Below are 1,073,224 nucleotides of genomic sequence, written 5' to 3'. Positions count from 1 at the left end.
CCCCAGCAAATACCCTTCTCCTCAGCGAGCCCTCCGTTCGCCCCGACCGCAGCTCACGCGTGGGTCTTGCGGTGACCTGAAGCGGCCGATTCGCGAGCCGCGCGCCGGTCCGCGCGAGTTGCAGGTCTGCCTGCCAGGGAGAGGAGGCTGCAGGCTGGGATGCCCCCTCCCCGCTCCCCCAGGTCCTGCTTGCCAGCCTCTGAACCCCTCTGCCCCCCCCGACGGCGGAGGGGCCCTGCACGCCCAGGGTGGGAGGACAGCCTTGCTGCTGGGCTGCAGTCGGCTCCAGCCATGGGGCGGCAGCGCAGCTCCTTACCGAAAAAAACCAGTGCTCAGGTGAGGGGCAGGCTGGGAGGGATCCCAAGGGTCCTCTCGGCCAGCTCCCTACTGGAAAGGCCCAGGAGAGGGAGAGGGAAGAGAAAGGTCAGGGCCAAGGGCTCTGGTGCTGGATCCATTATGGCTGGGAAATAGTTTGGGCCCAACCCTACAGCTGCCTCGGTGCGCGCGCCGCACCCAGCAGACCCTTCCTCCAAACAGGACCACGATCCCAGGACAGCCAGCCTGCAAGCGCTGCGGCAGCAGGGACTCACCCTGGCTCTGCTAGCTGGCCGAGGCCTCCCCAGCAGTAATACGTATGAATATTTCAAAGCGCTGTATTCTCATTTCACTTTCATGTGCATGCAGCGAAACACCGGGGTGAAATCTATTCCCATCCCCTTCTGCCCCGATGCATTTATTTTTAAACAATATTGTGTATTCCTCGAACCAAGCTTGATCTCTCCTTCTCCCCACCTGTGTGTGTGTACATGTGTACACGGACTGAGCTCTGGTTTACATTTCCTGATGGAGAAATGTGGATTCAAAGCCCGCCCCCCAGCCCCCCTCCTTTTAAGGTGGCGCATAAAATGTATTTATTAGGCTTTATCTCCTGCCTCTTGCAAGGAGTCATTTGTTTTCATTCAGAGAAATGAATGCCATGCAAAACCTGAAGAGTAATAACGGCACAAAATGACAAGGGAAGAGCGAGACAGAAAGCCGAAAGATACAATGGCAGGTGAATAACCTCGGCAGATCGCTGCTGCCATGAGCGGTACGGTATTATTTAATGTCCATTCTGACTTGCGCTTGGATAGCATCACGCGCCTGACAATCCCTGGGAAATTTGGCTGGGCATTTACAACTCGGCCGTCCTTAGAAGAGATGATCAGGGTTTAGTCCTGTTCCTTTCTATTAGCTGGGGAGGAGGAAGAATTAATTAATAGGAATTCCTCCTCGTTCTTAAAAAACAATGGCTTGAGTCAACACATCCCTCAGCTCTCTGGAGTCCAGAAGAGAATGAGTGACAAATGAGACTTTATTTATAGGCCCTTTCATGCACTCGGCAGTGGGGGGAGGAGCGGGGTCAGGACTGGATAACCCACGCAGCCTCCTCTGACCCGAGGAATGCTTGCAGAACAAGAGCCCGAGGGTATGCGCGGGTCTGGATCCGCAGAGTCAAAATCAATGGGATTATTTTTGCCGTCCGCTTTGGCGTGAGCAGGATTGTCCCCAGCATGCTGTGACTGCAGAGAGAACGGGCCTTATCCTGAGCATCGCTGAGGGCCCGTGGCTCTCGCTGCGCTTTGCCGCCGATGGCGAGAGCTCAGTGCTGATCAGGATCGAGGCCTTATTTTACTTCGGTGGGGACTGAGTCTGGCAGGGGAGAGCTGTTTCCATGCTGTCTACCTGCAGTGCCTGATTCCCCCCTGCTGTCCAAAAACATCCTGTTTAGCCTCCCATGGCTAATAATGTCCTAGATTTTGAGACAGTCACTGCGCTCCCCATTTAAACTCTCGGAGATTTCTTCCCCGATGGCAACTCAGTAGATAGCTACTGGCGCACACAGCCTTTCATTTTGTGCCTTGTTATCTAGCCACATACAGGGATCATTTATGACAACACCGAAGGCTTCCGATCAGAAAAACATATTTCTTCCTAGGGTGTTTTTTAACTCGACTGTCCCTAATTATGCAACAGAGACGCCCAACTTAAAAAGGTAAAAGGAAAGAGGATGAGTCCAAGAAGTCTCCTGCCTTCCCCCACCATTTTACAGGTCTGTAAACCAACCAGTTCTTTAAGTTGATAGAAGCCAGATATGCTTGTTAACTAAGTCAGCTGGCGCAGCTCTCGGATTTGGTCTGCGGTTCTGCAAATCTGAGCCACCGGCGGCTAAAAACCTAAATTGTGGCGCCACCTGCAGGCCGCCAGAAATTTCGGCAGCTCTGGAAATCGCTTCTTAAGCCAAGATGAGTGTTAAAAAAACCCAAACCCTGTGGGAGGGGGCTGGGGTCTCTGCTGATGTGCGCCTGCAGTGAACTGCAGTGTGCAATTGCACGGAGGCGCACTCCCGGGCGTGCAGGTGCCTGGGATAACGCCACTTCTAAGCTCCCCGAGAGCCCTCGGTTCACCTTGCGTCTCGCAATGGTGCCCCAGGCCCAGGTTATCCTAGCATGGCACGCCTCTCATTGCTCACACGTCCTGTAGGAGCACCTTCAATCAAAAGCTGTTAAGTTAATTTAGTTTTCCAAACTCGAAATGCCACAATGATACAGTAATAACTGGGGCCACTGAAGGAGCTCTGCTCAGCTCTTTGATTTCCTGGATCCAAATCCTGATGTCCCCCCCGCCACCCCCTTTCTCTTTCTGACGTTAGAAGCTTAAACAACTTTCCCAGCCTCGCTGACACCCAGAGACAAAAAATTCGGCCTCCCCTCCCCAGTTGTCACCGTCTCTGCCTCTGACAAAGGATGTCTTTATCGTGCTATCGGAGTGTAAAAATTTCATTACAATCTGTTTTAAAACTGGTCCAGTGCTTTGCATTGTCATTCCTTGCACTCCTGGGAGGAACAGAGTCAATCTATTGCTTTCGGGATTGGCTGACACAGGGGAAGACTGAGCAGATTGCACAGATTATATGCCCCAGTTGGTGCCAAGGAAAAAGAAGTGGGAAAATGGAAAGGGTGGGTCTTGCCTCTGAATCTTTGGCTTGAGACATACAACACCCACCTGGACAGACCCCTGGAAAATGTAGTGTTGAGGACAGTCCTACATTAACCCAGGGGCAGCACAGAGATGTTCTGATAGATGTTTCCATCTCTGCCTTTTAGGGATTGATAAATCTTGGTCCTCATGCCAGCTGCTTCCTCTTTGGTGTCTGTCTTCTTTTTCTTTTTTTTCCAGCTATGCTAGATTCAGAAGCAGCAGCTTGCTTGCTCAACAGTTTTATCCGCTACAAGTACAGATGCACGCGCACACGATGAGGCAATGCTGGACGGAGAAGGCAAACAAAGACGGCCCGGCGGAGGGTCACTAGGATGGGATGGGGAAACAGGGAAGGAACGGGATTTTATCAGCCGTATCGTCTGCGTATGAAGCATGGCATGCCCCCTTCTGGTAGCAGTCTCTCGGCACATAATACATGCTTTTGGGACTTTGTGCTATTATAACAGGACACGCCATGACGCCCGATAAACTGGACTGTCTAGAAGGAAGAGAAGCTTGGTCCAGCAATGAAGCAGGAGGCAAAACACCCAAACTCTGTTCCCTCTTCCACTCCTGATTCACTGTCTGGCCTCCAAAAGTCCTAATGACACTGGGTCCTGCAAAGTGGAACCTCCTGACACAGGTATGTACTGAAAGGCTCGTGTGGGCAGCAGCTCAGAGGAAAATGATGCAGAAGGGCACAACGGTCCTACAACAGCATCTCCCTCCCTTATAAGCCCCTGTCTTCCCCATACCTCCCAAACCGCTACGCTGTACTAGATGCCATGCAAAAAAGCTCTAGTCATTTCTAATGGTCCCACTAAGTGAAATGGACATTAAGATGGCCAGTCCGACAGCTGGAGATGCAGAAAAGCCAACAGATAAATGAGTCCACCTGCTTTTCCTCTCTCCATCCTCCCAGCAGCCCTGGAGGACGTATGCTGCTGTGTGTTATCCAGCCTAGTTTTAAACTTCAGCAGGCAAGAAGGTAGGAAAGCAGGAGAAGGAGGGTATAAAAGCACAGGCAGGTGCTGAAGAATGAAGTCAGAGGGCTTGTGAGAGGGCAGGCTTCAAAGTGTGAGAGACGGGCAAGAGGAGCCTGGTCTGGAACCAGGCAGGTGGGATGATGAGACACGTGGAGATGAAGGAGGACACATTCATTGGTTTTTCATTTAGGAGGACAATACAAGTGGGAAGAACAATCAATATGAGCTAGGGAGGGTTAGCGAGCACTGCAGGGGGAGAGAGAGCAAGCAAGCGAGTGAGAGAGGGCAATGATGCCTGTGGCTGGAGGAGCGAGGCAGGGCAATGGGAGCGAAGCCAGAGAGGAATGACGCTCCCGGCGCTGCCTTGCTGCAGAGGCGTGCCGTGTGGGGACCAGAAGCCACTGAAGGGAGTGAACAGAAATGTCAAACCTCAGGCAGGAAAATTCACACCCTGAGTAAAGGGGACCAAGCAGACTGTTGCAGAACTGGATGGGGAGGAAGTGGGGAGGACTGTCCTGAAAGGAGACGGGGCAAAAACGGGGGAGAGAAAGGAGGGTCCGGTGGTCGGGGCACTACCTTGGAAAGGTGGATCCCAACTCTGCTCTGGCACAGGTGCCCTCTGCAACCTTGGACAGGGACCGAGCTTCTGTGCCTCGATTCTGCACCTGTAGGGTGGAGCGGAGCGGGCAGCGCTGTCAGGACGACGTCGTAAGGATCAACACATGATAGCTGCAAGATGCTCAGACACAGCTGCTGAAGGGAAGGGAGCATATATCATACTACAGACAAAATGGAGAGCAACCAGAGAGATGTGGTGCGTGGCTGACTGTCCCTAGCCTAACCCCCACTGGATCTTGACAGGCAGTGGGAGTTACTAACCCTTACAACGCTATCATGGATTCTGCTATTTTTCTTAAAGCCTCAGCTTCTGAAGCCCTGTGAACTCACCAAAAAGCCAGCTGTCATGGCTTAAACCTAAGCAAAGATCTTGGTCCCCATGACAGCAAAGGAAAGGTTAACGTGGAGACACAAGGTGCACCTGGTGTCTCCGTGTTGAGTGCACCTTGCGTGTTGAGCATGTTGAGTGCACCTTGTTGAGTGCACCTTGCGTGTTGAGTGCACCTTGTGTCTCCATGTTAACCTTTCCTTTGCTGTCATGGGGTCCAAGAACTTTGGTCAGCTTTAAGCCATGACAGCTGGCTTTTCGGTGAGTTCACAGGGCTCCAGAAGCTGAGGCTTTAAGAAAAATAGCAGAATCCACGATAGCGTTGTAAGGGTTAGTAACTGGGCCCTCAGTGATGTAACCAGAAGGGAAACAGACATCCCTGGGCCTGGATTCGTTTTCAAATGTCATGATTTTAAGTCAATCCCCTGATTTTAGCTGGCCTGACACCTGATTTTGGAATACTTGGGGTTGGCCATCCTGACTCGCCCACCGAGCCGCTGGGAGAGAGAGGAGTGCAATCAAAAGGGGGAGTCATGGGAAGAGTGATGAAGCACCTCTGCATGGGTTTTTGGACCATGTTTGGTGCCATGGGATTGGAATAGGACAGAGGGTGAAACAACAAAGAGGGGGAGAGCAGAGGTGCTGAAGGATGAGGAACAAGAAGGGGCAGTGACTGCATGTACCAGGGGAGCAGCAGAACTCATTAAAGAATTGATAGGCACTGGCAGTCCCCTCCATAGCTACGGTAGTTAGAAGGATGCTGCTAAATACTTTATATGGCATCATTTAAAGGTGCCCATTTTCTGCTATAGTGGCTTCTTTCTAATCAGTCCTTCCCCAGTGCTTAACAAAAACAAGAGTGCCTGGACTCTTGGTACTACACATAAACCAAGGCACATCCTGCTTCAGGTGTTTGGAGGACCTACACATACGGACCATTAGTTTGGTTTTTAGTTCATCCTCACCAGGAGGGTTCATTTCCCATAAAAATGGACCCTTTTGGAATAGAGATTGTAAGACCTTGGGGATCTCCTGTAACAGCTAATGGTGTCACAGCATTTATTGCAGGGAGATGGATTAGTGTATGAACTTACCTGTACTAGATCTATCAAATCTGGGACCCTGGGGCTTGCACTAGATACTTCAGAAGATGCAGGAAACCCCAGAGCAGACATAAAGAATGATTTGCCCATGGAGAAGTTTAACTCTTGCAGCTCGTGGTTCCTCTTGGCCTTCCCACCTCACATTTTATTCCTGTAGATGTTCCCATTGTCCACGTGGCCTAATCCTTCTCTGAACCCTGCTAAGGTCTCTGCCTCAGCTCCATCTTACAGCAAGGCCCACAGGCTAACTAGGGTGGATGTAGAAGGTATTTTCTTCCATCAGCTTTAAGTTTTTCACCAATCAGCTTTACAGGATTTTCACCAATTAGCTTTACATGCTCAGTTTCTCTTGTCTGGACCCTTCATTATATACTATACCATCCCCATGTCTGATTTCAGTTATCCCTTCTCTAAATAGCCTTGAGTTTCTTTTCAGCCTCTCCTCATAGGAAACCTGTGATCATAGCTAGCATTTCTTTCAGTTCCCTTTGTATTTCTCTGTAGAGTAAGTTTTTGGAGCAGGGGCTGTCTGTTACTACCCGTTTGTACAGCTCCTGGCACAAGCATTGCATTCAAGGGATCTAACTCCCTGCAGGGGGTTGCAAAAAGGATGGAGCTGGGCTGTCCTCAGTGGGGGCAGATGACAGAACAAGGAGCAATGGGCTCAAGTTGCAGCAAGGAAAGTTGAGGTTGGAGGTTGGATATTAGGAAAAACTTTCCCACGAGGAGGGTGGTGAAGCACTGGAACAGGTTACCCAGAGAGGTGGTGGGATCTCCATCGTGGGAGGTTTTTAAGATCCAGGTAGATAAAGCCTTGGCTGGGATGATGTAGTTGGGGCTGGTCCTGCTTTGAGCAGGAGGGTGGACTAGATGTGACCTCCTGAGATCCCTTCCCACCCTCATTGTCTATGAGTCTAAGGTCTTTAAGTAAACTAACCCAACACTTTCTCTTAAAACACATTTGATGTCTCACCTCCTGTTTTGACAGAAGCACCTCCCCCCCTCCCGCTTCCAGCTGATTCCTTTCTGTGCAAATTCCTGCTGAAGGAACAAATTGGCTGGATGAATAAAAACAGCAAAATGAGTGATCTTGCTGGGCATGTTGTAACCCTTTATTATCTGTGAAGCCCCACTGAAGCCCCTCTCAAATGAATGGAGAGATAATGTTAATGGAATTATGCATTGTGTCTGATCCAGGACTGCTACAGAAAGATAAATGCCAAGGCAAAGCAGAGACATTTAATCAAAAATAAACCACCATTCCATTTATATATATATATTTTCCCCACAAGAAGGAAATCGTGGTCTTGTCATTGCATATTATTTTGCCAGCATTATCTCCCTCACTTCCAAATAATTCAGTCTAGTGGCGGGCGGGGGCCGGGTACAAAATCACATTAATTAGAATGACCCAACAAACTTGTGTTTGCACTGCAAGATTTAACATGGCAGCAAACCTAGCAGAAGACAAATTGCATTCAAATTAATTTAAGGGAGATAATTTGGGGCATATCAAGTTTATTTAGGATCAATTTTAATAAGCTAAAATAAAGCCAAGCAGTGGGCAATACAATCGACCAATCAAAAGCCAACTCAGATAGATGTTCATTCGGGAGACTGACAGTTACTTAAGGAGCCATTATTTGAATAGCTGCTTTCTTGATTGGCTCAGACAATTAAAAGGACACCCTCAGGTAGAGCCGGTTGACATACTGGTTATGAATAAATTATCTGATGAATTTGGCCTTCCTCCCTCAGGCCATTTGCAATGAGTTAAAGCCCTTGGCACATTTTGAAGTGCTGAGATAAAATTCACCTTGAACACAGCACTGGCAAAAGGCTTGGGCGATAGTTTTGCCATGAAGACAGTCCCCCACACCGGGTCCATTATATGCTTGGCCAAGGGGCATTTTATTCCTGATTCTGCTAGGGACTCACTGCCTGGCCTCCAGCAAGTGACTTCACTTCTCTTTGCCTCTCTATCCTGCTCTGCTCCTGGGTTTGTCTTATCCATTTAGACTGGAAGCACTTCAGGACTGGGGTTTCATCTGTGTGCAGCATATAGTGCAGCAGTCCTGGCAGGGAATGCTAGGAGCAAATTAAAAATGATGAGATCGCCCCCACTGCTGTGCTAGACATAGTGCAGAGGGGAATGAAGACAAGGTCCCGGCCCTCGGAGATCACAGTGAAAGCACACTGCTTTCTAGATTTCTTTTAGATCATCCTGTCCAGGGCTATTTTCACAAGCAGATAAGGCAGAGCATACAGCCAGGTCCACAAATTCACACCTGCTTGAGAAGTGGTTCACGGGCTTTGTGAGCAGAAGGATATTCATTTCAAGAGTCCTGTATACACGGGAAGGAATTAGGACATATCAAGGGACAGAGACAGAGAGAGGGGCTATAACAGATGGTGGAAAATAATCTCAAGGAGATGAGTGGAGCTTATATCCAGTAGTGTTTAGTGATCCAAGTAAGTCTCGACTTACAGACTATTAAGATGCTGACTGTGAACTCTGTACCAGAGGGTACCCATCACGGTGGCAAGCCACTTCTCATACATCAGAAAGGTAAGCATGAGGGGGATACGCAACAAAAATGCACACTGGGAGCACTAAGAACCATCCTAAAAATATGCCAAAAATACTAAACTCCTTGCAACAGGTCCCCTGCACACATGTAGTTATTACAATGAAAGCTATATAACCTGGATTTCACTTCTGGCTCAGCCACTGAAGACCTGGATTTTACTTCTGGCTCAGCCACTCCCTTGATAGATGTCCTTCAACAACTTACTTCCTCCCCGTGCCTTGGTTTCTCTATCTGTAGAATGGGGATAACAGAACTGATATCCTTTGCCTTGCATCTTGAGACCTGCTGATGCAAAGCACTGTGCAAGACAGAGGTATCATCCTCATCTCTGGCCTGCAGACATGTTTTCTCTACAGGGAATGGGGCTGATTTATGGATGGCAGATTTCAACTGCAAAATCAGGCCTTCTTTTGCTAGATCTGCATCTTAAACTAATACAATTTGCAATAAATAAATAACATTTCGTAAAATTACTGAGCCCTGCAAAGATGCTACACTGTAAAGCAGGAAGGAGAGCGTGCCCGCAGACCAACAGGTAGGCAACAGCACAGGCAAGCCTCTTACACCACCTACCCAAAGACCTTGCCTTCCTCACCTGGAGGAGAAAGCATATCTGGCCTATAACAGAGAATTAAAGCATGAGCCACCGAAAGAACGTGAAACATGGCAGTGGCTTTTGGGAATATTTTGGATTCCTGATATTTCATTGCAAGCACTATGTGCCCTGGGGGAAATGCTCTCTTTCACAGCCTGTTCTACTGGTGTGTTCCCCTTCCTATTTGAAACTATCCACAAAAGGATAATCATATATAACAGCCTCCTCTGCACAAGGGAGGTTTTGTACCACTTTAACTACCCTGGACCAGTTAAAGCACAACGTCTGTGTGTCGACAAGACGGTATACTTGGGCAACACTTACTGCATCCCGCCAATGGATTTTCACTGAACTGATCCAAGATCCCTCCCAGCGGCACATTACCATCGCCAACCCTGCAGCATATCAGAAGAGCAGCTTGCAACCCGCAGCAGGAAGCCACACTGCTATTTACCATTCTCCAACGCCTCCTCAGTCGAATGAGGATGCGACTGGAAATGATACATGCCGGGCTATTAAAAATTATGAAGATTTAAAGGCCTCACGGTGATTTATGCCTCTTTAAATAAGGGCTTTTAAGATTTAATTAAAAGTTACGGGAATTGTCTTTACTTGTGAAAAATGCATTTCTGGTCGGCTGCTTGGGTGACTTAAGCAACGTAAAACCCCAGATAGTTTGCTAGATGGGAGCTCCCAGGCCTTCCCGGTGCTCAGGCATCTAGGAGGGACATGGGAAAAAGACCAAAACCTACTTGGTACCGTAGCTTTAAGACCCTATGAAAATTCAAGGTGTTAAATCATTTCTTTTCACCTCCAAGGCTGGGAACAGGTTCGGAGAGACACAACCTCCTGTTTGGAGAACGAGTCTGAAAGGGGTGCTGCCCAAAGGAAACAGCGGAGTCCCAAATCTCTCCAAAGGAAATGTCACATACTGCCTGCAGCTGGGTGGAAAGAGCAGCCCAGCAGTGTAGAATATGCCCAGGCCTGTTGCCCCTGTATCATTGCAAAGAGCAACAAGAAAAAGTCCCCTCTCAACGCTGCCCCAGGCCATACGCAGCAAATGTGCCCCCTTCCCTGTGACCATGTGTTGATGGTGCTGCTGGACCCTGCTGTGCTCCCACTGCTCACGACACCCATCTACCCAGGAGAGGCATCCTGACCTGACTAAAGCCATCCCACCCCTCACCTGGGCAGTCTTGTTTCAATGTAATGTCTTCTAGCACAAGAAGTCACATGCAATGCTTACCCACCTAGGCTAAATTGCAACACTCTTGAATCAAACTGCAAGGGAATCAGGCTGATTGAGCTGCACGAGGGTGGCTTGCTTGCATACATGAGGCCACCTTGTTGTGAGCAGACCCTGCAAAATTCAGGGAGCTGCAAACCACTTCGGCTCTGCCACCTCATTTCCTCAAGGAGGTCCCTGAATGCTTCACCACCCACAGCAGGGAGCTCAAGGTGGAATAACGTGGCTTCAACTGAAAACCCACTGCACTCAGGATTTTGCAGTCACCCCCCTTGCCAGGATACCATGTCAACAGCACAGGGGTGAAGATGCACCCCAAGAAGCAGGAGACATCAGCTCTAGCCCTGTGCAAAAGGCAAGAAAGGACATGTCCCTCCATCACTCCTGCTGCCACTCCCACTGTGTAGAAAGGGCTTAAATACAAAGGGCAGCGCTCTTTCCTGCCCAAGCCAGGGGGTCAGACTCGGTGATCTACTGAGGTCCTTTCTGTCCCTAACAACGATGAAACCATGAGATATCTGCTGAGACAGAGAGCAAGTCAGGGTGATCCTCCAGCCCAGCTGCTTGGCCACCTGATCTCCAGTCCCTGCTTTGGTGGATGATAATTAGTCCCACAAAACTTCTGCAGGAGAGCACTCCCACACCGGCGTCCCCTATTGCCTGGCAGTCAAGGCTTCTCCTGGGATGTCTGGGTTCGAAACCCCTTGGCCATAGAAGGATGCTGAGCCCAGGCCTCTCTCAGCTGCGGTGACAGCTCTGGTCAATAAAAGGAGGCAGCTTCTCTCACCAGGCTCCCCAGTCATTCTGCTCAAGACGAAAGCTGCATTGTATTGTTGGGGTGAATGTATTATTTCCCCCAAAGATCCCGTAGCTGTACCAATACTCACGAAGCCCCATGGGCAGGGGATTGGACTATGAACCAAGAGACGTGCATTGCTGCTCTCCACTCTGCCACGGACTTGCTTTATAACCTTACCCATGTCACTTTGTCTCTTTTTCTGCCTGGTTTCCTTAGCAGCTACCGTAAACCAGTTAATAATTTCTATGCCATTTATTCTTTTGTTTGCCGCTGATCTATATTAAACAGTTGGCGATGACTACATTTATGGGCAATTACTACATTACGTTGTGTTCGCTCAATGTTTGTTTATCTTTATGTGTTCCCTGTGCATGTATTTGCATGGCTTTTAAACTTTATGTATGGCAGAGTTTCTTAATTATAAAGTCAATAAATTTCTTTTTAAACTTATCAGTGAGTGCTGAGCAGGCAGGCTTGCGTCACAGCTGCTGCTGTGCATAGTGCAGAGTCATACTGGACTCTGAGTCTTTTGCACAAATCTCAGCTACAGCAACAGACCAACAGACAGTTTTTGAATGGTAGCAGCATTATTTATTGTCACCGATTCAGTCTGTGCCCTCCAGTGAAGTCTGCCTCTCACAAGAGGATCTCCATGACTGGGCCTTTGCACCTATCTGGAGTGACACTACTTTGAATGGAAGCCGTGATCAGGGGAAGTCAGTTATGGCCTAACAGGTAGATCATTGCACTGGGGCTCAAGAGAGCTCCCAGCTCTGCCACCGACTTCCTGTGTGACCCTGGGCAAGTCACTTATACACTGGCTCAATCCTAAAGTCAACTCCAAGTAGCTCAATCTAGGTGGCACAGCCTTCCCTGTCTAAATCAGATCTTGCAACCCACACCAAAACTGGTGTCACTCTGTGACACGGTTCCCATTGGTGAAAGGGCAATTGCAGGTCTACCTTCCACCCAGGGAAGGATACAGTCCATTAATGACGGTGGCATACTGCACTCATCAGGGCAAGCACTGAACAGGGATAACTAACAAGAGTTAACGACACAGCCCAGCTGAGGATATACCTGCAGACCTCAGGAGAGTTACTCTCAATTTACAGCAGCCTAAACAAGGTGGGAATCATACCCCTGAAGCCTGCAGATTTAGGAGGATATCAGGGGAACAGGCCTCCCCCCCACCTTATTGTTGCCTTGTCACACCTTGCTGGTAGTTTACAAATTAAAAGGGTATTACTTGAAACGAATCCCTAAAAAAAAACCCAGACCTTTCCAGAAGCTGGTTTGAATTCTGGAGAAAACAGAAGGGCCAGGATAAGAGGATGTACTCATCTATAATCCTTCCACCTCTAATTTAAGGATCGCTGTACCAGATCACGATACTAGTCCAGCCACAAACATCCCCTTATCCCTACAAATACATATAATCCAGCCAAGCTTTCAGCCTGTGTCGAAATGTGTCATCTCCTCAAGAATAACAAGAAGACAACAAACCGGGAGTTATGAGCACTTGCCAGCTAAAGGTGCAGCAAGCAACAGCCAAAAGCAAAATGTCACCTTTAGAGCAGCCACCACTTAGCTGTCCCTGAAAGGCATCCTGGAAAAAGTTACTATAGAAACCTGGGAACAACGAACTTTGATTACGCAGTTTTTGCACCTGCTCCAGTTCTAGCATAAGGGTTTCCCATGGCAGAAGTTTCCACAGCTTAAATCTTTAAAAAACTGCAGGATAACTAGCAGGTGAACTGATTCCTAAAAGCTCAGGGGAGAAAAGGGATTGCTGGATCACTTGGCCTGCAACCAAGTGAAACCCTTGGCCCCAGGAATTTTCCTTATCAGTGATAGGGGACCATTAAGGGTCCCAGGGAAGGGAAAGGTGTAGGGGACCCAGGACCTTGTTTTCTAAATGTGACAGGCGGTGTGGTTCAGATAGATAACAAATCAGGGGCAGAGATCAGGGATATAGGTAGTAGTCATGTTAGTCTAGAGGCAAAGGTATCCAAAACTCTTGAGGAAGAGATGATAACTTTTATTAGACCAACTAGATAGTTGCAACAAGAATGTTTTATTTGCAAGCTTTTGGGCTCTAATGCCCTTCTTCAGGCAAAAGAGGAGTCAAAGATTGTGCACATTGTACAAATAAGTCAAATAGTGTACAATTAAGAAGGGCATCTGAGCCCAAAAGCTTGCAAACATTTTCCAGGATGCCTTGCAGGGAAAGCTGAGTGGTGGCTGCTCTAAAGCTGACATCGTACAAACTTTGACTTCTCCTTTGCCTAAAGAAGGGCATTTGAGCCCCAAAGCTTGCAAATAAGACATTTATTTTGCAACTATCTAGTTGGCCTAATAAAATATATCGCCTCTTCCTCAAGAGTTTTGGATGTCTAGGGATTGAGATGAAATTTGTTCCTGATGCAGTCTGTGTGTGCATCAGGCAGGGCCTGGCAGAAGAGGAGATAAATCCTCATTTTGCACTTGGGAGGGGTTTTGCACAGCATATTGTTTCAATGAAGTGGGGAAAGGCACTGCCTGGTGCTTAGGGCAAAGACTTGGGAGTCAGGAGATGTGATTCCTTCCTCAGACTCTGCCAACAGCACTCTGAGTACGTCCACACTCACGTTTAGTTTTGCCCTTGAAGTTGCCCTCAACTAGTCCAAGCCATGTGAGTCACCCGTCTCCATCTATATCATATTTATAGCCTACACCAAAGCTGTCTACACTGTACAGCTTATTTGCAAGGAACAGCCCTTCTACAAAGTCATCTGGTGATTACTTGTCCCTGCTCAGAGCCAGCAGAGACAGGCATGGTGGAGGGCCAGAGGTTAGGAGAAAGATGAGGACCCCAGGCCTGCTAACCTCACACAGCAAGATGAAGTGAGGTGCCCAAGGTCACATAAGGGGTCTGTGGCAGAGCCCGGATTTCTGCCATTTTGGTACAAAGCCATGCCCTCCATCTTGACTTGGGCCCTGTTACCTTGAAATACACTGGCAAAAATCCCCCTGGTTTCAATGAGAACAAGAACGGGCCCCTGTAACCTCCATGTGCCTCAGTTTCCCCCTCTGTGAACAAACCTCCGCTGAGGGAAAACATCCCTGTCACCAGCGAGAGAGCCGAAATGAGTCCAGCCAACACATCGGTAAGTGCAGCGACGGATGCTCTCATTTCAGCCAGTCTGCTGATGAGATGCTGGAAACCTCCCACCGCGGCAGGAGCTGTGGCCACTCATGTAAACACAAGTTAATCAACAACTAACATTAAATAAGTGTAGTCAGGTGATGACCCCAATTTCTTTTATTCCAGGGTATATTTCTCAAGCAGCGGCTCACACCAGCATTTACAGTTTATTTCTTTGCCACTTACATCTAATTAGGATCCCCGTTCAGAACAAGGACAGGGAGCTGTAATTAAACCCAATGGCGGCTCTGGGAGTAAGCAGGGTGACGAGGTCATGGGTGCTGTCTGGTTCAGCTTTTCTAGGTGCTGCCCCAGGCCAGAAGTTCAGTGAGGAACAGCGACAGCTCCTCCTGGGGCAAAAGGCTCATGGGTATTATCAAGCTGGGGCATAACCTTCCCCTCCAAATTACAGCCAGAAGGATGAATGCAATATGCAGCTAAATGCAACCATAGCTAGACACAGCAGCCCCCACCTGCCCCAACCATGACCAGCGTTGAGCATCTATACGCATCTAGAGGATGTCGACTCGCCAGCCCCAGCGATGGCTGCAGTGCAGTGTAGACGTGCCCCAGCTGGCTTTAAACTAGTTTGCTGGAGTCCTGGAAGCCCTCTAGCCTCAGCAGCGTGGAGCACAGCACGGGCTGCAAAACCTTCCTGAGAAGCCTCTAGGTTAGCTTGCACGGGGCTCTAGGTCAATAGCGCTCGGCCTTTTTGCCCAGTAGGCCAGATGTGCAGTACCCAGTCCACTCATGGGACGGATACAGCCTGGTTCCCAGGGCGGATGCAGTCCAATGCAGTGGGGAGGGGACATGGCCCAGCCCCATGGGGAGAAGGGGACATGGCCCGACCCTGACTTGGCCGCACAGCGGAAGGGGGCATGACTTGGCCCCAGTCTGGCCATGCTGGAGGAGGAGATGTGGCCCAGCTCCAACCCACCACGGCGGGACTTGGGAGTTTGACAGTAGGGGAGGGTGGTGCTATTAAGTGTGACAGCTCCCCTGCCGCCAAACTCCCCAACCATGGGGAGCCGCATGGGCTGGATGCCATGGATCCACGGGCCAGAGGCTGAGCAGCCCTACTCTGGGCAGTCGTCCCTCCCCGAGCTGACTAAGTCCAAGCTGGTGCTATACTACAAGCAGTGCTGTGAGTGCACTGTAGACATGCCCATACAAGACGGTCCCTGCCCTGAGGAGCTCGTGGCCTAAAAAGACAAAGGATGGGAGGAATCTCTCTAGCCATTTTTGCCATTTCTGTAGTATTTCCGCCCCGCAAAGTCCAGAGGTAGGGAAGTGCTGCTGTCCCCATTGTGCAAACGAGACACTGAGATATAGGGAGACAGTACTTGTCTACCCCTGAAAGCTGCCCAGCGTCAGCTACAGTGCATGGCTCCAGCCTACAGCTTTTCCTGCTATGGGTGCATTTAGCCAAATCTACTGTGTTACACCAGTGCGGCTTATCCATGCATGGGGAATTAGGTATGCTGAAAGAGTCAGCACTAGGGGTTGCACTACTATGCCTGTCTGAGCAGGAAAAAAATCATAACCCTGATGAAAATCATGGTAGTGAGATCAAATGAGGGCACACAATGTGTACCTGGTTTTGACTGGGAAACCTGCAGCAGGGCCCAGATCACCTGTCTGTGGGCTTCTCCACCCAACTTCCTGGAAATAAAAGTGTTATTTCTTTTCCTCTCAGAGAAAAGAACATTTTAATAGTTTCAATTCTTTTTAATTTAGTTGCTGCCTTCTTCCAATGTTGAGACCTAAATCTCTGGGGGGAAACAGTCCTGGCTGGTATATATAAGCCTTGCCAACACAGCATGGCCTACAGAACATTTCTTGGAATTACTTCTATCCTGGGAGGGAAGACGCCAACAAGTTTACACTCTCCATTCATAAGATTATTGGACCCTTTGTGGGAATTACTTCCTTGCAAAGCACTGTGGCCCAGCTATTATTCTGTGTCAAATCCCAAATCTTCCAGATGGTAACTGTTAAAAGGGTTGCCTGGAGGTATCCTATTCCCTTGGTCAGGACAAGCCATAATTTGGTTACGGAGAGAAGAGCAGCAATGTGGACTAGAGAACTGCCAGGACCTTGCGTACCACGTGGATTGGAGCCAGTAAAGCCTAACCTTTTTGGATGCAAAGCACCCCTCGTTCATCTCAAGACACCTCTCAGAAAAGACCCGCTTTTCGCTTTCACACATTTTTGGACTATGGGAAAATACAAGAGTAATTCTCCCATTGCAAAGAACTCAGAAAGCCCGCAGCCGGTAGGAGTGCTTGTGACGTCCTGGATTCCTAATTGAGATCCCCGGGTTTATCTTGTGAAGCATGTGTAGGCGTTTACATGCCGAACCATGGTAATATTGGGTGGCATCCTCGCGGCACGCTTAAAAGCATCTCATTGCACCCTAGCGTGCCGCAGGAACCTGATTGAGAATCATTGCAAGAGAAGAATCAAGGCCGAGCAATGTCTGAGTTATAGCACTGGCCTGCTGGGTAGTCAGAGATAAGATGATTGTAGCCTTGACTGGCCCATCTCTCGTACATTTGAGTTCCCCACCTCAGTCCTTCCATCTGTAAAGTGGATCCAGTTTGCAATCACCTTCTTCTCAGACTGTGAATGTTAATTAATAGCCGGAAAGCACTAAACATCTGGTATTGTGTTGTGTTTCCTGATTGTGCTTCTTCTGTTTTTCCATCTGTGAAAGGGAGATGCTATTTCACAGGGCTGCAGCAGTGTACACGGCCAGGATTTATGCCATAGCAACGAATGGATTTCAGGATTAACGCAAGGGCAAACGCTCAGCTGTGCATGCGGCCGGGACACTGTTAGTAGGTGGCTGGCATTCAAGACGGGCTAGCCATTAATTTGGGAATTGCTGCCTGACTTGAGAATGGCAGAGGTGTTTCATTCAGGTTCCTCAGAGAAGGAGCAATGAAATCATTAGTGTCCCACGTGTTACCAAGTGGAAGCTCACCCTTGCGCAGACAACAAGGCAAAGCTAGAGTGCCCTAAAAAGCATTCAAATAGTAGAAATTATAGTCAGGTCCAAGATGCTCTTTCTTCTTTGTGGCCCTGGAAAGCGGTTGCTTAGGAAGGTCAATGGTATCATCCTGACACTTGAGCATGCTCAAGTCCCACAGTAGGGAGATTTTTCTTGTCAGAAAATGCAAATTCATAAAAAATCAAAACTGCCCTGAGAAAAGCTCGACTTGGATGAATTAGCTATGGCAAACGCCCAGTCTGAGAAATGTATTTGGGAATGGTCAAAATAGCTTTTTCACCTGTCCACAAATGAAAATGCCTTGGTTTGGGGTCAAAATGACTTTGGGCTTACACATGAACTTCTACCAAAAGAAGGTAATACAACGTAAGAAAGATCAAACCTGACATGGAAAGTTTCAAGTAACCCAAACCAGGGTCCTTTTAGCTGGGGGAAGGGGGAATCTTCTGGTCCTGAAAACATCTACGACTCCAACTTCGGGCCTGAGTGGGCACATCTACACAAGACGCGAGAAGTGCAGTAGATGAACTCTACTGTGCATTAGTGCGTCATAGTGAAAGTCATGCTAATGCGCTGGTGTGCAGTAGAATTAGCCTGCTGCGCATTAGTTTCACCTAAAAGCCGTGTGCTGGCGCTCCTGCACAGTAGTGCCAAGTCCGGTACTACACTTCTTACGGACACTAAACATAATGCACCGTAATATCAGTGCATTAATGCACTTGCAGACATGCCCAGTATGTCTTAAATGCTGCTGGATTAGACTATAAGTTCTTTAGGATATGGGGTTGCCCTATCTGCTATCTGGGAGGCACCTTGAGAGTCTGCAGCACTATATATATATATATAACAATAATAGCCTGGAGCTGCAGGTTCACAGCCTGGCCAGGCCAATATTTCCTTTAGGGACATTAAACACCAGGCAGTTTATGGAATGAGATGCTTATTTATTAAGCTCCTTTCTGTTGCTAAAAAGCCTGTGGCCTATTTTCACAAGAGGAGAGATTTCACCCACTGCTCTTAGCCAAAAATGTCCCTGTCCCTTTGCTGCAGCCTGTTAGCCCACTGTTCCCCTCCAACCAAGAGCTGGCTGCATCTCAGTGGGATTGTATAAATATTATCTGGGGTGAAAGGCACTACAGCAACACACACATATTTTTACTTTAGTCTTCATTCCACGCTCCTGTCTGCCTCGTTTCTGCGCAAGAGGAAGGACCCCCCCAGGAAAAGAGCGAGCAACATGAGTCTCAAGTAGCTTTGTGAGCCAGGGAGAGTCTAGTGGGGGTAGCAGGCTGTCTCCTCTGTGGATTTGGATGTTATCAGCATGTGGCCTCTAGCCCCATCACTCGCTTAGGATGCAATCGCTCCCTTATCTCCTACTGGGGAATTCCCTATCTCCTGCAGTTCGGCTGCTTTCCCCCGGAGAGATGCTGTGAACAGATTTGCCAAATGAACAGATCCCCCCGCCCCGATAAGGCTTCTGCCACGGGGAGACCTCACAAACAATAATCATTGCAATGACTTATCTCTTAGGGAGAAAGCTGCCCCCGCCCCGGGCTCTTCACAGCACAGCCGCTCTCCAGTGAGGCACATCAGACACGCTCCGGGCCCCAAAAAGCTGAGAGTCCCTGAGGCTTTAGGTCTGTGTCCTGTTGCAATGGTGACTGCACAGACCTCACCCTTGAACCCTGCCCTTTCAGTTCTCCTGACGACTTCTCCCTGAAAACATTATCCTTCTCAAGCCTGTATGCTAGGGTGCTGCTGTTGTTATGCACTCTTACGGATCTGCTGTGTTTCACCCCAGAGATGGCCACCTTGCAGTAATGGGTGAAGTGAATGGCTGCGTGTATTGTAGTCGGAGAGCCCTGGGGACTACAGCTGCCATGTATTTGTAAGAACTGAAACCCCTGGTCATTCATATATCATGCATCATTTTGGATCCAAGAGTTCTATTTTTTTATATGTCTTTTTGTCTCAAACCAACACATCTACCACATACCCCCTTGTCATTTATATAAGTGCTTTTTGCATTTTGCCCCGCTCTTAAAACACCTGATGGGAGACGAGACAGGGACATGGGACAGAAGGATGCTTGCATAGTTGAGGCACTAGCTAAGGTCAATGAAAACCAGATGCTCTCACTGCCTTTGCCTACTTGGACTGCACAAACTGTCCAGGGCAGGAAGTGTCTCTCGGTATCTACAGCACCCAGCATAACCAGACTTTCAGCTTATAAATAAGAACAAAAAACTTGGGGTCTTTTAACGCACTTGGAGTGGGGACAAGCAAAAAAAAGGGACCAACAACCTTAAGATTTTGCCTTTCAAAAAAATACCCCGGGAGCACAAAAGTGACACAGGCGCTGATTTGACCTGGAAAAGTTTCTTCATTATGTTGGTCTGACAGGCAAGGAGCATGGGGAGCAAAGTGCCTGTGTCCTGCTCTCAGTAGAGATTTCACAACATGTAGGACTCTCTTTCCCCAGAGGAATATCCCCTAACTAATCCATTGGCTCTAGTGTCTAAGTTTCTTCCCCTACAGGGACTCATTATCAAGGCTGGCCTCTTCTTAGCATACCCCCATGGTGTCATTCGTGGGTGCTGGTTCAGCACCGATCTATGGGACAAGATAGAGAAACCCCCAGCCCTAGTTAGGGAAGCATTTCACGTGTTCCTGGGTGGTCTCCCATCTAAGCACTGAGCAAACCTGCTCATGCTTAGCTTTTATGAGCATGACTGCATGGCTGCCACCATCATCGGCTGTGACAGGTCCCCGCTGCCAGCAGGCTCAGCCCAGTGCTGGTGAATCTCAACTGCAGTCGGCATTGAGCAGCGGGATCTATACGGCAGCCTCAGCTGCAATGAACATTGCTTCCTAGACACCAATCCACAAGCCTTCTCTCCCGGGGATGTTGTCAAGTCTGGCTGAGTTCAGCAGGCAAAAGGCAGTCGCCAGAGTTTCTGACAGCTCAGATCCAGGTGAGGGCATACCTCAGTTTCCCCCAAACAGTTTGGTTTGGGTGCTCTTCTCATGTCCGGGCTGGGCCCACTTCCATGCACAATGGCATCTCTGCCTTTTGCATTTTCTAGCCATTAGATAAGACAGCAAGAAACAGTGGCTGCACTAGGAGGGCTGGGGCCAGGACCCAGATCTCCCGTCCTTTTACGGTAGCTAACTATACTCTGTCTTGCTCTGCAGCTCTTCCTTTCTTGGCTGTCTCATGGGCCAGCTTCAGGAGAAAGGCTGGAGGGTCCTACCTGCTCGCTATGGCACTTTGCTAGGAAGTGGAAGGTGAAGGTTGCAGGGAGCCTAAGACATGCACCTCCCATTCCCTAGACATGCATCCTCACCTGAGGTTATTGGACTGGAAGGCAGAGGGATGCACCTCCTCCGTCAAGCAGCAGCTAGTCATGATGCTTTTGTATCAGGCTCATGCACAGATCATAGAGAAGTAGAGCTGGAAGGGACCTCCATAAGTAGGCTTGGCAGAATTTGATTTGTATTTTTTAAGCATTTCGATGGATAAAAAACAATGTTTATTTTTAAGCATTCCCCTCCCCCCCATTTTTATCCATTTAAATTTTCAGGATTGCACAAAATGAGAGGTGTGGGGGGGCAGAAAATGTATTCATGACAAACTTAGCTACAGTAGGACTGCTTCCTCCATGCACCTTGTCATTTCCTCTTCCTTACCTCCCAGTCCCCTGAGGTTTCTGGGGGTTACAGTCCAAACAATAGTCAAACCGCTCCCCGTGTCATCACACATGCTGTCAGCCATCGTTTTTCTTATATGCCCTATATCTTATCTTTTCTTATATCTTATATAAATTTGGATGACTAACAATGGAAATGTTTGTTCCTCAGGCTGTGTGAGAGGTGAAATCAATATTTATCAGTGTTTATCAATAAAAAAATCGGTATCCTGCCAGGCCTAGCCATAGGTCATCTAGACCGACCCCCTCTCGGAGGCAGGATCAGCCCTATCCAAATCATCCCGTATAAATCCATAATCTAACCTCTTAGCAAAACTACACGGTCGGGGCAGTGCCTTTAGCCCTCTCTACCCGCTGGGCTGTCCTTTTGTGCAATGCTTCCCCAAAAGTTCAATACCTACCTCGAGCCTCTAGCTGCATGGGCATCACAGAAGCAGACAGACAGACGGGGGGGTGAGCATGAGAACGAGTACAAGGCAGAGGCAGAAGGATTAGATGGGCATGTATGGGGTGGATGGACAGATACTAGAGTGGTTGTTGGGCGAGGTGTGAATAGATAAGAAGATCCTTGCATTATAAAGGCACTTAAACGGCTGCTCCAGTGTTTCAGAGGTTGGTCACAAGAAGGCAACCAGGCTGCAGCTTCATGTCTACATCCTCCTCCTATTTTCTGGTCAAACTGGATTGCATAGGACCAAGTCATTTTCTTATTTCCAGCACCTACATTGCCATTTTCCAATTTGCTTTGTATTCCACCTATTGCTCTTCCTCCATTTCTTGCTGCCCCATTCACACGGGGTGACTCGCTTCTCTGTAATGGTCCCAGTAGCTGGGACACGGACACCAGCTTTGAAAGAGGAAAGGAAAAGGGGGAGGAGGAATGCATGCCAGCGTAGCCCTTGCTGCTGCTGTGGAAGATGGGTTTCCTTTGGCATCCCACACATCAACACCTCTTATCCACCAGTTATTTCCCCTGGAGTGAACCTATCAAAGACGCACCGCACCGCCTCTCTGGAGAGAGCAGTTCCAGATAACACTGGATTCCCCTGTCAATTTTTGCCTGCTAGGCTCCGGCAGCATTTTATACCTGGCACTCTGATCTTGACACACGCATACAGAAAAGTGTCCGTGTGTATGTATAAGCCGTGGTGCTGGCTTGAGATTCGCCTGCTGCAGGGGAAAAGGGAAAACATAACAATGGCTGGCATCTCTGTCGCTGCTTTATTCATCATGGGATCTTAGTGCTCTGCAAACTTTGTTATCGTTAGGGCATTTAATGCATGGCAGATCTGCTCCAATTAGAAGTTGTGCTCTCTGCCCTGAAGAACCTGGTCTTGGGTTTCCAGCAAAGCTCTGGGCCACCTTATTTGCAAGCGCTCTGATATCTGCAATCCTCTGGATTTTATAAAAGCCCTCACTAAGTGCCAGGTGTTTTAAGACACCAAGCCCCACTCAGCCAGGACACCAGTGGGTGGGTCTCCCAAGGGCACGCGGCATCTCAGCAGGCACCCAGAGCTCCTCTGAGAGTCTGTCCCTTCCTTGGGTGCTTCCATGGGACTTGAGCAATTCTGAAAGCCTAAATGTAACAGGGCAAAATGGACATCCATTCAGGAAAGATCACTCAGGCAATCATGTGGGTGGAGAATATTATCTTTCATTGCACAGACAGGTGCAACCAAGGTGCAGAGAGGTTACAATGACTGCAGCTGCGTAGGCAATGAAACCCAGGAGCCTTCATCCCGGCTTTGGTGGCTTTCCATGCCAGGTCCCCCTTTTCCATGCAAGGTCCCCCACTCCCATAGCATCTAGCACTGCGGAAAGGGTAGGATGGTTGTGACCTCCCTACCATGTAGCAGATCCACTACCGTAAACAGCAGATCTCAGCTCTCCAAGCTGAGAGCCTGGGGGTTAGAGCAGCCTTTCCCTGCACATAGCCAGCCTGGGGACACAATTAGCACTTCCTTGGTGACAGCTGGGTTGTGCACCCCCCCACCCTCCAACCACCACCTCCATCCCCCTCCACAAGCATTTTCTGAAGTTGGGGTTTACCTTTCTTCACGCTCCTTGCTCTGCACTTTGCAATTCTCGCCTGAGGCCAGAAACCCCCTCCTGCACCCCACAACACCCAGCATGGCTTGGCTGTCTCTATACTGGGATATCATGCCTTTAACAGAGAAAGGGTAGCTCTGCCTCGGAGCCAGCCTGGACGGCTGACAGCACCGTGGTTCCAGTCACATCTGGCTCTCGCGCCATGACAGCAAAGGAGCCCAGGGAGCAGCTGGAAGCAGAGGAAACATTGCAGGCAACCGCTACAACAGTGTCTCCAGGTAAAATAGACATAGTGCTCCCAAACACAGACACAGGCTCCCTTCACCTGGGCCAGGAGCAGGTCATGGGCATTAAAAATGGTTGCATTCGCTGTCACAACACAACGGCACCCCTGCTCACATGCTGCGGGAGCAAGCAAGGCTCCCCACAGCCCTGCCCCTTCCCCTGCCAGCCCTGCAGGGCAGCCTCGCCACAGTCCTCCTCCTTCGGCCCAGCCGGCAGGACGGCCCAGCTGACCGAGCATTTCGGTGGCAGCTCCGAAAGCCCCTTGTGCAGATGCCAGCCGCGGCGGTGTTTTATAGAGCTGTTTGGCTTGAATCAGGAGAGCAATCAGGGGGCCAGACAGGGAGGCTGAGCTGTGTAATTATGAGGCTCTACCTGGAGGGTGCAGAGCTCATTAGCCAGAACAATAAAATAAACATTTTATGTGTGCTATAACTCACACTGGAGTGTGCCGCTGGATTGTCACAGCCAAGCACTGCTCAGGGACTGGAGGCATTTGGCCTCAGATTTGGTACTTCCAAACCAGGCTGGATCAGAAGTTCATTACAGCCCTTGCACAGGTGCTGGCCCCATCACAATGCAGCAGCTGCCCCAAAAGATGCTAGGAGCAGACCAGGACCCATAAGGAGCAGCGCTGAGCATGACCTTGATCTGCAAAAGCTTTGATCCGAAGCTGCCCACTGCTTACTGGCATCTGGAGCCACAGCTTGGAGCCCGGGTGCTGGTTTGGAGTCTATTCAGGCTAGAAACAATGCATGCAGCAACAGGCATCGGCTGCCAGCACCCTCGGAGTCATAATGGACAGTCACCCCTATATTGGCTCCGGTGCTATTAGTGATTATGCTGAAGCGACCACACCAGAATCCAGCCCTGCCCTGGCCCTGAACAGGTCTGTCTCGTTCCTCTGCCCACGAGAGGCAGGGAAGGTGGCATGTCGGCAAAGGGCATGAGACCGCTTTGCCGTACTATGCCAGCATTAGGCAAGAGGGCACTGGTTAGTTAGTGAACACATCACTTGTACTACTCAGTAAAGATCCCCTGGCATTGCTTGTGAGAGCAGAGAAAAATCACCCTGGTTCCCACTGTCTAAACCCCAGCGCACGTTCACTCGGATCTTTCTCCACTCCCTGGCCTAAGCTATTATGTGGCATGGCTCTGCACTGTGAGCCAGCTGATCTGCTCCACCCCAGATGTGGCTGCCTTTTAGTGGCAGGCAAAGCACCTTTAGTTGCAGGTCTTTACAACATCCAGGTCATTACCAGGACACACATTGGTTCAACCAGCAGATGCGGAAACTACTAATTGCCTATCCCATAGCAAAACTAGGGATCGTATAAATGATTTGAACCCATTGATCAAAACTCAGTGGCACGATATAGCCCCTCACTTGTGAGTACTGGGTGGCAACTCTGGGGAGGAGCGTTTTAATGGTGCTAACAGATCCCCTGCATCACTCCAAGGCTGTCACTTAAGTCTCGAGAGCCCAGCTCATGGCTGCTTCACTCCCTTCCCCGCCACCCCCGTTCTGGAGCTCAAACATTCATCAATGGCAGGAAGATCCAATAACACTCCAAAGGCAGGATGCGAAATTGGATTATCTGGGCCTCGGCCTTCAAACAGAGGAGAGGTATTTCCCTCCTAAAGGCCAGCAATCATCTCTCCGCTTCGCAGTAGCCGTCTGCACCTCCGTGGAAGCTGGCATGGCAAAGCGCAGGGCGATTCTGCTTCACCTTGCAGCTGCTTGGCTATAATTGATTATATTTGTCAGCTTCCTTTTCTTTTTTTCCCCTAAGTGCTGTGAATAGCTTCTCACTGCACGTGCGTTTGCGAGCAACGGTAGCTGCTCTCCGACAATAGGGCCTGGCTTTTCTAGGCTCTGCACTTCCAGAGGCTAAGAATGAAACAGATGGGGCCAAATAGGGCAAAAAATATTGCCTTATAAACCTGACATGTGTGTGAGGCCTCCAATCCATCCATCCATCATCAGGCTGATCAAATCTACTCAAAGTCAGTAGGGACAGAGAGAAGAAAGCAGGTAGCAATAATGGTAGCATGGTAACTGCAAAAGCAAAGCTCAAGTGGATTTGTGTGCTACCAAATCCCAGGGGTGGGTGCATGCCCTTGCACTTGGCTTCCCGCAGCAGTAACAGCCTTATGACTGGTATCTATATTTATAGGTTTCATAGATTTCATAGACATTCGGGCTGGAAGGGACCTCGGAAGATCTTCGAGTCCAGCCCCCTGCCCCAAGGGCAGGAAGTCAGCTGGGGTCATAGGATCCCAGCAAGATAAGCATCCAATTTCCTCTTGAAGGTGTTCAATGTAGGTGCTTGAACCACCTCCGATGGCAGGCTGCTCCAGACCTTGGGGGCTCGGACAGTAAAGAAATTCTTCCTTATGTCCAGCCTGAAACAGTCTTGTAGGAGTTTGTGACCGTTCGACCTCGTCATCCCTTGGGGCGCTCTGGTGAACAGTCGTTCCCCCAGATCCTGGTGGTCACCCCTGATAAACTTATAGGTGGCCATCAGATCACCCCCGAGCCTGCGCTTTTCCAGGCTAAAGAGTCCCATGTCTCTCAGCCTGTCATCATAAGATCTGTTTTCCTGACCTCTGATCATGCGCGTGGCTCTCCTCTGGACTCTCTCAAGCTTCTCCACATCCTTTTTGAATTGTGGAGCCCAAAACTGTACGCAGTACTCCAGCTGCGGCCTCACCAAGGCCGAGTACAAGGGGAGAATGACGTCCCGGGATTTGCTTAAGAAGCATCTATGGATGCAAGCCAGCGTTTTGGTCGCTTTACTAGCCGCAGCATCGCATTGCAGGCTCATGTTCATCTTGTGGTCAATGATGACCCCCAAGTCTCTTTCTTCCATAGTGCTATCCAACGTAGCACTGCCGAGCCTATAAGGATGCTGCAGGTTTTTCCTCCCAAGATGGAGAACCTTGCATTTTTCGGTATTAAACACCATCAGGTTCTCATCCGCCCATTTGATGACCTGTGCAGGTCAGCCTGGATCACCCGAATGTCTTCTGGCGTGGATGCTTTGCCCCAAAGTTTGGTGTCATCTGTGAACTTGGCCAGTCCACTCCTGACTCCAATGTCCACATCGTTAATGAAGATGTTGAACAATACAGGTCCAAGGACAGAGCCTCGAGGGACCCCACTGGTCACAGGGCACCACGATGAGTGACTGCCATCAATTACTGCCCTCTGGGTCTGACCATGGAGCCAGTTTCCCAGCCAGCAGATCATGGTGGAGCCAAAGCCACAACTGGCCAGTTTTGCCAAGAGGTGATCATGGGATACCAGATGGAAGGCTTTTTTGAAGTCAAGATATACAAGGACAATCAGGTGATGGGTCACCTGGTCATAGAAGGAAATGAGATTGGTCAAGCAAGACCTACCCTCAACAACCCCGTGCTGGCTGTCCCTCAGGATGTTAGCGTTAGCCAGTCCATTAAGGATGGCCTCTCTAATAAACTTTTCTAAGATCTTCCCCGGGATAGAGGTCAGGCTGATGGGCCTGTAGTTAGCCGGATCCACTCTCCTCCCTTTCTTGAAGATCGGCACCACATTGGCCTTCTTCCAGTCTTCGGGCACTGCACCAGAGCGCCAGGAGCTCTCAAAGACCCGTGCCAGGGGCTGGGCTATGACACTCGCCAGCTCCTTGAGTGCCCTGGGGTGCAGGTTGTCAGGGCCGGCTGACTTGAAAGTATCCGGGCTCTCAAGGTGCTCCTTCATGAGGTCAGCATTGATGTAGGGCAGGGGATCTCCCTCACCCAGACCTCCCTGTCCCATAGCGGGCATAGGCGTCCCATGAAAGACGGATGCAAAGTACCCATTTAATAGGTTGGCTTTTTCCTGGGCGTCAGTTGTCCCATCAGGTTTAGCAGGGGTCCAATGTTGCCCTTGCTTTTTCTCCAGCTCCCACATATCTGAAAAAGGACTTTTTATTGTCCTTGATGCTCGAAAATCCCTGACCTGCTCCAGTCCTCTGCTGTGGCTTCATTACAGCAACAGCCGGATCTGAAAGTGCACTGCTATTACCTTTCTATCCGTGGTACTTGCAATCACCGCTGTATCTAGGGGGCTTTGGGACACCAGGCAGAGCTCACCCCTTGCTCCAGCCCTTTCTCCTAAAAATTGCTGCATGAAAAGCTTCCAGCTGTGAATCCAAGGGCAGAACTGGCCTCATCTTGTGCTTCAAAGGATCTGTCATCTGTGGGGTAAAGGGTGAGAGATGTCTTCCTCCATGAGAGGAGAGGCCCCTGAATTCACCTCCTGCTGTCCAGATGCCTGGAAAGGATCACCTTAAACGTAATGACCCAAGGGATGCACTCCTTCAAAATACCTCCTCAACCCACAGCAATGCTGCTGAGGACTTGGGGACAGGAAGCTGAGACAGAAATTACATCCCCTATGAGCACTGCAGAGAGCTGGGTTTCGCTGGGCAAGGTATAACAGCCCCCACCGTGTTACTGCTGCTTCACGCTTGCTAAAGGACCGTCCAAAGCAGAGAGAAAGAGGGAAATCCTGGCATGCTCCCAGCCGCTCGCTCTGCACAAAGGGCTCCTCTGGGTGATGTTTAAGAAACCCTTAATCTGCAGCAGAACGGCGGAGGTGGCACCTTGATCGTCCCATCCATTCCTGTCATTACTGAACGGCGCTTCTTCTTGCTGCGCCAAATGGGGTTTGGCTGGACAACGAAGCATCGTGCTCCGAGGAGCCAGGCTGGGATGGAGCCCAAATGGGGTTTGTTATCCAGATCTGCCTCTTCTATTAAAACTAGACAGTAAGCAGGTTTCGTGCTTGCAATAGCTGTCGGGTCACCAAAGACGGTAGGCTCTCTGTTTAGCAGCAATACATTGCAGCCTGGACATCTTCTCTCTCACACATACATACTCCACCAGCGAGCTTTAACCTTTTCCTGCAGGGATCATGCTTACCAGAGATTAGCGCCCAGTGGTTATGGTCCCTAGAGCAAGGGGTAGGCAGGGTATTCTCCAGTTGATGCTACTCAAGAAATCAGCCTAAATGACCCTAATGGTCCCTTCTGGCTTTGATATCGGAGTCTATCCTGGCATTGTGACGTGGACACCCATTTCCTAGGCCTGTCCCGACAAAGCCACACATACTAGCACTGTATCCATCAGTCCTGGGGTGAGATAGTCCTAATCACCCAGGGAGGAAGACTATGGATCTGGCTCCACAGAGCACACTGGGAAGAGCAGCCGGCTGTGGGATGCAGCTTGTCGCCCAGCCCAGATGTTTCCTCCAAGCTGTTTGGCAAAAGTTTGCAAATAAGGGATGTGTCTGCTGGCATCGGGAGCAGCGAGCCAACGCGTCATGAGTTTCATCCAGCTGAAAACAAGCCGAACATTTATTCTTCATCCCGTGCAATCGTGCCGGCTCTGCTCCTCGAACCTTCTCCAACAGCTTTATCTCCTCTGTCAGCCTCCTCCCCAACCTGCTTTTTGTGCTCATATAGTTGTCCCATAAGTGTTTATACTGGGAATATAAGACGGGACTGAAAGGACAACCCCGGGTCACCAGGTCCAGTCCCTTATGACTGCAGGCCGCCATGTAATGACAAGAACATGCTCTCCAGCCCCTTTCACACACAGCAGCCACAAAGCGCCTGCTAACACTCATACCCGGTCACAGGAAGAGAGCAGGATGGGCAAGGGCATCCCTCCCCTCCTCCCGCATGGCGCGGTGTCATCCTTCGCTGGTTAATTCCAGCTCCAAACTCCTTAGGGAACCGGCCTCCTCCCCAGTCTGTAGCAACGGGGAAGAAAGGGGGCTACTGCTTACCCTGCAAAGTTTGCAACTTGGCCTTGCCAGGGAGACACAGGTAACACTCCAGCTCCTTGGGAGCCAGGACATTTTATATCGAGTGAGGATCAGATAAATGCTCTTCCTGACTTTCGAGAGTCCTGCCCCGCGATTATACCCTACCCTGGACGATCGCCAAAAGACGGCATGAAGGACGGCGCGAGGCCATCAACGGGCTGCTCCAAGGAGCAGAAGGGAGGGCACAGACTTGTTGGGGGGAGAGGAAGAGAAAGATGTGCTTATCTGAGCTTCAGTCCAAGGTTTCCCGTGTGATTCGGTTCATGGCAAGGGTGGAGAACCCAGCCCGCTCTCTCATTTCATAGAGTCAGGTCAAATCATAGACAACGATGGTTGAAGGGACCCCAGGAGGTCACGTCAAGTCCAACCCCCTGCTCAAAGCAGGACCAGCCCCAACTACATCATCCCAGCCATAGTTTTGCCTAGCTGGGCCTTAGAAACTTCCAAGGATGGAGAGTCCACTACCTGTCTGTGTGACCTGTTCCAGCGCTTCACCACCCTCCTAGTGAGAAAGTGTTTCCTAATATCCAACCTGAACTTCCCTTGCTGCAACGTGAGCCCATTGCTCCTTGTCCTGGCATCTGCCCCCACTGAGACCAGTCCAGCTCCGTCCTCTTTGCAACCCCCTGCAGGGAGCTGAAGGCTGCTCTTCAATCCTCTCTCAGTCTTCTCTTCTGCAGACTAAATAAGCCCAGTTCCCTCAGCCTCTCCTCACAAGTCCTGTCCCCCAGCCCCTGTTGCTCTCCACTGGACTCTCTCCAATTTGCCCACATCCTTTCTGTAGTGGGAGCCCCAAAACTGGACCCAGGACTCCAGATGTGGCCTCCCCAGTGCTGCTTAGAGGAGAAGAATCACTTCCTTTGATCTGCTGACAACACTCCTACCAACGCAGCCCCGGATGCCGCTAGTCTTCTTGGCACAAGGGCACACTGCTGGCCCATATTCATCTTATTGTCCACTGCAACCCCCAGGTCCTTTTCTGCAGAGCTGCTGCCCAGCCAGTCACCCCCAGCCTGCACCTGTGCATGGGATTGCTCTGTCCCAAGTGCAGGACTTTGCACTCATCCTTCTTGAACCTCATGAGATTTCTTTTGGCCCAATCCTCCAATGTGTCTCGGTCACTCTGAAACCTAGCCCTCCCCTCTAGTGCATCTTCTACAACCCCCAGCTTGGTGTCATCCGCGAACTTGCTAAGGGTGCAATCCATACAATTTGATGAACACGTTGGTGACAAGTTGTTTCAATAGCAATGAAACCAATGAACCCATGTCACTCCTTGTACAGGCTCCCCCTCCTGAGCTGTTCGTGCTGCCCCCTCCATCCGAGAGACACTTGCTGCTTGAATCTGAGCTACTCGGTCCCCATCCTGCTGCTGGCCTGATGCAAATCTCATAGTTCGCCCACCTCAAGTTCCCCCTCTGTAAAAATGCCCATAATATCCCAGTCTCACAAAGGTAGTTTGAGGAAGAACAAATTAGTAATGGCGAAATGCTTGGAAGATGAGCAGTACCGGATAAGAGAGAGCCTCAACCCTAAAGCTGACCCACAGATAAAAGTGGGGCTGCCGGGATTTTGACACCGCAAGTGGAGAGCAGCTGAGTAACTCTGCAGGGGGAAAGACTTTACTTACCTTTTATTTTATTGTGTTCACTCCCATTTGACTCAAAGGCCTAAGGGAAGCCGAAGAGAAAGGAAGTTGTGTTCAACTCAGCACCATCTCCCCCCATGGCAGGGGTGAGAAAGATCATCCAAGATCTCCATTCCTCTTTCTAGTAAAACTGGGTAAGACCAGACTTGCCTTTTCCACTATTTCTAAAGTAAATGACACGTGGTTAAAAAGAATCAGGCTCTAATTATCACTCCTAGAGAAGCATCGAAGAGCCAAGTCCCCGCTTACTTTCCTTGGCGCGTCACCATTAGCAGCGGAGAGGCAAACTGGTCTCTGTGAGGCTTTTTTTGCGCTCCACGGCAGGGGCCGCATTCGGAGGAGGAGGAGGCTGCCGGCTCTGCTTGCTGCAGCCTCTTCCACAGCGAGCAGAGTCACCGAACGCTACCGAATGCATGCGGTGCTTCGGGCTGCTTCGAGCCGTGCGCGTTGTCGTCCCGCAGGGCGCGTGCACGCCATCACCTCAGCGGCTCGTACAGCTGAATGCCTGTAATACCTGAATCAGGGCCGAGCGCAGCGTAAATCCCCTCGGCTCTCAGGAAATCCAATTTTATGGACATGGCTAAATTTGTGTGACGTGTTGGTGGATTAATTCGGGGAGATCAGTGCCTCCTCAATGCTGCAATTCAAGCTGTTTTCCAAAGGGGCGGTGGGGGGGGAGACAGGCAGAGCCACAGGGATATTTTCACATAATGGAGCCAGGCAACAAGTGCCACGACAGGATGCCTAAGCCAGTTTAGAAGAGATTTTGCTTGGGCAAAGGTCAACGCGGCTATTACAGAGGAGCATCAGATTGGTCAAAGGTTTGAAGCAAGCAGGCCAGATGGGTTAATTTTGATTTCACAGCTGTTGGTAGGTCAAAAGGCTACCAGTGAAGCCCAGGATGGTGTGTGGACTGCCAGTTTCCCATTTGTTCTGGGACAGCTTTGCTGGATGGATGCGTGGAGCAGTCGGCAATTACAAATCCCACTGTCCTTAGGAGCCAAGAGGCAGCGGCAGCGTTTGTACTGGGGATGTGACCCTTTCTGCCCCTGCTGATCCCTCCTGTCCTCTGTGCTCTGCCTGCCCTTATCACCTTGTAAAGCCACCCACCTGCTATGGCTTTGAATCATCCCTGCCACGCTGCAGCCGTCCACCCCGGTCCTGCACCGCCGGGACTGCGAGCCCCTGAAATGAAGATCGGGAGGGGGTTTCTGACCAGCAGGTGATGGGCAAATCAAAAGGGTTTGTCTGCGTATGGGGGTAAAACCAGAAAGCCGTGCACCTGTGAAGCTAATTATATTGCAAAGTGCCATAATAACGAAGCATACGGCCCGCGGGTAACTCTTGCGGCAGTGGAATTTCCAGTAGCAACAAGGTGCTCCGTGCTGCACAAAAGTTGGCATTTCTCTCCCTTCCTCTACGTCAAAGCACCCTACAAAACTCCTCAGGGTTTGGACAGATGACACATTTGACCTGGAGGGACTTAACAGCAGTTTTGTATGCCGATGTGAATGACATTGGGATCTGCAATGTCTTTTTATTCTGCTATAAAGGCTAGTTACACAACTGGAGGTGCTGCCTCCGTCCAGGTCGAAACAAAGCAAGCCTTGTAAACAGCATCCTAGAGCAGGGAATAACAGCCCCATCAGAGCTCTTTTCCCAATGGGGAAACTGAGACACAAGCGGCTTTGATTTGTCCCCCGGTCTCGCGACAACGGTTTGGCAACACGTGCAAACTTTGATCTCATCTCCTGCCCCTGTCCTCTACATCCGCTCTTCCTCTCAGGGAGCAGGGAGGGATAACTCAGTCTCCAGCCCGGAGAGCAAACAGGCTGCCTGTAGTGCTGTGCTTAGCACATTGGAGGTTTCCAACACCACTAATAAACACGACTATTAATAATGGGCAATGGTTGGTATGCCGGGACCCATCAGAGATTACGCTAGTACTGTGAGAGGGCAGGCTGCACAGTCGCCAGGGGATTTACTCGAGGACCCCTGTTAAACCATCATTTGTGTTACTCTTGATCTCCGTGATGAGCTGCACATTTGTGGGGCCCAAACTCCTGATTTTAGGGCATCTAGTCTGAACTGGATTGTGCTAGGCCAACGGGTCGATTGCAGGGATTTTTGTCAATGAGGTAAATGGCAGCAGGGGAGTTATTTTCGTGCGTTTTTTCACAGCTCAAGTGGCAAAGTAAGTGCGAGGTGAAATCATGTCATGCCCCGAACGCTCCTGGGCTTCCTGCTGGGCACAAGCCAAAAATCAGGCCTGGGGGCAGCAGATGTGATGACTGCCTCTGGCCCTGTCTCACCAGCACGCTAGTCTCTTCAGGTCTATGCACAGTAGTTTGGAAGAGCAGGAGGCTCCTTTCAGGATGCTCTGCGGGGCAGGGCAGGGTTGAAGCCCCATGCAAAGGTCTCGGCAGGAGCCCAGAGCTTGCAACAGGGAATATTGCATGGTAGGGCTCCAGGGCACTGGCAGGCGGGGGGGTCCAAACTAGATCTAGAGGGGCAATGGGTTTCAGAAATTAGGGTCACTTCCAGAATCACAGGGGGGCTGACAGGGCCATGGGGGATGCAACAGTCATAGTTGCTGGCAGAGCAAGCCTTCCTGCACCCAGATAGTTATTTGTCCATGAGTATAATGCACATCCCAAGGGAAGAAGGGTTCCCATAGTCTGGTCCCCCTTCACATGCGAAGCAGGGCCTTCCTTAATTTACAGACTAAATTTCCCCCATCTATATGCACATTACATTCTTACGGCCACTTTGCCCAGCACAGCCAAGAGCACACACAAACAGGAGAAGTTACATCCTGCAGGTGGAAACTGCCTGAATCCGTGTTTGCAAGTCATAGCCCCGGAGGGATCTGCTCTTCTGTTTCTGACCCTCCGCATTAGCCGACAAACTTCATGCCCCACGTGTTGCTACGTAGCTCTGTGATTTATTGCAATAGGAAGATCAAGCAGCCCAGGCCAGGTGCACAACAAGTTAGTTGTACTCTCTCATGAGTTACGGGATCTTCCTGAAAAACACTGGCAGCCAGACCTATACCCCACAGAGGCTGGGGCCTGCTGCCATTGGGACTCCAGTGGAGGTAGGATCAGGACCCAGAAGGAAGGGTACAGAGCAAAGCCGCTTCACCTGTAGATCTCAAAGCACCTGCTAGAGGTGGGCAAAGAGCACAAGCCCCATTCAGATGGGAAGACTGAAACAAACACACACGGACAAAGTGATTTGCTTGAGGTCACCCTGTGAATCAGGAGTAGAGTAAAGAATAGAGGATGGGGGTGAAACGTTGACCCCATTGAAGTCCCATGGACTGTTATGCGAGGAGCCTGAACTTCACTGGAGACTTCCCGACACTCATTTCGCAGGTGGCCCTAACATAAGAATTGAATAGTTCCTCATCTAACTTCCTCTTAAATACTAATGAAGAGTCTTGCACTATACCCCGGTGGAAGCACTGGGGGTTTGATGAAGCAGGGAGGCATCCTGTGGATTGGAGGAAGGTGCAATTTAAAGGGGATGAGATGAAGCTCAGTGCTTAATGGAGGCCTCTGAATTGGGAATGAGAGAAAGAGCTAGAGGCAAAGAGTGAATGGGGACCGGGGGGAAGGACAGTGCGCAAAAGAAAGCACCGAGTGAGAGAGTAGGACACCAAGTAGGCACAAAAAAGTGCGGTGTGTTAAGCCAAGTATCACATGAAGTATAAACTATGTTAAAAATATTAGAGAATTGGATGATTTCTACAATGCTTAAAGCATATGGGAAGGGGAGGAGAGAGCATGCATGGAGTGATAATGTAGGGAGTCAAGACCGCAGATGTCAAGACGGGGAGAGTTAAAGCTCCCTGGGCAGCCGTAACTCTGACCCCTTCTACCGAGTCATGATGATAGGACATGGGGTCTTTCATTACGCGAGCATATAACCCTGGGCTTTGGGAGCCTTAACTCTGCGTTTCCTGGCTCTCCTGGGCTTAAATCACAGCCTTCATGTTCCATTAAAACAGGGTGTTTTCTCCTTCCCAATGAATTAACTTGGAGGGTTTTAGAGAGTGGAAAAGAAAATCAAAACCGTAGATGTAGGTGGAATCCTTCCGCTAAGGCCACATTACAATACTACAGCGGCATACGGGACCTGAAAGGCGATGGAAATATAATGGAAAAGCACTTTAGGTTACTAAGTGGCAGGTGAATACAAATGAGAACTGGACCCAACGTGTTTGGAAAGGGAGAAAATAAGCTCATCAAAGGCTCTTTCACAGCTCTGTTCCAGAGACAGCAGAGATGCATTTTGCCATGTACAAAACACAGCAGCTTTGTGCCTTTATTGGAGGTTTCTTATCTTCCATGAGCCTTTCTCCCTTTGTTCTCTTCCCCGGTAATCTCCCCTCAACTCACCCATCCCTCAGCTTTCACTACATGCCTGCAGCTTTGCCTTCTCTATCTCACTAATGACAATAAGGCTTCTCCATTGATCCAAATACAAGTTGAGTCAAGATCTTAGACAAGCTCTTCGGTGCAGGACACACGTTTCAACGTGTTTGTAAAATGCTGCCAAAAATATACATGTATTACCATAATTTATTAGGTGGTGCCTAGGAACTGCAGCCAGGCTAGGGCTCCATCCTGTTAGGTGCTGCACATATACCTAATAGATAACAGTCCCTGCCTTAAAAAGCTAATTCTCCTCTGCTGTGTAGTCTCTGCAGTGAGGAGGTGTGATTGCAGCTATGCAGGATTTGCTGTGGGCTGTACTTGCCTACTAGGAAGCTAGATGTGTGTTTTGCATCCTTCACTGCCATTGACACCTGGGTTAGCTACACTAGCACTCAATCAGGTGAGACTACAAGTGCTTCAATAGTCCCTTTTAACTGCATGCAGGAACACCCTGAAAGATCTGGCATAACAGCTGGGCGGCACAAGTCATCGGTGGAAAGAGAGGACAGCACACTAAAAATGATGGGATGAGGAAGTAAAAAATAGCCGTGGGCATGGTATGCATGTGCAATAAGCCACTCGCGAGCAGTAATTACAGTCTGACAGCTGATGGTTCTTCTTATTAATAATGAAAACTTCTGTTCTGGCCAAAATCTCTTTTCTACTCACACATTTGGGGCCTGATCCAAATCTTTGCTGAACCCTGACTCTGGCCTTTTGGGCATATGGTTGCCTGTGAACACAGGGGCTAAGTACAGACAGTCAAAAAGCCCCAGGCTGAATCAATTCAGTCTTTGCAGGTTAGGATAAGATGCAGAGATTAAACAAAAAAATACTGGCCACACATTCACTTTTGATTTAGGAAATGCAGCCACATGCCTGTAGTGGCTCAGGCCAGAAGCCAGGGGGGTGCAAGTGCATGCCTCTCTGACACACAGCCGGCATAGGCTGCATGTTCACTACTTCTTCCTGCTGCCCCTGAGGTCTCTGAGATTTGCAGTCCACGATCACAAGAGCAGGACTCTGCAGGGTTGCTCATCACTTCCTCTTCCTGATTCCAGGTGCCTTTGGGATTTGTAGTGCACAGTCATAGCCAGCAGTAACTTTCAGTAAGTTTAGCAGGGCAGGGCAGGGCAGGGCAGCTCTGTACTCAGAGAAGGGAGGGGAATCTGTGAGGGGCCAGCAGGGGAGGTTATGCTTAGGGGCAACCAACACAGGTTCATTAGAGGCAGGTCCTGTCAGACCAACCTGGTGGCCTTCTACGACCAGGTCACAAAATCCTGGGATGCAGGTGTCGCAGTGGACATAGTCTTTCTGGACTTCAGGAAAGCCTTTGACTCTGTCTCTCACCCTGTTCTCATTAAAAAACTAGGGGGCTGTGGCGTCGACACCCACACAGTCAAATGGGTCGCTAACTGGCTGGAGGGCCGCACCCAGAGAGTGGTGGTGGACTAGTCATATTCGACTTGGAGGGACGTGGGCAGTGGGGTCCCCCAGGGCTCGGTCCTCGGGCCCGCACTGTTCAACATCTTCATCAGTGACTTGGACAAGGGGGTAAAAAGCACTTGTTCAAATTTGCGGATAACACTAAAATGTGGAGAGAAGTGGGCACGCTGGAGGAGAGGGACAGGCTGCAATTGGACCTAGGCAGGTTACAGGGGTGGGCAGAAGAGAACAGGATGGGATTCAACACTGACGAGTGCAAGGTGCTGCACCTGGGGAGGAAGAACCGGCACCATACCTACAGGCTGGGGACTCCCTTCTCCTCAGTGCAGGGGCAGAAAAGGATCTGGGAGTCATCACTGATGCCAAGATGAACATGGGCCGGCAGTGTGGGGACGCGGTCAGGAAGCCCAACCGCACCTTGTCATGTATCCACAGATGCATTTCGAGCAGGTCCAAGGAGGTGACCCTCCCCCTCTATGCGGCACTGGTCAGGCCGCAGCTGGAGTCCTGCGTCCAGCTCTGGGCGCCACACTTCAGGGGGGATGTGGACAGCATGGAGAGGGTCCAGAGGAGGCCACTCACATGACCGGGGGCAGCAGGGCAGGCCCTACGAGGAGAGGGGATGGGACCTGAACCTGTTCAGCCTCCACAAGAGAAAGCTGAGGGGGATCTAGTGGTTCTCTATAAACCGGCCAAGGGGGACCAGCAGGATTGGGGGAGTCTCTCTTCCCCTGAGCACTACCAGGAGTGACTAGAAATAATGGTCACAAGCTGGCAGAGGGGAGATTTTGGCTAGATAACAGGAGGCGCGACGTCACGATCAGGGCGGCTAGGATCTGGAACCAACTTCCAAGCGAAGTGGTGCTGGGTCCTACCCGGCGGGTCTTCAAAAAGAGGTTAGACAGACACCTTGCTGGGGTCGTTTGACCCCAGTACTCTTTCCTGCCATGGCAGGGGGTCGGACTTGATGATCTGCTCACGTCCCTTATGACCCGACCAACTATGAAACTATGTGTTTAACTGGAGAAAGGGGGGTTTAACCCCCCCTTCCTGGCCCCATCCCAGCTGGGGTTTGCCTGGCGGGGAGAGGGGCAGTCTCTGCCTCCCCCCCAACGCTTCTCTGCTGGAGCAGACAGCAGAGCCCAGCCCAGGGCTGAAAAGCATGCTGGGATGCTGAGAGACTCTGATTTAACTTGAACCAGGAAGGGGTCTGGGACAGAAGTTTCATAAACCAGTTTGACCCAAATCGGTTAAGTCTGATACTGCATTCAACCAGGTTTATCTTAAACCAGTTTGAAACTGGTTTATGTGCATTGAACGTCTGTTCTGTTACAAGTGTAAACCAGATTCTGATTACTTAAACCGGTTTATGTGCAACTTCTGTCCCTAGCTGGGGGGGTAGAAATGATGGTGGGAGGTCCCTCCCAGTTCTGTGTTCCTGTTATACTGAAGTCCTTGGAAAGGCGCCCATTCTACAGGCTGGAAATACCTGTTGCATTCAGGCAGCTGGTCCAGTAGCATGAGAAGCAGAAAAGCAGAGAGAGTTAATTGTTTAGTCTAATGTGCACGGCCTGAAAAACAAATAAAGCAATGAAATAAATGGGGACAAATGCACAGTGTGTACAAGGTGTTTGCAAAAGAGGCGCCCATCGGCCAATGTTCTTTTCCTCATTATTCCTCATTTACAGATCAAAATCGGTCAGCGTCTCCAGGGATGTTTTCAGATGTAAATAGATGAGTAGGCATGTTCAGATCATTTTTGCCATCCCTAGTATTTATGCTTCATAGCGTTTCATGGGCACACTTCAATCAGGCTGCTTCAAAACTCCTAGCCAGATCAGGAGTGTTGTGACTAAAATGAAGATTAAACATTGTTCGGAGATGATTCACAATCACCTGAAACCAGCTCTGGAAGGAAATTCAGCCATTTGTCTGGCCTTTTTAAAACCTGTGGGGTGGGAAATGCAGCATGGGTTTATATTTCTAGTCTTAAACCTGCTCGCTGACGAGGACAATTCCTCGTATCCTTTCTGCATCCTTCCACGATGCCGGATCCATAGCCCCTCCACCACAGAGCCAGATTCTGATTTCAGTTACATCTGCCTAAATCCAGATTAGTAATGGAGTCAATTCCTGGTTTAACTGGGCACTTAATCAGACCAGCTGGCTTCTCCTGAATAGATTTACTGCCCTTGTGATCCCCTGCTCTTTGTCGGCCTGGCTGTTCCTTCAAAATCTGAACTAAAACCCCAGGCCCAAGAACTCCCAACTTTTGAAAACCTTTATATCTTTACCTTTACATTTTTGAAAACCTTTATAGTCCAGATTTAGACTTTTCACTTCCTGAAAATCCTCCAGGATGACCCACCAAAACTCAGGCGGTAGCACCCCGAAACACAAGACTGGCTTAATGCATCCAGGCACTTGCATAATGTTAATGGTATATTCTAGGACTGGAGAATGGCGCATCGAGCTCTTCCCCACTCCCCTGGGTTTAGAAACTTAGTTTTAAATGAAAGCCGAGAATCTCAGGGAACGACCCAGCACTTGAAGATTAGGAAAACCACAAAATATCGTAAGAGTTAGTAACATCGACCTCACCCCAGGATGCTAAGGGAAGTGTACTCAGTGCTGTAGCCAGTGGGACAAACCAACCTGCTTCTATACATCCTTTCTTTCCTACCCCAAACACATAGCCACTCCCCTACTGGGCATTTTACAGCAAAAACCATCGATTACATAGATCAGTCCTGCATGAATTATGTTTTTCCCCCTCTAGCTCTTCAGGGAAGTTTTATGCAAGCAGGTCTAAGTGTCTCTTTGGTACTTATGAATCTTTCCTTCCTTAGTGGGAAAGTGGATAATAAATGAGGAAAAAAGAATTAATTTCTGGTGGTATCTAGGTTTAAGCTGATGTCTTAGTGCAGGTGCAGAAGCAATTTTGTTTGCTCTTGAGGCTCGTGATCGACCTTGGTTGAGGGTGTAGGGAAGAACAAGCCTTGCCCAAGGGAAGGGGCTATTTGGGAAGCTAAACTGCCAGAGAGAGAGCGTGTGTCTGTCTTAGTGCAATGCTGCATTGAGCCAAGATGTTCAGAGATGGAGCTCCTTGGCTCCTGCAAGAGATGGGCCCACATTATCCCCATTTTACAGACAGGGCAACCGAGAGACAGGAAGTACCTTTTGTCCAAATCCCTTTTGCAAAAGTTTGAGCAAGCATTAACTTCACTATCACAACGCTTTGCCTTTACTTCCTGTCCTCTAGTGTGGCTATGTGTCATTTATTCCATCCCTGGGTTGGACAGAATGAGCCCTGCCTCTTGCATCCACCCGGGGCTTGAATGTGGCCTCATAACTGGTGCAAAGCAGGAGAAATTCCCATTTCAGAGGTACCCGAGGATAAAACCACTGCAAATGAAAGACGAGCTAGGCCTGTAGTTTGTGAAGAGCTTGTGGAAGCCTCCAAGACGGCGCTGCCAGCCAGTCTCAGCCCAGTGCAGTGGTTCCCCACCCCAGACAACATGTGGCCCATGACGCTGCTCAGGGCCACGAGAACGGAAACAACTGAAACTGCAAGTGCCAGGAACTAGGCTATTCTCCGCAGAGCGCAACTTGCTTTCTGTTGTAACCCATGGGCCGGGGAGGGTTGGCACCACTGGCCTAGAGACTTTTTAAAGATTACCTCCAAACCCCTTTTTAAAAGACTGTTTTCAGCCCTTCCAGGAGAAAACCTGGAAAACACAAACACTACTGGGTCGGAAGGCAAATAGTGAAGAACCAAATCACACCTTCTTTTTTTTTAAAGTCTTGGTGGCGGCGATACTGGAGGTGACTGGACGCCTCTTGCCACCAACATGTATTCTCAAATGTTTCTTTTGAGCTGCATGGTACAAACGAAAACTTGTCCCAGCATTGCCCACCCAGCCCTGTACTTCCATTTTGATCGCAGCGTTACACAGTTTCCTACGCTGTAGAAAGTCTCGCTCTGGCCCGTTTCATCGGTGAATGGGGAGCATTAGAAGCGGGTTCCCTTCTACAACATCAAATTCACCTCTGCTTTATCACTCGCTTTATCAGTCACAGCTGTCGTGCTGGCTGCTGCAGAGCCTGGGGCCGGGGCAGGTTTTCTTCTTTCCAAAGGATTTCAATTCTGGGGTCATCTCTCCCTTGGGAAGGTGGCTGAGAGGATGCTTCCTGCGCCGCGGAGACTCGTCGGCTTCCTCTCCGTTCTGATGAGACGTCTGCGTCCAGCATTTCCTTCCTGTCTAACATCAGGGCAGTGGATGCCCTGAAAAGCACATCTCAATTCAATGGAGTGCATTAGTTTTCTCTAATACAACATTTGTTATCCTGCTCTTTTCAACACTGGTGCCAGTAAAACGACTGGGCTCCCACCACTATAATGCCTTCATGGTAGATTTAAAAAAAAAAAGCAGCAGCAGCTTTGTTGATTTGTGGTTTAGGCGAATGGACAACATGCGAGCCTCCAACTGATATTAAAGATGACAGATTGACATCTGAAAAGCTGAGGATGTGCAGTGAAGATGAAAAATGAGCCCCCGACTTCTACTGGAGTTGGAAGGTGTCTCGACGTGTGAGAGGAAGAGGTAAAATCTGTGTCCAGTGGACCAACGTGGGCGCTCCACAAATGATCTAAATGTCTATCCTGCCGTCGGTAGAGTGTTTTCTATTTCCATATGGAAATAAGGGAAGGAAAGCAATTGTGGCTTTTTGCTCCATTATACCGTCTTGTCTCCTTTAATGGTTTGATAAAAGAGAGGTGACGGGAAGATAGATAGAGATAATACTTTAGGCTTCTTACTGGAGAGCCATTATCATTAACGGCATTAATTAGCCTGTAATACACTGTATGAAAGCATCAAATATGCCATCGCAAGGGGAAGCAAACTCACGATTCTCGGTAACGTGATAGCCTTGCATTAGCACACAACGATCCTTTGGTAAGCGTGCCCTGCAAGACTGTGTTTCAGGGGGCAATTCCCCTGGCCACTTTGCAGACAGCATTGCAAACAATGGTTATATCTTTAAAAACCCCACATGGTTATAGGGGAGGGAAAGACTCAAGAACCAAGATCTGGGTAATGCACCATAGCAGTGGTTTTCAACCTTTTTTTTTCATTTGTGGACCCCTTTGGACATTTCAAATGGAGGTGCGGGCCCCTTTGAATCATAAGAGTGGGTATTCACAGACTTTCCATTGACCATCGTCATCTTTTGCAGACCCCTTAGACACAGTCTGCAGACCCCCAGGGGCCACAGGTGGAAAATCACTGCACTATAGAGCTTTTACCCATTAAGTTACTGGTTGGATCATGACCAAAACTTCTTTGCTTTGCAGGACCCTCACTACCAGATTGGTAGAGTCTGCCCTAATCCCTTATTCCCATTGATCCTGAGAAACCCCCAGTCCTTAACGTACTTATCATCACAGTGTATCTTAGGGCAGGGAACTACAATTATTACATTTTTTGACCCGAGCAGCTATCCAAAAATTGGGAGTCTTGACAGCTGTTATGGTGAAGAGGAAGAAATGACAGGGGCATTCCTTAATGCCATCTTGTTTACAGGCAAGGAACGACAAAGTCCTGTTTTCCTGAACCAGAAAGCTCAAGCCAGCAGAGGAGCAATGAATCAGGAACTAGTTCCTTGTTCAAAGCACCAAAACGCTCTTAGCTGCACCTGCCAAAAGCCCCCCTTCTCTCTCGCGCACGCCTTTCCCCAGCATTGCGCTTGCAAGCGCCGTGCCTCACTTTCTGTCTGTCCATGGACAGCCAAAAGCGTGGCGGTGTCAAACGTAATGACCCTTGAGCTGGCTTTAATCTAGCTGGCGGGGCTACCAGCAGATCATGGCAAGCTGGGCTTCAGTGTGGTGTCTAGCCCATGCCGAAACACAAGCCTCTGCATTTTCACTGCTACTCACTCCAGAGGGAACTAGACTGCAAACATTTAATCCCCACTCCACAGATGGGCAACCTGAGCACAGATGCAACGAATGCTTTGGACTGGTCCCAGGGAGTCCGCTTCAGGGCAAGTCCAGGACCCATTTCTCCCAGACTGCAGCTCAGTCCCTCACCACGAGACTGTCGTTCCCTTGGCTGGGCCGGATAAATGTCCGTAACGCCGAAGCCGTGAACACAAGGCACGCTCTGGGTAGCAGCGTCAGCAGAAAGGTCAAGGAGCAGATGCACGAGCGGGCTGAGCGGTGATGCTTCGTAGTGCTCGTGGGGGGAGAGGAGGCTGCACAGCTGAGGCCTGTGACGTGGGCGGGTGGAGGAATCGGGCCCCCATGTCGCCGATCCAGCATTCCTATCAACAACAGCTTTAAAAAAAGAAAAACCGCCCCCCAACACGTCCACCACAGGTGTGCTCCGAAAGCAAGGGTTGATCTTTGGGAAGAAATTCGCCCTTTCGGTGACAACTGCAAATTCCAAAACCGCTCGAGCAGCTCGAAATCGCAACGGCGATTTCTGCAAAGCAAGCATCTCGTTCCTTCTGCTGTTGCAGCTCGCTGGGGTTGCTCATGCCCTTTTGCCCTAAGTCACTTCCTTGGGATTTTGTGCTTGGAACGATTCCCGCCCGCCCTGGATCAGGAGGTCAGGCCTGCTGCCTACCCGAACAATTTCCAAGCAGCTGGGCGTCGCAGCAAATTTGTGGCCACCAACACAGACCCTGCGATCAGCGGCTAAACAGGACACCCATTGCTTGCTGATGACAGAAGTCTGGTTTTACTCCTGAACTAGAAACTAATCCCCAGGAGCGCTCACGAGTAATCGCTGTCCTCTTGACGAAGGTCAGAGAGTCCGTCCGGCTGCGGGCAGGGGGGTGAATGCACTTTAGACGGCCCTCGACAGCACCATCAGTTCATCTCGTTCTCATAAGGAGCCATGGGCAATGGGGAGGTAGGAGAAGCAGCTGGAAGGCACAGACCCCCGCCCTTAGCTCAATGGGGCACAACTGGGTTGGGAGGCCTGCAGAAGAAATGCTTTCAGCTCATGGGCAAGACGTCACGGCTGAGCTAGCGTTCGCTTTGAACGGGCTCCACCGTGGAGGGCCACCCACCCTTAAGGCCTCTGCCCGTCGAGCTTACTTCGGGGGTTGGGCTCTACCAGGAGAGGAAGGGAGAAAACTTCCTTTGAGGATGAAAAATAATATCAAGCAGACAGCGGAGAGACTGACAGCTGGAGCCTGCTGGATCTATTGCTATTGACCACGAGCTTGTTTAAGGGGGAAGTTATTGGCTATGGTATTATCTCAGCTAAGAGGGGGAAAGAAACATCAATACTGGAATTTTAAAGGAATGAAAAAACCCAACAAACCAAGCTCTGAAAACCAGAGAGCCTGTGAAACCCTGGAGCTGCTGTGACGACAGACGGACGGACGGACAGAGCGAGGTTCCCGTAATGCCTCTCAGGTGTGCCGGGAAAAAGCATTTGCTTTTCACAATGAAAAAGCACAATGCGAAGTTGCTGCTTGTTGATTCATTGTCTTGGCCGGCTCTATAGCTGTGCAGACCTGGAGTCGCACGCCTTTCAAGTAAATGCTCAGAGGAAAAGCCTGTGGCAAGGAGCCTTATTCTTCTGTTTACAAATGATACCAGGACACGCTGGCTTGGAAAACAAAGGCTAAGGATGGCTTTACTTCCTCTTGCCAGTCCAGTCCAAGGCTGCCCAAGACGAGCCCGGCAGGGTTCGGTGCCGATCTACCTCCACCCCAATGGCACGGACTAGTCTGCGCCTGTATCTTTCTCAGAGCGGGGGGCAGGTGGGCAAGGAGGAGTGCTGTAAATAACAGGAACCTGCTTGTCTCTGCATAGAGCTGGGAGCTGAGGCTCGTGCCCCCAGGGAAAAGTGTGCTTCATTTTATTGATGATCTCTAATGGCACTCTCCCAAATGGGGACTGCTTGGTTGACGAGCCTGCAGCAGTCCTGGCTCCCAGAGCGATTTCCATCTTTCCCTGTCTCGAGACAAGGATGAAGAGCCTGTGCTGGAGGCCAATAGCGCAGCAACTATTACGTGCATGTTTGTACTACACGTGCCTTGTTCTGGTGCCGGTGCCTCCTCCCCGTCCTGGGCTTTGTTAGGTACCCACATGCTCCGAGGAAGCTCTGAAGCCAAGGTGAAGTGTGATTATTCTGGATGCTGTGCCCTTGCTGGGGCTGGCTCAACCAAGGGACTCCCAAAGACTCCCTGTCCTCAAGCCTGGTGGCTATGAGCCATGGACCGTATCTCTTCTCTTCCTGCATGTGGGCCCCATCCTGGTAGCAGCTAACAACAAGGAGTGGCATTTGCAGCTTGCTACTCATCGAAGGGCTGCTTCATCCCTGCAGGCATTAGCCATGCCCCATGAAGGCAGGCCTTGTGGTTAGGGCACTAACCTGTGCTGCCCAAGACCAGGGTTCAGGTCTCAGCTCTGCTAGAAGATGCTTGCATGACTTGCAGTCACTCGCTCTCAGTATTAAGGCAAGTGGTTTCCTACATCGCAGAGGAGGCCTTGAGGCCAAATTTACGGAGAAGCTTATAGATACTACCAGGAATATGGCCCCCAAAGTTCCCAGCTGCGTGTCGCATCACACACCGGGTGGTATTGCAGGCAGGGATGCAACGGGAGCTCCACAGCTGCATGGCACAAGGAAGGGACTGAGCCTTCCTAGCACAACACCTGTCCCTGATTCCCCATAAGTACAGGGGCTGCTTCCCCTAGCTCTGCCAGGGGGGCATGTGACCCCCAGGGGAGCAGAGCCAGGGGCTGACTGGGAGCAGAGACCAGCAGGATCTTCTCCCAACGTGTCTGGAATCACAGTCCCGGGGACAGATCCGCCCCAGACAGTCCCCGCGGCAGTGGAGACTGCAGGCCATGCCCTTTTAGCAATCTCTCTTCTTCCAAAACTAAGAAGCATCTCACATCCACTCCTCAGAGGAGACAGCTGCCACCCTGGCCCCAAGCTCACCTCCCGCAGCCCCTCTTAGGCTTATAAAAATTCACCGCGATAGCATGGGGCAAACTCCCAGGGATGAGATCCCCTCCCTGCAGCCTCCTGGGGCGCTTGTACGCGTGGCGACGATGCTGTGCACGTGTGACGAGACTCTCCCTTTGTGTGGCTTAACGGCATCACACTTTACACATACGCGAGTTTTGGGGGTTTTAAATTAGTTCTCATCATTACAGACTAAACCCCATCCTGACGTCACTTAGTGTGCCACACTGCAAATTGCATCGATGCGGCTCGGTGCATGGACTGCTGGGGAGATGGACAGCTGCTGGCCTGCACAGGGGCCGCTGTCTGCAACCACCCATGTAAGAGCTGGATTTTGATCTCACTCGCGCTCTGGTTTCTGTGTGGAGGGAGGTGTTTCTCCTGAATTGCACAGAATCCAGACCACAGGGAGTGTGTGTGCGTGCGTGCACTTGAGTGTTTATGCACACATGCCCTTTTTGTCTGACTGGCTCTTAAATCATGTCAAAAAGTACCCTGATGACAGAAGGCAGCTGTAATGATCTCCCTTGCTCCCCTGCAGGCCTGGCTGAGATTATTCTCCCGCAGCCTTCAAGAGCTCGTCAGCTTCTGAATCGGGATCCCCCCACCCCCCACTCCCCACCACCCTCCCTCTTTCCTCGGCCCTCATCTTTTCCTTCCCCAGATTGGGAGAGAAAACATGAGGCAAAGCTCCTTTGCTGAGCACAGCAGGAGAGCAACGGCGTACAGTGATTATGCGCGGCCCTCTTCATGTACGGAGATCCAGCTGTTGTGAGTCACCACGGCTAGGCTGGAAATGCCAGCTAAGTTCCCTGCAAGTTCAACAGCGTTTGCAGAGAGAGGAGCTGGCGAACAGCAAACCAGTACAAACTGGTGGAGTGGTGTTGAACCCAGCCAGGCCACGATGGTACGGCATCTCTTTGAGCTCCTGCCCAAAGGCACAGGGCCCAGGCCAGGATTGCATGCTGTCCCAGATACTCAGCAGAGCCACATCTAGGTGTATATCTGCGGCCCTCTCATCAGAGCATCTAAGCGCCCCGCAGTCATCAGTCCATTTAGTCTCACCATCATCCCATTGACAAGAGAGCACGGCGAGACCCGAGGAGGTAGAGGGACTTGCTCAAGTTCACCAAGTCCACAGGAGAGCCAAGCCATGAGTCCGGGTCCTGCAAGTCACCGTCCAGTGCTGTAACCAAAGCCCATCTGCCCCTCAAATGCAACATGAAATGCTAAAGAGCCTGGGATTGTGTAGCAATGGATTGACAAAGTGGTGGGGAAGAGCAGGGGGCGGGGGAAGGTTTTTAATAAAGGATCCACCAAGAACAGAGCCTGCTCAATGAATGGATGTGAGTGGGAGTCAGTTAAAGGCAGGTTTACGGTAATTGTAGCGTACATTTGCATCTATCTTTCTTTAAAACATTTGAGTTTTCTTTATGATCTGCAGAGGCAATTAATTCCTGCTGGAAAAAAAAGGGCAAGTTGGCACCGAGGGGCTGGAGAACAGACATGAACAGAGGCCAGATAAGGCCTTTAGCAAGGAGTGCCCATATTGTGCCCACACGTGTGAACTAGGGATCCCCCTGGCCTCCAGCATCAGCCTCCCTTCCCCCAAAACAAGGAGAGGCTGCCACAGACCATCTGGCCTTGCTTGCTGAAAGAAAGGCTGAACTAGGCATGTCTCATAGGCTGGCAATGGTCATAATGGCTGGCTGATGGGGTTACGACACCCCTGATGTGCCCAGTACAGAGCTGGGATTTGAACCTAGCCTTCCACATTCAAACCATGCGGCAAAAATGCCACGAGAGAAGCATAGGCTGATGAAGGGATTTGAGTTTGGGACCCCCAGCACTGAAGGCCTATAGGACATAGGTGCCTGGTCCCCAGACTGGATCCCAGAATCTGTGCTAGGTGCCCACGCGCTGCATGGTACAAGCTGGGCCCCGGGGCCCACTGCTTCTCCACCATCCATATCACACCCATCCAAAGCCCGTGTGCCATATGTGTATGAATGCACATGCCATTTCCAGATGGGTTGCCTGGTCCAGTATAGGGCTCCACCACCTCTGTACTTGCAGCAAGCCGCCTTAACCACTTCTAGCCCTGCAACTGTGTACGAGTGAATGGATTTGGACCTTCTTCTTGAGCCCTACCAAAGTCACGGGCTCAGCTCCTATGCACGTACAGCTCACCTTCGTATTCTGGTGCTGAACTGGGAGCCCTGGGAACTTGAAACAGGCCGTGCCCTACAGGATTGGCAATGCAGTGCTTCCATCTCCTCTACTGTCCGGGCGGTATTGCAGGCAGGGATGCAATGGGAGCTCCACAGCTGCATGGCACAAGGAAGGGAGAAACCTGAAGAGAGCACAGACCAAGGTTTTCAGAGGTGACTATTGCCCTTAGTGCCTCCCTTTTCTGCTGGACTCAGCTTCAAAGCACCCTCCCTCTGAAAATCAGGCCCCTTCAAGGTGTCTCGTATTGGGTACCCGACCACTGAGGCCCCAAAACTACCTGCCCACCCAACTCTCAGTCTCCATGGTCCAGTCCACATCTGGTGCGTGCAAAGCTGCCCGCTAAAGAGACAAATCTCTCTCCAGGCTTGTCTGGTGACTCGCCTGGGGCTCCCAATGCACGGCGCAGCTATCACAATCAATTAAACCCCAGCCCCACAGTGAGGTGGGGAAGGAGCAGGACACACTTTCAGACAGGGCGTGGACCGGACAAGTCTCTCGGTCTCCAAAAGAGCCTCTGTACAGCTCCAAAGGGAGCACAGGTCGGCTGGCTCCCAGGACCAGCTCTCCACTTCAGTGGCGAATGGGGCTCTGCTGGGACCCAAACTCATTTCAAAAGCCAGTGAGCGAGCCCCAATGGACGCGAGTGATTTTTGGTTACTACAGGGTGCACCATGTCTGCCACCCACGATGTTCATAGATTCATAGAGGTTAGGGGCTGGAAGGGACCTCCCAGGACCATCAGGTCCAGCTGTGCTTGATGACCTGCCGCAAGGTGAGCATCCAGATGTTTTTGGAAGATTTCCAGAGTAGGTGCTTGTACCACCTCTGGGGGACGTCTACACTCAAACCGTAAAGAAGTGTTTCCTTATAGCCAATGTAAAGCAACCCTCTCGCCATTTATGACCGTTGTTCCTTGTCTTCCCCTGGGGCGCCCTGCTAAACAGTTGCTCCCCAGGCCCTGATGTGCACCCCTTATATACTTGTAGGCTGCCATGTTCAGCAGGGGCAGTCCCCTGCTCCATTATTATCCTCCTCCTGCCGCTCGCAGCATCCACGACGCTACGCTAAGGCTTCACACGGGGCACCTCGTGCAACAGAGCCGTCTCCTCGAGGGCCAGCCCACCGCAAATAGCACCACCGCTACGGACCCGGGTCGGCCGCGAGCTGTAGGAGACATCCCTCCGCCCCGGGGAGTCCATTCCCAAATGCGGCTTCGGCGTTTCTTCCCCCGCTCCCTGTTTGCTGTCGGAGCCGCGATTCTTTCTTTTGTTTTGGTTCTGCCTTTGCAACGTGCAAGTTCAGTCCCCCCGGCTCCCCGCTCCCCGTCTGATTTGTAGATGAATCGAGGCAACCAAGACAGAGGCAAAACAAAGAGAGAATAAAAAAAAAAAGGAAGAAAGCAGCAGAGAATCACTTAATTTTCCTGCTAATCAGGTACAGCGGTGCACGCTCTCCCGCGACCCATCCCCCTCGATGCTTCTGCCGATTCCAGGAGCAGTTGCCGCACGCTCGTTGGAGACGGCTCCCTCGTGTTTACCGTCTTGGCAGGAGATGTTATTGCATCTTACAGCTTGGATTCAGCCCATCTTTTTTCCCCCTCTCTCTTCCCCTTTCTCCTCCTGCTTTCCTGCCGCCTTTTCCTACTCAGAGCACGCACGAAACTTCCGACTAATATCAAGCTGGCGCTGGCTGCTCAGCACCAAGTTCGGCACAAAGAGGCCTAACGCTCAGTCTTAATGAAGCAAGAGGCAGAAGTCGCTCTGCCTTTGGTGGGACCAAGGAAGGCGGTTTGGGAAGGAAGCACGGCGTCGCGTGTTTGGGAAGTTGGGAAGGGTGGTTCCAGTTTCACTGGACTGGCATATAGAAGACCCACATTTACATCCTAACTCAGCTACAAACTCCAGACTCCATTCAGGACCACAGGCAAGTAACTTGATTTCAGTGGAAGTCCGACACTAACATCCCTTTGAGGAGCTGGGCTATATTCCACACCTGTACAAAGAAGATCATACCTCCCTACCTTATGGGGGGGTGGTCTCTGAGAAGTTAAAAATGGGGATTAGGACCAAAGAAATAGCTAATTAGCTCTTTCTCCAAGGAAACACCATGCAGTCATTACATATCTATTGCCAAGACTCACATGGGCAACGCTGACCAATGTGTAAGAGAGGTCCAGTTGGCAGCCATCCCCATGCAAGGTGAAGGCAGATGGCATCAGCAGACCGGTGCAGTGCACAGAGGGGATCCAGCTTAATGGTCTAATGGGGTCGATGGAAAGCGTAGTTTGTCTTTTTGAGGGTACAATAGCCCAGTCGATTTTGTCCTTCTTGTGTTCCTGTACATTAACCACCTGGTCCTGAGAGTGGAAAAGCATCTCCTCTGTAGTTCTCCAGGCTCCCTGTGACCCTTTGATGCAAGCCCGCGGGGTCCATGGAAGGTAGATGTCAGAGTGGCTGACTTACAAAGCAGCTCTCCAGGGGTGCAGATGTCCCCTTGGTGCACAGAAAGCTTGTTCAGTGCCAGGACAGAGGTGGGGAATAGGGATTTATGCTGACCACTAGATGTGGGGGAGGGGAGGGGAAGAGGAGTCTTACCTGCCCCGACTCTCCTCACTGAGGCAGCTGCTGCTACAGCTGCAGTTTCCACTGCCAGTGAGGAACAGGCAACAGAGCGGGCAGAGCTGTGCTTCCCACAGCAAAGCCTTAGTGGGGAGCATCATTCCCTCCCCTCTGCCCCCATGGACACTAGTGGCATGGGGCTATTCCTGCCCACTCCTATGGCTGGGCTATGCCAGGCTGTGCCCGACGCAGCAAGGACTCCAGGATAAGGGGCCATACCAGGTCAGTACCCGAGGCTGGTGCCCTACACACTCCTATTTCTGCTAGTGCCTCCGTGAGGCTTGGTTGGGGGTCCCAAGACAATAAAGGCTTTTATATAAGGTGAGAAAATCAAACCGAGTGAGCTGGGGGGCACTCCCTCAGTAGCTGCTGCCACGGTTTATTGCATCAGAGCTGCTGATTTTGGGGGACCAGTTTAGATTTAAGCCCCATTTGAGTCGGCATCAGCTTGCAAGAGCCATTAGGGATTGGGGGGTGACTTCCAGGACAACCGAGGATGTTGGGGTGGGAGAGACTGAGCACTCAGGAAGTTTCAACATGTCTGTAGGACATTCAGGCTAAAGCAAAGGAGAGTGAAACCTATGGACGCACACCTTGCTGGGGTTTCCTGACCCCAGCAGTCTTTCCTGTCCAGAGCAGGGGGGCTGGACCCGATGAGCTCACAAGGTCCCTTCCAGCCCTAAACCTCTGTGAAGCTGTGAAAACCAGCAAGGACCAGCAGAGAAGCTGCCCCAGGAAACAGGAGCTCAACTCTTCCAGCAACCCCACTTCCCCTGAGCACCAAACCCGGTCTTTGGTCCAGCCTGGGGGCTGGCAAGTGCTGCTGCCAGGCCGGCCAGCGGTGCCTGAGCCATGACCAAAGCCTTCAGCGTGGCCCGTCATGAAAATGCTGCAGAATAAACAGCCCTGCTCAAAAGTCGAGCCTCGAGTTCTTCACTGGGTCGGCCATGCCCCTCCGCAGCCTCCTGCACGGTGGATTGCTAGGAGCAGGCAGTTGCAGCCCATGCCTGTCAGACAGTGGGGTTTTCCTCTCTCTCTCTCCCTCTCTCTCTCTCTCTCTCTCTCTCTGTGTCTTTGGTGCAATGCAGTATTTTCTGCTCTAGCTGCTTAACTCAATGGGACCTTGTGAGTGTTAAAGAAAACAAGGGGCTTGCTCTTGCAAAACGCACCCCCGCGCAGAGCTACCATTAACTTCCACAGCAGGGCCCTGCCCGGCGCAGGGAGGATTTGCAGGAGGCTGGACTGGGAGGGGGTAGAGACGGCGATCTGTTTACAACAGGTTTCCCCTCTGGGCTGTCAATCACCCCGCAGCAGCTGCAGATCAGCAAAGCAGCAACCCGCTTCGATCCAGAACCGAACTTGCCCCAGAGGTGCAAGCCACGCTTCTGGCCCGAGCCCGCTCCTAGCCTTGCCACGGACCCACTCGTGATGCCTCCTTCCCCCGTTGGCTCCATGAAGGTTATCCTGCCACACCTGTCCTTCACATGGACAGGCGATGGGAGCACATAAGGATCATATATGTCACGTGTAGGGCTCAGACAAGGGATCTTATCCCACTTCCCCCTCCTTCTAACTCGCTCTTACACAGCTCCAGCCAAAAGCTTTTCTGAACTCAAAGAGCACTTTGCTCCCCTTGCCCCTCCAGCCCACCCTCTCCCCCAGTTATTCCACGGCACTTCATTGCCTCGCAGCCCCTGCTTTCCCCCAATCTAGCCAGGAGCAGAAGGTCCCAAATGTCATGGGAGCATCTGTCTCTCTGCTCAGCAGGAAGAAAGAGACTCTTCCCAATCAAGGTTATTTTCTTTAGGACCCGAGGTGCTTGGATAAGCATGAAACCCCTGCATGGAGGGGTTTCTCTGGATCTGCTGCAGTCCACCCATTTCTCCCATCGTTCTTTGCATCCCAGTAGCCCCCAAGGCCTCAGCTGAGATCAGGGTTTTGTGGTTCTGGGAGCTGCAATCATACTCAGACCCTATTGCAGCTATAAGCCGCTCCTGCACAGAATATACCCCTGCTTCGTGTACACAGGGTTGCTAAAGGAAGGTATTTACTAACTCTCCTCAAACACCTGCTTTCCGTTCCCCTGCAACTGGCCAGCAAAACAGGTCTGTACCGTTGCGTGCATGCATCCTCCGCTCCTGCCTAGACCAAAGCAGCAGAGAGTGGGTTTACATCCCATTCCCATAATCAAGGACACTTGGTAATGAATTGAATGTGGGGTGAGTGCTTGGGAGCAATAAACACCGACTTCCCCCCTACTATACAAGCATGTTGGAAAAGCCCTGGGTCACTCTTGCTGTGCAGAGTGAGAAGGACGGGGGAAGGGAAGAAAAAAGCCAGCTGACACAAGGCCCCTGTTCTGTTCCCCCTTGCTCTCTGTCCATCCTAATGAGAGCAAGGGAGAGCTGCTCCGTCCCCAGCAGCCATGGAGCTTTTCTGAAGCAATTTGGAGTCAATTGAATGAAAAGGAATAAATGAGTGGATATTGCAGTTTATGGATGGCTGAGTCAAACCCACAGGCAATGATTAGAAGCCCACAGTCCCTTTTATGCCCACAGCAAGAAAATGACTTAAATTTGTTCCACTTTAGCTCCAAACAGGAGGCGAACTTGTAGTGGGCTGGATCATCAATTATGCCACCTTTTAATATTCATCTGGAGGGGAAACACAACACAGCAAATTTGTGTCTTGTATGGAGCGTCTGCGGTTTCAGGGACACCGGCTTGGCTCCTGCCCTCTCCTTTAGCTGAGAAGCAAAGGCAAGAGGAAAACAGAACAGACCTGAGTGCAATTTCCCTGCCCTCCCTCCATGTTGGCATTGAAATCTGCAGTGCCTTTTCAGTCATCTGGGCTGAGGACAGAAGTTACACATAAACCGATTTAAGTGATCCGAGATGGGTTCAATTCTGAAGTTCAGTATGCATAAACTGCTTTCAAAATGGCCAACGCTGGTTTAAGATAACCCTGGATGTATGAGCATCGGACGGAACTGATTTAGCTTACATCACTTTATTAAACTTCTGCCCCAGACCCCCTCCAGATTCAAGTTAACTCACACTCCCCCAGCATCCCAGGATGCTTTGCACCTCCCCTGCAACCCTCCCAAGGTGGGCAGGTTAGCCTTAGTCCAGCCTGTCTGCTCTAGCCAAGCAGGAAGGCATGCTCTAGCGACCCCCGGCTTCTGGCCTGGGCCACTGCAGGCATGTGGCTGAATTTCCAGAATCAGAAGTGAACGTCTGTTCACTTGTGTATCAATTCAATCTACGCGGTTTAGACTAGGTTTCCTAGACATTTCATAGACATTCGGGCTGGAAGGGACCTTGGAAGATCATTGAGTCCAGCCCCCTGCCCCAGGGGCAGGGCTAACCTGCAAGGATTGAATTGATTCAGCCTGAGGCTTTTTGACTGTCTGCACTTAGCCCAGCTGCTGTCAAGAAACGGCTCTCAGCTCACCCTGGAGGGTGTTTTTGCTTGCTGTCCAGGTTGCCCCATCTGACACCACCGACGGGCATTAGTTACATGAAATGCTTGCTGTCCCATCTCCTACTGCTTCCAACCTCAGATCCCCCGGAGCTGGAGAGGTGCCGCTCCACAAGGCAGCTGGAGTGAAGGAGCTGGTAGCAAAGTCCCTGGACTGGATTCCTTTCCTGACTCAGCTGCTGATTTCTGACGTGACCAAATCCCTTCCAGTCTGTGTGGCTGGTCTGCTGCTCCCCCCAACACTGCTCGGACCCCTTGACAATCCAGCAATAAACTCTCTGCCTTAGCTCCCATCAGTAAGACAAGGATAGAAATACTTCTCTCTCTCTCTTCTCTTTCTAGATCTTGAGATCCCGGCAGTCATCCCCCACTGCCGATTACCTTCCCCTCCATATTCCTTGGACCACCAGGAGCCTCGGGGGTCAGATCTGGTCTGCACGCTGTGTGTTTGCTGCCTCTGCGGTAAGTCATTGCCAGACCCCGTTGTGCAAACAACTGGTTAGAAACGCCCCTGATCCTGCTGGACGTACAGTCTCAGTGAACAGAGGAACAGAGGGTCAGCAAGTTACATGCCCAAGGACCCTCGCAGAGCCCTCCTGATGCCCAAGCTGATAGCCTATTTGCCCTTCCCCCAAATCACGCCTTGGCCTAGGGAGAATGTAGTTCCTCCATTCTCAAGCCATCTTGTTTCAGCAGCGCTTCATTCAGGATTTGGAGATTTTTTTTCCTTTTTTTGGTATTATTTATTTTCTTTCTAATGGAGAACAGATGCAGTCAAATTTAAAATGTACTTATCAACCCCCCTCCTTCTAAATGTATTTCCAAATCTCCTGGGGAAATGGCTACCATGGCATCAGAAGATGAATTCACTGCGTTTCGTTTCCTCTTTTTTTAAGCTGATAGAAGCCTGACATTTTAGAGTATTTCATAGACATTACAAAAACGTTCAGCACATCAGCTGTTGAATCCATATCAGGGTTTAAAAGGATGGGGGGGCGGGGGGAGAAAATGCTCTCTGAAGATGCATGTGGATAGAAAAAGAAATCTCCTGCGCATTAGCTTTACTTTTCTCTCTGGTCTCACCTGTTCAGTATGGGCTGCCACCGCACTGTGGCTTGAACTATGATGCAGTCAATACTGTTTAGATTTCCAAGGTAAAAATACACTCTACCTTCCAAGTAAATAGGATCTTCTATACTGACTGCATCCTCGCATGCGTCCCAGTGTTAAAGGCAGTGTTGGATTGGAAAATGCAAAGTGGCTTCGTGGACAAAGTACCAGACTAGGGCTGTAAATAAACGTCACCAAAGGAAACAGAGCAGCGGTGGGGAGATGTGTCCCCCAACAGCTGATCCACTTCATTAGGGGAAACACGTGTAGCCTGTTATCCCACACCAAAAAGGGACCTGGCCCTGTGGCACAACGGGTGATGTGATCCCCAAACACGTCAGAGATTCCCCAAGGCACATCTCTAAGCATGAACCCCAGGCTGCCCATGCTCCATAAAGCAGATATCTGCCCCAATAAAGCAACAGAGACTATTACCACCTTTTCTGCAGCCACACATTTTGGCATTTGTGGTATGACAAGGAGTAAGGGCATCTGTTTGCTTCCTTTTAGTGGCACATCTCTTCCCATCCTGGGAAGATCTGGGGTTCTTGTCCCAGCTCTGCTATAACATTTTGAGCAAGTCCCTTCCCTTCTGCTTCCCATCCCAGTCTTGTTAGTTTTTCTGCCTGGGGACTGTCATCATGTTTATGTATGGTGCCTAGTTGAATGGGTCCCTGCTCTGGGCTGGGGGCCTCTGGGTGCTGTTGTAATGCAAATAACATCGTCATTAATGATCTGCATAAAGCACTAGTACAAAAGCATTGTATAGGGAATTATATGCATGCAGTCCAAAGGCTTACAACAGAGCATGAGCAACAGGGAGAAAAGTAGTGCATGTTTTACATCGAGAGAGAGGTAGAGAACAAAGGGGCAGTGATTGAGAGACAAATGGAGGCTGTTCCAGGTGGGGAAAGCTTCAAAAGAGAAGCTCTCACACCAGGCAAGGTAAAATTGCATGGATGGGGAAAGGAGGCTGGTAACTGGATGAATGGAAATGACAGAGAAGGACAAGGACCATGATGGGGGACAAGAATAATCAGATACAGAAAATTTTACTGACTTCCAAAATCACTGACAAACTGGGATGCAAAGGCCCTCCACTGGTCATCTAATCCAAACCCCCGCTCCAGGCAGGCTCCCCCCACTTCAGTGAACCCACTGCTAGTTATGCCATGGTGGGTTGGTCATCACGGATTTGGTCCGAGGCTCAGGAGATCAGGTTGTAGGTCCGGTTCTGCTCCAACTTTCCCGAGGGAATTCGATCAGCCATTTGAGGTGAGATTTTGCAAAGAACTCAGCTCCCGGGGCAATCATCCAGAAATGAGGAAATGCTTCATTATTTCCTCCCATAAAACACACTGCATTTTTACTGAAGAAACAGAACTGGAACATGCCAGTCTCCAAGAGAAACTCACATTTTTGGTGGAAAATGACATTTTTCCCCATGGAAAATATTACTTTCCAAGAAATTTTGAACAGGAAAGCTTTTCATTGGTGAAAGTTCCCCGTTCCCCCCCTGCAATTGTGCACAGTTCCCATGTAAGTACCCAAGTGAACAGGGGAAATTGTTGCAAGGGCTCAGCACACAGTAACTCCTCCTCTTTCCATCAGATGAGCCATGAGCATCAGAAAGCACCTTCGAGTTTATTCTTTGGTTGGATCGGGAGCTGACAAAACTGCTCATCTTCGGTTCTTTGCCTGAACTGCAAGAAGCCAGGATCCCATCCTAGCTGGCCAATGCCACTGGGGGCTCACTTCAGAGAAGAAGGATGGCTCAAAGAAGAGCTAACAGCCTCCCCACCCCATGTAGCAAAGAGGGCAGACTTCCATCATTCCCAGGTGAAAATCAGCCTCCCCGAATCCACAGATAAGGAGCCAAATGCTTCCACTTGGAGCCTGTGCACTCGCCTTATCATTTGTTTGTACGGCCAGGGAACCTGGAGCCCCCAAAGGCAATGCAGACCCCACTGGGCCACGTGCTACATGTGCACACTGTAAGAGAGACTCCCTGCCTTGCAAATCTATACCTAAATGGCACAGACAGGCAAAGGATAAGAAAGAAAAGCATCCTCCTCCTCACATCACAGATAGAGGAGGAAAACAAGGATTTTCAAAGCAGCTCTGCGGAGACAGTCAACATCAGGCCTCGGTAGGATGGGTCCTGTGCTGCTCTGAAGATGTGCCCATAGGTGTCACAGTGGGTGCGTCTACATGAGAGGCTAACTGCATAGTAGCCTAATTCTACGGCGCAGTAGCGTGCTGGGCAAAAACCGTGCTAATACACTACTGCGCGGTAGTATCAGGCTACTGCACGCATGCAGTAGCACCAGTTACTGTGCGCTGATTTAGTACTTGGTTATACAAGTACTAAACTTAATGCACGGTAGCTCTGGCACGCTAACGAACATGTAGATGCACCCAGTGGGCGCTACACGCATTTGAAGACTTGCCCCTGCAGTTCCTTGATGCTCTGGTCCCAGGCGGCTTGCCCAGAATTACATGGGTGGAGCCAGCAATCGCTCCCCAGTCTCCCAAAGGCCAGTCCAGGCCTGCGCCCCAAAGCTCTGCTTCTAAGAGGATGAAAAGATTCGCTTTCTGCTCCCACCCCTGTAATCAGAGCTGGTCCAAAACTCTGCCTCAAAGCTGTTTCTCCAGAGAACCTCGGTTTTTCGGGGAAGGGGAAGGCTAGTTTTCCATGGAAAGCTTTGAAAAGTTTTCATCAAAACCCTCAGCATCCAAAATTGGAATACTTGGATGGGGATATTGTACTGCAATGCCTTGTGGGAGCTGTCCTTCAATCGTCCCGCGTGCCCATTCCCCGTACGGGCTGGGCTCCTCAACGGCAACATCTTTCCAAGCCTGTACTACCTCCCTCCTTCACAAGGGGACAGGGGTGCATGACGGGAGTAGCCGGCTGGCCGGGAAGTGCAACTGTCAGGAAAATGGGAGCATGAGGTGCCTGACGTACAAATCTGCTGAAGCACCATTAGGTGCTGGCGGCGGTTGTCTTCAAACCAGCTTCTGTCATTGCTACCCTGCCAGTCCTTCGCTTCTGCTGAGCCGGTTGATAAGGGTGCCAGCTGGTTTAGACACTTGATTTGGACATTTGTAGCTAGAGAGAAGCACTTTTCATCTAAGAACTAGCAAAGGATGGAAACTTTTGTCCCTATTGGCCTAATCTGGAATTCTTATTTCAAAGCCAGTGACCTGGAGGCATAAGCCTTCTGTGTCCCGGCCCGGATGATGATGAGCTCGATGGTTCCCAACCTGGGGTCCTCCGATCGCTGAAAATACATGAGGCCACAAGCGGCTCATGAATGGCACTGTGATGCAAGTTTGGGGGTGCGGGTGCATGGCAAAGCACAAGCCTCGCTGAGCATTGACGGGGATGTGAGGACCCAAACAAGGCGAAGAGGCACAAGGTTCGATTGAAAGAAACTCGCATCACTCGGATAACATCACAGGGCACAGGGTTACTTTTGCAAATACCTGAAGGCATAAACGCTGAGAACAACGGAGGATTATTAAGCGCAGCCCAAGGAGCTGGTAGCTGGGTTGGAGCTGAGGAAAGGTCTATTTAAACTCTGCATCCAACACAGTTCTTGGCAGCAAGACTGCATCCTCCTGGGGGAATGAGTGGAAACCCCATTCATTTGAATCACCGTAAATCGGGTTGGCCAAAGCACTTAGGAGTGCACTGTTGGGAATGGCCCTGAGCCGGCCGGAGTGGAATGAGACCATCTAATAGGTCTTTTCCATCTCTAGCTTCTATCCCTCGGTCCCCCGAGCCATCCATTTTCTTCAGTGCAATCGCTCACTTCCTGGCCTGCTGCTGATTCGCTTTTCTAATCAGCAGCACAATGGTGCTCTCATTAGCTGTCATACTTCCCACTCAGCTACGCCTTTCATTACAGACCAGAATCTCACCAAAGAAACGAGCTCAGTTAAGAGCTTTGTCCAATGTCCACTGTACATGCTGCCGGGTGCCCCACAGTATATTCACGGTGCCTTGCAGATTAGAAGATTGCCCAAGTGGGCAGGAAAATAGGAGGAAACAGGAGGAATAATAGCCAGAGTCCCAAATGAAATCTCCCAGATTCCCATCCCACAGCCCACGATGTCAAAGCACCAGGCCAGGGTGGAAAGGAGAGGGACAAAAACCCCTCCTGGGTGGGCCCATACAGTTATTCACCTACAGGCCCTATGACATTGCAGGGGAATATGTAATCTTGCTGCCTGCTGCAGATGGGATGCCTCCATGACTCCCGGTCACCCCTCCATCACCACTTTTGGTCACCATCCTGCCATGCCCTACCGATCCCTCATTTCATGGGGACTACATGCGTAATTACAGAGTATCTTAACTCATGTACACCCCAGTGTGCCCTGATTACTTCATTCTACAAAGCCTGGGAAAGGGCTGAACTCGTGTCCCGCCATCTAAACATTCCTATTAGAGCAATTGGACATTATTAGGGATGGGTGAATAGGTTAGCTTGGCTTGGAAGCAAATGGGAAATTAGCACGTCTGCTTGAAAAGTTGGACGTACTTCTGAATTTCAAGTTCCATTTGGCCCTAGGAAACCTCCATTGTGCGACATCCTCAGGCAGCTGAGAAGCCAAATGAGAAAGACTTCCCAGCAAGAACTGTGGCTTGCCCAGATCTCCAGCCAGGTAGAAACACTGATTTTAAAATCCATCTTCTCTCTGAAGGGAGCTATGCAATGCAAACATGCAATGCAGCATACACGCTAAGCATCTAGCAGCCAGATTCCTATTCCAGGAACCCTGCATCAGATCTTGCCTCCCACTCGAATCAATGACGGATCTCAGCCCGGCCACAGACCAGCTACAATAGCAGAGCCTTGAAAATGAGGAAAAGAGAGTGAGCACACGTGGAAAGGGGCTGTTTTGTAGCTCGTCTTCCAGTGTGGCCACAATGTAATGGCTCCGTCAGAACGGGCAAAGCTGCAGCATCCACAGGGGGGTTGCAAAAGACAGAAGAAATGGTAGCAAATGTTTTGCGATCAAGGGTTCCCCAGCACCCAAAGGAGTAACTCAGGATGGGTGCATCTACACGTGTGCTTTATTGTGGAGTTAACTATCCAGCTCCACAGTAAAGTGTCACCAACTACACATGCGCTAGTATTAAGGCACAGTAAATTAATTAACTCCTCACAAACGCATGTGTAGACAGTGACCGGGGCTGGCTGGAGCACAAGGGTGCTGAAGGGCCAGGGCTTCCTCCCACCTAACCCCACACTTCAGCCCCAGTCAGCCCCTCTGCCATGCAATACCACCGCCCAGAGCCCAGGGAGCACCCCCTGTGCCTCTTTCCAGCCCGGAGCTGCTCCACCGGGGATCAAAGTGCTGCTGTCCTGGGCACATGTGTAAACACTGTGCCTAGGAGCAGAGTACTCCAGAGTTTATCACATCACATTAATTACACATGTTGATGCACCTGATGAGGACAGGATTTGCACTTAAGTAATTGAAGGGTCTAAGTCAGGGGTGAGCATACAGCCTGTGGACCAGATCTGGCTCTCCAAGGGATTTTGTCTAGCCCACAGTGGGTCTCTCCATCCTGCCCAGGCCAGGTGCAGCCTGGGCTGCACATGTGTCCAGTCCTGCCACCCCCGGACACACAACAGGGTTCAAGCGATGCAGTGGCCAGACTTACTTCCCAGCAGCCCCAGTGGCAGTGGATCCTTCTGGCTGTCAGTGCCAGAGCCGGTCCCACTGCCCGGGCACGCTGGCTCCTCTGCCGCACACCCACGGCACCCATGCGGACAGGGCTCACGGCTGGGCACAAGGGATGGGGCCACAGGCAGGTGAGGAGTGGCGTTTGGGAGCGGGATGGGCAGGCAGGGCTGGGGTCACAGGGTGGTGACACTGTGGGGCCAGGAGTGATGGCCTGGCCCAAGACAGCTCACCAAAACTCCCTAAGTAGCCCTCAGGCCCAAATAATAACCCACCCCTGTTCTAAGTCCTGACACCAAAGCAGCTTTGCTGCCTCCTGTACTCACCAGAAGTGGTGAGTAACCCTGGAAAGATGCAGGAAATGACCTGCATGAAAACAGTAATACGCTCCTGTCAACTTCATGGGTCTATTGATCAGACGGGACCTGGGCCCTCTGAGTATTTCACTCTTTCCCCACCTCTAGTTGGAGAGGCAACGCCATGAGAACTGGAATATTTTGCTGCCTCTGGTCCTGAAACTGGAAAGCTGAGAGGCAACATGCAACTCAGCAAACCAAGACAACAAACACCCATGGCGACCCTTCAACGACTTAGTTTGGGATGGGTCTTGTTCAGTGTTTCTGGCCCGTCTCTAGTAAAGAGTAGATTGAGTCCCTATCAGCAATAGGGTCTCATGACATCTCAGCAAACAGAATCACCAAGAGGAAGGAGAAAGTCGAGACGGACCTTGATTGCCCTAGAAAATATCTGATGTGGATCAGACTTGCCTCGTTTTCTTTAAAATGGGAGAAGCCAAGGACAGACCTCCAAGGAGAGGTCTTCTCACTACTAGCATTCATTCATCTGGATTTTGGGCCACCCCATCCAGCTGCTATTTTCCCAGGGGCTGGCACGTGATTGTCCCGTTCCCTTCACTACACTCCTCGGGCTCTGCCTTGCTTAGGTCTGGAAACAAACTTCTCGCCCTTTATTCTAATAGAACGAAAAGCAGCTGCCTTAAGATGCAAACCCACAACGTCCTCCCTCATCAGATGACTATTGAACTGCCGCACCAGCATTTTTTACGGCACTTTAAAACACCATCAAGGCGGCATCAAACTGCCTTTTACATCCAGCCCCAAATGGTTATGGAATAGAGCCCAGAGTGAAATGCTAAATTGGATCCTATCAAATCAGCATCAGACCGCACAGCCTAAGTGGTAATGAATGACTCCTAACAACGGAGTTCATCATTATAAAGTAATGACAAAAGATACACAACCATCGAGGTCTCCAGCAGTGCAAGCAGCAACCACCCATTGCATATCCCCCCACTTCGTCTGCAGCCTGCTGGCTTGCTCGTATGAGGGTGATGCTCCTTTGTTGGGTGACTCCAGCTTGACTCTCCCACTTTAACAGGTTGCAGGGCTCATTCAGGATAAATTATTCAGTCTAAACAGAGATGCAATAAATCTTAAGTGGGAAACAATAGATGGCTCTCCCCTCAGACACGCGGAGGCTGCAAAACTAATCTCCTGCTAAGCAATAGTTATGTCCCACCACATCTGTCGATGGGGAAAATTACAAGGGTCTCGCTTGTTTCCTGATGAACATCTATAGGGAGACTGCCAAAGAGCGTCCCTTCCCGCAGCCACACAAGGCAACCCATCATTACACGTGTGGCTCAGCAGCCATGACGGATGGAAAGAGACAGCAAGCTTGAGAGAGAGCTCATGCTTTTCTGGTCTGATGCTAGTTTCCATCTGGTGTACTCAGGGCGGCAGGGATGGGTGCAGATTGAACAGAAACATGCAGAGATCGGGAAAGATGTCCAGGAAGCGCGTGACCCCAGTAGGTAGTGGAAGAGCCCTCTCTGCGGTACATTGCTTAGCCCAGAGTTTAGCTTCCCAAGTGGCTGGTCGTTCATTGCTCCTCTTGTGAGCCTGTGGTCTTGTCCGGGCTTGACGAACCTGATCGAGGCACACGGCCCTTGCAATGCAGGGCATTGCGTTAGAAGCAGCTGAGCTGTATCCCCACACTCAGGAACACGCCTGCGCCAGTTCATCCAGCGTGTCCCATGCAACGTGGCACAAGCAGTTTCAGAGGCCAGGTCTAGACTGCAAACTTACGGTGCCTGGAAGCAACGTTGGACACACTACCCTGCCCAGCGCCAGTCGCCTCCTGAACCAGAAGCAGCGTGGTCACTGTGCAGGGTGCCTGTCCATGTGCTGGTTCATGCTCTAATTAGATTAAATCAAGTCTTGATTAAATCAAGTCCGCGCCACATTCCAAAGAGAGCGCTCCAGCGTGGCCTCGCTGTCACGTGTATCAGCCCTTGTAGGCTTAAAAATGGCCACTGGGGTGTTTTATCTGAACTTCATTTGATAAAGCATCCCATGGCCATTTTTAAACCCACGGGGATTTAATGCATGCGATGATGAAGCATTTTAAGTAAAGCAGCTCTCCAAGAACCACTTTGATTAACACCCCCTCCCAGCACGTGTATAGGCAGCCACGTGAAGCTGCAGGTGGGCTAATGAGCATGGCTGAGCTACCGTGCCAATTAGTCTGCTGTTGTGCTGAGTGTCCCAGCAGCACAGACATGGCTACAATGCCTCCAAATGGAGCAGGGGGCAGGGTACGTGTGTGGCTCGAGGAAAGTCTGGTGTGGACGATCACGCTCCCCGAGCGAAGCGTCCAGCCGCACCGTCGCTCCCTTAAAAGAAGAGGGCATCCTCACGCACACTGGTCAGGGGTGCTGTGCCAGAGTCTGGCTGCGGGTACCACGCTAGCAAACGCAGAGCAGCTTTGGACGGCGAGGCAGATCCCCAGCGATGCATGCTTACCCTGTCCGACGACCTGGCTCGTTGCATTGAAATCCGCACCCCTGAGGCATAACTGGCCAGGACAGTCCCCCTCCCTCCCTGTACCTTATCTGGCTCCTCCCTCCCTCCACCCTCAGGCAATGCCCGGGATTCATGCCCTGCTCGCCCGCCCATCCCTACACTACTGCCACAGGCCCGCTCCCTCCCTGCCATCTGCCAGCTTCCCCTGCAGACTGCTTCTCTCTTTGCAAGCCAGAGACGCTCGAGTGCTTCTGCGGACTCCAACCGCTCCTCTCAGCTTGGGAAGATAACTGCACGCATGTGGCACGCTGTGGTTTCCCTGCCCTCATGTCGGCTGAAAACGTAAGCGAGGGTGCGCTTTGGCCTCTCTTACCTTTTGGAAAACCTCTAACCCACTCATTTCAGCCTTACACCTGCTAAAGGAAATGGGACCGGTGCCAGCAGCACCTGCTTGAAGCCACCTAGGGAGCAATTGGCAGGGTAAGAGCTGGGGGCTGATGCAGATTCAAGAAGAGTTGGGGCCTCCTCGCTCGTCTTTATGGCTGCCGTCTCCCCTGGGAGTCCGCGGTGCTCCCTCCTAATGGAAGCTGCATTAGCTAATCCAGTGATTCAATTAGTTCGAAACACTCAGTCTTATGGCCGAGCCTGACCTTCCTCCCCGCTTTACTGGGCTCCTGGAAATAATGGAGCTGCTCTTTGTCAGGGGAGGATGCTCCATCAAGAGAGGCATCCACAATCTCGTCCTGACACTGCTCCACGATGGCAGGGTTTTCTTGGGGTTTCTCTGCCCTGACAGCTAGCACGGCGACGAAAGGCACTTCACAGCTGCTGATAATTTCTGCATGTCCTTTAATCCAGACCATGCCCCCTCCATGATGTCAGAGGGAGCCCCGCCATAGAGCTGGAAGGGGCTGAAGCGCGAAGCAGAGGTCCCGTTTACGGTCATGCCTTTACTCGGCACCCAAAGACCAGGGGTATGTTCAGCTGGCCAAGTGCCCATCTGCATCATTATACAGTAATCTGAATGCAAGAAAAATTGCATCTGAAATGAGCGGGATGCATGACTTCACTTCCCGTCCGGCGTGCTCGTGCTCTGCGATGGCTGGGCATCCTGTGCGTGTAAGCAATTCATAATGCAACAAGCCTGCACCCAGTTAGGAATTGCTCAGGGGTTACCCGGCTGCAACACTAGTCACAAGCAACCCTGGGAACGGCATGCAGATACCAATGCTGGAAAAACAGGAGCGACTTCACGAGCACCTTAGCTATGAGCAGTAAGGGGCTCACGACACACAGTCCCATCATGAGAGGGCCGGGGGGGCCTATACAGTAGTTTTCTCCTTACAATACACATAGCCATACAAAACCATCAGCGCTTCCTTCAGATGGAGAGGCAACAAGACCAAAGTCAGATTGCCGCTATTTATGCAATAAGAATGAGCAATACACCATGGTTTTCTTACTAACAAAAAAAGTCAGGAAAGAGATGAAGTAGCTTCAGGGAAAATTCAGTGCATCCTGGTATGGTAATGGAGGCACAGCTTATTTTCATATGTGAGGATGAGCTGATAAAATCTACTCATGGCTTTGCTCATGCACTTAGGATTTCTATCATCCCCCTAGCCCATGGAAATAATAATAAACGAGCCCGTTCAGCGCGTCTTCTCTTTGTGTGAGCGAGATGATAATATGGTGGATATGCTCTGAACTGACTATGGGGTTGTATTAATTTCAGGCAGAGTTGTACAGCTAAATCCCCTCCTTGGTGTTGAAACCACCAACTATCGTGGATCTCTGTTTAATTACGAGCCTGATTTTCAGAAGTACCAAGGACTGCCCCCACCCCCGCGGCTCCAGTCGACTTTGAGAGAGGCTGGGATCGTCGCAGAAAATCATGCCACGTCTCTTTCTCACTATATGTGGCCTGTTAATATGTAGCTATGGGAGGGATGGTGCCCAGAAAGAGAGCTATGCCTAGATGGAAGTGCTAGGACAGATAGAGAGTAGTACAAATGCAAGGAGAAAGATTCAAACAGACACAGCCTGAAATTCAAATGTAACGCTAAATGAATTGTCGTGGTATGACGAGAGCGCAGGATCGGCCAAGGATGAAGAGAGGAAATTATGAATGAGAAGGGACAGGGAAACGGAGTCGCGCTGGATGGCGAAACAAGCAAGGTATGAAAGAAAGTTTATCTCATAGCCGCGTTTCTACCGCGGCGTCCCCGTCGCAGGGGACCGAGCCTTCCTCCCTGCGCGGCGGCCTGGTCCAAGGGACCCTACCGGGAGAAAACAGCTGGAGCTTCATCCCCAAAGCAACGCCCCCGCCCAGCTCCTGCCACGCGGCGCCGAGCCTCTTTGCGTTCACAGATCACGGCCGACGGCAACTGCAGAGTTAACGCAGCTCTTTCGAGACTTTTTTTTTTTCAGTCTTTGTCAAGGACAAATCAAGTCCAAATTCAACTGGGCAAAACCCACTAGTCCAGTTCCAAAATCCAACCGGGCAGAAGTCATTGTCAAGTCTGTGCGGCTCTGTCACCGGGCAATTATCCTCCTTCCCGGACACGTCCGTCCGCGGCTTTAGATACTCTCCAAATCCAGGCGGGCACCTACATACAAGCCCCAGGCCCGGAGGCCTTGGGATCCAGCTGCCCCCTGCCTCACTTGATCTTAGCCAACACATGGAGCAGAGTCGCGCAACCAAGCAGCCACATCCAGGATCCCTGGGAGCAGGCTGTTAACGCAGGGAGAAACGCCGCTCGGTCGCTGCCTTCAGGGAGTGGAGCCGGGGGTCGTGCCCTGACCGAGACCACACGGCGTTGGACCCTCAAGAAGCCGCAGGTCTGAACTGGGTTTGCCCCTTAGCAAATGGTGGAAACCGCCCACTGCCCGAGTATCTGGAGCTGACTTACACAAGCCTCTCCTCTCAGAGGAAAGCGAGCCTGCTGCAGCTACCAGGGAGGGAAACGAGTCCCTGATCCAGGTCCCAGCTGCACCATCATTGCACTGCACTTGCAGCGTTTGGCTGTCGGCTGTAGATGGCAAATCTCCTTCCCCTTTCATTCAAGCAGCAAAGCTGCTTCTTACAGACCTGAGGGACTTCGAGTCCCGGCCTAGGGGGAAACAGAAGACCCCAAGGAAAATGAGCGTGTAGCTGCCACCGTCTTGGCCAACGTGCAAGAGACTGAATTGGCGACCGCTGGAGCCAAACGCCGGGATTAATCAGCCTGGTTGGAAACAAGAAAGATGAAGCCGAGATTTTACAATAAGATTTCTAACTGCGAAGCGCTGGAGCAGGCGTGGGATCTCCTTCACCGGACAGACAAACACCCGAGACGGCTTGGTACCTCAACCCTGCTTTACCACAGACGGGCCCTTGAGATCCCCCCCAGCCTCAAACAGCAACGATTTCTCTGATGGAGCCGAGCAGACACAAGTCATAACTGGGAATCGGACAGTTTGTACACGTGCCCAATGGGATACATGGATGAGAGCGGGTTATTCCCCCACCCCAGACCAAAAGACTTTTTCAGGGACTTATGCACTGGGACACAGCCTCGTACTGACAGGTTTCCAGTTCAGTCCATGATTAGAGACCGCTGATTACTAGATGGCGGCTGCTCATAGGAAACATGTGCATGTGTACATGCGTGCATGCATACATGTGCCTGCATTCATGCACACACAGGGGTCGTGGGGGGCTGGGTCACCCCCATTCAGGTGAGATGTGCCCGCCCAAAGTAAAACCCCTCCACCACCACTGTCACTAACTTGGTTACGGTCAGCAGAGAAGCCAAGTGGCATCAGGTAGAAAACTTGGGAACAAGAGCACAGGCCTGTTATTTCCACTATTAAAAAAACCATGCCAAGTTTGCGGTACAGGGCGTGCGACACGCACTTCAGCAGTTTGGCCCCGTCCAGCGGTGCGCAGAGGGCATCCCCTCTGCCGTGAGCAGCCTGATCCCATCCCTCGCTTGCAGTTGATTGTGTTCTTTTCACTGCAATTATCTGGATTCGTTTAAAGGACTTTCCTTTGTCTTGCGCTACAGCACGCAAGGAATTCAAACTGTGTTTGTAACATCTCAGTGTATTAGCACAGGCCCCGTTACCTTGCTGCAGAACCAGTCTGCAGGGCTCCAGCCGGGGAAGCGAGCTCATTTTTCTCTTTTGATGAAAACACTCCCGAGTCCGGAGAGCATTTTTATTAAACCCATTGAGGAACACCCCGGGATCAGTGGCTGACGGGGGAAAAGGGTTGTTATGGAGAAAAATCCTCTCTCAAAGCATGCAGATAGCTCCAGCTGAATCTCAGCAGTGGCACCAAAAGTTATGAAAAGCTTGCAAGCAACAGGAAAGCGTGAGCTGGCTCATGGTGCCGCGGGCCGGCCCCTCCCGGCGGAGACAGTCCGAACTGCTCAACCAGCACCTGGTGGCTCCGGGTAAAATTTTAAGTATCGGGCCCCCCTTCGCCGAAGACAATGATAATAATAATTGGACAATGGGGGGGGGGGAAATGACCCCTTTCTGTCCGGGCCCTGGGCGGCCGCCTGGTTTGCCCATGCCCGTGTCCAGCCCTGTGCTCAGCGGCGAGTCCAAGCCCCCGCAGCACAAATTGCTGAACGAGTCCCTAGCTCGGTGGGAACCCCTCTTTGCGTTGGGCTTGCCACAAGTTAGCCCTGCACCTTTCCCAAGCACCCACTCCCACCCTGTTCATCTGCTGCTCTGCTTTCTGCTCCCCGCCCTGCATGCTCAGCCTTATCTGCTGCTCGGCTTTCTGCTTCCCGGCCATGCCGCTTGGCTGCCTGTCTCCTGCCCGACCTGCTGCATGCCATGCACAAAGGTTGCCCCTGTCACTTGCGGCATGCATGATGCAGGTTAGTTCCTCGGTCTTACCCTCTGTCCCACCCCCGGTTCTTCCCTTCCTATGCCAGGGAGGAGGTTCAGGACAAAGTCATTAAAGGGAAAAGACCCTTCTCCTCCCAGCTGCAAAGCACCACATCGCGTGCCTCGGCCTGCAGTCAAACCAGGATGCAGGCCTGCCCTTGCTACCCCTGACAGGCAGCCTTTCTTCCCCACTCCAACACATTACTGGATTTTAGGGGTGTCGCCATCACACCAACTCCTCCAGAGAAGGACCCAGCGTCCACATCCCGCATTCAAGCTGGCAAGCAGAGCCGTGACTCTTTCCAAGCTCGCTGACGGGAAGGGGAGGCAGCTACCAGAGAGATGACGGATCCGACTTCCCAAGGGTGGGGAAGCAGACAGGACATCACCGGGGGGGGGAAGAGCCAGAGCGGTTTCAACCCCGGCTGTGTAGTCAGCCCATTTAAAATGCAGAAGAGCAGTTCCTTGCATTTCCCTGTTGCTTTTAATACCAGACAAACAGAAAAAGCATTGATCTTTACCAATAGCAACATGCAGAAGGATCTGAAGGACAGTGTTTATAATTGATTCATAAGCTCGCCCCTCGGATCAGCCGGTCTATCGCCGTCAGTCCAGGGAGGACTATTCTCCACTGCTCCTTTGAAAAGTCTAGTTCTTGTTACTACAGCAGCACTGAGCTCAGCGCCCCGGTGCAGGCACAAAGCAGACAGCAGTCCCTGCCTGGAAGAGTTTAACACTTAAGTAGACAAGATAACGGGCAGCCGGGGAAACTGAGTCACACGGGGGATAAGCGGTCACGCGGCGAGGCAGTGGCAGCACCAGGAAGACCGGGCAAGGTGCCGAGTCCTTCTTCGGTAAACTGTAGAGGGTCACTGTGAGGTAGGGAGAGGAAAGCAAAGGGAGAGAAAGAAGGGGAAATAAAAAGAGTGGAAGAGGAAGGAGAGGATCAAGTGAAGACCAGCTCTGCTCAGGCTGGCGGAGAGGTTGCAACGGGGATGCAGCGATCGCTTTTCTCATCTTCGGTAGCACCAGCGGAGGGGGGCGAGCACTGCGCAGTGACATAACAGTCTGCAAAAGGGACAGGTGACTCCAGAAAGGTAAAAACCACTGCCCAAGAGGCATCTGTCTAGTCCAGTGGAGCTCTACCTTTTGCCTCCATGGGCTGTGGGTGCCCCGGTCAGTCCCAGGGGACGTCTACCTGGCCCAGCACCAGGCCCCTAAGACCTCTCTGCTAAAAAGTTTCCCTTAAAGGCTACCTCTCCCTTGTTATACTCCTGTGCATCTCACAAAATAATTCCCCTCCCTCTTGCTGTTTACAACCTCCAAATAGCTGTAGGCTCTCACACGCCCTCCGCCCTTACTCATTGCTTAGCTAAGCTGGACAGATTTAGCTCTTTTAATCTTTTCCTGTAAGTCAAATCCCTCCGACTCCTTGATTGTTTTTGCTGCTCTTCTCTGAACTCCCTCCAGCTCCGTCAATACTCTGCTGGCGATGCAGCACCCAGAACGAGACACGGGATTGCGGGTGCAGCCGCACAAGACCCGTGAGGAGAGCAGCGGTTACCTCCCTGAACGAGCTGTCGATGGCAGCACCTTCCACCCAGAAGGATGCCCGAGTCATGCACGCATTGCCGCTGTCTCACGAATATCCGAAGCACCGGCTGGCACATCCCTTGCATAAGGTTTGGGGACGGTGGGTCAGTTTATGGGCACAACCTCCTCTTCTTGCCAAGACAGCGAGACCTGCAGTGTTTTCCCAAAAAGGCCGTGCCCTGCCAAGAGGAAGGGGAGCCCAAGCAGGCATAGGATTAATGCTCTTTTGTAAGCCGAGCAGCAGGCGAACTCTCCCGGCTCCAGGACCAAACCCTCCCCAGGTGGTGCCGAGGCCCCGTGTGACATCAGAGCCGCAGCCAGAAAGGCACTCGCCATTGCGTTCCTCCCTCCGAGGCTTTATGCACCTCCCGAGGACTGAAAAGCATTATCTGCATGTTACACACACCTCACATAATAAGCTTCCCCGAGAGTCTATGGCTCTAGGATTACCCTCCTCAGCCATCAACAGACTCATCTACAACCCTTTACTTGACCCATGGGAGTGATCATCCTCGACCGCGAGGGATCGCCAACACCGATGACGATGTTATACCGTCCCGTGACTAACATGGTCCCCTATTATGCTCCCTGCACACAGAGCCAGCTGCAAGGCAATGAGTTTGGACCTGGTCTTCCATCATGGGAGGACCTACAACAGGATGGATGCACGACCTGGTCTTCGCACGTCCGTGCAAAAGACCAAGGGCTGAGCCAACTCATCTGACCTGGGATCATACAGAGCTGAAGCATATCGCGTAGGACAGTTAGGCTCCAGGGACAGCAGCCGCTGTCATCAGTGACCCCTGACCCCTGTCATCCCAGAAGGGGGTTAACCTTTGTCACCTGGGCCCCCGCTCGGGTGACTGGGAGCAGGCAATAAAAGCCAGTCTCTTACCAGCATTTCTGTGCATCGCTGCTGACAGCCCCCTGCGCCGGGCGCGAGCGGATGGCTGTATCCGGGTAGGGCACTGATGACCTGGGTTTGTCTGTAATTAAAAAAGAAGAATATGCTTCCACTTAATCCTTGCTTGTGAGACTCTCCGGGCCTGCACAGAGAATAGGCTTGGCCGGAGAAAGCCCTGCAGCCCCCCATGCTGCGCTGGTTGCCCCCCACCCCCAGACACCTTGGCAGCGGGGTGCTGTGACTGCAGCACGGCTCGAGGGAAAGCAGGAGGCAACAGCCCTTGTGGGAGGTCCCAAAACCCCCCAGGCAGGGACCACCGCCTCTGCAGCACGGCCACGTACCACAAGGAGGACCACAAAGCCTAACAGGACCAGAGCCCAGCCGGGCTCCTGGATCATTGGCTCCCAGACAGCTACAATCAGATATAACGTCTTTGATAAACCACTTAAGCCAGGTCTTCAAACCAGTTACGGAGCCTGTCTCTGCTACTCCCACTGGAAGGAGCATCACTCCTCTGATGGCCAGAAACCTTCTCGTTTCCAGCCTGAATTTATTCCTGGCCGTTTATACCCATTTGTTATCATGCCAGCATCCTCCTTTAGCTTAAACAGCTCCTCTCACTCCCCGGCGTTTGCCCCCTGCTGTATTTATAGAGCCGTCCTGTTCCCTCCCTGCTTGGTTTTGCAGAGCTAAGCAAGCCACACTCTTTAAGTCGGGTCCTCCATTCCCCTGATCATCCTAGGAGCCCTTTTCTGCACCACTTACAGCTGAAATTCATCTTTCTTGAACAGGCGAAGAAGAGCTGCATGCAGCGCCGGTGCTGAGATTTCAGTTGGTACCGTGGCGCAAACATTACACTCTGCTGTTGCATCTGCGGATCCCATTTGCCTTCTCCCGAGATGCGCTGAACTGGTGGTCTCCTCTGCCCGTGGTTGACTAGTACTCCCAGGTTTTTCTTCTCTATCATTTCCAACAAATGAGCACCTGGCGGGACACCCCTGCTCCCTCCCAATTGCAGTGGTGGAGCAGGATTTGCACCAGATAACTGAGAACAGGGGGGTGATATATTATCTACCGGTAGGGGAAGTCACATTGCCTAATGAATTGGGAGCCAGGGGGTCTGAGGTCTACTCCGGGCTGTGCTATAGGCCTGTTACATGAGCTTGGACAAGTGATAGAAAAGTAGGAAGGGATCCCAGGAGGACGCATCTAATCCAAACCCCGGCTCAAGACAGGAGCATCCCCATGCAAACCACCCTATACGAGGGCTTGTTGACCTATTCCTGAAACTACAGAAATGACCCTATCACACAACTTGCCCCAAAACACCAGGCTTTGCACAGAACCACACTATCCAGCTTGTGGAGCTCCCCATGGCTCTGCAAATCGGCTGCAGCGGAGCAGCAATGAACACTGCCACCCCTCCCAAATTTTCCGGCCATGTGGGTAGGGGTATATCCACCACGGGCCAGAGGACATGGCTCCACAGGCCGGAGATGATGTTTGCCCACAGGCTGGAGGGTCAAACTCCATTGGCTTAGAAGAAGACAGCCTGGATCTCAGTGGGGACACTCTTGGTATATAGGCAGGGGAGGAAGGCACCGCCAAGCACATCTCACCTACTTGCTCCCACTCATACACCAACCCCCAAATGTGGGGGGGAGGCTGTTGGGAGGATGCTTTCCACTGTCCCTTCTCATGCATGTGAAAGGCCAAGGTCATAAAAGGGACCTTGGGAAGGATTCCCCTAGAGCGACCTCAGGACCGTGTTCCTGGGTCTGATGCATGCAAGTAGGATGTGTGCAGGACCATCTCTGCCAGGACACTAGAGAGATGCTTTGGCATAAACCATAACCCTGATGGCAGCAGCTGGGTACCCTGAACAGTTTTGCCCAAAGTTTCACCTGATGGATAATCAAACTTTTTCAGCTTGAACATCTGCCAAACTCTGTGCTTAGAAGGACCTTCCTTCTCATCCAGCCAGGACAGCACCATTTGCATTGTACTGAACCCAGGCGGGACGCATGCTGGGGTGCAGACGGCTCCATCGGTGCGGTGTAGTGGGCCAAGCACGCCAGTGATGAGGATGGCAGGCCCCGTCTACTGAGCTGGCAAAGAGCAGAATCACACAGAGACGCTCCTTTGGACTGGTAGCCTCTAAGGTTTTTATGAACAATTCGGACATGGTAGATCATTAAATTTGCCGGCCATAATAAAATAAAGACAGTGGTTAAGACTCGGACAGATGTAGCCGCTTCACAGAATACTCTTGATAGATTTAGGCGAATGGGCTCAGAGGTGGAATATGAAATTTAAATGCGTGTAAGTGTAAAATGATGCACTCAGGTAGGACTAGTCTCCAAGCCAAGTGCATTTTAAGTGGTACTGAATTACTATTATAAAGGAATATGATCAGGGTATATTGACAGAACCAACATTTAAACTCTCGGCCCATTGTACAGCCGCTGGAAATATATAACGTCTTGGCTACTTACTGAAGCCAATGGAAAAAACACTGGTAGAAGTAAGGTAAGTTTGCTAGTAAGGTCCTATATGGTCTCAGTTAATGGCAACATGTTTAATTGGACTCATTTTCCTCTGGTCTTGATGACTCCAAATATTATCATACATTGAACTAGTAGCACAATCGACAATTAAGGTCATCTGACACCTCCTGTTGTAAGCTCCTGTTTTCAGATGCTTCTAACTTTGTCAGAATTGAGCCATTTGGGAGGAAGATCCCCATGCTATGCATCTCAGACTGAATTTTGGGGAATATTTCAGGGAAAAAAAACCAAAACACTTTTCCAAAAACAGAGTTAGAGGAAAAAATGTATTGCCTTGTCATGTAAAAAGCTTCCCGCAACCCTTTCAGCTTTCCTGCCTCTTTGCTCTGGACCAGGGACTTGAAGTTTAGAAGTGCTTGGTTTTGCTTTTACTATTCCTGGGAAAATTTGCCAGTATTATAGGTGGCAAAACCCCTTAGCTCATACATGCTCAGTAGCTGCTTGCTAAAAGCCATCTGCTAAATCATCCAATGATTCCCCCTGTACTGAGCACGCTTCATGCTGGACTATGTGCCCCAAAGACATGAATATATATCACACCGTGGCTGAGCAAGACTTGCAGTTGCTCTTACTTGGAGCTGGGAACTGATGTGGCAGTAGGGGCATGAGCAGAGAGGAGGGAGTGTAAGGGACAGGGTTATAGGTGGTCTGGCCAAGTGGCTAGGAGCCAGGGCATAGCCTAAAACATGGGCTGAGTCGGGTTAGGAAGCCAACTTACCAGATCCCAGGGGGGGAACCCTTGAAAACACAAGCTGGGTCAAGAGGCAGAGTGGCTTACCAGAGCCTGGGGCAGAGTCCGAAACGCAGGCAGGGCAGGGTCTGGGAACCGGATGCCAAGCTGCCAAATCCAAGGAAAACCCACAAGCTAAAGTGCAAGGACAGAACTAGGCAGGACCAGGCACCAAGAAAGCCAGAGAGCACAGGGGCAAACAGGCTTACTAACGCAAACCTTAACCAAACCCGCTGGCCGGCCCAAAGTCAGGTCGCACAGCTGGCGATAAACGGAGACGCCGCTCCCCCAGCAGCCGACTGGCAGGCCCAGACCACGGCCAGCCGGAGTCATTGACTGGGCCAGGGCTGCCAGGTAGTGCCCCAGGCAGGTGCGACCCACCAGGTAAGTAGTCGAGGCCGGCGAGGGAGCTTGCAATGCCGGCCGCCAGGCAGCGCAGGGGAACCCAGGCGGCTCCAACGCAGAGGGTAAAGAACTGGACCGCTGAGGGTGGTGGGCTGAAGCGGAGGGACTGAAGGAGCAGAGGCAGGGCAGAGACTGACTGAGGACAGAGGATAAAAAAGTAGTCTGCAATAGTGCCGCCCCTTAGAGAGCCAAACCTGGAATGGAAATCAGAGCGGGCGTCTCCCCTTTCCTCTGGTATCAGGAAAGAGCTACAAAACCTGCCTGGTGCAGCGTATTGCCCATACCTCTCTATCTAGCGCTGGTCCGGAGAGGGTGACGCCTGCTATGCCATCGATTAGTGCACGACTTCACATGATGGAGATCTGTCCAGTGAATCTGAATCCTGCTGGGGGTCAGTGATAGAGTTGATGGGCTTTTACATGTTTTAAAGAAATAGGCGATTACATTTAATCCTCAAATAGAAGAGCTCTGAGGTTGCAACGGCAAGCTCTCAAAAAGGATGATGCACCCAACTTAAGGATGCCTTTGCAACCTTAATTCAGCCCTCCTGGTGCAGATTCGTTATGGCATAGGCTTTCACTCATTACTTACTCACGTATTTTTTTCTACAGGGCCCCGTTTCACTCAGTGCACCGTTCTGGATGAACGAGCAGCTTTTCTATAAGTTGTTTTCTCTTCAGCGCCGGCGTTTAGCTCCGTGGCTTATTTACTGCAATTATTCAAGGCCTGCTCCGAAGACAGAATTGTCAATTTTCTCACAGGCTTTTCGCCAGCGCTAGTCACTCCAGTATCTGAATGTTTCGCTAATATTAATGAATCTATTTTCATTAATATGAAAACCAGAACCTGTATCTCATGCTGTATTGACTGGGCACGAAGGGACAGAGCTATTCCTCTCAAAGGTCTGCCTTCATGTCGGGTGCTCAATTTAACCTGCCCCTAGCCCGTTGTTCAGGGGGTTTGCAGTTATGCGTAACTCAGCATTTCTGGAAATGGGACTGGAAGGTCTCAATCACCAGCCAGAATTGCAGAGGAACTCGTTAGCTGAACCAGCGACTGGCCAGAAAACAGGAATCCTGTTTCATGAAAATGTTGAGGTTTGGGATATTTGTTTTCTGAACTGGAATAAAACTTAAAGGTTTTTTGGAATGGGACCAAGAGAGACCCCAGGGTCAACTAATAGGCACTTCCTCGGGAGGTGCGTACCCCAAGGGAGGGCCTCACAGCAGCTCCCCGTCCCTTTCTGAAAACGCACGTGTGTCTGTGCCCTGTGGTAGAGTCGATCGATCTTTCCTGCTGGAACTGTTCACGTCCTATAAACAACTGCATATTCATTGTGCGAGAGAGAGAAGGACAGTCCAGTCCTGCGGGCTTGAAGTTGGGTCTCCCACATCTGGGGCAAATGCCCGGGACGGGTAGTTGTTCTGAAGGTTTCTCTCCTACCAGGAGTCCCACCCTGACCCTGAAAATCCTCCTGCTCAATGGATTGGCATTTCCCAATGGAAAAATGTCATTTTCCAAAGATTTGTCAACAATGATGCACCCAGCTGGACATTCAGGGGTCCCCTCCTCCTGCCACTGCCCTTTCCTCATTCACTGCTCACCTCCCAGTCTCTGCAAGCAGCCAGGCAGAGGCCCTACACACCTTTCACAACCAAGGCCTGGTTCATCCCCTCATCACCGTCCAGCCGGGAAACCGAATGAGCTGTAGAAAAATATATGCGCTCCTCTAACCAGGGAGCATCGCAATGCAGCTCCACAAAAGGGCTGCATTAAGGTCTCGGGGGCGACCTCAGTTCTGATGTTCGCTATCTCTCCGGTGCTCGACTCTATAGCCTTAGCGTTACTTTGAAGCTGTATGTTGGATGCGGTTATTTAGCGTGACAAAACCGCGATGGTCCAGTTCGTGGGGGAAGACAGTTAAGCAGCACAATCGAAGTATTTCAATCGTGGGGCTGCTCTCCAGACAGCCCGTGTAGAAATAGCCCCTTCTAGCTCAATGGACCTGCTCCCTGCAGCTGTGCGGAGACAGAGCCGTTGATGAGAATAACGAAGAAGATCTTGCCTTCTTTCCTAGCCGTGGGCGCGCAGGATGAGCTGGTGTCTGCTCCTTGTAAATCCGTATGGTTCAGTAAACTCCAGTTACACCTGTGTTCACCCGCTGACAGCAACAAGCTTGCACGGGTCTAATTTTAACCCGGTGGTTTTGCACAGGTGCCATTAATGCTTTATTTTGCGGCTGCCCAACTTTCTGTTACTGGTCATGTGCAAGAAGGAAAGAAACCTGCTTTCCCCAGGGACTTCAGGAAGAGTTTGTAAGGCTAAAAGGTTTTTAAAAACCCACAAAAAACCCTTTGTTTCTGTACTGAGCCCCTTTAACTCGGAGTTCCCCGAGAAAGAGAAACATGGAGCCTCACAGTGGGGTTGTCCCAGCCATTTTTCAGACTAGATCTCATCTTTAAACTATGGAAACACTTGGAAATTAACCTGAACGATCCTTTTGAGATAGGGTAGGAGTGGTGCAGATTTAACTAGTGAGCAAGGAATACCAGGTGTCAAAGGGGGAGGACTCTTTTTCAGTCCAAAGACAGAAGATAGCTTGGATTTCCATTCAAAGTAAAAGGGGCTAGATAGCACGTCTGAGCAAAGAAAGAGTGATAGAAACACACAGGCCTGGAAAGAGAAGTCTGTTCTTTTGGGGAGCAGTGAACAGATTATTTGCTCAGGAGATGCTTTTTGCTTGCCTTTTTAATGTGGACACACAGGCTGGACAGGCTTTGAAGGAGCATCTGAGTCCTCTTTAGGAAAAGAAAAAGGAAAACACTTAAGAAGAGTGAAGAGCACTTCCCAGCTAGAAGGCGCACGGCGAGTGCATCTATGTGTGCTTTACTGCAGAGCTAATTTGCTTTGCGGTAAAGTGTCACCGTCTACACGTGCTCCCATATTAGGATGCAGTAAATTTATTCACTCTGCTGTAGGATAGCACTGACAAGTACTATCCCACAGCGGGGTAGTTACGTGCACTGAAACGCACACGTAGACAATGACCAGGACTGACTGGGGCATGAGGTGCTACAGTGTGGGGGCTGCTTACCAGCTAGCCCCCACACTGTAGCCCACTTATGCCTCAGCCAGCTCCTTTGCAACACTGAGCCAGGACACAGCAGTCCCCGGGCCTGCTGCCAGCTGGGGCTGATCCTACTCAGCTCAATGTGATGCAATCCCAGGTGCACTTGTAAATCCTGTACCCAGGAGCAATAAACCCCAGCATGAACTGCACCAGAGTTTATTGCTATGTGCTAATTACACATATAGATGCACCCAATGATGTGGGACATGCAGCTAGCAGTGGCCGTTGCAAAATGGCCACTTGAGGGTGGCAGATGATAAATGGGTCTGATATGGTTAGTCCTCAGCAAGAAGATTCAGTGCGGACCAGGTGACCACATACAAAGGACAGTGTGTTGAAGCAGCAGCCTTCTGCATGTATGTTGCAGTCTTCCTATGACAGAAAGGCTTCAATTTTTAGAAGGGCACTTAATGAGGGCCTTGAGATGAGGCAAAAACAGGAAAAAAACAGGGTTTCAAATGAATCATAGGAAGTTAAGGCTGGAAGGGACCTCAGGAGGTCGCATCTAGTCCAACCCCCTGCTCCAAGCAGGACCAGACCCAACTACATCACCCCAGCTAAAGTTTGGTCTAGCTGGGTTTTGAAAAACCCCCAAGGATGGAGAGTCCACCACCTCTCTGGGTAACTGGGGCCAATGTTTTACTACCATCATTGGGAGAAAGTTCTTCCTAATATCTAACCTCAACCTCCCTTGCTGCAACTTGAGCCCATTGCTCCTTGTTCTGTCGTCTGCCCCCACTGAGACCAGTTCAGCTCCATCCTCTTTGCAGCCCCACTGCAGGGAGCTGAAGGCTGCTATTTAATCCCCCCTCAGTCTCCTCTTCTCTAGACTAAAAAAGCCCAGTTCCCTCAGTCTTTCCTCACCAGTCCTGTCCCCCAGCCGCCAAATCATTTTTGTTGTCCACTGCTGGACTCTCTCCAATTTGTTCACATCTTTTCTGTAGTGGGGGGCCCAAAATTGGACACAGGACTCCAGACGTGGCCTCCCCAGTGCTGCATAGACGAGAAGAATCACTGCCCTGGATCTGCTGACAGCGCTCCTACCAGTGCAGCCCAGGATGCCAGAAGCCTTCTTGCAACAAGGGCACGCTGCTGGCTCATATTCATATTCTTATTGTCCACTGTCACCCCCAGGTCCTTTTCTGCAGAGCTGCTGTCCAGCCAGTCAGCCCCAGCCTGCACCGGTGCATGCGACTGCTCCATCTTACATGCAGGACTTTGCACTTGTCCTTGTTGAATCTCATGAGAGATTTGTTTTGGCTCATTCCTCCAATTTGTCTAGGTCACTCTGAATCCTAGTCCTACCTTCTAGCCTATCTGCTACTCCTCCCAGATTGATGTCATCTACAAACTTGCTATGGGTGCACTCTATGCCATCTTCCAGGTCATTGATCAAGACATTGAATAGTACTCGCCTTCTGAAAATTAGATCCCTTGAAGATGTGTCCAGCTGGGCCTCCAAAACTGATGTCTCCCAAATCAGTAGCCACTTGTGAAAATGTTGATTAAGTTTACCCCAAAATATTGTTTTTATGGAGAAAGTGTCAAATGCAATGCAGATTTCAGTGCACTAGGGGAAATTTGGATAAACTCCATGGACTTCTGTGGACTTATTTGGATTCTTCCTTATGTCACTTGGAGAAAAGTTTGGTCCTTGTAGTGCAGACGAGGCTCGGTTGTCCTCAGATTGTCCCTAACACAATAGGCCTATGGTTTCCTTTTGGCTCTTTCTACCTCTTATTACCGCAGCGTGAATTCCAGTAAAACAGAAGCAGCAGGGGGCTGAGGTGGAGGCTCGTTGGGAGAGAAAGACTTTCATGAAAGGAGGTGGTTTTTTTGCCAAAGAGGCTTTGAAGCTGGGGTGAGAGAGACAGTGCAGCAGTTAGACATTTAAGCAGGCCTTGTGTCAGCTTTGACAAATGGAATGATATGAAGAGTTATAAATGGAGGGAGCTTTTAATCTCTGAACATGCTAAAAATCGAAGGTGAACCTCATTAACTGGGACACTTTGTGTGTTAAAAATGAGAAGCATTTTACCTAATGAGGAGCTCTTAATAGGTGTTGTTTTTGCTAAATTATCATATTAACCACCACATAATTAACAAGCATTCTCCTAATGTGGTGCTATCCTGACAAAAATCTCAGTGTGTATAAATCATCAAGGTACCATTAAAAAACCCGGCTTTTTAATCATATGGGACACTGGAGAAGTAATATTTTTAGTTACTGGGAGCTAGTTGGGATGGTGCGGGTAGACTCTCTAATTAATCTGGTGCACTCAGTCCCATGAAAACTGAAGCCATTTTACAAAACAACCACATCGATAGTAACGGGTCCATCCATTGCTGAAACACATCCATCTCTGGGGTGGAATATGGTAGACGTTTTAGTAATGTTACGGTATTGACAGAAGTGCAGCTCCCTGGTCTAACTCTTGGTGCTTCACAGAAAGCACCATGAGTTAGACCAACCCACCCAACCCAACAGACGTTCACTGGTGGGTCAGGAGAGTCGGGAATCAAGCTCCACGTTGAAGCCAATCCAGCAAGAGAGGCCGCATGTCTGCAGCCTTTCTCCCATAGCCCCATCCCCCATCGCTTCTGCTGTCTTCAGGCCAGGTGTGGGAGAAGGGAGGTCCATTATGGGGTTTGCCCAGCCTGTGCTGGAGTGTGGGGGGCAGCTGGATTGGAGCCGGCCACCTCAGGGGACTCCAGTCTACTCCCCCGACTCTCCAGTGCAGGCTGGGCAAACCCCAGACAGAAATCCCTCCCCTCCCTTCCTGTTCTCAAGACAGCACCAGGGATAGGGCCGGGCTGCTTCAGCCCAGTGCTGTTCCCAGCATGCACTAAGAGTAGTTTAGACCCTTGTGTAATGATGGCTCATTTGTCATACAATCGGGCACTTCTTAAAGCGCTCTGCAGCCGCGCACTTCTTAAAGCGCACAGCTGTAGAGCACTTCCAGTGGCCAGTTGCACGACAAAACATCACTTCTGACAGCAGCTATAGAGAGACTCTATAACAGAGCAATACTACTGAAACCACAGAGCAATACAGTTAATGCCACGGCAATTTTGGACAGGACTCTTGGGCCAAAACCCATTGCTTCTGCAGAAAGCTCTACGGGATCTTTAATAACCACACACACTCAGGACCTCAATTTACACACTCTCTAAAGGACAGCTGCTCCAGCAGCAGCGTGTATCCCACCAGCATGCCGTGTGCTGCCTCTGTGCAGACTTCGCAGACTGCTCTTAATACCAGCTTATGGTACGATTTGGATGGTGAGACACTGATTGCGCCCATTGGCTCAAAGTTCACGGCCAACATCAGGCATCACTGCCACAAGAATATATTACACCAGTGAAGTTAGAGCACGTTCTCCCAACTGACTACAGCTCAAGGTTGATGAAACAAGGCAGGTGGGCAGAGGGCAGATACGTCTGATATGCAAAATTGGTATGGGTAAAAACAATAAAAATTAAAAGTTAAATAGTTTCCAGTTGATGGAAAGGACACGTAAAGACAAAGGAAGTGAAGTCTCTCACCTGGCCTCTGGAGGGGCCGGATAGTCAGGAGAGGCACAAGAAGGAGTCTTCCTTCCAGCTTCCTGGACCGTCCCTCCCAAAACCCATCTTCCATGCCATACATAGCAAGCCTCACTACACGTATTCGTCATTTTTAGCACATACAGTCTTCAGGCCCATAAATATTAATGCCTCCTGATACTTTCATTGGTTAGGACCAGATTAGGCACCTGTCTCATTTTTAACTTGTGTCCTGTGTTACCACGGACTCTAGGCAGCTACATTTTGAGGATCCAACCCCTTTCCATTCCTCAGATCCTTCTTAAAACATCCTGGCCTGTTCTCTTGCACCTGCTTGCAGTTGCCCGTTGGGTATTTCAGCACATTTCCATGAAAACATGGCAAAGTTCATGTCTTGGGGATCTACTCATGCCGAGCCTACTCATAGCGCACCGACCCACAGCTTACTTGTGTGGAGACTCTCGCCCCGGGGCTCAGAGGTCCTGGAGCTTCTCCTTTTAGCCTAAAGCATATCACACAGGCTACAAAAGAGTGCCGCACGGCCCCCTTGCTACCCCGCTGCGCAAGGGGGTCAGTCTCAGGGCAGGCCCCCGGTGGGCAAGCACGCTGGTGCTGGGGTGGGGAGGAAAGGCTTTGGCCTGTGGGGAGGGCTCACGTGCCAAGCCGTCCATCCTGCTGCTTGCAGCAGAAGCTTGGTGTTTTCCTCCAAATGGTTTTTTCAGAAAGCTCATAAAAAAAACCACTGCAGGGACCCTGCGTCACCATGCCAGGCACCCCAGGATCAAACAGAGGCCCATTTGCAGTCTTGACACTTAACAGCTCCAGCCTGTTATATACCTTTTCCCCCTTTACCCCCATTGAACCTCTCCATTTTCCCCACCTTCCTCGTGGTGGTACCCAGGCATTTGTTGTGCCCGTTGCCACACAAGAAGTCTGCGATGGAGCTAGGAATTGAAGTCCCAGCCTTGTGTCATACCCACTAGGTCATCCCTCCCGCTCTCATTCATTCAGGATCCTCCACATGGGACGAGCTTCACCCGTTTCGGGCCCAATTGCTACTTTACTCACACCAAACTTCGGGGTACAACCGAATGCCTTTCCGGTATAAATCTCTGCGTGGCCGCTCGGTGCATTTCATTCCTTCCAAGCCTCTTGCATTTGCTGGCAGCAATGTCTAAGATGTCCTGGTTGTCTCTTGATTATAGCCCTTGAACTGCTGAATTAATTTCAGTCTGTTCTTAAAGTTGTATTAGCTCACCAATCTACCTTTTAAATTAATCTTGCCCTTTCCGTCTCCGGGGGAGGTCAGGAGTGGGGGTTTTTCCATAGAAGAAAGGCGGCTGGGGACGAGGCGAGCAAAGTTGAAGCCGCCTCTCCGTGCTCCCTGTCACAATTTCCCTGACACCTGCAGGCTGCATTCACTCAGAATGACACGGCAGCAGTTTTCTTCTCGGCATCCAACTGCTCCCACTGCTCGCTGCTTGCTCTGCCGGCTCTGTGCCAGATGGCCCGGGTCAGAGAAAGTTTCGCACTAGTAGGAAAGTCAGAACAGTAAGCAAGGAACAAAGAGATTTCACTCGGCGAAGACTGCGAGCGGCGGAAAACCGAAACGAAGAGCGCGCTTGCAGGCCTGCAAGCCTCAGGAGCCTGGGAAGGGCGCACGGGGCTCTCCAGCTGTCGTTCGCGTGGCTGCCGAATCTGGGGCCAGCCGATCTGCAGGCCACGAGCACTCAGAAGCTGTACGGCGATGGGAGGCTGGAAAGAAAACTCCTGTCCTCCCACTCTGACAGCAAAATCAGCTGCTCTTGAAGCTGAAGGAGATGCATGCCTAACATTTCACGGTATAGGGCCTATGACATGCATTTCAGCAGCTTTTGGTCGAGCCAGTAGAGCAGGGGTAGCCAACCTCCGGCGTACAAACCCGTGCCTGTGGCATTCAGCAGACTGGGGAGGGGCAGGCAGCGCAGCAGCAGATGGGCAGGGAACAGAAAGCAGAGCAGTAGATAGGGCTGGGAGCACAGACAAGGAACAAAAAGCGGAGCAACGGCTCAGGCAGGGAGCTCGGGGCAAGGAGCAGGGAGCAAACTGGCAGATTAGGCAGGGGAAGGAGACTAGAGAGGCACTCGGGGAATCGCCAGGCTTTATTTAGAGTAAATTGGATGCTTATCTTGCTGGGATCCTATGACCCCAGCTGGCTTCCTGCCCTTTGGGCGGGGGGCTGGACTCGATGATCTCCCGAGGTCCCTTCCAGCCCTAATGTCTATGAAATCTATGAATTTCAGGCCAAAAAGGTGGGCTCCCGCCGCAGCAGAGGGTGGTAGCACACATCCCCACAAGCAGTGCAGTGCACGACGCCTGACCAGAGTCGTCAGCATTGCAGGGGCACGTGGCTGCATGCACCATGTGGTTGGGTCTCCCACCAGATTTCCCCCTGTGCAAAGTGGGGCCCCACATGGGCTGTGCAGTGCTCGGACTGGGATTTTCCCAGCCCCCCTGGGACGTGTTGGACTCCTTTGACAACCCCAGGCTTCAACGGTGGAGCCTTTTTAAGAATGAATTGCACCACTGGGGATCGAGAGCATCCTCCCAACCTGACTGCAGCTCGAGGCTGATGATACGAGGCGGGAGGACCTTGGAGGCAGGTGCATAGAGGGCAATTGCATCTTAACATGCAGGACGGGTACGGGGAAAAACGATAAAAATTAAAGTTTCCAATTGATGGAAAGGACACGTAAAGACAAAGGAAGTGAAGTCTCTCACCTGGCCTCTGGAGGGGCCGGATAGTCAGGAGAGGCACAAGAAGGAGTCTTCCTTCCAGCTTCCTGGACCGTCCCTCCCAAAACCCATCTTTCATGCCATACGCGTCAAGCCTCACTACACATACTCATCATTTACACCACATACAGCTCTCCAGGCCCATAAATATTAATGCCCTCTGATTCTTTCATTGGTTAGGACCAGATTAGGCATCCGTCTCATTTTAACTTGTGTCCAGTGTTACCACGGGCTATAGGCATCTACATTTTGAGGATCCAACCCCTTTCCATTCCTCAAATCCTTCTTAAAACATCCTGGCCTGTTCTCTTGCACCTGCTTGCAGTTGCCCGTTGGGTATTTCAGCACATTTCCATGAAAACATGGCAAAGTTCATGTCTTGGGGATCTACTCATGCCGAGCCTACTCACATAGCCTACCGAGCCACAGTTTACTTGGGTGGAGACTCTCGCCCCGAGGCTCAGAGGTCCTGGAGCATCTCCCTTTGGCCTAAATCATATCACACATGCCACAGAAGCACGCCGCACGGCCCCCTTGCTACCCCGCTGTGAGTGGGGAGTAGCACTCTCAATGCAGGCCGCCGGTGGGCAAGCATGCTGATGCCGGGGTGGGGAGGAAAGACGGCCGTGTTGGGCGTGCTCGCATGCCAAGCTGTCCATCCTGCTGCTTTCAGCAGAAGGTTTTTGCAAGAAGCTCTTTGCTTTCTTCCAAATGTTTTTCAGGAAGCTCATAAATAAAAGCACTGCAATGACCCTGTGGCTTAGACCAGGCCTCCACACTGTTCTGTAATCTCTATATCCAAGAGCGCTAGGCAGTAGGCTGTGATACACGCCGGCAGGAAACATAGCTGGACAAGATCATAAGGATCTTTTGACGTTACACCTAAAAACAAATTTCCATTCTTCGCCACCACGGCTTCACCTCCCGTCGGCCCAACCTCCACTCTTGGCAGCCAGCCCCATTTCTTCAGCCTTTGCTGTCAGCTCTTCAAAGGAGGAGACGGGGTGACTTCATTTGAAGGGTTTGCAGATAGGCCATCAGCGTCTCCTCCGCAGGGCGAAGAGGTGGGATCCCAGGGCCGGCAAAAACTCGGAAAGCTTTAGCATCAGCTTGAATGTTTTGCTCTATTAGAAAAGCACTCTAATACTAGGAAGGAGATTCACATGCAGAGGAGGCCAGCTGCGAGGCAGAAGCCCAGGAAGTGAATGGCTGGTGTTTGCGCAGGGATACCGGGCAGCGTTGGTTCGCTTTTAAGCTCCGCTTGTGACCTGTGCTCCGTGCATTGCCCAAGATACGTGCACAACCCTGGCTGTGCTCCCTGCACCCGCTCTCCATCTCTGGCAGGGACAAGAGCAGCTGCGGTGGGCGCCCGCAAAGCAACGTCGCTGTCTTGTTTCTGAGTTTGCTGCATAGGGAGAGTGGGAGCGGGGGGCTGACGTGCGGCTCGAAAGCCGTGCTCCCAAGCTGCTGCAGAGACGGCGGAGAGCAACCACGGGGACGTGGGAACTTGCACTGAAAGACCCCACAGCAACCTTGGCCCAGACGGTGAAAAAGCACCATCGGTTTTCCCCTCCCTTTTTGGCTGTGCCTGGGAGCTCCCGAGTGATGGGCACTCCTAAAAGTGCCAAAAAGCATCCTTCTCCAATGGGTGTAGATTTAACCCTGCACCCCTGGGGCATGGGGCAAAAGCAATATGGTCTAGGTCGGGGTGGCCAACCTGCAGCTCCAGAGCCACGTGCGCTGCTCAGGAGTTAATATGCGTCTCCTTCAACTACTTCAACTACAGGCCCATCAGCCCAACCTCTATCCTGGGGAAGGTCTTAGAAAAGATTATCAAAGACGCCGTTCTCAACAGACTGGCCGATGGCAACATCCTGAGGGATACCAGCATGGGTTTGTTGCAGGTAGGTCTTGCTTGACCAATCTCATTTCCTTCTACGACCAGGTGACCTATCGCCTGGACGAGGGGGAAGAGATTGACATCGTATAGCGCTCGGGGTGATCTGGTGGCCACCTATAAGTTTATCAGGGGTGACCACCAGGATCTGGGGGAACGTCTGTTCACCAGAGCGCCCCAAGGGATGACGAGGTCGAACGGTCACAAACTCCTGCAAGACCGTTTCAGGCCGGACATAAGGAAGAATTTCTTTACTGTCCGAGCCCCCAAGGTCTGGAGCAGCCTGCCAGCGGAGGTGGTTCAAGCGCCTACATTGAACACCTTCAAGAGCAAATTGGATGCTTATCTTGCTGGGATCCTGTGACCCCCCTTTGGGCGGGGGGCTGGACTCGATGATCATCCAAGGTCCCTTCCAGCCCGAATGTCTATGAAATCCATGAAATCCTTGAATCTTTGCACAAGCACACAGCGACCAGCTTGCAAATGGCAGTGGTCAGGGGTGACCAAATGGGAGCTGGTCATCGTGTGCTTGCGTAAAGACTTAAGGAGATGCATATTAACTCCTGAAGAGCCGCACATGGCTCTGGAGCTGCAGGTCAAGGTCGGCCACCCCTGTTCTAGGTCGTCAGCACCTTGCAGGCTGTGGAAATCCAGAGCACTTGCTCTCAGGCTAGCAACAGGTGTTGTCTTGAATCTGATCACTCCAGGATTTGTGGGACAGGGAAAGCAGTTTGGAAATGAATCCTGCTATTACCTCCTGTGTGTGTGTGCATGTGCGTGTGCACACATCAGGGGAGAGGGCAATCTCAGTTGCTGCAGGCGCAAAGAGCTGGAAATGCGCAGCGTGCTTCCTAATTACCACTCTGTTTCCAATGCATTTGGCCACAAAAGCTTCTGACTCGAACTGCATGGCATCACCCGCTCCTCTCTCACTGCGGCACTTTCTTGGATCCCAGTTCAGAAGCGCCATTTGACGTTTCCAAAGGAGCATTTTGGCGAAGGAGATAACCAGCACCGACTAAGCGGCCGCTGCTAAGCCCGGTGGCATTCACACACCTCAACAAAGCCACGTCCAGCTAAACCCCTCGGGGTGTGCCTGGAAATCCACAATGCGGGACGGATGGCAGAAAAGAGGGCTGGCAGGACTGCGTTCCCGAACGCAACCTCATGTCGGTGATGGGGGAATCATGAATAATTTGGGGGCTGAGTGCCAAAAGCAACGATTCCAGCCCCTTGCAGATGCCCCGCGGATGTCAAACAGGAGGCCGCGCTCAACGACGGTGCCACATGGACAAGGGCACCCTCTGCCACTTGGCCTAGAGGTTAGCAATCAAGGATTTACTCCCAGCTTGGCCCTAGGTTCCTGCAGAGTAGGGAACGCTATCAACGTACGTGGCACTACTAGCAAGCGTGGTGTATTTCAAAGTTTTTCTTCTCTCCTGGAGGCGTGACAAAGACTTTTCTTTGGGGCTTTATAATTCCAATGAACATCCCTTCTTCCTGTAATTACATCCCTGTCATTCTAACGAACATCCCAGCTCTCTTCCACCATGCACGGACTATGATGAGCTATATTATAATTCCACGTAGCAGCCTGGATGAGATCAGTACCTGGCAGGGCACAGACATCTATCCGAGCCAATTCCTGCATCAAAGGTTTTGGTTTTCCCAGCAAAGCATCTTAAGCACCAGGCCCTGGGATATTCCCCAGAGCACCCTCCTGCTGAAGCTGGCCCACTGGGCAGCCCAGGGAGGAGGAGACAGGGGCAGGAAGAGGAGGTCGCACAGAGAGAGTGTGGCTATGACAGTACGGGAAGGGAAACAAAGATCTTGACAAAAGCCACGCAGGGAATTGTACCTTGAAATCAATGATTCCCAGCCAGGGTGCCGCATTCGCCAGGGTGCTGCAAGGTCCTTTTAAGCGTGCAGCACTGTCGAGTGTGCAAACACCTATGCTTGATTCACATGATAAACCCGGAGATTTCAAATAGGAATCCAGAGTGTCAAAACCTCTTGTGGTCTTACTGAGTTCTTCGCCACAAGAGACTTGCTCCAGTACGTTTCTGTAGTCGAGAAACTAGTGAAAGCTAAGAGCTGGCCTTTTCTGAGAGGCGCCTTGCGTCTACCGAGGTGGGGCCTCGAGTTTAAGGAGGTTGAGAACCACTGCTGTAAGGACACAGATGACAGCCCGGGGGGGATCAGCAAAGTACCCGGGGATGACATCTGGAACCGGAGCTGCACAACCGGCCCCGACATTTCTGCATCGAGGCAGCGGCACCGACATGTGAATCGCACAAGTCTCCGTGGGACTGCACGCTTGGTGCTGCAACGCTTTGCTGAGGAGGGAAGGATTTTAACACTGGCTTCCTTTTCCTAACTCCCCTGCATCCCTTTTGCAACGTAACAGCCGTGGGCTATAGCACAAAGCGGGTGCGAGGGCTCTGCAGTAGCCAGTGACATACACGCAGGTCATCGCACGGTCCAGCCCAGCTCCGCAGCCTGGTCAAGTCACAGCTGCAAGTGGTCTCAGGTGCACTGACCGAACCACATGCCTCAGGTCTGTGCAATATTCAGTCTTCCCCGCCCCTGCCAGCATGGCACCCGCTCCAATTAGAATAGCTTTTGCCACCACGAGAGGTAAAAAGCAAGGACCGGACCGTGTACAGCAGGTTCAGCCCCCCTGCATAAGCCGGACCATTGGGCCAGTATCTTTGGAGCTCTTCCTCCTCTGCAACAAAAGACGCCTTCTCCATCCATCACGCACACGTGTGCATATTTTCTTTCTCTGCAGCTCTCCGAAGGGAGCAATCGCTCTCTGTATAATGCTTTCCCCATTGTGAGCGGCGATAGGCAATGTAATAATACCTTTTATTGGGTCAATATATCAGTTAGGAAACAGAAGCTATTCCCTTCTTCAGGTGATGGCCAAGGAGTGACCTATGCGAGTCCGGACGCCTGTATATTACAGCTGTTATGCTGACCCAATAGGAGGTATGGTATATTTACCTCGCTTAGTTTGTCTCTCTGTTCTTTATTGCATTTTCCTGTATTGTAAGGAGCCCTAATAAAACATCTTTCTGAAGGGCCCTCTGCTGAGTAGTAAATATCCTCCCTCCTTCACCAGCGTGGATAGGCATCAATCAATCGGAGGAGTCCTCCTGGGATTGCTATGTGTATCATTCAAGGTTAGGGTCTGGGCAGGCAGGTGACAGCAGAAGGATTGCAGAGTTGCTGCTAGGAATTAACCGTCCTAAAGATTCGGGGGAGCAGGAAAGGGGGAGGACGAGGACTTTACAAAATGGGATAGTTTCGTCTGCCGTTCGCCACAGGATTTCTTTAGACAGCCCAGAGAAAAGCCAGCGACCTCAAAATCTGCCGCCTGGGTGGTCTGGAGTAAAGTGCTGCAGTGCTCGAGAGCCCAGCCATGAACCGAGGGACACGGTGCACCGAAGCGCGTCTCTCCACTGACTTCAATAAACTCTGAGTCAGGCCCACGGTGAAGTAGGCTCCAAGGGGATGACTGACCTGTTTCATTTGGTTCTTGCCACCAGCTAAGCGAGGGAAATCTCCTCCACCCCAAAGGCTATGCCCTCCTAGGGGGGCACAGGAGTTGTCGGGCATGACTCAGCCCCTGAGCTGGGCTGGCTTTGATCAGATGGAAATGGCAAGAGTTGCTGCTTTGTTGCTGGAGCTGCAGACATCTACAGCATTGCCTCTTCCAGCACCATCGCCATCATGCATTGCTTACTAGGAAAAGGCCAATATTTACCATCTGCTGTCCCAATACCACATCATTGACCAGGCGATGCTGCAGGCTATCAGACACCAACGTGCAGTGGCTATGAATAAAGATGACCTTTTAATTGGACTATTAAAAGTGAAGTTTTGGGCCTAGCATCTTTGGCAGAGTTCTCTCAGCTAATGCATTTAGCACAGCCAGGGATCCTTAGAGAGGATCTTAGCTCTCTAGTTGTTGCCTAAGCTGCATTTGAGGGTCATTAAAGGTTTTTCAGCAAGAGATGCATTTTAACTGCATTAGCTCCCAACTGAATCAGGTGAGCCCTTGTGAATTATCATTGATTGATGCCGTAGCTCTTCCCCTCATCTCCTAGTTACATAGCTATAATAGAGGATGACTATCAGTAACACCGGAAGATAACCTCTGACAGCACCAGGCGTGCGGGAGATAACGGCCCGGCCTGACTTTGGAGTGAATTAAACCAAAGAACGCAAAAGACGGATCCGGTCCCACTGGACAAGAGGCTTCATGCTGAATAGCATATTCACAGGCTGTAGCTGTGAAGGCCCAAAGAAAAATGCAAGCGGCAAGGATTTTTGTTGGTGACATTTTTTACCGGACCCACTGTATAGTCGGGAAGGACACGTAGCCTTCCTCGGGTCTCCAAGAGAAGGGCAGAGGGTCACAACTGGGCTTTCACGGAGCGGACCCAGAATACGCGCAGTGTCTGAACGTAAACCCAAGGCATGCTGCCACATGCAGGGTGCAGCTGGCATCTCTGCCAAGCATACTGGACTCCCAGAGCAAAAAGCCCCCAAATGGGCTCAGCTGTTCACGCTTGCATGCCAGGGCGGAAAAACCCAGGCCAAGGCTTTGCCCTCGGGCAGCAGTTCCCACCCAGGATGCCACGGCACCCTAGCATGCTTTGAAGCGTGCCCTGAGGTGTGAAGAGATCAGCAGAGAAGCACAGGCTCAGGCTTGCCCCTGCTGCCCACCCCTTCTGCCAGGGCATAAGTACCGTAATAAATGAATTAGTTTTGGAAACTGGGTGCCGCTGATTCACTAAAGCTATGGAGGGGTGTCTTGAGTCCAATAAGGCTCGAGTCCAGCGCAATTGAGAACCACCCTCCCAGGGCATCGCCAGTGCAGCAGCAAGTACCAAATTCAGATTTCTGGTTCTCGTTTCAAACAAAGCTCAGAGCCTCCCCCGGAAGGATACCAGACGATGGACTCACATTAGCACGGGGTGGACCCCAGAGTGAAAAAGTAGCTCATATTTGCACCAAAGAGGGAATGGTCTGAGGAGTCTGGGTCAGGTCTTGACATTGGGGACCTGATTTTGTGACCTACGAACAAGCCCCCTAATTTCCCTGCGACAGGGATAGCGCTTAAACCCTTCACAGGGGCAGCGAGGAGTTTAATTCGCTCCTGCCTGTAATATGGTTTAAGGTCCTCGGATGCAAAGAGCCGGGACTCTGGGAGCTGCATGAGGTAGCTCAGGTCCCCGGTCCCAGGCAAGCAGCCCTGCGATGCCAGCGGCGCAGCACGGAGCGATCTGGGAGGGATCGGGACCCCTGAGAGCTGCTCGGGGCAACTCCGGTCAGTCCACAGCCACCGGCACAGGGCCAGCAGCTCAGTGCAGACAACCCTGTACAGAGGGTCCAGAAGTGGACCAAGCCCCAGCGCTGCACAAGGCAGCCCGGGCTGCCAACCCCTAGCAGAAGGCAGAGCCCTCGGTGCACGCAACAGTGCACAGGGCCACCACTGGCCCGCGGCCCGAGGGGAGCCAGTGGCCTCGGAGGCCTTGCACGTGAGGAGCAACTTGGCCGAGGGGGATGAGGACCCCTAATCCAGGGCCCCAGAGTCGTGGGTTGCTGGGGAAAAGGATTCCTACAGGGAAGGGGTAATTCCTCCCAGCTAGTAAGAGGCTCCTAGAAGGAAAGCCAAAGGGAGAGGGCCCTTGAGCTTGGAGGCTCCCTCAGGATTGTGAAAGGGCCAAGGGGCATTAGGGTCTTCCCCACACTGGTCCCTGGAGCGCTGGCAAGACCTCAGGACCTGTCAAGGCCTTGGGGACCCCTAAAGAGTTAAGTTTTATTGCTGATGCTATGTGCCTCATATTTTGTAAGATAGCACCTTATATTCCGTTATTCCTGTGTAATGATAGTTGTTGATTCGTTGGCATATGATCCCACTGAAATCCTTGCTGGGACCCCTCCCTGCCACCCACCTACTGCTTATCTGGTCTTGATTTGTGCTTACCCGTATTGGTTTACTACTTACCTGTTCTTGATTTGCGAGTATCTGTACTGGTTTACTATTTACCCGTTCCTTACCCTGGTGCACCTGGGCTACACGGGGGTGCAAATAATTCCCCGAATGGGATGGATGCTGGAGTTCACTTTGGAAAAAATGCCAGGGAATCACTACCTGCAGCACGTGGTCAAAACCTTGGTTTTGTGTCTCATCTGGAGCACAGATGTCTTGTGGGTGTAGGAAACCAGGGTAAGCAAGTCTGATAATGATGGGAGTGAAGGTGACAACGGCAGCAACATTTAACACTTTTCTGGGGCTTTATGCTGGTGAAACACTTTAAAACACTAATGAACCTATGCTTCCACTCCCAGAAACTGCTGAGCAACACCTCTAGCTGCTGCTGGTAGGACATCTACTTCCGGTGCGGCATTACAACGTGGGCACTGGACAGCTATGACCATCCTGACCGCTTTTACTGCAGCACCACCTCGATGGCTCAGTCAATGTTTCTTGTGTCTTCCTCTGTCCCGGGTAATAGCAGGGAACAGCTCCTGCCTCCAGGATGTTATAATAGACATAGATCAGGCAGACAAAAGGCTGGGGGAGAGTGAGTTTTATCTTTTCCCTTCTGACAGATGGAGAACTAAGAGACACAATGTCTACACACATGCTTTAATGTGCATTCGCCTATTTTAATGTGCATTAAAGCATGTGCATTATTTAGTTAATGTGCATTAAAATAGGCTAATGTGCATTAAGTGTCACTTAAAGACCATGCTTTTTAGTTAATGTGCATTAAGCTTGTCCAATGCGCGTTTTCTTAGTACCTCACAATGAAGGGCTCCTACAGGCATGCAGGGAGCCTGCTCCAATGCACTGGAAATCCAGCACGCCAGAGCAGACTCGATCAATTGAATCTGCTGGGGCACGGAAATTACCACAATCCAGCGTCATGTGCATCAGCGCCCCCGCACTGAAAAATGGCAGCAGGGTGCCTTGAACTAAAGCTTGTTCGATCAGCTTTAGTCCAAAGTACCCCACTGCCATTTTTCGCACAGACGACGCTAATACACATGACGATCAGGTGCTTTTAATTTGCGTGGTTTGCTAGTTAAAGCACCCCCAGCTCCTTCTGGAGCACATGTAAAAATGTCCAAAGATACTAGATTTAATGCACATTAACTAAAGTGCATTAATGATGCACATGTAGATGCCCCAGCAGATATTGAAGAGGGAGTTTTTTAAAGGTATCCAGCAGCCTCACTCCTCCTGCTTTCCATTGGTGAGGCACCTAAATCCCCTTGACGTTCTGAGCCCAAGGTCACAGAGAACTGAAACAAATCCACGGTTCTTAAATCCCGGTCCACTGCTTTGACCCCCCAAACCAAATTCCTCCTCTTCCATGCTGCTTCAGAGCAAATGAAGCAGCCCATGCCACACGCACTCGAGCAGCAGCAGAGCTAACCTGGCTGTGCTCGTTTTGTGCTGGCAGAGGTGCACATTTCGGCTTATGAACTCTGATGCTCCGGCCAAAGGGCATCTATAGCATCATCTTGCAGCGACGTGCCTTCTCGGTGCTTGTGGCCATGCTTAGATGTCCTGACAGGCAGCAGGACAGCACCTGCTGCTTGTATCCTGCTCCGTTTTACTGAGCCATGAGCATTTTTGGTATTTTCTTTCTGATAATGCAGCTGCCACTCCAGACTTCTCCCTCCAAGCGCGGGGAGAGCGATGGGTGACACAGCAAGGTGAGTTTGTGTGCTATTTTCCCTCCCGCACTGTTTCCACTGTCGCAAGTCCAGCAGGGCAAAGGCTCCTAAAATGCCACAGAGAATGCATTGCTCCTCGGCCCGTCTCTCAAGGGCCCGGCTGTTGATATAGCTGTAACTCAGCTCATCTCCGGCAGATCAACCCTGAACGCTCCCCTCTCTGTACAATTTTTGTTTTCCCTAAAGCAACTAATCATTTCCCCACCGCGACCCCTCTGACCCTGCCTGAGCAGTGAGGCCGACTTTCATGCTCAACAGCCGCCCAGACGAGCGGTCAGTAAATACGAGCATCTTTGTGCCTGTGCGCTGACCTTTGACTCAGCTCTGGTTCCACGCAGACTTGATGGGTTTGAGTATTTGCCTTGATGCTTGCCTGGAGGGGAGAGAGCGCAGCGGATGAGGCATGCGACCGGGAGCCGAGCGGAGCTGGCTTTCTATTCCTGGCTCTGTCGCAGACTTCCTCTCTGACCCAGGGCACAATTACGCACCCTGTGTGTGCCTCAGTTTCCCAGGACCGTCTCTGGCGGGGTTGGCTCCCTGCTGAAATGGCTCGCAGCAGTGACGGGATCAAAGGGTGGTGTGTACAGCGCTGCTGGGCTCTGTGCTGCTAAGTTTAGCCCACGAGCCAGTTTTGATCGTCCTCCTCCCCTCTCTCTGGCCTTCTGCAGAGGATTCGCGGGGCCCTGTCCTTGCTTCCCTTTTTTTTCCCTTCCTCTTCTCCCTCTGCACCGTCTCAGGGATCATTTCCCCTGCAGCTCTCTCTGCACTGGTGACTCACAGGCCCGCTCCCCCTGTACCAGACCCGTCTCCTCCTGTCCCAATTAAAATCACAGCATCTCTCTCTCTCACTCAGACGTCTCCTCATGGATGTCTAGCTGTCAGCTCAAGTTCAGCGTGGGTTAAACCGAGCCCCTCCCCTCAAAAAAGCCCTTTCCACTGCCTCCGTCGTGGGCAGGCACAATGCAATCAACATCCTGCCCGTAACCTGGGTGTCACCTCCTTCCAAGTCCTTGCATCCAAGGCAAGTCTTGATCTAGCAAATTCTCAAAGATGCGGCCTTTCCTATTCAGACACAGCTAAAGGTCTCATCCTCCGGTGTGGTGATTATTTCGGCATCCTTTCTAAAGGCAGTTCTGTCCCACTTGTATCCATCCAGAAAGCTGCAGCAAAGATCATTTTCTTGGTCGGTTCCTTCGAACACGCCTGCGTGTCTGTCCATCGCCTCCACTCTCTACTGCAAACACAAGCTTGTTGTCATCACTAGCTGTCATCATTTCAAGGCCCTCTGTGGCCTATTTCCGCTCTCCTTATCATTTGTCAGACACTCCTGATGAGGTCAGCTACTGCCTCCAGGAGACCCATGAGCCCAGTCAGCATTGTCCACTAGCTACTTTTTCGAACAACTGTCTTTGTGCTTTCTCCTATGCCATGATGGACCGCCAAGCTCACACGTTATCGCCATCTAGATTCTCTGCTGAGATGCTGGAAGACAACTGACAACAGTTACACAGGCACGGAGATTGCTGCCTATAACAATGACTTGCCCCATCTCATTGCCTCTTTGTACTGACTGATCGGTGTCTTTTGTCTTCTGCTTTAAGTGTGAGCTACTTGGATCAGGGACCATCCTGCTCTGGGTTTTTACACTGCTTGACAGTCAAGTTCTGGTCCATGGCTCGGGGTCTGAGGTGCTGCAGCTACAGGGGTGTAGGTTGTAGCCGTAGGCAGACAAAGTTCTTTGGGTAAATCTGACATCTTTTATTAAACCAACTCAAATAGTTGGGAAAAGTCTCCTTTGCAAGCTTTCAGGTATAAATACCCTTAAGTCAGACTGAGGATGCATTTGCAGTTGGTGTGTGCTGCTCTTCCTGGATGGAAGGAATAGTAAAGAAGCCAGAGGCTAGCATGCATGCAACCACTGAGCTGGTCTAATAAATAAGAAATAATGGTATGCATGCAACTATTGAGTTGGTCTAATAAATACTAAAGAAATAAGAAATAATGCTATGTATGCAACCATTGCGTTTGTCTAATAAATAATAAATAAATAATGGTATGCACGCAACCACTGAGTTGGTCTAAGAAGTAATAAAGAAATAAGAAATAATGGCATACATGCAACCGTTGAGTTGGTCTAATAAATACTAAAGAAATAAGAAAAAATGCAACCACTGAGTTGGTCTAAGAACTAATAAAGAAATAATGGTATGCATGCAACCATGGAGTTGGTCTAATAAATAAGAAAGAAATAATAAATAATGCTATGCATGCAACCATTGAGTTGGTCTAATAAGTAATAAAGAAATAATAAATAATGCTACGCATGCAACCATTGAGTTGGTCTAATAAGTAATAAAGAAATAATGAATAATGCTACGCATGCAACCATTGAGTTGGTCTAATAAGTAATAAAGAAATACGAAATAATGGTACACATGCAGCCATTGAGTTGGTCTAATAAAAGGTATCAGATTTACCCAAAGAACCTGGTCTGCCCGAGGTGCTACAGTGATACGCAGCAGCAGCAGCAGCAATGGCATCACAACACAATCACCGAAAAGTCCAGCATTGTCCAGATCAATGCCCCTAGCTGTGTCATTGGGGTCATGTGGCCATGGCAGGGATGTGACATTGGTTGCAGGGGTCCTGGAGCAAAGCCGAGAGCGCCAGAGGCCTGACAGAAGAGCCTGTACTTTCCATCTTAATCTTTGCAGGTTTTCTTTAAAGCCTTGCCTGGCTTGGGTGCCAGTCTTATTACTGTGGGAGCAAAGAAAGAAATGCACCCACTATTTTAAGCCCAAACCTTATTTCACAGCTGCGATGTAAGCCCTGATCCTCATGAAAACTGACTGTCAGGGGATAGGCATAGATCTATTTTAAACCTTCCATGCAACCTTCCTCAGTGCCGGGGCTGTGAATTCAGATCCAAGCTTCCTAACAAACTGCTATTGCTACAGCAGGCCAAAGCAAACCGTACTTCCAAAGGACAAGACACCCTCCTGACTGATTGTACTCCTTCTGATTGAAGGAGAAGCTTGCTGCCGTCTCCCAGGCTCTGTCTCTTCTGTGGACGGCTGCTACAAAGGAGCTATTATTTAGCCAAAAGGTTGTGTCTGGACTATCTCAATTGCTGCCGAGCAATTCCAGTGTGTCACACAGACTGGACCAGGCAGGTCAGAGACCTGATTAACACCTGAAACTTGTCTTCAAAGCTTTGGTTAAAAAAAAAAAAAGGGGCATGTCCAATAAGCAAACGAACGCCTGTCTGAACAGAATATCGCTTTTCAATTACAGCCAACATGCCCAATCACATTAATTGTGTCTCCCGGAACCAGACCTAGCTAAATAATCCCATTAAAAGAAAAAAGCCAATGCTTTCAAAGCAAACAGCGGACATCATTAAGGTAAAGGAGACTCGTCTAATGGAACGGCGGGTCCAAAACGTGGAGCGGGACGACGTGAGAGCAGCTCTTTCTAGTTCCTGCAGTGCTAAAGCTCGAGTCACACAGATGATTAACACCCCAGATCGCCGAGCAAAAACCAGGCCCCACCAGAGAGGGATGTGGGATGGCAAATGTCAGACTAAATGCTCGTGTGCGTTACCCTCAGCTCAAGTGCACTGGCCCAACACGAGTTCTTCGACGGCTTCTTTACCCGAGTACCACAGATGGGCACCTACCCCACCGTCCTCCCAGGAACGTCCCCAGCGCTGCAGCAACAGGCATCCGATATTATCCCAGATTTGGGTCTGATAGGTATATTGTGACTTTCAAGCTCTGCAAAATCATTTTTCTTTCTGCCTCTCCCCCTAGCTACGAGAGGATAGATTACTTTTTAATATCCCTGTATCAGACTGCGTGAATGTCAGTCGGTAGTTAGATATGAAGACTTACTACCTCCATACATATGGAAGCCACCTTTGCGGCTTAAATTAACAATTAGCCAGCTATCTTTTATGAAACTAGTGATTGCACAGTCCTGTCAAGGGCAATATTATGGGAAAGAGCAGGATTATATCAGGGGCTGAACTACAGCACACTCCAAAGAAAGGAGCAATAAGATTATCGACTGCTTGAGGCAGTTATATTTGTTATGCCCCAGCTAGAAAAAAGAGTCTGCTAACTCTTTCTAACTGCACAATAAGCAGCTCATTTCCCTGATAAATTGCAATGTGCAGATTCGAGCCAAAGCCCTTGGAAAAAGTTATCATTCAAATTACGCATGCAAATCAAGTTGGATTTATTATATCGAGGCCTTGGTAAGACAACCTCAGGCAACTCACTGATATAGCTGCAATATCACAGCACTCGGAGGAATCTTTGGAAGCATTATTGCTGGATGCTGAAAACACCTTCAATACAGCTGTCTGGGAGTCTCTCTTTACAGTCCTTGAGAGAGTGGGATTCAGCGACCACTTCATCATCGGGATGAAACTGCCCGGCACTATCCCCTCCTTCTAGGTGATCACCAATAACTATATTTCACAACCATTTTCATTACAGAGAGGAACCAGATAGGGCAGCTACCACTCCCCGCTGCTCTCCACGATGGGGCTACAATCGCTAGCACGGGAAGCCAGAAACCGGGGCGTGTGGCCCTGGGGTATATCATACTCTATGGCAATGACGTCCTAATTTTGCTGTCGAACGCACAAAGATCGATGCTCGAATGATTAGAACTCATTGAAAGGTTCAGACTCTTGTCCAGATAGGAAATTAATAATTCTGGACTAATTGGCATCGGGACCAATTAAGTATATATACACCAAGCCCTGCTTCATCAGTGGAATATCCAGGGGCTTGAAAACATCTAGAAATACAAATCCCCAGAGATTTAAATCAAATAGTTAAAATCAACTTTAAACCAATTATCATATAAATCACTAACGACCTGGGTAAATAGGAAGCTATTTGGCTCGGCCTCAGTGGGGAAATGAACCTGATAAAAAATGCACGCGCTCCCCTGGATGAGTATATGTGCTCAGGGGATGTCACTGCAAATATCCCCATAGAGCCAGCCGGGATAGCTTTAATGCAATTGATTTACTTTAGAAAATGCCAATCTGTTAAAATCAACACTTGTCACGGCCAAGGGTCGGTCATGATTAAACTTTTGTCAGGAAGGTTTTGCAGGTCTAGGAGTGAGATAAAGACCCGATGCAAAATAACCAAGTGCCCAGTGGTTAGGGCACTCATCCCAGATGAGTACTAGGCACTGGGTTATTTGCTATTCTCTCTCCTTCCCTCCCTCCCATCCTCCCTTCCTCTCAGAGATGTTCATAAAAGGTTAAGAAAGATCTTGATTTTTCTCCCAGTGTGGAATGGAAAAAAGTTTTGAAATCTTGAAAATGTTTGTGCGCTGGGAAAACCATTCCCCACCTCCCTGTCCACTCCTATATTACATTTAGAGAGTTACAGATATCCTTTAAAAAAAAAACCTAGAAGGAACAGCAGACTTTTAGGGAGTTCTTTTAAAAGACTGTAGCTCCCTGTTGAACAATTACCAAAATCCAAGGCGAGATTAGAGATAGAGAGAGAGGGAGACTGCCAAAATCTGAGATAGAAATATACATATATATTATACACACACATATATACATATTATAATACACATATATATATATTACACACACACACATATACATACATATACACTCACATATATATATTATACACACATATACATACATATACACATATCTATTATATACACACACACATTATATATATATTATATACACACACATATATATACATTGCCTTTGATTTTGATAGATATCTAAGGATGATCTATAAGTCTTTTAATAAGCAAAGTGGTACATAAGCTAATGCAAATGAAACGCCTCCTTCAGTGAGCATCAAGAAGGAGCTGTGCCGCTCTGCCACGTGCACTTACATTGGGATCCAGATTCTGCGAAGTCCCAAAAGCTCTAATCCCCACCACGTACAGAGTCTAGCAGATAGGGATGAACTCCACAGGTCACCTTCGTGTCATGTAAGGGCCCCACACTAGAAATTGGGGAGGATGAGATGAGCACGTGGAAACGCCGCGTGAGGTGCACTGCATCTGAGTCGCTCCACCTACAAGACCCCTGAGCTAGTACAACACACAACATTCAAGTCTTTCACCCACTCTCCGCAAAATTTGGCCCAGCAAACACCTGCACGGTCTGAAGTGCCAAATGTTGCAATGTTATACAACTTCTCCAGACCATCTGCTTCACTGGACATGTTCCTAATGACCCACCAAAGTGTTAAGATAAGTGTAGTGAGGCAAAAATGGAAGAAAAGAAATGGCAATAAATATCTCTGGTCTGTTCTGAAATAGATTGAGTAAGTGTTCATGGACCTTTGATTTTGTCTCATTCGACAACAACACTGAAATCATCTTTAGGGTGGAATGATTGCCCCAAAGACTGTACAGAGTTCAAGTTACTCCCATTGATGAATCTTGGATGTGTGGGCAAGAAAGACCTGCACTTGCACATACGTTTTGGCCATGCCCTATTATCCCAAGCTCCTGAGATGATACTAACACCTGAACAAACATGATCTTAGAGACCTGGCAACAGGTCCAATATGCAGCAAACGCAGGGGAGGGCTATATCCAGCTACATCAGAAAAGCAAATCGTCCATTCAAAGAATAAAGGAATAAAAGACTGGCCTGGCCCCAACAGAAGGGACCACATCCAACAGATGGCAAACTTAGGGGAAAACCATTTCCTACAACTGTACAGCTAAATTTTCTAAGGAGATGTGAATGATAGGCAGGAAATAAATCCGCACACTCCTTCCAGTCCTCCTCCTCCTCTATCTCTACGCTTTTTCCTCTTAGTTTGATTTTCCTTGTTTCCATTAATTGAACATGCTGTATACAATTCTGCATGCTGGGAATATTGCAGCCAATACGTGGGAATCTAGGCACAAAGCCGATATCTTGGCACATCCTTGTTTCTGACGCACAGTGCTTTCGTACTTCGTTTTTTCCAAGCGGCACGTAGAATTTACCTGTTGGCAAGCAAAAAGATGGGGAAAGGTTGGTAAATCATAAAGTGAAACCTCCAGAAACAAAACAAAACTATGTTTCCCATCGCTGAGTGTCTATTGAGTGGCAGGAAGAGAAAATGCTGGACCACAGCTCCAACCTTTCTGGCTCCCAGAGCTCCAGGTTGGCTCCTGTAGACACGATATGGGCCCATAGACCCGTGTTGTCGGCTCCATTTATTCTGTATTCATTTACGTATCATAAAAAGCAGCACCTCAGTAGCTCTGTTGCTCAATTGCCTGGGGTGGAGAGCCTTCATTTCTGTCACCGGTTCAGATCCCACCAAGCTTAGGTGACTGGGAAAGGAAACAGGGGCTGAAGCTTTTTGCCTCTCGGTCCCAAATCCAGATCCCAGCCGATGCAGCAGCTGCCAAGCATGTCCAAGGTGAACAAACCTTCCAGGGCGCCCCAGCCTTATAGCTGCATCCTAACCAAGAGCCCGCTGTCCGACTGAGCCTCCCTCCCTGCCCCAAAGGAGCGTCCTTTTGAAGGGGAGAAAGATTCAGCCTCCCTGAAGGCGGTGTTAGCCACCGAGTTGTCCTTCCCCGCTGCAAGTGAACCAGCGCCGACTAAGGGGAAGAGCAACATACGGCCTCGAAGCCACTAAGCTGCATGATCCCACTTGCTTCATTACGGGCGTAACAGGGAGAAGAGTTGAGCCCATGCTCATTTATTACCCACCAAAGTGCAAATCCGTTTGCTTGCAGCGAATCGCCAACAGGAGACAGCTCTGGAGCTTACGAGCCCAGCGCGCTTGAGCTGAAAATGCAATGAGAAATACAATCCCGCGTTCCCGCATGCCTGCCCTCTGTCGCCGGCACAGCCGGGGCTAGGAGCCGCACTAGGCACACGGCGTGGAGAGCACGTGCCCAGCCACACCAGCTCAGGCTTGTCCCATCCCGACAACCACGGCGTCCTCCTCCCGGCTCTCCGGGGGCAACGCGGGGGCTGGTCAGAGCTGCTCCGCACTGCGCAAGCAAACGGGTGACGTGAACCGAGTCCAGGGTGCTTGCGCCACGAGAGTGCAGCTAGCCACAAAAAAGGACTGCCCTGGCAGAAAGGTGGAGGGGGGGAAAGAGAGAGCTGCCTCCAGGCTGGCAATGAGTCAGGCGTCTGCAAATGAAAGCCGGCTTCGCAAATACAAAACACCCCCAGCCCCTGCAGCCTGAGCTTCAGCAGAGCAGTCGGAGATCATAGCAGCAGCCGTCATGGCAGTACGAATGCAATTTATAACACCGCTGTACTGACATGATAATGGGAAATACTGCATCAGTAGCTCTCTCTCATCCATCACTGATCAGCACCACGGTCTGCTCGCTCAGGGGCAAGGCTGGGGGTGGAAAGGGAGATGCCTGGGATGACTTTACACATCCTCATGGCTCAGCATGAGAAAAGGCTGCTACCTTGGGACAAAAAAAAAAAAAAAAGTGCCTCCTTCAAGGTCAACAGAGGTTGGAGGCCCTGCTGCACTTTCAAATGCAAGCTGGATCGGAGTTGCTACACATGTTCAAGCACTAACTTTATAGCTGGGTGGCCATTTTTTTATCATGTGATCATTACCTTGCACGTGTGGTCAGTCTAAATGTATTGTGCGATTAACCGGTTAATTGTGCGATATATGCAACACGTAGCAAGGGGCCTGGGTCTCCTTCCAGTTATTTTGCCTATTTTGCTCAGGAAGTAAGCACTAGAGTTTTATCCGGCAGGCCTTACTCGGGTGAGTCGGTCTTTATGATGCAAATGGACGATTCAAGGTCAATGAGACAGTTCAGGTAAGTGAGAGTCTGAAGACTGGGCCGGTCCCAGAGCCGACTGGGGTCCTTCAGTTTCCGAAGAGTGAAAAGAAGAAATCTCTGACAGCGACAGAGGACAGAAGGAGATTCCAGCTGAGTGCACGGGTCCCACATCATATTTTCCCTCCAGACATGGCAGTTTCTGATGGTAAAATGTCTATAATAAGTGCTCACGATGGGGAAATACCCTCTTCACCCCTATGACCAGCTCAAGGTTTGAAGTAGCGATTACCTTGGTATTACCCCCAAGTAACTACCAGTTTTCTGAATAGTCGCAATGCTCATCACTGTGAAAACTACCTCACCTTAGATGTCGAAGGGGAGTGGTTGCTCCTTAAGGAGACGATCCTCCATGCCCAAAGGGAGGTAATCCCAACAAGGGTCAAAGGGAGCAGGAGGGCACATAAACCCCCATGGCTCACTAAGAGCATCCGGGAATGTCTCCTTGCTAAAAGGGAGGCATATACCCAATGGAGAGATGGGGTCATCACCAAGAAGGACTATGTTACAGTCGCCCGAGGATGTAGGGGGGCAGTCAGGAGGGCCAAGGCAGAGATGGAGATAGGACTAGCTTCCCGGATTGGGGACAATAAGAAGTCCTTCTTCAAATACATAGGGGGTAAAAAGAGGGTCCCGGGTAATGTGGGGCCCCTGCAGGACACGATGGGCAACTTAGTCATCACGCCAGATGATAAAGCTAACATATTTAACGACTTCTTTGCCTCTGTCTTCCTAAGTAGGGACCAGTTCAGCCACCTCCCTGCTGGGCCCCCCTCGGGCCCCGGGAGAGACACGCCTGGGCCAGGGGTTAGCGAGGAGTTAGTTAGGGTACTTCTGGAGAGGCTGGACGTGTTCAAGTCCGCTGGTCCGGACGATCTTCACCCTAGGGTTCTACAGGAACTGGCCGAGGTCATTGCGGGACCCCGGCGCGGCTCTATGAGCACTCGTGGTGCTCTGGCGAGGTGCCGGAGGACTGGAAGAGGGCCAATGTAGTCCCTATCTTCAAAAAGGGAAAAAAAGAGGACCCGGGAAATTACAGGCCAGTTAGTCTTACCTCAGTCCCGGGTAAGCTCTTTGAAAAAATCATCCTGGCACACATCCAGGAGGGCCCTGCGGGGGAATGCATGCTCAGGGGCAACCAACATGGGTTCATCAGTGGCAGGTCTTGTCAGACCAACCTGGTGGCCTTTTACGATCAGGTCACCAAATCATTAGACGCAGGGGTTGCTGTGGATGTAGTCTTTCTGGACTTCCGGAAGGCTTTCGACACTGTCTCTCACCCTGTCCTCATCAAAAAGCTGGGAGACTGTGGTGTCGATGCCCACACGGTCAAATGGGTCGCCAACTGGTTGGAGGGCCGCACCCAGAGGGTGGTAGTGGATGGGTTCTTCTCGACCTGGAAGGACGTGGGCAGTGGGGTCCCCCAGGGCTCGGTCCTCGGGCCCGCGCTGTTCAACATCTTCATCAGTGACTTGGATGACGGGGTAGAAAGCACCCTGTTCAAGTTTGCTGATGACACTAAGATGTGGGGGGATGTGGGTGCACTAGAAGGGTGCAATAGGCTACAAGCTGACCTTGACAGGTTGCAACGGTGGGCGGATGAGAATAGGATGGGGTTTAACACTGATAAGTGCAAGGTGTTGCACATGGGGAGGAAGAACCGGCACCACACTTACAGGTTGGGGAACTCCCCTCTTGCCAGCACGGAGACGGAAAAGGATCTTGGAGTCGTCACTGACTCCACGATGAACGTGGGCCGGCAGTGTGGGGAGGCAGTCAAGAAGGCCAACCGTACCCTGTCATGCATCCACAGATGCATCTCGAGCAGGTCCAGGGAGGTGATCCTCCCCCTCTATGCGGCGCTGGTCAGGCCGCAGCTGGAGTACTGCGTCCAGTTCTGGGCGCCACACTTCAAGAGGGACGTGGACGATATGGAAAGGGTTCAGAGGAGGGCCACTCTTATGATCAGGGGTCAGCAGGGCAGGCCTTATGAGGAGAGGCTACGGGACCTGAACCTGTTTAGCCTCCACAAGAGAAGGTTAAGGGGGGACCTTGTGGCCTGCTACAAACTGGTCAGGGGGGATCAGCAGGTATTGGGGGAGTCCCTGTTCCCCCGTGCGCTGCCAGGAGTGACCAGGAATAACGGTCACAAGCTGGCGGAGGGTAGGTTTAGATTAGATATTAGGAGGCGCTACTTCACAGTCAGGGCGGCTAGGGCCTGGAACCGGCTTCCAGGGGAAGTGGTGCAGGCTCCTAGCCTGGGGATTTTTAAAAGGAAGTTAGATGAGCACCTTGCCGGGGTCATCTGACCCCGGTGCTCTTTCCTGCCAAGGCAGGGGGTCGGACTAGATGATCTTCCTAGGTCCCTTCCGACTCTAGCTACTATGAAACTATGAAACTATGAAACTTCTTTTAGCTCAGCTAAAGGGCCAGCACGGCGTGCAGTCACCCACCACTGAGTCTCAGACACCGGAGGCTGCAGGGGGATACACTGCAGGGCAAGCTTGCACCTCGTCTAAGAAGGGGCACTGAGTGTTTTTAATCGGCCAGGCACAAGAGCCTTGCCATAGCTATATGCACTAGGATAAAGGCAATGAAATGACAAGCTTCAGGGTGCAAAGCCGAATTTCCCAATGTGCCCCACGCGAAGCACAGAGCCACTAGCCTGGGTTTACGGATGCATTTGCTTTCCGCTGAACAACCAGGTAGTCGTGTGCCTTAGGCAATGTACTGAGCTGAAAGTGCATCAGCTTCTGCTTTCTCTCACTGTTGTGGGCACAGGACTGTTCATTACCCATGACGAGAAAAGCAGGATTGGATCCGACTTTAAAGGTCAAACCCAAACACTGCTGATTTCTGCTGCCCTAAAGCAACCCCCCCTCCACCCACACACGAGATTTCAGAACAAAACATCCACACAGGGACGGCATCCAACTTATCTGAGCTGAACTGCTTTGCCCATAAAAACGCGCCGCTGTCGCTGTGACGGTTCACGAATTATACGACCGGCAAGGGTTTCTGTGGACGATCCCTTGCGTCGGGCCGGCAGCGCGGTTGGGATAAAGTTAGGCAAGCTTTTGAATGCAAGGCCTTCTTCATCAGGCCCCTCCATTCACACCGGATAAGCTTTATCCCGTCCGCGCCATCGGCCCAATACAAGATATCACCCTCAAACAGCCTTACCTCCCTCTGGCCAATTGTGAGACAACGTGCGCAAAGTTGGCACCGCGGGCTGCAAGCCGACCGGCAAATTAAAGATTTTCCAAGGATTTCCTACCAGCACCCAGGGAGACACTTCAGCTCCGCCGCCGCCAGCGTGGAGGAGCCCAACCCTCGTCTCCTCCGTGGTATAAATATTGGCCAAGTGGGACGCGAGAGGTGCTGCTTAGGTAAACACGGCCAATCCCGGCTCCGGGGCAAGGAGGGTTTTTCTGCTTCAAAAGTTTGGGACGGTCAGCCCCGAGGTCATTCGGGGGCTCTGTCAGCTGTATACCCTCCGGACCGGTTCTGGCCCTAACCTGGGGACCGGAGGAATATTAACAAATTTATTATGGGATTTTTGGTATAAAACTTAGTGAAGGCTTTGACAGAACAGGCTGAGAGGATGCACATTCCCTCCGTCCTATCCGAGATATATTTTGATAACATTAGGGTCCTCAGAGAGCATCTTCTACATAAAAATGATCCTTTTTGCATAACCACTCCTCACCTCCAAAGAAACACATAATGAAAACGATCACTCTTAGAACGAATAACATATTTTAGCCTGAAAACAAAACAAAAAAATATTGCAGTTAATTTATTTTTTTATATATATACTAGCAGCATCAGAGGCTGTAGGCAGGGAGGGGATCAGGCTTTTGGCTCTGAAGGTGAAGAGACGGCCCTCCAGGGTCACTTGTATTTGTGCTTGGCTGGGATACTCCTTGGGGCATGAGACATATGTATGTTTTTGCCTTTCCCACCATCAGCACTTAAATAAAATATAATTGGCAACAATAGCCAAGCCTCCTAATGTAGTAGGTGGGTGTGAAGGGAGAGACGGTTCGAAATTACGCTCCTAACAAGGGGATGAGGTCTCCTGGTCATTCAACTAAAACAACCTTGATCTTCAGCCTTGGGGATCCCGACTCTCTGTTTTTAGCTGCCTGTAGTTATTACCTTGCAAGCACAAGCACCCACCCTCCAACACATGCTCTTTAAGTTATCATCTAAACTCCCTCGCTAACATCCCCTGCCTCAGCAGACACCTCCTCGGCTTAGCTGGCCAACATACACATGCTGGCACTTAGCCTTAAGATGTTGCTGACTTCAGATTCAGCAAAGGACCCCAGCATTGCAGCTCACTGTGTACCTAAATCCATGGAGGTGCTGATGTTCAGTAGCAAGAGGGCTGTCTCTGAGCTGGTGCTTGTAACCGAGCAGGGCGATGGATCTCCGCCTGGCTTTGCAACCAAATAGGAGATGCTCCGCTGGCCTGTCGAAGGAGAGGGATAGCACAGTGCCCCCAAACAGACAACTGAGCATCATGAAGTATCCTCTCTGGAGAGCCTCTCTTCTGGCTGCAGTGAATTTAATGCCGATGAGGCTCTACCACCAGAACAACATTGCTAGCTGGCCATGCATCACGCCTTTCTACCATCTGTGCTATCCTGGAGGAACCATCTCTTAACAGCAGTTTAAATCCTTGACTTTTCCTCTAAAGGGGACAATTCAAACCTTTCTGTGGATCACAGCTCACTAGGCTCCAGAGTTGGTAACGCCACTGAGGCTATTGCAGACCCATCATTTGAGTACCGCTGACCGAGCCTGGAATGGAAACGGTGACTGAGTGACATGAGGTTTTGCATGTTGGCACTAACCCCCATGAGCCACCAGATACTTGCTTACACACACACACACACACATGCACGCACACACACTTCTCAGCCTTAGGAAGTATATGCAACTACTGTGTCTTGACCTTTTCATCCATGTAGAAGAAAGACCTGGGGAATCTTATTAAGTCCAACAAGGTAAGAGAGTAGGGAAACTAGCTAAGAGGGTTGGAAAACTCGATTATGCACTGCAGGGAGCAAACACAAGTGAAAGCAATTTGATGCTGCATTAACTCCACTTGCTGCCCTATTCTGCTTTATACCTGCCTCGCTCCGCAGAGTATCCCAATGCTGGGAAGGAGCAGCAGACATGTTGGGCTTGTTCTCCGTTATCCTTGCACGTGGCATCCTGCCTGCACGTTCAGTGCTCATCTGTGGCAATACCTCCTACCAACGACACTTCCCCTGGAAGTGTTGGCCATGCTGTATATTGAGATAACACTCCCTAAGACAGCAACAGCCCCTAGAGAGCAACCCAGCACTGGGGCATCAATACGTGGCTACTAATAGTGCAGCAGCCATCATTCCTGGTATGATCTACTGATATGAACGTGGGAGGGAGATCCTAAAAATTCAAGCAATGGAGCCTGTTTTCTTTATACAATAGGACTAGAAAAGCCATTGAGTGGATCTGAACGGGCTGACACTGAATTAACCACCACTGGACCAGCTCTGTTACAATAAGCTTAACTTTCTGAACAGATCCGAGGGGACCAGATGGCTCAAGACCTCTTCAATGAAATCCCTGCTTGTTGAATGCAGCTGACTCGATGGGATCCTGCACTGGTAGGTGCAGCCTGGGGCTGGCCAGCATTGTAGGTGTTCATTATTACGATGGCCCTTTTCCATGACTCCGTCTGCAAAGACCAGCAGCTCATCTCAGCAGGGAAGCGAAGAAACAAACAGGCTCTTTGGCCCAGCTCCTAGGGTTGGTCTGTCCTGCCTGGGGGGTGTAGGGGTATCTTGGGCAGAGCAAAGTGGGGATTTTGCTCTACCTCCACTGCACAGACTTTGGTGACGGCGATGGGAGAAATTCCCAGCGGCTGTAAGAGGGCAAGTGAGACAGCATAAAGCTGGCTTCCTCTGCCCCCGAGCGATGGAGAATTGGACAAGCTGCACACAGGCCCGTGCCTCTGTCCAGGGCATATGTGGGAAGCGAGGGGGCACCTGCACCTGGCCCAGGATTGAACTGTAGTCGGCCTGCGCAGGGGGGAGACGCTGCGCTCTGCATGGGCGATGCCTCCCGTCTAGTCAGCAGCACATTTTGTCGCCGGTCTTTGGCCCTGCGGCGTAACTTTCCCAGCCGCAGACCCCACTGCTGCCTGGCAGGCTCCCAGCCGCAAAGCGGAGAAGTAGCAGCCAAATCAAAATGAAGACAAAGTACCTGGAGCATTTGATGGACGACAAGCAGGGCCGCCTTCAAATTAGCCTCTCATACAATCTACAAACTAAGACGTGAATCAATGCAAGGTGTTAAACTAAAAAAAAAAAATTAAAAAAAAAGAAATCAACACATCATCTATCACACTGGGGCATACAGCCCTTCTGGCCCAGATGCTCGTGGCAATTTGATATTGGTGGCAAGGCTTGAGTCAGGCAATCTGAGACTTTAGAAATGCTGTGACAGGGGTCCTCACTCCTGCCCGCCCTCTTCTCCCCCTGCAACACACACGCGAGGCAGCAGCTTCTTAGGTGCTCTGTTGGCTCTCACTGCCATAGGATCAGAGCACGTCACAATGACCCTGCAAACTACGGAAATGCTATTAGCAAAGTGTTACAAATGGGGAACTGAGGCTAGGCGACTTGCCCAAGTGCACACAGGGAGTCTGTGGCAGAGCTGGGAATTGAACCCGAGTTTCCCAGGTACTCAGGTTCAGTCCCCAGCTCTGCCACAGACTCCCTGTGTGCACTTGGGCAAGTCACCTAACCCAAGCTAATGCCATCCACGGGCCAGCCTTCCTCCTGCTGACCACAGAGCTGCCTTCCTCCAGCTGGCGACACTTGACTGGGCCAGGATGGATGGCAACGGGGCCCTATCTGTGTTTCATTTTCTGGAAAGACAATGAGTGAAGAGTTACGGACAGAGAGTTAAGTACTAGAGGGCATCAGGGATGCGTGTCAGACTTAACCTAGCCCAGCAGAGTGGCTGCTGCCCGAGGGCCTCCTTGAAATGAGTTTGTTCGTTGTCAGCACCCACCCTAGTAGCCAGGTTGTCACCACGGGGCATCTTTCTTCACCGCCCCAGCTTTGAAGCAAAGGACTTCCATGGCCATGGGGATGTTGGCCACAGGTGGCCCAGCCAGGCCAGGGTCAAGGCATGCGGGCAGGACAAGGCAGTCATCAGCCCCTTTCATGATGATTGGGTCCAAGCCTGGATACAAGGAGACCTGCTGTCCTGACACTTGAGGAGAGCTGGGAAACCACACGCAGTCCCAGGTCCTGTGCACATCCAACAGCTTCAGTAAGGGATCCCCTTTCTAGCTCTTTGCCCCTTTGCACCTGGAGGGATTCCTGCAGGCTCCCCGCCTCTTACAGGGCAATGGCAGGGCTCCCGCAACACGTGGCTTTTTATCCATGCAAGTCCACAAGCACGTGGGCCATTTTTGCTGTTAATCTGGCTGCGGGCCCTTCAGGCCATGCCCCGAGACTGAGAACCCTGCTGTGCTTCCTGGCAAGCAAGCACATAGAAACAAGCCCTGCCTTTGCTTGCTGACTGGACAAGACGGGCAGGGACTGACACAGAAAATCATCATCCCTATTTCACGAACGGGGAGTTGAAACCCAGGGAATCGAAGGCTCTGATCCTCAGAGGGTGTTTAGGTACCTAACTCCCTTTGATTTTCATGCGAGGTACACACCTTTGAGGGTCTGGGCCTATGGGACATGCCTGAGGTTACTCAGTGAGTCTGTGGCAGAGCCAGGCATTACACTCAGCTCCCAGCAAGCGTCTTAAACACAAGTTTATTCGTGCTTTCTACCGTCTGGAAACGCATCCTATTCCCATTCCCGGAGTGGGAGTACCCCAGACATGAAGGCCCTACCAACAAGAGGCAATGAAGGAGAAAGAGGAGCCTCTCCTCTTCAAGCCATCCGCGCAGGGACGAAAGATGCTGCAAAATCCACCGGCTGGCTCCCCGCCGCCGGAGGTCTGTAGCTTGTTCTCTTCAAAAAGCTCCTAAGACATAAATCAGTCGGCTGCTGTTGCAGCTGACAGCCCGTACGCATCTCAGCCAGAACCGGGTGGGTTTTCCTCCCCCGCAACCCTTCCTCGTCGACGTGGTGAAGATCACTCCATCGATTCACCTTCAACTAGAAATGAGCGTGAGGTCTTGGACCAGTAGCAATCAACTGACTTCAAAGGCAGTCTCAGCCCCTTCCTTTTACTGCGATGGCATGTGTCAGAGGGAGCATCTGAGAACAGAAACGGGAGGACGGCTGTCTCTCACTCGCTCCTCTATCTAGCTTGGGTGTTCAGAGACCCATTGATTAATACTTAGTGCTTAGACCACCCCTGGCAGCTTCAAAGCGCTGTGCAAACATTAACTGATCAACCCTCCTGACACCGCTGGGAGGTGGGGAGGGACTGTCACCCCCCTGTTGCACAGGGATAGCTGAGGCAGAGGGAGACTTGCCCAGGGCAGAGGAAGAGGAGGGATGGAAAGCAGCAGGCTGGGATCAAGGCAGCAGCCGTGGGAGCTCATCTTGCCTGTGCTGCAAACCTGCTGCGTTACCCAGGCCAGTTGTGACCGTTCCTTGACCTGCAATAGGGTATCAGTCTTGCCGTACCACCCCGGGGCCCTGGGATGGCCTGTAGGGAGCCCTGGGACGCTCGGCTATCAGAGCCGGCACAGACGCTCAGCAGCTCCTGCTCCGTGCCGATTCCCATCAGGAAGGCAGGGGTGGAGAGGTCTCTCGAGATCATTTAGTCCCTTCCCTTGCTCAGGGGCAGGAGGAAACGTAGACTTGTCTTGTTTGCAAAACCTGTCTTTAACCTTCCAGAGGGAAGGATCCCACCGCTGCCTGGAGTCTCTTCACCATCCTTATATTTAAAAAGTTTTTTTTAATACCTAATCAAAGCTGGTTTTGCTGCAAAATCAGCCATTAGCTTCTCGTCTCCCCTCAGTGGAATAGCAGGACTTCCTGAGGGTTGCTGCGGTCACTTTATAGATTCACGGACTCATAGACATTAGGGCTGGAAAGGACCTGGGTAGATCATGGAGTCCAGTCCCCCGCCCAAAGGGTTTTGCTGCTGATATGGCTTAAAGGTTTGGAAAAGTGACTCTCTGTAGGATTGCTCTGAGGCAGGAACCACCTTTCTCCTCTGTATTTGCACCTTGAACCATGGACCCTTGTAAAACCAGGACTGAAACTACAGCTATTTCTAAATGAAATCAGCCACATTGCAGCTGGCTAAATTAGGCCCTAAATGGTGAATATTTTCATGTGCTCCAAACGGCAGCAAACGCTCTTCAAACATATGCAGATTTACTGCTCTACCTGAAGAATGAAAAAATATTTGCAGGCTACTGAACAAACAAAAAACACAGGGGGAAAAGCAGGAAGGGAGAAAGAGTTGGATAAAATACTTTAAATATTTATACATGCATATTTGAAAGCAGTTTGCCTTTAGTTCTGATGCCCAAGTATACATTATGAGATTAAATTAAAAAGTTCACCCTGAGCTGTATATGCTATAAAAGCTGTCTTTTTACCCTGAGCCTCTAGTATTGAGTGGAAACCATTCAACTTTTCATATTACCATCAGATAAAAATACGGCCTTAAACCATAGAGTGAACACTAAAGAAAAGATTTACATTTTTTACACTGCACCTTCATCCAAAAATGGATCCCCAACTGCTTTTACTAACTGATTGTTAAAGCTATAGGCCAAATCCTATCTGCCTTTCTCACACAAGTAGTCTCTTCAAGTTAAACGGGATTGTGCTTGACTGGAGTCATTTAACTGATGCACAAAAATGCAGCCATTTCTGGGGTGGGACACAGGGACCTCTTAACAGGCCACAGCAACACTTCACGACGGTTTTAGATGCCAGACAAATGCCAGGTCAACCAGTTGATATGGCAGGGGTATTTAAATAGGGAAACTCTACTCTGTTTATACATACAGGGACATAGGTGATCTCATCTAGTAAAACCCAGGGTCCATTTTCACCCCTCGGGGATACAAGCCAAGGCCCAGGGATGAGCAGAACATGGCAGTCCCCTCCCCTCCCGGTACTAAAAACCCTATTCACAGCCCGCTTGAAGATTTTCCAACACGACTACTGCAGGCTGCGGAAACAGATGCCTATAAAGCGAGGGGATGGACTAGGTATAAAGCAGCCAGGCACCAGGGAGCTCCCTCTGCACCTTATCACCTTGGTCCTACCACAGAAAGCACTTTGCCGTCCTAGCCCCAATTTCCCTCCCAGCCTCGCTGTTGCACCCAAGAGCATCTTTTGCTGTTCATCCTAAACCTAACTCTGCCCACGAGCCTCAGCACCCTCTGCCTTTCTTGTCCGGGGCTTCCCCTAGCCTCTTGATAATGTATTGATTTCTGACAGCACGCCATAACGTTGCAGCTTGCACAGCTATGCCGAAACACCTCCATCTACCGCACCCCCATGACCTCCAGTCCTATCAACCCCATCCTGCTAATGTGCCTCCACTCACAACACCCCCTTACTACTTCACTCGTTGCTAATTTTGAACTAGTCTTTAATGAGTTTTAAGGTGCTTTCACCCAGAATGGAGCAAGCTGCCCACGCTTGTGACCTGCAGCTCAAGACTAGCAGCTCTGGGCTTCATCAAACAGCTGCTGAAGTCAATGGGTGTCTTTCCATTGGCCTCAACGGGCTTTGGAGCAGATGAATACATTCAGACATTTACAGTATGACATCTTTTTCCACTCTGAGAGCGCCCGAATTATGCTCCCAGCTAGTTGACCACTCTGCCTCAGTTTCCTCACTTGCCCTTAACACCACTCGCTATCTCAACAGGGCAGTGAGAGGTCTCGGTTTTAAGGAGCTGGTCAGAAGTCTGCAGCCCGGTTTGCTGCATGCTGCTCCACAGCACTCGTTTTAAAGAAAAGATGAAAGGATATGTTCATGTTATTAAAGAACAAAAATCTTTCGAATGAATCCGGTGCCAGTGACAGCCCTGGAGGCTGAAGTTGGATGCATCTGCAGATTAGATATAGCCCAGGTACCAGCCACACGAGTCTCTCCCACAACGCCTGCCCACGTGCCCAGCCCTGACCTGCAGAATTGCAATTAGGACTCAGAGGAAAAAGAAATGTGCCTCCCATTTTGCCCGCAGACTTTCTACTGAGATTGCCAGGCAAGATAACAGGAAAATCACTGGCAGACGTGGTTTCTGCAGCAGGGGATGGGAGTGCAATGAGACACACCTTGCTAGACAGATTGCAGGAAGCTGGGACGGCATGCATCACAGACCCTGTACTGCCAACAGCTACTGTCCTGTGAACCAGCCTAGACTATACTACAGCGCTATTCTTGCAAGCTAGCATGGTTTCCTTCACAGCAGTGCTAACACTGATGCTTTAGCTGGAGCAATAACAACCTGGACTCTGCAGTTCTGTCCCTGTTGCTGCCGGGAAAATCCAGCTAGCCGTGATGCACAGCACAGCAATGACGGTCAAGTCCCAAGCAGCCCCAGCACCATTACAGCAGGGCTTTTATAACGTCCCTTTGCCGGTCCCTAGAGCACAGCACATACAGGTGCTTTCTCATCTTCAGCAGCTGCTTCACAGCCCTTTATAGTCTCTTCAGGGAGGAAGGGAAGCTGTGCCTGGAGAAGTCCAATAGCCATTAGCGGTGCTGATGGACCAGCTCCTCCTGTGCCCCTGCAATCAGGCAAAGGGAGCAGGTGAGAGGGGGCAGGAAGGGGGCCAGTGGGGCACACAGCGTTGCACACGGGGCTATTGGCTTCCACATCAGGGATGGCCCTTCTGGCTAAAGGACCCACCAACTCTACTGAGCAGAGCATGCAGCCCCAGAGCTGCCTCTGGCAGTCACAGGAGGGGCAGGTCTGTGTTGCACAGGTCTGAACTGTCCTGCTCCAAATGCCCCCAGGACCCAAAACAGGCATTTAGCATGGATGAGCAGGAGGGTGAAATGACACATGAGAGCAAGGAAAGGGGAATGCGAGGGGCAGAAGAAATGAGCATGCTTCTGGGGTTGGGGGTGGTGACAGTGAGTGGGCAGCGGGTATGTCCTGAGGAGGGGGTGCGAACAGGCAGTGGGTATTTACTGGGGAGGGTGTACGTGGGTGCATGCATATATGTCAATGCATGCATGTATGTGCATATGTGCATGCATGCGAGAGACAGAGAGAAGGAATGAGCATGCAGCGCTCAGTGGGCGACTGGTAGCAGTGTGTGCATAAGGGGAGAAGGCAGCGAGGGAGGGCAGTGGGCACGTCAGGACACAAGGCCCTTCGTGTGCACTCATGCCAGGGGCAGCGAGCACGCACAGCAGTGCAGACCCACATAGGGGTGAATGGTTGGGGCGTGCATGGGGGAAGCATGCTCCGTCTGTGTCTGCATCATGAGGGAGCATGTTGTGGCGTGATGGGGAGCACGCCTGGCCACCTGCATGCACGAGCATGCGCACGTAGGGCGAGAGCTGTGTGCGCGCGTGGGGGAGGCACACTGACAGCATGCAGGGCAGCGTGCTTGTGTGCAAGGGGAGCACATGCGACTGCGCACACCTGTGGGCCTGCAGGGCAGCATGTGCAGACATGTGAGGAGACAGGGCTGCAGGCGCATACGCAGGGGGTGGAGGCTGGTGGGACCCACCGGCTCTCGCCTCTCCTCCTGCCAGCCAAGCTGTCCAGTCACGTGGGCCAGGAGAGTCAGTCCTGCGCTTTCCCATGTGCTGCCTGTTGCCATGGAAACCCTGTCCTCCGCAGCCCCGCGCCGGCCGTGCGTCTGTCTCACTCGGTCAGGCCGGCTGCACGGAGGTTGGGAGGCAAGGGGGCAGGCGTGTGGAAATGCAACCTCTGTTGCAGCTCTTAGTTGCTCGGCCCTGAACCGTTCAGGAGTGCAGTCCCTCACGCATCAGGGCACCCTAACCCTAACCCCACCCACCCACTGCTGACCAAGGGGCCGTGCAGAAACCTCCTCCCGGGTCAGGCTCTCCTCTGATGGGGTCATGAGGTTGGAGCCAGGATACCTGCTCTGTGTCTTGTCTCAGGTAGAAAGGCATCAGCAGGAGGGTGTTTTACTGCCAGTCCAAGGACTCGGACGCCTCCAGACGCCACTTGGCATCTCGTCGTGCCCTCTTCTCACCAGCACTTTTTGGAGCCGGCTTTGCCCGTGCTTGGAGGCCGGCCGGCCCCTCCAGCCGTACACATCTGAGAGTGGCAGCTGAGCTGGGCTGTCTGGGGGTGTTGCTGAAGCCAAAGGAGAGGCAGGTTCAGAGCTGAGTCAAAACCAACCCCCTCCCCAGCCCTATTTAAAGAGGGGGAGGCTGGCACAGATTTGTGGGGCCAGGTCTGATCCACACCCGTGTTATCAGCCTCTTGCCCCTTCCTCAGTCCAGCCCTATAATAAGGCTAGGATCTCTGTCCTGGTCAAATCAGCGGGTGCTTTACCATCGCTTCCCGCTGGACTGGGATTTGGCTTTAAGTCGGGAAAAGGGAATTGAGCAACTCCGCTCTAAAGCAGGGAAATGACCTCTGAAGTGCTCAGCCCTGCCAGATACCAAGCGCTTTCTGTAAAACACCGAGTGTCCACGGCCCCTGTTCTGGGAACCGGTCCGCCCCCAGCAGAATCGGGCTCTTGCTGCACTGGCTCCTTGGGTGAGATTATCATCTCTTACCCTTACAGGCTCTGGACAAATGCCTGCAGCTGACTAATGCAATACCATCTGCCTTTCTCGCCTGAGACGGGGGCCAGAACAGTCACTGCTGGAGGACTGGCCCTTCCCTTCCAGGAACACTAGTACCAAGTACCACAGGGTGTGCAAGTGAATCGACCTCTTTATACACTGAGTGGGCCAGTGCAATGCAGATGTCATAGACATTCGAGCTGGAAGGGACCTCGGAGGATCATCGAGTCCGGCCCCCCGCCCAAAGGGCAGGAAGTCAGCTGGGGTCATAGGATCCCAGCAAGATAAGCATCCAATTTGCTCTTGAAGGTGTTCAATGTAGGTGCTTGAACCACCTCCGCTGGCAGACTGTTCCAGACCTTGGGGGCTCGGACAGTAAAGAAATTCTTCCTTATGTCCAGCCTGAAACGGTCTTGCAGGAGTTTGTGACCGTTCGACCTCGTCATCCCTTGGGGCGCTCTGGTGAACAGACGTTCCCCCAGATCCTGGTGGTCACCCCTGATAAACTTATAGGTGGCCATCAGATCACCCCTGAGCCTGCGCTTTTCCAGGCTAAAGAGCCCCATGGCTCTCAGCCTGTCATCGTAAGGTCTGTTTTCCTGACCTCTGATCATGCGCATGGCTCTCCTCTGGACTCTCTCCAGCTTCTCCACATCCTTTTTGAATTGTGGAGCCCAAAACTGGACGCAGTACTCCAGCTGCGGCCTCACCAAGGCCGAGTACAAGGGGAGAATGACGCCCCGGGATTTGCTCGAGAAGCATCTATGGATGCACGCCAGCATTTTGGTCGCTTTACTAGCCGCAGCATCGCATTGGAGGCTCATGTTCATCTTGTGGTCAATGATGACCCCCAAGTCTCTTTCTTCTGTAGCACTAGCCAGCGTAGCACTGCCGAGCCTATAAGTATGCTGCAGGTTTTTCCTCCCAAGGTGGAGAACCTTGCATTTTTCGGTGTTAAACACCATGAGGTTCTTGTCTGCCCATTTGCTGAGCCTGTCCAGGTCAGCCTGGATCACTTGCTTGTCCTCTGGCGTGGATGCTTTGCCCCAAAGTTTGGTGTCATCGGCAAACTTGGCCAGTCCACTCCTGACTCTAGTGTTCACATCATTAATGAAGCTGTTAAACAGTATGGGTCCCAGGACAGAGCCTTGGGGGACCCCACTGGTCACAGGGCACCACGATGAGTGACTGCCATCAATCACAACCCTCTGGGTCTGACCACAGAGCCGGTTTCCCAGCCAGCGGATTGTGGTGGAGCCAAGGCCACAACTGGGCAGTTTGGCCAAGGGGTAATCGTGGGATACCAGATCAAAGGCTTTTTTGAAGCGAAGATATATTACATCAATCTCTTCTCCCTTGTCCAGGTGATAGGTCACCTGGTCATAGAAGGAAATGAGATTGGTCAAGCAAGACCTACCTGCAACAAACCCGTGCTGGCTGTCCCTTAGGATGTTGGTGTTGGCCAGTCCATTAAGGATGGCCTCTCTAATAAACTTTTCTAAGACCTTCACCGGGATAGAGGTCAGGCTGATGGGCCTGTAGTTAGCCGGATCCACTCTCCTCCCTTTCTTGAAGGTCGGCACCACATTGGCCTTCTTCCAGTCTTCGGGCACTGCACCAGAGCGCCAGGAGCTCTCAAAGACCCGTGCCAGGGGCTGGGCTATGACGCTCGCCAGCTCCTTGAGTGCCCTGGGGTGCAGATTGTCAGGGCCGGCTGACTTGAAGGTATCCGGCCTCTCAAGGTGCTCCTTCATGAGGTCAGCATTGATGGAGGGTAGGGGATCCCCATCACCCGGACCTCCCTGTCCCGTAGTGGGCACAGGCGTCCCGTGGGACTGATGAAAGACCGTTGCAAAGTACCATTTAATAGGTTGACTTTTTCCTGGGCTTCGGTCATCAGTTGTCCCACCTGGTTCAGCAGGGGTCCAATGTTGCCCTTGCTCTTCCTCCGGCTCCCACATATCTGAAAAAGGACTTTTTATTGTCCTTGATGCTGAAAGCTAGTTGGAGTTTGGCTGCAGCCTGGGCTTTCCTGGTTTGCTCCCTGCAGGACCGGACCAGTGCAGAATAATCCTCCTTGGAGGTGAACCCCGTCCTCCATCCTTTGTAGGCCTTTCTTTTTAGACTGAGGAGGTCTGCTAGGTCCCTGGAGAGCCAGGGGCTGCTGTGCCTTCTTGCTGCCTTTCCTCTGAGATGGAATAGACTTAGCTCGTGCATTGGGGATCACTCCCTTGAGAAGCAACCACTCTTCTTGAACTCCCATCTCCCTGGGGTCATGGTCCCTGAGGGCCTGACCGACTAGCCTCTTGAGCTTGTCAAAGTCGGCTTTCCTGAAGTCAAAGACATCTGTGTTGCTGACTGACTTGTCAGCTTTGCGGCAGATGGTGAAGGTGATCAGCTCGTGGTCGCTGTCACTCAACTTCCCATCGATCACTAGGTCGCCGATTAGGTCGTCCCCCGTAGCCAGTACCAGGTCGAGCAGCGCTTTGCCTCTCGTTGGCCCATAGACTTCTTGAGTCAGGTAGAGGTCATCCACGCACGAGAGAAAGCTTTGCGACCACTCGGATTTTGCTGAGTGATCTTCCCACGAGATGTCCGGGTAATTGAAGTCACCCGTGACAACCAAGGTCCTGGAGCATGCACCCTCAGCCGGCTCCCGGGCAAACTCCTGGTCCAGCTCAGGACTTTGGGTAGGAGGTCGTAGTAGACTCCCACCGTTGTGTCCCCTGTGCCGTGATCCCCATGGATTTTAATGTGCTAGTGAATCAACCTCTTTATACACAGCGTATGCCAACAGATGCCCTTTAGCGCTAAAGAAATGTCACGTATTCTCATACAGGATGATATGGACCTTTTGCAGCACTGTGCCTGTGCATCACATAAGTGCCTAGGGCAATGGCTCTCACATTTTTAAGACTTAAGGCACCCTGCAGAACATGCCAACTTTTCACTTGCACACGTTTTTTGACTACGGAAAAATAATAGAGCAAGTCTCCTGTCGCAAGAAACTCAGAAAGATCATAATGTTTTTGACATTCTGGGTTCCTATTTGAAACCTCCGGGCTTATTTTGGGACTCGCGTGTAGGTGTTTGCACACCTCGCCATACTAACGTTGCACATAACCTTTGAAAGGATCTCGTGGCGCGCTGGTTGAGAATCACAGGCCTCCGGTTACAGCCAATGCATAAGCTTCGTGTTGACTCCGCGTTCAATTTCTCCATACTGATTATGTTTCATTTTCCCACGTAGTCAGCATTCACTCGCATTTTTCATCTTTTTTTTTTTTTTTTTAATATTTTTTTGCATGGAGTTTATTTATTGTGGGCTGCCTCTGTATTTTACTAAACTGCAAGAAAATATGTAAACAGCAAATGATCAAAACAATTTATCTCCCTATCTGAACGCACGCCAGCCAGATGGAGTTAATTAATGAAGAAGCTTAGCGAGACTAGAGTCATTGTGTAGCTCCTCTGAAAGCAGGTTGTTTCTAGACATATTGAGTCTAATCCAATAAACGACTTGTGGGTGCGTAAGGAGTACCATTGCTTGCTCCCGCCCCCTTACAAGGAACAGAATGAAGAGTTTTTAATTGTTACCTTTTAATTCAGGGAAAGAGACTGAATTGACAGCTGAATTCCCTGCCAACCGCGCAGACTCCCTCATCACAAGGCCTCACCCTGCCCTAAGAGAAGCATTTTGGGAAGGGAAGGGAAGGGAAGGGAAGGGGTACTTCTGTACCCAGAGCTAACCAAATACTCGACCTCTTTGCAAGGCACCAAAATTAGGGCAAATATCAAATGAGATCCAGATGGAAGTGCAGGACACTATATCAGATCACATATCCCTACTGTACACCAGCTTATAATCCAGGACACTGCACTATACCCAAACACTAACCCTATTCTGCTCTGGTACTTAGACTTTAATCTGGGATCATACAAATACCAGATTACTGAGCAACTATCGAGCTGCTGGAGAGCCAGACAGAAGATCTGGGGGAAGGAGCATCCTGCCAGGAGAAACAACAAGGCTCCCCTGCATTTGTGGCCGGGGACATCTTGGTACACAGTCAGTGCAGTTTGTGGGCAACAAACCAGCTGCGGTGAAAGTTAAAAGTGATCAAGCTGCAGTAAATCAGCCAGGCGCCACCCTAGCCAGAAATGCGCTAGGACGAGGTCGGGTACCAGAGCCAGGAGAAAGGCAAACCAATGCTTATTCCAAGCAAATGGATGTTTTACATCCCCGACACTTCCTCCTACCCATTACTATTGTCACTACTGCTCTTTGGGAACAAAGGGCTGGAAGGGACCGCAGCGTCGCCTCCCTTCCACAAGCTGATCGAGCCCCGTCTTCAAACAAATTGGCCCCACTAACCCAACTGGAAAGCTGCTCCAGAGTCTCGTTCCTCCAACAGCAAAAAATCATCTGCTCGTGCCCAGTCTAACTGGATTCAGGGCCAGGGTATGCCATTTTGCCCTGTCCTTTAGTTTAAATAGCTCCTCTCCCTCCCTGGTGTTTCCCTCCCGACGCATTTAGGTGGAAGGATCACCCCACCCCCCTCCTTGCTTCTCCGTGCAAAATGTGTCACGCTGCTAGAAGAGCCGGACCCAAAAAGGTGTGGAAACCCCCATTGAGACCCAGGACCAGAGTGGAGATCCTATCGCAAGAGGGGAGGCCTGGATCCCAAATCTTACTTAGGTGCCTAATTCCTGTTTGAGCTGAATGGGAGTTTTAGGCGACGGTATAAGCACGTAGATGCCTAAATACCTTTTAAGATATAGCCCGTTGTGCCCTCTCCTAAGACAGGCTTTCCATTCTCCTCATCATCCTTGTAGACCTTCTTTGAACTTTTATCCATTTGAAATAATCTTTCTTGAACAGGAGGAGCACACGGCATGCCGAATCAGGACTCATCAATGTCTTGGGTGATTGGATTGATGCTGTCATGTCTCTCCTGCTAATGAGCCTCCCTGTCATGGTTGCTTTGCACTGGTGGCTCACAGTCAGTCAGACAGTACACCAGGTCTTTTGCCTCTTCAATTGTTTCCAACTGATGAACCCCTAAATGATAGTAGAAACTCTTGGCTTTAGTCCATAAGTGCATGAGTTTGTACTACAAATGTTGCCCCTTCTATGGGTGTAGTTCTTAAGGTCAACTACCTCCCCCTGAATAATAGTCCGCTCCTCCTCTGTTGATGCTGTGGCAATAGGCCAATTTTACTAGTACATGCCTGGTTTTCTTAAATGAACGTAAGTCCAGTCCCAAAAATGAATCCTGGAATAACTTTGCTCGTGACCTCCCCTCCCCTTTCAACCTAACCAGTTGTCATCTCCCCTTAATCTTGTTCCTTGCAATTCTTTTACTAATCCCCAGCTTCTCCAACATAGCAAATAGTTTCCCAGGGGGACTGTATCAGATGGTTTTAATGAAGTCTAGATAGATGAGATCCACCACAATCCCCTTGTCTCAGAAGAAAGATAGCAGGTTTCTCAGGCACGTCCTCCCTCATACTTTTTTTTCCATTTCCCCACCTTGTCTTTAATTATTTCTCCCTTCAAAACGTGTTTCAAAGCCTTGCATGCTACTATGGCCAGCCTAACAAGCCTGGAGTTTCCCAGATCACATTTTTTCCCCCTTTCTTTAGTATAGGAACTAGACTTGTAATTCTCTAGTTGTATGGTACCATCCTCTCCCTGATTTCCATTCATGCCACCGTGCTAGCAGCGTGCTGGCTGTTGTTGCAGAAGCATATTGCTCCAGCACCTCCCATGCCCGGGGGGGCAACCAGCTTTCGGCTCCAAAAGGTATCCAATGGCCCTGCCTGGACAACCTGATGGCTGCGCTTCTGATTAGGATTGTCCTCTAGCACAATCCACCTGACCAGCTACCACAGTTCAGGTGGGGAGGAATCAGGAAAGCAGATATAAAGAGGAGCAGACATCAGACATGAACAGCTATGCACTGCTCGGGATCACGAGTATCTGAACACAGGCCAGAAACAAACAGCAGAAAGCAACACAGATGGATGGGCAACGGGCGATGCAAGGCATGCTGCTACCAACGGCGAACAACTCACAGCCACAAAGTCCACAATAGAGGCTGCGTCATCGAGACCAGGCCAAAAGACACTGCCAGCCTGGGCTACTCAGAGCTGGACGGGATGAGAAGGCACGCAGAAGAGTATTCATCCTCTCCACAAACATCAGAGCCACGGGAAAAGACACCTTCATTCGAATGAATCCATTTGATGGCCGAAACCAGAGCCATCATTATGCTTCCTCAGAGCCCACCAGACTAAAGGAGTCGCAAGGAGAAGGCTGACGCTGCGCCGGCGAGGGGGTAAGTCACTGGGCTCATCACACTGCATCAAACATGCAACAGCTCCCTAACTTCTTTTGAGAAGTTAGGACCACAGTAAAATTGTTACTGTGGACAAAGTAAGGTGTACCACGACTGTAACGAGGGCAATTATTTCATTTTAGAGTCTGAGCTCTCTCTTGGGACATTTGATCTCATTCTCTCTTGCTGACACCCATCTCATCACCTCACTCTCACGCACGCATGTGTACACGTACACATTTTCTATAGGAATTTCCATACTCTATTTCTCACAGCATGGGTATGTGTACACGTGCACTTTAATACACATTAGCCTATTTTAATGTGTATTAAAATAGGCTAAAATAGGGAAAAACCACAGGCATTTATACACAAACATTTATCTGCTCCAACATGCTGGAAATCCTGTGCGTCGGAGCAGACTCAATTCAGTCAATTGAGTCTGCTCTGCACTTGAGCTGACACACCCGGCGCTGTGGCGCGTGCATTTATATAAACAGTGAAATGCGCATTAGCGCTGAGAAAATGGCAGCGGTGCACTTTTGAACTAAAACACCTTCAACGTGTTTTAGTTCGAAAGCACACCGCCACCATTTTCTCAGCGCTGACATGCATTTCACTGTTTATACAAATGCGAGTGCCCAGCACTGGAGCACAAACATGCGTACAAATGCCCCATGCTCTTTAGTTAATGCTCATTAAGACAGGCTAATGTGCTTCAACTAAAGCACATTAATGCACATGTAGATGTGCCCTATTTGATCCAGTTTTCTCTAGCATAAATCTAGACCCCGGTCCAGCAAAGCACTAACAAATGTGCTGAAACTTCTTGTGATCTTAGACTACGTCAAACCACCAAAGCATTATAAAATGGACTTATTCTTAAGATGGAGAAAACCCACAGACAAAAAAGAACAAAAGCAAAGGTGTCAGGAGAGAGCACAGTGTGCGTCTCCCTCCCAACACGCTGCAGACACTTTGACAACAAATTAGCTGTTGAACTCAGAGTGGTCGGAAATCGAAAAGGTGCAGAGCCCAGACAGCAAAATGCCCATCTTCCTTTGTCAGCCTGCCATTTACATGTACTGGAGAGGGTCCAAAGTGTTTTGGAAGCCACTGGTGTCCTGCACGTCCTGCCATGAAGCTACGTGCACAACTTCCATGAGCGGCAACAGGCTCTCACGTGGAACAGATCAAGAGGAGCTTTTAAAAATTGTCATACAGAGAAGAAAGGCTTGGTGCTTGTCATCTACTCAGATAGCCGTAGCGGCAGCAAATTAGTGCAAAACCGATGGGTATCCCAGACCTAGATGAATATGCGAGGTGTTAGAGTAAAATGGCCTTTGTGATGCAAATTTATACCAAGCCCCAGAGTTCTTCTGCTTCCTTTTTTAATGTTTCACTTAAATTTGGCTTCTTCCTGCCTTTGTCAGTACAAAATTTCCTTGGCTCAGGAGTGAAGCCACTGTAGTTTGCATCCTTATTGGTACTCTCACCGGGGCATTGACGCAGCTCTGATGATTGTTTCCAGCTGTGGGCCTGTCCTCTTCCATTAAACGCAGGTGGGATTTTGTTTGGAAATCAAAGCCCAGAGAATCAGGCATTTGGCTGGGACTTGGGATATATGGGATCAAGTAATGACCCAGTCATGGTGGAGCTACGTGGCACCGGACAGGCGACTCCCTCTCCCTCTGCCTCAGTTTCCCCAGTTGATGGATGGGAATAACAATGCCAAACTGCTCTGCCTGTTTGGCAAGATCCAACGCTGCAACTCTGGTGCATCAGCATGGGCTGCTCCCCACACCCATCTGCAGGTAGCAGACCTGAGGATGAAGCAGCCAAGCCACTCCAGGGGAACTGTCCCCTACCGCTACTCACAAGTGCCGTGTGGGAAAGCAACTGCGGGAGGCAGCCCAGAACAGCTTCATCCCCTCTTTTCTGGGTACGGTGTACATGAACTGGAGCAGGTGGATGGGGCATGGTACCCTGGAGCACCAGGTGTAGACCCTGTCCTTGGAAATCCATGGACAGGAGAGCTAGATAGGAGCCATATGGTATCATTAAGGACCCACTTCATAGATTGCTTTAAAAGCATTAATGAGCAATTAGTATGTTTTAATCCATTGTTGGCAATCGTTGCAGCCCAATAGGTCACTTATCATCCCCCATGTGGACCTGGGGCTCTGAAAAGCCTCATTTGTATCAACTCGGAGCAGGATGCTGAGCGCATTGATGGTTATGCCACAGGGCGAGGAGCTAGCACCTGCATTCCCACGCTGGGTCTGCTCCTGCCTGATTTAGGAGTCTCCAGGGCCTCTCATCCCCACCCCATAAAACCAGGCATGACCAGTTATATCCCCCCGCTCCAAGGGCTGGGGGAGTGCAGTCCCTTCCTTCAGGATGCTCGCTGGGGAATTTGGCTCATAGCATTACCACATACACACACGTTATCTGTACTGCACTAGCACGCGGGATGGGGATTGCATTGACCTGCACTGGCTGCGAGGTGCTCCCAGGATCATACAGGCAAGGGGCAGGGGATCCTCAGCTACTAGACCTACGAGTAAGCCTTTCCTTGCAGGGATGCGGAGCATGCCACGATCATCCCAGTGCATTGCTGGGGTAATTGCTGACTTCAGCTCTGTTAACACCAAGTGGGAATCTGTCTCCGCAGGTTCAGAGTGACCATGGCACAAAGGCTTTTGCAATGATGCAGGAATGGATCTAAGCAGCGAGGGAAAGGGGGAATCGTGGAGGGGGAATTGGGGAGTGGGGGCAGGCAAGACGGTTACACCCCTTTGTAATCTTCAGCTTTAGGACTCTGTACCCGATACATCTCATTCCCACCCCTTCTTCCCAGCCCTGCCCGTTCCCCCTTGGTTTCCAGACTGCAGCAGGCAGCCATTAACATTATTAATACATCTGGCCCCGGCTAGGCTTTCAAGCAAGACTAATTACTATTTACACAGTTGCTCCTCTCATCTTGCTGCCCTTTCCATCCTCCGCCTCCCTTCAGCTTCCCCAGCTCCCACTTTGCACAAATGTTTCCGCCTCCGAGCGAGGGAGGGAGGGGAAAAAACAAGAAAAGAAAAGCAGCAGTGGAATTTCCCCATGTGACCCATTTAGTCCGACGTGCTGAGTTATTAGCAAAGGCCAAATTCCCAAGGCCCCTGTTACAACTATGGGGATAAGCAACATTTAACAGGGTAAGTACCATTGTCCCATTAAAAAATAACTTTGCATCTGAACAATGATGCACTTGGCTTTCATTCTCCGAAACTGGGGGGGGGGGGGGGGGGGGACCGCGTTCCCACTGCACAGCCAGCTGCGACGAAGGCTGTCGGTGCAGGGCTGGAAATGAGGACGCTTGGGTTCGATTCTCCCTGACTTTGCACAACCCATTCAGAGCTCTGTCTGCTCCGGTGAGCTTAACAACAGCCACAGTAGGACCAGGTCAGATGGAGACTCTCAGAGCTGCCTTAATGCCAACAAGTGTTTGCGCCTAAACGCCACCGAGACCCAGCGTTTCTTCCCCCTCCATAAACTTGGGTTTTGATCCCAATGAGGCTTGCCTGGGAGGTGTGACGGATGTGGGAGGCAGCGCTCCAGCCACCGGCATAGGATAAGTGACCAGACGCAGATCCAGGGAGGAGCCGACCGCCTGTAGTCGGAGCTTGCAGAGTCCTGCCCTGCTCAGCCTCAGAAGCAAAATCTGGCACCGGGTGGTCGCAGCATCTCTTCATCCCACCTGATGCACAGCTGGCGCCCTGGTCTCTATTCACTCAGTGGCAACACTTGACACTGGGGACCCCAACTCATGCTAGCACCAGGATGATCCTCTTTACTCAAGTCATGGTGAGACCCCTGCAGAAGCCAGGTGCAAAATCACTTCCCATCCCCCCAGAAGGGACCTATCTGATGCAGTGGCACTTACCCTATTGTTTCCCCCCCTGGAGCCAGGTGGATGCCCCTGGACGAGGAAAAGGGCCCATGCAGACACAGAGTAGTATTGCTGGCACTGCCGACAGCAAGCCCTGCCCTGTGCTGACAGCAGCACACTCGTGCCTGCCTCTCTGCCCCGAGCGTGAAACCGGGGGGGCGGGGGGGGTCTGCCTTTCTATATTCATGCCGACATTTCAAAACCTTGCAAACAACTCTCGAAACGACCGCACGTCACCACAGCCTCCCATCTGCTTCGCCACTCGAGAGAGGGGTCTAAATGGGCCATAAAAGGATCTGAAATGGGTTTCTATGCATGTGGCTGATTTTGCCCTTAAGCAAAAAAGCAGGGAAATCTGACACTAAAGATGTTTCGCAGCCCCTTGCCTGGCGCAGATCGTTGATTGCTCCCGTTGTGCCCACGGGGCTTCATCTCACTTCCTGGGAAGGCTGGGGAATGCAAGGGAGCACGCTGCAGTCTCGCTCCAGGGGTTTCACAACTCACCGGTCCCCTTGAAGGGGCAGAGCTGCACCCCCTATAGAAATCCTCCTTCCTCAGTGCCCCGGGAAATCAGGGCTAACTCTGCAACAGAGATCAGGGGATGACAGTCATGGGGAATCGACTTCCTCTCCTCCCTCCACTCATCCCTCCAGGCCAGTCCTGCTGATCTTCCTGCTGCTGCCTGCATCAGCAGATGAAAAGAAGCAGACTCCAGTCCGGCACAAAGTGATTCCCATAATACAGAGGTGCCGGCTGATTCTGATATACTTTTTCATGCCTTGCTTGGGGTGCAGACTGCCTCACCGCTGCTTGCTCTGGGGTCTCCCGCACCTTCCCCTTACTCAGCTGGCCGCGTTGGAGAGAGGATCCCAGACCAGCCGGGACACGGCTCTGATCCGGCCCGACGTTCCCTTGCAAGCGGCTGCTGGAGATGAACCTTGTCCGTGGTCCTGCATGCTCCCAGGGCTACCTCCAAACCTACTAACCCGGGTAATCGGGGAATTAGAAACCAGACAAAAAGGTTTTATTTTTTGCCTAATAATGCAGTTATAAGGGCCTTTGCTCAGATCAATCGATGCCGGGGTGCGATCCCCTCCATGAGAGCTTGCAAGATGTAGAGCGGCGGTTCCCAAACTCTGACAGATGGCGCACCACCAATTGAAAACGATACAACCTTAAGTACCGCCAGCAAGTTTTTCAGTTCGACCTGAACTACCACCAGCAAATTTTTATCGTGTAAAGTAATCATAATAAATCTGTTAATGCGTACCACTGGTAGCACGCGCATGACCGATTGGGAATCACTGGTCTAGAGACAGGTCCCCGCTACCAGCCAGGCTGGAGGATCCTTTGTGCAGGTGCGGTGGTAACTATGCACCTCTGGAGTCCTGCAGGGGTGACCCCAAATACTATCAGCTCCTGGGAATACACCCTCAGTACCCCCGCGGCCATCACTATGGAGCCTCCCACATACCACCCCCCCAGAGCCGGTGGCAGTGTCATGCACAATCCTCTCCTGACTTTCTGCAGAAATGAGAGCTGATGGGTCTCAACAGAGGGTTGGAGCAGGATTGTGCCCCCTTCTAGTCCCATACGCCTGGAGTGAGACTGGAGTAACGAAGGACTGGGCAGGAGAATCGCACTGAAGGATGCCCCCAGACAGATTGCTGCGTCTCTTCCAGACAGGGCACGGCATAAACATTACAGACCGGGGGACTTATTTAAGGCCAATACAAATAATGCACAAAGTCTTCATGAGATAGCACGGGGGTGCTTTTTCTATCTAAACTCCCTGCTGACCAACCAACGCCAAAACAAAAACACACACCATCCCACTGCAAATAGGCAGGAGACTTCTCACCTCAGTGGTGCAGCACAGAGGAACCGGCATTGCAACTCCTGTCCCCAGGATCCGTCAGCGTCCCTCGAACAAGCTTCTTCAGGCAGACCCCAGGAGGCAGGGCTGTGAAGTCCCACACCACTACCATGTCCCTGCTGGTTGTATTTTGCTGAAGGCTGGAGCGTAAAGGGGTTTCTGATTCCTTCCCTGCTGCACAGCGGCTATGGGCGAGGAGGGCATGAAACGAAAGCAGGTTAGAAGGAATTTTGCTGGTGATATTTCACGCTGCCCCACATCTCTTCTTTCCTACTGAGCACTCCCAGCTTGAATATTGAGCCACCTCGGCTTCAAAACACACACGGAGGTGATGAATTGCTGCTGAATGCAGGCTGAAGTTTTAAGCCAACAATTACTTTTCTCTGAAGACTTTTCTCTCACCAGGAACCAGGGAACAAAATACCTTTGAATTGTTTTTATGAACAGCTCTGTCTGCACCACAGTAACTGGAATCTTTAAAGGGGTCTGGGTTATGAATCGTTCTCATTACAGGGAGAAAAATGCCCGGTTACAGGTTGGGTGTTTTGTGCATGCCTGGGATGCGCGGGGAATTAATTTCACTGCGTTTGGGAAGGATCAGAGCTGAAATTATTAAAGTCTCAGCACAAGCTCCACCTGGAAATGAGGGAGCCCGGAGGGCTGTTGCCTTACTCTGAGGTGGGAAAGAAATGACTCCCTCAAGGGGAAGCAGATTTAGCTCCCACCCGTGCAAACCAGGTGCGTGTCTAGCTGCTTAAATCAAGCTGCTGGCAGTTTCGCATCCAGGGAGGGGAGGAAATGAGGGCCAGGGAGACGAGAGGAGTGGGTTCGGAGACCTGGGATCCATCCAGGAGGTGATGCTTAAAAGAGGCCTGAACGTAATAGGGGCAATCAGTGTTTTCGGAAAAATTGTCTCTTTTGAGGCTTCTCAAGCTGGGCACGCACAATTGGAGGGACCTCTTTCTGAAACAAGAAATTCCCAATTTGGCCTTCCTGGATCGCAGTCACTCAATAGGCCCCATTTACCATACTGCCCGAGCCCTGCTCAGTCCTTCTGCAGCATGATGCCCACGTGAGCTAAGAAAGCAGCATCACTGCTTCTCCCAGACTAAGGCACAGAAAGGCTTAGTGAATTGCCCTGAGTTACACTGAAAGTCTGTGCAGGGCTGGGAACCAAACCCCCGGTCTCCAGAGCCCCGAGGGCAGGGCTCTAACCACTCAACCATGCTTCCCCCAACTTTCATAGCACCCCGGTTTCATCCTGTGTTCAGCGGGGTCAATGTGGTTTATGGATGAGAGCTAGGATGGCCCAGGCAGGGGTTAAAGATGTCCTACTACTTCCTAGAAGACGAAGGACCCCTTTCTTGTGCTCTGGCTGGCATGTTTCTGACCCAAAAGCAATGTACTCACTCGGGAAGTCAGTGCTCCATGTAGCGGAGGAGGTCAGGCAGTGGCACAGCCTTTTCTTTGTAAACAAGTCAGATACTGTCATTAGCCAAATAGCTGCGCCATGGGTTAGGGAGTCGTGCTAGGCGTGTCTTCCACTGGGTCATCATTATTGCTTCTTAGCACATAACAAGGTTTGCCGGTCCACTACAGAGGTCTCTGAGGCCGTTTAAAAGCTTCATATTAACCAAGGAAAGCTGGATAATCAACAGCTGCAGAGCTGCTAAACTTTGCAGGGATGGAGTTACAGTAAAGATGAACTGCAGCCCTACCAGGCACAGTCACTTGACTGCCAACCAACGTTTGGATGACATGAAACCCAGATAAGTCAATGGAAAGATAATGGGACCACTTTTCCACAGGAGATGAGAATGACCCCAGACCTCGCTGCCTCCCACGCAAAATGCACTTATTCGGTTGAGACTGCCCAAAGGAGCAACTTCAGAAAACAGAACAGGGCGAGCAGCACAGATGCACTTACACGGACATGTGCTGAAAGCACAGGAGAGAAAAATGTCTAGCAACCACATGAGAGGCAAGGAGAGCTGTGGCCCAGCTGCTGGCTCTGCATCACGATCTGTTATTTTGCAGGGAGGGGCTCATATCTTAAAGTGAGAAGGACCTAACGAGAACCTGGACGGAGATTACAGGGAGAGAAGAACCAATTCCTTTCCTCACCAGCCAGCAAATACAAGCTGTTCTCTCTGCACGGCCCTAACCCTTTCCTCCACGGTTCCCAAAGCGTTTCACAACAGGAATGAAATTACTCTGCTAGCACCGCTGCGAGCTGGGAAACTAAGGCACGGCAAAATTCTGCAATTTTCCCCAATTGCCCAGGGGATCAGTGTCGGCACAAGATACAGCAACCCCATGCCCAGTCTGCCCCTGTGGCCTGCGCATCACCCTCCTGCCTGACCACTACGAGACACGTCCCGACTATCCAGCTACAGCCTAAAAGGCAAGGGAAGCAGAAAAGAGCCAATACCAACCACAAGCCTCGGTTTACAACAGTCCTGACCTTTGCTGCTCCTGGGAGACTGAGCACAGTAATAAACCTGTTGCATGAAGTCTTGGTTGACTTATGTAAACAGTAAGGAAGGAGAAAGGGCGCTGCTGCCACTCCCAGCACCCATCTCACAGCCAGGAGCCTTGGCTAGCCAAGATTTGGTACAAAAGGATTATTAGGAGACTGGGTACCCTAGCAGCAGCAGTGGTCAGGGTGGTTCTGGAAACCAGCAAGATGAAAACCAGAGGAGACTCACTCATGATGCATAAGTACGCGGGGGTGCTCTGTAAAACAGACTGCCTAATGGGTGTCCCCTCCATTCAAGCAAACAGGCTGTGTGTTGGGCGAACCAAGTCATTGGAGACTTGGTGCTACAAAGCCAGCACGTTTGGATGGACAGGCAGATCCCAGAATACATGGAGCACATGCTCCCAGTGCTGCAATCTTCGAGAGGACTCACAGTTGCCTCGTGTGACCGGAGGCTATTTAACGTCCTCTTGCTGTTGACACCACTGTTGCGAAGCTTTACTCTAAAAACCCATAAGCTTGCACGTACTCATACCACACGCTGTGGTTTTTTGACTGTCGCTAGGCTGCATGGCTGCAGTGCTCTGACGTGGATATAGCCTATCTAAGCAATGACCACGAACAAAGGAGATACCTGTTAAATCCACCCCAGTCTCAGCTCCCCTGACTCTGTGCTGGTGTTGCCAGTTTTAAACCCTAAAGAAAAAAACACCAATATGGCCTTCAAAATGATAAGAGTCCAAAAACAACAGGCTCAGTTTATTTGTCCCCCATCATCTGGGTTTGGAGCCAGTGGGTGACACTGGGGTCACAGCTTCAGGCTTCTCTCTGCAAACTTTGGGGCTAGAAATATACCTTTCCTTTGTAACAAAAAGCAGAGATTCCCACTCAATCACCTGGCACCGGGAACAGAAGCACCAGGACAGACACCAGATCCCAAAAGGAGCTCACAAGAGAGTTGGCAACTCTCCCTCCACAACCACTGCCAAAACCAACCCTGCCTACAGGACTGTCACCTCCACAACTAACCCCTAGACAGGTTTCAGGTCCTGCCATTTAAAGGGAGCTGTGGCAGGATATTGATTCATAAGAGAGTCAGGCTGGAAGAAGTTCAAGCTATTGTCAGGCCAACAAAGACCAAGGATCAATAAAATGCAAATGCAAAAAAACACTTTCTATAAGGAATGAGACAAGGAACTGATGCATAGTGTTGTGTCCTCTGCTTCCACCCTGAAACATGTCTCCAGCCACTGCTCAGCAGAGCTTTGCCTGTACCTCCCCTCTGCCCCCATTCTGTGCCCCCTGCCACCCCTCTTTATGGTTGAACAAGCCGATGAACCTTCCTGGTTGCAGGGAGGTTGGTGGGCTGAAAGCCCAGGGTTGTGCACGTGCATTAGGGAGATGGGCTGCCTGGGAGCTCTCACCGGGGAGGCAGCGCAGGGGAGACGAAGCCATCTGCGGAGCGGAGCAGAGCTGGCACCATACAAGAGTAGGGGCTGGACACGGTGCCAGCGTTCCCTGCAACCCGGGGAAGTGCTGCAAGAGCTTTTGTTTCTTGGGACTCCTGCACAGGGCAGCTGTAGACATGCATCAAAGCAACGAGACCTTGCGTTGAACTGGAGGATGATGCTGAGCAAGGGCTTTGGTGCAGTCTGGGATGCAGAATTGTGCCTGGACTGCTCATGGGATCAAGAAACACAGGCTGGAAATTAGAAAGTTCCCAGCTGCCAGAGCACGCAGGACCGGAGCAGGCACCCAACAGCAAGGGCAGCAAACAACCTGATGATGTCTAAGAGGACAACGGACCCGTTTGAGGTGGCTGCTTATGGAGGCAGGGGCCTGGACTTACCAATCACCCAGGAGCTGCTTCCAAGTCCTACGATCCTATCATTGCAGCCTAACACACGCACAGAAAAGCCTGTGCTGGGTCCAACTCCTGCCTTTCTCACTTACTGCCTGGAGTCCCACCTTGCGAACAGGCAATGACCACTGATTTCCATGGCCACCCCCCACCATCCTTGCACAGCTCAGCTGCAAGCCCACCCCCAGGGTCAACTGTCAGGGACCACGTCCAGCTGGGCAACCGGGGCTTTGTTACCCGAGCTGAGTACTACCTTGCGCAGCCAGCTCAGGGCCCTGATCCTGCCCACATACCTTCACACAAGCAGAAAGTCCATGGGATCACTCACGTGCACAGCACGAAGCCTGCGAGTAAATGTTTGCAGGAAGCCGACCACACGTGGGCAACATCTGGCAAAGATCATAGCAAAATGCCAGGCTGGATTAAGGGATTTCCTCTCTGCTTAGTTTAAATCTCAGTGCAACTGTACAATAAAAATATAAGGGCAACAGTAAGTCCCAAACTCCCTTGCAAAAAAGACTCTCCTTGATTCCTGCTTTGTTACCTGTTCCGACCCTGAAAGGCAGCAAATCCATAGGGGTTAAGCTCTAAAAGGGGCCGCTCCCTTTGAGATGCACCCTTGGGCCTATTCATTTTTAGAGTCCTTAATAACAAGGGATTAAGTCGCTCCAGGGACCACCTCAGCCCTACAACTCATCTCAGTGGCTAAAATCAGGTGACCTGCATGGCATTTTCCAATGGCAGCATGGGAACCTGACTCTGGCATTTGTGGATTTTATGGTTACGTGCCCAGGGGCGTCTGGGTATAAAGGATTCGGTGAAGAGGAACATACCGGTCATCATCTTTCCTCCATGGATGGAGCCTTCTCCATGAGTCTTGCATGCCATTGCCCCAGCTGCAGGCGAGGGGTTAAATCAGCGGATGGGGCCGCTGCTGCTTTGCAACCCAAGGTGCTCCCTCCAGCACAACGTCTGAGTGTTCTTGTCTTCGCAGCAGTCATTGGCTTGAGAGAGAATCAAACTAATTACCTTAGTAATTACCAAACTAATTACCTCTCTAATTACCAGGCATCTTTGTTCACAGAGCCGACATTCTTTCGCAAGAGCTCCGGTTCAGCGCTCCGTGCTCCCCAGGACCCCGTCCTGCCGGGGCTGCAGGACCACTCTTGGTGGCGACGCAGTCCTCATTGCCACGGGCCGTGCGGGCTTTCCACGATGGTTTCCTCCTGCCCGGGGAAGGGCAGCAGCTGGCTGGGCTCACCAGCTGGTTACGAGGCCTGCTCTCGCGCCGGAGTAACTGTGCTTTTTTGATGAGCTGGAAAGCACCGGACTGCGCCTTCCATTGCTTCCTCCCAACTTGAAGAGGCTGCACCCTAGAAAGTCAGTGCACCGCATGACCTGATTTTCAGGTCAGAAATACGCCCCTTGCAGTGCTCGAAAGCCATGACTCCACTCACCTTCAAATGTCCAAGGACCCAAATGATTCAAACCTGTGGTGCTGTCTACAGTAGAAACACTGACAGTGGCTTAGCAGGCAGCTCGAGAGGATGGATTTCCCTCTCCTATACATACAAATAAATTGGTATTTAACTGAATGTGGGGTATGCATCACTCTGGGATGGGGCAGAAACTGTCTGCTACACCTGGGCCAACCTCCTTGCACAGATGACCCTCAAGGTCTTTTGCCACCCTATTCTCTAATGTGTCCAGGGACAGCCACTATACTTCACTTGTTCATCACATCCCTTCCCATGTATAGCCTGTGTGCTTGGTAGGCACTCTCCTTGCATGGTCATAAGCCAGTGGCTCCCAGACCTTTTGGCCCAATGGTCACTCAGGTGTCCTGAAAAGCCTCATTCCCCTTATTGCCCTTTTTATTGGAAAAGGGAAGGAGGGGCTGACCTATCTCCACCTCGCTCAAGGAGTGCAGATTGGGGGCCACAGTCTGAAACTGTTCTTCAAGGATTATTGATTTTACTCGGTTTGTACAGCATCTAGCACAATGGGCCCTAATCCTGATTGTGCTCTATCCGCATCAGTGTCACGTAATTAATATGTGGGCTTCCCGCGTCCTTCCTCTGCTGGATGAGATTGACAAGTTATCTGCATACAAAAAGAGGGAGGTCACGCAAAGCTGGAAATCAGTTCTTGTTCTCTCCCTCCATCAGTCGAGCAAGGAAAGGTGATGCCCATTCAAACCAGCATGCCAATTCCCAGGCAAATACTTGCAAACAGTCTGCCAGCCAGCAAAACCCAGACTCCTGCTGTTACTTGCCATCAGGGAAGGCTTGTCCAAGGCTGGCTTCTTGCCCAATTGGCATGTATTTTTGGAGGGGCTGGGAGATGAGAGGAGGACTGTAAGGAATCCCAGGCATCTCTAGGTGAGCAGCAGCATGGCAGGCAGCGAGGTCCGAGGCAAAGCTCGCTGGGCTGAGACTAGGAAAAGAGGGTTTTGTTCCTGGCTCCACCGCTGATAGTCTGAGTCACCCTCGGTGAGTAACTCAACTCAACTCCAGGTGAGTAACCAGTAACTCTGGTTCCCCACTCACCTTTCCATTGGGAGGGAAGGGTCTGTCTCTCGCTGTGTCTACACCCCAATTCTGATTCAGACCCTTTAGGTACTGATGGGATACAAAGAAAAATACCAACATGGTGGGGGAAAAATGGGCTTGTCCTGTACAACATGTGCTTTTCTGTCAGCCTCCACTCTTCTCCTGCTTGGCTGGAAAGGAAGGGGGCTGTGCTATAGACCCCCAGTAAGGCAAAAAAAATGCTGTTCCACATACATTTAAGGGGCGGGGAGGATTCCCAAAACTTCTGGTGGTCAAACAGCATTTGAGGTAATTTTTGCACCTGGTGCAAACTGGGTTTGGACACAAGTGGTAACCCCAGAAGCTGCCTTTGAAGAACAGCAAGGATGGGGGACCAAGATGCCAGTAAAAGGTTGGATTTTCCCTGCAAGCAAACTTCACGGTGATGCAGTTTCCCTGAGTGCTGCATGTCAACGGTGTTAGAAAGAATCGGGTGCTGTCCTGGGCTCTTGGCACCAGGAGCCCACCTGCATTACGGATTTGACAGCCAAGGCACTAGGCAGATAGGGCAGGCTTTCAAACATGATAGGCAGGCCCTAATGGAAGCAGCGTAGCAAGGCAGAAATAACGTAAGGAGAACGGACAAAAACCCAAGACCTTGTTCCTAGGGGGCCTCTTCTCAGGCAGAAGACTTCAGGTCTAGAGATGACATTTAGCTTCACCAGATGGAGTCCCAGCTGGGATTGCTGCTACCATCCACAGACCCCGGGAAAAAGGGCTGGAGATCTAAAAACAGCAAATCAGTGGCCCTCTGAGCCACCGAACTGACCCTATCACTTGGTCATTTGCATATTAAAGATGATATGCAAATGAATTGAAAAAATGAATGCAGGGTTATCTTCAAAGGTAAAAGCGACATCTTTGCAAGGTTATGCCATCACACACAGATGCTAAAGACTCGTTAGAAGAAAATTACCAGTAAGTCGGGATGAGGAAAGAAAGCCTCGCATTCAAAGGAGTTTTACAATGAAAAACCGCTCAAGTCCAGGGTAGCGCTGGTGACTCTGATGCTGTTCACTTTAAAGTGTTACTGATTTGTTCAACAGACGTGGAAAGACAAGAGCGATCACAAAGGTCTGAGCAGACCACCATGATAACTCTTTCCATTTCTAGTCTCATTGTAACTGGCTAAGATCTCAGGCAAAATTGCTCGCAGACATCTTCCTCCAGGGTGCGTGAAGATGCAAAGAGCAAGAATCACCCTGTTCACCAGGGAGGAAAGATCAGCGGTCCTGCAAGAAGCATGTGCGAGGAGGCAGCATTTGTAATCCTACAAAGGATGACAAGGCTCTTCCTTCGGTGGCTGCACCGGAGTAAGTGCTCATGCTACTGGCCAGCAAAGATCTGGATTCGATTTACTGTTCTGTTCAATTCTTGAATGAGTTGGTCTCCTAGCCTTCAAGTCCCCACTTGTAACACAGGGAAAGCAGAAATGCCCTATCCCCCACGGGCTTTCAGGCTGGGAAGGGCTCAGACCCTATATGTTGAGTCAGGAAGTGATATCACAGCTGCCTGGGAGCTACAACTTGATGAGGGTTGCAGATGGTATTGCAACGAAAATAAAAGATCTGCAAGACCACTCTGTCTTCCGATTCACAAAGGAGCAGAATATTTCAGGAAAGAACCAGCCGATTCGAAGACGGTGTCTACCACAGGTCTTGGAGGGGACTTCAGTCCCCTCCTTGAGCCACAGACCTATGTGCAGAAGTTGCTGGTCCTTCTGCAAGGGTGGGTAGGTCGTGGGCCAGGATTTCTCTCCTTTTCCTTCCTCTGCTCTCTCTTTTTCCATTGTAATCTGGGAGACCAACTTGTCTCATGGAAGCCCAGCCTGACAAGGTAGTTATGTCTCTCTCATTGCAGGAAAATCAGCTGCGTTCAACTTCTGAATTCTTCTCTACCGTAGGTGTCCTGGTAACGATTTCATTTAGACCTTGTGAGAAGGGAGATGTTCCCGGTGGTTTGCAACAATGCTTCTGTCTAAAGCAGCACGGCCAACAGCCTCTGAAGAAACTTCACCCCAATGACTGCAATGAAGAACCCTGAACAAGAGACAATTTGTATTTACAAAGCAACAATCCAGGACAAGGAAAGGGGACTTCTGTAATCCACCTACAGACTGGTGGACAACTGATGAGTCTCTTGAGAAAATTTAGAAGGGGCTGCCATCAGCTGCTCTCACACCAGAGAGTGTGCTAGAGACGCCGATAGCAGTGTTAAGGAGATGTTTAAAGAGTAGGGCATCTCAAACAAAGCCCTGCACGCAGTTGGAAGAAAAGCAAGATTGGCTCCCATCACTCATGGCTGTCAGAGCGGGAAACTAATAAACATTTGGCAATAATAGAGACCTTCCTTCCCGACATAACTCTTTCCCTGATTTTATAGAATCATCTGGCCTTAAAACCGTCTGCTTTTCCTCAGTGCCATGTTTCGCTGCCAACTCAAAGCCTGGCAAAGGATGGATCTGCCAACTTCTTGGCTCTCAGTTACAAAAGAGAACCGTGTAAAGGAGAATTTGCAAGTTAGCTGATTTGTAAACACGGCACCAAGTCACCAGGTAAACACGTCGTTTGTGTTGCTATGATTTCTCCCAAGCAGTTTACCTGGCATCCCACACAGCTTGCCAGGATTCTCCTTCTCCTTCAGCTACTGCAGCTCCTCCACACTCAAAAGAGCACCGTGTCTTTTTGTACCATTAAAAAAACACAACCCTTTAATTAAACTGTAATCACAAAGCATCTTGATAATTAGGGTAGGAGAGTCACTGAAACACTCCGAATACAAATGAGATCTGCAGGTGTGCTCACAATTGGATGGTAGGATACAGTTCAAATGCAGCCAATTAAGGAATCAGAACAGGTAAATAAATAGCAGAGGGTTCCAGGTAGGCTGCTGATTTGACATTTTTGTTTTCCGGCAAGGGGGGAGAAGAGAGAGAAAGCGTGAGAGAGCGTGAGGTTGGTAGGACATAGCTGTAAGCTGAAATCCCTGGAGTGTCACTGAAGTAAGGGCGATAGGGTTTGGCTACCCTAGTGTCACTCAGAACAGAAATCAGCCTGGTAGACAGCCTTGCATGCCTGAGATAACCTCGAAGTGCTTTACAACTAACGCTGCAGCAAGCTGTTGAGCAGTCCCACTTTTTCCCTTTGGGCCAGGACACGAGAGGAATCTGTACTCCTTTCAGAAAGCATCAAGGGGCCTTTCACTTCCAGCAGCCCCTTAGATGCAGATTTCAGGTTATTTCCAAAGGACAGAGTCAGAGCTCCCCTTGCATGGATGGCAACATCAGCTGGGAGGCAGGAGAGTGTTACGCTGAGATGCCCTCTTGCCCAGTGAGTAGCTGAGGCTCAGTGTGCCATGAGATATCAGACACTTCAGCAAAGTGCTTGGAGATTCCCATGTGAAAGGTGACGATGTAGGAGTAAATTATTTCTGAACCCATGTTCTGGCATGACCGAACTGTGGTTTAGGGCAGGGCTGTCCAATTTCTGAGTGGCTGTACCATGTCTGCATTCTTAGATCAGGCATGATCCCCATGTTCTCCTAGGCCCCTGGCTGTGGGTCCCTTCTGCCCCACGGGCTACGCTGCATCGTCCCCAGGGACAGGGGCAGGAAGCAAAAGCTGGACGAGGAGCCCAGGGACTGTGAGAGCAACAGCAGGAAAGTGATGTGGGGGAGCAGCACTCAGACTAGGACCCCAGGGGCTGCACTTTAACCCCTTGGGGGCCACTTGCAGCCCATGGGGCCTGCCAGCTGGACAGTCCTGGTTTAGAGCAAGAGCAAAGCCAACTCCCACTGGATGACTCCATCCACATAGGGACCGTTTGCTTCCTACGAGCAGTGGAAAGAAGCAGACTAGTCAGGGACATCTGTCCTGCTCACAAAATAAATTTATTGTTGATAAAGGACGAGCTATAATAGTGACAGCAGTGGAGAGCATAACAAAATCCGTGCAATGCAACTGAAGGCCACCTTACACCTGAAGTGTTGGAGCACTAACAACGTTATTCCAGCAGAGGGCAAGGGAGGGGAGGGGAAGGAATTTTTTTATTACATAATTTTGGTAATAAGTTAAGCAAACATTGCTTCATTTACACATGAAAAGGAAAACTGCTTAAATGCCAGCAGCGAGCACAGGCTGCACAGTGTGGTGTAGTAACGGGTTAGTTTATACAGTGATGCCATATTCTGGCACACCAAGTGTTACGTACCCCCGGCTTTGACGGCAAGGAGATATGGAGTAGATTTTACCACAAAATAGCAGCAGTTGAAGGATATTTTCCTCCTAAGGTCAATGGAAGTTTCTTTTCTCTTCCTTTCTTTAATCACCAATAAGTGGGTTTTTACTAAAACTGAACACTGTCCTCAGATGTATGATTTCTGATGTAATAAGATACAGGTCTTGGCTTTTCAAATGGCCACACTGATTGAGCCGTGATGGCTGCTGCTCTTGAAACGGCTCTTCCAGTTCCTCTCTTTATCTGTCTGCCCTGTAAATGGGCTGTCATCTTGTTCTTGGGGGAAAAAAATGCTCTGCTGCTGAAATTAGAGTTGATGGGCTTGTACTGGATTTGGATGCTGCCTCTATCCTCCTCTCCCGAGCATGCTCTGCTAAAGAAAAGGGAGAAAAAAAACACACATTTCAACATTGAAACACTGTTTTGATGCTCCATGAAAGGCATCAGCTGGCTGCGTTCTAGGTTTTCACACAAAAAATACAAAAAGAAGGACATATGAGAATAGCTTTGGGTAGGAACCAAGCATTACCTGCAGAGCCCCAGGGAGCAGGACATTGAGATAATGCTGAAAAAGCAGAGGAAAGTACATCTCATCCTCAGTAACTGTAGTGCTCACGGGTGCTAGTCACTCACGTCCAGTTAAAAACCACACCTCCACCCTTACAGTCAGGTAAAACTTACCTCAGTGTCAGTAGGTAAATCCTACGCAAAGTCATTGGGATACCTTCTGCTGAATTTTTAAAGTAACTTAACACTTTATAAAATGACCTGTTCCTTGGGTCCTGTGAGCCACCATTACAAGAGTCTTGCGAATGCGAACAGGTAACGCTGATGACATGCTTTTGGCACCTGGGCCAGGTACCACAATGGAAAAGCACCGAAGCTTCACACTGCATGGTTACCCCACTTCCAAGTACTCCAAGAGGCAAGAGATGACCGGCTGCACTAACACTCGTTCCTGCTGGCCCATACAAGAGCTTTACTATCAAATCCCACCAGAAAGGCTCTAATAAAGTCCTTGGCGCTGGGCTCCACTGAGTCTACACAAGCCTCAGTTGGACACGCTGGTGGCCTTTGCTGACTTTCTACTGCTGCAGTCTAGGTGCCAGAAGGACTGTGGAAACAAGAACCTGCAGTTTAGCAGCGGCACGAAGGAGTAGGTACCAGGCTGAGTAATGTGAGTATTAACTGGAAGCTGGTCCTCAGCTGGCTGGCTGAGAGGCTGTGTTCACTGAAAGGCTGAGATATCCCCAGAGGCAGCCTGGAGCTCCTCACTCCTAGTGCCCCAGAGAAGGCAGTAGCTGTAGGTGGGAATCATGAATCTTAAAAGCTGACGGGGAGGTACCTGGCCTTTTCAGGGCCTGAGAACTGTGTCCTGACTTCAAGGCTTCCCAAGTTATGTGCCCTGGCACTTGAGGGGGAAGTCAAGATATAATCAGTTGACAATAATACTTCAGCAGTTGGCTTGGGGGAAGAGGCAGATTTTGCTAGTCACGACCCTGGTGCTTGTGGGAGCGAGTGGTAAGGGCCTGGACTTCCAGGGTCAGGGCAGCATGCAGTCTGCTCCAAATCAATGAGCACAGGTGCAGCAAAATCATGGAAGTGGAGAAACCCATGAGTTGTCTTTGAGGTCTCGGGCCACACTTGCATTACACCCACATATATACTTCAATGTTTCCGAAGACAACTTGATTTGCGCAGTTCAGCTGCACCAAGCACTGCAGTTTTTTGGGGGTGTAAGGAAAAAGAGCGCGCTGAGCACCAGTTCACAGACAGGCTACCGCACCACAAAGGGACATGCAGAACAGAGAACTCCTCTTCCCTTTACCAACTTCAGAAACAACCCTGGGAAATAAATGAACATAGAAAAAGAAGAGTCCATTCCACATTCCTAAGAAGTCCTGCAAAATGCAGGTAAGTAAAACTTTTATTAGTTAACAAAATATACAATCTGAACCTTGGCAGCAGCCCCCAAAGAGATTTGGCTGGAACTGATGAAGGCCATTTTAACTAGAAGGCCCCCTTGCAGTGGCAATATAAAAAACTTGCATGCAACTGCTGCTGGGCTGAATATTAACATTGCATAAATTTAACACTGCATAAATTAACATAGGAAATTCCCAAATGAGCCGGGGTAAAGCTGTGCAAGTTAAAGGGAAAAAAAAATGCTTCTTTCATTTAGGATCTTGATAGCATTTCTATCTCAAAAGTGAGAAAACAATTTGCAGTGTTTGCTCATTATTCATAGATTTCTGTCGGCAGGACTGCAGCTCTGCACAGGCAGGTAGGCTGCAAGGGATGGAGACAGCAAGGTTGGCTGGGGGTATTTTCTATTACTTGGAAATAAATGGCAGCTGTGCCTGTAAAACAGGAACAATACCGCGAGCAGCTGCAAACTGTGGGCCATTAACCTTTGTTAAAATGATCTTAACAGTTTCCTCAAATATGTTTGTTACATTATCTCCGTTAAAGGTTTCAGGATGATTTCTGAATTGCAACTCTCGTGGATGAACTCAGTCATTGTCACTTATACCGGCTAGTTCTCTCTATTGGCTTGTGGCAAATGACAGCGCTGTGCTTTGCCAAGTTTCTAGAGAATCGACATAAATTTTATTGTAGCTAGTATCACTGAAGGCAGAAAATGAAAAAAGCTATTAGGATCCTCTAGTCCATTTCCTCACCAATGCAGGGATAGTCCCAATTATTTTAAATGTGCCGAGCTTTCTTTTAAATGTCACAAAACAATAGGGCTCCCATTACTTCCCTTGGAAGGCTCTTCTGCATTCAAATCCACTGTTAATCATTTTTGTTCCTCTAAATGCTTAGAATTTGCCAATGTCGGTATCTGGTCATGTGCCTAAAACTCACTGCATTATTCTGGGTGGGCAGCGCCACTGTGTATGGAGGGACTGTTACCAGCCTGCTCTTGTATGTGATCTTCATGTTGAATCCAACGTTTGTAGCCTGTCCCTCCTTTGGTATTATTTGCTCCAAGGAAAGTGTCCGAGTTCTGTATCACTCTTCCTACCTGGAGTAGCCACTTTGTCAACATCTGCCTATGTTTCTAGTTCTTCTCTAAGTCCTTTATTGGTCCTTGCAATTTAATACCACCTGCCAATTTGACCAGATTGCTCCTTTCCAAGCCACCAATGAAAGTGTTAAAAGATGAAAAGCCACTCCTAGGATGCCTTGCACAATCCATGCAATGGCTTTTCATGCTATCCTTTGTTAAAGCTTTCTAGCCGTGTGTCAGTCACCAGCAGTGTTACTATATTTTATAAGATATGACCAGATGCTTCACTAAAATCCATATGTATTATAAGCATTGGAATCTGGTCATATAAGGGTTTATTCTGGCTACAAGAGATGATTACGGTCCACTTTATGCTATAAAATAGAACACTGTTTCTACGTAAACTGGAGACCAATGTTTTGTAACTGGGTTTTTTTTAAACTGCTCTATTGGTAGCATAGACTAAAGGCTGGTATCACGTTCCATATTCTTTTCAACCATAGTCACAACTGAATATGGTTGGAGCAGTGGGTGTCCACACCCGACATGCCTACAACTGTATTTAGAATTGTAGAAAATTCAGGTGGGAAGGGACCTCAGGAGGTCACATCTAGTCCAACCCCTGCTCCAAGCAGGACCAGCCCCAACTACATCATCCCAGCCAAGGCTTTGTCTAGCTTGGGCTTAAACACCTCAAAGGATGAAGAGTCCACCACCTCACTGGGTGACCTGCTCCAGCGCTTTACTACCCTCTTCCTGGGAAAGTTTTTCCTACTATCCAACCTCAACTTGCTTTGCTGCAACTTGAGCCCATTGCTCCTTTCTAACATCTGTCATCTGCCCCCACTGAGAAGAGTCCAGCTCCATCCTCTCTGCAACCCCCCTGCAGGGAGCTGAAGGCTGCTATTCAATCCCTCTCAGTCTTCTCTTCTGCAGACTAAATCAGCCCAGCTCCCTCAGCCACTCCTCACAAGTCATGTCCCCCAGTCCTTGAACCATTTTCTTTGTCCTCTGCTGGATCTCTCCAATTCCCCACATCCTTTCTGTAGTGGGAGGTGCAAAACTGAACCCAGGACTCCAGATGTGGCCTCCCCAGTGCTGCATAGAGAGGAATAATCACTTCCTTTGATCTGCTGACAACACACCTACCAATGCAGCCCAGGATGCCATTGGCCTTCTCTGAAACATGGGCACACACTGTTGGCTCACGTTCAGCTTATTATCCACTGTCATCCCCGGGTCCTTTTCTGCACAGCTGCTGCCCAGCTGGTCAGCCCCAGCCTGCACCAGTGCGTGGGATTGTTTCCTCCTAAGTGCAGGGCTTCGCGCTTGTCCTTGTTGAACCTCACAAGATTTCTTTTGGCCCAATCCTCCAATTTGATGTGTTCTCTCTAAATCCTAGCCCTACCCTCCATTTAGAAACTATGCTGTATAAAAATGGCATGTGGCCACATCTGCAGCTAGACGCCAGTGACTCATGTATAGCAATATTGCAATGCAAGAGGATTCAGATGAAGGTGGTTTTTCTTGTTTGCTTTGTTTTTTTATACCCCCACCACTTTATCAGCTCTGAGTAGACCAAGATAAGAGTGATAAAACACCAGTGGACAGTCTGCCCCAGGGCTCTCATTGCTATCACTGGTGTTAATGCAACAGCAAGGAAATCTTTTAAAGAGCATGGGCACAGACAGAGCATTTATGTCCCTCTCCTATTATAAAAGTATGAAAAATATTAACAATATGCTTCAGTTTATCAGCCGGCTACCAAGGCCTTTTAGGTAAAGATTTAAACTCAAGATAACTAAAAAGTGTCGAATTCCTCTGTATTAGCAGCTCTCTGGGTCTTTCTAACAAGGGGAGAAAAAACCAGATAGAGACATGAGATTACACACAGAGTGAGAAATAAGGAGCATACGGAAGAGAGGGTGAGATAATTATAAGCAAGATGGGAAAGAAAGAGGAGTCAATAAATTCAATTTATGAAAAGCACAGTGAGTTCTCTGCAAGAGCACAAGTGCTCAGACTCACCACCTGGAAATCGGATTAGTTAACTTATTTGGTTTTCAATATCTTGGTCTGTTCCCCTTGGCAAATTTCGCTCTTTGTTTGGCTTCTTGTCATCAATGTCAGTTAACTTTTTCGTTCCTGAATCTGCTGCCGAACATGTTTTCAGTTGTTAATCTTTGTGGTGTATTACAATAACACTTAACAATTATTTCAAAGTAACTATTTGCATAGCCTTTTGGTAATGAGCAGGTAAAAATAATTACATTTACAGCTGCAACACAAGAAGGATGAGCTCTAGAGAACTGATGTTCATTATGAAAAACAACTGTTCCTCTTGCAAATATTTCCATCAGAAAAGGCTTCCCCGCCTCTGTTATCTTGAGACCAACCTGCATGAATCCCCATTCTCAGAGCCCACAGAAGCAAGAATGAGAGAAGGGTTTTAAAGAGACCAGGTTCAGATGCAGGGAACATTTTGTAACTACTGGAAATGTCTGGCAGAAACTGCAATAAGGAGGTTTCTCAAGGGGCTCAAATTTATCTAGCATAATCTTTTTGCCCCTTTTGCTATCATGGAAAAGAGTATCTCCCAACTTTCAATTCATTTGTCCCTATAACTGACCTCTGATGAAGTACTGGCCACGCTTAATAGTGAAAAGCATTTTTTTTAAATGATGTTTACAATAATGATTTATTGATGTTTATACACACATTAGTAAATTAGTGTTATAGACCTTGTAAACTATGGTCCTATACAAACTGGACCTATTGGGTCACATAACAAATCTCTTATTATTGATTAACCATCTGCTACACATCTATAAACATCCACGAGAGTGTCACAAGGACCTGCAAGTTTAGTTCAGATTTTAGAGCTGATGAGCACCACACACTGATAAGGGAAAACTTGGAAAAATTAAAAGCCTACTGGAACGGGTTGGGGATTGCTCAGATCAATCTTTAAAACTTAACTCAGTTCTTTATTTTCCTGAGCACGCTTGCCTCACAGGAAACACCAGAGTATAAATGCTCAAATCTGCTGTTCTCTCAGCCCTGCAGTCTTCCTTCTCTTCCTCTGGAGTGAGCTCCCTGGTGCTGGGGTCTTTTGCCAGACCCTGAGAGTGTACCCTAGCCTGGTGTTACAGCCACCCTCTTCCCTGAGAGCCTTTCAACTTCCCTTTGTGCCAGCTGATTATTTCTATCAGCTGGGTCAGTCCTCCTGGGCAGACCTGCAATTATGTCTCATTGCCCACAGCAGGGCTGTAGCCCCTGCAAGCTTGCAGACTGCTATACCTACAGATTAGCAGGTCTTATTGACAGCCTCCCTAAAGAGCTACCTGAAAGATTTACTAAGCCACAGGCAATTATTTTAGGGAACTCACAGAAAACTGTGCAGAAAAGGAAACCAGTTTGGGCTGGGAAGTGCCTCTAATGGAGCTAGCAGTAGCCATTTCTGTGCACAAGGGAGTGTGAGACATAGGGCACTGGCCAGTGTCTACACAGGTATACCGAGCTTTCCAAACCTTCTGTGACCTTACAGGCTGAGCAAGGAACAGGCATTAAAAAATGAAGAGGGTGGCATTAGATTTAGCAAAGAAAAGGTGATAAGGCAGAAACCTTGGATTGTCAAGGGAAGGAGTGGGAACTGAACTGCATATAGCAGGGATATCAGAAGTCGACACCACTCCTTCCCCTGGTCAAATCAGGACCACAGGGCTTCTTGCAGGCTGGATCCAGAATGCAAGGAGCTGCTTGGGCCAGATCTGGACCTGACTGCAGACCGAGGCAAGTGGCAGCAGCACAGGCGTTAATGCGGCCATTGGTCGACATCCCCAAAGGACTCCACACCTGTGCATTCAGTGGCAGGACTTGCCCCTGCTCACACTGCCGCCCCCCCCCCCCGAGATGCAACGTTTGCCAGGGGAAACAGCTCTGTGCACTGTATCTTTTGACACCCCAGCTTAGAGCACTGAAAAATGAACAGGACAAGTGATAGGAGATCATACCTGCACAGGTACAGGCTTGTACTGGCACTGGAAATGGACAGTGTCCTAATTAGTCCTTTCCATCATAATCTCTAAACGTACCATAGGCTACAGAATCACATTCTGTTGGGAATACTCATTAATGGCGAGATGTTGCACATCAAAGCAAATTGGGGAGCTGCCCCGACAACTACACAAACTGCTTTGCCTCTGTAATCCCCGCACATACCGAAAACAAACACGCAGCAGCTGTTCAGCTAAGCTCATCTTCCAGGCCTGCCAATCCAGCAGAGATGCCTATTTTGAAAGGGGCACACTAACTACATGGACCATGGATTATAATAACAGAACAAGAGAAGTTTATTAAGCGTTGCAGACCTCAGGTTGCATGAATAATTTTATCACCGCAACACAACTGTGACTGTTTGGCTAGAATTTAGATTTACACAGCAGCAGACCATTAGCAATATTAATGTCAATAAAATCTGAAGTAACAGCAAAGCAGCAGTCAACCAGTGTAACTGCGAAAAGGTCAGTGACTTGCTATGGTCAAGCTCTGTGTAGGCATAATTAACTATAATAAAGGAAAGAAGGATTTGCTAGCAAATATTGGAAGAACGTGTCAAAGTCTGTGCTGAAAAAGTGGAGCAGGTGTTCTTAACTTTTCCTTCTAACTACTAGCTCACCAACTTTCTTTAAAAAAAATAAAAGGAAGACTACCACTAAAGGGCTTATTTCAGTTCATGCTTACATATACCCAGCTTCAATATATGATTATTCTCCCATTGTCTTCTTCAGAAATGTCAAGGAGAGAATACTCTGTGTTTGAGTTAGCGAGGGACCCGTTCCATGATACCAGATCTCAGCCACCCTGAAAACGTAGGTATGTTCAGAGATCTGAGCTTAAGTTGTCAGTCTTGATATAATAAGTAGGAGCACATATGCTTGGTCATAAAAGAACACTGGAATATTTGACGCTGTAGGGGATTTTATTTCCTCTTATGGTGTGAGGCAGGGGAGAGGAGTGGATCCACATGGGAGGGAATATGGGGTGCAGGAAGAATCTTTGTTTTCTTTTTACATTGGTACTGAAGGCAGGCTGGGAAGAGTGGGGACCACTCTTAGAGGCAGGGGAGTGGAAGAGGTGGACTGCTGCTGAGTATTAGGTGGTTTTGTGGGGGCGGGGAATTTGTCTTGTAGCTTCTTATTTTAACATTTTTTTTCTGTTTCTATAAACTTTTGGGGGCATCTTCTATTAAAAGCCACCTGGAGCATTTTGGCAGAAGGCCGGCATATAAATCAGTATATGCCTCTCTCTAAATATATGCTTGGTGACTGCCTCTTTCTCTTATGTTGCTCCAATACGGCCACGAGACCCAGCTGAATAGGACTCCACGAGAAAACCAGCTCTTCCTCAGATCTTCAGTTCCAGTTTTCATCCGCAGACTGATGCAATAAGGAGTGGTACTTTCACGAATAAAATATCCAACTGCCATATTATTATGATTATATGCATCAAAGGCCTTTTTTAGGAAAGAATCCATCTGGTTTACCTCTAAAACCTGAACTGCGCAGTTATATGCCAGACACAAGGAACAATATTAAATCACTGCTTTTTCTAAAGGAGTTACAGGCTTTTAAACAATATATATTCTATTTTCCACTGATTTACACTACTTCTTCAAAAACAATTAAAGAAAAAGAGCCTCCAGACATAAGAGAGCAAATTCATTCTTCAGATGGCATTAAAAAGTTAGCACTTTATGGCAATATCATAAAGCCGGCAAATCAGGTGACAGGTTAACGTGACGAGGTATAATGCCACATTCTGGAAACATATGACACATAAGAAATCAAGACTTCTGACTGGTCAGCAAGTCCATCCAGGACAGACACTGATTTGGTACTGAAATGGGAAATGTTACAGGTGACCATTTGATAACAAACATACCCATCAGATAACTCCCTTATCTTCCTGCTAAAATAGCAAGTATTTCCTGGCCTCTGCAAACAGCAATGGCTATTACACTGTGGAACAGTCTCCCCAGGGAAGATAAGAGAACCTTATTGCCTGGGTAATTTAAAATGAGACTTGACATAGCACATATTTAAGAACACGCTGCTGGGAAAAATCCTACACTGGCAGAAGAAAAGGATTTACAAAGAAATATATCCAACAGGTCTTTTCTCCCCACTTTTATGCTTGTGAACCAGTCAGTAGCTATATTCCCATACCCACCTGTTTGGCATGATTGACACAATGCAGGTATTGGTTGGCCAGTGCAGAGCAGCTGAGGGTCTCGTGAGAGTTTTGCTGATAACACTGGAGAATTTTACCCTGCAGATCAGCACAGATTGGATGAGACTCATATCGCCTAGGGAAAGAAAAACAGAACATTTTACAGTTTCCTTCTCAGAGACATTTCACGAGGGCTTTATGGGGCTGTTTTGTTAAAAGTAAACCCAATAATAAAAAGTGAAGGAAAATATTTTAGAGGCTGGAAGGAAAGGCTGCTTCTAGAGTTAACTCTGTTGTTACCTGGGTTACATCAGGGAAAAAAATAACGGCGAGGATGAGCTGTGGGAGGAGGGTTATTAAGATGAGAAACATCTTCCAAATCCAGATCTCAGTACTAGCAGGTAGAAACGCTTCAACCACAATTTATTTCAACTGAGCGCAGGTCTTTTACTTAAAGGCCCAACCATCAATAAACAGGCCTGCTCTTGCCTTACTAAAGAAGCAATCACAGAACCTCAGGAGGTATCAATCCACCTTAACGCACACATATCCTTATGATCTGATAACACTTTGGTTTGTCATGCAGGGATTGTGTGCGCGCCACATGGGAAGGGGACATTATCCTGTTGTACAGGCCTACAGGGGGGCCTATTACTTTTCCCGGATCACAGAGCTCTCCTTTTCCTCAACTGATACTAGCCGGTATTTCTGAAGATGAAAGTTCCCCAAGTTCTAATCCTGTTTCTCAAATATGTGTGCGCGTGTGCATGCATGCACCAGTGCGCATGCATGCTTGATTTAAAAACTGTCCGTTTTCTCTGCTTAAATGAATTCATGAGTCTACCGCATCCATCTTTCTGCTTAACCCAATCCAGCCACCGTCAGGTGCTGTGACAAGTGAGCACTTCAAGCTGAGTCCTTTAAAATGTAAACTTTTGTGCTAGGTTCTTGTCATCTTGCATTTGTCCATGAAGTGCCATCCACACCAGCAGTGTTGTAGAATTAATAGATGATTCCTGAGCTTCAGCTTCAGTTTGAATTGGTCATGATATTGGGTGGATCAACAAGTCTTTATTTTCCTTTCTGTAAATGGGCGCATATTTATAATACTTGATTAATCTTAAAAGATGCAGATGTTGGTAAGCTGTTTTAGAGATGAAAAGTCCTAGGTATTATTGAACAAATTAGCTAGGTCTGGGTATTTCCTTTTTAAAACAACATAATTGCAATGGTGCTTACCATTATAGCATGGCAATCAAACTACATTAAAAAATGCAAACCATCAATTACAAATGTCCATTTTTAATCAATGAAAAATAAAAATAGATTTAAAAAAATTTTATGTCTCATCTATTTTAAAAACAGCTATTTGCTTTATGTGCATAGACACCATGCTCAACTGATCTTCCAGTTAATCCTATAAGGAATCTGAAACCGGTTCTTCAAACATATTCCAGACTACATTATTTTTAGTTCAATAAGGTCAAAAAGAGAAGACTCATCAGACAGAGTATTCTCAGATGAATATTTTGCTCCTTCTTATTTTGCTGATTGGCCTAGGCAGATCTATATTTTACTAGGGCATGAAAGTGAAATGCAAAGCACAATACTGTTCCTTGGGGGAATTTGCTCTTGGCAGTCTCTCAAGATGTAGTACCAAAAAAGGAATATTAAATCTCCTTGATTCTACACTATATACCTATATAAAACATCCTTCTTCCACTCTTCATTCATTATTGTACATCTCTGTGAAACGCCTAACACAAAATTTAAATGCTGCCCCATGTGCTTATAGTCTTCATGATCTGAAAGTTCAGCCTTCTGTGGACTCTTACAGATGAGGATTTTCCCTTAATCCCCCCTCTGCTGATTCCAGCGAGCATTTTAAGAAGCTGCTATGCATCAAAATGAATAATGATAAAATGTTGTACAGTGACTGATTATGGTAAGTCCTATAGCTGTATCAATATGAAATAAAGTGTGAGGGCAGCAATGCATATGCTCTTTGTAGACTTATGACTCACTGCTCCGATGATTCAAATTTCTAACTAAACCAGTGCTCATTTTTCGTGACTGAAACCTTGCCCTGGATTCATAACCCAGTGCAAGAAACCACAAGTTAACAAAATAAAAGCGCACACACTTAACCTACCGCCAAACCTTTAGTCACAAGTGATTTTAAAGTCCCCATACCCCATGTCCCACAAAATTGAGGTGAAGGAAAGAAAAGGTCCCTTTACACATTTATTGCACACATTTTGTAAACTTGTCTAGTACTGTTTCAAAAGGGATACTTCAACCCACGCAGGCAGGCTCTTTCTTTTTTTTGAGTCATGCTGTTAGTGACACAATTCAAAGCTTCTGCATTATTCCTTATTTGAAATGTGTCGATGTTTACTTTTATGCTGCTGTCAATATTACAGCACTTTGGGGGCTTTGATTTCCTGTCTCTTAATCACTTGTTTTTATAGCAATACATTTTTTGTTTTGTTTTGGTGGGTTTTTTTAATGTCTCCCAGCCACTGCCTATCTCCTTAGATATGCCAACCTGGTATTGATGGGAGCTCAATGTAAATCAACCTAGTTCCTTCAGAAGACCATGTCCATTTTCTTGGATTAGTCTAGTAGGGAAAAGTGCTGGCACTGTATTGATTGGCTCTGCTTGTTATACTACCCTAATGCACTGTTTCCACTTTTGGGAAAACACTAAATGAGATTACTGCCTATCATTAGGTAGCCATAAAATACAAACTGTCACACCTTCCATTCAGGAAAGGGTTTCCAAGATGCTTCCAATGTGCATTATGGTAAGTCTGACATACAGTTAGCAATTGATTTTTGTAGAGGAATGTTCTCTCATCTTGCTGATGAACCAACCTGCTCTTAGGCAGACAATCATAAACTGCAAAGGGCAAGATATCTCCTTGGTAGGGAAATGCCATATCCACCTAAAAGGGAAATGTCGCTAATCTCTCTTTATAAAAAAAAAAGAATATTTTATTACAATGGTTCAGGGCCTGGAGAGTCTGACTGATGGAGAAAGAGTAAGAGACCTAACAATGAAAATACTAGTGGAATGAAACCTGTAACATCACGATTTCCCAGATTTTCAATATACTCATCACCTCTCTTAAATGCCTGTTTTAAGAGACCTCCATGGAGTATTTTCTAATGTACTGATGACAGCTGCTCCATCTTTATTAGATCACCCCTTTTCAGAAATCTGCTTTCCTTCCCAGAATGGTCATTCAAGATATGATTTACTCTGTCAATAGGGTGCAAAGCACAGAGGAAGGGGAAGAATTGCATAGGAATGGCAGAAACAAATGGGGTTGCCTAGAGAAAAGATGAATTTAAGATGACCAGACAAACAGTCTGACAGTGAATCTATTCAAATCGTGACTCTATTATAATCATATAACCTATTATAATAATCTATTATATTCTAAGGGAAATGCTGGAATTGGCACTGCTTGGAACATTCACAACTAAATTCGACAGAATAACAGGAAAAATAGTCCTCGTCTAGCAGGGGGATGCGCTGGATGGCTTGATACCTCTCTCCAATCATTAATAGGTGGGATCCCAGCATTATTCTAAGGAATAACCACTCTCATTTTAAATAAATTGAAAATGGCTTCCTCAGCAAAAATCAAAATTGAAAGCAGCCTGATCTGGACAGGGCACTAGATGGAACAATTGCAATAACATGTTGGCATGGAGTTTACAATGACGTGTTGATTGGCGTTTCCTTTCTTGCCTTCCCCCCCAAGCACCTCAACCTCCAAGAAAAATGCTTCTCTTCTTGATCAATTGTCTCCAAGAAGGTCATTCTCCTACCTTTTCAACCAAGCTGACGCAACGGAAACTGGTATACAGTGAACACACAAAGAAAATAAGAGCTTTTAAAATATATATATATATACCCATGCTAAATATCTTCACGAAGAACAAATTTAATGAAAGTGACTTTGAATCTATCTAGCTTCTCACAAAGAGCACAGCTCATTATATTCTGAGGGGCTCGAGGAAATGATCTCCTTGATAGCGTTCAAACAAAATGCCAACCAAAGAGGAACTCTGAAACTGCCACAGGGTAAGCTACACGGTTCTGTAATAAAACGGCCATCCTGAATGGGAGAATCCGAATCGCTGATGAGTTTCCAACTGTGCGGGCATCCGATATAATCCTGTAGGATCAGGACTGTTAAGTAATTGTCACAAAAATGGAAAAAAGGACACACATTGAAGTCTTAATGCACTTTGAAATGTCCAAGGAAAACAGATCCTGCAGGTCACAGATACAGTGTGATACAACTTTACAGACGCATGCACACGCAGACCTGCGATCAGTGGACCCGCCGTTGAGAGTGAAGGTATCTTGGGGGGGCAACGTGACAGCTTCTCAAACAGCAGACAGCACTGCCAGACTGGAAAAGTTTGTAGCAGGAAGCAAAACAGGGGGTCTCCAGGTGAAAATACAGAGGAGTGCAAAGGGAATCAATGTGAAGAAATAAAACAACCCCCCTCCCACTGGGTAACAGGGAGCCCAAACCCTGTGACTTGGGCACAATGGAGGAGAACAGGGGACTGTAAGAGGGAGCCAGGGGGCTCCTGCCACTTCAAGAGAAGGCAGCAGGAATGCAGGCTGGCCCTTAATGAAGAGGGTAAAACCCCTGTATATGGCTGGGGAAGGCCACATGACTGGGGGGGCAGGCCTTCAAGGTATATAAGCCCAGGGCCTGAGCCAGAGCTCCCCCGGGAAAGCCGACCACAGGAAACAGCACCCAGGGATACCCGAGGTACATGAGGGTGAGAGTGAGCCTAGCACAGGGAACCACAGCTTGTGGCAGGGAATCGTCCGGCAGCGGGGAAATACTCTGTGGAAGCAGAGTGCTTATATCTCTGCTGTGCGGGTGCTTGTGTTTGTTGAGAACCGGAGGACCGGATGTGGCTGACAGGAGGCTGCAAAGGTACCATCACAGAGCTCGTGGGCCAGAAGCACAAATGCTTCAGAGGGAAGCTGAACAGAGAGCAGCCTTTCCTGGGTCAGGGATGCCAGGGGCCCTTGCCTGAACTTTGAGTAGTCTTGCTCTGGGTCAGGGATGCTGGGGACAGCTGGGCCGAACTGAGAGCAACCTTACCCTGCGCTGGGGATGCCAGGATAGCCGAGACATGGTGCAAGACAGGTTAAGGGGTCCAGACACATGTGGAGGGCTAAGGCCAAGAGAGCTGAGCCCAAATCAGCGGGACAGGGCTGGAAGGCTGCAGTCAGAGAAAAGGGGGGCTAAAGCCAAGAGGGCAGAGGCCTTTACAAACGAACTAAACTGTGGATACAGTAATATCTGCAAGACACAGGGGCACACAAGGCCATGAAGTTAGCCCTTAAGGCAATTTGGACCAGTGGGGTTGGAAACCCTGAAGCCAAGAGACTGTGGGGCGCAAAGGGGGAGACTCAGAACCCAAAATTTAGATGGGCCAAGTAGGGTCCAAGAAAAAGAGAAGGAGACACAGAGTGCGCGCAAGCAACATGGGCTCACCAGCTTCTGAAGGCAATCTCCTCTCATTACCTTTTAACACCAAGGTACAGCAGGTGAGGAAGCAGGGGGAGACCCAGAGAGGCTAGAGCAGGAGCCCTTGCAGGATCAAGGCCATCACTAGGGAGAATCACGGTGGCCCTCAGGTGTCATCCTGTTCCCTGTTCCCTCCCTAATCTGCCAAGTGCCAAACCCAGAGACTGCCCATGCCCCTTGTGGCACATGTACCACAGGTTGGCCACCCCCGCCTTATGCAGTGTTGAGTGTTTCATTCTCATCTGTTTAACTGCAAAAAGTAGCTATGACACTGGTGTTCTTCTCAGTTTCCCTTGATACCCACCAGAGTTTTACCAGTTGCTTGGTTTAGCCCAATGACCCCACTACAAGCAGCGGGGAGTCTAACAACATAGCACTACAGCAAGGCACTGTGTAGAACAAGAGGCCCCTCCCTTAAAAAGCTTAATATCTAAATAGAAGACAAAGAACGGATAGAAGGAGATGAGGGAGTAAAAGGAGACAACGAGAGCGATCAGTGAAACAGGCAACAAACACGGCACATCAGCACCTTCAGCACTGGCAGGTTCTCTGGAGGCACCGCGGAGGCACTGTGGCGCCAAAGGTTTGAAGTGGGATCTGAGGAAAATGAAGCAGCTTTGAGCAGGTTTACAGGGAATTCTTTTCCAAACATAAGAGGCAACAGCTAAGGTGCTTATTTGGAAACTCTCAACAAGTGAATGATAGAGTCTGGCATCATGGGCCAATCAGAGTCAGAAGAAAACATCTCCAAAGGGTGGGCAAATGGCTTGAAAACAAGTAGCTCATACTAAATAGCAGAAGAAAAGGAGTTAGCAGATGAAAGCAAGGAGAACAGTGACATGGTTATGAGCTGAGCTGGGCTGGGCTGGGCTCTCTGTTCTGGAAAGTAGAGCTGGCCCTGCCCCTCCCCAGCTAGAGCAGTGAGGGTTGGCTGGCAAAGGGGTTTGGGAGGGGAAGTCCACCTGGGAATGCAACCCAGTCTACTGAGGGGGGGGAAGGGGAGAGACTGCCCCCCTAGGCAAACCCTGACTGGGGTCTGGGGCCAGGGACAAGGGGGGGGGTGAGGGTTAAATACCCCTTCATCTGCTCAAACTTACTGCTGGCTGCAACCATGGACTACTAATCCCAGAAGCACCTAGACGCAGGAAGAGGAAGTGATGAGCAACCCTGCAGAATCCTGCTGCTGTAATTCTGGACTGCAAATCCCAGAGACCTTGGGGGCAGCAGGAAGAGGAAGTGAACATGCAGCCAGAGAGCCATGCTCTAATGCCCCCCCTCCCCAGCTTCTGGCCTGAGTCACTACAGGCATGTGGCTGCGCTTCCTGAATCAAAAGTAAATGTCTGTTCACTTCTGTTTCAATTTAATCTGTGCAGCTTCAACTAACCTGTAAAGACTGAATCAATTCACTCTTGGGCTTTTTGACTGTACTTAGCCTAAGGGGGTAGGCAGATCACTTCTTCCTAGCATGTACCAGCAGGCAATTTCTAAACCATTCATTTCAACACCATATCCTGGACACAGTCTTCAAGCAAAAAAAGCCCCCCAGTAGCAACAGTATTCATAACAGATTGGAGTGGGACATGACTATTTGCCAAGGTCAGGGAGAAGGATGTTGCATAAACTGAGAAGGTAAGAGCTTGGGTGCAAGATTGAGCTGTGTGGATGGATGAGACGAGACATTCTGCAGAAAGGCTCTGCAAGATTTTGATGCAGCCTGCACATGAGAAGCAAGGGAGGGAGAGCCAACGAAGGTGCCTAGGTGGAGGGACAGGCAAGACAGGCTGTAATGACCTAACATATAAATGATAGCTCTTTCTGTACTGAGTCCCACCAAAGAAGTCTTTCTACCAAATCCCTTCCCAGCACCATACCAGGGCTTCCATTCATAGTATAAAACAATAATTACAAAGCAAAGGCCACTAAAGGAGAGAGTGGCAAGACGACATGGTAGCATAGGCCTCTTTTGCACTGTTTTTTAATTTCAGAACTCATTGTCCCTTACCATGAAGTAGTGAACAAACTTTTCCCTCATTAAAGATGTGAGAATTCACAGAAACACTACGAGATGTATGCAACAGAAATCAAACAGTTATGTTCTGTTAAAATATTTTGGCAATATTACTACAATCTATAATGGGGTTATCCAGTAGCGCACAATGGCACGTCTATCCATCATCTCCAGCCCTGATCATTAGTGTAGAACAATGCCAACACCTGAAGATTAAGTCCTGGGTGGTTTTATTCTTGCTTTTATTTACACTCGACTGTACATCGTGGCTTTTCTGCTGGGTAAAAATGAAAGGGAACTGTTTCAGGCAAACCCTATTATTAAAACAGTGAAAGTAGACAGCATTAATTTCTCTTCCATCACAATTCAAAATGTAAAATAAATGAGGAAGCACTGTATAAATGACTTCTGCACAGTGACCTTGAACACAACTCACTCTGCCCACTGTCAAATGAACCAACCACTTATGCTATTAACAATCAGTTGCCAGTATTACTTTATACAGTAATAAATGAGATGAATCTAAAAATGAGCATGTACAGTTTTAAAGCAAAAGAAATGCAGTGTTGAAAAAGCTTCTATGAAAAATTTTCATTGCTCTCGCAATTATGCCAGCCACCCTCCCTGCAAGGAAAAAATCAAAGTTATTTCAAATATGTTGACCTATGGGGTTTGAAAAAGAGGGGACAGACCACATCCCAGCATAATCAGATGCTGCTTGAAGGCAAGAAATTTCATTATGTTTAGATGGTATTAAATCTTTCCAGAATGTGAAATCAAATTTGTACACTGACAAAATAAAGCTAGCTTTAGCAACCAAGACTGGCTGAACGTTCATTTTACATTTCTTCGGTCTTATGAAAGTCTCTCGTCTGGTGAAATGTTATGGGCCGACAGGTTCCTACTTCAATTTAAGTACTATCTATACATTTATTTTAATGTGTTTATATACTTAAAATGATGCCTATGTTTGGTAGGACTTAAAGGAAAAAACTTAGCTGAGCATCAGAGAGACTGGTGAGGAGCCAACTTCCCCTGAAACAGGTAGAAGCCATTCAACATTTAAACTTTTAACACTGGATGGTACAAATCACTACTAAATGACTCTTGGGGACTTTTATAAGAAGAATAAGGCTAAAAAAACCTACTTAATTTAAACCTGTGCTCGTGCTCTCTCAAGCCATTATTCCTTAAAAAAAGGCAAGAAAAATTCCAGTACAATGCTATATAAAACAAGCTGGAGGGGACCTGTGCTCATACATCTGCAGTGGGAACAACAATTTTGAATTACCACACTTGAAAGCAGTTATATTTTCAAATTCAGTGCTACTGGAGCAGTTTGCATTAAGTATAAAGATACTTTTACCAATTCTGCAATGCTTTGACTCCATAAAGATGGAGCACTTTCAGAACACAGGTAAATTACTAAAAGTTAAATTAAATTAAATTTCGAAACTAAAGAAAGAACATGTTGTTGCTTAAATTCAAAGACATATTTGAAGGAATACGAAACTCCTTTACAGTATATAAAATATAAAAACCAGGCACAATGTCCATAGGAAGAAATTCTAAATGATCCATCTGGCTGACTAGGTCTGCATAAATTGACAATAGTAAATATTTTATGAACATAGGATAGGCTACTCCTGTGTTTAATTTTCACCGGTTAGACCAAGGTGACTAGTCATGATAGACCAACAGACATCCCTGTCCTGCAGGATCAAAAAAAATAGACAACTTACTATAAGGGTGCTACCAGTTCACTCTGCCCTAAGCAGAAACTCACAGTTATATCTCATATATCAAAAGAAACACGAAATAAACCCTTGTATTTCAAACACCACAGCATGAATTCAAATTATGTAAATTAAGTTTAGACTGCACATGAAGATAGTACTTGTGCTCCTCCATGATAAAAACACTGTTACCTTAAAGACTTGCACAACTCCCAGGCAAGTAAAATACTGCACGCCTATGGGAGGAGACACCAGGTGGTGCTCTTAAATACTGCAAGTGCAAGATCCTTTTCTTAGCACATGAGCACCGTTTGCTGTCAGGTGTAGGAGGAACTTTCCTTTTGTGGGAGCAGTGGCAAGCAGCAAAGGAAGTAGCCTGCTGTCTAAATCATGATTAGAGCTAGTTTTGAAGGCAGAAATGGCCCTAGGAAGAGCACTGATGCTGCGGCTGACATTTCCCCACCCCCCAATTTCCTCTTCACACCTCCTCGTGTTGTTTGGGACCACAGCCGCTCCAGGACTGATGTATAAAACATTAAACAAAAAAATCCCTCCAGAGCACATGTCCTGATTTCCATAGGAGCGTGGATTTTCAAGGCTCTTCCATTAAAGTATTAGTGGTTTTTGCCAATATACTCATTGTGGTAAGAATGGGTGAATACATTTTGAGCCTAGGTTAAATCTGCACAACAATCTTGCAATGCTGAACTGGTACGATACTCAAAAGAAAAAGAAGAGCGCAGGAAGGCTAAAGCTAGGACCACAAACCCAAATAAGATTAAACCAAATATAGAATGGTGTGGCGATGTTTTAAATTTTTTATTGCCACTTTTTTTTTGGAAGAGCGGCATAACTCATTCATGACTCTAAACATCTAAGTAACCCGGTCATCCCCAGTTCATGGCAATAAAATCTTTAAAATGAAACAAGTAAGTGAGGGTTGCTGTATATATGTAATATGCGCAGCGGTCTGTGGGGCTGACACACTTCGCCTGCGTATCAAAGGTCAACAGCAGCTCTCAGTATAAAACACTGCAAGATGCTAACTCCTGGTATATTGCCGCATAAAAAAATACTCTTTTAGGCAATAAATGAGTTCGACCATTTTTCCCCCCCATAGGGCAGGAATTAATGCAGTGGCCAAAAGTCCAGTATTGACCACAAAAGAAAGAAATAAACTGCTAAAAGTTATTGTATAGAAAAAGCAATCAAACATTCAACATGTCAGATGGTGGTGCTGAGCTGGGCTGTGACTGTTGGAGGGGGCTGAAGTTTGCATCCTGAAAGATCATGAGACGGTGAATTGATTGTGAGCCAGATCCAAAGTCATGTGTTTAGCGTGCAAAATCTCTCTCTGATTCACAGTGCTGAACTGCATTTAGACTTCTTGAGATCTCACGTAAGGCTGCATCAGCAAGACACCCCTTCTACAGGGAGTGAACCCCCTTTCCCCCCCCGCATTCAACTTATCCTGGGGTTAGCTCCTTTAAGGGCTGTGCGTTAGCAACTAAATAGAAATACAGGTTTCCCCTGCTTTATGAGGGGTCTGTATGTGCAAATTTGCTGTTATGCGATGACCCTTTTTATTCCAAAACTATTAAATGCGAGGTAAATTCACGTAGGTGATCTGTGTGGTGGAAGCCTGCGGTCAGCTACTTTGTGCGGTGCAATGCACAAGTGATGCGCACCAAAATATAGGCTCCGGTGTGGATCTCGGCTCCTTGCTCGTTGTCTGAGACACATGTTTCTGCAGTTGCCATCCCCATTATGGGAACATTCACCACCACCCTGTGCTTGTGTGCACTGTCTGCTGTTGGTGAGTACTAAAATTGTCTTGTAAAAGTGGTAGAAATGGGTCTGGGGGTCAGTGTACTTGAGGTCTTGGAACGTATCCCTACTTGTTACGTTGTAAAGTGGGCTCCCTTTATGTGAATTCAAGTTACATGCCATTTCCCAGGAACACATGTACAGCATAAAGCGAGGGAAACCTGTACTGTATTTACTGAAATAAAAGATGAGGTTTTTTTGTTTCAATCAGCACCACAGAAAAAGACCCTCAATCTTAAACGTGTACACAAAGCAAAGGAGGGAACAGGCAGTTGCTGCAGCTCTGACCCTGGCTCTGAGCTTGGGTCAGCAACAGAGTCGGACCCGCAGCAGCCCCTGCCCCCTCCCTCCACTTCCTCTCTGCAGCTTCCCGGGGCAGTAAAAGGGTGGGAGGGGGAAGAGGAAGAGACCGAGGGGCTCTGGGGGTGGGGGGTGCCAGTGACAGGGAGGCTGCAGGAGGAAGAAGTGGGTGGGACAGAGAGCAAGGGCGACCACATGACACCGCACCCCCAGCCACTGCTTTCCCTCCTGTAGCAGGAGGGTGGGAGGGAGAGGATTCAAATTCAAGTCAACCTTCCAGTACTTAGATTCTAAACCTGGAAAACCTGGAAATTAAAGTTTCCATACACAGAATTGAATTGGAGGGTGGGGGTTGTCTTATAGTTATGGCCATCTTATATTTGAGTAATTATGGTAAGGAATACAATCATCCCTGTGAGTATTTCTGATAAGCAAATACTGGATCATGCAAGAGTCTGATTTAGCTTTGACAGCCAGTTACCATATTGGGTAGAAATTTAAAAGAAGCCCCCTAAACTTCCCATCATCCTTATATGGAAAAACAAGCCTATCATTAGGACATTCTGACATGCATTTAGAGAGAGAAGTTAAGTACGGTGTTTGTATAATACAGGGTAATTCATCACTTAGCAGCATACACCTTGCTGACACAGGTACATGGTGTATGTTACCAACCACATGGAGGGGTCATAATATATAGATTTTACAGTAAATCAGTTTTTAACTTGTTTCGATTTATCAGGTAGAAATCAAGTTCCTGACAAAAGTTTCCAGCGTTTCTATTGTTTCTACATTAATGGCCATTTATGGTAGACAAAGGAATGAGTGAAGTTATTTAGAAGGCAGACTGAGTCACAGCTGTTTTCTACTGTATTTGTGTGGGGTGGGGGGCTTATGACTCGAGTGTGGTCCTTAAGCACTTCCGAAATAGACAAACAGCAAGTTGAAAACTAGTTTGTGGTAAAACCTGGGGCTTCTATACAGTTTAGTTGCTTCTCTTTCCAATTTTTTATGGAAGCTACTGGTGAACCAGCAGAAGCGAAATTATTCCTCTGGTTAGCTCTAAGAATCTGGTGTTCTTTGCTATTGTACTTATTTAGGAAACAAAGCGTGATGCAGAGTGTGAGAAGACCCTAAGGCTAGGCACAGAAGTTGCATATAAACCAGTTTAAGTGATCAGAAACTGGTTTAAACCTGTAACAGAACAGAAGCTCATAAACCAGTTTCAAAATGGCAGAAACTGGTTTAAGAAACACTTGGTTGAATGTAGGATCAGAAGCAAGTGATTTGGGGCAAGCCAGTTTATGAAACTTCTGTCCCAGGCCCCTTCTTGGTTCAAGTTAAATCACAGTCCCCCAGGATCCCAGGATGCTTTGCAGCCCCTGGCTGGGCTGGGCTGTCTGCTCCGGAGAGCAGGGCTGGCCCTGCCCCTCCCTAGCTGGAGCAGTGAGGGCTGGCTGACAAAGGGATGTGGGGGGGAAGCCTTGCTGGGGTGCAACCCAGTCTACTGGGGCGGGGGGGGGAGGAGCAACTGCCCCCCCCCCAGGCAAACCCTGACTGGGGTCTGGGGCCAGGGATGAGGGGGGTGGGGGTTAAACACCCCTTCACCTGCTCAAACTTACTGCTGGCTCCAACTGTGGACTACAAATCCCAGAGGCACCTAGAAGCAGGAAAAGGAAGTGATGAGGAACCCTGCAGAGTCCTGTTGCCGTAATTCTGGACTGCAAATCCCAGAGACCTCGGGGGCAGCAGGAAGAGGAAGTGAACACACAGCCAGAGAACCATGCTCTAGTACTCTCCCGGCTTCTGACTTGAGCCACTGCAGGCATGTGGCTGCACTTCCTGAATCAAAAGTAAATGTCTGTTCACTTCTGTTTCAATTTAATCGGTGCAGCTTCGACCAACCTGCAAAGACTGAATCAATTCAGTCTTGGGCTTTTTGACTGTACTTAGCCTAAGGGGGTGGGCAGATCACTTCTTCCTAGCATCAGTGTAGTCATGTACCAACAGGCAATTTCTAAACCATTCATTTCAACACCATATCCTGGACTGAGTCTTCAAGCAAAAAAAGCCCACCAATACTTTTACGGGGCTGCAGTAATTTACATTTTTGGTCACTATTTGCATAAAATAAGCGAACACTACCACACACTGCTATAGCCAGGTGCCCTCTCAGACGGTAAGATAAACCACTGTAAACTAGTCAGCAGGGACTGAAAGTACCCTATCAAAGGTACAGAGAGCTCAAAGAGCCAATAATGAACATAATTATAGTTAGTTATTGTTTGGTCTACTTACAGCCCTATTTTATAACGCTAGTGCCAGCACAGCTATTTTATGTGATGTCTTTTTTCATGCAACAACCTTTTCATAAATCAAAGCAAAAACCAATACCAGGCCGTTTCTCCTGCAGCCTGTTTGACAATAAAAGTTAACGCTGAACCCTGGTTGTTATCAATCTTCATAAATGTGTCCATGATACGGCAAGCCTGTTCCACATTACAGTGAGCCTGTCACTAATGCATTCAGGGGAGCAACCCAGTGCCTTAATGGGGCTCCTAAATGGCTTGAAAACAGGACCAACGTTAATTAGGGAAGGAAGTTGCAGAGACAGAATTTGCTTTCTCTTTCCCTAAATATATGATAAAAAGATTTTACTTTACCTTTGGTCTATTCCCATCTCATCTGAGAAATGATTATAACCTACTTTAATATGAAACCACACACTTACAATAGACACTTTAGGGAAAAGGCACATAGTATTCAGGCATCCGTAATAGGACAAGCTTGTTACGAGCATTTAATTCGCTCCTTTTAGCGTAGACCTATATGACTGTTTCGTATCTCAGCTTAAGAGGCAAATTTTAACAGATATGACTGGCTCATTTCAGAAGTTCAAATATATCCTGTTAAAAAACTATCAAGGGGTACAAGGAAAGGAAACTGGATTACATTTAAGAAATACCCAGAAAGACGCTTCAAGCCTTAACAGGTTAAACTGCAGCTCCGGGCTTTTGTACAAGAAGATGAGGTAAGAGTCGTGTAGTCTTGATACTCATGCATTTTAAATTCCACAGAACCCAAGGTTAAGCAGTACTTCTAGTTGTCTAACTGTTTCCTGGCTTATACAGTCCTTGCACTGTGTGGTAGTAGTCATGTCAAACAGCCTCCAGAGGGGAAAAGAGAAGGAGTGGTGGTGGGACCTTGAAAAGAATGAACTTTACTGGAACTCGATTCCCCTCCTGGTCACTCAAAGCCTGGTTTGCGGGCTGTCAGGATCATTGTGCACCAAGACTTTTTACCTGAAGGATAGCGAGAGGGGTCTCACATGTTTCTTTTTCCTTTGAAGACGAAAGAACTGCTGAGCTGGAATCTCACAGGAACTGAATCAAACCGTAAACATCTATTTTTGAACACAGTATATTTACCAAGATTGTGTAGATTACTGGGGGGTTTTTTTAAAGAGAAATATTAAACTCATTTTATGCACCAAGCACAATCTTTTGTCAAGGGGAGTGTGCACGTGCAAGTGAAGAAAGACCAAGAATGTGGGCCAGGGCACAGTCTACCGCACACAGCTCCATCAATGTACTTCAAACCTGACCTGCAACACCTTGCAATCTTGATTTTCCTGGGCTTCCTTCCATGCCACACAATGCAGTGCTTTCTATAGAAAGTTATCCGTCTTAATACATCCTTGACAAAAGAGTCCATTCTCTATAAGGTTTATAGCCAGACACACATTACTCGAGGAATCTCTTTAAAAATACAGATATTAACGCTTTCAATTTCAGTTCAGTTCTTCCTTGACGGTTAAGTGCATGTGCCTTGAATGTTGTAGTGTATTTTTTATTTTATATCGTATCGCGGGCAGATAAACAGGGAGGTAGAGAAGCATGCAGGAGGGTGAGAGTGAAGCAGCTTACACATTTTTCTGCTGACAAGCTTTCTATTTCCACTACACATCCTTCACGAGCACTTGGAGCTCGACTGCTCCAAAACCTGAGATGGGTCAAATTTCTGCCCCTCAACATTTTTCAGCATTGTTGTCTCTTTTCAGTGCCAGAAGCGGGGTTCTGTTCACATGTATCTGAATGGTCAGCACTGTTGGTTAATGCCAAAATTCAGGCTATTATAACGCAAACAATGATACTGAGACAATTTGCTCCTTGAAAGCATTAATAAGGCTTCTCTTGTTTTGTTAAAAATAAATCACATCTTGTAAAAATATGTGGAGATGCGTTTGGCAAAATATACAAATAGATTTTAAAAAAGAGGTTAGGAATGTTATGACCAATAACTGCATGCTTTGCTATACACATTCAAATAAGAGATGTCAAACCTCACTGCTTCGCGGAGGTAGCGGTAATCACTACAAGAGACTGAAAGGATGTGAACAGCCAAGAGGATTGGAAATGATTTTAGTATGGCATATGGGAAAAATTAGAAATAAAAGGACAAAATTAAAGAGAAAATATAAGCTGAACATCAGAAAAAAAATTCTGGACCGCAACATATATTAAGCTGTGGAAGAGTCCCCCAAGGGAAATAAATAAAGCTCAAATCTTGTATAAACTAGATAAAACACTCAAGAAACAATTCTGCCATGGTATGGGAGAGGGGCTAGTTCACCTCTTTGGGGGTTTTTTTGGACTATGAAGGCTCTTCCCTTCCGAATGAGCACAATATCAGACTGGATGCATAAAGTTGGATTCATCTCCTCCAAAGCATTAGATATGGACCTGCTTTGAAAATAGGGGGCAGGACCTGATGCATCATAGATCTAATCTGTTATGACAAGACAAATACAATACTCTGTCCATGTGCACATGCACACAAGTTTATTAGGAGCCAGACTTGGATGAAGGGGACCATCTGGATCATTGTCTGTTAAAGACAAATTGAAAAGGAAGTTTACAACTGAAACTTACTGTCCAATTCAAGTTGGAAATAATGAGAATTTCGCCAAGGGATAGAAAACATGGGAATAATTTTTGAAATGGCAACATTCCTAACTGGATATATAGCCTTGAATTCAAATATGTATTTTTCAGCAAGTTTTCTAGAACTGGTAAATAAATGACTATGAGGTAGAAATCAATGACTTTATCATAAAAGATGATCCAGGTGATGCCAAAATCAACAGTGCTGCCATTCTCCTCCCCTGCTCAAAACCCAAACCCAAACATCATGGACAGGACAGCACACCAAACACCTCTTGGCTCCCAGAAAGTGGACGTGGCCAACTGCAGGGAAGCGTGGGATAAGAAACAGCATGATACAGCATCATAAGGCATGCTAGGAATATACGTATTACCACATGAAATCAGCTCCCAGGTTTCTTTAGCTCAATATCTTGCCTCTGACACTGGGAGCTTCAAAAGAAGGGGATGGAGGAGCCATCTATAACTTGTCCCCTTCCCTCTCTGCACCCAAGTGATGACCTGATCTCGAAAGCCAATCTCTAATTTAAGCAAAGAACAAAAACAGAACAAGTTTCACAAAAGGAACTGGATAACTTCCTGTCCTCAGTGATTTCTTATGCTAGCCAATTAAACAGTTTCATTATATATTTTGTGAAAAGGTGTCTCCTTTTACTAGCTTTGAATTTCCCATCTATTAATTTCACTGAAAATCCCCTTGCATTTGTATAATGAGACAGGAGGAATAGAAGTTCCCTGTCTACCTTCTTTAGACTTCATTATTTTATGTCTCTTCATCATGTTCCTCCTGGAGAAGGTCACCGAATGGATGGCTACTTTACAGCGCCAGGTGCTACTGGATTCCTGGACCCTTGTCAGTCTGGTTTTTAGCCTGGATCAGTAGTGCAGGTAGAGTGGGGTGAGCAGGGCAACCGCCCCAGGTGCCGACTTAGAGGGGGCATCAAAATCGGGCTTTGTTACAGCAGGCGCGACACCATGGCACCCCGTCACAGAAGTTGGGCGACCCTTCGCTCCACGGTGTATGGGACTGCAGAGAAGCTATTGCAGCAGAGGGACAGGGTGGCCGCACACCAGCTCTTTCTGCCCTGTGGCACAGGCTCCCCCTGCACTCTTACTTCCCCCCAGTCCTCTACCAGGTGTAGAGCTCTGCCTCCCGTGGCAAAAATCCCATTCTGTTCCTTTAGGTCGGCCCCTCCCTTTGACGCGCTATGAAACACAGGACTCCTCAGCTTCTACGACTGCGTGGCCCAGGGGACCATTGCAAAGGCTCCTGGGACTTTGGCTGAGCCTGCTTCTCTGCTGCAGCCCCATACACTATGGAAAGGAACCTACTTAAATCACCGTTTTGTGATTTCCATGGAAACCACAAAAATGGCGATCTCTGTGAAAAACAGCATTGGCTGCGATTTCCCAGGAAGTCAACCAAAAAAACCCACACTTAAAAATAAAATGCCAGCTCCCCAGTGGTCCTCACTGCCACTGCCACCCAGCCTGCCCAGGAGGGGAAGGTGTTGGCTGGCAGGGTGGCAGGAAGGGCAGCATCCAACGTGGCACCTGCCCCTTATGCCTCTCTGCCAATCAGCACTGAGGGGCGGGGCTGCACAAAGGGCAGCCAGCAGTCAAGATGGCAGCTACTCCCTTGTCCTTCTGCCCCCGGGGCCTCTCCACCAATCAGCACTGAGGGGGAGGAGCTGCAGCAAAATGACCAGGAGGAGGTTGGATAGATATCTGGCTAGAGTATTATGATCCCAGTACTTGTTCCTGCCCAGGGCAGGGGGTCAGACTTGATGATCTGTTCAGGTCCCTTCTGACCCTAGAAACTATGAAACTATGAACACAAAATCGGCTCTTTGAGCCATGGCCTAATTGCTTTACCTTGCCACAAGTTAGGTAGGGTCTCTCCCTGCCCTGCTCCCCAGTGGGTGGCATTCTGCACAGGGCTCAATACACCTCAGCCCTGGATATAGCACAAGGACTGCACTCTTGACCGTGATCTTTGCTTGGAGGTCGACAGGGAAAATTTTGCCTTGCTGATCTTCCTATATTTTTCAATAGCCTTTGATACAGTTGACCAGGAAGGGCTGATAAAGTATTTACATGACCTGGTGGGGATGTACAGGAGTGCTCTAAAATGGCTCTGCTCTTCCCTGACAGGGAGGTTCAAGAGCATGGTGACAAGCTTGAGACCTTTCCTATAGGGTCCCTTAGGGCTCTATCATGTCACTCCTCCTGTTCAATGTCTATATGAGGCTGCTGGGTGAAACCGTGCAGAGACCTGAAGTGAGGGGCCATCAGTGTGCTGACGACAGTCTGCTCTACCTGTCTTTCTCATCTGACCTGGGTCGTGCAGTCTTGGGCCTTTCCCGGTGCCTGGCTCAGTTGGGGATTTTGACCTATAAGGCTGTAACCGGCCTATGACCTAAGGGACCACTCTCAAGCCCCACCCTGATCCCTAAGGTCAACCAAAACCAACCTCCTGCAAATACCTGCAACAAGCCAAACTCACTTGATGAAAATGCATGAGGTCATTCTCAGCAATTACTCTTCAACTCCCTCCCCTCCCCTCCCCTTTGAGGCCCACCAAAAGCTTGGACCATTTTCCAGAAGTGCCATAAGACTTTCCTATCTGGGCAGGCATTGGACAAAGAAAGCAAGGCTAGGATACTGTTTAGGGGGCTTCTGTTTTATTTTCATACTTGCTTTTATAATCTGTTTTGCTCTTTTGCTTTGTTCTCTTGTGCGTTTTCTTATTTTTTAAGTTATTTTGTTCTCTAACTGTAAGCTGCCCTAAAGCTTTCTTGGGAAGGGTGCCAGGTAAATCAATTAGACAAAAAAATAGTCTCCTGTCTGAAGTAACAACATTTTCCTTCTTATCTATGGAAAGGATGCAAGGCAGCAGTACCAACCGACAGCATTAGTGTGCTGGATGCTAACCAGGAGCCACCAACAAGCAGCAGCAGAACATAAGGTTCAGGGATCACAGTAAGCGCGTAGCTTGAAATGAAACCATCAGCTAAAACCACATATGGGCCAATGCTGAGAAAAGAGGCTTGGCACCTTGAGCTAGAAACTAAGAACTGCTAACTCCAGAACACCAATCCCACATCTGCACTGACTTGGTCTTAAAATCATAAGATTGGATTCATTAGCTGCATCCAGATGAGCACAGATGTGCGGTATGTGGTGTTGCAAACCCATCTGCAGTGCCACACACCACAAACACAGAGCAGCGTGGTTTTTAAAAATTTTTTTGACCACGGAAGATCCTGGGGTCAAAAAACCCTGCCTAAAAAAAGCCAGGTGGTGCATGTGGTGGCAGCGCATACCGCCCCAAACCAGAGCTTGCCCAGCAGGAGCCACAGTCCAGCTGCTGGCCAGGCTTCCTGCTGTGGCTGCAGCCCCAGGAGGCCCCCAGGATCCCAGGTAAGGCTGCCGGGGCCAGCTTAGCTGCGCATGTGGCATGGATGTTCCCCGGGGACACAAGATGTGCCACCGCTACTTGTCCCTGAGGAAACTAATGTCTGTGTTCATCTGGATGCACCCATCTACTCCAAACCTCTGCACAAATGCAGGATGAGCTATTTCTAAACCATTCCTGACCAATGATTATCCAGCTTCTTCTTGGACAGGTGATTCTACAATTTCCCTGGGCACATCTACATTATGGACCCTCTATCACCATCGGTGTGCAGGTACAGCTATGCCAGCAAAGCCTCCTGTGGCAGAGAGGGCAGTCTGGTACTTCGCCACCTGAAAGAACAGAAGCTAAACCAACAAAACCATCCTTCTGTTGGCAGAACTGCATTCACCAGGGGCTCCGCTGGCATAAGTAAGGGGTGTGATCTTTGCATGAACCTAGCTAACAGTGTTCTTTGTAGTGTGGACTGAACCTCCCTCTGTGATCTCCGGCAGTCACCTAATCACTTCGGCTTCCCTTTTCCCATCTATAAAACTGGGATAGCTGCACTTACCTACATTATTGTGTATTATTTGTATGATACAGAGCCCCAAGATAAAAATCAAGAGGCCGTTGTTCTGGGCACTATCTGTTAAATATTCTAAACATAAAAGGCACAATATAAATGCAAAAACAAAGTTACAAGAGCGTCACATATTGTGAGCCTACATAATTTACTTCTTACCAACTCCTTGCTGAATAAATTTCTCTCCATTGAACAAACAATTAAGTGAACAGACTGCAAACTGGCATGATGTTGTCTCTGTAAGCCTTCAAGCAGCGTGGATTGATAGCTCAGGTACAAACTGCCTTGTCCATCAGAATGGTTTGTTACAACAGAAACCCGAAAATGACCACTTCAGATCCATCTTCTAGATCTCCACAGGTACTAAAATCCCCATCAATCTCTTATTAAACTGCTGATTGCCCCAGCTCTACACCTACCATGTCTATAAAGCAGATATGTATTGCCAGGACAAATAAGCTAGCCCCATCCAGAGATGTTAACAGGAGTCCTCTGCACAAGGCACCTTCCTTTCAACTCAGCACTGGTAAAACCTTGGGTGTAGTACTATGCTCAGCTGTTTCAACAAAAAAAGAGATGTTGATCAACTGAAGAGAGCAACAAAAATGACTGAAGGTCTACCACAAAAATGACTGAAGGTCTAGAAAACACGAACTATCAGGAAAGAACTGGGTTCATTTAATTTAGAGTGGGAGGAAAGACTGCAGGGAGCCATGATTATGATCTTCTAATCTGCAAAAGTCTACTACAATGAGGGAGATAATAAATTGCAATGTCCACTGGTGACAGGACAAATAGTAATGGATTTACACTGCAAGAGGGAGATTTAGGTTAGACAATAGCAAAGACTTTCTAACTGGAAGGCCCGGTGGATACTAGAACAGGAGATTGTGGAATTTCCGTCACCGGAGAGTTTTAAGCGCAGGTTAGACCAATGTGCATTGGGAACGGCCGAGGTGCAGTTTAACCCGGTGTTGGGGCGGAGGGGTGAACCTAGCTGATCTCCCAAGGCCCTATTTTCTATGATTTGATGAAAATGCTGAAACGTGAGGACATGGAAGCCAGCATAAAAATATAAATTTGGTTTCAAACTTTACTCTCTATTTACTGTTCTGCAGTATGGCTACACTGCATATTTTCATAATTAATGGCAAACTTTTTAATTTTATTTTAAATGAAGCTCACGCAGCCTGGATGATAGAAAATGCATGGACCCTACATAAACTTTTGGGGCTTTATTGCCAAGGAGGCTGCCCATCTCTTTAGCATATGACCTGCTCATGGAGATAACTGAACTCATCACATCTCTGTGAGGAAAGCAAGGGTCATTATTTCCATTTTACAGGTGGCAAGGCTGAATCATAGAATAACTTGGTGATGTGCTTGAGATGACACAGGATACAAGAGCAGGGAACTGAGCCCATCTCTCCTTAGTCACAATCAAATGTTTTAACCTTAAAACTACCCTGCCTTCTGCTGGACTTCAGACTAACACAACTACCTACCCTGTTATACATTTAAATGTGCAGCTTTGGTCACAAAAGCAACTATTCAGACCTTCTCACTAGACCTACCAGCTCACTGAATGCCTTCTAGTAAAAATCACCTTCCTATGGTTAAAAACACAAAAACACAAACCTCGCTGCAGTTAGCCTTTCAAAGCTCACACAGCTACTAAGTAGGAGTAAATTAAATTCCATTTTGTTTCAAGGATTATCAACATTATTTCCAGATTCTAAATTCTACAAAGTTTTATGACTACTGATGTAACAGACAGCAAGTTTATAGTATAGTTTGAATATCAGGATACTATGTCCAAGTTGTTATACTGGTGATTTAAAAAAAAAAAAAAAAAAAAATCAGTTATGATTTCTGAACTCGCTTAAGATAAAGAAGCTACGGAAAAAAGCCCCAAAGTACTGCATGCAACCTCTTAATTCTATTTTTGCGAAGCCCATTTTCTGACTATAATAAAGTCTGTGATTTAGTGTTCGTTTCCAAACTGTATAATACACACTTTGGTTTGACAACTGTGATTGCGCTTAGCTGGGTTCTACGCAGAATGACTGCAGTCTATTTTCTTCACTGATTTTGTAGATCAAGTATTAGATCAACACTACTGCAAAAAAAGAAAAGAACTGGTTAATTACCACTAGCAGCAAATGAGCTGTAAAGGAGGTGTTATGAATGTAAATCACTGATGCCTGATGCAGCAACAGCGGCATCTGTGCATGCAGCTTGCAAAGTAATGAGATTGTGATGATGTACTGGCATCCTGCTTTGATCACTTCATCTTGTTCAAGAGCTCTGCTGGGAAAACAAAGGTTAGTGGCACTGACCTCGCTTCCTGCAGACTGCACATACAAATATTAGCAACTGATCAAGGATTGATTTCTCTCCACCTCACCCCCCTTTTCTTTTTCTTTTCTTTTCTTTTTTTTTTTTTGGGAACAAAGGGTTTCATAGTTGGAGGCCGTATTTAAAAAGGTATCGCATGCTTCGAAAATATGAAGTGTCATGTTCTAACATGTTGAAGTAATTGGCAATTCATTCTTCACCCTGTAACCAGAAACAGGTGCACGCTACTTTAAAAACCCATAGCATCAACTGTGTAGAACGAGTTCCCTCTCAAGCAGACAGGCTTGCTGCTATGTGCTCTAACGCGGGGGCTGTGAGATTTGTAGGCTTTGAATCTACAGATGGCTGCTTCAGAAGGAAAATAGGTATTTGTAAACCTCAGCAATGCAAAATTACAAGATACAGAACAAATGTGTGAAAAAAAAGAAAAGAAAAGAGACTACAGCTTTTAGCCTCCCTTGTTTTAATAATGTAATTGGGAAATAGCTGACTTGTGTTTTATGTAAAATTCCAGCAAAGGATGTTTAACATATTAAAACAAAAGGCTTTAGTCCTTGAAAGGGAGTGTGAAGCCAGATGTATCACTGCAGAGTACAACTTGCCAACTACATCGAGAATCAGCAGTTCCCATTGGTTGCGAGTGGCTCATGAAACTGCAGCCAGCAGCAAGAACTGCCCTTAATGAGTGCATCTATCAATTTTCAAGGGACTTGGTTGATTAGCAGTACACAAAAATAAGGAACGTGCCAATTTAACTGTTGGCCACTGATGTGTGAAGGAAGAGTTTCACTCACTTGCTTCCATAAGGAAGTCTAATGGGCCCATGTGAGCAGATATGGGAGTCTTGCAGTATTACCCCATGAGCTCTTTCCCCTATCAAGTCTTTCCGCTTCAGCATGTGACAATGGAAAAAAGCTACAAACCACACTAGCACAGTGAATGAATATTTCAACTGCAGTGATTCCTTTAATTCAACAGCATCAGTCAATGCCAAGTGAAAGGAGTTTCTGGTTCTGACTTTAGCAAGTTTGGGAGAGGAAAGGGAAAAGGGAAAGGGGAAGGAAAGAAAAAGAAAACTGCATCTCTAATCTCCATCAAGGACTTGCTAAACTAAGCAAAAAGCTGGTGATAACTTGTGGGTGGTTTCCATTTACTTATGCCAAGTTTATATAAGGGGAAGGGAGGAAAAGACACACAAGACATAGTAAGACATGGTCTGGGTTGTGTTAATGAAGATCTTGATTATAGCATAGTATAAAAATGAATTAATAAGTCACTTAGGCTACGTATACACAGCTTCTGTGCTGCGATCGGGATTGCTGCCAGGAAGCACGATCCACCCACTCACTCCTGCACATGCAAAACATGAAGCGCAGCAGTGCAGGCAGCTTAGATAAAGTAGCCTGCAAATCACTCTCGAGCTCTCTAGCCCAGGTGTGATTTCTGAATCCAGATGAGTGCCAGGCATACTGTGTCACTTTGGGGGCTCACTGAGCTGGAGTGGGTGGGTGGATTGTACCTATTCTTGTGGTAGTCCTGGGCTTACAGTGGAGGAAGTGAGGACGCATGTCCTCAGGTCCCCATAAATGCACTGAAATGTTATTTGCTGGCCTGGAGAAACTACTTCAAAGACTCAAGTTCCAGTTGTTGAATATCTAAATGAAACCCATACTCTTCTATGCAAACAAAAGACAAGATTCTGCACTTACGATATAGGACATGGGATGAAACACAGCCACTACTCCACGTTCCCCCATTCTCCCTCATTCAGAAAGAAACTTCATCCAGCTAAAATGGACACAATTAATATTTCATATCACTGCGCTGGATACTCTACATTCCTAATGGATTGTATTGATCAAAAGAAGAAAGTAAATGTCTAGGTTGCTGTAGGGAAAACTAAGTTGTCATTTATGAAATGATCGTTGTTTCAAGGGTTTAATATACCAGAGCTTCTGCATTATATCAGCAAATAAAGGTTAGGGTTCAGCCTTTTTGAAACTGTTCAAAGCATGTCTCTGTATGTGTTAACATGGGTTCATCTAAACTAGGGGTCGCCAACCTTTTTCCTGCTTCAGGCCACAATGACAAAGTCCAGGTAGAGGTGGACAAGCATTAGGACACTGCCACCATCAGCAATCATCCTGGCAGTAGCACAGGGAGAGGGCCCCCAGCCAAAGCCCCCAGCCACTGAAGGCTGCTAAAGCTCCACGTCCATGGGATGGATACAAAGGTTTCATGGCTCAAGCCTGGCCCATGGGCCATAGGCTGCTGATACCAGGTCTAAAGTACCAGACTGCTTTGGAGACAACTGGTGGGGATAACTGCTGCCCTTGAGATAACTATAAGAGACCATTAGGCTCCTTTCTGAACCTGGATATTGAAACAATATTTGACAGAAAAATACTTTGGGGCTGAGAACTGACTGGAAGAAGTTTTGAACTGTGAGCAAAGGACAAACTAGGGCAAACAGGACAAATTAGGGCAACTGGTGACAGAGAGGGGGGACAATGCTGAGGTCTTCAATGAGTTATTTGCATCTGCATTCCTAGACACAGACCAAGACAAATCTCCCAAATGGGTCACAGATAGACACAGGAGGGACAGCAGCCCACCAATGGTTAGTGCAGATTTAATAAAGGGGCACTTGGAGGGGCTGGATGTATTCAAATCAGCGGGTCCGGATGATCTTCATCCAAGGGTGCTGAAGGAATTGGCCAGTGTCCTAGCACAGTGTTTCTCAATCTTTTAAGTACCCCCTAACTTCTGAAAATTTTAATAATTACCCCAACACTCAATTTTCCAGGGGATTTTATATTTACAGACTAATGTGTGCCATATGCTGGAAAAAGGACTGTGTCTGCAAGGCCATGATATAAGAGATGTCTGATCTGGTGTGGGTAGGGTTACCACCTTTTACATCAGGGGTGCACAACTCAAGTATGTACCTGGGCTAGAGGGGATGTTGGCCAAAGCTAGGAGGGCTGAATTATTCACCAAATTATTACTGGCGAATTTAAAACGCCACACAATGCATGGCGCACCAAATTCCTTCCCATAGTTTTGAGAGAAGGAAGGGGCGAGAGAGAAAGAGAGAGAGAGTGTTGGGGTACCTGAGGGGTACACATACCACAGGTATGTCCTAGCAGTGCCATTGGCATGGCTGTTCAAGTGCTCGTGGTGCTCCGGTCAGGTCCCGGAGGACTGGAAAAGGACCAATGTGGTCCTCCCTCCTCCCCTATTTTCAAGAAGGGGAGGAGGGAGGAACTGGAAAACTATAGGCCAGTTAATTTCACCTCTCTCCTTGGGGAAACTCTTGAAAAAATCATTAAGGATCACATTTGTGGGAGCCCGGCAGGGGAAATAATGCTGAAAGGAAATCAGCACGGGTTCACTGCCTGACTAACCTTGTTTTTATGACCAGGTTACAAAATGCTTAGATGCGGGAGTCAAGGTAGATGTCATCTACCTAGACTTTAAGAAGGCCTTTGATACGGTATCACGTTCTGTTCTCATAAATAAGCTGACAGGCAGTGATGTAGATGATTGCAGTCAGCTGGGTGGCAAACTGGCTTAGGGGCTGCACCCCAAGAGTGGTGGTGGATGGGTTGATATCGACCTGGAAAAATGTGGGCAGTGGGGTCCCATAAGGCTCGGTCCTTGGACGGGTGCTATTCAATGTCTTCATCAGTGGCTTGGATGAGGGCGTAGAGAGCGCCCTGTCCAAGTTTGCAGATGATACCAAATTATGGGGCAAAGGTAACACACCAGAGGGTAGGGAATGGATCCAGGTGCATCTGGACAGGTTGGAAAAACGAGCAGAGGGAAATAGGATGCACTTCAACAAAGAGAAGTGCAAAGTGCTGCACCTGGGCACAAAGAACCATCAACACACTTCCAGGCTGGGGCATGACCTTCTCAGCAGCACAGCAGTAGAAAGGAATCGTGGAGTCATGGTTGACTCCAAGATGAACATGAGTCGTCAATGTGAGGAAGTGATCAACAAGGCTAACCGCACTTAATCGTGCATCAGCAGATGCATGACAAACAGGTCCAGGGAGGTGATGCTCCCCCTCTACACGGCACTGGTCAGGTCGCAGTTGGAGTACTGTGTCCAGTTTTGGACGCCAAACTTCAAGAGGGATGTGGACAACCTCGACAGGGTCCAGAGGAGGCGACTCATAAGGCTGGGGGCCTGCGGGCAAGGCCCTACAAGGAGAGACTGAGGGACCTAGATCTCTTCAGCCTCTGCAAGAGAAGGCTGACAAGTGATCTTGTGGCTGCCTGTAAATTCAATCGGGGAGGGCAGCAGGGAATAGGAGATGCTCTATTTCCTAGGGCATCTCCTGGAGTAACTAAGAACAAAGGGCACAAATTGATGGAGAGCAGAGTTAGGTTGGACATCAGGAAGAACTTCTTTATGGCAAGGGTTGCCAGAGTCTGGAACGGGCTTCCAAGGGAGGTGGTGCTCTCCCCTACCTTGGGGGTCTTTAAGAGGAGACTGGACAAGCACCTAGCCAGGGTCATCTGACCCCAGCACTCTTTCCTGCTCAGGGCTGGAGGGACAGGGGGGATGATGACTCGATGACCTACTGAGGTCCCTTCAGACCCTAACTTCTATGAATCTAGCTTCTTTTGCTTTATTCCTTCTGGGTTCGTGGAAACAGGATTGTGTACGTTCATCTGACATCAACAGGACAGCAAAGATGCACTCCATCCTCAGTTTCTCCTCCAAAGTGACACAACCTACAGAAGCCCAAATTTTGACCAACTGTTCTAACAGAAAAGGGGTGACAATGTCATGCACCAAGTCCACGTACCCTTAGGTCCTAGGGACATTTGCACACAAGCTTGTGCCACAGCACAGGGTGCTTTTAAAAGTGCCCGGCGCTGCGGCACACAGATTTGTAGAAACAGTGAAATGAGCAACAGCACTGAGAAAATGGTAGCATTTTTTGAACTAAAATACATCAAAGGTGTTTTAGTTCAAAAGCATGCCGCTGCCATTTTTGGTGTGCTGACACACATTTTGCCACTTACACAACTGCACACAATGCAACGCAGTGTGCATCAGCTCGCATGTGCTAGATCTCCAACACATTGCAGCATGATAAGGTATGTGTGTAAATGCCCTAAGTGGTCAAGTTTAGTGTTATGCTTAACACCATTTGAAACACCTGAAACATTCTTCACTCATGAATAAGTTGTGCTAAATATCATGCAGTGCACCCTAAGGTCCTAATGAACCCGTTAGGATTGAACAAGATTTCAATAAAGAGTTATTTCCAGAACGCTGAAATACTGAGTTTAACTGCAACTCTCCCACTGACTTGTTGAGTAACCCTGGGTAAGTCAAAATATTCTTCAGTCCTTATTTCTCAAACGTAAAAAGGATATACCAACATATAGCAATATTCAAAGATACCCAGTTTCGAGTACAGTACTGTTTCAGGTACCAGGGCAAGTAATATTAGAATGGCTCAATTATGATTGGGGATTCAGGTTTTCTGTTTCCCATGGAAAAACAGAAAATAACCATGGATTTTCCCTTTTGACTGAGAAAAAAAGCAGATTTTTCATTTTAACAGAGAAACACCTGGATTCTCCACTTTTGCAAAGAGCTTCCTGCAGGCTGGCAGATCCCCAACCTGCGAGGGGCTGGAGGGAGCGGGAAGAGGGCAGTCAGGCAGAGGGCACCATGGGCTTGTGTGCACATATACGTGCACGTGGCAGCCAGGGGGCAGCTGGCTGGGGCTGACTCCCCGCTGCTGCGCACACCCCCATGGAGCCGGGGGGGACACGTCCCCCAGATCTGCACGCAGCGGGGTGCAGAGGCAGGGTGCCCACTTCAGGCTCCGGCTCCCTGTCCCGCTGCCTTCTCTGCAGCCCAGCAGGCGTGACCCAGCATGGCAAGGAAGAGCAGGGCTGGGCGGGGAAGCTTGCTGCCACTGCTGGGAGCGGTGCACCACCCTGAAGAAGCGCCCCCTGCCTGCCCGGCAGCAACAGGGGCAGTGGCGCAGAGTTGTGCCCCACACTGCTGCCACGTGGGCAGGGGGCACTTTGCCAGCAGCGGCAACGAGCTTCCCTGCCCAGCCCCGATGGGTCTCGCTCAGTGGACCATGGAGGCCCCGGGGGGAGGGCAGCAGGACGCGGAGCCTGAGCCCACAGCAGGCAGCCTGCACCCAACCCACCCCACCCCACGGGCTCTGCTCCGGCCGTGGGGGAGGAGGAGCCGGGCTCCACACTGCACTCCCCCACAGCCGTCGCTGCCTCCCATCGGTAGCAGCCGGGGTTCAGGCGCTGCTGCGGGGGACCCGGGTGCCTGGCCCCATAGCCCTGGTAGTCAGGGGCCCTTCAGCAGGGCTAGGGAAGGCAGGCCGTGGGTGGGAGGTAAGGGGCACCAGCACGGCTGGCAGGCTGTGGCTTGGGAGTGAGGGGCCTGGACCTGTGCCCTAGTGAGCAAAGGGGGCAGAGGGAGCTCTGATCTTCCATGATAAAAAGCCCACAATCAAATACAAAAATCTATAGGTACTTTATTTTATTATAGTGATTAAGGCACTGGCAGACTTCCAAATTGTGTTAAAATTGTAAATATATCAGTCATCCTTTGTGTTCAATTGGTACCTATATATAGATGTAGATATATTAGTGATGTCTCATTTTAACAGCAGGTTTTGGTTTTTTGCTTTTTAAATCAGAGACTCTGTGATTTTTAAACAGAGAAAACCAGAATCCCTGACTATGATGCAGTGCTAATAGGTTGTGTGCTATCCTTATGCGAGAAAGAGTTAGCTTATTTAAAGTATATCTTTAGATCCCACTACCTTGTGTCAAGTAAAGTTTCCACAGTAGTTACTACAAGTTCAGCTTGATGAAGGCATGCACAATCTGGCTGATTATTTCCAAGTAATTTTATGTTTTCATGTACTGGAAAAATGCTATTTGATATTTTGCAGTACTCAGTAGGCTTCGTTTGGTGTTTATGATGCATATAATGTTAAATATATTCACATTTGTTTAAATGAATTAATTTTCATGAAAGGTATTGCATTGTAAGCACAAACAAGAGAACCATCTGTGTATTTGTGCAGGCTGCCCAGCACTTCACTGTATGAGCTGCTCATGGAGACAACTGAATTCATCTTCATAACACCTCTGTGAGGAAAGCAAGTGTCATTATTTCCATTTCACAGGTGGCAAGGCTGAATCACAGAATAACTCAGTGAGATACTTGGGATCACACAGGTAACAAGAGCAGGGAATTCATAAGCCCCTCTCTACTCAGTCGCAGTCCAATGTTTCAGCCTCAAAACTACCATTCTTCTCTACATCATATTTCCTTAAGTACATTAAATGAACACCACTGGGTTTACGTGCAGGCAACATTTCATGGTCTGTTTTATTTTCTTATTCATTTAACAGAACTTCTTCATAAACTTTAATTGTCTCTATTTTCTTTAGGTCAAAATAAGTTAAACTAAAGACTATTTAAAAGATATTTAGTGTGTTTCCCTCTTGCTGTCCATACAAATGATAATAAAATAACCAACCAGTGCCTCTAAATTACCTTTCCAGGCAAGACCTCAAAAGTGCTTTATAACCATTAATAAATGGTGCTGTATAGTACTTGAGTTGCAAGCTGGAGGGATACAGCCTACTGACGCTCTGTCAGGTCCTCTGGTTCCCCACCCTATTCTGAATCCAAGTGAAAACACTACTCATAATTGTCAAATACCAAACAGGCTGCTGCTTGGCTACCACAGATACAGTGAGTTAAGCCATCTGAGCTATGGAAGATATCCAGGACCATGTGAAGTGGCGAGGTCTCACATGCAAAAGCAAAATTCCAGGAAGATCCTGAACTAGTCATCTTGTAAGAATAAATTTGCATTCCCCCATGGCAGGGCTCACACGCCCATGCACACACAGCGGGTGCAACTACATGCAAAATGAATGCAAATAAACTGTGGTGCATATCATGCCGGAGTTTATTTCTCACAGGTGCAGTGTCTTCACGTGCATCAAGGATGGCAGCATGTTGAGCCAGGTCAGAGCAGCCCCGGCTGGCAGCGGGCCCGGGGGGTCAGCCTCCCAGCCCGTCTCAATGTGCTGCAGGGGGGCTGGCTGAGGCATGAGGGTGCTCCAGGGCAGGGCAGGCAGCCCCACACTGAAGGACCCTCGTGTCCCAGTATCTACACGTGTTGCTGCGCATTAAATAATGGCACCGCAGGATGGTACTTGTACTTACAAGTACTAACCTTTGGCGGAGTTCGTTTCCTGTGGCCTAACAGGGACAATTATGCACATGCCAAAACTTTACTACGGAGGTAATTAAGCAGTTCCCCAGTAAGCGTCTCATGTAGGTGCACCCAAGAAAAATATAAGCTTCCCTATCATATATAACAGGCTATGCTCTGAGCTACACAGAATCCCCCATGGCTAAAAGTACTAGCATCCCTTTAATTTTTATTCTTGGATGGAAAGTCCTGTGTTTGTGATCTTAAGAACTGGAGGCAACCCCCCCCCCTCAAAAAAAAACAAAAAAACAAAAAAAAAAACACCCACAAAAAACCACCCTTCATCACAAAGCAGGGGACCAAGATTTCAGCTCTCATAGGCACTATGAGTTTTGGAGCACTGAAATGATACGTTCAGATGCTATGGAAAGATTTAGCCTTCTGTTCTGCACCCCCAAGAAATGGCTGTCACAGACCTAGTGTTGCCCAAAGGGAGTTTTGATTTCATGACTTTAGCAGCTCACACTTCCCTTAGAGCTGTGGGAAGGTTTTCACCACAGGAGTTGCACGTGGTAGGGAGAAATGGAACCGGAGAGGGACAGCTAAACATCCTGAACAGCATTAATAAGCACCTATGAACAATGACATCTTCCACACAATAGAAACCCAAAAGGTGAAGGGGAAACATTTATGTTAGGCAAAGTTTGTCCTCTTCAATTACTCAATTCCTACATGAATAATCATGATGTTACTTGGCTCTGAAGACCACGGGGGAATAAAATGTCAGTGCTACAGCTGCCAAATTTCCTGCTACCAGCCTTTCAAATTAAAGAAAAAACAATACAAATGCAAAATTTAATTAGTTAGTAAAAGCCCAAATCCTTGCCCAAAGCCCAGCTCTTCCTGTAATATTGCATTCTTTTCTTCTTGTGTAAACTTCTCATTATAAAGGAGACATCTTCATAATATAATAATTCTGGTTATAATGTAACTGCTGGTAACATAACTCCTGCATTAGAAAAGGCAGCATGCTCTAGTAATGTTGTTTTAATATAATTTGTGTACTGCAGGAACTGACTGAACCTGATCATTTAGAATTTGATAAATGTGAATTAGTGTCTTAAAGAGATAAACCATTTGATAATTTAGAATTTGATCAATATGAATCAGGGCCTTGCAAAGATAAAGACATTTATCATGCACATTTGGAATATCAGACTAATTCATACAGCACTGAAGTACCTAAAGAGGCATCAGTAAGTACTGCAGACAAAGTACAGAGGACCTGTCAGTTCTCTGATATAAACATATACATGTATTTAGTTTTCTCCTTCAAATGATGGAAATTATCCAAAAAGACTGCTGAAGCTAAAGGTGATGTACTTTCCAGGCTTAAACAGAGCCAGGAAAGAGAAATCCAAGGAGGACACGGAGGGAGATTATTTCTAACTCCAGAAATACATTTCTGTTTAAAAGGAGAAGCTGAAATGCAAGCTTTCTGCATGCAGTGAACAAAAATGCTAGACATGTTTAAAATAGGTGGAGCGGCTTCCTAATATCACCACAATTAGTTCCATTAATCTCACACTTCCAACTTGAAATCACACTGACATGCAGCGCATTGGTTTATGCATTTAACAGAATTATAAATTTAGCAGTTCAACCCTGTTTAATTCTTCTTTTACAGCCAATTAAACAAGCTCTTTAAATATTGTTGCTTGAAACTGTCCTCGATTCTCATATTCAATTACACTGAACACAAGTAGTGCTTGGTGACCCAAAAGAGCATCTTTCTTTAGGTTTCACTAAATCATTCATAATTTATGTATCAAACCACACACAAATGACTGTGTTAACTAACATCTGTTAAGTTTAAACCCTCAAGACTACGGAAATTCACAGTTTTAAGAAGAGACTTTAACACAAGGGAAAATGTGAAATATGGGAAAATACAGATAAATTTACTGATTTCAAGTACCCCTTGTTGGATAATTATCAAATCTCTCTCAATGAGATGCACTGAATTAGTGCATTTACAAATTCTTTCTAGTCAGCCTCTCTCCCCCTTTCCTGCTTTTAAGCAAAGGAGCAAAACCAGAATCTGACTACATGCAACAAACTTCAAAAATTCGGATAAAATGAGATCCGGGCCCAAAATCTCTGTATTTCTGGCTCTGCAAAAACAGAACGATCCATGCTGTAACATGGACTTCAGTGGAATTCTTCATAGGCTTAAAACTTAAGGACGTGTTTAAATTCTAGGCCACAAAACACCTGCCGGAGGCTGTGGAGAGTTCTCCTGCTGCAACTTGTCCGTAATTTTAATACAGTATTTTCTGTCTTTGCTCCTTTTGTATCGTGAGTTTTTCTTTTACTTTTTTTAGACCTATTTCAGAGTTCATTTTAGGGCTGTTCAGATCTGTTGCCAAACTGTAATCGGGTACAAGTACTGCAGATTACTGATGATAAACAGAGTTACAAAGCCCCACCAGGGGAATTGCCATCTGTGGATGACTAAAAACAGACAACTGACTTTGAAGGACCCATTTGTGTTTATAGCCTAAGGGTCTACATGTAGGTACTATAATCTGCAGAGCAGAGACATAATAGCATCAATTAGCCTGCTATGTTGCCTTACTTTCATATGAAAGCTAAAATTCCTTGAAAATTATTTCCCTCCAAGGGTCCAATTAAGAGAAAATGGTCTCACCAAGTTTAAGAACTTTACAACCCCTTTCTCCATATCTCCTTTGGTCCTCTCTAGCTAAGAAGGACTTTCAACATTCTTGAAAGTTGTCTCTTAAGCTCCCAGATTTTATAGGTATTGCCTGAAATTTTGTCACGCGAGATAGCTTACAGTTCGCAGATGATACTAAATTATTTTTGTGTAGTCAAATCCCAAACCGATGGAGATGAGCTGCAGCAAAATTTTACAGAACTTAATGGGTGGGTAAAAAAGTGGCAGATGAACTTCAGCGGTGTCAAGCGCAAAGTAACGCGCATGAGGAAAAATAACCTCAAATATACATACACGATGCCCGGCTGTGAACTAACTTGTACAATTCAGCAACAAAAAACCCCAAACATCTCGGAGACATTTTAGACAGTTCTCAAAAAAACACTGTCTCACTGTACAACAGTGAAAAGGAAATAAAAAAATATATATATCATTGAGGCACAACATAATCCATGGTGCACCACATCTTGAATATCATGCGCAGTTCTGATCGCTACATCTCACAGAGGATGTAGTGGAATTAGAAAGAGGTCTAGAAAAGGGCACCCAAGATGATCAGAGGTATGGAGCATCTGCCAGATCAGGAGAGACAAGAAAGGCTAGGCTCTTCCGTTTGGAAAAGAAAAGGCTGAAAGAGCACGTGGCAAAGCTCTATAAATCAGGAAGGGTGTGCATAATATTAACAGGTAACATTATTCACTAAGTCCCAAAATACAAGAACAAAGGACCACCCACTGGAATGAGCAGGAGGCAGGTTTAAACCAAACAAGAAGTACTTTTACGTAGCACATTATTAAGCTATGGAACTCACTGCCACCAGAGGCTGTAGAGGCAGACAATATAACCAAGTATAAAAACGGGCTACATGAATTAATGGCAAACAGATCCATTAATCATTATGAAACAGAGCAGTCGGGGTTGTACTCTCTGACATCCCCAACAAGGCTGAATCATGCTATCGAGTCAAGCAATGCTCCTTCTCTAGCCCAAACCTGGCTCCTGTAGATTAAAGACTTCAGTCCGTAGTGCTGGTAGCTTTAACCACTGGTAAATTTGTAAGTGAACATTAATAGCAAAATCACAACAGCTCTTATGACTGTAACATACATAATTATTTCACTTTCAGGTTGTTTTAATATTTTATGCTTTTGTATGTTAATATAAACAGTCAAGCAACTGATGGGTTGTCGGCTCTGCACTGGTTTTCGCACCACACCAAAAAAACCTGGACACCGCTCTTTTGTATTTATTTTTTAATAAAGCATTTACTGGTTGATGGTGAGAGTGAGGCTGTAAAAAATTATTTTCAGGCTCACCTGAAAAATGATGAATGGCACCGTCTGCCTAATGGACAAATTGGCAGCAACAGAAAAGTCCAAAGCTAAGGGTCAAAATCGCTTTGGCCCATCAACTGCTGTATCTTCATTTCACCATCCTCAGAACTAATTAAAATGATTTAACTTGACTATCACTTCCAAGGGTAAATTTCAATAGCTAATTTTAATGCCTTTCATGCTACACACACGAAATTAATTCTACTGGAAGGCAACGTTGACACCCAAGTTTTGGTATTCCATTAATGAAGATATATGTTTAACAAGTACATTTTTATACCCTTTCTTACACAGTGTCACATATAAACTAATTACTCACTGTGCTGCCAGTTTATGCAGCTTGTAATATACTGTGGCCTGAACACCATTATTGCTATTGGCATCCTTTCGTCTGCGAGAGACGGTGGATGTTGCAGCCTATGACACAGATCGTTTCCAGTGTCTCACGTGACTCAGTCGTCCAATCCGAGATTTGTATGATCTGTGGCAGTAGTTGCAAGGGTATGGGTCATGGTTGGTTGCTTCCTACAGACTTTTTTCTCTTCAAGCTGTTGGAACCAATTCCTGTCATGGGCTTTAATGCCCTGGTGGAGACGACAATGCCACTTGTTCCGATCTCTCGCCAAGGTTTCCCATTGGACAGGATCAATTCCAAATACCTTCATACCACGCTTGAATCTTTGTAGTGAAGCTTGGGGCATCCTAATGTTCTCCGACAGTTCCCCGTATAGCATGTCCTTGGGTATACGCCCATCTTCCAATCTGCTCAGATGGCTTAGCCAGCACAGTTGTGCCCGAGTAGGGATGTCACACTTGGTAAATCTGCCCTTTAAAGAACCTCTGTGTTGGTAACTTCTCTTGCTATTTGATGTTGAGTGTGCGGTATAAACTGTGCAGGTGGAAACTGTTTAACCTTTTCTCTTGATGTGCATAACTTGTCCATGTTTTCCCACCCCACATGAGAGTGCTGTGCATGCAAGCTTTGTACAGTAGCCTTTTGGTCTTGATGGTAAGCTTTGAATTGTTCCATGCTCTTTTAGTTAGCCTGCTGAAGGTGGTGGCAGCCTTTCCGATACAAACATTAAGTTCTCCATCCAGTGAGAGGTCAGCAGTCACTGTAGCACCTGGTAGCTGAATTTCTGGACTACTTCTAGCTAGTTCTCATTTAGGGTGATTGATGGATCTTGATGGATCCTGTCCTAGCACAACTGTTTTCTTTATGCTGACAGTGAAAGCAAATGCCTGACAAGCTCTTGAAAGGCGATCCATAAGTTCTTGGAGTAGGTCTTTGTTGTGGGCTCTCAGGGCAACATCATCAGTGAATAGAAGCTCCCTGATAAGCACCTTTCTAACTTTAGTCTACGCCTCAAGTCATGACAGATGAAGAGTTTCCCATCCAATCTTGTGTGAAGATACTCTCCACCTCCCAGGTCTTTAAAAGTTCAGGAGTCCCAAGAAGAAAATTCCAAAGAGTGTAGGGGCAAAAACATATCCTTGCTTCACTCCGCTTTTCGTCTCGAAGCTGTCCGATGTGGACCCCTTGAACTGACCAGGTGTGTACATGTTGTCATGGAAGAAATGTATAAGCCTTAACAGGACTGGTGGCCTTCCTATCTTTTCTAGGACTGCTGAAGTTCACAGAACTGACGGCCGTCTGGAATCTAAGTGAGATGATACGCTCTCATTTTCCAATGGGTATTTCAATAAGCTTTACCGACTTGTTACTCACAGTGAAACCAATGCGTGCAGACGATTTTCTTCCATGCTTTTATCTTGCCAAAAGAAGGCAGAACTGGCCTCTTGCACAGAAGCAATATCTAGTTCTATCCAAGTAAAGTACTATGGCCAGAATACCAACCTCCCCCAGATTCAGTCATTTCAACAAGCAGCCTACCCACAGCATATTGCAAGGTCAGGAACAGAATTTTTGCCTGCTATAACATGAACAGAAGGAGAATGAAGCAAGTCTTGCATTCAAAAGCTTGTCTAACTTTATTCCAACCATGCAGTTGGTGTAATAAAAGATATCACCCCAAATAAATCTGTGTGTCTCGCATAATTCTTGAACCATCAAGCTGCAGGATCACTCTAACACTAGCATAACATGAAGAGAAAGTCAACAAGTTCACATCCTCAAAAATAAAGATCTTACTTGAATCTAGCTTCCACTTCATTGGCTGCTTTTTGGTACTGCTCCGTAGTCACTTTGTAGAACTGTGCACTCTGAAAAGAGGGAAAAGCAAAACTTCGTGATCCACATGGTATTTATAGATTAGCAAACACATATTTGTCTCTGTAGGGAATGTGCAAAGAGTTAAAGTTCTGGCAATACATTATTCACAGTCTAATTCTGACAAATAAAAGGTAGGACAATTAAAACATAAGAAGAAAGCACAGACATTATTGGTGCACACTTCATCTTAGAGTAAGAATGCTTCAAAAAAGGGGGGAGTTTAAGGAGGAATTGGAATGAGAACAATTATGATACAGCAATTACAAGGCTGTTTCTCTGATTGGGAAATCTGAAGTTTTTACCTGACTGAGTGATTACACACTAAATCCTTATTTTTGCGAGATGGTATAAATGCTTGTGTATGCTCAGACATATATCCCTCACATATTTTGTGGATGTGGTATTCTTGTCATAAACTTCTGTCATACGATAAATTAACAATGCATCCTTTCCTATCACTTCCTTACTCGCTCATTCATCATCTTGGGACTTATTTTAACATACCAAACTTCTGAGTAACTGAGTTTTCTTCTTTAAATCAATCTGCTCCAGAAACAAATTCCATCTCCCCTAAATCCTGGAATAACTTCTCTCTCTTCCTGCTCCACCAAATCAACCGTTTCCAAAATGTAGGACAAGCAAGATTCAGCTTCAGGGAAGTACACTTTTCTGTAACTAAATATGTCAAGGCTTCACATCGGGACATACAACATTCGGAGACAACTGACTATAAAGTTCTGACGTTTTATGTCTAGATAATATATGTTAGGTATTTTTAAAAAGCTTTTTATGGCTCCATCTGAGCCCTAACACAGTTGGACTTAAGACAGTATAACTAAGGCACCTGGCTTCACAGCTGGAAGAATAAAAAGTTAAATAAAGCTGTTCAAAACTCTTTAACATGTGGGACCTATTACAGAACACATGAGGACTTGGAGTGACGTAGAGGTTTCATCAGCACTTACAAGAACCCACTTTTGCATTTGCCACATTTAAATAATGCGGGAAACCAAAAATAAATAAATAAATAAATAAATAAATAAATAAATAAATCAAGCTAGCGTGCCACTAAAATCTTCATGGCTATACATATGCAATTATAAAACTAAGCACTTTTAAACTCTACCAATGTACAACAATGTTACACAGCAAGGCTAATTGTTTTGTGGATACTATGGCAATATTTAACCTGCACAGATGGTCACAGTACAGCCTATGGAATTTGTAATTCTGGATTTTCTTCTTTTATAGTTTCATGATTGAAGGAGAGAGAGAGACATAAACAATATTTTTCCTAAACTGTTCTTGTAAAGGCCTCAGCCTTGAACTGGAGAGGACACCCCCTCACCCCCCATCAAAAAGGTAATTTGCTGTCCACAATCAGTGGGTCAGGCTTATATATCCCCTAATCAATGGTTATCTGTAGCAAATTAGTGAACAGAAAAAACCATCTAAAATCGGTTGCTGGACTAGAGACTAAGATGAAACCTTAAACATATTTCACTTAGTACCAAGAGGCAGCTCCATCTGGCAAGAACAGACTTTTTTCTTTTCATTTGAGCTACACTTCTTCCAAGGGTTTTCCTAATACATTAGGAATTGGAGGTATACAGAAATCATTTAACAAATACTAAGCTCAGAAGAAGGGTGAACTTGTGTTTCAAGTCTAATACTTTGCTGCAAATTATAACAAATTGTGTAACATACACTGAGTCTAAAGGGCACAAAAAGATCACAGAGCGTATGGTGGTCCACTGCACTCCTGCATCTGAGGGTCAGTTCTAATAATTCATTTGTACTGAAGTCAAGGTTTCATGCATGGGACCAAAGGTAGTTTATTTTTTAATAAATCATTGTTGGCCACTAAGAAAATGAAAATGAAATCCTCTTCACACCAGTGACCCCTTTGCATTTAGCAATCTTAGTTGTCCAATGACAGTCACATCCAGGTTTCTTGGATGTAGATAAAATCAATAGGTATGTGATTAGACAGCAGAGTATGGTGTGAGTGTGGACAGGTCACCATTTGAGATGATGAATAGCTCTCTATCAACCTATAGTCCCCTACGATGCTAACATTTACTATAATCTTATTTGGGCTGCGATTTATCTTTCTTGTGCCTGATCAATAAAGATGAACACAACAGTTGTAAGGATCGATTGTAATTTTTTATCATTTTCAGGCATGAAGGCACATTTCTGACACAAAGACAATATTCTGAGTGTACTTGTTCTACTTTTTAATTGCAATCTGAGTGATCAACTGAGCTGCTATATATGCCAAGAGGTTTTAATCCTACTCTAAACTCAAGCTATCAAGAAATCATTTGTCATCTTAGATTGACTTTACCATGCATTTCTTAGGCCATAACGTCCTCTGAATTTCATTCAGGATTTTCTTTCATATTATATATTTTTATAGATAGATAGGTACTCTGGAATTCAAAGATGAAATATTTAAAAAAAAATCCTTCCTATTCCAAAGAATAAAAAGGCCTGTGACCCATGTTATAAATACAGACTAAGAATGATCACACTTGCTATAACGTGCTGTCAAATAGGAAGTACATTATGCATTGTCCATTAATGTACTAGCAGAGTAATGGCTTCATGAATAATAGCTTTTCTCTCTACTCTGCTGTCAATGAAGAAGTTTCCTTGGTCTGCAGGTAAATAGATTTAGGCATCACATATTTACACACACACACACAACTCTATTTATTACATACAACCCTAAGCCTTCCCCACATTAAAAGAAAATTAAGGATACAAAGCCAACCAACAGAAAGTGAAGGAATGCTGGAATTAATGCTGCCTATGCATCTGTGACACTCTTGTGTGTACCCTACGGTATGCTATTTAATTATAGTACAGCTTTTATTAGGTGATCATACACTATTTGTTTCTCAGGACCATTGCCCCATCCAGTGCATAGGACTGACTGCGCCCAGGAAATAAATCATGGTTGTGAAGTGAAGGAGAGTGCCAGCAGTAGAAACTTTCAGGCCTCATTTGTTGCAGGAATTGCAAAGTGTGTACTGTAATACAAAAAGCTTCAGAAACTTCCACAAGAGATGGGAGGGTCTAATGGTTTGGGCACTTCAACGTTACCCCGAAGAACTGGATTCTCTTCCCAAGTCTGTCAGAGTTCCTGCGTGACATGAAGCAAGATGCTAAAGCCAGACTTTTTGCAAATGGTCACTATTTGGATGTTCCTCATGGTCTTTGTACCCAACTTGAGAAACTGTGATTTTCAGAGGGGCTGAGTGCTCATACTGCTGCTGCTGTTCAAGCTCTGCTCCTAATAGATAAAATGCTGTACCAGATATCTCAGACTGGGCACCCCAAACCAGCAGACACCTTTAACAGCTTTGACCTAAATCACCATGCTTCAATTCAATATATGTAAAATGGGTATAAAATCATCTCGCCTCACATGAATTGTTAATAAGGCTACCTTTGCATTTATAATGCCACAGTTACAGGATCACAGGAAAGCTCATAATGGAATTAATTCTGCAATCAGTGTAAAATTTGCATGGTGTAAAATAAATAATACATAGAGCCACACACCATGCAGCAAGGTTAAAATAAAACAGGAATGCCTAAGAGCTGCCTATTCAGAGGGCTCTGTGAATCCTTTGAGCCGGGCATCCTGTGGAAAAAACCAGCATGAGATTATGTAATTTAAAATGCATGCCAAAATGCATATGTTTGAAGAAGCTGCGTTTCAACTCCTGGACAACTTTAATTCAACTTCAGAATTCTTGATTTTTTTTTTTTTTACTTACACTGTTTTTCAACACAAAAAAATTACACTTAAAAATCCTCAGTCCAGCTGGGAAGTTTCAATCTATAGCACAATCCTTTGTCACATAAGACAATGGAGTTAACTTGAAATGTAGGAGAAAGCAGATAGTTAGGTTAGATATTGGGAAAAACTTTCTCAGTAGGAGGGTGGTGAAGCACTGGAGCAGGTTACTCAGAGAGGTGGAGGAAGCTCCATCCTTGGAGGTTTTTAAGACCTGGCTAGACAAAGCCTTGGCTGGGATGATCTGCTTGGGGTTGGTCCTACTTTGAGCAGTGGGTTGGACTAGATCAGTGGTCTCCAACCCAGGGTCCGTGGGTGTCCAGCACACGTAGGCGGCCCGGGAAAGGTGGCTGTAAAAATGCCAGTCCCTCCCAAAAGGGAAGCACTGCCAGTGCTGCTGCTGCTCCAGCTCCCCCCACAGCTAGAGGCCACCTGAGCACCAGCAGCAGCCCAGTGCCACCAGCCAGAGCGCGGATGGGCAGCCCTGCCTCATCCTGCCACCACTTCACGTGGGGCCCGGTAACGCTGCAGCCTTGCAGACCCACTGCTGGCCTGGCCAAATCAATCTACAGACTCTAATGGGGGGGAGGGGGGTGCACACGTGAGAGAGGGAGGCAGAGAGTGCACTTTCCAAATGGATGGAATTGGCATTGGGAAAATGGGCAGTGTCTTGAAACACTTGCAGAAAGCTTGATTTGGAACAAGAACTGCATACCTTTTTAGTGCAAGGTTAGGTCCGACAAAACTGATGGAAGGCCACCAGCAAAAGTCTGGTGGGGCACAGGGATATCTACTAGGTCAGTCTGTGCCCTGACTTTTCATCTTCACGGCACATCTAATATATGCGAACATCTGAGGCTCTGATGCGGCAATCTGGGGGAATCTAGCCTGTGTATGCAGGGGACTTTACCTGATGGCCCCAGAGGCCCCCCTTGGTGCCATGTTCCTATGTGAATGAATTCTCCAAAACACCTTTTTGGGTTGTATTATTGTTACTGTTGATATTATTTTTATTTTTAAACACAACAATTTGTCAGTAATTATCTACTTACATTTGCAGTACACAAGACATTTCCAAAGGGGTCTGTGCCTCCTTCAAAAATTTTTAGGGGTCTGTGAAAGAACGAAGGTTGAAAACCACTGGACCAGATGACCTCCGCAAGCCCCATCTAACCCTAATTTTCGGTGATTCTAAATCCTTTATGTCAGTGATTCTCAGCCCAGGTCAAATAGCAATCCAAGTGTTAAACATTTCAACTTGCTGTGGCCTTTCTGAGTTCTTTGCAGCAGAAAAACTCCTCTATTATTTTTCCACAGTCACAAACTAGGAAAAATTTAAGAGCTAGCATTTTCTGAGGAGTGCCTTGAGTCTCCTACGGGGTGCCTTGAGTCTCAAAAGATTGAGAACCACTGCTCTATGTGGACCTAACACCTCCATAGCAATGACTCATAACCAGGGTACTGGGAGATTTTTGAAGGGTGCCTTAGGACCTGAGCAGATTAACCACTCCAGGCCTGTGAGGAGGTATGCAGATAGACACAGGCTCAGGACAGTCTCTGCCTAGCCATTCTCCATCCCCACTGCCTAACCCCCTGCAAAGTAAGCACTGTAATAAATATTAGCTTTTGCAGCGGGGTGCTGCTCAATTTGCAGAAGTCATGGAGGGATGCTTTGAGTCTAACAAGGGCCTCAAGTCTAAAAAGGTTAAGAATCACTGCTCTATGGGGATGGAGCACAGAGTCCTTGCCAGTAAGATGCACACATATTTCCTAGACACCAAAGGATGCTGAGACCCTGGGACCCTCAGCTTGTTCCAGATTTTGAAGGTGATTATGTCTGAGTACTTACCAACTCTTCTGCCCTTTCCCCCTTTTCCTAACTTGTCCTCTTCCTCCTGGCCGGTTCCTGTCCTATTCCTCTGCCAAATCCTGCTCCTATCCTCTCTCTCCAAGCAATGCCTGACTTTTCTCCCTGCAGGGCCCTTGTTCCTCTATGAAAAGTTCTGCTTGTAACCTTCTCCCCAGTCTCCTTTCTGCTCCTCTCCCTTACTCTAGTTCCTACCCTGCATGCTCCCTCTCCACCTTGGTGAGACCGCTCTTCCTCCATTCTGCCTGAGCACCAGCAGAACCACCTGGAGCACAGGAGAGAGGGGCTGCTGCAGTGCAGATGGCATTATGCTGCCAGAGGTCAGGCCTGCACTGCAAACTTGCAGTGCCATGCTGCACTGTAGTCCAGTGTGCTGTACTGCTCTTTGCACACCATCACCTCAACTAGAAGCAGGATAGCCAGGTATGTGTGGGATTGTGGACAGGCTACCCTATTTCTGGTTGGGGAGTAGTGCAGCCAGGTACAGTTAGTCTACAATATACATATACACACATAAGCTCACACTCCAACAAGTACAAACTGCGAGTTTGTGAGGCTTTTAAGTTGGACCAATTTAAACCGATTTTCACGTGGGTGGCAAACAGCACAACCAACCCACACAATCTCCTGCGAGGTCCTATGTTTCTGCAACAAAGCATACAGTGTTCACTTCCCTTCCTATCTACTCATGAGAACTGATGAGCTTTATACTGTGCCTTCATGCTACGTATTTTGTTGTGCAGACAGTAAACCCTTTTGGAGCAGAGAAGGCCTAAATCCTGCAAATATTTACACAGGTAACTTCATGTGTACAGGTAGCCTAACTAACCCCACAGTAAATCCTGCACACATTTACACAGGTAACTTCATATGTACAGGTAGGCTAACTAACCCCACAGGGATTAATCTTGTGTCCAGTTACTCATCTGCATAATTTTTAGAAGATCCGGGCCTAAGCAGACAGCAGAAAGTAGCAGTAGAGGTTAGGATGCAATGAAGCCAAAATAGCTGAGCTGTGGTGTTGGGAGTACACTTGTACTCCTGTTCAAAGGATGCAAGTGTCTGCATCTGCTGGTCTTGTCAAAGATGTGCCTTTTCAAGAAGCACAACAAGGAGACCTGGGAAAGATGTATGGGGAGGGGAGGAGCCTGTAAACAAAAGGGAACTCAATTCGCTCTGTAAAATTAGGTACCTTTTAAACATGAAAATAATGAGCTAAGCTGAGTACAGGAAACGTTGTCCAAATATTAGGAAAGACATTTTAAAATCGCATCAACTCTAGAATTCTCTTCCTTCAACAGAAGTAGAAGCAGCCACTAGTTAAAGAATATGCTGTGATGGGACAGGAAAAGCATTCCTCCTGCTAGATGGCAATGGTTTGAAAGCTCTGTTGTAGAAAAATCAGTATACAGGCTCTTACAGGTCAGCTGTTTTGCCTCCATGTGAAACCTCAAAGCACAGCTGCATTTTTACCAAGGCTGAAAATCTTCAGAAGGCTTGCAGCAAGCTAGGGCTCCAAAAGATCTTGTGTCATCCAAGTGGATAAAAGGTTATCAGCAGAACCAAGAGAAACCGAGAGCCCTCATTTAATTTCACAAAAGGAACGTCACCTAGACATGCTATTTCATTACGAACGTGCTGAAACTGGCTTTACTGCACAGATATACCACAACTTCTTTTCCCTATTGAAGATTCTCTTTTAAGTGCCTTGGCTCTTCAAACCTGAACAAATTCAATGTGAACTTACTGTCCGTGCAATCTGTTTAAAGGGTTTTATTTAATAGTTATGTGGTTAATGGCTTATCTGACAAAGAAAATGATGCGGTTCTTTTTTGTATAAAAGACAAATCTGGCCTTTATTGTAAGTTAGTGGCATGCAAGATAAAAATGAAAGACCTGATTTTCAAAGGTGCTCAATGCTTGCATCTCCCACTGGAGGGAACAGAAGCTTAGATTGTTTGGCACCTTTGGAAACCAGACCAGAGACATTTTTCCCTACAAGATTAAAAAAAAAAAAGAAACCTTGGTCAGAGCTTAACAATAACAGAAATACAGAAAAGTAGGCCTGGAAGGGACCTCAGAAGATCATCTAGTCCAACCACCTGCTCAAGACAGGATCATCCCTATTTAAACCATCCCATACAAAGGTCATTGCAGCAGTTCTCAACCTTCCTGAACTCAAGGTCCTCCTCGTCGGACTCGAACCACCCCTCCATAACTCCTGTGAATTGAGCGGCACCCAATTTCTAAATGAATGTATATATTACCATGCTTATCTGCTTGCAAAGGGGCTGGGCACTGGCCAGGCTGGAGAGACTGCACTTACCTTCTGATCTCCTCACTCACTTACCTCCTCATACCTCCCAGCACCCTTCAATCAATCTGGTGGCACCCTAGGGTGCTGCAGGACCCTGGCTGAGAATTACTGATCTACCCTATTCCACACAAAACCAGACCAATAACATGTTCATGCAACTACAAGGCACAATGGCAGAAAACATCAAAAACACCCTAACTTGCCATCGGTACAGCAGGATAGTGAGGGCACTATCAACGTCCTGCCACTCAAAGGGCAGAAAGCAGTTGGTTAAATTGTACTCAAGAGATCCAAGGAAGCAGACTGTAGATAACACCCAGTGCTTCTGACGAAGAGAGGAAAAAACCCTGATGCCTGTAGCAGGAGGAGGGGGAAATTCCTTTGCAGTCTCATGTAGCAAACAGCAATGCCTGGAAGCAAAGGGAAAGGCAAATACCCTCCACTCTGCGCTGCAACCAATTCCACACCTCCCACGCTACCTAGAGAGCCAAAGCTCCCCTTGGTCATCCTTTCCCCCCCATAAACTCATCATCAGGCCCCATGCGCTGAATGAATGAGCGGTATGAGGCCAATCTATAGGGCCAGATCAGGTCCAAAGACCTCTCTCTTCCCTGCCACATGCCTGATCCAGCACAAGTGGCACCACCTGGGCAGCTCCAGGATCCTGGCCTGAGCAGATGCCAGGTGAGGTACAGCCTGGGACCCAGGCACCATGAGCGCTGCGTGTAGCACGCACCCTGGGCGCTAGCACAGGGACGGTCTGGCACAACACGTGGATCAATGAGGTGGCACCAGAGGCTGGATTATGGGATTTAACACCCCATCCCAGAGAATCCCTGATCAATGCTTATCCAACCTGTTTCTGAAGGAGATTCCACAACTTCCCTAGGCCATCTATTCCACTGCTCTAACAATGAAGTTTTTCCCAACATCCAGTGTAAATTAGTCCATTGTAAATTTAAAGATGCTACTGTGAGTCCTACTCTCTGCAGTGCAGGAGAAAAGGTGTTCTTCTTTATGACAGCCCGTCATTTGCCCACTTAATCACCTTTTCCGCAAACTGAACATACCTATTTTTTCCTCAGTCTCTCCTTGAATAGCTTACCTTCCTAGCTCTTTATTTTGGTCACCCAACCTCTGACCCTCTCCCCATTGTGCTTCTCTGCTGCCTTAAAATGTGGAGCCCAAAACTGCGCACAGTACTCTAGATGAAGTCTAGAGTGGCACTATGACCTCCTGTGTCTTGCCCCTACTGCTCCCTTTGATGCAACCCAAATCCACATTTACCTTTTGTGTAGCTGCACTGTACTGCAGACTTGTACTGAGGTTGTAATCCATGAACATCCTTCTCTGTAGTGCTACATCTGGCTAGTTGTCATGCATTTTGTGGTTGTGCTTTCATTACGCGTCCCTAGGTGTAGCATCTCGCATTTATCTGCACTGAATTTCATTTTGTTTGTCTCTAGCCCAGCTTTCCAATTTATCAAGGTCCTTCTGAATTGTATTCCTGTTCTCCAGCATGTTTGCATTCCTTCCTGTTTCATGTCATCTGCAAATTTGCTTAGGAAGTTCTCTGTTGCAGCATCTCAATTATTACGCCACACTGAACACCAGACCCCTGGGGGACTCCACTTGAAACCTCCTACCTTTCCAACAAGGGTCCGTTCACAGTTACCCTTTGCCTATGGCTATTAAATTAGTTCTATATCCACATTACAGTAGTTTACAACTGGGTTACCATATTTCCATGTCCATGTGGGACTTCTATCAAAACCCTTACTGAAGCCCAAGTAGGCTGAACCCACCAAGCCAGCTACTCTGCTAAAGGAGATCAAGTTTGTGTGACATGTTTTATTCTTAGCAAATCCATGCTGGCTGCTCGTGACAGCTTTTCCTCCTCAAGATACTAAAAACTGGATCATTTTAATTCGCTCTAGTAACTTCCCAGGTATTGAAGTCAGGCTAACCGATCTATACTACCCCAGGTCCTCCTTTTTTGCCTTTTTTTCAACAGGGCACTATGTTGGCTAGTCTTCTTATACCAATCCTGTCTCCCACAGTTTAGCAAGTATAATCGCCAAGGATTTCAAGATCTCTTCTGCCAGGTCCTTCGGTACCCACGGATAAAGTTCAACAGGCCCTGATGAGGCACAAATTTTCTCAAAACCATCAAAAGCTCTCTGACAGTCTCTTTTGTTATTGTGACCCCTGGCCTATCCCCTTCCTTGTCTACATGATTCCTATTACCTGTCTGCTTGCAGCTTATTTTTTCATGAAGACCAAGGAAAAGTAGCTGTTGAGCAGGTCTGCCTCCTTTGCATCTTCTTAAGAGCTCATACACAGCAGTGGACTCGCAGCTTCCTTAGCCTTTCTTTTACAGAACCTCTTCTTGTTATCCTTAACTTCCCTCGCTGGGTGTAGTTTACAGTCCTTTGCCTCCCTGACATTTTCCCTACAAGATCTTGTTATTTCCCAGTATGCTTCCTGGGTGGCCTGCCCATCTTTCCATTGCTTGTATGTTTGTCTTTTGATTTTGAGAGTCCTAGGAGCTCCTTATGCAGATACATCAGTCTCTTGCCGTTCTTCTTGCGCTTCCATTATGTCACAACAGATTCTTATTGAGCTTTCAGTATCGTACAGTGTTAAATTAAGGAAGGATTCTCCCTGGTCCCAGTCGCATCACAGCAGTGGAGCTGCTCCATGGCTGCTAATGCAGGCTTCATATCGCCTGTGTATAGAACTACGATTGCTGGTGCCTGCCTCCATCCCAAAACTCAGTGCATAGTGTAACACATGTGAAACTAGGCTCCTTAGTTCCCTGGAAGAGCTTCCTATATCTGGTAATCTCTCCTATGGCACCTAATTCTGATGCAAGACAGCCCTTGTGAGCCACAGCAAAGCAGCTACAATAAACAGATAAGAAAAGTATTAATTGCATCCATTTGTCTCAGTGGATGTTAAAAATCACAGTTACAGACATAGCTCTGCAGAGCTGGGAGAGAACATAGGGTAAACTGGTAAACTAGAACCAAGGAAGATGCAACAAGTGGACATAATACACAGAGGAATGGAGGAAGACCGATGGAGGTAAGAGGATAACATAATATGGTCTAACAGTGTAGACTTCATGTTCTAAACCATACTAAATTGTTACTTCTTAAAGTTATGCCTGTTTAAATTGGATTTAAAACCTCTCAACTGATTTGAACAAAGCCATGACAAAATATACACATATTAGACGTTACAAAGCTGCTCAGAATTTCTTTTTATTCTATCTTAAAAAACTACTAGAAAGATGCAACAAAGGAAGCTCTCTTTTAGAGAGGGGATAGGTCAGTGCTCTTACCAAAATTCCTTATGCAACTGTCTGGTCTGACGGGCTCAGTGCAGACCGCTGAAAAGCCCAAGGCTGAATCGATTCAATCTTCGCAGGTTAGTCTAAACTGTGCAGACTGAACTGAAGAGCCAGTGAACAGATCACACCTTCCTGCTCAGCGGGAGCAGATAGCTTGGCGAAAACTAGCCAGGCCACCCTGAGGAAGGTTGGGGGGGGGGTGTCTCAGGGGAGGTGCAAGGCATCCTGGGATGCTGAGGGACTGTGCGTTACCTTGAATCTGGAGGGGATCTGGGACAGAAGTTGAATAAACCATTTTCACCTAAATCAGCTTAGTCTGATTCAACATCCATCCAAGTTTACCTTAAACTGGTTTCAGTCATTTTGGAAGTGGTCTATGTGCACTGAACTTCTGTTGCATTACAGATCTGAACCAGTTTCCAATCACTTATACCAGTTTATATGTAACTTCTGTCCCTAGTTTTATAGCCTCTTGCACTAGGTCTGTGGTGCTATTTACAGGAGATTTCGACAAAATCAGCTAGAGAGTGGATATATTAACTATGTTAATTCGCAGGGTCTAAGCACAGTTTACAAATCTGGTTTAGAACTGGGGCCTTCCAGTCTATATGTATTTGCATCTGACTGAATGTGGGAACTGGCTGCTTTCTCTGACATCTTTTACTTCCATCCTGAAATAAAACTGACAGGATGTGTCAGGAGAAACAGTTGCACCTTGGACCAGATTAACAATAGTGGGTCATTAAACTTTGATGATCACCTATTCAAATGGAGCACCCTTGGACAAAGAGAGGGCTACCACCCAAGGCAAAGCCATTTTTCAAGTCTGAATTCTGGAGGGGAAGTAACTAAGCAACAGATCACCTGGTGGGAGACTTTGATCACCTGATGAGGACGATCAGGGAGTTTCCCGACAAAGGAAGTCAGAGGGACCTGCAGAGAGACATTCTTTCATAACAGAGGAGTCCTTTTAACAACAGGACCAGCTAAGGAGAAGGAAAACCAGCTGCAGGGGAGAGAGAAAGGAACTGCATGATTCAGAGAAAAATGAGAATGAGAGATCCTGGACCCTGAGAAAACTCCAGATTAAATCTGAAGAACTCAAGAGTGATAAGGAAACTGAGTCCAGGAAATACATATTGTGGCCTTTATCTCTACAATATATTCCTTGCACTAGCAAAAAAAGAGGACTTGGCTTTGGGAAGGTTTTGTATATGCCTACTTCCACTATTGCATGGTTTGGTGGAGGTGAACTGTAGACCACGCAGAAATCTGGAAACAGTATGGTTAAACTAATGGAGTTTGTGGAGAGTCAGCCCAAGGGACGGCAATGATAGCTGCGCCACAACATCCCGTTTCCATTATGGAATAACAGACGGTACATGCCCAAAAAGTGTGCCAGGACTGCTAAGGAAAGACAGAAACAGTACTACAGTTTAAACAAGGAAACACATGGGTCCAAGGGGTTGTATTAACATATCGCAGTAATGCCAACTTTTATAAAGCAGTTGTGGGACTCCTGATTTCCAAATCAAATTAACTCTAACTCACAATCTCAGGATACAACCCTCAAATCTCGGGATTTTTCTTCCAGCGCATGTAGAGTGCCCAGCTAGTAAGTCTGTGGACAGAAAGGGGCTGGGGGGGGACAGACTGAGCTGTCGGGCAGGCAGGGGATGTGCCACACAGCCAGCGTGTGGCTCTCAGGGGAAGGGGTTGTGGTGAACGGGGCCCCGGGACTCTGTGCCCTGTAGGCGGGTTGTCCAGAGGTACAGGGGAGGTGGGGGAAACGGGGGCATGGCTCCTTCCCACAGTGTGCATCCTGGGGGCAGGCATGGAGGACATATGCCCCCTGCAGGGCTGCCCACTGCGGGCTGGGGCTCTGAGCCCTGCTGCCTTTGACCCAGGAGCTCAGCTACTCGCCATCACTGCTGCCTGCTGGGCCGGAAGGGGATGCGGGCGCGCGGGCCATGCAATGCATCCCCTGTCCATCCAGCAGCAGGAAGCACACTGGCATTGCATGTCTAGTCTCCCGGGGCAAAGGCAGCACAGCACAGAGCCCCAGCCTACAGTGGGCAGCCTGCCTCTGCCCTGCGGGGGGCACATGCTCCCCATGCCTCCCCCAGGGGTGTGAACAGCTGCTGGGAGCCACGCTGCCCCCACCCCTCAGCCCCCAGGTCCCATTCACCCCAGGCTCTGCTCCTGTCCCACTCCCTCCCTCACCGTGGGGGCCTCGATCTCCCCGCCACTTACCAGCTGGGTGCGGTCTGTGTCTGCACCTCACTGCCAAGCCACAGCCCCCCCCTCCCCCCAAGCACTGCTGCCGCCTCTCACTCCTGACCCACAGTACCCCACATTCTGCCAGGGTATGTGAGCACCCTCCCTCCCTGTGCTCCAAAACACATACACACAGCGCCCCCCCGCCCCCGCACACTCACACTCCAACCAGCAAGAGAGAGAATAGGATGGGTTTCAATACTGACAAGTGCAAGGTGCTGCACCTGGGGAGGAAGAGCCAGCACCATACCTACAGGCTGGGGGACTCCCTTCTCCTCAGTGCAGAGGCAGAAAAGGATCTGGGAGTCATCACTGATGCCAAGATGAGCATGGGCCGGCAGTGTGGGGACGCGGTCAGGAAGGCCAACCGCACCTTGTCCTGCACCCACAGATGCATCTCGAGCAGGTCCAGGGAGGTAATCCTACCCCTCTATGCGGCACTGGTCAGGCCGCAGCTGGAGTATTGCATCCAGCTCTGGGCACCACACTTCAGGAGGGATGTGGACAACATGGAGAGGGTCCAGAGGATGCCACTCACATGATCCGAGGACAGTAGGGCAGAGCCTATGCATGGAAGCTACGGGACCTGAACCTGTTCAGCCTTCACAAGAGAAGGCTGAGAGGGACCTAGTGGCCATCTATAAACTTACCGGGGGGACCAGTGGGGAATGGGAGAGTCCCTGTTCCCTTGGGCACTACTAGGAGTAACTAGGAATAACAGCCACGAGTTGATTGAGAGTAGGTTAAGGCTAGACATCAAGAAGCGCTACTTCATAGTCAGGGCGGCTAGGATCTGGAACCAGCTGCCAAGGAAAGTGGTGCTCACTCCTACCCTGGGGGTCTTCAAAAGGAGGCTAGATAATCACCTAGCCAGGGTCATTTGACCCCAGTACTCTTTCCTGTCCAGTGCAGGGAGTTGGACTTGGTGATCTGCTCAGGTCCCTCCTGACCCAACCAACTATGAAACTCTCTCATGATTTATGTGCCAATCTCTTGATTTTTTAAGAGGTCATCTCATGGTTTTTGGCACAGCGGGGATGACAATACTGAACCCAGTAAGGGCCCAACTAATGGAGCTAGAACCAGGGCTTCAACACTCCCCAAACACCAACCGTCTAGTTTTGTGATGCATCTGAGTTTGTCAGACGAGAGCACATCAGATTGACAGTAAGTGGGGTAAAATTCAGCCATCAGCAAAAGATGGGGGAAACGGCTTATGCTCTGACCTTTTCATCTCAGTTTCCAAGCCCAATTTTCATGCACAGCTAACTAATACCTTTAACTACATTTATTAAATATCTCTAAAGTCTCTCCCAAGATATGCTTCACTTCACTTTTCTGCCCTACTAGAACATTGATCTCTAATTTGTTAACACTCAGAGCTGCCAAGGAAAATGAAAACCCTTATGAAAAGGACAAATCTATTCAAAATTCTTATAGCTATTCACCCTAGCATCTAATCTGCATGTAATTGTGGCATATTCTTTAATACAAATGTTTTCAATCTTACAGACATACGCTTAGATGCACAACTATATTTAAACACCTTATTGATGACAGGATGCTTAATCAAAACCAGTCTTGTTTACAACTTTTCTTCCAAATCTCACTATATTTACACTATTATACATTGCAAATTACATTCTCACTAAGCAACCAGTATTTAGCATTTCTCAATGCTCCAAAGGGCTCTATCATTGCATAATACTTTCAGAGTATGGAGAAACCTTAACTAGCAAGTGAGATGCTGATGTCCATGTCACACATGCTGCTCACATCTCATCCACCCCAAACTGTGTCTGTATTTATAGCAATGGCATTTATAAATATCAATGTATGATGGGCAACTGAGATTTACATAATATACCAACTTTCATTTTAGTGGATCCCAAAGCATTTGAAAAATAAAAATCAAACTGGATAGAAATGATTATTTTGTGACTGAAAAGTGAGGTGTGGGGTGAAATGTGCCTTTTGATTGGCATCAGTCACCCACCATCACACAGTTTAGGTTGGGAAGCAACGTATGCAGTAGGCTCATATACCAACTCTTGCTAACAGCACTTTTAAATTGAGCATTTAACTCTAACCTCTCTCTTTAATATAAAGAATTCTAGGTCTGAGTATGTCATGTGTTAATACAGTTCACTGAAACCCTAGAGACAGAATTACTGTTCTCAAGAGGCATATTTTCTATACCTACTCATGCCCACATGTATTATTCTGTATAACACGGTGACATTGCACGAGCAATGTGTGGAATCAGATGATGGCCTGTGTTACAAAAACCTCAAGTTTATAGTCTTCAAGATGAAGCTGGGCAAAACTTCAACTCGGTACTTCTATCCAACTTGTCACATAGACATATCTAAGAACAGATCAACAGTAAAAGGAAATAATGGAAGAGCAAATTTAACGTTGCGCCTGCTGCTAACATCCAACAATTTTGGAGAGCTACTGATTTGGCTGAAGCACTGATTCATAATGAGAATTTAGCGAACACTTTCTGGTGGTCCAGCAGGACGGAGAATGCCATACTGAAGTGAGGAGGATTGAAAAGTAAGACGACTCGTTAAAGGAACTCTCTTACCAAATGGTCTACAGAATATAAATGTGATATAACCATCAGGTTAGAAGACCTCTTTTTTAAATTCATACTTGCCTCACATCATTTCGGTATATACTACAATATTTTAACTCATTTCCATTTCTAAGAAACATACATCATTTAACTTTTGTATGCCCTGCTGAAATATCCCAAAGTTGTTTTCATATATTAATAGCGACCCACTTGTACCTTTATGAGATTTATTTTTGCTCCCAACATACTGATTAGGAAGACTGCAGCAAAGACAGAAGAAGGGATTTTCTAAGGTCACACAAGTCAGTCGGAGACAGAGACAGAAGTAAAAATCTGTATTTCCCCATGTGCCCCCTTCTTATGTGTTAATGCAAAGCAACATTTTCATTATTTAAAGTTGACCCATCTAGTAGGTCAATATGAAATTAAACATCTATAATTATAAATATGAGCCCATACACAGTTTAAAGCATTACAATTATCACCAACTGCCAGTACGCTGGACTGTTTAGACGGTCAGCTACTTGGAGCAAGAAGTATCCTGTTTTGAGCTGGTACGAAACAAAAAATAAATCAACAACATATTTCTTATAAGAAAAATGTCTAATTTAGTAGGTAATGTTAGGCACTGAATATGCTCCAATATAAAGAAAAACAAAATGGATCATGGAAAGGTTATTAGCCTCATGTCTGAATTACCCTGGCTTGATTGATATGTCTTGATTTCACAGTTACTTTGGGGGTGGAGGTGTACATGTAAATAAATGATCCTGACTGAATATGGCCCACAGTAATGTAAGGGGTTAAACTCTTTGATATAAGAGGAGAAATAAAGATTCGAAAAGTGGCAGGAGAATATCTACTCATTTCAAAGACATGATTATCTTCCCATATTTCAAAGGCAAGGCCTTTTGAAAGATCTGGCGTAGAAATATGCATGTGAATAGCAGCATATTGAAAGTCTAAGCTTTCAGGTATAATGGTTCTCAGTTAGAAGGCACAAGATGCTAGAATATCTGATTCTCTGTGGCATATTTTTACATAACAGGGAACACCACCGACCCTGCATTATCACCTTTGTCCAGCCTCCAGTCTAGTCTGATGGTTCGTTAAAATTTTTGCTCGATTATGGTATAAGTTCCTATAACTGCACCAATTTTCCCTCAATTGCTGAGTTGGACCTTATTCATACGGCACAGATAATCAGTTTGAGAAACTCAAAGAGATCTGAAATATTGAGCCCTGTAAAACAGAATGAAGCAAGATAAGCTGCCTTCGACTGAGATACGAGTGTAGGGATCTCTCTTGAAACAGGTACGTACACAAGTTTTTCCAATGTAGTTCTTACAAATATTGGAGGACTTTGATACAAGAATTCAACACATACCTCTTTTTGGCATGAAGGAAGGATCTGGGAAATCAAAGGAGCTCACACTTGGTATATATTAAAGAGGCTCTAATGTTATCAAGGCAGGAACTTCAGGAGCCAAACAGTACTTACCAGGCTTTATGTCCAGCCCTTGATACCCCCTGACTGCTTTCCCCCTTTTTTCCTGTTATCTCATCCACAGCTATAACTCTCTTGTAACACCTAAAACCAGTTAGCATCCATACACTGGTTTGCAGGAGTGTTGGTAGGTAATGTACAGTCAACTTTTACACCAGGGTGGCGAGGACAGCGCTTTAATTCGAGTGACTCCGAGAGCCGCTCTAATTAAAGTGCTGCAATGTCTCTCGTATCAGCGTCTCCACACTTAAAAAGGGTGGCAGGGATGCTTGAACTAAAGCTCAGTTGATGAGCTTTTGTAACAAGTGTCCCTATCGTCATTTTTAAGCATGGGGATGCTGATCCACGAGACACGGGAGGTTGCTGGAGCATGGTAATTACCACGCTCCAACAGACTCGATTAATCAAGTCCGCTCCGACGCACTGTAATTACAGTGTGTCAGAGCAGCTCTGCGCCCATGTACAGGCACCCATCATCCTTGCCCAACCCTCTTCCGAAACACCCTCATCAGAGACGGAGTTTGGCCTCAGTCCAGAACACAGGGATGCAAGTCGCACATAACGTCAGATAGAAAACTTCTACCTCCCTTCCCTGTGCTTCCTTGGTTTCCTTTTAGTCCGTCCGATGCATAACCAAATCCCGAGGTCTTTATTCAGTGCCTATTCTGGCATACCCTCCACTAAGCGACAGCATGGCTGTCAGAGCTGTGCACTTCTCTGGGCCGGGACTTCCACTCTTACACGCTGCAAAGAGCACGCCAAATCAGACAAGGAAGCCCGGTGCGCTCAGAATGCAAACACAAAACTGGCCATCCACAGTGTATTATCACGGCCCAGAACTGCATCCTTCATGTGAAAAATTATTTTCATGAATAGCTCCTCCCCATCCCCCCCACAAGTGCATGGTGTATAATCTGGAATTAAAAACGAAAAATTAATCCCCAAAGCTGTTCCGCTGCCCTATGCGCACATCCACACAAATGGTGAACCATCAAAACCTTATGAGAGACAGACTGTGCCTGAATCACAGCTTATTGCTCAGCGAACCTCGAATACAGCCCTACAAAATCTATCGGCTGCCAGATGTAAATAGCCATCTTCTGGTACTCCGTTTCAGCAGTCCTCCCTTTTGCTGGAGAGCCCTCTATTCAATTGAAGGCCAAGTTATTAAGAAATTGTTTGTCGACTTAGATTGGATTGATCATTTGTGTCCTGAATTCCTTTTCCCATCATTTACTCATTATACGCCTCCTCCTGATGGGAGAGGACATTTATTAGCTCCTGCGTTTATTGCACTGGCAAACAGAAACATTCGGCAGCATTTCCTAGGGATCCTCATTTATCTATTGTATACGAGACTGCAGTTTTTTTAAGGTTCAGAAAAAGCAAAATATCACTCAGGCTAACAGTAGTAAAATTGAGGGGTTTTATGTGCTTCAGAAGGGTGCTTGAGTGTTAGGTTTACAAGCTGTTTACTAAAGAGGGACAAAAGTAGACTATAGTTACCACTCATAGACAATGAGTGTTGAAGGGACTTCAGGAGGTCACCCCCTGCTCAACACAGAACCAGCCCCAACTATATCATCTCAGCTCCCTGTGGGGAGCCAGCATTTTATTTCCAGTATGGTTTTTTTGGTTGGTTGGTTGGTTTTTTTGTTGATTCCAGACAATGCTTGCTTTTGCGAGCAATGCCACATTTCGCGATTTCTGCAAAACCTGCAAAATCACAATTTTGGTAGAGCCCTACAGATAAGCCACTTTGAGACCTTCAATTGAAACATTCCTACAATACGTATAACCAGACTTTCTAATAAATCCCTCCCAAATTACTGTGCATTACCTACAGCATATATTCTCGATTGTTTTCTTTCAAAAAAGTCAATTCAAACAAGCCACCTCACACACTCATGATTTCAAGCAAAGCATAAAATGGCACAGATACTCTCTCACCAGATTTAATTCCTGCGGTTACACTACACACAGTACACGTAAAAAGGACAATCTCTAAAAGTGTTTCCAATCTAATGTAAGACTAAATTAAACAAATAGGAGAAACTAGTAAACAAAGGGATTGGGAAGAGACAAGAATGGCAATGAAAGGAACCCAACATTATAAACCACCTATTTACATATTTAATGTGTCCTATAAACTACGGGACCTTGTCCTTTAACCTTCTAATTGAAAGTTCACTTGACTTGATCAGGACAGTTTTATAAGGAATGCCTAATTATGTGTTTTATTCTGCTTTTAGAAAAAGGAAGGGGGAAAAAAGTGCAATTATAATTATAAATGGGAACAGACTGGGTGCGTCTACATGAGACCCTATGTCGCTGTAACTCATTGCTACAGCAACAGAGCATCAGAGGGCTCGAACCGTGACACTGGCACGCTACCACACAGTAGCGTGGGAAAAACCCCGAGCAGTGTCGGGACTGGGCAGTAATGCCAGTTACTGCACAGTCATTTAGTACTTGCTTAAGCAGGTACTAAATGACTGCGCAAAAACAACTGCGCAGTCCGGTGCCCGTGCAGACGTGGCCCATGAGACAGCCGCAGAGAGCAACTCTGGTGCTGCTGACTCGCTTGCATTTAACCGCGTGTATCTGCTTCTAAATATCTCAAGATGAGCAGCACTGACAGTACCAAACTGGTGGGACTAACTGGAATGCAATGTGTGCTTTTACGGGTCCCACAGGATGGAGCTGCTTACTCCTGCACACCTACCAGAGTCAGGCCTCCTTGCCAGAAAGATCCAGGCAGCAAACAAGGCCAACCAAAAGAACACTGTCCAGCTCTTCCTGGCAGGACAATTTTGCACGTGTTTCATAGGTCCTACGTGGGAATTGGAAGAAAAGTGAATAGACCTTAGAAGAGATCCAGGTTGTAGCCATACTGGTCTATAGGCAAAAGGAATCAGAACTCATGGCAGAGGTGATATCTTTTATTAGATCGACTAGATATATTAGACCAAAAGATATCTAGTGGATCTAATATAATGTATCGCTTCTGCCACGAGTTCCGATTCCTAGAACTGAGAAGAACTCTCCACGACAAGTTGCTTTACAGTAGCCCACAAACATTTAACCTGAGACTTCAAGACAGTTAATTTGTTATTGCAAGTAACAGGGCCAAATGCATTAGATGCAATTCCCCAGTTCACCGATCCGACCAATATACATTCCTTCCAATCTGTGATAGCAAATGAGTGCTCCAGTTTTCAGTCATTTTTCTGAATGCTGCAGCTACTGTAGTGCTGACAGACATCAGTGTAACAATAAGGGGAAACTTCCCAGCCTTTTTTTTTTTTATACTAGGGGAAGAGGAAGAGGAGGGGGAGGAGGAACAGACCTTTAATAATGACAGCAAAATGACACAATGGACCAAATGAGACTAGAAGTTAAAATAAACAAACAATGAAATGAGATTCTACCAGGAAAAATGCAAGCCAATACACCTGGGGAAAAACCGATCTACAACAGCACACAGAAATCCTAGGGGACGATGACAATCTGGAAGAACAAGGTTCTTTCTGTAGTCTCAGAGATTAGGGATTTCTGGACAGCAAGTCAGGTATGGACTTGCAATACGATATTGCAGAAATAGAGTGAAAGCTTTGGGATGCATGGGAGGAAGAATCACGTCACAGAATTCAGGAGGGTGACAGTCCTCTCCACAGCTCTAGGGATGTTAGAGGTAAAATACTGCATTCAACTCTGGGCACCAACATAAGACAAATGCATAAAACTGGAGGCTATTCAGAAAATACAACTACAGAAACAACAGAGAGTTGAAGGAGCAGATTTATGGAGCTAGTGGAGAAGAACAATAATCTCTACAAACACCCAATATTTTTTCTTATAAATTTCTTCATGGTTTACATAGTATCCCAGTGGCAGGGATAAATTTAAGACACCTGAAGAACTGAAATCCATTCATAGCTATTGAGATTTAATGTACAGTGATTTTTATTCAAAGTGTACGCACACACACAAGCATGAAAGAGGTAGTTCTGTATTTTGCCCCAAATTTGATGTGTACATATAGTAATTTCCCCAGGAAAAAAAAAATCATTCTTCTTTTACTTGTACTGAAGACCTGGAAAATGGATCACAAACAGTATAAAGCCTAAGTATTCACAAGGCTACTATATCTTTTAAGGCAAACGATGCAACTGTGAAAGTAAAACAACCTGAAATATTAAGCATTACATTTTTTTTGGTCTCAGGCTGTCTATACCTAGAGAAGAAAAATAATCCCCTATAGAAGGAAACGTTTCTCTAAATACTAATGCCTATTATTCAGCACGGCATAGCTGCTTATTTTTCTTATTAAGTGGCATTTCAGCACCGCTATTGATTGTATACATGATAATGAAAGATGTCAACAAAAGGTGCTTTTCTTTAAACCTGGAAAAATGCCAGACTATAAAAGATATTGCTGACTTGTGGTGGATATTGGGAAAAAAGATCCCCCCCCCAAGTTACTTAAGTAAATGGTAGCAAATGGAAAGTGGTGAGTGATAAAAAAAAAATTCAAGGTTTAAAAACAATTACTTAGAGCTATGACTATGGCTCAGCAAGATATGGAACTGGTGCATTAATGCAATACCCTCGTCACAAGGCTCCAAGTTCAGTTGAGAGAAGTCCCTGCCTGGCATGTTAAGATTAGGCAAGTTGCTACTAATTACAGTATCTCAAGCTTCAACCTGATTGACAAAGGGGCAACCCCCAAAATATAATGTAATCTGAAGAGAGGAATTTTCAAGCATTGGCAACATGAAGCTAGATCACAGGTTGAGCTGACAGCTTTATTATGTTAATCTGCAACAACATTACACTCTGGTCCATACTAAATAGGGTACTGCAATGAGCTGTATTGAAACACAAAGCGCTGGAACCATGTCGAACACTTTAGTTTTATCGTTCTGGTGCAGAATCCGAATTCAGGCACAAGACAGAAGAGTCCTTCCTAATGCCCAAGCACAAAAGGTAGGGGTTAGTGGCTCTGGTTTCTATTTTCAGTTGTGCTTCCAGTCTCAGCTCTGCTTCAGACTCGCTCAGGGGGCATGCCATATTACATCTCTGACTCAGTGGTGCCATCTGGAAAATGAGGGCCAGTCCAACTTGCAAGAAGCAGCGTGAGTTTTAAATAACTTGCATCTCCACAGTAAGTTGTTGAGATGGTAATTTAGTTATGCAATTAGGATCTGACAGATTTTATCCCACAAACCAGAAGTCAGTCATCCTGCCATACCAGCTGTGTGAATGCATGTGCTGTGAGCTGGGCTTGAGGACTGGTCCCTGATGCTGTGCTTCCTGTGATGCCCTTTCAACTTGCCAGCCCACAGACGGCCCATGGGCTCCCTGCACACTGGCAAGATGAAAGCTGGGTGGTGCAGCCTGGCACTGGGCTGTACCATACAGCTTTAGGTGCAAGCACTCAGGGATGTCATCAGTTGATGCGACTACAAGCTGAAAGCTGCACAGTGTAGCCCTGCCCTGGGTTGCACTGCACAGCTTTGAGCTTGCTGGAGTGTGGGGAACCCATCCGTTGATAGGCTCTCTGGGTTCTGGCACCTAAAACAGCTGTGCAGCCTGATGCCAAGAATGTCCCACATGCATATTAAAGTGTGAAGCAAACCAGCCAGAAAGATGCTCCACATAAAAAGTGCAGCACCTTTGTGACTGCTTTGCCATTTTATCGTACCAGAAATTGGCTGAATGTGTGGCATACTACAATTTAGCAAATGATTAACAGGTTAATCATGCAAGAATTGTAACCTCTACCCGGGTCCTGGGTTACACCTCTAGAAGGATCAGGTTACAAATGCAGTTTTGCTTTTTTCGACTCCGGTAGCTGTCTGCAGGTGAGAGGATGTCTGGGCTGGTAAGTTGACAGTAAGTGCATATATGTTGGACAAATATAAGCTGCATTCTTGATCAATGCATGGGTAACTAATATATTTTATTTCTCCCATCCTTATTCCACTAGCCACAGTTGTGTGTGCACATGTGTGGGTTTGTTTGTTTTTAAATATAACTGCAAGTACTTTATTTGGACATATTGGAAATGAACTGTGAAACACCAGGAAAGTTTTGTTCCAGTTTTCAGTTGCAGACTCCCCTCACCCTTACTATTGAATTACATGTTGCCCATACTATTCCACTGAAGCTTCTTCAACTATAAAGGTCTTTACAATTTTACGTTATTTGCAAACTCATTTCTAAAATGTTGTGGCATTACCATAATAATATTCTGGTGCGATTGAGCAATGATGATGTATTCCTTTTGGAGGAAATTGTTAAACCATTAGGCTCAGGATTTCACTCATTTGAAACAGGAATATAAAAAAGTCCAACAATTAAAACTTGAAAAAGCATTTTGCAAGTGACTGACATTTCCAATCTTTTTAACTAGAAATTCTGAAATGCAATGCTGTGCAGAGACGCTCAACAGCTTGCTCCAAGCTAGCTAGCTCAGGTACTAGAAAGTAAGATAAATTAGCAGTAGTCATCTCATGTATCCAGCTCTATGTATCACTGCATTTTGCAGTGCAGACATTCCTTCAGGTGAGAGACAGACGCTGGAAGCATGACAACTCATGATCAATTACAGATCTCAACTTCCGCTATTACATAAGGCTCAATGAACAGAATACGGATTATTAATGAAAGTTGTGAAAGACGCTAAATTGTATAATGAACATTGCTGAGCAATATGCTAAGATCTTAAAAACAATCCAGGATTTTGTATTTTAAGTAGCAATATCAGACAACTGAGGGATATTTTACTGGTCCAACAAAACTATTACTCAGCCTGACTGCTCAAACGAGTGGAACTCAGCATGGCTGCCAAGTTCCATGCTTGAGCTGGCTACCAAACTTCGCAAGACTACTGAGAGACAGTATTTGCAAGGCTCTTCCATTCGTACAGACACACACGTTAATGTTATCATCCTCTAAACCCATTTTCCACCTAGCCGGATCCAGGCCAGACACTTAAGCCATTGCATCAATATCAGCGTCATTTGATTTTGAAGGAGACAAATGAATGCAATGGAAACAAGCACAAAGAAAATGTATTTGCTATAGTAACTGCAGCTTCCTTAAACCCAGTGTAAGGAGTTGAATGATTTTCTGGTTCTAAAAAAACCTTACTGATACAATAATACAATCTCAGAAAAGGTACAAGGTTATAGCTGCCTTTCCCCACTTTCTTAATTGAAAGGATGCTTCGAGTACCAAGATATACTGTAGGGAATAAAAAGGTTTGAACTGATCTACATTGCTTTATAAGTTTTGGATTCTCTTGTCTGTGTCTTGCTAACTACAGCTTAGATGAAAGTATGGTAAACAGATTTTAATTATTTAGCTGTGGGGTCTCTGACAAGGTAAACAAAATACTGGAGAATATGAACAAATGTGAAACCCGTACTGTTTGCGTCTGAGAACTTATGTTCATACAAACACGCACAAAAGGCAATACTGGGCCGTGAAGCTGAACTGTATATTATCTCCTCTCCAGAACCCTGGGGCTATCATTGCGAAGCACAGTGGTCCCTTCTAAGCCCTGAACAGAGAAAAGGAAGAGATCATTAAATTATAATTTCCCTGCACAATTGGTATGAGCATTTCCTACCAACAGGATTAATATGAACGCAAGATCCCAGAATAAAGCTGCTCAGCAGAGAGGATGGCAGTTTAGTGTCTAGTAAATTTGATTTCTCTGAAAATCCTGACACATCATAATAGTGAAATCCTATTTACTGTAGCAAGCAGGATGGATAATACTATTTAATACCTGGTATAGTGCATGCCATCAGCTCACAGCTTTGTGCTCTGTGTGCTCATCTTACCTTAAGGTTAATACTCCTTGACAGCCTACGTGGTAAGTAGAATCCCCAAATTAAGTGCCGAACCTGTGATTTGCAAAATTCTTCCTCAGAATTTAAGCCATGAAAAAAACTAAAATGGATTCAGATAAGAGGATCATTTTTCCAGAACTTATGTCTATATTCTCAGGCACTGATCTGGCAATAAGCTTTGTGGAGGAAGACTCCTATGCCCATATAAACTCCATTAAAGTCAGAGGGTCTGTGCAGAGACTGTGGCATGTTCAAGGCCCAAGCTGGAACTTTACCTACCTCTAAGTCTGTAGCAGTCTTTAAGCACAACATTGGGCTCTCTAGGTGCAACCGTAATACAAATACAAATTATAATTCGTATCTAGCTCTTTAAAAAATATATATGTACACATTATTCAGTGAAGACATTTCTAGGACACACAGAAACACAGGACACTCATTGCTTTTATTGAGAAATATCCTGACTAATGCTGCGATACATTTTGCACTCATTCACAAAGCACAATAGATTGTAGTTTTGTCATATGTTAGTCTACTAAAAATTAATTTCTTCCTACTCCCATGACTAGGGGCATGATTCTCACAATAAAAAATGCAAAGATGCTATGAAGGTAGCAAAGATCCACAAGAAAAATAGTTGGGACGTCTTAAACACAACATTAAAATTAAGACAAAGTTGTTTTACAAGATATAGATTATACACAGTACTATATATATACATGTATATATATAGTGTAGTACAGACACGCTCTTCTCTCTCTCTCTCATATATATATATATATATATAAAAAATAAAAAATAGTACATAGTATAGTCTATAATATTAAAAACATACCTATATATTTAATAAAACAGCATAGATCTGCAAGACAACAATGGTGAAAAGAGATAGCTGACAGCATTTCTCATGGATTTAAAAAATATTCTAAAATAACAGCAACTGGGTCAAGGAATGGTGGGAGTATAAGCTGCTGAAAAGACAAATGAATGCAATTATTAATGTTTATATAGCACCTACATAACATGGTGACAAGCCTATTGGAAATGCAAAGGCAGTTAGATGAGGCCCCTAGCCAGAGGGGTTTACAATCTAAAGTTAGACCAATGACAAAGTGACAGGATGACTGACATGAAGGGGCTGAACAGGACAATGACAAATACAAGAAGGGGACACAGTCGTCAGTGTGTGTTATAAATGGAGGCCGAGAGAGTCTGACAGCTTCATGGATTGCAAGAAGTAAAACCCAACTGAAATTCTGTGCTCTCGTTACCTTTTGTCAATTCTTACTCTCTCCAATACTTCACCAGAGCATTAAGCTTACCTGTAATGGCAGGATACTTTATGAAAATCCAGGCTACCCCTAGCTCTAGAATGCAGGATTGTTGTATCCTGTGATACTGTTCGATTGGACTTTATTTTGGCAATCTCATTTTCCATTCATATGCAGTTTCTCTCAAGTACCAGCAGCCCATAAGCAGACAATAAGAAACAACTGCATTATAGCTTCTGTTCCAGGTGTTATAGTTAAAAAAGTTATCACTGGATGCTCTTGCTATCGTCATTAAAAAAAAGAAAAGAAAAGAAAAAGCAAATGACCCCCAAAGCTGCCTCTCCATCCTGCAGCTACATATCTACTAAAACCTTTCAGGTCTATTCTCATCATAATGCACGTGAGAAATGTGCACTCGTATATCTCCTGAATACCAGGAGCAGAATGTGCCCTTTTAGCACTGATGAATGGATTTCTCTCGCAAAGTCTAATGTGGGAACTCTTAAACAACAAGTTTACAGCCTAACCAGAAATACTGTATGCAAAGGTTATTTTTTAACTCCTTTGTTAAACTATTCCATCCTGCTTAGCTGCAAGAGTATGCAGTAACTCACAGCTGATGTGCTATTTTTGACCTAGAAACACTGGCAGCTGTTAAGGGAATCACTGTTTTTTGGAAAGTATCAAAGGATTTTTAGCACATAAACCAAATTTATGAACAGCTATTGCCCCCGAGAATAGAATTGTTTATGTTTTAGTATCGCAGCTGTCACTGGTGCACAGTTACTTTGTCCTGTATTAATCCCCTGAAAAGGTTGACACATCTTTACTCCAGTCACTGAAATATTTTATAAGTGACAGACTTCATCTGGCAGTGAATATGTATAATAATTTCTCTCTGTAAGGAGCACGCTGTGCTGACACTAATCTGTTTCTGTTGTCGTCTCCCTTTATTATCAATGTCTGCATTGTTTTTTCAGCAGCACAAAGGAACACAAATATGAAGCTTCTAATTGAAAAAGCTAAGTAATCAAAAAGCCAATTAATCATACAGATGAGCTCTGACACTTAGTGATGCAACAGACAGATGCCGCTTACTAGTAAGTGAAGTATCTTTGAAACGTGCGTATTTGATGTAACAATGATCTTCGAATTTCATCAGCATTCTTCACCGCAGAGGATAATGACGGCACGTTCCTTCAGACTGGCATTATTTTGCCACCTTCCTCTTGCACACACTTCTGCTGAAGTCAACATGAGTTCAGAAACAATAAGCTACCTACTACAGTGCTCTGCTAGTATTATTCCTCCTGCCCCCATTAAGCCCTGCCTCCGTAAGTCCTCCACGCTTTAAGATGCTGAACCTTCATTACCAGCTCTGTTTCCTGTGGAAAAGGCCTCTTTCCATTTCCTGTTATTCCAAATTGCATTTCTACCACTGCGCTCAAAAAACACCACCAAAACAATATTGTTATTTATTATAAATGATCCAAGATGAAACTATTTTGGGAGTGTCATGGCACATAGTGCCGTGATCAGTGATGAAATTTCAAGTGCAACTGCCCCAGCCAGCCCAGGGCATAGAAAGTGAGAGGACCAAAGAGATCTCACCCAGGGATAGTTTGCAAGGCATCTGTCCTGACTTCCCCGCTTTATGCTGGAGTATAAACCGTAGGGAGTAGCCATATTCCAAACCTGGCTTCTTTGCACCAAGGCAGTCTCTGAAATATGAAACTGATACGGCAAAACTACATCCTGGGTATAGCTATTGGAAAACTTTGATGAAGTTCTGATTCCAGGACAAGTGACTCCTGCCCTCCTCTAACTATACCACAACCTTAGTACTACAGACCCCAGAACTCTGCAGAAATTCAGGACCAGATTTTGGAAACAAGACTCATCCCATTTTCAGGACTTACAGAACATCCACTTCATTGTAAACTACAGACCTCAGAGCGGTAAAACAGATGTGAACATCTTGTCAAAGCAGTCCTTAGTAGATCCGAAATATAGAAACAAAAAAGTCAGACTGAAACCATGGCTGTCAACTGACCACGGTCCAACTACCACAGTCTGGAAGTCACAGCAGTTAAGACTACTACTGCTCTCCCACTACCAAATTTCCTGAACCCTGAGGCTCTGTATCTCCCACATATAATGTGCACCCAATTTTTCCCAACTAATTTAGGGGAGAGGAGGATGTGCACATTTATGTGAGAAAATATGATATCCATAAAATGTTTTATTGGTTACAAACAATGCATCTCTGACATTTCAAATTGGGCTCGAGTGATCTGAATCACTACCGTCCAATCTCAGTGTGGTCTAAAACTTAGTTAGAGCAAAAATTTACTAGTGCTTTCTAACTATGTGACAAATAACTCTGAAAGTAAAATTTATTCTTTCCCCGAGCATCTTGATGGTAGGTGTGTGAGAGTCGCAGACTCTGCCCCAAAAGTGTTTGACGCTGCGATGGAGACAGAAATTAAACATGGTAATTGTCCTTTTATTTGTTATCTAGATATTGTCAAGTAATGTCAAATTAAATAAAACGTGTTCGGTGCAGTTCGGTTGCAGTGGCTCGTACATGCCCTTCATTGCTGGAAAAGTAACCTTTTGTGAAGAGAAACAGCGTGTGCATAAATATTGCTAAATTGACATTTCATCAGTCACAACAATATTAGTCATTCAGGACTCAAAAAGTGATCCTCAAAGTCAAGTCCTATCTTTCCAGTCTCGGTCTTCACTTCCTCTTCCCAAACAGGAAGAGAAATAAAAACAAACTATTCTCAGGCTTTAACTTTATCAAGCTTATGAAAACCTCTTTTGATATTTAAGCTTACCCAAAAACCATGAAGTCAGTAGCAGAAATTAACAGCAAAACTCATTAAACAAGAAAAAGAGTCTCACCCTCTCTTCCAGTCGAGCCAGCTGCTCTTTGTAGTAGGCATCATGCTTCTTCAGTTCTCTGTCTTTCTCTTCCAGCTGCTTGGCCTAAAAAAAGAAATGTAAAGATAAAACTGGATCAAGAAATGCAGCACTTGCAAAGCAAAAAGTCTACTATAAATTGTACTAGTATAGTATACAGAGATTGAAGACTGCAGCCTATTAGTTTTTTGCCAAAACAGTACATTAATAAGATGATTGCTGCATTGAAAGCATAAAAAGCTCATCTATTGTCCTTTTTTTTTTGCTCAACAGCTGTGCCATAGTCTGTCCAAATGTATCTGGAAATGTCACAAGCATCGAACCCAAGTATACCATGCTGAAATTAAGCCTTCATTGAAAGATTAACTTCAGGATCACTATTGCATTTAAGACAACTTCCTATTAATTCTGAATTAAAATGATGCTTAGCCCGAACTGTTGTTCACTAAAACCCCAGGAATAAAACAGTGGTGGACACACAAAGGCCAATACCTGTGTGTGATTCCAAAAATTTCTTTAAGTAAACTGTCCTTGGTGATTTCCATTTATGCTACATGCAATACTAAAAGCAAAGAGCACTAAAAGACCTCTTTACTTGCCCATGCTAAAAGTCCAATCACTTTGAAAAGCACTGACATCTGGTTGTAGAAGGGCAGAAGTCCAGTGGTGGGGGAAAAAAAGGAAACGGCTCACACAGCTAACAGTACCTATCACAGTGAAAACTTTCCAAATTAGTTGATTATCACTCTAGCAATGCTGGTAGTTTCCTGAGTTAACTAGTAGTTAAAAGGACAGTAGAAGAAGTAGTGTACTGTGCCTTAAGGTCCAATCCACCAAGACATCCACCCACCTTGGTGCTTTCATTAAAGTCAACATAATAATTCGGATGCTTAAAGTTAAGCATGTGTATACATGCTTTTTTAAATTGGACTTACGTGCACAACTGCTTGCTTAAAGAAACTACCAGCATTGCTAGAGTGATAATCAACTAATTTGGAAAGCTTTCACTGTGGTAGGTACTGTTAGCTGCGTGAGCCATTTCCTTTTTTTCCCCCACCACTGGACTTCTGCCCTTCTACAACCAGATGTCAGTGCTTTTCAAAGTGATTGGACTTTTAGCATGGGCAAGTAAAGAGGTCTTTTAGTGCTCTTGCTTTTAGTATTGCATGTAGCATTAATGGAAATCACCAAGGACAGCTGAAAATAAATTACACATGTGGACTGCACATAAATATCATGTATGAGATATAAGAAGTCCTTCAGAGGGGAATGTTTGTCAAGGGATTGGTAATATGATGCAGAGCACTTCACCTCTAAGATACTCGTGCAAATTCATCCCAGGCTGATGATAATCAAAGAGCCATTCCACTGATGGCTGCTCAGTGGCCTCCCTAAAATGAGTCGCTGATCTCTACCAAGTCTCTTTCAGCAAAGCCCTAGCATCCCAACACCCACCACAAAGAGCACCCTCGTTAGCAGTACCAGCTGGGAGGACAAAGAGATGTGAAAATCATCCCTAGAGGTATAGTGTCCAAGTCACATTGCTGGATCAGCCTGAGGGAACTTAGAAAAGCCACTCCTCTCTAGAGTACTAATTTTGTAGATCTAGATCTTAAATTCTCCTTGTCAAGACCTGGAAGCTTTTTGCGCGTTCAGCGGGTGTGTTCACATGAGACGCTACATCACCATCACAGTGAGTTACCGCACCGTAGCTCATTCCTACGTAGTGTCACTGGGCATGAACCACGATGCCGATGCTACTGTGTACTTGGAAGTACTAAATGACTGCGCAGCCCGCTGCATGTGTAGACGCACCCAGCACGTATGAGATTTTAACGCAAATCATCTTTCAACGCAAAATGTGCACATTGCTTCCCTTGTTTCGTAAAGACTGCCATTTACTGGGTCGGACCATAAGTCCGTCTTGCCCAGTATCCTACGTCACAGTGGCAGAATGTGGATGAAAGGGAGGGGGAACAGGATCTGAGCAGGGCTTTTCCCCTGTTCCTCTCCCACGTGCCACCGCCAACATTTAATGTTCAGAAAGTTCTGATTCACAGGCCGTGCCCCTCACTCCTGTGCTCAAGAGTTACTGATGCCCCTTTCCTCCAAGAATGTGTCCAATCCCTTTTTGAATCTGGTTACACTGTCGGCTTCTACAACATCTTGTGGCAATGAGTTCCACACTTTAATTACACGCTGTGTGAAAACGAGCTTCCTTTTGCCCGTTTTAAACTTACCAACTTCCTAGTTTCATTTTATAACCCTCATTTTGGTATTGTGACACACAACAAACAATAAATCCTTATTTACTTTCACTTCACCATTTAGTATTTGGGGACACTTCTGTCTCCCCTCTAGCATCCCTTTTCCAAACTGAATAAGCCTAGCTCTTTTAGTCTCTCCTCGTATAGAAGTCCCTCCATACCGCTAATCATCCTTGGTGCCCTTCTCTAGTTCTTTTCTACCTTTTTGAGGTGTAAGGACCAAAACTGGGCACAATATTCAAGATTCAATATTCAACATGGATGTATAAAGGGACATAATGATATTTGTTGCTTTTACTATTTCATTCTTAATAATTATCAACTTTTTTTGCTCCTTACTTCAGTACATACCTTTTTTTCTACCTCCTGAAGCATGTAGAGTTAAAAACAAGTCAATTAATAAATGTATTATTTGAAGGGAGGATATAAAGCATATTAAATAGTATTTGGGAACCTAGAACATATTGAAACAATGGGGAAATGTTTATGCAGCTTCACCAAAGTCTCCTCACACAGGCTGAGAAGATTTTCTCCCTCCTCTACTCTAACCACAACCATCCTAATAAAAAGTAAGTTATTCGATTTATAGCTGAACTGGTAAATTTTGAACAGCTGCTTGTGTAGTCTAAGAATCACTTCAACTGGAAATGCATGTTATTACACTTATGGTAAAAAGGAATCTGGCGTACCACAAAAAACTACTATGTTCACTTAATTTAAAATATACTTCCTACTCATAGATGTAAGAGAGTCCCAACATGCTCCAAGAATCATCCAAAATGAAATATTTGCCATTTTTTGTCAGATACCTATCAATAATCACCCATATACATTTACATTTCAATAATCTAATGTGTGGGAGGAACACTGAACAAGAACCTTTCAGTAAGGGAGCAATTAAGTAATTTTAGTATCAGCACAACAGACACTAAAACCTTTGAATTTTACCAGTTTAATACAAAAATCCTTTCACCTTTCAGATGCTTAATGCATCTTAGTTCCCCCTGTGCATCTTCATTCCATGTGTTAAAATACCCACAAAGATCCATGAAATATGTGCAAACTACTTTGTTCAAGTACAGTCAAAAAGCTGAGTAACAAAGAAAATGTAATAGATATTCCATTATGACAATTCCAAAGGCTCACAGTAATTTAATAAGTTTTAGTTGTCAGCAACCAATACTACATCACTTCTTCCTGCTGGTGACACAAAGCCGGGCAATGAAACTGACTTTGAAAAGTCAATAGAGTGTAAAAAATGTGCCAAAGTGTCATAATATAATTCACCTTCCACATTTCCAAAGATTCACAACTCAAGGAACTTTGAGACAGAGTAGGACACAAAAGGTCAACTTTGCATAAAAATGACTGGGGAGACTACCAGGTACCTAATTGCAAACTCATTCTCCTCTCCTAGCTCAACGAATCAATTAAAAATCAATTCCCTCTACCCCACTGAAAGAAAACAATAGTAGCACATTAACTAACAGGCTGCTTTAGAAAGGAAACACAACTGATAGAACAAAGGATGTTACCAACTTACACACCATGGATATTAACAGCTTATATACCAACATCCCACACCAGGACAGCATCCAAGCCTACCTTACGTATATCTACAAGGGTAAGATGACAACTCAGAGTACAGATCTCAAGACATTACTGAACTTATACACTTCATCCTCACACACAACTTCACCTTCAATAACCAGCACTTCCTCCAGACCATGGGCACAGCTCTGGGCACCAAAATGGCTCCCCAATACCCAATATGCCAACCTTTATATGGGCCACCTGGAAGAAGAATTCCTCAAGAACTGCACCCTAAAACCCATGCTATTAATATATATAAATGACATCTTCATCATTTGGACTGAAAAACCTGCAATCTCTGATGGATTTCCATTACAAATTCAATAATCATCACCCCTCCACCAGACTCTCTCTTGAATACTCCAGCACCAACATTTCCTTTACACACAATGATCACGATCCAGAATGGTAAAATACAAACCACCACACACAAGAAACCAACGGACCAATGTACTTATCTGCACAGAACCAACAATCACCCTAAACACACCAAGAAAGCTGTAACATACAGCCAAGTGCTCTGATACCACCAACTTTGCACTGAGAACACCCGCAATTGTCACCTTGCAAATCTCAAAAAAGGCTTTCACCCAACAAGGACACTTCTCCAGAGACATAGAATGCACTTTTGAAAGAGCCACCCAGATACTACGTGAAGAACTGCTGCAGTACAAAAAGAAAATCCCCATGAATTGCACACCATTAATTATGACGTACCATCCTTCCCTGGAACCTATACAGAAAATCCTCTAACAATTGTAACCCATACTAGAAGAAGATGCAATTCTTGAAGAGATCTTCCTAGAACCACCCATCCTAGCCTTTAAACAAGTACCGAACCTTGCCAGTCTCATCACCAAAAGCAAACATCCTATGGTCCAAAGCACAGTGAATGGATCCAGACCATGCCAGGACAAGAAATGTAAAACCTGCCAATATATCTACACCCCACAACAGAACCATCACCATTCCTGGATCTTACAAATGCACCTCCATAAATGTAATATATCTCATCCAGTGCACCAAATGCTCTGATGAAAAATATGTAGGAGAAACAAAATGACTGCATACCAAAATGAACACACCAAAAATCTATCAAAAACAAGAATACCCAATTACCTACGGGTGCACACTTCTCACAAGACAACCATTCTCTCTCCAATCTTTCAGTTTTAATCCTCAAAGGGAATTTACAAAACACCTTTCACAGATGAGCCTATGAACTTCACTTCATAAATCTACTGGATACAAAAAATCATGGACTCAACATAGACACTGGATTTATGGCACATTATAAACTGCCTGCCATCAAATAACCACAGGTAACCTCTTAATGTTTTACCAGCTACATTCAATCAGCAGGTCTGCATTTCCACCTTTCCCTGCCCCAATCCACCTGTCTCACACCTATTGTCTCCGATGGCCTCTGATCCTCACTGCTATGCATTTGCATTTTCACAGACCTGCACAGAACACAAAACACCAGCAGACTCTCCCTGTGCCTGAAGAAGGGTGTTTGTGCCTGAAAGCTTGCAAAGAACAATTTTTCCAACTATTTAGTTGGTCTAATTAAAGGTAACACAATTACTCAAAGAACACTGTCTGCCATTGACAGAACAAGAAATCTACAGAAGGCTTTCAAAACTTTAAGCAGCAGACTGAAACCCTACCTGTTTCACAAGAAAAGCGGGCCATGGTAAAAGGCAACATAAATTAAAACACAATAATATTTAACATGGTTCAGTCTTGTCCATAAAGCATGCTCAGATCAGGAACCATGTGTTCCTAACCTGTACAACAACCCTGCAATGATGTAACATGGTTACTTATCTATAATGCAAAAGCAAATATCTTATTCATATCAAGCGATTACCATATTTTCTTCCATACAACACATTCTTTTCCTCAAAAACCCGTGGCTGGAAATTTCCATGTGCATTATACACAAGAGATACAGTAAGAAGAGTTACAAATACTCATGAAAGTCTCAAGTGAACAAGCCTTAAATACTGCAGAGAAGCTAAAACTGGATGGAGATGACGAGTGAAAGCCTATAATCAAAGATGGCCACAAAAAAATGACCGTTTTTCTAAAGATGGCTTAAAATATGTTTCCTGCTAGAAAATGTATGATGCGGTTCTCCAAGACAGTATCAACTACCTGGAAATGTTCTTCACAAAAAACACAGCACCGTAGACAAAATGAAACCTGAACAGAAAGAAAATTATTTTGTGAGTGAGAACTTCTATTCAACACAGAACCCATAGTATTCTGTAACAAGAAATGCAAAGAGCAAAAATGCTCGTTGACATGGAGCTAACCAGGAAGAAAACATAATTAAAATAACAAACAAACTCCACAAGTGCTAATTTTGAGGCAGAAGAATAATATGCTTCAGCTATAAAGAATTCCTGTTATGGAGGAGAACTTCAGTGTGTCATATTTTATAATGGAGTATCTGCATGCTTGATCAATTAGGATACTGAGGGTATGGCTTGTAGAGGCAATACTCTCCAACTATATGGGCCAAGGGCAAAAGGAAGTAAGGATGTAACAGGTCAAAGAATCTATGGAATAGGTGAAACTAGTGTCAAATGTTTGCATCTATGCAGCAACTCTGAATGCAGCTGGTTGTAGAACTAAAATTCTTCTTCTTCTAGGCAGGCATGGAGCCTACTAATCTGGATATAGAAGGCGTGTTTTTGTTACGCATCCATACATGCTCATATATTAATTTTAGACTCTAATAATTACTAATTATTATTATTAACAATTAAAGCTACAATCGTTTTGCCCTTTGTACTCAAATCTCAACACTTGCAGCCCAGTACTCTTAGCATGTGTAATATCTGCTGGTCATTCTGGAGGAATTATGTCTGTTTTTTTACCCAGAAGTATTTTAACTTGGTGATGCACCCATAGAAAACCAATAACCAAGTCTATGATTCCAGAGAAACCACACACACTGCTACTGAGAAGAAATGCTGCCTTTTGGTTGATACCTGACAACACACTGTATTTCCTCGAATACAATATGACCCAGGGTATAAGACAACCCCCCAACAATTAAGCTCTGTATATACAAAATTTATACATTTGTTCTAATTTCCCAAGTACAGAATCTAAGTATTGGAGGGTTGTCTTGAATCTCACTCCCCACTGCTACAGCAGGGAAAGCAGCGCCTGCCCCCTTGCCCTCTGTCCCATCCACTTCTCCCTCCTGTATCCTTCCTGTCACCCACCCCCTAGTTTCTGCCTCTTCTTCCCTGTGCTCCCTGAAGTTTATGCCTCTTTCCCTGCCTCCTCCCCCTTACTGCCAGATGCTCCTCGGGCTGCTTCATCCAGGCATACAGCACGTGGAAATTCACCCCATGCATGACCATGCAGCAATGTCAGTGCTGCTGATTGGCTGGGCAGGGAAAGGTGCTCCATGCCTGGGAAGGACACTGTTCCAAGTCAGAGCTGAGCTGTAAGTGGGGTCAGTGGTGGGGCCTCCAGTAAGGGGGATAAGGGGGATAGAAAGGAATGGGGGTGGGGGGCAAAAGGGAGGCAGGAGGCTGCTGTGGGACTGACACTTGCCTAGACCCAGGTTCAGGGCCAGAGTCAGAGCTACAGCAGTCCCCTGCTCCCCTCTTTGCTTCATATGAGAATGTAAGACTGGGGGAAAAACCTCGTCTTATATTTGAGTAAATACAATATTAGGGATCGAAAACTGCATGTTACCAAATCCAGGGTGTCCTTCATGGACTCAGGTTATTATCCAAAAAATTGTTTTTAATGTTTTTCCCCAAGCTGAGAACCAGCAAGAACTACAGATGTAAAATTTGTACTATGCTACTGACACTGTGACTACCTTGTGCCATTAGTAGCTATTCTGATACTCTTAGTCCATTGAAGCATACAAAACCTCTCTGGAAACGAGCACTCTTCATATAAACACAACGTCTGGTTTCCTGCACAGTGAAAGGAACTAGGGAATCTGCCAGGCCCTAAATGATTCAGCTGAAAGCATCTACCACATGGACAATGAGATTATATTTGTAGAATAGTGCAAAGCAAGCAAAAATTAAGAGGAAAATAATAGAAGTCACAGCAACATTTATATAGCAGACCACATAAACATGCCGTTGAGAGAGAATTCACTGCTGAAATATAAACTTGCAAGGTAATATTATATTTATGGGGTTGCAGAACATGATCTCAGTGAATATCAATTAGCCATAACAAAATAATTAACAGTAGCCATGTATTCAATTAGCTGAATGTTGCACTTTAGTTGTAAATGAGAAATTATACTAGGTTCATTGCTTCTTTACAAAGTAGCTCTAATAAACAAAGCATTTGCTTAGGTGCTACTTGGAAAACAGCTTTGGAAGGTCACCTTTGAAAGGCGGCCTAAACTTCCACTTATTCCGTGACAGTCACAGGCATCACTAGTACTCAGACTAAATTTAAATGCCCAGCTAGATTTCACATGCCAACATGGCAACTGGATTCACATAGTTTTGATGTGAATGCTCATAGTCGAGGAAGAGAGATATCTTCAGAAAGAACGCCACTCCTCCACGACACATGAGATTTTGAAGACCACGTGCTTCAGCTGAAAACCAGCAACTGTTTTTATACTTAGGGAGATACTTTTTTGTCAAGATGCTTTTGCCGAGCCCTTCCCATGCCACCACCAAAAATGCAGCCATCTTCAGGGTTGGGGGCTGGCAGCCAGGTGAACAGTCCGGGAGAAGCACAAGAAAAGAGGGGTGAATAAGTTCATAATTTTCAGACCATTGTGCAGGGTTGAGCTGCTTATTGCTGTTCTTCTGCTATACAGAGTTTTAGTCAATATACCATGATAATTTAATTTAACTTCATAGGATATACTGAAAGGAAGATTTCAAAATTAATTCTGGATATACTCTGCAACCCCAAACTTACCACAGACCCTTAGGTTAAGGAACTCATCTCTGAATTCACTGACACCCACTGAGTTTATGGGAGAATGCTATTGAGGTCTAAGTATTTTTCTGTTGGCAAAGAACAGACTGCTTCAAAATAATGAGTTCATTCTTTCAATGACCTCGACAAAGCATCGTCATCAACTTGGAGAGCTTAAAGACTTTCTCACATGCTTTCCAAGCAACTTCCACATGGTTCCTATTTTTTTTTTGAAGATAGAGGAATGGATAAGAGGACAAATAAAGGACAGACTTGGCTAAATGGTTTCCAAAGTTGAGAGTCTGATGAGACATCAGATCCAGTGTTTAAAATGGTAGTAAGAACTGTTTGTCAGATCCACTTGACAAGATGAGAAGAATGTCGCTCAATGAAATGCTAACTACAGAAATGAGGGCTTTTTTTGACAATGAATAAAAAGGAAAGGTCACAGAGGTATCTACTGGCCTTTAGGGAGGCCAGTGTCCAAAGAGAAAGTTAATATAATGATGGGTAAAAGACAGCAGCTGCTGGTATGTTGGTCTTCTGCAGTTCTGGAAGCATGGAGACCTCAGGGCAATGCCTGGGTATGACGTGCAAGTGAAAAAATGTAAAATGCTTTAAAAAATATTGGTCTTTCATGATGAGATCATACGGGAGAAGGATTGTAATGAAAACTTTCTCCACACAGGAAAATCCATGTTTAAACCAGGGTGTAAATTACACCACACAAATTACTTTGAATTAATTCCATTGTGCTTTGTGTCTATACTAGTGGTCTTCACCCCCTTTAGACTCAAGGTACCCCTTGGAAAATGCCAGCTCTTATTTTTTCACTTGTTTTTTATTACATAAAAATCACAGAGCAAAAAAGACTCAGAAAGACCACAACAGGTCAGAGTTTTTAACACTGTGGATTCCTATTTGAACTCTCTGAATTCATCTTACAAACCACGTTTGCACACCTAACAGCGTTAACACTGAGTGACACTCCACAGCACCCTCAATAGGATCTCACATCACCACGGTTGAGAATCACTGGTCTATACAATGCAAGGCAGCATACCAGGCAGAGGTGCTCCAAGTATACCCGCAGGACTATGAAATGGGAAGCAGCTTACTCCATTTTCCACGTGGAGTCCGTTACTCTGCAGAGACGCTCTCAGCATGTTCTACAACATGGTGCGTTTTTACACATGTATGCGCAGCAGCACCGGGTGCTTTGACAAGCGCACTGTGCTGCAACGCATGCAGTTGTATAAGCAGCAAATGCATATCAGCATGCAGAAAATGGCAGCAGTCCGCTTTGAACTAAAACAGACTGAAGGTGAACAATGCAAGTACCCAATGAATGCAAACTGTGAACATCTTCTGCCAGAAACTTCCCCTCCATAGTCTCCAAAATCATTTTCTTCTGTAGGTATAACTACTCAGGGTATCCATCACCCCACTACTAAAATTAATAGATATTATTTACAATAAATCCTTGTTAATTTGCCCTTATGAAGGTGGAGAATCATTGTGAATTAGTAGAACAACAATAACTATAAATCAAACAATGTATTCTGACATCAGTAATTTAGACTGCATTTCATAATTATTACCAAGTGTGCTATAGCATATTTTGCAAAACTAATGAAATCTTGGGAGCATGAGCTATTACCATATGGGCTTCACTTCAATGTGGAAAAAGACCACATATTTTGTATGTGAATTAAGCAACATTTGTGGATTAGCAAAGAGCCCATTCTATAAAGAAACTGCAGGAAAAAATGTACTACTGGTTACATGCATCAAAGTTTTTGCTAATTCATGCCCTTACTGGTAAAAAAAAAAACAAACCAAAAAAACCAAAACAAAACAAAACAAAAAAACACAAACCTATAGCAGGCATCTGTCTGTCTTGCAAGACAAAAGAGTTATGCTGAGTGAGTGAGACATCAGCTCACTGGATACAATCCTTGCTTGAAAGATAATAAAGCAAAGCTGGAATGACCTCTCCAGGGTGTAAAAGCCTGGGCAGTGTACATGGAGACACTGAGCTGCTCACACGCCAGTGTGCCCCTCTCGGCCTTGCTCGTTTAATCCAAAGGAAAGGCAAGTACCAGTACATTTGAAACCAGCTTGGCTACAGGCGGTGCCAGAGCAAAGGAGTTCGTCCATCTGTCCGGGCTCCGCTCCTGGACTGCCTGCCAACCAGGGTTAAAGAGCTTGGTCTACCATATCACAGAGTGGAATTCAGCTCCACGACCTTTTGGTGGCATTTCTTCTGTCAGAGGTAAAACTAATACCTCCCTCTAAAGTGTTCTTCTGTACAAAGCCATTCACATCCTAGAGGTTGCCAGGTTATTTAACCGTTCAGCACTCTACAGCACTTAATTAAAACACAGGGCTGAAGTCCTCTCCAGAACAAAAGAAGGGAAAGAATCATAGCCTTGTCATAATTATACTGATGCAAAACAAGGGCTATTGATAATAAAGACAAGGTACATTTATCACCAAAAAGGACTACTTAAACAGCATTAACTTACTGGTTTATGAAACTGAGGGTCAACACCTTCTAGATATGCTATCATCCTGACATACAACTGCATGACATATGAATGACTACCTTTAGCATTAAGTAATATGGGAAAAACTGTCGGCAGTGGCCTGCATAGCTGCTAAATGTATGCATCTCACTGAATGCACACACATATAACTTGAGGGTAAAAGAAAGCTGCAGCTTATTGGTGGGGTTTTCTGGTTCATTTGTTTGTTGGTGGGGTTGCTGGGGGGGGGGGCTTGTTTTTTATGATGACCACATGAACTTCCATTTAACTAATGGGTTTCAAAGGAGTTCAGCCATTACTAAAGAGTACCTGCATTGCTGCTTGTAGTCTGCTGCAATCTAATAACTTCCAGAAGATTTTGCTAAGAGCTGTTGTTGTAGCTTTTGTCTTTCCTCACATTAAAGTAGAGTTGAAAAAAAGGAAATGCTCCGTAAGTGCAAAACAGGACATCTTTAAATAAAACCTGAATGAACTTGTCTTATTCCATCTTTAACTCATCCCACTGCTAGAGTCAGAGTGGGTTCAAACCGCCCTACCGCCATTTTTCAGCGCAGAGACACTGATGCACGTGACACTCGAATGCTTTAATTAGCATGGCTCATTAATTAAAGCACCCTGCCTCCCCCCTCCCCCACCAAATCTCCTGGAGCATGTCTATAAATGCCCTATCATCCTAAGAAGAGCTGGGGAGCATTTGACGGATTACGTTCCCTATCCAGTTACCAATAAAGTGTTCACACCACAACTGTGACCATGTTCATTTGCTTCTTTAGACAAGGTGCTTGACCACTTAAAGGGGACGTGAAGAGTGAACCATTCTCCTGCCATTCTTACAGACCAGCATGGAAGCACATTTCTACTGCCCGTGCTATTGCTGTTCAAGGAATAAAAGGAAGATTTTAACCTTCAAGACTGTCAGTCTGGTACTCCTTACTCTTAGAGCAGTAATCAAACAGGATGGCACATTTCATCAATACTCATGCTCTGTTGGGGGCAGGGAATAATATGGCTCTTAGTATTTAATTTGTTTTGTTTTGTAAATGGAGGTTCAAGAAGTGTCCTTCACTATAAGTTAAAATAAGCATTAAACTAATTATCATTGACAATGTACTAACATAAGCAGTGATAACATCTCATTGAAACCCTCCTCGATGTCATTCTCATCCCAAATCCCATAAAACTTACTCAACCTTATATTTATTACTAGCATTACTCAACCTTGTATTTATTACTAGCATAGAAACATCGGTGATTATACATTCTCCCTTGATATTTTTCCAACTGTAGAAGTCTCAGTCACTGCTAGAAATAATTACAACTATATCTGCACCAAAATATTTTCATTTAGAAAGAGGTCATCATACTAGAGCTGATTGCTGGACCTGCCAACCTAGTAACCAATCTAGAAAGGGCATAATGTGATGCTGCAGAGATAGTTAAATGTTCAGTACCGATAAACTAAGAATGACGGGGCTGAGAGATTTCTTCATTCTCAACCAATAAAGTTGCCAGTTTAAGCCTGATACACAAAGTTTAACTGCTTGTGAATACTTTCAGCTACTGCTCACTTTAAGAAGTGAGGCAAAGGTAAAACTAACTAGTCATTCTGGGGTGCTTTCACTTTTTATCCAACATGAGATACCTGAAAGCAGATGTCTGGGGATGAAGGTGCTTTTAACTTAAGGTGTCTCAAGCGGGGGATCCAAAAATGGAAACATTCAAAGGCTCTATTCACTTTTTTAAAAGCTTGGCTTGATTTTCTATCGCATTTTCAAAATAAAGACTCTCAGTTTGGCAAAAGAAAGAGCCCCACAAGCCCATATCATTTTAACTATATATTGTTATTAAGGAATGGGTGACCATATGAAATTTGACATTTACAACATTTAATCAAACTTACAGCTGTGCGAGAGTTGTGAAAAACAGCCTTTTGAGCATTTAACCTTGACCTTAATGCCACAATGAGAATGCCATTTTGTCAGTTTTAGCCAACCTCCATCCAAAAGCAATGCTTTTCTCTCAAGGCACGTAGATGACTATCCATAAAAAAACAAAAACAGTTATAAAGTTAATTTGCTTGTCAGCATGTTAAAACTATGAGGTTATCACAAAAAAAACCACGTTGTGAGTTTTTTGTCTTTCTGCTCTGTCTTCTGTTGCTTGTAACATTTCTCAAAATAAAACAAAATAAATAATCATGGAGTCCAGCAATGCCTTTCATCAAAGAATCTTGGGTTATATTAGATGAGAGACGCCAGCAGTTACTAAATCTGTCTAAAAAAACATGACTGAATAAACTATTACCCAGCAAGACATCCAGTAAGATCCAGAAAAATATCCAGTAAGAAAATGAAGAATCTAGTAGCAAAACCCGGGAGGCCTCACTTCTGAGTGCCCTAATATAACTATACTCCTTTCTTTTTAAGACCATTTTTGGAAACATTTTACAATTTATTTTGGAATGAAACTCTACCCATTTTATTTATTATTTTTCTCGGACAAGAGAGAGGGCTTGCTGTGGGCACAGGAATGTCTAAACTGAATGAGAGCACATTTATTACTAAATAATATATCAGCGGACTTCTCTGTTGTGTGACATTGAGCAAGTTGCTTCATATCACACGTCTCAAGTTTCCCTTCACAAACTTCTCTTGTGCCGCTTGATTGCAAATTTGGAGCAGGGCCCTTCTCTCTGTGCCTTTGTACACGGCTTAAGATGATTAAACTCCATTCTCTGTTGGGGCCTTTAGACTGTAAGACAAATAAACAATACTGTAAGTAAGGACACTTTGAGAAAATCTGTAGGTCAGCTAGACATCCAGGAAATGAGAAAAGGAGAATAAGGATAAAGAAACAAAATAATCTCTTTATATAAATCTTTTCCACAGAGGATGTTGGGAATATACCTTCCCCAGACTACTCTTTCCAGATAATAAAGATGGACCTCTGTAGAGATAGAGGTGTCAAAAGTAGCCATGCTGGAACAAACTAATAAATTAAAAGAGTAACAAGTCACACCAAGATCAGATGGTATCTAGCCAAGGGTTTGAGGGTTGTAAGTGAAGCGGGTAAGCTGCTAAAACATGCAATCACTTCCTACAGGAAAGATAGGAAGTATATCCATCTTTAAAAGAAGAGTTGACATGATCCCAGAATTACAGATAATTGTTCCTTATCTGAGCCACAGTCCAGCATCAAGGAAATTAGGTAAAACAGATGGAGGAGGGAACTATAAACAGATGAACACAAAAGGACAAATCAAACTGGCTTCTGTACAAGGAAAAGTATTCTTCAATGGTAATGTGAGACCCGAAATTTAGTTTACGCCTATCCCAGTTATGCAGCAGGCCCAATAAAAGATATCACCTGCAAGAATTATTGCCACTCATGTGTTTCCTGGATCACCATAGCAACATCACCAGCTCAGTACTACGAAAACATGGAGATATCAGAATTTGCCACGTAAAATGGAAAATCTACAACTTAAAGAAAAACGCAGAAGCTTGAGGAAGGATAATATGATACCTGAAAGCTTGCCTATATCTATTCTAACTGTGCAGGTGGCCCAGGAAAATGTACTGCCCACAAGAATTCTTGCCCCGCTAAAATTATTAGATTTTTTTTTGATGTACTCTGAAAATATCCCTCCTGCGAGATACAAAAATTAAGTAATCCTACAATACAATTAAATTACTGCCTTTGGTTAAGAGCTTTGTGAAAGATCAAACACAATGAACATACAGTCAGCTTTCCACAGAGCAAAAGTTAAAAAGTTTGGGTACCTCCAATAAACCAGCAGAGGAGATGCATGATAAAATAGCAACACCAGGAGATATCATTTATGGACATCAAAAAAAATGAGGATGTAAGGAATATCAGAGGGACCTAACAAAGCAAGACGTTAAGAGGAAGTCTGAGGAGAAAGAGAGGTAACTGGTGGTAAAGTTTGAAATGATATATATGGAACTGTGGTTAAAAATAGCAAGCAAGCAAAATACCAGAGCAGGTAAGGAAATAAACAGAACATAACACACGAAATACAACATTGTTTGAGGATCAAAGGTACATCTTCACACATGCAAAGTACCAGTCATGAGATACAAAAAACCCCAGAAAGATCCAGAATGAAAAATTATTGGCAATACCAGAAGTCCTCCATATGCAGACAGACTAAAAAGGCCGGGAGTATTCAGTGCAATGGACATAACAGAGGTAGACAAAACAATTAATTGTTTAGAAAAGGTAAACCAGGCACTCTATTTACTTTGTCTCCTAACACAAGAAAAAGGGGATAGTCAGTGAACAGTGAAATTGAAAAGCAACAAATTTGAAACTAATTAAATGCGTAATTAACCTGTAGAACTCGCTGCCATAAGTTATCACGGAGGCCAATTCCTCAGTAGAATCCAAAAAACAAAAGTGAAATAGATTCATACTAACTCTAAAAATATCTACAATTACAGTAAAACATTTTGGCTTTCACAAAGGACAGAAACCTAATGGCTCACAGGACAACGAGCATATCTAAACACTGCCAGTCGTCGACTACCACAAATTAGGAAGAAAACTATTTTACGGTGAAATTATTCTGTAACTACTCACAGAACAGTCCCTTCCATGGGGCACCTAGCAATGGCCGTTGTCAGACAAGATACTTCAATAGCTTCATTGGGTGCAAGCAGCTTCTGATCATATCTCTAGGCAAAATTTTAAAAATATTTAAGATCTGTCTTTTATTTTCCCATCGTGTAATCTACATATACTTCTATGCAGACAAGATTTCAGAAACAAGACATCTTGCAGAATATCCTGTCACTTGCGTTCAAGGGTAATGACCAAGCCAGGGCGGAGAGAACAAGCATTAAATGTAGATTTAGGTGCTTAGCAACACAAATATTTAACATGAGTCTAAGTGCTGCTGAAAGAGAACCCATTTTTCCACAGTCCCATTCTCATCTTATTTTTTTGCAGAAAGTCATCTCACAGAACTTCTGCTGCTGGCCTCATTAAGTCTTTAAAAAAAGAAAAATCCATGCACCTGAATATGGGTTTGCAGACTAAAGAGGTGAAAAGGTGTTGGACATACAATAAAAAGAAAGAACATCAGTTCTGTGCCCCAAGCGTGTGTAAGAAATGCTCCTGATCTCTTCCCACTGTTCAAGTCACAGGTGCAAATGACATCCTGCTTTGACATTTTACCAGCCCTAACTGCATACAGTGGTGCATTCAGTTTAGCCCATAAAATCCTATCTAAATGCACAAAAAAATACGAATGAACCATATATAAGCCATATGTTCACATGCCCCTTCCCTTTGCATTGAAAGACCCTATAAAAGAAAGAGGAGAAAGGGGGAGAGGAAGTTGAGCCAGGCACTAGGCACCAGATCCTGGTCCAGGGAGGTAATCAGGGCTGCCTGTGTGTTTGGACATATGCCCCAAGCAGCTGGGAGTGCTGCTAGCTAAGTGAGAGCTGGGTGATTACCGCCCCGGTCTGACAAAACCCCTACCGTGGGGACAAAGCCAGTCCAAGCTCAGCAGGATATAAAAGAAGACGCCCCAAGTGACCAGGGAACTGACAATAGTGAAAGAAGAGGCTAGGAACTATTTAGAAAAGCTAGATGTGTATGCATCCACAGGGCCAGACAGGATGCACGCGAGGATGCCAAGGGAGTTGGCCGATGTGATTGCAGAGCTGTTGGCCATTATCTTGGGAAATCTGTGGTGACTGGGAGAGATACTGGGTGACTGGAAAAGGGCAAATCAGGTGCCCATCTTTAACAAGGGGAAGAAAAAGGATCAAGATTCAACAAGGACAAGTGCAAAGTCCTGCATGTAGGATGGACCAATCCCATGCACCAGTGCAGGCTGGGGCTGCCCAGCTAGGCAGCAGCTCTGTAGAAAAGGGCCTGCTGGCGACGGTGGACAGTAAGCTCGATACGAGTCAACAGTGTCCCATTGTGGCCAAGAAGGCTAATGGCATTTGGGGCTGCACTAGTAGAGCTTTGCCAGCAGATCAAGGGAACAGAAATGGTGAGGAGGCTGGGGGACAGGACTTGTGAGGAGAGGCTGAGGGAACTGAGCTTATTTAGTCTGCAAAAGAGAAGATGAGAGGGTTTAACAGCAGCTTTCCAGTCCCTGCAGGGGGGCTGCAAAGAGGATGGAGCCGCACTGTTCTTGGTGGTGGCAGAGGACAAAACAAGGAGCAATGGGCTCAGGCTGCAGCAAGGGCGGTTTAGGTTAAGTATCAGGAAAAACTCACAAGGAGGTTAGTAAAGCACAACGGTCCTGAAATCTCCTTCCATAGAGGTTTTTAAGACTCGGCTAGACAAACATTTGGCTGGGATGTTATAGGCAGGGGTGGTCCTGCTTTGAGCAGAGGGCTGGACTAGATGTGACCTCCCGAGCTGCCTTTCGGCCCTCACGTTCTGGGATGCACTGTTAAAACAATTGCTTTAGGTCTGGAATTCTTCCCCCACCATATTATTATTACATTACTGTCACAACTAAGAGCTCCAGTCCTGGAACAGGACCCCCCGTCTCCTAAAGCATGCCATTTTTCCTTGCCTGTGTGACACTGTTTTAGTTTGCATACATGCGAAAGATATTAATGGCTAAAATTATTCAAATAATATTTCATTACTATTTGTTTTGTTTTATTAATTGCATCTCTGTAGCACACAGAGATCCCAAATCAGGATGACGGTCCCACTGTACCAGACACCGAGGAAGACGTAAGCCATGATGCGAGGTTCGCCAAATCGATGACAAGTTCAGTGTAGTGCCTTTATTGCATATAAGATGCTATAGTCCAAAGGTGAAGTAACAATGGGGCTGGGAGCTTTAATATAATTTCTGCATGTGTGTGTGTGACTGTGACGGGGCGCTTGGGGAGCCTGTCATTTTAAGAGGAGAGAGGATGAGGGAGAAGCAGACTACAGGTGTGGCAGCGGCCAATTAAGGAGATACTTGGTCATCAGAAGGGGGCCGAGCTTGAGGCATACAAGCCCGTGGGCCGGGCTGCTCGAGGAGTCTCGTCTCAGGAGTCAGAGAAAGGAGCTTCTAGCAGCAGGGCTCCCAGCAGAACGGCTGAGCTGGGGTAAGCAGCACAGAGCCCGGGAATGGGGCCGGTTTGAGAACAGGGCCGGGTGAGCCCACAGCCTGGAGAGACGAGCCTTGGAAGAGATAGGCCTGGTGCCGGAGGGCCCAGAGCGCAAAGCGTGGGCCGGAGCACTTGGGCGCAGAGCCTGCAACCCAGGAGGGTCAAGGACTGGGTCTGGGAGCCCGTAGAGCCAGAGACTGAGGGGTTCGAGGAACCCACAGCCCAAGAGAGGCCAGGAGTGGGACTGGGAGCCCGTAGCCCAGGAAGGGCATGTGTGAGCACGTTACCTGTGAGGCACGGGATTGGGTGCTGGGGAGCATGGAGCCCACGTAATAGGCCCTTAAGGCAATGGCCACAGACCCCTGTGATTAGGAGAGTGAGACCAGGCTTGGCAAGCCATGGGGCAGCTTCTCTTCATCAGAGTTAATGATAAGAAATGCATCATCCAAGCACGGCAGGTGAGAGAAGGGGGAGCAGCCACCCCGGGGAAGAGCACTTGTTACAGCAACCTGGGGAGGTCACTATCTTTGTAGTGCACACGTGACACACACCAAAAAATAACGCTTTCAGACGTGTTTGCTGGATGAATATGCATACAATACTTCAAAAATGAAAAGCCCTGGACAAATACTGAAGAGATATTTCCTGTACATATTCACTGTGGGGTTTGTATGCAAGAGACCTGCAAGTACACGCACGTGTGCACACAAGCATGCGTACGTACGCACACAACTGCATCCAAATCCGTTGTTCAGGTACAGGAAAGGTATAAGATGGCAAGTGTTACTAAAACAATTGGTGAGGGGGAACCTGTACCATTTTAGATAATTATTAAAAATGGTATATTTTTCCATAATCCTCCTGTGCTGCCCCAAAATTTAGGGCACAGGAGACCAGTACGGTTTTACCAATTACTAAATGCTTAATGCTAAATGCAGAAACTCATTTGTCATGTGATACAGACTTTTCTAGGCCACCGGTGGAAATGTCTATTTTTCTCCTCCTTCTAAATGAGAAGAGACAAACTGGCTGCTTGGAAAAGTGGCACTTTCTATTACCGGTATTTATATGAAACTGAAAATAGGCAGTATAATGACATTTTGCAAGCTAATTGACAAATTTTAGAAGTCTTCCCTTTTCTTAGAAGAGCAGAACTAAAATGCCTCTGCAGAGTAAGATTTAATTCAGTGATTTTTCTTAAATAGGCACAAGAAGTAACAAGAAGTTCACGCTTCCCAGACAATATACAGTTCATGACACTTTGTATATTAGACGATTAAAAGACAATGTGCTCCTGCGGGGAAACAAAATGGAAGCCTACACTATAGGTTGAGGGATTTTTCTTTGTTCCTCATTTGCTTCTGTCTGGCGTCAGATGAAGACAGAAGTGATGATGATGCGATCAAGGAAGATGGGCTGAAAATATCAGTAAAGGGCTGATATTTCTTGTTCTCTGCAAACACTCCTCTGTCCTACTGTTTGTGCGTCCTGAAGTAATATATACTCAAGAGATACAAGGTAGAAAAATATTGGCATTCAGTAAATTGTTCCTAGAACCTTTTAAACTATTTTCCATTTATCTGAAATGTGAGGGCCCAAAGCTACACAGAGAGAATTATTTTGAATTTTAATAGAAAACCATGTGTAAAGCGAGCTTCTAGCATCCACAAACAGCTCTGGAGGATTCCAGCTAGGTACTACCATGGAAAAGAAGAAACACTCACTAATTACCACAATCGGCAAGACGGCCCCAAATTAAATAAGCACACTCACCCCCTCCTTGACGCACTACTGCTGTTAATGCAGATACAAACAGCAAGGAATGAAGCTGTCAAAGAAAGGGTAACAGCTGTTTAATGAATTTCCCACGGGAATGTCCCTACACTGATGATATGGGCTCCATACCAAACATGCTCTAAACCTTTACACATTTCCTCCTTGAGGCAATGCAATCAGATGCAATTCTATATGCAATGTGTGCAGGCATCTGATATTATACAAGACGTGCACACACATATACGTGCCTCCGATGCCTGTATTCCCTTTTTCTGTGATTTTTCCATATCTCAAAAAAATAAAGCAGGGTCAGGAGAAGTTAGCTGTGGAATGAGAAAATAGAAGGGTACCAGAGAAGACAGTGCTGGTGATTTCAATAGTAGATACTGTTCCCTATAAGTTTTTGCTTAAATCAGGGCCTCAGGATGAGGTGAAGAGGAAGTCCTTCAAAACGAGGCGTAAGTAAGCTGACTATATGGAGATCCTGAAAATCCAAGACATGACCTGGGATGCTGCTGGGCCACCCCATTCCCTACCCACACGCTCTCTCAAGTCCGCAGGGGTGCCAGGCAGGCAGTGGTACATCTTCTTCTACACATCTGGGGGTGCATCTATATGTGCAATTAATGTGAAGCGATAAACTCTGGCAGGCACTGCAACGGAGCTGATTGCTCCCATGCACTGTGTTTACACATGGACCCAGGACCCACGTGTTTACACATGGAGCCAGGCTCTGCAGTAAACACCTTGTGTAGACATGCCCTGGGATGCCCATTATAAATCCCAACAGCCAGCTGGGACTAGGCGGGTTAAAATGGGACAGATGGGCTGCTGACAGATGCTAAAAATGTGCTTTATTGGAAGAAACAGTGCATTAATTCAACCCAGCTTCAAAGTACCTGTATAGACTGGGCACTTCAGCAGGGCTTTTTGGTGCTTTTATCTAATAGCTGGTTCAATCAGACAAAAAACACCCCACTAAAGCACCCAATCTATAGAGATGCTGGGTGAGCCAAGTCTAACTCATGTGCTGCCTCTTCTGGGCATGTGCTGGGTTTGACGTGGGAACACATCGAGTTTAATGTAAAGCATCATTTATGGGGACAGTGGAGGAGAGGGGGATTAACGTCTATGAGCAGCCATGGTCACCCGTAGGCATAAGATCAATGTCTTTCTCACTTGCTATTAAAATTCCAACTGTTCTACTCTAAAAATTGGGTTCTGCGGTTAAGACAGCTGAACATAACACCTGGGAACATATTTTAGACAATTAATTATTTTGTCTTTAATTATAATATCCTAAATTATAATTTATACAATTATACATAACTACAAAAAATAATCAGGGAGAGACATTAAGGCATTTGTAAATTCTCTCCAGTGTGGACATGGGATCTTTGATCAATCCACTTGCTCAGCTTTATCAAGCTCTTTATTAAGTGTCCCTGAAAGTTCTTCTAAAAGGTAGCAAAGATAAGGGTTTGTTTTTAGTATTAAAACAACGCATAAGGAATCTGCATAGACTCCTTCTGCCTCATAGGTATTCCACTTATTTCTAAAAACCTATTGCACATATAAGCACAGAACGGAAACTCATAAATCACAGTGTATGCGTGCGTGCAAGTTTTTAGGACTAGAATAGCAGCAGCTTTTACAGTCATATTCCCTGCACATAACTTGACTTTTTCTGCCTAAAACTTATGGGAGGAATAATTCTGACAAATACTTTATTCCTTGTCTGTTGGTAGACATTTATAGGCTTAACAAGAAAGAAGATGTTCACCTCGGGTTGAGTACCAGACAATGCTCAGGGTAAAACTGCAGTCACAGCTAATCTCCTGCTCCAGGCTATCTGAGCTATGGGTTCCCTCAGATGTTATTCTCAGATTTCAGCCTGCAATAAATTACTTGGCTAGAGAAAGACCTGAAATACTGATGTATTATTAAAGGTAAAACAAGGGAAAAACAAAATTCCAAAGAGTTGAACACAACATTGCACACTAAGGTTTTATGAGTCCGTATTTTGTTCAGGTATCAAGGCAATTTATTTTAAAATAAAATAAGCTCAACGAAAACTAGCGTTATTTTCTTTTTTATACGTAGTCACAGACAGACAAACCAACTGACTGCTCTTAACAATTTAAAAAGTCATCTAAATTCACCTATGATGCCCATCAATTCAGTATCTAAATGCTAGTGTTTAAATGCCTGGTCATGGTGCTGACTTCTTTAGAACTATCGTTCTAAAAATTGTCCTTATTTTCTTCTTTACTAGACAGTTCTGTGATGTGCAATTACTTTTTCTCCTTCCAAGTCAATTCAAATATAAGGTTTTAATTAAAGAAAACCCAAGCCACAGGGACTTTAAAAACAGGCAATTTAAAAACACTTTAAAAATAGTTTCAAAAAATTTAGACCAAAAACTTTTAAAAACCAATTTATGCTAAGAAGAGACAGAACTAATCCCTAATTCCTCTAAGGCCAACCCCTAATGGGCAGTTCAGGACTCCAGAGTTATACTCTCACTTGGACCTCAACATTACTCAATTGATAAACCGAAGATGAGTAGTATATGCCCAAACTCAGCTTTGAAGCGAGAGCTCACTGAAATTTTCCCTGTAATATGAAATTGCACAACGGTTTCTTCACAGTTCATTTTAAACATTATGAACATGAGCCTGCAATGTGATGCTGCGGCTAGTAAAGCGACCAAAACGCTGGCGTGCATCCATAGATGCTTCTCGAGCAAATCCCGGGACGTCATTCTCCCCTTGTACTCGGCCTTGGTGAGGCCGCAGCTGGAGTACTGCGTCCAGTTTTGGGCTCCACAATTCAAAAAGGATGTGGAGAAGCTGGAGAGAGTCCAGAGGAGAGTCATGCACATGATCAGAGGGCAGGAAAACGGACCTTACAATGACAGGCTGAGAGCCATGGGACTCTTTTGCCTGGAAAAGCGCAGGCTCAGGGGTGATCTGATGGCCACCTATAAGTTTATCAGGGGTGACCACCAGGATCTGGGGGAACATCTGTTCACCAGAGCGCCCCAAGGGATGACGAGGTCGAACGGTCACAAACTCCTGCAAGACCGTTTCAGGCTGGACATAAGGAAGAATTTCTTTACTGTCCGAGCCCCCAAGGTCTGGAACAGTCTGCCAGCGGAGGTGGTTCAAGCACCTACATTGAACACCTTCAGGAGTAAATTGGATGCTTATCTTGCTGGGATCCTATGACCCCAGCTGCCTTCCTGCCCTTTGGGCAGGGGGCTGGACTCGATGATCTCCCGAAGTCCCTTCCAGCCCTAATGTCTATGAAATCTATGAAACTATTTTATACTTCTGCTGTGCGTTATTACATAGTTTTCATACAGATGGCTAGATTTCAATTATGGATTAAGTAATCCCCATATATTCTATACAGCTTGTACAACTGGTAAAGATTATAAAGTGCTCTGGGACACATTTAGATTAAAGACACAAGAAAAATTCAATGGGTTTATTCTGCTGGGTGCCATAACTATGTTACTTGCTACAGACAACAAGATCCTTAGAAGAACAAAGGTGGATCTAATCATTAATAACTAACTTTTGCCTCTGGTCTTCAAGATTTCCATTAGACAACAAATTTAGCCTACCTTTAGTGAATCAATTAATATATTAAATATATTTGTTAAAATCAAATTTGAAACAAGACTAACATTCGGCCTCAGAAAATGTCTGTAAGCCTTCATTCAGGCAAACTTTGTTTTCCTTATGTTCATTTGCTAAATTCCTAATAGTTTTTCTAAATAAAAGCAACCAGATACAAACAGATAATTAATGAATCTTCTACTATACAAACAAACAAACAAACAAACAAACAAACAAACAACCCCATAAAATCATGCTGCTGCTTTGGATAGGAGGGCTTAAGAATAAAAATTTCCAGAATGTTTTATTTCTCTTCGATACCTATCCGAGACGGATATTGTAATGCGTACAATCTTTAGGGTTCTCAAAGTTGACTTTCACTGGTCACCGACAAGGGAAGTTATCAATCCTCAAATTCTAAATCACTCTTGTAAGCAAGTCTAATGATTGCCTTGATGCAATAATTATTCACATAAAAATAAATTAAAAAATCACACAGGCTGCAAATACTGCAATTTTGTCATTTCTCATGGTTATAATTGAAGTTTACAACTGTCACTCAGCTACAACGGCAAGAAAATGTCTTAAATCGGAATGATGTCCTTTAATCTAAACCCACTGTGGCTTAGATTAAAGGATGCACAAAGCCTCTATGATGAAAGTGATTCTGGTAATGCAATATGTGTTACCAAAAAGTCCAGTGAAAGATGTAAGTCACCATTTAAAGTACTCCTTCTATGAGTATTAATTCATCAGTGGAAACATACAGTAGTTGCAAGGAAATAATGACACTCCCTGCCAGTTATCTGCACAATTGTAGGTCATTCCCAGCCATAAAGCCGTTTTGTCACAACGTCCCCATGCACAAATGTCCACACACCAAAATGTAAATGACAGGGGAAAGGGCACATAGAAAAGTTTTGCAAGTGCATGGCTACCCAGAGGGTAGTGCATCCCCCCAAATTTTTCCATTAGTCACAGAGCATCATTTAGCCGACAGTGCTGAATATGAAATATGTCCCTTCCAAAGTAACGTTAGCAGCTTTATTTTAAGTGCTTTAGGAATAAGACCCAATGGGCTGAATTAAGAACTGAGTAACTGCCTGAATATCAGAGCTTCTATGACTAAGTCTAGCTTAGATAAGTTTTTTATGATTTAAAAGACAAAAATGAATTTATACTTCCACTGTGCCCTCGTAAACTAGTAAACTGATAATGATGAAAATGAAGGTTTTAGTTAAGCCAAAATTCCTTTTTATTGTTTTCTACCCTGCGGTGAAATAAGATTTAAATTACATTCAAATCATTAAATTATGCTAAATGTGCTACAAGTTTTATTTTTAACTGGGTGCTCTTGATTTTTGTTTTTAAAAACTTAGAAAAAATTTAAAAGAACTGCTTGCTTGTAATTAATCTAGAACTATTCCAATGGAATATTCTGAAATTAGATCCTTATCAAGAAAAGACAGTTGTGGAGTATCGCAATGCCTGCAGACATAAAACTCTGGTTTATTTTTATTGATAAATAAAAAAGCCATCACAAAGCACTCAGCATGCAATAATATCCAGCCATCTGAGTGCCACATGCCTTGAGAGAGATCCAAGGCAGCAACAAATTAAACTATATTCTATTATTTTAAGGTCCAGGACTGAAAAGAGCTGCTGAACACTGGTGGTAAACCTGTATCACTTTGATCTCCATTGTAACTGAAAAGCAAAATGACATGTTCAAATGAAAATCATTTATAATGGATGGAAGTAAGGCTGCACTCTCCTTGAATCAGATGCATTTAGGGGGAGTCAGAAGGGGAAAAAATAAATTAAGATGGCACCCTCCTCCACCCCAAATCATTCCTGACAAGAAAAATGGGGGGAAAGTGCTAAACAATTGCTATGTATTTTGGTGCAAAATAAATGTGCGTCAAAAATTGGTCATGTCTCATCTCATTTAACAGTTTAAATAAACTGATTCTAATTTTAACTAAACAAGTGACTAAAAGTGCTCAGGAAAGGCAAAGCATGAAATATCGTAGCGGCAGTGTGTCTAATGGCTAAAAACAAGGAACATGGGGCTTTTCATCACTCCATTATTGCTGATTACAGTGCAATCTTGGGCAACTCACTTCTCCACAATTCAGCCTCCCATCTAAAATAAGGAAAGTGATACCTGATCATATTAGTCAAGTAATCTGAAAAACTTCCATGAAAGCTGTTACCAAAATGCAAAGAAACCACCTATGAAACACAGCCCTCTCGAATACACGCACCAAAGGTTGTGATGCATTTTGGGAGTGTACTCGGTAGCCATGTTGGTCTGAGACAAGAAGACATACAAAAAACTAGAACTCTTGGTCCCAAAATTATACCTTTTATTAGACTGAATGGGAAATCACAAGAAAATTGTCCTTTTCTGAAAGCTTTCTGGATCAAAGTCCCTTCATGAGGCTCTGAGAAAAGCATAGATGGTACAGGATGATAAAAAGTCCCCATAAGTAGGAAATAAACTTCATTTTTGGAACCAAGAGTTCTAGTTTTTTGCATGTCTCCTCATATATTTTGGAATTTGGGGCTCCTTCTGAAACTTGCATGCTGCTTTCAGAAATAATGTGCTGCTAAATTGTATGTTCCAAACAATAAGACATTTTGGAGACTTTTCATTAAAACATCCAACTTAAGGAACTGAAACCCAGGACACTTAATTAGCTCAGAACAGAGTGCAATTCTGAGACGTTTTAAACTAAAAAGTCATATTCAATATACTGAACAGTCATTACTCTAAACATTAAGAAAATATTTTTAATCTTTCTGAAAGACTGCTAAACGAGAACCCGCACATTTGTCACCCACATTTGAGTCCGTTTCCTGTAGACCACAAGTTGCCGTAACTCTGCTTTACATACTGCTTTGTGTATGTACTAGTTTCCTTTGAAATGGTAGCAATTTCTGGGAACAGAGATCGTTGTTTGGTTTGTAAAGATGCCTGGCTCTGCAACAGAGTAATAATATCACCATATGTTTCTTCACAAAAAGTAGGGATTTAAAAAAAATATATAGATTAACCATATTTGGCTCCCAAATCTCCTCATATAAACAGACTTATAGGGATGATGATGATGAATCTGTGTTATCCCAGCCCATTCCCGATTCTTTGTGTGGCCCAGCATCAGGTACAAAACAGCTCTGTAGGTAGTGAAGCTCTGCTAAGTGCATATTTTTTAAAAGCGACTAATAATTTTGGGGATCTAACTTGAGACACGCCACCGATTTCTTGGGGTGTCATGGACATGCCACCGATTTCTTGGGGTGAGGTGCACTCTTCCCAGCAGTAGTGTCCTTAGGGTTGTTGGGGCCCAGGGCAAGAGAGTCATTTGGGGCCCCTTAGATGCTTAATTTTGATGACCTATAAGCAAGTGGGACATTTTCAATTTCAGTCTTACTTTGCCCTAGCTATGAAATTTATTCATAAGTTGAAGAAAGAAGAAAGTTTTTAATAACCTTACCCCAAAAAAACTGTTGTAAAATTTTGGGGCCCTGAGTAGTCGCCTGGTTTGCCCACCCCTAAGGCCGCTACTGCTCCCACCAAGACAAAAGACCTAGTCTCTTGGGCTACACTTGACAGTGAGAACAACCAAATTAAAGTCATCACGTGAAGAACAGTAGTACCCAGGCTACAAACCATAACTGAGGACAAATTCAGACTTCTTACATTTTTTTCAGAAGACTCAGTAAGGCAGCTCCATAATACACTCCTCCACATACTACTGTCTAAAAGCAACTGAAACGGAGAGAAGGAAGAGGGGAGAAACAGATCCAATCACACGTTCAGCTTAATTTTGGTATCCAAGTTTAGCAATGTTAGAACATGAGCACTAACAGAAAAATTAAGGACAAAAAATTACTTGGGAGAGGACACAGTCTTCTCAACAAGTATCACTGAAAGGGTCAAGAAATGTGGAACACATCTGCAGCAAATAGTCTGGGAAATCTTGATTCATTTCTGAATATGTTATCTGGGGCAGGGGTAGCTGGGAATTCAGTTGCAGTGACCCAGCCCCACGGGCCAGGGGAAATGGTTCAAGGGGCCAGATCTTTGACACTGATCTAGGGCAATGGGGGCCAATCTTTTTGGTAGATGCATCACACAATTAGCCCTGCACCCTCTCAGATGGCTACTCCAATGCCCTTCCCCTGCCCAATCTGCTGCTCTGCTTTCTCTTCCCTGCCCTGTGCACCTGGTCTGATCTGCTGCTCTGCTGCCCATCCCCTCCTTGATCTGCAACCTGTCACACATGCAGGCTGCACGAGCCTCTTGCGGTACTCATGCTGCAGGCTGGCCACCCCTGATCAAGGGGTATCGAGAGCACACTGTAAATGCTCACATAACTCACACGATAATCACACTGAAGTATATTATTTGTTTAGAAACAGAGTGCAAAGCACCAGAAAAATGAACGGATTTTTTTGACCGATCCTCTTCCATAAACTGAAGAAAATAAATGTTCCATGGTGGCTTGGATCCACGAATATTCATAAACTGACAACCGAGCCAATCGAGATTAGAGAAAAGTAGAAAACAGGAGTGAGAGAGTGCCCATGCAGGTTAAGCAAAGGAGACTACTGAGGCAACTTATTTGTATGGCCTAGAGCAAGAAGCTAGGTCTTGCTCTGACTTCCCAGTATCTTGCACCCAGTAACACAGCCTCCAGCCCTTCATATAGTACATGACTCATTGTTCCCAATTCATAGTGACCACAAATATTTTTGCCTCTCTCCATTTTTTTTTAATATAGAAAAGCATAAACCATGCAGCCCAAAGCCTTTCATGGAAGCTCTTGAATTCAGCATCTTTATTTTTTGCTTAAATGCTTCAGGAGATTACAATACAATGAGGCCTTTACATATTTTGCATTAACTACAGATTTATTTTTATTTTTTTTTAATTATAAAATGTAACAGCACAAGAAAATTGCAATTTAATTTAAAGTATCTCGATTTAAAGAAGCATTACCGCTCCTGGGACAACTGCATGATTAACGTGGGGATCAGGAGATGCCACGCTGAACCGTGTTTGTGCCGCCCGGCACACACCTCCCAAAGAGGAAACAACATAGACACCTAGTGCAGGACAGGCTAATCAGTACAGGCATGGTGTTACACAAAAACAGCTAAACTTCTTCCAGTTCAGAGCACAGCGCAACCTGGAAAGTAAGCCGTATAGACATGCCTTGGGCGAGATGTTATGATAAAGGGAAGGTGCATGCATGCAATTCTGGTCTTCTTAACAAAGGTTATGATCCTGTTTCTCACATCTGGGTTTCAAAGATCCTTTCTTTTGGAAGGGCAGACGTCAATCTCAAATTAGTTTATAATCAATAAACAAGATGCAATATGAAGATGACCAGAAAAACAAATTATGAATTTCAACATTTAAGTTCTCATTAACATAATAAAGCAAATATAAATAGAAAAGAAAATCACATAGGCACAATCTACATTCTTAGTGCTGACCTATCAGCTACACAGCTGGCCGCTGACTGTTCTCAAGAGGCTGCTCCAGGCGAGTCTCCTCCTACCTTTCCACTTCTGAGTTTATGGTAGGCACTGCATACAAAATTTCAAAGAATCATAAACAATCATAGCAATGGTCTCAAGTTGCAGCAAGGGAGAATATTGGATAGTAGGAAAAACTCTCTCACTAGGAGGGTGGTGAAGCACTGGAATGGGTGGTGCAATCTCCATCTTTGGAGGTTTTTAAGTCCCAGCTAGACAAAGCCTTGGCTGGGATGACGTAGTTGGGGCCAGTCCTGCTTTGAGCAGGGGGTTGGACTAGATGTGACCTCCTGAGGTCCCGTCAACCCTCATTGTCTATGACTCTATGAAAAAACCTCAGCAGAGGAGGTAGTCCAAGCCCCTGCTCAAGACAGGATCATTCCTGTCCAAGCCACTTCATCCAAGTATTTCTCTAACCCTGCTTTTAAAACCCTCCAACAATGGCAACTCCTCAACTTCCCTAGGTAACCTGTTCCAGTGCTTAAAAAGGAGGGATTATCTTGAGAGAGTAAACCCCTTCATCCCAGATGAGAAGCAGATGTACCCTGAGCACTGGATGGGTACTTTGTAAGAACAAAAATTTAAAAATACCTGCGCAAGGGGAGGTTGTGATTTTAAAAGATATACAACTCATCAGCACAAGATTTAGACCCCTAAAATTTGAATGCCTTGCAGCTGCCCTTGTTCTCTACATCACTTCAAAAGTGCTTTTTATTGTTAAAATTCAATTTGGAACTCAAGGCAGACTTAACTTTCATCATTTCTATCATTTTACTTTTACTGCATAAGACCTGAATTCCAACAGAAAAGGCTATTTTAACAAGGAAATATGTCTGAAATATTTTATTTTCTGAATATATTACAGTTAGACACAGGCCTTTTTCCATGTTGAAACAATCATGATGGGCATCATTATCAACAGCTGCCCGGCGCAGGTAAACGGGTGCACTTTTTTTAGCCATTTTCTAAGGAAGCTGGGTAACAGGTTCCCTTGGCAGCCTGAAGGCAGAAAGAAGAGAAGCTGACCAAGAAGGACCCTTTACTTGAGGGAGTAAAGCAAATTAAAGGAACCAGCCCAGGGCAGGATTAATTCTCTATGGTGTGAAAAGTGGACTAAATTTGGACAGTGCCAAAAGAAAAGAATTCAGCCTTAAAATACTGTTTCCTTTCATACATATGAATAGGAAACAGGGGAAAACAACAAACAAGCATACACCAGAAAATGCATTTTCAATTTGTCTTTTCAGACATTTCTCTCTTACACCTTTGAGGACTCCCCCCTCGCATGTCGCCTCAATCAGCTGTTAGGGTCAGAACTAGCAAATTATGAGAAACAAGAGGTCTGGATGATCACAAGGACTGAAACACTCGCTTGCGCTGCAGGGAACTGCCACTTGGGGGATCCCAAGCCGACGGGAGCTAGGAAGGTTTCTGAGACACCAAACCAGAATCCTTCAGGGACACAAGGTGACGATGGGAAGGAGATAAGGGACAGAGCCTTCCCCCCAAACTGACCGCTCGAATCCAGACTCAGCCACAATGACCTGAAGTTCAAATCTGACAGGTTTTCAGTTCCCAAGAAAGCAACTGGTTATCCTCAGTGCTAGCTGCAGTGAGACAGTGTTCACATCGCGAAAACCAGAACTAGTTTTACTCTTAGGGGAAGTCACAACAGAGAAGCCAAAGACTCAATGGCTTTCTGGTTCTCAAATGGTCAATTCTGGTTTCATCCTGCCAAGTGCTAAGTATGCCCTGGACAGCGCCGGGACCCTGAACAGTTTAAAACGTCCATAAAGTAGTGGACAAGTAGAGCATTAGGGAACAATGGTATAAAACCCTCAGTAAGGGGACACGACTGTCCAACTGCATGACACCCCTCAAGAGGATCCTACTGCTGAATAAATCTGTGAGCAATTTTGATATTAATAAAATAACTACTCACTTCAGCAGTCTGGGCAGCACTGGCCATTTATTCCAATGCTCCGCCATCAGGTATCGGACAGGCAGTCCTTTCTGTATGCTACTTGCTAAAATAGGAGTTTAAGAGCTTAACTTTTAGATGGGGTGTTACACACACAGCACAAAATAGGAAACCAGTTGTCACAAACAACTTCACGCTTATGTAGGCAGCATATAACAAACTGCCTCCTACTTTCAGAAATGGCTTTTTATAACAAATGCACCTTCACACACCTCATAAGGAGGCAGGTGTTGTTTTCCCTTGGTCGATATAAGTAAGGAATTTCTGGAGAGGTAAACTGAGGCACTCCTAAAACTCCCTCACTACACATCTTTTAAAACACTTCCAGCATTTCTGAGAGTATTTCTGGCTCCAACTGAGCAGACGGTGTTGTGAACAACACTGTTTTCCTGTTGTTCAAGGAATTATGAAAGCAATGAGCCAGTCACAAATAGCACACGCTCCTGAGTTTAACTTTCTTCCCCCACAAGAAGTACTCAAGAAATTGCCTTTTCTAAGGAATCACTGTGCAAGTAGCAAGGCATACTGCACATTTTAATTTTCTTTTTAATGCTGTCTAAGTTTGTTGGTTAGGTGCATACTTTGCAAACAAAACACAAAGACTGCATCAATCAAATCCAACTACACTGGGTTTCACTGGCAGCCCTTGATGCCAATTAGGAAACTGAAAAAGCAACCTGCTGCTACCAGACTGTATTGTTGCCAATTAGAATACTTCCTGGATGCTCTCTGGCAAGGACTGCCAGGTCTCCAGGTCAGGCAAAAGGGGAAAAGCCCAAGCTATTAGGGAACTTAAAGATAAAATAAAGTATGGAAGGAAGCAGAAATGAACCAAACAACTAAAAATCCAAATGTGTATTATATACGACTCTCACTTAGAACAGAATGAGACTTTTTCAGTTAAGATAAAAAAAAAAAGAAAAAGTGAAGTTCACCATACTTTCTGGCATATAAGACACCCTTCTCCCCCTCCCAATAAAAACAAATGCACACAACTTATTTTTGGAAGGCTCAAGCAAGAAAAAAGATCTTACCATGAAGTACCAGTAAGTACTTGGGGTCTGATATCCCTACGTTTTGGACCACCAGGGACAGGGATAGGGATTTAGGGGCTACAGGCTGCATGCCAGTTGCCCAACGGCCCTGACCCCGTGAGCCAGGCTTCCCCAGCATGCCAGCTGAGCCAGTGCAGCCGTCAGTGCATGGGCCCTGGCACCAGTGCGTGGGGCCTGTCTGCGAGCCAACCCCACCTGGAGCACTGCTGGGGAGGGGCACTTCCCATGGGTCCACATATTTGGGGCAGAAGCATTAATGCTGCCATCACTCTTCCCCTCCCTCCCAAATGTCCAGACCCATGGGGACGCTTCTTCTCATGTATAATGTACATCCCCAATTTCCCCCAGCTCTTTGAGGAAAAAAGAGCATGGAATCATACAAAAATTAGGGTTGGAAGAGACCTGAAGAGGTCACATCGAGTCCAATCCTCTGCTCAAAGTAGGACCATCCACAACTAGATCATCCCAGCCAAGGCTTTTAGCCAGGTCACCAAAACCCCCGAGGATGGAGATGCCATCACCTTTCTGGGTAACCTGTTCCAGCGTTTTACCACCCTCCTAGTGAGAAAATCCTTCCTAATATCCAACCTCAACTTCCCTTGCTGCAGCTTGAGCCCATTGCTCCATCTTCTGTCACCTATCACCACCGAGAACAGTCCAGCTCCATCCTCTTTTGAACCCCCCTTCTGGGAGTTGAAGGCTGCTATTAAATACCCTTCTCATCTTCTCTTCTCCAGACTTAATAAGCCCAGTTCCCTCAGTCTTTCCTCAACAGTCATGTCCCGCAGCCCTCGAACCATTTTCATTCCTCTCTGCTGGATTCTCTCCAATTTGTCCACAACTTCTCTGTAGTGAGGAGCCCAAAACTGGACACAGGACTCCAGATGTGGGCTCCCCAGTGCTGAATTGGGGGGGGGGTGAATAATCACTTGCCTTGACCTGCTGGCAACGCTCCTATCAATGCAGCCCAGTATGCCATTAGCCTTCCTTGCAACAAGGGCACACTGCTGGCTCGTATTCAGCTTAATGCCCACTGCAACCCCCAGGTCCTTTTCTGCAGAGATGCTGCCCAGCCAGTCACCCCCAGCCTGCGCCGGTGCATGGCATTACTCCTTCCTAAGTGCAGGACTTTGCACTTGTCCTTGTTGAACCTCATGAGATTTCCTTTGGCCCAACCCTCCAATACGTTTAGGCCACTCCGAATCCTAGCCCTCCCCTCCAGTATATCTACTACTCTCCCTCAGCCTGGTTTCCTTTGCAAACATGTTGAGTGTGCACTCCCTCCCAGGTGTCTGAAAAAGATATTGTACAAAACTGGCCCTGGGACTGACCCCTGGGATACTCCACTTGAGCCCAGCTGCCAACTAGACATCGAGCCATTCATTACTACTCTCTGAGCCCAATGCTCCAGCCAGTTTTCTATCCAACTTAGTCCTTTCATCCAACCCATACTTCCCTTAGCTTGCTTGCAAGAACGTTGTGGGACACAATATCAAGTGCCTTGCTAAAGTCAAAGTATATCTCATCCACTGGTCTCCCTGCATCCAGAGCCAGTCACCTCGTCATAGAAGGAAATCAGGTTGGTCAGGCATGACTTGCCCTTGGTGAATCCCTGCTGACTGTAGCTCAACCACGTTCTTTTCCTCCAAGTGCTTAGAAGTGGATTCCTCGAGGGCCTGCTCAACGATCTTTTCAGGGACTGAGGTGACGCTGACCCATCTGTAGTCCCCTGGATCCTCCTTTTTCCCTTTCTTAAAGATGTGAGTTATATGCAAGAAAATACAAGGATGCAAGGTTGGGTTATATGAGAGAAAATGCAAAGATCATCTCCATAAAGAGCTTTCCTGTTGTTTTCTGAAATGTAATAGTGTTTGCCTATCAGCACTAAACATAGTGAACTTCAAATACTGATCTCCTCATACTCCAAAAGATAAGTTCAGTCCCGTTTGCCTTTTGGGGTGGAAGATCTCCAAAGGAAAACTCAGGATTACTGCTGGAAATAGTCAGTCTCATCTTGGGCAACTAATTAGTTGTTTTAGTTAATATAATCCAGTGTTAGCCTTGGCAATATAACAACATGAGGGGGCAACATGGACTGCCATTTCAAGATGGAAAAGAGCTCCCGACCTCCTGGAGCTGTCAAAGCAATTTATGGGTGTTAAATCAAATATCCTGATTAAATTTTTTTAAGGTGGCTAATGTCCCTCTTCTGAAGTTTCTCCAATACTTTCACACTGAATATATCTGTCTTTATTTTGTCTTGTACTAAATATACCAAGCAACAGAAATTCTTGTGAACATTACTATGTGATGTAAATCAGTACGTTTCATCTCGGACAGGTGCATGTGTTTGGCAGGAATGAGAAATACAGGTAATGATATATTTAGCTCATAAAAGCTCTCCAAAAGCCCTCACTCTACAGAGGCTCTTATTAATAAAATGTGCTTATAACAATCCCTTTGAACTTACATAGTTAGCGCCTTGTTTTCAAACTGCTTTAATCAATCCTTACAAAACCCCTTAGCAATGATATGGGAAAAGGATATATATCCCCATTATACAAAATGTGAGAGAGACAGGCATCATTGCAATCTTTTATATATTTCTTATCCTAACCTTGTTTTCTAATTAATGAAACAAGTGTGTTGGGGGGAAATAGTTTTTCCAGCCTTCACTAAGACTAGCTCGATTATCTGGCCTGCGCTACTGGCAAAAACCAACAAACCAACTAACAAGGTAAAGCACCAGGTTTAATAAGGTTAAATGTGGCTTTTCCCCAGCACCCATCTAATGCCCTGAACATCAGGGCAAGAGTGACCCATTTTACCTTGGCCTTGGGGTCTTTCCAAAGAACAGACTGCCAATTGTAACCAACTATGTCAGAGTACATGCAGGATTTGTGATATTCAGATTCCTGACAGTTTGAGCTCTTTTATCATAATAAGCCTATTAGTAAAGTAAGAAGAATCTGCAGATGCCTTAAAACCAAAATATATTTGGGTATTGTACCTGAAGCTATCATTCAGAAAAATTTTGCGATTTTAACAGATATTTTAAAAAGTTCCTTTTTATCATGTGTGAATTCAATGAAACTATTCCTGCTGGAGAATACTGCGTTACATGTTTTAACCCTACACCAAACATATGTCTAAAGCAACTATAAGTCACGGCCTTTCTTTCAACTAACAGTTCATGTTAAACTAAACATAGTTCAGTAGCCATTGTCAAGAAAATTGGAGTTGTTCAGGCATAGCTGCCGTTACTGATGTTATTTGTTTGGAAGCCTTGTTATTTAGTAAAATCACTAGCAATTGTTTAGCAAGTAATTAAACTATGAAGCTGAGACCTGTGATTGTCAGCCTTTGGAAAGCAATAATCATCAAAATCCGGAGTACCATTTAAATGATTCTAGCCAACTATGCTGGCAACGGTCGTGTTGTTGTCACTCATCCAGTTACACAGTTTATAAGCCTATATTACTGGCATTCTCCAAATTATATGCTGTTCTCTATTATTTTATAGAACGTGTGGAATAGATGCCTATTTCGCACAACAGACCTGGATCACCAACTTTTAATAACATGAAGTGGATGTTCAATTTTAGGATTTCTGCTCACGTATGCTGACCCAGACCTTCATTTACACACCAATAAAATAACTCTATTTTAAGCTGATATGAAGTTCCAAAAAACTGGACTATTGTTCACATAACCTTTTCCAAACCCAAGAATGCATTATATAAATTTCACAATTCCCCTAAGTGCCTTTAAAATTACAAGCAATTTAGACCATGATTCATGTAGCATACTCTGACTGCATGCAATTTTTCCCCCCCGATCTCAATTATATCTTAATATTATGGGGGCTGAAATGCATTAAATAAATCATATTTCACAGACTCCCAGTAAAGTAATAATACTTACATGCATTTTAGGAGAAATTGGCCTGCATTATAAATGTATTTATAATGTCATTACCTTATTTTCTACATTGACTGAAATATTAGGCAGCAGTGACTGCTTCAAGCTACGGATGGAAGCTTTTAGCAAACCTTATGTTTATTCTGCTGCTGGTAATTAGCTGTTTTAGTTAATATAATCCAACGTTTACAAACAGCAATTTACCCAGTATATAAACTCGCTCCTGTAATTAGTGAAACAGTGTTATTGATTAAGATTTAATATGGCGGCTGCTGTTCCTGCAATGTACTACAAGGGAACGATCAGTGATTTGTCAGAAGATGGTTTCTAGTCAAAGTAATATACTGGCACAATAGAATGAATTTAAATTCTCTGTAAACTCTCTATTCCTGAAATCCAACTCTACTGTAAATATGCAAAATCTAGAAATGTTTTGAAGGCAAGATCAATGGTAGTGAAAAATATATCTAAAGGAAAATGTAGACCTACTCTCCCTCCATCATCTACCAAGAATATTCTGATTATCCTCTGGGCATTAAGTTAATTCAAGTGGCATTTACAATGCTTTAATACCACGACATGGTAATATGCATTCAAAATATTATGAGTTTTGAAGGGACATAAGGGTGCCTATTCCAGCTTTCTTAACCACAGCAGTTAACATACCAAAAGGAACGGTCCTGAAACAGACACTCCGAACACTAAGAATGTGTCAATGCTCTTTTGTTACATAAAATAAATTGTGCACATTTATAGAGAAAGTTCTCTTTAAAGCATCCAAAGCTGTATAAACATCTTTGGGAAGGAGATCTGAGGGCATATCATACTGCGCACCACTGGGAAAGAGATGATGGTATTCAATTTAACCACTTGAGAAAGAGGAAGTGCTGAGTTAGCTTGAACCTATGGCTCCACCCTCATTACCGATTATGGAACAAGGCCACCATTGTATCAAATTTACAAAAAGAAAATGCTTTCACAGTTCATCTTTTTAACATTAATTTTGTCAGTTGAAGCCCATTTTAGTGAGTTCTTACACACGCATGCTCCCAATCTCCACCAAAGTACCAACTTCTCCCTTCTCCCCTGGCTGCAGCCTTTTGTTTCGAGCCAGATTTACATGCCTGCAAAACCTCAGCGTAAGAGAAATTCTTTGCTCAGGAGATCCTGCCATCACCAATCCTCCTGTGAAACATTAAACACAGTAACAAGAAAGAAGCATAACTTGACATCCTGCTTGCCATCAGGCACCTTTGAGGTAAACAGACGGCTCCAACTTTTATCCGAGCATAATTTGCATGAAATGAAACATGAACTTTTCCAGCCAGGAGATCTTACATTTCTCCCCTGGGAAATACGAATTTTCATTTCTATCTGGGAGAAAGTTTACTATCTTTGCATTCTCCTATGCCTGAGGAGGGGCGTGTATGCCAGAAAGCTTGCAGATAGTTGCAAAAAAAAATCTCTCTTTGTCTGGTTGATCTAATAAAAGATATCACCTCTTGCACACTGACTGCTCGTATTATATTCTTAGACCAGCCTGGCTAAAACCTGTATCCCTGAAACTTCTTCCCTTGATACATTCACAAGTCTAATAGTGTTAATGCAAGGCATGGGAGTAATAGTTGGATAATATACCTTTTACTGGAACTACAATCTAAACTAGCCAGTTAACTGTTAGTGATATTACATTTTAGTACTTACCATTCTTAAGTAAAGCAAATAGTGTGTAATGCTAACAGTAGTTAAAGTGCAATTTCAGCTATTTAATTAGACTATCAAACCATTATCACCTTTCTTCAGTGAAAAAAAAACAAGTAATGTGTTCAGAAGCACTGAGTACTCAACAACAGGTGACTTGGATTTAAGTGCACAAATATGGAGTCTGGACACCTGCATCTATTTTGAAAATGTGAACCTAAATTAAATTACTATAATGATAAACACAGTATTCCAAATGGAGACATTTTTATCTCTGAAATCCGACAACAATTTCCTTTTACTCAAACAGTATGCAATGAGTCCTACTGAAGCAAGAGACATTGCTTCACTGATAAAAAAAAAAACAAAACTACCCCAATTCTAAACACTGCTCCCTTAGCAAAGTTTACTGATGGGGCAATTATCCTTCGTTTCTATATTCAACAAAAATGGAGGCTTGTCTGTGCACGTATTTCCTCTGAAAAGAGTTCAGTCTAGAGTTTTTGGGATAAGGACCACATTTCAATTTTTCTTCTTAAAAGTGGTTGTCACACTTCTGGGCAGGATGTGAGAAAGAAAACAGGCTCATTTGGCCAAAAGAAAGACCAACGAGTTGAAGGCAAGGTAGAGATGTACCTTACAGACACACCAAAGCAGAGACGTGCAAGTTTTGTGAGCAAAAGCCCACTTCCTCCAAACACTGAGAAATGTGATTGTTTCAAATATTTAACCAGTGCATAACTATGGCTACACCTGCAAGGGTATTTAATCACTGCGTGGAGAAATGCCCTAGCAAATTCATGTTCCAGAGAAAGTACAGCATTGCACCCAAATTAATATACTCTGCTTTTCAGCATGGTGAATCATCCCAATAAAGAGCCTCCCCACTGGTTTCTGTACCTGTGTTTGCCTATCGGCACTGAACGTGGTACCTCAGCTGGACCGTTTCTATCACATGAGCTAGCTCAGGTATCCAAACATTACGATGCACAGACAGAGGTGGCCGTAATGGAAATGGCATACAGGGCAGAGTTGTATTTTGGCATCCCTCCCCCACAAATCACCAGCGCTGTACATGGGGTATGTGCCCGGGGTGTGGGAGGAGGTACATGCTTAACAGGCACATGTGCCCAGCAGCTGCGGGTGGCAAGGGACCCCAGGAGCTATTGCAGGGCAGTGCGTGTATGCTCACTGGACATGCTGGCTTGGTGCCAGGGGCCAGCAGGGGCTTGGCACAGGGTGGCAAGAAGGACAGGCAGGTGAGCATTAGGCAGCGCTGCCCCTGGCAAGCCAGGCTGTCACTGCCCAGCGCTGCTCATGCCCTTGCCCACGGCCAGAGTGGGGGCTGCAGCTTGACCTCCAGGCCCAGCAAGTCAGTGACAGTAAAACCCCTGGTGCACAGGCCGGGGCTACCAAGCCAGCCCACCTTCTCACTGGGCGCTGCCGTCTCGCCCTTAGCCTGGTCCTCAGTGCTGTCCCTCGAGGCCTGCCAGCGCCTGCTACTGCCACGGGGCTTTTTACCTGTCTGCCATGGCTGGCAGGCTGCAACCAGCTCTGGGCATGGCTGGGCCCCAGGATTAGCTACCACTGAAGTGCCCCAATGGTTCCCACCCAGCAGGAGCAGCAGGTGCAGGGCAGGGCATAAGTGTGTGGTGCCCCCCTGCACACAGCTCCTCTAAGGCTGGCTCTGCACAGACATTTCCTGAAGGTAGTCATGCTGACACATTCTGAATTGCCCGTGTATTTAACTACTCACACGGAAAGAGTGGGAAGACTAAGGCATCTGAAACTATCAACAGGTTTTAAAATTTACCTGCTTACCATTTAAACTTGCTTAAACTTATACAATGACCCTCAGAAATCAAGAACCATGGGGGTCCACTTCAACAAACAAAAGACTGCAAAAAACTATTATATTCATTAAAACATGCCTTAAATTACTAGTTTTTTCCTCTTTGATACACAACAGTATGCAACAAGGGCAAGCCTGAGCGTAAATTATTCATTAAGTCTAACAGCTTAATGGAGTATAAAATGAATTTTTTTTCACTAATACTACCAGCTGCAAGTTTTGTGCTGTCATTTTGACGCTCTGCAGCATACCCTCCCCATTAAGGATTATGACATATGCAACCATTTCTCGCTCTGTTCTATCAACAGCTACAATTTAAAAAAAAAAAAAAATTATTGTACCTACAAATTCTTTTCTTAAAGGTGCCAAAAATTGTGTCTACAGACAACGCACACTGTGGAACTGTGCAGACCGCAAAACCAAAGGCAGAACTGTTGTCAAATCCTCCTGATATCTGGCAGTCTCCTTTAGCCAATTTGCATGCCAGTTGAGACAGTGGCAGCAAGTCCTACTTTTGGATATCAAAACAAGATCATCAACTTCCGTTCACCCATTACAGGGATCACTAAAACTTTCTTCTCCTGCGGGAAAGGCTCTGCTCGCAAGGAAGAGGTGAATGGATAGGAATTTATATGGAACAGACAGAACGAGCATCCTGAGGCATGAGCTGAAGCCAGTTTAGGTAGTTCTACGTAGAACCAAAGAACATAAAACTACATTAAAATATTCTGCAAGAGAACGGGAAACCAATGTAATACTGGTAACACCTCTCAATCCTTATAAATAATAGGGAAATAGGAGAACCCTTCCAAATTATTCATTTGAACAATAAGCACGCTATAAAATAATTAAGACTTTTTTTTTCTCAGGAGAGGACACTGAATTCTCAACAAGCATCACTGAAAGGGGCAAGTAACATTCAGAGAGTGGTCTGGTAAATCTCGATGCATATCTGAATGTTATCCAAAGCATAATACATGCAGCAGATCCAAGCAGCGCAGATGCGTGTGGACATGGTGTCATACTGTGATAATGTTTTAGGCTGATGTTCACTTGGAACCATTTATGTTGCAGGGCATGTGTAAAATAAACTGAACTTTCTACCCTGTCCAAAGCTCTGCCCTCCATTAACGGATAATTTGTAAGTAATCTAAACATCAGTTCAAGTTTCCTGTAACAGCAAAAATGACCTGAAGAGGCAGAGATCTATTCTATGAAGCGGATGCATAAAGAGGTCTCTGAAAGCCTAAATGTACTTTCATTTTACATGGAGGGTAACAAACTGAAGCTAGAAAGCCCGTCTTGTACATAATCACCTACTCTATATATGTTTGTATCATTCTCTTGGTAAATGGAGACAATTTGCACTCTCCGCATACAGACACTTACTATAATCTAGACATTTAGACGCCTGATACGAAGAAGCTTTCTTCTCTCAAGCACTGTAGACAACTTTTACCTAACTGCTTAGCACTTCTATCCTCTCCAAAGCTAAATATATTCAGTTAGCACCATGAATCCAATGAGCAACCCTGCAAGCTGGGGCACAACACTCTCACAATACTTACAGTGCCTTCGTGAACAAGTTTGTCCAAAAAAAGTCAAGCAGAAAAAATAAAAGGGGCACTCAGCCCTTCCAGACACTCTCCTGCTTCAAATAATATATTAAAAAATTGGGTATAAAAGTAGACAAATATTTAGCACAAGTTGTTCATTCCCTTGTAGTTAACCTAGTTTCATTTTCAACACAATCAGAGGTCTTGGAAATCTACTCCTTGCGCGTGTACACATTTCAGTAATTTTGTCTTAACCTTGGGAACTCCATAGCAAAGAACTTGGTTCAGACCAGAAGCATCTGTTAAAAGGTGGAGACTAAAAACCGTATGTATCCAGGACAGTTAGGTTATTAGGTCACTGCAGCCCATATTTTCAGAACTAAATAGTTATAAGTGGAGCACATAATTATACCTGCAGTTAAGGATGTTTGACACGTTGCAAAATCCTGTTCTCAAGTTGCTTATGACAACTTTGACAAACTGTAATCACCAGGACTGAAATTTCACATGCCAGGTGCTTGTCTCAGATTTAATTTTTTCTTAAATGCTTCTGCTAAAGTAATTCAGTCATTTGCATCGATAAAGTTGCATTGTTTCCCATCCTAACACATATGCCTTATTTCATCGAAAAGCTTTAGCACGCCTGTACACTGCAGCACAGAGCTAAAATGAGAAAGGAGATGGATGTATGATTATGCAAGATCTTTTCCTATTCCCACTCAAAGTCAGCCAAGTTATAAATCTCTGAAAAACAAGTTTACATACATTCTCCAAAGATCCCACATGCATGAAGCCTTATCCCAGGGGAGCACAAATCAAGTAGGAGTTTTCCTGCAATTGCTCCTCCTGGCATCTGGGGCCCACTGTCATAGTAGGCACAAGAACCAACGATGTGATGCTGGTAGCAAGGTACCATAAAGGAGAAAACAGCAGCTTGACTCAAATGCAAATGGAGTAATTTTTCTTCTTTTGTGGGAGGGAGGAAGTTGAACAAACAAGGAACGTAGGGGCAGAAGAGGGAGGAATAGGTGCATATAAAGGTGTCGGGTAAGAGACTGAAGCAGTGGAGGAATGGAAGGGCTGGATACAAGCAGAGGGATAAAAGGACAGATGAGGGAAAACATGGAAAAGAGCTTCACTACTAAAGATATAGTTTTCAACCTTTCCAAACTCAAGATGCCCCTTATTAGACAAAAAGCATCCCTCATTAGACTCAAGGAACCCCCTGGAAAATGACAGCTCCTGGCTTTCACCCGTTTCTTGACTACCAAAAAACAGCAGAGCAATTCTTCTGTTGCAAAGAGCTCTGCAAGACCTGACAGGCCAGGATACTTTGGCACTCTGGATTCCTACTTGCAGTCTCTGGCTTTATCTTGTCAGTCACATACAGGTGTTTCCACACCGAACTGTACCAATGTTGAAATGCTTTTAAGGGAGCCATAGGATGACACACAAGACACCCCAGGGTGCTGCAGTATCTTGATTGAAACATCATTGTACCAAAACGCAGTCTATCCTGAACTCGGATTGAGCACATCCTTCCTGACTCCAACATTAATTTCCAGTTGGCAGACAGCTGTAAAACCCTCTCCTCCCGCTCAGCACGGTGAGCACCCAGCCACCTGGGGGTAGCTGAGAAGGAGCTGCTGGAGGCGAGGGGAGCAGAGCAGCATCCAGGCAGCTGCTCCGGCAGCAGCCCCAGCGGAAAGCTGGCCAGGGCTGGGGCGGCGGGGGGGACAGCCCCACGCGGGGTGCTGCGGGCGCAGCAGAGGCTGGGCAGACTGCACCTGCACCACCCGAGAGAGCTCTGCTGCACGTGCCCCTGCCTCCCCCTCCCTCCCAGGACCTAGTGCACAGGCAGCCCCCGCCACCGTACCCACACAACCCTCTCCCCCCCACATACAATAAACGGTTTGCTCTTTATATATCCACAAAGGGGAAAGTACATTCAGAGTAAGTGCATCAAAACAATGTCGGTATTGCAAAACCAAGGACTCGTTTTCAATTACATGATCACAGACACGAACAAGAAAAAACCCATCTCTTTCAGGGGATAAGATGGGCAGCGCTCACTGAATGGGGAATTATTCCAGGTTTCCTTTTATCCTCAACATTTGCCGTGTAACCCAGGCCTATTTAAGCAGATCAGAAGTTAACATCCTTGAAAACATTTCTATGGTGCTCTCAGCTATAGCACGCCTGTAGCGATTGACAAATGTCAATGAATATATTTTCACAACACTTCTTTGAAATTAAAACCAAAACAAGCCAATATTTTCTAATTTTGAGTGCCCAAATGGAGACATTTAAGACACGGTGTATCCGATTAATTAGCATTTTACAGAAAACAACAAAAAAAGTCTGCGATCGTTTCATTAAAAACTTCATAATAATGTATTCACAAGACAGCTGAAATCAGGTTTTTGAGACTACCTGAACTGAGTGCCTGATTTTAAGTGCTTTATCTAATATTGTTATTATTATTTGTGAGGAGAACTGTATATAATATCTTAATGGAGAATTATGGCTGCAAAAATCAACAGCTAGTGTCAGAATATACCGTAAGTAGAAATTCCCGTAAGTAGAAAATACCGTAAGTAGTTGGGCATTGACAACATGGGAAAATATACAATGCATTTTTCAACCACCACAAAATTTCTAATGATGAAATGCAGTTCTACACTTTCAACATATACTTCACCTCAAAATTTACAGTAAAAAATACCATTAAGCCTACTATAGCATTTTTTAAAAAGTAGGCCTGAAGGTTAGCCATGAATTTCAAGGGCAGTATGCAGATCACACGAAACCATGCATTACCCACAGCCACTTGTGGCCAGTGTGTTCATAGAAAGATCCATGAAATTAACGATCTTCTTCCAACTCCGGCTTTTTCAACCGAGCTAAGAAACACTTATGATCTTTTTCTTTTCTTTTCTTTTTTTTTTTATGGTTGACGGAAAATGGAAAGTAAAGGGTTAATTTGGCTGCTGTAATGAAAAGCAAAAACCAACCTAGACCGTATTGCTCTATTTATCTAGGTACTTCCTGTATGGTTCCTATTGCCACACTGTGAAGTATTTAAAAGACAGAAAGCATTATCTACCCACTCATTCTCTTTCCTTCCAAACCACACATTTCCCAGCCTTCAAAAGCATTAAAAGAAATTTCAATTTATATTCTAGCAAAGTCTCTCTTTCCTTGCACCAAAATATCAGCTACCCTAAGCTATTACTGTGAAGCCGACCATGATGCCTTAATTTTGCAAACTCTGTTGGTAGCCCTTCAGTTCCGTCTCATGCAACACAAATGACTTGGCCACTGTTGTGTTGTCTACATTCATATTTCCTTTGTTAAGATGTTAGATCCATCTGCCTCTGCTCTACATACCAAAAGAGCCCTACAAAACAGTGGAAAAGTCTTGTCCTTGAGTGTTTAGAGGCTTTGAGAAAACTTGATGGAGGTCAAAATTTGGTTCAAAATGTCAACTTCAAATTTATTTTAAACATTTCTCTAATAGCCTACAATGCATTTTTATTCCTTCGATGTACGTTAGACAGAAAATACATTTTGTTCGGGAGTTACACATGAGCAAGAACATTTGCCTACATTTGGAACTCCCTTTTCAATGTCAGAGTTTTTTCCTTGATGTATTCTAAATGCCCCAGTAGAAATTATTTTGAAAAGAAACCATTAAAGGTATGCTAATGACTATGAATTGTGACAGATGCTGTGGAAACAGGCCTGTTGGCTCAGGCAGAGGACCATTAACTATCTATCATAAAGTACTCTGGACTTGCTCATTTATTACTGCTGCGTAGCCCAAGGCAGGGGAGGAGGGGAGGGAGGAACAGCAAGAGTCTCACACTCTCTCTCTCTCTCTCTCTCTCTCTCTCTCTCAGGCAAAATCATAAGCTACTTACTTATCCTAATGTCATGATCCCCACTGTTTATCTGCATGGTAATTACGAAAATGAGAAGTAATGAAATATTGTTTTACAAACGTGATTTGAATTAAAACTTCTAAAAACAGGACAATGTGCTATACTAATGGACGATGTCCCTATACCAATGGACTGGGGAAGCTCCAAAACCAGAAACTCAATTACCTGCAGAACGACTAGTTAAGATTACCAACTTTTTCAACAGCCGACTGAGAAGTCAGGGGAACAAGTTTATACTGCACCTTCCTTGTAGAACTGCTGAAGTGACAGGCTGAACAGCAAAAATAATCTGCTTTCAGTTTTTGGAACCTAATTGTATTAGACCAAGTGCCAAAGCTGGAATTTAAATCAAGTGTGCAAACGTAGAAGGAAAAAGATCTTTTTTCTACCATATGTTGCTAAACAATAAGAGTGATGATAAGTTCCTAAAACATCCCAAATATTGCATCTTTGCTGAAGCAACAATTTCACCACAGCATAGCTAACACGTAGAAAAAGACCTCACAAGTGAAGATGAAGCCAAATGTGAGTCAATAACATTGGGCAGCAAGTTCAAATTAAAGGAGAGATTCAAGATCACTATCAACACCGACCGCAAGTCCCTTGGCCAGTTACCCCGTAAAACAAGAAACATGGCGCTTCAAGAAATGAGAAGCCAGCTGCACTAATGTAATTATGGACTCAAAAGACAATTCCTATTCCTTAAATCACCATTACATTTCTAAGGAAGATTCGGTTGTCTCCAAATTTCCAAATTGTAGACGTCAAAGGATGGAAAGGGAAGACATAAAGCACACACAAGGCAGTGCTCTTCAATGAGGGTACCACAGCACCCTGGGGTGCCGTGAGATCCTTTTAAGGGTGTCACAGGGTGCCATGAAATATTAAAAGAGGTGAGCAAGCATCTAGATAAGATGCAAAAGATAAACCCAGAGATTTCAAATAGGAATCTATAGCGTCAAAAGCCTGTTGTGGTCTTCCCAAGTTACTTCCAGAAGAAGAATTTGATGGGCAGAGAAGGAAGGGGCTGGGAGGGACAGAGTTAGTGAAGGATGGGAAGGAGCATGGTCACGAGCATTATCCATTGTATAAGGGATAAGTAAGATAAGCATTTCCCAGCCTCGGAAGCACTTTATTGTCAAAAGATAATTTTTTATTAAAGAAATAAAACAGCACATTATTGTCATTAAGCCTGGACCTTTCACTTTATAAGCCTAGGCAGGAAAATAAGAAAAGAAAAGCATGCATCCATTCATCTATGGTAGGTTAAAATTTGCAGGAGACACATAAAAGAAAATCATGGCCTTTTTTAACATCTTTAGAAGGGGTGAAACAGACTGGACTGAGCTCCTCCTCTCCTCTCCAGAAAGTTAAAGGAAAACCAGACAAACATAAGACCTGCTACTTACTGGGTCACACTATCTTGCCCACTATCCTGTGTCACACAGGGGCAGAGAGCTCAAAGCAGGACAATTAAGATATCAGAAATTTCCTCCTGTTTATAGATTCATAGGTGTTAGGGTCAGAAGGGACCTCAATAGATCATCGAGTCCGACCCCCTGCATAGGCAGGAAAGTGTGCTGGGGTCAGATGCCCATCCAACCTCCTCTTGAAGACCCCCAGGGTAGGGGAGAGCACCACCTCCCTTGGGAGCCCATTCCAGATTCTGGCCACTAACTGTGAAGAAGTTTTTCCTAATGTCCAGTCTAAATCTGCTCTCTGCTAGCTTATGGCCGTTGTTTCTTGTGACCCCCAGGGGCGCCTTGGTGAGTAGAGCCTCACCAATTCCCTTCTGCGCCCCCATGATGAATTTATAGGCAGCCACAAGGTCGCCTCTCCACCTTCTCTTGCAGAGGCTGAAGAGGTCCAGGTGCCCTAGTCTCTCCTCGGAGGGCTTGGCCTGCAAGTCCTTAACCATGTGAGTGGGCCTTCTCTGGACCTTCTCCAGGTTATCCACATCCCTCTTGAAGTGTGGCACCCAAAACTGGACGCAGTACTCCAACTGCGGTCTGACCACCGCCTGATAGAGGGGAAGTATCACCTCCCCGGTTTTGTTTGTCATGCATCTGCTGATGCACGATAAAGTGCCATTAGCTTTGCTGATGACTTCGTCACACTGACGACTCGTGTTCATCTTGGAGTCCACTAGGACTCCGAGATCCCTTTCCGCTTCTGTGCTGCCGAGCAGGTCATTTCCTAGGCAGTAGGTGTGTTGGGCATTTTTCCTCCCTAGATGCAGCACTTTGCATTTCTCCTTGTTAAATCGCATCTTATTGTTTTCTGCCTGTTTGTCCAACCTGTCCAGGTCTGGCTGTAGTTGTTCCCTGCCCGCCGGTGTATCCCCTTCTCCCCACAGTTTTGCATCATCCGCAAACTTGGACAGAGTACACTTCACTCTCTCGTCCAAGTCACTGATGAAGACATTGAAGAGTATCGGTCCAAGGACCGAGCCCTGCGGGACCCCACTGCCCACTCCCTCCCAGGTCGATACCAACCCGTCCTGCACTACTCTCTGGGTATGACCCTTGAGCCAATTAGCTACCCATTGGACTGTGTAATCATTCAAGTCACAGCCTCTTAATTTGTTCACCAGGATGGGGTGAGATACCGTATCAAAGGCCTTCCTGAAGTCTAAGTAAACGATATCCACCTCTGCTCCTGTGTCCAGGTGTTTTGTAACCTGGTCATACAAAGAGACTAGATTAGTCAGGCATGATCTACCTGCTACGAACCCCTGCTAGTTTCCCCTCAGCATAATTTGTCCTGCTGGGCTCTCACATATATGAGCCTAAATAATCTTTTCAAAGACTTTGCCAAGGATGGAGGTGAGACTGACTGGCCTATAGTTGCCTGGATCCTCCCCTTCTTGAAAATAGGGACCACGCTGGCCCTTTTCCAGTCCTCCGGGACCTGGCCCGTGTGCCACGAGCGCTCAAATATTCTTGCCAGTGGCTGTGCAATGACATCAGCCAGTGCCTTCAGCACCCTCCGAGGGAGCTGATCCGGGCCTGCCGACTTAAATGCATGAAGTCCTTCCAAGTGACTCTCTGCAACATCTCAGGGTCAATGCTTGGTGGTCTGGCGCCCTGCTGTTGTCTCTCTATGATCCCACTGTGAGACTCATGTCCTACTGGTACCTAGGACTATAGGACCTCGGCATCCTGACTTATCTGAAGAAACAGCAGCATAGAACAAAAGTGAAAATATAACCAGTGATCATATTAAAAATAAGCCTCATCTTCCCTTCCCCCCTCTGCCTTTCCTTTGTCTGCTGCTCTCACTCCCCGCATTTTTTAAACTTTTAACTTGTCACCTCTTCAGAGGAGGAGTTCGCTCATTTTATTTACCTTGGAGCACTTCACACATCCTGCAACTCTCTTCACATGAATACACTGAGGTACTCTAAAAAATATATAGATTATAACTATGTGCTATTAGATGATTAACAATTATTTAACGCAAAGTCTGACGTGCTCTCAAAAGAAAATGCTGTCTTTGTGAAAGGATCAACCCCTGCTATTTTTTAAAGTGAAGGCTGTTGATGATCTGTTCTTGTACTCTAAGCAGTCTTCCAGAAAAAATATATAGTTGTCATGAACTTATACCAATACATTTGGGGGGGGTGGACACTTTTTTTTTCTTTTGGAAAAAAGGTATGCTTAATTAATTCACATATAAAAATTAAAATGGCAGACAGGAGTATTTCTTCATAGGTCAACCTTTTGTTCTCCCATGCAAGAACTAAGGTCTCCCAGCCCAAGGTCAAAAAGGGATTAGACAAATTTATGGAGGACATGATGGCTACTAAACACAACAGTCAGGATGTATCCTTGGACATCCCTAAACCAGCGGTGGTGGCTGCCAGGGAGGATGCGACCAGGGATGGATTACTCAACGTGCCCTGTACATACGCTGTCCCTCCACAGCATCTAATACTGCCCCATCAGAAACAAACTAGTAGGCTAAATGGATCCTTGGTTTGACTCTTGTGTCCTTATATCCTGCTTCTACTACAAGAAAGAAGACCAAACCATTTTTTTTTTTGTTTGTTTGTTTTTAACTACCATAGTTACTTGATTCTAAGATGAGGTTCCCCCCCTTTAATATGGGGAAAAAAGCCACCCATCTTAGAATCGAGTACGGTGGCACGGGTGAGGGGTCAGCAGCAGGGTGCTGTGGTTCAGGCTCCGGACACTATCCAAGGTCAAGGCCATATCTGCCACGTGCCTGCTCCACCCCCTTTGCACACTGCCATCTCCCCCCATCTCCCACCCCCCACAGATAGTGCTTCCCCACCTGCCACTCTCACTCCATCCCTTGCTGCATGGCAGCAGGCTCCATCCACACTGCAGCCTGGAGCACTGAGCCAGACCCCAACCCAGCCCTGAAGCAACAGTGCACAGCCCTCAACTGTTATGGGGGCTGGGTTGGGGCCATGCCCAGAATGGGGACACAGTCTGCCAGCACAGAGCAAGGTTAGGGAGAGTGAAGCAGGGAGCAGAAGCTGTGGGGAGGGGGAAAGGGGAGAGCAGAGGCTGGGGAGAAGTGGTTGCAAGGGGGCAGGCGCAAGCAGGGAACAAGCTGCTTGACCTCCCCACACCCCCTGCCCCGCACTACATGCCTCCTTGCAAGGGGGGGAATGGGTTAAAAAGATAACATCCAATCATTAGATTCTACAACAAATGTATACATTTTCTAATACGGGGGGGCATCTTAAATTCAGGGTCATCTGACATTTGAATAAACATGCTAACTTTTGAATTGAGAGCTGGTCTCAATATGTAAAAGGGCAAAGAAAATCCACATCCTTTAAAAATATGAAAGGAACCAACTGTAGGTTTCATATTACTAGTGCCTTATACTTTGATTGCTACAGAATGTAGCATCACTATACGGGCACGTACTATTTTTTCATCTCATTCTGACTTTACTGTCTATATTAAATGTCAAATACAGACTTCATGTTTTGCCACGCAATTCTCCAGCTTTATGTTGAAAGGCCCTAGCATCACACATCAGCCTTCAGAGATGGATAAAAAAACAAATGTAGTCAACATCAGTCTGTGACCAGGCTGGCTGGCTGGAGCGCTCTTCATTATTGAGTTCACAACTGTCAGAGGTCAGACAAGTTACTTCATGCCATTTTGCACTCAGAGCAGCAGACTGTCACTGAGTCCACCCTCTGACCCAGAACTGTGCTCTCCGGTAAAATACTTATTCTTTGAAGGAAGTAAGGTTTTTGTCCTATAGTTGAAAGGCCCTTTTTCCAAATGTAAAAATCAAGGTAAAATCAGTAAGTGTCACTGCTTCAGAAAGCAAAAAAGAGCTTGAAATATTAGTGTAGATATATAAATGATCATACTTACTATTAGACTTTTCTAACTATTAAAATTAGAAATTTAATTTTAGAAAGATCTGAGAAGTATATGTATCTGTCATGCAGTTGCAGATACGGAGTTGGTGACAACGCGGTATTTCCAGTTAACGTCATGAATTACTGAGCTATGACCTGGTACCAAGACAATCTGTTCCCTTCCAGAAACCAAGAGTTTCCATCACCTCCTGGATGCAAACAGCCCATTCATATCCCCTGCCTTCTTAAGATATCATCCCAATTGTCAACCTTCACCTTTCCAATTACTTCCAATAGGTAATTATGCACCGTCAATACAAAATCTGTAGCGCATTAGCTAAAACACAGTAGGAGAGAATAAAATGAGTATATCAAAATGTGACACGAGCACTGTTATGCCAGTTTCAGTTCTTCAGATTCATATTCCATTTTTAAAAATACCTTGCTTTTTTCCACTTACTTTTAAAGCTTCAAAATTGATCAAAGATTTGGGGAGGAAATAAAAGTCTTGGTAGCAAAATTAAAGTCCAGCTTGCAGTAAAGTGTGCAGGGTCTTGACTATAACTAACTCTCCAGGGGCATACTGAATGAATGCTATAAATCTGCCAAGATCATGATCACTGTTATGGCTGAACATAACTTTTACGTTGTACTACTGTCTGGAAATCTTTGTTCAAATTGTGCTCATTTTATAATGCAGTCACTTTCTCCCAGGTGGTGTTACCAGTCAAAGTCCCCACACTGGACCATGAAAAATTCTTCGGATGGCTGTTTTGCAGTTGTCATGAATTAATGATTTTCATTTACTGCTCAATTATTTACTGTGCAACTCAAAATTGTTTTTACTTCATGCGAGATAAATAAATTAATCTTCCTTTTCATATATCTTGTGATTCACTGGGGCGGGGGAGACTAAAAGATTCTGAGCGGTGGGAGCAGGGGTAAAGGAGGTATCAAACCAAGCCTAAGCTGTTTTTAGAATAACTAAAAAAAACCCCAAAATCTCAGCATAGCAAGTCTTATAATTCAGCTAGTTGTTTGTCTGAAGTGAACGGGGCTTTACATGTGTTAAATTCAAAGATTTCTGCTGGGGGTGGGCTGGGGGTGTTTTAATCCAGCGCACGCATTTGTAGCATGTCATTTACAAGGACGAAACCTGACAACTTTTTGATTTGGCTTTTGTTGTGTCACAACTAGCAGAGTACACATGCTCCAAAGGCCCAGAAGTAATCAAACGGACTAGGGCGGGGGGAGTGAATATTTATATACATGCACTGTGCTGAATGTTGAAGGAGAGTGTTATTTAAAACTTGTTCGTTTATGATGTCTTGAGGGCAGAAATGGGCCTAGCCTCTTTATAATGTATTGAGTCCCTCAAGAAAAAGCAAAAATGTATGTATGAAGGATCAATATGTTTTCCTTTTGCCTGGGCATGACAAGGAATGATGGCGCTCGTTTGAAAGGACAGCATAGACCCTTTATTAGCAATTCAATAAAAAAAAGGAGTCGCAAGAACAAATCAGTTAATGAATGAGGGAGGAAAGAAGACAGTATTATGCAGCAAATCTATAAAAATGAACTCAATTTGAATTCAAAAGAAAGAACAAATTGATGAAGCAGCAAGCTAGATCTTCATCTGGATGCTGGGAAAATGTCATGCTTAATGCTGCTTCTGTCTCATATCTTGGGCTTAACTACACACACACACACAAATTAAGAACAGAAGGCAAGCTCTCTTATTGGATTAACAAAGTACAGTCAACCTCACTGCCTAGACATTTAAAAGAAGTGGGTGAAAATGTATTTCAGGTCTTACGCTTACCCCCTAAATCTCCTGGCAATTCACCTACGTTGCCACTCCATTTCACTTTATTTTCCTTTCCTAGGTATGGATTTTTACATAGCAATAAACAGGGACAATTGACTATTACGCAAGGGAAACTATTAAATTGCCAGTACACAATGTACTGTCAGAATGTACACAAGTACACAAATGGGGGGAAAGGACATTATTTTCAGTCCTTCATATAGAAAAATGTTTTATTGCCAGAATGAATGCTGTCGGTGACAAAACGGAGATAAGAGTAAGTCGCTTCTCCTTAGTTCAAAGACCCCCCTGTGGGGGTTTCCAAGTTGAAATCAAACAACGGTTTAACTAGTAAGCAGCTCACATGACAAATCACACCACGATTACAACCTGCAGCAGGAAATGCACCAACACCCACAGGCCATTTTAAATTAATTTTACCATTTAACTGTATCAGGGAAAAGAAATTGTTCACCACTGTTAATAACGTAATTTTACACATGCACGTTTTACACCTTTCCTCAGGGCACAGAGACATGCAGGGATCAGGCAAAAAAAAACCCAAAAAACTATTTGCTGTTAGTACTCAGGTAGAAATGTCCACTTGTTACATTACTGAAGACAGACAATGCCTGATAGATGAGAAAGAGACTGCTGAACACCACTTGCCAAGTGATTACCACTTTCTGAGACAGCAAGCATTCCCTTATCATTTTAACATTGCCAGTGAATGTATACAGTGCCTCCAAAACCAGGTAAGACATGTTTCCATCCCAAACACCTCCCAGCCTGCAAGGTCCTGATGAAAAAAACATCTTGCATTTGAAAGCTCGTTCAACTCCACTCCAACTATTGCAGTTGGTCCAATAAAAGATATCACCCTAAGAAATTCTTGCTTTTCAATTCCGGGACCATCACAGCTACAACACAGCAGACTATAGCAATTTGACAAGAGACAGCTTTTAGGGGATACACGACAGTAGAGAGGTCACAGTTATCACAGCCAGGTGGGGTACTAGGGCAGGGGGAGCGTACACATTAGAAAAGCTGGAGGCCATATCACTAAGACTTTTACAAATGCATAAAGTGAAGTTCATCCCACAACCAACTGGAATTTATGTTTAAAGAGCACATGACTAATCCTTTTCCTATAGATGCACAGCAAAAATGGGACTTCAGGATGGACTGGAAATTTGAAGAAGGTAGCAGCTCTGTGAGAGCAGTTTTAAAGAAGAGTAATTCCACATGCAGCAAAAGAATGGAAAAAAACATGGAAACACTTATGGGAGAAGTAGACAAACAGACTAGAGAGATATATATTAATAAACACGGCTGGATACATGGACAGAAGGAAGAGTTATATAAATGTTTGATGTGTTGCTAAAAAAAATTGAAGTTGTGAAAAAGTGGGAAATATCAGAGGGATTCAAAAGGAGGTATGTTATGTTGCCAGAGCACACAGAACATAAATGCCTGCATTTTGCATGGACCCACAGGAGCCGATTGCAAATGAAAAGGTAGTTACAGTAACCAAAATTGGAACAACAAGGCTCCAGACAAGCAATAAAACCTGAACAGATTTTTAAAATGCTGCTGAGGACGAAGGGGGCAAAATTAGGACGTAGACTGGATGCAAGTAGGAAGTTCATAATTTAAAAAGAGAAAAGTGAGTGAAATCCCATTACACCAAAGATCAGTTTTCAACAGAATTCTCAGTCCCGACTTCAACTTAATCAAATGGTTGCTATAATGATGGACAAGCAGAGAGCTAGAAATCCTAGCAAAATACATATCCTTGGAGAAGTGACGTTAGTAAGTTTTGCAGCATATTTCAGTTTTTCAAATCAATACAGCATGAGAGGACAGGCTTTCTCCGAGCTGGCTGGTTCACTTGAAAGCACTGCAAAGTAGAAGGCCCTCACGCTCGAAGAAGGCTGATTATTTTCCTTGGTGCTTCTTTCATAATCCAAAGCTTTTTAGAGACATACGGCAAAGGGGATTTTAGACATGAGCATATCATTGCTAGGCAGAGGGGGATATGGCACGTCTGGGAACTAACACTAGTGCCACCTTCTCACTGGACCCCCGCAGAAGGACAGTAGAGACACCCTTCTTCTGAAGTGCGAACTGTAGTGCCAGCTCCATCCGTCCCTGTCTCGCTTTGAAAACTACATCATGACAAACCAGGCATACTGGAACCCTCCTCAGATGGACTGAACGCTTCATATCCTCCTCCTCCTGAGATTAGCCAAAAGCATTTATCATATCAGCAATATAGAGCCCCTTTCCCCCTTCCAGATTTCCAACGTAACCAGGCAATTTGTCAAAAACGTAATTTTTTTTTAGCGCAGCAAGTTGTCAAAGTCAGGCCCAAGCAGATATTCCTGGCTGTCGGAAGAACATTGGCAGTGTCCACAATACGAGTAACTTGTATTCTATGAAATGAATAAAAATGAAACATGGCACATGTTACGCTTTGATGTCAAACACTTGTGAAGACTACAAATTAGCTGAGAGTCCCTTGCTATAGCTCACATTTTTAATTTACCTAAATCTCTTTGACCTCATAAACCTGATTTGCTTGTAATCTTTTAAACCAAATCTGTGTTGAGTTAGGTCTGATGGTAGTCTTACGTATGGTTTAGATTATGTTTGTATAGGATGGTTTGGACAGCAATAATCCCGCTTCAAGCAGGTGTTGTACTAGATGTGCTTTGGAGGTCCCTTCCAGCCCAACTTCTCTATGATTCAGATTGCTACTTTAGCAATACTTTTACTAACTCATTCACTGGTTAGTCACACACCCAGTAATTGTGGTCAATAAGATGGAAGGCTTGGCTTGAGCCAAGAGAAAGAGAAGACAGACTTAGTGTGAGTGTCCTGTGACCTGCTCAAAAGAGCCCCAAAATTGAGACTATTTCCTGCTGAAGAACAGCTATCACCGTAATGGTAGGTAATAAAACAATGTGGCAGAGTAGTAGGGAAAAACTGTCTGCATAAACTGGAAAGGAAACGTTGGGAGTCATTTTCAAAATCATCATGATAAGAACTGCTGGTGCTTCTGTATAATAAAACTGGATATTCATAAGAGCCAAAACCACCGTACCAACTCTGGCCCATATTGTTTGAAAATTTTAATCTAATTTTCATGTATTAACAGGGCTAAAAACCCTTAATATTTTCACTATGTCAAAGTCATAAATTATAGTCACTGATCATATATATATATATATATATTTTTTTTTTAAAGAAACAGCTTGGCCCTGTCTACAGTATGTAATCATGTTCTGCCTTGGGCTGTGTAGCTTACCTCAAATTACTTCAGAATCATCTAAAAAGATTCATTTTTTCTATTAAAATGATGAATGGGCTAAATGAGGTATGTAATAAATACCGTAGGTTTGTAAACAGACTTCTGTTCTCTTGAGGATGAATGTTTTACCTCATTTGGTAATTCTGCCCGCTGGAATTTTCTAGTGAAGTCATCCTTAAAATGTGGTTAGTACAGGACTGTTAAGAAAGAGCAAGAAGGGTCAGAATATAATCTTCTTATGGAAAATAGGGAACCTCCCCTTGTCAAAGGTAACGAATTGAGGATAGGTAAACCAAATGCACTGCTAAAGTAAAGGTCACTGAATAGCAAGTATATGGGGGAGTTTGCAGCTATTATCCAAGGATGAAGGTGAAACAACTAAGTAGTTAAGACACAAGAGTATGAAACATTGTATTTTAATGAAACATATTTGATTGTGACAAGGGCCACATTCACTTCTAATGCAACCCTACCAACTTCAGTTCCGATATATCAAGGGATGTATTTGGCTTATTGATTTTAGCGTTCAGGAAAATAAAAGGGAGAAATAATATATCTTTCAAATACGATTTTCCTGGGCAAAAATATCCAGTAATCCGATTACTATATTCACCTAAGCTACAAAAATGTTTTTCATAGAAAGATTTTGCTATCACATCGATTTTTTTTAAAACAAAGATGTTAACAGACATGTGTATATGTAGGGGGGGAAATGTTACAAAATGTTTCTTTAAACAAAGATGTAATTCAGTAACATCTTTCCCGATGCTAAACTTGGGACAATACATAAAGGAAACTTTATACTGTTTTAGTATGGATCCAGATTCATAATGAAAAAGATAATCAACTTTAAATGTTATGGTCAGAGCAAAATGTACAAAACAATATTTATCTGCCTCTTCAATGGGAAATGAAACTGTAATGTCACTGGCAGCTCTACAAAACTGTTTTCCAAAATGTAAGATCTTAATGACAGCTCATTTCAGTCCAGGCAGTGAAGCAAATATGTTAACAGTAAGTGCCAGGTCATTATAAGGAGATGGAAATATAACTGGCCTTGTGCACTTTGGTTATCTATAGATTTTTACTTCATGCTCTCCATATCTCACCTTGACACTCATAATGACTTAAGTGATGGAATGTCAATAAGCTATTTATGGCAAAGTTACCACGTTTAAAACCACTCAACAGGAGTAAGCCCAACTGGTTTGTGCACAATTTTGAGTGGAAAAAAAAAGGTTTTAAAAGCCTCAACAGTCTCTGAAAATAAGATTTTCATAGGATGAGATATCCATCATTAACAAATGTTGGTAGGATGCAAAACGAGAATTCTCTAAAGATTCATGAGCACTGAAAGCCCTGCTCTTTGCCAGGACAGATCACACCAATACCAAAACTGAATATATGTTCAGATTGAACTCAAAGACATACCTTAGCAATTGCATCTACTCACAGCAGCTGGGGATAAAAAAAATACACACACACACGTAATACACATCTAGGAAGGCAATGGAGAATTTTTTTTTTAATCTTTCTGATTTCATGACATTTTTCCTCACTATGAGCATGGACATTAGGGCTGTGCAAACCTTCAGTCCCTGATTCGATCTGGTGAAGATTCAGCCTGATTCGGTGGCCGACTCTCCGAATCCAAATCAAATCAAGAGACCCTTTAATCTGGAGACATTCAGAAAGATGTGACGATTCAGACAGAGACAGCTTTAAATGTTTTTTCTACATACCTCAAGGTCCCAGGCGGTTCGTGAATGCTGTAATGCGGGGGCAGACAGAGCGTAGCACAGGAGCACTGGGGGGTCCCCAGAGCACTCGGCAGCAGACCTGGAAGTGAAGCAGAAGCACTTCTGGTCCACTTCCAGTTCTGCCGGAGAGCCCCCTGCACCTCCCCCCCAGCTCAGCGACTGGTGCCTCCTGGGTCAGGGGCAAACCCGGGGTCCTGCGGCTGGTCGCCGAGCCGGGGGGGCCCCCAGCGTGCTCAGTGGTAGATCCGGAAGTGGACCAGAAGTACTTCCAGTCCACTTCCGAGTCCACCACCAATCACCCCCACACACACACACGTGCTGTCTATGGCCCAATCGCTGATTGTCTGAATCGGCAATTAATCTGCAGATTCGGATTCAGCTGAATCGAATTGAGGACAGCCATCCAAATCAACAAAACAAATCACTGTCCCCGATTTGGGCCGAATCCAAATCGAATACGACCTATTTCACGCAGCCCTAATGGGCACCATAAGATATTAAATGCAGAACGACTTATATTGTTTACATTCTTAAAAACATATCACAATAGTAAATGGACACCTCAGACCAATGCAGACATTTACCAAGTAGGACTTGGAGGTAGGCAGCTGGTTCAAGAAGCAGATACTAGTAAGGGCTGCAGCTGCAAGCTATACTAAGGAAAGATCAGTTTGTGCTAGGTAGGACAGACTTCTACTGACTTCTTCTAGTGAAGACCACTAGAACATGGAGAGGTAAGTATTGTCTTTGCTTTACAAATGTTCTACCCAGCCAAAGCAGCTGGAAAGTAGGTCTGGAAAGGATTTTTCGTTGCAGTACTAGATGCCATGTAATAAGTACAGGGCAGCCTAGAACAACCCAGAGAGGGCCTTACCTACTTTGCCACATCGCAACTGGAAAAAGGCCAAAAACGAACACTGACTACTGAGAGGCGTCATGCTCCCCCTGCCCACATTTAAGCCCCTTTCTGGTTTCTAGTGAGGAACTCTTCCTGAAGTAGCAAAAGATAGCAGAAACAAAGAAGCATCCTTATCAAGCTGTTGTCTCTCAGTGCTATCACAGCCACTTCCCTATTTGTGCTCTAAATAAGCACTGTACCAAACCTTTTTCTCCTGCTGAGAACGTCCCCGTCCCCTCCTTTGCTCCAACAGTGCATGAGACAAGTCTCTCAAGAGGGATGGGAAGGGAGGGAGGGAGATCATGGATGTTGGAGGCACATAAAAAGTAAGAGAGGAATGCTAGTGCAAGGGAAACACTAATGTTAGTGACAAAGTTTAGAGCTGTAGTTTGACTGGGAATGTTTGAGTGGGATTTTTTTTTTTTAATTTTCCAGCTGTGCAGTACAAGCCTTTGCAACCAAAGAATGCATTTGGCAATGTTGTTACATTTGCTCATTGAATCATACATTTTCCCAAGTGCCTGTATCGGGGATTTCTAGATTGACTGCTGCTTTTTAATGCTACTATAATATAAGCATCAAAACAGCAGCAGAATTTGCAGCATGTCTTTTCCTTCAGCATGTTCATACTATTGGTTTTTTATACTTCTACACGCAATTTAACATTCAGTGTTTGGTTGGACACTAACGACCCCGACCTTTCTTCCAAGGCACTTTGGATGAGAACGTAATCAGAACAGTGTCTGTTATTCATGCATAGATATACAATGTAACAACTGCACACTCGGCCATTTTTAAATCATATTAGATAAATACATTTGTAAGAATAGCACTGATGCGATGTTTACTTCCATAACTTTTTTCCTTTAGAGTATTAAAACAATTAAGAAACAACAAAGGAATTTCAGACAGTGATGGAAAGAAGCACAATACTTTACAAACAATATCCAAGACCTGACCCACGGACCTAACAGTCTAGGATCCCTTCTGGATCTAAACAACTGGTATACCAGACCATTTACCATATTTTCTCGTATTCAACACACCCACAAATAAAATCCACACCTTGTTTTTGGAAGGTAGAATGGAGAAAAAGATTTTTCCACAATTAAGGCTCCACAGAGCAGGGATAGAGCCTAAGGGCATTTAAACACATGCTCCAGGTGAGGGGAGTATTGGGGGGAACATAATCAAGGCGCTTCTAACCCCAAGAAGAAAATCAGATTGCCTGCTTAATACACACCCCCCAATTTGGGGGGTGATTTTTGAGGAAAAGGTGTGTTGTAGGTGAGAAAATGTGACTTACAGACAGTATGAGAAATCATCATACCATTTTGCAAAGACAAAATATAGATCATCTCTGCCTTAGCGATTATATATGAGAGAGAAAAAAACAAAACAAAACGTGTGTAAGCAAAGGAGCCAAGAAAAGAGCCTAACTAGGAATAAGGAGTGCTAGAGGAGTGGGCTTTTAAGAGATCTGAAGAAGAAATTGAGGATTACTACCCAGAGCTTTGTAGTTAAACTATTTACTTTTAATATTTAGATTTTCTATCATTTTGAGTATGTTTATTAGATTACTGTGGCACTAACACAGGTAGAGATTAATTGCTACTTTGTATTTTAATAATCTGGCCTTCTGAAAGCAACCTTGGAAAATGAATGAATTATAATTCTAATAAGCTACACAGTGCTTCTTACCCATATTTTATAATGTTTTAAAATTTTACAAGTTGAAAAACCAGAATAAAGAAAAGTTAAATAAAATCCCCAAGCTGCTCAGCAAGACACTGGCACAGGTTAGAGACTTGGCCTGTTTCCAAATGCAAAATCTATGCTCCAGCCAACAAGGCATATTGTCTCCATATGCAAAGCATGTGTTGGCCATATCTGACTCTCTCAGATGGCGTGTGAAAGCACCTTCATCTCCAGAGAGCAGCGATTCTCAACCAGGGCAACAAAAGACCCCTTTAAATGTACTGCACAACATTAGTACTTATACATGGGAACACTCACACAATTTATCAAACTCAGAGATTTCAAATAAAAATCCATACTATCAAAAACAATCTAACCCGTTGTGATCTTCTTTAGTTTTTTGCAACAGAAGAGTTGCTACAGTTGAAAAGCAAGTGAAATGTAGTTTTGAAATAGTGTGCCGCTCAATTCAAAAGTTATGAAAATGTGTCTTGAGTCTAAAAAGGTTGAGGACTACTGTCATAGAGCAACGGCATACTGAATTAAGGTTTACCATAATGGAGAGCTTGTATGATTTTTAAACACTGCTTCATATCATTGCCTGCATTCCCAACATTTACATCCTCTCCCACTTTACATCCAGCATTATCTGGGCTTGAAACAACACCCTCCACGAGATAAGTACAAAATTAATCAACCTACTTTGTCGCTTGCTAGGTCATCCAGCCAATATATTCTCGGCTAAGTGAAAACTAAAGATGAAAGGTGACATATCTGTTAAATGAATGTGTTATAAATTTGCTAGGAGAAAACCCTGTGCCTTCAAGAAAAATTAAAAAGACCTGCTCTGCATACATTTGATATTTTCAGGCACGGAGAGTGACATGCACCTCACAAAAGCATGAAGCCAGTTACAAATGCAAAATGCCTATTGCTCCATGCAACCCCCCTCCACCCCACTTTGATTGCTATATTAAATCTCCAGCTCTTCTTTAGTCTCAAGCCCTGAAGACTGTCTGCTTTATAAAGATATTAGAGACTCTAGGATCAAATGCATAATAAATGTGCCCTGTACAAAACTCCCTTCCATTTTCCCTTTGTTCCCCCATTGTTAAACACAGTGATGGGGATCAACTGATTTCCCCTCTACAATTAACTGTATCTCAATAGAACTGCATGCATACAGTTCATGACAAGCTCTGAGACGATGTACAATAAGCATGAGTTCTCTGTGCTTAGTCAAGTGATTTTTTCCCAGATCAGTTAGGATTCAAAAAAATACCATTTACTCATGCATTTGTTATATGGGGTAACCATCCGTTTATAGTTTTCAGAAGGGACAAATTTCCACAATCGCTTTTGCAGCACGAGGCAGTAAGGCCACCAAATCCTACAAATACTTATACGTATCCCTAACATTACTCACATGAATAGTCTCATTGATTTCAAAGGGAAAACTCATGCGAGTGAACTGAAGTAAATGCATACAGGTTTCTAAGATGCAGGCTTCATTTTTTTCCCCCAACTTGAAAATGCCCATATCACAGTTTATACTCAAGTACTTTCTAGCAAAGCAATGCCTCCATACCTCAAAGAACTGTCATAGGGATTTCATCCTGAGAATACAGGCAGTTGCAGCAATCGCTGTGGGAAGCTACAAATCTGCCAGACATCTGAAATGGATGGCAATCTACAGTGTCAATTCCCAGCAAAAAACAGCCAGCTGTATTTCACAAGCTGGAAGCCAAAGAGGTTTTATATATATAAATCTATACTGGGAGTCTGTGTTGAAGAACTGTATTTCACCGGAGCATGTGATTATATCACACACACATATATAAAAATCACATGTTCCGGTGCAATGCAGGTCTTCAACACAGACTTCCAATAAGCTGGCACTAAGATTTGGGGCACAGCCATCCAAAATTACTCGCATATGGTTTAGGTTTCCAGTTTAAGGTAATTAGGAAAAAAAATACACCTTTGAAATCCTCAGTCAGTCAATTATTTTGCCCAGGAAGACTGTCCTGTTGCCATCCCTTCATTATTAAGCGTGCATGGATCAAGTTTTCAGTCATGTAGCATTCCTAACTTCACATCACATAATCTACCTAGATGTACAAAGTACTTAAGCAGAACCAGGCCAGGATTTTAGCCTCCCCTCCTTTAAAAGAAAATTTAGTTAAGGGATTCAAATGCTATTTACACACACGCAAAAAAATCCTGCCGCAACATCACAAGTTCAGGACACTAAAAAAAGTGCACAATGATTTTAAATCATCTATTTGTACAAGGACTGTGAAGTGACAGGAGAAATATCAGCAAAAATGAATTTCACCGTAAGAAAAAAACTTTGCAAGCAAAAGAAAAAACACCAGTTCTCTAGATTTTATAGTTTGCCAAAGGCAAGGAAAGATTTAAGACATAACCATTTCTTCTGACACATGCATTTTTACATGACGTTTCCGCCACTTACAAAACGCTCCGCCTTCACGCGCTCCTCTTCGGTTGCGGCTCTCTCTCGGAGAATGGCTCTGGTCAGGTGCTCATTTGAAGCAGTTCGCTCTCGCTCCAGGACTTTGCCGAGTTCATCACGCACGTACATCTGATCCTGTTTCAACCTACAGTACAAATGGGGGGAAGGGGGAAAACAAAAGCACTATTATAAAAAAGGAGTAGTTGTGACGACACTGAACTATCAGAAACTTTTATATTATTACGTTCCAAATCTGTAACACGCAAAATTCTCCATCTTGACACAGAACTGAAATGGTAACAGCATTCCTTCCAACACTGGGAAAAATAATAGAAAAATAATATTGGGCCCTTTTAAACAATAGAAAACCGACTATTAAAAAAGTCAGCAATTTCCACAATGTTTTATTCCCTATTGCAGAACAGGTGAGCATGCATTTGCCCTGCAGTACTCTGCTCTGCTCCTGTTGCTGCAAGCTATAGCTATAGCTAATTCGCGATTTCATGGCAACTGTGAAATCCACAACTGTCCACAAAAATCAACTTTAAAAAAAAAAAAGTAATAAAACGCTGGCTCCCCAGGGGGAGCCAATGATCCTTGCTGCCTCAGAGCCAGCCCAGGAGGGGATGGCACTTGATGGCAGGGTAGCAGCAAGATGGCAGCCACCCTTTAGACCCTCCTCCCCCCTTGGGGCCTCTCCACCAATCAGCAATCAGGGGCGGGGCCACACAGAGGGCAGCCAGCAGCAAAGATGGCAGCCTGCCTCTCATCCCTCCTCCCACCAGGGCTACTCTGCCAATCAGCAGTCAGGGGCAGGGCCACCAGGAAACGTCCATGAAATCAGCTCTTCGTGCCGCGACTAAGCCGCAAAAATGTCTTTGCCTGGCTGCAAATTAAGTAGGTCCCTAGCTATAACCGCACTGTGCATCAGCACAGCCACCTGCAGAAAGGGCATTAAAACTATGCCAAACCTAATTAATATTTGCACAGCAATATGAAAGCATGAGATGCTGATAGCTATTTAACAGCAAAGGATTACTATTTCCTGAGCTTGTTAAAACAGATTTTGTCCACACAAGACACCAGGCCCAGGGCGTTCTGAACTTGATCACATGTTGTTTAACAAACCCATTAGGATTAATGAAAATCCATACAAAAATAACTTTATGAGCACACCATATATAATTTTACATCTATGGAGCTATACATTTGATTTACATGTATGCATTTATACGTAAATGTGAATAAAATGTATATGTCCGTAGACACCCCCCCTTCAGATATATAAAGAAGACTAGTTCATAAAATAAACCTACTTCACATGTTGCATTACACCAAAAACCAAGATGACAACATTTGAGAGTTCTCTGCCAGTAAAGGAATATCAAACACAGTTTTTCAAACAGGCTTTTGAAAAACAGTGAAGGAGACAGGGCTTCAGAAATTTCCCTGCATTTATGCATTACCAAGGGAGATTCAGAGAACAAATTATAATGTGCAGGGTCACTTTGTAAAAAAGTACCAGCATTATAGTACATTAAATTCTTCCCCAAGGAAAAGATTTAAAAGGGGGGTGGGGAGAAAAGAGAATTAGAACATGTATTACTTTTGTGCTCAGACAACCCTCTGAAACACAGCAACCAACTGGGAGTCTTTATAAAGTTTATTAAGCAGCATCTTCAATTACTCCAGCAGAAAGTCAGATTATGCAGACACGGACCAAATTCCATTAAGTGATTTCCCAAGATCCCCCAAATTATTCCAGCAGCATCAATACATCAAATCTTTTGCACAATCAATAACGCAGTCAAAACACACCACTCTTCTTGCAGATTACAGAAATGCTGTTTTGCCTAGAGAAGGGGTGTCAAAATAGAAGTCTCAGTAGTCCTTTTTTGTTAAGAAACAGTAAAAGCTACATTTAGATGTTTCAGAGACTAAAGTACACCCCATGTCACCTTCTGTGGATTCTTCTCCCTGCATTTATTTGCCTCTAAAAGTTTGCTTTTTTTTTTAAAGCACAAGATACCTACTTTTACCTCACTCCACATACTAATTACTCTATTTAAGTGGCTGCTCAAGTTCTTCACATTTGCCTGCCTGCTTTAAAGAAACCTCAGGCTTCTCGCTCAGATTCATGCCTCTTCCTTCTTTTATTTGACATTAGCCCAGTTAGTCTTTGAGACTTCTCTTTCCTGCCTTCAGAATTATGCACCTCAACGAGGTCTCCTCTTAATCTCTCTTCCAAAGAGCAGAAAGTCAGTTTTCCTAACCCTTCTAAATAATAGGTTCCTATCTCCCAGGTAAGTTGTTTGATGACTTAGCCTGACTGCTGTTATGTTCAACTTCCCTGCTAAGAATACTATAGAGAAAATGGAAACGTTCCTTTCTGCTTCTACCAGAACGCTGCATGTCCATTCTTATGAACCCGATTTAGGGCTGTCCTGTCTGACCTGATCTAACCTGCTATCGTCACCTGGCTCCAGGACTTTAGATGTTTTTGTTCAAAAACTGAAGACTCCCACAGAATTAACAGGAATGCCAAGGCAGTGAGTACATCCAGTCACAGAAGGCACCACAGTAAAAAGCATAGAGAAATCCTAGCAAGGTATAGACTAGCAAAAAAAAAAAATGGTGTGGCAGAATAGCATCTCTGTCTCTTCCCAAGCTCTGCTATCTGACAATTTGGTTACCATGGTCACTGCAGAGGGCAAACGCCTCTGGCCCCATCGGCTTCAGCTAACCCTGAGTTGTACCTGAGCTGAATACATTCCTGAGGGTAGAAACCTGCTCCCTCTGCCTATGTAACTGGCCTCACACACCTGGGCGGGCGCTTAAACTCCCTATTGTTCCAAGCAATGCCAGCATGCCTGGGAGGGGGCTAAAGACTCCGCCAGTCTACCTGGCAACCAGTGATGCATTTCAATTGGTTGGCTGGAAGCTTAGGTACAAAGGAGAGCTTTATTTTTAGTCTTCAGATCTTCTCTTCCAGGAATTCCGTCAAGTGACACTTCATACGTTTACAGAAAAAATTGACAAAACAATTTACGTCCTGCTTACAAACTGCCCTTCATCCTGTTCTGAGTCTGCTGGGTTTCACGTGGAGTTGCCTGCTTAGCTTCTAAGCTTTTTGCCTTGGATGGCCTTGCTCCCTTGTCTAGGTTCAGGACTTCACTATGTGCAATAATCGAAGGCAAGAAGACTCTCCCTCACGCTCAGCTGGAGGCTGCCATTTTACTCGCAATGCACAGCACTTGCACAGACTCTGAAAACAACCAGTACAACCAAATCACAAAACAGATCTACTTTCTTATCCCTAGGAAACAAAAGCTTGCTCCTTTTTGCACCCAGGATAAGTTTTAGGTAAACACTCTTGTTTTTCGTTCTATTTGTTGACCTTCTAGTCACTAATTCTCTCTACTTTTGAGCTAATGAAGACACTTGGCTCTGGATTTAGGACCCAGAGGCCTTGTTCCGGGTCCCTCTCCTTCTCCTGCTCCCCCCCACCCAGGCTGACCATGACTTTTCCATTCGATAACAGGCAAATTGATTGATGCACAGTGATAACAGAAAAGCAGCAATACAAATAATCAAGCAATTCTATGCCTCTCCCAAATCCTAGGGCTGTCATCAGAGTCAAAGTACATCTGGCCAGGACGCAATCTCCACTCTGAGGCTCTTTCTTAGGTGTTAGCCGTCAGATGTTAGCAGCCTGAAGGTGGGATGCTAAGGTCCACACCCCCCACCTCTAGCAGGATGGATGAGACAGGCTAGTGGTGTGCCCTCTGTCCAGAGTGGCCTCAGGGACCCTTCCTGGGAGACAGGGATAGTGACAGGGATCCCTCAGGAAGGAGGATCAGGAGGGACAAGAAGGAGGAAGAGACAGGGAGGGACAAGGGAGGGCTCACCCTTTGTTACTCTCAAGTCTCTGCTTTTGTACTCTCCTTGCCTCCTGATGACTCTTCATCCATGGCTATCTCTGGCTGGTTGTCTCTCTGTGGTCTCATGTCCACGTAGCCTTCTGGGCCTTCTCCTAATTTAGTTTGTTCCCCCAAAACTGGGACTCGGGCCCCCCTGCTCTGGGGCCTTGTTAGCTGGTGTCACTTTATCTCATGTTATGGAACAATATGGTATATGCTCCCAGTTCCAAGACTGTTTTCCAGACTATGTATTCTTGGTGGCCTTGGTGTGTTAGCCAGCCTGTCTGCTTCCAGGGCTGCGAGAAACTTTGTGTTCAAGAGCTAAGCTTTTTAGAAATTAATTAATCCCTGATGCCCATCCTGAACCATTCTAATGTGCGCGCGCGCGCGCACACACACACACACACACACACCCCCCCATAAGCCAATTCCCAAAAAGCAAACCTTTAAATACCATTTCCAAGCCAACAGACACCAGGGTAACTAGCCATGCCAGAGTTTCTAGAACTAGGATCCCTAATCTTTTCAATTAGAACATTGAGAACTACTTACTCAAAAGTACCAAAGCAGTACAGGAGATATTTTGAGTGATTTTCTTCTGAAGAAACCTAGGTAAGGTAACAGACCGGACCATTTCATGATCTAACAAGTTACACAGCTCTGTCAGGAGGAAGATATTTATTCTGCATTTTCCCTTTCATATCTCTGAATTTATATCCTTCTAAATTATCTGAAAAATTCCTTGTCCATTTTTGGTGTTGTGTTTCTTGGAAGGTATACATTAACTAAACGATACTAATTCATTGCCAATCGCCCAAGGTGTTCATATTCTGCCTGCAATTAATCAGCTCAGAATGAAACACTACATTTCAGGAACCGGAACTCTATAACTAAGACTATGTCATATAGCCATGATTTGAAGCCCTTGAATAAGCCACTTAGGCTTTTCCAACGTATAGGAGGGCATATTTTTTTCATAATTCACTTTCCTATATTACCCCCATTCTCTTTTTTAAACTACAATAAGGTGAAACATAACAGACGTTTGACTAACAAACTGAAATAATATTTACCATAGACTACATAAGGTGTGGAAGCTGAGGAAACAGAGAAGGAGACTGTGAAATGTATTTTTCCTCAAAAAAGTTTACATTTTAATGAAAATTTTCACCTCGCCTACAGACTGCTTCTACACCATCTGATCAAAACAAGTTCAGAAGAAAGAAAAGGTACATTGCAAGAAGTCTTGGCAGAGCTCATAAGAGGATCCTTAACAGATATATCTATTCCCTTTTCATTATCTTCCCCAATCCAAGTTCACATGGTCTGAAATACTTCTCCCCAAGCACAAAGCACTAACCTCCCTTGAATCTGCTCTTCACTTTCTGAAACACCTTCTGGAGTTGTTCATGCAAGACAAGTTTTACTTATAAAACCATTTCAAACACCTATCATGACTCATTTAAATTTGTCAGTTTTCAGCAAAACTTTATTATTTAAATGTAAGCTTCACTTATTTGCATTATGTAATTGGGTGGCTTGTAGAAGCTTAACGAAACAAACACACGTCAGTTCTACCCTAATGTCTCAGAAACTTGCTAACATTGACTTACAGTAGTTGTTTTCTTCCCAGTGTTATAAACTCATTTTACTGGAATACCACATGTACTTCTCCAGAATGAGAGCAAACACCCGCTAAATCTTCAGTAATGAATTATATTACGACCTTCCCCACACTGAATATTCAGGCCCACAATTTATATGCAGGTACACAGTTACATATCAGAACTTGTCAGATTTATCTAATACTTTAAGAAGTCTATATAAATAAAGAGCATGCAATGAAAATTTTAATTATACTAAAATAAAAGGCTCAGTGTAATAACTCCCATGTTTAACCAGGAACCTCCAATTCACATAAGGTGACAGAGTTATAAGAAAAAAAAGGGGTGAAAAAACAAGCAACTACACCCTTATACTGCTCATTTGTATTCACAAGGAAATTATTTCGATGTCTGAGAAACTGCTGAAACAGCAGTTAAAGACTGCTTGCTATACATTTTTAAAAAGAAAAGTTGATAACTTGTAATTCCACAAACTATTAGGTTATAAAATATTGACCACTTAAAACGTGTACTGCCTTCCGGTTACATTATCTCATTCAGTGAAACCAAACAAACAGCAGTGATCTTGTCACTGGCTTATTATAATTGTTAGAGGCACGTGTTTAATGCCAACAGAACTTCTCATAGATTGAGATTTAGAACAAATGCTTAACATTATTTCCCATTCGCAGTTACTTTATAGTTTAAGATGACACACGTGAGAGGGTCTGTAGGCCACTATGAAGAGCAATAATCCCCCTCATTTCTACAGAACCCTCCACCTACGGATCTCAAAGCTCTTATATAAAATTTCATTCCCATTACAATTACTGTAAGTAAACATCCTCTACCAATTAGGAAAGTGAGGTATACAGACTAAATGGTTTACCTAAATCAGGCCTGTGCATATTTGGATCTACGTCAGATCTCCGGTCACCCTGCTTAAGTGATCAACAACTGTCCCCCATTCCACTAAATGAAAAGTTTAGCAACAGCTATAGCCCAAAGTATTGATTTTCTCACTGTAATGACCAAAATTAGAATATTAAAGTAATAAATAGGTACATTTTCTAAAGCAGAGCTGTTTCAGGCACACAGCTCCATGCAAGTCAAGAGAGATCAAACAATACTTTCAACTTCCTTGTTTTGAAGGGGCGCAAATGTAAACACCAAACAAAATAAAACATGATCCAGACCTCCTTGAAATTTCCTCTGAGTAATAAGGTCCACACATCTTTTACAATGGTAATTTACCCTACTAGCAGCCCGAGGGATGGAAAATGTTCTGTGAACTTCCATGGTTATGTAACTTAAGAAAGATTTGTATAAGATGTTAATTACATTTTAAGGAAAAAACATGGCATTTATTGACAATTTAATCAAATGCCTCAAAGTTAGTTTCCATTTCTGTTCTGGATGATCTGTTGATCTCACAGGTGCAGTGGTTCAGTGGTCCTTATAAAAGGAAATCTTCATAAGATTTTTTTTCTTGTTCTTGCTTCTAAGCTCCAGAGATAGGATTCTTCTAACAATGTTCTTAATAGGTAAAAGTTAAATCATCCCTTGGATGGGGATATTCAAAACACAGTTGATCATATGATTATTTTCATCTTGCCTTCCGTTGAAATACTAACATGTTGAGAAGACTTTAGATAAAAGAGAGGATATGAATTGGTGAAAATCAAATGATGGACAGACTGAACACAGCAAACATGCGTATCAATAACTACGTGACCATCGAGAACATGTTAATGCAGGAGATGAGACTGCTCTGTTTAAGATTGTCACTGCTGCTAAAGACTGGATCTCAATGCTTATCCAGACAAGAAATATTCCTTGAATTTACCTAAGGAATGAATGCTATGAGAGCTGTGAAGACCAGCTGTTTGACTTAAAAATACATTACTGGGTCCATCACATTTGGAATAAAAAGCGTTAATTTTGAATCAACTGACTGAGGCAGTAGCCACCACAGGGCTTATTCTAATGGACAGTAAGTCACCTACCCAAGGTTCAGTGAGCATACAAGGGCGTACCAAGCTCATTCCCCAAAAGCATGGAGAGAGGATGCATTTGCACAAGTGTAATTCACACTATTTCTGTACACTGATGTAAATTATACCAGAATAAAATGCAGACCAAACAAGAAGCTGTTCCAGTTACCTGCATGTAGAAGGTGCTATTACTAGGTGGTGAAATAGCAGCAAATAGCCCATTTGCACTGAGCAAATCATTACCATAGGCTGGGATTGCAGAAGACTACATCTACATTTGTGTACAATTTAAACCAGAATATCTTTATTACAGATTTTTCTGAGAGAAACTTTATCTCAACTTCAATATACTTATGGTAAAGTAGGGGTTTAGCGTACATGTCCATTGCAAGTGGTGTAAATTTGTCTGCCCAAGCCTTTTGATCTCTCAGTTGGAAATAAATGGATACCCTAAGGAAGCATTTAATGTTAGAGATGTAGAAACATCTTTTTCTCGACCATGCTGAGAACATTATATTGCTGTTCTACTGGGGTGCTCCACAAGATAAATGACAATAAAACTCTTCTGCTCAAACTCAAGGCCATTTTTAATTGGTTTTAGCATATAAATTAAGCTAAAGAGTTTAAATTAGCTGGTAAAGCAGCTTCTAGTTGTCTTTTCTTTTGGAGTCCATAACAGAAATAATCAGTTCATCTGCATATTCATTTCAAACCTGTCTGCTCTCAGATGGATGACTACTTTTTACAAGAAGCAGATGCCCTCTGTGAAATAGGGGCAACTGAAAAAAACCTCAAGCTAAGTTTATCAGGTTTGACAGCCACTACCGATAAGGACAGAGGAGCCAACATCAATGGGAGCAGCCCTGAGGCTGTCTTTTGTATTGTCCTGAGAAGCAGTGGAAGAGGTGGGAAAAGAAATAGCTGGGACAGCTCAAAGTGATGCACTGGTTGCAGCGATCAGAACAGTTATCCAGGAAAGGTGTCATGTCCCATAACCTAAATTAAGTATGTCGTTTTACTTTGGAGACCCCATGCTCCAAAACCTTAATACAAGGAAGGTCCTTTAAAGACAAGTATGATTCTCTACATTAGCTGGGTTTTTGGTTGTAGAGAGAATACACAAGCTAAATCTCTCAGTAAGATGGAGCGTCATACAAACATACTCTTTTGGTACCACGCAAACTCCAGATCATTGGGACATGTTAAGATACAAGAAAGCAAAATTCCCACCAGGTTTTTGTTTCTGTGACTCTAGTTGTTTTCCAATATTGCCACACTCTTCTGTTAAGATACTTCTTAGAGGAGATCTTTTACCAGGCTTGGCTTCATCAGCTCAGGCCTCTGATTTTCTTCACTCCCTGTACAATCCCTTTTCTTAAATTAAAGAGTTTCTAAAAATGCCACGGCATTTTTACTTCAGCCTTCTCAGAAATACTGTCCAGGGAGAAAGAGTCCTTTTCCTTTCTTATAGCTAGTATAACTGTTTATAACAGGGGTACTCACCCCCCCCCCCAGCCTGCAAGCCAGCCCCAGCCCCCCAAGTCTCCTCAAGGGTTTAGAAATTTGGTGGCAGTGGAGCCTTAGGCCCTGTGCACTGGATCAAGTGCCCGATCCCAGCACACAAGGCCAGGTGGGCACAGCATCAGGCCACTGGGGCCAAATCCCAGCATGCAAGGCAGTGCCAGGCCTCCAGGACTCGATTCCCATGCCTAGGGGAGGGAAGTGGACAGCACCATACCCCAGCCTAGCCCATACACCAGCCCTATACCAGTCATTTGGCCCAAAAAGCCAAAAGGTTGACCACCACTAGCTTACAGGAGCTTCATAAAACCATGGGAACACATGTAAAAATTACGTAGGAAATATCAAAGCTGGAAACAGAAAAGCAGCCGTGATATCTATACAAAATAAGATTTTTGTGAGGATGGAAAAAGTGAAATGCTTTCAAGACAAATTCCATTTTCAATTTTTGCTTAGGATGTTGCAAATAAGAGCCTGCTCTTCTTGTCCCAATTTGGAGGGCCAGAAAAAAAGATGGAAAAAGGCTTATAGGGTTTACATGTGAAAGAGAGCGGAGACTTCGTGCAGGTAATGTTCTTTCCTTTAATAGCAAAGATTTAAGTGTGGAGTAGAGTTGTTCATAAAATCTTGCTCAGTTAAAGCTATCCCCTCCAATACTGGCAGCAACAAATCACCCTGTATTTGTTCTGGCTTCCCTTTGAAAAAACGGTATTTTCTGTCGTTGCACGTCCCAGACCTCTTCAACTTGTTTTATGACCTATACTCCTGTCTCAAGTGTCAGGCAAGATCAAGATTTTATGGCAACTTTCCTAATGACTCTAAATAGCCTTCAAACTTCCTATTGCATTCCTACTGTATCACTAAGAGAAGAGCTGTCTGAACATCTAATCTTGAATGAGTCAGTGTAATACTGATGTGAATCCCATTTCTTTTAAACAAAGTTTGAAGCAGCCATATGTATGCATTAGCACTGTCTGTAGAAGCATGCAGAGGCACTATGCCAGTCATAGAAAATTAGGGCTGAAAAGGGGCCACCAGAGGTCGACTAGTCTAACCCCCTACCTGAGGCAGGATCATCCCTATCCAAACCAGCCCATCCAGAGCATCATCCACCCAAACTCTACATAAGACTACCATCAACCCTGACACCCCAAGACCCTAATATGCCACACACTGGGAGAGCAGGGGAGCCATGGCAGCCACTGCCCTGCTTCTGGGAACTGTTGTCAATATGTGCCCAAGAGATCCCACGTAGAGGGCCATGTCCACTGCTACAGAGGAAGGGAAGCCCCCCCACAGTCCGTGCCAATCTGACCACGGGGTTAAATTCCTTCCTAACCCCAAACATGGCAAATCAGTCTGATCCTGAGCAGAGGGACAAGACCACCTAGCAGAACATAGGCATCGTTACACCTAGACCATCCCCAGCCAGTGGCTCTTCTCAAACACCTCCAGTGATGGAGAGGCAGCAGCTTCCCTAGGCGTTTATTCCACTGTCTCACTGTTTGAACAGAGAAAAGTTTTTTACTTTACTGTCACTGGTCTGCATCTTCCTTCCTCTCTGCAGTATGAAAGAAAAAGCGCTTTCCCTCTTTTTTCTGGAAGTTTGTATTTGGTTGTTCAGGTTGGCTTGATGCCCCCTAAGAATTTCTCAGCCTAAGGAAAAAGGAGGAGACAATGTTTGCTACACGAGAAGGACTTCCGTAGCAAGGAATCCACTATTCAAGGAAAAAAAAATCTCCCCTTATTAGACATATACAGCCACTGGGCAGCAGGCAAAATAGCTAGAGGCCTCTTCAGTAATAATACAAGGTGAACTGTTGAAGGGTACGTCACAAAGAACCTTTCAGTCTGATAGAATAGAAGCTGCTATGGATGAGAGGGAAAGAGAGCAACGGTAGACCAAAAAAACCCATTAATGCCAGACCATTCGAGGTTAGACTCCTCATCACTCCATAGCCATCTACTGGGGATACGGTAGTAACAGAGCCTGGAAGCAACCGCCTGGACCGCAGCCCCTAGGATTCTGCAGCAAACAACAATCCACTACTTTCCCAACCTTTTATACATGACAGGAAATCCCCATCCTACCCTTGCAGCTCTCTAGGATGCATCAGGACAGATGCACAGCTAGCTGCTCTAGGGAACCGACAGAACTCCAAGCTGGATTTTGCAGTACTCACTCTTCCAAATCCTTACCGACTTAGTTGGTTCAGGTTTTGTTGGCAAAATAGTTCAACTAAACAACTCTAGCTACACTGAAGAATGCTCCTTTTCCTCCCATGAGAAAGAGGCATTCTTTTTTGTGGGCGGTGGGCTTTCTGCACTGATACCTTATGGTGCACTCTGGAAAGAAAAGCTGGGGAAACCGTGCTGATCATATTATTTATTTCCCCTTTGAGAGTTTATACCCATAAGTGTGCTTCACAGGGGAAAGCTAAACTAAGCTCTCCTGCCCAGTCTCCAGCATCCATGCCGAATCTAGTGCCCTCTTCCTAGAGCCCCAGGGGAGCAGAGGAAGTGAGGAGGCAGTTGAGCTTGGCATCACAGACTAGGTCACTGTCGCAGGGACTCAGGTCTTGCACCCCTTCTAGCTTCGCTCCCCTCCAAAAGACAGAGAAGCAGGTCTGCTTACCCCAACAGTCAGATCTCTTTTGGGAACCCTAAGTGCTTCCCTTCCAGTCTGGGGTAGGGTCTGAGGCAACCCCATCCAGCCTGGACTACTTCCTAGCTAGCAGAGTCAGGCTCTCCAATCCTGCTTGGCTTACTCCTTTCCCTGAAGGAAAATGAGGCTTTTAAGTAGTACCTGCATCCTTTTCCTTGAGCAGGCCTGGCTCCCCAACAAAGCAGAAAGGTACACATCTTCCTTTTTTCTCCACCTTGGTGGCCCCTTAAAGTCTGCAAGGTGCCAGCTGCTGCAGACACCTCCGATGGGGAAGCCGAGCTGAGGACACAATCTTCCCCCAAATCAAATGCAGCACTGGGTCACACAACAAGGAATTAAACAAATTACTGAACCAAATGGTTGACCTAAAACATGTGGAATATGGCCTGGATTTCCATGCAAAAACACGGTGGCACAGAGCTCTAGTTACACATACCGACTAGCCAGAGGGTCAGGAAAAGTGAAGGGAACTTCAGGGGACAAAGTGTGCTCCCACTGCCAGCAACTGATAGGTCTGGTTTTGCCCTCGCTTCGCAAGGCAACTGCAGTACTTACTATTGTGAAGATAGGCAAATCTTAGCCCAGAGGAAGAGGCACATTTTATAAGTTTGCATTTGATGTGCATAGTTACAGTATTTTCAAGCATGCCACAACCCCCCAAATCAACCACCCACATTCTGGGGAGGGCAGAATGAAGAAACAATGCTTTTTCCAGTTATGGCCAGGGATCCTGACTGTGGCAAGCTATGTGAGAGGATAACAGTGAAGCCCTGATTTTGAAGGGTGGCAGAGGGAGAAGCCAGGCATCTCTCCACTTCTTACAGCAGCCGCTCTCTCCTCCTACTCCTCCACGCTTGTATTCCAGAAAAGAATCCACTCCCCCACTTACGATATGCACCCCTGTTTTGGAAGGATGATTTTTGAAGGAAAGATGGTGTATTATGTGGGTAAATGCAATACTCCCCATTTCATTGCAGTTTATTCAGAGGACAGAGTTTGGCATAATGCTTGTAGAACCTAAAGATTAATGGAGAAACCGCCCACAGATTATTGGTCTTTACTTGATCTTTAAAACCATGCCAAAATGAGACAAAACATCTTCTGAGGATGGTCCACCTCTGTGCGATTCTACTGAAAATGTACCCAAGTTTTCTCAAGAAACAACCTTGCACTGACATGGATGAAATGACTTTAAAAATGCTCGTAATCTTTAATATCTGTGGGATACAATCTGCTCTTAGCTATGCATGAGCAAGCACCAGATATCAAGAGAAGCTGCACATGCATATCTGAAACAGCTACCCCTGCTATTCTCTCGAGAAGGTCTTCAGAGCAAAGCCAATCTGCATGGAAACGTCTCATGCAGAGACTCACATTGTTCCACTGCGATCATACAGGCTGCAGAGTCTGAGGTCCAGGATACCGAACTGTAAGAGGTCAGTGAATGCCTGTCCCTCTCCTCCCCCTTTTTCCATTTCAAAGACAAATATAATGAAGTTAGAGGTTCTACATAAGCTAGACCACAGGTTTTTGAGGTCTTACAAGATGATCATAACAGTCCTTTCCAGCCTTAAAAACCATGAAATCTAAGCATTCTGACTACTTCTGCTACTATTACCTATGTGAGAGACTTGCCAGGTTGCAACCCTAATACAATATAGAGCATGCATCTGTGGCACAAGGTAGAGATACCCAAATTAGCTGTGCATGTGCTAACTCCAGAAAAGGAAACAATATAGCTGTGCTGGCCTGGTGCATCACTCTGAGCAATAAGCTAAGTCCTAACACAGTTATTCTGCTTTCCAGTCCAGAGGCTTGAGTTCAGAGCCAGTTTTTCTACCTGTGCACAGTACCATCTTGTGCTATGAAGACAGGCTAACAAGCAGGTTAGGACATAGTGGATAAGCCTTCTCTCTAAGCAAGGAAATCCTGTGCCCCCTGCATAGTCCAAACTTCACCATCAGAACAACACGACTCCCACTCCATTAAAGGATAAACGAACCACTAGAAACTCATGCCTTACCTCTAAAATAAAGAGACTTGGCTACGCAATCCACCCAAATTCCTACACCTGGTCATTGTAAAACCCTAGTACTGAACTGCATCCATTTTCATGTTGTAACAGACTCATGTTTTGGGGGTTCATAGGGTCTCATGCATGTTTTCACCTGGTTTCTTGTACTGATACAACATGGAAAGCCAGTGTTAGCTGCATCTGTTTATGATGCTGTTGTCACCATATAGATCATCATGCCATCTGTATACTTCTTTAGGATTTTGGACCTGGTTTAGTCAAGGATGGAACTGCAAAATTTCTCCTGCTAGTATGACATTAGAGCAGCGGTCTCCAAACTTTACCCCTACCTATATAAATAGAAGTTCTAATATTTTCTTCCCGCACCCCAATGGATTGTTTTGTGCACCCCACTTTGGAGACCGCTGCACTAGAGCAAGAACTGCCACTCCCAAACACAGGCAGAAGAGGACATGATTGGGTTGGGCACCCAAAGCATTCCCTGCGTGGCACGGGGAAACAAACTGCTCTGGAGCACAGGCACCCGAGATAAAAGGCCCATCACCATCACCCAGGGGAATTCCAGGTGCCTCGAGGAAGACCACACATTCCTGGAGGATTCTGGAAACCTTAAAACAAAGTTGATGGGGCAGAGCGTGCGGGCTGGCTTGCAGGTGTTTTAGTCTAGTCGTGACTGCATTGTGTTCGTTGGACTGCTCCAGGGCTACAGAAAGGCCCCAGCAGCAAGGGCTGGCAGGATCAGGAGAAAGGCTGAGCTCTGGAGGCACTGGCAGGACTCTCAGGAGGGCTAGGGTATAGCCAGGTGGGAGGGTAAGAAACTGTACTTGTCTTTTCACTCTGCCACCAAACTTGCTGTCAGTTTTTCCTATACAAGTCTTTTCTGTATAGCAAACCCTTCTATTGTTAGTCTCCTTACTGACTGCCTGGGGTGAAGATGCAGTGATCTCTGGGCAAGTGGTATTCCAGATTAGCCCATTCTACAGAAAGGGGGAACCGAATGTTTTTTCCACAATCCAAAGGGGAGGTCACCTATTGCTGGCAGAGACGTCCTGGCTGCAGCTATACGGTCTAGTAAAAAGCGTAATGGAGCTGAGGTTTGCAGGGATAAAAAGTTATCCCAGAGCAACCTCAAGCTGTTCTTTGAGACAAGCACGGAGACAGAGGGGATAAAGTCAGACCTCCAGGACACCCTGCAGACACGTTTGATACACATGCCAATCCTATTTCAGTAAAATGAAACCTGGTGTTATAACTGTTGTGGGAATAAGCTGCCAGGGTAGGTCAAATGCCATTCATACATGCATCAGGTATCCAGGTTATAGCCTTATTGGTCTAGAGGAAAAAGCAATCAGGACTCACGGTAGAGGTGATATCTTCTATGAGTCCAACTAGATTTTTGGAAAAAAAAAAAAAATTCTTTAATTGCAAGCTTTCGGGTATATACACCTTTTGTCTTATTATGAAGATAATGAAATCTTCATAATTTTACAAGGAGGAAGCAACTTAGACAATCTGAAACCTGAGATACTGCCCCAGCATTTGTTCAAGGTAATCTGCATCATCACAGAGCTTCACACCAGAGCTCAGAGACACCATACCAGATAGCAAATGCTTGCCCAGAAGACTATTCCTTCTGCTGACTCCTCTGTGAACTCTTACGAAATCTGAACTTTTATTTCTACCCAAGAGGACTTTTACAATCATTTCTCCGATGTCTAATGAAGGGTGTTTGTATCCTAAAGCTTAAAAAATTAAAGAATGTTTTTTTGCAAATATCTAGTTGGTCTAATAAACAATATTACCTCTACCATGAGTCCTGGTTGCTTAATTTGTGCATGTAAACGCATCAGACCAGTACTGATCTGAGTATAAAAGACAAATACAGTAATTATTCTTATTGGGGTTTGGTTCGTTCGCTTGTTTTTCAGTGTGTTCTCTAAAAATGACACTAACATGCAACTCTAGATAACACTTGTTCTCACTTTTAAAGAGACTGTGGGTAAAAATGTATGCCCCTTCCTAACAAAAGTCCATAACAAGAAAGTAGGCATAAATGTTTTTAACTTGAAAGCAAAATTGTAAAGACTACAACGGCTTGAAATGTTTTCCTGAGTGCTACAGGAGGAGCAATCTTTTTTTCAGCTGTCAGGGAACTAGATGTGTAGAAGGATGGGTTTTTACTCCAACTCAAAAATGTTCAAATATGGGCAAATGAATAGTAACTGGCATTAATTCAAGTTACACTCTGGAGACGCAGTGCATTAAGATGCTACAGATTCATTAGGCAAGCAAGAAATTGATTTGATGGGTTAACTCACCTGGGATATAGGAACCCCAGATTCAAATCCCTGCTCCAATGAATATAAACTATTCTTCTTCCTTGTGTGTATTTGTTAGAGGCAGGATTTCCACAACCCTGGTGTGTGAGCCCCAAGCTACTGGGTGTTTTGGGCAAGTCATGCTCACTCCTGTTTGATCCAGATTCCCTCTGCATCTGAGAAAACTTTCCCGTTGATTTTTTTGCCAAAAGTGCTATGCTTCCATGAAAAAAGTTTGGCTTTTCATGAATCAGCATTTTCTACGAAAAAAAGCTTAGTGAGAAAATTACCAACATGCTCTGTTCCTAAGCAATTGTGAAGGATAACCAAAGGTTAAAAAATTAATTGGACATGCGGCTGGCATTCTGCAAGAATATCTGTGAACAGGACTCATTGTGCTGTCTAAGCAAATTTCGACCATTTCTAGATCTGTTTCTTAATGAGTCGGAGAGGGGAGCTTTGCTAATTATACAATATTAGTCTATGACATAGTGCTGAAAACCTGCACAGCACGAACCATGTTAGCTAAACTAACAAAATGAATAATTTATTTCTCAGTCAGCAAGGATTCATTCTACTACCTTCACTGTTTACCTCAGATATCCATTTCTGCTGCTCTTGAAATTAAATGTAGTAGGTGCGGAAGATTAGCTCCATTTGTTACACTAAAGAAAACCTTTCCCATCCAGGAAGAGCAGCAGAAATACATGCACTCGAAATGTGCAGAGATTACTACACTATCAAGAGTTTGCACATCCAGCAGTCATCATGAATGGTCATCATACTAGAATTCTTTATTGCAATTTAATTGACAGCCCCCAAGTCATCCATCATTGGTAATACAATGCAATACTAAAAACAAGCATAACACAGTATACCATTTTCACCCACTCAAACTGTCCATATTTCGAAACAGTTCATACAACATCCAGTGAATGATTAAACATTCATTCTTCATTACTTCTCAGGGAAGTAACTGCATAACAATTGAAACAGCAGTAGGCAATCTGATGGGTTCCCAGTGATCTAGAATAAACCCTTGATGATCTTCAGTGTTAGCTCTCCTATTTCATCACATATCATCCACCAACATTCACATATTTCCTGGTTTACCAGTCACTATCAGGAAAGGCATCATCTGCATCGCTCTAGGTAACGACTATAAACCTAAAATCCAGCAGTCCCTGCGCAGAGATGTAATCCTGCAGCAAGATCTCCACATAGCCAGTAAAAAGATTATTTGAGGAGGTGATGTACAGGAGTTGTTTTTTCCTGAAGATGAATATTCATCTCATCTGGCTTTCTTCATCTTTCATTGTCTTTTACCAGTGGGTTTTCTGTGCGCTATACCATACAAGAATTGCAGTAAAACATGTTTATAGTGCAAACTGTTTGTCATTTTTTGCTTAGTTCAACATGAGCAAGTTTGTTAATGTATTTTGACAGCCTTGCATAACATCCTAAAATGTTTTGAACAATGCAGTTTAGGCCATGATGCAATATTAATGAGTGAATAATGTTCCTGAATACTAGGTTTAATATTTAATGAGTCTGAGTGCAGGCTGGATGTGCTGCAGAAAGAGATGTGGCTGGAAATCACTGCAGCTGTCAAGGGACCTGAAAAAAGGCTACGGACTCCAAGCAACCCTTTAACCTAAACTTAAGCTGGGGTCTGAGAAGTGTGAAACTGATGTTTCTACTACTGAATTTCTAGTAACCGATCATTATTCATCTGACTGCAAAGTTTATCCAGGGTCCCTCATTAAAACTTAAATTATCTAAAGCTCACCTGTCTGCAAAGACTGTTAAGAGACAGCCAACAGTGTGCAGGGTGGGGAAGACAATGAGTCTCAGGGTTGAGAGTTAAACTGATTTGAAGGGGATTGCAAGGACTCACTCTTCTGGAAAGTCAGGAACAGTGTGCCAAGGGACATACAGGACACGGGGAAAATTATATCAGAGTGCAGCAGGGAAATACTATGAGTTTAAAACAACTTCATAAATCTGTTAGTTCTATTTTAAAAAAGAAAAATGAAAAAACCTAGGTGTTAAAAGTTTAAGTTGTTCAATTTATATAGGACTTTGTATACTGCAAGTCAAATCAGTCTATTCTTGCTGTTTTTCTTTCCTAACATTAATTGCTTCTTTAAAATATTTTAAAATTTTTTATGAAATCCAGTACCTGAGATTATACAAGCGTCAAGAGAAAAGAGTCAAGTCTTGAGCACCATAATGCTATTTTAAAGGGATAATTTGAAAAAAAAAAATCACATCCGTCTAAAATGTTTGGACTTTACAGTGGTTATAAATTATATTTATTGCTATTCTTTTGTCAAATATATAAAAATATTTTTCTCTGGTTAGCTTTCTTCATTTGGCAGTGTCTTGCCTACAGTCAATTTCACTGTTTTCCTAACAAGTCAATTATTCCCTTGCTGAAAAATTATCTTTATAAGGGGTTTTTGCTCTGTTCATATTTTTTTTTCAGATAAGCTTTAACAAAGTCAAGATAATTAGTGCTTTACTAGGATGCTTTACTACAAAGAACTTGTCAAAAATTAAACCAATGTTAAAAACCAATAAACTGCCCACACTCCTTAAACATCACGCTGCTTTCCACTGTCTGTTAGACTTCATCAGATCCCAGCTCACATTTTTATATTGAAAATGATGTTGATGAATAAGTCTGGGGTCAATCCAAGGGAAGGTGCAAGGGTGCAGCTGCACCCCCTCCTCCCTGATTCCCACTGTATCCAAACTTTAAAACAAACTGCACAGCAGTGGCAGCAGCGTTTCTATTCAAGCAGCAGCAAGAGTCAGTTGACTTGATGGATCAAGCTGTACCCAATTCCTGCTTCTCTCTCTCCTCTATCCACACGTTAACAACCGTATCTTCTTTAATGATCTTGATGTTCTACTATTCAAACTATCTTTTCTTCTCAAATGCTGCTGTCAGTCAGCCAGCCACTCTTGGTAATGCCACTCTTCTGGTTCATAGTCCTGCAGACTGCTTTTATCTCCAGCTAAAAACCTTAACTCAGGTATAGTAATAATCTACAGAGTCATAGAAATGACAATGAAGTATGGGAGGCACTGTCAAGATGCTCAAGAAGGCTAAATTTGGTTCTACAAATTTGAATATGACATTTCTGTTTAACTACAATGACTACAGGTCTAATGCAACACTACCTTTCACTATTTTGCCTAGTTTGTTGAGCTTTGTTGTTTTTTTCACACTTAACATACAATATAACAACTTAGTGTGCATTCCAAAAAACTGATATTTATTTTTCTTGTTCTTAAACTGAATAATATATTGCTAGACCTCGAGCATATTAGTAAAACGTCTAGTTTCTATTTAACTGGAGAAAAATGCATTATATGTGACAATGTACTCAATGCATCCCCCTTTACAAAATCTTAGATCCACCCATGAATAAGTATGCTACACAGTTAGAAGGACCTGCATCTCATTTCAACCACATAATGATCCCTGAGCAAGTCAATCAGATGTGAACAGTTAAAAGTCTATGCAATGCTTTGAGCATTTACTCCAATGAGAAGTCTATCTACCATTCATACCATATACATATATGTCCCAATACAATCTGACAGTCATATGCACTGAGAATGCAATGCATCTCCAGTTTCCTCAGTCCCCTACCTGCATCATTTCAGGGAAAGGCTTGTAGAACAAAAATGGAGTTTCAGTTATGATGGTTTGTATGCTTTTTGATACCCTAGCTAATAAAAGGGAGGGAATTCTAAGACAGGAAACTGATTTTAACATTAATTTTTAACTGATTTCACAAACTTAGGCAACTTTACATTACAGCATTTTAAAATTAAACCATGCAAAGAGTTCTACATATACAGTAGAAGCATTTTTATAATGTAGAAGCTTTTATATAAATGAATTGTCAGATGAAAGAATAGTATTTTAGACTGCAAAACTTCTGATGTCTCAAGCCTCCCAGGATAGAAACAGATGTACCCTGTCCTGAAGAACAAGTGCACTGGTGCTTCTCTTCAGTAAGCCGAGGAGCAGAGTGGCACTCATGTAGACTACTTCTTCATCAACCAACATCCCCCATACTAGAACATCCCTTCTAAACCCTTCATTTGAATAGCAGGAGGTTTCATCAATTGGACCTAATGCTGTTATGAAAATGTTACATCATGGAAGCAAATGTATTTGGGTGTAGCTGTTATCTAGACCAGCTTTTAGTTGAAGGGCTTGATGCAGGTATAACTGGATAAACTAAATAACCTGGAATACGAAGGTCAAACTAGATGACTTCGTAGTCCCTTCCTTACGCCAAATCTTTGAAATGCCCCAATGTTCCTCTCTACTCAGAACATACTAATGTATCCTTGATTTTATTTTTAAGCTTTTCAGAAGGGAGGAGTAGACGCAGAATCTGTGTGTGTGAGAAGCAGTGGGACTTTTAAACTTCTACACAATTGTATAAACGGAGGCTTAACTGTCAATACATGTTGAAAACCCACAGAAAGACTGGTTGATTTAGAAATCATCACTTGTTTTTGCTAGTATCCACAATGTGCTAAACACCATCCAAATAAGTATCACCAGATACTAAGGTAATCAGTTCTTATTGCTAAATGACAGACAGTTCAAAAATTCAAATATCAAGACTTTAATCCAAAGAGCTCTGAGATGATAATATTTTTAACATAGTTGTTGGATTAAATGATTATGTTAAATTATCCAGACTGCAGTATGAATAAGCACATACAGTCTTGATACAGGCTCCTGACAATTTGATTACTACCTGCTTATAAAGTTTGCCTTTTATAGGCAATTATGGTACAGCAGACCACAGTGGTTTTTTTAAGATATACAAACGTAAGTCATGCACACACACCAAGCAATATCCTGAAAAGATATAAGAGCTACACCAGTTTAACAGCTGGCTTCATGCCACAGTCACAAAAGTTGAGGTCAGAACAATAAAGCTGTTTTACACAGTTTGTAAATGCATTCAGGTACAATATATGGAACTGTAACACCACTAAGCCTAAGGAGAAATGTACCTTTTAAACGCTTGACACGAGGTGCACACATCAGCTGTTATGATATAACTTATATCTGCATGCACCTGGGCTAACACAAGTTAGCTAAAATGCTATGACTTTAACCCTGGATGAAACAGGGTTAACGCTGCAATGGCTCTGCTCCAGGGTTAACGCTGCTGCAGGAATACAAAGTCATAAGTTACTACATAACAGCTTATATTTGATATTGATATAATTGCCACATTTGTCTATACCATAAACCTCCATTACAGTAAAAGGAGAGTTAGTATTTCAAAATAAAATGGCATCTCTCTTTTAGTCCTACTCATATTTTACTATTGAAAATGGAAGAACTCTGCAATTTTAAATCAAAAATTTGTTTTAAGATGCCATGGATCCTTTAATCTAAAGCTATGGAGTAGTATTATTTCTCTGATGCTCTCTCTCTCTATATATATATATATAACTCACTAGCTTCAAATCATTTTCTGTTCAGCAGCAGAAAAATAGACTTATTAAGGTGAAGCTTTGTATACAAGTTGTCAGTTCCGATGCTGAGTTTTTAAGGCTCAAGTGAAAAATAATACCCAGAAAATTGGGGTTTATAAAGGTAACAGTGAATTATAGCTGTGCTCTCTATCATTCCCACTCTCTGCCTGAAAAATTTATTTCTGTATGTACTTAGGGCCCGATATAATGCTATTAATGGAGTCATACCTATAAGGTAGTCTTGGAGAATAACTCCAATACTGAGTATTGGTTTTTCCTTTTTTGAGAAGTAATATAGAAAGTAAAATGGGCTTCAATGACAGGATGATATTTCCAAGCTTTCCTTCAAAAGAAATGGGGATCAGAAATATCCCAATGCTTCCATTGCATTATGAAGTGAGAATTCTGTACTTAGACTTTTAATGTGCTCAGTAGCCGTGTCTGCCGACTACTGGTGCTATCCAATGCAACAGTGACCTGCTCTTGGACAACACTGGTCAACCAAGAACGTTCTCTACAGACTGAATCACTGATCATTTTGGCCATGTTCACATGTGGTTTTAAATACTCAATCAATGGTCTTTACCGCTTCCCTAAAGAATCTGATTCTTCACTGCAGAAAACCTGTTCCAAGGTAATCCCTGATTTCCATTTTTGCACAATTTCACCCAAAGCACACCTCTTTGTACTCAGGATGGCATCAGTAATGAAGAGGTGTGGATTACTTCTTTTCAGTTGAATGATCTGGTGCCATCAGAAGTTACAAGGTGGGAAGAGGCAGTACTCAGTTCAGGGGCAGGCAAATTCAGCCCACAGGCCACGTACAAAGTTCAGCTGGAGGGCTGCTTAATGAGTTTTGGTGAGCTGTCGAGGGCCGCAAGGGTAACCGCAACCCTTGACAGGTGCCCAGCAGAGTCCTGGCAGCTGCATGTGGTGGCAGGGAGCAGGGAATGCAGCCTGCTCCATCATGCAGGGCATTTCCTGGTAGCACACGAGTGCCGAGAGCTGCACATGAGCCCTGCGCAATAGAGGCAGGCCAGCCTGGCTTTGCTCCTTGTCATTGCGTGCAGCTCCCAAAACTGGCTGAAGCCATGTACCGCAAGGCGGCTGCAGCTGCATGGCCGATAAATACCCCGAGGGCCTGCCACCTGCTGCTGCCAGCAGGGGCACTGCTCCATGGGGAGGTGAGGCAAGTCCCTACATCTCCCCACCCTCCCTCACACCCCATACCCTCCTTCAAACCCACAAACCCCACACACCACACCTTGCCCCCACAACCTCCCACATATACACACACTCCCACCCACACAGCCACACCCCCTCACAAACCAGTACACACACACCCAGCCCCCAGCCACACCCCACACACAATATATCAAAGTACAGTTTTACTTTGAGTCATTATGCAAATCACGCCTAGATACACTATGCAAGCACAAATAAATCAGGAAAAATATTTTCTGAAATAAAATTAAAATATGTTATAGTACATATCCGACTTTTAATATACGATTTATCCAAGATGGCAACCCCTCCTCCCCCCTTTAACAAAAGAACTACTTCCAAGGACATGGGAAAGGACTTCCAGTGGCAAAGGTCAGAGGTTAGGGGCAGGGCTTCTAGTCCCAAGATGGCACCCGGGGGGGTGGAGCACCGGTCAAGGGGTGGGGCTACCCTTGCCATCCTCGACAGCTCCCCAAAACTCATTAAGCAGCCCTCCAGCTGAAATAATTTCCCAACCTGATCCAGATGCTTAAAGACAATGTCCTATGGCTTTTTTTGTCATTATATAAACATCTAAATGTATCTCTTCCAAATTAATGGCTACTTTTTGTTGTGCTGCATGCAGTACTAATTAATAACTGTTGCCCAGAAACATATGAAAAACTGTCCTGCAATCACATCAACAGAACTTCAAAGCATTCAAACACAAGGCAGATTTAAAGCTGCACAGGCTGCATAAACTGCATCATTTCCTAACTTTAGAGTTATACATAAGTTGGGCTAGAAGGGACCTCCAAAGGTCATCTAGTCCAACCCCCTGCCTGAGAAAGGATCATTCCTATCCAAACCATCCCGTACAACCATAATCTAAACTCTACATAAAATTACCCTCAACCCTGACAACACAGACTTAACACCCTAACCTGCCACAGGTAAAGCAGGGGAACCACAGCAGCCAATGTCCTGCTTCTATAAAACGTTGTTAATATATGCTCAAGAGGTCCCTGGTAGAGGGACACAGTCCCTGCAACAGAGGAAAGCAAAAACCCCCACAGTCCATACTAATCTGACTTCTGAGTAAAATTCCTTCCTGACCTCAAATATGGCAATCAGTTTGACCCTGAGAAGAAGGGCAAGACCCTCTACTCAGGAACCTGCAGATTTCTTCCTAGCAGGAAAATTGGCACACCCTAGTTGAAGCCCCTAGCTTTGGCTATAGCCAACAACCAATGCCTTTGAGTGGCTTAAAAAAACCCTGACACATAGCAGGAAAAAAAAAAAGGCAGGAGCAACCAGCAAAGCCCAGAAGTGTGGGAAATACCCATGGCAAAAAAATAGTTATAGTGACGCCTAGATCATTCTTCTTCAGAAAGGACTTGATCTGATCAGATACATGGGGAGTCGGAAGAAAAAAAAGGGCAACACCAAACCTCTGCTAAACCAATTGGGGCAGCTGACAACTGACACCCAGGAAAAAGCCAATCTGCTTAATGATTACTTTGCGTCAGTTTTTCACCAGCCCATAGGCAACAACACTGCCTAACAAGATGCGGGATGACCAGGGTGAGGGTGAATATGTCTACCACTGGCATGGATTTTGTGAGGGAGCACCTTGAGAAGCTGGACACCCACACATCAGCTGGTCTGGACAGACTGCAAGAATTGGCAGACATCATAGTGCGGCCACTGTCAAGGATATTCAAAAACTTGTGGCACTCGGGCAAAGTACATGAAGATTGGAAAAGGACCAGTATGATGCCTATCTTCAAGAAAGGGAGGAAAGAAGATCCAGGAAACTACAGGCCAATCAGTTTGACCTCAATCTCTGGAAAGACCTTAGAAAAATTATCAAAGAAACCATTCTTGCCAAGCTAACAGAACGAAACATTGTAAGGGATAGCCAGTTTATTGTGGGTAGGTCTTGCCTGACCACTCTCATGTCCTTCTATGACCAAGTGAGGTATCACCTAGACAAAGGGGAAGAGGTCGATATCATATATTTGGACTTTAAAAAAGCCTTTGACCTTGTGTCCTGCAATGTCCTCATGGAAAAACTGGGCAACTGCAGCCACAACTATACTTCAGTCCAATGGCTGGAGAACTGGCTCCGAGGTCAAACCCAGAGAGCGGTAGTTAACAGAACCGAATCAACATGGCACTCAGCGACTAGTGGTGTCCCCCAAGGCTCCATTCTCGGACCTGTATTCTTTAATGTCTTTATAAATGATCTGAACTTTGGTGTTAGAAGTGGACTGGCCAAGTTCGCTGACGACACCAAGCATTGGGGAAAAGTATCCACACTTAAGGAGAGGCTGGTGATCCAGGCCGACCTCAATAGGCTTGCAAGGTGGGCAGATGAAAACCTGATGGCATTCAAATGCGGAGAATTGCAAGGTGCTCTACCTCCGGGGGGGAAAAGCCCCACATCATACTTACAGGCTTGGCAATGCTTCACTTGCTAGCACCACGACCAAAAGAGACTTGGGGGTCATAACTGACCACAAGATGAACATGAGCCATCAACGCGATACCACAGCTGGCACAACGAACAAAAAACTCTGACTTGAATCTACCGATGCATCTCAAGCAAGACCCAGGATGTCATCCTCCCGCTGTACTCAGCCTTAGTAAGGCCACAACTAGAGTACTGCATCCAGATCTGGGCTCCACAATTCAGGAAGGATGTGGAGAAGCTTGAAAGAATTCAGAGGAGAGCCACGCGCATGATCAGAGGGCAAGAGAACAGGTCTTATGAAGAGAGGCTGCGAGCCATGGGACTTCAGCCTGGAGAAGTGCAGGCTCAGGGGTGACTTCGTGGCAGCCTATAAGTACATCAGGGTGTGCATCAGGATCAGGAGGAACGTCTGTTCACCAGGGCACTCCAAGGGATGACAAGGTCCAAATCTCACAAACTTCTGCAAGACCCTTTTAGGTTGGACATAAGGAAAAACTTCTTTACTGTCCTAACCTCCAAAACCTGGAAGAGACTCCTGCCGGAGATGGTGCAAGCACCTGCTCTGGACATTTTTAAGAAACATTTGGATGCTTATCTTGCTTGGATCCTTTGACTCCACCTGATTTCCTTCCCTTTGGGCAGTGGGCTGGATCCAATGATCTTATGAGCCCCATTTACAAGAAGGGGAGAAAGGAGGACCCAGGCAATTATAGGCCAGTCAGTCTTACCTCGGTCCTTGGGAAGACCTTTGAGAAAATTATAAAGGAGCACATCTGCAAGGGCCCAGCAGGGGAGGTAATGCTCAGGGGCAACCAGCATGGGTTCAATGAGGGCAGATCCTGCCTGACTAACCTGGTTTCTTCCTATGATCAGGTCATAAAGTCCCTAGACAAGGGTGACGGAGTGAATGCTATCCCAGGTGGTGCCTGGTGGAACAGAGCCTCACCTTTTTTCCACTAGTCCCCCCTGGTGAGTTTATAGATGGCCACTAGATCACCTCTCAGTCTTCTCTTGTGGAGGCTGAACAGGTTCAGGTCCCGTAGCCTCTCCTTGTAGGGCCTGCCCTGCTGCCCCCGGAACATGCGAGTGGCCTCCTCTGGACCCTCTCCATGCTGTCCACATTCCTCCTGAAGTGCGGCACACAGAACTGGACACAGTACTCCAGCTGCAGCTTGACCAGTGCCGCATAGGAGGGGAGGATCACCGCCCTGGACCTGCTCGACATGCACCTGTAGATGCATGACAAGGTGCAGTTAGCCTTACTGACCACTTCCTCACATTGGTGGTGTATGTCCATCCTGGAATGAACAATGACTCCAAGATCCCTTTCAGCCACTCTGTTGATGTGCTGTGCTGTGCTCCCCAGCTTACAGGTGTTGTCCCAGGGACAACAAGCAAGACGATCCAGAAACCACACCCGTGGGACCCGGCAAGGACAAATACAAAAGGAAAAATAAAAATGGTTACTTACCTGTAGGAGAAATAATGCCGGAGGGGTGGAGGAGAGAGCCCGTGCGTTTTACAAGCCGCACCTTTATTCAAGTAAGGCTGGTGGGTGATGTCAGAGGGAATCACCAGCCAGCGGGAATAAAGATGGGTATTGGCGAAGAGGCCGGGGGAGCAAGGGAGGTGGTGGAGACTCCTCAAGCTGGTAGCACGCTCTACCAGCATGATCAAAGCCAACCCAGGCAGGGAGTGGCAACGGGGGCTGTGGGAGCTCCCTGCACCAGAAAAAATAAAATCGAACCCTGGACAGGGGAGAGAGCTCAGAGCATCGGGCTCCAAACACTGCCGAGGGAGCGCGGCGTTGGAAGCCCTGTTAGCAGAGACACAGAGACGGAGACCCAGGGACAGAGACTGCGACCGACCCTGGGGATTTAGAATCTCATCTGCCCAGTCACCCCCAGGTATTGGGCCGTGAAGACGGGCTGGGGACGCAGAAGGGAGGGAGCTGTCGGGGGAGCGACGCTGGGGAGAATCCTGCCGGATGCAGGGAGGAGAGCTGAGGGAATCGACTCCTACGACCCCGGAACTGCAGGTTTCTTCTTTCTTTTTTTTTTTTTTTTTTTTTTCCTTTTTCCATTCATGGATGCCCGAATGGGCCTCAGAAGCACAACCTCCTCTTGCCTACTGGTGCACTGGTCCTGGATCCCTGTGCCTCCTGCCCTCTAGGCTGCTGCCTCCATTCCCTTATGCCCTCAGATGTCCTCTCCTCTGCCTCTTCCTCAGCAGTTCCACTGCAGAGCGCTTGAAAAAGGTTGCCAACTTCAACCTGTTCTTCTTCAATTCTGGGGGCCCTCCTTCTTCAAGTAGTTGCCTGCTGCCACTTCTTATTGCTGTCTGGCCTCTCCACTACCGGGTGCCTCTCATAACTCTTGTCCAAGTCATCCTCCTAGTCCTGGATGCAATGTAGCATGGATACCCAAGCTTCCAATCCATGAATCTTCTCCTCCAGGGCAGATACCGGCTTACATTTGGTGCAGATTAAGTGTTCTTGAACCTCGAGGAGGAACATGAACTTGGCACATCCTATGCAGGACACAACAGTTGACCCAGATTTCATTTGCACTTTCTTTGCCCCTTGGAGCACACCTACGCTGTAAGGATTTTAAAAAAGATAGAGAGAATGGGGGAAAGGGAGGGGAGGGGGGGAGATGCATCACAAGAACCAGCATGCCAAGTACCAGGACCCTTGCCCAAGCTCTCTCTCTCTCACACACACGCACACACAGTATCCTGCTCCCCCCCTACAGTGAACTCCCAAGGCAAACTCCCTCTCTTTGCTGCCCTCTGTTTCCTGCTCCCATGGTTCGCTAGGGGCTACCTTTTTATAAGGCTACCTAGCCTAGCCCCACCCCACAGTTACCAAAACCAGCTCCATCCACAGGAAGCCCTGTCACTCAGTCACTCCAGAAGGGGGAAGAAAAGAACAAAAAGAGCACATGCACCAGAGAGAAAGAGAGACCCCAAACACACATTAGGCACTAGGCAAACACTAGCAGCAAGCAACCACTCACTAACACAGGAAAAAGCCTCTTCAAGGCAATCCCACACCTGAGCTGCTTATCCCAGAGCTACTGCTCTCTGCTTACTGCTCACTTTACAGCTTAGAGTGCTTTTTAATAGCTTAATTTTAAATGGAAGGTATATTCCTATACCACACAAGATAAATACCAACACTTTTTCAGGGAAGCCAAGGGCTAGCATGAATCATCCTCTACAAAATGACTAATTTCATTATTAGGCTTCTTGAATCTCTCACTGAAGGAACTAGTAGTAGCCCCCATCAGGGACAGGATACTGAACTGCTTGAATAGTCTACTACACTAAATTCCTATGTTCCTAAATCAGATTACCCAATATAATCATGTTCCTAAGGCCTCTGGCAGACATTATTTCCATCAAGCTACAAGTAATGTGGCTTGATGGAAACTTTCATGCCACGTGAACTAGACCTGCTTCATGTTCACAGGGCAAGCTATCCAGGAGGGGGAAAAAGTGTCCTGGGAACCACCTGTGAGCAAGGGGAACTGGAACGCTTCTGGCAGGGGCTGTGCCCCTCCCACATTTTCAGCTGTGCTGCTAATGAGAAGTGAGCGCTGAGCTCCCCTCGAGTAAAGGAGCTGTTCCCATAACACTCGTGCAGAGCGGCAGGAACAGGACCAGCAGGGTTCAAACTCTTCTGGAGCCTCAAAGTGCTTTTGCAAATATGCTTTTCCTCTCTCCCCATCTCATCCCCACCACCAGCTTTCTAAACAACATTCCCTCATCTCTAAGATGACCGTGGTGCTCAAGTAAAGCCTTGTCAAGTTACACCTTACAGACTAACTAGATGCAATTTTATTTACAAGTGCACACCCACTCACCCCATTGGCTTTTTTGAGCTCAAACTCACTTCATTAAATGCTGTGAAAGGACATGCATGGAGCATGGTATAAAATGGAAAGAGGGACGTGGGTAGTGCTGGAAGGTGCAAGTAAGCAAGCAATAAACCCACAGAAACAAAAGGGACACAAATGCCAGTTCAGGTAATGAGATAAGAATCCATAGTCCCCGTTTAAACCATACTTAACACCATCCAGTCTGTGGATGGTTTCTTGTTCAAGTTGTTTTTTAAAGGTTTGTTGGCTAAGAGTCACCATCCTGAGGTCATGGATGGAAAGACTATGGATGTTAGGCCCCCTCTACACATGCAGGTAAAGGTGCAATTGGATTTAATGCATGATCCACACAGTTGTGTTTCCTGCCATGCTAGTCATGCAAATGAGACTCCCAGCCCCAGCTACACCTCACATGCAGCCAGGACCAAGAGCCCCACAACTGACGGTGTGAGGTGCAGCCAGCACCAGAAGCCCCACCACTTGTGGCAGCCACAATCCCCAGGGCTTGGGGGTTTCACAGCGGGCAAGATGCACCCCTGCGCTGGGAGCCCTATCAGCAGCTGCAGAGGAAACCTTACTACATGTGCAAATTAAAGCTCAACAGCAACAAGTTATAAATATGTACTAACCTTCTGAGGTCTGACTTTACAGCTGGTTGGAGCTTTTGAACGTGTAATTGCATGTGTAGCTGGGCTCAAGGCAATTGTGTAATTAACCAGTTAACTGCACAAGCCCTGCAGTGTGTAGACGGTGTTCTGCCACAGGCTTTCCCCTCTTTCTGGAGCGGCTGTCCATCTACCTCGCCTTCTGCCTGACTACACACTCTCTGAATAAAGCACAATCATATTAATGTTTTTCACACGGTAAATGTGTGAATGGCTCCTTAAAGCAGCAGCTTTGAAGGCTAATTGGGAAAAGGGGCAAGTGAGTCATGACAGTTCCTGCTAAGGCAGCTGGGGCAAAGTTCAGCAGGAAGCAGAATCCCCTTGCAAGGATGGAGGGGGTGGGAGTGGGAGAAGAGAGCAATCCAGCCTAGGATGCTGGAGGATCTGGCCAAACACCTTCACCCTGCCTGACATACTACCTGTTCAAACAGACACTTGATGGAGAATAGGTTAAAAAAATATATATATATTTTTTTAATTAAATTAAATTGTTCAAGCAACACCTTGGCGGCTGGCTGGCCATTTTATCATACACTAATTACTTTGCGTGTGTGAGACGTTCAAATTTATTACTGCACAATAAATGCGATTTGTGTCAGGGACCTAACAGCTTTTAAGGTTATAGGTCATTTATGGCAAAAGCTATTAAATTCTTATTTTGGAGATCCTCAAATGAGAACATTTGTACTCTGGTACTTTTGGCTGTCATGTGAAATGGCTCCCAATTCTCTAATATATATTACTGCGGTCTGCTTTCACAAAGAATCTAAAGAATAGACAGAGATACCAGCTTGGGAATACTGGTCTGCAACTGTCTCTGAATATCAAAGTCGATTTTGTCCCTTGGTTGTGGGATGAAGCGGATTTCCCAGTTTGAAAGGTAACATAACATAATGAATTACATGTAACAGTATGAGTTGATTTAAAAAATAAATTAAATTCTACGTCAAGAATTTAACATCTAATACACTACCCAACATGCACTGAAAAAGACAAAAAAGAATACAGCTTTTATAGACTGAGAGACTTGGTACTGAGTAAGATGAACAGGGAAAAAAATCCCCTTTTATTCTGCAGATCCATGCCAGTAAACTAGAATAAACATGTTATTAAAAGAGAAATCAATAGAATGCTTTAAAATATACAGTACCACAAGAGGTCAAGCCCCAGTATTGATTTTAATATAACATTTTTGTGCAGTTTCCCAAAGGGTTCTTCTCTAATATTGTTCTTCATTTTTCTTTCACTTTGTACCTTGACTGGTGAATTTGCTGCTCTCGTCTGCAAAAGCTGTCTATGGCAAGAAGTTTGCTAAGAGTTTGTCACATATGCGATGCACTGCTGAGACATGACAAAGCAAGGCAGGGGGGAAAGCACTCAAACACACCAGAGTATCAATTAAACTGCAAAATGTATTGCAACTACATTCCGACTCCCCCAAACCACAAAAAAAGAAGAAACAACTAATGGCTCCAATCAAATAAGCTACCACAGAGAACCACCTTCAGGCACCACTGTGTACATATTTTTAAAAGTTGATTTACAGTTTCGAAGGGTTTTCCCTGAATGGATAAGGAGGTTTAGAAATACAGTAGACAAAGGTTGCAATACATTATCCACCTAATGACAGATAAAATGCCAATACCACAGAGCCCGGCTAGCCAAGTAGAACAAACTTTAGCAATTCATTAACAGGAAATGTCTAAGAGCGATCCACACTGTTATGGACTGGAAACATTTTTCACATGATTTGGTTTACGGAAGCAGCCACTGGATTTCTGCTAGTTCAAATCTGGCAGATGTTAACAAGCAATAAAAACTACCACCAATTTACAGCAACTTGGGACCAACTAGCAAATGGGACAAACCAAAACTTGGGAAGAACCACACCTGGCACCTCAATGACAGTCCAAACAGAGCGCAGAGACTGAATGAGACTAACAGTGTGCACACAAGAAAGTTGCACAGAGTTAGTTATACTTGTGCAAAATTGTGTAGGGGTTTTAATTTTGGTTTCATTCACTCGCAAAGTGAAAGGGTCCCACATGAACACGATTTCACTCATCCCTATATACAAGCTACTGGAAATCACCTTGTAACGGGGTATATTGTAACTGGTGTCATTTCTTCTTTGGCCCAATCTGGAAAGCAGAGCACAGACTTAAGATTTTTTTAGTACACATCATAGTACACATATATATGCTAAAATACATAAATAAAAATATATAAATATATATTAGCATATATTTTGTCCTATTAAACCTTTTTTTATTTTGCTTTGGGAAGAAGATCCCAGGGGACAGGGGCTGGGAAGGGGAGGAAGAAAGATTTGTTTTGCACTGAAGAAAAGCAGCAATCCTACTCCAAAAACTTGCAATAAAAAGGTAAAACAAAGATGACAAGATACAACAGGTAACACAGAGCTGGAGAGGATACAGATTTTATTTCATTTTTATAATAACCATTTCATAAAGGCAAAGAATGAATGCTCTTTCATTAGAGACTTGAGAGAAAGGTGCCTTGAAATAGTGCATGCAGTTACGTATTACAGAACTAAAATATTAATGTTAGACAGGGGCTAAATCATATACAAATCCAAAAATAGCCACGAAGAGCAAGAATGAATACTCAACAATTCAAAAGCACCATTCAACTAAACTTAACTATTTGCCAAATAAGTAAGGTTGTTTGAAAGGCAAAGAAATTTCAACTACTGGGACTATTATTTGTGGTCAGAGTTTACAGCACAAAGTGCCTTTTACTTGTCTTCCTTATTCAAGCAACTTTTCTATGCATTTCAGTGGAGAAAATCCAATAGTCTATTGAGGCTGACAACAAACAAGCCCCAGTATCAATATTACCATCATCATAAAATCTTTAACTTATTCTCCCCTTCTGATTTCCCAGTGTGTCTTTTCTTCCGTCTGCCTTTTAAAATACAAAACCTGGAATGTAATTAGATGTCCCTTGTACAGCACCAAGCACAATGAGGAACAAATAAAATAATTTTCAAAAAGCAAATGCCAATATTTCTCTCTACATCATATCTTCTGTTAACCTATTATATCACCATGTTCACCCATTTGGAATATTATCGGAAGTAGGGAGTCAGACTTCGGGGTCCTGAGACAGGCTTCCTGCACGGCATGGGGCACATCACTGAACACCTCTATTTTCCTCATCCTTCAAGTTAAGTTGCTTATTCATTGTCATGGCGCGGGGGCCTAGGAGTGGCCGTGATCTCTCCTAACGCCCCCTACCGTGCAAGTTTGCGATAAAGCCCCCTCGTTCTCGCCCGCCACGTCTTTGATGGTATGTATTTTATAATGGAGGATGCCTTTTGGCCCCTTGGACACTGTGCTCTGATTTATCCTGACCCCCGGTTCTTTATGGATAGACTTGGTGCACCCCAGCCTTATGGGCTATGCGTGGCTCCAACTTCCCCCGTACCACACCCCAAGCCTCGCAGATGTCCCGGACGTTGTCTGGTCAGTTTCCTCTCCATGCCCTCGCAGGCACCCACGGGCTTGTCACGCAGCCGGCGCCCCTCACCAGCGCCCCCTGGGCTTGTCGCACAGCCAGCGCCCTTCACTGGCACACCCCCAGGCTTGTCACGCAGCCGGCGCCCCTCATTGGTGCCCCCCGGGCTTGTCACGCAGCCGGCACCCGGCACTGGCACACCCCCCCAGGCTTGTCACGCAGCCGGCGCCCCTCACCGGCGCCCCCCCCGGGCTTGTCACGCAGCCGGCGCCCCTCACCGGCGCCCCCCCCCGGGCTTGTCACGCAGCCGGCGCCCCTCACCGGCGCCCCCCCCCGGGCTTGTCACGCAGCCGGCGCCCCTCACCGGCGCCCCCCCCCGGGCTTGTCACGCAGCCGGCGCCCCTCACCGGCGCCCCCCCCCGGGCTTGTCACGCAGCCGGCGCCCCTCACCGGCGCCCCCCCGGGCTTGTCACGCAGCCGGCGCCCCTCACCGGCGCCCCCCCGGGCTTGTCACGCAGCCGGCGCCCCTCACCGGCGCCCCCCCGGGCTTGTCACGCAGCCGGCGCCCCTCACCGGCGCCCCGCCCCGGGCTTGTCACGCAGCCGGCGCCCCTCACTGGCGCCCCCCCCAGGCTTGTCACGCAGCCAGCACCCCTCACTGGCGCCCCGCCGGGCTTGTCACGCAGCCGGCGCCCTTCACTGGCACACCCCCAGGCTTGTCACGCAGCCGGCACTGGCGCCCCCCGGGCTTGTCACGCAGCCGGCACTGGCGCCCCCCGGGCTTGTCACGCAGCCGGCACTGGCGCCCCCCGGGCTTGTCACGCAGCCGGCGCCCCTCACCGGCGCCCCCGGGCTTGTCGTGCAGCTGGCGCCCTTCACTGGCATACCCCCAGGCTCATCACGCAGCCGGCGCCCCTCACTGGCGCCCCGCTGGGCTTGTCACGCAGCCGGCGCCCCTCACTGGTGCCCCTCACAATTGGGGCTCAGGTGGCCATAGCCATGTCTGGCCCCCAAATCCCCTCCTCAGTCTTAAAGCGAGTGCCTGCTCTGGGGTTTCTCGCCTGTGCCTGCCCTGGGGCTACTCAGAATCGGGGCTCAGGTGGCTGTAGCCGTGCCTGACCCTAAATTCCCTCCTCGGGTCAACAGTTCCTGTGGGACTCCGGCAGCCTTGTCCTTAACTGGCCCCGGTTCTCTGCACCCCTTCTCAGGGCTGGGGTCAGTGCCCCCTGAACGTTGTGCCCTCTCTGGGCTTCTTGCCTGTGCGCCCCTGCCTGGGGCTTCCTTCGCGCTTACCTACACTGGGGCTCCTCTCGCGCTTGGGGCTCAGGTGGTCATAGCCGTGCCTGTCCCCCCATTGCACTGTGCCTCTTCTCAGGGCTGGGGCAGTGCACCCCTAAATGCAGTGCCCTCACTGGCACCGGGGTCCCCACCACTGTGGAGCCCCTCTGAGGCCTCCTCCAACCCCTATTAGCCTCACCCGGTCCTCCGGTTTTATAAAACTACAAAACAGAAAACTCAAGCCCCTGGGCTACAACAAACTCTAAGCCATCTGGCTAACCATCATTCAGCTCCCTACCAGGGCTTCCTCCACCCAGTATCCTTGACCAGAAGCTGCTCAGGCCACCAGGCTTCCTTCCTCTGCTTACTCCAGCAGAGCTCCTTCTTCCTTGGCTGCCAGAGGGGAACTGCTTGCCTGGCCTCGGCCTGGATCACCTTTATATAGGTCAGGCCCTGCCCCTTCTGGTCAGCTGACGAACTGCGGTTGCCCCAGCAACCAGCACCTGTACCTCTTTGTAGGCGCAGGGTACTAAAGTGCCCTGCGACATACCTCCCCCACCTTAAGTTCAAGGTTCACTAGGAGCAGGGTACCAAAGTGCCCTGCGACATTCATCTACCTCTCGGGGCAGGAAGGGGGCGGGGGTGCAAACAACATTTTGGGTTTATCCAGTACCCCAAAATCCAGATGAAAAGGTACAGTTTCAGTAATTATTATGTACTTCAAGATTCACCCACCAGTATTAACGAGGACAACAGGATGGTTCCAAATAGCAACTTCTGTCGGTAGATGCAAGTCAGGAAAGCGTGGAAGTAGGAAAACTCTAAAAGCATGCAAAATCTGAAATATCATGATAGAAAAAGTTTGTTTCTTGGCAACAAATTGATCTAGTTTAATACTATTTCTGTTTTATGGGGTTTTTTGACACAGATGTGAGTTTTGCTACTTCGCGATCTCTGGTGCTAGCTTAATACTGTCACATTTTCCCAGAGGCAAGCATGCTGCTCCACTGAGTTGTGCAGATTTCTCAGCAGAACCCAATGAAGCACGTGCATCTCGCTGACCAGAAGCAGATTCTCATCTCTAAAGTTCATGAACCATGGCACCATCTGGCATGACGCAGGCCACGTCCGTGCCGGCAAAACAAATACTTCCAATTACAAAAAAAACCCTTTTATTGGTACATCAACATCAACTTCAAACTGCCACCATCAACAAAATAAGGCTATATTGAATAAATTATGATAATGACAAGGGCCATTGTAACGCTCTCTCTATATGGGTCCTCATATGAAAGGGAACCTGGACATTCAAAAACATTTGACATCTTATTGCCACATTTTTGTGTGATTTCACTTCTTGGCAAAGAACTAAATCACTAGCATCCTAGCACATCCACATCTGTGACTGTTCCAATACTATCCATATATTTTAATTCATTCTGGAGGTAGGGACAACAGGATGCTAACATATGTAAAGAATGAGAACTGTCACCTCTTGCTCATGTTCTCCCACTCTTTACCATTCTCTTTTCCAGTGCTACATATATAATTTGGCTATAATAAAATGCACAACTGAGACTAGAGACAAAACATATAAATACTTTTGTATTCATACAAATACTGCTTTGCTAATTCTACAAATTTGCTAATTATACAAATACTGATTTGCTTTACTGCAGAATCAAAGGGGCCTGGGTTTTTTGGAATGGTTGTACTCTGGTATCCAATTATATAATCCGTCAACCTAATCCAATTAAATAATAATATATTACTGAGTGCAAAACAAAAGAAATGTATGCAGACAATTTTAGCAGTACTAATTACACTCTGATTTAAGAAACCTACTGTAATGAGCGTTCTTCCCCCCAACTCCAAAGGCAAAGGATAGTAAGTAGTTAAGATTTATGTTTAACAAGAAACTAATATTTCCCCTACTATTAAAATGTACCTCTTTACTCGAGCAGAACAGTTCTAAGCAACACACCTTTGCATTTCTCCCAACTTGTTTCTATCTCTGTGCAGCCAAGTGTCTGCCAGGACTTCGGAGATATCAACAAATCCAAGTCAGAGAGAAGCTGAGCTAGAAAGGACATCCAAAGGACATCTAATCCAACCCCTGCCCAAGGCCGGATCATCCCTATCCAAAACATCCTACACAAACAAACTCTACATAAGACTACTGTCAACCCTAACTCAATGCACATTTGATTTAAAAGATTACAAGCAAATCAGGTTTATGAGGTCAAAGGGATTTAGATAAAAAATTAAGAGCAAGAGTTAATTTGTTTTAACATGCATTTAACACCAAAACAGAGTCTACCCATTCTTAATATGGCACTATAAATCAGCATATCATTAGACATTTCAATAGCTCTTCAGTTATTGTAAAACTACCAAAAATCACTGAACAATTTTTATAAAAAGTACAGCTGTGGATGATCACAAACAAACCTTTTGTGAGCTTCAGTCTCTCTCCTGGCTTGTTCTAATGCCAGCTCTTCAGCTATTCTTTTCTTTAGCTCTTCTTCATTAACTGCAATTAATGAAAGTTATAGAAAATAAAGATGGTATCAAAACATAGTATTGTTATCAATTACAGAAACAAAAAAATGTGTAACATAATATACTATTTTGTTTTCCATTCATTTTTCTATCAAACCCAAGGACATTCCAAAATTGAACTTACATTATCAGTGGGGGGCAGGGGGAAGAAATTGGATTTTGGATAAATAATATTACTCCACACATTTTCAATTAATATACATACTCTCTCCTCACTCAAATCAGCTTGTAAACCTGAAATCCTCCCTTCATAGCCAAATCTACACTACAGATAGTAGACCTGAAGAAGAGCATTGGCCCAGTAACAATTAGCAAATGAATCTTACTACTACCTACGTCATTCGGGGATGCAAAGAGATTTGTTTGTATATTTTTATTGAATTCTGTTTTCCCATCTAATAGCTGGCAAAAGACATGAATAAAAAAAGCATCATCCAGTAAATAAACTAAACCTTCTCCATTTTCTATATAAAAGTAAATATTTAAAAACTGAATGAATGTGTGTTCAGATATATAATTCTTTATATAAATGTGTAGAGAAAATAGTGAATCCTCCTGGTTGGCTAGAAGTACTAAAATTAATGAAATAGCTATACTAGTCAATATGTCTAAGTGCTTATACCAGCAAACAAGAACAACCTTCCTTTAGGAAAATAGTTAGAACTACAATTGTGAAAGAGGAATTAAACAAAACAAAAAACAAAACAAAAAAGAAATGATTTCCATCAAGGTTCCTGGCTGACTTCAGTTAAACCACACTGTTGGGATAGTATGATATAGCTAAAAGAGCTATGCTAATAGAGCATAGTGGTTTTCCTCCATTGGTAAAAGCACTCCGGATGCCAGTGGTCACCAACCAGTGGGTCTCGATCCACCAATAGGTCTTGGAGCCTCCTGGAGTTATAGAATCATAGAAAATTAGGCTTGGAAGGGACCTCAGAAGGTCACATCTAGTCCAACCCCCTGCTCAAAGCAGGATCATCCCCTACTAAATCATCCCAACCAAGGCTTTGTCCAGCTGGGTCTTACAAACCTCCAAGGACAGAAAGTCCACAACCTCTCTGGGTAACCTGCTCCACTGTTTTGCTACCATCCTTGTGATAATGTTTTTCCTAATAGCTAACCTAAACTTCCCTGGCTGCAATTTGAGACCATTTCTCCTTATTCTGTCATCTGCTACCACTGAGAACAACCAAGGCTGGGGTGGGGGACTGAGTGCCCGTGTGCATGCATGCGCGCCCCAGCCCAGCAGGTCAGTCCGTCAGGGAGGGAAGGGGCAGGGGCTAGATCAAGGCCCCCGCGGTGAGGGACAGTGCTGCAGAGGCAGAAGCAGCGGTAAGTTGAGTGGAGCCCCAGCCAGGTGGGATATACCTGCTATGGAGGTGCAACCCCAAATAATTTTTTCTCCCTCTGCCTCGATCTGTGCCCCCTCACCGTTCCTTCCCCACAGACTTACCTGTTGGGCAGGAGGGGTGTGGCACAGGGTAGTTCTTGGGTTGCTTTTAAATAACTTAAAAAGGTTGGGGACCACTGACACATGCCAACGAAATACAAACCTCCCTAAACATGAGCAAGAAGGAGATGTCTAAAGGGGGGAATGCTGCAGTCTGAGGGAGGCCACCTCACCATAGCCTTGCCTGTATCGAGTGGACAGTAGCTCAAACAACTTTAAATTTTCCACTCTATCAAGGAGGGAAACAGAAAAATAAGACGACTGCAAATCGAATACTTTATGGCTCAAGCCAGCAGCTGGAAAACTATTCATAAACACACACCAGAGCAACTTTAAAAACCACCAGCCCAAAAATGCCTCATGAATCTTCTGCATTCTCATGGGACCGAGCAGGCCTACCCCCATTACGCACTGTAGCAACCTAACCTCAAGGTGACAAATGCATAGAAGCAGAGTCTATCCTGGAGGGAAAAAAAACCATGCCTGCTTCTATCTTGGCCCAGAAACACACCTGCTGTTTGATCTAGGAGTGCATCATTACAAAACCCAAGTCAAAAATAGCAGACTTGCACATGTTGTCAAGAGTAGAGAGACTGTCCTCTCCCAATATTCAAAGCATCCTCACCGATTTCATCCCGACTGAGCCTAAACCAGCACACCCTCATCCTCCTTCAGATTTTATAAAGACAGTGGAGCTGTTATACTGCATCTATGCCGGGGTGGGCAAAATGTGATCCACAGGCTAGATGTGGCCCATCAGACCATCCTATCTGGCCCACGGGGCCCCTAAAAAATTTAGAAAATGAATATTTACCTGCCCCTGGCTGCCTGTCATGAGGCCCTCAATGGCTTGCCAAAACTCGGTAAGTGGCCCTCCGTCCAAAATAATTGCTTGCCCCTGATCTATGCACTTCCACTGAGCATCAGATATCTATACAAGATACTAAGTCTACCAAAAAAGCTACAAAATATATTTAGCAAAAGTGTCAGCCCCAATGAACAATGATCCAGTTGTCATAACATAATGCACAAATCATCCCAACACATCAGTAAGCATTAGAAATGAAAAATTTAAGCAGTTAAGAGACTGCATTTCCACCCTTAAGAATGAATGACACCCCTATAAAGGCCAAAATGAAAACCATCTTATCTGCAAAATAATCTTGAGAACTCAGTCAGAAATGCTTGACCAAAGCTTAAGTTAATTTAACCCCTTTGCTAGTCGCCCAAAACAGCTCCCCTAGCTGTGCTGAGTCACAGCAGAGAAAATTCCTCTCATTTTCTGCACATCTAGAATAGAAGAACTGTAAACATACATTCACTGTAAAATCAATCCTATTAGTTTTAACTCTGAAAAGGTATTTCAATATTTCATGTATTTTAATGCAGCACTCAAGAATGTACACACTTTGCATAACAATTATGCTCTCACTACCATCTGCATCATGAAATTTATTGTTCTAAAGTACAAAAATGAGTAAAATATGTCTAATGAACCATGGAACTCTCTTTTAAAGTGTAATAAATAAGATTCAAGTATCAGCCAATAAAGACATGGCACATTTGACCTTAACAATCACTTAGGTTATACATCGATCAGCCAAATACTAATAGGGAATAAAACTGGAGCTGTAGATCATTAAATAGGATTCTGTTATACGATACAAGTTGTATGGCTCCAAAATGAGAAACGTTCCTTGGCAAAGACTGAAATTCCAAGAGACAGGCTACGGGCTGGGAGAAAAACAGCAGTCTAAAACGTCATTTCTATCAGGACAATATCAAAGATGCTAGATCCATTTCTAGGTGAAAAACAGGAAAGTCTTTCAGCATCTGACAGCAATTTCTACTCAGACCAAATGACATTCAAAGTAGACAACTGGCAAATAAAGAACTGAAGAATTTTACATGCTTATACGTACAGGTCTGTTCAAATAAATATCACCCAAAGACGGCAAGAACAGAGCAACTGCCAGAAACAAAAATGGATTTCTTACCACACAGTCATTGTGGTTCTTCAAGGTGCTGGTTAACCCGTGCGAAGTGGCTAGTGTTCACTTTGGATTCGACTGATTCGGGAGACACTGGTCTCCCGATTCAATTTGGATTCGGAGATCCAGCCACCAAATCAGACCGAATCTCCTCCAAATTGAATTAGCAACCAAAGCTTCACACAGCCCAGTGCTGGTCCCAATACATGCACCTGTACATTCAGCATGTGCACCACTAGTTCTCAACCTTGTTAGGCTCAAGGAACCACTTGGAAAATGCCAGCTCTTGGGTTTTCACTCATTTTCTGACTATGGAAGAATACTAGGCAAATTATTGTGCTGCAAAAACCACCACAGGTCAAATTAGTTTTGACGGGAAGGATACTTATTTAAAAATCTCTGGATTTATCTTGTAAAAGTCTGCACAGTGCTAACGTTTTGTGGTACCCTACGGCATCCTATGAAAGGATCTCAAGGCACCCTGACTGAGAATCACTGGTGTAAGCTTAGACTCTTCTGACCATTCATGTGAGCAGGTATGCATCCTCTATCTCCCTACATTTCAAAGCAAGGCCAAAGGGCAGAGTTGATGCAATTTATTTCCTCACAATTTAAAAGTGGTGTTATCTGCAGCTTATAAAACCATGGATGGGGTGGGGGGTGGGGGGGCGTCATTAATTGGATCTACCCAGAGTGCATCTCAAAAAGCCAGTTACTGTGGGGTCAGTGAACATCCTACCTTTTTTTTTCCAGTATGCTCCTAGAGATTAGCAGAATCACTGTGGATCAACTGCAGGGAACCGGTAAGTAGTATTAGAATGGCCACAATAAAAAATCCCAAATGCCACATTCAAAGCTTAGCTTTCCACTCTCTCAAAATCTCATGTTGGACCTAGCATACCAGGCAGACTGTTTCCCAACACTGTCCCAAAACAGGCCAGGCTATAGCAAAGCAAGCCTTAAGACAGTGAGCAGAGTCACTGTTCTCCCAGTAGAAACCATAAATGCTGAAATATCTATATATTCATCTCCCAGAGCAAAACTGGCTGCTCTACGAGAAAAATGAGTAGGAAAGAACCATAGTTTAACTGCTCGCAGGAGAGTAAATGCCTGTCCATTTTCTCTTCCAAGAGAAGCCACAGCACAGTCCCCCAGCATCCCAGGCTGCTTTGCTCCCAGCTCTCCTCTCCCTCCACATCCCACCCCACCCCACCCCAGGGAGACTGTAGGTTTCTTGGGCTAGATTCTATGTTCCAGCCGAGCAAGGAGCAAAATGCACTGCATTCACAATCCCCAAATTGTGCTGCAAGGAGACACCGGCTGACCCCAAGCAGTATGGGTCAGTCAACCAGAGCTGCCCTTTGTACTGCTGCCATCTGTCTCCAAGCAGACTGAGGGAGCCTGCAGAGCAGGCTCCGCATTTGAACGTCTGTTCAAAAGGTCTCTGGATAAGTTTGTCCACCAGGAAGATGAACCTAAAAGAATTCTCCCACGTCCTTTGCAAGTGTGAATGCAGCCTGTCTGAACCATTCCAGGCAAATGTTCTTTCAAATGTGCTCTTAAGAACTTCCAAGGATGAAGATCTCAAAACATAGTCTATTAAAATTTAAATTCTGTACTCTGCATAGAAGGCAGAAGGTCACCCCCATCCAAACCACAAAATTGGAAGAGAAATGGCAGCCCTGGAGAATACTCTATCAGATGACAAACCTAACAGGAACACCAAATAAGAGGAGCTAAGAGAGGATATGGGGGAATCAGGCAAGAAGACCATAGTTCTCCACCCTTCAGGTCATCCGCAGATAACATGATTGAGGTGGGACTGCCATTCCCAATCCATATGCTGCTAAACTGTCTCAGCTGGGCTTTCCTGCAATTTATGAGCCACCAAGGAAAAACAAAAGTTGGGGGGGCCTCCTGCAGGTTTATCTCCTAGTTCAGCTCTGCTTGTTCACGGCCATCTACTGTGACTCCCTCACTCCTGGAGCGTTGGTGTCATCATTAACGTTCCTTCAATATGAAAGCAGTTTATTTATTGAAGTTCAAGCCACTGCCTTCTTAAAAACCAGTTTTGGAGACATGAAATGCCTGGTTTTTGAAAATGGCAGTGGGGACACTTGAACTAAAGCTGGTCAAACGAGCTTTAGTTCAAGCACCCCCACAGGCATTTTGAAGCACAGGGAAGTTGATACACAAGACGCTACAGCACTTTACTTAGAGAGGCTCTCGAAGCCGGTCTAATTAAAGTGCCTCCCCCTCCACCCTCAGAGAGCACATTGAAAATATGAATAAAGTGGTGGTTTCCAAGTGTTACTCTGCAAGTGTGCTGTCTCCACGCATTTGAAATTTCTCAGATCTCCCTGAGTCCAAAAAGAAACTAGGTTTTCAATTCGGTATTTAATTCATTCCAAAGCTTCACAAGATGCTAGAACATTAAAGGGTACCACTCAACAAAAATCCCTGCCAGTTCTTTAACAGCAATCTATCACTCCTGTCTAGGAAACATAGTAGCATGTGTGCAAAAATTTTAATAAGTACATCCGAACACTTTTTTAAATTCATGACACTACCATAAGGTTTTTAAATCATCAGTGTTCACAAGATGCATGAGCTACATTCCTTCCTCTTACTCATCCTCTATTTCACGTATTTAAAGTATAAACTCATCCAGACATGGACCCACTTAAATTTACATCCATACAGCAGCTAATAAAATGGGGCACCAATTCAGGTTAGGACCACACTGTCCCACTTTAAATACAAGTAAGTAATTGGTACAACTAAAACATAGAAACTTAGAGGGGGGGAAAGGGAAGAAAAAAAAAAACCTTTCATCTTCTAAACCGTATTGTGAAATAACTTGAGAGTCTGTTGAACTACGTGAGTATGACCAAGGCAATTAAACAGAATAAGAACACTGCAAAGGAATTATTTTGCATTTTTGCATCAGACTTCATTTCCACAGGTACTGCAAGCTATCTAACCTAGACTCAACTTTTTCAGGTGAACAGATGAAGGACTGTGAGTGATGAAGTTGTCAAAGAAAGAAGTGTTTGAGTAACTCAGTTAACAAGCGACAAGTCACAAATCCAATTCTGAAAGACTGGAAGAATGAAGTGGCAGAGCTGCTAGCAAAACTATGCAATCCTTCAACTATTATCTTATAGTAGATGGCACCAAATGTTTTACTCCTGAGCAAAAGAAGAAAGAATGATCCTGAGATAAAACCCAATTAACTGATCTTTCAAAAAACCTTTAACAAAAAGATTACTCATAATAAGTTAAGGAAACTAACCAGTCAGAGGGAGAAGCAAAAGTACCATCATGGATTAAGAACTAGTAAAGATAAAAAACAAGAATGGAAAAAGCAGCATGGGGAAAAAAACAAGCAGTAAAGTGGCAAGTTCTGTAGACAACTAGCCTAAGCAATTTGTGCATCAAGAGACGAGACAACTGGGAAGGACCCAATATAGCAAACCGGGCATCACGCTTGTAGATGGCACTTACTTCTGGCAAATGAAAGGTTATACGTGTGAAATAGTTTGAATTACTTGGTCATATGGCTGAGTTCTAGATAAACTATAAAACTATGCAGCAAAGAAAGACTTGAGTGCATTGCACAGTTAATGAAAACTTCTACTTGGTAAGTCAAGGTATCAGAAAAAGGAGATAAGAAAAAATGTATATAGGAGGAATGGAAAAGAAATTAAAAAAAAAAACAAAACCAAGCTACCCCTGACGTTGAACACTGTCTCTCCATTACGTTCAAAAACAGCTTATCATAACAAGATGGCCATATTCTAACATTGTGGCCAAAAGGAGGAGAAAAAAAAAAAAAAAAATCAGACACACCCACTTGAACCCAGCCAGAAGTTAGGGTTAGTAACCCTAACCCTAAGTAGTTTAGGGCTTAGCTTTGCAAGGCACATTTTAGAAAGGTAAAAGGACATGTAATAAAGATAAAGGGCAACAAATTTAAAAAGGCATTAAAAAGATCTGTGCATATTTAAATGTGCTGCTGGCAACTACACTGCAGAATTTATTTTCACAACATATTAAGGGCATAGTACACCTACACTTGTATTTATAAAAACAAAGGAAAAATAGTTAGAAATGTATCTTCAGAGCATACATCAACCAGAAATTCTTCCCTTGGCCAGGTTATTCTATGTCTATAATCAAGTTGATACATTTACCTGTAAAACATCTGGTGCTGTCAGGGAAAGGCTACTGAACAATACAGACGACTAAGCTGATCCACTATAGCAGTTTATCACATCCTTATATTCATTAAAATACATTAACCATCAAGTTTGGGACACTATACCTTAAGGTCATCTCCAAAAAAACCCTACTATTCGTCTCTGGATCTGGCAGGGCAATTGTGGCTCTACAGGCATTAAAGTTAATGAAGATGTCAGAAAAGAAGTTCTTAACAGCATGCTAATAATCATAAATATTGCATCAGAAAGCACAGCGTTCCAAACAACTTGGCGACCTGGAACATTAACAGCATCAGGCTACAGGTTTATGATGTATTTTATTGCTCCTTCAGAATTAAACTGACTCTCCCCCCACTCCATTCCAATATGAGACCTGTACAATGCAAATAACCATCATTTTATTGCCTGCCACTTAATAAGTACTCCACTTTGGACCATAACTAGGCTTCACATGCAACATGAGAACAAACAAACAACACTGCTTTTGAAGATGGACACCAAGAGGAAAGAGGAAGCTTCCAATATTTATTCATTTTACATCTTGCCAACTGTATGAATGAAACACAGTATAGCCTTCACAAAATGAATACATTCATTTCAATTCTTACCCAGTTACAAGACTACAATGGATCCCAAGATCACACAGACATTGAAACACAGAAATTCTGAGCTATTATGTTTTTTAAAACAAGTGGGCAGCTTCCCCATGTAGCGGGAAAACATTTCATAGATTTCATAGACACCTGGGCTGGAAGGGATCTCAGAGGATCAGAGTCCAGCCCCCTGCCCCAGGAGCAGGCAGTCAGCAGGGATCATAGGATCCCAGCAAGACAGGCATCCAAATGTGTCTTGAAGGTGTTCAAAGTGGGTGCTTGAACCGCCTCCGGGAGCAGTCTATTCCAAACCTTGGGGGCTCGGACAGTGAAGAAATTCTTCCTTATGTCCAGCCTGAATCGGTCGCAGCAGAGTTTGACCGTTAAATCTTGTCATCCCTTGGGGCACTCTGGTGAACAGACATTCCCCCAGATCCTGCTGAGCACCCCTGAGCTTGCGGTTTTTCAGGTTGAAGAGTCCCATGGCTCTCACCCTCTCATCATAAGGTCTGCTTTTCTGACCTCTGATCATGTGCGTGGCTCTCCTCTGCACCCTCTCAAGCTTCTCCACATCCTTTTTGAATTGTGGAGCCCAAATCTGGACGCAGTACTCAGCTGCGGCCTCACTAAGGCCGAGTACAAGGGGAGAATGACGTCCCGGGATTTGCTTGAAAAGCATCTATGGATGCACGCCAGCATTTTGCTCGCTTTACTGGCCGCAGCATCACACTGAAGGCTCATGTTCATCTTGTGGTCAATCCTGACCCCCAAGTCCCTTTCGTCTGTAGTGCTAGCCAGCGTAGCACTGCCAAGCCTATAAACATGGTGCAGGTTTTTCCTCCCAAAGTGGAGAACCTTGCATTTTTCAGTGTTGAACACCATCAGGTTATCATCTGCCCATTTCCTGAGCCTGTCAAGATCTGGCTGGATCACCCTCCTGTCCTCAGGGGTGGATACTTAACCCCAGAGTTTGCTGTCATCGCCAAACTTTACCAGTCCACTTCTGACACCAATGTCCACATCACTGATGAAGAAGTTAAATAGTACAGGCCCTAGGACAGAGCCTTGTGGGACCCCACTGGTGACCGTGCACCAAAACCATTGGCTCCTGTCAACCACCACCCTCTGGGTGCTACTGTGGAGCCAATTCCCCAGCCAGCGGATCATGGTGAGGTCAAGGCCGCAGTTAGCCAGTTTAGGCAAGAGGTGATCATGGGATACCAAATCAAACGCTTTTTTCAATTCAAGATATACAACGTCAATCTCTTCCCCCTTGTCCAGGTGATAGGTCACCTGGTCATAAAAGGAAATGAGATTGGTCAGGCAAGACCTACCCGCAACAAACCCTTGCTGGGTATCCCTCAGGCTATTGCCTTCAGCTAATCTGTTAAGGATGGCCTCTTCGATAATCTTTTCCAAGACCTTCCCCAGGATAGAGGTCAGGCTGATGGGCCTGTAGTTAGCCAGATCTACTTTCCTCCCTTTCTTGAAGATAGGCACTACACTGGCCTTCTTCCAGTCTTCGGGCACTACACCAGAGCTCCAGGAGGTCTCAGATCCGTGCCAGGGGCTGGGCTATGATGCTTGCCAGCTCCTTGAGTACCCTGGGATGTAACCCGTCAGGGCAGACTGACTTGAAGGTATCCAGCCTGTCAAGGTGTTATCAAAAGATAACATATAACATGGAGGATCTTAAAAAATTACAATATATAGTTAATAAACACGAAAAACAAAGGTGCCTGTTGAAACTGCATTAGCTAAAGGGGGTGGAATAAAGACTTAAATGATCTTAACCACATCTGATGCAAGTGATTCTCTGAAACACTAACAAGTTGAGCACCTACCTGCTTGATCTTATCCTAAAAATCAACCTTGTGTGTAGAGACATTAAACAGAGATTCAAGAGATGGGGATTCAGTACCTGCCTCCATGAAGACTTCTTGTGCAATCCTGGACATGTCATTTAATGACCAGCGTCTTCCAAGCTGTGGGTCACGGCCCAAAAGTGGGTCACAAGAATATATGAAAGGGTCACAAACAAACTTTAAAAATAGATTTTCCTTTAAAGGAAAAAAAAACATGGGAAACTGTGGATTTTCCCTGGCAGGAGGACAGAGTTGCAGCCTCCCCATGCCTCACACACTGAGGGGCTGAGGCCTGCGTCGGGACTAGCCATTGATGTTTACAAATGGGTCCTGGTACAAAAAAGGTTGAAAACCCCTAATTTAATCTGTCTGTTCCTACTTCCCTACCTATAGAAAGGTGAGGGTTGAGAAGATAAGTATATTCAATGATCAGGAGGTGCTCAGACACTGGTGAAATGATGCACAAAAATACCTAGGGGAAAGGCATAGGCTGACATTCATATCACTCCCTCAGGCTGTAAATGCTTTGAGAATGAGATTACACTTTTGTTTCGTATTTGTATAGTACCTAGCACAAAGGGGTCCTTATTCATAAGCAAAACCGTGAGGATTAAACTCTATGTTACAAAAATGGGGACCAGATTCAGAAGCAGAGAACAGAAGGGAGAGAGGCCCTCAATTCTAGGTCTAAACCCCAAATAGGAGAACAGAAACAGGGTCACTGCCATCAAGCGACTGCTTAGAAAGTGGGAGATCAAATATGGATTGACAGTTTCAAGCCTGCCCCAGCAAATGGATGCCTACTGCAGAAAAGCTACTGTCAGAATCATCACTTTTCTGGATGGTCTCAAGAATGATTTAAGTCAGTGGTGATGAACCTTTTGGACCCGCAGGTCAGATGAATGGGGGAGGGACAGTATGCAGGCTGAATCGAACCCTGTGCATCAGAATCGGGCCCTGGGCACCACTTGGCACCAGTCCCTAAAGCTCCCATACACTGGGATTGGGTCACCAGGAGCCTGATACCACCCCCTTCTAGCTCCCATGCACCAGGATTAGGCCCTGGGGCCCTACAGTGCCTCTGCCCATCTTGCATACTGGGATCGGGTGCCTAATCCAGCGCAGAGGGCCTGGGGCTCCCCATGGGTCCAGAAAATTGGTGATGGAGAAGTGATGCCACTGCTCTCTGGCCATATTACTGGACCCATGGGAACCCTACGGGCCAAATTTCATGGGGCTGTGGGTCAGATCTTGTCTGTGGGTTTGGGGTTGAGTAACCCTACCTAAGCAGGTACCCTTTGCCTACAAATAACTCCTTGAGGTCAGGATTAAAGTCCATTGGAAAGTCAGTGGTAGAAAGCTTCCTCTGTTGCCGCCCGTGTTCAGGATAAATAAATGGCTGCCCTTTAGGAGCTGTCAATCTGTCCCCTTGTGTGAGCACAAGAGAAGAACAATTTTTTTAATTTTACCAAAAAAGTCACAAACAGATGTTGCCACTATCTCCTGAAAGCATGCTTAACTAAAGGTGGGCAGTTTATCATAGTGCACTTGTCAGAAACAACAGGGGTTCTGGTTGAACAATATAAGACAATCCAATCTCCCACAAAATCGGCTACAGAGCTGTGGCAGAACCACTTTGTAGAGTACTGTTCAATTATAAACCCTTCTCTATTTTTCTTTTTTCTTCCAAAGCAACCATAGAAAAAAAATCACACTTAACATATGAGAATGAACTATGATAAGGCCCCCTAAACGTCTTGACATTTGTACTTGCTGCAAGTTTTCCACGCAGTAAAAAATACCAATCAGATTTTTTTCAATGTAGTTCTTGTTTTAGTATTTTTTTAGTATGTTAAATCCTAGGAGTCCTTTCCTTGGTTATTCAATTCTCCTGTGGGATCTTGAAAGGGCAAAAGCAGTGCAAGGTATTTATATTTAGTTATCAGCTTATACTCACGGAAAAAGCTCTTTCTTCGAAAAGTGAACCTGGAAAAGGGGGGTAGGACTGTATGCAGAGTCCATTTATTATGGGAACACTGCAGCACTTTCAGATACAGTGTTATGTGAAGTACCGACAGCATGATGGGGGCCACAAAAATGAAGTTACAAAACCTCTCCCAATGGATTTCAGCTTCTAGATTCACTGGCCAACAATGTGAATGTGAATGCTAGAGCTGTTGTAAAGGTGGTACCTATCTGTTAAATCTGGAGTACAACTTGTATTTTCATTTAACAAGTTGATTTTAAAATGTTAGCTGTGGTTAACAATATATATACAGCCTAGAAAACTAATTTGTCAAAACCAGCCATATACCAAAACCAGCTTCCCGGATTAAGGACAATAAGAAGTCCTTCTTCAAATACATAGGGGGTAAAAAGAGGGTCCCGGGTAATGTGGGGCCCCTGCAGGACACGATGGGCAACTTAGTCGTCATGCCAGATGACAAAGCTAACATATTTAACGATTTCTTTGCCTCTGTCTTCCTAAGTAGGGACCAGTTCAGCCACCTCCCTGCTGGGCCCCCCTCGGGCCCCGGGAGAGACACGCCTGGGCCAGGGGTTAGCGAGGAGTTAGTTAGGGTACTTCTGGAGAGGCTGGACGTGTTCAAGTCCGCTGGTCCGGATGATCTTCACCCTAGGGTTCTACAGGAACTGGCCGAGGTCATTGCGGGACCCCTAGCGCGGCTCTATGAGCACTCGTGGTGCTCTGGTGAGGTGCCGGAGGACTGGAAGAGGGCCAATGTAGTCCCTATCTTCAAAAAGGGAAAAAAAGAGGACCCGGGAAATTACAGGCCAGTTAGTCTTACCTCAGTCCCGGGTAAGCTCTTTGAAAAAATCATCCTGGCACACATCCAGGAGGGCCCTGCGGGGGAATGCATGCTCAGGGGCAACCAACATGGGTTCATCAGTGGCAGGTCTTGTCAGACCAACCTGGTGGCCTTTTACGATCAGGTCACCAAATCATTAGACGCAGGGGTTGCTACAAACTGGTCAGGGGGGATCAGCAGGTATTGGGGGAGTCCCTGTTCCCCCGTGCGCTGCCAGGAGTGACCAGGAATAACGGTCACAAGCTGGCGGAGGGTAGGTTTAGATTAGATATTAGGAGGCGCTACTTTACAGTCAGGGCGGCTAGGGCCTGGAACCGGCTTCCAGGGAAAGTGGTGCAGGCTCCTAGCCTAGGGATTTTTAAAAGGAAGTTAGATGAGCACCTTGCCGGGGTCATCTGACCCCGGTGCTCTTTCCTGCCAAGGCAGGGGGTCGGACTAGATGATCTTCCTAGGTCCCTTCCGACTCTAGCTACTATGAAACTACTATGAAACTCCATGCAAAATACAGGGATCGTCCCTTCATTCCACCAGCACTAAAAGAAAAGGCTCTGGGAATAAATATCTGTCTTAAAAACTGAAGTATGTTTTTCTCTTTCAAAGATAAACGAATCCCTTTGAGGCCCTGAGGAAGTTTAATGGCGTGTGTACTAGGAGAAAAAAAAGTCAGAAAGAAACATCCATGGGGACAGTATGCCAGAAGAGTTGCTCTGAGTGACCTTATTATACATTTCCTGAATTTCTGTATTATGAGCAACAGATACACTCACTAGAGCACAGTTCCTTTTAAGAAGGCTATTCCAAACTAGGTTTCTTTTTAAGGGCAAGTCTTATTCCCAGGGGTATGCAAGCAGCTCATATTTAAAGCAGTGAGCCAAGTTCACTGTCAGCCAGAACAGTGGCAACACCTTGCATCTTCAAAGTTACAGCCACTTACACCGGGAGTAAATTTGGTACAAGAGTTAAGCATGTCTCCAAGGCCTCCCAAATGTTTTGCATTCCCCATACAAAACAACACTAAAGTAACTACATGCACAAAAAATGAATACCATTATAAACATGCATAGTTACAAGAGATAACCATGAAGTGCAATAGTTAAATTTCCAGAGGTAAAACAAGGTCCAGCAGGTTACGTATAATGCATATTTTATAATATATCTTTCACAATTTAAACAGTAAGTGTAAGTTTTATTATATAACCATAAAAAGATCCTACCTGGGCCAGCTGGAACATAGCCACGTTAACATTATGGCTGGGATCTCAGGTTCTTGCCATTCCTGATTTTAGTTATGAACTCCTATCACTGAATTAAAAATCGATTTTGTTTGGGGTTTTTCATATTTAATTTCCCTAGGACTTTCTTTTAATATCTGTACTTAACAACGTTCCCTTTTAGTAGGCATAATTAGTTTCTCCAGTAAGGATCATGAAGAAAAGAAAGGACAACTTTCTTCCACCTGCCATTTTACTTGAGGGTATAGAGATCAGGGGCAGGCAAAACAGAGCCTACCCCAAGCCCAGCCTGGCCAGGTCCAGCCCCGAGCCCAGGGGAGCTAGAGAAAGAAGCCTCCACCTGGCAGAGCTTGTGCCTGTCCCTCCACCCCATCCCCCCTCCCAAGGCTGTTCCCAGACTCCCTGCCTGCAAGTCTGAAAATGCACGCACGGGCCCCAACAAGCCGGGGCCCGGGGCTCCAGCGGGGGCAGAGGCACTGGAGCTGCATGCTATGGCGCTGGGCTGGGCTGGGCTGGCCCTGCATGCTGCCACCACACGTGGCTGGGGACTGGGGTGGGAGTGTAGGAGCTGTGTGCTGTGGGGCCAGGCTGGCCCTGCACAACGCCACCACATACGGCTGGGGACTCAGGCAGGAGTACCACTGGGCCAGGTGGGGTTGGCTCCATGCACTGCGGCCACGGACTGGAGCAGGAGCACGGGGAGCCGCATCCTATGGGACCTGGCAGGGCAGGCCCCACTTGCTGCCACCACACACAGCTTCAGGGCTTGCACTCTCCAGGGACCCCAAGAACCAACCCCCCACACCCTCCCACATACCCCACCGTACCTCCAAGACATACCCACACCCTCCCACAGCCCCATACCCCACACCCAACATACAAGAGTAAGACTATTTTGAGCTATTATGCAACTGCCTCTAGATACACTGTGCAAATGCAAATAAATCAGGACACACTTTTTTAAAATGAAATTAAAGCGAGTGATAGTTGATGTTTGATTTTTTTAGTAGGGTTTGTTTGTTTCCAGTTTCAACATGGCACCCCCCAACCAAGGAGTTCCTCCAGGGCAAGGGGAAGGACTTCCGGTGGCAAAGGTCACAGATTAGGAGGCAGAACTTCTAGTCCCGATATGGCTGCCAGGGTCAGGGCTACCCTGGTGGTCCTGGACAGATCACCAAAACTCATTAAGCGGCCCTACAGCCAAAATAATTCCCCACCCCTTGTAAAGATATACAATTCAACATTGAGTAAAAGGGGGCAGGACTTATGTGTCAGCTGTTCGGTGACAGCTGATCATGAGCATGCCCTTAGCCTGTGACAAGTGAAAACCAGAAGCCGTCAATGAAAAACAACTAAACTACCACAGTTAGCTTCACTTGGGAGGGCCCAAGGGGTGACCATCCCAACAAAAAGCAAGGGGGGCAGAAGTGCCTGAAAGCCCCCCTGGCTCACCAAGGGTGTATGGGAATGCCTGATTGCCAAAAAGGTGGCGTACAACTAGTGGAAGCAGGGTGCCATCTCCAAAGAGGAATATACCTTCTCTGCTCGGGCCTGTAGGGGGGCTGTCAGGTAAGCTAAGGCAGACATAGAGCTAGGACTTGCGTCCAAAATCAAAGATAATAAAAAGTCCTTTTTCAAATATATAGGGAGGATGAAGAAAGGCCTGGGAAACGTGGGGCCCCTGCAAGATCCTCTGGGCAATCTGGTGGTTGCGCCAGAGGAGAAAGCAGACCTCTTTAACCAATTCTTCACCACCATTTTCTTGTGCAGGGACCAGGACTTCCCCACGTGATGCAAGATTGACTTGAGGGGAACGCCTCCAGACCTCAGGTTGGGGAGGACTGGGTTAGAGAGCTTCTGGAGGGGCTGGATGTGTTCAAATCAGCAGGTCCAGATGCTCTTCACCCCATGGTGTTGAGGGAGCTAGCAGGAGTTATTGCAGGGCCCTTGGCACGGCTTTACGAGCACTCGTGGTGCTCGGGCCAGGTGCCAGATGGTTGGAAGATAGCCAACGTGGTCTCCATCTTTAAAAAAGGGATGAGGGAGGACCTGGGCAACTATAGGCCCGTCAGTCTTACCTCAATCCTAGGGAAACTATTTGAGAAAATCCTCAAGGAGCACATCTACAATGAGCCGGCTTCAGGAATGATGCTCAAGGGCAACCAGCACGGTTACATTAGGGGCAGGTCATGTCAGATCAACCTGACTGCCTTTTATGATCAGGTCACAAAGGCAATGGATGCAGGTGTTGCCGTGGACGTGGTCTTTCTAGACTTCAGCAAGGCTTTTGACACCGTCTCCCAACCCATCCTCATTAAAAAATTGGGCGACTGTGGCATTGATGCCTACACAGTCAGATGGGTTGCAGATTGGCTGAAGAGTCATACTCAGAGGGCGGTGGTGGACGGGTCATATTCAACCTGGGGAGAAGTGGGCAGCGCAGTCCCCCAGGGCTCGGCCCTGGGGCCCATGCTGTTTAATCTCTTTATCAGTGATTTGGACAACCTGTTTAAATTCGCTGATGATACCAAAATTTGGGGTGAGGTGAGCATGCTAGTAGGGAGGGAAAGACTGCAGCAAGACCTGGACAGGTTACAGGGGTGGGCTAGCAAAAACAGGATGCGTTTCAATACTGACAAGTGCAGGGTGCTGCACTTGGGCAGTAGTAACCAGCAGCACACTTATAAGATGGGAAACTCCCTTCTTGAGAGCACGGAGGCAGAAAGGGATCTTGGAGTCATTACTGACTCCAAGATGAACATGGACCGACAATGCGAGGTCACAGTTGGCAGGGCTAACCGGACCTTGTCGTGCATCCACAGATGCGTCTCAAGCAGGGCCAAGGAGGTGATCCTCCCCCTTTATGCAACACTTGTCAGGCCACAGCTAGAATACTGTGTCCAGTTCTATGCGGCCCACTTCAGGAGGGATGTGGACAACATGGAGAGGATCCAGAGGAGGGTCACCCGCATGATCCGGGGACAACAGGGCAGACCCTACAATGAGAGACTGCGGGACCTGAACCTGTTCAGCCTTCACAAGCAAAGGCTGAGTGGGGACCTGGTGACTGTCTATAAACTCACTAGGGGGCACCAGAAGGGTTTGGGAGAGACCTTGTTTCCCTTAGTGCCCCCTGGCATAACAAGGAATAAAGCCCACAAGTTGTTGGATAGCAGGTTTAGATTAGACACCCATAAGAACTACTTCACTGTCACGGCAGCTAGGATTTGAAACCAACTTCCAAGGCTCCTACCCTGGGGATCTTAAGAGGAGGCTTGATGCCTACCTTGTTGGAGTCATCTGAGCCCAGTTTTTTCTCCTGCCCAGGCAGGGGGTCAGACTTGAAGATCTACAAGGTCCCTTCTGACCCAATTTCTATGATTCTATGACTTGCCATATGGTAAATGAAGGCACCCTGGCAGTTACCACAGGGTGGCTGATGTGTCCATCCTATGCTGAGTGAACTGTTTGCACGTCTAAACACTCAGACTGCTTCTTCCGGGGCAAATTACAAGAATCATACACATCTAAAATCAATACCTATGTAAGCAAAGAAGAAAAAAAAATTATAATGATATATTTTTGGAAGAGAAACCTTAGGCCAAAAATTTGGGCTTATACCTTTTCACCCACATGTAAATGAAGTCTAAATTAAAGAAAACTGAATGGTAGTTGCCAAGAATAAGCAGGGATATGTAAAAGGTATAGGTGAAGAAGCTGTGCATAAGTTAAGACTCCCCATGGCACTGCTACTCTGATGCACAAAACACAATACCTGGCACAGTACACAATACCCTGGCACCGTGACGCGTAATTCAGGATGCATAACAGCCAACACACTAGCATTTAGGTGGCCCTTCAAATCACATGTCTGAGCACAGAGGGTCTTAGACCACCCCCTGCTCCACCCACCTCCGCACATCCTTAGTCTGCTAACGAATACATTTAATACAAACCTTCACATCTGCCCCAGACTCCACTGAACTCTCTCCCCTGTATTATACTCCAAGCTGGAGTTGAAGGTGATGAGAGCAGGCAACGAGTAAATCTGCAGGAGCTGTGGCTCTGTAGATACAATATCCTGAACAAGCTATCCTCTCAGGCAATATTTCAACAGATATTTTAAATGTTACTTCCATCAAAGTTAGTGACCATTTAATCAAACAATAAAGGAATTTCACCAGCCCAAGAGCAGCAAATATATTCCACTCCAAGACCCAACAGTTAAATAGTCAAACCAGGGAAATTAAGCACAAAATTCAATATCACTAACCACTAAGGTAAAAGGCTGCCTTCACAATACCTTACAACAGGTAGCATATGTTGGTCAAATACTAGTACCTATAAAAAAGGAGCATTGCTGTATGAAGCCCAGGCGGATACACTACAGAGCACAGTAAGTAGTACAGGGTCCTCATACCTGGAGCGCTGCTCAAAGGATAAGTTGTATGAAACTGCACATGCATCCTCAGCCTTCTAGACACAAGACACCCCCGCCCCCCACCCCCCCAAGAAATGCCTGCTCTTGGCTTTCACTTGTTTTTTTTTTTCTACCCAAAAATAACAGAGCAATTCTTCTGTTGCAAAGAATTCAGAAAGACCCCAAGCAGGTCAGACTGGCTTTGACACTGTGGATTCCCATTTGAAATCTCTGGGTTTAATTTGTGAATCATGTCTAGGTGCTTGCACACCTCATAGTGCTAATATTACACAGCAGCCTGTGTCACCTGTAAAAGGATCTCACAGCATGCTGGTTGAGAACACTGCCATATGGGATACGGACTCTAGCCCAAAATAGAAAAGCCCTCTCAATACCAATTTACTCTTGAGATTTTCTTTATGAGAATTAAAAATTACTGATACAACAAAATATATACATTTAGCACATTAAGAGGCCCCTGTTCTAGAGAGCTTATCATTTAAATTTAGATACAACACCTATCAGGAATGCCAGAAAGAGCATGCCTGTTCATCAGAAAGACATGCCATATATAAGAAATCTTCCAGGCGGAGGCCAGGAATACCCTTTCCTGGCCACTTACAGCACTGCCTATGTGAAGCTTTATCAGACCTACTAAAATTGCTCTCAATGCTATCATAAAGTTGAAAACTCTTTCAGTTAAACCCTGAAAACTCTTTCAATTGAACCCTCTTCATAATCTATCCTACTCATCCATCTTTGCCACGATGACATAGAATACTTCATTTCAGCAACTATTTAACCATAAGTCAAATGAGTTCCAGGTTGTCTTTTTTTTTTTTTAATCTTACAGATGAATGGCGAGAAATACTTGCTTTCAGCAGAATGTGTCAGAGAGAATATTCCCTTTAGATCAGCGTTTCTCGCGACCCAAAAGTGGGTCACAAGAATAGATGAAAGGGTCACAAACTAACCTTAAAAATGGATCAAATTTTAAAAACAGATTCTCCTTCAAAAGCAGAAAATTGTAGAAAACCCTGGCTTTTCCTCCGCAGGTAGGCATAGTTCTAGCCTGTGAGGGGCTGCTTGCGGCCCCCTGCCCCACACCCTGGGGAGCTGGGGCCTGGGGGCAGCAGGTCAGGAGTGATGAGCACTGGGTTGGGACTGGCCAATGTTTGCAAATGGGTCCTGGTACAAACAGGGTTAAGAAATGCTGCTTTAGATTTCAAATCAACAGCAAGTGCGACTTCCTGAGCTGGAAGTATATTTTAGTATGTACTGTAAGGCTTTTTTGTTTAAAGAACAGTAGCTATAAATGTAAGGGTCTCACAATTTAATATTAAGGAAATAATCACATTATAAAATCATGATGTGAAGGATTTACAGTGCTGCTTTCAATAGGATTAAGTATACAGTGTTGTGTCAAGGTACAATTTAAATTTTTCAGCTTCTGATCACAGTGGTTCATAAATTTATTGTAAAGTTATTTGATCTGACAGTATGGGGAATTTATCAGGATCCATTTTTTTTTCTTTGAGCCTTGCTAGAGTCATGACTAATGATCAACTGAGGTGAAATGTGGCATTTGAAAGAACTCCTAAAGCTTACTTCCTTCAGTTCAGCAATCCATTTGCAGGTAACTATTAGAAAATATTTGATGCTACAGGGACTCCTAATCAAGAACTTTTTAAACAGAAGATCAATAGAGTGGATGGTAAAGACTAAAAGGCTGTCAAGAAAACAAAATGTTTTATACACAAAAAGTATTTTATGGGATATGCCTCAGAAAAATCATTTAAATCGGATGAAATCAGTTACACTGCAAGGAAAACATGATGATTAATTTAAGTAAAGTCTCTAATGTGAGAAAGAATTAGGATGTTAAGTGCGTATGTGTGAACAGATCCTTCCCCACGGTCCTCTCTCCAGTACCAGCCCTGAAACCTTTTGATCCAGTATGAAGGGAAGTTTAAAAGAAAAAAGGTAGCAACAATGCCAATGAACAACCAGAAATGTTTCAACACAAAACAAGCTACGCACAAGTTGTGAATGGAGCATTCAAAAGCAAAAAGGGGATGCAGTACAGATCAACCAGACTAATTTTTTTTTCCAAATCTGAGGTACTGTAAAAAGGTTGAATAAAAATACGTAATATAAAAAGATCCAAATTCCTGTTGGAAACAACGCCTTGCAGACCTATCCAATTAAAAGAAAAACAGGCTTCATCACTGAAGCCATAAAAAAAAATGGCCAAAGTTATTTTGATCTTGATGGTAGATAGGATCAGTAGACATCACAGCGTTAAAAATGCCAGAAAAAAAAATGATAACAGTTTACCTTCAGCTGCCTAGTTCAACAAATTAAAAGAAACTCCAGGAAAAGCATCTAAAGATCTTTAAAAAAGCAGCCATGGCAAACCAATTTTAATTCTTGGATCCAACACACAAAATCTGTGTTCGTAAAATGGCATTTTCCATCTGTTCCAAGTAAACGGACAAGACCAAGGACATTTCAAATATGCCAGTATCATTAATTCAACTTTGGTAGAAGTTGGAGATGGGAGAAAAAACTATTGTCCAACAAACAGCTTTATCAATTTTGGCATCTTGATTTCCCACGCAGATTTCAAATTATTTTAGAGGAATACAATACAGCTTCCATTTACAGACACCAGAGAGTTTGCACAGTCTATTTCACTGGGCTTTTGGGGGGTTTTTTTGGATCCGCCATCTTCCACGGGCCACTTCCCCTCCAATAAACACTGTCATGGTGTTTACCGGAGGTAAAAGTTACAGCATTTATGTGTTCAGACTAAACTTGCTTCTATCCTGAACTCTTTTGTTGTGCAGTCTGAAGATTTTTTTTCCTGGGGCAAATCCCTCCATGCTGACTCTGGCAGAAAGGAATCCCACTTCCATCTTTTCACTACTGCTAGGAGTTGAGGAAGAAGTGGCCCTGGCCAATCACAGGCTCTCCCATTGCCGTGCTGGCTAAACCATCTCTGTGTAAGATGATATAACCTTAGAGTAAAGACATGGCAGCTAATTTATGTATTTACTTATTTATGTACAAGACCTGTCAACACACTTCCACTGCTCCAGTCAACACGCCTCACAACAAACCCATTACAATCCTTGGATCCTATCCTGCATTTTGGGAAAGGCATGTGCATGCGATACAGCGTACCAAACGACCTCATGGGCCGCGTCTACATGAGCGCTGATGTTCGTCTCCCCAGGGACAAGCAGCAGTGGCACAAGGTACAGCTCTGGCAGGTTACCCCGGATGGGGTAAGGGAGGCTGAGACCAGCAACTGTGCTGGCCTCAGCATCCTTACTTGGGGTCCTCCTGGTATGGCAGGAAGCCTGGCCGGCCAGGATTCGGTTTGGGGCGGTGCATACTGCTGCCACGTGTGCCACCCTGCTTTTTTTTTGGTGCGTGTTTTTTGATCCCAAGATCTCCCACGCTGCTGCTTGTGTGGTATATGGCACTGCAGATGGGTCGCCTGCATGCGGCCATGGTAATTGTGTGGGTAAAACCAGACAGAAGCTAAATACTAGATGGAACTCCCTCTCAAAAAAAAAAAAATATAGGACAGAGATGAGGATTTTTTAAGGTAATTCTTTTACTGAACCACCTGCATAGCTGGGAAAGAGTCAGTCTCACTTTCAAATGCAAAACATTCTTCATGAGGTTTCAGAGAAAGCCATCATAAAAAACAGTTGTAAGAAGGGGCAGAGAAATTCCCAGGGACAACGAATTCACAGAAGAAAAGAAGATTACTCGGAGATCAAGGCCTATTAAAAGGGAGGAGGGTCATTCCCACCTTTCAGGAGCAAATTCAGGAATCAGGTACGTTAAAATGTGCCATAAAACCACTATGTTAAGTGTTAAGTACCTGGTCCCTAGTATTTAGCCAGCTTTTGAATTCTTATTCCCAATGACCATCCTCCCGGACTGTCACTCCAGGTCACCTTCCCCTACCCATTCTACAGCTTTCCTTCTGCCTACCGCCTCCCAAACTGCTATGGGCCACACGTGCAGGCTCTCCATGTTGCATGGCACACATGCTGCAGGTTGGCCGCCCCGATCTACCCGATTCCTGAAAAGTCTTCCTTCACTCTACAGGTGAAACAGACCCCTTCCTTCTGGAAGTCTTGATATCCCAACAATAAAACCTCTTCTATTAATTGCTTGTCTGCTGCCCTTGGGAATTTCACTCTTCTCCAAGTTCACAACCCTCATACACTGTTTTTAATCATTCCTGTGGCAGCTTTTTCCTTCAGACCTGATTAAGAATGCTCCACATTCAAAACCTTATCTACATCTAGCCCAACCAGGCAGTTTGTCCAATAAAAGTTATCACAAAATTCCCTGCCTGCAGCTATTCTGCACTAATACTCTCACCATTGCTAGGACTATGAAATTGCAACTCTGCCAGACTAGCTTTGAGAGAACTCCTTAAGATGATCAGAGAATGAATTTTCTGTGCATTCAAAGATGAAGATGAAGGCTTCTAACTTACTTCAGATATTTCTGAGCACACGTGTGCAAGACAGGATTGGCAGCCAAATTTTTTTTTTTTTTTAATACTGACAGCCAAACTGTTTTACTGACAAATGTATTTATTGATGTATGTTTTACATATTATAAATGTGACTCTTCTGCCCTGCTGCCAAGCCCCACTTAGAAGGATGAAGAACTGGGCTCAAATTTGGAAGTTTAATACCAACTATAGTGAAAAGCAGAGAAGTTTACTTGTCATTAACAAGTAAAAAAAAATTCTTGGGTTGCTGGGTTGGCCACCCTGCTTGGCTGCAGCAACTGTTTTACAGTGTGCTTCCCTCCTCAACTAGGAGATGCTCCCAACTGCACCCTGACCCATGCTGACCCCCCACCTCAACCCAACCTCCAGCAGCCCTGTTCCCCCCATGGCAGCACAGACCCCCGCAAAGCCAATCTGCACCAAACAGGATTAAAAGGCAGGCCAGGACACAGTGGCAGCAGCACATGGCTGAGAGAACACTCCCTGTAGGATGCTGTGCTCTCGCTCAGACACCAAGTGATTCTGCTGTGGTCTGTTTGTCCGAATGTCAAACCAAGCTTTGACTGCTCACTGTTTTTACTAATAGAATCATAGAAATGAAATTATAGAATCTTAGAAATTAAGGGTTGGAAGGGACCTCGAAAGATCAAGTCTAACCCTCCCTACTCTGGGCAGGAATACTGCTGAGATCAAATGAGCCCAGCAACGTGTCTGTCCAGTCTCCTCTTGAAGATTTTCAAGGTTGGGGACTGCACCATCTCCTTGGGAAGTCCATTCCAGATTCTGGTCACCCTTGCCATAACACAGTTCTTCGTTGCATCCAACTTGAAACCATCCTCTAACAGTTTATGGCCATTCCTCCTTGTGCTGCCTTAAGGCACCCTAGTGAAGAGTCTCTCTCAGCTCCCAATATTCATCCCTTACCATACCTATAGACAGCCACTAACTCTCCCCTCAGTCTTCTCTTCCTCAGGCTGAACAGTCCCAAATCCCTTAGTCTTTCCTCATAAAGTTTGTCCTCCAGGCCCTTAATCATTCTTGCAAATACTTCTCTGGACCCTTTCAAAGTTCTCCGCATCTTTTCTGAAGTGTGGCACCCAGAACTGGACACACTACTCCAGCTGGGGTCTCACCAACGCCCAGTAGAGAGGAAGTATCACGTCCTTATCAGCTAATGAATCCCAGTATGCTATTAGCTCTGTTGACTACAGCGTTGCACTGGCAGCTCATGTTTATCCTGTGATCATTTCAGCCTTCAGTGTGATGCTGCAGCTAGTAAAGCAAGCAAAATGCTGGCTTGCATCCATAGATGCTTCTCAAGCAAATCCCGTGACGTCATTCTCCCCTTGTACTCGGGCGGGGGCTGGACTCAATCTTCGGATTTGTCTAGGTGCCTCTGAATCCTAGCTCTACCCTCCAGCATATCTACTACTCCCCCAGCTTGGTGTCATCTGCAAGCTTGCTGAGGGTGCATTCTGTGTCATCTTCCAGGTCACTGATGAAGACACGGAACAAAACCGGGCCCTGGACCAACACCTGGGGGCACGCCACTTGATACTGGCTGCCAACTAGACATCGAGCCATTGATTACTACTCTCTGAGCCCGATGCTCCAGCCAGCTTTCACAAGTAATACAGCACAAACCAAGCAATCTATCAAGTAACTGTTGGTTGCTATATGTGAGAATGAGTTTCCATCAATTTACTTCACAATGCTCTTAATAAGAAGTATATGAATCAATACATTTTGGGAAACACTCAGAAAGTTTAGCCATCCAAATCCTTAGAAAGTTAGCAAAAGGACAGTAAGCACTGGATTCATTCTTGCATTGAGCCAATAATGACACAAACTGATATTCAGGGTAAGATGCCTTAGACCAGGGGCATCAAACTTATCTAGCCCACACCAGTTGAGTAGCATGAGAACAGGCCACAGGGGCAGAAATCATACCTGCACACTCCAGATCCAGCCCAAGGATCAGAAATTTGGTAGTAAAATGAGCAACAAGAAGCCACAAAAATTAACACTGCTATCACTTGCCTCACTGCCATAGTTCCAGTCCTGTGAGTTAAATGATGTCTGCATGGGCTGAATCTAGCCCATGGGCTATATCTTCGAAATCCCTGCCTTAGACTACTTATGCACCCCTTTCTTCAAAAGAAGTAACTGAATTGAAATGAAACACTGAGAGGGAAACTTTCATATGATATTTATTAACTGGCTTGTTTTGTTATTGTGTATTCTATATATGCACATGAGTTTGATAGATTTGATCTTAAATAGTTTTTTTAAAATAAATAAATTATACCCACACATGAAAAAAACATAAACTTCTAATTGTTTATCTTTTGGGTTCTTTAGGGATACACCAATAGAGTTTTTTGGGGCCAATAGCGAAAGCCGATTTTTAAGGAGACATATCAGCTGATACCAGTCTGATTTCCAATACACAGCCTGGCAGCGTGAAGAGCAGTGTCTGGCTGGTAAGTCTGTTGTGGGGAAAGGGGTGAGGGAAGGGAAGGAGTGGGTGACACAGATCAAGGCCCCTGCGGTGAGGAAGGTAGTGGGGCTGAGAGGAGGGGCTGGGGCAGGCACTGCCTAGGTGGGGTGGGGGGCAGAGCTGTGGCTCATTCAGGGAGCATGAGGGGGAGGGAGGCGCAACTCCTGCTACTGTGCACTCCCTAGGAGAGTATGGCAGGGGGCATGTGCACATAGATCTGTGGGCAGGGTGCGGGCAGGCTGCAGCTGCTGGCTGGGGTCAGGGCTGCGCCGTGCTCTTCCCAGCAGGGTCTGGGTCAGGCTGTGCTTGGGGCGCACAGTGGTGGCACTGGGAGGGAAGCTCTGGGGGGCAGGCTGCAGCCAACCCGAAATTCACCACAGCCCACTCCCAGCACCACCGCCTGTCCCAGCCCCCACCAGGAAGAATGTGGCACAGCCCGGCCTGACCATGCAGCCCGCACGCACCCTGCGTGCAGATCTGGAGGTACATGCCCACCCCCCACCCCCGTATACTCCCAGGGTGCGTGCAGTGACAGGAACCACCACCCCTCCTCACGCCCCCCAGACGAGCTGCAAATCTGTCCCGCACCCTGCCCTGCCCCAGTTAGGCAGTGTCTGCCCCTGCCCCTGCCCCAGCCCCACTCCCTCCCTCACCACAGGCGTTTTGATCTGCCCCCTCCATGCCTCTTCCTTCCCCCTTCCCCTTCCACCACAACAAGCTTACCAGCTGAAGGCAGCTCTCCACACTGCCCAGCTGTGCTTCTCACCGCTTAGGTGCTGCGCTGTGGCTGCGTGCATGCACGGGGCATTTATCAGCCAAATTATCTACCACATCAGGCAAAAAAAGCCAATTGCCAATACAGTCAATTTTCTTTATATAGGTCCTGATCCGATATCGGACCAATGTACCAGTGCACCTCTAGTTTTCTTTTGTTTTTTTGTCTTCCATCTGAAGTCTTAAGTGATCTTAAGCTCAATTTACCAAGGGCAGACACTGGTCCTTGTTGGGCTCTTTCAATCTGAATGAACTATCAAGAATTAGGGCAAAGCAAATAAACAGGAGGGAAAGACAGCCAGAGATAACATTTGCTGCACCACAAGCAAATACCAATTTTCAGCACCACAGTGGCATTCAGCCTCTTGCACTATTGCTTACATACAATATATTCCCAGCATGCTGTTTATTCCCAGCTCCAAATGCTGAAGGAACTTCCTATTGTTCCATGAAATTATACTGAAAAAAGGGTGTTCTTTATTAAAAACGAAAGCCCTCTTTTTTATTCTTTACTGGTAAAAGTTTCCTTAACTGGAGGCGATGGTTTCACAGAGCAGCATGCTACATTCATCAGTACATCTTCTGCTGACACAAACTTATATTATTTACTTCTTGCTTGGAATTACACACAACAGTAATAAAGATACCGGAAATCTGCTTTGTCCATTTAAAACAGTCTGGCAATCTCTCTGCAGATTTTCATGGCCTGATGTTTCAGTAATAGCTGGTTATTCTGTATCAATTTTATTTTCATTTTCCATAAAAATACATGAGCACCCACTGCCCTGTTACAACTAAACTAGTGCAGCAGCCCCTCTACCAAAAGACATTAAATACCTCTGATGTGGGGAACAAATTCAGCAGTCATCAAAACTTTCACTTCACACTAACTTTTTATTAAAAAGAGGCTGTGATGATAAATAGCAGAGATCTCTCTCATGGATACTGGGGCTCTTTAAATCTAATCCTTACATTAGGATTACAGCATAGGGAGAGATTCAGACAGGACCATGTTTTCTCTGTAGCAGTAGGAAGACAACTTCAGATGCAGTTTACTTGGCCTGGCTGCAAATTACAACACATTTGCAACTCAATTCAGATACAAGGAAAGTAACTGAAACTCACACAAAAATTGTGAGACCTGAGGCATTAAAACTATATTTGTTATTAATAATCCCACTGCACATGCTGGTTTAAGACTTTCGTTCAGAGATTAAAAATCCCAACTCAAACACACAGTACCTTTTTTCTAAGAGTCTATTTTGCATCTTAAGTACAGCAGCACTATTACACTGAACTGAAAGCATCCTGTTGCATCCTGTAAAACATACTCATCACTAAAGCAACCTAAAAATGACAAGTTTCAACAAATTATTAACACAATATTGCCTGCCAATAGTACCATATTACAAGTCAGGTTATAAAATCAGCATTATCTATTTCTACTAAGCTTATCACCAAAATAAGCAGGTGCCAGGAAAATATAGTTTAGACATTAAAAAGGTTTTGGAGACTTTTTTTTTCCTCTGGGGAGGGCAGGAAGTCTAGGGATATTAAAATTATATTTTACCAAAAATAATTTATTGTTTAACCATCCCCTTAACTGCTTCCTACTAGGGTGCACCAATAAAGATTTTCTTGGCCAATACTGATGGCTGATTATTAACCAGTCATATCGGCCGATACCGATCTGATAGCCAGTTTATAGGAATGCGGCCTGGCAGCTTGGCAAGCAGCGTCTGGCTGGTAAGTCTGTGGGGGCGAAAGCGTGTGAGGGGCCAGATTGAGGCCCCCGCAGCGGGGGAATGAGGTAGCAGCTGAGGCCAGGGCAGGACAGGCACTGCCCAGCCGGAACGGTGAATGTGACCCCACCGGGAGCAGGACGGCGCGCCGGGCAGCTCTCATCCAGGGGCCGGGCGGGGGTAGAGGCTCCCCACCTCTGCGCGCACCCCCGGGGAGGCACGTGGGGTGGGGGCATGTCCCCCTCCCCACATTGGCGCGCAGGGCAAGGGTGGGCGGCCCGCTGTTGGGGCCAGGGGCTGCGCCAGCCTCTTCCCAGCAGAGTTTTGTCTGCACTCACAAAAGGAAGTACTTTCCAATGCTAGCAAGAGATGCAGGACTAAAGCACGAGGCCCATCAAAAAGTGGTACCTCTAGAAGGCACGTGGACAAAAATACGAGATCCCAACAATACCAGTAAACCAAAATGCACATGGTTGTCAATGGTACTGCCACACACAAATGTGTGGTTCAGTCCCAAAGTTTTGGTCCATAAACCACAGCCACAGAATGAAGTAAAAAGATCATTCTTCTTCCAAAGAGAGATCAGTGTGACTGCTTGCAGACATTTTTAAAAAAGGCACTTTAACCTTGGTGCAGCCCTGTACCAAGCTCACGTGCCTAGAAGATGCAGAATGTTAGTTAGACCCGGCTCGCCCAATGTCTGTATAGATCGGGTGCTTTAGTGGGGCTTTTTGGGCGCTTTTATCTAATAGCCAATTGAATCAGCTTTAGCTAAAGGTGCCAAAAAGCCCTGCTGAAGCACCTATGCAACAGACAAAACTCTGAGTAGAGGAGATAGCTTGCAAAGAACAATTTTTTTGCAATTACTAATAAAAGATATCGCCTCTACCCAAAGAGCTTTGTCTACCCATGTCCTTAGGCAAACACAGCTACAGCCAACGGCCCTGATATATACAGATGCTGCAGAGCGGAGCTGAAGCAACATGCTGCTTCTTCCAGTAATGCGCAGGGGTTGTTTTTTGGGGGGTTTCAACACCTGCAAGCAGGCAGTGTGACTACCTCTATGTTCAGTAACCACCTTAAAGGAATAGGTGAATCCATAGATTTCATAGACATCAGGGCTGGAACGGACCTCAGAAGACCTTCGAGTCCAGCCCCCCGCCCAAAGGGCAGGAAGTCAGCTGGGGTCATAGGATCCCAGCAAGATAAGCACCAATTTTCTCTTCAAGGTGTTCAATGTAGGTGCTTGAACCACCTCCGCTGGCAGACTGTTCCAGCCCTTGGGAGCTTGGACAGTAAAGAAATTCTTCCTTATGTCCGGCCTGAAACGGTCTTGCAGGAGTTTGTGACCGTTCGACCTCGTCATCCCTTGGGGCGCTCTGGTGAACAGACGTTCCCCCAGATCCTGGCGTTCACCCCCGATAAACTTATAGGTGGCCATCAGATCACCCCTGAGCCTGCGCTTTTCCAAGCTAAAGAGCCCCATGGCTCTCAGCCTGTCGACGTAAGGTCTGTTTTCCTGATCCACTGAGAAGGGGAAGGGAGGGATCTTATTCAGAGCACTAATCAGCAACCCTGTGCTTCAAAAAGGAGCCTCTGATCTTAGACAGGGACACTCAATACCCTCCCTGCAAACAGAAGCGTCACTGGTGCTTTAAAGGGATGCCTCCTTTTCAATATGCAGTCTAGATAATTTTGCAATGAGTTAGAAGTGAAAACACTCCTGCCATGAAGAACCCTTTTCTTCCTAAATCTTTACATGCTTCCCTTTTCCTATTTTTCAGGCCTCTCCACTGCCTTTTTGAATGGCATTTTTGGCTAAATAATAGGGATAATAACTCAGGGACCGGAAAAGAAACAGGGAACCTGACTCTACACAGAGTACTAATCAAATGCATAAGGCTGAACTGGAAAAGCAGAATATTTTTCTCCTCTAATCTTTCTGTAAAGAGTATTTTAAGTTCTGCTTGTAACAATAGATTATGTTTTCCAAAGAGGAATATAATTTTCACCATGGTGTGCCTTAAAAATTGTAGTAGCTTTTCTAAATGTAGCTTAAAACCAAGGAGCTTATACCACCCCTTCAGCTCTCCTGTGAAATACAAATTTTCATTTCCACACAGGAGAAATTTTACAATCTTTGCAATCTCTTATGCCTGAGGAAGGGTGAAGGCTTGTAAATAAAGATTTTTTTTACAAGTATCTAGTTGGTCTAATAAAAGATATCACCTCTGCCATGAGTTTGGATTCTAAGGAGCTTATAACACATTCAAACCACCTTCAGGAAACAAAAAAGATTATTAGTAAAAACCACTTATTGTTCCCCAAGATAGGAGGGGGGAAAAAAACACAACAACCTTTTAAATGGTTTCCTCCTGTTTAACTAATTAACTAGTAGAAAGCTTTTCAGGGAAGAAGCACAGCACACTTAACCTGTCTGATCTGACAGCTGATGAAGAGCTTTAGTAACACTTGGCTGCAGCATGCAGCTGCAACACAAAAAACAAGCCTTATCACATCATCATCAAAAGAAAAACAGCAGACCCATACCTCTAAAATGTTATTTAGTATTGCATTAAAGATTCTCTAAGCTGTACATAAGTCATCACTGATAGAAAACAAGCACTTCCTGTTAAAGTCCTGAGGCCTCCTTATTGCAGCAGAATGAATGGAGGAGCCAAGTAATCATGTTATGAAGGATCCACCATATAAAATACCTTCCTCTTTGACTTGTGTGTCATGAAGAAATGAGGACCTGCAGAACTCGAAAGGCTTTTCCCCTTTTAATCTAATTGAAGAATAGTGATTCCTGGTTGAAAGTCTCTAGTGACTTCCATTACAGACAACCTCTCGTTCCATAATACACATCTCCCCTTTGTTTTCATTTTGCTGACAGGTCGTGTCCGTTGACAGATAACTTAGATGAGTGTATTTATGTTACTATACAGCAAACGCTCTGACTGTTGAAAAGGATTCAGCAGTTTTGTTAGCATTTTACTGTCAATTTTGGAAGTTGCAGAAACCCATGTTAAAAGAAACATTTTTTTCCAACAACAAAAAAGTGACTATAAAATAAGAAATCCCTACAAGGTACCACCACATAACATTTATGCTGGTGATCCTTTAAATGGCATATCCCTTTATCATCTTAGTACTGATTACAAACAAGAAACATCTCACCAGTAATATATCAAAAAATGTAATCTGAAGGGAAACTATCACATTCCAAGGCCCCCAAACCTTATTTGTTAAGCTAACTGCAATAGGTGGCTCCAGCCTTTGCACTTCCAACTTGGAAAAAGTCAATCAAAGTTAAGCCAATCAGAGCCTCAGCAGAAACTCTCCAAGGAATATGTCAGCACTGGAGTAATAGTGCTGGCACTTCTCTCAGTGGTGTCTTTCTCTGGAAGTCAGTAGAGAACGAAATATGTGCAGAACACGTTCTGATCCACTGCTATTTACAGCATCTTCTGTAAGCCACCCACCCAGGTCACTCAAGATTCCTCAATACTTTTCATGAGACCAAATTTAAAGAGAGGCTACCTGCTGCTTCAGGGTCTGTCCAGACCTAAAACAATCAGGCCCCAATCCAGACTGAACCTTCTGGGCTACTGGGATTCCAAATAATCATCCTTATGGATAATTCCAACCATGGAGATTATATTCCCAGGCAGCAGGGTGGTCTAGTACAGCATTTCTCAACCCACGGGTTACAACCCAAAAGTGGGTCCAAGAATATTTCAAAAGGTAATGAGCAAGTGCCAGAAAAAATGCATAAAAGTGTGGGTTTCCCCTTGCTGCAAGGGGCTGGTTGGGGCATGGCCAGCACGCAGCCAGGCAGGGTCATGGGAGCAACCTCAGCAGCTGGATGCAGGTAAGTATATGTTGAGCAGGGGTTGGAGGGCCAGAGGTTGCGGGCTGTCAGGGTGCGGGGGGGAGTACATGTGTGCATGCAGGGAGGGGATGGGTGTCTGCAAGTACTAGAGGGAAGGTGGCTAGGTGCCAAGGCTGCGAAAGGGCAGGGGGAAGAAACCTGCCCCTTCAGCAGGAGAAAGGGCAGGGGGCAGCTACCTAGGGCCAGGCTGGCGATACCAGAACTGGTAACCATGCTGCTCAGCAGGTGGGAGGGGCTGTGTCCAGGCTGCCAGGCACAGCACAGGATCCCCAGCCCAAGGTGGGGGGTGCCACAGGCCTTCCCTCCTCCTCCCTCCAGTCCATGCCGGACCTGACTTGCTCCACTGCTGCCCGCACGAGCTGGAGCCACTGCAGCCATCGCACTCCACCATGAGTGGGACAGGGACAGCTGGGGGCCTCCTTTGGCAGGGAGGGACCCCAGCATGGCTCGGGGTGGGGAGGGGGAAGCAGGGGACTGGGGGAGGTGTGTGTTGGGACAAGCCAATCTTGGCAAATGGATCTCAGTACGAAAAAGGCTGAGAACCACTCGTCTAGTAGACTGAGCTCAGGGCCGTACCTCCGAATTTCCAGAGTTGATTCCAGTTCTGACTAACTTCCTAAGTAACATTAGGCAAGTTATTTAAATTCTCAGCCTCATATTTTAACAAGCCTATCCTATCCCCATCTACAAGAGAACAGCCTGCCACAAAGGGTTGCTGTGAGCACTAGTATTAGAGATATGGCAGTGTCAGCACTAAGTTTAAATACATACCACATGTGTTAACAAGATTTTTTCCACTTTCCCTCCTGAACAGTGCCTAGAGCAATGCTACACGAGTGCCATCGTTATTCTGGAAGTGGTCTCATTTAAGTGGTGGAGGAAGAATTCTGTGTATAGCCTGATATATCAGACTTAGAAAAGTTTGAATTTAAGTTGTTAACAAAACCGCAGTACGTAACACCCACCTTGAGAACCTCTAGGATGTATGTGAGCAGATGTGGAAACAATTAACTCTCTCTCTATCCTAGAGGTAAGGAAGAGACACATATCTAGTTTAACACTTGCACCATCAGCAATATTATTTTAGCAGCCAATCAGACTAAGTACAAAACCTTCCTAGATCCATCTTTCCATCTACAGGAAAAAGAGTTCCCAGCCTCCCAAGTTTGGAACAGAACACTTTTTTAAAGATAAGGAAGATTTCCTGGCAGACATAATAAGTGAATATTCACTCAACTGGAGGACTGGCATTTAGTGACCTTTATCATCAAAAACCAATATTGAAACAGGGGGGAATAGAAGGAGGGGGCACATGCACACAAAAAGGTGGCCTCGTTTTATTCTCAAGAAATAGAAACATTAAGTTTTGGGATGGTTGCAGCTGATGCAAGTCTGCTGTGGCAAGGAAAGCAGCAACAAGGGGTAAGGGGCCAGACACCAGCCCCTTGCTCCCCAGCCCCTTGCCTGCCAACTGCCTGCCCTCACATGTCCCCTGCCACCTATCCTCCATGCTTGTCTCTGCCCCCGTCCCCTTGCCCCTCATGCCCAACTCCTGGCTCCCCCTGCAGCCTCCCTCCTCCCCTCGCCCCACAACTGACAGCTTCTCTATCCCCTGCTCCCCAGCCCATGCCCTCTCATGTCTGTGCCTGCCCTCCAACTCCCTGCCTTCCTACCCCCTACCCTCCCACAGCCTGCCACCCCTGCTCCGATCCCCAATTCCTCCCTGTGCCTGTACCCGACTCCTGCCACCTGTCCCTGTGCCTACCTCTCCCTGCTCACCCTCCCCTTTATCCTCTGCTGCAGCTCTACTCTCCTGGGCTCTCTGCAGCAGCAGACCCAGTTCAGCCAGGGAGAAATGGCTGCAGCTCCCAGCCAAGCTGAGTCAGGGCTAGAAGTAGCAGAAGGTAAGGGTAGCAGCCGGGAGGAGGGGAACAGACCCATGTACAAGGGTGGGAATGGGGGTCAGGCTACAGGTTCTCCCCACCCCAGACTCCCCTGCGCTCCCCCCAGCTGCAAGCTCCTTCCCCCACAAAACCAGCTACTCAGGCCCAGGGTGGGCAGCAGCTCAGTTCCAGCTTCAGCCCAGGGCTAAAGCCAAAGCTGAGCCAGCAGCTTCCTCTAGTAGGCACTCAAATCCAAAATGAGGCTTTTTTTCCCACCCCATGTCAACTGAGGGAAGAAACCTTGTCTTGGATTATTTTACTAAATACAATATGTGAGGGTAGGGGAAGATACTATCCCCATTTCAGGTATGGGGAGCTGAATGACATAAAGGCTGAAGTCCGAAGTACTGCCTGATTTCATACTTCTCAGTCAGTTAAACTGTTAGTGCAAGTGGCAGAGATCGCTACAGTGGATATAAAGGTTCCTAATCTGCTGATGATTTGTGGGAGCTAAACTTAAGGTTACACACTGCAAACCTAATGTTTCAGTAAATAAGGTATGTGACATACCTACAGATATGATATACCTTGACTTTAGCAAGGCTTTTGATACACTCTCCCACAACATTCTCGCAAGCCACACAAGTCCAGGCTGGATGAATAGACTGGACAGAAGACTGGCTGGATTGTCAGGTTCAAGGGCTGTGCAAAATTTCACTGGGTGTTTCATTTCAAAGCTGTTTTGATGCATTACGAGCTCGAAACAGCAAAACCAAAATGAAACAAAAGCCTTCAAAGCAGCTTCAAAATGAAACAAGGGCACTCGAACCTGTTAGGGTAACAATTTGGATTCTGGGGAGCACTGGATTTGCAGCTGAATGAAGGCTTTTTTCTGTGTCTCAGCAGAGCTGCTGGTCACAAGGCAGGATGATAATTAAGACTAACCTTGCAAATGCTTAGGCAAGCAGTTTTCTAAACAAAGTCACAGTGTTAGAGCCCACTGTGTAAGAAGAACAAGATGCAGCCCACCAGCTATCAGTAGGAGACAAAGCAGAAGCAAGGCCTTGGAGATGTTGTTCAAGTCAGCAAAGAACCAGAAAAAAACAGTGACTGACCAAGAGTACCCAAGTTCATGGCCTTACACATGTGCTCTTAGCAAAGGCATGTAAATAAATGAAATCCATGGGCAATTCCATGCTAATGAAGTAAACAGTAAACCGAGGCAGAGCTTGAGATGGGAGGAGAAATAAGCAGAACAGAAGGAGGGACGGAGGTGGAGTGAACGTTAGTATGTATGAACCAAGGGGTACAAAGTGTAAAAAGAACTAATGTTCAGTGCAGGTCTCTGGCTTGTTGTTTTTTGGGACCTTTGCCCGAAGCTGTCTCCATTCTGAATAAAGCTGTTGCGAGCAATGTGTGCTGGTGTTTACCCCCTGCTTGCTCTGGCTAATGAGTAACAGGATCCATGAGCAATTGGATCGTCATCTCCCTAGTCGTTGGGCGCCGCATGGAGCCAGGGTCTAACGGAAACGTTTCGAAAGTTGCAAAAGATTTTGAGTTTTGAAGACAGGCTTGGCTTCAGCACCGGTCCCAGCCCGCAGCAGCAGCTTCCTGTCATCCGGCAGAAATCATAGGGCTGCGCCCCCGGGAGGATTCTGGCACAGCCCCCAGATCTGCGCACCATACGACAGCATGCTGTTGCTGCCAGCTGGGGCCAGCGGCAGCACCAATCTTCCCAGGGCTGGGTGTGGGCTGTGCCCAGCGCCAATCCCAAGCAGCAGAAGCAGCCTCCTATCATCCAGCAGGCAGACTGGGGGCCCCCCGCATCCCTGGGAGGACTCCAGCAGAGCCCCACAGCCCTCCTGGGGGTGCAGCCCCCGATCTGCCTGCCAGGATTACAGGAGACTGCTCCTGCTGCCTGGGATTGACATTGGGTGCAGCCCAAACCCAGCGCCAGGGAGACTGGTACTGCCACCAGTCCCAGGCAGCAGGAGTAGCCTCCTGTGATACAGCAGGCAGATCAGGGGCTGCACCCCCAGGACGAGTCCGGTAGAGTCCCCGCAGCCCTCCAGGGGGTGTGGGCCCTGGATCTACCTGCTGGATGACAGGAGATTGCCACTGCTGGCAAGTGATAATTTTTCTTGTCAACACCTTGAGATGTAGTTTCCCAGAAACCTCTGCACCCATCTCCTTGAAACTTGACTCAACAAAGCTTTGGCAAAAACAATCTAGCTGAGGATGGTGCAGCTTTAAGCAGGGGGTTGGATTAAATCACCTGCTGAGGTCCCTTCCAACCCCAATTTGCTATGATTCCAGGAGCTCAATCTGGGATGTCAAGGATCTATTTTTTTCCAAGAGTATGTAACATTCCATGTTTATCTGCCAGCTCCTTTCTGTGTTCAGAGCCCTTCTGTAAATCAGGCTTCATGGTCCCAAGCTGAATATTTGACCTTGTCACAAAAGCAACATTAAGGTTGCAATGCATGTAACGCATTAAGTTTAACTCCCACAAATCATCAGCAGAGTAGGAACCTTTATATCCACTGCAGATTTCTGCCATTTGCACTAACATTTTAACTGACAGCAATAGTAGGCTGTCATCCTGTGTGTTGACTAAAATTGGCAGGGAATGGGACACTTTGCCAACAGGTTTCACAGAAACGTGTCTATAGAAGGATATGACTCCAGAATCTTGGAATCTGTTCCTTTTCTTTCCAGGGTATGAATAGAAGCCTCATATTCCTTGTATTAAAAAAAAAGGCCCAGCCCACGCTCCTCAGGCTTCTCAGCCTAGTTCCAGTCTAAACCTCCCTATGCAGCCAGTCCCCTCTCAGTTCCCATCTTCTGCCTCCCCTCACTCTTCTTCCCTATACTTGTCCCTTCCCAGTTCTCCCCTTGACCCCAGTCTTTTTACCTAATCAACCCAAGACTCCTACCCCTACCTCCAACCCCAACTTCTTGCGCAATCCAAATTTTTCTCCTGTCCCTTCCATGCCAGCCTCCTTGACTCCTGCAGGCCACATTCCCTATCCAACTGACTCTCTGTCCCAGACTTCCCCCACCACACGCAAAGCCTCATCCAGTCCATCTTCATCCCCTTCTCTGGCTCAGTGTCCCAGTCTTTTCTCAACCAGCGAGTGTCAGATCTTAACCCACATCTTGGCTTCTCAACTAATGTATCCCGTCTTCTCTTCCATCATACTGGCTCTTGGTCCTTTCCACAAGGATGGCAGTAGGTCCATCCCAGATACAAACTTATCCCTGTGCCAAATATTCAAATCTCTACTCCAAAGCACTGGATGAAAAAAGAGTTTTTAAAAAGTGGTGAAGTTATTTTTAAATATGGATACCATGCATTTCTCCCTAGCTATATTCTTAAAAAAAAAATGACTGGATCATTTGGGTTGAGTTTTTTCCAAAAGAACACATTCACCATGGAAAATGTAAGCCCAAATGGTTAACCTTCAATAAAAAGTGATAAAACAATTGAATACAGGATCTTACACCAGACAGTGTCACCTGTAGTAATAGGTGACACCAGGCCCTCTTCCCTCCTCCACCACCTCACCTTGTCCCCCACCCCAAAAAATAGCTACCCTGTACTTAAGTTCAGTATACTGGTGCTTCACACCATCACTATTTTGTTTGGCAGAATATTCTATAATCTACACCTTGCAGGAATGGAAATCCATCCTCTTCTTATCTAGGATAAAATAGCCTTCCACAGCTTTAGTTTGGAAAGCTAGTGAGACTAAATCTAAAATGCTGCAGTACTACAAATCTCAATAGCAGAATCATGTACATCAGCTGCTGGCAGCATTTTTATATTCATTTTCCACTAACTAGTTGGGGATTTGGGGTTCTTGAGCACAAAATCCTTGTACAATGAAATAAAGAGAACAGATATGTTCCTCCTGACCTATAAACAGAAGTCATGCATTATATGCATAGGTAAGTAGTTCTAATTACTATAAAAACTGTTTTGCCAAGTCTATGCATGGTGCTCTTAATGAAAAAGAAAATTTAGAGCAAATATATGCATTCTGTAAAACGTAATAGAGTGCTTATAGCCCTGGGTGGCTTACCATGAAATTAATTTTGACAAATCTACCTGAGACCATGAAAGCATAGTACGCTGTACGGAGGAATTACCCATTTCACAGTGCGTATATAAACAAAACAGACACTTTGAAATGAATATCTGTTCAAAGGTAAAATGCTGCCTGTGCTCGAAGAACCACATACATGCAGAGACAGATACTGACCTGTAAAAGCTGAATTAAGGAAGTCCACTCTCCATATCAAAGCAGCTGTCCTATTGTAATCAAATACCCATGAGAGACACTGCCATATTAAGCAAGCCATTAACTTGTCTTATGAAGTACTTATTCTTAAGGTTTGTCTCGAGTCTCAAAAGCAGGCAAGAGACTAGACTGATAAAATGGCAAAATAATAATGTGTTGGCTTATCAGCTAAGCAACCCCACATTTGAGAATGTTCATGGTCTATCTTTCTCCTGGGCCTGCCTGTTCTGTTCTTGAAAAAATTCAACATACATGCCCTCAAAAAATTCAAGTCTCCCCCAGCAGTATAACTGAATAACTCGATCTTTCACTGCTGAAAACAACATAAGGGAGCAGCAGAATCATGAAAAAAGAAGTCTAGACTAGAATGAACTGTTTTTTATTTATGAGTCCTGACAGCATTATTGCAAAAGGAACATATTTTATGCAAGAAGGTTAAACATTATAGGTTCCCACTACTTTTATATTACTATTTTTAAAAAGTTTATTTCTTCTGGCACACACTGTCAAGCACACAATTAAATGGTAAGTCAGTTTGTAGTACACTAAGGCTTTGTCCAGTTCTGATCTTCTTCATAGGGAGGCACCTGCATGAAACCTATATATGCTTAGTCTCAAATCCATTACGTTCAGAGGGGATGAACAAAAATACCACTCTTTAATAATCTTCCTTTGCTGGTGCTATCTTATTCTCGCTGAACTACAGAAATCAGGTTTTCCTTAAAGAGCCAAAAATCCTTTTCAAACTTAACATATTGCTTGAAATACCTGAACAACATAAGCTAGAGAGAGAGAGGATTCTTATTACCATATTTACCCAAATGCAAGATGGCTCTGAATTTAAGATGACCCTGTAATAATCAGATTCTATGTATGAAAAATGTGTTATGGTGTTCCATGGACAGAATCTAATTATTGTAGGATTGCCTTAAATTCATTGCCCCCATAGCTCCACTGAGGAAACCAGCGACAGAGGGGCAAGCAGTGGGGGACACAGGAAGGAAGTCAAGCGGCTGGACCTTGCTCCACAACACCTTACCATTGCCATCTGTCCTCCATATCACTTTCCCCCTGCTGCCTGCCCCTCCATGCCCACATGCCTCAGCACCTACCCTGCTTTCCCCTTCTCCCCACCCCCCACAGTGCCTGCTCTCATGGCATCTGCCTGTCCTTGTCCCCCCTGCTACTTGTCACCTACACCTACGCTCCCCCCACCACCTCAACCCCCACCCACCCACCCACCACCACTTATCCTTTGGCTCTTGCCCAGGGCACAGAATACGTGTCTGTTCGAGGCCCAGCCCAGCCACACCGCAGCTGTTGCAGGCCGTAGCTGCTGCCACCGCCATTGCCACTCTCTCAATTACATCAGAATAAATTCAGGATGACATTATTTGTAAGAATAAATCATAAGTGTCTGTGGCTTTATTCCAGATTTGTGCAACTCAAACGAGAACTTAGCTCTGAGGCAAAAGGAAAGCGTATAATACTCATCTTTAAAAAGGGCCAGGGAATTACTCTTGCAGCACACACTGCTGCTCCAATTTGAAAAAGTAGTTACACCTGCCCCAAAGAAAAGGGCACACAAGAAAGTGAGAAGGTTAAGGATAAGCAGCAATGCCTTTTTCTAAAGGAGGAATAATCTTACAAGCTATACCTCGGGGTGGGCAAAATGGCAGTTCCAGCTGGTAGCCAAGACTCCAATTCCCAGCACCCACACTATAAAAATAGTACTAAAACTAGAAGTTTAATGTCAAACTATGTATATGTTTTGGATAACAGTAATTGGAGGAGATGGGAAGAGAAACCCAATGAATGCTACATCCTCTAAGTTCACTATATTAAGCTCCACTTTGTAACAAAAGATGTGCTACTATTCAGTTTTATTGTACAAAGTTGTAGTGTGGATTTTAGACTTCATATTTACAGTATTCTTCCCTTAGAAGCATTCCTTAAAGATGCAACATTAAGAGCATGACGTGAAGAAATGATAAGGAAATGTAGCAAGAGATCTGCTTGGCTCAACCTAGAACAGTAAAAGAACAAGCTGGATACGAATTGGGCAAGCTGGATCTTTTCAAATGAACGGGGCTCAATACAGTTCATTCTAGAGTACTCAAGGAAATGATAAAAATAATTGTAAAGCCACTGGCTATATTTTTGAGAACCTGCAGATGTCAAGTGAGGACCAACTGCATAACACAAATATAGTACTCATCTTTAAAAAAGGGCAGAACGTTACAGAACAGTCAATCTAATTTCAATATCCCAAAAGATACATCACAGTAAAACAATCAGTGTATAATAGATAGTAATAGATGCATAATAGTAAAATAATCAATGTTATCCTCTACATGCTTACAAAGCAATGACAAATTCTTTCTGGAAGATAGTTAAGGCAAATCAACCTAATTTTATTCTCTAAGAGGTTATCAGGCCTCACAGATACGAGTAGTAGTGGGTGTAAAACACCTCGACTTTAGTAAGGCTTTTTATCTCCACCTTATTTATGTTTTCATAAATAAGCTATGAAATACCCCATAGAAGACACTGCTATAAAGATGGGTGCACAGCTAATTAGGTAATTGTGCTCAAAGAGCATTAATGGATCCATGTCAAAATAGCAGGAGATAAAGTGGGGTCTCCAAGGTGTCTGCCCTGAGGCTAGCACTGTTCAGGACCTTCATTAAATGACTTGGAGGAGGGAAATGAATGTACACTGCAGAAAAGATCTGGGGGTCACAGAAGATAAGCTGAACAGGAGTCATGTTGTTGCAAAGAAGTTAACAACTTACTCGACTCTAAAAAACAGGTGTGACTTATACAAGTCATGGAAAGAGATTCTTCCACTCTAGATCAACCCTAGTGAGGCCTCACCCAGAAAAATGAGCCCAGGTTTTGAAACCACACTTTAAGAAAAAATGTAGAAAAACTGGAAAGTATCCACAGAGTAACAAATTATTAGGTTTAAAAAGTATGACACAAGAAGAAGAAAAATGAATAATTGGGATTATACACATCTAGGGAAGAGACGGTGCAACTTCCTTATCTAGACTATGAGGGTGATTAAGCATTGAAACAGGCTACCTAAAAAATTGTGGAATTGCATCCTTGCAAGTTTTTGTGATATGATTTAGTCAGGAACTATCCTGCTTTGATCAGGGGGTTAGAACAGACGATCTTATAAAGTCCCTTCCAGCTTTACTTTCCTATGATCCTAGATGCCTCAGGACATGGGACACAGTATGTTTTTAAGAGTCCCTCCAACAGGCAACCTGAGACCTTACACCCATTCATGCAGCAAAATAAATAATTACAAATATCGTATCTTTACTGAAGGACCACGTTCTCTAGTCTTTTCTTCCTCCATTCTAGGTTTGAAATAGTTTGAGAGCTGGGACATAGCATTTTTAGTATTTCGCTAGACAGGGCCTGATACAAAGTTAATCCTTAACTTAAATTGTTAGGTATTAATACAATACAAATAATGAATAATGATGCATCATTAGTAATAAAAATAAAGAGGCAAAGTGCTGGCTAAGACTGCAAGCCTTTTTATAAGGTAATTTGGGGTTTTGTTCTTGTTTCTAAGTAGAATATTAACTTTACAGTAATCCAGTAAGCTAAAAAGAATCAAACTATTTCCTTTTGTCTGTTATGACTAAGATTTAGATATAATGCATGCTCAGAAAAAGCACTTAGTCTGATCAAATTACTTTTCATCAATATTGCCCTAGGAATCATAGACAGACTTTAAAGATTTTACACTTGTTAAATATTTCAGTGCATTTAATATTACTCAAAAGGCTGAAAATTACTCAAGCAAGCTATGATGCTTTAAGATGGAGTACTCAAATGTCAGATTTCATTATGCTTGTACGTAACTTCATTTTTCCCCCAACTAAAGTCAAAAAATCCATCTTATATTGGCAAACAACAATACACATTTTCTTGCAAGCAGTATAATCTGTTATTCCTTAACCAGGAACTACAGAAATCTTTACTCGGGTTTTTCCTATTTTGGTTCTCATCCTGGTCAAAATCTCTCATAAATGAGCATCACGTTCCCTTATCTTTTTAACCAAGTGTGGGCAGTAAACAAATCAGTCTGCAACACATCAAGACAAAAATGCAGTCCATTTGATTGCAAGATTGAGTCAACAAAACTACTGGCTTGGAATTAAGGTAAAAAAGAAAAATCTTAAAAATCATAACAAACTGGTTTCTGAATATTACTATGTCCAAAGCGCTCAACAGCCATAGTTCTTCATGTTTACCAATAATTATACTTTCTGGCCAAGGCCCTAGACACCTGGGTTCCCTCTCCCCAACAGGGCCAGGGCCCCTGGATGCCTGGGTTCCCTCAGGAAACAGCAGGTTTCCCCTTGCAGGTGGACAGCATACTAACTTGCAAGGGGTCCTGTTTGCAGCTGCCAGGAGCAAGACACAGGGTGCCATGTGCACATGGCCAGAAATACAGCCAAGCAGCTTGGAGAACAAGCTCCCTGCAGGTAAGTCTGTGGAAGGGAAGGGGTGTGGGGGGTGCAGATTGAGCCCTCCACGGTGAGGGAGGGAGTGGGGCAGGGGCTGAAGGCATTGTCCAACCAGGGCAGTGCATTGGATGCAAGGCCAGGGGAAGGAGCAAGACAGAGCCATGGGCGGCTAGTCAGGGAGAGGCATGGGGGGCATGTGCCCCCCCAGATGTATGTATGGGGTGGATGCGGGCTACTTGCTGTGGGCTCAGAGCTCTCTGCTCTGCTGCATTTTCTTCAGGAGCCCTGCAATGGTTGTGTGCCCCCTGCATACCCGGAAGCAGTGGGAGAGGCAAGTTGTACCCCGTGCTGCCGGGCAGGCAGGGGGTGCACAGCCAGTGCACCAGAAATCCCTGATGCAGCCCGCATCTACCCTTGCCCCACTCAGCTCTGCTCCACTTAAAAGCATCCCCATACTTAAAAATGGTGGTAGGGGAGCTTAAACTAAAGCTCACTGAATGAGCTTTAGTTCAAGCGCCCCCACCACCATTGTTAAGAACCAGGATACTGATAAATATGACACAAGAGGCTGCTGGAACGTGCTAAAAAAAAAAAATAAATAAAAAATGGTTTATGTCAGTACTTTAAAATGCCTCAACAAAACAGAGCTCCAACCCCAGCTATACATTACTGAAGAAATATGACCACCTCATCTAAACGGATGGGTTTTGTTTTTAAAATTGAAAATGTACAAGAAAGCCAAGACAAGTTCGCCCAAGCAATATACTTCAGAAGTATATTGCTTCCCCCACACAAGAAGGAGCCAAACATAGAACCAAGTCATATGTACCTCAAGATTAGGCCTCTGCCATTCCTCTCATCAAGTTCTATGCTCCAATCACCCACCCCTTCATATTTCACAGTTTCCTAAGCACAAGGCTCTCTTTATTCAACACACCAAATTTAGTTTGTTCTTTAACTGCATATAATGATAATGATGAGCAACACCAACAAGCACTTCCGGGTTTACAAAAGCACTTTAATGCTATGGTAGACAAAGTTCTTTGGGTAAATGTGGTATCTTTTATTAGACCAACTAAATAGCCAGAAATTGTTCTCTGCAATTTTTGGGGTACAAACACCCTTCTTCAGACAGACGGAGAGTTTACAGTGAAACATATCACAACAAAGACCTAGAAGAGGTAGGGGGATAAATTCAAAGAAAAATCAACCTAGTTGTTGTATTTCTGTGGCATGCTCTTTTCATAACAACATTACATAACAAAAATGACATCTTTTTCACAAAATTAAATGTTTTGGATTTAAGAAAAGGACTAGGGTCCTACTCTATAGTCTACAGAGATCAATGGAAATGTCTCCTATGGACTTCAAAGGACACTGACTACATCCTGGCAGCTGATCCAGCGTGCAAAATCAAGCACTTCACCTCATCATGTCACAATTTCTCCTTCTGTTAAATTTAACACACTACTTCATAACAGGAGCATTTGTGAAATTTAATATTTGTAATGCATTCAGTGCAATATAATATAGTTGCTGCATTCTATGGCGTCAAATCTTACCTCAAGGCCATACCTGCCATAGTGTCTAACCTTTAACCTCATTTATTTTGTATGTTTTTAAGAAAATACTTAAAATATTAGTTATGAACTAAAAACCCAAGTCTATAACAATCACCTGAAATTAACACTTTATTGTCAAAGTCATTGGAAAGGAAAAAAAACAGTAAATTAAAAGTAATACCATAAAACCTGTTAAAACATAAGACATTCTTAGAATGTGTTCACTTTCTAAGAAGAGATTCATCACCATGAAACAGTAACACCCATATGGCCAGCACACTTTGTCCCTCAAGGCTTGCCTAACCTTTACTATCTGGTCCAATAAAAGATATCACAAAGAAATCCTTGCCTCCCAAATATTTCATGCACCGTCTTAACTAAAACAAACGTTCCAAACCTACTACAAAGCAATCTATAAAATGCACCCTATTTTTCTCTCTCTCCTTCCCCTACCTGCTCTTCTGTTCCCAGGAAGTACACACATACCTGCAGTAGCTCCACGCAAGTCATGATCACCAGATGCTGATCGCTGCCGAGAGGATGGTCTTGCACCAGGTGAAGATGTCTCCTTCATACGATTGATGACAGTCTCAGACAGCTGAAAACATAAAACTCAGTTACATAAAGCGAGCTGCAAAAAGAGAAGTGAGCCAGCATAAAAATCATAGAATAAAAAGCAACATCACCTTATTCTATATCTTTGGTCAAGTTTTAACAGGTTTTACTTCCCTACCTTTTCTCCCCAGGCAAAACCAGTTCCTTTTGGTTAGAGTGAATTAGGTTAATTTGCAGCTCAGTGTATATCATGGACAAAAAGCAAGAGTGAATTGTTCGGGGGAATTAAAAAAAAAATCTAGGGACAAAGGAAATATAAACAACAAGTACTATGCCTTTTACATGTTGCTCAGATGCCTTCTTTCCATCCTTGTCTGAGTCATTTGGATCATAATGAAGCAGAACACTTTGCAGTTGCACTGGGTATAGCCAAGACAGCCATGACCCTGACTGATGTCTCCTGATTATGGCAATACAAGTGACAACAGTAGTTAAGCACCTCATACAGGGTGCACCTGGGTTTAAGTAAACCTTCCTTAAACTTCACATTATGTATATATACATACGTGTGTGTGTGCACGTCTAAATACATACACACTATATTATAAATGTGTGTATACACACATAATGTGCAGTTTAAAAACTATTCCACGTTCTTTATATATTAGAGGTCCAGTGATACAACGCTGCCATATCAGATCGGCACTGATAAAAGGAAAATTGACATTATCGGCAATCGGCTTTTGTGGCTGATGTGGCCGACAACATTGCTGATGAATGCCGCGTGCGTGTGCACAGCTGCAACGCAGCACGCAGGCAGCCAAGAGCACAGCCCGGCAGTGTGAAAAGCAGCATCAGGCTGGTAAGTCTGTTACGGCAGCAGACTGAGGCTCCTGCAGTGAGGGAGGAGTGGGTCTGTTGCTGAGGCTGGGGCAGGCGCTGCACAACTGGGGCATGAGACAGAGTCATGAGTGGATCATCCAGAGGGCACGGTGCGAGGGTGGCTCCCACTGCTACACACACCCCAGGACGACATGAAGGGCATGTGCCCCCAGATCTGAGCATGTGGCAAGGGCAGGCTGCCGCTGTGGGCTGTAGATGGGGGCAGCACACGGCTCTTCCCAGTGGGTGGGGGCCTGGGCCAGGCCAGGCTGTGCTGGGGGCAGGTGGCAGCAGCGCTGGGAGGGAGGTGGGGGCTAGAGCCACCCCAAAATTCACTATAGCCCCTCCCTCCCAGTGTTGTTGATGCCTACCCCAAGCACAGCCCAGCTCAACCCAGCTCAGTCAAGGTGTGCACACAAGAGGGCAGAGAAAGCACTTCAAGGACATCCTCAAGGCCAATTTGAAAAAATGCCAAATCAGACCCGCTGCAAGAATCACTGCACTTTGAACCCTTACCATGGCAACCGGAGATGGAAAAATGGGAGCAGCAGAAACAACGTGTCACAGACTGAACCACGAACCCACCACATGTGGAAACACGTGCCCGAGCTGCAACACAGCCTGTCAATCCCGGATCGGCCTCGGCAGACACCTTCAGGCTTACAGAGGAGATGACAATCATCCTAGACCGCGAGGGATCGGTGACGATGGTGTGTACACCACTGCAAACGCATGCATGCGTTTATATAGCCGCGCGCATGCATGTGTCTGTATATGTGCATGCGCACACGTGTGTCTATATGCCTATGCGCATGCACACTGCGCACCCTTCAGACAGATACAGAGCTGAAGGGCGTGTATACGCAACCATACATGCATCCATGTGTGCACACAAGCATGTGTGCATCCGCATGGACACACCATGATCAGCAATCCCTCACAGGCCAGGATGGCTGTTCTCTTCTGTTGTGTCCAGGACGGACTGGCGGGGGGGTATCTACATAGACAGACAGATACATAGATATACACACGCCCTAGAGCAGGCAGAACAGACACGCGGTAGCTACATACACGTGCGTGCAATCTGTGTGTGTGCATGCACGTGTACCACGCACACGTGAGCTCACCCGCACGCCCTTCACCACCGTGACGTGATCGTTCTCGTCCGCCTCGAAGGTGACGCGCCGCGCAGCGCTGCCCCCGCCGCCCATGGCGCCCGTCCCGCACAAGCCCAAGGAGACCCGGCCCGGCTCGGCCCGGCCCCGCCCCGCAGCAACGCCACGCGCCATTGGCCCGCCGCGCCCCGTGCCCCGCCCCCCACGCATGCAAGCCCCCTGCCCATTGGCTCCCGCGCGGTACACATGGAAACCACCAACGAAAAGGGAAACTTTTTTTTTTTTTTTTTTTTTGCCGAAAACTTCTTCCCGGCGCCGCGGGGCAGGCTGGGTAGCGCAGTTCTCCACAGGCCCCGATCAGGCGCGAGGTATGATGGGAAGGACGGAGCGCTCCGCCCCTGCTGAGGAGGTCGCAGTGCATCGTGGGACGGGGCCGTCCATAGGGGACCGCCATATCCATGGCTGTATACCCCCAGCAGTGGGGGGAGGTGTCTGTGCTCTCCATAGGGGACCTCCACGTCCCTGGCTGTACCCCCTCAGCAGTGGGGGGTCTGTCCCCTCCATAGGCGATCCCCAAGTCCCGGGCGGTATGCACTCAGCAATGGGAGGGGCAGGTTCTCCCCCATCGCTGAGCTCATCCAGCCAGGGAGTGAGGGGCCCCGGTCAGCGTGGGGCCCTGATCTGGCGGCATGGAGCCAAGGTAGGTGGTGGCTCTGGGGCTGCAGGGCCTTGACTTGACAGTGCAGGGCCCCAGTGCAAGGGAGGCGGCACAGGGCCTGATCCTGGTGCGTAGGGTCCAGTCCAGCCTGCAGACCAGCCCTGTGCTGCGCTTCCGGCCCACGGTTCCTAAAGGTTGAGTGCCACTGCTCTAGAGGCGTGTTTGTCCTTGGTTACTGGGGCCGATACAACCCCGCAAGGCAGATGGGTTGCTCCAGTATAAACCAAGGGCTGTGGGTTGATTCCCAATGGGTAGAAAGTGTGGGTCTGGGAGCGGAAATAGAGATTGCAGATAGAGACTGATGGAGTTGAGTTTCAGGGACAGCCTCCAATTCCATTATATGTTATGAGGAATGCTGGCAATATTCGTCCATATTGTGTCATTCATCCCCTCTAAGAATTTCTTCAGCCTAGGCAAGATGCAAGCTATTCTGTACATAAAGCTTCTCTCTATGGTATTTTGCACTTTTTACTTCCTCTTCCCCTCATCTATCCAGTTGGTTTGTGCACTCCCTAGCAATGTTCCCTCTAAGGTTTAGCGATCCATGAGCGCCCCAATTCGGTCCGTGAGCACACCGCTTCAGTCCATGCGCTCTGCCTGCTGCCTGCCTCCGTGCCTCGCTGCAGCCTTTGAATGTGGCGCAGCACCATGTGCATCCCGCCACTGGGCGGGCCAAGCAGCAAGGCACATAGCATCACTTTCAAAGGCTGCAGTGAGGCACAGAGGCAGGGAGCATGCAGAGCGCAGATCCCACCCGCCCTTGCCCCATGCAAAAATCAGGCCGGACCACATGCTCTCACTTGGCTGCCCGCGCCATGCATCGGGAGGGGCCTCCGGGCTCCAATTGCCCCATGACCCATCCCAGACAGACAGGGTCATGGGGCAGTCAGAGCCCAGTGGCTCGTCTAGGGGTATGGCGCGAGGGAGCTGGGCAGGAATGTGTTCCCCCTCCCCCAAGGTGCGTGCAGTGGTGGGAGCCGCAGCTGCCTACCCACCCCCCTGGATGAACCGCCGGGCTCCAATTGCCCCAGCCTGGCCAGGGCCCCTCCACAGTGAACGAGCCCCCAGCCGCACCAGGCCAGGTCGTGGGACAATCTCCACAGTGCAGGAGGGAGCAGGGCAGCGCTCTGCCCCTACCACACTCCCTCCTGCACTGTGGGGGTCTCAGTCTGCCCCCACCCCCAAGCCCAGTGAAACTTACCTGCCTGCGGCTGCAGTCCTAACTGGGAGTGCGCAGGTATCTCAGCGTGCCTGTCCCTCCCTGCTCCTGTAGCAGCCTGTGGTCAGGTTGCGGCAGGTGCACGGCATTAAAAAGTTACTGCACAGGATGATTTTTTCTTGTGCAGGGCCACACTCGCACACAGCTTAGAGGGAGCCTTGCTCACTGTATGTGTCTACACGAGACACTTTACTGCACGGTAGATTAATCTACTGCACAGTAAAGCATCAAAGTCTACACGTGCAGGGCATTTACTGCACAGTAAATTAGGCCACTGCACAGTTAGCTAGTACTTGTAAATACAAATACTAGATTAACCACACAATAGTTACTGTGCAGTACCACACTTGTAGACACTGACTGGGAGCAAATTTGCTCCCAGTCAATCTAGGCAGCAGGAGGCCACAGCAAATGGGAAGCTCTCTGTCCTCAGTCCTGGTGCTGCTCAGGTTCCCAATCCCCTGAGGAGCCAGGAGCTGATCAGTACTGGAAAATGGGGAGCTCTCTACCACATCCCAGCTCCCAGAGTAGAGCTGGGAGCTCCAGAGTGAGCAGAAGCAGGGCCTGTGCAGTGTGCTCACTCTCTAGAGCAGCTCTACATGGTGCAAAGCTGGGTACTCCAGCTTCGACTCACTCTCTGGAGTTCCCAGCTCTGCGCTACACAGAGCTGCTCCAGGGGGTGGGCAAAGGCTGGGAACCCAGGCAGGGCAGCTGCTAGTGAGACCCATGCTCCCCCTGCCCCATTCAGCATGGGGCTGGCTGGGAACCGTACCATAAGCGGGGTAGCTGCTGGCAAGCCCCCTGCCAAACAGGGGCCATGGGGCTCACTGGCAGTTGTCCCCCTTGCAGGACTGTTCCTTGCAAACCTCCTGCCAGGCAGGGAAACCCACCCGGCATGGGACTCACCAGCAACTGTCCCACATCAAGGACAGCTCCTGGCAAACCCCTGCTGGGCAGGGAAGTCCAGCCTGGAAAGGGGCTTGCTGTCAGCTGTGTGTCTAGATGTGCATGGGGCCAGGAGAGCTCTGCCAGCTGCAGCAGCAGCTATATCCTGGCTTCATGCCTGTCAAGTTCTGATCCAATGTGCACAGGGCCAGAAGACGGCTGCTGCTGCAGCCAGCAGAGCTCTCCTGGCCTCGTGTGCATCGGGACTGGCCCCTGTGCCCCTTGCTAGCCCCCAGGCTAGCACCTAGGGGAGCCTGGAGCTCTGCCTGGCTACTGCAGGGGGGCAAAGCAGGGTGTGAGTAGGTCTGTACTGGCTCACTCCCCTAGGAGCAAGTCTGCACATGCATCCTGTTGGGAGCAGATTTTCTCCCAGTGGAAGGTTTACTGTGCAGTATTTTACTGCATAGTAAGTGTAAATGCACCCACTGCAACTTGTGTTAAGCTGAGATACAAAACAGGGACTGTCTTATTACCTGCACAGTAATACCTTGATGTTTTCTTGGATTGTCTTGCCATAATTGTGATACAGATATCAGTAACAGTGATATTAAGGCATCTTACGTATTTTTGACCTTTCCAAGATTCTCTCTAGGTCAAATCTTGCCCTGTTCCACAGGGTTTATGAAACAGCTGCACAGAAGCACTGTACCCCACCCCCTACAGGAAATCTGTCCCAGTATATTTATTTTTGATCACAATGGATTATTTCAGCCTGTGTCAACTGGCTCATTTCATTTCTTTGAAAAGATGTAAACACCACATCACTTGCCTCAACAGAACTGCTCCAATGTCCTTGATATATTTTCAAGCAATTTTTATTTGGATGTAAAGTGTCTATCAGCCAACATTTCAGCAATATCTGCCTTCCTTGGGGCTTAAGATATTGCTGAAGCATTGGCTGATAGCCACTTTACTACCAAATAAAGATTGCTTGAAAATATATCAAGGACATACGAGCCATTCTCTTGAGGTATGGAATGTGATGTTTATGCCTGTTTTTATAGATGTTGAAACCAGTTTCTGTGAAGGGGTACTATTATGAATTCAGCACCCTGGTAACTGTATACAGAAGGAGGGAAGGATGGCCTATCTGTCTATACACTATGTTAATACTGTATGAATATCCCCGATCTGGAAGTAAACCAGATCATTTCTTTGCCTCACCAGGAAAAGTTTTGAGGGGCAAATTGTGTTTATTCAGTTGCCGCAGTAACTGCAGTGGAAATAATTTCTTTCATGTTGGATCACCTATGCAAATATATTTTGGTCTCTTCTTGTAGAGTTCTTCATGCTTTATATATATATCTTTGAACAGTAGAGGCCCACCTTTTCGGTAGTCCTGCCACAAATTAGCCTTGCACCCCGCCCCCCCGAGTGCCACTTTAATCCCCGTCCCCTGCCCCATCTGCCACTCTGCTTTCTGATCCCTGCCCCTGAGCTCCCATCTCCATCTGCCCTGTGCTTTATGCTTCCTACTCTCTGCTCCATGCCTGATCTCCTGCTCTGCTTTCTACTTCTATCTGCTGTTGTGCTGCTTGTCCCATTTCCGGTCTGTCACGTGCCACACATAAAGGATGCCAAGGCCACTTGTGGCACCTGTGCTACAGGTTGGCTGCCCATGCCTTAGAAAATAATCAAGTTTTCCTTTACAGCAAACCTTGGGTTTAAGAGTTCACTGTATCTTAACAAGAGTTATTTCTTACAATTTTTCCAGCTATTTGGTTGGTCTAATAAAAGTTATCACATTTACCCAAAGAACCTTGTCTGCTTATTTCATACTAAGCACTTTTATGCTCTCAACCTTATTCTTTAAGTTTCAAGATCACTGAATGCAGTAATTCATGGTCATAAACATTATAAAAACAAATCTGGAGGAATTAAGGGCCTCAATGTTCTTTCTTTGGAAAAATCCTAGGGGAGGAGGAAAATGGAAGAAAATTACCTCCTTGGATCATTCTGTTACGAGGGCCAGGTTCTTCTTTTCTATAACAGGAAGAGTTGTGATGTTCCAGAATCCATGGGGCACCCTAGAAAGGTCCAGACTAGAAGGTATCTGCTAGAGGCCAGGAATGTAGAGGAAAGATTTCTTTTTAAGCTGTCTAACATGCTTTGGGGGTCTGGCAGGCCGGAGGTGGATGGAAGAGACTTTAAAACAAAAAAAAAAACCCAAATCAGGGAAGCAGATTCATCATCCAGTGCAAGGTGGCAAAGGCCTGCAGCAAGGCAACAGCCCTGGACTTCAGGAGGGCAGACTTCAATGAGCTAAGGAGAACAGTCAGGGAAGCACTGAGGTCCCGGAGGGGAGGGGAGTCGGGTGTCCAGAAAGAGTGGTCATTCCTTAAGGAGACGATCCTTCAAGCCCAAAGGGAGGTAATCCCAACACGGATCAAAGGGAGCAAGAGGGCGCAAAAGCCCCCACGGCTCACCAAAAGCATATGGGAACGTCTCAAGGCTAAAAAGGAGGCATACACCCAATGGAAGTAAGGGGCCATTCCCAGGGAGCATTATACCGCGGTTGCTCGGGGATGCAGGGGGGCGGTGAGGAAGGCCAAGGCGAAGTTGGGACTGGGACTATCTTCCCGGATCAAGGACAACGAGAAGTCCTTTTTTAAATACACAGGGGGCAAAAAGAAGGTACCGGGTAACGTGGGGCCCCTGCAAGACACGCTAGGGAATCTAGTGGTTACACAAGACAGCAAAGCTAACCTATTTAACAATTTCTTTGCCTCCATTTTTCTGAGCAGGGACCAGGTCACCCCCCACACCAGGACCCCCAAAGGTCCCAGGGGAGGCACACCCAGGCCTAGGGTCAGTGAGACTCTAGTCAGGGAACGTCTGGAGGCACTGGACGTATTTAAATCAGCTGGTCCATACGATCTCCACCCTAGGGTGCTGAGGGAATTAGCTGAGGTCATGGCGGGACCCCTGGCACAGCTGTACAAGCACTCGTGGTGCTCTGGTGTGGTGCCAGAGGACTGGAAGAGGGCCAATGTGGTTCCCATCTTCAAAAAAGGGAGGAAGGAGGACCCGGGAAACTACAGGCCAGTCAGTCATACCTCAGTCCTGAGTAAGCTTTTTGAGAAAATTATCCTGGTGCATGTCTCCAAGGGGACAGCAGATTATGCCTAGGGGCAACCAACACGGGTTCATTAGAGGCAGGTCCTATCAGACCAACCTGGTGGCCTTCTACAACCAGGTCACAAAATCCTGGGACACAGGTGTCACGGTGGACTTAGTCTTTCTGGACTTTAGGAAGGCCTTCGACACTGTTTCTCACCCTGTTCTCATTAAAAATCTAGGGGACTGTGGTGTCAACACCCACACAGTCAGATGTGTCTCCAACTGGCTGGAGGGCTGCACCCAGAGAGTGGTGGTGGACGGGTCACTTTTGACCTGGAGGGATGTGGGCAGTGGGGTCCCCCAGGGCTCGGTCAACATCTTCATCAGTGACTTGGACGAGGGGGTTAAAAGCACCCTGTTCAAATTTGCTGACGACACCAAGATGTGGGGGAAGTGGGCACACTAGAAGGGAGGGGTAGGCTGCAATCAGTCCTAGACAGGTTACAGGGGTGGGCGGACGAGACCAGGATGGGAATCAATACTGACAAGTGCAAGGTGCTGCACCTGGGGAGGAACAACCGGCACCATACCTACAGGTTGGGCAACTCCCTTCTCGTCAGTGCAGAGGCAGAAAAGGATCTGGGAGTCATCACTGATGCCAAGATGAACATGGGCCGGCAGTGTGGGGACGCAGTCAGGAAGGCCAACCGCACCTTGTCGTGCATCCACAGATGCATCTCAAGCAGGTCCAGGGAGGTGATCCTCCCCCTCTATGCGGCACTGGTCAGGCGGCGGCTGGAGGACTGCGTCCAGTTCTGGGCGCCGCACTTCAGGGGGGATGTGGACAGCATGGAGAGGGTCCAGAGGAAGCCACTCGCATGATCGGGGGCAATAGGGCAGGCCCTACGAGGGGAGGCTACAGGACCTGAACCTGTTCAGCCTCCACAAGAGAAGGCTGAGGGGGACCTAGTGGCCTGTTACAAACTAGTCAGAGGGGACCAGCAGGCATTGGGGGAGTCACTGTTCCCCCAAGCACGACCAGGAGTGACCAGGAATAGTGGTCACAAGCTGGCAGAAGGTAGATTCAAACTAGATATCAGGAGGCGCAACTTCACGGTCAGGGCGGCTAGGATCTGGAACCAACTTCCAAGTGAAGTGGTGCTGGTGCCTACCCTGGGGGTCTTCAAAAAGACGTTAGACAGACACCTTGCTGGGGTCATTTGACCCCAATACTCTTTCCTGCCATGGCAGGGGGTCGGACTTGATGATCTGCCCAGGTGCCTTCCAACCCGACCAACTATGAAACTAAGATTCACAGACCAAGAATTGTTTCTAAACATTTTGGCAAATAAACTAAGGAAAACTGTACCAGGCTCACAAGCGAATTACAAACACAAGAAAGGCTATATCCACTGAATTAATGTTCAGCTACAAGTGGCTCACTTGGCTCTAGCAAGTAATATACCTGCTTTAAAGTTGGAGACATAAGGCATAATAAGCTGAAGTGACTTACCCAAGGTCACTCAACAAACCAGTGGTGGTTCAGAAATAGAAGACAGGTCTCTTTATTCCCAGTTCTCAGGTCACTAGCTGCTAAACAGAACTCCCCTTCATGAAAAAAAATGACATATCCAGAACCCGCTAACAAATATGATTTTAACCATCAGTGCAGACCCATTACCTCCTACCAATCTAGAAGACTGAATGGAATCAGTTTTTTTAGGTGCATTAGCAGGAAAAGCACTTGCAGACTTGAAAACAGCAAATACTTCACTGATTACCTTAAAAGGCTGAGCAGTATTTTTATTAACTTAAAAATACATTCTCTGCCTGAAATGCTGTATTCACACACAGCACATTTTTATGGTCAGGTTACAAGCCCCTAGACCCACCATTAAGAAGAAAAGCTGTTCTTCTGTCTTGGCCTGATAATCATCCTTGTCTAGATGTATTTCTTTGTGCTGGAAGTAGTTCTGAGATCACATCATATAAAAAATATTTGTTGTAAATTGAATGTAGAGAGTGGTGAAGGCCAGCATTGGCAGCTATTCACAAACAAATAAATCCTAATGAGCCCATAAACAAGTTACGATTGCATTTCAAACTCTGGTCTCAAGATTTTAAGAAAAAGCTGTGAAAGCACATAGAGGTGAGGTGACATATAAAGGTTCATTGCGCTACTGCTGGGTGTCAAGTTTTATTCTTCTGCAGAGGATCATCCTGTCTGCTCTTCATTTGTTGCTGTGGTGAGCATGTTGAACCTGAACTACAGTTAACCCTTGGTAGACATGAACTCCTTCAGGAAATGTTCAGCATGGAAGATTATTTCAGCCTTTTGTGTTAGTCACTATAACCAGCAAGTCAGGACAAACTCTACAAGTTCCCTCAAAATAAAGTTTGCCCCTTCACTGTTGTAAACAGATCTAGAAGACTCAAAAAAAAAAAAAAAGGGAAAATAATGCATTTCCCATATGGTTCTGTATGGCTAAATCTTACAATGACGTCAATGAAATGACCTTGAGCAACTTCAGCAAAACCTGGGGCAAAGCAGTCCTTCCTGTGTGTGAGCTTTGTGACACAGGCTTGATTCTGAAAGGTGCAAAGTACTCCCAAACTTCAGTGGCAGATAAAGGTACATGACACCTCTCAGGATCAGTACCTGTCACTATGTTTTACTTTTCATGCTTGCGGCAAATGAATTGTTAATAGTAGTCAAAGTGCTGGGTATGCTGAGATTTTGCAGCCTGGTATATGGTGTCCTATACAGCCACGTAAAGTATTATGTAAATCCCATCTACATGGTCTGGGTCCCTGAGTCCTCACAGTTTATGATCTGATTGGTGATTCCTCCCTTCAGGAAGCTCTTCTTCTCTGTGGGCACATCTATATGTGCAAATGCTCTGGGATGGGTTTACTCAAGCAAGGAAAAGGGAGCAGATTTGCTTCTTATGACAGCAGTCTGGTCCCACCCCTGCCGGACCTCTCCTGCAGCAGCCAAGGGGAGTTCTAGGCTCCCCCTCAGTGCTAGCCCAGGGGCTGGCACAGGCAGAGGGCCAGGAGACATTTATCTTCTGGTGGGGGCTGGGAGATTACTTCCATCCCTGGGAGTTCCCAGCAGCAGGGAGCTCCCAGCTCCCACCCCACAATGGGGTCAACTCGTATCTCCCAGCACCAGCTCCATGATCATGGATAGGAATCTCCCAGTCCCCGCTCCATGATTTTGAACACAGAGCAGGGGGTGGGAGCTCCCTGCTGCTGGGGCAGGGGGGACATTGTCCCCGCCTGGGCTCCAGTGATGGGCAGCTCCCAGAGGCAGGGAGCAATATCTCAGCCACTTTTCCCTGGCTGACCAGGAGCACACTTGCTCCCCATCAGCTGTCTATATATTCCATACTGCCCAGTAATTACTCCTAAGTAAATTTGCTACTTGTAGTTACAAGTAGCAAATATACTCATGATTATATTAGAGCAAATTACTGTGCAGTAAGTGTCTGCATGTGTAGATGGTGACGCTTACCACACAGTAATTTGCTCTAATCTTGAGTAAAGTGTCTTGTGTAGATGTGCCCCGTGTCCAGCAAACTTCAAGTTGTTGCTCAACTTGAAATGGACCTTTTCTAAGAGACCTTTGGCTAGCACATTTTCTCCAGTGAGATCAGAAAAGTGCTTGGAGATAACAACAGGTCATTTTGTCTACTCCTGATCGTTGCCTTGAACCAGTTGCTTAGTTTGCCATTGATCAGGACTGCAGACTTCGACTCTTGGTAAATGCCTTCAGAAAGGCTGGCTGCTTTCAACCCACACAGTGTGACCTCAAAACAGCCTACAGCTCTTCATGTCATAGTGAGATGGATGCATTTTGAAGTCTATAAAGTGGTTAAAGTCCTTTCTACCAACTTCTTATGCTTGTCCAGGCAAAGGATTTGCTATACTGTACTTCTCTCTTTGCGGAGAATAATGAGTAAAATTGAATAGGAAAAGTTCAACTTACGGCTCAGCAGCTTGGACTGAGCAGGAACCTGAGGAGAAAAGGAGAGATAGACATCTGAACCGTGGCAAGTACAGATCAGAGAGAGAGAGACGCCAGGAAGCAAGGTAACCCCGAGTCAGGAAGGAGTGTAGGCCACATCCTATATGGCCTGAGAAAACAAGGACAAGACAACATCCGAATCTAACCAGTTTAATACAAAAACCCAGAATAGCAGAACCTACGCTGGACCAGACCTAGAAAACAGGAAAATAACATCTTTGGTTGGTGTTAGGTGGGGTGTAGGGAAGACAGGGCCCCAAATGGGAAGACGGATGGGAAGACTGAAGGAAGGTACCAAGAGAGGTGCGACATACCATCTTCCTCCCAATTAAACAAATTTATTCCAGAAAGACGTGGCAGGAGAGAACCCCTGAGGACCTTCCAGAATCTAACCCAGCAACAAGCTGTCCTCTCCCCGAGCAAGGGCAAAGCCAAAAAAATCCATACGACCAAGGCACACTGGTGAGCAGCACGGGAGATTACATAGATACTGTATGCCACACTGGAAATTACTTCTTTTCTGTCTGAGAGAGCAAGAATCTTATAAAATGCTCACTTTTTTACAGAAAGTGGTTGCAGAGCTTCAAGAGTTAGTGCATATGGTATGCATTGAGATCCTGAAAGGGAAGGAGTTACAGGTGTCAAAGCTCATATATTAATATTATGTCATATTACTATATGCTTATTTACATTGATACATTTTGATCAGATTGGCATTGTTCACGTCACTTGGAAGTACAGGGCAGAATCTGCAGCCAGCCTGACTGTCATTTCTAAGACCAGACTTGATTCATGGTCTCATTTCCTGTTTCTCCTCCTCCTGCTCACATCCCCTTTTTCCTCCTCTCAGTAGTCCATTTATTAAGTGCAGAGCTAGAAACACAATTAGAGTTTACTCAAGTCCATAATATCTGAGCACTAAATCTTTTGAGTGATAAAAATTCTTCCCAGCTCCTATCAGTATTGCCTCTTGAACCGATTAACTCAGCCGTACTTATTGACTAATTGAGTAAAAAGCAATTATTTGTACAACTACAAGCAGTGACTATGCAAATAATCCAAAAATGGCCTGGCACTGAAAAAAGAAAAAAGATCATGAGTCCAAAGGCACAGGAAAAATGCATTCCAGGCATTCTGTAGGTTGTGATGTACGAGGCTGAAAACCAGAAGTGCCACAGTGTTAAGCACTGATACAGCAGGTGGAACAGATAAGGCTCAAAAAGAGAGGGGATAGGCTATTAGCTGTGTATTCTGGCAAGGCCCCTTCCTTAGTCAGTGCCAATAAAAACTAGATCCTGACTTAATTTGAAACGGTTCCCTCTAATAAGAGTCACTTTGGGATGTTAACTGGAAAATTCCTGTGCATATAAAAACTGTTGCACTTAGGTAAGAAATCAGCCTTGGCTTTCCAAGTCGGCATTTATACAGACCTCATTTTACTAAGCAAGCAAAAAAGCAACAGCCTTGAAACAAAGGCATGGCTCCAGATGGTTAGACTGGAATTGCAAGGGAAACCCCAGTTCCTTCACCTTCAGCAAATGGACTTTAAGGCAATAATGTCAAGACACAGACCATCAAAATGTAGATGCAAAAGAGATTTTTTTTACCAAACCTAAGCCTGAAAATGCTTCTGAGTCCTTTATTTTTAATTAAACAGGCAACTCTCCTTTGTGTTTTCAACATAGACATTGCAGCTTTGTGCTAATGTGTAGGAACGAGAAGGTGAAAATAGCTAGCAACCAACTAGAAACAAAAATGACATTAACTACCAGTAGTTAATTTCCATTGTCCAGTATTTCTAGATATTAAGCCAGATGTGGAATGAGAAAGCACATAGGTGGCTTAATTCTCGCTTCATTTACTCTTGCAGTTTCTTTCACTGCAATAGAGTTATTCCAGATTTCTAAACCTAATCAGAATAAGGTCCAGCAAGTTGTATTTTCAATGGCTGGAACAGAAGTATCCAGTTCTGGAGAGAGAATTATCTCCCACCCACTGAATAAATGTATGTTCTCCTTACCCCTGGTAATGTTTACAGAATAACTCTTTTCTACTGCAGTCTTTAAATGAAGCCCATTACCATGCTTATTGAACATGTAGGGTACCTTAGGAGATAATATGCAAGCCTTGCTTGGGGCTTTAATTCTATAGGAGCCCAGTCCTCTGATGTGTTGGGTGTCCTTGGCTTCCTGTGTATAAGAGTCGTTGAGCTGAGGAGAGAGGCAGAGAGGATGCTGCATGTTTTTCAGTGTTTTGATTGTTTTTAATGTTACATTTTGCAGTTGCTATAAACGCTTTCAATATAAATTTAAAAAAAAACAACAGGCAGGTAGAAAAGCATGGCAAACTATTCTTAGCGATGGTTTATTCAGTATGTTTAATTATTTCCCTGCCACGTGGGTGATAATCATCCCTGGGCTGAATGCTCTCTTCACAGGGATCAGCGCATGGCCTTCCCACAGACAGATCCTCATAGCTACAGATTTAATTATTTGCAATGGGCAGTTCTGTATACATAGGTGGCAATTTAGGCAATTGGTCTCTGTCAAACTTATGGACTCTGGTTGATTTTTCTGAAATAGCTCTATGACTGAATGCCTCAGCATACCTTGAGCGGACCAGTCATTTGCTAATAGGACTCTTGTCACAGACTTCAGCTAGGGAAGCAGGATGTGAAGAGCACGGTCTTTAAACTGAATAGTCTGCCTTTCAAATGGTGGCAGCCTAAAACAATTAGATAGGCTTTCCCTGAGGCTCCATATTTCTCCCAAAGTTGTGTGGAAGGGGCAGGATGGGGAGCACAGAAAATAGCCAGCCGAAAGTTGCAAAGACAAAAGACGTTTGAAGCTGCCCTAGACAAGATTTTGCTCAGTCAGCTGAAGGGGAGTCCTAGGGTCAAAAGTGATTGAAGGTGCCTGATCTTGAAAGCGCTAAGCAGTCCCAAACCCTGGCCAGTACTTGGATGGGAGACCACCTGCAAATCCTGGGTGCCGTCAGCAACCCAGGCCGGTGTAGCCAGTTAGCTTAGTTGGAGCACGGTGTTGATGACATCCCAGTTGTAGGTTTGAGCTCAGATTAGACTAGATGATCCCTTGAATGTATGAGACTGTACAAATCCTCTTGATGGTCGGACCTGAACAAATGAAAATGAGCTTGTTACAGGACTCAAAAGAGAAGAGTGAAATGGTGGTATGTAGGGTCCAGGAGATGGCATGTGTGCCTCAGACTGACCTGAAATCAAAGAATCCTCAAGAGTGGTACAGACTTTACCTGAGGCAGTTAGATGCAGGAGTTTAATTTCCCACATAATTCGTGCTCTTTTGCAGTAATTTTCTTCATTGCACCTCAAAGCACATTATATGGATGACCGTCACTACTGCCATTTTACAGCTGGGGACACTGAGGTGCAGTGACATAAAATACCTGAAGTCCCCCATCAGAGCTGGTAATATGGGAACAAAAGCCAGGTTTTCTGGATCCAAGTCTCATGACTGAGTACACATCTGGCTGTTTCTACATCAGGCAGTGCTGCCTGCTGCCTTGAAGTGCGATCAGATTATTAGGCTTGTGCGAGTACGCAGTTGTTCAATCCAGCTTTGGATTTGGCCGCTTCGGATGGCCGCGATCCGATCCAGAGCTCCGGACTGGGTTTCTGCTTCAATCCAGCTGAAGCGGCTCCGAAGCCTCAGAGATCCAGCCATAGGGTATAATGGGGAAATCAATGAAATAGCTATAACTTTGTTGTTTTTGTCTGATTTGGATGAAACTTGCAGGGACGGTAGCCTCTGCTGACAGCATGAAACCTGCCAAGGGCCACCACCCCTGCAGTTTTCACCCCCCTGTGTTGTAACACATAGACATGACATGAGTTTTGCTTTCAAGAATTTGGGGCGCAGCTCCCCGCAAACCCCTGCACCGATCTTCTTGAAACTTGGCAGGCTTTATGCTCTCAGCAGCTCTGAACCACTTCGGAAAGCCTAATGAAGCCAGTGCTTCGATCCAGACGTGCTGCTTCGGACGCTGAAGCATCCGAAGCTTCTCCAGACCCAAAGCAAGGTCTGAAGCCTGCACAGTCTACCCAGTATAGTGCTAAGGCTGGCTGTGGAGACTATGCAGGCACTCAAAGTTGCACCACCAAAGCAATTTCATTTCCAGTCCCCTGGAACGTAGCCTCAATGGATCGGGCGCTTGAGTTGCTTCAGGGAAGTATCCGGTCTGGACAAACAGTCGGAAGCTTACCAAGTGAGTCTTATCTACTCTATGGGAGATCAGACAGATGAAATTCTGCTGTCACTGCCTCTCACTAATGCGGAGAAAAAGCAATATGCTGCCGTGATAGAAGCATTAACTGATCATTTTCTGGGCAAAAGAAATGTGATTTTTGAACAAGCTAGATTCAATCTCTGTAAACAGGAGCCTTCAGAACCTGCAAATGGATTCATCACATCTTTGTATGCATTGGCTAAATCCTGCCAATATGGGGAGCTTAAGGAGGAGCTAATTAGAGACTGCTTAGTTGTGGAGTTTCATGATACAAAGCTCTCACAAAGATTATTTTTGTAACCTGATTTAATGCTCCACAAGGCTATCACACAGGCTCGCCAATCAGTGCTAGTTAAACAACAACAAAGAAATCAGGAGTGATTCTCAGTCCTGTCAGGCATTAGTTAATAGGGATGCAATGCACACTGGAAAGAAACTACAAATAGAAATAAAATTGAAAGGCATGACGAGTACAGGGAGTGTCCCACCAGTGCCCACAGTGACAAATAAGTGGAAAAGGAGGCTAAGGCCACAGGTGTGGACAAACTCCAGGACACAGTTGTGCTCGGTGTCCTGCTACGGAAGAGATATGTCGTCAATATAAAAAGAAAGGTTGCCCTGCTTCAGCTTGGCCCTCCACTCCCAGAGTCTTTGAAGTCACAGAACAGGATGCAGAGGGTTGTTGTAGATGAAGCTGTGGGGTCTCCATCAGATCCAGGAGTCTGGATGACAGAAACTGAGCTCAATGGACAGCCAATGCTGTTTAAAATAGAAACAGGAGCAGCAGTCTCAGCTACCCCTGATTATTACTACAGCCCACATAGAGATGGGATTCTCCTTACCCCTACTAAACAACTATGAGGGCAAGACGACACTATCCTCAAAGTACTGGGATCCTTGAATGCTAAGATAACACTGAAGCAGAGATGTAGACCAGGAAGTCTATGTGATTGGTAATCTTGCTGTGCCTTTACTTGGCTTACCAGCCATACAGGCACTGCAAATTATACATTGGCTAGATAAAATAGCAGATCAGAAATCCTTGGAGCAGTACTAGAGAACCAAAGCCCATCTGTATTTTCTGGTCTTGGAAAAATATCGGGTGAATATCAGATAGACCTAAAAGCTGATGCCATTCCATATGCATTAACTACTCCAATAAGTGTACCTTTGCCACTAATGGACAAAGATAAAAAAGAGCTAACACACACGAGAGAAATGGAAGTAATTACAAAGACTGAAGAAGGAGCCCAGGTTTTCAAAAAATTGGATGCTCTGGCAAGATTCTGGTGAATTCCTCTAGCTGTTGAATCGTCCAAGCCAACAACTTCTATTGCTCCAGTTGGACGCTACCTGTTTAAACAGCTACCTTTCAGAAGCTCATCAGCTCCTGAAGTTTTTCAGTTTCGGATGTCACAGATATTGGATGGCCTAGAAGGTGTTCTTTGCCATGCCGATGATATTTTGGTTTTTTGGGACCACCAAGGCACAACGTGATGCAAGGGAGGATGCAACACTCCGAAAACTCCAAGAAGCTGGAGTTACACTTAATGAAAAGTGAACCTTTGCTACTTTGCAGCTTCTGTTTGTGGGACGTTGGATTACACCACATGGAATCCAACTTGATCCATCAAAAGTTGCAGCCATCAAGGAATTCTCGGAGCCGGAGGATGTCCCAGAATTGCACAGATTTTTAAGCATGGCCACAGACTTGGGCTATTTCATGCTAAACTTGGCAACAATAACAAAGCCTTTAAGAGACCTCTTAAGTGACAAGAATATACGGCTCTGGGGACCACTTCAACAGTCAGCCAAAGACATCAGTTCCTCCCTGACACCGACCCAATATAATCCAACCTGAGAAACCTGTATAGCAGCAGACGTTTCATCCTACAGGCTTGGAGGAGTGTTACGACAACATCAGGAAGCAGGCCACTGGGCCCCCATTGCTTTTGTGTCAAGAGCATTTGCTCCACTTGCATCTCAACGTGCACAAATAGAAAAAGAAGCACTAGGAGTTGCATGGACATGTGAGCAACTCAAAACTTACCTTCTGGGCCTGACTTTTACTTTACAAACTGATCACAAGCCACTTGTGTCTCTGTCAGGAGGCAAACCTCTCAATGAACTCCCACCAGAAATCCAGAGATTTTACCTCAAATGCTGAAATTCACCTACAACATAGTACGCATCCCAGGAAAAGAGGTACAAACAGCTGATCCTCTTTCTAGAGCACCTTTACGGACTGCACTGTCTCCAGAAGAACTCCACCAGAAGCAAGATATTGCTGTTTACGTTGACCTTATTGTGAATGGGATACCCATATCTGCTTCACTACAAATGAGAATTCAGCAAGCTCAGGAAGCTGGTTCCTCTTGCCAAAAGATAAAGAAATACTGCTTGGAAGGATAAAGACATTGAAAAGTATATATATACATGCCCTGGTAGACCTTCAGTTTTAAGAACTGATACTGGCCCACAATTTTCTGGAGCTGTGATTAAGCAGTTTGCAGCCCAGTATGACTTTCAGCATGTCACCAGCACTCAACATTTCCCCCCGTAGTAAGGGAGATGCAAAATGTGCAATGCAGACTGTGAAAAATTTGCTCCGAAAGAATGAAGATCTCTGCACGATTTAGTTAATCTACTAAAGGATATCACATCTACCCCCAAAACCTTGCCAGCCTAAGATCTCTATAAGGCACTCTTGATCTACCATTCAATGCCATTGGAGCATGGGTGGAGTCCAGCAGAGTTGCTTATGAGTTGTTGACTCCGTACAACCCTACCAAGCATGGCAAATGACTTGGTTCCAAAACTTGTCGATCCACGGGAATTTCATGAGAAAGACAAACAGCTAAAGGATCGTCAGAGACGAGACATGTACCTGCTCTTTCTCCCCAACAGGAAGTTTGGATCCCAGATCCGGGGGCCCAAGGCACCATCCAGGCTAGGGCAGATGCCCCTCGTTCATACTGGCTGGAGATGCCTAGTGGTCTCTGTAGGAACCAAGATCATCTCCATCATATTCCACCTGTTTACCACACTAGGCCTGGACATGCCTCAGTTCCACTGAAGACATTAGACCTTTGACTTAGTCTGATGTAAGTGCATAGATTTACCAACGTTTCTGCTTTCTTTAAGTTCCTTTTGTAACTAAGTGTGTACCAAGTTTTCCCCTGAGAAAGCTGGATGTAGTAGTAAAGGTTAGGTCCCTTACTAAAGCGCTATGGCATTCACAGGAAGTGGTCGATGGACCATTTTGGATTCAGAGGTCAATTGCTACAATAAAGACTTAATGAAAACCAGGAGCCTCCCTGCCTCTTTCTAAAACCCAGAATAACACAGGCACAAGGGAGCTTAAAAGGGTGCAGGTCCTGACACAACTGAATATCCAGCATGGGAGACATTAGCCAAAACCAACACTTTTCGGACTATGCTTTGCTTTCATACTGCTGCCTCTGAGTGTTCACTCTTCAGGTTGTGTGTTTCGGGGTGTGACTCACATAGCAATGTCTCTCTTCCCCATGCCAAAGGTCGAAACTTTTCAGCAGGATGACTCCCTGTCCCAGATAACTCTGCAAAGTCTGTGAATAGACTGTGCAGATAGACTAAGAAGAAACTTTGAGAAGAGTTGTGGATGTTCAACATTTCTGCAGCTAAGGCTCTCACAAGCATGCATTTGCACCGATTCACATGGAGATTCCTGGGAGCAAACCCCAGCTCGTGTTGCCATGGAAGAATAAGCAAATGAATGCAGTTGTGCATATCAGTGAGGTGAATCAGCAGGTTTCATCATAGTGTCCACAAATACATTTTTAATGTACTGATCCCACTCTAGTAGATAAGAAGATGTGACAGCCACATACACGAATGAAAGTGAAGATGAATAGATCTACAGAGTAAATAGATTGGGCAAAAATCCCTATAAGCTACCAAGTGAAAAATAAATTCAGTGGTTTATCCAGTTTTAATCGTCTGAGATACTATAGTGACATAGGCAGGAAACTCTTTCTTATTTCCATGATGTGCTTTTGTGAAACCTGACACGGGCCCTGTATTACTGGGACCAGCAAAATCCAGCTGGTTAGTGCATGCCGTTTACAATGAAAGGTCAATGGGATTGTACTGGAGGCAACCTAGGGATACACATGGGAATCAGGCGGTCATTTAAAACCAGGGAGTTGCCTGTTGGAGGTGGTCCTCCATGCCGGCTTTGCAGCAGCTGCTTGAGTAAATACACCGCTGCCTAAGACTGCAGCGCGTAGCGGGGCTCCAGTTGCTTCAGCACAAAAGCAGAGGAATTAAGTATTTAACATCAATGTCAGCGGAAATGTTTCATGACCTTCCACAGGCCCCTGCATCCTGCTGAGTTATTCATCAGAAAATTTGGCTGGGCTGTAGAATCATCTTGGACACGTTCAAGTACCTCCTGCCGAGAGCATCAAGGGCTCGGGGACTTAACGTTGATGAGCTTCTCCAGCCTTGCTTCTCCCGAGCCTGAGTCATAAGGACTGGAAGCTGCACTTTCAGAAGTGGTTTTTGATCAGGATGCCTTCATTCTGCCCTGTCTGAAGAGAGGCCTATTTGAAGCAGTTGCAGTTCAAATATCCTGTCCCCACCTCCTTCTAGATCATCACTTGCTACAACCCAAAATAAAATCCTTCTGGAATGTGTCATTCTTCCCTGGAAACCCCTCCTCTGTTATAATTATTGGTGTCATCAGAGCACCAAAGAGCCCCGGGCATGAACACATGCCTCTGTCCTCGGCACTGTGCAAATACAGGAAAAAAAGAGTCCCCGAGTCATACAGCTTCCTATAAATGTGCACTACCCATGGGTAGCAGAGTGCGCAGGACTGACACAGAAACCGCTATCGAGAAGAGGAGGTTGCAATGGATCAGTCACGTCAGGAGAATGGGAGGAGACCACGTTCCCAAGAATATTTTGTATAGCGAGATTTGAGGTGGCTCTAGAAAGCGGAGTTGCCCTCCATGGCAGTCCCACGTTGCGTGCAAAAAGTGCTATGAAGTCATTCAACACCAGCGTAGAAAGCTGGGGCGAGAGCACAGACTCCCATCCGATCTGGAGGGAACATCTGGCGCTGGGTGCAGCTCAGCATGAAGTGGCTTTGATCCAGAGGATGGAAGCAAAGCAAGAAAGAAGAAAGCAGCGTGATGTAAACTTGGACTCCAACTCAGACAGCATATGGATCTGTGAAACTTGTAACAGAGCTGCGTCGCTCTCGAATGGGACTTGTCAGCCACAACACCAGGCATCTGACTAGACCTCTTACATGTACGCCATGATCAAGAGGATCCGTGGTTGCCTACCTACCTACCCATGGGTAACAGGGGCTGGGTGTCAGGACTGGAGGCCTTTACATGGAAGATCTCCAGGTTTACATTACATTTGCTTGCAGAGGCATGCAAGCTCCTTCCTGCAGCACTGGGGTCCTTGTCTCAGGCTAGGATTAGTCAGGCCAGCATGGAAAAAGATGCAGTGGAGCCCCCAAGCTAGTCCATTGTCTGCAAAATTTGACTGGCACCCAAATACAGAGCTTCAGCTGGGCTGTGAACCTAGTCATTTCTGCAGCAGGTGCTTGGCAGGTCCTAACCTGAGTGTGACAGCACAAGGTGGGTCCTTGTTTGGGTTGCGTTAGCAGGCAAGGACGTGGATGTTATCTGCAATGTTCAAATTTATGAAATACTCTCGGGAATCTTGCTGGGAAGAGTTTTCTAACAGTTTGGCAAAAGTGCACATGCTGGCAGGGAGCAGAATAGCATCACTTATACAGGACCCAGCACCACCCAGCCTTGACCTGACCGGCCAAAGGGAGCAGCCTACAATACTACGTTAAACTGGGGAAGAAATAATGTTGATTACAGCCATCATCCCAAACTTTACTGGGAAAAATATCAACATCACTGTGTTTTGAAATCGCCCTAAAGCTGAAGATATTTCATTTTCCAAAGACTTTAATTTTATGCACCCAAAATAAAAACGAGTTTAGCAGCATGGCTGTGTCTAAAGGCTGTTTCTCAGAGTTTCCCCATGAGAGATAAAGGCTCTTTAATTGAAATGCACCTGCATTCCCTTCATCTCATTATAGCAGCTATAAACAAAGCATGTTCTTTGGAAAACAAGGGGAGGAAGACTTGCATTTGCCACCTCGGGGATTTGACATGCACGGATGTTTATTTTGCCAATATTGTGCAATGCAGCAGGTAGACTTTTAAACAGATCATCAGCGATCTGAGACAGTCGTAGATTAATAAATAAACAGGGGACTGGCAAGCAGAAGCAGGGAGGTAGATGCAACTCCATCTACAGCTGTGGGGTGCATGTTTTTGAAGGAACACTAAAAAAAGGAGAAAGCAGAAGAAAAGCTACAAAAATCATATGTGGGCTGGAAAAAATGCTTGGCCTAGGAAGCTCCACGTGTTTAGTTTATGAGAAGGAAGACAGAGAGGTGTTTTGATGACTGTGCATGGCCCATCAGGCAGCATGAATACGGCACACCGCTTTCACTCCCCCGTGAGCGGTTGGCCGAAAAAGTGGTGCGCCATCACCATGTGTCTGTTCTTTCTGCAATCCAAAAGCCAGGACTGCTATCAAGCTGCTACTCGGGACCTGGCTGGGCAGTAAGGAGATGTCATTTAACACCTGAGTAACTATGCTACATTGCCTGTGTTAAATCTCTTAAGAGACGAAAACTGCTGTTTCCAGAAATCCAAACAGGCTCAGATTGAGTCTTCTGCTTGTGCAGTTATTAGTAAAGGTGCCTTCATTGTAAGCAGGCTGCCTCACCAGAATTGATTACATTTTATACTTACCATCACAAACCAGGACAGATTACCATTAGGTGCTAGCAGCATGGGCCCCACGACACACGGGTGAATTGGTCTGACTCCGCACAGCAGGGGGCTGTGCTCTTCATACATTAGCTATTCCTTTTAACGCCAGTAAAGAATAAAATGGGAGTGATGCTGGAAGCGAAGCTTGGAGCAGTTTCTTTTCCATCACTCAACCTGTCCGAGGTTCAGAAGAGCACGTTCCTGAGCTAACAGATCCCCTCCCACACTTCACCTTAGCCCTGTGCCTCAAGACTTTGCTGGATCAAGGCCCTGTTAACACACAGCCGAGTGCTCCAGCAAATGATGAATCCCACGGTGTATGGAAGCGGTGGCAGTAGAGCGGGGAATTCCTGATCATGGCATGTTTCTGCAGGTGTTTGGCTCCATTTTGGGAGCACATTTGTCTCAAATGCTCTATTCAGGCACATCAGGGGTCTTATGTTTGTGCTGACTATGTTTTAGCTCCTCTGGGTGCAATTCCTTCAGACTGCTGTTTCTGTTCTGGAAAACCCAGCACAGCTAACTGCTTGCATGGGCAAAAAAGAAAAGCAAAGAAAAGAGGGCTGTGTTCCTCGTTTATGGGAAGTTCAAGGATTGTGGAGTCCCTTGTGAAACAGCAAATTGATTAATTGTATGCGACTAGAGCAGATTATTTACTCAGTAAGAGACTAGCACGAAGTCTTTTATCTTGTTCCGAGTCCCTGTTGTTAATCTGTTTGACTTGGCAGTTTGTAAATAACAGGTTAATACAATTTTGGAATATTAAACCTGGATGATGATGGCACCTGAGGGAATAGAAAGGGCAGCGTGTGCGCAGACAAATAAGGCATAAAGAGAGCAGGCCTGGGTTTTCTTTTTCCTCAGTCTAAAGGTGGACAATAGCAGAGGAGACAAAGTGAGGGAGGGAAGAAGCTAATCTGATCAGCTCCCCACCAAAGCAGTAGCTTGCACCCTGACAAAGTCCTACTCCTCTTCATTTGTAAATGTATCCCATTACCAGTAAGCCACTCTTTGATACATAGTACCTTTATCCATATCTCAGAGGCCAAATTAAACATCATTATCTTAATTCTGCAGATGGAGAAACTGAGGCATAAAGCCATGACGTGACTTGCTCAAGTGTGTCAGGGACCAAGCTAGAAATAAGTGCCGAGGCATCCTGGCTTCCAAGCCTGTGATCAAAATCACTGTTTTCCCAATACTGGGTGCATCGACATGTGTGCTTTCCTGCAGAGTTGACTAATTAGCTCCACAGTAAAGCATCACGGTCTACATGTGCACCAGTATTAGGGCGCTGTAAATGAAATAATTCTGCCATAGGGTAATACCGCCAGGGACAGGACTGTCCTACAGCAAAGTAATTATGTATGCTGAAATGCATGTGTAGACAGTGACAGGAGCTGGCTGGGGCATGAGGGTGCTAAAGCGTGGGGGCTGCCTAGTCCCAGACCTTCGTACCCTAATGCCCCAACCAGCCCCTCTGCCTCCCAATGCCACCACCGAGAGCCCAAGGCTGACCCCCTTTTCCAGCCTGGGGCTGCTCCATCCCATCTCACATAGCTGCTGTCCCAGGAGCACATGTAGACGCTTCACCTGGGAGCAATGTGCTCCAGCGCAAACGCCATCGGAGTTTATTGCACCGCATTAATTGCACGTGTAGAGGCACCCACTGTCTCTTTCCCTGCAGCAAGGAAGCTGAGTCTAAGCTCCAGTCTACACCAGCAGCTTCTTCTGGTATGGCTGTCTGGAGTCCTGTGTTCAGTTCTGGGCCCCCCACTACAAAAGGATGTGGACAAATTGAACAGAGTCCAGCAGAGGATGACAAAAATAGTGAGGGGGCTGGAGGACATGCCTTATGAGGAAAGACTGGGGGAACTGGGCTTATTTAGTCTAGAGAAGAGGAGACTGAGACGGGACTTAATAGTAGCCTTTAACTCATAGTTTCATAGTTGGTCGGGTCAGAAGGGACGCGAGCAGATCATTGAGTCCAACCTCCTGCCATGGCAGGAAAGAGTACTGGGGTCAAACGACCCCAGCAAGGTGTACATCTAGCCTCCTCTTAAAGACCACCAGGGTAGAGGCCAGCACCACTTCTCTTGGAAGTTGGTTCCAGATCCTAGCCGCCCTGACCATGAAGTAGCACCTCCTGATGTCTAGTCTGAATCCACCCTCTGCCAACTTGTGATCGTTATTTCTAGTCACTCCTGGCGGTGCTCGGGGGAACAGCCCTCCTGCTGGCTGACACCAGCCCGGACATAGTGGGGATTACAGAAACGTGGTGGGACGAAACGCATGATTGGGCGGTCAATGTCAAGGGCTATAGGCCGTACAGGAGGGACAGGATAGGAAAGAGGGATGGGGGCGTGGCGCTCTATATTAAGGAGGAATACACATCCTCGTTAATTAGCAAGGAGCCAGGGGAGGGGCACTCTGAATTGCTTTGGGTTAGAGTACAAGGCAGTCGAGGGGAAAGGCACTTAACGGTGGAGTCTACTACAGACCTCCTAACCAGGGAGAAGAGCTTGACCAGGAATTCTTGGGTCAGCTCACAGAGGCAGTGAAGGCTAAGGATGTGGTAGTCATGGGGGACCTGAACTTCCCGGACATCTCCTGGGAGGAGCAGTCAGCCAGGTCTGACCGCTCACATAGGTTCTTGGCCAGAGTGCAGGACCTCCATCTAACCCAGGGGGTGCACAGCCCCACCAGGGGAGACGCCTTGTTGGACCTAGTGCTGGCCACGGGTGACGACCTGGTGAGGGGGCTGCGGGTGCTCGACCACCTGGGCGACAGCGATCATCGCCTGCTGGGACTCACCATCCACCGCAAGGTGGCAAAGGCATGCAGTAAGGCAGCGGCCCTAGATTTTAGGAGGGCAGACTTCAATGAGCTAAGGAGGATAGTTGGAGAAGCACGGAGGTCCCGGAGGGGAGGGGAGCCGGGTGTCCAAGGAGAGTGGTCGCTCCTTAAGGAGACGATCCTCCAAGCCCGAAGGAAGGTAATCCCAACGAGGATCAAAGGGAGCAGGAGAGCACACAAGCCCCCATGGCTCACCAAAAGAATCCGGGAATGTCTCCTTGCTAAAAAGGAGGCTTACACCCAATGGAAGGAAGGGGTCATCACCAGGGAGGGCTATTCTGTAGTTGCTTGGGGATGTAGGGGGGTAGTTAGGAAGGCCAAGGCAGACATGGAACTGGGACTAGCTTCCCAGATTAAGGACAATAAGAAGTCTTTTTTTAAATACGTAGGGGGTAAAAAGAAGGTCCCGGGTAATGTGGGGCCCCTGCAGGACGAGTTGGGAAATTTGGTCGTCACACCAGACGGCAAAGCTAACATGTTTAATGATTTCTTTGCCTCTGTCTTCCTAAGAAAGGACCAGAACAGCCACCTCCCTGCTGGGCCCCCCTTGGGCCCTGGGGGAGGCACACCTGGGCCACGGGTTAGCGAGGATTTAGTTAGGGAGCTTCTGGAGGGGTTGGACGTATTCAAGTCAGCCGGCCCAGATGATCTCCACCCTAGAGTTCTAAAGGAACTGGCCGAGGTCATTGCAAGTCCCCTGGCACGACTTTATAAGCACTCATGGTGCTCTGAGGTACCGGAGGACTGGAAGAGGGCCAACGTGGTCCCCATCTTCAAAAAAGGCAGGAAGGAGGACCCGGGTTGAGTTAGTCTCACCTCAATCCTAGGCAAGCTGTTCGAGAAAATTATGCTGGCACACATCCAGGAGGGGCCAGCAGGGGACTGCATGCTTAGGGGCAACCAACATTGGTTCATCAGTGGCAGGTCCTGTCAGACCAACCTGGTGGCCTTTTACGATCAGATCACCAGATCGTTAGACGCAGGGGTAGCAGTGGATATAATCTTCCTGGACTTCCAGAAGGCTTTTGACACTGTCTCTCACCCCGTTCTCATTATGAAACTAGGGGCTGTGGTATAGACACCCACACAGTCAGATGTGTCGCCAACTGGCTGGTGGGCCGCACCCAGAGGGTGGTGGTGGATGGGTCCTTCTCAACCTGGAAGGACGTGGGCAGTGGGGTCCCCCAGAGCTCGGTCCTCGGGCACGCACTGTTCAACATCTTCATCAGCAATTTGGATGAGGGGGTAAAAAGCACCTGTTCAAATTTGCTGATGACACTAAGATGTGGGGGGACGTGGGCACACTAGAAGGAAGCAACAGGCTACAATCAGACCTAGACAGGTTGCAAGGGTGGGCAGACGAGAATAGGATGGGTTTCAACACAGACAAGTGCAAAGTGATGCACGTCGGGAGGAACAACCAGCACCATACCTACAGGTTGGGGAACTCCCCTCTTGTCAGCACGGAGGCAGAAAGGGATCTTGGGGTCATCATTGACTCCAAGATGAACATGGGCCAGCAATGTGAGGACACAGTCAGTAAGGCCAACCACACCTTGTCATGCATCCACAGATGCATCTCGAGCAGGTCCGGGGAGGTGATCCTCCCCCTCTATGCGGCACTGGTCAGGCCGCAGCTGGAGTACTGCGTCCAGTTCTGGGCGCCACACTTCAGGAGGGATGTCGACAGCATGGAGAGGGTCCAGAGGAGACCACTCGCATGATCACGGGACAGCAGGGCAGGCCCTATGAGGACAGGCTGCGGGACCTGAACCTGTTCAGCCTCCACAAGAGAAGGCTGAGGGGGGATCTAGTGGCCTGTTAAAAACTCGTCCAAGTCGCTGATGAAGATGTTGAACAGTGCGGGCCCGAGGACCGAGCCCAGGGGGACCCCGCTGCCCACATCCCTCTGGGTTGAATATGACCCGTCCACCACCACTCCTTGGGTGCGGCCCTCCAGCCAGCTGGCAACACATCTGACTGTGCGGGTGTCGACACCACAGCCCCCAGTTTCTTAATGAGAATGGGGTGAGAGAGAGTGTCAAAGGTCTTCCGAAAGTCCAGGAAGACGATGTCCACTGCTACTCCTGCATCTAAGGATTTGGTGATCTGGTCGTATAAGGCCACCAGGTTGGTCTGACAGGACCTGCCTCAAATGAACCCGTGTTGGTTGCCCCTAAGCATGACCTCCCCCTCTGGCCCCTCGTGGACATGTGCCAGGATAACTCTCTCAAAAAGCTTGCCCAGGATGGAGGTAAGACTAACTGGCCTATAGTATCCCAGGTCCTCCTTCCTCCCCTTTTTGAAGATGGGAACCACGTTGGCCCTCTTCCAGTCCTCTGGCACCACACCAGAGCTCCACGAGTGCTCGTACAGCCGTGCCAGGGGTCATGCAATGACCACAGCTAATTCCCTCAGCACTCGGGGGTGGAGATCATCTGGACCAGCTGATTTAAATGCATCCAGTCCCTCCAGATGTTCCCTGACTAGATCCTCCCTGACCCTGCAGGGCGTTTGAAAGAGGCTGGAGCTGGGCTGTTCTCAGTAGGGGCAGGTGGCAGAACAAGGAGCAGTGGGCTCAAGTTGCATAAGCGAAGTTGAGGTTGGACATTAGGATAAACTTTCTCACTAGGAGGGTAGTGAAACACTGGAACAGGTTAATGATATGCTCACATACGACTTCCTCCACAGAGCCCTCCCCAATCATTGCACAGGTTGTGGAATGCTTGCCAGAAGTGCAGCTCTTCAGTGCTTTTACAGTCTCCTCGCTGTTTAGTGTCTGGTCTGCTTCCTTATATCCTGACCTCTTTGCAGATGCAGTTTTGAAGACAGAATTATTCATTTCCTTATGGGCTTTTCAGTCACAACCTTAATGGTAACGCCCTAATTTTTAAGTGCTTGATTTTGCAACCTTTATAATATTCTTTTAACTCAGCCTTTATGGATAATATCCTAGGGGTTTTTGTTATAGTACTAAGTTATAGTCCTACCTAAAACAAGTTATTTTTATCTCTTTTTAGCCAAAGACTCCAAGGGCTCTTTTAATGAGCATCCAGGTGATATGAAATTGGATACAGCAGGATTAGGAATGAGGGGAAAATCTAAATAGTTTTAAAATGGAGCTCAATCCATTCATGAAAGGGATTATGTTTGTGTGTCATATCACCAAACACCAAGATGCAACCACCTCTGGGGCAGAACGTGAGCTGTGTTTAGTTGCTTGTAGCAATGCTGCATTACACATGATGGGAGTCGTTTACAGGAATGCGTTCCCCATTTTGACACCCCATCAGGAATAATTGAAAAGCTTGTACAGAGATTCACGGAAATGGTAAGGAGCATTTGTCATCTCTTTGGTCACAAAGCGAGTGCCCGAGGAAGTGTCCTCAATCACCGAGAGCTGCAGAGATCCCCCAGCCGGCAGTGATTAAATGTATTGGTTATTTTCATTGCTTAGAGGTAACCATCAACAGATGGTGTTTTGAAACACTCATAATTTTGGCTAATAGAAGTACAGTTGCTAACTGCCCTGTACTCCAAGCTATGATTATTATTTATTAATAATAATCTAATTAATAATGATAGCATCAAAATCCTTATTCCCAAATATCTCCCTGTCGCAGGACACTTCCGTGCCCTGCGCCTAGAAAGAGGGACAGGTGCTGGTTGCCGGGGCAACCGCAGTTTGGTCAGCTGACCAGAAGGGGGCAGGGCCTGGCCTATATAAACAATCCAGTCTGAGGACAGAGAGGCCAGTTCCCCTCTGGCAGTCGAGGAAGCGGGAGCTCTGCTGGAGTAAGCAGAGCAGAGAAGGCTGATGGCCTGAGCAGCGTCTGTTTGACGATACTGGGTGGCGGAAACCCTGGTAGGGATATGGATGATGGATAGCCGGGTTGGCTTGGAATTTGTGTTGTAGCCCAGGAGTGGTAGTTTTCTGTTTTGTTGTTGTATAACAACCAGAGGGCCAGGTGAGGCTGTAGGGGTTGGAGGAGGCCTCATAGGAGCTCCCCAGTAGCGTGGGGGTTCCTGGCGCTGGAGAGGGTGCCGCATTTTGGGGTGTATCGACCCTGGCCCCAGTGTGGGCAGTATCAGGAGGGTAAAGCCCCAGTGGGGGCGCAGGCAAGAAGCCCCAGTGGGGCGCAAGACCCGGAAAGGGGGTCTGGAGGCCAGGCACGGCTACGGCCACCTGAGCCTTGATTGTGAGGAGCCCAGTGGGGTGTAAAACCCGAGAAGGGGGGCTGGGGGGCCAGGCACGGTTACAACCACCTGAGCCTTGATTGCGGGAATCGCAGTGGCAAGGCCCCAGTGCCGGCAGGGAATCGCAGAGGTGAGGCAGAGGGCCCATGAGGGCCTGGGTGACTGTACGGCCCATGCATAGCCCCAGAGGTTAGAGTGCACCGTGTCACTGAAGGCAGGGCACAGACTGGGACATCTCAAGGCACCATGCCAAAGAGGGTAAAAAGGCAGCCTCCCTTTACCAATAATTAACATCAAAGACGTGGCAGGCGAGATAGTGAGGGTGCATTGAAACCGACTTAGCATGGTAGGGGGCTCTATGGGAGTTCACAGCACCCCTAGGTCCCGTCCTGCCACACTCCCACACACTTCAGTGATTTGTATTCATACTATCAGGTATTTAGTGCTTTACTAACAGAGAGCAGTGCAGATCCCTTCCCCTGAATGTAGCTCCCTATGACACGTCCCACGGGGAGTCCTGAATGGCGATTACCCCCAGACAGGACTCAGCCCAAGTGTCTTTGAGGAAAACATTAAATTTTCAAGGTAGGATGCCAAAACCTCTTGCCTCCTTTGTATGTTTATATGGTCAGATGATTTATTCTGTAGAATCCAAGCTTTCATAAGGAAGTAGCAGTAAGCATCTAGCCTTTGTGCTGACAGATATAACATGTCATGTGTGAATGGAGTGCAAACCAGTGCAGGTTTCCTGAGTCTGCAGGCAGTCTGAAATGTGACTCTCTGAAGTGCAGGCCGAACCAAATCGACCTGACCTGATCTGCTGTGACCTGACCGCACCCCAGTTGATCTCATGGGGCAGTTATCTTTATAGGCCTGCCTTGATATTTGGAATATAAGCATCCTATTCCAGCTATTAGGCTTCTAAGTGGTTCTTAAGTATCTATATGGCCTTCCCCAGGCCCCTGAAAGGCCATGAAGGAGAAGGCTCTGAAAGGAGAAGGGAAGTGCTCCTCCTCCTCACTGCTTTTTGTGACATAGTCTCAAAGTTTAGCTGAACAAATGTAGATATATTAACAGTTTTCCGGGGACCTGAGCAGGATGGAAGAGGATTGCACTTAGATAGCGATTCTGGTTGAAGCGGTTCTGGTCTCAGGTATTTCATAACTGATCATTTGAAGGTAGGGGATGAAACTAAGGGGGTTGGCACTGGGGAACTGCTGAAGGGAAAGGAGGAGGAAGAAGAAAAAGATGATGGAAGGTGAGAAACAGAGATAAGAGGATGGGAAGGAAGGGCAACAAAGGGCAGAAACAGCAATGATCCTAATGCAAACCATATGACCGCACCCAGGGGCTGAATATATGACCAGGCATGATCACAATAGTCCAGTGACTGCCTCAAGGCCAGAAATGTTGTGCCTTTAGCGTCATCAGGAGAGAGGCTGAGAGTTGTGGGGGATGAGGACATCTTAAATATACAGCCCTGCTCCTCCTCAAGTAATGAAAAGAGGAATTGAGTACTGCCTGTCCAAAGGAGGACATGGCAGAAGATGGGGAAAATAAAATGTAATGCCAATCTGCAAAGGAAAGATGACCCAGGGAGTTACTGACCTGTGAATCTAACTTTTATTGCCCAGTGAAATGATGGGGAAAAAACACAACACAAGAAAGATGCTCTTGGAGGACAATGAAACTGTGAAGGCAAAGAAATTCTTGAATGTACATGAAGTTAGCACTGAAGCATAGTCAAGTAGCCCCCATTTGAGTTGGATAAGTATTTTTTCTCTTTTGCAGATGGGTAAACTGAGGTACAGAGAAGCACAGGTCACACAATTGGTAGCAGAAATACAGACCTCTCGGCCGCCAAGTTTCTGTGTCCCATTCATTCTGTGACAACTAGGCTCCACTCCCTCCTTAATAATATTAACACATTTTAAATTGGCATCATTGCCAAGAATGACTGCTGCATTGATCCTCATGCCCAGGTGAATGTGTTCACTGATCCATTAGCGCTTCTTCTTTATCCAGGCCTTAATTAGGCACAGCGCCTCACTGCCCTCCATGGTAGTGTGAGAGCTGAGTGTCACAGGAGCACTTGGGTGCCCTATTCCTATTAAGGAATAAGGGCTGCTGAAGCTCCCTGAGACAGCACAGGTGTTGGCTGCCGGAGCAGCCAGGCTGGTCACATGAGCAGAAGGGGCAGGGCCAGGCCTTTATAAACAGCCCAGGCCAAAGCCTAGCAGCAGTTCCCTTCTGGCAGTCTGAGGTGCAGGAGCTCTGCAAGAGAGCCAAGCCGAGCAGGGACGAGTTGTGCAGCCTGAACACCCAAGGGGCTGCATCATGGTAAGGGTGGAGAGAACCCTGACTGGGAGGCCTTTGCAAGAGAGCCAGGCGGGCCTAGATCCTATGTTATAGCCAGGAGGCTTATTGTTGTGTTACAGCTGGCTGGCTTACGGTTCTGTTTAGTTACTGTTATACCGGAGGACCGGGTGAGACTGTAGGGGTGGAGGAGGCCTCACCAGGAGCTCCCCAGGGAGGTGGGGTGCTCCCAGCGCCAGAGAGGGGTGCTGTATTGCGGGGCATCTAGACCCCGGCCCCAGAAGGGGCAAACAGATTGAGGAGCCTGGAGAGGGCATGTTTAGTGAGAGGAAGCCCAGCGTGGGCGTAGGTAGAAGCCCCAGGGGGGCAGGACCCAGAGAAAGGGGTCAAGGGGGCCAGGTAAGGCTAGGGCCGCCTGAGCCCCAATTGGGAAGAGTCCCAGAGGGGCTCCACAGTGGTGGAGACCCCGGTGCCCGCGAGGGCACCGTGGTAGGGGTGTACTACCCCAGCCCTGACAAGGTGCACAGCGCCGGCGAGGGCACTGTAGTTCAGGGTGCAATACCCCAGCCCCGAGAAGGGGCAAAGAGGATTTTGGGGGCCAGGCACGGCTAAGGCCACCTGAGCCCCACTTGCAAGGAGCACCAGCAAGAAGCCCAAGGGGCTCATGTTAGGCCCAAGGGGTGCACACAGGAAGAGAAGCCCAGGGTAGGGTGCAACTATAGAGATGAGCCCGGAGAGGGTGAGTTCACGATTATAGAGAGCCCGGAGAGGGTGAGTGCACGGAGGGATGGCCCCGGAGGGGCACCATCTGTACGTGGAGAGGCCCCAGGAGGGGTGAGTATATTGTACGGACCCCAGGAAGGGGCGGATATAGCTAGTAGGCCCAAGAGGGCTAGCGGATAGAGGGGCGCCGGTTGAGTGACAAGCCCAGGGGCGCCGGTTGCATGACAAGCCCAGGGGCGCTGGTGAAGGGGCGCTGGTTGCGTGACAAGCCCAGGGGCACCAGTAAAGGGCGCATATAGGAATCTGACCAGATAACGTCCGGTACATCTGCGAGGCTTGGGGCGTGCTAAAGGGGCGGTTGGAGGCACACATAGCCCATAAAGCTGGGGTGCGCCAGGTCAGTACATCCAGGATAGGGGACAGGAAATACTTAGCACCGTGTCAAAGAGGACAATAAAGGCAGCCTCCATTATAAAACTATATAACACCAAGACGTGGCAGGAGAGATAGAGGGTGCTGAATCGCCTATTTGGCACAGTAGCGGGCGCTAGAGAGATCATGGCCGCTCCTAGGTCCCCGCGCCGTGACACTGAGGGTTTACGAACTGAGCCCCGTGTCTCAGAGCAGAAGAGGCTGTAAACATTAGTCATCGTGGCAAACTGATTTGTATTCCAGCCAGCATTTGCAGCCGAGCGGGGAAGACTCACAGGTGAAATAATCATCACAGATGAGGTGTACTTTTAAGGAAACGTGTTTTTCTCCCTACGCATCACTTCAAGAGATTTTAATTAAGTCAACACCTGATTATGCTGGGTATGGATTTGGCAGTCAAATTATAGTTTGTGTAGTTTTGTTGCAGTGAGTGATTGTTCTCAGGGGCAGTAAGATTTCTACATCTTTTCAATGCCATGTGTTCCTATACGTGACAGATACGTGCTTCATCCCCCACCTCAACTCAGGGGATGAGAGCTCCATATGCTTTTTCATAATAACTTTGCTTGTAGAGGACCTTTGTGCTCAGGAAAATGTGGGGTTAAAGACCTCAGTTAAGAGGCAAACCAAGCATGGGCAGCCCTCCCCAGGCATGTCAAGCCAGATCTTTGTATCTGGATATGGCTGGGTTCAAAGCCAAATCAGAGCTAGGAATTAGGGTCCAAGTTGACATGGTCTCATGACACCTCAGATGGCAGAAATCCCATGAGACCCATTTGCCATCATGAGACAGATGCAACCTGGTAAGCTCTTTCTGGCTTGGGTTCAACCCAGAACTAAGCATTGCCGTGGGTTTGGATCTGGGACTTTGAACCTGAGTCTCCTTACGGTTCGGAGGTGGAGATGGTCCAAGGTTAATTTCAGGCCTCTGGACTCTCCCGAAAGGTCACTGCCTGCCAGAGTGGATGGTGTGATTGGGAAGGGATAGCTCCTACCCCCATGCAAATGGGAAGCAATAGCTCCTACCCCTCTTCATTCATACGCACTAATAATTAAAGTCAGGAGTTGAGTCACTTGGTGCAGTCAAAAAGCCAGTCCACATCTCACTTCACCACCAACCCACATTTAAGAGCTCATCTGACTTTCATGTACCTCAGCGTAAATCAGAAATGACCCTACTCAAAACTGGAGTGAGAAGAGAAGTCAGTCCTATGACTTCAATCTTTGGGTTGCTAGGATCAAAATTGACTTAACTCCAGTGCTTTTAAAAGTTATATTTGTCTCCTATCTCCACCCTCATAAACTCTCATACTTCTTCACCTCTCACGTTGTGCCATGCTGTGGCTGTGCAAACCTCTCCCAGGATTTGAACAGCTGCTGTAGGGTCCTGTCCAGATGGTGGAAGACCCTGCGGACAATCTGGCTGGATGAATGAATGAGGCTGTTGGTGCCAGGAAAACCCAAAAGAGACAGCAGCACTTCTATAGCATTTGCTATCCAAGGATCTGGAAGGGTATTTTTGTAAACATTATGGTGAGGATTTCCAGAAGGCCAACATTTTCTTCAAGGCATTTGAAACAAGACACCAGGAACTAGAATGTCCTTCCAGGGGCTTGCTCAGTATAAGGTACTACCATAAGAGGCCGGCTTTGGCAGTGTTGCATATAGGGCATGTCTATGCCATATTCCCAACAGAGATGCTCCCAGCCACAGCCCACCTCCCAGCTCCTGTTCACATGTGCCAAAGCCAATGGGGAAGCCACTCTCTCCTCCCAGCTGCTCGTCTCAAGCATATTAGAAACTGAAGTTTGAACAGCAGCCATGGGAGGAGCACCCCAGGGCAGCTTCCCCACTGCATTTCCAGGTTGGTCACATACATAGAAGCAGGTGGATGGGACAAGTCCGGAAGTGGGACATGCCTTCTCCCCGCTGCAGCATTTCTCAAACTGTGGAGCCCAAAAGGTTTGGGGGAGTGTGTGTGAATGGCAGGGGCAATCAATGGTGCACCCCTATGGCAGCCCCTCCATTGCACCGCTACTGCTGCTGCTTCCCCTACTATCAGTGGCCACGGATTGATTTCCCCAGCACCCGCGGCAGGGGAAGCAGCAGGAAGGGAAGCACAGATGGCAGTGGCTAAAGGAGCAGAGTGGGAGAGAGTTCAACTTCAGGATGTGGCTGCAGAACCCATCAGGTTTTGGAAATGCTGTCCCACTAGAATCACTGCTCAGGAGTTGTCCCCAGGACCCTGCACGAGCTCCTGCCATCTGTAGAAACAGTTATTACCTTGTATAGGGCCAAGCTGCACTCGCTTGGACATGGACATGGGACCATGTCCCACACTATTTTTTATCAGTTGGTTGCTCCCCCCTCCATTCTGCCAGCAGAAATGCAATTTCACTCTTCCGAGTGATTTTTTTTTCAATGGGGTTGCACTACTGTCAGACCAATGAGAAGGGCTGAATCCACTAGAAGACACAATTTATACAGTGTTAAGAGCTATGGAAAACTCTATGGACAGACATAGGAACCAGGGAACACAAACACAGAAGCAGACCGGCTGACTTGCTATTCTCAACAACCTTGTATCCCGTGTCATCGTTCTCCTGGGAGCTGGGCTGGGGCATGAGAGACCCAGATGTGATTCCTGCCTCCGCTGTGTTTCCTTGTACAAGTCACTTCGCTTCTCCCTGCCTCTTTTCCCCCTTTCCATTTTCCGTCTTGCCCGTTTCAATTGTAAGATCTTTGGATCTAAGAATGTCTCTTGCTATGTGTATTTATAATGCCTTGCATGGTGAGTACTGCTACCACCCCTAAATAACAGGATGATGCAAAATTGGTGCAAACTGCTATCGTATTGTAAGCCAGTGGTGTTCTGCACTCCTGCACTTACGCTGCAGAGCTGCAAGTCATTGTACAAGTTGCCAGACAGTGGAAAATCAAGCCTCAGGCCTTATAGTTACCACACACTCTGGCAAAGATACCCAATGCTTTATCTTTTTCTGTGTAATGAAGCTCATGGCACAGCCATGTGCTCTGAAACAATTCAATATTAAAGTGATAAATTATCACTGTTAAATATTTAACAACGGGGGGAAAAGCTGCTCAAAAACACAAAATGTCATGTATAAATCTAAACTGCGCAGAAGGGGAATGTTGCACATTACATTTACAGAGATGATTCTCTGCTTTAATATCTTATTTGAGGTTATTTTCCTTTTTGAGAACATGCAAAGCAATTGCCATATAAATTTATAAAGACATTTCTGTGACTGCATTTGTTTCCTCTCTCTTGTTTTTTCCTTGACTTTTATGGCACCTTGGGTTTGTTATTGCTGGAGAGTAAGTGATTTTTAATTTTCATCTCCTCCTTCACATGGCACTCACCTCTGCTTTTATTTTTGACCCATGGACTTTTTAAAACTTTATGAAACTTGTATGATGGATGCAGCCACAAAACTGCTGGTGGAGTGCGCTACCAGGATGATCACCACTGTCAGGATCTTGCCATTATGTAATGCCTCTCTCCCCTAAAAACCTACGAGATCCTTACAAACTTGATGCACATTGTCCCGGGGGGGATGAACCAAGCCCCAGAGTCCCGGTGGGCCGGGGTGGCAATTAGACACGGAAACAGGCCGGGCTCTGTTGGCTATGGAGAACTGAGGCACCGGAGCGTAGCGGTTTTTTGTAAACAAGGTGAAGTTTATTTGACTTACACTTAGATGCGTAGGGACCGATGTCTTCAGCTACAGTTAGCAAACTTACGAACGACAAGAACAACAAAGGGGTCTGTTGGCCCACGAGGTTCAGTCCGGAGACTTAGTCCCAGGGCTGGTCAACAGCTCATCGAATGGATAACACAAACAACAAAACGAAACTGTAATGCGGTCAACGATGAAATAAGATGTGACGCCAGTCCAAAAGGGACGAAGAACGGTGCTGGAGTCGAATGCCAGCTACAGCGGGGCAGATGGATGGTCGAGGGTGAAGCCTGAGGTCGGGATCTGTGCAACTGAGGTAAGTTCAGCTTTTAGAGGGTCCGTAGCCGGTGCCAGTTAGATCGAGAGCCAACAGATCAATAGGATCAACGTAGGAAAACCGCGATGGGGAAGACCGATAGGCCTCAGACCCTAACCGAGGGACAGTCCCCGAGAGCCAGCCTCTGTCCCCAGTTGCATGGATCTCTCTCTTTTTCCCCCCAGAGGGAGGGGCCCTCAGACTTTTTATAGCAGCCCTCTAGCCAATCAGGCTGCTTGGCTGAGAGAAATTTCTAGAGGTATTACCTCATTCCAGTTGTACACTGGGCATGCTCTGCAATAAGATCTGCGTAGCAACCGAGTCTGCACAGGGCTGAAAGTGGGTCGGGGCTGATTGACAGCGCCTGAGGTCAGAGAAAGGGTAGGTCAGGCCCTGTATGGGATTTTCCACTCTCCGTCAAACTGAGTTCATGCATCGGCAGCACCTATACTTAAAATTTTGCTCCAACACACATCATGCCCTAAGAGCAGCCAGGTGTGGGCTGGAGGATGAAAGCCAGTTAGCATCCACAAGCCAGTGTGCAGACAGGAGAAACCTTGCTTTCATTGACTTGTACAAATAGCCACGCTGATATTAACTGCCAATAATTAACACTTTGAGTCATGTAAGACTCATTCAACTTCCACGAACACTATATTAGGGCTGTATAGCAGCATTCATTTAAAGATGTTCAAGCAACAGAAATATTGTAATATTACTGAGACTCAGAGCCATCTTGAATGTTAGGTAAAAAGAATCGTATAAACAGAATGATACCTACACTGAAGTTTATACCCAGATGTCTGCTTTCAGCGGTCATTTTTAGCAAGTCTCAACTCTCAACATTTTACCCTGCAGGGTAACATTTTGCATAAAGCTTGTTTTCAGTCTAGAATCCTCATCTGGAGTTTGATTAAAAAATGGTGCCAACCGCATCTCACATGGGGCATAGTGGCAGATCAGTTAAGACATCTCAATATGCCTCCGGAGAGATGAGCTTTATTCCAGACTCACATGAAAGGACTCCCCAAGTAACACAGCTGTCAATGGGTATCTGGTCAATTGGTCTGGCTACCCGGAGTGGTTCAGACTGGCTGAAAGCCACATCATTACCTTGTGTGCCACCAGACAAGGAAGGAAGCTGCATACTATATCTACATCAGCCACCTAAACTTGGGCTGACCATCACCATCTAGGTGAGCAAAAAGGATCTGTCGCTAAAATGCAGTCACTGCAGATCCGATACAGCTACTGGTTAGCTGCATGCATCCGCAGCCCTGAATAAAAGTGGAAAGCAGGCAGTGAAGAAGAATTATGGTACCTAACAAATTGCAAGGGGGATTTTAGTTGGTGATTACTTGAGCTGGACTTTGGCCAGATCACCTGGGTTAACATTGCGACTGTTGTGAAAATGCCATGGGATGTGTAATGGCCATAAGCGGCCAGGAGCTTGTCTTTCCCATCTCATCTGATAGAAGGAGAGAGGGGAATTAGTTTACTCTTTCTAACACTGGGTGCCTGTACAGCTGTGTCACATACGATATTTCTTTTGAGCCAGATGCCAGTTGCCAGCAGGAAACTGAGAACTGCCACTTTTAATTAAAAGCTTTATTTTCAAATACAATTCAGAGATGTTAAGCAATGAGAAGGGCCTCTCCACTGGGAGGTTTCAACGTGCTGCCCTGAGCAAAACAAGAACTAAAAGGCAAGACCTAATGTCCCCTTGTTCCAGCCTGGAGCATCAATCCATCTCTTGCAAAACACTGGGAGGGCTGTGAGCCAACAGCGGCTGCCCTTGCCACTGGCACTGAAGGAAAAGGAGCCACATTTAAGCACCAAGGCCTTTCTCTAGGTTGGCTTCTGGGGAGGGAAAGGAGACAGAGACGTGGGAGGACAAGAGGCTCCTGAGACAGAGAAGAAGGTACTCGTCCTGGATGACTACCAGACACTTCCTCATGTGCAATTAGGAGCATCTGAATGGAGCCAACTGGGCCATGGAGACCCAAGAGATGAGGGCACTGCCCTGCCATTGCACCAGCAGGGATGTAGGTGGGCAGTACATGCTCAGAGGATCCTGGGATTGTAGAGATTCACCTTTGGCAATGATGTTTTTATGTCACTGGTGTTTCATAGATTTCATAGATTTCATAGACATCAGGGCTGGAAGGGACCTCGGGAGATCATCGAGTCCAGCCCCCTGCCCAAGGGGCAGGAAGTCAGCTGGGGTCATAGGATCCCAGCAAGATAAGCATCCAATTTACTCTTGAAGGTGTTCAATGTAGGTGCTTGAACCACCTCCGGTGGCAGGCTGTTCCAGACCTTGGGGGCTCGGGCAGTAAAGAAATTCTTTTTTATGTCCAGCCTGAAACGGTCTTGCAGGAGTTTGTGACCGTTCAACCTCGTCATCCCTTGGGGCGCTCTGGTGAACAGATGTTCCCCCAGATCCTGGTGGTCACCCCTGATAAACTTATAGGTGGCCATCAGATCACCCCTGAGCCTGCGCTTTTCCAGGCTAAAGAGTCCCGTGGCTCTCAGCCTGTCATCGTAAGATCTGTTTTCCTGACCTCTGATCATGCGCGTGGCTCTCCTCTGGACTCTCTCCAGCTTCTCCACATCCTTTTTTAATTGTGGAGCCCAAAACTGGACGCAGTACTCCAGCTGCGGCCTCACCAAGGCCGAGTACAAGGGGAGAATGACGTCCCGGGATTTGCTCGAGAAGCATCTATGGATGCAAGACAGTGTTTTGGTCGCTTTACTAGCCGCAGCATCGCATTGCAGGCTCATGTTCATCTTGTGGTCAATGATGACCCCCAAGTCTCTTTCTTCTGTAGTGCTATCCAACGTAGCACGGCCGAGCCTATAAGGGTGCTGCAGGTTTTTCCTCCCAAGGTGGAGAACCTTGCATTTTTCAGTGTTAAACACCATGAGGTTCTCGTCTGCCCATTTGATGACCTGTCCAGGTCAGCCTGGATCACCCGCCTATCTTCTGGCATGGATGCTTTGCCCCAAAGTTTGGTGTCATCGGCGAACTTGGCCAGTCCACTCCTGACTTCAATGTCCACATCGTTAATGAAGATGTTGAACAGTATGGGTCCCAGCACAGAGCCTTGAGGGACCCCACTGGTCACAGGGCACCACGATGAGTGACTGCCATCAATCACAACCCTCTGGGTCCGACCACGGAGCCAGTTTCCCAGCCAGCGGATCGTGGTGGAGCCAAAGCCACAACTGGGCAGTTTGGCCAAGAGGTGATCGTGGGATACCAGATCAAAAGCTTTTCTGAAGTCAAGATATATGACATCAATCTCTTCTCCCTTGTCCAGGTGATAGGTCACCTGGTCGTAGAAGGAAATGAGATTGGTCAGACAAGACCTACCCGCAACAAACCTGTGCTGGCTGTCCCTTAGGATGTTAGCCTGGGCCAGTCCCTCAAGGATGGCCTCCTTAATAAACTTTTCTAAGATCTTCCCCAGGATAGAAGTCAGGCTAATGGGCCTGTAGTTAGCCGGATCCACTCTCCTCCCTTTCTTGAAGATCGGCACCACATTGGCCTTCTTCCAGTCTTCAGGCACTGCACCAGAGCGCCAGGAGTTTTCAAAGACCCGTGCCAGGGGCTGGGCTATGACGCTCACCAGCTCCTTGAGTGCCCTGGGGTGCAGATTGCCAGGGCCGGCTGACTTGAAGGTATCCAGCTTCTCAAGGTGTTCCTTCACGAGGCCAGCATTGATGGAGGGTAGGGGATCCCCCTCACCCAGATTTCCCTGTGCCATAGCAGGCATGGGCATCCCGTGTGACTGATGAAAGACTGATGCAAAGTACCTATTTAATAGGTTGGCTTTTTCCTGGGCCTCAGTTGCCAGTTGCCCCATCTGGTTTAGCAGGGGTCCAACGTTGCCCTTGTTTTTCCTCCGGCTCCCCACATATCTGAAAAAGGACTTTTTGTTGTCCTTGATGCCTGAAGCTAGTTGGAGTTCACACCAGTGGCATTTGGATCCCCTTTATTCTGTGCTCTGAGCAGTTCTCTGTCACAGCATAGCTCTCAATAGAGCTGCACCTCGCAATGCCAGGTGCAAAGGTGACCCGCTGCTTTTTACCCAGAGGGCTCTTCCCTAAGGATTTGGTTGACCAGTTTTAAATACTAATGGGTTTTCAGCAAACAACATTGGTTAGCAAACTGATCTGCTTCCTGGAAGACTCTCCAGGAACTGGTTCCAGGTAGCCTACCAGTCTCAGGATCAGGGCATCAGCTCCCTTACCCTCCCTTTACAAAGCAAGTGTCACTAGGGAATTATTCTTTCCCTTTTCTGGAGCTATTACCGGATTTCTGCATCCAGTCTCTCTGCACGCACACACCTCTCGTGTGATACCTATGCTGAGACAGGGCCTTTGTTCTCAGTGACATCCATGTCCCTAGTAGCACTGATACTAAGATGGACTTTTAGTTTAAGGATGTTATATCTGGGCCAGTGCTCCAGGGATTGACAAAGCTAAAAACATGAGCTGCTACACTATGTGCTTAAGAGTCAGGGTTTCCCAGGTGACGTGATAACACGCTTGCATCCTGCGTGGATGAGACACAGACTCATCCACCCATACTCCCCAGTGATTACATTTGCATTTAATCACACATGCCCTTTGTACTTTACTCCCTATTTCTGACCTGCAGTGTCAGATTCTGGTGTCAGTTCGGGTGGCATACATCCCAACTACCTCAATCAGTTCAGACATTCAGGATTTCCACTGGTGAAACCAGACCCCTTGCTGTCCAGCCTTACATGATTCCCCTCCTTTTCCATCCCCCCTCCCTGGACCCATTTTTCTGCCATCTTTTGAGTCCCACTGCTGCTGTACCATATCAATTTCTGTACATACATTTAAATGTAATAAGATAGATTACATGAATTGATTTTCCCCAGAGGTCAGGTCGATAAGATTGTATGAGCAGTGAATATACAGTGGTTGCTATTAAAACGAGCCGCCTGTAGTAGTTTAATTAAAGATATGCGGTATAGAAACATCCAAGTAACTGTAGCTTTCCTCAGCTGACCCAGGCTATTAGCAGAACTTCTTGCAAGATAAAAAGGCTTACTGCCAACTGAACAATATACAAATTTCTCTTAAAGAAATCACAGCAGTGCCAGAGCTTTTGAAGATCCAGAGGTTACTTTGCCCTTTCTCTTTCAAGGAGAAATCGCAGTATGAAGTAAATAAACTTTTGAACAGCGCAGCACTGACCTACCTAATCGTTATTGAAATCTAATAGAGAAAATTAAAAAAAAAAAGCCTACTGTACATTTTCATTCATATCTTGTTTTTGCTAGATATTCAGCTTTTAGAAATAATCTGTTTCCTGCTAACTCTTTAAGGTAAAAGGTAATGTAGCATGTATGTGAAATAATGTGCTCCTGTTAAAATGATCTAGTGGGTAGAATAGGGGCATGGATTCTTGCATTCTCTTTTCAGGCCTGGGAGGGCGTGTGGTCTAGGTTAATGCTTCCTAACCAGGAAGCCATAGCACATAATATTAGCCACATAATACTAGCACAGTTAGGTGTGCGAACATTTGCACATGTCAAAACCATGCCCACCTGTTGTTGTTTTTCTAAGTTCTTTGCAACAGAATTGTTCTATTATTTTTCTGTAGTCAAAAAACGGGTGAAAGCTAGGAGTTGGCATTTTCTGGGGAGTGCCTTGAGTCTACCAAAGGGCGTCTTGAGTCTCAAAAGGTTGAGAATGACTGCTTTACAGGTTGGAATGAGGATAGGAACTAGGGATTCTAGCACTAAAATGACAAATAGGTATGTTATCCCTTAGTAGTTGAACTGATGTGTTCTGAGTCATATAAGAGACTCCAAGATAGTAGGGGGTTAGGTTCGCTGGAAATGCTTAGACAACTGTATGGCAGGAGCTACAGATAACTCTCTAATGTTGGGCATAGTGTTTATTTCCTTTTACATGCTGGTCCAGGTTCTGTAACTCACAGATTCACAGAAGTTTAGGGCTGGAAGGGATCTCATGAGCTCATCGGGTCCAGCCCCCTGCTCTGGGCAGGAAAGACTGCTGGGGTCAAATAACCCCTGCAAGGTGTGCGTCCAGTCTCCTTTTGAAGATCTCCAGGGTAGGTCCCTGCACCACCCCTACTAGGAGTCTATTCCAGAGTCGGGTCACATGAACCATGAAGAAGTTTTTCCTTATATCCAGTCTGACACCTGCTTCTACAAGTTTATGGCCATTGCTCCTGGTTTTCCCCTGGGGCGCTTTGGAGAACAGTTGTTTGCCTAGGCCCTGATGCTCTCCCCTGTTATATTTGTAAGCTACCTCCAAATCCCCACAAAGACTTTGCTTTTCTAGGCTGAACAGTCCCGTATCTGTCAGCCTTTCCTCATCTGGCTTGCTCTTCAGGCCTCTAATCATACAAGTGGCTCTTTTCTGGCCTCTCTCAAGCTTCTCCATATCCTTCTTGAAGAGCGGTGCCCAAAACTGGATGAAGTATTACAGCCTCACCAATGCCAAGTAGAGTGGGAGAATAACTTCCTTAGTTTTGCTTGAGATGCATCAGTTGATGCATGCCAGTGTAGTGTATGCTTTGCTAACTGTAGCATCACACTGGTGGCACATTTGCATTTTATGGTCAATTGTGACATCCCCTCCCCCCAGTCCCTTTTGGATGGGGTGCTAGCTAGCATAGCCTTTGACTTCAGGGAACTTGCACCTTATAAGTGAGAGTAGACTCTGCCTCCTTAACTGTGCTGCATGTGCCCTGGCGTGAATGCAAAAGAGAGGTGTGCAGCAGGCTGCATGCCTCGGGGCTGCAGCACAGCTGCAGACAGCAAAGGCCATTGCAGGCCTGCCTAGAAGGACTCTGCCAGCTGAGAAGGATAATTAGCTGGCACAAAGGAAGTTAAAAGCTCCCTGGGAAGAAGCTGAGGCAGAAGGAGATACTGACAGGGACAGGGACAGGGACAGGGACACGGACACGTGCCTGGCCAGAGGGCTGCAATGCTAGAGGCTGCAGCAGTAAGCCAGGGAACTTGCACAGAGAGGCAGAAGGAAGACTGTGGTGCTGAGGAAGCAGCAGAGGTCTGGGGTCACCTTCTAGTGGTCTGGAAAAGGCCCTAGCCTGTGCGTCGACCCCTTATGGACTATGTCTATGTTTATTTGCTGATTTGATGGTTCGTGCTTATAAAGTTTCATGCGAGGAAGTGAGCCCAGGAAAATAAAGATCACTGAGCTAACCTCCTAACCCACTACAAGGCGAATGACATTTCTTTACACAAAAACTCCTCTGCGGTAAAAAAACCCGCAGATTTGTCAACACCACAATACTTTGTGAATATGTCCATTTTCACCTACCTGCTGTTTGGGGAGCAAAAGTGTTTACAAAAAATAATGCCAACATTTGCAAAAGGTAAATTTTGATTTCTCATTTTGAAGCAACTTTTTGTTTGGAAATGTCCTTTATTTTGATTAAACATTGAAGTGCTTTTCAAATGGTTTTATTTTGTCAAAACCTTTTGCTCAACTGGAAATGAACTTTTGTTTCAATGTTATAATTATTTGCTGAATATTTCAGGTACTTTAGAAACAAAACATGCGGAATAAAAATCTTTTCTGGACTTTTCAAAATTGCCAATGAACCATAAAAATCAATTATTCTCCCAGCTGTATAATTAAGGTAGAAATTGAATCCGTTTCCTGTATTTTACTTGCTTTTAAAGATTTTTAAAGAAAGGAGAGACAGAGCTTAAAACATTTACACTAATGCACATCTAATGAAATAAATGTATTTGAGTTACCCTGGTGTAACCTACAGCAGAATCTTGTCCTGTGGTGAATTATACTTGAGTGATTTGAAAGAAGCTCAAGTAAAATAATGATCTCAAGCCTGTGGAAACATTTTTTTTAGACGGAATGGCTACTATAATAGTGCAATTAAAAGGGTAACTTAGGAGCAGTGCAACCCTTTGCAGAGCCCTAGGGTTGTTACAACACGGTGCAGCTTTGCCATCACACAAGGGCACTGTTAATGAACTGAAATTAGTATATGCTCTATGTCACGGATGGCCCCGCGAGCGGCCGTGAGCTCGCGAGCGCCCCTTTGCCGTGCCAATTAGGGTGATCTGACACCCTCTACTCGCCCGCCACGTCTTAGATCTTATTGGTTCAGTATGGGAGGCTGCCTACTCGCACCTAACGGCGCCGCAATGGTATCACTACCGCTCCAAAGTGGGGTCCTCTCCCCCAGCCTTATGGGCAAATGCGTGCCTCCAAAACCTCCCCTTTAGCACGCCCCAAGCCTCGCAGCTGTCCCGGGGGACGTTGTCTGGTCCCCTTCCTGTTCTGCGCCCTCTCCGGGCCTCGCCCTCTCTGGGGCCTGTATCGCGCTCACCGCGCTGCGCCCTCTCCGGGCCTCGCCCTCTCTGGGGCCTGTACTGCGCTCTCCGCGCCGCGCCCTCTCCGGGCCTCGCCCTCTCTGGGGCCTGTGTACCGCGCTCTCCGCGCCGCGCCCTCTCCGGGCCTCGCCCTCTTTGGGGCCTGTGTACCGCGCTCTCCGCGCTCTGCTCCCTCTCCGGGCCTCGCCCTCTCTGGGCCTGTGTACCGCGCTCTCCGCACCGCGCCCTCTGCGGGCCTCGCCCTCTCTGGGGCCTTTATCGCGCTCTCCGTGCCGCGCCCTCTGCGGGCCTCGCCCTCTCTGGGGCCTGTGTACCGCGCTCTCCGCGCCGCGCCCTCTCCGGGTCTCGCCCTCTCTGGGGCCTCTGTACCGCGCTCTCCGCGCCGCGCCCTCTCCGGGCCTCGCCCTCTCTGGGGCCTGTGTACCGCGCTCTCCGCGCTGCGCCCTCTCCGGGCCTCGCCCTCCCTGGGGCCTGTATCGCACTCTCCGCGTTGCACCCTCTCCGGGCCTCGCCCTCTCTGGGGCCTATACCGCGCTCTCCGCGCTGCGCCCTCTCCGGGCCCTGTCCCGCGCTCACCGCGCTGCGCCCTCTCCGGGCCTCGCCCTCTCTGGGGCCTGTGTACCGCGCTCTCCACGCTGCGCCCTCTCCGGGCCTCGCCCTCCCTGGGGCCTGTATCGCGCTCTCCGCGCTCTCCGGGCCTGGGGCTCAGGTGGCCTTAGCCGTGCCTGGCCCCCTTGACCCTTTCTTGGGTCTTTTGCCCCACTGGGCAAAGTGCCGTCCTTACGGGCCGGGGTCCAACCCCGTGCTCCGTGCCACGCCGGCACAAACCTGTACTGCGCTCTCCGCACTGCGCGCCTCTCGCGCTTGGGGCTCAGGTGGCCGTAGCCGTGCCTGGCCCCCTGGCACTGTGCCCCTCCTGGGCACCCGGAGCCCCCAAACTGCTGGGGAGCCCCGCTGAGGCCTCCTCGCTCCCCTACAGCCTCACCCGGTCCTCCGGTGTAAACTGTAACTCAAAGTTAAGCCCTCTGGCTCCAACCTAAACCGAGGCTCCACACGCCTAACGATACCTCCAAGCCCTGCCAGGGCTCTCAGTCCTACCTGCAGTCAGGGTGATCTTGTTCCCTGCATCATCGCAGCCTGTTAATGGGGTAAGGCTGCCCCCCTAGCCTCAGGCTGCTCAGCTCAGCCGCAGAGCTCCTGCTCCTGCGGCAGCCAGAAGGGAACTGCTCCCTAGGCTTTGGCCTAGCTGTTTATAAGGGCCTGGCCCTGCCCCCTCCTGGCCACATGACCTGCCTGGTTGCCCTAGCAACCCCCATCTGTGTTGCTCCAGGCCTCTCCTCCTCCTGGGTATCTCCTTAGGAGCGGGGCGCGGGAGTGCCCCGCGACACTCTATTTTTAATTTAGCAAGAGCTGCCTAAATGCATACACATTTTTAACATGCCAAAGTTTGGGGTACTATGACTTCCCCAGGGAATTTTTGGCAAAGGAGAAGGTAAGGGGGCAGAGATGATGAAGCGGGTGATACAGGTGATCTATGGACCGACCATGGGTTAGATGCTGCTACACGTATTTGGGAACACGTCCAGGCTTTCTTGTGGAAGGTTCAGGAGGTTTAAAGCACCGTTCTGGGCTGTGGCACAATTGGGGAAAGTAGATGATCAACAGTGGTAGAAGCTGGCACCCACCCTAATAATAGGATGGCGTGTTCTGTAGTTTATTTAGGCTAAGGCTATTTTGAAACACCTGATCATGGTCCTGATTTCAGTAGGTCTTACCCACCACCTTTGGCTAAACCATAGGGCACACAGGATCATAGGGTACTGCGTGGCTATGCATAGATATCTCATCTGATGTGGGCTTGGTTGTCTTGATGTTTGACCTGGAGCAAAATAGGAGCCACTCAATCATTTCCACGTGTTGCCCTTCCAGGTGGGATTGCTGCTTCTTTGCAAGCAGCGGACAGTGAAAGCATCTGGGTCTGGTTTGTCCTGGGAATGACCAGCAATAACTTTATTAACACACATAGACATGTCCTGGGAAAAAGCACTAGAAAAAAATGTATCCTGAGTATATCAGAGGGACTTGAAGTGGGACTTGTACATTTGTAGGATTCTGGGACAGAAGTCCTTCTCCCAGGAAAAATGCAACATCTGTTTGCAGCCTCACATGTCCAGAATGCCTTATGGGCACCCCTTCCTAGCCAAAGGTCACTACATCTAGAGCTCATCAAAACCAGTATTTCCTCTGTAAAAACTAGACAAATAAATTCACTTTGCTCCAAGCATTTCAGTGATTATTTTTTTTGTTTGGGGAAGAGCAAAAATGAAGCAAAGATCTTGGTTTTCAACAATATAAGAATCAGGAAGGAGTAAATTTCCCACCCACCCATACCTCTTCCTTTTTCCTCCCCATGAAAATGGGAGAAAATAGATATCTAACCCTGTTTCTTTCAGCAAAGGGCTGGAAAATCTTGACAAAAATCAAGCATTTTCCACTAAGATATTTGATATGATCCAAGAGGCATTTTCAGCTAAAATAAATATATTTTAAGGGACATTTTTGACCAGCTATAATTTTATTTCTAGAGAGTCATGTTACATATTATAGCTTGCTACAGACATTTCTTTATATAGGAGTGGTCCCCATAGCATCTAAGTTTTTGAACCAGAGCAGACAGGGCTTAAGGGAAGCACAAACCTTAATGCTGGGCCTCAATATTGGCAGTGACTTGCCAATCTCCTTTACTGAACAGTAAGATTTTTCTAACGGATTGCTTGACCTTTTCATTTTTATTGGCCAACAGCACGAAGCATCTTTTAAAATCTTAACTGAGAATTGTTAGGTGAAAGTTTGGTATTTTAAAGGAATTTTCTCCCGTTTAAAGTTTATAATCCCTTAATAAAATGCTATTGACATCTGACATTTATGGAACACTTTTCACTTGCAACCATCTCTGAGCACTCTGCAAACTTAGGGGCCAGATCTTCAGCTATTATAAACCAGCACAGCTCCATCAGGTCCACTGCTGATCTGCTGATTTACACCAAGTGAGAACGTAGGCCTTGAGATATCATGCCTGCATGCAGGTTTAAGGTCCTGAAACAGAAGGTGCTTTAGAAATGCAAAGCATTTATTTATGTCTTTATTTATTAGAGATTGGTGCAAGCGAAGATATGGACATTCCCAAATATCAGGGAAGTTTGGCTATAAATCCAGAGTGCAATCTAATGCCTCAAGTCCATCTCTTCGATAATGTATCATGGTCCGGGCATGTATCCCATCATTGTACATATAAGTGTCTTTCACTCAATACTGATATGCAGATACCTCAAGGGTAAAACAAGTCTACAGTATCCCACAGCAACGCCACAGAGAAATAATTGCAGAGGCAGGTAAAACTCCAGTGCAAATGTGGATGGACACCATGGCACCCTCGCAGAGCTTCGTTGCTCCCAGTAGGGTGGATTTGGCCTGATATTTAGAAGAGTACAAGGTCCAGAAAGCATCTAGAGAAACAGAAGTAGAAGAAAAGGGTTCAGGCCTATCAAGACCTACTTACTGCTGTCCAACTATGAACCGAGACTCATCTTGGTCAAATTAACACAGCTTGCCTTGGTGGTTAAAATCCCAGTGTGGACAAGGACCAAGTTTTAATCCTTTCCTTATTCACTGTCATCTAAGTGTGTGGTGTAGCACAGGGGAGGGTGGTAGGTGAAAGATAGATGTGTCTGGGGACATATGGGCCAAGTCCAATTACAATGATGATCTACCTCTATTCTTTCTCGGACGGGGATGTGATCCCTGACTCGGCAGTCCAGAAGTGGAGAGGAAGAACAGAAAAGTCCTTTAGCAGAGAAAGCGGCTGTGTTACCAAGCCTGCCTTGGGAAATGTTCATGCGTATATCCAAGTTCAGTTTGGCTCAGTGATTCCTGTAAGTTAGTGGTGAGATTTGGAACCGATTCAAGGACTGTAATATAGGCTGTGGGGTCGCAGGTGCGGAGAATTGCAGGTATAAACGTAAGGAACGAGATGGGTGGTGCAGGCAATCTCGAATTCATCAGGTGTTACGCTGTGGCCACCAATTTGCCCTTGTCTGGTAGCAACACTGAGGCCTATAGTAAATCTTATGTCTTGGTCTCCTCTGCATGCCCATTCACCAACCGCAAGCAAAAGACTTGAAACTCCATCTGACTGGTTTGCAATTATTTTTTAGCTCCATCAGCTAACTTCTTTTGTATGTTGGCAGCACTGGTTTTGCACATTTTTTATAAGAACGTCATAAAAGACCAAATCAATACATCAGGGATAGCTATTATGGCAATGCCATTACCAGTCAAACTTGTAATCTCATAAAAAGCTATTGTATTGTCTCATGTACAACAACCTTTCCCTCAAATAACAGCTGATGGAAACTGGAGGGTGTGTGATATGCAAGAAATATGGTAAAAGCAGGTTCTGCTGCTTGCTGATGAAACCAAAAGTGAAACTGGCTGTGATAGATTGCATCGATGTCATAGACATTCGGGCTGGAAGGGACCTTGGAGGATCATCGAGTCCAGCCCCCCTCCCCAAGGGCAGGAAGTCAGCCGGGGTCATAGGATCCCAGCAAGATAAGCATACAATTTGCTCTTGAAGGTGTTCAATGTAGGTGCTTGAACCACGTCTGCTGGCAGGCTGCTCCAGACCTTGGGGGCTCGGACAGTAAAGAAATTCTTCTTTATGTCCAGCCTGAAACGGTCTTGTAGGAGTTTGTGACCGTTCGACCTCGTCATCCCTTGGGGCGCTCTGGTGAACAAACGTTCCTCCAGATCCTGGCGTTCACCCCTGATAAACTTATAGGTGGCCATCAGATCACCCCTGAGCCTGCGCTTTTCCAGGCTAAAGAGCCCCATGGCTCTCAGCCTGTCGTCATAAGGTCTGTTTTCCTGACCTCTGATCATGCGCGTGGCTCTCCTCTGGACTCTCTCCAGCTTTTCCACATCCTTTTTGAATTGTGGAGCCTAAAACTGGATTCAGTACTCCAGCTGCGGCCTCACCAAGGCCAAGTACAAGGGGAGAATGATGTCCCAGGATTTGCTCGAGAAGCATCTATGGATGCAAGACAGCGTTTTGCTCCCTTTAGTAGCTGCAGCATCGCATTGCAGGCTCATGTTCATCTTGTGGTCAGTGATGACCCCCAAGTCTCTTTCTTCCGTAATGCTAGCCAGCGTAGCACTGCCAAGCCCATAAGGATGCTGCAGGTTTTTCTTCCCAAGGTGGAGAGCCTTGCATTTTTCAGTGTTAAACACTATGAGGTTCTCGTCTGCCCATTTGCTGAGCTTGTCCAGGTCAGCCTGGATCACCCTCCTGTCTTCTGGCGTGGATGCTTTGCCCCAAAGTTTGGTGTCATCGGTGAACTTGGCCAGTCCACTCCCGACTCCAACGTCCGCATCACTGATGAAGATGTTGAACAATACGGGTTCAAGGACAGAGCCTTGGGGGACCCCACTGGTCACAGCGCACCAGGATGAGTGACTGCCATCAATCACAACCCTCTGGGTCCGACCACGGAGCCAATTCCCCAGCCAGCGGATCGTGGCAGACCCAAGGCCACACGTAGCGGAAGAGTGAGCAGGCTCAGCTGGTAGTAACCAGCTCAACTATTATAAGGAAAGATCTTTTTTTTCTTCTTTCTGTCTTTGAAAAACAAAGTTTGTATTTTATTCTTGGGCACACTTGCTGGAAGAAAATACAGTATATTAAATGCTTGCCGCCCCCACCCCGCTCTCCTATTTTTGGCACTCAGCACTGCCATACTTCAAGCCCTTATGACATTGTTCTGTTTCAGCCTTTTCATAATGTTGCCCAGAACTGATGTCAGACTGAACTGTTATCCAAGATATCCCATTTATCCTCTTAAATTAATGGCAAAACATTAGCTTATTTTCCTTTAGTATGTCCCCATTTTACAAGATTTATTAAAAATCAACATTAATGGCTCAGAGAGCTCTTACAGTAGTTTAGTACTCTGTGGTGCCCATCTACAGTCCTTCTGATGTACAGATGTTTAATTTTAATAGTTGCTGTTTAAACTACTTTCCTAGTTACTGTAGGGAAGGAAAGTAAATACATTACCCTGCCTCTTCCAAATATAGACCAGAAATATTTACTGAGAACTTCTTCCTTTTCCATACCAAGATTGACAATCTTATTATGCTTTTATTGTATCAGGCATATTGTATAGGACACAGTTGCTGTTTCATTTGTTCCTGATAAAGAATTCTGCCTTATTGTCTTTAACCCTCCTGGCCATAGGATTTTCACTGATGTCTTTTAGCTTCCCTTATCAGGTGCCTACATTTTCTGACCGCAATTCAGTATTAATTGCTATTAGTGTCACTGCTTCAACCACTGGCTGAAATCTCAGCATAAACAAGATCTTGCTGTATCTTGGCATTGCTGAACCTAGCACCTAACTTTGCGTGTTCCCCTGTACAACTCTGTCTACACTGTGCTCATGTACAGACACCTAAAAGGACGTCCAGTGCATTTGCAGAATCCAAGCCCTTAAGTCAGTATGAAAAATTGGAGACCATCTGTTCATGAAACAAATGTGTTTTTTATGGCTTCCCTATGACAGAGACTTAGCGAGTGAGATACATTTCATGCTGTAAGTCAAGAGATGAGATTCTCAGTGTAAACTGGAGTAATAGGGGCCACAGGGAAGTTTTCCCATAGGGAACTTGTCATGGTGCATTCAGTGCAAACCTCAACTTCCTGACGTAATACATCGCTCCAGCTATGAAATGCTCCATTTGTCTTTTCCTCCCAAAGGTGTTTTTACTTTGTGTTCGCGGCCTGGGTTTTGAAAGCCAACGCTGGTAGCACAACATGAAATTTAGCAGCTGAGACTCAGTTCTTGAGGTGCCACTTAGTGCTGACGAAATGAATTATCCTCCTGTTGCAGCTGGAAAGAGGAGAAGGTAGTCACCAAGAGAGTGGTTTTATTTTATTCTTTTTTCCTTGATATGGCTCGGCGTGCTCACATGTTGCTTTGCATTCGCAGCATGCAGCACTGAGATGACATGGCCTGTTATGTTGTATCACATCAGCCTAGGTCATGATGGTGCCTAACGCACCCGGTTAGGACACGGAGCACTCTGTAATGCATTGCAATGCTTATGTCTACGCAACAAAACACACGCACGTGTGCACATATAGTGCTGTTGAGATTGGCCAGCTCTTACGATGATTATAATATCTATTGAGCACACTAAGCATGCCATGTAATAGCACGATATAGCAGAATATGACCCACAGGGCTATCAGGGTATACCTCTGCAACTTGCTGGCTCAATATCAGTGCAGTAGAGATGGAGTTCACAGACCTACATAAATTATTGCAACTAATTTATCATATCATTGCTTTCCTGTGTCCCTTATCTGCTTGATTGTGATGGAAAGTTTCCATTACATCCATGTGGGATGCACCTTCTGTTCTACTGAATGTCTCAGGCATATCCATGCAGAATATACCTGCTTCACAGTGTATTCTGCATAGATGCAGCAGAAAAGTTGGCTTGATGGCTTAATAGCAGTGGAAAATCATTGACATTTCAGAGGCACTCCAGCTGTTCTTGATGTGCCCTCCTCTAATGGGTGGACACAATAGAAAAATGCAGTGCACAAAGCAGGCAGTCTAGACTCCTCCTTTCTCCCAATCTAAGCTGGAACCAAACTGGCAAATCATTTTTTATGGGCTCTTGTCATTATTATTCAAAAGACCACAAGCAGTTGTGAGAATAACCTGGCCTTCCGAGGAAATAAAAGCATGAAGTGTCTACATGTCTCCTAGCTGGGAAATCCCACACTAGTCAAGGGAACTTGACTGCAGGCTGGACTGTGCATTACTGCCCTCCACTGGATGCAAATACCAATTATCATTAATTATTTCATAGCAGGAGACAGCCTGGATTGCTGTCGGGTGCTTCATAGACAAGAAAAAAAGGGTGCCTGACCCAATGGGTTTGCAGTCTACTTGGCTTTACTAGTTAGGTCAGTAGTCAACGGTGTAACTGCTTAATCTGGGCCAGGTCTTCAAGCAGGCCCTGTGTAGCATCACTAGGTTGTGTTGCCTTGCAGAGGGAGGACAAAGGAAGAGGGGATGTAGGCCATAGGTTTATGACTGCTCAGTTAGTTAGTCTAGGTGTATGCATTTTTTACTCTAAGGGGAACATATTCTGCTTCATTGGTAAGGCTGTACAAGCGGGACGTTTCGGGAGTGATTTAGAATGAGGCAAAACCAGAGGCTGGGTACGATGGGAGAAGAGTTGGTTTGTTTGTCTGCAGTGCTGCATCTTCCCACATCCATGATGCCTCCAAGCTTACACCACTAGTGAGGTGCCATTCAGGAAGGAGGAGTTATCTTACTCAGTATTCAGGCAAGACTAATTACTGTGTATATTTGCATACCAAATACACACCCTTCCCTTCCAAATAAGCCTTCCAAAACTGGGGTGTCTGTTGTAAGCAGAGAGACTGATTTTCTTTGCTGGAATAGAAGTATGGAGGTGCTGTGCTCCGGGGGCTGGCAAAATAGCTGCTGCTTCTCTCTGGACCAACAAGAAGAACAGATGAAGGAGCCAGAAGCTGAGCACCCAAAATCTGCTACCAATTGCTTAGTGGCTGTCAGAGGGCTAACACCATAACTTGTGCTCAGGGCAAGTGAGCTGCTGCATGCAGTTGGCCATGAATCTGGAAACAATCTTTTCTTCTGCTGTCTGCCTTCCAAAAAGAAGACATCGGTCTTCTTTGGGGGCATGTGGTATGTGAGGAAATATGGTCCTCATCCTGTACAGGCATGGAGCACCCTGGCAGCAATAGAGGAAATACAGTTAAAGAGCATGTTGGCAGGATGGGGAGCACCATGCCTGTGACCCTGTGGAGTGGCTATTGATGTGGAGCAGAGTCGGTAGGAGCTGACTCTGGGTGTTGCCTCCTTCTCACCCACTTCCTGAGACAAATACCATTTAAATGTACCATTGCTGGGGTCCTATCACCACTACACCACCCAGACGGAAAGCTCCAGTTCCTCTCTTCTCTGGCTTTTCATGGCTCATCCCCATAAGCGCTCTAGGTAGTCCATCTGGCCAAGGCGGACATTTGTCCCACCTCGCCCATACCAAAAGCTTAGCGCCTTGCCACAAAGGTAAAGGAAGACTCGATGCATGGTGGCTTCCTACTAGAGACAGCGCTGCTGACGCTCAGCCGGAACAAGGAGGCGAACCGAAAGCCAGGCACCCATAAATCTCATTAGACAAGTTGTGACTAGGCTCGAACACTAGCAACTAGCAGCATGAGCTTCTGGTGCCGCGGTTACCCATGCAAGGTGCTAAATTGCTCTGATTTAACTGAAATCACTGGTATATCTGACTAAAAAATACATGATTATAACTGCTCCTTTGTGTGTCTTTCTGGGTTCATTTGAAAGAAGTATGGCAGCTCATAAAACACAGCAACATCCCGCAAGCCCAGAGGGTTTAATGAAGAATTAAGGCGACTGTAACCACATAGCTGAAATAATAGGAAGGAAATTGAATTATTCCTCCCATATTAAATGCATATATTCTTGAGCATTTCTGCCAAAATTACTTTGCTAACCCATGGTGTGAAATACAGTCTGTTTTCACATGGGTGCATTAAACCAAGATGCCTGCTACAGTACAACAGCTTTGAAGAGAATGGAAAGGCATCAGGATGAAAAAGCGCTCCCGACGTATGGTTATATCAGCTCTAAATTGTCTCACAGCTGTTTCCATCTCCATTAGATGGAAGACTGGGTAATTTATAGAAGTCATTTTTAACAATTTGATTGTTGGTATATATCTGCTGAATTGATTGGCTAGAGAGACAGATCCTTATTTTTATAATAGCAATAACATCCTTTGCAGATTACTGCTCAATTTATCCCTTATGCTCACAGTGTTATCCAGCATCTATCAGTTTATACTGGGAAAAATATATGTTGTTATATCTTAATTAATGGCCTAATTGGGAGAAGAGAAGAGTCCATGAGATTGCCTGGGCTGGGCAACAAACAACAGCACATCCGAATCTGACTCGCTCCCCGGTGAGAGCCGTACAGCTTTCTTGGGGGTTACCCGGGCAGGCAGAGGAGCTTGCCTGAAGTTTGCTATTCCTCACAGCTAGTCCTACAAGGGATAGAGGGGCCGAGGGTTCCCCATGCCCCGTTGACATCCATGGGAATTTTGCCATTGGCATCTATGGGGATCTGATCAAATTGATATAGATGAGAAATGACTTGTATCAATTACCCAGATTTATATCTAATGATGTTGGAAACAGTCACCCTGAATAAGAACTTGTCTTCTGCTCGAATCAGACAGGCTCTTCTGACAGGCACGCTGGAGCTGCCAGAGTTGATCAGATCAGTAGGACATCTCGTTCAGCATCCTGTCTGACAGCAACCAGTCCCAGCTACTATGGAGGAAGAAACTCTGCACTGAAGAGTTGTGGGATAAGTTGGCTCTGGGAAAAAAATTGCTCTTAGCTTTCAATGGTCAGAGATTAGCCAATGCCAGGAAGCTTGAGAGTCTCTTTCTCCCTCTCGTCTATGTTTTGTTTGCATTTTTTTAATCAAAGCACTATGTATTTTTTGCCATTTAAATGATCAATGATTGCGAATCCTGCCAAGCTGTTGGGCTAAAGATTATCTGGTGGCAATGAGCTCCACAAGACAGCTGAGCATGGTGTGATGCAGTACAGCCTTTTATCTGCTTTGAATTTGCCACTTTTTATGTTCATTTAATACCCACCTGTTCTGAGAGGGAATTGAAGATCCTAACCAGCCTTCGCTCCTCCATTCCTTTTTCTGCAAACTTTTCTCATGCTTTTTTCTTCCCTTCAGTTGTGATGATCCTTTTTCTTCTATTCATCCACAGTCAAAAAGAGACTGTGGTACATGGTATAATCAGTAGGTTCAAGGTACCTTGTAGTATAACATGTCTGTTAAAGGGTGCTTGGTGCAGTATTAGTCCCTCTGGGATATGTTGCACATGGTAAGCTAGGAGTGAGGCAATCTTACTAGTTACCAGGCAGAAACCCAGTACCCCACTGCAATTTGATCCAAATCTGAAGGTCTTTCTCACATAAACTTTAGACCTGTCTGAAGTCAAGGTGTTTCTCACCTTCAGTTTACAGCTTTGTGTTTGTGGCCCTTCCTCTTCTATGCATTTTTCTCAGTTTGTTGGAAAGAGACACCTGAGAGACCTTAGTTGTGCAGTCTGAAGCCAGGCAAAAGGCTTGGTAGAGATATACCTTATAGAATAATTAAATAATAATAGATAGATAGATAGATAGATAGATGTGTGTATACAAACAGTAGAACTCTTGGTTCCAAAATATTATAAAAAAAATATTTTAAAAAAATGATACCTTTTATTAGACCACCTGGAAAATGGAAAGAAAATTGTCCTTTTCTTCAAGCTTTTGGGATCAAAGTCCCTTTGTCAGGCTCTGGGAAAAGTGTAGATGGTACAAGATGGTAAAAAGTCCCCATTTCAAGGTAGAAAATAAACTTCATTTTTGCACAGAGGGAGCTGAAGGTGGAAGGCTGTGTATATATAGCATTCATTCATCAGTGAGTGATGGTGGATATTGCAGCTATTCTCCTGACTGGTGGTGCATTCACTCTTGTGGCTGTAGAGCCCAATGTTAGACTCACAGGTCCTGCCACAGTATGTATCGCGAGAGAGCGTGCGCATGCAAGTGAGCATAAGCGTCCATGAGCCCAGGCTTGCTGCATTAGATGCTGTGAACGCATATGCACAGAGCAGTATATCATACAGAGGCAGTGATTTGACTACAAATGTCAGGGAGGGAGGGAGGGAGAGAGGGGAGAGGGATGGCAGTGCTGCAAGAGGCAAACAATAAACCCATAGGAACAAAGGGGTCACAAAAGCGAATCCAAATACCACAGCAGGGTTCATCCATTGATAGCGTGCAACAAAACAACAGTAATGACTTTCTGTGGTATGGCAACACTTGCAGTGCTTTAACATTTCTTTCTTCTTTGCTTTCTCCAGAAAACTTGGTCGAGCTGAAGGAATACAATGATGGCACTGCCACCCTTTGCATTTTCTATGCAGACTGTTACCCATCTCTTCTCACTTGCATAGGCAGGCAGGTGCATCTGTTGTCCGTATTTCCCATTTGTGGCTTTGCAAATGTGCCCAAGTGACTGCCATTCAAGTGGGAGAGCAGCACTACTAAAGAGATGGCTAAAGAGATAGGCAGGCAGGTGCATCTGTTGGCTGTTCAGAGTCATGGCCTGTCAAGTTCCTGAGATCTACTGTTTAACTGTAGAGATCTACTTCCAGGGATCTGCTGCCTAACTCAAACATCAGTAAAACATCCTCGGCTGGTACAAAGTGGCTTCCATGCAGCTGCTCCCAGTTTGAGCTATTGCATCCTGCAGTAGCAGTATGATACAAGTCTCTCCTGTCTTTCTCATCCCTCCAGATCCAGTGGTCAGCCCATTTCTTCCTCTTAGCAGTATTTTCCTTCCTGGCATCTTCTGCAACTTAGGAAAAGATTTAGCTACCTGGAGTCATGTAAATGTCCGGGCCTCCCCATTTTCAGGAGTTCCCACATCTTGGGCAGTGGCGGTCGGAATAGATCCAACTCTAGGAAATTCCTCAAGCATCCGTTCAGTTTCTACAGCCACGTCGTGGGGTCCGTACTTCCATCTATGCCGACTTCAGCTGAAGGGGGCTTGAGTAAAGACTAAGTGAAAATTGGGTAATAGCTCTGGGATTTGGCACCAAATGAAGGAAGTCTCTTGCACGCAGTAAGTACATAACGTTGCATTTTTCCAGGGGAGAGATTTCCGAAGCTGTTAGGTACCCGACTGTCACTGAAATTCGGTAGGAATGGAGTCCATGTTTCCCATTTGCAGCTTTGAAAATGTGCCCATGTGACTGCCATTCAAGTAGGAGAGCAGCACTGCTAAAGAGATGGCTATTCATTCCTCCTCACTTTAACTGGGGAGTCGATATTAAGCATTCGATAAAATCCAAACCGTAAATCTAGCTTGATTTCTTTCTATTTGCTTCTGCTCTGTACGGGTTCTCGTCTCACTCTCTTTGGCATCCTCCTCAAACTCCTACCAGTTGTTCATTGAGTGAAACAACTAGCATCTGTTATATATTGTTTGTTCATCTTCTGCCCCCCAAGGGGGAATTTTGTGTAGCATTTTGCATGGGGTGCTGGTAGGGTCTTATAGATTTGGGATACGCTGATTTTCTTGGTAGAGGTTATTTTAGGTGTTGGGTGGACACACGACATTCATATTAAGAGGAATCTCTCTCTTCCCCACCCCCTCAGTCACCAAGACGTCAGTATGCCTGAACAGATTTGCAGCTATCCTCCTGAGCAATAATATTATCTGCCTGCATATGTACATGGGGTGAGTTCCCTTGTGATTTGTCAGTACAAATCAGAAACAGCTTCCACTTGGCTCTGCAATCCACAGCTTGTAAGTGACTTTCAAATCTAATTTATTAAAAACACATTTGTTTTCAAGAACACCAGATTCCTGATTAATTTCCAGCACCACAGGTTATTTAATGCTGTGGGTTTCATTGTCATTTTTGATTTTCCACAGAGTGCTTGATTGATAGAAGCTATTGTGAGCCGGTTCTTCGAGCACATTGTTCTTGTCAAATAACAATAAAAAAATCTTATTGATGAAATGGCAGTGTGTCTTTTATATCAGGGCAAGTCATCACATCAACTTTGAGGACCATGTGCCAAGCACATGGGCAAATGGATGGAGGACTTATAAACGATGCCACAAAAATGTAACGTTTCAGCTTGACACTGCCAGTTGAACAGCTAAACGCTGTTGGCATAATGTACCCCAGCAATTAGGTGTTAGATGTACCTCACATGTCCATCAGTGTCAGATGCTCTTTTATTTTTATGCTCTGGCTGAAAGCTACAAGATCAAGTGTCTTCTGCCTTGAGCGTAAATCAATTGTAAATGAATTAGCCTCGTGTTCAGAGAGTATTTGGCTTGTGCTTGGTTGGGTTTTTTTGATTATTATTATTATTTGCCACCCCCTGAAATGGAGTTGTCAAGTGTAGATAGTAGAGGTGGGAAGAAACCTGCTACTCTAAGTCTTTTAGTTCATCTTCTGCCAGTGCAGGATCACGTCTCATACCCAGACACTTCTGGGAGCAAAACTCCCTCCCTCTCTCTTCCCACGGCACGGAGGTGTTGCAAGTGAAGGGAGCGCAAATTGCATCCTACGGTAGCGGTACGATCCTCCAGCATGAGAAACAGAACTGACAATGTCTCTATGCCGCTGTCAAAGTAACCCCGTAACTCCATGGGCAGTGACACTGATTTAACTCATCAAACTGCAGATATAAAGGTCAGACGAGTTTGAAGTGAAGCTGCAGTCTGCTGAAGGAGGTTTCTCACATACATACAGAGTGGCGGTGCTTTTAATAGTAGGGGCAGTAGCCTATGAATATAAATAGGCCCCTTCAGAGGTCGTCCAGCTAATATCACGGTATGAGCTTCAGAAGTAAATATTGCTCCTCCAGGCAGGAAAATATATAATGTAGCCCTTTGCAAACAAACAAAACAAAAAACCACCAAAAATTAGGAGTAAGTTTAATGCTGGTAGACATAAAAGGCTTGACAGTCGTATAATCATAAAGAAGTGGGCCTGGAAGGGACCTCCAAAGGTCAGCTGGTCCAGCCCCCTGCCTGAGGCAGGATTGTCCCCATCCAAACCATCCATAAAATCATAATCTAAACTCTACACAAGACTACGCTCAGTCCTGACATGACGTATACTTAACACCCAAACCTGCCACAGGTAAAGCAGGGAAACCACAGCAGCCAGCAACCTGCTTCTATAAAGTGTTGTCAATATATGCTCGAAAGGTCCTGGGTAGAAGACCACACTTCCCACTACAAAGGAAGAATCCCCTTCCTCCCCCACACCACAGTCCATACCAAAGTCATCTTTTAGCCACAGAAGAGATACAGAGCAAATTGATCTCAGTATTTCTTGATTCTGATCCAGAATAGATCACCTTGGAGTTTATTTCAGTCTCCAGGCAAAGTCTGTTTTCACCAAGTATAATAGAGTTGCACCAGTTTAAATGAAAGGAGAAGTCTACCTTCTGACTCCATTCAAATAGCTTTATCTTTCGCCTACCCCTTGCCTACAAAGGGGTGGACTTCGTCTTTATTGTCATTCTACTGCAATAAAGATGGGGGCCCTGATACCAAGCCATGTTATGGCCCTTTTACACCACCCTACTTTCCACAGACCTTGGCTACATACACACATTCAAATAATCTGGGACAATTCTCTCAGGTTTGTTCTCCTGGTAGAAAAAGTTGCTCAGAGCTATGTGTATAGACACTCAAATGCTGAGGCCCTGACACTGTGCAGGCAGGGGGAAGGGAGGCAGACTGTGCACATATTTCAGCATGCTCTGCGGGCTCCTCTAGTCTGTCTGGCAACAGATGGCAGCTGAGCATAGGGGAGTCTTGATTGGCTGCCTGTGGTCAACCTCCGTCTCCCTGTGGCACAAAGTGGGGATTGCGCAGGGGGCATATTCTGCTCCCTGCTGAAGCAACAGAGTCCACTGTCTCCCTGGGGGAAAACAAGAGGATGCTGGAGGACTATGTTCTCTTCTGAGAAAAGCCACAGATATTCTCCCTGCCAGGAGAAACTCTTCTGGGAATGATTTAACCTTGCTTGTTTCCAGGTTATTTTTCTTCTGGAATGGTCATTTTTTCTCTGGGAGAAAAAGCCTGAAATCTCTACACTCAGTCTTTCCTGGAGAGCGGTGCCTCTCCCAGGAGAAACAGTTAAAGTCTGTACGAGGCCTTAGCTATTATTTCAACAGTCACCTGGGTAAAAACAGTTGACCAATATATTAACAATAACCAATAACATGATCCCTCTGAAAACAGGTCTAAATTCAACATCTTATCCAGCTACTGCTACTGGAGACAGCTACTGCCCAGAATCATCTCCTGTACTGAGCTGCAACAGCTTTGCTCTTACTGGATTTTAGATACAAACCCTAGGCCAGTTCCCAAAGGCAGGGAAATCTGCCTTGCCTGAGGGTCCACTGAAGATTATTGACTGATCTAACAATACAGTATTATTTTAAACAATCCTAGAATTGGATGAGATGGACTGGAAGGAACTTGAGGAGGTCTTCTGGTCCAACCCCCTGCTCAAGGCAGCATTACCCCTCCCTAAACCATCTCACCCAAGTGTTGTCAGTAATTAAATAAGTTCTAAGGCTGTGCAGAGCTTTGGGTGGTGATTTCATTCAGAAGACATCCCCTGAATTGGCCAAATCTGAATCCAAAGCAAATATTAGCCACTTTGCACAGGCCTAATAAGTTCCCCGTAAACAATGTCTATTCATCTGCCTTGTACTGGAGACTTTCCAGGGTATGGGCAATAGTATCAGTAGGTCTTGGAAAGTTCTAGTCCTGGGGTGGGCAAAATGCAGCCCAGGGGCCAGATGCAGCCTTCCAGGTCATTCTATCTGGGCACGGGGCCCTAAAAAATTTAGAAAGTTAATATTTATCTGCCCCTGGCTGCCTATCATGCAGCCCTCGATGGCTTGCCAAAACTCAGTAAGTGGCCCTCTGCCCAAAACAATTGACTGCCCCTGCTCTAGTCTAACCCCCCTGCTCAAAGCAGGAATATCTCCAATTATGCCATCCCAGCCAAGGATTTGTCTACTCTGGTCTCAAAAACCTCAAAGCATGGAGCTTCCACAACTCTCTGGGTGACCTGTTCCAGTGCTTTACTACCTTCCTAGTGGGAAAGCTTTCCTAATATCTAGTCTAAACTTCTCTTGCTGCAACTTGAGCCCATTGCTCCTTGTCCTGTCATCTGCCCCCACTGAGAACAGTCCAGCTCCATCTTCTTTCAAACTGCCTACAGGGAGTTGAAGGCTGCTGTTAAATCCCCTTCAGTCTTCTCTTCTCCAGATTAAATAAGTCCAGCTCCCTCAGCCGCTCCTCATGTCCCCCAGTCCCCGAACCATTTTTATTGCCCTCCACTGGACTCTCTCCATTCTGTCCACATCCTTTCTGTAGAAGGGACCCAAAACTGGACACAGGACTCCAGATGTGGCCTTCCCAGTGCTGCATAGAGGGGAAGAATCATTTCCCTCAATCTGCTGGCAGCACACCTATTCATACAGCCCACTATGCCATTAGCCTTCTTGCAACAAGGGCATACTGCTGGCTCACATTGTTTATTGTCCACTGTCACCCCCAGGTCCTTTTCTGCAGAGCTGCTGCCCAACCAGTCACCCCCAGCCCATATCAGCTCATGGGATTGCTCCGTCCTAAGTGCAGGAGTTTGCACTTGTTCTTATTGAACCTCGTGAGATTTCTTTTGATCGAATTCTCCAATTTGTCTAGGTATCTCTGAACCCTAGCCCTACCCTCCAGTGTATCAACTACTCCACCCAGCTTGCAAACTTGCTGAGGGTGCACTCTATTCCATCTTGCAGATCATTGTTGAAAGCATTAAACAAAACCAGCATGAGGACCGACCCCTGGGGCACTCCACTTGATACCAGCTGCCATCTAGGCACTGAGTCATCAGTTACTACCCTTTGAGCTCAGTGATCCAGCCAGTACTTCCTTAGCTTCCTTGAGAGAATGTATCAAAAGCCATGCTAAAGTCAAGGTATATCACATCTACTGTTCTCCCTGCATCCACAGAACCAGTCATCTCATCATAGAAAGCAATTAGGTTGATTAGGCATGACTTGCACTTGGTGAATCCATGCTGGGTGTTCCTAATCACCTTCTCTGAATGCTTGAAAAAGGATTCCTCAAGGGCCTGCTCCATGAGTTTTCCAGGGACTGAAGTGAGGCTGACCAGTCTGTAGTTCTCCAGATCCTCCTTCTTCCCTTTCCTAATGATGGACACTATATTTGCCCTTTTCCAATCATCCAGGACCTCTCCCGATTACCACGAGTTTTCAAAGATGGTAGGTTATACAGCATGCAAAAAAAGAATAATAATGATTTCTCCAAGATGACATCCTTTTGGCAAAACCCAGTGTCAGTTGTCTAAGGACAAAGCATTTATGGTTTGTCGTTAGGGTCAATAGCATAGTGGCAAATATTTTGGGACTCCTCTTTGGAACTGAGGATCCGCATTAAAATCTCAGCATACCTGGGGAGACCAAAGAAACCCCTTATTTCCTTCCTTCCTTCCTTCCTTCACTTTCTCTCTTTCCCTGGAATAAGACTACTTAGCCTGTCTAGCCTCTTCTCATCTTTGAAGATTTTACATGTCAACGTCTATTTTTCCTCCCTCCTTCCCCTATGTTCTCAGGTCTAGGCTGAATGGACCGAAGAAGAAATAAATGCCACTGCAGGCAGTATCAATCTTAAGGCTTCAACAACCACAGTATTAAATGTTTCCAAAGTCGAATGAGTGGAGAAGTGCTGGAAGACATTTTAAGAGTTAATACTGCAGCACATAGTACTACTGCACAGAGTCAACTTCATATTTTTATCATGCCGGCAGTGCTCAGGCATGGTAACTTAACTTTGTGTATCAACTGCTTTTGTAGGGAGCTCTTTGAAACACAAAGAGTTTTCTCTCTGCCTTTATCTCGGGTAACTAAAGTTGATTCTCAGAGCAGAGATCCTTCCAGGCAAAAACACTGGTGTCTGAACTGGAATTTCCCAAATAACAAATTGCCTGTATGAGACTTCTGAGCAGACGCTCCAGAGAGAACAGAAAACTCTACTCCCTTTTTTGTTGAAAAGAGAAAAGCGCTGGTGTGGAGAGCTTAATTGGCATAGATTACCTACCCCCAATTCCCCCAGTGACACTCAGGGAGTCACTCTAAGATATATAAAGCTGGATTTGCCTGGCAGTGAAGTCACAGAAGACTTTATTTCCTTCTCCGCTCAAGGGTTCTAAGTTCCCGCAACGGCTGTCCTGTGAAGGCTTTTCTGTGTGATACCTACCTTGGTCTTTTGTAAATGGAGGATAGCATTGCTGAGTGGAGGCTGAGTGGGGAAGAGCTACCTACCCAGCAGCAGAAGAGAGCAGAATCGTTAACCTGAGTCAGGTGGTGGTGCCTTGAAGTAGGACTGGCCAAACAGGTCCTTTGGGCAAGGCTGTTCAAGGACATTGCTCCTCCGATGTTTACAAACCTTTTAATGTCCAGCCTGAATTTATTCATGACTGAGATATGTCACTTGTTCTTCCACTAGCATTACTCTTTAACTTCAATAGGTCTTAGAAGACCATCTGCACCCTCCACAAGGACAACTGCTTTCTGAATGGCACCAGCTGCAAAGTTTGAGCTCATAAGCTTTTGAGTAAAGAGGAAGAACTTCTTCACGGTAAGGGTGGCCAAAATTTGGACTGGGTTTCCAAGGGAGGTGGTGTTCTCCCCTACCTTGGAGGTCTTTAAGAGAAGGCTGGATAGGCATCTGACTGGGATTATCTGACCCCAGCACTCCTTCCTCTTTGGCGGGGTTGGACTCAATGATCTGTTGAGGTCCCTTCCAACCCTAGCATGTATGAATCTATGAATAGGCTGGGCCCAGTATATAATGCCAGGCCCTTCATTTGAACTTTGCCTGCTTGATCTTCCACAACCTGCAGGACCTGTCTCTGGTCCCCTGCTCCTCCTTACTCTGTTTGTCATCCTAGATTCCCTGGCTCCTGTTGGCATTGGATTTATGACCCAGATACCTTGTTCCAGGTGGACCCAAAACCCTCAAACTGACCACGCCCTTTCCATTCAATAATAGGCAAATGTTACTGATACACAGTGACAGCAGATAAGAATAATGCAAACAGTTCTACATCTACCAGCCCTAGAGCTGTCGTCAGAGTCAAGGTACATCTGGCCAGTGTGCGAGCTTCACTCTGAGGTTCTCTCTTGAATCTGGAGTCCTAGGCCCATCCCCCCAGTGGGGTGGGTGAGACAAGCTGGTGGTATGCCCTTTATCCATGGTAGCCTTGGGTTCCCCCCTCAGAGACCCTTTGCTGCTCTGAAATTCCTCCTTTTATATTATTTCCCTCCTTCTGATGACTTTGGGCATCGCTGATTAGTCTTCCTGTGATCATCAGACTGTGCACGTTCTGTCCTGTCAGCATATTCCTTTGTTTCACAAACCCATCACATGCACATATCCTAATTTGGGCTTTCCAGTATCCTCCTAATTTGGTCTGTTCCCCAGAACTGGAAGTCTCAGGGCCCTGCAGTTGGGCACTGTGACTTGGTGCCACCTTATCTCATTATGGAACAATGTGGTACAAGTTTCCAATTTCCCAGCCTGTGTGTCTGTTTGCTGCTTGCCTGTCAGACACAGTGGGTCTTAAAGAAGCTAGCACAAATGGGCTTTTTAGAAATCAAATAACCATTGCCATTGCCCTGGACCATTGTTCTAATACATATCTACTTTACCTACAAGCCAGTTCTCAAAAGCAAACTTCTAAATGTCATTTCTAGCCATCAGCTCCTGGCAATGTCTGGACAGCAAACTTGGATCTTGCATACTGATTTGGACTTTGAATTGGGCTCTCTGGTTCTGACCGTTTTATACAGCCTTGACCCTGGTCTGGATCCTCCTCTGGCTTCTTGTCTATCCCTGTGCTTCTCAAGACTGCCTATGACCCTGTCCTTACAATAGGTCCTCTCCTACCCTGTTGTTAACCTCCCTCCCCAAAAGGATTTATTGGGAGTAATCAAATCCCTTTCTCAGTCTTCCCTTTCCTAGGCTAAAAAAAAGCCTTTTAAACTTTCTTCTAAGATATGTTCTCCAGTCCTTTCGACATCCCACATGCTCTTTGCTGCATCTAAATTCAACTTTCTTGAATGCCAGCAGGCAGGTGGGCTGCCTTTTACAATGGCATTAATGCTTCCCTATTTCTAGTGGAAACACCATCCTCACTTGCATTGAGAGAAGTGTTTGCCATTTTCACAACTGCATTACATTGACTCAAAAGTTATCCTTTAATTGATAAAGACATCCTTGTTCTTTCTCCTACTCATTCATGCCCAACTGAAGAATTCAACACTTATGACAGAAATCCCTGCTGTTATGTTCTATGTGCAAAGCTGTGCACTTCACACAAGTACATTTTATGCAATATCTATCGCTCTGATCCTCAGGCCATCCAATTTTTCCTGTATGATATTCTGATCTTCCTCCACTTTAATGATGCCTCCCAAATTTGGAGGGAAAATAGAAATGAGTCCCAAAGCCAGATCCTGTGAAACTCCACTAGTACCCTCCCTCTAACCCAATAGTTTCTTATTTCAATCTACTGTTATTGTTTCTTTAGTCTCCTTGGATTTTTTTGCCCCTTTCTTAAACATAGATACCACATTTGGTATTCTCCACTCATATGATATTCCCTTGATTTGACAGATTTATTAAAAATACTTGCTTCCAGACTTGCAATTTCACATACCAGTTCTTTCAAAATTTTGGGTTGGCTCTTGTCCAGTCCCCCCCACTTCATCACATTAAGCAATTTAAGTTGTTTCCCCTTCTGTTACAGTAATTCCTATTTCCATACCTTCATTCTCATTAGCTACTCTTCCTCTGTTCCTATGTTTAATATCCTCCTTCTTACTGAAAAAGAAGCAAAGTAATAATTTAGTTTTGGGGACATACCTACATTATATATAATTTCAGCCCCATCTTGACTTCATAGCGGTTCTATATCTTTCCTTGTTATGTCTCTCTCTCTCTTTTGTTTGTTCATTTATATGAAATTTTTAATACTCCTTTGAATTTATTTTGCAAGCTGTAACTCAGTTTGACATTTGGCAATTCTCTCTTCCTACATTTAACTACCAAGACTTAGCTTTTCTGGCTAATCTGTTCTTTTTTCCACTCCTCACAGGCTCACTGTTTATTCCTAATATTCTTTTTTAAGTGGACTATTCATCTTTCCACACACTCTTTGTTTTAGATGCAAATTCTATTCATCTTTCCACACACCCTTTGTTTTAGATGCAAATTCTAGATAGTACTTAAAGAAATTCTAGGTCTCTTCCACATTCAAGTCCTTGAGCTCTTTGGACCAGTTAACTTCAGTAACTAGTTCCCTTTAATTTTTTGATGTCTGTCCTTTTAAAATTGCAAAACCTTAGTTGTCTTGTATTATCTCTTTTTGTGACCACACATCTATCTGTATTATCTGCTCCTGCTTTGAGCACAAAAACACACAAACATCTGTTTATGCCAGGGCTCAGTTTTACCCCATGCAGATGTATTGCTTCATTACATATGTACAACTCAGTGATTTATCATGGTCATGAATGACTGGTGCCTCCCAAGACTGGGGGTGGGGCACAATTTGTAGGCAGCTGTGTTGGCAACATTGGAGGTGGTGTAGCAAGGAGCAAGCGCCCCCAGAAGCCGGTGGCAGCGGTGGTGGGGAGGCAAGGGGGCGGCGAGCAGTGAGTGGTGATCACCCACAGAAGATGGCGGCAGTGGTGACCAATCTCAGGTGGGGCACGTGCTCCCCCATACCCCCTACCCTGCCAACGAGTTGCCTACTATCATGATTTCACTCTAAAACCAGGTGAAATGTGGTTGATGTGACCACATTTCAGTCTGAGTTTTACCTAAGGACATTATTATTGAGAGAGAAAGAAATGACAAAAGATCTGCTCCTCTATCAGCTGGGTAAGGCCTATATTTTTATAGCTGAGTAGTAAGCTCCTAGCTTGTGCTTTCCAGCTATTCAAGTGATTTCATGCATTTATTTACCATGCTTGGATATGTTACAAGGGTTTTTGAATCTGAGTCAGAGAAAAGGCCAGCACAATACCATAATGAGGACTCGCCATCCTTGAAGTGAGAGCCTATCTGAGTCCCTGAGTGGGGATACTATACCTTCCTCTGTGATTCATACCCATCACTACTGCCTTAAGCACTGACACAACATGGTATAAATCTGCTGAAGTCCATGATTTTCCTTGTGCCAGTAAAAGAACATTAATTACCTGAAATTGTCTCTGCTCCACTGAGGCATGGCACTGCCTCGGGCCTGGCTGATTTGCTGATAAAAGTGAGATCTCAACAGATGCCCTCCTCTCTCTCTGTTGTTGCCTGCATATATATATGTATAAAATTTTACTTTATTTCCCAACATAAAGGTTCAGAACTTCTAGATGTATCTAAATATAAATTGTACTCAAGGGAGAGCGAAGCCTCTACATATCTCAAAAAATCTCCAGTTGCTGCTTTTCAGTCCAGTGGCTATGCTTCAACAGGTATGCGATGAACTAAGACCCAACAGCTTGCCTCCCATTCAGAAAAGGCACAGCAACGCATTATGGCATGCGAAAATGCTGTGTTTCTGCAGCTCTTCCACAGACATTTGCTCAAGGGATTAGCAGAGAAGGCTACCAAAGCCATTGAAGTTTTTAGCACAGTAATGTCCATATCACTGTTCCCATGCAAAACACAGAGGTGTACACACCCTTACCACTTCGTGAAAGCATGTTGGTTTCAACAATATACTTAACAGCAGAGAAATCACAAAGTGAAGTCATGTTCCCAGACAGACCAACCACAGTTCACGACTTGAGTTGAGCCAGTTAATCTGAGACAGATAAAGGCGTTACATGTATCCAGGAACTGTAGGGAATCACAAAGGAGACACATCTATTCAAGATGCTTACTGCACATTAGCCTAATAGCACTTCACAGTAGTGTGTTATGGCAAAAAACATGCTAATAGCCTACTGTGCAGTGTTATTAGGTTAATGCACAGTAAGCTTCACTAAATAACCATGTGCTGGCGCTACTGCACAGTAACTTTAGGTACTACACATTTAGTTAGTACTTTATTAAGGAAATTCTAAACTAAATGCACAGTATCTAAAATACATTAATGAACACGTAGCTGCAACCTGTAGTAGCAAAATATCTCATGATTTTTTACATGTATTTTTATAACATCTTACAGAGGGAAAATTGAGGCCCAGAGTAACAGCCAGGCTCAGAGTTACACAGGGACATCCTGAGAGCTGGGGCCATATCTTCTGAGTCACACATTTGCCCTGATCCATATAGATATGCACGTAACAGTCAAATCTACAATGCACAATTTGTTCGGGGAAATGTACAGCCTTGGAGTTGAGGTCATGCCCATTTCCTTCCCCTGCTTTCCTGGGAATCTTGCCTCCACATTCACACCAAACAGTTTTGCCTTCCCACTTCTTCCCCCACAGCCCTGCTGTTCAGCATGCTTCCCCCACAACATAATTTTCCATATGCCCTACTGCTCTCCCACCCTACTCATCTTTTAAATGTCAGTTGCTCTTATGTGTTGTTTTATCTGCATTGGTACACTCTGGTAGCGGAGATCAGGCAAGATCACTCAGCCCCTTGAGGAACCCTCTGAGACCAGTGAGATGCAGATGTGTACTGGCAAAGCATCAACACCATAAGGTGGGGAACCTGGGAGAGTTACCCACTGCAGGACAAAGTGCAGAACAGTGCAGCACGTGGTGCCTGTCAATCTGCCTGGGCGGTGCCTATTGGATGACAGCAGGGCAGAACGATGCTGTGAAAAGTTTAACAGGAATTAGGAACATGCTGTGAAGGTGGCAGGGGTGGAGAAAAGCAGCACTGGAAAAGGGTAGCCTGGTAATGGAACAGATGGGCAGATGCCTGGCCAGCATGGCACCCGTCAAGTGGAGTCCCCGCCACAGCCAGCATGGAAGACCAGGGCCTCTCCTTCCTTGCTTCCCCCGCCCCACTCTTTGGAGAGGGTGACAAAGGTGCTGGGAGCCTTTTTCCTTTTTTTAGTTTCTTTCATTCATTGTCCCTCCAGGTTACTGGGGGTCCTCACCCCAGCGGAGGCAGACATGAGAACAGCCCAGAGACAGAATCTGCCCTGACTTACCTGGCAAGGCATCCAAGAGATTAAGGGGCTAGAAGCCCCAGTCCCTTGATTACAAGGGGAGCTTATTTTTTGGCCTCTTGGAATCCTTTGTTTGGGGAACAATGTTGCATCGATCAGCAGTCAGAAGTAGCTGGGCCAATTGAGCCCTAAGAGGTACCAGGAGCTGGAGCCAGACAATGCATTCACGCCTGTTGCTGCTTGAACCAGCACAGTACCTGAAGCAGCAAGGACTGCATGACAGCCCTCAACATCCATGATTGGTGAGTGGATGGGGTGTAGGGGTGGGAGAGCTCCAAATCATCCCCAGTGGTAACATAAGTAACCCCATGAGAGTATGGATGGTCCTCATCCAGAGTACCCACCACTTATCCATCAAGTAGGCCATAAACCTGACATGAACATAGTAGGGCAGTGGAAGCTTGGTAATGGGAAGAAGTATATTGGGGACCATGGTTGTAGCAAGGCAGGGGAAAGTAAGTAGGGAAAATGTGAGGTGGACGTATGGTCCCAGGGAGAACAGAGCTGTAGGGTAGGGAACACTGGGGCAATTTGTGTGTGGGCAGAAGTAGGGGCTCACTGATGCCATGAGGTGAACATAATAGCAGGGCAGAATAGAGTTCTCTCCTGATGACCCTTCGCTCTATCAGACCAGTGAATTGTGCAGCTGATTCACTGAAGGAGAAACAGGACCTAACTCAAAGCCTTGCATGCTCCCTCACAAAAAATTAGTACTCTCAGTTCTTTCCCAGCATCCTCCTGGCTTCCAGAGGTCACTTGAGCGGGGGAGTAGTTGAATAGATTACCGAGTCTGTGGAAGCCCTGAGGGCCCTGACCGCCTCGGGAAGAGGGCTATCACCTGAAATACATAAAACTTTCCACGTGTCCATCATCCTAGGCACATGGAAAAATAAAAGTTGGCACCTAAAGCGCCAGGTCTTTGTCATGTCCAAGGAATTGCTCAGTCTTTCCTCACCAGTCCAAGCCTGCCCCTCATCCAGGAGCATTTTGATACTCTGACGCTGTCCTTCCTAATTTATCAATAAAACTCTATTTATTTGATTATCTGAATCCTTCTCAAATCCTGATTTCCCCAGAGCATCTTGCTGAAAATGCAGAAAGAAAAGAAAGCCAGCCCTTTTCTTTTTAATGAGTTCATTTGCTGGCGTACAATTCTCAGATTTGCTATTAATGTTAAATTAGCTGGTTAAATTAGCTAATTATGTAAAATATGCACCGTGCACTCCGTTTTATAATAGGAAGAGTTGGCAGAGAAGGGGCTACTCAGCTAAAGTGGACAAGAAATCGCCTTCCAGGCCAAATAAATTAGAAGTCTTGGAAATGCTTAAATCAATCAGGCATTGGCCTAAGCCCAGAGTCTTACCCAGTGAAGTGGCCATTGCCCAGTGTGCGAAAGGAAGATGGATTAGCAAAAGAACCCTAACGGCCAGGACACTGAATCTCTAAACAAATGACCTGGTGAGTCTTAGTTAAACTTGTCCCGTGGAGCTGGTACCCGAGGAGACCTGTGTTATACCCCTGCGTCTGCCACAGGCTTGTGGCATAACCACAAGCAAGTCATTCAGCTTTTTATGCTCCCATTTCCCCTTTATCTGTCTTTTCTATATGGATTGTAAACTACACAGGACGTAGACAGTATCTTACTGTGCATTTATGCCAAAGCCAGTGCAGTGGGGCCCTGATGTGTGCAACAGATTCTGAGCGCCTCCAACTCCCATTGAAGTCATACAGCTTTTAAGTGGATCACTTAAAGACCCCAAGTTTGAAAAGTTTTTGCAGTTGTGCATCATGTGTAATTATTGCATGTGGAAGAAAATGTCTTTCCGAAGCTTGGCTTTTTCTGCCTTGAAGTGTAAAACATTTCTCAAAAACCATCCAGGATACATTAAAATAACGTTTACGACTTATACCCATGTAGGCAAATTTACCCTGATATAATTTTTGAAATATTTTGTTGCGTCTTACCCATCCAAGCAGCATACTGAATTTGGTCTAGCAGGCATGAGTTGACATATTAGCATACATTTACACTTTAGCAGGTTTGCTCTAAAACCAACAAATCTCATTAAAAATGATATTGATACTCCAGTATGCCACCTAACCCAGGATGCAAATGCAGTTTCTCCCTGCCGTGGCACCCTATTGAGCAAACATATGCCATGGCCTTTGAATATGAAGCCAGCAGATGCGTGAGAGATCTGAATACACTTCCAAAATATATCAGAACCAGTGATTAGAAGTTCTGAAACCTCCCTGTCTCCCCATGCGCTAAATTACAGTCAAGTTTTATGAGAACAATGAGCAAGAATCAGGCGTCTGATGCAAAAATGCTGTGCAATGCTGCAATCTAGCACCCGAGGTGGTGAACTCCACTGCACCTTTCTCTTTCTGCAGAGTTGGTTTGCCGGATTAGTGTGAAGTCAGGCAGAAAGTAGGGCAGGGTGGCACCTGGCTGGGTAAGAGAGGCTTGAGCTTTCACAGGTGACAGGCTACTTCATCAGATGCCAAGTCCAGACTGGCAGAAAGAAAGGATTTTGTACAGAACGGTTTCCTACAGAAGGGTTTTATGCACAAGGAACGTTCATGCAGGCAGAGAGGAAGGTCTCAAACTCTAGCCCAAGGCAGCAAAGTGTTGTCAATCCCTGATCTACTTCATCAGATGCTGAGAACAGAGTGGCAGAAAGAAAGTTTGGGTAAAACCCTTTCTCCACTCCTGGAGAGCTCACGCTGCCTAGTCTTACCTTTCCTGCAGATACCTCGCCCCTTTGCAGCCAGACTAAGCAAAGGCACACGGTAACAGCTGAGAAGACTGGGGAGGAGGCTGCTGTGGAGAGGACAAGCAATTCAGTGTAGCTCCCTCCCCAGGCCAGAACCAAGATGAGGGCCATTGGTTGCCAAACCCTGAAGAGGTTGTTGCCTATGAAAGCTTATCCCTCTCTGAACCAGTTCGTCTCTAAGACAGTAGTTCTGAGCTTTTTTAGACTCAAGGCACTGGTTAGAATATGTCAGCACTTAACTTTCATTTGCTTTTTGAGTATGGGAAAACAATAGAGAAGTTCTCCAGTTGCAAAGAGCTGCGCAAGATCACGACAGGTCAAAATGGTTTTGACATTGTGGGCTCATATTTGAAATCCTGTTCCAGCAGTGGGCATAACAAGATGTCTGCATCAGGAGAGGGGGCTCTAGCCAAGGAGGACTGCTTACTGCATAGTGGACCTTAAGGTTCAGAAACATAATACATGCACACCAATGTCTAAAAAGGAGCAGACGGACAATATAAACCCATACACAGGGGGTTGAACCTGATGTAGACTAACACCAGCAAAAAAACAGCAGATACATCCGTTTAAGTTACACTGCTGAAGGTATCGTGTGGCTGCACTTATCCCAGTACAGTTCAATGTACATAATAAGGTCATTACGCCTCTGGCACCCAATGACTTATAGTACTTAGGGTTTCTGCCTGAAACTGCCTCTTTCAGCTTCTTTCTGTCCCTTCTCCCACAGGGCCAGAGTCTTTCACATCAGCTTCCCGAGAAGCTCCGGCAAACCGTCGTTGTCCGGTGTCACCTGCCAAGCCTGCTGCTCTGGTGTTTGGTAAACGTGGTCCCCTGTCCTGACCCCTGTCCCTGGGTCCATCCCCTACTCCCTGGTTGGATGTTTTCCCCCACTTCCCCGCAGTTTTGGTGTCCTTTTGAAGTTTCATGCACCCCTGCTGTCATTCTCCTGCGTCAGGCTTGAAGGGGCTGCGCTTGTGGATGATTTAGCCTTGCCGCCCACTTTCTGGCATTGGCTTGTCCACCAGGTAAGTGTAGCTTGGGGCAAACTCTGACTCCCTGCTACACTCACCTCTGGTTCCTTCAGCTCCTGGGGACTCTCTCTCTCTTTCTTGCTCTCTCTCCTTTTACCTCACCAGCCCTCGTAACTTCCTGCAAGTGCTAATTATCTCCCTCAGCTGGCTCAGTATTCCTGAGAGGCCTGTAATGAAGATTACCACTCCCAGCTAGGCAGGAGCCTCTGCAGCCTGCAGATTGCCTCCAGGCCCCTTGAGCTGCCCGTCTGCTACAGAGGGTGTGAATCTGAAAGGCTGCTAGATCCTGGAGGTAAACTTTGTCAGCGATTCTCAACCAGTGTGCCGCCAGATGCTTTGAAGGGTGCCAGGGTGGTGTGAGGAGAAAAGCGCAGGAGAAACCAGATGTGAGGCTCAGGCTTGTCCCTGCTTGGCTGCTCCTCCACCCAACTGCCCAGCCCTTCTGCAAGGAGATAAGCACCATAATCAATGAATTCGTTTTTGAAATGAGGTGCCACTTAATTCACAAAAGCTATGGAAGAGCACCGTGAGTCTAAAATGATTGAGAACCACTGCTGTGTGTATCTGAGGATAGCTGGAGCAAGCTGTCCTGGGCTCGCATTGCAAACAGATGCTTGGATGAGGGGCCCTATGGCCTCAGCCAGGAATGAACTGAGCTTCTCAATCTTTCTGGGTTAGAAATGAGTTCACTTAGACAGGGGGTAGGTTGGATATCGAGGCAAGGCCCAATACAAACACAGTACAAGTTGGCACCTGCCCTGAAGAGTAGACACGCGACTTCCTCAGGGCAGATTTGTTGAGGGTGTTCAACAAATGCAAGAAACACCTGGACACCTCCCACCCAAGCTCATATGTACAACAGGTTTTGGGATTCAAACCATGCCATGTGCTAGGGGAGGAGGAACTCAAGCCCTTGTTGCATATTATACTTGGGATATATTAACTACACTTAAAACGCTAGCATCCAAACATTTCAGCAGTGAAACAGGTGGTAGGTGTCATTGTGGCATAGGAAACTTAGGACTTTTTCACCGCGGAGCATCTCCAGATTGTATTCCCAAACGCATGTGGAGCTAACGTCCAACTATCCCACGGAGGTAATACAATCATGAGACGTCAGCGCGGTGTGCAGGCTGGGCCTGACAAAACAGCTCTTTGTTGCTGCCAGCCCCCACAGCACTCCAGTCTTCAAGGGCTCCGGCACATAGGATGCATTTTATTTAGATCAGAGCTAGCAATACTGTGTGACTGCTCATTAAACTTCCTAACTTGCAGTAATACTTACTACGATCTAAATAAAACATGTATTAAGTATAATGTGCAACAAGACTCTCAGAAGTGCAAGTTCTATGACCTTGTTAAACCTCAGGCATGAAAACAAGGTTTTAGACCTTTCTTAGGGCTCACGAGGCATATGGGAAAATTGCGGTGGTGGTTGCTGTATCAGACATGGTACTGCATATTGATATCATCAAGACAACAGCCATAAATAAACTATGGTGTCTGTATTTGCAAGCATCATGTATATGGAGAGAAGGAGACCAGTCTGAAAGGTCTAGTGTTATTATGTAATATTTGCAGCTCGGCGTAGTACATAGGACTAACAGCCATGGACTAGTTGTGCTAAACACTGTAGAAGTGCCCCAAATTGTTCATAATCTAAGGCTGTGGACAGATGTCATTTTAACCCATTTTGAAGCTGGGGGAGGACCTTACAGAGTCAGCTGGACTGATGAAACCGTTTTGTTTGTTTCCATACCAGTACACGGGAGTTAAACAACTTTAACTGATGCACTTTAACAACTTTAGCTGGTGCACTGGATGAGTCCATCGGATACAGCAGCTCAGTATGGGAAGAGATGAAACAGAGCCAATCAGGTGTAAAGTGCTGTAATTTTCAAGTGATTTAGCTGTTCATCTCTCCTTACCCTCTGTAATAAAAATCTAAAGCCCTATGGCATTTGGAGAGCAGCTCAAGACTTGGGGGTTTTACAAGTCCAGTTGAGGGCTACTCAGTATTTTAAAATATCCTGTCACTGGGGATTTCAAAGAGATCTGTCTGAATGAGAGCTGTTTGCCCAGTAGACACTTTAACAGGCATTATAGATTCGGAGTGAATGGTGGAAAATGTCATGGAGATGTAGCACTTGGACCAAGCAACTGACCATTTTGGCATCTATTTCATCGTGTGATCATGCCAAACCCTGAACAGATTCATCCATCAACCTGCCTGGCCTGTATCAATGTAGCACGACTGCCTGCCCCACAGGAAATGCTTGCTGTGGGAGAGACAGATTACCTTCTCTGCTAGCCCCATAATGGGACAGAGAAGCAGAATAGCTTGGGGACCCAAAGGGCTTATTATTAATTATTTGTATTACAGAAGCCCTGGAGGCCCCTGCAGAGATCAGAGCTGTACAGACTTATAGCAAGAGACAATCTCAAGCCTGAAGATCAAAGAAGACAAGACAAATAAGGAATGGGGAATCCAAGGCGGAGAGAGCTGAGGTTTCTTGCCCAAGCTCACACAGGGAGTTGACACCCATTTCAAAGACAGCACTCAGGTGTCTTGCCACCTAGCCCTCCAGACCATGCTGTGCATATGTGCTGGCTTCGGAAAACGTCCTGAGAAATAGCAACCCCTTGGACCAATCCGTCGGAAAGAAGACCGAAGGCGCAGGAACCCCTTCTTGCTAAGTTTCACTAGTTATACCAGTTCCATTTGTGTTTTGCTTTAAGTTTTCTGTTCTTGCGCATTAAAAAAACTACAGTGAAACAAACCCACTGAGAGACTGCTTGAGCACAGCACCCAATAGTTAGCACCACACAGCCCAGGAGGTGAGTGGGCTTTGGTAAGATTGGATAAAAATCGCCCGTGTTTCTAGTCCCTGGAAGGGGAAGAAAAAAGTGAGGCAGCTGGTGGAAACCCCCAGGCAGGGAATGGATTGCAGATGTGACATAAAACAGATGTTCACCCACTCTCCCTGCTGTATCCTTGCTGCTCCGCAGGCTGATGCACTGGGTGAGTCCACCTGATACTGCACCTCCAGATGCAAAGAGAGGCAAAGTATTCACATTCAGTGAAGCCCATTACAGCAACAAAGGCTCCAGAGAGATGTCCTAGCAAGGTGGTGATGTAATAAGCAGAAGAAAATATATTTCTAAAAAGATAGGCCCTTAGTTAAACTGCACACACCAGGGGATCTCTCTGCAGAAGGCCTCAGTTATTACTTTTCTTTTTCTTATTACATTCTCAGCTCTATAAAAACTGAGTAATTTCTCTCAATTACCTCTTGGCACCAATTCTATTAATGCCCTTTATGCCAATTGCTTTTTGAACTGTCGGAGAGAAAAGATGGACCGGGTCACCTCTGTAAATGGTCTTAGTGGAGCCTTTTAATGGAAGAGAAGGGGCCTGTGTTTTCAGGGAAGCATCGTCATTTGTTTTTGGTGGATGTGACGAAGCAGACTGGAGGGCTCCATGCCGCAATTAAGGCTTGACCAGTGGCAAAGCTCTCATCAATCTCAGCGGTGCAGGGTTTGGTACTGAGGGGAGCCCTTTTAGTTATAATCCTGCAGATAGGTCCTGTGGCACCATCTTTCTTTCCCAGTTTTTGAACCACAGGTTTTAATGATCAAGATCCACATTTGAGCTGATGTTTTGGATCAATCTTTCCAGGTTGTTTGTTTTTTCTCGTCCCTGCAAAAGTCCTTCTTTTCAAACCCCAGAGGTCTGGGTGGGAGATATGGGGCTAAGTGGCTCGATCAATGGCTGTCTATACTGCCTTTAATAATTAAAGCAATTGAGCCATTATGTCTTGGATCAACAAACAGCTAACAGGTCACTCCGCTTGGCCTTGTAAATTGATTGTTTTTCGACAAGCAATATTAGGGTCAGGGGGATTGATTGACCTGGTCTCTGGCCTCTTGCTATAAACAACGGCTGACTGGAACCATCTGGTTGGCATTTGGCTGTGGTGATTCATTGCTCTCAGCAGGACAGACGTTGTGTCTTTATCTTTTTATCAAAGCTATCAGGGCTAGAGATAGGCTCAAACAGGGAGTTGTGCCGAGGGGAATGGAAGATCTGCTATCTCTATCCCCAAATTTTATCTTCTGGAACTGGTCTGAGTCTGGATCTGGACCGTCCCATGGATTGGGCCAGACAGGAATATCTTTGTGTTGGGTGCAGTGGAGATTGCCTGGTTTACACCTGAGAATCTGTCCCTCGCCAATTAGTACATCATCTTGACAACCTGAATATTGCTCCTATCTCTGTAAATTTTGTCTTTTCATTTCTTTTTTGACAATGAGCTCCCCATGGCAGGGACAGTGCCTTTCTGCCATACTATGGTCACCATAAGAAAAGAAATAATAATGTTAAGTGAAATAGCTCTTTGTATAGTATAAAACTGAGCTCAATAATTATGGCATTTTCCCATAGACTCACAGGGTTCCCAGGGACCTCACACCAGAGGTTGGTCACGGACCATCGGATACAGGTTTGGATTTTGCTATGCATCAGACGTCTTCCACAAATGGAAGCTGTTCAGATAAAACAGATTCAAATATAAATGTTAACCATGATTAGTGAATAGTGTAACCACAGTGGGATAAATTGAATCCCACCTCCTTTGCCAAATTTCTTTGCAAATGTTTAGTGGATTTGTAATAGCTGAGGTCCACAGGTCAATATGCTCACATGATCGTTCCTTTCAGTTATTTGTATAATCATACATTCACCCCAGAGTCCTAGACTATAACTCAGTCTCTGGATTAGGAGGCTATATCTGTGCATGTGTTTTAATATAGGTGAGAATGCACTGTGACACTTGTGCGGGAAGGTATCTTTAGATTGGTATTTCTAATTTTATATATTTCTTTTTCTACATATTCCTATTTTTATTGATCTTTGAAATGGCATTTTCAATACATTTTCCAATAGAATATTGGAACACTGGTTAGGGACTCTGGTAATAGCAACTTCCAAACTGATGTAAATTTTAAAGACTAAAATAAAAACCTCATAGACAAGGACTGTGAGCCAAGACTGCAGTGAAATAAACAAAAGAATAAAAGAAAGAGGGCATAAAAACAGAAAACAGCTCCCTAACGCAAAATGAGCTAAGCAATTTCAATACTATCTGCTGGCTATGGTTAAATAATATTCTTAGTTAGGCTAATGTTATGCTGGAAGTTGAGTGAACACTCAGTGAAGCTAGTGGGCCTAGCTCTTGGTTCATAATTAATTTAAGAACATCTTGTTTAGGGTATCAGAAATAGTAGGGGTCATTACAAAGATCATATGCCAGGCTGGTCTGGCATATGCCAACTTGAACTACGTAGGTGGAACTTTTGGCTTGGTATTGTTTAGTGGAGTTGGAGGAAGGAGTATCCAGTCACAGGCAGATGCAATGTAGAAGTAGACAAAGAAAGCAGCAGAAACCCAACGGCATCCAGAAGAGCACTTGTGGCATGACCCCAAAAGAGAAGAGAGAGTTTTTTGGGCTGAGTGATGGTTTTTGTCGTGGACTTGCCAGCCGACCACAGTGTTTGGCAGCCTACAGTGCGTTCCACAGCACTAGGGCTACATTGTTATTGGTAGCAAAGCTAGCTAGGTCAAAGCTACCTCGGGCAGATCTACATAAGCTGCACCCCTCCTCGACTGCAATGTTGATCCACCCTACGATATGTACCTTATGACCCTGGCAGATATTACATTTACTGTGCAGCTCATATGTAAATCCTACCATAAATGGCAACGTGCCACATGTGCAGCAAATTGATGCTGCCATAAAAATAACAAACCTGCCACAAAGATGTTTCACGTTGAATGTAGAGCACCTCCACGGCTGCTTTGTATGGGGCCCTAAATTGAGTATGTGACATGCCCCCTCAAGAGACATCCAAAACACCTCTTCCCATAAGATATTAGGGAGAAGGGAGAAGAAGAGGTTTCACCATTAAATGCTTTGAGGTCCTCAAGGAGTACAGGAACTTTGTAATGCCATGTCTAGACATTGATTCCAAAAATCTCATTTGTGTGACTCATTTCCAGGCAAAGGCAGCCCAAAATTCACTCCTCATTTCAGCTATAAATATTCCCAAAGGTTTATTGTTTCAATGCTTGGCTTTTAGCATGTTATAAATTGTCACATTCTTTGTATTCTGGAAGCTGCTTCTTGGTGTTTAACTCAAGAGCAATTCCTTTCATGCATTTGAAATATTGTCATTCCTTCTTCTGCACTCCAGTGAGCTTTTTCTAATCAAGGCTTTCCACAGCTTGCTTGCTTGCTTGCCCGAATTTCACTGGGTCTTCTCAGATACTTAGTTGTGTTTGCAACATTGGAGCTGTAGATCCAGCAGGTTCCTCCCCTCACCCCATACTTATTTGTGACAGGAGACTTTGCCCCAGGAAGTTCCAGATGTCTCTGCTGCTTTCCCTGATACGTTGGCAATGTGAATGAAAAGGGGCTTTGACTACCATAGCTGTCAGTCTAGGACAGTGGTGCTCATGTAAGCTGGATGAGCAGCTCAGGGCCAGTCTGAGACTGGATGAGGTCTCCAGCCCCAAGAACAGGCCCCCATATTGTCTCCTTCAGCCCCATGCCACCTCCTTCAGGCCTCCACCACCTCCCTGAGTCCCAGGCCACCTCCTGGAGCCCTCAGCTGCAGGATCAAGGCCCGTGATCCATATGTGGGTTTAGTATACTATCTGGCCCATGGGGCTACAGGGGAGCAACAATTGCTGCTACTCCTCTCCCGCGGTCAAATTTTCAGAGCTCTGGGGACCTCTGTAGGCCAGATGGCATGGCTCGGTGGGCCAAGGGTTGAGCAGTCCTGGTATAGTACACTCCAACTGTCTTGTATAGAGAAGTGCCTTTACAAGCTGAGCAAAGTTTATAAAGATGCAAAGTTTAGCAAAGTTTATAAAGATGCGTGGTTGTGAAGGAAAACCTCAGTGACTAGCCAGGATTATTCACACTTTTCCTCAACTGTTGCTTAGCAAACTCAGTCCAGCTCCCTGCACTGTATGCTGGACTTTTTTACCACTTAGGGACTGGGACTGGTGCATTCCCTTTCCGAGGCAGCGCCTGCATTGGAGTGACTGCAGTTCAAGTAGACACACACCCAGCTTAGTTGCAAACTAAGTAGTCCAACTACAGCTAGCAATGCCGCTGTACCATGCTACACAACTCAACACAGACTAATTGTTCAAGCATCTATCCAACTTCTTGCATGGGTTTTGCACTCTGTGCATGGTTCTGTGGCAATCTATAAGCACATCTTTGAGCCTGCTAGTTTAAACTCTGTTCAGGTTTGTCAGCAAAAGCTGCTGTTACATCTCTGACCCAAGTGTGCACATGCCCCAAGACAGAGCAGGCTGCTCTCATCCACAGCAGCATCACTGGATATTTGGAGTACAGTGCACTCAGACCTCACCTCTCTCCTCTGAGAGCAGAAGGAAAAAGGGAGCCTGATCCTCTATCTTACTGGTTAAGGCACTCATTTAGGGAGAGGGTCTGCTTTCCAGTCCCTGCTTCCAGGTCTATGTGTTTTAGCTATTGAGGTTTTAATAGAAAATGTATAAGCAGGTCTGAGAGAAATAAAAACTAGAATCCCACTCTTCCCTGTTAGGCAAGTGCCTTAACTTCTCTCTCTCTCTCTTTTTTTTTTTAATATGTCTAAACAATTCTCATTTTTTCTATGCAAATTTAAACAACTTCAACCTGCTCCCAGAAAAGCCTATCGTCTGGTTTGTAGGATGTTTTCCTGGGGAAAGAAGAAATGTGTGCTTGACTCTTCCCAGGCAGCAGAGCCAATGGAGCCCAGGTGTCCACAGAGGAGCGCCATCTCCTTCTTCAGCCCTATTTCTGAATAAAAGCAGCAGTGACCAGACTTGTAGTACCAGATTGGGATCCACCACAATTAAGAGCTGCGGTTGAATGAGAGCGGCCAGTTGAAAATCTCCAGTTGAGGAGCACAGCCAATTGAGTCCAGGAAGCTAGCTGTCTTGTTGAGGGGTGGTTTGGATCTTGAAACAACTGTTAGTAGTCATGTACAGTATAGCTCAGAGCCACAGTGCATCACCTGCAGGAGTTTCCTGTCTGCAGCCTGTGACGAAGGTGTTGATAATGTCGACCGAGCCAAGCAGGGCATGCTACGATAGGAGCTCGGCCACCCAAGTGTGCTTGCATTTGGACTTTCCTAAGGCAGACAGGAGCTTCCCATTTCCAGGGGGAAGCTGAAGTAGGTGACCTACGAGGCCCCCGTGAGCTCGCGGATGGGATGTGTTTGATGTTTGCTCTCATCCAGCAAGTGTGCATTCAGGTGCTTGGCATGCGGACCGGGCCCTTCAGGTGAAATAAATGAGAAGCATTTAGTTTGTGGAGCCCAGCAAGGCTCGACTTGAGACCGGCTGCAAGCTGCTCAGCACAGATAAGACAGAGATATATCTGGGCAGGACTTTTAGTACCTAGGGATCTCTATGATTAAAAAGGGAAGCACTACAGAGCTGGGAGGCCATTCAAGGGTTGCCTTTTTGAGTGTACTGGCTTAGCGGGCTTTACAACTTGCCCAGGGTCACCCAGGAAGACCGTGGGAACCAAAGGACTGAAGCCAGGTGTCTACAGATTGTCCAGGCTTTGAGCAGACCATTCTTTCCCCTTACTTTACCCATAATCCTGGGGCTGTGGCTGCTGGCTCCATACTATCCCCTGTACTCGCTGTTATGACCAGGGTCAGTAGCTGTTCCATCAGACACCAAAAATGACAGCAATCAAGGAGGGGAAAAAAAACCCTCTCAGTTTTGTTTAGCACAATTGTGTTGGTTAGAAAGTCCTTTTTAGAGCACACGACACTCCTACACGTTCCAGCCGCGTGCCACATCCATGACTAGTGGAAACGTCACTCAATTCGGACCGGAGGAGGTGTTTGGTGACAAACGTATAAAGTTTTAAAACTTGTTCTGTGGTGCAGGGGCTTGTCCTCTACATGAACAAAGTAAAAGGTGTGGGTTCAAGCTGGGGTGTGGGTCCCTAAAATGCAGCCAAATCAAGCAGCCCTTGGAGCCTCACATTTTTTTCCCCGTCCTAATACAAGGCAAGCTCGGACGGGCTCCAGAGCCCACCTGAACACTGCCAAGGCACCAGGATCAAAGATGCAGGGTATGGCAAACCCGTGCTCAGAGCTTCAGTACGAAAATGGAGATCAGCCTGCGGAAAGTCTCTGGGTTCAGGTCAGAGCGGAGAGCACCCTGGGCGGCACTGTGGTGAGGTCTGCTGTAGACCACCAAACCAGGAGGATGAGGCCGTCTTCAAGCAGCTGGCAGAAGTTTCCCGGTCACAGGCGCTGGTTCTCATGGGGGACTTCAGTCACTCTGACATCTGCTGGGAGCACGGATGCAATTACGTCGGCACTCCCAGCAGCACCGATGTAATTGAATCTGCAGAAATACAGCAGTGCACAGGAAATTCAGGAAGGTTTTGGAAAGTGTTCAGGACCACCTCCTGGTGTGAGTGCTGGAGTGGCCAACTAGGGGGCCATGCTCTTCTTGACTCGCTGCTCTCCCACAGGAAAGAAATGGCAGGGACTGTAGTAGTGGATGGCAACTTGGGCAGCAGCAATACACTGGAGGGGAGGGCTAGGATTCAGAGTGACCTAGACACATTGAGGGATTGGGCCAAAAGAAATCTCATGAGGTTAAATAAGGACAAGTGCAAAGTCCTGCACTCAGGACGGAGCAATCCCATGCACCAGTGCAGGCTGGGGCTGACTGGCTGGGCAGCAGCTCTGCAGTAAAGGACCTGGGGGTAACAGGGGGCAATAAGATGGATATGAGCCAGCAGTGTGCCCTTGTTGCAAGGAAGGCTAAGTGTAGGCATACTGAGCTGTATTAGTAGGAACATTGCCAGAAGATCAAGGGAGAGATTATTCAGCAGTGGGGAGGCCACATCTGGAGTACTGTGTCCAGTTTTTGGGCCCCCACAACAGAAAGGATGTGGACACATTGGCAGGAGTCCAGCAAAGGGCAATGAAAATGAGGGCTGGAGCGTATGACTTATGTGGAGAGCCTGATGGAGCTGGGCTGCTTTAGTCCAGAGAAGAGATGACTGAACAGGGATTTAATAGCAGCCTTCAACTCCCTGAAGGATGGTTACAAGGAGGATGGAGCTGGGCTGGTCTCAGTGGTGGCAGATGACAGAACAAGGAGCCATGGGCTCAAGTTGAAGGAAGGGAAATTTAGTTAGATTAGGAAGAATTTTCTCACTAGGAGGGTGGTGAAGCACTGGAGCAGGTCACCCAGAGAGGTGGTGGGAGCTCCAGCCTTGGATGTTTTGAAGACCCAACTAGACAAAGCCGTGGCTGGGATGATGCATCTGGGGCTGGTCCTGCTTGGAGCAGGGACTTGGACTACACGTGACCTCCTGAGGTCCCTTCCAACCCTCATTTTCTATGATTCTGTGACTTCACCCATCATGCTCCTGGGGCTTTGGGGACATCCCAGCTAAATATCTAGAAAGAAAGTACACCTCACAGAAACATTTCTTTTACTGCCAAAGCAGCAGCCATGTTCCAAAGGCTCCAAAATTTACTGAGCTTGTAATGCCTGCAGCCAATTGCTGAGAATGTGATTGAGCGATCAAGGAGATGTTCATAACCTAAGGCTACGCACTTATTGCTTTTTCCCTTGGAAAAATAAAAGTCAATATGTGTTTTATTACACCCTCTCCAGTTCCTCTTTCCCTCAGTGAGAAAATCACACTGACAAAATGCTGTTCACTGTTCTGCGCCTATCGATTATTTTCTGTTTGTATGCTTGAGTTCATGCTCTATTACCTGCCTATCTAATCTATGGTTTGCCTCTGTGCACTGCTGCTTCCTGTACTAGACTGCTTGCTGGAAATAGTGATCCAGTTAAAACTTGCCACATGGCCAAGTGTCTAAGAATTAGAAGCAGTTTCTGCAAAAAGCTGTTTCCTTTCTCTCTGGCTTTATTTCTGTCCTTGGACTTCCAAAGAGTAGAGATGTAGAAGGTCACATGGGCAACCTTTGAGCCATTTTTATGCTGCTTTGCAGGTGTGCTCAAGATCAGAGCAAAAACTATTATAATATTGGGTCTGATCCAGTGCTCAGTGAAGCCAACAGAAGCACTCCCATTAATGCCAATTGTCATTGAATTGAATCAATGCTGAGGCTGTCCTCAAGGTACCTCTGGCTGAAACTGGAAAGAATAGCATGGAAAGACTTATCACTTTGGTCACAGCCCAGACAAGTAGGCTCAGGAAGTCTGGAGAAAGTTTGGGAAGCATCACAACTAGCAAGTCCTAGTGTCTTGAGGCTGAAGCAAGACAAATTAGAACAGGAAAGCTGGTGCAGAATAACCAGTTTCCACAACATACCAAGGATGGGATGGATTCCCTGTCACCGGGAATCTCTTTGCCAGGAGTAGATACCTTCCTCAAAAAAAGTTACCCTCTCGGTTAGACAGAAGTGGTGGGCTTGGAACAGGATTCACTGGGTCAGCTTCTCAGAAAGTCAGACTAAATGATCATAATGTTCCCTCCTGGCCTAAAAAACCCGAGCCCAGCCTGACTTCTAGCACTTTGTCTTTCAGCCTGCAGATCAGTGTTCTTTATCATCTTACCGTTGATTTGTGCTGTAGTAATACCTGGATGAAGACATGTTTGCAGTGGTGTCGTTGGCATTGTATTGATGTAAAGATGCAATGGACAAATAATACACATCTGTATCTATAAAACCAGGGTCATCAGCCGCCCCTGAATTACACTGGCTGTGGCCTAGTCTGTCCACTTCCATCCTGGGGCAGCTATTTGCTAAATGCCAGCAGAGTATTACCTGCTCCCTTGCTACCTACTGGTGAGGTGCTGTAACGGTGCCTACTGCCCAGAGACATGCACGGCGCATGCCTGCCCTTCCTGAACCAAGGGTAGTTTACAGCACCCTGCAGACCCGACGGAAATCACACCAGGGTAGGTGCATCTCTCTCTACATCCCAAGTGAGAGAAAGTTTCTCCCCCCACAGAATCTATGATGTAAATACATAAGACAGACGAGGTTAGGATGGCAAGGGAGTTGGCACTCAAGCAGAAGGAATAGAAGGATGGTTTGGAAGTGCCACGCTTGGCCACCATTTTAAAAAATAGTCTATAGGATGGGAGCAGTGGAGCAGAAAAGCAAGGGAAGGGAAGATCAAGAGAGAGGAGAGGTGAGGGGAGAATGGAAGGGACTACTGGTATGAGCGAGGTGGGGCCCCTGAACTCCAAGGAAGGACTCCAGAGCAAGAGCTGTTGATACTGGCAGCATCCAAGGGATCCCTTCTGCCGAGAGAGTTTTCAGATCTGTTATGCTGATTTGCCTTTTCTGATCTATTGGGCTTCCCGGGAACTTTTCTTCCCCAAACCCGTGTAGATTAGGAGTAGCCTCAAAACTTCTGCAAGGGTGCAAATGGAGTGTAGGTTCCCCCGGAGGACTGTGGTCGCTGACTATGAAGCTTTACTACACAAAGGAACCTACTTCTCCCAGTAAAAATGTTTTAGCAGAGATGGGAAGAGCCTTTGGTTGATTTTTTGTTGCATTCAATTTCGTTTTATGGGTGTGCAGTAGATTATGAGGCTTTTTTTGCTCAGCATTTAATATTGTTTTACCAGCCTTGAAATGGAAATTGCAAATACTTTACTGCATCATTTGGAAATTACTTAGTTACACCACCACTTCTGAGAGCTCTTTTGCCGCATGGATAACTTTATAACTTCCTGCATCATCACCATCATCATCAATGCTAATCCCTCTTGTAGACTGAATACACCGGCATTGATTTCTGGCTAAGTTTTGAGGCAGTCTGCCTGGAGGGTTAATCTACATCTGCTGATAATGACCTTATGGAGCTACCGGACCTTCCGGTGACCACATGATCACTGACTGTGTAGCAGCTTTCCTGGCAAATGCTCTTTGTAATTTGATGGTTTTCCATCCTGCTATATGCATACCACAATCAGTGAACCTGTGCTGATGGAGGCGGTGGGAGAATGCAGCTACTCTTCGACTTCGTTCAGGGCTCAGATGTCACTGCCATGAAGTAAAGCTGGTTAAACCTGTGCTTCCTAAGATCCATATTTGCACAGACCCATACCAGTGAAGAGCCCAAAACCTGGCAGTGGCTACTGCTATCAAAACATCGTCATCCTTCAGAACTTTCTATGAAGCTTCCCAAATCTGTGACATTTACCATCTGCTCCGTTTCATGACTAAATGGGATAATACTTAGCTGGTTACAATCTGGAACTGGAGACTGCTTGATAGCTACAGCTCAGGATTTAGCCTTATCTGGAACATGGGGAATATTCAGACAGTGCCACCCCTCTATCCCGGCCCAAGCTCAAGAATGAAATAAGAAAAACCCTTGAAAATCCAGCCTGGAAGCAGGTGAGTGAGCCTGCTGCCACTTTGCAGCCTGGTAAAGAAGGAGCTCTTCACCAGGTGCTCTTAAATGCCTGGCAGAGTCCTACGGCGTTCTCCTTTGCCTTGAGGAAGGGCAAGTGAGCCTGAAAGCTTGCAAATAAAGCTTTTTTTGCAGCTATTTAGTTGGTCTAATAAAAGATATCACCTCTGCCAAGAGTTCTGCATATTTTTTGCACAGTCCTTGCTCACACTAAAAATCCCTAACAAACTAACACAAAAATACTGAGAGCCCTTCTCCAGGCAGCATAAGAGAGGCCCTTATCTCTAGTCTCAAGCTTTGCTGGTTTTCAGTCCATTGCCACTCATGGGCCACTTCTCCATAGCTCCAGCTCCCTGCTCTCCCTCTGGGGATCTTAATTGCCTGTGGGTACTCCCCGAATAGCAAACCACCCATAGCTGGAGTTGTCTGCTCCCCTTTAAAGGGCTGGATTGCCCTGTTACAGAGCCCCATCAGTCTGGTGCTTGTGTTTTTTCCCTTTTTGTCTTGGTGATAGCTCTTTCCTCCATCAAACAGAAATTGTCAGAAATGAGCTGATTGTAGTAGCTAATTATTTTTAAAGTTCCCTATAAGAAGTAACTGAAATTGTGCAAGCTGCAATTCTTGTGGCTGTTTATAAAAAAAGAAAATATGTTCTTCCTTCTCGCATAGATGTCTTAGCTGTGCCTCAATGCAAAATGAGGCACAATAAAAACATCAATCAAATGTTGTGGATGGTGCTATTTCTTATATGCAGCAGACTGTAGAAACCCATCTAAGAAGCATCGCTGAGTTTCTAGAATGTTTTTTAATAGCTCTGCAAAATAATCGTTCTTCAAATGTATTGAATTGCAAATTGCAACTAGTTTCTTTTCGCCATACTTTTTATTTAATGGAAGCTATGTCAGTGGCATTATTAGAAAAAGTTACTTCATGTCTCGGGGCCATAGTTTCTCCATCCATGAAATGGGAATAATGACGTTTGTTGTTTACTTGTAGGGATGCTCAAATGAAAGGTACAGTAGAAATAGATGTTTTCTGTTACATTTCCCTTCTCTCATCTTACAGTACTTGGATTTAAGGCCGTGATCCAGAAAAAAACCTTTAAGTCAACCTGGCTATTCATAGGCTTAAGGGCTTTTCTGGATAAGTGCCTTACCGTATGACTGGGATATTGGTTGTAGCCATATTGGTCTAAGGACATAGGCAGGCAAGGTTCTTTGGGTAGACCAACATAGCTACAACCTATACCCCTGAAACCTGGAAGATATCAAATGTTGCCATTTGAAATGGAAATTATACAACATGAAAAAGAAAGAAGCCAAACTCAACAGCGACATATATTTTCTAAGCCTATGCAAGAAACATAGCATCATTCCCAGAGGACTAAACATCTACAGTCCTCTGACTACTAGGCCTGTGCGAGTCGGCGGATCCGGCCACTTCGGATGGCAGCGATCTGATCCAGAGCTCCAGACCAGGTCCCTGCCTTGATCCGGGCAAAACAGCTCCGAAGCTTCAGCGCTGCCTCAGAGATTCGACCATAGAGTATAATGGGGAATCAATGAAACATCTATAACTTTGTTGTTTTTTGTCCAATTTGGCTGAAACTTGCAGGGATGGTAGCCTCTGCTGACAGCACGAAAACAGCCACTGTAACAGGTCACCCTCTCCAGCGCCATCTTTCTGGTTATCCGCGCCTTATGTGGGGCACCCTGGGAGCCTGCTTTGGAATTCTTTGGTCCCGCCCTAATCTCTCCTGCCACGTCTTGATGGAAAATTTTGTTTATGCGAGCAGGAGACTGCCTATTATATTGGGTATGTTGGGGTGTCTCCTGTTATGGCCTCACCCATGTTTTCTCTGGCTAGGCCTCCCCGTCTAAACCCACTAAACAGGGTTTGACTCTGAGGCGCTAGCATTTTTCTTTCCAGTGCCTGGAGGCTCATGGCCCCCTTTCCTGCTCCCTTCTGGAGCCCGGCACTCCCTGACCCAGAGGCACAGGAGCTGGACCCATGCCCAGAGAGCCAGGAGTTCAAAACCAGGGTGCAACCCAGAACCCATCCCTGTCAGTCCAAACAAAAAAAAAAAAAAAGAAAATACAACTGCACTCTGGTGCACTAGACCTCCCTCGCCTTTTTAAGATCGTCCTTTGAGTATCAGGGTTTGTGTCCCCCAAAAAGCTTCACCCTCACTGGCACCAGGATCTGTGCCGCCAAAAAGCTGCACCCTCACTGGCACTGGGGTCTATGCCCCCCCAAAAGCTGCGCCCTCACTAGCGCTGGAGTTCCCACTCTGTAGTGGGTCCCCAAAATGAGGCCTCCTCCATCCCCTAATAGCCTCACCCAAACCACCAGTTCTCAATAACCAAAAGAAATCTGGACAGTCCCATCCATGTACAACAACTGCCCTCAATAAGAATAAATATGTAATCATGCCATCTTACATTTATGCTGGGTTCATGCTTCGGCTCCCCTCCATTGGCTTCTGGGGTGGCTGCTGTCTCTCAGGGCTTGCATAGTCCCTTCTTCCAGCTTTTGGACCACTCACCAGGCCTCTCCATAGAGCTCTGGGATGCACTCCTTCCCCTCCACCTGCTGGTCCCCCTATTGCTGTTCTGCCCAAGGTTCTTATAGTCCTGCCCCTTCTGGTCAGCTGACTAGCTGTCTCGGGCCAGCTATTAACCCCTTCTGCACCAGTCCTTCATGCCCAGAAGGTTTGGGCCTTAAAGGGGCAGGTCTGCTTTCTAGTAACAGGGCTAGGGTTCCCTGTTACAGCCATGTTTCAAGAAGATCAGTGCAGGGGTTTGGGGGGAACTGTACCCCAAATTCTTGAAAGCCAAACTCATGTCATGGTTGTGTGTTACACCACAGGGGAGTCAAAACTGCCAGGGGTGGTAGCTCTTACTAAGGCCACAAAGCCTGCCAAGTTTCAAGGAGATCAGTGCAGGGGTTTGAGGGGAACCTTAAGCTGCGGACAAGCAAAACTGGTGCCATGGGTGACACTGAATGTGTTCAGGCACAGCAGGGTGACAGCTGCAGGGGTGGTGGCCCCTGCTGTGACACCTGCCAGCTGTGGAGGAGATCGGTGCAGGGTGGTTCTGGGGCCCTGCAACCCTAGCTGACAGACAAAACTTGTGCCAAGACTGTCTCTGTCTTGGGGCAGTTGAGTGCATGAGTCTTTTCTCTACTGGCCTGGTTTTGTAGGTGCTAAATTGCTGCTTGTTAAGTTGTTGTGTAGTAGCTAGGTCCTGTGTATTGAGCTGGTCCCTGAGTCCCTGGTCCCTGAGTGAATCATGATTGATTGATTGGTAACTGGGAACACAAAAGCTTAGCAGCCAGGCCTGCAGCAGTGTCTCCCCTCCCCACCCCAAGACAGACACAGTCAGTCCCACAGGCACCCATGGCACGGGTTTTGCTTGCCCACAGCTTGAGGGGCAGTTCCCCCCAAACCCCTGCACCAATTTTCTTGAAACTTGGCAGGCTTTGTGGCCTCAGTAAGAGCCACCACCCTGCAATTTTCACCCTATGTGTAACGTCTAGACACAACATGAGTTTTGCTTTCAAGAATTTGGGGTGCCATTCCCCTCAAACCCCTTCACCAGTCATCTTGAAACTTGGCAGGCTTTATGCTCTCTGCAGAGTCTACCATTCCTAAAAATTTCATCCAAATTGGACAAAAAAAAAGTTACAGATATTTCACTGTTTCCCCATTATACCCTATGGCTGGGTCTCCGAGGCAGCTCTGAGGCAGCTCCGAACTGCTTTGGGAAGCCTAACGAGGCCAGCGCTTTGACCCGGATGTTCTGCTTTGGACCCAAAAGTGTCTGAAGCTTCTCCAGATCTGAAGCTCTGTCCGAAGCCTCGCACAGCCCTACTGACTACTACACACAACTCCAAATATGTTTGACAGCTCTGTGGGAGAACTTCGAAGAAACTGAGAAACCATCTTCTTCACCTAACCTACTTCAAAAGAGATCAGCTTAAGAAGGAAATCACTATATGCTACAACAACTTAGAAGACAAAAATCCAGACATCTTCCCAAACATTATATAATGTATACAAAGAGACTACCAAAGATTTTCTACAACATCCACCCAACATAAAAAGAAAAAATGGAAGCAATTACTCCAGGAACAACTTTCCCAGACACAAAACAACCATTAGAGAAGCAACACCAACACCGTACAACATTGCAACCTTAAACCCAATGAAAATGAAAGAAGCAATTAACTCTCAAATATCATCAATCTCTCCACACACACACCAAAACTGAAAAGCCTGTCCTTTCTAAAGGCCTGATTTTCTGTACAGCAAAAATATCCTAATAAAATACCACAATGTGGAGAACTACAAAAATTCTTTCTCTGCCTCCACCGCAAGGAACATTTCCGCAACCAAAATTAATCCATTTCTAACAACACGTCATCCTTTGACAACATGGAGGAAACAAACCCCCCCAAAACCCCAAAAACATCAGATTGGACAGCACGCAGGGGATGAAATTCCAGCCTTGACCACAGAAAAAGAGAGGCGTAGACACAGTGGAAGCTAGGGACAGTCCTCTTGAGGACTACACAGTAGTGGTCCACACTTGTAGGGAACTGATTAGGAAAGCTCAGGCGGCAACTAAGTTTAAGTTAGCCAAGGGTGTCAAGGACAATAAGAAGTCCTTCTTTAGGTCTGTAGGGAGCAGCAGGAAAACAAATGGAAGTGTGGGGCCCCTGGTTAACACCTTGGGACAGCTGGTAATGGACACTCAGGAAAAAACTGAACTCCTGAATGCCCGCTTTGCCTTGGTATTTCACTGGACCAGGGGGGAAGACAAGCAAGATAAGGACCACAGGGGGCATGGTGGGAATGACAGCCTTCTCACTGTGGATGCTGAGCTGGTGCAATACCAACTAGAAAAGCTAGACATTTATAAGTCAGCAGGACTGGATGGACTCCATCCGAGAGTGCTGAAGGAGCTGGTGGAGGTCATCGCAAGACCCCTGGGAAACTCTTGCAGAAATCGTGGTGCACAGGGGAGATCCCTGTGGATTGGAAGAGGGCCAACATTGTGCTCATTTTCAAGAAGGGGAAGAGGGAGGACCCTGGCAACTATAAACCAACCAGTCTAACCTCCATCCCAGGGAAAATCCTGGAAAAGCTCATTAAAGAAACTATGTGTGATACGCTCGTTGAGAGTAGGATTCTGAATGACAGCCAGCATGGCATCATCACAGGTAGGTCTTGTCTTACCAATTTCATCTCCTTCTACGATCAGGTCTCTCACCACCTGGACATGGGAGAGATGGTTGACATTGTATACCTAGACTTCCAAAAAGCTTTTGATCTAGTATCCCACGATATTCTTGTGGAAAAATTGGAAGATTTTCAGCTTAACTGCTCAACAGTTCAGTGGGTGGAAACCTGGCTACAGGGTAGGGCCCAGAGAGTTCTCATGAATAGATCTGTGTCATCCTGGCATGACGTGGACAGTGGTGACCCTCAGGGGCCTGTGTTTGGACCGGTGCTTTTCAACATCTTTATCAATGATTTGGATGGGGGAGTGACAAGCTAGCTGGCCATGTTCACAGATGACACCAAGTTATGGGGCAGTGCAGTCACTTCAGAAGGTAGGTTGCAGATACAGGCAGACTGGACAGGCTGGAGAGCTGGGCAGACCAGAAGCAGATAAAGTTCAACACTCAGAAGTGTAATGTGCTCCATCTCGGGGCAAACAATACCCAACATACCTACAGGCTCAGTGGCAGCAATTTGACTTGCACCTCGACCGAAAGGTACCAAAGGGTAGTGATTGACCATCTCATGAACATGAGCCATCAGTGCAATGCTGTGGCCAGCAGGGCAAACAACACACTGGCATACATTAACTGTTGCATCTTATGCAAAACTAAGGAAGTGACACTCCCACTGTACTCATAGAATCACAGAAGTCGGGTCAGAAGGGACCTTGTAGATCTTCAAGTCCGACCCCACCCCCAGGCAGGCGAAAAGACTGGACTCAAATGAGTCCAGCCAGGTAGTCATCAAGCCTCTTCTTAAAGACCCCCAGGGTAGAAGCCAGCACCACTTCCCTTGGAAGTTGGTTCCAGCTCCTAGCCGCCCTGACCGGGAAGTAGTTCTTGCGGATGTCTAATCTAAATCTACTCTCTAATAATTTGTGTCCATTGTTCCTTGTCATGCCAGGGGGCGCTAGGGGAAACAGTGTCTCCCCTAAACCCTTCTGGTCCCCTCTAGTGAGTTTATAGACAGTCACCAGGTCTCCCCTCAGCCTTCTCTAGTGAAGGCTAAACAGGTTTAGGTTCCGCAGTCTTTCAATGTAGGGTCTGCCCTGTTGTCCCCGGATCATGTGGGTGGCCCTCCTCTGGACCCTTTCAATGTTGTCCACATCCCTCCTGAAGTGCGGCGCCCAGACCCGGATGCAGTACTCCAGCTGTAGCCTGACCAGCGCCGCATAGAGGGGGAGGATCACCTCCCTGGCTCTAGTTGAGATGCACCTGTGGATGCACGACAAGGTGCGGTTAGCCCTGCCAACCGTGACCTCACATTGGGCCCATGTTCATCTTCGAGTCAATAATGACTCCAAGATCCCTTTCTGCCTCCGTGCTCTCAAGAAGGGAGTTTCCCAGTCTATAAGTGTCCTGCTGGTTTCTACTGCCTAAGTGCAGCACCCTGCACTTGCCAGTATTGAAACGCATCCTGTTTTTGCTAGCCCACCCCTGTAACCTGTCCAGGTCTTGCTGCAGTCTTTCCCTCCCTACTAGCGTGCTCACCTCACCCAAATTTTGGTATCATCAGCAAATTTAAGCAGGTTGCATTTCACCCCATTGTCCAAATCGCTGATGAAGAAATTGAACAGCGCAGGCCCCAGGACCGAGCCCTGGGGGACTCCGCTGCCCACTTCCCCCCAGGTTGAATATGACCCATCCACCACCACCCTCTGAGTACGACCCTTCAGCCAATCTGCAACCCATCTGACTGTGTAGGCATCAATGCCACAGTCACCTAGTTTTTTAATGAGGATGGGGTGGGAGACGGTGTCAAAGGCCTCGCTGAAGTCTTGAAAGACTACGTCCACGGCAACACCTGCGTCCATTGCCTTTGTGACCTGATCATAAAAGGCAATCAGGTTGGTTTGACATGACCTGCCCCTAATGAAACCATGCTGGTTGCCCTTGAGCATCATCCCTGAAGCCGGTCCATCGCAGATGTGCTCCTTGAGGATCTTCTCAAAGAGTTTCCCTAGGATTGAGGTAAGACTGACGGGCCTATAGTTGCCTGGGTCCTCCCTCCTCCCTTTTTTGAAGATGGGGGCCATGTTAGCTATCTTCCAGTCATCCGGCACCTGGCCCGAGCACCATGAGCACTCATAAAGCCATGCCAAGGGCCCTGCAATAACCCCAGCTAGCTCCCTCAGCACCCTGGGGTGGAGAGCATCTGGACCCGCTGACCTGAACACGTCCAGCCCTTCCAGAAGCTCTCCAACCTGGTCCTCCCCAGCCTGAGGTCTGGAGGCGTTCCCCTCGAGTCCATCTGGCATCACAGTGGGGAAGTCCTGGTCCCTGCACAAGAAAATGGAGGTGAAGAATTGGTTAAAGAGTTCTGCTTTCTCCTCTGGTGCAACCACCAGATTGCCCAGCGTACTTTGCAGGGGCTCCACATTACCCGGTGCCTTCTTCATCCTCCCTATGTATTTGAAAAAGGACTTTTTATTATCCTTGATCTTGGACGCTAGTCCTAGCTCTATGTCCGCCTTAGCTTTCTTGACAGCCCCCCTACACGCCCAAGCAGAGGAGGTATACTCCTCTTTGGAGATAGCACCCCCCTTCCACCTGGTGTACGCCGCCTTTTTGGCAGTCAGGCATTCCCGGACATCCTTGGCGAGCCAGGGGGGCTTTCGGGCACTCTTGCCCCCCTTGCATCTTGTTGGGATGGTCACCCCTTGGGCCCCGAGTATCATTTCCTTAAGGAAAGACCACTCGCCCTGGCCACTGAGTTCCCCTGCCCTCAAGAACCCCAGTGCCTCACCCACTAATCTCCTCAACTTGTTGAAGTTGGCCCTCCTAAAGTCTAGGGCTACCGTCTTGCTGCAGGCCCTTGACACCCTGCGCTGGATGGTGAATTCCAGCAAGCGATGATCGCTAATCGCCCAAGTGGTCGAGAACTTGGAGGCCCCTGACCAGGTCATTGCCTGTGGCCAGGACCACGTCCAACAGGGCATTTCCTCTGGTGGGACTGTGCACCTCCTGGATTAAGTGGAGGTCCTGTATCTCAGCTAGGAACCTCCTGGAATGGTCTGTCCTGGCTGACTGTTCCTCCCAGCAAATGTCCGGGTAATTAAAGTCACCCATGACAACTACATCCCTTGCCTTAAGTGCCTCTGCAAGTTGGCCTAAAAATTCCCGGTCCAGCTCCTCCCCTTGGTTGGGGGGTCTGTAGTAGACCCCCACCGTCAAATTGCTCTCCCCACTGTCCCCTTGAATCTTAACCCAGAGCACTTCAGCCTGCACTTCCTCTGACCCCATTCTGCTGGCAGAGGATGTGTAGTGCTCCTTGACACAGAGCGCCCACCCCCACCTTTCCTTCCTTCTCTATCCCGCCTGTAAAGTCTATAGCCCCTAATGCTGACTGCCCAGTCATGGGATGAATCCCACCATGTTTCTGTTAGCCCTATGATACCTGGGTTTGAACTAGCTATTCTGAGGGCAAGTTCCTCCTGTTTATTCCCCATACTGCGAGCACTGGTATATAGGCATTTAAGGCCTTACAAGACTGTGTGTGCCACCCCCCCGTTTAGGGAGACGGTCTGGACCCCCATTTCTTACCTGAGAGCGCAGCTGGAGGACTATGTCCAGTTCTGGGCACCGCACTTCAATAAGGACGTGGAAAAACTTGGGAGGGTCCAGAAAAGAACCACCCATATGACCAGGGACTTGCAAAACAAGTCTGTCATGGAGTGGGGCCTAGGAGCGGCCGTGATCCCACTAGCGCCCCCTACCATTTCAATTAGGCGATTCATCTCTTATCTCGCCCGCCACATCTTGCTGGTATATATAAGGTTCTATGGGAGGCTGCGTTTTATCTCCTAATGCATGGTGTTATGCTGAACTATCCCCCTGTTCTGTATGAGGTGATTCAGTGCACCCCAGCCTTATGGGCAATGCGTGCCTCCTACCTCCCCTTTAGCATGCCCCAAGCCTCACAGCTCTTCCTGGACGTATCCGGTCCTTAACCTTCTCTGCCCTTCCTGATGCCCCCGGGCTTGTCTCGCAACCGGCACCCCTTCTCTGGCACCCCCTGGGCTTGTCTCGCAACCGCCCCTCTACTCATTAGCCCTATCGGGCTTACTGGTGGTGCTTTTGCCCACTGGGGTCGGTGCCCTAAGCCTTTCCTGGCCCCCCTGGGTTCCTGTCAATAATAAGTGTCCAATTAGGCTCAGGCGGCCGTAGCCTTACCTGGCCCCTTTGGTTCCTCGGGGTTCCTGTTACAGTGGAAACCCTCCAGAATGCCTTCTAAGTTGCAGCCCTCTTGGGGTGTCTGTCAATAATCCACGCCCCTAAATGTGCCCCCCCCCGGGGCTCCTCTCAAATATCCGCTCACTCCTGCGGCTTCTCTCTGCTTTTGCCGGTCTTTCCGTAATCACTGACACTGCACCACCCGGCGCCAAATAACCGTGCCATCCCTGGCACTACTCGTTTGCCCCCACAGGGCACCGGGAACCCCCAAGCAACTGGGGAGCTCCCGTGAGGCCTCCTCACACCCCTATAGCCTCACCTGGTCCTCCGGTGTAACAATAACCAAACAGAACCACAAGCCACACGGCTGTAACAGAACAATAAGCCTACCGGCTAGGATGTACGACCCAATCCCTCCAATCTCTCCAGCCAAGACTCTCAGGGAGGGTTCCTTCTACTCTGCCACATGAGGCAGCTAGTCGATCTGTCAGTCTGCTCGCCTCAGTTCTGCTCCCCTGCAGAGCTCCTGCTCCTACAGCTGCCAGAAGAGAACTGCTAGCTGGGCTTCGGCCTGGGCTGTTTATAAAGGCCCGGCCCTGCCCCCTTCTGGTCACCTGACCAGCACGGTTGTCCCAGCAACCATCACCTGATCTGCCCCCTGTGATTGGGAGCTGCCCTTATTCCTTCATAGGAACAGGGCACCTGCGTGACCCTGTGACAAAGTCATATGAGGAAAGGCTGAGGGACTTGGGCCTCTTCAGCCTACAGAAGAGAAGGCTAAGAGGGGACTTGGTAGTGGCTTACGGTATATCTGGGGAGCACATCAAGAACTTGGTGAACAGCTGTTCACCAGGGCACCCCTGAGGAAGACCAGGACCAATGGATACAAACTCCTGGAAGACTGCTGCAGGCTCAAGTCCAGGAAAATCTCCTTCACAGTCAGGGTGTCCAGACTGTGCAATAAGCTTCCTCCAGAGGTGGTGCAGTCACCTACCCTGAAGGTTTTCAAGAGGAGACTGGACAGTGACCTCGCTGGGGTCACTTGAACCCAGTTGTTTTTTCCTGCTTAGTGCAGGGGGACTTGACCCGATGATCTGCAAGGTCCCTTCCAGCCCCTAACAATCTATGAATCTATGAATATTGACTGCTTCGGGGAAAGAATGAACAATGAAATAATCTATACCACACGCCACCGTAACAGCCTCTCCTTCTCAGACAAAAAGGCCATAGAATCACTAAGATCCAACCACCAAATAGTAATAAAACCAGCAGATAGAGGAGGAGCTATAGTTATCCTTATCTGTGAAGACTACATAAAAGAAGCCGACAGACAACTCTCTGACACTATCTAGTACAAAAAACTAGAGGAAGATCCCACTCCCCCTTTCACCTGAAAACTCAGAACTACCATCAAATCATTTCCACCTGAACAACAAGAAAAACTACAGAACTTGATTCCCCCACACTACCTAAACCAGGGACTTTTTACATGATCCCTAAAATCCCCCAAAAAAGGAACCATGCCAGACCTATCATATCCAACCATGGAAATATCATGTTTCATTGAATCAATCCTAAAACCTCTTGTCAGCCAAAGAGTGAGTTTTATCCAAGACACAACAGACTTCTATGAAAACTTAAAAACATAGACCAATTTCCCAGCAACACCCTCCTAGCCACCATGGATGTTACCAGCTTATATACCAACATCCCACACCAGGAGGGCATCCAAGCCTGCCTGGCTTACATATCTACAAGAGCAAGATTACAATTCAGAGTACAGACCTCAAGATATTACTGAATTTATACACTGCATCCTCCCACACAACTACTTCTCTTTCAATAACCACCACTTCCTCCAGACCATGGGCACAGCTATGGGAACCAAAATGGTCCCATAATATGCCAATCTTTTTATAAGCCAGCTGGAAGAAGACTTCCTCAAGCACTGCCCCATCAAGCCTTTGGTACACGTAAGATATATAGAAGACGTCTTCATCATTTGTTCTGAAAACCTGCAATCTCTGATGGATTTCCATAAGAAATTCAAAAATCATCACGCCTCCACCTGACTATCTCTTGAATACTCCAGCAGCAATATTTCCTTTCCTATAATCACTATCCAGAATGGTAAATTACAGACCACCATATACAAGAAACCCATGGACCAAGATACATATCTGCACAGAACCAGCAATCACCCTAAACACACCAGGAAAACTGTAATATACAGCCAAGTGCTCTGATATCACTGAACTTGCACTGAGGAGAACACCCATGATTGTCACATCACACATCGCAAAAAGGCTTTCACCCAGTAAGGACACTCCTGCAGAAAGAGAGATTGCATTTTTGAAAGAGCCACCCAGATACCACATGAAGAATAGCTGCAGTACAAAAAGGAAACCCACATGAATCACACACCACTAGTTATGACATATCACCCCTCCCTGGAACCTATATGGAAAATCATAAAACAACTGCAAACCATACTAGCAGACCCAATTCTTAAAGAGATCTTCCCAGAACCACCCATCTTAGCCTTTAAACAAGCACCAAACTTCGCCAACCTCATCACGAGAAGCAAATGTCCTATGACCCAAAACACACCAAATGGATCCAGACCATGCCATGAAAAGAAATGTAAACCTGCCAACACATCTCCACCACCCCCACAATTACTACACCCCACAACAGAGCCTTCACCATTCCTAGATCTTACACCTGCACCTCCAGAAATATAATACATGTCATCCAGTGCATCAAATGTCTGGATGAAAAATATGTAGGAGAAGCCAAACAACTGTGTTCCAGAATGAACACACACTGAAAATCTATCAAAAACAAGAATACCCAATTACCTGTGGGTGCACACTTCTCACAAGAAAACCACTCTCTCTTCAGTCTCTCAGTTCTAATCCTCAAAGGGAATTTACAAAACACCTTTCGCAGATGAGCCTATGAACTTCACCTCATCAACCTACTAGATAAAAACAATCATGGACTAAATATAGACATTGGACTTACAACTCTATAACCTGCCTGCCATCTGATACCCCAGGTAACCTTTCTACTATTTACCAGCTATATTCTTAACACCAGGTCTACATTCCCTCCTGCCTCCCCACTTGTTTCTTACCCATTGACTGCCTCAGTTTGTATTTTCCCTGACTGGCATCCTCACACACTGGCCTCTGGCTTCCATTCTGTTCCATTCAGGAAGAGACCAAGATTAAGCTAAATGGAAAAGTACTGTTGCTTTTCAACTATCAAAGAGACCAACTGCAGATCCTTCCTCAGTCTGATGAAGGGAGTTTGTACCTGAAAGCTTGCAAAAAAAATGTCCTACTATTTTAGTTGATCTAATAAAAGATATTGTATCTTTACCCAAAGAACCTTGCCTTACTATATGACCAACTCCCACTGAAATCAATGGAAAGCTTTTAATCATCTTCCAATGAAATATGTATTGGGACTATAAACAGGGCCAACCTTTGACCAAGTGGGAATTCCAAAGCCCCAGGGACCCATCCATTTTAAATTACATCCACTCCATGGCCCACTTTCAAAAGGAGATCCCATAAATGTGTTTGTGATATTTGAATTTCTCCTTAATAGGTCTGACTCCACTGCTTGCTTTCCTTAGCAATCCTTGAGTGAATTTGGGGCACTGGGAGTGTTAGTGAGTTTAGACCAGGTGTTAGGTGCTAGGTGTATGAGCAAAGACCATATAGAGTTGTATCTAAGAGGATGAAAAATTGCCAAGGATATAAAACCTCCTGCTCCAGGGCAGAAGCCAAACATAAATGTCTGAGGGTCAGGAAGAAACTTCTATGACTAGATTATTCCACACTTGTTCATTATGGGGTTCTTTGTGCCTTCTTCTTAATCATTTTATTCCAGCCAGTATCTGAGACAAAATCTTGAACTAAATGAATCTGTTAGTCTGGTCTAATCTGTCAACAGTATGTTTCTACAGATTCCATAATTGCGAGATGGTTTTTATCTGGGTCAAAAAAAGTGAAGGGGAGGTGGGGGGAACCCCAAAGATTTTTTTAAAACACTTTTTTTACCAGGAAAACAGCCCACTTTCCATTTAAGGTTTTTTAGCTGCTGCTTAGAGGAAGTTGCCCACACTTTGGATCTGATTTCCTGAAGGAATTGCCTCACCGCAGGCTCTGTTTCTTTGATAGTTGAAAAGCAACAGTACTTTTCCATTTAGCTTAATCTTAGTTATTATTTTTTCTGTGGCAGCAACACATAATGCGACTTGGGAAATGTCAAGAGGAAAAGAACAATAAGAAAACGTTTAAGCTGTATCTCAGTCTTGGTTCCCACTATAAAGACTGGCGACTTTTTCACCTGCCGCATGGATTGCTTACTTCTTATTCACAAGCTGAAACAAGAAAGATTTGAAGGCACCTACGTGCCAAGAAGAGGTACTGATTATTGTCATACAGAAAGTCTGATAAAAACAAAAGACCCTTCGCATAGATGTAAATAATGCTGAATAGGAAAAACAAGGGCATTCAGATACAGAACTTATCACTGGGCCAAAATCTGACTGCCTGAGTTTGTCTTTATTTCTTACTCAGGCGAACGCATATGGCCATGGTTCAAACTCAGTGAAGTATCAGAATTTAGCTCATCTAGATGAGACCCAATATCTGATTCGTGACTGTAACAGGGAGGCAGAGGGTCCTGCTACTTCAGGGGAGAAAATGCAGCAGAAATGTTGACAGGCAGCTCAGAGGTGGGCAGGCAGCCAGAGACCTATAGCTGCAAGTGCTTAATGCGTGGCTAGCTATAGACGGTAGCAATAAGACAGTAGGGAAAAGCAGCAAGGGAGCCACTGCACCTTAGCTGCAGAAACATCAGCAAGCCACTGAATAGGCTGGAAGGACCAACACACCTGTGGCTGGCCAGGCGGGGCATCTGACTGGAATAGCCCAGGGGATATAAGCCTGGGTTTCTGAGGCTCAGGGGCCAGTGCAGCCCTGAACTCAGTGTGGAGAAGAGCTCCTTCCAGCTCAGGATGGCAGAGAGAGGAAGCTGCAGGCTGAGTTGGGTACTTCCAGGAGCCAAGGGAGCCAGTAAGTGGGGAGATGGCTTTGGGAGGAGGAAGGCGAGGGAAGGGAGAGGAGCTTTGAGTGCTTGTGTTAGAAGTGGTTGCTTGCATTTCTGTTCTAGTTTTAAACCAGAAGACTGGGTTGTGTGTGTAGGGGAGGCTTGGAGGCCACATACCAGGGTGTCTGGGGCAAAGGGGCAAGGGAAAGCATGAGCAAGACAGGGGCAGGCTAGAGCCAAGAGGGCTGGAGCCTGTGCCTTGAGAGATTGAGGCACAACAGAAAAGAAGATGAGATTCAGAAACCAGGCCAGATGAAGTGGGTTGCATGGGCTGGAAGTCTACAACCAGCAAGATAAAGCCCAGGGGGCTGAAACCTGTACAGGCTGTTGAAGATGGACACCTGCAAAGCATGGGCATGGCTATGGGGGAGGCGGGAGGCCTTGATTAATGCCCTTAAGGAAATTTAGTGCCTGGGGACAAAGCTGGTGCTTTCCAGGCATGAGAGGTAGAGAAAGATGTGAATCAGAGCTCACTTTAAGGCCCTGGAGCAGCCACCTTAAAGGACAGGAATATCCATCAAGGCGTAGCAGCCGAGACAAACCAGGGCGGGTTCCTTGAGGAGCTGAGATGAGGCATAGATAGCGGGGCATCACAGCTGCCCTTGGGGCCAAGGCCTACTGCACTGACTAATTTTAGATCAGTGTAATATCGAGGATGCCGCTAGAGATGCTCCTGATTTCCACCCATGAAAAAGGATCAGGATTAGTCTTAAGGATGGCCATGTAAAAGGGGGTCAAAGGCATACCTGCAGGCTAACCTAGCTGGGCCAAAGCTACCTATACAGCAGTAAGCTGGGGGAGCAGTGCAGATTTCCAGGCAGCCAGAGGATAAAGGCTGCAAGCAGTGGAGCTAAGCTGCAGCAAAGGGATGGCGGGAAAGGCTGCCCATTAGATGGAAGGAGAAGCCCCTATAAGTGATTAGGGAGTTACCCAAGCAAAAAAGGCAGGACTCTGGGTCATATCAGCCCAGCACCTGAAGGGACGTGATCAGTCAGGCCTGATGCATTGCAGACAATAACTTCCAGGAGAAAGGGGGCTGGAGGAGACACCCTGCTGGAGACACCAAAAGACCCTGGGAGGTGAATGCTTCATGGGAAGACCGGCCAGATGTTTTACCTAGTGTCAGAGAGGGTGTAGTGGGGCCAGGCAGTGTCTCTAAAGGGATACCATATACCATTTGTGAGGCATGGAGGTGGCTATAGGGGCAACGGAGACCATGAACATCTGGTGTCCTAGGGCACCCATAGGGCCAGACAGGTAACTGATTGCCTGAGTGACAAGCTTACGGTGAGCTAGACCCACTCTTGGTCCTCAAGGCAGCCTCTCCAACCCTTTTGAGTAACAGTCAAAGTGTGGCAGGAAAAATAACAGGGAAGGGCAACCTGAGGGATCAGAGGGTGCAGGAGTCATGTGCCTGCCAGGGGGTGTCTCACAGGCCCTTAATGGAAACCATAGGTCTGTTTCCATGGACTATAATGCAAATCAGGAGCAGTTCCTTGATGCCCAATCTAGCAGCATTAGAACCAGCATAATTTCATGTGATTAAAACTATTTAAGAAGAGAACCTGTATTAACTTGTATTAATTTTTGCATTTTCATACCTCATTGCAAGGTCCCTTAGACATGTGGAAAAGCAGATCGTTAAGAGGCAATTTACACATTACAGTGATGAGTGGATGACACATCCTTTAGAACAGAGGTGTCAAACTCAATGCCTACCCCACTGCCCCAGACCAGACTTGCACTGCAAGTCTCCTTGCAGGCTGGAACTGGACCAGGCGGCAGGGTGAGCAGCAGGGCAGGTACTTACGCAGACATTTCTTGGCTCTCCTTTCTCTTCCCTGCCGTCCTACCACTTGCGTGTCTCCAGTGAGGCCCTGTACCTGGGAATTAGGCAGTGGACCTTGCCTTTGCTTGCCCCACTCCTGAATCCTGGCCCTTCCTCACTGGCCAAGTGACACCCCTGCTTTAGAATAATGAATAACAAGGAATATGTAAGAACCACTGGGTGTTTCTACACGTGAAATTAATGCGACACAAACTCTGGTGCATATCACACCTGAGTTTATTGCTCCTGGGTGCAGTGTCTTCATGTGTGTCTGGGACCTCAGCGCACTGAGCCAGGCCAGAGCAGCCCCAGCTGGCAGGCGGATCAGCTTGCCAGGCTGGGGCTGCTCCAACCTGGCTCCGTGTGCTGCAGAGGGGCTGGCTAGGGCATGAGGGTGCAGGGCTAGCTGGCAGGCGGCCCCCACACTGAAGCACCCCTCGTGCCCTAGCCAATTCTGTCAGCATCTACACATGAGTTGCTGTGCATTAAAGAACACTGCTGCCATAGGATAGTATTTGTGTTTACAAGTACTGTCCTATGGTGGAGTTAATTAGTTTACCGTGGCCTAATAGGCTGTGTGTAGACACTGAGGGTGCATATACACATACTACTTTTTTCACAGTCAAGTCAGCTTAACTTATTCAAGTCAATTTAACACTCAGAGCATATATGCATCTGGAGCTGAATTGTGTGAGGTCTTTTTTCTGCTGTGTAGATGCACCCACTGAGGGATGCATCCTGCCCTCGGCTACACTGCATGTGGAAGTTACCTGAGCCCTTGTTGGAACCTATATCTTTAGGCTTTTAAAAATGTTCTCATCTCCCCCATCATTCAGGCTGTATGCCCAGTGGTAGATAATGAGAACATGGTCTTCATACACCAAAATACCGGAGCTGCCTTTTTTTGCTGGTATGGCTCGGCCAGCAAAAGACTAAGCCATAACTGACCTGTGTAGACATAGTCTCAAAGATCAGGGCCACCTGCAAAATATACTGGGGTGCTGATTTGTACAAGACTATTCTTTGTGCCCCTGTAGCGGCTAGCGGAAGAGGCTGCTGGTCACTTCTTAAGAGCTGGGGGAGAACATGCTCTTTCTATAATAATCCCGCTGCCTGTTCACATTGGGAGCAGCGCAGGAAAGGAGGTTTGGGACTGAGCTTGCATCCTGGACTGAGATGTGTAGAACAGGAACATGAGGGTTGAGGAAGGACTTGTCTAGTTCAAAGGATTGATTTTTGAACTGTGGTCAGAGGTGGTAAAAGGAATGAGGGCTGCAGAGACTTGGTTGCAGCTCCCTCCTGCAGGCCAGGTTGCAGAGGCACCAAGTCAGCTCTGCCTTGCACCACTGTGTTGGGATTCCCAGAGGATTAGACTTAGAGCTTCAGTATGCCTTGTACCACCTCTCTATTCTGCCAAAGAGTCCACCTCTTCAATGTGGGGGCTGGGGGACAGTAATGGGGTCCCCTACATTAGCAAATTGCTCTCCTGCCTAGGGAAAATTCTCTGCTGACCTCCTCAGGCTGTTTAAGTCACCTTATAACACTTTTATAATATTAATAATTAATCTGTCTCCTAAGAGCTGCAATCATGGACCTGGATCTTATTGTGCTGGGTGCTGTATACACACAGAGCAAAAACTACTCTGTGTGGGGGTGCATCTACATGTGCATTAATGCACTTTAGTTAATGTGCATTAAATCTAGTACCTCCATTGTGAGGTACTAGGAAACGGCACATTAGCCTGTCTTAATGTGCATTAATTAAAGAGAATGGTTTTTTTTAAGTGACACAATGCACATAAGCCTGTTTTAATGTGCATTAACTAAATAGCACATTTTAGTGACACTTTAATGTACATTAAAATAGGCTTATGCACATTAAAGTACATATGTAGACGTGCCCTGTTCCAACGGCCAATTAACAAAACAATATTGACCAGGAGGCCATTTGTAAAAAAAAAAAAAAAAAAAAAAAATCCCTCCAACCAGCATCTAAAACGCCTCCTGTTTGAATCGCCAATCTCAACCAAAGGCAGTAATAAAAGTACCCAGAAAGTCAACAAATCAGAGCTTTCTCAAATTAGGAGGACTCAAGTTCTAGCTATAACTATAAGGTAACAGATCTCATGTGGACAGTCCATTCTGGAACAAAAGTCACTTTATTTTGAAATAATTACTCTGCAGACGAACTGTACTGAAAGAAAAGCCACTTTAAGTCTGCACTCTGTTCTAGAATAAGAGTTATTCTGCAATAGCTGGTGATAGTATATATAGATTATTCCACAAGAACTACTGCAGAAAATTTCCTCTTCTAGGCAAGCCCTAAGAATACCATGCCTCCAATTACCTCATATTTCAAATACAGAGATTGTTTATACATCTATGGGTATTGTTAACTTCCCAGCAGATTTCAGCAATTTTCAGGCAATTAAAATTGTTCAGGTGCAGCTTTGGGTTTAAAAAACAGCTCATAAATAGCTGCAAATAGAGATGTCTTTGACATGATTGAATGAACTTGGTCTGGAAACACCTAACAGCTATTAATGTCTGAAAATCTCCAACTGCATCTGGGAAAGATTTTCTGCCTCCATAATAATAAGAGTTTGTTTGTTTGGTTTTTTTTCTCATTAGGATTCAAATGTGCTTGGCAGTGGAGGTGTCATTATCTTAATTTTTCAGAAGGGGAAACTGAGGCATACAGAAATGAAATGCCTTCCTCAGGGACTTCCTGGAGTCCTAAGTCCTGCTCCAGTGTGCTAGCTACCAGCACCAAGAGCAGGATGAGTCTTAGGCTGACACCAAAATATAGAGCTTTTATCCAGGAAAATAAAATGGGCTTAGGTTGATGGTGAATGAATCCAGTAGCATAACTGAGAGGGGGTGGGGGGTGACCTGAGCACCAGCTCTAAATACCAACTTAGACAGAAATGCAAAAATAATAGTTGCCACCTCTGCTCTCCCAGCCACCTCGCCATGCTACTGCAGGCAACCCAGCCTCAGCCACTGTGCCATCTACTGCTGTGGCTCAGGGTGCAGAACTACCCAGTTATGCTTTTGGATTATTAATTCCCAATGCGTGGGGTTGGGATTAGTTCCCAAGGGTTGCCACCTTCTGGCCACATGATGCACAAACTACAGGCCTAAGTCTTTGCAGCTTTATTCCTTGTGCCTGTGCAAAGTGCTTGAAAATGCTTCCAAGTCAGAATGGGGGCGTTTTACACCGTCCTCACTTCGCACGCATGCGTAAAATGACACAAGAGGTCCCGTTATTTTATCTCACCCTGAGCTGCCAGGTCACAGCTCTTTTGAGATTCAGACCTCATTCAGACTTAGAAGCAGGGGAAAAGATGGGTTTAAAAGTATGTTAACTAAGCCATTTGAATGGTTTAGAGGATCATAGGAAAGTAGGGCTGGAGGGGACACAAGGTTACCCAGTTCAGCCCTAAACCATCCCAGTCAACTGCCTGTCCAACCTACCACTGAAAACTTCCAGGAATGGAGATACCATAATTTCCCTAGGCAGACTCAGAGTCAGAAAAGTCTTCCTAACCTCCAACCTAAGTTTCCTTTGTTGCAGTTTGAGGACTTTGCTCCTACAGCCACAGAGAAAAGTCTCTATATTCATCTTTATAATCGCCCTTCAGGTATTTGAAGACCTTAATAAAGTACTGCCTCTTCTCTTCTTTCAGCCTTGCCTCGTAAGTCATGATTCCCAGACTTCTATTCATTTCAGTCGGTCTCTGCTGGACTTTCTCCAATCTGTCCCCATCCTTGAAGTGTGGCACCCCGAACTGGACACAGGACTCCTCGTGGGGAGGCCTCACCGGTGCCAAACTGAGCAGAAGAATCACTTCCCTTGATTTGCAAGTGACCCTCCCATTGATACAACCCAGGGGGCTGTTGTTTGACAGCTTTGTAGCACCCAGACAAACATTTATCTAATCTGCACTGAAAAACTTCCAAGGACGGAAATTCATGGTCTTGCTAAGTCATCTGTTTCAGTGCTTAATTTAAGTTGTGTCTTGTTATGGGAGATCAATGCAACATTACAGCAAACTAAAATATTGAGTGCACTAGGAAATTATTTTTTTCATCTGAAAATGTGTAATGGCTATGAACATTTTTTTTTTTTCGTTTTGGTTGACAATTATTGAATTTTAGTTAAAAATATTTTTTTCCCCAGCGTTTTGTCACTGAAAAACCAGAAGATGGTTTGTGGTTTTTATAAAAACTCAACAAAAGACAAAATTAAGTTTACTGCAAAAATTACCTTTCCCCACCCCACCCTTTCTTTAAATAAAAGGGGGCTTTGAGTAAGAATTTTTCTCCCAGCTGTAATTAAAACTATTATGACACGGCTCCATGACATAATGTCAAAATGTTATCACATGCTGTTGAAAACTTCCTCAAATTACAATGTCTCACCACATTAACTTAAAGTATTATCATGCCTAATTGAAAGTGAACCACTTTATAATAGCGTGCCACAACATTGCTTCATCCCATGGCATCGAGGAGACCCTACTGCATTATGATGCTTCACTGTGTTGCCGCTTCTTCTTTATGCAGCGATGAAAACTCATTGTGTTCTGATTTCACGCTGGAGTGCTCTAACATCTTTGCATAGCACAGTGCTTCTCCACCAAGTGCCATGGCACCCTGGGGTGCCTTGAAATCCTTTCAGGGGTGCCACAGTGGGTGTTAAGTGGGCAAACATGATTCACAAGATTTAAAACAATAACTGATTTCAAATAAGAATCCACAGTGCAAACAGAATTATCATTTCTGATGTGTGGTCTTTTTGAGTTTTTTGCACCAGGAAAATTGCTGTATTCAGAGCATAAGCATTGTCAATTATGGGGTCAGGCCATAAGTCCATCTTGCGCAGTCTCCTGTGTCTCACAGTGGCATGCTTTATAGACACCTCCAACACTGGCCCCCTCTGCAAGCAGAAAGAGGCCGTGGTACATGCCAGCCTGCAGCCCCTTCACTGCCTCCTCCTGCTCAGGCTCTGCCTGCACTGCTCTCTGCACCTTGTTGTGTATGCACTCCCCATCCACAACTCCAACAAATCCTTGGATCTCCTGGTCAACATTATCCTGGCCCTACCAGGTAGCGATCTATCTGACTCCAGATCCCTGGGGACTATGGGGCCATGTTCCTGTTCCTTGTCTGTTCATGTCTCTGGGCAGAGTTTCACTGGGCACTGCCTGCTGGCTCCTTGGAGTCCTCCAAGGGGCAATGGGCATTGTCTGGTGTGCTCTGCTCGGTGTCCCCACTTGGTGCCTCTGACTTTCACTCCTGTCCCTGTTTTATCTTTTATTTGTCTTGTATATTCAGTTGATGCATACCCAGTAGCACACTCCATTAACAGGGCAAGGGGGCTAACCGTTGCTCCATGGGCACAAGGTATCACTGTGTCGCACAGTGACAAAGTGCGGATGCTGAAAGAGAGATGAACGGGGTCTGAACACGGATTTTCCCCCGGCTGCTCCTCTGTCTCTTGCAGCCTGCAGCACTGAAGTCCTGAATCGGAGGCTGTCCTCTTACACCCCTGCTCCGTACCAATCGATGGCCTTTTCTTCCAAAAATGTGTCCGATCCCTTCTGGAATTTGGCTAAACTCTCAGTGTCTACCGCATCTCGTGGCAATGAGTTCCTCCCTTTCATGGCACGCGGTGTGAAAAAGATCTCCCTTGCCCTTGTATTATTATTTTCCTGTAGTCCAAAAATGAGTGAAAACTAAGACCTGGCATTTCCTGAGGGCTGGCTTGAATTTAATGAGGGGCACTTTAAATCTCACCATGGGCACTATGTGAACTCCCTCAGCACCCTGCGAGGCCATATCACAGCACTGTGCTGATGCCGCACCATGCCCACTTGCCTTGTGATGACTTTCTGCTTTCCTCCCTTTCCATCTCCTGTGATTTAGTTCTTCTGAATAGGGGTAAAATTTAAGTGCAATTATAATACAGTAAAATAGGAACTCCCAGGGGTAGCAGGGAGCCTTTGGACAAATGCCTGCCATATGGAAAGTGCTCATAAAAATAAAATCAGAATTGTAAAGAAGCGGAGCTGGAAGGGACCTCCAGAGGTCATCTCGTTCAACCCCCTGCCTAAGGCAGGATCATCCCTATCCAAACCATCCCATACAAACTATAGACTAAACCCAACTGAAGACTACTGTCAATCCTGACACAAAAAAGCAGCAGAGGTAAAGCAGGGGAACCATGACAGCCAGTGTCCCTACTTCTACAAAATCTTGTCAATATTTATTCAGGAGGTCCCATGTAGAGGGCCAAGCCCACTGCTAGAGAAGAAGGCAACCTCCCCCACCCCCAGTCCATACCAACCCATTCATGGGGTAAAAAATTCCTTCCTGACCCCAGACACAGTGATCGGTCTGACCTTGCGCGGACGGGCAAGACCCTCCAGCCAGGAGCCTCAGGCTTTGCTTGCAGCAGGAGCACTGACGCACCCCAGTCCAAGTTCCCAGCCGCGGCTGTCGCCAACGCGCGATGCCTCTGTGAAGGCTTAAAAGCACATGGAGCAGAAAAAAGGAAGGGGGCTGGGAGGCGGTAACCAGCAAAGCTCAAAAGCATGGGAAATACCCAAGGCATCACTACGCCTAGATCATCCCTGACCAGCAGCTGTCCAACCTCTCCTTGAACACCTCCACACCTTCCCCAGCCATCATTTCCACCACCTCTCTGTTTGAACAATAAAGACGTTTTTCCGGATAGCCAATCTAATCTTACTTTGCTGCAACTTCAAGCCGTTGATCTGCATCCTCCTCTCTGCAGCAAGGGAGAAAAGGTGCTTTCCCTCTTCTTTATGGCAGCCCTTCGAGTCTTTGAAGACGTCCATCACATCCCCTCTTAAGAGCCTTTTTGGCAAGCTCACCATGCCCAGCCCCTTCGGCCTCTCCTCATCTGACTTGCCTTCCAGGCCCTTGATCATCTTCGTTGCCCGCCTCTGGACCTTGTTTGACATCTCCATGTCCTTTTTAAAATGTGGAGCCCAAAACTGCACACACGTGAGGCCTAATTAGTGCCAAATAGAGACCCACCATCGCCTCCCGTGTCTTGCACTCAGTACAACTCAAAACCACATTCACCTTTTGTGTGGCTGCATCGCAATGCAGACGAGTATCGAGTCTGTGATCTATCAAGACTCCCAAGCCCTTTTCCGTCTTGTGAGCTGCTGTCCAGCCAAGTATCCCCCATTTTATATTTAATTACTTCTCCCACTTAATTACAGTTTCATTGTTTCATAATTGTGAGGGGCTGGAAGGGACCCTACAGCTCATCGGGTCCAGCCCCCCCTGCACTTGGGCAGGAAAGACCACTGGGATCAGATGACCCCAGCCAGATGGACTTGTTTTTATTTGAATTTTTTAAACATTTTATTTAGGGTTGTTGGTTGTAGCCGTGTTGGTCTAAGGACACAGGCAGACAAGGTTCTTTGGGTGAATCTCTGATATCTTTTATTAGGCCGATTAAATAGTTGGAAAAATTGTTGTTTGCAAGATTTTGGACACAAGCGCCCTTCGTCAGGCCCAGGGAGGGTCACGGGGGAAGGGACCCTCCTGGCCCCCACCTTTGGGGACCCCCCATTGGGGGACCCTCCTGACTTCCCTTGGGGACTCCCCATTGTGTGCTCTCTTTTCATTGTAATTGGCTTTAATGTTATTTTAATTTTACATTAAAAAAAAAATTAATAATTAATGTTATTTTAACTTTTTCATTTTTAAAAATTTAATAATTAATGTTATTTTAATTTCCTCCCCCTCACGGGCCACGAGTGGAATAATGATCCATACTTAATGGGAGGAGCGATGGGGGAGGGGCCGTGTGGTGGCACCGGGAAAACTACAACTCCCAGGGAGCCCCGGGGCGCCCCGTGCGCCGCTCAGACGCTTGATACGCTCGTCCCGCCTTCTCTCGCTTCCCATTGGCTTGCGGAGCCGCCGCTCGCTAGGATCCTCGTCTGCTATTGGCCGCGAGGCCGCCAGCATGGGTGTCTGCCCCGCGGGCTGGGAGGGGGTGTGGGCTCAAAATGGCGGCGGCCGAGGCGGCGGGCCGGTATCGGAGCACCATGAGCCGCAGCAAGGACCCCTCGGGCCTGCTCATCTCCGTCATCAGGTAGCTGGGGAGGGGCCCTCCTGCCCTCACTTGGCCACTCCCCCATTGCAGCCCCCGTCCTGCCCTTCCACCCCGAGGGACCCTCCCTTCCCCCACCCTTCCCAGGCAAGGCAGGGAGTGACGGGCGCCTGGGGAGCACGGCGGGCTTCCTCCTGGGGCCCTTTCCTCTCACAAGGAGAGATGTCTCCAGGCGGAGGGTGCTCCATCTCCAGGGGCGTGCAGCCGGGGAGAGGAAGGCCGGGCAGTTAATACAGGCAGCCCCTGGACTTACCGCACGATCGGTTCCTGAAAACTGCATCTTAAGTCGAAACGTTGAACTTGAAACCAATTTTCTCCTAAGAAGCACTGTTATAAATGGGGATTGGTTCCTGAACCACCACCCGATACCCTATTTTCACTAAAAATACCCCAGAATTTTGTACTTGATCAATTATAGATGAGTAATATAGCCACATTAATGTATTTATATTGTAAATAGAAATCGTATTGATTTGGAAGGATGTCTTTGAGGTGACTTGGTTGGACTTTTTGAAGGGTTCTTGGCTGGCGGCTTCTCAGGAGTCTCGGCCGCTTTCTTAAAGTGTCCAAGGAAGTTTGGACAGATGTTCTCCAGGGAGATGGGTGACGCAGAGAACTTGTTCGCTGGCGTGGTGCGGGTCGGCTCAAGCGTTGTAAATCGGAACTGACATCAGCAAGTTGAAACGGTGTCGCTTTATAAACGTTGTAAGCGTGAAACGTTGCAAGTCGAGGACGGCCTGTACCAGGAAACGCGCCTGCATGCTTCCCCGTCATTGCTCCCAGCAGCAGAAGGACTTCCAGGAGTGCCGTTGTTGGGCCAGGGATGAAAGAGGAAGGGGAAAACCACACAAACGCCAGCCAGTGGTTCTGTCTAGTCAAGCCCTGACCCTACCCATATCTTGGTGCACTCTTGTTCCCAGGACCCACTTCTCCTCTCCTGTGTCAGAGGAGGATTTAACTCTGCTACCTGGAGCCATGTGGTGGCCACGCTCCGCTTGATTGTGGGGTGCTCCTGTGCCCTTTAAAAAACACTAATAACTCCCTTCTCTGCTGCTTATCGCTAGCATATTGACAGCCACCTTTCCACACGGGTGCTCATTAATGCTGACCTTTTCTGCATTTGCAAAGATGGCTGTTTGCTGTCCCCGTGCATGTTGTCATCCCGGTGTAACTCCTGTGCATTATAAACTGGTCGTCGTAATGTCATGTTATAAAACTGAGAAGCATCATGCCATTTTGGAGAAGTTAAAGACCTCTTTCTATGTGGAACAGATTCCTAGAGAAGTGGGGCTGGAAGGGACCTCCAGAAGTCATCTAGTCTAGCCCTCTGCCTGAGGCAGGATCATTGCTGTTCAAACCATCCCATACAAACCCTCATCTAAACTCTGCCTAAGAGTTTTATTATTGTTTCCTGTTTACAGACTATTTAAAGACATCCAAGCCTTTATACAGCTGATTGGAAAAGAGTCCTGCATTACTTCAGTGCCCTGAAATCTGTAGTTTTTTAGGCCTTACAGAACTGTAGGATAAGAAATGTACTTCTGTACAGGCTGTACTTCTAGCTAGCATCTGAGATGAGTAACATTGGTCTTTTAAAGTGTAACAGCAAGAGCATAAGAGACAAATCATAAATATAGTGAGATGTGAAGTGTGGGTTTCTTTGGCACAACCATTTCTGCCTGTTTTCAAGTTCATGGTTTCCTGGAGAATAGAGCTGGATGGGACCCACCCCCCTCAGCATGTATCCATGTCATAACAATTACTTGATAAATTGTCCTATTTGTTTAGGATACAGAAGGAATCAGAACTTGGGGTAGAGGTGATATCTTTTATTAGACAGGCATTTATATCTAAAACGAGACTGTGTTTTGCAGATTAAGCAGAGGATCAGCATGCGGTTCCTCAGCATTAAGCTGAGAGGGAATGTTAAATGTTCATTAACTTATTTTTCTTAAATATATAAAAAATTGCATTACATTTGAAAGAGAGAAGGGACTTTAATTGAAGCTTTCTATCTTCCTAGTCAAACAGGCAATTTTGAAATGAGCAGTACTCCGGCAGACTCCAAATTCTGTGTTCAGTCATACAAATAGCAATGGATGGGAATGTTAGCATAGCGGATGCCAATGTTTGTATGAGCAAACACTCTTGTCTGTAAAGTTTTACAGAATAAAGCCTGTGGGCTGGTACTGAATGTCATTGGTCCATATCATCCTACATTTGTGTGTTTAGGGGATTTAAGAAAAGAAAAAGAACCTGAGGCCAATAAAAATGTACCCACTGATTAAAGTCCCTGTGGAATTAGTGGTTTCTTGAGTAAATAAGCATGCTGGGAACAGGTGTTTAAAATGGACTATGGGCCCCTCTACACATGCAGGTAAAGCCATGGTGGGATCTAATGCACAATCCACACAGTTGTGCCTTCTGCCATGCCACATGTGCGTGGCAGGAGGCATGACTGTGGGTTCATGCATTAGATCTCCCTGTACCTTATTGCCAGTTTCACGTACCCCCAGGGTAGCTGTACCTCCTGGCTGGGTCCTGGCACCCAGTGTCTGTACCTACAGGATTCGGGATCCTTTGCTTCTGGGACCCAGGGTTGGCCCCTGCTAGGGCTGAGAGTCCCCTTAGTTGCAGAACTTCCAGCCCCCCTGCACTGCCCCCTCGCCTGATAGGGCTCCCAGCTGCAGGGGAGACCCTGCTACATGTGCAGATTTAAAGCTGGATAGTACCCATTTTTGAAGTCTAACTTTATAGCTGGTTGGAGCTTTTTAGGGCATGATGGCTACTTTGCACTTGTAGCTGGTGTCAAGGTAATTGTACAGTTAACCAGTTTATTGAGCTATACCTATAACAGGTAGAGGTGATTCCTGGAAGTGAAACTGGGTATATATATAGGACTTTAACCTCACTGTATTTTCCTTGTCTAAATGGATAAAAATCTAGAAAGTTTGCAAAAAGGGCAAATAGTGACAAGTTAACTTGACTTACAGAAAATACAATAGATTACTGAAAGTGAAAGGAAGTATAATGTAACTTGAACATTAAAGCGGTTCATGTGGGGAAAGGAAAAAAAACCCTTTGAAAGTGTGTGTGTGTGTGTGTGTGTGCACGCGCGCAAGCATCTTATGGTGGGAAGAACTGAAAAGGTCAGTCATGTAGAATTTAAAATGATTCTTTACCAGTGTCTCTAATGATACTTTCACGAATGGCTTCACTACTTTTCAATTGCATGGAGTATGAGCTGCGGCATTAGACATCAATTTTGCTCTCCAGTAGATTTCACTCTTGCACGCAGTGCTCTTGCATTTGAGATGTCAATATTCAGGTATTTCAGTACTGTTTAGACCGCTATCTTTTTACAGTAAAACAAACAAGCAAAATGCCTGATTCTAGGTAAAGTTCCTTGCTCCCTTCCTGATAACCCTACAGGTACTACCTTTAGGTTGAGAATAAAGCATCTAACGAGAGAGAGTTAAAATCTCTGCGCTGTAGATCAGTGATGCTCAATCACTTTAGACTCAAAGCACTCCTCCTTAACTTTTTTTGAGTATAGTGCCACTCTATTTTAAAAAAAAAATTATTACAGTGCATAAATATGACTGGAAACTCATTCTTAAAACACTGGATTGGTGCACAACCATAATATAATTAATGAGACCATTGAACTTAGTGGAATCCTGATTGAGACTAGAAAGCTACTATTAAAGGTCCTGTCCCAAATCTTTAATGTATTTGTCCTCAGAGAAGCACCCTGAAGCAAGATGAGGTACGGTGACCGAGGGTCAGACCCATTTCACTCTGAAGTTGTCAAAGAGTCACTTAGGAGTTTGAGTGTGAGCTGTAGAAATTGGTTATATATATTTTAAATGTAAAATGAGATTTGTTCTAGCATGAGATGCTTTTGCTGTGCGGCTGGTCCCCCCTCTGTGGGAAGGGCCCATTTGGCACAGTGCAGCATGGGGAGGCATGTAGAGGGCAATGGGCCTGGTGGAAACTTGCTGACTTGCCTTTGCTGCAGATTCCCTTTGGGAAGGAGCTTCCAAAGTGAAACCTGCTGCGTTTCCTGGGGAGCCAGGGAGTAAGGGTCAGCTTCTCCTAGCGAAGAGTGTCCTGCATGATTTTTTACCTTCACAGCTGTGGCTGTAGCTTGTTACTGGAAAGGGAAGAGAGGCAAGCACTGCTCTTTGGTCTTGACAAGAGCAGGAAATTGTCCCCAGAATTGCATTGGTTGTTTTAGGCAATTTTTACTCTGGCCCTGAATGGCATCTTGTGGAAATAAATGCATGGTGGGTTACCATATGCCCAGGTTTTCCCAGACAAGCCCTTGTTTTTGGCTCCCTGTGCTTGTGTCCAGGCAGGTTTTTAAAATCTGGGCGAATGTCCAGGTTTTTGCTTTGCTTGCACTCCTCCCAGCACATGCAGCTTAGATGCTTGGGGCTGGGAGCAGCAGGCAAAGTGATTGGCCATCAGGGGTCTTGTGCTCTGTGCACGGGCCCTAGAGAGAGAGAGAGAGAGTGCATGCACATAAGAGCTGCATGGGCAGCAGGGTTGGGAGGACAGGGGGCTCTGGATTGGGAGTGAGGAGCACTGAGGGAAGGCAGGGGGCTGCAGGTTGGGAGCTGCGGGTTGGGTGTGAGGGGCACTGGCAGCACTGGTGGGGTGGGCAGGGGCTGCGGGTTGGGAGTGATAGGCACCAGTAGGGCGGGGGAAGGGGCAGGGGCTTGGGGGGGAGGGGCAGAAAGGGGGCACAGGCATATCACTGCCCTCCCCCTCCATTATATACCCCTCTCCCTGTTGCTGCCCCCTCCCCCCCCCACATGTCTTCTTTTTTGATCCTGGAAATATGGTAACCCTAGGCAGTGCAACCTGGTGGTGGAGAGGCACAGCATCTCATGGCATCCAGGGTGCTGTGGCACTCCAGTTGAGAAGTCTTGCCAGTCTAGGATTTTGTATCGTTGAGTCTCTGACACTTGGAGAGAGTTTAGATGCAACTGTTTGATTTAACATTTTAGGTAAAATGTTTTCTGAAGGCAGTAATTAAAATGAGCTAGTGAGTAGTGTTACTTAGAAATCAATGGAAGAATTTGTTGTTTCCCTTCTAAACATTCCCCATTTAGACATATGTAATGCCAAACTAGACTTGAGGCATCGGAAAGTGAAACTTGATTAGAAGTGAAAGGAAAAGTGAATCATTATTAGTTTCATTTTCCAGGGTCTACTGAATCATAGAAATTAAGGGCTGGGAGGGACCTTGACAGATCATCGAGTTCACCCTGCTTCTGAATGCAAAAGTAAACAGTATAATTGGTGAAAAGGGAGTGTATCATTAAAATTCCTTCTGCTTTTTTTTTTTTATATATATTTTTTTATTGGGCAAGGATGAATAAGTTGGTCAGCAAACAAAATCTCCTTGCCAATTACTTTGGAAGCCCAGAAGAACAGTAATTACTGCATTTGAAATGTAAAGAAATGAATGTTGAGCTTAGATTAGAAAAAAACCTAAGCAGTGTTTGTGAAATGGCAAAGATGCTTGGCTAGGAGGAAAAGCCATATAGCAACAGTGCACAGCTTGAAATTTTGAAGGGCCCTTGCAAGGTCGGCTTTCTGATGGCAAGCTGGCACTAGTGAGATCCACTCCAATTGGATGGCAGCCCTCATTGCTAGTGGGGAAACTCATGCTTTGCAAATCTGTTTTCTTTCATCAAGAATTATGGCAGCACACTGGGATTGTGCATCCCTGCCATATACTGTATTTTCTCACGTGCAATTTGGGGTTGTTAGGTGGGGAAGATGCTTTCTTTACTGGAAGAGGAGCAAGCCTGTAGACCAGGGGTCAGCAACCCCCAACATGCGTGCCGAGCATGGCACGCAAGGCCATTTTGCTCGGCATACCACCACCAGCCTGGACTCTAAACAGCTATTGCCAGCCACAGAGCGCAGGCTGCTCCCAGCAGGTGGCTGGGAGGCTGCAAGCCCTGCTGCAAGCACTTCGGCACTTTCCAAGGTAGACTTTGTGGTTTTTTCAGCACTCCGGCCAAAAACTGTTGCCTACCCCTGCTGTAGACACCGTGCATGCCAGAGAGCTGCCAAGGGGGCAGTCCTATGTTACCACTTTGACAAATGTAGCTCTGGGCTGAGCACTGTCACCTATGCCTGAAGCAAGAGGGAAACTGCTGGTGTAGTATCTTGGCCTGGCTTGTGATGTGGAAACAGCATTTTATTTAAAGGAACTTTATATACACTACTTGCAGTAAAGAATTAACAGTCTTGTTACTGTCCATGCAGGGGGCTGGGGTCACACCTTTAAGCCCTCCTGGAAACAGGCTGCAAATAGATATTAGAAAAACTCAGAAAAAAAAATGCACTTCTGAGGACTTAACGCTACGTCACACAGTCACCTTCCTAATTTCATAAATATATTGTGTAGCTTAGATCTTAAGCTAATCATGTCCCTTTAAGCAGTTAAAAAATAGCTTAGTTTCCAGAATACTCATTTCTAAGCTCCCTGACAATTTTATGAGCTTTTACATTTTAATGGGGTTTTTTTCCCCTTCCTTCTCCTCTCCCAGCTATTGGGAGGAAACTCATTGACTTTGTTTGAGGAAATGGTGAAAATGACTAGATACAACGTTGCTAAACACGAGCACCGTGCTGTAAATAAACAGGAAAAAATGGAAAAGCTGATGAACTCTGATATATTTATTTATGCTAATTTATAAGGGAGGTGTCTTTTTTGAAAAGAAAATCTCTTTCTTTTTTTAAAGATTTAACTTATCCATTTAATCTATATATTTATTTAAAAAAATTTCTGAAATTTTATGATGGAAGAGCTTTTACAAATTCAGATTGTCACTACTATTGAGAGGCCAGGTGATCATAGTTATTAATGCTGAGTAAGAAGATGGGAACATTGCACTGTAAGGGGCTTCCTGGGTCACTGAGTCCAGCCCTTGAATTTGCAGGCAGTTGCTAATGTTAACCCAAACCCTCACCCACAAGTGCAAGGTGTACAGTAGCCAGAACATCAAGAAAAGCCTATATAGTAGCATGTATAAAAGCAGGGGAGAAAAGTGTGCTGCCAGTGCCTGGGTACTAACTACAGTGACAGAAGGAGTTAGTTAAGAGATACTGAGAAAATCCTAGGAAAAGGACCAAGCCCAGCTCTACAGAGGAAGGCAAAAATCTCTGCAGTCTATCCTGATCTGATCCAGGGGGAAACAAGTCTGAGCAGAAGGACAAGGCCCTGTAGGCTGGAACCTCTGGGTTTTTGAAGTACTGGCAGGGAGCATCAGGACATCCTTGTCAAAACTCCCCTGACTTAGCTGTGACCAGTGTCTTAGTACCTCAGAGGAAGGTGAAAAAAACCCATTCCTTCCTGCCCCCATCTTTCCAAATGCCAGCAGTATTCACGAGTTTCATAGCTGGAAGGAAATTCCTTCCTGGCCCACATCCGTGACCAGCAGAAGCCCTGAAGTGCGGGACTACCAGGCGCCTTCCATGCTTCATGACCTCCCTTTGTAACCTGGGAAATGCAGATACCTGATTGCAGTCGGGGAAAGGCAGATTGATTTGAGCGCAACTCCTTTCCATAACCGTACCCAGTTCAGCCTTAAAGCCATTCACATTGCATTCTCTATGGCTGCGAGGGACAGACAAAGTCATGTTCTCAAACTGCAAAATTTAAGGGGAAATTTAAGTTGGATATTAGGAAGGACTTTCTCACAGCTGGTATGGATTATCTAGAGAGGTGGTAGATTCTCCATCCTTGGAAGTTTAGACAACCACTTGTCTAGGATGGTTTAGATAGGAATAATCCTGCCTTGAGGAGGGAGTGGACTAAAGGACCTTTTCAGGTCCCTGCCAGCCCTATTTCTTCAATAGTTTTTTTACCCCCACTCATTGGCTTGGAAGATCATTCCCAAACTTCACTCTTTTGATAGGTTGGCAATCAGCAGGTGCCGATCTGAATTTATTCCTAACCAATTGATAACCAGAAGATGAAGTGGCTTCCAGCTTGAAAAAATTGTTTTCTCCCCTAATATTCAGCCCCTGAATATACAGTTCTCCGAGTATTGTTGCACAATACTCCTTGGGTGTGCAGCATACTGAATATTGTGCCTTGTACCCTGATGCAGCGTTAGGGTCAGGAGCCTGGAAGTCGGGACACATGAATTCTATCCTGGATACCATCAGTACTTCCCAAGGAGTAAAAGACTACTTCTGTTCATGAGTGAGGGTGAGGTCCTCAGCTGCTCTAAACTGTCACAGCTCTGTTGCCTTCAGCTCTTATATAATTCAGTATAGTATTACAGGCTTCATCAGGATTGCGTGGGAACTCTGTCTCACTAATTCAGTGGGCATCCCACTTTTCTCCACTTGTAAGGAGTCTGACAATGTGGAGGTGCCCGTGGAATTTGTGAACTGTCCCTGCAGATTTAGACACACCACGGTGACCTCAAACTCTGTGCAGCAGTTTGGGCTGTGGATGCTAAGGACATGGTGGAGCAATTGGTCGAAAGTGCTGTATCTGGAAGTGCTGATATGGCATTGCTGTTTCTATTCAGTGGCAAACCTTTCTGTCACATTGGGATGTTGCTGGATCTTTGGAAATTGTAGGACTGTTTTGTTTGATCTTGGCCTGGCTGACATGTTGCTGTTTAAAACCACACTCCTGAGAACAGAGATTAAAAGAAGAGATGGTTGGCTAGAACTGGCGATGCTTACTGAATACACTTAGGACATAACACCTGCCCTTTTTTAGCAGGGGGACCATGGCAGCCAATCCTTGCTTCTCTAAAAGGTAGTTTATATAGACTGAAGAGATCCCAGGAAAAGGGCCCTGCTACAGAGGAAGGCAACCCCCCCCTGTAGTCTTTACCAGGCTGACCCCAAATATCATGATCAGTCTGACCCTGAGTGGAGAGGCAAGCCCCTCTAGCCAGGAGCCTCTGGTTTTAAGTCTCAGCAGGAGCATTGGCACATCATCTTAAATGCATTTTGGCATTGCAATGGCAGATGTGCTCAAGCGGGGTGAGTCTGGTATCAATAAAGCATGGGTTGGCAATGTTTTTGGGCACAGTGCAAAAAACACCCACAACCTCAACTTATAAGATGTTGGCATGCCGGGGCGGACAGCAGGGGAGCTGCAAGGGGCCCAATCCTTGTTGTGGCAGTGCAGCCATGGCCCCTTCCTTGCCATCCACCAAGGCATGCATGCCAAACAAAATGCCTTTGCATGCCATGCTCTGGCACCTGGACTGGAGGTTGCCTACACCTGAGCTAAGGTGTGGTGAAGCTAAGTAACTCTTCCCATTCCCCTCTTACCTTGCCATAGTAGCTTTATAAAAATTGAGTGGTGCTTATGAACTCATCAGGTCAGAGATGGTGATTTTTAACTCTGAACTTTTCTATTGAGATTTCAGAGCAGGCAACTGCATGTCATGGCTCTTCATCTGTTCCTGGCATTGCTACCTTTTGCTTTATCTTCTGGAGTAAAGTGCTGAAGTTCCTTGCACCTCCACTTACCCATTAGTAAAGTGGGTGGTGTGACTCTTGTGTGTCTTTCGGAGACCTTGTGAAGGTTCTCCTGGGAGAGATACTGCACAAAGTCAAAGTGTGGTATTATAAGGTCAAAGCCTTATTATTAGTATTAGAAAAGACCCATTGTCACAGAGGGCTAATGCCAGTCCCATAAGCTTTGATATGGTCTCTTTAAGATGTAATGAATTGACTGGAGAGAGTTCTGGCCAACTGATGCAGGGCAATTTGGGAAATATTTTCTTATCTTCTCAGAGGACAGGCACGTGTATTTATATTGATTTCTTTTTCCTAACCTTTTATTTTGTCTGTAGTTGGTGCAGGCAGCTTTTGTGCTCCGAAACAAGCAGGCTGGCATTTAGCAAATGCTATTTTTTGAGAGATCTTGTCAGTTTTTTAATTGGTGAGTGTGTCTGCCTTTTATTTATTGTTAGGCGTTTCTCTTTCCAATTAAAGGTTGCTGTTTTTAAGACCTGGCCTTTAATAGCCAATTTAATTGGGGAAAACAAACTTTTGGCTGTGACTCAGTAAGACCTTATTGAAAACTTAGGGTAGAGCTCTTGGGGGCAAAAACACACATAGGCCAAGGAGAACTGAAGGCAAGCTGAGATGTACGGTGATACCAACTTTTGTGTCTGTAGAAGCTCACATTTCTGGAACTCTGAAAGCCACTTTATTCTCGTTTGTGAAATTCCTTCTTTTTGTCTTTCTATATTTTATATATACAGTATAGTGTGTGTGTGTACTGGTTGGTCATTATTTCCATTATATTCAGAGTGAAGGTTGCTGAACGAATTCTTACTAATGACTTGGCGTTCAATATTTTCTTTTTCTGTTTAACGCAGTAGAGCTGATGTCCCCATTCATGCTCTATAACAGGAAAGTCCAATATGTAGCTGTTGTCCTCATTTCTTACCATCACAATTAGGGTATAGCCATCACAAGGAATATAGCCTAGTAAGTCTGATCCGTCTATGCTGTAACATTTTGTAAAGCTATTTCTATTCTGTTCAGTGCTCTGAAACATTAAGGAGACAGCTCTTTCCTCTCTCCAATGCCAAGGATAGAAACCTGGAAGTTCATCTTGTTTAAAATAGAAGGGAAAAAAAATCACACCAGATGATTTGTAAGCCAGTTCCTGAAAGGATTTCAAATTTAATTTGTAGACTCTACATAGATTTAAAGAGAGCACTGTATGCATTAAAATACATTAATTATTTAGCATTAAACACCAATTTTGCATGCAAGTTTAGGGTGATGGGTTTAGGATGACAGTTGGCCAATTGAAATGCTGCAATCCTGCAGCACCTAGTCTTCAGCTTCTCACCAAAGCAAGCAAAATAGGTCAGAGATTTTTGGCAAGTGGTTGAAAGGACCATCATTTAAAACCTTCAGAAGGCAACATTTTCAACAGCCCTCTTCCCCCATGGTACATTGCCTTTTATGCCAGTGACTGAATTGCCAGCACTACTTCCTGGAGCACAAGCATGTACCTTGGAGAGCTCCCATCGACCTCCTGACTTAGACTAGAGCTGTTTAGCTTCTGCGTCTTGTAGCAGTTGAGGTTAAAATGGCTTATGAACGCTGTTTATCCCGTCAGCTGTCAGATGGCTCATCTGACTCGCAGTGTTCAGCTGTGCTTTAACGGCTGTGAAGGGTACTGACAAAAAGATTGTGATGAAAGCAGTGTTCATTTATGGACTTCGGTTTTTCTCTTGAGCATGTCTGAATCCACAGGATGTTCGCTTGTACCACTTCTTGCATCCCTGGTTACTTGAAAAGGTATAAAATGAGTTGCCAGCTCCTCTTACTTTTCTGAGACTGTTCCAAATAAGGCCTTAAAATACCTTTAAGTTTATAGCATCTCAGTTCCTTCCAGACATAGGGTCATAGGAAAGTAGGGCTGGAAGGGACCTCACATAGTTACCCAATCCATCCCCCTGCTCAAGGCAGGATTAGTCCTGACTAAACTATCCCATCCAAGTGTCTGTCTAACCTGCTCTTGAAAATTTCCAGGGATGGAGATTACACAGCTTCTTTATGTAGCCTGTCCCAATGTTTGACCACTCTCAAAGTCAGGAAGTTCCTCCTAATCTCCAAACTAAATTTCCTGTGCTGTAGTTTGAGGCCAGTGCTCCTAGTCCTGTCCACTAAAACCACAGAGAAAATGCTGTGCCCATCCTCCTTTATAATCATCCTTCAGGTATTTTGAAGACTTATCAACCGATGTCTACCCTGGTCTTCAAACCTCTGGGTAGCCTGTTCCAGTGCTTTCCTACCCTCCTAGCGAGAGAGTTTTTCCTAATATCCAACCTAAACTTCCCTTATTGCAACCTGAGCCCATTGCTCCTTGTTCAGTTGTCCACCCCCACTGAGAATAGCCTAGTTCCATCCTCTTTCAAACCTCCTTCAGCAGATTGAAGGCTGCTATTCAATCCCTCTCATCTTCATAGATTTCATAGACACTAGGGCTGGAAGGGACCTCGGAAGATCTGGACCTCTTGCCCAGGGGCAGGAAGTCAGTAGAGGTCATAGGATCCCAGCAAGATAAACATCCAGATGTCTCTTGAAGGCGTTCAAAGTAGGTGCTTGAACCAGCTCCGGCGGCAGTCTATTCCAAACCTTGGGGGCTCGGACAGTAAAGAAGTTCTTTCTTATGTCTAGCTTGAAACAGTCATGGAGGAGTTCATGACCATTTGATCTTGTCATCCTTTGGGGCAGTCTGGTGAACAGATGTTCCCCCAGATCCTGGTGGTCACCCTGATAAACTTATAGGTGGCCACCAGATCACCCCTGAGCCTGCGCTTTTACAGGCTGAAGAATCCCATGGCTCTCAGCCTGTCATTGTACGGTCTGTTTTCCTGACCTCTGATCATGCGCGTGGCTCTCCTCTGCACCCTTTCAAGCTTCTCCACATCCTTGTTGAATTGTGGAGCCCAAAACTGGATGCAGTACTCCAGCTGCGGCCTCACCAAGGCCGAGTACAAGGGGAGAAGGACATCCTGGGATTTGCTTGAGAAGCATCTATGGATGCAAGCCAGCGTTTTGGTCGCTTTACTAGCCGCAGCATCACATTGCAGGCTCATGTTCATCTTGTGGTCAATCCTGACCCCCAAGTCCCTTTCATCTGTAGCGCTAGCCAGCGTAGCACTGCCAAGCCTAGAAGCATGCTGCAGGTTTTTCCTCCCAAGGTGGAGAACCTTGCATTTTTCAGTGTTGAACACCATCAAGTTCTTGTCTGCCCATTTCCTGACCCTGTCCAGGTCAGCCTGGATCACCCTCCTGTCCTCGGGTGTGGATGCTTTGCCCCAGAGTTTGGTGTCATTGGCAGACTTGGCCAGTCCGCATCTGACTCCAATGTGCACATCATTAATGAAGATGTTGAACAAAGTAGGCCCAAGGACAGAGCCTTAAGGGACCCCACAGGTCACAGGACATCATGACAATTTACTTTTGTCAACCACCACCCTCTGGGTCCGACCATGGAGCCAATTCCCCAGCCAGTGGATCGTGGTTAGGCTGAGGCTGCAGTTGGCCAGTTTTGCTAAGAGGTGATCATAGGATACCAGATCAAAGGCTTTTTTAAAGTCAAGATACACGACATCTATCTCCTCTCCCTTGTCCAGGTGATAGGTCACCTGGTTGTAAAAGGAAATAAGATTGGTTGAGCAAGACCTACCCATGACAAACCCATGCTGACTATCCCTCAGGATTTTGCCATTGGCCAGTCTGTTGAGAATGGTCTCTTTGATAATCTTTTCTAGGATCTTCCCTGGGATAGAGGTCAGGCTGATGGATCCAGGAAACTACAGGCCCACTTTTCTTCTTTTCTTGAACATGGGCATCACATTGGCCACCTTCTAGTCTTCCAGCACTACACCAGAGCACCAGGAGTCCTTGAAGAGATCCAGCTTGCATCTCACATGTTTCATTCCTGCCATTGTGCTTTTCCCTACAGTCTGCGTGCAGTGAAGCGTTCCAGTTTGTTAGGGCTTTTAGGTCCTTAGTAGGGCTGTGCGAAGCTTCAGGTGTTGATTTGATTCGGTGGCCAAATCTCCAAATCTGAATTGAATGAGGGAACCCAGAAAAAGGACTGAATCAATTCAAAGGTCTCCAAATTTTCAGATGAGATTTGGAGAGCTTCGATGAGTCGGACGGTCCCTGCCCTCTGAGCAGGGAGCTGGACTCGGAGCTTGTGAGGAGGGGGGGAAGGGACTGTGGGGGGACCCCTACCAGACCCCATCCCTTGCCTCCCACGTGCTTTTCCAGCCCCCGCCCCATGGCTGCCCCTCCTGCCCCAGCTCCTGGTGCTTTTAAAAAAAAAAAAAAAAAGCCCCAACTTACTGGGTGCTGCTGGGCAGGGGAACAATCCCTTCTGCCCTGCATTGCCCCATGATGCATGGGGGGCATCTGCCATGAGCCCCCTGGCCCCCACCCCATGGCTGCCTTGTCTGGCTCTTTAAGAAAAAAAAAATGAGAGAGAGCCTGGGACTCGCCACTCCTGGAGGGGATCAGATAGAGCCCTGCATGTGGCGGGGGGGCAGTGGGGATTGCCTCCTGCCCAGCAGGAGCTGGTGAGTCTGGGGTTTTTGTTTTCTTTTTTTTCCTTAAAGGGCCAGAGCTGGGGCCAGAGGGGTAGCCATGGGGGGGGACTGGGGGAGCAGGGGGTGGGATATGGGGGATCGCTCCCCTGCCCGGCAACACCTGGTGAGTTGGGGCTTTTATTTTTGTTTTTTCAAAGTGCTTGGAGCTGTGACAGGCAGGACAGACATGGGTGGGCTGGTGGGGAGTGGGCAGGGGATGGGCCTGGACTGCATGATTTGGCTGAATTGATTCGGGACAGTGAGTCGAATCACCGAATCGATTCACCGTCCCCTGAACTGGCCGAATCTGAATCTGAAGCGAATACTAGTCGCTTTGCACAGGCCTAGTCCTTAAGTCTCTTAAATAAACTTTAGGTTTCTTAAATAAAGGCACTCAAAACATCATTCTTCCCAGTGGTGATGGGATCTTAAATGCTGTTAAACTGGCATCAGGGCTGTTTGCATACATACATCTGTTCTTTAGCTGTGCTCTGTGATCAAAAATTGCTAATGACATAGGGTTATGGGGGTGTTTGGAGGCTGTTCTCTGCCCTTTAAGCAATCAACTAAGTTTTCACAAGTCTACCAAGCAGATTTGGTTTGTAATGGGGAAAGGAGCAGCATCAATGGTGGTTGTTTTTTGTTTTTTTTAAATGTTTTCATACTGTATATAATGTAAGAGATTTCTTCCTCGATTTCTTCCTCTGTTCATCCTTAATTTTCCTGCATTCTGCTTTGCTGACTTTCCATACTGAATAGTGCTTTAAGTTGAGTCTGTTTCTTACAGTTGGCGAGTTCATTGCTCTGGGTGTCAGGAGCCTCATCCTTCAAAGTGCTAAACATCCTTAGTTCCCATTGATGGGAATTGAGGGTGCTCGCTGTGTAGTGGAATTGGGCTCCATATCAGATTTTACCAAGGAAAGTCGTTCCACAGTCAATTTACTGTTTCATGATACTGATACCCCTTGTTCCCATGCCTATTAGTTTGAACAGTGCTGATTTTAGTTACCTTCCTCCTAGCATCTCATTGTCTCCCTGAAGTGTGCATTTTATCTCTTGAACTTTTTAATTCATTTCCCCAAACCTAGAATTTAATGGGAGCAATCGGCTAACCTGTGGAAATAATGAGAAAACATTTAGCATATTGCTTCTCAGTTAAACTGTTAAATACCTTTAAGATTTTCTTTTTGTTCCTTGAGAAGCTTAAGCAATTTTTGTTTTCAATTTTGTAAAGCAGCAGCTTTTTGTAATTGTTTCAGTGAGATTCTGTAGAGATTTCCAAATCTGTATTATCTGATTATGTATTTTTTTTGAGGTTAAGTACGGCTGGAAGCTGTAGATCACCCCACTTGGGATTTATCTTTAAGACAACAATTTTCAATTATAAAATTCAAATAAGTCCATTAGTTTAATGAAGCTCTGGAAATTTATACAACAGTGTAGATAGTTGGCTGAAAATATAGTGCTTTTGATCCCAGGGTGCATCACAAAATCTATTAATTGTGCTCTGTTGAAATGCAGCTACCTGTGGGGGGTAGCTGGCTGGCATACAGAGCATTGCGCAGCAGCAGCGTGGAGGGAGACTGTTTTAAGTACACCAGGTAAACTTCTTTCTTTATGGAGTTTTTAATGTCTGCACAAAGAGGTAAATGTATTTTTTTTTTTTTTTTTTTTTTTTTAAAGCCTTACCTGAAAGATTGTCAGGTATTCACTTAGTCAAATGCCATCCTCATCAAGACAAAATGAACTCCTTTTGGCTCTGTCTGTTGTCAGCCTTTTGTGTCTTTATGCCATCTTCCTTGGTCAACTCCTCTTTCTCTTCCTTGGCACAACCTTCTATTATACCCTTTTTTTAGACTGCCGCCTCCTGTTTTTGGAAAGTGCTCATTGTATTTCATTTTTTTTCTCTTTGACCATTTGTGCCGATTCAGGCTGGGTTCCAGTCTTTTCAAGCACCTATTTGTTGGATTTTTGTTTTGGATTGATTGTCCTTCTGTAGCACATCATCTCAAGTACTTATAAATTTCCCTCTAACTCCTTTGTGAGTGTCCAGCTTGCACAGCTGCGTACTGTTATTGGCCATATCCATGCTTTTAATAACCATGCTGATAAAACAAAGGCAGTCCGCCTAGTCATCTGTACTGCATTCAGATTCTTTTGGTTGGTCTTCAGATGTTCCTACACAATGAAATTCAAAAGTCTTTTCTCTCATCAAGTGGCATTTTACCCTGGCTGGCCTCACTGACATCGCTGGGACTAAATGGGAGTAGGAACTTATTGGGTGTGTCTACATGTGCAATTCATGCTGTTGCATGTGTAGATGTGCCTGCATGCTGCCTGCATATGCAGGTAATAAATTTACTGCGCAGTTGACTAATTTACTGTGCAGTAAGTGCCTGCATGTGTAGACAGTGATGCTTTATTGTGCAGTAGATAAATCTACTGCGTGGTAAAATGTCTCGTGTAGACGCAGCCACTCAGTGCAAGTAAGGAGCCTGCAGTAAACTTCATGGTACTTAATTTTTAATTCTTCAAGCATTGCTGTGCTTTACTGTCTTTGGGCCTAATCCCGGGAAGTGGTTACCATGACAGGTGGCCCTAACACAATGCTAGCTCCAGTTTGTTGCCTCTTGGTCACTTTATTACAAACATTGGTTAACTGCATATCGGTTAGGCCCCTAAACCACTTTGGCACATAGCATCTTTCATCTCCACCATTTGCCTTATGTAACTGTACCTGTTTAACTGCATACCAATTGTAACTAACTTTCTGCTTTGTAACGAAGTATAGTACCTCTTAATTGTGCCGGAAAAATGGAAGTGAAGCAGCTGTTTGTTGAAGGACTGCTGCGAGAAGCCTTGCAAATGGCAATAGCTAGTTAGTTTTGGAGCTGCTAAAGCCACAGTGCTACACCTTGAACAGCACTCATGTGCACAGCCACACCAGTGCCATGATATTAGCAGCCCAAAACCGATTGAACGGTTAGAAGCCTTGAAGATGATAGAACCTACTTTCACGTTTTTAGCTACAGCTGTGAAAATGGCAGGAGCTAGTTTGGTTGGTTTTGGGGCTGCTGATACCATAGCACTGACAGTGCTCTGTATTTAATGTGTGCTTTTTACATGAAGTTCAGCAAAGGGTATGCTCTGGGTAAATGCATTGCCTCTTTTTCAGTGTCCAGCCCAGGCCGTGCATTTAAATGGAGTCTAATGTATACGTCATGATTAAAGGATGCTGTAGCTGACTGATGGATTTACTGTGATCCTATGGCATAGAGGCTTCAGAGAGAAGCAGATATGTGCTTTCTTGCCTTGTATATTTGGGGAAAATGGCAAAGTCAGGATCTGTGAAATCATTGTTTTCTCCAAACTTTCTGTAATTCATAGTTGTGTGCAACCTGACGACGGCTGGCTTTCTGAGTGACTGTGAATTTTGAATGTCCTGTATTTTTCTTACCTGATCTTTATTTATGTATATTTGCTCCCCAGCTGGAGCCCACTTTCTTGTTTCATTCACTTCTTGTGTCTCTACTTTTTTAGACCAGGAACTCTTTAATGTAGAAACTGCCATATTTCTATATGCCTATGTAGTGCCTGGCACAGGGGGAGCCACTGCGTACCTCCCTGTCAGGTCCTACTCCAATATAAATGATTTATCTTGTTCCTAAAGGTTTAAACTGGAATGATGAAGAAATGCTAATTGACCTATGACTTCAGCCATGAAGAAAAACTGCATATTAAAAAATATGTTTATACAAAAATGGGGCTGGGGCAATTTTTTAACTTTGCTTTGATTTATATAGCAGAGTCTGCTTGGACCACTGCAGGAGTGGCCTGGACCGAAGAGATGACCAGTTGCAAATGCCCCCAGGGCACTATTTCAGTGACTCTTTCTTGTTGTTCACAACTGCTTTCTTCATTTCACTCCAGATATCTTCTGTTGGCTTCAAATCACATGCCTGCCTTGGCCAAGGCAACACTTGATTTTTTTTTTTTTTTTTTTTTTCCTTCATCTTCCAGAGGCTGTTGCATGTTCACATGTGCACTTTGGGTCATTTTTCTGGTGCAAAATAAAAATCTCTTCCAAGCTTCCTTCCTGAAGAGTTATTTTGATACTTTAAATGCTGCAGTACTCATTTGATTGTTCACCGAACTCTGAGCGCGTATGACACCGTGAAACACATAAAAAGGAAAGGTCTCTTCCTGGAAGAATATTGACTCTTAGCACTGAGTGGGAGCTTTTATCTGTGCATTTCAAAGGGGGACAGTAAAGCATTGTTATTCCACCTTTTACAGCTAAGATAACTCAGCACTCAGATGTGTGAAACTTGATCCAATTTCTTTGGAAGTGGTTGGGATCTTACTGTATCCTTTTAAAACTTTGGATTGCCCAAGGCCATTGTATAGTGATGAGGAACCTTCTCCACTACGACTTCTAACAGCTCTATTTTAACTGGGACAGCCGCTTTGTAAGTGGGTCCCTTGACTCGGGTATGTTTGTAGTACAAATGCTCTCTGAAAGCTTTGGCTTGGAGACAGCTGAGCCCAAACCCAAGCAGAATATAAGCTCGAGACAGATGCTGTGCACCGTGTTGTGTCAAAGCAGAAAACAGGGAGATAACAAGGTGTGTGGTACAGCCAAGAGCTATGGAGAAACGGGTGGTAGAGCAGTTGAAAGAACGATGCTGAGTGCTGTTGAGACTGGAGCGCGGCTTTCTTTCTGCCCCCTAATGATCTGGCACTCTGTTCTCCTCATTTCCATCTTATTAAGGATATAATGCGCCCTGAAGTATTTAATAGAGTGTTGTCTCCCCAATCACCTGAAAAACATTTAAGTGAAGATTTGCTTTTTTGCATCTTGCTCAGTGCTTTGCACTCGAGCTGAGCTCCCACTGGCTTGAATGGGGGATTTCCTTTGAATGAGCTATGCTCAGTGAGGACAAGTGACTTTCATGTGAAATGCACTTGGTTTGGGCGTAGCGGTTATTCCTTGGGGAAGTTATGTCCATGTGCAGCTCTGCTGAGCTGCATTCTCTATTTTGAGGGAGGGAAAATGGGCCCTAATTATTTATTTTTTACCTGGACATCCACACCTCCAGGTAAGTGCTTAGCACTTACCAACCCTCATGTCTTTCTCTGCTTGTGGGAAGTGCCTGGCTTATCGCATACACCATTTCACAATTTCAGATGTCCCCTTCTATTTCAGGTGACTTAAAAAAGCAACGGAAAATCATTGCTAAATACCTATTACGTTTTACCAGCAACCATTCAGACAGTCATACGTAACATGCAGGAAGCTGTACGATTCGATAAAGATTGCGCATGTTTGGGTTTTTTTTGTTCCTGTTGTGAGCTGTTGCTTCCAGCTTGTGTTCTGACTCCAGAGCTCTTGTATTGCATTAACATCCTTCCCTCCTATTAAATATAATGTATTTTCAGATTAACACTGTGAACAGTATGACCTGGACAAGAGAACTGTGGTAGAGCAAATAATTCCTCTTTGTAGCAGAAGGGAAAGCCTGAGATGCAGCAGGAGCAGTGTTTGTTCCACCATGCATTGTGAAGGGTTAAAGGAGTCCCTGGCACGAACGGGTGTGTGTCTGTTCCAGGAAAGTAAGATATGGTTGATAGATGGACCTAATGGACTCCTATGGAATGAGGACATAGAGGAAGATATAGCGCGACTTCTCAGTTGCTTTCAGGCAGATCTGGGGCAGGGGGTAATTTTACTCTCCCTTTGTGCCAAACCCACTTTCTAGGTTTTCAAGCTAAGTGTTGGGACTGAGAGTCAGTTTTGGAGCCAGTGAAGTATTGAGCAGAACACGTGGTGGGTTTTTACTTGTGTAACTTTTTAAGAGGAAATTTAAAAGTCTGGTTGTAACTGGAAAGACTGAAGGAAGGAGAGATGGTGGAAGACAGGGGTTGGCTTACATCAAGAGACGATCTAAATGGATGAGTGTATCGACGCTGGAAATTCTGCATGCCCAAAGAGAAGCGGCCTGTGGAAGACCATGGTCACCACTGTCCTGTTTGAATGTGGTATCTAGAAAGAATGTTTTTAGTCTATCAGTATATTCACTTAAAAGGAACAAGGTTCAGGTGGACCGGTGTATGTCCAGATACTGTAGGTTGGTTGCCTTGCAGTGTAGTCGGATGCAATTCTCTTGATTCACCAGAGGTCCAGGGACCCAGCAGCAGCAGCATGAAACTTCAGGAGTATTGCTACTCCTTACATTCACACAAAGTTTTACAGACTTGTGGATTCCCTGTGGTGTGTTTCTTTTCTTGGCATGCAGATTTAATTCTGACCCTGGAAAGCACAGATGTAAAATAGCTCTTGGAGCCTGCAGTACTAAAACCAAATCCTATGTTAGTGAGCAGATACTTGGCTTAATTCTGACTGCAGTCTGTGCGTGTAGTGGGAAGCGTCTTGTATTCCAGTTTTGTATTTTTGACTTGGGTAAAAACCAATAGAATTTGATTTCTGAGTGATCCCAATGAGGATCAAAGGGGCAGGAGGGCACACAAGCCTCCATGGCTCACCAAAAGCATCCGGGAATGTCTCCTTGCTAAAAGGGAGGCATACACCCAATGGAAAGAAGGGGACATCACCAGGGATAACTATACTGCAGTCACTCGGGGATGTAGCGGGGGGAGTCAGGAAGGCCAAGGCAGAGATGGAATTAGGGCTAGCTTCCCAGATTAAGGACAATAAGAAGTCTTTCTTTAAATACATAGGGGGTAAAAAGAAGGTCCCGGGTAATGTGGGGCCCCTGCAGGATGAGTTGGGAAATTTGGTCGTCACACCAGATGACAAAGCTAACATGTTTAATGATTTCTTTGCCTCCATCTTCCTGAGTAGGGAACTTCTGGAGGGACTGGACGTATTCAGGTCAGCCGGTCCAGACGATCTCTGCCCTAGAGTTCTAAAGGAATTGGCCGAGGTCATTGCAGGACCCCCGACATGGCTTTATGAGCACTCGTGGTGCTCTGGTGTGGTGCCAGAGGACTGGAAGAGGGCCAACGTGGTTCCCATCCTCAAAAAGGGGAGGAAGGAGGACCTGAGATACTACAGGCCAGTTAGTCTTACCTCCATCCTGGGCAAGCTTTTTGAGAGAGTTATCCTGGCACATGTCCACGAGGGGCCAGAGGGGGAGGTCATGCTTAGGGGCAACCAACACAGGTTCATCAGTGGCAGGTCCTGTCAGACCAACCTGGTGGCCTTTTACGATCAGATCACCAAATCCTTAGATGCAGGGGTAGCAGTGGGCATAGTCTTCCTGGACTTCCGGAAGGCCTTCGACACTGTCTCTCACCCCGTTCTCATTAAGAAACTGGGGACTGTGGTGTCAACACCCACACAGTCAAATGGGTCTCCAGCTGGCTGGAGGGCTGCACCCAGAGGGTGGTAGTGGATGGGTCCTTCTCAACCTGGAAGGACGTGGGCAGTGGGGTCCCCCAGGGCTCGGTCCTTGGGCCCGCACTGTTCAACATCTTCATCAGTGACTTGGACGAGGGGGTAAGAAGCACCCTGTTCAAGTTTGCTGATGACACTAAGATGTGGGGGGACGTGGGCACACTGGGAGGAAGCAACAGGCTACAATCGGACCTAGACAGGTTACAAGGGTGGGCGGACGAGAATAGGATGGGATTCAACACAGACGAGTGCAAAGTGATGCACCTGGGGAGGAACAACTGGCACCATACCTACAGGTTGGGGAACTCCCCTCTTGTCAGCACAGAGGCAGAAAAGGATCTTGGGATCATCATTGACTCCAAGATGAACATGGGCCGGCAGCGTGGAGAGGCAGTCGGCAGGGCCACCCGCACCTTGTCATGCATCCACAGATGCATCTCGAGCAGGTCCGGGGCGGTGATCCTCCCACTCTGTGACACTGGTCAGGCCGCAGCTGGAGTCCTGCGTCCAGTTCTGGGCGCCGCACTTCAAGAGGGATGTGGACAGCATGGAGAGGGTCCAGAGGAGGCCACTCGCATGATCAGGGGGCAGCAGGGCAGGCCCTATGAGGAGAGGCTACGGGACCTGAACCTATTCAGCCTCCAAAAGAGAAGGCTCTTGTGGCCTGTTATAAACTAGTCAGGGGGGATCAGCAGGCATTGGGGGAGTCCCTGTTCCCCCGAGCACCGCCAGGAATGACCAGGAGTAACGGTCAGAAGCTGGCAGAGGGTAGGTTTAGGTTAGACATCAGGAGGTGCTACTTCACGCTCAGGGCGGCTAGGGTCTGGAACCAACTTCCAAGAGAAGTGGTACAGGCTCCTACCCCGGGGGTGTTTAAGAGGAGGTTAGATCTACATCTTGCTGGGGTCGTTTGACCCCAGCACTCTTTCCTGCCATGGCAGGGGGTTGGACTAGATGATCTGTTCAGGTCCCTTCCGACCCTAGAAACTATGAAACTGTGAGACACTTGCACACTTATTATGTAGTAATTTTCTTGTACTCTGGAGTGGACGTGTGCTGCATAGTATTACTCTGGTGTAAATTATTTTAATCGGTTCAAATCGATGTGTACCTGTATGCTATTATACCAGCTCCACTACCCATTTTGTTTAGCTCAATGCAAATAGGTTATTACTAGTTTTCTCTCTGTCTAGTGGCAGGAGAGATGGCTGTGTGTCGCTTCCAAACCCAGTTGTATTTTACCACGGAGCAAAATCTGAAGCAAATTATCCTGGGTTAAATGTGTTTTTCTGTATCCTTAAGAGTTTTTAGTGTAATATATATTGTACATCTGATTAAAAAAACCCAAAAAACCTACATGTATGCAGGGCTAGGAAGAAAATGTTCTAGGATGTGGAGCTTGATGTAGCCTTCATGTGGAAGTGATTCTTTTTGAATGAATCTAGCTTGATCTATATTTGATGTATAATCAACATACAGAAATCTGTGGCCCAATGATTTTTTTCTCTCTTTAAAGTGTAGAATAAAAATGACTTTTTTTCAAACAACCCTCTGACCAGGGTTTTTCTGATCATTTTGGAAACTTGCTAAACAGACGCACAGCAACCCTGCCTACGCGAATTAGAAACTACAGGTGTTTTGTAAGAGGATCAGATTCCTCTTCAGAAAAATGAAAATTGCTAAAGCAGATTAATTGTCTTGCTTAATAGAGCAGCCCCTTTAAAGAGCCGAAGTGAGCTGATATGCTGCCCGGATTTCTGTGTAGAAGTGCTATTTTTTGAGATGCTTTTGGTCTCCAGCAAATCATCTGTTTTTATAAATATACATTAGTTTTTTAACGTATTTTTCACAATCCTGTCCTGTTTTCTGATGTCTTTTTTTGAAGCTTGAAAGTAGAAGTTCTTTTCCAAACAGTTTTGATCCTCTTAATTTGGCAAATACTGTGTTGACTTTTCTCCTTCCTCACCACGCATTTTAATGGGACTGAAATGAGCCAGGATGCCATTGGCTTACCTTTTTGCAGTGTTAGCAAGAGTGTGTGTAATTCTGAGAAGAATATGTCTCTTGTCGTGATCTGTACTGTGCAGCGCAGGAAAAGTACAGTTCTTCTGCCAAGGGGGTTAGACAATGTACTTCAAGTGTGAGGGGGAGGTGATACTTGGCTTTTAAAGGAGTATAGTGACTTTCCATTTCTTCTATCTTTGAATTCGTGATGAGTCTCTGGAGGAAGGGTGTGTTGATGAATCACTGGAGTGGAGAGCAGGGTGGTCCTTCAGTGCACAGAGGAAGGAAATTCTTGGTGTAAGAGGTGGAGAAGGAGACAACAGTGTGGGAGGGGTGGGAGCAGCTGGCCCATTTGTCTTCAGACTGGGGTCACCCCGGTCTGGGGAAGGCACGGGAGCCTTTCCCCACTGCTTGACTCCTCATGGCATGGGAGTAGGCAAGCAGCAGCCACTACCTGTGAGCTCCCCAGACCAGAGTGACCATGGTCTTGGGAAGGTGCAGGGAGCATTTCCCTACCACTCTACTTCACCTAGTTCCTAGGAAGAGTCAAATAGCAGGGAATTGTACAGGTAGTTTCTCCTGGAAGAAATTGTCCTGGGAGCAACATCTTCCAGGTTGCAGATGAGTTACTTTTCTCTCAGAACCACCATTTTTGTTCCAGGAGAAACTATGTGAATGCCTGTATGCTTGTAGTTTCTACCAGGGGAGATTCGGTACATACATGGCCTTAGACTGCTACTCACATTTATTAAAGGAGCACATGTTCCTTGATAATTCTTAAACATACAGCCATGGAGGCTAGGGACAGAAGTTATATATAGACCAGTTTAAGTGATCAGAAACTGGTTTAAACCTGTAACGGAATAGAAGCTCAGTGCACATGAACCACTTTCAAAATGGCTGAAGCTGGTTTAAGATAAACCTGGTTGAATATAGTATCAGACTTAGCTGATTTAGGTCAAACCAGTTTATGGAACTTCTGTCCCAGACCCCCTCCTGGTTCAAGTTAACTCGCAGTCCCCTGGTATCCCAGAATGCTTTGTAGTGCTGGGCTGGGCTGGGCTGTGCTGTGCTGTCTGCTCCAGTGGAGCAGGGTTGGCCCTGCCCCTCTGCTCCTTACCTGGGCACTGTCACTTTTCTGACTGCTTGAGAAAGGGGGTGGGGGTTGGCAACCCAGCTTGGGACTGCAGCTGGGTCTGCCTAGCAGGGGCAGAGCAACCCTTCACAGGCTTTTCCCCCACTTGCTGCTGGAGCAAGGGTAGGGGGTGGCCAGAACATGAGCCAGGCTGGCAGAATAGGAGGGAGGTGGCTTTTAGACCAGAACCTGAAGTGGAGGGAAGGGAAGGGGGTTTAAATCCCCTTTCCCATTGGCATGGGACCCCAGCTGGGGTCTGCTTGGCAGGGGTGCAGCAGCCCCTGCCAGGCTTTTTTCTGCTCGTTGCTGGAGCGGAGGGCGTAGGGGGCATGGCCAGATACCGGCCCCGGGTCAGCATGCTGAGGTGGAGGGAAGGGAGAAGGTTTTAAACCCCCCTCTCCACCCTCTGCATCAGCTGGTGGGGGACTGTGCAGGCCAAGGTTGGGGTTTAAACCTCCCCCCTTCTCCATCTGCCCATTCATACTCAGTGGGCCTGCTGGGGCCTGGCTACCCCTCCTGAGATCTAGCAGGGACAGGCAGAAAAGCCTGGAGGACTTCTCTCCCAGTTTCCCACCAGCCTTCTGGCCACTGTCGAAGGGAAGGGAAGGCTTTCTCTAGCGATTTTCCCAGCTTCTGGCCTGTACCACTGCAGGCATGCGGCTGCATTTCCAGAATCAAAAGTGAATGTCTGCTCACTTGCTTCTCGGTTCAATCTCCGCAGCTTAAACTAACCTGCAAAGATGGGATCAATTCAGCCTTGGGCGTTTTGACTGTACTTAGCCAAAATGGTTGACTCTTATAATCTTTCCTCCCATGTTAATCCAGGTATCTACAATGACTAGCTATAACCCAGCTTCTGAACCCAAACTTGTTTCATAACTTGGCAGCTTTCCTGTTAAGGAACTAGAGAAAACCCCACTCTGAAAATGATGCCTGTTTTTGATCAAACACACAAGTATAGGAAGAGTATATTAAATAGGTTTTAAAACGTCATACTGGCTGTTAGAGTCCAGCTACAAGAAGTTGAGTGAAATCATACAGCTGATATTAAAAATATGCCCAAACATTTAGCTGTGAATTCTCATTTATTCTGTGGCCGCTGTCTTGGCAAATGGAACTTAATGTTGAAAGACATTGATTTAACTGAAGTTGTTATCGTTCAGGTGATGTGAAATTCTGACCAGGTTTGGTTTTTTCCCCAAATTGGACCAAACCCAGATCCCTTTAAAAAAAAAAAAAAAAAAAAAAAAAAAAAAGAAAGAAAGAAACCTTTCTATGTACCAACATCCCAGAACCCCACCAACTCTTGCATCACATCTGGTATTCTGCCTTTTGGTGGCTCACTAGTTTTTTTCAGAAGAAAGCAAAAAATTCCTTTTGTGTAGCTACCTGGTGCTGTAAAAGTTATTGTAAAGGAGGACTTGATTCTGGACCTGGATTTTCCTTTTATGAATGAGTTTTATTTGCAAAATTTAAGTGTTTCATTGAAGTGGTTTGTAAAGGACTCTGCTTGGCTCAGTAAAGTCTTTCAGCTGCTGCATTTTATGGAATTGTTTTTTCCTCCTCACCACCATCTGTCAAGGGAAACGGGGCCAGTTTTTTGTTGGGTTTTTTTTTCGGCAGAGTTGTGTGGAAAATTAAATTCTGTCCCATAGGAAATTTTTTATTTTGATGCTTTTTTTTTTTATTCCAGAACTGGACAAAAGAAATCGCAGTGCTGCAGATTTATTCAAAGATCAAAATATTTTAGGTACCAGTTCAGAAGTATGGAACTGAAAAATATTGCAAAGAAGAAATCACATTGATGCCAAATTACAAGTTTTAGTATTTTCTTGTTTTTTAATTTGGATATTTAATTCCATCAACATCTCGCTGTTTAACAGTATAGATTCCAGTGATTAGCCACATTTTGATTGGGAAACTACTACTACTTTCAGTAGAAATATTGTTGACCAGTGTGATGGTCTACACTTATTCCAAAAATTATTTGGTGAGGCCTCTTGGCACCCCTTTGCGCAAGAAAAGGATTGAGTAACAAATATCCTGTTTATGGTGTTTTTCAAAAATAGCCCAAGGCTTTCTTTCCTCTCCGAGTGCTTTGTGATGTAATGTTCTGCCTCTTGAATTAAGATACCCCTTGCTGTTGCCTGGGATCATGATCTGACTCCAGGTATATGGAAAGAGAGGAGCCTTTTTGGTCTCTGAATGGTAGCACTCTCTGAGGAATTGGAGGCTCTGGACCCTATCCATTATCTTTCCTGGAGTCATATAAAGAGTTTTTATGTGTGCTTTAGTGCTTTGTTCAGTCTTGTTGAAATAATTCAAATGATAGGGTTTCTACTGCTTTCCTCGAGAGTGTTTCAGTCTAGCAGATCTTGTTAGGCATATTTTTCTTCAGATATTTAGTCTTTTACTTTTACTCCTCCTTCCTAAAGTTGCCTCCCTTGTTAACACCCTAAATGCATAGTTTCCCTCTTTGCTGTTTGCTATCTTTCAAACGCATGCCAGGCGTTTTCTCTTACTTTTCACTCAATCCTAAGGCTCCCGTTACTGTCAAACGACAAGATGATTTTCCTAAGTAACTGGTTTCATTTTCTCACTTCCATTGCTTCGGGAGATGCTAGTTTAGTTTGTTGAGGCCGCATTGCTTTAACAAGTCTGAAGTGCAACCCAAATTATACAGTAGCAGAGGGCGGCAGTGACATTTGGTGATTTCCAGCCCCACTGTCCCCTTCAGACCCCTTGACCCTGCTGCTCTGAAATGTCTGAACAGCCCCAGAAAAGAAATCAGCAAGCACTTTTGCTCCTGGGTCTTGATTATTGGTGCTGTGTCTTCAGAGCTGAGAAAAGGACTGCTCTGGAGTTGTCTACTATCACTTAAAAGATGGGAGCATTTCTCATATGAGTGCAACTCTCCTTGCATGGGAGACTCTCAGATTTATCAGCTTGTGAAAATGTAGACCATGCTTTACATGTAATGTGTACTATTTTTTTTCCTTTGGAGGTCCATCAATAGGATCTCTTCTAATGGGGCCTTATTTTTAGAAACAAGTGCTCAGCGCTTTCTGAAAACTAGCCCCCCATCTTTCATTAAATAGCCAATACAGATGGTTACTATTGACACTTCAGGACAGGTTCCTGGGCCTATCCCCGTAGTGCAGATCAGCGTTAGGCTAACGACCACTACGAGGTTGAAGTAGGTAGGGCTTTATTGCAGTCAGTACCTTTTCACACTTTTACCCCTTGTTTACTGAGAGCCAAGCGGTTGTAGGGTTAGGTATCGTCTGCCATGCTTTATAAGCATGAACTGAGCAGTGACTGTGGAGCCACAGATCCTTAGTGAGACCTCACTCCCCTGTGATAGTGTGTGTGTGCATGTCCTCTTCCAAGCCTCTACTCAAGAGTGCCAAAACTTCAGTGAACAAACTCCGTAGGCTTACTGGCAATTGTAGCAAGTGAGGCTGTGGTTCCTTTTCCTCGTCCTGTTGATAGATCGTCCAGATTTAAAATTTAGCAAAAGTTAGAAAAGATAAATGGTAATAAATGTATTGCATGTATTTTCTGACTTGCCTGAAGGAAATAAATGAAGCTCTGTGAACTATAGCCACTAAGGGATCGAGGTAGAGGGGAGGGGGGCAGCGCTTTCCCTTCCATGAATCTAACATTGCTTGAAAACTTAGCAGCAAGGAACATGTTGAAGGAATGAAAAAAAATATATTTGTGTCATGCAACGAGTGTGTTTGTGGCTGGATCTCTACGAAACCTTATACAGGCATTTTAACGAGAGACCAGTCTCAGTTGGGGACCTTTTGAAGAATAATGGAGTGGTTGCATCTAAGGGTATATTATAGATTGGTGACTGCCTGTACTGATACATCACTGCTAAACTGCTGTTATTTTGACTTTGTTAGGACACTGTCCACCAGCGATGATGTTGAGGACAGAGAGACTGAGAAGGGCCGTTTAGAAGAAGCGTATGAGAAGTGTGACCGGGATTTGGATGAGCTTATCGTGCAGCACTACACTGAGCTCACCACAGCCATCCGCACCTACCAGAACATCACGGAGCGTATCACCAACTCCCGCAACAAGATCAAGCAGGTGAAGGCCAGCATTGCACATGGCCTGATTTTGTATTACTCCTCCACAGGGGCTACTTGCTATCTCTTTCCTGTTAGTGTGAAGACAGCATCAAGATTTTTAGCCATTATTCACTCCTTTTATTTATTTTTCTGTTGCTGCTTGTGGTTATTAGGTGCTGAGTTACGCACTGAAATAGGTAGGTACCATTCGGTTTCAGCTTTGAAGATAGTATTGGAATAAGCTATATAGGCTAGTGTCTAGCTAGTATAAACCAGGGAGGATCTGCCCTGTTTGTGATTTGACTAGCGGATCTGTCCTACGTTACTCAAACACCTCTCCTGTCTAGTGCATTTAGGTGCTCATATTTTGCCCATTAGTGTGGTCTCTCATCATGTATTAAGTCATCTTGGTAACATTATGAGATCCCTAGTATCCCAGAGAATATGCATCTTGAGGTCAAGTGCAAACTTGGTTCTCTTTCCTGGGCCAGCATATCATGCTGTACCATCAGAAGGTCTTACATTTTGAACACTTGGCACTTCTTAACTCTTTATTTCCACACCAGGAGGTATCTGTGACAGACACTCTTACCATTGGTATGAGCTTGCACTATACTACCCGCTATCCCAAGTTCTGTTTCTTGCAGCAATTAACAGTTGTTCTGCTGTGCTGTCCCATATTTTACTTGCTTTTTGGATTACCACACTACAGCTTTGCAAACGAGATATGTGCTTTTTTTTTTTTAACTAGAATTGTGGGATTGTGACTTGAAACCTTTTTGAGCAGTAAGCTGTGACCCTTCTGCAACAGCACACTGACCCTTCTGTCTTTTCAAATGCATTTAGCATTTTCAAAGGGAAGGAGACTACTCTGCTCCCTTCCAAGGGTAAGAGTTCATTCTAGGATTTATGTACCAAACTCAATGCTGTGAAGGCAGAGATCAATATTGTTCTAAATTTGAAATAAACTATGACTTATAGCCTATTTTACCCAATGTACTAGGCTGTGCAAAGGTCGAAAACCAACATATGGGGATTATGACCTTGGCTTCTACCTAGTGGAATCTCTGTGAGGGGAAGGATATTTTAATACTTAGATTTTCTGATTAGTTTTGGTCATGTAATGAAGGAACTTTGCCTCAGTCTCATGGGAGGCACCAGGTCTGTTGCTGGACTTGATTTGCCAGTGGTCTGCATTACATCCCATCTTCATTCCATTCCATTTCCATTTTGCTCTTTCTTTCCTTTTTTGTGGGTGGTCACACTCGAATAACCTACAACAAGGAAATGCTCATGTAAAACCAAACTTTGGCAGTGTCTAGTTGTCTGCTATCTTCATGCTGATAGAAAGAAAGCTTATCTTACAGACCTCGTACTGTTTTGCGCAGAGGGTCTGTGTCAGATTGTGGCCTCACATACCTGGACTTAACTCCCTTAACTTCACCAGTGTAGGTAACAGTGTGATGGAGAATGCCATGCCGCCTTCTTCAGCCCCATGTTTTCTTTCTTAAAGATAGTTTTCACATTTTTGCTGTCTTTTTTTCAAATCTAGGTATATTTAATTGTGACTCAGTGCCAGGGGTTGGGCAAGATGACCTCTAGAGATCCATCCAGCCTGTATTTCTGTAATATTTTTTGGTTAAAAAAAAAAAAAAATCTTTTTCTTCCCACCAACATTACTTGCGCTAATCCAGAAAAACACCATCACCCATCTGTTAACTTTTAACAGGGATGAATAAACTGAGGATTCAGGCCTAACACAAAAAGAGATTGATGCAGTTAGTGGTTTTGCTTGCAGCGCAGCTTTAATTTCCAGGATCAGCACTCTCCCCATCTTACTGCTGCTGTACACAAAATGTAACCCATGTAACGTTGTTAAGGATAATTCTTTGGGTTGGCAGTATGTTCCAGTTTAAGATATTCAGCATGTAATATTTATGAAATTCAATTGGTCTCTGCTCTTCTAGCAAGTTATGGGACATCAGGTTATACCAGTTTCCCAAAGGGTAAAGTTACATTTAAATAAAACTGATTTCTGAACTCTCTAGAAGTTTGCCTTTTGGAAACTGGGCTTTAACACTCGCATTTTCAGAGTGTTACTCTTAAGTGCGTGCATTGAAATGCGTTTTTAGTTCTGCCTACATTTTCACCCCCTGTGTCTTTTCTGTTATCAGTTGTCTGTCTTTGGGTCTATTTGTATGGTTGGGGATGTCTCCTCATTCATTCAACGGGGGCTAAAAGGAAAAAGTGGCAGCGGAGGTGTTGTTTTGAGTGAACTGTGTGCACTCCACTGCTTAAAAATAAATGCAAGGGTCTTGACACTGCAGTCTCACTGCTTATGCAATTCAATGAAGTTGGTTAGAGCCCTGCCTGGGAGATGGTTAGGGCCTACATATTCATAGTTTGTTGCAAAACCAAGTAGTTGATTTAAAAAGCTGTGTGTAAAGTTAAGTGGTGTCAATTGTTCACTGCTTGTAAGGCATGTATGTGATCACTTATTTGCTTCTGCTTTTGACATGGAAGACAAAGTCGGGTTGCATCAAGCTAAGCTCAGAAGTTAGAGTTGCGGGTAGAGTTGAAAAGGGTAGATGGAAGCAGAGAGCATGGGACAAAGTGGTTCGTGATTTCTTCCACTGGGGATGTGGTAGGAAAGCCAAAACTTTACTATGTTGATAGACAGCTTGAGATTTTAAAACTACACATGTGGCAGGCATGAGCTGTTTTTCTGAGTGTTATAGTGTCTCTGTGTAGTGGAGATGCTGACCTGCATATCCTAAGCACAGTCCTTTTTGGCACTCTTTTGTTAGTCACACCATTAGGTAATCTCCATCTCCTGCAAGTAAATCTGTTGTTGCCCAAGCACTTAAGTATCCTCCCATATTGCTAGTTGCCACAACATGGAAACCCAGTAGTTAGCAAGGAGGAGGAGAGATGCCGCAGAAGTTTAATAGGCAGACAGAAAATGTTTATAAAGGAACAAAATAGTAGTGATTTATTTGCTTTCACTAAACAATTCCCTTCCTGTTTCATGCCTAAATGCTGAATCAACGTTGGCAACAGCTGCAAGTAACTCTTTAGTCATGGTGTGAAGACAAACGTGTGGAATCCCATTAAGCTTCTTCAGTAAAAAACACTAATGGCACAAAAATATATATTGTGCCCCAGCAACCAATTTTGCTCTGGTTTCCTTTGGGGATAGCTACCGTTTATGGACTGTGATTCCTTTGGGCGAGTGGATAATAATAGGGGGCAGTTTAGTATTGCTGGATGAGGTGAGTGAGGGGCATGCTGATCATGGGGCAGGCTCCAAAAGAAGGGACATGACATTTGAGCTGTTCTTCATCATGTTGTCTTGCAGGTGAAAGAGAACCTGCTGTCGTGCAAGATGCTGCTACACTGCAAGCGGGATGAACTGCGTAAGTTGTGGATCGAGGGGATTGAGCACAAGCATGTCTTGAATTTGCTGGATGAGATCGAGAACATCAAGCAAGTGCCCCAGAAACTGGAACAGTGCATGGCCAGCAAGCACTACCTCAATGCGACAGACATGCTGGTAAGATGATGTCTTTCTGAAAACAGAGCTAGATGGAGACCTGAGGAGGTCCAGCACCCTGCTTAGGGCAGGGTTATCTCTAGCTAAATTGTTCCTGACAAACATATAGTATCATCTTCACTTAAAACTTCTAGTGGTGAAAATTGCACTCCTGCCTCTCCAGGGAGTCTGTTCCAGTGCCTGACCACTGGTATCTAATCTAAATCTTCTTTGTTGCAGTTTTAAACTCATTACTTCTTGTCCAGTCCCTCTTCAATACAGAACAATTGACAGCGATTCTCTTTATAACAACCTTTTTTGTATTTGAAGACTGTTACTTAACACGGATGGACAGTTGTCAGTTAGAGGCAGCTGGATCAGCAGTCTGTGTCTAGGTACATAGATCTTTATCTTAATTCCTAGTGCTTGCTCTTCTCCTTCGATATTGTTTTTCTGTCTCACTTTTATGCTGTTCTTGTACTCTTCTGACCTTTGTCTCATTAACCACTGAAGCTGAGAACAGCAAAGTAGTTTATTCCCAACATCGACTCTAGGTCTCTAACCTCCCTTTCCCCACCTGTTGTTCCTTTTTGAAGGTACCTTCTCCCTTTCACCTCACTTGATACCATTGCTTCCCCCCATGCTCCGTAGCATTTTAATTCTCAGGCTGGGTTTTACCCTGCATTTGTGACCTTCATTCTTATTCGGATTGCTGAAGTTTCCACCTCTTTCTGTAAACATTTAATGAGTTTCCTTCTGGACCAACTCTGATGTTCTTTTCCCAGTTGACTGTCCTCTTTCTTTGACCTTTTTGTAGAATCCTAGACAAGTAGGACTGGAAGGGGCCTCCAGAGGTCATGTAGTCCAACCTCCTGCATGAGGCAGGATCATCCCTATCCAAACCATCCTATACAAATCCATTGGCGTTGACTGTAGTTGTGTTGATAGGTTAGAAGAGCACACCCACAAAACAAAACAACCTGACCTGCTACAGGTAAGGCATGGGGGGAATGTGGTAGCCAACGTTCAGCTGCAGCAATGTTGTTAAAATGCACTTGAGAGATCTGGAGAAGAAGGCCATGCCCCCCGCTACAGAGGAAGTCAACAACCCCCGTAATGCATACCAGTCTGACCATGGGGTAAAATTCTTTCCTGACCCCAGATGTGGTGATCAGTCTGACCCTGTAAAGAGGGGCAAGATCTTCTTGTCAGGAACTTCAGGGTTTAAGTCCCAGCAGGAGCATTGGCACATCTGTCAAAATCCCCAACCTTGGCTGCAGCCAGCATCCTGTGCTTTTGAGGAACATGAATAAAACCTCCCCAACATGTATAGCAGCAGATGGGGTGGAATTCTTCCTGGTCCCATGTGGCAGCCAGCAAAGCTGAGAAGCATGGGGAAAAAATCTTAGCAGGGCATAGACATAGCTCCTCCTAGATCATCTCTGACCAGTGCTTGTCCAAACTCTTCTTGAACACCTCTGATGATGGATAGTCCACAACTTCACTATGCGCTAGGGCTGTGCGAAACAGCACCGTTTCGTTTCAACTTCTGTTTTGGTGGGACAGTGTTTAGTTTTGTTTCGAAGCCTCTGTTCTGTTCCATTTTGTTTCATCAAAACTGTTTCGATGTTTTGACGTCTTGCCCATAGGCTATAATGGGGAAGCACAAAACTGCCTATAACGTTGTCATTTCTTGCCTGATTCGGATGAAACCCCATCTGAGACCATGAAGCCTGCCAAGTTTCAAGAAGTTTGAGGTGCAGTTTCCCATAAACCCCTGCACCTAAGTCTCAAAAGCAAAACTCGTGGTGTGTGTGTGAAGATACAGCAGGGTGAAAAGTGCAGGCATGGTAGCCCTTGCTGAGGCCATGAAGCCTGCCAGCTTTCAAGGAGATAGGTGCAGGGGTTTCTGGGAAACTGCACCTTAGGCTGCTGACCAGAAAAACTTATGTCAGTTGCTGGCAGTGGCAGCCTCCTGTCACCCCGTGCACACATCTGGAGGGGCTGCACCCCTGGGAGGGCTATGGGGCTGAGCTTTGTGGGGCCGGTTGGAGCCACTTGGAGTGCAACCCAGTGGCAGGAGGTGGGGGAGAGCCAGGGCTGTGCTCCGCCAGCCTCTTGGAGCTGAGCCCAGCAGCAGGAGGCAGGGGAGAGCCAGTGGTGGAGCCGCTCCAAATGCAGCCCTGGCTCTGAGTGTGGCCTTGGCCAGTGGCTGCCCTCCAAGCAGCCATGGCTCTCCCTTGCTTCTGGCTATTGGGCTGCCCTCCAAGCAGCTCTGCCAGCCCTGCAGACCTCCCGGGGGTGCAAGCCCCCAGATCTGCACGTGGGATGACAGGAGGCTGCCACTGCTGCCTGGGGCCAGCAGCAGCAGTCTTCCTCGTGCTGGGCGTGGGCTGCGCCCAGCGCCGGTCCTAAGCAACAGCAGCAGCCTCCTGTAGATCTCGGGAGGGCTGTGGGGCTGTGCGAGACTCCTCCTGGGGGGGCACAGCCTCCGGATCTGCGCAAGGGATGGCAGCAGGCTGTTGCTGCTGGCTGGGATCAGTGCTGAAGCCAAGTGAGCCCAACTTCAAAACTCGAAACGTTTCGAGTGCCCTCATTTTGTTTCGAAGGCTTCTCTTTCATTTCGCTGTTTTGAGCCCGAAACGCGTCAAAACAGCTTTGAAACAAAACACCCGGCAAAATTTCACACAGCTCTGCTTTGTAGTCTGTTCCACCCTTCTAATAATGACATTTTTCTTGATATCCCATCTAATCTCCTTTGCTACATCTTTTTAAGCCATTGGTCTGTGTTCTGCTCTCTGCAGCAAGAGAGAAAAAGTATTTTCCCCTCTTCTTCATGACAGCCATTCATATATTTGAAGACTGCTGTCATGTCCCCTTTTGAGAGTCTTTTCTGCTACCTGAATATGCCTATTTCTTTCAAGCTCTGTTTGTGGCTTGTCTTCCAAGCCCTTAATCATTTTTGTCGCCTGTCTCGGACCCCCTCTACCGTCTCCATGTCCTTTTTTTAAAATGTGGACTGCAAAACTGCACACGGTACTCTAAATGAGGTCTGACCAGTGCCACCTGGAGGCACTATCACCTCCTGTGTCTTGCGCCTAATGCTCCTATTGATGCATCCCAAAACTGCAGTCGCCTCTTTGTGTGACTGCATCACGCTGTAGGTGTGTGTTGAGTCTCTGATCTACCAAGACTCCCAGATCCTTCTCTGTAGTGCTCCTGTCCAGCCAGGTGCCATCCATTGTGTGTTTGTATTTCTTTTAACTACTTTCCAAGCTATCTGTCGTCAGCCTCTACAGCTTCACTTTTCCTTTTTTTTTAAACTACTGTCTTAGGAAGAGGATTTTTCTTGGTTTCTGCCCTGTCTTTCCATTTCTTCTCTTTAGCTTCCAGGTCTCCCCACTCTTTTCTCATTAACTACTGAGCAGTGGTTTCTTCCCTGGTGCAGGTCTCTCTGCTTCTGTCCACCTCCCACCTTCTGTCATCCCTTACTAATTCTTCCATCTTTTTTTCTACCTCTACTCCTTTAACGGTTGTTTCTCTTACCAATCCTTTGTATCTGCTTTACATGCACACCTTTTTCATCCACAATTTGAGAGAACCTCATTTCATCTATGTCCTCTCTAATTACTGCCCTGTTTCTCTCTATCCCCTCTGGTTTTACTGAAATACTAGAACATATAGCTGAGACTTGCTTGCTAGTCTAGATTTCACCTCTAGTATAACTAACGTTTATCAATCCTACTAAAAAGGAGAACCCGTTCTCATTCTGGACTTGTCCACAGAGCGTACTGTCCATTCTTTGTCATTGCTGTCTTCTGTAACATCCCTCCTATCTCTTTAGTTTCAGGGTTACCATTTGCCTCGACTCCTTCCGGCCTTACGAGGAACTGTTTCTCAAATTTCTGTTTGCTTCTTCCTCTCAGCTATTACCCTCCCTTTTTTCCCCACTTACTTTCCATTGCCTAAACCTGTTTCAATGTCCTTTCCTAGCTTCCATTCTCAGTTTTGTCTGAAGCGCATAGTGCTCTCTTACCTCTCCTTCAATCTCTTTAAAGTCTTCCTATCAATCTCAGCCTCATTCTTGCCTTTAATCGTGTTTGTTATCTTGCCCTAGCATACATCACCATTTTGTCACAGTCTTCCGTCCTGACCCCTTGCTAGTTATCCGTGCTGTTCTCATCAGCTCTTTCCACTCCTGCCTCCGTGGGCTATTTCATGCCACCCCTTGCATTTGCAGCCATTTTCTGCATCTAGTCCGAGTGATAAGAGCCCTTTTTTCCCCACTTTCCAAAACCCCTCCCTTTCAAGTATGTTTTCCTAATCAATTCTCTTTCTTCCTCCTTTGCCTTCTCCCCTTTGTTTGAACTACTGTCTACCTTTATTGCAAGTCCTTTGGGGCCAGTCATGTTGGTTGTGCACTGTGGAAATGTATGGCCCTCTGTAAAATGTTGCCAAGCCTTAGAATTGGTGGCAACTGGTTAACAAAGCAGAGGCTGTGGGAGAAGAGAGGGGGAGAATTTATTTAGATTTTTTTAGGAAAGTTTTAGTCAATAGTCCTTGTAAGCCAAGGTGAGATGTTATACTCTTACACTTGAAACTTTTTAAGAAATAGATGTAAACAGGCAGTCCTCTGCAGAAAGAAAGGTTAATAATATTGTGACTTGGTACTAAAACCGCTTTTGAACTCAACACTGCTTGCACAGTGGGTGCTTCTTTTCTCTGTAGCTCAGCCTGATAACGAACTAATTGGCTGGTCTCTCAAGAACAGGAGCAGAAAGGGCTGGTTCCTTGACTTAGCATTGCTTTGTGATGGGGGTGGCATCTGCAAAAAGGAAGGAAAAAAAAAAAAAAAAAAAGCTCCAGGTCTACCTCCAGCTGTTCTGTAGGAAGTGAAACAGTAAATCCTTGCACTTCTTTTATGCTCTGTCTTGGAAGTGCTTTGTAAATATTAACTGACCCTTCAACTCCCTTGTGAGCTAGTATTATCCAAGCCCCATAAGTGGGGAAACCAAGGTAGATACAGCCAAAACTTACTTGCGGTCACAATGGGGAATCAGTGTAAAACTGTACTCTTTGGGCTTGGGCTGCTGTGTGGTGTTCCTGCTGTGATTAGTCAAGGTGTATTGCTGGAAGAAGTTACCATTTTGCTTTTAGAGCAAGGAACGCAGAGAAACCTGCAGTGAAAATTGTATCACTTTAAATCCATTCATCGGGACTCGTCTTCATATAGGAAGTTCAAGTGCAACCGTAGTATGAAGGGATCTCTGTAACTGTGCTGGAAGTGGCTGCTGCACCGCCTCCTTTTAATATTTTTCATTTCGCCGCTTCCTCCCCTGCCCGATTGATAGAGGGGTCCTGTCGGCCGGGCCGTGTTACCACTGATTGCCAGGAAAGCGAAAACTGTAGCTTATTTAAAACCTCTGCCAATTGGTCGGGGGGAAAGCAGAGAAATGAAAAAGAAGCCAGCTGCAGGGTGCGTTTCTGGCACGACTTATGGAGATCCCTATTCATATGTAAGCACAGAAACATATCACACCCTGAGCCCTTTAACCAACCAAAAATTGCTGGGGGTTCTTTGGCTTTTGCCGTCTTCTGTTAACTTTGCCTCCCACATCAGCACAATGCTTTAATCGTGTGCTGTCTGCAGGATAATTCCTTTCTCCCTTTTTTTATATGATCTGAATATTGTATAAAATAATCCTTAAAATGTCAGGGACGCAGAATTTTTATAGATCTGCTCGTCCTTTTGTTTCCTTCCTCAAGGTAAACAGCTGCTGTTTGTTTTATAAAAGGGCCCTAAGTGATCTGACAAGGAGCTTGTATCCCTTGCATTGAAATTGGAGAGCAGATTAATATTGTTGCCTGTAGCTTTATGATACGTACAGTCTAAATTAGACCTTTGCAGTCATTGTGTTAGGCTGATGCAAGCACATTAATGGCATAATTTCTGGTTGTTGCATCACATTTCTGCAGTCTGTTCTTTGTATTCCACTCACATTAATTGAAGTAATTTTGCCACTGAAGCGTGTTTCAAACCTCTGCATTTAAATTGAAATTTTAATTCCCTTATTGTTTGGAAAAGACGGCTGAAGATGGCTTGTTACAGGTTTCATTATCACTCAAAACACTCCAGCTGCTGGTTCTAATGTACAATGACTGATTAATTCCAGGAAGAGTTATTAATATAAGAATGGCAGCTTTTTTCCCAGTAGTATGAGCAAGATGCAAAGGTATTTTGACAGCTTATATTTGTATGAAGCTAGATTTTTTTTAAAGTGGATTATTATTAGTATTATGATTATTGTGGACCAGAGTGTTCTAGGCAACATAAAATTACATTGATGAGCTTTGAACAGGGGTGCCCAACCTGCAGTATGGATGCAACAAGTGGCACAGGCAGCCTCTGCGCAGCATGCAACAGATCAAGGAGGGGGACAGGCAATTCAGAAGCAGAAGGCCAAGGAGGAGATCAAGCAGGGAGCACAAGGTGAGAAGCAGAAAGCAGAGCGGCAGATCAGAGGAGGAGCACAGGGCAAGAAGGAGAAAGCAGAGCGGCAGGTCAAGCCAAGGAAGGGGATTGCAGTGATTGTCGGGGAGGCTGCCAGGCTAAATTGTGGCATACCTGCCACAAAGGTTGAACTCCACCGACCTATGCTAGTTCTATGGTATAGCATCCTGAGTGATCTGCAAGTGAAATAACTTCTTTCAAGCCTCCTGAGTACAGTGCTTTAAGTTAAGATGCTGAACACCTACAATGCCTTTTGAAATAATTAAGGGCCATCAAAATGAAACTTCCATCTCCCTTGCTTGCTTATTTTTTAGGATTTCATAACTACAGTTGGATAAAGGACACCTGTGATGTTAAGTATAAATCTTGCAGACCTTGGGGCTGTCTGCAAAGGATCAACCTAATCATGAGCACTTGAGGAGTTCTGATGTTATGTCTGGCAGAGGGCAGCACTTTCCACACTGCCCTGCAGGGAAAAAAATGAAAAGGCTGATTTTTGGAGCAAGGTGTCAGGAGGAAGGAACTTGGGACTTGAGTGGGGAGACTCGATCCCGGGTAAGCTTTTTGAGAGAATTATCCTGGTGCATGTCCGTGAGGGGCCAGCAGCGGAGATATGGTTAAGGGCACCCAACACGGGTTCATTAGAGGCAGGTCCTGTCAGACCAACCTGGTGGCCTTCTATGACCAGGTCTCAAGAAGCTTAGATGCAGGTATTGTGGTGGACGTAGTCTTTCTGGACTCTAAGAAGGCCTTCGACACTGTCTCTCACCTCATTCTCATTAAGAAACTAGGGGACTGTGGCGTTGACACCTACACAGTCAGATGGGTCACTAGTTGGCTGGAGGGCCGCAGCCAGAGAGTGGTGGTGGATGGTCTTGTTCAACCTGGAGGGACGTGGGCAGTGGGGTCCCCCAGGGCTTGGTCCTCAGGCCCGAACTGTTCACCATCTTCATCAGTGACTTGGACGAGGGGGTAAAAAGCACCTGTTCAGATTCGCAGATGACACTAAGATGTGGGCAGAAGTGGGCATGCTGGAGGAGATGAACAGGCTGCAATTGGATCTAGACAGGTAACAGGAGTGGGTGGATGAGAACAGGATGGGTTTCAACACCGACAAGTGCAAGGTGCTGCACGTGGGGAGGAAGAACTGGCATCATACCTACAGGCTGAGGAACTCCCTTCTTGTCAGTGCAGAGGCAGAAAAGGATCTTGGAGTCATCACTGATGCCAAGGTGAACATGGGCTGGCAGTGTGGGGACCTTGTCATGCATCCACAGCTGCATCTCGAGCAAGTCCAGGGCGGTGACCCTCCCCCTCTATGCGGCACTGGTCAGGCCGCAGCTGGAGTACTGCATCCAGCTCTGGGCGCCACACTTCAGGAGGGATGCGGACAGCATGGAGAGGGTCCAGAGGAGGCCACTTGCGTGATCGGGGGCAGCAGGGCAGGCCCTACGAGGAGAGGTTACGGGACCTGAACCTGTTCAGCCTCCACAAGAGAAGGCTGAGGGGGATCTAGTGGCCTGTTACAGACTAGTCAGAGGGGATCAGCAGGCATTGGGGGAGTCCCTGTTCCCCCGAGCACAACCAGGAGCGACTAGAAATAACGGTCACAAGCTGGCAGAGCGTAGATTCAGACTAGACATCAGGAGGCGCGACTTCACGGTCAGGGCGGCTAGGGTCTGGAACCAGCTTCCAAGAGAAGTGGTGCTGGCCCCTACCCTGGGGGTCTTTAAGAGGAGGTTAGATGAACACCTTGCTGGGGTCGTTTAACCCCAGTACTCTTTCCTGCCATGGCAGGGGGTCGGACATGATGATCTGCTCGCGTCCCTTCTGACCCAACCAACTATGAAACTATGAGATGAAGGGGGAAAACTATGACTGGGCCTTGAATGAAGAGGCTAGGGGGCTGAAGATGGAGATGGACTGGGCCAAAGAGCTGGAAAACATGGTACAAGGAGAAGAACAAGTGGTAGGGGAAAAAGTTACTAAAGATCAGGTTTCGGATAAGTAGTTGGGGAAAACCATGATGCTAGAGGGCATGCTCCTTTACAGCATACAATGGAGCCCTTTAGTCTTGTTGCTGTTCTGCTGTCTGTGAATAACTATGAAACCCTGGTGTGTCCCATCCTGCCCTCTGCCATCACCCTTCCTGCCCCAACCCTCTTTGCTAGTCCACATGGAGGTATTTTTGCTGCCAGCTACTCTGTTAGTTCAAGGGAGAAAGGTCTGTGCAAGGGATCAGAATGGTTCAATCCTGCTGGTTATCCGTATGCATATCCATGTGAAGTCGTATAATAGATTTGGGTTTTCCAGTTGTATTGTTTCATTTAGGCTACTTGCCTCGGGCGTCCGTACGCAAATGCACGGGACCTGGGAAACGAGCAGGAGGAACCCGAAGTCCTTGCGGAGTCCCTGAACTGATGTGATGGGTAACAGGCTTGGTGGGAGCTCACATGACTGGAGCACTGTCATGGATGGGTACAAGCTGGACAGGCAGGGAAGAAAGGAGGAGGAATTGTGCTTTATATAAAAGAGATATATGACTTTTCAGAGCTCCAGTGCAAAACTGGGAATAGGCCTGTGGAAAGTATCTAGGTTAGGGTCAGAGGGGTGAGTAACAAGGGTGACATCATGGTAGGGGTCTGCTGTAGACCACCAGACCAGGAGGATGAGGCCATCTTCAAACAGCTGGCAGAAGTTTCCTGGTCACAGGCCCTGGTTCTCATGGGGGACTTCAGTCACCCTGGCATCTGCTGGGAGGGCAATACAGCAGTGCGCAGGTAATTTGGTACATTTTTGGAGAGAGTTGGAGTGTTGGGGACAACTTCCTGGTGCCAAGTGTTGGAGAGGCCAGCTAGGAGCCCTGCTCTTCTTGGAAAGAACTGGTGGGGAATGCAGTAGTGGATGGCAACTTGGTCAGCAGTGAGCACGAGATGATTGAGTTCAGGATTGTAAGGAAAGGAAGGAAGGAGACTGGCAGAGTAAGGACCCTGGACTTCAGGAAAGCTGACTGACTCGCTCAGGGAACTCATGGGCAGGATCCCCTGGGAAGCCAGATTGCAGGGGAGAGCAGTCCAGCAAAGCTGGTTGTATTTTAGGGAAACCTTACTCAACCATCCCTGTGTGCAGGAAGTATGGCAGAAGACCAGCTTGGCTTAGCAGGGATCTCACAGTGCTGAAACACAAGAAAGGAAGTTTACCAGAAGTGGCAACTTGGACAAACAGCTAGGGAATAGTATAAGAGCATTGCTTGGGCATGCAGGGATGAAGTCAGGAAGGCCAAAGCACAATTGGAGTTGCAGCTAGCAAGGGCAACAAGAAGGGTTTCTACAAATATTTCAGCAAGGAGGATCAGGGAAGTGTGGGACCCTTACTGAATGGGGGGACAACCTAGTGACAAAAGATGTGGAAAAGGCTGAAGTGCTCAATGCCTTTTCACTTTAGTGACAGAACAAGGAGCAATGGTCTCAAGTCGCAGCAAGGAAGTTGAGGTTAGATGTTAGGAAAATCTTTCTCACTAGGAAGGTGGTGAAGCACTGGAACAGGTCACCCAGAGAGGTGGTAGAAGCTCCATCCTTGGAGTTTAAGACTCGGCTTGACAGCCTTGGCGGGGATGATTTAGTTGGGGATTGTCCTGCTTTGAGCAGGGGATTGGACTAGATGTGACCTGAGCTTCCTCCCAACCATTATTTTCAGAGAAAATATCAAATCATGTAATTTAAAGATGATCATCATGCAGGCTGTAAGAGGCTGAAAGAAAGCAGGTTGCATAGGCAACTTTGATTCTGCCATTTCCTTCTGTTTTGACTTCTAACCTAGCTTGTGTGCATGTGTATAAGCTTTTTATAAATGAAGTTGATAAAGCTTGCTTCATCCCAAGGGACTGCACAACACGACAAATTGTAGGTTTGCACAGAACTTTCTCCCCCAGGCATGAAAATAATATTACTGCTAGTTTGCAAGGTACCACCTGTTACAGAAAGCATGGTAATGTTGTATACTACGTGTAGGCTGGGAGTAAGGATTGATACCATATCCATTAGAAATTGAAGGAGAAATCAGAAGCAGAAGGGTATTTGGAGAGCTTTGTGAAGTCTTAATTGCTGTTCATGATGCTTTACTTGCAGTTTACAGCATTGAATCGGCATGCACTGGAAGTTCATTTTAATCTACTTTTTTCTAGAGCCCCCTTCACCTCCAGACACCAGTGAAGCTATCCTTGCAGCATTGCCCCTTGGTGGAGAAACAGTATTTCACCTGCACCTTGGAGTGTGTCTCTGTCTTTGGTCCCCGCATGCTTTGCCCAGCAGAACAAAGTCTATGGCAGACCTGGCACTAAGACGCACATCTCCTAAGCCTGTTCAGGGTCTTACCCACAAGCTCATCCTTTCACTCTGTTCTGCGAGCATGTTGTCATAGAAGCTAGAAGTGTTTTTCTTTTCATAATATTGAGTCAAGGAATACTTGGGCGCCAGCAGGTTTTATTTTCCTGTGACGTATTAAGGCTGTTTCCTTGTGCCAGTTATGGAAGCATGCATCTCTCCTTTTTGGCCCTTGAAGGTTTTCCAAGATTTCCTTTGAGAGCCAGCCCTCTTTCTTGGTGCGAATGCACATCACTGCCCTCTTTTGTTGAATCTCTGAAATGTGAACTGATAGGAAAGGATTGCATTTAATTAACATAGTTCCTGCATTTCCTTTTGTTTGTGATCAGAGTTTCATTTGTGGTTTTAAATTAGGTCATTTTTTATTATGATGCTGATGCAGTAGCTTTGGAACGTATTGAGTTCAGCCCGTGCCTTTATGCTATGATATCTGAATTCTCACTCTCTCAAATCTTTGTGCCTAATGTAGCATTTATTTATTGAGCATGTCAGTTTGCATAGTGTTGTGCAGTGCAGCCTATACCCTGGAAAGCTTAGACTAACCTTTTCTGGAAAGGCAGCTCTAATGCAATGGAGTTTTTAACTACTGTATTTCTTCGGATCCAAGAGAACGATATTTTTCCCCCATTTAACATGGGGGCACCTGGAAAGCCTCTCGCCTCGGATCCAAGTATGAAGCTGTGGTGGAAGGGGGGTGGGTGGGTGCTGCTCTGGCTCTGGTTGAGCCGCAGCCGGTCCCTGCCTTGCCTCTTTCTCCAGCTTCCTCCCCATTGCCGTCTGCTCCTTCCTTCTGTCCTGCAGGCAGTAACCCTCCAGCCCTGGAGGCACTTGCTCTTGTCTGGTGACAGATGTGCTGGTGGTGACAGCTCCGTTTGGGCCTGGACCAGAGCTGCTGGGTATAGGCTGGGGCCGGAGTAAGCATGTGCTCCATGCCCTGGACTGGAGTGGGCCTGGAGCTGGAGGGGAAGCAGCAGGAGGGAAAGAGGTGGAGTGGCAGAAGCTGTTGGGGGAGAGTAGGTGTCAGGGGGTGTGGATGTGGTGGGGCAAGTGTGGGGTAGGGGACAGATGTGGGGGCTGCTTGATTTATTTACCCCCCCCCCCAACACTATCTTCCCTTATACTGCCTCCTCACCACCAGTCCTTGCTACTGCTTTCCATGCTTCAGCAGTGGGTAGGGCTATAAATACTGTTTAAAATAACTTTCATTTAAACTCCTCTAATTATATCGGTTAAACAATTAACCGATATCACAACAGCTCTGACACTGCTGCTGCTGGGAGCCCTTTGACTATAGGGAGAGAGACCACTTAGACAACACAGCCCATGTGAAGCCCTGTGCTGGGGGGAAGCGAGCAGCTAATTTCTTAATTGATGAGTCATTAGGCTGCTGGCTGTTTTCTCTTAGGCTAGGGATATTAGTCCCCCTCACCCCTGCCCCCTCAACTCTTACTTGCTGCTCCGTCCCTCCCTCCTGCCTGCCCTGCTGCCTTCTGATTCCTGCTGGGGCACAGTGTGGCTTCCTGCCCCCAATTCTGCCAGACTGCACCCACCTCGAGCTAAAGGATAACTGGTAAGCTAACTGGTTATCACTGCATTTATTGGTTAACCATTTAATCATTTAACTATTTGCAGCCCTGGCGGTAGAGGGGTGGACACAGATTTTAAGAGGATTCTCCAATAACTGGATTCTATAAGTGAAACCAATTATAACACGTTTGTAAATTTTCTGTGTATAGCATCTAATTATTGGGGTGCTGTTTTAAATTCAGAGTAGTCTTGGATTCAGGTAAATAGAGTGTATTGTGGATTCCTGCCCTGAAAGACTTGGATAGAAATTAATGACGGGACGAGACTTCTGCTGGGCACGTGATCAGTTAGCCCACAAGCAGTGGGAGGCTGTTCTGTATACTTACTGCAGGAAGAGCAGGGGCGAGCAAAAGGATCCTGCAGCAATGGCCTGGGTGGAAAGAGTGGAGGAATAAGGAAAAGTGCTGCCGAGGGAAGCATGCGGAAGTGGGACGTTGCAGTGAAGACGAGGGGTTCAGACTTCCTATGGAAGATGTTGGGGAGCTAGTGAGGGGGAGGAAATTGCTTTCCTATTTCCACCTTCCCCAAATGGAGTTTGCTATATGGTGGTGATTTTGGTTTCTTGCCTTTCCCTGCATCTTGCATTACTAGTCTACCCTGGCAATGAGGGTGGGAAGATAGTTTTCCCATTTAATAATGGGATGTCTGAGATGGGAAAACCCAAATGGAAACTCATTTATGTAGCCTTCTTTGCCAGATGGATTGTTTTCATTAGTCCTATGCTTGGTGAAGTTTTTAAGGAGACACTTACCTAGATTAATATCCTGGATTATTAAAAGTTGGAAAAAAAATATTCTGCTCCTGTGTTGCTATTCATGCACTTGTTCCCTATCTGCCTTCCTCTCGGCTTAGACAATGAAAAGTGATAAAAGCAGCTTTTCATTTTGTTGTCAGCGTCTTCATCTTCTCATTGCAGTGTCTTGGCTTATAAGGTTGAAAAAAAACCCCACCCCAATAAGTTTATTGGGATTAAAAATGATTTTTCTCTCTTTGGCATTAGGATTTATTGAAGTCCCTTTCCTCCACCCTAAAATTCAAACTTCAAACCTTCAAATGCTTGTCCCTTTTAAAAAACTGTGAGGAGTACCATTACTTCTAGAGTCCTGTCCACAAGCTAACATGCCTCATTGCATTGGCATGTATTTTATAGCCATTTGTTTCTTTCAGAAAAAGAAAAGGATTTAGTTTATACCTCAGTAGTTTTATCTTGCTCTGAAAGACATGTGGGCATGAATAAGCATTTCAAAGAAAATAAATACAACGCATTTTGAGCCCATGTGTTGAAAGAACTGATTCATGGCCATTTTTGTCATTGGCAGAGGTTATAATTTTTGGTATCATGCATTTGACCAGGCCAAAAAAAAAAAATCACGTTTTTTGTTTTGTTGTAAGTGCTGTACGGAGAGACGTGCCCTGTGGTAGGCACAGGGATATGGGAATCCGGAGATTGGTTTTCTTTCCCTGCCGTTGCCGTTGCTGCTGCTGCTGCTGCAGTTAAAATGCTGTGCCTTCCTTAACCCAAATGTTAAGTGGATTTATTAATTAGTTACTTATTTTGCCTCCTAGGAGCATTTCTACAGCTTGAATAGTTGTGTTTGGGAGAGTGCTTAGTTTTTTGAAAGAAAAGCATTGGTTCCAAGTGTTAGAAATGAGCTGGAAAAAGTACATCTTTTTATCTCTTCAATTCCATTTTCTCATCCTGCTTTAAGTTTGTTTTTCCTTTTCTTCTTTTTCTTGAGGCTGGCAGGGTAGATTTAAAGATACTTGAAAGTAGATATTTGTAAGTGGAAGATTTCTTTCCCTTTTGTAACATCTTATCATTTTTCCATTAATATGCTTATCAATAACTTCATCTCATTCCTTTTATCCTGTAATTTCCATTATCTGAGGCAATATGTTGCATTAAACTGTTAGTGCCTAATATTGTCTCATTTGCATTGACACGTACTTGACCTCCACCCCTGCACTCTCTTAGTTAATGCACCAACAAGCAGTGATAGCTCTCTGGAGTATTATCATTTGGCTGTTAGCTCAACTAATAACAACCATTCATTTAAGCTGATGAAAGTTTATTAACTCAAAAACATGCAGTAATGATGGTGGGATGGTGGTAGCGGCATCTCATTTGTAATGGGGAGAGTCTGCTGAGTCCACACAACAGATATTGGGTTCCTAATCAAAGTGGAGTGGCGGTTCAGTCGCGATCCATACTTTGGTTTATGAATGGGCTTTTCTGAACCCTTCGGTGTCCACTGATTTACTCCATCTCCAGTGTAAGGAGGGAGTCATGGTTTAAGGCGGTCACCCCGGTCACCTAATGACGCTTGGGTGTGCGGCAGCCAAACAGATGATAGAGCTGAGGTTTACATTTCCATCCGTGTGATACAAAGGGTTCACGTGACCGGTTAGAGGTCTCCGAGTGAAAAGTCTGAATTTTAACAGGGAAAAGCTCTTTTGTGATGGTTTTCCATTTCAGTTGAGCAGGAAGGAATAGATGTCCAGTTTCTAGCCCGCACCATCCGTTGCAGAAGTTAATGAAAATCATTCCTTTGCCATTGGTAGTTTTTTATTAAGCTAATTAATAAGGGCTATTTTGCAACATTATTTTTACATTTTTAACAACTTTAATATCTCTTGTAATGTAGCTGCAGCGATGTTTTTTTGGAGCAGCCGCTGCTTCTTCGATTATTTTTCTTTAATTCTGAATCTTACAATCATAGTTCTGTCTATAGGAAAATAATGGAGCGCATATTAGAAATCACTCAAGATCAAGAGGATAATAGAACAACATAAAACATAAATCTTCGCAGACAAAATTGATTGCATTTTAAAAATAGACCTGCAAAAGGTAGTGGGTGAAGAGAAAAGTGGTGTAATAGATTTGGATTTTAGTAAAGAATTTAATACATTTGGGATGACTCGAGCTGTGTGCGATTCCACTGAAATCAATCCATTTATCACTGAAAGTTAGCATAATTTTGTGTGTGATCTTTCCTTTAAAATGTCTTGGAGCCCTTGCCCCATACAGAAGGGATTAGACTGAACTGCCCATTAGCAGAGACCCATGCAACAAATGGCCTTTTTGGAAGGAGTTTGTGGTTACCGTAGGGTCAAAATCCTGTTTTGCAGGATGCCTTTATTTAATTTATTGTAAACACTGTTAGTAACATTTAACAAATTATACCAAATTAAAGGTCATTGGAAATGCCATTGCAAAGCTGAGAAGTGGGGCAAGGAGATGGCTGGGGAGAGAAGAAACATGGACTGAAAAAAGAGGACCAGTCTGGAAACCTGCAAGTTGAGGCACACAGTGAAAATATTATTTTTGTTTTGTTTTAATTAAAATTGTGTCTTGAATCGCTTATGCTGTTGGGCCTCCATTATGCTAAGCAGTGTTGAGATGGGTAGTGAGGATCTGGTTTGTCCATCCCATTTAAGTTAATATGGGGTGAGACTTACTCTGGAACAGCTGTTGTGTGTTAACTATTTGTGTGTCTTCAGTTAACCTCTCAGAAGGGTCAGCTTGACCAGGGTAACTCAGCCTTGTTTAGCACAAGCGTAAGCTGCCCCAATTTAAATTTCTATTTAGCCCAAAGTAATTTTGGCTGCACAAACCATTATTGTGGTGCAGGAGACACAAGTTGCCATCCCCTCTTAACTGACTTGCATCATCTGCCAGTAGCTGGTGCCCATCTCTGCCGAAGAGGTCTCCGCAAACTTTGCTTTGTGACACTCGAAGCTTGAATTGAGGGATATCCATCAATTCCAAACTGGGAAAGCCTAGAATAATTAACAAACGTAGGGAAAAATTATGCATATTTACTAGTTTCACAATGCTGACAATATTGTTGCTAGTACTTGCTTTTAGTTCTACATTTAGCAAAAACCAGAAAAATACCCCCAAACCCATTTTGTTTTCTGTTTTATTAGACTCACTCTTGTGCCAGTTATTAGAAGTGACCTTACAATCTCTTGTATCAACAGATCTGTATGCCTGGATTTTTGCACATTTGGGAAATTATTCTGCCTTAAACTTGCTGCCATAGCCATTAGGGCTTTGTGCCAGAGTATGGACAAAAAGGAAAGCAATAATTCCAGAGAGGGGGGAAGTAATAAATCTCCTCTATCTGGTGCATCTTTACCTTGAATACTACTTCCAGTTCAGACCGCTTCATTAATGGAAAGACGCTGATAAATTGAAGAGGGTTCAATGGGAATGAAAATTATTATTGCAAGCTGGTAGGATGGAAGAAAGATGTGGATGAGCTATACTAAAAGATCCCTCCAGTGAGAGCTCTTAGTTTGTTTAAATGTTTAAAAATGTTGTGTCTTTTTTTCTTTTTTTTTTTTTTTTAAACATCCCGTATGTTGCAACTGCCACTACTTCCCTTTGGGAACTGTTCACTGATCTCCCTTTGGCATGGGCGACTAGCTTCATGACCCGACAGGTCTCTCCCATATTGAGCCACTACGTTGAAATCTCTGCCTATCCTTCACCCACAGTGCTTACCTCTCAATGGACAAAGCGATGGATTACTGCTCTGTGTATTTGGACTTTGAGAGGGTTCCCTATAGACTAAGCTCTTTCTTGCTATGTGCAGTTCCTTACTTTTGGTAGCCAGCCCACACTCTTTCTTACTGTTGTGCAGCTGGTCCATTGCCACCCCACTCTTTCACTCCTCAGCACTGCCTCCCATTGGGTGTTCCCATATCATTTATTTCGGTCTTTACTCTTGACTTCTTATCTGTGTAGCAGTGCCTATTTCTTTCCTTTCTAGGATGGTTTTGACCAATCCCAAAATGGTCCTTTAGGTCATAAAAAAAAAACAGAGAAGTGGACCTCTTGAGGTCATCTAGTCCAACCCCGCTGCTCAAGGCAGGAGCTTTCCTATCCGAATCATCCCATACAAATCCTTGTCTAATCTGTTCCTAAAACTTTGTAATCACAAGGCATGTTGCCCACAGACACCAAAAACACTCTAAAGTAGGGGGCAAGGAGTGTCAGTGTCCTGCCACTACAAGGTTGTTCAAATGAGCTCAAGAGATCGAAGGAAGACAGCCATGCCCCCTGAAACAGAGGAAAGCATAAACACCACAGTCGGTACCAATCAAACCACGGGGTAAAATTCCTTTCTGATCCCAAAGATAATGCTTTGCCTGACCCCAAGTGGAGGGGCAAGACCCTTCAGCCAAGAATCTTTCTGGGTTTCCCCAGCCTGGGCTGCAACCAGCACCCAGTGCCTTGGAGAGAGGCAAGAAAAGGACAAACCCAACACCAGTACCAGCAGGAGGGGGGAAAAGTCCTTCCAAGTCCCATGCAGCCAGCATTGAAGCCCTGAAGCATAGGAAAAACCAAACACCCTCCATTCTGCTCTGCAACCTGGGGACAGCACACAGCTCCACACATGACCTGTTCATTTTTATTGGTTTTTTTTTTTGGTTCTCAGTTTGTTAATTCTTAGGATTTTTTATTTTTAGAAGCATCACCCAGCTCTCTACTCCCATCAGATATCAAATGCACACTCAGCGTTATTTATTCATCTTAGACCATGCTCATATAGGGGTGGTGTTGTTTCTTCCCATTTAGAGCCCAGACAAAGGGATTGGCAGAGTAGGCATTGCCTGGTCCACTTGATTCAGCCCTCTCTTTGCTGTTCCCAAACCTCTTGGCTAAAGGCTCCCTACATGCCTGGGTACCATCTTTCCTGCTGATGCACATGAGAGCTGCTGCTCTGTTTTTTGGTCCCTTGGAAAAATAATATATTTTTTTTAAGGCTGGTGTGTAAGAAATGGTGGTTGTCTTCACCCCCATCAGTTATGAGCCACTAGTGCGTTCCCTGAGATGGGGCCTGCTGTGTTTCACCCCACATGATGGGAAATAGGCCATGACATCTTGCAGGAGAACATGTAGGGAAGAGACAAGAAACTTTTGCCCTTTCCTCTTTGCTTCTACTGTTCCGCTGCTCTGTGCTTCTCCTCCATCTTCTACTTCTGTTCCCCATGTTCCACCCGGGGGGAAAAGCTTCAGCTTCCCCCAACTCTGGAAAAAGCAGAATTCAGTTGCCCATCAGCAAATAACTGCAACCTTCACCCATAGCCCATCCTCTCTTTACCATCACACTGCAATATTTGTTGCCCCGACCTTAAATACCACCATCCTGTGCTTCTACAACAGACACCACAACTTTTGAGAGGCACCAGGACACTGCGCTCAAACGGAGACGAAACTCCTGTACTATGGGACAAATTACGCTCACGCCCAAAACTTCTCCTTATGCTTGAATTCTTTGTTGGATCAGGGCCCTAACCAGTAAGCCACTTCCCACATTTTTTGTTTTTGTCTGATTTTTAATCTGCTTCTCTTGCTGGAATATTTTTCAGCTCTGTCCTTCCTACCTAGCTCGTTCTTGCTGGATGTGTCACGTGTGGGAGACCGGATCCTTACCTAGTGGAAAGCAGGTGCAAACTGGCTTCAGTCAAGCTATGCCAATTTAGAGCTGGCCATCCACGTTAAATCATCTATGAGTCCTGCTACTTTGCTCTCTCTCAGGAAAGTGAGTTTCTTGGAAGAACGATAGATCATTTACTTTCTCTAAATGTCAGCATTCTCTTTATTCATTCAGGTAGGCAATTAAAACTTCCTTGCTTTCTGACATTTATTTCCCACAATATCCAGAGGCTTTCAGCTATTTTTTTTTTTTCTTCAATTTTTTTTTTTATTGGATAGCTTCCTTCCCCTACCCCCCATTTGGATCTACCTGGTAGTTGTGCTCGTCTTTTATCTTTCCAATACATCTCTTTATTCTGTGTTTTCTAATCTATTGATCCCTTGGGGTATTCCTGTTCCAAGCCTCTGAACTGTATAGACGTGTGTCTCAAATAGAAACGCCATTCATTCTCTGCTTCTCAACCCGGGTGCTTTGAGAACCTTTCAAGGGTGTTGTAGGATACCATGCAATTTTAGCACTCTTAGGTGTGCAAACATGATTCAAATAGGAATCCACAGTGCTAAATATATTTTGGGGTCTTTTCTGAGTTTTTTGCAACAGAAGAATCATTCTATTATTTTTTTCTGTAGTCAAAAACTGAGTGAACGGCAAAGGCTGACACTTTCTGAGAGGTGCCTTGAGTCTTGAAAGGTTGAGAACCATTGAGAGTGGTGTTTTTTTGGTTTTTTCTTTGTTTAAATCTTTTGAATATTTGCTGTGGCTCTTCTCTGAATCCTTCTACGTTTTCCCCAAATATTTCATTTTTCTCTTTCTTAAACGTGAACACCAGGACTGGGTGCAGCACACACGGATAAAATTGCTGCTACTTCTCTCCTTACGCATGCATAAGCCGGAGCAATCCTTTTTTTCCCTTCTACCAATTACATGTAATTTGTATGTAATAGGAATAATAGGTTAAAAAAAAAAAAGAAAAAAGAAAAAAATAGCCACTGTAAGAATCTGGTCTGAGTTGAGGGTTAGAGGGGGGAAAAGTTGATGAAATTTAGGTGCTGCAATGTAACCTCATAAATCCAGATATCAAAGACCTGGAATTCTCAAAAATCTGACACTTTTTTAAAAAACTACACTAGATCGGGGAATAGTGGCAGGTGGTCCTGGAGCAGTGGAGGGGAAAGCTTGCCTGCAGCGGCTACCACTGCCATCAACCACCCCACACCACCACTCCATGTGTAGCTGCCGCTCCGGGTTCAAAAATTTGGAGTTTTCAAATTTCTGGCAGGTGCTTGGTCCCGAACATACCAGATTCATGAAGTTATGTTGTAATTAAAGGTGATACTCTTAAACTTCCTTGCATCTTTAATCTACACTATCTGACGGTGCATTGAAGCAATCCGAAATAGCAGAATGAATCACAGCTGAGGATACTGGGTTCAGAAGCACCTCTTATTGTTGCTGCAGGGTTGTTGGTTGTAGCCTTGCTGGTCTAAGGTTCTTTGGGTAAATGTGATAGCTTTTATTAGACCAATTCAATAGTTGGACAAATTGTTCTTTGCAAGCTTTTGGGAAGCTCCCTGTGCCTGAAGAAGTGTGTTTGTGCCCAAAAGCTTGCAAAAAACAATTTTGTTCAACTGTTTAGCTGGTCTAATAAAAGATAGCCCATTTAACCAAAGAACCGTGTCGGCTTGTTGTTGCTGCTGCTTCTGGGTGTTGGTCCCTGTATGAGCTTTAACTTTATTTCTAGAGTAATTGCATGAGCTGCACGGTGAAGGGAACAGCTCAGTGGACAAAGGACCTGTATTGCATGTTGGGAGCCTTCAGTTCTGTTGGCTCTGTGACCCGCTGCAAATCTGTGCCCCATTCTTTTTTTGTTTGTTTGTTTCTGTCCGTTAAGTTTGGATAATGAGTCATACTCTTGTGCAGAAAGCATTTCAATTTCTTTTGAAGAGCATTACATAAGGGCCACATAATGTGAAGTGGGGGGGGATAGGGAAAGATTCAGTATCTATGCATTGACCTTGTGTGGCTGGAAGAAAGAAGGCCCATTTGCTTTACAGAGCAGCTGTGCTGCTCCTAAGTGGAAACGGTCCCATGACATCAGACTGTCACGGCTTCACCTCCACTGAATAGTGCGTTGAATTTGTCTGCTGACTCATGGGACGGATTTAGAACTGCACAAAAGCCCACTGTATTTCAGTCCCTGACAATAGCAAATATGAGCGGAGTATCGTGAATGGAGCATTTTCCGCTTTACATCGACAGAAGATGTGATAAGTCGTTCAAGACACTCCTCTGTTAGGCTGGCGGCTGTTACAAAGCCCGCATTTACTCTCAGTGACCACAGAGTGGTTTTTGAGCTACCACAGTTGCATCCTATACTAAGCATAGGAATGCACCGTTGTGGTGCATCTGAGACCAGTTTGCAATGATTGTGGGTAACCGTTGGTTTTCAGTGCTGTTCCACAGGGCACCTGGCATCCCAAAAGGTGTTAAAGAAAGTCTTGTGCCTGCACACATGCACTTTGTCCAGCGCTTCACGTGGACAAAGTGTATGTGTGGAATGTGGCAGTGCACCGATGAGAGGAAGTGAAATAAAAATGAATCGCTTCTGAAATTGCAGAGCTGGGTCGGGGTGCTGTGCTCTGAATTATCTAGTAAGAATGCACCTGTTCTTCCTTAATGCCTGCAAGGGGACGTGGTTTCAATTCTGGTTCATGAAAGAGTTGCAGCGCATTACTGCCGGTATACTCTTAACTACCCTTTCCTTCTCCCTTCCCCTCCTCCCCCTGGAAAAAAAAAGCCTCACAGTACCAGAAGGAAGTTGAACCCCAAACAGATTAACAGAAGTTCTTCGGGACGTGGCCGGTCTTTCTCCGTAGTGTCTAGCACTGTCGGTCCTTGTCTGAGACTACAGTTACAGTAATAGGGAAAAAAAAGTGCTGCTTTAGGCTTGCAGATCACAAATAATATCTTTTAGAAAAAGATATTTCCAGGTACATCTACACATTCATTAATGTGCTGTAATTAGTAATTTAGTCTGCAGAAGAGAAGGCTGAGGGGGGATTTAATAGCGGCTTCCAACTGCCAGATGAGGGTTCGAAAGAGGATGGAGCTGCGCTGTTCTCAGTGGTGGCAGACGACAGAACAAGGAGCAATGGGCTCGAGTTGGAGCAAGGGAAGTTTAGGTTGGATATGAGGAAAAAATTTTTCACTGGGAGGGTATTAAAACATGGGAACAGGTTACCCAGAGAGGTGGTGGAGGCTCCATCCTTGGATGTTTTCAAGACCTGGCTAGACAAAGCCCTGGCTGGGATGATGTAGCTGGGGCTGGTCCTGCTTGGAGCAGGGGGTTGGACTAGATGTGCCCTCCTGAGGTCCCGTCCAACCCTCACTTTCTATGATTCTAATTATGGCACATTAAGTTTAGTACCTATAATAACAAGTACTAATTTCATGTGCAGTAATCAGCGCTACTGTGCATTAGTGCAAATGCATGCTTTTTGTGATGTTAATGCTCAGTAGACTAAGTCGACTACACATTAGCACAGTTTTTGCCAGCCATGCTAATGCACAGTAGAATTAGTCTAATGCTCATTTAAGTGTCTCGTGTAGATGCGCCCACTAACTTCCAAAACTTCCACCCCCCAGTTTTAAAATCCATGTTATAATTTGCTCGTAGAGAGAAAACTGTTTGCAAAATGTTTATAGGCTTCTTTTGAAATAGGGGATAGAGCCAGTGGTACGGAGAAACATTGGGTGGTGTTTAATGGAACAAGCTACATTATTTTTGAGGTGGGTATGAGTTGCCCCCCAGAAGGATTGGGAATTTGTTAAAAATAGAGCTTGAAGATCTAGAAAAGTGTACTCTTAGGGGAATACTTTTTTATTTTTGTCTAGAATCCTTCTCCACTCTCATCTTTTTACCTCTTAAAGCTCATGAGGGGCAAGGAAGTGCTACAATAACCTTTTAATAAAAGCACGTGGGATAACATAAGATGCAAGCAGTTTGTGGCCTGCTGAAGGACATGCAGCGAGTTGATGGTATGGCTGGGCATGACTAGTGTCCTTGCTAGAGTAAGGCTAAAAGGAGCCATGCCTACCAAGTAGACAGACCTCCTACAAAGATGAGACTCCCCTTGCCTCTTGGAAAAAGCAGATCGTTTTAGAAAAAACACCTAGTCTTGGTTTTAAACCTTTGCAGTGACTTGAAGCCACCACAGTGCTTTGTTAATTGTTCTGTTAGTTAATTAACTCCACTTAAAATATTGGGGTCTCTTTTCAACAGAAGCCATTGTGTCTGTTATAGCTTTCTCTGTTAGATTGAAGAGCCCCCTCATCACCAAATTTCTGGCCCCTTTCCTTTGAGTCTGAAGAGACTGAACTCTTTGAACCTTTTCCTATAACTCCAGTCTTCTAAGTCTTCAGTTGTTGTCATGGCTCTTTCTTTTTTTTGTTTCTTAAAATCCTTCCTTGAAGATGAACCACTGGACCTGGACACAGGACTCAATTAATGGTTTCACCAATGTCTAGTCTTCTGTTTGTACAGCTGCTGTGGCCACAGATTTACCCTGGCGATTCTTCTTCAGTTAATTATCCTCCATGACTCCCAAGTCCTTTTCAGAATCACTGCATCCTAGATACTTCCACTACCTGCAGGTGCGGCCTGCATTTGTACTGCTCAGGTGGTATGACTTAACACTTGGCCATATTAAAACCTATAATTTGTCTGAGCTTAGTTTTCTAATACAGAACAAAAGAAAAGTCAGCCATTGCATGGTAATCTGTAGTCCTTGTTATGTACCACACCCTTGATCTTTGAATGGCCTGCAAACTTCATCAGTCATGACTTGGGGGTTTCTTTTGTTGGTGAAAATTATACAATGTGCCTGCTGATTGTCGATTCCTATTCTTAATATGTACCCACTCTCTCTCCATTGGCCTGTCTGTTCTTGATGGGCGAGCCAATTTCTGTATCATCATTGACTGCTATGCTAGTGAGCATAAATACTTGTTCTAAGTGAATGGAATAAAGGCACAGGGGTATAGGTTGTAGCCATGTCGGTCTAAGGACATAGGCAGGCAAGGTTCTTTGGGTAAATCTGGTGTCTTTTGGTAGCTTTATGACATAAAGGTATACTCGCATGCAGTGGGAAGATTGGGTTTGTAAGGTGGTGCATATGTTTGCAGGGGCGGAGGGTATATAGTGTCTATACTAAGACCTCCTGCAGGGAATGAGTCATTTCCTAGACTTTTATACACCTGGATCAGACCCACAAGTTCCTTTTTGGACCAACATTTTTCTCTCTGTAAAAGCTTTTTCCTTTAGTAGTAAGTGTCTTGGTAATCAGCCATAATGGGAAATGAAATATCAGGAAAGGTGGTGGTGGTTAGATGGAGGTTTGCTGGAGTGTGGCAGCGTCTAGTTAAAAGGCTCCCAGCCTGCATCACATTGCACCTTGGCCGCCTTGTTTACCTCGAGAATTCAATCACTCTGCAAGTGGCGTTATCAAGGACATAACTCCCCAGCATGTCTGACTGCAAATATGAAGTGTCACAAAGGCCATAAAAAAAAAAAAAAATTGCTGTATTTTTCAGCAAAGAAGAAAGTTAGATGTATGTGGAAGTTTGTTTTATTAATACAGTAAATGATGGACTATTTTGTTTGTTTTTATAAATGCTTGCTTGAGAGCTTTATGTTGATTTAATAGGTGGCTTTGTGCATAGCCAATTTTTTAGGGACAGGGAAAAGAAAAAGAAGAGAAGAGATTAGCGATATAACTGAAAAGTAGGGTGTCTGCTTTCTGATTCATTCGTTTTTTAAAAGTTGTTTTCCCCAAGGTCAGGCACCCCTTCCCCCCCCCCTTTTTTTTCTCTTTCCAAACTCCTTCTAACTCTTTCTTTTTTCTCAGTGCCTCTTTCCATTTCCCTGCTTCTCTGCTCCACCTGTTCTTTGGGATTATCCTGAATCTGTTTCTGACCCGGTGAAATGCTGAGCAGTGCTGCACATATCCAGCTGTCAATGGATATTGGGAGCACTTGGCACCCTGAGAATTAAGACCTCTTATATCTTCTTATTTTTGCAAATTGTATGGCATCCAGACAGTATCTCCTGTACCTCTCTTTTCTGTGTCGAAACATGCTTTGGAACCCTCTTGTCTGCCAGATGTTTTCCCTGCAGTGGCTGCCGTCCCTCTGCGTGCCTATGTTGTACTGTTTTACCTTCAGTAAAATGCAGGCAGTCCTTGACTTGCAACATTTCGAGTTGCAACGTTTTGCACTTGCAGTGTTTCTAAATTGACACCGTTTCAACTTTCTGATGTTTGTTTCGACTTTACAACACTTGATCCGATGTGATGCCACGCCAGCGAACAAATTCGCTGCATTGTCCGTCTCCCTGGAGAACATCTGTGCAAACTTCCTTGGACGCTTTCTTTAAGAAAGCAGATAAGACACCGGAAAAACCTGCAGCCAAGACTCCTGAGAAGACTCCAGCCAAGAGCCCTTCAAAAAGTCCACCTCCAAAGAAGTCCTTCCAAATCAATATGATTGCTATTTACAATATAAATACATTAATGTAGTTATACTATTTATCTATAATTGATTGAGTACAAGATTCTGGGGTATTTTTGTTGAAAATAAGGTATCTGGCCTTGATTCAGGAACCAATCCCCATTTATAACATTGTTTCCTATGGGGAAAAATGGTTCCGAGTTGCAGCGTTTCGATCTAAGATGTGGTTTTCAGGAACCAATTATGTCGTAAGTCCGAGGACTGCCTGTAGTATCTTCTCTAATTCAAGCTGTTTGGGGGGTGGGGGGAAGAGCTTTTTTGTTTCTTACTTAATCTGCTCTGCCTTTTGTAATATGCTACGGCTCTAAGTAAATAATCACTCGGTAGCAGATAACGGGAAGACGGGGGCTTCCTGGTAGATGGCAGTGACCTCTTAAGACTAGCCAAAGGGAAGTGCCGATCCACTCTAAAGGGAGTACCATTTGGTCTTTGACCAAGGGATTGTGCCTGCAGTTTTGTAACACGTCCATTGGGTGCAAATTGAGAAAGAGAGAGAGAGACATTTTCTAGATTGCTAACGAGGGTCTGGGGAATTTTCTCCATCTTGTAAGGAGAGAAGTTCAATATTTAATGCATAGATTTGCATGCAGAGTCACAATGTCTGGCCGCAACGTATTGTACATGAGCCGCACACCTAAATACTGCCATAATAGCCAGGCTGAATAGAACAGAATTTAAGCTTCTACATCATCCCGGCAGGGTCACAGTCTCCGTGAGCTTGTGTCTCTTTTAAGAAACTTTTGGATGCCTATCTTGCTGGGGTCTTGTGACCCTGGCTGACTTGCTGCCCTGGGGCAGGGGGCTGGACTCGATGATCTTCCGAGGTCCCTTCCAGCCCGAATGTCTATGAAACAGCACAGAGTAGAGTAGTGTGCTGAAACCCCCCATCACTGCTGGTTGCAGAAACCAATAATTGTCCCAAATGACATTGAACCTGAGTTTTGATCATACAGGGTAGGGAGCGGATTTCAGTCTTCATGGTTTAGTCTTTCCGGTGGTGGGAAAAGTCCAGTATCCTGTCAAACTACTATACTCCTCTTGTAAGCAGCATCAAAGTCCTAACTGGTCCTGGGTCATTCTTGACTCTTAGTAAGCAATGCATAATTGGCTTATGTGCTCTCCGCTATCTGTTAATATTTATTAAGGGATCAGACCTTATCCTGGCTTGCTGCTTACTAAATCCCCTTGCTTTTCATTTTTAATGTCTAGCTGACAGGAATACTGTGAACTTACATTCTGTGTTATAAGCAAATGTCTTTACTTATTTTACTAATATTATCTCAGCTTATCAAAAGAGAGAGAATTTAAAAATTCAGTCCACACTTATGCTCATTACTTTTTGCATTTCTTTTAGTTTGAACAATGAGATCGGTCTTGCTCTTATTGCCAGGCACTTTCAGCTGCTTAGTTCTGCAGTGCTCAGGTCTCAGACCTTTCAAGAGGATCACACTTTGGACACTTTTTCTTGTTAAGCCTAAAACTTCATCCATCCACATTCATGAAATGTAAAGATTGAGTTAAGCTTTAGTTGTCAGTTTTGCTTTAATCTCCCAGTTTGTTATTCCCAGGGGCATTTCTTCAGATTCATTTTTTGTGCCCCCAGTCTGAAATCAGTTAGGAGTCTCTCTTTCTAGTACCCAGTGGATATTAGTTGGTTGGTCACTGCTGAAAAACACTGGCAGATGAGATTTACCTGGGGCCTGCCTAAATCGTGCCAGTCTAAAGCCATGCTACCTGTTAGTTTGTTGCTTCAAGAAAATGTTTTCCTATTTTTGAGATTTTAAAGTGAAAATTGTATTTTAATGAATCGCCAAAAAGATTAACCTCTCACCAAGTGCTTCAAAGTGCAAAGGGTTTTTACTTGGTTCTCACCAGACTTGTGATTGTGATTTCCATTCAAGTCAGATATTTTGCAATTTGAGGAAGGATCTGGGGTACACAGGACTGACTCTTGGGTTTCATAGTTTCTGCTGTGCTGCTGGTTCACTGCAACACATTAGGCAAATTAATTTTTTTTCTGTCTGTAATGCAGAAGCTATGCTGACTACATGATGGCTTTAGGAGGCTTGATTTTTGTGGTGTTTGATTGGAACCAATTTTTTTTTTTTTTTTTTTTTTTTAAGAAGAGTAAGCAGATGGAAGATGTATACCTTTTTGGAAGAGCTTTGTCACTTGCTACCTGCATTATTTCATGGTCCACTATACTGTGTTGTGTTTGGTTTTTTTTATTGAACAGCCTTAAGAATATCTTCCACAATGTACATATGTTGTATACAAGCCTTCCTTGGACCTGAGGACCCGAGGCCATTTGGTGCCTGAAATCTTGTCCAGCATCTCTCCCAGCTATGCAGTTGGTCCAGTAAAAGATATCATGCAAAAACCTTGCTCCTCGTCTATCTGATAGGAAATTTTCAGGTGCTCATGATATTAATTTGTTAGGATCTGTTTGTATGGCACATTGGCTTTTTTTTAAGGACAGATTTAAAACTATTGCTTTTTCTTCACCTTTGCATCTGCTTTAAACCACCTTCTGGATAGCCTTCAGTGGGGGGTTCTGATGCTCCAGAGGGAGCAGTGGCTATTCCCCTGTGACCAAAGGATAAACTGGGGCTGAGGGCAGTAAGGAAGGTGAGGACTAAGAACATGGAATTCAAGGTCAAATAAAATGTTTTTTAAAAAACGATCTCTTTTTTCTTCCAGGTATCAGCAGTAGACTCCTTGGAGGGCCCGCTCCTTCAGGTGGAGGGACTGAGTGACCTGAGACTGGAGCTCCATAGTAAGAAGATGAACATGCACTTAGTCCTAATAGATGAATTACACCGTCATCTTTACATCAAGTCTACTAACCGTGTGGGACAGCGGAACAAGGAGAAAGGGAGAATAAGGTAGGTTTTGAGTGGCATAAACTCAAAGTTTGCTTAAAGCTGTTTTTCTTTTCTTGTGAGTAGGAACCCTACCTTGGAGAATGCCCTTTAGCTTCTGCAGGCCAGCCTTTTGTGAAAAGAAAACTCTCTAGACTGATTCACTGTTGTCCTCTCGAGCCTGCAGGCAGATGGCTCCAGTGTCTCTGGTGCTGCATAGCGACTTCCAAGATGAATCTTTGTAAAAACAGTCCACAGTCTTATCAGCTTTCACTGATGCTATTTGCAGCTCTGTGGGTAGCAGTGAAATTGAAAATAATCGGGTCAGTTCTTCAGCTTTAGAAATGCTAGAAGTAATATTGGCAGCAGGCAGCGGGGGACGAGGACACAAATAAAGGCAGGGGAGGGCTGGTAGAGTGTTCTCCCCATATAACCCGACTACCAATTCCATATTCAGGCAGTTGTGGGATGAGGCAAGGGGAGGAAAAGAGAGAGCGTGTACTCCTCATCGCTTTCTGCAAGCTGGAGAGGTTAGAAAACTTCATACTAATCATAGCTACTAGCCAGAAGTCCAGCCTTCCAATTTCTTAGCAGAGTCCAGGGATGTCAGCTTGAATGTGTTATCCATGTGAGAAACCACCACCCTGTTGCTTCTGATCAGTGGGATCCCTAATTAAGTTTAGTCCCTGGGTTGCAAGCCCCCGTATAGAAGAGGGTTGGTGGCTGGAAAATAGAAATGGTGGGGGGTAAGCCAGGAAAGAGAAATATGATGATGGTCTGGGAAGGAGATTTTTTTTTTTTTTTTTTTATGGAGTGAGAGAGAACAAATTGTGAAAAGGTGGCAGAAAGTAGAGTACAGAGAATCAGTGAGAAAAAGGAGATACAGGAAGACTAAATATAATCAAAATAGAGAGAATGAATTGCCAACTCCTTATGGAAAGGAGTAAGTTAGGGAAGCCTGGACAAGTAGAAGACTTACCCAAAATAAGAGGCAATGCAGAAAATGACATTAAGAAAATTAAGCAGAGATTTTGATTTGAAGCTAGAATTTCTAGGCTAGAGGATTGTTAGTGAGTCCTCTGTCTCTTGTTCCCTCACTCCATTACTTAGAAATAGATGAAACACCAAAGCTCTGCTTCTGCCATCTTTGAAATGCACTAACAGAGGACTTCCTTGCATGCTTGGCACAGGGAAACTCATCTCTTCCTTGCCGTTTCTTCTTGGGTACGATGCTCTCCTGCAGCCTCAGCATGGCCCAAGTTGGGGATGGGTTTATCGCTTCATGTCAGTACAGCAGCCAGCTCAGTGTATGACCCTGCACCATTTGGGTTCAGAGTGCTACTGCAGTGCAATACAATTAAGTAATGAATTTGCTTCTTTTAATTTCACTGCCTCAAATTGTACAGCGCCTTCCATTCCTCCAAATTGTTGATGTGCGGCATTGATGAGGGGAACGGGGGGTTCAGGGGGTTTCAGTGCTGGCCGATAGATTAGTCCTTGAGCTAATAGGTGTCAGGTAAGTGTTTCCATCTCCAAGGCAACATACCAAGCTCATTACAGTACCATTCTTGACTTCCTCTTAAAAGTGATTTCTTGCTCTCATTTCTCTTGCTTCGTCTAGCTTTCTTGTCTTTCATTATATGACCAGGTAGTGTGACATGCTCCTGGCAAGTAATACAATATAAATTTATTAAAGGAAGCACTTTTTTCTTTCTAGGTAGTAGAAGTGCTTTTTTAAGGGGTAGGGGTGTTGAACAGGGAGGCTTGCTTTGCAAGAACAAAGTATGTTCTTGTGTGGAAGGACGTACTACAGCAAAATCTCATCTCCTCGGGCCTCATCATTGAAGTAGAGCCACACAAGTGGGTGTGAAGCCCTAACAAATTTAGTAAAGAAGCTTGTGGGTACAGGGGTGTGTCTCAGAGGCCTAACAAGCAATTTCTGTGCCCTGGGTTGGGGGGCAGTGGTGGCTGGGGCAGCAGTGATGGCCAGGCCAACTACTGCTGTTCTTGTTCCCCTCTAAATAAATCAGTGGCTGGGGCTGGGGCCACGTTTGCCCGCTGCCCTGCTGTGACTGTGTGTTTGGACCTGAGTTGTCTTTTTTTGCTATTTCCTTGTGTTCTGCCTTTTCATGTGGTTGTGTTCTGTTTTAAACTTAACTTCTCCAAGCTTCTCAGAGCATGGACCGTGGGCATGTTCTTCACACTGGCTAGCACAGTGGTGTCCTGATGTATGGCTGGAGTCCTTGGGTACTACTCTGGTACATGAATGAATTTGCCATTGATTTATTTTCTTCCTTTCCCACCTCTCTCAGTTCACTTGTGAAGGATCCATCTCCTGGGCCTCTTATGGATGTCACTAATTTGTCGACGCCTCGGAAGTTCCTCGAGACTTCGCAGTTCAGCACTCCTGGGAGCTCAAGCAGTGAGTATTGAACATACTAATGCCTGACATATTTCATCAAGTGATCATTATTCTGATTATTAGCATTATCCCCATTTCGCAGATGAGTGATGCCGAGGCACAGAGATACAAAGTGACTTGCTCAAGGTCATATAGTGAGTCACTGGCAGAGGCAGGAACACAACTCATTCTGCAGCTCCCAGACAGATATTAAGCACTGTCACAGGCTAGCAAGCTTCTTGACAAGTCATCCATTTACCTATTCTATTTTTTTTTTCTTTCTCTGCTCAAATTAATTACATTTCGTTCTATCTGCCTGTCCTGGTGTTGATCGTCGTCTTGATATCCCGGCCAGGAGGGAGATTTGCAGTTAATTCCCTTTGGGGTGAGAGATCTCCTTTACATTATCTAATGTAGGAAGGCAGGCACGCAGAGAGTGCAAATGTATTTTTCTGGGTTAGAGCCAGAAATCAGAACTCCTTCTTCAAGAAGTCTTTGTGGAAACTTTCCATTATTTTAACTTTTGGAGAAAGCTCTTCCTGTATATGTTGCTTGCTTTTCCTCTGTTTCCTTTCTATATGTATTTTTAAGGACACTTGACCAATACCATATTTTGCACTTCAGGGTGTCTTCCATCTGAGGATTTAAAAGCATCATATAAATGGTTGAGTTCAGCTTCACATGGTCCCAGTCAGGTTAGGTAGGTGGGTTTGTCTTGGTTTGTATGAGGAAAAATGTCACGGGCATACGTGCTGACCAGGTAATAATTGACATAGTAAGGAGCAACATAACCCAGTGTGAACACCCTTTTCTTAGAGTAGATAAATTATTGCCACCCTTTGTAAATTTTTTTGGAACAGAATTCAAAACCACTAAACTGGCTTAAGAGGATATCTTAATGGCTTTTAGTTTTCTCTGTGTTCTTGACCATGTTTTGTCTTTCTCCCCCCTTCCTCGTTATTTTTTTCCCTTTGATTCTTTTTTGCTGTCCATTATTCCTGTATCTCTCTTCTGCTTCTCACTGTGGTCACATGTGGCTTCATGGGTTAACTTGTCTTTCCCCTCACCTTCGTGAGACTCTGCTGTAACAGAGCCCTCCCTACAGGCTGTTACGCCATCTCTGAAGAGAGTGAGAGTGGACCTTTATTACTAGTTATTATTGGGGGCTGTGGTATGAGCATTGCTTAATGCCGTCTGAGCACCCCTTTTCTGTGCTGGCATCCATGACTAGAATATAGGCACCATGCTGAAACCTTGGGAGAAACTGGGCGTTCTCAGATTTTCCTCTCCTTGTTGGAGAGGCTAGTCCCGCGATGAACTCAAGTTTCATAGAGGTAGAAGAGACCTCTGAGTTAGAAATGGACAACAGAAGTTCTGACTCCAGTCTCCCTACTACAAACACTCGCCTGCCCTCTTTAATGCTTTATCCTATGTAATTTATTTGCTTCCTTTGATTATTCCCAATTGAAATCTTCGGCCTGTGTATTAGTGGCTGTTGTTGTTGAACTGATCGTAGTGTCCCAGAGGACTAGGTTTGGTAGCTCCACTTTCTGTTGCATATTCCACATCTGAAGAACAGCAATCCCATCAATCCATGAATATCCATACCAATAAAAGACTGAAGAGAATATGAGGTGCTGCAACAGGATTGTTTTTTAATAGTACTTAGGACTTCTCATTATTCTACATTTCAAATCCACCAGTTAAATAATTATGACATCTTGTGTGTCAGGGAAGCACTCGTTATTACTCAAGTTTGGCCAGAAGATCTCACATGTCTCTTCAGTGCAGACGTAACTGAAGCAAGAAGTAAATTAACATATGGACTGAACAACTGCAGTTCCCCTTTCTTCTTTAAAAAAACAAACAAAAAAACCCATTTTCTGACAAGTGCCTGCTCGTCGAGAACACTGGTCTCCAGGGACGCTTGGTCCTCATTGAACAGTGTCCAATTCTAGGTTAGTGTCCTGATTTTCAAATTTATCTATCCTCGCATGGAAATGGCCCCATTTGAGAGATCATCTTTCCCCCCACAACTCCGACTTTCCGAGACACGTGCTCAATGGGAATGATGATTCTGGCTACGTACCCAAGGGGCCGACGGCCTTTTCCGTTATTCCTCTTCTTGGTCCTTAAGGTCAGCCAGGAGCAACCTGCTGCAGGTACCATCAGTGTCCCAAATCTTGGTCAAGACAAGTAGGAGAGCATACTCAGCAGTTCCTCAGGTCTGGAACTGCTTCTCCCTTGAGGCCCACCAGAGACCGAGCCTTGATGTCTTTTGGAAGCACTGTAAGACCTTCCTATTTGAGCAGGCCTTTGGCAAGCAAGGCTAGGCTGGGATATGGTTGGGGGGGGGGCGGGTTTCTGTTGCATGTTGATACTCTAGTTGACTTTTTAAAGTTGTTTTGTTCTCTTGTTCATTCGCCTCTTTTAAAAGTTGTTCTGTTCTCTTACTGTAAGCTGCCCTGAGCCTTTGTAGGGAAGGGCGGCAAATCCATTGAATTAAATAAATGAGTAAATTGACAGGGACAGAGTTCTCTTTCCTGCAGTTAGACATATCTCGGGAACTAGTTTAGTAACATGGAACTTGGGGCAGGTGAACTAATATTACTATGCTCAGCCACATTTGAAACCCAGCACTTTCCTCAGGCACACCTAAAACACGTGGATACCACAGATAAACCCGGAGTCCCTACCTCCCTGCCCTGTGTTTTTGTTGATAAGGATGTATTCTGCAAAGACTCGGTGACTCCTTGTTAGCAGGATGTCAGCACGCCTCTAGATGTATTTTTCTTGTGGTTGTATGTGGTAGCATTATTCACTACACCACTTCCATGTAGAAGAGTGAGGCTTGGAAGAGTTTGCTCACCTGGACTTTTTAGGCATTTGTACTTGCACAATTGAAATTATCTTCAAATGAAAAGACTGTTCCTATTGTTATCTTCTTTGTATTCTATTAGCCCCCATAATGTTCCAGTTGCTGTCCACGCATGCGGAAAGACAAGTCAGTATGTTATGAGTCAACGATGCTGTGAAATGGGATGTAGAAATAGTACTCCTACAGTGCATCTAAATATGTGGGTATTTTCTGACTCGTTTAAAAAACGAGCCATGCGCATCAGCTCCAGTTTCTCTCTTTTGTGCAATGCAGTGCAGTATTCATCATATTAAGATCACTTGTTCCAAGTTCTTTTGACAGAGGATTATTTAACATTATGTGGGCTCAGGTTTCCTAGGGGAGGGGGTAAGAACAGGGAGGCAGATCCTCTAAGGGCCAGATCCTTGACAAACAGTTGCTGCAGCTCCAGTGACTTCAAAATCAAGAAAGCAAGGAAGTCGAGAGCCAGATTCTCAGTTGATACGAACTGCTGTAGCTTCATTAACTTCAGTGGAACTACGCCAGTACACATTAGCTGAGGATTTGACAAGTTACTTGTTCTTTTGCATTTGTTTGCAGTTGCTGTTCAGGTCCAAGACACCAGGCTGTACTCTTTCCTGGTCTCCTCCCTTGCGTTACCCTACTCTGCAAGGTGCTCAGCGGGTATCCATCAAGCTCATCAAGAAAATGAGCTAGTTGTCAGTTCATATAAAGTATAAAAGGGTCTGTTTTATTAGTGTGAAGTTATAGGTATAATTTTGTGAGCACAATGACTGTGTATATTTTCAGAGAGTTTTGTTGAAAGGTAGCCCCAGTAAGTAGGCTTTTTAAAAACCTTTTTTAAAGGGAAACAGATGGTCATTATCCAAGACTTCAGAACCATACCGTGTTGGTATTACAGTATAAAATAAAACAGGAAACTGTTGTTGCCTTCAGCCATTTAAATTCCTTAGTCTTTTATTGATGAAACAGTAAGTGGCCATGCATATTAATGCCCTTGTTAAAAAGCACCGAGTTACTCGACCCATCGCTGTGAAGGCTCTGCCAGGCTTGAGTCCCTTTCCACACTTGCTGCCCAAGGGACTTGTTCCCTCGTGCTCAAAAATCTTTACAGGGAAATTAAAGCTGTTCTTACTGCACTTCAAACAAACCAAACCTGCAGTAATTTTGGTTCTAGACAAACCATTGCAGCAATAATGTGCTTTCCTCCTCTTGCCTGTTCAGAGAAATAAATTTTACTTCCATATTACCTTGCTCTGCTTGAGTTGTCAGTGCGTGATAGTGTATTTATGAGGACCGCTTTGCTGCCGGTGTCGTCTTGGAACGACAAAACGTGCTTACTCCTTCTGTGAGCAGCTCCCAAAACTACGTTTCCCAGGCAGCTCATGAGAGCACTCCATTGAATATCAGCAAGAGACAGGCTGGCAAGGGAGCCTTGGTGTATTAATGAAATCCAGTGCATTGTTTGCTGTTATTCTCAGCGATATGCAAATCCTTTGCCAACATGATAAGCAACCAAGTAATCAAATGAGCCTTTGACCCCAACGGGGAGGATAAATATACCTATCGATAGGATCAACGTGGTTATTTGGGAAACCGAGTCCAGTCACTTGCTGTAGTTTCATCAAGCTACTTCAAACACACAAGTAGTCCCACTGAGCTCTAGCTAGGAACATTTTACATGCTTAAGCACATTCTTATCTTTAAGCACCTTGCTGGAGCAGGGTTTGAAAGTACACTTCTGTGCTTTAAGGGGTCTGTGAAAATGCTATTGTGACATCCCTTTTCATCGGCGCTCAGTTATGTCCGGTTTAAACTTGCTCAGTTACTGGATAGAAAGGGTATATTCTTTTGCTAGTAGTTTCACAGCAGGCTCTGAGAGTCAAGCCGGGTTCTTTTCTTCTACTGCTTAATTAGCAATCAATGCTAAAGCTTCCACTGGCTAAATGATTCTTTGTCATATCTGGAGTACTCCATTAGCCTTCATCTGAGGACTTAATCTGAAGTCCCACAAGGGACACAGCTTCTCCTAGAGAACTTCCTTTTGTTCCCGAGGACACTTCACCCTGACTTTCCAATCCCAGGGTGAGCTTGCAATGCCGGGGTGTTGAAAAGAAGCCCTATCACTTGACCTATAAACTAAGACATTTTTAAAGTAATTTCCAAATGAGAACGCAAATGTAAGATGCTACTTTTAATTAATTTGTGGTTGTGGAACCATGGTTGAAGCTGACAACACCAACTGATTGTTCATTATCAAGCTGATCGGTGGAGTGTTAATGAACTTAATACATCTATGTGTGCATACACGCGCATCTTCAGTGGCTTTTGTGTGAGAGATGAGTGAGTTGTTGAGTTCTAAGCACACGGAACCTGATGGAACCACTGAGCTGTGGAGTCTGTAAAAAATCAGGCTGTACAATTTTATCCATACTGAGCCCTCCGAAACCTTGTTTGATTAAAGCAAGTATTTTGGAAAAGGATCCATTCTTGTTTTGATTTGTTTGTTTTTTGTTTTTTTGGAAAGCTCCAAGTTTTCCAATGTATAACAGAAGTAACTTCAGGGAAGCTAATGGAGGTGAAGTGGCCCCAAGTCATCTCCCAACGAGACCCAGTAAGGACACTTGGAGAAGCACAGCTTTTGTAGATCAGGACACTAGATTCTGAACCTGGGGAGCAACATGGGGCATTTGTACACATGTATGCAACACAGCACTGGGCGCATTTAAAATGTACACCTTGCTGGGGTGTTTGACCCCAGTACTCTTTCCTGCCATGGCAGGGGGTCGGACTCGATGATCTGCTCAGGTCCCTTCCGACCCTAGAAACTATGAAACTATGAAAAGTGCCTGGCGCTGCATTGGGTACATTTATGTAAATGGTAAAATGTTGAGAAAATGGCAGCGTGCTTTTGAACTAAAACGTGTCAAAGGTGTGTTAATTCAAAAGCGCACCGCTGCCATTTGCTCAGTGCTGATGCGCATTTGGCCTTCTATAGAAATGTATGTGATGCAGCACCGGGCACATCATTTTGCATGCTCTGTAGACTTGATTAATCTGCATTCCTCCCCCCCCCGCCCGAGTTTATGCTACTAGAAGTGATTAATCGAGTCTGCTCCAATGCGATGGATTTCTGGTGCATCAGAGCAGACAGCATGCATGTGTGTAAGTGCACATGGAGACAGAGGTGGGGCTGTGCGAATACCTTAGGCCTTAAAAAGACTGATTTCCTCTTAACATTTTCATTGATCTCTCCCTGAATTTTGCCATGTCAGAATGGGCGAGGAGGCAGATTACAGAAAGATTGGAGTCCACATAAATCTTTTTTCTTAATGGGCATTTGCTGCCCAGTGACAATAAGTATAGGTCAAAATAGGAGTTCTGCCATGGAAATTTATGCAGGTGAAATCTCTTCAAATAATCTGAAACTAGGCCTTTGGGGCTGTATGAACTTGCATCCTTTTATCTAAAAGGGTTGGAGGAAGAGGGGCATAATCTGAAAAGACACAAATCATGTAAAGTAGTACATAAAATTTTACCAGCTGCCTGTAAAACCGCACAGCTAATGAAATATACTGCCATAAATAGCAGCAAATTTTGATCATTCGTGCAAATGAAAAACAAGCCCCAAGAGTACATTCCTTGGCTACTGCACGTGGATGAGTTATCAACAGCTGTTTTTCTGGGGATCAAACTTGGACGATTAAAGTGCCTCCTGCGGCATTTTTCCTTCTTGTGAAATGGCAGGATCATACAAATTAGGGTGTCATCGATTAGAACAGACGTTTTTATTTGTCATCCTCAAACTGGGGGTCGCCAGGGGAACTGTAGCCTGCGATATTGTTGAGGTGATAAATTAACCATGTTAATTCCACTTTTTGGTCATTTAAATCCAAAATGATCTTTACTGTTAAGTAGACAGTTGTGCCTTTTCAGATGTCTGTGTGGAGTTGCGAAGACGGCATCCTTCTTTATGGAAAGAAGAGGGCAAAGTCATTGCTCTCATGCAGAGAACTACTGACGGATATAATTTATTGAGCTTCATACTTGCATTATGTTATGTTACTAGTCGAGCTAAATACCTTCAAGATTCCTAGACAGGAATTTGGACCATCCAAAGAAGGCAACTCCCCTCTTCTCCCAAATTCCATCCAAAATTTTGTACTTGAGTTAAGGTTTCGTGATGCATCTGTAAAATGATGTCTGATGCTGGATAGCTGTCCCCGTACCCTGGAAATGTATAGTAAAATGGGTACTTGATTTCTGCAATGACATCCCATCCATAGTGAAGTTCAGACTGTGTTACATGACAACACTTTAACATGGTTTTGGTTATAAATGGCTTTGAAGATGCTTGGCCACCCACTCTAGATGGACATTGCAAACAATTACAGAATCACTTTTGGTGCCAGGTTCTTTCAGCTGCTGATCAAACCTCCTTAAGAACTGGCTGGCTGAACCACATCCCCACACTTAGCTGGGATCATGGTAGATGTAGGGCACATGGATCCTGAAAATCCTTACGTAAATGAATAGTCCTTGAATATAGTAACAGCATTCAGAGGTGTAGCTTTGAATTATTTTGGTGCCCTGGGTGTCAGGGGAGAGGAAGCAAATGCTTACTTCATCATGCAGGGGTGCTGCTTTTGGTGCGGTGTGGGCTGGTGTCCCCTTTGAAGTGGCACCTGGGGCTGGTGTCCCACCTCCCCGTCCCCCCTGCCCAGCTTGTGCTACTGGAAGTGTTGATTGGTTACCTGGACCTGCTCATAGATGTTAGGGTCGGAAGGGCCCTCAATAGATCATCAAGTCTGACCCCCTGCATAGGCAGGAAAGAGTGCTGGGATCAGATGACCCCAGCCAGATGCCCATCCAACCATCTCCCTTGGGAGCCCATTCCAGATTTTGGCCACTCTGACTGTGAAGAAGTTTTTCCTAATGTCCAGTCTAAATCTGCTCTCTGCTAGCTTATGGCCATTATTTCTTGTGACCCCTAAGGACACCTTGGTGAGTAGAGCCTCACCAATTCCTTCTGCGCCCCCATGATGAATTTATAGGCAGCCACAAGGTCGCCTCTCCACCTTCTCTTGCAGAGGCTGAAGAGGTCCAGGTGCCCTAGTCTCTCCTCGGAGGGCTTGGCCTGCAAGCCCTTAACCACGCAAGTGGCTCTTCTCTGGACCCTCTCCAGGTTATCCACATCCCTCTTGAAGTGCGGCGCCCAAAACTGGATGCAGTACTCCAGCTGCGGTCTGACCACCGCCCGATAGAGGGGAAGTATCACCTCCCCGGTTCTGTTTGTCATGCATCTGCTGATGCACGATAAAGTGCCATTAGCTTTGCTGATGACTTCGTCACACTGACGACTCGTGTTCATCTTGGAGTCCACTAGGACTCCGAGATCCCTTTCCGCTTCTGTGCTGCCGAGCAGGTCATTTCCTAGGCAGTAGGTGTATTGGGCATTTTTCTTCCCTAGATGCAGCACTTTGCATTTCTCCTTGTTAAATTGCATCTTATTGTTTTCTGCCCGTTTGTCCAACCTGTCCAGGTCTGCCTGTAGTTGTTCCCTGCCCTCCGGTGTGTCCACTTCTCCCCACAGTTTTGCATCATCTGCAGACTTGGACAGAGTTCACTTCACTCCCTCGCCCAAGTCACTGATGAAGACATTGAAGAGTATCGGTCCAAGGACCGAGCCCTGCGGGATGCCACTGCCTACTCCCTTCCAGGTCAATACCGACCCGTCCTGCACTACTCTCTGGGTACGACCCCTTAGCCAATTTGCCACCCACCAGACTGTAACCATCCAAGTCACAGCCTCTTAACTTGTTCACCAGGATGGGGTGGGATACCATATCAAAGGCCTTCCTGAGGTCTAAGTAAATGATATCCACCCCTCCTCCTGCGTCCAGGTGTTTTGTATCCTGGTCATACAAAGAGACTAGATTAGTCAGGCATGATCTACCTGCTATGAACCCCTGCTGGTTTCCCTTCAGCATAATTTTTTCCTGCTGGGCTCTTACGTATATGAGCCTAAATAATCTTTTCTAAGGATGGAGGTGACTTTGCCAAGGATGGAGGTGAGACTGACTGCCTATAGTTGCCTGGATGCTCCGTTCTCCCTTTCTTGAAAATAGGGACCACACTGGACCTTTTCCAGTCCTCCGGGACCTGTCCCGTGCGCCACGAGTGCTCAAATATTCTTGCCAGTGGCTGTGCAATGACGTCAGCCAGTGCCTTCAGCAACCTCAGAGGGAGCTGATCCGGGCTGCCGACTTAAATGCACGCAGTCCTTCCAAGTGACTCTCTGCAACATCTCAGGGTCAACGCTTGGTGAGAGCTTGCAGGATCAGACCCGTATTTTTAAGTGGTTTAGCAAGAGCTATGCTTTAAATGGTTGTAATTTAGCTCCAGAGCTCATCTGTTCAAAGTCCAGTGTTGAAAAAACTAATTAAATAAGCTGCTGGTAAATTGGGGTGTTAAACTACTATTATAAGTGGGCAGGGGCAGGAGGCTAATTATGATCTAAACTGGTGGGGTTCAAAACCTTGCTCCCTTTAACACAGCTTTTCATTGTACAGTGTTGTTTTAAAAAAAAACACACAAAAAACCTCACCAGTGTTGCTTGTGGAGGAGTATAGCTTTCATTTTTGGCTTCTTTCTTAGTGTTTTAGTTTGAAGTGAAGTAAAAATGATATTAAGGGGAAAAAAATCCAGATTCATTTTTCTTTTTGCTTACCCTTAAAAGGAAGGCTAATAAAACTGAAGTTTCAGATACATTCAAGTGATTATTTGCTCAACTATTTTTGTATGTTTGCAATGCTATATGTGCATGTGCACCCACACATGCACTCTCCCCTCCATCCCCAGTCTTTTCTGCTTTTTCCAGTGGATTATTGAATAGAAGTTAAGGACAAAGTATTTACCCCAGTTCAAAAGATTCTTACCAGTACACTCAAGATGTAAAACCTGCAGATCTATAGTGAATAAAATAGATTGTAGTTGTTATGGTTTTGACTTGATCTTCATGAACCATAGAGAAGTTGGGCTGGAAGGGACCTCTAGAGGTTATCTAGTCCAACCCTCCTTTTGAGGCAGGATCATTCCTATCTAAACCATCCTGAACAAATCCATTGTCCAGCATATTAGTAAAACGACGCAGTCAGCTCTGACACAGGCAGAGGACATGGTACCCTAATGTATTACAGCTAAAGCAGGGGGGACATGTTGGCCGATGTCCTGCTGTTGGGACAGTTGCTTGAGAGATCCAAGGAAGAAGATCATGTCTCCTGCTACAAAGGAAGGTAAACCTTTCCCCCCAGCCAGTGGGATAAAATTCCTTTGTAACCCCAAGTTTATGCTGACCCTGATCAGAGAGGGCAAGACCTAGCCTGTAAGCTCTGGATTTGTCAGGAGCATTGGTATATGCCAGTCAAAATCCATTCCTTGGGTGCAGCCAACACCCAATGCTTCTGGGAAAGGTGTGTGGGGGGGAAGAAACCCCTGACACAGCAGCCGGGGCGGGGGGGGAATTGCGTTCTGGCCCCGTACAGCAACCACAAAGCCTTAAAGTCTGGGAAATACCCGTAGTAGGGCATAGATATAGTTCCTCCAGATTATTATTGACAGTTGTCCAACCCAGTCTTGAACGTCCTCAGTGATGGGGAGACCACAGCTTCCCTAGGCATCTGCTCCAATGCCTCGTTCTGATGGTGAAGACATTTTTTTCCTGGTATCCAGTCTAAGCCTAATTCACTGCAGCTTCATGCCATTAGTTCCCATCTGCAGTAAGAGAGAAAAGGTGTTTTCCCTCTTCATGGCAGTCCATCAGATGTCTGAAGACTGCTTTCATGTCTGCGTTTAAGTACCTTTTCTGCATGCTAAGCATGCCTATTTCCTTCAACCTCTCCTCAAATGGCTTGCCTTCCAAGCCCTTTGTCATCTTTGTTGCCTACCTCTGGACCCTCTAACTTCTTCATGTCCTTCTTAAATTGTAGTCCAAAACTGCACATGGTATTCTACATGAGGCAGAGTAGAGAGGCATTATCATTTCCCATGTCTTGCACTTAATGCTTCTGTTGCATCCCAAAACTGCATTTGTCCTCTGGACAGCTACATCACACTGCATGCTCATTTGGAGTCTCTGATCTACCTAGACGTCTAGCTTTTTCTCCATAGTGCTGCCATCCAGTTGGGTATCACTTGCTTTGCATTTGTTTAATTATTCTGACTTAGGTTTCGAGTGGCATTAGTAGTTAATGGGTCCAAGTCAGCACCCCAAGCTGTTCTTATCTGTCTATCCCTGTTGGTCCTCCTCTTTGTGTAAGATTAGATCTCTAGTGGTCCATTTTCACCTATTGCCCAATTTTGAGACCTTGTAAAGCGGGTTTGATTTCTTTGCCAAAGATTTGTGCTCAAGTGTCCTATTACAGTTCTTTAATGGCAAGAGCGGTTATGCTACTGAGGTATGACAAATGCTAGTTTATGGAAAGGGGACATCTTTGCATCTTAAGCTGTAATGTAACCAAGTCTCAGAAGATGAGAGCACTCTTCATTTAACGTCTTTCAGCAACCTTCATGTGAATTGGACATTCAAATACTGATAAGGCTTCAGCTATCTCCTGTGTAGCTAATATACCAAATTAGCCTGACCCTATTTGCTATCACGTCACTAAGGGGCATTGGACTGCTGAACATGCCACTTATGCATGGGAAATAAACGGCGTACCTAACTAATTGTGGGCATTCAAGATCAGTTGACACTCTTTGAAAATGTCTTGGAATCCACCTTAGTTTGAATCCCATGAGTTGACCTCACTGTCTTTTATGTTTTTCCCCTCTAGTTTTCCTTAATGTGCATTATTCATTTCACGTCCTAGACTGTTACATAGCAGTGTTGTGTGCCATTAAACGGGCCCTTCCCTGGAGTGATTGTATTGTAATGATAGAAAACTTATTCCCCCCAAAGTCTTTTCTCTTTTGTGGTGTCCCCCAATTTAACAAAAATTTCTTAAATCCTTCATTCCTCTGGATTTTACAGTGTCCCTTGCATAGTTCCTACCCACAAATCTTCACACCGTCTCTTGTTTGTCTCTTGCTTAATATGTGATGATTAGGTCTAATGGAGTGGTTGAGCCCCATGCAGAGTATATGGTGCACAAAATAGTTTGGAAGTTCTCAGGAGGAAAAGTGCAATATAAAAGTAAATGTGAAGGTACAGACTGTAGTGTTTTGATTAACTGCATGACTCAAGTGCTTGGTAAATCTCTCACATTTTCATGGACTGGTTGCCAAATGCATACTACACCATGTACTTCCACTAAAACCTTCCTTGCAACTTCCACAAATTACTGGGTTTAGCTGTGGAAGATTTAAAACCTACCAAAAAACAACAACAAACAACAATGCCCCCCATTTGAAATTTGAATTAGTTGGTTTTTGGCTCATCAGGTCACCGTTCTATCTCCTTATTTATGTCCACGTCCTCAGGAAGTCTATTTTGAGAGTATGGCCAGAGCTGGTACTGGAAATAGTGCATAGGGTAAGTCAGGGGTGTGGTGTCTGGGGTTACACCAGTGGATACAGAATGTATTCTTTGCTCCCTACATGGAAAAATAGGGTTGGGGTGATAGCTACGCAGGTTAACTGGCACTGAAATAAGTTTTAATAGTGTAACTAAAAATGGTGTGATATTAAAAGCAACATGAGAATGATAATGGGAATTATATGGATGCCTTCTGGCAGAAAATAGAGCTGTGCAGAGCATTTTGCAAGTTTTGGATCACTGATGATGTTACATCCTCAAAAATATTGGATGTCTCTAACTTTAACATACTCTAAGGCTGACTTCTAGAAATGATCCGGCTGAAGTATTTGGACAGATGTCAAGCAAGATTTGTAGGCCTTGCCTCAATGGCCCAAAGCCACATTATGGTCTAGGGCAACAAGAGCTTGGGAGCACTGGTCAGACTCTCATTAAAATGACTGTATTATTGTATCCTCTGCCTTGCAGGAGGTTGAAAGGTCCTGTGTGATCTTTGATGCATTTCTGAGCCTGTGTCTGGATGGTGGTTAAGAGCTGAAATGTAATGAGCAGCTTTGCCCAGGATTTTATGACATGATGATTCACGCTATGTAAAATATTAATAGTTTCATTGCTTCTTGCATTCAAATTGGCTTTCAGTCCTAGTTACTCAGGCTATAAGGCAGTAAACAAGCATTTTTTGGTGGTGGTTGTTGTTGTTCTCTCTCAAGTTCAGGAAAAGACTTCAGACATATTGCTATTGCTGTTGGTGTGAGGATGTGGTAGCAAAGAAAGGGCCAAGATTGGGGTTGTGATGAGTTGGGCGCCTGTTTGAGTTGCTGTTTGCTTGACCACTGGTCCACTCCTATGGACTCTTTTAGGGTAGTGTCATCTTGTCAGCTGAATATAAAGCCCTTTGCTCCTTTCTGACAGTCTTTGTCATCTTTGCCAAACGTTATGATGTTTTTGGTGGTTTCTGTAGATGACTTTTATTTCTAATTAGGCTGTTATAGGGCAGCGTACGTCAGGGGAGTCCTCTTTTCCCCGAGAGTCTGAGCTTGGTTCGGCACCAGCAGGATGTCGGCTCTTTTTACTCTCTGTACTAGTAACCAGATGAAGCAACTCTGACATTACAATGTAGACTTCTGCTATGTCTCTTTGTACTTCCAGCCAAGCTGTCAGCAAGCCATGTAGCTGTTGTACAGCTTTTACAACACCCTGTAGTTGGGTTTCCATTGAAGACTTCCCTTTATGTTGCCTTTTAAACATACAATTAATTTTTTTTGCTCAGTCCTTAACACAGGCATCCTTTGTTGCCATTGTTCATTATCTGGAAATTAAGAATTTTTTGATTAATGAACATACTTAAAAACAAGTCGTAGGGTAATGTGTTTTTTCTGGCTACAGTCTCCTAGCAACGTATCTTCCTATTAAGGTATCCCTTGTTATTTCAGGTGGACTGTGTCCAGAATACCTTTGTAAATTCTTCATCTAGTTTTTTAAATTGAACCTTTTTTCTTTTCTTTTTTTTACACATCTTACGACAAAGGTTGATTTCGTTTCTTCAACTCTTCAACACTAGGAGTAAAACTATGACCTAGAATATGAAGAAGGAAGAGGGAAGGCTTTGGATTACAAATTCATAAGGATTTTGGTTGTTCCCATAATAAACCCTCTTGCGAAGCATAGAAAACAGCTGGATTAGGCCTAATTTCACAGCTGTACAATGATTAAGTAATAACTCATATTTATAGGTGTTATCATGCTAGACTTTCTTATGCCCTGTAATAGGCCTGTACATTTATACCGTCCTTATATATGAACTCGTAGTTTTGATTCAGTCTAATTTGCTGGCTGCTCTGTTTAATACACGGGGAAAGAAGCTGAGTTGTACAATGTCCTAACATCTGTTCCTCCAGGTGCCCAGACAAAGCAGTAGAAATATTTGATTAGTTTGGTGGTGCTTGTATGTTGAGCAGGTTGAACGGTTTGTGGTGCTGTTCTGTGTTCCAGCGAGAGAGATGACCTTGCTGGAGATCAAAGAAGATTCAGAGCTGGATCCAGAAGAGAACAGTGCCGTTTTCATGGGGATCCTTATCAAAGGGCTGGCCAAGCTGAAAAAAATCTCCGAGACGGTGAAGGCCATCCAGGATCGTTTGGAACAGGAGCTTAAGCAGATTGTCAAGAGGTCCACGACCCAGGTTGCAGACAGTGGCTATCAGAGAGGGGAGAGCCTTTCCCAGGAGAACCAGCCCAGGTAAGCACATCTCAAATACTAGAGCATAAGCTGGGAATACCAGTCTGTTGGCTATCACTCACAAGAGCAGCAACAGATGTCTTCAAGGGTAAAATTTTCAGTGGCATAGGAACCTAAGGGAATGTCTCCATGATGGTAGCAGCAAGCCTTGAATAGGATGACCGTGAGCCTCCAGATGCCTGCCCTCCCTCCCCACTTCCTTGTGATCACATCAGAAATATGCAAGTGAGGCTCCTGTCCTTCTTTTTGTTACTCTCAGGATTTTGATCTCTAGCATGCTTGAGACATCGCTGTGGGGACGCTGGAGCAGCCGTGTGGAATTGGAGCTTGCCAGTGGGAGTGGGTGGTCTGGGAAGCCCTGGCTGGGATGCTGTGCTCTTGCCATGTGCATCTGCCTGTGGGCTCATTTTAAATTGCTGGATATTAAATGAAATTTAAAAAAAAAAAACCCTCAGTAGTTTAGAAGAATACTCTTCAACGTACATGGCTTCCTTTTTAGCCAGGAATATCAGTGTTGGGGACAAGTCCTTTAACCCTCTCTCCCGACAGAACTTTTTTCAGAGCCCTTGTACTTGTGCACATGTGGAAGATGAAATTGCTCTCCAAGTCCATCTGATATCCTTGTGGGCAGGCATGTGATTATAACTTTTCTCCAGTGGAGTAAAGGTGAAGCATTTACTTTCTACATATCCTGCTGCCTTGAGCTGCAGTGAATCAGATATTCACATGTTTGATGCTAAAGGATTATTAAGTTGCACCTTAAATTTTAAATTAAAAGATCAATTCTAGATTTTCAGCTTTAATTCTGATATAGTCCAGAAGCAAAACCGTAGGAAAAAATTCTTTGTAGAAATAATTTGGCCAAATTCTAGTCTGATTTGCAACACCACTGAGATTAATTAGATAAGCAGCAAAGAAGTGACTTGCTTTTTTAACGTGAATCTATTTGACATTCATTTGAGCCATTTCCTTGGAAATAAAGCTCTCAGAAAGGTGTTAAATATTTATACCTAAAATCTTACCTTCTGGTATTTGTAGCATTTGTTATTTAAATTGAAGTATTTATATATTGTTAGCTTCCAGGGTCTTGTTGGTAATTCTGGAAGGAAAAATTTAGCTCGCCAAATATTTCCTTTTTAATTGTAATCGTCTTGACTTTGCCATCACCCTTCCTGCAGCAGCCTTTTCTTATAGATCGAATCCTGCCACCGATATCTTTTCCTGGTGAATAGAGCTCATTATTAGTTTGTGTGTGTGTGAAGACTGAATTTCCAGTTCATGCTTCCTTCTGAAGGGCAAGGAGATCTTCAGTCTCCTTGCTTTATGGCCTTAGTCCTGTGAGATGCTGCATGCCTTCAGTGCCTGTTGAAATCAGTGCGTTGAAGGACACTTGATGTTCTGTAGACTCAGATTATATTATATAATGATGTCAACATACTCCTTGCTCAGACCCTGGGTCCTGAGATGCACAGGAGCTGTTTAGCTGTACATGTTATGTTTCCTTGTAAAGCTCCTAAAAAATATTTGAAAAAAGAGAGGAGCCACCACTGGGAAGGGACCTGCACAGCCCTGCTTCTGAGCGAAGTGAAATGGCAAGCGCTCCATGGTACATTCCCTACTTATTTAAAGGTGAATTAAAGTGTTTGAAAGCAAGTGCAATAAAAAGATCCCCACTTAACACAGCTCCTATGTGGAGAGTTAGGGAAAACCAGCCTAACAAATTAACTGTGTTTTAAATCAAGAGCTCAGGTCTTTTCCTCCTGGAAAGCCAAAGGTTCTGTTTCTCTTACAAGAGCAGAAATCCGGAAGAACTTAAATCTGAGCAGGGTGTAGTCCTCTACGGCGTTTAAATGTCAATGAGATTTTCAGCCGTGCTAGGTTCTTGACCTCAGGACTTGGCAGGTAAAAATGCTTTTGGTTCACCTTAAAGCTAGCCTCACACACGAATACCTCTTTGTCTTTTTTTTCGCATCGCTTGAGCTCATTGCCTGCCTTCAGCTGCTGTACTTAAAGGATATCCATAAAAAGTTATTACTACTGGCTAATAAAATGACTAATAAAAGATGACAGAGAGAGGCCCATAGGGCCTGAATCTGTGTTGTAGCTTCATCAGATTGCTGTGCACTAAGCTCATTGCATTTGCACGTAGTTTGTATCTATTTTTCACTACTGTGTAGTGGCAACCGAAAGGCCAGCTGGTATCTGCTTTTTCTGAAAAATGGCAGCGTCTCTGCTCCACTTGAGCCGGAGGCTAGTGGCCCGTGTTTGGAAATTCAAAAGTAATCGCTTTAGGAACTCCGTAGACAAAATGACTGTTTTCTTCCTTGAGAATTAAGCTGCTGAAGAATGGCCCTGCAATTTGTTTGGCAATGTTGCCTTTGGACTCTGGGGGGGTCTTGTGCCTTCCTTTCCTTACTGTATTTTACTTCTCTACTTGGAGTGACAGTGTAACTTTTTATTTGTGATTTTTTTTTTTTTAATTCTTTGAAAGCATTATGAAACAACTGTCCAGAATGCATGTTTTTTCTTCCTGGGGGGTGGGGGGGGAGTCAGTGCCTGTGTTTAGGTTCCAGGTAATATCAGGAATGGTGGGTGGAGGAGGATCTGCATTTTGTCTGTAAACTAGGTAAAACCATCTAAATGTCTGTACTGTCAAGCCTCCTTGTTCTAATATGCACTTCTGTGCACATCTGCATTTTTTATATGCACGTCTATGGACAATAAACCCAAGTTTGCAAGCTCAGGTGGAGATAAGGGGACATACTGGGCTTGAGCCGTCTCCCCTTTTGCCTACCTGCAGGCTTCACTGTCTCATAGTTTATAGTTTCATGGTTTCTAGGGTCGGAAGGGACCTGAGCAGATCATTGAGTCTGACCCCCTGCCATGGCAGGAAAGAGTACTGGGGTCAAACGACCCCAGCAAAGGTGTTCATCTAGCTTCCTCTTAAACACCCCAGGGTAGGAGCCTGCACCACTTTTCTTGGAAGCTGGTTCCAAATCCTAGCTGCCCTGACTGTGAAGTCTTCCCTTCTGATGTCTAGTCTGAATCTCCCCTCTGCCAGCTTGTAACCGCTATTCCTGGTCACTCCTGGCAGTGCATGCGGGAACAGTGACTCCCCCAATGCCTGCTGATCCCCTCTGGCTAGTTTGTAACAGGCGACTAGATCCCCCTCAGCCTTCTCTTGTGGAGGCTGAACAGGTTCAGGTCCCGTAGCCTCCCCTCGTAGGGCCTGCCCTACTGCCCCCGATCATGCGAGTGGCCTCCTCTGGACCCTCTCCATGCTGTCCACATCCCTCCTGAAGTGTGGCGCCCAGACCTGGACGCAGTACTCCAGCTGCGGCCTGACCAGTGCCGCATAGAGGGGGAGGATCACCTCCCTGGACCTGCTCGAGATGCATCTGTGGATGCAGGACAAGGTGCGGTTGGCCTTCCTGACCGCGTCCCCACACTGCCGGCCCATGTTCATCTTGGCATCAATGATGACCCCAAGATCCTCTTCTGCCACTGCCCTGATGAGAAGGGAGATCCCCAGCCTGTAGGTATGGTGCTGGTTCTTCCTCCCCAGGTGCAGCACCGTGCACTTGTCGAATCCTTCTGAAAGTCCAGAAAGACTATGTCCACTGCTACCCCTGCTTCTAAGGATTTGGTGATCTGATCATAGAAGGCCACCAGGTTGGTCTGACAGGACCTGCCTCTAATGAACCCGTGTTGGTTGCCCCTAAGCATAATCTCCCCCTGCCGGCCCCTCGTGGACATGTGCCAGGATAATGCTCTCAAAAACCTTACCCAGGATCGAGGTAAGACTAACTGGTCCGTAGTTCCCCAGGTCCTCCTTCCTCCCCTTTTTGAAGATGGGAACCACATTGGCCCTCTTCCAGTCCTCTGGCACCACACCAAAGCACCATGAGTGCTCGTACAGCCGTGCCAGGGGTCCCGCAATGACCTCAGCTAATTCCCTCAGCACCCTGGGGTGAAGATCGTGCAGACCAGCTGATTTCAATACATCCTGTCCCTCCAGATGTTCCCTGACTAGACCCTCCCTGACCCTTGGCCTGGGTGCGCCTCCCCTGGGGTCTGAGGGGGGCCTGGTGGGGGGCTGATCTGGTCCGTGCTCAGGAAAATGGAGGCAAAGAAGTCGTTAAATAGGTTAGCTTCATCATCTGGTGTGACAACCAAATTTCCTAGCGTGTCTTGCAGGGGCCCCACGTTACCCAGTACCTTCTTTTTGCCCCCTGTGTATTTAAAAAAGGACTTCTTGTTGTCCTGGATCCGGGAAGTTAGTCCCAGTCCCATCTCTGCCTTGGCCTCCCTGACTCCCCCCTGCAGCCCCGAGCAACCCCAGTATAGTCCTCCCTGGTGACGGCCCCTCCCTGCCATTGGGTATACGCCTCCCTTTTAGCTAGGAGACATTCCCGCATGCTTTCGGTGAGCCCTGGGGGCTTTTGCGCCCTCCTGTCCCCTTTGGTCCGTGTTGGGATGACCTCTCTTTGGGCTTGGAGGATTGTCTCCTTAAGGAGTGACCACTCTCCTTGGACACCTGGCTCCCCTCCCCCCCCCCGGGACCTCAGTGCCTCCCTGACTATTCTCCTTAGCTCATTGAAGTCCGCCCTCCTGAAGTCCAGGGCTGCTGCCTTGCTGCTGGCCTTTGCCACCTTGCACTGGATGGTGAATCTCAGCAGGCGATGACTGCTGTTGCCCAGGTGGTCGAGCACCCGCAGCCCCCTCACCAGGTCATCGCCCGTGGCCAGCACCAGGTCCAACAAGGCGTCTCCCTGGTGGGGCTGTGCACCTCCTGGGTTAGATGGAGGTCCTGCATTTTGGCTAGGAACCTACGTGAGCCGTCAGACCTGGCTGACTGCTCTTCCCAGCAGATGCCTGAACAGTTCAGGTCCGCCATGATGACCACATCGTTTGACCTAACTACCTCCGTGAGCTGACATGAGAATTCCTGGTCTCAGGTAAAAGGGCTGGAGTACAGCCCCCTTGGCATTCCCAGGATTCCCTTGATCTGTATTTTCTGACTCTTCTAGACAATACTCACTCCCTTCTCTGTTGGGGCAGAGGTAAGTACACTGGAAATCCAGCTAGATAACCAGTGTGTCCCTAGTCTAAATCCTTCTGCAGCCCTGCACAATGTGTGCCAGGTGATGCTATGAAATGGCAGAATAAGATGGGTACTATTGGAAACTGATAGTTGAGGCTATTTAGAAGCTCTGTTTTTAGTGGCTTTCTCTCTCCTGTATGGCACACATGAATTTAATTAGTTCGGGGCCACTTTTTTGCGCTATGCTACATTTACACTGTATTGCATTTTGGAATTGCTAGGAGGCAGCCTATCTGCTTCTCTTGTTCTTTTGTTTTCTTTGGAGGTACTCGTTTGCTTAATAAATGTTTGCTTTCCTGTGTAGAATTGGCTGTCAAAGCATATGCAGAGAAACATACCCATATTTATGCAGAGATTTCATTAAAGTATCAGAAAACAGCCACTTGAGAACTAAATTTATGTGGAGTCCTATGATTTACATCCTACAGAGGTGGAAGGTTACAACAGGGAAAACGGTAGACCTGTGGAAATCACACTAAAAGCCTTCTGTTAATTAAGATTAGAAAAATCATCAGGGGCAATTTACCTCCTGAAAGAAGAGTGCAGACCCCTATACGTAGGCTTCCTACTCCATTTGCAAACTTTAAAAAAAAAAAAAAAAAAAAAGACTAATTTCTTAAATCTATCTAAATTCAAGAGGACTTTAAAAATTATTAACAAATTTATAGTTTTCCACATACAGAATCAAATCATTGGGGTCATCTTAAATGCTGCCCTCCCCCAACACTGTGGCAGGGAAAATGGGGTTGGGGTGGGGGGGGCAAGCAACATGCCCCCAGCCACTCCTGCCCCACCAGCTGTTGCCACCTGCCCTATGCAGCAACTCTTGCTCTAGCTTTGGCCCAGGGCATGGAGCACACAGTGGCCAGATGGCAGTGGCTGCAGCAGCTCGGGGCCAGGGCTGCTCCCCTGCCGCTGCGTAGTCTCGCCTGTGCTCCGGCCTTACCGTGCAGTCTCCCCCACATTTTCCTCCTCTGCACCATGGTCACCCCCTGTGAGTACCCCTCACTCCATACCAAACGATCCTCTCCCAGGTCGAAGCTGTTGCTACAGCAGCCTGCCTCGGACCAGTACTCGAATCGCGCATGAGGTTTCTTTTTCATAGTTGTTAGGCTGGAAGGGACCTTGCAGATCCATTGGGTCCAGCCCCCCTGCACTTGTGTAGGAAAGACTGTTGAATGAAGAAGAGAAGCCCTTGTCTTAAATTTGAGTATTTCATTGGGTCCCCTGACCAAGTGTAATCAAGAAAGCAGTGCATGTATTCCCAGTCAGATCCCCATAGACATCAGCTACATGGTTAAGAGATGGACACCTATGCCCTCCTTATACTGCTTCCCAGTATGGCAGTTTGGGAACTCCTATTCTCTGAAAGCTAGCTGTGACTTTTAGGACTGCTCTTGGTACCCACCACCTGTGAGACAATTTAAGAAGCTCATCATGTCACCAAAAACTCAAGAGTTGACTCACCAACATCCAACTGGTGAGCCGCAGAGGTGTCTCCAGCTCCCAGATAGTAGTAGCCATTCTTTCCTACTCTGCCACGTGGTCCCTCAGTTGAGTATTTTGGCATGGGAGGGATGTAACAAGCTTTTCCCACAAATCCGTGGAAGTCTGAAGCTGTTGTTAGTCATCCCAGGTCTGCCAGATAATATGATCCCACCATGCTCTGCTAGGTCATCTTCTCCAGATGTGCTGCTTGTTCAGAAACTGGGTTGTGGGTGGTCTTGCCAGTGGTTAGACATCCAAAGCACAGGTGTAGTTCTGGTTGGCTCTCGTGGGAGTTGGGTGTATGGAGGAGGTGCGGCATCAGAACCGGATTTGGGAGCCATAGCTGAAGTCAAAACAGGTCAGGGTCAAAAGCCATAGCCAGAAGCAGGGTAAGCCAATAACTAACCAAGATCAGGAACTAGAAGTCAGAGCTGATGGTGAAACCAGGATCAAGATCCAAGAACCAGAATTGGAGGATGCCAAGGGTCTTGCCAGAATCAGAAACCAGAGTTGGAGCTAGGAGTCAGCACAAGAAAACCATCAAAGAAGGTCAGAAGCAAGAATTTTGTTTTTGCTCCAGACAAGGAGATATCGGGTGGGGAACTGTAGCCAGAGCATGATTTGGTGACTCTGGGAACCAAGCAGAGGCTGGAGTTGACACTGAGGTGGACCTTCGGGGCTCCAGGAGCAGAGCAAGAGCTGGAGCTAACACGGGCTGGAGTGAGTTTTGGACTCTCCAGGAACAGGGGCAGAAACTGAAGCTGGGGAAGGCTTCAGACACTCTGAGACTGGAACGAGAGGAGAGGTCAGATCCAGTGCCAAATTTGGAGAAATGAGGCACGTAATAGGAACAGGAGCCAGGTTTAGAAGCTCTGGGGACTGGGGCTAGACTTCAGACAGGCTTTGGGAGCAGAGCAGGAACTGGAGTTGGAGGCAGAGTAGAAAGAGGGACCAGGAATAGAGTTGGAATGGGCTGGAACGGGAGCTGGGCTCAGAGCAGGCTTCAGGAATTGCAGGACCTGGGGCTGGAGCCAGCGTGGGCTTCTGGAGCCTGGAAGCGGAGCTAGGACTAGAGCCAGAGCTGGAGCAACAGCATGCTTTGAGCCCCCTGGGAACGTACTGACAGCTGGAGCAAACCTTGGGGTGGAGGGTGATGGGAGGGGCTGGGCTTGGTACTGGATGAGGCCTCTTGGTAGCAGGGCTGGCAGCTCTGCCTCAGCCCCTTCAGGGCTATCACAGATGGCCCGGTTCAGAGGGGATCAAACATCCAGGCCTGGATGAACACATCCACGTTGTCTAGAGCGTGACTCGACCGCTCTATTAAAGCAAAAGTAAAACGCAGGGCATTGCCAGAAGGGAGGTAGATCATCACACTCACCTTTGCCATGTCGGAGGGGTGGCTCCAGGGGCACGTAGTAAATAGGTGGTAGCACTGGGTGAAATCCAGGGGCGCAGTCCGCAACACAAGGCAGGGTCAGGATCCAGGGAGGAGCTTGCAGAGATAGAAGAGCCTGATGTCATTTGAGTTGTCGTTTCCTTAGGTGCGTTCTTAAAAATTGCAATCTGGAATTGGCAAATTTATTTTGTGGAGAAATACCTAAAATTAGTGTTGCGTTGACTTGTAGGCCACGCACATCTTTACCCCCCTAAAAATCGGAAGCAGATTTTCTTTGTCAGTGTTAACCCTTTTGTGGCTGCTTCCAAATTGGTAAGTGTCGTATTGGCGGGGCGAGGTATGCAAAATAATATGGTATCTCTAGTGCTGCAGAAAATCTTTGACGTGACTCTGAAGGACAAGGGGGGTAATAACAGGAGACCTTAACTTTTCATTGGTTTCAGTCTCCACAGTTCTCCGAGAGCTCTTTGGCTCTTGAGCCTTAGTGAAACGTGTCAGACTGCTTAATTTGGAGCAGCAGTCGATTGGAAGCGTTACTCCTGATGACCAAAGATATTGATCCAGATCATAATTTTTCTGGGATGATCTAGTTGGGGATGATCCTGCTTTAAGCAGCGGGTTGGACCAGATGATCTTCTGAGGTCCCTTCCACCCCAAATTTTCTAAGATTTCCTGATCAGCTGAGATTGTAAATGGTCATAGTTCTGGCGCTAGATACAAGTTCCTGTGGGTGGTATTATTGGAATAACTGCATGGTTGGGACAGACGTATGCAAGCTTCCAGGTAGCACTATCCCCTTCCTCAGGCTTGTGGCACTGACAACCCAGTCCACTATCAGCAGACTATTACCAAGTCTGATCACCCTGAGTTCACTGATTCAAGTGATTTAATCTTAAATAGCATCCTTTCCTTGTAGGCTCTTAAGGCACATCTTTAATTGCCTTTTAACAACTTTTGTTTTTGAGACTTAAACCCAACAACAAGCAAAACTTCCCAGCACCCTGAACATGGCAGAGGGTTTTACTATGGGTAAAGTTATCATTGGTGACCTCGTTCAAGTACCAGTGATCACTTTGCATCGCGTCATTCTTTTTCATAGCTTAGATGATGGGACTTGCCTTGGGCTGTCTCTCGCTATCTGTTGATGTATTTACCATATTTCTTGCTAAGGCGATACTATGGGCTTGAACGGACAAAACTGCCCTGAGCAGCCCTTTCTCACTGTGATGCTCGCTCTGCTTGGGTCACTCGTCCCAGAAGGGGACAAACCTTTCTGCTTCCTGCCCTGCAGTCTAGCCCCTTAGACTATTATTTTTATGCTTTTCAGTGGCTCTTTAACCCCTACTATGTTCATTTTCAGTCACCTTGCCTCAAAATCAGCCAACGGACTTGTAAAGAAAATTCTTGCAGAAAGGGCAGTTTAAAATGATTAGAGACTTTGGGGATCTTCAATGCATATTAAAAATTATGTGGGAAAAGATGACGATGGGCTAGACTGGAAAAGGGCACATGGAGGGTTTAGCTGAAAATGTCTGCAGAACGCGCATCCCCACTGTCCTATGATGAGAGGAAGAAGAAACTTTTCGTTAGAGACTCTAAATAACTTTTTGCCTTGTGCATCCTAGTGTAATAACAACAGTGTGAACAACTGAATCTCCTTAATCGTGTGCATGGGTGCGTGAAAGAAAATGTAACTGGCAGGTGTACACCATCTAAGCTGTTTAATTTAGTCGTACAAAATTGCACTGGTCTGGGGCAAATTCCTTTTTTTTAAATGAATGATTAAACTTATCGGTAATGGCATGATTGGCATCCTTTTCTCTGCGAGAGACTGTCCATATTGCAGCCTATGGTGTAGATGGTTTCTAGTGTCTCATGTAAACCATTTGACAGAATAGTCCAAGATTTGCATGATCGTGGCGGTGGTTGCAAGCATATATGTTATCATTGGGTGGTTCGGAAGCTGCTTGCATCCTGAGGACTCTTTCTTCAAGCTGTTGGAGCCAATTCCCGTCATGGACTTCAGTGCCCTGGTAGGAGACGGTAATGCCACTTGTTCCGATCATTTGCCAAGGGTTTTCGTTGTTCAGGATCAATTCCAAATGCCTTCATATCTCGCTTGCATGTGTTTTTCTAGCACAGCTTGAGATGTCCTGTTGTTCTTCTTCCCTCTGGTAGTTTCCTGTATGGCATGTGTTTGGGGGAGAGAATGGCAGGTGAATAGATTTTTGTATCAGCTGGTAAATTTTTGGTTTTGTGCATTTTTGATTATAGAGGTGTCTAGTGACTACAACATAAGGTGGTTTGTTCCACTCAAAGCTGGGTGTAAATCATGCAATCAAAGAAAATGCCCAGACCCTGCAAATTCTGCCTTCGTTTCTTGTTTGTCGTTGGGTGCTCTGGTTTGTCTCAGGTTGGTTCCTTACTTGTTCACTTTTTGGCTTCTCCCAAATGCAACTTACTCACTGCAACAGGTATCAAATCATATCTTGTTTTCCCAAGGCTTCTGAAGTTGGTTTTCTGGAGAAACGCTCTCTGTAACGGAGGTAGAAGCCCTGTTTCTCAGGATTTTCTGCCCCATTTCCCTAAATGTGATGACATCAGTGTCTCAACAGCAATTGAGACAGGACAGGCTTTGCGAGGGCAGTGTCTTCTCCCAACTGCGTGACTTGACCCCGTCTTTTGTGAGGCCAGGGTTTTTACGCCCAGTCTTTCCACCATGTGAAACTTGACCTGTTTAAAATGCAGCAGTAGTAATATGGGTACAAACATTCCCTGCTGCTGTCTGCCCTACCATTTCCAGAGCATCTTTGCTCTCCTCTCCAATCTGCACCAAAGCTGTAGATGTGCTGAGACCTGTAGGCTGCTCTGCTCCAGTTCACCAACTCTCTGATGTAGGTTTCTGTTCCTAATTTTGAAAATGAGCAGCCCGGACAAAACTTTAAGAAAAAGTTTATATTGCTGAAATACATTTCTGAGTTACGTAAATTCTTAAAATAAAACTACATTAACACCCCCACATGCCTTATCACATAAGTGCTCTAATTCCCAAATATATACTGCTGGTCTACAAAAAGTCTTTGACACTTTAAAGATGCAACAAACTTCACAAGCACTGACTCACCTTTATGGTATTCCCATGGTATCATTTTTCTCTGCTGCTAATCTGGTGTTATTTGTGTAGTGTTAGAGGTGAGTTGAAAAGGTCTCTGTCCAAAATGCCTTCATATCCAGATAGGAATATATCAAGAAGGAATTGCTTTGTAGTACAGGGGCTCTATGTACTCTGTTGGTTTGTTTTTTTGGACAAGGGCTAGAACTGCAAATTCAAATCTGACTCTAGATTTGCAAGATTTAAGAGTTTGGATCTTTGTGAAGACCCAAGGGGGTATGGTAATACAGAGGAAGCAGAAAAGAAGTTCAGGTCAGGAAACAAACTTCCCAAAGGTCCAAGCTTTCCTGAGCAGGGACTTTTCAGCTCATAGATTTCATAGACATTAGGGCTGGAAGGGACCTTGGAAGATCATTGAGTCCAGCCCCGCGCCCAAAGGGCAGGAAGTCAGCTGGGGGATCCCAGCTCATTTGTGTTTTTATGATAACATAAAATCATAGGGTTGGAAAGGACTTCAAGGGTCATCTGGTCCAACCCTCTGAGCAAATGCAGGGATATGGTTCCTAAATCATCACTATCCAAATGACTTATCCAATCTCCGCTTGAAAACCTCCAATGAATATATTTTATACTTCCCTAGGCAGTGCAGCTCACTACCTCACTGCTCTAACAGTAAGGATGTTTTTCCTGAGATCTAATCAACATTTACTTTGCTGTAAGATAAGCCATAGTTTTGTGCCCTACCCTCTGTTAGAAGGGCAAACAATTTTTCTCCTTCTTTACAACAGCCTTCCAAATACTTGAAAATTGCTATCATGCCCTCCTTGTCTCCTTTTCTTCAAGCTAAACCTATGCAGCTCTCTCAACCTTTCCTCTTCTGGCTTGTCTTCCAAGCCTTTTATCATTTTTGTAACCTGACTCTGGACCCTCTCCAGGGTTTACATATTCCTCTTAAATCGAGAGCCCCAAACTTCATGCAGTATTGAAGATGAAGTCTAATCAGCTCTGAGCAGCGGCACAGTCGCTTCCTGTGTTTTGCACCTAACCTTCTGCTGATGGAGCCCAAAAGTATGTTTGCGACTGGATCACACTGCTGATTCATGTTGTTTGTGATCCATCAGAAAACCCCAGATTCCTTTCAGCAGTGCTACCACCCAGCCGGTTATTTCCCACTCTGAATTTATGAATTATTTTTTTCCCCCCAGATGTAGCACCATACATTTGTTTGAGCTGAACTTCATTGTATTGTCCCTAGCCCGTAGATGACCTCTCAACTAGCCCTCTTCTGCTGATCTACCTTACAAAGATTGTCCTCTGTCTTTCCATTTAATCAGGATGCTCTTTCCCCTTAACTGGCTGAGCTCTATATTTGACTCTTGCTGGTGTGTTAACTGTACAACTGTTGAAGATCTCTGACATTTGCCCATGTAACTGCTTGTAGATGGTTATGTATGAGGGATTTATAGTGTACATATTGAACCATCTGGAAGAGTCATTTCTTTGGGTAATGTACTGCTTTTACCTTTGGTGCGGGTTGGTATTGAAGTCAAGGAGGGGATGTTGTGTAGGGTAGTTAAGTGTCTGACACGAGCAGAGGGAAGATATCTTGACATTACCTTGGGATTGTATGCATTTGTATTGCTCAGTAAAAAGCAGTAAAGTTAATAGAAATTTTCTTTCTTCTAAATAATAAGACTAAATGGGGTAAGTCATTGTCTTATCACAACATAGTTTTAGGCTTTTGCAATGGTACATTAATTACAATAATTGGGCAGTAAAGAAGCCATAGGAAGAGCTAATGTGTTGTATGTTTTGATGGGGTTATAGCCATAACACCTTATGCGTAATAATAAAATCTTGATAATTGACATGGCTGATGAGCTCTGGCACTTCAGGCTTCTGAGATTCCTTGTAGAATTTTAAATTATTCCGTACTCTTTTTTTCCCTGTAATCCATCGTTAGCAGTGTATTATATCTAGTCTCTGTGTGCAAGTCCCTGGAACTCTTACATCTTTGAGTTCAGAGGAGAGAAACAAAAGGTCATGTTTCCCACTGCTTTTTGCTTTAAGCTTCATTGTTGTAGTTCTGTTGCACAACCTCTGAGGAAAATGCATTATATCCCACCTGTAGTAGGGATGTACTGTTATACCTGTTTTCCAGATGGTGACCTGGGGGAAGTCTGCACAGGAAAGTGAAGGTCTAGATCAGGGCTGGGCAATTATTTCAGGTGGAGGGCTGCTGAACGAGTTTTGGTGACCTGTTGAGGGCCACAAGGGTGAGCTGTTGAGGGCTACCTTGACAGGTGCCCCTGCCCCCTGGTTGCCATCTTGGGACTTGAAGTCCTGTCCCCTAACCCCTGACCTTTGCTACTGGAAGTTCCTCCCCTTGCCCTGGCAGTACCTCCCCTTGCCCTGGCAGTACTCCTTTTGCTGGGGTGGGGGGGAGGTTGCCATCTTGAAACTGGAGAAAAACAAATTGTATAGATTCATAGATACTAGGGTCGGAAGGGACCTCAACAGATCATCGAGTCCGACCCCCTGCATAAGCAGGAAAGAGTGCTGGGCCTACATTACCCCAGCTAGATACACATCCAGCCTTCTCTTGAATACCCCCAGGGTAGGGGAGAGCACCACCTCCCTTGGGAGCCCGTTCCAAACCTTGGCCACTCGAACTGTGAAGAAGTTCCTCCTAATATCCAATCTAAATCTGCTCTCTTCTAGCTTGTGACCATTATTTCTTGTAACCCCCGGGGGCGCCTTGGTGAATAAATACTCACCAATTCCCTTCTGTGCCCCCCTGATGAACTTATAGGCAGCCACCAGGTCGCCTCTCAACCTTCTCTTGCGGAGGCTGAAAAGGTCCAGTTTCTCTAGTCTCTCCTCGTAGGGCTTGGCCTGCAGGCCCTTAACCATACGAGTGGCCCTTCTCTGGACCCTCTCCAGGTTATCCGCATCCTTCGTGAAGTGCGGCGCCCAGAATTGCACGCAGTACTCCAGCTGCGGTCTGACCAGCGCCCGATAGAGGGGAAGTATCACCTCCTTGGACCTATTTGTCATGCATCTGCTGATGCACGATAAAGTGCCATTGGCTTTTCTGATGGTTTCGTCACACTGCTGACTCATGTTCATCTTGGAGTCCACTAGGACTCCAAGATCCCTCTCCACCTCCGTGCCACCCAGCAGGTCATTTCCTAGGCTGTAGGTGTGCTGGACATTTTTCCTCCCTAGATGCAGCACTTTGCATTTCTCCTTGTTGAACTGCATTCTGTTGTTTTCTGCCCACTTGTCTAACCTGTCCAGGTCTGCTTGCAGCTGCTCCCTGCCCTCCGGCGTGTCCACTTCGCCCCATAGCTTAGTGTCATCTGCAAATTTGGACAGAGTACATTTCACTCCCTCATCCAAGTCGCTGATGAAGATATTAAAGAGTATCGGTCCAAGGACCGAGCCCTGCGGGACCCCACTGCCCACACCCTTCCAGGTCAAAACCGACCCATCCACCACAACTCTCTGGGTGCGACCCTCCAGCCAATTCTCCACCCACCGGACTGTGCAGTCATCCAAGTCACAGCCCCTTAACTTGTTCACCAGTATGGGGTGGGATACCGTATCAAAGGCCTTCCTGAAGTCCAAGTATACGACATCCACTCCTCCTCCTGCGTCGAGGCGTTTTGTAACCTGGTCATAAAAAGAGACTAGATTGGTCAGGCACGATCTGCCTGCCACGAACCCATGCTGGTTTCCCCTCAGCATAATTTGTCCTTCCGGGCTCTCACAAATGTGAGCCTTGATAATTTTTTCAAAGACTTTGCCAAGGATGGAGGTGAGACTAACTGGCCTATAGTTGCCTGGGTCCTCCTTCCTCCCCTTCTTGAAAATGGGAACCACATTGGCCCTTTTCCAGTTACTAAAAAAATCAAACATCTAACTTATTTTAACTTTTATTAAAAAAACAAAAAACTTTTGTCCTGATTTATGTGCGTTTGCATAGGGTATCTAGAGGTGATTGCGTAATAGCTCAAAGTATACTCCTACTTTTGTATATTGTGGGGGTGGGGGTGGGGCAAGGGGCTGTGTGGTGGATGGGTGTGGGGTATGTGGTTGGGGTGGGGGGGTATGGTAGGGTTGGGGGGATGGGAGTGTGTGTGGGGGCTGTAGGAGGGTGTGGGTGTGTTTGGGGGTATGGTGGGGGAGTGTGGTAGGGTGGTGTTGTATGTGTGGATATGGTGGGGAGTGTGAGTGTTTGTGGGGCTATGGTGGGGGCGAGACTGTGTGGAGGCTGTGTGTGGGTGTAGGGAGGTGTGTGTGGTTATGGTGGGGGGTATGGATGTGTTTGAGGTTATGGTGGGGTAAGTGCTAGGATGTGGGAAGTTGTGAGTGTGTGTTGGGGGTGCAGAGCCAGCCCTGCTTATCTTGTCACAGCTGCAGGAAGGCTGAGACACATTGCACAGCATGAAGCCAGCCTGGCCCTTCCTGTCTTGGCAGCATGCTGTTTCTGGTTGCAGGACCGGAACCCACATGGCACACCATAGAGCTGGCCTGCTTGTGCCATGTAGTTCCTGGTTACAAGCGTGGCACCTGCACGGGACCATCCCAGCCCGGCCTGGCCTGGGAGAATGCAGTTCTGGCTGCACGGCTAGGACCCTCATGGAGCGAGCCCTACTCATCCCATCCCATCTGCGGTGTGCATTTCCTGGCTGCAAGGCTGGGACACGCATGATCCAGCATGGGACCAGCCCAGCCTGGCACCACAGAATGTAGTTCTGGCTGCATGGTCGGGACCCGCGTGGCATGGCAAGGAGCCAGCTTGACCTGATGGCACACTGCAGTGCCAGGAGCTGTGGGAAGTCCCGCACCATTAGGCTGTGCTGGCTCTGTGCCTCCACATGGTGTTCCTGGCACTCTAGCTGGGAGCGGCACATGGAGGCACAGAGCCAGAATCCCATGAGCCCCACAGAGCGGGGCCATCGCTGGTGATCCACCCTCTTCCCCCCTCCCCCAGCCCGTTCTTACCTGATTTTTCTACTCTTGGATAGAGGCAGGGCTGGGGAACAGCCACAGGGTCACCAGAGCAGAAGCCTCTGCAAGGCTGGAGAGTGAGGGTGTGGTGGGGCAGGTTGGGTTGGGGCTACCCAGTGTGGTGTTGTGAGCAGCCAAGCTCCTTCACTTCTCACATCCATCCACACACTCCCCTGCCCAGCCATGCATAAGCAGGACCAAAGCAAGCTGCAGGCAGAGCTGCTCCCCACCCGACTTCCCTCAACACTGCAGCTTCCCCTCTCTGCCTGCTTCCTGTAGTGCTGCAGCAAGGACAGGGTGTGGAGTCACTGGAGGCTGGGGGACCCTAGCAGTTCTCTGGGTAGCTGCAGCAGTGGCAGGAGCAGCATTGTCTGGAAGCTGTGCCTGTTGGCTGGGGCTGGAGCCTTCTGGTAGGGGAGGCTGGGAGTGCAGCATGCGGTGTCCCAGGCAGGAGTGGGCAGAATTCAGCTCCATGTGGAGCAGAAGAGGGGCAGCCACAGGCCAATGTGAATACGGTGAATTGGTGGATGCCCACCTACGAGCTGGATGCGATCATCTGGCAGCCTGGATTCAGCCAGCGAGCCATATTTTGCCCACCCCTGAGCTAGACTGCTCTCAGTGGTGGCAGATGACACAGCAAGGAGCAACAGACTCAAGTTGCAGCAAGACACATTTAGGTTAGATATGAGGAAAAACATTCTCACTAGGAAGGTAATAAAGGACTGCAACAGGCTGCCCAGAGCGGTTGTGAACTCTCCATCCTCGGAGGTTTTTAATACCCAGCTGGACAAAGCCTTGGCTGGGATGATCTAGCTGGGGATGGTCCTGTTTGGAGCAGGAGATTGGACTAGATCAGGGGTGGGCAAAATGCAGCCCAGGGTCCAGATGCAGCCCGCCAGGCCATTCTATCCAGCCTGCGGGGCCCCTAAAAAATTCAGAAAATTAATAATTATCTGCCCTTGGCTGCCTGTCATGCAGCCCTCGATGGCTTGCCAAAACTCAGTAAGCGGCCCTCTGCCCAAAATCATTGCCCACCCCTAGACTAGATGACCTTCTGAGGTCCCTTCCTACCCCCTTTTTGCTGTGATTCTGTGACTTCTAATATAACATTCACAAACTGTCTTTTGAAAACCAAGTGATGTTCTGCTTTTGGTGGCTTTCAGGTTACTTCTGGAATTGCTTGAACTTCTCTTCGACAAATTCAATGCTGTGGCCACTGCACATTCTGTGGTCCTGGGATATCTTCAGCAGACAGCGTCCTCTCCATTCATCCAGTATGATGGTGATATCAAATTGTATGACATGGCCGATGTCTGGGTGAAGATCCAGGATGTCCTGCAGGTAAGGATGTCTTGAAGGGTGAAACACTGTTTGGAAGAGCCATTTTTGGTAATAGAGAATTAGAAAATTCATTCAAATACAGGCTTAAGAAGCTAATGAGGTGAAATCTGCCTTTATTTTTGGGTAAGTGACTGGTGTTATAAAGGACTGTGAGACACCCAAAGAACTCTAAATTGCAGCAACCAACTTCACTGGTAGCTTTATCTTGATGGTAAGTGAAGCTGTGATACAATTGATCTGTCGGGTGTTTTCAAGCAGTAACGTTTTACTTGTTACCGTGTCAGGACTCTAACCACTTGTCCCCTTGTATTGTCATGCCTCCGTCGCAGTACACTGAAACACTGCTGCCAGCCTGCAGTGTGTGCGATCCAGCAGATATTCTGGTTCTAAACAGTGCTGCAGAGCTCCTGAATCCTGCCTCTTCTATGATAGAAATGTGTTTATACCATCCTAATGTCTCTTAACTCCTCACTGCAGTGTGGCAAGCTGGGGGAATGCCACTCAGTGTGTGCGACAGAGTGCTTTGCTTGGGAATTTTCTATAAAAAAAGGTGTGCATTCACATGTTGCTAGGTGTGCGTTAGACAGCAAGGTCCAAGGAAGAGGTTTAGCACTGATACCGAGTTGTGGTGGATGCAGGGAGGGCCCTTGCTTCCTGGAGCAGTTGTTCCACAGTTTTGGGATGACCCCTGAAAAAACTCCATTTCCTACATGAGTGTACTTTTACCCTTTTTGAAAGTGTTGTGTTGGGTACATCTAAACCATTGTTTTGGGTTGTGTGTTTTTGGGGGTTTTTTGTTTGTTTTTTTGCAGTAGCATATACTGTCTCCATGTACATATGTGCATATATATGTATAAAAGGACAATTGCACACATGCCATGTGTGGAGGAAGTACAGAAGTAATAGGTTGCGGTGAGCAATATATAATGAAGGTTTAAACGACTTTAATCTTCATACTGATTCAAAGAGATTTTTACGGCACCAGTTTGACACATGTGGGTCTGTTTTTTCTTTTCTTTTTTTTTAATCTTTCCTTTCCCTGATGTGGATTTACCTCTACTTCCCTCCAAGGGTAAACCTATCCAAACCTAGGGATGGGGAATATTTAGCCCTGGGGCAGTGATACATTTTCTGTTTGCACAAAAGTCACACATCTTGAAATCTCTAATGCAGTCAAAGCTGACTTGAACACGTTGGCAAGGATTAAGCTCGAAGGGTGGCAGTCGGTGCCTAGCTTGTGCTCTACTTTTGCCCTTGGGGGCCAAGAAACCTTTTGGGAGTTCTGCCAGTCTCACTCTAGGGAGCTGAAGCCCAAGAGTGAGAATCTTGCAAGATGTTATCTGCAGGGAAACAGAATTACAAGGCAAGTAATTTTTCCCTTATCAGCAAGAGTTTGTGACAGTTGCATCCTCCATGAGTGGTGAAGTCATTTGTGAGTTATGCAGGTTGATCTGAATGAAAGCTGATAACTTTTATCTAGGAGTGCATATACCTACATGCAGGCACACGCACTAAATATGCTTCCCGTGTTACAGAAAAAATATTTGAGAGAGCTTTCAGCACTTTTTTTTTTTTTTTTTGGAACTGATTCTTGTAACACCGTACCTGCAAAGATTTAGGGACCATGAACCTGCTAGTACAGATGTCAGAGTCATAAAACCTCCCAAAAGAACTCTAAATAGTAGAGACGCATCAATACATTGGTCAGCTATCGGATCAGTACCGATATAAAGAAAATTGACTGCATCAAAAATTGGCCTGATATGGCTGATAGCTTGGCCGATTTAAATGCCCATCCATGCACAGCCTCAGTGTAGCACATAGGCGGCGAGGAGCACAGCCTGGCAGCTTGAAGAGCTGCATGCAGCTGGTAAGTCTGTGGTGGTGGAAGGGGAGTGGGGGGGCAGATCGAGGCCTCTGTGGTGAGGGAGGAAGTGGGGCTGGGGCAGAGCACAGGACAGAGCTGAGGCTTGTTTGGGGGGTGCAGGGGAGAGGGGGGTGGCTCCCACTGCTGCGTGCACCCTTGGGAGGGTGCGGAGGGATGGGGCATGTGCCCTTGAATCTGTGTAGGTCGGGGTGTGGTGGGCTTAGGCTGCACTGGGCTCTTTTTCTGGTGGGTTGGGGCAGACAGCAGCGGTGCTGGGAGAGGAGCTATGGTGGGGCTACAGTGAATTTTGGGTGGCTACAGCCCCAGACCACAGTTGCAGCATACCCTGCGCCGATTCAGTAGCACCTTCCTCTCCCCCCGTGCCTTCCTGGGTGTGCGCACAGTAGTAGGAGCCATGGCTCCATCCTACGCCCTGCCCTGTCTGGGCAGCCCCAGCTCCACTCCTCCCTCACTGCAGGGGCCTTGGATCTCTTCAGCCTCTGCAAGAGAAGGCTAAGAGGTGATCTTGTGGCTGTCTACAAATTCATCAGGGGGGTCAGCAAGGGATAGGAGATGCTCTGTTCACCAGGGCAGCCCTTGGAGTAACTAGGAACAATGGCCACAAATGGACAGGGAGCAGATTTAGTTTGGACATCAGGAACTTTATAGTGAGGGCTGCCAGGCTCTGGAATGGGCTCCCAAGGGAGGTGGTGCTCTCCCCTACCCCAGGGGTCTTCAAGAGGAGGCTGGACAAGCACCTGGCTGGGGTCGTCTGACCCCAGTGTTATTTCCTGCCCAGGGCAGGGGGTCGGACTCGATCTACCGAGGTCCCTTCTGACCTGTAACAGATTCATCTATGAATCTGTGAAAAACAGACTTACCAGCTGCACACAGGTCTTCAAGCTGCCGGGCTGCATATGGAAATCAGATCGGTATCAGCCAAGACACCGCCTTAAAAATCGGCTATTGGTTTTGGCCCCCGAAATCTCTATTGGTGTATCTCTACTAAATAGCCTTTTGGGTATATAGAGACAACAGGTTTAAAATGAATGTTTAGCTCAGTTGGTTAAGAACATGATGCTAATTATACAGTACTATGGTTGCAGGTTCAATCACTGGTTGGACTAGATGATCTCTTGCGATCTCTTCCAGTTCTCTATGAAGCAGGTTGAATTCCCATAATCACGCACCCTTCCAAGGCTTAGATATACCTGTTAGGTCCTTGTGGAAAGGTGGGAATCTTCCTCGTTTCTATCAAGCTCTTCTTGCATAAAAAGTGATGAAAGAATGGATTTTTAAAGTTGATGTTTTAGGTATAGAAAAATCTTTATAGGCTTGGGGCTAAATTAGCACTCTTACGCTTCTTGGAGTAAGGACATTTCAGGGGGGTTGGGTTCCACCCTGTGGAAGGAAGGAGAGGCAACACTTCTCTGGCAGGTTGACTTTAAAAAATGGCATTTGTTTAAATGTGTTCAGGGTGTTGGAAGGATGGAATAATTTCTGAAGAGATGGATGAATGGAAGAAGTGAAGTCAGGTGATGGAGTTAAAGATAAATGAAGTTTGTTCAAGCTACTACGATACATCATGCCTCTTACAATTCATCACATGGAAACCCCCTCCACATGCAAAAGCACAGATGTGCATTACAATGCATTGCAAAATGGAAATCTTTCTATTTCCATACATCAATACATTTTTTGTGTGTGTGCATGTTGGGGTGGAGATGGCAGTCTGTCAATGTTATTTTTGTCAGATGATCCCATCTCCTTTTCCCTGGATTTCTGAGCGTTTCCCAGTACCATCACATCTTGGTGGTGGGGTTAATGCGGGTGACAACGTTGTACAAAGTTGTTTGCGTTTTCAGCCTGCAATGAGGATAGAACAGACCGACCTTGTGAAATCACCTAGAGGCGCTGGCGATCCTTTAGCATTGAAATATGTCTGAGTGCTTAAAAAATCGTCAGGATATTAAAACAGTTCTGCTCTGTGATGTTCTGTATTTGTTACTCTTATTTGGTCTGTAGCAGAGTTATGCTGATACTTCTATGCAGCTATGTTCTAGCAAGAGAGATTTGAAATTCTTTTAAATTTTTAATTTGACATCTTATGTCTGGTACTCGTTTTGCTTAATTTAGCAATTGTGGAACGTACTTCTGGAGAACATAATTACTTGAGAAATAAATATTGGATTTCAGAAAAACTCTGAACTATAAATTGCCCAAAATTTACAGATGGCATGAGACAAATAAGTGCTATAGGGTACCATGATTAATGGAGTTTGAGGTTTTTCTGTGCAATTAGGATATGCCTCGACTCTTTCCATGACCTGAATAGCAAGTATTGCCACTTTGGCAGTAATGTTTCGAAAGCAGAATGGTGTACTAGCTGAGGGTAGAAAGTGCAGAGTGTCTTTTTTTTTTTTTTTTTTGCTCTGTACAGTTTGTGTTTCCTCATCTTGTCTGAACCTCGTGAAGCACAAACTGAATCTGTTGTGCGGTCGGAGCCTCATTTGTCCCACTGCATTAGTGTCAGAAAGCAGACAGCTGGGGGACAGGCTGCAGCGGGGGGCTGTTGTTCGGCGTTGCAGCTTTCCTCTGGTGCTAGACGGGGCACCGAACCTTTACCCTTCATTCGCATTGCCACATCGTCTTTGATACTGAGATAACAGAAATATGCATCTGGCCCTTCAGAGTAACACCGGCTTTTGCTTAGATTCTTTTGAAATGTCACCTATCCCGTGATATGCCAATCTTTTTGTCAGCTGTGCTATCAAAGCATGCTATTGAATTGCAGTTTGTAAAAGAGGTATTCCATGCGCTCATCCGTCGAGTCCGGCTTTCTGTTTCCAGATGGGGCCGGTGTGAGGTGCTTCCACAGGAGCTAGATCTTCCTTTCTGTAATATAATAATAGCTAATTCTCACATGGCATACATCTTTAGTAAATCCAAAAGCACTTGACAAAAGAGGTGAGTATCATTATCTCTGTTTGACAGATGGGGTATCTGGTATAGAGCAGTAGTGACTTGCCTGAGATCGCTTTAGGAGGCCTGTAACAGAACGAGGAATATAATTCAGGTTTGGAGTCCCAGGCCGGTGCTAGGAGCCGCTGCTAATGCTGCTACAACTCCTTTCCTCTTTGTATTTTGTTCACTTGAAGGATCTCAGTAACTTTTACAAGCGTCGGGTTGTTCAGTGTATAAAGCCTGAATGAAATGGTTTACAGGATGGGGAGGGAAAAATAAACATGAGGGTAATGCAGTGGACTTCCTTTATCTAAGCAGGAGTCTTGATACCGTGCCTCATCGGGAGTCCAAAGGCAGGACAGGGTGGTACCTTAGACTAGTGGGTCTCAACCTTTTTAGACTCGAGGCACCCTCCTGCAAATGCCACCTCTTAGTTTTCACTTGGTTTTTGACTACAGAAAAATAACAGAGCAAATCTTCTGTTGCAAAGATCTCAAAGACCACAAGAGGTCAGGATGTTTATGACACTATATATTCTTATTTGAACTCTCGAGTCATGTTTTGTGCACCTGTGGGGCTTCCCAGCGGTGTGAACTTGTGACTTGCTCGTGCTGGGGGAGCTCAGGATCGTGATCCAGGGTCCCTCTGCACGGCAGTAAGGTGCTCAGTCCCACAATCGAGCCTCCTGCCATGCAGGTGTGGCATAGCAGGACGTGTGGGGGTGGGGATTACCCATCAGATCCCACGGTGCCTTTACTTGCACATCTGTCTGGGGCTGTTGGGACAAAGAGGTACCCGTGCGATTATACACGGCATTGGTAAGACCCCATGTAGAGTACAGTATGTAGTTCTGGTTGCAAGTCTTCGAAAAGATAAACTTACATTGGACAGTGGTAGAAAGAAGGACCACAACAATGGTTAAGGGGATGGAGACTTTTGTGTGAAAGTAGGGTAAAGGAGCTTGACTTTAGTGTAGTTTAGCAAAACAGAGATTGAGAGGGATTTGCTCACCCTTTACGAGTACATCATTAGGGTGAATTTTATAAAGGGAAAGAGGTTTTTAGACTGAAAAAATACTAGTACAAGTTCAACTGCCTGCAGGCTGCCTATGGGTAAATTAAGATTGGAAATTAGAAGAAGATTTGTAACTCCTGGAGTGAAGTTTTGGGATAGTCTGCCAAGTCAGGTGGCAGGGGCAAGGAACCAGAATTGCTTTTAAGACCGAACTGGATAAGTTTTCATGGAAGGGATAGTAGAAGAAGACATGAAGTTTTGGTTCAACAGTCAGCGTGTGACATGGAAACACATGTGTGTGACGTGCAGGTAGGAGTACAGGAGTAGCTCTCTTGTACCATGGGAGGTTTCTGGTAAGCGTGTACTTCAGGACTTCTGCTGGTTGCCAGTAGAGGCCAGGATGAAATTTTATTCCCCACTTCCTTTTCACAGAGTTGTAGAAATCATTCCTCTCTCCCTTTATGAATGCTACTGTCTTCTGGGGCTTTTCCCTGCCTTCCTCTGAGACACTGAGATGTCTTTGTGGAAAATGGGAGACTTTTTAGAGTTAACTCTTCACTGGGGGCACTCCTGTGTCAGCACTGCCAATCCATGCCGGCATCCTCACCGGTACTGCTATCCATACTGTGTTCATTATGGATCAGTAGGACTTTATGGGGCATATCCCATGTTCTTTGTGCTGTAGTAATCACCAGCAAAGTCTGTTTTATGAGTCTTTCCTAGTGAATGATGGGAGAACTTCTCTGTCCAATTTTTTTGGGGGAGGGGGTGGTTGTTGTTGTTGTTTTGGCTTTTTTTTTTTTAAACACATAGGAATGGTTTTATCGTGATTTAGTCCGTGTCTTGGCTGTAAAGTGACTGGGTTACCAGCCAGGGTGCAGCTCTTCTTGGGCTGAATGCTTCAGGCTTGGAAGCACAGCTGTAGTTGAGAGGATTTATAGTCCTGACTCTTCCATTTACCACCACTTTGATTAAACTTCCTAACCTCCCTCTCTGCTTCAGCTGGACTTCCTGTAAAATGGGTATGCATTCAGAGGTATATTGCATGACAGCGTTATTTGCAAACTGCAATAAGGTTCTTGACTGCAAAGTAATAGTAGATCATCTCTAAATGCTGTAATCACCATAAATGCTGCACACGCATTCTAGGAGTTCACTGGCTTCACATTCTTATTCCCATCAGGAGTTACCCCAGGGCTGAGGGTAGCATTATCTCTTTCGGAAGTCTCTTTTCAGAAACTAAACGTGCCTGACCTTGGTGTCTCTGGCTCCTCTCATGTGGTGTTAACTACGTGAAACCGATGCCGTGGCGTTCAGAATGGTTAGTCTCCCATATGCTCTTCTTGCATTTAATTGAGACAATAAGTAGAGGATGGTGTTTGTGCTGCTTTGGAAAACCTGCAGGTTTAGGCAGGCAGAGCTGAATGAGAGAGGGTGGGAGAATATAGTCTCAAGGATGTTGATCTTTTGAAGTCAGAAGTAAAAGATTTAGGCTTGGTCTGTTTTAACTGTTTTCGTGTATTTTTTTTATTTGATAACCCGCCTCCCTGCTTTTTATTAAATTGCTTATTTCTTAAATATAGTATTCAAAGTGATATTTACTAAATATAATGATTATCCCAGTTTCTGAGATTCTTCCTTGCCTATTAGGTTCTAGAACATTAAAATATTCAGGTTAATTTATAGGCAGACAAGGTTCTCTGGGTGAATCTGATGTCTTTTATATGAGATTCACCCAAAAACCTTGTCTGCCTATGGCCTTAAACCAGCATGGCTACAGTCTCCACCCGGGTTAATTTATGGCATGAAGAAATTTTCCCAGCTCTAGAAAGAACAGTATCCTCTTTCAGGGAGATTTCCCTGCCCCTAAGATAATGACCAGCGGCGTCTGTAATCACATCAGCCAACTCCCTCAGCACCCTTGGGTGCATCATGTCCAGCCCCATGGACTTGTATATGTCCAGCTTCTCTAAATGGTTTCTAACCTGTTCTTTTGCCACTGTTGGCTGCTCATCTCCTCCCCAAACTGTGCTGCCCAGTGCAGTAATCTAGGAGCTGGCCTTGCCTCTGAAGACTGAGATGAAAAAGGCATTGAGCACTTCAGCCTCTTCTGCATCCTCTGTCACTAGATTGCCTTCCTCATTCAGTAAAGGGCCCCATGTCCTCCTCCTCTTACTGTCATACTTGTAGAAACCCTTCTTGCCACCCTTCACGTCCCTTGCTACCTGCAACTCCAATTGCACTTTGGCTTTCCTGATTTCATCCCTGCATGCCCGAGCAATACTCTTCTACTCCTCCCTAGTCATTTGTCCAAGTTTCTACTTCGTATAAGCTCTCTTTTTGTGTTTTAGCTCCTGAAGAGTTCCCTGCTAAGCCCAGCTGGTCTTCTGCCATACTTGCTAGTCTTCCTGCACCTCAGGATGGTTTGTGCCTGCACCCTCAGTAAGGGGTTTTTTTTGTTTGTTTGTTTTTTAAATGCAACCAGCTTTTCTGGACTCCTTTTCCCCTCAAACTGGCCTCCCAGGGGCTTCTGCCTATGAGGTCCCTGAGCGGGTCAGTCTGCTTCTGTGAAGCCCAGGGTCCTTACTCTGTTGCTCTCCATCCTTCCTTTCCTGAGGATCCTGAACTCGATCATTTCATCGCTGAGATTTGTACACATACTGAGAGATTTCGCACTCTGGGATGTTTTATATATTTTTTGCCAAGGTGAAAAGCAAGACATTAGGAAGGCTAATTTAAGAAACAGAGTGTAGTGTAAAAGCATCGGGTGCCATGGTCATCTTTCCTCTTAATGTGAAATTAGAGTACTGGATACCATAAATACTGGATTACTTTTGCTCCCAAGGTTGCCTCCTACTAGGTGGACTGAGTCATACTCGTAGGGTGAGGTTGCATTGCTGTTCTCATGTAATAACTGTTCTGTAGCTAGAGCCATTTTAGCCCAGGGCTGTCAGTCCCCTCTATTTTACAAGCACTAACATTTACTTAAAGTTCAAAGACATAAAGCCCTGAATAAAAATGAAATGTATTTACATAGCATAAAATCAGCTAGTGGAGTTTATTGTCAAAAGAGCTCATTGAGGCTTATAGTTCAGCTGATTTAAAAAGATGATTAGGTCATTTTAGGAGCATAAGCAACACTTGCAGGTATGTAAGCAAGAAGACAACGATCATAATCACTTTCTTTAATGTAAATCTTCAAGCTTCAGTGTAAGCTAATTTTGTTAAGGGTCAGAAGTTCCCTCCTTTTCCCCCTTAGCTAATAACCTTGCTTATTTTATGAAATGCATTCTGGGAGGCTTGCTAGGTCACTGCTTAGATAGTACAGGGATTGTAAATATCAGTTTTATTTCCTTCAAGTACCGGAAAATAGGGATGTTGAACTAGGTAGACCAGTTGTCTACATGTATGTATCCTATTGGATTGCAGCCCTAGTTCCTTGGGGATGATTTCCTCATAGCTTCTAAAGGAAATGGATTGGCCCTGGTTAATATTTGGATGGTAGACTTCCAGGAAAAACCCTAAGCGTTCCAGCCAAGAGGTTCTACCAAACTGGCAAGAGGTGGTAGTATTGTTGGTACTTGCTTCCTACTTCTTTACTGTTTAAAAAAAAAAAATGTTGTGGTTAGTAGGACCGTTATGGTCATATTTTTCAGAAGTATAAAACAAAAATCCTGTGTGTGTGTTCACTGAGCCTAGTGACCTGGGAAAAAAATCAGTTCCTCTCTTTAGACTTAGTTTGTTCATTTCATAGATTGCAAGGGCTGGACGGGACCTCAGGAGATCATCAGGTCCAGCCCCCTGCACCAAGCAAGAAGAACAACAGGTGGGACCAGGTGACCCCAGCGAGGTGACCGTCCAGTCTCCTCTTGAAGATTTCCAGGCTAGGCGATTGCACCACCTCTGGAGGGAGCTTATTGCAGAGTCTGGCCCCTGACTGTGAAGGAGTTTTTCCTAATGTTGAGCCTGAAACAGTCATCCAGGAGTTAGTAGCCATTACTCCTAGTTTTGCCCAAGGGCACCCTGGTGAACAGTTGTTTGCTGAGCCCCTGATGCACTCCCCTGATGTAGTGATAAGCTGCTACCAGGTTCCCTCACAGCCTTCTCTTTTTCAGGCTGAAGAGTCCCAGATCCCTCAGCTTTCCTCTAATCATACAGGTTGCTTTTTCTCTGGACTTTCTCAAGTTTTACTATGCTCTTGTGAAAGAGTGCAGTGCCCAGAACTGAACGCAGTACTCCAGCTGTGGTCTCACCAGAGCCAAGTAAAACAGAAGACTCACTTCCTTGGTTTTCCTTGAGGTGCATCAGTTGATGCATGCCGCAGGATTACTTGCCCTCCTGGCTACAGCATTGCACTGCTGGCTCATATTTATACTGTAGTCTGTTATTACCCCCAGGTCCCTTTCGTTCGTGGTGCTGGTCAGGTTGGCGTTGCCAAGCCTGTAGTTGTGCAGGGGGTTGTTTGTCCCCAGGTGGAGCACTTTGCATTTCTTGTTCCTAAATTGTGGGGTGAAGTGCACACGCTGGAGGGTAGGGAACAATTGCAGGCAGACCTGGACAGGTTAGAAAAGTGGGCAGTACACAACAGGATGCAGTACAACACGGGTTTCCAACCTTTTTGAATGTGGGGCCAGATTACGAACGTTTTATCACCCAGTGGGCTGGCAAGCTATATTCAAAGATCTTACAGGAAGTGGCATCACATCAGGAAGTGATGTCACGTGACCTTTGACACCAGTGAAGTTGCAGGAAATGGCAGTGAAATGGGTCTGGAAATGTGGTTTAAAATCCAAAATAAAAACAGTACCTGAGCTGGACCCCAGGAGGCAGCAGGCGTCCTGCCACCAGTCAAACAAGACCTTGGGAAGAAATTTCCAACAGCTTCTTGCCAATGGGGAGGTGGAAATTAAAGAGAAAACCTCTTCCCCTTTTCTTTTTGTCCATGTGTTAACTGACCAGGCACAGAACAGCGCCTGAAAACCTTGCTGTATTTCCAGTACCAGCCCTCTGTCCACAGAGGTTAAAACAGCGAGGGAGTGGAGCAGACTGCCTGGCGAAGTTGTGGGCTCTCCATCATTGGAGGTGTTCAAAAAGATGTTGGACAGCACTGGTTGGCATGATCTAGGCCAGCGTTTCTCAGAACATGGGTCACAACCCAAAAGTAGGTCTCAAGAATATATGAAAGGGTCACGAGCAAACTTTAAGAATGGGTTCTCCTTTAAAGGAGAACAACATGTAACTGTGGCTTTTCTCTGCTGACTTATATACATCTAATTTTTTTAATTGATCACACACCAGTTCTATGGCTACAGTAGGAAGGCAGTCATTTCTGCCCTGCTCATTTTGTACCCTATCCGTTTCCCCGTGGCCCGGTGAAATACCCAGGCCAACGTATCATTCAGGAGTTCAGTTTTTCTCTTGAGCGTCGGTAACCAGCTGTCCTGAGTTGAGCAGTGGCCCCATACTCCCACTTGCTTTTGTTTTGTTCCCTATGTACCTAAAGAAGGACTTTCTGTTGCCCTTGATTCCTGTTGCTAATCCAAGTTCAGTCGCCACCTTAGCCTTTCTAATTTGTTCCCTACAAGTGCAGGCTGTTGTTGTATAGTCTTCCTTGGGTCCTGTCCCCAGCTTCCATCATTTTACACCTCTTCTTTCTAAGGAGGACCGTGATTTCCCTGCTGAGTCAGAAGGGTTTTCCAGCTCTTCTGCTACCCTTTCTCTGCATGGGAACGGACTTCCTTTGTCCTTCAAGGATTGTGTCCATAAGGAGCGACCCTTCATGCGCTCCTTTTGCCTTTGGTCCCTGGTTCTGCAGCACTTGCCCTACTAGTGACCTGAGCTTGTTGAAATTTGCATTTTTGAAGTCCAAGACTTCAACCTTGCTATCAGATTTGTCTGCCTTGTGGCAGACAGTGAACACGATGATTTTGTGGTCGCTGTCATCCAGGCTACCCTCATATTTTTAAGTCGATCACGAGGTCATCTCCTTTGGCCAGGACCACGTGTAGGAGAGCGTTACCTCTGGCTGGGCCATGCACCTCCTGAGCCAGGAAGAGCTCTTCATCACAGGTCAGGAAGGAAGATGACTGGTCTTACTTGGCCAAGCATTCATCCTAGGAGATGTCCGGATAATTGAAGTTGCCCATGATGACTTCAATTTTTCCATTACCTTGGTGCAGGAAGGAACGTGGCACAGTTTTGACATGAAGCAACATTTCACCTTGGCGATGTCTGCGGTTTAGTGGCTAAACCAAGTCTAAATTCTGCCCTTATATGCCTTCTTTAAGTGAAACTACATTATCTGATGGCAGAGTTTTGAGATTACCTTTTAAGGGGATAAAGCTCCCTAGATGGATCTGGGATTGTTCGAAAGGATTTGTTTTTTCCAGTTTAGAACTGTGCTAACTTCCGCAGTGATCCCGATGCATCATGTGGGCATATGGGACCAGAAAAAGGTCATGTTTAAGCTCCATTAGAGATGCAAGGGGAAGATGATACTCGTCAAATAGAAAAGGGCTAGAATGAAGAAGGGTTATAAAGGGAAAAAATAATTACAAAATGTTAAGCAAGTACTATAAATAGTAGGCAGACAAGGTTCTTTGGGTAAATCTGATATCTTTTATTAGACCAACTCAGATAGGTGGAAAAAATTCTTCTTTGCAAGCTTTCGGGTATAAATACTCTTCATCAGGCTGAGGAAGCATCTGCAGTTGGTCTGTGCTCTTCCTGGATGGGATGAATAGTAAATAAGCCAGAATAATAGAGAGTTTAAAACGCTATTAAAATGAATGCTAAAAGAAAGGAAGAAAAGAGATTCTGTCAAATAAACTAGATAGACTATAGTTACTTGAATCCAAGATGGGTTCTCCCCCCCATTTAATATTTGGTGGGGGAGCTCCTCAGCTTCAATTTAAGTACTTGTTCGGGGGGGAGGAGTGCGAGGCAGGAGGCAGCTGTTGCTGCTGCGGCTCTGCCTCTGGCCACAGCTGCACTGATTCTTTTTTTTCCCCCCACCCCACTGCCTCTGCTTCCTCCAGCCTTCCCCCCCCCTCCGTCTTCCCTATGTCTGCAGCCTCTGCCTGCTCTACCCTCCAGCTGCTTAGCCTTCCTCCGCTGAGGCCCCCACTGCAGTTTGGGGCACAGAGCATGGCCCCAGCCCAGTCCAGAGGCAGTGGCAATAGCAATGGCAGGTTTTGCTGGGCTCCAGGGATCTGGAGGCTGCTGGGGGGGCAAGCAGGATATGTAGATGGTGGGGGGATAGGCACAGGGGGCACAAGAGGCAGTAGGGGGTGCAAATAGTGGGGCAGACAAGTGGCAGGGGGCAAAGGGCAAGCTGCTTGATCCTTCTGCCACTGTTTTCCCCAGTACGTTTAAGATGACTCCCTAATAATTAGGACTGGATGTGTTTAAGTTGGCAGGCCTAGATGAGCTCCCTCCGAGGGTACTGAAGACACTGCCCAATATTGCACAGCCACTAGCAAGAATGTTTGAGCGCTCGTGGAGCACGGGCCGGGTCCCGGAGGACTGGAAAAGGGCCAATGTGGTCCCTGTTTTCAAGAAGGGGAGGAAAGAGGATCCAGGCAACTATAGGCCAGTCAGTCTCACCTCCATCCTTGGCAAAGTCTTTGAAAAGATTATTTAGGCTCATATATGTGAGAGCCCAGCAGGAAAAATTATGCTGAGGGGAAACCAGCAGGGGTTTGTAGCAGGTAGATCATGCCTGACTTATCTAGTCTCTTTGTATGACCAGGTTACAAAACACCTGGACGCAACTTAAGTTGACGCATAGTACAACTTAAGTTGTACTAGGATCACGTCAAGCAGTTGCAAGAGATCAGGGCCCCAGTATACTAGTCGCTGCAAACCAGTGGTAAAGGACCATTCTCCTTTTGAAGTTTACTATATCCAAAGCAAAGATAAAGGGTTTGAGTGGGGTGGGATGGGGAGGGGAGAAGTGAGGCATATAGAGGTGAAGTGACTTATCCAATGTGCTATAGCAGTCAGAGTGGAGAATAGAGCCCGGGTCTAGAAAGCTCCATTCCCATGCTTTGTACCTCTTGTTTTAATAGCTGGAGCACTATGAAAACGGTCTGCTTCTGAGAGCACAGGGGATGAAACTCCTTTTTGTGGCCGGTAGCATTACACCGGGTTGAAGTGTTGCCCCTCAAGAGTTGGCAGACTTTTTCGGTATCCGTTTCCCATTTAGTGCTTTTAAGGAGCTGGAATCTTTTACCCCAGCGAGATTGTGACAGGGTTGATGCCCTTGATGCGCGGCTAGCATTTCAGACTGCTGACGCAGCTGTTTTTGTTTGGAGCGAGTGTATGCAAATAGATTACAAGATTTGCAGGACTGAGAATTGCTTTTTGTAGCCTTTGTCTTCTGGAATCACTAATTAGTGGGACACTATAGAAAAAGTGAAATAGGACCCTCTGTTAAGTGTATTAATTTGCCCTTCTGTTTCAGTGGTTTCCTTTGATTCCTGTGAAGTCCTCTCAGTTCGGTCCGTCACTCTGTTCAGATTATTTAGCAACTTCTTCTGTACTTGGCTCCTGCAGCTGCATCAACAGGCTGGAGTTGGAGGAGACTTTTAAGCAGTTCCTCAGCATTTGTGGATGGGGTTTATAGGACTATAAAACCACAGCTTTTTGATGTGCTGAGCTCATTCACACTTCGTCCCTATGTGAAGCAGTGAGACATGCACTTACCAGCACCATCAAAATACCAACGAAGGGAAAAGGCCAGATGCTCATCACGTCCACGCTGCAAGGGGTCTCGCTCTGACAGCCGTGCGTGTAAGATTTACGTTGGCGAACTCATACTAATGGCAGTTGCTGATACCCAACAGGAAACGCTTTGAAAATGGTTCTGTTTAGAAACCTGTCTCATGTCGTACGGTCGTTGTGTTTTAGTATGCATGGCTTTTTACATGACAGTTGAATATAATCTTTCTTCCCTGAGTCCACCTGCTCCTGATGTTTGTTCCCGACCTGAATTCTGAAGATTTTCTGCATCGCTGCTTGTTTCTTGAATCACTCTTTGTGGGCCGTTAAAACCACAAGATTGCATTGACTGAAATCCCTTCTTGTAAGACTCCTCGTCCACCTCCTTGCTTTTTCATCTCTCCATACCTGTGCATACTTTCAGGTAAATTCCTAGGAAACATAAATCCTGGGCTAGATTATTTGCTAGGGCTGTTTTGCCTTACTAGAATAGCTGTAGCATATCAGTGAATATGGGTGCTTGCCTTTTTTTTTTTTTATTATAAATAAAATTATGGTTAGGGTGTAGTACCTTGACAAAAGGTTTTGTCCTGAGGGTCTTAGAGATTCAACATTTTCACTCCCTCCCCCAAGGGTGTTTGTGCCCGAAAGCTTGCAAAGAACTTTTTTTCAACTATTTTAGTTGGGCTAATAAAAGACCTCTACCCAAAGAACCGTGCCTGGCTAGGTCCTTAGACCAGCACAGCTACAACCAACAGCCCCAGATCTCCCTTCTTTCTTTCCTAGCAATAGATTTTAAGCGTGAACTGGAAGGGACCACTTCAGGTGTGGAAGGAAATTCTTTCTGTGGGCTCATCACTTTTTGGATGCATGTGTGTATCTGCCACTTGTGATAGAAGGGTTTGTTATGTAATCACTTGAAGCTGGATTTAGGCCTATTGATTCATTTTACAGGGGGGTCAGAAAACCATTCTAAAGGTAACATTTTCATTTGGCTATCTTTCAGTAGAGGGAGGAAAGAAACATACAGGTAATAAGGAAAACAGAGTAACTGAAAATATTTCATTATGGTTTCCAGGAGTATTATTAGGTCTGTAACAGGAACCACCTCTGCTATATCCTTTCATATTGACTACTTTTGTATGCACCCACTTTCTTGTTTGCTCTTAATGATGCTGGCATCGTGCTTTTCATCTTTGAAGTGATTTACAATCCCTTAAGCTTTCCAGGAAGGGAAGTGGGCATATTCCCATTTTACAGGTGGGGAAACAAGGTTCATGGCAAAAAAAGTTTGGAAGCTTCTTTCTTTTCCCACTTTGTTCTTCCGATACTTGCTTTGAGACACCGAGAGCCTCGTTTTCCAGGCAGCGATTGGAATTTTTAGCTTCTGTTGACTTCACGTGATGCGTATCTGCAGGACTGGGTGTCATGCCTCGAAACTGATGTTTTTGGAAAGACTGGATACTTTAAAAAATGTGGACATTCGTATTTTGCCTAACTTCACAGGAAGAATCATGGTGGAAGCTTAGGGAAAAGTCCTGGTTCTAGTCTGTTGTGTTCACTCTTTGCTGCTTGTGACTGCGTTGGCCAGCTGTCTGCTGAACTGATTCCATGTAGAAATTCATCAAGCGAATCTCCTGATGATTCCTAGGGTAATAATTTTGTCAGTTTTTTGTTTGAATCATCCAGTAGCTTTTGAATGGGTAGGAAAACCATTGGTTAATATCTGTGCAAAAGTGAGTTGAAATAAGTCGCAGAGGCAGTGTTGAGGGGACACCCCTATATGGGATAGTATGCCATTAAGCTGTTAAAACTCATGTTTTAAATCAACCGGCATGCCTTGTCTTACCCACATAACTGAGGCTTATTCTTTTGATCCAGACTGCATGTGTTTGGTTTTTTTTATGCTTGAGTTCTCAAACTTTTTACGTGGGGGAGGAATGTATCACCAAGAGTATCTTGTAGTCACTTTCTCTCGTGTCTGGCAGATCTCCCCCTCCACGCATGATTGCCTAACATCCTTGTGCCAACAAGAGCAAATGGTAGTAACAGGAAAACAGCTTTCCCTGTGCTGCTGAGGTTTAGCATCTGCGGTGGAGAGCCAGCCCATATGACTGCGTAGTTCTCTGCGGGCTACCAGCAAGTGTGTTGTGACCACTGCTGTTTCATAGACCAGAGTTGAAGACATTGTGGCCTAAATAACCACATTTTTGCTATCAGAGCTCTGGCTTTTAGATGAAGCCATTGCTGTTCTTTCCATTGGCATTTGCTGTATAACCCATTTTGCTTTCAGCTTATCATTGGTCATTTAAAAATGTGGGTGAAAAATGGGAAATAAGATGTTAGCATGGGAGAAATCAGGCATAGTTACCAACTTAAAATTAAGCTCTCTTTTACATTTCATAAGATTGAAATAAAAATAGGAAAGTGTATTTTCTTTTTCTTAAAAAAAAAAAATAGCAGTTTTAATTTAAAAAAAGTGGAAATCATTCATCATTTGCTTTTGATATGCTTATACAAATAATATCCTGAAATGGAACAGTGTCTGTCAGTAACTGCATGAGCTCACTGGCCAGTTATACACTATGTGTATGTACACGTACACGTTTGTGTAGATACATGTGTCTATGTATAAATATACTTTTTTTTGAATTTTTATTTATTTTAGATATGTATACATGTGTATATATGTGTGTGTATGTGTATATATATGCATATATACACGCACTCTCACACATACATATACATATACGTATGTGTATATGTATGTGTATATATATGTAATATAAAAATACAAAAAATGTCCCCCCTAGAGTACTCACAACATGCTTATTGATTTGCCATGTGTGCCCGTGTCTCTGAAAATCAGGTCCTTAATTTTTAAATAGGCACCTCCTGCATTCTGGCATAGGTTTCTAATTTACGTTCGAATTGAACGTGTGTTTCCCATAACTACGTGGTATGTAAATCTCTATATTCTACTTGGCCAAAGCCTAACACTTGCTAAAGGGAGGTTCAGGCAGGGATTTGCATGACCTTTGCACAACCGCATAGCGATTATGCAGTCCAGCAGGCCAGAGGGGTTTGCAGTGTTGACAAGTCCCAAGCCATATGTCCAGCACAAACCTGGCTGCCTAAATAGTTTCCAAGCAGCGGTTGGGCACTGTAGTGTACACGACCAAGGAGAGAGCGAGCGCTGGCCTTGTGGGGGGTAGGAAAAGAGAAGTGCAGTAATTGGAGCTATTTAGACACAGCCTAGTTTTATATAAATGATCGCCCTGGTTTCCTATTGCCTTATCGCGTAGATGTAAAGGTGTAATCACCTCCACAAGTTGGAAACCTATGGTGAAATAAGCCTGGTAAACTCCCAGGCCTTTGTCATTCTGAAATGATCGGGCCAGGATACGGCTGTCACCGAGTCGAGGGGAAACGTCTCTTTTTATACTGCACTGAGATGTGCTCACTGTCTTCTTGCTCCGTTGCTCTGGCTGCTGCAGCAGAGCCGGCCCAAGCAGTTAAGTCTTGAGCCATCAAAACGAAGAGGTGGGTTTTTTCTTTTTCTTTTCTTTCTTGTAAAGGAATGTTGAGTTCTTTTTATTGCCTCCTAGTTTCTGAGCCCTCAGAGTTCATGCTTTCAAACCTGTGGTCACAAACACGAGTGCTGGAAACCATCTTTGACTTTTTTACATGAAAAGTGAGACTGTCACCTGATTGCAGGCAGCAAATGCCAGAAGTGCAAGAGGTAGGATTACCGTTTCTTTAATCCTTGCTTGGGCTATTTCCTCCAAACTTTTCTTACCTTCTTGAAGTCATTGCCCCCTGAAAACAGTTTCTTCCAGACCACCTTTCTTCTCAGAAGCATTTCTGCACCTTTTTAAATTTTTTCTGTTGTCCCAGATGTCTTATCAGTGTTTAGCTCGGAGTACATGTTTTTAGAGGAGAGGAGCGCTCCCATTTCAGTTTATGCAGCATCATGCCTGTATTTGTGCCTCTGCATAAAGTATCATCATTGCTGGGCTGGCTTGAACTTGTTTAACTGGAGAGAGATGACAAGGCAGTACATTAAAGTGGCACAATTACAGGATGAGCTTACTTTGTCATATTTATGACAGACTGTCTGCCTTGCACGAGGCAGTTATAAATCTCTTTTGAGGTTTTCCATTTCTTAAAATTGAGATAGCGGTGATGGCCCTCAGTGGAGCGGAGGACAGCGGCATCAACCGTCCTGTGTCCTATTCTTGGGACATCAAATATGGTTCCCTCAATACCACGTGTATGTATTAACAGCTGTTATGTTTGGTTTTGAATCAGCATTTTAATGACTCTTTTTAGGCAAATAACTCAAAGACATTAACTGTGTCCATGCTGGGAACCATGGAAACGCATTTTCACCTGAGGAAGAAGTGGGGTGATGAGGGAATTAGTTAATTAATTGTGCCCTTTTTGCAGTCGCTCTACTCCATGGTATGTAATTAAATGCCTTGTAAAGCTCTTTGGGATTCTAGATGACTGGAAAAGGGCTATCAGAACATGAGTTATTGTTGATGTGCTAAGAAAGCCTCAGTGAGACCAAGAGCTGGAAAGTGATTAAAGGAAGGGGAAAAAAAAAAAAGCAAATGAACAAAATGCAAGTGAATCAACAATGTAAGGTTCTTTTTAATTATGATAGCAACTAGACTCGGCTGTTTCCTTCCAGTGTAAAACGAGGAACCTCCTTTGTCTAGATTTGAGTAACTGTAACTATATGTCGTTCTGATCTTTTCACTCGCATAAGAGTTTTCTCCTTTAATTTTTTTTTTTTAACAGTCTAGTGAGACTTGGTTTTATTGGTCACTTCTTGCCTCTGATGGAGCAGTCCTTTCATTTCAAAGGATTTTTCTTTGCTTGGGAAGCTGTGGCTGATGGTTTTATTATTTAGCAGTTGTCTCGGGTGGTACTTAGAGGCCTCATTGGGTTCTTGAGAAATTGGTCTAAAAACATTTTTACAAACCTCTGTACAACAAAACAAATATTAGCTTTTGTTCTGGGATTTATTAAAGCGTCCTCCCAGTTTTTATTGCAGGGGGTAGGCTGCGTTTTCCGCTTCCAGAGCAGTCTGATGCGATTCAAGCACCTGACTCTAGTGAAAATCCCAGCTCTTGCTCTTTTCTTGAAAAAAGTAGACTGGCTTAAAAGGCAAGGGTAAATGATAAGAAAATAGCTTTGTACGTAGTACTGTAAGTTTCTTTTCATAATGGGAGAGTTGTGAGCTTGACTCTCAGTGTTTGCAGCCTCTCTTGGGGGGAGAGATTCTTTGGAAAGGGTTTATATCTGCCTGTCCTCACTGATGAAGGGTAGATGTGGGTCCCCGTTTCCTTCCTTTCCCATAGTTGTCCCACAGCCTTTGCGACAACTAACTCTTTAGGGTGAAAACAAGAGCAGGGTTGAAGTTGTTTTATGGTGGATTCCTTCCACTTGCACGGGAGCTGATCTTGTCTGTAATTCCCGTACTGGCCTTAAACTACCAGAAGCTGCTGCATATGAAAAGTAGTATAATCCAAATCAGATAAACCTCCCAGCAGGTCGGTAAATAGATAAATCATGGTGGTCCCTGAAGCACAATATTTAAAGTCTTTCCTTATTGCTCACAAAGGGCTATGAAATAAACCAGCAGATTTACAGATGATTAGCTAGGATGCAGTAAAAGGATGATCTCACTTTATTACAATGATTTGGTGCTGTATTTCCTTGCAGTTTAATCAGAATGTCACATGTCTGATGCCCTGTTAGAAAAATTGCGTTTCCAACCGCGTTAGCTGCCAAAATGATAAATGATGGTGCACTCTGAATTGTTCTCTCTTGCTAACCTCTCTCGATAATTTACCTTAATTTTCAGTGACGCCTTTGCCTTTTTCACAGCCCAGGTTGCTCTGCTAGTGGAAAGAAGGGAATATATGTGGCTACCTAAGACTTTGTGGCTGACACTTTTTCTGAAAAATCATAGCTACCTGAGACAACAGCAGCAATGATGACAGAAGTCACCGTTTCCCTAAAATGGACAGACCTCTGCCACTTAAGCTAGCGGAGAACACGTGTTTTGTTATTAAGGCCAGGTTTATGAAACAAGTCAGCAGTTTTGACTCCTTCCATAGGCAGCAGCATTGCATGCATGGACCCATGTAGGTTCATTACAATACCATGCAAATTCCAGTTACCTGTTTGCATACTCTGTATCTTCAATATTTACTACTGCTTAGTTTCATAGGATACAGGAAAGGAGGGCTGGAAGGGACCTCACAGAGTCATTTAGTCGTCTAGGCAGGATTGTTCCTGCCAGCCAAGTGTCTAACCTGCTTTGAAAATTGCCAAAGGTGGAGATTACCCAACTTTTATAGGTGACCTGTTCCAATTCTTGACTGTCCTCGGAGTCAGAAAGTTCCTCTTAATCTCCACCCCAAATTTCCCCTGTTGCATCTTGAAGCCGTTGCTCCTAGTCCTGTCTGCTATGGCCACAGAGAAAGGCTTACTTTAATCTTGAAGACCCTTATCAAATCCATACTCGTTCTTCTCTTCTCCAGAATAAATTACTGAAGTTTTTTCAGCTTTTCCTCATAAGTCTTGCTTCCCACGTCCCTAATCATTTTGTTCCTCTGGGCTGGAATCTATCCGATTGGCCCACATCCTTGAAGTGTGCGTCCCAAAACTGTACCCAGTTCTTTATATGAGGGTTCATTGGTGCCATATGGAGTGGAAGAATCATTCCCCTTGATTTGAAGTGGCACTCCTTTTGATACAACCCCCCCATGCTTGTGGTGTTTTTTTGCCACAAGAGCACAGTAAATATAAGCAGTGCCATACTGCATCAGACAAATGGTCTATATAGTCCAGTATGTGGTCTCCAACAGTGGCACAAATGAATACATTAGAGCATTGAACCACATATCTCTAGAGTGATCCATCCCCTATTCATTACCCTTCTTGGCATCGACCAGGATTGAATTAGAGATGTCAGAGGAAACCCCTCGAACTGGTCTGTTACAAAGCTATTAATGGATCTCTATCTCCTTCAGCAATCCCTCACAGTCGAGGATGATTGTTTTCCACGATTGAATTATCTGTGTCTGAAGATGGCTGATGAGGCCTATCTGGGATCAACAGACTCTACTGCAGCTCGGACATGTATTTCCATGTAGGTTGGGTGGCTCTGGGTTGTTGATTTTGTCCGTGACACACTGTTTGTGCCACTCCTGCTTTTCCATCTCCTGTTGTTGGTGTGAGGTTTCAAAGTATTGAGATTCCCGCAGTAGACTTTTTCTCCGTTTGGGGTGGTCCTGGGCAATAGTGTCCCGTGAGTTGACATTGATGTGGCATCATTTTTTTTTTTTTTTAAAGTTGGCTTTGAGGATATCCCTGAAGTGCTTTCTCTGCCTTCCTCCTGAGCCATACAACTTGGCCAAGCTGGGAGAATAAAACTTGCTTCGGGAGTCTGGAAATGGACATCCGGATGACATGGCCAGCCCAACAAAGTTGATGTTAGACGATCATCGCCTCAATACTCACAGTGTTTGCTTACAGGAGGATGCTAACATTGATGGTGCGTATATCTTCCCACTGGATTCAGAGGATCTCCTGCAGGCAGCTTTGATGTTACTTCTCCAAACAACTTTAGATGTCTCCCATACATTGTCCACGTCTCAGCTCAGCAAGGCAGGGATCAGGACTGCTTGATAAATCATGAGCTTGGTTTTGGATCTGATGTCATGATCTTCCAACAGCCATTTCTTCAAGCATCCAAAGGCTGCACTTGCATATTTGAGGCAGTGTTGGATTTCTTCATCAATGTCAGCCTTCTGCAACAAATGGCTGCGGAGGTATGGGAAATATTCAGCGTTCTCCAGAGTCTCATTCTGGATCTGGATTACCAGAGCTGGGGACCATTCATCAGGAGCTTGTTGGTGGGAGGACCTTAGTCTTTTGAATGTTAAGCAGCAGTCCCATTTTCCTGTTTGCCACGTTAAAGATGCCGACAATTCCCTGAAGGTCTGCTTCTCAGCGGGCACACTACAGCATCATCAGGGTGCTGATGCTCAGTGATTTGAGGTAGGGCGTTCTTGATTTTGGCTCAGTCAGCTCTGTTTAAAGAATTTATTGTCCATTCAGTAGTTTAGCTCCGCGGCTGGAAGCTTGTTGGTGGTCAGACTAATCATCACAGCAAGAAATATTGAGAAGGCTCATAGATGTTGGGGTTGGAAGGGACCTCAATAGCTCATCAAGTCTGACCCCCTGCATAGGCAGGAAGGAGTGCTGGGTTCAGATGACCCCAGCCAGATGCTCATCCAACCTCTTCTTGAAGACCCCCAGGGTAGGGGAGAGCACCATCTCCCTCGGGAGCCCATTCCAGACCTTGGCCACTCTAACTGTGAAGAAGTTCCTCCTAATGTTCAGTCTAAATCTGCTCTTCGCTAGCTCACGGCCATTATTTCTTGTGACCCCCAGGGGCGCCTTGGTGAGGAAAGCCTCACCAATTCCCTTCTGTGCCCCCATGATTAGTTTATAGGCAGCCACAAGGTCGCCTCTCAAGCTTCTCTTGCGGAGGCTGACGAGGTCCATGTGCCGTAGTCTTTCCTCGTAGGGTTTGGCCTGCAAGCCCTTAACCATATGAGTGGCCCTTCTCTGAACCCTCTCCAGGTTATCCACAGCTCTCTTGAAGTCTGGCACCCAAAACCACACGCAGTACTCCAACTGCAGTCTGACCAGCGCCTGGTAGAGGGGAAGTATCACCTCCCCAGTTCTGTTTGTCATGCATCTGCTGACAGTGTTGGAGCAATGATGCAGCCTTGCTTAACTCCCATTTTAACCTCAAAGGGTCTGTGATGGATCTATTACTGAGAACCAGCATTCGCATACCACCATGAAATAGGCAGAGAAAAGTGCCAAATTTCAGTGGGCACCTGTACTTCAGAATGATCCTCCACAGCACTTCTCGGTTGACAGTCGAAGGCTTTTTTGAGGTCAAAGAAGGCCGTGTAGAGATGCTTATGTTGTTCTTGACATTTCTTCTGCAGCTGGCAAGCTGTGAAGATCATGTCAGTTGTGCCTCTTGATGCCCTAAACCCACACTGAGATTCTGGGAGTTGCTCTTGAGCAAGTGGAAGGAAACGGTTCTTGCAGTGATTTTTCCTGCGGTGGACAGCAAGGTGATCCCTCTATATTTTCCACAGTCAGACTTGTCTCCTCTGTTGCAGATTGTCACAGTCATGGCATCCCTGAGGTTGTCTGGGATTTTGTCATCTCTCCAGATCCTTAAAATGTGGGGAAGAAGCTGTGATGTGAGTTCCTCTCCCTCCTGCTTGAAGATTTCAGTGGGGATTCCATCTTCTCCAGATGCCTTGTCATTCTTCATCTGCTTGATGGCTTTCCTCACCTCATCATCAAAGGTTGGAGGGATTTCAAGATTATCTCTGACTGGGTGTTGCAGGGTACAGTTGAGAACACTCATCAGCTACAGAGTCCCAATTGAGAAGGTCTTCAAAATGCTCCTTCCAATGGGCATTGGTGGCACCCCTTTCCTTGATCACATCTCCTCCATCCTTAAGTCTCAAGGGGGTTGGTCCCCGAGTGCTCAGACCCTAGATGGCTTTGGCACTGAAGAAACCATGCGCATCATGGATGTCAGCAAGGTGTTGCCTGCAGAGGTGGTGTCACCAGCAGGGCTTTGCATTCTTGATCATGGGCTGATGTTCCAAGAAGGATTGCTAGGAAGAGACCGGATCCACGTGATAGAGAGGGAAGAGCATCTTTGCAGGCAAGCTCACTAATGTAGTGAGGAGGGCTTTAAACCAGATTTTCCATGAGATGATCACAGCCTTGAGGTGAGTGGGGAAGTGGGTGACCTGGAGGAAGTGTGAGCAGGCATGGGCAAACAAGGCAGGTGTTCTCATTCTTCCTGAGAAATCAGGGCAATCAGCTAGTTACCTCAGGTGCCTGTACATGAGTGCATGGACTGTGGGAAACGCTCAGGAAGAACTGAAAATCCTTGCACAGTGATGGAAGTATGACGTGATTGGAATACCAGAGACTTGGTATTGCATGACTTGACATGACATGAGAGCTTGCATGACTGGAGCACTGTCATGGATGGCTACAAACCGTTCAGGAAGCACAGGCAGGGAAGAAGAGGAGGAGGAGTTGCTCTTTACGTAAAAGAGTTGCACAATTGCTCAGCACTCCAATATGAAACTGGAGATAGGCCTGTGGAAAGTCTCTGGGTTCAGGTCAGAGGGGAAAGCAGCAAGGGTGATGTTGTGGTGGGTTCTACTACAGACCACCGGACCAGGAGGAAGTGTTGGATGAGGCTTTCTTCAAACAACTGGAAGAAGTTTCCCAGTTGCAGACCCTGGTTCTTATGGGGGATGTTAATCCCCCCGACATCTGCTGGGAGGACAACACAGCAGTGCGCTGGCAACCCAGGGAGTATCTGGAAAGTATTAGGGACAACTTCCTGGTGCAAGTGCTGGAGCAGTCAACTAGGGCCTGTGCTCTTCTTGACCTGCTGCTCACAAAGAGGGAAGAAATGTTGGGGAATGCAGTAGTGGCAACTTGGGCAGCAGTGACTATAAGATGATTTGAGCTCAGGATCCTGAGGAAAGGAAGGAAGAAGAGCAGCAAAGTAAGGACCCTGGACTTCAGAAAAACAGACTTCAACTCACTCCGGGAACTCCTGGGCAGGAGCCCCTGGGAAGCCAGTTAGATGGGGAGAGAAGTCGAAGAGAGTTGGCTGTACTTCAAAGAACGTTTACTGAAAGTGCAGAAAAACCATCGCAATATACAGGAAAACTAGTATGTACGGCAGAAAACCAGCTTGGCTTAACAGGGAAATCTTCAGCAAGCTAAATCACAAAAAGGAAGATTATAAGACATGGAAACTTGGACAAACAACTAGGGAGGAATATAAGAGCATTGCTCGGGCATGCAGGGATGAAGTCAGAAAGGCCAAAGTGCAATTGGAGTTGCAGCAGTAAGGGATGTGAAGGGTAGCAAGAAGGGTTTCTATAAGTATGTCAGTAACAAAAGGAAGGTCAGGGAAACTGTGGGTCCCTTACTAAGTGGGGGATGAAACCTAGGGACAGAGGATGCACAAAAGGCTGAAGTGCTTAATGCCTTTTTCACCTTATTCTTCACAGGCAAGGTCAGCTCCCAGACTACTGCACCGGGCAGCACGTTTTGGGGAGGTGAGCAGCCAACAGCGGCAAAAGAACAGGTTAGGGACTATTTAGGAAAGCTGGATGTGTACAAGTCCATGGGGCTGGATGGGATGCACCCAAGGGTGTTGAGGGAGTTGGCCTATGTGATTGCAGAGCCACTGGCCATCGTCTTTGAAAACTCATGGCTATCTGGGGAGGTCTCAGGTAATTGGGAAAGGGCAAATGTAGTGCCCGTCTTGAAGAAAGGGAAGAAGCAGGATCCAGGGAACTACAGACCAGTCAGCCTCACCTCAGTCCCTGGAAAAATCATGAAGCAGGTTAAGAAATCCATTTTTAAGCATTTGGAGGAGAAGCTGATTAGGAACAGTCGGCATGGATTCATGAAGGGCAAATCTTGCCTGACCAACCTGATTGCCTTCTCCAGTTGGATGACTGGCTCTGTGGATGTGGGAAGACCAGTGGATGTGTGGTGTACCTTGACTTGAGCAAGGCTTTGGATACGGTCTCCCACAGCACTCTCGTAGGCAAGCTAAGGAAGTACAGGCTGGATGAATGGACAGTAAGGTGGATAGAAAACTGGCTGGAGCATCGGGCTCAAAGGGTGGCAGTCAATGGCTCAATGTCTAGGCAGCTGTGGGTATCAAGTGGAGTGCCCAGGGATCAGTCTCCAAGCCAGTTTTGTTCAATATCTTCATCAATGACTTGGAAGAGAATCTCATGAGGTTCAATAAGGACAAGTGCAAAGTCCTGCACTTAGGACAGGCCAGTCTCATGCACAGATACAGGGATGGGAACAGCTGGCTAAGTGGGCTTGGGTTGGTCCCCACCTGACCCCACAGTGTAAGGGGCTGTGATCCAGCTCCATGGTGGGAGGGGGCATGGTGTGGCCCCAGCTAGGCTGGGCAGAGGGAAGGGGGCAGAGCCCAAACCCATGGGCAAGGTTGCAGGGGTAGGGGAGGAAGGCATGGCCCAGTCCCAAAACAGCTGCACAGGGGAAGGGGGCATGCCTGGCCCTGCTGTGGATAGGAGGGCATGGCTGGATCAGCCCTTTGAGGGGAAAGGGCTGCAGCCCAGCCCCAATTTGTCTGCCTGGAGAGAAGGGGGATTGGCTTGGCTTCATTCTGACTGTGCAAGGCCAGGGTTGTGACCCAGCCCTGACTTGCCCTGTGAGATTTGAGATTTTTACAGTAGAGGGGTGGCATTACTGCCACTGCTTCCCTGCCACCATATTTCCCAATCCATGGGGAACCCCTCAGGCCAGGTTCCAGGGCCACATTTAGCCAGGGGTTGAGCACTCCATAACTAGTCCTCTTGTGAACCTGGATATATTATTTGCCTCAGCTGCCTCCTGTGGCAATGAATTCCCTAAGTTAACTGTTCAGCTTATGGTTCACTATAACCCTCAAATCATTCTCTGTAGTGCTGTGGCCTAGCCAGGCATTCCCGGTCTGTATTTGTGCATGCAGTTATTCTGTCCCAAGTGCTGGATTATTCATTTATTCTTGTTGCAGCTTATCCGATTGATTGCAGAGCACTTCTCCAGTCTGCCCGAGTCATTTTGGACCCAGGTCCTGCCCACCAGAGTGTCTGCAACTCCACCCAACTTTGTGTCGCTGCTAAGCGTGCACTCATTCTTCATCCAAATCATTAATGAAGATGTTGAACAGTATAGGCCCGTGAGAGACCCTGCTTTGATACCTTTTCCCAACTCGACACTGAGCCATCAATGACTACTTGTTGAGCACAATAATCCAACTGTTACTACAAAACTTTCATCTAGTCTGTCTTTCCTTACCTTGTTAATGAGTGTCACGGGAAATGGTGTCAAAAGTCTTGCTAAAGTCAAGGTGTTGCATCCACTGCTCTCCCCCATCCTCAGAGCCTGTTACCTTGTCACAGAAGGAAATCAGGTTGATCAGGCAAGACTAGTGCTTGGTGAATCCACCACACTGACTGTTCCTGATCACCTTGTTCACCACCAGGTGCTTCACAGTAGATTCCCTGCATGATCTTTCTGTTGCTCTCCTTCCTTCTTTCCCTTAGGATCTTAAACTTGGTCCTTTTATGGTCCATGTCACCCAAGTTACCTTCAACCATCACACTCCATTCATGCCTCCTTTTAGTCTTAGATGAGAACTTTTTATCTTTGTTGTTCTTTCTCTAAGTCCAGCTGTTAGTCTGGTGCCTTTAAAATTTCTTCTGCCCTGCAGGACCAGTGATAATGAAAAGCCTCCTGTAAAGAGTAAGGCACCTCTTTTTCTTTAGTACAAGTGGAATATTATGGTTCTACATTGTATAGAGACAGGATTGTTCTGTGATAGTCTGTCCTAGAGACTTCAGTTGAGTTCTCTCATCTGTCTTGGCTTTTCTGTATCCTTTTTGGACAGGTTGCTTAGCTGTATTCCTCCATTTTCTGTCTGTGAAATAGGGATAACAGCGTGTCCTCTCCTGCCAGGACATTGGGAGAAGTTTCATAGTTTCTAGGGTCGGAAGGGACCTGAGCAGATCATCGAGTCCAACCCCTGCCATGGCAGGAAAGAGTACTGGGGTCAAACGACCCCAGCAAGATGTACATCCAGGCTCCTCTTAAAGACCCCCAGGGTAGGAGCCAGCACCACTTCCCTTGGAAGTTGGTTCCAGACCGTAGCCGCCCTGACCGTGAAGTCGCGCCTCCTGATATCTAACCGAAACCTACCCTCTGCCAGCTTGTGACCATTATTTCTAGTGGCTCCTGATAGTGCTCGGGGGAACAGGGACTCCCCCAATGCCTGCTGGTCCCCCCTGACTAGTTTGTAACAGGCCACTAGATCCCCCTCAGCCTTCTCTTGTGGAGGCTGAACAGGTTCAGGTCCCATAGCCTCTCCTCGTAGGGCCTGCCCTGCTGCCCTCGATCATGCGGGTGGCCTCCTCTGGACCCTCTCCATGCTGTCCACATCGCTTCTGAAATGCGGCGCCCAGACCTGGACACAGTACTCCAGCTGTGGCCTGAACAGTGCCGCATAGAGGGGGAGGATCACCTCCTTGGCCCTGCTCGAGATGCATCTGTGGATGCATGACATGGTATGGTTGGCCTTCCTGACCGCGTCCCCACACTGCCGGCCCACGTTCATCTTGGCATCAGCGATGACTCCAAGATCCTTTTCTGCTTCTGCACTGACGAGAAAGGAGTTCCCCAGCCTGTAGGTATGGTGCCGGTTGTTCCTCCCCAGGTGCAGCACCTTGCACTTGTTGGTGTTGAATCCCATCCTGTTCTCATCTGCCCACCCCTGTAACCTGTCTAGGTCTGATTGCAGCCTGTTCCTCCCTTCTAGCGTGCCCACATCCCCCCATGTCTTAGTGTCATCAGCAAATTTGAGCAGGGTGCTTTTTACCCCCTCGTCCAAATCGCTGATGAAGATGTTGAACAGTGCGGGCCTGAGGACCGAGCCCTGGGGGACCCCACTGCCCACGTCCCTCCAAGTCGAAAATAACCCGTCCACCACCGAAAGCGACTCGTCCACCACCAATGTTAAAGTGTATTAAACATTGGGAGAAGTGTATTAAACATTGTGAGTGGCTTGGGTATTGTGGTGTTGGGGTACAGAAGCCCCCAAACTGGCTATTTTTGAATGGGTGGGTTGAGATGCACTCTAAAAAGGCTGATGGCAGATACGCTCTGTTTATCTACAAGGTTGCTTCAGAAACGAGTGCTTTTCAGCATATGCAAAGGAGCAGAGGTGCTACTTTTACCAAATGTCAGTTGTGATGAATCCGTTACCATAGTATTTCAGTGAGTTTTAACAAACACACAATTGGGGGGTTGACTCATAATCAAGTTTGTTCAAGTCACCTGCCTTTTTGTCTTCACGCTGCTTGAGTTGCTCAAAGGAGCAGCTGTCCGAAACTCAGTTTTTATCAACATGGTTAAGTTCTGGAAATGCTTTCTTTTCCTTGATGAGCGTTTTGTAGTGAGGGGGTGGGCCACAACACTAGAAACCAGCCGGCTATGGCAGCTGGAGATCAACACTCATCCTGATTCCAGTTTTGAGGCTGGGAAGTGGTTTTGAAACAGGACCGGACACCTTTGTCTCTGACTCATTGCCCAGCATGGCTGGAGGTGACTCTTTGTCAAAGAAATAGTTTTGCTCAGCACTCTCTTAAACCAACAATCACGACCGACTTGTGCTGATGATAATTATACTTTGTATGTTTTTGTCTCAGGTTTTCAGTGCCGTTTGGAAATATGAACAATGCTTCCTGTGCCCTGTGAAGTAGGCATTTATAATACCTATCATTCAAGTGGGTAAACTGAGAAGAAATATGGTAGTTCACATATTGACTCAGAATTTGGTCCAATTCTGGTTCGTCTTACAGCCGATGCAATGCTTTTGATTCTTTTTAAAGTATATAAGACAGGTTAGGACTTTGTTGCTTTTGATTCGCAAATCCTGGTTTCATTCCTTAATAAGTAGACAACGGTGATCCTTCTACTTTAAAGCGTTTTTAGTTTAACACAGGGTAAGTATGAACTCTTATTCTTAATTCCACCCTTTTTACATGTGCTGTCTGTCAGCTGTGCTCTGCCTGCATTCTCATATTTGTACGTACAGCACTTGCTGAAAACGAACCTGATATAATCTGAGTCTGCATCAGCAGGTTTAAATGTATTCTGTATGCAAACACCAGCAGAAGGAGAATGATTTCTTAGTTCTTGTAGTCCATCTAAACACATATTGACATTCTCTACAAAGTCATTTGAACGAAAATCCAAACATCAAATACCTGAGTGAAGGGTTGTGCAGGTGCAGATCATGATCAGATTAGGAGACTTATCTCCAAGGTCACAAACGTGTGTTCTAGCTTTTGAAAAAAGTCTCTCTATTGTGATGTTGAGTGGAGAACTCGCTATGTACTATATCCACTGCTATACGTATTGAACTATTCAGCTACATGTCCTTTGCTCAAGTGCTAGGTTTGTATTTTCTGTTAGCTTGTTAAAAAAAACCCCAAAACAACCAACCCCCCTCCCCAAAGAAAAAAAAAAGACCCATAGATGAAGGTTCAGGCTGAAGGTTTTGTTGAACATTTTTCCCCTTCGTATTTGGCTGTTCTGTAAATAGAGTAATTAGCAATTCCTCCTTTAAATAGCTGAGTGAAAGGTTCACCTATATTAATTGAAAGCATCAAAATATCCTTTGACTAGGTTGTAATATGTATTCCATGTGTGCTTCAAATTAGTATAATCTCTTAGGCATATGTTCCTCTTGATGTGTCATACTCGGGCTGCATTAATGATCCCCTGCGCTTCTGTTTCTTTTATACCAAAGGGGTGTGTAAAATGAACAGAGGTGATGCCCTTTCATCACCTCTGAATTGCAGCCATCTCAAGAGCGTAACTCAATAGCTGTTTAACAGATCGGAGCTGAGCAGCAGTGGGCAATAGCACAGGAAGTGGAGAAGGTAGCAGGTATTTCATAGACCTACAGTTAATTTAGAGAGGGGCATATAACTTGTAGTGGAGTTTAGATTGGGCACTGGGAGTCGTGTATCTGTCTTTTTTTTTTTTTTCTTTTTTTTTTTTAATATTGTAAAAAAGAAAAAGAGAGAGCTCTTTGATGGCTCTAATGAGAGTGAGTAGGCAGGACCTTGTTTTTAATGCAGGGTAAGACTACACAGCAGTATAGTGTACTTGAATTAACTCGGGTACCAGCAGTGGGTCTAGATGTCGCAGTGTAGAGCTCAGTGGAGGCTCATTTACCTTGTTGATCTCTGTGCTGCCGCCACTGATGTGTTACCAGCACCCAAGCAAGGTTGTTTTAAAATTAGCTCAGGTACTTTGATGTTACGGTGCAGTCTGCAGCCTAGATGTCCTTAGGGTGCAAATGGACTTGTCCGTATGGTTGATCCTGTGCACATGCATGGGGCAGGGAGAAGGTGCAAGCTGTTGGACATGGCTAAGAAGGGGTATCATCAGCAGGGATCCTTTTTTTTTTTCTGATTTAAAAAAAAAAAAAATCCTAATTCTCAGACTTGGAATTAACTCAGGTACCAGCAGTGGGTCTAGATGTCGCAGTGTAGATCTCAGTGGAGGCTCATTTACCCTGTTGATCTCTTCTGTTTTCAGTCTCTTTTCAGAGTTAGAAAAGTAACCCCAAATCCACATTTTTCCATGATTAGAATGAAAGACCACCGTGTGTGCGCGTGTGTGTGCGCGCACGCGCGCTCAGTGGTATCACAGAAAATTGTGGATTTTGGGTTACTTTTTTAATCTGAAAATTATGTTTTTGTTTTGTTTTTTTTTTTAAACAGAGAAAACTAGGTTCCCTGATCATCAGTAATTCCTCTTGTAAAATGAGTGCTGTATTATTTTTGAAAGTTTACCAGTTCCAGTGGCGGCCTAGGTCAGCCTGGTAGTTTCCCTTGGCTAAATGCTCACCAGGCTGCCATGTTCAAGTCCTAGTATGTTAGATCTTTGCACTTTCCTCTTTCTTTTAGTACCTGTGGCACGTTTCTGTTGGTCCGTGTGGTCTGTTATCCCTTCATGGAAAGGGGTAGGTCCCTGGGACCAGTGTTGACTTTGTCTGAAGGAAGCTAAGGTTGGCAGACTTGGTTTCTTCACTGATGCCTCCCTTGGCATACTCATCGTCTGGTGGTCAGAGAAAGACTGAGTTTAATCATTTTGTCTGTTTTGGAGTGGATTATGATGCAAAGCCCCAGTGACCTACCTCTGACTTCACGTACACAGAGGTGCCTGATGATATAACCATTTCATAAGATCCATTTGAATTCATAAAGTATGTGTTGACGGAGTCCCCAAAACTCAAGTTGCAAGTGACTTTAAAATGTAAACCCCAGTTGCTCATGGTTCATTTGAGAGTAATCAGAAGTGTTCACCTTTTCTTTATTTTTTTTTTAAATTTTTTTTTTAGATGGGCAGTGCAATCTATTTAATGCCCTTGATTTTTGTACTTCATGCGTCTCATTCTTTTCTTTTGGAGACTGACACATTTAGATCGTAGAATTATTGCATGTATAAACAGAAGGGTGTTTACAACGTACCAAGTGTCCACTTGGCGGGGCCGTAATTAGAAGGATGGAGGCATACCTTTACGATACAGGCATCAATTTCAGCCAGCAAAAACTACTTAGGGAATTTTTTTTTCCTTTCTTTAAGGCTCAGAAGAACGTGCTACTCTATCAACCCTGGCTGATTATTTCGTCATATAGTTATTGTGCAGCACATAATTATCCCCCCAGGTCAAGGCAGAGAAGTAATTTTGTGCAAATGTAGAATTTAATTCTGTTTCTGAATATAAAAAACCCCTGTTCAATCCAGGGTGATCTGAGAGGTGAAATGCTGCAAAGCACATGCAGTAAGGTATTTTCACTGCCCCGTGCTTGAAGGGTCTTCTTAGCAGCCACAGCACCATGATTTTTCTTTCACTGTGTGTTTTTATTTATTTTTATTTTTATTTTTAACCAACATTTCTCTTTCAAAGCCTTAGACCTGGTCGTCCCACCGTGTTTGTCACCTTCGTCCGTCTGGGTCTTCCGTTTGCTGAATGTGTTTTATTGCTTTGCTGCGATTTTTAGCAGATGTATTAGGAGAGCGGAATTTATTTTTTGAAGAGCCATCTTCAAAATACTCTCATCCTGGTGTGAATGCAGAGCAGAGACCATTTGATGATTTATTTTATTATTACTTTTTGCTTACATCAACCTTTCACAACTGTATTTTGTAGATAAATTTTCTTGGATTCAATATGGTGCTCAATGAGCTATAGCAGGTCAGCAGCGATGTTTGGTTTAAGACATTCAGTAGAATTACTTTTTTTTTTTCTTTTTCCTTTTTTTAGACCCTTTAGTCCCTATTCAGCTCCCAAAATGGACAGCCTGCTTAGCGGAGAGTGATGGTGGAGAAGTAGTGAAGGCTGGAGAAGGCTACATCACCCTCCCAAGATGTATTGGGCCACACTGCTCCATCTAACTGGCTATGTAGTTAAGAGAGCATCCCTTTGAGGACTGTAAGACCTTGATATTACCAGCGTTTTTGCATGTGCTGAATTGAATTTGCACGAGAAGTCCCACTGTAACTAGTAGGACTGCCTATGATGGTGGAGTTTGAGCACATGCTGTGTCTGGAGGTCTAAGTTACCTTTGTTCCTTAATGATTCTGAAAGGGTGGCCATAATCGTTCTTAAATAAGCCCATGCTTATTTTTAACAGCAAGCCATTAATGGTACACTAATTAACAGGACAATGTCAATCCCTTCAGACCTAATGCATCTTCTGTCAGTTAAAGATTTTCGTCTCCATTAAACAGAATTGATTTTTGTGCTTTAATTTTCTTTCAAAGGCATAACATTCCCTGACATGGCTGTCTTTGTTTTGATGGACTTTTGGGTCTGAATCCTTTTTCCTTCCACATCTGGTCTAGGGAGGCTCCTTCAACTCTGGAAAGAACCCAGAGTTTTCCTCCTGAGATTTCTATTCCTCCTGTTGTCCCTCCCACTCCTGAATTTCGATTAGCATTGTTATTTTTCTGTGCTTTCCTTTTACATTGCAGGACTTCTAGTGATTTCATGCTATCCCATATAAGTAAACCTCTCTTTTAAAATAAACGCTTGGTTTTTGTTGTTGTTGTTTTTCTGTTTATGTAGTGACGAGCGCCTTCATTGGACGTTTGCCTGTTTATACAGAACCGGTCATCTTTATTGAATAGGACAAGTTTGAAAGTAGGCTTACCTGATATTCCAAGGCATTAGGTCCTACCTTCCAATACTTCCTGCATGAGAAGGAAGTGTGCTGTAGGGCAGTGGTTCTCAGCCTTTTCTGTACTGGGACCCATTTGTAAACATCGATGGCCACTCCCGACTCAGTGCCCCTTGCCCTGGACCCCCGTGTGTGGGGCCTGGGAGGCCCCAGGCAGCCCCTCGCAGGCTGCAGCTCTGCCCTCCTGCAAGGGAAAATCCACTGTTTCCCACGTTTTTTCCTTGAAAGGAGAACCCGTTTTTAAAGTTTGCTGATTCATTTTTAAAGTTTGCTGGCGACCCTTTCATATGTTCTTGCGACCCACAGGTTGAGAAACGCTGGTATGGGGGACAGAGCAACTGGTGTGAGTTGGGTCCCTGGGTTAGCTATGTATTTGCTGGATGATCTTGATTAAGTCACTTCTTGGCCTTGTGCCTCAACTTCCCTGTATACAAATAGCATGTAATACTATTCGCTTTCCTTGTACAGAGCATCTTTCAACCCTTAGTCCTCCGTAGGAGGGGCAATAGTATTATTTGATGGTTAATTTCAGTAGGAATAACTTCGTTCTGCTTTGTATTGAATCCTTTATTTTTACCTTCTACGTCTCCCATTCCTTGGGGCATTTCTCCCTAGCAAATGCCCTTTCAGCTCTCTGCTAGAAGAGACGGGCATGGATCAAACTGACTTTGTCTAGCGTACGGGAAACCTGCTATTGATTCTGGTGTTGATTCTTTCCTCCTGTGAATAGTGATGTTAAGAATGGGAAAGTAGTTTAGTCAGTGAAGGTCTTGTTCTTCCTAAGCTTAGTTGTTCTGATAAATAACACAAGCTGTTTATGGAATCCAATTTAGAATAGTTGGTTTTTTGTTTGTTGAGACAAAGCAAGCCTGATGTCAGTCATCCCCCGAGGTGTTTTACTGGAAGTACAAAGCCTACCAAAAAGCAGATACTTATGCTCTGGTATCACTTTGTACCGTTTGTTTGAAATGTTGTATGGTATGCCTATTATGTCGCATCTGGCTCCCTGGCACTGCAGGATTAAAGATCGACTAATTTTTTTTTTTCTCCCCTACCTTTTTAATCTGAAGTTTCAGTCCCAGTCAAGTGTCCAAAACTAAGCCGTCTTTACACAAAGCTTTGAAAAAAAGAGGATGTTTTGCTCTGGATGGATATGTATTGTTTAGAGTATTGGGCTGCAAGCTTGAGATTTAAGGATAAAGGGGACCAGTCCATCGAGTGCAGCTAATACAAAGCAGAGCGATGCCCTCTACTTAGCTCACCCCTTTCATATATGGGAGGTTGCAGATGGAGAACATGATGGATAAACTGATCATCAGTGCCAAAGGGGTTGTGGTGATAGCTGAGTGTATGAGCCTCTTCTTGGTGAGAGAAGCTTGGGTTTTTGAACACAGAGAGAGACTTATTTGGGGCAGATGGGCTTCATTGTTTTTGGTGGGGTGTCGGACAGAATTAGTTCAGATTCTGCTAGGATCGAATTGATAATACTAGGAGAGTATTGGAAAAACAAAGGTATAATCTGATCAAAAAAACAGATCTCAGGAATGGTTGTAGCACAGATTGGCCCTAATCCAGAGAAGCACTCAAAGCAGATGGCTTCTGTGGGACCACTCGCTTGCTTAAAGTTATGCGTGTGCTTAAGTGTTTTGCTGGCTTGAGGCCAGCCTGCCCAGCCCCTCTAGAACGAAGGCCATATTTCTGTGATAAACTATGATTGCAGTTTCTTTCTATATGCTTTCCTGGGACGTGAGCCAAGCAGAGGAGGAAAGGTTTAGGATGGCCCAAAGGACTGGAAACTGAAGTGCATTTGTTAATATCTCGGTAACTCGCGTGATTTCTGGACGAGGAAGAGAGTGAACAGAGTTGCCTTTATAAACTACTGTTGGCTGATTTAGATGGAATGACTTTTCGATTTCGGTTCAGTACCTAGTTATCAAACTCTTCGTCTCAGAGCTGTGGGCTTGATTGGCCAAGATTACCCATAAGTAGGTCAGAGATTTAAGGCAGACAAGATTCTTTGGGTAAATCTGGTGTCTTTTATTAGATCAAGTCAGATAGTTGGAAAAATTCTTCTTTGCAAGTTTTCGGATATAAATGCCCTTCGTCTGGCTGAGGAAGCATCTGCAGTTGGCGTGTGCTCTTCTTGGGTGGAGTGAATGAGATTTAAGATATTTAATACATCCGAGCTTTAATGTTTGTGGGGCTCGACACCTGAGGCTGTCCCTTTACTACTTGTGCGGAATGACGGCTTATTTCTCCAGTGCTGTTTCACCAGTCGTTATGTGTCATTAAGACTATATAATGATTTTAATACCACCTGCCTTCAATTGTTTTAAGGATTTACACTTATTCTAAAGGTGGAAAACCTTTTTTTTAAACTACCCATATGGTCGAGCATTATCTTTGCTTAATGCAGTGCTTTTAGTGCAGGTACTTTAAAAAATAATCCAGTATCTAATGTTTCCCACCCAAATTGGAGCCCCATTATATGAGACACTGAGCAAACACCCATGAAGAGACAATCCTTGCCTGAGGAGCTTAACATTTAAATAGGCAAGACAAAGAACAGTAGAAGAAACCACCAAGCCATAGCCTGAATAATTAAAGAAAACGGTCTTAAGTGAGTAACATGAAAAGAAGATAACAAGCTAAAATACTAAATGTAAAGTTAAATGTAAAGTTAAATTCTCCAAAGGAGTAAGCCCTTCCCCCACTGAAGGAGTTACTTTCTGAGCATGGAGGTTATCCAGTTATATGTGAAACTTATTTTCTCTGCACATCAAAAGTACTCAACTTTAAAAGCTGACTTGGAGCACAGTATGGGTTGAGAAAATCTGATTGAAATGAGCGGTTTGCAGAAAATTTGCTCCAGAATGTAAGGAGCAATTAAAGAAGACGCAAGACATATTCTTTCTAATACAATCTAAGACAAGACCGCAGCGTGACCTAACAGATTAAGGTAGCAGTATGAAGGGTACTTCCTTTGCTTGTTATCCTTTTTTAAGGGGAAAAAAAGGGTTTTTAAAAAGGTAGCAAAAATGAGTAATGAGACCCTTTCTGCAACTCTAGCTAAAATGCATAGTGCTCAGAAAGAGTTGGGCAGAAAAATCCAACAATATTTTTTCCAAATGCATTTTTAACGTTGAACTATGGTGAAAATGGATCTATCGCCAGCCATTGAGGTGGACGAACTGCCTAGCATGTAGACATGTCCGTCTATCACGGCGATAACTTAAAGAGGAATAACTTCTTATCCATGTGAAAGTTATAGGGAGCTGGGAAAGGATGGCAAATGTCGACTCTTTATTATTGCGAACAAACATTCAACATCCGGGAGGCGCCAGCAATGAATAAATCATTTACAAACAGACAGTTGGAGAGAGGGGGCAGTGCATGAAAGCAAGTGAGGACAAAGGATGAACGTGTTAAATAAAAACGAGCACCTCTGACATGCGCACAGATGTAAATGTCCGTAGAAGCAAAATAGGGGATGTCGGATGCCTTGCCATCTGGCACGGTGGCCTGGAAATGGGGTCAAATGACAAGAACCAGCCAGATGTGGGGAAGCTGATTTACAGAGCAGACTAGCCAAAGAGGCAGAGGGCAATGTTTTACCTGAACGATTTCATACAGTCTTGTGAGATAATAGATTCAGCTGTGTGGTCCCCTCCACTCAGAATTATCTGGATACAAATCCAAAGTGTAAAAATGTGACTATATTAGCAGGGCTGGCCTATCAGCCTGTGGATCAGGGAAAGGAAATTGAGTGCAGGATGTTGAGAGAGATCAGAGACGGGAAAATCTAACAAAAAAGATGATAATATTGGACTTTAGCTTTCAACAAATAACGTGGTCAAATGGAACAATGAGCAATAGTCGAGAGAAACAATTTCTTACCATCTTCAAGTGATGATGGCTCAGAAAGCGAATGCTGGGGCACACGAGGAGAGAGGGAGTTCTTGACTCAAGTCGTCGATACAAAGGGACCCGCTTGAGAGGTGGCAAAGTCTGGGTCACTTAGCAAATAACTAGCACAAGATGATTTGGTACGGCGTCCAAAGAGGAGGTAAGCTGTTCGCAGTCACTCTTCCCTTTTAGCAGAAGGGAAAACTCCAGGAAAAGGTTAATTTAAGCCAGCAGAGGCCGACCCTTGTGGCAGGCATGTCTCAAATTAGCCCTGAATACCTATCTCCTTCCCTTGCCTGGCTTCCTGCTCTGCTTCCTGCCCCACGCTCCCTACCTCATCTGTTGCTCTACTTTCTCCTGCCTGCCCCATCTGCCACTGGACTGCTTGTGCCTCCCCGGTCTGCTGCATGCTGCATGCAGAAGGTGCCAGTCCTGCTCTGAACAACCCTGAAGTTGGACGTAAAGGAAGTAAAATCCGTAGTAGTGGTTCAGATGCCTTAAAGGCAGTAATAGTGTCTTGGCGGCACCTGTCCCTTTGAACAGAAACCAAATCAGAATTAAATCACTATCAACAGATCTCAAGTTGGGGATGCCGTGCGTGTCAACAAGTCCTTTCATATCAGGGAAGACTGATCCCAGCCCGCTAAGACATAGGATATTAAATTATGGCAGACAATATGAGAGAAATGAAAGAGGTCACAATGCATTTCGAAGAGCAAATATATTAAGGAGTAAAAATAAACACAGGCTTTCTTTTAGCATGTTAAAGCAGGAAGCTTGCAAACGAATGGGTTGGGTGTGCTAGATCCTGAGGGCGTAATAGGAACAATTAAGGAAGAAGAGGAGCCAAATTGTTTATTTAAAGCAGTGTTCAATGCTGAAGATGTTGGGGAGACATAAAGATGAGTTAGCAGACATAAAGGTGTGAGAAAAAAACAGTTCTGAAGCAAATGGTTGAGCCTGGAAAGCAAAGAGGTCTGGCTTGCATAAATGCAAGATTTTCTTTCTGAAGGAACACAAGAACGATGCGTCTCAGGTGATGTCAAAAGTCCTTCGTTAAATGTAGCAGTGGTTCCAGAGCACTGGAAAGTAGCAAGCATTTACAAATGCTTTTGTTTACCAACCGTTTAAAGGATAAGCAGGACCGTATGGGCCAGTGGAGTTTAGGTGCCGTAACTAGCAAATTGGCTGAAACAATTAGGAGCAGACCATGAAGGTATATGGGAGATCTTAATTCAGTAGTTTCTAACTCAAGAAATGGTGCTAATGAAAAATCAAGTACCACTAATCTCTTAGATTTATTGAACATCAAAGAGTGGGAGAAGGAGAGCCAGCTGTTATAATTTAAACTTTCAAAAGGCCTTTAACAAGGTACTATGAGAGAGAAAACCTCCAAAAGAAGCTAAGTAGTAATGAGAGGAGAGGCCAAATATTGTTTTGCTAAAAAAACAGAAAAAAACAAAACCAAACCAACCCAAAACTGGCCAGGAGACTTATAGTGATGATAGAATTAAATGGTCAATTTTCATCAACTTCGGGGCTGTGTACTAGGTCCTGGCTTGTTTCTTTCAATTTATTAATGAACTGGCAGGGGGCATAAGTAGTGAGGTGGCAGCATTGCAGATGGCATTGATTTCCTCGGGACAGGAGAGGACTCCATTGAACTCAGAAGATTTAAACACGGGAACTGAGTGGGCCATATGATGAGGGCTGAAATTTGGTATTGGTAAATGTGAAGTACTGGATATGGAAGGGCAAAATATAACTTGGTCAGACACCTTTCAGGGGTCTGGATTTCTTGTATTGACATGCAAAAGGGATGTGGGTATCATTTTTAGACCAGCTGAGGACTATGCTTTGAATGTGTAGCTGCAATCAAAAAATCTAAAAAGATGTTCAGATGTTTAAGGAATGGGACGGAGAATAATACTCGGGCTATTATAATGCCCGTATATCAATCAGTTGTTGCACCTGCGTCTGGAATGGCCATCTGTAGTGACCAGTTCAGTTCAAAAAGATATTGCAGACCTGGAGGGGATTGATGGGAGGTGACGAGAACAACTCGGGGCATGAAAACTTTCATATGAAGAGAGATTGAAAAGATTAAGCTGGTTTACCTTCGAACGGAAAGAAGAGTGGACACTAGAAAAGAAATATAAAATAATGAATGGTTTAGGAAAGACTGTGGGAATTTGTTTTCTTTATCTGAGCATAGAGACAGCCTAATGATAACATGGGAAATTCATTGTCAATAGAAGGAAAGTGCTTTTCATCCATTATTAAACTGTGGAACTCATTGTCGCAAGATATTGTGAGGATCAAGAACATAATATTTTAAAATTTAAAGAAGGATGTTTATTGTCATCTGTATAAATATGTGTGTATATCGTGATATCAAGACTATCCAGAGTTGTTGAAATGATTACCAAGATTTTGGATATTAAACCTCATTCTTCAGGTGTAAGCCAGTTTTCAAGTGTTTGGATATAATCCTGAGACTGAAGGTTGGAAGTTGATGGCACATAGTGCCTTTCCCTCTTCTCTCCCGTCAGTAGGAGAGATGAAAGTGCAATAGTAGGTGAGTGTGGTCCACTTATGCTACAGCAGGCAGAGGGCTTTCTCAGCCCAGATTTCCAAGACGCACCTTTTTCTGGTCACGGTCAGCATCATTATTTCTTCTCTGTGTAATGCTGTTGGTATGATAAGCGTTTTATAAGCAGCTTTGAAGATCTTGCAGCCATTCCAGGCAGCTTGTCATGAATTTCTAACAGGTTGCAGCTACTCGATATATTGCCCATGCCAAACTTACCAAGAACTGGAAAGCCCTTTACACCACTAAAGATCAAAGGGTGGATTAAAGAAGGGATTTATTGCAAAATCAACGGTTCAGCTTTCATAAGTAGGAATAGGCTGAAGAAAATAGACCTGGTACAGATCTTGAACCTTAAAACAAATTTTACAGTATACTTTCCTACTGCACTCTCATGTGCAGATCTGCTAACTCATGGCAGATTAATGAACCCTTTTATCTGGTTTACTTGGAAAAACTAATAATTATTGTTTGAAATAAAAACGATGACCAAACAAGGTAGTGTTTAAGTGCTCTGCTATCTGCTCAGGCTTCTACCCTGAAAAAAATCTCATTGGAAAACTTACAGTAGTTTTTCTTCAGTATTCCCCTCTTCTCTCTGCAATAAACTTAGGACGAAAAGCTCTTAGGGATGAAAATTCAAACAATTTATTGAAGGAAAACTATTCTGAAAATCTACAGTGGAAGACTGCAGCTATGTTGACTGAACCTTTTTAGCTGTTAAGTCATCATGCAAGGTGTAGTGCAAAATTTGTTGGATCAGATGAACGGCTTTGTTTCTCGTCATCAACAAATGGCAAGCACTAGGATCTTGGGGTGAAAATGCAAGAAACCTAAGAGAATGTGGACAGATATGGGATAATATAGCTGCAGGCAGTAAAGGGGTTGGGTTTTACTGTGAAGCACGAAAGGTTTATATCCCTTCCAATTTTTCTTTCTGTTTAATACTCCTAGATATTATTGTTAACCACAAAAAGGATCTATTGCTTGTTTTGGATCCTGCTAAGATGTTGGTTTCAGTTAAATCCTACGACTGGGTAATTCAGAAGCTATGTATCCTGTGAGATGTGCTTTTGTTCACAACCCACCTATCTTCTCCCTCACCCATGACACGACATCAGACCAGGGGAATATTAAGTGGAACTTCCACACTAGGGAGGGTTTTATACGGAGAATGTATAATTCAGTGATATGCACTTGCTACAAATGCAAGTAGAACAAAACTATTGGGAACTATAATGTGACCACCCAGTCGGGTCTCTAAGATCACATCCATCAGTGCCTGGGTGGTCTGGATGCTGATATCTTCCCCTTAGGTAAGCTCTAAATCCTGCCTGCTCTGCTGGAACTTGAAAGATCTAAAAAAAATCAAATGAAAGTGAAATCCAATGTGAGAAATTGGGACTGGATATTTCCTGGAAAATAACATGCCTTAAGCTTAGTAGAGAGGGTAGTGTCTGCCCACTGCTCATGGAACTTGATGTGGCTTTGGGGCTGGACTGCTTGGCTGGAAGACCTATTGTAAAGTCAAATGCATCCAAATCTGGGAAGGGGGAGTGCCCTGTGAATAATTCTGCATTGACCGTTGTTGGTAATTGTTAAAAGCAGAGACAATTGCACAAATACAAGCTTCTTGCTCCTATGAGCTTTTGGCCTCATCATTCTAGCAGGGTACAAGAGTCTTGCATGCCTCTTGGTTGGAAATTATTTATGCTTGAACTGTGATGCATTAGAACTTTGGAAAATAAAGGTGTATTAGTCCTCCACTTACGACTGATAAGATCGGGGAGGAAAAGCTGCAGACTAATGGAAGTGAATAAAGCAGCACTTGGGCTGGTTTGTACTTGACAGTGATTGGTAGGACTGTAAGTTATTAAAGCACATATTCTGCTTGTTTGTTTAAAATTTTTCCATTGCTTCCCCCCCGGTTTGGCAGTAACCCCTGTTCACCTAGAAGTATGTAGGCATTATTAGAAAAAATGATTTTCTGTCACTTCTTACCAAAGATCCTTCAGAGAATGCTTTGAACACATTCTCTACGCTTTTATATGAAGAGTTAGCATTTCCCTTTCCCACCCGCAGACCCTCTCTCTTACCTGTTTGTGGTCAAGGTAGTCTGTATCTAGTTTGCCAGCGCTTTGAAAAGCAATAACAACAGTTTACAGCAGGGGTGGGAAAAATGGGAGATCAGGGTGGTGACCAGACTCCATTTCCCAGCAGTCCCTGCCCACATTGCTGTGGCCAGTTTCCATGGAAACTCCAGAAGTGGCAGGGCTGTAACAGCCAGAGGCCAGTGTTTCCATGGAGACCAGCCCCAGCAGCACTGGCAGGGCTCACAGCTGGGTGAGGAGGTGCTCGGCAGCCAGGGCTGGGGTTTTGCAGCAGTGACAGTGTGGTCTGGAGCCCGAGCAGGGCTGTGATCTGCTGCCCACACACCCCCGGCAGGGGTGTGCAGGCAGTGGATCGTGGCTCTGCCCTGGCTCCGGACCACACTGTCACTGCCACAAGATCCCAGCCCTGGCTGCTGAGCACTTCCCTACCCAGCTGTGCACCCTGCCAGTGCTGCTGGGGCTGGTCTCCATGGAAACGCTGGCCTTGTGCTGTCAGGGCCCTGTCACTGCTGAGGTCTCCATGGAAACTGCTGCAGTGAAGTGGGCAGGGGCTGCTGGGAAATGGAGTCTGCTGCAGGCCTGATCCAGCCCGTGGGCCAGACTTTGCACACCTTGGTTTACAGGCATAACATAGCATGCCAAAATCTCCAACTTCAGTGTTCTGGAATGGGCCAAGATACGCAGTATGTTTGTGCTCCTGAGACAGGTGCACCTCAGTTAGGACAAGTGCAACATATGAGTAGTGGCTGAATCCCCTAGGACATACTCTATGGTGAGCGGGCCACTAGGAAACATCAACGTGGATGGCCCAAATTCTGTTTTGTTGATGTCTGCAAGAAAAACCTTTGCAAGTTGCGCATCTGTTTCCAACACCAGGAATTAATTGCTTCAGGACACTGAGTGGAAAGCTGCTGTGAAGCAGGGCCTACATTGCTTTTGGATGGAAAGGGTCACGGATGAGAGGGAAGAGGTGTCACAGACAAGCAAGACAAGATGGTACTTGGGATGCTGGCACAAGCTCAAACGAGTTTGTATGTGCAACTTGCCAGAGGTCTGCTTGTTGCACATCAGACTCCTCTGCCACTCAAGAAGTGGTGGTGGTACCTAGTAACCCACCACAGGAGCAATGTCCACGGTCTCTGAGGTTCAATGGCTGCTGATGAATGAATGAACAACAGTTTATTAGCCTAGGCACCAAGAATTCTGCTTGCAGGAAGTCATTACTTGCTTCTTGCTCCCTTTCTTTCCCTGCGGTCAAGCTAAAAGTGTGTCTCTTGCATTCATTCTTACTGCTTGTATCATGGGGGACTGGTGCCTCCTGAGTCTGGGGGGGCACCTGCAGAAGCTGCTGGCAGCAAGGACAGGGCTGGCGAGCGCCCGCAGAAGCTGCTGGTAGTGTTGGCAGCAGAAATGGCCTTGTCAGGGGGTGCATGCGTGTCTCCCCCCCTCCCCATGCGCCTCCTACCAGTTGCCTGTGGCTTGTATTATACTAATGCCAAGATGACCCAACCAAGACCAGGGACCTGTTATGGTGGACACAAGAGAAGCCCTTGATGTTTTCTGTCCTGTTGGTGTCTATGGACAGGACAAGAGTGGGCTGGGAAGAAGGCCAAGAGTGGAGGAATGAAAAATGACATGCATCCGATGGGTGGTCAAGTTGGAAAAAGAACCAGTGCCCCTTCTTTGGTCCTGTGCTGTCTTTGTGCCTACCTATTTCTGGTCATTTTTTCACATGCAGTAGACACTTTGGGGCATTTACTCCCATGCCATGTTGTTCAGTGGAGCTGTTAACCTCCAGGGAACCTTCCCCCCCCCCCGTACCATGGTTTCTGCTGACGTCTGGGGAGCATTTTGTTTTCTTTCTGTAATTTACACATTCTGCTGCTTTTGAAGGCTATGCTCACTAGAAGAAGAAAAACAGTTTAAATAGCAGCATTTTATCCACTGAAGATAAATCGCTGTCACACATCAATAAATAGGTAAGTCTTGTGGCTGCCAGTGTTATTAGATTGCGGAAGACAATAAATTCAGACTCCCTTGTGAGTCACAAATATCTTTAAAAAAAACCAACTAAAAACCTCGTAAGTAATTATCTGAAATGGAGACAAGTTAATGCAGATTTGCTATCTACTCATTTTTCCATCAATTCTAGTAATCCTTATCCATGGTTGGAACCCATTCTATATTTTATTTTTAGAAGTAATGTATGTAGAAGTTAAATGTACCATAGCATAACTAAGCCTCAAAGTACCAGGTATCTGCAGTAGTAGTATTGAGCCATATTTGCATTTCAAGTACCATGGTGTGCCATTAAAGTTGGGCTTGGAAACTGAACTACAGGATGTTTTAGGATGAGCATACATAAGCTTCAAAATGGTAGATAGTTTTCTAGAGGGTGAAGGTGAATGTGCTTTTGTTGACAGCACGTGTTTTTTAAAGTAATATGATAGGCAGCAAAGCTCTGTTTTACTTACCCTCCTTTCCCCCAACAGCATGGGAACTTATCACACATTTGGCAAAAGATCTTGGTTGGGAAATGGAAGGAAAGTGTGGTTTTGGGATGCATCAATAGAAACATCATGTGCTAGACACAGGAGGTGATAGTGCATCTGTACTCAGCCCTGGTTAGAATATTGTATGCAGTTTTGGGGTCTACGTTTTAAAAACAATGTGGAGAAAAAAGGCAAGTTGTGGTTGAAGAAATTAGGCATGTTCAGTTTGCAGAAAAGTCGCTGAAGGGGGGACAAGATAGCAGTCTTCAGATATTTGAAGGGCTGTTATAAGGAAGAGGGAAAATGCCTTTTCTCTCTTGCTGCAGAAAGTTGGACACAGACCAATGGCTTGAAGTTGCAGCAAAGTAGGTTTAGTTTGAATATCCAGAAAAACAACTTCACTGTTCCAACAGTGGAATAGATGCCTATGGAAGTTGTGGACTTGCCATGATGTTCAAGGAGAGGTTGGGCAAGCATTGGTCTGGGATGATCTAGGTGTAGCTATGCCTATGTTCTACTGTAGGTATTTCCCAGGCTTGTGGGCTTTGCTGGTTGCCACAAGGGGCTTGGAGGGATTTTCCCCCCTCTTACAGTGTTAAAAATTTTGGGGGAGGACACTTGGGTTTCTTTCCATCCACCTTCCTCAGAAGCATTGGATGTTGGCTGCACCCATGGATAGATCCAGGACTTTGACATGGGGGGTGCAGGCATTGTGATGCATCATCACTTATACCGTGAGACACATTTTTCTCCAGTTAGAGAGAAACGAGAAGCTTTATTAATAAGCTAGGGGCCTAGCATTATCGTAGTTTTTAAGATAAAAGCAAAAGACAAATAACTTTCTTAGAATGTATGCTAATTTGCTAAATGATATACAAAGTTTAAACAACATGGTGAGCTAAGCAAAAAAATGATCAAGATGGTCAAAATTGTTTCATGAATTCTGTAATCATTAGAATTAAGTGTACATGTTGTTCAAATTAGTAAAACAAAATAGAGTCTTCTTGAGCATCTTGACAGTGCCTGTAGTACTGTCAGTCGTTTCTGCACCTGAGTTAATATTACTACACCCGAGTAAAGGTTTTTAGCTAGAACCAAAGACAGTCTATAGAGCTGTGAAATAGAATAGACACATTACTAGCAATGGCTACCAGACAGCAAAATTGCAGAAGAAAGGATAGTTTGAATAATGGAACATCAACATGATTAAAAGACCTTGGGGGTTTTTAAGAAGAGCCTGGACAAGCACCTGGCTGTGGCCATATGACCCCAGCGCTCTTTCCTGCCCAGGGCAGGGGGTCAGACTCGATTTATTGAGGTCCCTTCCGACCCTAACAGCTATGAAAATGGAGAGGGTCATTAATACCTATGAAATGAAGAGAGACTAGCAGGAACCAGGTTGGATTATAATGAATCATGGTATCCGTGGACTCCCTTGGTGCTGCCCTTCACAGGCAGTTGGTTTTCAGGGTGGGCAGAGTAGGAATCAAAGTGAGATGCAGCTGCGCCATTCAGCCCCCCCTAGATCTGCCCCTGGCTGCGCCAGGGCTGGGAATTTTGCCTGGGGTGTCCTGGTGTTCCTGCTGTAACTTAAACCCAGAGGATCCTGGCTAGATGGCCTTGACCCTCTGTTCGGGGTCAGACCAATTGCCATAATTGGAGTCGGGAAGGAATTTTACTCTTTGGTCTGATTGGGATGGACTGCGAGGGTTTTTGCCTTCCGCTGTAGTGGGGGTGCGGTTCTTGAATGGGGAACTCTTGAGCATACGTTGACAAACTTTATAGCAGCAGGACCCGTGGCCACCATAGTTCCTTGCTTGTACATGTGCCAGGTTAGGGTGTTATGTCTTGTGCTGTGTCAGGGTTGACTGTATGGTTTGGCTAAGGGGGTAGACAGTGAATTTCTATCAGATGGTTTGGATAGGGATGATCCTGCCTCTGGCAGGGGGTTGGACTAGATGACCTCTGGAGGTCCCTTCCAGCCCTTCTTTATCACCGACACCTGGGCTTCTGCATATCAAACACCTGCAAGTGGGATCGATGGTGCTGTCCTCTTGCTCATGCCTTGCACCACTAGGAGATCTGGGTGGGGTTTGAGAGGAGCGTGCTTGAGTTTTTGCATTAAGAAAACTGACTCTGCCTGAAGTTGATGCACATGGAGAGTGGCATCACCTGCAAATACTAGTGTTTGAGGACTTGCAGCGCAGTTTGTAAACCAGCTCCCTGGTTTCCTCTCCTTGATCTGGGTTTCTAGTCGCACTGCAGCACACAATTTGCATTTTTAGCCTTTTGCAGACAAGAGGAAGAAAAAGGGAAATCTGCCTCATGGATGAATCCCTTCTCCCCTTTACATATCCCATTCATTCCTCCCAGTGTATCCATTTAAAGAACAGAGCAAGAAACCTCTTCAAGGTCACAAACCTCCTTGAAACAAATTATAGTATGTGTTTTTACCCGCCCCCCCCCCCCCCAGTCCCATTACCAGGTCCCTAGTATCATTAAATGCAAGCAGTACTGTTTAGCTTCATTTGATAAGCTGATGAAAGGGGGAGGAAAAGGCTCCCTGATGCAGAAAGACATTCAGGCATCTCCTGTAATGGAGCATGTTCAGAAACATTATAATCCGCTTAACATCGGCATTTGGGTGGCCCACCGCTGCACCTTTCATAGACCAGCATAAAAGACAGAAGGAGTGGAGAGCCTGCAGGGTACTTTTGCAAGGAAGAAACATGTAGTGCACGAGAGCTTTGAGCAGTTTCAAACTTAGGTTATTTTTCCCCCAACTCTGAAAATGCGAATCTTCTCCTTGCCATGAGCTCCCCCCTCTGGCATCAGCATCTTATTTATACATCCTTTAGACAAGAAACCCTGAAGTCTCACAAACCCAGATTAGCTCGGAGGCCCTGCTTAGTAAAGGTGTGGGGGCTCCTCATTCCCTCTGTCTGAACCCTGCAAAAAGCAGCACGGCATAGGATTTCTGCAGTGACCCTGAGCATCTGCTCATTAATAAGGGGGATTACGAAACCCGGCATACCAGGACTTTGACCGCTTCGAAGAGATCAGTGGCCTTTTAGGCAAGCCCTGAAATGGTGCTGTTAGCGTGGAGGGTGAACGTGCCCTCTCATCAGCCTCTCGAGGTCGCTAACTTTGTTCTTATCGAAGGCAGACTCACGCCTGCCATCCTCTAACTAAAGCTGTAGCTAGACCCGCTTTCCCACGCGACTTTGCATGGCTGTTTTCTCCCAGCTCTCTTTGTTCAGCAGGGGTTTTGCCTTTAGGCCACGATTTTATATCCAGATGTGCTCAGATCTTTCAGGTTAGGCAAGTACTAGCACAATTACCAGCCTTTATCTGCTACATCAGGGAAAATGCGGCTTTTCCTACGTGTAGCGCTTGTTAAATAGACCTGTTTTGGCACTTTGTCTTATTATCGTGCGGCCGCCTTTGAAAAGGGAGCAAGCCCCTGTTTTTTGTCCTTGCAATTCTGGCGAGTGTAACTAGGTGGTACATGTAAACTTTCTCTGCCTCGTATTTTTAATGGGCCTTCCAACCTGGTCTCTGAAGTCTCTCTAGCAACCTTTATCAGTAATGAAGTAACAAGAAATGATTTTGTATTTTTTTTAATCTTTAACGAACAGTGAGTTGTTCCATCTCCCTTCTGCCCTCCATCTTCTCGATCCTGCTTTCCGACTCCTTTCTTTATAGCAGGGTCCTTTAGTGTACGTATAGCCATTTATGCCTGGGAAGTGGCTAGAACAGAGTTTTCCTCTAGTCCTGCTCTGTCGTGGTCATTAGAAAGATGGGCAGGTATGTGATTTAAAAGGGGATAGAGAATTTAGGATTGATTGGGGTTTGTTTCCATTTTGATCACTCCTTGCCCTTCCTTACATTTGCTTCATACAGTTTGCTCTTGCTTTATTCTTGCATGGAAAATTTGCTAGCAGATTCTACAGACTGGGGTCTAGGTCTTTATCATTAGCATCTACCATGTTTGGGTGCTGTAAATAATACTAAATAATATCTGTATTTTAGTTGTTTTACAAATTTCTCTCTTGACTCGTCTGCCATTTGCAGCATGGTTGTGGTGGGTTGGCAGCTCCTAGAGTGCAACGGACTCTCTGTAAGGATCTCTCCATATTGGATTGGGACATGCATGAAAAATAACGCCCCTCATTTATATGCCTTATTACTTACCTTGTATAAATGAATTCAGACTTTTAAAAATCCCAGTTTTGGACTGATTTAATAGTGACACTGCAGGACCGTGGCACAACTTCATGTCTCTGGTTACGTGCATTTCAGCTTTTAGTCTTTCTGGGGGAGAGGTTGTGTCCTCACTAGTTCTTGCCATATGAATATACTGTTTGATGTAAAGTGTGCCACCTCGCTCTGACAGCTAGTATAGTCTGCTATATAACCAACTTCTCAGGTAGCTGAGATCTTTTGATTTTTGGTGTTCTCCTTAGTCTCCACCCAGTAATCATTACTTCCCGCAGTTACGATTCCTTGTGAAATGGCCTTCGAGGTGGGACTTGAATTCTTGGGGAGCTCGGACATTGCTTACAATTTAATACGCAGGTATAGTGTAGTTTTGATTGCGAGTCCCCCTAGTGTCTTCCTCTCGCTCCTACACACCTTGATAATTAACTGATAACATAGATAATACAAGCCTCAAAAAGGGTTCAGCAGCTAGGATGAAACCCTAGTTCATTTGCATTGGTGCATCCTGACTTCAGATATGCCAGGGTTTGGCTTGTAAAATTGTGCTCTCTGAGTTGGGTAGTGGGTTGTATATTTGCTTAAGAAAGATATTTTAATAAACGCTGTGCCGAAAGAAGTGAAAGGTCATAGACTGGACTACTCCCCGAATAGTTGATGTCATTCCTAAGGTTAAGGTTCAAAGGCAGAGGAAGGGAGATGCGTGTAGCTTGCCCCCATGCTGCCTGTAGTGGCCCTGTTCTGTGGCATAATGTAGGGATTTCAAGCTGCTGTTCCAGTACCATTGAGACATACTAAATTCACCCCCAAGAGAAGTTTTTATGCTTTGACTCTGATGGTAATTGATGAGCTTTACCCTCGGGGAGCATAAATCCTTGCGAATCAGATTTACGAGGGCCCTCATGTTTATTCGTCAACATGCCACTCTCGTTACGGGGATAAAGTGAATTTACAGGGAACAGACTGGTATGATGAAAAACGTCTTGTCATATTACTTCTGCACTGGACCATCAGTGCCACTTGAGGGGTGTAAAACACTCTTCCGTGACACTTTGGGGCAGGTCGCTTGGAAGGCAGCAGATGAGTCTTAGAAGAAACCCAAAGGTTTTGGGGGTGTGCAGGTGTTTCCTCAGAGAAGACTCCCAAGGCATTCTGTTTTTTCCTTGCTTGCTGTAGGGATATTGCACGTTTTTTTGTCAAGTGCCTGATTAAATTTGACATTTGAAAACAGAACTTCACGCAGAAATAAGTACTGTACTTCTGAGTATTTAATTAAGATGTTTAGTTCCTGTCAAGTCTGGTGGTTTCTCTTTCCTGTTTAAGGGCATTACGTTTTCAACTTCTGAAATTTCAGAAACCTGTACTTAACCTTTAATCGTCATTCCATTTACATAGAAATCTGATTAACAACTTTTAAAGTTCAGAAGCTGCGAGTAAATGCAATTAAACCCCTTTTGGAGTCTGCTATTAAGAGCTGGCATTTAATGAAGACGGAGGGCATACTACTGTTACCATCTCTGCTATAGCAGGATGTCTCGAGCAATTAGTTGCAAGCATGAAATACATGGAGTGTACGGTATTACCCGGGAGTTAGCATGGGTGGTATTTAAACAGCATGCTATCTCCTTCCCGTGTCTGCTGCTGTATTGCATATGCCAGGTTCCTAGCACTTGGATCGAGCCGAAGCACCGGATATTTTGCTTTGTCTCATAGCCGTGCACTTCTGCTTTGTTCCAGTGCCTTTCTGGAAAGTGTCTGCCTGGCAAGTATCAAAGCACGACTGAACAGCTTAGCTTCCTTGGGGTATTCAGAAATGTATGAATTAACTTGAGTGAGAAGCATTTCAGAAGATGTATATATTTTTTTTACTCCAATAAATGTTGCTGGATTTGTTCAGTTTAGGGAAACTTGACTGAGTTCCTTTTTTGGGGCCCGGGCGTTATTATCAGCAATATTAATTCAGTTATGACTGTAGAGCAGAATTCTGCACCCAGTTGTCTGTCCAGACCTGTCTCGTGCCCATGTATCCTTTCTTGTACTGTCCAAACATTGAGGGAGGGTATCCAATCAACATGAAAGGCAACCTATTTAAAATGGATTTCAACAAACTCTTATGCAACCGTTCACTACTATGTGGTTTTAACCTCCTCATTTTAAAATTTATTGCATTTTGGACTTGTGTGGCTGGTTATCTATTCTCCTACTGTATATATGGGAATATATACAGGTTACACAAATCAGCAGCAGGTACAGCAGAGACCAAGCATAAGGACATGGTGGTTGAATTGAACTTAGCTATAAAGCTATCAGAATAATTATAGTTAAGGTATTAGCTAGATGCCAATTATACTTACTTGGCACAAAAACCAAAACCAAAGGCAAAACTGATAAATTGGTTCTTCCTATTCTCAGTATGAACAGCAAGGGGCAAATTTTAAAAGCATTGCACTGTTCTGTAGTGCTGTGTTTCTCATTGACTTCCAGTAAAGTCAAGCAGCTGAAACCGCCTGCATAGCTTCTGAAAAAGTGCCCTGTAAAGCTTTGCTTGCGTCTCCAGAAAACAAATGCCCCAAAAGGATTTCCTACCCCCACTTTATTTTGTTTTGATGTTAAGCTCCTCACACTGACCACAAAAAGCAGGATAATATCTGTTGGCATAATGTATGTTCAAAGAACAGCTGACATGTCTGGAGAAAATTCAACATATTCCATTCCATTGCTGTCCTGATTTCCCGCTCCCCCCCCATTGAACTACCGGCAGTTTAAAGAAACTTTCTATCAATCTTTTTTTAATTTTCTGTGAAAGGACATTGCTGCTGGAGAGAGGGAGAAAGATGGGATTGGAGGGAGAGAAAGAGAGGGGGAAGATATGTGTACACCTGCTTCTTCCTTCTGGCGGGGAGAACCAAATTTCAGCATGAGTGACTGGTGCCCCCCCAGACTTGGGGGCCCATATCTGAAGTGGGGCCCAACCAGGAGGGGGTCCCCCAGCGGCCGGTCACCAAGCTCATTGGTGGCACAGCAGCGGCAAAGGTGCTGACATGCCACTGCGGAGCCAATTTCAGGGGAAGCACTAGCACTCTCGGGGGGCACATGCCCCCCCCCCTTCCCCTCCCCACATGTCGCCCATGAATTTCAGTGAAGTACTTGGTAGCCATGTTGGTCTGAGACGAAAAGCAATGCAAAAATCAACAAAGAACAACTCCAGAACAACTCACGGGGGAACAGATTTCCAGCTCCAGCTCCCTCTGTGCAAAAATAAAGTTTATTTTCTACTCATGGCGACTTTTTACCATCTCTACGTTTTCCCAGAGCCTGCTGAAGGGCGTTTTGAGCCTGAAAGCTTGCACAAAAAGATAATGTTTTTGCGATTTCCTAGTTGGTCTAATAAAAGGTATCATTTCTAAACCAAGAGTCCTAGATTTTTGCATTGCATTTCAGTGAAGGCATCTAAGAACTTGCTGCGTGAGCTGTGCGGAGAGAGCGAATGGTGCTGTCTGCACACCTTCCTTGTGTGCTTTTTATGTTGGCTGGCGCAGAGTCCTTCAGTCCACGGTAAAAATCTGAATTGACTTTTGCAAAGCTATTTATCTAGAATACGGGAAAGAAGCAACCCCTTTCACTTCTGGGAGTTTGTCCCTGCCGCAGCTCTCCTTGGCTGGCGGCTTCTGGAAGCGGAGCCTACCTGCTGCCGTGCTTCTCGGCATCTTCCCTTTGGCTCGACTTATCGTGTGTGTGGCAAAAAGGTTGAGACGACCGCTGTCGGAGGTGGCGCTGCACGAGCGCGTGAGGCTGGGAGAAGGCATTGGCGGCCTTCTGTCTTGGACGCCTCCATCAGCAGGCACGCTCAGTCCCAGTCACTATCCTCACAATACTTGCAAACTGGGAGAGTCAAAGGGCAAATTCCTGGCCCTATTGAAGTCAACAGGAATTTTTGCCTCCGCTTTCAGTGGAGCCAGAACTTCAGGTAGAATAATTTAAATCGGATAATGACACCTCACAATGGTGTGGAGGATTACTTAGCTGATGTTTGCTCAGAATAAAGCCCCTCTTGGGGTGAAAGAGCTCCCGCGGTGCTGCTTAAAAGGAGTAGGAGGTTAGCACAAGTATCTTGGACAATGTTTGCTCTCTCAACAAAAACCAGATCCTAATGGTCACAGCTACGTGAGATCTATTGTTGAGCACATAATGATTTCCCCTTTTGCTTACCCTCACTCTGCTAGTAAGTGCAGAACTCATTACTTTGTAAAACATGTTGAACTGCTTCCTTCATCTAGCTACAAATTTGTAGTTTAAAACTAAGTGCTCTTGTATGCGTTGAGTTTACAGAAAGCCCGTGCACACATTTGTGGAAGCTACAAAAATAGCTCACGGTTGCAACAGCCTTTGGAAATGAAGAGTGCAATGCTAACCCCTCCAGTGCTGTCTGTCTGAGCAGGCATTTGATTCATTACCACGTAAAACTGCCTTTTATCAAGTTGAGATTAAGGAACTTTTGGGGGGTGAGAGGGTGGTTAACCCTTTCTCCCTCTTCCCTCCTCCTCTTGCCCACTGAAGGAGAGAAATGTGCATAAGTCTATGCTAATACCTCTGCTAATTGAACAGCCCCAGGCATCTGAGGAAGAAGGCTCCAAAAGTATATACCTTCCTGAACAAGTTAGTCTCTAAGGTACCACCCTGCCCTGCCTTCTGCCCAACTAGGCAACTGGCATTTATAAGGAATGTAGCAGAGAAGACAGACAGTCACTTCATTATCTTAATAGCTCTTTATTATTTTCCAAAAAAAGGCAAATTGCTCTGTTTCCATCTGAGAGATCTGGAGAAGGCACTGAAAAAAATAATTCTTGAAGGTTGTTTTTTACTGTTATGTTGCAATTCAAGTAATTTCATGGAGAGCATGAGGATTACGGGTAGCAGGTTGTACCATGCTAAACAAATCTTCATTGCACCTCGGAAACGGTTTTTTATTCTCTTAGTTTTATCCCGTTTTGCCCCATCTTGGGTGTGAGCGTTTGTATCTGTCCTCTTCATACTTGGCCCCCGTTCTGTGGGACTCTTTACCCAGTACCATTTATGCAGAAAGCCCAGTGAGACTAAAACAGTTGAGCAGTTATCTTCACAGACCTTTGTAAGATTTGCACTTGGCTTTCATTTTTGATGACTGCAAAGCACTTTGGTCCGGATAAGTAGCTGATGGCTGCGTGTGCGCACGTAACTAGCTCCAGCCAGCTCCTGCTGAACTCAGGGCGTTCATCTCTCCTCGTTCAAGCCTTCGACAAGAGAGTTGCATCTCCTAGTCCTAGTTCTGAAGGTTGCAGCATGTGCTGCCCATTTTCTTTCATTTACAAACCAGGGGCAACCTAACAGCACACTGTTTGTTGCAACATCTAGCTCACAGGTGCCTTAATTGTTGTTAAGGCCCTCTAAAGGACTTGCTTCGGGCTCTTTCAGTCCAGGCTCGTTCCATTACCTGCCACCTCCACTGCATTGCAGTCCTTCAACTGAGGGCCTCCGTGCTCTCTCTCTGTAAGCCTTGGTATCTGTAAAGTGCTCCGAATTACCAGCCTTTCCTTATTGAAGATATTCCCATTAGAAAATGTTTCTCCCTCTATCTGCTTGTCACTTCAATTTATTGTCCTTTCTATTGTCTTTTAATTCCGACATTTTAAAATTTAACTCTGTAACACATTTTCAGAGATCGGCATAAGATCCAAGATGAAATAAAATCTGTGGTAGATCAGTGCTGGATGCATAAACTCGCTGCAGTCAAGTGGTGTTTTGGCTATTCGGCCTGGTGAAAAGCCGTGCTGAGTCGAAGGCGCAGCTTGTTTTCCCCGTCCGTGCTCAAGAAGAGGCTGCGGGCTTTCCCAGCAGGGGCCGTTCCACCACTTGTTCTTCCTTTTTAATACCCCCCCCAAAATTCATGGCAGCTCACCAGATGGTGTAAATCCGTGTAGCACCATTCGTTTTGGTAGAACTGTGGTCTGCATCAACTGAGGATCTCAACCATCAAGGCCAGCTTTTCTGCAAGGTGGCATCTCATCGTCTGATATGATCCGAGATAGTTATACTGTGAGGTGCCACCTTGCTTTCTGCGTAACTTTAGACTAACATGGCTAACTACCTCTCTCTTCTATAACGGCAGGTACGGCAGAAGAAGTCAGTCATGAAAGCAGGGAATACAGGTTGAGGAGCTTCTTTGCTTCAGCCTAAGCTTAATTACAAGATTTCCCCCCCGCTTCCTTCCTTTAGCAGCAGTCACATTAGTTTTAAGTGTCAGTGGAAATGGCAATTAAAGGAGTTATATAGTAATCATACTTTGAACTTCTGGGATGCTTTCATCCCGTGATCTCAGACTTGAGTGCAATATGTTGCAGCTTGGTGATTAAGATTCAGAGATTAAAAGGCCAGAAGGGACTAATGTGGTCATCTCATCTGACCCACTACATAGCACCAGCTGCAAGACTTGCTTGAGTTAAATCCTGTTTGAACTAGAGCATACCTCCCGAGAAAGACATCCAGTCTCCCTAGAAAAATTGTGAGTGGTGGAGCATACATCCCAGTGTTCAGTTCCTGTTAATTGTGTTCATGATAAAAATATATTGCTGATTTTCAAGCCTCTGTCGGTTTATTTTCAACTTTCCAGACACTGTATCTTGCTGCACCTGTCTGCTTGCTAGAAGAGAGCTGTTATCAATATATATTCCCAGTGCAGGTATTGGCAGATTGTAATGAAGTAACTCTTAAGGTTTCTTTTGTTAAACTAAATGGATCAAGCTTCTAGGCATTTTATTATAATGCATGCTATTCCAGCTTTAGTCATTTTCCTACTTCTTCTCTGATCTCTCGCCCGTTTTTTTTTTTCAACTTCCTTCCGGAATTGCGGACATCAGAACTAAATGCAGTCGTCGTCAGCAGATTCTCGATGCGAGGAAAACAGTGTTTCAGTAAATAGGGAAGTCATCGGGGAGTCTGCAGATGAGAGAGGATGGCAGTTTGAGATCTGCATGTTTAACTGCAGATGTGGTAAATGGATTCAGGAATAGGTGCTGATGATGTTGGGTCGTAGTTCTTTCCCTTCATCTTCCTCGTCTGTCTGCCTCCACAGAAATGGAGAAATTGTCGTACATCACGGTGCCATTAGGGAAGGATTCAGTGCTCGGGTCTTCCACATATTGATGTTAATATTGCATTTCTTCAGATTGGCCTTCAAGGTGGGTCCTTGATACTCTTCTTTTGCCCACCTTTAGAGTGGTCACCATTGGTGAGTTGGGAGTATAGGACCTGTTTTTGGGAGCTGGCTAGTAGTAGTTACGTTGGCACTAAATGCAGGGGTAATATAACCAGCTGGCTGTTCTGATTTTGATTTTTTTTTTTTTCCTGATTCCATCTCCACTGATTACATTAGTTCTTTGCTGCAGTGGCAAAGTAGTTCATATTCATATTCATCCACTGTGACACTCAAGTCTCCTACTGATTTTACTGCTTCCTAAGTAGACTCCATCATTTGGTAGGTAGCTCCTACATTTTTTGTTCCTAGAAGCAGAGTTTTATACCGTGGCTGTATTGAAATGCATATAATGTGCTGATGCCCCACTTACTAACAATTCATATTGCTTTCTACTAGTAACTTCTCCTTCTCTGTTGTTTACTACTTCTCCAATATTTCTGTCCCCTTCACAGCCTCAGGAATTTCTTTTTTTCCCTTAAGGATGTATGTTTGGAAGGAACCAAGTTTGCAGACAATGTTAAGTGATGGGGAAAAGCGGTCATGCTAGGGGATAGGATGCAGGTCTGGACAAGCTGGAAAGGTGGGCAGAGCGGAACCAGATGCAATTCAGTAAGGATGGTTGCAGGGTACTTCATCTGGGGAGGAGTAGCCAGTGACATGGGTATAGGTTAGGGGGATATGTCCTGGCCAGCACAATGGCTGAAAGGGACATCAGGGTTATGGCTGATCACAGGATGAACATGAGCTGTCAGTATGATGCTGTAGTCACCAGAGCTAATAGCATACTGAGATGCGTTAGCCAATGCGTCGTGAGTAGGCCTGAGGAAGTGATACTTCCTCTCTACTCGGTGAGACCGCAGCTGAAGTAGTGTGTCCAGTTCTGGGCGACACACTTCAAAAAAAAATGTGGAGCATCTCGAAATGGTTCAGAGAATGGCCACAGGAATGATTAAGGAAGGGCCTGGAGGACAGACCTCAGGAGGAAAGACTAAGGGATCTGGGGCTGCTTAGCCTGGGGAAGAGAAGATTGAGGGGGCACTTGGAGGCTGTCTATAAATATGTAACGGGTGAATATCAGGAGCTGATAGAAAAACTGTTCACTAGGGCACCCCAGGGGAGGACAAGGAGCAAAGGCCATAAACTGTTAGGGGATGGTTTCAGGTTGGATGCAAGGAAGAACTTCTTTACAATAAGGGTAACCAAAAGCTGGACTAGACTTTCCAAGGAGGTGGTGCAGTCCCCAACCTTGGACGTCTTCAAGAGTCTCCTGGACAGACGCCTCGCTGGGAGCATTTGACCTCGGCAGTATTCCTGCCCAGAGCAAGGGGGTTGGACTCGATCTTTCAAGGTCTCTTCCAGCCCTTAATTTCTATGACTTCTGTGTCTTCCTGTTTCATCGAGTTCATCTTATACCTTGATACAGTCAACCTTGTTGTAATCCTTTCCATAAATTGACCAAGCTGCATCTTAATGCCAACTACTTTTTCCTTTCGCTACTTCTGTGGGAAAACTATTTCAGAAGCTCCCTTTTTTTTGAAAGTTAGGAGCCTTCTTCCAATTTCCAGCCTAAATTAATTCATTATCCCTACTCATTCCAGGTCACCTTTTTTTTTTTTTTTTTCCCCCAAGGTATCAAATGGTATAGGATCAAAACTTGGCCAAACTTCTAATTGCATAACGTTGGCAACATTTCATTTTCCATAAATTCGCTAAGTAATGTAGTTGCCTGCCTTTAATTCTGCTTTAGAGTAGCTTCTTAGCTGTTCTCGTAGGTTGCCCGTGATAGGCTGACAAGCCTAGAATTGCCTTGGTCTTCACATTTACCTGGTTCAAAAGATAGGCACAACCTTAGATTTCTTTTGATCTTCTGGAACCCCCACAGTCTCCCAAGTCGTACTGAAAGCTAATGTCAATGATTCAGCGATTGCTTTGGCTAGCTCTTCTAAGTCCCTTGGATACCATTTTTCTGAACCTGCTGATTTTGGAAGTCTCTTCAGTTCAGTAGCTGTTATTAAACCCGTTTTTGTGTTAGCGTTGAAATGGGATGGCAGGTCACTGTCATCTCATGAAATGCACCATTGCTTTGTTGAAGTGGCGTTGTGTGTCGGGAGCACCTTGTACCAGAGCTTCGTGAGCTGTGTTGGTTACCAGTAAGCTGTTGGGTAAAATTCAAACTCTTGGTTTTAATTAATAATTCCCCCAAAATGGTTTGGGATCAAGTTGCGTGCGGTACACCTCCACCTTCGTGTTAGGCTGCCACAACTGAGATCAGCAGGCGTGCTCAAGCAGGAGCATTCCCAGTACATATGTGATGGAGCCAGCATCGGGGCTTTTTGTGGCAGACATCCTCTGGTCTGGATCTTGGTCCACTTTGTCTGCCAGAGCTTGCTTTTTTGCCTGTCTGGGCACACTGTAACACCCATCCTTTCTCTTTCCTGATTCTGCTATGCTTAGTCTGTCTGTTGTGATATTTTTGTTTGTGGGTTTAGGCTCCCAGAGCCCTGCCTTGGGCTGTATCTTAAAAAGGAGAAGTATTAGTAATACTTAACGAAGTTACTTTTGCAGCAACCTGTAGTGGTAGGCAGGCAAATGTAGCGTTAACCTGGTTTTCACACGCTGGCATATGAAGCACAACAGTGTGCATTGACTTGTCACGTTCTTATGATAAAACTGTGGCAGAGCTAATAATACAAAGCCACATTTTCCGAGTCCCTGCATTTCTTGGGGCGGTCTTTCTCTGCACCGCTGGGCATGTAGGCAAGGCATCGTCTCTTCCTCTCAGAGCTTGCAAGTCACGTTTGTGGCATGGGGTCAGGGTGGTCGCAATGTCCTTGTTGTTATGGCTCCAGAGACGCAAGTGTAAATTTGCTCCAGGGCTGCATTGAAAGCTGGGTGTCTGGGGTCATTCAGAGTCGGGCAGCCGGACCTGATGCTAGCCACATCACTTCCTTGTGTGCAGGTGGATGCGGCAACTGCTGACCTTTAACCATGCTACTCATGGAGCCTGTTTTGACTCAGGTAGGCCTTTTGCTTTGCCTTGGTACAGTATGTTGGAGGTTGTTAGAAGGGCAGTGCTGAAGAAAACATGCACACAGTGATGCAACCTTTTTAAACTTTCATGGCTTCAATAACCACCAAAAGCCATAATCACTCCTTTTTTTTTATTGGAAAAAAAAAAAAAGTTTGCCCATGCCTTTCTCTAGGATATCCATCCAAAAATCAGGCTGAGGATAGCTTTGTGCTCAGCCTTGTAGTTGATACTGATGCGAGCAATGCTTGAATGGCAGCATTCAGCCATTGTTGAGCAGGAAGTCAAAAGTCCTTGTTGTAGATGGATGGGATGTTGCAAACTTTCCAGTCGCTCATAAATCTTGCCCTATGTGCATGTGATTAATGTGTAACGAGGTTTTTGATTGATGGCTTAGCAACTGCTAATCAAATGATATAGGACCTAAGCCTGCAGTCCCTTAGTTCATTGTCAGGAAGAACTCCTATTCTCTTTGATAGGCAGAAAAATGTGTTTTTTTTATAGATTTTTAAAATTCTACAGGACTGGCTTTTAGTAAGTACATGCACAAGCTCCTGATTTCAAATGTTGAAAAATTGTGTTTATTGAAGCTGCATGTAGGGGCAGAGCCCTTGGCAATGCTGGGGTGAAAGAAGCAGAAACTGGTGAGATGAGTGAGGGCAGGCAGAAAAAGTAAGCACCGAGTAGTGCAATGGGGAACGGATCCCGCAATATGTTGTTAAGCCATATCAGCAATTAAAATGCCTGGATGCGATGAAGGAGACTAAGTGGGTTGAATTCTAGCTTGTTGCTGTGATGGGAAGCACTTTGGATGGGCTCAGTGTGACAGTGCTTTTCTGTAAAAATTTTAATAAATAGGAGAAGAAAGCAGCAGCCTTCCTGGGGTCTGACTGCGAAGGAGGAGGTCTCTGTGGTGGGGGTGCGACAGATCATCGGGAAAGCAAGGGACAAAAGGAGCTAGGGTCCCAGGCCAGAGGCTTGTCCCTTGTGAAGCCATGCCAGAGCTGGCTTCAGTGGCCACATCCAGACAAGCGTGGCCATGCGATATGTGACCCCGCAGACCCATCTGTGGCACCGTGTGCTGCACATTCAGGTGTTTCCTGTGCTGCTACCTTGCAGTGCGCGCAGGCTTTTTTTTTTTTTTTTTTTTTGACCACTGGAGATCCTTTGGATTCCTATTTGAAATCGCTGGGTTCATCTTATGAATCCTGTAAGTGTTGACTTACCCACCAGTGCTAATGCATGCCGTATCACCCCGGTTACAGCTATAACTCGTTCGCTTTCTAAATTCACGTTAGTGTAACGGTAATGTAGCCATGGTGGTCCGGAAATCGTTGGGGTGAAGGTTAAAGAAACTCGTCGATGTGCGACCTGATGAAGAACGTCTTGCATTCGAAAGCTTGTCCGACTTCATCCCAACGACATAGTTTGTCCAATAAAAGGAACCCTTGCCTCTTGCATCAATTTACATTGGAGACCAAACCTTTTCCTCCATTAAGTAAATCACAAAGTTGTACGTAAATGCCCCTTTTCTTACCGTCACTGGGTTCGGTGATATCATCAACATGAAACAGCACTCTTTGTGGAACGAGTAAAATTGCTAAGTGATTTCCTCCCCTTTCCTGTTTTGGAAAAGTTTTTAAAATGGCATTTTTATGGTGATTTTGGAGGTTAATTCAAGCAAGCAAGGCAAAGAGCCAACTAGAGAATACAGAGCACAACTGCTAAATTACTGTTAGAAAAATTAGTGCAGTGATTGTTTTTATACTGCAACAATAATGTATGCATTTAAAAGCTTTCTCTCAGGTGAAGTTTTAATTGAGCGATGTTAGGAATTTAAATCAAGTTATCTTTATTTAATTATGCTGTGTCTTTTTAGAGCAATGCTCGATCGTTTCCGATTAGTGGCATGGTATCATTTGCCTAGATATTATTTCTTTGTAATTTGTTTAAATACAGGCAGCACACTATTCGTGTATTCTTCTCTGTTACACTCCACACTCTTTGGTTGGATATAGTTTGTTCAAAATAGCGTGAAATGCATTACCAGTGGCCTGAAATGCCTAAAGTTTTCCGAATGCATGCACCCAAGTTTCTGTACGTAATGAGAAAAGCAAGCTGTATTGGAGGTGTGAAGAAAGGGGAGGGGGAAGCAAAGGATGAATGAGCAGGGATTTATTGCCATTCCTAATTGTTAACTGCCGACCCAGTCCGTATTACCTGATAACTCCGGCCGCTCCCTGCTCCCTTCAGTGAAGGGAACGGGGATTTTTGCAACGGTCCTTTAGACCGACTTGTAGTGAAGTGGACTAGAGGAGGTGTTAACTAGGGGAAGAGAATTCACTCTGACACCTGGATTTTTTTTTGTTTCACTTTTTAGACAAAGCAAAAATCCAATTTTTATTGGTTTAAAAGAAGGGCATTTGGTCTGGCAGTCATTTAGAGGTGATGTATGAAATCATGCCATGCAATTTTATTTTACAGTATAGGACCCTTTGCATGCAACACATTCGTTTTGACTGGACCGGGAATACACCAACTGCTTTCATCTCGATTCTTAATTTTACACAGGATCATAGTGCGTGCAGGTAGAAATCATTAGTTGGATTTCAGATTTCAGTTCTGAGTAACACTTTCCACTTCATCTCAGCTCTCTCTTGCCGACATGTTTCAACCTGGGGCTTAGGTGCAGAGTGATTGGACTTATTTAATATTTGACCAGGTAGCTCAGACTTAAATAGCAAGTTGTGGCAGATCCTCTTTCTCTTGGGGATCTCTGGGCTCTACCAGGTTACAGAGTAATCTCGCAGGAGGCCAGAGTTAAACCCACTGCATTCAGGAAGCCTCATGGATGTTCTCTCCCTCCTGGACCAGTCTAGACTTTCCTGTCCTTTGAGGAGGAGTCTGATCCTCAGTCATCCATCAGTTGCACGTCTCCATCAGGTGCAAATTCCACGCTTCAAGTCACAAGCTTGGGTGGGAAAGGTGCGGTCATCAGTGTAAATCAACTTTCATTGAGCCGGTCGCAGGCAGGTCATCAAAGTACGGATAGAAAAGGAGAGGTGCCAGTACTGATCCCTGTTGGAGACCATTGGTTTGATGTCTCGGAGAGCTAATCCACTGGGATTAGCAAGGTGGGAAGCCCTTATATTCTTAAGTGCCGCGACGACACACACAACCCTGGTAGTAATAGTAGATCTGTAAGTGTTAGCTGCCAGGCTACGGTTGAATTTGAAATGTTGCTGTTAGTGGAATTGAACCTGCCTTGGCAGCGGTGGGGAATTGTGGCAATATTTCTCCATGGCAGAAAGTCAGTAGATCTTGGTTCCTAAGTGCCTCCCCTATTTGAAAATAGGACTCAAGTCATTTATGCACTTTTGCCAATTTTACTAGCTGTCGTATTTTCTTCAGACCAGCAGCAGGCTTTTAAGCCGCTGAGGATTTGCAAGCAAGATCTGCATTGCTGGTCTGTTTCAAATACCCTTTCCGTTTCCTCTCTGCTCCCAGATGCTGCTGACTGAATATTTGGATATGAAGAACACTCGGACTGCCTCGGAGCCATCCGCTCAGCTCAGCTATGCCAGCTCGGGGCGAGAGTTTGCATCGTTCTTTGCAAAGAAGAAACCTCAAAGGCCGAAAAACCCTCTGTTCAAGTAAGTTCTGCCCCGTTGCCGGAGCCACACCTGAGATTGTCCAGAGCATGCACTGCTAAAAGCAGTTTCAGACATGTATACTAGGGTATGCCAGGCTTCAGATGGAAGTAAACTGCCATAGCTGGAACTCAACTGAGATCTCTTCCTGCCCCAAACCTGTACATTGATTCTTTGTTGTTTGCTACAGTCATTTCCAAAGAGGACTACAGAAACGCGAGTGGCTTGCATTCCTTCTGGTGGCCTTGAACCCTTGGGGACAGACCTGCTTCTTGTTACTGCTTTTTCGCCTTGCTGGAGCCACTGTTTTTATTGAGCAGGGGAAGGCAAGTGTACTGGCTTCTGCATAACTCGCTTGGAAATGACTTACAGCTGAAGTTGGCTCCCAGCTTTCTTTTAACTGTTAAGAATCAGCTAGCCGTCTCTGCTCTCCTGTTTCTGAGACCACTAGTGCAGATACTTTTTCTTTGCTAGTGGTGCCTCAGAGGTCCGTTTGCCAGGCCCAGGGTGCACATAATTGCATCTCAACATACACAGTGAAATGATGATCCCTGGCACGTTGCCGGCTAGCCAGCCAGTTCACCTGACATCAGGCTGACTCCGGTGGGCTGCTGATGGTCCTCATTGCCACCGTTTTGCCTCCTGCCAAATCCTTCCTACCCCCACAACTCCATACTCCAGGAGGTTGTCCAGGCTCCTCTCTGGATGAATTCTCTACCTAAAATGGCTTGCAGGTGGCATGCTTTGGAGCAACATGGGGCTGTTCAGCCTTCCTCCATGGCTTATCACACTAATCCTACAGTGTCCTCTGCTTCTCTTGGTTGGAGAAAAATATTGTTTCGCATGCAGTGCCTGAAGCCTGTGCACACTCATTTCTGTCGGGTAAGGATGAAGTTGGGTATAATTGGTTAAAGTGAAGGTGCCTAACCAAATAATAACAGCACACCTCCTAGCACTCCTACCCTTGTCACTAAGTCACTGCTAGCACCTTGGTGACAGCAGTGCTTATTGGGATCTCTCGTTCTGTTATCTGCCTCCTGTCAGCTGTCACTATATCTATGGAAATCTCTCCGTTGAAATGGAATTTCTTAGGCCGTCAAGGGATGTACATGTTTGATAAAGTGTTATTCTTCTCGTCCTTTCCATCTTTAGTGGGGCTTTTTCCTCTCTCCAGACTGCAAGGCTCTCTTTCTTGCATTTTCATCACCTGTTTCCAATTTAGAGAAGTCATCCGCTTGTCATAAGAATATCTGCTTTTAGATTCCTCGCTTTGGAAATCAGTTGAACAGAAGATGAAGCCTCACTCACTCTCAGACTGATAGAGATGTTTGATATGTAAGAGGTTGGGATCTGTTCCCGGAAGCTAATCTTGTAGCTGCTGGATAGCATGTCTCAGAAGAGGAGCACGGTTTAGCAGTGCAACAGGACGTGTCAGGACTTCACACTCTTTTCCCTGCTCTGAGACCGACTTGCTGGCACATGGGCAATCTGTGTAATTGTTCTGTGCCTCACTTTCCCCATCTGTGAAGTGGGCCTAGGACTCGTAAGTTTGTACAATAGCATAGCTAATTTAATGGATTTTGAGCTCCTCACATAAAAGGCCTCCCTGTATATAGCAGTTACTACTGTAGTAGCTCCCAGTGGAGAGCAGATGCATGCCACGTGGCACATGCCCTCCTGTGAAAGAAAGCCGGAACGGGATCAGATGTACAAGCAGCACAATGATAAATACACATTTCACAAGCATTGGAGCATTCAACCTATTAGCTGAAACATTTTGTTTTATTTCTATTTAACCAAACTGTTTTGAAACTCAACCACAAATAATTGATAGAATAAAAGAGGTGTAGGAGGTGGGAAGGTGTCCCTGAGTAAGAGATGGGAGTGAGGACCTGGAACCTAGTAGAAGGACCAAGAAAAAGGGGAGGGAGGAAATGAGGAGCCCTGTGAGATGAGGCAGATGGTTGTGATTTGGAAACCTGACAACCAGTGCTAATACTGGAAGTGAGAGGGGAAAAATGCAATGTCTGGGTTTCAGAGCTGTGAAGAAGAGGGTGAGGCGAGTCTCCAAAGCCTTCATACTTGGCTGCTCTTGCTCTCCAGAGAGGAGGTGTCCAAGGTTTAGTATTTTGGGTGTAGCTCCTTTCTCTGATTGGGAAACTGGAAGACTGCTGCTTTCTACCTTTTCCCCAACTGCTACTGCTGACAGCATTTGAGGTAGATCCTCACCAGTGTGGATCCTTCCACAGACCATCCCCAGTGGGTCTGTCTTGCCAACTGCTAGAGCAAGAAAACCCAGACATGCATATTGTGCTCCTCCCAGTTTTCCAGAAAAGTGTTGTTGGCATTCACTCGGTGTCTTCAGCATTTCTTTGTTAACATCTGGGATGTTGTCCGTGCAGGGATGGGGTTCTGTGGGTTCCACCGGTTTGCTGGTTCATTTCTTGTTCAAATGCACCTCGCTTCTTGGTGACACGATAATGGTAACTTTTTTACCTGGTCGAATGGAACAGCTTGTCCTGTGTGGCAGTTTCTGCTGCTGACTTGCCAGGCTGGTTCGGCCAGCCAGGGGAGCGATGATGTGGTAGAAAGGATGGGAAAGAGAAAGCGCAAGAATTGGCAACCATTCTAGCTTTGCTGTGTTTTTGCCAGCAGAGGTTATATTCCTTGGGGAAGGCTAGAATAGACTGTGTTGGCAAAAATACAGCATCGACAGCAGCAGTCTGTATTGTGCGCTCTGGTGTAGTACGGTGTACCTGCAGAGTCCTCCTGCTGTAGCTCTGGCCTGTGTCTGCAGAAAAGAAGCTGTGTGTTAGTGGACTGACTGGATTCTTTTTATTGCAGGTTTGAGTCGGCCTCCCATGCTATTAGCATGAGCGCCTACTTGCGCGAGCAGAGACGGGAGCTGTACAGCAGGAGCGGAGAACTTCAAGGTGGGCAGCTGGATCGCTCGTTCGCTTGGTTGATGCCTTTTGCCAAGAATGTACAGGCCTTCCCTATGCTGGCCTCAGAAATTGGTAGCATCTGTCGAGCTAACCATGTGTAAGGCTGTAGTGCAGGACTCTGCAAACCTGGTCAGCTCGTAATCTTTTATTCACTCGAAGTAGGTGGGGAAAACTTGTGCATTTCTTCCCCCTCCGCCCCCCAACCTCATACTATATGCTAAAGGTTTGAGTTCAAAAAGGACACTATTCAAACCATAATTGAAATGGAGAAGAATCTTAATATAAATAACATGTTTGAAAGCTTGATGTTTGCTTCCTCACCTGAAATTTAATTTCCATACAGTTTGTGGCAAATGTTGTGTTAGATTATTTCCATGGACTGAAGCTTGCGACCTTTTGTGTCTGAAAGCCTGAGTCTGCTTTGAGCTAAAGAACCAGCTCTGTGGCATTGAGGGGCACACACTACTTTACATGGCTCAGCTGCTAGAAGGAGGAAGGTTTCTGTCACCCTCTTAAATGTGCATACTTTTTTTTTTTAATGGTGGATTTGGAGAGCTGCGATTATTCTTACTGGCTTGTGTTGTTTGTGCAAAATGGTTTGTGCATACTGTTGTACAAATAGGTATAGAGGTGTCTCTCCACCGAACACAGCACAATTGCAAGCTTCTTCCTGTCAGCTGTATCCTACAAGGGAGATCTTGTTTTGCAAGAATCAAAATGGGTGAGATATTAGAGAAGATCTTCACAAAAATATCTGTACAAAAATCCAAGTTGGTTTGGCTCTGTATAACTGATTTAGCTTCTTATACTGCATTTGTCACCATGTAATGAGTGCGATATGAAACCTCTGTTTGAAGCCATTATTGCCCAAATGTTATGGGCAGTGACCGAGTTCTAGCCTGGAACGCAGTTGGTTCCGTATAAACCCTAAGATAGATATTTGATATTGATAATTGTCCCTCATTGTGATTTGGTAGCTCATCAGAAAAAGGGAGAGGTGAAGATACTCTTTTTGAGGTGCCTTATCACAGTCAAGGCCCACTTAAGAAGAATCCAACCAAACAGCCCTTCACCTTGCAGGTTAGTTGTGAGCAGTAGAAATGTGTCATATGCACTTGCTCGTGGTGACAGACATGATGATGTCTCTGTGGCTGTATTAAATCCCATTAGAGAACAGGATAAGTAAAACACTGCCGTACTAAGCGGAGGTGATCAGATACCACGCAGAAGGGAACTGCAAAAGTTTTTTCCTGTTGCAATTGTACAGTTCTGCTCTCAAATTTAGCAAAATCCTTGCCTTTCTAATGTAACATTTTCCATTCTTAATTCAGTTGAGTTGTCCAGTGCAGTACAACAGTCTTCAAAGTACTATGTAGCGTGTCCCTTGCCTTTCATTTTCCAATACAAACAACTGCATCCTGCTGTTGATGGAGTAACAGGTCTCATCTCTAGGAAACCAGGAGATCCTGAGAGAAGTTACCACCAGGGAAGAGCCCTCCACCCACGACAGTCTTGCTATTTCCCTCCAGGGCTCTAGGTCTAGCAAGTGTTATTCCAACTGCCATCTTCAAGGAGAATCAGTCTGTTGCTTCATGACTAGGCTGGTTTTCAATTAATCTTATATGGACTAAAAACACGCTAGAAAACAGTAGTATTAACCTATCCCACCTACTTGTCTTCAGACCCAGGTGTTGGGATGAATTGTGGAAGCGTTCGGGTTTTTAATTATGCCACTGTTACTTTTGAGAGCTATTTTTGCATGGAGCTGTTCCTTTATGGCATGTGCTTTTCCAACCTGAAAGCTTGCTAAGAACTTTTTTCCAACTACTTTTTAATAAGAAAATCTCACATCTACTTGGAACCGTGCCAGCCTGTGTCTTGGACCAACCCAGCTACAATCAAAAACCCAGCTTTTCCAACCTGCATGAGAAATGTTGCTCTGAATAGCTAACTCCTTTAAGTCCTCATCCTGTAAGGAGTCCCCAAAGGAGGACAGGCTGGGGGACAACACTTTGAAGAGAAATGGGGGGGAGGAGGATTTCTGAAAAGAAGTGTGTTTTAGGGGAACATCAGTAGGACAGAAGAGGATACTTGATAGATAGCCATGGAGACCGCCCTAGGTATAGTGCTAGAGACGATGGGAAGGAGAAAGCACAAGGATTAACCTAAGATTGGGATGGAAATGTGTGGGCCTTATAGATCCATAACTAGATCTGTGCTTGGGTTCAAGATTCCCAAATGTGGCTGGGGATGAGGATTAAGAGCTTGAATATGATGCAAGAGGACATGAGAAGTTTGAATGGAGGGGCTCAGGAAGGATGGAGACAGGTGAACTTTGCAAGAAATGTTTGCTATTTAGCCACAGAGAGAAGTTTTCCCTCTTAACTTTTTATGATAAAAATGTTCAAGCCTCTCTCTTCCCATTAGAAACTGCTGTTCCCTTTCAACTAGTCCATTTATCTACTTGAGCCCTGGGCCACAGCAAGATCTGCATTTCAGTTTTACTTTTTAAAAAATAATTGAATTATTCAGTCAGGTTGGGCCAAGGCTGGCATGTGGCCATCTTTCCTCTGAAGACCAGACTCCTGCAAGTTTCTCTTCTCAATAGTCTTATCCACAGACATTGAACCTACATTGAACACCTTCAAGAGTAAATTGGATGCTTATCTTGCTGGGATCCTATGACCCCAGCTGACTTCCTGCCCTTTGGGCAGGGGGCTGGACTCGATCTCCTGAGGTCCCTTCCAGCCCTAATGTCTATGAAATCAGACTGTGGCCTTAGGGAGGAAAGGTGCAATGTTGAGGTAGGAGTGGAAATCTGCCGAAAGCATCTTCAGAGTATCAGTTTCTGTACAACCATCCCCTAAATATTCAATTCATGGCAAATTCTTGAAATGGGAATTTAATTTAAATTGCCTTATAATGCACAAAAGGAGAGGTGACACTTTGTCTTTAACTTTTTGCTTGTGGCCTGAAATATGTGATCACCCACTGTTGGCAGAGCCCCCGTTGCACGTGGGTTAGGGTTGGAAGCATGCATGTTTTAAAGTTTGATCCTTTTGAAATCAATCGGTGGTAGACGAACCAGGCCCTGGATTGCTTTGCTTTTGTTTAAGTCGTGTCAAGTTATTTGGAAGAATTCTGTCATTTTAAAACACCCTGAAGTTTAGAAAATCGATTTCCTGCCTTTGAGCTTGTACAGCCTGGTGGCAGGGGTATGATTGTGTTGGATATTGTTTTTGCATGTGTTCTACAACTAAACTAATCGCTTATGTTCATTAAAATTCCCATAATGCTTTTCTTTTTTTGTTCTCTTTGCAAGAGTGGGCTTGTTATCTTAGTTTCTTGGTCAGATTCCAGTTGTGAAAATTACATTTAAGAACTGCTCACACTTTCCTTTGGGTAGTGTTCCTTTTATCAGCCTTAAATCGATTGCATCTTGCTGTGCATTGTCAAAGCTGCTGCAATCCATTTCAGGGGTGTCTGCTTGGTAGTTGCCGTGCATGAACATTATGTCCCCAGTCTGTTTCATTTCGTAGACTTCATAGACATCAGGGCTGGAAGGGACCTCGTGAGATCATCGGGTGCAGCCCCCTGCCCAGGGGGCAGGAAGTCAGCTGAGATCAGATGATCCCAGCTAGATAAGCATCCAGGTGTTTCTTAAGGATATCCAGGGTAGCTGCTTGCATGACTTCTGGGGGAATTCTATTCCAGACTCTGGAGACTCAGACAGTAAAGAAGTTTTTCCTTATGTCCAGTCTAAAATGGTCTTCCAGCAGTTTGCAACCGTTAGACCTTGTCTTCCCTTGGGATGCCCTGTTGAACAGTCGTTCTCCCAGTTTCTGATGCACACCTCTGATATACTTATAGACTGCCACCAAGGCCCCCCTGAGCCTTTGCTTCTCCAGGCTGAAGAGTCCCATGCCTCTCAGCCTCTTCTCATAAGGCCTGATTTTCTTGACCTCTAATGATGTCCATGGCTCTCCTCTGGACTCTCTCAAGCGTCTCCGCATCCTTTCTAAAGTGCAGAGCCCAGAATTGGACTCTGTACTCTAGCTGCAGTCTCACCAAGGCAGGGTAAAGCGGGAGGATGACTTCTAGGGTCTTGCTTGAGCTGGATCGGTAGATGGAAGCCAGAGTTTTATTTGCTTTGCTGGCTGTGGCATCAGAGCATCGCATTTGTTTACACGGTGCTTTGGAAATGGAATTTCTAGGGATAAAAATGGTCTCGGGCCAGTCCAATAGGGGAGAGAGCATCTTTGCAGTTGCTTTGAAATCCTGGCTCTTATTGTACTGGATGAGTTTAGGATGTGGAAGATGCAGGGTTTTTGGTTGTAGCTGTGTTGGTCTAAGGACATACAGACGTGGTTCTTTGGGTAGATGTGATATCTTTTATTAAACCAACTAAGTAGTTGGAGCAAAGTTCTTTGCAAGCTTTTGGGCAGTTGTTCCCTTCTTCAGGCCTTCGCCAGGATGTGGAAGGATGTTGCTTTTTTCCTTGTATTGCTTTTTAAAAATTTTTACTTGACCCCCCCCCCCATCCTGGAAAAAAATCATGACGAGTCTACTTGTTTTTACAGTAATGCGTACAACTGTTTTCAGTGTGTGGTCTGCAGGTCCCTGGGGGTCTGCAGACTATATCTGAGGGGTCCATGAAAAATGACCATGATCAGTCAAAAGTATGTGACTACACACACTTACAATTCAAAGGGTGCACACATCCATTTGTAATTTTTAGAGGTCCACAGATGAAAAAAGGTTGAAAACCATTGGCCTAAAACCACAATCCAGATCTGGAGTCCTTGGTGCGGTACATGCACATAGTCCACAAATTCTCACTGTTGGTATTCATGTGGCTCCTAGCACAGCTGCACGGTGTGGAAGGTACTGGAGTCTGCCTTTCAGAAACGCACACGGCCGCAGTTTGTGTGTGTTTTATGCCAGGATTGAAGGGAGGCAGCAAAGAGGAGCAGGATTTTGGAGACAACTCGAAGTTACAAAAATAAAAATCCAGGAAAAAGAGAGCCAAAAATTAAAGCACAGTTGGTTACTTCTTTGTTGCCTTCTCTTAAGCAAGTTGTGAATGAGAGCTGATTATCTTGCTTACCAGTGGGTATTCCTGTGTGCGCAGGATTCAGAACACCTGAAGTCGGAAATTACTCTGGGCATAAAACATCTTGCCAGCAGACACCTAGCACAACGATGCTTGGTTGCTGATAATTTCTAGCCCGGCCTCATTTTGTCAAAGATGCTGTTGGTTATGGGCTGTTTTTAAATATATCTGATTTTCTCTCGGCAAGGGGGACCTGAAAGGAGTTTGTGTAGTTATATGGCGTATTCAGAAGAACTGTGGCCTCAGTTCAGTTTATCAGGAGAACTTGTAAAGAAATTTTATGTGCTGTGAAAATGTGAAGAGCCTTGAGGGTATTGATCAGCGTGGAAAATGGCATCCAGCCTCCCTCTTATCTATGCTAGTGCAGGCCTTAGTGAAGTCGACCTTGATATGAACTAGTAGTGTCAAATATCTGGGCTCATGTTTTCAAGAGTGAAATGTTAAGAACATCTGAACAGCTGTGGCTCCTATGGAGGCTAATGGACCCCACAGCTGCTCTTTGATTTTTTTATTTTTGGCCCACTGGTTTTTTCATCAGAGGGAGCCCTAAGCCTTTAAGCATTGATTAAACTTATTCACATCCTTGCAAAGTAGGATATTATGCTAACATTTTAGCTAGGCAGATGGTTCACAGTAGGGATATCAAGACCCTGGCAGAATTAGGGTCAGAGTTTTCAGAGGCCTTGCTCCGAGTCCTTTGTTCAGATGACTAATGCACGCTGTTGAGGTTTAAATATATATTAGTGGAAGTGGTTTTAAAGGACTGCATTTTTTTTAGGTGCCTCAGAATTACCCTTTGTCATCATTAGCAATCTGTCACCGTCCAGGATGATTGTTTTCCACAATTGTCTCATCTCTGGGTCCAAAGATGGCTGCTGAGGCCTACCCAGGATTGACGGACTCTGTTGCAAGTCAGGCATGCGTTTCCGTACGGGGTGAGTGGCTCTGAGTTCTTGGTTCACTCCACAACCTGCTGTTTCTGCCACTCCTGTTTTTCCATCTTCTATTGTTGTAAGGTTTCAAAGTACTGAAATCCCTGCAGCAGACTCTTCTTCCATTTGGGGTAGTCCTGAGCCATATCGACTCATGGGATGTTATATTTTTTTCAAGTTGGCCTTGAGGACGTCCTTGAAGCGCTCTGCTCTCCTTCTGAGTGTATATCTCAACTGAGCCGGGAAAGTAAAACTTGATAAATCATGCTCTTGGTTTCGGATCTGATGTCAAGATCTTCAAACACCTGTTCACTTGCACATTTGAGGCGGTGTTGGATTTCTTTGCCAACGTCAGCCTTCTGCGAGATAGCTTCCGGGGTATGGGAAATACGTAACATTTCCCAGCATCTTGCTGTGAATCTGAATTACCGGATCTTGGGACGCTTGTTTGTGGAGGACCTTCGTGTTCTCACTGTTAAGCATCACTCACGTTTTCTCGTATGCCTCGGTAAAGACACCGACAGTTGCTTGAAGGTCTGCTTTTGAGTGAGCACACACTACAGCATCGTCAGCATACTGGAGCTCAACGATTGAGGTTGTAGTGAGTTTGATTTTGGCTTGGAGTCGGCTGTGCTTAAAGAGGTTACCGTCCACTCGGTAGTGTAGCCCCACTCTGCCTGGAAGCTTGTTGGCTGTCAGATGTAGCATTGCGGTATTGAATATTGACATGAGTGGTGGAGCAATGATGCAGCCTTGCTTAACTCCTGTCTTAACCTTAAAGGGAACTGTGATAGATCTGTTATTGAGAATGGCCACTCGCATACTGTCATGGAGCAAACGAAGAATGGTGACAAATTTCACTGGGCATCCATACTTCAGAAGGATCCTCCACAGCGCTTCTCAGTTGACGGAGCTGATAAGTTTTTTTTTTGTGAGGTCGAAGAAGACCACAATAGATGGGTTTATGTGGCTCCCAGCATTTTACCTGCAGCTAGCAATCGGTGAAGATCTTGTCCATTGTGGCTCTTGATACTGTAAACCCATACTGAGATTTTGGAAGGATCTCTTCAGCAAGTGGAAGGAGATGGTTCAGGAGGGTTCTTGCAACGATCTTACTTGTGGTGGACAGCAAGGTGAAACCTTTTGTAATTTCCACAGTTGGACTTATCTCCTTTTCTGAAGATTGTCACAGTCATTGCGTCCCTGAGGTCATCTGCAAATTCCTCTTCCTTCCAGATCCTTAAGATGAGGGCATGGAGCTGTGAAGTGAGCTTGAAGATTTCGTTGGGGATCCCATCAGCTCCAGGTGCCTTGTCATTCTTCATCTGCTTGATGGCGTTCCTCACATTGTCAAGGGTTGGAGGGATTCTGGCTGGGTGTTGCGGGATGGAGTTGAGAACCTTGTCATTAACAACAGTTTTAATTGAAAAAGTCTTTTAAACTGTTCCTTCCAACAGGCATGCATGGCTCCCCTTTTCCTTGATCAAGTCTCCTCCATCCTTAAGTCTCAAAGGGGTTGTTCCTTGAGTGCTCGGACTGTAGGTGACATTTGTCACTGAAAAAACTGTGCATATATTGGATGTCAGTGAGATGTTGACTCTCCTTTGTCTTGTCTTGCCATCATTTGTTCTTCGTATAATGGGTCCTCCCTTGGACTTCTGTCTTGGCTTGTTGGAGACTCAGTTTCTTTTGCTTGGAGTTGATGTTGTTGCGCTTGCAGTTGATCAACTCTTGGATGTCCCGGTTGTTCTCATCAAACGAGTCTTGATGTTTCCTGGTAGAGAATCCAGGCGCCTCTTCACAGGCACTGATGACAGTGGACTTAAAGGTACCCCACGTGCTGCCAACTTTCTCCCATTGTTGCTGACTGGAATTTCACATTTTTCATTGAGGTAGTGGTGGAAGAGATCTTGCTTGATTGGGTCCTTGAGTCCTTTTTTGCTGATCTTTGCTTCTGCTGCAGCCGTCATTTGGGAGCCAATTTGAATGACATAACTGAGCGGATGAGTTGGTGATCAGTCCAACAGTCATCCGCTCCTAGCATAGCTCAGGTGATGCAAGCAACTTTGTGATCTCGGGCACAAACAGTGATGCAGTCAGTCAACTGCCAAGGTTTGGGTAGCGGGTGTTGCCATGATGTCCTATGCCTGTTTTTCTGGTGGAACAGGGCGTTGGTGAGTCCATGTTCTGCGCGTTTGGTTCAAAAGAAGGATGCTGCTGGAGGTGAAATTGGCAAGAAGAATAAGCCTGTCTCCCTCCTGAATGCCAGAAAGGACTTGGTTAAGGGTGGCATAGGATTCCTCTTTGGTTTTGTTGGCATCAAGGGTCAAGGCATATACACTGATGACAGTGGCATATTGGCTCCCTTCCCATTTTAAGTTGGAGAATCATGAGATGTTCATTAATTCTGGTAGGGAGCTCATTGGTTTGCTTTATGAGTTCATTCTTGATGGCAAAACCAACTCCGCAAAGTTGGCGTTCTTCTTCCTGTTTACCCTTTGAAAAGAAGGTATAGCTGCCTCCTTGTTCTTTGAGCTGCCCGGCTCCTGCTCACCAGGTCTCGCTTGGTGTAGCCAAGTCAGTATTGTTGTTTGACTTCCCGAGCTATGATTGTTATGTGTGATATGATGCACAGAATGATTTTTAGTTTAATTATTCCTTAGGTCATCAGCCTTTTGGAAATGGGACCATCCTGCACAAGCATTTAGAAAGTGCTTAGGTCTGTCTTCCTGTAGTAAGTGTATAATCCCTGTCGTCATATCCAGGTGCCTTACAGCTTGGATGCGTTTGTTCTCCAGATGCAGTGGAGAACAGCAAGGGGCAGGGAAGTGCTGTTCCCCTTTTTCTCAGATGGAAAGTAAGCTTAGAGATGCTAAATGACTTGCCCAGGGTCGTTGTCAGTATGGGGTGGAGCAAAGATTTCAGTTTAGGGCTCTAGTCTAGGACTTGGGAGACCTAACTACTGGGAAGATGTATGTTGAACTAATATAGCCTAGCATTTGTATTGAACTTGTTGTGTTTTTAATCTGCTTGATAATTATGCTGCTCTGAGATGGGGGCATCGCTAGCCTGATTTCACATATCAGGAAATGGGGGTGACAAGGTAAAAGGCCTCATCTTCCGTCTCAGTTTGTGCCAGAAGCAGGATTAGAAGCCAAGACTTCAGATTCCCAGACCTGTGCCTGAACCCCTGTACTATATCTATATGCATGCATGAATGGAGATGGCTTAACAGAAAATTCCTGTGCCTTCTGTAGGAGCTGATGGTTTCCCAGGGTGCGCTTTGTCCTCTGTAGGCCCACCTGTTGCAACAGAAATGCCGAAGTGATGGTTTTGTACGGGCTACGTTCTACTGGCAGAACTTGTACTGGTAGAGACAGGTAGGCATGGGCAGGACCTTAAAGTTTCTCGACTTTCACGTCCCAACCACAGACTTCTCAATCGTGACATTTTGCAGCATGAATCAAGTAGAGCTACAGGGACTAAAGCAGATCCTTCGAAAATCAGAAAATCCAGGGAGGAAGGGGAGCTGTGGACGGTCCTTGACCGTATACAAGGAAAGCCTGGACTTTGAGGTCTCATATGGTAGGGATGAATGTGCCTGGAGGGCACCCAGAGCCTTTTTGGTGGAGTTTTAGAACTTGCATTTGATTAAACCTACAAATTTGAGCTCTCGTGGACTGTTTGCTCTGGGGTACAGGGTACATACAACTAGGACATGCGGGGCACGAGTATTACACAACTCAGCATGGGAGACTGGGCATTATCAGAGATGATCAATAGTGCACATGCTTGTTCTGCAGTTGGAAATTCCTTATGGCTGGGTTTTGGAGTAATTAATGAAATCAAAGCTCACTGCTGCTAATTAAGACTTTTCTTTTCCCATCAAGAGCCCGCAAAACAGTGGCAGCAACAGCAGTAGCAGCAGCAAACGGTATCTGCAGCTGACAAGTAGTAAATTAAAATTTGCAGGATGTTAAGGCCAGGTCTGGGGAAAATGCAGTTATGTGTAGGTGCCTTGTTCTATTTGAATTAACCAAAGGGCTGTCGGAGGAGGCCAGCTGTGTTCTCTGATGACAAAAATGAATCTTGACATTCTGTATAATGAAAATTCGGTTCAGCACCTTTTAGAGATGTGTATGATAATATGGTGTCAGTCAGAGGCAGCAAGGACAGGGGAAGAAGTAGCATTCTTGTCTTATTAAAAGAGACATCATGACAAGTGGACAATCCCAGTTAAAAATATGCCTTAAAGAGAGAGAAAAAAAAGCAGGAATAAACAGCCGGAGATGTAAAAACTCAGTTGTGTTAAGGAGGAGGGAAAAATTATTGGTCATGATTAATCCTCTGTCAGGTGGCTGCTTTCGTCTCCCCAGGATGCGAAGGATCACGGTTTTTTGTTTGAGGTTGTGGGAAGGAGAGGGAAGAATCACTTTTTTGTGGTTTGACAGTGTTAATGCAATCATCTAGTTCAGACCTTGTAAGCCCACTTATTATTTCCTCTGCGTGTGTTTTTTCTAGTTTAGCGGATTAGCTGCACTGTCTCTTCAAAGGCTATCCAATCAAGAAGGGGTTATTAAAACCGGGGCGCTTTATGACTGAGAATTAATTAGAGCAGCATTTTCATGCAAAACATCCAATTTTTTGATTAGCAATGGAGCAGGGCTGCAATTAACACTCTAGGAAGCTTAAATTTCCAGCATTTTGATTCTCAGGAAATGAGATTATCAAACCAGGGTCAGGCACTTGACAGCAAAAGGGGGATTATGTGAAAGAAAATAATTTGTTTCTTGATTTTGCTTCGGAGATTGCCATTAAGGCAGCAGCAATTTGGAAGGAGGTGAGGAAGGAGGGGGGGATGAATATGGAGGCAGGAATGGCCCCACACTTTGTCCTGTTTGCAATGCAGAGTGCCTTTCTCGTCTCTTTAGCCAGAACGCGTTCTGCGTGGGATGCCCAGCAACAGGTTTTTGCTGGTGGCGGTGGTGGTTCAGGTTCTTCTACTAGATGCATTTTTGGGATTGTTCATCCGTTCTCAAATATTGAAAATATTTACATCCCGGAGGAGGAGGAACCAAGATCGTTTTAATTGACACAGACTTGGTCTCTGTTGCTTTAAGCCGACATGTGCTGCGTGCGCATCTTCTATTTTTTCTTGCACCGTTTCTGATCTACTGTTAGTGTCTGAGGACAGAGACTGCTGCTTATTAAAGGCTGACCTTTGCCAGGCTTGGGTGCCTGTGATAAGAGGCAGGGCATCTCCTTCACTCCTATAAAACAATGAGCATTTCCACCTCCGGTTTAATTGTTCCCGCTGCTCAGGGAGACATATGGCGATGAGTCAAACTGGCAAAAATCTTTTTTGAACCTGTTTGTGCCTGACTTGGGAAAGGCTGCCGAGGTGCAGATTTCATTTGACAGCTGATCAATTTTGCCCATTATGAAGTGCTCCAAAGCTGTAGTTTAGAGCCTTTCTGCAGGGGGCATCCCAGGTGACTGTCGAGTTTTATTTTAAAATAGCCATGTAACTCCAGGAATGGTCCATTTAATTCTTTGATTTTCCCTTTTCTTTTCTGTTTAATTCATTTTGCTGTCTGGAGTTGTTCATGAACGTGAATCTGTGACGGCTGCAGCTGGGTAGAATGAGAGAGTACAGTGGACCCTGCCCACGGCTCAGGACGGGTTTCCAAAACCCGCTGCTATTCCAGCCCTTCCCACATCAGCAGTCTGCACTTCTACCCTGCAGAATCCATTTGTCTTCCAGTGTTGGGCTCAACATCATTTGGCCGGTCCGCCTTGGTCCTGACCTCCTAGTCAACCTCTGCTCCCATTGCTTTGCTAATGTACTCTGCTTTTGACACGCAACACCCTCTGCTTCTCTATTTCTGCATTGCCCCACAGGCCTGCTAATTAAGGACCTGCGGGCTTGACCTTCAGCTTCTGCTCTTCATGTCCTTAGCATCCCATATAGCTCTGCTGATGCTCCTTGTTTCTGCACCTCCTCTGCTATTCCCATCTGGAGGTTGGATGTCATTTGATTCAGCTGGCACTTTGCATGGGAACAACCTAACATACCAGTGCATCAAGTTGGGTCATATTGATAAATGACTGCAGCGAATTAAGAGCGAGGGCCATATCCTGCTCCACCTATTTAGGAATAAGGTGCTTCAGGGGGGAATTTAGGAATAAGGTGCTTTTACCTTTCTCAAGACCCGTGAAACCTGGTAGCATGAAAGGTTTCATAGTTTCAAGGGTCGGAAGGGACCTGAGCAGATCATCAAGTCCGACCCCCTGCCATGGCAGGAAAAAGTACTGGGGTCAAACGAGGTAGGTGGGTCCTTCTCTCTGCTTCTTCGAGTCTTAGTTGAAGGCTAAGATGATGGCATGGCACAAAAATGGATGCATTAAAGGATTTGGACAAGGTGGAACTGGATTGCAGTTGAACACCTAAGAGGTCCACTTAGGCATGCAATAGGTGGAGTGGGATCTGGCCCTGCTGCAGTGGTAGTGAAATCCTGCTACGTAGCCCTTTGATATCAGCTGGTCACATGCTGCTTTGTTATTTGCCTTACATGGAGGAGGTCAGTGAAAGAGCATTCGTTTGCTACAGACCTTCAACGGTTGGATGTTTATAATGGACCACAACGGAAGCTCCACGTGCCGTTAGATGTAACGGGTGGCTGGCTTCAACAAAGGCATGTTGGTCTTGCACATTTTAAGGCGTTACTTGTTGGGAGATCTCGTGCAGGGCCTCCTTTTGGCCGTGGTGTGTGTTTGTTCGTAAGGCCAGTACTGTTTTCTGAAGTGTTTCTTCACTGCTACAGCCTCTGTAGCTTTACTGAGCTTGCTTTAGCAAAGATGAAAGTCAGCAGGTTGCTGTAAAATCCTTTCCCCTGTTTTTTGTGAAGACGTTTTCTTCGACTATTGGTATCGCTGATTTAACAATCGACACAGAACCTGCCCAGGTACATGGCGCTGTGAAGCTGGACACCATCTTGTCAGAAGGTGTCCACCAATTCTTTTTAACGATTTAATGCATGTCCCTTGCTGCTGAATCAGTGGTGTATAAATACTGTAGGGTTTTTTTTTTTCTTAGCCTGAAGTTCTTTACATGCAGCTTGTACAGAATGGCTCTTACACGGCCAGTCATAGACTGGGGCTTGAAATAGCATCTTGGTCTTTTGGGTTTTGCAAAGTTTCCATTCTCTTTATTAACCTCTTGGACTCGTATCTTCCCTGGAGTTTCACGTGGTGTGCTGTAAGGGAGTGTTTCAGGCTTGTAACAGCCTGTCTTACTGTTTAAGAACTTGGTTCATTGACCCAACCAGGCCTTTCATACCTCGGGCTGATGTCTTGTTGGTCTGCTCTGATCCATGCTTCCCTCTGTGGCAGATGCCCATTGCATCGTGAATGAAAGGTTACTGCAGCCCATGTCAGTAATGAAAGCTGCTGCCTCTTAGGGGTGAAGTTGGCGGTGCTAAATTTCTTTTCCAGTTGGGAATTATTCGGTCCTGTGCTACAACCCTCCTCTGTCACAGGAATCTAGGGCCCCTCGTGCACATTTGTTTAGTGGTGCAGTGGGATGAGATGCCCTAATCCCAACCACATGGGCGTGGCAGGAGGTGCTGGCGTTGGGAACAGGGATTGGAAGGCCAAGCCAGCAGTTACTTGTCAAAACCCTGTGCCCAAGAGCCCTGGCCAGGCTGTTGGGCCTAGGAGATCAGCTGCTCCCAGGTAGTAGGGTGGGGGGACAAAGGGCTCCCCCCTGCTGAGGACTTTAAACCCCACCAGGAACCTCTAATCCCTGCGCCCTGGCAGCTCGGCAAGAAGTGCCGTACGCAGGATTTAACATCCTTGGCCAGGAAGCCTTGGGAAGCTACTGCAACATGCTCCTTAAAACTCCCTGGGTGCCAGGAGGCAGAGACTGGGTAGCCTCTCTCTGCTGTCTGGGCCTGAGTGTCTAGAGAGTTTTAAAATGCTTGGCTGCTGCCCAGCTGCTGTCTTGCTTTTTAAAGCTCTTCATGAACCAGGATCCATGGTATGGGGCACAGGTGTCTGGAAACTGGGAGCTCCTGGCTTCCCATACCCCATATCATGGGCCCCAGACTCGTACAGGGTTCGTGTCTTCCCCATTTGCCTTCAAGGATCAGGTGGGGGCATTGGGTCCTGGACCTCGTGCTGCCTCCAGCCTGATCCCATTGATTGTGTAGGGGATGACTGTGTCCTTGACCCCGGGGCTGCCCCAGGCTGGATCCCTACACTCAGCCAAATGTTGTGACTTGTCATAGGTCAGGCCTGACATGCCACATATTCAGTTTTAAGGGGTGATACAAATGAGCCATTTATACATGGAAAAAAGCAAAATACTATAAAAAAGCTTTTTTGCCTTCTAAAAAAATATATCTTTGTGGAGTATTTGCTATATTATCACTCCATAAATTGACCTTAACATGTGATCGGGTTACTCTGTATGGCGGGGGTGGGCAAAATGCAGCCCGCCAGGCCATTCTATCCGGTCCGCGGGACCCTTAAAAATTTAGACAGTTAATATTAACCTGCCCTGGGCTGCCTGCCATGTGGCCCTCAATAGCTTGCCAAAACTCAGCAAGCAGCCCTGCACCCAAATAATTGCCCACTCCTGCTGTTAACAACTTAATCATGTCTTAAATGTAACATGTGCCAGGACCCTTGACCCTGGTCCTCCTTCCCCCCCCATCTGTTTTCATTAGAAAACCATTCACTGCAAAGCCTTCCCTTTGTTCTTCGATTAAAGATATAATTGTACCCGTATTAATATTTGATATTAATGTATGATCACCTACCTTTTGGGTACCCCTGTTTTAGCATTGTTTGGGTGCCTTGTCTACTTATTAGCTTAGCTTGTATAAGAGATGCACTGACAAATGACTGCCATATCAGACTGGCACTGATTTAAAAGGAAAATTAACATTGTTGGCTATTGGGGGGTTTTTGGCTGGTGTAGCCAATAATGTACCGATAAATATAATGTGCCTCCTGGCTGTTGTCTTCGTAGCATGCACATAGCCAGGGATGCAGCTGGGCAGTCTGGACAGCAGCGCCCTGCAAGTAAGTCTGTGGAGGGCATGGGACATCGGGGGTGGGGGCAGATCAAGGACCCCACGGTGAGGGAGGGAGTGGGGCAGGGGCTGGCAATGCTGCTCGGCTAGGGCGGTGAATGGGATCCAGGGTTGGGGTGGGGAGCAGTGCGGAACCGGGCAGCTCATCTGGGGGCACAGGGAGGGGGATAGGGATAGGGGGCTGCCACTGCACACACCCCCAGGGGAGGCATCAGGGGCATGTGCCCCCCAGATTTTTGCACTGGGTGAGGCAGGGGGGTGGGCTGCCTTTGCCTCGGGAGCCGTGCGCTGGCTGCACATCCCCTGCCTGTCTGGCAGTGCTGACAGCAGTGAGTTGTGCCTCTTGCTGCTGGGCGTGCAGGGGATGTTTAGCCCATGTGTGGCTCCTGGGGCAAAGGCAGCAGGGTGGAGAGCCCTGAGCCCGCAGTAGGCAGCCCACCTCCATCCTTACACAGCTCGGCTCTGCTCCAGTTAGAAGCATCCCCATGCTTAAAAATGGTGGCGGCGGTACTTGAACTAAAGCTTATTTGACAAGCTTTAGTTCAAGCATCCCTGCCGCCATTTTTAAGTGCCTGGACGCTGATCCCCTGGACGACCCGCCTGTGGCTCCATCCCACTCCCTGCCCTGGCCCTGGGGTGCCATTCACTGCCCTGGCTGGGCAGCAACCCCTGCCCCACTCCCTCCCTTGCCATGGGGGTCTCGATCGATCCCCCCTCCCCTTCCCCTCCACAGACTTACCTGCAGGGTGCTGCTCTCCACACTGCCTGGCTGCACTCCTGTAAATCAGATTGGTATTGGGTGATACGCCTTGCTAATAATCAGCTATCAGTATCGACCAAGGCAATATTTATTGGTGCACCCCTAGTTTGCACATCTGTAGCACCTTCGTCTGGGGATTTTTAAGTGCTTCAGTTTTTTTACTGCTCATAGGTAGTAGCTTAATGTAGAAGGTAAGTAAGGGTCTGTATTGGAACACTAGAAGGTATCCATCTCAGATGAAGTGCAGCACATATATGGCATTGCTTGGCTCTACTTGAACATCGGGTTAGGTTATGAACGATCGAATAGTCTTTTTTTTTCCCCAGTTGATATTACACTGGGAATGTAGGGATGCTGAACATAATCATCCGAGTTGAAATTCAACTGGGACATGATAGCTAGTAATCCTGCAGTTGCAGAATGCACAGGAGGCTCTTCAATGGCAGCCTAGGTTCAGGACTTCTAATTTACATCTCTCGCAAAAGCATTCAGGTTCTTCCCAGAGCTGCATCTAGCTTATTGCTTTACTTTGAATATTTGCAGTCACTACGCAAGTACAAAATACCTGTTTGAATCCACCTTGGGGAAATAACTTGTGTGTTGAGTAACTTTGTGCTTCTGTGTCCTGTGCTTATTCCTCCTTTTGCTTTTTTAGTTTCGGATAACTTTGAATGCTGTTCTACATTAAAAATAAAAGATGCAATCAAGAGTTTCTGTTGCCAGAGCTCAAAGCCCTTGTAAGATCAGGAACTTTCTCACCTTTCCCCATTTATTTAGGAAAGCACTGTGAGGACATTGCTGTTTGGTAGGGCTTTTTACTTCCTTAATACGTTGAAGTTTACCAGTTTCCAAGTTGCCTGTTTCAAATTTCTCTGATTGAACAGGTATCACTGAGCGTTGTTTTGGTTTTTTTATTTGCTGGTTTTCTCTGCAAAGCCCATCTAGGCAGATTAGCCTCAAAAGCATTTCATAAAACCTGATCTAACATAATTTGCTCAATACAGAAAGACAAGTATTTTGCAGACCAGCAGGCCCACTTGGAATAAATATAAGGTCGTGGCCAGGATGATAGCATTTGATTTTTAGAGGAAAATAGATTTACATTGCCACACTTTGCTAGGTACCGTTTGATTAGAAAACTATATATAGTTTTTAAATCAAAGTGGTATCTAGCGAAGTACCTCGTCTCGTCTAGTCTAGTCTATAGTATACTAACACTGTTGTCCTATGGGTTAGCTATATGTTTACAAAGAGAATTATTTGATTGAAATAACAAGAGCATTGGATAATGCAGGCAGGTCCACTATGACTTTGGCCACAGACCTGCAGTTGTGATCTACAGCACTGTGTAGGCCTTGTCTCGGACGAGACTAGTAGTTTTAGTTGTAGCTTTTGAGTCAGCAGAATTTTTCTGCTTGCCGAGGCCTGATGTTGGTATTTTCAGAGAAGTAACTTTTTCTCCCCAAGTGGGCTGAGCAGATCCCGGAGAACCTTGCTAACGGAATAAAAAGCTACTTTCAGCTTTGGGATAACAGAGAACACTTAACCTAGTTGATACCGATTAAGACTCATTTCTGCCCAGCGCTCTTCCTGTGAACAAAGTGAAAAGGGCAGACAGACTTAGTTTGGGTCTTAGCAATGAATTGCTTCTATCACAAAAAGCAGCAGCACCACTGTTGTTGGGTGGAAGGAGCAATAGCCAAAACCAGTCTGAAATTGTATGCAGTACAGCAATAGGATGAGACCAGCTCTTCCCACAACAGCTTTTCCATACTCCAGGGAATCCTGGACACCCAGAGGTCTGCCAGCACCACCACCAAAAGGTCAGAGATAGCTTTGGCTAAAGAGACGATTTGCTTTTGGTTCTTTTTGTAGTACACAGTAGATGCCTCCAGGATGACGCAGTCCAGAAGAGCACTTGAACAGTACTGTGAACAGAGCTTGCCGGAAAGCCAACCATCGAGGAAGCTGCCATTTTTATTTCTTTGCATTGCACCTGTTTATTGGATTAAGAGAGGAGTTTAATCACCTTTATGCTAGCGTTGAATTCATTTTTAAAACTGAAACCATTGTCTCCCAAATAAAACTTAAAAATGCATCAGTAGCAGCTGTATTAGCATCTGGACGTTCTCTCTGCTGTGACGGATGTGTTTTTGCGCTGGAGTGCTTTATCTGATAATGTCGGAATGAAACTTTGCAGTGACAGAGTAGCAAGCGGCTGGAGGGAGCCCTGCTTTCAGCTAGGGTTAAAGCCATCTAGGTGAGCATGAATTAACATTTCCCTTGTCTTGTAAAGGTTACCCTTTAATTGAGATTCAGCGCGTTCAGTCCAAAACCTGGGTTCTAGGAGACCTCTGTTCACAGCGAGGGCACAAATTGGCAGCATAATCTCATCAGAGGTTTAGGTTATATGGTAATAAATCATCGAACTCAAAGCTGAGGGAACTGCTGCAGAGCATAAAGCAAGACAGATGCTTGAAAGAGTTGCGTGGTTTGTTGTCTGAATTATTAATTCAACCACTTGTAGGTGTTCAGGATTCTTCTTAGGAAGGGAAAAAAATGAGGAAAGTAAAACTTTACGCGATTACAGTATTTAAAAAAAATGAGACTTGTTTTTGACTACCGTTCATTCTGCCCATCATGCAGATTTTGGAATAAAATGTATACGTACTTGTTTTCCGTATGCATATAACGTTTGGGAATTTACATTTCATCTTCATTTTATGCAACAACTATTTTTAATATACATTCTGTCATAACATGCATCTCTATACAGCGTAGTATGCCAAGGAAGTTATTGCCGTCTCTGCTGTTATGAGATATAAGCAAGAAAATGCTGTCTACAGTCCTATGATGCTACAAAGTGTAAAATTCCCAAAAGTACGTAAGTGACTTTGGTACCTAAATTTCACTAAGACTCCTGTTCACTGGGTCAGGCCAGAGGTCCACCTAGTCGTGTGTCTCTGGCCGTGTGTAGATGTTGAAGGGGATGGTGAGTAGGGCATGTCCAGAGCCACTCACCCCCTGCTTCTTTCCTACGGCAGTTTTCAGTACTCAGAAGTATAAGAAGTTTGGATTTTGAGGCTGCCTCCATGCCTACCAGATTCAATCCTTACTAATAGACCTTTCCTTCGAGAATTGGTCCAGTTCCCTTTTGAAGTGGGGTAAGCTGCCAGCCTCCACAACATGACGTGGCAATGAATTCCACAACTTAATGTCATGTTGTGTGACCAAGAACTTCCTCTGGCCATGAGCACGTACCCGTGTCCTTGACTGGCTAGACTGCAACTGAATGCCAGTCCATGGCATAATATTGCTGCAAAAATCACCTTTAAAGTACACCAGACTCTGTTAACAGAAGTGTTGTATAAATGTCACAGGAGGTGTTTCTTTGACTCTCTTCAGCCATGGTGAGGTCTCACCTGGTGTGTTGTGTCCAGCTTGGGCACTGCACTTTGAGAGCCATGGAGAAATTGGAAAGAGCTCAAAGGAGAGCAGCACAACACGGCATGTGAGGAAAGGTTGGAAGAATTGGGGTTATTTAGTCTGGAGAAGAGAACACAAGGAGTATTTGTTCATCATCTCCAAATACAAAAAAGGAGGATGGCGATCAGGTGCCCTCGCTATCCACTGGGGATAGGGTAAAAAGTAATGGGCTTGTATTGCAATAAAGGCGATTTGAGGTTGGATGCTGGGGAGGACTTCCCGAGCACTGGTAAGCACTGAAACAGTTACATAGAGAGGTCTTAGACTTTGTCGTTGGAAATTAAAGAGCAGCTTAAAACAACACTTAACTAGGGTGGTTAAGGTAGAGATGTTTCTGATTTGAGCTGGCATTTGGACTAGTTGACCCTCTAGGGTCCCTTCCAACCCCTTTTATGGTTGTCTGACTTCAGCTCTGAAGTGTCTTTTGGAAAATATTACCCAGACTCTGCCAACTGTGGTTCAGTGTATCCACTGAACTTTTAAGTCAAATAGAAGTGAATAAATATGGTCCAGATGAAAGATGCGTCAGAGGACATGATTTCAGTATCAACAGCAATCAGAATGTGTAGAGGGGCAAACGTATGTGAGTGCTAAGTAAGAGGAGGTAGAAAAAAGGAGAGAAGATCATTAAGAAATTGTAACACGCTCTTGGAGAGGTTTTAAAACTCAGAGATCAAGTTTTTATTTGCATCTTGCAAGAAATGGAGTATGATCCATAGAGGGGTTGTAAGTTGTTGGAGGGGTGTGTGTGTGTGTGTGTGTGTGTAAACACTCGCTTGTGAACTTGCATATTTGAGAACACGGGTAGGTGCGGTTTGTACATGTTGGTATGCAGAAATTTAAGACTCAAAATTTGCCCCCCATTTTCAGTGGTGATGTCCACTTAATGTTGTTCTTGTTGCAACTCAGTTTGGCCTAAAGGCTTCTTTTAAATCCAGAGTTGTATCAATTTGGATAACCATGGCCAGCGAGTTTAAAACAAACAACTTGCTAGCCCAACTTGTTGTGTTTTGCTAGCGTGGTATGGACATTACGCTGTCCTTCCATTCTTCCTGCCCGTGTTATTCTCTAGTCTAGAACTGCCAAGTCTAAGTGCAGTCAGTCAAAAAGCCCAAGGCTAAATCTATTCAATCTTTGCTGGTTAATCTAAACTGTGGAGATTGAACTGATAAGCCAGTGAACAGACGTTTGCTTTTCATTCCAGAAATGCAGTCACACACCTGCAGTGGCCCAGGGGAGCGGGGGCATTGGAGCACGCCTCCCGGCTTGGCTAGCCTGCCCACCCTGCGAGGGGGTTCGTGGGGAGGATGCTGGAGGAGCGTGGGTTAACTTGAATCTGGAGGGGATCTGGGACAGAACTGCAAGAAACCGACTGAACTGAAATCAGTTAAGTCTGATACTACATCCACCCAGGCTTATCTTAAATTGGTTTCGGTCATTTTGAAAGCGGTTTATGCGCACTGAACTTCTGTTGTGTTACAGATTTGAGTTGGTTTCCAATCGCTTATACTGGTTTATGTGTAAATTTTGTCCCTAGGCCCAGTGACTGAGATGGCAACATCTCTTGGCTTCAGCAGAGGTTTTAAATTGATTTAAATCCCCTGATAATGCACGAATCAACGGGAGAGGAGGATGAAAGCAGAGGTATAGCGAGCTGACTGGGTGGCAGGGGAAGGGGAGCACACGGACCACTGTAGATGCAGGCTGGGGTGGAAACACGACAAAATCTTAGCTCTCCAGGCTCTCTGCAAAGTGAAGGTAGCCAATATTGCCGCCATGGCTGTAGCAGCACTGCCTTGTGGCGACTTCTCTCTGGGAGCCGTTCTCTTAACTTGGTCCTCTCCCCAGATACGCTGTTGGGTGCAGGGAGCTACTTGGGCAAAGGCTCCCTGATGATGGGATGTAAAGCACTGTTTTGCTCATCCTGCTCACCCCCTTCCTGCCTCCTCTCCCCCAGACACACTGCTGGATGTGGGGCAGTTCCTGTGTCTAGACGGGGCAGGGGCGGTGCAGGGCTTTCCCTGCCATGCCAGGGGAAGACGGGGGGATTCTGGCACCCCTCATAGTTGGCAAGAGGAGCTGGTGCCCCACTTGTCCTGTCCTAGTTATGCTACTGGGTGAAAGAACGGCACAGTGCATCATAGTGTGGTACATTTCTAGGTCCATGCTAGAAGAAAGCCCTATTGAACTAGAGCCTTGTATGACTGGGGCTTTTATTGAAAAACTAATCTGCCCGGGGCTTTGGCTCTCACCGTCTTTCTTTGGACTTTGACTTGGGTGTTTCATTGGATGCAGTTGTACCAAAGTGGATGGGCTCACTTTAAAATAAGTCCTTTGAATATTATTATGGGAATTCTAACACTTGGGAAATGAGGTGGATTTGGCTGCCTTGGGGGTTGAGGCTCCGTCTGTCTAGGTGATTGGGTACAAGGACTAGCAAGGTAAGCTTCTGCTTGCTTTTAACATCAAGGAACCATTTCTAGGCAGAGAGGTTTCTGCCAATATGATTCCAGCTGGTGTCAACCGAGATGGCTTATTTTGCTGTACACTGTAACCAGACTTGGACCTGAGTTGAGGCCAACAGACTCAAAGTTTCGGCTGCCAAGGAGCAGAACAGCTGTCCATCACTGCCAGCTTGGAGTGTCCTGAAGGGACGTCCCCGTGTTGGCGAGCTGGTGTCTCACTCAGCCTCAGCAAACCTCAGCTGGTTATCATCACCGGGCTGTTCTGTGCAGGTCGCAGCCTGCTTGACCCTGGTGATCTGAAGCTTCCTGTGGTTTTAGGCTTAGGCAGTGCTGGCTGTTTCTGCGGTGTATTTTATGGGTCCAGGTGATTTGTTAACCTTGCATAGCAATGGGACCTTGCAGCCCCACTCTTCTTGTGCTTTAGTACCATTGCTGAGTCCCCATGCCAGGAAGATTTTCCAGTAGCTGCAGCGCAGCCTTCCCAGATTTCCAACCTTGTGGGTCCTCTGGTTTTACAGATCTTTCCTTGTAGGGGCATGGGGGTGGAAGGGACTTGGAGATCAGTCCAGCCCTCTACTCAAGGCAGGATAGTTGCTGGTCAAACCAAGCCAGCCAAGTGTCCATCTAAATGTTCCAAGGATGAAGTCGATAGCTGCCCCTATTTGTGAAGACTGAAGGTAAAGAAAGTGTTAAATCAACCCCCTCTGCATCGTCCCCAACCACATTGCTTTCTGCATTTTGAAAGGGATCTATGTTTTCCCTGGACTTCCTCTTAAAATCCTTTTACTGCCTTTTATGTCCCTCACCAGCTGCATCTCAAACTGGTCCTGGGCCTTCCTAATATCTTCTCTGCATGCCTGTGTGATACTCTTTTATTCTCTTCCCTAGGGCTATGATCAAGTTTTCACTTTTTATAGCATTCCCTTTTTTCAGCTCGCTAAAGAGATGGCTGTCTAGTCAGGTGGGTCTTCTTTTGCATTTGCCCGTCTTTTCTTGCATCAGGGTAGCTTGCTCCTGCTCTCTTAAAAGGGCCGCTGTAAAGTACAGTCAACACTCCTGGACTCCTCTTCCCCTCAAACTGGCTTCCCAGGGGATCCTACCCACCAGTTCCCCGAGTTTGCTGAAGTCTGGTCTTCTGAAGTCCAGGAACTATCCTGGTGCTCTCCTTCCTCCCTCCCCTTAGGCTCTTGAGCCCGTATCGTTTTGTGGTCCTTGTCACCCAAGTTGCCTTCCAGCTTCTCATTCTCAACCAATTGCTTTCTATTTGTGTGCAGCAAGTTGAGAAGAGCTTCTCCCCTACTTGCCCTCTGTATTGTCCGTATCAAAAAAACTACCCCCAGCACATCCCTAGAATTTGCTGGACTGCATGTGCATTGCTGTGTTTTCCTCCCAACAGAGATCCTGATAATTGAAGCCCCCCATGAGTACCAGGTCCCGTGATTTATGAAGCATCCATCAGTTGTTTGAAGGAGGCCTTGGTCACCTCCTTCTCCTGGTTTGGTGGCATATGGCAAACTGCTACCATGACATCCCCCCCTTGCTGTGCTCCTTCATCCAATTGTCTGCCCCTGGAATTCACTTTGTCCTGGGTGGTCGCCATCTTCTTTTCCAAAAATGTGCCATATGGATGAACAAGCATCCAAGTAGGATGACTGTCATTAGCCCAATGCCAAGTGCAAAACTTTCTCTTGCCATCTCCGGTTGCTTTTATCACATTATGGAGGTGAGAGACAGCCAAGTCTCACATTCAAAGCGGAGTTGTCATTTGACACGTATTCATAGACTCATAGTTTCATAGCTGGTTGGGTCGGAAGGGACCTGAGCAGATCATCATGTCCGACCCCCTGCCATGGCAGGAAAGAGTACTGGGGTCAAAGACCCCAGCAAAGGTGTACATCTAGCCTCCTCTTAAACACCCCCAGGGTAGGAGCCAGCACCACTTCTTTTGGAAGCTGGTTCCAGACCCTAGCCGCCCTGACCGTGAAGTCGTGCCTCCTGATGTCTAGACTAAATCTCCCCTCTGCCAGCTTGGGACCATTTATTCCTGGTCACTCCTGGCGGTGCTCGGGGGAACAGGGACTCCCCCAGTGCCTGCTGATCCCCTCTGACTAGTCTGTAACAGGCCACTAGGTCCCCCTCAGCCTTCTCTTGTGGAGGCTGAACAGGTTCAGGTCCCGTCGCCTCTCCTCGTAGGGCCTGCCCTGCTGCCCCCGGTCATGTGAGTGGCCTCCTCTGGACCCTCTCCATGCTGTCCACATCCCTCCTGAAGTGCGGCGCCCAGAACTGGATGCAGTACTCCAGCTGCAGCCTGACCAGTGCCGCACAGAGGGGGAGGATCACCTCCTTGGACCTGCTCGAGATGCATCTGTGGATGCATGACAGGGTACGGTTGGCCTTCCTGACCACATCCCCACACTGCTGGCCCATGTTCATCTTGGAGTCAGTGATGACTTCGAATGTCATTCTGAACCTGTGAGTTGAGTCCCAAAATTACTGCAGTGCCGTTACCGGGATTACCTTGAGCCACTCAGTTCCCTTGTCCGCTGAGAAACTTGTCCTGAGCCAATATGGATTTACAACCGTGAAAACCAACAAACACCTTTAAATCAGCTTGTGCCACTTTGCTTAAATTATTTGGGGGGGGGGAACCCCACTGATTGTCTTTCCCCTAGGTAATGGGTACATTTGAAGTACTTTCTTGAAGACCTTGTTAGTGTTTTCAAATTTCAAACTAATTACATGGCAACCTAATAATAAAGACTTGATGCTCTGTCGCAGTATTTTTTTTAAAACAATATAAAAAAATGTTGTAAGCGATTAGGAGTTTGGATTGCTTCCCATACTCCTCTCTGGGAGTTTTAATTGCACTGGATGCGGAGTTGTGTTTGAGTAAATTGTCATTAGCAGCCACCGGATGAAGTCCCCTGCGTAAGCACTGTGTATTCATTGCACCTCAGCGGCTCTAGACATATATGAACAAATGTAACAAATGGCACTTTCTTTGTGTATTTAATGAATATATAGGTGCTTTCAACTGGCTATACATCTATATTTCTTTTATAATGAGAGATGTACATGAGAGAGCTGTAATTTAGATAATAATCGATATATAGTGGACTTGTTGCCTTCTCCGCGGCTGGATGAGAGATGCTCGTTTGAAATGACCCTAGGTTAGGCAGGCAATAAGTAGCACATGGCCAGGTGTGTGCTTGTGGGGTATGTGTATGCCTGGGTTGGGTTACCTTTCACGTGGAATAAGACCTTGTGCTTTTTTAACCATCAGGGAGGCATGACTTAACTTTATATTTTTTAATGTTTAACTTTAGACAGCAGCTCCAAAGATTAGCAGTGCTAAAGTAATATGGGCACAGAGAGAACATGATGTCAGGCGTGTTGTGTGACTGCATAGGACAAAAGTTGGAGCAGTTTTGAAAATGGTTCTTCAGTATCCAAAAAAGGACCTTTTTGAGAAACCTTTGACTATTTTGGGCTGAATTGTCTTTAGATTGTAGATAGCCAATGAATTTCTTAATATGGTACTGGAGGAGTTGTAAAATAAATTCATGCTTTGCGTGAACATTGTGTTTTTAAATCCATAGCATGCTGTGAAGTTGGCTGAGTGTTTATTGTCCTTGTGGCAAGTGATTTGGGAAACTGAGGCAAGGAAGGAGTATGTGATGATCACACAATAGTGTTTAAGTGGTAGAGTTCACGAATTCGCAGTCTGGTGGCCTTGTGCTGGACGCACTTTTTTCTATTATGCTGATAATTAACCCTTACTTGCCCTTCTCATCCTGTAATCATTAGGTATCTGCATGCAGAGGTGATTCAGAAAGTTAGTTATAAAGTTAGTTACAAATGTAGTGATCACAGCTGAGCTGGTAATGAAGTGTCTAGAAATTTTACAAGGACCATTATCATTACTGGGTTAGGCTACCAAACTCCAGGTTTTCACATTTTAGGGGTTTTTTTTTTTGAAATTTCAGTAGTCTAAATTTCAGTTCCCGTGCTCCATATTTTGAGTGTGTGACAAGTTATTCACTGGCTCAGGGCTTATGTGTGATGAGAAAACTTCCTAATAGCAAAATCTGTTAACGTGCTGAAAACAAAACACTCCCCCCCCCTTTTTTTCCAGTTACTTAGACTGTGGCTAAATATGCTGATATTATCAGTACTCTGTCGGATCATTTGTTGGTAAAATAATGGAGTCAGTCACCCAACAGATCTTTTCTGCCTTTAAACTTTAGGCTTTTAATTTATCTGTGACTGGAGAACTGTAATACATAGATTAAAAATGCAATAAATGAGCAGTGAGTGCCTTTGTAGAGTATTGCTCCTTGTGATTGAATCAGTCGTTAGATATTTCTAAATGCAGGTTTCATCTTGGAAGTTTAGATCATGTTTCTGACCACCATGCTTCTTGCTACCTCCAGCTCCTTTCTAATCAGCTCCTTGGAACAGGGGCGCTTGGGGGGTCTATTAGTGTTAATAGCTAGTGCGTGCGCACGTAAAGAAGGGGCGATGCATCGCAAGATACGTTTCTAAGTACGTGTCTGCCAATTCCGGTTGTGTTTAACATGTGTTGTTAGCACTAATTGAGGATTGTAATGCTGCGTTGGGTATTCCATGTACAAAAAAAGAAAAAAAAAGCCCAGGCCTTTCCTTACTTCGTAAGCTTACTGGATGAGCTGCGGAAAGTCAAATGTTTGTTTAGAGGTGCGATAAGGAGACGTGCTGTGGCTGAATACCCAACTGCATTACACTTGCAAACAGAGATGTCAGGCTGTAATTTGTAGTTTCAATAGAACAATCCGTTTATATTACTGTATTAAGAAAACCAGATAACGGACTTATCTATGACATTGTACTATGTTCATAATTGTGTAGTATTTCAGGACTATTTCTTTTCCTAGAGGCTGTCTGGATTGTGGACTTTGCAGTAAGGATAAAAGTCATGAAAAGTTTTCATTGAGATAATTTACAGCGTTTTTAAAGGACCTTTTTATGTGTACCACTTAGTATAATTTCTTTGGGCTTGTTTTGCTGCTCTAGTTAAAATCTTGCCATCTTGTTATAGTTAAAATCTTTAATATTCTTCGTATTAGTAATCATCACTTCTTTGATCCCATTTTAGAGTTGAAATTTTGCATGCTGGGATTATGACAATTAGTGTAATTGAGTGTCCAGAGTGTACCACTTCAGACAGTGGGTATTGTATCCTCCTACCTGCAGATGGAGATGGGGGAAGATTAGCTTGAGATATCACACGTGCTATAAATGGTGCTTTGCCAGCTGGGAAATATCTCCGACCAGATGGAAATATTTTTTTTGTCCAGCTGAGCTGTTTTAATTTTTTTTTTTTAAAGACTAATTTCCCTACCTACCTTACTGTCAAAGGACCAACTTGGGAATGCATGGCATTTCCATAGAAACACTTGGAATCTGTTTTTAATTTTTTCTCTCTCTCTCTCTCTCTCTCTCGTGTGTGTGCTTATATGTGTTCATATGTTTTTATTTGTATATACTTATGACATAAAACATATATGTATGTATATGTTTTACATCAAGTGTTTGGCTTCAATTAAACCATTCTATGGCTTGATTTTTCTCCTCCTACATGCCTTATTTTTCTAATTCAAGTGCGAATGACAGACTGGCAGAAGGACTAGTAGAAGAGATGAACCTGTTTCCCGAAGTGTCACGATTACAGTTATATTCCAGGTTAGATTAGCTTCCTTTTCTGTCTGCAGGATACAGGAGGCGCAGTTCAACTCTGGTAATGTCACAGAGGAAAAATGAAACAAAGCAGTGGGGTCTTCAAAGAGCAGATGTGGTGGCCCCTGCCTACTGTGTTTGAAATTGGATAAGTTATCATTTTATCCATTACTATACTTTGGACTAAACCTTTAGGTAACACAGGAGCAGTTTCAGGAGTCGCCAATGTGCAATGAAAGGAAAAGGAGAATAACACTTTTGTTCTGCTTCCCGCTGGCAGGTGCTACAAAAAGTACACCGGGAACAAGACCAGTATGCCTACCCCTGTCCTCCCTACTTCATCCAGGGTTACATTTGGAGTGATTTAGCTATATTTGAATCACTCTCAGCTTGTTCACACGTAACAATTTGAACGTGCCAGCTGCTGGCCTTTTGAAATGTTCCCCTTTGAACGGTTTTCAAATGCATGTGCACCCCCACTCCAAGATCTCATTTCCTAGGTTAGCTAAACAGATTTGGTCTCCCCGTGTTGCTTGTGAACCTTTCTATCAAAAAAAAGATGCTAATTACCTTAAGAAAAGTGGTTACTGCTGAGCTGTACTATAGATGGTGAACTAGTTTTTTGTTCTGTTTGTTTTTTTTCCAGTGGGGTAAGTAAAATCATGCTCATCCAAAGGGATATTTTTTCTTAATTTACGTGGGTGTGTTGCGTCAGAAGTGACTTGGGCACAGAGTCCTCAGCTTTGTGTGTTTTACTATCTGCCTGCTAATCATATCTGCGATTTCAGAAAGCCATTCAGTTTGGAGTACTGGAAGAAAACTGGAGGCACAGTTCACAGGTTGGAGGGAAATGCTTCTCTTATTCCTCTCTCTTTCCATCATTTCTCTCCTCTGGTTACAGGATTTCCTAAATTAGTCTGAACAAGTATCAGCCGTGTCTTGTTCACTATGGAGAAACATTAGAACTAACTAATGCCATGCAATTGAATTAAATGCAGGGAAAATAGATTGGAACCTTTTCTTTCTCCATTTTAATATGAAATTGATGCAAATGACCACAGCTAAGTAAATCGTAATACGTTTTGATGAAAATATGTGGAGTTGGAATGATGGGATTTGATTGTCTAATTGGGAGTTAATGATGCAGTTGGGGCGAAGCAGTGTGGAGGGATGTGGATATAACACTGGTGAAATTAAGCTGGTTCATTTCAGTCCTTGATGCAAGACTGCATTATTTTGGGCCATGAACGCAGATTATTAAACACCTACATAATGAGTTTAACTCTTGGTTGTGCCCAAGAGGGAAACCTTCCTTTTTACATTTATCTTGGAAAGAAGCCAAGTGAGCGTTGTTCCCTGTAATACAGTGGTGTCGGTGCTATGGGACCTTTTACTGTTGCCTCAAAATAGATCAGGTTTGCATATTGCTGCTGATAGATTTATGTCGAATAAACCACATGGATATTCACTGGGCTTGCTTTTGGTGGGCGGGGAAGGGGGAGAGTCTCTCTATGGCTTCACCTTTTTGTGACCCAGATTTGTACCCACAAGGGGTGGGTGTGTGCATGCGCACATGTGTCATGTGCCAGAAGTTAGCTGGAGGGACAAATCTTAGCTTCTTCCAAAGCTCTTGAATGTCGATGGAAAACCTTTCAGTGTACCGCATGGGTTTTATCTTGGGCCAGTTTCAGTGGCTTTTTAACTTATTACCTGCAGCTCATCACAAGAACATTATCAAGGTATTTTACCGTGCGTATTGGGTGTTTTGGGCCTTCAGTTGGGAATAATGCAATATATAGCATTTACCTTCATTGATGTTAAGTAACTCGCTGGGAGGATTGTTTTTTTTTTGACCTGGAGGGTGTTGGCCACAGTTCACCAGGGGCGTAAAAATTGTATTGGCTTATTGTTTAACCTTGACTTCTCGTGCGGTTCCTGAGACAGTCAGAGATGACTGTCACCGGTTCAGCATGTTGTGAGGCATAGGAATGGCAAAAGTCTTCTAACACTTGTTATTCCAGCGATACCTGAGAAGCGAACTGGAACTGCACTTAGCTACGCTTGTGCGCACCCATTATCATATCACCTTTGCATCCCCATTCCATGCATCAGACTTGTAAAAAGGTGCAACTGGGAATTAATAAGGAATTTATTAGGAATTAATGAGGAGCTCTTGCCCAGAAGCAAGAGAATCCAGTGTGTTCGGTTTTATATCTTATTTACTCTGCGTGGCTTACAAGTGTCAGAAATGATGAAAATGTATTTATATAGGCACACGCATTTGGGTGATATCAGCGCAGTCAGGTAGAAGACCTGTTGCGTTAGTGCTATGGGTTGGTTTTTGGTTTTTTGTTTTTTTTTTTTGACGTTGGCTCTTCTCAGAGTAGATTCCAATTTAAAATATATTTCTGATTCAGATTGCATCAGCTGCCTGCGTTAAGAGGAGCAGCTTTGTGTTAGCAGACTTTTTTTCTCTTTGAAGGCACAGGCAAACGGGAAGCCATCCTAGCAGTCTGGATCCTTGTTAACTGTTATGAAAACTGAATCTATAACTAACTTCTGTAGTAGTAATGTCCCTGCTTTCCTAACCTTAGGTAGCACAAACACAACTATATTTATTGGCACAGTCAAAATGCTTATGAATTATAGTGTGTGTGTGTGTGTGTGTGTATTGTGCTTTTTTTTTTTCCCTTCCACCGTGGACCCGAGACTCATACATTTTTGAACATTATTGCCTGCTGTTGCTTCTGTGGTTATAGATGGAAATGATGTGACGGCACAGCAATTAAAAAAGAATTCGTGATCACTATATTTTCTGAAGACCAATACAGGCATGTTTTATTCATAAACCGATCAACAAAAAGCTGTTCCTTTTTGTTAAGTAGCTCCTCTTACTGTCAAGATATTAACGTGAAACCAATCTTTCAGTTTTTAGTGAATAAATGCTATTCATCTCTCATAACTGATGGCTGAACTTCTGAGCGCGCTTGGGCTGCGGTTGGATATAGTTGTAGTAAAGATACCATTTTTATATATGAAGAATAATGTTTTCAACAACCCCCGCCCCATGATAATGGATAGGGGGGGAGAAAAAATTAATTCTATACCTTACATAGGCTTGAGTTTTTTTCTTACAACAAGTGGCTGAGTATGAAACAAACAGATGGGAATAATTTCTTCAAATGCAGTTCCAGTGCCATACAGATTTGGGGGTTTTTAATAATGGCTTGCTGTTAAGGCTTCCTTTTGGAAAGGAAAAAGATACCCATTCTACCAGCAAGACAGGCTTTTGGGTGTCGAGGATTTACTGCAGGAATGACTTGGTCGGGATTTGAACTAAATGTGGAGTTGTACTTTCCTACACCCTGGTGCCAGGTGCAGAAAATGCCTAACGGATGAAGTCCATTGTGTAGGGGGGAAAAAAAAAAAAGGAAGACTTCCTTCTGGTGTTTAATTTACTCCCTAATGTTTTGGTCCACCTGATGCCAACCAGTGATGGTGCTGGAGCTGCATGATGCCATTATCACCGCTTAACCTTGGTTAACTCCTTGGCAATGGGGCTTGTGCCATTGCCAGCTTTGGAATGTCAGCCAGGAGAGCTCATCTCTGGAGGTCCATTGGCAGAGCAGATGGATGGACAGAAGAGAAATATTAAGCATAAAATTAGGTCATACAACTCTGGAGCTAAGAAAGCAAGTGGACTTTTAAAAGGTTGTGGTGAGCTAGGGTTTGTCTAGGCTGTTTCTCGCCAAAACCCAGGGTTGGCATTAACAAGCCTGCCCTGCTCACTGATTCCAAGCACAGAAATTATACCACGTGTAATGATGCCACGGCTTGGAGCGGCTTGTGCCGCTGTCCCAGTGGCCGCCTTTAAGCTCTCTATCTTGGGTGGGCTGCTTGGCGCATCAGCGTTTTGGGCTTTGGCAGATGCATACTGGAAACGGGTGGGTGAGTGTTACCTCTCTGCAGCTGCCTCAGTCTTGGTCACATATGGCTTTTGGCTCCTGAGTCACTTAAGTGCCTTTGCATTTTATCCTCAAAAAACATCCTTTTCTCCAAGAGAGGGTGTTTGTGTCCCTGTTAGAGAAAGACACATAGATGCTCAGATACCACAATCATGAACGCAATTTAAATACCTAGATCAAGGATCTAGATCTGATCTTGCAGCCAACGTGGCCGAGGCAGGCTCTGCTTCGAGATTCATGGCCTGTGTGTTGAAATATGGAAGTGTCCAAAATTGAGATTTTGGATTTTGGCTCTTATCTATTTTTTTTTTTTTTTTAAAGCATGCATAGGGAACAGGCACCCAATTTGCACTGGCTTTTAATGGGAGTTAACTGCTTGGCTGTCCTTTGGCAGACAACGTTCTTAGGGAAAATCTGATATTTTAGGCTCGTAGCCTACGAATTTCACTTCACCAGCCTACTGGATACTATAAAATCATGGACTAGATCGGGGCGGGCAATTATTTCGGGCAGAGGGCCGCTTACCCAGTTTTGGCAGGCTGTCAAGGGCTGCGTGGGTAGCCCTGCCCCTTGGCAGGTGCCCCGCCCCGTGGTCACCATCTTGGGACCAATGTCCTAATGTCTTGGGACCAATGTCCTGAGGCGGGCTCCATAGCATGGCGCAGGTTGGCAGGGGTCCGTGGAGCCGGGCTGGGCTGCACCAGCAGGGAGAGGGGGGAGCTGGCCCGGCTCCATAGAGCCCCTGCCCGCCGGGACCCTGTACCCCTGCCCCCTGCTCTGGGGCCTGCTGGTGCTGACCCCCGGTGCAGGGGCCCTGTGCTCCCGCTCACTCCCAGCCCTTCAGTACATGTGGGGGGCAGCGCACACCCCTGACCCCGTGCTCGCTGGCTGGGAAGGAGCTGGTGCTGAGCACGGGGAAAAGCGGCCCCTTCCCTGCCCCTTTGGTTCTCACCAAAGTTGGTGGCAAAACATCCGTGGACTTCAAAGATGTAACATGAATCCCTTGGCCCTAGAAGCTGTTGTACTGCCAGTACATCGAAGTGGCACTCGCATGGCTCGTAAGCATCTAAGTCACTAAATACTGCCCAGAAACCTGCTAAGAAATGTAGGTTCATCAGACATCTGCCTGTGCCTGAACTGTCCTGGGGTATGTTTCCATCTGGGAAGCCTATGATTCCCTGAGAACGTGGAATAAAATTGCTGGGCACTAATTATCATGTAGTGGTAGTAGTGCCTATCCTTTAGCCAAATGCCTCTTAGCAGTGGCCTGGGAGATGGCAGACCCAGATTCCAGTTTTGCTTTACCCTGAGGAGGGTTGAACCCTCATCTCCCATCTCCCGGGAAGGGACCCTCGCCCTCCAGCCGGTGGGTGGGCAGGGCAGAAGCTTTCCTTGCTCCTGCGGAGGATGAATGACTCATCAGGAGGGGGATGCCAGAGTCCTGGGGCCAGAGGAGAGTAGCAAGAAGCAGCTGCACTATGGGCCAGTGAGGAGGGAGAGCCCACTGCCTTCAGTGCTGGTTATGCATTGTATCCCAGATGGTCCTGGGTTAGCACGTGAATAAAAGAAACCTGGAGAATGAATGACCCATTATAGTCATTAGGCTTTTTACTTCCAGCAGCTGGGTTAGATCGGAAGGGCACTTTCTGCCCAAAAGCTTGTTTGACATCTCTCCCAACCATACACTTGGTCCAGTGAAAGTTATCCCTGTTTTTTAGTTACAGGCGTTGAAAGAAAACCTCTTCTTTTTGACTGCCGTTGCTCCAAAAGGTGCACTTTTTTTTCAGCTTCTCCTTGACTTCACCTTTCTTTCGTGTCGGAGCACTCTTCAGCTTGACTTCAGGCTATTTTGGAGCAATGGAAACAAGGCTGAGCTCCCACCCTTCAGCTTGCACCGATTTGGGGCGTCCCCTCTGCCCTGCTGCCAGCCTTTCCTTCTCAAGCCTCCTATCACAGCTCTGAGCTGTGTGCCTCTCATGGAAACTAGAAGATACAGACAGGGGGTCGGACTCTTTCTTTTCTCGGACAACAGATCCATTCCTTCTCCCACCTGGATTTTTTTTTGACCAGTTGCAAAGACTTTCAAAGGTGTTTGGACTACCTCAATTTGAGTGCCCATACTCTGAGACGCTACAAAGGGGCCTGGGGTTTAGAAAGCGGGTGCTCAGCATCTTCTGAACTTCCCTTTATGATGCCAGATGCATCGGGATGGACTCCTCCAAACTGAAACTGGTTTGCTAGTCATTTTAAATAAAATGTCCTCTGTCTCGGCAAACAGCACTCTTAGGTCTGAATGCGCTGTAGCAGAACGTGGCCCTAAGGACGCTGTGTGCCTTGTTGCCCCAGAGATGTCCTCCGCTTTCTGCGCGCGGCTGCTCCCGTTAGGTTAATGTTTTCACAGATCAAATCAGCTACAGAAAATTATTTCCCCGGTGAGACCAAGCCACCTCAGCTGGTTTTTCTTTTTTTCAGGTTGTCCCAAAAATTCAGGGTAAGAAGAACAGGGATTTTTGTTCTTTGACAGGACTAGCAAATGTTCCTAAATCCTAAGTGGAGTTCAACCATATGTGTTTGCTTGGACCTTTCCTAGCTGGTGTTTACACACGATGTTCTGGGCGCTTCTGGGTCCATTTGCATTGGCTGGCTTTCTGAGAAGATTGCCATCTGGTCTTGTCTGCCTTATTATATCACCCTTCCAAAGGGACGGAGAGACTCTGCTTCTCAGCTTATTTCAAAGAGTAAGTTGGTTTATTAAAAAGTACCTGGCCAGGAACATGAAACGTCACCCTCTACATCTAGCCTACCCTGCATCTCTGGAGGAGAGGGATGCTCGCCCATTAGTGCAAGGGGGCAGGAAGCGCAACTCACTGTCAACAGAAAAAGGGCAAGTAACTATACAAAAAAGCCCTGTCAAACACACGAAGTGAAGATCCTAGACGAGGGAGGGAGGTATGCTACCCTCCTGGCCTCTTCCCTTTATAATCGCCTTTACTGTTGCTTGAGCAGTACCAAATTGACTGTGTCCCTTCATCTCCTAATTCTCTAACTTCCCTGATGGGTCATTTCAGCCACTTGATAAGCTTGACAATTTTCAGCCATCTGATAAATGAAAATTGCAGTGTTTTTTAGTACTTTTCTCCAATATGTCTATGGCCTTGTCAGTGCTCTGGTACATGCCCCGCAGTGATTTCAGCACTTCTTGCAGTTCCGTGGTAAGAGATCCATCCAAGTAGGTGTATTATCTGAAAAGCCCAAACATCAGAAATTGGGTTGTCCAGTTTCCTGTAATGAATATTTTTTCTATAAAATATTTTCCCTTTTCAGATTCTTGAAGCGAAAGGCCTGCACTCCGTTCTGATGTCTGACACAGTCTCTGCAGATAGCAAGCAGACTCCGTAGGCAGCCGAATGTGGAAGTTGCATAGAGCTCCTCTCCTAGTTACCCACGGAATAGAAAAGAGCTGTGTTACAGAGGACAGGTTTACACAAAACTCCTTCAGCATTTAGATGAACAGCAGACGCACATTTTGCATGGCAGGACCTAAATAACACGTTGCATTACCTCCTATTGTTCTCTTTCCTTTATTGAAAAATACATCCAGTCGGACTGCTCTTTTGAACATTGTCCAATTCATTTTAGCGTGAAAAGGCATCTCTTTGATTGACCTTTCCTTTTGCTTTTGATATGATACAATCCAGTATCTGCGCTGCATTGCGGTTTACTTTGCATTTGTATAATGGCTTTCATCAAAGGACTTTACAAACGTTGGCTTTACAAAAGCATTAGCTCTATTTTAACACAGAGCAAAAGTGAAGAGAATGGTATGTCTGCAGAAGTAACACCAGTATAAAGTGCACCTAATAAAGCTAGCATTCAGCTGTCTAATTCAGGTACTGGTTGGAGTCTTGCTGTGGCAATGTGGATCTCTGCATGTGCTGAGTTAAGCTTCCTTTTCAGGTAAGCTTAATGTGACTATGACTAATCTACCAGCACTTGTGTTCATAGAATAATGGAAAATGAGATTTGGAAGGGACCTCAGGAGGTCACATCTTGTCCAACCCCCTGCTCAAAGCAGGACCAGCCCCAACCACTCATCCCAGCTAAGGCTTTATCCAGCTGGGTCTTAAGAACCTCTAAGGATGGAGCATCCACAACCTCTCTAGGTAACCCGTTCCAGTGCTTTACTACCCTCCTTGTGAGAAGGTCTTCCTCATACCTAACCTCAACTGCCTTTGCTGCAACTTGAGCCCATTGCTCCTTGTTCTGTCATCTGCCCCCACTGAGAACAGCACAGCTCCATCCTCTTTGCACCCCTCCTGCAGGGAGTTGAAGGTTGCTATGAAATCCCCCCTTAGACTTCTCTTCTCCAGACTAAAGAAGCCCAGTTTCTTCTCATAAGTCATGGCTCCAGCCTCCTAAACATTTTCATTGCCCTCCACTGGACTCTCCAATTTGTTCACATCCTTTCTGTAGTGGGGGCCCCAAAATTTGGGGCAGGACTCCAGATGTGGCCTCCCCAGTGCTGAATAGAGGGGAAGAATCACTTCCCTCAATCTGCTGACAGCGCTTCTACCCATGCAGCCCTGGATGCCGTTAGCCTTCTTGCAACAAGGGCACACTGCTGGCTCGTACCCATCTTACTGTCTACTGTCACCCCAGGTCGTTTTCTGCAGAGCTGCTGCCCAGCCAGTCGGTCCCCCAGTCTGTAGCAGTGCATGAGATTGCTCCAGCCCCAATTTTCTTTCCTTCTCCATGAGTTTGTCGGCTGGATGCAGAACTTAGTCATACTTGTTACCTAAACAGAAGTTTCCATTTTATTCTCTTGTTACTTCATAGAGTTAGGTACAAAGGCACTGCTTGGTTTTTCCAGATCAGCTCTTCTATCGAGTAGAGCTTGTGCTATTAAATGCAGTATTGTAGCTGAATCAGGAATCAAAAGTTAAGCTGTTTCCATCTTGTGCTCTTTCAAACAAACAGTTTTAGAAACTATTGTTGTATGCTGGTTGATATCTGAGGAACCTCACTGGGGAAATTGGCTTTCCATTGACAACCGGTATTCACTGCTTGGGAACTGCAGTGAGCACACTTACAGACGCAAAGACAGATTCATTTCTAACCCAGGTATGTCGCATGGAATTGGTCCATAAATTCACATCACTTTAATTACCATCTTGACTCTTTGCACCCCACATCCATTCCAGGCTCGTTTTAGTAGCCACTGTAACAAGAACTACTAGAGCTCAGAAATCAGTGATTTATATCATTTGGAAAGCAGCTGGGAAGCCCAGTTTTCAAATATTATAAAGCATTAACCTCTGACACGAGAGATCCATGATGTATTAGCTGTTAAAATCGCGCTAGAGTAGATGTGTGCAGGGGGTGGGGAAGACGGAGAGATGGTAGACACCAGAGCAATCATATTTTACAGGCTGGAGGTTTAACTGGTTGTCTTCAGTGGTAAAATTCTGTGGAATTGCCAAGAGGTTTCAGGAAGCCAATACTAAATGCAGTGATCGAAGCAGGCTATTTACAGTAAGACAGGTGAGTCTCATAGTTGCGGTCCATTGGCTTCTCTGCTGATGTGATGGCTCTGCATATGTTCTACTCTGTCCTGGCTGGACAGGATCTGTAGAGTTTACTAGAGATGACGCCAATGACACGTTGGGTAATGAAGATCGTCAGAAACTCCCCAAATCCATGGCATGCAATAGGGAAGCCCTGCTTTCCCTGGAGCGCTTCAGTCAACCTGCAGACGATATGCACATCTTCTTTAGGGGCAGAAAGGCTTTACCTGGATTGGGATTTGAGAACAGGCTCCATTCCCAGTTCAGCGACAGGCTTCTGACGTTACTTTTGAAGCCCCTTTATCTGCCTTGCACCTGAGTTTTCCTTCTGTGAAATGGAGGCTTTACTTCCATGCCACATATTGGAAGTCATTGCAGATTGTGAAGTGCTCGGATGCTGTATTGCAGGGGCCATATAAGTACCTTGATGGGTAGATGTTGCACTGTGTAAGTCCCGGAGGAAGACTTGCTTCTAATTGCAGCAAACAGGCCCAGTTTAAACTCGTTAAAAGTGCAGACCACAGGAACTGCCGTCTGAATGGGATACTGTTGATGAGACTGTAGTGAATGAAGATACAGTCTTTGTATAAATAAAGATTAATACACGAGCACATTACAGAAAGAAAGAGGTAGTTTAATGCAACAATATTTTTATTTTTTACAATAAATGGATTCTATCTTTTCTTCCCTCACACTAAAAAGCCATCTCTTGGCTTCCAAGCCTTCCTCTTAAGGCATTTGTGATAATACCTATAAAGGAGGCAAGGTCACCAGGACAAATTTGAGCCTTGTGGCTTGCTCCCTTCTTTTCTTTTTTCTTTTTTGAAGAACAGGGTTTTTCTAGAGTGTCTGTGGGAGTTATCCCCCACCCCCCCCGAACAAGTAACAGTTAAGTATATAATCCTGAGAATTATTGCATTTATTTATTTTAAAGTATTATCTGGGGATAAAGAAGCCGTCATTCGTTTGTTGTACAAGCGTTTGCGTGTTTCTGCCTTTGTGCTGCTCTAGTCACGTGTTCTGGGACTGTGATTGCATCAGGAAAACTAAAGAAGATCCTGAAAAGCAGTGAGCACAAGTCTAATTATTTTGTTCACTAGAGGCAATAATTGGCTTGTTCAGAAGTAATGAGATAATTCAGATGTAAATTCATTTTTTGAGAGAGAATTTTAATAATGGATAATCTGGAAAATTATGTTGTGAATGAAAGAATATTTTGTTTATAAAGGGAACAAGTTGTGTGACTGCAGAAGGTTAAGGCTGTTTCGGCTGATTCACAGCTGGAAAATAATTCTCAGAGATGGTGTTTGACTGCTGTGTAAATACTTTGTTATGGGATATTAGCATGGGATTTTTACAAGAAAATTATATGGATGCAGAGCTTGAACGTTCCTAAAACTGCACCAAAGCTGCTTTTTTTTTTTTTTTTTCTTTTTATGAGCCTAAAAAGTTTAATATGGTTTTAATTCCAGTCAGTCGCATCCTGATTATGGGAGGTACGCCACCAGAATCCAGTCGTGGGCGATGAATTGTATTTTGAGAGAATTCGGCTTTGCTGTGACGTTTTTCAAATATCTTCAATAATGGACCCATGTATGGACAGTTTGGGGGTTTTTTCAAGGAAGCTCCTTGTCAGTATTTTGGCATCCCTTCATTGCCAAACTTTGCTTGGTTTTTGCTTTCTGAAGCACAAGGACTTTTTTACAGGGCTGAGACTGGCCTGTGTCGTGCTTTATGAGTTCAGAGAGTAGGCTCGTCTCCTAACTGGGGTTTGTAGGTATTATCACAATATAACCCGTGATAAACGAAATTTATCCTTTAAAGTAGTCTCTACTACTGCTATGGATAGGGTCAGGGTCCAGCATTTCTAGAAATGGCGTTGAAGTTCTCTGTGCCTTGTGTAGGCCAGGAAAGAGAGAAGAATTGAACTGACGTTTCTTATCCGTACCTAATAAACATGTTCTTGTTTCCTTTTTGCTTGGGAGAGACCCGAGTTGTGAGCTCTGCTCCCAGCCCCTCTGTTTTGTCCCATGAAGAACCTCAGCTAATTTTAATCAAGCCTGAACAGTCATTCCGGTTCATCAATGTCATATTAGCAGCGAATCTGAACTCGCTGATTATTAAAGTGGATGGAAATCACAGCTCTGTATGTGGCCAAATAGCTGCTCATCAGCTGGGGTTTTGAGGGGAGTTTTAATGCCGACCTTAATCAAGGGCTTGTCACTGTTTTCTCTGCTGGTTTTTATCTTCCCAGGATTGAATTACATTAACCCAGACCAATGCACCATGCCTGTTTGAAGGAGTGACATGAGTAAGGACATACGAAAACTGTGTGGCTGCTTTCTTTTTCAAAGTATCCATGGACGATAAGAAGAAGGGGGAGAGTAGGAAGGTGGCAAATCATTTTGGAGGAAGTGTGTGATGAAGTGTTTAGCGTGGAAGACCATCAATCAAAATGTTTTTATCCCAGGATATTTCTTCACTGCAGAATACATTTGCATGTTGTTCCTAACCCCCCATCTGAGCGCGCGCGCACACATGCACACACCCCTCTTTTCATTGTAATTGCATTTTCAACCCTAGCTTATCTGGCTTTGAGTATAAGTGTTCAAAATAACTCACGGTACAGTAAAGCTGAGAGAGACTCCAGGGCTTGTGGTAGGTCACAAGTTCGACATGCATCAACAATGGGATGCAGCTGTATTAAAAGGAAATGCTATTTTGGGTGGTTGTAACCAAACCACTTCATGCAAGGAGGTAATAGTACCACCATAGTGCATGCTTGTTAGGTCTTCAGCTGGAGTTTTGTGTCCAGTTTTGGGCACTGCATATGAAGAAGGATGTAGGGAAACTCAAGTGGATCCAGAAGCAGGCAGTGAAGATCAAGGCGGCGGGGGATGCAAACTGTGTGAAGAAGGGTTGAAGCAACTAAGTGTGTTCAGTTTGGGGGGAGAAAAAAGGTGATTAAAGTGGGGGGGGGGGTGCATAATAGCTTTTTATAAATATTTGAAAGGCTGCCATTCAGACAGTGGCCTGGGGAGTACTTCATGAGGCAGTACAGCAAATTGGGTCAAGTTTCAGGAAGAAACTTCCTGACTATAAAAGGATAACAGAACAAACGCCCAAGAGAGTTGTAAAATCTTCTTCGCTGCCAGTTTGCAAGCACAGCGGATCCTGCATCTGTACAAGGGGTTGGACTAAATGATCTCTGAGATCCACTCCAATTCTCTGATCTTTATGCCGCTGCCATTTCAGCTGGTAACCTGACCACTTCGCAGTGAGCATGAAAGCTAAACCGCTCGAGTCCACCATTGCCTTCTGCGTCGTGCCCAGAGGCTAGACAAATGCTGCCGCAATTTGCTGGTCCCTCCCTGGGAACAAATCCCAGGAGGGGTGAGTTTACCTGCAGCGCAGAACCGCGGCATGTGTCTTTGGGGTCCTTGTAATATCTGCAGCAAGGACAGTCATTTGGGCATGACTTTTCAGTGCATCTGTTCGCAGATAATCGAACCTGGGTGCCCTTCATCTGTATTAATTCTGTAGCAAGGCAAATAGCACCTCCAGAGTGAATACCTGCACGTCCAGGCAACAAAGACAGGTGTGGCAGTATATTTTGAGAGTAATCTGTACCCTTTTACAAGAGCTGCTTTGTGAACACTCAGAGGTCTCTCCTCCCCCTGCAGCAATCAGTTAGACACCCCCAAGCACACCACAGTGTAGAACATAGAACTGGAAATGTTTGCAAAGTGCCGTGAAGACTTAAGAGCATCCAGTTAAGTGCTAAGTACTATTATTAAATATTGTTATCAGACATAAGTATCCAGTGCTTTTTAGAATTCAGAGGAAGCGTTTGACTCCTGACCTCCAGCAGGCTGTCCACATGTCCTTTGAAGAAGAATTTGCTTTTACACATTTCCCATTTATTAAATGGGATCACAAAAACATGTCAGTCCACTGTTACAGGCAGCTTGGCTATTAGCAATTATGGTCGTAAACTCTCCCGGATTGACTTTCAGCAGCACAACATGGCTCCCCAGTGACAAAATTAACCTCTCCAGGCACTAATTTAAGCAGCAGAATGGACCCGCTGCCTACCAAGAATTGTTCGCCTTAGGAAGTATGTATCTTTTTTCAGGCTGGAAAGCCACATTGGCCTGTTTTGGGCCAAATGAGAGAGAACATTTCTGGACGCTGGGACCTTCATAGGAGTGTTTTGCCGAGAGTTCCCTTTTCTAGCATGAAGGGAGGATGACAGAGCAGTGCAAGCATTTCTGCTGGGGCACTGAATCAGTTTTTATTCAGCTAGGTAACTTCCATTCAGTTCAGATGACCACCTATGTCAGCCATGCTGAATTAGCTTTTGTTCAGTGTCCAGACCACAGGTGTCCTAAAATGTTTCCTTGGCATATCAGATTTATCCTTTATTGTGTGGCCACCTATGCAGAACAGACCAGGCTGTGAGATGGTGGGACAAAGCTGTAGGTGTGATTCATCTAGGATGAGGACCCACTAAATCTATTCAGATGCATCTTGAATTTTCTATAAGTTAAGCATTGCCAAAGATTCTTTTAACCTGTTATTTCATTCAACCCTTTGCATGCTGTTTCGGTGGGTTGTCTGTCAAGGGCTCTGACGGGTAACCCAACCAGGACTAACTGCCTAGCTGGCCGGACCTGCCTGGCAGCCCCATCCTGGGTTGACGAACCTGCTAGCCACAATTAGGTCCTCCGAATTGGCTGCTGAGAGCAGTCTCTTTAATGCACCCATAGCAGCAGGCTGCCGGACAGCCAGCAGTTTTTCCCGAGGGTCTGCTGTGGTAAGCCTCCCTGGATCCTGTACACTTGGTTTTCTGACTTTCTGACCCTTGGCTCTGTTTCTGGATTGTGGCTTTTTGCAAATTCCCTTTGCCTTTGATAAGGTGATCTCTGACTCCAGAGCCCTGATTTGGCCTCTGACTTGGACTCTGCCCCTGGGTTTCTCCCTTGGGTTTGGTAATTTGGTCTTTAACTCTGTTACCCTGACATGGCTTGCATCTGGTTGTGGAGTGACTTGTCAAGGGGGAAGTATTTAGGATATGGGTTGAGAAAAAAGCCAGAGTGCTGTCCCATAGTATACCACCATGGCTGCTGCTGCTGCAAAAAATTGCAAAGCGGGGTGCTTGAAAGAGTTTCTCCATTTGAAAACTTACAGAGAATGGCCCAAGATAGACAGGACTGGTGGAGCTCTATTTATGTTTAAATGCGGTGCGATGGCACAGAGGAGCACTCCGATTTGGAGTTCACAGTGCTCAAGGAATAACTACAAATGGCGTTCCCAACACAAAGCGGAGTGCATCATTTGGTAAAAAGCTGGTCCCTGCAGCGTTGCACCAGGATCTGCAAACAGGCGGCAGTTGTGAAGGTGAGAAGAGATTCCAGCCCGCGCAGCTCCTTGGCTCCAGTTCAAACATTAAATCCTCTCCTAACCCACTGTTCATTGTGGGGTCATCCCTAGTTTGATCCATAAGTCTGCCAGTTGTTGCCCAGCAATCGCAAGCCGGCAGTGAATTTTACAGGGTGATGTGGAGCAGGTATTATTATGCCATGTCAGGGCGTAGGGCTGGATGTAATACGTTTTTTTGGTAAATAATTCTGAAGCACGGACTTGCTCCTCCACGCATAAATGACTTTGTTGTTACCTGCGTTGTCTAAAGCAGCAGTTGAATTCAGAATTTTCTCTTCATCGTTGTAGCATTTGAGTCACTGAAAACATGGAGTTTTAATACCCACCTCCTCCGTTTCATCAGTTGCCCCTATCTTTATAGAGCTCAAAAAACAAGAGAGAGAGAGAGAGAGGAAGTTGCCTCCTGCTTTATTAAATACATATACAGTGGCAAAATCCTGTTCTTCCTGTCCTATTTACTGATGGATTGCTCCTGGAAATTTCCTAGCACTATAATGTACGGAGCATGGAACAGATTACATTAAAACGAGAATAATTTAGCTGATTGCACCCTGATCCCTCTTATACACGTAAGAAGGACATTACTGAATTTCTGACAATCGCTTTAGTTTTATTATGTTTTTAAATGTTGAAGTTGAAGTTTTATTCATTGAACAAAAAACATTCATAGATTCTAGAGGCTGGAAGGGACCTCGCAAGATCATCAAGTCCAGCTCCCTGCACTAGGCAGGGAAGACAACTGGGGTCAAGTGACCGTCCAGTCTCCTCTTGGGTAAGCTCCCTCCGGGGTGGTGCAGTCACGTACTCTGGAAATCTTCACGAGGAGACTGGATGGTCACCTCCCTGGGGTCACCGGACCCCAGTTGTCTTCAGATCTTGTTCAGCACCGGTCAGCCTCCTAGATGCAGATAAAATATACCCGTTTTTTTTCCACCCTCATGGATAATACTCGAACTTCCAGAACGAGAGAGAGGGATGAAAATCTTTGAGATCCAGTTAATTTTTGTTCTGTTTTGGACTATTGCCATCTTTTCATGTTGGTAATAATAGCTTTTGCTTAAATGGTGTCCTGTTTTGGAGGCTCTTGAAATGTATACGCATTAAATAGTCATCACAGTGGGTGACTAGTACGTTTTTGTGGGGTGTTTTTGTTCCGTTTTCTTTTTACAGGCATGTAGCTGAACCTAGTGTTTGATGGATTTCCTAAGTTACATGTGTCAGCTCATATCATGAAGTTGGGGCTTTTGATCAGCTTACGCTGGTTTACACCAACATTCACGACAAACAAGAATGCTTTCCACAGCTCCGAACTCCTGGCCCTTTGTTCAGTCCGCCTCTCTTTCTTTTTCCGTACCCTTTCTTTATGTCTGAATGGGTTACCGTGCACCATTAAATAGCTGCTTCATTGTGTCTCAGCGGTGGCTACGTTTTAGTGGTAGATGGAGCGATCCCTTTGGAATTTGTAGGTCAGTTAAATTTGTAAAGCTCTTTGGAACAATAATTCTTAGGCTTATGAAGTACCTTGCATGTTCAAAGATTAATAGCTGCAAATGTTAACTAACTCTTCAGGATCAAAGTGTCTGCATAAAAATAACATGAACATTATCCGTATTTCATCCCAAAAAGAGCAACCTGAATGACTTCTTTCTGACAAAAAGCATTTTCCAATGGTTAGGGCAAGTACTAGGGTTTGGGACGCATTGGGCGTCTATACACATGCTCTGCTGGGGGAGCGGGGTGCTTCAATTAGGGAAGCTCCAAGAGCCGAGCTAATTAAACGCACACGGAGTGTCATGTGTATCAGCATCCCTGCACTGAAAAATGGCAGCGGGGTGCTTTGAACTAAAGCTCATCAAATGAGCTTTAGTTTAAAGCTCCTTGGTGCCATTTTTCAGCGCAGGAACTCCGATATGCATGATGCTGAAGTCTGCTGGAGGGTGGTAATTGCCCTTGATTACTCGAGTTTGCTCCAACATGCTGTAATTACAGCGCATCAGAGCAGCCTCCCTGCACATGTATAAGAGCCCATGGGTCTTATCTCCAGATCTTCCAGTGACCTTGAGCAAGTGTTTTAATCTCCATTTCCCCTCACGCCCCTTGTCTCTGTGGTCTTCAAAGTCCTTATGACAGACAATGAATGTGGCACACAGTGCGACTTTGGTATTAGTTTGGGCATCTAAGTGCTACTCATACAAAAAATAATGCTACAAAAGTTGCATAGGAAAAGCCACCTGATTTGGTGGTGTTCTTTCTCTCTACTTTTCTCTTCTAAAGAGTGGTGTCTGGAGGAGGTCACTGGATCCCAGCTGGATTGTTGAGGCTCCCAGAGTGCGCCTGTGTTCGGACAGGAATTTGTAACGTTACCAAGCATCCAGTTGGCATTGGGACGTGCAGTCATTTCTTAAATCCTGAACAATTGGGGGAGCCTGTGTGCATCAGCTCTGTCTCTTTGTTTTCTCTCCATTCGCCCCAGCCTCTGTAATCCTTTTAACACACAGTTCAATCGATTTTCCTGTAAAATGCTTGTTGGCACAATGACCTTTCATAGTGATTTCCTCCATATGCTCTTTGCCCCTTTGTGTGACAATCATTTCCCTAAATTCATGTTGATTTGACTACCTTGGGTTTTGAGCTTGTGTCCTTTCGTATTTCTCCTTGTAAAAAAACAACAACTATTATCGGGCATTTCTGAATATGTCTCCTTGGAACAAATTAAAATGGGTTATAGCCCGGTGTTTCATATCCATGCAAGTCCTACAGCTTTGCTGTGTAGCTTTCATCATTGAACTTTGGCTTTATCCTTTTTTGTTGTTGTTCAGCCAGTGCTTTTGCACCAGGACAAAAATTAATAAGCACTTTGGACATCGCTCAATTGCAGGTGGAGTGTAACCAAGTACTTGAAATGGAAATTAAAACGCCATCCCTTTTTATATTCCCTTTCTTAAGCAACAGGGTATTGATCCAGTGGGCTGCAGTCTTTAAGAGAATGCCCTGTTATCTTTCCAGTTTATTTTTCTGGAGGAACATGCTCTAGCTATTTTTTCCACGTTTTAGCAGTCTGAAAGCACATGGAGATCAGGTTTAGGTTATTATGAGGTAAGTGTCATCCTTCATTCCCTGCTTTCTTATTCTGCCTTTTACCACTGATAAAAGTGAAGCGATCTGAGGCTGAGCTTTGTTTGAAAGTTTTTCAGCTGTGAAAAAGGTTCTTGTTAAACGTCTATTTCAGATTAAAGCGAGATGCACAAAAAGGCATTGATGTGTTAAACCCTAATAAGTGAGTTCAGTTCCTATTTGGTTTTCCATATGTTGTATTACTGTGCCATAGAAATCTCTTTGTACACAGTCTTTCATGCAAGCAATATCTCCAATATTATACCCTGTTAAGTACTAATTGCAATAGAATTTAATTGAAAATTGCCCTCACCTGATGGGAGAGGGTAATTTTTTGTGCTACAGTAATACCTACAGGTGCCAAGCATGCCGAATACTGTCTAGAAGTTCAGTAAAAAGACTCTTCCTGCCCCAAAGAATTGACACGTAGGTTAATGACCAGACCGCTCTGTCCCTTGACAGAGTCTTGCCATGGGTGATGCAGGTATCCACTCCTTTGAAGCTCCTGCACTTTGGGGAACAACCTTTTTTTTTGGGACTTGTTCTCTTCTACTGGCAGTTCTTTCTTTTTTGGCTCTTTGGGTGTTTATGGATCCATCACGCGGCACGTCTGTTTGGGGTGATGTCAGCCTGGGTGTGTCTACATATTTGCATTGCAGAACACACGTGATTGCTGCCTCCCTGGTCATTAAGGTTTTAGGCATGTGCAGCCGCACACAATGTGTAATGTAGCTCTCTAACGTCACAACTCTACACTGCTTATATTTTTGCCTCCATTTTCTACATAAAATGTTTATGAAAACCCCAAGCTTTATTATCGCTGCTTTTTTCCTAGTGCTGTCACCTTGAGATCTTGCTCTGCTATAGCCAAATCTGTACCGAATGCTGTGCTGGCTTCTGACTCTGTTTGAAATAATCTTATAGTTTAAAAAAAGCATCCGATTTGGAAATGGGGTGACTCCCGTAAGTGGAAGGGGGCCCCAGAACTTTTCAGGTCCATGTCAGTGATTTGTATTTGGTTCTCACCTTATCACTTTTTTTGTCAAACGTGAAATGAACTGATGGTCTCAGCCCACATTTTAGTGGATTGATGCTGATATAATAACAAATCCATTGTCTTATCCATTGGCGGGCAAAGCCGAATGGATCAGGTGAAAGCACTGCTGCCTGGCCGTCGGGTTACTGCTGCCCAGTGTCAAGATGGAGGCAGAGGAAGGGGTCTTGGCTACATAGTTCATTAGCTTGTGTGTGTATTAGTGCTGCAACCTTTTGTATACTTTGTGATCACTCGTATGCTCAATGTCTTGGTCTGTACCTCCACTTCGTTGCCCCATGAAAAAGCGTAACTGTACATATCTACCTCTGGGACATGCCTATAGGCTGAACTAATTAAAGTTTGCCAAGAGTATTGAAATGAATATTGGCCCCATAATGGCCTTGCCATGGCTGCCCCCTTGCTTGTACTGGGAGAAGTAACTGTTCCCTTGGCTTTATTTTGACTCCTCCCAGCAGCAAGCGCTGCCTGGTAATGGGTGTCTAGGACTGGGCTTAACAAAGTGGTGCCGTTCGGATCATTACAATCACCGAGTGTTATTAACAGTCCGTTACAGACTTGCGTGTTTCGGCCCCCTCTGGTTCATCCTAATTCTGGCACTTTCATACAGCTGAAAGAGTAGAAATTGGCTCCTGATGCCTTTGCATGACACGTTATTTGAAACATCTTTTATGGCACGCAAGCGCTAGGATTTAAATTTTAAGTGCTTGAGGTCAGGTGGAGAGGGAATTTAATGGCGAGTCAGTCCGTTGTCTTGAAATTGCATCCCAGTGTTTTTGTCGCATGTTGAGAGAGTGCCAAAGCATATGGATCTCCATATGGTGACTCTTTCTGGTTTTATACCACCTGTAGTCAAGCTGATTTTTTTTCAATTGCTGAATTCGCCCGAGAGGTAAAGCAAAGTAAGTATGGCAATGAAAATAAGACGGCAGTGCTAAAGCAGTGAAGTTTTTATGAGAGTTACTGTTATTACGGTAATTACTCGAAGAAGAAAAAACAAATTTATTTAACGAGTGCATTAGTAATATATGAAGGAGCATTTCTAACACCTCATTAGTGGGGGTGAGGTGCGCTTTACATATACTTCTTTTTGTCTCCAAAGAGACTAGACTCATTTTTGTTTTGATTCAGCTTCTGTGAGAAGATGGAATTAATGCCATTTGGACATCTTTAAAAGTCACAATGATAATTAATTTAGATCTGTTTTCATGGTTTAGAAATAATGATATTGTGAATAACATTCACATTTTGAGTGAATACAAGGAGCAAAAAAAAAAAAAAAAACCGGAAAAAAACCTGCTTGTATCCTAACTGAATGCAATTTACTGGAGCTTTATTCCAGTAAGGGAGCCTGGAGGTCAAAAATAAATGGAAAATAAATGCATCTTTATTAAGAGGGATGAAAAATTGCTTTCTTTATGATTTGAGACAGCTTTGCTGGTTTGCCTGGTGCTTACACCACACGCTAAGCGTGGGGGAGGTTTCTTTAAAGGATGTCTTAAGTCAAAGGAGGCCTTCTGGGCAGCTGGATGGCAGGGAGCTTGCACCGATTCTGCCGGAGTGGGTTTGTCCTTGTGATGTGATGGAGGTCCCAGTAAAACCCTGGCAGTGCCCACAATACCTACTGGCCAGTGCTTCCCATTTGCTGCTTCAATGCGTCCCAGCCGGCAGCGCTCCTACAGTCCTTGCCTTTTGCTGTGCCATGGGAGCACAGCTTTCCAAACCGGCGTGCAGCGTGACTTGGGACAACGGGCTGGTATCAAGTTGATTTATTTGTAGTCTGTCTGTTGCCCACTGCACACAACTTGGTGTGTTTTTTTTTTTTTTCCAGAAGCTGCACACAACTTGTTTTTTTTTTTCCTAAGTCCAGTGTTGAGCGGTATAGCCAGGGCCACCATTTGCCGAGTAGTGTCCTCTGCAGCCTTGCTGGGTATTTGCACACGTGTGCAAGTGTTTACATGCATGTACACGTTTCTTGGCGTGCCAGCTGTTTTTCTTCCCTGTTACCAATGTGGCGCCCCGGTGTCCTGCTGCTCTCCAAAGACCTCCTTTCTGGTGCTTGCACTGAGTCCCTGGGATGACGTGAGGAAAGCACACCCTTTTAGTCTCTTGAAAGCACCTTTGAAGATCTCCTTGCGTCTTCCATTCAACAGCTGCCTGATGGATGCTGATAATGAGGTTGTTTTTCTCGGTGGCAACTGTCACCACTAGTGCACTGGATGCAACTCCATTGATTTTTTTTTTTTTTTTTTTTTTTTTTTTTGGATTTAGCTCCCAGCTTGCAAATTGGTTATAATTTCACCCAGCCATTAGGGATAAGTGGCTTCCTGGCAGTTAAATGCTTTGTGGGGTGGAAGAGGTTTCTGAAGTGCGCTTAGGGTGCTCTTGCCAAATTCTCTGTGCCAGATTTTTCTCAACCCAGTCTCACCCATGCTGGAATAACATCATTAGGTTTTCATTGTTGGCAAAAGGCAGGCAGAGTATTGCAACCAAGGTAGATAATTATGACCCCTCTCTAAGGGCAGAATGCACCGGTAGTCTGCTGATGGGGAGTCAGCATTGCAAGAAACCCAGTGACTGAGGTGGAGACTCGATATGCAGGGCCCAGAACTTGCTGCTCGTCTGGCCTGGGAAATTTTGGAGGGTGTGGGGGAAGCAAACCTGCGGAGGAGAATGTGCAGAGGAAACTTTGCAAAGGACAACAGGCCAGAGCTCTTGGTGCTTGTGGGTAGGAGCCATTTCTGTTACCCCTGCATTTCTGTTGCTTCCCCTAACTCCCTTCCCAATTTGTTTAGTCCCTGTTGGCATTCAAGTCCCACGTGCCGATTAGGGAGCTTGATAAGACTATAATGAAGACTTGGTAGAACTTCTTTACTCTGTTTGCATGTGGAAAGTTGATCCTTCTGGTTTTCTCATGCTGATGCTTTATGATCGGGGGGAGAAGCAGAAAGCTCTGTGCCGGGGGGTCTGGGCGCTGGCTGGTGGTGGGGCTTTGTTGCACCTCCGTCACCAGGCCCAGTGCCGTAGAGGGCTGGAAGGGAAGTCCAGCCTACTGAGCAGGAATGCCTTTCTGCCTCTTTACCTTTCTGATCAGTGAAACTAGTCTAAAAGGAGGGAGCAAGTCTCTGTGGTCAAGAGTTGGCCAAAGTGTTGAGCTGGGGCCAAACCCCAAGCTCTCACTGTATCAGTAGGGCAAAATTGCCCTGGTTAGAGGCATGAATGACTTCAGTGGTTTGTGGTCCCTGTTCATCACACAGGCAAGGCAAAATCCCTGCTGGATTGCATTTAAGAAACCACAGCCTTGCTACACTTCCTTTCATCTCACTCTTGACTCTTGCCTCCTGCTTTGCTGAAGCAGGGGTTTGATGTTACTGCGGCACACGCTTAAACATAGAGCCAGTGAGAGATGCATTTTTGTTCATGGAAGTGTAGTCTGTAGAGTAATGTGGTAGCATGGATGAGCCGTCATGAGGTGAACGCTGTTGAGGTGCATTTCCATCCCGCGGTACTCCTGAAGTCTGGAAAACCAAAGCTCAGTTGTCTCGAACACGATATCTATCTTTTTTGGTGGGGATGGGGAAGGGGTTACAGTGCTGCTTTGTCTTTTGACTAACGGCATCTTCTGCTATCATGTCTGCTCTGGATTAGTGAGAGGAAAGGCATGTCGAGCAGAATAAGAACCAAACCAAACCTTTATCCTTTGACTTGAAGGGAGCCTGGGCCTACAATCCATCTTTATGTTGGCAAAGATCAGTGTAGGCCTATTCTAGGCCCCTCTTAGCAAATTACTTCTGAAGACAAAAGTCCACGCAGCTGTTGGCTACTTTGCACCAGAGCTGTAATTTTAAGCCCAACCAGAGGGTAGGGTAGCTTATAAATAAATTGATTATTCCCCCCGGTGCTGTGTTGTGTCATATGTGAATATGCACAAGAAACAACTCTGACTTCCCCTGAAGTTAGTAATAGAAACCAGCCTGTTCCTGTTTTACAGAATCCAACACGGGTAAGACGGTTGCCATTGTCTTTTTCTCCCGTCAATAAAGTCCATTTTTGATTGGGATTTAAGTACCCCCTGTAATATTTGTAATCCAAACATCGCAGCTGCTGCATCAATGCAAGAACAGCTGAAAAGGGGAATGCGTATAGTAGGTAGCCAGTGTCTGAGGGGAATAAAATGAGGGGAAAAAGTACTTCCATGAATAGTTGAATACAAATTAATTTAAAAAGTGTGGCGCATAGTAAGTCCATACGTACTTGATTCTAAAATGCGGTTCTTCCCCACCCCCCCCCCCATTTAATGTGGGAGGGAGCCCCTCATCTTAAAATTGAGTGTGAGGACAGGGGGCTGCTGCGGCTTGGGCTCCAGCCCCCACCCGGGGTTGGGGCTGTAGCTGCAGCTGCTGCCAGCCCTCCCCCGCCCACCCCCACTGCCTCGGCACCCCACCGTCTGCCTCTTGCAGCCCCTTCTTCCCTTTTCCCCACACTCTTACAGCCTCTGCTCCCCTGCCTTTCCCTCTCCTTCGTCCCTTACCCTTACTGAATGCTCCACCCCTGCTGCAGCCTGAGGCTCTGAGCACAGCCCCAGTCCAGCCCCGCAGCAGTGGCGCACGTTTTGGATGGTTGCTGTTGGAGCTGGGTTGGACTGGACTGGGCTGGGCCATGCTTGTGCCAGGCTGCAGCAGGGACAGAGCCTGCCAGCATGAAGCAAGGGTAAATGGGGAGGAGGGGGAGAGCAGAGGCTTGGGGGCTAGGGGACAAACAGAGGTTTGGATGAGGGAGAGGGATGGGGAAGCAGAGCCTTGCGGGGGGAAGCAGGAAGGGGAGCAGGAGAGAATGGGGCTCAAGGCTGCAGGCGATGGTAGGCAGGAAGCAGGGACAAGTAAAGGAGGAAGCTGCTTCACCTTCCACTACCTGCCTCCCTGCAGCAGTGGGGGGATGAATTTAAAGACCTCCCCCCAGTATTTAGGTTCTGTATGTGGAAGACGAGGAGAAATTTATGAATTTTCCATTTATAGAATCTTAAAATTAGGGTCATCTTAGATTCAAGTAAATACGGTAATGCACGTTTTAAACAGTGTCCCTTTAAACTTTGAGGTGCTTAACGTTCCTTTTGGTGTCATCTTATGTTACAGAGATTATATTATAATGTCCAAACTTTAACTAGAGTGGGGACGAAGCATCAGAGGCCGAGTTGTAGACCCATCTCTTCCGGCAGTGACCACTTGTAATATTTGAATCGCACCTGACAGATGCTAAGCACGTGTGGCAGACGTTAGTCGTACTGCTGAATTCACGACTGGAAGGTGTTTGTACCCAGACACTACATGATGAAAGCAGTAAATTAGTCATTATTGCAGAACAACTTTGAATTGATTCTCTTTTGTTTTGTCTGTCTAAGCATTTTGTGAAGGACCCATCGTTGCAGCATTTGGAGAGCTAATGGAGAAACCTGCATGCGCTCTCCATACCATTAAATTCTTCTGCATTGCCTTTTTCCATTACTTGAAAACCTAAAGGTTTTCAGCAGGACATTCTGTCATTGAGAAAATCCTTCCCTTGCCCAGGGCACTTACTCCAAACCAGAAGATAAGGATTGCTTAGCCATTCAAGGCAGCCTTATTGTCCGAACATCCCCAAGGTCTCTGTGATCTATATTAATTTTCAGGCTTTTCAGTGAACAGCACGTCACCTGATGCTAACATTTGTCTGCTATATTTTGTTGGCTCTGGTACGCATGTTCTCCCGGCACAGCATATATGCATCTTAACCCTTTTCCTGCTGTCCCTCTCACACTTCACCCCCCGGGCGCTTAAATTCACTTTGTAGACACAGGACACATTTCAATAAACACTTCAGATGCTTAAACGGCGGAGAAAAGCCTTTCGTTTCAGAGGGAGAACTTACTGAGCGTTTCAACGGTTTCTGCTGAAAATGAACACGGCATCTCTGAGAAAATGAGACCGACCGAGGTGATTTTACACGAACCCCATTGTTCTTGTCTAGAGCTGCCCATAGTCAAGTCATTAAAATACAGCCAGCTACCTGTACTCTTTAACTTGCCACCAGATATGTTCTTAATGGATTGTTGTAGCTTTAATGAAATCCAGTCTCACTGAATCACTAAACTTGCTTTCTCCTGGAAGGCTCTTTATTGGGAGCTGACAGATCACCTCTCCGGTATTTTCAGACGTCCTGGCTCTCTAATTCTTCTCCATAACGAGTTTTGTGCTGCATGATAAAATATTCATGTTAAAATAGGTTCTAAACTAATTATCTGCAGCCAGCAGTTGCCAGTGCAGTCATTTGCTGTTAGCTCGGTTCAAGTTAATGGCTTGTATTTCAGTACAAATAGTCCCTCCTGGCTGTTTCCTGTCGTTGATTCTTATCCTAAATGGAATTTCCATACATATCTGGAGTTAATTCGTCTTACTTCCAAAAAAAAAAAAAAAAAGAAGCTTTTTCTCTCTACATTTTTTGCACCCTTTTCCCTAAAGTTTAGGAATGTATATATTTTTCAAGTAGTAGCTGCAACCGCATGTCCTTCTACAGTCATTCCATAGGTCCCTTCTTTGCATACCATATGCCTACATTTCAAATTAAATTACAAAATGTCGGATATTCTTAGCAAGAACAGGAAATGGCCAGTCTGTAGACAGTGACCTTCCTATTTTCGCCCGGAACTTCTGACAATAGCTTAGTTATAATGGAAAGGTACTCAAAGCCCTTTTAATTTGAAATCTATGGGCATTGGCTAAAATGTTGTTAGCAGAAGTCTCTCTGGCATAATTTTAAAATGTCAAGTGCATTGATTTTTAAGATTTAGCCATATACTGTGTGATGAAAGACAGGAAAAGCATGTTGGAACAAAAAGCAAGTCATGCTTAACCAACTTGATTTCTTCTTGGGGCACAGTAACAGGCTTTGGGGATGACACAAGAGCAGTGGATGTGATATAGCCTGACTTTAGAAAAGCTTTAACACTGTCTCCATCATATTCCCTTAAACAAGCTAAGGAAATATGGCCTGCATGAAATTGCTAGAAGAGGAGTACATAACTCATTCCATAAAGACGCTCAAAGCATTTGGGAGGATAGTATCGGGTGGGAAACCCCAGGGGTCTGCCTCTGGTATGGGATTCTTCAGTATCTTCATTGATGACTTGACAGATGGAAATGACTGTGCGGCTAGTAAATTTGAAGGTGATGTCATGCTGGGTGGGGTAGCAGGCCCTTTGGAAGATGAGTTTAGGATTAAGATTAACCTTGATAAATTGAAACAATGGTCTGAAAAAACTGGACAAAATTCAGTAAGGACAAGCAAACTTGAGGGAAAAGAGTGTAGAAAAGTTCAGGGGTTACAATTGACCACAGGCATCAATATAATATTTTTATCATAGAAATTAAAGTCTGGAAGGGACCTCGAAAGGTCATCGAGTCCAATCCCCCCGCTCTGGGCAGGAATACTCCTGAGGTCAAATGAGCCTAGCAAAGCGTCTGTCCAGTGTCCTCCTGAAGACGTCCAAGGTTGGGGACTGCACCCTCTCCTTGTGAAGTTTAGTCCCGTTTCTGGTCACCCTTACCGTAAAGAAGTTCTTTCTTGCATCCAACCTGAAACCATCCTCCAACAGTTTATGGCCACTGCTCCTTGTCCTCCCCTGAGAAAAAGCCTGAGCTTCTGTATGTTTGGGGTTTTTCCAGGGAGAGCAGCGACTCCCCTTCAAAATGCATTTTTTGTTGCGATGCCTACAAACCGCATCAGCTGTCAATAGGCAGGCAGGTGGGGAGCCATGGTTACAATTTATTGTGCAAAACTTATTTCCCTGTTACCTTGTGCTACCCTCCCAATGGGCTTGTCGCATCTTGTCCTAGAACCACAGTTCCAGTATTGCCAACTCTCATGATTTTCAGTGTTGTTCTTAAAGTCCATGCTTTGGGAATGTGGAAAACATAGCCTTTCTTTTACTTATTTCTATATTCTAATATAATAAAGGGTGTAGTCTGTCTGTCTATGCATCTGTCTGTCTGTAATGCTTTTGGTCAACTGCGCATGTGCTGCTGAGAGAGTGGGCGGCAATCGGCTGCATGGGCCTAGGCAAGGAGGGAGGCGGAGGGGGCACGCATGCACCTAACAGCCGAGGAAGCCCCGCTGCTCAGGGGAGGAGGTAGGCAGGGGGTGGAGTCTGGCGTGCACTCGCCCAGCAGCTGGCAGGGAGGGGGAGGCAGCAGGGACAGAGGGGAGTGAGGGGGGGAGGCTGGGAGGCGAGGCGAAGCCCTGTTGCTCAGGGGAGGAGGAGGAGGTGGACAGGGGGAGGGAGCCCCTGCATCAGTGGCTGGAGGAGGCGTCAGCAGCAATAGTGCAGGGAGTGCTTACGTGGTAGGCCCCCAAGGGTGGGTGGCGTGTGTGTATTTGTATATATATAACTCTATAAGTCTATGCTTTGTGAATGTGACAGTCTTAGCATATACACATGCATGCACACACACATATATACACGTGAAAGAGCTAAGTTTTATATAACTTGTATATTAGCTCTTTCATGTGTGTGTATGTATATGCTAAGTTTTTTTCACATTCCCGAAGCACAGGCTTTAAGAACAACACCGAAAATCGTGAGAGTTGGCAACACTGCAATTCTAGGTTCTCTCAGAAAGGAGACTCTTTATTTTTTTGTTTTATAACTGAAACCCCAATTTCAGATTTTTGGCGGGTTTTTTTATTATTGAAATTCACAACGTTAACTTTTTTACTGTCCGTTATAGGGCAGTGGCTAGTGTGCTTGCAGGCACTGGTGAGGGAAGGAGGGCGGTGCAGTGTTTCTCTAGGTCAGTGCTCCTCAACCTTTTTGGGCTCGGCACCCCTCTGTAACTTGTGAATCAAGGCCCCCTGTTTCCAACTGATATATTACAGTGCTTAACTCTTTCCAGAGGGGCAAGGCAGTGGAGGTGGGAACCAGCCAGGCAGGGACAAGCCTGCTCTTGCGTTTTCCTTGCTTCCCTCCTCACACCTCCCAGAACTCTTCAGCGGCTCTCGTGGGACCCCAGTGTGTCTGGCACCCCAGTTGAGTTGAGAATCATAGCTGTCGCTGTTGTGAAAGTTTTTGGTAATTAGGTGGAGTTTTATGTTGGCTTTAGAATAGGGCTTTCATCTGCTTCCAGTATCAGTTTGGTTTCTAAACTTCAGTTGCAATGAAAAATAAAAGCACATTTCTCAGTATAAATGGGATTAAGATGCATAGATTCTTAAAGGGAATTTGATCTCCCAGTGACGGGTGGTTTAGGGTAGTTTTGACTATGTACTCTGTTTCATATTCTGCTTCTTTACGTTGCTGTCATCCCCATGGTATCTGAGCATCTCTATCTGGCACTGAAGTCAGAGGACTAGCATCTGCTACAGGTGGTTTTCTTTCTCTCTTCCCCAAATGCTGTCATTTTAACTCTTTTAGAGTAAAGAGGCAGTCGAGATGACTGGCCAGGCCGAGCTGGGGGACCCTCTATCCATGAGCATCTTTTTGGGACTCTTTACAAAGTGGTTTGAAAGACTGAAAATAGAAGCTTGGCTTTCTGTTGTGAAACGTTTGGGGACGTTTCCTTTTCCTAGGCACATGGTTATGATGTGTTCCTCCTGAAATGTGTACACCACCTCCGCATATTGACAAAACAGCTTTTGTGTGCAATGAAAAAGAGCACAGCCTGTTTTCAGATGGAAGGTGGAGGATCTCCTGTGTGAACAGTTCCACTGCCCCTGTGATCACGGGTGCTTTGTTTTCAGCTGCTGGGTCCTGGATTATCATATTCTTATTAGCTCCCATCTTGGGAAAAAATTACTGTTACTCTTGCAAAAGTGCTTGGAATTAATGTTTTTGTCTTGCCCAGTGATTAATATATTTTAAAAACCAGCCAGTAGTGGCCAGATTAAACTTCTTGCTTCAAGTTATTTTTCTTAATAGATTGTAGAACTGGAGGGAAAAGCTCCTTCAGGTTAGCAGGGGAAAGGTGCCTTTATGATGGACTGAGGTCCTGAACACCCACAGCTCCAGTTAAATTCAGTGGGGTTACAGGTACTCCACGCTGCTGAAAAATCAGGCACTTTTGTGTTCTGAAATGTGGATTGCTTCCTTGCCAAAGACCTTGCTGATCTACTGCATAAACATTCTCCTGTTTTTTTAATTAAGGGCTAACACATCAAATAAAAAAAATGTGGACAGATGTAAAATCCTATTTAGCATGGTAGGGCACATCTGGATGAGCGGGAACGTGCATTTCCCTGGGGACAAGTAGCAGCGGCACACCAAGCGGCAAGTTACCTTGGGTGGGATAGGAGAGACTTGCCCCAGCAGCCTTATTTTGCGTCGTGGTAGCCTCGGGGAGCTGCAGCTATGGCAGTCGTGCAGCAGTGAGTCTGGTCGGCAGCTGGCGCATAGCTCCACCTTGCCAGGCTCTGGTTTTGGGTGGTACATGCTGCTGTCACGTGTGCCATCCTGCTTTTTTCCCCCGATTTTCCTGAGGTCAACCCTCTTCCCCCTCCCCCTTCCCCCCCATGATGCAAGGTACAGCGTGGGGAATGCCTGCATGTGCAGTGCCTCTGTTTTGGACATGGCCTTAAAATTTGGTTGTTGCAATTGGGAATTCAATGAATTTTAGGTCTTGCTACAAAATGTGTGAACACTGAAATAGGATTCCTTCCACCTTAGATGCATTACTTTTTCGCACTCAGTTCTCAAGAAACAAAGACTTCAGGGCTTCAGGAGTCTAGTATAGTTGATGATGTGTTTCAAGTTGATGTGCATCAACCAGCTGTGGTTCTTAAGGAAATCTGTGGAAGATATTCTTTTTTTTTTTTTTTTTTTTTAACAGTGGTAGATTACCCCAAACCTATCCCCGCACTTGAAGGCTTTCTGTTGCATTATTATTGGCCATGCTACATTCATCATGGAGAGCTGCCTCTGCTCAAGAGTAGCCAAATATGAGAGTAATGGGTCTGCAAGTCACGTTCGTTGGCAGGACGGTGGATAGGGAAACGTTCGCTGGTACAGTTGTTCAGACTGGTGTGTGCACCCCTCATTTTCATGAACGTTAAATTTACTTTCCATTAAAAAGAAAAACATTTAGCTCGCTTGTAATGTGCTGTAACTTTGACTCTCCAGGGAGTCTTACTGAAAGAAATGCTGAAGGGGAAGGCTCATCTCCATAACTTCCCACTTGTTTTCTGAACAGCGCTGAGTGACTGACACCATGGCAGTGTTGTTTAGTGGGCTACGGACATGTGGTTGGGAGTTGGTATTAATACTGCTTCCATAACTGGCTTACTGCGCACGCCGTTGGACAAGTTGCTTAGCTTTTCTACCCCGTTGTTTCCTTATCTGTAAAAGAACAGCCATGATGCTAATGATCTATAGCATCTCACTAGGCCGGTGGGAAGATTGATCGTTTAATGTACGTCAAAGGCTGCGAAAATGTAAAGGGCTCTGTGCTGTAAACGTTACCTGTTTGTTAATAATGGCATTCTTTCTAATGCAAGAAAGACACTGGCACATATGGCACTTCTAAAAGGCAGAAATGAGCATTGAGCCAGGCAGGGAAAGCAGAAACGAATCCCCAGAAAGTCCATCTGTACTTCTGCTCTGTAGTTTTGGATAGTAGAAGAAATGTCTGCCGAGTCTCAGTAGCCACCGCGGCCCAACTACTTGGGGAGTCCAAAACAGAAAGGAGCTTAACATGCCATTATTAATCTTCACGCCTCTTAATAAGAGCTTTTAACTTTCATTCCCCAAGTCATCACATTTTTGCTTTGCTGGCCCCCTGCGGCATAACCAAATACCTTCCTAATTAATTTTAATAATAGAAAGACTCATTAGTGATGCGTGCTGGTCTGTTGGGAGAGAGCATGATTGAGACTGATACCGGGGAAGAGAGTGAAATCGTTTTTGGCATTTCAGCAGAGCTCCTCTCTAAACCGGGAGCTGAGGAGGTGAAATGGAGTCGGGGGAGTTGCCAGCAAGGAAGAGGTTAAGCACTGAATTTGATCCGCTCCGTCTTTTGGATGGGGAAAGGAGCACTTGGTGGCATACGTAATCGGACTATTAACCTTTCTTTCTTTCATTGTAGAGAGCCCTAAAGAAAAGTATGCTTTGTGTACCAAGTCCTAAGAGTTTTTAAGAAAGTGGATCAATTTGCTTAAATTGTGAAGGAGCATTCTCCTTTGAACATCTGTAGACTGTTGAGTTTAATTGGCCTACAGCTGGTGTTGATTGTAGGTTTTGGGGTCTTTTTCTTTTCTTTTACTTTGTATCTCATTTCCTTTTTTCCCTACTGTTTCCTGGTGCAGTTTGGCTTTTCTGGCACGTTTTAAAAACCTATTAAAGAGCCATAAAGAGAAGTGTGCTTATCTGTTCAAGCTTTCTTCCTGCAGACACCTGTTGACAGTCGAGCGTAAGTAGGCTACAGCTGGTGCAGAGTGTGTAGGGAGTGGGAGGTGTTTATAGGCTTTTTTTATTGGGTTGGATTTTATGTTGTGGCTTTCTCCTTTTTAGGGTCTGCGGTGGGGTCTTTGGGGAAGCAGTCCAGCAAGCAGTGTTTTAGGGTTTCTTAAAGGGGGGTTCTCATTTTTAATGCAACTTGTGTTTTGGGGATGCTTAAAGTGGGGTTCTCCTCTGCAATGCAACTGCAGGAAGGGTAGCTTTTCTTTCCGGCTGTTTTGTTTTCTGTTGTGCGTTCAGGGTTTGATCTGCCGAATTCAGTAGCACTGCACTTCTGTTACTCTGCCTGCTTCAGCCTGCGAAGCCAATAGCATCTAAGAAAATGAATTTGATTTTTGGTCCTTCCTGTACTGCTGAGGCAGCACAATTGGCTTCAGACTCACCTAGGCATAGAAGTACCTGCAGTGCTGCTGATGGCAGACCTGGAAAAAAGGAGAGCAGTACAGATGTATAATTTCGCTTGCAGGAGGTTTACTACTGGAAGCGAAACAGTAAAAACCAGATTGGCTTGCCGAATCCAGGAGGACATCTGCACAGCTGCTAGTTCAGTCACCGTCTTTATTTATACGCAACATTGAAATCGGAGCGCACCAAAGCTGGAATATCAGAGTGCTCTTTTTAGGGTCCATTGTTGGGGTAGACATTCACTCTCAAAATGTACCTGAACTCAAATAACACGAGACCGTGATTTGAGACGCTCTGGGACTGGAATCGAGTACATAAAAGCCTGAGAATCCAGGATTTTAAAAACATAGGAGATACTACGGTGCACGGTGGAGTCCAAATATAGAAGAAAGCTAAGACATATTGGAGCTTTTGGGAAACTGCATAATTGTACCGTTTTGTCAAACAGTTATAGAAACTGTGCGTGTTCCAGGAGCATCTGTCCTGGATTATCTAGTAAACTGAGCTTTCTGCTAGGGGCCAGCATTTACGATTAGGAATGCTGGACTAGGAGGTACCATGGAGGCCATCAAGTCCAGTTGCCTGCCACTGCAAGCAAACCTGTCATATAATAAAATCCATAAGTTGATCAAGCTTTAAGAATAGTTGGATTTTGTTTTTTCCTCTTCTGATCCTAAATTTTGTTCGTGGCCAGATAATACCCATTGGGTTTTTGTGCCAACATTTTCCTTCAGCATAAACAGCAGGCAGATGAAGACTTGTGATGGAGAAATCCCGGAGTTACCTTAATGGGTAAGGATAGGGATCAGCAATCTGTAACCTGCAGGCTGGATCCAGCCCGTAAGGGCCTCATCTGGCATGGGGGATTGATGCCACAGTGGTGCTGAGCCACCCGTCCCCTCTGCAGCACTTGGCCATGGATGGAGTCTGCTGCTCCACCGTATCTGTGGTTACAGTGGGGATGGAGAGCAGTGGGGAGGGTAAGTGCAGGCAGCTTTCCACCCTGGGGGGCAAACCCTTGCAGCCTGTGATGGAGGTTGGATTTCAGAGGGTAGCCCATGCTGGCAAAAGGTTGCCAACCCTTGGAAAAGGACACTTGCTGGGGTAAAGAGGGGTCTGTCTCATGTGCTGGGAGATTGCTGGCCTAAAGAGCAGGCCATATTACTACCCAGAACTCAGCTGGGATAGAAGCAGCATAGGGAAGGCGGTTAAGGAAATGATCAGCACATCATTATATATGCCACTGGGTAGAGTATATAAGCTATGATCCTAATCCTAGTACAATCCATACTTTGATTGTGGTTACATGTCTCCGTCCAGTGGCTACATCATGTGCATAGTTCAGATTTTGCTACTGCTGCAAAGGGACTAGTTGTGGTTGTTTAGTTCCTGAAGGAGAAACTTTCACTTTGAGTGTCAGAGATATTAGGTTTAGTCCCTCCTAAGGAAACGATCACATTATTTTAATGGGTAATGAGGAGCACAAAGCGAGGCTGGGAGCTGAATTCCAGCAGCGTGCGTTATGCACGTAAGAGAGAAAAGTTATGTAGAAATAAAGGGTTTGAAAAACAGCTGAGGAGAAAATGGAAAATGTTAAGATTACATTAATATTTGCCCTTCTTTATGGGCTATGCATCCCTTTTAACAGGAAAATAAAATATAAAATGCCAAAGTGGATGGAACTGCTACTGCCAATGCAATCAGCGGTAAGGAAAAGACCTATGAAGTATGAGGTTAAAATAGAAGAGTGGGAAGACTGTGAAATGAGTCAAAAGAGAATAAAAATGATGCAGAAGAAAGCAGCAGAGGAGACAGGAATACAGATCTTTACAATATGTTTTAACATATACAGACATTTTTCAAGACTGAGCCATGAGCACACTGATGTCAGTAGAGGAGGAGATTTAGGCTTTTGGAGACATGGGTAATTTACTGAAAAAAAAGAACGAGACTTAGGATAAAAAAAATTATATGAATTAGTTGGCTTAGTGTTCCCAAAGAAAAGTGAGGAGCAGATGCCAGCAACAGAGAGAGGGGCTTCCTAAGGAAGTAAAAAGAAAACAGAGGAACCTGGGGCTATGCCAAAACAGGTGATCAAATGCATAAATGTTTAAAGTCTGACATGACTTAAATTGGGCATCGTCCAGGATTCTGAAGTGAGGACAGGGAGTAGTGCCTAGAGATGAGAGCAACAGATTTAATACCTACCATTAGGTAGTAGGGGTTCTTGATCTTAGTGTTAATCAAAAACAACAGGTAAAGTGGAAACAGTTATCTAGTTAAAAAACAAAACCAAAACCAAAAACAAATACCAAACACGTATGTAAATTCTTCTCTTTAAAGAACCGTTTGCTTCCTGTTCACGCCCTCCACTGCTCATTTTGCAGTTGTATTTGCACCTACTTGCTCCTCATGGGTCAAGTCGACTCGATTTGGTCCCAAGACTGCTGTGACCATTGGGGCACCTTAAATGCTGTGCACCATTGGCGATTCTTCGGGCAGAGTGACCTGGTGGCACCCATCTCCTCTCCGGGTATGGATGGCCAGTGGCTCCCAGGGAGCTCATGCCCCTTGCCAGGTCTTGTTCTTAGTCCTGCTGGGTGGCCACACACCCTCCTCACCCAGCCCAGGTTGGGGTGCCAGTTTATTTGCCGACAACTCGACCACGGCACAGGCTGTATTGGTTTACATGGTACCTGACTGTAGACCAAGAGAGGTCTGGCCTGACAGGGCCTCATGGTTCATAGAGTTCAAAAGTGTAGGAACTGTTGGGAGAAGAAACCTGCGTATTTCAGCAGTGCCAGATGGTCAAAACGGAAGGGCCATCCTCGTTACCTTGATATCTGTTCCCCAGTTTGAATATCTTTGCTCCTGTGCTGTGGCTAAACAGTCTGTTTATGCTCAGAATTATGTAATTCCAATTAAAATAAGCCTGGAGGAATGAATTGTCAAGGATGCAAAAAACCCACTAAGCTAACTATATTTAAATGTCTAAAATCCCAGAAGCTGAAAACTCAGGATATGGGTATAAGGTAGCTTCCCTTTAGCCTTGCAAAAATACCAGTGAAAATTTGCAGCGACTTCAGTAGGCTTTGGACCAGGTCTTAGAAAGTAAAATTAGAGCAAAAGGGAATCTGCATTTATCACCAAAGAGAAATTGTGCCCATAGGATCTCATTTTAAGCAAGTAAAATGCAAAAAAATTGTACCAGTGATTTGCTGGAAGTTTTATTGCCTTTTATGCACTATCACACAAAAGAGCTCTTCTTTAAAATATATGGGCTGTACTGTTTGAGTAGATAAAGAACCTGTTTGGCTATTCAAGTTAATGTGTTTTTCAGTGAAAACGGTTGGGAATGCAAGCCGGTGGCTAACAGAGTGGTGCATGCATCAGTATTGGGACTGAACTGGTTATTTTACATGGCAGTGGCCTGGAAAAGCAGCAGGCAGTGAGATCATCTGATTTACTGATTCTTCAAAATGGGTAAACAGGCACAGAAGTGAATTCAGGGATGCAAATACAAGACCTTTTCTATAAAGGCTTGCATGGGATAGAGCGGGGGAACCCAGTGCACATCTTGAAGATGTGAAATGAAAGTCCTGGCCATTGTCCCCTAACTTGTGGCATGTTATTGATGGAGGTACAGCCAATGGCGGGCTCAGGCTAGAATTGGACCGTGCTCAGGTTTGAGTTTCTACCCCAGCTCAAATAAATTTCTATTGTGTTTAAGTGTCGTCGTCCCCCGCTGTCACCCTTGTGACTAGCAGGTCAGGCAAGCAGAATATCCCATTCTCCGATCCACAGAGTGGACAGGTGGCTGTTCACCACCGAATAAATGCCCACTGAGCAAATTTTGCGCTTATTATTCTTTCTGTTTTCTCATTGGCTGCTTGTAAGTACTGAAACCAGGTTATCGCCCAGACCGTTTTCCAGCCGTAGTCATAATTTGAGTAACAGCAAGAAAAACTAAAGCATTGTCATAACATTTATAAACCTTTATATTCAGTGTCTGTATTTATTTTCAGACTAACCTGCTAATATATCCCATTTATTTGTTCTTGTTCTGGGGGGGGGGTTGGTTTTTTGCTTTGATCTTGTGAGTTCTGGCTCGCTGGTGCGCATCTAGAGCAACTCTTTTTTTAAATTGGTTTGTTTCATTCAGATTTAAGGCAGAAATGACCCTGAGCAGAGTCTGGCCCTTCTTATACAAAAGAGGTTGCAAACTTTGGGCGTTGTGTGTGGAAACGAGAGAAACTCACTGAAATGTACAGAACTGAGCGAACTAAGCCAACGCACGGCTTTCGAATCTGTCCGTAAATGCTGGAACCGCAGGTTGTGATCTTCAGTGAAGGAACATCAGGGCACTGAGGGGAAAAAAAGGTGAATTTCTTTAGCCAGAGGTAGGTTGAGACATCTGTTTAAACTACTGAAGGCAGCAAAAGCAGCAACGGGCATGTTTTGAAAAGACGAGCTAAACAAGTGCTGTGTGTACGAGGAAAAATGTTGCAGAACTCAACTGTGTTAACTCAAAGGAGGAGACAGATTTTAGATGAGCTTTCTGGCCCGGCTTTGTCCTAAACTTTCCTCTGTTCCAGTTGGATGAAAAGGTGATCCTCATAGTCTTAACGACCATCGCTTTCAGGAAATGTAAAATTACCAGATCTCATTAATGCTGAGCTATATCATTCATCAAAGCTCTTCTTATGCCTCATGCTGGCTTCTTTTCTTTCCCCCTCTTAATCTTTCTCTCATTATAACTATATGTCTGCCCTTTGGACCTAGCTGCTTCCAAGAAGTTGACACCTGCAGAGATATTATTTGGTGAAGATTTGTTAACACTTAAATAGCCAAAGCGTTTTGCTGGGCCTTTAGTGAGGAATGGAAATCTATTGGAAATGGCTTTGCAGAATAAGAAGTGATGCAAATATCGGAACACAAAAAGGAAGGAAAAAAAAAAAAGACCTGTGAAGTGATCATACACTAATGAAAAGTAATTATTTGTATAACTGTGCGGTATGTATCCCTGATGAATTATTAGTGTAGTTGTTGCCTAGCTGTACAAATGCACTTAATAGCATCAGCATTTCTGCTGCAAAGCTCCAGTTTGGAAGCTCATGTATAATCTCATAAATTTTTCAGATGCGCCTTGTGCACTTGGGTAACTCGAGACTAAACCTTTCAAAATAAACCCAACTTGCCATGGATTATCCCTCAGTAGGGGCGAGTGCCTTTGACGGGTGCATGCAAAGTCGTACTCCAAATGGTAATACTAATAGTTCTATCGGGCCTTTCATCTAAAGAACTAAAGCACTTTGCAAACACTTGCGTTACAGAAGTGCTGCCGTGATCAGGTATTTTAGCCAAATAAATACTGTTTAGAAAGGAATGTTCAAAAGGGCTTTTGGTAATACCTGTCACTGTTTCAGCATCTTTATTCATTGAGTGGAGCTCTTATCTTGCTCAGTGGGGGATGCCAATTTAACAGTGTGCTTTTCAGTTTAAAAAAAAAAATCTCAGTTCCATAAGACAGATCAGCACTGAGAAAATGCATGTCCCATTGGAATTAAGAGTTTTTGAAAGTTGTTTTAAGGTCAGTTCTGTAATCAAGTTGGTTTTTTAAAGGGCTCTGATCAAATGTTCCACAAGAAGCTTTAAAATGGTTAGGCCTCTAGACCAGGGGGTGCTCAACCTGCAGCCCCTCGGTCAGATTCAGACCCTGGTGCCATGTCACCTGGCCCATGGGGTTCTCCACAGGTCCGGAGATTTGGTGGTGGGAGAGTGGTGGGTGGCATTGTTTCCCTGCTGCCGAATCTCTTGACCCATGAGAAGCAGATCGGTGCATGCTGGATCCAGTGCCCAATCTGAGCGCACAGGGTTGGGCAAGGGTGGCACCGACCTTGTGGCCCAATCTTGGTGTGGGGGGCTGGTGCTAGCCCCTTGGGACCCTGGCAGGAGGTGGTGGTGTCAGGTCCCAGGGCCCGATATGACCTGCAGATGGGGGTCCAGGCCGTTCATCTATCCTGCTGAGCCAAAAGGTTACCTACCACTGCACCTAGACTGCTCTTTTTTCGTTTGCTCCCGTCTGTCTGCGTCCATCTGTTGTCTTGGCTATCCACTGATGTGGTATGTCACTCTTTGTGCAATGTCTGGCAAATCAGGGCTCTGATCTGGGGCTGGACTCTTAATTGACTATTGTCCTGTCAGCCAAATCCAGCCTGCAGCAGGCCTGGATTTGCCCCTGTGCAGTGCTACCGCGTGCCAAGCGAGGACAGGGACATGTGGGATTGGGGGAACCTGGTTGGGAGAGAGGAGGAGGCTGGCAGTGAGCTGCAGGTAGCTTTGGGGACCTCGCTGGGGATTTGGACAGCAGAGAGGCAGGGAGGGAGTAGGCGTTAAGGGCACTTTCAGGAAGAAGCCAGGTCCATCACCTCCATCTCCTCCAACTGCATGTGCAGCCCAGCAGCCCCAAATCTTGGGCCATGGGAGGAGCGAGTTGCTGTCTACTGGGTCGTGGACTGAGGATGCGAGGGGCCTGAGTATCAACTCAAGATGCAACGTCAGGCAAGGGAGCGGTGCTCCTTGCATTGCCCTGGAGGGCTGCGGATGCATTATTTCCAAACCTGGATGGGCCCACCCATAGAGCAGGTAAAGGGAGTAAGGGAGCCCTTTCTTTCCCTTGCGCTATCCCAGCTCTACCTGGCCTACATGTCCTGGGAGAGGTGATATGTCCCATCTAGCCCCTAAATGAACTAACTAAAATATAATCTGGCTTCCCCTTATCAGGAATCTGAACACTCGGATGCAAATAATAAATAGCAGCTTCTCATGAAGTAAATGATATTTAAAAAATACTTGGTTAATATGAAATATTTCTCCATTTGGTGTGTGATTTCAGAACTGAATGAGGTTCAGAATCAGCTGTGTATAATACCAGTAGCACACACCTTAAATAAGTTAACAGGTGACTGAGAAATTAATCTACAAAAGGCGTCGCCATGGCAGTATTTGTAGTGAAGATATGCAAGGATTTGGAGCAGGACTGGAATTATTCACTCTCTAATAATCTGCAAGCTCAATATAGACGTGCAGCACTGGAAAGGACCTCCTGAGTCAGTAAACCCCGTTACCGACTATTGTAGGCAACTGCCTCGTTTGATTTCATTCATAAATTTACAAAGCTTCATCTTAAAACTAGCTTTATCTGGTTTGGCTGTTGCAGAACCTCACTGTGGTTATGGTTAGGACCTGTCTTATTTCCATCCTAAATTTGTTTGTGGCCATTTATACCCATTTTGTTTTCAAGACAACATTGTCCTTTAGTTTAAATAGCTTTTCTCCTTCCCCCATGCCTTTATTTCAACAGACTTTAGTACAATCTTCTGCTTAGTCAGCTCCTTACCTCCTTTGCTGCTATTGTACTAGTCTGCATCTTCTCCAGTTGCTGTTTTCCAGGTGGATCCATATCAGATGCTTGACTGAAGTTCTTTAAAAACACCTTATCAAAGAAAGATCTCCGGTTAGTTTAGCCTTAACCTATGGTTGGTGAACCAGTTTACCCCATGTGACACTTACCGATATATATCCTTTTATTTGTTTTAAAATATAGAATGGCTGCTGATAAGATTTGCAGATGATGCAAAGATTAGGTGAGTGCTAATGATGGTTATGGGGCAGTCGGAAAGAGGGATGTGGATCATTTGATGGCTTTGCATTTGACTTTTATTAAAACCACATTGAGTTTCAAGTTGCACGTCAAGGAGTAAGGAGAACAAGCCATGCCTGTAAAATAGAGACTGTGTCTGAAGAAACACTTCATAAGCCGCTTAAACTTGAGTTGCCTGTGCAATGCCATGGGGAAAAGTGGATAATGCTGTCCTTGGATTTATGAACAGGGAAGCAGTGAGTCAGAACGGAGATCTGACCTGCGACTTGTCTTTTGCATATGGCGTTCATGAGAGCTGTGCTGGAGTCCAGTTGCCAGTGTCCACATGCTTAAAAGGATGTTAGGAAAAAATGGCAAGGGTGCAAACAGGAGCCACCAACTTCATGCGAGTTTTAGGGAGAACGTGTTATAGTGGCAGATGTTAAATAGCTTAATCTGTTCAGTTTATCTAGAAAATGGAGAGCACCTTGATCTCACTGTAGAGGTGCCTTCCCTGGGAGCATAACCGTGGGTACTAAAGGGCTTTTTAATCTCGTGGAGAAGAGCATAGCAAAAACTGGTGTCGGCAAGCTGTAGCCAGAGAAATTCTAACCCAAAATTAGGCACAGTTTGGTTTTTTTTTAACAGCAAGGGTCATTTTAATCACTGGAACAAAGTGGCAGGGGAAAAGGTAGAGGAACTGGATGGTCTTAATGGACCCTTCTCACCTCACTCTACCAGCATATAAAACTTAATCTCTCTGAATGGTCACTTTTAGCCATAATCTTTCTGGGGTTTGTAATTATAGTTCAGCCAGTTTAAAAGAGTTATCCCTTTTGTATTTGGTCCTCTGCTGTTGCACCTCTGATTGGTGACTAGTTGTTCAATTAAAAGCAATGTGGGGTGACTCCCTTTTCTTCGCTCTTTCTTCTCGGTCCTCTTCAATGGTCAGCTTAACTTAGTTGTAGGTAGGACAGCAGAAGGTGCTGTATGAGGCAGAGCCTGCAGGTATTGTGGGTTAAGTAAGAAACTCGCTCCAATACTCCTAAAACCTCTGTACCATGTCTTGCAAATTCAAGCCGAGTTCCTGTCCACCGTTTCAAAATGACTCTGTAGCTTAGTAGTTTAATTCACTTTGCCTGCATTCTTTTTTGACACAGAAGAGTAGTGGATGATGCCTTAGGTGCATGTTTGATCACATATAAAAGTGAAAATCGTTCCTTTTCTCACCCCTAGCATGACATGGTATACACCAGAGGCAGTTCAGAAGATTTTGGATGACAACCACCCCTCCATTCACCTACTCTGGTGGACTAGTCCTATATCCCAGAAGGACAATCTGCTTTCATATTCCTCAGCCTGATATCTCTTGGCAGGCAAACTGGATGTGGTTGACAGATTATGTCTGAAAAGGGCTTCAGTAATTGCTCGTTCTGTTCGGCGACTTTGTCAATGACAGATGGTTGACTTGAATGTTTAAAATGTTCGGGACCTCTGGATGATCCTTAAGCTTATGAGCAGCAAACTTTGCCAACATTTCTGTTATCTATTAGCAAAAAAGTTAAAATATTTCCCTGCATTGCTATTTTTTCTTCCCCATGTGTTTGGGCACATTACATTTGGACTTGTATTTTCCCGATTCGTTCTCCTTTGTCTTTTTTGGTGGAGAAAGTCTCAAGATGTTACTACAGACTGGCATAAATTAGTGCCAACTGCTCTTACAGACTTGTTAACGAATTTATTTTTGCCTGAAAACTGCACATATGGCCTAAGATGGAAATATTAGGGTCTGTAGTGGTTGTGAGAGGGCTGGCAGATACCGTCTTCAAAGAACTAGCATGTAGGTTGGTCATGAACTGTATTGTTTATTATTGATGATGATGATGATGTTCTTATTATTTCATAGCTTTGATGATTTTTAAAGGATGAAAAGAGGCTCGTGGATTGTTTTTCTCACATTCACAAGTTCCCCAATATCACTTCATCAACTGTAGAATTGCAAACAGGGAGAATAGTGTTAGCAAAGGAGCAGATCCATTTCTAGCTGTTATTTAATGCCATTTTAGTAGCCAGCATCACAGAACTACATGGAGTCCTACAGTCAAAAACTGCCAGTTGCAGACAGACCAGCTCTCCCACAGCCTAGGACAGGGGTTTATAACCTGTGGCCCACAGGGCAAATCTGGCACACGGGATCTTTGGATCCAGCTTGTGGATATGGCGCTTCGGTGGTATTTGGCAGCAGGGGCAGCTCCTGTGCGTGCTTTCCATGTCCCTCTGTGAGAACAAATGCTGGTTGTGGGGGCTTTCCCCGTGAGATGGGGGAGACGAGCACTGGTGATGGCAGGGTCTGCCCGTGTCCCATCCAGGGTGGGTCGTTTCATCCTGCAGCTGGACACGCTTGTTTCTCCCTGGTCAGGACTTGAAGAATTGAATTATAGAAAGCAGCATGTAATCTTTCAGATGCACAGTCTTACTCTAAGATGGAAATACTTGTTCTGAAATACTTTGTACTCTGTTCTTTCTGGTTATTGTTTGCAGCTGTCTAAGCCACTCCGGTTGCAACTCCCATTAACCACTGCAGGAACAAAAGAGCCTCCCTAAAGGCATTTTGAGGTTTTTTTAAAAATGTATTTCTATTGGGCAGTTTTCTTGATGAGAAACTGGTTTTCTTGAATGTGACTTGACTGATTTCTACTACTTTTACCTTCTAATAGACCGTAAAGCAGTGGGTTCCACTCACAATTTGTCCCTAGGCACAGCATGGTGTGCACACCACTTCTTGCCCTCAGCAATGGCACATGTTACGCTTTGTAAGAGTGGCTGTGACTGGGCCGGGTTCTCTTATAGTTTCTTGGATGCATCTTTGGAAATGCCAGTTGATCAGAATAGTTAAGGTTAGGCAGTCTCGTTGCACTTACCTCATTTCTTTGCATGGTCTCCTTTGTTATGGGAATGGTACAAGCTAAGTTCTAGCTACCATAACTTTCTGATCTACCTATAGAAACAATGCATGTCAAATTGGCTTAAAATGCATTTGCGGGACAGGTCATAATAAATGCAATGAAGCACTCCTTTCTGCTGGTTTCTTGGTGTCTGGAGCAGAAAAAGAACTGTTCAGCCTGGGGAAGAGAAGACTGAGGGGGGGCTTGGTGGCCTTCTATAAGTATGTAAGGGGTGAGTATCGGGAATTGGGAGAAAAACGGTTCACTAGGACGCGCTGGGGAGGACAAGGAGCAATGGCCGTAAACTCTTAGGGGATGGTTTCAGGTTGGATGCAAGGAAGAACTTCTTTACGGTAAGGGTGACCAAAACCTGGATTAGACTTCCCAAGGAAGTGGTGCAGTCCCCAACCTTGGAAGCCATCAAGAAGAGACTGGACAGACGCCTTGATGGGAGCATTTGACCTCAGCAGCATTCCTGCCCAGACCAGGGGGGTTGGACTCAATCTTTCAAGGTCCCTTCCAGCCCTTAATATTTGTGATTTCTCTGATTATTCACCTTGTTTGATTTGATGATGAAGACTCTACCAATGATTGGTAGTGAAGCAACTCTTTCGGGTAGGGTTTGTTTAAACTGAAGTTTATCAGCATTTGGCTGTGTTTGTGGCAACAGACATTTATGCTAAGAAAAAATAGCAGTATGGCTACATTTTATGACATTTTAGCTCAGGCCACGCTAATTGAACATGCCAGAGTGTGGTCAAGTTGACCTGAGTTCTCATCTCCAGGTTGGTGGACTCCATCTGAGAGATATTAGGGTAGAGCAAGGAAAAACGCATTCCCTGCTCTCTGTCTTCCTATTGACTTGGCCTTAGTTTCGTAGTTTCATAGTTTCTAGGGTCGGAAGGGACCTGAGCAGATCATCTAGTCCGCCCCCTTGCCATGGCAGGAAAGAGTGCTGGGGTCAAATGACCCCAGCAAGATGTTCATCTAACCTCCTCTTAAACACCCCCAGGGTAGGAGCCTGCACCACTTCTCTTGGAAGCTGGTTCCAGACCCTAGCCGCCCTGACTGTGAAGTAGCGCCTTCTGATGTCTAACCTAAACCTACCCTCTGCCAGCTTGTGACCGTTATTCCTGGTCACTCCTGGTCGTGCTCGGGGAGACAGTGACTCCCCCAATGCCTGCTGATCCCCCCTGACTAGTTTATAACAGGCCACAAGATCCCCCCTCAGCCTTCTCTTGTGGAGGCTGAACAGGTTCAGGTCCCGCAGCCTGTCCTCATAGGGCCTGCCCTGCTGCCCCCTGATCATGTGAGTGGCCTCCTCTGGACCCTCTCCATGCTGTCCACATCCCTCTTGAAGTGTGGGACCCAGAACTGGACGCGATACTCCAGCTGCAGCCTGACCAGTGCCGCATAGAGGGGGAGGATCACCTCCCTGGACCTGCTCGAGATGCATCTGTGGATGCACGACAAGGTGCGGTTGGCCTTCCTGACCTCGTCCCCACACTGCCGGCCCATGTTCATCTTGGAGTCAATGATGACCCCCAGATCCCTTTCCGCCTCCGTGCTGACAAGAGGGGAGTTCCCCAACCTGTAGGTATGGTGCCGGTTGTTCCTCCCGAGGTGCATCACCTTGCACTTGTCTGTGTTGAAGGCCATCCTGTTCTCATCTGCCCACCCTTGTAACCTGTCTAGGTCTGATTGTAGCCTGTTGCATCCTTCCAGTGTGCCCATGTCCCCCCACATCTTAGTGTCATCAGCAAATTTGAACAGGGTGCTTTTTACCCCCTCATCCAAATCGCTGATGAAGATGTTGAACAGTGCGGGCCCAAGGACCGAGCCCTGGGGGACCCCACTGCCCATGTCCTTCCAGGTTGAGAAGGACCCATCCACTACCACCCTCTGCGTGCGGCCCACCAGCCAGTTGGTGACCCATTTGACTGTGTGGGTGTCGACACCACAGCCCCCCAGTTTCTTAATGAGAACGGGGTGAGAGACAGTGTCAAAAGCCTTCCGGAAGTCCAGGAAGATTATATCCACTGCTACCCCTGCGTCTAGTGACCTGGTGATCTGATTGTGAAAGGCCACCAGGTTGGTCTTACAGGACCTGCCACTGATAAACCCATGTTGGTTGCCTCTAAGCATGCAGTCCCCTGTTGGCCCCTCCTGGATGTGTGCCAGCATAATTTTCTTGAACAGCTTGCCTAGGATCGAGGTGAGACTAACCGGCCTATAGTTTCCTGGGTCCTCCTTCCTGCCTTTTTTGAAGATGGGGACCACGTTGGCCCTCTTCCAGTCCTCCGGTACCTCACCAGAGCACCACGAGTGCTCGTAAAGCCATGCCGGGGGTCCTGCAATGACCTCGGCCAGTTCCTTTAGAACTCTAGGGTGGAAATCATCCGGGCCGGCTGACTTGAATACGTCCAACCTCTCCAGAAGCTCCCTAACTAAATCCTCGCTAACCCGTGGCCCAGGTGTGGGCTCGAGGGGGGCCCAGCAGGGAGGTGGCTGTTCTGGTCCCACTTCGGAAGATGGAGGCAAAGAAATCGTTAAACATGTTAGCTTTGCCGTCTGGTGTGACGACCAAGTTTCCCATGGTGTCTTGCAAGGGCCCCACATTACCCGGGACCTTCTTTTTACCCCCTACATATTTAAAAAAAGACTTCTTATTGTCCTTAATCTGGGAAGCTAGCCCCAGTTCCATGCCTGCCTTGGCCTTCCTGACTGCCCCCCTACATCCCCGAGCAACTACAGAATAGCCCTCCCTGGTGATGACCCCTTCCTTCCATTGGGTGTAAGCCTCCTTTTTAGCAAGGAGACACTCCCGGATGCTTTTGGTGAGCCACGGAGGCTTGTGTGCTCTCCTGCTCCCTTTGATCCTCGTTGGGATTATCTTTCTTTGGGCTTGGAGGATCGTCTCCTTAAGGAGCGACCACTCTCCTTGGACACCTGGCTCCCCTCCCCCCCGGGACCTCAGTGCTTCTCCAACTATCCTCCTTAGCTTGCTGAAGTCTGCCCTCCTAAAATCTAGGGCCGCTGCCTTACTGCATGCCTTTGCCACCTTGTGCTGGATGGTGAATTCCAGCAGGTGACAATCGCTGTTGCCCAGGTGGTCGAGCACCCGCAGCCCCCTCACCAGGTCATCGCCGGTGGCCAGCACCAGGTCCAACAAGGTGTCCCCCCGGTGGGGCTGTGAACCTCCTGGGTTAGATGGAGGTCCTGCACTCTGGCCAAGAACCTACGTGAGCGGTCAGACCTGGCTGACTGCTCTTCCCAGCAGATGTGCGGGAAGTTCAGGTCCCCCGTGACTACCACATCCTTAGCCTTCACTGCCTCTGTGAGCTGACCCAAGAATTCCTGGTCAAGCTCTTCTCCCTGGTTGGGAGGTCTGTTGTAGACTCCCACCGTTAAGTCCCTTTCCCCTCAACTGCCTTGTACTCTAACCCAAAGCACTTCAGAGTGCCCCTCCCCTGGCTCCTTGCTAATTAACGAGGATGTGTATTCTTCCTTAATATAGAGCGCCACGCCCCCATCCCTCTTTCCTATCCTGTCCCTCCTGTACGGCCTATAGCCCTTGACATTGACCGCCCAATCATGCGTTTCGTCCCACCACGTTTCTGTAATCCCCACTGTGTCCGGGCTGGTGTCAGCCAGCAGGAGGGTGAGTTCCTCCTGCTTGTTGCCCATACTACAAGCGTTTGTGTAGAGGCATTTGAGGCCTCCTGTGGGTGTGTGTACTTTCAGGAATGTGACTCTACTTTTTTGAGTTAATTGCATGTCTCTTGATGAATGTGTTGCCTTTACGTTCCCTCCTTGATGCAAACGCCAGCCTCTGTATTTTTTTTTTTTTTTTGTTAAATTGCGTTGTGGGGAAAAAATGAGAGAGAGGAAAGGAGCTAAGCTTTCATATAACTCTTAATTTTTTCCTAAATTTAGAATTGATTTAGAATAAAGAGGCAGTTTCCATGCCTGGGTGCATGTTAGCACCCTTTGTTTTGTAGTTGGACGTGCAAAAATGGTACATGTTTAGAGCATCTAAAATGCTGATGGGTGCCCCAAGGAGTGTTCATGATTACATGAGGCTCCTCATGTAGTTCTTTGGTGTGTTTGGAGGTGTGCTGCCCTGTTGGGTTTTTTTTTTGTTTTTTAAGTGCATGGTTAAAATCGAACTTATCCTCACTGAGGTTCTAGTTTTCAACCCCTGAATAAATGGGAATGACCCTGTTCTTATTGCTTTTCAATTTGAAATCTGAGTCACACTGTACATGCTTCTTGAATGGTAAGGATATTAAAACCCTCAGGGAAAGCGAACTGACTTTTAAAACCATTTATTTTTGAATAAGTTTCTTTGTAGATATTGAAGCCAGCACCTGTTTGGTAAGCCTGTGCTCAGGCTGTTTCTGTAGTGCAGATTAGGAAGGCAGACCCAGTTGCGGTGGTGCTTCTCAGGAGAGAGCTGCGCTTGCCAGCTTCAGCAGTAGGTATAGACATTGGCAAGCCGGCACAGATATTCAGTGAGCACTAGCTTGTTTCCATGGTATCCTTTTTAAGGATCTTTGTGTTGGAGAAGATTTGACAGCTCTGTCCATACCCTTGCGAAACCTGCTGCGATTTGACTGCTGTGGTCGTTTCTGGTGGTCTTGCTTTCCCCAGTGCTGCTATTTCGGGCCGTTTGATGTACTGCTCTGCATCTGTTGGTGGTGGGACTGTTGGACTTTGCCCGAAAGCAATTCTCTCAGTGAAAAATGTTCTCTGTTCCAGTCTAATACATACTGTGCATTTCGTTCCATATGGTGATGGAGGAAAGAGGAACTGATTTTTCTCTCTCTATAATTTGATTTAAAAAAAAAATCCCCTTTTTTACATAACTAGATGAATAAAAATAAGGAGAAGAGCAAAACAGAACCATCTGGTGTACCTGGCTGGGCATTATTGGCATTATGAGAGACCATCCAGTTCAACACAACACAACACAACACAACAAAGTCTAATAAAACTAACCCCTTCCCTGCCCCCCCCCCCCCGGAAAAGACCTAGACTTTGAAACAACTTGGTCACAACACATCATTGTAGCAATCAGTTTTGGCTGTCTGAATGGCTATATAACCCTTCCCTGCATGCTCCCCTGGGACAGACAGCATGGGTAGGCACAAGTAAGTAATTCGCTGGGGTGAGGGGAGGCAAGGGGGCACCCCTGCAGTGTGACTGCTCCAAGCTTGAGCTAGCACTAACATGGATCAATATTTATGGGGCTCACAGCATAAGGTGCAACAAGGCCCTATAATAGATCGGCTGATTTGAGGGGTATTGCAAAGTTATTCGACATTTTCCTGTTAGTCGTACAACTCCAATTTTGCCACTAGTTGATCAGGTGTTTGTGTTACTTAGCCAGCTACCACACAGTAGACTTAAGACATGACTATCCAGTTAATAATATCTTAAGCTGTAACCCAGCCACATGTTAAAAGCAGTTAGTGGCATAATAAAACAAGGAATAAGCCACAAAGTTATTCCACAAAAAGGTATAATAACTCTCTGACTGGTTCCTGTCATACCATTCATTGAACATGTGGCCAAGTGCACCCTCATGGCTGGGAGTCCAGATCAGTTGATGGGGCTCCCAGGCGTGGAGCCCCACGCCTGGATCCCTATGGATGGGAGTGCTGTCAGCTGAGTGGGCTCCCAGCTGCAGGAGCTTGTTACTTGCCGGTGGAGGGGGGCCCAGACTCATGGTCCCAGGCTCCCCCTGCACCAGCAGCAAGGTGTGATGGGATCTGATGCTTGATCCCAGAATCACACTGCTGCCCATGCACATGTGGCAGGAAGTGCAATTGTGTATGTCTGGCAGGGGTCTTCATGTCCTTCATTTGATCCCTTCTCCCACCGCGACCCTTACCCCATCTAGTTTGCTGTCTTGTAATGTTTTTCTCGAGGTACTTTAATGACAAGCACTTAACGGTTGTGTTTGGTTAAAACTATATCGGTGGTCATGAGGAGGAGGGTATTAAAATAACTCATCTGATGTGCTCTGAGTTCTGTGTACAGCTTCTAATGAAATGGGGTAATTTCAAAAGCAATTGTTGCAAGAGTAATTGCGTTCATTCCAGAATGCAAGTTGAGAGTTCCCTACAGTTCATTAGAGCTGCTAGTCAAAGTAATGTTGAATGTATTTTAGGAAGCTACGAGCACTGTTGTCCGTCATACAAACCAATACATTTTTGTTGTTGCCAGAGCTTTCTTGAAACCTGAAAATGATGAAATCTTTAATAACTTTGTGGCTGCGTGGGTTCCCCTGAGGTTGCAGTAACTGCCAGGTACCAAGATATTGTTGAAATTAACTCAGTAATATAAAAATGTAGCATGCCAAAAAAAAGAAGAGGAGGAGAGAGAAAAAAAAATCTGAACCCTCAAAGTCAAGGAATGGAGATGACTTTGAAACTCTCCATAATGACTGTGGCCCCAACTCAGAAATTCTTGTCTGCGTTCAAGAGCTCTTGTTAATCTGAAAAACCTGGAGGATTACATAAATAATGAAAGAGCTAAAAATGCCTTGGTTTTGTAATGTAGATGAAGGCAAGGTGTCATGTCAGGAGCACATTTACATATGGGAATTATTTAGTTATTGTTTCTTGTCCTCTAAAGAAGGGAAATGTTTATGAATATTCATAGGTCAGTTAAAATATTAATGGCACATAGATACTTTTTTAGTTTTAGATCTCCAAATACCCATAAACAGTTTCATTTAAATATCATGTAATGGGGAGGGCTAGTTTTAGGAGACAAGGCTTGCTGTCTTGCCTCCAGTATAGGAGACTCTGAAAGATAAATGTGATACAAGTAAATCAGTCATTTGCCCTGCTTTACTCACCAGTGGGTGCATCTACACATGTTATTAATTCGAGAACATAAACTCCAGTACAGCTTGTGCTAGAGTCAACTGCTCCCGGGTGCAGCATTTACACGAGTGCCTGGTACCGCAGCACTTTCAGATGGGGTGGACAGCCCTCAGCTAGCAGGAGGCCTGGGGTGTCAGCCCTGGGCTCCAGGTGACCATCGGGTGGCAGAGGGGCTGCCTGGGGCACAAGCATGCTACTCCGAGGCTAGGCAGCAGGGAGCCCCTATACTTCAGCAGCCTCCTGTCCCAGCCAGCCCCTGTCACCGTCTACACTGGCATTTTGGCGGAGTAGGATAGTACTATACTACGGTACAGTTAATTAATTTACAGGACCCTAATATTGGTGCATGTATAGACTGATGCTTTACTGAGGAGCTAATTGGGCAACTGCCAGAAAGCACATGTGTAAATGTACCCAGTATGTAGTAGTTTAAGATGGAGGTTGTCAACCAGGGTACACATTCCCCTGGGGGACTTTGGAAGGCCCCATGGAGAAGCTGCCAGCACTTCCGGTTTTGCTTATTGACTGGCCTCTGGGGGACTCCCCCGTCCCGCTCGTTGGCCGGCTGCCGGGGGTACACTGAGCAATAAAAGGTTGAAAACCTCTGGTTTAAGACATAACTTTGCTAGCACTAGACCTTGAAAATGGTATAACTCCACTTTTAGCCAGTGAGTAGTTCTGATAGGTTAATAACTGCAGGACCAGGCATCTCTGAGCAGGGAGTCCTGGGGGTGTACTTTTGCTTTTATCTACGTGCCTAAAATTCCAGTCGAGTAGAGCACCCTGGTATCTAAATGGCTTCTGCAGGCCTAAACCCCCTTTCAGATCACACACTTGTTACTTCTGGTACAGCACAGCATGTTTACAGCTGTACTTTCCTCTCCTTTCAACATATGCCCATTCCTGTGCCTCCAGCCACTTGTTATTTTACACCTGATCTTCTCTAAACACAAGACATTTACTTAGTTGTGACACAGGTGACTTTTTAAAACAGCTTAAGTGTTTAATTTTAACCGTTTCTTTGCAGTTCATGAACATAAGGCTTAAGCAGTTCCAAAATGTACCTAAAAGTTCATTTTAATGGATCTCATTATCAGAGACAGCTAGTGAACACTTTCCATGATTGAGCACATTTAAAGAAAGGAATAAAAGTTTTTAAGATGACAAAACAGAAACTGAGCAACAGATGGTATTAAAAAAAAACTTCCACAAACCGTCACAACTGAATTTTAATAAAGAGAGCTCCACAGGAGAATGAAAGATGAACATTGTATACACACAACAGTATAAAAGTAACAAATGACTATTTTATACTTCTGGGAAGTAGAAACTTTTTGCTAATATATTTTATTGGCCCAGCTGGATATTTGTAAGAGAAGATTGACAAGCCTTTGGGTGCATGGTGCCCTTGGTCAGGCCTCTCTTTCCTTCATAAATTCAGAAGAAGTAAGTCAGAAGGTCCTTGGACCTAATGTTGAAATGAATGTGTAGAAGACCTTTAGATTAATAAATTGCAAATACTCGTGGTATAGTAGTGGCTAGAAATTTGCTGTGTTAATTTTCAGTGAACTGCAAGACTGTGGTCCTTTCTGTTTAAATGTTGATATGCGTTCCCTCTGGGATGATGGTGAAGTCCGTACAAAAGGTTCATTTGATTCTAGCCATCATAGCTTGTTTCCTGATTGGGACAAATTGCTTTTCCCACATGATCTTCTGTACTATACCCCAGCTTTCCCCAGCCAGTCCTCTGTGTTGGAGGGTTCTCAATGGCCAGGGCAAAGTACTTGAGAGCACCACTTTCCCAAAGCCATAGAAGCAAATAACTTGACAGGTGAGGGAACTCAAACTGCAAACTTCAGTAACCAGGGGTAGAGCTTTCCAGCCATGTAGATGGGGTTGTTTTTTTAGCCCAGAAAAGGATCCATCCCCTCACTGGAAACCAGTCAGCAAGTGCCTAGCCTCCTGTAGTTCATAGTGGCCATGTCTACACGAGATGCTTTACTGTGCAGTAAACTAATCTACTGCATAGTACAGTGTCACTGTCTACATGTGCAGGCATTTACTGTGCAGTAAATTAGTCTACTGTGCAGTAAATTAGCTACCTGCAGGTAGCAAATTTACAACACAGTAAAGCTAAATAGTATTAATAAATAGCCCTATATGAAGGCAAAAAGGATGTTCTTGGCTCACGCATTTGTTGCTCAGGGGAAGTTTATGTTTAAGCAGGTGATATTCTGTGACCGGACGTCTTGGAGCAGCTGAAAGTCTGTGGCCGGACGTCTTGGAGCGTGTATATGTCAAAGATGATGTTCTCTTGAGGAACACACCTGCTTCTTGCGTGTGGAATCTAACTTTTGTTTCTTTGTGTCTGAAACCTACGTGGCGTGGGAAATGGCACAGTAGGAATAGGCACGTGGTCGTATCTACTTGCTTTAGTAAAGGGAGCCCATTTTTATTACTGTTTGGCCTGCAGAGGCAATACAGTTGTGGGTAGGGACTACTTAAACTGGAGTGAGACAAAACATTTGTTATGGCCCACTCAGCACGTGGAGCTGATTTCGTGGCCATTTTGCTGTGGTCCTACCCCGTGGTGCTGATTGGTGGCGAGGACCTGCCCCTCAGCACTGATTGGCAGAAAGGCCTTGCGGGGGAGAACAAGGGGGTGGCTGCCATCTTGATTACTGGGTACCCTTCCTGTGGCTCTACTTCTCAGCACTGATTGGCCAAGAGTCCCTGGTAGGGGTAGGAGGGACAAGTGGGCAGCTGCCATCTTGTCTGTTGTCCTTCATGCCACTCTGCCACCCAGTGTCTTCCCCTCTTCCCACTGGGGACCCAGCATTTTATTTTTATTAAGGTTTTTTGTTGTTGATTTTGTGGACAATCCCAGATTTTGCAGTTGCCGTGAACTCCACAAAACCACAAATTAAGTAGGTCCCTAATTATAGAACAATGAGCTTAATTCTGTTCTTGCTTATACATCATCTATTAAATGTCAGCTGTGTTTTAGATATAAACCATTTGTTGGCAATTCCATAGTAAGAACAGGGAGAAATGATTTTCAGGCTCTGTGGAAAGTTTGCAGCAGTGAAACGCAGCAAAGAAAACAAAACAGACCCCCTCCCCGCACCCCCAAATCCTTCCTCTGGCTTGCCAATCCGATTTGATCAGGTCAAAGGAAGAACAAGTATGGAATTCAATATACCTTTTCTGCAGTCAGTTATTTTAGCCCCACTTTATCCAAGAACAAGTTCTACATCTAAAACACCTCTATCTTCAAGAATTCATTTGGTTTCATGCAGAGTTTTGAAACTTTTTTTAAAGAACTTATATAGAAGACCTGTAGAGAGAATTGTGTTTAGTAAGCAAAGTTGCCAGTTGTCTGTTACACTAATAAGGATATCATTGCAGAGAAAGCTGGAGATGGTTTAGATAATATTCTGTATGAGCCGATTGGGAAAGGACACCTTTATCAGCTGTTAGAGCCTATTGATAATACTGGATTTTTGAATGGTATTTTTTTCCTGTACTTATGATCCAGATATTTTTCCCCACAAAAAACGCTACCAGCAGAGTATCTGCCTTTTAAAAATGTAGTAGGTTTGGAGTGTTGCTATTTCTATGATGGGCCAAGAAATGTGAATGATGCGGAGGGGTGTTTGGGGGGCTGGCCGGGTGTGGGGAGGAAGAGAGAATATTAGACTGTATAGTTGGAGCTAACAAGCTTTTGGGCAAAGAGTCCTTTGTCAGATCTGGGAAAGAAGCAGAAACAGCCTAAGCTTCATACCGGCAGGGCTGTTGCGGGGTGGAGGGGGGGCGGGGGCTGGGTTTGAATCAGGGTGATCAACCCAGGCCCTGCACTTTGAGGGGCCCCATGGAGCTGGGCAGAGCATCCTCATCGGCAGCCATTCCACGTTGTCACTGGCTTCACATCTGACTGCTCAGCCCCCTCCCCCCCCGAATCCAGCAACTTGTCCCCCCCCCCCCCAAATCCGCTGCTGGCTTCCTTGCATCCAGGGGCAGGGCTCCACACAGGCTGCCTTGCCCTGGGCCCTGCACCCTGCTTGGGTTGGCTCTGCATACCGGGTAAAACCCTGACTTGTGGTTGTGCCCTCCTCTTTAGGGCTAGGGACAGAGGTTACACATAAACTGGTTTAAACCTGTAGCAGAACAGAAGCGGAGTGTGCATAAACTAGTTTCAAAATGGCTGAAGCTGGTTTAAGATAAACCTGGTTGAATATAGTATTACACATTTAACTGTGCTTAGAGGAGATTTATCTAATGCAGTGGTTGAAAGGGTGATCGGCTCTGCCCATTGTTGCTTGGGGACAGATGCCAGGGACGGTCATGGGCTAAATTAGGCAACATCTCTGTGGCTGTAATGATTTGTATTGCAGAGATACCTAGGGACTGCAGTCATAACCTCATCGTACTTGGCACTGAACCCACGTACTGCGAGAACACCAGACTCTACCTAGCATCTCAGCGCAAGAGAAAAGACGACACTAAATACAGCTGGCAGAAGAAATCCCGGAATATAGTGAGACAGCCAAGTAGGCCGTGCCAGGAGAATACCCGGGGGACCATTCCCCGTGACTGCAGTGCAGGAGGAGAGAAGATTGACAGGAGGAGTTTATGCTATAGGAGGCTGAAGAGAGATTTGGAAACAACAGGGAAGAGCAAGTATAAAATTAGGCATGGAAATACCTACTAGTATTTTTGTTGACAGGAAGAAGTGTTTTGCCTCTGAAGAGTTAAATGAAATGCTTGACAGCTGTGACGTGAAAGCTACCCAGACATTATTGCATTTATTTTGAACTTTAAACCGCCCCCCCCCAACAGTTTGATTAGTTGGAGCAGGTTTTCCCCTGAGGGAAGACTGTGGAATGTAATTTCATTACAAAATATAGTGCTTGGAGTTGAACTGAAGTTGGATTTTATTTTTATTTTTTTTTACCCTTAGGGAATTGACATTTCTGTTTCTTGACATTTCTGCCATTGTTAGACTAGCTTCTTTGTACTTATTTTTTTTTTCCAGTGAAATTTTAACTTTGGCTTGAAGCTGGGCATGTCTTCTCTTGTATGCAAAACTCTAATAATTTGAATTAGCTCAACGGACAGCATAACAGGCAGATCATTAGAAAACAAGGCTATATTGTTGCATTCAACATATGGCACCTGGTGATACAATTAATTACAGAAAGGAAATTAAGCAGTTGTCAATTAAACATGGATACTTTTAACATTGTCATGAGAAAACGATATTGCAAAATAAAGATAGGAAGGGAGGGGAATTATAATGTGTCACATGGTCTCAAAGCTCTGAGTGTGGGCATTTTAAACCCACCACTTCTAGAAAAAAATGTATAATTGCTTGTATCCTGCAGCACATTGTTCTTAAGAAAAATACTGGTTTGACAGAAGCTGCAGTGGTTTTTTTCAGAGGGAGTTGAGGGTTTAAACTGTTCTTCTCCACGGACTTTACACTCCAGTACGGTTTAGCAATGGTTTGTTATTGGAGGCACTGGAATACTCTGTTGTACGTGGGGACGGGAGTGGAGCAGATGACCTTCTCGGTCTCTTTCTGTGCTCAGCCAGCATGATCCTACAAAGTGTGTCATGTGGCATTCCCATGGCATTTTTCTTCCAGTGCTGCCTTCAGGGTAGAGCACACGTTTCACCCTTAAATAGGACCAGGTCTCCATTTCTTCCAACACAACTATGTCAGCTAAGGGTGTTGAAGAAGTATGGATCCAGCTGTGCCACTGGAAGCTCCTAGGCTAGAAGTGATTACACCAGTACAAGTGTACTTTTGTCCTGGGGAATGGTTTTACCATTCTATTTTCCTCTTAGTGTTGTCATTATAGCCATGTCCATGGTCAAAAGGCGTTGCTGCTGCGGTATAGCAGTGTTCCTTTACTGATGAGGATGGTAAAGAAGGATAGCGAGAGACTCGGATATCATTGAGGCTGAGTGGTCCCTGCTTTCTTCAGTCTAGTTCCTCATTACATCAGCTGGCCAGATATTAGAGAGTGTTGCTAGTAAGCTGGAAAAAAAAGCCCAGTTTTCATTTCATTCTGTAGTTAGCTTTCTGTCAAATGAGCAAGCTTAGCTCCTTTTGATTCTGTGTCTGAGCACTGGAAAACTGGACCTGGTTTATATAGAAAATAGAAGTTTAGGATAAAAAAAAAATTCAAAATGACTTCTTTGTGGTTATTCTTCAGGTGTATTAGCACTTCCGAGTAAACCAACTATTTTCAGTGTGGAAGAAGCCCTTTCCTACAGTTGTGCTTTGTCCTCTAAGCTGATAGGGACAGTTCAGTTAGATTTCACAGCTCTCTCCAAAAATTAAGTTCTCGTCTCTTTTTCAGTATTGAGCCTGGATCTTCTTAAATATCATGGTTTCTTCACTATGGGTAGACGTAGGATTTTGAAAAGGGGGGTGCAAATAATGGGTGCATCCTCAGATATAACACAATTCATAAAAAAAGAACAAGTTAAAAGCCTGGAAGCTTTTCTGATAAGCTAGTGCCTTAGGGCTATATTATTCAGTTTAAAATCACAAGAAAAGCAAATATAAATTTGTGAGATCATATATTATGAATAAATAATGAAATAAACTAGGCAAAAAATAATCAAAACATGTTGCTTCATTAATCCTGTAGTCATTAGAATTCAGCAGACGTCTCTTTTTCAGACTCATAAAACAAAATCTAGCCTTCTTGAGCATCTTGAGAGTACATCTAATGCTTCACTAACGGTTATTTCCACTCCAGAGTCAATGTTTTTAGCTAAAGTTTAAAACAGTTTGCACAACTGTGAAATAGGAGCTACATTACCAGCAGTGCTAACAGACAGCAGGACTGTGTAAGAAAGAATTGCTTAATTAGCTGAACATTTAGACCATTTAAAAGGTGAGGGGGTTGTTAACACCCATGGAATGAAGTGTTTAGAAGGAACTGGGCGGAGTATAATGAGCCATGAAGTCAGCTGTCCTCTTCACTTCTGCCTGATTAGACATGCTATTTCCACTGCCAGGTGGTTAATTTTAAACTTTGGGTGGAGCAGGAGATCCAATAGTTGATTGACCGTGAGTGCAAGGCTTTTTGTGCATGGCAGAATGACATCACCTCCAAACAAAAAACAAACAAACCCCGAGTCTCCAACAGGCCAAGGCAGAGGTCCAAAGGAGGACCCATGGTATGAAGAACAAATGGTAGGAATATGAAGCCAAAGAGATTCAGCATCTCCATGATATGCAGGGTTTCTTCAGTGCCACCAGCATCATCTGTGGTCCAAACACTTGGGGACCAACCGCCTTGAGACCTAAGGGTGGAGGAGACCTGATCAAAGAAAGCATCAGGAGGGACATCTGACACAATCATCACAGCTTGCCAGCTGCAGGAAAAATGCTAGGAACAACATAAACCTAGCTACATGGCTGCCTTTGACCTCAAAAAATCCTTCGACACTGTCAGCCAAGAAGCACCGTGGAGGATCCTTCTACAGTCTGGATGCCCACCAAAATACATCACCATTCTTTGCTTGCTCCACAATAGCATATGAGCAGTGGTTCTCAGTAACGGGTCTATCACAGATCCCTTTGAGTTTAAGATGGGATTTAAGCAAGGATCATAGCTCCAACACTCCCCTCTGTATTCCTTTCTTCAGTGCTGCTGCCAACAAGCTTCCAGTCTAAATGGAGCCTTAAACTACCAAATGTATGGTTAGCTGTTTAGTCTCAGTTTATGTTGAGCTAAAATCAAGACCACAGTAACTTCAGTCATTGATGCTGTAGTGTGTGCTTGCTTAGAAGCAGACTTTCAGGCAATCATCGACATCTTTACCAAAGCATACAAGAAAATGTGACTGATGCTTAACATGGAGAAGACTAAGGTCCTCCATCAGAAAGCTCTTAACAAGCAGTCTGAAGCTCCAGAAATTCAGATTCACAGTGAGGCTCTGGAAAACGTTGAATATTTCCCAGACCTCAGAAGCCATCTCTTGCAGAAGACTGACATTGATGAAGAAATTCCACATCGCCTCGAATGTACAAGTGCAGCCTTTGGACGCCTGAGGAAACAGGTGCTCAAAGACCACGACATCAGATCCAAAACCAAGCTCATGGTTTATCAAACCGTTGTGATCCCCACCTTGCTGTACAGAGCTGAGATGTGGACAACATACAGGAGACAACTCAAGTCATTGGAGAAGTACCATCAACATGGCCCGCAGAAGATCCTTTGAATCCAATGGGAAGGTAGACACACAAACGTTAGTGTCTTCTCGCAAGCAAATGCAATGAGCATTGAGGTGATGATCATCCAACGTCAATTTTGCTGGGCCAGCCACATCATCCAGATGTGCTACTCCAGAGTCCTGAAGTAAGTTTTATTCTCCCAGATCAGTTGAGGTGTACGCTCAAGAGGAGGGTAGAGAAAGGGCTTCAAAGATGTCCTCAAGCTCATCTTGAAAAAATGTAACATTGACATCAACTCATGGGAGAGTCTTCCTCCATCTGGGGTGGTCCTGGGCGATAGTCTGTTGCAGGGATTGCCTTACTTTGAAATCTTACGACGACAACAGGAGAGGGAAAAGCAGGAGCAGCAGAAACAGCGTGTCACGGACCAAATGAAGAATCTGGAGCCCCCCACCCTGCACACAAATGCATGGTGAAGTTGCAGCAGTCTGTCGATCCTGGATTGGCCTCTTTGGACCCACAGATAAGACCAGGGTCGACTCTAGAGGGAGCAAATTAGGGCAACTGTCCCGGGCCCCGTGCTTTGGGGGGCCTCACGGACAGCACCGTGTAGGCCCTGTTGCATCTGCTGGCTCTGCGCTCTGGCCGCTTGCCACCTCTGGCCCCGCACTGGCTGATACGCACCGGGCTCCGCACACCCCTAGGCATGGCTCTGGGTAAGACTGTCACTGAAAACAATCATTGTCAACTGTGAGGGATTGCCGGAGATGAGCAGAAATCAAAGGTGGGTGTAACTGCACCACTGCGACCCCCTGGATCTGCCCTAGATTTCTTTGACCAGACTTTATTACTTTCCCCAGTTTCCGAAGCTCTTGTTGACTGAAATTTGGGGGGAGGGAGGAAGATTTGATAGGTACTTACTGTCACACAAGTTTCTGCTTCTCTTTCATTTCCCACTATGATGAACGGGGTTTTCCAACCTGGTTTTGTAAAGACTTACAGTTGGGTTAGGATCACAGCAAAGGATGATTCTAAGTCAAGCACTGCTGCAGAATGCCTTGCATACACTCTTAAAGAGAAGGTGGATCCAGACCTCATAGCTGGATTGCCCAAGCTTCTTTAAAACACAACCTATAGAATATAGATTTTAATGAAGCAAGGGTTTAGGTTAAATAAGAATCAGGCTAAGCCTGGACATGCAAACAGTGGGCAAAAATGAAAATATTAAGATGCGTTATGTGAAGTAAAATAAGTGTTGGGTTTTTTTTCTTGGATTTCAGTTGGAAAGTCTTTGTGTGTGGCACCATAAGCAAATAAGTGAGTGGAATCTCAAGGATTTGGGACTATAAGAGAAAATAAAACAGATACAGAGTTTTGGAAAACATGTTTTGCTCTAGTGGTAATTGCAAAATATGCTAACCATGAATCGTATTTAATTTGAGCTGTTTTGCAGACGGTTCTGTTGAAATTTAATGTAGGCTGTTAGTAAAGTGTTGATATGCATTAGCACGTTTAATATGATTGGTCAACTAACTTAAGTAATGAGACCGGAATAGCATAATAAGGGATGTTGTTTAGAGATTGGGGTCCTTGCCTGGAAGTGTAGCCTAATGCTTTGTCACTACACTCCTCTCTCTGCCTGAGCTATTTGATTATCTGGGTTTCCAGTTGATGTATTGCCTTTACTATTTGCTATGCTTGAATTTTGCCATAATCATAGAACATTTTTAACTTAACGGGTTTAAAAACAAAAAAAAGGATTTTGAGTTCTTTTAGATGTCATCATTATTAATCCTCATGTTTTGAGTTCCTCAATTTAGAATTGTTTTCAGAAGTTGAACCCATAAAAGTGTCAGTCGTGCAAACTTAATTAAAAGGTGAAGGGGGGGAACCAAATTGGCAAAGATGGGACAACTTGTAGCTTGGGAGAAGTGCACGGTGCTAGATTCTTAGCGTAAATACTGAAATAGGCCTCCAACCATTGCACGCCGTTGGGGTGCAAGGATCGGACAGCTGAGCCCCTGACCCCTCCTTTGCTCCTGTAGCTTTCCATAAGAGTATCTTTTACCCTTTCGTGTCTACTTGATGGGAAGTTTGAATCATAACTCTTGTGAGGAAACATAAGGATGGGAACAAGGACTCTTAAGTCATTTCACATGGGCCACTGAACAACCACCAGCTTTAAATCAGTACCAGATAGGGTCAGATTTGCACCAGCCATCTCAGTGAGAAAGATGCTGCATCCTATTAGTCATCAGTTCGCTGAGAAAGAATAGTGGGCTGGTTGGTACGGTGGAGTAAATCATCTGCACCTATTATTTTATGCATGTGTTTGGTATCTAGCAGAATGGGCTCCTAGTCCTTGTCTGGGACACGTAACCTTTGCCAACAGCATAAATGACTTGTGTTCTTTTTCTTTCTCTGTCTGAAAATTGAAAAGTACCTCCTACCAGTTGTGCTTTATGCTGGAAGTATAACTCATGGCTCTGAAGCCGAGGTGAACGCCACTGAGAGGCTCAGTTTAACAGTGGCAGACTGCCGAGTCGGAAAGACACCTTGGTTCCTTTTTTTCCTGGTGAAATTCAAAGCTTTGTTTTACCTGTCTACCATCTGTGGTGCTTTATTAACATTTAGGAGAAGTAAAAAAAAAAAAAAATTAGATTTATTCATTTATTTTATTTTATTTTTTTTACTTCTCCTAAATGTTAATAAAGCATCACAAATGGTAGACGGGTGAAACAATGTGTGTGTTTCTTTCTCTCTCTCGCACACATGCACACACACTTTTTTGGCTACCTTCCTCATTTTTTTCTTTCTTTCTCTGACATCAGTTTTGCGCCTTTTAGTCCTAATTTCTGTGTAGAAGTTTTCAAATGAAAATAACAAAAGTATCCTGGAATCCACAAATAACAAATACTGTAGTCTACTTTGGAGAAGTCGCAGGTTTCCTTGTGTGGACACCATACAGAAATATATGGAAAGGTCCAGCCATGCTTCTTTTTTTTCCTAGAGTTTGCTAAATTAGGTTCAGCATGATTCTGGCACAGTGACTTTTATGAAATTGGTTTTTATTAAAGTCCGCAGCTTGTTCTTATGCTAGCAATGGCTTTGATTAAGCACTGTATTAGGGTCATATCCTAGAATACCGGCATTTCCAAATCCCTGGCTGCGTTTGAAAGAATTGTGATTAAAGTTCTGGCTGTTTTCCTGCAATTGCTAATGTCTGTGGAGGGTTGAGTTACCATGCTTGTTATTGGCGCTTGAGTTCTGTTACAGCCCCTTGTGCTTTCTTGCCAATATTGCTGGCAGTCTCCAGAGGGAAGTGGTTTTTGCATTGAAATGCAAGAACTAAAAGCTGTAACAAAATTAACACCAGGGTCTAGAATTTCCAATGTGACCAAGGAGTGGAGCGTTGGGTGTTTTCAAACGTCTAATTCATCTTTGATTGAATTTCAGGCAAAACAAAGCAAGGAGAATGAGGAAATGGGGGGAACCCATCTAAAAGAGATTACGGATGAACAGGTTGAGAAATGTCGGCTGACAGGTCATATTCTGTGCTTTCTGATCATCGTCGCTGGAGCCAGGAGTTGGTTTTGCACCTTTTTTTTGTGCACTGGCATGGACAATCCATTTAGGTTCCCAGGGGAAAGCCCTTGTTATTAGCAGGGATCTTTGGAAAACGAATTAGTTCAGACCGGTTTATGCATTTATAAGGAGTTAAGGGCACTTTTTTGTGGCTGTAAATTTATAGAGACATCACAACACTAAATAAAGAAGTAGGGCTTTTTTTAGCATTGGTATGTGCACAATAGTAACGTTTTTCAAATGTCATCAAAGGGCTGACGAGTTTATCTACATTAGAAATGATGCTTTCATTAAAGCGAGTAAGTGATGATCTCCCAGATGGTACTTTACAATTGCCAGGAGCCCAGTTATGGCTGGCTTCTAAATTTTCACTTTTTTTTGTGCGTTTGAGGTGACGTATCCATGTACAGAGTATGCACATAGATATATGATGTGCCTGTTTATAATATATCTTGCACTTCTCTGGTGCTTTGCCTCGGGTGACTTCAAAACACTTGACAGACTTTAATTGGTGGATTAATTCTCACAACAATCCAATGAGAAAGCCAAGCTAAGCCTTCTGTTTTTAGAGGTGGGGAAACCGAGGCACAACGCAATGGACTCGTTCGCACAAGGTGGTGGGTCTGTGGCACAGACAAGCATAACTTCTCGAATCAGACGCGTGCTCTTACCACCAAGCATGCTCCCGTCACGTAACATTTCTACAGTGAGTTGAAGTATTAAAAAAGCCAGATGAAATGTGGGAGTTCTTGAGGGGAGAGATTTGAATGGTTTATAAGGATATAAAATGATAGATAACCGTATGCCTAGAAATATCTTTGTCTTTTTTGACTCTCCAGGTTTTTTTTTTTTCTTCTGACATATGATGTGAATATGAAATATGTCAGGAATATAACAATTCTAGATAGGAACTGTTTGCCACTTGGAGAGATAAGATAGAAAAAGAAAAAAGCTCCAAAAGGGGAAAGGAAAAAAAAAAAAACCCTTTAAATTGAAAGTTGCCCAGTATGTGGACAAATAATTGCAGGTCAGTTAGCATTAATGCATTGTCCTGTTTGGGATAAGGTTTTGCACTGAAGCCATGTTTTGGAACATCTTTTAGCTGGTAATTTTTAGGGGAGACCAACAAAAACAGTAAATATGCAAGCTGACATACATTAATCAAAGCTCCTGCTGCTAAGCCCTGAATTTAAAAAAAAAAAAAAAAGCTTGACTTTTAAATGGATTATGTAGCTGAAAGGAGACTTTACATATGTGGCTGACACTGATCAAATGATAAAGTAGAGTCAAATTGAACCTCAACCTTTTGTACAGCCTGTGAAAGTGAAGGCGCATTGCAGTTTTTCAAGGCAGATGGAGTGTGAGCAACTAATAAATCAGGTTTTAAAACATTAAAGAGCAACTTATTTGAATGCATATGGTGCTGGATCTCAGACAAGGGGAGCTTAAATGGGCCTGGGCACGGGGAACCGCGGCAGAACAATGTCTGCACGTAAACTGCATGACCGTATCCAAATCCAGTTCTTGCAAGGATGTCCAGAAAGTGAAAGATGACAACCTCTTTACACGATGTGCACAGGAACTCTGTGGACTTTCAGGCAAGCAATCAAATAAGATGTATTCAAGCAAGGTATCATTCTGTCGGATCCATACACAATTTGCATTCAGTTGGGCTAGTATGAGAGGCCTAAGTAGTCACTTGTGCTTTATTGTAGGATGATAGCACTACAAAAGAGCTAAATGGGGTTTCTTAAATACCACTGAAAAAAAAATAAAAAGGGGGAAGAATCATTACCCTCATTGTATGGGGAATGCCAAAAACTTGCCTGAACCTGGTATAAGGTCCTACATCAAGCCGGCAGGTTTGGGTTCCAGGTTGACCGAAGACCAGCAGTGTTAAATACTATATTAAATCTGGTTCATGCTCACGTCAAACTAGATTCAAAGTGTCTGGGACCTACCCATGTAACGTGCTGTGTTGTAGTCGGTGGTCAGTAAAGACTTGTGCTGGAGCTCCCTTGGAATAGGAGAGAAGTGACAGCTGTGCTAGGGCAGTTTCTCTAGGATCTTGCTTTTGGAAATTGCTTCTCCTTGATGTGAAACAGACCACAACCATTGCACTTAAATGCATGCGCTGTTATGCTCCATCCCTGTTTCCTGGTGCGTAGGGAGCAGATCCATCTGTAGCTGGGGTCTTCTGAGGGGTTGAGTTTATGTTCAGTTTTGTGGGTGTCAGGCCGTTGCATTTTGGAGCAAAGGGAATGCCTGTTTGTTTTGCACTAAATCTTTTCAAGGATCACGAAGGCTGCCCGGAGCTCTTTCCATAGCAGCAGTTATACATGCACTGTATTAACCAAACGCATTTGGAAAGGAATATGCAGTTGTAGCAGACGCAGAATTGACCCTGCGTTAAGAGTGTACCTGATGCGGCCACTTCCCATGGCGTGCTCTTGAAATCTGGAGTTACGGGAGTGATGGTAAAATGTGAGGCAAGGTGCCACGGCGAAAAGAAATTGAGATAGTAATTGAAGAGTGATGGACGGTAGCAACTGGTTACTGATACTACTCACAGAAGTGGGGGCTGCCTTTTTGGCAGGCGTGCCACAAAGTAAGCCTTGCAGACTCCAATCCCCTTCCCCTGCTTGATCAGCTGCTCTGCTTTGTTCCCTGACTATCGGGCACTGCGTTCCCCGATGTGCTGCTTGAAAGACAGAGGCTGCCCGTACCCCTTCCGGCGCGTGTGCCGCAGGCTGGCCACCCCTGATTTGCAGCATCAAAAAAATCAGGGCTAACAAAATGACAAGGGGGTTCAAAATCAGGGGAAGGAGCCCAGAATCGGCCCATGGGGACGTTAAGTAGATGCAGTGGTATGTGAGATTGTCGGCAAAGAAAGTTGGGGAAACAAAACTGTGAAGTCCTTGGTTCGAGATGAGTCATTTGGAATGAACGTTATTTACTCCTTTACACAATCCATATAATATACTGTGAATTCACAGTATATTCATAATGAAAGGGTTTGCTACGTTTTATCTTGAAAGGATCCAATTAAACATGTGGGCTAAGTGCTGCAAATTGCATTGCAGGGAAGAGTCCTGCCCAAGCAGGAGGAGAGGGTAGGTTACCAACTTCAAGTTTGCCGCAACGTTCATGTTTAAAGAAGCCCCGTCGTTCTGTTGTTTTCTAAACCCTTTTTTGTCTGTTAGAGAAAGAAGGCAGTGATTTTGAAAAGCACCTGTGTAACGCAAGAGCTCCTGAATCATTTAAGGCCCTTTCAAAACTCAGGGTTTTGTCAGAAATACGCTGAAAGCTGGGCAAGCGCACATGATGGCAAGTGAGAGCAGTGGTGTGGGAATCGATTTGTCATTAGGAATAGGAGTGCTAGGGTTAACATCTAATATTTACTTGCATTACTGTATTGCCCTGTCGCTCGAGCTGGATCAAGTCTCCTTGTGTTCGGTGCTGTACAAAAGCACCAAGGATGGTAAGAGGCTAGGCCATGCATGGAAGAACCAAGTTTCAATAGATGAAACAGGCAAAGGTTGGGAGGAGAAACCGAAGCAGAGCAAGGCAAGCGCGTGTCCCGCCTCTGGCACTGTATCACGTTGGCAGAGCTGAGAAAAGAGCTCATGTCCCTTGAGCCCCAGGCTAATAGACCTCTCCGCTGGACCATGGAGGAGAATCGATGAGAATGATCCAACAAAGCAAACACTTTTGAAAAGCCCTGTGTCGTAGCTCACTCGCTTGCCACTGTGTTTTCTCAGCTGCGTGGGTTGCTGATAAGTGTGTGTTGTAGGTAGATGGGTCTGGATCTGGACCTGCTCCACCTGAGAGCAGGTTGGACCTCGGACTTTCCGGTCTATGGGGGATGCCGCTATTTTAAAACCCAGAAGTAGCAATTTCCTGTAGAATAAAATTCTGAGATTTGCTTAGGATTTGGCAGTGTTGAAAAAGCTGCTCTTCAGATGCCTGCAATGAAGAGGGAGAAGTTGGCTGCCTCCGCTCCCAGGGGGACTCCCTGGGCAGGCCCTGCTGTAGTTTGGGGGTATTTCCTGAAGGATCCTGGCAACATTGGCTCAAGCTGTAGCCTTTAAGGTTTTATGGCCTCCTCCCTGTTAAAGCTGGTGCTTCTCAGGTGGCAACTTCTCTGCCATGTCCTAGCTCTGAGGTAGTTGAACCCTGGAAGCTCTGGGTCTGAGACAAATATTGCATAACCTGGTTTGACCCAAATCAGTTAAGTCTGATACTACATTTAATCAGGTTTATCTCAAGCCCGTTTCAGCCATTTTCAAACTGGTTTATATGCACCGAGTATCTGTTCTGTTCTAGGTTTAAACTACTTTCTGATGACTTAAACCAGTTAATGTGTAATGTGTGTCCCTGCCATGGGGCAGTCTTCCTGGCAGGCTGGCCCATAAGCAGGGCAGAGCCCGCCTGAATTTCTGTGCAAGTTTTTCTAAACCAAACTGTTTCCATGTGCTACTCCTATTTGAACAAAATGGCATTTTCAAAGAAAACCCTCTGTGCTGGAAGATTTTCAAGTGGCTCCAATTCCAGCGCAGTTATTTTGGATGGTGGGAGTATCGCAGACGTGAACTGGGATCCCCTGGAGATCTGCATCTTGATCTCTCTAAAGGCATCTGCCTTCCTTTTCACTGTCCATCTATTCTGCTTTCTCTTATCTTAGCCCTCCCCTCCGGTCCCTTAAAGAAAGCAGTGCTTTATTTACCCAGTAACTAAGCCCATTCTTTTTGACGTCAAGGTGAATCCCAAATGCACTTTATATCCTTGTTGCATCGGTGTTGATATCTCCGCTCTAGACTTCTGCCAAACACGGTGTTGGAGGAGCATGATGAATGGACAGTGCGAGCTAAAGAGACTTGAACTCCTTTTAGGACAGTTAATCATCTCATTCCTGCCTCCATAGCATTGCGTGGTCTTTGCATCTCTGGATTTAGAACCATTTAAAAAAAAATGTATTTAGGCCTTTAATTCTTACTGATTTGAGACGTTGCCTACTACAGAGATCCTTTACAGTGGTCCACACTGATTCAAATGGGGGTTTGGTATCTAAATACTTGCAAGAAATCTGTGTTTTACTATTCTAGGGCTTGATTGCCAATTTACAGCTGCCACATTGGAGGGATGAAATGTAGGTGCTCTGTACAAGAGCACCTTATGGAGAAGATCTGGCTCTGGGTTCGAATCCTCCCCCAGGTTCCTCGGCTGCTCTGGGAGAACTGACGCTGGGCTGTACTGGCAGGTGCCTTGGCCTGGCAGAGACGGGCTTGCCACTTCGTAGAAATGGAAGCGGGGCCCTTATCTGTGGCCCACTAGCTGGATAGCTAACTTTGTCCGAAAAGGCTGTCTGATTGACTCCCTCTTCATGTCAGGTGCAGGTGTGTAAGATGAGGGACACCGTCTTTCCCTCGCGTAGGCAGATCATCTGTAATAATCCAGCAGAAGCCACTAGATTATGATCAGCTATCATTTAGTGCTTTTGTCCTTGGAGTGATTGATGCCGGCCTGCTTTGCGCAAGAAAACTTTGCATCACTCACTTGTAAATAACCTTTAATTTACTATATTATTTGAAGTGCTTGGTTTCAATTCGAGTTGGATTGGCTGCTGCTACCACTCGTGGATCATAAAAATCCAGCTAGAAGGTAATGGAACATGTCTCAAATACAGAAAAGCATTAACCCAAGGTTGACCTACTGTAACAAGAAACGTGCTGTCTCTCAAGGCTGTCCGTGCAACATAATCTTAAATAACACTGTAGAGTTTCAAAGCCTGTGCATGTCCAAGAAGAAAGGTTGCATAGACTTATAACAGTCGCCAGGTTTGCTGTTCTGTGGCTCTGGCCCTGAAGAGCGCACTCAATGGGGTGGGGGGCTGGACAGCTCATGTGGTTGTTAATGGGATTTATATAGAAAAATCAGTGTTTTCGTGGGTAAACCAACACATCTGGAATAAGGGGTCAATAGGTTCTGACCACCTTACTGAGGCAGGTAAAAAGCTGGAAGTGTCTCTTTTTAGACCGAGAGGATGTAGTTTGTGGACTCAGCAGTGCTGAGGTAGGAGCTTTAGAAGCTGTCGGCATGTGTCGACAATTTTTGCTGAACTTTGTTTCCATTAATACCCCCCAAAAAGGGAGGGACAGGGTGTAGTTTGTGATTGATGGTAGTTCACAGGATTGCAAAATATTTTCTGCTGTCTGTCATTCAGTTCGGGCCCTTGATGTTTGAGGGTTATGGAAAATAGTGGCAGTAGAATAAATAGTGGACAGATGTTCACATCACAGTAATTACTCGATTTATGGTCTCAGCAAGACATCTGATATGTTAACAAGGCCAGGGAGACCACGTTGTCCACACCTAGTTTGCTTAAGCTGATCCTTTCAGGAAGAATTACGACGTATACATATACTTGTTTGGGAAAAGTTTGCACTACCATTACAGCTACGTGTGGGCTTTATCACATGACTTCAGTCTCTTGTAATCCCTAAAATCATGAACTTATATTTTTAAGAAAAGGATCCGGAAGGGCATTCAGGTCCCATCTCTTTTTGTCAGCGGGTGCTTGGCTTTAGAGGCATCCTAGACTTTCTTATTCAGGTCTTTGGACATGGTGATGTGCACGCTGGCAGGTGGAAGGAAAACATCTTTAGGAAATGGCTCCCAGGAGGGCGCTTGGGAATCTCGAGTAAAACACAAAGCGTTGTTCTGTAGTGGGTTTCATTAGATTACCTGTATTATTACAATTTACTTTGACCCTGTCGAAAGCTATTTCTGATGCTCCGCATGAGAGAAAATTGCTATTGCTTTTGAAAAAATGGAAGAAAGCAAACCCCGTAAATGTCCATAAATATTAGCCACTGTTTTCCTCATGTTGGTATAATACTTGGCACTAGCACAATGCATTCCATTAATATAAAACGGTAGCAGATATCTTCTTTTTACAGATGGGGAGAAAGAGGCATAGACAGTTAGAGAAAACTAGTCTCACGGGACGCAGCAGAACGAGAGCTTAAAAACAAGGATGAAATGGTAATAACTCTGTAAGGGATTTGGATATCCAGTTCCTAGTGAAATTTCAGCCCAAATCTCTTTACTCCCAAATCTCTACTCAATCCTTTACACCCCTCTGCAGTCCATGTGCAGCCATTGTGCAGTTTGACATTTTAAAATATGTCAGAATTGTTTTATGCACATCCTGCTGACTGTAATAATTGGAATAAATGTGTGCTCAGTGAAGTTACTGATTATATTCATGAAAGGAAAAATAAAAGCTCCAAATCAATAGGTGGGGAATGGTTTAAAGCAAATTTAGCAACAAGGGAGTAAATTATATCCATTAATACATATGGAAACCTACACTGAATGGATGTTATAACAAAGATTGCAAGTCATGCACTTTCAAATTAGGAAGTGCTGCAATTAAAGGGCCAACTTTAATCCTGCCCTCTTGCATGTATATATTACAATGTCTTTTTAAACTGTGATGGCTTTTATTTTTCCATTTGCCGCCTCCTTCATTCAGTGCATGCACAAGCTTGTCCAGTGTAGTTAGCAGAGTATCTACTGAGATGACAGACCTCTAGCACAATGATTTATCTTATGCTGCATTTTAGAGCAGCTTCTAAGCTTCAGTAGACTCTTACGTCCCCTGTTTTCTACTCTTGTCTATAAATGTGGTTCTATCATGCTCCTTACTACACTGTCTGAGCTTCTTGCAGTAATGCATTAAGCTGCCTAGCTAACTCTTACTATATGCTGTTCGTTTTCACATCCTCTCCCTTGCAGGAGTGTATGCAAGGGAGTGTTTCTGTTTTGGTAGTTGGGGGGGGCGGGGGGGGGTGTTAAAATTGCATTCTTGTTTAAGGGGGCAAGATGAAAGGAATGCGCCATGCACCTGGAGCTTGCAATGACCCTCTACTATGGGAGTTCGTTATACTGCTTTGTCCTGGTCCCAAGGGCCTGTCTTTATTGAATCAGCAGCAGGTTTCATGGGGCAGGGGTGCCCACCTGAGTTTTCTCATAGGCTCCAAAGCCAGCAGCCTGCCTGTGAAACTGCTCTGGGCACATCCCCAAAGCCTGCTCTTGGAGCCTTTCAGTACTGGGACATGTAGGAATGAGCACTGAGGTTGAGCTGGGAACTAATGGTTCTGGACGAGGTCAGTGGACTCGAGTGCGGCATCCTATACAAGGCCTGGTCCCCCAGGTAAGCCCCAAAAGAGCTCTTTCTCCTGCAAGATGAGAGCATTACCCTTACAGTAGAAAGCTGCCATGTTACCCGAGGAACACCGCTGCCGACCACGCTCTGCCTTCTGAAGCTTTCAGTGATCTTTTAGATATCCTGGCGTCTCAGCCATGGCATATGTTGAAGGTAAGAGCTTGACCTTGGTTCACTCAGAGTAGGTAGCGTGACATTTTCGTGGTAGCCCCAGTTATTAATGACACTACAGCATTTTGTCAAGATAACTCTGTTGAAAGTCCTGGATGGTAATATCACATAACTGATAAGGGGAAGCAACTGGAGAGGTGGACTGAGCACTCTGGGATGATATACTCAAGGGCGTCTGTAGCAGACCAACCTGTGCTAGATGAATTGCCTGGGTTTGATGTTATGACTTGACTGGATACCAAACCTACAGTAAAGGAACTTGAACATGCATCGAAAAGATTCCCAATAACAAAGCTTCCGCATCTGGCTTCACCTGCTGAATTTACACATGTGTAAGCAAAGACTTGCTGCAAAGATCACATGAACTATTGCTACTCCATTGGAAGGAAGATACTGTTCCTCAAGATTTTAAGGATGCGTGTTTCATCCAACTCTATAAAAACAAGGGACACAGAAATGAACCACAGAGAGATATCTCTTCTCAGCATCATGGGAAAAATCTTAAACTGTTTTTTTTTTTTTTTTTAACCTACACTTCAAACATTAGATGAGCAAATCTATCCTGAGAGCTAGTTTGGCTTCTGCTTGGAAAGGTCCACTATAGATATGAGATACGGTCTTTTCTGCATCATTGTAAGTGACCTGTTGTCTGCAGGTGATGCAGCCCTTGCAGCTCACGGTGTTGATGCCTTACAGCATCTCGTTACCAAGTTCTCTGACTCATACAAAATCTTTGGGCTAGCAATAAGCTTGACAAAGACTGTTATCATGCACCAAGGCTCTTCAAAATCAGTTTCAGATAATACCCATAATAGTTCTTATCTGGAGATCGTTGACTAATTTTTTCTACCTTGGCTCTACTGGTACCAGCAATGTAGATCTTGATGCTGAGCTCACTAGTAGGACTGGCAAAGAGGCCAGGAATTTTGTTTTTTCTCAAGATAGCCGGGAGCAGTAACAAACTCAACTAAGTGAAATTTTGTATTTATGAGACATTGTGTGGCTCAGATACGTGGACAACCTACGCCAAACATACCAAAAGACTGAAAAACAGCTTTCATGTCAGATGCCTGCATAACGTTCTTTGAATAAGATGACAAGACAGGGTGACAGATGTGGAAGTGTTAAATCTTGTTGGTATGTCCTTTGTGGGAACGTTGATTAGTACAAAAAAAAACTCCGGTGGCTTGGTTATGTCAAGCAAATGCCAGATCACAGGATCCCTAAGAAAGTGCTGTACTTTGAAGCTCACAAAGGGTCTAGAAAAAGAGGCAGACCGCTGTGCAGATTTCAGGATACTTGCAGAGACGACTTAGCAGGCCTTGCATCTCTGTGCATCGTTCAGAAAGGAGTGCAGCATGCCGCTCTGGTTGGCGGAGTCAGCTTGCAGGTGGAGCAAAGCGCTGAGAGGCAGACTGGATCCAGTTTTGCAATGACCGGCATCAAAGGAGGCAAGAATCAGCCGCTTGGATTCAGAGCGGTGCTAGCACATGGGTGTGCCGTACCTGTGGGTGGAGTTGTCACCTGCGCGTCGGACTCAGCCGCCATCAGAGATCTCATCGGTGCGTACGCTGTGCTCTGTAAAGAAGGACGGTGCCAATTGAATCGAACAGCATTTTGTGCTTGTAGGGGTTTCCGTGCATTGTAACCATGTTAGAAATACTCCTTGAACAAATACACAGATGGAGAATTGCTGTTTTGGCACCATGTTAGTAGCCACTTATTCGGTATTTGAGGAGAGGCAAGAAGCCATAAATTAAGGAATAAAAAAGCTAAGCATTGTAGACTTGTCAGTTATGACACTGCAGATGACTTGTATCTGGCATTGTTTTCCTTATTAATTCTCAAAGAAATTCCAGAAAGAAAGGTGAAAGGATATATGGGGTAAGCAAATCTACCACAGTCTTTCAATTTACAGGATATTTCTCTTTTTCCCCCTTTAACATTAAATCTCGTCGTTTTTGGCCTCCTCAACAGAGTTGTTGCTCTGGATTTAACTGGAATCCATTTGCCTTCAAGCGGCTGGTGTCCACGCACAATCTTTTACGCAAAGCAGATTGATCAGCTGAGATTGCAGTAAGTAACACACCTCAGAACAAGAGTGACTTGAGTGTCCAGTGAACTGGCACTTCTCCATGGTAAGAATTGTGTGGGCACATTCCTAACAAGTCTGCTTCTGGCATTCGTTCAGCTGCTGGTCTGTGCTGCATTGCTTCTTACCTGGATTGTCTGCTTTTACGTATCTCTGTTACCCCACCACTGCTCTGGGATCATCCTCAGTCGACGTCACCTCTCCATTTTAAATGCTGGCAGCCAGCCAGGAGTTTGTTAGTTTGACCGTTCAGTCCCAGGGTTCCTATAGTTTCTAGTAGGCATCCCATGGTGCTCCATTAGAAAAATCATCGAGCACAAAATTGCATGGCAGAACATTGCACCACAGGATAGCTGAATGCCAAACAGTTCATTTGAACGAGCCAAGAGCTACGTGGACACGGTGAATAATGGCATAAGTGCCTAAAGGTGTTATACAAAAGGGGTATTGGCGTAGTTCAGTTGAATTTATACCATATTTACTTGCATACCACACACTCGCTGTCTCCAAGAGGATGAAGGACTTATAGGGATCTTCTTACTCTTCAGTGCTTGCCATGACCAAGTAGTTGAGTTGCAATGGGCAAAAATAGAAGAAGAACCATAATGTGCAGGAAAAGTAAATCGAAAAAGTAACTTAAGAAGGTTACAGTTAAAACAAATAATGCATGCATCACTACACAGTAACACACATCAGTCACTATTCCCTCCCACTGAAGCCTCTTTTGTAAGCATCTGCTTTGCTGCCAGCAGTATACATGTAGCAGCTGATGTTGAGCTATTGAAATTTTCATATCAAAGGACATTTGTATTTTTGCCGTGTGAGGTTGCACGTGCCTTAGCATGCACTTGCGTCAGCTGATCCCCAGGTGTTGCAACTGTATTGGCTGATCCCCCTTAGCGTGCACTTGCATCGGCTGATCCCCGGGCGTTGAGGACTTCAAGGAAGGACGGTTGCAGTCTGATTCCCTTTCCATTGTAGAGGTCGGATTGGTTTTTGCGCTCAAGGTGGGGACAGGTGTGTTTGATTTGCATGATCTGTCGATTGTTGTGGCTTCAAAGCCCATCGTTTTCCTCTTCATGTTCGCATAGATTGACATGAAGTGGCTCATTGAGAAAGCCGCTTTGATCACTGGGAGATGTATAAAAACTGTTCATTATGTGTGGAAGAACATGTTTTCTTGGAAAGTTTGTGATGCCAAAGGCAAAAAGCAGCTCTGCCCTCTCCTGGCAAAGACGACAGAATTGAGGAGAACATGTAGGACTGGTTCTCTGGCACCTCCGTGGGGGAGCAGGATACCCCAACCACCAGTCAAGGTCGTTGCTGTCTCGGCTCATCACAACTGACTTTGGAGACCTGATCAGTACTCGCTGGACGCTTTGGGAAGAGTTTGACCCCTTCCCAGAGCACAACAAAAGCCGCCTCCTATATAACTAAAAGTAAGGAGCAAATCTTGGTTGATGATGAGTTGTTTTAGGACAGCTACAGCACTTGAGCAATGAATTAGGTAATGTGTTGCAGTGTTTTTGAGGTTCTGTTGTAAAGCACTGTATAAACACATCTTTTTAAAGTGCTCTTATTAGAGGTGAAGAGCTCCCCTCCTCCCATTCTGATTAAGGAAAAGAAAACCGCCATACGTTCCTAAAAGTGCTAAAAATCTCATCTCTGCCCTCAGTATCCATTTTCCTTCAGCAGTTAAGCCACAGGTTCAGTTTTATATTCTTTTTCCACCTCTCATAGACTCTGTACGATTTGGGGCAAACCATTTGATTTCCCGGTGTTTCTGTAGAATTCCTGTTTTGATGTTAATTATTAATTTGAATAATAGCAAGTCCAGTTCAGGACTGACCCAGATGTTCAGTTTTTGGATGTTCAGATTCAGCTGATTTCAAAATGCATTCTCTTCTTTCCTCTGTGTGTGGCGGGAGGAGAGATGGGGTATGAAGGCATTATGTAGGCATGATAATATTTGAAAATGAAGACCCTGGAAAGAATTGGCAAATTGACTGGTACTAATAAGAGAACCGGCAGTGCCGGCTAGTTAGGAGGTGATATTTTGATGATACACCAACATTTTTGCTTGGATGATGGGAATTCAGATGGAGACCATTTCACTGCCAAAATCTGCTCCTGAATTCTTGTGTGTTCAGATCATTCTTGTCTATTGTATGGTTGGTAATCTGTGCTCAGGAGACACCCAGCATTAAAACAGCTGTAGTGTGGCAGGTCAACATTGAGGAGTGTCAGCAGGCTAGTAGGGAAACTCAGTGAAATAGGTAGTTTTATTCTGACAAGGGCTATCAATGACTGGTTTTTAGGACTGTAAATATCTGGAATGGGGGAAATGTCCTCCGTGGCATAAGAAAACACCAATCCCTACTCGTTAGGTCAACAGTTATTTTGCAAATGCGTGGGGTTGAGAAATGGTGCAGCTTTTTAAACTACGGTACAGTCTTCCTTCACCAGTTAAAGTCACAGATTCAGTTTTATATTCTTTTTCCTACCTCTCATAGACTTTGTGCGATTTGGGGCAAACAATTTAATTTCTCAGTGTTCCTGTATGCAAGGTGAAAGTAGTGCTTGCGAGAAGCTTGTAAAGCTTCATATATTGGCAAAGCCCTTTTATGCTGCTGAATGTGGAGTGCAATATAAATGTTAAGTAGTGGCATTAGCATAATACGGTGTGGTATTTGGTGTCCATGTGTTGTACGTTAGGGCAGGTGCTCTTCTGGGGGGTGGGGGTCCACCCTGCCAAGCCTTGAAACCCCTTCCTGAAAAAACCCCACTGTTGCAGAGAGCCCTACGTCATGGCTGGTTTGCCGTGTTCATGTGCAGACTCTCGAATGCTTCATCTGAAATTTCTGTTCGCTGTCAAGAATTTGTGGCATGATTTAGTGGCTCTTGGCTCCTCCATTTGTTCTCATTAGAAATGTCCCTGTCCTTTCCTCTTCTTCCTTCCTCTCATCTGCTGGTCAGGAAAGGAAGAGATCTTGTGTTGTAAGGGAGGTGTTTCTTGGCCTAGGAAGACTTTTCTGGTGGTCACCAAGTCAAACCTTTTGAGCCCCAAGCTGGACGCAGGAGGGGTGATCGAGATGGACGTGGGGTGCCCAAGGGAAGATTCCTCTTACAGAGTGGTTTGGAGAATGGGAGAAGTAGAGAAGCTCTACTACTCCGGTCCGGAGCCAGATTTGCAGAGCAGCCTCACCACAACAGGACTTCCGCGCCCCAGGAGAACATTGCCATCGCTGATCATCCATCTAAACAAGAAAGAAGCAAAATTCAACATCCTGCTTGCCATCAAGCACCTTTGAGGCACATAGACTGCCCCAACATTTATGTGAGCCTAATTTGCATAAAATGAAGGGGGGATTTTTCACCCAAAAGAACTTGCACCGGCCTCCAGCTCTCCTGTGCAATATGAAGGTTCATTTCTACCTGGGGGAAGCTTTACCATCTTTGCATCCTCCTTTGCCTAAGGATGGGCACACGAACCTGAAAGCTTGGAAATAACGACTGTTTTTTTGCAACTATGTAGTTGGTCTACTAAAAGATATCGCCTCTACCATGCTGACTCCAGAGACGCTAGCTCGCCTGGTAATCTGCTCCTATCTCGTGTTTTTGCTCATAGTGCGTGACGTTTCAGGCTCCATTACAGAAACAATCGACAACGTTACTAATGGACCCGTCTCTTGACTCCCACACACACAGATATTCAGGTGGGCACACTTCACTGAGAGCGCAGCACGAGGATATCATTAACTTTATGACAAATTTCACTTCACCTCAAGTTGTTTTTTTTCCCATAAACATTTTTTCCTTTTTAATTTATTACTAGACAGATTAAACCAGCAAATTGGTGCTCGTGCTAGGGAACTGCTGCCACCCGCGTCCCTAATGCCACAGCTGCAAAACATTTAGGCCATTCCTCATTGCTGGGAAATTCTTGTCATCAGCTGCTTTGAATAGACATGCAGGGAAAACAAACCAGCGTTTCTAACTAAGACATTGCCGAAGCCCTGGGTTTCTGCATGCCTTCTAGTATAGCATTGCACTGAATACGGGTGGTTGATTCCCAAACTGCTGATAGTCCATCCCAATTGTCGCTGTGATGAGAACAGTGCACATCTGTGCATGATCAGGAAGGTTAATGCTATTTTCTCACTCTACAGATGACAAAACTGAGGTCTAGAGGTGGGGAGGGGGGAAATGTTTTGCCCCAAAGCCTTGTCTGCAGCGTGGATTGCAGCCATCGTTGGCCCACCAGGGCATAGCTATCCCCTTGCAAGCTGCTTGTGCAGGCAGGCAGGGCCTGCCTGGAGGGTGCCCCTTTTGTAGCTCCCTTGGTGCAAATTATCCCAGCTTTCTTTGCCTACAGTTGGGCTTTGCACTGATGCAGCCTTCCTGATATCTGGCCTCCGATGGCTTGAAGTTAATAAAACAAACTACCCGAGGAAGATGACAGCTTGGAGAGAAGCAAAAGAAGTTGGGGATGGCTTTGCAATGGGAAGGTTTGTTGCACTTTTGCACCTTATTTGCACATCTAGGACATCACTTGAAATGAGCTTTCTATCTCGGTGCATTTTTCCCAGATAAAATATTTTAATGTAAATTAAATTGCTTTTTTTCCCCCTTTGTAGTGCCCACCTACACAAAGAGCATTCATGATTATTAATCAGAAGTTTGAATGGTGGAGAAGAATAAAAAGCCCATGTTCTTCTGTCAGAGTGCTGGTGTTCCCAGCACTGCTTTTCCTAATGCTTGCATAATGTGGCCAAGTAGATGAGACAGATTGTTTTATTCCTTGCTATGAAGTTCATCCCAGTCAATAATATTGATTAGTGCAGGGTGACTTGATGTAAGAAGAATAACACCCTTTTCTTAATTTGAGCCTGTATTTCCTAGTTCATGCCTCAGTAGTTCATGCTTGAATGAGTTCTTCAATAAGTCAGTTAGTGACAGACCCCACTGGAAATTGCAGCGTCTGACATTAATAGGAGAAATGAATAATTTTCTTTTCTAAGAAGTGGTGCTGCCTTTCTCTTCTCCGCATTTAAATTCTACAAGTTAAAAAGTTAACTTGAACTTTTAGGTTTTTGAAGCCCAGTTTCTGTGAATCATCCTCTTCTGTAATGGCAGCCAGGAAATATTTATACACTGCACCCTTAGCTATTTCTGTGTACTCAGTGCACATTTTGTTAGCCAGAAAATTTCAGACATCTTAATGTGCCCTGACTCTTCTGTTTTTACACATATGGGGGAAATAAATTACCATGTCAAAATAGCTTAGGTGGATCTAAATACTTACAGTTCATACTGGGGGGGAGTTCGGTCTTTTTATAGTCAAGGCACCCTTGACAGATTCAAGGCACCCTTTGGAAAATGTCAATTCTTAGTCAAAAATCAAGTGCAAACTACAGAAACATAATAGAGCAATTCTGCTGTTGCAAAGATCTCAGACCACAATAGCTCAGAAGGTTTTTAATGCTTTGGATTCCCATTTGAAACCTCTGGGTTTCTCTTGTGAATCATGTTTGCACACCAAACAGCTAACATTGTATGGGACCCCACATCACCCTTCAAGGCACCACAGGGTGTTGTGGGAGCCTGGCTGAGAATCACTGGTTGATAAGGTTATACCCCTGCCTCTACACATGGAAGTATCTTATCAGCGATGCCTACAGTATGGCATAAAGATATTCTCTAACCGAGTCTGGCCACGTGCGGTTTGGTATTGCAGGATCAGGCCTGGAAAAGCCTTCAAGCTACTTTTGATTCACTGTGGGATCTTGGGCAGTTCATTTCTCTTTGCCACTCTCAGGGGAATCATGACAGCTCTTTGAATCTATATCACTGCTGCAAGTTGTTATCCAGAGCAATGCGGGCGATTGTCATCAGTACCTGACTGGTTCTTGGTCTCGGCGCTGCGATTGCTTTCAGGAGGCCACAGTGGATACCAGCCAGCAGTTTGGGCCATATAAACATCTCTTTGAAAGGAGGATTTTTTTTATTTTATTTTTTTAAATTCAGTGGTTTAGACTTTCTTCCCACATCTTAGCATCTCATGGCAGTTGCATACCAGGGTCTTGTAACTTAGTTCTCTGGTGTCACTTGTTTGATTTCAGCAATGTAGACAGAAAAGTGACTATTAAAAAAATGGGATTAGGTTTTGTACCTGTCATTTATAATTAATGGAGAATTCACAGATATCATAGGAGGTTAGGGTTGGAAGGGGCCTCAGGAGGGCACATCTAGTCCAACCCCCTGCTCAAAGCAGGACCACCTTCAACTACATCATCCCAGCTAAGGCTTTGTCTAGCCGGGTCTTAGAAACCTCAAGGATGGAGATGCCACTACTTCTTTAAGTAACCTGTTCCAGTGTTTCACCACCCTGCTATTGAGAGAGTTTTCCTAATATCCAACCTCAACTTCCCTTGCTGCATTTTGAGCCCATTGCTCCTTGTTCGGTCATCTGCCCCCACTGAGAACAGTCTAATTCATGCTCCCCGCTCCTCCAAAAACTACAAAGCATCTTTAACAAAGTAAAAATGAGCCCTCTTAACACTTGGATCTCTTAGGGTGAGATGAATCCCAGGATCGTGAAAGCCTATGTAAAACTGGCCACAAGGGGAGTAGGGTTGCATTTAAGATGGCCAAAACTAATCAAGAAGTATACAATGCTGAGTGGCAAGGGAGCAGGACCAAGCAGGTAGGTGTATTTGCCCATTAGGAGGAAGTCCACATGCAGGATTTTGTTACTTGTGGTCAAAGACTGCTCTTCCCTAGCTGTTTAATTAGGGTTAACAGGAGTTGAGGTCTTGTTATCATCTAGGAATACAATACCCAGAGCCAGTGGAACGGGAGTGGGGAAACGCCAGTTTATTTTACCTGTATCTGTGATCAAAGGCAGTTGATGGTGGCGCAAACATATATACGGATGTAAGGACACAAGATGGATATTTCTTTCCTATTTGTAAGACTTGTAGTCTAGTTTCGAGTACCGTGAATTGCACTTAGTGCGTGTGCTGTGCTTTCAGTAACTCCTACTAGACATAGCTTTCTAATGAGCTACTGCAAGTGAATGTGCCAAATCTGATGTGCTTATTTTTGCTGGAGCTGAGAAATGCTGTTTTGCTCGTAATTGCAGCTTAGACAGCTTAGATTTCTGCAGTGAAGTTACAGGAGTCAATGTGGGGAAATTGTCTGACTGTCTTTCAGAGATCTAAAAATCAATGGTGCTAAACAAAACATCATAAAAAAAAAAAAAAGACAAAGTTAAATCATCATGCGATGCACACTATAAAAACGAAAGCTATCCAAGGAACCCAATAATGGCATCATATTTACTTTTCAAAGCTATGGAGGGCCTTACATGTGATAACGTTTTGTGCTTTTATGGGGCTTTTCATCCTGGACACTTAAATCACTTTCTAAGCATTATGTGGCCAGGCTTCCAAACATCAATCTGCCACCCTGACCCCTTAGCCCGGGAAGTCTGCTGCTTCCCGGGGGCCCGCATCTGGGACATTGCGGAGAGGATCCCAGAGCTCCTCCGGCCCACAGACCACTACCCCATGCTCCTTATTCACGTGGGCACCAATGACACGGCTCGGAGCACCCCCAGCCAGGTCATGAGGTGCTACAGGGATTTGGGAGCGGGGCTTAGGGGTCTGGGAGCCCAGGTGGTGTTTTCGTCGCTCCTCCCAGTCTCGGGCTATGGGCTGAGGAGGGAGAGGAGGATCCACGCAGTGAACCAAAGACTGCGGCGCTGGTGTCATTGGGAAGGCTTTGGCTTCCACGACTACAGCCCGCTCTTTGGCCAGAGAGGCAGCAAGCTGCTGGGAAGAGATGGCCTCCACCTCTCCCCCCTGGGGAGGAGGCTCTCCTCAGCCAGGCTGGCTGACCTGCTCCACCGGGCTTTAAACTAAGCCCGCTGGGGGATGGGGGGACTACTGCCACTGCTGGCCCGCTGAGCAACCCTTGCAAAGCCAGCAGACGAGGGCACTTAAGGGAGCCCACCCCTCCCCAGCCCTGGCACAATCTGTAGGCAAGGCAAGAGCCCCTAAGGGCACACTTGCCTGCCTGTACACTAATGCCAGGAGCCTGGGCAACAAGCAGGACGAGCTCGTCCTCCTGCTCAGTGCAAAGAACTATGACGTCATTGGGATAATGGAGACCTGGTGGGACTCCACCCATGACTGGACCATGGGGATAGAGGGCTCTACCCTGTACAGGAGGGATCGTGTGGACAAAAGGGGCGGGGGTGTAGCTCTCTATGTGAAGGGAAGCTACATGTCCCTGCAAGCTGATGTTGGCGACCAGCATGGACAGCTAGAGACCCTCTGGGTAAAAATTCGTGGGGAATTCGGCACAGGGGACACAACGGTGGGAGTCTACTAAAGACCTCCCACTCAAAGTCCCGAGCTTGACCAGGAGTTCGCCCAGGAACTGACTGAAGCCGCTTGCTCCAGGACCTTGGTTGTCATGGGTGACTTCAATTACCCGGACATCTCCTGGGAAGATCACTTAGCAAAATCCGAGCAGTCGCAAAGCTTTCTCTCGTGTGTGGATGACCTCTACCTGACTCAAGAAGTCTATGGGCCAACGAGAGGCAAAGCGTTGCTCAACCTGGTACTGGCTATGGGGGACGACCTAATCGGCGACCTAGTGTTGGATGGGAAGCTGGGTGACAGCGACCACGAGCTGATCACCTTCACCATCCGCCGTAAAGCTGGCAAGTCAGTCAGCAACACAGAAGTCCTTGACTTCAGAAAAGCCGACTTTGACAAGCTCAAGAGGCTAGTCGGTCAGGCCCTCAGGGACCATGACCCCAGGGAGATGGGAGTTCAAGAAGAGTGGTTGCTTCTCAAGGAAGCGATCCTCAGTGCACAAGCTAAATCTATTCCAAGACGGAGGAAAGGCAGCAAGAAGGCACAGCAGCCCTCCTGGCTCTCCAGGGACCTAGCGGACCTCCTGCGGCTAAAAAGGAAAGCCTACAAAGGATGGAGGACGGGATTCACTTCCAAGGAGGATTATTCTACACTGGTCCGGTCCTGCAGGGAGCAAACCAGGAAAGCCAAGGCTGCGACTGAACTCCAACTAGCTTCAAGCATCAAGGACAACAAAAAGTCCTTTTTCAGATATGTGGGGAGCCGGAGGAAAAGCAAGGGCAACGTTGGACCCCTGCTAAACCAGATGGGGCAACTGACAACTGACGCCCAGGAAAAAGCCAACCTATTAAATAGGTACTTTGCGTCAGTCTTTCATCAGTCCCATGGGACGCCCATGCCTGCTACGGGACAGGGAGATCCGGGTGATGGGGATCCCCTACCCTCCATCAATGCTGACCTCGTGAAGGAACACCTTGAGAAGCTGGAGACCTTCAAGTCAGCCGGCCCTGACAATCTGCACCCCAGGGCACTCAAGGAGCTGGCGAGCATCATAGTCCAGCCCCTGGCACGGGTCTTCGAGAGCTCCTGGCGCTCTGGTGCAGTGCCCGAAGACTGGAAGAAGGCCAATGTGGTGCCGATCTTTAAGAAAGGGAGGAGAGTGGATCCGGCTAACTACAGGCCCATTAGCCTGACTTCTATCCTGGGGAAGATCTTAGAAAAGTTTATTAAGGAGGCCATCCTTGAGGGACTGGCCCAGGCTAACATCCTAAGGGACAGCCAGCATGGGTTTGTTGCGGGTAGGTCTTGTTTGACCAATCTCATTTCCTTCTACGACCAGGTGACGTATCACCTGGACAAGGGGGAAGAGATTGATGTCATATATCTTGACTTCAAAAAAGCCTTTGATCTGGTATCCCATGATCACCTCTTGGCCAAACTGGCCGGTTGTGGCCTTGGCTCCACCACGATCTGCTGGCTGGGCAATTGGCTCCGTGGTCGGACCCAGAGGTTTGTGATTGATGGCAGTCACTCATCATGGTGCCCTGTGACCAGTGGGGTCCCTCAAGGCTCTGTGCTGGGACCTATCCTGTTCAACATCTTCATTAATGATGTGGACATTGGAGTCAGGAGTGGACTGGCCAAGTTCACTGATGACACCAAACTTTGGGGCAAAGCATCCACGCCATAGGCGGGTGATCCAGGCTGACCTGGACAAGCTCAGCAAATGGGCAGACGAGAACCTCATGGTGTTTAACACCGAAAAATGCAAGGTTCTCCACCTTGGGAGGAAAAACCTGCAGCACCCTTATAGGCTCGGCAGTGCTACGCTGGCTAGTGCTACAGAAGAAAGAGACTTGGGGGTCATCATTGACCACAAGATGAACATGAGCCTGCAATGTGATGCTGCGGCTAGTAAAGCGACCAAAACGCTGGCTTGCATCCATAGATGCTTCTCGAGCAAATCCTGGGACGTCATTCTCCCCTTGTACTCGGCCTTCGTGAGGCCACAGCTGGAGTACTGCGTCCAGTTTTGGGCTCCACAATTCAAAAAGGATGTGGAGAAGCTTGAGAGAGTCCAGAGGAGAGCCACGCGCATGATCAGAGGTCAGGAAAACAGATCTTACGATGACAGGCTGAGAGCCATGGGACTCTTTAGCCTGGAAAAGCGCAGGCTCAGGGGTGATCTGATGGCCACCTATAAGTTTCTCAGGGGTGACCACCAGGATCTGGGGGAACGTTTGTTCACCGGAGCGCCCCAAAGGATGACGAGGTTGAACGGTCACAAACTCCTGTGAGACCGTTTCAGGCTGGACATAAGGAAGAATTTCTTTACTGTCCGAGCCCCCGAGGTCTGGAACAGTCTGCCAGCGGAGGTGGTTCAAGCATCTACATTGAACACCTTCAAGAGCAAATTGGATGCTTATCTTGCTGGGATCCTATGACCCCAGCTGCCTTCCTGCCCTTTGGACAGGGGGCTGGACTTGATGATCTCCCGAGGTCCCTTCCAGCCCTGATGTCTATGAAATCTATGAAATCTCTTCAAGGCAGGTAGTGTCTCTTTTGGCAGGAATAAGGGTCTTTAGCTCAAGCAATAGAAGTGCTCAGGCCATTGAGAGAGGATGGTATTGTCATAGGACATGAACTGGAAGCCCAGGGTTTCGTAGTTTCATGGTTTGTAGGGTCAGAAGGGTTCAGTTCTCTGTCCTCACATACGGAGGACTGATGCAGTCTGGGTGGGGAAGTCACTTTAGTTCTGCGTCTTAGTCCCTCATCTGTAGTTGAAAGTGGGATTTTAAGGAGTGGTGAATCCTAATAATACCATAGCGTCTCTCACAACATGGATAATTGGGTCCAGGTCGATACCTGAATGAACTGCAGCACAGAATGGATGTCTTGTGACCTTGGGCAAATCATTGAGTTCAGCTGCAACAATTAGATTAGAAATTGGGGCTCAGATACCCTCAGTCCTCTAGATCAGTGGTGCTCATTGTTTTGGTCCCATGGGCCAAATGAACAGTGTGGGGCTGGTTCGTGCACTGGATGAGACCCTGTGCGCTGGAATTGGGCCTGGCGTTGCCCTTGTGCTCCTGTATCAGGCCCTGTGCCATCTCTGCCCAGCCCTGCATGCCATGACTGGGATGCCATGCTGCCTCTGCCTAACTCCACGCTCCAGGACGAGGGGCGGCAATGCCCTGCGTGCCTGCTGTAGCAAGCAGGGCTGTGGCCTGTGGAGAGCCCACGCGGCACTGGGGGCTGGATCTGAGCACCCCTCCTCGAGAACCATCTCTTGACCAATACCGTTTTGAATAACAAGGAGAGAAGCATCTCTAAGTTGTTTGTTGCAGGGAGTGAGATATGTATGGTACACTCAAAATCTTGCCTATTCAAATAAAATAAGGGAAGTAGAGTGTGGTATTCAGAGCACTGATCCATCACTATACATGATGTATGTGAAGACTGGGGGCGTAATGCCTAAATATTTGCTTTGGGCACTAGTGAGTTTATATACAATATTTGCTTTGGGCAATAGTGAATTTTTATACGAGGCATGTGTGGAACCAGCTTGAAAACTTACTTGTTTTTCTTTTAAATGATCGTTTTCTAGGAGGACCTGACGATAATTTAATTGAAGGTGGTGGATCAAAGTTTGTCTGCAAACCAGGGGCCAGAAACATTACAGTCATCTTCCATCCATTACTCAGGTAAGATTGCTCTGTACATCTGTAGATAAAAGAAAATAATAGGAGCAAGTAGAAACCACTTACTTTAACCAAGAGGGCTTGTGTGTTGTTTCAAATGGGGGTCGTGGTTTCGGAGACAAATCTAACCGCAATAATGATATATTCGTGTATTTATGTTCCCGCTATAAAGGTTTTCTTCATATGTAAAAGAAAAATAAATAGCAAGAGCCCAGGTACCATTGTTGTAGATATGCACTTTACCTCTTAAAACTTGCTAGCATTCCTGCTGGGCTTCCTGGCTTGTTCAACCCCTTTCACATCAAACAACGTAATTCATTATTGATCAGAGCTGGGAAAAGTTTAGGAGTAGTTGTCGCAAATTGCTTATGATTTGCTGTCCATTATGCTTAATAAAAGCCAAAGGAATATTTTATGTGCTGCAAGGTAAGTTAATTCCTTGATAAACAGGTCCAATTTATGGACTGCAAATTAAGTCTGGGGTCGGAAGTGCAGCACCAGTTTTCTAAAACACATTAGAAAGTCTCAGCTGAAAACTCATTGAGGGCCCTTCGAACTTCAAAATACGTGAGCTGTGGTGGTTGGTAATGGGAGGGTTGTTACAGCACTGTTCGGATTTAATCTCGTTCTTTCCACCCTGCGACTTGCTGATTAATTTTCTTTTCATCCTCAGCGGAGAGGAACATCAGGTCTGTTTTTTCTGCCCACCAGCTCCTTGCTCACGTCTCGTTTCCTTGCAGGATTCCCACTTCTATGGCGTTGCCTGCTTTTCTCCCCAGTTGCTAGCGAAACAGACCCAGAACAAGAGCATTTCCTTCCTCCCCCCCATAACTTACTTTTAAAAATCACTTATGTCCATGTACATTTCTGCCACCAATTTGGGATCTGATCACGAGTTGAGGGGAACGCCCTGATTGCTTTTGAAGTCGGTGAGAGCTGTAGTCATTCATCGTTTCTCTGGGTCAGAGATGCAGCGGAAAGCATGTTCCTTGCCCTGAAGCAAATACAGGGCTACAGATCATAAACACTTACTTTCAATTTGCGTTTGTGCTCCGGAGACGCAGCGCAGCTGGGGGATTCGGGCAGGGGGCCGAGATGGGATGCCAGCGTTTTAGCACTGCCTTTGCCACTGCCTTGCTGAATGTTCTTCGGCAGGTCGCCAAACATTTCTGTACCCAAGGATCCCCAGTTATTAACTGGAGATAATACACCTTCTACATGCGTAATACATTCTCTTTTTTATACATCCTTGCAGTACATGTGACAGCTAGATTTACTAATTAAGATTTGTTAGGCGGCTGGAGGGAGGTGAATGGAAGAGGCTGTATGTATCCAAATCATTTATGTGAGAGTTTTACTGTGAGCCTGTAGCAATAAATAGATTAGGTTATTTTCGTTAAAACAATTTATTCTCCCCCCGGCTCAGTTAAATTGGAAGAAATATTGATTGCAAACTTCAATGCTGTTTTTGTTTTTGTTTTTTTCTTCCCTTTCTTTTGACAAGAAGGTTTGCTATGCATTTGGAGTCCCCCTTTAATGAATTAGTGATAATTAATAACTACCACAGAACGAAGCCTTAGCTTACTAAAGCATATTTCATAAAGGCATCAGCCACTTTAGTGTAAGTAATGTACTGTTCAGAGCGAGCACTTCACTTTGGTATACAGTCCTAACTCTTCATCTTTAGTGACTCTGTTGGCTTGTCACCAGCAATCAGATATTATTTTATTGCTGACACTCTACGAGCTGTTGAGATGAAATGAGAATCTTATTTTCCCTTTTTCTCCCCTCTTCCTTTCACTCCCAGCTGACCCTCCTACCGCCACCCCACCTGGTCAAAAAGATGACACGTTTTGAATAACAATTTTCATGATACGCTCCGGTTTCATTACCAGCATGATGGGTAGGCAGCGGAAATAATTTGTGTCACAAAAGCCGTTACAGCAAGATTTATGATTGAAAGATCTCGGAGTACAATATGCCCGTCACCCAGTGGAAAAGACGGCATGTGCAGCACCTTAGCTTACTTTTCTGGAGAAGGACATCAGTAATGGTAGGAAAGGAAGAATGGCTTTGTGGCATGCATTAGCCTTTTCTTACCCCAGTGCACTGCACAGGGAGGCCTGTGCCAGGAGGGGAAGAGGTTTTAATAATAAGATTTGTTTAGTGTAATGCTGCTACCCATATCCATCAGGAGAACAAATAGGTTTGCAGGAGACCCGGCTGTTTTGGGTCTAAATGGCTGTTCTGAACCCCGATGTGTGCGTGAGAGCTGCCTCGTCAAAACCTAGATCAAAGGTGCCTGGGGTGGAAAGGCATTGGTTTCCAAAGTACAGGTTTTTTGGGAAGATGGCAGGATTGACTTTTGCATAACCCCACCTCCCAGTAATAACGAAAAGAAAAAAGCTTTAAGGCATTTGGGGAAAAAATACAAGTCACATGTAAGCTTTTCTTACTACCAGCAAGCCGCTTTGCCAGGTTAGTAATTTGACCACTGGCCCTAGAACGTCATCCTTGACAAAAAGAGCAGATTTGATGAGGTTTTGATGAAATATCATTATCCTTTGGAAGAAATCGCAGCGCAAAATGTTACAATTGCTACATCTTTTCCTGACTTTGGTACCTTATCCTATACTTTCTCATATGAAATCCCTTCCTATCATAGAGGTATCTGCTTTAGAAATGCTTATTTTTTGTTACTTTAATTTTCCCATTCATTATTAATCCCTGTGATCATCGCAAGCCATTCTTTGTGGGTATCAAAGTTGGTATATTTATCTGGATTTTAAAAAAATGATATTTTATTTGAAAGTGGAATTTTTTTCCCCTTATTTATATTAAGTTAGGAAAGTTTTAAAAACGGGGATGCTAGCTGTTCTTTATTCAAGCACTTATTGACTGTGGAAGCACTGAGTCGAAACGGCGTCGACTGATCTGATGATGTAACACTCCAGGCTTATGTTTCACTGTTTTGAGTGTACTATCACTTAATATCCTGCTGAGCTGAATCTTGTGTGAAGAGTTGCAAACCATAACCTTCCCGCTCTCCTATCCCTGGGTTTGAATTAATCTCTCGTTTTGTGTGTCTGCTCCAAAGGGTGGCCCTTTATAAATGGTATCCGTGGACTCCACACTTGCTGCATTTCGGTGATTTCTCAGTAAAATACGCTCAGATTATATATTTTTTTCTGTTGACCGCTCTTGAAGTTGGGCTCTGAAAAGTAGGTTGGGTTCCTCCCTCCTCATATGAGAGGATCACATCTTGATCCAAAGCCCACTGATGTTGACTTCACTGGGCTTTCATTGAACCTACGTCAGCTTTGTAGGACTACAGAGAATTAAAAGCCTCGAGCGCTTCTTTTAATCAATCAGATCAACAGAAATCAATCTGAATATGTGAAAGGAGAAGATGTGTTGGATAAGAAGGTGCCATTTGTATGTAGAGTAAAACCCCACTTGAAAAATAACAAATGCATTTTTTTTTTTAATTTTGCTTCCAAGGTCTTGCATCCTATTACCCCAGACACAATGCTACCTTCAAAATGTCAAAGAGGACAAGTGTGCAAATCTTTCCCAAATCCTGCCTGCCTGACTTAGCATTCACGTGGAGTAGCAAGCTAGACTTGGGAAGGGAGATTCAGTGCCCCTAAGGAGCGTGGGTCCCAATTTCCACCAGGAGAAAATGAGATGCGCACCAAGCCCCAGATTAATTACCAGCATTTAATGATACCACCTCCCACATAATAAATGAATAGTAGATTTTTTCAGAGGCAAGTGGGTATTCAAAAGGGTTGATTGCTGGGAATAGATTTTTTTTTTCCATCAGGCTTTCAATATATGAAAACTAATTGCATTTACAAATTGAAGAGGAATACACATCTGATTTTCCTTAATTACATACTGTGGGAGGTAGTGAAGTATAAAAGTTGGCTCCATGAAAGAATCCGGTTGCTCTCTTCATCCACCACTAGTAACTGGTGTCTGTTCGAGTTGCTAATGGGCTTGGGCATAAGTGGGGTTGGTTTGTGGACTACCGTCTCCCACCATTGCAAGGAAATGTGGTGGACCATATCCAAAGCCCTTTGCATTATGAAATCTTAGCAGCCTGAGTGATATCTGTTGTAACATTTGTTTCGTGATGGAAGGGGTTTTTTGGGGGTTTTTTTTAATTTTTTTGTTTCAGCTGGCATTTGAAAGACACTTGGCTCTTCAGGGTAATAATCATTTTACATATGCTTTATCGAGTATGTTTATTACCAGACAATTGAAGAACAGATGTCTGCAGTCTTGAGGCTGTGGGGGAGGGACAGGAGGGAGCTGGAGATGTAGGGGATAACAGCATTTCCAATTGTGAGACGCAGTTGATCCTTATGCAGCTGAGCGCCATTTGGATGCGGGGTCTCAAGGCTGCAAGGGTTTCCCTTTTTTATTCATATCAGCCACACTCCATTAGGATCAGGCAGCAATTAACAGGGTTGCGCGATGGAACAAGGAGCAAAATGCTCATCAGCCTCGAAGGGACAGTCACTTCCTAGCAAGCCTGTATCCATAGGAGGAGATAGGGTAGAGAAGCTGTAAGCTGTCTTGGCACCCCAGTTTACCTGCCCTTCTGATGGACGGTGTCTGTCAGATGGAAAACTAGCTGCCTGCCTGCAAGGAAAGATTGCAGCCTGGTATCGGTGATGGTAATCATTGTGTGCAATTACTAGGAATGAATAGTAAAAGAGCAATTGTGGCTTAAAGTGAAAAGAAATAATAAATAGGAGCCTGCCATCTTGATTATATGGTGGTGGTGCGTTTGCTGTGTAAAGCTACACCTTAGTGTTTGAGTGCATGAATGAAAGGAGAGATTTCCAAATCGCTGCTAGGTAACTTTTTCTTGCTTTGATTTGCAGGGGAGAAATTTTAAAATAAGGACATTTAAATAAGGCCGGGATTTTAAAGCAGCCGTGCTTGGCTTACACTGACTTTGTCATCCATTCAGTTACCCGGGGAACGTTGGATTTTTTTTAAGAGATGTATATGGGTACATTATCGTGCTGGCCGAGTATGTGCCGTTTCCCCTTTTAGGGACAAAACCTAAAGTGTGACTGTCTACTCATGCCGCCTATTGACGCCAACCATGCTGGGAAATCTGGTAGATAGTATGTAAAATAGGCGTGTCAATATATGTATGTGTATGTATTAGGCTCAGAATTAGAAATAATTGCAACCAACTTTTCTGTTCAGTTCATAATGGTCACTCAGGCGACTTTGAACATCTGGACAGGAGTGCAAGCTGGTAGCAATTTAAACGTTCGACTGTGTCACTCAAACAAAAGAATGCACATGCATAATTAAGAAACTGTCAGTAGTTTATTGATAATGCTTTACATTAAGGTAATATTTATAAAGCTTTAATTATTAATGTTTCAGAGAAATAGTTTTAAAGGAATCATGCCGTAATGTGTTGTAGGTGTATACTATAAACCTGCTTTAATATTTCATGTTACTGAGGATGCTATTATACACATGACTTATAAATGAGGGAACATGAAAACGTTGGTGTTTTGTAATATATATTATTATTTAATGCTTTTACAACACATTATATGTTGTCCTAAATGTTAGGAAAGTATTTTTGATATTTGAATTATTATAGTAATGATGTTGAGTCATTTCAGGCCCCAAATTTGGGCTTTTACCAACTAGTATTTGAATGAAAATGTATGAGCTAACTTCAAGAAGCATTTCTCTGGACTTCCAGAGAAATGTGCATAACGGCATTGCACGGTGCTTAGCGACCAGAAAATTAAAATTAAGCCAAAATGGAACTGACCCCTCTAATTTCATGGTTCAAGCTGAATGCGTTCAGCAAACAAGCAAACCCGTTTAATAGGACAGGAAAAGCAGGTTTTAAAATCTCTTATTTAATAAACTAAGATTTTGTTTTCAACTGTAAACATTTCCTTGCTAAGTTTTAACTTCTCTGGTCCCTGCTACGTTTAATGCCTCAATTAGCATTAATTATGGCACAAATGGCAAGGGCGTTACATGTGCACCTAATCGAAGGCCTTGTAAAATGGCAAATCATCTGTAAAAATGTTCTATGTATAATGAACTTATACTGTCTATGTATTGAACTTAAAATGAAGAATATTTTTGTGGCTAGTTTGTATTGCACCAAACGTGTAGTGGGTCCAGGGCTTACAATCAGCAGATTATTAGCCCCAGCTCCTAATTGCACCAGGGCCAGTTCAAGACCTTGGTGCAGTCTCAGTTAGCTGATTGCTGGCCCCCGCCCCAACCTTATAGGCACCTGGCTTTCAACTTGCAGGTGGGCAGAGAGCTCAGGATTATGATCCCAAGCTCCCCCTTGTGCTGGCAGGTAAAAATGACATGATTGGGATCTGTGTGATCACTGATCCCCAGATCTCATCTCCTGTCGTGCTCGTGTGGCATAGCAGAAGGTGCAGTTATTGGGCTTGGGAATCAGATCCCATTATATCCGTCAATGTGTACTAGGAGCCATGGGGATTTTTAAAAAGCATTTATTTGTCAAGAATAAAACTGTTTCTGATTTGTCTGAAGACATCTCCTTTATAGTTGCTTGTATATTTGAAGCCCTGTACAAATATTAGTCATGCTAAGCACCGTTTGCAGGAGATGGGTATTATCCCTGCTTGCCCATTGAGTAAATTAAAATAGAACGACTATAACGCACCCGGGCTCAATGATAAGGTGATGACAGGCAGGATTTAGGACTCAGAAGATCTTAACTTCTGATTCTTAGTATGTTAAAAGTGGTGCTTAATATTCAAATCTTTATTCTGGCATTGGTAATGCTCATTCGAGAATAGCGTTGATGAACATTTTATGCGGCTGCGTTTATACTAGATGTTTACTTCGATTGACCTCGGTCTCAGGCGACAAAATCTTAAGCGAGCAATTTGACATCCACCTAGTGAATTTTTCCTCCCTCTGGTTTAATGAGTATTTAGAAGACATTTAGTTGATGAGTCCCTTGCTGTTGACATTTAGTACTTTATATCTGTCAACACCAGGAATGAATGCTTCTTGTAGGCGCATCCTAACTCTCCTTCCTTTGACAAGCTCTCATGAAGTCTGTGTGGCTGAATTACAAAGACACATTTCAAAAATCTTGTTGTGACATTGCTAGGAAGAGGGTTAGTTGTGATTCAGGTCATTGCGAAAATGAGGTACGTGTGTGTTGGGGGGGTGAGAATCACTCTTTATGCGTCGTCTTTTTTTTTTTTTTTTTAAATGCTTTATGAGAGCTGACAATCTTACAGTCTGTGTCTGATTAGAGATGACAGTTTATAAAAACCTTAAGGTAAGTCTGCTCATTTCCTGTGACAGCAAATAAAGTACCCCTACCTCCCACACAAACACGCGCTCGCCAAAAACTCCTAATATGTGATACATTCATCTTATATTGTCTGTCAAAGAATGCAGTACATCCGATCAGTCAAGGTTTGAGTTTTCAAACATGCCTCATCTATACTGGAAATCAAACGGCTTGTCATAAATTTCATCTCTTCAGCTCCTCCTTCCTCTGGAGCAAAATCAGTGCAACCCTAACTAAGGTGCAAATGTCAGCGATACATTGCACAGAAAGTCCTAGTCTGATCGCAGGTTTCAAACCTGCCCACGGTGAGTACCGGAGAGAAGGGAGAAGCTATTTTTTTTTTTTAACCTGTAACTTTCACTTTGCTGCTAGTTGATAGCAGGTTATTAGTTACTTGCATCGTCAAAGCTCTTTGCAAACATCAGCACATCTTCCCAGCAGCTGCCTGAAGAAAGCAGGTGAAGTATTTGGTGTCTGAGATGTGGCTAACGGCCACGGAGGAAGTGTGTTGGGAAATTCAGAATAAGAAGTTAGGGTGTCCTCGGTTTATCACTGGTCCAACACGTCTCGTCTCGTCTCGTCTCATCTCGTGGAGCATGCCACGTGTGCTTCTGCAGCCGGGTAAGTAGGCCTCTGTAATAAAACATGGAGCCCAGCAGATATTAAAACAAATTAAATAAATAAAGCCAGGTAAGTATTTGAAAGAGAACTCCAACACTTTCCAACCTCAAGCAACTTTTCTAGTGCCTGAAATGCAAGCATGTCTTTCTGAAGATTTCGCATGGCTGAGATGCCTTTGTGGCTTGCTTCTTTTTGCCGTCTTTTCATAGCTTCATAGTTCATAGGGTCAGAAGGGACCTGAACAGATCATCAAGTCCGGCCCCCTGCCCTGGGCAGGAACATCTACACGTGTGTTACTGCACAGTAACTAATTGGGCATAAATTCGATACCTGCACGATGCAGGTATTTGTTAACAGGCGATAACATCTAGCTAACCCCAGAGCTTTCCAAGGGTAAACTTCCCCCAAAAGGCTTCTGTGCCAATGCTTGTGCGTTGTCATACAAATTCATGGAGTAGAAAAAAACAGGCCTCTGAAATGCTTTTTACATAAATGACAGTATTGCAAGACCAGCTCCGTGCTTGTGACAGCGGGGACTGGTCCACTGCCAATGCCTGAGCTGTGTTTGTTCAGACAGTCTTTATAAAACAAGGACCAGGAACTGAATTGTGATGGGCAGTTACATGACTTTGTTTCAGAAGGAACCCAGACTTTTCCTGTCACCTGTAAGTTGTCATCGCCGAGCAGGGTCTTCATTGGCAATCTCAGCAGGCTAGGTTGCAAAAAGTGCAATGAAATCTCCAGCTCTTTAGGGTAGTCTCTTCAAGCCACAGCTGTGTCTAATGAACATTGGGAATGGCAGTGGGAACATAACCCAAGAATGATGCTTGTATCTTCTGATCTCATTCATTGCATGTAAACATGGCGTTTGGCATAATTTTTGCAGTATTGTTACTCGACAAACTCGTGTCCAAATACCAGTGGAACGGGTGCCCGCGCACCCGCTGAAAACGGATTTTTTTTACCATAAGGCATGTTCATGGTGTATACTCTGCAGATCTGACATGGAAAAAAGTTCCTGTTACTGCACCATATGAGTTCAGAGCGGGAAACAGATGCGTCCATGATGCACTGAATTGAATTCAAGATTTCTTGCATTCATCCTCAAGGCGATGAGCAGTCCACAGTCCAGAAGCCTGCACAACCCCAAGCGTTGGGACGAGGACCGCGGGTAGCCGTCCTGTTCTTCAGGCACAGTGGGGTGGCTCAGATACAGAGTGAAACTCGTTTCTGCCACAGACTGCTTTCCTGGTCGTTAGTTTGAGTTGATGGGATGACCACCAGTAGTGGCATGACTAACTTTAGTTAAAGCACCCCCGCCACCATTTTGAAGCACGGGGAGCCTGAATTCACATGACATGGAGCTTGCTGGAGTGTGCCAGTTGGCATGCTCCAGCAGACTCAATTAATTGACTCAGTTAATTGAGTCTGCTCCGACACATGCCAATTAGCACGAGTTGGCGCAGACGTCTGGCATGTGTATAGGTGCCCTTTGTGCTCACATTTCCAGGAAGGCATAAATACAAAATTGCAATGCTGCTCATATTCCATATCTAAACATGTGTTTTATCTATCCCAATTCTGTTTTAAAAAATATGTCAGTTTGGAAGTACTTTTCAGAAATGACACGTCTTTATCCCCCGTTTCCTCCTCCCCCCGCATTTGGACATGTTTAACCTTATTCCCTACCTGACCTTTCGTGTCTGCTTGAACTGCCCCCCAAATGTTTCCTTTCGAGTCAGTTGAATGTTTTGATTGAATTGATGCAAAATATTCCATTTCAAATCATTTCAACAAAATAGAATATTCCACTTTAGGTTTCACTGGCCTACCATGTAATATAAATGAAATATTTCTCTGGCAGAAAATTTTAAAAAATAAGTCAAGATTTTACTGTGGAAAATTTAAATTTTGCAGAAACTTCCTTCTGTGGCCAAATGATTTATTTATTTATTTATTTATTTATTTTTTTAAACAGACAATTCCTTATCAGTTCTAGCCTCATTCCTATTGAAAATGTTTTGCTTTTTTCATGGAATTCCAGAAAAAAACCTGCTGTAATTGGAATCTGCAGCAAAGAAAAACAGAGGTATATTTTGTCTGGTTGGGTCCGGAAACACTTGCTTGTCAGGTATATTAGTAGTAATTGCATACTGTGTAATACTAATACTTAGTACTTCCATGGCACCTTTTATGTGATAGCTTTCAAGTCCTTTACAGGCATCAATTAATTAACTCTCTTCACACCTCAGCATGGGGTGTATCACTCTGCACATGAAAATCCTCCGATGAGCGTCTCATGGAGAGAGGTGAATCTGAAACTTTTGGCTCATCAAAGATGTTTTGTTATACAGATTTGAGAGGTATATCTAAAATTCCTAATCTCAGATTTGGATAATCTGGTTTTATTTAGTCCATATGATTGAAATGTGAAATTGGAGTACCAAGAGATTTATTAAAGTCCGTTAGGATACATGGTACAAGGCAGTGCCAGGCTAGCTCTAAAAATTTGAAGGCTACCAGTTCCCTGCTTTTAATCACAAGAACGTAGTTTTTCAGGGATTTAATAAATTCTTCCCCTGGAAAAAAAATATCGTCCTTCAATATTTTGGGAGTGGACCCTCTCATGGGAAGTCTGTGTGCGTATTGCATTGCTCCAGGCAGCCACCTTTCCCTCCCAGTCCCTCTATTCACCTTGTCATTTCACCTAATTACCCTTCAAACCTCTAATTCTCTACAATTATCTAGTACTTAGGGTCAGAAGGGGCTTTAACAGATCATCAGGTCTGAATCCCAATTTTTTAAAAAATTTAAATATAAGAGGAAGGATAGTTCAGTGGCTGCGGTGGCAACCTGGAGATTTGGAGATTTAGACTTGGCTCCTTCCTTAACCACAGACTGCCATGGGGAGCCATGTGCTAGTCACTCGTTCTGTTTGGGTCTCAGTTGTCCACCTTTAAAATGGGAACAAGACGCTATCCTGACCTCAGCAGTGTTGTGCAGAGAAGGACATTAAAGAACATAAGGTGCTTAGATGACCGCATTGATGGGGCAGAGACTCTGCAAGTCTGGTCAGTGCATGGATAGGCCCTAATATGTGCTTTACATACCATATTTATTCATGTACCACACACGGCTTTGCCCCAAAAATATGCCCTCCAAAATTGGGGTGCATGTTTTAAGTGGGAAAGCTGATTTCTGTGCTGGGGTGGAAGCATAGGGAGCCTGTAGGGGCTGCTGGAGTGGAGGGAGCTTTGCAGCGCTCCTTTTTTTGTACCCTCTCAGAGCCACTGCTGAGTTGGGAGCAGATTTTGGCTGAGGGAATTAAACCTGCAGTTTTCGCATGAGTAGCACCCGTCGGGATTCAGCCATGCAGTCAGGATCCCCCGCCATGGGCAGGATTCAGCCATGACTCTGGAAAAGTTTGCATTCTGCTTTCTCCAAACATGGTGCATGTCTTATGTGGCGTGTAAGAAAATACAGGGCAACTAGTAAAGGCTTTTCTCCTTTTTTTCTGAATATTAAGCAGTTGGCATACTGGGTATCACTGCGCATATGCGTGCGTACATGTGTGTCTAAACAACAGATCAATACATTCCAAGCATATGAATGATGCCTATATTTAAACACGGACAAATACACAATATTCAATTACAAATCATGTAATTAATTCAAATGTACGTAAGTTTGACACTTGGTTTGAATTATAATTATATTGTCTGTTTACAGAGAAATAAACAGAATAGCCTCTGGTTACAGAGAAATAAACAGAATAGCCTCTGGATAGCATGCGTATAACTGCTGGATTTTTGTATTATCTAAAAATTACAAAAATTTTTGTTTAATTTCTCCCCATCCCATCCCATCCCATCCCATCCCATCCCACGTAAATGTATTTGAAATAACCAGCCATGCGGTTAGACTTCCCATGTGCTCCGATTCTAGCTAAATTGCTGAGCTGCCATTCAGCTTTTTTTGATCTGTGGCTGGGAGTTGGTTTATGTAACTTAATTTTTTTGCCCCTAAATGCACCTTTCCCACCCTTTCATTGGGTTGAAATGATTTTTGAAGCAAGGTGGCCCGGTGGGAACGTGAAACGGAAAGAGACACTCTTGTTCTGGATTTTGAATCCTTTGAACTTGCTGTTGGAGGCTGAATGGAAAGCGGACTGGTGTTTCCTGCCTTTTTCTTATTTATCTGCTGCCAAGGAGCCAGAGCCAGAGCCCGTGTGCGTGTGCATGGTGGGGGTTTGTTTTTTTTTTGGTTTTTTGGGGGTTTTTTGTGAAAGCTGGCTGAATGAAATGGCTATGTTGGTTAGGCAGCTGTTGGAGCTGGCATGCTGGGTATGACTGCAACAAAATCAGATAGTGGCAAGTGTTAACCTGAAAAGAGCAAGAGGAGAATGATGATTCCTCTCCCCCCACTCGACCCCACCTCTCTTTGCATTAATTTTTTTTAAAGCATCTGAATCCTTCCACCTTGGTCTTTAGTACTGATCTGTACCTGGGATGTCGTGTGTTGCGAAAGATGAAATAGGAGAGTTTGCATTGACAGGCAATGGTGGTGAGGTCTGGGGGTCCCGGTAAATATTTACGGCTTATATTTGGGTGCCGGTGGCCACGAGTTGTGTTTAGCGGTCTCTTGCCATTGTTAGCATTCGGATTATTTCCTTTGGAGTTGGTGCGAATGAAGCATAAATGCAGATGACTTGTGGTGTTTTTCCTCCTATCTGCGTTAAAGCCTTGCAGGCAGTTCTTTCGATATAGTTCAGTGTTTCTGTTTGTTTGTGCAGTTTTAAGTGAGCATTTAACCACAGATTCTCTTCCTCGATGTGTCAAAAGCCTTCTGTTTAGAAATGCTTTTTTTAGCATATGGTCACGTGACGAAAGCGAAGTGCAGGGAATTATGATCCTAAGTTATATTTCCAGCTCTGAAGCAGCTCCTTCCTTTGTGCTGGTGGGAAAGTCCTGTAATTGCACCGTGTCTCCGTTTACCATCTGTAAGATGTGATAGTGTCAACTAATACGTAGCTACTGAAATGTTAGAACACTTCTGCTCCATGTGGGATTATAATAAATCATAGCAGCATGCATTTATCCCCTGTGATTATTATAGGGAACTTCTCTTAGCTTAAGTGGTAGAACCTTTTTGTGTTGCATGGAAAGTATCTGGTTGAATCCCTACTCACTGCTGTGATATGCCTGTGTGCGCAGCTGTGATTTTGTCGCATGCTGTCTTGCTCATAACTGCGTCCCGTGACATGCACTCAACTCCTTTCTTCCATTCCTGGAGCGGATCGATTCTAGACATTTGGAGATCCCACAGAAAAGTCAAACAGGAGCTTTTTTGCTCTCCATGGGTGCATCTACACACAAAATTAAAGCAGAGAAATAAATTCCAGTGCAAATGCAGCATTTACACGTGCACCTGTGACCGCAGCACTTTGAGCTGGGGCAGAGTAGCCCTGGGGTGGCAGGACGTGTAGGGGGTCAGCCCTGGGCTCTGGGTGGTGGCAGCAGAGGGGCTGGTGAGGCACAAGGGTGCCACAGTTTGGGGCTCTGCAGGAGGCAGTCCCTGCACTTCAGCACCCTCATGCCCCAGCTGTCCTCTGTCACCATTTACACATGCAAAGGACTATTTTAGCAGAGTTAATTAATTTATTGCACCCTAATACACATGCGGTGCGCATATAGATGGTGACGCTTTACTTCAGAGCTAATTAATCGGCTCTACAGTAAAGTGCACATGTGGATGTACCCAGTGTCACGTTCAGAGGACCCTGATCTTCATGTTTATCCCATACCGACATACAATAATACACCAAAGCTATCCACGTGTTCGTATTGTTGTAAGCCTCCTTGTTCTCTCTCTTCACCCCACCCCGTAATGTTGTAAACTCTAGGAATGGGGGTCTGTACTTTATTATCACTTTTTCTTATTATTTATTAGCTATGTTTACGACATTGCATATTGCAGGATCTTACAGTGGTCTCCGCTCTCTCTCCCCTGCAAGGATTTTTTTTCTTGTAGAACTGGCTTACGTAAGAGGAATTTGTGCAGGGATCTGGTGTGGGCCCAAGTGGCAATTTCCATGAATGCTGCCGTTGCAGCATGTATGTGCTGGTTTGAGTGGCGCTATCCAATGCCTCTTCCCAGGCAACAAAATGCAGTTTAGCCCCATTGCCATGTTTTCATCCCTGTGGCATTTTTATTTAAATCCTTTCAAGCTAGTGTTATGATTCTTACACTTGCTTCAAAAAAAGAAGAGATTATGCTTTTCCGAGGTGGTTGTCTGCATTGTAATTTTGCATGGGCATCTGAGCCTGAAGCAAACTGAATGCTTCCTGTTGGTTCAGTGCTTGGCTCTGCTATCTCCTAGAGCAGGGACGGGCAAAATGTGGCTCGCGGGCCACTACCCAGCCTGCAGAACCCCTAAAAAATTTAGAAAATTAATATTTATTGCCCTGGCTCCCTGTCACACGGCCCTCAATAGCTTGCCAAAACTCAGTAAGAGGCTCTCTGCCCAAAATAACTCAGTAAGAGGCCCTCCGCCTCTGTCCTACAGAGAGTTGTGGCTACATGGAGATGATCAGTGGGGCTAGTATTTGCCCGGGACTGGCTGTGTGACCTTGATGGGGAGTCATTTCCCCCTTTTTTTGCCTCCCTTTCTCAAAGGTGGGAGTAGCAGTACTTACGTCCATCGAGCATGTTGTTATCTCCTGCTGGGTAACTCTAGCAGGGCACTAAACACTCCCTCTGCGTGGTTGCTTTTGTCTTTTATATATTGTTTTATAGCCCCTTGAAACCTTTTTTCCCCCCTTTCAGAGTCCCTGCATGATTAAAGGAGTTCTGAGTAGTTTTCCTGTTGAAGCTGACCCAGTGAATCGCAGCTTGTCTAAGGGCTATGGACATTTATTTGAGTATATGGACATCAATAAATAGTTTTGTTTCTGCAGAAAATCCAGATGGTAAAATATAGCCAGACTTTAATTTGTGAAATGGACCTTTAAATTCAATTGTTCCTCATAATAGTGGCAACTCAAGGCTTCGAAAGCCAAATAGTGCCATTTAATGTCATTGACTTTAGGCCTATTTGTATCTTCAAATTGCTGTTTTTGTTTTTTTTCTTCTTCTGCCAAGACTATAAAATAAATGCTACAAGAGAAAAGCAGCTAAAAGCTTTACCTTTTTTTATTTTTATTTTTTTTTATGGTGCCTTCAGAACCAATCCCTGTAATAGCATTTAAAACTAATGGAGTGGTTGTTCTAGGGGCCCGAAATGATGTGGTAATGCCTCTGAACAGAGAAATGCATCTTTTATTAAGGTTTTATACTGGCTGCCCTAGCTGGCTTCTCACCGAGTGAAAAGGCTGTAGTGAATGTGTGCGCAACAGGTGTTATATGTACCATAAAAAATAATGATGATTAAATAGTCTCTGGTGCTTTTCAATGTTAATCATTTTAGTGATTTTTAAGAATTTCATTATCCGTACAGTACCAGGAAAGTGAGCCTTTTAAAAGTAAAAAAATGTCTGGTTCCACATGTTCGCACCCCAGACAACTGTTTAGCTTTATTGGACGGGGCTGTTTCCATCCAAGCTGCCTAGGAAATAATTGATGTATTTAGGCTTGGGATGTGCAAGGTGAGGTCTCACTACTGGGTAAGGCAGGCAACAGGTGGAGCGGAGGGCCATTTGCCACGTCAGTACCTTCATTGCAATCTAACTGTAACTTTGTGACTTTTTAAGGGCAGGAGGAGGACAACAAGCACAACACAAAGCAAGAATGACTCAAAAAATGATCCGATTTTGGTTTCCTCTAATGGGTCACAGAAGCTCCAGGGGAAAACTTGCCCTTCTGCCAGCTTATTTTTTCTAATGAAAATGACTGACAGCATTGTTGGAGTGCCCTGGTCTAGTTAAGGTCCAGGCTGTGGCTAGATCACAACCAAGAAGATCAAAATGCTGCTGCACAGAGTAGGAAAGTTTTTTTTAAATGTTATGAACTTTTTAGAAAGCTGGGGTGGGGGGAGGAAATGCCTTTCTTGCCACTCTCCTTAGCCACTTTGCAGTCCAAAAGCACTTTTTCTTTTTTCTTCTTCTTTATTTATTAGGCGACACCAGTTAATCATTGCAATTCATTTGTCAATATGAAAAATCATCCCTGCTAATACACCACATGGTTGATTTTAATGAAAATTGGCTTTGGAAGTCAGTGCGAGGATCAGATTGAGCCAGCACTGCACATAAATCATTAAGCAGAATTGAAAGCAGACTGCTGCTCAGAAGTAGCCTTCTAGTACAGATTAATTAATTACTGGGGATCTATATTCGGCAAGAGATGGTCTACCCTGCTTTCATTGCTGTACCCCTGCTCCGTGCCTTGTGTCCCTCCGTATGTTTTTCCTAAATGGTCCCTGTGGCTTCTTTGCACTGTAGTTCTGGGAGTTTCTTTCATGTTGCACTTCACGCGTTGCAAGGTTTCCCATGGTAGGTTCATTGAGCATCCTCTTTTTCCTTAATGCCCACTGCTCAGTAACACCTTCCTGTGCTGATCTGGTGGAGAGTCTCCTTGCTCCCTTGCAGTTCAGTTTGTTATTGCTTTGAACCTAATGAGTTTCTAATATTGCAGTAGTGTATAAGCACCACTAAGAGTAGTTTTCATGCTCTCCATCCTTGAGTTTGTATTGCAGGCTCTCCAAGATAAGCTTTTACATAAGAGTAGTTGCACTTCATGTGCACCTTACTGCACTGTATGCAGGGTTTGATTCATAACTGGGTGGGTGGGGGTCTGCAAAAAAAAATTAAACCAGTTCATATAATACATACACATACATGTATGTATATGTATGTATATACATGTAGGTATAAAATTAAAGAGAGGTTAGTGCTTTTTCACCCTGGCTCTGTGAGTTCATTGGTTAACAAGTCCACTTAAGTGAAGGAGTGATCTGATCAGAGACCCCCCCCCGGTTATGACTTTCAAATCTTACAGGGGCGCTCTTGTTTCAAGCTCCCCTATATTTTGCACCCTGACCATATGGTCATTATTATTGGATTGTAATATGTTGCTAGAGCATGCAGGAAATTATAGTACCATTTGAGGTATTCACAGGGTAGGGGCCAGCCCTTCCTCCTGTAATCAGTTTGGCGGATGACAACAGGCTTATTTGGGAGTCACCATTGGTAAGGCTAGAACTGTGCATTTTTATGTCTCATTCCTAAAAAGTACTTTTAAGTATGTCCCATCAGGTATCTCTTAAAAAGTGGACCTGCGCTCTTTCAGTTAAGGTTTTGGCTAGTGGTTTTAGGGCCTTATAGCAGCAGAGGGAGCTGTGTTTTCCTGGACAATGCAAAACTTCAGCCATGAGAAACATTCAACATGACAGAGCCAGGGTGAAAAAGCACTAACCTCTCTTTAATTTTATGTATGTATGTATGTATGCATTAATTATAAAAAAAATTGGCCTCTGATTACCTTGGGGCCCTTATGCAGCAGTCAGAATGCAACAACAGACAAAAATTTTAAATCAAGCCAGTTCAGCTAAACCAGCTGAAGCAGTTTCCCATCTGTTCTTCATAGGCTGTCAGACCTTCCCAAAAGCTCAGGAAGGAATCACAGAATCACGGAAGTCGGCTCGAAGGGACCTTGTAGATCTTCAAGTCCAACCCCCTGCCAGGGCAGGAGAAAAACTGGGCTCAAATGAGTCCAGCCAGGTAGGCATCCAGCCTCCTGTTAAAGCCCCCCAGGGTAGGAGCCAGCACCACTTCCCTTGGAAGTTGGTTCCAGCTCCTGGCCGCCCTGACCGGGAAGTAGTTCTTACGGATGTCTAATCTAAACCGCCTCTCCAACAACTTGTGGCCGTTATTCCTTGTTATGCCGGGGGCGCTTGGGGAAACAAGGTCTCTCCCAAACCCTTCTGGTCCCCCCTAGTGAGTTTATAGACGGTCACCAAGTCCCCCCTCAGCCTTCTCTTGTGAAGGCTGAACAGGTTCAAGTCCTGCAGTCTCTCATTGTAGGGCCTGCCCTGTTGTCCCCGGATCATGCGAGTGGCCTCCTCTGGACCCTCTCCATGCTGTCCACATCCCTCCTGAAGTGCGGCGCCCAGAGCTGGACGCAGTACTCCAGCTGCTGACCAGTGCTGCATAGAGGGGGAAGATCACCTCCTTGGACCTGCTCGAGATGCATCTGTGGATGCAGGACAAAGTGCGGTTAGCCCTGCCAACCGTGACCTCGCATTGTCGGCCCATGTTCATCTTGGAGTCAGTAATGACTCCAGGATCCCTTTCTGCCTCCGTGCTCTCAAGAAGGGAGTTTCCCATGTTATAAGTGTGCTGCTGGTTTCTACTGCCTAAGTGCAGCACCCTGCACTTGTCGGTATTGAAACCCATCCTGTTTTTGCTAGCCCACCCCTGTAACCTATCCAGGTCTTGCTGCAGTCTTTCCCTCCCTAGTAGTGTGCTCACCTCACCCCAAATTTTGGTATCATTAGCAAATTTAAACAGGGTGCTTTTTCACCCCGTCATCCAAATCGCTGATAAAGAAATTGAACAGCACGGGCCCAAGGACCGAGCCCTGGGGGACTCCGCTGCCCACTTCCCCCCAACTCGAATATGACCCATCCACCACCACCCCCTGAGTACGACCCTTCAGCCAATCTGCAATCCATCTGACTGTGTAGGCCACAGTTGCCTAGTTTTTTAATGAGGATGGGGTAGGAGATGGTGTCAAAGGCCTTGCTGAAGTCCAGAAAGACTACGTCCACGGCAACACCTGCATCCAATGATTTTGTGACCTGATCATAAAAGGCAATAAAAAAAAAAAAGAGGTGATGCAATGTATCTTGAAGGTTGGCAAATACAGGCTCTGTCAGGCTGTTCTACATTTCATTTCAGAATTGATGGTTTTGCTCAGAAAACACTCCGAGTCCCATTGCGTATAGACCCAAAGGAGCATCTGCTTGAATGCCTCCGCTGAACTCAGCTGTGGTGGTGTCCAGATGAGCAAGAACTGCTCTTTCAGATGTGTTTGCATCACATTATATGTACCAAGTGGGAGATGGGACAGCACTGCAAAAGGCAAAGCTTCCCCCTTCCGTGCCTTGACCTCTACTTTTAGGCATGGTTCTTTGGGTGTAGGTGTGATATCTTTTATTAGACCAGGGGTGGGCAAAATGCAGTCTGGGGGCTGGATGTGGCCCACCAGGCCATTCTATCTAGCTCGCGGGGCCCCTAAAAATTTTAGAAAATTAATATTAATCTGCCTTGGGCTGCCTGTCTTGTGGCCCTCGATGGCTTACCAAAACTCAGTAAATGGCCCTCTGCCCAAAATAATTGCCTGCCCCTGTATTAGACCAACTAAATTGTCAGAAAAATGTTCTTTGCAAGCTTTTGGGTGCAAACACCCTTTGTTAGGCATAGGGAGATGCTGCTGATGTCTTTTCCGCCCCCCACTATTGAGTTAGTCTAATAAAAGATATCACATCTACCCAATGAACTATGCCTGCCTATCTATGTCCTTAGACCACCACAGCTACAAGCAACAACGCCAACCTCTACTGTGCATTCGTACAGCTCAAAAGATGCCAAACTAGTCTTATGGGTCTGAAACCGCGAGGTTTGCATTCGTGGCAGTTCCTTTAACTGCGTAGTCCTGGGTTCAGTTTCATGGGCCTATTTTTATTTATAAGACCTTGGACCCCTATTTGGTTTTTTTGGAAGTGCGGCTATTCCCATATCCACCAGTGCAACCTTGACGCAAAACGTTGACTATCCTAAATGATTTAAGATGCTTTGCTGGTGAAGTTGAATTTTGATGAAACTACAAACTACAGCCTCATTAACACCACAGAGATGAATTACAATTGATAGCATTACTGCAAACCCTCGAGGAATTGACAACAATGAGCCGCCACCTGTTCAGATTCTTGGCATCTTCAGTGTTGCAAATCTTAATATAAAATTAAAGGAACCTTCTCTGAATTAATTGAACTTGAGGCCCAGTTGAATATGAGACTCGGTTGGATCAATGGAGCGTCAAGTAGAAAATGAACGAAGATGGGATGTGTGTAGTGTCTCTCTTTATTTATTTTTTTTTAAATGTAGGTCTTCGATTAAGGTATTTAGATTAATTACACAGTCTGAGCCTCTTTTTTTTCAGAGGGTGGGATTCGTGCTTGTAGTCTGCTGATGGGGATTGTGTACTGTCACAGTCGGGATGAAGCTCACAACCAGTGTTTTAGTAACAAACGGCATTTAGGAAAAAAAATAAAATGTTTGTTCGTCTAATTTAATGTATGTTGTGAGAAAGATATAAAGGCTGCTAGTGAGAGAATCAAAAGTGGCAGGGTTTTTTTTCTGTCTTTCTGCCTCTAAAGACTGGGGGGAGAAAATCTGTTCTTCAGTTTCAATATGATTTTTTTAAAAAAATCTGACACTTAAATAGATCTTTTTCAGAGCCCATGTGTTGTGCGTTGTTTCAGTTGTCCTGGAAGGTTTTAAAAATACATCTTGGGGTTGTTTTTTTCCCCGCCCCCTTCCATACAAAATCAGACTGGGATAACCAAGAGTGGCAGTAGATTTTCATGGAGTTTAATAGGCGTGAATCCCTCTCCCCTTGGAATTAGCACGGGGCATAGAGAGCCTGGCTGGAGGAGAAAAGGATGTCACTGTCACTCATGGGCATTTGTTGAGACTTCCCTGCATTTCATGGCAGGTCCCAGCAGCTTCACACAGAAAAAAGTCAAATTGTCAAAAGACATTAGTGATTGTCATGTCGCAGACCTTTGCCAGCGCAACCCTTTGGAATTGCAGTGGAATGGCTTTTTTTTCCATGTTTCCTTCTCCCTCTTTAAATAACTAGGGCAGTCAAAGACAGTTATGGGGAAAGCTACTATTTAACCCATTTGTAGCCTTTTAAGTTTGACTTTCATGATCAGTAGGACACAATAATTATTTATTTGGTTTCCTGGTTGTCTTTGTAGTTTGAGGAAGCTCGATCCAGTGGTGAGGGCACTGTCTTAAGACTTGGGAGCCCTGCATCCTGTTATCATGCATTTCTCACGTAACCACGAGCAAGTCACTTAACCCACGTCCTCAAAGGCATTTTTGTGCCAAGCTCCCATTGAAATCTGGACTTTACTCTGCTTCTTTTTATCAATAGGTGTAATACCATTTCCCCATCTCACAGGGGTGCTAATACCTTCAAGATTCGCCGGTTGTTACTCTTCAGTCTGAGGCAGCAAAGAACCAGATTGGCTGCTTCTGATTCTGGCATGGTGCTCCACAACCTCATGATGCGCCTTTCACAAAAATGTAATGCCAAGGCTATCTTCATAGTCAAATCTCTAGTCAAGGCACAGCTGCTGGCAAGCAAAGATGTCCTTTAGATAGTATAGGGTGCTCCATTTGGGGTAGTGGGTACCTGCAGAAGGACTCTATTTGATAAATATGCTTGTTGCTTTGGTATGCAAGGTCTTTGCCTTGGGGAGCTTGCATCATAAATGAAGATGTGAGAAGAGAAATCCATGGTGGAAAGTGCTGGGAAGGACAGCAGTGGGGGTTAGGCCATGGTCATGCCATTGCTTGAGTGGTGACGCATGCGTTTTGAAGTTTCTCCAGGTCTTTATAGCGATGAAAGCTATGGTTTATATACATCATAGAAGAAGCATGTTGTAAGGAGCTATGTAAGTGAAGAGAAGGTGAGAATGAGTTGGCCCATGTTGAAGGGAGCCAAAATAATTTCCAATAAAGTTGGAAGATCCCAAGGCAAAGTTGGGCAGCTCTGTGGCTATTTTTGCACACCGGTGCCCAGGGCCGCCGGTCTGGTTGTCCTTCCTTAGTTACACTACTGAGAAGATCAGTCTAGGGGAGTTAGAGCTGTACCCAGAGATGAGTTGGAAAACAAATGGGTATTGACTATTGATTTAAACTTATTTCCAGTTCTTGACTAAAAATCTCTAACTACAAAGGCTAAAAAATGCAGGATACTAATCAGCATGTCAAGAAGCTTCTCTTTGAAGCTTCCTGAGCTCCGGACATGTCCTGCCCTCTCTCCCCAGCTCCTAAATACTGATCTATGGTCTCAATCTGGTCTACAAAGCCTGGAAAAATTAGTAAGTCCTGCTGGTCTCTGTCTGCATAGAGGTTTGGTGGGGACCAGAGGCAGAAGGCAACTTCAAAACAAATCTCCAAATTGAATATCATCTACCTGAGGCTGCTAGGTCCTGCACCCCAAGTTGTCACAGTCGTTACAGGATCACAGGAGTTGAGGCCATCTCAAGTACCATTTAGGACTTGTCTTTGCTAGTGAAAAGGTATATTTTTGGTATGCATTAGCCAACATGTGTTCACTGATGGATTTAAATCCTCATGTAGGTAAGGGAGGTTGTTTTTAGCATATGTTCACCTCGTTGAGGTAAACCCCACTCTCCCTTGGAGATAGGGAAGAGCTGTTATTCCCTGCTTTGCAGATGCAGAGCTGATGCACGGATGCAACGGGGTTCACACTGACTATGTGTTAAACCTATAACTTCTTTCTGCCCTTACGATTTTAACATGTGCTCACTGAAATACGCAAATGCGTGCCAAAACTACACATAATCCCTGTGTAGATGTAGGCTTAGCTTTTTGGGGGGACAAAAACCAAGGTATTAAACTAACTTGTAAATCAGTTGGTGGCTAATGCAGATCACAGAGCATGAGTATGGAGAAACGGCACTTAATATGCAGGTCACTACCTTCTGCAGTTGCTCTTACTATTTAACAGTTGGAGAATAAAGGCCCCAATTGGGATGAGGTGCCTCATGCTCTGTGTCATCTGTTTACTGGGATGGCCCCAGCCCTGTGGGTTGCTGATCTAGATGCAGAGCAGGTGCCTAGGAGAAGCAAGTAAAAGCTGTGCTTTCCAGATGGCTGTAAGGTGTATTCATGTGTGGATTTACCCCAGTGCAGGAGGGCAGGATGCCTGGATAACTGCAGAGAAGTGTGTGGTTTTCGTGGAGTGAAGGGTAGAGATGCAAGCGTTTTCCTTCCACCGGGTCATGTCCCTTAATTTCGTACTTGTGGGCCGAGGCTCCTTTCTCCCGGCTGCCTTGTCCCGTTGTAAAAGGAGCTCCTAGCTGCTTTCTGCATGTCTTGCACACCCAGCAGTTATTTGTTAGGAGTCCCGCTTCATGCTTACCTCCCCAGAGTTGTGGCTTTAGCCACCTCCTGCCCAAAAAGCAAAGGGGACCCCACTCTCTTGTGTTAAGTGAGAGAAATATGCTCTCTCTCAGAGTCCAGATATTGGTAGTGAAGGCCAACGTTTGGCTTTGTTCCTCTTAAACATAGACGGAAGTACCAAGAAATGAACTGACCTGCCCAAGATCACCTGTCAAGGTAGCGACAGAAGAGGCGAGAGAGCTCCATTTGGGTTTGTGCTCCTCTGCACTCAGCATTTGCCAGCTCTTTGCAGGGATGTGCGAGACACGAGGCTGGCTCGGTGCTCCCGCTGTGCAGAACCCAACTTCAGATATTTTCTTTAGCTAATGCAAGTTAGTCTTGAATTGATCGCTTCCCTCCCCAAAAGAGCAGGCTGTGTGACCCTGATTAAGCAGGTGGCTTAATCAATAGACTGTGCAATGAGTTATTTGTTTCCCCATTTACTTCTTCACGCTGTCTTGGGAACAGGGCGAACTTCTGATAAATCGGTGGAAGCTCGGAGCAGGCTGGTTGCAGTGCTGCAGGGGGCTTTAAGCACCTGGTCTCCTGCACTTTCCCCAGCTCCCCCTCCCAAAGCAATCATTGGAGCTCAGCTCTATGGTTTTGCAGCCCTGTGCATCAGGTTGGTAAGAGGGCATCCAGAAACGGCCACAATATGAGAGCTGAAGATGCCAGTGGGCACAACATACGCGCCTACCTTCCCTGCGTCTTTTGTTCTTTCTCATTTGTCTCAGCGGCTGCTAGTATTTGTATGATGGTCACCTGCTTGAGTGAATCCCGCCCAAGCACTCCCATCTTTTGTTTATGAGCTATAAACCAAAATAAATAAATAAATGTAAAATGACGGTATTGGCCTGTGGCTGTTTAGAAATGAATATCTTTTCCACAGATCTATTCCCTAGTTTCTAATTAGGTTCATTTTGATTGTTAATTGACACAGTTTGAGGGAGGAAAGATAAGGGGGTCAGAGGTAGAGAGTGATTCCTGGGATTGAAATATGCAGGCTTCTTGTGGGGTATATGATTGGTTGCATGTGATGAACTCTCACAATAATTAGCTTGATTGATATGCATTATACAAGAGCCATATTCTTTTTAATGCATTTTCATGCAGCATAAGGCCTACTTCTTCCTGTAAATATTCCCTGTATCGCTTTGTTGATTCAGGAATGTGATTCTCATCCCCCACACTAATGGATTTATCTAGGCTGGCAAAATCTCTAGTCAAGGCACAGCTGCAGGCAGGCAAAGATGTCCTTTAGATAGTATAGGTTGCTCCATTTGGGGTAATGGGTACTGGCAGAAGGACTCTATTAAGGAGGGGGGGTTTCTGGTACACCTCCACTAGTAAATACTTTCAAGTATAGTCAAGGCCTAAAATAAGCTTTGAGTTTCTCTTCTGTCTATCTTGCCCTTCTATCTGGGCACGTGATACTGTGAGCCTTCCTTCAAGTACTGATTTGAGTTTGTCAGATGCAAGGGTACTGAAGTGCCTAGTTAGTGGTATTAATGTGCAGCACGCTGTATTTTTCCGCATACCGCACCCCCAAATAAGACATGCACCTTGTTTTGGGGAAAATATTTTTCCCGCATGATGCCTGCATGAAGCAGAGACGGAGCCTGTGCTTCAGCTCATTCTCCTTCCATTTCCCATTTAGCCGAAAGCTACAGTTGTAACCCTGTTACAGCCACTATCTAATTGGCAGCAACTCTTGGCTGCTTAGCCAAAAGCTGCTGCCAATTCCGCAATGGCAATGAAAGGATTAAAACTAAGTGCAGCTGCTGAAGACTGAACTCTGCCCTGCCCCTTCATGTGGCCCATTTGGTGGGAGACTACGAAAAGCAGCAGCAGCCATTTCAGTGTCTCCATGCTTCTGTCCAGGGCAGACAAACAGCTTCCCTGATTAAAACATGCAGCCAGTTTTGGAAGGCTAACTTTTGGGGAGAAGGTATGTTTGGCCTGTCAGTAAATACAATATATATACATATGTGTATGGTATATACCATACAGACTGGTGTATATGTAGTATGCACATAAGATGTTCAAAATATTCACTTATCTGTTATTCAAAAGTGATTCTTCTTACTGGATGTAGTAGAATATATATACTTTTTTCAGCTATTGTTTTGAAAATACCTAGTTGAAAAATATGAAGGTTTGTTCTGCTCTGATTTTATTTATAGGCTTGGTATCTCTGACTATTAAAATTGATATACTAACTATTAGACCTGTGCAAAAAGGGAAGCATTCAATTAGGATTTGGCTGATTCGGAGGTCAGCGATTCGATTTGGTGATTCAAATCACTGTACCCATTTGATTAGGCTGAATCAGCTTCGAAAGATTCGGTGGTGATTTAGAGAGATGTGGTGATTTGGATTGGCTGGGGAGAGGCAGGCACAGCTGGGTGGCTGCAGGTTCTCCCATGACTCTTCTGGCTATGCTTACCTCTCTCCGAGTTGGGGTGCTGCTGGAGAAGCCCCCATGGCTGCTCTGCCCAGCCCAGCCCAGCCTCCCAGCACTTAAGAAAAAAAAAAAGCCCCACACTCACCAGCTGCAGCAGCCATCAAGGCCCTGAGGGGTCAGCAGAGCCCCCCTGTGCAGTGGGAGGCAGCGGAGATTCCCCCCCTGCCTGGCACCCGTGCAGCAGCTGCCCCATGGCGTGGGTGCAGTGCGGCTCGACAGGGCACGGCACACTGGATGCTTCAGATGGATTTGGAGCTTTTAATGGGTCTCCTGATTTCGGCCCCCCCAAAACGGGCCGAATCTCCCTCGTATTGAATCAGCGACCAGAGCTTTGCACAGCCCTGCTTGCTATTTTAACATTAGATTTCATGCTTAGGGGCAACCAACATGGGTTCATCAGTGGCGGGTCCTGTCAGACCAGTCTGGTGGCCTTCTATGATCAGATCACCAAATCATTAGATGCAGGGGTAGCAGTGGACATAGTCTTTCTGGACTTTCAGAAGGCCTTCGACACTGTCTCTCACCCTGTTCTCATTAAGAAACTGGGGGAGTGTGGTGGATGGGTCATTTTCAGCCTGGAGGGATGTGGGCAGTGGGGTCCCCCAGGGCTCGGTTCTCAGGCCCGCACTGTTCAACATCTTCATCAGCGACTTGGATGAGGGGGTAAAAAGCACCTGTTCAAATTTGCTGATGACACTAAGACGTGGGGGGGATGTGGGCACTCTAGAAGGGAGCAACAGGCTACAATTGGACCTAGACAGGTTACAAGGGTGGGTGGATGAGAACAGGATGAGATTCAACACAGACAAGTGCGAAGTGATGCACCTGGGGAGGAAGAGCCAGCACCATACCTACAGGCTGGGGGACTCCCTTCTCGTCAGCACAGAGGCAGAAAAGGATCTTGGAGTCATCATTGACTCCAAGATGAACATGGGCCGGCAGTGTGGGGACATGGTCAGGAAGGCCGACCGCACCTTGTCATGCATCCACAGATGCATCTCGAGCAGGTCCAGGGCGGTGACCCTCCCCCTCTATGTGGCACTGGTCAGGCCGCAGCTGGAGTACTGTGTCCAGGTCTGGGCGCCGCACTTCAAGAGGGATGTGGACAGCATGGAGAGGGTCTAGAGGAGGCCACTCTGGGGACAGCAGGGCAGGCCCTATGAGGAGAGGCAATGGGACCTGAACCTGTTCAGCCTCCACAAGAGAAGCCTGGGGGGTGGATCTTGTGGCCTGTTTATAAACTAGTCAGGGGGGACCAGCAGGCATTGGGGAAGTCCCTGTTCCCCCGAGCATAGGAGTGACCAGGAATAACGGTCACAAGCTGGCAGAGGGTAGGTTTAGGTTAGATATCAGGAGACGCGACTTCCCGGTCAGGGCAGCTAGGGTCTGGAACCAACTTCCAAGAGAAGTGGTGCTGGCGCCTACCCTGGGGGTCTTTAAGAGGAGGCTGGATGTACACCTTGCTGCGGGTCGTTTGACCCCAGTACTCTTTCCTGCCATGGCAGGGGTTGGACTCAATGATCTTCTCAGGTCCCTTCGGACCCTAGAAACTATGAAACTATTACTCATTAAATAATGACATTTTGGTACTTCTGCATTTTTATTCCAGTTGTCCTTTTCTGACTGCAGCTATACTCATTTATTTGTGCATAGTATTCACAGCTGTCTTTACCACTTAGGAAATTACGAGTACGTATATTTTGGATTTTCCTATTTCCTGTATTTTGTCACCATCTGGGAGATGTTTTGGGTGAGCTGAGGTTGTTTTTCAATTTCTATCACTGGCGGTACCATGCCAGTGTCAGAATGATGGGCAAAAGCAGAAAGTCATCACCGAAGCAGAGAGCAGCTAGCAAAATCTCCAGTGAAGTTGCATGCGCTTAGAGCGGAAAGAACCAGTGTGTATTTAAAATACATGTGCTCACAGGTGTACATATTTAACATACATGCACTGCTGTCGAGCTAAAAATTGTAATGCTACTATTTAAAGGCAAGATTTATTAAAAATGAGGCCGCGAAAATCACCTTTACCTTGGCCTGATGGTTCTTTCCTTGACCGAATAGCTTTCGACACTTTTGATGCCCATGTTGCTGCAAAAAGGGGGGGTGGAAATCCCCGTCCTTCGTGACAAGTCACCTTCCAGAGACCAGTTTTGTCACAGGCCATTAATGTTCATCATTACACAGGTTAATGCGGCTGTCTCTCTTGTTCGCTGAACTCCATAGAGATTTGTCTCAGAGGGATGCTTGGCAGGGGGTGGCAAAAGGGTTGTGAAGAGCAGTGCTTAGGGGCTGTCTCTTGTGCAGCGTGTTGAAACGACCGCGGACCCGGAGGGGGTTGCAGGGAATTGTTCGTGAGCAGCACGTAACTTCAGTGTCACTTTAGTTCTCATAGGAAATGCTCGTTCTTCAGAGAGAGTTGGAGATAGGGTGCTTCAGGGAAGCTGCTTGGGGCAAGAATGACGGTTAGCTCATGCTGGAGCACACCTGCCGCACCACGAGAGGAATATGTTCCCAAGCTGTCCGGAGGCGCTGTGCAGCTGCGGGATGGCACTAGCAAAGGTGGTCAACACGCTTCAGCCGGAAAACTGCTTCTGTTCAGGATTTATTGCGTTTCCGTTTATGTTCCGCCTGTTGTTCCCTGAATATTTGCCAAGTGGCAAGTCACTTACCAGGTTTAAATTGCTGCTGTCATTACTTTTTCTTTTTTTTTTTGCTATTTCTGTACAAAATTCTGTCTACTTGCCCACTTATGTCAAGGAAGCGATTAAATCTTGAAAAACGCAACACAAGATAAAAGGCAGAAAGCACTAGCTCTCTGATCTCCAGTTTTTCTATAGCACCAATCATGGCGATAGCTAAGCACCGATGGAGTCTGTCTGCTTCGCTTACGAAGTATGCAGCAGGATGGCTCAAATGCACACAGAGCCGTGCCGCCTTTCCTAGAGGGCAGGTGAGAGGGAGATTATGGTGCGTTATGGTGATACGCAGGTGGACAAGGCTGTTTGGGTCAATCCGGTATCTTTTATTAGACCAACTCAAATAGCTGGAAAAATTCTTCTTAGCAAGCTTGGACAAAATCAGTAAATCCTCTTGCTAACAAGCTTCCTAAGAAGAATTTTCCCAAATGCTTGAGCTGGTCTAATAAAAGATATCGAATTTACCCAAAGAAACATCTCCGCCTATGTCCTTAGACCCACAGGGCTACAAGCTACACTGGTGATGCACAGGGGAAGGAAGAAAGCGTTCACACTGCTTCTTGCTCTAACTTGATCTGCAATCCTGTCAGCTAGTGCCTAGGGGTACTGGGGGTAAGAAGGGTGTTCGTACCCGAAAGCTTGCAAAGTTTTTTTCCAGCCATTTGAATAGGTCTAATAAAAGGGACCACATTTACCCAAAGAGCCTCGTCTGCCTAGGGCAGTGGTTCTCAAACTGGTTTTGTACCAGGACCCATTTGTAAACATCAATGGCCACTCCCGACCCAGTGCCCCCCACTTCCAACCCATTGCCCCCATCCCAGCCCTCCATTGCGTGGGACATGGGGGCCCCAGGCAGCCCCTCGCAGGCTGGAGCTGTGCCTACCTGCAAGGGAAAAGCCACGGTTCCCTCATTTTTCTCCTTTAAAGGAGAATCTATTGTTAAAGTTCATTGATTCATTTTTTAAATTTGTTCACGACCCTTTCATGTATTCTTGCAACCCGCTTTTGGGTCACGACCCACGGGTTGAGAAACGCTAGCCTAGTGGTGCTGGGCTTTACCGAGGAAGAAGGTGACACAGACTTTGTCCTAAAATTCTCAAGATCTAGAGCAGATGCTCTCAACCTTATTAGACTTGAGGTGCCATGCCAGCACTTCACTTTTACGTGCATCTTGACTACAAAAGTAACAGAGCAGTTCTCTTGCACAGGACTCAGAAAGACCACAGCAGGTCAGGATGTTTGTGATGCTCCAGATTCCTATTTGAGCTCTCTCGGTTTATCTTGTGAGCCACGTAAAGGTGTTTGCACGCCTGCCAGTGTTTACTATTGCATTCAAAGCATCCTTTAAAGGATCTCATGGCAGCTAGTCTGGAGCAACAGGAAGGTTTTGACCTCTTCATGACGTTCTTTGAAGGGACATTTCTGCAGAGCTCCCCAATGTGTTGCTGTCTCTCGTTCTGAAATGATCTTTCATTTGCTTCTATTAGAGAAGGGACACAGAAGAACAACTTGCAAGCTGTGGTCCTGAAGGGATTCAGGACTGGAGAACTGCAGTTGGTGTAAGCTGTCTTAAGTGATGACTACAACTTGTACCAGCTTTAAGGGGCTCTCCCAAGTCCGAGCAGAACTGAGGCCAAATAGGCAATAAACGCTGTCAGAGTTGTGACTCCATGGGAGAGACGTACCGGAGCAGGAGTGGTGCACAGGGCAGTGGCAGTTCCCAGCTGCAGTAGCACAGCTGGCCGGCGGTGGTGACCACTGTCATTTTTGCATTGTCCCACCACCCCTACACTTAAATCAGCCCCCAGAGCTGCTGCCCCGTTTGCATCCCCTGCTTCTCCCCTTAGCTGTGCTGCTGCTCCAGGGTGCTTGCGGATAGTTCCTGACCTCTCCCAGGAGATTTTTACTGGTGTTAGCAATGCCAAGGTTTGCAAGGTAAGGCACGTCCTCGTCTTTCTTCCTCTTTTAGCTAAATTTTCCAGGTGGTGTTCCCTAAGTCTTGGTGTCACAGCTCCCAGCAGTTTCCACTTTAATGGAGCCTGGCTAGCGTGTCATGCAAATGTATCAAGCACAAAATCTGCTGGCCTAGGCTTCTTTTCAAGAACAAAATTGGAGGGGAGGATGAGTAGTTCAGTAGACTCCCCCTCCCCGCCAAAAAAGAAATTGCTCTTAACCAGGAATAGGATTTTGCAGAGCTGCTGCAATAAAGGTTTTCAAGCCAGTGCTCCCATACTTAACATTTTTGGCTGTCCTATGTTCCCTCTACGTTGATGGTGAAGAGCTTTGGAGGTTGGCCTGAACCAGCGATTATGGCTATAAGCCAGTGTCTTTTTAGGTCTTAGTGTGTTAACAAGGGTTTGATTAGCTATTAATTGGCTAATGGCACCCTCATTCTTATGCTTGGAGGCAAAACTCATTTGATAGCGGAAACTTTGTTCCCCTTACGATGTTTATAACTCTGGAACTGTACAGTTTTCCAGTGATGAGAAATTTGTCCTTGCTTTGCGTATCAAATATAGGAAATATTTATGCCCACAGTTAAATTCCATATGCTGATAGGTATCAGCATGAATATACATTATACTTTCAGAATTGCATAGAAAACAGAGAGCACCAATTGCTTGACTCCTTATTAAAACGAATGTCAGAAAGGACATGACCTAATTATCTTAGGTGGGTTTTTTTTTCCCTGCCTTTGCTTGGAGTCTATCCATTTTATAGGGTTTTTTGCTCACTAATTTTGCCATTCGTCTCAGAGGTTCCATACTTTCAGCATTCACAGAAGAGAAGGAAATGTATTGGTACGTCATAATTATATGTTGATATGGGAATAGTGCCGTGTAGGTAGGAAGTCAAAAGATTTATTTGGAAAGCTGTGCTGATATTGATAAACCTTAGGAAAACTTGGGTTAACGCAAGGCACTCAGTCCATGGATAACTAATCATAACCTCTGAAACACTAATGGGTACTTTAGCCTTGTTTTAAATCTACTAATCCCATTTCCCCATTCTCTCACATTTTTCCGTGCCTCAGCCCAAAGTTGATGCTTGTAGTCCAGGAGCGAAAAGTAAAATGTGTTTGAGCCTGTCTGTGTACAGCAAGAAATAATACACTGAAATGCTAATGATATGCAAAGTAGCCTTGCAGACGAGCTTAATTTGTTGGAATGGGTTGACTTGTTTAAAAAAAGGGGGGAAAAAAAGGAAGAATCTAGAGGCATGTTGCTTTTTAATATTTTTTTAATGTACTGCTTGCATCCTATGGTGATCAGCTGCTTTGTCATCTTTCACCAGCATGATATTTGGATCTATTCTTGCAGTGTGAATTATATGTACCTGTAAGGCCTACAAGAGATCAGTGCAGTGACCAGCACTGAAAGGACTTGGCCTCTACTCTGCATCTCACAACCATCCCAGTATTTGCAGCCCTATACTCAGAAGCACCATATGACATTTCATACCCACACGCAGTACACGTCCATTTTTAATGACACTTACCACTCTCCTTACAGGCAGAATTGAAACTTCTTATACTCTGTAGCTTCAATTATGATAGCATGGTGAAGGGCATGAGAGTCGGGGGCACATAAGAAATAAGATGGAGAGAAGTCCAGAAAGCATTGCATCTCTTCTTCAAAGCCAAGTTGCGACACAAGCATGCGCATGGTTCTTAGAAGAAAAGTGCTTCATGGGGGTAGCAAAGTTTAAAAGCCTTATTACTGTATACCAGTGCATTTCTAAAATGAATCTGGATTGGTTTTCCAGGGGTAGTTGTGGAAGCCTTATTATGCAAGGCATTTTTAAAGCAACACGGTACAAAACATTTAAAAATACACCATACGAAGCAATGTTGCATTGGCAGGGAACCAGAGTGGATGGGCCAGAAGGCCTTTTCCATCTCTAACTTCTGTGATTGTTTGAGATGTTTAGCCACGAGATTTCACTTGCCTACTTTCACAGCTGTCTTTCAGGCGTCTGCAGGCAATGTGTTAAGTGTCAAAAAAAATTAAATAGCTCCAAGTTTTAATCATCTATTCTTACACGGTTGAGTAACCTTATCTTAAATATGACTTACTCGATGGGGGATTGACAATTTTGACAACTGTTGGTTGTATTTCACAACAACAATGAAAAAAAAATGGCTTTCAAGAAGATGGCATTGGCACATTCAGTACTTTTAGAAAGATGTTATCAGCGCTTTTATGAATCTTTCACCCAGGTTTGTATCTTTGCTTTTCTTGCATAGATCCTATCAATTTTCCCCTCCATTTCGACAATGAAAAGAATTTTAATTTTTCTGTGGTGGGAAGATGAGGAAAAAAAGCCATGTGGAAGTTTTAAGAGATCTCAGATAGAAGCAAGTGCAGTTGCTAAACGGTTACTGAAGCATATGCACCGATTGTTTTGTTTTTGTTTTTTTTTAAAGATCTAAATTGGCAAAAAATATAACTTGAATTTAAAGCAGTATTTGATGTCACTGTAAGTGACTGGTATGGTTATGTTCAGCTTCACAAGTTCAGCTGCTTGGAGATTTAACTAGATGGACGTCTTCTATTGACAGTACGTGTCGCCTTTACCCTGCAGTGGCCACTGAATGATCAACAAAAAATAACTCCGTCATTTGAGATAAGTAAAAATCCCTAGAAGAAGGGTGAAAACAAAGAGCATGGTCCATTAGTCTGGCTGCAGCGTGTGTGACAATGAGCCTTGAAACCATTGCTGCTTGTCTTTTTAACGCTGACATCTCAAGGAACGGGGTGATCTTTGAGCTCAGGCTTTGAACACTCTTGTGTGGTACGTCGCTGTCTCCTGATGACTTCCCCACCACCAAGCATCACAGACAGATTACAAGAGTTCCTGAGCACTTTAGCTGATTTTCTCACTCCTGCTTTTAACAGTAATTTGCGTTGCTTTGCTTTTCCCATGAGCCAGGTTTCTTGGGTACAGACTGGAGCGATGGTTCTCAGCCTTGTCTGACTCAAGACACCGTTTAGCAAATGCCAGCTCTTGTCTTTCAATATTTTTGTTTCAACCAAGGAAAATCATCGAGCAGTTTGTCTGTTGTAAATGAACTGACACTGACTACAACAGGTCAGGATATTTTCGACAATGTGGTTCCCATGGGCCAATGTGGTCCCCATCTTCAAAAAAGGGAGGAAGGAGGACCCAGAGAACTATAGGCCAGTTAGTCTTACCTCGATCCTGGGCAAGCTTTTTGAGAGAATTATCCTGGCGCATGCCCACGAGGGGCCAGCAGGGGAAATCATGCTTAGGGGCAGCCAACACGGGTTCATCAGTGGCAGGTCCTGTCAGACCAACGTGGTGGCCTTTTACGATCAGGTCACCAAATCCTTAGACGCAGGGGGAGCAGTGGACATCATCTTCCTGGACTTTCGGAAGGCCTTTGACACTGTCTCTCACCCTGTTCTCATCAAGAAACTGGGGGCTGTGGTGTCGACACCCGCACAGTCAGATGTGTCGCCAGCTGGCGGGAGGGCCGCACCCAGAGAGCGGTGGTGGATGGGTCATTTTCGACCTGGAGGGACGTGGGCAGTGGGGTCCCGCAGGGCTCGGTTCTCGGGCCCGCACTGTTCAATATCTTCATCAGCGACTTGGACGAGGGGGTAAAAAGCACCTGTTCAAATTTGCTGATGACACTAAGATGTGGGGGGATGTGGGCACACTAGAAGGGAGGAGCAGGCTGCAATCAGACCTGGACAGGTTACAAGGGTGGGCGGACGAGAACAGGATGGGATTCAATACCAACAAGTACAAAGTGATGCATCTGGGGAGGAAGAACCGGCACCATACCTACAGGTTGGGGGACTCCCTTCTCATCAGGGCAGAGGCAGAAAAGGATCTTGGAGTCGTCATTGATGCCAAGATGAACATGGGTCGGCAGTGTGGGGATGCAATCAGGAAGGCCACCCGCACCTTGTCATGCATCCACAGATGCATCTCGAGCAGGTCCAGGGAGGTGACCCTCCCCCTCTATGCGGCACTGGTCAGGCCGCAGCTGGAGGACTGCGTCCAGGTCAGGGCGCCGCACTGCAGGAGGGATGTGGACAGCATGGAGAGGGTCCAGAGGAGGCCACTCACATGACCGGGGGCAGCAGGGCAGGCCCTACGAGGAGAGGCGACGGGACCTGAACCTGTTCAGCCTCCACAAGAGAAGGCTGAGGGGGATCTAGTGGCCTGTTACTGACTAGTCAAAGGGGACCAGCAGGCACTGGTGGAGTCCCTGTTCCCCCAAGCACCACCAGGAGTGACCAGGAATAATGGTCCCAAGCTGGCAGAAGGGAGATTCAGACTAGACATCAGGAGGCGCGACTTCACGGTCATGGCGGCTAGGATCTGGAACCAGCTTCCAAGGGAAGTGGTGCCGGCTCCTACCCTGGGGGTCTTTAAGAAGAGGCTTGGTGCCTACCTGTTTGGAGTCATTTGAGCTCAGTTTTTCTCCTGCTCAGGCAGGGGGTCGGACTTGAAGATCTACAAGGTCCCTTCTGATCCAACCAGCTGTGAAACTATAACACGCTGCATTCCTATTTGAAATCTCTGGGTTCATCTTGTGAACCACATATAGGTTTCTGCCCAGTGCTAATATCGTGCATCACCCGTAAAAGGATCTCGTATCACCCGGGTTGAGAATCTCTGAACTGGGGCCTCTGCCCCAACAATGGTTTGCTTCACTAAATTTCCTAATGCTCTGCTTGCTGCCACATTGGAGCAACTTAAGCATAATAAATAAATCATGTTCCAGGTAACTAATTCTGATTCAAGGAAGTCCCCATTCCTTATGTCTTTTAATGTCAGTACTGTCCTCATGGCGACCTGACACTGCAATGTATGAGGTTTCTCCTGACACACATTACAGGCAGTAGCGACCTGACCTTTGAAAAATGCTATTAACATTTATAAATTTTATTTGAGCATGTGATTTTTGGGTGGACAAAGTATTTAGTTTGACAAAAGGAGTTCGTCTTAAGGCCTCGATTAATGTCATTGTCTTGCCCGTCATATTTACAGCAACTTGTATTTGTATGATCTGTTATCTGTCTTTTCTTTTTCTGTTTCATCTCTCCTTGTCTCTGTCTTACGTTTCAACATTTATAACTTGTCCATCACAATGTCATCTAAGCAGGAAGGGGCCTGGTTCAAAGTCTTTTTTGAAGTAACTGGAAAGGCTTCCACTGATGTCAGTTGACTTTGGATCAGGTCTCAGATTAATAATGAAAATGGAAGGAGGCCAGCAGATCTTTATGATTCTCCTTTGCTGCCACATGTTGTGCCAGGGTCATATGTCACAAAGGGAGCTCAGGATCCTGCCGGCCTGCGAGCTCCAGAAACCATTCCAGGAACAGAGTGGCTGCTTGTACATGATGGACTCAGGATCCCTCTTTCAGAAGAGGCATTTGGCTGAAAGGAGCACAGGACAGGGAAAGGAGCACGAAAGGAGCCTTGTACTTCCTGGCCAGGCTGAGCAACAATTGCAATTTCTAATTATATTTTGACTTTGTTAATGCATTTCAAGAAAGGAAGTGGGAGGTGGGTAAACAGAAAATACTACCACCATCACCACCAGAAATTGAGAGGGGAGGTTGCAAATCTCGTCTCAAAATATTCCATGCAAAGCTCTCACGCGCTGAACGAATGCAATCAAAGATGTTTCAGGTGAGCATGGAGAACAGGGCTGGAGACACCTAACAAATTTGGGCAGGGGGCTGGACTCGATCTCCCGAGGTCCCTTCCAGCCCTGATGTCTATGAAATCTATGAAATTTTAATCTTCTGCTGACACTCCTGTGCCACTCTTTCCCCCCCATGTGGTAATTGTGAAAGCCACTAGCTGATATATCTCTCATCCTCTTGCAAGTGTTAGCTGCTTCTTTCTGCCAGCTGTATCTCTCCCAGGAGCCCTGTCATTCCCAGCTGGTTGAACAGTATTCTCTTGGCAGCAGAGATCTCCGAATCGCAGGAACCAGCCGTTTGGCATGCTGGCTTGACCGTTCGCGGATCTAGTCTGCTTTGATCTGTCGTTGCCATGCTTTTCATTTCTTCTCTCTTCGTTACTACATATACACTCCTGTACCCAGAAGGACCCAATTCAGACCGCTTGGAATGAAGAAACATCGTGGGGTGGGAGGGAAGAAGCATTTCCTGACTCACCTTTTAAATGCCAAGAAGTTTGCAGCTTCAGGTATTACATAGATTTCATAGACATTAGGGCTGGAAGGGACCTCGGGAGATCATCGAGTATTAAAGCTAAATGTAAAGATCTGAAGCACTGGGGTAATCTTGCATTCAGAAACTTTTGCACCAGGGCTCCTCTTTAACCAAGTCATCAAGGGCATACTTAAATCCAGCTCTGCTGTGTTTGTATGTATGTGCATTGCTTGTGTTACATTGCCATCTGTGAGACTCGACCACATATGAGCATGCTGTGAGAGGCAGGATGGTCCAGCAGTCACGAGACCTTAACTTTAACTCCCTGCCCCGCCGGACTCTGAACAAGTCCTTGAGCAAATCATTTAGGCCCAGTTCCAGAAAAGGAGGCAGTTGCCTAAACACCTTTTGGGTGCCTCTCCCTCAGTCTGTTCATTGCTTTCCAGTCTGTAAAATGGGGATACTATACTTGCTGTATTTCTGAAAGGTGTTGGGAAAGAGGTATTCATGACCAAAAGTTACTTGGATGTTGAGGAAATGAGGGTCATATATGTAGTTTAAAACAAAAATTGAGGGCCAGATTGTTTCAGCAATAACTTGCATTACTCAAATAGCTTATATGATGAAAGAGTCTATGGACCTTTCCTTAAAAATAAAACCATTTTCTTTTCTGGCAGTTTTTTCCAAATAGCAGTGATTGGCAGCATACTTGAACACTACATCCTTGCATTGTTTGGCCCATCATATCAAACATTGCTTATTTGTACACTCCAGATTTTCAAACGTTTCTCTGCCCTGAACCAGGTGTTGGTTTGAAAATGGGCTTGGTTAACCAAATGTGTTTTGGAGCATCTGTTTCTGCCTTCATTGTGATTCTTCCTCTCTCAAGACAGAGCCAAGTATAAAATCCTGATAAGGAAATTTGATGCCATTTTAAGATTTGGAAGGGTTATTTGCATAACCTGCAGCTTTTTGCAGTCATCCAAAGTTTGTTGTTGGTTCATGCGTTTTGCCTGCAGAGGTCATTGGCTTGACTGGGTGTTTCGACTTCCACGAGAGCTTGGTTTCCTGATGTTAATCTCTTAGGGCTCTGAGTACATCACCTAAAAGTTTTAGTGGTTACAGGTTTGCAGAGGGGAAAGTCTGTTGGGAGTCTACTCAGTCATACTAGCCTAAATTTTGGCTATTTTTTTTTCTGTCTGCTTAACTGTTTTGAATGTTAGTTTTGGGAGCTCATAGCTTCTAAGGTGAACAATCACAAGGCCCCATACAATACTTTTTTGGGGTGATTTTGGCTCAATTAGTTTCTCAGTTTTGCTGGTGTATAGCTAGTGAAATCGTTGGTATTCATCCAATATTAAGCACTGTGAAAGCAGAGACAAGCTGTCGGTGTGTTGGTGCCCTGTGGACTTGGATCCTGTTGAACGGTATGAGCCCCCAAATCTGTTTTCATTTGTAAAATAAGCTTGTTAAAGAGGCACTTAAGGGGGTGGTTGACTTGGTTGCTCTGAGGAAAGCCCTGGGAAAGCCGGAGTCCCAAACCTTTAGTCCTAATTCCGTCCCCAAGGCTGGATGCGTCTTCACCGCAAGCCGCTTTTCCTCTCTGCCTGATTTGCACTTCTGCCCTTTACCTGCCTACCATGAGTGACACACCAAGAAGGTTAGTTAGATGAAAGCTGTGAAACGCTTCAAAGGAGGAAATTGTTGTATCGCTGCTAAATATTCCTATTTATACCCTCCCCCCCACCATATAGGATCTGCCTCTCCCATTTCTCCCGGCATCCAGGCAATAAGCATGTAAAACGTATACAACAATAATGATTGAAATTAATATCTCAGGAATGACACCAGCATAATTACAAAAGCCTCCTGGGCTCTCGGTGAGAGAAGTGATATCCACAAGCTGAGTTATTAAAGTGGCACTGTCCTTCTGCACACGCGTGAGTTGTCATCATCGCTTACATAGCTGTCTTGCTTTATTACAGCTGTATTAGAACGAATGCCTTCCCCAGCTTTATGGAGTGCCTATTAACAGCATTTGCTTGATTTAAGGAATGGCTGCAGTATATGAACACAACTCGGTTCAATGAATAAATTTAGCACTTTAATGCTATTTATTTACTCCGCACTTTAAAAGGTAATATAATAAATAATGGGTCCCACAGGGTTGGGGGTAAGTCAGTGATCATCCTCTCAGCAGGCAGATGAACACAGCTTAGGCACAGAAATAATGATCAAAATTCACAGTGCTCCCTGGGATGCCATTTATATACCTGGATCTAATAAAGAAAGAATTACAATGCTTAACAGCATGCTTAGCACTGGGATCTGAATGTAATGAGACTGGGAGTGGGGAACACACAGCTACTTTAGGTAAATGTGGAACCGTCAAACCCACCTCAAATCGGCGTGCTGGACACCGAGAGGAACGAGGGATCTACTGCTGGCTCGGTCTGTGACTCGCTGTCTGTCAGTGAACCTCTTCCTTCCTAGGACTATGTCTGGATTCAGGGATATATCGCTTCTGTGTATTTGGCTATCCAAAGCCCTCTGGTGAAAGCTTGGAAACCTCAAATCAGATGATGTTAGTAGAGATGTACTTACATCTCAGAAAACTGAGAAAAACAGGAGGGTGCATTTTGGTGCCTAAAAATAACTGTATTTTCTTGCATACAATATGCATTTAAAAAAAAAATCAGCTGTTGGAACGTGGAGCATGAAGTATAAAAGAGGAAATACAGTAATAGCAGTTTCTGCTGAGAAAAGCCTCTGGCTGTGGGGGTGTGCAAGTAAAGCTACACGTGTCATCAGCTGGGGGCTTATGGATAATTTTTTGCATGATTTTTTTATTTTACTAATATAATGTGTAGTCTCTATGCATTGGTTAACAGCAAACTGTATTCAGCCGTATTTTTCTTATGTCTCTATAGATTGTGGTATTTGATATAAATGTAGTTTTGATGCATCTTTTATATTCTAGCTAAGGTTGTTTTAGTGAGTTGATGATTTACTTAAATGGACCTCCCCTATTCATGCTTTTAGAGCAATAATGATTTACAGTTAGCATGTGAATTGGATTGTTTACTGATTCCCTTGAATTAACATTTTTGAAAGAAGTTTGACACCTGGTGTTAGCAAATAAAAACCTAGGATTCGGGACCAGCCTAAGAGATTGACACAACACCTCGTTTGAGTGACAGAAAGGCTTTATTTACTACAAGTATTCAGAGGCAAATGATCACAAACCAAAGCAAAGTCCAGTAATTAGCTGTAAGGTGATGATTTTCTCACCAAACAGGCGACAAAAAAGCAGTCTGTTTCTCTTCAATTTCTCGAATAAGCTGGGCGCAGCAATAGTTGGTGTCGGAATTTTCTCACTCTTGGGCTAGGAACAGAGCTTCAAAAAGCTCGAGTCTCATTTGATTCAGTCTTTGCAGGTTAGTCTAAACCAGGGGTGGGCAAAATCCAGCCCGTGAGGCCATTCTGTGCGGCGTGCGGGGCCCCTAAACATTTTTTTAAAATTAAAATTTATTTGTCCTTGGTTCCTGTGTTTAAAAAAAAAAAAAAAAAAAAAAGGGGGGGGGGCAGGATCCAGGGGAATCCTCAGTGGGCTCCTGCAACATCAGGCCTGCCCGGCCCCTCTCCCCCCGAGCTGAAAGCCCCAACAGGGGCTTCTGGCCTGGGACTACATAGCTGCTCCGGCACCCCACACTGCAGCTGCTCACAGCCCATGTCGGGCCACCTGTGCCTGCTCAGGACAGTCCCGTGTGGGCTGCAAGCATCTGCAGCAGGGAGCGCAGACCACGGGCTGGGGGAGGGGCTGCTTTTTCCTGTGCTCTGCTCCAGCTCCTTCCCTGCCGGCAAGCAGGGGGTTGGGGTGGTGCACTGCCCCCCCTGCCTGTACTGCAGGGCTAGGGGGTGCTGGGAGTAAGAGGGCGCGGGAGCACAGGGCCCGCACTGGTTTCCCGAGGTCAGCACCAGCAGGGCCCAGAGCAGGCTGGCAGGGGTACAGGGTCCTGCCTGGCAGGGGCTCTGTGGAGCTAAGCCAGCTCCCTCCTCTCCCTGCTTGTGCAGCCCAGCCCAGCCCAGCTCCACAAACCTCTGCCAGCTTGTGCCCTGCTCTGCCCCCCCCCACCGGCACATTGGTCCCAAGACATTAGGACATTGGTTCCAAGACTAATCTAGTCTCTTTTTATGACCAGGTTACAAAACACCTGGACACAGAAGCAGGGGTGCATATCGTTTACTTAGACTTCAGGAAGGCCTTTGATACAGTATCCCACCCCATCCTGGTGAACAAGTTAAGAGGCTGTGACTTGGGTGTTTGCACAGTCCGGTGGATGGCAAATTTGCTAGTGGGTCGTACCCAGAGAGTGGTGGTGGAGGGGTTGGTATCGACCTGGAAGGGAGTGGGCAGTGGGGTCCTGCAGGGCTCGGTGCTTGGACCGGTACTCTTCAATGTCTTCATCAGTGACTTAGACGAGGGAGTGAAGTGTACTCTGTCCAAGTTTGCGGATGATGCAAAACTGTGGGGAGAAGTGGACACACCGGAGGGCAGGGAACAACTACAGGTAGACCTGGACAGGTTGGACAACTGGGCAGAAAACAATAAGATGCAATTTAACAAGGAGAAATGCAGAGTGCTGCACCTAGGGAGGAAAAATGCCCAACACACCTACTGCATAGGAAATGACCTGCTCGGCAGCACGGAAGCGGAAAGGGATCTCGGAGTCCTAGTGGACTCCAAGATGAACACGAGTCGTCAGTGTGACAAAGTCATCAGCAAAGCTAACAGCACTTTATCGTGCATCAGCAGATGCATGACAAACAGAACCAGGGAGGTGATACTTCCCCTCTATCGGGCGCTGGTCAGGCCGCAGCTGGAGTACTGCGTCCAGTTTTGGGTGCCACACTTCAAAAGGGATGTGGACAACCTGGAGAGGGTCCAAAGAAGGACCACTTGCGTGGTTAAGGACTTGCAGGCCAAGCCCTCCGAGGAGAGACTAGGGCACCTGGACCTCTTCAGCCTCTGCAAGAGAAGGTGGAGAGGCGACCTTGTGGCTGCCTATAAGTTCATCATGGGGGCACAGAAGGGAATTGGTGAGGATCTACTCACCAAGGTGCCCCTGGGGATCACAAGAAGTAATGGCCGTAAGCTAGCAGAGAGCAGATTTAGATTGGACATTAGGAGGAACTTCTTCACAGTTAGAGTGGCCAAGGTCTGGAATGGGCTCCCAAGGGAGGTGGTGCTCTCCCCTACCCCGGGGGTCTTCAAGAGAAGGTTGGATGGGCATCTGGCTGGGTTCATCTGAACCCAGCACTCTTTCCTGCCTATGCAGGGGGTCAGACTTGATGATCTATTGAGGTCCCTTCCAACCCTAACATCTGTGAATCTATAAGTTGGTGACCAGGGGGCGGGGCACCTTTCAAGGGGTGGGGCTACCCATGTGGCCCTTGACAGTTTACCAAAACTGGGTAAGCAGCCCTCCCCCCAAAATAATTGCCTCCCCCGTGGTCTAACCTGCTGAGGCTGAATCAGTTTATAACTGCACAAACATTGCCTCTGGACTGAAGAAATGCAGGCACATGCCTGCACTGGCTCAGGCTAGAAGGCGGGGGGGTGTTAGAGCAGCCCTCTCTTCGTTTCTACAGTGCTGAGCTGAGGGAGGCATGGCCACACCCTGACAGGATGCCCCTCGGTTGCTTTCTTAATGGGGGGATAAACACTAAATGAACAGAATGATATATACTGTTATCAATTCCCTGCTGGGCTGGTTTGGGGGGGGAAGGGGAACCAGCCCAGCAGGGAATTGATAACAGTATATATCATTCTGTTCATTTAGTGTTTATCCCCCCCATTAAGAAAGCAACCGAGGGGCATCGTTACCAGCTACCTGTTGATTCTGCCTTTATCCCATCTGCCACACCAGGGACTGTAGCCAGCATGTGGTCTGCTAGCTAATGGTGAGGTGTCTGTGTAAGGCAGAGGGGATGGGGAGTGGGGGAGCAGGGGGAAGCCAGGAGTCTCTACCCAGCTCTGGCCAGGGAACAGAGGGGAGGGGCCAGCTCTGCTGTGGAGCAGAGAGCTCTGCCCAGCCCAGAGAATATACCAGAGATGCTGGAGGAGTCTGGTTTAACTTAAACCAGGAAGGGGTGTGGGACAGACACTGCATAAACCGGCTTGACCCAAATCAGTTTAGTCTGATACTACATTCAGCCAGATTTATCTCAAACTGGTGTCAGCCATTTTCAGACCGGTTTATGTGCACTGAACATCAGTTCTGTTACAGGTTTAAACCAGTTTCTGATCACTTAAACCAGTTTATGTGCAATGTCTGTCCCTAGCCTTGAAGCACATGCTGTTAACTGTTTCACTTCTTTCTTATCCCCGTAGTCCAGCACCTTCAAAGCATTCTTGTAGTTGTATAAATCACGAGAGAGTCCCAAGCAGTACTTGTCAGGGAAATCCTGTTAATCAAACTGCTCATTATTGGTTATCAGGAAGTTCCAATTTGAATGAATTGCCTTCCTCAGTGACCAAAGGTTATCCAGGTCTGCTAACTTTGGAACGTATCAAGAAACTAATTAACAACCGGGAAAAACACGAGGTTTTGGGGAGTGTCCTTGGGAGATGAAGGGGACCACTAGGCACAACAGAAGTAAATCAGGAAGAAACAGCAAAACAGAAGTTAAATTAGGAGGAGATGTCTATCGTATATGGAGAATGACTCTTCCTGCACATAACATGAGTTAATTGCAAAAGAAATATTCAGCATACTAATTAATCAAGGATAGATATTTCACACTGGTACATACCAGACAGCTAGGATCCTGCTTAAAATCATCATGAATATAGTAAGATAAGTTGGAAGTGATACCTCATTACTGTTTCTTCAGATGGCCTAGCCATGAACTCGCTTCCTTACATTGTGCAGTTAGCATCAGTATTTTGTATTTTAACTTTTGCATGTAGGCCACAGCTTAGTATGAGTTTCAGAGTCATCACCTGGCTGTTTATACGACTGGGGAGAGAATGACACAGTATATAGTGGATCTTTGTGTCTGAAAGAGTGCACACATTCCTTTAGTTTTAACAGGATCAGGAAACTCTTGTAGTCTAGTAAATGTGCAACTTTGGGGGACAAAACTCTAGAATTCGTGGTTCACAGATAACACCTTTTATTAGCCCAACTGAGAAATCGCCCCAAGAAAATCTTTTTCTGCAGGCTTTCAGGCACACGCACCCTTCCTCAGGCTCAGGGAAAATTAAAGATAGTAAAAAGTCCCCATAGGTAGAAAATAAATTTCATTTATGCATAGAAGGTGGATGTCTGTTCCTCTGGGTCTAGGTGAGTGTCTTTGCAAGTTGCTCTTTGATGTGCAGATAAGGCAGAACTCCTTCCCTGGGGGTGTCAGGTGGCAGAAAGGCATGGAGGTGTAGAAATCTTTCTTTGTTGTTCAGCCATGAAGTTTAATTCCAGAATCGGCTCAAATTTGGCATCTTCCATGTTTCAGGGATGTATTTGGTGCCGTGTTGGTCTGAGGCAAAAAGAAATGCAAAACTTTAGAACTCTTGGTTCAGAGATGATACCTTTTATTAGACCAACTTTGCATCTTTTATTATTTTATGTATTATTTTATTATCTTTATTTTACATCATTACTATGTAATATTTTACATAGTATGCATCTTTGGAGGGCCGGAAGTTCCTGACATAGTGTTAGCCCCCATGGAACGGGAGAGGTGATCTGTGCAGATAGCCAGATAAGCAACTGTACTTAAGCCTGTCTCTGGAGCATGTCTTCGGCTTCAGTCTTCCCAGGTGCAGGGGGGCAGTGATCCCTCAGCTGGGGAGGCTGAGTAGAGCAAACTAGCTGGGGGGAAAGTGCAGGAGGCTCTGACGCATCAGAGACAGAAACTGCTTTTTAACCCCTTGTCTGGGGACTGCATCCTTGGAGCTAAGGTGCAGGGCAAGCAAAGTTTATTAGCCTGGTGTTTCTTTTGTTTTACTATTCTTATATATTTGCTTGCACCTCAACATATGGTTATTGATTTATTATGCTGGTTCTTGATTTTGATTTTTTTTTTTTTTTTTTTTTTAATAATTCCTTTTTGTTACCTTTTTACACACCCCTCATTGTCAGGTGATGCTTGTGATTCCAGAGCATCTGACCATACAGGCTTGCTCTTCATACTGAAAAGGGGGGTCCATCTTTTCTGAGCATGTGACCAGGCAAGGGTGTGATCCTTCTAGCTCAGGGGTGGGCAAACTGTGGCCCACCAGGCCATTCTATCTGGCCCACGGGGCCCCTAAAAATTTAGAAAATTAATATTTATCTTCCCCAGGCTGCCTGACATGCGTCCCTCGATGGCTTGCCAAAACTCAGTAAGCAGCCCTCCACCCAAAATAATTGCCCGCCCCTGTTCTAGCTGGCAAAATCCCCTCTATTAAGGGCCCACAAGTCTCGAGAGAGACAAGTAAGGCTGAGATTACAGGCCAAGGCACTGGCCCCTGGCACACCTCAACAGGTTTTAAGTGGTCAAGCAGCACACGAGAGAGGGGTTTGGGGCAAAAAGGGCACTCCAAGGTGTGGAAGCATCCTAGAAACATGTCTCAAAGGCTCATCCAGGCTGTCTCCAGGGCCAGGACATGTCACAATATGCCCCACAGGGAACAACACAATGAGCACGCTGGGCTCCCTAGCTGCTGCCACTCAGGTATTTACTGCTACTTACTAGGACCTTAAGATGTCTTTTTTTTTTTCCCCCCCTTCATTCTTCCTTTCAAAAACAAGGAGTATATCTTCTTTGGAAGCGTGTTGTATACAAGAAAACATGATAGGTTAACAGTACTAAAGCGGAACACCCTGAAGTTAGGAAATGTCGAAATGAAGGCTGGCAAGGATTTGCATTTAGGCTGTTGGTCAGCGTTTCTCTGATCATGGGGACCTGCCTTTTTATTTGGACCTTCCTGCTAGGAAGAGGTTGGCGTGCACAAGGGAGCCTGGACACGTATCCCAGTGTGAGCAGGAGGGCTGTAAGGTTTCATACTCCGGCAGGTAAGTGAGAGAGGTTCTAGACCCAAACTGGGCATGCTTGCCATACCAGTGCAGTCAAACCAGCAACCTCATTACTAGTCTTCCAGCCTCTTTTCAGCGTAGATTTGTACTTCGAAGGGAAATAGTTATAAGATTGTCAGGCCCTATATTTGCATAACAAAGAGTTAAAGCTTTGCCTTAATAAAGAAGGTTTTGTAAATAAAAAGATAAGGAAAAGGGACAAATATTGGATGTTGCCTACACATTATCCCACTGAGACACAAGAAGCTCAGCTGGGTAGAAATTGTTGTGCTTTGAATCTTGTGAGATGTGCAAAAAAAACTCAAGAGCACAAATGTTGAAAAGTAAAGAGAATGTTTAATATTTGTAATAATACAGGTAGAGAAGTTGCTTTATAATAAGACACTGCTTAGCCTGTCAGTATCTGGCATTTTCCCTGTGGGCAGGTTTTTCCTAATTACCAGCAATGCAAATGCAACCAGGCATCTTTACTTCCATCGCCAGGCATAGCAAAAGATTCTGTGGGGCGAATTATGTCCTCAATTATCATCCCATTAATATAGTCTTCAAATTATTCCCAAGTTGTTGTCTCCAGCTCCGTTTCCTTCAGTGGGTAGTGCTAGTTACAGCTGATTAGTAAATAACTCTGATGCTGATGCACAAGGAAAAGAAAACTTTTTTTTTTAAAGCAGCTCCGGGAGATGGAGAAAGATACTGTTGACTTTCCAGGGCTAGTAGGACCAAAACACGCAACAAAATATTCATAATTCATGCAACTGGCGGTAGTACGGATGGCCAGAAAATGGTTATTCCCCTTTAGAAAACGTTGGTGCCTCTTGCTCCATTTTTGTCTGTTGGCCACACATCCCAAATAGACGACACTCCTTGAAGCACCATGTTCTCCCCTTCTTGTTGAGCCACTGGGATGCATCATGGGAGGTCGTGGTGCTGGAAGAGACCTCAAGGGTAAACTGGTCCAACCCCCTGCATGGGGGGGTCATCTAGTCCAACTAGACCTCGAGGGTCATTTAATCCACCCCCCTGCTCAAAGCAGGACCAGCCCCAACTACATCATCCCAGCCAGGCAGTCAGTTCCACTGCTTCACTGACCTAAGAGGGCTATTTTTGGGGTTTTTTTTTACCTGAGATGGCATCTAAATGAACTTTGCCATAGGTGTGGGCTTGCTGGAGAACCCTGCCCTCCTTGGAGACCTGCAGAGGGAGTGGGTTGCTGAGGTGCTTTGACAGTGTTTCCTTGTTCAGGTGTGAGATTATTTTTTTTCAAGTACACTAAAAATAAAATAAAAGCAGAAAGCGCGTGTGCGTGAATAATAATTTTTAAAAAACTTACTAAAGAACAGTTTTGACAGAAAAATTTTCCACCAGCGTTCGCTATCAGATATAACTGGATGCATGTGGTGAGCAGATTTGTTGAGTTGGAGGGGACTTTATTTTTGCATAGGCCCTTTTCCAGCTAAGCCCACACTTGGGGAGAAAAAAAAGTAAATTTACATATCCTTCAGACAGTTGGAATTCCCAGTTGTCTGTGAGGGTATCTATGTGATGTTCAATTTTTTCCTTTTCATTTTGGCTAAATAAATCATTTCCTGCATGCGAGGAATAAAGCTTTTTCTGTGTCCTGCTATATATAGGAGCAGTTTCACATAGCCCATTCATACAGCACATGAAAGGCATCTTGCAAGAATAGCATAAATTGGTTATTTTTGTCAAGGGGAGGGGGCCAGGGGGAGAGGAGAGGATGGCATCAGTGACACCACTACAGAGGTTTCTTTTGCCCCTCTGTCCACATCCCTGAATGAAAGAATCCGGTCGCTACCTAATGAAAAGAGAAAGTGGAGACCCAGTGTAGGCTGATTATAACGAGATGAGTGCTTGTGCCAAGATCACTTTCCCTTCTTATTCGGCAATTTTCTATTCTTTCATCTTGGCAGAAAGCTTCTATTGCAAGCATTGTTTGGAGGGTGGGGGTTGGTTTCCAGCGGCTGGAGTTGGCTTTGTAGGGCCACCCAGATTTCCTCAGAGGCACTGCTTGCCTCCTGAAAAGCTCCTTTATGAAGATTGAGTATTGCTTTGGGAGGAGTAGAGGGGAAAGGTTTGTATTTCTTCTGCGGCCCAAATTTGGTATGCTGCTAGCCGGCTGCCTAGGCCTGACTCATTCTCATTAGTGGAAGCATGGACTCTAGCCACCTGGTTGTCTCCTAGGTGTGATGGTAGGTCACAAGGAGTGTACTTTGAGTTTTTTACGTGATGTCCTAGAATGAGTTTGAGAGCAGGATCTCCTGTAGCTGACTTCCCTGAATTAGCCTGGGTGGGCATAGCCCTTTATGCTGAGTCAGCGAGACCTTCCATCGTTTTAGAGGAACAGAAAAAATAAAGCCGGGAGATGGGGACCAGGTTCTTCAGTCTCTCTACACCAGTGGTCTCCAACCTTTTTCAGTAGGAGATCACCTTTGGCATTTAAAAGCAACCCAAGATCTACCATGCCCTATCGCTGCCTCCCCCCTCCCCATCGGCCCCCTGCCCAGCAGGTAAGTCTGTGGGGAGGAGAAAGTTGGTGGGGAAGCAAATCGAGGCATAGGAAGAAAAAATTACTTGGGGCTGCACCTCCCCAGCAGATAAGTCCCACCCAGCCGGGGCTTACCCCTGCTCCTGCCTCTGGCACTGTCCCTCGCTGCGGGGGCCTTGATCTAGCCCCTGCCCCTTCCCTCCCTGACGGACTGACCCGCTGGGCTGGGGCACACACGTGCATGCACGTGGGCACTCGGACTCCCCACCCCAGCCTCGGATCAACTTCAAGAGGCTCCAAGGTCTACTTGGTGACCACTGCTCTGCCCCTCATTAGGAAGGGTCATCCTTTTGTCACACAAGGCTCAAGTCATCCTCACCTCTTTATTTTCCCTGTTTAATATAAATACATAACTGAAAAGATCTTTCCTTCCTGCCACTCTGAGGGCAGCATTTTGGGTGCTCGAAGTGGTACCATGTGTGACTGCACTGTTTGGGCCATCTGCACTCCTGTGGACTGTTTTATTTGGGGCAGCAAACTGAAAAACCTGGCATATGCTTGTTAGTCTTAAAAATATAAATGCAGAGAAGCAGTTAGGAGAAACTGGTTTTCTTCCCCTACCTTTCCTCCTCTGTTGTAGAAGCTGGTGCTACAGTGAAGGTCAAAAGTTGGCATTGAATGAAAGAAAAGCAAGTCGGCCTGTACGCTGCCTCCAGCCTTCACCTGCTTCTGAAAGTTAATCTCTTTTTTTCATTTTGCTGTTATTTCTGAACATTGGTTATGGGCTTTTTTGCAAATGAAACTAAGGAAATAAGTACATTTTCCATTTTAACAGCTTGTTTGAGCTGCATGTTATTCACAAAGCCATTGGCAACAGAAACCCTCTTGGAACATCGGTTGTGCTCCAAGTAGTGGATGAAAAGCCGAGACTGACAATGTGTTTCTGAAATACCATCAAGACTTAGCTCCTGATGGTTGGTAGTGTCTCACTGGCTGGGGGAGGGATCATGTTGGCTACCAGCAACCAAACTGAAGTTGCTATTTCAGCACTTGCCTGCAGTTTTTAAGAGATGCTGCAAAAATTGGGGCTTCTTGGGTTTGAGCTAAGGCTGTAAATAGACATTACATTTGTCCCAAGAGAAAAAAAAGATTGTCCCTTTACTCTAGAGCAGTGGTCCACAGACCTGTAGGGGTCCCTGGGCTATATCTAAGGGGTCCACAAAAGATGACTGTGATCAATCAAAAGTACGTGAATACCCACACTTACCCACTCTAAGGCATCTGCGCCTCCATTTTTTAGGAGTCCACAAATGAAAAAAGGTTGAAAACCATTGCTTTAGAAATGTACAAGACCACTGCCCTGCTTTAAGTTCCTCTGAAGTATTCATGATAAAAGAGCTATCACTTTTTTCCAGGACGTTGTGGTGTGCATCTGCAAGGTTATTGTGGCTAGGTAGACATTCAGAATGCCTGAGGCAAAAGCAATCTAAGCTTTATGCTTTAATCTAAGAGTCCTAGGTAAGCTCAGGAGAGAACAGAACACACGGCCCTCGGATGGGGTGGAGTGGGGATGGGGCGTATAGGCTGCCTGCCCTGGAGGAGGCCAGTAGCTTGGGGGGCACTCCTGCATGCCTCCTAGAATGCCCCAGTGGCTCCCCGGGCTTCCCCTTATTGGCTGCTGGATGGCACAGAGCAGCCCCCCCCCCCCCACTTACAGAAATGTGATGAGCTTACGGCTGGGACTCGTCTCATGACTGGGTAGTTAGCACTAGGGGCTGTAGGCTTTACAGGTGGGATAGAGAAGGAAGGAAAGGTGGGGGTGGGTGCTGTATGTCAAGGAGCAAGACACATCCTCTGCCAGCAGAATGGGGTCAGAGGAGGGGCAAGCTGAAGTGCTCTGGGTCAAGATACAAGGGGGCCACGGGGAGAAGGATCTAACGGTGGGGGTCTACTACAGACCCCCCAACCAAGAGGAGGAGCTGGACCGGGAATTTTCAGGCCAGCTTGCAGAGGCACTTAAGGCAAGGGATGTAGTTGTCATGGGTGATTTCGATTACCCAAACATCTGCTGGGAGGAACAATCAGCCAGGTTCCTGGCCGAGATACAGGCGGCATACAACTGGTGGAAGGGGGGTGCTATTTCCAAAGAGGAGTATACCTCCTCTGCTCGGGCCTGTTGGGGGGCTGTCAGGAAAGCTAAGGTGAACATAGAGCTAGGACTAGTATCCAAGATTAAAGATAACAAAAAGTCCTTTTTCAAATATATAGGGAGGATGAAGAAGGCACTGGGAAATGTGGGGCCCCTGCAAGATTCTCTGGGCAATCTGGTGGTTGCGCCAGAGGAGAAAGCAGACCTCTTTAACCAATTCCCACCTGTCCCACCTGTAGAGATGTTTCATGCCATTCTAAACTTGGCAGAGAGACTGTGAAGAAGATCACATTTGGGGCAAGCATGAGGAAGAAATAAGCTTGTACAGAGATGCAAAAGATCGTGATTGAGAGGGAGAGCTGGCCTAAAGGGAAGAGGGCACAGATGCATGCCGAGACCTATACTCCCCACCCTGGCACCCCATCACGCACGGCACCAGCTCTTCTCCCCTCCCCACTGCACCATGGCCCTGCGCAGTCCTGCACACACAGGGCACAGCTGCCCGCACCTGCCACTTGCTCACTCTTCCTGCCCTGCTGCCAAAGAAGCTCCAAGAGGCCTCATCCTTCCCTTTGCAGAGCCCTCCACCCCTACCTAGGGACACTATAAAGATTAAAAAATACAGAGCTACAGATGCTCCCTGCCCCTGGCCTGTGGTTGTCAGTTTGGAGCAGCTGAGTGAGAGCCGAGTTCCTTTGTGCATACCTGTGTGCGAGGCAGGAAGAAGGGGGAGCCACAGAGGCCCCTGGGATGCCAGCAGACTGCAACCTAATTTGAGTCAGGAAGGAATCTGATACAGAAGTTCGATAGACTGGTCTAACCTAAACCTATTAAGTCTGATACTACATCCATCCAGGTCTGTGTTAGACTAGGTTCTGCCATTCTTAAACCAGTCTATGTGTGCTGAACTCCTGCTATGTTACAAGTTTATGCTGGTTTCCAGTCGCTTATACCGGTTTATGTGTAATGTCTGTACTTGGTGTGCGGTTCATTCCCTATCAGATTGGCCAGAATGTGCTGTCTTGTTGGCCACCTACTGGCAGAGGAGCACCAGTGCAACTTGGAAGGGCAATGTGTAAATGACTGTGCTACTCCTGTCTTGATCTTGGTAAAAACCCAGGACAATCAGGAATGGGTCAGATTTCAATGTCTTTTTAGAGCCCTAAAGTTCATTGAAGCCAACCGGTATCTTTCCATTGAGTCAGCTGGACTTTGGATTGGGCACCATACAGAATATACCATATCTCTGCAAAGCCTTAAGGTGACTATTAGTTGGCCATAATTTTTATTGGTGTGTACTTTGCCTGGGATTCAGATAGGTGGTGGATTTGATTATCCTTTAGTTGTGGAGAACTAGACTAGTAAAACCATCTTTATGCTTTGCCTTTGAGAAGAAAGTGAGAGGATTTAATTGGGCTGAGTACAGTGTCTCTCCCTCCTGTTTGACCAAAGAGACTGCATGCATGTGGGTGTAATACATTGCTAATTTTATGCGAAACAAAATACCACAAGACAAGGCTGTGGCGTAGACTGCAGAAATCCAAGGGGCCATAGTTCCTGTGTACTTGGTTTATACTTCCATCACCTGTATACATCTCCAGGAAAGGCATCAAAAGTATGTTCCCAGGATAACAAACTTGTAAAAATAGGCCTAAAACCTGTCATTTCTAGGCTCTCCAGACCAGTCTAGAGTATATTGACTTCTTCAACTTCATTTTCAGGAAAAGACACTTTTTCTTAGTTATATCCAGTGAGTAAAATTGAGTAACGCTCCTAGCAACCATCAAATGGATTTCAAAGATTGCTTGTGTTGGCAGTCCATGTAACAAATCACCTTGGAATCCTGCAGGATATTTGCCCACATCGATGTGATTTCCTGATCACGAAACCATCTGAAGTTTTCACAACAGCACCCACATTAAAATGTATGCAGATCGAGAAGGTTCTTGATACTGTTTCCTCTTCCTCCTGGACACCCAGCTCTGAAGAACCAGAGTGCCAGAAAAGAGAAAAAAAATTAGACTATTAGAAAAGTCACAGTAATAAATAACTGTATTGATCAGCCTCAGTTTGTATGAAGACAGCAGCTCCCGTTTTACTTATTCAGGTGTTCACAAAGCCATACATTACTATGTCTTCATATATTTAATGTGCTTATACATTTTTGCTCTTATTTTTAGGTAGAGAGTCCGTCATTTTATCAATACTCTTTTTTTTAAAGGATTTTAAGAGAGAAATTTGAGGTTGAATAATTTTTTTTGGCAGATGTCCTCTTCATTTGCTTCCTATTATTTATAACCTGCCATTGGTGATGCCCAAGCACTTTAGGTCTGAAATCAATCTCCGAGTACAGACATGCATCTTCCTTACATATTTTCCCACATTGATGATTGATGTTAACTCAATAAGCTGCCAACCATAGAAAAATAATTTTATGCTATTGATTTTATTTAACTTTATTTTCCCAAATAATTCACTACGTTTGAAAAACGGTTTGTTTAAAAAAAAAAGAACACCTCTTTGGGACTGATTTTTTTTTCTTTCTTTTTTTTTCAATACCTATAAAAAAAAAAAAAAAAACTTTTCTCCCTGTTTGAACAGTAGGACAATGGAACAAGCTGCACAGGGAAGATTATGATCTTCTTCATTGGTGGCTTTCAAAGAGAGGCTGGGGAAACACTTATGTGGGATGGTTTAGAAACCGTCCAATCTGCATTTCTGTGGCGGGTTTGGTTAAACGACCTTTGGTCCCTTCCGTTCCAAGGGCTCTGATTTGCTAGGAGTCTTTGGGCCTTGGATCCCACCTATCAAAGAGGTCACCAAAAATGCTTTATTCTGCAGTCAGGACTCAGAGTAGAGATGATATCTTTTATTAGAGCACCCAGACTTTTGCAAAAACATTTCTTTAATTGCAAGCTTTTGGGCACAAACCGCCTTCATCAGGCATTGGAGAAAAGATTGTAAAAGTTCTGGGTAGAAATGAAAGTTATTATTCTGCAATAACTCATGTGTTTAGCTTCCTCTTGTATATAGACCTTTGAGGGAGGGCAACGTGAAAAAATTTATAGTTTGAGATTTTCAGGGTAGGGCAGGGGATTTAACTGTGCCTTCACAAATTGGGACGAACGTGGACAAAGGGAATACAAGAAGTGATATGGGGAGAAATGAGATCCTGAATCGCAAGTATGTGTACAATGGAAACTGAAGTGTTAAAAAAAAATTCTCTTTCCCCGAAGGAGCGGAGGATGGATCAGTTGGTTGCCTTTTTGCCCTTCTGCCTAGAACATTATTACCTTGGATTACAGCCTCAAGTTTGGGCTCAACTGTGGGTGTTTCACTACCATGTTAAGGTGCTACATGGCAAAAACTAAGTTTTTCTACACGTTTGTTGTGGGTTATTGTCTGGGTGATGAGTACACTTCTAGGGTTGCAGGAACTGTAGCTATTTCTTGCTGATTTTTCCCTGAATATGAGATGGTTTTGTTTTCCAGCATTTCCTTTGGGATCTAAGAGCTTCCATGCTTGTCTAGCATGCCATAACTCATTATAAAAGGAACATCCTCATGTGGTTCAACAAGGGTAGGCCTACAGAAATCATTGAAATTACCCCAGTGTGTACCAGCTGGAGATTTGGCCTGGAGACAGCGGATTATATTGCATTATTCTGTGGAAACCACTTATTATCAAAGTTTAAGAAGGGAAATTTGGTCTAAGGCCAACTTTGCGCCATGCACTGTATTTTCTAAGCATTTAATCCATCAAAACTCTGTTGTAGGAGGCCGGCTCATCTTCCCGAAAACCCGAGGCTTGCAGGGGAAGGAATGGCTTGCGTGCCTTTCAGACGAGCGCGTCTTCATTTCCAGTGGAAGATGCGTCTCATTCTTTACATAGTTGGTGTTTTGGCCTTGTGAGGAAAACATTTGTAAGAGGGGAAAAATAGATCAAGGGCTGTTTTCAAAGTCAGCATTTCCACCAAAACCTTTCAATCTCCTGGTTCATTTTCTGAGCACCGTGACCCTCTTGAATGTCATCTGCTCTTTTCCAATTCTAAAGCCTTTCTCTCTCCTCTCTCGCTCCCTTCCCTTGTGGATCTTGTCTGTTCTGAGCTGTCCTTTCTTCCTTTGTGATGCTTCCCTCCTCCTCCTCCTCCTCCTCCTGCCGTGTGCATTGTATTATCTGGCTCATTCTAGCTGACACCTTTTGTTAGTGTTATCAGACAGATTAGAGGGACTAAGAGCCGTGTGGGTGCCGGTGCGAATTCTTCCAGGTCAACAGGTTTATTTCCGATGATAGGTCTCTTTGATTGCTCAGCGAGAATGGTGATTGATCAATACCAACTTTCCAGCTCAGCCCAAGCCTGAATTCTTGTGGATTTAACTAGCTGAGGACTGATTTCTAGGGACAGCGCGCTCTCGCCTGGTAAACTCAGAGCCCGAGTTGTCTCGGGAGTTGCAGAAAATGGACTTTCAGACCAGGCAAAACTTTTGCGTTTCCTTGCTAGCTGACTTGCCTGTATTTTTAAAGAAATGACTGTAGTGCTCATGAAGGGTAGAGTCAAATCGGTCCTGCACATGCCATGAGGATTTAGTCTGCTCTTAAATCTGATATCGCCTTGTGGTAATCCACCTCAGACCTGGCCTGCAGTATGTGGGTCATCAATGACCACAAGATGAACATGCGCCTGCAATGCGATGCTGCGGCTAGTAAAGCGACCAAAATGCTGGCGTGCATCCATAGATGCTTCTCGAGCAAATCCTGGGACGTCATTCTCCCCTTGTACTCGGCCTTGGTGAGGCCGCAGCTGGAGTACTGCGTCCAGTTCTGGGCTCCACAATTCAAAAAGGATGTGGAGAAGCTGGAGAGAGTCCAGAGGAGAGCCACGCGCATGATCAGAGGTCAGGAAAACAGATCTTACGAGGACAGGCTGAGAGCCATGGGACTCTTTAGCCTGGAAAAGCGCAGGTTCAGGGGTGATCTGATGGCCACCTATAAGTTTATCAGGGGTGACCACCAGGATCTGGGGGAACATCTGTTCACCAGAGCGCCCCAAGGGATGACTAGGTCGAACGGTCACAAACTCCTGCGAGACCATTTCAGGCCGGACATAAGGAAGAATTTCTTTACTGTCCGAGCCCCCAAGGTCTGGAACAGTCTGCCAGCGGACGTGGTTCCAGCACCTACATTGAACACCTTCAAGAGTAAATTGGATGCTTATCTTGCTGGGATCCTATGACCCCAGCTGACTTCCTGCCCTTTGGGCAGGGGCTGGACTCGATGATCTCCCGAGGTCCCTTCCAGCCCTGATGTCTATGAAGTCTATGTGCTTCCTTTGCCATCAGGAGGCCACACCATGCTCTGCCAACAGATTTTAATCAATGTGCACCATCCCTGCTTTTCCCGTCCGTACACCGGCAGTTTTCTGCCAGCGTTCCTCAAGGACTACTGGCATCCATTTCAGAGGCCTTTTTTGAACCTCGTTTGGGAAGGTGGCCATCTTCCTTTACAAAGTCACTAGTAACACTTCGTTAAAGATGATAAACCAAGAACCAGCTTCTTCCCTGTTTTTGTAATGGAGAAAGCCTCATAAGCCAACCCTCTAAAACAGGGGTGGGCAAAATACACCCTGGGGACCGGATGCAGCCCACCAGGCCATTCTGTCTGGCCCGCAGGGCCCCTAAAAAATTTAAGAAATTAATGTTAATCTGCCCTGAGCTGCCTGTCATGCAGCCCTCGATGGCTTGCCAAAACTCAGTAAGCGGCCCTCCGCCCAAAATAATTGCCTGCCCCTGCTCTAAAATGTGCTAACAGTGTCCGAGGTTTAAATGCCAAGATGAATATGAATGCCTTGCTCTATCTGTTCAGAACAAGATCCTCAGCTCATAGAGGTCCTCGTGGCTCTACAGAGTCGCACCTGGAAGGATCTGCTTCTTTATTTTACTTCCATTTAGTTTTCCTTCATGTTTTGTCAAAAATGCATTAGGTGCCTGTGGAGCGCCTTGCCTTCAATTATCGTGGCATGCGTTTGTGAACAATATGACCCAGGTAAAACCCCTCGTGCCCTCCCAACACGCTCACAGCCCCGAATTCAATTTGTGAAACAGAAGGCATATAATAAAATAGCAGTATCTTCAGGGAACCGCACAATTTAATAATAGCCCTCGTCAAAGCAGAGTTGCATTCAGCCTTTGCATTGGCTAACCTGTAGAAGAGACCGTTCGGAGAAACACTGCGTGCTTGCGTGTGCATGTGTGTGTTTGTCTGTCTACCTGATTTACTGTATGCATCTCTGTCTGTGCACTTAATAATGTCTGGGACACTTCTGCACAAGAGAAGAGTATCTTGCAAAGGGAAGTAAAAGAAGAGTAAAGGGGGGGGCAACAGCAAAACAATATGTCGGAGCATTTCACTTTGAGGTGGATTAGTGATAGTGGCTTGCATTAGCAATGACAGTGCTGAGATGATTGCTCTTCCCCGGAGACCGACAGGGATAGAAATGGTGCTCCATTATTACTGCTCGTTAATATTCTCGGCGCTAACTGGTACGGCAGGCCGAGGAGCCGAGAGGGCAGTCAAGCAATGTTTTTAAACTAATAAAGTTGTATTAGGCAGGAGATGAAATTGTTAAAATGATGACTGTTCCAGAGTGATTGAACACCCCCCCCTTTTTTTTTTATTAAGCACAGAATTTATATTCCTTTTCTGTTGGTCTGATTCAATTTGATTGAAAAATTATTGACTTTCCTGTTTTCTAAGCTTTATTGAAGTTTGTGCAGCAGCATGCGAGCCCTCACAATTAACGAGAGCATTTTCCGCTCCCATCCTAGCTTTTTAGACTGGACTCTGGTGCTCTGCTACTTTCGCATGTCCCGAGCTCAGGGTAGAGCCCAATTTTGCAGTTTTTCTTGTCAGAGGGAGACTGGCAAGAGCCTGCTTCCTCCGTCTCCCCATGCCCTGAAACAGTTTCCACGTGTTTGGGTCTGTACAGTGGGCTCTCATTCATTCCCTTCGGGATGGCCAAGCAGATGGTAGAGCAACCCTTTGAAAGCAAGACCTTCAACAAGGTGCATGTGTGGGCAGTTTTTCTAGAAATGTGAACTAGTAATTTTCTGATGTCAAAAACCTCACAACTGTTAATTAATGAACATTCACACCCACAGCGTGTGGAGGCAGGTGAATATTGTAGTCATTTTGCCCATGAGCTAAATGGAGGCAGAGAAAGCAAAGGGACATGATTTTCTTGAGATCACACAGTGAGTCAGTGGCAAAATTGGGGGCTGAACCTGGGAATTCTTGCTTTATTGTAGGAATTGCTTTTTCAGCGGGCACAAAAACCTGAACTGAACCTCTTCAGAAATCGGTGAAAAGGGGAATATGTTAAAATGACAGGGTTTGTTTGTTTTTAAAGTATCTTTTGCATATAAATCAAGTCAGGAAAAGAACTGGTCCTCTGATGTGTGCGTGCGTGCGGAAAAAATGGATCCGACTCGCATATAAACATTTGGGATTTTCCCCTCTGGGGTATGTTATAGGTTAAAGTTGTTCAGAGTTCCCACCCCCAAAAAACTCCTTGAATGGTGGTGTGCTAGCTTTTTGTGCCAGGTGAAAGGGCCTATTGGCAGATGTAATACCTGTTGGCAGCTTTAGAGTAAAAGAGGTTTGGAAGAGGGTAGATGTTAAAATTCACCTGGATACAGCCACCTCATTAGCTTTGCTTCAGTATGCAATGCTATATCTAAACGAGCACAAAATGTGCTGAAAAAGGTTGAGGATTTGTGAGCAAAGAGATTATTTCTGACCAAAAAAAACCATAAGCGTGTTGGGACTCTGTCCTGCATTGCTTGCCCATGCCCAAATTCCTATTTACCTCAGCAGAAATATAGGGTTTATGCAGCCTCAGTAGTCAATAAATGCTTAGGCTTATATTGAAGACATTCAAAAAACTAGAACGCTTGGTTCCAAAGTAATACCTTTTATTAGACCAACTGGGAAATCGCAAGAGCATTTTCCTTTTCTGCAAGCTTTCGGGATCAAAGTCCCTTCGTCAGGCTCTGGGAAAAGAATAGATGGTACAGGATGGTAACGAGTCCCCATCATAAAACACAAAAAATAAAAAATAAAAGTTACTATAGGATGATATTAACATTTTTAAATGCGAGATATCTACTGCTGTTTTAATGAGATGAGTTAACAGGCAGAGTGTAACTAAGAGGTCAGAGCTGCGACATCTCTACGGTTTGTATAGTTGCAAAAATAAAGGCTTTTGCACTGTATTGCAGGTACAGGCTGCTGTGTAATAAAAAACAAAATTGCTTTGCAAAGATCATGTGGGTCAGCTTAGCATCGGGTGGTTTGTTTTAGGAGAGATGTTTCGGTGCGGTAGTTGCAATCTTCATACAGCGTGAAGAATAGGCTGGGATTTTGTACTGTTATGAAAAGCGCATCCGACTCGGTCTCCTCATTTGGTTTTGTGCTGGAACAAAAGCGACCGGGTGCAAGTTCTGCAGGTGCGTTTGAGTTAGCTGTGAATGATGTGTCAAGAACTGTTAACATGGGAATGGCTCTCCTTTGGAGGTATAATGGAAGACTATGTGTAATGGAAACTGTTAAGTTTTAATGGCTCTTCCCAAGAAATGGGGAGGAGCGAGCCATGTGGGCATGGTGTGATTGGACTCGGAGACGAGGAGCTTGGGATGTTTGAAGATGGTAATAATAATCCTGAGGCCCGGGGAAGGACTTCATTTGGGCACGAGGCAGAACGGCTGCGCTGCAGGGAGGTGCCTGATGTGTAGGTTTCTAAGCCAAAGTCCCAAATCCTGCATTCCAGTTCACTAATGAAGATACAGTGGTTTGAAAAGGCTGCGTCATTGCAGACATGTACTCGTTGTATAACTCACAAAAGAAAGTTTCCCACAAGTCTTTTGGGACCTACTTGTTGGAGCCACATAGGCTACAGGGGTATTTAAAACAAGGGGCCCAGTCCCAGTGGTGGAGGCATAGGGAGACTGTACTGGAGTTGGAGACATCGTGTCTTGCATATTGGCGATGCAGCAAGACAAGTGTCTGTCCACGCATGTAATGCAGTCTAATTTTCAGTGCAGCAGTGCAGTCCGAAACAAAGGACTATGTATACACTATTGTTCACAAGTTGTTTGAATCATCGTGTTGTAAAATGACAGTCGTGGGTAGAATACAATAAATTACGCATTTCTTCTAAGACAGGCCGGGAATTGCCGTGACTCTTTTAAAGTTGCTGCTTGTGTTACTTTGTACGTGCTGCTTAAATCCAGATCACAATGAATCTGTCATCAAGCTCTCCCCTGATTAACAAATAATTAAAAGTAATAGCTATCTGCCTTGAACTCTGTACATGGTCTGTGGGTAAATGGAGTACTTAATTTTTCAGATTGCAAGCCTTTGACTCTCCTGAGTACATACACTGCGGTCACCCCAGACCTCTGAGGAGCATGCTTCTCTGTCGATGTAATGAATCAGTGGTGTCCTTTGATTCCCCCCCTCCCCCCAACTAATTATGAGAATGGGGCAAAAATACTTGCAGTAAAATGAGAATGTCTCTTTTGGGTACCAGGTCGTGATCCCTAGATGGGGTCTAACTCGGAGACCCTCTTTATTCAGTGGGTCCCACGCTCCACTCCTAGGAGTAGGTTTCTCCTGCTAGGTCTGCAGATGTGACGGTCCACCTCCGATTACCAGCCCTGTTTCTCAAGAGGCGGAAGTGTAACCTGCAGGAGTCTTTTTCTGGGAGCCTGCAAACAATAATGCCACTGTATTACTGACTCAGAAATAGCTTCTTCAAAACAACATGCGATTTATTTTGCCGAAAGCTGCTCGGTGCTTAGAAAAAGGGATTTAAGACAGCAAAGAGCACAGTGCACCTGCCCTCTCACCTCCTTTTGGGATCTCACTCAAGGCCTTGGGTAGACGGGACCTAGCCTGTGGCACAGCTCGTTCCTCGCAAACCTCTGATTCTGTCCGTTGGCGTGTCAGCCGCCTGGCATGCCGCCCACTCCTCCTTGTCTACTCTGGCCTTTCTCCCAGGGGCACCTTTCTAACTGTTCCGGATCTTTTGCTCTTTTAGGGTCTTAATAACCATGGCAAACAAAATCAGTTCGCTTGTCTGGAAGCCAGCCATAACATCTCCCTGGAAGGGCTCCATGCTTCTCCTGGCTGCTTTGTAGGAGTGGGGTTGAAGCTGTCTTATCTCTCGGTCCTTGTTCCATTACTTACCTATGCTGCCAGCCTCCCGTTCCTCGCCTGTAGAGTTCAGGGGGGGCAGGAATACAGCACTGAACAGTCTCACATAATACTAAGCAATATTATAGTCAGCTTCCCAGTTGGCTACAAGTGTCCGGGAGCATTACTGGCTTCTTGTTGGCCAACAACTCTCTTTCAACAGAGTCAAACTATCCAGCAGTTCCATGCTAGGATGTCATCTGAAAAGCTGGGTTAGTACCTGGACATGACATTTCTGAGGGACCTTTGGGTATTAATGAGCAGATAAGTTGGTAGCCTTCTCTCTGAGGTGGTACTGAACCCAAATCCCAGTAGGAAAGATGGTGCTGCTGGAAGAGTCTCTCATCTGCTGTGATGTCTTGTCATTAGGAAGGGAGGGAGAGTTTTCTCGCAGAAAAACTTTGACTTTCTGTTGGCTTCTTGCTGTTGGTCCTGGCATGGCAAATAGTTGTGTGTTTTAAAGATAGCTGTTTCGGACCCATTTGTCACATGACTCCCAGTATTGCATTTGTCCAGTCAAAATGTGTCCTGCAGCACATGCATTATTTGGATGGAAAACATGTATCCAGTACCAGATCAAGGCAACCCAGAGCTGTAGGCATACCACAAGTACAGCCCCACATCATGGTCCTTTCTCTAACTTGGATAAGCAAGGGGATTTCTCTTTCTGTCTCAGTTTCTGGGTCCCTGGCCTGGGACCTTTGTCTCTGCTTGAAGTTGACAGCACAGATGTCCCTCTGCTCAGGAACAAAAAGCATACCAACAGAGGAGTCTTGTCTTCAGGAGGGCTAGGGATAGCAGTGAGGACCCCAGTACTTTCCTCCACCAGCTTAAGGTTTGGCATAGTGGGCTCAACCCATTCTTGCCTGTACATATTCTCCCTCCATAGTCAGAGCCCTGATGGGTCATTGTGTTTAATCCCCCACTGAGATGCATGTGGCCTTTCACACCTCAGGGCTGATGTTTTAGACTTTGCTGACTGAGGCAGATACCTTAGCACTGGCTTACACACTTGAGTTCATTGCCAAGCTCATCTTTGCACATTAAAAGAGACGGGACCCGTTTTATTATCGTAGTACATTCATACTTGGACAAAATCTTAGGTTGTATTGTCAATTATATAGAGGGTCCAAGAGATGGAGCTGAATGTGGCTCTCAGCTTATCAAGGTTCATGCAAAGGAGATGAAAAGTGACCAGCTCTCATGGATTTCCCATACCTTACAGAATCTTCTCCGCCAGTTATTCTTTTATTGTATAGATTTTTAATCAGCCGTGTTTTTGTTTCTTTTGCCTTGTGCACTCCCCACGTGCTTTTAGGTTTTCAGGCACTGTAGCTCAGAAGCAATTGCCCAGTCTCTAGGCTCAAAAATTGCTCACTAATCCGGGGAGTACTTGGAGTAAGAGAATTCCATCTTTTCATTTGCCAAACCTTTGCATTTTTTCTTCTACCTTACAACGTCCTGTCCTTGGCGACTAAATCTATGGCCTTGCTCCCAATCCTTTCCCTAAACCTATGAAACAACCTGGATTTGATTGTTTATTAAATCTCTTTGGGTGAATAACATTATCTGTTACTCAGAAATCTGTGGATAGCCTCCGGAAGCTGCGCCAGTTACCAATATCCCATGATTGGCTTGAAAAAAAATTGCTAGGCATTAAAAATGGGTTTACAGATGGAGTTCAGTGTTTCCTCTGTAGGACAATGAGTCTTCATAAAGCCTGTTTGCTATCTGCTGCAAAAGAGCAGTTCAGAGATCCTGGGAAGGTCATGAAGGCAGTGTGCTTTTGTTGCTATCATCAACATGGCGATGAGTGTCTTGGTGAAAGTCATTTACACTCTAAAGGGCACTTACCGCCGGAACGACACCCAAGCTGAGTGCCAACCAAGTGGCAGGACTGCCAACACTGCAAGACCACCAATAAGATTGTAGCCTAATAAGCATTGTTCTTGGATGTTTTTGAGTTGAGTTTTGGCCTCCCCTCCCAGTCCCTTGTCAAGTGAACACCTGTTTATCATAAATACCATTCTTTGTGCAGTCCCAAAATACAAGGTTTCAGCCTTCACTAAATATAACATCCCAGTTTCTATATCCTTTGGAATGAATATGTATGTATTTGGCCCCAGACCTTCATGTTTTATTAAATGCAATGGGGTGATAGGAGCAAGCACCCCAGGCACCGACTTTGGGGGAGCTGGGGTGCAAAAAAAGCAGCTGCTGTTGGCAGCCATGCATTTGTGTCTGTGGTAGCAACTGGAAGATGCTTTCTGTTTTACTCCAGGTGCCTGGCCACATCCCTACAGTACTGATTAAATATATAATCTAGCCATGCTTCAGTGCATCAGATTAGGCAGTCTGCTCTTTCAAAGGCCGTCATCTTCCACCAACATCATCAGAAGCTATGTCTGCAGCCTAAAAACCAGGCTGATTTGTTATTTGGGCATTTACCCAGAGGGGGGCAGGTCTCTATCTTAACTGATCCTACTTTGGAAATTTTAGCCTGTCTTGACAGTTTATTCTGTAAAATGAAAAATAGTATCTTTTGCAGTGTTTGCCAAACAGATGACATCAAGGGGGTAACGTGGCAGAATGGAAATGTACTGAACAGTGAATGAAAATACAAGCAGCTCATCTTTTTTTCCTGCTTGTCCAAGCTGAGAGCATAGCGAGAAGTAGTTCAAGGGCATAATTGGTAAGGATCTACTTTCGACTCGGAAAATATTTGGATTCTCAGAGTTCGTGCTTGCGTGAGGTGATGCGCGCATTTGCAATCTAGGTGTTTTGCTTGATACTTTTCCAGTAGTAGTTTATAATGCGCCTCATGCTAGGCTGCCTCAAAGAAGCAAACAGCTGTTTGACTGACCCTAGTTACGGTGCTGTCCACAAGGTGGGAAACTGCTTGCCAACAGTTGTTAAACTCTCTTGCATCTTTCTTGTGTGTATGCTCTGTGAATAACTTGTTAATAATCATTTCCAAAAACTGTGCTACAGCTTAAGTCAGCGCTATTGCTAAAGACTGTAGGAAATAACTGTTGCTGGTCTGTCAATCTAATGCCAGTTGCTTGCTGATGTGCCCAAATTCCAAGGTGATTATGACTTGGCTACGTACAGAATGGGGACTGACAGGCTAAATCTCCTATTTTTAGACTTTGAATTCTTGAATGCCTTAAAACTGAAGGGCAAGGCAAAATTGAGCTGCTATCAGGATTAGCAGTTCTATAGGTTTTGTAGCGCTGGCAGGGCCTGTAGCTCTCATCCCTGTAACGATCTGGGCCATGTTAATAGTGTTCATTGTGCTAAGCACCTGCCTTGTGTTTGTGTGGTTTGAATTTAAAGTAAGAAATGAAGCTCTAAGACTTGCTTAATGTAATTTGATGGGATTTGCGAATAGACTCCCGTCTTAAATATATAATACTGCAGCGATTCATTTTCCTAACCACCTTCAGTTTTTAAATGCATGGATTTGATGGCAGAACTCCTTTGTTTTAATTTCAGGCCTAGAAAATGAATGATAGGCAATGGCTGTACCTATCCCTTTCCAATGCCTTCCTCCTCCTAGCCTCGTTTCCTTCCAAAAGTAAGCCCTCTTCCTAGAACCAAGGGCCAGTTATGAGTCCACACCTGTATTAAGTTTTCCTCATACCATGGACTTCCTGTAGCTTTTCACCACTGAAAGTAAAAGTATATTCTGGTCTTAAGGAAATCGCACAATGGGAGATCCCTTTCCTACCTCAGACGGCCCATTTCTAATCTAAGGGGAACCTGAGTTTTTCAGTAGTGGTTACACACAAGAGCCAGCTGCAGTGGAACATATGGATCGTTATATGAAAGCTGGATCAAGTTTTGTGTTTAACTGAAAGCAAATTGGACCAGTCAAAATTCATCACCTAGGATGCAGCAAATCCAGAAGTATTATGAAACTAGGTTGAACCCCAGAGGAAGGCGCAGTGAAATCCTGTGGATCACTGTGAAGCAGCTTGTTTTCCCATTAGCTAAATAAAAGTCTGAAATAATGAATACTGCATTTGATCTTTAGAAGCAGGGACTGTCCACTTGGCTGCACTCAGCTTGGGTGTCGCTCCGGCGGTAAGTGCCCTTCAGATTGTAAATGACTTTCGCCAAGACACTCCTCGCCGTGTTGATGATAGCAACAAAAGCACACTGCCTTCATGACCTTCCCAGGATCTCTGAACTGCTCTTTTGCAGCAGATCACCCACAAGCTTTATGAAGATTTATTGACTTACAGAGGAAACATTGAACTCCATCTGTAGACCCATGAACATTTATGGCACTAGATTGAAAAAAAACCAATCCTCTTGCTCCTTTTAGAGCTTCGTAAAACTTAGCTCTGGATGACTGTTCTGCATTTTGTCTTGCGTTATGTCAGGTCCTGTGTGCCACCAGCTTTACCAGCCTTAATATGTTGTCTTAGAGTATTAAATGTTACTGGTATAAACAGTTTTTATGCAACTATTCTTATCTGCATGCTCCTATAGCACTATTAGTGAAGCAAAACTATTACAACTTTAGCCAGTTTTATTTCAAGTTAATGTTACAGCCTCTTAACTCCCTTTTCCCAGTATAGGAACATACAGACAGAGCAGTCATGTGTGTTCCTGAGCACCAGGTCCACCTCCAGTTTTAAAGCTATTGCACAGTTGCATCTGTGCACAGCCTTAGTCTCCTTCTCTTACCCTGTACCATCTTTATCCTCATTTGCCACCGCCTTCATGTTCAGGCCCCTTTTCCAAGATTCACTGCTCCTTTAATTTTGCAAACCAAACTGGTTTCTTCCTCTGGGATTTCTCTTTCTCTTGTTCTCTCTGTTTCTGAGCTCTTAAGGTCAAGGCCTGCTTTGTACAGTGCAATGCAGTTTGCCAATACTTATCAGTAATACACAAAATATAATAAAATAAAGGGTTTTTTTCCGTGCCCCTACATGCAGTTTTTCAGTTGGAAATTGGATCCTAGAATGATTACAGAAAGACACGGAGCAATGGAAGTGATGCTGTCCATTCTCAGTAAGAAAACTTCTGTTGTCCACGTTTGTCTAGGGCAGCAGCTCTTGGCCTTTTTGCATGCAAGGCACCCTTCCCTAACGTTTGTGAATTGAGTGGCATCCAATTTCAAAAAATAAATGGTATATTACAGTGCTTAACTCTTTATACAGGGGCTGGAAGTAAGGGTGTTGGGGGATCATTCAGCCAGGGACAAGCCTGAGAATGGCTTATCTGCTTTTCTCCTCACAACCTCTCATCTCCTCCTCACTGCTCCTGGCACCCTTCAAAAGAACTAGCGGCACCCCGAGATGCCGCGGCACCCCGGCTGAGCATCGCTGGTGTAAGGGTTGTTGTCAAGTTTGAGAGAGGCTCAGTGGTGTAGAGTCATAAGAGATGCTGACTGCCCTTAGCCATATAATCATGGACAACGAAGGCTGGAAGGGACCTCAGGAGGTCACATCTGGACCAACCCCCTGCTCAAAGCAGGATCATCCCCAACTAGATCATCCCAACCAAGGTTTTGTCTAGCCGGGTCTTGAAAACCTCCGAGGATGGAGACTGCACCACCTCTCTGGGTGACCTGTTTCACTGCTTTACTATAGTCCTGAAGGTTGAAGTCAACAGAAGTCAAGGAAGTCATCCCAGTAAAGGGCCAGCCCCACTTTTGTCCTATTTGCCTAAATTACATCCATCTCTGTCTCCTCTCTGATGCTTTGAGGAATGCTTTCGATCAGGAAAGGCACTAGGTAAAACCAAGTTCTTCTTTTTAATCTGTGTACAAAGGAGAAACAATGACCAGAGTTCACATTATTGTACTCCTGGGTTCCCAAAGGGCCTTCATAATCCTGCTTGTGTCAGGCTTGAACTCAGATGGAGAAGTGAACAAAAGCTGATTTTGTGAATGCAGCAGCATGAGAACAATAAAATGTTTGCTCAGTAGGGGAAAGCACGGGAGTCCTAGCAGAGGGACCATTGGCAATGGAGTGAGCGAGGAGGGGAAGAGTTCAAGGTCTTTCTAAAGTGACATTGAGAACTAGACCACCGGGGTACTGGTACTTCTAGTTTTGAGTCCCAAACCCATTTACAGCACTGAGGAGTTGCAAGGGCAACTGGCTAGGAATTCAAATGAGGCAGCCAGTTAGTACAGACACATTTGTAAACCAAAATGTCTTCACTCGACTTTCTTTGTTGCTTTGTCGCTGATGGTAAGGCACCCCCCCACTTCCACCTCTACTGCCGCTTCTTAAAATGAGCTGCAGCTTCGCCGCAGTCCTCCACAAGCAATTATTGCCAGTCATTACCTATCTTTGCAAACCCTTTTCATAAGACCTAGCTAGCTCCCCCACTTACCTCTCACCCACTGTGAGGCTTACTGGGCTGGGTGCTCACTCCGGCCCCATGCTATAGCCACAGCACTTCACGCACAATTATGAACCAATTCCCAATCAGTGAGACTGCAAGTGATGGACAATCAGACACGTGCCCAGCCAGTACAGTGGCTTTTCTCATGGTAGCTCCGTGATGGGGCACCTCCCATACACCTTGAATCCTTGCTCCATCCAGGTTCTGCTCTTTCGTTATTTGCCTTTGTAACAACGCACTGGCCTGCGGATTCCAGTCCCGCATTTATATTGTACAGCTGCAGTAATGCATATGATTTGGGGTTAAATTAGCACGAGGTTTTTTGTGATATAACTATGTATTAGGTTGGGAATGGGGAGATCAAAATGATAACTTACAGCATTAGTCCCCATTTGACTAAGTGCTGTAAAAGGGAAAAGCTAGTGCACTTGAGCAGCTGTGCCGAGTTTTGCAGGCCTGGCAGCATGTCCTTAGGATAGAATAGCAGCTCTGAAGTTCCTTCCTTTTGTCAGCTGGTTTTTATTATTATTATTTTTTTTACACCTTTGACATTGATTGGAACATTGTGTTTTTCTTTGTAAAACAATCCTAAATTGAAAACCTTGTCATGTTACAGGATGTTATCGGGGTTCTTAAGAGACGCACATAATGTTTAAATGGAGCAGCCATCAGTCTAGCAATGCGATATGAAAAAAAAATAAAAAATTGGGGTCGAGGGAAAAATATTAGCCATTTTGTTGATGAAACAGAATGGAGGATGCGATACGCAGCAATGTATCTGTTGAACAAAAGCAATAGAAAATGAACTGTATTATTTCTCACTCACTCGTTCTGAGGCATTTCAGAGCACAACCAGGAAAATAATAGGTTGCTTTCACAATGGTAGAAGTTTAACAAATGCTCAATCATTCATTCTACATCATTGCTGTCATTGGCAAGAGCTTTAGTGTATGATATTGATGCCTTGCTTCATTCTTATTGCCGTATTCTTTTCAGATTCAATCTGCCTGCAATGGACGACTAAACATTTCAATTTGCTACCTGTAGAGTTAGATTGAAATACTTGGGCTAAAATGAGAGAGGAATGATTTTGGGTGAGACAGAGTGGCTGAGGATGTTGTAGCTTTTATGTAGAAAGCATTGCCAGCGTTGAAAACTTCCGATAAGGCATGTGTTTACTCGCGACTGTCTCGTGAGCGTACGTGGTTTGGTAGGAATATTCTCCGTTGGTATTTGTAAGCCCATTTTGCCTTGGATGGAATCTGAATCCAGGTAACCTGCCTTTGCACTTTGCATTGCAGGGTTTATTTTAAAGCCCTGGGGCCTTAGTTTAATGCAGCAGTGCTCAGACTTTCGTCCTCATGTGCCACATAAGTAGTGTAGGACCAGTCCATGAGCCAGATCCCACCCAGATTGGGCTTTGCACTGCCTGGCTCCTGCTCCACACACCCGGGTCAGGCCCTGCCCCACTTGGATCATGCCCGTATCTATCCCTGAGAACCCAAACCACCAAGATCAGGCTCCATGCATCTAAATCCTTCCCACTCTTTAATAGAATAATCTAGTTATTTTCTAAAGGGTGCAGGAAAACATGGGTGGCTGCACTGAGCATCTGAGTTTGCTTGGTCACACCTGTTTACCACAATAGCCCTGCTGGCAAAACCACTGCTTGCCTCATCAGGGGAAGTTGTATAGCACGGCCTACAGCAGAGGTGGGCAAAATGTGGCCCACGGGCCGGATGCAGCCCACCAGGCCATTCTTTCTGGCCCTCGGGCCCCTAAAACATTTAGAAAATTAATATTTATCTGCCCTGGGCTGCCTGTCATGTGGCCCTCAACCACTTGCCAAAACTCAGTAAGCGGCCCTCCGCCCAAAATAGTTGCCCACCCCTGGCCTACCGAGTAACCTCTTCTGTCGGCATGCAGAGGGGTTTTTCAAAGGGGTTTCTGTTGTCATAGTTGGGCGAGTACAGTGATGGCAGCAGCAGCTCCATAATGCAGGTGAGCTCTGGGGTCTTGCACATAGCAGGTTTGGTTTGAATGTGGTCACCCACAAGATCATGTTTCTCCTGACGTGCCATTGAAATTGGCTTTCCCGTTTCTCCCAACCTGTAATAAGAAGGAAACCTGGATTTCCTTCCGATCTGTAAGAGAACCTGGAGAATAGAGCAAGCTTTGAAGGCATTGAGCTGCTGCCGTAGTCTCGCCACCAGTGAGAGTATTCCTCTTGGAGGGAGAGGCAGGAAGACTGGAAGTCATCTTGGGTGGGTGGAAGAAGTGGTTAGAAGCTATGCCCAGGGTCATTCTTTTCTAGGTAATAAAGCAGACATTTCATCATGGCTGACTGACCTTGATCATACTCTAGGAGCTTGAATTTCTATCAGAACAGGTGTCATCTCCCAAGTGCCGTGTAACAGCTCGGAGAATAGGAGGATGTCACTAGTGTGTTTACTGAAGAATAAAGGGAATCCAGTCTTTGAAACCCGTTTTGGTTTTAGCAGAAAGGATGCCAGTTAGTAGTAAACCTGATGATGTGCTTTATGTAATGTGGGCAGTTGCCTATTGGGAAGTTAACCAAGTGATCCATTGAATATATTCTTTCACTCTCATCAGCCTGACGCGGATTCAGTCCTGCATCCTAGAAATTCAAAGCTCAGTATTTTCTTCCCAATACCTTCCAGTCTTCCTAGGATTTTTACATCTCATTTACTTGCTGTAGGAGTGGCTCGTAAGCACTTGACCTACTGGCGAGCCAATGTCTCAGTTACCTTGGAAATGTACCGTTGCTCCCTTCTATATGGTTATCTTTGCACTTCCAGTTGAAACATCAAGTTGGCTTTGATTTATCAGCACATAATATGAGTGAAGTGCTGGCCCTGGAAAGGGGAGATCATTTTGTTTCTCTGCAATTGAACTTTCTCTTTCTCATTTGTTAGCACAGACCCCTGAGAGGCACACTTCTAGTCTATCATATGCCATGTTAGAAACACTTCAGGATTTTCTTTCCTTTTATTATGCTTGTTGTTTGCAACTGTGTAATAACGTGCAAAAATCAATAAAATAGAAATTAATATCAGAAACGAATAGGTGGCTTTGAATCCAGGCACTGGGCTGTTGCAGATAAGGTGCCTCAGTATTTGTAAATCATAGTTTTATTGCTAATGTGAAGGGTGTCACTTGTAGTTCAAAATTCCCTCTCTCATTTTTTTAGATACTTTCCAGCTCACGTCACCTTGCCCAGTCTTATATCTTGTAGCCCTGTTCTCCACCCCTCTGATCTGGCCTCTTTTACCGCTCCTTCCTTCACTAGCGTTGGTTGCAGAGCCTTCCTCTTTGCAAGTCCCTGCCCGTTCGTGTTGGAGACATGTAGGCACTCCCTGCCCTCCCGACACATGCACACTGGATGAGAAGTTCCCTCTGGTCCTATCTCCAGTAGTAACTTGCTCCATTTGCCCCACAGGAAGGGATACTGTCCCTATGGTAGGAAGTAGGCGTTCTCTCTTCTTGTGCCTTTGTTTCACTATGTAACTCCGAGGAAACGGCTTATGCATCTGCGTTGAAGTGAGCTTCTGAGTTCATAGATGTTAGGGGCTGGAAGGGACATCCCAAGATCATCGGGTCCAACCCCCCCTGCACTTGGGCAGGGAAGACTGCTGGGCTCCTTTCAACGTGATGTATTTTACCTTTGTCTGCAAACACTCACTTGCTTCTTTCCACGGAAAGAAAGATATTACCTTTGACAACTGCTTCCTCCAGGAACTGGCCTTACTACCACTGCAGCATGTCTAGATGTCCCAAGGGAACCGTCAACCACGAAAGCTGTGTATGATGACATTTGTGACAAAAGAACATAGCAAGCTGTCACTTCAACCAAAAAGAAAGCAGTCACCTTTTGTTTGGTATCCCACCCAGTGCAGCGTAGCAGAATAGTACCGCTGGTCGAAGGAGAAGAATTACGAACTTCCCTTGGAAATATCATTTGTGGATCGCTTGCCTCATTTGTCAGAGGGCGATATTTTGCCCACTTACTAGAAGCCGTGCTTGAAGTAGGGCATTTCATTCAGAGTGCTGTTTCTGTTGGAGTTTCTTTAATAAAGTCTCATAATTTATGGACTGTATTTTACATCTTCTCTCCTAATACCCTCGGAGTCTGTACTCGCAAGCTATGAAAAAAATGAGGTATCGAGTTATTATTCTTCTTGATTAAGTCAATAAAATCCATTTGTCTTGTTAGGCAAGTAGCTCCATTTGGCAAGTTGTGCAAGCTCGGATTCTGCACTTTGAGGGGGGGGAACATAATACTGGAGACAATGATTAATTGTTTGAAAATCAAAATTGACCAGCCAGTGCTCCAGGGAAGCAGTGTTTCCTCATAGCTGCATTGTACAGTTAAGATAGTGCAGTGAAACCAAAATGACAATATCATGTGTGATTTCAAGTTATTAATTGATTACTCTGATCATTACAGAGCATTTATCATTTCTAGATGGGAGAAACCAACTTTTTAAAAGCGTTGTGAAAGTAAAGCGATGGAAAAAGACATTTGCTGAGTCTGCTTTTCTGAAATTTGCCATGTCTGGGTGCCAGATTTATCTAACATGCCAGACTTTTCCCCCCTAGCAGGCCGGGTCCTGACTCTCATTGGGAAGTGGTCCACTTCCTGCATCCCATAGCAATGTTTGTCATGACTGGTCATGTTGCTTTTGGTGTCATTGTACATTGGAAATTATACAGGTCAAAGCAGAAGTGTCGTATGCAAGGATCCTGCTCACAGCATTGCTCGGTGTTATGTTTAACCTCAGGTCTCTCCCATAAGTATGAACCCGTTGATATCACAGTGAATCTGTGGGTCATGGCTATACTGCACGTACTTCAATTTCCGAAAGCTGTCCGAGCGAAACAGAACTATTTGAATGATAAAACCCAGTGGCAACTTTTTTTTTAAGTTCAAATCTTTCCTGTGAATTTGGTGATCCTCTTGCCACTGCATGTTCGATCATAACCCTGAGGTCAACCTCATTCTTTTTCATTGCATGCCCACATGGTTTTAACGAAAACCACGTGCATGCTGACGTGGTACCTCGCCCAAGCGTGATAACCGTAACAGCTAATTCCTAATCTACCATCTGTTATGTAAATACTTCATCATTTAGACCAGAATCTCGTTTTGAATTCTGCGAGGACCAACAGAGTTCAGAGCAGAGATTTTGGTTATGTTTCATAGTTTCAGGATTTCATAGGTGTTAGAGGCTGGAAGGGACCTTACGGATCATCGGGTCCAGCCCCCCTGTGCTTGGGCAGGAAAGCCTGCGGAGGTCAGATGACCCCAGCGAAATGGGCATCAAGACATTTTGAAAAGTTTTTCCTTATTTCTATCGTGAAGCAATCTTCAGTCAGTTTGTGCCCATTATTTCGTGTCCTCCCCTGGGTTTGTGATTGAGAAGGGTGCTGTTTCTAGGGTGCGGTCCAGACCTACGTGTGAATTCCCAGCTTTCTTCATCGAATGTCGCACTGCAGGACCCTTTCGGGTGACAGCGGTTCTGCTGGCTAGCCCCATTGGCAGACCAGTTGCGCTGCTGGTTTTCACAGGATGTTTGACTGGAGAAGCCGTGAGATGAGCCATTATCAGGAAGCACCGTGGGTTAAGTTTTTGGTGTGTTGTAGGTATATTTTTGGCTCAGCTTTGGGTATTTCAGGGAATAACAAAGGCACCAGGAGGCAGCAGAGGTACTCTCCTGTGAACCATTGTGTACGCAGGGGGTGTGGGGTGTTTGAGTGGCCATGCACACACTTGCTCGCTCTCCTTAAAAGCTTCACCTGAGTTGGGTCAATTTTTAACCAACGTGAATCTCACACTTCCTGTTAACGTAGCGATGTGGAACGGGTGGTTTAAATAAAGGTACAAAGAGGATCTGCTCGGAGAAAAATGTAGGCAACTAAAGCAAGCCTGTGCTCGAGGAGACCCCCTGCTGCTCAGCTGTCATTTCAGCCGTCTTCCCTGCCTGGCACGCGGAGCTTTCTCAGCCGTGACAAAAGGGTGTCCAAGGTAATACTTTCCCAATGCTAAAGTGAATCCAGTAAATTGGGGACAGAAACGTCTCATGCTGGAATGGAAATTCACAGGGGAACAAAACGGGGAACACTCATTATTTTAAAGATAAATAAGCAGGAAAGGGAGAAACCAGATCAAACCAGAAAATGCCTTCCCTATCCATGTTCTGCAGGTCCTGTCTTACAGGGAGATCCAACTTAGGAGCAAATGGAGGCTGCAGAGAACTAGTAAGGCACGAAGCTCATTGTTCCCATCACAGAGTCAGTGGTGAAGCTATGGGTTTAGGTGCAGCCTGGCTTTCTTTTTGCATAACGGAGAGGTATCCTTGCTTCGCACTTCTATCACCTGCTGCATCACCTTGCAATTTACTGCTTCTCTGTGCTCACAGGAGCCTACTGTAGACAGACTTTACAATATAACCAAGCACCAGAATTTTTTTTCTTTTTTTAAATTTTTTTAAACCTGCTGCGATACTCAAAGAGCAGCATACAGAGCCCAGTGTCACAGAGGAAGACTCCTCATTTTAATATAAATTCATCATTCCAGTGTTTGTTAACTCTCTCGCCTGATCATGAGAGAGCTACCAAGCTCCCTAAGGAAGAGGGATGGAGTGCTTTTAATGTCTGGCATCTCTGCAGATCCTTATTGCCATAGATTTGCTGCTTCTAGAGGTATGCGTTAGGCGTGCTTCTAATCAGCGGCTCCCAAAGGCTCACTTAAAGCCGTCAGCCAGTGGTTTCTCAAGAACCACTGCCAAATAACCCACCCTTTGGCTTCCTGACATACCCCCCACCTCCATCTGAGGATTGAGCATCTGCCTGGTCACTGCCCCTGTTGTCTCAATGGAGCATAGTATAAACACATTAGACTTTCCCTAAAATGTTCCTTATTTCCAACCCTTGTGTCCTTTCCACTGTATCTTTCCATTCAGGATTTTTTCCCCCATATATAAATGAGAAGGTTTTAATGTTTTGGCTCTTTCTTCTGAGAACAGGACCTTGGAGCTCTCTGCTCCCTGGGAAAGGATTCCATGCAATCAGCTCTTGAGCCAAAATATTACCGTTTCTCTTATTTTAGACTTTCTTTTGGGACCATATAGTAACCCAACAGCTTTCTGGAATCAAGATATATGGCACTGGAAGCATTACATAGCCTCTTTCAAGATACTTTCTCTCTGTCACTAAAAGGCAGGCAGAAGGCATGGCACAGATGCAGCCTACGGACTAACTGAATAAGTGATGATGAGCTTTTGCAAGCAACAGCTTACTTCATCAGATGCTATAAAAGGACAGAGAGCAGGCTATCCGATAGAAACAGTGATTTGAATACCAGGGCAAAATGGTATCTTAGGGCATTTATGCACGTGTACTTGTGTGCTCTGACACACCAGAGATCCGGCACGTCAGAGCAGACTCAGTTAAGCGAATCTGCTCCACAAGTGAGCTGAGGCTCCTTGGTGCTGCATTGTATGTATTTGTATAAACGGCGAAATGCACGTTTGTGCTGAGAAATCGGTGGCGGTGCACTTTTGAACTAAAACACCTTCACTTTGAACACTTTGTAGTTCAAAGGCGCACCACCGCCATTTTCTCAGCACCGCTCCACATTTCGCCATGTGTACAAATGCATGCGTCACGGCACCTGGTGCTTTTAAACATGCCTGGCGCTCCAGTGCAAGATGTGTACAAATGCCTTTATAGACTAATTAACATAGAGAGGCGTAAGCCTCTGTAAGCAACTGCTAATTTTGTCAGATGCTGTGAATGTACTGGCAGGGTGCAGGAATGCTAACTAGAAAGCAGTAATTTAAATAGGGAGGATAGGGAAAGGGGAGAAGAAGTTCTGTTTTGGCATCTCCTTATTTCCTGTATTGAGAGAGGCAGTATTTTATCATTTAAAAATCCCCTTTAGATAGCTGTCTCCCTGCATGCAGTTTTAAAATGTGGTCTTTTCTCATATACATCACTCTCCAAAAAACAGCTGGTCGCAATTGGAATGCACGTGATATACAAGAAATAAGGTAAGAGCAGTTTCTGCTGCTTACCCGGCAAAAGCAAAAATAAAATAAAGTCTGCATGGGAGCCACAGGGAGCAGAACCAGGAGCATGTGGCTTTCTTGCTGCTGCAACCCAGTTACTTACTACAAGGAGAGATCTTTTTTTCTTCATTCTGTCCGTCAAAGACAAGGTGTGCATCTTATTCTGGGGCATGTTGTATGTGAGAAAATATGGTACATTTGTGGTAGTGTATAAAGTATTTTTCTGTGCCCTATTTTTTTTCCCCCAATTTCTATTTCTGCTTTGGGCATATCAGGTGAGGATTTTGTCTAGTGGCGTCTGTGGAGTTACTCTGATTTACTATGGCTGAGGATGTGGCTCATCATCACAGCCTACTCGAGCTTTTCTGCTTGCAGAATTGAGGGTGCAATTGCAATGGCTTTCTAATCATCTGTAATTTGTCTTTTCACTAGAAGGCCTGTGAGTAAGTCTCTCTGGCTGCTCCACAAGGTAACAGCATTCAGAAAGAGCTGAGCAGAGGAGGAAATTGAGGGATTGGAGGAATTTCTTGCCCACTGGACTGTAGCAACAGATTTGCACACTTGGTGAGACACAAAGCTATGTGTTTATGGGAAAGCTTTCCTGATGTGACTGAATATCGCTTGCCTGTTCTCTGAATCTTCCTGTGAGCTGTGAGCACAGCCTAAAACAGGGGTGGGCAGTTATTTTGGCTGAAGGGCCACTTAACGAGTTTCAGTGAGCTGTTGAGGGCTGCAAGGTTAGCCCTGCCCCTTGGCAGGTGCCCTTCCCCCTGGTTGCCCTCTTGGGGCTGAAAGTCCTGACCCCTGACCCTGGCCACTGCCAGTCCCTTACTTTACCCCTGGAAATACTCCTTTCGGGAAAGGGGGTTTGCCATCTTGGAACGGGAAACAAAACCAATTAAATACTAAAAATCAAACATCCACAATAACATATTTTAGTTTTATATAAAAATGTCCTGATTTGTGTGCATTTGTGTTGTGTACAGAGAGGTGATTGCATCATAGCTCAAAATAAAGTCTTACTCTTGTATATTGTGGGGAGTGTGGAGTGGTACAGGGTGGGTATGGGTGGGCATGGGGTTTGTGGGGGGCTGGTGTGTGTGTGGTGTGGGGGAGCGTGTGGGGTATGTGTGGATGCAGGTGGGTGGGTATGGACAGTTGTGGGGGTGTTTGTGGGGATGTGTTGGTATGAGTTTTGTGGGGGGCTGTGGGATGTGTGGGGAGGGTGCATGCTTGTGGGGGGGTATAGTGTTGAGCAGCACTCCCCCCAGAGACACACCGGTGTGCATGTGGGGAGAGGTATGGGGTTTGTAGGGAGGATGTGGGGGCCGTGTTTGTGGGATGTTGGATTGTGTGTGGGGGAGGGTGTAGTTGTGGGGTTTGTGGGGGTGGGTTTGTGGGTATGGTGGAGTGCTCATGGGAGCCCCCTGCACGCAGTGCCCACTACTGCCCTGTAGCAACCCAGAGCCCACGCGTCCTGCCATCAGGAGGAGGTTGCTAGTGTAGGCAAGGGTAAGGTTTTGGTTGATTCATTTTTCAGATCCGGTGCTAGGACTGGATTGTTGAACGGCACTTAAAGAAGTGGAGTCTTTGCATATAGCGGTAGTGTAAACATGAATTAACACTGTACCCAGAAAGACTTAACATGAGCAGGCACTATTGCTTTAAAGCCAACGGGATTTGTAGAAAGCTGCTTATTCACAGCAATAAAACCCCTAGAACTTTGGTTTTAAACTCTGAAAACTAAGGCATGGATTTCACAGGGGCACGGTTAGCCAATCTTTGCAGATCTCGGTGCCAGGCACGTGGAGCTTTTTCAGCACCCCGGGTCAATGTGAAAGCCACAGGACAGACGAACAGAGATCCAGCTGTTTTGTCTCCAGTGGAAACGACGCTTGTGAAACGCCATTGGAAATCGTTAAACAGTTAAAAACCCTTTTGCCTTACCCATGGTTTGCAAGTCCGTTTGCCCCGTTAATGGAGTCGTGCTGTAATAGAAAGTCATCCTATTTATTGCCAGGTCACCTTGGTGTTCAGGCAATTTACCCAGTGTGAGGAGGCCCATTAGCACCTATTAAATGCAAACAGTTTAATGCCTTCTCTGATTAAGGGGGAGCCATGGATGTTAGAGGTGGAAAAGTCATATGAGAGTCTCCAGCCCATCTCCCAGCCACTGCTGGATTGTTATTTCCTATAGATATTCCAGCAGTGCCCACAATCTGCAATCAAATTAGGGCCCCACTCTGCATATGCACAGCAAGAGAGAGGCCATGGCTAAAATGCTTAAGGCCTAAAATGGATCAAATAGACAAGGGGTAAGAGGAAGGAGGTAGTAGCAACCCCGTTTAACAGATAGGGGAACTAAGCACAGCAAGATGACGGGCTTGGTCCTAGATCCCCAGAGGACTCTGACCCTGCTAGAGCAAAGTCTGGAAATGTCTGCGAAACTTTGATTGTGTGAACAGCCCTGCTGATGTGGAGTTAAGCTCTGAATCTGAGTTCGGTTTCTGTGCCTTAACTACACGTTGAGCCTTCCTCTCAAGGCATTGTTTCTCTAATGTTTTGTCCAGTCTCATCTCATGTCAGGAACCAGCAATCAAATGTATTTTGAAGAACGATGCTGATTTCAAAAGGGGAAAAAAGCAGTATTGTTAAGCTTAGATTTAAGTAATTAAGTGTTCCTATCGTCAGCCAGTCTTTTGAGAGGCCTTTCAAAGACTGGCTTTGCTGATAATATAGCTGCTATAGTAAGCAGAGTAGATAACTGCTGGACTATTTAACACATCTTTTTGGGACTTTAGAGGGCAAGGGAAAAGGCAAAAAAAAAATCCATGAACTATCAACATTTTTCTAGCACTTTATTTAAAGATCAATGTGGAATTTTGCAGCTGATCACAATGCAAAATGGCACATAATATCACTGTTCTAAATTGCTCCAAATCGTTGCGTTTTTAAACCAGGCCGGCTTTGTTTAAATAATGGTTTTGCCAAGTAAACTTTGTCTCATTGATTGGATTATTTCTGTGGGTCATAGCAAGGAAAATGAATTCATGCCCGTTTGAATTGTAGGTTTACATATATTATTCAGGAGTCACTCTTAACTTTCGCCTCTGTGACTGAACATCTCCTTGCAGATTGCTTTTATTCTTATACCTTAGAGAGCAGGATCCCTTTCTTTATGAGTATTATTTATAAACCAAATGTTATGTTAGCAAGTGCATTAATGCTAATGAATTATTAAGGCATTTAGCAAGTCACATGTGACCAGTTTGCCATTCAGCTGTCCAGTGCATGCGGAGTGGTCCTTTGCTACGCAAGGCAGTGCTCCTTTGTGGCCTGCATGGAACGAGTTGTCCGATATCTTTTATTAGACCAACTCAAAGAGTTGGGAAGATGCTAGACTTTTTCCAACTATTTGAGTTGGTTTAATAAAAGATATTAGTTTTACCCAAAGAACCTTGTCTGCCTATGTCCTTAGACCAACACGGCTCCAACCTCCACCCCTGGACTGAGTTGTGACTTCTCAGTTTTTGTTTTATTTTTTAACGAGCCGGTATTCCCATCACAGAAATTGTCCCTGTGCTCTCCCAACAAGGGCCTAACCTCGTATCAACAGGGACACCAAGAACATAGTGAGAATTAGGCAGGGTACTTCCTGCGGTCATGTGGATGACAGCTAAGATGCATCCCAGAGCGTGATGGGAAGCGTGTTGGGTTGCTATTTCTATTTCGGTTTTCCCGTGCGGGTCAGATCCCTTGAGTTGTGCTATAGCATAGCAGCGCAGCACATTTGCGACCAACTGGCAGTGCTCTCCTTTCCCCCCGTATCTGCTGCCCATTGAAACTCTTTCCTTTCAATGGGATTTTGATGCTCGCTTTCAGTCCCCCCCACCCCGCCGCCCCGTTCTGAAGTGCCACTTTTCTTCTTGATTGACAGAGCAGCTCTAAGTGGGAATGAGTTGGAGCTAAAGTCAATACTTATAACTTTTTCATTAGACCTTAAAATGTCGCATTAAAAATGCATCGTTTCTCAGCTGGGGTGGGGGGAAGACATAAAAAGTGGAGGGGAGGCTTAGTAAATCTTCAGGTAACAACTTCCTGGTATTTCTGCAGGTGGAATTGATACGTCCTTTCTTCCTCAGAAGCAGCAAAACTTTCCTGATGTTTGTCGGCATGTAGGAGGCGCATGCACGACTAGCACCAAAGGGTAAAATTTTACAAGAACCTAAATGATGCACACTCCAACATGTCAGGGGGTACGGCCCAATTAAGAGTGAAGTTTTACTGTGTTGCAGCTCACAGGCAGCAATGGCCGGCGCACCCAGTCCTGCCCCGTGGTAACAGGAAGCCAAAGGTGGGACTAGGAGGATTTGCACCCTGGGCTGAGCCAGCAACTGTGACGGCTGGTATTTTCACACTCCCTTCAGATTGGCACCCTCAGCTGGTGCCCCACTCACCCACCCCTTGTTACGCGGCTGGAGGAAGTAACTCAGGCCCATTTTCATTCAGACTTAAAGCATCCTGGCTTAGGTTCCACTTACTGCAGGGTTGAAGTAGGCAGAAGGACAGCTACCACAAAGCAGCTGCTTGCCAGTCTTTCCCCACCCTCTTTTAACTCACTGAAATTTGTTGTTTTCCTTTTTAAATTGGCCTTAAGCGGCCTGTTTTAATGATTTAATGCATCTGCCAGTTTGCAAGTCATTTCAGAAAAGGGGAAGCGGAAGCAGAGAGTGGTTGTGGTTTGGCCACCAGTGGGACTGGGATGGGAACCCAGGAGTCCTGACTCCCGAATCCCTCCATTACACACTTGATTGTGCTCTGCGGACATAACGCCGGACACTTCCGAGAAATGTGCTGTGTAGGTAACGCATTCAGTTCAGTGCTTCCAGTAAGCTTCACCAATGGACTAGATGGCAAGGAAAATAAACTAGCATGCTCATTGGGGTTGATGGGTTCTTCTGTGTTACCCAGTTAGCTTGAAAAGGTATTTGTGCCCCCTCTAGTGTTAAAGCAGAAAGGCACCCATCTCTCGTTCCTCAGAAGCATCTCTCGTATCTTTACAAAAATCAATATAAGAACTCCAAAAGTGTTTCCTTAACCTGTGAACCCAGGGCCAGCCCATGCCCTTATTTCTTCCTGAGTATTTCTCACCTGGGCATGGGATGGGAGGGGAACCACAAGCTGCGTCACTTGTTACTGGTTCAGTATTTAACAGACGCGCTCTTGGCGAGGCCTAAAAACCCACAGGTTTAAGGAGAGAATATACAGCGTTGTCAGGAAGGACGTGGACCCTCACAACCAGGGAAGCCTGGCACGTACAGGTCAGTACATCTCAGTACATCTCAGTATCCGGGTACTTAATTGCAGAAGCAAAGCAGCTCCACAGACGTGCAAGTATCCCGGACTGCAGTTCAAGGTACTTACAAGGGGAAAAAGCAAAGGTCATACCCTGAAACTGTGGAGCGAAAGCTGTGGTCAGCAGAGGTCACTGCCTGTCACGCTGATCCATACCGTCTAATTGTTTCTTTAGGCATCCATCCATCTATGCCTGCTTTTCTCTTGTCTCTTACTTAGGCTGCTGACTGACATTAATTTAAAAGCACAGTGGGATCTGACCCCTGGGACCAAGCTGAAAGCCTGCCAACGAGCTGATTGTCCGCTGGCTGGAGGGCCACACTGGAGCTCAAACTGACCCCTGTGCAGTCTCTGAAGCCACAGCGATCAGCCAGTTGTGGGCAGGATTAGGACCGTACCTGGGCCAGTTCAAGTCCTGGTGTGGTCCCAATCCTGCCAATGATCAGCTGATTGTCAGCCAGTGGGGTCTGTACTGGCATCCTAGCCCTGGTGCAATCCCAATGCTGCCAAAGATCACCTGATTATCAGCTGCATCAGTACCACACCGTGGCGGCTCGAGCCCCGGTGGGGTCCCGATCCTGGCAAGAGTCAGCTGATTGTCAGCCGGGACCTTGCTTGGGCTAGTTGGAAACCATGGTGTGGTCCTAACCTTGCCATACCCTCAGCTGAAGGCACAAGGGAAATCAGTTACAAAAATATTACACCTTTTTATGTGATGCTTTTGTAGCTGTTTTGCCTTTTTGTGGCACCATTAATTCACAGATGTCATAGGCATCAGGGCTGGAAGGGTCCTTGCAGGATCATCGGGTTCAGCCTGCCGCCCAAGGGGCAGGAAGTCAGCTGGGGTCAAATGATCCCAGCAAGATAAGCATCCAAGGTATCCAGAGTAGGTGCTTGCACCACTTCTGGGGGGAGTCTATTCCAGACTGGGGACTCGGACGGTAAAGAAGGTTTTTCTTATGTCCAGTCTAAAATGGTCTTCCCTGAGTTTGTGACCATTCAACCTCATCTTTTCTTGGGGTGCCCTGGTGATCAGACCTTCTCCCAGTTCTTGGTGCGTTCCCCTGAGCTTGTGGCTGAGTTGCTGCTTCAGATGCAGTTTAACAGAGGAATCGCATTACGTATAACGTCTATCAAGGGCTTCAAAATTTAAGCTTGCTTTTTCCTAGTGTTTGCACAGTGAAGTTGTTAATTGGGGCTCTGGTGCTAATGCTGCATAAATCAAAATTAACAATTGCTAAGTCCACCGCTAAGCCACCCTTTGCCTCACCTAGAGACTGGAAAAGGACGTACCCACTAGGGGGTGGCAAGTAAAATGTATGCTGTGGATTTGTGTTGGTTTTTTATAACTTTTTCTGGTCATCTTGAGCCTTATCAATCTTTTATAAAGTGTTTGTGGTTTGTTATTTCCAGTGCTAATCTTTTAAAAGATGCGTACTTCTGAGGTGATGGAAAGTGCTGACTGACAGCCGATTGCAGGGTGGCCTCTTGGATGCTAATGCTCTCGGGCTGTTTTTCAAGTACGTCGTGTTCAGGTGAAAGACAGTAATTGATCTGGTGTGTCATGTTCTTGTTAAGGCGTTACTATTTTATCCTTTGACGCTAATTATTTCCTTGGTATTGTTGAGCAGTATTATGCAAATCTAAATTTACCCCTTTAGAGAGGAGAAAAAATAAAGCTAATGTTTGGCGTGATCAACCCTGTTTTATGAATGCCTGTTTTCCTACAGGGCGCACAGGGAATATGACGACAATACAAGTTAGCGATCATGTTTTATCAAGGTTTTTATCTAGTTGTCATCAACAATTAACAAATTAACTGAAAAGCAGTAGCCAGAAGACTAATCATGTGGCTACATGTTAAGGTCCTCACTTCGGGGCTTGGAGTGACCTCAAATGGACAAGACCTCCCAGCCATCAGGTCGGAGTCGAAATAATCACTTTTTTTGTAATTTGTTTTGGCCTAATTCAGGCAGTTTCAAATGGGTAAGAAGTTCAAAGCACAATGCTATAACGTAAATTGTATCTATGCTGATGGTGAGCAGGCCTCAGTGATAAATGGAGGAAGATCAGTTTTCTCTAGATTAGATGAGCTTTCTGTGGGTCCATGCGCATAGCACTGCACGGGCTTAGTTAAATTTGGAGTCTCTGCCAAAATATCCAGGAATTACTATTTATTTGATATCCAGGAATTATTAGTTATTTATTCTTGGCACACAACAGAGATCACTTATTTGAACCAACCGGGAATTATTTGCTTGGGTAACCTGCTTGATTTGGTGACACCCAAGAAAAATACCTGTTACCCTTGAACTTGTGTGGTACATCAGGATGTGGCATCCTGCCTCCTGAAACCATTGCCCTTTCATAGTGTTAGGGCAGGGGTGGGCGAAATTCAGCCCCTGGGCCAGATCTAGCCTGCAGAAGGACTTTATCTGGCCCAGACGCCGTCCAGCCCATGGTTTGTCCTGCCACCCCCAGGTGTGCAGCATGTTTGGGGCAGCTCCACAGCTGGACTATTTCTAGATGGGCCAGGCAGCAAGGCTCCTTCAGCTGCTGCTGCTACTGGCCTTGGCCTGGGCCCCATCGAGACTGGTGGGCAACCAGGCACAGAGCCCTGGCCCACCCCACTTCAGATCTGTCCCAACTGGAGCGGATCAGCTCTGGACCAGCCAGGACTTTCATGCAAGGCCTAACACCGGACCTGCCCACCCACTATGAGTGGTGGTGGTCCGGCAGAAGCTTCTGCTGGGTACGGGGTGGGGAGGGAAGCAGCTACCTTCCCCTCACTGCTGCAGCTGCCCAGAGCACGTACCCAGGCTGCCCTGCAGCTCCTCTCCATCAGCACCACCTCTGGGCCATCCAGCGGGGAAGTGGTGGCAGTGGAGAGGAGCCGCAGGGCAGCCCGTGTGCAGGCTTCAGGCGGCCACAGCAAGAAGAGCCCAGTAGCAGCGAGGGGGAGACAGCCGCTCCCCCCGCCCCCACCCCGCTCAGCAGCTTCTGCTGCTGCTCATCATGGGTGGGAGGGTCCAGAGTAGGCGTGGGCTGGGGCCAGAGTCAGGGCTACGTGCATGGGTCCTGGCAGGTCTGCTCTGGCCGGAGCAAGTATAGAGCAGATGCGGGGTGGGTCAGGGATGTGCTGCTGGTGGCGGTGGTGAGGAGGCGTCGCAGGGTGCACGGTCTCCAGGCTGTTGTGGGGTAGGGAGGGGTATTGATTGATCAGCCCACAACACCTTGCCTGTGGCCCACAGGGCCAAATAAATACCCACCCCTGTGTTAGGGGATGCCAGAGGTTGATGCTTTCTAGATGTGTTGTCAAAACCCACTTCTGACCTCCAGAAACTCTACGACCTTTTGTGAGAATAAAGGTGTAAAATACCGGTGTCCTGGCCAAATTCCAGTTGGAGTAGAAAAAAAATCCCATCTCCTTAAATTTTTCCCCCCGTTTTCAGCAGAACGTGTGACTTTTTATCCAATTTGCTAATCTAAACTATAACATGGGGCTATTGTGGATTGTTAGACAGCAGCAATATTTCATCTGGAAGGTGGCTGCATTTCTGTAGTGGGTGAACCAACTCTCATGTATAGGCTCTAATTTTGTAAACAGCTCTTCAGAGATGAAAGGTTTTTAAGTCTAGCAAAACAAGGCTTGCTTTGACTTGATCAGGCCATTCTGTGTTAAAAATAATTCAGGGGACATTACCTATGCCCTTGGATGTTAACTTATAGCCTGGTACTGAGACACTGGAGCCTATACTTATTTTTCCTTGTGTTTGTGTGCACGGTGGGATACTTTGCTGAATTTGGGGTCTTGCTGAAGAAGGTTGAATCTCTAGATTCAAAATATCACTAAAAGGGGGGAAAGGAGAGAGGGGAGATCACCACTGGATTTAGTCACTCGTTATATAGGACCTGCCCAAATAATATTTGAGGCTTTGTATTTCCTACAGATGTGCATTGTATGAGTAATTAAATTGCAAGCCGTATTTCCAGATCTTTATTGACATCATCACTAATGTATTTTCACAAAAAATGAAAACAAAGATCCATATTACATTGGAATTGCATTAAAAAATCTGAGCGAGGAGGTCGCTATTTTGGCAGGAAAAAAAAATAGCAGGGAAGATGATTTTCCAGTTTCCGTACAAGAGCTACCACATGCCAGCAAAAACTAACTACAACTATAAGTTATAGCAAATACTTTGACATTCTTTCGAATAAGTATATCTGTGAGAATTATTGGATAGTCATCATTGCCAGTTGTTGGGGGCTGGGAGGGACCTTCTAGATCATCAGTCCATTGCTAGGTGTAAATTACTGCCCTGTAAACTATCAGAGTATTTTATTATACCTGTTAATTACCCTTAAATAGCCCGTTAAAAACCTCTTATTGATCTTTTGCTGGTATTTTATTAACACTTGTCCAGTTGGGAAACAGATGCTTTGTTCAACCTGCAATACATCTGCAACCCCTCAAAGTTGACTGAGAAGGTGCTGAAAAGAGTAAATGAATCTGTTTCTGCGACCTATTCGGTTTTCTTAAGTAACTTAGTAACCCTGCGTGGAGCGTTAGTAGCACCCGGTAACTTGCTGTTACCAACTTGAGCTTCGCATGAGGTCATTACGAGTTTGATAGAGGCCAATGACAAACAAGGACGTGAGCCTTGTCGCTAGGATGTCAGGTTGGATGTAGATACACGGCGATTGATACCCGTGGCCAAAGCACACCTATAGTAGTTGTGTTTCGCGACCTTGTCTCGTCTGGTTTAGCATTTCTTGTGCATCTGCGTCAGCTGAATGGGGGACTGATTCGGGGAGGGTTTGTGTCAAATTCTCATGCTCCTGTGAAGTAAGTGGAGAAATGTTATTAACCCCATTTTACAGAAAGACACTTGCCTGAGGCCAGTGATTTGGAAGTCAGGAGCCTTTAACTGCCCATTCTCCATTCTCCTGCCTTCCGTGTTTCATTTGGTAAGTCCGCGTGCTTAAATTCAGTGGTGTCAAGTGTAACCATCCGCATTACTCAGTACAAAATGTTTGTTTGCCTCCGATGATATAATCGTGCTTTTGTTCGTGCAGCTGGGGGGCACAGCAGGAGATGACTATTAGATAGAAACACAGCACAAAAGGGGAGTTGAATCTCACCTTCTCGTCCAAGGATGGCTGCCCTCCATTTGTATGCATGCTGCACTGGAACCAGCATTATTATCTTTTAGATGCTGATCCGTATCTTAAAGCAGAACAAAAGAAATCTGACCTCCAAATAATATGCCATCTTGCTGTATTGAGGCCCTGAGGGTGCAGCGGCAGGCTCATAAAGGAATCGTATTTTTCTGTTTCCACCGAGATGGTTTTGTGCTCGTTCACAGTGTGGCCCTGAGACAGTGGAACGAGGTATTGAAATCCAGTTTCATCCGATCTCAAAAACTGCCAAAGTTAACAACTTTCAAAAAATAAAAATATGAAAGGGCTCTTTTGCAAACCCTGTAATTGATGTTCTGTCACAGCTCTCACTTTATTTCATTTCTGCTGAATTCGATATATAGATTTTTATCCAAACCATTTACCAAGCACTGGTGACTGGCTCCCTGGCTGATCCAATCTGAGCACGGGAGGGGTGTATTTTTATTTTAATTTTTTACTTTCACCCCATCTGAGAAGTGCGCCGTGACACCGGGATGACCCCACTCAGGTGGCGCTTCAGAGCCTGACGCACGTCTCTGTCCCTCCCAAATCATTTCTAGGCTTCCAAAGAAAGGAAAGGCTGAACTGACTTTTGAACTTGAGATCATTATTTCATTAAGCGAGACGAGGGCATCCTATAGCCTGAATTTTCCATAAGACTTTAACAAGAACTGGCAGAATTTTTTTTTTAATCTTCAAAGTAAATACGCTTGATGATGATGCCTGCTGGGCTTTCTGCTTACGTGAAGTTGAAACATTGACTTTCTTCACTCAGCAGCTGTGGCTTCAACCTCTGGCGTGGCCCTGAGGAAGAGAGATTTGTTTTAGGCTCGGTTTGACTGCAGGGGACAGAGAGGTGAAAAGGTTCGGTATGTGCATGTCAGAGTGCTGAAGAATAAATCTTTATTTTTGCCATGCCCTACCCGTGATTAATGACACCTCACTGGCTTTCTCCTGGCTGAGAGTGACAGCACAGAAGTCTCCTTTGAAGCAAGCCGGGCACTCTCCTTAATTGGCTTGAGGTCATGCTTGAGTGATGGGCTCCTTACCTGTCACTAATTCAGCACCACCAATACCTTTTCTTTGGCCTGCATCAACCTTTGTAGTCCTCTGCATCTTTCTTGGAGCCAGCTGAGCAGTGAGTGCCAAAATACAGCCTCCATCCTGTGGGAATAGGATTGCTGCATCTTCACCATCCCTTAACTACTTCTGATCAGAAGTTTCCGTATCCCAAGTTGCTGACAAGCTGTCCCTTCATTGCCAAAAGGAAGAAAGGATGGAAGAAAGAAATGAGATTTCATTGAACGAATAAGAAGGAATTTCATATGTCTGGAGATGTTAACAACTCATTTATAGTGCTGGTGTACATGAATATAGGGAAAAAAATTAAATGTAGAGCATCATTACCTCTGTTTGTACTTGAAGGCTAGCAGCACACTGCTTAGCCGAACACTTTGCAACGTAGATTTAACTTGGTTGCGTTAGTTTTACACTTGCACACCAACTAGCCCAACACTTTGCAACCCAGAATTAACTTGGTTGCATTCGTTTTACACTTGCAGGCTTAGACAGTGTGAAAACTCTTTAATTTTTTTCTCTCTCCTATTTCCTGAGAACTTGGAGCAGTTTAATAGTCAAGTCCCTACATGTTCAGGAGCTGCGTTGGTCATGTTGACGACAATCCTCTTCCATTGCCAGGAAACAATATTTCCTTTTCAGCGTGAAGAGCGCCTGGTTTTCAAATGACACAAAAACATTTAAAAACTGAGTTACTATGTCTTGATTGGAGTGAAGTAATAGGTGAAATTGTGTGCGAGAGTTGCTTCCGAGACTGTCTAGGGTAGTTTTCACAAGGAAGATCTTGCTGTGAGTGAAGGGCTGGACTACATAATGTCTGAGGTCCCTGCCAGCCATATTTTTCTATTATTCTGTTAAATGAGCTTTGTGCATTAGTGTTTCCTAACCTGGTAGACCTGCTCCCTGTATGTATGTTAGCCAGTCATATCCCTGTTAAGAGGAAGAACTCTATTCAGTGACCCTTAGCTTAGCAAACACTCCTTGCCCATGTGAAAGGACTCAAAACTCATAGAAGAGGTGATATCTTTTATTAGACCCACTCGATATTTGCAAACCAATGATTTTATTTATTTAATCAATTTAATAAATAGAATCATTGGTTTGCAAATATTGAATGGGTCTAATAAACGATATCACCTCTTCCACGAGTTTTGATTGCTAAACCAATACGGCTACAGCCGGGATACCTTCCCCATGTGAGTTCTTGCCCCTGTTAAACATGCGGGTGCCAGTACGGGGGGCGGTAGAGGGAGCGGGGAGATGAAATTGGTTGGGTTTTTTTCTCCGCTAAATTTATTCCTACTGCAGCTATTTTTGCTGAAGCTGACATGGGAGGCAGAATCCAGCTGGATTCTTCAAACCAACCCTTGAAGACCAGACCAAGCTTAACCTTGATCGAGTTTCTCTAGGAAGATAGTGATGCAGTCTCAAAAGGTGCTGGTATGACATGGTCCGAGCCAGCAAAAAGGATAACGTGGGCTACAGCTTGTTTTGAAAGAATGAAGGCTGAAACGGGAATCAGCAGTGCCAGCAAACCCAGCAGGGAGGTAATTGAGGCAAAAATAAAGGCACAGATAAATGTTTTTACATATGCCTCTGATAACACTGGTACTGTAGTGTGTCTGAGCCAAAATTGTTGAATACTTTAAGGGAGCCTGCTTGATTAGTTAATTGTTTGTTGTTGTTTTTTTTAAATGAATTTGGGCAGCAAAATGGTGGGGGATTGTGGTGGTCTTAACTTGATTTCTTCACCTCTTGCTTTTGTACAGCTGAGAGGTAAGCACAAGACTCATCCAAAGACCAGTGAAATAATGGGCTCCAATGAGCTCTGGATTCTTAATTGTGTGAAATTAATAATATTGAACACCTGCTGCCTGAACACACTGATGTCGAAGAGCATTGGCATGGGTGTATAAATTGTCTACTGCTGAATAAAAGGGGGCAGGGCTTTGCCAAATGGCAGCTGCCCCATGGTATTTCTCCATGTCTGCACTCTTACCCCAGGTAAATGGAAACTAAAACCATAGCAGGTAAACCCATCTTCACCCAGGACTAATATACCAGCGTTTAACTTCCATTTATTATGGGGTAAGAACATGAGCATAGGCACTGATCGTGATGATCAGCCGATGCATGGTAAGTTGTTTTCCCATTTTACCCTGGGGTAACTGCTCATACGTCCAGATCCCAAAGCAGGGTAGTTGTACTACTGTTCTCCTCGCCTCCTTGTGGGAAGACCTTCATGGCAGCATCAAAGCAAACGCTGTTCCTGCCATGGCGTTTCTTGCCAGCGATGCTGCTTCGAAGAACAAAGCCAGAGTCTGTGGCAGTTTGCAGAATATAAAAATGCGTGGCTTTTTTTTCCCCCCGCACAAAAGATGCAGCCAGATACCAGGTCACCTCATTGTATCTTGTTTTTCCCTGGCTGCTGTTTTTTATCGCCGCAGCACGAGCTGCTGCAAGTTCAGTCAATACTTGTGTATTTGCAGGAGGCAATCAATACAAAAATTAAAAAGGAGACTTGACGATAATTAAGCTAAAGCTGCTGCTTATGAGTTTTCAATAATTACTTTAGCTTCCTCCTTTTCTTGCTTCTCACGAAAAATGGTGCCTGATTGAAGGAGTGGATCGTGTGCGACTGAGGACATGTCAAAACTCTACCAACCAGGCAGGAAGTAAAATTAGTGTGCTTTGTTTCCAGACATAAAGGGGGCTTTACAGGATGGCAGGGGAAGAATAGGCTTGATTTGGATGGTGCCAGCTAACAGCTGCGCTATTGTGCGTTACCTGTTTGTCCTCCATTTCCACACCCTGTCACGTTAGCTCCCCTGACACGAAGGCAAGTCCTTCCATCTTCCGAAAGTGCATTGGGGAGTGGCATTGGCCCGAGCATCCCTGGAAGTTTTGGGGGTTTTGCTGAATTCTGGGAGCTCCTAGGGGGAAAAAGTGCGCTCCTGGGTTTGTGTTGCAACGTAATGTATTATAGTAGTTCTCTGGGGTCCAAAGCTAAATTAAAAAAAATATGGGACTCTAGATGCAACTCGGCATGAGTACTTAATAGTCCTACTCTTTCCTGTGGCTGGTGAAGATGAGGACTACCCACAGAAGGACCATGGGCGAATGTGGTGAGTGGATTGCCACCTCTCCTCCTACATGTTGAGGTCTCGCTTCTCTTTTGGTAGATGTCTGTCTGTAAGGGTAGGGAGGGAAACCTCAGTCACCTGCCACCATCTTGGCATGGGTCAACTGAGTTGGAAAAGGGAGACCCACAACTGCGCATCCCTTGAGACCGTAAAGAACTGAATCCTAATCTGTTCCCGATCACACAGCGCCTGGTCTGAAGACAGAAAGCTCTGGTCTGAGAAGGAAGCCTCTAGCAAGCATAAAAATAGGAACCTCATCCAACTGCCGTGCCCAGCAAGCAAGTGTTTTATGTGCCTTCCTGCTACTCCGTTAGAAAGCAGGAGCCTCCTTCCCCTGCCCGGATGAGTACCGTACCACCCCGACTGGAATGGGAGACTCCGCATCTTCCGTTCGAGATCGGTGTCCTTCTCAGTAGATGCTCCAGGCCTTCCCCGCTCCAGCAGTCAGGTAACATGGTGGCCAGTGTAGCGGCCACTGACAGCATCACATTTGGTAATGAGAGGAAGAAGAATAATGTGTCCAGTTAAAACAGCAGGAGGAATTTTAGGGAGTTGGTGTAAGTTGTTGGAATTCTTCCAGGGCTTTGCAGGTAATGCTCCTCTATTAAAGTATCCGTGGCTTTGAAAACCATAGCCATAGTGTCTCCGACCAAATTAATTACTTTTTCTTCTAAAAATCCTGGAACACATTCAGTTCTAATTATTCGCGTTGCAAATATCTCAAGACCAGCGAGTGTCACAGTGTGGTGCTGCGTGTGTGTGCACGTGTGCGTGCAGGTGGACGTGGATACATGTGAATATTCTAGTGTGCTGAAGTTTCCAGGTACTTCAAAATATCAAATGTCTGATTTTTCAAGATCACTTATTTTATGTTAGATCAATGGTTTGCAACCTTTTTAGATTCCAGGGCCCCTTCAGTAGACTCGAGGCATCCCTCGGAAAATGCCAGCTCTTTGTTTTTACCTGTTTTTTGACTATAGAAAACTAATAGAGTGATTCTCCTCCTGTAAAGAACTCGGACCATGGCAGGGCAGCATGTTTTTAAACTCAGGGATTTCAAATGGGAGTCCATAATGTTACCTTGTGCATCATGTATGCATGTCTAATGGTGCGAGCATTACCTGGCGTTCTGCAGCTCCCTTTCATAGACATTAGACATTAGGGCTTGAAGGGACCTCGGAAGATCAGTCCAGTCCCCAGATCGAGTCCAGTCGCCCTGTCCTCTCCCCCGCCACGAAAGGATCTCAAAGGCCTTGGCACAATTCAACAGCAGATCACCCTGCTTTGCACTTAAACTGCTTTCCCTGAATGAGTATCTTGCATAATATGAAATCTTGGATCCTCCTGTCATCCTAGGCACTTATTCCATCCACTATAACTCGCCCACACGCTATCCTTTCCTTGCCTCAATAGGAGGAAGGCACCTTTCCATCCTGACTTGGTGAGCCTGGTAAATGCATTCTACCTTAAACCCTATATATTTATATTCACACATAAAAAAGCCGCGTTTCATTATGTTAGGCTGCCTTTGCTTGCACGCAAAAATTGACATGTCGCTCTGGGGTTCACCGGAGGGTCTCGTCTCCCCGAATCTCATTTTCCGAGCAGGCTGTGCTGAAGGAGCAGCACAGAGCTGGAGATGAACAGACCGATACTTGAACTAATTCAAAAGGAATGCAAGAGCCCTTTTCATCCTTTCTCTCCATTATTTCAAAGCCATGGAAATGTAGCAGTCTCTCCTCTGTATTATTCACGCTGCCGGATTGACAGCAATGGGTGCCACACAGTTCCATTTTGGCCCTGAACAAAATGTGCTCTTATCAGGGAGAGATCTTTCCCATAGCCATTAAAAGAGAGAGAGAGAAAGGAACCAGGGGCTGGGGGTGGGGGGGTTGTAATATCTGAATTGATCACACCTCCTTTTACCCCGTTTCCAAAAGTTCTGCTTTTGTATAGGAAGTGTTGGAATTAATTTAAAAGTGTTAGCGAGGAATGCTGGTAGACACAGCTGTAAAAGCACCAGGACCTGCAAAAGCCCCCAAAGAGCTGGTGAACTTAGCTGTTTGTGGAGAATTCGAAAGATTTTTTCTTTTTCCTCTTAATATACGGAAGCTTTTTGTCTACTTTCAGAATTTGAGGCAGCTTTTCAAATCCTGGCTGAGTGCTCTGTGGTGCTTTGTACTTGCTGCATTGCCATATGGCAGCGACCTGGGCTTTCCTGCTTATTGTCAGTCTTGTTATGCTGTGTTTTTGAGTCGGGAAGGGAGGTGCAATTGCTGAATTACAGCTGTGCATCCCGGTACCGGCCCTCCCTTATCCCACTAGGGTACTAGCCAAGGCACAGACTATGAACAGACTAAAATCTTCAAGGGCGGTGGGCGATTCAAGACATTCGTGTTTTCCAACATGACTCCTACAGACCTGTATCTCTTCGTTTCTTCCTTCCCAGATCAAGGCCCCATGATGGTAGAGTCCCTGCCTCCAAAAATGCTGAGTATAGGACCAGAGAGAGTGGATGGGTACAGGCAGAGGCGCATGAGAAACGAGCAATGCCGTGTTGCTCGGCACGATGGGCCCCTGGTCTCAGTATCACAGCAAGCATCCGCCTGTGCTAACACCCGGTGGAAGCAAGAGTGCGACTGCCAAGAGTTTAGTCTCGTCCGAATGAGTGAAGAAGTGCTGTTTTGTGCTCTCTGCTAAGAGGCAGCGGTCTAGATGGAGCATTTTCTCCTCCTTTGAGACTTCAGTTCCCTCGCTTCTGGGCCTTTCTGGTCCAACACAAGAGAAATCCGACCTCCTAAAAAGCATTGTGGGAATAGTCAACTAGACGCCGTATATTCAAAATTGCTAATGCTGGTTTTGAACATTTAGGTTCTCAGATCCTAAACGGGCCGAAGTCATCCATAACTTCCTCTGGCATAGGGGTTTCTGTTTTCAGCCCTCCATATACCTACGCATGTGAAGACAGGCCAGTCTGGTTTTTATTTTCTTTGTTACCAAACGGTTTTCCCCCTTAATTTCCAGCCCTTACGTGGCGGCCTGTTGAATTCACCAGCAGAGGGAGGTCAGGGAAAGTAGCTTTCCCAGTTTCTCAGCCGTTTGCCAAACATCCTTCAGAGATAACAGGATCTTTGCCAGGAAACCAGCTGGCTCAGCGTTCCCACAATGCCGTTCCCTATTGCTGGCACTTTGAACCAGCCCTTCGTTGTTCCCACTGATCCAGTCAGTACATAGGGACCTGAACACTAATGACAGAAATGGAAAAAGTGGTTCAATACTGGGGGGGACAGAATTTGAACTGCACTCAAAGAATTGGACAAAATGCGATGGGATGGCTCCTTTTAGTCATTAGCGAGAATGGCTCTATTTATTTTAAATCGAGGTGTCCGTTCGCCCTGTGTTAGCGCTGAAAATAGATCACAGTTCTTCTCCTTAAATCAGAGAAGCAGGTAGCTCTCAGATGGACCATAAAACTTAGTGTAGTGCACTGGCTCAAGTATGTGTAATCACATCATCCTCTAGCGAATGAACCACAGGGAAGATAAAAGCTGTCAGATAATGGAGATTAGTTGTAGATACCTTTCGAAAAGATATGCTTTAATCCAGCTGCTGGGGAAAATGCTATGGGCTGTGTATACAGGAGGTCAGGCTACATGGCAGTAATGGACCCTTCTGCTCCCAGTCCATGACTATGTAGAGAATTGTACATTTAGAAGGGAAATCTCTTAGTTCTTGCCCTGTTTATAGGCCAGATATTGTGACCTGTGCAGCGCATGGATTCGCGTTACAGGAGGTGGGATTAATATTAAAATAGTAAAGCTAGCAAAATTACCAAAATAGTGCGAGTACTATAATTTTGTATTTATCCTTCTTTTGTCAAAAGTGGGATGCACTAGAGAGACAGAACTTACTGGAGCTGATGGTGGAGGGAAAGGGACAGATTCCCTCACCTTTCCACAGCAATGCGAATCTACTGAATAAATAAGCTTTAGAGAAAAAAGGAGCCTCGCTTTTTTTAAAACCACTTGGAATACAATGGTGTGTGCAACCTCAAGGAATTGCATAGCAAGATAAGCCTGGTTTAATATATTGGATGCTGCCACATCTTTCCGCACACCGCCTTTCGTGCTTGTGGATCTCAAATTACTTTGCTAAATAGATGCAGAGTTTCACTCGGTCTAGTTTGTATAGGTGCGTGGGATTGAAAGTCCTTCCCTGTCGGGGTGAAATTCTGTAGCTCTTTAATAAAGCATAGAATTAGTGTGAAATACCATGTGGAGAATATTATGTTCTTCAGTAATATTGAAGAATATTATATCCATTTAACATTGCAGAGATCATTTCAATTAGAATCGTATTACCTTAGCTAAAATACGGACAGGACAATAACGATAAATACTGTTGCTCTTTAAAAGGCACTTAGAATAGCTAATGCCCACAATTGGTTAAGGGCTTGATGTTATCCCCTCTAATCTGTACACAACCACTGATAAAAGTCAAGACATAGGGTTTGGTGGCTAATTTATGCAGTTTTTGTTCAACTTTGAGGGCTTCTTTCTAATGTCATTTTTAAACCGAGGGCAAATCTGTGGGTATTAGCGGACTTAGAAGAGAGTCTGGCCCCAACAAATCAAGGGTACAGGCAAGAATGTGTTATACTCCTCTTTGAGAACTGTTAAAACTTAGGTTGGAGGGCTCGATCTGTACTGGGAATCACAGAAATTGTACTGAACGCTACTGCCACCCACCAAGGCTTTTGGGGTTCATTTGCCTGGGGTTGCCCAAACAGGAGTCTGTCCTCTTGCAAGTTTGTCACATGGCATTTCCCTCCCCCCAGAATTGTTTGGCAGACCCTTTAGAAACCTTTGTTTCATCTGCAAATGAAACCATCAAAATGTTTTGAAGGCCAGTTCATTTTCATGCTCACAAGAGCCCCTTTAATTGCTCCCATGAAGTAGTCTCTTGTCTTCCTCTTTCCCAACAAAGTGACATTTATTAGCATTTCTATGGTGGTTATTTGTAATTGCGTTGCTGCTCTTGATGCCCACATGTTATAATTAAATCATTTCAGATCCTAGTTACAGTACGAAACAGCTGCACCAAATTACAGCTGAAGACGTATGCTGGAAATATGCAGCTCTAATTAGCTAAGTATCTGGGTGCAGTGAGGGTGAAAGGACCCAAGAAAACAAGAGGCCTAGAATAGATCACAGCTTTTCTGCTACCATGTCTTAGCCTGGCTGCCGTTTCTGCACACAGTTTTATATGGTGGGATGGTAAGGGAGATGTCCCGTCTTCCTTTGTTTCATCCAGAACGGTCACCCAAGCTCCATGGACTAGATCCCATAAGACCATAAGGCATGATATATCAGGTTGGACCAAAGGCCCATCTAGCCCAGTCTCCTGGCTCTGACAGTGGCAGTAGCATTAAGAGAGCGCATCATCAGGATATGTTTAGACTGAGCTGTGGCGTACTCTTCCTGACATCTGCTATCATTGATTTAGGGTGTCAGACTGTTCCCTTTAAAAGCTGTTAATGGATCTATCACCCATGAATATGGCTAGTCCCTTTTTTGCATTGGGCTATACTGTCTGCTTGTACAACCTCCTGTGGCAGTGAGTTCCACGGGTAAATTATGAGCTGTGTGAAGAGAGCACTTTCTCTGGTTTGTTTTAAACCGGTCTTTGCTGATTCCAGTGAATGGCCCCTAGGTCTAGTACTCTGGGACTGGGGCCCCTGATATGTTTAAGATACGATGAACTGGTTAACTGCATCTTAAGTAGTGACTTGGCCATATATTCAATCAGTTAGCGACATGATAAAATAAGTAATAAGCCACTTACTACACAAAACGTGTCTAATAACTTGGTGGCTGGTTCTTATCATGCCTTTAATTAAGTGTGTGGCCACTGCTCGGCCTCTGGGGCACATGAGAGTCTTTCAAGACTCTTGTGTACTTCAGGGCCTCCAGCCAGGGGAGCATACTATGCACACCCACAGCTGGGAGCCAAGCTTGCTACTTGCTGGTGCAGGAGGAGCCCAGGATCGGGCTCCCCCGGTGCTGGCAATGTGGTGAAGTGGGATCCCACAACCTTATCCCCTGCTATGCCTGTGTGGCAGGGCAGGAAATGCAGTTGTTGGGATTCCTCATCAGATCTCATCGCACCTTTACTTGAACACCTGTCAGGAGCTTTGGTGCATAACAGTTCCTTATAAATTTTGTCCAGCCCTTCATAGACCTCTCTCATATCTTCCCCTCAGCCTTCTCCTTTCTGACCTGAAGAGTCCCTAGCTTTTTTAGCCTCTCCTGGTATGACAGCTCCTCCATAGCCCTGATCATCTTGCTTGTCTTCTCAAACTCCTTTTAGAGATCTGGTGACCGGAGCCACATACAGTATACAAGATGTGAGTATATCATGGTTTAACTTGCTGGGGAGATCTGCCCCCAGCTGATTTCCTGCCTGTGGGCAGGGGGTTGGACCCCATGATCTTGTGAGGTCCCTTCCAGCCCTAATGTCTATGAAATTATGGTATAGTGGCATGATGTTATTTTCTATTTTGTTTTCAATTCCATTAATGGCGACTAACATTATTGGATTTTTGGGTTGCTATTGCACATTGAGCTGATGTTTCTGGAGAGCTGTCTATAATGATTCTCCCTCCTGAATCTCAACAGCTGGTTCAGAAAGCAGAGGTTTAGTACCTTGTCTACTCTCGGCTTTTTCACTCACCTTTTTCCCACCCTTGCTACGTAGGGAGCTTTTGTGTAGATTGGCCCTGGAAGTTTTAACCACGAAGTTAATCCAGAGCAGGTCTGCCTGTCACCACGATTAAAACAGTACTGGTGGCCTGGCTCTGCTGCTGCTCTCATAGTCTCTGCCAAAAGAATAAGAGGAGCGAGGATGGCCAGTGGTGCCAGGTACCTGCCTTAGAGTGGACTTTTTGGGTCCATTTCCCTATTTTTCCATGAACTTAACTTCATGATGTTGAATAAACAAGTCAGCCTGTCTCTGCTTTCCCTTCCTTTCTGTAACATGGAGATAATAACCATCTTCAATCTAACCACTGGTAATAACCAGTACATTGGTGTATACACACAAATGTGGTCGTCTCTAAGCATTTCACAGTCCTTATTGTAATGGAGAGCCATATAATTCCTACAGGTGGATTGATCTGTACTTCTGAACATGGGAAGTTTTGAGACGTTTGATGTACACAAGTGTTACAGATGAAGTTTTGGGGGGGAAAGTGTCTAGACTGAGTTCCAGCCAATTGTACACTTCGTTTCCCTTTCATGCAGGGTTTATTTGCTCATACTAGGCTCTCTGTAGGCTTAAGAAATAACTATGGTTGTGACCAGATTGTACTACATACTCTGGCAAAATTTCTTAGGCAAGATTTCCTGTATATTATTAATAGCCGTAGAAGTACAGGCAGTCCTCGGACTTACGACACAATTGGTCCCTGAAAACGGTGCCTTAAGTCAAAATGTTGCTACTCAGAATCGATTTTCCCATGGGAAACAATGTTATAAATGCGGGATTGGTTCCTAAACCAAGGCCCGATACCCTATTTTCACCAAAAATAACCCAGATTTTTGTACTTAATTATAGATGAGTAATATAGCTACATTAATGTATTTATGTTGTAAATAGCAATTGTATTATTTGGAAGGACTTTTTGAGGTGACTTTGGACTTTTGAATAGCTCTTGGCTGGACTCTTCTCGGGAGTCTTGGCTGTAGGTTTTTCTAGGGTCTTGTCCACTTTCTTAAAGAAAGCATCCAAGGTTTTGGACAGATGTTCTCCAGGGAGATGGGCAACGCAGCGAACTTGTTCACTGGTGTGGCGTGGTGTCGGATTAAGTGTTGTAAAGTCAAAACTGATATCAGAAAGTTGAAACGGTGTCAATTTATAGACATTATAGATTTCATAGACATCACGGCTGGAAGGGACTTCGGGAGATCATCGAGTCCAGCCCCCTGCCCAAAGGGCAGGAAGTCAGCTGGGGTCATAGGATCCCAGCAAGATAAGCATCCAATTTACTCTTGAAGGTGTTCAATGTAGGTGCTTGAACCACCTCCGATGGCAGGTTGTTCCAGACCTCGGGGGCTCGGACAGTAAAGAAATTCTTCCTTATGTCCAGCCTGAAATGGTCTTGCAGGAGTTTGTGACCGTTCGACCTCGTCATCCCTTGGGGCGCTCTGGTGAGCTCTACTTATAAACGTCGTAAGTGTAAAACGGTGTAACTCGAAATGTTGTAAGTCGAGGACTGCCTGTAGCCCAACCAGTTCTTGATTAGCTTGATTGTTGGTAGGTTAATAGCCCCAAAACTGCGTATCTGGATATTTATTTTATTTTTATTCACCCTTATAGTATTGAATTTAGCTACTTGATTTTCTCTCAGTTAATATGTTGTTAATTATTAACTCTTATTAATAGTAGTTTTAATAGTATGAATTAGTAGTAGTATGAATTAATAGTATTAATAATAGTTAATAATTTGGTGGAGACTGTGGGAGCAACAGCAGAGGCACACCATCAGCCCTGTTTTAACCATAGTGACAAACAGACTTACTGTGATCAGTGTTGACTTAATGGGTTATATACAGGGCCTATATGGTTATGGGTTATATCCAGGGCCAATATACAAAAAGTCCTACCTAGCAAGGGTGGGATAATATTGAATGAAAAAGCCTAGCGTAGACAAGATATAAAACTTCTCCTTTTATTTTACATGCACATTGCTGGGTTCTGATGCAGCTGTTCTGACTCAGGAAAGAGACCTTGGGATCATTATAGATAATTCTCTAGAAACACAGACTAAGTTGATATCTGTGACGCATTTCTGAAAAGATAAATTCTGTGTGTGTGTGTGTGTGTGTGAGAGAGAGAGAGAGAGAGATGTGCTAATAAGTATTATTACTAATCTGTTGCTTAAAACCTTTGTGAGCCTTTGTGTTCAGATTTCCTCTGTTCGTACCCACTGTGTCACGTTAAAAAAGATCTGAACTTTGCATGAAATTAAATCTCTTTAATCACGTTCTGTGATTTTCTGTTTACTTAAAAGTCAAAGAAAGGGCTGACGGCATTTCCAGTACTTCTGTTTTTGTCTGTTTTCTTAAAATGTATCCGTCTTAAATTGCCTGTTAGAGATTGCTACTTGACTGAATGAGAGGATAAGCAAGTGTTAACATCCTGGCTTAGCATAGCTGAAGCAAAGCTTCCCCCCCCCCCCCCCCAATATGTGCTGCTTTCATGAAAAGATAGTGGAATTCTGGGTTTCGAATTAGATTATGGCTGAGAGGGGATTTGACGCTGAACATAAGTCATTGAACATAATAACGTTTTATGGCTGTGGTTAAGCAGCTCAGAATTTTTCTTCAATGGCTTTGAAGGAAGGAAGAGAGGGAGGAAAATAGTTTTAAAAAATGAAGCTTGGGGGCTTCTTGTGTGCAAACAACAGAAGAGAAGAAAGAGCGAAGTGTATTAGGCGGCTCAGAGTCCTGTAATCAGCCAACATGATGCAGCTGTGAAAACGGCAAATGTGATCCTAGGATTTCTGGGCAAGGTATTTCCCATAGAGCGGGGTGGAAGCAAAAATGGAGCAAGGAGCATTTTTAGTTCACCTTTTCCAGCAACCACCCCCAAACTGGAAATGACAATCACAACCCAGGTCCACTGCCAGACTTCCAGCATGCTGTGTATCGATGAGGGCAGCTGTCAGACCCCAGCCTTCAACAGGTAGGCCCGGGCAGAAGGAAGCAGAGGCTTGTCTTGGGATCAAGGCCCTTCTATTGCCGGCACTGGTTGGGAAAACAAGGATGTTTAGAGGTCAGCACCCCTGCAGGGGATACCTGCTGAGTTGAGTTGTCAACCACCTAATGCTTTCTCCACAGCAGAGTTAGTCCAGGGTTTTCTTTTTGCTCAGTCAAGAGTTAGCTGCAAAGCAGCAATGCCAGACATATTTCTGTTGGTATCTGGCACGTCTTACACAACTCCATCAAAAAGTGCAGGGTTCCCAGTTTAGTCTCCAGCCATCCGATCCACTGCGGTTTGTTCTGAATGATGGGATTTCAGTAGGAGATCTATTCATTCCTGGCCTGACGCCTTCAGGAAGGAGCCCTACTGGCTTGTCCACCATCGTCCATGTTCTTTGTCATTGCCTCTTCCTTTGACTCATTTTGTATTGAGATGGAGTCTTCCAGATCCAAGTTGCTTTTTAAGCATTGAGCTCACCATGAGCAGGTGCATAGGACTCTTGATTTAAATCATAAATTGTAGGGGAGATGTCCAAGAATTAAACTTCATCTAACCCTGGGATGGAGGAGCCAGTACCTCGTGCTTCACCCTATTAAATGCTGTCCCTCCAGAGCCTCTGAACCTTTTAGTCCTCCTTGGTCTGGTTCTTTTTTCCATGATGGTGTAACGGCTACATATCCCTGATTTTGCTGGTCTGTAACAATGGTTTTCAACCTCTTTTCATTTGCGAGCCCCTAAAAAATTTCGGGTGGAGGTTCCAGGCCCCTTTGAATTGTAAGTGTGGGTATTCACATAATTTTCATTGATCATAGTCATTTTTCACAGGCCTGTTAGACACAGTCTGTGAACCCCCAGGAGGCCACGGACCACAGGTTGAAAACCACTGGTCTATAAAGTGTAAATCTACCCTGCCTTCTGCCTTATTTCAGACTAACACAACTAACTGCCTCTTTCAATGATCAACTTGACAGTGCTGAATTTCACTGTGGTGGTAAGTAGGAGTATGTTACAGAAACTTCTGGCCAACAGCAACAGCCGGGTTGTAAGATTCAGTCTGTGCCAGCAAGATGTTCTCAATCCCTGGTCTAAAGAAATAAAGTAATTATGGCACAAGACTATGTTAACTACTCTGGAAACTTTTGTTTGGCTCAGATCTAGCTCCTGTTTTGATGTAGAACTAGTTGGGGAAGCTACTTTGAGTCCTAATTCATCCCTCTTTCAAAAATTGCTTGTACTAGAAGAAGGATGGAAGGAAGAACATACAAGGGTGGTGTTTTCCAAGTGCACCAGTTCCATCAGATTGGATGGAATTCATATTCTTCAGTTGCCTGGATTTAGAAATATTAACACTAAAAAAGTCCCACTTAGGCTTTTAAACTTACATTTTATTGGGATAAACTGGATGAATGAGTTTATAATGAATCTTTGCTGCTATGATGCAACTAGGGATACTTTTCTACAAGCTTGGGGCAATGGGGTTGCTGCACCTGGATTTACCTTGTCAAGCTTGGTTTTGCTTTTGACAAGGACTGAATGCATAATTAAAAAAAAGCTTTTGTTTCTGCAGAATCTAGTGTCCTTAGGGCTAGGTACAGAAGTTAAAAAAAAGCCTGAGGCTGAATCAGTTCAGTCTTTGCAGGTTAATCTGTACTGCACAGATTAAATTGAAATAGAAATGAACAGACATTTACCTTTTGATTCAGGAAGTGCAGCCACATGTCTGCAATATGGCTGTCTGGCTGTGTGTTCTCTTCCTCTTCCTGCTGCCCCCAAGGTCTTTAGGATTTGCAGTCCTGAATTACAGCAGGAGGGCTCTGCAGGGTTGCTCATCACTTCCTCTTCCTGCTTCTAGGTGCTTCTGGGATTTGTAGTCCACGATTGCAGCCAGCAGTAAGGCAGTACCCCCCGTGCAGAGTGGACTGCATCCCTAGCTGGGCTTCCCCCCTGCCCCCACATCCCCTTGTCAAACAGCCCTCACTGCTCCAGCTAGGGAGCAGAGGGGATGTGCTAGCCCCGCTCTCTGGAGCAGAGAGTACAGCCCAGCCCAGAGATGCAAAGTATGCTGGGATTCTGGGGGACTGTGATTTAACTTGAACCAGGAAGGGGTCTGGGACAGAAGTCTCATAAATCACTTTGATCCAAATCATTTAAGTCTGATACTACATTCAACCAGGTTTATCTTAAACCAGTTTCAGCCATTTTGAAGCTGGTTTAAGTGCGCGGAACTTTTGTTTTATTACAAGTGTAAACCCCTTTCTGAGCGCTTAAACCAGTTTATGTGCAACTTCTGTCCCTAGCCTAGAAGACATAGCAGCTGTGTCCCCCTTACTGCTTCCTAGTCCGGGCTCCTGTAGGTTTTTCATCTTCAGTAGCTTCCCATAACAGCTTTCTTTTCCATTTGGGAGTATGTATCATGGTCAGGTTGTGAGAGTGGTTGCCCTGACTTCAAGTGAACACTGCTGCCTTACATAAAATCTTAAATACGTGAACTGGAAGATATGGTATGTGAGTCACCCATGAAGAAATGAAAGGATCCATTTGTAAAGACAGGAGCAGTACAGAGGCAAGATGGTCTTATGGCTTTGTATTAGTTTAAGACTTAAGATCAAGGTTTACTGATAAAGTCTGCCCCAGAATTCGTGTTTGCCTTTAGGCAAATGACACTGCCTGAGCTCCAATTTCTCCGTTTGGTAGTGGGGATTATAATGTTTCCATCCTTTGACTGTTGGAGCTATTTGGCAGTGTTGGAGTGGTCTTGTAGCCACGATGATCCATGAGGTACAAGAATGAAGTGCCCTTCTTTTACTGAGACCTGAGAGAGTATGTTTTGGCTGCTTATAGCTGTAAACCCTACCCGCCCCTCAAAACGGCGCTTTACTTTCAGCCCAGTGCACCCCAGTACATGCCCAGAAGAGGCATCCTGTTAGTTTGACCCAGTTCACCCAATGTGTGTATACATCGGGCACTTCAGCAGGACTTTTTGGGTGGTTTTATCTAATAGCTGATTGAATCAACTACTAGATAAAAGCACGGAAAAGCCCCACTGAAGCGTGCGATCTATGCAGACGCTGCAGTGCCTAGTTGAACGAAAGTGCGTCCCCTGCCCCCCCCCCCCCCCCCCCCCCCCCACACACACACACACACACACACATCTGTCCACAGCATTTTCTTGTGCCCAAAAGTTTGGCTAAAATTTCTCCCAACTATACAGTTAGTCCCATAAAAGATGCCACCAAAAAAAAAACCCTTAAAAGTTCTTTGAGGCTTTACTACATGCCAGCCATTGAGTGTCTCCCACAGCTGGGATAAAAACAAAGCAAAATGTGTATTTCTGGGTATCGCAGCTTTAGGATGTATTCAGTCAAGGCAATGCTCTGATGTCATGATGTGTCTATCTAATGATCCATTGCTTGTGTATGTTGTCACGCAGTATCTTTGTATTCACATATAGTAGCTCTTTGAGTCTGCAGGGCTTGTTCAAATTGCCTACAGACTTTTCTGGTCTTTTTAATCGCACGAAGAGAAGCTGACATATATAAATGTGCCAATCAAAACATGAAAAACACTTTGAGAAGTAAGTAACAGCAGCTTTGCTGCTGCAGATGTTGGTATCTTTGACAAGCAAATCCTTACGTTTTGACATACGGTAATGGAAAACATCCTGTTGTGGCAAAACTCCACCGGCAGAGCATCAATGGTGCCAGAATACTAGTAGGTTTTCTAGAGCCCTGATTCATGCTGTTTTATGCCAAAGTAAAGCCATAAAACGCAATCTTTCCCTTTAGTGGCAAGAACAAAAAAAAACCCCAAACAAAGCTGTACTCAAAAGCCTCTAGGCACTACCGTAATACAAATAAAAATTAAAAAATAATAGGGAGCGTACTGAAGAATATTGGTGCTTAGCCTTAGGCTCAAAATGAACTGACGAGCAGAGAATTTAGCACTGACAATAAATCCTTTGGGGCTTCGACCTTCACTGATTCTAGACTGTTGTGAAAGAAATTAGCATTTTTTGTTGTTGTTGCTGTTTACCTCTGAAATTCAGGAAGACACAGCAAGTGAACAAAAGATGCCCCAAGGAGCATTTCTGGAAAAAGTCCAACCATTGCAAAAGTTACACATATGAATTGATTTAATTAGGCTGCATAACACCATTTCGGTTACAGCTTAGGATGCTGTTCCCATTTGTTAGGTCTGCTTCAGTTGTGACCGAGTCTCCTTCACAGCATATTTGAAAGCCATCTCGTCCAAATGCAAAGTCAGTGCGTATTCTCGCTTTCTTCTGTTTTTCCTTACAGGGGATTGAGTATGTATTTATTTAGCGGAAGCAAAGCCAAGCTATAGCAGTGTGCACAACAACAACGCCAAAAGTAATGACAGCAAGAAGCCAGTTCAGATTTGCACCTGAAGTTGGGAGTCATCTTCATTATGCACTAGCAAAAGGACCTGTTCTTCGCCCGGGTCATTATTTTTGTAATCGCCGTGTTCGTTTATTTTCAATGAACGTAGTACAACGTGCCGCAGTCAAAAGTATAGTTTATTTTTAAAGGCCGTAGTACAACATATTTAACATTCGATATTTAACGTGGAGCATCATTTCAAATGGATGATCTTTATTGTAGAACTTCTTTGTAAGCCATATTCACGGTGTTTCCTGTTGTCGCCAGTATATACAACTCTCTTAGACTACCGACTCTGGAGCAAGCCACATATAAGTGTCTGTAGGAAGAGCATCGTTCCCTTAAATAGTCACTGGAAACCCCAAAAAGGGTCAAGCAAAAAATAACCTGCCTATTATTTTTGTTGGGTGGTGTTCAGTGATTTTGGAAGGTTTCAAGTAAATAGGACCAGCCATTCTTGAGGAACGAATGAATGAGCGTGCATGCATATGTGCACACATACCCTTCTTTTTATATATAGATGAAAAAGACTGTATATCCCCAGATCCAGCGCATCATTTCTGAATTAAGCTTGACTTTTTTCTGAGGATTTTCAAGTAAATGTTAGCTTCCAAGTTCTATTCTATGAAGCGTTGGCCTTTAATAAATCGCATCCCTAGTCTCAGGAGTTTTTTTTTCAAGCTCCTTTATTCTAAAAATCTTCCAGCTAAAATGTTGCAGCTGCGATGGTCCAGGAAATGCATAAGAAGCACAGTTTGTTTTATTAGATAAACTGTAGAGTTGAGAGAGATGTTGGACAATCTTTAGGGCACAAACGACCTTCCTCGCATCTGCAGTCTCTGTGTTTTATGCCTGCTTTCTTCCAAAGGCTGAGGAAGAGCAGTTTGTGCCCCAAAGCTTGTCTAACATCTCTCCCAACTATGCAGCTGGCCTAGTCAAAGATATTACCAAGAAAATCTTTCTTCTCGCAAACTCGAGAAAGACAAAGGTGTTGACCTAGGAGGTTTGGGGCCTCGGGTTATGCCATCATCTTGCGGAGGAAAAAAAGGAGCAGCGCTGTTTGTTGGAGCCGAGCCCTTGCGTGCTACAGCCAGTTGAGAAGGTGACTCGATGAAAATAACTTCCTTTCTCTGATGCGGTTTGCAAAATCCATCCAGAGCCATCCAGAGAGAAATATTACATGGCCTCCCCTAATGTGTCCAGTAGCTGTGCTCCTGACATCTGAAATTGGGGGCAGGCATGGTGTTGGGAGGAACGGCGTTTGCTGGGCCTGGGTATTTGTGATGTGTGAGAGCGTTGAAAACTATTCAGAAATGCACCAGTTTGGTCAAGAACAGGCTCTTCGACAAAGCTGCTCTGTCAAGGAGGCCGATCTTGGTGAAACTGGCTTCCCTGGCTCAAGAGCTTTGTTGCCGAGTTGGCGGGCCAGATCCCAGTCTCCTCAAACGCAATAGCCGCTCTGTCAAAAATCCCGGTCACTCTTCAGCCAGTTCAGGAGTGGAGCAGCTCTTCCAGCTCACGCTTGCTGAAACCACTGAAATAGCTCCTTGGGCTGCAAATCAAGGACTCGGGACTGAACGTTTTGACAAGCAAGCCTAAATTTAATATTTTGGATGCTGTTTTTAAAATAGCTGTGCGTCTCCTCTGCAAATGAAACCACTTCTGCTTTGTACCAGTGTGCGAAGGACAAGCCTATAGATTATGGAGCTGGACAGTCAGATGGGAATGGTTTTGGAGCTCGCTAGAGATGTAATCATCAATGTGTTTTACAGCCATGGTGCCTGTACCGGCGTGCTCGAGGTTGTCCTCAGCATCCTGATCCCAGCCGTGTGTTTCTTTCAGACGTAGCAATGTTTGTTTTTTTTTAAATAATTTTTCAGTTTTAAAACTATATCAGCACGAAAAAATATAAGAGGCCATCATTCTTTTTTTTTTTTCTTTTTATGAAAGCAGGAGTGTTTCCTTGCAGCATCCAAAAGGGTTGCTCTCTTAAAAAGGACCTTCCAGATCCTGAATGTCCTATTTCTTTATGGCAGGGTTAGAGCGTTTTTTGGAGCTGCAGTGGTTCAGGAAATGTAGGATACACAAGGGGTTTTTGGTGATCAACTTTTATTGGACCAACTGTATAGTTGGGAGAGATGTTGGACAAGGTTTTGGACATAGAGTGGCCTTACTCTGGACCTTTCATGTGCTTTGTGAAAAGATAGTTCAGGACCTGAAGAAGGGGACTTTGGGCCCCAGAGCCACCCAACATTTCTCCCAACTATCCAGTTGCTCCAGTTTTTTTGGATATCTCTAAACCTTCTTTACCTTTCATATATATCCTTGTACATCTGCGTGTTGATGCAGATGTATGAAAGCACCCAGCAATTTACTGCTTTTACTCACTTGTTCTTGAATAGCAATAAAAACGAGGCATTCACAATACCTGTACTACGGTTTAGGTTTGCTTGGCGTCTATTCATTGCAGTTGGGTTACATGGGCCTCAGTTTTTAGATCTCTTGTTCTTAAGTCTCTCTGAATTGCTTTATAATCACTGCATAAAAAACTTTGAAGTAGTAAAGAACACATTGGCAAGACATCGTACAATTACTTTGTTATGCATCTTGTTACGTTGGCATATTTGTTTAATTAAATTCCTTGCTAATTAGAACTGTATGTACTTGCGTTAATTATTATTTGCTTAACACAATCAACAGTGTAATTCTTTTCTGAAAAGCGGCACGCTTTCTAGTTAAATTAAATTACTGATTTTGTGTGCTTTCCAAAAGAATAGTTGCTCCATTTTTTGTCAAATGGTAGCTTGTTTTTTTTTAATGTGAACCGAAATTCAATTTGAACTAACTGGAACTTAACATAGTCTTGTTTTAAATTGGTGATTAGCAGGGGAGGGGAAAAAATATTCCAGTTGCAACTCCAGCTTAAAGCTGGTTTTTCTTTTTTTCTTCTGTTCATAGATTACAAATTGGAGAATAATGCGATTCCTCATACTCTGAAGCCTTTTTCAAGATGAGGAAGGGAAAGTATTTTTGTTTTAAGTGTTGCTACAAAGCATAATTACAGAAAAATATATTTCTTTATAAATACCCCTCCACTGGTAAAAGACCACCCAGTGAGCTTTGAGGGTTTTATCAGATTTTCCTCCCTTCTTTTCACTTCTCTTCTTTTCTCTTTATACTACAGTACTATAAAATATATTTTATCTTATTTTTTTCATTTTTTTCCCCCTAGCACAGCCATTAGGCCCTAATTTCAATCTGCGAATTTATAACTATTTTATAAACTTGAAAGGCAGCGATTTAGCCTATCAGCGTTTGACTGCATCTATAAGGATACTATGACAAAGTTATAAAAAATGTTTTGAAGAGTAGAGGACATGGCACTCCCTTGCCTTCATGCATTTTTCCTAGCAAATAAACTTTCACTGGAGGTCGTTGTACAGAGGAGAGGAGATGGAGTGGTGAACCACTGAATGATACTCAGCTCATTTTAAAATCCAGTAATTTCTGAATGGTGCTAAGACTGCAAATGGTGAGATTATATATGAAGATAGCAAGTTCAGTCATTAATACTTCCAGCATTGAGTTTGTTAGGTAGTTATTTCTCACGCTAACTATACGTAATGTGTGAGCTGCTGGTCGATACTTCAAGCAAGTGTTTAATGTCTACTATTTAGGGATTGTCAGACAGCAACATGAATTCATTTGAGGCAGCATGCCTCAAGAAAGTCGTAGGAAACAAGGGAGCGAATGGACTGATGCAATGGAAACAGATGGAACAGCTCATTCTCCTAAGCCAAATGAAAACATTGTCAGGAGATTAAATAGCAAGATAGAAGGGATTTGTTCTTATCCCAAGAGGGGTGGGAAATGGGTTTCTTTGGATTTTTCAAGCTCAGATATGCCATTGAATGAAAACATTGTCGCTTACAGAAAAGACATAGAATATTAACAAGTTTGGTGATCCTGCCAGTGAGACATTTAATACCACTGCCATTGAATTCACTGAAATGTAGCCACATGGATAATTTAATAGTTTTTTCAATACCAGCTTCACTCAGAAGCAGTATCTCTTCTTTGAGACTTACAGATGATGAAGCCCTAAGAATGGGGATGCCACAAAATATACCCAAAGGTAAAGGCTTAACATGTCCATCCACTCTGAACACGCCTGCTTCATTTGGTTGGGTCCTGGTCTATGGTTGGGGCTACTAGGCGTTATGGTATTGCAAATAGTAATTCCAGCACTGCTCAGCAAAGCGTTTTAATGGCTTGATAGACGTTCCTGCTTCGGCATCAAACTTGATCTCACGTCTGTTATCCTCTGTGTTAAAAACGGTCACCTTCAGTGTACCAGAAAATTAGCAATGTAAAAAGACCCAAAGCATTTACTCCTCCGGGTGGTTATGCACATAGGTCCACTACTAAATGTTGTAAGTGAAGAACCAGCAGGAGGAAGAAATAATTGGAAGAACTACACGAATCGATACTAATGTTAATGCAAGATAGCCGGTCGGGCCGTAAGAAGCAGCTTCCCTTGACACTCAGTGAAACAACGAAGCATGTGATGAGCTTGATTCTTTTCTCGCAGCGAGACAAATCGGGGGCATGGCCGTTGACATCGGTGGTGTTGCACGGTGTAAAAGGGAGAAGAATTAGATGGTCAACATGAAACGCTAGCCTCGTAGGAAGTCAGCGGTGAAACTTGGATCCACTTTTGATGTAGCTAGCATTTCATGCCCAATATCTTCACTTGTACTGAGCAGGGTTTGCCCTGGATGTTTGGAGTTAACGGCAGGATGAAAATACTTTAAGAACAAATAGAGTTTCACTAATTAAGTGGCAAAAGTTTCTTTCTACGCAGCAGATGAGGTGGAAGAATTAAGCACACTAAATTAGCAAGGTAACCATATACAAGTCTTTTGTTTTAATGCTAGTGGACGTGTAATGAGACGTTCCTACACAGAGGAGAAGGGCCAAGGAGGCCGATTTAAAAGCTGTACTGTCTGCTAGTTGTTCTGTCTCCCATCAACGACAGCAAGGCCTCAAGCAGGATGGCTTGTTACCAAGAATATTTAAAGAACCAAGCTTCCTGGAAGGTCATCCAAATCAGAGTTCTTTTCAGCTTCTAATAGAGCGTAAGGATGTAGGCGAACAAAACAAATATGCATCTTTAAAAAAAATTATTTACAAAGGAGAGAAGGAAGGGAGAAAATTTAGCATTCAGCCGAATCCACCATAACCTCTTTGTCTGGCAGTGACGGGACAGTAAGCTGAACAGTAAGCAGTGTGTCCTTGGTGCCAAGAAGGCTAATGGCATCCTGGGCTGCACTGGTAGGAAGAGTGCCAGGACATGGAGGTAAGTGATTCTTCGCCCCCATTCAGCGCTGGGGAGGCCACATCTGGAGTCCTGGGTCCAGTTTTGGGCCCCCCACTACAGAAAGGACACATTGGAGAGCGTCCAGCAGAGGGGAACAAAAATGGTTGGGTGGCTGGGGGACAGGACTGATGAGGAAAGTTGGAGGGAACTGGGCTGACTTAGTCTACAGAAGAGGAGACTGAAGTGGGAGCCTTCAACTCCCTGCAGGGGGGTTGCAAAGCGGATGGAGCTGGACTGGTCTCACTGGTGGCAGACGACAGAACAAGAAGCAGTGGGCTCAAGTTGCAGCAAGGAAGTTGAAGTTGGATATTAGGAAGAATTTTCTCACTAGGAGGGTAGTAAAGCACTGGGACAGGCTACCCAAAGAGATTGTGGACTCTCCATCCTTGGAGGTTTTTAAGACCCAGCTAGACAAAGCCCTGGCTGGGATGATGTAGTTGGGGCTGGTGCTGCGTTGAGCAGGGGGTTGGACTAGATGTGACCTCCTGAGGTCCCTTCAACCCTCATTGTCTATGATGCTATGATCTGACTCAAGTCACACAACCCACAGCAATATTAGCCTTTAAAATTTTACATATCTGGAGTTGTCTCCAAGGGGCAGTCTGGGAAGACAGAGGAAGCTCTGATAATGGTGACTTGTGTAACCTTGCATTCACCCTAACTCAGACTGCGGACACCCAGCAATGCCCACTGGTGATCATGGATTGAGGGCACCGGTAACCAACTGCTCAACAATTCCCTTCCAGATGCAGCACTGCACCCCCGTAGTTTGAACAGACAGAGATGAATTAATTTATGCCTTGCTCTAATTAATAAAAAAGAGCAAAGGTCTAACTGTGCGATGTGGTACTAAGAAGATAAGCCCTGAAAGTAATTGTTGTGGTTGTTTAGGTATAATTGTTTCATTAGTCTTTTAATAGTTTTGCAGACAGCTTCCACCTTCATGTCAAATTTGTGCTCCGCTCCCTCTGGAAGGCTGACTTGCAAGAAGCCAGCAAAGTAGTTTTAAATCTGTCAGTTGTTTGAAATGTGAACACCAAAAAAGGAAAGAGGATGGTGGCGAGGAGGGGAGGGAAAACAGGTAATTTCATAAAACAACAAAATTCATTCACTAGCTTGTTTCAAAGGGGTCTTTTAATATTCTGGAGCTAAATTAGACAGCAGATCCAGCATAGGCCCCAGGCTTTGACATGTGTTTTATAATGACAGTTAATTAGATGCTGTCTGCAGCAATCATAGGCTGTCATTCCTAATACATGTCTAGTAACTTGAAGGACAGGAGAAATCCCCCCCCTCCCTTCCTCCTCCCCCTAATTGAAATCAGTTGCCAAAATTAACTATGAATATATAAGGAGCTAGTTTGACAGTTAATATAGCCTTTCCCCTCCCACTGCGAAGTGGACCCCTTTAAACTCTCCCTTCTGTATGTGCTTGCCATCGTGGGCTGTTCTGCGTGACAGGCAGCATGCTGTATGCTTCCCGCGTCGTATTTAGGAACTTCTTGCCAGGCCTCCCCACTTTGTTCCCATTCAGGAGGATAAGTTGTCTGTCGTGCTGTAATATTCAAGAATGGACTAGCCCCAGCAAACTCTTCCAGCCCTCCACTGAGACAGGACACAGCAGCCAAACCTTCGGAAAGTTGTCTTGCACTAAAGTGAGGAGGTAGCTTTGTTACCACCTGTGCAGGGGTGTGTGTGTGTATATATGTATAACTCTGAGCATATCATTTTCAGCAATTTCTTGCGTTTCCCACTGCGCTCCACACTGCAAGTCTCCTGTCACCTGCTCAGCACAGCTGGATGCCCTGGGGTGGTGGCTCCCTCCCTGCAGCTTCCCTCTTTAACGCTTCCCCTTTCCAAAGCTGCTGAAAGGCTTTCTTCTCTCTACTGAAACGAGGGCCTGATCCTGTGCAGTGCTGACCAACCTCAGCTTTCGGGACCAGATCCAGAAAGATCATCTGGATCTCATGACCAGATTAGGAGCTTCAATTCCAGAGCCAGGAACAGGACTTCTGAGGATTTCACCCATTGGGATGAACAATGTGCCATCGAGACCCTACTGTAGTGGGTCTCAAACAAGATGGTCCCAATCCCAGGTCTTTAGCAGGCTGTTGCACCTTCAGCTCATCCGTCTGGTGCATGAAATTAATCTGAATCTGTGAGTTTTGCCCTGTTCTGTTTCTTATTTTGTTACCTCTATCCGTCACAGCTTGCGATGTACTCGCCCTGAGATAAATCCAGCCTCGTGACTGGTCTTCTGCTCACTTGGAGGTGAAATCCAACTCCAAGGCAGTTAAGAAAGCAATCCATTAAGGGTTCTCGATGCAAAATTTTTCTAGCGGCTTATGGTTTTTCTTCTATGGATTGTGGCCCTCCTCCCAAGAGGACAGAAATCATTAGCTAGGAAGCTACTCCCAGAGTGGCTCTTTTGATCACGAAGAATGAGGGCAGCTGTTGTGATCTCAGTACCCATGTCTAAGAACAGGTCTGTCCTTCGCTGCGTGTTAAACTCTGGGAGGCATATCATTTCTCCAAGTGAAACAATTCCTTTATAAATAACGGGATGGTTTGGAGGGAGAGCCTCTAGGTCACCTGCAGCAGCAGAAGAGGACAGGAGAGGGCTGTGTCACGCCGTGGTGTTAAAATGCAGCTCTCCCTCTCCCACGTGCTTCTCCAAGCCAAAGATTTGTTTGTCACTGGAGGACCCTCGAATGAACCTCTCCCTCTCATCCTATTTTGGAGAGATTTCAGTCTCTCTTCCAGAACTTTAGGAGCTTTGTGGTCAGCTGCCTGCTGGTTGGAGGAACTGACACAGCTTGATTTTGGAGGGGGTTCCCCTCTGCTCTGCCACAGGCTTCCTGTGTGGCCTTGGGCACATTGCTTGCCCAAGTGTCCCTGCATTCCCTGCCTATAAAATGGGAATAGCAGCACTACCCTGCCTCACACGTGTGATGTGTGAATGAGTATATTCAAGGTTTTCAGATTCTATAATGCTATCTAGGAGACTTGTAATTAATATAGTTCTTTATGTGCTTGCTCCTCCCAGATGACACTGTAGTTAGGAGTCATCCATATGGCACCAAAGAGCTTGGGGCACATCTTAATAAAACAGCATATGCCAGTCCTCTGTGACCATTGTGCTTCAGTGGCTTATGCCAGGCGAGCAGGAGGCTCTATGTGCAGCCAAATTTCTGGGCACCTTATTCTCCCTCTTAGCTGTTTACACAAGCAAGACCAATGCCATACCTACCCAGCTGGCTCAGGCACTGAGAGACCTTATGCCAGACAGACATGCGCTAGACCCTCCAGATCTTCATAGTTCATCAAGTTGTTCATATAAATATTATTAAAAGGGGTCCCTAGGTTTCTGCTCATTTTCATTAGACATGTTGACCTTAAAATGCATGTCTGCTCTGAAAAGTGAATGGCATAACGTCATCATGAGCTTTCAGGATTGGCACTCGGTGATTCCCCCCCACCCCCGATTGTCTCGTGGTCAAGCTGAAGACAAAGGGTATGTCTGCTGTGGGGTGGCACAGATTGCCCATTGCCATCAAGGCAGTAAGTCCCACCCAGTCTGTCCACATGTGGCAACCCTGGGAACAAAGTGGCTTGGACACCCTGAGGACGCTGGAAGGTGCTGCTCTTCATGCTGGACCCACAGGTCTCGTCATGCAAAAAGCACTTGGGGCATCCTGGCACTTCACTTCTGTGGGAGCAGGTGGGTGGGATGTATTACCTTGGCAGTGAGACTGAGATATCTGCTGACCACATGGTACCCTCAGTTGCATCTGGAAGGTTTCATTATTGCCTTCAAATGGTATTTACTGTGACTCCTAGGATGACAGTTGGTTTGCTCATCTGAGAGAGGATGAGATGAAAGCTCTCACTTGCTGAGTGCAAGTAGCAATGTTTGCTCCCTGGGATTCTTTCTTGTCATTTGGTTGTCAATCAAGTTGTAATGCTTTGCACTTTTCAATGAAACATTTGCAAAACATTTTGTAATCATTTAAAAAAAAAAAAAAAAAAAGCTTGCCATGAAACATTGTATATCATCCCTATTTTACTGACGGTGGCAGTGACATAGGGAGAGATGAAGTGACTTGCCCTTTTTAACATGATGAGTAAGTAGCAGAGATAGGAGGAGAACCCAGAGGTAGCTTGCCATATTTAAATGCAATATCTGTATTTAAAAAAAGGAATCTCCAGGTATTTCTTCAGTGCGCGTTACTTAAGCCTTTAGCTTTTGCCTTTGGGTAATGTGTATGTAATTCCTTGCCTCAACCCTCTGGTGCAGTTAGAGATGCCTGGTGACACTGCTGCTTCAAGTCACAATGGAGCTGATACAGCATTAATTGCATGATGATAAGATTCAGATGCACACTCTACCTATGCTACTATTTAAACCAGTATGCATGGTACACCCTACTAATGCTGCAGTGGTGCCTCTTGATTTTTTTTTTTCAATGTTTTTTTCTTGCCTTGAAGTAATCACCCTCAACATTTTCCATCACAGCACATCTGGGAGGTTAGTCATGTGGACAAGGGTTTCTTCAGCTTTCATAATCCAAGTGAAAATTTGTACCATTAAGAAACAAATGCATGTAGCCACTTGATGGCTGCTTGGTGGACCAGGTAACTGGTATGATGCACTAAATTTATGGCTTACATTAAGTTGGTGGAGGTCTTCATAATATGGAAGAGGACTGAAATATTATACAGGGAGTTGTAGATAATCTTGTGAAACTGAGCACGGGAAATGGAATGAAGTTTCACAGTGTGAAATGTAAAGCCATGCACTTGGGGACCAATAACAAGAACTTCAATTTTAAGGTAGGGGTGCATAGATTGGAGAGAGGTATGTTACTGGTCAGCCATAGGATGACTGTGGCAGTGTACCAGTGGTGCCTGCAACTTTAAGGACTGGAGCAGGCAGCTGCCAGGTGGCTGATTGCAGTGGCCACTTTCAAATGCAGGCCAGCTATATAAAGAGGGCAGTTGGCTGCCAGCAAGGGAGGCAGCAGCTTCAGCTGACTGAGCTCCTACTTGGGAGCCTGGAGGTAAGGGAGGGGCCTATGGGAAGGTGGAGGCACCTGTCATGGGTGACTGGTGCCTCCTAAAACTGGGGGGGGCACCAGTGGCCAATTGCTGACCGGGGGGGGTTCCCCCAGCGGCTGGTCGCTGCCACCAGCAGAAGTGCCAGGAGCAACCGGAAATCCTGGCAGCAACCTGGAAGTGCCACTGGCACTTCTCTCAGGGGGTGCATGTGCACCCCCTACATATCGCCAGTGACTCCTGTTGTCCTGGGCATGCTGTGAAACTGCACCCTACCGGGGATGGATGGCCTGGCATCGCTCCTAGTGGCATGGGAACCCCCAGGAAATGCTAGGCCTGTTACCTCGCTGGTAAAAGGTGGGAAATGGCACCTTATAACCCCAGCCCCACATCCTTAGTGGTCTTCCAGAAGAGCAGGGGGAGCCCAGGCTCCTTAGGAGCCCTGAGGCAGAGTCCAGGCTGGAGGAGGGACCTGGACCCATGCCCAGGCAGCAGGGTAAATCTTGGGCGAGTGGAGACCCTGAGAGAGAGTGGCAGTGGATAGAGAGGCCCAGTGAGTGGGTGAGTGAGTAGATGCCCTAAGAGAGGGCTAATGTGATGAGGAAAGAGGCACAGTGAGGGCATGGAGGCCTGGCAAGTGGCCAGGAGTGAAGTAGGCCAACCGCTGTAGAGTCACTCAGCAAATGCTCGGGTGAGGGCAGTGGTAGATGCCCAACAGACTGTGCTGGGGCTAACCGAAGCATGGCAAGACAATCCCAAAGCCAGAGAGGCCAGGTGGTATGAATGTGGCCCAAGAGAGGGGGCAGCATGACAGAGGCTGGGTGAGAGCCTGGTGAGAGAGGGGTGGCATGAGAGTGGCCCTCCGGGGTAGTATGGTAGAGCTACAACTGTGTGTCCAGTTTGCTTCGGGCCTAGGCCAGATAGGTAACGCACAGTGGAACATATGCACGGCATGAGGCATGTACAGGGATGGTCAGAGCATGCACTTACGGCCCTAGTCATCAGGGCGTACGAAAGGTAGTTTCCCGCTCAAGTAACAGCTGAATGTTATTTTCATCAAGGCATGGCAGGCGAGTGGAGCGTGCAGATTGCCCAGAGACAGGGGAAGACTGGAGGTGGAGACCTGGCCAGGAAGGTAACCCCATTACAATGACCATTAGCTGTCAGTGTGACAGAGCTATGACAAAGGCCAACACAATCTTGGTCTGGAGTGAATGAGGTATAGTAATTGTAGGACGTGTTGGTAAGTCCCTGTTTAGACTACCGTGCACAGGGCTAGTTACCAGGGTTCAAAAATATGAGAGGTTGTTCTCACAAGTCACTCCTCAGCTATAGAATTCCCTTCCTCTTGAGGTCTGCCAGAGCCTGAGCCTAGATATTTTCTGGAAGTACTGTAAGACCTTCCTGGTTAGGTTACGCCTTGGACACCGACCAGCAAGTAAGCCCTGAGCATCCGTTTGGAACGTGAACACAGCAGCAACTAAACTAGTTGCCCGACTCTTGGCATCATCTTTTTGAAGCCCCAGAATTCAGTTCCTAGCCTCCTTGGCTCCGAGCTGGTGGAAGCCCGGTGGAGAGACTGCGCTTGGATCCCAGTGAGGGAGAAGGACCACGCAGGTGGTAACTTCACCTCGTGAACCAATTCACAGAACATTTTCCCTAAGTATCCTGAGAGTCTGGAGGGATGAGACAATTGTGCATTCGCTGTGGTGGCTTTAAGATTGTGATCTTCCAGGAAGAATGAGAGTAGCGTTAAATGCACCGGTGTGTGCAGAAAATCCCTCCATGGCCTCCCCCTTTCTTTTTTTTTCTCCAATTGCCATGGCTTGGACTTCTTTACTCTGATCTCTCTCCTCTCCTATGTAATTATACAATGACTCCTTCCCCTAGTTATTTCCTTTGTCTGTAAGCAGGCAACCAGCCCATCTGCACCTCCGTTGCTGCCTTGGGAGTTGTGCAGCACTCAGGTGGAGCCAGTCTCTCTGCTCTCTGCCTTTATCTGGGCAGCTGAAAAGCTTGTCAGCAGTAGTAGGACCATGCCAGCAGGATTTACCAGGTTGGGTTTCAAACCGCAGCAGTCCCCTTGGTCAAGCCAGGCTTGCTGACGGATAACTGTTCCTTGCAAACAGAGGCAGCGCTCCGAGGCAAGCGATCCCGACCACACTCATGTCTCTTGTTGCATCACAGCCCCAAAACAATGCCTTTGTGGTAATTGCTTCATCTAATCCCTTATTAGCCTGTAATATGGTCTCTGTCATGTCAGACTTTTAAAATTTAATTTAAATAAAACGCTAACAATATTTCACTCCTGAATTATCCCCATACGTGCTGCTTCAGGGACTTACAAGTAGATTGTTACGGCATTAATTATGATTTCATGGTCAGGCCCTGTTCCTCAATAGGAACGATGAGCTTCTGCCCCCACTGCGTCTTCAAACAAGGAATCTGCAAACATCCCTATGATGTCTCCCACCGCTTTAGAAGATTTGATATAATGGAGGGATGATGAAGCAATCAAACAAATCCTATTTACACATCCCTGTTAGTATAATTCATGCATCAGTGAGCACCGTCAATGGAAAATTACCTTCGGAGTTTAAATTTCCATTCCAAAGTTGCGTTACAAAGATAATTTTGTTTTTGTGGGCTACAGGGTTTTACTTTTCAGAGACCGTGAAATTTCTATCCAATTGCCATTTTCACTGAACAACCCAAAAGCTTAAATATAAAGGTTTTAATGTCCCTGTTTATAAAGAAGTGTTTGTGTATGGCTTATTCACTGCTGCCAGCTTTTACCTTTTCTTCTTTGGTTTCCCAGTGGCTCAGATTTAAAAATGGGGTTTATTTATTTAATTTTTTTAAGCAGCTTATTATTTAACTAAAGCAGCAAACAGAAATGCTTTGCTTGGGGGGAATGATTGGCCTTCCTCGTACTCTGTTTCTTACGGCCTGTTTAGGGTTTTATTTTAGCAAATCGGTAAGATTCCTGAGAGATCTCTTCGACACAATCTACTGCCTGGGCGGGCCCCTGCAAGTGGTGATGAATGCCCTGTATGAAAGAGTAGCTTTTCATTCTCAGCTGTGCCTGACTTCCCTTTTAAAATCAGAAAGGGAAAGTTCATAGCCCACTGATCCAGCATTTCTTGAATAGGATGAAGATATCCACCTACCGAGTCTATTGACGGGAACAGTAAACGGCGAGGAATCCATTATGCATCTTATCAATATGCTTGCATTAGCTTTGTGCTGCAGATTCTTGCATAAATGCTTAGCAAGGCCTCGAGGCAGCTGAACTCCCTTGTTGGTGCGGACACCAGCGTGTTGCATGCGGCAGAGGTGTGGGGCGTGGGCGGTGAGCGTGCGTCTGCAGTGCGTGGGCTCGACTCCAGCCCTCTCCATGCTGGTGAGGCGCTTAGCAGTCAGCTCCCCTTTTAGACTTGTACCCTGCTAATACCAGGACTTTGGCAGCTAGGCAGCTCTGCGTCATGGATGTGGGTGGGTAATGGGTTCCCTACGCTTTCTGACCTGCTCTGTTTTTACTTCGTTCACTACACAGTCTCTGCGTTGTGCAGGTATTTCATCAGAGGTCGCATGAATACTCATTAATCTGCACAGGATCTCTGAGTGGTAGATGAATATTGCCCCTGTTTTACAAATGGGGGAATGGAAGCACAGAGCATTTAAGGGACCTGCCCAGGATCACACCATGAGTCAGTGGCAGATCCAGAAATAAAACCTGGAGACCCCAATGCCTCTCCTATTCTAATCCTCAGAAATACTCTGCCGTGGATGTGATGAGCACTCTGCCAAACTAATACTTAGCCAGACCAATGAGAGGGACATCTCCCCTCTTCCCCATGGTAAATGCTGCTCTGGAAAGTCAGGAGTAGTGGGGGACTCGAGGCTCGTGTTGAACTTGTCCCTGTGGTCTCTGTACTCAGAGTACTGCACACTTATTTAAGAACCAAAAACACATTTGCCATTCTTCAATAGTCATAGAACTGCAGAACCCTGATGATGATGTGCATTAAATACATGTTTCTGTGCCTTGGTTAAGAGAAACACTGGAGAACCCTAGACACTAGGGCTGGAAGGGACCTTGTAGGATCATCGGGTCCAGCCCCCTGCCCAAGGGGCAGGAAGTCAGCTGGGGTAAAAGGATCCCAGCAAGATAAGGATCCAAATGTTCCTTAGAAGTGGCCAGAGTAGGTGTTTGCATAAATATTTTTTAAATATTTTGTTAAAAATTAATATTTTGCTAGGAAATCAACTTTGTACAGGCATACCTTGGGGATATTGCGGGTTTGGTTCCAGACCACTGCAATAAAGCGAATCACACGAATATTTTGGTTTCCCAGTGCATATAAAAGTTATGTTTATACTATACTGTAGTCTATTAAGTGTGTAATAGCATTATGTCTAAAAAAAAAAATGTACAGACCTTAATTAAAAAATACTTTATTGCTAAAAAATGCTAACCGATGGAAAAATGGCGCCGATAGACTTGCTCGATGCAGGGATGCCATAAACCTTCAATTTGTAAAAAACGCAATATCTGCAAAGCGCAATAAAGCGAAGCGCAATAAAATGAGGTATGCCTGTAAAAGGAAATCAGTCTCCTTGCACAAGCATATGTGGAAAAACTTACTCGGATACCTTTAATCCAGACTGTAGATCAGAAGTGATGAGTAAATTTATAAATGCCAGGGGACTCTGTAGGCAGACAAGTTTCTTTAGGAAAATTTGATATCTTTTATTAGACCAACTCAAATAGTTGGAAAAATACTTCTTAGCCGGCTTTCAGGTATAAATACTCTTCATCAGGCTGGTACCCAAAAGCTTGCTAAGAAGAATTTTTCCAACTATCTGAGTTGGTCTTATAAAAGTTATTAGTTTTACCCAAAGAACCTTGTCTGCCTATGTCCGTAGACCAACACAGCTACAAACTATACCCCAGGGGACTCTACACGCCTATAGTTTAATAGGTGACTTTTCAGTTTAAAAAAAAGAAGACTGAGTATTAAATGGACTAGGCCAACTTAACTAGCGTCAGGTGAGCTCTGTATCTTTTACCAGCTGAGAGGTATAGGTTGCATATAGTGCCCCACATTTTTAATTCAAAGATGCACTGTGTGCCTGGGACTGTGGGTGAGAGAGGCGGAAGCTGAGGGAGGTTTTGTGTCGTTCCCGAGGTGTGATTTCATTGTGGATTTGTGACATAGCTATGAAGGCATGGATTTTCACAGGCTGTGGTGCCAATTTCTGGGTCAACGTGAAGGCAGTTGGAGTGGATGGTGTCGTCTGCTGTTCTGAAAAAAATCTGGTGGTCATGACTTGAAACCCAAATGAAGGAGTTTTGTCTTCTGCTATGACTAGAGGTTGGGAGTGCAAGCAGCTCTTGTGTTGGAAAGTACTTCTGCCGTGGACTTTTGCCACCAACATTTGAAATCCCTTCTTTTGTTGCATGTCATCAGAGCGCCATCGTGGTGTTTTAAGTGATACAGAGGAAGGAGAGGCCTAAGCACCAAGATGTCTGATTATCCTCACTATCTCGTTATGTTGCCACGGTTGCTCCAAAACATAGCTGGACCTATGGTGGTGACTAGTGGACCATGATGTGGTGGGCCTGCCCACCATTTTTGATGGACGTGCATCGAGCACCTTGGATGGTCCTGCTTGGTCCAGTTGATGGCTGTTTGCATTGTTTGTTGCTTCCTGCAAGATCTGAGATCGTAGTGAGGATGAGAGGCAACGGGCAGCAGCAGAGCTAGCAGCCTCTTGGGCACTGCAATTGTTTCATGTTGCAAGAAAGCAGAGCTGGTGAAGATGATGCATGCATTTTGACCAGAAAGCTAGGTGTAGCAATTGGCCGTACAGGCTTTTTCTCCTTTGGTGGCATCCCTAGCCAAGTGCTGCTTCCATTTGGGTCCTGCTGGTGAGGGGAAGGTTAACAATGTGATTGCTCATCCTGGGGCTCGACTTTTGAAAGCTCTGTCCCAGGACAGCTGTGAGGTTTGCAGGCCAGGGGCCTGAGTTCACACCGTCTGTGCCACTGCTGGCCTGGAAAGGAAACCAGTTTTAGGAATGGATCTCAGGTCTGCAGCACAGCTGGCTGGGAGGACTGGACCAGCAGGAATGTGCTGCACAGATTTTGTTTCCTCCCTTATAAAATAGCCTTTCAAATCAGATCTGAAATGCGGCCAAGTGATGAAAAGGAATTTGCAGCTCTCCTAATGCCACAGCACTCATCAGCCAGGAAGAATAGAGCACGCAATTATTTTTGTTCTCAAAGGGGTAGAATAATGGAGTGAAGCTGAACATGTTTTTGCAAGAGTGCTTTTCTTGTAGGTCCTTAATCACCTTTTTTTTTTCTCATTAACTTAATTTTTTCTTGGGATCAGATCTTTAAGGTCACTGAAGGAATAGAAGGTGAAAGAAAAGGGCAGCGAAAGGTGTAGCGTGGGAGGGACGTTATTACCATTATTTTAAATTAACTTTCCAAGAACTCCATCCACTTTTCTACCTTCAGCCTGGAGTTTAATAGGGATGAAGAACAAGAAGATTTTCAGGCTAAGATCAAGTGTCAGTACATGTTTAATGCATCCTCTCTAGGGCTCGGCATCTGCTCCATCTCTGGTGTATTACGATTCTGAAATTAAGGGTGAAATAAAATGGGTAAAACATTGCAAAAAAAGTTTTTGTGCTCACAAACTCGCAACCCGAACTAAAGTCATGCTGATTTTTTTTGCTTTCTAAGGGATGTGCAAGTGCTTAAAATATCGGTCATATTTTTTTTAACATAACTTCTGCGCTTCTTGCTCAGTAGCGTACCAGGTGGCAGGCAGCAGGCCACCAGCCACGGGCAACAGTTCAAAGGGGACACCAGAATAGCAGCTCCCAGTGAGCCCGTGCTGTTGCCACTTCCACAGTAGCACATGTTCTGGGAGCATGTGCAGGGGCGAGAGTAGCCTGTGCCACAGCTACCAACATAGCAGCCTTTCTTTGCCCCTCCCCTGTCCTCCAACCCATGCTGTGCAGGGCACCAATATTTTAAATGATGCCTCTGTTCCTCCTACCAGCAAAGATCACTGCAATTATGGCTGTTTTTGCAGGATTGATGGCTGGCCTGATCATAAATTATAGCCTCATAGAAAATGAGGGTTGAAGGGACCTCAGGAGGTCACATCTAGTCCATCCCCCTGCTCAAAGCAGGACCAGCCCCAACTACATCATCCCAGCCAAGGCTTTATCTACCTGGATCTTAAAAACCTCCAGGGAAGGAGATCCCACTACTTCTCTGGGTAACCTGCTCTAGTGCTTTCCTATCTTCCTTCTGAGAGTTGTTTTCCTAATACCAAATTTCCTTGTTGCATCTTCGCACCGTTGCTCCTTGTTGTGTCATCTGCCACCACTGAGAACAGTTTAGCTCCATCCTCTGGATGCTCTGGGACTGGGACGTTTGAAAATTGTACAAGAAGACTTCATGTTGTTACAGGCATCTCTGACTTCTATAAATGCACCCTATAGGCAACTCTTCCCCCCAGCCTTGGGGGCACGCTTGACTTGTGGATGCTCCCCTTGGCTGCATATGCTCTAGGAAGGTGGGAGCCACATAATACGCATAGATGAAAAGGCTGAAGTGCATTATCTGGTTCTCGCAGAGTATCCACCAGAGACTAGGTGAGGAGGAGGACTGTAGAGATGTCTGGGTAGATTGAAGACCATCCTGCATTACAGACTCGCTTTTCTGTGGAAGTTCTTGTTCTCAGTGATTTCCCCCCGGGCCAGTCCCTGCCCCACCCCCCATGACTTCGCACGGCTCCAATTTACAATGATTTGGTGAATATAATGTTAGCAGGATGTCTTTTCTGGGGCTAAGGGACTTGCAATAAGGATCCGTTTCAGCCAGCACTGGTTCTCTTTTCTTTCAGGATGACATCCTATGCTATATTCCATCTCTTTGGCCTGTTCCCCAAAGGTCCAGTGTCATGTCAGTTTAATCTCTCCATTAGTTTAATGGAGGGACTATAACCTGCTATCCTGGAGAACTATAACCCGCTCTCACTGTAGGATGGATAGCCTTGATAAGTCTCTTCCTCCTTTCAGTATTATTATCCTGTGTTCCTGGCCTTTAATGAATTCAAGGAACATGTGTGACAGGTTGTAAGGTCTTAACATTTATCACGAAAGCTGGTGGTTGCTTGCAGGAGGCACAAAGTGCCGCTTGTTTTCAAAGAATGATTCACAGGGCTTCTCTTCCCTTTTCCCCAAGCTCCTTCTCTGCTAATCAGCGATCGGCACGTCGAATCTAAGGGTGTCGTTCTTCTGCTCCTTTCTGATTGCTTCCTTTCCTGTTTCTCTCACACCCTTCCTTTCCACTTTTGCCTTTTCATACTTCTCCTGGTGCTTAAGATCTCTAGTGTCACGATCTCCAGGGTTGGACTCTTTGCTTTTAAAGCAGGCCGGTCTGTAGCTATTGAGGCAGAATTTCTGTATAGCCACTCCCAGCGCGGATTGAGATGCAGCTTTCATAAGGAACTGGCCAAATCTCACTTTATTTTGTATATAGGATGGTGATTCAACACATATCGCTGTGTCTGTATAAGGCTGCTTCTATACCCAGGCATACCCAAGAGGAGTCGAGAAGGGGCAGGTCCTAGTTAGGTCATCAGGGAGTATTAATACCCCATATGAAGCTTTTAAAGAAAACGGGGAAGACTTGGGGTACTCGAATCTTTGTTCCATGCACCATCCTGTTCCCGTGGTCTGAGCAATGTGGCATAGCTTGTGCCCTCCCTCCAATGGCCTGGCTAGAATAACACTTTCAGACTCCTTCCCTACAGCTATAATTAAATGGCATTACCAAATCTTAAATGCCATAAAAAATCAGAAGGCTAAAACATCCCATGAAACAGAGGCAAGTGTTGCTGAGTGTTAGAGAGGCCCAAATACAGAGTGCCTCCATGAATTAAGTTTCAAACCCACTTGAGCTTGGCTTATTGTAGGAAGATGATCAGGCTGGGGAGTTTGTTCTGGATCAAGCTCTTAAGGGAATCTTGTGAGGTCAAATTGCCCCCAAATTGGTTTTAAAATATTATAAACAGGAATATTCCCATTACAGACATAGGAACAACAGACCTTGTGTATGCATACACCCCCATTTGTCCGTTGAAGATGAGTATGCATGTATGTTAATTGTTAAGCCCTATCGAATACTTCCAGTGATTCCAAGGAAATAATTGCTGATGCACTGTACAACTGCACAGAAATAGTTATATTTCTATTGCTAAGTGAAACCTGTTTGTTTTATTATCCTTGCACGAGCTATGAGAAATGTGAAAAGTATACACTAGAAACTGTGATTAGTTGACTGGTTTTACATTTCTGTCATCTTTCATAATCTTTGCTGGCATCAGTAATGTAACTAAGGAGAACTTGTGCTTTCAAAGGAGACTGAAAACTTGACAGTGTCTCCTTAAAGTGCAAAATACGTGAAAAATTTATTCTGTAAAAATGACATCGTGGGGTGCAGAGTCAAATTATCCCACTCGATGGCTTCCGATCAAATTAGCTCAATTTGCATGTCGGAAGGTGAATTTTCCAACTGCCGGTGCCTCAAAATTGTCTCGTGTCAGGAACCAACTAAACTTGAATTCTGCCGCCTCTTTTTTATCGCCAGTCCTCAAGTTTCCGTAGTCAGAGCTGGTTGAATGGCATAAGACGCACTCAAATCCAGTGTGCTCGCCCTTAGGTGTGCTGGGCTTGCTGCAATAAAATGGATTAAAGCTCATTTTCGTAAGTCAAGACAGTATATATAATTGTAAGGGAGATTGAACGGATTTCTTAAGTAAGAACGATGCCGTTTTGACACAGGCAGTTTTCTGGGCGTAACCGTGTTTTAAGAAAAGCCTGTTACGTGTTAGGAAATATTCCTTAATTTATATCAACCCAGTCCGCTACTTCATGGCCCACCCTCCATTTTTCCGGCCATTGTATCGGCGGCTCCATAGATGTCCTACAGCAATGCATTTAGCATCAGGACATCCATGTTAGATTCAGCAGCACATGTTTTGCCAAATTTATAGCTCCTGTGTTCTGCAATACTTAATCATATCCTTTTCTTTCTTCATCACTGCCAGTTCGTGAAGCATTTCTCTCCCATAACCAGTCTCCTCCTTCCTGATTCATTAAATGATGCCACCATCCAGGTTTTGTGACGACGACCGGAGAATAGAAATGGTGGTCTCATAGTCATGTAGGTGATGTGGATCGCGGAGGAGCGAGTATAGCAGATGACTTGTTTATGTATCAGTGCCATGGTGATAATCCGTGATAATGGGAAAGAGGTTAAGGAATCGAAAAGTTTTTCCATCTCACATTTTGCTTAGTAAAGATGTACTAGACGCGGTGTCCGTTTTACGTCCAGAAGTAGAACAGCGTGCTCTGCACAGATGTGTTGGTCAAATGAAGGGTCCCTTGGTCATGAAAACATCTAGGGACAGCAAAGATCGGCTGATCTTCATAGCTGTTTTCAGAGGTTGCCCCGGCTTTTCAAGAACACTTCATCCCAGCACGGTGTTGGAACAAAACTCTGGGACTGGGAAGCAGGCAGTAATGAAGAAGAAATTGTCTCCAACGACTGCTGGTTGTTCAAAGCTGGGAATATTTGAAGAGGAAAGGCTGGAGCTTTGTTCTCTTGGTACTGAAGGGTCACAGTGGCGCTGGTTAGTGCCGTCTTTCTGAATGGCGAATCTTGTGATATATCTTTAAGATAACTCCTTTTCTTCAGGAGACGGGGCTTTATCAAAGGATTTGCTCTTCCTAGCAAGCAAATGAATAGAGCGCAAAATGCAGCATTTACTTTAAAAACTCAAGGTTTTGGAGCCGATCTCATGTTTTCGTAGACATTAGATTTCATAGACATTAGGGCTGGAAAGGGACCTTGGGAGATCGAATCCAGCCCCAAATGATTTGGTAGGACAGTCGGAGAGAAAAGGCGGTGTATCTAAAATGTGGATTCATATTTGAATTCCCTGCTCTCACTGGGCTCTGATGAGAGTCTGTTTATTATACTCGGTGGGTAGCACCTTATGGCTGTAGCACCGTGATGAAACGTGGGCCTGGTTCTGACTCAGTAATGATGATGATGGCGGCAGTAGCTCTAGGAGGATAAAAATGAAGGTAGCAAGCCTGGTGGCTCTAGACAATGCGTTCCTTGCTAACGTAAGCTGTAGATAAATGTTGCCTTTTTAAAGGCTAGAAAGGATTGGGTTTTTTGGGGGGGGTTGTTTTGTTTTTTAATGTTAGAGACATAAGCCTGAGATTTTCAAAATCCCCAGGGACTCTGGCAGATGTAGACACTTGGAGTGGCATATTCCTGTTTTTGCCCTTGAAAGCAAGGTGAGTCATAAATATTGCAGGCATTACAATTCCTCCCTGGTGTTGGACCTCATTCCTAACCAGAGCCAGACCCTGCCATCCTTGTTGTCTCTCTTTCTCTGCTGAACCTGAGCAGAGGCTTCAAAAATGCAAAGCGAGTGCTAAGATGATAGGTCCACAGAGACTGAAGAGTAAAATCATCCACAGTTGGACTCGGGAATCCTCCTCCAGATCTTCATAAGCAAAGGACTAGGGCAGGACCCGGCCAGAACGGGTTTCACCTTGGGCTGCTCGTTTATCGAACACCGTAGACTGTAACGGAGCTGTGTGAGGTTGCCCCCCATGATGCTTTGCTCGTCCTTGTAGACCGTTTGCTGGACTGATTAACTCATGTCAGAGCAAAAAGGCATCTTGGGGGCCTTTCCTCTGATGAAATATTCTTTATTCATAAGGAAATGTAATACTGTAAAGCCCCAAAGGCCCGATGCAATCAATATTTCATGGCAGCATCGAGTGGACTCCGAAGCAATACCCACAACCAGCTTCAAGGCACCCAGTCTGTAAGCGGCATTGCAGGGATGGTACTTGAGGACACTTTTCTTCAAGTTTACTTAAATCTTGAGGACGGCGCTCACCAATAAACACAGAGTGATAGTCTTTCCTGCGGTGGTGATGCACCACTATGGCTAGTGGTTCTACCTCAGCAACCGCTTTTCCAGCATAAGTTCCCCCAGCATCCTCCGTAGGGTTCGAAACTTGACCTTGCACAAGTGACTGCCTCTTAAAAGCGAGGCCCCTGGTTCCTGGGGAGGAGCTGGAGCAGGGTACCTGCTGTCAGCGGGATTGCAGTGTGCCAGCGGAGGTTGTATATGCCCTGGAAGAGATCGGCTGTTAAGACCCAAGGGACAGTGTGCAAATAAGATGCCTAGGACAGATCTGCCCCCTTCCCATGGGGCAGCGCACAGAGCAGCAGGTGCAGACTCTCTGCATCGTGGAGTGCACGGCTTTCTGGGAACTGTAGTTCTCTAGAGTAGCACTGGATTTTGCTGCTGAGGGGACAGTCACTCCTTTGCCACCAAAGCCCATGTTGGGAGGACCAAAAAATGACTGATTTCAGTGATAAAGCACGGGGTCAGTTCCACCCCCTGCTCCCTGCCCCCCCCCCAGCAGTGAACTCTACTTCCCCTCTGTAAAACTGCAATTCCCAGAATGCCTTTCATTCTGTGACACTCGTTGCCCAGGCCTCTGCAAATGTGCAATTGAGAAGTGCAGGCGGAGTGGGGATGGGAGACTGAGGCATGGCACCGCTCCTCTTAGGTGGTGCCTGGGGCGTGTTCCCCCTTCACCCACGCCACGTTATAGTCCTGCCGATGACACTGCCTGCTGCGTGAGCAAATAATGAGCTTTTTAGTAGTGCCAAATGTGCCATTGCCAGGTTGCAAGGAGAGCAGTCGCACCGCATCCTCTTGAGGGTGATGAGCTGCACCCGGGGGAGGCTACATTTACCTAGTTACCACTGCAGGTGCAGAAACAAAAAGTACTAGGGATAAGATGCACCTTCTTCCATGGGTATGTAAAATAGTCGAATCAGCGCAACATTTGAGTAGCGCAGACAGTACTTGGGCCAAAGCACCTGTGAGTTGGAACGACTTGACGGCTGACAGCTTTAGCAGGGAGGCCAGAGACCGAATAGTCCTGAAGATTTTACCGTCTTGGGCAGAGAAGCATTCCCTCCATGTTACCAGGTCATGATGAAGGCATTTAGGCACAGTAGTGCAGGGAAAGCTTCCCTCTTTCCAGCCATGTTGGGATAGAGAGGAGTCTTCAGTTATAATCAGGCTCGTTTCACCAGACTGGTGAATACATGGACATTTTTGTGCAGAGACGAGACTTTTAGCCACCACGAGAGTGACAACTTCCTGCCTCTTACCTAGTGCCTTCTGTCTCGCTATCTCGGGGCTCTTGGACCTACATTTGCAAATTTGAATGGGGAGCGGGCGTGCTTGGGGTTATTGGAGAGTCTTATTTTGCACCCCTTCTCCCAAAGGTCTCTTTCCAGGGGGTGGGCGCTCAGGTAACCAGAGTCCACTGTGCACGTTTGAGAACATGGGCCTTTATGGGAAAAATCGAATACACCTTTCCGGCTCCTCTGTGGGGCTGATATTGCACATCCCCAATTTATAGATGAGGAAACTTGAGGACCAGAGAGGTGAAATGCTTTGACCGTGGGAAGACCCTGTGTCGGAGCCAACATTGAAACTCCTTTTCTTTCAACACATAACCTTGTGCTTTAACCATTGGGCAAGCTTCCCTTTTGATGAAACGGCTCAGTTTTGCATAGCGGTTTGTTGTTTTTTGTATGCACAGGAAAAGAAAATGGTAAGCAAAGAGCACAAAGCAAACCTAGAGTACTAGCACTCTTGTAAGCGAGCCTGTTAGAGAATACGCATTGTTCGACTGAAATGGGAGTAGAATTGAGAGAAATCCACCTGCCATAATTGAAGGAGAGAAAAATCTACCTACCATAATGGTGGGGAAATGTCAAAAGAGAATGTGAACAAGCTGAGCACAAATTTATAATACGGATGGTCACAAAGACAGCATTTTATAGCAAGAAAACCTATTAATATGTCCCTAGGATTTCTTGTGAATGACAGCTCCGCTATCCACAGAGTATTTTATCTCCATCCATTTTCTTCTACGAAAGCTGCCTCCCTTGACACACGTTGAACTTGGTCTGGGTTTTATTGTGCTGTATAGAAATGTGAAATATGTACCGGGATGCCTTACAGACCATACTAATGCGTGTAGCACTTGTGTAGTGATTTACGTTTGCGAAGCCTCGTATAGACACTGGGAGGAAGTTGTGCTCTGGAACATATCGTGTGGCCCCTTTGCAACGGGCAGAGGGGACCCCACGAAGTAGCCACGGCCGGGCAGCCACCAGCGTGGCACTGACTGCGGGTGGGGGGCAGCCACTGTGTTTGGGAAACCCGTTGTGCAGTACCACCCCGCAGTTAGTCTGCTTACGCCATAAGCACAGATATAGCTGTCTCCCCCTCCTACCCCCCCCCCCAGCAAAACCCATAAAGGCAGATGGTGTTAGAAATTTGCTTTCCCACCTAGGAAGAGTCCCCCCCCCCCACTCGCTGTGCCACAAGGGGCTTCAGTGCCAAGTGGAGAAATGCAATTTATACTGCCCCGCACCATTGGCAGTGATCCAGCCCATAAACGTCTAAGTTCAGAATAAAGCGTTCCCAGTGGACTCGGCTGCGTTACGTTCCCTTACACCGGGGCATATGCACGGGCAGTGCCTCGGCTCTCCAGCATCTCGGTGCATCGTACGGCATGTCCGGAAGTCGATCGTCCCAAGATCAGCTCGTGAGAGTCTGCTGACGGTGTCGTCTTGCAAACTGTTTATAAAGCCAACTGCTGCTTTAATGCACTGTGTATTACCCACGCAAACTCAAGTAATTATATGGGTAATAAAACCTCGTACCAAAGAACGTAAACTGAACATGTGCTAGGGTCAGAAAGGAATTTCCCTAGGGCAACACCATGAGCGTCGTTTCATCTGCACCATACGTCCTGAAACAGCCTTATCAGCTTTAGCCGTGTAATGTGTTTTATACCCTTCCAGGATCACCCCAACCTCCACTCCAAAGCAATTACCACTGATCTCTACTGTGACAAGCCAACACAATCGGTTAAAGGCAGGAAGCAGGAACACAATATTGTATGAGACTAAGATGCCAGGGGCATTTAGACAAAAGGACTGTAATGCTTGGAGTTTGCAGTGGGCAGGAAAGCAGAGGGGAAAAATTCTTTGTTAGAAGAACTGCGAGATCCTTAGTGAGGTGCAACTCATCCAGGGCACGGTGTCACCAGCAGCATTGCTCATTTGGGTAGGGCTGTGAAGATGGGGATCCTCTTTCCTCTCAACCATCCATCCTTAGGTTTTACCAGGGGTTGGATGCTGACCTAGGTAGATGGCAGTGCGATTCCAGGTGACTTCGGTACTGCCTACAGATTTGTTTTTCAGGATGGTGATCTTAATTTCTTCTGAAATACCTTCTTTCTGGTTATAAGACGAACTCGCCGGGCTAAGTTTCAACGTTTCCGAGTCATAGAAGTAGCCATTCTGAGACCTAATGGTTTTGTCAGCGCCCTTCCTGGCAACAGGATAAAGTTCACTACGTTTCTTTGTCCATGTGTTCAGTTCTGCAAAAAGAGGTGCCTGCTTTTCAACAGCTGGAGCCAGGAACAGCTGGTTGCCTTTGATCACTTTTTTTTTCCTTACAGAGCAATATTGGTTGTTCCTATTGAGCTGACTTTCTTTGCCAAGCTAATAATGAATCCGATTAGTTTGAAGCTGCACGTGGCTGAACTGTCTGGCTTGCTTTTCAACACGGACCTTGAGCATAAAGTATGTTTTCATTAACTAGGATTTGACTATCCTACCTTTCCTCAAGTGTCTAACCCTATAAAAGAATCAGAATAATAGAAAATGAAGGGTGGAAGGGACCTTGGGGGGTCACATCTGGTCCAACCCCCTGCTCCAAGCAGGACCAGCCCCAACTCAATCATCCCAGCCAAGGCTTAAAAACGTCAAAAGAGCTCAGCAGTTCCCAGCAAAGCAGCGTGCATTTAGGGCCAGATCCAGTGAGATGCTGAGCCCGTCAGCGTGTTGCTGGGTGTCTGAACTCAGTGCAGACTGGAGCTGAGGTTGTTCAGCCACGGGCAGAATTTGACTTCCATATTAGTTTTGTCAGATTATCCTCCTGTAGCATGTGGCTGTATTTTATTAATACTAAACTGAATTAATAATAACACAAAATATTAATGCTAGCAATAATACATCTTAATTGTAGATAGGGATGAGCTGGATGGAATCCGATGGTGCTAAGTACTGTCCAAACCCAGAGCAAAACGTTGGCCCCTGACACTGGAAGACAGGGGATTGTGCGTGTGTGTGTGTCTTGGACTGGGATTTTTTTAATACTAGTCTCTGCAAAAAAAAAAAAAAAAGCAATTCTCAAATGGTAAGCACAATAACTGTAAGGACAGGGGTAGATACTCAGCCTGGAGTGGGGAAAGAACAAGTTAGAAATGACTTGGGTAAGCTGGATGCTTTCAAATCAGCTCGGCCTGATGAATGAGGTTCATCGTACTGTACTCAAGGAATTGGATGAAGCAATTGCAGAGGCACTGCCTATTTTCTCTAGAGCTCATAGAGGTCAGGCGAGGTCCCAAAAGATTGGAAGAGGGGAAACATTGATATTGTCCATCTCTTTTAAAGGAAACAGAAGATCTAGGAAATTACAGACCAGCGAGTCTAACATTGATACCAAAACTTTTTGAGTGTGCCCATCAGATAATCAGTGTGTAACCACATAGAGGATAACCAGATGATAAGTAGCAGTCAGCATGGGTTTGTCAAAAGGAAATCATGCTTAATCAGCTTGATTTCTTTTTGTGAGAAGACTTGACATTTGGGGGGAGCAGCACGTGTGATGCAAGTTAATTTTAACGGGGCCATTGACATTGTCTTTGGCAGCATTCTCATAAAGAAGCTAAAGAAATGCAATCTAGATCAAACTAGTATAAGGTTGCTACATAACTACTTGCCAACAAGTAGTCATCAGCAGGGATCCTGGTTTTCTCTAATTAAAAAAAATCCCTAATTTTTGGATTTAACAAAGTAACCCAAAATCAACATTTTTCCGTGATTAAAATGAAACGCCTGCATAGCTGTATCTAGATCTATATCTTAGTGGTGTTTCATTTTAATCACAGGAAAATGTCGTTTTTGCATTGCTTTTTTAAATTTGAAAATTGGAGATTTTTTTTTTTTAATCGGAGAAAACCAGGATCCCTGGTGATCAGTGGCTCAATATCAAAACACTGCAGGTCTCGGTGGAGTTTTTCAGGGATTTGGCACTGCCCAATATCTTAAATATTTGGAGGATGGTATTGAGCATACACGTAGTAAATTTGCAGGTGACACCAAGCCAGATGAGGTTAGCGGGGTTAGGATTCAGAATGATAGTGATTTAAACTTGGAGTTCGGTAAGCACAGGTGCAAAATGCAACACGTTAAGACAGAACAATGAAATCCCAGATAGGAGACAACTGGCTAGTTCGCAGAAGTGCAGAAAAAAAGGGGCCTGGGGGTTATGGTGGACCATTCCTTGAATGAGTTAAGAAAGCAGCATTGTTCCAGACTCTGTTGTCAACGCATTTTCTATTTTATACCACTTGTCCCTCCTGGTAAATAAACCCTTTCATTTTTCTGTTCCTTTACCAAGGTGCCTGGGGTAAACCCTGATTTCTGGGCAAATTAATGCTCTGGACATACCCATTCAGCACCGTGGGGGACCAATAAAATGACACAAATCCAGAGTGCATCTCTGGGAGCAGCCTGACGTCCCTGGGGTTTTGTTGTAAGGACCAAAGAAGCAATGTCTTGAATTTAAACATGGAGGATTTAGGGAAACAGCTGTCCAGCTTTCCAGGCGGTTAAGCATGAGCACAGATTCCCCGGAGCGGCTGTTGAAAGTGCAGGTTGGAAGCCTTTAAGTGCTGTTTCCACCACCATTTGTCTGGGCTGCTTTGGGCAGGGATGGTCCTGTCTTGAGCAGGGGCTTGAACGAGATAGTCCCCGAAGGTGCCTCGCAGCTCTGTGTTTCCGTGGTTGTATGTCATTGGGACGTCAGAAAGATTTTTTACATTAAGGGTTGCTCTTTATTCTGCCTTGTTTGTACCCAAATTCTTATGTGCTCCTCCATGACTGTGAATTTTGCTGCTGTTTGGGAGATATTGGCTTTCACCGTGACCCTTTCCATGTTCTTCAAAAAGTCCTTGGATTGCCAGCAGAGCCTGAAATCCGTCACCTTTCATGTCCGACACGTGTTTAGCTGCAATCTCTGTCCTGGTCCCTGCTGTTGCCATCAGGGGCAAATCATTACCCCTCCTGACTGTTGAACCCCTTTACTGTTGGACACCAAGACCTGAATTAGCCAAGGTAGCTGACCTCTATTTTTCCTCTTAGGTAAGGCTCCCCTGTGGCAGGATGGACGCGTGTTGGAGAAGTTTAAGCATTTGATACGCACGTCACCTTTTTTTGGGTGCAATAAAAAGAAATGCACTTTTAAGAGCTGTCAAACTGACACCTTTCCCTACTTCTAATTTCACTTTGCAGAGCAGCCGAGATTTTCATTGCAATTGGCTGATAGATGACAATAAACCTCCAAAGGAAAGTACACTGGCTCCCTATTAACTGATTTAATATTCCTAATTTTGGTGGGGCCTTAGGCTTATTGCTTCCATGCTCCGTAAGTGGATAGACGAGGCAAAGCTGGGCATGCCGCAGAATACAGATGCTCCTTAATCAGTAAGGAATGGGGTCATTTAGAAAAGATGGTGCTGCAGTTAATGACCATGTTTTCTCCTCAGACCAGGGCCATAAAATCATAATCCTCATTAAAGAGCTGTAAAGTTGCCTGCTTATACTGGCTCAGCACACTAATGCTGCTTTCCTTTTAGTGCAATGACCCCTCTGTTCTCAGCAACCATGAGTTTCAGCCTGGTGCCCTCTGGGAATTATTATTCATAATGACATGGCATCACATTTCCAGACCCCTTTTAAACTACCCCGGGAGTTATCTTCAGCGACGAGGGAAGCATGAGGAGCCCGAGTCACTCCAGCATGCACTCTGTGGCTCTCTCGCAGCCTGTCCCTTCCGTGAAATGTCTGATCCTTGGCCAGCCGCTTCCGGGGGCTGCGCCTGGCTTTGCCGGTGAGCATCTCTGGTCCTGCGTGCTCAGTGGTGACCTGACTCTTTTGAAACACCTGCTGCATAATGGCATGTCCCCTTGATGTCTGCTGGGGGCTTAGCGCCTCTGGAAAGCGGGCTGTGGGGGGCTGATGCGTGCCTCAGCTTCCCCATCTCTAAAATGGGCATCATAAAGTATGTTTGCTCATACTCCTACCTTGTGATGTATTGGAACAAGCTGGGGCTTTCCTTCGGGGTTTCCCTGTCGGAGTTTCATGCCTGGAGATTGTGCTGTCTTTGCCTGTCTTTTTGATGGGTTTCCTTTCATTTGCTCTTTTGTGGAAAGCTCTCTGAGCTACCAGCACCACACTTGAAGCCTTCCAGGCCCATCTGTTCTTGCAGCACATTAAACCCACGTTTTTTCCTCCTTGCTTATGCAGGTCAAATGTGGCCCTTCCTCCTCCCTCTCCCATATGCTTCAGGAGCTATCTACCGTCCGGGTGTTGGGGAAGAGTGACCCTTTAGGTTCAAGCAATAGCTGGGAGATTTGGGGGCTCCTTCTCTGCCAGATTTTCCTGTGCGACTTTGGACAGGTCAGGTAGGCAGGGGTGGGCAAAATACAGCCCGTGGGCCAGATCCTGCCCGCCAAGAGATTGTCCGGCTGCTGCCGCCAGTGTCTCTGCCTCCTCCGCTGGAGCCAGTCCAGCTGCCCAAGCACCCTGGCCCGCCTGTCCTGCACCCAGTGCCAGGGGCGCTGGATGGGGCGGGCAGGTGTGGTCTCCCTACCCTGAATGACCAAGTGTCCAGTTACAGCTAGGATGAGGGAAAGAGGGGAAGGGACAGCTTTCGTTACACTTCTGGAGCAAGGCTTGACCTCGCGCCTGTCCAGTCGTAGCGAGGCGCTTCACCTGCTTTGCTTTAGGGATGGATGAGCAGGTCACCTCCAGAAGGCCACGTCTAGTACTTGGGCGCAGCCACCAAAGGAACTGTGGGTTGTTTTCCTTTGTAGGTGCCTATTCATTTGCCCTAGCGAGTGTTCAGAGTAACACCTGATTGAATTGATTGGCTTCACCCCCGTTCTGCGCACTGGAGGTTAATCAGTCAGTTGGATGATAATGAAAGATCGTGCCATCTGTCCACTTGTGTAATGGAGTGTCAGCACATACCATATAAGAAGCATTTGGATTGACAGACACAAAGCCAGTTATTAGACTGTTGTTATCTGATTGGAAAAAACGGGCAGAGGACTGTAGCAAAGCTGATCTGATAGCGTCCGGCATTGCGAGCCTGCGCCGTCTGCCGCGCAGAATTCATGAGCTTTGACACCCCCGGGTGACCGGAGCCATACCGCCGTCCCAGCCGCTCTCTCTGAATCCATCTTTGCATCCTCATTCCAAATCATTATAATGCACTCTAATAAAACACAGTTTGCATAAAGATGGTGCCCATTTGTAAAACTGTCACCACAGCCACTCTATTAATAGAGCCATTTTAAAGATTTATAGTCAGCATATGTTACTTTTTACAGGGGGCCAGATTAAGAGCTGCAGGATGTGAACATGCACCACCGGACCAGATTTAAAAATAATACTAATAATAACAAGTTAATTTATTTTTTTTTGAAAAAGCTCCTCTGGTTTGCAGGTAGGGTGAGGCATTGGTCCTATACCGCCTTTCCAAGATGGCCATCATCATGCCTAATTCAGTAAGGCGCTCAAGGGAGGAGCGAAGATTTAGTCATATAAAAAGCCGGAGTGGAGGCAAACGTAACACAGTACAAATATTTCTAATTGGTTCCTCTAAAATGGTAGTAAGTTCTCCAGACCTAGTGTCTTTCTTGATAGGAGACCTCAAAGTACTTTCCATGCACAGTTGAGTTAACAACCCTGTGTAAAGATAGGTAGGTATTAGTAGAGGCTTGTTTAAATCAGTGTCTCTTGGGAGCAGCATTGTGCATGTGCCAGCGTTTTGGGTATATTTTTTCCTTGTTCGGTGCTGGGGACATTTGTAGAGAAATAGAGATGGGGAAGGGCCCTCGCTCTCTCATTTAGCCTAGGAGTGTCGACTATACAGCCAGATGCAGCCTGCAGGGCCACTTTGCTTGGCTCCCAGAAGAGTCATAAGTTTGGAGGTCACCAAAATTTGGGGTACACACGACAGTTGCATTCGCCCCCGTGGCTGCTGCCACCAAGTCTGAATCAAGTCGAGGCAGCTCTTTGCGGCTGGGACAGGCCCAGGAGGAGTCTGGATCTGGCCCGGCAAGTATTGATGCCCCTGATCTATGCTAGCACCCCTTACTCAAGGCAAGATCATTCCTGTCTAAACCATCTCGTCCATGTGTTAGTAATTCAGAAATGCCCTGCCTAACCAACAGGGAGGCTGAGGCGCTGCCCCACATCAGCAGTGGGCCCGGGAACCGAGGCAGGACTTGGGATCCCGTGCTGACCACGGGGCTGTGCCCGGCCTGCACGTCTGCCCTTTGTCTTTCTGAGCAAATATACTGCAGATGTCTCTACTGTTTGATTGGACATAGCTGGTACATTCATCTTTTGCTTCTGTGGCCTGGAGTTTAAATTGCAGCTGGATCAGCAGTGGGTAATTTAGTTCAGCGGTCTCTCTGGATTATCATCCGCATCACAGAGCCGCCGCGTGACGTGGGGCTGTTTGAACGCGACTGGCAGGCTTTGCTCAAGGGCAGGCTGGGACTGGAATAGCTGGGGGGTGCCGTAGGTCAGGGCTTTGAGGAGTTTATTGGGAGAAGAAAGTAAAGGCTCAGGGAGTGGGCTGTGGTAGGCTGCCAGGGGAAACGTGTCCAGCATTTGCTCGCGCCGTGCGTTATTTCGGTTGACTGTAATCTCAAAGTGCATAAAACCAAAATGCCTTTCAGCCTTGTGACAACTGAAAACATTACATATCCTCACGGCTAAAGGGTAAAAACGAAACGCATTGCTTGGCCTGCGTTCGCTGGCAACAAACTGCAGCAGTCTGCGTGTTGTTGGCATCTAGCTCGACAATGCAGCTCTTCGCCCTCCCCGCTAACCAAGCACATAGTGAAACCCAAATCAGGGAAGCAATGCCTGCTTCAGAAAACTCTCTCTTACTCTGATCTGAGTAGCTACAATAATAATGATAATAATGTAGTGCATGTCCACAGGGACATCTGAGCGTCTCGCAGCACTTTTGCTGACGTTAATGATGTCGGATGCCCCTCTGGCAAGAGAGATAAATAGCACAAATCCCATTTCCTTGGTAGGGAAACTGAGGAAGAATAAGAAGACTTCTTCAGGGGCTTCCAGTCAGTTGATGCCGGCTATAGGATATGGTCACAGGTCTCCAGATGCCTACAATCCACTTGCATTGCGCACAGGCCTTCTCCCTGACAGTGCCTTACTATGTAGGGAAAAAATTCTGGCTTCAGTACATTTAACACAGCGAAATGTGAGCTATCTAATAGTCCCGGGAAGCTTGTTTTTTTCACATGAGAGGCCAGGAAGGGGACCATTGCACTTAGGGAATTAAGGTGTATATGGGGAGCAAATGTAATGTGATGGCATTATCCATAGCACCGTTTGTATTCTGGAGAGTGAGTTTATAATAGAAATGACACTTGAGCCTCAAAAAGTCACCATGCAAAAATGTTTTAGGCTGATGCAGTGTCTTTTCCGCCCCCCCCCCCCCCCCCCCAAACCTTGGTAGGTATTCCTAGAATACAGGATACAAACTATGCAGGAAGGAGGCAGTTGCGCAAATGTGACGTAATAGCATAGCATAGTCTGCAAGGTAGGTGTATGTACGTGAGCACTTGCATTGAAATGTAGTCATGGCCGGGTGGAGCGTGACAGATAGACAGCATGCTGCATAACGGGGGTTGCAAAAGAAACGGTGGCTAAGTACACTGGAGAAAACCTACCATCTCTTACTCAACGTGCTGGAGGATCTGTGGGCATCCCACGAAGCAAACGAGGCCTGGTCTAGAAGTCCCTTTGCTCTCCCCATCCCACTTCTCCGCCCCTCTCAAAACACTCTCGCACATACATGATAAACCAGGCAAAACTTCATTTATCTGCCTTAGAGGGATGAAATGCCAAGTCAAGAGGAATGCTTGTGTTGGGAGAGCGGCATGGGCCATTGGTTTCCTGTCTCTTGCTGCGCTAAATGTACTGAAGCTCTTCGTAGCATGGCGCTGTCGGGGAGAGGGCCTGTGTGCAGCGCATGCAGATTGAGCTGATGAGATTTATTCTACAGGCTGAACGAATAAATGCCTCAAAAGCCCCAGCCCGTGCAGCATCTCTGTAAAGCAAAAGGTGCTGAATTCTGGGTTGCTTTTGGCGAACAGGGATAGGGAAGCCGCCTTCCTCAATAGATGTCCGGCACTGCAAATTGCCTTCCGGTGCAGAGGTCTTGAAACGTGCTCGGCTGGGCCGATCTTCAAGGTGAGGTTGAGAGCGATGCTAGGAGTCGCTGATGTCCTTGGCTTGTGTTTTGTCAACAGTTAAGAGTGTTTAGTTCTCACAAATAATCCAGATGCTTGGTGTCCCCCCCGCCCCCGGTGCTAAAAATGATGGAGACAGCGAATGAAAATGATGTCATAGGATCATAGGAAAGGCAGGCTGGAAGGGACCTCATGAGGTCATCTAATCCAGCCCTCTGCTCGAGGCAGGGTCAACCCTCACTTAAGCCAGCCTTCAAGTGTCTGTCCAACCTGGTCTTGAAAACTTCTAAGGATGGAGATGCCACAGTTTCTCTAGACAGCCTGGTGCAATGCTTGACCACCCGCATAGTCAGAAAGCTCTTCCTAAATTTCTCCTGCTGAAGCCCTTGCTTCTAGTCCCGGCCACAGAAAAAAGCCCATCTCCATCCTCTCTGTAATCGCTCGTCAGGTATTTGCAGACTGTTGTCAAATCTTCTGTTTTCAAGATTGAACAACCCCAGTTCTTTCAGCCTTTCCTGCAGGTCTCCTGGTTATACTTGGTGCTCTGGGCCAGATTCCTTCCAAGCGACGCACATCCTCCTTGAAGCGGGGGGCCCAAAACTGGACACAGGGCTCCAGGTGAGGCCTCCCCAGTGCTGAACAGAGAAGAATCAGTTCCCTTGATTTGCAAGTGACCCTCCTGTTAATACAATCCAGAACACTGTTGGCTTTTTCGTTTTTATCTTTGCAACAAAAGCGCATGGGCTCATATTCGGCTTATGGTCTACTGCACCCTCCAGGTCCTCCTCTGCAGCATTGAAGCCTTGCCAGTCATTCCCCAGTCTGTATTTGTACATGCAAGTCTTCCATCCCAAGTGCAGGACTTCACACTTCTCCTTGTTGCATTTCACCTGATTGATTATGGACCATTTTTCTCGTCTATCCAGATCACTCTGGATCCTAGCCCTCTTATCCAAAGCATCTGCAAGTCCTCCCAACTTGGTGGAGTTTGCTAAGTGTGCACTCATTCCCATCGTCCCAATCATTAATGAAGATGTTGGACTATCCTGGTGATGGGGAAAGCAGTGGTGGTGTTAAATAAGCATTGTGGGGTGGGGGATAAGTGGCACTGTCATCTCAGGGAGCTGCAAGGATGAATGCTGCTGTTTCTCATCCTGCCCCTGCCACAAAAACACGTCCCCACTGGGACCGCATACCCCCAAATTCAGCGGCAGGTGCCAACCTCTCACCTTGCCCCTGAACACTTGGTCCCTCCAGGAGCCCCGCAGGCAGGTTATTACAGCTAGCTTGCATTAAATTATCCCTTCAGTCCTTTCGTGACAGCTGTCCTTGGATTCAAAGGTATCTTCTAACCCCTGCCTTACATTAAGAAGTGATTCTGGACCCGATCCGTAAGTATGTAGTCCTGGGACTAACTATGGCATCTCTCCTGGGATGGTCCAAAGAGCTTCCGTACGAGGAGCTTGGCAGGACCCAGAGGCAAGTGCGCCAGTGCAGAAGGGAACTGCTATTAACTGGGGAAAAGTCAGCGTACGGATCTGTAGCTAAACAGTTTAGTGTTGACACATCCGCTGCTTGATTCAGTGGGGATGAATGTTTGCCAGGCAGTCATTGCTTCGTTTCATCCACAAGACGGAGCGATCACAGCTTCACAATTATGCCTCTAGAGATGATTTAAAAAAAAAAAGTATGTGGGGGTGGAAATAAAGTTAGAGCTGGGCTGCTGTAAACTCTCAGGGGCTTTTTCTGCTCTCAGATATCTCAGTGCAAGTTGAAATTTAATTCTGTACAACTAGGATATTGATGTGGTTATAATTGGGGTCAGAATCTGCCCGCCCGGCCCTGGAGTTCCTCCCAAATTTCCGTTCCTGGGTCGTTCTCCTGCCGGCGTTCTCGGCAATGTACTCTCCAGCACTTTGCCCGGGACTGTGATGTTGATATCCATTTCGTAGCATTGATTTCACACTGACAGCTTTGAGTTCGGCTGTTGCGTTGCTTTTGAAACAAAGCTGACTTCCTTAGGGAGGGTCAGACACATGCAGGCTCTTCCTTGCTGAGATTTGCCACCTTAGAAGAATATTAGTTGGGTTCTGGCAGCTCCCAAGCATCACAGAGAGGCAGCAGCTTCCTGAATTGTGATTATGCCCTTGCAAGATATTAGAGGATACATAACGTGTGATCTGAGTGACAGCCTCTCCAAAAACTTTTTCTCAGGCTAGATCTTGCTAATGGTGGCCATACCTTAGTTACACCGTGCAGGCTTCATTGAGGAAATCATTACTTCTGTAATGAGATCTACCTCTCCGTGATTAAAATTAAAAGGAAGGAAAGACTTTATAGCAATGCACCCACACTGCTACTCAGTTGAATCAGAGCAGAAAGATGCTTTCACTCATGCCTGGGCTGATGCTTAATGAAGATTTCCTGTGCTAGGAGACTGCTGCGATCCAGAGCAAGTCAACTGAAAACTTGCTTGGGCGGTAGAAAAACTCTGCCTTATTTTTTTTTAGGGGGTCTTTCCTCTCCAGGAGACGCATTTCTCACTTTTTGTTAAGGCACGTGGAAGTGGTCTGGGTGAAGGGTGGGGAGATGAACCTTTCAGGTTAAAACGAGGACAGTGTTGGGATTCAATATCATTGTCAAAATGAGTTTTCCAGGTAACGAGGAGGGAATTTTGAATCCTTTGTTCATTCCCCCCCTCCTATGCCTTTCCCATCGACAGGAGAAACGTGTATTTCCTTCCTTAGGAGTTGAATGACACTCTTCCATCGGAAAACTCTTTGGAGCAGGGGTTAAAATGCTGCTCATGCATGCAGGGCTGTTGAAATCATAACAGACCATGAGTTAGAGAGTAGCCAACCTGATCTGTTCGGCATGAAATTTTGTGACGGAGACCTAAGGAAGGTGCGTTAAAGATCGAATGATCCCTATCTATATCCCCATCCAAAAATACGCTATGGTTTTGACCTGTAGAAACATAGCGTGGCTGCTGTCCCCATCTCCTGGCAAGTTTGCATCCAGTGCTTTTGAATCGGCTACAATCTTTGCACCCAGGTACAAATTCTTTAGCTAAGGCAGTAGATGCTTATACCTCTCCATGTTAGGTCTAAAATGTTCTGGCTCCCCATCCTAAGCTTGAGCTGCTAACCAACTTTGTCCTCTGTGGTTGAGGTTCTTGAAGCAATTAAGACGCTTGTGTTCAGCAAGGATTATTAGCGGGTTACTAAATATTTTGTATTAAAACAGTTCATATTTATTTGTAAACCACATCTTCTGTTCTGTATATTCATTTTGCTACCTCCTTAGTATCCAAATAGCCTTAGCATGGAAGACATTAACACATTTATTTCCCCCCTCTCATCCCCCATATGGAAAAGAGGCAATATTACTCTTCTTTAACAGATGGGGCATCAGTGTGCAGAGAGAAACTAATTACCCGGGTTATGCATGAAGAGCAAGTGATAGAACTAGCTATGGAAACCAAAGCCGTAATTGCAAGACAACCATATTTCCTCCTACGTGCAGCTCTGGGGACAAGACAGAAGCCTTTTCTCATCCGGGCTGCTCATGGAAATGCAAATTTCCTTGGGCTAGGGATTTCAGGCTTCATAGATTTTTTTTTTTTTTTTTTTTTTTAGGACAGAAAGAACCGTTTTGGCAATAAAGTCTGATTACCTTCCTGATAGAGCCTGTAGCATTTGGCCCTGTCATGTTTCACTGGACTTTGATTCTGTCCTAATTGATACTGTGGGCAGGCATGGGAAAAACGTTTTGTGACTTGACCAGGAGCTTCATAGTCTGAGATGGCAGACGCATATGCCAGTCCTGAGCAGACTAGTTACCCACAATAAGTTTGCCTTTGCAATATGAGCAGAATTTGAAGGTAGGCTTCTTTACCACCTCATATTACAGCTAGCTTGCATTAAATTATCCCTTTAATACTTTTGTGACAGGTGGCTTAGGACTCAGAGGTATCCTATATGGCTTGTCACTCTTTTTTGGTAACTTGGGTCAGCAAGGGAATGGGCTCTTTCCTATAGTAAGTATGGGAGCTATTTCAGGTACTGGAAGAAGCCGATTATATTTATCTGATGGGAAGCTGCTGATGCTTCCAAATAAAGACCAGTGCAGCCATATCTTTGTTGCAATACCCCGGGTTACCTTTTTTTTTTTTTTTTTAAATCTTGAGCTCTGTCAACTAGGCAGGTCCTTAGGTTTCCATCTCTCGTGTCTTCTGGAAGACTTGCCTGGACACTATTCTAAGCATATAGCCCAGCTCTTCTCTTCAGAGTCTCTTTTCAGGCAGACAGGTGGTTTATCTTCCATATGGGCTAGATATTTATCATCCACACATTCCTCAAAGAAACATCAGTTCAGTAGTAAATGATAGTGTTGTAACCAAAATAATTCCCTAGCGTCTAGTTTTTCTGTGACAATATTGTGCCTTCCATCATTCTGGTACCTACACAGTTGACAGGCCTTCGGTAACAAACGCTCTCTGATGGGCCTGCTGTGCTGGATCTTTCATTTTAATTACCTCTCTTATACCATGAATCAAGGGCATCAAACATCTGGCCCAGCGGTCAGATCCATCATTCCCCGTGGGGTCAGGGCCCCCTTGGGCACGGCCAGCGGCAGCAAGAGGCCACGCAAGGGCTGTGCCAACACAGCCGTGCTTACCGAACTGCTGGTTGATCTTGTTTCTGTTGGCACAGGATTTATGACCCAAATGCTTTGTTTCAGGTGGGCTCAAACCTTCAGACCAACCACAACTTCGTAAATTCAATAGGAGGCAAATTGTATTGATACACAGTGGTAGCCGATAAGAGTAATGCAGGCAAGGCAAACAAAATAACCACCCTCTCCTCCCCTCCATTTTACTTACCTACTGGTTCACAGAGGGAAGATGCATCTGGCAGTACGCGAGCTTCTTCCTTGAATGTCAGATGTCAGCAGCCTTGGAGGCTGAGGGCCGAGACCTCCCCCGCAATGGGCTGGGTGAGATGGGCTGGTGATGTGCCCTCGGTTCCCCTCTCAGGGACATTTGCTGCTCTGAAATCCCTCCTTTTTCTATTCTTGTTTCAACCAACCCATCACATGCACACATCTTAATCTGGTTATTTACCAGTGTCTTCATTTGGGCATGCCTCAACTCCTCCTAATTTCGTCCATCTACCAAGACCAGGAATCCCAGGGGCTTTGCGTGACCTGGTTCGACTGCAGCAAGCCTATCTTTGTGGTTTTCCAGGGAACGGTGCCTTGCATGTCTTCATTTTCCCACCCTGTTTGCTGGCTTCAGACACAGTGGGCGCAGCTACACGTTCATTAATGCACCTTAGTTACTGCACATTTAGTTTAGTACCTCTAATAACAGGTGTTGACTGAGTGCGCAATAACTAGAGTTACTGCACAGTAGCACCGGCACATGGTTTTTTTAGTGACCCTTACTGTGCATTAGCCTAATAACACTGTGCAGTAGGCTATTAGCATGGTTTTTGCCATGACATGCTACTGTGCAGTGTTAATGCACAGTAAGCATCTCATGTAGACGCATCCAATGGGTCTTAAAAAAAAAAAACACCTTTGCTACAAACAGGCTTTTAGAAACCAATTAACCCTTGCCCATCCCCTGGACCATTGCTCTAAATCTAATGCATATTACTCTACCTACAAGCTAATGCTACTTCCTAAAAGCAAATCTCTAACTATCATTTTCTAGCCATCAGTTTCCCTCACTGGCCCCCCCACCAATGCCAACACCCCTTACGCCATCAACACCACGTTTGATTGTGGCCCATGAAGAGCCCTGCAGTCCAGATTCAGCCCAGGACATAAGCTGAGTTTGATACCCTTGTTTTAAAAGATAATCGGTCCCCCTTGGTACCCCACAAGAATCGGTACATTTTCACATTGGTGAAACAGAAAGGAGCAAGAAGATGGAAGGGAAAATGGAGTGGATGAGAGGGATCTCAATTCATCAGACTGACTTCTATCCCGGGGAAGATCTTAGAAAAGTTTATTAAAGGGTCCATCCTTAATGGACTGGCCGATACCAACATCCTGAGGGATAGCCAGCACAGGTTTGTTGTGGGTAGGTCTTGCTTGACCAATCCCATTTCCATCTACGACCAGGTGACCTATCACCTGGACAAGGGAGAAGAGATTGATGTTATATATCTTGACTTCAAAAAAGCCTTCCATCTGGTATCCCATGATGACTTCTTGGAGAAACTGGCCAACTGTGGCCTTGGGTCCACGACGATCCGCTGGCTGGGAAATTGGCTCCGTAGTCAGACCCAGAGGGTAGTAATAGATGACAGTCACTCATCGTGGTGCCCTGTGACCAGTGGGGTCCCCCAAGGCTCTATCCTTGGACCCATATTGTTCAACATCTTCATCAATGATGTGGACATTGGAGTCAGGAGCGGACTGGCCAACTTCGCCGACGACACCAAACTCTGGAGTAAAGCATCCACACCTGAGCACAGGAGAGTGATCCAGGATTACCTGGACAGGCTCAGCAAATGGGCGGACGACAACCTGATGATGTTTAACACCAAGAAATGCAAGGCTCTCCACCTTGGGAGGAAGAACCTGCAGCATGCTTATAGGCTCAGCAGTGCTACGCTGGCTAGCACTACAGAAGAAAGAGACTTGGGGGTCATCATTGACCACAAGATGAACATGAGCCTGCAATGCAATGCTGCGGCTAGTAAAGTGACCAAAACACTGGCTTGCATCCATAGATGCTTCTCGAGCAAATCCCGGGACGTCATTCTCCCCTTGTACTCGGCCTTGGTGAGGCCGCAGCTGGAGTACTGCGTCCAGTTTTGGGCTCCACAATTCAAAAAGGATGTGGAGAAGCTTGAGAGAGTCCAGAGGAGAGCCACGTGCATGATCAGAGGTCAGGAAAACAGACCTTACGACCACAGGCTGAGCACCATGGGGCTCTTTAGCCTGGAAAAGCGCAGGCTCAGGGGTGATCTGATGGCCACCTGTAAGTTTATCGGGGTGACCACCAGGATCTGGGGGAACGTCTGTTCACCAGAGCGCCCCAAGGGATGACGAGGTCGAACGGTCACAAACTCCTGCGAGACCGTTTCAGGCTGGACATAAGGAAGAATTTCTTTACTGTCCGAGCCCCCAAGGTCTGGAACAAGGACGAGATAGGGCAGACCAGTGGCTTCTTTATAAACTGAGCATTTAACTGCTGCCCAGAACTGGTTTGATGGGATGTTATTACTCAGTCACCTGTTCCTGTGCCAGTCTGTAGGAGCTGCAGGGAGCAGGGGCATGTGAGCTAATCCCACTAGAAATAAAACAGTGATGGCCCTGAAACTCGTCCTCCCAACTCCTTCCTCTTACCCTGGCTTGAATTAGACTATAGTTGGAGGGACTTCAGGGTAGGCTTTCCAGAAAAAGAAAGGGCAGACAGAAGTGTTATAGATGCATAGCTGTCTACCTGGGCTCCTACTGAATAATTGTAATGCTGCTGTGTTGTAAATGATATTGTTAATATGAATCAAGGGGCTAGAGCCTTGGCTGTTTTTGTCTCCTTTTTTTGGGCTATCTTTTAATGCAAATGAATGAAGTTTTGGGGTTTGTAATTGTTATGGAGCCATTATTTCCCAACGTTAAGGTTTTGCCTGCATTTTGCTAGCCAGCTCAAGGTCTCCAAAATGGTCATTTAGTCAGGTTTTGCTACATATTTGAAGGGTGCATCAAGAAAAGAAAAATTGCTTGGGGTTCCACATGGATGCCCCAAGATGTGATAAAGATAAGGACATTCAGGCTGAGTATCATAAAACCCATCTTGATGTGAGATCACTCGACCTCTGGATTATTCTCTCAAGGAAAGTTGCAGAAGCTTTAGCCTCCTTGCATTTTGAAACGAAGACAAGGCAGGGTATTCAGCAGTGTGGTGGAGGGAACAATTTAGCATCTGCAAAGGAGATCCAGCTGCATCACCCAACGTGTCTCTGCCATTTCTATTCCTGTGGGTTTTTCTTTAATGAAACTGCTTCCCTGCATTTCCTAGGATGTGTTGAGCTGTGCGGCTGCAGTGGAGGTATGGGCCTTTTAGGGATGAAACACAGACCATCCACTGGCCTGCCTGCCGGCCCGTTCCCCGCAGTGTGTAGTTGTCCTATCCAAAATAGTACGCATCTTCCATCGACTCCTGTTTCACCTCCCACAATTTAGGATGTTCCTTTTGCTGATCAGTCCTTAATGAAAAAATGATTTAGGAAAATAGCTAGCAAAGTGATACCTTTTAGAGATGCCCTTTGTCTGCCATGCTAGTTAAATGGTTGTACTACTCTTTTTTTTTTCCTCTGTCTATTGTAGAGTCATAGGAAAGTAGACTTGTAAGGGGCCACATGAGGTCGTCCAATCAAGCCCCCTGCTCAAGGCAAAATTATCCCTGATTAAACCTTCCCAGCCTGCTCTGGAAAATTTCCAGGGGTGGAGATTCCAGGAAAATCCCCCTGGAAAATTTCCAGGGATGGAAATACCTTCTTCTAGGTAGCTTGTTCAATGCTTAACCACTCCCAAAGCGAGGAAGTTCTCTCTCATCTCTGACCTAAGTTTCCTCTGCTGCAGTTTGAGGCCATATAATCTTCACCGTGTCCCTGTGGCCTCGGAAAATAGTCTATCCCAGTGATTCCCAGCCTTTTTTATGCTGCGGATTGGCACGGGGGCAGGATGGTGCTCACAGAGCCAGCTTTCTCCCTCCTGGGGCTGCCCCGCCGCCCAGCTTTAACCCTGCATGTGACCCCCGGTGGCAGAAGCCGCTCAGCCGGGCGGATAGATGGGGGTCCAAGAGTGGGGCTGGTGCCACGACCCGGCAGCCGACCCTTCGTGGCCTGGTACTGGGCCACGGCCCGGCGGTTGGGAACATCTGGTCTATCCTTCATCTATGCATTTCACAGGGTCTTATGATGATGCTCTTAGAAGGGACAGCACCTGCCTGCTCGTGCATATGAAAAGCACCTACGCTACTGTGAGGACTAGTCTAGATGATATTATTAATCATATTAATGCTAAATAGCCTAACATTATATAAACAAGAACTAATTTTTGAGTAACTCAGCTCTGAGTAGACATTAATTAGCAAAATTGGTAGGATGTTCAAAAAGCAGTTGTGTGGTTTAGGAGGGCGAGTCCCATTGACGTTCAGGAGGACGCGTGCTACTAAAGAACTGGAGTTTTGGAAAATCCCACTCAGTCATTTATTGTGGGGACGTTTACATGTTCATCCGGTAAATCGAGGTAGTTTTCATTAACTTGGGTTAATGAAATTAGTGCAATGTAAATGCTTTGTTTATTTTTTATTTTTTTTAATTGCAGTAACAAAAAGGAACAAACCTGAGCATGGGAAGGATAAAAGTAGGTTTTTCAGTCAATCCCTGAGGTTTTGGGGGGTTTTTTTTCTCCCCCACTAATTGTACTCTTATAGCCTAGGTAAGGCAGCCATCACAGGCCATAAAGTTGGGAGTCAGAGTGACTTAAATTTTCCTGAAATGATGTGCATTTTTTTTAATACAAATGACTGTCATTTGCAAAGAGGTACTTCATTTTACCTAAAGTGCTTTTCTGTCTAGAGGGAACACTTAATTGTAGTCACAAATCACCTCAAATGCTTTCATAGAAGGATAAAACAAGTTAAATTTGTATATCACTCTGCAAGTGCAGGTTCTGAATTAGATATGAGATGCAGATTTCCGTTCGTTCTTTTCTCTCTCCAGGAATTTCATCCTAAGCAGATGTTTTACAAAAGTGTGTATTTGTATAATGGCCATTTAGTGTCATTGGGATTTTGGACTGTTAGCATGGGGTGCACGCAATGACCCGGCATCCAGAATCTGATCCCGTGCTTTGCTTTGCCTTTTGATTCGGAGAAAGCGTCTTAACATCTTACAAGAGGAAGACGACTGTGGTTATGTTAAATAAGGGTAATTACTGAGTGCTAGGGGAATTTTCTATCCTGGATGTGCCACGTGACTTGTCTCCCACACTGAGAGAGTACGCCCCACAGGGCATTAACCTTTATGGGTTTTTCTTCCGTTTTCACATGCTCGTGAGAGATGATTTTAAATGAGGTTGTTGATACTGTTTCTGAATCCCCTGTAAATTGCATCTGAATGGCTCTTTTTCTAGTAGAATCATCCAAGCAAACAGAATATGAATCAAAGCCGTTCCTCCAAGGCTTCAGCCCTCCTTTACGGCTCTGTCTTGCAGCAAACCGTCTCTCCAGTCTCACTCTTTGGAGACTAGAAAAGGAAAACAGTACTTGGCTCAGTGACATACTTTCAACATTTTTAACGTCGCTGTGATTTCTTGTTTATTTGTTTGCTGGTTTGGATTTATGGACGCACGCCTGCTTCTAGAGGGCTAGTTGTACGGCCGTGCATGCAAGTGTCCCATACTGGCTCTTATTCCAGTAGGTAGTTTGAAATCAGGCAGAAGGCACGGCAGGCACCTTGTTCAGAAAGGTATAAATTAATTATTTTCTATCTAGTCCCCCTGCTCGCTGCAAGTCCATTAACAGCGTCTGGGAAATTACACTGTTGCCTATGAAGGCTTATGCCTTGGATTTTAAGGCGCTCCCTTGCCCTGCCTGCATTAAGTTTTCAACAATTCCGTTTTTTAAAACACGTTTGCTTTGTGTCATGGGGTTTCTGGCCCACTCCATATCACTTACTCTCCCTGCGCTGATACAGGTATAATAAATGATACCTAGACCATGCATCTAGACCAGTCTGCTTCCTACTGTTCTGCGAGATGTCTGAGCCTTTGGGAAAGAGTTGAGAGCAGGAAGTTTTTTGGAGCGTGTTCTTCCAGCACCAGTTTTGACGTACTGACTTGTGCTTCTTGAAGAGATCGGAGAAATGCCTGAAGGTCAGATAGGTCGGTGATTCTCAACCAGGGCGCCATGGCTAGTGCTGGGCAGATGCCTGTACATGCTTCACAAGACGTAAACCCAGAGATTTCAGTGAGGACCCGTAGCATCCAAAGTTTTCTGCCCTGCTGCGGTCTTTCTGAGTTCTTTGCAACAGAAGAATTATTCTTACTGTTTTTTGACTATGGGAAAATAATAAGCAAAAGCTAAGAGCTGGCATTTTCTGAGGGGTGCCTTGAGTCTAAAAAGATTGAGAACCACTGGGATAACTTTATTGCATTGAAATAAATAGCAGAGCGTGCATGAGAGAGAGCAAGAGAGCAGCAGGGCTCGTAGGAGTACTGCTTGTTAAGGTTTTTCAACATTTCCCATTATAAGACCCTGTGTTCAGTTGCTTGTGACTTTGCAGAGCTTGAACTGTCTGGACTGAATTTTTCCATGCCAGGTGTCTGCCTCAGGCTGAGTTATTTTGGAAAATGCTAGTCTACATATTTCCACTTCAAGAATGCATCTAGGGGGAAACTCGTCGTTGTTCCCTCAATGGGGAAAAAAATTCTGGTGACCTTTGGCTTGCAAAGCTCAAGTTCCCCATGCTTGCATATCAAGGACTCGGATTGCGGCAGTGGAGAGGGCTGCTGTGTCTGATTTTTCCTCTTCTGGAGAGTTGCCTAGATGTGGCCCAGTTTAACGCCTTGCAGAAGTCATAGTTCTCGCACGCTCAGTACAGCCTTAGTTTTAAGGAGCTAAATCTCTGGGTGGTTGTGTCTGCAGCCTGGAGCTGAGCAGGGCTTTTGATGACGCTGGAGCTTTTGGTCGTTCCAAGTCGTTTTGGGCCTTGAAAACTTTCCCTGGAGACTGTCACTTGTTCGCATCCTGGGCCCTGCTCTGCTGCCTGAGTGCAAGGCAGAGGGCATAAGAGGAGCCTGGAGAAAGAGAGCGAGTCTGGGAGCCGTTGAGCGCGGAGTACGTGGACAGGGGTAGAAGTTGGTTGATGACTAGGTTTGGGAAGAAGTGGATCAGAAGTGGCAAGAAGACTGGGAGATGGAGGCAGCTGGTTGTCTCGGCCAGTGGAGTTCAAAGAGGTGAGACTGGGATTTATTGGGCAAGGATCCTGGGGTCCAAAGTGGGGTCGGACTTGAGCTGCTCAGGTCTCTTCTGACCCTCCCAACTATGAAACTATGAAAAGCCTGAGAAGTGAAAACGGGGATAGGCTGGGGAGGAGAACGGGGTTGGGACAGAGAGCCAGGGGAGGGGAAGAGACAAGTGGAAGACGAAGGTTGAGGAGAACCATGCAGAAGAGATCGCTCTTTGGTGGGGGAGGAGTGGGCAGAAGAGTCTCCATTCACGTCCACCCCCCCACCAGAGCCTGGAGAGGACCACAAGGACCCAAAGGACGTGGATAAAATCCCTTTTTTAACTCCTTTAAAAGGGAGGGGGAGCTGCTGCCAAGGAATTTGCATCAGCTCTGATGTAGTTGCTCTGTCTGTGTGGTTGGCTACATCACCCCAACATTGACTGTGAATGTAGGAGGGTTAAAGTCGAATTTGTTTGGCTACGCTTGAATCCGTACAGAATGATGCAGACCAAACAGTTAATGCAACGCAGCCTAGCTCAATTTAGCCCTTGATATCAATACAGTTATGCTTGTCTGCGCCCGGAGTCTGGCTGGTCACCTGCTGTGAGCAAACGCTACCGAAAGTCTCCCATCCCATCTAGTGCTGATCCACGTGGGGAGAAGAGCCTTGCACTGGTGCGGGACTCCACTACCTTGAGCGACAGACGTCTGTGTCGAGTCCAACGGCTCCAACCCCGTTGCTGACTGCCCAGCCCGGATTCGTAGCATTGCCCATCCTGTTCGCTGGCCGAGGCCGGGGCTCCCGGGGCAGGGGAATAGCCCAGGCGATCGTGTAGTTATAGCCAGCACCACCACGCATCTGCATGGGGGGTTAGATTCAAGTTGCCGGCTGCTGACTTTCCCTAACTTTTGGCAGCTTCATTTTGCATCCTTAATGTTCTGTTAATATAGATTTTTGTGTTTTCCATCAGGTCCATTTATTTTTTATGAAGTCATAAATAATGTAGACGGGGAAGAATACTTGCAGCATCAAATTTCCCAGCCTGTAGAGCTGCTTCCTACGAGAGCTGTTCCAGCATCCTTATTAAGTTTTTAGTCCGTTTTTTCTCAGGCAAAACTTTGGCTGTTCTTGAGTGGAGGTGTCCCCCCTCCCCTGCCTGCTGCACCTGCTTTCCTCCCCGTCTCAGGGGTGGGGGACCTCCAGAGCTGCTCCTGCCTGCTCCAGCTGAGACCCAACTCCGGGACTGACAGCAGCAGTGCCCCCCACCCCCGTGCCTGCTCCTGGGGGGCCCAGGACCCACTCTTGCATTGCTGCTGCCTCTGTGGCTGTTCCAGCTGAGCCCAGCCTGGCTAGAGAGTGCAGGACTGGTTTCTAAGCTTTCCCCATCCCCAGGGGAGCAGGAAAAGCAGCAACCTGCCAGGAGGAGAGGCCAGATAGGGAAGTGGGGAGGGATCATGTCTCTGAGCCTGGGGGGAAGGCGGGGGTGCTTGCCTGGGGGAAGGCGGGGGTGCTTGCCTGCCTTGGGAACTTTAAAAAGTTCCCACAGCTTGCTCTGCCCGCACCGGTCTGGGTGGGTGGTGGGAGGAAGCTGGGAGCAGGGGACACACGCACCCCCGTTTGCCAAATCCTGGCTCTGCCTCTAGGCAGCTCAAGATTTGGTGGGTCCTCAGTTCTTCCTACATATCAGGCCCCTTTCAGCGGTCTCATATTGAGTGCAGTTGCTGGCATAATGAGGAGGGCAGGAGTGCTGGCTGCATCTAGTAGCCTTGCTGGTAGAAATCCACTGATGCTGTCCTCTGAATCTTAACCGTTTTCCTCTTTGCTAATGTGCTGCCTACCCCGAGCAATATACTACCACCACACAATAAATGTCTGCGCTCTTTTTGCTGCCTGTGGGTTTTTCTCCCTCCTGACTAAGATTTCTCTTGTAGCTGCTGGATTTTATGAAGCAGACTCATGAATGACGCACTGGAAGGACCAGTTCGGGATAATGCAACGCTAAACAGGGTTTCCCTTTTATTTCTCTTTCAGATTCATTCAGGAGATCGAACATGCCATGGAGCTTAGCCCGACCAAGCAGTGCCCCCTCCGGGAGTTCCTCACCATGTACATCAAGAACATCTTCCTTAACCAAGTCCTAGCAGAGATCAACAAAGAGATAGAGGGCGTCACGAAGGCCTCAGACCCGCTGAAGATACTGGCCAACGCGGACACCATGAAGATGCTGGGAGTACAGCGACCTCTCTTGCAGGTAAGAAATGCGTGGCTTGCCAGCCCATTTCAGTCGTTATAAACCGATCTCTGTAGCAGAAGTAGCAGCGTACCAGGGTCCCATCCAAGTGGGTTGACTCTTCGCCAGCTCCTCTCCTTGCCCCCTGTTCTCAAACCACCTTTCGCGTGGCCAGACCTGTAGTGAAGGCATCTCTGCCTCTTGCCAGTGAGCTGCTCTAGCATTAGGCCTTATTCTTTATGAGCGTATATGTGGAGTGCAAATGGGTCATGCAACCAAAGGCTTGGAGGGGACCTTGAATCCCATCCAATCCAATGACCGACACGGGAATTTTACAGATCAGAACGAGAACGCATTGGTGGAGCTGGAATGAGTTGCCCTCAACACTGGCGAAGGTTTTGCACAATACCGAGTCCTCCTGTGGCTGTCTGCAGTGCTAGCACTCTCTGTGGCTCCTAATAAAAGAAGAAATAAGGCCAGTTAGCTACAGGCACAGAAATCCTTTGAGAAACCTTTCAATACAGGGTGGAAAATCACATTTCAAGGCTGCTGTGCTGGCTTCCCGGGCAGAAAAAAGAATATTGAAAGTGTAATAAAAAGATGCAGTCTAAGGTAGAGTGGGTCTGGTTCGGGACTGGCAGCTTGAGTTCGCTAGATATACTGGGAAGTCGACCTATTGTTGTCCTGGGTCTTTCTTGAACCTTTCTTGTTTTTCCTTTGGGAATTAAAACCGATAAGAATCCCAGGTCATTTTGCTCAGGCATATGACCTTATTGGGTGCTGATAATGCTGCTTAGATATATCGGTGTGTGGGTTTTGGATCTGGGTCACTGACGCCATTAACCTTGCAAATTTACGTTAGATGCTTAGCAGAAGAGTTTTTTGGGGGGAAAGCAGGGTGGCGGGTTGCCTCTTTTATAGGCCTGTGAATTTGTTAAACTGCATCAGTGCCTTTGCCTTTAAGGTCCGTTTGGGAGCGTAGATGCATGGGATTGGGATTCCTTAATTGTTGCCTATAATTTGCTCCGCATGGTGGATAGGAATCATTTTGAACAGAAATTATTTTTACTCACAACGTTCACTTGCTCCTCTGGTCTGACAGTTTCCTGTCATTTTATATGAGGATAACTTGAGGGGGAGAGGATACGTATTTCTGCCCCTTTGAACTGAGGAACCCAAGCAGGCCCCTTAAATAATCCATTGATTTTTTTCTTTTCTTTTTTTTTTTTTAAATGTAATTTGTAGTCATTGCTGGTTTGATGGTCTGGATGGCTGAAATCTTTCCTTTACAACTGAAAGAGTTCAGATAAGCGGCTGCCGTGCAAAGTAACCTTGCCCCACTCAGCCATTGTTGCTTATGCCTAGCCAAAATATTTCACCTGTGTATTGAGGGCACCCTTGCCTAATCCTCCTCTGGACTGTTTGAGACCTCCAGCAAAGGGACTGGTCCTGATGGTAGCTTTGGGGTAGATAACAGGAACCAGAACCCTTAACTCGACTTTGCAGAGTTCATCTTCGAATAGCCGCCTCCTCGGAGAACTGCCAAGCTCGGCATACGTGAGTCGAAGACCTCTTTCAATAGGTGAAAGGTTTTCTGCCGTTCTAACTTATCCCGTCCCTTGCAAACAAATGCTGTAACTCAGCAACGGCTAAGTTAAAGATTGCAGCAGCCCGTTATAAATATTGCATTTAACTATGGATATGGCCTCATCCATAAGTTTTATTTTTTTTTTTTTAGCCATTATTCTGTCCTGAAATGTAAAGCATTGTAAATCACGTTCCTTTTAGCGCTGACTGAGAAGTCATGAAAAATGAACTCATTTGTTTCAAAATTATTCAGCATTAAAGTTTATGCTGCGATTGTTTAAACCAGTATTAAATCAGGCTGCAAACAGCTTGACAACTTCTTATATCCTGTTCCCATGCTGTCGGTGTCAGATGTGATAGATCTTTTCAGCAAGGTAGCCGCTACCAGCAGCGGTCTCAGGCATGCAGTTTCAAACATATTTCATGGTTTCATGCCCAGTAAAAAGGGTTTCTTACCGGTTTGATCTTTCCAGCCCTGGGGCTGGACAGCTCATACCCGAGTGGAATTTTCCTTTAAGGCAGGCTTGCATTTATCACAGTCGTGTCATTCATCGTGCGGTGCAAAAGTTTTCTAACAAAGCGCTGATTGCTGAAAATCTAGTTAAAGTCTCATTCCGACTTCTGAGTGCACAGCTGTTTGCAGTATAATGATTTGCTTGAGATAATTACCCTATTGCCTGGACTGATTATCCCGCATGCTAAGCGGAGTCACTGCTGGGGATCACTTGTGGATTTCCCGAGGAAACATTATCAGTGGCGGCGGCATATTGTTTTCATCCTGTCAAATTACTGCATGTTAATAAGAAGAATGGTCACAGTGAGTGGCACTGAAATGGCAACCGGTGGTGGGGTGACTGTTGCACTCTTTGGTACCAAGCAGATTTCATTGTTATTAGGGTAAACAAATTAGGCTTCTTTTAAGGTCTGCTTGAAGCAGTAATCAAAATCTATTAGACTCCAATCAAGGCCGATCAATGGCATTTCTTGCTCTCGAGGGCAAACCTTTGAGGAAGCACCTGTTCATGTATCCATGTGAATGCTATTTGGCAACCGCGCCATGGCTCCAAAGCACTGCCGTGTTTTACAGATGTTTAGTCCTTTGGAGCAGGTGGCATTCGTTTTACGGAGCCACTGGGCACGTCAGCATGAGACGCTACAACCGCAGTAGACCAACTCTATCGCGCAAGAGCACGGCGGACAAAACCCGCGCTCATGCGCGGTAGAGTTAGTTGGCTGCGCGTTAGCATCACAAAAAGCACGCGCGGTAGTGCCGATTATGGCGCATTAAGTTTAGTACCTGTAATTACAGGTACAAAACTTAATGCACCTTAATTACAGCACATTAATGAACGTGTCGATGCACCCACTGAGAGGCTGAAGCGTGTTGCAGGTCGCATGCTGAATCAGTGGCAGAGCTACAGAGCGCCCCCCAATTCCTGCGTGCATCGCAAACTCTCACGCTTTCTCAGTGGAAGTCCAAAACTCCCTGTTCACTCGAATATTTCTTTAGATGCTGCTTGCTCCCTTAGTGTGATGTTTCTCCTCTCCGGAAGGTTTTACGAAGCACCCAGCTGATCCCACTGCAAGTCTCCTGAGCTCTGCATTGAACTGCAGCACGTGAGCATATCCTAGCAGGGCCTACAGGCTGAGAGGTGAAGGCAGATGTTAGAGCAGCAGTTCGTTCTCTTTTCAAAATCACGATCTCACATGTTCAGTAAAGTGTACGCAGGGGATTGTGTTCGTCTTCGCAAGTTCACAAGGCATTTGGGCATGCAGACATAAGCAGCGTGACCGAATTATTGTCTTTGTCTTCAGGATAGGCACATTTTAAATAACAGGAGCGTTACCTTCTTCAGGCTGTCCCACGAGCATGCCTTATGCTTGATCTGAAAGGCAGCCCCTTTGGGAGACTGCTGGAAAAGGGACCGTCGGTGATGGGCCTTTAGCAGCCTAGGTCTCCATCCATGAGATTTATCCCTCGCATCCAACAATCATTCTCTACCTGGGCTTTCTCTATCTTTGACTTCCGTTACTGGAGCCACCAAATATCTGCTGGACGGTAACCGCTTTTTGGCCAGTGCCGACCCAGGCTGGATTTGAACCCATAACTGAAGAGACTATCATTATCACCAGCCTGTTTGTACAAATCCACTTCACATTTGCTTACCCACTCCAACAGCTGCGAAATGAACTTGCGGCTTAATCTAATTTGCACCTTCATTTTAATTATAGATATTACGACTTGCAACCAGTTCAGCCCTTGCAGCAGCCACATAAAGCGTACGCTGGGGCTGAAGTAGCACGTAGCCGCACAGCCAGGGGCGGCATTAGCTCTAGTTTGCAAACGGTCTTCAAATGAAGCCCCAGGTAGTGTGCCGTGGTGTCTAATCTCTGATTTAAGTTATTGCATTAGTTGCTAACTACACAAGAGCTAGGTGGTGGTGGTAGTATGCATGGCGACCATGATCATGGTCATGTCTTCATCTGTAGATCTCAAAGTGCTTTTCAAGGCAGGTCGGTATCATTTTCCCTACTTAGCAGGCGACAATGTGAAAACGCAGTGTCCTTTGTATAATCCTCTTTTCGTAGGTGCTACTGCTAACTCTTCAGACCTCTCTCACAGTTTATTTGCAGTGCACCAACCAGTATTGTTTCTACGCAGCAGTGTAGGGATGCTGCTAGATGCCCAGGGTAAAAGGGAATGGACAACTTCCAGTTCGCAATTGTGAACATGCAGCTGCCGGCCACATCTGCTTTTTTTTTTTTTTCGGTTGTCCTCTCTCCCACAAAGTTGGTGCCCAGGGCAGTTCCCCCCCCTTGTTATGTCACTGTTTCTAAGTGCCGCTTTAAGTTGAATTCATGGACCGAATTATGTTTCTAATTTAAAAGCTAGGGTTTCTGTGGGTGCAACCTTTTATTGGACCAAGCACACAGTTACGGTAGACCACTTTGTGAGTGCAGTGCAGTTGGTCCAATAAAAAGATCTCGCTTGCAAAAATCCTTGCCCCTCTCGTGTTTCCTGGACCATCCTGACTCCCAGCCCTTTTTTTTGGACTCGGAGCTTTTCTGTTGTTTGAAACATAACATGACACTTTTTGCTCCCAGTTGGAAAAGAACAGTTTCCCTAGGTTTTGGGTGCTGCAAACTGTGGTAGGAACAGGGTCGAGCATTGCATTTTCTGGGAGTTTTTTGCAGGTGTTGATTGGCTGCTGTCGGCTTTGATCTCTCAGCTGGAGGATTCGTTGGTGAATAAGCAGGGAGAGGTAATGATTTATGACACATCTGCTGACAGGGACTGAACTGCATTAGCACCCTGTCAATCTGATCTTCCAAGAGCTGCCTTTTTTGGAAACGTATTTGACTTTACTCACTATCAAAGGCATCTCCAGCTTTCAGGGCTGCATAGGAAGAACAGCAGTCTGTCAAAAAGGGTGGGAAAGGACTGCATTCGAGGCTGGGAACCACTGGGATCAGCTGTTGTTAAGAAGCAGCAAAATGCTAAGCCTGCGAGGTTATCCCGGAGCTGGAAGGAGCACAAAGGCCGGGTTGCTCTGTCTGGGCGAATTTTGAGGCCCTCTGTCGTGTTTCTCGTAATTCATCTGATAACCAGAGACTGATAACCCGAGCAGAAGGACAAATGCCCTTCCCTTCACTTCTCACCCATTGGGGATAGTTGTGCAAAAGCAAGAAGGAGCAAAAGCTGTCACCTTGTCTTTCGGCCTGCAAGGTTAGCAGCATGGTTTCATTACAAGCAGAGCAGGTTTATCAGCTATCGTTGCTACTTCCCAGGTTATAACTCTCTGAAGGCCCTCTCCTGCATAAGTACAGTTGCTCATAGACTCGTTGAAGGGACCTCAGGAGGTCACATCTAGTGCAACCCCCTGCTCCAAGCAGGACCAGCCCCAGCTACGTCATCCCAGCCAAGGTTTTGTCTAGCCGGGTTTTGAAAACCTCCAAGGATGGAGACTCCACCACCTCCCTGGGTAGCCTGTTTCAGTGCTTCACCACCCTCCTAGGTAGAAAGTTTTTCCTAATATCCAACCTAAACCTCCCTTGCTGCAACTCGATGCATGGCAATGCATCAATGACTTGAGTAGGACTTGCCCACGCATCTTTTTGTTGTTCTGTTGATGTTCCCTTCAAGGCCAATTGGAGGAACCCCATATGGAGATCACAGCCACGTAACTGGGAGTCGGAGGGAATTTAGCATGCGCAAGAACTGCCGGGGAGGCCAAGAAGCCTTAGTCCTCCAGGTGCTGAATAGTCCTTCAAGACACTGAGCACCATCAGCTGTGACCAACTTCAGCGAGACTGGAAGAGCATGGGGTATCCTATAGGACTGCCCCTTTAGAGAGGACTGTGCTACAGCCACAATTACAATGTTCATCCTCGCCACAGGCTCAGCAGGTGTTTTTTTCTTTCTGCAGGAAACCACCGAGCAATCCCTAGCCATGTAAATGCACCCCAACTTCTTAAATCTTTTGTTTAATCCTCTTTTGCACTCTGACTTTTCCACGAGTTGCTCTTGACATTTGGTTTATCCCCAACTCTTCATCTGCCCCAGCTTCAGATGCCGACCTTGACTGATTATTTTAATTAGCCAAGCAGCACAGACAAGCTGCCTTCATGGGATAAATATTGAGCTCATAAATCTTCATTTTGCCGCCTCTGCAGAGCTGCATGCTCCATGTCAGAAATGGCCCCTGTTATCTTTATGTCGGCAGTAGAAGTCATTTGGCTTGGTCACGCTCATATATATTTAAAGATCAAGCTGTACATTTCTCATTTGTAACCGTGTTAAAGACAATGAGGCCTTGCCCATCAAGGCAAAGAGGGCAGGCCATGGAAGAAGACCGTGCCTTCTCGTTAAGGGGTCACTGGTGCCAGCGCTGATCTTTTGAAAAGTACATCTTGGGAATTTAGTTAAGGCCATGAGAATGAAATCCCCCATCCATCCATCCTTCCAGCTCCTTTTTTTTCTAGATACTTTTCAATTTTAATCTGACATTTGGACTTAGCTGTGGCTGCTCCTATGATCCATGGTCATATCTGCAGTGTCCAGAACGTCCTTAGCATTCACTTGCAAATAGCTGCAAAGGCAGATTCTGATAAACAGCACATAACCAAGGTGTGCGCCCTTCTGTGAGCAATAGGCCTCTAATGCTTTTCTTTCCCCTTCTCCATCTTCACCAGAAAAGTTAAAGTGATGCCTGCATTTGAGGGGAGGGATTTTTCTCTGCGCTTATTAGACCGAGGTTAACATTCTTGATCATGGTAATGCAGAAAATGCTCTGATGCCTTTGCCTCACCTCTTTCCAGAATTACTTCATGAATCCCAAATGCAATTTAGGGAGAAGGGAGGGGGCAGGGTGTGAACCTAACTGGTTCAGAGAGGCGTAAGGTCTCATATGCAACAGCCTATTTGCCAGATTTAACTGTTGAACTGTTCCAAAATGTCACCAACTTGAAACTGGGTCACAGCTGAGTGGAGTGCTGTGGATCTGACACCAGGGGGTGGCAGTGAGCACCTAGCCCAGCATGCTTTGCAATGGGTGAGTTGGGAAGACCTGCTTGCACCCATGCTTTGAGAGGTCCAGTGGGCGGGTGACCTCTGGCTGGGGGCAGCGTCACTTTTCTGCTTAAACACGAGTTCAGTAAACTTCTGTAGCCGGCAAATGACCGAAGTCTTCGGTGTTCTTGCCTGACTTGGATAAGAAGTGCCAACAAAAGGGGAGGGGAAGAAAGGTGGAAAGTTGAGTTCTGGCTGCATATCAGAGTGGCTAATTGCAGCAATGTGTGTGGGGGCGGGGAAGGAGCAATGCAGTGTGGGATGCCCGGAGGACTGACCAGCTCCATGTCACAGAACACCTTGATGTCCACATATAACACTGAATTGGTTCAAAGCAGTACCTGATTTTTCCAGGTACACTTTGACCCACTCCAGGCAGACTGACACAGGCACACACGTCTGCCTGTTTCAGGCTTTAAACCTCATTTAAACTTCTAAATGCAATGTGCATCCGTGCTGTATGAAGGCTTGTACATCGCTCTGAGGTGCCACTCTGCCTTGCCGTCTGCCTGACCTGAAATCCAGGTTAGATTGCAGTCATAACAGGGTACGTGGCTGGGGGCGGGAGCCCAGCTGGAGGGGGTTAATGAGTAGTAGCCTGCCTGCTCAGGGGCACAGGGCCCGTGATAGGGATGATCATCAGGCCAGAGGAAGTTAAAAGTTCCCAGGGAAGGGAGCAAGGAGAGAGAGAGGGAAGGCTGTGTTGCAGAGGACGCAGCACAGAGCCCAGACAGCGTTCTCCAGATCCAAGGAAGGACGGTAGGTTTGAGTTAACCCTTTGTGAGTTGTTTATATCTTTGTTTCGTTATGGACACTAGTTTTCTTTTGGGGAAAAATGTTGCAACGGGGAAAATAAAAAGCTGCATTACAACCCGCTATAGCAGTACAGCGCGATACTCTTTTGTAAACGACCCCAAGAGAAGAAACTTTTTTCGCGGATGCCCTGCTGGAAGGTTGCATTCACATTACCTGTCATTCTTTTTACTGCGTTTGAAGACTCAGTCCGTTTCACTCAGAAAGAAACATCCTGTCATTTTGTAGTTTTGAAATGTTGTCTCAATCAGAAGTGCCAGGCGAAATGCCAGTGTTTTAAATAATTGATGGCTACTTTACTGAATTGTCATCATTAATCCAGCCTCCTTTTGAAACGTTCAAATGCTCAAAGGGCTAATCCTTTTGCTGCATGCTCATTTCTTTTTCTTTAAAGAAAATTTCATTTTTGGTAATGACATAATTTACCGCGGAATATAATTGCAGATGTGCAGCAGGTTCTGTGTTAGCTCTTGCAAGTTGTAAAGTGCCTATTACTATTTAGCCACTAATTTCTGTGCCTTCCCTCTTCTTAGAGGCTTAATTATACCTGCTTTAAAAGCACGTTTCGAAATGTGACACCTAACTCTTGTGGAGAACAAAAGGGAGATTAATCTATTGTTAAATGGAAAAGGTAAAGAAGCTATTTTACGCTGGGGAACCGCCCCTTCCTGACAAGAAGCATTCAATAGAGAGAGGGCAGAGACTGCTGCAGTTTTCAAGGGGTTGGGTTTGTCAACCATAGAATTAAAGGCAGAAGAATAGACCCAGGGGCGCTGTGATCAGAGTATTCATTTCTACACTATGGATTTCTTTTCCTCATCGGAGAATACAAAGGTTCTTGTGAAAGTGTATAAACTTTGGGAGCAGTTTAAAGGTTAATAACATTCTAGATTACATGCGAAAGCATTTCAAGAAGGCAGTAAATTGAGTTTCCCCTCTTGTTGCTAATCTGCAAATAGACCCCTTCACTTAAAAAATTATTGATTCTCTCTCTCTCACGTGCGCACACAAGCCTGCGAGCATGGTAATTTTTGCAAATGATCTATCTGCTAATGCGCTGTGATTTTCCTGGATGTGAACTTCGCTGTGCATGGGATGAACAGTGTTGTATAGCTAGGGTTATATCATGCAATCCATGGGTGTCGTATTGTGCAGTGGTTAGATCCAAGTCATTACGGGCCCGGTGTAGGAACTGCTGGGCAAAGTTCCCTCTCCTGTATCATTCAGGAGAGAGAGATTTGGAAAGACCCCTTCTAGTCTAGACTTGTGTGAGTCTTGCACTCCTGCAATGTCTAAGTAATATCACCATAACTGCAGCCGTGCAAGATGGGTGTCCTGAACTTTGTTGTCTGCTTCCCATCACGAGATCCCAGGTGTAACTGTTGAAAAAGGCGCCGAGAGGAGTGAATTAAAGGACACTGAATGTTTGAAGACTGTATAGATTGTGATCTCAATTGACCTTGAAGCCAGTAGAATTGCACTGGGTTTCCTGTAGTTCAAACATGATGAGATCTATCCCATTAACTGCAAGTAATGGCTTGAGAGAGTCCTTTTGAGCTAAAAGGGCAGGACAAGGGTATCGCATTCAGTTGCATCCGTTTCCTATTTGTATGGGTACCACCAGCCTGAATGACCACTTGCGCCCCATACAATGAAAGGAAGATTAGATTTGGAATAGAGTTTTATCCCGCGTTCTGTTTCAGCGAGTGAGTCGTAATGCTTTGAGTTTCGTGGGGAAGCCGTTTTCCAATGAAAATCGATGGGATTTGACGGGGTAAGTGCTCTGCTTGTCTTTGAACATCTCCTCCTGCATATGGGAGCTCTATTCAAGAACAGAAATGAGCCCCGAACTAGCCCAGTATGCTGCTTCGGTTTTTACAGTTGCATTTCCTATATGCTCTCTGCTCTCTCGCACTCTTTGGATGTCCTAGATCAAGGGAAAGCAAAGTGCTGTACCCCAAATGTTTCCAATAGCTGCTGCTCCTGTAGAAACGATGCCCTTCCTCAGGAACATGACTGCCATCTAGTCCCAAGGATCCTGCTCTTACGCTCACTTTTAAATTCCTGGCTATTTGTAGCAGCTGTGGTAGACAGAAGTGCCTCTTTTTTTTTTTTTCCATCTGTTTGCCTTTGAGTTTGCAAGTTATCGCTTCTGTGCAGAGGATGCCTTGGTTCTTTGTCTTTGTTTCCTGCATAGTGAAGTATTACAGTGCAACAACACACAAATTGGGAGCTCCAGCATGGAAGAGACTGAAGCGGCTAGAGCTGTTAGCCCCGAGAGAGCATGTTATACCACGGCTCTGAAGATGGCAGCGTCTCCTTATTCCCTTCTGGGCACAATTCAAGATGTTGCTCTCAAAAGAAAACCATACAGGTTTGGGGTCTAACTGCAATTTTTTTTTTTTTTTTTTTTTAAGAGAAACTACCTCTCTTCCTATGCATGTTGCTCCAGGCCCTGAAATCAGCTTCAGCTGCTGGTGGTCATTCCTTAGATGTCAAGATTTTGGCGGGGTGGTATTCAGTAGAGGGACTGTTTGCATTGCTGTTGATCCACCAGGCCCTCTGTCCAGTGGCCTGCAGGGTGTTGGGTAAAGCTATCATGGTGCCGTGGTGTAAATTATGTAGACTGCATCGGGATATTTTGGGGTGGGCGGGAGGGGAGTATAGGCAGCTGTCTTCACAGAAGATACAACCCTCTTAACTCCTGGTGGTAGTCTGGTTCAGAACCTCACTTCTTGGACGGTTAGAAATAATAAAATGAAAAGGCCGGAAGGGGTTTCAAGGGTCATCTAATCCAACTCTCTGCTCAGGCACCAAAGAAACAGTCATAGATTCATAGATTCATAGATTCATAGATGCTAGGGTCGGAAGGGACCTCAATAGATCATCGAGTCCGACCCCCTGCATAAGCAGGAAAGAGTGCTGGGCCTACATTACCCCAGCTAGATACACATCCAACCTTCTCTTGAATACCCCCAGGGTAGGGGAGAGCACCACCTCCCTTGGGAGCCTGTTCCAGACCTTGGCCACTCGAACTGTGAAGAAGTTCCTCCTAATATCCAATCTAAATCTGCTCTCCTCTAGCTTGTGGCCATTATTTCTTGTAACCCCCGGGGGCGCCTTGGTGAATAAATACTCACCAATTCCCTTCTGTGCCCCCCTGACGAACTTATAGGCAGCCACCAGGTCGCCTCTCAACCTTCTCTTGCGGAGGCTGAAAAGGTCCAGTTTCTCTAATCTCTCCTCGTAGGGCTTGGCCTGCAGGCCCTTAACCATACGAGTGGCCCTTCTCTGGACCCTCTCCAGGTTATCCGCATCCTTCTTGAAGTGCGGCGCCCAGAATTGCACGCAGTACTCCAGCTGCGGTCTGACCAGCGCCCGATAGAGGGGAAGTATCACCTCCTTGGACCTATTTGTCATGCATCTGCTGATGCACGATAAAGTGCCATTGGCTTTTCTGATGGTTTCGTCACACTGCCGACTCATGTTCATCTTGGAGTCCACTAGGACTCCAAGATCCCTTTCCACTTCCGTGCCACCCAGCAGGTCATTTCCTAGGCTGTAGGTGTGCTGGACATTTTTCCTCCCTAGATGCAGCACTTTGCATTTCTCCTTGTTGAACTGCATTCTGTTGTTTTCTGCCCACTTGTCTAACCTGTCCAGGTCTGCTTGCAGCTGTTCCCTGCCCTCCGGCGTGTCCACTTCGCCCCATAGCTTAGTGTCATCTGCAAACTTGGACAGAGTACATTTCACCCCCTCGTCCAAGTCGCTGATGAAGACATTAAAGAGTATCGGTCCAAGCACCGAGCCCTGCGGGACCCCACTGCCCACACTCTTCCAGGTTGAAACCGACCCATCCACCACAACTCTCTGGGTTCGACCCTCCAGCCAATTCTCCACCCACCGGACTGTGCAGTAATCCAAGTCACAGCCCCTTAACTTGTTCACCAGTATGGGGTGGGATACCGTATCAAAGGCCTTCCTGAAGTCCAAGTATACGACATCCACCCCTCCTCCTGCGTCGAGGCGTTTTGTGACCTGGTCATAAAAAGAGACTAGATTGGTCAGGCACGATCTACCTGCCACGAACCCGTGCTGGTTTCCCCTCAGCATAATTTGTCCTGCCGGGCTCTCACAAATGTGAGCCTTGATGATTTTCTCAAAGATTTTGCCAAGGATGGAGGTGAGACTGACTGGCCTATAGTTACCCGGGTCCTCCTTCCTCCCCTTCTTGAAAATGGGAACCACATTGGCCCTTTTCCAGTCCTCCGGGACTTGACCCGTGCGCCACGAGCATTCAAATATTCCCGCCAGTGGCTCTGCAATGATGTCGGCCAGTGCCTTCAGTACCCTCGGATGGAGCTCATCCGGGCCTGCCGACTTAAAGGCATCCAGTTCCTCCAAGTGACCCTGCACCACCTCAGGGTCCACGCATGGAAGTCTGGTGCCTTGCTGCTGCCTCCCTACACTCCCAGTGAGAGACTTGTCATGCCTCTCACTTAGGAACACTGAGGCGAAGAACTCGTTGAGGAGTTCAGCCTTGTCCCCTCTGTCCGTCACCAATTGTTTCTGCCCATTTAGCAGGGGTCCTATTCCTCCCTGTGCCTTCCTTTTACTCCCTATATATCTAAAAAACAATTTCTTATTGTCTTTTACTTGGGTTGCCATCCTCAGCTCCATGGTAGCTTTGGCCTGTCTAACTGCCTCCCTACAAGCACGAGCAGAAGAGGTATATTCCTCTTTGGTGATCTCTCCCTGTTTCCACTTTTTATGTGCTCCCCTTTTGGCCCTTAGTCTGCCCTGGATTTCTCTGGTCAGCCAGGGAAGCCTCCTGGCCCCTTTCCCTCTTTTACCTCGCACGGGGATCGTCTCGCTTTGTGCGAGAAGGATAGCTTCCTTAAGGCACAGCCACCCTTCTTGGGCTCCCATCATTTCAAAACTACTACTCTGCAGTGCATCCTTCACTAATCGCCTGAGTTCGCTGAAATCAGCTTTCCTAAAGTCCAGCACGTTCACCCTACTGGTTACCTTACCCACTCGACGCCTTATGTTGAATTGTACTTTTAGGTGATCACTGTCCCCCAGATGGCTACCGATCTGTAGGTCCCCTACTATGTCATCCCCCGTTGCCAATACCAGATCCAGTAAGGCATTCCCCCTAGTGGGACCATGTACCTCCTGTCTTCAGACACTTGAAGGGTGGTTATATGAATGGTGGAGATAGACTGTGCTCTGTGGTTGCAGGGGGCAGAACAAAGAGCAATGGTTTTAAATTGCAGCAAGGAAAACTGAGGTTGGATATTGGGAAGAACTTTCTCACTATGAGAGTGGTCAAGCATTGCAGCAGGCCCCCAGAGACGCTGTGGAAACTTCGTCCTGAAGAGCAGGTTGGACAGACACTTGACTGGAAGGATGTAGTCAGGGATGACCCTGCCTTGCGCAGCAGGTAAGGCTAGATGACTTGCTGAGATCCCTTTCAGCCCCGCTGAGTAATAAGTTGTCCTACTTCCATAGTACTTTCCACCTGTGGGTCTCAGCGTTGCTCCTTTTTCAGAGATGGAGGACTCCAGGTCACAGTCGGGCAGAAAGAGATCGTCCCAATCATACAGAAAGTAGCTGGTGAAGTTGGGAATAGATACCTCTTTTCAGTAGTGTAACTAGGGTGGAGCAAATGGGGCCACTGCCCTGGGCCCTGACCTCCGGGGTGGGTGGGGAAGGGCAAAAATAAAAGCAGCTGCTGCGAGCAGCTGCACAATCACACTTGTAATTGTGTGGCAACCAAGTCAGTTCTGCCCCTGGGTTTCGGGTGCCCAGCTGTGTCCTTACACTGCTGGCTGTCTTCCTAATTGCCTGCTAAACATGTAGACCATATTACCTGTAAGAGAGCTGCATTGGACGCTTACAGGCATTAAATGACTTCTCCATCTTGCAGTGAATTGTGTGGCATTAGCTGCTGGAGGGGATGGGAAACTTTGACTGCAGCATCTACTGCACCTTGAATTTCCGTCCACTCTCTCCCATTAGAACCGGGGCTGTAATGCCGACTGCAGGAAGAGCATCCATGGCTTGCAGCGGTTATAAACCAGAGAGCGCAAAGTGTGGTTGAAAGAGAGAGCGTGAGGATCTGACAAGGGGGCATTATGAAATGCGATCGTCGGGAATGGGTAGTCATGACAAATAGAAAGGAAAAAATCCCCTGTCGTGTTTAGGCCGCTAACTGGCCTGTTGTTGTATTAGCTGTGAGTGACAGGACGCTGGGTGCAATGGACCTGTGGGCTCACCCAGCACGGCATTTTTATGCCCTTTAATGTGACCAATATCTGAAGGATCTTTAACGATTTTTAAAACCCTGGCAGTACTACTTCCTCTTGTGATGCCCCTGGAGTCTTTATATTGCAATCGATTACCAACTTCTTCATAAACTCATGGTTACAGTTCCTTATCCTGGCCTCAAACCAGCGACGCAAACTGAACAGTAGATAATAAATACTGTGGTTGGGACAGATAATGGCCAAATATGCCAACTGCTGTTGAATCAAGAACAGGGGGGAAATAAGTTATTCTACTAACTGGGATATTCATAATTAGTCAGGAACACAACAGAAAAGCAAAGATGAGCCAGGCAGAGCCATCAAGGAGAGCAGACGAACATTGAAATCAAAATGGGATTTGGCAAGGAGGTAATATAAAGAGTTTAAAATAAGAGTTACCATACCTGGAGAAGGATGCATGCATCTGAAAAGATGTAAGCTGCTGCATCATGGATCAGGTTCATTCAAGATATAACAGGGGTAAGAGGCCCTGAATTAAATAACCCAGCCTTGAGGAGACAAAATCATTTATCGGGACCTTTGCATTCATGTTTCTGAGCTCTGGTCTGAGCCTGACTTTTTTTTTTTTCATGGGCAGTAAAGAGAAGTTGCCTTCATGGAGCTAAGAAGGTATAAACCCCTTGCCATATCTAAGGCTAGAGTAACCCCAACTCCTTATGCTTGAAGATGAAATAAGTGATGTGTTATAAAAATGGGGGGGGCCTTAGAGCTAACTCAGACCTGTGATGGCAGTGAACCCCCACAGAAGCAGGCATAATGTGGACTAGTTTGCTACATCTTTTCACGGACTTATGCTCTTCCACATCTCCGGACCTTTCTACCTTGGATGCTCCAAATACCATTGCAGGTAAAGCAGGTAGGGCACAAGATGATTCCTGAAACGCGGTGGCGGTGAGGATCCAGCTGAATGACTCTGTCAAGTGGGCTTGGTCACTCGGGGCGCTTGTACACGGTACGCATTGCTTAGATGCACATCTCAGAGCACCGCACATCGCTGTTTCACTAGGTTAGTCGTGTGTAAAAATACACGTTGATGTCTTTTTATCCTGGTAGATTTGGGGATAAAGAGATTTTGGGTTTGCTTAAACCGGAAAGACCAATGAAGAGACTCACTAGGCTCCTATGACTCCTTTGCATGAGTCCAATGGATTTATCACAGGATGAGGGATTTATCCCAGCATGGTTACCTCCTCTTCAAATATTGGCAGCTTGTCATTGGAACTGAGGGTCGGGGTCTCACCCCAACCTACAACACCCGCTCCGCAGCGCGGGGTTCACATAAAGGTTTCCAGAGCCATGTTTACTAGTCAGCCATCTACTTTTCTTCCCCCAGTGTTTGAGCTTTCATTTGTGTATGTTTTGCAAGGGTGTTGTTTTGGGTTTTTTTTTTGTTAACAAATTTTCTCACCGTGTCATTTGGCACTGATCCGTATTTGTGTAATGAGGAAGTTTGCTGTGTCTCTGATGAGGAAGATGATTTGCAGTGTGGTTTTTTTTTTTAATAAGTTAGCAGGAGCAAGGGTTGAAATTGCTATAATGAAATAATGACAGGGGATCATCTTGCCCTGAACCAGCTGCAGTGGGAGGGAAACACGGGCTTTGTACATTTGATTTGATTTTTTTTTTTTTTGCATCTGATTTTCTGGGTTAGTCTGTGCTTGTTCTGCTGTGCTGTTGAATAATGAAATGGACCTTGGAGGTGCTGCTGCTTTTCAAGATGATCATGGGGGAAGTTTAGGTTGGAGAGTCGGAAGAACTTTCTGACTATGAGCAAGGTCAAGCATTGAAACGGTCTGGAAAAGCTGTGAAATCTCTATCCATGGACTTTTGCAAGAGCAGGTTAGATAGATGCTTGGCTGGGATGATTTAGTCAAGGGTGATCCTGCCTTGAGCACGGGATGGACTAGATGACCTCATGAGGCCCCTTCTGGCCCTACTTTCTGATGATCCTATACCTAGGTAAAAGCTGACAAGTGACCAGGATTTGCTGATAAATCAAGGTAATTTAAAAATAATTGGCTGCATAGACTGCTTCTCATTTGCCCCCCAGTCTTGGTTTTATTTGGTAGCAGAGGATTTTGAAGGGGAGTTGAATGCAGGGAAGGTGGTGACCTTGTGGAGCAGCTCAGAAAGGATGTACTAGGCATAAGGGGTGGGATGAAAGCAAATGTGAGACTGGCTATGCTAGAAATGGGTGAACATCACGTCTAAGGCTGACATCCTTGTCAGGTCAGAAGGGACAGGAGGAAGCAGCATGAAAGTAGACAAGGATGGATAAATAGGGATGAGGGGAATTATGCATAGGCTGGAAAGCTTTTCCTGCATCTGCCACTGCATCAGCTCATCCTTTTGCAAAAGAATATAATATTCAGTTCCCTGTTATCCTAGTAAGGTAGCCTGTCCTTTTTGCAAATGTCTTTGAGCTGCTCTCATGAGAAGGGCAAAGCACTGTCTGAAACGAGATGTCTCGAGGTCTTCTCCCTACCCTTTTCATGGCTCTGTACAGCTGGCAGAGCCTTGAACTCTGGAGAAACAAATTAACTCCTTGGAAAGTCAGCAGTCAAAAAAAACCCCTCCTACTTTATTTCAATAAAATCAAGGAGCAGTAATCAGGTGTTTACTCGAATTGATTAATGGTTCAATTTCTCATGCAAGCTCGTCAGGAATATCCTATTTGTTTTTTCACACCTGAGGCAAGGGGCTGCCTCTGGGTTATGTGAATTGCTGAAAGAGAAGATTGAATTGTGCCTGGGTTAATATACTGACATTTCCATATAGTTTAACAGGACACAGCAATAAGAGGCAGGATAGGATGCTTGGGTGGTTCATGACAGTGCCAGCCATCGGTAGATTCCAGGATTTTGATGGCATCATCCTTTACTTGTGACTTGTAGAGAATTGTGCATGTAGGCAAATAGGTGTGATAGTGTGGGACAGATGAACATGCTTCACAGAGACCGGGGCAGCAAGGTGGGCTAGTAGAGACCCAAAGATCCGTGTCCGGAGATCTCAAGATATTGAGTTTCATCCTGCGAGATAAGGGGTGTTCATTTCCTTTTGAAGGAACAGAGAATGCCGAGTCCAGGCGGGGTGGAGGGCATCTAGGAGCTCACAGACAGATCCTCAACCATCAGCGGGAACTGAACCCCTCCAAAAAGTCATTCAAACTCTGCAAGCCCCCTTACCAGCTGTCTTCTGCACCAACATCAGGACTGCCAAGGCCATTTTTGTATTGCCCTAGACTTGTTTTCGCTATTATCGTTAACACGGCTACCCATCCCCACCTTATTCCAGTCCATGCCCCATCATCACCGACTCACTTTTTGCTTTACTTGTCGCCACAACTTCTTAAATGTCTTGGTAAATTTCCAGTTGTCTTTGTAATAACAATAATTAGAACAGCCGTGATGCCATCTCAGCCCTTTTGAACCTTTGTGATCGATCCTATTTCCCATTTAGATAAATACCAACATCTGCTTTCTCTTGGCGTCCTCATAAAAGCCTGCTAAAATGTAGCATCCTTCTTGGTTTATTTTCATGAAGCATGCTTTTATGAAAGAAAATGAAAATGGAAGTTGCATAGAAACCTGCATACGGTAATTGCTTTTTCAATCAACTTTAGAGACTTGCTGTAGAAAGAAAAATAAAGAGTGTTTAAATATATATGTTTATGCTTTCAGTTTTATTGCACTTTGGAAATGTTTGCGTCTTTCCTGGGCATAGCAAATGACTAAGCAGCTAGCGTAGGAATATTGGAAGGGGGAAGGGGGAACAATAAAAAACATGTTTTTTATCCTTTCCCCGACCTTCTCTTTTGTACTCGGCTGTAAATAAATCTCTACAGATTTCCTTGGTTATTTTTTTTTTTCCTGTAAATTGCTTCCATCTGAAATATGCCAGGGTGCAAACCTAGGATGAAACCTTCACATCCTCACTCTCGACGGCTATTCATTTCTCACCTGTTAAGTTCGGTGGGCCTTTTGCCAGTGTAAGCTCTGAGAAGACGTTGAGTAAGAATGTTAAGATTTGGCCCACTTCAGGCCTGCAAAAACAGCTTTGGCATACGACTGATTTTTAGGGAATTAGGAAACATGCATTTGTATTTGAAAGAGAGGTGCCCACACAAAAGAGAATTAGGAGGAAAGTGAATTCCTTAAGGTCAAAGCTCTTGTAAATTATTATTTGTGCTAAGGCACCGGCGCTCTTAGGGGGTCGGACTCAATGATCTGCTGAGGTCCCTTCTCACCCAAACAATTAGGAAACTCTGAAACCAGGGGACAGCAGCGAAGACTGTTCTGTACGGCATTGTCACCTTAGTACAGGGGCTTGATGAAGCCCTCAGTCCACTATTCGATGACTGCCACCGTGATTTTCCCCAGCATGCAGGCAACGTATAGTGTTGCTGCACTAGAGGCCGTACCTGCTTTGTCTTGTGTTGCACGTGCCTATTCAAAGCAACTCTTTCAAACAAAAATTCAGTCAGTCTCATCACACCAGCGCTCCTAGTCATCTCTACGGATGTATGGTCTTTAAACTAGGGTTGTTTTCATTTTTCTCTTGTAACTTAGAAGTCTGGTTTTGGGGCGATGAATATGGAAGGTTACAAATCAAGGCTGCCGTGGATTGCCAGGAGTCGTGGACCCCGCATTGGAACTGGTACTGTGTGGGAGCGAGGGCGATATGTTATATTTCAAGCTAGGATGAAGGTGCAGATCACGAGGGGCTCAGGACTGGAGGAGTAGGAAATGCTCCAGTATAGGGTTAAGACAAGTTGGCAAATGAGCGTGAGGGAATTCAGCCAAATGCCTGCTGTGCTATGGTTGGCTTTAACTGTGGCTATAAATAAGATTTTCATGGGCACACGTGCATTCAATGTTAATGTAAGGATAATGGGATTAACAGATATCACGTACAAGTGAAACGTATGTCGTCAAAAGAAGATGTAATAGCATCTGCTTTATGAGGCTGCATTTCGGGCAATGATATACTGACAATGGTTCGTTTTTTCTTGACTTGCAGTATTCTTGAGCGATGCCTATTTAATACCATTCAGCAGCTTTTTTCCGATGGTGGGGCCAGAATGACCAGTTTGGGTCAGAGGTGCGTGGGCATTAAAACACAGCTGCCGCCGCCACTTCTCCCTGTCTTTCAGCTGCAGCGTAATATAGCAAAATCCTCTTCCACCAGAGCCCCAGGCCACTTATCACTGCGGTAAGGTACCAGGACAGCTCCATGCTGCCAAAGCCGTAGCTTGGTGGGCCAGATTCAAAAGCTCCACAGACAGGGGGTGGCCTGTGGACCAGATCCGAATTGTATGCATTTTACCATTGTGGGTAGGATTTAGACTCAGACATTATCGAAATACCTATGTTTTTATCGCTGTGCATGTTTATAGAGTTATTACCAGTCTTGGCTGGGTCAGTAAATCAAATCCACCCTCTTTTTATTATTCCTTTTCAGTTTCTCAACAAACCTGTCCCCGAAAACTTCTGTTCGTGCTTATCTTTAGCCCAGCAAAGCATGCACTGCTTGGATGCATTCTTCAAATGGTCATAAAATAGGCAGCCAGTGGTCCTGTTTGCACAGAGTGAGGGCATTCTTACTACAATAAGTTTTGCCATTGTCACTAGTGGAAATCAGGATCTCACTCAAGGGATGTTCATGACTTAATGAAGGGTAGTCAGAAAGAGTCATGGGAAAGCAGTGCATTTCATAGACTTCGGGCTGGAAGGGACCTCGGAAGATCTTCGAGTCCAGCCCCTTGCCCCAGGGGCAGGCATTGATGTATTGTTTCTAGTTCCTTGGGGTAGATTGTCCATTATCCAGGTCTGACCCTAGGTTTTGCTATCTCAGTACTAAACAAAATGATTGGTCCATCTATTCTAGTATCCCTCTCCAAGACTGGCCAATGAGGAAAATACCAACATAAAATCATAGACAAGTAGGGTTTGAAGGGACCCCCAGAGATCATGCAGTCCAATCCCCTGCCTGCAGTAGGGTCATCCCTATCCAAACCATCCCATGTAAATCCTAACAATAAAGCTTGTTTCCTAGCTAACTGCATGGTTCCATGCATAGGAAAGAAACACCATGTCCAGTGCCTGCAGTTTGTCTCCTTTTGTTTTCCCCTGCCTGTAAATCCAGCACATTAGTGGAAGCAGTGTCCCATGATAACAATGTCCACAAGCCAACTGCATGGTGCATGCGGTGATTTTTTTCCTTTCGTTTGTACTAAACTCACCACTTCCCTTTAAGAATGAGAGCTTCTCCAATACCTTGTATTAAGCATCTGCCATCCATACGGGAGAGTCAAGGAGACATGTTTGTTTAGTGGGACGCTCTCATTTTCAAATGTCACCATTTAAATTCACGCCCTCTTATAATGCAGCAGTCTGGCTCTGGGTGGGCCGTGGGCTGCTGCTGTTGAGAGGAGCTCCAAGTTCTCGGTATCTCTGAAAAGCAAAGCTCATTTGTACACTGCATTTAGAAGTGTGCCCTGCATTGGGTGTCGCATCAAACCTGTGTTCTGCTCCTTCCTTCTCCCCAGTCCTTGAACTTTCAAGCAGTGACTTTGAGCAATAGCAGAAGCACCCAGATTACATGTCTCACTGGGGCCTCTGCGTGACAAAAGCGTTCCTAAAAAAACCTAGTGCTAAAAATGCTAAAAAAGCGTTCCTAAAAAAAATGCTATTGGTGACATCAAAGCTAGCGTTAGTGTATGGTTGCACTAGGCTCACAGGGTGCTTGGCCTCGCCACCGCAGAGACATGCCCCATCCTTTCCCTTCTATGCCAGGGGGCTCAGCGCTGGAAATGAGGTGGTGAGGACACCATGAAGGGCACCTCAAGCCAGTCCTGTTGAGAATGCCCTGCAGCTCCAGGTCTTGAAGGTGGTTTGGGGCTCCCCTAAAACCTTCTCACTTCTGGGTTGACCCATGTGGTGTGGATGGGCAAAGCTCTTTTCCTCAGCAGCAAGACTGGGCATTTGGCTGTTGTGGTGTAGTCATCTCTTACTCTCTCTGGAAGCAGGGATTTAGAAGTATAGGAATTGTAAAAGGGTGGCAGACCAAAGATCTAGCCCAGCGTCCCTTCTCTGGCAGTGGCCAGGACCAAATGCAGCAAGGGAATGTGTGTGAAGCATGCACTAAGGCTGCAGAAAATCTGTCTACACCCATACGTTTGGTATCCTCCTGACCTCTGTTAGACCGACAAATCCTGAAGCTTGTAGATTAAAGCTTGTAAAATTAAATCTTCTTGATTTTAATGACGCCACCACCAAGAGGTCTTGATATCCATGTAAACGTCCAGTTCTGTGTTCAGTCTTGTTACAGTCTGGGCCTGAATGATCTTGTGTGTCAGTGACTCCTATGACCTTCTCATGCCTTGGGTGAAAAAAGCAATCAGGACTCATAGTAGAGGTGCTGTCTTTTATTAGACCAAAATATTGCTTTAACTGGGTAAAAAAGGCATTGTTCTGGTTTCTTTCCCGCCCCCTAAAACTCTTGCCTTTCAGTGTCGTGGGAGCACCTGGGTCATTGGGGTGTAGGTTGTAGCTGTGTTGGTCTAAGGCAATTATTTCAGGCAGAGGGCTGCTTACTGAGTTTTGGCAAGCCATCGAGGGCCGCATGATAGCCAGTCAGGGGGAGATGAATATTAATTTTCTAAATTTTTAGGGGCCCTGCAGGCCAGATCGAATGGCTTGGTCAGCCACATGTGGCCCGCGGGCCACATTTTGCCCACCCTGGTCTAAGGACGTAAGCAGACAAGGTTCTTTGGGTAAAGTTGGTATCTTTTATTAGACCAATGCAAAGAGTTGGACACAAATAGTTGGAAGAATTTGTCCAACATTTTGAGTTGGTCTAAGAAAAGATACCAGGTTTACCCAAAGCACCTGGTCTGCCTGGATCATTGATACATCTTCCAAATCTTCCTTCTCCTTCAGTCTGTCTTTCCTGAATGATGCTGTCAGGCCTTTGTTAGGTTTGACTGTTTTAGGTGAATCTGCCCTTTGCATGCTCTGTTCACAATTTGGAAGCAAATAAAGGAGCACGAGTGGAAGTGTTGAGTCGATCTCTCCTCTTGTGCTTTGATTATGGATGGTGAAGCTGCCAGAGTAAGGCAGGTGGACATCTCTTTAGTTCGCTTTGCTGAACACAGGAGGCCAGCATTTGACTTTTGCAAGCAAGCTCAGCTCTCAAGGCTTCAGAGGGCATCTCTGCTTGCTGTGTACCTATGGATGGTTACGGCTTCCTTCTGCATTTCCCATTATATTCCCCTTTGCAAACTCCTCTGGTATCAGTCTGTACTTCTAAAGTAACATCCCTTCTCTGGAAAGAAGGCAATGTTGTTTCTTTCCCCTCCCCTCCCTTTCCGCACACACAGTTTGGACCCACTTTGAGCTGACCGTGCATTGCAGGAAGACTACTTGGAAAAAGGATTGACTCCATGAGAAGGCAGGGCAGCATTCAACCCTTGTAGCTACCATTATTAACAGGAGAGCTCATTTACTTCCAATGCCTGCCCTTCAAATGACAACTCAGCCTGTTGCCACGCCATTGCTTGTCCGTGGGCCTTTGGACAAGTCCCACTTCCTGCCTCTGCAATATCCCTCCCTTCCAGTGTTAATGCTTAACGAGGATTTGGTGCATCTCAGCATTGCCAACTCTCGTGACTTTTGGCATTGTTCTTAAAGTCAGCACTTCAGGAACGTGAACCAATTTAGCTCTTTCTTTCATATATCTTTCTTTATGTATATAAAAGAAAGGGCTAAGTTGTTCACATTTAAAAGCAACACCAAAAACCCAGCGTACACATGGGTATCTCATCACTGCTGCTTAGTGCAGCTTTTGCTTCCCAGCAGGACACTGAACAGGGCATTTGGGGACAGATGTAACCTTCTCATAATGTCTTTAACATGGGGACAGGATAACAAAGGTGGCTGCAAAGGCTTTGCATTTTCAGGCGGTTGCTTTCCAGCAAGACAACACGGCTTTATCAGAGCTAGGCTGCCTGGAGAATATCCTTCAAAGCAACCACACCGCAGCACCTCTGATAGTCCAGGGTGCTCCTTGTAGATCAGGGCCAGATGGACTGCGTTGGCAATCCAGCTATAATCCAGGGGACCTATAGGACCTGCCTGGTAAACCCCACACCCTGGTACTGGGGCAGATCCAGCGATGGTGCAGATGCACTCGCCTTTGGCTGTGTGGCACACGTGCAGCGAGATCTCCGAGCTCACCAGTTTGCTGGCACGACTCCTAGCCAGAGCCACTGTTTTGGTTTTCAGCTCCAGCACCCAGGAGGTGATCACTGCTCCCGCTCACCGCCCTTTCCTCTCACCCACCTCCTCGTATGGCCAGAAGCCACCCTGAAAATCTGGTGAGCTAGGGGGCATTCACTGCACATGTGTGGCACAGCCAAAAGAAGGTACCACAGCCCCCCAACTCCACCCATGCCCCAGTGGGATCTGCCCACGCCCCAGTGGGATACAGTTTTTCTGTCTTGAAGCAGTGGAAGGACATGGCAGCTGCAGCGTAGGATGAGATCCCAGCTGTCCTTCCTCAGCTCTGTCAAGGGCTCATGCCTTTAAATCACGTAACCTTTCCATGTTCCCGTTCCCCTGCCCATATATCCTCTCCTCTCTTCCGCGGATGCCGGGAAGGATGTCACGTTGCACGGAAAGTGACACAAATGCAAAGAAGTCGTGTTTTTCGTAACATGCCCCCCTGTCTTGCACTCGTATCTATTCCCTCCCCAAATGTTTGTTCAAATATATTGCACTGTGTTCTCTCCCAGCCACAGCACCAGCTCTTGAAAGACTCGCTTCATCTTCAGACCTTGCGTGATTTCACACGCTTCCCAGTGCCGTCCTCACCCTGCGACCCCAGCCCTCCGCTCCTCAAAAAACCATTGACAGTTTCCATTACATTGAGTAGCATCGGAGCTGCCTTTTACCCACAGCTGAGATAAGTCTTTGCAATTTCTAGATAGCATGCAAAACCCTTTCTCGGATACTTAAAAAAAAAAAAAAAAAAAAAACCCCAAAGAACGCCTAAGCAATTAATTGAATTTGTTTAATTGATCCTTATCAGCGGAATTGAGTTAAATCTGCTGCCATTGTTTTCATCAGCAAGTTGCCATTAGAGGCAAATTTCTCCTCCGCTCTTGCTGTTTTTGAAGCGCACGTCCCAGAGGTAGAAAGATGCTGCGCCAATCTTGAGTGCCACCTGGCTCCCTGATAAGCTTTTTGTTTATGTGACTTGGTTGTCCCAGAAATCTCCCCCCTCCCCAACCCTTATCAGCACCGCATTGCCAGAGAGTTCTTGCAAATATGACAACATTTTAAAGACAAATTATCTCCATTCTGAGTTAATTTCTGTTTCCCAGCAGGGCTCCACTGCGACCCTGCTGGGTTTTGAAATGCTTCTGTTTGGTTAATAGATGAATGTTTTGTGGCTGAGTGTGCCCATGCTCTGCTGATGCCAAGTTTGGCTTTCCCTGTTCCTTTGACTTGTCACTAGCAGCCAGCGTTGTTAGACCTAAATGGATTTATTCACAGGACAATAACTCGACTGTCATTAGCATGGGGAAAATAATGTGTGAGCTAAAGAATAAAGTGAAACGCTTATTCTGTGCAATTCATAACGGCCTGGGAGAGCTCTAAAAGACATGCTACGAGGAGCCATCTGCTCTGGAAGGGGAGACGGACTCGGGGAATCGTAGGAGCTAATGATGGAAAAGATCGAGTCAATCACCCTGCCTACCTTCTTTGAAGAGCAGCGTGGCTTGCCAGTGCATGTATTCTGAGGTTTTACCTAGTCTCATTTTAAACAGCCCCAGCAAGTGCCTTTAGCCATCATTAATACAGGTTGCTTGTTAATCCAATAGATCTTTTTCATTTCTGATTCCTATAGGTTTTATATTGGAAGAGTCTCGGAGCGGGGGGGCCAGATCTTATTCATCTTCTTTGCTTGAGCATGTGTATTTCTGAAAGGGGAGTCTATATGTGTACACACCTCGGAGAATTTCTTGGAGAAACTGAGTTTTATAAGGGGGATAATTGCCAAACCACAGAAGCAAGTTGACAGCTGTTAGTGCTGCTTACCACAGGGACTTCATCTCTAGGTGGTAGAAAAACTGTGAACTCCACTTGAGCGCGCTCTGTTTTCGTCCTTCTCTGAGTTACGTATTTTCTGACCCTGCAGCCAAATCCAGTCCACGAAGCGGCACCGTTTGCCTGGCGGCAGCAGAATCAGGGTGCCCCGCTTGAGACTGTGAATTGGTGTCTGTTATGTTTAGCAGAGAGAGGACCAGAAGCTGGTTATGCTGTAGGGTGGATGCCTCTGTCTGCCGTGCAAAAGACACCGAGGACAGTCAGTGGTTTGACATTACTCCAAGAGGCTTATCTTCTTTGTCTTTTGCTCATAGCTTAGCATGCTGACTTGTGACCCTGTCCATCTCCCCTGTGGTTAGCAATGTTCTTTTTTGGCTTTTTTCTGGCATGACAGCTTCTGGGGCTATATTTAAGATCCATCTCAAGATCAGTGTGGATGCTACCAACTATGCTTGGGAAGCTGTGTGTGCTGGCACGTCCCCATCCATCCTGTCACGTTGAGTATGTGTGGGTGGGGAAGGGGTGGAGGGACAGACGTGGCCAGAAAAAAAACAGTTCCACTAGGCATCCAATTCAGAGTTTATATATAGCACAAAATGTTTCTCGGTATGTGACCTTCAAGCATGCTGTGCTAACAACGTGGGTGCATCTGCCTTGCAACACAAACATTTACCAGCAGGCTTGGCCTCGAACCAGGCCTGTTTCATTTCTGAAGATGTCTTTTGAGCATCATAATAGTTCTTACGCCCCGTCTCCACCACGAATGATGGGGAGTTAACAATGAATTTGCCTTATTGGAAGTTGCGCACCATTTGTAACAATTTTTTTTTTTTTTACTGACGTTTGAATGATACAGTTTTACCAACAGATTTAAGCTTCTATTCATACCAAGGGAGGGGACACATGCTAAACAGCACAATAGTAGAGCAGTGTTTCTAAAGCACAGCATCAGAGCCAATAACATGAGTGAGAGAACAAGCCACGTGCACTCTTTGGGGATTGGACTGGTCACACGAACACATTTATTTTGTCAGTGTGATCTCGACAGCAGAAAATGTCTCACTTGACATAGTCATGTGAGTCAGGACTTACTTATTAACACGCAGCCTTTGCCAGGGATCTGGCACAGAGGTAAGTAGTTGCTGTCCACACCTTTCTGAGCATAGGCATGTGCATTTATCTCAGTCCAGATTGTGATACCATTGCTGATGTTGAGAAGCAACTCCCCTTACAGATTTTCCCACAAATGGACCACATGTGCCGTAAGGTACTATTCAGTATGAGTTAAGTCATCAATCAGAATATATATAATGTGTGTGTATGTATATATGTGTGTGTACACACACACATATTATATATATTCTGACTGATGACTTAACTCATACTGAATAGTACCTTATTGCACATGTGGGAAAATCTGTAAGGGGAGTTGCTTCTCAACATATGTGTATATATATATGTATGTGTGGATGTGTCTATCTATCTACCTCCCTACCTATAATATGGTAATAAAAATGATATTTAAACCCTTTGGTTATCCCACCTCATCAGTCCGTTGCTACTTCTCTCCCAGAGAATCAAGACCAGTAGCTCCTTTTCTCTCACCTCTTGATTTAGTCAAGTTGCATCCCATCCAAAAAGATGTGCAGCACCATGTGATTTATGTGACCAGTCAGCAATGCTGCTCGGCTGCAGATTATCAGATACTTGGAGCAAACTCTTTGCAATCTTTGCAGAAAGGTCTTAAAACTGCAAAATAATCCAGTGAATACAATGAAGGGAAGAATCAGCTGGCTCCTTCTTCAAATTGTAGATAATGAGACTGTTGAGTCAAATGTATTTGATGTCATTTTCAAACCCGACACACACGTTTTTCTGCCCTTCATGGCTGTTCAGCAAAGTATTGGAGCATTAAACATCCCCCATGGTGTCCAGCAAACTAACCATAGGCCTGTTGTGCTGTCGCACCCCAAGTCACTGGTAAGGGCGATTGACTCGAAACACAGTCGGCAGTAACTTATTAAACCCTTGCTAAGTTGAAATGAAAACAGGCGACAAAGGGAACAAATGGTGAAAAAATATGTGAATTTTAAATTCCCTAGCTTAGTTTGGCAGAAGATGAGTTTAGATTTTCACAGTGATCTTTCTGGCCTGAAAATGTTATGGAGCTGTGAATCAGTGCTGAAAGCTTTAGCACTTCACTGTGTCCCAAGGCAAAGGGAAATTTGTTTTGAGGTTTTTTTTGATAATATGAGAGATGTTTTTCCCCCTAACTCTAAGTATAGTACTGTTCACTGCTTAGTAACTTCACTATTTACTAACAACATTTTGCATAGAAGGGAAAGAAGATGAAGTACTGATTATATGCAGAAGAAATAAAGGATGCAAAATCGGGCCTGGAGCAGGTTGGAGCACATTTTCATTACAGCCCAAAAAGATCCATCTGTTCAATAAAGATTTTGGTGGGAGGAGGTAGCATGGGGAGGGCACAAGCCACTTGTCCCTCTTTGGAAGCCGGGTAGTTACGGCACTGGCCTGAGATGTGGGAGACCCAGGTTCAGGTCCCTCCTGGTGCATACTGACCTGAAATGAGAAATTCTGCTTTGAATCAGGTAGGCCAGGAACCCTGCATGTAGGTCTCCCGTGTATTGGCATCCTCATGACTCAATAAGAGAAAAACCCACAGGTTTGGGTTCAAAAATACATATTGTGTTGCAATTCATTTTTTTGCAAAACAGTCTAAAGGTGTTGGGTTTGCTCCAGTATAGAACAAAAACATTTGGAAACCTCTAAGCTGCCACGGAGTAGAATTGTCATTTTTGAGTCGTCGCTGATATTCTCTTTGTTTGTGTGCACTGGGGTGGAAATTCCCCTTACAATGATTTTTTTTTTTTTCTGTTTAAAATGAAGATCAACATAAACCCTGCAGAATTCAATAGCTACAACTTGAGGGCGACTCTCCAGGAGATGTTGACTGGCGGTGACCCATCAATCATAGCTGTCAGTGATAATGCCCAGACCCTATTTCCAAAGGGCTGGATTATGTGGTGCAGTGTGTATTAAGTGAAATGAATGTACCAAGTGCTTGGCAAAAAATAGATAACTGCTGAGTGGAGACCTCCATTTCAAGAGGAGAGTTGATATTTTGCTTTTGAAAAAATATATTGAGATTTTTCATACTTCTCCTTTCTTTCCTCTCCAGCTCTCAAGGATTATAGCAGACTTGCCATGTGTTTAGGTAATAACTATTTTCTTGCCTGCTTTTTGGTAAACTACTCGAGTCTGCCTGGGCAACGCTCTTTAGGTCCAGTATTTATTTTAGAGTGGTTGCCATTAAGAAGAAGTAAAAAGACACGTACTCCCAGCGCTGATTTAAATGCGAGGTAGTCTTCATTGTTTTCCATTCAAAAATGCAGAAAATAGCACAGAATTCTGGTCTGTTTTTTTAGACGTTTATTTGAATCAGTTTTAAAGTAATTAAACTTCTGCGTGGCTCCTCTCTCTTCCCCTTCCTTCCCAGGGAATCCTTCCCATCCAGAAACACTACAGCATTAAGTATTAGAGATGTGTTTGGGTTAATGATGATTAAGAGGCTTGATGGGCAGAAAATTGGAACACGCAGCTGGGCAGGTGAGGCCTGAGTGACCCGAGACAGCGAAGCCCCTTCCAGTCTGCCTCACTAGTGACGTTATTCATGCTTCTCCACCCAAGAGTGCAGCATAACAAATGAAGGTCTTTGAAATGAAATAACTGTGTGACAGTCTGCAAATTCTGACAAAGGATCTCTGGGATTTAGGTGAGATTGATTCTTCCTGACCCCAAAACTCAGCCAGGCTCACGTCTAGAACTGAGTGAAACTGGTATGATCTTTTTCCACGAATGGAAGATGCTACATGTAACGAGGAGCAACCGGAAAAAGGAGAAAATATACCGTGGGTGCATTTACACGTGCGCTTTAGTGCACAGTAGACTATTTTACTGCGCATTAAAGTGCCATGTAGAAAACCATGACATTATGCGAAAGTGCAGTAAAATAGCCTTCAGCGCATTAATCGCTAAAAAAACATGCAAATGTGCTACTGTGCATTAGTGTAGCCTAACGCACATTAATTTAGTACCTCCCACTGGAGGTACTACATTTAATACGCATTAGAAAAGCAGCATTAATACACGTGTAGATGCGCCCAGTATGCTCAACAGTATGTCTAGGCCAGATGCACTAGCACAGTCACAGAGGTACCACTACTGAGCACTTAACGTGGTGCTTTGCTGTTTAAAAGTTCAACTAATTGATTATAGGAGAGTAAAGTAAAACTGAAAGAGCAGATCAGGTGTGTGCCACTAGAGAATCAAGGTGGGGAAAAAGGGGGTGCCAGTGTATGTGACAGTCCAAGCAAATAGATTATCTTTTGAATGTGCCAGTCCTCTGCTTTCATTTCGCCCCAGGGCAGAGCCCCGTTCTCCCCATGCTAGAGTGGATCAGCCAACCCCGCTCTTCATAGCTTCAGAGTGAAGCACGTCCTATATCCCTTTGCAGGCCCTTGGGGGGGGTGGCTCCACTGACAGACGTCCGCACCTTCACCTCTCTCCCGGTGAAGCCCCATGGCTCTGCCACTCTTAGACTGGATCCGGCATAGCAGGCCCCCTTTTTTTAACCATGCCAACACTGTAGGCTCAGACATCCTGCAGCGTCCTGTGCCTGTTAATGCATCTCCATCTGCATCTCTCCGCTGGGCAGCTACTGACCTCTTACCCCAGCTCGCCAGGCAAGGATTTTTTAACAGGTTCACAGATTCACAGATGTTAGGGGCTGGAAGGGACCTCATGAGATCATCAGGTCCAGCCCCCTGCTCTGGGCAGGAAAGACTGCCCTTTAGATCATAGACCCCCTCCCTCCGCCTGAAAAATAGGTCTGAAGCTCGTATAAGACTCCTAAAAATACCATGCATCTTCCTTGTTCTCCAAACTGGGAGAGCAGTATAAAAACTTTGTCTAAATCATCCCATTCCACTTCCAGAAATTGGCACCGAGCTCTCGAGCATCATTAATTTCATGGGCTATGTTCAATTTCTGTCCTCTTCCTGCTAATAATGATGTTCAGGGGGTGGGGAATACTACAAAAGAGCAAGAGACCTGCCACTCACTGCTTGACAAATAAATAGTTTTGCTGCCTCACGATCACCTCTAATTGGAAACGAGTTGGGTAAAATCCTAAAAAAAAAAAAGCCATTCCTGGGAGTATTTGGCTGGGCTGACAATGTTGGACGCCGGCTCCTTAGTTCCCGTAGGCACGAACTGTATGTGAAAGAGCGAAGACTTGAGGCCTTTCCATACAGCCCTGTACATATGCATTGATTAATAAAGCAGGACCAGGGGCCTGTGCTTGGCAGTTTTGAGTGATAAACAGTTATGCAGCAATAAAGAGGGTACATTAAAGGGTAAGAGCTAATGACTTTTCTTGTGTGTGTTACACGGTAAAACCAGCAGGAGTCTAAAGCTATTCTATCATGCTGCTAATGTCCCTGACAACACTCACTTGGTAGGAGTGAATGAATGGAAATCCATTTAGAGGAGTAAATTAAAATACCTTAAAAAATGTCCTTAATAATAGCTCCAGAACTCAGCAGGATCATAGGAGTGAGAGACACAGGGAAGGCCTATTAAGTTATCCAGTCCATCTCTCTGCCAGAATAGCCGTATTCTTTATTATATTGTTACTTGTGTTATCATTCATTATAGATTTACGTGTCCCAGGTGCTGGCGATTCTGATGGAAAACTAATCCACCACCTTGGAGATTGCAATGTCACACCAGTCCCCCAATTTTCAGCTTAAGTTTCCACTGTCCCGTGTATGTGTTTCAAATTAGCATTGTGGGAGAGCATGCAGGAAAGTTAGCCTGGGAACCTTAAAACCTTTGCACTTATTGACCTTGGAGCATTTAAACCGGTAATTTTAACTCTTACCTTCATGCAAGGCTTTGTGTGCGTGTGTGTTTTCAAGTTCTTGTGCCTAGGTTTTCTTTTAAAGCAGCAGTGATTTTACTGGCTCTCTCCAAATGGTACAGCGTACGTCTCCGAGTTGTTCGGCTCATAGTAATTCCATGCACAGGCTAATTTATCTTGGTCCCTGCCATCCACTCTCCTTCAAGAGGTCCCAGCATTTTTGGACCCAAGTTCTGCGTGGTTTATAGCAGTATGTTCTTAAAGGCTGCAGGGCACCGTTCCTTGCAGAAGTAAGCGATCTTCTCTGATGATCTGTATACAGAGAGCATTGGATCCCGGTGAGTTTGAGAGATCCCTGCCAATGGTAAGGTGTTTTTTCTCATCCTTTGAGATGGAGTCTCCTAAAAACACTTTCTTCTCCCACACCGTGTCCAAAAGGTTGCCTATGTCACCTCTTATTTTCGAGAGAGAATATTAAATAGAAGCTCCTCCAGAGACGCCTTGAATCCTCATGCCTCTTGGATCAGGTTTTGGTTTTTTTTTCCTGGCATTTGTGATCTCTGAGCTATACCTCTACCACTCATGGTGAACATCCTAACAATGGATGAAGATTAGTACCCATCCTGATTATATCATCTGTCTGTAGGTGATATTTAGGATCATAGGAAATGAGGGTTGGAAGGGAGCACAGCAGGTCACATCTAGTCCAACCCCTGCTTCAAGCAGGACCAGCCCCAACTACATCATCCCAGCCAGGGCTTTGTCTAGTCGGGTCTTCAACACCTCCAAGGATGGAGAGTCCACACCCTCTCTGGGTGACCTGTTCCAGTGCTTCACCGCCCTCCTCATGAGAAGGTCTTCCTAATATCTAACCTAAACTTCCCTTGCTGCAACTTGAGCCCATTGCTCCTTCTGTCATCTGCCCCCACTGAGGACAGTTCAGCTCCATCCTCTTCGCGACCCCCCTGCAGGAAGCTGCTCTTCAATCCCCCTTTAGTCTTCTCTTCTCCAGACTAAAGCAGCCCAGTTCCCTCGGCCTCTCCTCATAAGTCATGTCCCCCAGCCCCCACAGAGCCAGCCAAAGTTGTTGTTTGGGGGGGTGTTTCCCTTTCAAGGATTCCTCTTCATTTTAGATGTATTTTATAATAACCAGGTGTACGTTTAAATCACGCACTGAGCCTGGAGCCAGACAGACATATCTGAGAAATCTGAATAAATAACTATGCTTACATTTCCGTTTGACGGGAAGAAAGCCATTCCGCTTCGTGGTCAGAGATAATACAGTAATAAGCATATCTTATGGTACGTGTTCCATCTTAAAGATTTCTGCAGTTCTGTTCATCAATATTCTAGCTCACTGGAGCAAAAGCATTCTGGATCACTTGATACCAGACAAACAAGACAGCTATATAAAAGCTTACATATGCATTCACTTAACGGGCACTGGGCTCAGTTTTCGGAAAGGAGAGAACAGCCTCAACTTCCAGTGACTTGCGTGTGGAGTTGCCCGCTCAGGACTGCGCAGAATAACGCCCAGGCAAAGAAGATGCCATGTTAAATGTACTGCTGTAAACTTTCAGTCGTGATTAGCAATCTGGGCTCTTTTTAAAAAAAAATGGCATTCAGTTCTTCTTGACTTACCAGAAGCAAAATCTGCTTTCGTTTTCCAGCCCGGAAAATGAATTTTTCATTCTTCCATAACTAAGTGGGGGAAAGGGAGGGAATGGATTTAATGGATTTTTTTTTTTTTCTAACTCGACAGAAGGAAAAATCCCGTGTAGTTTGCAACCCAGTGCAGAATTGAATGAAAAGAGTTTGTTCGTTTTTTCTTAACGGACTTCTGAGCATTTAAGCATAGCTTAACTATAATACCGGGCTGTTTTCTGCAGACCTTACCCTTGCGTAAGACCATAGGTCATTAGTGTCCCTCTTGGTTGAAATTTCAGCAAAACAGAATAGCAGTCTGGTGTCGCAAAGGGTGCTTTGCACCTGAGAGAGAACTACGGTATAACCGAAATGTATAAACCTGCTGTAACCTCAGGAAACTAGACCATATAAACCAGCTCACATCAACTCCAGGTCTCAAAAAATGCTCGAGAACAATGACTGCATTATTATCCCGATTTTACAGAAGGGGCAATGGAGAAGCACAAGTTTTAAGTTACTTGCCCGACTGAACACATTACGCTGGAGACCAAGTGGACTATAGACTTCATGCCTCCTCGGCTGCAGTCCAGTGACCTACCTATCTATGAATTACTTTGAAAAATCTATTAAATAAACAGGTATGCAGGTTGTAGCCGTATTGATTTAGGGGAAAAGGCAATTGGGACTCATAACAAGGATGACATCTTTTATTAGGCCAACAAGATTTTTGCAAAAAAAAAAAAAATCTTTACATTAAATTTAAATTTAATTTAAATTTAATTTAAATTGTAATTCAATTTTAAATTTAAATTGTAATTCAATTAAAAAATTCTGAAAGCTGCAATTAAAGACATTTTTTTTGCAAAAATGTTGTTGGTCTAATAAAAGAGATCATCTCTACTACAAGTCCTGATTGCCTTTATTAAATAAATAAGCAGACTTGGTTACATTATCGGTTTCAAAGAGTTACCAAGACATGAATATGAGTTAGTTATCCAAGTCATGTAAACTTTCAGTGGGGATTGACCTCCTAGCTGTCCTTTGTCTCGCTCCTAGCTGTTAATAGTAACCCTTAACTACTCTGAACTTCACCGTTCTCTGTGAAATGCATATTATATGTGAGTGGGGTTTATATAACATTTATATTTGCTGACCTGCAGCAAAGCCGGTGAATTGAGATCTTGAGCCAACGTTGGGGTAGATTCTTCATGTTACCGAAGGGCTGCGGCAGAAGTTTTGGTTTATCAGGTCTACAAGGACCTGCCCAAATATTTAGCAATCCGACTGTTTGCTCAACCTCCCTCACCCCAGCCACCAGAAAATCCAATCGTGCTCTGGAAGATCACTGCAAAACAGTGTATTTCACCCACCCGCCGAATAGCAAACCGTTATTAATTGACGACAGAGTATCCAAATTGCAACTGGCAGCCGAACATTATAGAGCATCACAGGTCAAAAAACAGCGGGTTTCTGGATCCCAGGTGGCAGAGCCGGGGCCGGGGTTGGGAGGAGGTTAGACAGACGCAGCTTACTGCCTCGGATTGGAAGCAGAGCCGTTTGCCTTAGGTACATTTTGGCAAAGCTCGTGCTGCTGTTGAAACCCTGTCGGTTTGTGTAAATGTCATAATACATTAACTAAGGGAGTCGAGGCAAGTGGAGGGAGGGGGGGACTCGGAGAGAGGAAGAACAGGATCCTGCGTCTTGTGCAGACATCTGTGGCCATTAAAAAGGAAAGAGGAAAAAGAAAAGAAACCGTGGGGGTCTTTGCTCTTCCACTCCACATCATACCGATTGCCAGATTTGGAGCCAGGAAGGAATTTGTACCTGCCAGGTCATGTTGGCATGGACTTTGGGAGGGGGATGCCTTCCCCTGTAGCACATGAACCCTTTTCCTGGGATCTTCTGAGCATCTAACAACCCCATCCTTCCCTGCTATTGCAGTGGCAGGACACTGGCAGTGCCCCCTTCTCCTTTGCTTTTCCCTATGGCATGATGCAGGGCAGGGGTTGGGAATATTTGGGAGGGGTGCTATTTTAACAAAGCTTGTCTCTAAGTGTGGTTTGCTTCGAGCCCAGCTTGTGACTGCAACCACGGATGCTGCTCCCCCACAGCCGCGGCTCCTTGCCACTACCAGCCATCGTGGGGGGGGGGAGCCTCTCTTCAGAAGCCGTCCCCACCCTGGCTCCAAGGGCCAGAACAAATAGCTCTGCAGGCCAGTTCCAGCCCATGCAGCAGAAGTTGCCAGCCCCGGTTATAGGGTGGTCTTGGGGTTTTGGGTGGGTTTTTTTGTTTTGGGGGGGGGGTTATAAGGCTCATCATTATGAGTGAGGGTTTGAAAGGGGTGATGTTGGGGATTCATGGGTTAACAAGTACCTGCAAATTTAAGAGACTGGACTCCCTGGCTCTGGAGACCCCCTTCCAGGCCTGTGCTCCTCCCTCGGTGCAGCTCCCCTAAACCTGCCCAGTGATTGCATAAAGCAGCTGTGAATCAGGTCCCAAACGTTTCCATCACGCTCTGGTCCTCCTCGTTGTGTTTCTTGCGATGAGGATGAAAACGAAATGCAGAAGCCTCTGGATTTCAGGCGCAGGCAGGCCGCTCGCAGCCTGGAAACCAACTTTGGATCTGCTGAGCGGAGAGCCTCTGTTTTAAAAGACAACAGGAAAAACAAACAATGTCCCATATGCCCGGGGATTGTGTAAAAGCTTTCCGCATAAGCCTGCTCTGCCACTTCAAATGCTTGCAGTTGGCACCACGCGTGCAGCAGTTTGGCACCTACCGTGGAAGAGATTTGGAGAGCAATATGGGGAAAACGAACATCGCGACATGGAGAACGAGTCCAGAGGGGCATTGGGAACGGGTCCATTTGGATGCAGCGGAGAGAGCTGACAAAGATCTTTGCCTACTGTTCGTGTCCTGAAGACTGCCCACGTCCACAAGTCAGGGAATGCTTTACGCGACTTGAAATTTCTCTAGCTGCAGCTGTGTCCGGGCCATTTGGGCCCAGAGCAGATGCGAGGCTAAGCAGAAACCATCAGATCAAGATAGATCCAGATGTTGCTAGAGCTCATGTGGAAGCTGCCTCCTTGGATAGTATGAACGAGCACAAGCTGGAGCTTTCGGGATGGTGCGTGTGTGCACACATGTGCGTGCGTGTCCTGCCCCTTCCCCTCAAATTGATGGTGCAATCGGTCTAAGACCCGAGTCCCACCTTGGGTGACTATCCAGCGTTCCCCAGCAACAAAGAACGGACTCCATGACCCTAATAAGTGCTAACGACAAAGATTGCAAATAGCTGCTGCCTCCTGGGGCCACTCGCTCCCCCTTCCGGCTGCCCTTCCTCCAGGCCCTTTCTCCGCACTGCTCTCCGGAGGCACACGAGTAACCGAAGCCACAACGATTTGTCGGGAAGCTTGTCAGCATAATTGATTATTACATGCTATATGCCACCGAAGACAGGTGAGGTTGCATAGAGCGGAACAAATCTGTATGTATCATGCATTCCCGCTGGGTCAGGCCCGGGCTTCCTCCTTTGACATGTTGATTTATATATACGCCGCTCTTCCCTAATGAACAGTGCCCCATCATGGGTCACTGGAGCCCCCTGCTGATAGACCCTGTCAATGCCGGGGACGAAGAATGAATAATGTTTCCCAAAGCCGGATGCTGTGAATTTGAACTGTTCTTGGGCACCAACCCGGGGCAGCCGAGAAGCTGTAATTAAAAAACAACCGCCACCTGCATAAATGAAGAAATACTACATGTCAAGATGTCAGTTTTGGTGGAATTTAACCTTTGGTCTGCTGGGGCTTTGAAATACTCCAAAAAGCTACAGCTGCGGATCAATAGTGTGAGAAACGTTGGAAAGGTTGTAAACCTTTCCATCCGTCCTACTGTGCCTTTAATTGCAGCCTTGTCTGCATAACACCTTTTAAAATCATTGCCTTTCAACTCGAGTCTTGCTGGAAAATGAGCCCCCCCACTCCGTGGCAGCGACAACCTCCACTCATCTGGTGTTTTCTAAGGGAGGGTCAATAATTCACTAATAATCTGCAGCCATTCAAATGCTGAGCTCCCTCTCTCCCTATCTGCCGTGTTTTCAAAACCATGCTGCATTTGACAGCAAGACCCCTGTGCTCATGCATGTATTTTCCCCTCTGTCTACCCTCCGTCAGGGAAGAAAACCAGGAATTTGCAAAGGACAGAGCGTCTCAGGGGTGGTTCACCACCAAAGAGCCCCCGGCGCCCACATACTGGAGGCAGCGATGACTTTTCTAACAGGGTATTTTCTTCCCAGAACACAGTATTATCAGATATGTTCTTTCTTTCTGCTGGTTATGGCTGTTCAGTTTTCCCTTTGTATCCTAATAAAAAGTGGGCTCAGTATTCAGCAGTAACCATTGCAAATGCTGTAACTATCAATAATGTGCTTTTGCTGTTGCATGAGCGTTGCTGTAAAATACAGTGGTATTTTAAAGGGGTCACGCTGTCGGGGTGAGTGTGTGCGTTAAGTACTCCGGAGACCTGATGTGGGTCTTATGTACCCGTCTTTGTCCTCATGAGTGACAACAACCTACTGTTGCCGTCAAGCCGGCAACAGTAAGCCGGCAAACTTGGTGTGAAAAACCCTCCCAGTCAACCCCATTCTTACAGACAAGTGCCTGGGAACGGCTGTCAGCGCTGGTTCATGTCTGTAGTACCCATCTTTGTGAATGGCTCAGATAATAAATCGGTGTTTAGAGTGCCCTTTAAGAAGGGAAAATTGGCCACCAAGCCAAGTTTTTAGCATCAAATGTCTGGGGGAGAGACCTGAGCAGGACCCCAAACTGGATGCCTGCAGCCCGTGAATCCCGATCTTCTCTCGGCATCTCATCATTATCAAATCTCTTAATGTCTCGGCTTTGCTTTCCCTGTCTGTAAAATGGGGATGATAATACTATTGGGCCTATTTCTTATTTATACTTAAGCCCCTTGCTACCATAAGGACAGCATAAGGGGACCATAAACATAGGCATAAATTATATTTTACACTTGCTTAAAGGCCCTGTTATGCTCAGAAGGCATAAAGGGACCTTAGCATACCTGAGAATCTGTCCTGTACCGAGGATTAATTAACTGATGTTTGCAAAAGACTTTAAAAGGTGGGGGGGGAAAAAACACGTGGCTAATCGTGAGCATTAGTAGCCCATTTTATCAGCCTGCATCTGTAATAGTGAGTGGTCAGTGATCCTGAACGGGAATTTTTTTCCCCCTTGTTATTAACTGCAAGGGTCTTTCAAAGCCGCTGAAGTGCTGCAAGAGTCATGCATTATACCCCTGGCTACATGTTTGAATTTAGCACTGTGCTGGGTTTTCAGGTGCAAGCAGGTTAATGTTGTGTGTGCGTGTGCGTGTATTTAAAGCCTTCATTGAAGTGTCTGGCCACAAAATGATGCTTTGATCCTATCCATTTACAGTTAATGAATCCAGCAACTGGACTGTAACTCTCTTATAATACCTGCATCTCCTTTCATTTTCTCTTGTAGAGTTATAAAAGATCTTCTGCTGTCCCAGCTAACGAATCCAGCTCTATTAACATGGACTAATGTATCCTCATGCGCAGTAACCCTCGAGACAAAGGCAGATGAGTTAGGATGGCTTTACCAAAGGTTAAAATCTTGTAGAAAAATAGTCACTGCCTATGCAGTGCCATCTGTATTCATATGGGGATATCGTCATTGTATTACAAATTGGAATGAGTCGCATAAAGCCCCCATCGAAGCAAAAATTACTTGTTTCCTATCAGATTTAGCATTTTAGTACCTTAACTTTTTTCTTTTTTAATTTTGGTGGAGAGAAGCAAGCAAATGTTGGAAACTTTTTGCAAACCAGAATTTGGTTTGGCTTCTGAACCTCGAGTTTTTTTGGGGGGTTGGTTTGTAAATTGTTTTGTCTACTGATAAGAGACCCTGTGATGAAAAGGAAATAGGGCAAATTAAAACCAACACAAAGTACTTCACACGGAGCATGCTGAACCTCTGGAGTTTGCTGCCCCAAAAGGATACGCAGATCCTTAACCACGTGGACCAGTTTGGCTTTATTAATGTCAGCAGAGCTCTGCCTGTTACACCAGCAAAATGGTCTAATATTATACTTGATTTTTTTTAAAAGGGAGCCGGGATAATTTTATGGTGTGAATTAAAATCAAATGTATTGCAATCCACTTTAAGATGCGTGTAATGACGTTCATCCTCTAGGGCATTTCAGAGATTGTCACATGGGCCAGGAATGATTTTTCCTCCCTTTTATATTAAACATAGGATAATTGCTCAGGTACATTCAATTAATTTTTGTATGCCTTTCACTAACACATTAAGTAAACGAAAACCAGAAGCACGGTCCTGAGCTGAACTGCAACTATAGAACCAAGTCTATAAAACATCTCACATATTGATCTCTTCTACTTAGTCAATCTAATTAGCATTATTAGCTATCATAGTAATAGATATCAGAAGTAGAGATCCACTTTGTGGAGCTTGTTTAAAACTATTTGGCGAGGAATAATGGAGGCTCTGGATGAGGGTGAGGTTTCTTTTTACCCGAACAGGAGCAAGTAACAGGGCAGAATTGATTGCTGTCACTCATCAGTAAATATGGAGGAACAGGATTATGGATCCGGGGCAGTGCTGCAGTGTTTTAATCTGAAAATCAATGCAGAAAAAGGAAGTTGGCTTTGTGGGGATATTGTAGAGGTTGTGATGTTGGTTTTGATCAGGTTTTATTCTGCAAACAGAGCCACTAATTCCCCATCACCTTTTGATTAATACAGAGAGAGGGCTAAACTCACCTCTGCTTGTAGTGCTCTTGAACTCGGGGGAGTTTCCCCAGGGATGAGTTTAACTCCTATTTCTCAGACCAAGCAAGGATTGCAAATGCTGCAGCCTCTCTGTGCATCTCTGAAATAACCCTTTACACACCTGACCGACCTATTGGCCCATTTCGTATTTGCATGGGGGTTTTGTAACATGCCATGAATATTTTTAATAACAGGGCAATCAAATACATAAGGCTTTGGTAAAGACACCCCAAGGTGACTCGAGGAAGTTTGACTGTAATGTCCAAATCCCCGAATTTGCAATCCGTCTACATGTCTCATATTTATTATGAGATATTTTCAGCCCTCTGCTTCTGCAGATGGTGAAAATTGTTTTTAACCTGTAAAGTTCCCTTTTGCAATTCATGTTGTTATGATATGGCACCTGCTGCATTAGAAAGTACTTCTCAGGCTTGCCAGAGCATGGGGGTTTCTGGGGGTGAGAACAGCACATGGGAATGTATGCAACACTGGGGGTGGCAAAGAGAAATTTGGGACAAGGAACAGGGGGCCAAATCTTTCGTCTTAAAGGGCATTTATAGACGTGCTCCAGGAGGCAGGGGGCGGGGGCACTTTAATGACTCAGGCATGTTAATTGAAAGCACCCGAGCGTCCCCGCACTGAAAAATGTCAGCGGGGAGCTTTGAACCTTTAAAGCTCGTTGGACCAGGTTGAGTTCAAATCACCCCACCGCCATTTTTCAGTATGGGGACTCTAATACACGTGACATTCGAGGCTGCCAGAGCGCATTCATTTCCAATTAGTCAAGCAATGAACTGAATCTGCCCCGACGCTCTGGATCGACAGCACATCGGAGCAGCCTCGCTGCGCATCTGTTGGAGCCCAGAGGTGCCACGAGATCTGTGACGTCAGAAACCCATTCGATCAGGGTTAGAGCGGGCATCCACAATGCAGTCTCCAGCCAGCAGAAGCTGCATGTATGTGGCTTTTCTGCAAAAGTCCCTTTGGTTTTAAGGTCTTTTATTTTCCCTAGAGAAATCCATCATATTGAAGTTATCAGCTTCTGAAGGATGAGGGGCTAAGTCAGCCCCACCAACACTGAAACCCCTGGTGCTCAGCAGATTTCAAACCTGGTGATGAGATCACTGAGCCAGCCCCTTCTACTCTATATCTCCTCTGCCTTTGCCTTTATCACTTCATTTGACGTTGCTCAGCTGTCCGCGGTGCTCAGCGATTCCGCTCATTGCTCGGGGACAGCAGCATCCTGCTGTAGGGTTGCATCTGTGATGCTAATTGACAGCATCCAGAAACTGCAAAGTTAAGATGGGTGCTTGACCCTTTCCTCTGTTTTACACCTCCTTCTCCTTCATTTTAATGACTTGATAAATAAAGAACGACAATGTCCAGTGTGAGTCCTGAATGATGCCAATTAGCAGTCATTTTGATGGCAGCATTTCTGATCCGGTCCCTTGCTAGCTAATAGTTAGAGTTAGAAGGCCCAGCTCGTTTGATAAAGCTCTCTGAGTCTCATTCACATGATGCTGAATTTAGGCAGCACTGTCCTCATCCAGTTCGAACCAGTGGCCTGGAATGGGGTGCTCTCTAAAAAGCCATCGCCATTTCAGTATTTCCCAGTACCGTGAATGTAGCCACACCTTCTCTGTGATGCACAGTCTTTTCAACAGTTCCTCGTGTCCCTGCTGTATCGGTTGTGTGCAGTGGCATGTCTTCATGCTGTCTGGTTTTCCCTTCCAGAGTACGGTGATTGTGGAGAAGACGGTGCAAGACCTCATGGACCTGATGCATGACATGAGCGCTTATTCGGATCAGTTCCTCAACATGGTGTGTGTGAAGCTCCAGGAATACAAGGACACCTGCACTGTTGCCTACAGGTATGGCCCATCCCAGGGAAAAGGACCATCTTGTAAAATAGAGAATCGGCTCCACTGCCCATGATGCCACTAAATCATCCACGTTTGGCACGATCGGAGACGGGATCCTGGGCTGATGGGGTATTGGTCTGACCCAGAATGACACCTCATATCTTTTTATGATGGTTGGAAGGGAGGAGGTATTCAGTAAGAAAGAAAATGGAAGGCCCTGTATATGTTTGATGTGTTGTTATTGTTCCAGTCTCTAGGATGGAGTTGGTTCCCCTCAAGTGACACTTTTACTCTCAGTTAGGCAAGGGCATATCTCTGTGGGGGAGAGAGAAATCTAGGATAATAGCCACCCATGTATAGAGTCTGGGGAGACTTGGTGTTGGCACACCTGTGTGCTTCCTCTCCGAAAAGACTTGATTTGGCTCATGGCAGCACCTCAGCAAAGACGGTCTTTGTTCTCGGTGTGACGGGGGAGATCTGAACCTGGACCAGAGGAATTGGGATGGAAAATGTGTCATCTCCCTAAGCATCTCCCTGCATCCATTGTCACACTTGGCTAGATGATGTGACAAAACAAGTCAAATATTTTCCCATTCTAGGTTCGAAAGTGCACACAGGCTGAGGTGGTGAAAGCCAGCTGAGGGGCTTCAGTGCATAGCTCTCATCCACTTTATTGGGACGTGCATCTCCAAATCCAGGGAATTGTATTGAATATTATCGCATGTTCGCATTTCATTCTCCCCAAAGGTCCCTGAAGTACAGGATCCCTGGGTCACATCATTCATTTGCAATCTGTGGCAGGAACTGAACAGCTTCCAGCACCATGGCATGGAGGCGCAGCACAGGGAGTGAAGGAGGGCCAGTGGCTGCAGTGCTACTGTGGTAATCTGGAGACTAAGTTAAGCTCCTTGCTCCGTCCTAAACTTCCCATGCAGTCTCCAGCAAATTGCTTAAGTCAGGGGTATCAAACATAGCTCATGGGCCGGATTCAGCCCTTGGAGTCTCATACTTATTGTATGAGACTCCGAGGGCTGTTGGACTACCAGCGTGGCTGGGGGAAGTGGCCTGCTGCAAATCAGGGCAGTGGGTGGCAGAAGGGCAAGTGATGGCTCATACGGCCCCAGTCACCCCCTGGCCGCTTTGCCCATCTACGCTGCCACAGCCCTACTTCCCCAGCCGCTGGCCACCAATGCCACCACCACGTGCCAGAGCTGGAGCTGCTGCCACGTGACCTGTGTCAGAGCTGGAGTTACCGGCACCACCAGAGCTTCCTCTTGCGCCAGGCTGGATCTGGCTTGCAAGGAGTCCTGTGGTCCCAATCCAGCCCGGGGGAGATGCCCCTTGACTTAACCTAAGGCAATAGCGGTATACCCCAGCAGGGTTGTTCCAAGTACTCCCCTCCCAAAACGCACCCCTGAGACCACTTCAGGTTGTCTCTCTGACACTGCTCTCAGCACCGTGACCCGTGGGGACAAACCTGGAGTGGCTGTGCTGGCACGTATTTCGAGTTTGCGAGCAGGCCATGCTGCGTGGTTCTCCTCTCGTATCCTAAAGCTTCCCTACCGCATGTTAGGAAGGCACCTGGCCCCTCGGTTGTGAAGTGCTGAGTGAGCTACGGTCACGAGGTCCATTAAATGCACGCAGTACCTTTAAATAGCTAGAATCCAAGACGTTGATATACACGGTACCTTTAAATACCTAGAGTCCAAGCTGTCGATGATAGGGAAAACATTCTAAAAAGCTCTTTGTTTTATTTTTCCAGATAATGTGCAGAAATTATTTCCGTTGCCTGATTTCATTTAGAAACATTACATCTGCTTAATTGGCTACATACGGTCCTTCCTTCCTTCTAGTGTCCTTGTTGCGAAAAAGTAGTTAGCAGGATATGCAGATTCACTGGAAGCTGCCATGTGTGCTTCTGCTGTGGTTTTGATCTTGCAATCTCGGGGCTGGTAACCGTGTGCCGTGCCCCCTGCACCACCCCAGCCCTTCACTGCATCTGGTAATGTGAATAAAGCTAATAATAATAGACACATAGGTGAGTATGGGGGGATGTCTGGTACTATACACACATGCACACATACGTGTGTGTGTGTGTGTACAACTACGCATATGCAGATATATACACTTATATGTCTGCACATATATCTGTCGCCTTCAATAATAATAACATTACGTTTTATGAGATCTTGCTGGCTGAAAGCAGACAAATGGCAATAATTTGTTTACAGTTGTTGGTCTGAATTTCCAAAGGACTTTTCTTTCTTTTATTCTTTCCTTCCTTCCTTCGTTCCCTGATACCAGCCCTAGCTTTGGCACCTGCTGAGGACTAATTAGGACAGCCCTAATTTGGACAACCATATCCTGATTGCAGCAAGAGGAAAAACAGGAAACGTTCTGGTTTTGCTGCTAGCAAATGACTGACTGAAATAGAAATCTATATACAATTCAAATGATTCAGAGGAACGTAGCGGGGACAGGAGAAATTGTTACCCTGCTTCGTGTGCATGTGTGTGCATGCAGCTTGATCTATCCAGAGAGATAGTGAAATCTATAAGGTAGCAATGCCCTCTGCTGGGAGTTTTCATGTAGTCGAGCTGCACGCTGTCTTGCCCTTTGAGCCACGGTTTCCCCCGAGGCTTGAGGAGGGCAGAGGGGAAGCAACAATTACCTCCAGTGCTGGTTTTGGAAAGACCCAATCCTCAAGCAGTATAAATGGATGTCACTCTATTGCAGTCAGTGGAGCATGGCTGATTTACACCAGGTAGCGATCCAGTCCTGCAGACATGCAGCTTGCTCTGACTGGATGACCATTGCAAACGCTAAGCTAAAGGGGACGACTTTTTGGGAGAGGAATTGTGCGCATGTGTGTGTTCACGTGCCTGGTGGGTAGAAAAGAGGTGTGAGGTTTACCATTATCTTAAGTGCCAGAAACACTTGCGGAGGAATAACTCTCTGGGTTGCTCAGGCTGCACGCATGTGCGCACATGCACGTGAAGCAGGGTGACAACTATCAGGGTCTGTGCCCCGGGTGGCAGTAGGGGCTGGGCCAGCTGTGGGAGCAGCAGCAACTGGGTGGGCAGCGGCGCGGGCTGCTGCTCTTGCACCCTCTTGTTATGCTGTTGAAAACTCACGTGCAAGTCTTACTAACTTGCATGAAGGTAGGGACCAGGTTGAAAAACACTACATGATTTAGGAAGAGAGATAATAGAAGGCTAATGCAGTGGCCAGTTGAGTCATTGGCTTTGCTCTGTCTGTCTCTTGGAGAAAATATTAAGAAATATGGATGCCATTTCATAGAATCACAGAAAAGCAGAGCTGGAAGGGACCTCCGGAGGTCATGTAGTCCAGCCTCCTGCTTGAGGCAGGATCGTCCCCCTCCAAACTAATCTGTACAAGCCTTTGTCTAACCTGTTCCTAAAATTGTACGATCCACCCTGCCGCACAGCGACAAGGCATATTGCCCAAACCTGCCACCTTGAAACATGGGTTGTGTCTTAATACAATTCTTTTCTGGCGTTGAGCACCTTCAGGATGCAACTAATAAATCAAAGTAATGATTTAATCATAAATCAAATAGCCCAAGTGGATGCTGTTGTGTACAAAGCTTTCTATTCTGCATGTGACTAGAAGAGGTGGAATCCTCTGAATCTGCGAAGACCTGTACAAAAAACTACATCTTAAGCCTGCCAGTCAGAAAGAGCAGTTAACTAATGGACTTTACTTGCAACTATTTAATAGTAACTGGTTTTGGTTTCAAAAATAGGATCCACCTTTCAGCAGTTCAGGTTTGAGAAGACACTTTCCCCTAGAGTCATACTGTGCCACAGATGTATACTACAGCAGCCTACCTCTGAAGCAGTGGATAGACCTCTGATGGAGATGTAGTACTGGATTATAGGAACCACTAGGCTAAATCAGTATGGCTATTTCCACGCTGAAGTGTGTGACTCGGAGGAATAGATCTGTATGTGCTAGATCACAAGAGCTGCAGAGATCCTGAAAGTGATACTCATTCACTAATGGAGGCTGCTGGCATGGGTGTTAGGAAATAGCCTCATCATTTCAGAAACTTAAAATCTACGGGGTTTGGCATTGCATTTCAGTTTTCTTCTGATGTTTCCTATATGGACAAGAACTTAACATGGCTGAAAAATAGTTTAGAGACTTACTTAGATACCAGGGAATCCACAGTTATAATTAATGACACCAAATTCTGCCATGGGTATCAGGTGGGAGAATTTATTTAACAAGTTGCAAATGCAATGGGGAAAAAAAAAGATTTGGTTGTCTCAAAATTCTGAATAAACTTGCAGAATAAATTAGCTGGAAAATAGGTGTCAGGGCCAGCTTCACAAAACTATTAGTCTTACTGGTGGGGTACCTCTTTATTCCATCACCTTCATAGGCACTTCTGTCTTCTCCTCTGGCGGTGCATTTATTTGGCCACTCTCTTCCTCTGATTTTCCAACAAACATCTGCAGTTTCTTTTATGGAACCATTTGTGCTCAAATGAAACTGGGGGAGGAGTGTTTTTGCAAACAAAAAAAATGAAACGTTTAAAGGCAGGCTCTGGCGAGGGTGGTTGAACATTGGGACCGGCTGCCTAGAGGAGCTGGGGAAGCTCCGTCCTTGGACATTTTCAAGAGTAGGTTGGACAGACACTTGGCTGGATGGGATGGTTTAATCAGGGCTGGTCCTGCTTTGAGCAGGGGGTTGGACTAGGTGACCTCCTGTGGTCATGAATTGTTTCATGAAACAATTTCTCCTTCAGTTTTTTTAGTTGATCAACCAAGACCCCCAAAGAGAGGAAGTTATTCATAGAGCCTCGTGCTTCAGGTCTTGGATTTTTAAATAACAAGGCTTGGGGAGACGGTAGTGTAGGGCATTGAAGGCCTGTGGGTGAAGGTAAGTTATGAGGGGAAGAGGAATGAAAGTATTGTTAAGGGGAGGATCGTGAACATGGAAGATTTCAAAGTATCTAAATGAATAATTTCCAGCGTGACCCTTATCTATAATTGGGATGTGGCTGCTATGTGGTGCAGGCATTTAACAGATGGAGAATTGCAGCCCCGAGAGGTGTTCAAGGTCACTTAGGATACCTGTGACAGAGCAGGGACCTGAACCCAGCTTTTCATAGCTTTGCAGGAGCTCCCTAACTTCTCAGTCCCCTTGCTCTACTCTGGTTTGCTTCCTTTCCACACCCTTTTGTGGTGTGCAATGCAAAATGTGGTCTGCGATGCAATGCAAAATGTGTTGCACATTTTGCATTGTAAGCTCTTCAAAGCAGGAACCTGTGTTTTTTTTTGGTTTCTTTTTGTTCGCCTGTCAGGTGCCAGACACCACATGGCGAGCGCACCTGAGTGACAATCGTAGCTTCTGGACTTTCACCAGCGTGAGAGAAAACCGCTATGAATTGATGGTCTCCAGAGCTTGGCTTCACCCTTTCTTTGGCCATGCCAAAAAACCCGTCCTCCCTAACTAATTTTGCCGTGTGTCAACAGGGTGCAATTTGCATCTCTGCCCCCCAGTTGTTTCCTTAACGAACAGCCGTGGCACCCCGAGTGCGTTCAGGGAGCAGTCGCCCTACACAACTGCTCAAATGGATGAACAACGTGAATCTGTGGCCACAATGTCCGACAGATGTTTTACGACCAGAACTCACTGAGCTGTGCAGGGATGGGCCTTCCTCGTGAATGCGGCATCACCTGTTCAAGTGCTGTACCTATTCCCCGGCCCCCCCTGGGGAGCTAGGTACAAACCATCACACAGATGGCTGGTTGAGCTGTGAATTAATTAGTAGATGATGGCACTGTGGTCATGATTAACTCTATTACTGCAGCAGGAAGTAATTGGATAGGTTTGGGTTGGTTGGGGGGGATGCTTGTAAGTAGGCATTCTGGACGATGGGAAAGCATTTCATAATGTCTCGTTATGTGTCACTCGAAGATCTTAATTAGATCGATGTTGATAGGAAGTTGGCACGCAGACCCAAAGCCAGATGAAATGCTGCAAACGAAGGGTGGTGCTAAAAGACTTGAGCAGCTGACCATGGGAGCTGGATATCTGTTGGGTTGCAAAGAAGGATCAGTGCAAGGTCCCATCCTTTGCTAATGGGCAAGGACGGGACCTCACACTGCTAATGTGTCTCTGTGCTAACGAGCAAGTAGATGGAGTTGAAACAGTAGGGCAAGAAAGTTTGGAGATGCCCCAGGGGTCTTTCCTGCCCACATGCAGGGGGCTGGACCCATGAGGGCCCTTCCAGCCCCTAACAACTATGAACCTATGCCACAAACATGAGAAGCAACGGAGGAATCGTACAAAGGGAAATAGTTGGTTTACAGTTTGGACCTGTTGCCTGCCATTGATTAGGGAAAACCCCCCATTGATTTGAAGCTGGGCTTTATTTTTTTTTGCAATATTTTGACTGCAATTCAAATGTATAAGGTCCCAGGCGTTGGGTATTTACCCACAGAATTTGCACAGGTGTTTCTGGAGTCCAGTAACAACAATGGGAAGGAGCCTCTTGGAAAAGCAGGAAGTTGGCAAAGAGCAGGCAGCAAATGAGATCTGAGTTTGCAACTCAATATAGCAACAAAACCAACAAGGAAAAAAAAAAAAGGCAATCAGATTTTGGGCAGGAGATGCCCCGTATCATAAAACAGAGAAGTAATGGTGTCCTCTGTACATCTCTGGTGAGAAGGCTCCCAAAGACTGCGTTCAGTTGTACGCATCTGAAGGGATGTGATAACAGTCTATAAATAATTGAGGAGCAGAAACAGTATGAGTAGTGAGAGACTGAGGCTGCTACAAGGGGATATAACTGGGAGTAATGGGATAAAATTAAGCTAAGAAAAACATTGCCGTAGTATCTGGATTTGCACCCCCCAAAAGGTTAGGTGTGTTCAACTGTGAAATCAGTTCCCAAGGGAAGCAGAAGTATCCCCCCAGCTTTCAGTCATTTAAAAACTTGACTGGACAAACCTCTGGCTAATAGATTCCAGGAAACCTTTGCATTGACAGGGAAATGGATGGAAATTATCTTCTTCATCCCATTTCTCTTCGGTGGCCAAGATTTTGCCGGATGTTTTTAAAAATAAATTGAAAGGAAACCTTGAATTCTATCTGTGAACAATGCAGTGCCCCCTTTCTTGTGGCAGTGTTTAATCCACCCTCTTTTTAAAAGGTTAGAGAGATGCCTTTGTTAACAGAGAAAGAAGCCACAAGTTTCCAAACAGCAATCCTGAGGCTTGGTCACGGAAATCTTGCGGGGCTGAAAATTGCATCCGTTCCTTTTGCCGGTGGTAGATTAAACATGAGATGTCAGGGCAGAAAGTAAGATCACAGGCAAGCACAGGTGACAGTCCTTTTCCCAGATCGCTGCAGGAGGAAAGGTGGTTTCCTCGGAGAGCTCCAAGGGGGTGATCAGCTGTTCAGGCATGGTGGCAAGGAGCCGTGATCTAGCCCACTTAGAAACACCTCCGTCTGGTCTCATCTCAGTGCCGTTGTCACTGGATTCCCTTTAGAAGCCCATAGACATGATGTGTGTTTCTATTCCTTTTACCTCCGTTCGGTTCATGCAACATATCCATTGGCCAATTTAAATTTGAAATAAAGCAAATTAATTCCTGCGGGGTACTGGTTTGCAAGATGCCTGTCTTGCACAGTACTTCTCGTGTTATTGCATAACAGCGTCACCAGTTGAGCCACTAAGTTAGCATTGGGGGCTGAGTAAGCGCTGTATTGGTGTTTTATTTCAGCGCAAAATCCATCTTTTTCAAGAGTGTGAGAAAAATGTCTGCAGGGGAGTGTGGGAGGGTCTTCTCTGCCCTAACAGGAAATAATAGAAATAATACTTGCAAGTTTTTAGCATTTTTATTTTGGAACCTCCAAGCACTTCATCAGCATTAATTATAGGGTCTTACTACAGTCTTTAGTAGATGATGATATATTCATTTAGGATGGATGTATCCAACCCGTGGCACTTGAGGGGGTCAGTCCACAAGTGCAATCCCAAGTGTTATCCTGGCCCCACGTGTCAACACATCTCCATACACCAGCCGTAGCCACACCATACACCAGTCCAGCCCTGTGGGTCTGATCCGACGTGGCCCAGTCCTGCCATGGAGCGACTTTGCATGCTGGCCCGACCATGCACCAGCACAGTCTAGCATGCAGGGCCACGTTATGCATCCAGTGGCAATTAACAGTGCCGCCGTTCCCCTGCCGTCAAACTTCCAGACCTTTAGGGAGCCCGCAGGCCAGGTGACCCGGCTGTGTGGGCTGGAGGTTGAGCTCCATTGAATTAGGGTAAGACCAGAGCATAAAACAGGCACGTGAAGTGTGGTGTGTATTTGTACATGGTAGCCTAGGGGAGCAGAGGGAACCTGGATTCTGCTTCAGTCTGCGTCCACTTTATGGATGGATAAACTTAGGCACAGAGAGGCTGGGAGACTTGTTAAAGGTCATTTGGAGAGTCAGCGACAAGGGTCTGGAAGAGTGCCCGTGAGCTGCGACTCCCAGCCCCCTTTGCACCCACTTGAAAATTGTTTCTCAGGCCCTTTCAGTCCAGCGGGGTGAGATTGCCTCCCCCTTTGTTGACCAGCGCCATTCTCACCGACTTTCACTGGGGGCGCTCGTGGTCATGGGAACTGTGCTCCTTTAACATGCTGCCAGTCGTGCCCGATGCGTTTCAACAGGGAACAAGCAGCTAATCAGCATCTTTGTGCAGAACGTCTCTTCTGTCAGCAGGGTTTCGGTAGTACAGACATTAGTCATATTGCTGAAAACATTAAGCAGGCAGCGTCTCAATATTTTGACTGAAGCATAATCTGTGATTCAGGATTATGGGTACATTTTATATGAAATCTTTATTAGATGATTCGGTTGACTTGGCAGTAGGAGACTGTGTCTTTAATCTCCTAGTCCCTGGTTCCAGATAGGCTTCCAAAATTTCTACCTTTGAGACCGTTGGCATGTGTTGAGTTGGTGGCTTTCACCCAATCCTTCCTGCATAGGTTTTTGTTGCAAAGGTGCTGTAGGTACTAGATAGCAGTCTCAGTAGTAATCCGAAGAAGCAGATGAGCCAGAAAGATTAAGTTAACTTTTCCTTCCTGCTTATGAAATAGGATCCTTAAGCAGCATCAATCCAAGTAGCTCCATTGACTGCAGGAGAGGGGTGAGGATATGGACCCATTTGAGTACATAATTCACATTAGCAGGTGTTCGGGGAGATGCTTGCACTGTATCTGCCCATATTGTGCCTGCCCTGCGGATAAATGGAGAAGTCATGCTTTTTGACCTCCATTAGGAACCAGCCATTCATAAATATGGTGCATTTCGGAGCAGGACTCATGAAGTGACTACCGATACAGCAAGTAAGAGTTGTCTTTGCCTACCATGCCTGTTGGTGATTTCTTTCAGGAGCATTGTCCAGTCAGATGAAAAGCTGGTTATCAGTGCATCCTGGGCAAAAGATGATGACATCAGCAGGCTCTTAAAGTCTCTGCCCAACTGGATCAATATGGCTCAGCCCAAGCAACTAAGACCTAAGAGAGAAGAGGAGGAAGACTTTATAAGGTAGGATATCTGACCACTGGTGTCCTAACGCGCTCCACAATACTCTGATGACAGCAGCAGGAAAAATTGTTGTTAAAAATGAAGAAGTAATTGATATATTTCCCTGATATTTACAGTCCTGATGTGGTTCTGTCCCTTTGCAGCAAAGCGTGGGTGGGTATCTAAACTTTTGGGCCACGAGCTATTTGTAGATGGCATGCCATGAGGGGTTTTGCCATGAAGTTGATACCATATCAATATTTAGCCTGATCTAGGCAGCAAAAATAATATTTAACTATAATCTTAGCTCATTTTAAAGTTCTCAGAATACTACCTAAAATAAAAGCACGTGATCATGTTAAGAAACCAAAGTTTTCAGTAAGGTGGATAGCAAACTGGCCAGATCACTGGGTTCAAAGGGTAGTAATTAATGCCTCAATGTCTACTTGGCAGCCGATAAGAAATGACAGGTCCCAGGGGTCAGTCCTGGGGCTAGTTTTGTACAGGTTCTTCATCAACAGCCTGGAAGATGGGATGTATTGCACCCTCAAGAAGTGGGTGAATGACACCAAGCTGGGGAGAGTAGGTGATATGCAGGGAGGTAGGACCAGGGGATTCAGGAGACCGAGACAAATTGGAGGAATGGGCCAAAACAAATCTCATGAGGTCCTGCACTTAGGATGGAGCAGTCCCATGCACTGCGGCTGCCTGGCTGGGCAGCAGCTCTGCAGAAAAGGACCTGGGGGTGACAGAGGACAAGAAGATGGATATGAGCCAGCAGTGTGCCCTTGTTGCCAAGAAGGCTAATGGGCTCCACTAGTAGGTGTGTTGTCAAAGGAAGTGATTATTCCCCTCTGTTCAGCACTAGTAAGGCCACATCTGAAGTCCTGTGTCCCATTTTACCCCCTCCCTCTCCCCACTACAGAAAGGATGTGGACAAATTGAAGCGAGACCAGCAGAGAGCAGCAAACATAGTTTGGGGGCTGGGGGACATGACTTGCCAAGAGGCTGAGAGAACTGGGCTTCCGAGAACAGCACTTCCGAGGTGGTTTAGTTTGCGAGCTAACAAAGTGCAACAGCGCACGGGGTGTCGGAAGCCGGCGTGCCCAGGGATTAGCAGGCTTCCAGCGTCCTGTGCGCCACCCCTGCCATCTCCCACCACTGCACAACCCAGCGGCAGCCCATGCAGGCAGGCCGGCTCAACCGAAGAAAAAAAAAAAGCGCTGAGGAGCCTGATTTTCTTTTCTTTTCCTTCCCCCCCTCCTGGAGCCTGCCTGCCTCCCTGCTGGAGCTGTGCAGGGGCCTGGTGCTTCCCCCTGGGGCTGCAGGACCGCCCGGGCCAGGTGCCAGCAGGCAGGTGCTGCCTGGGGGGCACTGCCACCGCGGAGGTTAGCACCGGCCCTCTGGCAGCCGCGAAGGGAAGCACTGGGCTCCCACATGGTAAGGGACCACTCGGCCTGCCAGCAGCTTACCCCCTCCCGCTACCCGCTGCGGGAGAGGCAGGTAAGGATTGGGCCCCCACCGTTGTGTACATGCTACGGGGGTTTAGTTCAGTTTAATTCTCCTTGGCTGGGATGATGTAGTTGGGGCTGGTCCTGCTTCGAGCAGGGGTTGGACTAGATGCCACCTCCTGAGGTCCTTTCCAACCCTCACTTTTTCTGGTTCTATTATACTATTGCTCCTCGCGTTGCAGCAGTACTTTTTGAGAGCATTGCTAGTGCAAAACCTGGCGTTCTGTATTCTCAACCAACTTCTCGCAGTCAATGTGTCGCTGCCATTCTCACACAGTCATTAAGGTGGTCGTCTGTCAGAGCCAACCTGAATATGGATTTCAGTACTTCACTGTTGAAAACCCAGCTCCGCTCAGGTATGTTGACTTGAAATGCACACTTAATCAAAGGAAATCTCCTTTCAAAAATGGCAGTTTGAATTTGTCTGCTAATGGCCAAAGTCTGGCTGAGGTGATCTTGCTTCTAATTGCACATCTGTTTGCAGATTAGGATTTCCATTTCCAGGTTAGCTGCATTTCCCTGGAAGACATTTGCAATCTGATCAGCAATTTTGCTTATGTCACTGACAGCGAATGGATTAATAATGTAAAGGCCTGCTGGCTTGATATGTGTAATGTCAAAAAAAAAATTCTTGACAAGATTACTGAGAATGCATAGTCTTATCCAAGTTAATTTATTCAACTTTCTTTGCAAGGCTAGGGGAGGAATACAAGGACTCTTTTCCGGAACTGGATCATCAATAGCTCTGCTCTCATTTTTTAAAGTATTTGCTGATCCCATTTGTGTGTCATGGGTTTCCCTTCACTTTGAATGTCCAGATTAATGCCATTAAGTGTGAATATCAGACTGGGGATTAAAAAATCAGCTGATCACTTATTACTACTGAACTTTTCGTCCTATTCACCTCTGTATTTTCAAACAGTATGCATTTCTGGAAGGAAATGTTGTTATCTTGTCAGTACTTCCCCTTTGCTGAGCTTTTGTACCTCTTCATTGAAGTTTAGACAACCGCAGTGTACATCAGTCTGGGGTGTCGGAAAGCCGCCTGGGGTTGATTTTATTATTTTCAGAACTACATCCATGAGATGCTGACGGTTTCTCGGTTTGATATATGAAGCTTGATGGTGGGTTGTACAGTGGCAAGTGAAATCGGGGAAACCAGACTCTTCCTTGCACATGAAAAGAAAATCAGTATTACTACCTCCCATGGCATGGATGTTTTATGGGTTATTCTTCGAACACGTTTTAGGATGGCTCGTCCTTTTCTTCCATGCCGATCTCCAGCTCTTGGAAAACGTCTTGCCCACAAGTCGTCTTTCTCAGCAGAATAATTTTCAGCTGGTTCTCTTTGAAATTGCCGTTCTCAAGCACCATTCAAAGACTACAATTAAACAGGCAGTCTCAACCACCTCCCTTGACTCATCTCATTGGAAACGGATGACCAGCGTACTTGTAGCTACTTCGTTCACCTTTCCTTCAGCATCTTCAGATCGAGACTTTGGCTTGTCTTCCATAACTTTCAAGGTTTTATTTTTTTTAAATCATCAAACGATGAGTTTGTGGCTGCAAGTAAACACTCGCTCACTAGCTCGCCACCTTCAAATAGTTTCTTGTTTTGACAGGCTTTTTTGAAAGAGGCATTTATTGCAGATTTGCTTGTGTGCTTGGTAAAAAATACTTCACTGAGTGGCTGAAGGCACTTTTCAGAGCCTCTGCTTTTCCCTGCCCTCCTCCCTCTGCGCCCCCGTACATTGCTGTTTTGAGGCTATTTAGCACAGTGCTTCTGATGCAGTATTGTGAAGTGCCACTTAAGGGTTCATTTCTTCCCACCAGGCGCACAGGTACGGCAAACAAGGCAAGCATATTTACTGCTGACTTTCATGGAGAAGTCTTGCTCCTACCACTTGTGATGAAAGTTGTACATCTCTCTTGGTAGTTCACAAGAAGCTGTTTGCTTTTAAAGATGTGGACACGTGGCACTACAGAGTAATTAGCCCTGGACCTGCTCCACAGAGAATTCACGTCTCCAAAGCCAACCTGGTTGCAGTAGGTGCTGTTACAGCACATGAGAACGCTGGCGGGCAGGGAACCAGCTTTCGTTGAGCAGACAGCTCCCGTGGGATTTAATCGGGTAGGTGAGCAGAGGTGTGCGGTACCGTTCCCCCATAGTAAAGTTTACAGCATCTTTTCTGAGTGATTTACTACACAGTAGGGCTGCGTGTTGGGTGCGTCTCACCCCTCACCATGCACTCCCTCCGTGTTGCCAGCACTAAGGCACCTACATCCAACTGTCCTTTTCCTCTGCTTTATTTTTGCTCTGTGTCTTGTCCCCAACACCCAGATCCTCCTTCCATTTCCTTTCTCCCTCCATATAATTCATGCTTCTCGTAGCAACCTGCTCAGCTGCCCCCAGAGAGTCACTTGGCTCACAGACCACTGCCTCTCCTTCTCTGGCACTTGATGCCCATCGTCCATATATCCCATGGTCTGCCATTCCCGGCACTTGGCTGCTCTCACCTCCTCCCCACCACACACACGCTTTCTGCATGTTTTCTACCTGTTTCTCCCTTCCGTACCCTTCTCTCGTGCCCCTCATTCACTCCCTGAACTGTTAGTATCAAAGGGTCCCAAGTTGTTCCCTGCCATCTCTGCTTATCTTCCCTTTTCTCCCTGCTCCCCATTTCCCTAAAACAGGGCTGGGCAATTATTTCAGGTGGAGGGCTGCTTACCAAGTTTTGGCAAGCTGTCAAGGGCTGCATTTTCCTCTCTGGTGCTAGGCAGGGGCTTCTGGTTGCGGGGGGGGGCGGGGACTGGGCAGGCTTTGCTACTGGGTCCTGCCACTGGCTTCCCCTGGGTCCTACTGCCATGGCTTCTTTCATCTTTGACAGGCAGCCAGGAGCAAATAAATACTAATTTTCTAATTTTTTTAGGGGCCCTGCAGGCTAGATATAATGGCCTGGTGGGCTGGATCCAGCCCCTGGGCCACCCCTGCCCTAAAATCCGAGATCCCACCACTTCTATACTGTGTCCGTCCCCACCCCCCAGTGCTTTTGCCACCAGATGTCTACGCATGTGGAGAAGATGACTTTCATTGCACGTGCCTGCCATGGTACCTTCAGCTGATGCACATATTGGTGGCAATAGCCTCTAGTGAGCTTTCATGGCCCCATCAAACCTCCACAATAGCAGTATGTCCTTTGCATGCTACAGGTCAACTATTTCTGCATCGAAACGTGGGCCAGTGTGCTTGAAGTTAAGCACATGCCTAAGTGAGTTGCTGAATTGGGGTGTAGCAGGACAAAGAGTGTTGACTGGTGCTTACTCTTGTTGCCCATCACCATGAAGCTTGTCACAGGGCGTCCTGCTGGATTGCAGTGATCTTTGCTTTGCTCACGGTGGATGAATAAAGAATCATGCCTAGAGTTACTCTCCCAACATCCAGAATGGGCGGAGAGAAAAAAGCGGAGATCTTCCACTCTCGTGAGCCAGGAGGAGGAAAAGATCCCACTTTAAAGTCCATGGCAGTCGGTGGACTTCTGCTTTTGGCAGGCAATGTTTTGATCACAACTGGAACTGCCGTAGTATGGAATTAAGAGTTATGGGAGGTGATAGTGGTGAATCTGGGGAGCTGCAGGAAGGAAAAGTTGAGAACAAGTGATCAAGGTGCTGCAATGAGAGCCAGTCAGTTTTGGAGTGACAACGGCACACGTATGGTTTCTCTTTGCTCCCAGCAATCCTCTATGGAAATCTTTGGGATATGCAGTTACTATACCCACTGATGCCCAAGTAGCAGAGTTGCTTTTATCTTCTGTATTAACAAAACCTGCAATGTTATACAGTAGCCTTTGAAAAGACAAGTGAGCAGTTTGCCTTTCACTGTACAATGTGATTTCTTCCATCCCCATGAATCACTGGCTAATTCCAAAGAAGCTGGCGACTCTGGTTAGCCAAAAGGCTGTCTGCACGTTCCCATCATGATTCATCATTTCCTTGATTGGCATTTAGCTATAAAATGTTAAGGGTAAGTGAAGCTGTTTAAGATTAGTCTAATTCACTCAGATTGTCTTTTTACTTATTCAGTGAATGCCAGAACAATAAAATAAAGATGATTCAATGGAGAGAGGGAGAGAGAGAGAAATGATTAACAGCATAAAATACGGCTACTCATGGAAATGTTTGCTCATGCTGCAGTATGCCAGTGTATTTTAAAAGCCTTTTGTGGTATCTGGGAGTTTCAGAGAGAGAAATATGTACTGCTTGTCCTGCTGTGACTGCTCTCAAGACCTGTTTCTAACCTGCTTGATGTGGCAGAAATAGAGTTGAGACAGGGCACCCCTGCAGGGGCGGAGGGTGTCGTATAGACTATACCTTTGAGTGCAAAGAGCAGAGCTCCATGCAATACGTTTTGCAGGGCTTGGTCTGTGGAGGCAAAGACTCTTGCCTTTCCATCTCTGTTTCGCAGCATGTGGTATAATAGATCCTAATCCCTCATGAAGGTTTTAGGTGCTCCTGTCATATCAGTATAACGATAACTGCCCATCTGGTTTTACCCAGTCAGTAGTTATCAATGTGGTGTGTGTGTGTGTGTGTGTGTGTGTGTGTGTGTATGCATGTGCGTGTGTGTGTGTGTGTGTGTGTATATATATGTCCCATAGGATTCTGGGCTGTGGCCTAATAGAGATTTCTTGGAAGCTTCAAAACAGCATTTAATTCTTTTGTCCCTTTTTTTGTCCCATTTTTGCACCCCACCACCATTTTCCCTAAAGCTGAAAGTTGCATTTTTGCTCACTTCTTTGTCTCTTTCTTAGTATCAGCTGTTCATTAAGGAGGGTGTGGAAATAACATTCAGCGTCTAAATGTCTGTTTTATTTGCTCCATAGAGAATGGCCGGGGGGTTAATTTTGCGGTATAACGTTGAAGCAGGTATGCCCAATCATCTTTGCGTTGAATTATCCCACGTATTTTTTAAAGAGGCAGATTCCCTTGGTATTGATGCAACTGGGTGATATAACAGGCTACACAGACCCAGTCCTTGAGCTAGCAGGAGAAGCGTTAATACTTTTGCCCTGGGAAGGGCCACAGCAGGGTATTCTGATGGCATTCAGGACAAGGCAGAGATAGCTGGGAGGAAAAGTTGGGCTCTTCTGTGACCTCTCCGTAAGTGAACTCCAGCGGGAAGACAGCAGAGGAAAGTGGGAAGAGCGCTGCCCCATGAGACACTGTCTCCAAGGAATGGTAGGAATACATGAGCCCAGAGAAGGTGCAAGCCCTGGAGAAGGCTGGTTGGGGTGTGTGAGCCTGGAAAAAAGAGGCTTGAAAGGTTTGCATCAAAGAGAGGCTATTTTGTTAATAAACCAGACTCCAAAAATCTCATTTTGAGTGACCCCCTCCCCATCCTTGCATAGGATTTAAATGACAGGAAAGGGAACAGAGGTGCCCTGTACACCCAGTATGCGGGAGGAGCAGCACCCTGCAACAGTTGTGCTTGAACCATCTGCTGCATCCCTTTCCCTTTTCAACTTGCAGTTGTAGTCTCTGCCACTGGCATATGGGGCCAAAGGGAATGCCATGCTACTATGTTCCTGCCTTTTTTCCTTTAGGTTTCCTGCGACTCATTAGATTAATTAGAGTGAAGAATCCAAATGCAGCATCTCTTACAAAAGCCTCCCGCGTATCTCTGTTATCAGTGATTGATTCTGTTGTCTTAACCTGTCAGTGTCTCCGTTGTGATTAGATGTCAGAAGTCAGGGCTGGGATGGGGCGAATCTACCCATTAATATTCCTGTGTGGCCGGGAAGACGAAGAGACCTGATCGGGTATATTATAGTCTCTTGGAACTTGGCAAGGACAGGGAGGAAAGAGTAGTCATGCCTTTCTGTGTATAATTAGGGGTTTTTTTTAAAGCTCTGATGGCAATTTGGCACGTGGTGGATGTGAAATATGTAGTGCCCGTCTTGCTGTAGAAAGGTTAGCATTTGGTTCGTTACTGAATTAGATATGTTAGCGATAAAGCCCAGAGATGTATTCTTTCCAGCCTTAACTTTGAGTGGGGAGAATGTAAAAGAAGATTTCAGATCTAACCGCTGGCAAGCCACAGCATAACCTTCGGTGCTGCAGCTGTCCTGTAGCGCCCAGTAGTGGCAAAGGGCATCACATTAAAGCGCCTATGCATATTGAAGAGAAACCGAACCCTGTGTTGTTCTGAGCAGTCTCCAGGGGGTCTGTGGGGTAAGCGTGGGTCCTTTTCAAGCCCAAAGCTCAGCCGTGTTTTGAAGACTAATGCAACGGGGTCAGTTCTGGAGCAGAATATATCTGGGTGCTGGTTTCAGGGATCAAGCACGCTATAGCTATCAGGCAATTTTCAGCTTTGACTTTTAGAGCAGCCTGTTTAGGAGCATGCAGAGTTGCTAACCTCATAACCACAGCCCGGATTCACAGGTTGAAGTGAAGGAAACTGTGGTCAGTTGAGTCCAGATTGGGTCCTGTAGCCTCAGTTGTATTGGGATCCTGTTTATAGCTTTATATTACATTTCGCTCCTCTTATACTGGCCAGGTGCGTCCTTCTGTCACAAGCAGACCTGCTTGTTTTTTGGTAAGGCTACTCGCTAAGTAAGGTAACATTCAGCATGCTTTCAGGTTTAAAAACCCTTCATCAGGCTGAGGAAGCATCTGCAGTGGGTGCTCATGCAGTCGGTGTGTGCTCGTCCAGGAAGTGCACGCACCAACTGCAGATGCTTCCTCAGCCCGACGAAGGGTTTTTAAACCCGAAAGCTTGCTAAGAAAAATGTTTCCAACTATTTAGTTGGTCTAATAAAAGAGATCAGATTTACCCAAAGAACCTTGTCTACCTCGTTCCTTTGGGACAATTTGCTATCAACAATGATGGGGAGGGGGCGGGGAAGCTCCTTTTCCAAGGGGACTTTCCGTGGGAAATTGAAGTCTGCCCAAGCAAAGTTCCCAGAGCAAATGTGGGAAACTCAACTGAATATGTTTATTAGTAGTACCTAAAGCCACCCCCTTCAGGATTGGGGCCCCATTTTGCCAGGATCTGCCCATGCCACACGTAGCTTGCAATCCAAATTAATGGCTGAGCATCCTTCTGGTGTCGACCGGTGTGAGGAGCAGACTGCAGACAGAACCGGACCAGTATTTTGAAGCAGAATTGGACCAGTGTTTTGAAGAAGAGGCTCCACTGAATGCATTAGTGATCTGCCATAGAACGGCAGAAAACAGGATGGCAGATCGGAGGGGCCAATTTGTGTCCCTAAAGTACTTTGGTCAAGGTCAAGAACATTTTTGGGAGCCACCATCTTCTTGTGGGGCCTCTGACCAGAGTAACAGACCTCAGGCTGAGGGAGTCCTGTTTGTTTTGTGGCATCCAGTGGCCAGAGAAGAAGGATTTTAGTTTTTTAATTCTTCCTATATTTATTCCTGGATCTGGGGAGTTTCTGTAGCCTGATGTCCTCCCCTCCCCTCCCCCCCCCCCCGGTCGATTTTTGAATTTATATTTTCTTCTCTGTAATCTTCAGTTCTTTACTCTCCTTTTTTTTCACTCATTGCTTTTCTGCCCAATTCTTTCCTTCCCTGATGATTTACTGTTCTTTAAGAATGTCAGTTCTGTAGCCGTATCGGTCTAGAGGAAAAGGCCATCAGGACTCGTGGTAGAGATGAGATCTTTTATTAGACCAACAAGATTTTTGCAACAAAAAAATATATAATTCTTTAGTTCTGAACCTCGGCAGAAGAGGTTCTTTGGGTAAATCTGATATCCTTTATTAGACCAACTCAGATAGTTGGAAAAATTCTTCTTAGCAAGCTTTTGGGTATAAATACCCTTCGTAAGGCTGAGGAAGCATCTGCAGTTGGTGTGTGGTCTTCCTTCAAATTCGCATGTGTTGTTTATTACATTTCAAATGACTGGGGTTCGGGCTGATTTGGAAGATCAATAGAGGAGTTTTCAGAGCCTTTTCTGGTTGGTCAGAAGTATGAATCTAACCCAGGTCTAAAGTCGGCGCCATCCCATGGTTGTTCAGTGGTCTTGCATGAATTGAGTTGGTAGATCGATATCCAAATACACCTACATCAGGAAAACCATTGATACAGCGGACACCCATTGCTGGGTGGTAGGGGATTAAGCGAGCATTGAGGACTGAATGCCACTACCACTTGAAGGAGGGCTGTCACATTTGGGACACGGTGAACATGAAGTGGGTATGTGTTGCTCTTATTCCCCTCTTGCCTAGGGACAGTCTTTCTCTTTCCAAGTTCTGAGTATTATAGAGTTTCCCGTTTCAATCCTGTCTCCTCTGGTGTCATGAATATGGGAGAGAAAGAGCTGAAGAGCAAAGAAATTTAACTCCTACCTTCAGAGTCATTACTCTGTCAGATTGCATTCTCCGCTGAAACCAACTTAGCATCAGCCCAGCTCTGCCCTGGCGCCAGGTCTTTCTCATCTCCTAACTGCAGCGAAACCTTGGTAATGTGTATCCCCCCCACACGCTGTCACACGCGTTCTCACTTTCTCTCTCCGGCTCCCCTCCCTCCAAAGATTTAGTAGCAGAGCTGGCACTTTAACGAGGCTTCACGTTACTAAATCTCATTATTGTTGCACGACACACTACAAGATGCTTAATAGTTCACGGTGGTATAGTATACCGCATTACTAAAATGAAACCCAAATGATTCAAGTAAGTGACCAAAGGATTTGGTGCAAAATGTTTCATAGTTTCATAGTAGCTAGGGTCAGGAGGGACCTGAACAGATCATCTAGCCTGACGCCCTGCCACAGGCAGGAATGAATGCTGGGTTTACAAGCCCCCAGACAGGTGATCATCCAACTTCTTCTTGAATTTGCCCAGGGTAGGGGTGAGGACCACTTACTTCCCTGGGAAGTTGGTTCCAGATTTTGGCCACCCTAACTGTAAAATATTGCCTCCTGATCTCTAACCTAAACCTATTCTCCATCAGCTTATTACTATTGTTCCTCATCACCCCAGGTGGTGCTGGGGAGACAAGGGATCTATCTATATGCTGTTAATCGCCCCTGTTGAGTTCGTAGGCAGCCACCAGGTCCCCCCTCAGCCTCCTCTTGCTAAGGCTGAACAGGTTCAGGTCCTTCAGTCTCTCCTTGTAGAGCCTGCCCTGCTGCCCTCTCACCGAGCGGGTGGCCCTCCTCTGGACCCTCTCCATGTTGTCCACATCCCCCCTGAAGTGCGGTGCCCAGACCTGGACGCAGTACTCCAGCTGTGGCCTGACCAGTGCCGCATAGAGGGGGAGGATCACCTCTCTGGACGGGCTTGAGATGCATCTTTGGCTGGCCTTGCTGGCTGCGGTCTGGCATTGGCCGCTCATGTTCATCGTGGAGTCAATAATGACTCCAAGATCCCGTTCCGCCTCTGTGCTTTCAAGAGGGGCGCTCCCCAGCCTGTATGTACGCTGTGGGTTCCTTCTCCCCAGGTGCAGCACCCTGCATTTATCTATGTTGAACCCCATCCTAATCTCATCTGCCCCCTTTTGTAGTAGTCTGTCTAAATCTATTTGTAGCCTCTCTCTCCCTTCAAGTGTGTCCACCTCGCCCCACATCTTAGTGTCATCAGCAAACTTGGACAGTGTGCTTTCCACCCCCTCGTCCAAGTCGCTGAAGAAGGTGTTAAACAGTGCGAGCCCAAGGACCGAGCCCTGGGGTACCCCACTGCCCACATCCCTCCAGGTTGAGTATGACCTGTCCACAGGTACTCTCTGGGTGCTTCCCATCAGCCAGTTTTTTACCCATCCAACTGTGTAGGCATCAATGCCACAGTCGCTTAATTTATGATGAGGATGGGACTACACACAGTGTCAAAGGCCTTCTTAAAGTCTAGAAAGACAACGTCCACAGTGACACCATCATCCAGGGATTTAGTCACATGGTCATAAAAGGCAACCAGGTTGGTCAGGCAGGACCTGCCTTTGATGAACCCATGCTGGTTGCCCCTGAGCGTGATCTCCCCTGCCGGCCCCCACATATATGCTCGTGGATGATTCTTTCCAACATCTTCCCAAGCACCGAGGTGAGGCTTACAGGCCTATACTTACTTGGGTCCTCCCTTTCTTGAAAATTGGGACCACATTAACCAGTTTCCAATCCCCCAGCACCTGGCCAGATGACCACGAATGCTCATACAGCTGGGTCAAGGGCTCTGCGGTGACCCTTGCCAGCTCCCTCAGCACCCTTGGGTGGAGGTCATCTGGACCTGCAGATTTAAAAATGTCCAGCCCTTCCAGAGGATCCCTACCTACATCTGTGCTGACTGAAGGCCTGACAGAGCTATCCCCGAGACTGTCCCTACCTCCGGTAAGGGTGATGTCCCAGTCCCTGTTCAAGAAAACAGAGGCAAATAAACTGTTAAAAATACCATCTTTCTTGTGTGGCGCAGCCACAAGATTACCGTTTGCGTCTTGCAGGGGCCCTACGTTGCCTGGTGCCCTCTTTTTGCTCCCAGTGTACTTGAAAAAGGACTTTTTGTTGTCTTTAATCCTGGATGCTAGCCTGAGCTCCATCTCTGCCTTGGCCGTCCAGCAGCCCTCCTACCCTCCCGAACTGAGGAGAAGTACTCTTCCTTGATGATAGCCCCTCCCTGCCACTGGTTGTACATCCCCCTTTCAGTCCTTGCTGAGCCAAGGGGGTTTGTGAGCACTCTTATCCCTCTTGCTTCTCTCAGGGACTGTTATCCTTTGGGCCTGGAGGATTGCCCCCTTAAGGTATGACCATCCCTCATGGACTCCCACCTCCTCTACCTTCTGGGCCCTCAGTGGCTCCCCCACTAGTCTCTTGAGCTCATTGAAGCTGGCCCTTCTGAAGTCAAGGGCTTTAGCCTTGGTGTGAGCCCTTGACATGCTGCGCTGGAGGGTGGAATCCAGCAGGTGATGATTGCTGTTGCCCAGATGGTCAAGGACCTGCAGTCCCTTCACCAGGTCATCCCCCACGGCCAGGACCGGGGCCAGCAAGGCGTTACCCCTAGTGGGGCCGTGCACGTCCTGGATAAGGTGAAGGTCCTGCAATACAGCCAGGAACCTACGCAAGCGGTCAGACCTGGCTGTCTGCTCCTCCCAGCAATGTCTGGGTAGTTTAGGTCACCATGACAATGACGTCCCTTGACCTAACCACCTCCCTAAGCTGACTGGAGAAGTCCTAGTCCAGCTCTTCCCCCTGGTTGGGTGGTCTGTAGTAGACACCTACTGTAAGGTCCCTTTCACCATGCCCCCCTTGTAGTTTGACCCATAGTGTCTCTGCCCAACCCTCCTCTACCTTGAACCTAATCCTTGATGATGTGAGGTGCTCTTTGACATAGGGGGCAACCCCCCACCTTTCCTCTCTGTCCTGTCTCTTCTATATAGGGTGTATCCCCAAATGCCCGCCGCCCAGTCGTAGTAGGGTCCCACCAGGTTTCTGTGAGCCCTACTAAGTCTGGGTTCTTACTCGCAGTCAGGAGACACAGTTCCTCCTGCTTACTCCCCATACTACGAGCATTAGTGTAGAGGCACTTGAGGCCTCCTGAGGGTGCACGTGCCTCCCTCCCACTCCCAGGACAGTTGTGGCCCCCAACTCCCTGGACGTCGATGCTTACCTGGGCTTCCCTTCCTCTTGTCACCCTGCATGCTGGTGAAGCATCCTCTCCACTCGAAGCGGCCCCTTCCCCAGCGAAGCTAGTTTAAAGCCCGCCGCACGAGATGAGCCAACCTAGAGGAAAAGATACGTCTGCCCTTAGGGGAGAGGTGAAGCCCATCCCACCCCAGCACGCCCTCCATACAAAAACATGGGTCATTGTCAAAAAACCCGAAGCCCGCCTCATGGCACCAGCTCTAAAGCCCCCGGTTAACCACGTCAATGCAGGCCTTATGACGCCTACCCCGTCCACGTACTGGGAGAATGGAGGAAAATACCACCTGGGCTCCCGTCATCTTCAGTTGGTGTCCCAATGCCTTGTAGTCCTCCGTGATGTTATCCGGCTTATATTGGTTTGAAGGGTAAATGAGCAGCGTTGGACGGTGACCACCCCCTCCCCTCAGGTCTAAAGCCGTCCCGGGCAGGTGGTGCTGATCTTGCTTTTCTGCGTTAGAGGCAAACGCTGTTGCTGAGAGATTTGTTTCAAATCCCAGTGAATCTTCAGTGCAGGTCAGTGTTGGGGATGGACAGGCATTTAAAGCATCGTGGCTTGGCTGACCGCATGAAATTATACCCAGCTGCAGAGCCAGTGCTGTATCTTTCCATCCTGCCCTTTGGAAGTAAAGAGAGAGAGAGTCCTGTGTGATGATGCTTTAAAATGGCCTTGGGTGATGAATCGTTGTGGCAAGCGAGACTGCAACTTCTGTTGAAGAACGATTGGATGGGAGATCCCCAGGCCTTAGGTACAAAATGGCATTCAAGTGAATCCTTTTGCAGAAGTGCCCATCTTGACCGGGCATTGTGTTGGTGTTTGTACCCTCAAGCAGTTCCTACAATGGGGAGCCAACTGTAGTGAAGAAAAAAGGCTGGATTTTTGCTGCATTGCTTTTAATAAATAAGATTTTTTGTAACCTTTTCCCCTTTTGTTTCCATTGAAGTGGAAGATGTCTGCCTTGGTTAACTCCTGTATGCAACTTTTCAGTAGCGTCCAAGACTCAGCTGGAGCTACCTGCTTGGCTGGATTTGGGCCTGAGGCCCAGGACGAGAAGTTGGGTGGCTAATACCCTACTCTCAACTTGTCCTGTGGCCTTAGACTTCGTCCTGTGCAAGCAGCCAACTAGGGAATCCCCATCTGCTTCCAGTCTAGGTTGCAGAGGTCTGATGGGCCTCCTTCCCGTTGCACAGGAAGGAAACTCTTCTTACTTCCTAGCTTGCCACACACTTTCCAGGAATTGCTTGCCCAGGATGTCAGCCCTTGTAATATGTCTGCAGTAGGAGGCAACGAGGACTCAACTCAGGGCTGAGATTTAAGCGTTGCATGCATACTCTACCCCTGGCTTGCCGTGCGGCCCTACGTGGGTCCCTGAATCTTTCAGTTTTACTGTCTGTAAGTCAGGGAAATCATCTGCCTGCTTTGGGGACCAGTAGGAAGGCTGTGTTTGCAGAGAGCTGCCTAAGTGCTAACGATGCTTATTCCATATCGGGTTTCTCTGTGGCTGCTGCGTGCACATTAAAGTCTTGTTTGATTCCTAATGTTCAGGATCTCTGGCTGTGAGCCCTGCACAGTGCTTTTAGCTGGACTTTGCCTTCGCTGTGCTGCCTCTCAGCTACAAGCATCTGTTTCTTGCTGTGGAGGCCCTACCTTCAAGACCTGCGGTGTAGCACTTGGTCGGAAATTACAACCGGGCCCTTGTCAGAAGAATAGGAACTGAACCTCTGGATGAATATCCTGGAGGGGCTTTGTCTCCCCCTCCTTCCTCCTCGGGGCATGAGAGAGGCACTCCCATAGCCCATCCAGTTAGCCCAGCTCCCAGCAGGCTGATTCCTATTCATTGTTTACTAAAGGGATAATTGGAGTTAATTTCTTGGCAGCAGGAAGGGAGCGGAGCCATACATGAATGTAAAGCTGTCGCTAAGGGCACATAGGAGACCTCGTTTGGTTGTTGTGGAGGATTGATGTGGATACTTGGCTGCTTTTCAGCCTTCCACTGGCCTGGTCAGGGATGCCTGAGATGTACCGAAGACGATCTTGATTTATCACAAGCAGCCTTTGTGGGCCCCTCTGTCTTAGCACGCCTGTTCTTCCTTCTCTGAATTCACGTGTGCATTGAAATTAGTGGGAGGAGAAGACTTGCATCATCGACCCACACATTCCCAATTTGTTTAAGTTAATGTGCAGTTTAATTTTATTAGCATCTCATTCCCGGGAAACACAGATGCTGCTCTTTTGTTTCTCCAGGAGAGAAAAAAGAGACATTGTTTGTGCTGAGCGTTCAGCTTCAGATGCAGGGCAGCGGCCTTCTCTGTCTGCTCCTCTTTGTATGATGCCAGGAATATGATATGCCTGTTATATGGTACCCAGTGCGGTGGGACAGGTGCAAGCCAAAAAGTTGCACGCGATCCCGGTCACCGTACTTGAAAATGAATCCCATAGAAACGAGGGCAAGGGGCAATGGCATGATACCGGGACTGGAAGTGCTTTGTTCATCGGAGGACGTAGCTAGACCGAGCCTCCATTCTTTGGCAAGCAGAAAATTAAGAGCAAGCCCTGTTGATGTGCACACAAATCGTTGCGGGAACTAAGGGGACAAAGGCAATGAGGCCTCCAGAGTTCGTGTCAAACACGAGAATAAGGGTGAACGAGCTCAGCGAAGGCCCATCTGGACACTGAAGACGTATACTTTGGTTTTTCCCTTTTTACCTGTTGCATAGTTGATATGTAATAATTTTCTCTCTTTGTGCACGGACAGATTATACAGATGGATGGATAGATAAGTGTATCTCAGTATAGCAGAGTATTTTGCTATTGTTGAAGTTTCATAAAACCCTTCATTATGAGCCCCTGGGTTTGTTTGTTTTTTAATACTTTTCTGCTTTTTCAAACATTAGCCTTTGGAGCTGGGATTTTCCAGGTGTGTGTCTGTCGAAAGTTGTCCGGATGCCATTGAAAACTTGAACTAAATCCTTTCATTTGGAAGAAACAAAACAGGAAGAAACTCTGTGAAAGCACCATTAAGGCTACCTAGTTGGACGCTGAAAACCAAGAAGTCCCTTCCTTCTCATTCCTTCCATGCATGTCACTGTTTTCCAAAAGCATACTTGCCTGCTATCTTACACATACACTTAAAGATAATACATACGTTTAGACGGTGAAAAGTCTTCTTGGAGAAACTAGTCAATTTGTCACGGATCTGAAAATCCTATCGTAATGCATGCACACAGAGGGTCAGAGTTAAGGTTGCACAGTTGAGCTTACCTTTTTTATTTCCTTACTTTTGGGTGTTTGGTTTTACAAAATTGATTTCCTGGTAATGTAACCAGGAAGAAATTGAAAGCTACTGCATTGAGCAGATCTTATGGAACTTCTTTTAAACATCTACCCAAAGGACCAGAAAAATGATTGGCCTCATAAAGTTGGTCGTTAACTGCAAGTCAGAAACAAAATGACTGGAATCCTCCAGAGCGTTTTAAAGGGCCTCTTAAGATGCAGTTGGTTGTTGAAAGCTGTCTCGCTTGCAGCCTTCAGTTTGTACATAGTGATGGAGTCGTGAGCTCGAGCTTTAGCAGCCATGGGCAAATATCTGAGAAAACAATCGACTCTGTATTTGCTGTTCTTTTAGCGTCCGTTTCTTGGCTGATGTTTGTCGTCTTAGCATAAATGCCTGGTTTCGTACTTAGACCCACAATAATTTAGAGCATGGTATCATCTGTAAGGTTCCTCCCCAGGGTTACAAATAGGAAATGTGTGATGCTGTGCGACATGGGTTGTTTGCCATGGCTTTGACAAAAGTTTGGGAGAGTTGTATAGGTCAGATAGTGGCTGGACAGAGCAGAGAATCATAGAAATCATAGAAAATTCAGGTTGGAAGGGACCTTGGGAGGTCGCATCTAGTCCAGCCCCCTGCTCAGAGCAAGACCAGCCCCAGCTACATCATCCCAGCCAACGCTTTCTTGAGGTGGGCCTTAAAAACCTCCAAGGATGGAGATTGCACCACTTCTCTAGGTAACCCACTCCAGTGCTTTACCACCCTCCTAGTGAGAGAGTTTTTCTTAATGTCCATCCTAAACTTCCCTCGCTCCAGCTTGAGCCCATTGCTCCTTGTCCTGTTGTCTGCCCCCACTGAGACCAGTCCAGCTCCATCCTCTTTGCAGCCGCCCTGCAGGGAGTTGAAGGCTGCTATTAAATCCTCTCTCTTCTCTTCTCCAGACTAAATAAGCCCAGCTCCCTCAGCCTCTCCTCATAAGTCCTGTCCCACAGTCCCTGAACCATTTTTGTTACCCTCCGCTGGACTCTCTCCAACTTTTCCACATCCTTTTCGAAAACTGAACATAGGACTTCAGATGTGTCCTCACCAGCGCTGAATGGAGGGGAATAATTACTTCCTTCATTCTGCTGGCAGTGCTCCTACCATCGCAGCCCAGGATGCCGTTAGCCTTCTTGGCACCAAGGGCACACTGCTGGCTCATATTCAGCTTACTGTCCACTGTCACCCCCAGGTCCTTTTCTGCAGAGCTGCTGCCCAGCCCTTCAGCCCCAGCCTGCGCCGGTGCGTGGCATTGCTCCGTCCTAAGTGCAGGACTTTGCACTTGTCCTTACTGAACTTCATGAGATTTCTTTTGGTCCAGTCCTTCAATTTGTCTAGGTCTCTCTGAATCCTAGCCGTCCCCTGCAGTGCATTTACTACTCTCCCCCAGCTTGGTGTCATCTGCAAACTTGCTGAGGGTGCGCTCCATCCCGTCTTCCAGGTTGTTAATGAAGATACTGAACAAAACCGGCCCCAGGACCAACCCCTGGGACACTGCTCTTGATACTTGCTGCCAGCTAGACATTGAGCCCATTGATTACTACCCGGTGATCCTGAGATCACCCTAAGTGAGTGCCAATGAATTTTTCCTCTTTGCCTTTTGTGTTACATAAAAGTTTTCAGGAGAAAAATGGACCTTTTTTCAGAAAGGCAAACTCCATGTCACTGCTAGATCTCATTAAAAGAAGTAAAAAATATATAAAGTATTTATTTTTTGTTTCTTTTCCCGTGTGAGCAAGTGCTCTTGTTGACACATGGAGGCTTTAGCTACCAGTGGGAGAAGGAAAAGACCACTGAGGAGATGAGGGGTCCACAAGACACTTCCTGTTGAGATGCAGCCCACGCCATGGGAACAGCTATCTCCTGGTTATCTGGGTATAACTGGCATCGACCATTTCCTTGTTATTTTAGATAGGACTAAATGACGTGGCCCAACTATAAATATACACCGTGGAGGAAGGGTTCCCCAGTGGTTAGGGGTGAGGTTGGCCCTGGGTAGACCTGCTGTTCAGTTCTTTGCCGCGGGCCTGCAGGACAAGGCATTTAGCCTCCGTTCCTTAGTTCCTGATCTGTAAAATGGTGCTACCCTACCCCGCTGTCTTGTGAGGAGGGTAGATACACTACAGGTTGCAATATCAGAATACAACCTCCTAATATCAGAACAATACTCTGATATTACAATAATGGGCCCAGAAAAGGAAGGGGGGAGAGGAGAGAGACTATAGCTTTAATTATCTGATTAAATGTATTGGTGCTCTTTCCCTGTCAGTCTTTGCAGGGGCAGCGAGGACAGCATGATGGTTGGGAAATGAGCTGCTTTAGCTCACACGAGTGATAAACATAAGTGCCATTTTGATTAGCCGCGGGAATCTAACAAAAATGCCCTACCTTTCCAGAAGGCCCGGGGCTGACCGAGGAGGATGAAGGAACTTAGTTCCAAACAGCCATGAGACTCCAAGTCAGTTGCATGTTCTAGGGAAGGACCAAATTCAACCCTAGGTCAAAAATATTCTCACTTCCCAGTCTTTGGCACTAGTCCATAGCCCCTACGGCCTTTCAGACCGTACTGCCAGAGATCACAGCTCTACAGCACCATCTTGAGGGGGGTGGAGCGCAAATATGTCCTTCCATTCTTAAGCAGCAACAAGAAAAATCGGTGAAAAATGAAAGGTTTTTAAATTGAATTGATTTTTCTTAAGATTCCGAACCTGCTCCCAATTCATATTTTTATTTAATAAATCAAAAATAAATGGTAGTGAAGTCACATAAACAAATCTTGTGTGAGATACTGGCAGTAAAACTGCTGCATGTTTCAAAATGCCACTAGTGGAATTATTTTCCTGCAGCTCTTCGCTGCTCTTATTCATCTGTTATACTCAATGGCACGATTCTTCATCGGAAGCTCATAACAAGATCTAGTAGCAGAAAGTTGAAGTCAGGGAAGTGTAGGGTGGCAGCCAGACACAACTTTCAACAACGAGGGTAACTAATGATCAGAATAATTACCAACGACTGTAATAGATGCACTGGCATGTGGAGGATTTTAGTCATAGCTGGATGTCTTTCAGTGGGCACGTCTACACGTGCATTAATGTAATAACAGGTACTGAATGCGCCACAATTGGCACTACTGTGCAGTAGCATTGGCGCACGTCTTTCATGTGATGCTAATGCACAGTAGATTAATTCTACTGTGCATTCACACGGCTTTTGCTGTGACATGCTAATATGCAGTAGAATTAGTCCATTGCCCTTCTAGTGTCTCGTGTAGGCGCGCCCGGTAAGGCGCACTTATTTCATCCAAAAAATTATTGCATTTACAAATAGGAGCTACTGCCTTCAATTCTGCGGCCTGTGTTGCACACTAGGCCAGACTAGGACTACGGTAGCTTCTGACCTTAGTGTTTCCACCTACAAAAATGGTTAGTTGTGGTTATGACTGCAGAAAAATGTGGCCAAAGACTTCTATCCAGGTTGCAGCCATATTGGTCTAGAGGAAAAGGCGATCGGGACTCATAGTAGAGATGATATCTTTTATGAGACCAACATTGTTGTTACATTAGACGATCTCTACTACGAGTCCTGATTGCCAAAGACTTCTGGACTTTAGGATTTTGTTCTTCACTCAGGCTGACGCTCAAGGGGAGCACAGTGGGGAGCTGGGACAGAGTACAGAAAAGGATTGTGATGCCAGAAGTTGAAGTAACAGACTTGAGGGTCCCTGGGAAAGACTTTTCCAGAACTTAAATACAAGTCACTTGTGTGCAAATCAATGTGCTGCATAAATGCATTTGCCTTGATTGTCACTTTTCACCAAATACGATATTTGTACGTGCAAAATAACACAAAGCCGGACTTCCAAAGCTGTTCATTTTGCCTTGCAGCCCTTCAGTGGCAAGGGTCTGATGTTCTGATTGAGCCAACAGGTCTTTTTATTTCAGTGATGTATACTCACTTGCCTTGCTCCTACTTGCATTTCAGGGCTGCCTTCGGCAAAGAGTCAGAAGTCCTCATTGGGAACCTAGGAGATAAACTCATCCCCCAGCAGGAGATCATGCGTGACGTCAGCGACTTGAAGGCCTTGGCCAACATGCATGAAAGCCTGGAGTGGCTAGCTGGTCGCACAAAAGCAGCCTTCTCCAACCTTTCAACAGCTCAGAGTAAGTAGTTTTGCAGAGCTTTTAATTCTGTGGGAACATTGTTATTAGTATGTTTTACAGTCACTGACAGCGTCATGAAATCAGGATGGAAAAGTTCTTACCAGCTAGTACCAGAGAGTTTTGCAATGCACACGGAGACTTGAATTCTGCCGGGATACAGCTCAATTATGCCAAGACTGCAGCTGTAAGGAGTGACTCTGCAACATCAGCTGGGGTGGGTGCATGGAAATGGAGACTGCGGGAAGATTTTTTGCAGATGACACCAAGCTGGGGGTTGTAGTAGATACACGGAGGGCAGGGCTAGGATTCACAGGGACCGAGACAAATTGGAGGATTGGATCAAAAGAAATCTCATGAGGTTCAACAAGGACAAGTATAAAGTCCTGCACTTGGGATGAAGTAATCCCATGCCACGGGTACAGGCTGGGGGTGACTGGCTGGGCAGGAGCTCTGGGGGTCACAGTGGACAATAAGCTGAATATGAGCCAGCAGTGTGCCCTTGTTGCCGAGAAGGCCTGTGGCATCCTGGGCTGCGTTGGTAGGAGTGTTGTCAGCAGGTCAAGGGAAGTGCTTCTTCCCCTCTATCCAGCACTGGGGGGGCCACATCTGGAGTCCTGTGTCCAGTTTTGGGCCCGCCACTACTGGACAAATTGGTGAGAGTCCAGTGGAGGATTCAGGGGCTGGCGGACACGATTTGTGAGGAGAGGCTGAGGAAACTGGGCTTACTTAGTCTGGAGGAGAGGAGACTGAGAAGGGGTTTAAATAGTAGCCTTCAGCTACCTGAAGGAGGATTCGGAAGAGGATGGAGCTGGGCTTTTCTCAGTGGAGCAGATGATAGGGCAAGGAGCAATGGGCTCAAGCTGCAGCAAAGAAAGTTCAGGTTGGACATTAGGAAAAATTTTCTCATGAGGAGGGCGGTGAAGCACTGGAACAGGTTACCCAGAAAAGTTGTGGTCTCTCCATCCTTGGAGGTTTTTAAGACCCGGATAGACAAAGCCTTGGCCGGGATGATGTAGTTGGGGCTGGTCCTGCTTGGAGCAGGGGGTTGGACTAGATGTGGCCTCCTGAGGCCCCTTCCAGCCTCATTTTCTCTGATTCTATAAGAGGCCAAGTTGGCTAAGTGCTAGCCTGTGGGTCTGGTGGGGAACAATTTGGGGTGCTCCATAGGAGCAGGCTTTGCTGTAAATAGTTTTGTAAGAAGACGCCCTTTTGACCCCAGGGTAGATAAGTCTGGGCCTGGCAGCAGGCCACACAAACCGCTCCCTGAATGGTTCCCCAGGACATTATATTTGGCGAGTGTTAGCCGTGAGAGAGCTGGGTGGAAAAAGGAGTGGTCCCAGGGAGGACAGAGCAGAGTCCAGGGGAGGGTGGAGGTGAGTGCAATGGCACAGTAAAGATGGCTTGGAGCTGAGCGGTCTCCCGTGCTGGTTGGGATGTCAGCACACCGCCTCCCCTCGCTTTGAAGATGAAAACCCTCACCCTTCAGAAGAAGGAGCTCTCTGAGGTGGGGGTGCTGTGGGTTGCGAGGGAAGCCGGGGCTAGGGTTTTGTAGCCCGATGCTTGCCCCAGGGGAAGCCACACCAGGGCTGGCTTCAGGGGCGTCTTTCAGGAGGGAGAGGCCAAATTCTGCTGCTTCTTGGGGAGTCCCAAGGCTGAGCTTCCCCTGAAAGGGGCATCGACATGCCCAAGCGGTGCGGCGGGCGGTTTTCCAGCGCTCTCAACTTCTGCCCACACAGCAGGTCTGGCCCAGTACTCTCCCCAGGGTTTTGCATGGCACCTAATGACAGTGTCTAGTGGGCTCAACTATTAATGCCGGGCCATTGAGATGCTGCTTTTTAAATATCAAATCTAGCATTAGATCATCCAGTGTTTTAAAAGCAAATTGATATAGATTCGGTAAAGAACTAGAACGACTCTTTTTAACAAGAAACGGTCTGGTTTGTATATTGGCGAGCGATGCTGCTCTGGCATTGATAATAAACCCCTGGAGCTGGAGATAGACCTCTCAGGTGGAGACACCATGATCCAACAGGAAGGGTGGAGATAAGTCAGGAGACGTCGGTTCTCTTTGCGGCTTTCCAAGATTGTCTGGTCTAACCTCTGTCAAATGACTAAATCTCTCTGCACCTTGACCTTCCCTCGTGGGGATGACGAAGCCAGCCCTGTTCTGTGAAGCACTTGGAGATCTGTGGATGAAAAGCACCGGGAGAACGGTTGTGGCTCTTCTTACTGACATCCTCGTAGTGGTTGCATGCAGCGGTTCACGTGCAAAGCTGTCATGTGGCATTGCACGGGAAGTCAAAATCGAGCTGAGTATTTGCCTCCCGCTAATTTTCTGAATGAATCATCTCTACAAGGAAAACGTTAACCATTTGAATGGCACAAAATCCTCTAGGAAAAATGACGACGCTTGCAGCTTGGTATGACTTCTGCGTGTGCATCTTTTGAGTCCAGTGGCACAATCGGTGTTGATAGAGCCACGTTTAACTTTCAGCATTCAGATTTCAGCACTGAAATCTTTCACCTAAAAGCCACCCCTGTTCTGTTTCTTGGTAGCGATAATATGCTTTGTGTTGGTGCATCTCGGGGTAATTATGACTTTCTTGAAAGCATGAAATCACTGGCCTATCAGCCCCCAAGTGTAAAACGCTTTCCCAAGCATGCTCTAATTGCCAAGAATAGCACTGACTGTCATGGTTCCCCCCCTTTAAATAATTGAGGGACATTCAGGAAGTTAGTTAACTCAATTGGCAATCTTCCTAACCATCTCCTTTTAAACAAGCTTTCAGATAGTAGAAACATTTTATAACTGCAGATGGCTTAATTGTGATCGCTTCTGGGAGGAGGCTTAATTGCTTTCTTAATAAATAACGCTGTAATGAAGTAGCTACTGTGTGTATTTGCCTATGTGAAGACTGCTCTCCTGTGTGTCATAGAGCCTATACTGCTGTTAGCAAATGGAGAGTCTCTTTTAAGGCACATAAGCAAGGGACCTTTGCATTTTCAGATCCAGAGGGTATAATAAATTCCACCCCTACTTATGCCACGAGTTTCCAAATGGCAGTGGAGTGCAACAGGCTGAGCACTTTTAAGTGGGTCATTGGCTTATGATAGGACTTAGCATTTTTTGTGGCTTCTCTTGTCTAAGGATAGCAGTGTGCTTTGCTGGTATTAAACCTCGGTATGCTTGCAAAGGCAGTACTGGCTGTGTTAAATGCCTCCAGTGTGGGATGCAGCAGCTGTTTAATTGTAACCCTGCACCAGAGCTCAGGAAAGGAAGAGAAGAAATGTGTAGCAACAGAAAGTAATTGCACAAGCTGGAACATAGCCAAGACACCTGAAACCGCGTGCACCATTATCCTGTCCCAATTCAGATACACCCGCACAAGCTGAGATGGTGCCAAGGTCTCAGGGGAGATTTTGGAAGGGTGGAGGGAGTGGTGTGGGCAGACTAGAAATTGAGTGTCCACATTCATTAACTGGCAATGAAAAAATGTCAGCCTTATTCTTTGGGGAAAAAGGCTGGGAAACTTTCTCAGCACCCAATACTTGCATGGCATCGAATAAAAGCTGGCCTCCTCAGCACAACTACCCTAACAATGTGCTGAGGCGCTCTCCATTAGCTGAGTCAAGGAAGAGCTCTATCTCCTGTGTAACCTGCCCTAGTCCTGGGGAAGCTTCATGCGCCAGGTATGTCATCGACAATCTTTTGATTCAGGGACGAGCTCTACCACGGTTCATTGATGGGTCTTGAGGTGACTGAAGAGACCAACCCTTGAGCCACAGACCCATCTGCAGAAGCTGCAGGTCTTTCTGCAGGAGAGGAGGCTGTCGGCTGGGATCCCTCTCCGTTTCCTTCTCTGCTCTCTCTTCTCTGCTTCAAGGGCAAGTCGCTTTACCTCAAAATAGGCTGGTGCTTGGCTGAAGCTGCCATGCACGCCATTGGCATTGTTTAGCAGCCAACTCCTTCCAGCTCTTGACATCGGCATCTGTTTTCTTGAGGTCTGCCCCAGGTGTGTCCTTGTAGCATTTCCTTTGCCTGCCATGAGCTCAGGCCACAAGGAAGCTGGCAGTCGAGCACACACTTAGATAAGATATGCCCATTAAGCCCCTGACCTATGCTCTGCTAGACATAGTTAGCTGAGACATGAGGGCATCATCGGGGTGGCATGATCAGCTGGCACTTGAAGAGGCAATGCCAAAATCCTTTGGCCCTTTGAGATCATTATAATCTGTCATAGTTTCATAGTTTCATAGTAGCTAGAGTCGGAAGGGACCTAGGTAGATCATCTAGTCCGACCCCCTGCCTTGGCAGGAAAGAGCACCGGGGTCAGATGACCCCGGCAAGGTGCTCATCTAACTTCCTTTTAAAAATCCCCAGGCTAGGAGCCTGCACCACTTCCCCTGGAAGCCGGTTCCAGGCCCTAGCCGCCCTGACTGTGAAGTAGCGCCTCCTAATATCTAATCTAAACTTACCCTCCGCCAGCTTGTGACCGTTATTCCTGGTCACTCCTGGCAGCGCACGGGGGAACAGGGACTCCCCCAATACCTGCTGATCCCCCCTGACCAGTTTGTAGCAGGCCACAAGGTCCCCCCTTAACCTTCTCTTGTGGAGGCTAAACAGGTTCAGGTCCCGTAGCCTCTCCTCATAAGGCCTGCCCTGCTGACCCCTGATCATACGAGTGGCCCTCCTCTGAACTCTTTCCATATCGTCCACGTCCCTCTTGAAGTGTGGCGCCCAGAGCTGGACGCAGTCCTCCAGCTGCGGCCTGACCAGTGCCGCATAGAGGGGGAGGATCACCTCCCTGGACCTGCTCGAGATGCATCTGTGGATGCATGACAGGGTACGGTTGGCCTTCTTGACTGCCTCCCCACACTGCCGGCCCATGTTCATCGTGGAGTCAATGACAACTCCAAGATCCTTTTCTGTCTCCGTGCTGGCAAGAGGGGAGTTCCCCAACCTGTAAGTGTGGTGCCAGTTCTTCCTCCCCATGTGCAACACCTTGCACTTGTCAGTGTTAAACCCCATCCTATTCTCCTCCGCCCACCGTTGCAACCTGTCAAGGTCAGCTTGTAGCCTATTGCACCCTTCTAGTGCACCCACATCCCCCCACATCTTAGTGTCGTCAGCAAACTTGAACAGGGTGCTTTCTACCCCGTCATCCAAGCCACTGATGAAGATGTTGAACAGTGCGGGCCCGAGGACCGAGCCCTGCGGGACCCCACTGCCCACGTCCTTCCAGGTCGAGAAGAACCCATCCACTACCGCGGCCCTCCAACCAGTTGGCGACCCATTTGACCGTGTGGGCATCGACACCACAGTCTCCCAGCTTTTTGATGAGGACAGGGTGAGAGACAGTGTCGAAAGCCTTCCGGAAGTCCAGAAAGACTACATCCACAGCAACCCCTGCGTCTAATGATTTGGTGACCTGATCGTAAAAGGCCACCAGGTTGGTCTGACAAGACCTGCCACTGATGAACCCATGCTGGTTGCCCCTGAGCATGCATTCCCCCGCAAGGCCCTCCTGGATGTGTGCCAGGATAATTTTTTCAAAGAGCTTACCCGGGATTGAGGTGAGACTAACTGGCCTGTAATTTCCCGGGTCCTCTTTTTTTCCCTTTTTGAAGATAGGGACCACATTGGCCCTCTTCCAGTCCTCCGGCACCTCACCAGAGCACCACCTCTGGGTTCTGAATAGGTTTTTAAAAACACCCGCCATGCCATTACGAAGAATTTCACTTACAAAAGCTATTAACCCCTTCTGCACCAGTCCTTCGTGCCCAGAAGGTTCAGGCCTTAAAGGGGCGGGCCTACTTTCCAGTAACAGGGCTAGGGTTCCCTGTTACAGCTTCCTCTATGCGCAACGAAAAATCTGCAGCAAAAGTCGAGTCCTCGGCATTGTTCCCAAGGCTGTGTTACAGAGAACGTTCTTTTGGCCCCTGGAGGAGCAATGCCCTGAGAGTCAAAGTTGTTAAAAAATAAAAACATCAGTTAATTTCAGCTCTAGTCAAAACTCCAATAATAAAAAAAAAAAAAAAAATCAATGTTTTCCAAACATAAAAGGGCACAATCGTGACTTTCAGGCTTCTGAGAGGATGTTACACACAGCAGTGAATAAACAGAAAAGTACAGAGCACGGTATTTTACTTGGCAGCCTCCTCTTTTCAATAAAAAACGGTCCTGCTTTGTAATAGCTTTATCCTAAGGCACTAAAATATCTGTACACAAGCACAAGGAGCGTCTGAAACGAGAGGAGACCTCGTCACGGTACTAAACGATGGAGACTGTTGACCTGGTGGTCATAAAATGAAACTGCGTGGGATAAGTCTCATAAACAGGGTATCGATATAGCTGGGTGCAATCTGTATGGGGAAATAACAAGTGGAGAGAGGGGCAGAGGTGATGAGATCTGTCCAAAATACTCTCAGATTAGGCAAGTCGCAGTGAGCAAGGCGGTAACAAAATTCTTTCGGAGAAGGATACAAGGTATAAATGGCAGAGGAGAAATGAGATGAAGCATCTGCTTGCTTTTCTCCTAAACACCAGGAAAACCCCAAAAAATTACTTGGACTGACTTCCAAAATACTTAAGATCAGTGAATACTGGACGCCTGGGAGACTTTAAGTGTATAGATCCTGCTTTTTGAATGATTAATACAGTCTAATACTGCAGCACCCAGCTGTCGGCCCACTTATTGCATTCCATCGATACAGGGTTTTATTTTGCTCTCATCACCATAGCATCTGAGCACCTAATTACTGTTGCCCACAGCATATGAAGGAGAACATGGAAAAACACTGGCCTACAGCTAAGCTTTAATAAAGATGTCTTCCTTCCTGAGCTGAGGGTCACCAAATTCAGGCTCTGGCAGGCTGCCATGAATGTACTACCTGCCACAGGTTACAGGGGTGGGCGGATGAGAACAGGATGGGATTCAACACTGACAAGTGCAAGGTGCTGCACCTGGGGAGGAAGAACCGGCACCATACCTACAGGCTGGGAACTCCCTTCTCGGCAGGGCAGAGGCAGAAAAGGGTCTTGGGGTCATCACTGACTCCAAGATGAGCATGGGCCGGCAGTGTGGGGAGGCGGTCAGGAAGGCCACCCGCACCTTGTCGTGCACCCACAGGTGCATCTTGAGCAGGTCCAGGGGGGTGATCCTCCCCCTCTATGCGGCACTGGTCAGGCCGCAGCGGGAGTACTGCGTCCAGGTCTGGGCACCGCACTTCAGGAGGGATGTGGACAGCATGGAGAGGGTCCAGAGGAGGCCACTCGCATGATCCGGGGGGCAGCAAGGCAGGCCCTTGCTGGGGTCGTTTGACCCCAGTACTCTTTCCTGCCATGGCAGGGGGTCGGACTCGATGATCTGCTCAGGTCCCTTCCGACCCTACAAACTATGAAACTATGAACAGGGCTGGAAAGTGAAAGGCAGGACAACCATTAAAAAAGGGTATCCCAGACCCTTGGAGCCTTTCTGAATTCCAGCTTTTGCTCCCAGATTTTGAGAGAGGATGTGGTTTGTAACCAGAGTGTCATGTGTGACTGCCAGAGGCTGACTTGTCTTTGGTGCTATATAATAATCTCTGCAGTACACTTCTCCATAATTTTTGCTGCGGTCATAGGCATCTGGTTACCTCTCTGGATGACTTTGAGCTATAGGCCAACTTGATATTAATTTCCATCTTCTACCTTATTTTGTATTTTGGGATGGATGGTACCCCGGAAGCCTCTGTCCCTTGAACGGAGCAGTAATCCCACTGGCTGGCAGCAGTAGTAGTCTCTTACTTTCTATGTGGAATAACCACCGCAGCAGGAGAAAACGTACTCGACCCGTACGCGGTGTTTTTTTCCTGAATGTGAAACAGAAAGCTAGGGATTCTCAGCTTTTCTTCTCATGTTGCGGCTTCATGCGAGGAAACTCCCAGTGAGAAGTAGGATTTTGAAAAATGCCCCAAGTGTCTCAGCAGCGTAAGTCCTCTTGAAAGTCAGCGGGATGAGTGCCCCAAAGTCAGGCGCTTTTTCCCTCATATGTATGGCAGAGATGCCATTTCTTAGGGCTGCTTTGAGAATTCATTTCTGAATGTTTTTTAAAGTGTTTGTGCAGAAAATACTGCAGTTTCTCCCAATGGTTGCAAAAGTCAGAGGAGTCGCTTTGTCTCACACGTAGCTCTCACCATTTTTTGACTTGAGGCACCCACTGGTAGGCTGAAGGCACTCCTCAGAAAATACCAGCTCTTAGTTTTCGCTCATATTTCGGTTCAGGAAAAATAATAGAGCAGTTTTTTTCTGTTGCAAAGAGCTCGGAAAGACGCCAGCAGGGCAGAATGGTTTTGACACTATGGATCTGTATGTGAAATCTATGGGTTTCTCTTTAAGTCGTGTTTGCACACCTAACGTGGTGGGGCACCCTTGAAAGGCCCTCAGGGCATGCTGGTTGAGAATCGCTAGCCGCAAATTGCTTTTTCTTCTGATGAAACTTCAGGATATGGGGGGGACGTTCAGTCCCAACTCGTTCTTCTTCCCCGTTTGAAATGAAAGCATCACGCGTTCAAAGAGCCATGCAGACATGAGCTGTAAAACTCCTGTATCAACAGACAAATCCCTGGCACAGTCGCAGTTAAACATCATACTATTTACCCAAGAGAAAGAGCAGTAAAACGGCTGTAAGTCAATGAAAGCACTTTCTAATTTCTTGTTTTGAAGCACCCATGATAATTCAAGCTTTCCGTCACCAAGCGGAATACGTGCGAGTTCATTTATTGGAATAACAGCCACCAAACTCAGCGAGGGGGGGTAGTTATACGGCGACAAGTCTGAGATCTGCGTCCAGCCCGAAAGAATGGAAACTCATTTTAGTTGGGATTTGACAGCAAAAAAACAACCAAACTAAGCCGGAGGGAGAAGACAGAACATAAAACGATGCTGTGTTCATCTTACCTGTATCGCTGTTCGGTTTTGATATTTATTGTCTTATGTGCTGTTATCAGTGTCCGTCTTCATAGCTGGTTCTTTGTCTGGTTGTTTTCCCAGTGTATGGTATGCTTGAGAAAGGGGGGAAAAATGAAGTCCAGATCTTTGAACTTTGCAAGGTCCTTACATTATTGCACAGATAGTCAAGGCTTTATGCACTTAAGGGATCACCTTCTCCCTGATGCCCCATCGTGGTCCATAAGGCCAGCCACGAGCAGCCTTCTGCAGTTACCATCGATGCATCAAGTCTTGTTGAAAACACGTAGGAAGGGGGTGGGCAAAATACAGCCCTCCAGGCCGTTCTATCCAGCCTGCAGGGGCTGTAAAAAATTTAGAAAATTAATATTTATCTGCCCCTTGGCTGCCTGTCATGCAGCCCCCGATGGCTTGCCAAAACTCAGTAAGCGGCCCTCTGCCCAAAATAATTGCCCGCCCCAATGTAGGAGGTTGTTTTCAGCAGTTGCTTCTCAGCTGTGGAGCTCCCTCCCTCTTCAGTTCCAGACCCCGATCCGCGACCTCGTTCAGACGTGCTATGAGACTTCCCGATTTGGGCAGGCATTAAACAAGGAAAGCTAAGCCAAGATTTCATAGATTTCATAGACGTTAGGGCTGGAAGGGACCTCGGGAGATCATTGAGTCCAGCCCCCCGCCCCAGGGGCAGGAAGTCAGCTGGGGTCACAGGATCCCAGCAAGACAAGCATCCAATTTGCTCTTGAAGGCGTTCAAAGTGGGTGCATGAACCATCTCCGATGGCAGGCTGTTCCAGACCTTGGGGGCTCGGACAGTGAAGAAATTCTTCCTTATGTCCAGCCTGAAACGGTCTTGCAGGAGTTTGTGACCATTCGACCTCGTCATCCCTTGGGGAGCTCTGGTGAACAGACGTTCCCCCAGATCCTGGTGGTCACCCCTGATAAACTTATAGGTGGCCACCAGATCACCCCTGAGCCTGCGCTTTTCCCATGGCTCTCAGCCTGTTGTTGTAAGATCTGTTTTCCTGACCTCTGATCATGCGCGTGGCTCTCCTCTGCACTCTCTCAAGCTCCTCCACATCCTTTTTGAATTGTGGAGCCCAAAACTGGACGCAGTACTCCAGCTGCGGCCTCACCAAGTGAGAGTACAAGGGGAGAATGACGTCCCTCCCGGGATTCGCTTGAGAACATCTATGGATGCAAGCCAGCGTTTTGGTTGAGATGTGGATGTGGAGGTTCCAGGGTTTTTTTGAGTTACTTTTTCTCATCGTTCTCTTGTTTTATAAGTGATTGTGGTTTCTTATTGTAAGCTGCCCTAAGTCTTTGTTGGGAAGGACGGCATATAAATGGAATAGATTGGATGTGTGGATAGGTAGGTAGATATAACACCTTTGGATGAAATCCCATTCAAGTCAATGGTAAGACTCCCATAGAGGTCACCAGAGCAGCATTTCACTCTTGGTGCATTATCAAAAGTACATTTGTTGAACTAAGTCCATAGCTTTTTTTTTCTTTTATTGTTTCCCTGCATTGCGTCTTGCTAAAGGAAGCCTGTGATTTTTCCATCAAGTGACATAGGAGATGCTGTATGAATACAAATCTGTAGATAACGGGTAACTTACTTTCAGGCATAACCATCCATCATAACTGTAAATGTCGGGGCAAGGGAAGCAGCGTTGGGTGGGTATGGCAGCCTTTTGGGAAATCCACTAAGGAAATCCTGTATGTAGGTGACTTTTTGGTTAGGCTGTCAGAAGGCCCCTTGCTTCAGATAAAAATTCAATAACCTTTCACTGTGCATGTGGCACAATTATCACTCATTTAAAAACAGGCCTGCTAATAGAGTGTTTTATCATGCTGGGCAGTCTCTGCATTGTTCATTATTTAGTGTTTGCTAAGCTGATGGCACTTCCATAGCTCTCCCCTTATCTCCACTTCTTCAGAATTGGATTTTATATTTTCCAAACCAGTCAGATATGACAAAGTCATTTTCGTCTTCTCTTGTCTTTTAAGGAAATACAAACTTCCTTTTAACAATACCCATTTAAGGATTAAAGTTGCTGGTAGAGGCTGAATTAACAAGAAAAGTCAAGTAAATTTTAAGTAGATGATGTATTAAATGAAACGGGGGTTTTCCACTCCTCCTTCCCCCATTTCTGTTTCATTTTATGTGGCTACGGTATGTATTCTCATCCATTCCCTTTTTTTAAAACACACGAGCCCTCCAAATATTTTACAGAAATGAAGTTGGGAGATGAGATGCGGCAGCCTTGTCTAGATGCATGTTCAGATGTTCTGTTCTGTGTGCGTATGCAAAGATGGACGATAAAGTCATTATCCTAACACCTTGGAGATGCCAATTTAAATTCAACCAGTTGCTTTGCATATACTGACTTTGGATGGTTAAAAGGCAACACTTATTTATATTGAGTCTAAATTGTCTCTTGGGACTGCACTAACCTCGAGACAGAACTGCCTTTGTTTCCTAGATAGATTACGTTTATGCAGGGCTACAGTGTATCCACATACAGGTATAGATTTATATATGATACCATGTATACCTAAGGAATTACTAAATTTATTATTAATTCACTCAGATTCACTCCAGGCCCTAGGTTGGGTCTGGGGCCAGATCTGTGGAACCAGCAGCAGCTGCAGTGGGCCCAGGGGTGAGCATGAGTCTGGAAGCTGGCAGTGGCATGGGTCGGGGAACGGGCAGCAGTGCGGGCTTGCGAGCAGGCAGTGGCACGAATCGAAGAGTAGGCAGCAATAGTGAACGTGCAGGCTGTATCTGCAGAGCCCTCGCTCATGCCCCTCACTCATCCCCACGGCTGGCCATCTCCATTGGGGTCCAGGGCCCCCAGATTCTGTGGCAGGCCGTGCTTCTTTGCCCATGGCCCCCAACTTCTGCTGGACTGCTGCTAGTCAGCCATATGTTGACACCCCTGACTTAGTCCATTATAATCTCTTGATCCGCGTGTGGCTTCTATTTCTTGTCCCTGATGAGTAGGGATCCTGGTTTTCTCCGTTTAAAAATCACAAGTTTTCTGATAAACCCCCTCAAATAGTCTGATTTAAAAAAAAAAAAAAGACAAATCTCTCTCTCTCTGTCTCCAGACATAGATGTATAGCTATCTATCTAGATATATAGGTATCAATTGAACAGAAAGTTTTGTTGACGTATTTACAATTTGAAAGCAGTTTGGAAGCCTGCCAATTCCTCAATCACTATGATAAAATAAATTCCAAGTGCCCATAAATTTTGGTATCTGATTTTGGGCTTTTTATCATGGAAAATCAGCACTCCCCTTGCCCCCTATGCTCACCAGGATGCAGGTTCAGGCCCCACACTCACCAGCCACAACCCCCCCACCTCCCCCAACCCTGCTGGAGGTGGGGCCCAGGTGCCAAGGCTACAGGGTCAGAGACCCAGGTCTGCAAACCCTGCCCCCCCCCCCCCCAACAGTGGCCAAGCCCTGGCTGCCACCCACAGAAGCGAGCAACCAGCAGGGCAGGGCAGAGAGGGCTGGGGGGGGAAGCTCCGTGCCTCCCTGGCGAGGTGCCCCCTGCCCTCCCAGCAGTAGCAAGGGGCACAACTTTGCACTGCTGCTCCTGCTGCTGCCAAGTGGACAGCGGGTGCTTCGCTACGGTGGCACAGGACTCTCAGCAGCAAAGAGCTTCCCTGCCCCACTGCACTCTGCCCTACCGCGCTGGGTCCCACCCACTGGGCCATGGAGGCCCTGGGGGGAGGGCAGCAGGGTGGGGAACCCAAGCCCACCGCAGGCAGCCCGCTCCACACAAGTCTCGGGGACAGGTGCACCCCGCCTGGTAGCACGCGCAGTTGCGGGGGAGCCAGCCTGCCCCTGAACGAGTCGCCCATGGCTCCATCCCGCTCCCCGCCAGGGCCCTGCAGCTGCACTTTCCAGCCCTGGGCCCCAAGCCCCCGCACCGCCTGGGCTCAGCACTAGTGCCAACCCCAGCCCTGCCCAACTCCCTCCCTCCATCCCCTCCATCCCCCCCGCCTCCCCCACCACACTTACCTGCAGGAGCTGCTCTCTAGGCTTCCTGGTGGCCACGCGCATGTGTACGAGTGCACATGCACGCGGTGCCCCTGCCTCACCACCCTCTTCCCGCTCCCCCCAGCCCCTCGCTGGAGCCCTGCCTGCCTACAGAGAGCTCTTTGCAAAAGTGGAAAATCCACCGGTGTCTCTGTTAAAATAGAAAACCTGTATTTGTCTCAGTTAAAAAGGAAAAGCTGTGGGTTTCTTTGTTTTTTCCATGGGAAACCAAAACCCAGATCCCCGCTGGTGAGGAAGCTTTTAGGGCCGTTCTGTTACCTCGAGTGTGCCGCGGTTCAAAGAAGAGGATCGGAGCGAGATTCTCAGGAATGGATTTATTTTGAGATCCAAGTTGTACGTCCTTGTCCGCAAACCATGGTGTTGAATGGACAGAAAGTCTATAGATTATGGGAGATTCTCTGGGACTTGAATAGCCGTGGTCTAGTCGAGCAAGAGTGTGAATGGCGGTTTGTGGGGGAAAGGATGTGTGCGCTCCGCGGGCTGGAGGTAGGAAGGCCGAGTGCTGCAGTCGGAAAGCTTCCTAGTCGTGCCAGTTCGGGGAGAGCGTGCGGTGGGGAAAGCAGCAGCCTCCTTGGAAAAAAAGCTTTCAAAGAGGATCTTCGAAGGGATCCCCAATGTCTCTTTCTGGGAAGACAAAACTGGAACCCATCCCAGGATCCTACACCTAATCCGATACGTGAAGAGCGGATAAATGTTCACGCTGCACCAACTGCCGATGGAAACACTAGATAACAGGCTGGGGAAGGATTGGCAGGACATCTTACCTTGCCAGACAAGAGTGGCCGGGCATAAAAACTCTTAGTAGATGTTTAACGAACACAAAACACTTCCCAAAGTGCATGCTGGAGGAGAGGGAGAGTTAACCTCGCTGGAAATGCATGCTTCAAGCTCCAGATTCCTTTAACGTAGGCATTACGAAACACAGGTGTTATAGGGGAGGAAGTGTCGGTTTGGGAAAAACACGGAAAAAAGATAGAAACATCATTACTGGCCCATATAATATTTTGGGCTTTGTTTACATCTTCACCTCCTGGAATCACGTGATTAGGTGAGACGCTCACTGGAAAAAAGAAGGGTTGAGAAATGTAAAAGATGCTGATGATGACAATGATTAATTTTTTTTTTAAATTTGGGTGATTTTTGACATTACCTTATGAGACATTGGGGCCCAAGTCATGCTTTTTGAACAGCGGAGGTTGAAGAGACTTAAGATCCAAAGGAGGAAAGTAAAACATGACTTCAGTTAAAGCAAGCTAAGAAATCGTGTTTGTCTCTCAAAAAGCTGCATCTGAAAACACTTTGCAGGTTTAAATGCCACAAGCCCAGAGAGGAGTAATGAGAGAATGAAATGAGGAGATACAAACTCCAGAGAAGAGATAATGGTTTCTACAGAGATTGGAAATGAGATGAAAAGTCAGTGAGGTGGAGAGATGCAACAAGAAGAGCGTGTCACGGGCAGAGGAAGCCAGCGTTAGAAGAATAGCACAGGAGAGAGAAAAGGTCAAGGGAGGCAGCAAGAGCCTGTGTGTGAGGAAAGTTATGGGGGAAAAAATAAAAAAATAAAACCAAGGATGTGCATCCTGAACTGTTGCTCCCTAATGAAGCGAGTAGCTCAGAAGGCTCCTAGGGATTTCCAGGCTGTGGCTGGTCGTCATGTTAAAGAGCTCAGTTTTGGCGAAGAGGCAGAGAAAGGGGGCTTGTGCTTCTCTGTCCCAGGAGTTAACCGGGATGGGAAGAGGGGAGCACCATGAAATAAGCCAGTTGCAGGTGGCAGTAGTTTGGTGAGCGGGAGCTGTGGGGAAGGAAGGCAGGGATGAGCAATGAGCTGGTCCGGTGCAGGTAGAGACTCGGGGCCCAGGGATGGCACGCGTGTCCCCCAGAGGCCTCCCAGCTCCTTTGGGGATATCAACCCCAGCTGCAAATCTGCTACGGACTGCAGAGCCAGGCTTATTCCCTTACCCGGGGCAAAGCAAGGCCTTTTAGCAGGGCCTAGGGGGGAAGGTGTTGGCAGAAGACGGGTATCGAGGGAGTTTGGCAAAGAACAGGGTTTGATAACCATGGAGCCCTTAACCTGGAAACCCTAAAGCCTTCCACGCTGACTTCACGTCTGTTAGACTTCATGGCTGAACCTGCCGTCTGCAAGACAGTAGGCCAGGGGCCTGGATCAACACGGCGCTGAGCTCTGGAAAATTCAGCTGCACTGGTTCAAGCCTAGATGTCTGCACATGATTTAGACCCCTAGGAGGAGGATTGGAGTCTGGGCTCTAGTATTACCAGGGGCTGAATCACGCTGCCTGGCTTCTTTGCAGGCTTAAAGGGCATGCCATGCTGTCTGGACGCCTGGTCCCCTGGGAGGACGCCTTAGCCACCCTGCTGCCCTCAAAAGCTTTACCTAGGTCTCAAGTGGAAACGGTGAACAAATATCAAGGAGTGCTGTCTTTCTCAGATATGTGCTTCTCCTTTCAGGAACATGGTCTCTAACTGCTCATTGGAATAGCTGAACCTTATAGTTACAATGACTAGTGTTAGATGTGGAGCTAATTACTGCATTTGGCTAAATCGGCCGTGCATACAATGTTAATGGCAAACGTAGAAACACTCTCCACGCATTGAGCCTTTGCATCTGCCACCCAGCGAAGCTACGTCTCCCACGAATGGCATCGCCTCGCAGCTCCGTCTCGCTCCTAGAGATGCCAGGATTGACTAGCCTTGCTCATCCACGTTTCCATGAAGACTACGTCAGTTTGTCCGTGCCTGTGTTGAGCACAGCTTGATTGTGAAGATAGTCAAATAAGCATGGTGGTACGTTGTGTGTGGAAGTGAGCACAGACCCCTCGTTCCTTGTAGGAAAGTATTTTTTTTTTTTCATCCCAGACTTTTGAACAATTCTTCATGTTCTGCTATGCACTATCGCAGCTTGCGTCCATCCCACCGGAGAGCCCATTTCTTGTGCTCGTTGTCAGGGATCCAGCAGATTTCCCCCCGGGCATCCTACTTCTTTAGTACTCAAGTGACTTGCTCTTTAGCAGCCGTAGTCTGTCGGGGGGGGGTGCGCAATATGTCCCTAAGAACAGCCTCCTCGTGCTACGTGTGACCCTTCCAGAGCATGTTGAGTTGAAGTTCATTTTCTCCTCATTTAAATCAGGGAGTGAAATTAGTTGGGTGGGAAGAAGGGACTAGGTCTGTCTTACACGAGGATGAGAATGAGGGCAGAACTTGGCCATAATGTTGTAACTTAATTGGGTGCCTAGGACTTCCTGTAGAAACATCCAAGTGAAGAGTTTGGGTTTCCTAGTGTGATCTGGAATTCAGTCAATAGAGACGAGCGTCTCACTGGGTTTGCCAGCACAGGTCCCAGTGTATCCTCTGCAATGCGGGCCATGGGACTGACCTGTTGTATCTGCTGCCTCTTTCCAAATGAGTTGACTTCCTCCTCCGGGTGACCCCAGCAGACCTGAGCATGAGCCGCAAGGGCCATGCGAGAGCGAGGCCATCTCTCCCTGTCCTGTAGACAGCAGCAGCAGGTCAGGCTTCCAGACAAGGGGGCACCTTTAATGAATAACACATTTACTCAAAAGTAGAAGGCAACTTTGATGTAAATGGGTGTCTGCCAGATACTTGCAGCACTACAGGTGTCTATCCCTTGACTCGTTTATTAGTGACAATACTTAGCACTTGTGCAGCACCTTCCAGCTATAGGTCTCTATATACCTTGCAACGGATGTGTTAAGATTGCTGCAGCATCTAAACTAAGTTGACCATGGAGCATGCAGGGCGTTGGCCTGCCTTTTATCTCATGCCGAAGCGGTCGACTGTTACATAGGACGAGAGCTCTGATGGTTAATGGAAGGCATCCGTCAAAGCTGAGAAAGCAATATCTTTAAAAATTGATGGTAAGGCCCCTTTAAACCACTCGGCCAATGTAAAGTGACCCATAATTTACGCTCGCTTTAAGGCTCCGCTGTGCTGGCCGGGGGGTGTAAAGGAACCGGAGAGTAAATGAAAATCAGGCCCAGTGCGAAGGTTAAAATTGATGCCTTTCATTTAGTAGTCAGGCCCTGCTGTTGTGGTGAACTCAGCTAGGTCTTTCCATTTAACCCAAGTGTTTCTAATGAACTGAATTAAAGCTCTTAAGTGCAGAGATATTCCCCTCAAGTTGGAGCTTTTTTTCCCCCATCACTTAACTTGTAACGCATCACATTGTATTGATTGCTCGCAGGGAACTTTTTTCCTAGAGACCTCTTATTAACACATAACTTTATTTAAAAGCCAGAATAATTAAAGACCATAAAAGTCGGTCTGACCTCAAATGGCAATAGGAGGACACAGCAAATGCGGCTGCTTCGTTATTGCCGTAAAAGTGGATTTTTTTTTAAAAGCAGAAAAAGTAGTAAATCTCCTCTTAATGCGAACATCTACCATTAGCTTCAAGTGCTAAATTTTGAGTGCTTGTATTCTCTGCTGAATTCCTGTTGCTTTGATATCACTTCAAGTAAATGAGATCTTTCCTTTTTAGCAACCGTAAGCAGTCTTGTCATCTTCCAAATACCCATTCCACCCCCCAGCCCAAGTCAGAAGTTAATGGCAGAGTTTCTGTATTTCATTAAATGCAGGTTCAAGCCTTCCTTTTCGAGATCTTAGCTGCACCAGCTTTTCAGAAAACCCTCTTCTTGTTTCTCTTCCCATCTTTTTGACTGCATGCGCTCTTCCTCAGACAGTGTCCAAGGAAGTATTACAGTGTCCTGGTGTGATTTCCTTCTTGCTCAGCTACCTCTTCTTCAGCTGATCATATTCATTTCACTGTCTTCATCTCCCGTATCTGCCCCAGTGACTTGCAAATGGGTCCACCTTGCCTTAAACAATCGAATATCTTGCCTGTCACTTTGACATCATCTTGGACATTGCACGTTCAGTTTGCATCTTCCCTCACTGTTGATAATGTTATTGCCCACACTGCCATGCAGGCGCATTATCTGAAGTGGGTGAGAAGCAGGTGTCAAGGGGAAGCGTAGGGTTTCAGTTTAGGAATGCGCTAAGGCACAAACGATTTTTAGATGTTGTGTCCAACGTGGGCCACGACGATCATCTAGTCTCGAGTCCGAGTCACCAGAGGATTCAAGCATGCAGCAAATGTGTGTGACTCAAACGATCTGAGATCCATCGAGAGCAAGAGCATGCAGTTCATATGGATAGTGGTTGGGTTCACATCGCCCACAGCCGCTTGCATTCAACGGTACAAGTCTTGGCAGGAGGAGAGGGCTTGAGTGCAGATGCCTGTCAGGACATCCGTCCAGGATGAGGTCTCCAATACTAGGCTCCTATTCCAAATGGCTGTCCTCCTTGCATTAAAGCACCTTTGTATCAGTGATTGTCGCAATGCCATCGGCAGGGCTCTGAATTTATTCTCTCTGAAAGGGCTCCAAAGTAGGTGGGTCATTTTACAAAGTCAAAACATGATTTTTTCTAGCTGCCAACCCTACAAGCTCTGCCTGAGATCAAAAAGCCAAGGGATGCGTCCTAGCCTGTAGCACCAGCGTGGGGAACGAAGAAGTGAGCCGACTGCTGTGTTTGACAAGAACCCACCTGGCTGCCCCGTAGCCTTGCAGGTGTAACGGCAGTAAACAATTGCTTATGACGGTAAAGCCAAAAGGTTCAACTTCGAAGGCATGTAGGGTGCAGGGTGACGTCTGGGTGTGGGCGCAGACAAAGTCTTGCAAAGTTCAAAGAACTGAACTTCATTTTCCAACATATAAATGATTTTATATGTGTGTGTGTGTGTGTGTGTTGGGTGGAACAGCAACTTTTTAGCAGTGCCAGTGTTATAGCTGTGGCTGTGCTTTAAGACGAGACTGTTGGCCATCGACATCCGGGTGCACAAGTGCCTGGCTTGCAATGTCATCCCGTGCCATTTCTAATCCAGGCAACCAGCTCTTTTACCCGAACGTGCTTAATTAGGCACTCAGTCACCAGCCGGCTACATAGAAATGGGTCGTCCTGTTTCTTGGGAGAGTGATCTCCCCTCTCCATTCGGTGCCCTGCCTCTTCTCCCCACCAGATGTTTGCACAGAAACGACTCCTGTGATTTATCTGTTGGCTCCCCTTCCTCTTTGGTCTTTTCAGCACATGTTTAATGGTTAGGGAAATGAAAAGATGGCGTTCTGACTTGGTTGCTCAGAGATTTTTGTCTCTTCTCAATGTTTATGCTGCTGTCACCAGTCATAGGTATTGATTCGATGCCTTGGGGTCAGTTCTTAAGCTTCAAAGTTGTAACAGCACTAATTACTCTTGTTCCAGCATCGTTTCCTCCCCCCACCACCTGCAGGCTCTGGGGATTGTCATGTAAACCAATGATCTAAGTAGTAATAGAGTCAAACCAATGATTTCTGGCTGCTAATGCAGAGAACACGAGGTCTGTCTTCACAGCACCAATTTCCACGCAGATCACTTGCATGCTGTTCAGCTGAGGCCTGTAGATCAATCTATTTATCTGCTACTAGGAATATGACTCATTGGTGCCAGAGGTGAATTGATCCATTCCCTCTCATCTCTCCTCATTTGATATTTAAAGCAACCGAACTGCAAATGTAAATGGGTCAAAACCATGTCCAGTGCTTGTTGAGGGAACAGGGACTCGATGGTGTTGGGTCGTTTCCCTAGTGCAGCTAAGCCATTAGGCTCTTTTATTAAAATGGCTGCACGTACGTAAGTAATTTATGACCTTTAGGGCAAACTTCCATGCTTCTGCGGAGTACCAGTTGTGAACAAGTCAGACTGACTTGGGGTCTGTGCTGCACCCTGTGCCTAAGACAATAAACGCCAGGCTCTGCTCGCTTAGTGTAACCTGTATGACGCTCCCAAATCCTCTCCTGAGTGGATCTGTGCCCCCTTCCCTTTCCGCATACAACACCTGGAAAATCTTCCCCCCTTCTTTGCAGCAAGCAGCCCCGTAGCCTTCCTCTACATCCTGCCAGCAGAAGGTACTTTTCTCAGTACGTTTTTCCAGCACAGATTTCCACTCCGTCATTCCTAAACTTTTGTTTCCTCACACAGTTATATTACTTATACAAAAACCCTGCGTCTAAAAAGATGAATCCGTTAGATCGGGGGGTAACTACTAGCTAGTTATACACTGGGGAGTGGCGCAGTGGCCAGGAGAGCCACAGCAGTGGCTGCAATTTTTGCTCTCCCCTCTCCCCACCCCTGCATAAGTCTGCGTCCTGGGTTGGTCCCCTGATCACCAGCAATCCTGGTTTTCTTTGATTTAAAAAAAAATCCCCAATTTTCTGTTAAAAAAAAGGTAACCCCAAATCCATATCTTTCCATGATTTAAATGAAACGCCACTAATTTACATATATGCAGAAATCCCTGCGATCACCCTCACCCCACCCTTGCTTTAAGTATGCTAATTCAATACATGTGCACTGAGCTGTGATTGCCCTCAGGTCTTGCTGTTTTAACCCTCATTCCTCCTCTTGCTTCTCTGCTTTTACTGTGCTGCACCTAGGTAGGGAGCAGATCGTGCAGCCATTCGTCGAGTGCTTGCTGCTATGCGTAGCGTGCTCTTTAGAGGCAAGCCCTCTGTTATGTTTTGCAGAGGAGGGCTCAGCAGCTCGCGATTCCCCAACTGGGGTCTGTCCTGCAGCATCTCTCTCTCTCTTCCTCTGGCTCTTCTAGTGAGCCCAAAAGACGGTGGCCCCTGCTTAGAGGTTGACCCGCCTTGGGGAGCGTGTCGTTAGGAGAGGTTTTGCAGCAGCCCGAGAGAACAGAAGTTGCTTGCAGAGATGAGTGCAGAAATGTCAGGTCCTTAAACAGGAGTAGAGGAAGTCAAGCTTGCGCTCGTACCCGTGCTGAGTTACAGATGCTGGCAAAATGGATTTCATCTCTTCCTCGGGACAGGCCAACTGGTCCTGAGCGCCGCATCTTGACACCTCAGTCTCTTAAGCCTTTTGCCTAATACCTGCTTATTGATTTTTCTTTTTTTATTCCATTGTATATGCAGAAGTCACATTCTTGTGTTGACGGTTCTCAATAGTCCGTTCGTACCAAACCAAACTTGCTGATATAGCCCACGCTGACCTCTTATTCCCATGCACCCAAAAGAAGAAATGATCCCCTTCCGTCTTCACAGGTCCCACTATCACCACAACCGGGGAAGTGGAGTCCCACATCCTGTTCCTGTTGACTAAAAATGTTGCATCAATTCCCATATTGTCCACAAATCCCTGAAGTCTCTCAAAATACCAGCGTGCCTTTTTACCTGTGTGTGGACACAAGCTTAATTGCAAAGAGACGGCGCTAGCAGTGGGTCAGATTCTACCGCGAGTTCCTTAATTTTCTGAAATATAAAGTATATTTGCTTTGATTGCCGTTAGGTAGTGTTAGAAACACTTAACATTCAAATGCCCTTTAAGAAAATGAATGAGCAGCATGCCTTGTGTAAAGGAGCAGCAGCCTTGGGGGTTGTTTTATGTTAGATCACTTTTGCTGGCTCGTTCACCGATGCATCTTCCACTCGTCTTCCTATGGACTTAAGAGATCCTTCCTTCCCGCACGTAGTGGGCATTTCCTGACTCCCGTTTAGGTCGGGGGTGGGGAGGGAGTTTTGCCAATTATTTCACAGGAGCCAAGATTTCACCCCTAATCTTCAATGTGAATTAGCCAGGTGAAGCGTGCAGCCGGCTTTGAGCTAGCCACCTGCGAACAAAGGAGGGTGTGAAGCATTTAACAGGTGAAAAATGCCTCCGATAACTCAGAAGCGGCTGAATGGGTTTTTATTAAGCTTTCCAAGCCAATTCACTTCTGAGCTGAGCAGGGGAGAGATTTCCGCAAAGAGGCAACTTTTGCCCGGGGCGAGGGGAAGGGGCTTCCAGTATAAATGACCAAAAAAGAGGGAAGTTTTAGAGCAGAAGGGGCACGGTAGGCCAGTGGGTTACTCCTCTGCCAAACCCTAGATCTGTGCAATGAGATGCTCGCATAGTCAAAGCTAGAACGATAATAGCCCAATTCTGCGGGGATTGATAAGGCGCGGAGGGCTTGTTTTCAGTGAAGAAAACCTGTTCTGTCCTGCATGAGATTAATTCCCGTGTGGAGCCCTGTCATTGAATAGGGGCTTGCTTCTTCCCAGCCCCTGCCAGATCTCAGATGCCAAATATTGCCCGTGAATCTGAAGGCGCCCCCGGTTTCAGAGGGTTATTCCTATCGCAGGGCTCGAGCGCTCATCTGCCTCCTATATTAATTATTTTTCCTCCCCTGTTTCACTTGGAGGCGTGTATTTTTGTCTTGTTTTTTTCCTCCGATCGCCCCTTTCTGGCGGCCGTATATTTGCAGAAACTAATGGGAAACGAACCACTTTTAAAGGAGTTATTGCCTTTTTAAAAATACTAATTTCCCTGTGAAATTTATGCCTGCCAGCAGAGGCAGCCGAGGGGCACCGCAGGCAGTTCTAACGAGACAATTCATTAACCAGCGAGTGTACACACGCCATAAAGAACATTAATTCGCAAAATGAAAAACTAATAGAGTGTTTAGCCCGCTCTTTATCACCGGTGACAGGCTGCGCTCTCCTCATCATTAGTGTTTACTGAACTGATGGGGGCTGCAGCCCGGCCTGCTTATCGCCACTCATCGCAAATGAGTTTGTGAGGCTTTTTCAGCCTGGCTGGCCTTCTCCGCTCCCCCACTTCTGTTTTAACCTGCAGTTTGCAGCACAGATGGATGGAAGGAGGTGCCAACGCATCACCCGTAGGGTCGTGGTTCTCAACCGGGACGACGCAGGGAGCCACGAGACACCCCCAGCCTCCCCAGGGGTGCTGCGACAGTGGCAGCCGGGTAAAACTGCCCTGTATGTAGGCATGCGGCACTCGTGCATGTGCTCCCCTGTATCGGGGCTCTCGGATAACCCTGAAGCAGGCGGGAGAGCTGGTTTGTGTAGTAGCCCTTCCCAGTGCAACACCCCTCCCAAAAAACAGAGGCACGTGGGCCGGTTGCCCTGTGCACCTCGGTGTCCAGGAGATGCCCTGCAGGGTCAGACTGGAGAGGGCTGCAGCACCGTCCTGCTTGCTGTAGGCCAGGCAGAGAGCCCTAACGAGGTAGAGAGAGCATCTCCGGCAGCTCTTCCCAGTCTCCCTGCGCAGAGGACCCACGGGGCATTTTAACCTAAGGTACGCTGAGGCAGCAAACCTGGTGCTACTAAAAGCTGTGAAGGGTGCCCCGACTCTGAAAGTCTGGGGAACCGCTACCGCAGCCTTTTTCTTCCTTGCTTAGCACATTTTTGCTCCTTGTGTCCACTTCTGTACGGATCCTAGTAGGGTCTCTGGAGATCTCCACGCTGTGGTGCCTTCTTAACTTGAAGACCTTTAATATTACAGCCCTAACCCTGCTGGTGGATGACTAGACACTGGTCCTCGAGGAGCTAGGAGGATGCTCCTGAGTTACGATCTTTAACCAGAAACTTGAATGCGCTGCCTGTTTAGCCATGTGCATGTGAGTGGTAGCATAACTTCGGGCCCATGGAAGTCAGTGGCCGCTGCTTCTAGTAGAAACTTGTGTTAGACCAATACCAAGTGCTCAGAAGATCCCGACAGACATTTATCTTTTATTTGTAATGTCCAGGCCTGGTCCTTTAAAATTCCTCTTCTCCTGCTAGGCGGTGGGAGTGAACCCGGGACCTGATGCACCAGCAGCAGCAGAAACGTTCGGGATGGCGTGACTTCCCCCTTCCAGCTCCTTCCTTTAGGCAGTTGCCCATTGAAGAAGCTGCACACATTTGCATGTGTTCCCACGTGAGTTGTCCCCATTAAATCAGTGGGATTGTTCAGCTGAGAAGATGGCCAGAGACGCGTGTGCACACACACATATTTGCAGGATCGAGGATTTAGACATGAGCAATCAAGGCAATTTGTCCAGAGATTTGAGGATGGACAAGCATCTGTCTGGGATGGTTTCGGACTAGCAAATCCTGCATTTGCACAGGGAGGTGGACCAGATGACTCTTGAGGTCTCTTTCAACCGTCTGACTTCATACAGCCCTAAGATCTCAGACTGGGCAACTGAGATTTAAACACCGAGTGATCTACACCTTCGAGGTCCCGATAACAGAGCTTCAGCAGAAACCAGCCCAGGCGAACACCCGAGTTGCACACAGCTGTTGTTGTCCATTATTTCTCTGGCACCACAGGTGGCCACAGCACTTTGCAAGAAGATAAAGAGAGGAGGCCTCTCCGCCTGGGAGAGTTTACACTCTAAATTAGATTGAGATTGCATCGCAATAGCATTAACAGATCAAAGCAGGGAAGAGAGAGATGGGAGCACAAAACCTGCTTGAGAGCTGGGTCCTGGCAGGTACTCCCACTGAGGGAAAAGACTGGAGCTGATGAGCTTTGCGTGCTTCTTATTGGCCACTTCGGGTTTTTTAATTAAGCTTCTTTTGGCGGAACGTATTAAGCGTCTTACTGTGCCTGGATCAGCGAACTAGAGGACTTGGGGCATCGTTGGCATACTGCACATACTGCAAACCCATGCTTCTGACTTCACCTGGAGCTCTGATCTCAAGGGGGACGTGGTTGAATCGTGTGGACTTTTCCACTGTGCTGCATCCTAAGTGGCTCCTGTTAGGGCAGTGGGCTCCCACCTTTTTGGGTAGGAGATGACTTTTTGAATTAAAAAGCAACCCAAGATCTACCCGCCACTGCCACCGCCCCCCTCCCTCCCCAGCCTGCAGGTGCGGAGGGAAGGGCAGGGGTGGGGGGCAGATCCAGGTGGAGAGAAAAAACAATTATTTGGGTGTGCGCCCCCAGCAGGTAAGTCTCTGGAGGAAAGGGCAGGGGGAAGGCAAAGGGGGGTGGGGGAAGGCAAATTGAGGCCCCAACGGTGAGGGAGGGAGCTGGGCACAGGCAGGGGCTGGGGGGAGTGGGCATGTGCCCCCCCACGCCTTTGCTTGTCCCCCACTTTCCCCTGCCGCTGCCTGTGCCCTGCTCCCTCCCTCACCTCTGGGAGAGCCACGTGGCCAAAGAGCTGCGCCAGGAAGAGCCTGGCACTGCCCCAGCCCCAGCCTGCCCTGCCCCACGTGCAGACTGTCTCCCATGTCCTCCTGGGCTGTGTGCCCCCCATGTCCCCGCCTCAGATGAGCCACTCTGTGCCCACCGTGGCTGTGCAGCACCTGCCCCTCCCCACCCCTGCCGCAGTCACTGCAAGCCTGTGGCCGGGCTGCCTTGTGGCCCTACTGCTGCCCCACGTGTGTGGGGGCTAAGCCCCATTAGCCCCCCCCTTCTGCCACCTATGCCACTGTGGCCCCTGCCACCGGGTGAGTGGGGCCTCAGCTGGGCTGGGGGAGGGTTGGAGCCTGGGCTCCGGCTGCTGCATGTGCCCCGGTGGAGGCTTGGGGGGCACGTGTTCCCCCAGTCTGTCCCCCTGCACATTCATCCCACCGCTCCCGATCATGGAGCCTCTGACAGTCGATTTCAGGCTGGCTGAGATCGACTGTCAGAGGCTCCATGATCAACTACTCAGTCAGGATCGACCGGGTGGTGATCACTGCACTCGGGCATTTAGAGCAAGGAGAAAGCAGAGTCACCCAAGAGCAGGCCTGTCCACTCCCACTGCAGTAACACATGCATCGGATGCATCCAGGGCCATCAGCATGGGTGTCTGATCCTCGTGCCTCCCCAGGAAACATCCATCTCCCAGCTACGCCAGGGCAACTTCTTTCCTGTTCCTAATTCTAGGCTGAGATTGGCAAAGTGTACAGAGATCTAAGGCTGTTCCTTAAGTGCTTGTTTCTAATTGTGATGATCTCAAATGAGATCCTCCCATTGCCCCCAGAATATGGGGATCTCCCAGCGTTTGCCACCTCCCTTAGAAATTTGCTTGGAACAAATCCTTGACGTAGGAACTGATGTTTCCACATTGTGCGTTTTTGAGCTTGCTTGTAAAAACAAACATTGACAAGTCTGCTTGTTTCCTACCCGCTCTTTACAGAGCCTTTTCTTTTAAGAACTAATTTCTTCTTCTTCTCCCTTATTGGCTATTATGGAGATGCCTGGAGGCTCCTAATGAGATCAGGACTCCCATAGTGTGATATGCTGTGCTGTGTGCAGCCGCTTCTGACTCCAGGTTTGCCGCCCAAATTGCAAACAAAATATTATCGATGGGAAACGAAAGCACGGAGGCTGGGTGATTTGACCAAGAGCATGCAAACTGTCTGTTGCAGAGGCAAAGTTGGCCCTACATCTCCTGATGGCTAATGTAGTGCCATATTAACAGGACTGTCCTTTTTCATGTATTTCTAGTTAGTATGCTGCACCTGTGGGCCCGACGAGAGGCTAAGACGGCTCTAAAGATGCCGGTTCTAGACTCGTGTCCACCTCAGACCTATGGCAGAGGCCACCCCCAGTTGACCCACCTGTAAGTGGGCACCTGGTCGTTTGGGTTGGGAAGCCCAAGGTGGCTGGGTATGATGTTGATCACATCCCACCCTTGTGTGCCGGTGGCTACAGAAACTGGTGTGCCCTGTTCACACTAGTTCGGCTTAAGACAGACTTTACACCTATTTGCTGTTGTCATTTCTCACTAAGCAAAGTTAGTAATAAATGAAAGCTGTTCGTAGTGTTCCTTGCTGGACCTGTCTGTCAGGAGCCAGGGTAGCAAGCAAGCTACGTTGCGCCCAGCTGGGTATGGAGTGGGCCTGGCCCCAGGGGCCTGCATTGAATAGTTGCCTCCTTATAAGCAATGGCTCTTTCTGTGCCCAGCGGGCTACTCAACCGGACAGATGCCTCTGGCTAGGCTGGGGCTGCTCGCTCCCTGCTCTTCATCTCTTAGTTCCTGTCTCTGCTTTGGCTCTGCTGCTCTGTTCCTGGTTTCCTGTTCCCTGGGGGCTGCTTGTTGGCTTCCTGCTTTCATCCTGGCTTCTGGTCCCAGCCTGCTGACTCCTTTTTCCAGACTTCAGCTTTTACCCCTTTGGCTGCAGCCTGCTTGGCCCGGCTCCTTGGCTCCCTGGTGCTCCAGACTCTGCTCCGGACCCCTCTGGCAACAGCTCCTGGCTTAACTCAGTGATTGCCCATGTGTACCGGGCTCGGGGTGGCTAGCTCACTCATAGTCCTTCAGTGTCCTTTTACAGGCTCAGTTTGTCTGCACTTCCCTGCAGCAAGCTCCTTCCCGGCAGGAGTCGGTCAACCTAAGCCCTTTGCACAGTGCAAACTACCCACAGCAGACCGCTCGTTTGCTCTAACCACGTATGTCGTCTCTGATGCGCTCAGTCTCTTGCTTTGCTCCGAGGAGAAAGTCACTCCAGGCAGGGTCTCTGGGCATTGCTGTGCCGACCCACCAGCTCCTTGCATGGCTCCTGTCCCCAGGGGCCCTCTTAACTTTCTGTGTGCCATCTCATCATCTGGATCAGTTGGCCCAGTCCTCCTAGGCAGCCTGTAATCAGCTTTCACTGCCTGCATCTGGACTGCAATCCTTACCAGCCTGCGGGCTGCTCCCAAGCCCCTATAGCTGGCAGACTGCCCCTAGGCTCCTCAAGCTGGCAAGCCTTCTACATGATGTCCTGGACACACACAGCTATGGCTACAAGCTGCAGTACCCCTGGCCTGTGATTCCAGTCTCTGCCCTCCTGGGTTGTGCCTTCCCTTTGTGCTTCTCCGCCGGTAGACCACTTACCTCCCGGTTCCTCTGCAGACCTCCGCCTCCTGACCCACCGGCTCCCGATGCCCTAATTCTTCTTAGGACCTTTGCTTCCCTGGCCTTTTCTGTTGCTGATCCCCTGGGTGAGCCTCCAGAGCAGTGGTTCTCTGCCTTTTTACACTCAAGGTACCCCTCCATATCTTCTGTGAATTGAGCAGCACCCTGTTTCAAAACCTACCTGATGCATTATGGTGCTGGGAAGGAGGAGGAAAAGCCAGCTGGGAAAAAACATGCCTTGCAGGGAGTTGAGGGGAGGAGGAGGAGCTGGCAGGGGAGAACCTGCACTTACCACCTCACTTTTCTCTCTCCCTGGGGCATCCTACAAGGTGATCATGGCACCCTGGGGTGCTGGTTGAAAATCACTGCTCTGGGATCAAGACCCAATGAGCTACATCCCTGCTGCACTCTCGACAGCAGCAGGGATGCAGGCCTGAGTTTTCTTTCCAAACACCGGCGCTATAAAACGGCTTCTTTTCTTTCTCCCCCTCCAAAAATGCAAAGAGAAACATTACCCATATATCTCGCACACACTTCACAGGTTTACATTGCACCATTGCCAAGGCAGAGCCTGTAATCTGAAAATTGATTTTTCTCCTCAGTCTATTAAATCATTCAGATCTGTTAGTAGTTGTTCTGTTGGAGCAGGAAGTGGGCAGCCATGCTCGCTTTGTAGGCCTTGATTGGTTACATCGGGTTGTTTATGAGGAGCGCTGCGGGTTTTGTTTAATATTCCCGAGGTCTGGCAATTTACATCCATCGATTTACAAGGCACAGTCTTTCAAGAGGCACCGGCGTCGCTTCAAATTACAGAATGATTGAAATCATTGGTGACAACTAGCACATTGGATTTATTTTTTTCTTTAAATTTCCTGGAATGAAACATTTCTTCTCCTTGCAAAGTCTTTCGGCTGCACCTGCAGCCGGCTGAGAGAAATCCTATTGTACTGTAGCTCGCAAAGCCCCAAGCCCAGTCTAGACGGACAAAATTTAGTTATTGAGGCCAGGATCCCAAGGGTGTTTAGGAGCTGGGCTCCTCTGAATTTCAGTGGGATTTAGGCACCTACATACACTTGGGGGTCTGGGCCCTACTGCTTGCCAAGCAGACCACTGGCCAGTACATAAAAATCCTAGGTGCTTTCATTGCACAGCATGTCTCCTTGCTGAATATGGAGACTGGCCATCTGGCCCAGGTTCCTGGTAGATGACACCAGAAAGCAGAAGGAAGAGATGCCTGCTTGTTCTTCTGGTTTGATAACCTCCTCTTCTGGCTGTTCCCAGCCCAGCGTGTCTCCTCCTGCATTTCAGGCAAGAGGCCTATGGTAGACTACACACGCCACCCCTGCCATGCAGCATTGGGGGCAGTTGCCATGGGTGCCGTTTCCAACGTGCTTCCAAGCTCGTCACCCTGGCTCCTTCTCCTGGAACAAATCAGTTATCTGAAAGATCCTCCTAATGATCTTTCAGACCTTGAGTATCTTGTACATAAGCTGCTCTCCACGTCCACCCTGGCTGAGAATTAATAAAGCCGTAAGGAAGCCCAGTGAAAACAAGGGATCTTCTTGGAGACGGCCCGCTGGTCTGGAACAGGGCAACGGAAGAGGAAAAAGGCTGCGTTGATATCTTTAGATGTCAAGATTGCATTGACATTTTACTGATGGAGAAATTGCAGAACAGGGCAACCAGAGATCCTCTTCCGAGGGAAGGCACACAGGTATGGAGCAGGGCAACAGAGGAGGAAGGTTGCATCGACATCTTAAGAGGAGGAAGGTTGCATTGGCACCTTATTGATGGAGAAATCGGAGAATAGGGCAACTAGAGATCTTCTTCTGAGGGAAGGCAGGGACTGACTTACCAGATCAGGCTGCTGGGCCCTTGATTCGGGAAGGGGGAACGGTCTCGTGAGGAGGCAGCAGCCTGGTTCTTTCTTATTCTGTCGCAATCTGATTGTGTGACCCCGGGCAGGCCGCTTGATCTTTCTAGTCCCCACTTTCTGAACTTTGCCATAGTTATCATCCTACTGTTAATGTAGGATGTGTCAGCCTGCATCACACTCAGTTGTTCATCAGATACAAATACTTTCTGTTCCTTGTGTTAAAAAAAAAAAAAGAAAGAAAAGGTCATTTTCCAATAGACTGTCCTGCTCCAAAACCCAAACCTCCCAGCTGTTCAGATCTCAATGCTAAATGAGAGGAATCGGTCTACAGTCCCTGAGAAACAGCAGCTGCCAACTTAGCCTTCCTTCTCCCTCCTGGCGTAATGAGCCACCCAAATTGACTTTTCAGCCTTTGATTTAAATAAAGAGCAGATTGTCCCATTTTCCTCCTCCTCTTCCCCTTACCAACAAATGTGATTATGTCTTTACAAAAATCCCTGTAAATGAATTGCTGAAAGCTGAGCAAAATATATATATATCTTGCCACTGCAAGGGAAATTAGCTGAGTCTTGCATTTCAGATGACATGTCCATCCATCTCCCGAGCCTCTAACGAGACACTGCTAGTGCAAGCGGCAACCAGCCATCCTGGTTTCTTAGGGCAGCTGCCCCAGCATCACCTTGAGCTTGTTAAAGAAAATGATTCTTCCAGTGCTAATGGCCCAGCCCGGCGCTGGGAGCAGGTGGATCCAGGGATCTTCTGCCCGTGGTTTACAGAGCATTTGTATCATCAGCAGCATGAGAAATGGACTTTTCCCCTTTCAGCAGCAACAGGGAGATGATTTCCCAACTCAAACTGGGACCATATAAATAACCTCAGGCCTGATCCTGCCCCATCTACTGAGCCCTGCACCTTCATCAAGGTGAATGACATGAGCGGGGCTTTAAACGGCCACATATTTACTTACTTTCCCAAAAGTGCCTTATTAGCATCCCCCGTTACTGTATTTATATTGAAAGAGGTGCTTTTTAAATAAAGCCAACCCCCCCAGTTCATTGGTTTTCCCTGGTGGGAGGAATACCTCCAACAGGACCTTGAGCTGCACGTGTAAATAGGCTGCGTATCGCTGGCCGAACAATGTCCCGAGGTGGCGTGCGCACAGATGCCAGCCGTGTCTGCCGCCCCGGGCAGGTTCTCAGGATGTCTTCCTTGCATTTCCCTTTGACATTTAGGAGCTGGTTAATTATTTCCACTTGTGCTTCCCCGGCTCCAGAGTTTCTTTACTCTCCTCACTATCTCCTCGTTAACAAACTTCATAAATTTCAGTGGGCTTGGAGGAGTTCATAAACCAGTTCGCTTGGAGTAGTCTCGGTTTTATGCCCTTTTACTCAGCATGCATTTTTCTTCGGTAATTTACAGTAAAATTATAGGCACGATTAGGTGGTTTCCCTTCTGCCGTCTTTCCCAGCATGCTGTTCTTCTTGCCTTATGGCTCTGTCTTTTGCATTTATCTCAGTCTACTCTGATCTTTTGTTTTGCTGTCAAGGCATGGTTGACAATTTAGGGGCTTTATTGTCCTTTCCTATCTTTTCTTTAAAGAATAGGTCTCACGAGTGCTTTTAATAACATGGAGAAGGCCAAAAACCAGTGAGAGTTCCTCTTGTGTGCAGCATACTTCAGACGGCAGTAAGAGGCTTTCATAGACTCATAGAAAAGGAGGGTTGAAGGGGCCTCAGGAGGTCACATCTAGTCCAACCCCCTGCTCCAAGCAGGACCAGCCCCAACTGTATCATCCCAGCCAGGGCTTTGTCTAGTGGGGTCTTAAAAGCTTTCAAGGATGGAGATATCACCACCTCTCTCTGGAAAACCTTTTCCAGTGCTTTACTACACTCCTCATGAAAAAGTTTTCCTAATATCCAACCCAAACTTTTCTTGCTGCAACTTAAGACCATTGCTCTTTTTTATGTTATCTGCCCCCGCTGAGACGGGTCCAGCTCCATCCTCTTTGCAGCCCCCCTGCAGGGAGGTGAAGGCAGCTATTCAGTCCCCCCTCGGTTGTCTCTTCTGCAGACTAAAGAAACCCAGTTCCCTCAGCCTCTCCTCATAAGTCTTGTGCCCCAGACCGCTAACCATTTTTACCCTCCGCTGGGCTCTCTCCAATTTATCCACATCCTTTCCTGTGCCGGATTTGTTGTTCAGGTCTGGGGTGACCAAAATTGGACACCGTACTCCAGATGTGGCCTCACCAGTGCTGAATAGCGGGGAAGAATCACTTCCCTTGAATGCAATGCTCCTACCATCGCAGCCCAGGATGCAGGTAGCCTTCTTGGCACCAAGGGCACGCTGCTGGCTCGTATTCAGCTTCTTGCCCCTGTCACCCCCAGGTCCTTTTCTGCAGAGCTGCTGCCCAGCCAGTCAGCCCCACAGTGCATGGGATTGCTCCATCCTAAGTGCAAGATTTTGAACTTGTCCTTGTTGAACCTCATGAAGCCTTTCCTTTTACTGGTCCCCATCCAAGATGGAGGTTTTCCTCTATAAGCCTGTGGAAACAGTAATCTGGGAGATGCAGGAGTACCGCATTGGCTGTGTCTATCGTTAGAGGCAAGTCCATTGGAGAGCAAGAGCTTTCTATTGCTGCCACCAGATCAAGTCACTCCACGAGCTCAAGTGGGCGATGCCTGACCTCTGATGCTGATGATCCAAAGATCAGTTATTGCTAATGGCCCGTTTAGACCAAAAGTCTTCCCCTAGCTTAGGCGGCCCATTGGGCTAGCATGGTTAAGGCATGCTAGTTTCTGTGGCCAACAGTAAAACTGGCATCACATCTGTCCAACCCAAATATTAATTTACAGTTGGACTGAGAGTTGGGGGGCTGGCGGCTGTCACAGCAAGTCTTGCTCAAGTCTTGAATTCTCACGCCTTGAAATCCATATCAGGATGTCTTGATTGTTTTACCACTGTACCCCAACTGGCGACATATTCAAAGAGTCGTTCGAGTCCTAAACAGGGCCTGGAAGACAGATATTGGGGATGAGCTTTCTTTGAGCCAGGCAGAGCGCATGATGATAGCCTGCCAATGCACTTGCTAGCAAAGCCACTACTTTGGCTCAAGTAGCAATAGTCTGTGTTGCAGCACTGAAGGTCCCAGGTACAGACCTTGTTGGCATGCGGGTGTGTTTTACCAGCATTCAAATTAGCATACTAGTTGACACTACTCTGAAAAGCGGCATGGCCTAGGAAGAAAGAAAAGATGACGACAGGGATGCTTGGGACCTCTGTTTTTACCCTGTCACAGACTTTCCTGCATGGTCTTGGAGAAGTCAGTTAGCTCCTCTGTACCTGCTGCCTCTTTGAGGCAACCGGACCACAAGGACTCCTCGCCGCAGCGGGGGGGTGCGAGGATCTCTTTTTTTTTCATGTTTGTAAAGTGCCAAGATTCAGCAGCGAGTCATTTGGAGAGTGGCTGAAAGGTTTGAGTCGATCGCAGCCCCATCTCCAGAGTTGCCGCCTGCTCACAAAAGCCGCTTGTGCATGAAGGGTAGAGCTGCCTGGAAAAGTGTTAGTTAATATTTGACCATCAGGACTTGCAGTAGAGATGATATCTTTTATTAGACTAATAAGATTTTTCCCAAAAAAAAAGAAAAATTCTTTAATATTTGATGTATTCGGGCAGGAGTTAGCAACACGTGTGCTAGATCTGGTCTGGGGAGCCTTTGCATCTGGACCACAGAACCAAGGGGTTTTGCCGACGCTGAAGCCATGCAGTCGCGGGGCGGGCAGCAATTTGGGGCTTCGTTCATGCTGCAGGTGGGCAGCAAGTAGAAGTGGTAGCAGCTATTTTAGAAGCACCTGCCTGATCTAGACTGATCCAGCCGCTGCTGCTGAACCTTGCCCGCCGGTACATTAGTGTTTTCAAGGCATTGAACAAACTTGAACTAACTCCCACAGCAGCTTTACGGGGCCAGGGACATCAACATTCCCACGTTAGGGTCAGGGACGGAGAGGGATGTTAAAGGACTTGTTCTGGACTATTCATTGAGTCTGGTGCAAACACAGCGGCACTGGGGCTAATTGTGGTGTCACCTAGTAGTTTAGGAGCTGTGCTTCAACCACAGGAAACCATCCTTCCCCTTTTTGCACTGTGCAGGGGGCAATTTATACGTTTCCCCTTGCCCTGTGGTTATAGAAATATCAGCTCCGCAGCAATATCCTCGTGCACAAATGATCTTGGTGGTTGATTAAATCCCTCAGCTTTGTTTTGGAGTTTAATTGATTGCAGAAGCAGTTTGTTGCTTCATATGCTCCAGCATTATAGACATCAGAGCTTAGCTAAACCTATGCAGCGGCATGGGGGGAAGTAGACAAAATGACACGGTTGCTAAAGTGCACTCATTTGATTAAACATATTCCCCATCACTAACATGTACTTTGTGTCTTCTTAGCACTGTCACCAGGTCAGGACAGCCATGCAAGCATGGAGCTCCCACCAGCATCTGAGCAGATCATGCAGACCCTCAGTGAACTGGCCAAGTCCTTCCAGGAGATGGCTGACCGCTGTCTGCTGGTCCTCCATTTGGAAGTCAGGTACTGTATAATGCCTCTGCATTTGGGGTGTCTACATCAATGCGTGTGGTTAAGACCGCTGTAAAGCTCCAGTAATTAGATGTGCTTCTTCCAGAAAGTGCCTGATGTTCTTTGGGAGATAAGGGATCGTGACAGATATCAAGCTCCGGGAATTTAAAAGGGTTCGTGTGTGCGCATGCATGCACACGTGCACCTCTGGGTGTGTTCAATGGTATCATCTTGCACACGGTCCCATAGCTTCTATGAGCCACAGCAAGGAAAACGCTGCCATTACACGGCCACATCAGGTCAAACCACCTCAGTGAGGATAGGAGTTAATGTAGCCTGCAAGCAATCCAGTTTGGGAGGAATTTGCAGAGAGGTTGAATGAGAGAAGAGCAGAGAGGAGGCGAGACCTGCAGGGAGGAAACGGGCCTTCAGTCCAGTCTGGCACCATGCCCTCCAACAAAGCCCTAGAAGAAGAGATGGGGTGGGTGTGCAGAGGCTGCCCCGTTCCTGGTCGCGTCTCAGCCCTGAGGTTTGAGGCTGGGTGTTCAGCAGGATGCAGGGAAACACTGCAGGGGCCCAACACATCAGAGCGGTGGGAAAGCTTGAGGGGAAAACGGTTCTTTTTTCTAACAATTTGTGCATTGGGAAAACTTTTTTGGTGGGGGGAGAGAGGGGCCTTTTCCAGACAAAAAAATGAAGCAGCACAAAAAGAACTGTCTTGCATCTGACATCTTTTTAATGCGTATCCCTCACTGTGCCTCGGAGGGCGGTCTGGGAAATCACACCATCGGCTGCTGAAAGGGGAGAAAGGTGGGGGCACCAGCTAGCTCATTTTGTAGATATATATGGGGCTACAAGGGCCAAGAGTGAAGGCCATCAGCTGTCGCAGGAGAAAGAGCCTCGGGAAGCAGTTTTTCCCCGGTGCATGGCACTGGTTGCTTGTCTTCCTCCGGGCAGCTGCACAATTTGATGCGTCGGCGGCTTGTCCTGATGTGACCCGTTTTGAGCTTTATCCCGTGCTCGGGTAGATTAGTGCAGCTCCTCATTTTCAGAGAAGAAATAAAACCGTACACGTGTCGGCAGCCCCTCCACCTGCGCGCCCTGTTCCGGTGGATACGTCGCTTCACTTATGGGCACCCAGAAAAACCAGGCCTGGAGGCATTAGGAGGGGAAGGTGGGAACACCCAGCCAAACCCTAGCGCTGTCACACATTGGGCTCTAGGCACCGAACAGGCTGTCATTAGCCCGCAGTTTCAGGACACCAGGCAACTGGGGTGTGAGTAACAGCAGGTAAAGTGAGGTTGAGGGAGGTAGCAGATAGGAGATTTTCCCCTTCCTCAGGTGATCTGGCCATTATCCGGGCCCAATCTGATGCTGTCGGTGCAAAAAAGCCAATTGTGAGAGGCTCGTTGCAGGCCACTGGAAGGGAAACCAAGGTGAGCTAATGACCAGTAAAATCTTTCTCTGGGAGTTTCCCTCTTACGCTGAGTGCACCAACCACCTGCCACGCCAGGCGGCACAAAGCTAGTCCCTCCGGCATCTCTTCCATAGCAGGGTTGCCAGAAAGGACTGTGCCAGCTCCCGGGATTTCTGCCATTGTCAGGGCGTGTTTTCATTCAGAAAACCCTGTTCTTTAAACAGGCCCTCAGCATGTGTTGCCAGAGAGCACGGGAACGCGTCGGGCCCCTTGCTGTTGCAGGTGCCGTTCAAGGCGACACAAGCCGAGGTTTGCATTGCAGAAAGCCTCTGCGTTGTCTTCTCCTCCAGCTCGTCCAGTTGCTTCATGGTTTTGCCCTGTTGGGGCTTGGTCGGTATTGGGCTGCAGCAATGCGCGAGGCACACGAGGCTCTCCTAAACCTGAAGCCGTGCTGTGCCACTCAGCAAGCAGCGTGCGTGAAAGAAGAAATTGTCCCTTCATTTTTTTTTTACTTTTTACCTGCTCATTTACAAGGAACCTCGTTGAGACTTGCAGATCAGTACCCATATTCACAATAATCCCACTGGCACGTACAACTTTGGTTCTGTCCATTAGACAATCTTAAAGCTCTTTCATAAACATTAACTCGGCACTGTAAGTCCTAGGATGTCGGGAAGTAGTATTAACCCAGTGTCACGGAGGGAGGCTGCCGAAGCAGAGTTATCTAATTTGCCTTAACTACCACATCATGTTTTTGGCCACGTGGCCTAAAAATCCAAGTCTCTGCCGCCTTCCTTAATGACAATGCCATTCTTCTTGTTCAGATTTAATAACCACACCTGACTTATACTATAGGAATTAACAGAAAATTCATGGATGATAGATCTATTAGCAGCTGTTGACCAGAACGGTTAGAGATGTTTCCTCTGGTGTCTCTAAACCTAAAATGGCAAATGCCAGGGAGGGTATTGAACAGGGCATGGATCACTCTAGAGATACCTGGTTCAACACTCGCCCTCTATAGCATCCTCTTCTGCCACTGCTGGAGATGGGATGCTGGGCTCGATGCAGCACGGTGCTTTTTATGTTCTTGTCTTCTACAGTTAGTAGCTAATGGCTCAAGAGAAGGGTTTGTGCATGCAGATAAGCACAAGCAAGGTTCAACCACATCCGTTCTGCCGTCTGCTGCATCTAGGGACTGTTTGGGGGCCCAGTTCAGGTCTGTGTGCCGTTTAGAGGAGCCCTGGGGCTGCACTAACTTGTACATGCTCATCATAGCCCCTCACGAGACATTTTGCTGGCGGGCATCACAAGAGACTAGGACGCCCCAATCTGGGCCGCCTCCTGCCCTTGTAGCACTTTCACGTATGCCAGGCCTGTGCTGACTTGGTGGTTCCCAGTGTTGGGAAGGTCTCGGCTCGTTCCTTAGGATATCTGCACCGCTTTGCTCCCACAGTGCAAAGGGAACTTAACATGGGCCAGGTTCTGATCTCATTTTCCCTGCTATAGTTTCCTGTCGTATGGTTTCAAAAATACCCATGGAAAATAACTGAAACCATATTAAATTCCCGGCCGGTTCTGCTGCGGACTTCACTGAAGCCTGGTGCCCCATTTAGGTTTTGGGGTAAATTCTCTAAATTAAAAGTCTGTAGACCCCCTAAGAGGTAATATAAATGTCTAGGACTTCTCCAGAAGATACCTCAGGAATCGTGCAAGAGCGTAGTATTGCTTTATAGAGCTTTGCATGAACTGTTCACGGGTTAAAAAAAAAAAAAAAATAGTGGTAATATTAAATATCTGTGAGCAGGTGCTGCCACGGCTAGCTCATTATTGCTTTATATCCCCTGGCTCGTACTTTGCCTGTTTTAACATGTTACTAGGGCTTAAGGATACATGGAGAGGGTTTTTTTCCCCCAAGATCCTACAATGAAGCACTTGTTGGACTTGCACATGCTAGGGTGGAGAATCTGAATAAAAGGCACTTGTCATTTTTACCTCCAACTGCATAGGTCATACTTGATCACCAAGATCTCATTCTGTTCATCCCTGAAGGGAGCAAAATGACATGCTGAGAGGTGAATACATTTGAGGCAGAAATCACCGGCCAATTTATCATGATCATTATTATTATTTTTCCCCTATTAAAGAGGAAATACTAAGTTGTTGCACCATACAAGACCAGCTTCAAATGTCACCTTGATCAGGCAATTGCTTTAAATAAAACCTCTACCTTCAGGAGACCTTAGCTGCGTACTGTCGCAGCCATGTATCACGGTAACATCCTAAATATGCACTTTACAAAAATCAACCCTCCCGCTGTGCAATCAGCAGTGTTTTCAGAAAACCTTAATGCCAAAGTCACGTCAAGGTCAGTATGAACATGCCAGCGTTTTGAAGGCGGGGGGAGCCAGGCTCATTTTGCAGCCATTTCAATCCTGTTGCACGGTGGTAACAAAATATTGCCAATCAATTCTATTTGGGATCAGCCAGGGCACTAAAAGCAGTGTTAATTATTGAAGGACTAAGGGCTTTAGTTGCCTTTAGAGACTTGCTAATGAGACAAAGCGTTCGTCTTTCTGCTTGGCTGCCAGTTGAAAGCCAGCACAAGTCGGGAAGTTTGAGAAAGTTACCGTAGGCTGGTGCCTGCCCAGTGATTTGTATGAAATGCATTTTGGACAGTGGGATAACTGGGGCGGGACAACTCGGGGAGCTGCCCCAGGCACTAATTTGGGTGGTGGGGATGGGGAAAAAACTAGGCTGGTGCTGCAGCCGTGTGATTGCAGCAGTGGTAGCAGCCAGACGGCGTTCCTGCCTCTGTGCGTGGCAGCCGCCCCAGGCACTCGGCCGCATCGCTGCGCCTCTGGTTTTGGAGGTTGCTCTCTGGTCCCAGAGAGGAATATTCAGCCGCTGCAGTTCAGCGCCCTTGTTAGCAATCCAAGCTGAGAGATTGAGGACTGAACAAACCAGAGACTTGGCACAGCCCCTCCATGTCACGGTGGTGATTTGTTTGTCGTGTCCAGTTGCCACACTTGCTCAGTGGATTATTAAGGGGTTTACATCACTCCCACTGAAGCAATGGGAATCCCACCACCTGTTGGTTCAATGGGACCTGTACCAAAGAGGGCTTCAGTATATAAAACATTGCTCCAGTATTTAGCAGCCCTCAACTCATCCCAAACACATTTTTAACAAGGGTAAAGCTTATCCGCAGACAGCTTTTGCTGCCAATGGCTCGGTTTATCCAGGAAGCTAAAACGCTTTCTTCAATATTTCTTCCAGCCAAATCCATACGACATTGGATAAATAGCTCAGTGGGTTAATATTAACATCTTACCTTACCTTGTTTCTGCCTTCTGTCGCCTAGAGTTCATTGCTTCCATTATCTGATCCCGCTGGCTAAACAAGGGAATTATGCTATAGTCGCCAATGTGGAAAGTATGGATTATGATGCTCTCGTGGTGCGGCTGAATAAGGACATCAGCGCCATCGAGGAAGCTATGAGTGCCAGCCTGCAGCAGCACAAGTTTCAGTACATCTTTGAAGGTCAGACGTCTGTTGGAAAGGATGGCTGATGTGCTAGGAGGGAGGGGGAGCCGGGAGTCTGCTCTGCCACTTGGGACGCGGTCTACGCTTTGGGTCTTCCCAAAAAATGAGGTTATTGTTCTCAGCCTAGAGCTGCAAACGTTCTTGTTTGGAAATGCAGACCGTGGCATGGCAGCCATCTGCAGCAGATTGATAGGGAGATCCGTACAGACACAGGGCAGATGGAAATCCTGCTGCCCCTATGCCATTCCTTTGTATAAATGGATAAACACGAGGAACGGGCCCATTTTAGATGGGGAAACCCATAAGATGAAGTCTGTTCAGTGAGGTCCTCCATCAGGAAATCTGTGTGGTCTGTTATGGAGCAGGCCCTACTCGAAGCACAGTTCTTCTGTTTCTGGAATTAGATGGGGGCAACAGGAGAGCTTCAACAGATTGGAAGGTGTGAAGAAGAAGTTTTCCAACTATTTGAGTTGACTGAATAAAAGATATCAGGTTTACCCAAAGAACCTTGTCTGCCTATGTCCTTAGACCAACCCGGCTACAACCTGTAAAGACCTTTAAGAGTCTAAATGACGTTTAGTTCATCTCATTTATATTTCCTCTGTGTCTTTAATGGTCTTCTGGCCTCTAGGACAGTGCAGATCATCTTATGCAATGGATTGTGCAAGGTCAGAATAATCCAAGCAGATACAAGTCTTGCTCTATGTAGCACGATGGGCAGGCAGAGTGGGGAAGCCTTGCAATAATCCTTTTCCCCACGTTATGTACCATTCATATTCCTGAGTGAAGTTTGAAGGTCCAAAGAATCATGGAAAATAGGCCTGGAAGGTGCTCTAGTCCAACCCCTTGCTCAAGGCAGCCTACTTGGGTCAGAGACCACCCTCAATGAGACCCATCTCTCCAAATAGCATGTTGATGCTCCCTGTGCATATAACCTGAGAGCAAGACTTCTAGCATCTGTGAACAAATCTAGATTTGCTTCCTAACCATGAGCCTTGAAAGCTCAACCTGATACGTGGAGATCTTAAAGTTTTATTCTACTCCAAGCGTAATGACCGGCTCTGTGTCCAAAATGATCGGATGTTGATGGTACCTGAGGCAGAATGCAGATCTTTTTTTTCCAACTATGTTGGATCTTCTGGGCTGGCAATGGTGCCGGAAGATGGGGGGGAAACAGTTGTATCAGTAGATCAAACAGTTGTAACTCAACAGATGTGTGGGGAAGTTGAGACAAGTGCTAACAAGAGGCTGTAAGAATTTCCCATTGAGCTCGTGAAAGGAAAGAAAATTATCCAGAATCTGCTTAATAAATCCAGGGGCTCACTTGAAGCTCTGGAAAAATCAGTGGCTACAAAAAGTTTTACTTCTGTTCTTTCATGATAATTCTTGGTGTATTAGATTTATCTTTTTTTATTAATTTAAAAACAGTTGGGGGGAAGTCACCCAAAAAGTAGCAAGGTGGTGAAGGTAGGATCCAGAACCCACCCTAAGAACATGAGTTGTACCGTCCATTAAAAGGGAACAGCAGGGCAATGCTTACGTGTCCTTCCTCTTCCAGTTCTTTGACTTCTCGCTCCTTCCCCCTAGGCTTGGGCCACTTGATTTCCTGCATTCTCATCAACGGAGCCCAGTACTTCAAGCGGATCAGTGAATCTGGCATCAAAAAAATGTGCAGAAACATCTTCATCCTCCAGCAGAACTTGACCAACATCACTATGTCCCGGGAGGCTGACCTGGACTTTGCAAGGTAAGTTGGAAAGCGCGCCTGCCCCTGTCTCCTCCTTCCCTTTTGTTCACATGATGACATCTGTGTTGACGAGAGAGATTGCTTCAAGGCATTATCTATCCGCTGTGGTTGGATAAAGCCGACCAGTGGAGTTAAAAAAAACCAACGCTGGAGATACCATTCACTTCTCCCTCCTTTATACAGGACGTTCAGCAGAGAATCGTTCAGCAGAACGAAGGTCACTTTGAGTTTAGCCTCCACCAAATTAGTCACATTATGGTTGCTACCTGCTATCAGCCTGGTACGTCCCCTAGGAAATGTCCAGTTGGGCGGCAAGAATAAAGCACCGCAGCCTCGGGGATTCAAAAGGCTCTGTCCCTTGAAAGGTCTGTTCTAAAAACAGAAGCAGTAGACGCGTCTTCCATCCCTATTGAACTGCCTTGCTTAGTCCTCCCTGCTGCCGTGCTCGGAAAGCCCATCCATTGAAATCAAAGGAACGCCATGACGTTTTGCCAGCTCTAGCGTTGTGTTTTGGCAGGTACCTGTCATCACAAGTGGCTGCGAAAGAGACCTCATTGTCTTAACAAAAATATTCCTGTTCTCTTGGCAAAGTTTGCGTGCTGGATTTAATGGGAGTCCTATTTGTCCCGGAGAGTTGAAAAGGATCTTGTATTCATAGAAACTGATGGATGAGTTTGAGGTAGGCAGACTATTATAATTGCCCAGAAGGGGAGGGTTTGATCAGAATACCAGGGCTGATACCCTGCTGTTTTACAAATAGCTTGCAACATTTATCCTAAATCTTGTTTTGTCTTTTCCTCATTAAAGAGCAACTGCTGAAGTCGAGAGGCAGCAGAAGTTGATAAGTATTAATTAGGCTCCTTGATGCAGACAACTGTAAGGTTCAAAAGGACCTCAAAATCCGTTTGGGCCACCCCCCTTACAATAGGCAATGTAGAGGCCATCTTTTATAGCTGTGCAAAGTGAGGCCAAGGTGTCAAATATGTCACTTGGTGTCACCGAGTAGAGTATGTCAGGGAGGGAGAAAGGTGTCAGGACTGGAGCTAAGATCTTTCTATTTCCTATCTCCCAGTCCTGTACTCAGACCAACACACCCATGTTTCCTTAAAGAAAGAAAGGTCGTTAACTTTTGACTCCGTTAGCAAAGTGCCAGCAGCACTCTGCTGCTGAGCACTCAAGCAGTCCCATCACAAAAAGTAGCTGGAGCTTTTGGAATGAGCACATTAATGACAGCCCAATTAAACGACGCACAAAGATCTGTATTGACTTTGCAAATAGATATAAGAAGAGAGCTGGTGTCTCAAATGCACAGGTTCTGTCATCTTGGCAGTGACCGTTTCAGCAATAGGCAGCTGAGCAGATGGCATATTCCTAGGGAAGGGTTTGGGGCTTGAAGTCTAACAGCAGGTGTGGGTCAAAGGCAAAAGCTCAATGCAGGGCTTTGGAGTAAAAACTAATGGGAATCAGGTTTGTCACCATTTGACACAGACTGAGTTAGGTGCAACGTCTGACTTACTCACACAGAGGACAACAAAGTATGAAGGAGTGCTTCATCTACTTGGGCTCTCGTGGGGGGAATGAGCTCATTATTGAATTAGTGTATTCATAATAACATTGACATGGGGAAGTTATGAATGCTGAGGCCTACGGGGGTAGAGAGATCCATTACTAATTCTCTGAGGACTTTAATTCCCAAATTCAATCATCCCTTTTTAAATGATTTTTTTTTTTAGTTGAAAAGTTAAATAAATTAGCCTTGGTTTCTGGCAAACAGAGCAGGGCTCAAGCATGTGCTAGCAGCAACTGGCATGCAAATAAAGACATGCTGACCAAGCGCTACTGGAGGCTGGCAAAGCTGAGCCATCGAGTTAGTAGCTGCGGCAGTCGCTGAATAGCAAGGGAATAGCGCTGCCCAGGATGTTACAATGTTTAAAAGGAGGGGGTCGGGTGGGACACATTGGTCTTCCTTAGCTGCCCATCATCAGGGATCCGGGTTTCCTGTTTCCCACGGGAAAATGGAGATAACTGCAGTTTTTACTCTTTCCCAGAGGGAAACTTGGATTTCTCATTTTAGTGGAGAAACCCGTGGATTTTGCAGCTTTGCAAAGAGCTGTGTGCAGGTGGGCAGAGATCCAGCCTGCAAGGGGCTGGGGGGAGCGGGAGGAGGGTGGTCAAGCAGGAGGCGCTATGTGCGTGCATGTGCACGCGGCCGCCAGGCAGCCTGGAGAGCAGCTCCCACAGGTAAGTTGGGGTGGGGGTTGAGGCCCCCGTAGAGAGGGAAGGAGGGAGTTGAGCAGGGCTGGGGCAGGTGGGGCCTGGGGCTGCAGTGGGCAGGCACCGGCTCGTCCGGAGACCAGTGGGGAAGGGCCAGGCCCCCACTGCTGCATTCACTCCCAGGGAGGCAGCACAGACCCATGCCCCCCAGATCTGTGTGTGGGGCAGGGGCCGGCTGCCCACTCCCCGCCCTGCTGCCCTCCCCCAGGGGCTTCGCAGCCCAGCGGGTGCGACCTGGTGCTGCAGGGAACAGCGGGGCCGCATGGGGATCTCCTTGCCGTTGCAAGTTCTGTGTTGCCCTGGCAATGCGTCCCCTGCCCACGCGGCAAAAGCAAGGGACATAACCCCATGCCACCATCCGCGGTGCTCCCGCGCGTGCAGGGGACACTTCGCGAAGGCAGCGCGGAGCTCACAGCGGCAAGGAGATCCCCACGTGGCCCCACCATGCCCTTGCAGTGCCGGGTTGCACCCTCTGGGCTGCAGAGCCCCCGATGGAGGGCAGCCGGGCCAGGGGACTGTGGGGGGTAGTGAGGGACCTTCCATTTGAATCATGGATTTGGGAGGTTTTATTGGAGAAATTGCAGGTTTTTTTATCAGAATTTGCTGTTGTTTTTTTTTTTTTTTTAATTATCAGGGAAAACCAGGATCCCTGCCCATCATCTGGAAGGGGCCGTTTTTGTATGAGGAGAGCTCTTTGGGCCTGCCCGAGTTGAGGGAGGGTAGAGTTGCGCCTTGTATATTAACCAAGTGGGTGGGCAGGTGTGTGTTTGCATGTACTCACGCACTCACTCGTGCACACACACGCGTACACATATGAGGGTGCATAGCACAAGCTCTTGTGACCAGAGGCTCATTTTGTCTGGTCCTGTGAAAGGATGCACACAGAAAGCAGAGCATAAGGAGAGAGAAAGGCCTGAGCTTTCCATACAGCAGCGTTTGTCGCTTGCCGATCTCGCTGAAGCCAGTCCCCTCCCTTTGTGCAAGCTCCAAAAGCATTTTTTACTTTTCCGTGTTGCACGGCCATGCTGTTTGTCTCTCAGGGGCTGGCTCTCCATGATACAGAGTGAAACCAGTTTCGCCCTTTGGTATTCACATTGCTGTGGTACTACAGTAAACTAGAGCCCCTGCTTTGTGCTAGCACATTATCCTCGTTCCTGCAGCTCCCTCGCGACTTGTGGATAACGGCTTCCCCCAGTACAGCCCTTGCTGCAAATTAACCCATTCAAGCTCTGATGTTGCATTGTGCATTTTGAGAAAAGGCTGCCAAATCCGGCATGTTTTTTCTCTGGACCACAAGTATAGGGTTTTTTTTAACTGATCCAGTGACGATCCTTGTGGGTTTGTTCTGCTCACTGGGAAACATTTACATGTCTTGCCTGTTCTGGACGCCCTGGCTTTGAAAGTGTTTCCGTTAGCAACCTCAGTCGGGGAAATCTGAGCGGGACACTGCCTCCTCTGCGAAGTCAGAGCTATCCCAGTAAAACGTGAACCCACTTAATACTCATCCGGTTCAGGTGAGACTGGGTAATTAAAAATGTTTCGGGTTTGCGACCCTGCTGTTCACATCACAATCTTTCCCAATTCACTGCTTGGTTGGCTTTGTAATAGGAAAGGGGGTGGTGGGGGGACTCTGCTTCCTGTGAGTTTTGCTTTGAGACATCTGGGTTCACCCAAAGTGAACATGGTCATGGAAGGGGGATGCTACACAGAGCAACACCAGGGAGTACGTTAGGATGCTTCCCTACAGACAGCGAACCTGCCGTGTTGCTTGCAGTCTGCAAATGATTTTATCCACTCGCATGCAAGCGGACATAGGTGGTACCGGGTACCCGACTGCTCTGACTTGTGCACCGCTCTGTTCGGAAAGGACACCCCGTTACCAAATCGCACACTGTTGTTGTTTTTCTCCACCAGTATGATACCTCACCCAAAAGGGCCCTGATCATTCACAAGGGCACGTGGGCACTACCAGAATACAGATGAATATTCATGATTTTATTTCTGAACTTGAAACAAGCCAGTGCCGCACGATTTGGATCAAGGGCTAGATTTCAAATTAGGTTCCAGGTTTAGATGGTTTGTCACCATTGAGCTGGGAGGCCGGCTGGGAAATTTGGAGCCAAAGTCAGATTGTATCTCCTCCTATCCCCCTGCCCGCGCATACACCGACCGGCAGAGAGGTGTTCAGCTCCATTCTGTTTAAAGACCTCTGAACCAATGTTCGGCTATTAGAGGAATAAGTTTTCCATCGACTGACTCTGCTGCCTTGCTGTTTTGTAGTTCCGATGCGTCAGAACGAAGGCAAATCTGCTTTCTTGTCAGGCATAGGAGGGGAAATGCTGGAGCATGCGTCGTTTCCTGCAAGATCAAGTCATTTTGATGTCTTTGGCATCGCACAGCTTGAGGCTGGCTACCGTTCACTATTAGCTCTGAAAAATCAAGGAGTCATCATGATGCCCTGTGACCAGTGGGGTCCCTCAAGGCTCTGTGCTGGGACCCATCCTGTTCAACATCTTCATTAACGATGTGGACATTGGAGTCAGGAGTGGACTGGCCAAGTTCGCCGATGACGCCAAACTTTGGGGCAAAGCATCCACGCCAGAAGATAGGCGGGTGATCCAGGCTGACCTGGACAGGCTCAGCAAATGGGCAGACGAGAACCTGATGGTGTTTAACACCGAAAAATGCGAGGTTCTCCACCTTGGGAGGAAAAACCTGCAACATCCTTATAGGCTTGGCAGTGCTACGTTGGTTAGCACTACAGAAGAAAAAGACTTGGGGGTCATCATTGACCACAAGATGAACATGAGCCTGCAATGCAATGCTGCGGCTAGTAAAGCGACCAAAACGCTGGCTTGCATTCATAGATCCTTCTCGAGCAAATCCCGGGACGTCATTCTCCCCTTGTACTCGGCCTTCGTGAGGCCACAGCTGGAGTACTGCGTCCAGTTTTGGGCTCCACAATTCAAAAAGGATGTGGAGAAGCTTGAGAGAGTGCAGAGGAGAGCCACGCGCATGATCAGAGGTCAGGAAAACAGATCTTACGATGACAGGCTGAGAGCCACGGGACTCTTTAGCCTGGAAAAGCGCAGGCTCAGGGGTGATCTGATGGCCACCTGTAAGTTTATCAGGGGTGACCACCAGGATCTGGGGGAACGTCTGTTCACCAGAGCGCCCCAAGGGATGATGAGGTCGAACGGTCACAAACTCCTGCAAGACCGTTTCAGGCCGGACATAAGGAAGAATTTCTTTACTGTCCGAGCCCCCAAGGTCTGGAACAGCCTGCCAGCGGAGGTGGTTCAGGCATCTACATTGAACACCTTCAAGAGTAAATTGGATGCTTATCTTGCTGGGATCCTATGACCCCAGCTGCCTTCCTGCCCTTTGGGCAGGGGCTGGACTCGATGATCTCCCGAGGTCCCTTCCAGCCCTGATGTCTATGAAATCTGTGAAAATGAGGGTTGGAAGGGGCTTCGGGAGGGTCATCTAGTCCAAGCATCCTTGGATGCTTATCTTGCTGGGGTGATCTGACCCCAGGGGGCTGGACCCGATGGTCTCGCGAGGTCCCCTCCAGCGCTGACGTCTGTGATTCTATGAAACCCGCTGCTTGAAGCAGGACCATCCCCAACTAAATCATCCCAGCCAGGGGCTTTGTTGAGCCGGGCCTTAAAACCCTCCAAGGATGGAGATTGCACCACCTCTCTAGGTAACTTGTTCCAGTGCTTTACTACCCTCCTAGTGAGAGAGGTGGAAGCAGTTAGTACTCCAAAGAGCCGGGCATGAGTCTGGCTGCACGTGGGGGTCTCTTCCGCCTCCCCACAGCAGAGCTGGGACCACAAGCTCCGGGTAAGCAGGCCCATTGGTCCAGCTCGTTTCTCGCCACCAGTCGCTCTGGCCAGTTGAGTTACCCTGTCACCTGCATTTGATAAGAGCAGGAAGGAAAAGGGGCATCTCACTCAATGGGATGGCAGTGGGGGATTTACCATTAACTACAGAGAACTGCGAGCAGGAGATGTTACGCTGTCACTTGACCCACCGATCCGTATTAAAGAAGGGTCCCGTAATTTCTTGCACACGGAGTAAGATGCACACCTTGGTTTTGAAAAGCAGAATCAAGAAGAAAAGATTTTTTTTTTTCTTGTAGCAAGTAACTGAGCAGCAGCAGGTCGGCAGCCAAGCCTGCTCGCCGCTCCGCTCCCCCGCAGATTGAGTACAGAACTACTTCTGCTTTAGCTAGCAGAAAGTTAAGCATCAGAAACTGCTGTTACTATTTTCTTTTGCTTATCACATGCACCCAAATTTCCAGCCTCTGATTTTGGGGGAAAAACAGTGTGAGAAAATGTGGTAATTAAGCAAAAGGAGGCGGAAGACAGATGCACATGGGAAATTCTGTGTGGTGAAATGGCGGTCTCTCTTCTTATGTGGGGCCTGACTAACCCGAGGTGAAAGGCGATACGTTTGCTTCTTCTCACGTCCTTGTCATGAACTGGATGTTTTTCCAGAATTGTGCATCTTGGCTTGTTCTGTTGCTGCAGCGAGGTCCTCCTTCGCGCAGGTCTCTCCAAGGAGTCGGCGAATGAGCACATGCTCCATAGTCTGCACTTCTCTGCATTCGCATATATTTGTGTCATTAAAGTAGCCCCATTTGACAATACTACCTGCAAATGAACAGAGATCCTACTTTGGATACTTAAGGGAGAGTCTTGACACTTGAACTTGTAAGGCACGCCTTTTCACTGCAGTCGAATGCTGCACGGGAGAAGTTCCCCATGAACAGGGTATCAGAGCAAGCTATCTGACTTCCAGACATTTGTTCGCATTTTGAATAGGCCTCTGAAACGTAGGCGACATGCATGTAATCAGCTCGGCCTATATGTCTACAAGGAGCGACCTGAATTTTTATCATTTGCGAAGGATAGCAACCTTTGCTTCTGCCTCCCAACAAAATGCAAAGCAGCGTCTGCTCCTGACCTCGCACTTCCCCATGGGAGCTCTTTCAGTGACTTGCCATTTCGTTCATGATGCTCCAGCACGTGTGCATTTGTTGGCGTATGTATGGGTTAGGTGGGGCTGATTCTGCCTGGGGTGGACTCAGTGACCTTCTAAGGGCTCTTCCAGCCTTGTTCTTCCATGATTGTGCGACTCAAGGGGATAAATCCTTTCCTGCCACCGTTGCAACCACGGAGCCGCCTGCCTGCAGCAGAATCGGTGCATGGCAGCTGCTGTCATGTTGGCTTACAAGTGAGCGAAGGCACCTAGGCAATTTGCTGGAAATCACTGAAGTCCCAAAGAAAAATAAACACGTTCCCAGAGATCTTCTCTGTTCCCTTGAGCTTGTCCTGCAAGGCCTGAGTCTATGTTAGGAATGACTTGACCAATTCCAATCCCATAACCTGAGGGTTGGCTGCTTTGGGTAGACACAAACCATTCCCGCTCATGCTGAGGGACGATGATCATCTTCCATTGTGAAAGAGGTTATCAACAGCCTTTGCGCGGTGGTTTTTTGTGATGGAAAAGTTGTTAGAAGTGGCAAAACTTGCCCCTAAAGATCTTAAAGGAGAAATCCCAAACTGGGCCAGGACTCCAACACCACAGGATGGGTTGCTCTTTCAAACTGTGGATTCCCGCAGCTGCGCTGGGTGGGAATGGTTTGGTCGGGGGATGTTTTGCACGGGTGTGTAGGGATACAGTAAGGATTTCCTTTTCAGTCTGGTCTGCCTGTAGTTCTCCGACCAGTCGGGATTAGCAATGACTTGCTGCCATCTACTGGAGTCATCCGGGGGGACTGGACATTGCTTTATCAGCTGAAAGCTGGTCCTTCCCGTTGCTGGCATCGTCCTGGGGGAAAATGCTACATCTCTTTCTGGTTTTGTTCTTTTTGCCTAATCTGCTTGAGTCCAATGCAGGCTCCAGTTTCTCTGCAAGTGAGGAACAAGCTGGAAAAGCTGGACATTGTTCAGGAAGGTGCTGCTCCCACTTCAGCCGTACGTGGGTCTGCCGGTGCAGCTCAGCTCTGACGGGCATGCAGGGTAGCAGCTTACCTGGCATCAACAGTCCCTATTCTGGACCCTTGCATCGCTTTGCTAGCACTGACCTGTTGCCAGTCCTATTCGACACTGAAGGCAGGGCAGGGTGGCACCTTACAAGCTGGTTCAGAGGGGCATGAGCTTTTGTAGGCAACGACTTACTTCTCGAGGTTGCCGGTCAGTACCCACCGCCAATCCCTCTAGTCCCGACCAACAACCACATCGTTGCAGTTCTGTGACGACCGTGAGCCCCCCAGCCCCCTTTCTCACTTGTAATGGGGACCGTGTGAAAACCTGCATCTCGAGAGCAAAAGATTTATCGGTGTTCCTAGTCCAACAGGGATGGGTCTGGAGGAGATTTCACCAGATTCCCTTGCTCCAAAGTCATTATACCGCACTCTGCACAACCCCATAAGTGACGTGAAGCCAGAGTAAGCAAACCCTGAAAAGAGTGATGCTTAACCAGGATGCCTTGACATCCTTTTAAGGTTGCCATGGCAGTGCCACCCAACATGAGCACTGGTAGGTGTGCAAATACCCACGCATGATTCAGAGGATAAGCCTAGAAATCCATACAGCTAAAACCATTCTGACCTGCTGGGGTCTTGCTGAGCTCTTGACAAGAGAAGAATTGCTCTAGTATTTTTCCATAGTCAAAAAAACAAAACAAAACAAAACACCCAGTGAAACCTCAGAGCTGAAATTTTCCAAGAGGGACCCTGAGTCTGCCAGGGTCGAAGGTATTGTCGGTCACTGGATCTGAGCAAGGCGAGGGGTGAGGGAGCCGATCTCTTTCTCAGTTTGAATTCCTGCGGTCCCGCACTCGGAGTCCTTTTATTTCTACGGCAGGTGCTTGTCTTCGCTCCGCTAGGAGGCAGCCAGCCTGGGGCGGTTATTGTTTTTGGGTGGCTCAGCGACAGGCACATGTGGCTCTAAGCTTCAAATACTGCGTGAGAGGGAAGGAGAAAGGATATTTCTATGATCTGTTCCTCTCTTTGCTGGGTGTAGGGTAGCCTGAGGAGCACCACGGTGATGGGCAGGTGATCCTGGATACATGGCATAGCCCAAGCTATACCTGCATCAGTTGTAGCTGCTGTCTGAAGTCCCGCGTGGTCCCTCTCTTCTCCCAAGTGATCTGAGAAGTGCTGGCCCTGGGCACTCTCTGTCGGCTACAGCATCTCAAGACCAGGAGCTGAGATTTCAGTGCATAGACCATAGTTTCTCTGGCTAGCAGTGAAAACCAAGTGGCAGTTTCAGAGTTTAGCAACACTTTCCGCACTTCCCTGGGTGCACACTGAAGCCATGGATTTGCCCTTAAAGGCTTTGTCCTGCAAGGTACTGTGTGCCATCAGCTGCTTCTGGGAGTTAAGTGCATGGTGCTTTGTAGTGTCAAGGCCCAGACGGTTTCCCTTGCAGAGGACCCGGGGAGAGAGCAGACTGTCCCTGTCCTGCAAGCCGCCTATGTGGAGCCTGGGAAAGCCACGTTATCTCCCTGCTTGTGAAGTGAGGCCCTTGTTGTATATCTGCAGCGCATGCCGCAGTTTTGCTTTGGCTCCTGTCTAATGAAAAAGTGGTTTCATTTTTCAATTAAGGAATTGGCTGCAGAACTCTTTCTCCTTTTCCTGTTTCTTTCTCTCTTGTTTTCTCCACACCCCCCACACCCCCGCTCTTTGTGTTGAGCTCTGATCTCAGCTCGGCTTTAATTAGCTGTAATCAGTGGTTTCACGGCGTTAACCAAAACCCCCAGCCAGCCAGGATTAAAAGGCGCCTCTTCACTATTGTGCTTTCCCCCTTGGCGTTGGGTGATCAGAGACTGGGCTCTTCCTGCACAGTCCCTCGCTGGCCGTCCTGCACCAAGGGTGGATGCAGCAGAGCGGGACCTGCACCATCTCTCCGGGTGGCTGCTTTATTATATGTATGTGTAGAAACACATTGGACCCGTCCATTGGTCTTTGAAGTCCAGTTTCCTATGCCCAGCTGCTCTCGGTGCTTCAGAGGAAAGCCTACAAACCAACTCACGTTCCCCAAGTGCCATAGCTACCTGTGCTGAACTATTGCACGGGGCCTACTCATCCCCAACACAAGCTGCTGACCACTTATCCCTTATGAACTATGAAAGCTGATCACCATTTTTATGAGCGTCACTGCAGCTGATACCCCCATCCCCAGGCTAATCTATTCGCAGATGTGGACAGATGGAAAAAATCTGATCTGCCGGGTCCTTCAGCTGCCAGGTAATATCTGCAGGTGATCAGCTGAAATGCCAGTACCTGGAGAGAGTACTTGCTGGGTTCAGAAAACTGTATCAGAGATGCTGCTTGTGTGTTTTCAGCACGACAGCACACAGTGGGCACCAAAGATCAGGGCCCTGTTTTTGCTCTGCACCATAGAGATGTGCAACAAAACATCTGTATTTGCCCTAAAATATTTATGGTTCTGAAAAGACATCAGAGGCTTTGTAAAACAGTCGACTGAGGTGATTAAAAAGGCAGCAGGCTGTAGTGTGGAGTACAGTGCTCACTGCTTATATCCTTGCTCTTTGAATTGCCCCAAAGGGGACCTCGGGAGGTCATCTAGTCCAGCCCCCAGGTTCATGGCTCCTTTCGGAGCGGTCTGCCCTCCCCCAGGACCGAGTCCCTGGCGTACATCTGGCATCCAGTTTGCTGAGTGGTAAGGTTTAAAAACTCGTGTGCCAGGGAAATAAATGTCTCGCCGTCTGTTGATTTGTCTTTCCAAGTTTAGAAAACTCAGAAATGCTGTAATGGAAATTTGCCAGCTGTTCTGAGGCAAAGGATTAGGACTCTTGGGGGAGGACAGTTATGTTCATCTTTAAGTGACTTTTCTGTCATAGGGAGCATTTAGGTCCCCAGGACTGAAAGGGGCTTCCTAGGCCATCAAGTCTAGTTCCCTGCTTCTGCAGGGTTAATCCAGAGCATCTTAAAAATAACTGCTTCACACGCTCGCACACGACTGCAAGGCACAAGATGAGGAACCGGTGGAGTACCTGATAGGTAGTGACAGGTGGAGTGGGAAGTGGAGGTAGCAGTGGCAGGTGAGTGGTGCATGGACCCATGAGGGACAAGCTTGAGAAGCCAAAGAAGGAAAGGTGGCAGGAGCCTGCATGTTGGATAGCACTCCATTAATATATATATATTCAGGGGACCAAGCCCCATACTACAGAGGTAGGCAACCACCCGCTCCTCAAAGTCTACAATCCAACCTAGGGGGGAAAAAAATCCTTTCTAACCCCAAATTTGGGGATCGATATGACCTTCAGCAAAAGAACAAGACCCTCTAGCCTGGACCCTCTGAGTACCAGCAAGAGCGCTAGTACACCCGGTCCAAAATCCTTACCTTTAGTTGTGGCCAATGTGTAATGCAAAACACCCAGGAGCCAGGTAGCACTCATGGGGGTGGGGGGGAAAAACTCTGTCCTGGTCTCTGCAGGTGACCAGCAAAGCCCTGAAGTCTGCAGGGTTTGGTGTGAAAGTGATGTAGCCCCGAGCTGTTAATGAGACATCCATCCCTGGTCCTCTCCTCCTTCGGCCTGGACACACAACGTCAGCCCCACCAGTGTAATGAACATTGATATCCAGGGTGCACAAGCAAGCAGCTGGTTTGGTGTAGCCACTTACAGTAGGGGCTCACTAGGCAGTGAAGAAATCAATTGGAGCACGTTTGCCAGCTACCCTGGGGTAACTGCAGACACAGGACACTTAAACTAGTGATGTCTTACCTTGGCAGGGGGAAACATCAGGGCTAATCCTACACAGGAGTGCTAGTGAGATCCCATGCTGTAGGGCAGTACATCATGTCTCACTCATGTCTCACTTGGGTGGAAACCTGCCGCCTTTCATAGCCCTTCGTTGACCATCCTGATGATGAGTTCCTTGAAGAAGGGGTTTTGCTGTCTGGTTTCACTACGTGGTGTCAAGGGCATGCAAAGCATTTGACAAAGAAAGCATGTGCAATCCCTTGAAGTCTAAACAACTTGCAATCCAGAACGCATCCCCCAGTGCCCAGCGCAACTTTTAAGCACGCGTTTAGCTTCAAGCATGAGTTATCCCGGTGAAGTCAGTTGGGCTGTTTGTGCTTCAGTGCTATCCTGGTTTGAGGCTTAGTTGTACAGGTGCCACAGCGAGCAAAAGCAGCAGGGAATCATAGAGATGAGTAGCTAGATGGCTTGAAAAAGGCAAAGATAGCAGCGGGGAGGAAGGGGGTGAATGTCCAAAGGAGGAGGAGGGCTGAAGTTAACTGGTAAAGAGAGACAAATGACTCGGACAGGTGGTAAGTGCCGAGGAGACTTAGGAGTGAAATGACTGACCTGAACAGGTTCCTAAAGAGAAGTGGGAAGACCTGGGAGACTTGTTAATGTTTCTGTGGACAACTGAGACGATAGGCAGCATCTTTGTCCCTATTCTGGGGCAGCTGGGACTTTGGGGAGTTGCGTACAGGGGTATTAAATACCATCTTTTCTTGCATACGACATGCCCTGGAAGAAGATATGCACCTTATTTCTGAAAGGCAGAATGAAGAAAAAAAGATCTTTCCTTGTGGTAAGAAACTGAGTCACAGCAGCGAGGGAGTGGAGCTTGCTCGTGGTTTTGCCTCCTGTTGATCACGTGCAAAGCTACTGCTTTCGTTGGCAGATGCTGCAGCAGCAGAAACTGGTGTTACCGTATTTCCTCTCCTGCAATGCATACCCACGTTTCCAGCAGCTGGGGGGGGAGGTTTGGGAAAAGAGAGAAAATACAGTAGTTAAAACCATGGGAAAAGATATGTGCTGTAGGAGAGAAAATACAGTAGATAAAACCAGGACACCCTGTAAAGTACATCAGTAACCTGCTTCTGTCCCATTCAGGAGAGCACAAAAGAACTGCAGAGTCTCCCTATGCCTAAAGAAGGGTGTTTGTACCCCAAAGCTTGCAAGGAACATTTTTTTCCAACCATTTAATAAAAGATATCACATTTATCCAAAAAAACCTTGTCAGGTTCCTGCAGAACTTAATGTGCCATGAGATCCCAGGGAGGCAACAAGCTTACCGGGGTTGAAAAAACCAGGTATGAATAAAAGAAACCCAGTTTCAGCAGAGAGGGAACATCGCACTAGCTGTGTGGAGTTCGGAAATGACTTGTGTCAGATTAATCGGGGAGCGTCCCTAGCGAGACTACGCTTTCCGTGGGAGCAGCCAGTACTGGGCACACACGAATTGTGAATTGATCTGGTCTGACACTTCCTGGATCTCTAATGCCTGCTCGTATTGCTCTATAGGCACCCGCACAATAGTCCCTCATTCACGTATATAGCACGGCAAATATCAATCTAGCATAAGAATGCTTGCCCTCTTCGCTCTCCCGCTAGGCTGAGGTTTTCTCATTGACTCGAAGGCTTTATTTAGATCAGCCATTTCAGTTTTCCTGGAGGCACTTCTAATCTTTGCACTGTAACCTTTAAAAGATATAGGCTGTAGCAGCCCCCGTAATGATTTTCGCTGCCTGAATATGGATGCCGAGGTTGTTCCGAGTAAACAGTTGAATTCCATTTTCCTAAATTGGAAATGACCGAAGGAAAAGAGGGAGGGGGTTTCATTGACGTGCCTTGCTTGGCCCTCGGCGCGCGAGGGAAACAATCAATGGGCTGAACTTTCCGGCAGGCAAAAAAAAAAAAACCAAACCGCTTTCACCTTCCCGGAGACGTGGGTTTCTGGAAGATGCTGAACAAACACTTCTAGTCGGGGGCAAGCGCGCTCCTCATGCACTGCATTAACGGCATCATGAGATATTCTTCTGGAAGTTAATTACAAACAACTTCATCTATCCCTTAGGTGACAGTCTTTTGCTGATAGGTGCTTTTTTGAAAGTAACGTTTTGAATGTTGTTGGGGTGGGGGGGTGGCAATCAAAGTAATTACTTGACATCCCCTAGTTTGCTTCTTTCTTTGTTTTTTTGTCTGGAAGCATGCGGGCACGTATTCATCTCTCTGTCGCGCTGCATTGTTAATGTTAATTAAAGGTCAAGATTTTTTTTTCTTTTTAGAAGTTTTTTGCTGCTTAACTTCTCCGAGTAATTATTTCTCGGTGGCCGCTTAAAAGTAGCCTCGGGTTAGGAAACCACGGGGAGTACCGTTGGATCCAGAGACTTGAGCCAGTCTGTGCAGCTGCTGGCCCGTGGGCAGCTTGCGGTCCACGAGTGGTTAAATCACGCGGGCCCATTCAGTTAGGTCTGAGCTGCTCAGGGCTATGCCTAGGTGAGCAGGGAGCAGAGTATTAGGGGAAGCATCTTGGCGCCCACCTTGCTGGGGTCATCTGAGCCCGGCAGTCTTTCCTGCTTATGTGCGGGGGGCTAGACCCGATGATCTGGAGGGGCCCTTCCAGACCCTAACAACTATGCAACCCCTAGCGTCTGTCCTGTATGGTTCCCTCTCCTGGATGAGTGATGCCCAGCATTGGCTCCAAGCCAGAGAGAGGAAGGACTCTGTTGTCTGTGAAAACAAAGCTTTTAAACATTCAGATGTTGGCTCAGCAGGGGATGCCTGTCCTCTGAGGAGCGAGTCCAAAGCGACAGATGCTGAGAGCGTGCCTGAGGTTCCCCAGGCCTCGTGATACCCCACCTTGTCAGTGCCTCCTCGTCAGGGACACTGCAATGCTCACATGTGCTTTCATGTCTTTTGTGATGTGAAATGTGCTGGTTAAAATCCCCGGAGACCTTGCTCCGTTGTTTTATCGGCATCGTAGGTACCCTGCCAACGCGCCTCAACCCCAGCCCGGATGCCACTTGCAGTCTCCAGCTCTCTCTGGCATGATGCTAACAAAGGCTGAAATAATCCCGGGGTTTGGGCAACAGCCTGATGCTTACATGACAGTGCAAGACAGGTTGCTAATGTTGGCCAAGAGGTCGCCCATCAGTCTGGGGGTTTGACGAGCAAAACATATATGCTCTGTCAGATAACTATAGGTCGAGTGGTTTCGGCGCCCACTCACCAGCATGCCTCTGGGCAAAGCAGCATCTGCCAAGCACTACAAACCTAGAACGTAGAAACCACGTATTGCATGAAGACGAATGCACCACGCAGCCAGGTGAAGTGGCATCAGTGATGCAGCGTGGGCCGTGTCGGGGAGAGAGGCACGATTTACCTGTGTCTTGGAAAAGGCTTTTTATTAATGGTTCTTGGAGTCCCTGGGTGTGCGGCAGGATGCCCATAACAATAGCAAGGGCAGATATGAAGGCTCTCCGTGATGTGTGGCACGACAAACGGCGCAGCTGACGCCTGGGCCAAAGCAGAGGCCGACGGTACAAGTGTGGGAAGAGGAATGGTTATTAATAACACTCCAGCAGTGCAGGGCTTCCAGTGGACCCAAGTTCTGGCACCGGCTGTAAAACATTTGGGGTCCATGGTTTCTAATAAGGTACAGAACAAACCCAAGGTAGGAGAGACTATGCATATTGAGGGGGACACGGGGAGGGGATGCTCTGAGCCTTATCGTTCCAGGGCAGCAAAAGTGAATTTCCAGCAGCCATCATAGTGACAGCCAGCAAAGCAAGTGGCATCGTCTGTTCTCTGTTAAAAGAAACATAGCGTTTCTGCTTTTTTTCCAGCTCGCGGGCAGGTCTCGGTGACAGCAGTTGCTCCTTGTGTTTGGGCTTCGGCAGCTGCGACAGGTGACCGTCACTTAGTCAGCGCGGCTGTCACTTGGCTGCAGTGATGGGGGCCGGTGCAGCTCTTCTCCCGCAGATCACAGGTGTTGTGTTCCCAATCCAAGAAGCGAGCCGCACAGCAAAAGAAGGGCCTGTGATGCTTATGCCTGGAAACATTCGTCTGGGAAACAGGTGGGCAGAGGGAGATCAAAAGAGTTGGTCGTAAAGGTTAGCTTGCTCCAGAGAAGCAGGAGGGAGGCATTGACAGGGGCCCTGGTAGCATGAGGCCAGTATATTCTTAGTGAGCTGGCCTTGGGGGAGGACAGCGATGTGTTTTTCTGACCCTGGATGTGACAGTAACACCTCTGCAAGGACTCCTTGAAATATTTAAAGGGCAATGCCTTTTTTTTTTTTGCCTTTCTTAAAAAAAAAAAAAAAAAAAAAAAAAAAGCTTCGATGTGATTTGTGCTACAGGAAGAAGTGGAGAGAGAGGTCGTTTTAAAACAATCAAGTTCTTGTCCTCATTAACAATAGAAACAGCAAGGGGCCAGGAAATAGCAATCAGTACATCTTTCGCTGCAAAAGCTGCCGGATTGACTCTGTCTGGATTGATTTTTATCCCCCATTTTCCTACTAGCATTTGGATTTTACAGGAAGGGCTATGTAGGAGTAGTGGGAGGAAAAGCGGCCTGAACACGAGGGAGGTCATTTAGCCTCAGATAAGGTTGCCACCTTGGTTGGAATATATCCTGTTATGGAGGGTAGGGGGAGATGAGGAGGTGGAAGTTTTGATCTCTGAAGAAGTAATCAGATTAAAAAGATAATGCTGAGAAATAAAGGTCGATCACACCGACATTATACACGACACATCCAAGCGCTTAGCTCAGAGACTCTGCGCCTCCTTAGACTCAAAGCACCCCTCGCTCAACTCAAGGCACCCCTTGGAAAATGCCAACTCTTAGTTTTCACTCGGTTCTTCAGTATGGAAAAATATTAGAGCACTTCTTCGCTTATAAAGAACTCCAAAAGATCACAGCAGGTGAGCGTGTTTTTGACCTGATGGCTTCCTAGTTGAAATATCTGGGTTTATGTTGTGAATCACATGCACAGCTCAGTGCAAATATCGCGTTGCATCCCACGGCACCTTTAAAGGGGCTTCTCAATACCCCAGGGTGCTCTGGTGTCTGGGTTAAGCATTGTGGCCTCAGGTGATCTACTTTAGGCACTTCCATGATCTATTTTACCGGCTGAGCTGAAGGCAGAACTGAGACACGTTGCTTCGGCATCCATGCTCGAATGCAGCGCTACGGTTGTGCGTAGAATACAGTCGCCTGCCGGGGCGTCCAGTTACACATGCAGGTGTCAGCAATCAGCAAACAAATGTGTCAGGTTTTTAAAGGTAGAAAAGTTGATCTAAGATTAAAAGAAACACGAAGTGTGAGGAGCAGCTATCCCAGCCATTTGTCTACATCACAAACAAAGGTAAATATTGAATTGTCAGCTTGAAATGCAACTCTATGCCTTTGCTCCCGTCTGCAAATAGAAGCAATTAGAGGGGGAAAAAAAAAAGTCTTGCGTCTTTCACAGGAAGCTGCTGCTTTTTACTGCAAACCCCACTGCTAGCACGAATGCTCTCCAGTCCTCAAGTAGCAGATTGGTTTACCCTGTCAGTCGGATCTCGTTAGAAAAAGCAATGCTTCATCCCTGGTAATCTGCTAGGATGCAACAGATACTTGTGCCGCGTGCCGCATTCGAGGGTCGCCGCTCATCGCTTTTCTGTGCTGCTTAAATCACTCACTTCACAGATGCCTCTCTCTCTTAATTAGATTAAGGCAAGAAGATGAGTTCTTCACGTGTCAATATAATGGCGTCAGGGCAGTGGTAATGTTTCAATAAGGAAGCGTGAGAGCAGGCAGGGGAGGACATCAGCTGAGCCGAGGTGTTGAAGGATGGGTGTGTTAGCATTGGCATGAGGGAAAGGTCACCAGGTCTAGGCAGATGAGGAGAGAGGGTGTTGAGGAGCAGCACAGAGAGATGAACAGGCTCAGTTCTTTGGTCTAATAAAAGGTATCATCTCCATATATATCTCCATATATATATATGGGTAGAGGTGTCACTTCTACCCATTGCCCTTGGCATTGGGTAGAGGTGATATCTTTTATTAGACCAACTAACTAGTTGGGGAAAAGTTCTTTGCAAGCGTCTGGGCACAAACGCCCTTCGCCAGGCATAGGGAGACTCTGCTGGTGTAATGTGTTCTCCAAGGTGGAAAAGAAACTAATTTACAACAAGCAGGTTTGGGAAAATGTGAATGAGTGGAAGTTTGGGACGACACTGGGTAGAGATGGCGGAGAAGGGAGGGAGATGTGTGAAGGACTGCAAGAGCTGAGGTATGTAAAACTCTAGGCCTCTTGTTCAGAGATACCTTTTATTAGCCCAAGAAATTGCAAAAAAGTTATCTTTCTTTGCAAAAGGCAATCAGGACTCGTAGGAGAGATGAAATATTTTATTCAACCAACAAGATTTTTGCAAAAAAACAATTATTTAATTGCAAGCTTTAGGGCACAAACACCCTTCTTCAGGCTGAGGGCAAATCCAAGATGGTAAAAATCCTCTTAGGTAGAAAATAAACTTAATTTTGCACCTGGACACCCAGCCTCAAAGTTCCCTTGTGCATAATGAAGTTTATTTTCTACCTAAGATTTTTACCTTCTTGGAGGGTAGGGTAAAGAAGTTTTTTACAGTATTTTTTTTTTTCTTTTGCAAAAACCTTGTTGGTCTAATAAAAGATCTCATCTCTACTACGAGTCCTGATTGCCTTTTCCTCTAGACCAATACAGCTACAACCTGGATACCTGCAAAAAAAAAATGATTTTTTTGTTTTTTTGCGGTTGCTTAGTTGGTCTAATAAAAGGTATCATCTCTGAACCAAGAGGTCTAGAGTTTTGCATTTCCTTTTGTCTCAGACCAACACGGCACCAAATATATCCCTGAGAGATGAGCCAAGTGTTTGAGATTCAAGTAGGGGAAAATAGTCAGGTTCCTCCAGAAAAGAGAGAGGATGAGGGAGCCAAGACAGGAGTATCAGAGTAGAGAATGAATGAGTGAGAGAGGTCAGTCATCTTATGGAGCAGAATATGATCTGCAGGTTCGACCTAAGGGGTTGGGACACCCAAGTTGTAGTCCTAGATCCGCCATGGGCTCCTTAACAATCCTAGGCAGATCCATTAAAGTGTCTCTGCCTCCCTTTCACTCTGCGAAACGGAGGTGACCATACTGGAACAATTGAACCTGTGCTCCCCTGGGACTTCACATCTGTCCCTACGCTGAGGCTCTGGAGCAAGTGATAGTGCCCTATTTACTCTCACGCCCCACACACCTTTTCCCCCAAAAACTCAGCCCTCCAAAACTGGGGTACATGTCTTAAGCAGGGAAGCTGATTTTCCTTTGCTGGAATAGAAGCAGGGAGACACTGCTGCACGGTGGCTGCTGTGCTGTCCTGGGGAGTGACAGGGCAGAGCTGCTGTGTTCACCCTCTCGCAGCCACAGCCAGGATTTCCTGCCGTCCACATTCAGCCACGTCTGGAAAAATCTTTGCTTCTTTGTATTGCCTTCCCAGAACAAGGTGCATGTTTTATATGAGGGCATGTGGCATGCAAAACAAAAGTGATATCGAGAACGGAGTTACGGGCCTTATTGCTGCAGAAGCCACAGCTCCCTACCATCTGGGCTGAAGGAGAGTTCTCTGCATGCCCTGTACAGGGTAACGGACATACAGTTGAGCACTTTTGCTCCATCCAGTGGACGATAGTGATGTATATGCAGGTGCTCAAGGATCAGTTAATTGTAATATTTTCCTTGTGTGACAGGTATGATCTCAAGCTGCAAATCCAGTGCATTATTGTCGTGGTTATACCCGTCCTGCATCCAGAACTTGAGCTTGATTTCTGGGGGAAGGTCTGGCTTTTATTCAGCCTTTCCAAAAAGCAAGAGCTGTAGTTCTCAGGAACCGATCAGCGTTTTTTTGCATTTTGGATACTGAGGCGTGATTTGGAGACATGAGTCTCAGTTCTGCATTTTAATGAAGAGCAGCCTACCCAGACTTGCGCTGTGATTTTGTTGGCTCAAGTATAAATCAGGAAACAGCTGAGAGAATTGGCTAATCCTTCCTGTGCTAGGGAATGCAGCGAGCTCCCGAGTACAGAACAGCAGCAACCGCGATGGGGAATGCGGCTTGGGTAACTCCTCTCTGTCCAGGAGAGATTGTGCAGCGAGGCAGACATAAAAAATTCCAACTAAGCTGCGGGAAACATGGAGTTAAGGAGGTGAATTATTGATTTACCGCAAGTATTAACATATCTGGCAGATGGAGGCTGTCTGAGAACATTTTGCAGAATGGCATCTGTACCATGCCTGATTGGCGTTCCTGAACTTTCGCACATCAGATGTAGAATTTCAACACACAAACTCTGATGTGGCAATTAAATCCGTCCCATAATGAACCTACGCTGTGTCGCCAAGAAAAATCCGCATGTTCAGGTAGAGAGTTAAAACCTCAATTCTCATTTTTTTAAAAGTGGGTTTAGAATGAGTCTGTCCAGACCGCCGTGCTTGAGCAGACGTATGTTGTGCATATAGATGGCTGGTGTATTCTTTTCAGGAAATACTCTCCAGCGTGTGATCTTTTACCATACATTATTATAGGCTGCAAAGCTTGCCTGGAATTTAATTTTTTTCTTCCAGAGTTGAAATCCAATATACAAAGGAAAGAAAATTCGCGTAAGCTCCCACCGCACATTAAGTGCATTAAAATCTGAAAGTAAGCTAAGTCCCCAGAGCCTGTACTTAAGTTGTATATCAGACACGTACGCCACATACAGAATTATGCCTTATATACACAAAAGAAAAGAGAGATGCAAATAGAGGTAAGTTACCTGCTGTTGTGAAAAATGGATCACTTTTTACTGAGGAAAAAGCAATAGGAAAAGATGCCCTTGGCAATGGAGTTATGGTGCTTTTCGGTTCTGGATACGTTGCTCCAGCCCGGGCTGGAAAATGACTAAAAGCTGGTATTGCTCAGAGGCTTAGTGAGCCCGCTGAGTGCCTGGGGCAAGGGTGAGGGGAAATGCCATCCCCTGTAGCCTGCAGGATTGGGGGAGCCATGTGGGTGAGTAGAAGGGAAGTCTTACCTTCCCAGGCTGCTGCTGCCACTGCTGTAAGAGCGTCAGCTCAGCTTGGGCAGCAGCAGCCCCCTGGCCAGGCCCCGTGGTGCCCTACTCACCCACTCCCCTTACACAGATATATTGGGTGCAGGGCTGTGCCTGCTTTGGCAAAGGCTCTTGGGGGAAGGTGGGGGAGGGCAGCCTTTTGTTTTTTCCCTTTGCTGCCTGCCCCACGGATACTCTGCTTGGCACGGCACTGCCCTGTAGCTGGGCAGGGGTGATGCAGAGCTGCCTCTATCACGGCAAAGACTCCACAGAGGGATTCTGGGACCCCGTCCTGGTCGGCACGTGGGGATGGTGCCCCATTCACCCCACCCTAAGTATGCTACTGGTCCTTGTCATATTCTGGGAATATAAAACTTTGTCTCCCTCTGCACCTCAGTTTCCCTAACTGTAAAATGGGAATAATATGTCTTAGGGGAGGCGAGAGCCATGGCTGTTTGTTAAATGGCCTTCAAATGGGAGTTGCAATAGTAACGTAATAGTGATACGTTAATGTAAGAACCACAGGTTCAGTTTCCACATTCACCGAAGATAACCTGGAAGGCCATAGAGCTGCTGGCAGTTTGCCCGAGAGGGGGATCAAATAGAGGCTAATGTGCTGAAAAGATTAGAGCTGGGAAGGACTGGAAGAGACCTCAAGGTTCACCTAGTCCAACCCCCCTGCCTGGATACAGGCTTTACTGCTTCTGCACCATCCCTCAGAGAAACCTACCTGCCCCATGCTGAAACAGGAAACTTTCACGGAAAGAGACTCTACAATTTAGACCGGTGGTTCTCAGCTTGTGTACCAGGACCCATTTGTAAACATCGATGGCCAGTCCCAACCCAATAAATAGTTTAAGTAGCTAGCCTCCTGCCCACCTGCAAGAGGAAACCCCCAGTTTCTCATGTGTTTCTTCTTTAAAGAAGGTATTATCTCTGATACTTTCTGACATCTTCTGATACCATCCGATATCTGTTTTTCTTCTTTAAAGAAGAGAATCCATGATTTTCCACGTTTTACCATGATTGTTTGTGACCCACTTTGGGGTCATGGCCCACGGGTTGAGAAATGCTGATTTAAACCATCTAAGGGTGGCTAGCTCGTGGTGTGCATACAACAAGTGGCACGAGTGTGTGGCACGTGACAGAGCAGAGAGGAGATGGTGCAGTGGCAGATAGGGCAGGGAGCAGAAAGCAGAGCAGCAGATCAGGCAGGGGAAAGAGATCAACGTGGCACTTGGGGAAGGCGAAGGGCTAATATTTGGCACAGCTGCCAAAAACGGTTGCCCCCCACTATAGAGCATCTCCCATGGTGGCCAGTAGAGGCTACGTTGCACTGCACACACCTGGCTGTTGCCTTCGGTGAACAGTCTTCCCTCAACTAGCAGGGAGAAGATGCAGCAGGAGTGCTTCCAGATGGATGTCTTGTGTTCTCCTCGTTTAGCCTAACAGAGGAAAGGCTGAAAGGAGATACGATGGCTCTCCGTAACTGTCAGGGAGCCAACGCATTGGAAGGGAAGGAGCTAGTATAGCTGAAGGACTACTCTCGAACAAGAACTTCTTGGTATAAAGTGGCCAGGAACACACTAAGATTGGGATTTAGATGTTCTCCAGCGTCAGAAGAGTGAGGAGCTCCCCGTTTATAGAGATGGGATTCCCCAGGGTGCAGCTCTGTACGCGGGAGCACTGGAGAAAGCCTGCAATTCACAGGATTGGGTGCGAAGCACAGTTGTTAAAGGTGGAGCTTCATAACTTTACCGAGAGGATGATAGAGAGGAGGTCCTTCCAAGCCAGCGGCAGTACCTTTTGGCTTTCAGAAAGGTGGCATTTGATGCTGCCCTGCATGTTCTGCATCCTGCATTGTGCTCAGCATCTTACGTTCTTGCGAAGCCGCATCCTGCTAGACACCGAACTCCCTGGGCAATGCTGCATTGCTGGGAGAGCCCACAAACAAGTGAAGTTGACAGTGCTCGTGACTTCATGTCAGACACCTCAGTGTTTTGTTGCTCTCCCACTCTGGCACCCGTTTACAGGCACCTGATGCCATCACATAGTCAGAAACCTCCAGATAGCGAGACACTCGGTGTTAATGGTTCAGTCGGTGGCCTGTAGGACTGCTGTTTGGCTTTGTGGTAGTCGAGATGTTGATAACTCTGTGTCCCGTATCCATCTGTATGACTTGGAGGGCATTTCAGCCGCCTGAAAAATCTTCCAGGATGGGATGTGGATGATATGGAATCAGGATGCTATAAAAAAAAGGATAACCATTCGGTAGGCAAATCAAGAGAACTGATATGATTGGAAGGAGAACTGAAGCTATTGCTTTTCAATGACTGGGGATTTAGAGAAGTCCTCAGTTATGAGGAGTATGTATGTCTTTTTTGAAGCATCAGCTCCTAACCTCTGGAAGAAGCAAGATGCTGAACCAGACAGGCCCAGCAAATAGTGTCACATGGTGTCATGTGTTTGGCTTTGGCCATATATTAATGAGATGCACCCACAAGATCTGCCCTTCACCCACCCAGAAATACCAGCATCCAGTGCTGTTCCTATTAAATGCCTGTAAATGCGTGCTGCTGCGCATCTCCCTGATTACAGCGTTGGATGTGTGTGTACAGTTCCAAACCGGTTGATCCTAAATAAGGCAGGATTTTTGCCATGGTAATTGCTGTTCCCAAAGGATAGCTAAAATCGTATTATTTTTTTTGCTGACGGAAGCAGTCTCTGCAATGCTTTCTGTCGAACTGCTGACTCTCCCTTCTTCGGGACTGCATTCATTTCCACATCTTCTCTCATTTATGCAGGAGGCAAGAAGGAAAAAAAAATTGCTTAATATTCTTTATAAACTGGCATATGGTTTAGATTTTTTTTTTTTTTTACTACATGCAGTAAAAATGCAAATACATGTGACTTATTTGCAAATGCTGGCATTAATAACTGATATTTAAAGAGGCCACCTTAGCACTTTTTCTGATATATGAAGAAGATTTTTTTCCCAATCATTTGCACACTCAAAATCCATTTGAATACAACATGTAAATTGAATTTAATTTTTTATATAAAAATTGCACTTATCTGCTTGAGCCATTAAATTTACTATTTAATATGTACTTTCCAGCTCACTTGCTTAGAATTTCATTGCTCTTTATCTGTATAAATTTAATTAGCCTTGATATCATCAGTATATTATAGAACTAATTAAAGATTTAGATAAGTGCTGAGGGTGCTTATTTAATACTCTATAAAGTTCCATTTCGAGAATGAGAAATTCTGTCTTTAGCTTCATTATGCCAGTCAACGTGGGGCCATGAGTCTTAGACATTGTTTTTGAAAAATTATTGAACGGTTGTTAATGGACTTATCGGCCCTTTGAAAAGCTTTTTAATTACACTGTGGCGGTGTGTGGTCCACGGGTGGTTGCAGTCATCATAGAAATGTTTTTAAATGATTTTTTTTTAGGGTTTTTTTTGTTTCAAGTTCCATGACACGCAAAGCACACCTGCTTGTCTCTGTGACATCATCATTTGTGGATTTGCAGAGGACCTGCCTCTTGAGGTTGCATGGTCTCGGCATAGCAAAACTGTCCGTAATATCGCTAATAACCGACCTGGAAAAGGTGGGGGAGTTGGGGAAAGAATAATGCTTGCAACCATGCAGGTCAGGTTGGAATTGGAAGGGGCTTAAGGTGGAAATAAGGGCAAGATAAAATGAGGACAAGGAGAACTAGACTCTGCATTCATCTCAGGTGGATCCTTTTCAGTTGCTGAACCATGGAGGAGTTTATTACCCCATTTAATAAATAGCACAACCGAGGGAGAGGAGGAGGTAAATCTCCCAAAGTCACAAAGCCGGGCTGTCGGAGAAAGGAATAAGAACCCAAGCCAGTGCTTCCAAAAATAAAAGTCTGAAGGTAAGGTCTTAAATCAATGTTAAGGCACCTAAATAAATGACCTGATTTTCAGTTACGCTGTGCGCTAAGCAATTCCCACGGATGTCACCTAACTGGGACTTGCTGGGTGCTGTAGGCTTTTGAAAATCGGGTCATTTATTTATATGCCTAAATATGGATTAAGGAGCTTTTCTTGTTTGGCTGATTTTAAAAAAGAAGGCGGCAGAAGACAGGGTAGAGTTGCCCCTTAAAGACCAACTAAATCAGAGATGCACAGGCTTTTGTAAGCAGCAGCTTATTTGATTGTATGCTGTGAAGCGGTCTTAATCTCCATAATCTCCTGCTTTCCCTCCCCACCCTAGCTCATTGCTCTCTGCCCCAGAGTCTCTCCCTAGAGAAGACGTACTACAGAGCTGGGTATCGAGGCTGCAGCCAGACATAACGTTCAGCTGCTTTAAAAGAGGAGGAGGAGCCGCTGCGTATATCAGCCATCCCGATGTAACTGCAATGGTTCAGTATGCGTTTTCCTGCTGTGGTATGAGCGGGATCGCTGAACGAAACGGGGTTCAAGTTCCAGCGTGCATCTGAACAGCGGGAACTGGTGTCTTTTGGAAGTGTTGCATCCGTCCATTCCCAACACACCTTTATTCTAGTCCCATCCCTGTCACTGCCCTCTTCCATGCCACCTCTCTGTCTCGGGGTGCAAACAGACATTGCCTTTGTGCCATCATAAAAATGTTTATGGTGGCAGAAAGGCCAAGCAAACAAACGTCTGCCCTCCTTCTCACACCACAGAGGCCCCAAAATTTGTGGCCGTGACATAGTATGAATTTGTGCCTCTTTAACGGCAGGAGAGTATAGTCAGCCCGGAGCTGCCTGCAGTCTCAAGCTCCCCTGGGTAGATGAGAGGCTTGAGGGGCCCAATTCCCACGCAGGATCAAACCCCTTAGGCTCCAGGACCGCCTGTCCAGCATTCCCACGTACAGAGATGCACCCTGGGGAATCCCATCTCTATGAACGGGGAGCACGTCACCTGTTGTCCTGCAGAACCAGGCCCTTGCCTGATGCAGAACAGCAGACGACGTGCCTTATGATCTGTTGGAGGGGGGAACACATCCTACCCCAGCTGAGCTGCTTCATTTGATAATGTCTTTTTTTTTTATACTCTTAATTCTGCCACTATTCCTCTATATCAGGAGGTTGCTTACCTTGTTTTTACAAGCGCTTTGATTTTTTTTTTCAGAAGCACCAAAGGAGTTTAAATACTGTTATTTACGTGCTCACTTCCCTTCCTGTTATATTTCCTATAACGCATCATTTCACTTCATTCGTGCTTGCGCCGTTATTCTCTTGAGTGAAACTGTCTGGGGACTTTATTCTGTCCTACTTCAGGGAGACTTCACGTATAGCCGTCTTCCCTTCCTGGCTTTAACAGTTCCCTCGTGGTGCAGCACGGTGGGATAGGGCAGCTGTTTCACCTCTCAGGAGTTGGTGGGGTGGTCCAGGGCATGCTCACAAAGTGCTGTGGGTCCTGTCAGGATGAAAGACTATTATTTTTATTTTATCATTATTATTTATTTTATTGTATTGTATTATTTTTATCAGTAGCGTCGGAGTGATGTAGTAGCCGCGATGGCCCAGGAACTATGCAGGGGGAAAGGATTTTTGTCATCAATACCTCTTATTGGACCAATTGCATGGTTGGGATAGATTCAGACAGGCTTTTGAATGCAGAGCATTTTTCTTCATAGACTCATAGGCAATGAGGCTGGAAGGGACCTCAGGAGGTCACATCTAATCCAAACCCCCTGCTCAAAGCAGGACCAGCCCCAACTACATCATCCCAGCCAAAATGATCTTCAGTAAAAAGATGTCACCCACAAGCCCCCTTGCCTGTTATTTCTCTTTGTTATTTTTGCTTCAGTTGACCTGGAAGCTTATAATTTAGGGTACGAAGACTACATTAAAGAAAATTCCAAGCAACGATCAGGAAAAATATTCCCATCTGGGTTGCTAAGGGTGGGGAGGAGGAGAGTTGGTGATAAAGAATTTACTTTTAAAACTGCCTGCACATAGAGACTACAGTGTAGGGAATGAGCTTACACTCCTGGTTGAACCAGCTTATGGATGCAGGTCCCAGCCCTAATTTGTGTTAAGTTATGATTGGTTTCCAATAGGAAAGAAGGATCAGAGTTGCCTTTGCAAGAGTGGGAATTTATGAGAACGGCTGGATGCTAAAAGCTGCGTAGTCCATCAAGTTAGATTTAGCTTTCAGGATCTTGGAAAAAACTTCTGTTGTCTCTGTCCCTGCAACCACCCTCCCACCCTGACTCCAGTAGTGGGGACTTACTCCTCCCCTCTCATTATTTTCCTCTCCTGCCTGGCAGAAGGCAGAGCAGGGTGGCACCTTTGAGACTAATGCAACAAATTGCTGACCAAGACACGACACCTCAGGAAGAATAATCAAAACTACGCATGGGGACACCTGGCTAGATGGGGCACTATGGAAAAGGATCTGGGAGTCTTGATAGATCACATGCTTAGTATGCGTTCGCAGTGTGATGCAGCCACGCAGATGGCAAATGAAAATTTATGATGCACCAATAGAAGGATTTAGTGCAAGACATGGCAGGCACCTCTCCACCGTTACAAGTGAGGCGATGGACCAGATTGCCTAGGGAAGTTGTTGAACGTCCATCGTTGGAGGTGTGCAAGAAGAGGTTGGCCAAGCATTGGTCAGGGATGATCTAGGTGTAGCTGTGCCTATTCTCTACAGTGGGTCTTTCCCATGCTTCTAGGCTTTGCTGGTTGCCACATGGGACCAGGAGAGAATTTTTTTTCTCCTCCTGCTATCACATTTTACTCAGAAAAGTTGGATGTTAGTATAGCCAAGGCAGGGGATTTTCACTGGGCTCCTGCTGTGTCTTGTGCCAGCTAGAGGGTCCCCACCCAGGACCAGACCAATCACTATATTTGGGGGCAAGACGGATTTTTACCCCATGGTCAAATTGTTATGGATTGGGGGTGGGGGGATCTTTGGCTTTCCTCTGGGTGGGGGGTTGCTCTTTTCTTGGGCTCTCTCGAGCATATTTTAACAACCTTTACAGCAGCAAGATGCTGGGCTGCTGTGGCTCCCCTGCTTTGCCTGCGGCAGATTACAGTGTTATGTCTTGTCTTGTGTCGGGGTGACTGTAGTTTGGCTAAGAGGGTAGACACAGTACAGGACGGTTTGGATAGGGACGAGCCTGCCTCAGGCAGGGGCTGGATTAGATGACCTCTGGGAGACCTCTTCCAGCCCGACTTCTCTACAGTGCCATCATTGGTTTCAGAGAGGCGTAAGCTTTCATAGGTGACATCCGACTGCATCAGATGCTACGAATCTCTATCTTCTGCCTCTCTCTCTTGCACTCTCAGCAGACAAGATTTCCCTGCGATCCCCATTCGCCAAAACATTGGCTTCTCTCCTTTCAGTGACTCTCCAAAATCCACTCCTCTGGCCTTGCCCACAAGATGGTTTCATTCGGTGCCTCTCTTGGTACAGAAATTAAGCGAGCTGGCAGGATCTGTACCCTCCACAACCGAGTTCCTCAATGACTGCAACCTTTAACTTCCTCCATCCCATCCATCTATTGTTTGTTATTCTCACTCGTGGATTTGAGTCTGAATTTAGCAGGAAACCTCATGATAGTTCTTTTACATGCTTTCTATAGCACTGAAGATACTTTTGCTTGCCTTATAAATGAATCCCCTTCACAAGGAAATAAAATAGAAGGGGAAATAATAGAAACAGTTCCCGTTTTGTTGAAGCCGGCACCCAGCACTGAATTCTGTACCTGAGGAATTTATACTTAACGTCCTTGCATTGTTACAGAATTGGCACATGTTAAAAAAAAAAAAGATGAATAATTGAAGTGATATTCCTTATTCTAAAGCATCGCTGTATTGCTCTGAAGGTCTTTTTCTTAAGAGAGCAAATCATTCTTAGGGAAATTAAGATTTAATTTTGAATTCACCTGACCATCCTTTGAAAAACTTTCTTTTCATCTGCAGGTCCAGGGTTATAGGTTAACATTAACATTTAAATGGAGAGTAGCACTAATAGCTCTCAAAAGAGCTTGTCTCATCATGATTACCTTTTCAGAGAGACTTTTTTCAAATGAAAAAGCCCTCCTCTTGTTTTCCTTTCTCTGGTACTTTTCTCTCCCAAATAACTTTGGGGGGGAGGGTTTAACCCCCCCTCAAATATGTGTGTTCATAACTCCAACACTGTGTTCAGCCCACTGGACTTGGATGTTTTCTTCTGAAACTTCCACTTTGAAGTCCCTGCTCTCCTTCCTGCTTGTCATCTTCTGTCCTGTCCATTCGTCTTTATTTGTTCATGAAGGTGTCTTCCTTTGACCCTTGAGCCACTTCCACCGTGCACATCCGTCATCTCCCATTTGTTATTTGTGCCATGACATTCCCGTGGGTCCCACTGCCTCCCCTGGGCTTTCAGCTGGGCTCCACGGTCCCTAAAGATCAAGGCAGAGTCCCCTTACCAAAATCTTATCAGCAGAGCACTGTCTCACCAAAGATCAGCTTTAGGCCCCATCCCACAGCCCTTAGAGGATTAGCTTAGTTGAATAGTCCTGTGAGTTGGAGGCTACTCAGGCAATCGGCGGCTGTACAATTGAGCCTTATATAGGCCAAGCAGATCCTATATGCTGTAGAGACAATCAAGGCTAGTTTTGCCACCTGCTACCAGCTCTTGAGGGCTTCCACTGTGGAGTCTCCTACGACTTAATTGTAGTCCTGAGATGTTCCTTCACCCCCCATCCTCACCTCCCACTAAAGAAATGAAGGCTGGAGAGGGGTTTTCCTTTGGTGTCGGTTGTCACCTCCAGCTTCTACCAGGAAGATAATTGCTTCCTTCCTCTCCTAAGAGCCGTTCCTGTTTTTTCTACTGGAATTCAGGAGCCATTAAGGGACTAAAACCCCTGTCCAAGGAGGCATGCTACACCCATTGCCACTCTTGCAGATGCTAGAGCTAACAGGGTGAGAGTTGCCCCAAGTCATCAGATTGAGCAAGAAGTTGGAGGTTTTCCTCAGGCTGATCGCAAGAGGCTTTGTGAGGCCAGGAGCTGTTGGCAGAGAAGATCTTGCAGAGATTGTAGCTGACTCGGTGATGCGCAGACAGCAGCTCTCAAGCCACTTGTGGGTCTTCAATTTAGGACCTGTGGCACTTTACAAAAGATGCTTTCCAAGTTGTCTGATCAGCGGGCAGGTCTTTCCTGGAGGCCTGAATAATGCTTCTACTTCTCCCAACTGTGGTGCAAGCTCTGCACAGTTACTGCTGCCAATGGAGCATGGGTGCCACAATTCACCCAGCAGCGTACTGTTGTGGCTCTTTGGTTAACGCTGCCCCTTCACGTGGCTTTCAAAGCAGTCGGGACTGGATCAGGAATTGCTCACAAACTTTGTGTCTGCAACACAGCAGCATCTAGGAGCCTCAGTGATGCCAGGCGCTGTGCAGGTGTGCGACACGGAAGATCTGCCTTGATGAGATCTGTGTCCACATGAATAGACCTTGCCCCAACAAGCTACTCTTCTGCTTTCAGTGCGTTTTTTCAGGTGCATGTGGATTTTCAGGGTCTGCTTCCAGCTCATTCTGTCCCAGGGGTCCGGGACAGAAGTTTCATAAAGTGGTTTGACCTAAATCAGTTAAGTCAGATACGACATTCAACCAGGTTTATCTTAAACCAGTTTCAGCCATTTTGAAACTAATTTATGTGCACTGAACTTCTGTTCTGTTAGAGGTTTAAACCAGTTTCCGATCACTTAAACCGGTTTATGTGCAACTTCTGTCCCTAGCCGTAGAGGTTCATGCATCTCTCCTCTTGCTGCCGCACCAGATAAACACCTTTGCATATACACAGTTACACTGAAGCTGATTGAAGGTTGGAGTGCTAGACTGGCTTTGGGGGTTTTTTTTAAGGGGTGTTAATACTCAAATATCATTATTTATTAACCTGCTCATCAGATGATGGAAGAGGCGTTTGATAAATATTAATTTGTCTCAGTTTTAGACAGCAGTATTAAAAAGCAAAATGTTTGCAAAGTTCCATTATGTGCAAAACACTTCTCCCTAACCTGTCTTCCTCCCTCTTCCCTCTCCATCCCCCACTCCCTTCTGATAATCAAAAGAGCATTTATAATGGCAGGAACAAACACAGTTCTGAAAGTAAAATGAAGAGCCTAAATAAAAAATCACAGAACGAGAGGCTAATTCCACTCACTCTTTCATATTTCATTATTTGATAACATCAGACGATGAGTCCATCAGAATTGCTTGGGCAAAGGCAAACATGAGTGTGTCTGATCAATATTTATTAATACTTTCAAAGACAAGGGAGGAAAAAGTTGAGCGAATTCAATAATGGAGTGCATAATTATTCATGCAAATAGGGTTTGGCCAAAGGCAACACCATGCCAAAGAGGCAGGATTTGAATTGTGCCCAATTAAAAATGCATACCTTTCACTTTATTTGGTGGGAGATTTTTAATTAAAAAACAATCTGATGCTGCAAAAAGTGACAAGAGGAATCCAGAATCAGGTTAAATGCAAAAATGCCACTGCGGGTTGTGCTGGATCTATGCGATTTGCAAACATCATAAAACCAGTTTTTCAGAGGACAGTTGTTGGATTTAACTGGGGTCTGGGAGGACTTGGAAGATTTGGTACGTGTGTTCCTAAGCAACAAAGCTGATGACCCAGCCTATCCATTGAGGTTTTTCCAGCACTTCCCATTATAAAAACCTACTTTTCAGCTTCTTGTCACTGGACCAAATGTTAACCCTCTGGGTTGAAATTTTCCACATTGGCCATCTGCCTTGGGCTGAATGAATTAGCAGAGTTTCAGCCCGTGCAGTCTGTGCACTTCTGGGAATGAGAGCACAGGGAAATATTGTGTCTCTCTTGATCTAAGCCAGCCCCCTTGGCCAAGCTCTAGTGGCCCCAGTGTTTTGGAAATGGGGCTTGTAGTTTGGCACAGAAGAGTTTGTCATGTGAGGGATGCACCTTTCTGCTATATTTTATTATGGCATGTAAGTTCATTATGGGCCTTTACAGGGGTGGTCAAGCACTGGAACAAGATGCCTACGGAAGTTGTGGAACCTCCATCCTTGGAAATTTTGAAGAGCAGGTTAGACAGACACCTGGCTGTGATGGTTAACTCAGAGGTGATCCTGCCTTGAGTGAGGGGCTGGACTAGATGCCCTTAAGAAGTCACTTCAGCCCTACTTTCCTGCAATCCGTGTCTGAGCCAAATTTGGCAAATCCTGGAAGGGGATAAGTGTTTCTGAGCTTTTGCATACATGTAACTGAACCTTACTGCTCTTTTAACATAGGTTGGGCATGTCTACACATGCATTTACACTATGTCTACACCGGAAGGTGTTAAAGCACATTAACGCTGTGCATGGACTGACTTGGGACTAAGTTTAGTCCCAAGTCAGTTCATACACACAGTGTTACTGCGCAGTAAAGCATTTACACGTGCGCTACTGTGCAGTAACTAATCGGGCGTAAATTTGATACCTGCATGGCACTGATTTGGCATAAGTCGCCATGTTTACTGTACAGTGCAGGCGTGCACATGCAGATGAGCTCCTGTACTATACAGTAATTTCAGTTACTGTGCAGTAAATGCGCCCTTTGAGTACCTACTGGTGTGCTTATTTGTTCAATTTCCATGCTGTTCTTCCCAACAAAGGCTAAGGGCAACTTACAGCAATAGAACAGAATAATTTATAGAACAGGAGAGTTGCAAGGGAACAAGAATATCAGTGGAAACCAAAGGTCCCACCCGTCAGCAGTATCTCAGCCTAACTTTGTTTCCTAAATGCCTGCCCAGATAAGAAATTCTTAAAGCGCTTCTGAAAGCTGTCCAGGGTCAGGCTCTGGGGACCTCAAATAGGAACAAGTTCCAGCCCTGCCAAGAACGACCTCCCATGCATTTTCATCAAATGGACATGGTGCATTTAACGGTGCTTGCAGCAGGTTGCATTCGGCTGACCTTAGGGATCATGGTGGGGTGTAAGGGAGAAGATTAGGTATACAGGACCCAGGCTGTTTAGGGCCGTATATATCAAAACCAGCACCTTAAAATTGTGCCCCAAAAGCTACTGGGAGCCAGTGCACTGGAGTTATGTGCTCCTGGTGAACCCCCAGTGTTGGAAAGCAGGCTGCAGCATCCTGCACTGGCTGCAGCTGCTAGGTTCATTTTCAAGGGAAGCCCTGTGCAGACGGCATTGCAGTAGGCTGGCCTTGAGATTATGAAGGCATGGATATGGTGGCCAGACACAGATCTGAAGGAAGGAGGCCGCAGCCTTCTCGCTAGATGGAGTTGGTGAAAGATGCTCCTACTTGTATCTGAATCTTAATGTTCTTTTAATGGTGCATATACAATAGGATTGGGTATTTGACCGGTCAAATAAAGTTTGGTCCCTTGACTGGTCAAGTATCGGTCAAAAATTGTAAAAAAATTGGCAATAGGGCCGAGTCATATACAGAACAAGTACAAATTTTCCATTAAGAAATGTGTTAAAAAACAATAAAAAATCATACTTCTGTCAAGAAAACTACAAAAAAAATTAGTGTCTTTTTTGGTAAAATTGGTATAATCTTTAACTGGTCAAAACAATATGTCGTCACTTGACCAGTCAATTGACGGTGTTTGATTGGTCAATTGCCTGGCTGCCCAGCCCCAGTGTAATATAATATAAATGCCGGTCTTTTCCAAATTACCCTATTGCTAGACCTATGGAATCCATATTCGAGCACCTAGGTAAGAGGCCTAATTTTCCAAAATACTGAACTTCATCAGCTCCCTTTCAAGTAAATAGCAGCAGCTGGACTCCAAGCGCTTTGGAGAAGCAAGCATGTGCATAGGTGCCCAACTGGAGGAAATAATCTGTTTTTAGGTATCGTTTAAACCTAGGTCCTTTTAAGTATCCCAGATCCCTCGCACTGTGGGGTGATTTGACAAATGAAAACCCTCAAGCAGAAAGATAAGACTTGGCTAAAGCCATAGAAGAAGCTGGAATTAAAATGTAGGAAGCCCGCGCCCCTGTGTTCACATTTAGGCCTCTTGAAGCTACTCTGCTTGTGACCAGGGGTCCTGTTGTATCAGTTGCAAGTAGCCATGTAGGAGACAGCATTGTCGCATCCCAGGTGCTATAAAAGGGGCTGGGCCCCATGCTGTGATATGAGGGTCTGTGATCTGCCACTGCTGTTGCATGCCTGGCACCCACTAATTGTGCTGTTTCAGTCTCATGCACCTACTCAGGGGAGCAGGCAGGTTTCAAGCAAAAAGTCCAGTGTATGGTGGAAAGGCGATTTAGAAGTGTAGGCCCATGCCAGTGACGTTATGATTTAAGCAGTATTTTCTTCTGTTTCAGGATCTTTATCCGTTGGTACTGGTGCTTTGTGCTTTTCATGGGATTACAGCTACAGACAAGCAGATGTTGTAGCGATAGTTCTGTCACAGCCTGTAAGAGGCAAAGTTAGGTTTGGACTTCAGGTATGCAGGTTGTAGCCATATAGATCTAGATGAAAAGGACTACTAGTAGAGATGACATCTTTTATTAGACCAACAAGATTTTTGCAAAAAAATGGCTTTAATTGCAAGCTTTGGGGGACAAACCCCCTTCATCAGGCATCGGAGAAAAGATTGTAAAAGTTCTCCTGGGTAGACGTGAAAGTTCATATTTCATAGGATTTCACAGAGGAGTCAATAATTGGAAAACTCCTCTGGGCAGTCAGTTCATAGCTGGTAAGGAGCGTCTCACCTCCTGTGAGGATCTGTGATGATGCAAATGACCTTGAAAGAAAGGCAGGAGCAGGATCTCCGGTTTCAGGTGGTCACAAGTGCTTCCTGCTTGGGAAAATATGAAGATTTTGTTTTAAAAAACTGGCTGAAATTTGATGTCTTCTATGTGTCAGGTATCCAGGTTGTAGCCATATTGGTCGAGAGGAAAAGGCAGTCAGGACAAAAAGTTTTGGACTTATGCTTTTTTGTATGGTAATGAGTAAATTGGCCCCAAAGCCTCTTAGCTTCCCCCAGCAATGTATTATCAAATCTTCTGCAGCAGCCTTCTGCGCTAGGCCTTTTAAAGGGACCATTTCAGCCCTGCAAAGTACCTTTCGCTGGGGGTAAGTAAATATTTTTGATCACTACGTGGAAAGTTATTGGGTTCAGTCAGCACCATCAACTTCATAGTTGGAGGGACTGTGACAACCACATATCTGCTAACGAGAGCAGAGTGATAAGATCTTGGGGGGCCAGATGTGAATTGGTGGCATTTCAGCTATTCTGGGACTCAGCATGCAGTCCCCAGAACTTGCTGTTGATGGGCAAGTGACATGATTAGGACAAGAAGAAAATGGGTTTTCTTTGAAATCAGTGGGAGAAAGAGAGGTGACTTGGACAGCGGATGGCAGATCAGACTCAACCAGGTGTATGTAGGGGAAATACAATTAGGGTGCATGGGCACAGACAGCTGTAACATTTACACTGGTATAATCAGCAGTATGATGGTTTAAAAAATAATGGAGAAATCCTACAACCCCCCTAAATGGGTTTCCGCAATGCAGTGGTGAGTTATCCTTGAAATACCCTGAGAGTGATTTAACCCAGATTCAGTTGCATCAGTTCAGGTGCTGTCTGCCTGCATCCATCCTGATGTGCCATTTTGTTCAAGGCAGGCAGACTGTTACCTGCTCCATCAGAGCCCAGTGGAGAGGCACCGTACAAGCGATTTACTGTATACCCTACCCCAGGATAGTGCCGCGTGTGTCTCTCCTTGATTCTAGTGTAGTTCTTTATGGGTATACACAACTGAGGTAAGTTATACTGGCGTATTTTGTGCCTCTTCCTATGTCCTCTATCTTGTCTGGACTGCAGCCACTAGAAGTCGATATAAACACTTGACCCCGTGCCCGTCTGTCTGCTCTGACAAGCACATCTTCTTGAACAGGTGCATGCTGTTATTTCTCAGAGCCAGCAAAGCCTCTGGGATTCTTTGGGGTGAACGACACTGAAGGATGCCTCATGCTTTAGTGTATTTTGGAGTGGCATGAGCAGGTTTCCTTTTCCTGACTCGTTTAGCCTCTGCTTCTGAGGGCAAGGGAGCTTTGTGGGAAAGGTAGTAAAACACGGGAACCGGCTACCCAGAGAAGTGTGGAGTCTCCATCCTTGGAGGTTTTTAAGACCCAGGTAGACAAATCCTTGGCTGGGATGATGTATTTGGGGCTGGTCCTGCTTTGAGCAGGGGGTTGGACTAGATGTGACCACCTGGGGGTCTCATCCAACCCTCATTTTCTGCGATTCCAAGCGCTTCCAAACCCTCACTATGTGGGGGGCTCTGGACCACAGCCACTGTCTTAATGGTATTGCCTGGGCCTGAGACTCCTGGCAGCTTTCAGGAGAGCCTTCTTGATGAGCAGTGTTCTCCAAACCACACAGATGGAGAAAGCGAGGGGCAAAGAGAAGTTCTGTGACATGTCCAAGGCTGCGCAAGGAGGCAGGTCTTGCAGAGAAGCCCAGAGCGAAGCCCCTTTGCCTCCTGTGTCAGTCCCCAGGCACCACCCCTAGAAAGACAGCTGCAGGTCCCCAGCATTCAACCTAATGGGTTGTTCAACAAACTTTTGTCCATAGAAGTGGAAAAGAAATAGAATTTAAAAAAAAACCCAAAAGCACAGCCAGTCACCTGCTGCAAATGGGATAAATTACAAGCGATTTTTACTGCTTCTCTCTGATTAGCTGGAGCGCAGAACTAAAATCCAGGCTCTGGTGCAGTCGAAATACATTCCCTGCTTTTAAGGTCTGATAATTAGCCCTCCACCTCATGCAGCATCATCCACCTTGCCAGGGTGCTGCTGTCCTCAGTGAAACCACTCCTGGCTTTAAGTGACATCCCTGGGCATTTATTCTTTCAGTGCATTCAATATTGATGAAAATGAACCGTGTCTGTGGCTGCTTAATTACCCCATCACCTTATACCTTCCTTAACTGATTAAAAGAGCCCCTGCTCTTGTCGGATAGAGAGAGAAGGGTTTTTGTCCTTATCCCGTTTTAAAATATTGGGCAAGCACAGTGATCTTAGCTGACTGTAGGGCCTGTAGCTCTTCTGGGCTGCATATTAGCATTGGTTAGGCAGGGTTAAAGTGAGCTCTGGGATCAGGGTGAGCTTTGATCCTGCTAACTGGTTGTGTAGTTGAACCTCATCTGTCCAGAAGATTTTGCCTGTGGATCAGATGGGATTCAGGAAGGCTGAATGAATGCAAGTTACGGGCTGGAGGTAACATCTGGCTGCCAGGAAGGGTTTTTCATTTAGTTCCCTGTGGTGCAGATGCATGGTTTAGCTGTAGACAGAGTAAAGAGTAGCAGGAATGGTGGGAATCAAGAGAGATGCTCTGCCATTTCTTTCTGACGCTGCCCACCTTGCCTTATCTTTAGATTATAGGAGAAAGAGGCAGGGACTGTCTTCTGGTTTGCACCGGGGAAGTCCAGGATCATGGTTGAGATTTTGAGGCATGACAAGCCAAATGAAAGTAATGATGCATGGCAGTGTGTTACAGTCCCAAGGAGTTCTGGGTGGGGGGCAACTTCCAGGTCACGCTAACTTTGTGTTTCTCTGCTTGCCTTCCAGGCAGTACTACGAGATGCTGTACAACACGGCCGATGAGCTCTTGAACCTTGTGGTGGATCAAGGGGTGAAGTACACAGAGCTGGAGTACATCTATGCCTTGAGCTTGCTCCACCGCAGCCAGACTGGCGTCGGGGACCAGACTACCCAGAACATGAGGCTGCAACGTCTGAAAGAGATCATCTGCGAGCAGGCTGCCATCAAGCAGGCTACTAAGGACAAGAAGATCACTACAGTGTAACACGAGGCAGCAGGGGCCATATTGCTTTTCCAAAGCAAAACCTGCTGTGTAGTTGATAGAGGAGTGATCCAAGGTGTATTGCAGGCAGTGTTCACTGCACAAGTAGCAGGGGGAAATGCAGTCTGATATTTGGGCTAAGGATATTTTGGGGTGGTTTTTTCTTTTTTTACATTTAATCGTGCAAGGCTTCCCTACTGTATTATCCTGAGAGCATTTACACTGGTCTCCCTTCAGCATGGGGAACTTGGCAGAGTTTAACTCCCTGGGTAGGGGGTGTGGTTATGCACATTTATACCAGGCTGTCTCTATTAAACTATTGCTGCTGGACTTTGAGCTCTGATTGAAGGAGCCAGCCAGGGGAGGGAATTTGCTCTTTGCTAGTCTGCAACTGTAGAAATGGAGATGTCACGAATATTAACTGGCACCACGACCCTCTCCTTTGAGAGCTGGATGGCCTTGAAGTGGTCCCACGGATCTCGCTGCATGGGTAGCCCGTTTGAGTTGTCACACCTATTACTCTTCTTCCAGTGATATGTAGGCACATTGCTTTCTGCTCTTCCCATTGCAAAGAGAACTTGTTGCCAGTTCGTGACTTGATGGATCTTGGCTTTTATCTCAAATGGTGCTGAGCCAATGTCATTAGCGGCAACACACTGAGCCATCATTTTCAGTTTCTCGTCTTCTGACACCTCAGAGCCATGAATCATCCTGGCTGGGGGGTGGGGAATGGTGAAAGCAAGAGGAAAACACATTCTTAACCCAGTAGCAGTCAGGGCAGTTTCAGAGATGTAATGCTCTTTGTCCAAAGTTATTATTTGAGCCTTTTTTTTACCAGATTAAAAGATGCCTCCTGATCCTGTAAGAGGCACAAAAAGAGATGCATGGACTTATTCCACTCTACAGTAATGCACAGCAAGAGAAGAAGCACATAAGTTCAGGGTATCTTCCAGGCTGAAATGGGTTGCTGAACATCCAACTCACCACCGAGCAACCCTCGTTGCCCTTCTTGCTTCTGCCATTCATTGCTCCCGCCTACGTGGTAAGAGGATCCGTGGCTGATATGTTTATTCTGCCCTTTAATGGGAAGTCCACACTACCCTCCTCTTTTCAAAAGGGAAACAGCCAGCCTGCGTTTGGTGTCATGTCCTGAGACATGTTCTCTTTGTCCTTGCAAAGCTGCTTGTGCAGATTCAGTCTTGAAACAACTGGAAAAAATAAAAGGATGTTTTAAGAATCCTTAAACTGTTGTGATTTTTAATTATTATTCTTTTACACCTGCCTATTGCCCAAAGGTCTTCAGGCATATGCTGTTAAAGTGATGACAGCATAACAGTCTTATGTGAGAAGTATTATCAACATTTTACAGATGAGAAAAGCACAGAGGCACAGGGTGATGATGTGGGTTTGCGAAGGTCAGCTGTTGCAATAGATCCAGGTGTAGAAACCAGGACTCCTGATGGTACGATCCCTCCTCTCATTACAGAATCACAGTAGGACAAAGAGACAGACAATTAAATTATTGGAAAGCATATTAAAGCTAGCACAAGAAAGTCATTTTTCACATTGCCACAGGATGTTGTGGAGGCTGATGATTTGACCAGGTTCAAAGGGGACAGGGCAAAATTACAGAACGGGTTCATCAGTGGGTATTAAAGAAGATGGCGAAGGGGTGTCATCTCCAAATAAGGGCTTTTAGGCCTTTGAATGCTGGAAACTGTAAGGGGGAAAGGTGCAGGAAACAGATGAGTCTGGTTAGGCCTTGTTTTTATGTGCTTTTCCCCACGGCATCCGCTCTCCACTATTGTGAGAAGCAGGATGCTGGGCTAGACAGGTCTGAAGACTGACCCAAAACAGCATCTCTAATATTCACAGAGTGTCTTTCCGATTTCCTCATAGCTTTAGGTTTTTGCCAAAGGATTCAGTGGGAAATGTTGCTGAACTATGACGCTAGGGTTGAGTCCAAGCTGGTACTTTCAGGCTTTGAAGGAGGATGGTGAAACCTCCTCAGCATCCTCTAACTGTCCACGTGTCCCTTTATTAATCCACGTTAATGGGCTTTCATGCCCCATTTGGAAAAGCAGATTTTATATTTTTATGGGACACGGGTTCCCTGGCAGTGGTACAGCTGTTGTGGAGCCTTTTAGACATGCCTGCATGTCCAAAACCTGGAGATGCTAGCATCGGGGAAGGCCTGTTCATTAGTTTCATTGTAATTACTGCTCTGAATGTTGCTTGTGGTTAAGGGTGCCCAACACTGGGGTGATCTGACCCCAGCCGACTTCCTGCCCCTGGGGCACGGGGCTGGACCCAATGATCTCGCAAGGTCCCTTCCAGCTGCAATGTCTGTGAAACCTATGAAACACTTTAAGGTCCTGATTTGTGTTGCTTATCTCGTGGCTGAACTTTGATCATTTGAACTACATCTTTGCAGGCTGAGGGCATGCTGCGTGCTGAATTGTTTTAGTTTCTGCTCAGCTATGAAGCGTTAGCTGTTTTTCACAACAAGGTTAGCGGCAAACGCATCATGCGACTCTATTAAGAGAGCTCTTATGTTTGGTTCGTTAATAAACTCGATGGCTTCATCCTCTAGAGGAATGGTTTGAAGCTTAGCTAGGGTATCAGCCTGTGGCTAGGGATGTACCTTTTGCTGACCCCGTAAAGGTTCACCCAAATGAGCCCAAGTTACAAGCCTTTAAAACTGAGAAGCAACCTTGGGTTGAATAAATAGGATTGCTGAAAAGATGTCTGTCCATCCATTGAATGAAAGGAAGAAAAAGAAAAGTGAATAACACCCCATTCACTGATGGAGGCATGTGATTAAAGACCGTATAATACCAAAAATGCATGGGAAAACTGAAGGAATTCACACGCCAACTGCAGATGCTTCTTCAGCCTGCCGAAGGGTATTTGTACCCAGAAGCTTGCTATGAAGAATTTTTCCAACTATTTGAGTTGGTCTAATAAAAGATACCTTGTCTGCCTCTGTCCTTAGACCCACATGGCTACAACCTACACCCCCGAGAAAGCTGAATCTTCTTTTAACATACAGGACAGTGTAGAGATGCATGTTATAAACTAAATCATAAGCTTTCATGGGCCTGAACTCATTTCAATCAGATGCTGTCAGATGCTCTTAACATGGATACAGTTACGGACATCGGATGCCATTCATCCCTACAGAGAGGGCAAGTTCAAGGCTAAATTTATTAATAGTACCTAAAGCATACAAATATGCAAACAAAGGTCCTGCCTTTACCTTACCTTCTAAATGGTGACCGTTTGTGGAGTCTTTGGAGAAGTCTAATCTATAGCTAATGAAACACTATCGTTCAGTCCTGGCATTTGTATACCACCTGTCACTGTAATGTCCAAGCATGTTACAATCAATAATAGGGCTTATTCTTGCACGGTCTGTGGGGTACCAGGTTGGGAACTGAGGACCAGGACAGATTAAAAAACTTGTCGCAAGGTCATACAATAGCCTGTCGATGAGCTGGGAATCAAGCCCAGGCATCCTGAACTAGATTACAAGGTCTTTTCTTCTAGGCCATCCTTCCTCCCCTTGATGTGGCATGTTTTCTGCTGGCACATTTCTTGTGCTGGTTGCAGCAAACCTCTGGCAAATGCTAATGACCCTCTGAGAGAGAAAAGACCTTCCATCTGTCTAATAAAAGCTTCTCGACTTTCCAGTCATGTCTGCATGCAGCACCCTTTCCCTGAAGGAAAGTGTCTCAACTCATTCTTGCCTTGACAACATAACCCAACTTGATGGGAGCATTGGCAAGGCGGGTGGGGTACAATGTTGGTGTAACGCGTATGTTCTGTGTTCTCCTATGCGTGGGCATGAGATGCATCCTAATGAGCATACTCCAGAGGAAAACTGTTTCTTACTCTTCAACAAGAGGTTGGAAAAGGACTTCTCGGGTCACGTGCGTCTGGGCCCTCCTGTGATGCGTGAGTAGCTTTGAACTTGAAGTCCTGCGCTGTTCCAAGGTGAAGGCAACCCAGATATTTTTGTGCTCATTATCTTCATTCCAAGCTGGTATAAAAGGGTTCGTGTTTGGCTTCTTTATTCCTTGGAACAATTTTAATAATCTGAAACTGCCTCATCTTTATGATTCCAGGTGACCTCAGACATGTTGTCTTCCCATTGAGGTGATCTCAGTGTTGTCCACCCACTGAGCATCTGTGCTGGCTGGGGCTGGGCCAGGGCGGTTGACAGCAGGGACACTTCACATCGGAGACTCGTGTTTTACCCCTAAGTGAGTTCTTTAGAAGAATCTCTTCCGAGCTGCCCCCTCGCATCTCCCACCGCGTCTCGACGAGCTGTGACTATACCAGTTGCTCTGGTTCTTCTCTCTGTGCGGTGGCCTGAGACATTGCAATGAAATGGCTGAGTTGGATGTTTCAGGAGCCTCACTTCAAAAACTGAAAGTGAAAAATGCAGGATTTTGAGTGATTTCCCAGATGTGTGGTGCAGGTGGTGGCAAGATAAGATTCGCAGCTAATTTACTTCACTAGCATCTCTCCACTCAGGACTTTGAACTTTCTAGTCCCGCCGCATCTCTCTGGGGGAAGGTCTCTAACCACTGGATCCCATTACTGTGGGTGGGCAAGCGCCACATGATCCCCAGTTACTGGTGGGGGGTGGGACCTGGACGGAGCTCGAGGGGTACCTCACCCTCCCATCTGCTGTCTCCATCCTCCACCGCCTGCTGCACACCCTGAACCTTCCCAGCAGCCGCTCGAGCTCCACTAGGGAGAAGGGCAGAGCAACAGCCAGAGCTTTGCTGCTGGGGAATGTCACTTCCTTTCTTGGCCACTTAACATGCATGTCATTGGCAAAAAAAAAAAGGAGATGATATCTATCCCCTAGCAGCTGTGAACCTCCTGTCCTTGCCCCTGCCCAGGACACAGAACTGGCTTGTTGCATCTGTGAAAGGCCAGTGTCATTTTCCCTGTTTTTATATGGCCAGACTGAGGCAGGGAGAGTTTAAGTGATTTGCCCAGTGCCACAGAAGAAGAGCAGTAGCGGAGTTGGAAGCCCTGGCATGTTAACTGCAAACCCTGGGATCTAGCTTCTAGTTGGCAATACCACAGCTCAGGCTTTTTTTTTTCTGCCCCCTAAGAAGACATCATCAGAAATGACCCTTGGTGGAGTGTTCATAAATGTTTAATGAAGATCACAAAGATCTCGCTGTCTCTTAAGATCGAACTCTTTGCCTCTCAAATCTGTTCTGCCTGTGTACCGGAAGGCAGAGTGGCCCATCACTCCCACTGCCTTGCACAGGACGTCTGAACATGGTGCCCCGGCAGCCAACACCTGTGTGCAGTAACGTTTCCACTGCAGAACCAGCAGCGCGCAAAAGTCTGGCTTGATATTACATACTGCACACGTGCTCCCAAGTGAATCACCGGTCAACAGCAATACAGCCAGGGCAGTATGAGCAACTTGGAACGATCTTGGCCTCGATTCTCCGGTCTATAAAATCATAGAAAATGAGGGTTGAAGGGACCACAGGAGGTCACATCTAGTCCAACCCCCTGCTCAAAGCAGGACTATCCCCAACTACAATATCTCAGCCAAGGCTTGTCAAGTCGGGCTCTAGGTAACCTGTTCCAGTCCTTCACCACCCTCCTAGTGGGAGAATTTTTCCTAATATCCAACCTAAAATTCCCTTGCTGCAGCTTGAGCCCATCACTTCTTGTTCTGCCGTCTGCCTCCACTGAGAACAGTCCAGCTCCATCCTCTTTTAACTCCCCTGCAGGTAGTGAAGGTGGAAAAAGAGTCATCTCAGTCCATTGCCTAATTGATGGCTATGCATGTTGCTAAAACCAGCTCTTCAGGTGTGTTCCCTTGTTGGGGTTTACAGCAAAACGCTACCGGCTGGGCCGAACTCTCCTAAAATGGGTCTCCGTAGAGGTCTTGTCTCCTTCCATGCAGAACCAAAGCCACAATAGCAACTCCAGAAGCAGGTCAGATTGGCTTAACACAGGCAGGACACTGGTGAGGGCCGTTTTGATCAACCAACATCTCTTCTATACGTAAAGGAAGCAGTCTAACATCCTCTATCTACTGCTGCCTTGAGCAGGGGTTGGACTTGGATAACCTCTTAAAGTCCTTTCCAGACCTGCTGTTGTGTGATGCAGGACCATTTTATGAAACCCCGGATAATAGCCCCCTCCAGGGTTTGCCCTCGGAAGTCTACCCTCTCTGCCACAAGACAAACAAAGGAATGGCCACTTGTGAACCAAGTCTTAAGATTATATTTTGTAATGCAGCACGAGCCACTGTCAGCTCCGTCTGTATTTAGAGCATAACTACGTAGACGTGGGGCTTCGATTCTTAAACAGGCAAGAAAATACTCCTCCAACCTAGTGAGTGCAATATTTTCACAGGGGTTATAAAAGTTCATGGGGGCTGCACAATTTCCTTTTTACAGCATCATAATTTTTACTGGGTTTTAATTATCGCGTTATTTCAAAGCCCGTGCCAGGCACAGAGCTGTCAGAGGAAGGTAATCGCTCACATGTTTCCAGGTTCATGTCTTAGCAGGCAGCCTCCTAAGTCTCCTTTGATTAAGTTTGAAATAACCCAGTCTGTTTCCTAATGAATATTGAACTACAGCCCCCCTGGGAAACAGAGGTGGCTGTCCCTGTCTCTTCTGCTCCTCCACACGTGATGGATACCTCTGCTCGGGGAATGCAACCTGTGAAAAGACACTTTGGGGCCACAACACCCCTCTCTTGCTTTTTATTGTCTTCTATTTTGTGTTACTCTCCCAAGTCATAGAGAAGTAGGGCTAGAAGGGGCTACCAGAGGGCATCTAGTCCAGTGCATCTCAACCTGCAGGTCACAAGCAAGTCCAGGAAAATGCAGCAAAGCACAGGTTTCCCTTTGCAGGCAGGCTGCTTGGGGCAATTGGAGGCAGTGGGCGCACATGCACGTGGCCAGCACACAGCCAGGCAGGGTTGTGGCAGCAGCCCCAGCAGCTGGATGCAGGTAAGTGTATGGGGGGTGGGGGTTGGAGGGCCAGGGCTTGGTGAGGGGGTGGGTGCCTGTTGGTACTGGTGGAAAGTGGATGGGTGCTAAGGCTGCATCAGGGCCGGGGGAAAAGGAGCCTGCCCCTCCAGTGGGGGCTGCAGCGGCACTGGGGCCAATGCCTGTACTCGTGGGGGGGTGGCAATCGGGAGATGCTACAGTGAAGGAGCTGCAGCCCAGGGTATGGGAGGTGCCACAGGCCTTCCCTGCAACCCTGCCAGCGGCCAGACTCACTCTGCTGCCGCCAGCGTGAGCCAGAGCCACTGCAGCCACTGTGGTCTGGCCTGAGCGGGATGGTGGCAGGCCTGGCAGGGCAGGGGGCTGCGGGTTGGGAGTGAGGGGCACCAGCATGGTCCAGCGGGGCAGGGAACTGTGACTTGGGAGTGAGGGCATCAGCAAGGGTCCTGTGGGCCAGGACTGGTTATTGATGTTTGCAAATGGGTCTTGGTGCAAAATAGGGTGAAAACCACCCCCCTGCTTGAGCCAGGGTCATCCCTATCCAAACTGTCCTGTACAACCATAACCTAAACTCTACATGAGACTACCCTGGACCCTGACATCAAATAGACCTGATGCCCAAACCTGTCACAGGTAAAGCAGGGGAACCACGGCAGCCGGTATCCTGCCCCTCTGAAGTCAATATATGGTCAAGAGGTCCCGGGTACGGGGGCAAGCCCCCCCGCTACAGAGGAAGGCAACCCCCCACCCCCGGTCATAAATACAATATTCTTGCTAACAAGGGAGGGAGCAACAAAGACACAGGGCTTTCAACCAGCGTGTAGGCAGGAAGGTCGCATGCCATTTTTATGATTAAACCTGGTTCTAGATGGTCCTTGTGCAGTTGGTTTCTGGGGGGTTCACCGGCCATTTTATGCCCAGAAAAACTGAGGCATGAGGACAGTTGTGTGACCGATGCACAATCTCATGACCAATCAGTGTCCAAGCTGAGCCCATGTTGGGAAGGTGAAATGCTGCTCGTATTTCTTAGACTCCCGTCCCTCCCAGGAGACACCGGGGGGGATCCTGCTTTTCTTTCATTCCCAGGAGCTCTGGTTTTCCCTTTCCCTCGCCACCTCTGGAGGCCCCTTTGAACTCAGGCATTTTATTGTATTCTCCGTGACTTCCCTTTGTTGATTGTATCTAACAGACCGAGCTGGGGGGGAGACTGAGATCAGGTAGCTGTTGCCAGCATATAATCATTAAATTTGCTTTTGGATGACCTATGTGAAATTCATCAGCAGCAATTTGTTGGGACGCTCGTTGCATCAGTGTTCATTATTTACTCTGCTAGGCTCAGGCACAGCAGCAATCAGTGGGGAAAATTGGACTGTTAGGGCCTTGGACTTCAGTGTTTGCAATTTCCTCCACTGAGCTGCAGCATGAAATACATTTGGCACAGACAAATTGCTCCCTCCATTACGGCTCTGTATGAGCTCAGCTTGGCCGTTCTTTGGCACCCAGGGCATCGTTGCGCTTCTGATAATGAGCGCGAGGCAAAAGCAGCCCGGAAATTTATGAGAGAGTGGTCTGCATCCTGACCCCAGTGCTGGGCATCTCTGGAAAGCGGGGATGGGTTCAGGTAAGTCTGTTTTTCCTTTTGCCTTGTCTTCCCCTTGCAAAAGGCTGCAAGTTACTTCTGTCTCCAGCTGCAGCCCCGGGTGCTCCCCTGATCTCAAGTTCTCTGGACTGATCCTCTTCCCCTGCCTGATCTGCCGCTCTGCTTTCTGCCCTATCCGCCCCCATGCTGCCTGTTCCTCCTGGACCTGCCATGGGCCACAGGGTGATTGTGGTATACGTGCCACAGGTTCGCCACCCCAGTCCTACAAATGTGGGGTTTTTGCCTCTCACTAGCATGGGGCACTGTCCTTTTCCCGCATCCTCTGAGCCTATACTAATTCCTTCCTCGTTATCGCAGTGATGGGGTATTGGCAGTGCCCTCTTCTCCCCTGCTGTGACCTGTGGCAAGTTTTTGGATGCAACTCACATTCCCGGGCCTGTCTGGGAATGTGGACGAGGGCAAATTTGTTTTGAAGGGAAGAAATGAGATTTATTTGGTAAAGAGTTGCCTGTGAATGCAGAGGGCTGGACGTGATGGTCCAGGGGGTCTCTTCTGAGTCTGTGTTCCTATGTCAGCTCTACCCCGAATTGCAGCTGGTTAAAAGGAGGCCATCTTTGCCCTGCTTCCATCTGTGCTCAGCAAGATTCAGTGGAGCAAAGACCAGCTGCTGGACCTATGCATGGCAGTGGGGAGTCTCAAGCAGGAGCCCTTGCTCACAGCAATGCAAGGGGAGCAGTGAGAATTGGGGAGGCGTCTCCCCCTCCACTGGGACCTGACTTTGTCAAGCTCCAAGTCCATGACTAAGGAGCTTTGCAGTTGAATAGAAAACCCGTGATGGCCCTACAAGCAGGCCGAGCCCCAGTCCAGAGCCCTCCATCCCATGCAGTAAATATAGTAAATGTAGTTACTCAAATCCAAGATGAGTAAATCATTCGACATGAGGTAAAAATCCCCTCCTCTTGATTTGCGTGCAAGAAGGGGGGGCAAATGGCTTCTGTGGTTCTGACTCTGGCCCTAACTTGGGCTTGGGGTCAGAGTTGAAGGGAGGGGGAAGAAGCTGCAGAAATGCATGTGTGGGGACAGAGGCTTGAGGGGGCAGAGATGGAGGGGGGCACAAGTGGCAAAGGCCACAACACCCCAGGGGGAAGGCAGCGGGGGGGCAAGTGTAGAGGGGTAAGGGGCAGGGTTCAGGCCACTTGCTCCCCTCCCCTGCTGCCTTTCCCTCTCTGCTGCTGTAGCAGTAGGGGGGACCAATTTAAGACAACCCTCCAATAATTATCTTCTATACCTGGAACATTACAAACCAATTTATATAAGATCTGTATAGAGACTGTAATTATTGGGGGCGGTCTTAAATTCAAAGTCATCTTGGATTCATGTAAATGCAGTACTTGTGGAAGCTATGGGAGGCCAGCTGAGACTCTGAGCTAGGCCTAGCCACTGTGCTGAAGTCTCAGGTCCTCTGCACACTCGTTCTTTCCTTGCAAATACTTGACATATAGATGGAAAATGGGTGGGATTTTGGAGAAGTGGTTTCTTTCACACCCCTTGGACTTCGTTCCTGCTCCTACACTTAGATGACTTGCAGTGTCTCAGGTTCTCCCGTGGTTCCCTGTCCGACTCCATAAGGCCTCCCCCGAGCTTCGAGGTAGATCACTGAGTCTTGCAGAGGGCAGCTCAGGGGTTCTGCACTTGCCGAGTGCTTTCAAAGCATTAAGGCTCCCCATAAATCTGCTCTGCAAGTGGCACCTATTTGAGAGCTGATTGTTTTTATAATTGAATTGTAAATCAATGCATTTAAGAACGGTGTTTGCTGCGAATGCGCTGGGTATGAAATGCTCCCTCCATTGATATTCAGATGGTTTTATTCGGATAATAACCGTTGATTTAAAACTTCAATTCCAGGTGTTTGCGACTGGCCCAGTGTTCTGGTTCGGAGTCAGAGAGACGTTCAGGTATCGTTTGCACGCCAGCTGAGAGTGGACGAAACCAGCCCAAAAATGAGGCCGTGGCTTTGTGGAACAGCCTGGGGGAAGCCAGTTGCAGCCCACGCTCTACGCAAGTCCATTGACATGAGCTCTGAGTGCTACATGCGCCTATGCTGTATCTGCAGCAGGGCGGATTTCACCTGCTGACCTCTTCTGTGCAGAAATGAAGGGCTCCAGGCTGCTTTTCACCACTGCCAAACACCCCACGGTGGATGCATTGCACCTGGTTTTCTAGAGCAAGAGGCCAGGACACAGGGCTGCTTGCCCAGGAGACCTGGCAGAAGCTGCAGCTGCTGTCGCCCTGGCAGTCATGCCCACAGTGCAGCTGGCTTTCCACTCTTTCTGTAGCATCTTAGAGCAACAGTAGCCTGCCTGATCCCATGTCCCTTGGCTTTACCAAGGCCCTATTATTCAAAAGGTCTCAAAGAAGGCATATTCCAAAGCAGAGAAGTCAATCTTGAGTCACTGGGGTCTTTCCCTGATGTACCAGGCTTAACCTGCCCCAGGAAGTTGACTTCTCACCTATGTGTGGGGGCCAGTGATTGTCACTCAGTCTAGCCAGAGCGACAGGCCATTTTCTGAGCCAGTTTATGGCAATTCCTACGGAAAATCAGGGCATGTCTTATACCAGGGTTCCCTTTGGAGATGATGTTTGTAAAGGGCTGCAAATGGTTCAGAGCTGTTTCACTATAATCCATTGATCGTCTAAATAATTGTAAATCCATTGTTTAAGCATCTGATGGTGAGTTAATAGGGTGCATGCTTGCAACCACCTGTGGCATCTGTTTGCCACCATTTATAACGCAGACCGCTATGTGTTTGCCAAGTATTTCTGAGCTATTTGTGAGTACAAAATTCACAGAAAGTCTGCATTGGAAATGACCCTCTCTCCTAAACCTTTCAACTGGTCCCAGCAGCCAGGGGGTGGTGCCGGGCTGAAATGAATTCTCTTGCTCTTCCAGTCAGACCCTGGGCCTTGCCTTTCCTCTGTGCTCAGCGTCACCTCTTCTTCAACGACAAGATGCTTAAAAGCCAGGGTGTGACCTCTTTCCTGGACAGCTGCACACCTGGTAAGAGCCTTTGTGAATCCCTTCTCTCCCATCCCATGTCTGTGCTGCATTGAAAGGCACACGTTACTGCACAAACATCTGCTAGTGTGACACAAGGGTGAAGGCGTTACCCACCCCTCTCTATGTCCTGTCCACAAAGATGCTCATTATACCCGTTGTACACTGGCACCTTCCTTTCTTTAGTGCAAGCTTTACGGGGCTCAAGCTTCCTGCCCTGCAAGCTGCCAGTTCAAACTCTGCCGCTGGCCAACACAAGGGAGATCATTGCACTGGCTGGACCATCACAGCTCCAGCACATCAGAGTTCACTGCCAAACGGCCATAGCAGAAGTGTCGACGTTGCCAGAGTCTAATGAATCTGCAAATTCTGCTAATTACCCGTCATCAACAATCGCAGACGGGACATGAGAAGGAAAAGAAGAATTGCACTGGCTTGGGCGTGTAGCAAATACTGCTCCATCTGCGGGCAGAGGGCTCTTATCAACAGGTGACAGGATCCACCGGCAGCTTCAAGCTGCATCTCTTTATAGGGAGGCAATCAGAGAAACCATTTTGCGGGGAAGGGAGGCCTGTTTTAACTTTCCCTGTCGAGCGTCACTGCGCTGGCCCCCGGTTCCGATTGCCCTCCTTGGCTTCAGCACCAGTGATTTATTGCTGCTCGGCACACCTGGTTTTCTCCCTTTTTGCACGAAGAACAGGACCTTGCCAAAACGAGCTATTAATAACCGAGCCCACGTCACCAAGATGTAGCTCATTAATCATTTAGAAGCGAAGCCTGTGAATTAGGTGAGCTATAAAAGTCCCTCATCTGCATGATTAGCTCTTACCCAGCTGATTACAAAAGAAAGACACTCATTGAGCAGAGCCTTTTTTTTTTTCTTTAACAGCTCTCTTTAAATGGGAATAAATTACCCAGAAAGCGATGGGACCTCCCAGGCAACCCCCCTCCTCCCTTCTAAGGTTAGTCGCAAGCAAACACGGGGGAAAAAATGCACTTCCAAGAAGACCATGAAAGGTCTGTGTGCAAATCCTCCCGTGTAGTAACTTGGTACAATTGCAGTATCTTTACATCTCTTTACTTTCTGGAGTTACTTCTGTGCTGTCCCTTAGTGAAGCCCAAATGTACCCCTGGGAAGTCTTATGGCAAACGCTGGCCCTGTTTTCAGATGACTATATAGAATTATATCTCTGGCCTTTGCCTTTAGGAGTTACCAGCTGTGATGCCCAGGAGCTGGGGTTGTGGAAAACATTTGTGAATGTTTGTAGCTTTAGGTAAGGAAGAGGTGGTAGGTGAGATCAGAGCCATGCCAATGGCCACGATGGGACTGGGTGAAGTCTTGCTGCAGGTTTCCATGTTGTATCACCTCTGTGGCTTCGCTTACCTTTAAGCCTTTGAGTTCTACATCAAGCTGGCTTTTTCTATCCCACGCACCCTCAGTCTTTCCCTATTTCTTGTCCCCTGCAATCTTGTACCTACTTCTCTTCGTGGCTTCCTTTTCTAGATGGGTCAAATCATCTCCGCCACCTTTCCGAGACCTCCTGTAGTCTGCCTTAGGTGACATACTCCATTATTAAATATGAGCCACACAGTCCCTCTACTGATGGATATGGACTCAAGAACTGATTACTTTATGGCACAGTTGGACCCTGAAATTTTGACAAAGTCAAATGCCTCAGACCAGGAGAACTGTTAGTGCCTGCCAATGATGGTAGAGTACCTGGGGCTGCAAAACACCTTCACCCTGCAGGCCAGGAAGAGGAGGACTAATATGCATCTTAACGTGCACTGCAGCAAGCTGGAGGGCCCCAAGCACAAACTCTACCGGCAAACAGGTGCCTGATGCTCCATCCAGCCAAAACTGCCCACCTGCACCATGCACCTCCAGCAGTGCACAGGATGCCTTCTTGCCTGATGTGGGACCAGCAGCAGTGCACAGGATGCCTTCTTGCCTGATGTGGGACCAGCATGAATGGCAATCAGTCTTCCACTGGAATGAAAGCCTGTTGCAATGTTAGTAGAGAGCAGTCAGTGAGAGATGTCTGACTATTATTAAGACGTGCTTAATTACTGCTGACTCCTGCACCTGATGACATCAAAGGCGTCTGCAGAAGCGTCAGTGCTGCGGCTTCGTGCAGCTGATGCTGTTCTGATTGGTTCTGTCCCCACTAGCACATCCAGCAGCCGTCAGTGCTAATTTTATCGAATAGCATCAGCCAGCTTGTCTCCACAGCACAGCGCAGGTCTCCCAATCAGAGCACTCAAAAGGCTGTGGGGGGAGAAAGGAGCAGATGCAGCTTATTGGAGAGCTGGCATGTTGCAATGAAGGAGAAGCAAGGGGTTGGGGTGAATATCGTGAACTCTGGGGGACGCGAGTCAGGGAAGTACTAGACAAGGGCATGGAGCTGACGTTGGAGTCACTGGAGGGCAGAGGGAGGCAGTACAGCAAGTCAGTGGACAGGGGAGAGGGAAAGGAAATGAGTTTGTGCAATGGGAGTTGGACTGGGATATGGGAGGTTTGGACCAATTCCCGGCCCCCTTATCTGACTTTGAGCAAAGCGCTGAAATGCTCTGTCTCTCAGCTTACCAGCTCTTAAAAGGGGCACATCCCAGTCATTCAAAGGTGTCTCATGTCGGGGGGGGTGGGAAACCCAGTCTGATGCTATGCGATGGGTGTAGGGAACTGTACCTTTACGAGAGCCAACTACACACCCTTGTGCTACAAGAGGCCAATCAGCTGGGCACAGAAGTAAACCAAACTCTGCCAGGCTCCTGGACTCTGAGTGATTTCTGAACAATAGAGGGTGGGGAGGCAGACAACTCCACAGACGGACAGGAATGCGGAGTAGTGGAGGGAGCGGTGTTGCAAACACATGTCAAATAATTCTGCCTTCCAAAAAGGATGAAATAACTGGCTGACTAGGTGATATGTGGAAATAGAGATTTAGATTTCATAGACATCAGGGCTGGAAGGGACCTCGGGAGACCATCGAGTCCAGCCCCCTGCCCAAAGGGCAGGAAGTCAGCTGGGGTCATAGGATCCCAGCAAGATAAGCATCCAAAGATATCATCCCAAACTGTCTTCTGGCCATCCCATCTGTCAATATAATCAAGGGCCTGTCTCCTGGGGAGATGGGAATCGGGAATGATGCATTACGGCCTCACACGTCTCCTTTAGCCCCAGTTTGCATGAGTAGGAGTCCTGAATCGAGCGTCCTGCTCCTCTCCAGTTCGAAGTCCAAGCTGCTTTCTTCACACCCACTTCCAAACTGGCACATATGATTAAACATCTACCATCCTAGCCCAGAGATGGCTGTGGGTCATGATGTTCCCTCTTTCTGTTTGTAGGAAACCTGCTGCTGCTTGCAGAAGTGCTTTGAGATCTTTCAAGGTGAAAAGGGTTCCACCAGTGAGTGACGCTCTTGATCGTCAAAGAAATGGTGTTATTTAGGTAGTGTTATACCAATTTGATTTGATTTGGTAATATGTTTGAAAGGGTGGTTGCCCCTACCTTCTCTCCTGACGGGGTCATTTCTCATGAGGGCTGTGATGTTTTCCATGGGAGAGGGAAAGACCAGGACAAATATTGTTGTGGAAAGGCTTTGGAGATTGAGTATTGTAATCTGCAAATCCGGAGCTCTGCGTGCCCTTCATGGCTCTGCAACTAATAATGCATTGTGTGACGTCAGGCAAGTCACTTAATCTGTCTTGATTCCTAGGATCTCCCTCTGTAATATGGGGATAATAGCTAGTGCAGGGGAGTATTTCCAGGATAAATCCACAAAAGTTTGTAAAGTACTTTGAATGCTTTCGGTAGAAGGAACTTAAGAAGGTATAGGAGCCACTTTTCCTTACAGCGTTAGCCAAGCTCCTACATACACCTTATTCCTGTTCAGCAAAGCACTTAAGGATGAGTCGCCCCTACTTGCACTGAAATGACACATCCTTTCTCTTGAATCCACACCCAGCCCCATAAACCTCTATCTGTAACTTGGCCACAAGAGTAGGGCAGTGAGACCCCCTGTGTTGTGTGGATTTTACACATCTAGTGTTAAGCATGTGTCTGAATCCCATTAAGAGTAGGCATGCTGCTGAATTTGGACTGACAGATGAATCGAGCTCCATGGGAAGAGAAGGGCCTTGGTGCTCAGTTGGTTAAGGTTTCTCAGGCCCATGGTCAGATGTCCATTATAGTTTCGGCAGGAAATGTTGCTTGGGTTGCCTACCTTGCCATATTTGTGCACTGTCCCCCTCCTGCCTCCATCGAGGCTTCGGTCACCACCTGTGCATTTTCTGAGGTTGTCATAACCCCCGTTTGGGAGCAGTCTGTCTCGAGTCTGAAATACATACGGCTAATTTCATTCAAATTGTCAGCCACTGAGCCAGACCCGCCTTGAAGGAGCCGTTCCACTTGGAATGAGCAGATAGGCAGCGGGTCCCCAGGTTGCCAAGCTGAACAGATGCGGGGTTTGTGTTCCTGAAGTTTTAATAATCCGTTCTCCTGTCTGAACCATCACAAATCCCAGTGGAAGGTCAGGCATTTTCCAGATGGTAGGAAATAAACTCTGGGAGGCTTCAATGCAGAGAACTCATTAGCCCAGGCTGGCTAAGCTCCAGACACAGTGGCAGCCCATGTAAACTGTTCATGGTTCTGCCCTTGCTCTTGCTTTGTCATATGCTCTCCCCACATCCTCAGGCCTGTTGTACATGGAAAATGTGTCTCTCTAGCCAGTCCTTTGATTACACATGGCCTTTGCCTCTTAGAGAATTCACAGCCTGGGTGCATGTCTCTCAGTGATTCTACTGTCTGCTAACCAAGGCTTCTTTTCTCCCTTTAAAATCCACCTCCTTGTAAAACTTGGATGGTAAAACTCACCTGATGAGGATCTAGGGAGGAGTGCGACATTTTTCTGGTGCAGCAAAAATAGAAGGAGTGCTTAAAAGGACCAGCCAAAAGCCCCAGTGCACTATTAATAAGACATAACTACATGTTCTCAACTTTTATATTGGCCTTCCTGTGTTGTGCGCAAGCATGCAGTATGTTTGGGGACACCTCCACAGCTCCCTAAGTCTTTATGGCAGTAACTCTTTTGGCTGTTACCAAGTCCTGAGCATACAAGAACCCAATGATGTTAGCAAGAGGCAGGTTTAACACAAACAAGAGGAAATACTTTTTTACATAGCACATAGTTAACGCGTGGAACTCGTGGCCACGGGAGGTTGTAGATAGAGATGATATAACCAGGTTCAAAAAGCAATTAGACAAATTCATGGAGGACAGGTCCATTAGGAGCTATTAAACTGAACCATCAGGGATGCTCATCTGATATCCTTAAACCAATGATGCTGGATGCTACAGAGGGGATGATCAGGAATGGACCTACTCCAAAAGTTCATATACTTCTTCAATCTCTTTCTCTCAAGTGTCTATTATTTCCCACTGTTAGAGACAAGATACTGGCCTAGACGGACAATTGCCTTCAAGGCAGTTCTTATGTAATGCCTCAATCCAGTGGACTCCAGCTCCTCCTGCTCGAAAGGCTCAGGCTGGGACCACTGAAACAAAGAAAGAACTTCCTAAGCTGTTAGCTCTATGGGGTCTATGACACATTGTCTGAGTTGTCCTTCTGTGGATGTTTTCAATCACATATGTAGATTTATATCAGTCTCTAGTAACCTTTATTGCAACCGCAGTTTGCCATTCAAATTGATTGAAAGGATTATGAGTCCTTGTGTAGTGTTGCCCTCCTTGCTGCTGAACAGCCTGTAGATTTTTTCATGCCTGAACCAGACTGCACAACCATTTGGCTCAAACTCAAGGTATCTGCACAACCCAAGTAGGCAAAAATGTATTATTCTGGTGGCCCAGTAACACCACCTCTGACAAGGGTTGTCTTAACACAGGTGGGCAGTGTTCAGTCTTTCAAGAAAGGCTTGTATTATTGGTAGTAATGTGGCAATGATCTTTTTTTTGTGGGAGAGAGCTGTGGCAGGCTGCAAGAGAGTTTGCTCCTTTGTGATAAGACCCCTAACTAGAATCAATCCTGAAGTACTTTGGCTGATTTGTGGCCACCTCTATTGTGAGGCTGGAGATATAGAGCAAAATGAACAAGTTGCAGCAAGAATATGCTCAGACTCTACATCAGATTTCCCCTCCGCTAACAGCAAATGTTAGCAACAAGCTCCTGACATTTGCTACTGTTCAGCAATGTCTTACATTTAATGCCCTTCCTGAGTGTTGCATTTAAGTAGTTTCTCATGTCATGGGGGAAATAAGTGCAATTCCAAAAATTGGGGTGGATAGTTTACGGGACTGATGCTATAAATCCAGTAACCTCCAGATCACTAGTTAAAATCCAGTCATGTCAATAATCACTGGAAGGAAATATAGGATGGCTATGGGGTTACCAGGTGTATCTGTGTTTAACATCCTGATTTCTAAGCCTGTCTCCCAATTTTGGAAGGCCTGATCTATTTTTTAATGATTAGGGTTGTCAGTACCAAGAGTTGAATTGAGATAATACAAGTGCAGTACCCTAAGGCACAAAAAAGGTGCTTTGAAAGGATGCACTAAAATGTCTTATAAGTAGACTGGTCTTTTAATTTATAGGGAGAACAACTGCTGTTGAGACTGAAAAAGTGCCCTCCTGTGGGCAGTAATACTCTCAGCTTGTAATTCTAGGCATTGTACCCTACTGTTGGTCATAAAATTTGACAGGCAGAGGAAAGAGGTCCCAGTTGTAATTGAAAGGGAGGTATGAGGAGAGGAAAGTACTGTCACATAGCTCTGGTGGTCACAGAATGATAATTTACAGACATGAGGTGGTGGTTACAGGATGATGATTTACAGACATGAGGCTATTTGTGATCAGAGATAGGATAATGAGGCTGGAAGGGACCTCTGGAGGCCACCTGCTCCACACTCCTGCTCAAGGCAGAGCCATCCCTATCTCAACCATCCCAGACAAATGTTCATCTAAATAAGATGCTTGCTTTGTATGGTACTGTCCAAAACTCCCTGTCTGGCCACTGAGGCAAGTTTAAAATGAAACCAGGACATGGTTCGTATGGTCTCAGGTTTAATTAAAGCAGTTTTACCCAGGCCGGCTCATAGTGCCTCTGAGATTGCAGAAGGGGCAGCTTGAAATCCCAGCCCGTATTGCTCTGCGGTGGGGAAGTGTGTACTGCTGTGTACCATAAATATAATAGGCTATTTTAAGGTCTGATATGCTGTGAGGCACCAAGGCTGGAGACAACTACCACATACTACCACTGTTTCAGGCTGGACATAAGGAAGAACTTCTTTACTGTCTGAGCCCCCAAGGTTTGGAATAGACTGCTGCTAGAGGTGGTTCAAGCACCCACTTTGAACGCCTTCAAGAGACATTTGGATGTTTATCTTGCTGGGATCCTATGACCCCAGCTGACTTCCTGCCCCTGGGGCAGGAGGCTGGACTCGATGATCTCCCGAGGTCCCTTCCAGCCCTAGTGGTAGGGCTGGGTGGTAGGAAATCACCTTTTTTTCCAATTCCTTACTGACGTTTAAATGTCTTAGTCTTGGTGGCTAAAGAATTGTTATAATTTGATTTGGACTTGGAAACGGACTAAAAGGAAAAAACCCTAAACTACCCTAAGCTCAGATTGCATACAACCTTGGCTTTCTGGGTTTGGCCAGGCTGGATACATAGGGTTTTCCCAGCCACAAAGCCTGGGTTTTTCCATCCTGCGTCTGGAGCTCTCCCCTTTGTTGCAGTTCCCATAATGCAATTCCTAGATGTAGACCATCTGCAGAAAAGCCTTCCTGGAGCAGCTCCTATGCCCCAAGGGGACCCTATGAACTGGCAGGGAGGGCGCTTCGTAGAGAAGAAGTAAATCTCATTAAGGGTTTGCACATTTATGGCTGGCAAGATAATGAAGGAAGGTAATTCGGGATAGCTTTATTGCCGTTATTATAATGTTTCCCTGAAGCAGAGAGATAAAAGTCAGTGGATGGTGTCCATGATTTTCCTTTTTGTTTGTTGTTGGTTTTTTTAACCAACAGCCACAGCAATCAAAGATCGTTCCAACATTATGGTTCCCAGGTGGGGGAGGTGATAAATTTCTCAGCACAGAACATTTCTAGAAATTACAGGCTGACTGGCAGCTTTTCTTCAAGCCAGGGACCCACCTGCATCAATAGGCAACAAACTGATCCTTTATCCCCCAACAATAAGCAGTCCCGCTGGACTGCCAGGGCTCTGCCCCCTACAGAAGTTTCTCGACTCTCAAAGCTGGATTTGGCTACGCTTCCACGTTGGCAACGTCCCCTCTCTGAAGCCCGCCTCTCCTTTTCTTTGCTGCTTTTATGTCTTTTATTTACAACCCCCCTATTGTCAGCCAACAACATGCAGATAGTTGGTGACATGGGAAAACGGCAGATTTAAGTCTGATAAAAGGGATTTGCAACACAAATAAGTAGGCTGTTGACTCAGAGGGGTGCCAGGGAGAGACTAAGGTGGGGGTCCCTCACTTGTGCCCACCTGCTGGATGACTTGCACTGACTTAGCCTTAGTGAAGCTTAGTGTTTCCCAGGCAATTGTCCTGCTTCCTTATCCCTAAAACCATCTCTGGCCACAAAATATTCCTGGGGCCAAGAAATGAGCAGGATTATTTTTTTTCAAAGGGAGGCACGCTTCTTTTTTGTAGGTGCAACACAGCTCCAGTACAGAGGGACTCAGAGGACCTATTTCTCATGCTTCAGAGCAGAAGCCAAATGGGTTATTTCAGTCTGCAATGTCTACAACCTTCTCCTGCCACCTTTGTTACTGCCTGAGACACAATGCCGGATCAGACTGACCTAAAAATGATCTGACGCTACCTGAAAATTCCTACTTTCTTTTGAAGTGAGAAACCCAAACCATCCACTCTTACGACAAGTATCATCCTTTCAACAACCTCTCTTCTCTTGAAGTATGAGAGCCTCTTTGCTGGGCTTTCCTCATCTGAAATGTTAAAATGAACAGTTCTATGAAGATAACACCTGGACACCCCAAACAAAATTGGTTTCCTGTTGTGCTAAGGCTTCTCCCCAACAAGGGTAGTGAGAAACAGTTACTGCCTCCAAGAACTGAGAGTTGAGAGAGACTAGGCAAGCAGTGGGGAGGGACCAAGGGCACACAAAGGTGAGTTGCCCTGCCCGGCGTCTTGTGTTCACCAATTTCAAGGAGCAAAACCCATGACACGGTTGTGGATGCTCTAAAGACCTCTGGGACCAGAAGTAGCTGATGCCACTGCCAGTTCTGGTTAGTGCCACTGCCATAATTTGGTGCTGCTTGCTGGCTAAACACTGTGAAGAGACAAAGAGCCAAGTAGCTTGAGATAGCGTTGTTAGCACCGCTTTGCTGCCGCTCAGACAAGCTAATTAGTATGTAAGTGCAGGTTTGCACCTTATCGGCTAATTTGGAGATGCGTAAGCATTTGTGAGCAACAGCTGCTTTTGTTTGTTGAAGTGAAGAGTTGCTTACGTGAAAGCACATGCATCTCTGAGCTAGTTAGTTTCTACAGTTCAACTCTGCCCTGCCTTCTGCCTGACTTCAGACTAATGTGACTACTTCTGTGGAGTACAGCAGCGTCCACACAGCACTGAGACAGTTAGCAGGCCTGCCTACAACCCTGGTTATGTTGTTTCCAGATTCATAGGTGTTAGGGGCTGGAAGGGACCTCATGAGATCATGGGGTCCAGCCCCACTGCACTTGGGCAGGAAAGACTGCTGGGGTCATCAGAAGGAGCCATAAAGTACCTATGAACATGGAGAGAGGATAGATCTATTTCGATGGCACTAAGCAGCATCGTTCTTCAACTTCTTGGCACATACAGGAAGATACTGAATAGCTCTAATTTTTTTAAATTGGGGTGAAAGTCCAGTTTTAGAAAGTGCTCAGAGGTTCAAGGAGACCTAACCATCATGGATTTTCCATGTTAGCCCCAGCTGGAAAACTGGGGCTAACATGGAAAATCCATGAATGTTGGTCACTTGACCACAAGTAGAAGCCAGGCTAATGTCTTAATTATCAAATCAAAATGCCTGCTTTAATCATAGAGGTATCCCCCTTCAACCTTAAAGGATAATGTGTTTATATTTGTACTCATCAGAGCAACTTTCACATGCCTATAAGCCATTGTTTTTTCGAAGTTCATGCTTATAATACAACCTTGAATCATTAATGAATGCTCCGCTTTGCACAGCTGTGGTATATATGTGATCTATATAACTTTTCAGCTTGTCTACAAAAATCCTTCAGTCACAGCCTGCAGTTCACATTTTCTCCCTTTTGTTCCAGGATAACCACTCCACATCATTGTAACTTGCCTCCACAAAGTGTGTCAAGTTTGCATTTTTGCTGTAATGTGGAGCCACTGATTGGGTATATATATGATTTATGTGTATTATTTGCTAGGTCAAATCATACTAAAAGAAATGTGAAAATAAATGTTTTATGCAGAAAAAGAGGATATTAAAAATAACTAATAAATGCAGCAGTTTTAAAAAAAAAACAACACGAGTGCTTCAAAAGTATATTTTTTCCATGTGTTTTCATGATAAACTGGCTTCTGATTTCACCAGAATGTTCATTTTCATCCATTTTTCCCCCTGGTCTTAAAAGCTGTCTTTCTTTTTTCTTTTTTTTTTTAAATGACGTATGCATTTTTAAACAGTTTGAAAGTGGGTGTCCGAGTTGGGAAGAGGGAAGGCAATGACCAAAAAGATCCCTGTCCAGAACTGCTGAGGCCACCATGTCTGTGCTGACAGGTCTTTCCATAGCTTCATAGATTGTTAGGGGCTGGAAGGGACCTTGCAGATCATTGGGTCCAGCCCCCCTGCACCAAGCAGGAAAGACAACTGGGGTTAGGAGACCTCAGCAAGGTGACTGTCCAGTTTCCTCTTGGAAACCTCCAGGGTAGATGACTGCACCACCTCTGGAGGGAGTATATGCCATACTCTGGACACCCTGACCATGACGGAGTTTTTCCTGGTATTAAACCTGAAGCGGCCTTCCAGGTGTTTATATCCATTGGTCTTGATCTTCCCCAGGGGTGCCCTAGTGAACGGTTGTTCACCAAGCTCCTGATGCACTCCTTTGATATAGCGGTAAGCCGCTACCAAGCTCCCTCTCAAACTACTCTTCTTTAGGCTAAAGAGGCCCAGGTTCATCAGCCTTTCCTCGTATGGCTTGCCTTGCAAGTCCCTGGTCATATGGGTGGCTTGTTTCTGGACCCTCCCAAGTTTTTCCCCATCCTTATTGAAGTGCGGTGCCCAGAACTGGACGCAGTCCTCCAGCTGCGGTCTCACCAGCGCTGAGTACAGCAGGAGTATCACTGCCTTAGTTTTACATGAGATGCATTGATTGATGCATGCCAGCATGTTGTTTGCCCTGCTGACCACCGCCTTGCACGGACGGCTCATTCGTATGATGGTCAATCATTATCCCTAGGTCCCTTTTGGCCATGGCGCAAGTCAAGCTGTCACCGCCAAGCCTCTATGTATGTCGAGGGTTGTTTGCCCCCAGATGGAGCACCTTACACTGGGAAGTGTTCAACTTCATCTAGTCCCAACTCTTGAGGCTGTCCAGGTCCACCTGTATCTGCAACCGATCTTCTGGTGTGGACACGCTGCCCCATAACTTGGTGTTGACTGTGAATTTGGCCAGTGAGCTTTTCGCTCCCCTATCCAAATCACTGATAAAGACGTTA

The 1,073,224-nt window shown here is 46.0% G+C and overlaps 2 protein-coding genes and 1 long non-coding RNA gene across 5 annotated transcripts; 2 read left to right on the top strand and 1 right to left on the bottom strand.

Moving 5' to 3' along the window:
* Positions 1 to 957: 957 nt before the first annotated feature.
* On the top strand, positions 958 to 11,707 carry LOC149865448 (uncharacterized). The gene is made up of 4 exons (XR_016442148.1): positions 958 to 1,090; positions 1,979 to 2,092; positions 3,220 to 3,664; positions 10,061 to 11,707. It is a non-coding gene; the product is annotated as an uncharacterized LOC149865448 (long non-coding RNA).
* A 127,886-nt stretch (positions 11,708 to 139,593) lies between these two features.
* CHCHD3 (coiled-coil-helix-coiled-coil-helix domain containing 3) lies at positions 139,594 to 363,089 on the bottom strand. Of its 3 annotated transcripts, none has more exons than XM_090041549.1 (8): positions 362,956 to 363,089; positions 360,878 to 360,989; positions 315,977 to 316,058; positions 278,961 to 279,105; positions 216,235 to 216,318; positions 186,393 to 186,463; positions 149,204 to 149,339; positions 139,594 to 140,332 (listed from the first exon to the last, which is right to left on the bottom strand). In XM_090041549.1, exons 1-8 carry the CDS (start codon positions 363,037 to 363,039, stop codon positions 140,306 to 140,308), a joined length of 741 nt encoding a protein of 246 aa, XP_089897675.1. In that variant the 5' UTR covers positions 363,040 to 363,089; the 3' UTR covers positions 139,594 to 140,305. The 3 variants fall into 3 exon arrangements, with proteins under 3 accessions (XP_089897675.1, XP_089897674.1, XP_089897673.1); XM_090041548.1 differs by having other exon boundaries at positions 139,594 to 140,329; positions 362,944 to 363,062; XM_090041547.1 differs by having other exon boundaries at positions 362,944 to 363,060.
* A 110,591-nt stretch (positions 363,090 to 473,680) lies between these two features.
* On the top strand, positions 473,681 to 1,051,074 carry EXOC4 (exocyst complex component 4). The gene is made up of 18 exons (XM_090041546.1): positions 473,681 to 473,789; positions 502,398 to 502,587; positions 505,927 to 506,121; positions 534,297 to 534,481; positions 536,770 to 536,879; positions 551,264 to 551,507; positions 568,787 to 568,964; positions 632,548 to 632,693; positions 635,535 to 635,623; positions 746,976 to 747,072; positions 898,951 to 899,170; positions 940,720 to 940,856; positions 950,271 to 950,426; positions 970,847 to 971,025; positions 1,005,040 to 1,005,181; positions 1,009,951 to 1,010,129; positions 1,011,720 to 1,011,879; positions 1,049,601 to 1,051,074. The coding sequence occupies exons 1-18, from the start codon at positions 473,704 to 473,706 to the stop codon at positions 1,049,836 to 1,049,838; spliced, it is 2,931 nt and encodes a 976-aa protein (XP_089897672.1). The 5' UTR covers positions 473,681 to 473,703; the 3' UTR covers positions 1,049,839 to 1,051,074.
* Positions 1,051,075 to 1,073,224: the final 22,150 nt, after the last annotated feature.

The sequence above is a fragment of the Crocodylus siamensis genome, chromosome 4 (assembly GCF_052110815.1).
Source record: "Crocodylus siamensis isolate JL-2025a chromosome 4, ASM5211081v1, whole genome shotgun sequence".
Lineage (NCBI taxonomy): Eukaryota > Metazoa > Chordata > Crocodylia > Crocodylidae > Crocodylus > Crocodylus siamensis.
The sequence above is the reverse complement of the archived record's forward strand: the minus strand, read 5'-3'. Positions and strand labels throughout refer to the sequence as shown.

Coding starts and splice junctions, on each gene's coding strand:
- CHCHD3 (XM_090041547.1), bottom strand. CDS start 363,039: ATGGGCGGCGGGGGCAGCGCTGCGCGGCGCGTCACCTTCGAGGCGGAC. Junction 186,464..216,234: donor TGGCTCGACTGGAAGAGAGG/GTGAGACTCTTT, acceptor CCCTCTTTTCAG/AGTGCACAGTTCTACAAAGT. Junction 140,333..149,203: donor GTGTCAATCATGCCAAACAG/GTGGGTATGGGA, acceptor CCTTTTCTTTAG/CAGAGCATGCTCGGGAGAGG.
- EXOC4 (XM_090041546.1), top strand. CDS start 473,704: ATGGCGGCGGCCGAGGCGGCGGGCCGGTATCGGAGCACCATGAGCCGC. Junction 502,588..505,926: donor CCCGCAACAAGATCAAGCAG/GTGAAGGCCAGC, acceptor GTTGTCTTGCAG/GTGAAAGAGAACCTGCTGTC. Junction 950,427..970,846: donor GAGGAGGAAGACTTTATAAG/GTAGGATATCTG, acceptor CTTGCATTTCAG/GGCTGCCTTCGGCAAAGAGT.